Consider the following 1,153,433-nt stretch of genomic DNA (forward strand, 5'->3'; position numbering starts at 1 on the left):
AGAGATCAGGACATAAATGTGTGATCTATATTTACCCTAATAGCAGACAAGGAAAATGGATGTACAAATGCTGCAGAATATGATTAGTATATGCCCAGCAGATTTACTGCTATAATCTGACAAGCCATTTGTACAGTAAAATAAGGATAACTTGGAATAAAAATGATTTAGTAAAGACACAGCAAGATAAAATTAGATCCCTTGTTGCCTTAATCTGCTGCAAGAAAGTGAATTTAGGGTTTCAGTAAGTGATATATGAGCTGTGTTTATTTTATAACAGTTCTGGTTCTAGTTGTTTTGTTGCAATTTGTGGCGTTTAACACAGCCCAGATATTCCCTGTTTAGTACAGAGGGCCTTCATCCTGATAAGATGCATGTTTCAAAGAATTTTGGTAATTTAGTTGTGAGTGGAGCTGCCCCATTACTTTTCTCAGCGAAGACCCTAGCCCTGTGTTACTTTATGTATGTGGCTGAAATTCAGCTTGAAGGGAGATCAGAGAGTGCAGGAGGGCCATGTAACAAGAGAGTGACCAAATGACCTGTTGGCTGATTAGATGTCATTAACTGGAGACTCTACCTATCTAAATTACCGAAGGGACCTCACTCAGCCAGGTCAATTATCCTTACATACATTTAGCACAGTTACTACTGCTAAAAATACTGTGCATTGCCGGTTCTACCATGTGCCACAAATAGCCTTTCTCTCAATTGTTTGTTTATGGAAACTAAAAAAAATGCTCACACATTCAGGGGTCTGTTACTGACTCCAAGCTCAGGCACCAAGCCACTTTTATTGGGAGGACAAAGCCTTCCCTGCTCGCTATTATGTAGCAAATATGTGAGATCCCAGCAAAATAAGAATGTTTGGGAATGCAATGCTATATTAAAGCAAAATTATTTTATTTATATATAACTCTATTCCCTTCTTTCTTGGTCACTTTGATTTTTTTTCTCTTACCCATTCCACTTTTTAATTTTTCTTCTGTTCGCTCTCTTTCTCTAATTCTGTATTTGGTTTCTTGGTCCCTCACCTTCTCTCTCTTGGACTCCCTGGCCCTTCCATTTCTCGATATGGCTTTGGTCTTTCTCTTTTAGCCCTTTCCGCCTTTATTTCTGTGATATTTTCTCTACCTCTGTACCCTATTCCCCACCACAAATTTCTTTTTTATCTGCAATTTTTCTCAGTGCCCCCCATACTTTCTCTGTCCCCTTTCATCCATTTGTTTGTAATGTTCTTTCTTTCTCATTTCTACCTTTTTCTCCCTTTCTCTGTCACCTTTGTCCTCCATGACTTTGTGATATTATTTCTGCCCATCTTTCCCCCATCCTCTTTCTGTCCTGCCTGCCTGAAATGTAACAGTGATTGGGGTTCAGTGAGAGCCGTTTATTGCTGCATTTTTACTATTATCAATTCTAGAAAAAATTCTCCTGGCAAACAGAAATCGGAGTGTAGGCCAGTGCAGGGCTCTGTTGGGATAGTTGCATCTAACAGTATAGGCTCTTGCACCTTATATGAATAAATACATTGGATATTAAAACTAGCGCTGCCATGAAAGCACCTGATATTGCTGCTAGGGATCAACTGATCCAATAGTAACCAAGCTAATCTCTGTATGGGTGAAAGAGAGAAAATGTGTTTTAAATCAGGCCAAAAATTAATTTATAGCAAATACACTTTAGTGTTCTATCTATTACCGCTAACAGTTCATCACCTTTCTAAATATATGTATATATATATTTATATTTTTTTCACGTATATTAATTTTTCCAGCAGTTTTTGAAAAGCAAGCACTGGTTATTCTGGAATACTTGGGATGAACTGAAGCAGAGAATATAGCTCATAAGGACGACCCCGGTAAGTGATGGCTTTAGATGTGTAGCTGCATCATTTGCCTTGTTCGGTGATTTCGTTTATAATAAAAGTCCGGGTAAATTGGCTAAGGGGGTTTGATAGTAGATAACGACTACATTAGTTCATTATAAAAGCCTGGGCAGAAAAATGCTGTGATGGGATTGGTTTGTTTATAAATAAACTAGACAAAGACATAAAAAAATGAAAACAATATATATATATATATGCATGGTTAAATTAGCCAAGAGTCGCAGTATTTTGTGTATTAAGGCCTAGACAAATGACAAATTAGCCATGAGAGTTTTTATTCCTGTATAGAAGCCTGGCTATATGTGTGCGTGGATTAGGTCGGTGTATAAAAGCCAAGGAAGTATGCCCAGGTGATGGGTTTAGTTTCTAAATAAACCCTGTATAAATCAGCCAGTACAGGGGATTTAGATAGTGTATTTAGGCTATACAAATAAACCAGGGCTTAGGATTAGTGATTTATAAATGCCAAAGTGTAACCTGGCAACATATGGACTTTAGTTCATTTATAAAGATCAGGATAGCTAGCCAACTGATGGATATTGCTTTAATCATATGTATAAAACAGGTACATTAGCCATGTTAAAGGACAAATTCGAGAATCAAAGATTGATTGTTTTAGCCATGATAAAGAGTTTTTATTCATACAGTATGCCAAGTAATTACAGTTATAGGGATTCATTTAAGTGATAATGCGTTAATGTCTCTAAACCTCGGTAAAATTAGTAGGAACTGCGTAAATTAGCCAATTTGTGAGGATTTAGCCAGTCACTGTGTTGCGAATAGCCTTATTTCTAATGTCTAGGACCAGTGACAAAAACAGCGCCATCAATAGGAACTAATATGCCAACACATCAGGGGACCGCAAATAATAATGAAGTATCGTTTAATTAAAATGAATAAATACCAATCTTGTTCATTGCACATTGGTGTTTGTGTGTAATGTTCCGAGTGCATAGGGTGAGTATAACCGGTGGCTACATTCAATGCAGATATGTATGGATTGTCTTCACCCATTGCACACACTACAAATATATTATTATTATACTTCTTATCTGGGTATACAATAGATATCTCTCATTTATACAATAAGGGAATAGTGATTTAGTGCTGTCCTTGTATGCCTACAAATCAAAATGTCGCACATACTATCGCACTGTATTGCAGACATAGCGTCCTGTTGCATTATTCTTTCTAGTAATAGAGGTCAGTTTGCCTTCCTGCCATGCATTCTCTACTCTGGCACAGCAGTAATGATACCCATGCCACAAAGGATGAGGCTTTGTTTGATCTGACTACAACCAAAGCGGCCAATGAATAGAAGAGGGCAGTTCGCCCCAAATATTAAAGTCATTTGGGCATAAGAGGGCTCAACTCAGCTTGGATCTTTTTATCAATTAGTCTAGCAGGGAAGCAAGAATTAAATATCCGCATGGAGGAAATATTTTCACTATTAGTCTATAATGACATTCTATTATTATTTATATTTCCTTAGTACCTATCCTTACTTACAAAAGGCATGAATACATCTAAATAGTGAATACTATACATGGCATGTATGGGTAATAAAGCTAGTTATTTGTGTTTGCGCAATGGTCTGTGCATTTAAATACATTCATCTGGATAATTAGTGTCTGTTATACACATAAAGGCGTCCATCTATACAGTTGTGCCAATATCAAACAAATATCCACATATCAATGTATTTATACATATAGGCAACTAGCTTTTTGGCGTTGTTATAAAAAAGAAAACAAAAAAACTCTCAGCAAACAACTCGAACCCCTTACAGCAGCCAATTGGGTTTGGGCATAGTTATTGAAAGTTCTGTGAAGAATAACCACTTCTACCCATTAAATGTATATGTTTAGTCAACTTATCGGTCACAGGCTAAACTTTACCCTGTATAGTGCAACAGGCTCGGCTTGTTCCAAACATACAGTCCAAGGCGGAATTTTAAAAAAGAAACTTAATGAATAATGTAAAACCGTTACTAATACATAAGTAGTTATCCAAGTGGATGTTAATGGGGAAATAGCCTTTGCTTTGTAAATGTGTATATAACAGTTCAGAGCGAGATAATAAATGTATAGAATGACCCATATTTCGTATATAATATACGAATAAGCTGTTTAACTGTAAACACAGACAATCAGCCCGTTTAATTCACAATACATCACTAAGAATTGCCAATACACCTTTCCTAATTATAAAGAATATATACCCACCACTATCACTGAAGATGTAACTAAACACGAATCACAAAACAACACAGCGCTCTCTTGTAAACCCCAGAAAAAGAGACAGTAATACAAAATAGACGATTTAACAATTGCCAAAATGCATTAGTTTTCGCTCTGCCGATTATGTGCAGTTTATTTAGGCTTTATTTCAATGGGTGGCATAGAATACTGTACCTGAGCTGGGTTGCACCCACCTTATTTGCTTTGGTGATGGTGTCATGCACACAGATCTATAACAAGCAATACGGTAATCTGTTCCACACTTCCATTAACCTCTCTCTGATACGAGGTTTTTTTCTGATTATAATGTTATTATGGTTGCGCGGAGGCAGCCAATCCCAGCAGTGCAGCCCTACAATTAGCGATGTGAACATCAAACGGGTTTATGGCCAGGGGTCTTGGCCCCTCCCCTTTCGTTCGTTCATTGGCTGAAATGGTCTCTGACGACATATATTAACCCAAGCGTTCCTAAAGATGTAGCTGTACATGGAGAGTGTGCCAGTGCCGAGCGTTCCGTGCAGGTCTATGGGGTGCGAGAAGGACACTGGGAGGCATCACTGATCTCCATGCCGACACAGAGAGCCAAGAAGACAGATGTGCGCACCCCAGGCACTCCCACCTTTTCTGTCTGTGGGGTGTATTGGGAGCAGGGACCCCTGTGAGGCGCAGGGAATGGGTGCCAGCTCGCAGTGAAACCTGATCACAAAGCCTTAGCTGCAGGGACATCCCATTGAGGACTATGGACCAGACCTACTGTAAGTAAGAGATCGCTCATCCAGCTGTTCTATGGGCACAATCGCACTGGAGCCAACTGCACCCATGAGAGTATGCCCCATCTTACTTGAAATCGCAGCGTCTGCAACGATTTGCTGCTTCTTATACACAGGCGTTTTGCTCTGCTCAGAAAACTTTTCTTTTCGATAACAAGAGAGACTGTGGATTTATTTATGGAGAGCCAGGGATAATATATTTAATATACTACAGCACTGTTTATTTATACATAGATTGCCAGCGGGAGGACTAGAAGCACACAGACAAGACTAGCCAGGAAGCCCAGCTGACATGAGTCTGGTTGGGGGGTTTCCCCACCACCCGGTGGTGCACCATGACGGTTATCCTTTTGCAGCTGCCGCAGCTGCAGCCGCCAGTCGCTGCCACGAAGAGAACCCTTATTTCCACGGCTGGCTAATCAGCCACCCCGAGATGTCTCCCCCCGACTACAGCATGGCACCGTCCTACAGCCCAGAGTACGCCAATGGCGCGGCCGGGCTGGACCACTCCCATTACGGGGGTGTCCCGGGAAGCGGGGCAGGAGGCTTAATGCAACGGCCTGTAAAGAGAAGGGGAACCGCTAACCGCAAGGAAAGGCGCAGGACTCAGAGCATCAACAGCGCCTTCGCAGAACTGCGGGAGTGTATCCCCAATGTGCCAGCGGATACTAAGCTCTCAAAGATCAAAACTCTGCGCCTGGCCACCAGCTACATTGCCTACCTCATGGACCTGCTGGCCAAGGACGACCAGAATGGAGAGACAGAGGCCTTTAAGGCAGAGATCAAAAAGACAGATGTGAAGGAGGAGAAAAGGAAGAAAGAACTGGTTAGTATAGTCTATTGTGAAATAGGGGCAGCTGCCTATGAACCGCCTGCAGCTGCTGCAAGGGCCCTGGTGATACCTGTCCATGCATTTACTATATATATATCTTACCTAGAGAGCTTTAATTCTAGCTTATACAGTTGTACTGTCATAATACACTATTAGTAATGTCCCTCTCTATTATCTATTTATCTATATTATTACCTTCAGGCTTGGAAATCCTAGTTAACAGTGGATATCTTTCCAGGTCACATGCTAGAACCAGTATTAGGGCCAGATGTTTAAAATCTGCATTTCTATCACTGTAAGGCAAATATTTTATATTTTGTAGAATATTTTTGGCCTCGGAAACTATTATTCTTTATCTTTATATTAGCACAAGCTTAATAGGCAAAATTGTACAATTTTGTAACATATTAAATGGGACCCCCACCCAAAATCCTTTTTATGCACAATAAAACGGGATATCCTTGTAAACAACTTTCCAATATACGTCCATTAAACATTCTCAGTGGCTCAGTGGTACCCAAAGTTTTTTAGTAAATGTAATTGCAATGTAAAGCAACATTTGTTTAGCCCTTTCTGTTCTAAGTCTGAATTTGAAAATTCAGATGTCAGTTTTCCTTCAGGTCAGGTAATCAGCTGGCTTCTGCTACATTGTTTCCGGAGTCAAAACCTGCATAGAGACATACTACTGTCAACAGCAGATGTATTTACCAATAACTTTAATACCTTCCACTTAATATATATATATATGGGGAAGTTGCTTACAGTTTATGCAACTTATATTATTTTGCCAAAAAAACTAGTTTAATGGTTCAATAAAAAAAACAAACAAACATAGTGTCAAGTATTTGGAGACATTGGAAGATGAAGGTGCCTGTCCCATAGAGCTTACGATCTAAGTGGAATTATAGTTTATGAACACAAATAATGTAGCAATTCACAGTGGTTGGGCCATAAGTGCTAAGACTGAATCAAATAATGAGCTAGTGCTAAAGAGGCGGGATCTGAGTTTAGTTCTCTGCCATTCGATTATTTACATGTGTTTTTCTATTTATAACCAATTGCAGCATGTCATTGTAACACAGAGAAACCTGTTTTATTTAATTAGAAATATAAATTGTACTGGAAATGAGCAGGAATGTTAATGTTTGCAGCAAGGCCATCCATAACTCCTTCCCCCTCCCAGCAGTGTTTATGTGGCTTGGCGAGATAATGCAGCCACATTTCCAGGGAGTTAGCAATGTGACCTGGCCAAGGAATAACACTAAAATGCCCCGGGTTGTGTGAGCAGTGCTTATGGCAAGCAGCATTTAGCCCCATACAGTCCCATCCATCGTTTATGAATATGTTTTGTGTACAGGCTGCTTAGTACCTTGTGTTTGTTTGTTGTGCAGCCCCAATTCATCTTTCCCTGAAATGTTTTCTCTTCATCTGTTCTTCGCTTTCCCAGTAAAACCTATAAATGGCTATGAAGCGAACTATAACATTTAGCTTCTAATAATCACAATTTCATGGGAAAGCTAAAGACTTAACTGCATAGTAACTTACACCAAACGGAATCCTGAAACAAATATTTGTATTTAGGAAATCGCAAAGAGATATTTCTTTATGCCAAGAGATACGTTTCATAACAAAAATCATACATTTTTTTAAGATTAAGTGCTTTTTGTTGGGTTCAGATCAAAAATAATATGCACATCAGAGCAAAAATAGTTACACAAATTTGAATCAAAAAGAGAAATATAAATGTGTCAGTTTTTAAATATTTTATTCAGTCTGGGCCTTAATAATGCCACTTTTATTGTTAGCATGATAATTATTATTATTATTTTATATTATTCTTATCACATAGACAACATTATTCTAATTATATTCATTGTGCTAATGTTTCTTTTAATTATAGGTGGTAGGAAAGATTAGATCCTCTATATCAGTAAATGCATGTTGCATGTTGTAAGAGACATTTGGTGGGGGATTAATAAGATAATGGCCTTTATAGATACAGCGTTATTTTTTTATAATTATATTTGATTTTATTTGATTCCAGTTAATAAAGAATGTATTGATTAGATCCAAATACGTTACACAAAAGGCAACTGTTAGCATCACTGGGGCACGATAGGACTTTTATTCACAATCGGGGCTTTATAGTAGCAGATTTGGGGTTTGTTGTACATTCTAAAACAAGAATAGGGAAGGTTTGGCAGAAGAGAAACTTGGGCTCTGTGTTTGAATCGCCGGACTGGGCCTATTCACAGAGCAGATAAGTGTAATAGAGTCAGGACTTGTTCCCATTAGCAGACTGAGATCATTCATTCCTAATGTCTCCTGCTGCTGATTGTGTCAAGGAATCATTCACTTCACTAACTATATTTCCTCCTGTTTTCTTTTCTCCCTCCTTTTATCATTTCCTACCAGAACGAACTTTTGAAAAGCACAGTTTGCAGTAACGATAAGAAAACCAAAGGCAGGACTGGTTGGCCGCAACATGTCTGGGCTCTGGAGCTTAAACAGTGACCCTCTGGGACTGCAGGAGAGGAGCCTCTCTATGTATCTGTACGTGTCCTAAAATAATAACTCTGTATTTGGAATGGTCCATTTTTATTTATGTGCAATTTTCCCAAGGACCCACCCAATGTGGATCTCCGCAGAGAAACATTCCAGAAAGTGAAGAGGAGTCTGCAGGTTGGTACAGGGGCTGTGTCTGTCTGTCGCAGTTTGTGATTGTTACAGTAATTTCTCTGTCGCAAAAACAAAAGACTCCCTGGCATTACTGTGTATGTGAAGTGTATCCCTTTCTTACAAAAAATAATAAACAAAGTGGCCTCTTTTGGTTAGAGATCTTCCTCGGATGCTACAAAAGTCAGTTCCTTCAGAAACAGCTGCGACTTTGTTTCGGTTGCGTTATTAACCCTTCCCATGCCGCGGGCAGAAATACGCACTTTCTTCTTTTTTTCCCGTTTATATTTTGCGTTCCTGTGGCGAGAGGAAGGATTTCATGTTGCCAGATCATTTGGTGACACTGAAACATTTGAAGGTGTTTTCATCAAGTTGTTTTTGTGCACTTCTGTCCAGATATGTGGAGTTTAAATATTTGAAGGTGTAAAAATGTTGTAAGTGATCAATAAACCACTGAGTGTTTTTTTTTATTTTGTTTATTTAAATGTGCTGCTTTTATATGTATTGCTGTGTGTGTGAGAGTGCGTATGGCTGAGAGATGCGTGTGTGTCCCAAACACCAGATTCAAATAAAGGAACCATAGCTTTAATTTAATGCTGTGCCCAGGTCATGTGGCAATCGAAATCGATCAGTAGGGATGGTACAGTAAAAATGTACAGTATTTTAGGTAATTACTCCCAACCCCTGCTAAATGTTTAGCACACTCTCAAAAATATTTTAAACAAAAATCATTTTAAAACTATATATATTTTTAATAAAGTTTTAATCTCGGCGCTGGTTGGTAGAAGGCAGGACAAAAATGATACACTGATTATTATGACATTAATAGGACGCACAGCGTGCGAGGGAATAGGGCTTTAGTATCTAAGGTAAGATAAGAGCTGTCTCTCTCCAGGGCTCCATGTGTAGGGTTAGGGGTTAAACTAACTCGGCCAGAGCGCTGGGCCCTTCCCTGCCAGGGGTCAGAGATCTGTAGCTGTGGACTTGTGCCCTGACACTTGCTTTTGTTTACAAGTGTTCCCAATGCAATCTGCATTCCTTTGTGGGTCTATTTGGTAAGTGACCAGGGATTGCTGAGCCGCACAATGTGCCAATATATTTGCCTTGGAACCACTGTATATTCCTTTTTTATACAAGCTAAATAAATCCTCACACTTTATTCTCTTGCATTTATATAAAGAGACACGCACACATTACACATTATTAATTCATTAGCAGAATAAGTGTTTATTGTGTTCTATTACAGACACATATTTTTATTGTGCTCAATCTGTAATTGTTAGGGGTTGTATAAAGCACACATTGTATATAAATATATATAAAACAGGAAGCATATAAGAGTTTGGGGTTTATATTGGGAACTTGTAATGGCAAGAGGACCCCTGCTGCAAATCCAAATTAAAAGCTCACCATTAAACATTTCGTTTTTAGGAGCTGCAATGTTGTTGCCAGCTAAGGAAATCTCTTTAATTACTCAGTAATGTGGATGTTGCCGTTTTCTAGAGAGTAATCACTCTCCCAGCAAAAAATCTCAAGAGCCCAGACAGGCCGGAGCCAACAAAAATGTAGCTTTTGACGTTAAAAGCTGAATGGTGTAGCAGGGCTGTAGGGAAATGGATTGGTAGATTGGGATGTCAAGATGTTGGCCTGTGCTCTGTTAGCAGAGCTTGCCCATAGGAAGATAACGCTGGCAAGGCCTGGATTCTCATCCCATCTGCCTGGTGAGCAGGGCTCCATGGGAATATATGGAAATATAGCACATGCAAGTGTGGGCTGCAATGCAAAAAAATAAAAATAAATAAATATAATGATAGATATGAAACAATTTCTCTTTCTATTTATACTATACTCGGGATCGGGGGTGTATTTTGATAACTGATTATAACAACATAAGACTACAATAACACAAAAGCAACCTTGAATGTACTAAATACAGGGGCGATCTTATAGGTGTTTGTAATCTGAATCCCTCCTTATGTAAAACTAACACTCTCAGAATTCTTCCTTAGTGATACAGACAGACCCAGAGAACAGTGTTTCCCGTTAGTTACCAACCAAGCAAGCTGTGAAAGCGTTAAAATAATATTTTAAATATGTACTTGCAGTTATTAGAGAAACGTCATTCGTTGTTTATTTAGTCTTTAACTCTATCAGAACTGGTCATCTTACAAGGTTCAAAATCAAAAGGCCCGCAGGGTTGCACACTAAAGGGCTAATACCCCAGTACCATTAATAATGTGAGCTTCTAATTGTGTAAGTATTCTCATGTATCTCCCATACTGCATGTGCTGCTCCTTGGCGCAAATGCACGATTTTATGGGGAAAGGGTATATTTTCCTACCCAGGTTGTACAGTTAAATCAAGCGATTTTTGTTATTGAAATACATAAAACGGGGAGTAGTGCTCATGGGCACCCATGAAATACCAGATTTATATATTTAAAAGCATAATGACAAGGGACTGTCAACTCTATGTGATAGGTGAAGGTTTGGAAGTTTGGCAAAAGAAAAGAGGAAAAAGAAAGAACACAGTGTGGATTCATTTATAAAAAATGTTTGATGCTTTGGGAGTAAAAGAGAGAACCCAGAGGGGCATAACCTACTGATTAATGTGACTATTACCTGCATTGGCCACTATATAAAGGAACTGACTGATCTGGCTCTGCGGGACATTAACTGCTGGTTTAAAGAGCTAGCAATCTGTTATTTACCATGGGGAATATACACAACCTCTATGTCTCTACAGAAGGAGGACACTGTAGTATGAATATATAGGTTTAAAAGAGAGCGCAGATGGGTGCAGCCTTTATTACCCCAGAAAATAACAAATACAGCTAAACTAGGACACGTTTCCATAATGGCCCTAATGAGTGCATGAGTTCATTGGTTTATTCTGAGCTCATAAACAGCCCTAGGGGCTCTCTGGGCCCCAGTAAGTGTGCGATGTCCCATTAGTAAGGCCCTTCCAGAGAAGGATGAGGTCTGTGCGCCTCCCAGCAGGCAGGTTGTTTCTTCTGGTGCCCCCTGAGCTGCTTTCTGCGTGGTACACACAGGGTTAAACAGAAGCATTTTCCCTTTCCCTGGAGTTAATAGCCAAGGGAACGGGTTTGTACATCATGTTACTTGTGAGAAATGTCCCCTCCAGTGGGTAATTATGGGTGATTTGTTTTCTGTGTCAGAGATCCAGTCAGAGATAGGGTCCCGGGCAAGTGAAATCAAAGCACATATTTACAAATATTTAAATCCATAAAAATCATTAGGGATTCCTGGTTTATCTGCGTTATCCATGCAGGTATTTTCTGTTATCAATATTTACAGAAATAATGAATATGTTAATGTTAACAGTGCAGATCAATTCATTCAGTGGTGCCAGTAGGTCTATTTGCGCAGCCTCTCAGATCCTCGGCATTGCAACCTCAGCTCTGGCCGGGCAGGGGTTAATGGGAGACACTTGCACATTGGTCAGGACCTAACAGCTTCTAACAGTTACCCCCAATGCACTGCGGCGCTCAACCGAAGTTTAACCCTTTTGCGTCCAGCCAATCAGTGCACTTGGCCCTCCTCCCTATTGTGCATCAGATGTTTTTCTTTACTATGAAATAAGTTTCCTTCCATATTTCCAAGAGCTTATTTGGCTTTGATGAGTGCGCAGTGTAGCTGTGCCTGCTTCATTCCTGGGCAATCTACAAGTCCTTCCATGTGCGATTGCTGACATCTGGGAGCGATTAGGGGCCAAATCCCTCCCCCATTGCTGCTGCTGCCGCAGCCCGTGTCTTTGCTGGGCCCATAGACAAGCTGACGTCAGATCAGACGGCGCGGAGCCATCCTGCTCTTGGGTGCAATCAGCTCCCTGCTCTGCAGCCCCGGCCCGGCCTATTCCCGCAGCTGGAATGCGGATGCTACAGGCCAGATAGCAGTGGGATCTCCAGGCCAGATACACAGGGTCCCTATCTGAGCTCCCCTGGGAATCTATAATAATGGAGATGTGTGGGTCAGCCTCTCTCGCCATATTCAGGCGGTGGCTCTCTCCCAAAGCACACAGGCAGCTTTATAATGGCCAAGAGCGAACTATTAAACAAACTGTGAAAGTTTTATGATAATTCCTGTTTGGGGAAGATGTGTTTCCAATCATCACAAACCGGTCTCATCTGCTCATTATTCTCCAAGCTGTGCGCATAGCGCTCTGCACCTGCTGCATTGGCCTTTAGTTTGCGCAAGTCCGGCCCAACAACTGCTCTCAACTACATCTCCCAGAATTCCTTGAAAGGTTCTAAAGTAATAACAGGGATTGGTGCCTGGCTTCTATGTTCCTAGCTCACTCTTGTAGTCCAAGATGAGGTTAAGCGTTTGGCTCACAAAAAAATGTAATGTATGTTATTACAGACAACCGGGCTACAGCTCCATTAGATCAGTATTAGAATAGGTAGGTAAGGAGGCAGTTACCCCCTAACTACCCAGCAGGCATGTACTCAACAAATTCAGCCCAGACATGTCCTAGTGGGGTTTAAACCCCTCTTTGTAACCCAATATACCCAAGGCCCCGATTTTAGTAACATCAAGTACTGAGGTTTCCAATACATGGAGGCAGATGAATTGGCTTCTAATAAATTTGACCCCAGTGTGTGTGTGAATGTGATAAGGAAACAGTAAGCTCCATTGGACGAAATGATGTTTGACTATGTTGGCGCTACATGAATAATAAATAATAAAAATTTTAAATATGCAAAAGCATTTCCCAATATTGATGTACTTCACATAAGGAGGACAGTAAGTAAGTGTTTGGTACCCTTGTAAAAAGGGGCAGTTCAACTTAGTATGAACAATTTGCAGTTTGTCTTCCTTTGCTGGTTTTGGGATTTACTTTGTCTGTTTTTAAATATATACAGTTTTGTACTGCAACTCTCAGGCTTGCTTGGAATTTCAACGTCTTCATTACCCTACCAACCAGGCAGCAGTTTGGATTTCAGAATGTTAGATAAATAGTGGTGGACCTTACAGAAAGATAAGCAATTGCAAATAAGAATAATAAAATGGAATCCTCATGATCAATCGTGTTGACACACATATAACATTTCTAGTTGCAGGCTGAAAAAGGCAGAATAGGAACGTTAATAATTAAAAAACATAAGATAAATCATGAAGGCCAGTTGAAAATTTGCTCAAAATTTGTCCACCTCTAACATAATAAAAAGGTGAATGCCCTTATTAAATTGGGTTTTTAGCAATATTATAGCAAATAAGCTTTCATCCCGAAATTATACCCAGATTTACCTTCAAGCAAGGCCCCTACCCTACTCACTAGAACTATGTGGCTCTATGGGGCAGAGACACAAAAACCAGAAAAGGTACAGTTTGCCTTGCTATAGGAAACTGGAAGTTCTGAATAACACGAAAAATATCAGCCCCATCCTGTAACCATTGGCAACCAATAATATGCCTGTTTTTATTATTTTGGCTGCACAAGCTCAATAAAAGCTAACTGCTAATTGGTTGCTGTGTGTTTTGGGGATAGAGGAAACATCCTATGTTATTTCTTGGGCACTGGGACATTCTCCCACTGGCATGAATGCGTTTGGATTTGGGTTACAATTCTGCTTGGGAGATAAACACAAAGCTATAAACAGTTAGTAGTTATATTGGTATCAGGAGCAATGTCACATAGCAAATAAAGCAATGAGCCATGTTAACTAAAGGGCAGCTCCTACTGTTTGTTTTAATATGCCCTTGTTACAGGCCAGTGCACTGACATGAAATCTGTTACTCTTCCCCCCTGTAAGCAGATCCTCTCCTCTTTGTGCAGCAATAACAGTCTCAAAGTGCTGTGCTGGGGATTCCATTGCCATAAAGTCTCCCCAATTGCAGGGCAGTCACTCAGAGCCTGTATATTACTTTCACTATCCGCAGATTTATTGAGTGCATAAGAAATCCTAATCTGAGAAGAGTTCTCTTATTAGAGCCCCCTTGCCAAAGCAAGATTTTCTCATCAGATTTATATCTCGTAAAACAAAATTTGCCAGTATTAAACCTACCGAGCCCAGGCGAATTAAACGAACGGGAAAAGGGTGAGGGGTCAGTTACAAGAATACAGGGTCTTTACAGTTGTGTGTGTGACTGGCCCTTTAAAAAATAAATGAATAGGGAAATAGAACAAAACTGCATGTTAGTAGTGGTAAATATACAGCACAAGCTTTTACCCCCCTCCCTTTTATTTACCCCAAACCCCTGAGAGGAATATACACCCCAGCGTCATTATGGCTGTGAGGGGTGTAAGTGCGATTGTGCAGGCCACAGACTGTGCGATTAAACAGGGCAGAGTGGCTGGAGCTGTGCGTGGTGTTGTGCTGAAGATCTGGAGCTGTGCGTGGTGTTGTGCTGAAGATCTGTCTGTGCCCTTTGGTGCTGTCAGAAGTGACAGATCCCAGATGGAGCAGCTACTGTATGTGAGATTGAGTTTCTCAGCACAAAAGTCTTTGCCTCCTTGCTAAGCGTCTCCAAAAAGCTCCGCTAAGATCCTGCTGATCAGTGCTGTGTGCCAGTCTCTCCCTCCCTGTCCGGCCAACTGCTACCGGCGCACTGCTGCTCCACATCTGTGGCACCCATGGGCTACTGACACAAGGGAGCCCTGTCAACTGGTAAGTGAGTAGCGACTGGGTGCCAGGGTTTATATGCGAGTGTTGGTTAGCTATGGGGACACTATAGTCGCCAAAATACAGGCTGGGCTGAGCAGTTATATATGTAATATGCGCATTAATCACCAGTCAGTCAGTAGCAGGGCACTCTGTGTTTTATAGGCGACACTAGATCATTACTCTGTATTTTCCTCCCATATCTAATAATATTTAGCTAAGCTGTAACGTTTTAGAATGAACGAGAAAACCATATAAAGCTGTAACTGAGAAAGGGGGAATAACTATTTGAAGTCAGGGGAACAGACTGGGTCCGTACCGTGCAGCCCTACTGAAACTCTGAGGGACATGGGTTGTAGTTCAATATCCTTACTGCAATAGTTTTACTAGGGGAACACTTGGAACTAATAATCGGCCATTAGTATTAATCTCTGTGTATGAGTCTATTATTAATATGTGTGTATATTTGCCTTTATTTGTGCAGCAGGCAGCACTATAAACAGTTTGTTAGATCATTATCTTTAGTCCCTGACCTTACGTAGCTTAAAGTCTGATTTCCTTATATATGTTCTAGTTTAATATGTGTGTGTGTTGGTTTATGTATCATGGATGTGCAAGTATATGTGTGTGCGTTTGTTTAACTATGATGTACGTGTGTGTGTGTGTGTGTAGTTGTCCATGTATTTATGTGTGCCTGTGTGTTTGTAGCTGTGCAGTAGAAAGACAGAGCCATAATGCCACCTCAGACTGATGATTAATACAATATGTACATGTACAATATACTAGTATGTACTTATACTGAGTAGCAACATGTACAATGTGTATATCTTTATGCACTAACATGTAGGCTTGGGGTCCCTAGATCGCTAAATTTAAATTAAAATGTTCTTCCCCTCTCAGTTTTACGTGGAGATAAAATTACCAAGACTAAAAGCTGCAGTTGCACTAAGGGGAAGAGGAAATATATAGAACTGTCTCTTTACACACAAACACACACACACCACACATACACAAGCACATACACACACACAGCATACATACACATACATGCATACACACATTAATCTTATTATTATTACATAGATATATAAATATAATTCTTTGATCTGGAGATTTGGGAATTTGCAAGACCTGTCTTCAGCTGAAAGGTGATGTTTTGCAGCTTTATAAATGCCATAAATTCACATTTCCTTTTTTAATCAAATTTTGTTTTTAAAAGAAACCACCTTAAAATCCGTATTTATTAGTAGCACAGACAGAGGCAGGGATGTGATCAGACCATAGCAATCCTAAAGGCAAAAAGCACAGACACTGGCAACCAAAGAGCCCCCCGAAGTGCAGCATGGGAGACTGTGTGACAGTGCCAGTTGGCCCAGGGCATGCTGGGTAGAGGGGTAATGCAGTGCCCATGCCTGGGTTGTGCCATAGGGGGATCATTACATTGTAGATACGGAATGTGAGCTTTCTGCTCTCTGCTCCAAACTCCATCTCACATATATGCTTGTTTGTAGCCCCAGAACACACAAAGAACCACTTGCCCTGCATCAAATTAAATCGCAGCCTGTGCTAGAGGCATAATTATGAGCGGTGTGCTGCAGAGCCTCCTGCGGGGAAGTGCGAGCTGCGGGACACTGGGGGAAGGACCTCCCAAGTGGCAATGGCCTGATACAAACAGCGACTCTGCTCTCTGCCCCTCCAACTGCTGCTGCCTCTCTCTCTCTCTCTGGCTCCTATGGGGCACATACTGTGCCAGCCTGAGACAATGGGAGGTGTCCTTCTCTATATGCAGTGTCATCTATATATCTCCTTATAATGTAGTCCTGCTGCAAGCTAAATTCGTACACAGTTTAAATCTTAAATAAACCGTTATATTGCCTATCGCTAAAGTAAAAGCATTCTTCCAACCCTATTATCCGATACAAAGACTGAATAACTTGACCATCATTATTTAATTGTAACTAACATAGATCTTTAAGATATTAAGATAGAATTGAATCCCCTCCCCCCATACCAAACATAAATAAATGAGGATCAGAGCCTGCATTAAAATGTCTGATGCCAGTTTCCTGTTTCGAACAGTTTGATCCCCCCCCCCAGATTTAAGGTACTGCAAAGAGAACAATCTTTATAGTCAGCTCTAAACAACAGGATTAAAACAGAAAGAAAACAAACACATAGAAGCAGCTTTCTAAAAAGACGATAATAGAATGCATAACCTGTTTATTTTGTTGCTTATCATCTTTTCTTAATTAACCAGATTAATAATACCTTTAAATAATAAACTCTGATCCTGCAATAGTTACTAGAAACTAGCGCCTCCCCAAGGGCGCAGCCTGACAACCATAACGTCTCTTTGTAGAATATTCTGCGCTTCATTTAACGCTTTAGGCAAGTGTAACGCAATCTTTGTAGGATAGTTTGTATTTATATTAAAATATTTAATATAATATTTAAGTAATTGTATGTGAGATAACACTGTATGGAAAAAGTACCCTAGTGCTATCTGTCTATGAAAGAATACTACGATCATATCCAAAAACTCGCATTCCCCAAACCTAAGAATTTTGCATTATAATTTATAAATATGCTTTAGGTTGACATCATGGTGTTATTTATTACATTTATCCTTCGTATATATACACTGAAAATAGAAAATGCACAACCTGGCTTGGACTGTCCAGGACATCTGTGTTGCTAATATATTTTCGATAGAATTATCCTTAATACAAGTTATTATGAAGATACACAATCCAATCCGATATGAAAGATTTAGAAAGGGCACACTGGCTCCAGGTAATAGCTATAATGGGCTGTTATTTTTACAAACCGTTTAGAACTGACACTGAGTGACCTCTGACTCAATTAAAATCATTTTGTGCCATCCGTGGGATAGAGGATAAATTAGCCCGATCGGTGCTGTGTGAGCCGGCGGCGTCAGACTCAGCCTGTGAGACTGGCCAGCTTAGTGAGACTGGCCAGCTTAGTGAGACTGCCCAGCTTAGTGAGACTGCCCAGCTTAGTGAGACTGCCCAGCTTAGTGAGACTGCCCAGTCTGCAGGGAGACATCAGCCTGTGCCTATATGGTTTTATTTAGATGCACTCCTATCTGCGACTGACTGCTACAGTTATTTCAATGAAGTCATTACAATTGCTATTGCAGCGCTGATTAACCCAAATAAATCTTTCAAGTGGTTTTTCTTGTAACCGCTGGTAATTGTATCTCTTCTCCATATCATAAATATCCTTTGCCCCTGTACCACCCAATGAGCACAATGAGCCATCTCCCATCTAACAGCCACATACAGATATAACTAAATAAATGACGACTCTGAAAATCCATAACAATAAAATAATGTGCATTCCGCCCACCTCCTGCACTAATCATAATTAGAAGCTCAAAAAATATGGGCCCCTAAAGTGACCCTTGTGACTGCCAAGTCTATTGCTGGGTGCCCTGTCCGGACTAAAGTAAATCTATCTATATATACATTATTCTTATTTAATTCGCTGCTACCCGAACGTAGGAATACATGTTGCTTGTGGGTTTTCTATCATTTGAAACAATTCTCAGTATTACAACCATTTTATTATTGAAACGGCCGAATCGCATAGACACACGCAGAAACGTTGAGAAACAGATCCTACTAACAGGCAAAATGTGTAAATCAGGGTTATTCCCTTGTACTTTACAGAATATCCCAAATATTGATTAGGGCTTTAATATAGTATTCATAATATGAAGTATTACTATTGTCAGTATAATATTGCTGTCATAATTACTGCTTGGAGTATCTGTTACTATCAGCATACTTATTTTTTATTATAATGTTAGAATTATTGCTTGCTCAGTGTTATAATCTGTACATTGTTACTGTTTTACAGAGTATAAGTAAGTTGGTGCCAGAGTTTCAGTAACCCAAGTACCCATGCAAATAATAATAATACAGCAGCTCAGACAATTTGCTCAGTCTCTGTACTAACTACTGTAATAATGCTATCATTTACTGCAGTTTACAAACTATAGATACTTCTGAACCTATTGTAAAAATGTATATACCAAAAAAGTTGTACATCTAACACAGAATGTTTTATATTATCCTTAATAATTGTAACAAAAAAAACTAAAGTATGTATGTATATCTTTATTTAAAGTCCAGGACATGACTGGGAAGGGCAATGGGCAAGTGGTCAACAGGCAATGGCAGAGGAATAAGGCCACAATGGACAGTGGTTGCCATGTAAATACTTATCCCAGAATATTCCCGACAGAATGCACAGTTACCCTCAGTACTTGCTGGTATTCCTTTCCTTGCTCGTTGCGATACAAATCAGATTCATTAATAAGAACTTTACATATTTTTTAAACACAGTAAATGACAAACTAGTTTATTGCGGTCATTTGTCAACGATGTCAGCCGAAATTTGGAGCTGCCAGATAGAGTGCCTATTTATTCATTATATAAACCAAGTTCCCTGTGCATTAGTAACTAAAAATACCGTAAAAGTTATTACATTGCCCCCCCCCCCCAGTATTGCAGTCCCACAAATACAATCAGACGATTCTCGCTCAGTTCTAAACATGAATTTAATATTGGATGTGAGTGGTTATTGCTATTTCCCGTTCATGCAACAAGCTTCCTATTTTTCCTTACTAAGGCGTTTCAGAGATAGGGCAGTGGCGCAAAGTTAGCGCAGTAAATGATTTATATGGAGACAATCGACGTGTGTTGGGAATCAGGCAGGGATAGGGATATTTATTAGCATCTTTCACAAAAAAAGTCTCCAAATCCTGTTGTTTGAATGTGATATTAGGAGGGTTCTTTGGGGATATTGGTAGAATATTGTTTTTCGGCCTTTCACAAATGTGCCCCAGTGGGGGGTTATATTGTATGTATAGAAAGTGCCCACATTATCAATAACTGTTTAGTGGCAGCCCGGCAGTCTGAGCTCAGTCAGTAACTGCCACCCCAAGGTTCATTAGCTGCCCTGGGTACAAAGTTGTATTCGGTGGCCACAAAAAGTCGGTCCTTAGAAACGCCAGAGCACCCCCTCTTTAAATCTGTCTGGTAATGTAATTAGCCTATATGTCTCATCCCAGCACTGTTTCAGCATAATTCTTGCCTTGTGAAAGAAATAAAATAAAAACTGTGCAATATGCCCAAAAGTATTGCTCTCCGACGATAACAAATACCAGTGCCCATAGCAGATAATGTTAAATCTTTGCAGGGCGAATCGAATTCAGGGCTACTCTCTGTTCTCTGCCCAGTTAGCCGCACTGTAGCGCTGTATTTACTAAAGAAAGGAAAGGATTTTGCATTTTATCTCTAACTTTCTGGGCATTGATATATTCGATCGTAACATCCAGTTGTGGGATTCAGTTGACTTCACCTAAAAGAAGTGGACAGAAGGGACCCGGGGACATTTCATCAGGGTATACCAGTAGGAAGAACTAACCAAGAGTCTGAATTGGTCAAACACCCTTTAGTCGATAATTCTAATCGTATGGCAAACGCACAGTGTGGGGCCAGTTGTGAGGTGTGACGCCGAAATATGTAGCTAGACTGACTTGGGGGGCCAGGGTGGGGATCCCTATTCGGACAGAGCCAGAAGCAGTAGAAATCCCCACATTGCACACTGTCACCCCATTGTGTTCTATATAACATGGGGGGTTCTTAAATTCCGACACCAGCAGAAATCCCTGAGCCGCCCTGTAGCGCCAGCCTCTGGGGAGAACAGAAGGGCACCCCAACATCACCCCAACATCATAACTCCAGAACAAACATGAACAAACGCTCTAATACAGCCCAGCGGGATTCTGCAGGCGATGACAAGTGCAGGATGCAACCATTTACCCTGATTTCAGTGCAGGATACAGAAATAGATCAGGGAAATAAACCACTGGGGGATATTCTTATCACCATTAGAGAAATAAATGCCCCACATAAAATGAACAAAGCTAAATATGCGGATTTGTTGTTTGATTTCTCTACCTCAAAACATGTTCTATTTTTACAATATGACTGGAGGAATAAGGTCACACTGATTCCCAAGCACAAGATCTGTGGCTCAAATGATGTGCACACTGGTGCCACCTACCGTCGGTTTTGAATACAGCCCTGCAAGCCAGACGTTGGTTGGAGTGTTCAACAATTCTTCCTTACGAAAGTTACAAATAAACTCTAAAATATTCATTGTAATCGGTGTTAGTTATATAAGATGACATTAACTATTAATTACTATTAAAATTATCTTGTGAATTATTAGTAGTAACAATGTGCTTTATACAGCATCAGTATATTTAAGTACCACTCTGTGGACATGTACATCATTTATATCAGTCCCTGCCTCAGTGGAGCTTACTGTCAAAGGGCCCTATCACAATTATTCACATTACTGTACATTTGATCGGTTTATTATTATTATAATTGTATTATAGATTCCCTATTACGCCGCCTATATGTATTGTGAATGTTTAAAGGAAGCTAGAATACACAGAGATAACCCACCCAGGTGCAGGGAACTGCAGGACTCCCTGCTGATAGCACCCAGGTCCCATTGGAACTTGTAACTCCAAAATATTGGGACATTAGAAGTCACCTTGGAGTTTCATGAGCTGTATAAAATATATTCTCCAATATTCTTATATTTTACAATAGATGGTATATTCATATAATTATTATTCGACCCTGGCCTGGCTGCTCTCTGGAACAGATGTAAGTGCGGCTGCCTGCTCATTACAGTGCTTATATAGATTAAATATTTATTTACAAGTAGTTTTTTTCCTGATTTAGTTTGCAAATATTTGCACAAAACTGAATTTTAAAACCAAAATATGTTAAACCTGTGCTTTGTTGTGTATATTTTGGACCATGCTTTATAAGTTTCAACTCATTTTCATACACAGATTTATATTGACCTTCTGCCTTGTATCATATTATTCTATCATGATGCTACTTGTGCAGTAAGTTTCTAGGCTGATAATAGTTTCTACATTAATTGTGAGACCCCAGAGCCCTGGGTCCCTATAGATCCAAGCAGGAGCTGCGGCTGGCAGGGGGAGCAGTGTATACAGATACAACGGCTGGCACCTATTTACCATTTCATGGGCACCTCCTGGGCAGACTTTCCTTGGTCAATAGCACAGCATGAGCTTTTTATTAGTAATAGGGATGCGCTTAGCAAGGCACAATAATATAATCAGCAGTAGCTTTGTGTTTGGGGTATCATTAGGTTCATTAGTAATAATTCATTCCTGCTCCCACTACCACTCGCTACCTGTTACTGCTACTAATTCCCTGCCGCTGGCTTCCCTGCCTTTCACTTTGTCTAATTTGTATTATGTACTACAATGTAGCAAAGAATTACAACTCTGGCATAAAATAGATCACAAATACAAACAACTTTTTATAACTGTACAAGTGTCAGTTGTAGAATATCTAAAGAGCAACACTGTTTGCTCACACACACACACACACACACACACACACACATATATATATATATATATATCTTCAAGAATCCTGAAAAAAGGTCTGAAGGGGGACCGAAACGTCGGATTTACAGTGATGTGGTGTGAAATAAAACTTCCATAAATTTTATTCAAGAATGAAGCCAGCCCTTCAATATATAATTTACTACTTGACCACAGCACTCACCATATACACATATATACATATACAGTATATGTGGCGTTTGTGAATAACATCAGCATTCATTTGCAATGAGAGTTCTTATGCATATAAATATAAGTATATACACACATACACATATTCAAATACATACATATGTATGCATATATACTTTTGGGCTATTTTGTGTTATCTATCAATAATATTATTATAGAGATAATGCCTTGGCTCTCAGACTTCCTGACAATGTATTTTATTTTTTTGAATATACATTATTACTATACCAGTCGCTGCAGTCAGAGTCACTCGGTTCATCTCAAGCAATTAACTTTTTTCATGAATGCACCTAATATGAATACACCAAGTACCCAATTATAGTCCTGATACATTTCTAATGTACCATAAGTATTATCCTTAGTTCATATCGTTTGCTATTTCTTGTTAGTTTTAGTATTTTTCTTTGCGGTATGTGCCCTTATTATACCAGTGAGGTGAGGGTGCCCCCCCAGTAAGGTTCCATGTGTAGCTGTGTGGGAAGCAGAGCTGTGGGTTCTAGTAATGCGGCTGCTGCAGTTTAGCCCCCCGCACCCCAAAATCCCTCGTTGTGTCAGTTACCGATCCATGAGAATGTGCCTTTATAATAAACCCCTATTCCGAGCCTGACAATTAGCAGTAATGCTCCTGTGTTTATCATAAACTGATATACGAACCTGCGCACAAATGATGTATGTTGCAAAATTATATTAAAATTCCTTGCGAGATTTTCTGCTTCTTTTTGTTTGAGTATATATGTTTCGTTGTTGGAACAAATTTCGTACAGTCACAGTAAAACCATCCAAAGTCGTTTCCCCGACGAAAATGATTTTCGGAATCTAATGATTTAGCATTGTCGCATTTCAGTAATATATGGATTTTCGGTACCGATCGCAAAAAAATTCAGCTTTCAAATTAAGGTTTTTAAATTTGTCTACACTTGACGGGATTGTCACTTTCAAATTGTGATAAAATCTTTGTTTGTTTCACAACGTATTTTCCTTAATGAAATGCATGTTAAATGGAATTATTACTAGGCGCTAAAGTCTAAAGTCACTGGCCAAACAAATCTTATAGCACAGCGCTAAGTCATATACTCATATAGGAAAAAGAGAATCCGTTTCTACATGCTCAGTCCTGTCTGTCCTTTAGTTTTAGAGATTGAAAAATAATTCGATTTATTGTAGATTTCATTTAAATGCCCAGTATTTTATTGTTAATAAAATAATGTTAAGTGAATAAACGCAAAGCTAAAATAAAATGTGCTTAGGTAAGACCCAGATATATAAATATTCTAATATTAATACCAGGTATACATGCATTTTGCTGATGTCAGTGGAACTAAAGCCCCTCATACACTGCATTACTGTGACACTTTTGCAATAGTAGAAATATATTCTAATTGAAGTCCCTGCAGTGCTGCCACCTTATCTGCCCCTTACCTGCTCTCACTCTGCCCATGGGTCACATTCTGTAAGAAAGGTTCCCCTGTTTGCCCCTTTACCCCTCTGCAGAGCCACCCCCAGTGTTGGACTGGGATGCCAGGGGCCCACCAGAAAACCTTGCGCCCACTCTCCAAACTATTTTTCATCCACTTCTTACTCAGTCTCTATATTTTCCTAGTTTTTTATTTTTACATACTATAATTTATTCTTCTATATATTTAGTTGCTTTGTTCTCATAGAAAAATAAGTAATGGCCATGAATTAAACCAAATGGCTAGAAGCAGGAGGGCCCACTGATACCATTTTCCTGGTATCCCTGTGGGCCAGTCTGACACTGGCCATGACTCCACTTATACTGACACTCTCTGACATGTAGATCCCTGTCTGTGTCAACAGGGCAAGGGACTGGGAGAGACACTTGTTAACTTGTTAGGAGTGGGTTTATTAGCTGAAAGGTAAAGAGTATGGGTTCCCATTCATAATTATGGCAGAAGAAGAGCCCTTAAGGTACTGCAAACAAGCACTCACATTCCCACAAGCACTGTCTGGCTGCACACAATAACCCAATTAGTTCCACCTTGTAATCATAAGATGAGACAACCTGCTGCTTTTTCTCAAGGAGATTACTAACTAGTCATAAGCACTTCAGTGCCAGGTAGAAAGGGAGGCAACTGCTTACTGCTTCCCCTCGTAGGCATAAACCCAGCAAGTGAGAGCAGTACTTCAGTATAGAGTGAGGCCAAGCAGCTCCTGTACATGACTCCCCACATCACTGGGGTATATTGGAATGCAAGCCATGCAGGCAGTGTTCCTGTAAAACATGATGGTATAAAGGAGCATAAAGTGAAGGTTTACATTTAAAAGTGATAGATCTATGGATGCATTTGTTTTTCCTGCTCCCTTAAACATCTCTTACAGTTATCTGACAGCAAAATGGCCCACTCCCATGTTGTGCCTCAGAGAAGGCTGCAGTGTTCTGCACATTACAAGGAGGGAAACAAGTGTAAGTTGAATCTTTTCAGCAAATAGCAAACCCAGTGACCGTTGCCTACTTCCTAACAAATATAAATAGATCTTGCTTGAAAGGGCTGCTTGTAACAGGCATGTCCTACAGCAGACTCCTCTGCCAATAAGTGAGTAGGGAGTGCTGCGTCTGGGGTCATATTGTTTCCACAAATTGGCTGTGTCACTTACTGGAAGCGCTGACAAGTGCAGAGGCTACAGTCCTTCTTTTATAGCGGTATCTAAATCGTACCATTGTCTATACCATAAGGAGAAAAACATGATGTGGCTATTGGTTTGAAAATCTATAACGCTTGCAATGAATAATAATGCATTAACTTTGCTAAATAATTATAATTTTAGTACCTCTAACAGTATTAATAGGTTGGCATCATTACTCTTTATCATCTTTGCTTCAGTTACTGACACAGTGTGCATTTCTTTATGGTAGAGAAACCATCCAAACACTGATAGGAATGTATGGCTCATTTATAAATACTGGGCAGTTTGCACCTGGGCAGTATTCCTTAGCAACCAATCAGTGATTACCTTGCTCTAGCCATCTGCAGGTAGAACAGTGAAAGCAAACATCTGGATGGTTGTCATGGGATACTACCCAGGTTCAAATTTGCCCAGGCTTTATAAATGAGCTCCATAATGACATGTACTGTATGGAGAGTCTGATCCCATGAGCTTACAGTCTAAAGGGAAAACAAGATTTACTGCATAGGTAGCAGAGGGTTAGAGGCAGTGAAAATAAAAATATCAAGTAGTAAAATCTATTATATCTACCAGTTAAATAGATTAGAATTAATGCAAAAATTGATATAAATATAATAACAGTCTTTCTCTCTCTCTTTCTTTATCTATATATACTGTATATATATATATATCATAAACACATGTGCTAATACATGTTCTTTAATATCCATTATTACATTAATATATGCAGGGTAATTTAAATTTAAATGGAACAGAGAAAACCATTCACTGACTATGGTACAGCAATAAGAAAAGTACCGATATGAAATCCCTTATTCGCAAACATTCTATCCAGAAGTCTCCAAATTAAAACCATCTCCCATAGTAATAGTAATAGTAACACAGTACTTTGTATATTATGCCAAAAAGATATAATTAATCCTTATTGGAGGCAAAACAATTTGGTTTATTTAATGTTTAAATAATGTTTTAACTCGACAAAGTATGGAGAGCCAAATTCTGGATCTGAAAAACCTCAGGTCCCCAGCTTTCTAAGTAATAGGTCTTATACCTGTATTTAAAAAAGTGAAAAATAGTGTAAGCAATTGGCCAAAAAGCTGAATGTATGTGTAGGTGTATTTGAGTTTGGATAAGGGTGAGAATCTTTTCTGAGAACATTTCTAAATTTATTGTACAAACCTTTTATCTTGGCCACTTCTCAGTCCTATATACTCTTCTGACTGCTACAAAACACGTTGTACCATTTGCTTATTGATCTTATTGATAAACTGATAGTTGCCTTTGGCTTCCAAATAGGAAATAAAATATATTTCTTAAACCCAATTTGAGCAAAACTGAGTGAAAACACAACTTATAGCAGGTCATCTGACATTTTAATCACCCCCCAAAGAAAAAAACAGTAGGTATAGGATATTATATATATTGCACTGCACAGCAGAACAGTACACAGCAGGATTAGAGTACATGGGCCAGGCAAGCCTTCTTCTGCATGACTAATGTCTGTATGAACCATGTATTGTATGAGATTTAATATGTGCTCTGCTAATACAGTGCAAATCTATGGAAGTTATGTGGTACATAAATTGTAGGACACTATACATAAAATACAGCCCAGAAATGCTCAGAGATATAATATAATAGTTTAGATATTCTTTCTGCATTACACTTCAACCAGGCTAAGGTAAAGCCGCTTGCTGTTTGGCTAACCAATGACTTCCTTTTGGTTTAATCCCAATGAAATCCATGCTTATAGTTTAAAAAAATGTTTTATTAATGAGAAAATAAGGTCAAAACTGAAATTTGTACTGGGTGGGGGGCGGTGAATTCCAAGTAGCACCAGTGTGTTCTATTCACGCTGTATCTGGGAACTGCTAGTATATGTGGGATGTATTACACAAACTGGGAAGATTGTGATAGATTGAGTTTTTTGCCACAACACCACATTAATTGAGCAACACAGCCTAACACAGATCATTATAACACAACCCTCTTCAACTGGGGCTGTTAGCTTTAATAAGGGCTGTTCAGGTTAATGAATACAGACTAACCAAGCTAGGGGTACCACAAATGATGGGGGGAGCCATTACATCTGTTAATATGCAGCAAATCTGAATCTACTTCCCTAATGTCAATGGGTTCAATATACCAAAGTATCCAAGTAATGGTACTGTAGTAGGATACAGGGAATTTGAACAATATGACACAATGGTGTAATTGCCTGACTTGGTTACTGACCTTACTGACAGTTAGAGAAGCAGTAGGATATGCAACTGCCTACCAGGCATCCAGATAGTTAATATTTGGCATTGTCCTGAGACCAAAGTTTTCACCTCAAGAAAGAAAACGCCTCACTGATCCAAATGATTCCTTTTGTGTAACCCCCCCCCCCCCCCACACACACACACAGACACCTTTTTCAGTCTGCACAATGTTGCAGGTGCCTGGAGTTGGGTGATAATAATTTAAGAAACATTTATTTATTCTACAAAACTAAAGCTGTTATTTTATGGTTCTATAAGGACCTGGTGTATGCGAATGCTCCACAGAAACTGGCTGGAGTCGATCAGCGCATTGCTTGTGTTTCCCAGCAGTTATATGGATCAGGTTTCCTGTAATCCCTCTTGGTCCTGCTAGCAGGGGTGGGGGTGGAGGGGATGTTTGTGTGCCAGGCCATTCTGGTTATACCTAAGAGGAAAGGAGACAATGGCAACAAATGATCTCATGGTATGGAATAGCAGCACCCAGACCATACTGTGACTTCTCATCAGCTCCTAATCCTCATATCATTACTTTTAGTTTGTGCTATTGTAATGGCTGTTGTACCTCATGAAGAGCAGCCCTGTGTAGGCCAAATGGCATCCCACGTACCTTATTGTATCTTCCCCTGGTGAGGCTGCTATCCTGGGAAAGAAACAGCATCTTTAAAGGGGTTGTTAGCCTTTAAAGTAACTTTTAGTATGATGAGTCCAATGATATCCTAAGAACATTAGCAATGGGTCTTAATTTGTTATTATTTGTGTTTTTTTAGCTTTTAGGAATTTTAACAGCTATTTAGTTGTTAGGGTCTTATTTTCCCTAGCAATCAGGCAGAGGTTTGAGTGAGAGAGTTAGTATAGTTGGGGCATTGAATAGGAATATAAGTTATAAAAAGCAACAATAATAATACAATTGTAAGCTCACAGAGCAATGTTTTTTTTAGCGGTCGGGGTGAGTGACCCCAGGTGAACCGCCCCTTTACGTAATGCAACAAAATGATGGACAATTGTTAGGTCGGAGTTAGTATTTATAGTTGGAATGGTGCAAGGAGAGAAGGAGCCGAAGGGACTGGAAGTAAATGACTACTAACTCAACACTATCATTGGGAAACCTTGTTATATTATATAGTTGGGTCACCATCATGTATTTCCACTGTAGTACTGCAGTTATTAGTATGTGCAAACATATCAATACAGTGTATTTTGATCTGCAATGCAAGTGCCTAGCAGGCACACTCATGCACAAATCTCATGCAAAGCAGTGTAACAATAAAAGACCCATAAGCTGTTTGAAGTTTCTGGGTATAGATGGCCAGCATGGGGTTTCTTTATTCTTTTATTGTGTAAAATATCATTTTACTCCTAGAGTGCCCAAGCCATCACTCAGACTCACACATATATATTTTTTTAGATGTAATATTGGTGTGTAGGTGCCATCTCAGTGCATTGTACCTGAGTCTGAGCTTTCAGAAGGAGCCAGCACTACACATTAGAACTGCTTTCAGGTAACCTATCGTTTCTCCTACTCCCATGTAACTGGGGGAGTCCCAAGATGGACTTGGATTTCTTACTATTGAGTGCTATTCTGATACCTACTGGGAGCTGCTAACTTGCTGCCTTCCCATTGTTCTGCTGATCGGCTGCTGGGAGGGGGGTGATATCACTCCAACTTGCAACTCAGCAGTAAAGTGTGACTGAAGTTTATCAGAGACATTCATGGAAATGAGTTTATTCAAATGTAAAAAAAGAAGAAAAGGAGAAATGTTAGAGTATTAGTAAATGTGCCCCTAACAATATGTAAAAAAAAATGACCATATTAGATGTTATAGGAACCTCTTCTCCTTTTGACGCTTATGCACGTTCTTTTGCACACACACAAACACAGAGGCACAGTAATAATATATTCTCAATATGTTCTCTTTATCATACATACACATACGAATTCACACGTGAAGATTTACTAAAACTCTATTTTTTCTCGTTTTTTTTCAATTCCAATAAACTGATTTCCACAAATCTCTGTGACTTTTTCAACTTGTCTCACGATAACTGCATGCAACTTTTTGGAATTGTCACACAAAAGCCAGCGTCAAAAATGTAAAATCTCTAAAGATTCAAAGCAAAAAAAGATCTTGTAGGGAAGGGGCATCTGCCTCTGACTTGTACATAATCTCGACATGTTGTAGATGGAGTATTTTCGGATTTGGAATAGTCGCATAGTATATTTATTTCTCTGTCTCTTTCCTGCTGTCTTTCACAAATACACACAGCCACAATTCTTACCTTCTCTCTGACACACACAAACATTGTGTCTCCTTCGCACTCTCTCTCTCTCTATCTCTCGCTTACACACACATACACACACTCTATAACATTCCTGCTGGGTGGGTGAATATTTGTCCTGTATAGTAGTTTTGCTCTTTAAATAATGTGCAAATATATATAGAAAATGTATTCTGCTTCCTGCAGCACGTCCAGGTAATATGGTATGTTCATTTTATGCGACCAGAGTGTTGATGAAACATTAAACGCAGTGTAGTATGGAAGTAAAATTGCTCAATCCATGTAAAAGTGCAGTTTATTTGGCTATATAATCTCCTTTTTGGCAGCCTTACATCTCAGCCCAGGCTTTAGATCACATACATTAAAGAACATCAAAACCTGAAATGGTCCCAAAAACTACAGCTGTGAAAATTATACCCCTAAACTGTTCTCATAGGTAGTCAGCAGCCAAGGCCCTTAATACTGTGTGGGACAAATGACCATTTAGTAATTAACAGACCTGATCTGTTCTGGGTAAACTAATCCTTAGTGATCTATTAATAATTGGGCTCGCAGCACACTCTGCGGATGCCAGCTTCACACCATATATTTTCTGCTTGTATTAAACAGAGGAATCCCTTCCGTACATTATTCAACATTAAACACAGTTTACTTTTATTTATTTTGGTTTGGGTTTTACTGGTTTGCTTAATTTGTCAAGTCAAGACTGCTATTTCTTCTGGGTCTGTTAAGTAGAAATTCAGAGGAAATTCAAAAATCCACAAAAGTTGTACCTAGTGATATATTCTCTACTGTTTTCAAAGAACATAAAGACCAGATGTGTTCCTTATGCTAGCCAAGGATATGGCACATAGAGGCTATATTGGACTTTGTATCTTTATCTCTCTCCAATAAGCCACATGATGTTTTTAATGAGGAAACAATTTGCACTGACAAGTAATAACAGCTCTTCTTCACATTTAAAATTGCACAAATACAAAGAAACTGTGGTCGGAACACACAGCAGGGTTTTCCTTCATATTTACTATATGTAAGGTGCAACCAACTTACGTATTTAAAAATATCTTATATGGAAGCTGCACTATGGAAGCCAAAGTATAAAAAGACCTGCAATTTAGAAAATCACAATGGAACCCAACACAAGCTTTACTACTATTATATGGTCACATCTAATATATATATACAGTATATACTTCCACTAATGAATGTTTCTGGGCCTCTCTGTATGATATGAATCAGCTACCCTAGTAGTGATGGTGTAGGCTTGCAAGAATGGGTCTCACTGATAACATCACCCCCAATGTCCACAATACTGTATATCTGATGGTGAAAGTAGCTCTTTGGTGGCCACCATGGCTGTACAATTCAAAGTGCTAGGTTCCATGTCACAGAAGCAACAGAAGAATGCCTGGGTCTGCAAAACAGAGAAATAAATATGTAGAAAGGGTTCTCTTGTGGCACAAGTATTTATTCTGCAGGATACACAGAAATATTAAAACACTGTAACTGGCAACATTAGATAGACTGATACTGATTGGTTGGTATTAATTTAAAGGTACTGTCAATTTTTCCTTGTACAGGTATGGAATTCCTTATTCGAAAACCTGTAATCCAGAAAGTTATGAATTACGGAAAGGCCATCTCCCATAAACTCCATTTATTCAAATAATTACAATTTTTAAAAATGATTTCCTTTTTCTCTATAATAATAATACAGTACCTTGTACTTGATCCCAACTAAGATATAATTAATCTTTATTGGGGGCAAAACAATCCTATTGGGTTCATTTAATCTTTAAATTATTTTTTGTAGACATAAGTAATGGAGATTCAAATTAAAGAAAGACCCTTTATCTCGAAAACCCCAGGTCACAAGCATTCTGGATAACAAATCTCATACCTACTGAACCAAGCATAGACATCAAATTTTAGTAATCAAAGTTTTCGTTCCAATTTGCACCTGATCCATAATAATATCTCAAGATGGGATATTTGTTAACTGTATCTGACCAGCATTTTTATATCCAACAGTAACAGGGAATGGCTGGTATCAGAGGCGATGTAGCTATCAATTCAAGTCTGAGCATTTTTTCCCACAATGCAGTTAGTTTTCCCAGAATTCCAGCATCACTAGGGGGCAATTTGGTGTAACTGAGTTACTCCTACCACAAATTCTTCACCAGAATTACTGTAACTGTGTGCACATTTCGTTGCAAATCGGATACTTTTAGTTTTAATTATTATTTAATATTTGTAATCTAATTTTGTCATCAATTGTCTTTTTTGTTAATTATCTCATCGCAACTAACATTTGTGAGGTTTTTTTTTTTTAGGAAACAAAAAAGAGGTGCTTAAGGGGAATATGATCACTTATATATAAATAATCTTAAAGGGAATATATACCCCTTTTTGACAAAAGATCATTTAGTTGGAGTTATTAGAATAAATGTTTTTTTTTACACAGACATTCCCAATTCTACATGATACTCTGACCCTTTCCCAGCATCCCTGAGGCTCACAGAGTAAGGCAACCTCTCCCTTTTTTATTGTATTTTGACATGATAGATTTTAAGACTTGAAGTCTCTCTGCTTTCCATAGTGGGTGGTGCAAAGGGTGCCAGAATCCATCACTTCATAATGGAACTAGGTGAGGGGGGGGTTGCAAGGAGGGTGAGAAAGTGGTCCCTGCAAACAGAGGTAGACTATAATGGTTTCCTTTCAGTCTGGGAAGTCGGTATATCAGGTATTCAGAAATTATTTTTATCTTTTTGCAACATTGGACCATTGGCTCAGTTGGAAGCTAAGTAGGAATCTTTGATTTAATTGTTTTGGCATCCTTAATTTTATATTTCTGTGGCTTACTGTACACCAGTCCCTGCTTTATTAATGGCACTATTTTATTTGCCGTTTCAGGTACAAATGAGAAGGGGAAAGAGTTGCCTTGAGGACTGCAAAATGAATTATTAGTTGTCCAACATTAAAGGCAAGCCATTGAGGACTTTCTTTTTTTTCTTTAAATTGCACAAAGTAACAATATCCCTTGGCACTCACACCAACAACTTGTTCAGATGTACATCTGGATTATTGTTGATAAATGAAATATATACCCAAATGCATAAGCACGCTGCTACAGTATAAGACACTACATTTTCAGCTGCTGTACACTATGCACAACTTGGAGCAAGCAGCATTTAGAATTGTATTAAATTGGCACTCATTCTATGGGCTAATCTGAAATAACCATTAAACAGGAAAACAGGGTTGACTATTTAACTTTCAATATCTGAAAACTAAGAAATTAAATATTTCAGACACATGCAGTTAGTCATGTTTGAAGTAGACTTACCACTCTATATTAAGGACAGTTATTTGGATATTGTCCAGTCTACTGATTCTAATCATCTCCCTGTAAGGAGTTTCTTCTTCTCATGGCCTGGGTTTTCTCTCAGTACTCTGGTTTCATCCTACACTGCAAAAGCATTCAGGCAGGTTAACTGCCACCTTATAAAATTAATCCTCTCATGTGTGAATGTCCTTAGACTGCAAGCGCCACTGGGGCAGGGACTGATGTGAATGATGTATCATCTATTTAAAAACACTGTGTATATGTAAAAACACTATAAATAAAGAAAATGTTATTTTGTAGCACCACATTACCATTGCAATGGGAGACAGAAGACACTGCTGGTGGCCAATGAGGTACATGGGGCCCAGTAGGGACTGACTGAAAAGAGGTTTCAATATGCTTATGAAAAATGTCATATTCCTAAAATTAAGGGGAACCTATAACAAACTTCTGGTTACATCACTGATATTTGGGCACTGATAGAACTACAACAGGAACATCTCTAAAAAAAAAATGGGCTTACTCCATATTTTTCACCTTCATCACAAGGACTCTCAGTCTGACCAAGTAAAGGTGAACAACTGTAAATATGCCACTCCTTCCTGTCTGCACTCATACCGTCCTGCCTACCTGTGGCCTGTGGGCAATCACCGTGCTCATTGGTGATTCTGAGGGGGAGACCCCCAACAACTATTTTTGCGGGGAGGGGGTCTGAAAAGGCATGGTACACCAATGGTCCCTGGACAAGTACCTGGTAGCAGCCCAGAGTATGTTCTGTAAACTTCAGAAAGAAGATAGGGAGCTTCTTCAGAGGCACAGACCTTCGTTGGTAAAGGGCTGTGGTGACTTTCTTCTGGTAGATAAGCTTAAGACATGAGGTCTAGCATTTCTAGCCTAATTCTTTGTTGAGTCTTTGTATTTGCATAGTAATTTAAGAGAGCAGGAACTCCTGAACTTGCAGCCAAACAACCTGTAAATAGATGCACAGTTTAAAAGCTACATAGAGATTGATTGAAAAGGCAAAAAATAAGCGTGCACTCACATGCTGGGGGCTAAAAAGCCTTGAAATCATTATGCTGACTTGGAGCTTTACCTCCTTTTAAAGGAAGCAAATTAGTTTCACTAATGTAGATTCTCTGGTTCTAAACTATTTTTTTGACCAAAGCAATGGATATTCACCATTAGGCCCCTGGAAGGGGCGTTATCTCCCCTTGTAACTCCTGTTTGATTATAATTATGTTGTTTTGCCAATCTGTTTCTTAATAGGATATAAGGTCTACAATAGTTTTCTATCATATAGTTGTTTGTATGGACATATTAATTCAGTGTATCAAGATTATTTGCCTCAAATTTGGGTTAATACATTTATATTATTCTAATTGTCTGTTTGCATTCCAGCATATAACCTCAAATGAACAACAGACATTAAGACATTCAAATGCCTTCAATTATTCAGGCTGAAACCCAGAACCCATATTTACTTATTGATATGACATCTGCTTCTCTCTAATGTTAACATCTCTAATGGCTTATGGGTAATTGCCTATTAGTCCAAACTCTTTGTTCACATTTATCTTATTATCTTGTTCTTGGGAGACCAGGAATTTTGTGGCATTCTATTGTACACTTACCATGCAAATACAAATATGACTGCTCTGTTATATACTGTAGACAAAGGAAAATAAATCATATAGTACAGGTACCATTCCAGGGTCTCAGCATACAACTTTAACTATATTGTAAAATGGCAATCTAGGGAATTTGCATATTTAATTTTTATTAAGTTTTTTCAAAGCTGGTATTTAAGGCGTCAGATAATTTCTAAAGAAAAATCAAAACAAAAACAGTACAACATAAATAAAATACAAATGACATTGCTATGTGTTTTGCTATTTTTAGGCAGTACAGCTGGAGGCAGGGTGTCCTAGGCAACCCGGTCGGCCACCTCGCCCCTGCACCTTCCTCATTCGCCCCTTACCCCCCTTTGGCGCGCCTGCGCAGTTGAACGCGGGGCAGGGGATGGATCATTGCCCCCACCACATAAGGACAAGCGGCGGGGGCAATGACTAAAGAGCGCAGACTAGGGGTAGGCAGGAGAGGCTGCCTGGCGCCCCCAATCGTTGCGCCCTAGGCAGCTGCCTCTTCTGCCTACCCCTAGTTCCGGCCCTGGCTGGAGGTCTGGGGACTTGCAGCCTTACAAGGGTTTTTCATGGTCTCCTGACTGTTCAGGAGCTTCATAAAATGTAAATGAAATCACAGGGTTTATGCTCTTTTAATGCTACTGGTTGTATGACTATCTGTGCATGTATGGTAGCCCACCAATCTCTAACCATATCTAAGGATGCACTATGTTGGCCAGTGCATGGCTGCAGCTCCTCACTTTCTCCAGTTCTGATTGTTTGTGTTCTTTGCAACCATACCATGTCTGGCCTCTACCCGGCCAAAAGTGTATCAGATCCAATGTTGGGCTGGCCTACCAAGCTACCACGAAACTCTCAATAGGTCCAGGTGTCACTAGGCCCTCAGGCTCACCTAACCATTTGGCCTTTCATGCCTATACCATGGCCATTCCCCATTTCTTTAATCCAACAAATAGGGGAAATGGAGGTAGGAATAGATGAGAATAAGTAAAGATAAGAACTAGGGGGGAGATTTACTAATCCACGAACGGTCTGAAGGCGCCCGAATGTGTTTTTTCATAATGATTGGTATTTTTGCGACTTTTCGGCGCCGTCGCAACTTTTTCTATGTTCCGCGACCCTTTTGTTGCGACTTTTTCGTATATTTTCCGCGACTTTTTCGCCGCTGTCGCGAAAAAATCGGATTGGTTTTTCCGCCGTTTACAATCGCTCAATACGAAATAGTCGTGCAAAATACGATAAAGTCACGGTGGCGACGAAAAAGTCGCGACAAATACAAAAAAATCGCGACAGCGACGAAAAAGTCTCAAAATTTTAGTTTCCAATCCGATTTTTTCCCTTTCGGAATTCGGATTCATGGATTAGTAAATCTCCCCCCTAGGGTAATAAAGTATGTGAGTAAGAAGAGGAGGTCTTTGGTTTTAGGTGGGCACCTGGCACCTTCGACACTGACAAGATCATCCCACGTATGGCCGCCTTTATTTTGGGGGGCACTACTTATTCCTGCTTTCATGTACTATTTAGAGTTCGCACTTATCATAGGGAGTATTGCAGGGCTCCTAAAACTAAGTGAAAAATGGTATCTAAATGGTTCTTAACTTAAGGTCACCGAGCCATATAAATGAAGTGTAATGACAATATTCAGTCCTGGATGGCTCCTAATGAAACAAAGCCACAAAAATCTATCTTCCACCAAAAACCCTCAGCCCTGTGTAAACTGACAAGCCGTGGTATACAGAAGAAATGCTGGTGGCCAGTGAGATATATAAATATGTTATAATTTAAAAATGACTTGTTTTAAGCATCTTAAACATTGCTTTTTTGTGGTTTTAAACATGATTACTTCTTTGATGGCTGAGCTCAATGTTGTATACATTAGGAAGATCAATGCATTCCATTATTTCTACAAGATCAGCGACTCATATGTGACCCATTTTCATTTCGCGGCTCTAAGCAGAGTTAATGATGGAACATTTTCTAATTTCTACATTTAACTGCAGAACATGTACTGCAATGGACACGTCAAATCTGTTATAATATCAAACGGGGATGTTCACTGAATTACAGTTTTTTACACAGTGAAAGAAAATGTAATTTGAAGAAACTTTCTAATATACATTCATCAAAAAATGTAAGTGTCATAAAGTCATTTGTAAATGTAACTGCTGTTGAAAGCAAAATCTATCTAGGAGTTTATACTCTCTGCACTGTTGGCCCAGTCTCATGAAACAGACCTGGAGGAGAACTGGATTCTGCTACATTGTTTCAGGAGTCAGAATCAGAGAACTGAAAGGATAAACAATTAGTGCTCTAAAGCCCAGTAACAGTTACAACTTACCGTAAAAGCACTTAATTACTGTACAGTGGGAAGTTGAATAACATTTTCTTTCATTATTCAGAAGTAAAGATCCCCTTTAAAGGTTCTGAAAACAGAAAAGAATGAAAGTAAGAGACAATGAGTATATACTCGAGTATAAGCCTAGTTTTTCAGCACCCAAAATGTGCTGAAAAAGTCACCCTCAGCTTATACTCGAGTCGGGTCCCTCCAGACTGGCACCCTCTGTCCTTTGTGTGCAAATTAGGCCACCCACAACCAGACCCTCCAGTGCCCCGGCCCACTCCCAAATTCATCTTCATCTACCATCCTCACCTGTCCCATTCTGCACTAGACATTGCACTTTATATTCTATATATACCATATATAGTTTTGAAGGATTTATACCCTTTGTGTTTTAACTTGGTTGCTGATTGAGCTAAGGGGGTAGTACTCTTAACGTATCATTGTTGATACCATATTATTTTTGTTGACCCTCTTTTCCACTTACAGAGCTAGTTTACTGTTTTTCTTTGACATGAATATTTAAAAACATATACCCCACTGATGCCTCATTTAAATGTAATTTTATTGGTATTTATTTATTAGGTACCTCGGCTTATGTTCGGATTGGCTTATACTTGAATATATACAGTAGGCTTCTTCCCACTTTCCTTAAAAGGGTTATTCACCTTTAAATTAACTTTTAGTATGTTGTAGAGAGTGCTATTTTAAAATAATTTGAAGTTGGTCTTCATTTTTATCATTTTTTTCATTTTGTGGTTTTTACATTATTTTAGCTTTTTATTCAGCAATTCTTGAGTTTGGAATTTTAGCAGCTATATAGTTGCAAACATGGTGCCTATGTCTGGATGACACTCAAGTTAGGGGATGGGGAGGAAGGTGAGATACCTATTTGATTGCCCCTCATGAATGTGGTGCTACTGAACACTCAGCCGTTACAACTTTTTCGTAAATTGTCGCAATCTTTTCGTAGCCATTACAACTTGCACGAATTGTCGCGACTTTTTCGGAGCCATTACGACTTGCGCGAATTGTCGTGACTTTTTCGTAGCTGTCGCACCGAGTACGATAGTTTCGGATTCATTCAAGCTTCAGTATCGTGACTTTCCTTGGGCCGGGTTGGAGCTGCAGAGTGCCATTGAGCCCTATGGGAGACTTTCCTTGGGCCAGGTTGGAGCTGCAGAGTGCCATTGAGCCCTATGGGAGACTTTCCTTGGGTCGGGTTGGAGCTGCAGAGTGCCATTGAGCCCCATGGGAGGCTTTCCTTGGGCCGGGTTGGAGCTGCAGAGTGCCATTGAGCCCTATGGGAGACGTTCCTTGGGCCAGGTTGGAGCTGCAGAGTGCCATTGAGCCCTATGGGAGACTTTCCTTGGGCCAGGTTGGAGCTGCAGAGTGCCATTGAGCCCTATGGGAGACTTTCCTTGGGCCAGGTTGGAGCTGCAGAGTGCCATTGAGCCCTATGGGAGACTTTCCTTGGGCCAGGTTGGAGCTGCAGAGTGCCATTGAGCCCTATGGGAGACTTTCCTTGGGCCGGGTTGGAGCTGCAGAGTGCCATTGAGCCCTATAGGAGACTTTCCTTGGGCCAGGTTGGAGCTGCAGAGTGCCATTGAGCCCTATGGGAGGCTTTCCTTGGGCCAGGTTGGAGCTGCAGAGTGCCATTGAGTCCTATGGGAGACTTTCCTTGGGCCGGGTTGGAGCTGCAGAGTGCCATTGAGCCCTATGGGAGACTTTCCTTGGGCCAGGTTGGAGCTGCAGAGTGCCATTGAGCCCTATGGGAGACTTTCCTTGGGCCAGGTTGGAGCTGCAGAGTGCCATTGAGCCCTATGGGAGACTTTCCTTGGGCCGGGTTGGAGCTGCAGAGTGCCATTGAGCCCTATGGGAGACTTTCCTTGGGCCAGGTTGGAGCTGCAGAGTGCCATTGAGCCCTATGGGAGACTTTCTTTGGGCCAGGTTGGAGCTGCTGAGTGCAATTGAGTCCTATGGGAGGCTTCCAAAATCATGTCTGAAAGTTTTGCCTGCCGTTTACGAGCGCTCAATACGAAAAAGTTGCGACAATATACGAGCAAGTCATAATGGCTACGAAAAAGTCACGACAATTTACGAAAAAGTCGTAACGGTGACTAAAAAAACGCAAAAATACGAAAAAGTCGCAAAATGTTCGTTTCCAATCCGATTTTTTCCCATTCGTGATTCAGATTTGTGGATTAGTAAATGTGCCGCACAGTTTGTGCCCATTTGTTGCACTTCACAGCCTGCCATATACTTTGCCAATGACCCTGTTTGTTTCAAGATTGACAAGCAAGAGGACAGCAAAATAATGAGGAGGTAAAAAGAGTATCATACTGAAAGATGGAGCAATACGGAGAAGAAACGACTAAACGGAGACAGAGGCGGGGTATGAAGTGACGGAGGCCATGAGTGGAGGTGGCAGCAGAACCAGACATAGCAACTTCCCCAAAGGACCCTGTGCACAAGAACAGCACTGGCTTTCCAATGAAAAGTACAGATATACATGTAAATAAACCCAAATGAGGAACACATTTTCCTTCATGAAAAGAATTAAAGCTAAACAGCCAAACGAAGAAAAAAAAATATGTGGTTTAAAAATGAATAACTGTATATTCCTCCAACAACTATGCCTTTTTTCTGTACAAAAAAACGCACTCATTTTTCATTGTTACCCTGTCATAGATTTACATTATATTATAAGATTTATTACATTAAATGTAAAAGTTTGAAAACATTAGGAAACAACAGTTTATGTATGTTCAAAAGCTGTTTAGAAAAGAATATATTATTGGATAAGAGATTAGAAAGCACTAAGAGAGAATGGTTTTTTAAACAGAAATTTGGGGGGGAATGAAGAAATGAAATATAAATAGCTGGAGCCTCATGCTTTACATAAATATTTAGCCGTTTTCTAAATAGTTCTTCAGCAACGTCGAGCATAAAAAGTGATTACACAAAAAATAAAGGACAGGATATAACCTAATTTGTTCTTCATCATATCACCATTTTTAAAATAGTTGTTACCATGTGGGATAAAAATCATGTATAAAAGCCAAAAATGACTTGTTTCTTTTTCTGGAATAGAAACATAATAAACTGGTGACTCTGCTAGAAAATCTGGCAAAGAAACAGCAAAGTGGATACATGAAATTACACTCTTTGGCTTCTAAATGTAACAAGCTAGTGATGCAGTGGTTAGTATTGCTGCTGTGCAGCGCTGGGGTCTTAGGTTCAATTCCTGCTACGGCACGAGAAAAATCTTTGTGGTCCTACAATCCAAAAAAAAAACCCAAATTGGCAGGGGCAAATATTTTGTTAAAGTAGCGTCAGCGAGGAAACACTGCAAATATGTAAAATTATATCAACTGTGTAATTTCTTACTATCTCTGCGATAGCAGGACTGCAAAATATAGTAAAGCTGACTGCACACAAACTGATATTAACATATGAAATAAAGTTGTATGTGGCCCTCTGATCCTGACTCATAACCAGGTACTTGGATAAAAGTTTGTTTATTGATTGGGCATGGATTGGGCATGTTGGAAAATCTGCTGATGCAGTGTATCTGCCACCATATGAGATTAGTTGCCCATGGCAATGCAGATTTGTCACGGGGCAACTAATCTCCTCGTCTGCCACTGACCTTAATAAACATGAGAGCTACAGTGCTGAGCAACACCTATAGTACAGACCATGTTGTGATATTTCTGCCACCAATTTCACAAGGAGGTGATCCTGCAATGGTCATTTCGTATTTTATCTGCCTGGCCCTGAGCTGCTAAATTCTAACACAGTAGAAAATGTGTTTATAATGTGAGCTGCCTAATGTTCTTGACTTAATTATATCTCTATCCCATCTGGCGCCTGTCAGAGACATGAATACTTTTCAATATACAGAATATGTAAAAGATAAAATAGGAGCAATAAAATAGTCCATAATCCTTTTTCTTTCTTTTTGTACAAACAGGTTACTCCACCCCAGGAAAGGTGGGGACATGAGCGACTGGCGCTGGGCAGCATTTAACAAAACATTCATTCATGTTCATTCATCAATACATTCATCATGCAAAGTAAACCCAGCCATTATTAACTGCAAAGGCTGGTTAATCACTAGATACAACTTACCTTTTGCACATATACATGTAGAAGGATCTTCTGCCATCACTTGAATGCTTTATGAGCTCAATATTGGCATTCATTAATAAAAAAATGTCTATACGATGTTGTAATAAACTATGTCTTTAAGATGTTGTGCAATGCCAAGGATACAAATAGCAAGAAACTATAAAATTACCTATTCAGTTAAACTTCCTAATACTTACCAATGACTTAAAGAAGTTCTTCAGCCTTGCAAGACCCTGCTGAAAATCACCCCACTTTACTTGCCCAGCTAGTGTAATTATTATGGCCATCAGGTCTGGTAACAGCCTGTCAGACTGTAGATGTGACCACTGCCCAACCCATGGAATCTGCACAGTCCCTATGATCTGTGACAATAGGTGCTAAAAGCTATGGTTTTGTAATCATGAAATGTTAAGTTCAGCTCTGAAAGAGGGTGTTCAAATCTTGTAAGCACTGGGGTCAACAAGGTAATGTCAATTGCTTGCCCACATATTGTAACCCACAGCAACCAATCACATGCTAGTTCTCAAACATCTAACCATTAAATGCTACCTGCTAATTGATTGCTATGGTTTATTAGATGAGTAGCAAACTTGTTACATTATTCTCCTGTTTCTAAAGTTGTTCTTTCCCTTGCACTACACTATAATCAGGGTGCTATGAAACATTCAGTAACATTCAGTATGCAGATCATCAACTGTAGTTGGACATTCTTCCATTTTCCTTTTAAATGCCTAAATCTTCACACAAGTAGCCATGGTGCTTTTTAAATTATCATGCATTAACTAATCAGTTACTATTCCTTCTCCATTCTTCATAGCTTTGTATCTCTGTAGTTGCAGAGATGATTCATCTAATGATAATGACTAAAGACTAATTTGGACCTAGTTGGAAGTTGCTCACAGGGGTTGCTGACTGCAAGTCAAGTTTTGAATGTGGCAAACTGGTGTGGGCCAAACAACTGGATTATAGTGACAGGAATAGGAACTGTGAAAGCAAGTCCCTGATCCTGCGGGAAAAAAAACCTGTCTGATCAACCTCTGGCCATTTTTTTTGGGTAAAGTTGACCCGTTGTGGGTCCCCATGGGGAGATAAGCTGCTGAATAACTACACAATACATACAATTGGATTGCTTGTCCTCTTTAAGTGCATTTTCAGTTTCAATCTCTTCTCTGACTTAAATCACCTCTCTATGACTTTTCATAAACCCAGTTTGGCACTTGTGCATACAGTCGGCCACCTTTTGGAGGGGGATTGTGTGGATAATGGCTGGGACTGGCGAGAAGTAGAAGATCCATAAGGTATTGAGTGGTAGATTGAATAGAACAACAGCTCAGGAAATTAAACAACCAGCTAATGCAATAAAAATCAATACCAAACAGTTTTTAGGCTTGAGTGTCACTTTAATATGGCTTTGTGGCACCCATTGGTTGAACTGTGACAGTATATCCAATCAGGTTGTGGCAGAAATAATAATATATACAATACTATGTGAATAATATGGCCTGGACATCATTATCTGCTTGATTTTAAAAATTTGTTTAATTGAATTGTTCTAATACCAACAAAACTAAGCACTTAGCAGTACTTGTGCAAAATCAAGCAGGAGAGCAGGTTCCCTGATGAAGAAGATGAATGCTACAATTCTATAAAGTCTTTCTGGAGTCGTTTAGTGAGGGAAGCTTTGTGAAATATTTACTTGATCAGATTCTTCTATAAGTCATACAAAATAAAAATTTCAATTTTGAGGGTTTCCATGAAGGAAACTAAAAAGGCCTGTAGACAGAAGCTGTCATATCATCTAAGGTAATCAGGGGATTTATATCCTTCCAGCCTGACATACAGTGTGACTCCAATCCTTAACATCACAAATGGATAGGATCACAGCAATGCATTCTGACAGGACATATATTAACTCCACATTCTTTAACCATTTCAGAAAATAATACTTGTAAAAGAAAGCACATATTTATACACCCCAAGCGGAAATTCAATAAAGAATAGGTCAGTAGATAATTTCCATATTCAGAACATTAAAAATGGAACCTGACACAGTAGTAGAAATGAAAGGAAACCATCATTGCTGAAGATGAAAATATACATCAAGGTGAGGCAATATCTGTGAAGTTATAGAACCTATTCACGGTGTGTTAGTGTGAAGGACTGTAACTTTTTAGGTAACAATGAGTAGACATAATAGGTATGCTCATGTATGTTTTCCCTTCCAGGATCTGGTAATGATTGACAGCACAAAAATGGCCTCCTAGTCAATTAATGGATTCCCAAGCAGTGACTACTACAATTTTAGATAAAGGTAAAAGAAGCAGTCTGACTTTGAATGTATTGTACTTCACATACCAAAGCTCATGCCCAAGGAACTTCATCATCATTAATTTTAGTTTAATATCATCAAAACCTGCAACACTCAGCCAGCTGGACTGAGGAATACACCTTCTGCACAGAAATTATTAATCACATGTTAATTAAATATGTTAAAAGAATCAAAGATGCTCTAACTTCCATCTATCAGAAGCACTGTAACTTCCATCTATCAGAAGCCACTAAATAAAGGAGGTCTTGCCCCAAGAAATCACTAATACCCATGTCACACACACAGACTGAAACACACAAGACAGATCTAAAAGCCTCAAAAGGAAACAATATCAACAAGTAAAAAACCACCATACATACAAAGTTCTTATTTTTCATGTTCTTTTTAAAAAAAATACTATCTCCAGATAAGGAAACCATACAGCTCCCCCTATGAAAGTAAGCAATATAGTATTAACCATGACGAGATTTACTATGAAATGTTTTGGGTTTTTTTTTTTTTGCTACAAAAACTGTGCATCCCCCTCCCCCCCCTCTTTTCTTCTGTACCCCCCCTCCCCAAATGAAAAAAGTTATAAATAAAGATTTAAAAAATAAATAAATAAATTAGTATACACAGTGTTGTTAGGGGCAAAAAGATTTAACTGTGGCAGGCAAATATGGATAGTTTTCCATGTAATATACATTTATATAGTCTGTTATGCACAGTGCCATATTGATAAAGGAGTAGGAAGCAAAGGGTAATATCAGGATATGTATATATGCCAGTATGAGATGCAGCAGGAAGAAACTTTGTCTTGACAGTTCCCACGTAGACATTTATTCTTGTCCATTCATTTTTTTGTATGTAATTGGGCTAAATAAACACCATTTTCACTTGGATTCTTTGCACCTGTATACTGATCCCTATACAAGGTAGGGCTCTTCCAGTTTAAGCACCTGATACATACTTTGCTGTGTTTGCAGCAGGTTGAGCTTCCCAGTTAAGACTCCATTTCCCAAAATGGCTTGCATACTCTTATAATAGACAAGTAATGTAAAGTATCAAGGGACATGCAAAGCATTGTGGGAATTGGAGTCTTGACTAGAGAAGAGATCATGACTACTGCACCATTGCTATAGGTAAATTTAAATTCTTCCTTGAAAGATCAGTGGATTAGATCCATGTTTTTAAAGTTCCCTGGTTTAATTCAAACCCCCCTTGAGGTCCTAACTGGTCTTTTGTGGGGTCCCCAGACAAATCCCAGGGGCCCATGTGGGGCGAGCCTCACAGCTTGGATACTAATGATTTAAATTGCTAATTGCCTGCAGGTTACCACATTTATTTAACAAAACAAGGGAAGAGAGAGCAAGAGAACATAGGAAACAAGAGCAATTAAACTGGGCCTATGCAATGATGTATAGCAATGCTGAATTTCTTTGTACAGCACAAATTGTTTATGCCAGAAAAGTGATGGCTAATTTTGTTTTTTTAAGTTGGTGAATCATTTTGTTCCTTACGCATCTTTCATCCGAGTTGGAACAGCCCCAGAGAAATTTATGGTTGAAGCACATTAGTTTTCCTAGGTTATTTACATTCCCTTTTCAAAATGTAATGTGAAAAATGCCATTGCCCACTCTCATGCCACATTGTTTTATACTGATATATTTATTCTTGCAAAAATACATGATTCATTTAAGGACATTGGTATTTGATCTTACGGTGTCTGCTTGCAATGTGCAACCTGCCTAGGAAGAGACATCTGGAGATACAGCATGGCTGAATGCTCGTGTAATTTATGGGCAGATTGTGTATGTAACGTCATGGATATATATGCCCAAGTTCACTGCATTGGCTATTTATAGTGACCAAATTGATTTATTCTGCTTATTTAATCCACAAAAGCTTTCTACCCCAACCTGGCATGTTTTTTATATTAAAAATATATATATATATATATATATATATATATAAAACAAGGATTGGGGCCCCCACTAATTAGGATAGCATTTTGTTCAGATTGGTTGGCGCAGTGTACATACAATGTTATGTTGTTTTTAATTTTATATTGATGTATTTTTAATTGTGTTCATTCACATTTTTTTGTATGCCCTATGCAATTATAAATAAAATACACTGTAATGTGTGAAGAGATAAGATTTTTATTGTATTGTTTCACTGATTCTTAATGATTGTTTTACTGTATCACTTCACTGAACCTTAATGGTTATTCTAAAGGGTTATTAACCTAATTATAGTACAGGTATGGGTTCCCTTATCCGGAAACCCGATATCCAGAAAGCTCCGAATTACAGAAAGCCCATCTCCCATAGACCCCATTTTAATCAAATAATTCAGATTTTTAAAATTGATTTCCTTTTTCTCTGTAATAATAAAACAGTGCTTTGTATTTGATCCCAACTAAGATATAATTAATCCTTACTGGATGTAAAATAATCCTATTGGGTTTCATTAATGTTTTATTGATTTCTTAGGAGACTTAAGGTATGAAGATCTAAATTACAGAAAGACCCCTTATCCAGAATACCCTTGGTCCCGAGCATTCTGGATAACAGGTCCTATACCTGTACTACATTTGCACTTGTGATGTTTTAATGATAACTTATGGCACAGATCACATTACAGCATTTACTGCACACTTTACCGCAATAGTGACTTTATGGCGTGTATGCACTGATGTCACTTCTTATTTGCTGGTTTACTATGGATATAAATAGAACATGGGGTAAGTTAGGCATAGTTGCCTTGAGAAAGGTCCCGATGGGGACCGAAACGTAACGTTGGCTGTTCATGCATTTTTAATACACGATTAATTTTTTTGAGAAAAACTTGGCGTTGCTGGTCTTTTTTGGATATATATATATGTTGTGGATTTAAAATAAAACTATTATGGGGGAAAAACATTCAACTCTCCAGCTGAAGATTATCTCTAGTGTTTTTTACATCAATATGCCTGAACCTTGGACTACGGTGGTGGTAGAATTATGGAAGGTTTGAGCTTTTTGTCCTCTGCCCCCTGAGCTACAAAGTGCCCCAACAAAACCCTTGGAATCATCCCATGTAACAGCCACTTTAAAGGTTGACCGCTAATACTACAATCAACCATATTCTCTATAAGTGCAGATATCTTAAAGTCACAGAGAAAAAGTGATGTTTCGAAGAAGGGCATAGAAACAGTACACTCAGCCTATTCAGTCCCAATCCATGCATGTTAATGAATGTTGCCCTAATATAAACTAATATGAAGTGACTTATTCCCCTCTTAACTTTTTGCATACAATATTGTCTAGTAGGAATTCAGGGAAGGCTCCGCCACACCAGGGCTCATTTATAAAGACCAAGCAAGGTGCCTGACAACTAAAAAGTTGCACTTAAACAAATAAACTTGCAATGGTCCACCCTCCTACTTGCCCAGTGTGCCAGTGATTTCTTTCTATTTGCCTTAGACGGGTGCTGATGCCTCTACTGCTGAGCAACAGGAAGATAATGTTGTGTGAAGATTAACAATTTTGCAATATTTCTAAGGTTCTAGTCCAAAATTAAATCAACCAAATCGGTACCAAGAAGCAAGCATCTCTGTGTGACACACCTGCTGTTGCTGCAAGAGGCAAAGAATTTACACAGGAGTCACAAAAACAAATTGCATTTAAAGGGGGAATTTAGCTCAAAGTTAAGTAACAATAACAATAATTTTTTTTGACTTCCGGGGTCAGTGACCCCATTTGAAAGCTGGCAAAGAATTCAACAACTATATAAAATAAAAAATGCAGACCAATTGAAAAGTTGCTAAGAATTGGTCAATCTGTAACATACTAGGGGCGTTATGTAATAAAAGGCACTAAGTTTGCCCAGGTGCAATAACCCACAGAAACCAATCAGCAGGTAGCATTTACTGGTCACCTGTTTAAAAGCAAACATCATATTGGTTGCTATGGGTTACTGCTCCTGGGCAAACTTAGCACCTTTTATAACATATGGAGGTTAAAGTGAATTTAAGGTGAACTACCCCCTTTAAAGAAGAAGGAAAGTCATTTTGGCATGTTACTGCCAATAGATTCGCCACATTAGTGCCACCTAGAATGCTATATTTATTCTGCAAGAAGCATTACCATACCTGAGTAAAGAGCCCTAGAAGCTTAACATTACAGCTGCCATTTTAGCTTGGTCTTCATAGCTTCCTGCTGTATAGCTCTAGCAGTTATAGCTCAGATCACACATTCCGAATGGAGGAGGGAGGGAGTTCTTAGCATTCTTGTGGGAGGGGGGGTCAGGAGAGAGCTGCATAGACTCTGGCCCGGGAATGAAGGATTTTTCTGAAAGAGGAAGTCAGATACCCTAAGAACATGTTTACAAAAAAGGAGACAATAAATCCTGTGTTTCTTTTGACAGAGGACTCGTTTCTGTGAGTGCTTATGGCTGTATTTATATACCTATTTTACCTTTCCTTCTTCTTTAAGTCAATTGTTTACACAGAAACCAGACTTTATCAAGGTACAATAAATGATTTAGTGCAGCTGAGCTTAGCATTCTCTTTATAAAAGGCTGGAGGCCAAAAGCCTCAGCCTATGATTGACAAGCCTCTTGACTTTTTTCAATTTAGAAGGCACGTTACTAAAGTGTATATTTAGGGATTTGCTTTCAAAACTCTATTGAGTAGCTCCCTGAGCTTTTTTTGTTAGATTAACCTCTCCCCAGTTTGTTTCGTTAGCTTATAAGCAGCACAAACCATTTGTATGCAGTTATGTTATGTTATAGATGCCTCCCTGCTATCTGACATGGGCTCGTTGGCATTAGTCACATCAGTGCATTCGCATGGGTTGCACAGCTAAAACAGCTCCTGGAAGCAGAAAGGCAATTACCTGTCTAGGGCTGATTCATATTCCCCTGTAAAACAAGACAGTGAGAACGTGTTGACTCGAATGCATTTGAGTTTTTTATGTTGTGTCAAGAAAAAACAAATCCAATACCTCAGTAAAAAGTCTAGGATGTTTTTGATTTAGCAGCAGAGCTGGAGACAGAAGAGGAGAAATGAAACTTCCTTGCGACATTAAGTTATAAGAAATAACAGCCCAAGCAAGAGGAAATGTCGTTAGTAAAATAATAATAAAATGTAAACATTTTAAGCAGCAATATAATTTATGTCCAACATAAGGTTGAGTTATAGCCACTAAGTGTTTTTCCTCCTTCGTTATATCCATTAAACAGGCAACTGTTTTCCCTAGGAAAGATGGAAATCTTTGATGCCATGTTCCTCAAGCACATAACCTTAATGACCATGATAAATTATTCTCGAGGGGACCATTTCCCTGCCCGCCCAAGCAGAGGTATGGTATAACGTCAGTACAGCAGAATGGAACCAGCAAAGGTATGTCACACTGCACTGACTGGCCTTCACGGCAATTTGGCTAAATTGTATCTGCCAAAAGATAGCCTCATCTGTTATTTAGTGCCAGCAAGTTACATAGTGCTTTGCAGTTATCTTATGCAATATAAGCAAAAGGTAATAATAAAAATAAGCTTTTTTTTAATATTAGGGGTCAGTCACTGACTGCCACAAATACAGAATCGCTAAGGGGCTCAACACTGCACCCCATAGTGCTCATTATCAAAGCACCTGCAGCAGGGACATACCTGAGCTTTGCACCTTTTAAAGGATTAAAAATGCGGCAGCAGTGCAAAATGGCCGGTGCAATGCAGTCCTGTACTTAAGGCAGGGCTCTATAGTGTGATGCATCCACCAGCGCTCCTTAACTTGAGCATCTTAATGGCACACAAGTAGGGTTGTGGGTGGGGGCACCTCTACCTGTCCTCATGAACACAGTGAGCCAGTTATATATATATATATATACAGTGGCTTGCAAAAGTATTCGGCCCCCTTGAACTTTTCCACATTTTGTCACATTACAGCCACAAACATGAATCAATTTTATTGGAATTCCACGTGAAAGACCAATACAAAGTGGTGTACACGTGAGAAGTGGAAGGAAAATCATACATGATTCCAAACATTTTTTACAAATAAATAACTGCAAAGTGGGGTGTGCGTATTTATTCAGCCCCCTGAGTCAATACTTTGTAGAACCACCTTTTGCTGCAATTACAGCTGCCAGTCTTTTAGGGTATGTCTCTACCAGCTTTGCACATCTACAGACTGAAATCCTTGCCCATTCTTCTTTGCAAAACAGCTCCAGCTCAGTCAGATTAGATGGACAGCATTTGTGAACAGCAGTTTTCAGATCTTGCCACAGATTCTCGATTGGATTTAGATCTGGACTTTGACTGGGCCATTCTAACACATGGATATGTTTTGTTTTAAACCATTCCATTGTTGCCCTGGCTTTATGTTTAGGGTCGTTGTCCTGCTGGAAGGTGAACCTCCGCCCCAGTCTCAAGTCTTTTGCAGACTCCAAGAGGTTTTCTTCCAAGATTGCCCTGTATTTAGCTCCATCCATCTTCCCATCAACTCTGAGCAGCTTCCCTGTCCCTGCTGAAGAGAAGCACCCCCAGAGCATGATGCTGCCACCACCATATGTGACAGTGGGGATGGTGTGTTCAGAGTGATGTGCAGTGTTAGTTTTCCGCCACACATAGCGTTTTGCATTTTGGCCAAAAAGTTCCATTTTGGTCTCATCTGACCAGAGCACCTTCTTCCACATGTTTGCTGTGTCCCCCACATGGCTTGTGGCAAACTGCAAACAGGACTTCTTATGGTTTTCTGTTCTTGCCACTCTTCCATGAAGGCCAACTTTGTGCAGTGCACGACTAATAGTTGTCCTATGGACAGATTCCCCCACCTGAGCTGTAGATCTCTGCAACTCCCCCAGAGTCACCATGGGCCTCTTGGCTGCATTTCTGATCAGCGCTCTCCTTGTTCGGCCTGTGAGTTTAGGTGGACGGCCTTGTCTTGGTAGGTTTACAGTTGTGCCATACTCCTTCCATTTCTGAATGTTCGCTTGAACAGTGCTCAAGGCTTTGGAAATCTTTTTGTAGCCTAAGCCTGCTTTAAATTTCTCAATAACTTTATCCCTGACCTGTCTGGTGTGTTCTTTGGACTTCATGGTGTTGTTGCTGAATAATTACGCACACCCCACTTTGCAGTTATTTATTTGTAAAAAATGTTTGGAATCATGTATGATTTTCGTTCCAATTCTCACGTGTACACCACTTTGTATTGGGCTTTCACATGGAATTCCAATAAAATTGATTCATGTTTGTGGCTGTAATGTGACAAAATGTGGAAAAGTTCAAGGGGGCCGAATACTTTTGCAAGCCACTGTATAATAAACACAAAGAACCACAGTCGCAGGACATATTAAAAATGAAAAAAGTGTTTTATTCAACGTTTCAGCCCAGGACGTAAGCCAGGAAGTCCTGAGCCAGTAAAATCCTGCACCCAGGCATAACCTTTTGTTTTCTGTGTGCACCGCCCTGAACTTTTATATATCTCATGATGCTTCTCACACAGCTTCCCAGATAACTGAACCTGAATCCTCATTTGAATTCCTGAGTATTGTGAGTACTTATATACTTTTTTTTTTCATTCGATAGGTGAGTATCATCTTTTATTGTAGGTTAAGTGGGATTTTTCTGTACATTATTTTGTGTACAGTGGCAATTATACAGTCCACCATTTCATTAGACTGCTTCCATGTCCATTTCCGGACTGAGTTGGAAATAGGCCCTGGCATTTCCAGTACACAGAGGCCCAAAACATTTCACAGCAGCACAGGGCCACCATAAGAAATCACGGGGCCCCTCACAACAAAATTTTCTGGGCCCCCCTCCCACAGGGCCCCTCCCATCAGTATAAAGGACACACAGACATAAAAAGTATCAGGGCCCCCCAACACAGTGCCCCCAATTGCCCCCATTCACAGTGCCCCCCTAACACTATGCTGGCCAGGGCCCCCCATAGACAGTGCCCCCCACAGACAGTGCCCCCAATTGCCCCCATTCACAGTGCCCCCCCTAACGCTATGCTGGCCAGGGGCCCCCATACACAGTGCCCCCCAAAGACAGTGCCCCCAATTGCCCCCATACACGGTTCCCCGAAAAGTGAAGATTGCCTGGGCCCAGGATGACTGTCCCCCCTGTGCCCCCCCAATGGTGACCCTGCAGCAGCAGCATTTGCATTGCATTGGCATTTGCTAGAATTCACAGACTGTCCATGTTGATCAAGTTCTATAAAGGAGAATTTTTGACTGTGATTCAAAATAGTATATACAGTGATTTATGAACATCAGTTGATGAAAATTCTTTTTCTCTGGAAAACACGTTCTGTTGTGGAGCCTATACTCACTAGGTCCCAGTAAAGCTGAAGTCAAGATAGTGGCCCCCATGAGTTTGGAATTGCTGGGTGCTACATTTCTAAGCCTGGGTGCTATAGTACAGCTCAATATTAGTTAGACAGCAAAGCTAAACTCCAAGGCAATATAGTTGGCTTGGTATCACGGTGGTACATCCCCCCAAATAGAAACCAACTGCAAAATATGATGCTAGTGGCACAGTATACCCTTAAGGGAGTTACAAGAGTGCTTTAGCCACATCATGGCTGTTAAATGAATTATCTTTATTTACAGTATCAACTCGTTTTCTGTTGTAAGTATGCATCTCTTATGGCATTTTTCCAGGTCAAGCCCCCCTTGAACTTGTTTCCCTTTAGCTCATGTTACAGGTATATAAAAACAGCAGCGTATCAGTCATTCAGCCATGGTTCCAAAAACAACAGCAAATACGTTTTAACCCCAGATCTCACCCTAACTGACCTTCAAGCTGGGCTTTAAGGTGTATGTAAGACAGCAACTAGGTGTTCTCCCCAAATACCACCCTAAATGCCCTTCAGGCCAAGCCCCCCACAACCAATACCCCAGAAGAGAGTAAGTAGTCTGAGTGTAACCCATACTTTCCTTACTGTAGCTGTTCGAATTTCTATGTCTGTTTCAAGTTGCCAAAGGAGTAAATTAACATTATTTTGTATTCTTAGTAAACATCACGCATGCTTTCCTGATCCTTAGATTATTTTATACAGCAGATTTCATCCCTAAATCACAATTTCTCCAAATCCAAGTTCTACTGTTTTCTCTTTGCAACTGGTCATTTTTATGTCGGAGCTTTAAATACCCTTACACCTTGGAGATGCCAGGGGTCAGCGAGTCAAAATTTTGGAAAGACTGCAGACTCCAGGCATCTGTGTATTCCACAAATCAAAGCTCGGATTAAATAGGAGACTGCATATTCACATGGTGGTCCATAGCTATATCAGACCAGGGGGATTTCTTTGTCTCGTTTAATTAAATAGAGCAGTGGGATGTAGCAAATGGCTTTTGTAACATATTATTGAGATATCCAATCTAATAATCAGGGTTTCACAACCGAATCCTTAATTTATTTCATGTTTAGAAAATTGCCTACCAATAAAACAAAGAAAGCAGACAAAACTACAAACTGGTTGAGTCCTACGGGATTATTCACTTGAAATATTTATTCTGAGGCAATAAACCAGTAGAGACACTGCTGAGAGCCCACAGACTATGATGGTTTGTGCCAACAGAGTATTTTTTAAGCTTTTACACCAAAATTAAAGGTCATTTGAATATCAAGCCGGAAGCAGAATAAATAGGAACTGAGTAAAAATAAATGAATAAACCACTAAACCCCACTAACTATAAAGAGTATATGTACGGGATCCATTATCTGGAAACCTGTTATCCAGAAAGTTAGGAATTACGAGAGGGACATCTCCCATAGACTCCATTTTTACCAAATGATTAAGATTTTAAAAAATGATTTCCTTTATTCATGTAATAATAAAACAGTACCTTGTACTTGATCCCAACTAAGATATAATTACCCCTTATTGGGGGCAGAACAGTCCTATTGGGTTTATTTAATGGTTAAATGATTCCCTTTTCTCTGTAATAATAAAACAGTACCTGTACTTGATCCCAACTAAGATATAATTACCCCTTATTGGGGGCAAAACAATCCTATTGGGTTTAATTAATGTATGAATACATTTTCTTTAGACTAAAGGTATGGTGATCTGAATAACTCCTTATATGGAAAACCCCTGGTCCCAACCATTCTGGTCCCATAACTATATAATCATTCATTTATAATATGTGTTAATGAAAAAAACAGAAGGATTAAAATACAATTAAAAAAAAAAACAAATCCACAAATATTATAAACAGTCAAGGTCAGACTGGGCCAGCAGGACACAGGGGAAAAAACTTGGTGGGCCCCCACCCAGTCTCGAACCGTGCCAGCAACTTAGCCCTCCACTCTCAAATAACAGAACGCAATGTGTGTGATACAATGCAGTGTGCGTGCCGGAGGTGGAGAAGGCGAGACTGTGGGGTTGGGAAGTTTATGACTGAGGTGGGGGGCCCCAAGGTGGCAGCCATGGTGGGACCCAGAAACCCCAGTCTGACACTGTAAACAATCAACAAAATTATAATTAGTAGACTGCACATCTTGCACTACATGACTTCCAATGCCCATCTTGCCCTTGCATCAAATTACTTATTTATTTAAGCTGCAGTATTTTAGCTTTCAGGGCACCTAGGCTCACAGTATGTCACACCCTGGGTTTCCAAGCTGGGCTATACCTCAACTTTTGCAGGGGCACCATGCTTTCTTTTTAGTAGTTACCATCAGTGCTTTCATTTGGACCTAGCAGGATCAGTACCATCTCCCATATCTCAGCAGGTTTTCATCTAAAGATGCTGTAAAGGTAAGGACTCCCAAAGCCAGGAGGTCTCGCCAAGCATCATCTGGGGACCTAAAGATATCAAAGACAAAAACAATGCAATATTAATGGTTGCTCATACCTTAAATATGTATTTTCTACATGTTTAATTCCTTTTCATAGGTCAGAATATGCTCCCCACCCTGCATGAATGATTTTGCTAAAAGTAAATTTAAAAATCAAACTCACCAAATTGCCCCAGAAACCTTTTTGCCCTATTCATTCAGCTTTTATCTATGTACAGTAGGAATGTTTTATTTATATACAGTATCACTGTTTGCACATATGCTGTTTTTTGTTCAGTTAGCAGTTCAGACAGCGTTGTTGAAAAGGACAAGGACAGTTCAAATCAGGAACCAATTTCTGGATTTAGTGGAGGATTTAGTGAAATCCCAACTCTTTTGTTGGATTTGGTTGAATCTTAAATTGCACCCTGCTTTCAGTGCATGACTAGATTTTTCCTACCAGGGAGTGACTCTGGATAATCTTATTTGTAGCCATTGTTCCCTCTTTCTTTCATGTCATTCCGATATCACAAGACAAAGATTCCAAAGAAAAATGAATACATTAATTACTTATAGGCATTCTGTCATACTTTTATGGTATATTTTTATTACTACATTACACAGTGTACATTACAAATGAACCATTCTGCCATTTAAAATCCTTGAACCAATAAATGTATTTATTTAGCTGTAATATTGGTGTGTAGGCAGCCATCTCAGCGCATTGTGCCTGGGCTTTCAGGTAGCCTATTGTTTCTCCTACTCCCATGTAATTTGAGAACTCATGAATTAGGTGAGCCAGACTTGGATTTTTACTACTGAGTGCTGCTCTCATATCTACCACTAGGTGGGGCATGGGAGCACTTTTAGTAAGACAGGTGTCAGGTAGCTGCTATCTTATTACCTTCTCATTGTTCTGCTGATCGACTGCAGTGGGGGCGGGGGTTGATATCACTCCAACTTGCAGCTCAGCAGTAAAGTGTGACAGAGCATAGGTCAGATGGCTGTGGTTCCCTGGGAAATGAAGAATATGGCTAGCACCATGTGAAATTAATAATCGGTGCTCACTACAGGGATATCCCCCATCACTCATATGTGAAAGAAGTTTATTATGTCATATTAAGACACACCCTTAAATCCATATGTTTCCCTGGCACAATTTCATGTGCGGCAGGGCGCCATGCCGCCCCTAAATTTCTGCCTTGCCACAAATCCAGGCCTGACAGCAACCCCCAGCACATAATTACACACCTTAGGGACCATATAATGACAATTTCCAAATGCTAACAAACACCCAGAACAAACCCCTGACAGGTTCACCTCCCCACAGGCAGCATAGAGCAGGCAGAGTATGGCATATACAGGCAGCATTGGGCAGGCAGTGTTTGGCACACACAGGCAGCATAGGGCAGGCAGAGTATGGCACACACAGGCAGCATAGGACAGGCAGAGTATGGCACACACAGGCATCATAGGGCAGACAGAGTATGGCACACACAGGCAGGGTAGGGCAGACAGAGTATGGCACATACAGGAAGGGTAGGGTAGGCACAGTATGGCACACAGGTAGGGTAAGGCAGGCAGAGTATGGCACACACAGGCAGCATAGGGCAGACTGAGTATGGCACACACAGGCAGGGTAGGGCAGACAGAGTATGGCACATACAGGCAGGGTAGGGTAGGCACAGTATGGCTTACAGGTAGGGTAAGGCAGGCAGAGTATGGCACACACAGGCAGCATAGGGCAGGCAGAGTATGGCACACACAGACAGCATAGGGCAGGCAGAGTATACCACACACAGGCAGCATAGGGCAAGCAGAGTATACCACACACAGGCAGCATAGGGCAAGCAGAGTATACCACACACAGACAGCATAAGGCAGGCTCAGACAGCTTAGAACAGGAGACAGGGAAAGTGATCAGGACCACGCAAGTACTTTAAGTCTTGCTATAAGTATAGTAGCTACTGGAAACAGGAGTCAGCCAGAACAATACAGTAAACGACAGTGAAGATGTGATAAAGTGGTCTTTGTGTTTCCATTCTGTGGATTCTCATAAGAAATCATACATAACTATGTATGCTTTAGTGTAAACAAACATTGCTAAAGAAAATATCACTTTATTTCTTGAGCTATTGCGTTCATGTGCTATGTGCAATATTGAATTTGTACACTAGGTGGAGACAAACATCACATTACCAGCTCAGTATCCCAGGAAGTAAAACAAGAACAAGTAAAAGCTAAAATTTTATCAGAGTTCTGCCTCTCTTTCCAGAAAGCTGTGAAAGCTTAAAAATTAACATTTTGGCAGCAGTTTAACTACATATGTCAACCTTTGCTCCCAGCGTGGCCTGGTGTTTATCTTGGATTTCTGTTTCTAAGCCTATCTCTTCAACAAATGTTTTATGGAAATAGATATTCCTGTAGGATTTAATGTGGGGAAAAGGGATGAATCACAGAGTTCTTCATTTATTTTTCTAGTGCGGAAAGCAAGTATTACTGAGCATGACATGCAGTTTGTAAGTGGGTCAGACATGGTGGGACACCCATTTATAATAAATACTAGTATAACTGTAAATACTAAAGGTCTAAAGAGACCTTTCCTCTGTACCAATTTCCTTACAAAAACTCTAAGGAGGAGGTTTAGCTTACCTCCTTTCAGAAGAAACTTCTTGAGGAGCCATAAGGCTCAAACTTAGGGGTTGCTGCCACCTACTGACCAAAATAGAATTGCCATGTAACTATATACATGTTTCTCTTCCCCTGACACTTTTATCACTTGTGCCAATAATGGCCCCTTGCCCTGATCAGTCAAAGAAAGTTTATGGTTGCCTCTGTCTGGACACAGAGCTAGAAAGGAAACTTTGGACACACAGATTATACTTAATATTGTCTTGTCACGTGAGCAGTCTAAGGGTGAAGGCTACTAGTAGCAGCTACACATAACAATGATGATCATGTACTGATAAGTGTCTTTATGTGTGTTTTAGCAGAGGTCTGGAGGTGGGCATAGAGAGTACTGTTTCTATTTTTTCTGACTATACTAAATTGTGCAAAACTATAAGTTCCATGCAGGATGCTGCCACTTTGCAGAGCGATTTGACAAAATTGGAAAACTGGGCAGCAAAATGGAAAATGAGGTTCAATGTTGACAAGTGCAAAGTTATGCAATTTGGTAAAAATAATATAAATGCGAACTATCTACTGAATGGTAGTGTGTTGGGGGTTTCCTTAATGGAGAAGGATCTAGGGGCTTTTGTAGATCACAAGTTGTCTAATTCCAGGCAGTGTCATTCTGTGGCTACTAAAGCAAATAAAGTGCTGTCTTGTATAAAAAAGGGCATTGACTCAAGGGATGAGAACATAATTTTGCCCCTTTATAGGTCCCTGGTAAGGCCTCACCTTGAGTATGCAGTGCAGTTTTGGGCTCCAGTCCTTAAGAAGGATATTAGTGAGCTGGAGAGAGTGCAGAGACTGCAACTAAACTGGTTAAGGGGATGGGAGATTAAGCTATGAGGTGAGACTGTCGAGGTTGGGGTTGTTTTCTCTGGAAAAGAGGTGCTTGCTAGGGGACATGATTACTCTGTACAAGTACATTAGAGGGGATTATAGGCAGATAGGGGATGTTCTTTTTTCCCATAAAAACGATCAACGCACCAGAGGCCACCCCTTTAGATTAGAGGAACGGAGCTTCCATTTGAAGCAGCGTAGGTGGGTTTTCACGGTGAGGGCAGTGAGCCTGTGGAATGCCCTTCCTAGAGATGTGGTAATGGCAGACTCTGTTAATGCCTTTAAGAGGGGCCTGGATAAGTTTTTGAACAAGCAGAATATCCAAGGCTATTGTGATACTAATATCTACAGTTAGTATTAATGTTTGTATATATACTGTAGTTTATGTACGTGAGTGTATATATTGGTAAGTATAGGTGTGGGTGCTGGGTTTACTTGGATGGGTTGAACTTGATGGACTCTGGTCTTTTTTCAACCCTATGTAACTATGTAACTATAAGTCTCAGTATTGTCTATGGCAGGGTATTTTCTGGTGTTTTGCAGCTGTCACAAGTAGCTGCTGCTAAGTAGTTCTGTGTGTCTTCACCCTAATACAAATCCCACAGACAGAGTGCCTAGCCTCCTCTCCCCCGCTGTCAGTCAAAAGCTACACACCTGGGCCCACCTTCTCCCTAAGTAAATTTATATTGTCTACAGCAGTGGTTCCAAAACTGTTAGGTTGCCCATTATAGGAGGGCAGTGTTGGACTAGGCCCACCAGGGCTTCCACCATAGCCACGGAGGCCCCTTAGGGATTCCACCCAGCCACTGTTTGACCAGTATTACAAATTTATTGGCAATATATATTGGCTTTTTTTATATAGAGGCCAGCCTCGGCCCAGCCCATTTAAAAACGGCAGAAAACCAGCAATCTTCAGTGTGCCTCCATTTGCTTCTCATAAGCTTATCTCTAGCCAATCAGGGGTGGATATAAACTGCAGGTGCCCATAGGCCTGCATGGCTCGCCCCCCCCCTGCTCTCTCCCTGGTGTCAAATGCGTGTACAGATTCAGTACTTTGGACTGAATCTGATTGCGGCTTTGTGGCCATTCCACAAATCCAGGCTTGTAGGCACTGTTCTGCAGTATCTGGCTAACTGATTTGTCAGAACCATGTATTGGCCCCTAAGTTTGTCCTTAGCAGAAAGTGGAGGACAAATGCCATCCTTAGCCCCAGTTTCAATCATATCTAGCTTGTTTCTATTGTGTCCAGCCATTTGGGTTATTTAACAGCCATACTTTAGATACATCACATACTGAGCCCTTTATACATACAGTATATTTATGAATCTCCCTAGTGGCTCTTCAGTATAAAGCTATTTGTTTTTTGTGTTTCCTTAAGAGATTTCCCTAATAAAAGATGATTTCTGCTGACTGTAGAGCAATTATGAGCAACATAACTCTTCTTCAAGAAAATTCTTGTAAAAGGGAATGCACTGTGAGTTTGCTCTTTTTCCTTCCTATGAATTGTTAACTCTGTGGAACCTCGTAATCTCTTTTAATGGTCTGTGAAATCCATTGGCCTGAGCTTTTGTAATGTAAAAAAACAATAATGTCTGCGTGCCATTTAGATCATAACTTTTTAAACTCAGTGGATAAACTAGCTGCCAGTTCTGCAAAGAGCAGTAATCTTTTTTGCAAGGAAATTAAATTGAGTGTAAATTCACACCAGAGCAGTATGTGGTTAGTAGAAAGCAGCCTTTGGCATTATCTGCAGCTGGAATATAAAATAGAATTGCAACTGTGCTTCAGCTTCTTTCTATCTCTTTCTGCATTAAAAGGCAAATCTTATGAGCCATTCACCTTAGAGCAGGGGTCCCCAACCTTTCTTACTCGTGAGCCACAGTCAAATGTTAAAGACTTGGAGAGCAACACAAGCACCATAAAAGTTCATGGAGGAGCCAAATAAGGGCTAAAATTGGCTATTAGGGGCCTCTATGCACACTATCAGCTTACAGGGGCTTTATTTGGTAGTAAATCTTGGTTTTATTCATCCAAAACTTGCCCCCAAGTCAGGAATTCAAAAATAACAACCAGGTTTGGGGGCACTGAGAGCAACATCCAAAGGGTTGGTGAGCAACATGTTGCCCCCGAGCCACTGGTTGGGGATCACTGCCTTTGAGCTACTAGGGAGTGTCGGTGCCCCAGCACCATTTGTGAAAATTAAAAATGAAGCAGGAAAAGGCAAAACAGGGGTAGGACACAAGTTAACATGTGGGATTGAGAAATGCCTTTGTTCCATCCGCCCTATATGCAACCTCTAATCTCGACCTGTGGTTTTGTAACAAAATTAATTTTAGTAGACAGTGTACAACTATCCCCTGCCTGTGATGAGCACTCAGAGTTTTGTATTTCATGCACTGTTACCAGAGTGTGTTAACTGAATATAGATACACTACACTATGGGGGCCATTTACTAACTGTCAGACTAAAAGTCGATGAAAACTTTTCCAAGATTTACTATGCAACAAAACTGTGACCATTCCGAATCCGAAAATACTTCATCTAAAAGTTGTCAAGATCATGTTGAAGTCAATGGCAGATGTCCCTTCCCCTTCCTGAAAGAACTTATGAGACTTTTTCCCAAACATGTTTTTCAGTTCAGTTTTTTGTTTTTTTTTATAAATGTCAGGCACTCGTGCAAATGAGTTTATTTGAATTTTCTTTATTGTTGCTCTTTGGTATAGCCCTGGGCACTAGAGTTTTTATACTGACTTTTGGCTGGGGGACTAATGATTGTAAATGCGCTATAGGCAGTGTAGGGCTCAAGAAAAATAAGGAGCATTTACATATTTTGACCAAAGAGTGGTACTAACATCACATTTTTTTATATCAACATGTATTTACAAATCACTTTCCTTCACTCAGGCATATATGCCAACATGTGCCTAGAACACCCGCCTTTAGGTCTACAGAGCTGCTGAACACAGGCAGCATTGTAGTAAAGGTCTATATTTAATGATGGTAATCAGCTCAATGATGGCAGTATTAGATACTAAACATACTTTCCTAATAATTACACAAATGACCCATGGGTTCCCCTGTTCCTTAGGACAAGTTTTACAGAATGCTTTTTTCATGCCTGGGAAAGCCATATTGGTCATATGGAACATTGGTGTAGTTCAGAAGCTGTGGGGCCATCCACTTTAGTTGGCCTCAGGAGTATCTGTATTCCTGAATGTGCAAACCCCACTGTGAGGCATCAGCTTAACCACACCGTAACAGAATCAATTCATCATGAATTAATTATAAGGCAAAGCTTAAATTAGAATTTTTCTTCTTGTATAAAAGTAAATGTCTATATTTTGTACTTTCCTTTACTCACTAAGTTGGCCTTTCTTTGCCTGCTCTGAAGCAGACTTTTTGATAGCCCCCCACCTACCATTCAGAGCTTCGGAGCAGTTTGGGGCTGCACCTGCAATTGCCCTCTGTATTACAAAAGCTAAAATTCCAATTTAAAAATCAATTTTGTCTCTTTTTGCCACTCCTGGTAACCTGCGGGACAAGATTCTCACCTGGTATCATGGCACCAGCACCCCTGGAGTTACCCAGAACACATCAAACATTTGCATTTAGCTCAGACCATTAGGGCTCAGGTTCTCCAATGTAGAAATACTGTAGTTATTTCTTTTCTACAGGTTACAGTCCCCCTGTTTGTTTGCATACTTCCTGGTATACTGTACATAGGCCTACATAGCTATCGCCAACAGGCATTTGACTGAAATTTGATTTCCTTTACACATCTATTTTAGTTCTCTGGACTTTTATTTGTAAATTAGAAATTGTTTTGGGCTTCATGTGTCATTTGGAAAAGTACATCAATTTGATTTACAGGGCTCCAGCAGCAACTCATCCTCCTACAGCTGTACCCCCTCCAAATGTGAAAACCATAGGTACAAAAAAAGGGATATTTTCTGTTGATGTTAAAGGTGCCTTTTCTTATTCTCTGCTGCTGTTTGATCTGATCAGATAAAGCATTGCAATATGTTTTACAGTAATACAAACATCTAAATTGTCTTTAATTCTTCAGTTATAAATTCTACTGTATTTTTTATAATATGTTCATTGTGACATCTTGCCTTGGACAAAAATGTTTGAATGCCCTGTGTGTCAATAAATCTGTACTCACCTCTTTGCGTTCTCCATCGACTTAATCCCACTTCCCGGTACTTGATTGAAAGAAAGCTCAGGTATATGGGTCCTTATTTAATCCAGTGACCACCCAAGAGGCTCCCTAATGTTTCCCCTGCTATAAATTGCTAATTTGATGCAAGTGCTCATTGACAGGACCATTAAAGGGACACATAGGGGTTTCCCCATTGAAGGTCCTTAATATCAGGAATTTCACAAAATACCTATAAGGATAAAAACCTTTGCACCTCTTCTTCTCTGTGTCATAATTTAGTCTTTTAATGTTATATGCAAGCGGAATATTATCTAAAGTTCCTCAGACATGTTATCACCTAAATGTTCTATTGTTCACAAATGAATTATGAGCTGAGGGCTATTCCACCCCAGGCAGAAAGCCTTTCTCTGGGACTAGCAATGTCAGAGCACTAACAACACACCTAAAAGATGAAAGGAAAATCTCAGGCTTACTTTGGAAATGACAGGGATGACCCATTGAGCTCTGCTCATTAATACAGGAGACGCAGACCAATAAAATACATATTTTTGTGGACTACCGTGTTCTTCAGTATCCATTAAATAGCCAGTACACAAAACTCGCAAAGCATTGAAGGTCAGCAATACAATCAGAGGCAGCATTCAATCTGCACACAAGGCAGCATAACAAAATTGTGTTGATAGCACAGCAGGAAGCAGTAACCCATAAGCCCTGCAATTGCAATTATTCTTACACTATCATTGTACTTATTGCAGAAACAGGTTCCTTGAAGTTTCAAGAGCTCAATGAAACAGTTCTTAAGACAAAGATCAATCAAGTTTGATCAAGGTGATTTTATATGTCACTTCTTTAGTATTAAATCTGGCTCTAAAAAGAAAAAAATGCCTGTGCACCTTAGCCCTGGTTTCCACTTTCTGAGAAATGGTCGTCTTCTGATCAAGCTATTGGAAAATGAAAGCTTGTAACTGTATAAATGAGTTTATGAAATGTAATGGAGTAAATGAAAAAGTGTACAACATATAGGGACTGTATGAATGTATATGTGTATAAATTGTTTTTTTTTGTTTGTTTTTTTTAATCTATGAAAAGTAATGGAGTAAATGAAAAAGTGTGAAACATATATGGACTATATGAGGAGAAGGTTTCTATGTTATTCCAATTCTGTTCTATCAAAATCCTACCTCTGTGCTTGATTTGCAATTAATCTTTTGTGTATAATGTAGTTTCCATAACAAGAATTTAAATCCTAAGATGCTCCACTGTACAGCACATGTTCTCAGGCTACATTAGATGAACACAAGCACATTATTATACTGCGGCCACCATTTACCCACCACTTGCTGCCAGCCCTAAATCCATTTTTCATTGCCACTCACTGCCAGCCCCAGAGCTACGTGCATAGAGGGCAAAGCATGGAGGGAGCTGCGGAAAATATTTTTTCTCCCTGAAATTGGTCCCCCCTCCAGTTGCGCCCAATACACTTGTGTACCCCTGAGACGAGTGCATAACTAACATCCATTTGAATCAGTAGTGGTTAAGACAAAAGCGCATATTTCTGGGGTTATCCACAATAAAGGTGGAATAAACTCATTAAACAAAATGGAAGTAAAAATCAATGAAGAAGTCAATGCTGGCCTAACAAGGTTGACAGTCAAGGGGGCTTCTGGCTTCTGGTGGTAGACCTGATACTACCCTCATCTCATGGTGCTTACCTGCACTTCTGTAAAAGATCAGATTATTTGAAAAAAAATACATTTTAAGTTCCCAGGGCTGGCAAAAAGCCATTTGAACAATATTCTCACCTTGCCTCATGACAGAGGGTCCTTGTTGCCAGCAGACCTGGGAGCACTATATATTGCTGTGGAATAAGAGATGTAGATGTCTGACTAGCTCCCTGACTGGTAGCACCAGCTTCAGGTTATGTGTAAGATTCAGTATCAGGTTCAGTATCAGGTTTATCCAAACCTATGAGATTATAACCTAGTTACCCAGAGAGCCCCAGGGAGTGGGACCCGCCAATGGCAAGGGGAAGCAGGTGGAACAAGTGCAGGGGATGTGCCTTGGAGAAAGCTTTGCCTGTTACATACAGTATTTAGGTTTTAGAAGATAACCTCCATCTGGGTTTGCTGTTTTTAACAGGCCCATATATTCTAACTGGGAGATTTAGACTTTATAGCCCCTCTCCTGCTATCTGGCAGAACATCTTACAGCATATGCTTTTAATCAGCCAGCAACTATATTTTTGGCAGGCACCTCATTTAAATCAAACAATAGGTAAGAAATAGCATGTGCGCTCTATAGACTTGCAAGGCCCAGATAAAAAGTCTGACAAATGCTCTGGCTTAGTGCCAGCCGCAGATAGACTTGTTGCACAGAATGGATGGAAGTTATTTGCATTTGTGCCAAGAAAGTAATAGGAGTAAACCTGTAATTTAAACATCAGCAGTCCCTTTAATTTATGGCTTAGTGAGAAAAGAACCAGTGGTCCATAATCACATCAGACATGTTTCACACTTCCTAATAATTACTGTGATCCGCAAACCGCTCCAGAATTACCAGCATAAACCAATGTAAATGTACATTAAGAAATGAAGTTATTTGTCTTCCTACATATTTACTAAGCTCATGAGTTGTGCAAGGTATATATCATCTGTGGTGCTGTGTTGGTGAACTACAGCTCCCTATATTGATAAGCCGTTATGTTTTAAAATGTATAAAATTTAATGTGTTGATTTTCATCATAACTGGTAAGGAATAGAGTGAGAGAAGCGAAATATGACTCCATGTAAAGGGATAAGACAAGGCAGGTACAGACTGTGATTCAAGAGAGGCACTGTCATTTAAGGTACGCAGATGTCCAAACAGCATAAATGCTTCTTACAGCAGCCACTCTACTCATAGTCAGTCCCACCCTAGTAAAGGAATACAACAAAGGTCCCTGACTGACAAATTAGGAGATAGGGCAGGGTATGTGGCAAACACAGGGACATTTTGGTACAGTCATTCCCCCATATGTAATAAAAGGCACTAAATTTGCCCAGGAGCAGTAACCCATAGCAACCAATAAGATGTTTGCTTTTAAACAGATGATTAGTAAATTCTGCCTGCTGATTGGTTGCTATTGGTTACTGCTCCTGGACAAACTTAGTGCCTTATATTCATTTTTATTATTAGTGCCAAAACCTCTGCAAGTACCCTTTGCTTTCGATAATGCAAATACATTATCAAAAACTCAAAACGAAATATTTTCCCTCTGTGACACAATTGTTAGAGCACAGATGCAGTGATTTAAATGTTGTTCTACAGCATACAGATGTATTACAAAACAAGAAGGTAAGCACTATACCGGTAAATGTATTACATTACCACTCTAACAGATGTTGTGCATATGGGTATACACCAACCATTTAAATCACAACAAAAGGCTCCATAATGCTGCACCAACAAAAGGCAATCTTTATTGTCAAATAGTCAGCCATAATTCATGGCCCAAAAAGTTAAAAATAAGCACCATTTTACTCCCACTAATGCAATCAGAATGTCACCAATGAATAGGAGTATATTTATACTTACTGAGTATCAGCTACAAAATGATCAGGAGTAGGCGCACAAGCAGGCATATCAGGGAAGTTGTGCTACTCACTGGGTTCTGGGCCCTCTATGCACCTCTAAGACCAGGAAGATCAAGGTCAGGAATAGTAAAACACTATAGCAACATGTGATAAAATCAGGTTATTTTCTTACAGCTTGATGTAAAAGCTTTAAGAATGGGGTAATAAAATGTAACTCAAAGCAAAAAATCAGGTCTCTGCTTTCAAACAGGTAAACAAAAAGTTCTTTCTGCTGATTGGTTGCTTTAGGGCCGTGGCAGACGGGGAGATTAGTCGCCCTCAACAAATCTCCTTGATATGCCATCCCACCGGCTAGAATGTAAATCGCCGGTTGGATGGCATACACGGCGCGGCGATTCGCTGAAATCGCAGAAGTTGCCTTGAGAGGAAACTTTGGCGATTTCAACGCCGTGTATCAGGGAGATTAGTCGCCCGCGACAAGGGAGATTTGTCACAGGCGACTAATCTCTCCATCTGCCACGGCCGTAAGGATTACTTAAACAGATTTCCATGTAAGGGCTGTAAAACACGGGGAGATTAGTCGCACCACTTAAAATCTTCCTTGTTGCGGGCGACTAATCTCCCCGCAATGCCATCCCACCAACTAGAATGTAAATTGCCTTTGTGTTGGAAATTTGCCTTGAGAGGAAACTTTGGTGACTTTGGCAAATCGCGGCGCCACGTATGCCATCTCACCGGTGATTTACATTCTAGCCAGTGGGATGGCATTGTGGGGAGATTAGTCGCCCGCGACAAGGGAGATTTGTCGCAGCGCTACAATAGGCCTTTCCAAGCTAGTGAACAGTAATACATGGTCACACTGGACTCTCTCTCCCAGATGGGCCTTTTCTAAGTGAAATAAAAGTAGAGGACACCAGAGATTTTTGCAAACAAAAGTAACAAAAGGCTTTATTGACAAAGCACCACAGACTTATGCTTACAAATTCAATTGAGGTAGTGTTGAAATAGATGTCAGATACAATCAAGCCAGAGACAGTGATGTGACACTTTGTGGAGACGGCCTGATATGTTTAAGGTTCACCTTCTGTAGTTTCTAGTGAATGAGATCCCCAGATCCCCTACCATGAACATGGATCATGGAGAAGAATATAGTCTGAATTCCTCTTTAAAACTGTGGTCACTTTAGACAAGCAGAGTCTAGGGAAGAGCTATCTCCAACTATCAACCCTCTGGGTCCCTACAGGAGAATGAAGAAACACACAGCAGTCAACACTCTCAATGGCCTTCTCCAGGGCCACAATACTATCATGAACTAATATGCTCAGGGTCTCCCCTCTATTATAATGCAAACTCCTGATCTGCCAGGACCTCTTCTTATCCAAAAATCTTCTCTATAATGCAGTGCAAAACATTTGCTTTTTCTACTCTTCCTTTAATGTTTTCTTTTCAAAACAAACAATAAGCAATTCATAAGTAAGCTAAGAGGAGCAAACAGCACTTTGCAAATGGAATTTAAAACTAACCATGAAGATTGCTTTCTGTCTGCTGAAAGGTTATTTTGTGCAATTATGTGGGTTGATTGATTGCGAATTGCATAGATGTATACATCCACAAAGGACTTATTCTGGACTCTCTCCATTTGCTCTACACACAAAGCAACAGGGAGCCAGTTTGGTCGAGAATGATAAAATTTGTCAACAAAATCAGGCACTTTGTTTGCTAATCCTTAAGATCAATCACATAATTTAAAATAATCAACCATAGTGATTAAAATGTTCAAAATGGACATAAATCCATCCAGTTCAACTAATCTAAAAGCCTTCACATGTTAATCCAGAAGAAAGCAAGCAAAAGGCCACAGAAGGCCAGCTGGCATTTCTAAATCTCAACACGTTAAGGAAATTAAATTCCTTGCAGTCATCCAAAGTAGATATCACTGTATTAGTTACTGCCTTTCTGTGCTGGCATTAAAACCTCATGATGTTTTTAAAATTACCTTACATATATATTTATACACCCCAATGCATCCTTTATTATTAAAAAAACAACACAGATCTGCTAAGCCATATTGTCCTGGCGGCAAGCACAGAGGGCACAACAGAAGTAAATATTAGCACCTACCTCAGGACTGCAGGCCTGCTTGATTAGGTTTGTCTAATGTGCAAGTGCCAATCCAGTAGTAGAATATTATGACACCTTATAGGTAGTAGGTGGACAGGTATCAGAGCCCTTATACGGAAACCCATTATCCATAATGTTCCGAATTACGGAAAGGGCATCTCCCATAGACTACATTTTAATCAAATCCTTCACATTTTTAAAAATGATTTCCTTTTCCCTCTGTAATAATAAAACTGTACCTTGTACTTGATCCCAACTAAGATATCATGAATCCTTATTGGACGCAAAACAATCCTATTGGGTTTAATTAATGTTTTAATTATTTTTTTAGTAGACGTAAGGCAGGAGATCCAAATTACAGAAAGATCCCTTATCTGGAAAACCCCAGGTCCTGAGCATTCTGGATAATGGGTCCCATACCTGTATTTTAAAAACTCAGAATGTCATCCCATGCCCAGCAAGGACCCATGTGGTACATGACTTATACATGTAACCCAACTGGATTACCTTCCCTTTATATGAGTTCTATGCTGCCTTTTCCCTTGGTCCTAGTGTTAATTCTGTGTCCTGGGTTATAGTTTCTTTGCTGCTCTATTTTGTTTCCCCTTAGTTTTCCGTCTTGACTGGGTGCATTTTCTCTGATTTTACTTTTGTTCCTATATAATCTTTTAGACCTTTTCATGCTAGAGAGGTGATTTCAGTACATAGCCTCTTGTAATTCTGTAGAAAAGTATTTGACATATCAGCTTTTTCCTTATCCAAAGCATACTGTATATTCTGATCTGTAAGTGACACTACACTGATTAGTTTTTCCATTTTTGTTTTTAAAATACTTTTAGATATTTGATTAATGTTCCTAAAAATGAATTTCTTTCATTTTAGTCTGTCCTGTCCTGATTTCCTTTTCATGAATTTGTAAAGCTGTGTATAGATACTCAGTGATGTCCCTTTTTGTCTTTTCTAATTTGAATTATCGGTATACTTGCTTTCCACTGTTGATTTCTTCTTCTACTTTTTGTTTTAGAAGAATCGGTTTCAATTTACTTGTGAATACTGGTTACTAAGAGAACTATAACTATATCATTATTTATTTAACATCCTTTCCACACTCCCTGCTTGGCCACTCTATTTTTATAGGACAGCCTGTCATAGTGCTTATTATTTAAAGCTTTCATACGCCAAATTAACCTTTCTGATTTCCATTTAATAATTATCATACAAACAGGGTATTTATTTGTCATGGGTGGTAGGGCATATTATTCACCATTACATCCTCAATAATCCTAGTTACAAGGGTAGATGTAAGAGCAGGGCTGCCATTAGAAACGTTGGGGCCCCACACAAGTTATTTATATGGGGTCCACCATGAACACAAGTGCACTATGCCAACAGTGTAACAGTTCATAAAAAGAGTTGTATGTATGTATGTATAAGCACTACTTATGTACACAGCACTGTACAGCAGAATAGATTAATACAACAGGGGGTTATTAAAATAATAATAAATACAAAGTATAACAATAAATACAAGGTACAGTTGCAATAAAGTAAAGAATTAAAGAGACAAGAGGATGGAGGTCCCGGCCCGTAGAGCTTACAATCGTTTCATTAGTTAATGACGATCAATAACAATCAATTTAGTGGACTCCACAGTCAATGGAGTTTGCCCTAAGTTTATTGTCCCTCCTGCCCTTGCTTTGTGCTGCACAAGCTATGTAAACTGTATACGTTTAGGGCCCCAATAACTAGTCGGTATTACTGCATAAAAATAGTAAAAACATAGTCAAAATAATATGGTAATATGCCATTCTTTTAATTGGTGGTCAGTGAAGTTTATATGTAAGTTATGCAAGTTTCTTTGAAAGTAATGGAAGTTTTTGCACAAGTTACATAATTGCATAAGTGTAGGGGCCAAATGATGTTGCTGTGGGGCCAAATAACCACTGCTGAAACTTCTAATATAATTCAGTAGATGGCTTCCAAAACAAACAGCTGATAATCATCAGCTATAATCATCAGTTCATATAAATAATTAAAATGAATAATAAATGTGTTAATAAGTCAATCGGTTCATTGGGGGAATTAGAATTTAACTTATGTTGTTTAATTCATTGGTGGTCAGTGGAGTTTGCCCCTATCTGCATTGTCTTTTGCTTGTATGCAGGTTACCTACCTTCCTAGGCAAGATACATCAGTTTCTTAACTTTCTAGGCAACTTTTGCGGAATTGATGTAAATAGCGCAGGTTTAAATGTAACCATATACGTAACTTGCTCAATTTGTGTAACTTCCGCAACAACAGTACCCCCTCTCCCCACTGATGGAGACCCTGTAAGAAAGTAACACCTCCCTCCTCAAAATCTTATTATTTTTTTAATTATTTACTCTAGACAACATACAGTGACATCAGTCAAAAAAGGGGGCCTCTTAGCACTCCACAGGAATCCACAGGGCCACAAAATAATAATAAGAACTCTACCACAGAATTAAGTACTTTTTAAACTTTCTCTCATTTCAATTAAAAATCTTTTTTAAAAAAAGACTATGCATTTAATGAAAGTGCCTTATCACAACTGTAACTCATGGTTATATTCAGCACATGAATTTCCAATCATATGTTGTTAAGCTCCAGAAAAAGAAAAGAAAGTGTGACATAGCGTTTGGCCTGGAGCTCATTTACCTTCTCTGCAGACTAAAGACTATCTGTTTTGCTCCTGGAAAAGAAATGATCAGAGATGTTCTGGGATTTGTGCATGGCTGAGGCAGCCAGTTATTCTCAGACACTTCTGCCCAATGCCGGCTGTGAGAGAGAAGTTGTCCTTGCAAAAGAAACAAAGCTTCATTTATGTTGCACTCCTTCAGCCAAGCCAGACCACTCCCCCCCAAATCCAATCCATCTATCTGCCCCTTTACTAATACTGTACTTCATTCTATGCTTATTACATGAAACAACACACAGATAGACCAAGAGCTCTCATAGACTGGCAGAGACATTTGTGCATCTGAAACAGGTAGGATTTGTGCTGTACGTGCTAAAAAGGTTGTTTCTTCTTCTCAGGTTTAGAGAGGAATGGATGGGCTGTACATTGCTATATACTGTATTCATAAGAGAGACTTGGGGTTTTGAATTCATTGTCTGAGGCTCCATTTTTATCACTTTAAAGGCACTTAATGTCAATGCCAGTCTAAACAAGGTCATATTTTTAAGGTGAGTGAAAACCTAAATATCAGTTAATTAGTGCTAGCTACCCAGACATTAGCTGAGGAGGAACTGAAAGTAAAGTTCTTGTTCCCCTTTACACTTTTTTATACTTATAAAAATTTGTTTCTGGAATAGTGCAGGCGAATAAAATCTAATCATAGGAGTTTTCCTACAGTGTTTTTCCAAGAATAGTAAAAAATGTGAATAGTTCCAGCATTACAGCCTAACAATTGGCCTTATATAGAAGAACATTTACATAGTGGACATCTCTGGCTGCCCAAGTCATAGTGCCTGTACAGAACGGAAATATCATTCTATGGTAAATATCAGTTATATTCTTGGAAGAAATACATGTTTGAATAAAACATTATTTCTGGAATAGAAATGTTCCATTGATGGGCTCTACAAAGATGTAATTCAGCAACAGCTCCCTTTGGGCTCAGCCGTATGGAGTTTCACACACGCACATGGCATGCACATGGGGAGCAAAACGCTTTCTTCAAGTGCGCTCAGGTTTCTGTTCAAGGTAATATAAAAATGTACTGTATATCTGACAGGTAAAAGAGAGACTTGTCTAAGCCAATCATTGATATAATCTTTGCAGTGCTAAGATTTAAAGGACATGTCAACCCCAAAAATAAGTTTTTGCCTAATAAAAGAAAACATAATCCTATGCAATTTTCCAATATGAGTTTATTAAAAAATTTCAGTGCTTTAATTTATTTAATTTATTGAAAGCAGCATTTGCTAAACTCCTGGTTGTTTCTTTTTAAACAATGTTGCAAACATCAGTCTCCTCCAGCAAGTCAGGTCGGTCAGTCTGCTGCCTTGTGTTACATTGTTTCAAGAGTCAGAGCCAGAGACACAAAAAACATTATAAATTTGTAATGAACATGTATTGCAAAATTTCTTAGAATTTCGTTTTCTTTTATTAGGCAAAAAATTATATTCTGGGTTGACTTGCCCTTTAAATACATAGGCTCCTATAGGACCAGAAAGTTTGCCCAACCTAACACTAAGGGGCATTTTTTTTAAGGCATTATTATATTTACATAACAAAAGGGAACATTTTGTGTAATTTTTAGTGCATGTTTATAAAGCTATGTGTTTAATAAAGTTGTGAAGCCCCACCCCCTTCAGCCTGTGACTTACAGCATGAATGAGTTATTTGCAGCAGCAAAAAAAATGTTAGACCTAATAATCTGTGCCTTTTTTAAAAAAACAATGACTACAAATTATGTATGTAACTCACATATAATATATTCAGTATCTACTAAGCCTTTTTGGAGTCTTTAAGATAGTAATATCATTTATAAATGTTTTCAAATAAAGAGAGTTAAAAGGGTAGCTCACCTTTTAGTTATTTTTAATGTTATTGAATGACAAATTCTTAGCAACATTTGAGCTTTCAAATTGGGGTCACTGACCCCAGAAGCCAAAAATCTATTGATTTGTAAGGCGACAGTGTTATTTTTCTGTTCAGGTCTTGTCTATTCATATTCCAGTCTGTCATTAACACCACCACTTGATTGGTAGGAAATCTTGACCCTAGAATCCAGATAGTTGTTAGAATTCTAAATTGAATAGGTGCTAGTGCTCAACACTATTATTAATGCTTAGCAGAGGTGGGTTTATAGTTGCGTTGGACCTAGGCTTTACGCCCTTGCCACACTCCCAGCCTGCCCAAACTAAATATGGCCCATCTCTCACCCTACACCTCATCTTCCAAAAATTGCTGAAGTTCAGAGCTGGGCCCCCTAGAGACTATAGGGTTGATTCACTAAAGTGCGATAAGCGTTATCGCATGCTTTTTTGCGTTAAAACTGACATGAAAAAAACGTGTGATTCGCTAAAGTATTATCTTATTATGCGCTAAATAATGCATGATCGCAAGGCGTTAATTTTAACTCATTGTGTTAATTCTTGCGCAGAAATAATACTAACGCATGATTCACAAACACATAGACGCGCTAAATATTGCATAAGTCTGTGTGAAAATTAAAACCTACTTGGGGCAGGCGATAATTATAGAAAACTGTGGTTTGTGAGCTTTTGGCAACACAACATGGACTTGGCAGTGAGATTTTTTCAAGTATGGGGGACAATTATTAATATATGAACGCTCCTATCGTATTTTCTGCGATTTTTCATACTTTTCGCAACAATTTTGTACTTTGCGACAAAATTTGTGCAAAACAAATCATATTATTGCGCCGAGTACAAAAGTTTCGGATTCATTCAAGCTTTGTTATCATGACTTTCCTTGGGCCAGGTTGGAGCTGCAGAGTGCCATTGAGCCCTATGGGAGACTTTCCTTGGGCCGGGTTGGAGCTGCAGAGTGCCATTGAGCCCTATGGGAGACTTTCCTTGGGCCAGGTTGGAGCTGCAGAGTGTCATTGAGCCCTATGGGAGACTTTCCTTGGGCCGGGTTGGAGCTGCAGGGTGCCATTGAGCCCTATGGGAGACTTTCCTTGGGCCGAGTTGGAGCTGCAGAGTGCCATTGAGCCCTATGGGAGACTTTCCTTGGGCCGGGTTGGAGCTGCAGAGTGCCATTGAGCCCTATGGGAGACTTTCCTTGGGCCAGGTTGGAGCTGCAGAGTGCCATTGAGCCCTATGGGAGGCTTTCCTTGGGCCAGGTTGGAGCTGCAGAGTGCCATTGAGCCCTATGGGAGACTTTCCTTGGGCCAGGTTGGAGCTGCAGAGTGCCATTGAGCCCTATGGGAGACTTTCCTTGGGCCAGGTTGGAGCTGCAGAGTGCCATTGAGCCCTATGGGAGACTTTCCTTGGGCCAGGTTGGAGCTGCAGAGTGCCATTGAGCCCTATGGGAGACTTTCCTTGGGCCAGGTTGGAGCTGCAGAGTGCCATTGATTCCTATGGGAGACTTTCCTTGGGCCAGGTTGGAGCTGCAGAGTGCCATTGAGCCCTATGGGAGACTTTCCTTGGGCCAGGTTGGAGCTGCAGAGTGCCATTGAGCCCTATGGGAGACTTTCCTTGGGCCGGGTTGGAGCTGCAGAGTGCCATTGAGCCCTATGGGAGACTTTCCTTGGGCCAGGTTGGAGCTGCAGAGTGCCATTGAGTCCTATGGGAGGCTTCCAAAATCATGCACTGAAGGATCAAAGTTGGAATCCAGGATCCAGCTGTTTACGAACGTTAAATACGAAAATTTTCGGTTCACCAATACGATATTATCGTGACTAAACCGCTCATCGCGAGTTAAATAACGCAAACACCATTGCATTTAAATTAACGCAAGTATCCTTTAAAGAAGCGAATAAAAAAGCGAAAAATAAGAAGCGATAAAATTTTTACCGCATGCTATAAAAAGCGCTTTAGTGAATCAACCCTTATGGGTTTTATTATTATGGGTCTTACTATCTGACACTGCATGCAGTTATCTAATGTTGGAGACCCTGATTCAAATTCCAGACCAGATAATTTTGTACTTGCCCTAGATGGCTGTATTGATAGCAATAGTTTAAATATGGACTATTTTCTGGGATATAGTTTCTCTTTATTACAATGCTTCCTCTAAAGGACATGGATAAATTCATCCCCTCCCCATACATATTTCATGTGTTTCAATATATCATTCATTACAACTAACATCTATAATACACAATCATGCATTCACATTGCACAGGAAAGCCTTATTTTTGCTTTGTCATTTTTTTAAATGAAAGAGCAGTTCAGACTGGCATAGTTAGAAGCTACAAGTGCAGTTACCAACGTTTTTAGTTTATATTGGCCGAGTATAGCAGAGACTTTCTGCAGTAATCTCTCGGTGGTTACATCTTACGATGCAAAAAAAAAAAGATATGGCGCCAAGTTGTTTGGCATCTTAGCAAAGCCAAAAGAGTATCAAGCCTGCAGTTTTTCCCAGGTCTTAGCAGAAACAAGGGGGCTGTATTACAACGAGAAAAGCCAAACTTCTTATTTATAGTCCATGTAGACCTTAATGTTAGCTTTTTGGGGTTTTAAGCACCGCTATAATTTAATGAATCGTTTTAACTCTCCATGGAAGCCTAAACATGCTGAGAAGGAATAGATAGTCTTTCTGTACTGAACCTTAGAAAGGTGCATAAATGTGGCCAAACTGTGGTTAAATGGTGATGTGGTCAGATGTGAGGATTCCTGTGTTCAAATCTCTTACAATACAATAGGGAACACATGGGGCAGTTCTGGGCCAACAGATAAAAAGCTGACTTTGCTAAAATACAATTTCTATAAATTGTGCATATCTTTCTGTTCTGGGCATCTTAAAAATACATATAATATATTGGATACAAAAGACCCAATTGGCCTCCAAAATATTTAATCTTATGCCCCCTGTCAAAAAATGAAAATAATGGCTAAAACCAATAAAACCAATTGGGGGACCACTTTGTTTGGCCATTTAAGTGCAAAGAAAATTTTGCCAGATATGGAGAAGATGTAAATTCCTTCAGCACCATGTAATCTCTCCATTAGTAATTGGCCCTGCCAGCAGCTGATGCGGTCCCCGATCTGACTAAAAATCAAGCCTGCTTGACCGAGATCTGCCCAATTTCAGGCCAGATGTCGGTCGGGCAGGCCCGTCGTTAGTGCCCATACATGGGCGATAAGCTGCCGAATTGGTCTAAGGGACTGAATCGGCAGCTAGAATCGGCCCGTGTATGGCCACCTTAAAATTAGATTCAAGCCCAAGATACTAGATTTCCATGCCAGCTATTTTAAGCTAGACCACTGTGCCGCCATGCGGATTCTTAGGTGCATATGAGCACATTATACAAAAATAGGCAGAAAGGTGGAAACATTGGACCGCATGTTATTATTTTTGATAGATGCCAGGCAACTCATGGTGTCATATAGATTAACTTGTAACCCAGACAGTCATGAGATCATTTAAAGGTTGCTACATGTCAAGTGACCTGTAGTAGTCTATCCACAGGTAGCATTTCCTACTGATTGGATGTTATGGATTAATAATAGGGGGAGTTTTTATTACATTGCCACAATTAGTATATATGGGGCCGGACGGTTGGTTATCCAAGTCAGTGCCAAATATTTTATAATCTACGTTTCTTTTATGTAATTGAAACTTGTAATGTTTGTTAACATTGTTTAATCTGTTCATACTATAAGAAGTAACTATGCTAGGTATATACACAGTTTAATTAGAAACTCAATCCACCAACTAATTCTTCTCCAAACCTCAAAGCTATATCCTCTTGTTTCACAATAAACTCATCATTAGAACTTTCATTACACTATTAGCAACAAAATTGACTTATGGGTATTCAAAAGTCAGCCTACAAAAATGAAATATCTGTGCACTTTTTTTTCAAAAAACAACGGTTACAATAATTTCAAATCCAAAAACTCACTAGCGAAATGCAAATTAAATTAATTTACTTTTAGCCTATAAACAAAGGCAAAAAACCCCTTCAACTACATATATTTTATCAAGATTGATAGCTTTTGTCCCATTTAGGCCCATTTAGCCCATCTCCAAAGATGTAGATCAATATCTGGTCTAAAATTGGTTGATCAGGCAGACTTGATTTTCCAATTGGATAGGGGACCGCATCAGCTCAGTTTTAATTCGGCCAAATGATCAAATTAGCCTGGTATTGCCCACCATAGGTAGGCAATATCTGCTTGCTTGGTGACCAAATGAGTGGATTGGACCATGTATGGCCACCTTAACTAAGAGGTTAGAGTGCTCTGAGTGCTCTGTGACCACATTCAAATGCAAAAAGAGTTGGGGAGCAACAAAGCATAAAAAGTTCCTGGGGTGAAAAATAAAGACTGTTATTGGCTATTTGGTAGCCCCTATATGGGCTGGCAGTCTACAGGAGACTCTGTTTGGCAGTATACATGGGCTTTATGCCCCCAAATGCTTTGAGGCCACTGGGAGCAGCATCAAAGGAGGTGGTGAGCAACATGTTGCTCACAAGCTACTGATTGGGGATCACTGCTCTAATTTATTAAAAGCTTTGCTCATGTTTTTCACATACAATATGGCTGGAACTGAATGTTTTTAGTGTTTTTAGTACCAAATGTGTTATTCAGCAATGTATTGACCAGTGTGTGAGTTTTATTCTGTAAGCTACAGGCTTACAATCTGCATGCTCTATGCTTTTTGTGGACACTGCTTCAGGGATTTTATTTTAACTCTGCTGCAACTTTTGCATGTGACTTGAAGCTTGCCCCTTCACAGAAAGAGTGAGTGTGCTTCTGCTGAATTCAGCCACACAATTATAATGACCCTGACCTCTGTCTGGTCCTTGGATTTGAAGCTTTGCTTTGTCGTGATTTTTTGGCTTGTTGTGCAGACATTTGCTGCCTGACCCCAAGCTGGGACATTATGTACTTTTCCTGTCTGCCAAAATATTGTCAGGCTTTTATTGTGATTGTGATTTTTTTTCTGTGGGTATTGTTGCATGAAGCCTGGAGCCCCAAAGCGGTATCAGCTGAGTTCTCCAGTCCCTTGAACCAGACTGACACCCTGAATCTGAAGCAACAATCATTGTATCTTCTGCCTGCTCTGGTTTTATGTATTTATTTCTAAGAATTACATTATTCCTTTCCCTCAGCTTTTATGCCTCCTGCTGATTGCACGTGGATTTGTGGCACTACCCATGAGTGTTCATATGCAGCTGTGCTTTTTGGAGTAATGATCATTCCAGCTAATTAACTGGATGCTTACATAACAATCATACTGCATAGAATAAAATACATTTCTTTTTATACAGTATTTATATCACACACCATATAAGACAAATTGGTCAGCTATGACCCATAGGATGTGTTGTTAACTTGTAAATAGGCTGCATTGTCAAAAAGTAACCCCCCCCCATATGTAATGAAAGGGTTTGCCCAATGCAGTAACCTATAGCCAGGGGTGTAACTATAAAGCACCCCATCAGGGTGCAGCATACTGTATAAGCCCCCCACCAGGGTGCAGCATACTGTATAATGCCCCCATCAGGGTGCAGCATACTGTATAAGGCCCCCACCAGGGTGCAGCATACTGTATAAGCCCCCCGCCAGGGTGCAGCATACTGTATAAGGTCCCCACCAGGTTGCAGCATACTGTATAAGGCCCCCACCAGGGTGCAGCATACTGTATAAGCCCCCCGCCAGGGTGCAGCATACTGTATAAGGCCCCCACCAGGGTGCAGCATACTGTATAAGGCCCCCACCAGGGTGCAGCATACTGTATAAGGCCCCCATCAGGGTGCAGCATACTGTATAAGGCCCCCACCAGGGTGCAGCATACTGTATAAGGCCCCCACCAGGGTGCAGCATACTGTATAAGGCCCCCATCAGGGTGCAGCATACTGTATAATGCCCCCATCAGGGTGCAGCATACTGTATAAGGCCCCCATCAGGGTGCAGCATACTGTATAAGGCCCCCACCAGGGTGCAGCATACTGTATAAGGCCCCACCAGGGTGCAGCATACTGTATAAGGCCCCCATCAGGGTGCAGCATACTGTATAAGGCCTCCACCAGGGGGCAGCATACTGTATAAGGCCCCCATCAGGGTGCAGCATACTGTATAAGGCCCCCATCAGGGTGCAGCATACTGTATAAGGCCCCCATCAGAGTGCAGCATACTGTATAAGGCCCCCATCAGGGTGCAGCATACTGTATAAGGCACCCACCAGGGTGCAGCATACTGTATAAGACCCCCACCAGGGTGCAGCATACTGTATAAGGCCCCCACCAGGGTGCAGCATACTGTATAAGCCCCCCCCCCCCCCCCCCCCAGGGTGTAGCATACTGTATAAGGCCCCCACCAGGGTGCATGGGACACTTTTAGTTGTCGAACATGTCGAGGCTGTTGGTGCAATTGCACGGAAACCCAAAGAACAGACGTATTCATTTTTTTCATCCCCAGGTTTGTAAAGATTACAGAGATGCGGGTTCAACTCATTGTATTGCTGATCACCATCGTTGGAATCAGTGCCACTCCTACCAGCAGACTCTCGTGTTACAAGAAGATTTTAAGGGACCGAAACTGCCATAACATCCCAGAGGGGGTGGACAGTCTAACGCCCATACATGGGAACCTTCAAGACCACTTCTGGGAGGGAAATGGATGTGAGATGGTCTGTTACTGCAACTTTAATGAGCTGTTCTGCTGTCCAAAGTAAGATTAAACTCTTTCATTACACAGACAATAAATAATAAGGCTTATGTTATGTTTTATATGTTGCCAAGATTTTTTTTTTTATATATAAAATTCTTTGTGCTGAAAACAAGGTTTTAAAGAGTTTTTCAGTCAAATAATTTCACTTTTTTGTTCTTAACTTTTTTCAATTTCCCTTTTATCTGGTTTGTTTCTCTGCACTCTTACTGTTGTGTTTAAGCACCAGCCCAGGGTAGCAGGTAACAGACTAGAATCAACAGGGGTGCCTACTGGCTAAGCTCCCCCCAATGATGTATAATTCCAGATTGCTCCTGTGTTTGAAGGATCCTATACACATACAAACATATACATATGTATATTGGATAATGAACTCAGTATTAAACAGTATAAGAATATTTGTAGTCGCACAGGCATGAAAGCTGCAAGGCCAAATGTGTTTATACAGGTTAAGGAAATCCAAAATGGCTTCCAATATCATCATGCTTGTGAGCCAACACACTTGGCATCATTAAGCAGGGCCTAAAACTGATTACATCATAATGTGTGTGGTTATTTATAGTTCTTATGTAACATATTTATAAATAGGCAGATAGATTACAAGCATTCCCCTTTTCCTGCCAATTTGACCACAAGAGGGTACTGTTTCTTTACATGAGGGGAACTTGTCTGACGCCCACTGGCTTCTCCCACTTCAGCTCCATAGCAGCAACAAGTTACATATCTCTGCACAGCAGCGTTGTTACAATACCATTAAAACAAATTAAGCACTCACTCCCACAATTCCTCTCCAGTTCATAATGAGGGATTTGAGCACCTCAGACATTTACTTTGAAGGGATAAGAATCCAGCAAACACAATACATCACAGGGGGACGAAACAGATTAGTCAGTTATAAAGAGGAGACTTGAATTACTTATTTAGTATGATAACTAACACCACGGTAGGGTCGGATGCATAGATAATAACTCATTTAGCTATCCACATGGGGTGACATTAACACTTAAATGAAAGGCATTGCAGACCAGATTTTATGTCCAAGGACTGGGGCCCTATAAATGCAATGATGGTTCAGGCACTAGTTCTGAAACTGGCCAAACTGCACAGTCCTATCTATAAACAGTCACCTTAAAGGGGAACTCTGCCCAAACACAACTTAACCTTTTTGTAAAGAAAACATAATTCCAAGCAACTTTGCAATATACAGTGGAGGAAATAATTATTTGACCCCTCACTGATTTTGTAAGTTTGTCCAATGACAAAGAAATGGAAAGTCTCAGAACAGTATCATTTCAATGGTAGGTTTATTTTAACAGTGGCAGATAGCACATCAAAAGGAAAATCGAAAAAATAACTTTAAATAAAAGATAGCAACTGATTTGCATTTCATTGAGTGAAATAAGTTTTTGAACCCTCTAACAAAAAAAGACTTAATACTTAGTGGAAAAACCCTTGTTTGCAAGCACAGAGGTCAAACGTTTCTTGTAATTGATGACCAAGTTTGCGCACATTTTAGGAGGAATGTTGGTCTCACTCCTCTTTGCAGATCATCTCTAAATCCCTAAGGTTTCGAGGCTGTCTCTGTGCAACTCTGAGCTTCAGCTCCCTCCATAGGTTTTCTATTGGATTAAGGTCCGGAGACTGACTAGGCTACTCCATGACCTTAATGTGCTTCTTCTTGAGCCACTCCTTTGTTGCCTTTGCTGTATGTTTTGGGTCATTGTCGTGCTGGAACACCCATCCACGACCCATTTTCAGTTTCCTGGCAGAGGGAAGGAGGTTGTCGTTCAGGATTTCACGATACATGGCTCCGTCCATTTTCCCGTTAATGCGAATAAGTTGTCCTGTGCCCTTAGCAGAAAAACACCCCCAAAGCAAAATGTTTCCACCCCCATGCTTGACGGTGGGGACGGTGTTTTGGGGGTCATAGGCAGCATTTTTCTTCCTCCAAACACAGCGAGTTGAGTTAATGCCAAAGAGCTCTATTTTGGTCTCATCAGACCACAGCACCTTCTCCCAGTCACTCACAGAATCATTCAGGTGTTCATTGGCAAACTTCAGACGGGCCTGCACATGTGCCTTCTTGAGCAGGGGGACCTTGCGAGCCCTGCAGGATTTTAATCCATTGCGGTGTAATGTGTTTCCAATGGTTTTCTTGGTGACTGTGGTCCCTGATAATTTGAGGTCATTAACTAACTCCTCCCGTGTAGTTCTAGGATGCTTTTTCACCTTTCTCAGAATCATTGACACCCCACGAGGTGAGATCTTGCGTGGAGCCCCAGAGCGAGGTCGATTGATGGTCATTTTGTGCTCCTTCCATTTTCGAACAATCGCACCAACAGTTGTCACCTTCTCTCCCAGCTTCTTGCTAATGGTTTTGTAGCCCATTCCAGCCTTGTGCAGGTCTACAATTTTGTCTCTGACATCCTTGGACAGCTCTTTGGTCTTTCCCATGTTGGAGAGTTTGGAGTCTGCTTGATTGATTGATTCTGTGGACAGGTGTCTTTTATACAGGTGACTAGTTAAGACAGGTGTCCTTAATGAGGTTGACTAATTGAGTAGAAGTGTCTAACCACTCTGTGGGAGCCAGAACTCTTAATGGTTGGTAGGGGTTCAAAAACTTATTTCACTCAATGAAATGCAAATCAGTTGCTATCTTTTATTTAAAGTTATTTTTTCGATTTTCCTTTTGATGTGCCATCTGCCACTGTTAAAATAAACCTACCATTGAAATGATACTGTTCTGAGACTTTCCATTTCTTTGTCATTGGACAAACTTACAAAATCAGTGAGGGGTCAAATAATTATTTCCTCCACTGTATATCAATTAAAAATATACAGCCCTGCTCTCCTGCTGATCTTGCTAACTACTTTGAGTTAAAATGTAACAGTAGTCAACTGTCCTCTGCACGCATGATTTAAGTAAGAAAAGGAACATTCTGGGGTTCTTTAGTTGTTGTGGGTTATTTAGTTCCTGCATGCTGTCTGTAAGCTGTGCATAAGTTGTTACCATTTGTAACATCAATATTTTAGTCCCTCCTCCCCTGCCAGGATTTCAAATAATGCAGAAAAAGATTAACTGTTTTGCAAGTGGATTTTAGCACACTTTGATGGAATAAATAAGTGATAGCTATATTTGGGGTTTTTGTGTTGTGTGTCTTTTTAGCTTGGAAGCCACAGTTCTACTTTTAGATAAGGTTCCAAAGTGAAATGGAGTAAGCTAGAGAAAGCTCATTAAAATACTCAGACAGCTACAAACCCTTGGCAAGGACTGTTGCACAGATCCTTTCCTTGCCCTTTCTTATATCCCACATTATATCAAACATTATATCTGTTTATTCTTAACCTGTTTTGTGTAATTGCATCATATCATCATATTGTGTTCTTCCTATTATTAGTTAGTTATTTTTATCTCTATCCACCTAAATAATCTATTCCCCTCTATTCCTGCAGCCCCCTCTACCATATTTTTATTTCTGCTATATATATATATCTTAAAGGCAGTATTGCCATTTCTTATTTTAAGCACAGTTGCTACTGTCTGCTTCACAGTTCCTATTTGTCAGCGCAACCAATCAGTGGGACTTAAGTAGCATATGGTACTTGTTAGACAAACAATATATTTGCACTTTGGGTATCATACCTGCTGCAGCACCCTACAGTTCAGTTTGAATGATTTATCCTTAGAAGCCTGTGCAGTTCCTTGGTGGTTGCAAATAGACCAGTATCATAATGTAATCCAAAGGAGAGTGCTGCAAAAAGTTGTAGCAAGTTGGTCCCTGGTCCAAATGCTAAATAATTAATTGTATCTCCAGTCTTCTCCATTGAGTTTGCACAGTTTACTGTCTTTAGAATTATGTTGAGCTTTTTAAAGCAGATTTTTTTTATGTATTTATTTTGAATGAATTATTAGCCATCCTAGTCTGCATTCTTACAGTCTCCAACTGAGAATCCTGCCACAGACTCCAGCAACAGATTGATTGTGAGGCTAAAATGGTATTGTTTCTTAACCTCTAGCAGCCAAAATACTTCTTACTAAGTCAAAAACCATAAAAATATTAAGACCAATTCAAATTGTTTTAGAACATTGCTATGTTTACCATGTTAATAGTTAATTTTAAGATGGACAGATCCTTTATTCTATTGCTGGTAGGTTATCCCATTTTTGGTGGGCACAGATTTTATTTCTAACAAAACCAAGCTGTTATAAACATAGCTAACGAGTGGGAAATATAAATTGCCCTGAATTCTAAGGGCTATAGCACATGGGGCATTTTGTCCAACACTGCCATCTGGTGGAAAACATTGGCACCTCGTACATGAGTACATGAAAAGCTCCCTATAGGATGTTATTCTGCACCAAAATAACCTCAGGACCTGTGACCAAAGCCCTAAAAAAATTCTACTACTAGTTACAAATTTGTAATCTTTTTAAACTTTGAGTTTGTGTGAAGGTTTATGCTTTAAACCGGTTTAACAATTCAATAGCTAAAAAGAATGGTAAACTTTAAAATAGTCTTTCTGAGTGGTGGTGATAGTAGTACCCAAAGGCAATTTGCATTTATTCTGCTTTTTGAAAAAAGAAAACGTAGTAAATAACATCAAATAAAAAAATTGCTTAGAATATGCCAATTTAACCTAAAACCTGTAATTCTGACTGGAACACAGTGTCTGAAACCATACCTCTTTATTTGTTTCAGTTTAGTCAGTAGCAGAGATGTCTGTAGGGTGGCAATTGCCTTGAGTCCTGCACACAGCGAGAAGGTGCACACAGAGCAGTACTTGGCAGTAAGATTGTTCAAAAGTCCAGTACTGTCTTTTATATTCCCCTATTTGCTTACATAATAATGGTGATGGCTGTGGGGTAGTTGATATACTTGGGAACCTATAGTAATAATTTCTGAAAATAAACTATAGCAGGGTGAGATACTGACAGTAGCACTTAAATATACTGCATATCAGTTTTACCCAAACTGCAACTTTTTTTTTTTTTTTATTTATAGTTTCCGGCAGCTTTGCACACAAATAGGCCTTAGGAAAAGTGTAATACATCAAACTGATGAGCAAATGACAGCAGTACTACATATGGAAGCATTTCTTCCCCCCCGGCTGGGGCAAGAAGCCCCGTGTTCAGTGCTCATGCCTATGTATGAGATGTTTGCATAGAAGGAAGGCACAGCAGGTCTAAACTTGGGATTCTGAGCAGCAAAGTCCTCAGACTAACTCTTATAAAAGTATGATTAAATGATTAAATAAATGTTCCATATTATACTTCCATAAGGGTTGCAAAAGCTACTAAAACGCTAATGTTTTTCATATCTTTATTTTTTGACATTCAACTAAACTCATTTCCACGAATGTCTGACATTTACTGAAAAATCCGAAATAAAAAAGTCTGCGCAGAAAAACTGCAACTTTTTTGAATTGTCGCCTCGAAAAATCAACTTGTCCCACCAAAACCAGCATCAGAAATCCAAAGACTCTTAAGTTTTCAGGCAAAAGAAGGATCTTTCAGGAAAGGGAAGGGACATTTGCTATTGACTTCTACATGATCTCTGCAACTTTTAGCTAGCGAATTGTCGGATTCATATTTTTAACTGTTTGGACGCATAGTAAATTTGTGGCATTTTTTTCACGCAACGTTTAGTGCTAAAAGTCTGAATCGGGAAAAAACATATGTGATGGTTAGTAAATGGCCCCCTAACTGTCCTCCAGCTGTTGTATTACTTCCCACATTCCCAGCTGTACAGTTTCTAAAGGTTTGTGGTTTCTGAAAGCTGTTTGTTATCCTCGATGTAATACATTATTTTCAGTCACTGTGGAAAAAGACACCATAGAATGTAATTGATATAACTATGGTAGTTCTTAGTACAGTTGGTGCATAATAAAAGTACAGTAACTTTCCAGTGTATTTATATACTGGTTTCACTGTTTTCGTTCAATAATTCTGCCTCAAATTTCTTGCAGATTGTGTTGTACTTACAAGAGATACAGTTCTGTCTTCACCCTTATCCCCACCTGAAACCTGTTCATTGTGATATTCCTTGAGAACAAAATGACTTGATTGGCTTTCGTCTGATAACATAAGGGAATGTACAAGAAAGAAACACAACTCTACCTAAGCTTGCTCATGGTTTGAACAATAATGTTTTTTTCATATACAGTGGTGTGAAAAACTATTAGAGACAATGAGACAAAACTATGAGACAACTCATCCGAGAGGCCACAAAAGACCCCAGGACAACATCTAAAGAACTGCAGGCCTCACTTGCCTCAATTAAGGTCAGTGTTCACGACTCCACCATAAGAAAGAGACTGGGCAAAAACGGCCTGCATGACAGATTTCCAAGGCGCAAACCACTGTTAAGCAAAAAGAACATTATGGCTCGTCTCAATTTTGCTAAAAAACATCTCAATGATTGCCAAGACTTTTGGGAAAATACCTTGTGGACCGACGAGACAAAAGTTGAACTTTTTGGAAGGTGCGTGTCCCGTTACATCTGGCGTAAAAGTAACACAGCATTTCAGAAAAAGAACATCATACCAACAGTAAAATATGGTGGCGGTAGTGTGATGGTCTGGGGTTGTTTTGCTGCTTCAGGACCTGGAAGGCTTGCTGTGATAGATGGAACCATGAATTCTACTGTCTACCAAAAAATCCTGAAGGAGAATGTCTGGCCATCTGTTCGTCAACTCAAGCTGAAGCGATCTTGGGTGCTGCAGTAGGACAATGACCCAAAACACACCAGCAAATCCACCTCTGAATGGCTGAAGAAAAACAAAATGAAGACTTTGGAGTGGCCTAGTCAAAGTCCTGACCTGAATCCTATTGAGATGTTGTGGCATGACCTTAAAAAGGCGGTTCATGCTAGAAAACCCTCAAATAAAGCTGAATTACAACAATTCTGCAAAGATGAGTGGGCCAAAATTCCTCCAGAGCGCTGTAAAAGACTCGTTGCAAGTTATCGCAAACGCTTGATTGCAGTTATTGCTGCTAAGGGTGGCCCAACCAGTTATTAGGTTCAGGGGGCAATTACTTTTTCACACAGGGCCATGTAGGTTTGGATTTTTTTCCTCCCTAAATAATAAAAACCCTCATTTAAAAACTGCATTTTGTGTTTACTTGTGTTATCTTTGACTAATAGTTAAATGTGTTTGATGATCAGAAACATTTTGTGTGACAAACATGCAAAAGAATAAGAAATCAGGAAGGGGGCAAATAGTTTTTCACACCACTGTAATGCACAAGCTCATCCCTGTACTAGGCACAATTTAATAAAGCAAAGAATTGAGGTTAGGATGCTTTTCAATTAACACGGGCAATGAACAAATGCACTTTAAGGATCAGTAAAGAACATATTCCATTTAGATGTAAGGTTTTGAGGCCTCAGCTTCCCTAACGCCAATAGACTGTGCCAAGCATTTTGGCAGAGCGAGCAGTTCTGGAGGGCCATTATGTACTTACAATAGCACTCTTGTTCTGACTTCATTCACTGTTGGCTTTTAAACATGTTAAAAAGTAGGCAAGATGTATTAGCATGTGTTCTCTTGTATTATGCAAAAACAATGCTTTCCTTTAGTTTAACCTTATATGCTTTGTTGCTATTAATCGGAAGCTATCTTGTGGGGTGACTGGCCCCATTTTACTCTTTATTAAAGCAGTTTACATTTTTTCTGCTTTGTAAAGTACTGTTTTATTTTTTAAAAAACACACTAAAACATAATCTAGTCTGAGATTATAGATTATCTTCTTACTATTTTAGACTGGGCCAGAAAAGTCTTTGTAGTGTTTAAACACTGAAAACTGTTAGGCAGGGTCAGCACATAAATGGGCAAAGTTAAAGACACTTATTTGTGTATGCTCTAACTAGAATAAACTAGTCACAGGCCCATGCCATATGAGCATTTACTGATTACTGTAAAAAAGCCATGGCAATCTTTGGTGATTGTGACTTCTGATTCACCTAAATGAGAAATATGCTGCTTTTGGCAGACAGTGATACTTGCAGGAGGGAATTGCTTGGAAACACAGAAGACACAATTCAAAAGTGATTCCTGCTAACCAGTACCATTGTCTGCCACTGGCAGTGATTATCCAGTTATGTGAAAAGCAACTATTGAAAGGCTGAGTTTATTCTTAGCGCTTATTCCATTAAATTGTAATGTATCCCTATGGCAGCACAATACTCAGTAGTGATAAGCAAATTTTTTCACCAGACGTAGATTTGCAGCGAATTTCTACATTTCGACTTTGGTGAATTATTTCGCGAAACTTCAGTGAAAATCCACCGCGGAAAATTTCATTGCGTGTCAAAATAGGTTAAGGTCACTTCAAAATGGGCACGGTCACGGAAAAAAGATGCACATGACAAAAAATACACGTACACCAAAAAATTAGTGCAACAAACGCATTTTGTTAGTTTGTCACCGTTTCGTGAATTTTACGCTGAAGCAAACTGGACAGATTTGCTCATCACTAATCAACAGGGTTACACCCCAATCATAATCTTAAAATTCCCCCTCCAAAGAAAAAATACTCAGAAAGTTGGAATGGATTAGGGTGGATTTGGACAAAGCATCTTCTAGGACCCTACAACTGTATGATGTCCTTACACCTGGAAATCTATATCTGTAGTGTTAAGCTTAGAATTCTGACCTGTGCCCATCAGATTTACTTCCAGAAATCCCCAGTGATGGCACAAAAATGACTAAAGACTTGCAGATAAAAAGACCTTTTTTTCCTGGAAAGATCTCCTTCCCGCTCAGGATGTCTGCCCAGTTGTTTACACATGAGAAGCATTCAGGAAAGACAGATAGGCTAAAGACTACAGAGCTTTTTTAGGACTTCTAAGTGAAAGCAGAAAGAAAGATGGCTAAAATCTATAGGGCTTCTTTTGGACTTCTTCTAATTGAAGAAGTCCGAAAGGGCAATATCCATGTTTCAATGAGAGTTAATATCTTCATAAAAAATAAGGAATTAAAAAGGATGTGGTCAAGAACAACAAATGGGAGTTTGCAGAGATGCCTGATCAACTGACTCCTGGGATTATTTCAAATAAGAGGGGGAAGATGAGGCAGCATCGGTTTTAAGCTCTTAATTGTATCCTTCATTGCTCCCTTAACTATAGAAAAAGCCAATAATTCTCCCAGAGATGTTGAAGAACCTTTAGAAAGCATTATCCTTCACGCTTTTAACATTTGCTTGCTTTCTGTCACCTTCTATTGACACATGTTTTCAGTCAGACATTATACTCAGAAAAAAAACTAACAAAAAGATTCTTCAACAAAGGGAAGGAACACATACTGGGTAATACAAAGCAGACTGCAAAGGGACACTCCTGTCTTTTAACTTCACAGTTGCAGGGTCTCCCCCAATTGCCTGTCCCCCTGTAGGCATGATAGCAGCATGGTGAAGCCACCAGAGACATCCTCTGCTAATGTGCTAGAAGTGTCTGCTACATGTACTGGAATTGCTAGCCCCCACTAAATGTAGCCACCAATCTTTCAGTAACCAGACAGCAGCCCACACCTTCCAACTTATGACAGGCCCAGCAAGATAGGATACAGGGTGACGGGGTGCTGAGGAGGAACAGGCCTGCACTGTGGATTCTGGCAAATGCCAGAGGGGCTGCTGAAAGATGCCATAGACAGTTACTATTTATTGGGCTGGTGGGGGATATTTGGGCCTCTGCCAGAGCTTATTTTGAATCCCAGTCTACGCCTGGGGAGGGACATTAAATGGCTCCTTAAGTTAATAGGGGAAGACGTACTCCTTGTTTAGCTTATCAAAGTTGGCAGGAGCAACACAGTACCCACTGCAAGTACACACCAGTTCACCTGGATAAAACTTAGTATAGGTGGAGAATTATGAAGACTTAGGGAGGCTTAGCCTTCCCAAGAAGGCTAGGAGAAAGCCTTCTATTGGAAGCGACCCCAAAAAAATATTCTCCCTCCACCCTTGAAACCTAGTCGCCAATAGTAAGGTCTGGCAGGAGGCATTTTATGATTAAGAGGAAATAGATGTACTGGTGGGTGGGACATCTCTGAGTACTGCACTGCTGTGAGGAAAGGAAAGGAGGGCCGTGATCTTTTAGTTCTCCCTGACACATGACTGTTCTGATCAAAAATGCATGTGTACCACTGCCCTAAATCTGTGCTCTATCTGCTCTTATTAGACTGTCGTGTTCATCAGAGCAGGCTATCTCACATGAAAAATTCTAAATATATATTACTTTCATTATTGAGCTTTGTTACACATCTGATTTTTATGCTAGAATTGTTAGGTAATGCAACACACATAAAATCCATAGCTGAATGGCTAATTATCAGTTATATGGAAACCAGTATACTCTGAAGTATGCATTTAAATATAATACCAATTAGCCATGCATTTGGAGTTTATATAAAGTACCAGGTTTTAAATGGGACTGGAAGTATTACTGGGTGGGGATTTATAGCGTTTAGCCTTTGCCTTTCCATCAGTTAAATGCAGTAGGTCATTTGCAGTCTCAGATTTCTCTGCTGATTTTTCATGATATCAGGCCAGTGACATGGGCAAGATCAGTTGAGATGCTGCAGATGGATGAGGAGTCTTTTCTAGGAAAAGACAATTTCAAATGACAGATATATAGAATGCTAATATGTTTAACAAACATGTATGTGCTTTTATTACTAATTTCTTTAATTTTATAAAACAAACGGGGCACAGAGACACTAAGAAATACCCCAACAGAAAAACACAATTTTTTAAACCAAACGTAATCATTATTTTCTAACAATATCCCACTTTGCTCAATAAAACAGATTATTTTCAAGTGCAAAATGAAGAAAAAATATTTGTTATGCTACTGTTCCTTGCAAAATTACACAAATACAAAACCAGCAGACACATTTAACAACAATCTTCTTTTTTGTGTTCTTTTTAGGGATATATTCTTTGGACCAAAAATATCCTTTGTGATTCCCTGCAACATTCCATGAAATAGGAAGCGACCAACTGAAGAAAAACAAAGGTTATGTGATGCTCTGTAAGATAAATACCTCTTCATTCATTGGTATTTCCCAGTGTAAGGCTGATGCCACACGTGGCGTTTTTCTGCTACATTTTTTCTCAGCCTAAAAACACCGCACAACCCACACAGCCCCTGACTATGGCTTTTTTCAGCCTAGTACTGGTGACGTAAGCAAATCCCGTTTCCATGGTGCTAATAGTGCGAAATAGTAAAAAACGCTGCGTATTTCCGCTAGGTCTGGCAGCTGCCTTTGCGTATACATAGGAATAGCTTGCTTTGCAAATACTGGCGTATTTCAGCCAACGCTTGAAAAATCCGTGCTAAGGCATTTTCTAGCATATTTCCGCATTGTGTGGTTTGCTTCGCGTCTTTTCAAGTTATTTCTATGGATGATGATATCAGGCGTTTTTCAGCCGCCGAGAGAATTAGAAAATACGCAGCAGAAAAACGCCACGTGTGGCATCAGCCTAACAGTGATTTATCCCATGCCCTTGTTTATATACAAGTCCCTTATTATGTATTACAGTACACCTTTATTCAAGTATTTACGTATTTTCATGTGTGCTGTTATCATACCGCTAATGCAGAGATTAGAAATTTTGTAAGAAGTTAAGAAGTCTATTCCTGGATAAATAAGAAGTTAAGAAGTCTATTCCAGGATAAATAATATGAACATGAATATGTAATGGTTCAACATGGGGAAGTAATATTAAAGTACATCTCAATTACATTTTATTATGTAATGAACATCTTCAAGGGAAATAAAATGCCACAGAAATTGTATGGCAACCCTATGTAACATTAATGATGCCTTCTGCTTATCATCCAAAATACCCCTCATTTCCTTGGACTGGAGCAGTGTCTGGTTGGGCTGCCTCCTCGTGCCTGCTATGCACCGGGCAAACTGTTTAAAGCCCTTTTAAACATGGGTTTGTTTGTGTGTATATATATATATATATATATATATATACCTACAAACAAACCCATACTGGGGTTCTGCTGCCATGAGGCAAGTTTCTTAACTCACCACATGGCAGTAGCGCCTCACAAATTACAGGGGGGAGGGGCAGCAAATATCCACTCCTGATACATTGAAAAACCAAGATTCTGGTTAGTAAACTGGAAACTCAGCTCTTCTAGTAGTGACGCAGTCACTCTGGACCACCTCCGGAGAAGGAGAGGTAATGGGACAAGGGGAGGCAGCATCATAGGAGCCAATTTAGGGCGGCTCAGGGGATAGAATTCCCCTGACCCCTGAAATCCATATATATTTATAAATATATATCATATAGTATGGGCATTTCACATACTGAATCCTTATAAACAGCCCATTTTGACATCAGAATGTGCTATTTATAACTCACAGTTAAGTCTATCTATGGGCTCTCATATTGCCAATCATATGGGTGCAGTGTTAGACTAACATAAAGTAGCAAACAAGTTCTTATGTAGCATCTTATGAAATAATAAGTGCTCCTTAACAGGTTACAGACCCCATGCTGGCTAAAAGCAATTACAAATGCGTAAATGCATCATTGCACTGATGTCTCCAAAAATAAACAACACTGTTATGAAGCATGGTCATTGGTCTATGTGTCAGAATAATAGTACCACTGAGAGATCCACTTATGCTGCCTGTGGGAACTAACAAAATTGTACTTTTCAAGGAAATCAAATATTTATAGCAGCGCCTTACTACAGCTACCAACTTTCAAAAAAAGTGCCTCAATAATAACCCTCTAGGGGTGCCAGCTCTTTAATGGGGAAAAAGATATATAGGCAACTGAGAATAAATTAGGGTTGCCACCTTTTCTGGATAAATATATTTCTGTTATGTTTCTTTACCATTAATTAAATTGGTATTGTGTATAATGTTACCAGGGATTATAGAAAGGAAAGTGTAGAGAGGACTTAGATGCTGACCTGGTTGCAGTTTTCCTCTCTAAAAGAAACCCCTGTTAGGGTTCTGTAATCTCTAATGTGATCCCATGCTGTTTGCTGCTAGCATAACACTTTCCCTGTGTGAATAATTTGCTGCTGATATGTGTCTCTGTAACAATACAGTGCTACTCATCTTAAGCAATTATTACTATAAATTGATACTACTTTAATTTATCCGATAAAGTCTTGATGTGCCTCAGTTCTATTACTTATACACCACACTAATGGAATGTTTTGATCCAACAAGTTAAGAAGCACGCCCGTCTCTCAAGAACAGGCACCTAAATGAGCAACAACCTCTAAAAAGCCTGAAATACATGAATACAGCTGAATAACATCAGTTTTCCAAGACCTGCTGCTCAGAACAGCTACAGAACTAGAGATTATACTTGGTTAACTTTTATTTGATTGTCCTGAACCAGAGTTATATAATCACAGATCAAGACCAGGTCAAGAAGCAGAAACACCACTTTAATCATGACTGTGCATCTTCCCCTGTATCCCTGCTATCACAGGCACTTAAATCCTGTATTGTTCAAATACGGAAATCTGAAATACTTTTACACATGCAATACAATGAAGGAAAAAAGGCAGTCCAGCAATATAAAAAGTACACCCAGCAAGCAGAGCTAATCCCTGAAAATGCTTGCTTTTATATCTAATGCATGAATAGTGATGGGCGAAATGTTTCGGCAGGCATGGATTCGCCGGAAAATTCGCTGCACGTCAAAAAATAGTCGTGGGCGTCAAAAAAGAATAGTCGCGGGCGCCAAAAAAGAATAGTCGCGGGCGTCAAAAGAACAACATTTTCGCTGTTTCGCAAATTTTTCCCCGTTTCGCGGATCTTTTGAGAGATTCGCAAATTTTTCGGCGAAGCGAAATGAAACAGATTCACTCATCACTATGCATGAATAATCTTGGAATTTAACATTGCTAGAGGTGTTCTGGAATATAATTTCAAACCCTGCACTCGCTGATGTTGTGTGGACATAGGGGATATGTGCAAATAGTTTCGTTTTGCACGGCTCCCACACCCTAGTTGTAACAACTAAACGCCTAACAAAAAGAATTTTATGAGTCATCAGTCGATAAGTTTAAAGGAACAGTAACACTAAAAAATAAAAATGTTTTAAAATAATTAAAATATAATGTACTGTTGCCCTGCACTGGTAAAAGTTGCGCGTTTGCTTCAGAAAGACTACTATAGTTAATAGAAATAGCTGCTGTGTAGCCATGGGGGCAGCCATTTAAATTGAAAAAAGGAGAAAAGGCAAAGGTTACATAAGAAGATACCAGATAAACTGTGTAGAATACAATGGGAATCTATGCTACTTATCTGTTATCTGCTTAGTAACCTGTGCCTTTTCTCCTTTTTTCAATTTAAATGGCTGCCCCCAGCAGCTACACAGCAGGGTATTTATATAAACTGCAGCAGTGTTTATGAAGAAAACACACAACTTTTAACAGTGCAGAGCAATAGTATATAATATATTAATTATTTTTATACACTTTCATTTTTTGGTGTTACTGTTCCTTTAACTTGAAAAAGAACTGTGACTCTCACAAACAGTGACATGCAACCAAAAACCCCTTGGTTCATGTAATAAGATTATTGAGCATCCATTGTTTTGTTCTTCAGGGTCACACCAAGGCATAGTGTCATACCCACAGTTACATACCCTCATCCCAGTACCAGCTGTTGCCATATATTCTGAAGCAACTACTATGGAAGCAGACTATGTGGTTGCAGGGAGGCCCAGGAGTGTAGAGGACCCAGTAAAGTCCTAATTAATAAGCAATTTCAGTATATTTTGGGGCCCTCAATTGAACTTGCTGTGGGCCCAGTGACATCTAGTTACACCACTGACTAATTTTGTAGCTTTCATGGTGCACCCAAACATCTGCCAGAAATGATACAAACTGGCCCTGTAGCTGTTGCATCTGCAGAAAGTAAATGAGTATCTCAGTGACAATGTAGCCTTGCTTGGTGTCTGGTTCAGTGCAGCATCATCCAATGAGATCTGCTGAAAACTCAATGTCTCCAATCATATTCCCTGTATTATACACTGGGCCTAATGCAACAGCAGTGTCAGATCTCACACTCAGTGCTCTTTATACAAGACTGTTATACTGATTATAACTAAACTTCTGTAGATAAGCTTATTAAATACACCCTGACTTATCAAAAGTCAACTAACCATAAAGAGCTAATCACTGTTAATTAAGCTAACCATAAAGAGCTAATCACTGTTAATGAAGCTAACCATAAAGAGCTAATCACTGTTAATGAAGAGGAGGTTTTTGTGTCACAGATTTGTCTGTATGTCATATGAGTTCTATTACACTGCACATTGCCATTTTTGATGATTTGATGATATTTAGCTATTTATTTTTACTCCTATAGACTCACCTGGCATTTTTTCACTTTTTAGCACTTATTGGATTTGGTGCAGTAGGCCTTCAGGTCATTTTTTTATTATATTTAAGCTACTTATTTATTTATTTTTACTCCTATAGATTCACCTGCCACATTTTCACTTTTTTAGCACTTGTTGGGCCCTAGGGCCAAACAGTTGAATTACAACTGCAGGCATAGTCGCATAGCTGCATAAACATGCTGATGCGGTCCTTGATCCAACAGAAAATCAAACCTGCCGGTTGAGATCTGGCCAATTTTAGGCCGGATATCATTACGGTAGGCCCATCATTGGTGCCCATACATGGGTAGATAAGCTGCCGAAGGCCTGAAGGACCTTGCACTTGCTTTCACTTGGGTGAATGAAGCACCTCCAGCTTCAATTCCCCCAAGTCACTAGATTTGCCCAGGTGCAGTAACGCATAGCAACCAATCAGCATTTATTTATTTATTGGTCACCTGTTTAAAAGCAAACATCTTATTGGTTGCTATGGGTTACTGCTCATGGGCAAACTAAAGCTGGCCACACACGTGTCGATTTTCGATCAGGGCTGAATCATCAGATATGGAGGTAGAATCAATAGGAATTCTACCTCCTTCTGCCGATTCAGCCCTGAACATAGATTTTGCTCGGGCACCTTCAACGGCGCCCAATTGGCAAGTCGACCGATATCCACAGCCTTCTGCGATATCGGTCGCCTCGCCGAGTTGCCATACACGCACCGAATATCGTACAGAATGAGGTTTCGTACGATATTATCGGTGCGTGTATGGCCAGCTTTAGTGCCTTTCATTACATATGGGGGATTCTGTTTTATTAGCCTGTATTTCTACAGCTACCACTGTGCTAAAAGCCTGTATAACCACAAGTACAACCATTAATTTAGAAGATAGAGTCACTAAACACTGTTTGTTTGGGGCAGGAAAAAAATCTCTGGTTTAAAACAGCTTCCCTACAAATGTGTTACTTGTTTGAGGCTGTAATCATGGCTACTGCTGCTAATTTTGTCCGTTAGCACACAGATTAGGAAAATAAATATTTGTCTGGCTTCTCTTGCTTAGCAGAATAACATTATAGCATATATAAGAGACGGTTCATTCAAATGTCACTGTTTGCTCAAAAAACATGTCATTTTTAAGTTTCTGCTACTCATTCATTAGTTCAAATTTTGCAGATTAATACGACTTCTGTTTTATAAAATCCCTTTGCCAATGTTGGTCAACTGAACTGCCAAGATATGTTAATTTGGTTTGGTTGCTGGTTTACATTTTCTATTCTTGTTGGAAAAGGTTGATGGTTCTTTCCCATACTTTTTTTTTTTTACACAATATGCCTGAACCAATAGATCACCAAGTATTCTGCTGTTTGTATATAAATATAGTGGCCTCTTATTTTACCAGGGAACAAGGGCATAATATCATCTATGATATTCCACCTTTTTATCCTTAAACAAAATATAAAAATACTATTTTTTAACCCTATTAATCATTATAAAATGATTCCTTCTGACAAACTGGGATCTTGGGAATGCAAAGGTGTAAAATTGCAGATTACCTAAACAAATTCAATTAACCCTTGGCTGCTGGTATAGCAGCCCAAGACAAAATCTGATGAGCTGAAAGCTCATTCACAATATAAAACTGCTAATGCTCTTTCTAGATGGATAATGATACAAAATTAAATTAAAATAAGCAAGTTTACTTTAGTTTTTGACATGAGATACACTTTAAAAAAAAAAGGTTACACATTGGGTGTATTTTAAAAATGAACCATGTTGCTTGTTTGTGGAAACAGTCCAGAAGGCTAGCTTATGAATGATGTAGCAATGAAATAGGCCAAGCTGCAATGCAATATGGGAAATCAGCTGGCATTAGCAGCTTTTCCATGACAGAAACTGATGACTGGGCCTCTGGAAAGAGAATTCCATTGGGACAAAAAAGATGAAGAAAGAAAACCTGTCGGCAACAGCAGAACAATCCCTATGGGTACAGTCGTTTCATCAAATACCCAGCGGAGGTTAACTCTGCATCCTGTTGTTTTTACTAAATGTGCCATCTCTGTCAGCATGGGAAACAGGTTCTACATGAATATGCTTATTAAAAGCTAAACAGGATTAATACAAAGCTGCTACTGCTGTTCTTGACTCATTCTGCTGTTCTTTACTATCTGCAACTTTTATATATTAATAAACACAAACAATACACATAAGCAATGTTGGATCATTTTTAATTAAAGTCATCACATGAATTTACATTTAGGTGAGTGCAGAGATTTCATTGTGTAATGTTTACATGCCAACCAATAGCTACATGGTGAAAATCCATTAAAAAAAAATAAAAATAAAAAAGGTAAGTGCAACTTCTAGAGAATAGAATACATCATGTGGGTCAGTGTGGCAAAGCTATACCAGTGATCTATATATATGTAGAGACACTCAGAATATTGGCTTAGCCCTGGGATCTCATTAAAATCAAACACCTAAGCATTTCACAGAGGCTTAGCATACTGCAGTGACCCCATAGGCTTTTCATCCATGCTGCGAACAGCAGGTTTAAAGGAAAGTTGTAGCTACGTGTTGCCCCTGTCAAAATGAGAATTTTTTTTTTTTAACATCTCAGTATAAAATTATCCTTCCCCAGTGCAATTTAAAGAACCAGTAATATCAAAAAATTATAGTGTTCCATGTACATGAATACAGATAGAATACATAAAGAATTTGGCTAATGGCATAACTGCTTTCTTTTACTATGTAGATTTCACTGGCTCGGGTTATGAAACTGTGCTATGGAAGAGAATTATTTCGGAAAGCAGAATGTCAGTATAAAATTATGAAAATAGTTCCTTATGGAATAAGCCACAAGAGCATCAGCTATGACAATGATTGACCAGTCCTGCACAGAATTTGACCAATCATCCCGTGCGTCGAATTAATAAATACAGTACAAGTGGTCATATACATAATGGGCACCTTTCACTGGGGCCAACAGCCCAATTGATCAGAAGTGCAGGATGTTAGGAGGAGCACTTCCTTGTCTGCTGATGCACCTGGAAATATAGTGCACTCACATTGGTCAACTCCTGTCCCTGAATGGCGCTCACCCAAACATAAATGATAAAGCAAAACAGAAGCAAAGCTGATTCCAGGTCCAATAACCCACAGAAATCAATTGAGCGACTCCAGAAAATGTAAAGAGCTGCTAGAACTGGAGCAAGCTTTTAACTTGTTTTTACAATGATTCCAGTGTCACAGAGATTTAATGGGTCTGATTGTACAACAGGGGAAATACATGAATGACAGAAAAGTTAAGCACAGGCATTTGAATAACAAGCTGAATAATGAAATGTGTTTCATTTTATGGTGATACACAAGGAAATTAGTTGCCCAGAGATGAATCTCTTCTTACGGTAGCAACTAATCTCCTAGAATGCATATGTGTGAAAGTCACCCAAAATCTCCTCATGAGGCAACTGTATATGCCACACGCATAATGCATCAGTAAAGCCTTTTTCATTTAATCTATTTCTCATGTGTGTGTGTTCATGCTTGAGTGTGTGTATAATTATACAAGAGCCATAAATATTCTGTGAATTATATCCTTATTAAGGCTTACAGATGTAATGTAACATGACCCGCTATAAGAATGCTGCTTCACACTTAGCCAGAATTCTGTATAATGGGTCACATACCAATGATATGTGATTTGTACTGGTACTTGGAATATATAGGGACTAATGTTAATGTGTAAGATGTGGCAGTTTCTCTTTTTAGGGGGAAAATTTGTGGCTCATGGCATTGACTTCCATGGTATCTGCCTGTTAAAGTGCACCAAGGCTGGTTTAAAATCATCTCCACATCTGTGGTGACAGCCAGATGGCATCGTATTCAGTAGCAAGAAACACAAGGGTGGTATTTGTGATTTTGACACAAGAGATCTTATTCGGGGAACCCATGAGCAACTCTTTCTGGGTTTCAAAAGTTCCTCAGGAGTGTTCAACACGTGAATCTCTACCAAACAGGGGAACATTGTCAGAGGACTTTGTCTATACAGTGTTGTACTATCCAGGGAAGCTGCTTCTTTGGTGCACTGTATTGGAACATGACTTTCATATTGGTCTGTCTAGACCCTATAGCCCACGGCATGCTTATGAAAAATGCTCTACATTTTACAAGTGCTACAAAAAATGATGCTAGGTTCCATGTATGTTTCCCTTTGGATACTAAAGGCTGTCACACGTTCTATAGATACTTACACATAACAGCAGCCTTTAAAAACATTCCAAAAGTACAATTATTTGTTTATAAAATTATAAATATTGTTTATAAAGGGACAATTTACCACAGTGATCATATAGCCAAAAGAAGTCATCCCATTTGGACAAATAACGCCCTTTATGGCAAAGTCAACAATTGACAGCTAGGACAATTGTCTGTGAACACTTTTTGGAATCTCCCTAGAAACCTTGCCAAAATGTTTCATCTTCTTGTTTTGTGGATCACAATTCAAATCATACCAACCAATCATTATAATCCTTCAATGATACCCTAACTTGCTGCAAACTTAAAACAATGCCATCATTAATTCTCACCCAAACAATTTATGGTCACCCTGTGGCAGAACGATGCTTATGTGATAATATGATAACACTAATTCTTCCTACCATGGCGGTTTTGTGGCTATGCTGACTTACCTCAGAACATCAGGTTAGATGTCAGATGCAATGTTAAAAAGAGGTGATACGACATGAACTTCCACATGGCCAGGAGTTAATTGTGAGTGAAATTATTGCACTAGATACAGACACATCAGTCACTTTGTAGTTAAATTGCCCTTTAACAGTCACATGCACTTTTAGACATCCTTCAATTTTTTTTTTTTAAGTAATAAATTTCAGTCTTTGAGATTGCAACATATACAGCTTCCACAAAAAAGCACTAAAATAAACTATTTTATTTACAGATGTTATTCCATAGCAGAGCTTGCCGATATCTCCAGCAGGTCTAAATGTCCATAAAACCACTCCTATGTTCTAATGGAGACCACCATCAGACTTGTGGTCCAATTTGTTCTTTTCATTCTTCACTGAGCAGATAAAATATGTTAATGTGTCCTTTTCATTTACAGGAAGTGTCCTGAAATGGCATCCAATTATCTAAAAGAATAAAAAAAATGCAAAATGACTTTCATGAAACCGTGAAATTTAGATTGCATCATTAACCTATATATTATACATACATTCTATATATATATATATATATATCACTGTGAATGTTCTGAATCTTCTTTTTATCTTCCAGCCTGTTACTGAGACCTCTGCCTGAATGCTAGGGTCAGTAAGCAAAATAACTGAACTGGTCATCTAAAGGTAGAGGCAGCTATCCAAATGTCTGGAATTTTGGGAACAGCTAAGTGATCTTAGGGCCATATCTCCTGATATATGATGTGAAAAACACCACTGAAGTCTATGGGAAAATCTAGAACTAAATCAGGAAATCCTTTTATTACTGAATTGAATCTGGTCCTTATCATCACTGGGGCAACTGCCACAAAGGTCCCCCAAGGGGTACCAATTCACACTCTTAAAAGTGAATAAGCCTTTAATAGATTGTTGATGAGTTGTTTTACAGACACTTATAGAAATAACACATCAATCCAAATCTATGAGGGTATCTTTGCCATAAGACAAGGTGGCACCTTACCAGGAGGAGCAAACAGCCATCCCTGGTAAAATGCAAGCATGCATACAATCTGGTCTGCAACTCAACCAACTGTAGATTGCCGGGCTGCTGCGATAGTTGATTACTCTGCATGTGAACGGAAGTCAATAAGTGGAATTTTGGCCAAACCCCAGTAGTGCAATCACACCACAGTTTGATCTGCTAAATTGGTACCTAGAAAGGTCTAATCAAGGATAAATGATCACAGAGTTTCATTAAAAAATTTCTGTTTTTATAAAATGTCATTGTAATCTGCTTGCTAAGGTCAATTACCCTACTGATCAGATAGCTGTATGAATGGTATTTTGGGGGAAGAACAAACAAAAAACCCTAACATACTTAATAAAACAAAATAAATAAAAAGTAAGAAATGACTGAATGAGTTGATAATAGTTCCTATAAGGTTACAGTGATAATATTCATTTTAACCTGTTGTACTTACTTCCACCAACTGAGCTTTATTTAGCCCTGGTCTTGCTTGAAGTTTAAAATGTCGCTTATATCTTCTTAGTGTGTTTACTTGCAACTGAAACAAATCGACCTGGAATGAACAAAATGTTTTTTGAGTTTTATGGCCACTTGTACAATAAATGCAACTGCATGCAGACTGTTTTTATTGCTTTCGCAATATCATCAGAAGGCTCCTAAATGCTGAAGTGACCTTCAAAGCAGTGTTTGGCAAAGCAATAACATATAATGGATTTTATTTTAGCACAGACACTTTAGTGACATTACCATAAGTTGCTAAATATTTTGGCTGTGTTTTATAGTGTAGTCTAGGATAAAGATTAGGACAAGAGAAAACGGCTTTAGAAAGATGGCTCTTAAGCTGAAAACATATCCATTGCTATGGCGTGTGTGGCATATTCTCTGCATAGTTTTTCTCACCGGGAAGGTTTTAATTGAAACCGCCCGCCATCAGGTAAATTTGGTATGTTTTTGGGCTGTTTACCTTAAAACCAAATGACTGGCTACTCTATTTCAGGTACTTGTTCACTGGCAGAGCATACACCACATGTAATATGTAACATGAGTCTAAAGGTGGTCATACACCTAAAGATCTGCTCATTTGCCCACCTACATACTGGGCCTAATTGGGCTGATCTCATCATTTGGCCTCTTGGCTTGGATCATAGCAGATCCCTATGCAGTCCTCACCTAACAGGAATTTTAAACCAGACAGATATCTGTGGGGGAGACTATCAGGGAGTTTATACATGGGCAGATAAGCTGCTGACTTGGGGCAATGATACATGACAAGATTACCACAGGCAACTAGTCTCCTGCACAAGGCCAATCCTGCCATGAGGCAAAGTGAGAACCTTTAATATACAATTTTTTATATTTATAAGGGTTTCAAATGGCCAGTCAAAAAAGAAGGACCAGAGTTAATTCAAATATCCATATTAAAAGCATACAGACCCCACAAAGTGCCGCCTTACATGTCCTGTACCCATACGGTACTTAGTCATAGGACAACAGCCTATGACTAAATATTGGATGGGTACGAAACGCGTAAGACAGCACTTTGTGGGGTCTGTATACTTTTAATTTGGATATTTGAATTAAAATGTGATTTTTTAAACTGACATGTTGTGTTGAGTTTGGGATATTTTTCTGATAAAGTGAGAACCTTGCCTTAGGCGGCAGAAAGTGGCTAGTTACCATGGGCGTCAAAAAGCTGGTAACTTTAAGAGCCCAATTTCTGATCTTAAAATGAAAATTTGTCTCTGCTAGTGCAGAAAGTTTTATAGCAATACAGCCCCCTCTGAACCCCTTTTGATGTTAAAGTTGTAAGCAAGGTGCAAGGGGGTGGCATTGGGGCTGCTGCATCAGGCAGCAGCAGACCCAGGATTGGCGCTGCTCCTGCAAATCATTTCTCACCAGCAAAAATGTAAATCTCTGGTGGGAGGGCCCAGGGTATTCCTATTTAGGTCAATGGAAGGGCAACTGCCATACACGGAGCTGGAAATCACATGAGTAGAAGAAAAATTGGAATCTCTAAAGAATACCAGTGCCCTTAGATGTGAAATGAGGTAGAAAGGGTAACAAAGTCATCAGACTTATCATCAACATATATCTACTGATCTCTGGAAACCACTACTCAAAATCAAGAATAAAAAATATTGAACAATATTGAATAAAACAGTGCCAGAATATTGAATAATAGAGAATAAAACAGTGCACTCAAAAATTAAACATGGTAAGGCTGAAAATTGGACATTGAACCCCATCAAAATGAGTCATAAACAGAAAACAGACAGACAATATCCCTTTAAAGGGATACTGTCATGATTTTTATGGTGTACTTTTTATTTCTAAGTGACACTGTTAACATAGCAAATCATTTACTCTACTATTCAAAATTTTAATTTTCAACCAACAAATATATTTTTTTTAGTTATAATATTGGTGTGTAGGCAGCCATCTCAGTGCAATGTACCCGAGTCTGAGCATTCAGAAGGAGCCAGCGCTACAAATTAGGGTAAGAACCCATGGAGTACTCACCCATGGAGTGAGTTACTTGCCTGCGATAGATCTCTGCTATCGCGGGTGATTAACCACTCCGAAAAGGGTTTCCACTGGCAACAATAGAAGTCTTCGGTGGAAAGCCATTCACATTACTTGGTTTTTCAAACTCGCGCAAGTTTCCTCTTTGCCGGTGGAAACCCTTTTTTCGGAACGGTTACCTGCCCGCCATAGCAGAAATCTATCACAGACGAGTAACTCACTCCATGGGTTCTTACTCTTAGAAATACTTTCAGATAACCTACTGTTTCTCCTACTCCCATGTATCTGGAGGAGTCCTAAGCCAGACTTGGATTTCTTATTGTTGAGTGCTATTCTGATATCTACTTGGAGCTGCTATCTTGCTGCCTTCCCATTTTAATGCTGATTGGCTGCTGAGACGGGGGTGATATCACTCCAACTTGCAGCTCAGCAGTAATGTGTGACTGATGTTTATCAGAGCAAAGGTCACATGGCTGTGGCACCCTGGGAAATGAAGAATATGTTTAGCCCTATGTCATATTTAAAAAAATCTATTTGTGTTTTTGAAAATGGATTTCAGTGAAGGATTCTGCTGTACCAGCTCTATTAACTGGTGCGTTTTGAAAAAACATGTTCCCATGACAGTATTCCTTTAACTGTGTGAGCCAACCAACTCTCATACCCAATATCTGTAAACATAGATATTTTGTCTTCAAGAGAAAGTACAGTCAATAAAAATATATCACACTTATTAGAAGAATTCATTTAATGTTGAACAGTATTTTTATACATTTATCTGCCCACAGTTTCAGTGTCTCTCCCTTCAGCTGTTGACTCATTTGACAGTTATATAATGAGAATAGGGTTGCTAAGGAGAGGGTGGAGCAATAGCTCTTTCTTACAAAATCACTGAACCCAGCCAGGAAAGAAACCCAGTCCAAAATACATTTCCTCTTCAATATAATGCAACATTTCATTACCTTAGATTTTTGATCATCCAGAACAGTAGTGCCCATTTGGAGGCCCATGAGTTGGTATTTGTACCAATGGCTCCATGTACATCATCATTTTGATATAATCTAATCTACAAATAACTACTATGTCAGATAATTAGCGCACTACACAGGAAATGTTGGGCAGAGCTGATCTAGGGAATATCTGACACACAATATCTTACTTCACAAACTATTATGGCCTCAGAGTTACCCCTGAACAAACCCTAGCATATTAGATAATGTCTTGACAATTCAACAATTGAAGCTTTGCACAGCTAGAGGGGGAGCTTTGTAATGATAGCAGTGCAATGCGAGACAGCAATGTTACAATGCAGTTGCTTCTATAGCTTTCTAAAAAATAAAAAGGCTAAAAGTTACATTTAGTTTATGTACAATATATACAGTCTAGGAGGGAAACATAAATACCTCAGGAGTATCAGCGTCATGAACAGGGGAATCACCTCCATCATCATCACTGCCTTTCCTTTTCCTTCTATTTCTGACACTCTGAATTAAGTTCTTGTGAAAGTCACAAATATAAAGGTGCCTTGCCTAAATAAAGGACAGAAACAAATGTTTGCAGATATATCCTAGAGAGAAAATGATCATAAACAGAACAAGCACAGACTTTTCCTACTATCTGGTAAAGCTTAGTAAATACTAGAAATGGCGGAAGTGGAAGACAAGCAGATCATCTACTACAGGGCACACAATTTTATGGGACTCCCATAATGCATTGAGATACATATGCTTTCTCACTGACGGTGGCATTATTAGTAGTTTTGTGCGTTACAGAACCCACCAGCCATCCCTGAATTTTTTGGAATTCAACTATATTTTGAAAATAGGATGTGCAGATTGCACCAACCTGTCACTAAAATACTTGGTTGATAGTGTCTACAAGAACATCTGCCAGAATCTAACACTCCCTTTAAATGCTGCAGGAATCAGGTTGCTGCCCAACAAAAAGTAGACACCAACTCATCTCAGGATGCAAAGAGTCATGTCTGAGGTTATGGCAGTTGTCCCCCCAAAAGTTTTGTTTTTTGAATAGAAGTCCTTAGGAAAGCAGGTCCTCCGGATGATAGATAACAGAACAGGACTAACCATTCCCATTTATAAAGGCGTTTTATAAATAAAGGTGTTTTATACTAGGCCTGTGTGGGACAGTTTGTGAATTTGTGCACTTAAAAATACTAGAGCCTATTTTGAATCTCAGGTCTCTTGAGTGTGAAATTATTGTTTACTAGTGGGTATATACAGTAGATTATACAACTCCAGTAGGAGAATGGACTAAAAGTGGCTTTATATTTGAAGATCTGCTTGTTTGCCGAGGTCGTCAAATGAGCTTATCTGTCACCGATATGTCCATCTTGAGGTGGACGACATCAGATTGATTTGATTGTTTGGCCCGTCGCATCGAATTGACGGGATACAGGCCATCGAGATGAGGACTGAATTGATGTGGTGATGCACTCCTCATCACTACTGGATATTTAAACATGCCCGATTTTTGGACAGCTATCGGTTGGGGAGGCTCATCTGGGGGCCCCAAAATCAGACATCAGCAGTTTTTATAGCCTGTGTATGGTCACCTTAAGAATACAAGGTGAACTGTCAGACTTTGCTCAGATCAACCTATTTAAAAAAAAAAAATCTTGCCTGATGCCTCTGATACCATTGATATCACAGCATACATTCGCAGACATGGGGAATATTGGTGTGTGTTTTTACCAGCATGTATCCTTAGAGGCAAACTCTTATTGCTATAGTCATGTATATACAATATGCTGTATTAGATATATCAAATGGTATATAAATTAAATCTTTATAATCAACATGTCAGTGATTTTACTCCAGACTGAGGCCAATATATTTCACTATTACACCACCTCGGAGCTGGAGTATCCCAATCAAGTCAATGGGACAAATCACATGGTAAAAAAAAATTCGGACATATAAAGGGTGTAGAAAGCTATGCAAAGTGGTGACAATTAAGACAATCAACACTCCTGTTAAAAAAAACCAAAACATTTCTCTTTTTAATCTAGTATTTCACACAATGCTAAATACACCAAAGATGATTACACAACTGTGTAACCACTTATGACAGTATGAGGTATAATGGGATGCTGATGTGGTAATCCTTGGTGTATTCTATTGCAGTGCCTTTTGTAATAACCTATATAATTAAATATGTCAACCTCAACATAATATTATTTTACTCCTGCAAAAAACTCAGTCTTTTATGGTTTGACAGTTGCCCATTCCAAATCCTTGGTTCATGATGGAATGTGTGTATGAAAATCAGAATAATTAAATATATTTCCTTGATCATGTAACCTAAAGTCATTTAATTTTTGCTTTGGATTCAGCTTGGTCAGAAAATGGACAATGATCAGATTAACCTTGAACAAGACATTAATATCACGGTAGACATGGATCATGAATCAAGCACTACACTTACCCCAGGTATGCCAATAAATTCAGTGCAGCAAATGAATAGATTCAAAGCATTACCTCACCACACATACACAAGCTGAGTTCCCCTAAATCCTCCCATTCTGCTCATCTCTCTCACTCCCCCTTGCCTGCGATGAAACTCTATGGTTGTGCATTCCACTGTGAAATGCTTATACCAATTGATACAATTTAATCAAAGAGCTCCAAGCAGTATTAACAAACTCGGGCAGAGCCCTTTCTCAAGTTTCACTTGAAAAAGTGTACACTTGAGAAAGGGCTCTGCCCAAAACATATAGGGGTGTATTTATTATGCTGTGTAAAACTAACAGTAAAAAGCTGTGTAAAATAAGTGGAAAAGATCGCCATCTTAACGGCGGATATTACGCAGTTATTTTCCATAAGTTCTGGTGGAAGAAAAAACGCGTAAAACAATGACGCCATTTTAACGCCATTTTTATACGGCGAAGCCCGGCGAATTTTCTCGCCATTTCTTACACAGTATAATAAATATGCCCCACAGTGTGCTTATACTGCTAATAAAAAATACTGCAGTTTGTTAATACTGCTTGGAGTTGTTTAATTCATTCGTATCAACTGGTTAATTTGGGGTGATACACGGACACCTAAAATCTACACCCATATGAACTTTGAATGCTTTACTTGATACCATAATCCCTGTGTATTCTACGACTTAAATTAATAGGATAAAAGTTTTCAAACTACTTTTTGCTCATGTTCCCTTTTGATTTCTTTGCTCAATCCTCAATCCTTTGCTTAATCCACTGTTCTGACTCTCGTGCTATATCTTTTACATATAGTATTTTTCCAGTGCTACCCAAGCTCTTCTATTCTTTCTGCATCTGCCATTGTTTTTGGCTGGTTTCTCTCTCTCCTTCTTTCTGTCCCACTTGTCCTTTTATTCTAAACTGCATTTTTTTGCCCCCCTCCTTGTATTTTGTTCTGCTTTATCTTTCTCCTTTGCTTTTTAGTTGAGATTGCTGATCCCAAGCTGCCATACTGGCGCACTTCATACCCACAGGGAGCCGAGGTGCACGCTCACTTCCATACTAGCAATCTACCCCATCCTCTTCTTCAAATAAATACTGCTCCACACATATTTCCACACACTGTCACACAGGGAAGTCCCAGGGACTGTCAGAAAAGTTAATACAGACACAGTGGGCCCCCAGGATTGTTAGGCCCTGTTCAAATGCCCCTTTTGCCCTTTTATACAAGTGGCCCTGATGTGTCTAACTGCCTGCATGATGTCAGGATTCAGGGGAGATACAACTGAGAAACAGTAGCAATCGGCCTAGAAAAAACGCGTAATAGTATGTGTGTTTAATTATGAGGAACTGGAAATGATCTCTACAAGAAAAGGAGGATTAACCCTCACCAATGAATTAGCCTGGGCATGTTACAACATATGTTCTGGGCCTATAGCATCAGCTACTATGACAGTTGTAACTTTCCTTACTCAAGCTTTGATCATTTACAACAGTGCTGTCCAACTGGCGGCCCGTGGGCCGCATGCGGCCCGCGACCCCCCTCTGTGTGGCCCCCCACCTGTCTGGCTGCTTTGATGGCTTACCTTTGAGTAAGCATTAAATGGTATCAGTACTGAGATTAACTGGCCCCCTGCATGGTTCTCACCTCAGATTCAGGCTGTAATCCCTCTGTATTGTTTAAACATGTAATCCCCTGTGTTTTTCACACCTTTTAATACCTGCATTGTTCTACCCCTGCAGTGTTCACACCTCAGGCTCAGACTGTAATCACTCCCATTGTTCACTTCTTCACACCTCAGACATAGGTACTGTAGGCAGAGTATGGCACATACAGCCAGCATAGGGCAGGTAGAGTATGGCACACACAGGCAGCATAGGTCAGGGAGGGTATGGCACACACAGGAAGGGTAGGGCAGGCAGAGTATGGCACACACAGTCAGGGTAGGGCAGGCAGAGTATGGCACACACAGGCAGGGTAGGGAAGGCAGAGTGCTTCCTGTGTGTGCCATACTCTGCTTGCCCTTTGCTGCTTGTGGGAGGTGAACCTGGCAGGGGTTTGTAGTGGGAGTTTGTTAGCAGTTGGAAATAGCCATTAATGGTCCCTAAGGTGTGTAATTATGTACTGGGGGTTGCTCTGCTATCCACAGGGGAGGAGGAGACATGGAATTTAAGGGTATATCTTAATATGACATAATTCTTTCACATATGAATGATGGTTGATATCCCCACAGTAAGGACCAAGCATTTGGGATTTTGCTGTGCTACCACCACTGTGATAAAATAGGTGTGGTTTGAAGTGGGTGTGGTTTCAAAAAGGGGAGTGGTCAAAACTGGGTTCCATTAGCGGCCCTCCACCATGTATGCTAGAGAAATTCCGGCCCTCGGCACCGTAGAAGTTGGACAGCACTGATTTACAACAACCACTAAGCTTAGACTCCACAGCAGCTCCAAGCACACTCAGAGCCACTGACACACAACAGAGCCATTGCCTAACAAGATCAAAGATGGGGAGCTGCTTTGAAGGCATAGATGGAACATTATTGTTATAGGACTGCTGAATCCCTGGGCTGGAATGATGGAGAATATGAAATTTAGCATTTGAAGCCATATTTTGTAGACTTTAGCTCTCTTAAAAAAAAAAACACTCACAAAGTGATGTTGCCTCTGGAAGTTTTTATGCACACTAATTATGATACATCAAACAAATTGCTAAGAGTACAGAAATAGTGATGAGGGAAATTTTTCGACAGGCATGGATTCGCAGCGAAATTCTGCATTTCGCCATTGGTGGATTTTTTTTTGTGGAACGGCAGCAAAAATTTGCCACAAAAAAAAATTTTGCGAGTGAGGAAAAAGTTATGTTTGCTTTAAAAAAGTTGAGTCACACAAAATTTGCGTGCCAAGAAAGTCATGCAGTGTTTGCAAATTTCTCCATTTTGCGTATTTTTCAACAGTTAATTTTTTGGCGAAGCAAAACGGGACAGGGATAGGTCAGTATGTGAGTGGATAGATAGGTCAGTATGGGTCTGTATGTGAGTGTATAGATAGGTCAGTATGGGTCTGTATGTGAGTGTATAGATAGGTCAGTATGGGTCTGTATGTGAGTGTATAGATAGGTCAGTATATTTCTGTATGTGAGTGGATAGATAGGTCAGTAAGGGTCTGTATGTGAGTGTATAGATAGGTCAGTATGGGTCTGTATGTGAGTGTATAGATGGGTCAGTATGGGTCTGTATGTGAGTGGATAGATGGGTCAGTATGGGTCTGTATGTATAAATACAAGTGAAATTAGGTAAAGAGCTCCCATTACACATGAATTATGATTTTTGTTTACACCATGAGCACTTGTATGCGGTTTCTAGCCATGAAAAACCCTGCTAGGAAAAGTGCATATTGTCCTGTCAGAAGTAGAAAAAAAGATGTAATGATGACATTTACTTTGCTTAAATATAAATAAGTAAATAAATATAAACAGCTACACTGTCAGGAAGGGTTCAAAATCAATTTTCATTGGAAACAGCCTGTTAAATCTGCGTAACTAGACCAACAGACACCGACTTGTGACCAAGTACTGCTGCAGCGATTTCCTGCAACATCCCGGCACTGACTGCCGGCTGAAAGACAACAAAGAACTACAAATCCCTGGATGCTTTGCAAAAGACAAAACCCAGTAGATCAGTAATATTGCAGAGACTCATTCTAGCGTATACAGTCAGTAATACTATATGTTGTATATGGCAGGTTATATGGCAGCATCAGGTGTCAGCATACAAAGCAGCAGCAACACAAGGAACCGAGAGAAGGTGGCGAGCCCTGAGAGGGAGACACCTATTTGCAGCTGAAGGGCAGAGTTGAGCCATGAATTGAGAGAGTTGTGTGCGCAGCCGAGCAACTAATCCCTCACCAGCTGAGCCGTGTGCAGCCGAGGTGTGGGGGCGGGGTTAGCTATGGGAGAGAGGAGAAACAGTCCTTTCCATGTGTCATGGGGCTGTTTGGAAGCCTGCAAACGCGACCATGTTGTCTGCTCTTCGTCAATTACAATTTCTGAGGCTTTTTTTTTTTATATAAGTCTTCCTCGTTCAGCCAAGATTGTGAGGTGTAGTTCAGCCTCGGCTGAAAGTCCCCTGTCATAAAGGACTTCTGTTTATGGTGTAAACATCAGTGTGTGGATGAGTAACTGCAGCTCAGCACAAAGCAATGTGACACACAGCAGCTTCCGTCTGCACTCCCCACATTCAAACTTGCCAGTCAGCTAGGGAATGAAGCGATAACATAGGCAAAGTGACAGCGATCCGCCACAACAGCAGCGGCACTATCCTGCAGCAGAACTACACGGTGCGTCTGTGGCGCTCCGGCAGCAACAGTCTGTTTGCGGGCAGTGCGATTGCAGATAAAGCACAAGGCTGTTTTTGTGTTAGAATGAACTGCTTTCTCTACTAAATAAAATACAGTTTGCCTCCATGACTTTAATCGCAGCGGCTTACTTGTTGCCAATGTGATACACAAATGCTGCCTAACTTACCAACCTCCCACCACCCCTACACAATAAACACAAAACCAGCCGGCGAGGGGGACATGGAGCAATTGTTTCACTGCAACAACAACAACCGAGAGACAGAAGCAAAAGTGCACTGCGGCAGCACCACTAGGCAACTGCCGGCTGCTCCTCATTCCTATTCTGCTGCTCCTCATTCCTATTCTGCTGCTCCTCATTCCTATTCTGCTGCTCCTCATTCCTATTCTGCTGCTCCCCATTCCTATTCTGCTGCTCCCCATTCCTATTCTGCTGCTCCCCATTCCTATTCTGCTGCTCCTCATTCCTATTCTGCTGCTCCTCATTCCTATTCTGCTGCTCCTCATTCCTATTCTGCTGCTCCCCATTCCTATTCTGCTGCTCCCCATTCCTATTCTGCTGCTCCCCATTCCTATTCTGCTGCTCCTCATTCCTATTCTGCTGCTCCCCATTCCTATTCTGCTGCTCCCCATTCCTATTCTGCTGCTCCCCATTCCTATTCTGCTGCTCCTCATTCCTATTCTGCTGCTCCTCATTCCTATTCTGCTGCTCCTCATTCCTATTCTGCTGCTCCCCATTCCTATTCTGCTGCTCCCCATTCCTAGTCTGCTGCTCCTCATTCCTAGTCTGCTGCTCCCCATTCCTATTCTGCTGCTCCTCATTCCTATTCTGCTGCTCCCCATTCCTATTCTGCTGCTCCCCATTCCTATTCTGCTGCTCCTCATTCCTATTCTGCTGCTCCTCATTCCTATTCTGCTGCTCCTCATTCCTATTCTGCTGCTCCCCATTCCTATTCTGCTGCTCCCCATTCCTAGTCTGCTGCTCCTCATTCCTAGTCTGCTGCTCCCCATTCCTATTCTGCTGCTCCTCATTCCTATTCTGCTGCTCCCCATTCCTATTCTGCTGCTCCCCATTCCTATTCTGCTGCTCCTCATTCCTATTCTGCTGCTCCTCATTCCTATTCTGCTGCTCCTCATTCCTATTCTGCTGCTCCCCATTCCTATTCTGCTGCTCCCCATTCCTATTCTGCTGCTCCTCATTCCTAGTCTGCTGCTCCTCATTCCTAGTCTGCTGCTCCCCATTCCTATTCTGCTGCTCCTCATTCCCATTCTGCTGCTCCTCATTCCTAGTCTGCTGCTCCCCATTCCTATTCTGCTGCTCCTCATTCCCATTCTGCTGCTCCTCATTCCCATTCTGCTGCTCCTCATTCCCATTCTGCTGCTCCTCATTCCTAGTCTGCTGCTCCTCATTCCCATTCTGCTGCTCCTCATTCCTAGTCTGCTGCTCCTCATTCCCATTCTGCTGCTCCTCATTCCCATTCTGCTGCTCCTCATTCCCATTCTGCTGCACTGGCGATTATTATTCCGCGCTGTGTTTATGTGCCGAGCCCCGGGGGATTACGGCAAGAGCCGATGTGCTGCCGGAGATGCACTCGGACGTGTCTGTGTGTGTCAGTATGTGTATAGATGTATGTGTGTGTGGCCAGTGCAACCATAGGCGGCAGAACAAAGAGGCTAAAGTGCAGTGACAGTCTGGGCTCACACTCTCCCTGCCATTCCCGTATCAATGGCGCGGCCCCGTTCACTATTACAAAGTTCATAGTACCGCTGCCAATGGAAATAACGCTGATTAAAGCAACTTTTCCTAATTTCAGAGACACCTGTGTATTTTGTGCCCCGTCTGCATCTCCGCAGCTGTTGTTAAATATCACCATTACCCTGCAGTCTGCCGGGGAATGCTGGGAATTGTAGTCCAACATAGGCTGCAGAGAGGCAGGCTGAAGAGCCTTGCAAACGTTCGCTAGAAAATGAAAGCAGAATGTTAAGTGGCCCTTGTGGTAGCCCTTCCCGGCCAGTGGTTGCCATGCAGATGAGAGTTGGCTACTTTGTTGTTCCCACTGCAGAGAGGGAGAAGTCGAGCAGCCGCACAATGAGAGCCCCAGACAGGAGACAACATGGTGCAACACGGTATGAAGCCTCAGCCTGCAACATTGTAGCAGCGGCAGTAGGGAAACAATGCACTTGTCCGTACTGCAGTGTAGGGAACAGGCTGCTCTCACTCTCTGTAATCACTCACATTACCGGCACCGGGGGACGTGCGACAGGGGGGGGCACAGGCAAAGCTACTCACTGTTTTGTCCAAGTCTATCTTGACTTTCTTCTGGGAAATGCTCTTCTGGATGCGCTTGCTGAAGCTGGCATTGCCCGCCGGCCGGTTGCACCGCTCCCCCTCTTCCCGCAGGCAGCACACCTGCCCACTGAAGGGACCCAGAGCCGCAGCCCCGATTGTCGGGGAGACTGAAGCGGTCGGGGAGCCGAGCTCTGCTGCGGTCTCCCGGCGGAACTCCTCGGGCGGGTACCCGTTCATCATTTTGTTACAGATACAAGTCCGTGTGTTTTGTGTGCTTGTTAGCGCCCTGCTACAAGGCGAGCTCTAATGTAGGAGCACAGGGAGCCGCATTCGCGGTGTCAGCTGAGCTAAACAACAAAAACATCAACAAAGTCCCCTGCAAACATATGCTGAGCCGCCTAGGCATGTGCCTCAAGTGTCTGCCTTCCGAGCAACACATTCCCAGCAAGGTTAGGCTGAGCCCGCCCCTACTCCCCGGACACGCCCCCTATGACATGCCTCTACTGTGCTGCCTGCAACTGCTCTGAGCTGCTCTCTTACCCAAACAAACTTCCCGGACACTGTGCTGCTGCTGCCCCAATGGCACCGCATGTGCCCTACAATCCGCATGGGAAAAGCACCTTCTCTAGTTTCCCCCGCTTCTGCTGCCGACTCTGCCAGCTAGCATATTTTCCCTAGGATTTTCTGCTCTCTGCAAATCCTTCCTGCACTTCTCAGCCTCTTGAAAATCCCCCTAAACTGGCCAGGCTCCACTTGCTTTTTAACTACCATGTTTCCTGTGTTTTGTAGCTTTCATTTTCTCTCTCTGTATAGGAAATAAATGTATAGGCAATTCATGCAGCTATACATTAAAGGCATAACTTATTTTCTTTTAAAGGCTGCTGCAGAAATGTAAAAGCAGTGCAAAGTGCAGATATGGACATAAATCCATATTTTGTTTACCAGAATGGTAGAATTCCAGCATAATTGCAAGGACATAATAAACTGCATCCACTGCAACTTACTTGTGATGAACCATTACGCAATTGAATTGGCCACTGCTTTGGTAAATCACATTCATAGTGCAGCCCATTGTTGAAAAAGGAACATCAAGCACTCCGGACTGCAGAGATCTGCTATAAAACGGACTTTATTTCTTCATTTTAAAAGAACAAGAAATGCCTGATGCGTTTCGTGTGATCATGCACTTAATCATACGTTAAGTATTCCCTTAGGTTTTATGGGGAATCAGCACCAGGCCAAGGCCAAGGCAACACGGGCAACACAACCCCCCCATTCACAAACAAGAGCACTTAGTGGAAAGTAAACATGGTGCAGGCAATAGGAGGACAGGGGCTGGACTAGGCGTAGGCAACAGTAGAAGTACATGCCTAGTGCCCCCCACCATTGCTCCCTAGGCACGTGCCTCTTCTGCCTAACCCTAGTTCCAAATGGCGTCACTTCCAACTAGTTGCATTAAAGGGAGTAATTCACCTTTATTAATTATTATCTATTATTAACTTTTAGGGGCCTATTCATTCATTCAAATACGATTGTGTCCGGATGCTAAAAATTCGTATTTTCTCTAAGTTTTAGAACCGTGCTTTGCGACAATTTGTACGACAAAATGGTATTTGTCGCAACGAGTATGAAAGTTTCGGATTCATTCAAGCTTCGGTATCGTGACTTTCCTTGGGCCAGGTTGGAGCTGCAGAGTGCCATTGAGCCCTATGGGAGACTTTCCTTGGGCCGGGTTGGAGCTGCAGAGTGCCATTGAGCCCTATGGGAGACTTTCCTTGGGCCGGGTTGGAGCTGCAGAGTGCCATTGAGCCCTATGGGAGACTTTCCTTGGGCCAGGTTGGAGCTGCAGAGTGCCATTGAGCCCTATGGGAGACCTTCCTTGGGCCAGGTTGGAGCTGCAGAGTGCCATTGAGCCCTATGGGAGACTTTCCTTGGGCCGGGTTGGAGCTGCAGAGTGCCATTGAGCCCTATGGGAGACTTTCCTTGGGCCAGGTTGGAGCTGCAGAGTGCCATTGAGCCCTATGGGAGACTTTCCTTGGGCCAGGTTGGAGCTGCAGAGTGCCATTGAGTCCTATGGGAGACCTTCCTTGGGCCAGGTTGGAGCTGCAGAGTGCCATTGAGCCCTATGGGAGACTTTCCTTGGGCCAGGTTGGAGCTGCAGAATGCCATTGAGCCCTATGGGAGACCTTCCTTGGGCCAGGTTGGAGCTGCAGAGTGCCATTGAGCCCTATGGGAGACTTTCCTTGGGCCGGGTTGGAGCTGCAGAGTGCCATTGAGCCCTATGGGAGACTTTCCTTGGGCCAGGTTGGAGCTGCAGAGTGCCATTGAGCCCTATGGGAGACTTTCCTTGGGCCAGGTTGGAGCTGCAGAGTGCCATTGAGCCCTATGGGAGACTTTCCTTGGGCCAGGTTGGAGCTGCAGAGTGCCATTGAGTCCTATGGGAGGCTTCCAAACTCATGCACTGAAGGATCAAAGTCAGAAAGGTTTTCATGCCGTTTACGATCGTTCGGATACAAAAATTCGAAACTTTTGGATCCTACCACTATATTTTCTTATGACCAAGAAAAGAACGCACATCAGAAATTTTCGTATTTCATCCAAATTTTTCCCAAACGTACTTTGAAAAGTCCGAAATTCATATGTCAGTCTCTCATCCCAGAAATGCCTTCCTATCGCATTTTGCATCACTTAGTTTTTTCAAGTCACCCAAAGTTTTCTCGTGAGGCAACTTCAGGTGGATTTGGAAATCTGAAATGTATGCCATCCCACCAGTGATTTATTTTCTTGCCAGTGGGAAGGCATTGCGGGTAGAATAGTCGCCCGCAGTAGCGAAGATTCAATGCAGGCAACTAATCTCTGTGTGTGCTTTCTTGCCCCCCCAAAACCATTGCTTCCAGTTAAATTCATAATCCCTTTCCCTCTCTTCTGCCGTAAACATGGAATCATGAACTTGGGGCTGTGTTTTGCTCCATCAATAGTCCAGATTTTCTTTCTGATTGTGAAAAAGTATTCATGGCTTCCAATATGTCCTATGACCCTGCTGCAGTTTTGACCCCTGCTGTTCTTGTTGAATACTAGATACAATAACATCATGCGGGGGCATGCTGACATAGTGACATTGAGGCCATGGGCGCCGCCATCTTCAATATGAAGCAGAGTGATATATACAGGCTAGTTAATTTGCTCCACTGGAGCAGATACCAATGTGTTTATAATATTATATTTATAACTAGAAAGGGAAGTTTGAGAACAAACTTCATGTTGGGTTGAAACACATGAATTCGCTGAATGAAATCTGCTGTTGGCTCCGCCCACTTTTTCTAACCTTGGACCACAGTTATGTAGTAAAACGACTGAGAAAAGTTTGGGGACCCTGGTTTTAATAGAGACTGATTGGCAGCAATTTAAATTTCCCCACTGAAAGTGACATCTGATTGGTGGCTCCGCCCCCTTTTTCTAACCTGGAACTGCAGTTACCCAGTGACTAACTCTGCAAAGTTTAGGGACCCTAGGGTTAATAATTACAGAACGGCAGCAGTTTAAATTTAAACCAATAAAAGTCAATAAGTAAATTGTGATTGGTGGTTGGTGGGTGTGCCCACTTTTTCTAACCTTGAGTCGAAGTCACCTAGTGACAAACAGTGGCACCCTGGTGTAAGTAGTGTGAGAATGACTGCATTTTAAATTTAAATGAATAAAATTCAATGGATGGAATCTGATTGGCTGTTAGTGGGCCAACCCACTTTTCCTATTTTTGAACTGCAGTGACCAAATGTGCAAAGTTTGGGGACTCAGGCATAAAAATTGTGAGACTGACAGCATTTTACACTTCACTATTGAAAGTAAATAGGTGAAATATGAATGTGAAATGATTGGCTGTTGGTGACTCCACCCACTTTGAACAGCAAATACCCAGTGACTAACTCTGGAAAGTTTAACAACTCTGGAATTAATACTTAAATAATGGCATCAGTGAAATATAAACCAGTGAAATTTAATGGGTGGAAATGGGTTGGCTGTTGGTGGCTCCGCCTTTTTCCAACTCTGAACCGCAGTTACCTGGTGACTAGCTCTGCAAAGTTTAGGGACCTTAGTATTAATATTTAAAGAATGGCAGCAGTTTAAATTTAAACATATGAAGTCCATGGGTGAAATTTGATTGGCTGTTGGCCCTGCCCACTTTTCTAAACTTGGAACATAGTCACCCAGTGACAAACTGTGCAAAGTTTGGGGACCCTGACATTAAACATGTGAGAATGGTTAAAATTTCCCCACTGAAAACAATGAAAGAAATGTGATTGGCTTTTGGCGGTCCTGCCCACTTTTTCTAACCTTGAGTACATAGTCACCCAGTGACTGACTGTGCAAAGTTTGGGAACCCTGGCATTAAACCAATAAAATTCAATAGGTGAAATCTGATTGGCTGTTGGTGGCTCCTCCCGCTTTTTCAGAACTAAAACTGCAGTCCCCTAGTGACCAACTGTGAAAAGTTTGGGGACCCTGGTGTTAATTCTGTGAGAATGGCAGCAGGTTGGATTTTTCCATTAAAAGTCCATTGGTAAAATCTGATTGGCTGTTGGTGGCTCCACCCACTTAAAAAAATACAAAAAACCTTAAATGCGTAGTCACCCAGTGACTGACTATGCAAAGTTTGGGAACCCTGGCAACAAACCAATAAAAATCAATAGGTGAAATCTGATTGGTTGCTGGTGGCTCTGCCCACTTTTCAAAAGTAAAACTGCAGTCCCCTAGTGACCAACTGTGAAGAGTTTGGGGACCCTGGTGTTAATACTGTGAGAATGGCAGCAGGTTGAATTTCCACATTGAAAGTCAATAGGTAAACTCTGATTGGCTGCTGGTGGCTCCGCCCACTTTTCTTACTTGGTGCCTAACTCTGCAAAGTTTGGGGACCCCGGTGTTATTACTGTGAGAATGGCAGCAGTTTGGATTTCCACCAAGTCAATAGGTAAAATCTGATTGGCTGTTCAAAGCTCCGTCCACTTTTGGGCATCCAACAATCATCATATTTTCATTCAGGCTGACCCCATGACTGTGAGATTCAAGTTTGGGGAGTGTAGCCTCAAAGCTGTAAGATTGGCAGCAGTTTCAATTTCCCCATAAAAGTCAATGGGTAAAATTTGATTGGCTGTTGTCGGCCCCTCCCACTTTGCGTTTAAAAAAAAAAAAAAAAAAAAACTTGAATGTGTAGTCACCCAGTGACTGACTGTGCAAAGTTTGGGAACTCTGGCATCAAACCAATAAAAACCAATAAGTGAAATTTGATTGGCTGTTGGTGGCTCCGCCCACTTTTCAAAACTAAAACTGCAGTCCCATAGTGACCAAGTGTAAAAAGTTTGGGGACCCTGGTGTTATTACTGTGAGAATGGCAGCAGGTTGGATTTCCTCCAAATTAATTAGTAAAATCGGATTGGCTGTTCACAGCTCTGCCCACTTTTGGGCATCCAATAATCATCATATTTTCATTTAGGCTGACCCCATGACTATGTGATTCAAGTTTGGGGGGTGTAGCTTCAAAGCTGTAAGTGTGGCAGCAGTTTGAAAATCTTCCCTGTTAGTCAATGGAAAAATTGGGGTGATCGCAGCGGCGCCACAAAAAGATGGGGGGCGCAATCTCTTAGAAAAGCACAAGCAACCTGCTCCGCTATAGGGCGAAGAAGTGTGGAGAGTTTGGGTATTGTACCCCTAAAACTGTAGGAGGAGTAGCGTTTAGAAAATGGGGGGCGCTAAGAATAAGAAGAAGAAGCGGAAGAAGAAGCCAAAGTGGAAGAACAGTATGTTGGGGTTTTCAACCCAACACAATAAATATTAATTGTAATCTTACCATTGGATCCATCATCAGTATTTGAAAGATAATGAATTCCCGGGGGTGATTTATAATTAAAAGTGGTGTTAGTAGAGGTCAAAGGACCCTGGTAGAAAACAGCTTTCAATGGCGCCCGATCAAAATCTTTTAACCTGGCTGATTAACAAGACAACCGATATCTGAAGCTTTTTTGCGATATCAGTTGCCTCTTCGAGCCGCCATACACGCACCGAATATCGTATGAAATGAGGTTTTGTACAATAATATTGTTGCCTGGCCGGCTTAACTGCTGTATCAATATTCATAATGATGTGAGTTAAAACTATCAGAACATTGTCTCCAACCACAACAGCAGATATTTTGTGATTTCTGCACAATCACTGCAAATGTGACCTATGGCTATCTATGGGTCTGGAGCATAAGATTGGGGTAGTTAAAGGAAAATTGTCATAGGAAAACATTTTGATCTCAAAACACATCAGTTAATAGAGCTTCTCCAGCAGAATCCTGCAGTGAAATCTTTTTTTCAAAAACACAAAAAAAAACAGGTTTTCTTTTATATTTAATTTCGAAATTTCAAAAGGGGCTATTCCATATTCTTTATTTCCCAGGGTGCCACAGCCATGTGACCTGTGCTCTGATAAACTTCAGTAACACTTTACTGCTGTGTTGAAGTGATATCTCCCCCCTCCCTTTCCCCCCAGAAGCAGATCAACAGAACAATGGGAAGGTAGCGAGATAGCAGCTCCAAGTAGATAAAAAAATTTGTTGGATCAATAATACAATTTTTAATTGTAGAGGGAATTATTTGCTATGTAAACTGTGTAATTTAGAAATAAAAAGTACAGCATAAAAATGATGGCAGAATCCCTTTAATAAAGTCATACAGTTTGCTGTGCTGCCACAAACTTTTAATTTAATAATAGTTTCTGATGATCGGAAATGTCACGAAAATGCTTACAAAAAAATTATATTAGTCACGATAATATCGTATTGGCGATCCGAAAGTCACAAAATTTTTCGATCGTAAACGGCGGGGAAACCTTTCTGACTTTGGCCCTTTTGTGCATCCATAGGACTCAATGGCACCAGCCTAAGGAAAGTCACGATAACGAAGCTTGAATGAATCCGAAACTTTCATACTCGGCGCGACAAATACGATTTTGTTGCACAAATTGTTGCTCAAATAGTCACAAGGTATGGAAAAGTCATGCAAATTAACAAAAAAGTCACAAAAATACGCATAGTAGAAAAAAAATACAAATCTTTTGCATTCGAAAACAATCGTACTTTGATAAATGTGCCCCTTAGGCTACAAATCAAAATTACTACCAACTGCATTTAATATTGGACTTAAAAATTCCCTTGGTGGTGTAATTAGTATCCATAATAAGGAGCAGATTCAAGCAAGGGTTTCTTTTTTTTCCCATACTCCATTGCAACTATCAGTAACTTCTTGTTTCCCATGATACAATTTGTCATTAAATTTCTGTAAATAGATCAACATATTGACACAGGGTGCCACTAATGACAAGAGGGTTGATTCACTAAAGTATTTAAATTTTTATTGCACTTTTTTTGCATTAAAATTGACGTAAAAATTAATGCGCGATACGCTACAGTATTATTGCATGCGTTAAGTCGCGTATCGCCTGCGTTAATTTACGCACAGCCGCATGCAGTAATTTTACCGCATTGCGTTAATTAGCACGCAGAAATAATACTAACACATGATTCACAAACACTTAGGGGCACATTTACTAATCCACGAACGTCCGAAAAGCGTCCGAATGCGGTTTTTTCATAATGATCGGTATTTTGCGATTTTTTCGTAAATTGTCGCGACTTTTTTGTAGCCGTTACGACTTTTTCGTAAATTGTCGCAACTTTTTCGTAGCGTTACAACTTGCGCGAATTGTCTCGACTTTTTCGTAGCCGTTGCGCCGAGTACGAAAGTTTCTGATTCATTCAAGCTTCAGTATCGTGACTTTCCTTGGGCCAGGTTGGAGCTGCAGAGTGCCATTGAGCCCTATGGGAGACTTTCCTTGGGCCAGGTTGGAGCTGCAGAGTGCCATTGAGTCCTATGGGAGACTTTCCTTGGGCCAGGTTGGAGCTGCAGAGTGCCATTGAGCCCTATGGGAGACTTTCCTTGGGCCAGGTTGGAGCTGCAGAGTGCCATTGAGCCCTATGGGAGACTTTCCTTGGGCCAGGTTGGAGCTGCAGAGTGCCATTGAGCCCTATGGGAGACTTTCCTTGGGCCAGGTTGGAGCTGCAGAGTGCCATTGAGCCCTATGGGAGACTTTCCTTGGGCCGGGTTGGAGCTGCAGAGTGCCATTGAGCCCTATGGGAGACTTCCCTTGGGCCGGGTTGGAGCTGCAGAGTGCCATTGAGCCCTATGGGAGACTTTCCTTGGGCCGGGTTGGAGCTGCAGAGTGCCATTGAGCCCTATGGGAGACTTTCCTTGGGCCAGGTTGGAGCTGCAGAGTGCCATTGAGCCCTATGGGAGACTTTCCTTGGGCCAGGTTGGAGCTGCAGAGTGCCATTGAGCCCTATGGGAGACTTTCCTTGGGCCAGGTTGGAGCTGCAGAGTGCCATTGAGCCCTATGGGAGACTTTCCTTGGGCCAGGTTGGAGCTGCAGAGTGCCATTAAGTCCTATGGGAGGCTTCCAAAATCATGCAAAGTCTGAAAGTTTTGCCCGCCGTTTACGAGTGCTCAATACGAAAAAGTCACGACAATATACGAGCAAATCGTAACGGCTATGAAAACGTTGCGACAATTTACGAAAAAGTCGTAACGTCGACGAAAAAAATCACAAAAAATTCGAAAAAGTCGCAAAATGTTCGTTTCCAATGCGAATTTTTCCCATTCGGATTCAGATTCGTGGATTAGTAAATGTGCCCCTTAGACACACTAAATATTGCATTAGTCTATGTGAAACGTGGTAATGTGGTAAGTATGCTTTTAGTGAATCGTGCGTTAAGACGCGAAAAATTAGATGCGATAAAATTCAAACCCCATGCTATAAATAGCGCTTGTTTTATCGCACTTTAGTAATGATTTAATGATACAGTCTCCTCAAAATTGCTTGTGCCATCTTGAAATCACAAGCCACGTGCCACGTGAGGTAGTTACCATTGCGTTTGCATTGCAATCAATACTTATGGAAAGTTAATGGCATCTTTTAGCCAATGTCATGTGCTGTTTGGTTTTTTTTCAGAAGTGTATGTGTATATGTATGTGTTTGCCAATGTGAATGCATTATTACTGTAATTACATTGCTAATGGAATTTTTTTTAAATGTAGTGTGTGACATGATTTCTGTGAGCCAATTAAGTGCTCATGTTTCACTTTGGGTCTGAGGAATGCCAGGCTAGATATGCAATACACAAAAAGCAAGCTCTCACTAGTGCTCAGCATGCTAAATAAACGGCCTGGCATGTTAGTGATGGATAGAACATTTAGCATTCCATTCGTGACTCTCAGAATCTGCACAAAGGTTAAAACCTTTGTATGAGATATCCCCATCACAGCAACCAATACAGTGTCCTCCATGCAATAAATAAATAAACATATTCAGATACATAAAGCTCTCTGTGCAGAATATCATATGGCCATATGTACTAAATATTAACAGAAATCATATAAAATGTATTTTCCTAAAAATGCCAAGCACCAAACGAAACAACTAACAAACAAGAAAATGAATGAAAATGTACCTGCCACTAAGAAACAACTTACCACGTGTCCTAATGTGACTAAGGGCAAGATTTACTAGCCTTTGTATATTGGTCATTTTTTCATTTATCATATTTTTTTTAAAAAATGTGAATTTTACTTATTACTCGAAAACATGAATATTTTGTCGTTTATCAAGTGTACAAACCACAAAAAACACCAATACAAACTTTGCCATCTTAAAGCTGAGACTAAGGGGCCGATTCATTAAAACACGAGTTCGAATCCCGAATGGGAAAAATTCGGATTGGATACGATAATTTCTGAAGATCGCAAATATCACGAAAATGCTTACGAAGAAATCATATTAGTCACGATAATATCGTATTGGCGATCCGAAAGTCACGAAATTTTCGTACCGAACGATTGTAAACAGCGGGAAAACCTTTCCGATTTTTCTGCGCAAGCGTATGAAAAAGTCGCGCAAGCGTACGAAAAAGTCGTGCAAGCATACGAAAAAGTTGTGCGGCGCACAAAAAAGTCGTGCGGGTGTCGGAAAATTAGTCGAAAATACGCTCAGAGGAGGGACATTTACTAAAGTAGGTATTTTATTTTGTTTCACAATTCATGTTTTTTTGCTAAAACTCAATTTTTTTGTGTAAAAGACAACATACATTTTTTCAGGATTTGTTATGCATAAAAACTGTGAAAACCACTAATACAAAACTTCACCATCTAACAGTTGTGGAGGCCGTGTACTGTAGAAGTCAAGGGGAGCTGTACTAGGCAAAATAAAAAAAAAAGTTAGTTTGTGGTTTCTGAGGTTTTCATGATTTTTTTTGTTTGTAAGTGCACAAAAAGCCTTACGAAAACAAGGATTTTGAGGGTTTTGTATTTGGATTTTTTTTTTGTGCTTTTTATTTTCGTTTTTTTAATAAATGAGACATAAATAGACATTGATGCTTTTTTAAAAAGTTTTTTTTTAAAGAGTTTAGTCATGGTAGAAAAAAACCTTTAACATTAAGCAAATTTCAATTTTGATAAATTTGTGTTTGTGAAAAAAAAAGAACTGCAACAAAACTGGTGCGACTTGTCTCCTCAAATGCTAACCTGATTAAGAAAAGAATGTGACAGGATATTCCCACGCAGGTTTTGTCACACACTGGCAAGAAAACTTGATTGTTTTAATAAACTGGGAAAATAAATAAAGTTGTGTTAATTATTTTATGGAGCATTTGTGTCTGTGCTAAACATCCTAACATGTCTATTGAAATGCTGCAGAGATGTCCTTATACTGCTTAAAGGAAAACTATACCCCCAGAATGAATACTTAACCAACAAATAGTTTATCTTATATTAAATGACCTATTAAAGAATCTCGCCAAACTGGAATATATATCAGTAAATATTGCCCTTTTACATCTTTTCCCTTGAGCCGCCATTTAGTGATGGGCTGTGTGCTCTCTCAGAGATCACCTGACAGGAAATAATGCAGCTCTAACTGTAACAGGAAGTAGTGTGGGAGTAAAAGGCAGAACTCTGCCCATTCATTGGCTAATGGGGCCTAGCATGTATGTGTGCCTTGGCTTGTTTGTGTGCACTGTGAATCCTATGATCCCAGTGGGAGGCCCATAGTACTTAAAATAGAAATTTTCTATTTAGGAGTACCCAATGGCACATACTACTACATAAAAAGTATTATAAATATTTCCATGAAAGTGGTATATTAATATGAAGGGGGTTTTCCATATGAGCTGGTTTATGCGGTATGCTTCCCATTATTTGTAACCATTTTTCTAAGAATTAAAGGTATGGTTCACCTTTAAGTTAAATGTTAGTATGTTATATAATGTCCAATTACTAGAAACTTTGCAACTGGTCTTCATTATGTGTTTTCAGTTCAAAAAACTGTTGCTTTGCGAGGCTACAATTGTATTTATTTTTACTTTTTATGACTTCTATTTAGTCCTTCAGCAATTCATATTCTAGTCTCTGATTCAAACCACTCCCTGGGTGCTTGGGTATATACTGTAATGCAAGTAAGCCAGGCGCAGACTCTCTAAACTGTTTATTAGTTGATACATTTATCAGCAGCACAAGAGGTGTGCCAGAAATGAATGTATCAGAGCTGAAGTGAAGAAATATATCAATTTTACTCAAAGGAACAGTAACACAAAAAAATTAAAGTGTTTTAAAGTAATTGAAATATAATGTACTGTTGACCAGCTCTGATAAAAGTTCTGTATTTGCTACAGAAACCCTATATAAATTATATAAACAAAGCTGTTATGTATCCACAGGGGCAGCCATTCAAACTGGAAAAAGAAAAAAAGGCACAGGTTGCACAGCCGATAACAGATAAGCTCTGTAGTATACAATGGGAATCTACACATCCTATCTGTTATCTGCTATGTAACCTGTGCCTTTTCTTTTTTTCCAGCTTCAATGGCTGCCCCCATGGCTACACAGCAGCTTTGTTTGTATAAACTATAGTAGTACTTCTGTAGCAAACACACAACTTTAACTTGTGCAGGGTAATAGAACATAAAATTGTAACAACTTGATATTGATATTTTAAAGGAGAAGGAAAGGCAAAGTCACTTGGGGGTGCCAAAATGTTAGGCACCCCCTAGTGACTTTAATCGCTTACCTTGTACCCCGGGCTGGTGCCCCTGTTAGGAGAAAACAGCACCAGCCCGGGGTCTCGCTGCGCACGCATGCGCAGTAGAGTTAAAAGCCGAGCTTTAACAGAGAAGTCGGATTTTCACTCTACTGCGCATGCGATTGTCCGGGACATTCGGCAGCAGCGCGAGTAGGAGGAAGCGCTCTCGACAGGTACCCCGGGCTGGTGCTGTTTTCTCCTAACAGGGGCACCAGTCCAGGGTACAAGGTAGGCGATTAAAGTCACTTGGGGGTGCCTAACATTTTGGTACCCCCATCTTTCCTTTTCCTTTAAACTGATACACTTTATTTTTTTGGTGTTACTGTTCCTTTAAGGGACAAAAACTGTTTTCTCTGATGTCAGATATCCCAGACTTTCAAATACATTAGCTTTAAGGGAGAAAGAAAGGTAAAAACTAAGTAAGCTGTATCAGAAAGGTCTATGTAAATACAGCCATAAGCACTCACAGAAACACTGCACTGACTTCTCTGTCAAAAGATTTCTTGTGTCTGTAATTCATGTGCCAGAGACATGCAGCTCTCTTCCTTTCCTGCTCCCCCGTCCCTCAAGAATGCTAAGAATTCACTCCCCCCCCTTAGGAATGTGGATCTGAGCCAATCAGCAGGAAGCTGACTCATAGGGGCCGATTCATTAAACCACGAGTTCGAATCCCAAATGGGAAAAATTCGGATTGGATACGATAATTTATGAAGATCGCAACTTTTTCGTATCTTGCGCAAATTTTTCGTCGCTGTCGCGACTTTTCCGTATTGAACAATTGTAAACGGCGGGAAAACCTCTCCGACTTTGATCATTCTGTGCATGATTTTGGAAGCCTCCCATAGGAATCAATGGCACTCTGCAGCTCCAACCCGGCCCAAGGAAAGTCTCCCATAGGAATCAATGGCACTCTGCAGCTCCAACCTGGCCCAAGGAAAGTCTCCCATAGGAATCAATGGCACTCTGCAGCTCCAACCTGGCCCAAGGAAAGTCTCCCATAGGACTCAATGGCACTCTGCAGCTCCAACCCGGCCCAAGGAAAGTCTCCCATAGGAATCAATGGCACTCTGCAGCTCCAACCTGGCCCAAGGAAAGTCTCCCATAGGACTCAATGGCACTCTGCAGCTCCAACCCGGCCCAAGGAAAGCCTCCCATAGGGCTCAATGGCACTCTGCAGCTCCAACCTGGCCCAAGGAAAGTCTCCCATAGGGCTCAATGGCACTCTGCAGCTCCAACCTGGCCCAAGGAAAGTCTCCCATAGGGCTCAATGGCACTCTGCAGCTCCAACCTGGCCCAAGGAAAGTCTCCCATAGGGCTCAATGGCACTCTGCAGCTCCAACCTGGCCCAAGGAAAGTCTCCCATAGGACTCAATGGCACTCTGCAGCTCCAACCCGGCCCAAGGAAAGTCTCCCATAGGGCTCAATGGCACTCTGCAGCTCCAACCCGGCCCAAGGAAAGTCTCCCATAGGGCTCAATGGCACTCTGCAGCTCCAACCTGGCCCAAGGAAAGTCTCCCATAGGGCTCAATGGCACTCTGCAGCTCCAACCTGGCCCAAGGAAAGTCTCCCATAGGGCTCAATGGCACTCTGCAGCTCCAACCCGGCCCAAGGAAAGTCTCCCATAGGGCTCAATGGCACTCTGCAGCTCCAACCTGGCCCAAGGAAAGTCTCCCATGGGGCTCAATGGCACTCTGCAGCTCCAACCCGGCCCAAGGAAAGTCTCCCATAGGGCTCAATGGCACTCTGCAGCTCCAACCCGGCCCAAGGAAAGTCTCCCATAGGGCTCAATGGCACTCTGCAGCTCCAACCCGGCCCAAGGAAAGTCTCCCATAGGGCTCAATGGCACTCTGCAGCTCCAACCTGGCCCAAGGAAAGTCTCCCATAGGACTCAATGGCACTCTGCAGCTCCAACCCGGCCCAAGGAAAGTCTCCCATAGGGCTCAATGGCACTCTGCAGCTCCAACCTGGCCCAAGGAAAGTCTCCCATAGGACTCAATGGCACTCTGCAGCTCCAACCCGGCCCAAGGAAAGCCTCCCATAGGGCTCAATGGCACTCTGCAGCTCCAACCTGGCCCAAGGAAAGTCTCCCATAGGGCTCAATGGCACTCTGCAGCTCCAACCTGGCCTAAGGAAAGTCACGATAACGAAGCTTGAATGAATCCGAAACTTTCGTACTCAGCGCGACAATACGAATTTGTTGAGACGGCAAAGAAAAATTCGTACAAGATACGAAAAAGTTGCGACAGTGACAAAATTGACGCAAAAATAACGATCATTACAAAAAAAATGCATTCGGACGCATTCGGAGCGTTGGTGGATTGATAAATTTCCCTCAGAGTCTTACACACTGAGCATGTACATTTGGTCTGGGTGTCTGTGCAGGAGCGAGGCATTATGGGAACTTTCTTTACACAGCTCAGCATTTTTTCTTCCTGTTTGGCTTCTGATCATCTGAACAAGAGAAATATGGGGAGACTTAAGGGCACTATTGAGACAACTGAAGGTATGCCTGCAGCTTGAGATTAACTCTTTACTAGCCTTTCCTTCTCCTTTAATAAATGGTTGGATGACTTATCATCAAGGAATAAAATAAAGGGTTACTGAAACTAGCTCAGATTAGCAGTCAGATTGCCATTTTAGAGTCTGAAAATAAATTTCCCCCCTTTGAGACAAATTAGAGAGGCTTCAGAAGGAGTGTTATATTTTGTTCTGGGTTAACTTGCAGCTAGACAGGTTTCATTCAGATAAAAAGTATAAACAGTGGATGTCTATCTTTTTTTCAACCTAAATGACTATGTTAACAGATTAATATGGAAGAAAAGTTAATTCCAAGCACCTTTCTAATATACATTAATTAATGGGTTATTCACCTTTAAATTCAGTTTTAGTATGATGTGGGCCAGTGCTGTCCAACTTCTGTGGTAGTGAGGGACAACATTTTTCTGGCCTACAAGAACTTTTAAGACCATGCCCACATTAATGGTGGTGGCACAGCAAAACCCCAAATGGCTGGTGCTCACTGCAGGGATATCCCCCATCACTCATATGTGAAAGAAGTTTATTATCTCATATTAAGACACACCCTTAAGTCCATATGCCTCCCCTGTGAATAGTACAGCAACCCCCCACCACATAATTACACACCTTAGGGACCATATAATGACTACAGTATTTCCAAATGCTAACAAACTCCCAGAACAAACCCCAGCCAGGTTCACCTCCCACAGGCAGCATAGAGCAGGCAGAGTATGGCACACACAGGCTGGGTAGGGCAGGCAGAGTATGGCACACACAGGCAGCATAGGGCAGGCAGAGTATGGCACACAAAGGCTGGGTAGGGCAGGCAGAGTATGTCACACACAGGCAGCATAGGGCAGGCAGAGTATGGCACACACAGGCAGCATCGGGCAGGCAGAGTATGGCACACACAGGCTGGGTAGGGCAGGCAGAGTATGGCACATACAGGCAGCATAGGGTAGGCACAATATGACACACAGAGTCAGCATAGGGCAGACAGAGTATGGCACATACAGGCAGCATAGGGCAGGCAGAGTATGGCACATACAGGCAGCATAGGGCAGGCAGAGTATGGCACACACAGGCAGCATAGGGTAGGCACAATATGACACACAGAGTCAGCATAGGGCAGACAGAGTATGGCACACACAGGCAGCATAGGGCAGGCAGAGTATGGTACACACAGGCACCCAGGGGCTTACAGCCTGGTTCTGAGGTGTGAACAATGCAGGGGGCCAGTTAATCAGGGGGCCACCTTTTGTCATTTTGTCCAGAGATGCAAATTCAGCACTTTTACCCAATTTGTTAGAGACAGGGGGCATTTACTATTGTTCGTATTTTAATGTTTTTTGTGCTAAAACTTGATTTTTACATGTACAAAACATGATTTTCTTCATGATTTATTATGAGTAGAAACCATGAAAACCACTAATACAAAACGTTGTCATCTAAAAGCTGTTGAGGTCATGTTAAAGTCAAAGGAGTTGCCTTAGGCATATTGTAACAATATTTTTTTAATTCAAGGTTTTAGAAGTTTTTGGGGTTTTCTTCATTTGCAAGTCCACAAAGATCACAAAAAAAGTGAAGTTGTATCTTTTCAGTTGCCACCCAACTACCGGTATATGAAAAAGCTGTAAGTAGACAGAATGCTCAATACACACTGGTAGTATTTTTTGTTTTCCACATTCCAAACAACCTATTCCTATTATACATCTTATAGCTTGAACTTCCGCACATAATCTATATTGTTTCCAATTGGCCATGAAGTTTAATGTACATGAGAATACACCAAATATTTCAAGTGAGGGAACAACTAATCAGAGAGCATGGATCAAAAAAAAGGTTTTTACACACGGATATCAGATTTTTTTCAAAAAAGATTTGTTCATACATTGATTGGGACTGATTTGTTTCCAGAACTAAAGGGAAGGAGATTGAGGCCGACTGCTACAGAATTACAGAGTATTATGGATTGTTAAATGTATACTGTATCCATTTGGATAGTAGATAATGTGTGGCATCTGTCCTCTAGGTTATAACAAAGAAACAAGGAAATTAGTCTTAAAGTTACAAATATCAGTATGTTATTGACCAAACGAATAATATTGTAAATGTGTTGCCATTTTTCATTATGTCCTTTGAGATTAGTCCAAGCACACAAAACGGTTGAGGGTACAGTAGTTATCTGTATCCAACAAGTCCATAACCAACTAATGCAGAGCTTGCCCTTGGGTGTAAATGCCTATGTAAACTGTCTGGGCATGATGTGTATAAAAGTGAGTATGCCAGAGTTAGGCCAAAAGTAAACACTTTGTAGATTGTAAGTTCTTTTGGGCAAGGCTCTCTCTTCACCTCTTGTATCGGTTATTGATTGCTTTATATGTTACTCTGTCCAATGTATGAAACCCACTTATTGTGCAGCGCTGCGGAATATGTTGGTGCTTTATAAATAAATGTTAATAATAATAACACTTAAATGAGCTTGGCAAAGTCCATAAAATTTATAGGAACAAACTGTCACATCTTATAAAGCTGCATAAAAACCTGCATATAAAGGAACCACGCCCCAGGCCCCCTGTATTGCCCCCTCCAATCGAATACTAATGCTGAAGTAGGTTGTATATAAAAGGGTCTGTATACAAGAAAATTTAGGTCTGGTACAGATGTTTTCACAGCCCACCTATAAAAACAGTGTTTTAAGTACATTTCTTATTTTCTGGACCAAAAATATCAGGCACAGAGGAAAATAATTATTTAATAGAGAAATAATGTTAAGAAACATAAATAGAGTGCTGTACATGTTTTATTGGGGCTACATTCAAAAGGAAATTCGGTTATTAGGGATTACCATAGACCCCCAGCAGAGGCTGATATCTGAACCACTGATTATATAATTTGGTTGGAAATGGCCAAACTTTATGTGTATGGATAGCTTTATTATGTGAAAGTCACCATATAGGTCAGCTTTCCAGACTGGGACACATTTAATCTAATACACTCTGCAGGGAGGAAGCAGGGAGGGGGCCAATTGAGGCAGGCTATGGGGGCTTTTGTCTGTGGAGGTGGGTTTAGTTCTCCTTTAAAGTAAATTGTAAAAATTAATAGAGGGGCATTCTGAGTATGTTTATTCTTCCATGGATAATTTGTGGCATTTGAAAATAAGCTAACTTCAAGCAATAATAAAACTACTGAATTAGGTTAGTGCCAAATGACATCAGGGAAGGTACAGTGATGTTTACGCTTTGTTTATAGAGCACACACATTTATATAGTGCTTTACAGAGATTGCTTATGATTACCTGAAATTGCGAACAGCGGAAAGGGAAACTTAAAATTGGCAACAATTTATTCTCTCGCTAGTAGTGAGTACTTCCATTGGCGACAGTAGTAAGTGGTCATTTAATGATGGTAAGCTGCCATGTTTTTAACACTTTGTTCCCTGGCCTGCTTTCAGATTTGTTTTTATTAAGCAAAAGCATGACCTGTTTATGTTATATAGCTTGTTTACCATTAGCAATGGAGAATACAGCATACCATTCATTTTTTTGCATAAAGATTTTTATTGCATTAAATCTTGAGTCAAAAACTATAACACAAAGTTGGAATGGAGTACCCACGGTCCACCAGGTACCCAACTCATCAGCCCACCGCCCAGCCACAGCCAGTTTCATGCAGTCAATTAGGCCATCTTTTTGCATAAATCTTTCCAGTGTTGCTGATGGCTAGCTTGCAGGCTTCCCATACACACTATACAGATTTTTGTTTATTACCCTTTATTTATATAAGGAGTGCTTTATATGAGTTGTTCATTATTCAAATTAGGCTCATACCCAGTGTAGTTTACAATTTATTTTCCTGTCACCCAAAATATATATATTCCTATCACCTGCACACTACCCACAAACTAGGGCCAGTTAAGCTAATTAAGACAGAACATATACATTACTTGCAGACTGTGCCTATTTCAGACTCAAACTCAAGATCCCTGCTCTGCAAGGACTCAGTTATAACCACTAGCCACCACGGCATTGTTTGCCTTTTGGAATGTCTGAATGTGGTATGTTACTGGGGCAGACTGTACTTGGAATGCTAGGGCCTATTTTGAATCCCAGTCTGGGCCCAAGTGGCTGAACCCCTTTTAAAGAGAGACTATGGCTATCTTTCCCTTGAATATTCTGTGGCCATATTTTGATTATGTTTGTATTTGAATAATTTATTTTAGAATGTTATGGAAATTTCAAACTGATGAAAAGTTTGACCTTACGTAATACTTAGCACTGTAAAGAAGGTACAGTATTAAATTCTATTCCTATTTCTCTGAGAAACTGCAGCTGGGATCCACTGAAAAACCAAACTGTCTCAGGACAAAATTACAAATACTGCCAAAGTTTATTGAAAATTTCTATTGGTTTATATTTTATATGTAATAGTCAATTAAAGCAGATACAACCCAAATTAGAGCCTAAATCTATGTTTGTTTGCTTAGCTTTGCAGGGTGTACATATTTAAATGTTACACAAACAAACTTCAATTTGTATGAACTAAACCCCTGATTAGCCTATATCTATCAGTCAAAGCCATTTAAAAAAAACAAAAAAACCCAAAACAATATTATTAACATAAACCAAAACAGAGAAGCAAAAATGTTTAAAACACACCCTAACCCATAAAAACATCAGCAGCAGCATAGGAGGGGCCCCTCACTCTGAATTTTTATTATCATGTATATAGTTCCATGGACTCCTATATGGAAATTTCTTAACTGAAATCCAAAGTATATGTATTCCAAATGCCTAGTTTACTCCACTGGGAATCTTTACAAAAAAATACTTGCTTCTTTACTTCATAAAGAACAAAGATACAGTATGAATACTTATGTATATCCAGTCAAGATACAATCCATATAGATATAGTAAAACAACATCCAACACAGTTTAGTGTGTCTAATCCACAAAGGTAATCTTATTTAACTGTGTACACCTTGTTCATCAGATACTGTAGCAGTTATACTGATCCTGATGGAGAAATTCCTAAGTGCAGTGTATAGTCATGGGTCATATATACAATATATACAATATGTGGTGTAGGTTCCTTGCCGCCCATGCACGTATAGCTTTTCAGCAGTTAGGAAGCAGAGTTGGTCTTGATATCTATAATCTCTACAATTTTCATCCATACTCCTGAAACAATGTTGCTGTGTCTCTGAAAGAGAAATTACTTTTGCTACAATGTTTCCATAAGTCAGAAACAGAGGAAAAAAAAGGGATAAACAAACACAGCTTTCAGCTGCAATTACATTTACAAATAACTTTTTAAAACCACTGAGAAGTTTTAATGTATATTGGAAAGTTGCTTAGAATTACATTCCCTTTTATTGTGCAAAAATGTGTTTCTGGGTGGAGACCCCCTTTATTTGCAGTTCCAAAAGACCAGGTTGTGGAGTACTAACCAGTTCCATTTCAGTGTGATGACCATTCACAAGCAACAACATCATTTACCTGTAAGGAAAGTAAGACACTTTAGAGAGCTAGGGTTGCCGCCTGATACAAATTTAAAACCACATCATTTTGAAATTTATTAAGCAAAAAAAATGAAAATTTGCCAATTAGCTGCTGATTTCATGTAGAAGCCGACGGGTGTTGTATTTGCAAGCTATTTTTCAATGTGTTTGAGATTAATCTGAAATGTGGCAGATTCATTGAAAATATTTGGTAGAATACATTTTTTGCATGTTTTTACACAATCAAGTTTTCGAGATTTTTCTGTTTTTTCACATTAGAGAAAGTACTTTTATAAACATGCATGAGTTCATTGTTTCACCAGGGGTGAAACTCTATCTATTGTCCAAATTTCTTGGAAGGGGAACATCATGGATTGATGATCAAAGAGGTTGAAAAGTGTTATTTCAATGCAGGGAAAAGCAGGGGTCAATTCCAGTACAGGTATGGGACTTATTATTCAGAATGATAGGGACCTGGAGCTTTCTGGATAAGGGGTCTTTCAGCAATTTGGATCACCAAACCTTACGTCTGTAAAAAACACTAACTAAATAAACCCAATAATATTGTGTTACCTCCAATAAGGATTAAATATATCTTAGCTGGGATCACGTACAAGGTACTGTTTTGTTAGTACAGAAAAAAAGTAAATTATTTTTAAAAAAGTAAATTATTTGATTAAAATGGAGTCTATGGGAGATGGCCTTCGCTTTAATGTAGAGGTTTCTAGATAACGGATCCCATAACTGCAGAGGTGCTGCTGCAATGAGGCAAGCTGAGGATTTTGCCTCAGGCAGCGCACCTGAACTTACCAGGGGTGGCAAAAATCTGCTCCTGGTAACTTAAAGAGCTGAAATTCTGCCATTGGAATACAGAGCTACTAGTAGCAGCTACTTTTTCAAAGCTACTAAACACCAGAAAATACCCTGAGAATTGCCTCTGCTAAAACACATGTAGAGACAATTATCAGTAAATGATCAGCATTGTCTATTTTAGTAGCAAAACAAGTAGCTGCTACTAGTAGCTCCATGTGTCTTCACCCTTAACAGTGAGACCCAGCATAGTTTGTGGGCTACCTTTCATATGTAAGTCCTCTTGGTAGGGTTTCTGCCACACATTAATATGCACTTGTTGGTATGTTATTAAGTTGCCTCACTTATTGCGAGTCTAGAAGGCCAATACAGACAGGACAGAACATATACATTACTTGAAGACTGTGTCCAGTTTAGACTCAAACTCAAAACCCCTGCTCTGCAAGGCCACCAACATAGATGGTATGTTATGGTGTGGGGTGACCAAAGTATCAAATTTGCCCTTAGAATCCCCAAAAATGTTACTTCTTCACTGCTTGAAAAATTCTGAGGCCAGGGCAAAATTAAGCATAGCTTACATGGATAATTTTTAAGTTACTAAACTAAAGCTAACATTTAATTTTGACTAGTGACTGCCTATTCCCATCATTGCTCAAAATGTTCATGAACCAAATGCATGCAAACAGAAATTAGTATTTTACTAATATCAGAAAAATGTCAGTGTAAAGGCTAAAGGTGAATAATATTGTACAATGATGCTTTTAAACAACAGGTCAGACAAAGTGATAAATAAAACCGAAAGGTAGAAATAAGTAATTTGTAAGCAACTACTATACACATTACTCTGCTAATGGAACATGCTGGAATATAAGATGCACTCAGTTCTGAAAAATACATTTAAAAACCATGTGCCTGTCTCGCTGCAGTCGACCTCAGAAAGAGATACAACTCCCTGCCATGTACTTTCAACTGAGCATACAGCAGGAATACTTTGGTACACTATTACATGACTTAGGGCCCTATTAATAAAAAAGGTGTTGAACAACTTCCTTCAGTGTTGGAAATACCTATTTATATACTTTCCAGAAAGTTTGTAAGGATGTCAAAGTCTCTGCCCATGTAGTTATGAACATCTGGATAAAGCAGTACAGCGTTACGGATGTGCCTTTCTTTAAATAGCATTTCAACTATTTTGCCAAAATTATTGAGGGCTGGTAAAATATATATAATTACTTCTTTCATTTTTCCCAAAAGAAGTTTTTCAGACCCAGCCATGCACAAGGGCAACAAGGAATCACCTTCTTGTATTTCTATATTTTTATATACAAACTGCACCTGAAATCACCAAGAGAAGTGTTTTAAGGTTTTTACAGGAGCTAGACTTCAACCACCTTTGCACTTGCTCTGGTGCCTGTTCTCAAGCTAAAAAAGTTAGTTGACCTATAAGTTAACTTTTAGTATATTACAGAATGACCAGTTCTTAGTAACTTTTCAATTGGCCTTCATAATGCAAAAATGCATTGTGCGTGTTGAACTGCTGCACACATGAAGAATGCTAAGCCCTTCATTATACTTTCCAGGTAAGTTTCCGCCCTGGAAACTAGGATTGCATTTTTTTGTCCAAAATGAACACAGGCCCTAGATTTTTGCTTTTACCGGCCACAGCTTAATTTGCTTTGCTTGGACTTCCTGCTTCCACTCATAGGTTCTAATAACAACATTATGGAATATGGAGCTTTTGAACCTTGAAAGGCTTTTTCAATAAACCAAGCATTTAAATCTTTGGTTAATTTGGTGGACCAATGTAAGGGCACTTAATCCAAAAACTGCTTTTTGCATAGTGAAAGAATTTTAGATGGTAAACTCTCAATTTCATTCTGTAACCCTTATTTGTTTAATTACCATTTGCTATAAATAAATGTAAAGCTCTGCATAACTTGCTGGTGCTATATAGATAAATGATGGTGATAATAAGAAAATGTAGCTCTAAGCAACTTTCCAACATATACTGTATTAATTATACATCTTTAATGGTTTTAAAGTTTTTCTTTACATTCTCTGCACTTCTTTAGAAATGTTGGAGCTGATTAAGGCTAAGGACCCATAGAGTGAGTTAGTAGCCTGCGGTATGTCGCTGCTACCATGGCCGACTTACCGCGTTGAAATGTCTTTCCACCAGCAACAATAGGAGTTCCTGGTGGAAAGGCAGATGCATTGCTTCGGCTTTTAGAGGTCGCACGAAGTTGCCTGAATAAGAAAACTTTGCGTGACTTCTGAAAGCCAAAGCAAAGCGTCAGCCTTAGGAGTTGGAGAAGTTAAGGTCCCCATACACTATAAGATCCGCTCACTTGGCGATGTCGCCAAGCGAGCAGATCTTTACCCCATATCCCCACCTACGGGTGGGCGATATCGGGTAGCAAGTTGCCCCAGGGCCAAATGATCGGATTACATTTGCGGCCATGGGCAGTCGGTTCGGGGACCGCATCAACGAGCCGATTTTCTAACCTGGCCGATCGATATCTGGCCAATTTCAGGACAGATATCGGTCGGCCAGGCCGCTCGTTTCTGCCAATACTTGGGCCGATTAGCTGCCGAATCGATCCAAGGGACCGATATCGGCAGCTTCTATCGGCCCGTGTATGGGGGCCTTTAGTCGCCTGTAGTAGCAGCGATCTATCGCGGGAGACTAACTCGCCTAAAGGCCTAGAAGGGAAATGACTCCTGTTACAGATGAGAACAGGATGAATAAACAAACACTGCTTTTAAGCTCTTTTGGGCAGGGCCCTCTTTACCTCTTTGCATCGATTGTTTTTATATGTAAATCAGTAAGTTCAGTGTATGCACTTATTGCACAGCGTGAATATGATGGCATTTAAAACATATGATAATAATTGCAGTTTCAGATAATTTTAACCTTTCAAAACATTAATAAATATATATTGTAAATGTGCTGGAGGACCCCTTTAAAAGTTACAGTGTGCCTAATGTAAGGATCAAGTATAATCTGAGTGTATATAAAGTAGCAGGAAAAAGCTTTTGCTTTGCAGCGCCTGTGGCCGTAGGCATGAGAGGAAATCAGCAAGGTCTCAGTTTACATAATTGTGAGTGAATAGAGCAGGGAACACAGGCATGTGGGAGGAGTGAGGAAACAAAGAAACAGGAAAAGCAGCTGTGAGCTTCAACTATGAATGAGCTCCCTAAAAGTTTGCACAAACTGCCTGTGGAGTCGCAGCAAAAGGGGATTTCTATCACTAAACTGCCATTTCAATGTGCTAATGGCACCAACTGCCACAGCAAATTGGCAGTGAGATGAGTTTCCATGTACACTTGCTTACAGAAACAAAACTCCTATTTTTAAGAGAAAGGGAAATAAATATAACTAGCAAGCTCTCAAAGTGCCATAAATGTGAAGATAGAATTGATTTCTCCTGCTGTACCGTAGTTTTGTCAACTTTAGGCACAGCTCTCTGCCCCTAGCTGCCTTTCTCTCCCATGCACCAGAGTAAATGTGCTTCTCAGGCTAGATCTAGTTGAATTTCCTTGTCTGTTTGCATGCTTTTGTCTTGCAAAGATTTAGATTTTGCAATACTTTTCTAGATTTACAGCTACTTAGAGAAGCTACATAGTCTAGGCAAGCAGTCGTTATTTCTTCTGCTGCTAATTGTAATCACCACTGTTCCATTCATTCCACAGGAAGAGAGGAGATGAATGCAGTCTCTCTGCCCCTTAGGGGCTATGGTGCCATTAATCTTGTCCTCCTCCTTTTTACTATTGAGCAGCTGTTGTCTATAGTGAAAACTGTGCTAGAAAGTGCATTAGGATATCAAAGGATTAATAGTATGATGGCAGGCATACCCAGCCCTATACCAGGTAAGACTGGCATGCAATCACACCATATTTTTATGAACTGCTAAATTGCAGTGATGTGATTGGTTCACAGAACAATAAATTGACCCCCTGTCAGGTGACCAGCCTCTTACATGTTCCTGACAATTCAATTATGTTTCTTTAATCATTGTTTAAAATGGCCACATTTTTCAGACACAGTTATGCCAAGACAATTTGATGACCAAGATGACCAATATATACAGTGCAGGGCTTTTCATGGTGTAAATATCAGAGAGATGAATAAAGACTCAGTGTCCTATGATGAACTATGAAAGCTTTAAACAAATAAGGGCAGGAAGTGTAGCTGAAACTTGCTGTAAGCAATAATCACATCAGTCAGACTACTCAATTCTGGTTATTGGATTCAAAAAGCTACATAGAGAAACACTACAATCACAGCTGAACTACCTGGTCTTTAATAGACTGAAATACTGAAAAACAGGCACAAAGATTTTCCTGCTTATATGTAGGCTGAGAAACAGCCCAGTGTGGTATTTGCGTTAGGGTAATGGAAATCTCTTTCCCACTGGCAGTGTTGCTTGTATGTATGTATAACTTTTTTTTATAAAGCTCTACAAGGACACGCAGCTCCGTACAATCTTACAATATACACAATTACACACAGGGAGGACAAGTGTTATAATAAATACAATAAATAAGTATAAATACACAGAGAATAATGCCATGTGGTATGAGACACAGTAGGAAGGAGGTCCCTGCCCCATAAAGCTTACAGTCTAAGTGGTCGGGAAACCTACAGGCACAAATTGGAAGGTAAGAGTGCACTAGGTATGGGCATTTGCCTTTAAGCGCAGGACTACACAAAATAATGCTTAGTGCTTCAGAAGGTAGCATCTGAGTTTTTTCTTAAAGAGAGTGAGTGTATCCTATGGAGGAATTCAGAGATGGAGTTGCCAACAAGAAAGCTCCTGGCTACTTTGCAAGGCATGTGATTTCCCACCACTGAAAGCAGTTCTATTGTGTAGTTCTGGCTCCTTCTGAAAGCTCAGACTCACAATACACTGAGATGGCTGCCTGCACATCTATATAACAAATATAAAAAATATACATTTATTTCAAGACTAAAATGTTAAATGGCAGAATTAATTATTTGCTATGTTAACATTGTAATTTAGTAATAAAAATGATACCATCATGATGAAAATCATGACAGAATCCCTTGTATTTCTTGTGATAAAACCATGTATAAGGAATATAGAATTTTGCTTTTTGCATACAGTTCTTAAACATTTACTTCTTAGAAAAACAGGAAAAGGCAGGTGTTTCCCTTTGGTGCGTCAACAACTTGCAGCCGTTTGCCTATTTGTTTTTACCCTCTAGCTGCAGTCATAAAGTCCAGTATATGATGACTGCTGCATGGTTTACTGCCTCTAACCACAAGTAAGATATTGTATACTAAGCTTCCCAGGCATCTGCAATGATCAACATTTTCTCATGATGTATGTGCATATTAATTGTAATGCATTACTTTAATATGGATATGGACATGTTTTACTTGTTGAATGTTTGATATATAATCCCTGAGCTTGTGTGTGCTTCTTTGCCAGTTAAAGGGAAGTTTACAAACTTTGTTTTGAGAACACCAATACTGACCTTTTCCAAATGCTTCCTATTTAGCTTTTTTTCTAATACAGTCATAAAACAGAGTTTTCATGCTTTGCAGCAGTTGCTAAATAAACTCTTAAAGGGATACTGTCATGATTTTTATGGTGTACTTTTTATTTGTAAATTACACTGTTTACATAGCAAATAATTCAATCTAACATTTAAAATATTATTCATGAACCAACAAATGTAATATTGGTGTGCAGGCACCATCTCAGTGCATTGTGCCTGAGTCTGAGCTTTCAGAAGGAACCAGCGCTACACATTAGGTGCCAGATTCATTAAAGTACAAATTACGAGTACGATTTGCGAAAATTCGCATTAAATACAAAAATTCTGATATGCGTTAATTTTGCGAAAAGTCACGTCATACTTAGACAAAAATATTGTGGTACGATCCTAAAGTTATGCAATTTTCGTATTCAAATGATCGTAAATGGCGTGAAAACTTTTGACTTTGAACCTTCAGTGCATGATTTTGGAAGCCTCCCATAGGACTCAATGGCACTCTGCAGCTCCAACCTGACCCAAGGAAAGTCTCCCATAGGGCTCAATGGCACTCTGCAGCTCCAACCTGGCCCAAGGAAAGTCTCCCATAGGGCTCAATGGCACTCTGCAGCTCCAACCTGGCCCAAGGAAAGTCTCCCATAGGGCTCAATGGCACTCTGCAGCTCCAACCCGGCCCAAGGAAAGTCCCCATACCGAAGCTTGAATGAATCTGAAACTTTTGTACTCGTTGCAACAAATATGATTTTGTCGCACAAATTGTCGCAAAGTATGAAAAAGTCACCAAATTAATGAAAATATCGCAGAAAATACGCAAAAGTTGTAAACTTTAGAAAAATACTATTTTTTTTGTTATCGGACCTGTTGTACTTTAATGAATGTGCTCCTAGAACTGCTTTCAGGTAACCTATTGTTTCTCCTACTCCCATGTAACTGCAGGAGTCGAGCCAGACTTGGATCTCTTACTATTGAGTGCTATTCTGATACCTACTGGAAGCTGCTCTCTTTCTCCCTTCCCATTGTTCTGCTGATCGGCTGCTGGGAGGGGAGTGATATCCCTCCAACTCCAGCAGTAAAGTGTGACTGAAAAACATGTTTTCCCATGACAGCATTCCTTTAAGGTGGCTATACAGAGGTCAGTAAAGACTGGCACTTCAACCCCTACAGACCAAGTAGGCAGCTTATTCGATCATGTTTTGGACCAATATCTATAGGGCAGGATAGAAACTCCATTTCAGGTAAAAATCATATTGGTGCATCGATGGTGTCCTTTCCCGACAGGTTTATATAATCCAGTCAGATCCGATTGATAGCCTGGGGCCCAAATGTTTGGATGGCGTCAATCGGCATTGTGCGTTCTCATTTGGCAAACTTCTTACCTGTACGACAAACTATAGAATTGGATGGATTGATGTATCTTCACTGCTCAGTAACAGAAGCTTCAGATTCTGCTGAGCATGCTCCCCAAGCTTTACCAAAGTATGTGGCAAAGCAACAGATACAGTAGTTGGAGAATTGCTAGCATCTAAGGCAGTGATCCCCAATTCATGTTGCTCACCAACCCTTGGATGTTGCTCTCAGTGCCCCCAAAGCAGGCAGTTATTTTTGAATTCTTGACAAGTTTTGGTTAAATAAAATCAGGATTTATTACCAAATAAAGCCTCCTGTATGCTAATAGTGTGCATAGTAAGAAAGGTTGGGTCCCCTAATCTAAGGTATAAATTTAACATCTTAGAAAAACACAACCACTAACAAAAAAGACTAACCAGCCAATCCAGTTTTAGGGAATATTTATTTTCCTTTTAGATTTCCTACACCGCTGCTTAGAATGATTGAAGGCCCAACTAAGTTTATTTATAAAAGGGTGAAGGTTGCCCTGTTGGAAGTACAAGTCTTTTCAACTTAAGATAGCTGCCTGAACCTCTGACAGTAAAGCAGATAATTTCTATTATAGGGGGGCATTTACTTCAATACAATATAAAGTTCAAACTATTGGGGGGCCCATTCACTAAAGTCTGAATTTCTTGGGCTTCAAATCACGATATGGAAAAAATTTGGAGTAACTACAATAATTTCTGATGCTCCAAACGGTCACTAAAATGCTTGGTCGCATGAAAATAACGTAATTGCCTTCTGAAAGTCACAAAATTTTCGGATCCGAAACGGCACGAAAGCCTTTCTGGCTTTGAAACCTTCAATGTATGATTTCGGAAGCCTTCCATAGGACTCAATGGCACTCGACAGATCCAACCTGGCGAAAAGATAGTCACGATACCAAAGCTTTAATGAATTATGAAATGTTCATAGTCTTTGCAAAAAGTATGACTTTTTTGCGGACGTTAGCAAAAACTACAAAAAAGTTGTGGAACTTTAATGAAATTATCGTTAACGTTACAAAATGTTCTATGAGTTAGAAAAAATATGAATTTCTCTCAAATATTTAATTGGGATTTAGTAATTGGGCCCCTAAGTATTGCAAATAAATCTGCTTTAGCTATTACAACACAAACATCATACCCTATGGGCAATTTTAATACAAAAATATGTGCACTTAGTTATAAAGCATTGTTATAATGAATGAATATTACAATCTTAGCTACATATTGCTTACAGCTACAGGCTGCACATGAGATGCTGCACTCTTGCATAATGTTAAAAAGAATCACATTTCTAGAAAACCACAAAGCTTGTGAAAGAGTTTCCAGTTTCTATGAGGGAATAAGAAATGGATACAAATAGGATTTCCTGTTAAAAAAGAAATGCTTCACACAACTCACAGCAAGCATTGCTGCTTAGCCCTTGGTTTTTTTCCTTCCCTGGGTACACTAAGGATATCAGTGGGGATTGTAAATGATGAAAGAACAAAAGTAGGAGGAATAGGGCTTGATTGGTAGGAACCTGAAAGTGCAAAAGTAAAGAAAGCAAAAGATCCCATTATTGTGTCCCAGTAGAGGGAGTGATGCCATGAGTTGTAGCTATCCTGAATATAAAAGTCTCCCATAACAATGTAAGGGGGGAGGGAAGGGGAGGATTCCGTAGGCAAGCATGGCTTATTGTAACCCTGCAGACAATGCTCTCCCATGCAGTAATGTACGGCATCCCCTTCTCCAACAGCTGCTAATGATCTAGCCCCCAACTGTCCTGTTCCCATATAGTGGGTCATGTAAACTACACTTCATAAAGTGGGTTAATAAGTCAATATAATGAGAGATATTCATGTACATGCCAGGAGTGGGCTACATGGGATCCCACCTTGTTAGATCTACAAACCCCAGAACCCCAAGAATGTTTGGGTGCCAGCAGCAGGCAGTTAGTGATCCCTAACAACTAGACTGCGGGTACCATAGGAATGCAGGCACCTAACTACCCAAACCGGTATAAGAATCCAAATGGTTATAATGTTTGTAGCTTCACAACATAGATGCCCGCCTGCCTTTTGCTGATAAAAAAGAAAATATCCAGTGTGCCATTAACCTTTATTATAGGAGAAAACGGCTCCAAACACAACCTATGGTGGAACGCATTAGCACAGTGAGTCTCAGTGCCATAGCTGAGGATCTAAAAGAGAAAAGAAAGATTATATTTAGGGACAACTAACCCCCTTTTCCCAAGCTGCTGTTTAACTACAACCCTCAGTACAGTTTTACCTAGAAATCAGGGTCCGCCTTCCCCTACACATGGCCCTGACTAGCAGAGAATGCAGCGCGTATAGAGAAAGCGTCGCCTTTGTGCCATGGGGAGGCGAGACGGATATCATGTGGGATCCACTCACTGCTCCGCCAACATGGAGTCAAAGCTGCAAATAGGCGGGAAATGCGGCGAGAAGAGAAAGCGAACACTCGCCCTCAGTAATAATGCGGTTTCCTAAAGAGCAGCCGTCCCGTTTGGATGTGCGAGTAATGAAATGATGTGCAATAATGGCGGGAGGGCTTGTAGCCATTGTGCGAGGCTAGTGCGACTCATTGCTACTATTACTGGCCATGTGTCCCCCGCTGAGAGCCCGCGTATAGTCTGTAGGGCTGCACTTACTAATAGGAGTATGAGGAATGGGATCCCCCACTCCATGCGGCATTATTGTGCGCACACAGCTGCCTGTAGCACGGATATGTGGGCAGGGGAAGCGCTCGCCAATAGGACAGGCTACCGTCCGCAGCGCTTTCACTTCCCTCCCGGTATCCCTGAGGAAGCCGAAGCTTGGACTGTAACGCTGCCAGTCACATATCTGTCTGCTCCAAATACCGAAATGTCTGCATTAACCCGTAATGGCACGCAGAAGCTATTGTGCGTCTTATTGTCTTGATCCAAAAACCTACCTCTAAACCCCGAATCCATACACCCCCAACATAACTATTTACTATCATTATCCTCCCGCTTTTGTTTTCGCCTTAGTATTACTTTGTAGATTTTCAAATCGCGCGGGTTATTTAGCTTACAACCAATCAGCAATTATTTTTTCACAGCGGCCCAATCATCACACCCCCCGCGAATTTTTAAATCACCGAAAGTAGCCAATCGTGACGAGGTACCCGCCCCTGCTCCCTTTAACCGGTTCGAACTAGAGAAGTCAGTGACCGTTTTCACCCCTCCCTCGTTTTCACTGTGCTAGGGGCGGGGATAGCTCACAAACTTGCTAGCTGTTTGGGTTCCACCCATTTGCTGGCGTAAGATCGGTCACAGTAACCAATAAAAAGCCAGGGGCGTGGCGCTCCAGTTTCCGAAGTGCTTAGCCAGGCCAATAAGGGTAGAGGGGAGTACTGCGTTTAACTTAGTATCAAGCTACTGTGAGTTGCTGAACTGTGGAAAACAAGAGGCTGTATTGCGTCCGTAATAAACCATTTCGCTGCGGGAGCACACACAGAGCGGTCGGCAGTTATCTTTGGATTGTGTCTTTTCATTCAGGTGAGTTAGCGCGCTTTTCTTCTTAGGTTTTAGGTGGGTGCCCTCACGGCGCCTGGTAACAAGCTGCATTTTAACATTTTTTTGTTTTTCTTACGTTGTCTAAATATAGTACTTGTTATAGCTGCTAAGCTGCCGCTGCGTTATTTGCAATTATTTCTCTCGCTTGGCCCCTGTGCTAGGCCGCTGGCTGTTTGCCCTTGCCGTGTGTCTGTGCGCACTGAGGAAGCGGCTTGGCCTTGTTACTACGTTGCCGTAGAGTGGGGCTGAAGCGATTTGGCGGGAAGTTGTTGCGCACGTCCATAGGGTGGGGATTTCCCAGGGAAGCTTTCTGCTTGAGGGAACTGTAGGGATTCACTTGCTTTGCTATTCAGTGTTATAGGGGGTTAGGAGTGCGGCAGTTTCTCGGGATCACATGCTGCGGGTTTGCGGGCGGGGGAGGCGCCAGTGCTGCGTGTAACCCTACTAGCGCCGGGACAGTGAGGCTGCGGCCTGAGGTGCCAGCTCCTGTCTCAGGAGGGAAGAGGCTGCTATCGCTTTATTTTGGGCGGGAAGCCAGGCGGCGTGGGCGGGGCTGGGGCAAGGCTGGCCGTGTGCGTGACTCGGGCCTTCACTTCCGTGTGTTCCGCCCGGGCCCCGCCCCCCACTAACCATATGCGCGCCGTCTCACCGAGCTGTTTATCCTCACAGGCATCATGGGCAAGGGAGATCCTAACAAGCCAAGGGGCAAGATGTCGTCCTATGCGTACTTTGTGCAGACGTGCAGAGAAGAACACAAGAAGAAACACCCGGACTCCTCTGTTAACTTCGCCGAGTTCTCAAAGAAGTGCTCCGAGAGGTGGAAGGTGAGTAGGCTGCGAGTAGCCGCCATTATTGGCTTTGGAACCGGGGGCTGTGCTGAGCGGGGAGTTACAAACTGGCGGAAATGGTCACTTTATCTGCTAAAGTACTGTTAGTTACTCCTGTGTGATGCGCTCACTAGCTCATTTCCACTTACAGCCACCATATCAGCAAGTTTAACTGCAGTTTTCATTTCATATCTTGGCCTGGGTCAGTAGCAATTGGGGGCCTGGCAAAAATTCATTGTGTCCTGCTGGTGTTCCTGGCAACCCTAAGCAGCGTTATAGCATCAGTTTAAACCATAGCTTATTAGTACCCAGATGTGTAAATAGTAAGGCCTGTGCTCTGCATGTATGGCAATGTTCCTATACACATGTTCACGATAAAGGTCTAAAAGGAAATTTGCTTTAATTTAAATGTTCCTTCACACCTAGTGGTAAACATACACTGATTTAAGTAGTTACCTTTTTGTTAATACATTTTTAGAATCTGAGATGTGTAGTGAGTCTAAAGTCCCAGGTAGAATTCTTGTATGTCTAATAAAATAGTAACCAGAACCAAAAATATACTTGTACCCTGTTTTTAGTATGTGTCAAGTAATATAGCACCCTGTAAGAGTAAAAAAAAAAAGTAACCTACTCAGGATATTTCCCTTTTAAGCGGCTTAAGTGCATCTATACATTGTATGTAGTTTATTCAGCCGTGATGTAATACCTTTTCTTTCCTCTTCCCTCAAGACCATGTCTGCAAAAGAGAAATCAAAGTTTGAAGAGATGGCAAAAAATGATAAAGTCAGATATGAACGTGAGATGAAAACCTATATACCACCTAAAGGAGAGAAGAAGGGAAAGAAAAAGAAGGATCCAAACGCACCAAAGAGGCCACCGTGAGTACTTTGAAACCGTTTGCCTTGCTTTTACATTGTTGCACTGAAATCTTATAAATAGGTGTTTTTAAGGTTTAAAGATTTAGGCCAGCTTGGCACTGGATATATCTGGGTTGTCGGATGTGCAAATGGCTTATACTGTGTCTGATGTGCAATACTGACTTTCTCCTTCCTGTTCACAGATCTGCCTTTTTCCTATTCTGTTCTGAACATCGTCCCCAGATAAAGAGTGAGAGTCCTGGTCTTTCCATTGGTGACACTGCTAAGAAGCTAGGAGAAATGTGGTCAGAGCAGACTCCTAAGGATAAGCTACCATATGAGCAAAAAGCAGCCAAGCTAAAGGAGAAATATGAGAAAGTAGGTGTCTGCAATATATTGAAAGCTTTAAGTAAAGCACAAGTGAAACCTTTCCATTGTAGCAACATTGAGTGGATATTTGTCATTAATACTGGTTTTGCTTTACAGGATGTTGCTGCATACAAGGCAAAGGGGAAAAGTGATGTTGGCAAGAAAGTTCCAGGAAGGCCGACAGGTTCTAAAAAGAAGGCTGAACCAGAGGAAGACGATGATGATGAAGATGAGGACGAAGAGGATGAGGAGGATGATGATGATGAGGATGATGATGAATAAATGCTTTGTCTGCTGTATAAATTGTGCTGAAGCCCATTGTTTTTGCTAAGAATGTGAACTCGAGTGCAGCTCATTTTGTTAGCTTGGTTATACAAAACTGTACAGAATTGTGTATAGGTAATGTGATTGTTAGGGAAAACCTATATTTTAATATAAGTAGTGGACGGGCTGTTAGTGTAAGAGCTTCTGATGTGGGATTATTCTGCATATTTAATGAATCCAATGGTAGCAAAGTGTGTTAGTAACAAGACCCATTTATTCTTTAGACCTTATAGACCTGGTGCATTGTACTTTTCTAACTTTTTTTAGCTGTTTTTGTAATAAAATTTATATATCCCACCCATTCTGTTTTTTTTTTTTTTTTTACTCCACTTCTGGTGGCTTGTGGTTGGGCCTTACATGAAAGGTTAGCTTTGATCTCTTCCTACAGTTCCTTTCTGATCCTTACACCTGACTTCATATGGGGTGAGCAGTTTGATATTTACAGTAGCAGTTTACTCTTAAAATCTGGCTTATGTTGGGTAAAGGGCAGTGATAGTCTTATTTGGGTATGAGTAGCCTAACCCCCCACTACAAAGTGTAGCTAGGCTGTATGCTGCAGGGATTAATCTGCCACTGTTGTAATTTCCAGCTGTTGGGCATGGCTTGTGTATGTACAGGAGATGCCTCATTGATATGCTTCCTAAGCATGCTGCCAAATTCCAGTTTGCACTTTTGTACAATGTGTATTGGAAACTTTTCATTCAATGTGCCATGATCAATGTGCCCTTAACTCTTTTTGTGGCAAAGATGTGTAGTTTTGGGGATATTTCATGTGACCTGGCATACATCACTCACTGTCATCTACACATTATTCTTTGAAGTAATAGCCCTGGCTTTCATAGCTATAATAAGCTCTTCTGTGTTCAGCATCTTTTATTTGTCTAAACAAGCCCCCACTTAGGCTAATATGTAGTAACTTAAAGGAACAGTAACAGTAAAAAAATGAAAGCTTTAAAGTAATAAAAATATAATGCACTGTTGCCCCCGAAATTGTGCCGCCGCGTGTGCCATCCCACCGGCAATTTACATTGTCGGTGGGATGGCAACTTGGGGTGATTAGTCACCCGCGAATGGAGTTTGGTTGCGGGCAACTAATCTCCCCGTGTGCCAGAGCCCTAAAACTGGTGTTTGCTACAGTAACACTACTATAATTGATATAATAAGCTGCTGTGTAGCCATGGGGGCAGCCATTCAAGCTGGAGAAAAGGCACAGGTTACACAGCAGATAACCGAGAAGTTCTGTAGAATACAATAGTGTTTTATCTGTTATCTGCCTGTGCCCTTTCTCCTTTGAATGGCTGCCCCCATGGCTACATAGCAGCTTATTTATATAAATTAAAGTAGACTTTCTGAAGCAAACACACAACTTTTACCAGTGCAGGGCAGCAGCACATTATATTTTAGTTACTTTTATACACTTTCATTTTTTTAGTGTTACTGTTCCTTTAAGCATTAAGTGTAACTGCCTTCAATGGACATTCCACAAACTACATAAAAATATCCTGTTTAGTTGTCAAAAATATGGCTGCTCTTAGGAGAAAAGTTCCCCATGCATTTTTTTTTTTTTTTTTAAAAGGCCTTCTGGTCTGGAGTAGAAAGAGTCTGGCTCAGTGCACCAGATCACTCTTACCAATAAGTTCATTTAATATATTTGCTACATGTCTCTGCAGCAGTTCCTATTGAACTTATATAGTTTATATGAGAGGGAGGAAGCTGACTAGTTCATATTTCAAACTTGGAAGAGAACAAAAGCAAAGTATCAAAAGGTCTAGGCATCCCTTCTCCTTCCCAAGCCTCACCCTTGTGCCCCTCCACATCTTATCAAAGTGCAATAATCGCACAAGTTTACCACAGTAATAAATGAGCATTCAATGTTTGAGTTTATTCAATTTGGCACATTCACAAACTTGAAAATTGATGTGTTCTTTCTGAGATTTCAAGCCCTGGGTGACCACATTCCCATGGATGGATCTTCCCACCCCTAAAGCCTGGGCACAGAGCATCTGCTGCTGCAATCCTAAAGTTCCCCATACACTATAAGATCCGCTCGCTTGGCAATGTCGCCAAGTGAGCGGATCTTCACCCGATATCCCCACCTACGGGTGGGCGATATCAGGTAGCAAGTGGCTTGAAAAAAAAATAATCTGATTGTTTGGCCCTGGGGCCAAATGATCGGATTACATTTGCGGCCATGGGGCAGTCGGTTCGGGGGCCGCATCAACGAGCCGATGCGGTCCCCGATCCGACCGGATTTTCTAACCTGGCCGATCGAGATCTGGCCAATTTCAGGCCAGATATCGGTCGGCCAGGCCGCTCTGTTCTGCCCATACACGGGCCGATTAGCTGCCGAATCGGTCCAAGGGATCGATATCGGCAGCTATAGTCGGCCCATGTATGCTCGCAGAGAGTTTGGTTCAGATTTGGTCATTTTGAAGCCAAATCCATCCTTAACAAAGATAGCAGCCATGATCTTTAGAAAGTAGGGATTAGTATGCCAGTGAGGCTCAGGTTATAAAGGCAACTTTTTTTGTACCCAACCCAGTGATTGAGGGGTGCGGTTCCCTAACACAACACCTAGCACATCAGGAAGCACTGGATTAGAGCAAATTTCCAGCATTCGTTGATTTGTTTCCTTTCTTATGCCAGTACTTGTATGGGTCCTGTAACTACTCTATGTACAATAGCCCTAGGAACAGGAATGCACTGATACAAATGAATGCGTGCAAGAAACACAGAAGCAATTAAAATATTTATTATCGTGTCTAGAAAAACAAGCAACCCCCAGAATTAACATTGAAATTCCAAATATATCCCTAATAAAATTTTCTGTATTTGTACAATTTCTACAGAAACATACAGTGTATCAAAATCTGCATAAATCAAACATAAAAAAATGAGTAGAAATGCATAGTGATGTTCTGGAGTTACAAAGCAAAAGGATGAGATTTGTTCCAGAGAAGTGTAAGAAACCCCTTTCCATACAGTCCCCACTCACAGGATAGGATTTGCTGTAGGAATATACACAATGGAATTCACAGATAGCTTGCATTGCACAAATCCCCATCCTTCCTTACATGAACGCACAGTGCATGACACAATGGAATAACCAAAGCATCAAATGATGTTTTCTTTCTCACGTGTGTATCAATATTTAATCCATGTGTACTCATTTATCTACATACAGTAAAGACAAGTGGAATCATGTTTTCCTATATCCTAGACAGTCCCGTGGTCAGTCTAGATATGTTTATTTGTCCTTAACGCCTTTGCTACTAGAGAATAGAAAATATTTCCATTGGAACATCTCCCAGAACTCTATACATGTGAATTTCTTTGGTTTTGTCCATTTTATTTATGGTACGGTAAAAGTATTGCTTTCGGTCAGTACATCTTCCTCCCAATAAGATGCTTTGTGATTTCTCCGCCTCTCCTAGCAGCTAAGGAGTTAAGGTCGCAGTCCCGTATAATTCGTATTTAAATTAGATTACAAAATAAGTTAATCAACACACAAAACTGACATTCAACATGTAGATAATTTAACCCCTATTTATGAAACCTACAAAGAAGAGGATAAACAGATTGGAGCAAAGAGATTGCGAGTGAGGGAACACATCTGGCAATACTGCCTTTGGAGGAAACCTCTCTCCCACATGGTGGGCATCCATTGGCAGGGTATCCCATTCCTTTTTTGCCTTCGTCCCAGCAAGCATACATACAAAAGCGTGGAGCAGAGGATGGAATTTCCAGTATATCCAGTAATTGCAGTATATATGGTTAGTGTTCCATCCATCTAAAAGATTTGTCTTAAAGGAACAGTAACACCAAAAAATGAAAGTGCATATAAGTAATTACAATATAATGCACTGTTGCCCTGCACTGGTACAACTGGTGTGTTTGCCTCAGAAACCCTATTATAGTTATAAACCAGCTGCTCTATAGCCATGGGGGCAGCCATTTAAAGGAGAAAAGGAACAGGTTACTTAGCAGATATCAGATAAAACCCCCATTATATTCTACAGTGCTTATCTGTTATGTAACCTGTGCCGTTTCTCCCAGCAGTACATTTTATTGTAATTACTTTTATACACTTTCAGTTTTTGATGTTACTGCTCCTTTAAATGGAGTCTTGCATCGAAGACCCACAGCATCAACTGGAGCCAAAAAAAAAAACCAAAAACCGATTTGGCAACTTAGTTCCAAGTGAACATTTCCCTTAAACATACACTGTTACTTAGTATAGTGACCAGTAAGAAGCATCTTTATAGTAGGAGTGGTGTAGGAGGAGTGATATAAACATAAAGCAATTACCAGACAGGGGACATTAATCAATTCACTAATGAGTTGTTAATGCTTATGGCTAATCTAGTTACAAAATACATAAACCCCAATGCCACTGATACATGAACCTAATGAGCAAAGGAATCTGTACAATTATTATTAGAAAAATTTACACCTTGAAGCCACATACATTTTTTTTTGGAAAAGCTGCTACAGAATATTGTGAGTCTGAGCAATAAATGTGCTACAAGTTGTTCAGCCTGTAACAAAAACTTAAGTTGTTACCTGTGTCTTCAATTGTGCAACAGACTTGTACTAAAATATAAAAGTGCAATGTACAAAGGGACAAAAACAGAACTGGCTCAATAAAATGCACATCTGCCTGAAGAAGAGCTACATGGAAAACACTGTAGAGCACAAGCGAAATGTGGCCCTTCATATGGTCTATATGGCTCCCAGACTGCTCAAGAGCTCCACTGATCTCTTTGGACGATATAGTATTTTTCTTATAATCTGGCCCCCCAAATATGCAGTGTTGTGCATAACTGGCCCACTACATGGACAAAGTTGGACAGCAATGCTGCAGAGCAATGTTTCAGGAATACATGTGTTTGCACCCATTAAAGGGGACATATACCCTGTGATATAACAATGTCAAATGACTCAGAATGCTCTTCTGAGCACTTTTGCATTTACATTTTTTAGAGGTCGTGATAGTAGCAGTTCAAACTTCAGTAACACTTCATAAGGTATATCCTGAGTTCCCCCTCTTCCCATCCCCCAAGGCCAGTTGGCCCAGAACAGAAAGGTACCCTGCTCAGTTCTACAGACACATAACAGCGCTGATTCAACGCAGGGGCAATACTTGGCCTGTATTTCTTTGCCAAGTGTGGCATTTGTCTTAGTATGCCAGAAGCGACAGAACTGAGCGAGGAAACATCAGGAGACCATTCCTTTCAGTAAACTAAGCTGTTGCCATTCTGCCTGTCCCTACTCTGGCTTAGGTTACACCTTCATGACATTAGGAGTGTAGAAATTAAAAATAATTAAAATTGTGCAATTTACATTGTATATTTGTATATACATATATATAACAAATGATCAGAAAAGCACTGTGAGCAAGTTTATCAACTTGTTATGTTATGTGTAGGGTACACGTCTCCTTTAATAGGGCATAAATCAGACAGCTGATCATAATGAGACTGTATCTTTAATAAAACGTGGCTCGGTATTTGGTCACTTGTACAGAGGAATGTAATGGACTTCTAGCACCAATGTGGAATAATTGTAGATCTCAGCTGATTCTGACAAATATTTAGTGTTTGTCCAGCCTGATTCTAGGGTTGGCTTCTGCTTTTTAATTTGTAATTGTGGTTGTTTAATATATTAGTTGTTAATAACCTGCAGATTGAATCAACTGGATTCGGCATGTACTGCGGGTTTGTTAGGTTTCCATGGGTGCTTTTACTAATTCTGGATATTTATTGTACAGGAAGGTGAATCTATTGCTCGTATCAGTTATGAAATTGCTGATATAATGATATAAAAGCAGAGACTCGACCACTGCCTTATAAGCTGCTTGCTTAAATCCAACTATGTGTCAGCCAATGGGACAGTGTGCAACTGTAGTGCAACAATAGCCCGGGAGCAGCAGGCTGACATGCTCTGCCTTTAATACAATATATATTTTCATAAATGAAATTGAAGGTTGTTTCCATGCAGCATCTACTATGAGGAATGGCTATTTAAAAAAAAAAAGTTACAATGCCACAAAAGGGCAAGGCAAGGGAAAGGGCATACAGATCATGGAATGACTGCTTTGCCATCTTGTGAACCCATTTGGTCCCATTACAGAGGGAGAATACATTGATTAAAATTGTAACAATGTAACCGCTATTTTATTGCACATATGTGACGGCTGTTTGGGCTGCATTTCCCTCCAATGAAATAGCCATCATTGTACAAACCAACCAAGTGTCTTGTCCTAGTCATAATAACGTTCCAGGGCTGTCTAATTTACTTTACTAGTAGACATTTTGGAACAGGCATGCCCACCCTCATATGCAATATTAAACAAGAATATTGTCGTTCCTGAAGGTTTACCTATCAAATACACGTTTGATATACCGTTCTTTGCTCATGGGCTGAATCCAATGATTGGCCAACATTTTAAGGATGGTACATTTTTTGAGTGAATAAAATAATGCCCCTTTTAATGTAAGAAATAAAATATATATTACGTACCCCCACCCAATTCAGAGGAAAATATACAACCCCACAAAAGTAGGCTAATTAAGAATAAAAGGAGTAGGAATGTACCAACCATGAGGCAGTGAAAAAGCTACTAAAAACAATTTTGCCCACAGGTTGGTTTGGTTTGCCTGGGAGGAGCAGATCTGAGAATCTCATCATACATATGTTGCATTTGGCTAGAAATACTCATTCACTGCCCTACTGGCCTCAAAATAATGGGTCAAAGTTGGGGGAAAATGGCCTAAATTTGCAGATTTTATGGAGTTTGCATATTTACAAAACTACATTTGCAACAATTTGCCCTATTTAAAAAAGAAAAACAAAAAATATCCAACATTAACTCCGGCCAAAAAAATGACTGAAATGTATTCCCCAGCTCGGGCAGGGTAAAATGCTATTATTTCCTATAAGAGGATTAAGGAGTCTCATTTGGCAAAGCGAGGGAAAACGTCATTTTCATTTTACCCCCCCGGGGATAATCTGGTTAAGGTTGTTAGATTATATTAACATAATGGGATTTCAATGCCGTTATGGAACTTCTCTTTTCTCCAACTGTCCTGAAAACAATGAAGACCATATATGTTTGCAGGGAAATAGTAACGTTAATACTACTTCACTGCCCCTCACTGCCCAACATCTTCCTTAGAGACAAATATAAGATATAGTGAGCACTACGTGTATGCAGCATCATAGCAACGGTTTCAGCTAAGGAAGGCAATTCTTATGTTTCTCAACAAATGCTAACTTGCCATTCATGTGGCATTCTGTAGAATCCCTGGCACTACCTTATTATTTATCCCACTGGCACAGGAGCCATAGGACTGGTTTGAAAGTGCACCAGAAAGGTCCCCTATGGTGGCCCATGTCTTAGCTACGGCTAAGTTGCCTATAAATGTAAAGGGACACTATCAACATGATAAAAAAATTTGTCCTTGTGCTTGAAAATTGTATACAGTGTTGCGTACAATACTACTGTACAATGAAGCGCTATGCTATTCTGCTTGAAGGGAATGTAGTCTGGCCCACGAACACTGCATTCTTTAGCATTAGAACCATAAAGGAAAATTGCAAATCAAGACCTCAACAGAATGATCACTAATTCAAAATAAGGAACATAACATTTCCCAAAACCATTTGATAAAAATAATTTGCCTTAAAAAACTAGAATTTGTAAGAAGCAGAGAATAAGAGGAGATAGTGCCCACTAAGAAAAGAACAAAAATACAAGTTAATGTATATGGATGAACACAAACATGCACTGTGAGGCACAATTATTGTGCAACCTGCCATTGCCCAGAGCTAGATTTAGCACAGAAAGCGGGGAGCGTTCTCCTGCATAATATCAACCATCACTGCGGTGATATATGCACCATTAAAGCTTAGAATGAATTGTAGTATAACCTACAACACATTAGGAGATACTGTACTGAACGGTTTAGAGCCTTGTACCGAAAGGGAAATACATTTAACTGATATTCTTTCTCTCTCTCTTTGATAAACTGCTTTAACAGCGTAAGATGCTTTTCTTCAAATGGTTTTGGTTAAAGGTTGGCAACTGGATTATTAAACTATACAGAGATACATAAAAGCAATGTACGGCCATCATGCCCTTTAGCTAAAGCTTTCCTTTCCAATGCTTTGTTGCACAGCTCAGTGCTGATAAATGCTATACAACTGGAAGGAGGAATTCTGGTCTGATTCAGACACATAGATTGGAGCAGAATGCCCAAGTATTTAGCACCCGTGTTGCAGGGTTACCTGCCCATTCTTTGCTCCCAAAGCAGCGGCAATCTTGACACTTTTCACATATAGGTAATGGGCTAAAACGGAATAATGGAGTTCCTTTCAGACTTCACTGTTACACAGTTACCATAGATATTTAGGGAAATGGCAGAGGCACTAAGATTTTTCCAATTTGCCCATTCAAAACAGCAGCACAGACAAAAGGCCACCATCGCTAAAAGAAACTGTGGCAGTGCACTGAAGAAAAAAAAAAAAAAAAAATAGAGAAACAAAAATCAAGATCAATGCAATCACCTAAAATAACACGAATGTCCAGCTAAGCAAATCATTTTCAAGTGTGAGATAAAATCTACCTTTTAGCCCCTGAGAAGAATCCCAAAAAAATAATTGTCTTTAGCTCTGTTCCTCTAAACAAAGCTAAAAGCACTTTGACTATCATTATCTTGAAACAAGATGATGTAAACATCTAAAAAGGTTTAAGGTAAAAGCAGTCTTGTAAACATTAACTGCAGGGTGACACTATCAGAATCTTCTAGGTGTCCCAGTTCCTTCGCTGAAGTGAGAAGACTGCAGGCTGTACATAGTTCTTCATTGCAGCAGGTGTCAGGCCATCCTCTGGCAGACAGTCGCTAGGCTTATACCCCAAGGATGTTATTCATTTCCCATTTCTGAGTGGGTTTGTTTGCGTCACAGTCTGATAGGAACACTTGGTGGAGAACCTCTGAACGATCTAAGCACTTTCCTGTAGAAATGTGGAGGAATCGGTGCATGTTCTAGGGATAAATTCGTATGGAAATATTAGTTTTAATATGCAAACAAAATTACAGATACTACAAACTCAAATACAGCATGCTACTGCTAGTGGGATTTCTAGCTTGTGGGCAGCAATATACTGGAAGATACACAGACTATCATGATAAGGTCAGCCCCATCACCATATTAATCTACTATTTTCTAATACTATGTCACCTGGATAGTAAAAGTTTGGGGAGTGTAGCCTCAAAGCTGTAAGATTGGCAGCAGTTTCAATTTCCTGATTAAAGTCAAGGGGTGAAATTTGATTGGCTGTTGTGGGCCCCTCCCACTTTGGGTTATCCAACAAATGTCGCTGTTTCATTCGGGGTGACCCTATGATTATGTTATTCAAGTTTCGGGGGTGTAGCTTCAAAGCGGTTAGTGTGGCTGCAGTTTGAAAAACTTCCCTGTCAAAGTCAATGGGAAAATTGGGGTGTTTGGGGGGGCGCCAAAAAAAGACAGGGGGTGGGATCGCTTAGAAAGGCACAAGCAACCTGCTCCGCTATAGGGCGAAGAAGTGGTGGAGAGTTTGGGTGTTGTACCCCTAAAACTGTAGGAGGAGTAGCGTTTAGAAAATGGGGGGGCGCTAAGAATAATAATAAGAGGAAAAAGCGGAAGAATAAGTGAAGTGGAAGAACAGTCTGTGGGGTTTTCAACCCAACATAATAAATACACAGAACCTACCTTAAAGTACTGCCATTCCAAGAATTCTTTTAAATTACAGTGTGTAAGCATGACCTGCGTGCCATCCGGCCCTTTATAGAGACACTGATCATACTGCATCAACTGATTTGCTTCATTTATACGGAAAAGCTAAAATGAAAATCAATTACAAAAATGAAACAAACAGTGCATTAATAGTGACGGTGCAGAACAGCATTAAAGGGGCTACATAGCCCTAGGTTCAACATGAATACAACAGATACAGCTTGTACGGATAATGTCAACATTTCCATTTCTTCTTTCTTTCACTTGCTTCTTTATTATGAAGCACTAGTGGATCATTTTTTTGTTTTAACTCTCACTACCATCCTTCTCCCACTTCTGGATTTAGAAGAGTTACTTTAAAGAAACAGTAATACGAAAATATTAAAGATTCCAGCATATTTGGCAAGCATAATTAGTTTGTCTCTTGGAAAAAGTGTTATGAGGAAGCTTAACAATAGTCGTTCCCAGTTTTTCTACCTGACAAATTCTCTCAAAAGGTAAGGCTGTGGAGACATTTGGCCCTACAAAATTAATGAGCTGCTTATAATGTTTAGATTTATGTCCCTTCTTATGTGATGAATACCTGGCCTCCAATGTTTCCATTATTGCCTTAGAGCACAGCTGGCACACTGGGACTGGTTGAAAGTACCCACTCATACAAACAGTATTCTAGCGGCCTACTAAATGGTATATTAAATATATATATAATATATTATATAATCCTCTTTAACAAGGAGATTTACTGTGATATGTGATCCTGTGGCATCACCACAGGGGAATTCGGCTATCTGTGAATCTAGTAGCCAGTTAGCACCAACTGGTCAACCCCAAGGCAAAGATGAACAAAATAGAAAGTAAACATAGGTCAAATAAATCGGCTCCATTATTCCGTCCTCGGTCTGTCAACTCCTATACGCATCCTGTACCCTAGGGCCAAACGATCGAATTAGCCCGATATCGCCCACCTTAGGCAGGCCTGGATTTGTGGCGGGGCCACAAAGACCCGGGTTTAGGGTGGCATAATTTTGGGGTGGCATGCCGTCCAGCCACATTTAAATTTGCTCCCATACAGAGCCCATGTGCAATCCCGATGGGGGTGGATAATGGGGCTGGCCTCTGGGCGCCCATAAAGAGAAATCCGGTGCTAACCTTAGGTGGGCATATCGGGATACACATTAAGACCTCAGTGGATATTAATTTGTATGACCACCTTAGGTAGAAATTCCTTCCATGACATTACTACTGCATACAGGGTCAGTTAAAGAATAATGTGCCTGTATGTTACCCAACCACTTAGTCTGTAAGCTCTACGGGGCAGGGACCTCCTTCCTACTGAGTCTCTTACCACATGGCACTTATTCCCTGTGTATTTATACTTATATATTATATTTATTATAACACTTGTCCTCCCTGTGTGTAATTCTGTATATTGTAAGACTGTACAGCGCTGCGTACCCTTGTGGCGCTTTATAAATAAAGTTATACATACATACAATTATATATGTGACCCTTGTGTTAATTGTTATTCATTACCAAGTTAAAAAGGGAAGGCTCCACAGCTACATTGTCTGGGCTGGGTGCAGGAAGCCTGGAGTTTAAATAGTTTAATCTGTTTAAGATCTTTTGGATTTATATTGAAACTCTGTGTCTAAATATAAGAACTCATCGTGCAAACAAAAGTCATGTAATTAAAGATTTAACTCTAAACGTATCTTACTTGATTTCCTCCCATTCTGTGGCATCCCCCCAGTTCCACAATCCCTCCGTTGGTATGGCCCATACTGTCAATGCAGTAATTCGTCTCAAAGCCTCTAATCTGGTGGAAAAAGAGTTATTAACACAGCAAACAGATACTAATTAATATTTTCAGCAACTGCATTGTATCGGCCCATATAAAGGTTTCACATTCATTCACAGTCACATTTAGGCCTGACCAGCAATCTGTGGATTTTGGCAAATGCCAGATGCCATGTACAGTTACTATTTATTGTACCTGTGGGGGGCTGTTTGGGCCTCTGTGTACTAGAAATGCCAGGGCCTATTTTGAATCCCAGTCCGGGGCCATATTATGTAATTGTTACATAAGCACTACCTTAACAGTACAGCCTGGTATGTATTGTTGTTTTGTGGGGGTGAAAAGCGAGTTTATAATAAAAAAAGAAAGAAAGTGGGGTTGTGTATAAAAAACAAAGATTCTCAAAAGCACTAGCACTCTAGGGTCTATTCACTAGGTGACTGGCCAACACCAAAGTGACACAGAGCTAAGAGAATACCACAATGAGAATACCACAATAAAGTATTCTAGCAAGACAGTACTCACCTCTCCCCATTCAACATTTTTAGGTGGAAGTGGAAAGTATTTGGTGATATCATACGCAATTTCCTCCATGAACCATTTAAAGCTTTTGCAGTTGTGATCCTCACGGAACTTCTTCAGTGGACCAATGTCCCCGTAGGGAAGAGCTTTGGTTTCTGGACGACTGGCATAGAAATAATCTTTGTATTCATCCCACCAGACCTCCACCACTCTAATATAATTCTGTCAAATAAGCAAACACATTTCTATTTAGGTGAATCAAATCATAATATAAAAGGATGACTGACCATCAAGAGAAACACCCCAAAGGCTGGATATGGTGCTAAAGCTATTACAAAACTACGGCTGCTGAGCTGCCTGTGGATGGTGGGTAATGCCACTATGCTACGTCACCCCTTTTTCACTCATATACAGCAATGTTTCATTTATAGAAACTGTATTTTGAACCTGCATCATCTTTAATGCCCATCTGAAAATGTATCACATCTTACTATTTAAGAAGATAAAATGAGGATTAATGAGGATAAAGCACTACATTAACTGCAGGATGCATACAAGGGCAGCAAACTGATTAAGCCAATAAACACATAGGTCATAACAAACAGCAGCTCTTTTGCAGACACAGGGGCTTTGCTGGGGCCAAATATAAGCTGTAACAACAGAATACAGCTATAAGCACACACCAGCCAGGGACTAAGCCCCTTTCAGAATGACTGTAGGGGTTATCCTTGGACTGCAGACGTTGTGCTCTTCTCATTCTCTCTCTAGTGCAACCATTCCTACTGATTTTAGTGCTGCCCTGTAGCAAAGGAATATCCTTTCAGCTAGCTTTTCTGGGAGGCATCTCTGCAGGAAGCGAACTGTAATCACAGCCTTTAACCCAAGGACAGACAAATCGTGAATATCACTTGTTGCTGTACACACAGATATGAATCTTCAATTGTAAGCAAATAAGGCCCATTGGTATTTACCAATATGCCCACCAACTAAACTCTAGTGCAGGGGCTGTGTTACTGTGCCTCAGGGGTATACTGGGTGCAGCCATTTTCAGACAGGACACAGGACTCATTAAAAGTTCCTTAGGGGAGGCTCCCCCCTCCCCTAACACGGTATATCTTGCATGTGTCCAACACACATCTTATACAAGTGCATCTGTCTAATATACAGGTCTAATACAAGTGCATCTGTCTAATACATGTCAGGTATGGTACATTGCTAGGTTCTTGTAGCAGCAATATAAAGGAATATCATATTAAAGACTGTTATCAAGAAAATACAGAGAGGAGACAGATATAAATATAGAAAATTAAGAATCTACAGTTTTCCTCATATTTTGAAAGCATTTCAACATGCCACGTTCCTATAGTGTAGTGTAATTACTTGTAAGAATGTGATAAAGCAGTGACAAGCTGTGGCAAGATAACTACCTCTGCCTGAGACTATTATGAAGAGATTTACCCTTAAAGCAGCATCTACATTATCCTGACAATACTTGTTGTGTTTCTGTAAGGACACCTTGTTTTGTAAGACACATACAGGAAAACAAGTTATATGGAAATTTATCTCACTGCTCATACATGTATTTACAGAAAAAAAATATATGTTTTCATGAAAACTTGAAATACTATAAGCAATATTGCGAGATTTGCATTTGTATATTGTTAGGACTATAGCACACAAAGCAGTTTTAGGAATCTTATTGTAGGGAGGCGACACCTGGAATCACTTTCACTTGGTTTAGCAGCAGTCCCCTGCACCTGCCATTCCACATGAAAACTGGGGAGCGATGCCGGCTGGTGTGTCACCCACGGAACTGTAAGTCAAGAACTGCTATGTGTGCCGTTGCCCTTCATTATGCAGCTTCAATAGTCATAAAATAAAGCCTTCTATTTGAACTACTAAGTGGCAGAATTTAAAAACATCTTTCTTGCTAAGGATACACCAAACCAGGGAATGTCTGTGCTCTAATATGACATCCTTGGACCCATCAGGACAAAGTTATGCAAACAAGCAACAGGTTGGATTGCAGTCATGTATCCAGTAAAACTCAGATTTTACATCTTTATGCAGTGACTGCTGTGACTCCTTACCTTTGTGTAACCTTTCAATTGTATCAGTACTGAGATTAACTTGTCTCTGCATTGTTTACACCTCAGATTCAGGCTTTAAGTACCTGCATTATTCACACCAGTAAAACCCTGGCACGTTCACACCATTAAGCTCCTGTATTGTTTACACCTTTAAGCCCCTGCAGTGAGCACAAACCATTTGGGTTTTTGCTGCGCTACCACCATAAATGTGGGTATGGTCTTAAAAGCTCTCGTGATAAAATGGGTGTGGTTTAAAGTGAGTGTGGTTTAAAAAGGGGTGATTAAAACTGGCTTCCATTATCAGCCCTCTACCACGTAGGCCAGAAAAATTCCAGCATGGGAAAGAAGAAAAATAGTATAGCTTTAATGCTGCTATTTATTTTCCTTGTACAGAAGGAGAGGTGTCTATACACCTGACAACTGGAGTGCCCATGGCAGACCATGATCTACCAGTAGGTCTTGAGCTGGAGACCAGCACATCACAACAGCCGGGCATTGTCCACAAATGTGTGATTTAATAGCTCACGGTGACAACCAAGCTCTTTTCTTTCCAACTGAGCTGGAGTGACTAAAGGATGCTTTGTGCCATAACCATTAGCAAAGGTTCCCAAACTGCAAATCCTAAAGTAGTGACTGGAGCCCCAGCCTAAATGGCAGTGAGAGTAAGTGTTAGGAAAAATCATTTTTTCTTTAAGCTATTCTGGAAAGACCTGGAGACCAATAAGCTTGTGAGACTTGGGACAGACGCTTATCTGTGTCCCAGCAATCCTTGCAACAATAGTAAGATGATTTGTATGATATTTTCATATATCTGTACTCTTGTCAGTGGCTAATGGAGTTCATGTGCTGAACCACCAAAATCTGAAAGCCTTAGGGACCTGACAGATAGATATAGTAGGCCTTTGTGCTTACCCACACAAATGATTATTAGTCTTTTACAGAAACTTACCTTCAGCGTTGGAGAAGCTCCAACATAGACAGGAGTAGGGTTTCCTTGCCATCCATGTAGACGGTAAATGTGTCCTACACGAGAACAGGGAGTAAACAACAATTTTCCTCCACATTGCCATATCTGAAATAGCAACAGTAAGATTTGGTCATTTTCTTCAAATAAATGTCAAAGAAGTGGTAAAAACTTGATATTATGAAACAAATTAATAATCAAAATGATACAAACAAAACATTTACTTTTTCCTTGAAAGAACATATCTGCTGAATTACAATACTACCTTGTGCAAAGTATTTTTGTATACCACCCATTTAACACAAAGAAAGCTGGAATAAAATACTGCATTGTTCCACTACTACAGTCCACAGCAACATTAGATGGATTAAATCAGAAGCTGAATAGCTGGTCTGACACAGAAGTAAATATAAATCTTTTGAGCTACTTGCCTTGTAGGAAATTTCAAAATTTTCACCACCCCAGATCTGCAAACCTGGATCATAAAGACCTAGTTCGAAAAAATAATCTCGCTCAATGGCAAACAGGCCTCCAGCCATTGCAGGGGACCTACAAGTAACCAATGTAAATGTATCATGGATTAAATACAGTAAATTGAACGCCTTACAATACTAAAAAAAAAAAAAAACACCTGACAAAGTTGAGCTGAACCTGCAGAGAGTACAGCTCTCCCCATGATCTCCCTCAACACAATCTTCCAGAGTTTTATGACATCCTTGCTGTGATTATCGATCATGTGCTGATTACCAATGATTTGGAAGCCTGCTACATAAGGTTTATTGGAAGATGCTTGCAAACATCTGCACTATATGGCCTAAAGTTTGTGGACACCTGCCTGCCTAACACATAATCCCAAAACTAAGGGGCATTAACAACTTTATGCCCTTCTGGAAAGGCTTTGCACTAGCTGTTGGTAGGATTTGCTTACAGTCAACCACAATGTTATTAGTGAGGATAGGCATTGATGTTGGGGACCTGGCTTAGCTCACATGGAAGTTCCAATTTATCCCATAGATCCCAGTTGGGTTGGGGTCAAGGAACCATGTTGGTCAGTCCCATTCTTCCACCCCCAATCTACCATCTTTGCAAATCAATGGTGTACAGTCTTTAATGCATTAGGGCTTTATCCGGCTGAACATGAAAAAACTTTCTCCAAACTATTGACACAAAGTAGGAAGCATGGAATTGTCAAGTGTCACCAAAAGATGTAGTGGCACCTGGGTTGGCAATGATAGGTGTGGATTTAATAGCCAATTCCAATCATTAAAAGGGGGCGTCCACATTCATTTGGCCATATAGTGTAAATCTTATTGTGGTGGAGATCAGGGAACTCATGCAATAATCACATGGAGAAATATCTAAAGGCAACTGTCTGATTTAGTAAATAAATAGTACAGACATCTGCATGTCCACAGTAAAATGCAGTGCCAGTTTACTCATCAATGTGTGCGATGCAGTCTACTAAAGGAATGTAGCAGGAATAATACATGCCAATAAACCATTAAAGGGGTAATTCACTCTACGATTACATTTTAGATAGCATTCTTAGAAAATAAGCAATTCGTCTACATTTTTTCGACTTTTGATTCTTTTGGCTGCTCGGGCTTACCTTCCCTAGCAACCAGTTAGAGGTTTGGAATTCAGAATATAAAATGAATAAGAGAGAAATATAAAGAGAAGAAGTATTACCAAGAATAATTGTATAAAGGCCTTAGATAAGTTTATTTAGTTGCCAGGGTCACTGACTATCACTTTATACCACAAGCTGGAGAAAAGTATAATAGAGAGGCAATAAAGTTAATGTATTTGTAAAGTGAATTTCCCTTTAATATTGTAGATCATCATGAAAAGGACAACTAACAAAAAACCTGCAACTTGTAAAAAAAAAGACAGATGAGTTGAAAATATAGCTGATGGTAACAACAAGCAGAACCACAGCTAAGAACATGTTCTGTAATTTTAACAAACCTAATGGGATGCCCACAAATGGTTTGGGGATAGTCCTGCATGGATTTTGCCTTTATACACAGCACTTTGTGACCTGAGTAATGGATACTACAGTATGTATACTACACTGCAGGCTTCAAAGCAATGTTACGCATAACAGGGGGTGAGAGGGGTTAGAAAACACTCCATAGCCATTTACTATGAACCCTGCCTGTGCTTATACATTCTCATACGTTCCTGGATGACTTCTCTACTCCTCTCAGAGCAACTGCTTGGTTGCACCCCCCACTACTGCTGCCTTTTCCCACCTTGAACCTTTCTCCCTTGCTAGGAATGCCTTCCCCGATTTCCTACGGAGAGAATGCTCCCTCTGTCTTTTCAGAACTAAACTCAGACTCTTGGAGCAATGGCACAGCATCTGATCTTAGAACTAGCACTGCAGCAACTATTACTCTCCCATTTGTGTCTGTAAATTGTAATCCGTAGATTGTAAGCTCTATGGGACTGGGACCTTCATCTGCTTGTCTCTTCGATTCTTAACTTATTACAACTGTACCTTGTATTTATTATTATACTTTGTATTTCTATTATTTTAATAACCCCCTGTGGTATTAATATATTGTTCTACTGTACTGTAAGTAGAGCTTTATAAATAAAAATATACATACTGGAAATCTTTGATTATACATTAATATGCACTGACTTTATGACACACAATTTAAAAAGGATTTATATTTTTAAGATACTCCTTAGAAATATACCAGACTGGTAGAAGCTTATATACTCTATATATTGAAGCATACAAAAATTGGCATTTGGAGGTAGTGGTGAAGAGAAAAGTTACACTTAGCTAAAATGATAGACTTTTAACAAGAGTTTTGGAAAGAAAGTTGCTAAACACCCGTGATTTTATGCTGATCCCTAATGTAAACTGAATTAAAATTATATTTTATTTAAGATTTAAATTTGAAATACAGGTATGGGACCTGTTATCCAGAATGCTTGTGGTATTATGGATAAGGGATCTTTCTATAATTTGGAGCTCCATAACTTAAGTCTGCTAAAAATAATTTAAATATTGAATAAACCCAATAGGCTTGCTTTGCCTCCAATAAGGAATAATTACATCTTAGTTGGGATCAAGTATAAAGTTCTGTTTTATTATTACAGAGAAAAATGAAATCATTTTTAAAAATTAGAATTATTTGCTTATTATGAAGTCTATGGGAGATGGGTTTTCTGTAATTCAGAACATTCTAGATAACAGGTTTCCAGATAAGGGATCCCATACCTGTAGTAGAAATAAAATTGAATACTAGAGCATATGAGTTCAGCAAAGTAAGGGCCATTTACAAAGCTAGGCTTATGGGAGACTGCAGACTGGCAGCGAGTCCTATAACTAGTGTTTGTCTACCATAAATAGCTGTGCAGATTGTGGGCTCTTTAGGCCCAGTATGTGCTAAAAACAGGGCAATGGGTTACACTGTACTGCTCACATGGCACTAGAAGCTCTCATGGGCGAGCCTTATTAGCGATACCTGATGCTAAGTGAACTGCACAGAAAGTGTAAGGCTAATGTTACACCTAATGCTTCCTCTACTTGCAACTGCTTTTCAGGGTCCCAAATAGGAAACACATGAAAGTACTGACACGTGCACATCCTCATATTTCCCATTGGAGCCAACAGGAACCAGCCATGAACGGGTGGAAAATCCACTAGGTGTGACATTAGCCAAAGAAAGGCGGAAGGAGGCATGTTAGTTAAGTTATCAGTAGGCACATAACCTGTAAATGGTTTAATGATTACCGATATGGCTCAGTTTTTGCTTTTCTGTGCGCCTTCTCTCTGCTGGTCAATGGCACCCGTTTCCAAAGCATACTCCAATCCCATGCTCCTCTAGCAAACCCATCTTCATCACCTCCCGCTTGTGGTATTAACTCATAAGTGTTACCATCTATGACATCTATCAGGGGCACAGTGCATATGGTTCTGCGAAGTTGTGGTATTACAGGATGAAGTGGAGGATGAAGTGGAGGACAAACACATGACAGGGCAAGAAATATGGAAAAGAAAAGGGGAGAAAAAAAAACAAAACAAAAAAAAAATAATATTTAGACAAATGTGAAGCTGAAATATGAACAACATCATTTACCAATACGGCTCAGTTTTATGCTTTCTTTTGGCCTTTTCTCTGACGGTTAATGGAATACGCTTCCACAACATGCTCCAGTCCCAGGCCCCACGAGCAAAACCATCTTCATCCCCACCTTGCTGCGGCTCAATGGTATACAAATTGCCATCAATGTAATCTATGAGAGGAACAGTGCAAGCAGTTCTGCCACGTCCCAAAGAAGAGAAAACATCAAACAAAAAGAAACCAAAAAAAAAATGAAGAAAAAAATAGATATTTATTAAATAGTGTAAAACTTGCCCCAGAACCACTTGTTTAGAAACACAGCAAAAGAAAAAAAGACAAGTCACAGACAGTAGAAACAGAATCCAGGGAGCCCTTACTCCAGTGTATCCATGCTGCTTTACTTTCTTGACCCATTTGTGCTCAACAGATGCTAGGTAACAGTCTTTTTTATTAGAATTTGTGTTTTTTTTTTTTTATTTGATAGTTCTTGAAAATTCAAGTTTGAAAAAACAAACTAGAATATATTAGAGATCAGGCCCATATTTGAGGGCAGGCCACAAAGGCCCAAGCCTAGGCCACCAAAGACATGCAGGTTGGAATGCTGCCCGCTGGCTGGGGACTGGATCCCCAGTGGTGGCAATCAGGAGAACTGCGAGAACAGCAGTATAGGAAGGTGAGGGATGTGCTTGTGGGTAGGCGAGTCAAGTGGCCTAGGGGCCCTGTTAGAGATCACATTATTCCATGACTTAAGGCAAAAAAGTGATCTTGAATTCTGATAAATTCCCTCTTAGAATTCAGCCAAATCTGAATCTTGCCAAACCAATCCTGGATTCAGTGCTTTCCTAATTTATATAGTGCTTCTGCAAATGCAGCACAATACATTTTTACAGTACAGTAATAGGGAAGCTACAATAAAGTAGAACTTCACTGCAACGGGAACATTTGTGACATATTTCTGCAACATTTTAGCTATCAGAGCAGGATGATGCAAAAGAAACATGGCTCTGCTCTGGTTTTAATTAATATAATATACTCATAAAGGCTTTTTGCCTGCAGATGCCCAGAGGTAGATTAGGTTCTATCTGCATGTAGGTTGTACAGATGACCAGAGACAGTCTCCCTCTCTAACTATAAAATTGGACAGCTGCTATATATTGTACATATTTAATTTTTGCCAATATTCTCTTCTAACATTGCTTCACTTTACTCAACTTGATGGAAAGGGATTGCTTATGGTAGGGGAAAGCTAGAAATGGGATTGGCTTTTGCACACAAATATGGGCCAGTATTTTATAATGTCCTACTGACTGCAGAGTACAAAGGGACAACCCCTCTAATTATCACTTCCCTTCCTCTCAAATAAGAAACAATAGAAAGGTGAAGAAATGCATACAAAAAAAGAGGATAAGTGAGTGAGAGAGAGAAACAATACCTGTCAGTGTGTGAGCATTTCATTAATGTCATTTGCAAGCTTATCTGCATGAAAGTCAGTGCTCTCCTGAGTATAACAAACTGCTCAGCCCACCTTAGCCATAACTGCAGATCAAAATGTACTTAAAGGGATACTGTCATGATTTTTTGGTATACTTTGTATTTCTAAATGACACTGTTTACAATAGAAAATAAATTACTTTACCATTTAAAATTTTATTCTTAAACCAACAAATTTTTATTTTAGTTGTAATATTGGTGTGTAGGCGCCATCTCAGTGCACTGTGCCCGAGTTTTCAGAAGGAGCCAGCCCTACACATTAGAACTACTTTCAGGTAATTTAAGGCCCCCATACATGGGCCGATAATAGCTGCCGGCAGCTTATCTGCCCGTGTAGGGGCAAAAACAAGCGGACTGGCTGACCGATATCTGGCCTGAAATTGGGCAGATATCGATCGGCCAGGTTAAAAGATTCAGTCGGATCGGGGGCCGCATCGGCTCGTTAATGCAGTCCCCGAACCGACTAATCCAGGGCCAAACGATTGGATTATTTTTTTTTTTTTTAACTTCAAGCTCCCTGATATCGCCCACCCATAGGTGGGGATATCGGGGGAAGATCCGCTCGCTTGGTGATCTCACCAAGCGAGCGGATCTTACCGTGTATGGGGACCTCTACTCCCATGTAACTGGAAGAGTCCCAAGCTGGACTTCTTACTATTGAGTGCTATTCTGATATTTGCTGCTATCTTGCTCCCTTCCAATTATTCTGCTGATCGGCTGCTGGGAGGGGGGAGATATCACCCCAACTTGCAGCTCAGCAGTAAAGTGACACTGAAGTTTATCAGAGCACAGGTCACATGGCTGTGGCACCCTGGGAAATAAAGAATATGGCTAGCCCCATGTGAAATTTCAAAATTAAATATTAATAAATCTGTTTGTGTTTTTGAAAAATGGCTTTCAATGCAGGATTCTGCTGGGGAAGCTCTATTAACTGATGTGTTTTGACATGTTTTCCCAGACAGTATTCCTTTAACTCCCAGTTTCATCTGCAGATATACTATTCCCCAGCATGGTTATACCTATTTCTCTCCCCTGCATCAAAAGCATACTGCATGCCACATAAGAGATATGCCCCACTATAGTAAAGTATTTTTGCTTTTCATTAAGTAAGAAAAATAAGATTGCACATATACACCAATTTGTGTAAATCTTATTTGTGCAATCTTATTTTTCTTACTAAATAAAAACTACAATATTACTAATAAAACACACAAATATTATAATAAACAAACATTTTACACATTTATTATAAAATAAAATCTATATTTATTAGGTTTATTTTGTACTGGGGTGTATATTGCCATTTAAAGAGAAAGTATACTGCTGAACACTACAGATCTCCATTTAGTATACGCATGGCTTGGTGATTCAAATGACAAAAAAGAACCCTTTACTGCCAAATCTCAGGTGCCATGCATTCTGGATCACAGCTGTCAGGACCATGGAGTCCATGGCCCCCTGTATATTTTTACCCTTGGTTCCAAATTTTTATAATGGGATAGAGGAAAACTTTTCACATAGAAGTGACAAATGCACCCTTTGTGGTGACCATGCCTTAATGGAGAGATTTGCTAAACCTTTAAATGGCAGTATACACCATACATCTTAGAAAGTACAGTATTTTCAAATTTAACGGATTGACTACAGTGTTGTACTTTACCTGTCTTTGGCTATGGGTGCTATTAATGGTGCATACCAGTTAATTCCCACCTCACAATGTGCATCTAGATAAATCAAAACCTAAACAAAAACAATGAAATATAATCAAAGAAAGTTTAGGAGTTGCAAAAGCATGGTATATAGGATATAACTGCATGCTGTACTGGGTGTATTATTTGCTGGGGCAGTGCTGAGTGGCCAATGGCTGCTGTGCAATTAGCTGCATTACTATGCAGACTGTTCATAAAGGGTAAAGGGAGGAAACACTTTCAAGTAAAGGGGCACTTGTTAAAATATCAGTATCACAAATCTTAAACTTGAAAGTGTTTCCTCCCAGTTTTGCTCACAGCAAGACTGTTATTTCTGTCCTACAGGAAAAGGGATGGGGTATGTGAGCCAGATCCTTTCCTTCTTACCTGTCCAAGTTTTGCTTTCTCTGCTCCGATGCTTCTGGCCTGGATCAACCCTTCTCTCCGCTCATTTCTGAAAACCTTCACAAGGCCATTCCACTGCTTAAGGTATTCATCCAGTCGGCCTTTTAGATGTTCTGCAAACAGATGAAATCCCATGCCATTAGGCTACAGTCAGATGGGGCTGATTCTTGGCCTAAGGATAAATGCTGGCTAAAAATCAGCAAATCCAATGGCGTGGCTGCGTCTGCACAGTATTGCATTGCATTGGCCTTGGTGCAGAAACATGGAGCAGAGTTAAATACAGAAATGCGCAAATATGCTTTTTCTCGCTGAAATCCACTGTGTGTCTGCACCAAGGCCGTTGCAGTGCCTATAGGCGCTGCCACAGGAGCCATCATAGCTTAGCGGATTAGCAAATTCTCAGTCTGTGTTTATTGACAGGACAAGAATCAGCGCTGTCTGACATTAGCCTTATAGCAAAACTTCACTTCAGCTTCATCTTACACAGCCATGCTCATATGGAACAAGCTGACTGCACAAACAGGCACTTCCAAAGGCATTAGCACATGTATGGCACAGTGAGCCCTCAATCCTGCTTCATGAAAGATCACAGCAGTGCCATTTGCACTAAAAGAGAACAAGAAGAAATGCATCTGATGGCCTATTCACAGTTGCTTTGCTCATTTCCATAATCCTTGCATGCTTTAATAGCAAGAGACATCTCTATTCATGGTGTAAGTGATATGCAAAGTGGGGTCTGATGGGCAATTTAAATACAAGGCAGCTACTGGCTCAGTTCCAGTAAAAGCAATGCTAGCAGGGGTTGATTAGAATATGATCACGCCAGTTAATTAAATCAACTTCAGACTAATTAAGAGTAACTGCACACTGGGCAATTCAGTGTGTTTTGTCACCCAGTGAATTTCAAGCTCAGAGGGCAACCAATTGCTCATATTCCAAGCCCCCTCAATTGGAATGATAATCTCCTGGACCCAAGGGTGCAACTTGTAGCTCTAAAATGCACTTATCAGCGTTTGAGAGTGGCAAGCTTATCTCTGGGTTCCAGCTATTGCCACTGAAATGAATGAGGAAAGATTCAGAGCAATTTAAAACTGCTCTTCAAACAAGATTTTAACCTCCACCCCTGGATACAGCCAGCAGTGCAGTTAACAGATGTACGATGGTGTATCAGAGTCAGTACGGCAGAATGAAAAGCACAGAAAGGAAGAATGGGTAAGAGAAAAAAGAATGGGTCAAAGCTTGATGTGGGAATAAAGGGGAATGAGAAATAGTCGGGGAACCCAGGGAGTAAGGGAAAGGGCAAAGTGGAAAGATTTGAGAAGGAATGAATTGTACAGTGCTGTGGAATATGTTGGTACATTATCAACACTAGGGATGCACCGAATCCAGGATTTGGCCAAGATTCGGCATTTTTCAGCGGGATTGGGATCACACCGAATCCAAGCGTCTGGCCGAACTGAATCCTTAAATCATGTGACTTTTGGTCACATGAACCCTGGGCCCACACTCCACTTCTATAAAAATTGGACCCAGGATCCTCCATGCAAGGTCAAGTTTGGCCCATGTGGAGACAGGAACTATGCATCACTGGGGGTACCTAACAAACTGGCACTCCCAGTAAATCTCCTTTTCCTTTAAATCCCTGGGCTGGAGGATTTTTAACCAAATTCAGTTTTTAAAATCCCTATATCTGTAACAAGTAATAAGAGATATGCTACTTTGCATGTTTGTGCATAGCGATGTAAGTGACTTGTCATAGAGTCTCTATGAGCAAATCTGAGAAATGCTGACAATTACATCTGTGAATAGAAGGGGAAACCTGATTTTCTACCAGCTCACTGTTCAGGCTTATGGATGCATATATAACCCAATGAAATAGTAAGCAGGTAGGGGGAACAGTAGAATTGCCCACAGGATCAGTATCTAGATGTTTAAAGCCCCCATTGCTAGGGAAGGGTTTTTTAAGGTCTTAGAGGACCATAACAACGATAACATAAATCCTTTAACCTTTTCCTTGCCAACAACTCACTGAAAGACATACTGCCAACAACATAGTACCTATATTTCTGGGTTTCGCTATTGGAAAAACATTTCTTAGCATTAGTGTAGGTAGCCCAGCCACACAATCTGCAGGCTAATAAATAGTATCTGGCAACATTAAAGGAGAAGAAAAGGCATAATTGACTATAACCACTTACCTGGGACCCTGTGCCAGTGCTCCTGTTTGCCAAAAACTGCACCGGCCCAATGCACTGTAGGAGTGCCATGTCACAATGTTGTTCCTGTTCTTGGATCCTCTCTGTGGCCCCAGGCCGGATGCACAGACACAGTAGAGTGAAATGCCAGTTTTATTGCTTTGAAGTTTGGCCTTTTATTCTACTGTAAATGCAACCGGACTGGGCCTAAGAGTAGATCCAGGAAGATGAAAAGTAACACGGGGGAGTTTTCAGCAAACTGAAGCACTGGCCCGGGGTCTTGGGTCTCAGGTTGGAGTTTCTCCTTTAAGGACTCCTATATACTAGAGCACAAAGTTATGTATACCCCAGTGTACAGAATGCAGAAATCTAATTTTGCAGTGTAAAACTCTGCTCATTTAAAAGGGTAATACCTTTAAAATTAATGTTTAGTATTACACAATGTTCTTTTCTTACTAACCTTTCATCTGGTCTATTTTTTTTTAAAGTTTTTGAATTATTTGCCCTCTTTATCTTCCTCTATCCAGCTTTCAAATATGATCAATAACCCTGCCAGCTAAGAAACCTACTGCTCCGTGAGGCTACACATTTATAGTTATTGTTACTTTTATTGTTTTTATTCAGGCTCTCTCGGATTTATTTTCTAGACACTCATTTGAACCAGTGCCTGGTTGCTAGGGTAAATGAAACCCTAGCAACCAGCTAGCTGGAGAGCTGCTGAAACAAATAAAGTCTAAAAAGAAAACCTCACAGAAATAATAGTAAATGAAGTGCTACTTGACTCAAAATTCCACTGTCTTTAAGAGTTAACCTAAGGGCAAACTAACCCTTTAAGTAAACATACGCCAGCTCACTGTATTCAGTTGGTATTTAGTTGTGTTATAGCTACAGGGAATATACAAATACTACCATCAATAATTATATAAGAAATAATTTACCTTTGTTACTGAAATCATCAATCATAACAATCTCAGCCAGGTACTGTCTGGGTGTTCGTTTGATGACACTGTGAATAGTTCTCACTAGGGTAGACCAACCCTCATTGTGGAAGACAATTACTACACTGGAGGTGAGCAGGTTCTCGTCATAATTCCAGTACTTGCACCTGTAAAGGATAAGATATACTGCTTAAATCTGTTGTGTGCATTGATGTAATGAAGGAGACATATCTCTAAATATAGAAGAATTGTGCTTAAAAAAAAGTTGCGTTTCAGACTGATTTAGAGAAATTCCCTCAAAACCCCACTAGTCCTGTCCATCTCTTCCACTTCCTGCTGGCTGAATTCTCTGGATGTGCAGGGGGGGCGGCGGAACTCAGTACAGGCCCAGTAGGATAGGAACCAATCAGCAGCTAGGCTGACTCGATAGGGAACTGAAGCCTACTTGTGTGACTGCAGGGCTGTGATTGGCTATCCCCCTCCTGCTGTGCTTCTGGAAAGGACTGTTAGGACACGCCCACCTTTCATTGAAACACGGACAGATACATGAGAGGATCTACAGGGAGCTCCAATAAAGGGGCCATTTTTACAGATAGTATTCAATTTTAGCCCAAAGTAAAACCAGCACCATATATTATTCGTAATTGCCTACAAATTTAGTTTTTTTTCCTCCCCATTTATCCAATATGTCTCCTTCAAAGGAAATCATTCAAGAAATCCTGTGAATTATGCATGTGTAAAAATGCATATTTTTCTCTATTAATTTTTTATTAACATCTTTTATTTATATTGTGTGGGCATATTATCCAACATTTAGAGAAAAGCTACACCATTCACATCAGTCTCTGCCTCAGTGGAGCGACAGTCAAAGGTCAAGGGGGGGGGTACATGTTAAAGGGGGACTCTAACCAAACACAACTTATCTTTTTGAAAAGTAAACACTTAACATAATATCAGGCAGCCTTTTCATGATTTTTAATGTGATACTATGGCTTGGAAGTTACCTAAGCCTACTGATCTGGCTGACTACTTTGAGAAGCAAATGTAACAGTAGTGCACTGTCCTCAGCCTGCCTCCTCCAAATCCCACAATTCTCTGCACATGATGTCAATAAGGAAAGGAACTTAGAGTGTAAGCTCTATGGGGCAGGGACCTCCTTCTTACTGTGTCGCATACCACATGGCACTTATTCCCTGTGCATTTATATATATTTATTGTATTTATTTATTATAACACTTGTCCTCCCTGTGTGTAATTTTGTATTTTGTAAGATTGTACAGCGCTGCGTACCCTTGTGGCACTTTATAAATAAAGTTATACATACATACATACATCACAGTGCAATGCATTGTGGGTTATGTAGTTCCTGCATGCTATATGTAAGCTGTGGAGAAGTTGTTACAATTTGTAACATCAATGTTTTAGTCCCTCCTCCCCTGCCAGTATTTCAAATGACGCAGAAAGAGAACTGTTTTGCAGATGGATTCCAGCATATAAAAATTGTATTTATTCATACCTTTTGAAGGAACAGATTACAGGGATAAATATATTAGGGGTGTTGTGAGGGGATCTTTAACAAATTTTGGTTCAGAAGCCGGAGTTCCCCTTTAATGGTGCCAGCATGAAATCAAAGACTAAATACAATGTGCCCTGGTAGTGAGCAGACAATAACAGGACAGAAGCTAGACATGCACAAATGTGTGATTCCTACAGCAACCATAAAATCCTGCTCTTGAGAAGCAGTCTAGCAGAAAAGCCTGGCATTTGGAAGCATCTGCAAGCAATTTATTAGGCACTTTTTCCCCCTCAATGAATGTTGAGCCGGCCATTACTTGCTATATAATCTTAATGTGAGCTGTAAGTCAATCATACAATAAACCAGAAATACGTGTTACTATAAATTAGGTGCTTTGCATGTTCTGTGGCCAGTTACAGGGACATAAAGTTTATTCGGCTTTTAAGAGCTATATTTTTAACCAACACATTGAAATCCTATTAAAAGGGGAAGTATAGCCAAAATAAGGTAGGCTTCCTTCAAAAAAAAAAAGGGACAACTGCTTCATGCAAACTATTACAACAAGGTATTTCCATAGCTTAAATGCATTATTTCTTCGCACACAGTTGTTTCATACAAATGGCATAAATAACCTAACTGTACAGAAAAATAAACATATTAAACAAGGTACCCGCTAGTATTAATATATATCTTTAGGGCATGAAAACCCTCATTCATAGGTCTAGAGAGGGTTATTTTTCTGTAGCAACAATGTGGGTTCATGGCTTAGGAAGTCACGCTGCACTTTATTATTTGCTATTTTGTTCACTTGTTGGGCAGAGAGCACAAGATATACCTCAGGCACAGTACAAAGTGTCATTCACTCCCACAGTCTGGTGATATCAAAACAACAATGGGTATATATCAATTTCTTGCTATTTGTTGTATGGGTTAGAGTCAGCTATGCAGCATATAATGAATTCTAGCAGAGATGTGCTGCCACCTCCTGGCAATAACTGATGGACAAAAAGGGGCTGCAAAACACAAGGGGTTATTTACAACTAGTTTTGAGCGAATCCGTCCTGTTTCAATTAGCTGGAAAATTCACAAAACTTTAATGCGCACAATTGTTTTTTTTTGATGTGATGGAATTTTTACATGACTGCAACTTTTCTGACGTTACTGCAACTTTTTGCTCACTCCAAATATATTAAAATCAATGGGCAGTTTTTCTTGGTAAATTTTTTGTCACGGTGAACCTTTGCCACAGTTTTGTGAAAAAATTAACGACATGTGGAATTTTGAGGTCCATGTTGCAGATCTCTCTGCTCCAAGATGGTTCCTTATTGAAGGCAAGACAATCCTATTTGGTAAATGTAATGTTTAAACTTTTTTTTTTTAATAGACAAAGTATGGAGATTCAAATTACAAAAAAGACCCCTCATGGGTCCTGAAAATTCTGGATAACAGGTCCTGTACTACTGCAGGCCCTTCTTTTTTCATTTTAGAACACTCTGATTTAGGGAGTATCTTAAACCTAAATAACAGTTAGACATGAATAATAAACCATAATGAAACACAATAAATAATTTTTCCCCACGTAATCTGTCAAAACCTTTTTTGAATCCAAGAGGTTAAAATGTCCTTTCCACATAAACTGAAATTCCTGGTTCCAGCATTTAGCCGATCGCATAAATCCGCACACCATGAATATTAAGTGTCACGTTATTTTATTGTGTAATGAAAGTGGATAAAGCTGTAAACTCGCAATATTCTTACCACATTTCAAATTAATGTTTGCAACTTTTCCTGGGGCCGGTGTGAGTTAGTGTGTGGCTGCCAGCGATTCCTAATAACCTTATGTACTACTATACGCGAGATAGCTAACATTTGCTTCTGCCGCCCCAGCAAGATACAGAGACTTCCTATCAGGGACGAGAAGTTATAAATGGATTTAATGAAGCATAGTGTATAATGCAGATATCGCCACTTTTATTTCTTGCAGGTTGTTAGCTATGTATATTTTAAGAGGATATCTAGTGCCCTAAAAAAATGATTTGCCAACGCATTTATAGACCTCTAAAAAGCAAACTATCCTTAGAATAAGGCCCCAAGAGGCGAATTGTCAGCCTGCATATAAGCACAGGTGCCTGTATGCTTGAAAAATCGAATTGTACCTGCACCCAGAAGCATGGATTCCGCCTTGGTGAAGGCACATGCAGCTAATATCCACTCACTAACGCCAAGTCTTTTGTTAGTTGGTGGATATCAGCAGTGTGAGCCTCCACCCGGGTGGAATCTATGCTCCCAGGTGCAGGCACAATTTAATGGTTATTAAAATGTGTGGGTGGATTGTCAGTCTGCACTTATATGCAGACTGACAACCACCCTGTGGGGGCTTACCCTTAGGATTAAATAGTGCCACTCATTCCATGGCCCCTTTGGATAAAAGATATAGTTTAAATTTAAAAAAAAAAAAAAGAAAAACAAAGAGCCTCATATCAGTTTAGATAGATTTCATCTGCAATATACTGACAGCTCAACAGTTAACTTCCCCTTTAACTTAACTTCTTCAGTTTCTCCAGAGTTCTGTGTCTGTAACTGGAAACATAGGAACACGGTAAATGTGACAGTAATGAACCCGCCACGTGAAAATGTCAGTATTTAGGTGCTCGCAGATAAAATTGTTACTAAAGGAAACAGCTGTTAGAGACAATATGGAATTTGCACTTAAGTTTCTGCATGTGTGGGTGTGTGATGCTTTCGGAAAATCTCCCTCCAAATGATGTTATCCCATCCCCTGCTGTCATATATAACAGTTTCTCTTATTAGTTGTTCTATTCTGCAAGTAACACAGTAATCTTCCTCATCTGCGGGTTTATGCTTCAGCATCCGATACTTTATAAGCAAGCTGTGCTCGTTTTAAAGCACACAATAAACGCATATTAAATGTACTTTGCAGACAAATGTGCCAGTTAAGCAAAAACACCTTAATAAGTACAGTAGATTAAAGTCAGGGTATAAACACCCCTTATGCCACAGTCCCAAGAACAACAGAAAAACTAACAGAAAGTCTAATTTCAGAGTAGAACATGAATAGTGACTGAATCTGACAAGATTTACAGTCCACTACTATACCCTGGTGTGAGCTAGGAAACCAAATATACAGTTAATCAACATTCTATTGTATTGTGCCATGATACATAAGTGACTGATGATTACTTAACAAGTCCAGTTGCTTCAAATTTATTTATACTAGATATACCATGACCTGGATGAATGAAAATCTTCATAGACATAAGTGACTGAGGTTTAGTTTAATAATTGTGTCATCAACTTATAAAAGAAAAATGTAGATTTGCCCCTTGTGTAAAATTTTGTTTCTCCCTTCTGATAATATTGTACTAATATAGGTTTCCCAGTAATGTCAGTGACAGTTTTCAGACCTCTCAGCTAAAATATTTTGCTATGTTTTGCCCTCTAGTGGTAGTATCTATAATAGCGGCTACTACACATCCCAAAATCTGCATGGATACCATAGGCTTTTCTTTAAGAATTTGCCCTATCCACATGAGCGTAGCCTGTCCATTTTATTTAAAGCCCTTTGGTGTAGGTCGAAAATGTATATACCCTTTTAGTGGAGCTTTTTCTGTTTGATATTAGGTCTGGCATTTGGCCCCACTATGGCAGGTACTTTTTGTTAAACTGAAGAATTGCTATCTCTGCTCTTCTGGATACTAATAACTTCCAGTAAATCTGCCCTGGCAACTCATCACTCTAGCCATGGAAACCTTTAGCACTTGTCCATTGCTAGAGAATGATAAGCAACCAATCTCTCCTCAGACACATCCTACCCAAGTCCTATCAATAAATACCTAGAGGTACATTTAATTAAAGTACGAATCCGAATCACGAAATCCGATAATTTCTGATGATTGCAAAACTCACGAAAATTCAGTTTGTTTTAATACGAAGATTTCGTACTTACGATCCGAAATTTTTGTATTGAAACGATTGTTTACGATTGGCCATCTGAAAGTCTTAAAATTATCGTATCCGAACAATCGTAAACGGCAGGAAAACCTTTCTGACTTTGAACCTTCAGTGCATGATTTTGGAAGCCTCCTCAATGGCACTCGGCAGCTCCCACCTGGCCCAAGGAAAGTCAAGATAACGAAGAATGAATCCGAAACTTTTGTACTCGCTGCGACAAATACGATTTTGTCGCACAAGTTGTCGAGCAAATTGTCGCAAAGTATGAAAAAGTTGCGCAAATTAATGAATATATCGTAGAAAATACGCAAAAGTTGTAAACTTTAGAAAAAATACGATTTTTTTGTAATCCGACCTGTCACACTTTAATGAATGTGCCCCCTAGAGTTACATAGAATTAGTAGCAAATATTTCAGCTACCTTTAGTTCACACACATTTTGCTCATTATGACTATTATTATTCTTTATTTATATCATCCACTTCAAGCTCCTTCCCAGAGGAGCTTACCTATCCCATTCGGTGCTTTGAGAAAGTTAACCGCTTGCCATTGCAAAGATGATTTTCAGTCTATATATGACTTCTACTGTTTACATCAGGGTAGCACAAAGAAAATATAGGTGGAAAGAAAGAGTGGGCAGGTAGGATGAAGAACATCAGGATGATAGATGGGCAAAATACTGAACTGTCAGGATCCTTCAAAATGTCTCAGTTCAGTATTTGATAAATTAGGCCTGGTGTGTGTAATAACAAGTCAAACCCTAAACTATTGCACATATTCTACATCCCTGGATAAGGGATCTTTCCATAATTTGGATCTCCATACTATAAGTCTACTAAAACAATTTTAACTTTAAATAAACCCAATAGGATTATTTTGCCTCCAGTATTCTCCTAAACACACAGCAATGTCAATGCAGTGCAATTACAATAAGTGATCTTAATTTACTAAACAGTTCATTAGCTGTAGTAAAACATAGGGATGGAGTGAGCGGGTTGCGTCACTGTGAAGCTAATTTGGGCTCCAGAGAAACAGATATATGCAGAAAAACTTGTTAGGCAAAGCCTTCAGTGACAGAATGCATGCTTCTAATTATATTTGTTCAGGGAGAGGCAGCCAAAATATTATTGCTTGACCTGAAAAATTATTTTCCCTCCTTGCTGACACGCAGTCAGCCTTATAACATTATGATAGCGTTCTGCTTTATGAAAATAACAGACCATTATGGAATGATCTAGGGCAAGACAAGTTATTCAGCACAGCAGGCTAGAACCTTACTTTGGAACAGGAACATTCCCCAAGCTGTGTTATTTGGTTTGGGTACGCTCCACTCTAGAAGTGACAATAAAGGGTCATATATTCATCGGAATATTCATTCTTTGCCTTCATTTTGGAGATAAAAGTTGGAATGGAGAACCCAGCTATGTTGGCACAGTCAGTTTGTAGTTAGGCATTTGAATCTATGGAGAATCCATAGGGTACCCAAGCTATGTTGGCGCAGGCCATTGTATCTATGGAGTCAGCATAATAGTACCATCATGTCAATGCAGAAATTTTAGTGTTCTGGATTCCTTATGGCTCTATGCTGTTCATTTGTTTGCTGGCAACATGTAATGAGACAATATCAGACAGAAGCAGCACGGGTTAGTTATTATAGATAAGCAAGTAGCCACATGTTCCTTAGCACTATTGGAAATGACTGCGTTACACAAACCAAACAGAAAACATAGAAATCAATGCCCATACAAGAGGTAATAGGGCCCTGTAATTCAAGCTTAATGGAGGTGTGAGATATTAGGTGTGGGTTTGGGCTCAGTAGGAGGTCAACAGGTGGGAGTCATTTATCAGCACTGGGCAAATTCGTCTGTGCACAGCAACCTAGGCAACCAATCAAACTGTTACATTTATTGATCTACCCGCACCTGGCTGAAAAAAGACAATCACTGATTGGTTGCTAAGGGTTACTGCCCATAGGCAAATTTGTCCAGTGTTGATAAATGAGCCCCACTAGTATGTGGGCTGTGTATTGAACAACTGCTGGAGCGCAGTTGTATAAATGTAATGGCAATGGCACTGAGTGTACTGGGCACCCTTTCCTGTTGCATCACAAGCTGTACATGTACAGGTGTGCTTATGCGTTTCTGCGGTTTGGTCTCTTAGAAATAAGGACCATTGCGGCAAAATCTTCATCATGGGGTAAATCTGACCACTTAAAATGGCTGTGTATTTCTTGGCTGTAACTTTACCATGTAAAAGATTTAAGCATCTGAGAAGGTAAGAATGATATATCCATGCAGATATACATTAAAAGGTAAATAGGCTTGTCACACTACAGCCCATCTTCCCACGCTCAGAAATCCAGGGCCCATTAGTGCATAGCTATGTATTAATCACAGCAGCAGCATACTCATTTCTACTGTGTATTCCTGTTTATTCTATTCAGTTAGTACCCACAATCCCTTTTTCCTCAGCGCATTCCCCTTGTTTAGATTATACTGTTATGATTCCTGACACTATTCCACTTGTCATGTGAAATCATCTTGGCATTTCTGTGACAGCCGTACCTGCAGATCTAATAGATGCCTCTCCTCTCGCTGCCACAAAACCCACATACTCAAGTGCTCAGATGTTGCACAGCAGCCAGATATTGATAACTGCCATGGAAATAAAAATAAAGCGCTTAGGCATTGCATTTAACTGAACTCAGCTTGCTATGCTGAACATGCAGTAGGGCTATATGGAAAAGATGTTGGCACCTATCTGTATATACAGCAGCCACTTGCCTGCAGTTCTGAGGCCGTGCAAAGGAAGAGACCAGGGCAAATCACAGAGTGGCACAATGCATGGTTATAAACATCTCTATTGATAACATTTCTCCAGTATACTGTACCTCAACATGGTGAGTGCTCCAGGAGAAAATACAAAGGATGTGTGTGTATATATACACAGGGAGGAGCACACCCTATACAAGTCCAAAAATGCCCTTGGTGCAGGTCAAAAACAAAAAATATAATAGAAAGAGTGCCGCACAATAAATATAATATATATATATATATATATATATATATATATATATATATAGTAGGGGAATACTATGTGATTCCCCCCCACTTGCTGCTCATGAATACACTGCTACCAAACACAGACCTCTCTGTATTCACTGGGAATAGCCACAGGTCTTTGCACTCAGAAACAGAGAGCCAATGCCTGTGCCACTGCCTTCCAAATGTTAAACAGCCCCTTTATAATCCCCCAGTACTCCCTCCTTTATATAATTCCCTTTCCTACACAACATAATCCTGTCCAATGACACAAACTGTAAGGCTCTTGTAAATCATTGTCAGGCATCACACATAAACCACACAATTTCCAGTGCATTTTATAACTCATCCCAAAGGTCACAATTTGTTGCATTTACTACTTTATTTTTTTTTTTACACAGCACAGAGATTGCTGATCATTGACAACCAGTTCCGCCATCTTTATTATACTGTTGTAATAAAGATGGCGACTTTGAACTAAAAGAGCATGCGCCTAATTTTTCCTCCACCCCTGTACACTATCATGTCTTAAAAGCTTGTGCACTGTTACAGCTGGCCCTAATAGCGCACAAGCTTTGTTAGCTAATGCACTTGAACACACCGATCACCTGAGTATAGAATTTTTTTCACAAGCAACACAGGCAATTGCTGGGTTTGTGCATCATCATAGCAACCATATAGGATCGTTGCCATTGGTGCGCGCATCAAGGTGGGAGGGCTTAGAATTTGCTTAGGGTAGTGAGTAAGCACTCGTCCCCTGTATGCAAGCGTGCTCGCAAGAAGTTTTATATGCGCATGCACTGCCTTATTTGCCCACAACTGCGCAGAATCGCCGGTCTTGGTCTTAGCGCAGGACTCAATTCTGGGAAATTTTTCATGGAACGTAGTGGGTTTTTTCCCCCTGGCAACTGATCACAGAAATGGAAGCAAATTATGCAGACTGTTCACGAGCAGAGGTATGCCTCTCCTTGGGACACTAAATCATGATTTCACTTTCCTTGCCCTTTTAAGTTCCCATTTGTTGAATTTGTTTTAAGAGACAAATATCCTATATATATTCTTTGCTATAGAATAAGCTGTTTAGCTTAGTCTGAAACACAACTGGTGGCACTTTACCAGAAGGGAACAGCAAACACCAGACAATGATCTTTTTGTAAAGATGTAAATCTTAGGTTTCAGACTGGACCCATCCGGCAGTAAGCGGATACAAGGCAGCCCCTGCTCTGGGCTCTGTAGCTAACCTGACTGCAGAGGAAGTAAATAGAAACATTCACATAAGTCACAGGAAGGTTAAACAGGTCATTTTTCTAGCTGCAGACATGTTGGGTTCAGTTAGTCATACACGTGCTGACACTGGCCAATATCTCATCCACTCCAGAGAGATTTAGTAATAATCTGGCACCTGGATGAGGCCAAAATGACGGCTTGCGAACAGGTATATGGTCAGGATCGGGCAGGTCTCACTACTAGCATACGTGTATAGGCCCCATACAGATCCCAGCCCTCCAAATAATTGTATCTGCCCAAATGGGCCCCCCACCTGGGTGGAAAAATCAGGCAAACGTACTTTTCCAGTGGCTAAATTAGATAAGGCCACATATACTATACTGTTCTAATTTGCAACTTCCAGGATACTTCTGCTTGCTCAGCTGGATGTTTGAACTCCAAACTGAAGAGCTCCTGAACTGAAAATGAAATAACTAAAAAAACTACAAATAATAAAAAAAAAATAAAGATCAGTTGCAAATTGCCTCAGCATATCATTCACTACATCATACTAGAAGTTAAAAGTGAACAACGCCTTTAATAAGGTTTGGGTTGGCACACCTCAAGGCTTGTCAGCTCCGGCTCCAGATTCTTGGCAAAGGTTCAAATCCAGCTGAAGGCTTCTGCAGGGGGACCCCTGCCCCTGGGACCCTGGGGCAGAAATAATAAAGCTTGTCTACTAACAGTAATTCTAAGTGAAAATTTGCAGTTTGAATTTTTGTACACAACCCCAGATTATGCTCCATTCTACTGTCAGCTCCACTCTGATTTTAGATTGCCACCTCAACTCCTGCCCTCAGGATACACCAAGCTTAAGTAAATACCTGAGTTTACATGCAGACACGTCACCAGAGTGAGCAATACAAGTGTGACCCACAAAGACTGCCTTTCAGCTCTGTATCTGCCCAAACAAAGTGCTTCCAGCCTGGGTACAGGGTGCAGTACGAGAGCCCTGAAGCTGCAGAGGCTCTGGGGAAAAAGGCTGTTGGTGACACAAAGGAAGCTATAAATATGGGAGAGAGCACACTACATTAGATGTGCTGCTGCTGTGTCACATCAGTGACAAGCAATCAGAGTCGCTAGTGACAGAATGGAAGCTTGAAGGGCAGAGGATTTGTGTCGGGAGGAACACTGCATACACATCATTAAAGCGAAAGGCAACATGAGCTCTACTTGGTAACCAGAACTAAAAATCAATGAACACTATCCTGTGTGACTCTCTCTCTTATTCTATGGAATAATTTACTTATACCTGAACAGGAGGTGTAAAAATGCTCCTCTAGTGATTATGTTGATTTTCCATATACAGATTAAAATAATATCATAGAGCCACGGAGTACCCTTTGGTATATATGGGGTATGTTATACATAGGGTTGCCAACTGTGACTAATACCAGCCTTTACGTTGGGGGGCTGGGTATGTGATGTTGTTTGGGGACGGGGCTATTACATAAGGGGCAGGGCAATGGGCAGACTGGGAGTTATAGGCGGAGCAGAGGTGGGCACATAGTTATAAATGGTGATCGGCAGCTGACAGGGTCAGGGAAAGAGGTATTTATAACCCATTACAAATGTACCTGCAAGTAAATTGCTGTTAATTTATAATACCAGTGCTGGCCCTAGCTGGTGATTTACTGGCTAGACTGGTCAAATACTGGCCAGGGGACACCTAGTTATACAAGATTACACGCAAGCCTACTACTACCATGTTTCCTCAGTTTTTGGCTAAATGTATTGAGGTAAAAACCCCCTAAAAAGACCCAAACTGAAGACCCAAGAGGAATTCATAATTAAAAAATGGATTGCCCTCTATACAGCAGACTACATGGGTCAGTGCCATCTATGAGCCTGCACTGCCAGCCATAGTGCAGCTCTACGAAAAGGCACAACAGAAACAGATTGCTGACCCAATTCAAACCATGGTAAAAAAACACTGGCACTCAGAGCTACAAACAGGGCAAGCCCTTAAAAAAATCTTTATCAAGCATAACGGGGTTATTTTGCCCTGAAACATTGCACCTCCGTAATAAATATTTTTAAGGACTTGCCCTGTTTGTAGCTCTGAGTGCCAGGGCTTTTTTACTATTGTCATTTTTGGGAGGGTGCCGATCCCTCCAGCATTCTGCACCGAGCTTTTCAATTTTGGAGAGCTAGGGGGTGCGAGGAAAGTCTCCAGTCTGTCTACCCAATTCAAACAATGCCAATCTTAACAAATGATATGAGAAGTGCTAGCCAAAGAAACCAACCACATATGCATGTTAATACATTCAAATATCACCATCAATTCAAATTATAGACTACACACACAAAGGACTATAAATTCCATATTTCTCCAGTGTCCATTGTAAAATATCCTCCGTTAAAAAAACAAATTAATGAATCCAAAACAAAAAAATAAAAATGTTTAGTTCAAAGTACAACTACATTTGACATGAATTATTTAATTCCCACTGGCTCCCACATTGCAGCTAAAATGTGTTTTTTTTTAAAGATGCAGTTGTTAAAATGACAGCATGTATTAAATGTTTTATTAAATCAGAGATAAGTGAAATTTAATGTGATGTTGGGTCTTAGTAAATATTATATGAGCCCATGTCCATAGGAAATATTTTACAAAACAACATATAGTCACCTAAGGTAGGATTGCAGAGTGCAAGGGTTAATAAAGTTCCCTATGTCTTGATAGAACCTAACATTTTTAAACCCTGTACCTTCTATTTTACGTGTTAAGCCCCAAAGATGGCATCTGCCAACCTCACTGTGCAGCTCTACATTAGGAACCAAGACACACAGGGCTCATGGAGTTTAAACCAATGGCAGTGATGGTTTTTTAGTAGGAGCCTATCGCTTAAAACCGGAGGGTTTGGTATTTATTTCATCTTTAATGTTTGGACTATTTGGTTTCACAATAATAAATAATCTTTAGTGTAATTAGCTGTACATATTTTTTAGTCTGTATGATCACTTAAATCTGCTTAACTTGCAGTGTAGCACTCTGTTGCTTCATTCACTAAGGCTATAAAAATGAGAAATTCAGCTGCTGTGACCTACAACCCCTATTAATTTCAACAAACCAGATGCAGGATATTAATGAGAACGGCAGTAGAAACAGTTCAATCAGGCAGCAGTGTGCATTAGCAAGTACGCCATGTAGCTCATTTCATATTGTAGGGCATGCAGCCAACTTCATCCCTAGGCAAAGTGCCGTTCCAGCAACACAGGTATAGAATCGATTATTAGAAAACCCATTATCTAGAAAGTTCAAATTTATAGGAAAGCCATCATCCACAGACTTCACATTAAGCAAATAATTCTAATTTCTAAAAATGAGTTTCCTTTCTGTAATAAAACTGTAGCGTTTACTTGATGGTAACTAAGCTGCATGAATCCATATTGGTGGCAAACAATCCTATTGGGATGTTTAAATGATTTTAAAGAAATCTTTAGTCTGGAGATCAAATTGCATAAAAGATCCGTTATCCAGAAAACCCCAAGTCACAAGCATTCTGATCCTATACCTGTAGTAGATGGTTAAGAAAACCCATTGTTTAAAACGACCATAAACTGCCATGGGCAAAAGACAGATGCCATATGAAAGGTTACATACACTGTATGGCCATTTTCTGTGGCTCAGTTTTTTGGGCACGCAGTCTCATATTAGATCAGCATAAAGTGAAACTGTGGCTCCTCTTCCCTTCCTAATCTGCCATACACTAGCAGACACTGCACTGGCAAATTACATTTTCAGACCTGCCCAACCAACAAACCCATCAATATCAATTGTACACATAGATACAGTGGTGTGAAAAACTATTTGCCCCCTTCCTGATTTCTTATTCTTTTGCATGTTTGTCACACAAAATGTTTCTGATCATCAAACACATTTAACTATTAGTCAAAGATAACACAAGTAAACACAAAATGCAATTTTTAAATGAGGGTTTTTATTATTTAGGGAGAAAAAAAATCCAAACCTACATGGCCCTGTGTGAAAAAGTAATTGCCCCCTGAACCTAATAACTGGTTGGGCCACCCTTAGCAGCAATAACTGCAATCAAGCATTTGCGATAACTTGCAACGAGTCTTTTACAGCGCTCTGGATGAATTTTGGCCCACTCATCTTTGCAGAATTGTTGTAATTCAGCTTTATTTGAGGGTTTTCTAGCATGAACCGCCTTTTTAAGGTCATGCCACAACATCTCAATAGGATTCAGGTCAGGACTTTGACAAGGCCACTCCAAAGTCTTCATTTTGTTTTTCTTCAGCCATTCAGAGGTGGATTTGCTGGTGTGTTTTGGGTCATTGTCCTGCTGCAGCACCCAAGATCGCTTCAGCTTGAGTTGACGAACAGATGGCCGGACATTCTCCTTCAGGATTTGTTGGTAGACAGTAGAATTCATGGTTCCATCTATCACAGCAAGCCTTCCAGGTCATGAAGCAGCAAAACAACCCCAGACCATCACACTACCACCACCATATTTTACTGTTGGTATGATGTTCTTTTTCTGAAATGCTGTGTTACTTTTACGCCAGATGTAACAGGACACGCACCTTCCAAAAAGTTCAACTTTTGTCTCGTCGGTCCACAAGGTATTTTCTCAAAAGTCTTGGCAATCATTGAGATGTTTTTTAGCAAAATTGAGACGAGCCATAATGTTCTTTTTGCTTAAAAGTGGTTTGCGCCTTGGAAATCTGCCAAGCAGGCCGTTTTTGCCCAGTCTCTTTCTTATGGTGGAGTCGTGAACACTAACCTTAATTGAGGCAAGTGAGGCCTGCAGTTCTTTAGATGTTGTCCTGGGGTCTTTTGTGGCCTCTCGGATGAGTTGTCTCTGCGCTCTTGTGGTAATTTTGGTCGGCCGGCCACTCCTGGGAAGGTTCACCACTGTTCCATGTTTTTGCCATTTGTGGATAATGGCTCTCACTGTGGTTCGCTGGAGTCCCAAAGCTTTAGAAATGGCTTTATAACCTTTACCAGACTGATAGATCTCAATTACTTTTGTTCTCATTTGTTCCTGAATTTCTTTGGATCTTGGCATGATGTCTAGCTTTTGAGGTGCTTTTGGTCTACTTCTCTGTGTCAGGTAGCTCCTATTTAAAGGAGAAGGAAAGTCTAAAAACAACATGAGCTCAATAACTTAGCCTTAACACAGTCCTTAACATATTTCCTGAACTCACCGTGCTGTTGCTTAATCTGGCTCTGACATGGAAAAGTCTTGTCAGTAAATACAGTACCTGCTCTAAGCCTGTGCAGCTTCCTGTCTCACTGAACACAGATTGTCCAGGACACAGACATGCTCAGTGCACAGCAGAGAGCTCCGTTTTTTTTTTTTCCCTCACAAGCAGGGGGGAGGGCGGGCTGCTGCTGTCAGGGAGATTGTTTATGGAGGGGGAATTTGTGGAGCTGCAGAAACTTTCTAACAGGAGCAGGGAGCCGGCTTGTACTTTTCAGCCCATTCAGACATGCTGGATAAGATGGTGGCGCCGTTCACTGAAACAAGCATGTAAGTTCTAGCATGTGTATCTTTGTAAATCTTTCATTAGGCAAGCCAAGAATATAGCGATTTTACACAGCAATAGTTGTACTTTTTAATAGTGTGCTTAATAGATTTTGCCTTTCCTTCTCCTTTAAGTGATTTCTTGATTGAAACAGGTGTGGCAGTAATCAGGCCTGGGGGTGACTACAGAAATTGATATTGAAATTGATAAACCACAGTTAAGTTATTTTTTAACAAGGGGGCAATCACTTTTTCTCACAGGGCCATGTAGATTTGGAGTTTTTTTTCTCCCTTAATAACGTAAACCTTCATTTAAAAACTGCATTTTGTGTTCAATTATGTTATCTTTGACTAATAGTTAACGGTTTTTGATGAGCAGAAACATTTTGTGTGACAAACATGCAAAAGAATAAGAAATCAGGAAGGGGGCAAATAGTTTTTCACACCACTGTACATAGTGACTGGACCACCGTATCTGTACCAAAAACAGTATAAAGCTATTTTATTAGTACATGCATAACATTGGTGTGTGTATAACCCACCCAACACCATAAGCCAATGCAGTTAGCTTGAATGGGCGCACAGTCACTGAATGTGTGGATGTCTTTCCTGGACTGGGGCAGGCTTATGCGGCCATCAATTTGATTCACATAAAACACAACAGGACAGCATTCCTACATCAAAAAGCTTTTATCAAATCCTGGCCAAACGACCTGTACACTAGGCAAGAAAAATGGGTTTCTGACATTCAATTCAACTGGGATTTATGCTAGCCTACATTTAAACTGCCCATCTGTGCACTGTACAATTAAAAACTCATCTTAAAAGCATATGGGAAGGCAATTATAAACATAATGTGATAACTTTATTGTCAAGTTCCAAACTGAATGAATCGCGGACATCATTTAAGTTTATCATCCTTCTCTGCACATTAAAAATGAACTCAAACTCCCATTAGTCTGCAGTCCTATGAAAGAAGGGAAGACCCAAATACTTAGTTGCCAAGAACTCTAATACCAAGAGTAATTACTGCCAGCTTATTTCATTAAGCGCTATCAGACATGCAATTATTGTAGTGATGTAATTAAACAACTCATCATATTCCTGCTGAAAGCACAAGCTCTACAGCCTAACTGTTCTGGGCAATCGTCTTAGCCAAAACATGATTGACTAGAATTTTAAATATCTATTTATAAGATAATCAATTCTATTCATGAGGTTTGTGAAACAAGTACCTGGTTCTGCTCGAGTGGCCAAAGACAAACTCAAATAATATAATCCATTCAAACAGTTCTTCCTCTGACCCAATTTCGTACCCCATCCAATCTTACAGTATGCCACTTCTAGCCCTTATCTACTTTTTTTGCTTTTTGTCATCATACTGTTTTCCTCTAACTTTCATTTTTCAAGCAACCGGATCTAACTGACTGAATTATTACAAAGTGCATTTTTTTTACCCTGTGTAATACTTACTCCCAGGAAAAAACCATCTACTCCCACTTATTAATGTACCTATTTGTAGGTATAGGATCTGTTATCCAGAAAGCTCTGAATTACGAGAAGGCCATCTGCCGCAAACTCCATTTTGAATCAATATAAAATTTTTGAAAATGATTTCCTTTTTCTCTGTAATAGTTAAGCAGTACCTTCTACTTGATCTCAATTAATATAATAAATCCATATTGGAGACAAAACAATCCTACTGGGTTTGTTTAAATCTACTAAAAACATTAAAGTATGGAGATTCAAATAACAAAGACCCCATTCTGGATAACAGGTCCCAATAAGGTACCTGTACTTTATTCCAACTTCCTATTCTACAAGTTTAGGGGCTCTGGCACACGGGGAGATTAGTCGTCCTCTCAAGGCAACTTCCGCGATTTCAGTGAAATCGCGCTGCCACGTATGCCATCCCACCGGCGATTTACATTTTCGCCGGTGGGATGGCATTTCCGGTAGATTAGTCGCTCGCGAACAGGGACATTTGTCGCGGGCGACTAATCTCCCCGTGTGCCAGAGCCCTAAGAGTCACATAGGCTCCACATTTAAGTTTATGTTCATATTTGTCTAGTGCCCACTGTGTAGTGCTACTAAATATTCTGCGGCTTTGAAAAACAGTAAAGTTTCTAGATATATGTTTATCCACCTATATGAAACCTTAATTTCTAGAAGACCTACACTTTTGTATGCACGTACAGACACACACAGGATTGCATTATTCCAGGCAGACGCTGGGCATAAGTAATGCGTGAGTAAACTAATCTGGGTCACATAGCAAAACTGGGCTGGGTGGGATTACAATTAAGCCATATAATTAAATTATTGATTCCTTTAATTACCCTAAACAGTAAATCATAGAGAGGCCAAAATATTATTATCACTCCAGACTTTAACTCCGTTGTTTTTTTTTTTTTTTTTTAAGTAAGAGGGAAAAAAACTGAAAATGATCACAGGAGCTAGCATAGAGATTGCTTAATAATAACAAAGCACTGTGTAACGGTCTAGAACACACCTTAGGCTAATGCCACACGGGCGTATTCTCGGCAACCCGAAAAACAGTTGCCGAGAATACGCCCCGCTACTGTCAATTCGGCCTACCTTGTGCCTGCACCCGAATGAATGGAATACGCTCAGGTGCAGGCACATGAAGCTGATATCTGCTGAAAATATGAAGTAAATTCCAGTTTTACTCTACTGAATATGTGCATAGCCTGGACCAGCAGGATAGGATCCCTGGTAAACAGTAAAGAACATGGTGACACTCACTAGAATATACCCTTCCAAGGACTCCTTGAGGCTGGACTGCATGTGCATGCTCTTCATACCTTAAGTCTACTAAAAAATAATTTAAACATTAAATAAACCCAACAGTATTGTTTTGCCTCCAATAAGTACAGGCACGGTTTTATTATTACAGAGAAAAAGGAAATCATTTTTTTAAAATATGAATTATTTGCTTATAATGGAGTCTGTGGGAGATAGTTTCCAGATAATGGATACCATACCTGTACTGGAAAACATTTGTTAAAGTGAACTATCCCTTTAGTTCTTGTCTTACGGCAACAAACTATAGTTTTTGGTTATATTCGTTAACATAAAGTGCATCTCCTAAGGATCAAAAGGAACAAAAATCTATTTTCTTAACAGAATGTTCCCATGCAATAATAAGAGTATTAATAAAATAACAACATGAAGAACTGTACAACAAATGGGTGAATACATTAAACATCCTCATTATGTCTACAATCTAAAATTACAACTGTAATTGTAGTTCAGCAAGTGGAAGCTCATTGCCTTTATGCAACACTGAGGGAAAGCATAGAGTTTACTCAAACTGAAAATTAGCAATAAGTCCCCAGTAACATTTGGGGAAAGGAGGAGAACCATTTTCTTTGAAGGAAAGCAGTCCGGTGGCATTCCTAGGCATTCCCTTAGGACCTGGATGAGAAGGGAAAAAGCAGTGGCTGTCTCGCACTACATGAAAGAGGAGATTCTGTCCTTGCACACTGGCTCTGAACTCACCACGCTCACAATAGAAACACACAAAACATGAATTTGGAGCAGAAATGGAAAAACCTTTTAAAAGAAGTCTATCTGCTCGGCAGGTGGTGCTGGCACAGGGTCAAACAGCAGGGGGCCAGAGCTCACAAAATACGTGAATAGCCACTTATCTGGGTTAAACCTGGGATTCAAGTCACATTCATGTTATTTCTGGGAATTTACCCACAAGCCTTTAATATTAAAAAAAAAAAAGAAAAAAAAAAAAAGTCAACCATAATCAACCCTTAATAAAGACATTAAAGGGGCAATATAGCCCTACTGTTGTAACCGAACACAACCAAATAACCATGATTGATAAGGAGTGTCCGTAATGTGTACAGACATTTCTTTGGTCAGAATACATACATATCAAGCAGCAGATGGCACCCTCTGAATTAAAGGCCTTTTACTGCCTGCTGTGCCCGCCAGGAGCTTAGCTGTATCAGAGCATGGCATGCCTACCTTCATTATGTAAAGCATCAGGGGGCTAAGCACACACTGCTGCCATTCTCTTGTGCTGCCAACTATACACCATTAACATACATTAACATGGCCAGTTTGTTGTCTATTTAAATGCAGTATTTACACACTGTTTTTATTTACCTGTCAAAATGAGGTTATAAGTTATTGTTTGCAGAGGACATTTTCGCCGGTGGGATGGCATTTCGGGGAGATTAGTTGCCTGCGAACAGGGAGATTTGTCGCGGGCGACTAATCTCCCCGTGTGCCAGAGCCCTTATATACAGTGGTGTGAAAAACTATTTGCCCCCTTCCTGATTTCTTATTCTTTTGCATGTTTGTCACACTTAAATGTTTCTGATCATCAAACACATTTAACTATTAGTCAAAGATAACACAAGTAAACACAAAATGCAATTTTTAAATGAGGGTTTTTATTATTTAGGGAGAAAAAAAATCCAAACCTACATGGCCCTGTGTGAAAAAGTAATTGCCCCCTGAACCTAATAACTGGTTGGGCCACCCTTAGCAGCAATAACTGCAATCAAGCGTTTGCGATAACTTGCAACGAGTCTTTTACAGCGCTCTGGAGGAATTTTGACCCACTCATCTTTGCAGAATTGTTGTAATTCAGCTTTATTTGAGGGTTTTCTAGCATGAACCGCCTTTTTAAGGTCATGCCACAACATCTCAATAGGATTCAGGTCAGGACTTTGACTAGGCCACTCCAAAGTCTTCATTTTGTTTTTCTTCAGCCATTCAGAGGTGGATTTGCTGGTGTGTTTTGGGTCATTGTCCTGCTGCAGCACCCAAGATCGCTTCAGCTTGAGTTGACGAACAGATGGCCGGACATTCTCCTTCAGGATTTTTTGGTAGACAGTAGAATTCATGGTTCCATCTATCACAGCAAGCCTTCCAGGTCCCGAAGCAGCAAAACAACCCCAGACCATCACACTACCGCCACCATATTTTACTGTTGGTATGATGTTCTTTTTCTGAAATGCTGTGTTACTTTTACGCCAGATGTAACGGGACACGCACCTTCCAAAAAGTTCAACTTTTGTCTCGTCGGTCCACAAGGTATTTTCCCAAAAGTCTTGGCAATCATTGAGATGTTTTTTAGCAAAATTGAGACGAGCCATAATGTTCTTTTTGCTTAAAAGTGGTTTGTGCCTTGGAAATCTGCCATGCAGGCCGTTTTTGCCCAGTCTCTTTCTTATGGTGGAGTCGTGAACACTGACCTTAATTGAGGCAAGTGAGGCCTGCAGTTCTTTAGATGTTGTCCTGGGGTCTTTTGTGGCCTCTCGGATGAGTTGTCTCTGCGCTCTTGGGGTAATTTTGGTCGGCCGGCCACTCCTGGGAAGGTTCACCACTGTTCCATGTTTTTGCCATTTGTGGATAATGGCTCTCACTGTGGTTCGCTGGAGTCCCAAAGCTTTAGAAATGGCTTTATAACCTTTACCAGACTGATAGATCTCAATTACTTTTGTTCTCATTTGTTCCTGAATTTCTTTGGATCTTGGCATGATGTGTAGCTTTTGAGGTGCTTTTGGTCTACTTCTCTGTGTCAGGTAGCTCCTATTTAAGTGATTTCTTGATTGAAACAGGTGTGGCAGTAATCAGGCCTGGGGGTGACTACAGAAATTGATATTGAAATTGAAAATTGAAATTGATAAACCACAGTTAAGTTATTTTTTAACAAGGGGGGCAATCACTTTTTCACACAGGGCCATGTAGATTTGGAGTTTTTTTTCTCCCTTAATAACGTAAACCTTCATTTAAAAACTGCATTTTGTGTTCAATTATGTTATCTTTGACTAATAGTTAACGGTTTTTGATGAGCAGAAACATTTAAGTGTGACAAACATGCAAAATAATAAGAAATCAGGAAGGGGGCAAATAGTTTTTCACACCACTGTATAGGCAAAACACATATCTTAATAAAATAAAGATAAAACCACAATAAAAATGTGGAAAGTACATTATTCACATGCTGCTACTATGATTAATGTGACCTGCACACAGCTTGGTGATGGGCCACAAAGGTAATATTCAAGCCAGTCCCAAGCAGCCCTAGTGCCATTAGCCTTTATAACCTTCCTGAGTCCTAGTGGGAGACAGGCTCCCGGAATGCCAAATGACACATAAACACACAAATAACTAATTAAGCACATGAATGCCCATGCCTGCATGTCACATGCATTTTAAAACCTGCAAAGAATATCCCGTTGCTAATCCAATAATGACACAGCACTTACAGGTATGGGTTCCATTATCTGGAACCCATTATCTGACTCTGAATTACGGGATGGCCATCTCCCACAGAGTCAATTTTAATCAAATTATTAATTTATTTCCTTTTTTTCTGTGATAATGAAACAGAACCTTGTGCTTGATCCCAACTACTACCCCAGGTCCCAAACATTCTGGATAACAGGTTCAGGATAGCAGCAAATGCTTATTCAATAACGCTAGAAGGATGGAACATTCCACCATATTACATACATCCTCCCATTATCACACAGCTTATGCATATCCACAGGCACACATCCCACATAGATATATACACCTATTGTAAGCTTGTTAAAAGTAAAGTATGTCTAAATAAAATATATGTATAACAATACACTGGTTAAAATACAGAAAAATACCTTAAAATATAATTTAATTTCTGTAAAGAACCCTCGGTCTATTGCTATTTTCTAAGGAAGAAGTATGCTAGATATCATATATGGTTTAGGTTTTTTTTTTTATAACAGTGTTTTATGTTGCTGTTGTTTTTGTATATTAAAAGGAAAAAGATTTCTTACTCTTCATGACGCAAGTCGTTTATCGTCCGATCCATTGAGATCATATCACTTGCCACCATGTTAAAACCAAACTCTTTAATGCTGGCTTTGACCGCATCCTTGTAATCTGGTCCCAACTCAAAAGGTTTTCCTCCCTCTCCTGGGCCACCCACAACCCCTTGGGGCTCTGGTTCTTTAGGTTCCAAATTGCCCAAAATACCAGGACGCAGCACTGGATCAGAATAAATATGTGTCTGAGGTTTGAACGTAAGATACTGTTTCTCCATGACGTGCTCTTGGTTATTAACCTTCGCCTCCAAATGATCTTGCTCCAATCTCTCTTTGTTTTTCTTACGAATAGAATCAAGGTTAACTTCTACTCCCTCAACACGAGGCCATGGCACCACTGGGTGGAAATCATCTTTGGGTGCATTTGCGTCCGGCTTGACAGCCTGAGGAAGGTTGGGGTTTTCTTCCTGCACAAAAACAAATATTTGTTATGTAAAGAAATAATACAATTTGGGTCCTAGAACATACAACTATATATTTAAGACAACAATTATGGTAACTAAGCCTTCAAAAATAATTCAAGACATGGTTTTGAATGAAAACTAGGTTAAATAAAAGACTGGAAAAATGGTTTTAAATAAAAGAATCAAATTTAGTGTGACCCATATACAGAATTCAATAAATACAAATAATACAAAGGTCAGATATTATTTGTCTGCCTACTAGCTTAATTCTTATACAATCTTAGTGGTGAACCACCCTTTAAAAGGAGAAGTAAAGGTAAAAACTAAGTAAGCTTTATCAGAAAGGTCTATTTAAATACAGCCATAAGAACTCACAGGAAAGCTGCAGGATTTCTTGTCTTTTTTTGTGTAAACATGTTGGTATCAGATATCTCCTTTAGGGCTCTGGCACACGAGGAAGTTTAGTCGCCCGCGACAAATCTCCCTTGTTGCGGGCGACTAAACTCCCTGATATGACATCCCACTGGCGAAAATGTAAATCACCGGTGGGATGGCATACGCGGCGGCGCGTTTTGCGGACATCGTCGGACGCTGCCGCGTATGCCATCCCACCGGCGATTTACATTTTCGCCGGTGGGATGTCATAGTCGCCCGCAACAAGGGAGTTTTGTTGCGGGCGACTGACTAATCTCCCCGTGTACCAGAGCCCTTACGGCTCATTCAAGTTTGGGGCAGGAGTCTGCAAAGCTCTCTCCTCTCTCTACCTTCTCCTGCGCACCACCTCCTATAAGAATTCACTCCCCCCCTCCCATCAGAATGTGTGATCTGAGCTACCAGCAGCTAGAGCTACAGCATGGAAGCTGCTGAGACCAAGCTAAATTGGCAGCTGCTATCTTAAACAAATGGAGGGAGCTTCTAGGGCTGTTTACTCAGGTACGGTAAAGCTTTCTGCAGAATAAATATAGCATTCTAGGTCACACTAATGTGGCTAATCTATTGGCAGTAAAATGTCAAAATGCCTTTCCTTCTCCTTTAATTCACAATCATCAAGTGTGTCTGTATCATTTTACAAAAAGTTTAACATCTAATTTACAAATCAGATAGCGAGAAGCTGTAGCACTGTCTAGTGTGCGTATTCCACAGATATAAAACAACTTAGATTTAGGGGCCCATTTATTAAACAATTTTGAGATAATTTCATATTTTCAACTTTTTTCTAACTTATAGACCATTTCTGAATGTATGTGAAAATTTCATTAAAATTCCACAAGTTTTTTGTGGTTTTCGTTAAATTTCCACAAAAAAACTGTACTTTGGGCAAAGAATACAAACATTTTGGAATTTGTTAACGCTTTGGTTACACTTTCCTTGGGACTATCTTTTCGCCAGGTTCGATCTGTCGAGTACCATTGAGTCCTATGGAAGGCTTCCAAAGCCAGACATGGAAGGCATCAAAGCCAGAAAGGTTTTCGTACCATAACAAACTTTTCGGCATTAAAATATTGTGACTTTCGGAACGTAATTGCGATATTTTCGTACAAACGATAAAAGCATTGTCAAGACATTTAGAACTTCAGAAATTATTGTGGTTATTCAGAGAAAAATCAGATTTTAGTAAATGTGCCTCATAATATGTTGAAATGGGTTTGCAAATGTTTAGCAGAAAACCAAATACAGGTTCATTAAAGATGTTCAGCAAGTTATGTGTCCACAGGCAGCCAAGAGCTTGAAGTTAAGAAAATTTCTATGCTATCCATGACTGATTACAAAAGGGGACATTTACTGCTGCTGAGTGCTTAGCTTGCCTTAAACTGCAATGCAGGGAGCATCTACTAGCAGGAATTTACCTTTATTTACACCACTGGGAGAATAGTATTACAGAAAAAGGCACCCCCAGTGAGAGTAATCGTTACCCCTGCCGGTGCAGTTTTCTCTAACAGGAGCACCAGCCCTGGGTAGCTGCAAGAGAGCGATCCTCATCCTTCTTCTGACTTTGCGTTTCTTATGCAGGCGCAGCAGAGTGAAACGCCAAACTTTAACAAAAATTTCCCCCATAAAGTGGATCTCCACCCTAAAATATATTTTTTTTTTCGACAAGATAAAATTGAATCCTAAGTAACTTACTATTATACATTATTTACGCATTTTTAATAGGGATGCACCGAATCCACTATTTTGGGATTTGGCCGAAGCCTGAATCCTGCACAAAAGATTTGGGCGAATCCAGAAACAAATCCTTATTTGCATATACAAATGAAGTCGCTAAGAAATTAAAGTCTACACTGCATGCAGGGCGTGGTGAAAAATTCGGTTTGGCCAGGCAATGGAATTTTGTAATGGTTTCAAAGTTATTATGTTGGGTTGAAAACCCCAACATACTGTTCTTCGACTTTGGCTACTTCCGCTTCTTCTTCTTAGTGCCCATCATTTTCTAAACGCTACTCCTCCTACAGTTTTAGGGGTACAACACCCAAACTCTCCACACATCTTCGCCCTATAGCGGAGCAGGTTGCTTGTGCTTTTCAAAGCGATTCTGCCCCCTGTCTTTCTGTGGCGCCGCTCCGAACCCCCCAATTTTCCCATTGACTTTGATAGGGAAGATTTTCAAACTGCTGCCACACTTACAGCTTTGAAGCTACACCCCCCAAACTTGAATAACATAATCGTGGGGTCACCCCGAATGAAGCAGCAACATTTGTTGGATGACCCCAAAGTGGGAGGGGCCAACAACAGCCAATCAAATTTTAATCATTGACTTTAATGGGGAAATTGAAACTGCTGCCAATCTTACAGCTTTGAGGCTACACTCCCCAAACTTGAATCACATAGTCATGGGCTCAGCCTGAATGAAAATAGGATGATTGTTGGATGCCCAAAAGTGGGCGGAGCTGTGAACTGCCAATCAGATTTTACCTATTGATTTGGCGGAAATTCAACCTGCTGCCAGTCTCATAGTAATAACACCGGGGTCCCCAAACTTTTCACAGTTGGTCACTAGGGGGCTGCAGTTTTAGTTTTGAAAAGTGGGCGGAGCCACCAACAGCCAACCAGAATTTACCTATTGACTTTCAATGGGGAAATTAAACCTGCTGCCATTCTCACAGAATTAACACCAGGGTCCCCAAACTTTTCACAGTTGGTCACTAGAGGACTACAGTTTTAGTTTTGAAAAAGTGGGCGGGGCCACCAACAGCCAATCAGATTTCACCTATTGAATTTTATTGGTTTGATGCCAGAGTTCGCAAACTTTGCACAATCAGTCACTGCTTGACTTTGTACTCAAGGTTAGAAAAAGTGGGCAGGGCCGCTAAAAGCCAATCACATTTCTTTCATTGTTTTCAGTGGGGAAATTTTAACTGCTGCCATTCTCACATGTTTAATGTCAGGGTCCCCAAACTTTGCACAGTTTGTCACTAGGTGACTACGTTCCAAGTTTAGAAAAGTGGGTGGGGCCAACAGCAACCAATTAGATATCACCTATAGACTTCATATGTCTAAAATTTAAACTGCGGCCATTCTTTAAATATTAATACTAAGGTCTCCAAACTTTGCAGAGCTAGTCACCTGGTAACTGCAGTTCAGAGTTAGAAAAAGTGGGTGGAGCCAACAACAGCCAATCAGATTTTACCTATTGATTTTCCATGGGAAATTCAACCTGCTGCCATTCTCACAGTATTAACAACAGGGTCACTAGGGAACTGCATTTTTAGGTTTTAAAAAGTGGGTGGAGCCACCAACAGCCAATCAGACTTCACCTATTGAATTTTTTTGGTTTATATTAAAAATGTTACTTTGCTCAAACTATTTATGTCAGGGTTCCCAAACAAGTGGGAGGAGCCACCAACAGCCAATCCATTTCCACCCATTAGATTTCATTGGTTTATATTTAAACTGATGCCATTATTTAAATATTAATTCCAGGGTTGTTAAAGTTTCCAGAGTTAGTCACTGGGTATTTGCCATTCAAATTTAGAAAAAAAGTGGGCGGAGCCACCAACAGCCAATAACATTTCACCTATTTACTTTCAATGGTGAAGTGTAAAATGCTGTCCCCAAAATTTGCAAAGTTGGTTACTGGGGGACTGCAGTTCAAAAATAGGAAATTTCATCCATTAAATTTTATTGGTTTAAATTTAAAATGCTGTAATTCTCACACTGCCAGGGTGCCCACTGTTTGTCACTGGGTGACTTCGACTCAAGGTTAGAAAAAGTGGGTGGAACCACCAATCACAATTCACCTATTGACTTTCATTGGTTTAAATTTTAATTGCTGCCGTTCTATAACTATTAATCCTTGGGCCCCTAAACTTCGCAGAGTTAGTCACTGGGTAACTGCAGTTCCAGGTTAGAAAAAGGGGGTGGGGCCACCAACCGCCAATCAGATGTCGTTGACTTTCAGTGGGGAAATTTAAGTTGCTGCCATTCAGACATTATTAAAACCAGGGCCCCCAAACTTTGCACAGTGGTTTTTACTGTATAACTGTGATCCAAGGTTAGAGAAAGTGGGCAGAGCCCATTCAGTGACTTCATGTTTTTCAACCCAACATGAAGTTTGTTCTCAAACTTCCCTTTCTAGTTTCTAAATGGAACTGCAGTAGAAAGTAGTTCCTGCCCCTTTTAATTTTTGCACTGCTGTTAATGACTGCAGACATGGAGCAGACATCAGACATGGAAGAAGTGATTAGGAACACCACTAAACAGCACGCTTATAGGTTTTTTTATTTAAGACAATAGAGGTGGCTGTGGCAGTTCGGGCTGCTTCTAAAATACATCTAATTTGCCATCAGCAAATTCCTATTCAAGAAAGAGTTGTCTTCTGCTGTATCTGCGTGAATTGTTTAGCCTATCGCATTAGCCCTTGGGTAACACCTAGCCTTTAGCAAAGCAATGTGGTGCCATACATACAAAAAGGAATAATCATCCATTGACCACAGCTAAGGCAGATAGATTTAGGGTGACAATATAATAAATATTATATATATTATTATATATGTAATATAATATAATATATTTTGCAAAAGACTAAAAAATGCTACCTTTTAATTGGTTGCTACAGGATACCAGACACGGATCAACTTTTGCATCTGTTAGATTAGATTACCCTATAGTACAAAACCTTTATTATTTAGTAAATGGGCCATTATTTTGGAAGTTCTTTATAGTGGCAAACACTCCATATGTAACAACCTGTTTTCAAAAGATATTTATTGGCTGGAAGGGCTTTGTGTCTCTTGCACTGTGACTAGCGATGGATTTGATCACACACAAAACCCCACAGCCGCTCTGAGGATCGACGTGTCATTCTGTGGAGCGCAGAGGGTTTTGACTAGGTCAGTAAGTAAGTATGCTGGCACACCCAGCTCGGCAATCATACAGCAATGTTTGAACAGCACGAGTGGAGTTAAGCAGAATGCAATTGATCCAAGTACCTTGTGAGAAGAGGAGAACAAAGTGCAATTATTCCCAGATAGTAGCAGCTCTCTGAAGTATACTCTCATCATATTGAAACACTATTAAAAGCATGACAGCCAGCCTTGTAAATATCATGTACCAGATGCTTGGCACTTCTGAGATTTAACTACTGTATTGCAATATACAATGATGGCAGCACAGTGATTACAATGACTCAAAATCTAAGAGTCAAAGTCAAATAAAGTCTGAGCTTTTGTCTCTACCCCACACTGGAATTTTAATTTTCCATATAATAAGTTTAAACTTGGAATTCTCTATTTTACTTTAAATCTGCAATCACACTGTGCAGCCTAACACACTTTCACAAAACTCATTCCATGGCTACCTAATTATGAAGAGATTTTCAAGTCCCCTACATCATGTGGTTTAATCCAGTAAAGGTGAAAGAACTGGGCAACGGGATGTATTTTAAATTCAAATTTACCGATTTAAGAGCTATTGTCTTAAGTAAACAGGTTATAACGACATAATAATGGCACGCTAATCGAAAAAAAAACTATTTGTAGCCAACACACCTAACCCCCTATCAAATGAGGCACACCCCACTTAGCATTTTCTCTGTTGGGTCACTTGCCCGCCCATGAAGCCACAGGGGCCCTCAGCTGCCTGTTGATATTCTGCCCCTTATAACATGAGCTTCTGGCTTACAGCAGTAAGGAACTGCAGTCACACACATTCCAGAATTTAAATACTGAAAGGCTGGAAAATGTAAGTCACAACCTCTATCTATTTTGTAGTCAAGTTTTCAATCATAAATTGTGCCATATCTGCCATTGTACATCATGGAAAAGCCCATATGTCAGTCCTATTCACCTTTGGTTATAATAATCATAGGCTTAAGGTGGCCTTACACAAACCTATAAAAGCCACAGACAGACCAAGATGGCAGCTTCTCGGCCCCTGAATTATATCTGGCCAAAAATTGGCAAATGTTTATCAGGCAGGTGTAAAAATCCTGTTGGAACAAAAAGCCCATGAGCTTGTTAATTGATCCTTGTCCCAATGGCCTGTATCCCCTCTATGTGACCCTATCGCTTGGCCCAAGGGCCAAATGATTAGATTATTCCAGTAACGCCCACCTGAATCTTTCAGTGTATGGCCTGTTTCACATTAGTTGCTACATTAGTTTAGGAACGCAGTCCAACCCAAGATTTCTTAGAAAGCTCAGAAACATTTTCTACAAATTGATTTGGCCAAACATATAATAAATGGGGGGTGTTCATTTTTTTTTCTTTTTTTTTACAAAGGAGGGTCACTTCGAAAAATGTCTATGCAGCCAACAAACAATAATAAGCCCTTGGAATTCATGGATGTTGTGTTAAAAATAACCCAAAATATACTGTTTTCTTTATTTGTACATATTGTTCTTAACAACACTGAAAAATATAGGAGAAGGAAACTATAAAGCGAAAAAGTATACTACGTGATACTTGACAGTACAAAATAGCTGGTCAGAAAATGTTTAACTGTGAAACAATTTGCAGTTTAAGATGTAAGAGAGCTGCCCAAAACAATTTTATGAGCTTCTGTGTGCACAAAAAGCCTCCATATATTTCCCACCTGCACGGTTCCATTTATAGATTGAACTGAAAGCATTTCATTGCACACAATAATCAAGAGCAAGTGCACTGAGCAGGAGGTCGCTGTGATTCAGAGCACGGTACAGGTTGGGAAACTCCACCAAGGAACATTGCAAAGGAGATTGCTTATGAAAACAAAGAAACGAATAATTTTCCCAAATAGCCTCACACAAAATAGCCTCTGAAAATCTTTAGAAAAACACTTTACTGGTTTATTATTTAAGCCACTGTGTTCACAAACAGTACATTACAGATCTGGAATCATTTATCATAATTAATATAAACACCCCAAATATATCTGCATATTAATGTGATGGTGACTATATTAATGCCAGGATGCTCAAAGAGCAGCCGACCATTTGTACTAAACTGCATCTCTCAGCATATTCTATGGGTTACAGAAATTATATTCAAGCAACAACTACAGCAGCGGTTGTCTGACCTTGTGATCAAGCTAACCCCTAAATTCCATGTTATTTAAAATTCATGTTAAGTGCCCAAGAGAATCTAGAATAGGAATTAACTGGCCTTCGGGCAGAGTAGAAGGAGTTTTGACTCATTATACACTTCCTTAAAGAGATTCTGTCATGATCAGTTCAGCTATACCCACTGAGGGCAGGTAGTTGAACCCTATGGGCCTCCTTATTTATAGGAAGTGCATTCCTCCCAAAATACCTTTATTACAGTGGTACAAACAGTAGCACCCATATTTCCTGTACCATGTACTATCAGGACATAACCACTTTCTGAAGGATAGAGCATTTTTTATACAAAACGAACATGCTGCTGAAAACCAGTAAATTCCCTGGTAGAATTCAATGCTATGGATTAAATGAGGTTCCAGTCACTTATCCAGAATCCAATAAGGGCTGTTCAGAAATGCATACAAAAGGCTGGAAACGCCAACACACGGTATGACATTTTAATTCAAACCAGGCTAAGTCTTGTACAAAAGCCAAATTATTCTTTCTACTATTATGGCTTCCAACTAGATTAAACAGCACAGAGAAATAAAGATGTGGGAGGAATCTACCAACTTTCATTTTCAATATAAACTTGATCTTTGACTACATGCTAATTAGATGCTTATTTTTTATGTGAAATAAATTTTGAGAGGTGCTACCATTAAATACAATTATGTTCAGAATATTTAAAAGACCACCAAAAATTTTTTTTTCCTCAGTATTTTGTCTTAGAATAAAATTCACACACTGAATTGTAATAGAATAAAGAAGGCAGCGACCAGCAATTAAACTATGGAGGCTTGCAGGAATCCAAAGCTGTCAGCAAAGTTATAAAACACCTTTGCAGAATCTAGGGGAAGAAGGTTATAATTATAATTTCTGTTCCCATAATGCTTCCAGTATTCAAAGGGTAAAAAAAAAGTCAAATTTCAGCAAAATTGTGTCTTGTGTAACCCAACTGAAAGAGTAACACATTAGCTTTCATTGTGTAAGCTACATGACTATACAGATGGTGTGAAGAAAGTAAGGGGAAGATAAAGACTGAAAAGTAGTAGGGGATTGTGATAAAAAGTAAAGGGAAAAGCAAAGTAAGGTAAGACAGGTAAAGAAGAGTAGGGCACATGGAACAGGAGAAGACAAATTGAATAGTGGGTATAAAGAGCAGATAAAATGATAGTGGTCCATAAGTAAGGAGGATTGGAGAAGTAGGAGGGGCTGGGAAGAGAAAAAAGGGAATTATTAAGGGTAGGGTATGGAGAAGAAGGATTGAAAACAGGGAAGAAAAAAGTATAGTGATAAATAAGAAAGGAAGATTAAGACCGGCAGAAAAGCACATGAAAATTGTTGAATGTAAAGAGTGAAAGAGTATAAGGCAATGAATCTGTAAAGCTAATAGCACATGGCGTGTGAAGAAGATTTTGGTGTACACTAAATTTTTGCACCAAAATCTGCTCTGCATGTGCTCACAGGCCAATGACTTGCCTGTCGGTGCACATGGACAGACAGGGCAAAGGCACCGGATTGGCGTTTTTCCACTGGCATATCTATGCTGAGAAAACCCCCCATGCCACGGGAAAAGGATTCATTTGCTTTGATACCAATACCATTATGTGCATGGCACCCAGATCTTTCTCCTTTTGTATTACACTCATTACCTTTTTGCTATCTTCTTTTAGAATTCACAGCGCTATCTAAATTCTCAAAAATTATTATACTGCCACCACCATCTTCTCTAGTTCATTAGATTACACTAACAGTTAACAATATCACTTTACATTCAACCACACAAGCTAGCTGCCTAGGAGTAGTTTTTTTTTTTATTTGATTCTCTTTTTCAGATCCCACATCAAAAAAAAAAACCCTTGCCAAATCCTGTTGTTTTTGCCTGTACAATATTTTGTCACTTTTCCTTTCCATAGCATGAAAACTGCAGAAAGCTAGCTTGGCTATAATATGTATATCTGAGACACAAGATTGCCCTTGTTTTGCTCAGGCAAAATCAAAACTTAAAGTGTAGGCCGGATGTGTATTTCTGCACAAGCAGTATATTTTCAATCGGGCCCAAAACAGTCATTGCCCAGGTAGTTAATAGTCTTTTTATGTCAGGAAGTGAAAATCAGACTTTCCTCTGGTGCCCTTGGAGACACATAAATAGCTTCTTTTGTAAACAAAGAAGTGTGCTAGAGCAGTGCAGGAACAATTACAAGCTGATTAACAATTTGATCAATTAAAGTAATCCCAGAATCCACAAAGACAACCAGAAAACAAATGCTCCCTTTTTTGTGGCGCTCTTGATAGAATGGCAAACATGTTGCAATTCTAACAGCAATAAACATGTCATTTCAAAGGCTAGGGTACTAGACTGCAGGTTCAGGCAGCCAATGAGAGTAAAGCTGGCCATATGCGAACCAATATTATCGTACGAAATGAGGTTTCGTGCGTGTTCGGTGGATCAGAGACAACCGATATTGGCAAAATCCTTGCATATCAGTCGTCTCCATGATTGGGCGGGACAAAAGATTTGCTGTGTTTAGGGCTGAATCATTAGAGGTAAAATTCCTACTGTTTCTACCTCCATATCTGACAATTCAGCCCTGAACGTTAATGGAGGGTATGAACGAACAATGGTCGCAGGAAAGATCATAATTGTAACGTGTATGCCCAGCTTAAGGCAGATGTAAGGGTTGCTGGTTGTGGAGAGTGGCACGGCTTTGTTTAGACCTATAAGTTCCAGACCTGGTTGCGTCTTCATCGGCTGATAATAAAAGTGAAGCAAATGTTTCTGTTCTTTACTTTATGGCTTTATTGCACCCTCTCCAGACTGACTTACACCATATACATTTATACACTTATGTCTTGGCCGACAGGGGATTTGGGGTGTGATTGGCAGGATTATGTGACATGAAGCAATCAATTACAGTGTGCCAATAAATTAAAAGGATAAGCTACATGCTCTGTAACAAACCGAGGTAGCTTATTTTTTACATGGTTACTTATTTATCTGTGTAATTACTGAGCTTCTCTCTCTTTATTCAACATTTTGATTCTTCAAAATAATAACAAATGCCTACCAGTGTTGAATTTGGCATTTAGTATTGCTTTATAGATCCATAAATGGTCAGTATGATCATTTCCCATTAAGGGCATATTTAAAAAAAAAAAAAAAATATATATATATATAAAAAATACTTTTTCACATAGAAACAACATTTAGTTGCAGGTTACAGGGACCAGAGACTGCACTGCCTTGCAAGCTTAAGCAGTGATGTGGACAGAGAAGCTTTCCGAGGATACTGGGAAATTATTATCAGCAAATCTAAGTTGCAAATTGCTCTTGTCACTGTTGCTATAAGAATATAAAGTTCTGATGTGTAATCACACTCCCCTAACTTAAACGCTTGTGGTTTTCATCTAGCCAGCTCAGATAATGGAAGTCCTGGAACGTGTGATTAATAGATAGTAAGCAAAGAGTCCACTCTGACATGTGATCAGCTTGTAATAGCAGGAGCCCCATCATAAATCTAATTCAAACCCTACAACGTATCAGCAGATGAAGGGCAAATGAGGTTAAGAGCCTGATTTTCAATCTTCATGAAGTTCCATTATCACAGTTTCTGTGTTGTGACTTTCCCAAGACGAGAGGAACAGAATAGATGAAAACATTTAGAGAAAAAAAAAAAAACAGCAAATCCTGTTGCACAAGACACATTTCCTGTGTCCCAAAGAGAAGCAGCTTGCACAGTTGTAAGTTAAGATGTTGGTAGTGCTGAAAGGATTAATATGACATTCATGAGGATTTCCTTGATTATCCAACTTGGCAAAGCTAAAATGACATGAAAGATTTGCTAAATGCAGTTTAACAGTGCACTACTTCTAAAGCAACGTCAAATTATTTTTTTTTCATTGGTAAATATGTAGTAAGAGCAAAAGTGTCTATTTATTGGCTATTTTGAGTTCTTGATTGCCAGATAATAAGGACAGTACTTTCATGTAGCCCTTATTAACATGCACTGATGCCATATAGCAGTATAACAGTGCAACACTTGTCTTTTCTTCTACAGGGAACAATGCCATTTTTACCTGAAATTCCACATCAGAACAACTCTTTTTTGATACAAATGGCCTTTGGAAGGCCTGAAAAGGTTAGGCCTTGAGATGCTCCCTGAGAGAGACAAAATGGTTTTTGAAGCAGACGTGTCAGACTTAGTGACAGCTCTTTTAGTCACTCACTAAGAAAAATGTTAATCACCAATTGAAATACAAGCAGCTGTGGGTCACCTTTATAATAAGCAAACCAAGTACCAGGACTTTTCTGTCAGTTGACTCCTATTAAAGTCACAATCAAGTCCCACTATAATCTGAAAAACCTACAACTGTGCTGTATGGCACACACAGGAATGACAATGGTTCAGAAAAACTGTGACTGGGCCAATCTGGAAACGAGTCACTATTTATTCACTTTCATATATAAAAATTGCCATTAAAATACAAGTAAAATAAAGCCCAAGGACACATGTGTATGTTATACTCCCATACTTCATTGCTAATAGCTTGTCATAAAACATAAACCCTTGTTTAGCTTTACACATCTGAATCAGACTGCCCAAGGTACAGCATCTCTAAGCATTCCATCTGCCACTCTATCACTCAGCATGTTTGCCTGCTCTAATATTCATGCAGCATAATGCCATAATAACTGACCTACATAGCTTAATACCCTGTTATTCAGCCCTACTCTAATGAAAAAACACTTACTTACATTTATCTGTTTCCACAGTCAGTGTTACACAGTTAGTGTTACTAATAGGTGCCTACATTCTTTGTAATGTGTCCATGCTAAAGTGGGGGTAAAAAGTAAGGACAATAGGCTAAATGTGCTTTCATTCTGGGGCATTCACCTTTTGGCTCAGGCCAATACCACACGTGGCACTTTCTTGGCCTGTGGATAAACTCAGGCTGAGAATCCACCCCTACCCTTGCATTATTGCTGCACCGGAGCCACTGCATTGGCCGGAGCGCAGGCACATACAGCGCATATTGAAATAAAGTCTCACCCAACAACATTTCATAACAGGATTTGTTAATTAGTAAAATTAGCTTCAACTTCCAATCTGCATAAAAACGTGAGACATTGCATTTTCTTGCGTTTTTATTCATATATATATATATATATATTATATATATATATATATATATATATATATATATATATATATATATAGGCTACATGTGACTGCACCGAGCGTATTCCATTCATTCGGGTGCAGGCACTGGTAGGAGCATATGGCGTGTATTCTTGGCAAGCGTTGGCTACGCGTCGTGTGGCATTAGCCTTATGGAAGATGTCATTAGAACTTACCTAGCGATAAAATTTAATTTTCATGACATTTTACTACATTTATAACATGCCTACTATTAACATTTAACACTGACATATTACTACATTTATGACATAACTACTATTTGAACAACAGGCAATATCAAAAGGCAATAAAACATCCCCATTCTTACTCCACCACTTTATAAATAAGTCCCTTGATTCTGCTATGTTTCAAGGTAATAGATATCAAATAAATGGGATAAAACACAAGTTCCCTTTAATTCACATAGACCATTCAAAGGATAGTCATCACATAACTACCTACTTTTTTGGTTACATTTAGGGCCAGATTTATGATTGCTTGTTACAAAAGCCCATTAGGGGAAACTGACAGAAATCCCCTTCACTCTTACACCCAATTGCAGGGGTTATTAGTCAACCGAGACCACTTAACACCCAGTCAAAGCTGTATGTTTTGGCTTGACCTATGCATAATTAAAAGGACAGCACACAGGTAGCATAGGGCATACCCTACTCTGCCTGCCCTATGCTGCCTGTGTGAGCCATATTCTGCATGTGTGTGCCATACTCTGCCCGTCCTACCCAGCCTGTGTGTGCCATACTCTGCCTGGCGGCCATATTTGGGCAGCAGGAGGCCATTAGCATTAGAAGCTATAACTGACTGGTTGAGAAGGGACAGTCAGTTTGGCAAAAGAGTCAGGATTAGGAACTTCATGTAACACTTACTTACATGAAAACCTATCAACGACCTATAGGAAACTTTTAACATACATTAATATTTGGAAGAGCGTAAATTTAAATGTCAATTTTACTTTAACACAAAAGCAGCATTATTCAAGATCAGTGATGCACTGAATCCAGGATCCGGTTTGGGATTCTGCCAAGATTCTGCCTTTTTCATCAGGATTCGGCCGAATCTGAATCACATGACTTTTTGTCACATAAACACGGAAGTTGAAAATTATGCGCAGTCAGTTCAGTGCATCACTATTCAAGATTCCACAACAAAAGCTTTTCTTTGGGATAATGTAACTAGATTAGAGATAAGCAAGGAGCTTATAATACTTGCACTTACAAACATGCAAAGTAGGGAGCAGTCCTCACAGAAATGAATGACTACACAGAATAAAATTTCAATGATAGTGAGACACAAAGCAATGTTCCTGAATTAGGATCTGGCCTGAACCGGGTTCCGAGATCTTCAATTAGAGATCGTAAATTAAGATGTCTCAGACCATCACGTAAAGACAACTTTCAGCAAGATCAATCAGCCGATTCCAGCAGCACAGTAAGCCATCAGACTCTCTGGGAGTGGCAGGGTTCATTATTTTCAGAATTATTTTGCTTGAATAGTGACTGCAATACAATTTGCAGCGTATTGTTTATTAAACTATTCTTATCCCTTGCCTAGTCTGCTCCCCATTTGTAAAAAGCAATTGTTTTGAATGAACTAATTATCACTAAGGGTGTGACACACAGGAAGCTTTATAGCTCAGTGTGTAATCTCCTCTCCCGTGGGATATGAAGCCCCCAACAATACCTGCCCCATCATGTTGTCAAAATTGTCACATGTAAAACACTATACATGCAGCACATGCATACAAGCATATACATACAAGCAGAAGGAGGCATTTTTGAGCGATTACCCATGATCATCAAATGTAATGGCATGTTTTTTTACATGCAGCGATTCCAACAAATGTGAAGAGGCAGGTATTGTTGGGCACTTCATCACCCACGGAGTGGAGATGTCCTGCCAGGCGATGAAGCGGCCTAATTCATACATTGATACTTTAAATTTGTTTAAATTATTAAATTGATGAAAATTATTACTATTTCTTAATCTGATTTTTGTTATGCCACTCTATATTCTTATAACCTTATATGCAAGAGCCGCATTCCAAGTATCCTGGATATTAGACTGTTTTAAATACATCCGATACAGCTAAACAGGAATGTCCAAGCTGCAGCGATAAAGCCATCACTGAACTACAATTCCCTATCACTGGCAGCTAGCAGCTCACAGAGGGGGTGAGACATGTAATGCACAGCAACGTCATGACTTTGGCTACATGGCTGCAGCTAGAACTTTATTTTATGAAGATAAGTAGATGGAAGGTGGCTGATAAAACTGACCATAGTGCACATGAGTTGGACAGGGACCTTAAGGTGGCCATACACGCACCGATATTATCGTACGAAACCTCGTTTCGTACGATAATCGGTGCGTGTATGGCATGTCAGCGAGCCGACCGATATCGCAGGAAGCTGCTGAAATCGGTCGGCTCGCTGATCGGCCAAGTTAGAAAATTTTGATCGGGCGCCATAGAAGGCGCCTGACCAAAATTCTCCCTTCAGAGCTGAATCGGCAGAAGGAGGTAGAAATCCTATTGTTTCTACCTCCTTACCTGCCGATTCAGCCCTGAATGGTGTGTGGCGGATCTGACGATGTTTCGTGCGACCGATGGTCGTACGAAACATCGTCGGATCGCCACGTGTATGGCCAGCTTTAGACTGGAGGCTCCACCGGGGCTGGGAATGATGCGATGATGTAAAATCTCTGTAATGCACTGGGGCTACACTAACCTAAACTAAAATGGTTCTAAAATAGTTCACCTGTATGTTAACTTTAAGAAAGTCCTAATGTTAGCACTGTTCAATTGGGCTTCATTATTTATTTTTAATAGTTTCTGAATTATTTGCCTATCTTCAGACGTGAAAAACAGACCCCCAATAGCATAAAACCTATTTTTCTGTAAGGTTATAACTTCACTGTTGATGTTACTTTTATTCCTTTTTTCTCTTCAGGACTTTTCCTATTCATATACAGGTCCCTCATTCAAATGACTGCCTTGTTTATAGGGTAATTTGGGCCCCAGCAACCAGATATCTGCTGAAATTCCAAACTGGAGAACTTCTGAACAAAATGAATAAAAAAAACAAAAAAATGTACATCATACTAAAAAGTTAATTTATAGGTGACCTACACCCTTAAAATGCCCCTAACCAATGTTTCCTCGGCAAAAGCCTTGGATATCGGTGGTCTCCTTGATCGGGCAGGATGGAAAATGTTGATGGATGTTTAGTGCTGAATCATCAGATAGGGGTAGAATCCTTTTGTTTTAACCTGCATATCTAATGATTCAGCTATAAATGTTAGTGGAGTGGATGAACACTCTTTTCACAGAAAGGATCAAAATTGTACCGTGTATGGCCACCAAAAGGCCAGTGGTACTCCAGGCATGTGAAATGCAGACAGAGATAATATCTAGTGTGCCACTGGCCTAAGCTGTACATGCAGAACAGATTGTGACGTGCACAAAAACTATATCTGACTACTCTGCCCACACAGGTGTGGACTCCTTTGTGTGCACACAGCCTGCAATTAATTAGAGCGAACATTGCGCATAACCTCTATCAAAACATAATTAATAATGGAAAACATGTGGTAAGAAAAGGAGAGAATAAGTGTTGGCTAGAGGCAGTGTTTCTGACTTGTGAGATGCAGATAGATACACAATGTAAATATGCCTTCTACATGAGGCCATACAGCAACAGGGCCAAAAATGATGTGGCTGTAAATAAACTCTGTTTGTGTTACACGTGTACTGTATTGACACAGCAGCTCAGACTGTATTGTATCCATGTACAATATAACAACCACATCACACTTTGGGACTTAAGCATAATAAGCAGTCAACAACAAATTTAACAAATGAAAGAAATAGCGAATCATATCTCCTTTAGAACACATTAATTTAAAGTGGCAGCAAACATGAAAATGAAAGAGCTTTCAAACTAAATCAATATGGATTTATAATAGGTTAGTTACCATCACGTACAAAATACAGTCTTATTATCACAGTGAAAGATGAAGCATTCTTTGATTATTTAGGACCAGTATGGAAAATGGCATTTCCTTATTTAGGAGCTTTCTGGAAAACAGGTTTCAAGATAATGGGTTGTTCACTGTCAAGTTTTCTTTTAGTATGTTACAGAATGTCTTTGTTTTTTAATTATTTAATTTTTGCATTTTTTGCATTCTTCTGGCTCTTACCAACTTTTAAATGGGGTCACAGACCCCAGCAGCCCATAAACTACTACTCAGTGAGGATACAATTTTATTTTGTATTTGCCATTTTTTATTACTTATCTTTCTATTCAGGTGCTCTCATATTCATATTTAAGGCTTTCATTCAAACTAGTGACTGGCTGCTAAGCTAATTTGGACACTAGCAGCCAGATACCTGATGAAACTCCAAACTGGAGAGCTGCTGAACAAAAGGCTAAATAATTAAAAAAACAAAAATATTAAAAAATAAAGACCAGATGCAAATTGTCTCAGAATATCACCCCTGTACATCATATATTCAAAGTTTATTTAAAAGTGAACAACCCCTTTAACATCATTAATATAGATTGCAATGTAGGGCTGTAGGGGTCACAGAACTGCATATAACACCTGAGCTATTACGTTGGAATAACAGACGTCATTCACAGCTCTCTACACACCCATACGATGAAAACCTCTTCTACAAAAGTAAGACGTTGCTGCCAAGTAATATAATGTATATTAACCATTTATGATGTTAGAAAAGATTCTACATTCTGTGATTACAAATGCATTTTTATACTTTATCCTAACTTAGGACATGTCTTCAAAAAGATTGCACACTTTTCGATTATTATAACATAACTCTGTTGCCTTACAGTCATGCCAAGCATATAAAATTTTGAAATTCATTCATCAAATGAACAACTGGAAAGGCTGCAGAAAGCTTTCCCTCTGCAGAGTAACCTCAAGATATTTATTCAGTCACAGCCAGTTAAGCAACCATCTTTGCAAACAAATCCCAGAAATACAGGTTTTTCAACCTGCGGCCCAGAATTGAAGTTGTATTCACATTGGGGAGCGATATAGAGAAATATGAGCACCCAAGACTTATCTTTTAATGTTTGTAAGGTCTTTTCAATATAAGATACAGAACGGTGGTTAAAGGCTACATGGCCTGCTTAAGGGTCAAAACCTGTTTTAAAAAAAAAATAAAAAAATCTTTGAGAGTATCTCATGAGAAGAATGCAGAGATACAATGTAAAACAATGTAGGGGAGATGATCCTCTTCACTTTTATCCAACATTTTCCTAAATCAGTTCATATAACTAGATCATTAAGATTCACTTGCGAATTTATGTGCTATTTATACTAAGTCCTATGACAATAGTATCTTTAGCCCTTTACAAGCAGTGTATATTTGCCCTAATAGAGACTGAAACAGAATCCTTGGGTTGCACAGTGGAAAAAGAAAATCTCTAATATCAATGTGACCTCCTAAAATGTAATTACACTTATGAGATTATATATAAAGTGAGAACCCCCCTTAATCTTGTAGGCAATAAGGAATACTTTATGTGTCAGCTTTCTGGGCTTAAAATTATCAATACATTTAAAAATGGCTCCCTGCCAGAAGCTTGGTTGGAGGGGGATAGCCAACCACAGCCCTGCAGTCACACAAGCAAAAAAAAAAAAAAAGTTCCAGTTTCTTATCAGGTCCACCTAGCTGTTGATGTGTTCTTATCCTAATCCTACAGTGCAGTGCGCTAAAGGGAGGCAGCAAGTTGAAACAGATAAGTCAGACTAGTATAGTTTTTGGAGTAATTTTCACTAAAAGCCCGAAACACATCTTTTTAAAGCACACACCTTGATATTTAAAAAGGTATAATGTACTGGCACATTTTTCTTTTTTTGCACAATATGCGCCCTTTAACAAACACTAAAGAAAGCATAACAAAATCTTGGTTAATCTCTCAATTCCTCAGTGGAAAGCCAGAAAGCTTAACAATGATCAATAATAAAAATGATCAATAAAAACTAAATAACACTTGTGTACCTTGTTCTGCCAATTTTATCCTTTGGACAGCTGTTTTATACCCCAAAATGTGTTCCTTACATCAACACGATCATCATTTATTTATATAGCGCAAACTGGTTATACGGGTATAGGACCCCTTATCCAGAATGCATGGAACCAAGGGTATTCCGGATAAGGGGTCTTTCCGTAATTTGGATCTCCATACCTTAAGTCTACTAACAAATCAATAAAACATTCATTAAACCCAACAGGATTGTTTAGCATCCAGTAAGGATTATGTATATGTTAGTTGGGATAAAGTACAAGGTACTGTTTTATTATTACAGAGAAAAAGGAAATCAGTTTTAAAATTCTGAATTGTTGGATTAAAAATGGAGTCTATGGGAGACAGGCTTTCCGTAATTTGGAGCTTTCTGGATAACGTGTTTCCAGATAAGGGATCCCATATCTGTATAGTACTTTACAAAATACATGTCAAGCAGTCAAATCAACAGGACAAATAAGAGCACAATTGAAAAATTCAGTGTCTTGTGGTTTTGGTGTTAATCAAAATCATTGACAGTCACCAGTTTAAAGAATATTGCATAAAAATCAGATAAAAGATGTCATTAAATCCATTGTATGACATTCTAATAAGAGAATATTTAAACTATTGCAAATGTTGATCACACTAAAGTGTAAGTTCCTGTTACTATCTGTATGTCTGACCAAACTCTGCTCACCTACTAACTCAATGCCTGTACAATTTTTTTAAAATAGTTTATTCTTAAGAAATGTACACGGAGGGGCACATTTACTAACCCACGAACAGGCCGAATGTGTCCGATTGCGTTTTTTTCGTAATGATCGGTAATTTAGCGATTTTTGCGTATTTTTTGCGATTTTTTCGGCGTCTTTACGATTTTTGCGTAAAAACGCGAGTTTTTCATAGCCATTACGAAAGTTGGGCAAAGTCGCGATTTTTTCGTAGCGTTAAAACTTGCGCGAAACGTTGCGCCTTTTAAGTTTTAACGCTACGAAAAAGGCGCGACTTTGCGCGCAAGTGTTAACGCTACGAAAAAAATCGCGACTTTGCGCAACTTTCGTAATGGCTACGAAAAACTCGCGTTTTTTTGCAAAAATCGTAAAGACGCCGAAAAAATCGTAAAAAATACGAAAAAGTCGCAAAATGTTCGTTTCCAATCGGAATTTTTCCAATTCGGATTCGAAATCGTGTCTTAGTAAATCAGCCCCAGAGTATTATTATTGGGTATAAAAAAAGGAAGCTGGATTGAAAACTGTCACACAACAAATCAGTAGTATAGCATACAATACCGGAATAAGTGCAGCTCTGCAAATACAACCAGGAGATAAAAAAAACCCAAGACATGTCATAGTGCGTCAAGTCTTTTCTAAGCCTGATAAATTATTAGAATTGGGTGCCCATGTGATCTACCAGTAGACCTTGCAGCCCATGGCACTTGAGGAATGTTCTAAGCCAGCATTTTTCATCCAGTGACCAAGTGCCTTAACACAACTATGCAACCTCTCATTTAAAACCTCTCATTTATTTTAACCTGTCAGGCTGCCAGATTTGGGCACTTCCCTGCACAATATACCTGCATAATGTCGGCCTTAGCTTGTGCCCAGTAATCACATCACAACACCCTTCTAATTACTTTCCAATATTCAGAAATTTAAAGCAATACCTTACGAAATGGACATTGCTCACTTAAAAACAAAATGATCTGTATCTGTATATGTAATGCAACCAATTTACATTTTCTATGACAATGTTACAATTGAGATTATAGATCATCATATAATTTAAATAACATTGGATTGTACATCATTCTGGCAGGCCTGGATTAAGCTGTTACCACTGAAAGCTGCAATATCATACCATGTCCTTTAAATGAATATGATTTTTCCCTGGCTAAGTAATTCATCCAAGCATCTGCACTGATTTATGAACATGTTGCAAGAGATGTCACTGGCAATGAAAGTGATCTGTGCAGGCAGCTATATTGCCTTAAAAAACAATTTAAACCAGGGCTACCATTTTTAGACCGATGGCACACAGGGGGCTCATTTATACTGGGCAGTACCCTGTGGCAACCAATCAACTTTTAACTTTTATTGTTCTACCTGCAGATGTCTAAAAATAATTCATTGCCGTTTGGTTGCTAGGAGTTACTGCTCAGGTTTAGATTTTCCCAGTGTTATAAATAAGCCCCACAAAGTTTTATCCAGCTTTTCAGCTCCAAAAAATCGTAATGCCACCTCCTACTGATTTGCTATATTATGTTCCCAGCACAGGTATGGGATCTGTTATCCAGAATACTCAGGACTTCGGGTTTTCCAGTAATTTTGATCTCCCTACCTTAAGCCCACTAAAATCATTTACACATTAATAAACCCAATAGGATTGTTTTGCCACCAGTAAGGGTTAATTATATCTTAGTTGGGATTAAGTGCAAGGTTTTATTATTACAGAGAAAAAAATCTAAATTATTAGATTAAAATACAGGCTATGGTAGATGGCCTTCCCATAATTCGAAGATTTCTATATAATGGGTTTCCAGATTACAGATCCCATGCTTGTACTTGTGAGCTGCTCAATTTAAATTTACACTGTGAGAGTATATAAGACAATGTTGTACTCACCACTAATTACGCACACAGTTAAAGTAATAAAACAAAAACTCTCATTGTTTTGAAATGTATTTCTTACACATTTTTAAAAAATTGTATTTATGTTGCAAACCACAAATTTACTTTTATTTTATCAAAGCAGTTGCTGATTTTCAGATTCTTTGAGCACCAAAACAATAAGTTTCTGACCTGTAACAGGTTGCCCCTTCAAGCTGGGCCTGTGTTTGGGGTAAGGATTCACTGAGCAGTTCAGTCGCCTGTGATAGATCACTGCTATCGACTAACAGCGCCAAAATGGCTTTCAATATGAATCACTGGTGGAAAGTCCTTTGCATCGCTTCGGTTTCAGAATACAGAAGTGGTGCAAAGGGCTTTTCACCAGCGACTCTATTCTACAGAGTTGGACTCCACCAGTTCACTGTAAGGCAGATCACGTACACCGATACTACCATCCCTTGGAGTGGTCGACCAATGTAAATCACATCAACAGCAGGGGCTCTCAAAACCCCAGGCCCATGTCTATAGAACTAAAGGCCTCTCTTGCATTGGCAAAACACAAGTGTTTTCTAGAGTTCTCCATCAGAAAGACAATGAAGAATGGGGTACATAACAGGATTGCAAGGAGAAAGCCACTACTATCCACACAGAACATTCTTGCCCATCTACAGTTTCATATAAAATGTGGTTTAGTAAGAAGGCTTTTGGAAAATTTTCTGTAGATAGAACAATCCCAAAACAGAATTTTCTAGCTTGAATGACAAGTGTTATGTTTGGCAAAAAGACCTTATCCACAAAACATGGTGGTGGCAGTATAATGATTAAGCCTACTTTTTCACCAGGTATTTCCTGGAGGAAAACATTAGGGTATCGGTCTGTGAACTAATGCTCCAGAGAAAGTTGGTCATGAAGCAAGACAATGACCCCACACACACAAGTCAATCTACCAGAGAAAGGTTAAAGCAGATGAAAATGATTGTTTGGGAAGAGCCAAGTCCTTTAATCCTAAAAAAAAAAAAAATGGAAGGACAGCACACAAAGAAGCCCACCAACATCCCCAAGTTAGATGGGCTAAAATAGCTCACAGACAATTTGCAGGACTTTTTGACAGCTGCCAGAAATGTTTAGTTGCGGTTATTGCTGCCCATGGGGGCACACTAGTTACTGAGAGCAAAGGATTCCATACTTTTGCCACACACAAATATATAACCCAGGATCATTATCCTAAATAAATAGACATTTGTTATTCAGGTTTTTATTAGGACTTATTTATGGAGAAATAATTAAAAATGTTCACAAACCCTAGTTGTGGACTAAGGAATGTTATCAAATGTTGGCCAGCTATGGCTGCCTTAGCTCACAGAACTCTTAGAACTCACTGCAGCAAGGCACTATTCAGGATGCCTACCCTCTGGGGGAGTAACATAGACTCAATTTCCCAAAAAGGGGGGGGAAACAAGAAGAATGGCAAGCAACTCCTTAACAAAATCCTGTGCACTCAGAAAGTTAAGGGAAAACAGAAAAAATATATAAATAATATACTTGTTTATATAAAGTAATAAATTATTTATATATTTATATAAAGTAAAATGTATATAAAGTAATTTGTATCATCCAAGTGCTGTTTCCAAGCATTCTCCAACACATCAGTTGCCAACCATATTGGCAGAGCCTCTACCCTTCAACTGGAACCAAAAGTAGATGCAATACTAGTGCAAGTATTTGGGGGTGATTACTTTCCCAGAACCCCAAGGTGCAGCCAACTATATAACTGACATGTCAGGTGATTTGTATTTTGGGCATATTATTATTGCCACCTGGATGCAGTACTACAAATTGCACTGCAGAGTTATAATGAAGGCAGTGAAAGTAGAGGAAGTACTCCCTTAAACGGACCACAACTGGAGGGGCTATTGACATGCTTTGGGCGCTGATAAAAAAAGATTAATGGTTTGGTATTATTTTTAAATAACATAATATCAGGCATAAACATAAATAATAAAAACAAATCCATCAAAGGTTATCCCAGGCGAGCCTGCCCAATCTGCGGCCTTTCAGCTATTAGTAAACCACAGGTCCCATGACATTCTGCCAGGGCACACTGGTAGCCGCACAGCTGAAAGGCAGCAGGTTTGGCATCTCACACAAAGGAAGGCTGTTCTGAAAGGGGTACTCACCCGTTGCAAACGTGATTCTGTGCTCCCAGAGCTTGAAAAAGAGGTCCAGATGATGAGAAACATGAGGAAAGTGGCCAGCACGAGCAGGCTCCGCAGGAGAAAGCCAGGCTTCAGCCTCATAATTCTAAAGAGAGAGGAAGAGGAGGGAGAGAAGATGAGCAGAACAGCTCACCGTCTTCTTTTTAGGACAGAGCTGAATCCAGTACAATGTAACTGGCTGGCATATAGCACATACACCGTACAGACACCCCTGCACTGCTCAGTATAACCAGCCTATGTACAGCACGCACATGGGGTGCACCTTAGCACTGCAGGGCACACAGTCTAACTGTATGTAAATATACACCTAGCAGCCTTTATTGTGCCGCACACACTGCCATTCACGCTTCTATCCAAACAGCCACGCTCACACCTTCAGGAACCTCTACACCTCACGCACAGTAATAAAGTTCAGCTCCAGCACTCCCTCTCCCTGCTGGCTAACACCTCCAAAGCCCTGTACCAAGCCCCTCCTCTGTACATGCCACAAGCACAGGTGTAATGTGCCTCTGCTCACAAGTCTCAGTTCCTTATTCCCCCTCCCTAATGCTTTCCTCTCTGGCTCTTTCCTTCCTTAGCCGCTGCTGCCCCCTGCTTCACCCCACCTCTCTCTCACACAAAACTTTTTTTTCTGTTGTCGTTATGAGGTGTGACTGGCTGCAGTCATTTCTGGCACCTCTGTTACTGCCCCCACAACGTAGCAACCAACAGTGCCAGCAAACCTGTTACCTGTCACCCAGTATGTACAGCTCATTGCGAATATCAGTGGCCCCAGGTAGTGAAGGCATACATGGCAGATCTCAAACCAGCAGTGAAATATAGCAATATCATCTCCAGTAAGATACTATCACTCTGTAAATGTCCAAATGATTTAAATAAAATGAGTGGCCCCAACTATGTGCAATTTACAATTGCCATCACACAGCAGATCTTGCTGCTATGAGCACACTGCTATGTCAGTTCTGTGGCCCCTGCAATGTGCAGATGGCTTTGGCTAGCACACCCCAAACAGCAGCCAGCTGCACAAGACCACTAGTCCCTGTGCATAATCTGATATGGCTACTGGACCCCAGATTATTGGTCACACCACAAGTGATGTGATATGAGAGCAGAGATGTGTGGCAGAGCTACCTGCAGATTGCTATGCGCTCCCCAGGTTATGTGTAAATTCGCCTGAATAGCAGAGCTCAGATCAATGCCCCCAGCCACCCCCACCAACCAACAAGCCCCCACACACACATAACTGACAATTTAATATAGCGATCAGATCCCACATCAGTGACATCGGCTATGTGCAAATGAGACAGGACTCCCCTACCATTGACCTCCTCTATCAAAGCTCAGATCAGTGGCCCCATCCCATCAGAACCGAGAAATGGCTAGAACACCCCCATATCCCAGGCACCCCAAATATCAGACCTCAGATGAAGGAGGGAGCCCGAGATGAAAGTAATGTGATCAGCGCCAGGCGAGCAGAAGGATAGGAACAGCGGCGGCCACGAAACAAAAGTGCTGCACACAAACAGGCATAGACCCTGCTTCTTTGAAAGCTGCCAGCTAACTGAGTAAGGGTAGCGGCCAGTTCCTATCCTCCGGTAGGACCTTGATGACATCACGATCACGTGATCATGATGTCTGTACCAGGTGACCGCCCGTTCTAGGAGCCGCAATCAGCTAGCGGGAGGTTCAAATGGAGTGGGGGGGAAAGGGAGGGAATGTGGATTGGCGCAGTTTGTAGGAAGATGAAGTTTGGCTATTAGTGCTGGAGTATAAATAATAATAATAGTTGTTGCTGAGGCATACTTTGTCAAACCTTTATACACGGAAATGCTCTCTGCCAGTTGACTCTGGAGAATCCACCTTACCACACTGATGAAAGCGTAGTATTGTGCCACAGGACTCGTTGATGGGGTAGTTAGACAGTGCTAGTTGATGCTCAGGGGCCGGCATCGACTGGGATTCAATATGGGCACTAGCAGTTTAAGTATACCGAAGCCCAAACAGCCCAACAGGTAGTGATTGTCTATGGCATCTTACAGCAGCCTCTGTGATGCTGGGGGATGGTTTACATGGTGCCTGCTAATGGTTTGGGAGATACACTTGCACAGGGCTGCCATTAGAAACTTTGGGGCCCAGTACATGTTATTTATCTGCCCCCCCCCCCATGGACACCAGTGCACAGTGTCAATGTTTTTCCCTGCACCCCTTTGTGTGCTCTGCACAAATGATCATGTAGCAGGTAGGTTTTACAGAACAAAAGGTTGGACTTGATAGGTGATCTAACTCTAACTAATAAAATACAAAGTCATCAATCATCTTGAAAGCACAAGTGTAACTATAGAGGAAACAGACCCTGCAACTGGGTAGGTCCTCTGGGACTGATAAGCAGATTTCTAAGCATGATATAAGCATGTTCATGGAAAAAACTTTTGTTCCAGATTTTAGGGGCCCAGTGTTTTTGCTATGGCACTCTGTAACTAGGCATTCTACTGCTGCTCATGTAGGTAGATCATTTAAATAGTTATTAATTTTTAATTATTGTGCTAATAATTCAGTCATTTTGTTGGTGATTATTGGCATTTGCCCTAAATTAAAATCCTACCTGCCCCTGTCACAGAGCTCTGCCTTGTCATTGTTTGATAAGGAAGTTATGTAAGTTTTTGCAGAAATTACATAAATTGCATAGGTTTAAGGGCCCAATGATGTTGCTATGGGGCCTCATAACTAGTCATACCACTGCTGAAATGTTCATGTAGATGCTGTTGAGCAGAAAGCACTGCACAATTTGTTGCTAGAGGGAAGAAAACCTTGTACCACTTGATGCTTGGAGGTTGCAATCTGCTGTTCGACACTGGGAGAGCACATTATGCTTGGGCAGATGCAAGGTGCCACTTAAAGGAGAAGGAAAGGTAAAACCTAAGTAAGCTTTATCAGAAAGGTCTATGGAAATACAGCCATAAGCACTTACAGAAATGCTGCACAGAGTTCTCTGTCAAAAGATTTCTTGTTTGTTTTCCTGTGCCAGAGACACACAGCTCTCTCCTCTCCCCCCTCTCCTGCTCCCCCCTCCCTCAAGAATGCTAAGAACTCCCACCCCCCACCTTAGGAATGTGTGATCTGAGCCAATCAGCAGGAAACTTCCTCATAGTCTTACAAACTGCGCATGTAGTCTTGGTCTTGGTGCAGGAGCAAGGCATTATGGGAACTTTACAGAGCTCAGCATTTTTTTCCCTATGAGGCTTCTGATCATCTGAACGGGAGAAATATGGGGAGACTTAAGGGCACTATTGAGAGTAGTGAAGGTATGCCTGCAACTTGAGATTAACTCTTTATTAGCCTTTCCTTCTCCTTTAATGTTGAGGAGATGCACTGTGCGATTTGAGGCTGTGGGAGGGAGGCACCAAATATTTATCTACCTGGTGGATACAAATACTATTGTAGGTGCCTTGAAGGTCAAGCTTGGAGAAGATACCCACCTTTAAGCCTATCAAAGAGTTCAAACTTTAGTGGCAATGGGTAACGGTTCTTGGGGGTAATATTTTTCAAGCCACAGTAGTCATTGCAATGTCTCAAGTCTCCATACAGTATTTTTTACCACAAGATGGAACAGTGCCTGAAATAAGATTGGGTAGTCATAGGATCTATGGGGTAAAATTACATTGGAACTTTTCTGCTCCAAAACTTCAGCAAAGGAACTATACCAGCGTGCTAACAGTTCAGAAGTGAAGGAAATTGAGGTTACAGAGACTCATATTAGCAGAAAAGGAATGCAATTAAAGAGACAAAAGTAACTTTAGGCAGAGATTTCACCAGACAACCAATCAATGGAGGGATTATGCCACTGTTGCCAGAGTAATCCTAGAAGTATTATTGTTCAGAATGTAGAGAACCATCTTGGAGATGGAGTGAATAAGTAGCAAAAGTCTGGGAATTATCAGTCTAACTTAAATGGCAAGGGCAGGGAGAAATGTTTTCTTAGGAATGAGTAGGGATCCATTCAGCTCCACAAAAGCCAGATTTATGAAGATTCCTGCAGCTCCAGAATCAAGTAAGACTTGACAGGAATAGATCTTTGAGAAAAAAAGTAGTAGAACTTCTCCAGCAGAATCCTGCATTGAAATCCGTTTTTCAAAAACAAACTGATTTTTTAATATTTAATTTTAAAATTTCACATGGGGCTAGCCATATTCTTCATTTCTGAGGGTGCCACAACCATGTGACCTGTGCTCTGATAAACTTTGGTCACACTTTACTGCTGAGCTGCAAGTTGGAGTGATACAATGGGAAGGGAGCAAGATAGCAGCTCCCAGTAGTAATCTGAATAGCACTCAATATTAAGAAATCCAAATCTGGCTTGGGACTCCTCCAGTTAGAGTAGAGCTGGCTATTTCTGAAAGCTCAGATTCAGGCACAATGCACTGAGATGGCGCCTACACACTAATATTACAACTAAAAAAAAATACATCTGTTGGTTGAAGAATAACATTTTAAATGGTAGAGTGAATTATTTGCTATGTAAACAGTGTATTTGGAACTTTTGTATCAATTACAGCATGTATCAATTGTAACTAAAAAGTCGCAGATCACCAATAAAAATTGGGCATATGCTGTAGGTTCTGCTTTGGCAAGGACACTTAATGAGTGGATCTTTACCTAATTTGGCCAATTTTCGGCCACCTAAAAATGACAGTAGAGGGTTAAAAACACTTGTGTGCATGATCTGTCTAAATTTACTCTTATTCCTATTTAACTTAAGATGATATGTAAGTGAGAATATTGTCATATACCAGACAAATGGTCGTAAGACTGATCGTTCTGAATATAGAATGATATATCATTATTAACACAAGGACTTCTATTGTGTTAATATGCATAGTTGTGCATTTTGGCACTGAAATCAGCTCTAATGTTCTGCACCCAGGCCAATGCAGTGGCTCTGGGTGCAAGAACAGAGAAATGATAATGCCAGCATGGGGATGATTCTCGCTCTGTATTTATCCGCAGGCCAAGAATCAGCCCTGTCTGGCATTAGCCTGAAACTAGACATTTCTGTAAGGAAAAAAAACCTGAGAAGCACAAGGACGATCCAATTCTTCAACGACTTCCTATTTTTCTTAGCATATTCTAATTTCTCTGCCACACCTTAACTTGAGCAGTAGTGTAATCAGGATGTAAACCAGGAGATAACTAGGTACACGTGGCTACTAGAAATCATTCTGCCTGTTTCTGCTCCACCCACTAAGCTAAAAGGACATACCCTTTAGATTACAAAGTCTTGTTGTGTTGCATTCCTGTGACAAAAGCTTTACTCTCATACGTAAAACAGGGGTGTGTGTGATGAATAAGCATTCACCTTTATGTTCATAACATTCAGTAAAATGTATGTTAATTTGAACAACTCAAAGCTTTATGTTTCTATTGTGCAATCTAATATGAGTATGATCTGTAACCATTTACAAATTAAAACAAAACTTGGGCAGGTGATAACCAACATCAAATAAACATTGTTATTTCTGACTGAAACAAATGTAATGTCAGTGATAATAGCATAGATTCAGACTTTTGTGTGTGGAACAATGTGACTACTTCCTGTTCTGTCAAAACCACAGCAGTGTCATGCTTTTATATCAGGAAAGAAAGTAAGATTATTATCTCCAGACTCTCATAGTTATCATTGGTAACACTTCTGCTATAAAGTGAACATTAGAATAGGAGAGATAGAAATTTGTGCAGAGCAAATAAGTCCTATAAAAAATATTTCTGAATAATAAACATGTTAAAGAACAGAAGCCTCTTTAAATCAGACTGGTCGGGCTTAACAGGACTGATTGCATTCCTAAGATTGTGACTACTTTAGCTTTTTGCAGTTTGTAAATGGCCTGTGCATTCTAATCAGACATCTTTTGTTATATTTAAAATAGTAAATACGCCCTGTTAATTATATGTAAACAAGACATTATCTCATTATCAGTGAGAACCTATGGAAGATAACATGGCTGCCACTGCTACAAGCCTTTTACATTTTTAAACCAGTCTATCAGCTACTGTCTAACTACTACTAAAATCTGATACACAACTATAAATTACAGGTGTAGGATACATTAAGTTGATGGCCCATGTAGCTAATTAGTCGCCAGTGATAGATCTCTGGTACCAGGGGTGACTAACTGCTCCAAAATGCCTTTCCACCAGCAACAATAGGAGTCACCGGTGAAAATGCCTATGCATCACTTTGGCTTCCTGATGTCTTACAAAGTTGCCTGCAGGTGGAAACTTCCTATGACTTTGGAAAGCCAAAGCAATGCATAGGCCTTTCCACAGTTGACCCATATTGTTGCCGGTGGAAAGGCATTTTGGAAGAGTTAGTCGCCCCTGGTACCAGAGATCTATCACTCCGTGGGTCTTCAGCCACTTTTCTCCAGCTACTTGTGGCAGCTACAAAATGCCATAAAATACCGTGCCATAGATAATACTGAGAAATGTCTAAAACACACGTTGAGACAATAATGAGTATTGTCTATTTTGTAGTCGTGACAAATACCTGGCTACAAGCAGCTCCATGTGTCTTTGCCCTTACTTAGAATGCTTGGAACCCAGGGATCAGTTTTAATCAACAGCAGTAAAACATTTGAATCGCATAACCGCCGGATAAACCATCTCCTTTGGTCACACAATTCAAATGTTTTACCAGCAGTGACTCACAGTGAGACCAATGAAAAGGTATCTTGGGATGTTTTGTTGCCCATGCTGGAGGAGATGTAGTGTGAACAGAATATCCTGAGTTCTGTCATACAATAATGACAGTACACAAGAAGGTAATCTTGAGATAAAAATAGTACGATCCCGAAGTCCTAACCAAAAATGATGCTGCTGTTTTCGCATGCATGGCCTGACAGTTCTTTTCTATGAATGATTATATCTGCAAGATATCAGACTTCATTGATTCATTGTTCCAAACATATAAAGTTTGGTTTGATGACTATTTGTCTGGTATACGACAATATCTTCCTACAGCAAACAACTGAGCCATGTTGTGTGTCATTAGTGAATTGCCAATTGCTGACTCAGCCAGTTAGAGCAGGTGAAATCTGTCAGCAGCGCTCAGCATGAAAGTGTTGTTTGCAGCCAGGAAAAATTGCTAACTTCAGAAGCCCTCAAATAAATTGTTACATCTATATATATATATATATATATATATATATATATATATAAAACTGTAAGAAAAATGTATAAGCTATTTATAAAACAGATTCATGAAACATCCAGTGCAATTTAGTTGGATTATTTTAAAGGAGACATATAGGATAAAAAAACAATCTCTAATCTTGTAGGCAATTAGGAATAATATATGGGTGCTGGTTTCCCTTTGGGTTAAAAATTAATACTATCTGTAAAAATTGCCCCTTTATTGGAGCTCCCTATAGATCCTCTAAGGTCCTTGTCTTGTTTCAGATTAGGGGTGGACGTGTCCTAATGGTCCCTACCAGAAGCAGAGTAGGAGGGGAATAACCAATCACAGCCCTTCTGTCACACAAGCAACACCAGGCTTCAGTTTCCTTTCAGGTCAGCCTAGCAGCTGATTGTGGTGTGTGCCGCTGCCCCCCTGCACATCCTGGGAAAGGAGACAGCAGGAAGTGGAACAGATGGGTGGATCTAGAGTTTTTGGAGAAATTTCAATAAATTAACACAAAATAGTATTTTTTAAAGCACATTCCTTCTATAATTAGATGAGTACAATTCATTGACACAATGTTGTTCTTCACACAATATGTCCCCTTTAAACTAGTTAAAGGAATACTGTCATGGGACAACAGGGTTTTTTTTAAAACGCATCAGTTAATAGTTTATCCAGCAGAATCCTGCATTGACATCCGCTTTTCAAAAACGCAAATAGATTTTTTAATATTTAATTTTAAAATCTCCCATGGGGCTAGCCATATTCTTCATTTCCCAGGGTGCCACCGCCATGTGACCTGTGCTCTGATAAACTTCAGTCACACTTTACTGCTGAACTGCAAGTTGAAGTGATATCACCCCCCTCTCAGCAGCCGATCAGCAGAACAATGGGAAGGCAGCAAGATAGCAGCTCCCAGTAGATATCAGAATAGCACTCGATAGTAAGTAATCCAAGTCCGGCTTAGAAATCCTCCAGTTACATTGAGTAGGAGAAATAATAAGTTATCTGAAAGCAGTTCTAATGTGTAGCGCTGGCTCCTTCTGAGAGCTCAGACTCAATGCACTGAGATGGCTGCCTACACACCAATATTACAGCTAAAAAAAAAAAAAAATTATATGGTAGAGGGAATTATTTGCTATGTAAACAGTGTCATTTAGAAATAAAAAGTACAGCATAAAAATCATGACAGAATCCCTTTAAGTAAATTTAAGTATAATCAAGGCTTTGGAAGGTTCCACGATGGTTGATATTAGGATGTCTATAATTGAGATCTGTGAAGTGATACACAGTGGAGCTCATTTATTACACTGGGCAAATTTGCACCTGGACAGTAATCCATAGCAACAAATCAGTGGTGGGTTACTGCCCAGATACAAATTTGCCCAATGTTTATAAATGAAACCCCAGTTTACATTTAAACCACAACCCTGGCACCTTAATGGAAATGATGCAGCACTAAGACTTTTGACTTGTTCATACATCAAAATGAAAATAACATTTACAAAGGTAACAGGACACTAAAGAAACGAAAATCCTCATCTTGCTGGATCAACATGGTTTCCTATGTTTCAAATACCCGATCAAACACATCCATTTAGTACTTTTTTGACTGGACCACACCCCTGGATATGTTTATAGACTTTATAGCAGGGGAGTTCGCACATCTCCAATTGCAGGGCGTTGCCTCTTGGGAGATGGCATCCCTAATATACGGCAAAACCTAAATTTGGAATAACTGAATCTACAATCCCGTCACTGGATTGCCTGGGCATGGTCTTTGATAGAAAAGTGAATAAAATAGAAAGAACACACTCAATTATAATTTTCAAGATGAGTATAACATCTACTATATGAAATAAAATGATCTGCTTTTCTGAATTGAGCGAATCTGAGGGGGAGCCTCCTGCTATCTTGCTTCTCTAGAGTGTAGGCTCTGATGGGGCCAAATGACTTCAGGGATAAGCATGCAGTGAATCAATATAGTACTAAACATGTTAGCTTATTAGTATACCCAGCACCATATTACCAGTGTACCAGCAAAAATACCTGATGATTTAGCAAAATCATTTACAAAATGTAGCCAACAATGGATAACTGCAAAAGCACCAAGTGAAATTCAGGGCCCATACGCAATCCATAGGCCCTACATATATAAGTATAATAGTAGTCATCAGTGACCCCCTTCATTGTAGTTAAAAAGGCTTCCCCAATAACGATTTACATTTTCAGCCACTCACTCTAGGCTTACTGGGAAAGTTCTGTCACCTCTGTACCTTCCTATATAAGTAATCCGGCACTCTGGGGCAGACTTACTAAAACTATAATTTCTCATTTATTTTTTTTAATTTTTAAAATGACTGAACTCATTTCCTCGAATGTCTGACATTTACTAAAAAAATCTGATATGAAAAGTATGTTCAACCACAACTGTGACTTTTTTGAATTATTGCTGGGAAAAGGCTAACCAAAAATTGTCTCACCAAAACCTCTGATTTATCAAATTGTCACACAAAAAATAGCGTCAAAAATCTGAAACCTCTAACGTTTCGAGGCAAAAGAAGGATCTTCAAGGAAAGGGAAGGGACCTCTGCCATTGACTCTCAGTAAGATTTATTTGGCAAATTGTCTGATTTGGATTTTTAGCCATTTTGATGCATAGTAAATCTCGAAGACATTTAGCACTAAAAATCCACCCAAAAATCTGATGGTTAGTAAATGGGCCCCTCTGTGTCCAGATAGCTGTTATATACAGTAGTTTGGTCCACATCGCTATCCATACTTGAGAATGAATTTAGTTAAATCAGTTTGATTCAAAATGGATTCTTCTGAACTGATATAATTCAGGTTGTTCCACGGGGGGAAACCAGTTTGAACATGAACATGAAATGAAAAAAAATCAAAGACTGAATAAACTAGTAATCCTGCACATTTCAATATTTGTTCAATTTGCACCATATCACTTGCTGAGTAAAACAAAATCAACCCTTTCTATTTCTGGCAATAAAACAAGGAATAACTTGCTGGTACCTGAATTAACCTTGTAACAAGTGAGACATATACATAAAAATACATACAGTTTACCAAAACACTTGCACCATAAATTTCTGTTATGTTCATTACTAGAAATCTGTGTAACCTGAAATGAAAACACTGCTTAAATGTAACTGATGCACCCATTCTTTTTAACAACACTGCCATAATAAGCCCAGTCTAAGGAAATGTCTCAGGAATATATTTCATATTACTCTATAGTCCACTGATCAATTGACCAAGCATTCATCAGTTTGTGTAGACAGGTCAGTGTTAGGAAGCATTAGGAAATGAGCTGTCAGATAATGTTGTTTATCTCACAGGCTTTTGAAAACAGGCACAGACTTATTAAAGTATGAATGGCATAACTGTTACTGCTGCATTTTTTGGCTATAAACAAATGCAGTGATTAAAGTGTCCAAAGTACCCCTGTGTGTTATTAACAAACAATTAGGAAAAAGAAGTGCCTTTGAGCAATTCTTACATAGTGACTTAATTTCACTTTAAATTTCATTTCAAATTAAATTTTAAAACTGGAAGTTCCCTTGTACACTTTTTTAAAGGAGAAAAGCCAACGTGCTCCCATACGCTCCACTGTGTGTCTGCACTGGCAGGCATGTCGTCAACTTGCATGCAGATACACTGAGCGGATATTGCCGTGAACATGCAGTTTCATGTTTCTGTGGGGATATCAGATCCATGTGTCTGCATGCAGGCCGACACCATGCCTGTCAGTACTAACACAGCAGAGTGAATGGGAGCACATCAGCTTCTCTCTGTCTGCTGAGAAAATGCAGGTTGAAAGAAGCAGAGGCTGTGCCTCTTGTGCCTGTAGTATTGCAATTTCTCAGACTGATGTTGCAGGCCATAATCTCTGTATATCTCAGCTAAACTAGCCTCGGATATCACACGGGAATCCCTATGCGGCGAAAAGACAATTCTGCAAGGATAACAAAAGTTGTGTTTATTAGAATGGAATAAATAAATGGGGTAAATTAAAGATGTTCATGCAGTAATTTTACTTTTAAGCAAACTATAAGTGAATATGGAAAATAATATATAACTGTATTTGAAATGCATAAAACAAAAAAACACTTTATGCTAGTAGTCACCCTGAAACATGACAGATGAAACTTCACTTTCTGACATTGTTTTAAAGATTTCTGATGATCCCTGAACTTATCTTTTCAATATACGTGCACTGGGCAACACCGGCATGTCAAAGATGGAGCAATATGATCATAACATTGGGAGCTGTTATAGACAGTGTTGATGGCATGGATCATTGCTGTTATAGAGCTGCTGAACCCCATGGCTGGTACAGCAAATGTAGTATATAATATGCAGCTTTTCTAGCCATATTATAGTATACAGTATTTTAGACTTTACTTGTTTGTTACATTTTGAGGCACAGATCTGTACTGCTAAAGGGCTGTACTGGTATAGAGTTCAAGACTAGACTATTGTTTCTATTTTAGGTAATGAGTTGACATTATAGATTACTTCAACGTTCTATAACTGCAAATTCAATAAGAGTGACGTCTTTTTTTTTTTCTCTTTCTCTAATGTGAAATGCTTAATCAGCACAGGATTCCAACAAGGTAACATTAATCAGCAGTGCTACATTATTAGTTCTTATAAAAGGATTACTGGACTTAATTCTCTCCCAGTCAAGCAGATTACTGCAAATCCAACCCTGCCCATGCCATTGGCAACAAAAGACTTTGTAAGATTGTTCTGTTGCTCATCTCAAGAACTGGAAAACTATTTATGTGACCACCAGTTCTGATTTAATATATTAGTTATACAATAGCATTTACATTTCTAAATCTTGAAGAATTATACTTAATGATGCCCATTTAAATATAACTTAATAGCATATTTCCTTAGAGCATTAAGGTTTTGTAGGGAATTTAAAATTTTACATAAATCCCTATAAGTAGGGATTGTCTTCCCTTTCTTTATTAAGTCATGGCAGCATAGCTGATGTGCACAGAACAATAATCATATATTGTACTACTCTTTAATACAGTTGTATAGTTACACATTTTCTAAACAGGATCACATGTTCATTTAAAAAATGCTGTATTTTAAGTGTTGTCAGATTTTGTTTAACCAAGCTTCACACACTGAACATCAGCAACAGCTGGGTCTTACCTATTTAAAGTGTAGTTACCAAGATTAGAAAAGGGTAGAATTACTGGCATATCCATAATGTGCAATGTCTTTGAGAGCAAGGATCTCAAGAGACTTGCCAGATTAAGAAACAAGCACACAACAGAGCTGCTCTCTGCACTTTACGCCAGATTTTTTTTACCTGGCACAAGATGCAATATTGCAGCCTTTACCAACCAAGGCCATGGGAGCCATTTTGTACCCCTTGGTTCTCCAGCCCCGGCAATGGTAAATGATTTATAGTAACTTGTTTAAGGAGAAACAGTGCAGTACAAGTTGTGTTATGCTGCAACTGTGTAATGCTGCTGGTGTGATGTTGCTACTGGAAACTCGCCCAATCACACTGCTGAAATTCACAGCTTGACTGCTAATGATATCAATAGATGTAAATTCTTAGTGCCCCTGCAAGACCTTTAATCTGATATATATACGCAGGCATTCATTTTGACTTATACATAAAACACAGAAATGTGCCTGAGGCTAATACAGAAGGTTTGCTAAGTCTAAATGTTGACAGCTAGCATATGAGCATCTGGTACAGAGTGATGCCAATTTCACAGCCCTGACTTGGCACATAAAAAGAAGTGTTTTCCTTTGAACTGTCTGTCTGTTTTTGCTGTCTCAAATAAATATATGACCAACAATTTTTACTCCTATACAGGGGAATCACATTCAATAATGATTTATCACTTACAGTATATATGGAAAAGCAGCTGGGACACCCTGACATCAGGACAAAGCTAAATGAAAACAATAATTTTTGTACTGGAGTTTGGGAGAGGGAACACCTGCACCAAATGCTATGTTATCACTGTTATATTTTAACTTCTGTTCTTGAGCTTTAGGAAGTCAGTATTAAAATCAGATACAATGTAGTTGGTGCTTTGAAAAGGCTGCAACACTGGGCATGAATCTAAATGGACTATTGATTAATGTGGCTTAATCTCCTAAATACATATGCTTGTCGTGACTCACAGAATTACTTTAATGTGTGTTAATAATAGAGGGTTCTGCGCTTGTGCCCTTGAAGCAAAGTTAGCACATCTACTAGAAAGAGAATGTGTTTTTGGCTCATCAGTTTAACCTCAAGTTCATAATCTTAGCAGAGCCCATGAAAGTAAATTGTGGCCATATTCTATGCTACCGACTTAAAAAATGGAATTATTCATTGATAGCTTATGCATTTTAGTTTCACCTTTTCACCAAAAATGCCTTACAATCTATAACTAGTTTATGAAGTACATTAGTGGCTCTTTATAAATTAACCTGCAGCGGTTTTGATTTGCATTGCACTGGAGCAAAAGACAGGAAAACTATTTCAATGTAAAGGGATTTAGACTGCTAAAACTCACCTGACAATATATACTCTTGCCTGGCAATATACACTCTAACAAACTAGAACAATTCTAATCTATTTGTCCTCACCAATAGAGGAAAACTCTTGCACAGCCCAAGCTTTTGTTTGTATAGTTACCAATGGGAATACCCCATTTATTTCTTCTATATATTAAATATAAGAATATTCTAGTGTTGCTGGAGGGGTTTGACACATTTTCTCATCCAAGCATGGGGCAAAAGAGCAGATTTGGTAATGCTCTTACTGATCGAGTGAAGAATAAAACAAATTTAAACGGAGACCCTCCCAAATATCTTTTATTTAGATAACACCTTTTGGTCTTACATCTGCTTCAGTAAAGGGCACTACATTTGAGTTCCACTATCTGAGCACTCAGTTTTTATATTCAATACAGTGACACAAGTGCATTTAGTATATTCAGCCCCCATGGTGTAATGTACCTGCTATTGTAAGTTTTTCTAAAAAAAAAAAAAAAACAAAAACCTTGTAGAAACTGTTAATACTAATGGCTATAAATTCTCATAAATGATAAACTCAGTACAAATATAACTATATGGGAAAAACAGAAATACTCCCAAAGGATACCGTATGTTCTTTTTCTAAGAAAGGAAACTTGCTATACTGTATCTTGTTTAATAGGAAGTATTAACCAGACTGAAATAATAAAACTACAACAATATTTAATGGGAACAATACAGAATTTGGTTTTTCCAAAACTTAACAAGTGCAGTGCACTTGGCTTGAATACCACTGCTTCATTTACACCAGCAGGGAGTTCTACGAACAGCGCACAGACTGCCATCTCCATGCTTCAGACCCTGAGCAGCATGTCAGATTGAAGAAGCCTGCATTAAATAAACAGTGGTAGTAGATAAGTCGGCATCTTCTGTATCTTCTCTCTCAAAAATCAATATTGAATATATCCTAAAATCTTTATCAATTGGGACAGAACTGTTGAAGCCATGTGAGCTCATTACAATGAGATTTTTGGAAGCATATTTATCAAATGGTGGGTTCTTTCACCTATTGCTACATATGCTTATACAAATCCCATAGGAATAAATAGAACATGGGTGAGTTTTTATGTTTCAAGCTCAATACTCACATTTTGATAAATCTGCCACCTTGATAGTAAGAGATAAGCAGTAATGTGAGAGACAGCATTACTGATCTATTATTAACAACAATAATTCAAGTCTGAAAAAAGGAGAAAGAAAATCTGTGAAGCAAAAACCTCATTGTTGGTCAGAGGATGTGGGTGCATTGTGGCTAGATAGATTTCTGCCCTTCAAAGTGGCCATACACATTACAATAACAATCTTCCCTGCGACCATTGGTTTGTCCACTTTAGTTAGGTTAAGTACTGAATCGTCAGATATGCAGGTAGAAACAATAGAATTCTCCCCCTATCTAACAATTCAGCATTAATGTATGCTGATGTTTGGACGCCTTCAAAAGCACCTGATCAAAACTTTCCAACCTGGCCAATCAACGAGACGACCGATATCCAAGGCTTTTGCCATTATCGGTCACCTAGTCAACCCACCATAAGCGCACCAAATATCATACAAAACTTTGTTTCATACGATAATATTGGTGCCTGTAATAATATAGAAAATATAGAAATGATACTACCCTTTATAATTGAATCAAACATTAAACATATAGGCTGAGTTTCACTCAGTTTTATTTAAGAAATACAGATTGTCTGCTGATTTATAACAAGCATGATATGATGTTTGCCAGTGCATATACAATATACTAGAGTAGGGGTAACACTGCACTGGTAATGATAGCAAATACTACACAGTATGGCAGCATGAAGTAAACAAAATAAGACCTAATGAAACAATTTCATAAAGCCAATGGCAAGTGCTTCCGAGTGATGCAGTGATGTAGTCAAGACCTGGAAATAAGTGCAAGTTTTCCACTAGCCACTAACATTGATAGAGTGCCACATTAACTTTACTTTTGTTCACATGAAATGGCTTGTTGCTTAGAAACCGCATTCAGTTTGAAAGGGACACTGAATCTATTTTTCTATTTTTTACACTGCCAATCCTTTGCAATTTTCTTTTTTTATATTTTTTTTTAGTTAGGAACACTTTATGGCAGTCAGCTATTTGAGATAATTGTTTACAGCATGTTGCTGGGAGAAGCCTGTGGATAGCCCTAAATATGTTTGTTTAGTGGCTTCAGGCTGTAAAATGCTAGAAAGTGCTAATCAGGGCATGGCAGGTCTTTGTTTCATTCCTTTTTATGCACCTCATACCCTGGTACCTCAGTTGTGTTCTCTTTCCTCTACTTCATATGCCTTTTTATTGTCCTTTTATTACACTTGGCATATTAAGACATTTTTAAAAAAATTATTCAATAAAATACCACACTATATTTTGTCTGTTTATCATGTTGCTGTATTAAACCGAATTAAAGTGAAATGGGGGCAATAGCTACTGATCTTGGAGGATTCTTTATATGTTTATGTGCACAGATTTTTGTTGTCATAATAAAATGCCAATCACATAGGTTATTGGTATGAATTCTTGGGACCTGGGGTTTTCTGTATAAGGTCTCTTTGTGTAATTTGGATCTTCGTACCTTATGTCTACAAAAAAATAATTTAAACATTAAATAAACCCAACAGGATTGTTTTGCCTCCAATAAGGATTAATTATATCTTAGTTGGGAAGTACAAGCTACAGTTTTATTATTACAAAGAAAAAGGAAATTACTTTAAAAAATGTGAATTGTTTGCTTCAGATGGAGTCTATGGTAGATGGCCTTCTTGCAATTTGAAACTTTTTGGATAAAGGATCTCCAGTAGTGATGGGCAAAATTTTTCGTCAGGCATTGATTTGCTGTGATTTTCTGCAGTTCGCTGCTGGCGGATTTTGTTCGTGAAAAAAGTTGTGTGCATCAAAAAAATGCAACGGATCAAAAATAAAAGTTTTTTGCAAATTTTGTGAAAGATTGGCAAATTTTTCAGCGAAGCAAAATGCAACAGATTCGCTCATTAATAATATCTTATCCCATACTTGTATATGAAATGCTACCTCTGCCTTACTCCTAGACAGGGAGAGGGATAGCAGCTAGAGCAGCCTAAAGGGTCTTTAAAGTAAAGTTGTAGACAGCAGTTTAGTCTTTATATCTAGGCCTCAGCTCTTAGGTGAGCCTCTGTTTCTCAGCCAATTGTAGAAGTAAGCGTGGGTAAGCTAGTATTACACAACTTATTGCTGTAGGTGTATTTAGAATTTAGAGCTGGATAAGATATAATATAATGTATCCCTTTATGAAAATTGTTACCTTAGTGTTGCGTGAGTTCTGGTGTGTGGGCTGTAACCTTGTGCTCATATTATTTATAAAACTGGTGTGTGATTTCTACTGTAAGAAGTAATGTAAACCCCCTACAATAATGGCACAATGGTTAGCATTTCTGCCTTGCAGAGCTTGGGTCCTATCTTTAACTACACACAAAGCTTGTATGTTTTCCCTGTGCTTGCATGGGTGCCCCCCCACCCCCAGTTTCCTTCCATAACATACACTCACTTTAATTTTTCTGATAAAATTGACCATAATTTGGGCAAATGTGATCTTAAATTATACAATATAAGGGCTACAGGGACAGGGATTGATGTATAATCTTTGTAAATTGCTGCACAATATATATCAATAACAAAATAATAATAATTAAATCTAAGGATATTAGAAGGTAAAATGCTACAGCCGGTAATCTCCAAGCTGAATTCTAATATGCCTGTCTTTTTTAATGGAGGGGGACACAATTATCCTTAAAATAAATGTTTTGGTAATACATATGATGTAAGGGAACACTGAACAAAGTATTGTATTGTATTACATATTTTTGTTTATATATAGGAAACATACTTGCTACTGGAGTCCTGCAGCGGGTCAGGTACCCATGGGTTACCTGCAAGAAAAGCAAGTACCCTATGGGTTGTGGGTAGGATTTTCAGATATGGGTGGCAGGTCAGTTTTTTTCTACCCCCACCCACTTCTGATGATGTCACCTCTGGTTTGCAGCAATTGCACTTCCCATTTAATGGTGGTCAGGGGGTCGCAGATCAGGTTGCGGATAAGGCAGTTGGGTCAGGTAGCGGATCAAAGGGAGTAAAAATGCAGGTCCAGGTTGTAGTTTGCAGCCCGGCGTTCCAGATCGAGTCCAAGTCTCAAAAATTGGTTCAGTGCAGGACTCTACTTGCTGCAAAATACAAGGATATTAATAGTCACCATGAAGTTATATGACCATATTTAAGCTTAAGGCACAAATAGGGGAATGTAATGTAATGCTTTTAAATAGTTATGGAACTCAGAGACAGTAAGTGTATTATTTTAGTCTATATATATATATATATAATATAGGGGGGACAGGGAATGTGCCTTGAACATGTTCATGTTTATATATAAAGTGTAGTTTTAATGCATAATGTTCTGGCTGAAATTTCTAGTGCCATGATGAAAATATTGGGTGAAATAGGCTGACCTAGCTGACTTATTTTTGTGCCAAAATTAATACAGCGCCCCCTGCCTTTCTGGTGTAGCAAAGTCTGCAACTCACAACACAAGTCACACTCCAACAATTCTGGCACAGATTGTGAATTTTGCAAAATACTGAGTCATTTATTCATGCATTCAGATATAAATAAGACTACAGTCAGCTTTGATTCATTCCACCTATTCTCTCATTTGAAGGTAACTGAAACCATAAATAACTCACAGTGTCTATAATAAGCGTCTATATTAAGCAGCACCTTTTCAGTAATAGGGGAAAAGTTTGTGCTAAGGCCACTGCACACTGTCCTCAGAAAACCTTACTGTTTTTTTTCATAAATCTTTCATCTGTTTCTGACAATTTATTCCTCGCCTTTGAAACAATTGTCAGGCCCTAGTACTTATCTTCCCCTTTATAAATATTGTAAAGATCCTTTTCTGTGGATATAAAGTAGCTTGCGGCACAGTTACTAGGTCATGCTAAATAAGCTATGTACAATACTATCAAACAGATCAGAACTGAGCAAAACCATGTTTGCTTTGCTTCTGCAGCAGAAATCTCTTGGCACATGAAATGTGAGATATCTTTTGACAGATATACTTGCAGATATACTTGCTCAACCTTAACTTTCCATTAGATTTTTATATAAGTATGCTGGCATCACCTCTCCTAGTACGTACAGTATCACAGAGAATGGAGAGCTGGAGATTATAATGTAATGTTAGAATTATTTTATATAATTATACCTTTCCTTTACTAGTACTATTACTATATATTAAACCCCTTTCCCATTGCTGACCTGCAAATCACTTTATCATGGATGGATGTATAGTATAGGATCCCTTATCTGGAAACATGTTATCCAGAAAGCTCTGAATTACGGAAAGACAATCTCCCATAGACTCCATTTAAAGCAAATAATTCAAATGTTTAAGTATTATTTTCTTTTTCTCTGTATTAATAAAATAATACCTTATACTTGATCCCAACTAAGATTTAATTAATCCTTATTGGAGGCAAAACAATTGGGTTTATTTAAGGTTTAAATTATTTTTTAGTAGACTTGAGGTATGGAAATCCAAATACAGGGAAAACCCCAGGTCCCAAGCATTCTGGAAAACAACCCCCAGAATAACATACCTTAGTCCCTGCATTCAGTCCAATCTGGTTTCGGAATTATAAGTTGAAATCTTCAGCTCCTTTCCTCTACTTCCTGGTACAGCAATAGTTGAAGAGGAGAGCCTTCTGGGCATTCCTGACAGAGCACAGAGAAGCAGGAGCCAGTGTGTACCAGCAGTTTTTTTTCTATGCTCATTCATAACTGCATGAGTCACTCAAAACGCACAAAAAATGCACTTATGAAATTTACCAAAAGTTACCAAACACATATACAAGCAAATTATAGTTTTGAGGCTTTGGTAAACTTGGCGCTGTTCAACTGTTTTGGTAAATATGGCCCTAGATAAATTGTTTTGCAAACAAACATACCTTGCAATTAACTGGGTGGCATAAGGTGTGCCATATGCCTACTGATGCAGCTTAGAGAGTTGGTTTAAGAGGACCTGTCACCTAGACATAAAAAGCTGTATAATAAAAGTCCTTTTCAAATTAAACCTGAAACCCAAATTCATTTTTATATTTACACATCCAAACCCATTATAAAGGCAATTAAAAATCCCAGCTGTCAATCATATATTGCTTGCCCCGTCTCTATGCCTTAAGGTCCCCATACACGGGCCGATTATAGCTGCCGATATCGGTCCCTTGGACCGATTCAGCAGCTTATCGCCCCGTGTAGGGGCAGAACCGAGGGGTCTGGCCGACCGATATCTGGCTTGAAATTGGGCAGATAACGATCGACCAGGTTAGAAAATCCAGTCGGATCGGGGACCGCATCGGCTCGTTGATGCGGTCCCTGAACCGACTGCCCCATTGCCGCGTGCCCAGGGCCAAACGATCTAATTCGCCTACATGCCTCCCCGATATCGCCCACCCGTAGGTGCGGATATCGCCACCGTGTATGACCGGGTATGGCCAGCTTTAGGCATAGAGGCGGGGCAGACAATAACTTTAGCTTTCCGTTCAGCACTACCTAGATGTCACTGCACATGTCACTTTTCCCCTCCCTCCTCATCATCTAATTGTGTAGCCAGTGCATGGGCATGAGCATCAGGTCCCCCATTCTGGCACATAAACAAGATTTTGGCATGATGCAAAGCTTGGCTTCATAACAGTGTCCACAAAATGGTGCCTGCCTGCTTGGTTTGATTGAGTAATTCCATGACGGAATGAAACAATATTTATATTATTTATATAGAGAAAGTAAAGTTTATTTTGCTCAACTAACAATATAGAAAACAATTTGGAGTTATTTCTTAGGGTGACAGGTCCCCTTTAATATGGCATTACTATGTTTCATTCAATGCTGTAAGCACATATAAAATGTTGTATCTGTATATATTTTGTATATATCCAGACATAAAAGCAGTTTCAGCATCAGAAAAAACACTGAATGCTAAAAGAGAGAAATAAAACCCCTCTGCAAAGCAGACAAATTGTACTCTGTTTTCTTCCATGGGGATTTGCAATGATTCACACAGTCATTGGTATTAGGCAGAGATTTCCAAAGTTTAGCAGTCTGCAGGCTAACATCACATTGTTAGTCACCAGAGAGATGCTGCCAATGACTTGCCTAGCAAAAACCTAACGGGTGTGTATATTATTGTTACAATAAGCAAAGAAAAAGGGAGTTTTTTACACCCCTGAAATTGCCCAATATGAAAGTATTATAGCAGGCTAGGCTATTTATAATATGCAAAATGTTACAATAAACACAGAGAGGCTGCATTTTTATTCTTAGAGCTGTTTAGAAAGGCCTTAGTTCTGTATTTTAGGAATCATTTCTTAACACATAAGGGCTCATTTACGAGAGGTGATGCAGAGTGCAAAATGCAAATTTGGGATGCAATTTCCAGGTTCTTTACCCCCAATAGAGTGTTTTTTTCCCATAAATTAAGAGTAATTGCATGAGAGGGTGATGCCATGGATGTATTTTAAACGCAAGTGCTCTGCATCTATTGAAACAGCCCACTCTGGGAACCCTGTGGCTACCGCTACACTCAGAGACGGTGATAGCTGTAGGGTTCCTCTGCATCAAAAGGCACACTGCTTGTAATTCACACGAGTAAACTGTGGCAGATGTGCGCAACCGCAGCTGTGCTCAGCTACAGTATAATGTATTGTAATGCAGGAATGGGATCTGTTATCCAGAATGCTTGGGACATGGGATTTTCCAGATAAGGGGTCTTTCCATAATTTGGATCTCCATACTTTAAGTCTACTAAAAATCATTAAAACATTCAATAAACCAAATAAGAGTGTTATGCCTCCAATAAGGTTTAATTATATCTTAGTTGGGATCAAGTACAAGGGTCTATGTTATTACTTCCGAGAAAAAGGAAATATTTTTGTAATTTCGAACTATTTGACTAAAATGGAATCTATGAGAGATGACCTTCCTGCAATTTGGAAATTTCTGGATAAGTTTATGCATATTGGGTCCTATAGCTGTAATGACTTCCTCATTCCTTAATTATATTTTTTCTCTTTTAACTTCATAAACTCACTGTGCAGAATTAATTTCCAACTCTCCATGTATTTTTTGTCTGTAGAATCTGTTTTTCCTGGTAATTTGAAAGGGTCCAGGGGCGTTTTTGGCCCTGGGCCAGCTGAGGCGGCACCTGCTTTTGGTAACTTCGGGGGTGCTGCCGCCTGAGGCGAGTTTCTTAACTCGCCTCATGGTAGCAGCGCCCCTGCCAGGGACCATGACCAGGAGTTCTGCTGCCTATGTTATAGGTGTTCTGAATAATCTTCTACCCTCCACAAGCAAACTACAAAAACCTAAAACTAAAGATGCAGCAAAATTTATCGACACATTTGACCCAGACAGCTTGCTCTTGCTGTGTTTTTCAGTTAAAATCGCCTGCTCCATAGGTGCACTGGCAGGTTCAGGGTGATTACCATGTAACAGAGGAAAATGGTGCCATTGCATGCAATAATTTTGTATGTGCTGTTGTGTCATGCTGTTTGCTAGTGAACCATATACCCAGGGAAGAGATTTGTTTGCAATGATGTCCAGCACGGTATTTTGCTGAGGTAAAAAGTGTTTATGGCTTTGTTTGCCAAACTGATTACTGAACACTTTATGATTAGTAGCTATTTTGGATCTATGCAGTTTCATGCTACACGGTAATTATGTATATTTTCTATATTACCTGGGCACTGTTTTTTTGATAATCGTGTATTTATGTGTGTTTATATCACCACTGTTTAAAATTTGTGGGTGATACAGTGGATTTTAAGTTTTACAATTTTTTCTTGTATTTTTAATAACGTTTTCGAGTCTGGAGTCTCTGCATGTGGTGTTTGCGGGACATGTTTTGGCTTCTTTTATATATTATATTAATACACTTTTCCCACCAACAGTACTGTATTTTGTGGTATACACTATGGGGCTGATTTACTTACCCACGAACGGGTTGAAATGAGTCCGATTGCGTTTTTTTCGTAATGATCGGTATTTTGCGATTTTTTCGTATGTTTGCGATTTTTTCGGATTCTTTACGAATTTTTCGTTACCAATACGATTTTTGCGTAAAAACGCGAGTTTTTCGTATCCATTACGAAAGTTGCGTAAAAAGTTGCGCATTTTTCGTAGCGTTAAAACTTACGCGAAAAGTTGCGCATTTTTTGTAGCGTTAAAACTTACGCGAAACTTTGCACCTTTTAAGTTTTAACGCTACGAAAAATGCGCAACTTTTCGCGTAAGTTTTAACGCTACGAAAAATGCGCAACTTTTTACGCAACTTTCGTAATGGATACGAAAAACTCGCGTTTTTACGCAAAAATCGTATTGGTAACGAAAAATTCGTAAAGAATCCGAAAAAATCGCAAAACATACGAAAAAGTCGCAAAATGTTCGTTTTCAAGTCGGAACTTTTCCAATTCGGGTCGGATTCGTGGGTTAGTAAATCAGCCCCAAATTGTTTTTTTGTGTGTTTTTCCTTTCAACTATTATTTTTTTTATATAACAATTACCATGTAATTCTCTGTAAGGGATTGTGAGTTACTGCCCACCTGTGCATTTTTTGGAAAGACTTATTTATTAAAATCGTTAGTAAATACTAATGATTTTTCAGCGATAAAAGTTGTTGAAAAAAAGTAGTGACTTTTCCAAGATTTATTCTTCAACAAAACTGCAACTATTCTGAATTTACTCCAGCTAAAACCAGTGGAGATTATGTAGAAGCCAATGGCAGATGTCCCTTCCCTTCTTTGCTTCGAAGTTTTAGAGGTTTTTTAAACTTTTGACACTGGCTTTTGTCGTGGTTAAGTCAAAAAAATGACAGTTTTCGAGACTTTTTCCTGCATGTGCTTTTTCAGATCAGAATTTTTGATGCATTTCTGACATTCGTGTAAATGTGTTTATTCAAAATTTCAACAAAATAAAACTGAAAAAAATTCTAGTTTTATTAACCCTTTAAGTGCCAAGGGACGTAGATTCTACGTCCTAGGTACCAAGGGACCAAAGTGCCATGGGACGTAGAATCTACGTCCAATGGCACTGTCGGGTTTACAAGCGCTGCGCTCGCTTTTAAAGCAGCGCAGCGCTTGTAAACCCCTCAGATCCCCCTAGGCAACGAGCAAAGCTAAGCATACTCACCGATCCGGGTCCCCCAGCCGCACCGATCGTCGCTCCAGCCAATGACAGCAGTGGACACGCATTTATGACGTGTCCACTGCTGTCCCTTTAAAAGTCGCCGCCTACTGTCGGCTCCCTCACTCCTGCTGCGCACGTTGGACCGGATGGAGCTCCCCTGCTGCCTTCCTGCTGGATTTATCGCCCCTGATCGCCTCTGATCGCCTGCCTGCCTTGGGTAAGCTGAACTACAACTCTCTACCACTGTTTATTTTGCTTATTTCTATTTCAACTGTCTAAAAATTTTTTTTTTTTTTTTTCAATTTTTTCTTCTATCTTTGTCATTATTACACTTTTGTACACATACACGCTTATTTACAACTTTCCCAAGCACACACAGACACTTACACACACACTTACACTTACACTTTTTTTTTTTTTTTTTTTCTTTCTTTCTTTTCTTTTCTTTCTTTCTTTGCTTTCTTTGGCAGTCTTTTTTTTTTACTAAAACTTTATTTCTGATCTTGCTCTATAATTATCTGATTTATTTGGTTGCATTTTAGTGTTTTTTTGGCATTTTCATAATTGATTTCTGTTTTTGAATTATTCTATTGCACTGTAACTTTTTTATTGCTATTGGGTGCTGAATTTGCAGTGACGTTGGTGGATCCAGGGCTCTGACCACCGATTTCATTGCAATTATTGTTCTTCTGTTGGTTTAGGTGGTTTTATTGGATTTTACTGATTTTATGGTGTTTTATCTTTGCATTGTTCTTTGTGTGTTTAGTGCCCCCAAAAAGGTTGCTTTTGCAGTGACATTGGTGGATCCAGGGCTCTTACCGATTTCATTGCAACTATTGTTCTTTGATTGCTTTTAGTGGTTTTATTCCATTTTAACTTCATTTGATTTCAGTTGTTCTAGAAAGGTCCAGAGGTGCTAAGATTGTTCTGGTAGTTTCTATTGCCAAGGGTAAGGCTGATGCCACACATGGCGTAGGGCTAATTTTTTCAGCAAGTGGAAAAACGCTTGCCGAAAATTCAGCCCTACGCTTGCTACTTGTGCCTGCACCCGAATGAATGGGATACGCTCGGGTGCAGGCACATGTAGCCGAGACTTTGCATTCTCACGCGTTTTCATGCGTATATCGGCTACATGTGCCTGCACCCGAGCGTATTCCATTCATTCGGGTGCAGGCAAAAAAAAAGGGGTGCATAGAGTGCAGCCCCAATATTATGCATTTTCAGGTTTGGTGGCCATGTACTTATGCGCAACCAGACATAGGTATCGTTTTATTCAGGGGAACTTGCAGATTGATGGTTAGTAAGTTTTTGGTAGTTGCCATGGAGATTTTGGGGAGAAATCTAGGTTTTTTTATCTGGTTTTTCCTTGATTTCTGACCAAAGCGCTGACTTCTGCAAGGGACTGCGGCCACAATTTTCCATGTAGAAAGAGAAGAGTGGTGTCTCTGAATAGCTGAAGGTGTGCACTTTTCGTAAATATATAGATTGTGGGGGTTATCTCACAGGTAGGGGGGGTTAACACTGAAAAACTGCAGGTAGTGCACATAGAGCGCAGCCCCCAAAATTTCAACTGAAATTGCCCTTATGCATTGCCCCTGTTTTGGGGCATTTGGTGGCCACGTCTTTATGTGCACCCATACATATGGGGTATCGTTTTATTCAGGGGAACTTGCAAATTGAGGTTTAGTAAGTTTTTGGTAGTTGCCATGGAGATTTTGGGGAGAAATCTAGGTTTTTTTATCTGGTTTTTCCTTGATTTCTGACCAAAGCGCTAACTTCTGCAAGGCACTGCGGCCACAATTTTCCATGTAGAAAGAGGAGAGTGGCGTCTCTGAATAGCTGAAGGTGTGCACTTTTCAGAAATATATAGTTTGCGGGGGTTATTTCACAGGTATGGGGGTGTTTAGACTAAATAACTGCAGGTAGAGCACATAGAGCACAGCCCCCCCTTATGCATTGCCCCTGTTTGGGGGCATTTGGTGGCCACGTCTTTATGTGTACCCATACATATGGGGTATCGTTTTATTCAGGGGAACTTGCAGATTGAGGTTTAGTAAGTTTTTGGTAGTTGCCATGGAGATTTTGGGGAGAAATCTAGGTTTTTATCTGGTTTTTCCTTGATTTCTGACCAAAATCTAGGGTTGTATCTGGTTTTTCCTTGATTTCTGACCAAAGCGCTGACTTCTGCAAGGGACTGCGGCCACAATTTTCCATGTAGAAAGAGAAGAGTGGTGTCTCTGAATAGCTGAAGGTGTGCACTTTTCGTAAATATATAGATTGTGGGGGTTATCTCACAGGTAGGGGTGGTTAACACTGAAAAACTGCAGGTAGTGCACATAGAGCGCAGCCCCCAAAATTTCAACTGAAATTGCCCTTATGCATTGCCCCGGTTTGGGGGCATTTGGTGGCCACGTCTTTATGTGTACCCATACATATGGGGTATCGTTTTATTCAGGGGAACTTGCAGATTGAGGTTTAGTAAGTTTTTGGTAGTTGCCATGGAGATTTTGGGGAGAAATCTAGGTTTGTATCTGGTTTTTCCTTGATTTCTGACCAAAGCGCTGACTTCTGCAAGGCACTGCGGCCACAATTTTCCATGTAGAAAGAGGAGAGTGGCGTCTCTGAATAGCTGAAGGTGTGCACTTTTCAGAAATATATAGTTTGCGGGGGTTATTTCACAGGTATGGGGGTGTTTAGACTAAATAACTGCAGATAGAGCACAGCCCCCCCTTATGCATTGCCCCTGTTTGGGGGCATTTGGTGGCCACGTCTTTATGTGTACCCATACATATGGGGTATCGTTTTATTCAGGGGAACTTGCAGATTGAGGTTTAGTAAGTTTTTGGTAGTTGCCATGGAGATTTTGGGGAGAAATCTAGGTTTTTATCTGGTTTTTCCTTGATTTCTGACCAAAGCGCTGACTTCTGCAAGGGACTGCGGCCACAATTGTCCATGTAGAAAGAGAAGAGTGGTGTCTCTGAATAGCTGAAGGTGTGCACTTTTCGGAAATATATAGATTGTGGGGGTTATCTCACAGGTAGGGGGGGTTAACACTGAAAAACTGCAGGTAGTGCACATAGAGCGCAGCCCCCAAAATTTCAACTGAAATTGCCCTTATGCATTGCCCCTGTTTTGGGGCATTTGGTGGCCACGTCTTTATGTGCACCCATACATATGGGGTATCGTTTTATTCAGGGGAACTTGCAGATTGAGGTTTAGTAAGTTTTTGGTAGTTGCCATGGAGATTTTGGGGAGAAATCTAGGTTTTTATCTGGTTTTTCCTTGATTTCTGACCAAAGCGCTGACTTCTGCAAGGGACTGCGGCCACAATTGTCCATGTAGAAAGAGAAGAGTGGTGTCTCTGAATAGCTGAAGGTGTGCACTTTTCGGAAATATATAGATTGTGGGGGTTATCTCACAGGTAGGGGGGGTTAACACTGAAAAACTGCAGGTAGTGCACATAGAGCGCAGCCCCCAAAATTTCAACTGAAATTGCCCTTATGCATTGCCCCTGTTTTGGGGCATTTGGTGGCCACGTCTTTATGTGCACCCATACATATGGGGTATCGTTTTATTCAGGGGAACTTGCAGATTGAGGTTTAGTAAGTTTTTGGTAGTTGCCATGGAGATTTTGGGGAGAAATCCTAGGTTTTTATCTGGTTTTTCCTTGATTTCTGACCAAAATCTAGGGTTGTATCTGGTTTTTCCTTGATTTCTGACCAAAGCGCTGACTTCTGCAAGGGACTGCGGCCACAATTTTCCATGTAGAAAGAGAAGAATGGTGTCTCTGAATAGCTGAAGGTGTGCACTTTTCAGAAATATATAGTTTGTGGGGGTTATTTCACAGGTAGGGGGGGTTAACACTGAAAAACTGCAGGAAGTGCACATAGAGCGCAGCCCCCACATTTTTAGCTGTAATTGCCCTTGTGCATTGCCCCTGCTTTGGAGTGTTTGGTGCCCATGTCTTTATGTGCACCCATACATATGGGGCATCATTTTATTCAGGAGAAGTTTGTCTTTCAAATATGCCTTTGTTAGAAAATTTTTATGAGATTTTTTTTTGTCAAATCCACATTTGATCATGCGTCCAAGTTTACGTTTTAGAAAAAAAAAAAAATGTCATAAAAAGTTCCAAATTTCACAATGCACTGACAAAAGGTATTTGGCTTTTGAGTGAAAACTACATTGCACCTAGAAACCTGAAGGTCTGTAGTTTCTAAAGATACCAAACATGAGGGGATATTTTAGATTTACATATAAGTTATGCTGCATTAACTGTTTCAAGCGCTTTTCTGCTTTGTTCTGGTGTGATATTGTACTAAGTATTGCTTTAGTTTGGGGGTTACTTCTGGACAGGAACTGTGGGGTACCACCACATATTTGGTATCGTTGGAATTGGGAGTATCAGGGCTTTTACAAACAATAAAAAAAAGTGAGTAAAATTAACTTTTCTATGGAAAAAAACCTCAAAATATACAGAAATTTTTCATAATTTTATTTTTTTTTTACATATTTCACCCAAAATACACATCATATCTCCAGAAAAGTTATAAAATTTGGTATTTATGTCGAAGCCCAATTAGTGACGAAAAAAACGATATATAATTTCCCTAGTTTCGTGGAGGTTTTCCTACCAAAAAACATTGTTAAAGTGAATGAGTACAAAATGCTTAAAAAACGTCTGGCACTGGGGGGAACCGAAATGACGAATTCGGCTGGCACTTAAAGGGTTAAATCTGCCTCCAAGTGTCAACGTTAGAGAGATGAACAAGGGTTTTGGATTTTGTTGATTTTGTTTTGCATTTTTCCCTATTTGTACAGTAAAACAACAACTTTTATGTCAGTTGTTAATCAACTATTTTCAACATCGCCAGTTTAGACCTGGTGAAATCTCATTATTTGCTGTGGAGGAGGAAACATTTGGCAATGTTTAAGAAGATGTCATTGATGTTCTACTTCGCAATGATATCAAAGTTTCCACTACTTCACTTTACTTCAACTTTGCTGGAAAATTTGAAGCTTTAGAAACCATGGAAGTACAATGAAGTAGAAAATATCTGTTGCTTTATAAAGAGGCTCCTAATATCTTAAATCCAACTTTCTCTCCACATGATAAAACATATTGCATATTTAATAAACAACAGTGTGACCATATGTAAACAACAACGTTTGTGGAAATATGTTTTAAGACAGTAAGGAGATTATGTAATAAAACACACCAAGTTTGTCCAGGAGCAGTAACCTATAGCAACCAATTAGCAGGAAGCATTTACTGGTCACCTGTTTAAAAGCAAACATCTTATTGGTTGCTATTGGTTACTGCTCCTGGGCAAACAGTGCATTTTATTACATATGGGGGTAAAGGGTTTAAAAAGTCAAAAGGTTTAAAGATGTCAAATCTCTGATGGTTGTTCTGGAAAGATTTTGTCCCATAGTTTTATATTGGCCCATAGACCATCTGTACCAAGCACTGTGTTTTCAGCTTTCTTGGTTTGTTCCCCTCATGCAGAATAGGATGGAAGTGCTATTTAATTACCTTTCTTTGGTAATTTAATTGATATATCCTGCTGTTCTTCCCTGTGTAGAACCTGTTAGAACCAATGCAGTCGTTTTTAGTAACTTTAATAGTTTTTTGTACTTCTAAAAAACTGTAATTAACTTGCTTTTAATGGAAAATGTATTTAATTTCTTAAAATGCTGTCAATAAGAAAATTATTAATATTATTCTGAATGTCTTTGTTGTACAAATAATAGGAGATCCTGGGAACGGTGTAAAGCAATTTGTCATTATTTACTGCTGTGTCGGTAACAAAGGTAGTTGCCTGAATGTGTAATGTATCCTAATGGTAGAGCTGAATAAAAGCAGCTAATTACATTCTCATTTAAATTCAAAGATTAGAAGTTCTGCTGTAGACACACATATTTTTTAATTGCCTGTTGAAAGAAAACTGCATGGGATCTACATAAATCATTAGGAGTTAGTGCCAAACATAATACCAAAAGTGAAAAAGCAATGTAGTTTTCATGCCATGCAGTCTGCAGATCAGAAAACCAGTGGGTTAAATGGGCTGCACTGCTCTATTTTGCTCAGAATAATATGTTTACAAAAACAAGAATGGATGATGTTAGTTCTGCAGGAGCTCTCGATGCTGGCGCCTCAGTCCTTTCTTCTGTTCTGCATGGTGTGCAAGTGCACATAGTGACACAATAACCCAAACTGTGCCAATAGGCTCAACAGACTTGTGCCATGCAAGTATCAGAATGGAAACAATCCTGCAAACACTTCAGCTTCAGATGCAACTCTACCTTGTGGATGCAATTATGCTGAAAGTATGGGAAAAAATATGGTGAATTGAAATCCAAATTACATGTAAACAAAATGATTAGTACAATGTAGAAAACTAAATTGGTTTAGAGCAGCAGTTCTCAACCCGTGGGTCGGGACCCCTTTGGGGGTCGAACGACCCTTTCACAGTGGTCGCCTAAGACCATAGGAAAACACATATTTCCGATGGTCTTAAGGTGGCCATACACGCACCGATAATATCGTACGAAACCTCGTTTCGTACGATATTCGGTGCGTGTATGGTATGTCGGCGAGTCGACCGATATCGCAGGAACCTGCTGATATCGGCCGACTCGCCGATCGGACCAGTTGGAAAATTTTGATCGGGCGTCATAGAAGGCGCCTGATCAAAATCTCCCTTCAGAGCTGAATCGACAGAAGGAGGTAGAAATCCTATTGTTTCTACCTCCTTACCTGCCGATTCAGCCCTGAATGGTGTGTGGCACATCTGACGATGTTTCGTGCGACCGATGGTCGCACGAAACATCGTCAGATCGCCACGTGTATGGCCACCTTTAGGAATCATTTTATGGTTGGGGGTCACCACAACATGAGGAACTGTATTAAAGGGGTTGCGGCATTAGGAAGGTTCAGAACCACTGGTTTAGAGCAATAAGCAACTGGATTTGGGATAAGTAATTTTGTTGGTGCCACTTAGGGGCCGATTTACTAATCCACGAATGGATCAAAAGGGTCCGAATGCGTTTTTTTTCGTAACGATAGGTATTTTGCGATTTTTTCGTCGCCGTCGCTCCTTTTCCGTAAATTGTTGCGACTTTTTCGTAGCCGTTACGACTTGCGCGAATTGTCGCAACTTTTTCGTAGCCGTCGCGGAAAAATCGGAAAGGTTTGCCCGCCGTTACTAGTGCTCAATACAAAAAAGTCGCGACAATTCGCGCAAGTCATAACGGTTACGAAAAAGTCGTGACAATCCGCGCAAGTCGTTACAGCTACGAAAAAGTTGTGACAATTCACGAAAAAAAAAAAAAACCCGAAAAAGTCGCAAAATGTTCGATTCCAATCCGATTTTTCCCCATTCGGATTCGTGGATTAGTTAATCAGCCCCTATGTATGTGTTGTTACATTTATGCTATCATGGAGCAGTCTTTCCACAGCCCATTCTTCTGTGAGTGATGTAGGGGCACTAAATCTAAAGGGTCTGCTTAAAGCGTAGAGGGGAACTAAAAACTTGAAGGAGGAAAGAGTGCTCAACAAGCAAACAATGGTAGTGGCCAGTAAAAATGGGAGGTAAATTGTTACACTGAAAAGGTGCAAGGACAAAATAGGTCTCCGCACAGCTTTATTAGTTATCACCACAGCCATGTTTTCTATAATTTTTAACATTTAGGGGGGGATTTACTAACATTCGTTTTTAGAAGACATGAATAAACTCATTTCCACAAATGACAGTCATTTATCAAATGATCCAAACTAAAAAAGCATGAAAGAATAAAAGTCACAGAAAAGTTGTGAAAACCATGACATGATCTCGACGGGGTTTTAGCTGTCGTATTTTAGCATTTAGCATAATAAATTGTGACTAGTAATGAGCGAATCTGTCCCTATTCGCTTTTCTGAACAATTCTTGAAACTTTGAAAAGATTTGCGAAACAACTAAAAACTAGCAAAATGTGTAAATGGCACGTGGCCTGGCCAGCCTGTTTCAGTCATTGCACATGTGTTATCCAAGGCTGCCACCTAATAAAGGATCTCTCCTTGCTACACTTGCATGGTGCACAGTTACTTGTATACTTGCTCCATTTTCATATTTGTAAATGGGCTATTGGAGATGTTATGGGCTAAGGTCTATTATGGTTACGGATCACTGAGATTTTTAATGTATTTCAGAATATTGTGGGCTGTCTGATGCATTATGGGGAACTGTGTGTCTGTAAAATACGCTGCGAAAATTAAGGGCTATATGATTTCGGAGCCCTATGGGCTTTCTGATTTATTTTGACATCTGATATGTTTTGATTTATGTTTTGGTTGCCATGGGTAGTCTGGTGTACTTAGATGGAACTGTGATGGTACTAGATGTTGTATTTTGGGCATTGTGGGTTATCATGCATTGTTTTCCATCTCAAAAGTTTTGGGGAAAGGCCAAGTGCAAAGTGCAATTGCTTGTTTCACACTAGTGATTATGCCCCCTCCAAGTTAAAATTCTAGAAGGACTGACCTGAAGCCCATGCTCAACCTCCACCCGTGCATTGATTTTTTTTTTAATAATAATATTACTTTTTAATTAATTTCAGTCAAATAAATTGTATTCATTAAAAAGAAAAGTAGAGATTCTGAGCTTTCTGCATTTTATTTTCCATTGTATTTGGTTAGGGAGGGGAAAAAATAACTTGTGAGAATGGAAATGTCAGATGGTCAATATTACACATATTGATTTATAAACAATATGAAAATGGTGCTGCTTACAGTATAGCAATTGTTGTTTTAAAGGTCAGAAGAAAATGAATGTTTATACCTGAGAGAAAGTTAACCCAACCCTGAGTGTAGGTAAATGGAATTTATTTCAACTTATGCTCCACTTGCCACTTGAGAGAACTGATATGTATGGCACCATCAGGGATGTGCTGTACTGGGGGACAGTTTTAGTGGGCTTTAAATGCCTGGAGTTTATAGCTTTGGGGTACCTTTCTATCTGCACAATCTTCTATTCAATATTGTGATCACACAATAAACAGAATGAAGTATTAATGTATAAATGTATATTCCACTCTTCCACAGGGCACTGTAGTGTAATTATTCACAATGGACCAGAAAAGTAACAGTTAATTATTATTAGAAACTGCTAAGGGGAGAATACACAGGAGGCTACCAGTACATGAAAAGCTTGGCTGATTTATTACTAAAGGTTGGATTGCTGGGTGGTGGGAATTGTAGTGATTAATTACAAGATTGCTGGGGGAGATAAATTGTACAGATCTATTATAGGGGTAGCCAAAACATGCTACAGTGACTGATGACTCGGAATTTAGGAGGCAAGGTTGTTCTGACCCAATAGTGGTTGGTGCTGGGAATAGAACTTTTTCCGCTGGGGTGAGAAACAGCGCTAATCCTTTAGGTTGGTGGGGAGGTGGGGAAGGGAATAAGAGCTCCATTGCATGAGATATTAGGGGGAATTACTTTATGCTGAACCTTTACAAAAGGGTGAAGGAGAAACTTTCCTGATCGATTTAAAAAAGAATGGGCTACTTAAAAATGAAGAGACCCTGTTTTTTAATTCAATTGATTAAATGTTTGTACTGCCAAAGGTGTGGTTTAGAGGTTGCCACACTGTTGCACAACCTATGGAGTTGCCTGTGTTTATTACAGTACTGGCAGCAAATTACTGATTGGCTAATGATTACTCTCCTGGGTTGGGGCAATGGAGATGCCAGAAATTACCTTCTTGCATTAGACCTGAGTGACTCTTTGGACAAATATACAAAACTGTTCATTTTAAAGGCCGTGTTCTAGACCAGAAGACTAATTACCTTGAATTGGAAGGACCCTGTACCTCCTAAACCCAAGGAGTGGAGGAAAGCTATGGATGATATAGCGTCATTGGAGAGGACGATTCTTGATAAAAAAAAAAATCAAATGTTAACGTACATACAAATCTTGCATCACTGGACAGCCAACTTTGGCAACCCCAATTCTCCCTGCCCCAGGAGTACCATCAGGAGTACATACAAAGTGGGCAATCTATAAAGTCCCTGCCGTGACAGCAAATAGTATGGAACATACTTTAATCGTGAATCTTAGGAGTCAGTAACTGTGTCATCATTTATAACTCACCAACATCAAGAATTATGGCTATACTTATATTAATCACAATCTACTGATATTAATCACATACCAATGTACAGTTGTTTTATGTTGTTGATGTTTAATAAAGCTTTTAAAAATAAATGGAAACAGTTATAGGAAACACTGTTTTTTTAGATGTATATATGCGGGTGACACCTGCAGGTGAGGTATGTCAACTGCACTCATCATGTCTGATGTATTTTGCACATATGAACTTCATTAGGGTATACTACATGATTTGTTTGATCTTATTTTTATGCCTTTTCTCACTTGCTTTATATATAAAAAGTTTTTTCTAATGGGCTTAATATAAAGTCTGAACCCACTGCTGGCACATGAGGATAATAACATTGAAACAATATATTTAACATTATTATCTACATCTGTTCACAAGTATCTAAAATGTGATAATTAGTAATAATTGTAAAAATTATTAGAACACTGTATGTATGTATTGAAAAAATTCTTTCTATTTGGTTGTAAAGAATGAGGTGATTGGAATAGAATAGAACAGACCTGTAGCACTGAGGCTCAGCAAAGGTTGCACCGGGCTTGTCACTGCAGCAGACATGACTTGAATGCAAGAATGGCAGATTAAAATTCTCTCAATTAATATTTCTGGGCATGTGCACTGTGTCTCTACAAAACAGGACTGATTTTAGAAGATTAATGGATAAAACAGCTTATGTGTTTCAAAAAAGGAAAAAGGTTTGGAATCAGAAGGTATTAACTAGACTTTGAGTAATTGCTTAGCTAAGTAATTATGTTTTGTTTACTTGCTTATGAATTCTACATTATCCAAGTGTTTAATTGAAAAAATTAACTTTTAAAGGAAAATAAAGTACAAAAAAATGCAACATTTCTAATTGTACTCTTCATATGAATGTTTTAGTTTCTTTAGTTTTGATGATATATATGATTGAAATCACTACTGTACTGGGTGGCCGGTTAATGCCTTTTCATTCCAGACAAAGATTCTTCTCAAATTATACAAAAATATAAATTTACTATTAAAAGAACTAAAGGATTCTATATTAACAAGACACTGAACTGTGCATTTTTTGTATTTGTCTTGAAAATATTAGGATATAAATATATATTACTGCTATATTATTGCTGTGTCAGAATTTCCCTTTTGCCTTTATAAAGGTACAGTTACTTATTTGTATTTGTAGAATTTACCTTGTAATAAAAGGTCATATTGACAGAACCTATTGATCTTCCTTCTTTTCTTCCAGAGTTCCCTGCTATTCCTATAATCCTATAGCATGGCCTAACAGTTTAGCAAGTGGTTGAATAGCAGATTGTGTGCATCTAAAAGCAGGCAAACATGGCAAAAAAAGGCAAAATTGCTAAGGTAAAGGCCTCTTTATCTGATCACCTCTTGTGTAAAGAGACAGCTTCAGACCTTGTCTAACATAGGTATTTAAAAGGCTTCCAAAATAGAACTGAATATAAATGAGAGCAGTGAAATTTAAAGGAACAGTAACACCAAAAAAATGAAAGTGTTTTAAAGTAATTGAAATATAATGTACTGTGGCCATGCACTGGTAAAACTGGGGTGTTTGCTTCAGGAACACTACTATAGTTTATATAAATAAGCTGCTGTGTAGCCATGGGGGCAGCCATTCAAGGTGGAAAAAAGGAAAAAAGGCACAGGTTACATAGCAGATAACAGATAAGACACCATTGTATTATACACGGTTTATCTGTTAGCTGCTATATAACCTGTGCCTTTTCTTCTTTAGAATGGCAGCCTCCATGGCTACACACCAGGGTTTATATAAACTCTAGTAATGTTTCTGAAGCAAACACAAAACTTTTACCAGTGCAGGGCAGCAGTACATTATAGTTTAATTTCTTTAAAATATATAAATTTGTTGGTGTTACTGTTCCTTTAACTTGGTGGACTATTCCACCTATTATAATCAATTTGGTAGTGGAGTGATGGCACCCTGTTTGTGGTGGGGGATAATGCTATTGGTCAAACACTGCAAAGCACATGTGCAATAAGCATAAAGAGGTTATAAACATAGCACATAGCTTTTAGTTATCTACTATGGTATTGCTCTTATTTTCTATATTTTGTGCATGTACGTGTGTGCATCATTTGACTTATTTGCTGTTGTATTCTGCCTGTTAGAAGTTGAAATGTAAAACGCTATGTTGGAAAGTTAGATTTTTATATTCTTATCTGCTTTCAGTTGTTGTATTTCTATTAATCACTTGTTCATTCATTATGACCTATACTTACAGTTCCCTCTCACCAAAGCAGGCAATAAAAAAAATTCTCTTATAGTTCAGATAGAATCAGCATTGACCCTTTCTGTGCTTTAAATTTTATTGTACTTTCCCATAAAAGGTAATGTTAAGGTAAACTTCTATATAACGTTTTATAAGGGACCTAAATTAAAAGAATGTTGTATTTCTTATAACTTTTGTTATGCAGTTTACTTTTCCAATCATTATGTGGTTTTAATGCCAAAGAGTGGCACAGAATGTGGCTTTCCATCCCATTCTTAGTTCTTCTAGACTAAGATCTATTCTTAAATTTGGAAAATATTTTTTAAATGTCAAGATGGATAAACAGGTATAAGGATAAGAACTATACCTGAAATTCCAGCAAATTCTTATTAAATTTTGATAACCTTTAGAAAGGGCAACCATTGCTTGCAGCCTCAGATACAAACGCCCATTTGCTATTTACACTGTTAGCTATCAAATCAAGGAGATATGAAAATAAAAACTATTTATCTACATGACACTGACTAATGTGTATTTGTTACTATGTATAACAGGACTGCCTATCTAATTGGTTTGGTGCAGATATGGTTCAAAATGCTCAAACTACCATGTGTTTGCAACATCCACACACCCTTTTATTAAATGGGTGATGGTCTTTAAGATATCTCCCCTACAAGAGGATTAGACTTTGAGACCAATACTTTGATCAGGAGAAAACCTATAAAAATATGGCCAGAGATAACTACTTAGGACCACCATATGGGCTTTACCATAACATGATAAGGTGGCTTAGTAATTTTAGTGTGTGTGTGTCATATATTAAATGGATACTGAACCATGCCTTTTTGTATTTGCCTCTTAAAATATTAGGATATAAATATATATTGTAATAAATAATTTCGGAGTTTAGTATCTCTTAAAAATATGCATTGACTGCATGGTTGTGGCCAGGTTTGGGAGGTACCTGTCTGGAGGTGCCTGTCTGGAACCCCACCTGTCTTGCACCCTAGGCAGGTGATTCTTTTGCCTTCCCTTAGTTCCTGCCCTGAGCTTTAGAACCAACAAAAGCCGTAGATTAAAAAAAGTGTGTCCAGCACAAGCCAGTTAATTGAACTCAAGTCAAAAATACATAACACAAATACAGTAGCACTGGTACTTGTGCAATTAACTGTATAAAGCATTACAGGCACAGGAAAGGAAAGTGAATACATTACCAGATTAATTTTTATTAATAGGGACCTGGTTCAGAGTCAGGCAAATCCCACTAAAAAAAAAGAGGAAAACCTGTACAGAAAAAGAAGATGGGAGAACAGTTGGGTCGGATGATGTTTATGTTTTATAGAGGTGAACTATTACATATGTACTAATATTTTTTTTATAAATTATTAACCCAATTGCATAATACTCACTTGGGCTGCAAGGAGACTCATCCTTATAAGGGAAATACTCAAGCAGAGAAGGGTAACAGCCAGCAGACGTCCCGTGGTGCACAGTATCGAATCTGCTAGTTGATTTGCTTTTTGGTGAATGGAACTGATCACTGTGCCCAATATAATGCCATGCACAACAGACATGCAATAATAGAGAATAAATGGACACACTGATGAAATAAACATATAAAATGCAAACTGATATATTGTTGTTTAAGCATGTAACAGTCATAATCAGTTTTATGTGCTCTTTTTTTAAGGTTATTTTTTTTAAAGTCAATAGATAGAGAGCTCTTCCATTTACCTACCAACTTGAAATATTGTAGACAGATACTAATCTTATTTTTATTTAGTTACATTATTGTAATATACATCGGAGCATATTTTCTAAAATTGTCAGAAACTTGTTTTAGTGTTTGGCAGCTATGATTTAAAGAAAGCTTCACTTGATAAGATACAGTTACTTGTACACACAGGAATAATCAGCAAGTTTTTGTATCAGTCTGATGCATGGATTAGCCAATTAGAGGATGAAATAGGGACCTACCTGTATTCAAAACTGCTGTTAAATATGTAAAATGGCTCCTGCTCATTGTGAACTCTCTTCATTAGAAAAATACACTTTTAGTAGCAAAAGTAGCAGCTACAAATCCAGCAACATTTCTCTCTCTTGATTTTTGTTCCTCATTAGAGGACAAGTAACCCTCCCAAAGATAAAAACTGCTCTTTTGAGTAAACACAAGTTATTTCAGTCTAGAAAGTGTAAAAATACTTTCTCTGAATTTCATTGGTTTGTTTATATGCACCCTACTTAGAGTAACCTTTATATATTGTAAAATCCACTACCAATGTAATTAGTATACAAGTATAGGACCTGTTATCCAGAATGCTTTGGACCTTGAGTTTTTCAGATAAGGGATGTTTCCATAATTTAGTGTTAATTCTTTAAATCTACTAAAAAATTACTTAAACATTGCTGAAACTCAATAGGATCATTTTGCCTCCAATAAGGATTCATTCTATATTAGTTGGGATTAAGTACAAGGTAATGTTTTATTATAAAAATAAAAATACAAAATAAAATATTTGATTAAATTGGAGTATATCTGAGATGGCTATTCTCTAAATCAGAGCTTTATGGATATCTTTTTTCTGGATAACGTATCCTATACCTGTAATTGATTGTATTACTGAGTTCATGCCCATAAGCTGGGCCAGGAGTAATTAACAATTATTTTAAATAATGATTAATTTAAATTAAGATCTGTATCACTGAATAGAAATGATTCCTAATTTTTAGCAATATAGTCTAAATAACAACTATGAATAAATGCATATGTAGCATTGCCATCTTGGGTGAGCCCCTTTAAACTGAAAATATATCTAGCAGTCTACTATACATAATAGCTGCTCACTTTGAAATCATGTCCAAAATATCCAATTTAAGGCTTCTTTTCTTCATGTCATTTTTAGGATTAATCAAGCCACCTACACCTGGTTTCTTTATCACTCCAATTAATAGTAACAGAGCAAACAGGTCAGACCCGGCATCTGTCTGTTTCCAAAAGAAAGATAGCTATCAGTTATCTGGCTTAGTAATCTCCCTAAATATTAAGCACCCATTAATCTACACTAAGCCCAGAGATTCAAATAGCTAAAGCTAGAGCTGGGCGGTATGACCAAAAATTTATATCACGGTATTTTTCAAACTTATATCGGTGTCACGGTATTTGACGGTATTTTTTTTTTCCATGCATGATTAGATGTTAACCCCATTTCCTAATAAATTAGAGAATAATTACTGCAGTATATTGGCTTACATTGACCGGACTAGTATTAACCCAGGTTTGATTGGTCTCACAAAATGCTGCTGTTCACAAGGAGGTGACAGTGGCACTCATAACTGTAATGAGGTGAAGAAATCAGAATTCATGACTTGCAGTCAAAATACACAACACTTTATTGTGCAAGTTTTGCAACTTGAAAACATCTTTAAACTGGCTACAATGTAAACAATATGTCCCTAACTGCAAAATGAAAACTTTATCCACTGAACTTTCATTAAGGCAAATTACCTAAAACAGGTAAATACAAAAGGACTGAAACTTTTCACTTTGTGAAACATTAATAATATTACTTCAAATCCAACCAGGTAGTATTCGAGTATTTAAAATATAAAAGAAGTTTAACTTGAAAACTTCTTAAACAACTAAACCTTCACTAAGGCAACTTGCATCCATACGGACTTTGCTTCAAGATGAGGTACATTCATACACACATTTAAACAAATAATAAAATAATAATAGTAAACTAAAAGTATGCAATTTGCATAAAAAATACTATTGCTCAACCCCAGGAACAGTACACTCATTCAAGTATCAAAAATATAAAAGAAGTGCAATATAGCTTGTAGGCTTATCCTGTAGCATTGAAACAATGCACATATTTCAACCTCATGGACAAGCTCCATAAATTATGCATGTTAGCCATCACAAATTTTGAGCAAGGAAAACCAGACGGTCCACAGTATCTGGTTTGAGTGCTGCTCTATGGCACGATATTGCCACCAGTGCTGAACACTCTCTCAGACGGAGCACTTGTGGCAGGTATGCATAAATACTGTTGAGCTAGTTTTGCAACACGGGGGAAGTTTGCCTGATAGCATCTCCACCACTGCAAAGGGTCTGCATCACTGTCAACCTCTGTGGTCTGCAAGTAGGCTCTCAGCTCCATCTTGATGTTTTCCTCCTCTGAGAGTGTTTCTCCGCTGCAGCCCATGCTGCTGGTGCTCTGCTTTTTGAAAAAGCTGGACAAGGACTTTTTTCTCTTTTCCTCAGGTGGAGCAACAGGCTCTGCTGCAGCTGCTGCAGCACCAGAAGGCCCAGGGAGAGGGTCTTGCTGTTGATCCTTGAGTAACTTGATTTCTTCCACGGCTCTGGAAATGACATGTTTCACATTTTCTTTCTTTGTGTAGGTGGTTCTGAATCGTGGATCAAGGAAAGATGCGATATTGAGCAGGTCATCTGTGTCTGTGTTGGAGTATTTCTCGTTCAAGTAGGCTAGAATGTTTCTCTTCACATCCCTGGCCAGTTCAGTGTTGTTGTCTTCCTCAGCAAGAATGGTAGTGTTGAACAGATGAAGTACTGGCTTTACGTATGACACGCTGACATAATGCTCTCCAGATAAGGCATCTGTGAAGTCCTGGAGTGGGCTCAACACCTGACAGAGAGAGAGAGGGAGAGACATTAATGTTACAGTGTAACAATAAAATTAAAGAAGTGCATTCACTGGATGGCTGCAAATGAATAGTAAAAGAGCTTTGCTAAAAATAGCACATAATAAAAGAAAAACAACCACACACCTTGTTGACAGCCTCCAGGACTTCCACATCTTGCCACCTGAGGATTAAATGCCTTGACTTTTTATCAGCTGTTAGAACCTGATTGATGGCTCTCTCTTGCTCTAATACTCTTTGAATCATCATCTGACGTGATCCCCACCTGGTGGGCGTCTCAGTTGTGAGCTGGTGCTTTGGAAGACCCAGTTCATCCTGTACCTTGGCCAGTTCCCTCCTTTTTTTCCATGAGTATGAAAAGGCTGCCACAATTTTTTTGCAGACTCCAACTGCACGCTGTATGCGGTCATCTTTCATAGCTGTCTCTGTAAAAATGGCAAAAGGGTATTACTATTATTATTATGTATTTATAATTTATTATAACAGTCAGATTAATTAAATGTATAGTCAAATTAATATAATAACTAGGGTTTACCAATGGCTAGGTGAAGCCTGTGACCAAAGCACTGAAATCTTGTCCAATTATTCAGGTCAATTGCCTTAATGATGTTGGCTCCACTGTCTGTTGTGATGGCCACTAGTCTGTGCCCCCAGGAATCCAGTGCCTCTTGCAAGCCTGCCGCTAGTAACTCGCCAGTGTGATCATCGGGGAAAAAGCTTGTTTGCAGACAATGACTATGCAACACCCAGTCGTCACTTATAAAATGAACAGTCAGGCTTAGGTATGGCTCTATGCTCCGACTAGACCATAAATCAGTTGTTGCTGAGAAGTGGCGAACGGTAGCCAAGTCTGCTTCTACCTTGGCTCTGTGCTGTTGGTACAAGTTAGGGATTGCTGTTCGGCTAAAGTAATTTCGACTTGGTAAAACATATCTGGTATCCAGTACTTTAATCATCTGCTTGAAGCGGTACCATGTCTTTAGCCAAGTGGAAAGTAATAGTGTTGGTAATATCATTCCACCATTTTCTTTTCTTGTCGTAGGCAGTCCCCTTAGTAAACGCATCTTTGAGTGACGTCTGAGTCGCATTTTGTGTTGCAGTGCCAACTCTATCGTTACCTGCAGATGTGGAAGAGGATGCAGATCTTAGTTTCATGCATTCTTTGTATTCCAGGACATGTTTGTGGCGGAGGTGGTGAAGCAAATTGCTTGTGTTGCCTCCTGCGGCTACAACTTTAGCCCGACAACATTTACATATTATGATTGTTTGCTCAACGTCAGATTTTTTAAAGCCGAAGTATTTCCACACAACCAACATGGCTCCTGTTTTCGGAAGAAGTTCCTCTTTGTACGTGACATTTTCTTCGTCCATGCTGGTCACCGCTCAACACACACAGGCTGCGCTTCCACCGCTCTCATGCAGACGCATACAGCTTGTTTGGTACTACCGCAAAACAATCCCCCTCTCAAACAATTTCCCGCAGAGGGACGTTCCACCGCTCTGTGTTCCCGACGCTTTGTACGCACACACCGGTGTCACGAAAAACGTAGCGGAGAATGTCTTGTGGAGAAATGACTCTCCCCTACAGCTTCCACTACCCGTACCCCTGAAAATGGACACAGGAGAGGGTTAGGAGAAAAGCCAGGGAGGCCGTAAACGCAAGGCAAGCTCGTAGTCAGGAACAGGCAGAGGTCTTGGGCAGGCAGCAGACAGAATTGTAGTCGGAGGCAGGCAAAAGGGTCTTGGGCAGGCAGCAAGCAGAAAACGAAGTCGGAGGCAGGCAAGAAGGGTCTTGGGCAGGCAGCAGGCAAAAACGAAAATCAGAGTCAGGCAAGCGAAGGATCGGCAACAGAAAGTCGTAAGGTAAATCAGGCAGGCTTAGTTTCCCAGGCAAGGACGCAGACAACATAGCACAGGAGGAGGCGTTAAATACCCCCCACGCATGCGCATAACCAGCGCCGTTAGCGTGTCGCGGACGCGCACGCTTTGATATGTACATGCGCTTTGACACACGGACAACGGGACGCGCGCGAGACCGGCCTGCACGGGTGAGTACCCAGACACACCGGTATTGGGGTATATGCAAAATGAATATAATTTTTAAAAAAAACACCGGTATTCGGTATTAAAAGGTATACCGCCCAGCACTAGCTAAAGCAGTAATATTCCCCTTGAACCTAGATTACTCTGCTCATATTCTACCCCCTTAACCTATTAGGATAATGGCACATGAGATGTTTTGTCACCCGTTGTAAATCTGTGCTACCTCAGGCAACAAAACATCCCTATTTTCCTTCCAACTGGCAGGAATGTAAATGACCAGTGTGAAGACATATGTGGCATGAAGAACTCTGAAGTTTCCTCTGTAGGCACTTTGAGCTACTTTAGAAAGCAATGCTTATGCCTTCCTACTGATCTTTGTCATATCCATATATGTTTCACTTACATGTAGTGCAATGCTCCACTTGGAACCCAAATGGCCACTCACACGTGGTCCAGAAATATTCCCCACAACACTTTAATAGAAAAGTGTCGTGGGGAAGTGCATGAGTGCAATAGACACATGGGTGTGGGAATAGGTGCTTCGAACTAATTAATATTACAATTGGGAAATTCCAAGTTGCCATGTTGGAATGCAGACACACAGAATAAACCATATCACACTAACATAAAGGAATGGGAACTTACCATCCAATATGTCAAAACACGCCACTCTCAGACGCATATGACACGGAGACGGGGCAACAAGGGGTTACACTCAGTCACCTTTCACACAGGTTAGACTAACATCAGGCACCCCCAAACACACCACCGCCCCAAATAACTATTCGCTGCCACCATCTATCATTAACAAGCGATAGAAACCTAATGCACAAATATATCACACAAGCTTTCTTAATGTAGTTAGGGTTAATTTACAAACACCCTCTCCTGCTAACAGTCAACTAATTAATTAGCCTTTACACAGAATTTGCCCCCCTACTCAACACACACACAGCCAAGCAGTTAATATATTCACATGTAAACAAGGTACGTGGAGATCTTTATAGAGCCAAAGGACAGAACTTATTAAATTTTATATTTAATATTACAAAGGTAAACAGTGCATTTAAAAAGGTTTTACAAAAAGAGACATATATATACAAACAGTAAATAAAATAAAAGGGAATAAAACACAGAGAAACCCTAAATACGTTACCGAGTTATCTTTTGTGTCCTCCTGAGGCAAGAGTTTGGAAAATTGAGCTCACACTCCAACAGAAATTTGGAACCTCAAAATATGAGCTGAAGAATACCTGGGTCTGTGGCCCTTTTTATGTCCCGCTGGGACCCTCCCTCATTACCGTATGCATGAGGAGGGAGTGTCCAGACACTTGTCCCTTGGGAACCCCTGTAGAGAGCTGCAGTTCTCTGGCCAGTTTTTTGTCATATAATATTGGTACTTGCAAGTATCCAATATTATTATGAAAATATGGGCTTGCTTTAACCCATATTTGGGCAATCAGAATGATACCAAACATGAGGGGTGTCTCATGTCCCAGTCCCCCAAAAACGATATCTCCTAATTGGTGGGTATAGGTAGTCCCTGTTTGGTATCATTGGGAAGCATGGGGCCTCCTCATAACCAATATATGATTTATGAGGATGTGAACAATAAAGCAAAGGAGATATGGATCGCTTTCTATAATCCATATTTTCTGTATGCTGTTCCCTCCTGCTGTTCTTCTAGGTCCACAACTGCCTCTCTTTGATCAACAGATCAAAGAAACCAATGGCCTCAGGTTTCCTGCCCTCCAAATGTCTGGCCTCGAATTGTCTGCTCTCTATACTGAATTTGTCACCTTGCCACAGTCCCTGGTTGCATATTTAATTAAGGGTCTCTGTGGGAGCCTGCGACCAGATGTTGATAGGGGTTAACCCTATGCCATGCCAGGGCAATATTGCCTGGGCATGACACAATAGAAATAAGAATGTAAAATATGCACTGTATTGTAGTTCGAGTTCTGCTTTTAAAAAGATCAACGATCATCAGAAGTTACAGTATATGAGTTTCAAGTTTTTATTGTCATATACAAATAACAATGAAGCATCATTACTGTAATGAAATTTTTTTGACCCGTGTTCCTCCCAACTTTACATAGACAAAATAAATAAATAAATAAAAGTGTGCAATAAAGGTACAAGTATTTACAATAAACAAATGCAATGAAATATTTGATATTGTGCAGTGAGGATTTCAAGTGGCTTTGCTTAAAGTGACACTGCAAAGAGTCCAGTAGTTATGGGGAGTGTGTGTTAGGCAGAATGTCAGCAGTGGGTAGAAACTGTCTCTGTATCTGCTGGTGCGGGACTGGATGCTCCTGTACCGCCTGCCTGATGGTAAGAGCGTGAAAAGTCTGTGGCTGGGGTGGCTGGGGTCAGAGAGGATCTGCTGCATCTTCCTCCTACAGCGCTGTCTGTACAGGTCCTGCATGGCCGGCAGTTCAGTTCTGGTGATGCGCTCTGCTGATCTCACCACCCTCTGCAGAGCTTTGCGGTCCAAAGCATTACAGCTGCCATACCAGGTGGTGATACAGCCAGACAGAATACTCTCAATGGTGCATTGATAGAAGTTTGTGAGTATTCATAAATACCTCTTACTGAGTTCAATGCACTTTGAAAGCAGAGTAAGGCCCAAAATTCTAAAGGATCAAAGGGATACCAAATATTTAATGCATCAATAGAATGAACAATACTCATTGTAGTGCAGGGTACTGGCATTATAAGGTTAGTGAAATGGCACTGATGCCATTTGCTCAAAGAACAAAAAGGAAATAAAAGTTTACCTTTGTTGGAATGTATAAACTGGCAATGGAGAATATCATGCGTGGAGCAACAACTCCACAAATTATTCTTAAATAACTGAACGCACCCCATAAATAAGCGAACAGTGATGAATGTATTATAGATAATGATATACTAAGAAGACAAACAATGACAAATAAACTATACATATGCTTTACAGTCATCGATTTCAGAATTATTTTTAATGTTGGGTAAGGAACCTATGGAAAAAATTATAAAATAGGACACAATGAAAGGAAGTTAGTTAAGTTGTTAATTTTTTTTTTAATATATTGCAGAACTAATAGGCATTTTTGAAAGATTTAAATACACTGACATTTCTAAAAGTTTCTAGAAAAACAGCTTATGTTTAAGCTATAATATCTAGTGTTAGATGCAAAAGTAGTTTTCAGTTAAGTTCAACCTTACTGCTAAAAATGATATCACTGGTCATATTAATTCTCATAAGGAAACCAAGAATTATGATAATTAACATAGAGCTGCATTTGTTGGAAGTAGGAGGGGTCTGTTCTACCCTCATTTTTTCTTGTTTCTCTTCAGTGTTTTTCTTTATATCTAAATCATCTTTAATGCTAAACCATTTATTTTATATTTTAGAACAGTGGTCCCCAACCAATGGCTTGGGGGCAACATGTTGCTCACCAACCCCTTGGATGTTGCTCTCAGTGCCCCCTAAGCAGGCAGTAATTTTTGAATTCCTGACTTGGTGGCAAGTTTTGGTTGAATAAAAACAAGATTTCCTACCAAATAAAACCTCCTGTAAGCTGATAGTGTGCATAGAGGCTCCCTAATAGCCAATCTTAGCCCTTATTTGGCTCCTCCATGAACTTTTTGATTCTTGTGTTGCTCTCCAAGTCTTTTTACATTTCACTGTGGCTCACAATTAAGAAAGGTTGGGGACCCCTGTTTTAGAACATGGTAAGGATAAATGATCAAGTAGAATAGAATTTGTAGAAAACTTCAAACAAAAGAAACTGATATTATCAATTAGTCATTTTCACTAAAAAGGAAACTCCTACTGATAAATAACTCCTACATCCGCAAAATAAAATGTATGCTTTTATTAGGTGTTTTATGCCCCAGGCACAGAGTTCCTACTATGATCTAAACAGCTAGATTTTGCCAAATAAGATTTACAGTGACCCAATATCCTAAAATAAGCATTAAAGGGGTTGTTCACCTTTGAGTTAACTTTTAGTATGAAGCAGAGTAATATTCTTATACTCCCTACTTATACTACCATATTAACTGACATTTAGGGGCTGATTTACTAAGACACAAATTTGAATCCGAATTGGAAAAATTCCGATTGGAAAACGAACATTTTGCAACTTTTTCGTATTTTTTGCGATTTTTTCGGCGCCTTTACGACCTTTCGGAAATTGTCGCGACTTTTTCGTTACCAATACGATTTGCGCGAAAAAACGCGAGTTTTTCGTAGCCATTACGATTCGCTCGTATCTTGTCGTGACTTTTTCGTATTGAGCGCTCATAAGCGGCGGGAGAAACTTTCAGACTTTGCATGATTTTGGAAGCCTCCCATAGGACTCAATGGCACTCTGCAGCTCCAACCTGGCCCAAGAAAAGTCACCATACTGAAGCTTGAATGAATCCGAACTCTACGAAAAAATCGCAACATTTTGCGCAACTTTCAGAATGGCTACGAAAAAGGCGCGACTTTTCGCGCAAGTTTTAACGCTACGAAAAAATCGCCAGATTTTGCGCAACATTCGAAATGGCAACGAAAAAGTCGCGATAATTTTCCGAAAAATCGACAAATACTGATCATTACGAAAAAACGCAATCGGACGCATTAGGCCCGTTCGTGGGTAAGTAAATGTGCCCCTTAGAGCTTCATATCTCAGCAGAAATTAACTAAATAGTTCCTCAAAGATTCCTATGCAGGGATTTAACATGTAATGAAAACAAATTCATTAATTTAGTTTGTGCACTTAATGAAGCTTTCAGCATGAATTATCATTGGTTTTGTACAATCTTCACAAAAAGATATACAGAACAGTATGAACAATAGAAGTGAACTAATGCACATAATGTGACATTACCCATGTACCTATAGTTTTTGTTTTGGCTAAAATGCTACGCCCTCTGATTCATACAAATAATTTGCCTTAATAGACAGCTCCTCTCAACCCCCCCAAGGGTTTACGTGCTGTAAATACTCTTTGTTAATCTTTGAAAATAACTTCCAAATACAGTATACTTTAAGGCAGGAACGATACGTTCATTTACGTAAATGGTTGATATATATGACATGCTAAACTGATATAGTTATAAAAATGTAGTTGTGTTTTCATTCCCTTTAGTAGCTGCAGTTTAAATAGTAAGTGTAGAAATGGAGAATTCATTTCAGCTTATTAAAAACTTTCTTTCACAAAAATATTCCTGACAAGCAAGTTCTGATAAAATGGAAAATATTGAACTGCCAGGAATTCTTCAGGATTACCCAGTCTGATATTTCAAAATCAACCCCATTGTTCCTGACTCACACTAAACGCTTTTGACACACACTAAATGCTTTAGTGATGAGCAGGTCGCCCAACCCTAACCCAGCCACTCCCAACCTGGCTTACCATAGCATTATGATTTATAGATACACATCCTCCCTGCCCATCTATTCCACAGCTAATGCCATTCAGGGGTATTAGTAGCAGTTATTTATAGCTGAATAGATACAAGGTTCTTTGTTTACTGCGGGGCATAACAATACCATTTTCTTTTTCAAAATACTGGTATGGGCTCTTTTATTATGAATGCTTAGCACCTGTTTTTTTATGGACAAGAGATATTTCTACCTTGATGCATTAAACCTATGTAAAAACATTTGAAAATAAAAACAAAGCAAATGTTTTTCTATCAACATGAATTTATATTGGCTTATTTATTATCATGCACAAGATTGTTATTATAGAGGAAAACAAATCAATTGAGGGTTGTGTGGTGGAAGACACTAATGTCTTCTCAAGGAATCACTGGCACAAGAGGTCATTTGCAAGCAGGTTTAAAGCTTGCGTGTTTATTTAAAATGTGACATTTCAGGGCAGAATACATACACACCGTTGTGCATTATATCTATTTAAAGGTACAATTAATGACATCATAGATAATTTGAATAATTAGAAACCACACCTAAAAATTCCCAAAAGGAAAAGTTCATAAGGAAAATTCATAACAGAGTCCATAGACAGTCCAATTTCATAATTGAAGGTTATGAGTCCCAATGTAGTCCACTTAAATTCAAGTCCAAATTACAGGAAAATGATGAAACCTGTGAAAAAAAAGTTTTTACACACAAATATACAAAATACAAGGCAAAAAGCTGTCTTACCCTATTTAACTAGCTGGTTCTCATCCTGGTCTTTTTCATACTTCATGTCTGTGAAAAGGAGAAGGCAAGTTAGCAGTTCTAAAGATAACAAGATAAATTGTATTCCTCATTGAGCCCCCGTGGGTACCTGGTTTGTAATGTCCATATCCATAAAAACACTCCCTCTGCAACATCATTTTCTTTAAATCTTGCCCTTCTTTGATTTCAATTTTTTGAACTGGACAATTTTATGCCCACATTAAAAAAAATGCTTTGCCAGTGTATTTTTCTTTACCCTTTCTTCCTTTGAGGAATTTTCACTTCTTTTGGTGGTTGGTAATTACAGATGGTGCTTTAATGTTCATTTAACTGTATTTTTATTGATCTGGCTGTCTGTCCCACACATGCTAAACCGCAAGGGCATTTTATGCAGTACACCACTTGGCTGTTATTACAGGTGAACCAACCTTTAAAGGAACACTAACACCAAAAAATGAAAATATATCAAAGAAATTAAACTATAATGTACTGCTACCCTGCACTGGTAAAAGTTTTGTGTTTGTTTCAGAAACACTACTAGAGTTTCTATAAATACCCTGCTGTAGCCATAGGAGCAGCCATTCAGAAGGAGAAAAGGCACAGGTTACATAGCAGCAAACAGATAAACTCTGTAGAATTCAATGATGTCTTATCTGTTATCTGCTATGTAACCTGTGCCTTTTCTACTTTTTTCCAATCTTCAATGGCTGTCCCCATGGCTACAAAGCAGCTTATTTATATAAACTATAGTAGTGTTCCTGAAACAAACACACCAGTTTTACCAGTACATTATATTTTAATTACTTTAAAACACTTTCATTTTTTGGTGTTACTGTTCCTGTTACTGTTAAGTGGTAACTTCGACCCTTTTTAAGGGTGTGTAGCCTTATCATCAGAGATAATCCCATTGCAGTGACTGCAGTTATGACAATGATACATGCCACACCTTCTCGTAAATACTGTTCTTTTCAGTCCCTTTGGCCTCATGTGTCTTTTGGGTTTAACCAGATCTCCTACAGTTCTACCTTTTCTGCAGGAAAAAAGTGGGGTTGTGTTAAACAACTCTCCATATTTAAGGGTCAGAGCCAACCACCCCCCAATATGTTAAAACACCCTTCCTAATAATCTTGGAATTATTGTCAAACGTACTGACCAGAGGTATACGTTGTCCTTTATTAATAACGGACGGTTGTTTCACCTCATTCCTAGGTATTTTTTTAACCTTGCCTCTAATTTTTAGTAACTCTATTTTATTATAACCTTTTTCCTTAAATTTCTTAACCATTTTTAATGATTCAAGGTCATATAATTCGTCATTAGAAGCTATACGTTTAACCCGAGTGAATTGACTTTTAGATGAACCTTTTAGGAGCCCTGGGGGATGAATACTTGTAGATTTCTGTTAGCTGGTTTGCTTTACAGGGTTGTAGAAAAGCTCCCTTCTGTATATGTCATATTCATATCTTAAAAGTGCAATGTGGTGTTATTCCATTCCATTGTAAATGTAATAGTTGGGTGTACACTATTCAAGTATACTAAGAATTCTCCCAGTTTTTCAATAGAGACTTTCCACCCAGAGCCTTTTCTGGCTTCACCCAGTTTTTCTAACCTTGGACCACAGTTATATAGTAAAACCACAGTGCAAAGTTTGGGGACCCTGGTTTTAATAGTGTCTGAATGGCAGCAATTTAAATTTCCCCACTGAATGTCAATGAGTGACATCTGATTGGTGGTTGGTGGCTCCGCCCACTTTTTCTAACCTGGAACTGCAGTTACCCAGTGACTAACTCTGCAAGGTTTAGGGACCCTAGGATTAATAGTTAAAGAACGGCAGCAGTTTAAATTTAAACCAATAAAAGTCAATAGGTAAATTGTGATTGATGGTTGGTGGCTCTGCCCACTTTTTCTAACCTTGAGTTGAAGTCACCCAGTGACAAACTTCAAAGTTTGGGCACCCTGTCATAAACAGTGTGAGGATTACAGCATTTTAAATTTAAACCAATTAAATTCAATGGATGAAATCTGAAAAAGAATAATCAGAAGAATAAGCTGAAGTCAAAGCTGAAGTAGAAGAACAGTATGTTGGAGTTTTTCAACCCAACATAATTATAATAAAAATAATAACAGAGCTGTCAACCAGCTGGGGTCTGGCATATGGTTTTGTAATTCTATACAGAAGATTGATTTTCTAATGCTGTCACCTAAATGTAAAATAATGTTGTACATTTTATAAGCCACTGACTTTTATATTTGATTTGAGGTTTTGTGTGATTAGTAGTCACAAGCAAAATTCAGCAGGCATGGACACTGTTGAATTCTTTAGCAAAACTGGGACAATAATTTGCAGCAAAAAAAAATAAAAAACACAGTGAAAAAACGCCCTTTGACTTCAATGCATTTTGTGTAACAAGAAACACTGAAAAAATGGCCATTGATGAAAAAAAACAGCGAAAAACACTCACTTCATTGCATTTTGCATGGAGAAATAGCTGCAAATAAAGAATGGATGTGTTTCGCTAATTTAGGTGGGACAGATTCATTCATCATTAGTGACCAGTGCTAAAACCAACATGCTGCATGGCTGAAAATTCTTAGTTTTGAAGCTGTTTTACCAAACTCAAAGGTTTATTGCTTATTTATTATAAAATTGGAAGCAAAAATACTCAGTTGAATAAAACTGTGAAAATAGGAATGAACAAATTCGCATTCTACACGTCATTTTCAATGGGTCTGTAAACTCAAAAAAATAGGGAAAATTTGAAAAATTAAATTGAAAAAATCACTTCAGTGTTGCCTCGGGCAACTCCCATTGACTTCTACACAAACTTGCACCCTTGCACCTTCAAGTTTACTTCTACTATATATATAGAATGACCAATTCTAAGCAACTTTTCAACTGGCCTTTATAATTTATTTTTTAAAGTTTTAGTTTTTAATTAATTTAGTTTTTAAATGATTTTCCTTCTGACTCTTTCCAGCTTTCAAATGGGGGTCACTGACCCCGGCAGTCCATAAACTATTGCTACAGTTTTATTGTTGTGGTTACTTTTTGTTACTTATTTTTCAATTCAGGTTCTCTCCTATAAATACATCAGTCTATTATTCAAACCACTGTCTGGTTGCTCGGGTAATTTGGACGCTAGCAACCAGATAGCTGTGGAAATTTCAAACTGAAGACCTGCTGAACAAAAAGCTAAATAATTAAAAAAAAATGAAGACCAATTGCAAATTGTCTCAGAATATCAACCCCTGCATCATAAGGTTTAAAACCCCTTTAATAAACATCGAATATTTGAGTTTGGTAAACTCGTTTGTGAGTTTTAGAGCAAACATTTTGAATTGCAATAAAAATGTGAATTTGAACTTTGATAAATCATCCCCTGTAAGTCCTTTAAATATGTGCCCTCTCTACTGAGGTAAAGAAATCATTGAACACACTCCCGTATATGCCAAATTTTCAATGGAAAACACATTTTATTTGGTCGAATTTGCCCCTTTTCTGTTTTCCCTTCTTGATTACTAATTTATGAGACTTGTAACATTTATAAGCCTGAAATTATGTGTGGCTTCCCTCTGATTTGTAGATTTTAAATGAATCTGTCTTCCTTCCTAATAACTCATAAGGTGGCACTTCCAGCTGGGATAAGTACTAGCTGACTCACTAGGTTCTGAATCCTAGTTTATCTTTTTCTAGTTAATGTTCCTCATAATAGCTTTCCAGGTTTTGCAGCTCTTTCTATACAAATAATTTGTTTGATTCGGTGCACTTTATTATACTTTTGGCATATTTCTATTAGAGGAACCTTTGATTTAAAGATTCAGTAGCTCTCTCCCTTCTCTTGCTCCCCCCTCCCACAAAAATGCATAAGAACTCCGTCCACCCTTAGGAATGTGTGATCTGAGTTGTAACAGCTAGAGCTGTAGCAGGAAGCTATGAAGACCAAGCTAAAATGGCAGCTGCAATCTTAAGCAAACAGAGGGATCTTCTAGGGCAGTTTACTCAGGTATGGTAAAGCTTTCTGCAGAATAAATATAGTGTTCTAGGTGGCACTAATGTGGCGAATCCTTTAAAGGAGAAGGAAAGGTAAAAACTAAGTAAGCTTAATCAGAAAGGTCTATGTAAATACAGCCATAAGCACTCACATAAATACTGCACTGAGTCCTCTAGCAAAAGAAACACGGGATTTCTTGTCTCATTTTTTATAAACATGTTGTTTGGGTGTCTGACTCTTTAGAAAAATCCTTAATTCCCTTTGCCAGAGTCTGTGTAGTTCTCTCCTCTCTCCCCTCCCACAAGAATGCTAAGAACTCCCACCCCCCTCTCTTAGGAATGTGTGATCTGAGCTATAACGGCTAGAGCTGCAAGCAAGAAGCTATTTAAAAATGGCAGCTGCTATCTTAAGCAAACAGAGAAAGCTTCCATGGCTCTTTACTCAGGTATGGTAATGCTTTCTGCAGAATAAATATATTGTTCTAGGTGGAACTAATGTGGTGAATCTATTGGCAGTAAAATGCCAAAATAACTGTCCTTCTCCTTTAAGTGAAAAAAAACACATTTGCCACTGTAAAATGTTATCATTTCATTTTTTTCTTAGTAAAGTTGCATTTTTACAGTTATTCAATGTATGTAGAACAAATGAAGAGTAGGTGATCATAAAGATAAATGCAGGAATTTTGAATGATAACTAGAGACTGATTCAATGTAAATTTGACAGTTTTAGAATCCATTTGAAATTGATCAATATTTCTTAAGAAGTTTTTTAAGTTTTTTTTATGAAGTCCAGCTTAACCATGCCTTACGCACACAGCCTGACAGTATAAAACTGATTATCTGAAAGAACATTTCATTAGAATTTGTGCCTTGAAGCAGTTGAAATTAGATCTCCTTAGCAGTATGACAGTTACGTATAACACATTCTCCCAAGTAAATTGTTTCTGCCTGGCAGTCATAAAGTAGTAAGTTAAAATGGTAGTTGTTAAAATTAAAACTTAAAATTGACTTCTCTAAGACAACTGGCAACTGGTCTCCATTTTTTATTTTTTTTCAATTTTTATTACATTTGTTCTGTACAAAGCATACAAAGGAAGTACAGGGTTGGTACTAATGTTATGTTATTTTGTTATTTATTTTTTCATTATTTACATTTCTCACAAAAAATCTGTCATATGTTCCCTAGAGATGCATTTGCACCAAGGAGGGCTGAGGTGGGTGGTTACTGGCAGTGTTTAAAATTGAGTTACAATAAATTTATTTCCTGAATAGTTTAGTTACCAGTTTTGTACCATTCAAATCTATTAAGTCAATATACGTCTGATGGACATTTAGGGTCACTGAAAGCTCATCCCTTACTAGAAGTCTGCAAGTAGAAAGAGTTCTCAAATCTGAATACATTTCTAGTCAGGTTGAGTTCCAGTAGTTGCAACAAGCACTCAGAGGGTTCCTCCAGATTGGATCTAGTTAGTAGTGCCCTCCTGCATAAAGCTGTTACCTGTCCACGCGGGAAAACTGCGACTTTTTACATCCAGAACCAGAAGACTATTGTCAGAAATGTTTCACAGGTTACATGTGAAATGGATGGAATTGTGCATATAGGATGACATTGATTTCACTAGTGGTTGTAGGAAATTGCCTATGCAGGTGGTGGTTGGTACAGTGACCCTTCCACTGAAAACACAGGTCTGCCTGGTGGGGTGGACAGGGACCTATGTACCTTAAGTAAGGTATATATAATAACTAGGGTTTGGGTCAGCAGGTAGAGCTTTGCTAATTGGGACAAAAATACTTCTTTGTAATATGTATAGTCTAGCAAAATAATCAAACCACCCTTATCCGCAGGTCTAATAATGAAACTGTCTTCCACTTTCAGGTTGTTAATGTCTTCCCTTTCAGGAGAGGAAAGGTTAGGATACAATCAGAGACTCCACATCAACAAGTAAATGTCCATATTCGTAACCTTACTTTACTTTAAAGTGTGGCTAGATGCAGGTGTATTAAAGTCAAATGCATCTGGTTAATGATATTGGACAAATTATAACCCTTTATTTAATATTGAGACTTTACCAATGGTAAGAATGTGTTTGTTCATACTGGAAATCATGTTTTCTTGCCCCCTAGTAGGTTTCCTTCTGTATCTAAAATCCTCCAGAATCCTGAACTAGGGGTAGGCACCCCCCCAACTGTTGCGGCCTAGACACAACACTTCTGCCTACTTCTAGTTCTGGCCCTGGAACTACTGACTGTGTGTAGGGATTTAGGATAATGATTTCTCTTAGGGATATGATTTAATTAGTAACATTAGTTACATCTTGCTTATACACCACAATCTTTAATTTATCTAACCATTTAGACAAATTATCTGAGTTTAAAGAATACTTGTGTGTGTGTGTGTATAATAGGACCTGGGGTTTTCTGAATAAGTACAAGGTACTGTTTGATTATTATTTATTATTACAGAAAAAAAGAAAATCATTTTAAAAATGAGTATTATTTGCTTTAAATGCAACTCGTTTGACTAGCTACAAATAGGTCCAAATGAGTGCAATCCATATTTCTCTAAAATTAAATATTTTGTATGGATGCTTGCAGACACACATACTTTTCCACTATTATCATTTTTCATGCTGACTAGCTCATCTGTTTATCTTTAATGGCAACTCTGTATGCAGTAAATCCGTTTGCTGAGACAGCAGGAAACTCTGTCAGTAAAATTGCTAACAAAAGTTTTATCATATTTATATTCAAGGAACCAAATCATTATACGTTGTAGAATATTTATACTCTGTACTCTGGTCATTTTTTGTTATCTTTCATTCATAGGGGGGTGTGTGTGAAATGGAAATGACTGATATAAATGGACAAGCTTCTCATTTAAAAAAGCTAATTTCTGAGCTTTTATGCTGAGCTTTTGTGAATCTAATAAAATATAGAATATAGTGGACAATAGTATGAGGTGTTTTAAGTACAATTGTCAGAGGGATTACTAGCACTTCAAGGTCTGACATGAACGAAAGATGTTTCTCCCAGCCCTACCAAACATTCAGCAGTGACCAAATGGATGTATAATGAAGATGTACTTTTCTTTGTTCAATGTGTAACATATATTTTTATCTTGTAAGAAATAGCATAGGCACAGATGTGGGTTTAAGACAATAATTCTGTATTTATTATGTAAGGACAGGCAAGGTATCTCTTTTCCTAGGGATATTTAAGCCATTTCAGTTTTGTTCATATTTTATTTTATTCTTCCTTTGAACATATAATACAATAATAATATAGGTACAATAGTCATCATTGTGAAATCTGTTCTATGAGTAATTCAGAGCCTACATAGGATAAGAAGTTTGACTGTACATACAGTCAACATACAACATACAATTACAGTATTCTTGGTGACTGTTTCAATAATGGAATTTAAAGAAGAGATAAAATCATTGCAAGTGTTAATTTGTTAGGCATCCTCAATATTTCTAATTGCTTTCCTCCTACCCTGGGCTGCCATGCTTCTTTCAAATATTCACCAGCCCAGGGTACTGTTTGATGAGCCGTGTACTCTTATTTTCTTGCATCAAGTGACCCCCTGCACCAACAGTACACATGTGCAATACAGAAAACTCAGAAAAGGTCTGTATTGTGATTGTGCTCTCCCAAGCCCAATGGTAGACACCTGGAAGACAGAAAATATAACAGTGAGATGCTCATCAAACAGTACCCTTCGCTGGTGTGTTTTTTTAAGAGGACTAGGATCGCAATTAAACAACTAAAATCACTTCTTCCTAATAAGAACGTATTTTACAGTTACAGTTGACTTACAGTTATACCTTAAATTTATTTTAATAGCAGGCATAATTGTATGTGGGCACTTAATGCACACCCTTATATCAGTAATCGGTTTAATAATCAGCCATTCTTGTCAGTGAGGAGCAATCTAGGGGTGGGTAGTGTGGTGTTTGATTAAAACATAACCCTTATAGTTACAGCTAAGGACTAGGTAGGTTAGACTTCTACAGTAATATTGCCTAGCCCCAAGAGCTGAAGAGCTTTACAGCATATTGAGCAATACAGCACCGTGTAATAAAATGTAGACATTAATGTTTTTTCTTTTGCTATTTTTTCATGGTTTCTTAAAAATTATTTTTCTTTTTACTGTGCCTCTCTAATGTAAAATGGCGCGGTTTCACTGAGTTTCCTCTCAAGGCAACTTCCATGATTTCACTGAAATCGCGCCGCCGCGTATGCCATCCCACTGGCGATTTACATTTTTGCCGGTGGGATGGCATTTCGGGGAGATTAGTCGCCCGCGAACAGGGAGATTTGTCGCGGGCGACTAATCTCCCTGTGTGCCAGAGCCCTTACACTTAAAGCCTCATCCTCTTCTGACATGCAGAGCCTTCAAAGGAACGTCCAAAGAGGAACGCAAAGGCTTCTTAAAGGAAAACAGTATCCCGATAGGTCAAAGGGATAAGGCTATTAGACTTTATGTAATCATGGGTGATCAAGGCAACAGATCTGTAGCCTTTCCAGCAATATTTGATATATTCAATATGACGGGCCCAAGCATTTCTTACTCCCTAAAGACTTGTGCAGGAATTATTGAGACAGCAGGGAGAAAAGCATCTGGCTACCAAGTAGAGTCCATAGATGGACAAATATGCCTGCCTTTGCCAACTATAACCAAGTGCAGTTGGATGCCAGATAATGGAACTGAAATCCTTACACCTAGGGGGCCCAATCATTAAACCATAATTTTTTTGTGGTTAAAATCACGATATGCAAAAAATCCAGAGTAACCACAATCATTTTTGATGTTCTAAAATTTCACGAAAATTGTTTTAACGGTCATACGAAAATATCGTGGTTATTCTGAAAGTCATGAACGGCACGGAAGCCGTTCTGGCTTTGAAACGTTCAATTTATGATTTTGGAAGCCTTCCATAGTATTCAATAGCACTCTACAGATCAACCTGGACAAAATATAGTCACAATACCAAAGCTTGAATGAACTCCAAAATGGTCGTAGACTTTTTCGTGGAAGTTAACGAAAACTACAAAAAAGTTGTGTAATTTTAATGAAATTATCATGGACGTTACGAAATGTTCTATAAGTTAGAAAGAATATGAATTTTTTTCCAAAAAAACTTAATCGTGGTTTAATGAATGGGCCCCCAGATGTAGCAATGCACCATGTGCACTTGAAATGTATAATACACTTAATCCCTGAACTTGATCCCAAGGCTCAGATAATGCTTCTTTTTGGGATGGATATCTTACGAGTCCATAATGCAAGGGATCAAATAAATGGCCTTCATAGTGCACCTTATGCCCAGAAGCTAGACCCTGGATGGGTCATTAGAGAATGTTCACCCTTTTTTTTCAACCATGTCCAAATCATTCAGAGATTCACAATAACCAGCAAACCAGCTTCTACTAAGCCCTTGTTGTGAGAGCTATCAATGCAGTGAGGATTGCACTGTTTTCCAGAGATCCAAAATGGCAGTCAGCTAGCCCTCTCCATAGATGATAAAACCTTCCTGGAGATCATGGAGCAAGGTATGGGGAAAGACAATTCTAACAGCTGAGTAGCTCCACATCCTTTCAAAGCACACAGATGTCGCCTTCCTAAGAGACACACAAACATTTTACTTCTCTGACTCGCACTCTCCATAAAAACTAAGAGATTAGAAAGCACTTTTTTACATTCATGAAAAAGATATTTGAGAATGGTCATGCAGAAATTGTTTCCAGTGTTAAAGGGAAAGAAGAATGCTGGTACTTGCTGATCTTTGGTGTTTGCCTAAAAAACCTTAAGAAGCCAGGTTAGATCAAACTTGTGTTTGATTATAGTTCCAAATATGATGGAGTTTTCTAAAGTTTTCTATAGTTTTAACAGGTCCTGACCTTAACAGTAAACTCTCAGCTTACTGAGAACACAAGACATGCTAGACTGCTCCAACCTCAGACTGCATAAATTAGCCACAAACAGCATATAGGTAATGAAAGCCTTCCCATCCCAAGATTACCATAATGACTTAAGAGACATAGACATGGGAACAGGCAACTTACCTGTGCAAAGCAGCCTTGGCCTAAATTGGCACTTGAAATCTGATACATTTACATTTCAAGTGAACAAGCATGAGAATCCCTTCACTTGCAGACCAGTCCAATCTACAGTCCTATCTACAGTAAATAGTTTTTATGACCCTCTAGGCTTTGCAGCTCCAGTGACTGTTTAAAGGAACAGTAACACCAAAAAATGAAAGTGTTTTAAAGTAATTAAAATATAATGTACTGTTGCCCTGCACTGGTAAAAGTTGTGTGTTTGCTACAGTAACACTACTATAGTTTATATAAATAAGCTGCTGTGTAGCCATGGGGGCAGCCATTAAAGTTGGAAAAAAGGAGAAAAGGCACAGGTTACATAGCAGATAACAGATGACCTCTCTAGAATACAATAGTGTTTATCTGTTATCTCCTATGTGCCTGTGCCTTTTCTCCTTTGAATGGCTGCCCCCGTGGCTAAACAGCAGCTTTGTTTATATAAATTTGAGGCAAACACACCAGTTCTACCAGTGCAGGGCAGCAGTATATTTTATTTTTATTACTTTTATACACTTTTATTTTTTGGTGTTACTGTTCCTTTAAGGCAAAGTTTTACTATGAGAACTTCCATCAGAGAAAGAACAAGTGTGGATAGAGTGGAGAGACTCTTTAGAAGCACTGTTTAGCATTCAAAAGCCAATATATTCACACCCCTCCTGCTGGAATAAAAGAGTGGAACTCTGTATATTTTCTGATGCATCAACCAAAGCAGTAGCTGCCATTGCTTACCTTAAGACTGTAGATTGCAAAGGTCAGTGCTACATAGGATTTATTATGAGTAAAGCAAAACTGACTTCATGGCTTGAACACACTATACCAAGACTAGAGCTGTGCACAGCTGTGTCAGGTAGTGGTAGGGCTACATCTGCAATGAACCCCAGATCAACACACACAAACCAATGGCACTATGTACCTTTAGACCAAAGCCAATGGATCATGCAACAAGAGCTGTACCTGCAGCTTGTTTACAGGGCCTGCCTTCCTGTATACCCAGAACTACCCTGACACAATATCTGACCCAGAGATTTGTCTCCAGCATTCAAGGCACCAAGGACATCTGTTTACAGAAGGTGCTCTTCATGCAGATGGATTCTGGATAGTGGGAGCAAAGAAACTTGTAAGTAATGTTATCTTTAAACGTGTCACTTGCAGGAAACTTTGTGGCATGTTTCATAAAATGGCTAATCTGCCAGCAGACAGACTCAGCACAGTACCTCCTTTTACTAATGTTGGCCTACTAATGTTGGATGTATTTGGCCCCTGGTCTGTGACTTCACTCCATACTAGAGGAGGTCACACTAACAGCAAACGTTTGTCAGTTATGTATAGTTGCTTAAGTATCTGGGAAGTTCACATAGAGGTTATTGAGTCCATGGACACTTTAATAAAGCTCTCAGGAGATTCATTTCAATTTGGGACCCCGTGAAAAACATCTACTCTGATGGAGGAACTAATTTTATAGGCGCCTGCAAAGAGCTATAAATTCCTTCAAACACTGACAGCAACCTTGTTGAAAGGTACTTGTCTAACCAAGGTCACACATAGACATTTATCCCTCCTCATTCTTCCCACATGGGAGGTGCTGGGGAAAGAATGATGGTTCCTATAAAAAATGTCAACGAGGCTTACTCCTGAAACTCTCACCACATTCATGGCAAAAGTAGCAGCTATTATGAATGCCAGACCTTTGACCTCAGTATCCATTGATTCTTAGGACCCTTTTATACTTATATCATTACCAAAGACTTATATAAGCACCAGTGGAGGCAAGTTCATCAGCAAGTCTTGTTAATACCTTCTGGGATAAATGGAAGTACCAATATACCTTCACCTTATAGTCTGGTAACAAGTGGCAGACCAGATATAAAAACATTGAACCTGACAACTTATTCTCATGACCAAAATAAATGGCCTCTAGGACTGACCACCAGTGTTCCCAAATGAGGATGGGAAAGTCAGAAAAGTGGAGGTTAAGGTCTCAAGACAGAATAAGACTAAATTTTACCTTACACCTATTTCTGTACTAATCTTATTACTCTCTTCCAGAGAATTTTAAATGGTTGATATCTTATGATATCAGGTGGGGAGTGTTATGCCTTAGCATGCCTTAGCATTGTTTTGTTGTTTCATTAAATTACCTACTGGTTTATTTAATGGTTACATATTTGGACTTTAGAAATGTCTTCCCTGGATTATCATAGTTTACCATGTGATGAGCTTTAATACAGGCAAAGGATCAGTATAGCTGCCATCTTTATGTTGTTAACAGCTATAGTATTCCATGCACATAAATCCTACCCCATCCAGCCTTGTGGTAGCATTGTTGGTAGGTTTAATCTATTTCCAGGTCTGGTGCATCATTATGAATAGTTATTTTCATGTTTCCTAGTTTCTATGGAAGTTTAATAACTTATACAGATGCCTCTCTATTAATCCATTTTATGCTTTATAGTAAAGATTGTCATTTTTGTTATTTAACACCTTCCCCTTTGTTTATAAACTAAAGCTTACCAATCTGTCTCAGTGAATTGATGAAGGAAGGAGTTTAGCTGTATGTCAAGCTACATACTACCTCATGTAGTGAGGACAGAACAATTATGTATATCACATTAATGTATATAATTTAAATATGTATATAGACAAATTAGGAAGGATTGTCCCACAGCCTAAATAGTAGTCACAGAAATGAAAATGGCAACTAAAAATACCAACAAATAGGAAAAACAGTTATTTAAACTGCCGGGCTAATGACTGCAGAAGCCAATTTCCAGAGACGGATGTTCTGGAGATATTCTCAGTCGCAAGCATGCTGGGAATGATGAATATCTGTGTTTGGAAAACACTGCATAAACATTCAGCTATTATTTTGCAGCAAAGCAACCCAGAGATCAGGTACTCATTAGCCAAAAGCAATTCGGGCATATGTCAAGCCTTGTGAACATTCAGCATATCAGAATCCTATCAAGACCAAGCACTTTATAATTTATCTCTGGTGCCTGAGGCTGTAGGAGATAGTGAATTGTCCAAAGACATCAAGAGAAGCTGATAAAGGAATTTCAAGAGCAATAACCTGTTTCAAATGCAGTAATGTTATCTGTACTGTCTCTTGGACTGTGTAAGAATTCAGCAGAATAGCAAAATCTCTTGAATATGCAGTGGGTTGAAAAAGCATTCTGATCTCTAGGCATATGATAAGGTTTTGCTATGTTTGTGCATCTGTGAATGTAAGAGGAAAGGCATACATTCCTGTTCTGCTTCTATTTTCTGTATGCTTAATATGGTGGCTTTATGGCCATACAATGGAACTGCATTGTGCATATGTTCTCATAAACAGCCGTCAAAACAGTGGGCCTAGTCTAGGGGGCTCATTTATCAAAGTACGATAGCTTCCGAATACAAAAAATCTTATTTTTTTAAAGCTTGCGTACTGTGCGTATTTTTTGTGACTTTTTCGTAAAAACTTTTTTGTACTTTGCGACAAAAAGCATGTCAAAATCATATTTGTTGCGCCGAGTACGAAAGTTTTCCGCCGTTTCTGACCGTTCAGATACGAAATTTTAGTGACTTTCGGATAACCAATACAATATTATTTAATCGACTAATACGAATTTTTTCGTAAGCATTTTCATGATATTTGTGATCATCAGAAATGATCGTATCTAATACGAATTTTACCCATTTCGGGATTCAAACTTGTACTTTGATGAATCAACCCCTATGTGGTGCGGTGTGCTGGAGGATGCAAGACATTGGAACTCTGTTGGAAAACTGTTCCCCTCAAACAATGGGCCTGATTCACTAAAGTGCGATAAAAATTATCGCACGCTTTTTTGCGTTAAAAAACGCAAAATAATTTGCGCACGATTCACCATAGTATCATCGCGTGTGAAAAATCGCCATTTTCGCATGGGTTATTTCTCGCACTAGTTTTACCGCATGCGTTAATTTCCGTGCTGAAAAGAATACGATCGCATGATTCACTATAACTTTTGCGCGCTAAATATCGCATTTGGCTATGCGAAAATTAACACCTACTACAGGCAGGCGAAAAATTATACAAAAGTACAGTAAATGATTTTTTGCAATAAAATATGGACTTACAGTGTTATTTATTCAAGTATGTGTTTCCCCTAGAGTGACGCAGCCGCCAGTTTGCAGCGAAATGGTCATTTTTAATACAGTAATTTTCTGCAAGTATTGGCGTGTATGGCTAACATGGCGTGCATTCATTTGCGCGACTATTTATATTTGGCTACAAGTGATGAAATGTTTCGCCAAGCATGGATTCGCAGCGAATTTTTGGATGTGCGTTGAATTTTTTGCGGCAGATTTTTTCATGCGTTTCGCAAAACAATCCGCCAATGGCAAAAAGCATGAAAAAATTCGCCACAATTATTTTGCCCGCACAACATTTTTGCCGTTTCGTGGATCTTTCGAAAGATTTGCTAATTTTTCACTAAAGAAACCAGAACACATTTGCTCATCACTAGTGGCTACTATTTATAAGCCTCTACTATTTATATGATACCATTTATATGCTACCATTTATATGTGGCTAATATTTATATACACCATTTATATGCGGCGACAATTTTTATACACTATTTCTAAGCTACCATTCATATGCGGCGACTATTCGCGGGCGTAATTTAGCACATGTACCAGCAAATACCGCATTGAAATAGTCTTCGGGAGTTAAATAACGCATGCAATATCACGCGTAAAAAAGCGCGAGTATGCTTATAGTGAATCGTGCAAAAAATCGCCAAAATTAAGATGCGGTAAAAATTTTAGCGCACAATAAAAATAGTGCACGTTTTATCGCCCTTTAGTGAATCAGGCCCAATATATTGTATAAAACAGCTCATATGTAAAACCCTGATTCATCTAAATAAACCATTTCCATGATCTATACTAACCCCTTTAACATCACAGGCGCCTTATAGGATTTTACTGTAGAAGTGAATTGGCTACTGTTTACTTTAATAATCAGGCTTGGGGCATTTACACTCATTTACACTCATTCACACAGTGTATGGCATTATTGAGTGGGACCTCTATCTATCTATTCTCATAGTTATGCTTTATGATTACGCTGTTCATGATTTTAAACCATTCAAATGTATTCCAACACTGCAAGATATTTTTCTAGTTCAGTGAAATATGTAATCGTTACAGCTATTGCTTTAATATTTTATCCCACATTGGTTCTCATGAGTAAATTCGAAATTATACAATTGTTAATGCCATACACTTTACATACAGTGTCTAGAAATTCAGTCTTTATGAAGATGCTGGTTAATGTTAAACACAGCTTATTACTATTGCAGCAGAGCATTTCAGGCTCACTGCAAATTTGTTTATTGCTACATTTGATTCCACAAGGATGAGTAAATGTGTGGGAATAACAAGGGGCACATTTATCAAAGCTCGACAGGTACGAAATACAAAAAATTCGTATTTGGTCGTACTGTGTGTATTTTTTGCGACTTTTTACCTTGCACGACTTTTTCGTACTTTGCGACAAAATCATATTGTTGTGCCGATTAAGAAGGTTTCGGATTAATTTAAGCTTTGTTATCGTGACTTTCCTTGGGCCAGGTTGGAGCTGCACAGTGCCATTGAGTCCTATGGGAGACTTTCCTTGGGCCGGGTTGGAGCTGCAGAGTGCCATTGAGCCCTATGGGAGACTTTCCTTGGGCCGGGTTGGAGCTGCAGAGTGCCATTGAGCCCTATGGGAGACTTTCCTTGGGCCGGGTTGGAGCTGCAGAGTGCCATTGAGCCCTATGGAAGACTTTCCTTGGGCCAGGTTGGAGCTGCAGAGTGCCATTGAGCCCTATGGGAGACTTTCCTTGGGCCGGGTTGGAGCTGCAGAGTGCCATTGAGCCCTATGGGAGACTTTCCTTGGGCCAGGTTGGAGCTGCACAGTGCCATTGAGTCCTATGGGAGGCTTCCAAAATCATGCACAGAAGGATCAAAGTCGGAAAGGTTTTCCCGCCATTTACGATTGTTTGATGCAAAATTTTTTTGACTTTCGGATCTTCAATACGATATTATCGTGACTATTACGATTTTTTCGTAAGCATTTTCGTTATATTTGCGATCATCAGAAATGATTGTATCCCGAATTTTTTTCGCGATTCAAACTCGTGATTTGATGAATGTGCCCCTAAGTACAGTGGTGTGAAAAACTATTTGCCCCCTTCGTGATTTCTTATTCTTTTGCATGTTTGTCACACAAAATGTTTCTGATCATCAAACACATTTAACTATTAGTCAAAGATAACACAAGTAAACACAAAATGCAGTTTTTAAATGAGGGTTTTTATTATTTAGGGAGAAAAAAAAATCCAAACCTACATGGCCCTGTGTGAAAAAGTAATTGCCCCCTGAACCTAATAACTGATTGGGCCACCCTTAGCAGCAATAACTGCAATCAAGCGTTTGCGATAACTTGCAACGAGTCTTTTCTGGAGGAATTTTGGCCCACTCATCTTTGCAGAATTGTTGTAATTCAGCTTTATTTGAGGGTTTTCTAGCATGAACCGCCTTTTTAAGGTCATGCCACAACATCTCAATAGGATTCAGGTCAGGACTTTGACTAGGCCACTCCAAAGTCTTCATTTTGTTTTTCTTCAGCCATTCAGAGGTGGATTTGCTAGTGTGTTTTGGGTCATTGTCCTGCTGCAGCACCCAAGATCGCTTCAGCTTGAGTTGACGAACAGATGGCCGGACATTCTCCTTCAGGATTTTTTGGTAGACAGTAGAATTCATGGTTCCATCTATCACAGCAAGCCTTCCAGGTCCTGAAGCAGCAAAACAACCCCAGACCATCACACTACCACCACCATATTTTACTGTTGGTATGATGTTCTTTTTCTGAAATGCTGTGTTACTTTTACGCCAGATGTAACGGGACACGCACCTTCCAAAAAGTTTAACTTTTGTCTCGTCGGTCCACAAGATATTTTCCCAAAAGTCTTGGCAATCATTAAGATGTTTTTAGCAAAATTGAGACGAGCCATAATGTTCTTTTTGCTTAAAAGTGGTTTGCGCCTTGGAAATCTGCCATGCAGGCCGTTTTTGCCCAGTCTCTTTCTTATGGTGGAGTCGTGAACACTGACCTTAATTGAGGCAAGTGAGGCTTGCAGTTCTTTAGATGTTGTCCTGGGGTCTTTTGTGGTCTCTCGGATGAGTTGTCTCTGCGCTTTTGGGGTAATTTTGGTCGGCCGGCCACTCCTGGGAAGGGTCACCACTGTTCCATGTTTTTGCCATTTGTAGATAATGGCTCTCACTGTGGTTCGCTGGAGTCCCAAAGCTTTAGAAATGGCTTTATAACCTTTACCAGACTGATAGATCTCAATTACTTTTGTTCTCATTTGTTCCTGAATTTCTTTGGATCTTGGCATGATGTCTAGCTTTTGAGGTGCTTTTGGTCTACTTCTCTGTTTAAGGTAGCTCCTATTTAAGTGATTTCTTGATTGAAACAGGTGTGGCAGTAATCAGGCCTGGGGTGACTACAGAAATTGATATTGAAATTGAAAATTGAAATTGATAAACCACAGTTAAGTTATTTTTTAACAAGGGGGGCAATCACTTTTTCACACAGGGCCATGTAGATTTGGAGTTTTTTTTCTCCCTTAATAACGTAAACCTTCACTTAAAAACTGCATTTTGTGTTCAATTATGTTATCTTTGACTAATAGTTAACGGTTTTTGATGAGCAGAAACAAGTGTGACAAACATGCAAAAGAATAAGAAATCAGGAAGGGGGCAAATAGTTTTTCACACCACTGTATATTAGAGACATTTAGGGAATTATGCAGGATCAATGAATGTAAGTCACCATTAAGAAAGCTTTAAGAGGACAGGGTGGTAGGGCATCTCAATCTGCAATGGGTGACATTTGCAGATATAGAAACACAATAGTTATCAGATGGTAGGACAAAGAAGTCCCCAATATTCATGGGGTGTTCTTACAGCCCTGTTTATAGGCATTTCCAAATCAATGCATAACACCAAAGAATCAAAAGAGGCAGAACTTTGCAAAAGGAACATGTAACAATATAATTATGTAGAAAAAGTCTCCTTTAGTAATTGTGTCGAAATTATGCTCCCAACCGCTTTGAACAGGTGCAGAGATTGACAGTGGGGGGAGAGAGGTATTTTTTTGTTTATGTGAATTTTTTTTTATTTTTCACAATAAACAAGCATATTAAATATACATTCTGTACAACCAGATCAGCATTTTTTACAATAGTCTTTTTTATGACGTCTGTACAAATAAATGTTAGGTAGGTAGGTATGCATTCAAACCTTATGCTTTGGGTTACTTCCTATCAATGTATCTTCTGTTAGAAGTCTTAGTTAGGTTGTTACAATGTCATAAAAGGATTTTTTTTTTATAACTTAACAATAAAATAATAAACCAATAAAAACCTTTATTCTGTATCTTGTGCAGATTTTGTCATATACCACCTAGCAATGGTTTTATAGCCATTCTCTGTTAGTAGGGTATTAGTTGAGATTTTTGTGATATTTTCATACACTTCATCCCATGACTCTTCATCTAGAGGGCAGTCTAGTTCGGTTGCCCATTGCTCTTGGAATTTAAGGGGTTTGCTATCGGTTTCATCTGTCAAATGATAATATATTCAGGAGATGGAGCCCCTGAGTTTCACTTCTTTTTTGCATTCATACCTAGTATAGCTTCCCTCACAACCTCCTCTTATGAAGGCTTTCAGCCAATGTGTCAGCTCTAAGTAGCGGTAGTGTTCGCTTGGGGGGATATTATATTTTTCTTGCAAGACATTAAATGATCTTACTCTATAACCATCAACCAAATGAGAGGTATGTTTTTAAGACATTAAGGTGTTTAGCACTACTGCACATAGGCTATTGACTGCCAGAACAATTAATCATAAGCAAATGAATAAGGAAGAGACCGGGCATGTGCTTAAGTGCTAGAAGCTACTGTGCTCACTAATTTCTCTTTCCTCACTGCAAATCTCTGCATCTGAATAATGAAGGAGGTGGTCCTCCAGAATAGTAAGCCTAACATATACATACTTTAATTAGTTCTTTCATATAAATAAGTCATTTTTGTTAAATTGTTATATCCCTTTTAACGTCTTAATAGCAGCCCAGATTAAACTTGAGCACGTGGAACGTCCCTGGCACAAAAAACATGGCCTAACAAGATAAGTAGCCTTTAGTTTTTTTTTTATTCAGTACCTTTCTAGTAAGAGAGCAGTAAGGCTCACACTATTAGGATCACGAAGGCCATTTAGTTATGTGTCTTTGCATATTCTTATTGCTTACTGTATATATAAAGAAGATATTCAGATACATTTTTGTTTCAGAACTTTTCAAGGAGCTGAAACATTTAATTTCTGTCATTTCCTAGTACCAACTGAGTAAAACATTTTGTATATAAATAAACTCATTTATTTGTGGTGGTCCTCTTGCTTGTGTACAGACATATACACTTAAACATACTTCATGTTTCCATTAGTGGAACATGCCTTAAAATCTTAACTATTATTAAGGTCATTACTAATAATAAATGCTGATTGTAAGTACGTTAACTACATTTTCCCAAAAATAATGAAACAGTGAGCTGTGATGGTCATATTGTTATCATGAATTGCACAAAGCAATAGCCAAATCTTAGATCTAGGCAAACCCTTGTTCTACTAACTACCATGTACAACTTAAATTGTATGTTATTAAATACATACTTGGTCATAATTCTGTCCCTTTAAACATGTGCTATACAGCATTAAGTGTATGTAGCTAATCTTATTTACCCAACTTTATGGTGTATCTATATCCGTGTAACACTTTACATAAAAGAAAAAGCTAGCAAATGTTTCAAAATAGTCTGTAGCAATATGATCAGATACATGCAGAAGAATGGCAACATTTTATTAATTGCAGTTTATGATAAGTTACAGTAAATATTTCCATTGTATAGAAAATTATGTATTTGGTTGGTTAAGAATTTACAAATAATATTACAAATGTGTTATTTAAACTGCAAGAACGTACCCACTTGGGATAATATCAATAAGAAGGCACATGCAATATCTTTCTGTTCATTAGTTATGAACTACATTGTCCAGCATATTCTGCTAGTCCTTCACAGCAGCTGGAGCGGCAAATGTTATAAATTCTTAATTTAACTCACTGTTAAAAATTACTCTGTATCTGATGGCTCTGTTCTTGAAAAGGGACAGCTTTATTCAGAGCTTTGTTCCTGCTGCTGTTCCAAAGGGCTCCCAAAATCAATACAGAACAGTGTTCAGAATTAAAGAAATATTTCATCAGATATGCCAAGATTTAATTCACTATCTTATGTTCTCACATAGCACAGTCTTTAGAATTAAAGAAGGTCCATAATAAGTCTACATCAGTGCATAGACACTGCAATTAAAGGAGATGTCTTTCTGGCAGATCATTGCAGGATATATACCCATTGTAGGCCAGCACAGGACCGAAGCTGCCAAGGAGCCGAGAGATGTGTTTGAAAGCAAGGTAGATTAGATTAATAAAGTACTTTTTATTAGTGTGTTATATTTGTGGTTATTATTACTTACTTGTCTATAACTTGAGAAGTTCTAGAATAGAGCTCCCTCACTTTCACTCAGGAGGGATGGGGATTGCACTGGGTAGGTTATATATGTGGGAGAATAGTGTAAGAACCTGTGACAGCACGGGTGGGGACCAGAGTGGGGTCCTCCCTAGGTGGGCCACCCCAAGAGAAACAAGCTAAAGATGAGTAGGTTGCTATAATAGGGGCTGCCCCTAGTTGGGGAAGAGACCCCATTGCCCAAGTGAGAAAAATATTTGAAAAAATTACCGGATGTCACTAATGTACTGTATGTGATTGTGCTGGAGAGCTACCCTGGTGTGGAGATAAGGGATGAGAGGGTGGCTCCAGCTGTGGGAAGATGATGTTAGAAAGATTTGCTACCTGTTTGCTTTGTTTTAAGAGATGTTGTTGTGGTTTTGGCTCATGTGCCAGAGAATGCATGTGCACATCTAAATAGTCTTATAGGAGAGGGGAAAAATGTAAAAAAAATGGAAGAATGGCAAATATCAGGGAATAGACAGGTTCAAAACCAGGTAACAAGTGTTAATAGGCCTGTGTATCACTAATGCTCCATGGTTGTTGATTTCTTTTTTCAGTAAGTTTGTGCAGTGTTTTATGAATAGTTGGTAGTGTATAAGCAAAACACATATTCTACGCATAGCAAACATGAAATACCAGATATTAATTAGAAGTTATCACTGTTTAACAAACAAAGTGCTTTGAAAAATAGTGAGGATGAAGGTGTTAAACAAATGGAAAATACAAAATTGTGGAAAACATCTTTCAAATATTTGTTTTGCAAAGTCAATGACCACTGGGCATTCTGTATGCGTATCCATATTCTCATTATTCCCAGTACCCTTCATACCATCTGTTTACCTGTTTATATATTCATCAACAATTCTGCATCTGCTGTTTTCTCATCTTTCTCTTCTTTTTTTATTAGAAATGTATATAGTGCAAAGATAGTCCAGGTTTCAGTGAGGTAAAGGGTTTCATGGTTTGTTTTTTAATCAGCCTTAAGCAATGTTGTAATTAGCTGTTCAATACTTTACTCTGGAAGGAGGAAAATATTGCCAATTTAACATCAAGCTATTTTAGCGTCATAGCTGAAGAATTAATTATTTCTGGAATGAGGAGCAAGCTCGTCTAGCATCTGCTTCAAGTGTACACAGATCTAAAGAAGGATCGCCTAATTAAGAGGGCTGCAGATGTTTTGGTCATGTTTAATTATAAGACGGTAATATTGGAAAGTAAGCAAATATAAATTCTGATCTGAGATTCTAATGTAATATAAATTGCATTTCAAAATATAATAAAAAGGAGCTTGTTTTGGTGCCAGACATGTATATGCTCTGTGAGTTTGTTTGGATGAATTGCGTGCTACTGCCACTTCAAAGTTGAGGATAACCCAGGCACAGATGTGACCTTGATGCCCAGTGCCACAAATAACACCATCCAGACTGAAAAACTTTCACTGCATTTGCATCTGTGTCAAAGCAACAAGTGCCGATACAGTGATGCTAGAGTTATGGTAAAACATGCTGCATTGTGAATTAAAAAACTGATGTTGCCTCCAAAATTGCACTTTGCACGCTGCACTTGTAATTGAGCCCTAATGTTTTTACAGAATGGTAATAATTGTGCACAGGGGGAGCTTCCAAAACATCCATGGAATACAGGTAAGGCTGAGAATCTTGTTTGTTTCTTTTTTAAAGTAAAGTTCAGTTTTTAGTTTTAGTTTTTAGGGAAGGAGATCTCTCTCTCTATACCAGCAATACTGCATATGTACCACAAGTAGGACAGGGAAAAGAAGAAGGGGCACACTGCTGTGGCAATGTAATACTCAATACTAATAAAGTATGAAAAAAGACAAAAGTTATAAAGACATAAATAGGCTGACTATAATAAATAGAAATGTATATAAATAGTGCATTGTGTTATATAAATACTAGTCATGGGCAGTTTGGTAGTTCAGGTAGTTTGGTACATTAAAACAATGGCATATGACCATGACCAAGTCCATGGTTGTTGCGTAGAATAATTAGATGTAAGAGCTCATTTAAGAAAGTATGTACAAGTATAAAGGCAAAATTAAGCATTCACTGACTTGTACCCATACAGGAACTAGTGACGAGTGCCAATGCAAATCTTCAGCCTGTTCAGATGAACTGGAATTACTGCCAGTCTGGACCTGGTGGTGGTTTGAGGATTTTCTTCATCCTGACGAAGGGAGGGTGTATCCCCCCGAAACGTTGATCAAGGTGGTCATAATAAATGGGGTAAGCTCCCCGACTGCATATGTATGTGTGCGTGGCTCCGTTACAGAAACAGTTTGATTGAGGATTTTCCTAGCAGGCTAGCAGTATATACACAAGTATATTGGACACTAAGGGGTATATTTATCATGCTGTGTAAATAGTAATACATTACCGGAGATGTTGCTCATAGCAGCCAATCAGATGCTTTGCTTTGGTTTTCAAACTGTTGAAATCTATTTGCTGGTTGTTTGCCCTGGGCAACATCACTGGTAATGCTTCACTCCACTTTTTACACAGCATGATAAATATACCCCTAATGCTGCTGTTGACACCATCCCTATTATGAAAACATGCATAACATCTTGTGAATGGTTCACGAAATGTGAGCCTTAAGATGTGCTCCAAAGAGTACAATGTGCACTTGGAAAAAATGCTGCATTGTGAGTTCACCATATGGCATTCTGTTGCTAGTTGTAAATACGCCCTATAGTCTAAAACTCTCTTGGAAACAGAGCAACTGAACACCAAGGGTTATCCTATAATCACATATGATCTGCCAAGCTGCTTTGGGGAGCTATAACTCAAGGTATACCAAACTAAAGAGAGATTGTGTTTAAAAGATTTTGATTTTCGTTGTGAATGTAAGAGAGCTGGGGGTTTGGTTAGAAGTAATTTGGCCTGGGGTGACTGATTTTCTTATTCCACCACTTACCTGACAGAACCCACATGCTAGACATGTGTAGTATGTGAAGCTGGAAAGCCTGTGGCCTAATTAATGTAGCCTTTCTTTAAATTTAATTATAGAAACAGAAAGCATTAAAGGGGTGGATCACCTTCACATAAATGAAGCTATTTTAGCAGATTAGGTCACTTTAATAAAATATGTAATGTATCTCTTTAAGAAAATGTGTACTGTTTTAGAGAAAATTATCAGTGTATCAGTGAGAAAAGGTGGACAACCCCTTTAATTGGCAAGTGAGTGCTTGGTTAAAGTGAAATGTCTCAACCACAAATGGATTCAAAAATATCTGTTCTAGGAACTATCTATTCCTTGCCATATCCAAATCACTGCAATGTTAATAAGCAAAAGGTTACAACCTAGCCAGATGTCAGCTGCACAGTTTATGATGACAGCATGTATTTACAGACTGAAAATTATTCTGCAGAAAGCAGAGATACAAAATGTCTCATCTGTCTGTTTCCTGTGGGAGGAAAAAAAACTTTTACTGCAGGTAGATAATGTAGATAAACATATTTCTATGGATGTGAAGTAAAGGTAATACAAGAAATATATGTCTGCTGTGTCTCTGTGGAACAGTGAATATATTTTCAGAGGCACTAAATGCAAAACTGACACCGACATTGGGAGATTTTATAGAGAGTAGATACACAACATAACAGAAAATGACATGTTCATTCATGGGTGTCTTCATACCTGATTTAAATTGTGTTGTACTGGCAAATTCCTGCAGATCTAGTTGTTTCCATGATAGCATTTAAATAAAGCATTATCTGTATGGATTGAATGTGTCACTTTGGTCACTGACCAAACCTACACTGATAAGCCAGATATCTGGGACAAGATGGCAGCAGTCCACTTTGCAGGAAAGTACCATGGGCAGGTAATCATTTTAAAGAAGAACAGTACCAGACAAGGGTAGAGAGCAACTAGAGTGGTGCTTTATCAATTGCAACCCCTTTGACAACTTTAGCTTTCCTTCTTCTTTAATTAGCACTCTTTACAGATTATAAGCAGAATTCTGAGCTTGATTCGGTTTCTGCATTGACAGTATTGTTTGTGTTTAACCAAAGAGTAGAGCAGGCCATATTTTCAGGCACCAAATGTCTGACAACTTTTTTTAGATCATGATGGACTTAATGGGTTATTACATCACTAATTAATAAAGTTCAAGCAGGCTTTAATGATGCATCTGATTTCAAGGGAAATATGTAAAAGGGCAATATTTATTGATATATATGTATATTCCAGTTTGGTAAAATTCTTTAACAGGCCACTTATGATATAAACTATCTGTTGTTTAAAGTACTAATTCTGGGGGTTTAGTTTCCCTTTAATTAGCTTGTTCTAAGTAGCTAATGTGTTATTTGAACTGTCAGAAAATGTTTTTTCTCTATGCCAAAAACTGTAACACTGGTATTATCAAATCCACCTAATTCTCAACACCCTGATATTTCTCATTATACTCTCTACAGATCATAAGGGACAACCATTAGTGTAAGAATTATAAAATAGTCTCATTGGCCATGTAAGGCTAAAATACACAAACGATTTCCTTTAACACTGCGTATAAAACAAGAGAAGTAAATTAGGATTGCCTCTTCAAAAGCAACTCAACATTATGGAATTGATTCATAAACAGAGGAAAGTAGCAGGGAAAGTAGCAGGGATAAGAAAGCTTTACCTGGCTTTTCTAATATCTGTGCAGCTATTCCCAGGGCAAATGTGTTTTAAAATCCAGTTTAGCCGTGTCTGCCACCTTATAATAAATGCTTTGGAAACAGAACCAGCAATGATTCCTGCATCCCCTGCTGTAAGTAAAAATCAGAATGTAGAAGAACAACTTGGGCAGCTGAATTGTTTTATTTTAAGAATATAGCAGACTTGGGCTGTGGGTCAGAGTTTTAGAATAATACTGGGAGTGTGCAGTATAGTATGCAGCACTTGGGAATTGTTTTTCATTTTAGGAGTTAATAACGTAGGCTGTCACCCACATGCCAATAATCCATACCAGATAATTCCCATATAGGAAAGGCTAGAGAGTTCTGCTCTCCCCTGATTCCATGCATTAGTAATGCAACAGCTTTGAGAGGTGAGCACATTTAAAAAAGCTGCATATAAAAAATAAAGTAGTCTTGCCCAAACAAATAAGAACTATTGCTATTTAAAGGGCAGGTGTTGTGGGAAGCCATAAATTTTAATGTGTTTACGAAGCATAACAAATTATTACCTTTACAGACAGATTATGTTTTATGCCCTTCCAGTGAAACAGCCTGAATTAAGAAAATGTTGGAAGTAATAAAACTGGGGTCACCCAGCAGAGAAAAGAAATAACACAGCTTTTATGATACAGTAAATGTATTGGCAAGATAAAATATAGGTACTACCTCTCTATTTCTTTTTTATCATTCATGTAATTAGGTGGCTGCATCATTTTTTTTATTTGTTAATAAAGTCTGAGTCAGATTTCTCATGGAAATGTACCAGAAAACCAGTTCTCACATATCCCTCTGGAATCAAATACGATAATGTGCTTAGAAGAATCAGCAGTATTGTAATGGTTATTGGAATGTAGAAAGACATAGTCCCATGACTACAGTGCCCCAGTATGCAGAGCACCAAAGAGAGGTGGTGTTACAAATGGTAAGGGAAAGGGATTCTGAGAGGGAGAAGGTAAAGGGCGCTAGATATGACATGGGAAAGGTGATTCCTTAAGTCGGGCGTAGTCTGAGAGTAGTACACGACAGAGCAGGCAAAGGAAAGAGAGGCCTGGAGACGGGCGCAGCGTAGGGGGAGGGCCTTCATGACAGGGCAGGCTGTAAGAGCGGGGATTGGGCAGGCTAGGTCAGGGGGTCAAACGGGGGTCAAAAGTAGTGGGCAAGGGGAGGCGGAGCCATTCAGCGCGGGAAGCAGGGATTCAAGCGGTCAGGCGGCAGCCCCAAGAGGCCCACCCACCCTCCCAAAAAAAAAAAAAAAACATTATCTGAAGTTGTACTGGTAAGGGAAGGGGCTAGCATTAGGAAAGCATTTACGTAGCAGTCACAGCGCTGGCGGGTCCTTTGCCAGTCTGCCAGGCATGTGGTGTGGTATTGGACAGTATGGGACCGTTGGGGCAACCCTTAAGGTGGGTACCCACGATGAGGTTGGATATGGTCTGTTAATTACCCAGGGGCGTGGGCCCTTGTGGATGGTTGGTGTGGATATTAACGCTATGCGTACCCACTGAGCTAGGTACAAGTGGCTAGTGGGTATTGCTGGCATTTGGAAGGGCAGACTGGCAGAGGGCCTTACAAAACAATTGTTATCAACTGTTATAATGTTACTATGTTAATGATGGTACTAACATACAATGTACAATGTTTACTTATGACTGTTCAAATAATAAAGCTGTGGCCATATCATCCAATAAAGGTGTTGTCACGTGCTTTATTCAAGAAAGGGGGGATGTTTGAGAGGGAGCGAGAGATAGGCCGTGCACCTGGTCAAGGATGAAACTGGTGAAGCAAGGAACAAAGGCAGGAACAAAATCAGAGTCAGAACAGAGAACACAAGCTGGGAGGGCAGAGTCAGCCATGATTGACTGACCCCACCTAACCAATAGGGCTGCTGGGGTAAGGTCACAAAGCCCAGAATACAGGTGAGTGGAATAATAAATGATCAAGAAACTCTTGCTGGCTGCTTTCCTGGCCAAATAGTTAGGGAGAGCAGCCAACAATTAGGAGGTCCTGAGACTGAACCCCAGCATAGCCTAACAGGCAGCAGGTTGGAACCTTTTCCACGCATTTCTGTTAACTGGGTAAAAAAGCACAGAGCAGAGTGACCCTACATGAGTCTCTTTATATCCTCTATAATCTTTGTAGCACCATTGGGCCAGGCAACCTTCTGTGCCCAATTATACAGTGCTTGTAATGTTAATCACATTTCCTATCGTGGCCCCAAGCATTCAATCATTTTCTCAGCAAAAAGTGTTTTTACTTTTTCTTTTTTTTTCTTGTAGTGGAACAATTATTATAAATGTATTATTTCCTACCCCATCATCCATAATCATTTTCCCTATGAACAAAAGCTGGTAAAACAAACCAGGGAATACAGATAAACAATTCAGAAAAAGACACAGCATTACAAAAGGCCGAATTGCTTTACAATACACACTTCATGGCGTTTTTTGTGATTAGCACTAAAATATGCATGAAAACATAAATTTTAAGGACATGCTGTCTTCATTGCATGAGAATGAGATGAAATGTTAATTGTTTTGTCATCAGCGCTGAATGGCATATTAAGGAGACAAGGTAAAAGCTCAATTTTCAATTCAAAAAATTGCTCTTTGGTTTTGGTCTAAAGCTAAAAGCCCTTTACTTCTCATACAAACCTTGCTTTAAACTACATATCATAATGACCCCATTTAATTATAATTCAATTTACATTTTTCATGCATTTTAATTATGCTTTTTATTTTCCGTCTCATTTGATTTTATAAATTGTAAAAGTTCAGTACATGTGTATAGCTTGCGGCAGCCAAGTCTTTTTTCTTGTTTTTTGTTTTCACAGCAGCAGTAAATGTTAAAGAAAAACTACCGTATATACTCGAGTATAAGCCGATCCAAATATAAGCCGAGGTACCTAATTTTACCTAAGAAAACTGGAAAAACTTATTGACTCGTTCCTAGGGTAGGAAATGCAGCAGCTACTGCAAGTTGAAGTGATATCACCCCCCTCCCAGCAGCCAATTAGCAGAACAATGTGAAAGTTAGCAGTTCCCAGTAAGAAATCCAAGTGCGGCTTGGGACTCCCCCAGTTACATGGGAGTAGGAGAAACAATAGGTTACCTGAAAGCAGTTCTAATGTGTAGCTCTGGCTCCTTCTGAAAGCTCAGACTCAGGCACAATGCACTGAGATTTCTGCCTACACACCTATATTACAACCAAAAAAATACATTTGTTGGTTCAAGAACACCATTTTATTTGCTATGTAAACAGTGTAATTTAGAACTAAAAGTATACCATAAAAATCATGACAGTATTCCTTTAAAATTTACTTGATATGTTGTGTATAAAAACCTTACTAATCTTTTCCTTCAACATTTAAAAATCCCTGCAAGAAGACCTACTCTTGCTCATTTCTCCTTCTCCCTTTACATGGTGCACTATGAATAGAGGTCCACAGAAAAACTCACAAGTGGGAGAATACTGTGGCTTCCTACATATTATTTCTTACCAGTGACAGAAGATATATTATATATTTAATTTAGGAGGAATGCTAGATATCATCAACCTAACTGCTGCCCTGCCTTGGCACTGTGACCTTTGCTCCCTTTGTTTGACCAACCTTCACTCCTGTGTTAGTGCCTCATAAATTCTGACTTCACTGTAGGCTAGTATTGAGTCCCAATGGGCTTGTGCACATTGCATTTACAACTTTTTACACAAAGGGAAAGTAGGGAGCAAAGGTCATAGAGCATAGACAGAGAGTTAGGCTTGGGGAATTATATATTTAATATAGGAGGAATGCTATACCTTTGGTATGTGATGCCACAGAGCATGTAGGTATGACCGTAACATGGTTAAGACGAGCCGCGGCAGCTTCCATGCCGATGCTCGTCCCATTGATCAGAACCAATAACTTCTGTGCGTCCCTTAATGGTAGAACGTTGCATCGCGTACGATGCCGCGCGCACGCGCGTCTGCACGCACGTAAGGTCGGCCACGGGGGGGGGGGGGTTTGGTGCGTGTGCAATGAGCCCATCCATACACTGTATATACGCGAGTATAAGCCGATGGTTACTTTTTCAGCACAGAAAGTTAATATCATATTTAATGAGCTATTAAAAAACCTACCAAATTGGAATATATATATATATATATATATATATATATAAAATAATAATCATCCATGGCCAGCACACCCCTCAATGCTTTATCAAAAATTTACTGAAAACATATTGTTGGTTTTAAACAATATGTTTTCAGTAAATTTTTGATAAAGTATTGAGGGGTATGCTGGCCACGGATGATTATTATTTTCTGTATATACATAATTTTGGCTATGCACCCCGCAGAATATTGAGCCTTGGAGTGCGGACACCATTTGGATTGATATATATATATATATATATATATATATCCTTTTACATCTTTTACCTTAAAGGAATAGTTCAGTGTAAAAATGAAATGGGTAATATCGACTGTATGTATAACCTTATTTATAAAGTGCTACAAGGATACACAGCGCTGTACAATCTTACAATATACGCAATTACACACAGACAGGATAAGTGTTATAATAAATATATAAGTATAAATAGGTTAAGTGCCATGTGGTATGAGACACAGGAGGAAGGCGATCCCTGTCCCGTAGAGCAAAATAAAAAATGTTTTCAATATAGTTAATTAGGCAAAAATGTAATCTATAAAGGCTGGAGTGAGCAGATATCTAAAAGCCAGAACACTACTTCCTCCTTTGAGCTCTCTGTCCCATGTGTTCCCCCATAAAGTCATTGACTAACTAAGAGGTTAGAGAGCTGAAAGGATGAAATTGGGTAAAATAGATAGCCTACACAAAATACAAAATATTTGTAATATGGCTAAAAAAATGCCTGCTTTCTTGTTTATCGGATCTATCTCTGCTCAGTACCATGTAGCTGCGCACAGGCCAAAGCTGTGCCAGTCAGTGCAGCTACAGAAAGTTCCTGATTACATCACATCCGCTTCTCTTCTCCTATTAAGAAATGCAGGCATAGAGAAGCGTTCAGTAGAGTGAAGGTGAATTCAAAACATGGGCCTTTGCAGTTGGAGTGTCTTTAACCCTTAGGGGCAGATTTGCTAAAACACGAACACTCGGAGAGTTCATTGGATCATACTTTTGGCGAATTTTTCATGTCTTGCGCAACTTTTTCGTACGCTTGCACTAAAAAATCGGAAAGGTTTTCCCACTGTATACAATTGTTCGGTACAAAAATGTTGTGACTTTCGGATTGCCAATACGATATTATTGTGACTAATATGATTTTTCTGAAGCATTTTCGTGATATTTGCGATCTTCAGGAATCTTCGTATCCAATCCGAATTCGGGATTCAAACTCCCATTTTCATGAATGTGCCCCATAGAGTCTTTTTATTTTACAAGGAGAAACATTACACCAGCCAGTGGAACCTGTCTTGGGAGTAGGAGATATAATACCTAGGGTAGGGCTTCTCAGGTGTGGAGCGAATAGGAAGGAAGCTTTAATACCTCCAACCCATCTCATCACTGCAATATGAAGTACAGTGTGGCCCTACCACCGCTATTTTCGCTTTATGGGTGAAGGAGCCTTTTTTTTTTTTTGCACATTTACAATATCTTTAAACAGTCGATCCTCAAAGTTCTTGTAAACCTGTTCATAAACCCAGAAGAACACAGCACATAAAGCCACTGCTGGAACACATACTGGTTAAGCACTTTGGATATAAAGAATATTGTTATGGTGTCTGCCCAGGCAGATGCCAAAAATCCTTTTCATCTCCAGCAGGCACTTTCCCTGTGCTATATATAACCACTATACCAAGCCCACTGCCTGTACCCTGTCCCAGATAGTGGAGACATGTCCCCGACTGCTCTCTCTTCTTGCTGCATTGCCTCACTACACTGTTCCATTTTCCGGGACCTCTTAGCAAGAGAGGTGAAATTGTTGAAGTTTACAACTACATGCACTATTAGCTAGACAAAGTTTTTATCAGACCATTAAATACTGTAATAATATAACACAATTAAATTTAATTATGCTTGATAGTTGTAGAGATAGTTTTAGTTTAAATTGAAATACATGAAAAGAGTCACCAAACTTCAATTTTTACTTCTGCTTTGTATTTGTCTAATGCAGACATTTAGAAATTAACGTATAATTAAATTCCTGTTGAATGGCTTCTCTTAACACTGTTCTGTAATACTGTTACATCTTTACCTTTAACCTTAAATATCACAGGGATATTTTTTTGTTATCATACTTTTCAGTGCACAAATTATGCATGCCAGGAGTGTGCTATGCAAAAACCCCAGGAGTTCAGTCAGACAAACAGAAAAAGTCTTCAGAAATTTTCCTGTATTTTGTATCTCAAGTAACACCTTTTATGCACTTTCCAAAAGCTTCACTAAGCTTCACGCTGCATAAAGAATATAGTTCTTAACAAAAGTAGAAACCCAGAAAGGAAATGCATAGGAAGTTGCTGGAATGTAAATTCAGATGTAGTATAATAAAATAACCTGACATTTTTACACCCAAACAAACAAAACATACAGTGGTACAAATGGGACTGATCATAAGGTAATGGCACATAGAGAGATTAGTTGCCCATGATAAATCTTCTCTACCGTGGGTGATTAATCTCCCTGAAATGCTTTCCCACCTGCAATAAGTAATATTGCAGATGGGAAAATAGACGCAGCATTTTATTTTTCACCCAAAGTTATCGTGCAAGGCAATTTTGGCCAACTTCAGAAAAATTAAGCACTGTGTATATTTTAAGGCTTTTTTTAAGGTTATTCCTGGTTATAAACTATTATTTTTTTATTAAATAATAAGACTTTAGTTTAAAATGCCCTTTAACTGCCAATATTTTCATGTTTGAGAGACAATGATCTGGACCTACCTTTGGTTTACAGAGATTCATTCTTGTCCTTAGTTTCTGTGCTGTTTGCCCAACAGCGAGTCAACCTGTGAGACATTTAGTGCACATTATCATGTAGAGAACATTTACACAGCTGAAGGTGCCTGGAATTATGTAATCCTGTTGTCTACTGGGAATGCATATTGTTTCATGTCTAAGATAAAAGGTCCTAAACTTGAGGTTGCCTGTAGGACAGGAGTGGTCGTTCTGGGAAAATGTATTTCAGGGGACAGCCCTTGGTTGTAATTCCTTAGCTATTCTTCTTAGTTTTATAAAGAAGTTATGAATTCAGTTTGTACATAGTTACATTTTTGCTGGTGAGTGTGCTCGCGGAGACTCTCTCTTGGTATCCTTGTGGCTCTATGGGTTGTCACCTAATCAAGCTGATTTAAATGACCACTTGACCCAATAAATTAATTAAACCGTACCTTGTACTTCAACTCAACTAAGATTAACTTAGTTCTTACTACTTACTGTACTGTTTTTTTAGTAGACTTAGGGGCACATTTACTAATCCACGAACGTCCGAAAAGCGTCCGAATGCTTTTTTTCGTAATGATTGGTATTTTGCGATTTTTTTCGTAAATTGTTGCGACTTTTTCATAGCTGTTACGACTTTTTCGTAAATTGTCGTGACTTTTTCGTATCGTTACGACTTGCGCGAATTGTCGCGACTTTTTCGTAGCCGCCGCGCCGAGTACGAAAGTTTCGGATTCATTCAAGCTTCAGTATCGTGACTTTCCTTGGGCCAGGTTGGAGCTGCAGAGTGCCATTGAGCCCTATGGGAGACTTTCCTTGGGCCGGGTTGGAGCTGCAGAGTGCCATTGAGCCCTATGGGAGACTTTCCTTGGGCCAGGTTGGAGCTGCAGAGTGCCATTGAGCCCTATGGGAGACTTTCCTTGGGCCGGGTTGGAGCTGCAGAGTGCCATTGAGCCCTATGGGAGACTTTCCTTGGGCCAGGTTGGAGCTGCAGAGTGCCATTGAGCCCTATGGGAGACTTTCCTTGGGCCAGGTTGGAGCTGCAGAGTGCCATTGAGCCCTATGGGAGACTTTCCTTGGGCCAGGTTGGAGCTGCAGAGTGCCATTGAGCCCTATGGGAGACTTTCCTTGGGCCAGGTTGGAGCTGCAGAGTGCCATTGAGTCCTATGGGAGGCTTCCAAAATCATGCAATGTCTGAAAGTTTTGCCCGCCGTTTACGAGCGCTCAATACAAAAAAGTCACGACAATATACGAGCAAATCGTAACGGCCACGAAAAAGTCGCAACATCGACGAAAAAATCACAAAAGATACGAAAAAGTCGCAAAATATGAAAAGGTGAAAATGGTTGTAAGTAAATAATTTATGCAGTGCTTTAGAAAGAATGAAGCTGCAAAAGGTAAACTAAAACCTATGGAAAAGCAAAGTCAGTGATAATATCTGATTTTCACTCTATAAGATTCCCCAGCGATTAAAATGAATCTTTCATTACACGACCTTGTATCTGTGGGTATGAATATATTCCTTTTAAACCTGCATACATAAGCAAAAATAGTTGCTGAATTCCCCCAGGTAATGTGAGCTCATAAATGTTTTTTTTTCACCTTTGACTTCTTTAATATTAGATATTTGCGTGTGTATGTTTATTTTAATAATTTATAACTTCTAAATGTCAATGCCAACTAGTGTTAAAAAAGGGGATTTTTGCTTTTCTCCTTGCATTTTATGGTTCAGACTTGCAAATGGCTTACATTTGTAGGGTGTTAGAAGGCACTATATCTGTTTTAGCTTAGGGGAAAGCAAAAAAAAACCTAAATTAACTTTTGGATAAATTAGGCAGATTTCAAGCCATGTCTGTTCAGTTTCCCTTGTATGGTGCTATCACACACGACTGTTCACTGTTTTGGGGCCTGCTTCATTGAGAAGGATTTGGGGGCTTTTGTGGATAACAATCTGTGTAACGCTAGGCAGTGCCACTCAGTGGCTAATGTAAAAAAAATCCTCTTGCATAAAAAAAGTATAAAAACATAATTTTGCCTCTTTATAAGCCTCACCCAGAGTACTCAGTGCAGTTTTTGGCTCAAGTCCTTAAGAAGGATATTGATAAGCTGGAAAGAGTGCAGAGTCATGCAAATAAACCGGTAAAAGCAATAGGAAAATTAATTAAACAATGAGAAAACAATATAAAGGTTAGGGTTGTTTTTTTCTGGAGTAAATGTGTTTATAAAGGGACATGGTTACTCTTTACAAGCACATGAGAGGACATTATAGAAATATAGCACAGAATCTTTTTTTAGATAGGAAAAAACAAAGAACAAGAGGCCACCCCCTATAGACTTGACAATTCAGTAAAGGACAATGTTTTGAGGGTGTTATATCCAAATCCACTTGAGGGGGACAGACACCACAATCAGTGTAAGGGAGCACTTAGACTCAGACAGACTTAGAGCTAGATTTCTAACCTAAGGTGCCCAGCAATATCAGGAGCATCTAAACTGAGCAAGTGTAGCGGGGTTCATACGCTGAACAATTCCCTAGAATAGAAACCCAAGTGAAAGCAAAACGATTAGTAAAAGTATATCCCCCCTGTGAAGCCATGGACATCTTTGATAGCTTACAAGGCATGATATTAACTATTGTCATTATTGATTATTGAAAACTAAAGTTATCTTTTAGTATGTTTTATTCTAATTTTTTGCAGCTTTCAAATGTGGGTCACTGACCCCAGCAACCAAAAAACTATTGTTATATTTTTAGTGTTATTTTTTATAACTTGCTTTTCTATTCAGGTCCTCTCTTATTAATTTAGCATCCACTTATACAAACTGCTCCCTGGTCGCTTGGACAATTGGTAATTTGGCCCTAGCAACCAGAAAGCTGCTGAAACTCCAACCGGCAAAGCTTTTGAACAAGACGTGAAATAACTAAAAAATCTACAAATAATAAAAAATTAAGACCAATTGCAAATTGTCTCAGAATATTACTCTCTACATCATACTAAAAGTTAACTCAAAGGTTAACTAATTGTATTGCTTTTTTCACTAAGTTAATATGGCAGCTGGCTTATCAAGTAACCAATAGGTACGTAGGGCAGTACACGAGCTAGGGAGCAAAGGAGGAGCAATACATTCTATTCATACTTCTAAGATGCATACCTTTTTATTCTTCTTTTTTTGCTTATTACAGGATCCATATACATTTGTGTACATGTGCTTACAATTACTTTTCTGAACAGTCAGGAAACTTGCAGAAATGCAGCATTTTATTTTAAACAAAATGTGCCAATTCATCAGATTTTTTGGACTGCTTTGAGAATTTAAATGATCTTTTTTCCTATGGGGTCCAGCAGTAGCCCTGAACTATAACACCCTAGTGATTTCTAAAGTATTAAGCACTACCTGTAAGTCTACTGGACACCCAATGAATCAGTACAAATCATTTACAGCGTTACTGTGAACAGCTAGTAATGCAGGGAATGATTTATATATCAGAACGGCTCAGTATTTTCCCTAAGCAGTAACCACTATTACTGTACAAAAAAAGAATAAACAAACCCAGAGCAGTAGTAAATGTGCCCCATAAAATATATCCCACCATTGAATTTTGCTAAATTTGCATTTTTTTTACAATTTTGGATAAAGAAAACTCAGTTAAGAACAAAAGGCATTGTGCCGGATATAACTGCTCTCCAGTAAAACCTGCTTGTTTTCCTTGGCAATATTCTCTTTTGCCCTTTGTTTCACACGTTGCTTATTAATTTGTTTTGAAGGTTTGTGTCTGGCATTTCATGACACAATCATTTATTCTAAAAAAATCTATTAAATATTTATTCAGTTGTTTTGTTAAATTCTCGCAAAAGCTCAAAATACCCCATGCCTTTTATTTCCTTTTCCTGCCAGGTTTTCATGGAGCTGAAAATATTCCTCTTAATTGTATTTTTTATATTGCCTGCTTATGATTTGCATTTTTATAGAAAAAACACAGCACTGTGGTTACATACATTTTCCACTGGTATCTCTAGATTATTTTTAAGTGTACATTATGGGTGTTTGGTTTTTTTTAAAATTCATACAGATATTTGTATTGCTCATTTGTGCCTGTTCCATGATGGAAAAGCAAAGGTAATACATAGTTGAATGTTCTCTATCTACAGGGCTTTTAGAAAAACTACTCTATCCTGCTCATTATCATTACCATTTCCTACCAGGCCCCAATCTATCGGGGGATAATATAAAATTAATAGAGGAAGACTTTGGTAAAGGACAAAGAACATTATGGACAAGTAAGTTAAAGGAAAATTATACACCCAAACAATGTAGGTCGCTATACAAATATATTATAAAGCAGATTATACTGTATGAAAATTCATCTAAATAAATAATTTTCCAAAAAATATACTTATTTTGTAGTATGTGCTATTGGGTAATTGCCATTTTAAGAATTAAGGGCCGCCTCCTGGGATCATAGAGTTCACAGTGCACACAAACAAGCCAAGGCACACATACATGCTAGGCCACATCAGCCAATTAATGGACAGAGTTCTGTCTTTTACTCCCACACTACTTCCTGTTACAGTTAGAGCTGCATTATTTCCTGTCAGCTGATCTCTGAAGGAGCACACAGTCCATATGGAAAACCATAAACAGGCATATAACAGCTTACTATATGCCTCAAATAGACATATAGATTGTAAGCTCTACGGGGCAGGGATATCCATCCTCTTATGTCTTTGACTCTTAACTTGTTGCAACTGTATTTATCTTGTATCTATCTGTATTTATTGTTATACTTTGTATTTATCTATTATTATCTTAATAACCCCCTGTTAGACATACCTACATACATACAAATACAAAGAAGAATAGTACATAAATGGATAACTAAGCCTATAATAAAATGAAACAGAAATGGCATCTAGTGAACTGGAGAATAATTAGATGTAAGATCCAGTTAGATGTGAACATATAGATAAATATCAATATCTGACAACACATCCACTAGCTGGCAGGCAGCACATCTGCTTTTCTTTCAAAGGCAAAGAGACCATTGAAAAATTGATTTATGCACATCAGCGGCAGTCGCAGACACTATGACCTGACAATTATGCATTGTAACTCTCTCACTCCTGCTGTAAATCTCCTGTTAAACATGTGTAATATAGTTTATCCATTGATGACAACTGATGATATATTGAAGCTGCAGGGGATAGTGTATGCATAGACAATATTTCACTCTAATAGTAAATAGCATCATTACATGCAGTCATGGCAGTATATATGTATAATATTGGCAGAGTGAGGGATTTTGTGGGCAAGAGAAGCAATATTTCTGCCAGCAGCTCTAAGGTTAATGCTGTCCAATTAACCTAGTTGCTGTGTTGTAAAAGGGTCTGCCTCCAACTGACTAGGCTGCCTGCCTGTGAGAGGAGAGAGGGGCTCCTCAGTGAAATTACTACTGAAAGCCACAGTTTGCCTACATTGCGCTACATTTTCCCCTTGATGTGATGTCATCTATAATGGAAATGATTTCATGCACAGATTTCAACAGTGAGTCCCTTGTTTTAGCCAGCTGCAGGTAGAACAATAAATGCAACAATTTGATTGGTTGCCATGGGTTACTGCCCACAGGAAAATTTGCCCAGTGTTGATAAATGACCCCTTGTGGTATGTTCACCCAGTCCAGAATGAGCATGTTAGAATAAGTTTATTTTATGCTGTGTGGGAAGAATGGGCATAGAACCAATTTTTTTTAATGCCTAAAGTCTATGCTTACAGCAATATCATAAGGGCATTTTAGAGAAAGTTATAAATCAAAGCAGAAATCGATAAAGAATATAAACTAAGTTACGTGCATATAAATTAAAGTGTGTCTGATATTATTGGCACATCTCACATTTGTGGTAAAATGCACTGATCTGGGAAAAAAACAAACAGAAAACCCCCAAAAGATTCTGACTAAAACATTTACTGTTTAGATTGTTGTGGGCATTATAAGAACAAACCCAGTCCCAGACTTTAAAAAAATACATATAGTAGCACTGAATTACTAAGGGGCAGATTTACTAATGCTTGTGAATTTTTCCATGATTCTTATTTTTTTTTGCGAGAAAACATGATTTTTTTCATGTAAAATATAAACACAATTTTATGCAAATGTAAAATACATAAATACATAAATTGTAACATGTAATTGTGGTTTTAGAGGTTTTCAGGGATTTTTTTGTTTGGTTTTCATGTTCTTTTCATCTGTAGTTGAATCTGTTAATGCATTAGATCATATAATAATAGACTTGACATTCATGATTTAGTTGAAACAAGTTTTTTTGTTGTTTCAAAAAACTCTAAAACCCCAACAATCTGAATGTTGCTAAATGTACCCCCATGTGTTTGCCAATGTTGTGATGGTGTTCTACACACTGAATGCAAAGATTTGGATGGTGGTACTGGTGTTCCCTTAATGTGAACAAAAAGCCCTTACCCAAATTTTATATGGCAACAAAATTGATAACCTTGTGGACAGTCAAGCCATTCCATGTCCTCACTACTGAAACGAGTTTGGGAGAAAACATGCAAACCACTTGTTTAATTGCATAGGCCCAGATTAATGGCTGTATCGACTAGAATAAATAGCATTTGTCTACATTGTCAGAAGTGTTTTTGGACTGATTTAGCACATAGGCAGCACTGCGGAGCAGAGGCTACGTTCAGCTGGTTTCTCCCTTCTGTTCTGCAGCGGCACAGCTGTCCCAGCGCACTAATGATGAGCAGAGCCTGTCACTTCTGTCTAGGAAATGATGGAACCTTAGCACTGGAGGGGAGAAGAAATGATGAGTGAATCTTGACACTTCATCCTTTTACACTAGGGAAAGACTAGCAGGGACTTAATCAAAGTTTCTTTACGGTGGCAGAATATGAAGCCAATATTAGAAATGCTGCGCAGTCAGTACAAAAATGGCTTGATCAGAACATTCAAGTCATTGTAAGAACTGCAGCCTTAGCTGGCTTCTTCTTTACTATTTCAATAGTAAGCACCAGCAGTGCAGATAATAGCAAGGCGCAGACAGATACTGCTCCAATAGCAACTACATTTGCAAAGAAAAACTTTAAAACTTGCAACATTTGTACTGGAACTTTCCTTAGGGCGAGGGCAGACAAAGCGTTAATCCGCTTCTCTCAGGCCTGCACTTTTCTACCTGGCTGAGAGAAGCGGTTTAACGCTTCGTCTGCCCTCGCCCTAAGGAAAGTTAGGGCGAGGGCAGACCCTCTGTTGCCATGACTTTTTACGCACACAGAGCGACATACGGAAGCGGAACGGCTTCTCTCAGGCCCTCGCCCATAGAATTACATTTTCTTGTAGTAAGCCACATTTTATATTTATTATTTATTATTTTGGTGCAGTACCCCTTTAAAATGCTTTTATGGTTATTGGCTTATGCATAGCATAGTGATTACACTATTTAAAGCTAGACACCGGATCTGGAAGCCATTTTAATATTTACTTTTAACAAAGAAAACAAAAGGGCAAAATACTGGCACAATTTACCGTGTTGTTTTAATCTACAATGCAAAATGCTTTCCCAGAATTTCAACATAATTGTAGCCATTGTGTAAAATTTTATAACAGATACTGCAGGAAAAAGATTTGTGCTAATAGGTAAAGCACTTGCAAGTTGGAACATAACATAACATAACATTGAACATAACACTAGGGGGCAATCATTATTTTTCACTAAGCAGTAAAGAAAGATAGTTACCGCTTGGTGAATAAATACAGAATGTTGCCAAATTAACAATTTCTTGTTGAATGTTCACCACAAACCCTATTCATTGTACTTTTGCTGCCCCCACAATTCCTCTTGAAGCAGATGTTAAGTACAGGTCTGCAGTGTGAGCTTTATCAGTTTTACACCAAACATTGCAGCTACTTGTCATTTCTATCGTAATGGAAATTCAAGAGGATTATGGGTAGTTTTGTGACATTTCACTAGGCCTACTCAATTTGTAATACAAATTAACCAGCTATGTACATGGCCTGCCCCTGTTTTGCCTCAATACCCTTTCCCAGCTCTCTCTCAATCACCCTTAGCTGTCTATCATCCTACTCTATGCACCAAATCCCCACCTTATCAATCCTTTAGTGTCACTGCTTTGCCCCTCATGGCCCCACCCCATCTCTTACATCACAGCTACTACCAGGCCTGAATATTATTTTAGTATTTTAGCACAGGGTCTTGGGTGGTTCATCTTTAGGCTAACTTTTAGTATGTTATAGACTGGCCAATACTAAGCAACTGTTCAATTGCCTATTCTACTCTATTTCTGACTCCAATTTTCAAATGATGATTACTGACCCCAGTAGCTAAAAAGCCATTGCTCTGCAAGGCTACAATTGTATTGTTTTTGTTACTTTGTATTATTTTTCTATTCAGGCCTCTCCTATAAACTTATCAGACTCTTATTCAAATCACTCCCTGGTGGCCAAGGTAATTTAAACCCTAGTAACCAAATTCCAAACCAACTGGAGAGTTGCTTTACAAAAAAGCAAAAATTAAGACCATTTGCAAGTTATCTTTCTACATCATTCTAAAATTTATATCAAATATGAACAACCCCTTTAAGCTCTGGAAATGAGGGAAGACTCCACTATACCAGATTTCATATTATGCATAGCATTTAGTTGCATGGAGAAACGTATTCTATAATTAAATGTGAGCTGCCCCTACTCGAAACTAACCTTCATCTTCCAGGGATATGTATTCCTTGTGTTGGACAAAAACACTGACTCTTTTAATCATACAAGATTTTATTCTATTTATTTCAATTAAAAAATGTTTCAAATATATAAGGAAGAAATGAAAATTCATGTCCATTCCATGTACACCAAATATATCCTCCTTCCAGTGTGTAGATCAGAAACGAGTAACCAATGGTTTTCCAGAGATTGTTCAGTTGTATCTCCCAGTCTGGGAATTATAGCTGAACAACAGTTACAACAGTCTCAGGTTACCTTGTACGTGGTGACTGATAGTTAAACCTGCTAACCTTATAAGCTTAGGAAAGGAAAATCAGCCCCATGTTTCATTTTTGTCCTATATCCCTAAGCTGTGCTAGTGTTTGGCTGCAAAGTATAAATGCAGTGGGATTTGACTCATGGTATTCATGCAGTCCATACCCAACCCCACCCAGAAAAAAAGGAAGAACATAATCCACTAGTTGCCATCCACAGCTACACACTACAGCAGGATGTGTCCTGAGTAAGGTTTAAAATGCATTTTTCCGTGGTAGCATAGAACATTGTTCCAAAAGTTCAATATCACCCTTGACCAGCAAGGAAACAAAGTTCTCAGCAGCTGCAATGATTCACATTTTCCTCCAAGCTTGTTGGATATGACATCTTGTAACGGCCGCCTTTCCGCAGGCGTCTCCGCTAATCCTCAGGATGTGGAGTCCCGGATCTCAGAAATCAAAATCATGATTGTGGCCCACTAAGCAGCAGCCTGTTGGGTTTCCTAGGAATTATTGTAGATGTTGAATTTCTGTAATATTGTCATGTTAACGTGTTCAAAAATCCACTGCTGGGTTTCAGAGAGAGGGTCACATCTGTTCATGAAGAGTTTTTTTTCAGCTGGGTTGCAGTCAATGCAGCTGTTGGTGACAGGGTGAAATAATGTTTTATCCTAGAGGAGAGAGCGAGAGACACAGAGAGAAATTAAAGCTCAAATTAAACTGCACTGGAAACAAAAATACCAACATAAAACACTCAACAACCGGAGAAATGCTGCTGGTTAAACTATGACTTATATTAGTCCAAACCAGGATTTGCATTTGTGTTCTTTTAAGTATTCAACCATATATATCAGTAAGACACTTCTTTATTTTAAGAACATGACCTATTTTTATTGAATTGGTAATCAAAATACACATAGAAAAAATAGCCCCCCAGCCTGACCCATCCTCCCTCCCCATGCCCCACCCATACAGGCTCCTACCTACCAGTCATACCTTAGTGACTAAGCCTGACAGAATAGTTGTTTAATGGTGGCACCAAAATGGTAGGGAATTTTGCCGCTAGTCTTTCCCTTCCATATCCATTTTGATTCAACAGCAAGGGCACACATTCTCAAATGAGAGGGTGGGGAGAAACCACCCTGAGGTAATCCCTAGAGATCTAAAGCAGCCCTATTAGTGTAGGCTGACATAAATAATTTCCCTGCAAAACATAAATTGCCTTCTAAATTAAAAACTGGCCAATACTATAAATAGCAGGCAATACAAATAAGAAATAAATAAATAAGAAAGCTCTTTGTGGCTGTCATGCAGTCCAAGGTTACAGAATGGACACCATAGCAGAACAATGGCATTTAAAGGTTGCCAGTGGGGGTTACTGTTAAACCTGCTCATAGATGTGAAAATACCTGCAAGTTGCCTTGTATTTTAAAGAAGAATACAAAGTATAGGGTGCTATTACTAAGCCCTGCTACATATGCATGTCACAGTTTTCTACTCAATATATCAATCCAAAAGCAGCTCATTTGGGATTCTGTTTGCTTTCATATAAAGGTTGAATAGATAGAATGTTATGCTGTTAGAAGCTAAATGCCAAGTACACGGAGGCACTAACAGATAGGGCATGCTGTTTGCATATAACCTTACTCACTGTCTTTTAAAGGAATTTTTTTGACATAATGGTTATTTGTATTTTATCCTAGTTATTTTATCTATCTATCATCTATCTACCAGAATGCTCAGGACCAAGGGTATTCCGGATAAGGGATCTTTCCGTAATTTGGATCTCCATACCTTAAGTCTACTAACAAAAATTAATAAAACATTAATTAAACCCAATAGGATTGTTTTGTATCCAATAAGGATTATTTATATCTTAGTTGGAATCAATTACAAGATACTGTTTTATTACTACAGGGAAAAAGGGAATCAGTTTTAAAATTCTAAATTATTTGATTAAAATGGAGTCTATGGGAGATGGGTTTTCCGTAATTCAGAGCATTCTGGATAATGGGTTTCCGGATAAGGGATCCCATACCTGTACTAGGTTTGGCCACTCCTCTATCATCTTTTAACCTAGTTTTTTAGGCTGATGGCAGACGTGGCGTAGGGCTGATATTTTCGGCAATCAGAAAAACGCTTGGCGAAAATACAGCCCTACGCCTGCTACTTGTGCCTGCACCCGAATGAATGAGATAAGCTCATGCACATGTAGCCGATATACGCATGAAAATGCGAGACTTTGCATTCTCTCGCATTTTTTTGCGTATATCGGTTACATGTGCCTGCACCTGTATTTTCGCCAAGCATTTTTCCGATTGCCGAAAATATCAGCCCTTCGCCACGTCTGCCATCAGCCTTAGCCCTGTAAATGCATTGTTGCTTGTAGCAATATCGTATGGTAGAGTGGAGAATGATGCATGTATTTCCTTCAGGTGTTCTCTCTAGCTCATCAGTTGAACAAGGATTTTACTACTTATCTGGTCTCTGGCTGCTTCCCATCTTAATCTTTCACAGAAATTAACATAATGACTAAAATCACTGGACTGAAAGCAGCAACTGCAAATGAAGGTATTATTTGATTTGTATTCAAAATCTATTATATAACAATGCTTCTGCATATATATTGTGCTCAAATGATGTGTATTTATATGGTGAGACACAAAATGCTCTGCATTATCGAAAATAAATATGTATGTATCAGAAGAAATAGCATTCTAAGGGCCATAAACTGGAATATAAAAAAGTCTGGCACAAATATTATTTGCCCTTACACAAACTCAATCACATAAGGGGGCTAAGTCGCGGGCCAAATTTTTTATTAATATACATAGTAAGATACTAAGGGGTATATTTATCACAATGTGTAAAAAGTGGAGTAAGACATTACCGGTGATGTTGCTCATAGCAGCCAATCGGATGCATTGCTACTGTAATCTGATTACTGATTGGATGCCTTGGGCAACGTTACTGGTAATGCTTCACTCCACTTTTTACACAGCATGATAAATATACCCCTTAGTCTTAGTTACTTGGTGAGGAAAATGGAAATTGATCAGGCTGGATGGTCAGTCACACTCACCAAGGGCCACATAAAACAGCCACGTGGGCCGGATTTGGCCCCTGGGCCTTGTGTTTGACATATATGCATTAGACAGTAGGTGGCAACTCCTAACCTTGGTTGGGCCTTTCCCCCAAAACAGTATTTCAATAAAAAAAAGTTTTGTCCATTGCAAAATACATTCAGCTTATTTTGCAGAACATAAAGCCCTTATGCAACAATAACATTCATGTGTTGCAGGTTCACTAGCCATGGGTAACCTCATTTAATATAGCATGGGCTCTACTCTAAGGGGTGGAAGTCTGTGCCCCTTAGCGCTCCAGAGCTTGTGTACCTGCTGAGCCCCCAAGTGTCTCGAACAAAACACCCATTGTAAGAAACAAAAACTCCTTTTGATATACATTAAATATTTAATGGTTTTACAAAACAGAATTCATATTCTTTTAACTCTTCTGTAGAAAACTGAAAATGATTAAAGTCAAGAGAAGATTAGAGGATATGTGCACTGAATTTTGGTAAGTACTAAAGGTATGGATTGAAGGATTTTATTTCTTTTAAGCAGGCAATAATACAGCCTTTAATGTTTTGTTGTGCTATAAACCCATTTGAAATATACAATATATAATGCAAAGCAGACTAGTTCATTTACTTCCAGAAAATCATTCCGGACTACGTTCATTTTTCTGTAGTTCTAAGAAATCCCTATGGGCTACCTGTAAAGAAAACATTTGTATGTAGACTCCTCATGCTTGCAGATAATTGCCGCTTCTGTACTTGCTCTGTCTATAGACTGTAATATCCCAGAAATAACTACAGAAGCACTCAGTCTGCAATTAGATATGATTATGCAGCTGGTAAATGTATGACAGTCTGATTGTAAATGGCACCGACCAACCCATTCTTTTTGCCAATCGTGACTTCCCTCTATCAATGTAAGGAATTAATATCAGAATGTAATAATCAACAACACTTGTCCCTTTTTACTCGTTACAAAATAACTAATTGCAATAATGCTTTTTACAATTTAATGTACACATAGAAATGCAACATCAACAACTTTTGAGTTACCCAGTTCAGAGCGTTTTATTTACTTGACCAAAGAGGAGACTTTGTGGTTTTAAAATTATATACATATATAGATATATATATATATCATTTTTTAGTCGACTTAAAATACAGTGATCCAAATAAAGGAAAGACTCCTTATTAGAGATGGATGAAATAATTTGCCAGCCATGGATTCGTGGTGATTTTCTGCATTTCACAAGTGGCGGATTTTTTCACTAAAGGGGTGACAAAATTAACTGCGGAAAAATTTGCCGCGCAACAAAAAATTGTCGCCCGTGTCCAAAGAAATTGTCATGCATGTAAATAAATTACGCTTGTCCAAAAATTTTTTTGCATGTGCTGTTTTTTTTACGCATGCGACATTGGTTTTTTCACAATATTTTTACCAAAAACGGGAAACGAAATGGGACAGATTTGCTCATCCCTACTCTTTATCTGGAAAACCTCGTGTCCAATACTGTATCAGCCATGAAACAATAACTGCTAGACCCTCCAGACAGAAAATGAGTGATAACCCCAAATATTACCTCAACCTACCTCCATGCTGGACACCCACAGCTGCTGCTCTGGACCCTCCTGAGGGGCAGTCTCACTGCCATATAGGTAGGGAGCAAATCATTAAGCTAGTATGCCAAGACACTTCCTTTAAGTTGCTGATGCGTTTTAATTGTAAATCAAATTAAACTCAAATGGGAGTAAAAGAGTTCTTAAAGACATCCAAGATATTGTGCTCCGGTGTAATAGGGTAAATAATACCAGTAACAAATTCAATGTTTAGCGCAGTGTTTAATTAGTCAGTTTATACCAGGGCAGGCATTAATTATGGTTATTTAAATCACAGTATGCCCCACAAACTAGTTTAAGCACATGGACTCCAGGACTACAGGTTTCTGCCTTAAATTGATGTATTTGCTAGGCTAATAAGCATCCTGTGAAGTATAGGACAAGCGAGTGTAATACAAAGGCAAGATTATGAGAAAAATACAAATGTTTGTACTGATTCATAGGCACGCATATACCCTAATGCCTCAGAAAATAATGTGAACATGTAGCGGCAGATACCCTTAACTAGAAATGTAACCGTGTCTTCCTGCACGTGTCCATTCCCTTACAAATGGAATTCATTTTCAGATAACAGCACCGTGTGCGGCCAGATGGTTGTTTCTAAATGAACTCATCTTCTCACTGATGAAATGAAGATGGCAGATGTACATCAGGTAATGCCAGAGCGGAATTAATTGTTTTTTGTTTCTGACCTTCAACTGAGCTTCAGTTAAACTATCCCTACAGAGAGAGTGAGAACAAAACGTCTCTCGTTTTCATTATTCTAATGGCATGATCAAAAGAAACTAGTACAGGACCTGTTATCCAGAATGCTCAGGTAAGTGGTCTTTCTGGGATTTCCATACCTTATGTCTACTAAAAAAATCATTTAAACATTAGTTTACCCCAATAGGATTATTTTGCCTCCAATAAAGATTAATTATATCTTAGAATCAAGTACAAGCCATTGTTTAATTATTTCTGAGAAAAATGAAATCATTTTTAAAAATGTGAATTATTTGATTAAAATGGAGTCTATGTGAGATGGCGTTTCCATAAGTTGGAGCTTTCTACTCTTTATTTGCTGTCCATGTAGGTCCACGAAGATTTCAAGGAAAATGTAAAAAAACACAAAAAAGTGTAGTTTTCGTTGCTTTTTATATTCCAGTCTTTTAATAATTGACTAGACATTTGTGGTTTTAGTGGAAATGAGTTTATTGGCGGTTTCATAAATCTCTAAAACCGCTAAAATATAAATGTTGATAAATCTGCCTCTTAGATATGTAAAATACAATCATTAATAACATATCTCTTGTTCCATCTTTGGAACAAAATAAGAACAAAATAAGAACTAAAAACAAACCTATATTACAACTACCATGGATGAGTATAATGTTCTGAAATGCTCTTTTATACCTGGACAACAAGGACTATAGTGGATATAACAGGATATTAACCACACCCACCAACTGACAGATGGTATTAAACAATTACAAATTTATTTGAATCGAAAAATAAACCCGTCCCCCTAAAAAAAAAAGAACATTACAATGTTACTGAATTAGCATACTTTACACACCACTTAATGGGCAACCCCTCCACATAGTTATGTAAGCTATATGCCAAACAGCCCACTAAGCAAACAATCATATATTCTTATCTAAACCATCTACACAGTGGAGAGAAACGCCAATTTATGGAAGACTGGAAGGGGGACTTTGAAAAAAAACCTTAATCGCTGAGAGATGGCAAAAATGCTACACCATGACGGTTATGGAAACCTCACTGAAGCTGTTTCTTAAAGCATGTTATGTCCCCACTGATTCTACCCACTGATTCTATTGGAGTGAAACATCTTCAGTGATCACTCACCAAATCCAGTTGCTCTAGATGAAATAAAAAAAAGTTTAAATATGCGTAAAAATACATTTTGCACATATGCAATGAAAAAAACTACTTTTACTGTATATACAGTATGTATAAAGAAATATGTTCCCTTTATGTAGCTGAAAAATAAAAAGCAAAACATTTAATATACCTTTCCAGCAGGCAATATGACCTTTTCATTCGCTGTCAGATACTAACAACACGGCAAGCTACCAAAATAATTTTTCTTTAATTTTCCAAGCAGTGGTTTTAGTAGTAAGTCTGTGTGTGTACCTGTCTGTATATACTAAAAGAAAATGCTGTAATGTTAGCAATGTCCCCAGAAATGTCATTTTTATGCACTACAGAAGAGAGGCACAGAAAACTTCTTGACTGAATTATGGGTAACCATTTTGACATGAATCATACAGAAAAAAAACAGAGGCCCCAAGTAATTCTCAAAGCACTAGGTTGGAATATTCAGGTTCCTGCTGTTGGTATGGCACCCCGTGAGTTCCTGCCATTTATAGTTACTTTATAGTTTGCTTGTTAAAAATGACTTCATATTCACAGGACTTCCAAGGGACATTTATATTAAAACTGGGACTGGGGATTCCCAGCAGTTGGTACAGCGATACTTTTATTAGATATTTTGGCTTTTCTAAATATCCCAGTTCACAGCAGTGAAATTTTGTTCTTTTCTGTACAGTTCAGTTTACTGATTCTTTAAGCCCACCTAAAATAGGCATCGGATTATTTTAATTCAATGCAAGTCTATGAAGCACTTAACAAATCAGTAATATTGTTTTCCATGCCATTACAGTAGCATCATGCAATTGCAAAATAATAGTGAATTAGGACCAGCAGTATGAATTTTTTTTGTTTTAGTAAGTAATGATTGTATGTATGAAGACATGTTGATTTAACTGCTGATTTCAAAATTTATTTGCACTTTTTCATTACGATCCTATATTTCCACATTCACCAGAAGCTTTTCACTATGTTAAAGCACTGGTGGCAAAGATCACATAGGCGTACTCTGCTCAGATATACTATACACCTTGTTGCCGGATAGCCTATAATTGTGCAACATTATTTATATTAAAGGTACAAAGACAGGGTTTATCCTCCCTTGCAGCCAGGTAATTAAGTGGAAGCTGAGGTTAGAGTTGCTAATAGGTTAAAAGGAAGGACTGTGCTCTAACACCTATAGACTCTTGTGTGTGTCTGGAGGTGAGACGGTGAGATTCCTGTGTGTGGGGAGGTCTGCCTGTTAGCTCTGTGTGAGAGGCTATTGGAGCCTGAGAGAGTGCCTAGGGGCCAGAGAAGGTCCTGTGAAAGAAGCAACCTGTGGTGAAGCAGGTGCTGTGAAAGTCCATGTTCTTATTGGTGAGAGAGAAGGTGTTCAACACACCTTGTTTGTGTTTGTGTGATGAAAACCCATATACACCCCAAGTATTGAGGGTTATTCATCGGTTTACCCAAAGACAATTTGAATAGTTACTGTTTTGTTTGTGAAAGCTGAACTACTGGGAATAAAGTGCAGTGAGAAAACTGCTTTAAACTGCAATTTGGCTTCCCTGTCTCCCATCTGCCTTCACTCTGCCACTGCCACGCTGAGCAAGTCCCCACAAACTAATCAATGGAACATTTTTTAGCCAGGGTTATGTTGACACTCAAGACAAGATATGAAAAATCTAATGAATTTAGAATATTTAATATAACTGTTTTTCTTGTATTTGAAGGACACATAAACCTAATGTAAACCAAAGCATGCAAAAAATAGAATTTAATACATGGAAAATTTCTATTAAAATGGTTATATTCAAACAGTGTCCTTCTGAGTACAAAAATAAAAACATAATACCACCTGTAGTTTAAAATTCAAAGAAATCTATTATGTCCATATAAAAGCAAGCCAGAACAAATACATTTAGCAAACTGATCTTAAAGGACATGTAAAGGCCAATCAAGTTAATATGTCTAAATACAAGGCTACTAAACAAATCACCCTTTAGTGTGCCTTAAATACCTGAAATCGCATGCATGTAGGAACTGTAAATCTGCGTATCCGCGAATACCACAGACTACTTCTAAAGAAATTTCCCTGAGTACCCTAGACAGCGATTTTGTGCAGTTGTGCTGTGCAATCGCATATTGTACTGTCTTTCCCATGGCTGTGTCATCTCTGACCTCCTGAACAGCCCTCTAATCTACATGCTCCAGTAGAATACATAGCAAAGCATTGGCATTGCAATGCGTGATTTCAAACTAAAGCGCTTTCCGTGTCATTACAGCACGTGTGAGGAACATTTCAGAAGAGACAAGGTAGCGAGTGAGTAGACAAAACAGGTAGATTTCCTAAGCTGGATTTCAGTAAAGCAGCCTTTAAAGGGGACCTGTCACCCTGACATAAAAAAACTGTATAATAAAAGTCCTTTTAAAATTAAACATGGAACCAATTTTTTCTATTAAAACATCCATCCATACCTACAGTATTTAAACGAATTTAGAAAGTTGTCAATCATATCATCCCTCTATGCCTCAGGCAGTTACTTTCACTTTCCATTCAGCACTTCCTTGTCACTGCCCTCCTTTTATTCCCTGTCCCACCTCACTGACTATAATTGAGTAGTCTGGGCATGGACATAGGTATCAGGTTCCGCTATTAATGGCGCATACACAAGATTCTGGGATCATGTAAAGCTTGTTTTTATAGCAATGTTCACAAAATGGAGCCTGCCTGCTGTGATTGTAATTTGCAAGAACGAACATAACATATTTATATAATTTATACTGTAAAAGTAATGTTTATTTTGCCTGACTAGCACAATATAAAAGAATTTGAAATTATTCTTAGGATGACAGGTCCCTTTTAATGTAGTCCTAACCAAAATCCTGTTACATGTGATGTGTCTTTTGGACCCTACCTGTCTAATGAAAAATACATCTATTATCTAATTAGTTGCTCTGCTTTCTCCAAATGAATACATTACATTGCAGATATAAAGTATAAATTCATAAAAGGCTGATTTGTTGCCATGGGTTACTGCAGTGGCTGAACAAAACCCAAAGTTTATATATTATGTCAAGATGGTTAGATTATGCCACTTTCAAGTCAAATGCTCTGTCTGTAGTAAAAAACCCCATACTTTACTGTATTGTTAAGGACATGTAAGATATTCTACAGTTTTTGTAGATTTTTTTTTTGGAAAAGTTGTTACTGAAAGTGCAAAAAAAAAAAAACAAAGGTGCCACCTACAACCAATACCCCTTGTAATCAATGAGCGGCTATGGGCAAAATGCCCCACAATTTCTTGCTTAGCTTTGCCTTTTTTTGCCATTCAGTGTTGCGTCTAGAATAAACTTACAAATAACATATTGTACTATATTAAGAAGTTACAAACTTGGATAGAAAAAAGAATACTTTATAGATTAAGTTACATAATATAAAGACATGTCAAATGTTGCATGAAAAAATCAATGTACCTTTTATGGCACATGCAGTATGTAATCAAATGGGTAGAATTGTATTTGCACTTTCTCATTGTTCTATGGAAAATGTTTGTTTTTTATTACGAATTTGAAAAATGCCCTGTGGGCTCAACGTTAGCAGTAGATTGAAGTGTTTCCTACGTGATAATCAGCTGGAAAATCTGAACATTCTGATGACCAGTATGCATAGCATTAGGGAAGTATGTGCCATACCAACGGAATGGAAACAGAGTATAGCAGTGATCCCCAACCAATGACTCAGGAGCAACATGTTGCTCACCAACCCCTTGTATTTTGCTCCCAGTGACCTCAGAGAGGATGCTTATCTTTGAATTCCTGGCTTGGAGGCAATTTCTGGTTGCATAAAAACTAGATGTACTGCCAAACAGACTGCCAGTTCACATAGGGATTACCAATTACCCAATAACAGCCTTTGTTTGGCACCCCAGATTCCGGTAAATGTTTATGCTTGTGTTGCTCCCCGAGTCTTTTTACATTTGTATGTGGCTCACGGGTAAAAAAAGGTTGGGGACCAATGGAACATAAAAATGTAACATATTGCCTGCTTTTATGTGTGGTAAAAACCCCTAAAGGTAAGGTGACCACAGAAAACCATATATTCTCATAAACTGCTTAAAAGTAGCATGTGTTTTGTAAAATCACCATTTTGTTACACTTAATATGATCTTAAGGTATAGTATTTTCATTTAATCTTTGTTCTTCTGGAAGTAGTGTTTTTGAATTCTAAAATGCCCCATGGGCTCAAAGTTAGCAGTAGCTTAAAGTCTTCTGTTTGATATTGAGCTGGAAAATCAAAAGAGAATTTCTGTATCTTTTCTTTTGAAGCAGGTATTTGCCTTGGGACTGCTTAACAGGCTGGCTGTAAACAGTAGTAAACAACAGCAAATACTTTATTATATCTTTTTTGCAGTTGGTGGGGGGCAGGATGGTGAGTTCCCAGATCATTGCAAAAATAAAAAAAAGGATATGGACAAACTTCTAACCACATATTTTCAAAGCAAGAAAAATGTGTCTTTACTCTTGTAATAATATTGCTGCACAATATGCACAGAGCACCTATAAGGCCATAATAGTAATAAATCTTTGCTTTGTATATAATCAATATGTAGGCAACACCCTGTAATACAGTACTGTGCCCTATAAAACAGTTGTAGTACTGTCCTGTCACTTGAAAAAAGTCCTGTGATGCCCCAACATATGGGTTGCAATACATTTGTACTCGCATCTGTCCTTCATTTCCTACACAATTGATACCTTATAGAAATGTAATCAATCCCCAACTTTTTTTTCATTGTTTTACTGGAAAGGTTTAGAACTAGTGATGGGCGAAATGTTTCGCCAGGCATGGATTTGCGGCAAATTTCCGTGTTTCGCCATTGGCGGATTGTTTCGCAAAATGGATGAAAAAATTTGCCGCGGAAAAATTCGCCGTGCATCCAAAAATTGTCGTGGGTGACAAAACAATAGCCGGGCGACAAAACAATAGCCATGGGTGACAAAACAATAGCCGGGTTACAAAACAATAGCCGCGGGCGACAAAACAATAGCCGCGGGCGACAAAACAATAGCCGGGTTACAAAACAATAGCCGGGGCGACAAAACAATAGCCGCGGGCGACAAAACAATAGCCGGGCGACAAAACAATAGCCGCGGGCGTTTCACGAATCTTTTGAGAGATTCGCAAATTTTTCAAGGAAGCGAAACGGGACAGATTCGTTCATCACTATTTAGAACACCATGAACAAATTTACATGAGTTCCAATTGTTCTCACCTGTATGACACATTGCACACATTGGGAACAAGGCAAAACCCAGATGTGCCATCATGGCCTAACATGGCTGTTAAAATGCAGGCTGTGCATAAATATGCATTATATATATATAAAGTCAAGCTGTGCATTCGCACTATAAACCAGTTTAACAGATTTTGAAGTCAAAATATGTAAATACCTATAAACACCAGCACAACATTTCACAGCAATTCTTCTATTTATTCATTCACTGTGCATTCACCAACATTTTGGTCCCTCCTAGGACCTTTATCAAGGACCTATATATATATATATATAGGTCCTTGATAAAGGTCCTTTATATATATATATATATATATATATATATATATATATATATATATATATAAATGAATGAAGAATAGAGTGCCGCACACACAGGGACAAAAAATCTTTATTAATGCAACATTTCGAACACTAAGGGGCTGATTTACTAACCCACGAATCCGACCCGAATTGGAAAAGTTCCGACTTGAAAACGAACATTTTGCGACTTTTTCATATGTTTTGCGATTTTTTCGGATTCTTTACGAATTTTTCGTTACCAATACGATTTTTGCGTAAAAACGCGAGTTTTTCGTATCCATTACGAAAGTTGCGTAAAAAGTTGCGCATTTTTCGTAGCGTTAAAACTTACGCGAAAAGTTTCGCATTTTTCGTAGCGTTAAAACTTAAAAGGTGCAAAGTTTCGCGTAAGTTTTAACGCTACGAAAAATGCGCAACTTTTCGCATAAGTTTTAACGCTACGAAAAATGCGCAACTTTTTACGCAACTTTCGTAATGGATACGAAAAACTCGCGTTTTTACGCAAAAATCGTATTGGTAACGGAAAATTCGTAAAGAATCCGAAAAAATCGCAAAACATACGAAAAAATCGCAAAATACCGATCATTACGAAAAAAACGCAATCGGACTCATTTCGACCCGTTCGTGGGTAAGTAAATCAGCCCCTAAAGGTGTTCTTCTTCAGGGTTCTTCTTTATCTTGTCCCTGAAGAATAACACATTTAGGGGCCGATTCATTAAAACACAAGTTTGAATCCCGAATGGGAAAAATTGGATTGGATACGATAATTTCTGAAGATCGCAAATATCACGAAAATGCTTACGAAAAAATCGTATTAGTCACGATAATATCGTATTGCGATAAAAAAGTCACGAAATTTTCGTATCGAACGATTGTAAAAAGCGGCAGAACCTTTCCGAAGTTTTCGCGCAAGCATACAAAAAAGTCACGCAAGCGCGAAAAATTCGGTAAAAATACGCTTGTAGCATTCGAATGAACGCTCTGAGCATTCGTGTCTTAATAAATCTTCCCCTTAGTGTTTGAAACTTTGGATTAATAAAGATTTTTTGTTCTTCTTTAAGTCCCTGTGTGTGCGGCACTCTGTTCTTCATTTACATAGATTTTTGGTCAGCACCTGGGGCAGTTAATTGTTTGTAGGGAGTGCTCCTTTTGTTATATATATATATATATATATATATATATATATATATATATATATATATATATATAAATCCGCTATCAAACATCTTTTCAAATTCATGGAATGGAATGCATAAATGTTTTTTTTTGTTCAAATGGGTGAAATAAGTATTTTTGTCCTTTGCTGAATCATGTATCTCTCTTTGTGCCAGAGACTCCTTTTTTCATGCTTTATGAATCATGCACTTGTCTAATTTCTTTCTATTTGTCTCTCCATAAAAATCTGCTTGTAAGGAAATGTGAAATTAAGCTTTCTTTTAAGTTTCTCTGCATATATATATATATATATAATATATATATATATACTGTATATATGTCCATAGGGTAGCACTCTGCTTCAACAATCTCTATATGTATCTACAGGTGCACTGTAAAAAACATAGAATCCACAAAAAGACCAACAATACTGGGATTTTTTTAGTGAAACACCAAATGTGTATTTAGTAGCAACGTGTATGTTCCTGCTAAATACACGTTTGGTTTTTCACTAAAAAATCCCGGTGTTGCTGGGCTTTTTGTGGATTATATATATATATATATACAGATGCTTGGAGGAAGGTACCGCTCACACAGGTCTTAGGATCAGTTTTGAAATTTTATTGTAGAGGCAAGGGAACTGACGTTTCGGCTGCAACACCAGCCTTTGTCAAAGTGAACTTTGACAAAGGCTGGTGTTGCAGCCGAAACGTCAGTTCCCTTGCCTCTACAATAAAATTTCAAAACTGATCCTAAGACCTGTGTGAGCAGTACCTTTCTCCAAGCATCTGCAAACATTTTGTTGGGACTGCACCCAAGCACATTTATCAACTTTACACGTGAGTGCCGGCTTCTGCTGCATATTATATATATATATATATATATATATACAAATAATGTTAAAGCTATGAGATAAAGAAGGTATTTAGAGAAAAACAGGCAGAAAACTTGCAAGATGTTGGTCGTATAGTGCTTGCTTTAGAAAATGTTTTCTTGGAAAGCTGTGGAGCTTGTATAAGAGCTTGTAGAGGCTAGAGATTTTAAGACATGAGAAGAATATGCATGAAAGGATGTATATTGTCAGGTCCATATTTATCTGTTTTTCTAGGGAACTGTCAGGAATTCCCTGGTTTTAAACCAGAGAGTTGGTGTTTATTGACCGCTGCTCCTCCAAAGCCACAGGAGGTAGCTTGGCTTGGGACTGGAGGATGTCTGTGTTCCCTGGTACTAGGTACCCTGGTACATTGGGGTTGCCACCTTTTTAAAAATGTTTTACCGGCCTATGCAGGGCGGGAACAAAAGGGGGCAAGACAGTGACGCAAAAGGGGCAGGACTATGATACAAAAACTGTAAGTTCCACATGTCAGGGACCTCCTTTCTCCTTTGCCTTTTAATATATGCCACTAATTTTTGTTACTGTGTATATAAATATTTATTTACTGCAAATGTTAACCCCTGTTTGTACAATGACTGCATTGCACAGTGTTATTTACACAGTAGTACTATGCTAGAAGAATCAGTGGGATTTGGGAAAGTATAGCCAATAACTAGAAGTTGCCCAACATTCAAACACGTGTCTAAAACAAATATAAAGCAAAGAAAGAATCGAGAACGAATGAGTTAGTAATTCATTTCCACATACAGTTCTCTTAGTTCTTTGGTAAACTTTCATTTTTTTCTGGAAGTATTCATCATGAATACTATAACACTCTATGGATTAAACTTTAGGAGTAGGTTAAAGTCTTCTGTGTAATAATTAATGGATAAAGAAAATACAACTTTTGCATCTTTTCTTTGAAGCAGGTGTCTGCCTTGGGACTACTTACGCTGGCTGGCAGCAAAGAACAGCAAATACTCTGATTTATAATAGCTATCTTGCATTAAGGGGAAGCGGATCCTCAGAATATACTAACAACAATAACAAAGCTAGCATGACATAATGACTATGGATATTTTGGGTAAAAAAACACACATTTACATAAAGGATAGAATTTGTCTTTATATATATAACATTTCAGTTTTACATGAACTCTGAAATGAAAATTGTGAATATGTTATATATTTTAATGCTTATCACATCACCTATTACAAATTCATCATACTGCGTCTGTTTTATTTGTAAAAAGAGCCCCTTAAGGAATGTTGATGGCAGAAACCCTAGGCCAGTGATCCCCAACCAGTGGCTCGGGGGCAACATGTCGCTCACCAACCCCTTGGATGTTACTCTCAGTGCCCCAAAACCAGGGATTTATTTTTGAATTCCTGACTTGGGGGCAAGTTTTGGTTGAATAAAAACAAGATTTATTACCAAATAAGCCCCCCTGTAAGCTGATAGTGTGCATAGAGGGTGCCTAACAGCCCTTATTTGGCTCCTTCATTAACTTTTATGGTACTTGTGTTGCTCTCCAAGTCTTTTTACATTTGACTGTGGCTCACGAGTAAGAAAGGTTGGGGACTAATGGAATAATATGTCTGTCTACGCCAAACGATGAACAGCATCTAATCTCCAGCATGTCCTTAGGTACAGAGATACATCTCAAGAAGAACATCTCAAATATGAATACCAGGGGCAGGGAAGGAGGATAAAAAATTTTGTTGAGGAGCCTACAAATAGTTGTCTTTCATGGAGGATCTTATGCTTGTATACTTATATATGGTTATCAGTCTGTTGTTGGGGAGGGTAAGTCGCCATTATTCTCTGCCTGTGGCCAGTGGTCTCCTGAGCAGTACCCAATATGCATAAAATGTTATAGTATGCAGCATGTTTTGACCACAAAATAAAAATGGTCCATATGATTTATCATGGCCGATATCTTTCTTTCTGCAAAAAAAGCTGCAATCCATTATTTCAAATATGATTACAAATGTAACTGGCCTTAACAGTAAGTTGAACCAAGATAACCCTATTTTTGGAAAGTACTGTAACTAATCTAGAGTAAGTATTTATGTCTTCCTAGAGCACACATATTGGCAAGTGGATTTTGCTCAGGAAGAACATGAAAGGTGCCACTCCAGGGTTGATATCCACGTCCCACCAAAAGAGCCAGGAAGCAGCTGCTGGCAGAGAAGGGTGCTTAGGCCACTACAGCACTCTCAGGGAGAAGTGAGGTGATTAAAATACCCTTGACTTAATACTCAGAGCCACTTCTTCTAAATCAGTATCAGAGGCATTTCCTTGGATAAACTTATTTTTATGTTGTTCTATGGCTGTCTTTATTATACTTAACTGTCTGACATGTAAGCCAAAGTTTTGGAAAAAAAATTGAGCCTGTTAAAACCACTGCAAATTGTTCCGTTCACTGCCGTACATCTGGGCTCTGTACCAACATTTATACATGGACTTTAAATAATTTATATTTATTTGCTCCAATTTAACAGTCATTAGGTATCTTGTTCTAAGTAATCTACATATAGAATGGGGATAACAGCACAGCCGTTTGTTTTGTTTAAATACACTATTTGGAATTATGTTTAATTTGGATTTTTTTTTTTATTTTGCAGGAAGCCACAACAATGTAATTGAATGCATTATTTTTTAAAAGGGCATACAGATAGCTCACAGGAGGGATTTTCCTATGAAGTAAAGACTTAGGGGCTGATTTACTAACCCAAGAATCCGACCCGAATTGGAAAAGTTCCGACTTGAAAACGAACATTTTGTGACTTTTTCGTATGTTTTGCGATTTTTTCGGATTCTTTACGAATTTTTCGTTACCAATACGATTTTTGCGTAAAAACGTGAGTTTTTCGTATCCATTGCGTAAAAAGTTGCGCATTTTTCGTAGCGTTAAAACTTACGCGAAAAGTTGCGCATTTTTCGTAGCGTTAAAACTTAAAAGGTGCAAAGTTTCGCGTAAGTTTTAACGCTACGAAAAATGCGCAACTTTTCGCGTAAGTTTTAACGCTACGAAAAAATCGTATTGGTAACGAAAAATTCGTAAAGAATCCGAAAAAATCGCAAAACATACGAAAAAATCGCAAAATACCGATCATTATGAAAAAAACGCAATCGGACTCATTTCGACCCGTTCGTGGGTAAGTAAATCAGCCCCTAACAGTCAAGGACTGATTAATGGTAAACTCTTCACAATGCATTCTGCATCTTAATTATGAACAAACCGTTTAGTCATATACATTGATTATTAAATGGGGTACTGCAATGAAGAAAATTTTTATTAAATAAAGTGCAACAATAATATTGTACTATGTATGTATGACTGTTTGCTATAGAGACACAGGAATATCAGTATATCATTATTCCAGGTTGGACAACACCAATAGAATTTCGTGCAAGCCTTACCTTCCTGTAGCTCCACTGCTGGTTACCCTTCATGCCATGGCAATCATATAGTGTAACAGGGCTGCTATGGGATATTGAATCAAAGCAGAATTTTCTTGTGTGAAGAGGTTCCCCCGGGCGTATGTCCTCTCTCCATCCAAAGGTAAAAAGCTAAACAACAAAAGGTATAAATGGGAAATTAAGGTTAATATGTCAGAGCAATGTGTACTGACGTTAAATTCCTCGAAAGTTTTTTATTTATGTTAGATCATAATCACACAGGAGGAACACTGCCAGACATAATAACTACTGAAATCTTATCCAAGACCCCTGTCCACACTTACAACACTTGCAAATCCTCAAGGGTCATTCTCTTTCTTTAACCCTGTGACTAAGAATGAAGTCTTCGTCCTACCTCACTGCATGATCTCTGGAAAATGCCATTTCTTCACACCTATTTAGGACTCTTCTGCGCTCATCACTCATCTTTCTGAAACTTTCAGCCTCTTCTTTATTATGGAATTAACCCCCTCTGAACATACTTCTTATATATTTAAAGGGGAGCTCTGGCTTCCAAACCAAAATTTGTCAAAGAGCACCACACAACACAGAGACCTCTATCATATCTAACACTATTTATAGTATAAATAAATACCATTTTTATATGATGAAATCCAGCTGCAACAGTTCTTCTCTTTCTGCATCATTTGAAATCCTGCAGGGGAGGAGGGACTAAAACATTGATGTTACAAAATGTAACAACTTTTCCACAACTTGCATGAATAGGCTGCATATTTTTTAATTTATGTATATTGCAAAGTTGCTTGAAATTATGTTTATTTTTTTAAAAACCTTAAGTAGTGTTTGGGCAGAGATGCCCTTTAATTTACATCTGCACTTTAATTCAACCTTACTCTTCCTGCTGCTTGAACCCTACAATCTACCTTTTTGTTTTTCTCATTTTTTTAAGTTGTATTTCCAGTTTTAATTATCTTCTAGCTGCCAATGCTAAAAAAATATTTTCCTTATTAATTCTGCTGGATTGCCATTGATATTGACCAGGTTGCACCAAATCTAACAACCAATTAGATGTTTGGTTTCAAGCAAGTGACCCATAAATACTACCTGCTGATTGGTTACTACGGGTTACTAGCCCCAGTGACTTTTATTACCTTATCCCTTATATTTGTGTCCTATGAAAGAAGCTGTATATCCCCAGATAGTTCAGAACTATGAGGCATATGAAGATTTTTGTATATGAATGTGTGGCTAGTTATTGCTCACATCATGCACTTGTGCCTTTTTTACTTATAGTTAACTTATAATTAACTTGCATTTTATATATGCTTGTTTTATTCCCCTTAGTGCAGCACAATGATATATATTAAGAAAGGAAATACAACTGAACTTTCTGTTGCCTTCTGTGATATGTTACATTAATGCACAATGTTTCCAGGTCCACATAGTTTTAATAATGTAATTTTCCTATTGCCCATAAGTATGTAAGCATTGATTAATGAAACTGTTTCGTTTCTATAATACACCATTTCTAAACTGCAGATATATGTGTTAAATAAGCCATTACCTAGCCAGTTATTGTGCATGGCACATGAACATTTCAAATTAAGTACTGAGTGTTAAATCACTGAGTGGTTTTATATATGCTTTTAAATAGGAGAATTTATATCATTTGAAAGCTATTTACTCTCTTGCCCTCCAGCAGTATGGATTGCTACTGTTACTAACTGCAGTGAAATCCAGCCATGAATGTCCCTTTGAGGATAAAGGGATTATTAGTATGCTGTCACCTGCAAGCATGTTAATTGTAGTTCTTATATTCTCCTAGGGTTCTACATTAATCACAATGGGCTGTAGCATGCATTAGAAGTTAGACTACTATACATTACAGTTCAAGCTGCTGCACTAATGGATCCTTACACCTTGTTTTTCAATACCCTGGCAATAGCTGGCATATAAACAAAGCAAAGTACAGGGCAAATACATTTGCGACCAAAAATATGTGTGCAAATAAGAATAAACTTTCAGAAATACGACTTTTGGGTTTTAAGGTTCAACTTCAAGATATTTCTTCTATAAATTGACAGGGACAGGTTTACTGTGTGCTTATTAAGTACATCTAGACAATATTTAAAAAGCTGACCTAGTAAATCCTCCTAGGATTGGTTAAGGTCAGCTGGGCCCTCGCAGGGGTGCTGTGAAGAAAAGGGGTTGTAGCTGAACTAAACATTCTGGGACTCTACTGATTCTTAAACAGGAACAAAAGCATAGGACATTAATGTGACTGAGATCAATTACCCTCTACTGAAAATGAAGTTTAGTCTTACCAGCTGGTTTCCAGCCCCAGTGTACTAGCTCACTTCATTCATTGCATTGTAGGGAGTTGTGTACTATTTTGTGTGCCTTTGAACGTAGGTCCCTACTAGCAAATGTTGCCTGGGAATTGCCAATCACAAACTATCCCTTTCAGTGGAGCACAGAACAGCTCTTTCTAGCTAGTCCAGACTAACTCAGACTCCTAGAGCAAGGCCACAGCAGGAGCTACACTGTCACTAGCTACAAGTCCTCATTTATGATGTTTTTGTCCCAGAATTCCACTAAGGTGTTTGGCTTATCTACTTCTTCCCTGAGGCCTCCTCCTGCCTCAGACCCTCCAGCATGTTAAACCTCTCCCTATAGGCATCCAAAGAGAAGATAAGAAAGATTGGATCCCCTCACTTTTATCGCCTAGGGAATACCCATAACATCCCTAGGCCAATGGGAAATTTCTTAAAGAAATGTATTCAGAATCTTTTTAAGTGCCGCTATACCCCCTAGCCTGCCAGTCATTCAGATGTAAAGGGTAAGAAGCAACAAAGCTCCATACTGTAGTTAAGCTTGACAGTATTGGGCGTAAACATTTCTGGGTACATCCCAGGCCAAAAAAAAAAAAATGAGAATTTGCATTTTTTTGCACTTTGCACTTTGTTCCCCTTAATAAATGAGCTCTTAAGCTATGTCTGCATTGCAGATTCCAAAAAGTTGTTGCCAAAAATAACATTACTTTGTGGCTTTAGAAATAAGCCTCAGCGTGTCAGTTTTAAGTAATGACTGTGTGTGGGCTACTGAGCACATTTTTGCTATGGACAATGCTGTTTATGAGACCTTCCCAGCTGTAGCAGGTAGAATTGAATTTGTTGTACTCGTCTGGCTGTGAAGGTGTTAATCTGCACTCTACATGATAACATAATCCCGCTATTACTAGCACTGCTTGCTCCTGTAGCTGGGAAGGACATTTTCCATGTCTCAGTGCAGCTTTACTAGAGAAGAGGTTAATCAGCTCGCTGCAGGTAACTACAGACAAATGAGTTAGGGCACGGCACTGCTTTTAGGGGGACACAAGCTGCAAATGTGTTAATTACTGCTCTGTGCAAGCGTTTATCCCCATTACTTCTCACCTTCGTTAGCAAAGCTGGCATGCAGATACGCTGTTAAACCTTCCCAGAACACATGTTGTCAGTCATTAGTGGGTTGTTTCGGGACTACCACAAGTAATTGGCAGCCCCGCAATCAGAGATGTGCGGAAGCATCCACAAAGGAAAGTGAATTCTTTCATTTCACCTCTGCTGTTGATAAAGGTTGCCTATTTATTCTTAAAGCTTTCTTGTGGGAATACTGGTGTATAGATTTTGCTGGGGTTTAAAGAATTTCATAGGAATTGCAACATCCTAGTGCTGTAATGCAGGAGTAGTCTCCATTGAGAATCCAGTGATACATCAGCTATCATTGTAAATAACACAGGGAGATTACTGTACAGTTTATTGTTACACTGTAATGAAACACCTGACAGGTAGATCTAGTCTTGTTTAGGTGTTTGGAGCTAGAAGGTATGTGCCTGGGCAAGGAACAGGGAGCTGGGTAGATTCACATTGGAAGCAGGGACTTTGGTGCCTAGGGCCCACTGTGAATCCTTCAATGGACCGCGTACCTTTAACTTCCCCCTTGTGAGCGTAATTATGGTAAGGGTGGGGCACCCAAAGTTCATGGTGGGAGCAGGCCTGGGTCAGCAGGGCCCCCCAAGTTTTTTCGCAGTGTTCAGCTGGCCCAGTCCAACTCTGATTTAAAGCTCAGCTTCTATTAAGTGGCCTGCTGGCCTTATAGAGCTTGCGTGACATTTTAGCAAACAGTATTGCTTTAAAGGAGACAAATCATATAAAAATTAAGAATGTACCTGTGACTTATACTCCTCTAAAAATGTAAGAATTGTGCTTAAAAAAATGTTGCTTCCGACTGATTTATTAAGAAATTCTCCCAAAACCCCACTAGTCCCGCCCATCTGTTCAACTTCCTGCTGGCTGAATTCTCTGGGTGTGCAGGGGGGCCGGTGGCTCTCAGTACACTGCACTGTAGGATAGGAACCAATCAGTAGCCGGGAACCTTTGCTTATGTGAGTGCAGGGCTGTGATTGGCTATCCCCCTACTGCTGTGCTTTTGGCAGGGACTGTTAGGACACGCCCACTCTTCATTTGAAACACTGACAGAGACCTGAGAGGATCTATTGGGAGCTCCAATAAAGGGGCCATTTTTGCAGCCCAAAGTAATATATTATTCATAATTGCCTACAAAATTGTTTTTTTTTCCATTTATCCAATATGTCTCCTTTAACAATCCAGCCCATTCATTAAATGGTAAAATTATATGACATTTTAATATTTAACTTAATGGATTTAAATATTTTTAGGTGCAATTACATATTATCCATATGTGAATCAGCACAATTTTTTTTTTTACATTGATTCTCCAGTATTGATACTCCAGGTATATTTCTTTAACTGTGCCTCTTATTTATGGTTAGTGTGTTGATAGATAGATAGATAGATAGATAGATAGATAGATAGATAGATAGACAGACAGACAGACAGACAGACAGACAGATAGATAGATAGACAGACAGACAGATAGATGATAGATAGATCATAGATAGATGATAGACAGACAGATAGATAGACAGATAGATAGATAGATAGATAGATAGATAGATAGATAGATAGATAGATAGATAGACAGACAGATAGATAGACAGATAGATAGATAGATAGATAGATAGATAGATAGATAGATAGATAGACAGATAGATAGATGATAGATAGATAGATGATAGATAGATAGACAGACAGACAGATAGACACTAAACAAATTGTGAATAAAAACTGAACGCAATGATGTGGAGGTGCCAACTTCTAATATTTTATTCAGAATAGAACATAAATCACGGAACAAAAGTTTAAACTGAGAAAATGTACCATTTTAAGGGAAAAATATGTTGATTCAGAATTTCATGGTGTCAACAAATCCCAAAAAAGTTGGGACAAGGCCATTTTCACCACTGTGTGGCATCTCCCCTTCTTCTTACAACACTCAACAGACGTCTGGGGACCGAGGAGACCAGTTTCTCAAGTTTAGGAATAGGAATGCTCTCCCATTCTTGTCTAATACAGGCCTCTGTTTAATCGTCTTGGGCCTTCTTTGTCGCACCTTCCTCTTTATGATGCGCCAAATGTTCTCTATAGGTGAAAGATCTGGACTGCAGACTGGCCATTTCAGTACCCGGATCCTTCTCCTACGCAGCCATGATGTTGTGATTGATGCAGAATGTGGTCTGGCATTATCTTGTTGAAAAATGCAGGGTCTTCCCTGAAAGAGATGACGTCTGGATGGGAGCATATGTTGTTCTAGAACCTGAATATATTTTTCTGCATTGATGCTGCCTTTCCAGACATGCAAGCTGCCCATGCCACACGCACTCATGCAACCCCATACCATCAGAGATGCAGGCTTCTGAACTGAGCGTTGATAACAACTTGGGTTGTCCTTGTCCTCTTTGGTCCGGATGACATGGCGTCCCAGATTTCAAAAAAGAACTTCGAATCGTGACTCGTCTGACCACAGAACAGTCTTCCATTTTGCCACACTCCATTTTAAATGATCCCTGGCCCAGTGAAAACACATGAGCTTGTGGTTCTTGCTTAGAAATGGCTTATTCTTTGCACTGTAGAGTTTCAGCTGGCAACGGCGGATGGCACGGTGGATTGTGTTCACTGACAATGGTTTCTGGAAGTATTCCTGAGCCCATTCTGTGATTTCCTTTACAGTAGCATTCCTGTTTGTGGTACAGTGTCGTTTAAGGGCCCGGAGATCACGGGCATCCAGTATGGTTTTACGGCCTTGACCCTTACGCACAGAGATTGTTCCAGATTCTCTGAATCTTCGGATGATGTTATGCACAGTTGATGATGATAGATGCAAAATCTTTGCAATTTTTCGCTGGGTAACACCTTTCTGATATTGCTCCACTATGTTCTATTCTGAATAAACTATTAGAAGTTGGCACCTCCACATCATTGCGTTCAGTTTTTATTCACAATTTGTTTAGTGTCCCAACTTTTTTGGAATCCGGTTTGTAGATAGAAAGATAGATATAGATAGATAGATAGATAGATAGATAGATAGATAGATAGATAGATAGATAGATCATAGATAGATAGATCATAGATAGATAGATAGATGATAGATAGATAGATAGATAGATAGATAGATAGATGATAGATAGACAGACAGACAGACAGACAGACAGACAGATAGATAGACAGACAGATAGATAGACGATAGATAGACAGACAGACAGATAGATAGATAGATAGATAGATAGATGATAGATAGACAGATAGATAGATAGATATATAGATGATAGATAGACAGATAGATAGATGATAGATAGACAGACAGATAGATAGATAGATAGATAGATAATAGATTGACAGACAGATAGATAGATAGAAAGCAATTGTTCTTTTTATTATAAAAAAGAAATAGTTTTTATACCAATGATCCTTTCACATTAATGGGTAAGTGTTTAGTCACAAACAGCAATGTATAATTTACATTAAAAAAAATCACTCAATGTTTTGTATCATTGTGTTAAATATTAATTAAATATTCCAGTTAGTGTTTTCATACTTTGCTACAAAGGCAAAGAATATTTTAGCTTTGCTGGAATATAAAGCTTAGCATGTAGTTATGATTATTATATGGTGGAATGTGCTATTATCAAAATATACATTAAATAAATAGTAATCCGCAAAGACAAGTACATGCCATGGCTTTCAACAGTTTTCATTCTTTTGTTGGTCTTATGCTGCCCTCTAGTGAAAATTTGATAAAATACAGTTTTACATCTGAGAGCCAATTAAGTTTATTAAAAACCTTTTTATGAACACGTATCTAGCTGATAAACTTCAATTATCCCTGACTCAGTAGCAGTAAATAAACCTAGAAATGGTACTTAAGCTAAACATGACTTAAAGGTATTATAGAACTTAGTCTCAAACATTACACAAACTTGTCAATGCAATCTTGAATAGTGAAGGTGGGGGGGGGGTGGGGGGGGGCAAGTATTACTTAACTAAAGCTGGCCATACACATACTGCAGACCTGTCACATACGGACTGTATTAATGTGCAGGATTTTCAAACCTGCCTGATAGATCTCTCTCTCTAATTTTTGTCCTGATATCGGTCAGGAGGCCCCCCAACAAGGATCAATAAACGGCCAACTTGGTCTAGAGGAGCAGAGTCATCAGCTTTTATTAGCCCCTGTATGGGCATCTTATGTCTATAAAATTACTATTGAATTTACTCCAATCTTGATAAGGAAAACTGCACAGAAAAAAATTACATTTAAGTAATTTACTGTAAAATGCTTTCTTTTAACACAACATTGGTATCAGGTTCATATTTTAAAATGTTATTGCTATAATATTATTCATGAATATATATATATATATATATTTTTTTTTTGCAGAAAATTCTTATGCTTGGTCATCTGCAGCTGTCCTGTACCAAGTGCTGCCAGCATTAGCAGTTTGTTTTGCAAAGCTAGAGAATGTGCTGCAGCATTGGCATTTTAGTTGAAAAAATCAATCAAATCAATCAATCAATAACAAAGCTATTAAGGACAGTAAACTGAAACAACAGTATCAGGAAACTAACAGGAAAGTAATCATTTTAAAGGGGTAGTCCAACCAAACTCAGCATTCTCTGACTACAAAATGATTAAATAATACAATTACATCATTAACTAATGCAGTCTGATTGCCTGGATTGCTCCTATAAGAAACACTTGAGGGCTGTGTTTATTGTACCAAACTAAGATTTTTACTATTATAATTATTATCCATAATTTATGTAGAGCCAAGAAATTCTGCAGCTCTTTAACAGAGATTATACATTATTCAGATATGTTCATGCCCCACTGGCGCTTACAGTTTTACACTCCTACCAGCCAGAAATTTAATGTAATGAAGAAAAGCCAGAAGAAACATCAGACAGGGAAATATGGAATCCAGCTAGCAAATGAATTGTTTGGCATATCTGTGACAACATAGGCAATATCTGATCCCTTTCAGAGTATAACACATGTATCTGCAGTCAGACTATACACAGAAGGGCTCACCTGTTCATGTGACCAAGTTCTCTCTGATCCGTCTTTCACGCAGGTGTCCAGTCTCAGTTCTGTTCCTGTTGCCCCGTGCTTGCTATCAATGCAGAGATTGGATGCCACGTTACGAATCTGAAATAAAAAACCCCACAAGTGTGTCAAGTCTGCCAAAACGTTAGGCCCTCACTTATACAATAGCCATTTTATAGCCTTTAACCGTACGTTTACCCTTTTTCTTATAAACTGCATGTTTGTTGCAGAGGTTCATATATAGTTTATATAAGGAATCTGCTGGGAAGCCTTGAGCCAATCACGCTGATGCAGGGAAGAGAGCACATATTTATACAGTGCATAACAGATAAGCTCTGTAGTATACAGTGGTGTTAGTACTTAACAAGGAAATCAATGAGTCAACTGTCATACAGGGCTCTCTAAAAAACTAAAGAACGTGTAGGTGCTGGTTGGACAAATACAAAATTTATATGTAAAGAATAAATATATAATTATTTACTTTATTATTACTGGCCCTTTATTTATATTGCCCAGGAGATTGTCTAAAACTGCAGGATGTTATGAATCCGAACCCACTTTTTTGGGTTTTGCCGAACCCCCAAACCCACCCTGATGGATTCTGCCGAATCCCGAACTGAATCCGAATCCTAATAAGCATATGCTAAATAGGACCGGAAAGGGTTAAAAGTTGCTAAAAGCGTGGCTAAAAGATCCCCCCCCCTAAATTTTAACCCTTTCTGAATGCTAATTAGCATATGCTAATTAATGCTAATTCAGATTCGGTTTGGCTGGGACCGTGGATTCGGGCGAAACCGAATCCATCAAAAAAGGCTGGATTCGGCCCGAATCCCGAACCGAATCCGGGATTCGGTGCATCCCTGGTTGTCAATAACTTTGTGTGCCATATGAACTGTTATTCAGTGGAATCTTATTTTTAATACTTGTGTTGGTTTAAATGAACAGTTTAGTGTAAAAATTAAACTAGGTAAAATAGATAGCACAAAATAAAAACTATTTCTAATTTAGATAGTAAGGCAAAAATGTAATCTTCAAAGACTGGAGTGAGCAGATGTCTAACATAATAGCCAGAACACTACTTCCTGCTTCCCGACTTCTCCAAGATTTAATATGCGTCTAAGCGGCTAAAAATCAGAATTTGACAATTGGCTAGGTTACACTTGCCGAGTTTATATAGAAGTCAATGGCAGTGGTCCCATCCCTATCCTTGAAGTTCATTTTTTGTCTAGAAATGTTAGAGATTTTGTTGGGTTTTGTCTGAAAATCACGACTTTTTCAAATTGTCGCAGCGACAATTTGAGGATTTTAGCAGTGACAGTTAGAAAGAGTCGAGTTTTTTTACGGATTTTCTTGGCGTGACTTTTCCTTGCAACTCATTTTAGTAAATATCAGACATTCAGGAAAATGAATTTAGTTGAATTTGAAAATAAAAAAATTAGAAATGATGGAGTTTTAGCAAATCATTGTTTGCAACAGTGCGCAGTGTATGTAATAGAACTTGCTGAGTTTGCTCCAAAAGCCTACGGCACCTTCAAGCATACCTTACAAAGTTTGCAATGGGCAAATGAACACTATTACATTGCAAAATGCCAATTTCTATTCTTATTTGTGCGCATTATTTTTCCATTTATGACTTTAATTACATCCTTCTAATATTGTCCTGCGGTAAGTGATTAAAGTCAGCTTACTTTAGCTTTTGTGCCAGTTTAGATAAATAGAACAATTTCCATAGAGACTGAATGTACAGAATGCTTTGTTTAAGATATATTTGCACTGCTTTCCATGTTTGCATTGTTTTGAATGATATTAATTGCTTTTCCAATATCCAGACCAATGTTTTCCTTGGGAGTAATAGGCTACTCGGTAGGTGTAATACATTACAGAACAATTGCACACAATCGACCAGATTCAATTTGATGAGACTTTCCATTCCAAATGTTTCCTATAAAACCAGATACAATTTAATGAGGAAAAACATATCTCACTGTTTATCACATGTAAACTCTACTGAAGTCTATGGGAAAAAAATGGGTTTGAATCAGGAGAAAAGTCTTTTCTTCTTAAATTGAATCTCGTCCATAAGTTTCTGCATGATAATGTTGTATCACGGCATTGAATCTGGCCCAATATAAGAATTAACAGATTAAACTTTTCCAACACAGTTTTGGATGCAATTATTGTTTCAGTGTATGGTTGGTGTGTTGTATCATTTTGCTTTATATTTGTAATTAGCATTATGAAGCCCCTCTACAGTTTCAATAACCCCTTATGCAAGACTCCACAGTCCATTGAAAATTCAATTTCTTCTTTAAAGGAGAAGGAAAGGTAAAAACTAAGTAAGCTTTAGCAGAAAGGTCTATGTAAATACAGCCAAAAGCTCTTCTGCTCTGAGTCCTCTGTGAAAAGGAACACCAAATTTCTTTCCTTATATTCAGTATACATGATCTTCTGTGTCAGACTTCCCTCTTTTAGAAAAATCCTTCAGGGCTCGGCAGGAGTCTGCTCAGTTTTCTCCTCTCTCATCTCTCTCCCTCCCTTCTGCTCTCTCCCCCTCCCCTCTCTGCTCTCTCCCCTTCCTTTCTGCTCTCTCCCCTTCCTTTCTGCTCTTCCCCCTCCCATCTCTGCTCTCTCCCCTTCCTTTCTGCTCTTCCCCCTCCCATCTCTGCTATGTAATCTAAGATGAAAGCTGTTCTGTGCCTGCAAGCTGCTGCCTAGAGGCAAAGTCAGACCAAGCTAAAATAGCAAAGGGAGATTCTATGGCTCTTTACTCAGATATGGTAAAGCATTCTGCAGAATAAATATAGCATTCTAGCTTGTGCTATTGTGGCTAATCTATTGGCAATAAAATGTCTTGCCTTCTCCTTTAATACTGAACAGCCTTGTATTTTCTTGCACAGCCCAGGTGGGACTGTTCTATTGCACATTATGAAGATTTAGCTTTCTAATGGTATCAAATCATGACTACAGAAACTAAATCTTGGTGCCATTTCTTAAAAAAAAAAATGAACAGAAATGTTAATTCTCTATTTCCAGAAGATGTATACTGTTTGCATCCAAAAACAGTTCCAAGTAGCAGCTTATAATTATTGCTATCTGCTCTCACAGAGTAACTCATATTTTAGCATTAGTGTCTCTTTAAGCAAACGTTAGACTAATGGGCAGTATAATTAATATAGAATCATTTACATTGCTCAGCATCCGAGCAGCTGCCAAGGGCATTCTTTCTAATGAAGATAAAATTTGATTTCCATCCTAGGATAACAAAAAGGTTTGTTCTAATTGCGGTTTAGAATATTAGTTTCTGGGCCACATTTTGGCAGCAGTTGATTAGCAGAGTTTGCAAAGAGTTTGTGATGATAAATGGCGAAAGTCTATAATTGCCAGGTACGATTATTATATGGATGTGAAAACTATAATTACTGTGTATTCCCAAGTTTTCGAATACTTTGCTGCTTTTGTTGCTCTAATGATGTGATTGTGATGTAGGCTACCATGTATCTGTAAAGGACTGTAATTAATCACACCCAGTTGGTCTGTATAAAACATATTACACTTCTATTAAAAAGTAATGAGTCTAGGCGCCAAGCCAGAACCTGGAATTAAGTAAACCATGTCCAGCATTGCTCAACCTCAGCATTTTGTGCAGTACAATAGTTTGCTCGGGTCTGACCTTGGCTAAAACTGGGAACCCTACATGGTGCAGATTCAGACTTCCCTGGATTCCCAGCTAGGCACTTAAGCCTTCTTGATTGAATTTTGGGGTTGAAGGGTTAACAACTGCCATGGGTATAACCCAAGCATTTTTCATCAAATTGCCACATTACTGATGAGCTCAGTTAATTCACAGGGATGATTTATCCTACTTTGCAATCCATGGGACTATGCTCTTGTCATTACTGCTCACCAAAGACGTATTTGAGAGATTATATCATGGGGAAATCTATCAATATTTGTCTGCATAATGACTGCTTAGTCAATATCTTTGAATCTTTTTAAATACGCTGTATAAAATCATGACATGACATTAGGGCTGTTTATCAGATTTTCACATACATTTCCTGTTAGCTGCTTCTTGGCATTTGTGATGAAAGACATGTCACTAAAAATCAGTTCTAAGTCAGAGCTTAGGTAAGATGCTTGCTTACAGGGACTCTTTAACTGGGCAATAACACCACAAACCAGAGGGCTCCATATACACATTGTACTGATCCGCGCATTCATATACATTGCGTATTTGATTTGGGAGCTCTTAAATGTATGTAATGAGGTGCTACCTAGCCATATGGGCTGCTATTATACAATAGTGCTTTAAGTGCATAGCAGATAATTATTAAAGGAGAAGGAAAGTCACAATTGCTAAGGGATTTCAAAAGTTAGGCACCCCCAATATTTATATTCACTTCTCTGATACCCCAGGCATACCTCCCGATTTTTACGGTTCTTTTTGAAAAGTCCCTAATTTCCCTTTGATCTCCTGCACCGAACACCAAAAAAAGATACAAAGTTTCTCAAACTTAATTAGATAAGGGAGCTTTTGGCAGAGCGCCAAGAATACTCAACACTTGCACCCCGGATAGAATTGTAACTAATAAGTTAATCAGGTCTCTTGGGAGAACAAAGACTTGCATCTTAAAGGGCAATTTCACCTTCATTACCAAAACTGTAATAACATACAAAACAAGACCCCAAAACCCCCAGAAATGTGTTCAAACTTTACATAAACTGTCAAATTTTGTAAAATAAGTGTATTTAGTAATGAGTTGTATTTAGGGGGTGTGATCATAAAAATGGGCGTGGTCAGAATTCACCATTTCCTTTTCTCTCTCCTTCCATTTTTTAAGTGTTGGGAAGTATGCCTAGGTCGGCCCTCCTGTTAGCAAAAAACTGCACCGCCCAGGGTCCTTTCAGTGAGTGCCACAAAATGATTCTCTTCCTGCTTCTTTTTTCTTCGCACAGTTGAGCATGAGCAATAAAGTGAAAAGCTGAAATGTAAGAAATAGCCAGCTTTTCCACTTTACTGCGCATGAGCTGGCCCCGGGGAGACAAAAAAGAAGGAGCATGAAGAAGAGGAATTGCTTTGTAGTGCTTGCTGGTAAAACCCCGGGCTGGGGCAGTTTGCTGCTACCAGGAGCACCGGACCAGTGCCTAACTTTTGCCATCCCCGCATTGATTGGGGCTTCCCTTCTCCTTTAAAGGGGCAGTATACCCCTTGTTAATGTTAAACATACCTTTTCCATATAGTTTTTAATCACAAATAAAATGTGTTTTTTTATTGACCTTGAGAATTTTTTTCCCTTATCCAAATAATTGCTTGGATAAGGGAAAAATTGCTTTGTGGCTCCTTGTTCGCGGGCGACTAATCTCCCCGAAATGCCATCCCACCTGCGAAAATGTAAATCGCTGGTGGGATGGCATACGCAGCGGTGCGATTTCCCTGAAATCGCATAAGTTTCCTCTCAAGAGAAAAAACAAAAGTAGTCAGTGGTGCGGTGATTAGCTGCTTGGTTGTGATAGGTTCCTTCCCAGGTACAATTTGCCCAGTGCTAATTAATGAGCCCCAGTTTCTGTAGCTGGCTCCATTTATAAAGGTTGTGAAATATACATGAGCACAGTTTATTTTTACCTCTCCCCAAGAAGCAGGTGGTGGCTCCACTGGTGGGTAGAACTTTGGTACATCCCACGCTACTTCAGACATATACCATTTGAAATCCTTGCACTTGAGATGCTTGCGGAGCTCCTTTTGGGACGATATGTCTCCAGTAGAAAGGTGTCGGTACTCTGGCCTTCTCTGGTAGATGTACTCTGCATACTCATCCATCCATGTCTCAGCCACTCGCTTCAGGTTCTGTGGATAAAGTAAGGAAACTGTAGTTGTAACTGAGATATTGTCTAGCAATATAATATTTATCAATATGCAGGGAGTACATAGAAAACAAACAATTGCCTTGCAAAGAGCTAATGCAGCATTTTACACCTAATAATTATGACCTTTAAGTGATAGAGTCAGATTAATGGCTCAATTAGTTTATTAAATGAAAAAGTACTGAAATGTAACTGCGACGTTGGAACTAATGAAACCCAAATTAATCAAGAGCAGAGAATAAGATTGCTTTTCTGTTAACCTTTTATTGTTTTCAGCGACAGCTAGACTTTTCATAAAGTGGTTAATAAGCTGAAGGTTACATTCTGTTTAGAGTTTAGCATAATTATAAATGAATTCTACAGAAAAACTCAAGAAACACACATTTATATATTAATAAATCTCCCCATTTACTGCTGAGGGCAGCTCAGGCCAATGTGAGTGCATGGAATACTGGTAGTTAATGATACCCCTTTTTCTAACCATTCCTGATACATTGGGCATATTCTGTATAGGTATAGGATCTGTTACTTGGAAATCCATTATCCAGAAAGTTACAAGAAGGCTATTTACCATAGACTCCATATTTAACAAATAATTCACATTTTTAAAAATGATGTCCTTTATCTTTGTAATAATAAAACAGTACCTTGTACTTGATCCCAACTAAGATATAATGAATCCTTACTGGAAACAATCCTGTTAGGTTAATTTAAAGTTTATATTATTTTTAGTAGATACAAAGTGATCCCAATGATGGAACAAACCCTTAATCGGGGTCTCAAGCATTCTAAAGAGTCCATACTGTATCTAAGATATTTAGCTAAAATGTAAATGTTTTGATACTGTTTATAGAATTCTATACCCTCTACATGTTAATTTATCATATATCTGATTGGTATGCTTCAGGGTATGCTTTAGGGTTTGTCAAATTTTTGATCACAGGGAGGGTCGAAGCATAGCACAAGCCATTCCCAGTTGAGCTATTAAGTTATGGGTTAAGAGGTTCCCCTGTGGCAGAGGGTTTGCCGTGTTACACAAAGAGATGAATATGGTTTTGTTATCAGTCTCCCTCAAGCCCCTTGAATGCTACAAGGAAGGACCAAGCGGATCAGACGTGAGCCACTCCAGCAATGTAAGTAGAGTTTTATTTTAAATTCCGGCTCACATTTATCATGGGATATGGGCTTGTATAATTTGTTTTCCAGAGTACTCTTTAAACTTAAGCAAATATTCTGGGAAACTATAACTTTCTGCCCTTCTCTGGTTTGTAGAAGATATTGGGAGCTGTAGGAACACCAACTTGGGGATTCTGTGATTCACATCCTATGTTATGAATTTCATTGCTTGGGTAAGAAGTATATCCTTATATATTATCAGGGGCGCTGCTGCCATGAGAAACTTGCCTCAGATGGCAGCACCTGGAAAAAAAGCCACTCCTGGTAACTTAAAGAGCCGAAATTCCGATTTTTAATCTGCACTAGCGATGCGCCCCCCCCCCCAATGATGTGAAAAAGCTATGCACGGGGGTATTGAGAGGGGAGTATCAACTTGGCTGCCTCAGGTGGCTAGGACCCTCAAGGCAGCGCTGTATATTATATTCACATTCCAGTGCTTTCCTACAAATGCATGTCATTATACATGTAGAGGTCCATTTTCAGGAAATTCCTTGTTAGTTACCCATGCCCTGCGGGAAGGAAGTACTCCCCACAAGTACAGCTTACCAGATCCTTGCTCCCTAGTGTACAGAAGGGGAGGGGACACATGCTCAGTGGATGTGCCAGAGGTACTGAGGTGTACGTAGGCCTCAGTATCCAAGGTCAGACCCTAAGATAACTGTTGCTTTGTAAAGCTGGGGTAACAAGGAGCCTGTGAAAAACTGGGGTAACAGGGACCCAGTGAATGAAGTAAGCAAGTAACAGACTAGCATCCTGTCATAGTGCACCTCAGGATTATAAGGCAGTCAGGGTTAGTGAGTAGTGATGAGCGAATTTTTTCGCCAGGCATGGATTCGCAGTGAATTTCTACATTTCGCATTGGCGAATTGTTTTACAAAACTTCCGTGAAAATTCGCTGTGGAAAAATTTGTCGCACGGGAATTTTTTTTTGTCGTGCGTCAGATTGGGCGACAACAAAAAAAAAATAGCCGCGACGACAAAAAACAGATGCGTGCGACAAAAAAAAACAGCCGTGGGTTAACAAAAAGATGGGGGTGACAAAAAAATTGCGCAACAAATGCGTTTCACAATTTTTTTTGCCGTTTCACGAAATTTATGGCGAAGCAAAACGGGACAGATTCGCTCATCACTATTAGTGAGCAAGAACAGGTCTGTTCTCCACCATTAATAAGGTATCAATTACCATAAACAAAACCGCAAATATAACACTATAACCATATTTTATGTCAACTATGAGAAGTTGGTAGCGCTGCAAATTTCCTTACCTCCCAAGGCTTAGGCTACTGTGCACACTCTAGTTGGATTCACTGGGGGTGCTTATATATTGTCCTGCTGAATGTATTACTCAACCATTAAGTGTACCAAAGGATATCCTTTGCTACTAAATAAAGATTACCTTATTTCTTTTATTGTTTTGCTGTCAGAGAATTTAGAGTTACAGTTCGGCTACAACTTTCCTCCAGAAACTGTTAGCTAGGACTCAGCTGAGAGGGTGACAGTGGAACAGTGCTCTACTGTGCAGCAGCTGGGTCTTGACAGTGAAATATGTGACTAGCTGGTGACCAACAGTAAAGGTGACATATATTTTGCATGTATTTAAGTGTAATGTACACTTTGGTTGGCAGTGTATAAGAATCCCCTGAAAATGTCTGGAGCAGAGGAGGTCCTAGGCTATATATACACCTTATATTAAGGGATGGAGAGGAAGAAAGACTCTCTTTGCCAGATTAACAAATAAGACAACATATGAGAGGCCTGTAATATCCACCCAGGACCAGGGGATTTAGTTTATCCAGCATTAGGAATAGCTAGGAGTAGGTTAGTTACTCTCTAATAGCTTGCCTTATAGCCAAGAGGAAAATGGGTTATCTAACAAGGGCAGCTCTTGTGCAAGTGCGGAGGTTAGTAAGGGTGGTTAAGGCACAGACAATACAGGGTGTTGTTCTCAAGTAAGTCCCAATAACCTATAACCTGAGTTGATGCAGGATGGGCAGTACAGTTGTGGCACGGGGCAAGGTCTGCAGGGGGAATATTACCACCTAATAGCTTCACTCAGCTCTGCCATGCTTCTGGCCAGCCACATACTGTAATTGTACTAAGAAGAAGAGTGACGATAAAAACACTGAGAGAGGCAAGGAAATGTGACTGTATTGTCTTACTAACCAAGGCTGCCAGTAGTGTGAAAAGCTGAAGTACCTATTTGTGGCTAAAGAAGTGCTTCATATAAATGTTAAATGTTTGGTTCATTGCAACAGCTCGATGTTTTCTGTTTTATTTTAATCACTTAGCAGCTTGCTACCTTGCCTTCAATATTGGTTGCATGGATGAAACTAACTGCAGCTACACACACAGTTACAGGTACTAATCCAAAACCTCTGATTCATAAATATCTATTCTTACCCCACTTCTTGGTTCTGCATTTTCTCCTTCTTTTTATATTTTGTTTTCTTGCATGTTCTCATTTCCCTTTCTCACACTTTTTTTTAGAATTTCACTTCCCTTTCTTTTTACATTGCCTTCTCCTCTGTCTCCTTTTTTCTTTCTTTTACAGTCAAACGTGCTTTGCTGCCCCTAGATATGGGTGCCTTGAGTCTGTGCATGTCAACCATGAATTCAGGAGATAATAAAGCCATTGTGAAGCTCAATATTGAACCGAGTGTCAGAAATCTGAGTATCTGTTGCAGACCATGGCTCCTTTAGCAGGACAATGACATTGATACACAGAGGAACGGGAAAACAAAAAGCTGGACTGTTCTGCAGTGGCCAGCAATGACTTCTTATCTAAATCCCATCTAACACTTGTGGAGAGATGTTAAAACTTCAGTTGTTTAAAGCTTTACTACATTATTACTTTTTTTTTTCTTTATGGTCCTCCATTTTTGTTGTTCTCACCTTCTCTCGCCACCTTTCATTTCTCTCCACATCTTTCTGTCCTGTGTGGTCCCCAGGTACATCCTGTTATCACTTTTTCTTTCATGCTACTCTGATGGTCATTTTTATTACTGTTCAGGGCTCCAGGCTATGTTACAGCATTCTTCTCTAGCACCTAGGGCATGCTTTTATAGTTAACAGATGCAGTTTATCTGTTTACTCACTGGGCTGCTGTGAGCTGAACTAGTGTAGGACTGATTATGCAGCAGAGAATATGAAGTCCCTGCTCTCGGGAAGTTTAGATTAATATATCTAATGAAGAAGACCTGTGATGGGTAGACAACATGCACAAAAAACAAACTGCACCCCCAAATGAAGTTCCATTGTCCTCCTGAATAAGTGCTGTTGTTTCATCTCCCTTTGCAACTCCAGCAGCAATGTTTTACATGAATGTCCACAGCTGTGATTGGCTATGGGCAGCACGGTTGCCAGCAGAAGCACATTCACTGCCCTTCTAATGATTAAGATGATTTTGCCCTCCATAACTCAGTGCTATATGTTAGAAACAAATTTAGTCCAGGGAAATTTTGGGGCACTTTACAGAAGACCCTACATCCAAAATGTCTGAGCATGTTGTGACAGTCCAGTCTTGTGATGATCCAATCCTAAAGAACATGGTGACCCATATTTTAATCCATAAATTAAAAATCGCTGCTCTAGACAGTACATCTAGTATATGTTCTGCTCTGCCAGAACATTGTGTATTAGTTGTGTTTTTTTCTGTCTATGCACAAACACAGGAGCAGATTGAGCAGATACAGACAACAGGCGCTGGAGTTGCCTGAGAACGGGATATTGATATACATGATGTGGCATTTTTCAAGTGTAAGAAGCCCAAGGGAGGGAATCCCCATATGGTTGTCTGTTCAGTACTGAACCTTATCAAATATACATAGCAATCTACAAATCCTGGAGAAGACTCAAAGTATAATTTAATGAACTGTGCCATCTGTGCTCAGGATAAAAGCGCTGCTTATTTATACAAACATTTCTGGTGCCAGCATCTCTTTTGTTCTGCATTTATTGGATATCAAGTACAATACAGTTCACAAGCACCGGAATGAGGCTCCAGAGTCATGGATCAGTTGAAAACAAGAATCTATGGCAGATACAACTAAACTGGCTGTAGGGGTAACCTGTCAGCAGCCCATAATGCCATTCTAGTGGGTATTGATAATAAATAAAAAATGCATGGCTCTCAAATGAAAATTATCAATACTCTTCAAACTCCTTGCTTCAAAAGTTGACTATGGCCTTGAAACTGTGACAATGCTGTATGCAATCTATGCAAGCCCACCAAACTTTTTATGTTTTTAGTAAAATTATACTTTCACACTTCATTATCACTTTAAAAACCTGGTGACATTTCTGCTTTTAAAACAGAACCCTTGTCTTGTAGCAAAGAGGTAAACCTTGGCCAAACCCCAAGCCTGGTGCCATGGGAGAAGGACAAGCGATGGGGTGAGGTGAAAAGCTACAACGTCAGTGGGACCCCCTAGGGACAACAAGTACAAAGAACATATTGTATAATGTAACAAATATATACGTTCAGTTTCAAGCCCTTTAGCTGTGGGATAGTTTGAGGACCACTGGTTGGACATTCTTTAGAAGGGGACCATCTCTCTGCTAAACTATATACATGGATCCCTAAATATAAGGTTTTATTTTATGAAATAATTGGTTGCCTTAACACTAAATAATCAGCTAGGGGAAAGAAAAAGAGGAGCAGAATATTTCCTGACTGACTAATAATATGGTTCTGTGGGTACAGCATATATCTACCAGCATGACATTACAGTTTTCTTTCTCGCTATAAATATGTATCATAGCGATCCTGTCTCTATAAAGCTGCAGCTTTTATTTGTCACCATGTGTTATGTTCTCATGTTAAGAACTTTTATTAGTCTTGCTGAGTTATTATTAAAATGCTCTATATCCCTAAGCAGCATGCTGGCTGGAAGAATTGCACTCTTATTATTTAATTTAAAACACCCAAGCAGTTGGGATTGCAGTGTGGGATTCCTTCTAATTCAATCTTAAACACATACTTTGGAGCTCTCAGAGATCTGATGTAAATGTTAAAAAACAAAACAACCATATGGCTTAGCAGGCGCCTGTCAGATCTGCATCTCCCTGGGAGTTATTTGTATTTCCAGGGGAATTTCCAAAGGAATTACAATTCTTAAATAGAGTTACCAACTGTTACTAAAATTCAAGTCATTATTTTCATTATATTAAAACAGCAAAACAAAGCTTTTAATGTAATATAAAAATGTTACTTTTTGAGCTGAGTTTTTTTCTCATGGGTACACAAAACACTGCCACAGTCAGCATCCCTAGGCCAATTCTGTTGCACTTTAAAGGGCAATTAAATCAACAGCAGGTTTAGCCTTTGGTATATGGTGCCCATATGTGACTGCAGGTTCAGCAATGTTCATGAAGTTAAAGGAGCCTTCCCCTGAACTGCTTTGTACCTATGCTATGTAATAAGTACTATCTGTGTTTGGCCAACTTTCCCCTTAGTGGTTGCCACCTAGTATGGTGTCTGGGTCCCAATACACACAAGCTTATATGATTATGTGACCCAAAACTGCCCATATTTGCTCAGTTTGGTTGGACAGTTTAAAGATTTGATAATTCTACATGAACATCAGCCTATTTTCAGTTGTGGTCTTTGCTCACTTTTTCTTTTAAATATCTCAAACGATTCTAAAATGAATTGATCTACTGCAAAATAAGTTTGAAGCTGATAAATTCAGGTTTCCACAATTTTCTTGTTTCACTATTAAGACTATAGAACTTTGTTATTCCAGCGAAACTCAACATATAATATTTTTGATATGATATATAGGTTTAAACCATTGGAAAGGCTTCTTTAGCCAACATAATGCATAAATAACACCTTGAGGCTCAAGGCTCCTGCCGTGGGAGTGGCCTGGCCATTGTGCAGTAGCCATTGGTAAATTATGCTTTTAATAGTATGCAACCAAGGAGGATAGTGGGGGAACAGCAAAGAAACCTTGAACAGCACCACAATTTTTCATATATTAAAAATGCCTTTATTGCACACTTTACAGCAATGTTTCGAGCCAGTTTAGGCCCTTTATCAAGCTGGTTTGTTGTGCTGACTACTTTTTGTCTCTACTGGGGGTACAGCACCCAGAATATATGCAGCCAGTTTTGGAAAATAACTTGAATAATTTAAAAACCCTACTTTCTTAACCTTTTAATGGAAGTTCTGGTTAAGTGCCAGGACATTTTACCCAGACATTGTGCCAAACAGGGCATTGGGTGCTGTTTTGTTGTGAAAATGGGCTTTTATTGCTTAGTAGGCTGTACCAAATAGGCTCCCATAACACCAAATAAAAAGTAAATGTTTATCTGGCTGCAAGGGAACATGTGGGATGTGTGCTTTGTGTAGTACTAAAACAAAGATATTGCTATAGTGGATTTCTCCCTGTAGAAACTCCCTTCTTAAAAGGGTGGTTCACTTTTAGTATGTAATAGAATGGTAAATTCTCAGCAACTTTTCAACTGGTTTTCATTATTTATTTGTTATAGTTTTTTTAATTATTTGCCTTCGTCTTCCAACCCTTTGCAGTTTCTAAATGGGGGTCACTGACTTCAGCAGCCAAAAATATTGCCCTGTGAGGCTGCAGTTTTATTGTTATTGTAACTTTTTTCTATTCAGGGCCTAATCATATACCAGTCTCTCATCCAAACCACTCCCTGGTTGCTAAGGTAACTTGAACCCTAGAAACCAAATAGCTTCTGAAACTCCAAAGTGGAAAGCTCCTGAACTGAAAATGAAATAACTAAAAAACTACAAATAATAAAAAATAAAGGCAAATTGTCTTAGAATATCACTCTCTACATCACAGTAAAAGTTAACTAAGAGGTGAACAACCCCTTTAAGGTTTGTATTCTATGTGCAGTCTCCCTACACTGAACGTGGTTTCATAGTTTTTTTACTTACCTGCATTGTTTGTGCGTGTTTTGTCTTTTGTACTTGTGATTATTTTTAAAATGAAGGAATATTCTGTATTATATGAATTATAATGGTAATAAGTATTTTTGTTCCATTCTTGTAAAATCAGGTTGGGACAAACTGAACCATAGTCAATCATTGCTTATTTATCATTTTTTAGTTCCAACACCCTTTACATAGTGCAAAAAAACAGCCTTATGTGTTTTCCATGCCTCCATGGAGTATTTGTATAATGAATAACACAATTTTTAAATGAACTGTAGCCAGTCACAGTGCCCCTAATAAACAACCAAGTTTACAAGGTTTTGGCTCTTTTTCTCATATATACTGTACAAAAGGCACTATGTTTGCCCGGGTACGGTATCCCATAACAACCAATCAGCAGGTGGTATTTACTGGTCACCTGTTTAAAAGCAAACTTTTTATTGGTTGGCATGGGTTACTGCTCCTGGGCAAACGTAGTGCCTTTTATTACATATGGGCAGGGTTGGACTGGGTTGTGCAGGGCCCACTGGGGCTATCGCCACAGGGGCACTGCACCCCACAAGGTGCCCCCGCTGGGCACGTCCCCTGCTGCGCTCCATCCCCCCAGCCCCTACCAACATCCTCCCCTGAGCGAGCATAAGTGAAACGCGGCCAGGGAAACAGGCATCGGGTCTTGGCCTCTGGGGCCCAACGGGTTTTTGCATGGTGTCCCGGTGGCCCAGTCCGACCCTGCATATGGGGGATAGTCTCTTCCTTCTGCTTTGGAAATTCCCAAATGAATATATTGCTGACTTCATGATGGCTGACAGAATAGGTTGCAGTTCCTACTGGGACTCACTTTTCAGCTGACACAGGCATGTGGGATTGCTAGTTCTGCACACACAGGGTGCAAAGCAGAGAGCAACAATGGAGCCGCATACAAAGGTGTCAGATCTGGTGAGCTAAGTACACTTTTTTTTTTAACATGTAGATGTATCACAACTTAGAAGTAATTTTATGTCTGAAATCCAATACTGCCATTATTTTATATGTGCCAGTATGGATTGTACATGGTAAAACCATTAAAGATAAAAGAAAATGTGCTTGGAAATTCCCTTTTATTGCTTGCGATAGGAGATTGATATTTCTATTTCCTCCCAGCCTACTTGTCAGGTCTATGGCAACATAAAATGTTATCTGCATCCATTTTTAATCAAAGCAACTCCTTTTTCTAATTAACACTCTGTACCTATTCCGCCGACACCTCTGAGAACAAAACTTTTACTCTGTTCCGCGCTGTAAGATTTTCTGCTAAATTTATACGGAGTTCAAAGAAAGGAAACACGGGATGGGAAAATAAGATCATTTGCACATTCCTCCTAAAGAGATGCAGTGTGGCTGGAGGTGCGATAGCAGAAAAGCTGATTTTTAAGTCCATCTGATAAGGAAAAACAAAGAATCACACTTGTTACCAGCTCTAAAGCACTTCAGTACATGAAAAGGAAAATCAAAGTACTTCCAAATTAGCTTTGATCATTTATTTCAAGTCACCTAGTAGTGGTGCTTCCTATAAGTGGGCTTAAAGAAATGTAGCGGATAAATGGTAGCAATAATGGGAATTTATGGGGCTGGCAATGCTTTATGGTAAGGCTGAGTCCTACATTTCCCCTTCCATACACATATAAATGAACGAACAGCCTATCATATAAAAGCATGTTAATCCGTAATGCTGTTCAATGTCTGACTGGGGTGTTCAAGGCTGCCACCTTAGGGGCCCCTCACCCCAGTTGTAAGCTTCTTCATACTGAGGCCGAAGACCACCCCCCCTTCCCACGGCAAGAGGAACACCATTTGCCTCCCTCCATGCGGCTGCCGCAATCAGGGGTGGGGGGAGCACCCACAGTTCCTGGCGGGGAGTGGGACTGGATCTATGGGGCCCACTGGGTTTTTTTTCTGGGTGTCCCACCTGCCTAGTCCACCCTGGTGCTGTTTCAAAATGCCACTTTGCAGCCGCTATTAGACTTCAGCTATACTGTGTCTCATAACCAATTAATATCAGTAATCAATTACTTTAATATGATATTATTAAAAAATTCACATACAATACATTTATACATACCGTTATTCCCCAAATGGATTACCTAACTTAAAACAATTTCTCACCCTAAAGTTTTTGGTGTTATTGTTTTACATAGTGCCACTCTCTTGGTGGCCATAATTCTTGCTTGAGACATTAGTAAATCACGCAAAACATCTTATGGAAAATGTAGGTGATAATAGCTGATAACATATGTGTGCCAAAAAAATACATAATGACAAAAGTGATTTGAAGTTTTTATCTGGCACAAGTCAGTACAGCAAATGGCAGAGCATGCATTAGAGCCTGGGGACCTACCAGGCAGTGAGGAGATGCAGGTTTAAAGTGCAGGCTTTTCCATTTAATACATACACTAGGATATTAATGGCTGCTTGAACCATCTGGAGCAGTTCATACGTAGTGAATGTTTCATTGGAGATGGAAGCAGTATGTACTAAAAAGGAGATACATTTCTTCCAAATCAGTAGTGATCTTTAGCATCTCCATACCATACTCTCATTATGCAGCAATATCCTGCAGAACAGGTTCTAATGAAGTAGCAATGCCTATACTGTAAGGAAATGTATCCCACGGGGACTGAGGTTCCCAGACAATTGTCTCACTGCTGTTAGCTTTCACTATGCTAAATTAAACCTCAGCAATAAACGGGGGTTTTGTAAGTAAACTCAAGTGAAATACTCTGGGTAACTCTGGGCATCTGATGTACAGTATATAATTTAATATAAATAACTAGATTTGATTAAAAATCTATATATTAAAAAAACAGATTATGCTAAAAATAACCACTTGGTGGCACTGTTGGAACAGGGAAAGCAAAGTGACATGCTCCTGACTAAATGGCCGGTCTTTAGGTATTCAGTATATATGTAATGCTGATAATTATAGTAGTAAGGCTTGAATTCTCTTCTGTCATTCTCTCAGAGAATTTCAAGGACCATCGCTTATTTCCCCTTATTCTATCGAGTAAAACAATGTGTATGCCGTCAGGTATTCTGTATTATTTTTTACTTGCAGTGGTTAAACATGCCTCAATTAACTTCCAACTGACACTGTAATGTAATGTATAAACTTAGTTATTGTTACTTATTTATTGGATTGTTTACCAAAAACTAAGGTGCACAAAAAATCCTTTATTTCAGCCGAATCCGGCTATTTCCACTACAGCAGTCCTGAGTGCTGCCAATTAGGGAAATGGATTACTTATGAATTCTCTGTCGTTCTGCTGTGGTTCTAATCAGGATGTCTGGCCAAAGGAATAGCCAACGCTATGTACAACTGTTAAAAGGATTTCGGAATGCCTCCGACATTATTAATGGAGAGACTGTACTTTTTTGACTCCATCAAATTATAATTAATTAAAGTACAGTAGAAGATATATTGAACAGCATTATATTAAGACTTGCTGAGAAGTGAATATTTGATCAGCATTAGCATGCAGCAAATCATTGCATCTAATGAGCCTTATTAGTGGTAAAATAAATTGGCTGCAGGAACCGCACTAGGAACCAAGCACACATTCCCCGGCACTGCATATTCCCGCTGTCTCTGTTATTGCAGATATGCCAAGTCACCTGCATTTTCACCCCCCAATTATCTGAATTAACAGCCCAGTCACCTGCTGTAAATATTATGCCCCCAAATTTCACCTTACCCTGCTGTTGCAATGCACTGCCAAGTGTCGCCCCAAACTACAGAGGCAGTTGGATCACTGAACACTGCCAGAAGGTGTGGCCTGGGCAGAACAAGGGCATGGCCTGGGGTGGATCAGCACAGCCAATACTGAACCGGATCAAAGGGATCCAGGCTGGTGTCTCAGTTTGTAAAGAGGTGGAAAATGATGGTACAAGGAGAATGGGGCCCAATGAACTGGAACGCAGTATAGGGAAGCAGGGCATGACGGGGCTAGGAGGGCAGTCCGTCCCCCCTTCCCCCTCCCCTCTTTATGGGTTTTGTTTGATCTGGCCAGTGAGAGCCCTGGATATTTCCTGGGCTTAGCAAGCGGTGGAGCGATCAAGACAGCCTACCTTTTCATTCGGTTCCAGGCAGCAGGAGGATCAACAACTTGCAACGTCCCACCCTCCCTCCCTATAATAGGGGGGTTGTTGTTGTCGCAGTTAGCGGAGGGTACCTTACTCTGTGCCCCCAGGGGGAAGTTTAAAGGGGGGTACTTGTTAAGCAAGGAGAGTGTAGCCCGGTTGGCCTGGGGTCCTGAGCGGCAGTTAGCCTCGGTTTAGGTCGGGCGAAAAGGAGGTAGGAACCAGGCGTTACATTTGGGCGCAGGGCCAGACCCTTGGAGGCGAGTAAGGATTGTTGTTAATGAAAATTGTTGGTTAAAATGTTTGTTATACAAACGGTTTTGTACAAGTTAATAATGTTACAAATGTTAACTGATGTAAGTTATTGTTAATAAATAAATAACTGCGGCCTTCTCTTCCCAGCTACAGTGTCCGAGTGTGTTGTTTGGGGAAAAGCTTAGGGGGCGGGGGTTAAGATGGGGGGAGGGGTAAGGGTTGCAGACTTGACGCTGCATCTGTCATGAGAAACGTATATGACTAATAAGTGTGATCGTAAATGTGTTAAGTAATCAATGGTAATACAAAAGTCAGATGCACAACCTAAAGCAACAGTGATTTGTGCATGGCTGTATGTGGTGCAGACTCATTGGAGATGACTATTTACAGGCAAAACCGTGGCTAAAAAATATGACTCTGGTATTTTAAACCTCTTTATTTCACTTATAAACATTCATTCAAGGACAAACAGCAATTTTTGAAACTTTAGAAGAAAATGTTTATGTAAAATCACCAATATATCCTAAAAATCATGTGATTTTTTTGTCACGTAAACATGGAAGTTAAAATTTTTTGCACGCGTGGCAAGATTTAACCCTTTCAAAGTCTAATTAGCATATGCTAATTAGGATTCAGATCCGGTTCGGTATTCGGCCGAATCCGCAATTGCTGCTTCCTGCAATTGGAAGCAGCTATCTAATGTTCATTAAGTCAATCAATGGTTTTAAAGGGTAAGTTTACCTTTACTGTTACTTTTAGGGGCTGATTTACTTACCCACGAACGGGTCGAATGGAGTCCGATTGCGTTTTTTTCGTAATGATCGGTATTTTGCGATTTTTTGGTATGTTTTGCGATTTTTTCGGATTCTTTACGAATTTTTCGTTACCAATACGATTTTTGCGTAAAAACGCGAGTTTTCGTATCCATTACGAAAGTTGCGTAAAAAGTTGCGCATTTTTCGTAGCGTTAAAACTTACGCGAAAAGTTGCGCATTTTTCGTAGCGTTAAGTTTTAACGCTACGAAAAATGCGCAACTTTTCGCGTAAGTTTTAACGCTACGAAAAATGCGCAACTTTTTACGCAACTTTCGTAATGGATACGAAAAACTCGCGTTTTTACGCAAAAATCGTATTGGTAACGAAAAATTCGTAAAGAATCCGAAAAAATCGCAAAACATACGAAAAAGTCGCAAAATGTTCGTTTTCAAGTCGGAACTTTTCCAATTCGGGTCGGATTCGTGGGTTAGTAAATCAGCCCCTTAGTATTCTGAGACAATTTGCAATTTTTTTTCTTGTGTTTTTTTTAATTATTTAGCATTTGGTTCAGCAGCTCTCTAACTGTAAATGTAAGCGGCTATCTGGTTGCTTGGGCCCAGTTTAGACTAACAACCAGGCAGTGACTTTAATAAGAGACTGAAATATAAATAGCATAGAAACTGAATAGAAAGGTTAGCAATAAAAAGTAACAGTAACAATGAAAGTGTATCATTACAAACCAGTAGTTAACTTGGCTGCCAGGGTCAGTGACCCCCCATTTGAGAGCTAAAAATGGCAGAAGTGGAAGGCACTATAAAAAAAAATTAAAAAATGAAGACCAATTAAAAAGTTGCTAAGAATAAACCAGTGGCGATTCTGGGGCTGCTGCTGCCCCCTCTCTCCAGCTCTGTGCTTACAACGTTACCACTGGAGCAGGTCCAGAGGGGGGCGCTAATGCGTTTTCTGCACTAGCAGAGCTGAATTTTCATTTTAAAAATGAAAATTTGTCTCTTAAAGTTACCAGAGGCCTTGCCCATGCCCCCCATAGTGTGATATTAATGCTGCAATGCTTAACCCTTGTCATTAACACTAAATTAACACTAATTATTGTATTTCAGAGTTAACCTGACTCCTGCGCTTACATCTCTTGAGTACTTGAGGAATAAGTTGCTTTAGCACATCTCCCCGATTTACAGTTTTTCCCAGATTTGACACTATTTTTTTCCTGCTCCTCTAAAAAAAAGGGGGGTTCTACTGAGTTTGTAAATGTAATTGCCATTGTAACAAATATCTGTCTGGCTGTATATATTCTATGCTGGTTCTGACTGCTGAAAAATAGAGCGAGCTAATAAAAGATCTGGAGGAGAACAGACATCTGCTTAATTGTTTCAAGAGTCAGAACCAGACAACAGAGGGTCAAACACTGATTTTATTTGCAAGTACATTAACAAATAACGTTTCAATCATTTCAGACATTGAAATATACCTTTCCTAGAGCATACCTAATCTCTTCCCTAGGAGCAGTGCTAGCCAACTGTATACAAAAGCCACCACCAACCTTTTCAGCCTTCTACATACCAATCATCAAATTCACTACAAAGTAGACATTGTATTTGTATATGATTTCTAGATCATAGAGCCAATGAACTGTTTATTCTCCTGCTATTGTCAAATTTGCTTCTATGCACTACCACAATCTTCTATAGACTATTATTATAAAACATAAGCTATATTCTCCTTATGATATATTGTGGAATAACTGTATAGCTCTGCATAATTTGCTGCTGCTATAAAAAATGAATGATCATGACGTATGAACTGTACAATGCTAGCAATATTTTAATGGATTGATATAATCTGATTAATTAACCAATTTAGAGTGTATATGTTATGTACATACATGACATACACTGTAAATTAGTTTATAAATTGGTTTATATTATTGTATGTTCAGTTTATTTAATATTTATTTTATAGATTCATTTCTGTATAGGGTCTATGTATTGGCTGTATTTTAATACTGCAGTCAGGGCAATTGGCCCGTTTGCACAGGCAAGGCTCTGCGAGTGTATTAAGGGTTCGTTTTTATATCCTTTTTGCATGTTGTAATGATACCCTGGGGGAAAAGTTGATCAATAACACATCAAGGAGGAGAAAGGAAAAGGAGGGCTTGACGAACAGAAAATTAATCTTCCAAATGGAAGCAGTGATACAGCATGAATGATATACATTGCCATGCATACAGCTACTGATATTCAGCTGAAAAAAAAGCTTTATCTCTATTCTGTCATTTCAGTCAAATGAATAACTTCTGACAAGATCTTTAAGCCATGCCTTGTCACAAGATATTGGGCTGCTGTATGGTTTTTTAAGACCAGCAGCTTTGTGCAACTAAAAACATAGTCCCCAGGTCTCCCCATGCTGCATGTGCAGTATTTATTTAATTAGGGACCCCTAAATCAGCTCTGTACATTATAGATACCACATTAAAGATTAATTGTGCTGGACATCAACTGTGTCATTTGATGACTTAATACAGTTTAATGGCTGTACTAAACAGACTAAGCTAACCAACCATATCATACCATGAATGGCAAGGTGGTGAGTACTTAGCATTTGATTCCAGCCAGGGCACTATTCTCAAGGAATCTGTATGTTCTCCCGGTGTCTGTACAGGTTTCCTCCATGCCCCAAATACATACAAGCAGTGTGATAGGTACCTTAGATGGTAAGCTCCACCCAGGCAGGAACTGATGTATAATCTCTGTATAGCTCTGGGGAATATATTGACATCAGCATTATGAATGAAAACTGTCCTTTCAAACAAAAGATCATCATTGTGTGAGGCTTTAGTGATACATGAGAATATAGCAGATATAAAAGTCTGAAAGACAAATACTACTGAACAGAGATGGATTGGCAGCATACTGAATACTGGAGGAGACATTCTCAGAAATGGCACAGATCGGCTCACAGTCACCATGTTAGGCTGTAATGTGGCCAGTGCCACAGCCTGATATGTTTATTATCCAGAATGCTCAGGTTTTCCGAATAAGGGGTCTTTCCATAATTTTTATCTCCATACCTCAAGTCTACTATGAGTCATTTAAACATTAAATAAACCAAATAGGTATTACCCTTTTTTGGCACACTCACTTATACTTGCTTAGACCAGATTTTTAGTTCTCTTTGCAAATGTGAAAGATACTGGGAACTGGGATTTTAGCGCAGTGCCTCCACCTATTGGACACCGAGGAGCACACCTCAAGGGGGTTTCCACTAAAAAAAAATAATAATAGAAAAATAATTAGCACATGCTTTGCAGTAAGGATAACTTTATATAACCGTTGAAATAGTAGAAACACAACTATCTGGATAATTGATTATCCTACCCTGAGGTCTGAACAATTGGCACTGGCTACTCACTCTGGATCTCTCTTCCAAAAGCTGGCAAAATAACAGGGGCTCCCTTTATAAACTGCTGGGCCCGTCCCTGATTTTTTGCTCCAAACCTGGGCACTGGGGCATCCAGCCAATCGGGTTTCTCCCCAGTCTGTAGCCGGGCTGGATGATGTCACAGACAGAGAAACAGGGGAAAGAGTTCTCTGATCCCCTACATAGGTTTGTTTTGCCTCCATTAAGGATTAATTATATCTTAGTTGGAATCAAGTAAGGTTTTCTTTTATTACTACACAGGACAGGAAATCATTTTTTTTAATTATTTGATTACAACGTATATTGGAGTCTGTGGGAGATAATCTTCCAGTAATCCAGAGCTTTCTGGATAATAGGTTTATTGATAACAGATCCCATATATCTACAATCTAAGTTTTAAATATAAAAAATTTGGCTCATTGTGGTTTCAAAATGCCCGATATTGCGAAAATACATCAGCGCTGGTGCTTCTCAGGCTTCTTCAAGTTCCATTGTCAAAATCCTGTATGCAGTCACTTCTGTGCACTGGGCTCTGTTTTATTTTTTAGTAGCTTGATCCCTGCCACCCTCAGAGAGACACTGCAGCTTCTGGTGCCCAGCAGACCTTGCTAGCATAATGGTGGGAATTACAGTAGAGTGGAACCCGGCCTGTCTGTTTCCTTTAGGAGCAAGGTCCATAACTGTTAATGCATTCTACTCCCTCCCTGTTCCAAGCAGGATTCACATTCAATCATTTCTTGTCAAAAATTCTTCCTCTTTCTTCTCTCTTGTCTTGTTTGAAAACACAACATGTCACTCAGCAATTAACTCAGGAAACATTCTGCCTTTCCGTTGTGCAAGGGAATTTGATTATCCTGCCGATCAATTTACTGTAATCTAGATAGAAGCTGAATGCCTCCCTGCTAGCTCTGCTGTCTTGGTGGGACACACAATGGAACTGTCCTTTTTCCAACATATTTTCCATTGTGGTTTCTTTAGTTCCTTCCCCTGTGGTTTTAATGTTTGCTTGCTTATACTATAAAGCCCTGACTTCATGAATTAAGTTTACAATAATGGTAATTATAGCGGAGGTTTCTGCAGCTTCAGCAGCCCATAACACAATATGTTTTCCTGCACAATCCAAAAGAAGTCACAAAACATTTCTATATTGCCGCTTATCATCCTGTTTATTCATTCAGACAATGTTTTCAATTTACGGGGATGGCATAATGAAAGACAGCATAGACAATTAACCAGAAAATGCTAACACTAAACGACAAAGGCACATTCCTACGGAGAGGTCATTATGAACCCTGGTTGCCGTCCAAATATAGCATGGGGGAAATTCAAATGCACTTTTTAAGGAATGAAATAAATTCAAATTATACAAATGTTGAACTGCAATAATTCACTCTAGACAGAAACATGTTTATTTTTGCTAAACGAGATTGTAGCACTTTATCTGAAGTTGGTACGTGGCGTGGATTGGGATGCTGAGCCATCAATGACTTTCACCTGATACAGCAAACCTTATGGGTTATCAGTTACAATTTCCACTTTGGAAACCGCTCTCAGGAGCCTCTCAGAAGGTACTGACCTGTAAAATCACACTTTCCCATAAATAAATAAGTAATTTGCACTGCTCGGGAAGAGAAATGCTCTGCGCTGTGCAAGCGAAGCTATAAGGTATGTCTGTCACTGTAGGGAACATAGCAGAAGATCATCATGACGGTAGATATTGCAGAACTATTCAACTTGATCTGCAGAAATGCAGTTTAATTGATTTATTATGCACTGTATGAATTCCACATTATCTATTATTATTTCACGTAGTTCATGCAATCAACCCTATACATTGCTTCCCATATCTTTCAGCGCATTTTGCATCTATATCAAATCAATAGGCAGAGTGCATTGCTCTCATTACATTGCCCTCTTTTTACCTTCCCACCCCAGGACAATAAAAAGATGATAAAAAGACTGGTAAAGAGGAGAGAAGTTTTGCAATGTTAGGGGGTGGGTAAGAAAAATTTAGAACTACAGTCATTTAAAATAATTACAACCACTATCCATAAGTGCCAAGAGTGAATCACGTATAGGAGTCATTAACGATTTGTGTGTGATTGTGTGTGCTTGTGGGTCCAAAATGGGGCACAAAGGCCTGAGCTTTCCACATGAATACAGTGCTGCCTGCATTTCACAGTGCTGTATTCATGAAGGACAGTCTGATGGAGGCACAAGTTAAGGCAGGCATCAGTACAGTTCAGTACAGTACAGGTCAGTAGTTTACACCCATTAGCACTGCCCTGTGCACCCTGCACCACACTACAATGCTGGGAGAGTTACAGAAGTCAGAAATGCCTGGATCCAAGTGCTCAGTAAATGAATACTAGCGCTTGTGTCTGGGCCTTGGGCAAAGGACTCCCATTGTGTTACTGCTCTAAGAAGTAGGAACTAAGATTTGAAAAACACTAAGTAGATTTATTTCTGCCTTTATAAAGAGGGAGAGAGTTTTAGAATTTTAAAAAGTAAAGATTAGAAAAGAATATAAGGCAGGAGATAGCAATGACAGCAGATGAGAGCACTGCAGTGGATAAGCTGCTGCCCCAAAAGTTCGACATGTACAGCGAACCATCTCAGCAGTTACTGATTTCTATGATTTTAGATCTTTTTGTTTCCTATAAGAATTCAGAATTCTATAAGAGTTCAGTTTAAATTTGCCTATTGTTTTAATCAGGAACTATGTAGGGGTTTTGTTATTTCTTAGCATAAACATTGTAAATGGGAAGCTACTCCATGTTTGTTCCTTGTGAGGTAGATCATTATATCACCAGTGCACAGAGAACATGCATTCAAAATGGATTCCTAACTAAAAAAATACTTAAAATTAAGGGTACATTGAGAAGGTTGTATTTGCTCTGACATGCTCAAGAAATAACAAAAACAATATTTTTTTTGTGATTAAAACATTAGGCAAAATGTATAGTTAGCACAAACCCTATTCATTGAACTCATGTTGTCATAACATTTGGGTGCTAGTCCCCCCACTAATAAAATATCCTTGCCCACACCACATGTGGGAGGGGGGGCATAAATGGCTCATATTGTCATAATATGGAAGTCCATTGCTTTGTAGCTCCCAGCCACATAAAGGAGGCAGAATCACTATGATGACATGTTAGTGATAACTCAAGGATGCTCAGTTGTGTGTCTCTTCTCTGTATGACAGTGTGTCACAGTGTTATTCTCCAACAGCTGCTTCCACCTAGTGCACCATTAGCATAGTAAGTGCAATTAAAGGAAACATGGTGTATTATATATACACATTAAGGGGCCCATTTACTAAGGTTTTCTGAGAAGAATTTACAGATTTTTACATATTTTCATATATGTTTTTGGCAGAATACGATTGTTTTGTTTTTTTCTCAAAAAATTCAAGATAGTTCTGAGTATTTTCCTGAAAACCACGAACGTTTGAGGTTTTTAAAACTTTATGACTTTTTTAGACTGACAAATAGTATGCCAGGTTTAAGCTGCTGAGTCCTATGGAGGCTTAGAAAAGAAATAGAATAGTCAGTGACAGCCTGTCCTTGGCACATTTTCAAGTTAAACTCATTATATAAACATCAATATTTCCTATTTCACACACTTTCAAGGGGAAGTTAATCACATCATTGTTTTCTATTTCACACAGTTTCAAGTGAAATTTAAACACATTAATGTTTTCCAAAAATGAGCACGAATGCTCCTAAAATGACCGCTGAGCACTTCCTGTTTGTGAAAAATAATGACTAGAAACTTTCATACGCTCAACTTACATATTATTGTGACTATTAATAAATACATCACAATTTTTTTAATCACAAATCTCTCAGGAGTTTATGTGAGTTCGAAAATCAAAAGATCTGATTTTTCTGCCCCCAAGATGTTAGGCACCCCCAAGTGAGGAGATGCTCGCAGCTACCCCGGGCTGGTGCTGTTTTCTCCAGGGGCACCAGCCTGGGGTACAAGGTAAGCGATTAAAGTCACTTGGGGGTGCCTAACATTTTGGCACCCCCAAGTGACTTAACCTTTACTTCTCCTTTAACCCTCAGCCATGGAATTTTTGACAGAGCTAATTACTCATTTACCTTTGTCCCTGTGGCAGTCTGTACATAATGAATCCCTGAGTTAAATCCAAACTGCAGCCATCCTGCTTTGATCTTTTTAGAACTCATTACGGTACAGGTATAGGACCCATTATCCAGAATGCTCGGGACCAAGGGTATTCCGGATAAGGGGTCTTTCCGTAATTTGGATCTCCATACCTTAAGTCTACTAAAAAATTAATAAAACATTAATTAAACCCAATAGGATTGTTTTGCATCCAATAAGGATTATTTATATCTTAGTTGGGATCAATTACAAGGTTCTGTTTTATTTCTACATAAAAAAAGGAAATCAGTTTTAAAATTCAGAATTATTTGCTTATAATGGAGTCTATGGGAGACGGGCTTTCCGTAATTCGGAGCTTTCTGGATAATGGGTTTCCGGATAAGGGGTCCGATACCTGTACAATAAATATGAAAAAATTTCATATGAAAACAAAAGAGTATAATTTATCATGGGTCTAGAAATCTGGAAAAAAAATATAAAGCTCAGCAGCACTGGGCTATATACAACAGAGTGTAGGGACCACAAGGCAATATACTAGGTTAGCATCGCAGCTGACATGTTTACTATTGCAAATATGCAAAGAAAAAATTATTTTGTATGCACGATAAAACATGCAACATCACAATTTGCTGACTAATTAAACAACATAACAACAACATATTGTAGGGCATACTTTCCCTTTAATTTCTGGTAGTGCTTATAGGCAAAGTGTAACTTTTCCTGTCATTTGACATGATTCTATAAAGGACAATTATTAAAGAAGTTTAATAATGATACTTACTCTTGCAAGACTTGTTCCTGTTGGCACTTTGTAAGGCACGTACTTGCGGTATATGTGACCTACTCTGGAACAAGGCACGTCAAACATTTCTCCACCACACATCCACACCTACGGGCATAACAAAACTCATTAGCATCTTCAAAACATAATCCATCTCTTTGCTTCTCTCATTGATTTCATTGTGTGTGTGTCTTCACACTATTTAATAAACAGTAGATGGCATTGTCTATATATCTGCGTACCTCATACCAGCCTGCTGTTAGATCTATATGATTCTTCCATAAAAATACTTTTGAAAGAAAAGCAACATAAACAATCAAACAAACAAAATGTTTTATATTTATTGTATCAAAGATATATGATCCCTGCAAAAGCAGAGCTGATTTCTCAACTTGAACAGAGAAAGCCATGTTTCACTGGGACGACCGTCTGAATGTTCACATTGTTGGTTGTATCGAAATTCCTATTTTTACGGTGACTTTTATCATTCCCAAACCTTAAAGGAACAGTAACACAAAAAAAATTAAATTGGTTTAAATACATTAAAAAAATTTGTACTGCTGCTCTGCACTGGAAAAACTAGTGTGCTTGCTACAGAAACACTATCATAGCTTATATAAACAATGCTGCTGTGTAGCCATAGGGGCAGCCATCCAAGTTGGAAGAAAGGAGAAATGGCATGGGTTAAATAACAGATAAGCTCTGTAGAATATAATGAGGTTTTATCTGTTATCTGCTCAGTTACCTGTACCTTTTCTCCTTTGAATGGCTGCCCCCCCCCCCCCATTGCTATACAGCAGCTTTGTTTATATAAAGATAGTTATCTTTTAGAGGCAAACACACCAGTTCTACCAGTGCAGGGCAACAGTACATTATATTGTAATTACTGTTGTACACTTGAATTTTTTGGTGTTACTGTTTCTTTAAGGGCTGTTACACACTGTCGTGGGTGACTAATCTCCCTGAAATGCCATCCCACTGGCTAGAATGTAAATCGGCGGTGGGATGGCATACACGGCATGGTTTGCTGAAGTTGCTGAAGTTTCCTCTCAAGCAACTTCGCCAAATCGCGTCAGAGTGTATACCATCCCACTGGCGATTTACATTCTAGCTGGTGGGATGGCATTTTGTGGAGATTAGTCACCCGCGACAAGGGAAATTTGTTGCGGCGCGACTGATTTCCCCATGTGTCACAGCCCTAAGACCCTCCTGTGCAGTATACAAACTCTAGCTATGCCCTCCAATGCCTTTGACAACTCCTGTAGCTTCTTCATAGTGACTGTGGAACCAAGCAGAATTGGAATTCTCATAATATTTTCTCTAAAAGAATAATTTTTTTATTCATGTTGGGTATTTTAAGTGACTGTATTTTCGTCTAAGGTGTCACACAGCAGCTTGATGGGAGGATTGTGGGTAACAAAATGTCCAGTATAGACAAGCAGTGAAAATCGAGGCAGTAAAGAATTTTCAACCAGTGACTATATCTGAAAAAAACAAATACCTGTATCATATTAACTTGCGCCATTAAGACGGATTCTCATGGAAGGGCAATAAAAAAGATTTTGCACATATTCACAGTGTTTAGCCCATTGTTAATGTACCATTTATTGGGACCAGTCCCATTTGCTTTTTCCCATTTCCTTTGTATTCTATTCCATAAGCTTCTCAGAAGTCTGAATATATCAAGGTTGTTGTTTAATCAAAACTGTTGTTTGCATTATAAATGTGGTATTTGCAGTAATCTATGTCATTTATATATATCTGCCCCATGCCGTCATCTAAACGGAATTGCCTGACCCTGTGATTTAAATTATATCTATAAGGCTTTTTTCTATAAGACTGAAAAATGGATTTAATATCAGCCGATGGACATCCTGACTTGATGTTTGCAATTTTTAATCTTATTTTGATATTTTATTCTGTTTATTCAGCAATATTTTTTGCAATAACTTTTATATCCTGTGTGTTTATAAGGTTTAATAATATCCGTCGTATCTTATTACATTTTATTACTATTTAAAGGTTGCTTGACTGCCTTCTAGGAATTCAGTCTTGTTGGCAAATCACTACCATCCTTTTGTGCTACTGAAAACACTACTTGGTAAGCCATATCCTCACAAAATATCCTATACTCTGGCATCCCTTGATACTGTACTGTGTGACAGATAACATATAGGTATATATGGTATGCATATGTATATATAAAAGTATATGGTATATATAGGTATAGATTGGGACTCAACCCATCTGCTCTTTCTTATTTTCTTCCACTGTATTATTCCAAAAATATTTATCCCTGAGAATGTAAATTATGCATGGCACATGCCGCTTTATTTTAAAGTTAATACTGCATTTTTATTTAATATTTATTTAATATGTTCAATATAGTGTATTAGTCTCTCTGTTGTTTCTATGAATGTATTGTTTGAAATAGGCTGCTCTGTGCATACAAGAAGCACTAGTATTGTCTCTCGCATCAAAAAGTATTGTCTCTCATCAAAAGAATTGTCTTGCACCAAAAAGAACTGTCTCTCTCATTGAAAGAATTTTCACGTGTCAAACGTATTGTTGCGTTTTTTGACGGGTGACATTTTCGCAAATTTTTCTGCGTTTTGCAAATGTTTTGAAATATTCGCAAATTTTTTAGTGAAGCAAAACTGGACAGATTTGCTCATCGCTAGTCTTGAAGGAGTTTGCTGTTAGTGAAGGACAGTGCTATCCTCTGCCTCTACCAGCTTTGTGAGTTTTCGTCTTGTGGATAAATAGAAATAAGTTGTAACTTGTACTGCAATTTGTCAAGCTTTTTTTCATCTGATCATCAACCTACGTTACATGGTCACAGGGCTCTCTGTGTAGGTAACTTTTCTAGATATGCCTTTGTTTTCTGGACTTCAAATAATATTGTTGATATGTAGAGAGAGGGTTTGCCCACACCTGAATTAAAGTACATTTTAGCCATCTTACCCAATAAAGCTTTAGTCTAATGGATTATTCATATGCCCTGTCTAGTGATGAGTGAAATTTTTCGCCAGGCATGGATTCGCTTTGAAATTATGCATTCTGCCATTGATTCATTATTCATGAATATGCTGCAAAATTTTGCCAAAAATTCATTGAGTGTGAAAACGTTTTTAGCAAAGGGAAACATTTGCTCATTACCAGCCCTGTCCAGTCCTGAAGTCAACTGCTTGTGGGGGCTGATTTTCTCTATATGTATTTATGTTTTTTGTATGAAGATTAGGATGGATTGGTTGGTACTGGTAATTCCATTGTTATTTTTGTTCCCCAACACACAAGGGTTGATTCACTAAAGTGCGATAAAACGAGCACTATTTATAGCATGCATTAAAATTTTTATCGCTTCTTATTTTTCACGACAACCCACGATTCACTAAAAGGATACTTGCGTTAATTTAGATGCGATGTTGTTTGCGTAATTTAACTCGCGATGAGCGGTTTAGTCATGATAATATCGTATTGGTGATCCGAAAATCACTAAATTTTCGTATGTAATGATCATAAGCGACTGGATCCTGGATTCCGACTTTGATCCTTCTGTGCAGCTCCAACCTGGCCCAAGGAAAGTCACAATACCGAATCTTGAATAAATTTGAAACTTTCGTACTCGGCGCAACAATATGATTTTTTCCCAAAAATTTTGTCGCAAACTACAAAATTGTCGCGAAAAGTATGAAATCACAGAAAATATGCTAGGAGCGTTCATATATTAATAATTGTCCCCCATACTTGAAAAAAATCACACTGCCAAGTCCATGTTGTGTTGCCAAAAGCTCACAAAGCACAATTTTCTATAATTACCACCTGCCCCAAGTAGGTGTTAATTTTTGCATAGACTAATGTGATAATTAGTGCGTCTATGTGTTTGTAAATCATGCGTTAGTATTATTTCTGCGCGAAAATTAACGCATTTAGCGCATGCAATATGTGACTTAACGCATGCAACAATACTTTAGCGAATCGCGCGTTTTTTTCGCGTCAATGTTAAACCAAAAAAAGCTTGCGATAACGCTTATCGCACTTTAGTGAATCAACCCTACAGTATCTTACACTATGTAAGTGATTTTCATCTTGGGTAGATTATCAGGCAGCTGTCAGTTAGCGGTTAGAACAGACCTGATTACACTAGGCATCTGTGTCTACTTTCAGTAGGGGTTTATGGTACATGCCTCATATGTACCTTATAGTTAGTGATGAGCAAATCTGTCCCTTTGAAAAGATTAGGGAAAAAGCGAATAATCCGTGAAATGGCGGACGAGTGTGTCAAAAAAACTACGCGTCCGACAATTGCTTTTCAAGTGTGTTGCTTCTGGCAATCAATATTTCTATCTTCTCCTTAGTCTGGTGGTTTTCTCTCACCTTTCACTCTCTAAAGTATATAATTCAGGATTATTTATACCTATTTATAGGTATATATTGTAGACTTTCCTATTTCGGGTATTTCCTCCTGGAGTCCCGTTATGTTCACTTATAAAGTTGCACGATTGTAGGTTCTCTGTGAAGTTATGGTATTCCTTATTGCAGGTTTGTTTAAGCGTGTTACCCTCCCACTGGGAAAATAGTAGCTTGCTACGTCCCGGTGAGTACCAACGTGGAGTTTGTAATGGGAAAAGGGAAGATTGTGTCATACTTAGTTTTAGAAGCGTGTTACAAAGACACTGGTAGGAGGGTGGTTTCGGTCTTTTAAATATTTGGGGAAGGTCCTTCTGATGGAAACAGGTGGAAGGGGCCACCATCCCAGTGAGTACTAACGTGGAGTTCTTACAGGAAAGGAAGATCATGGTCAGTATGACACAATCTTCCCTTTTTCATTGCATATAGCAAGAGTTTCCATGGTGAAAAATACAATTTTTACATGATTAAACTACATAAATTGAATATTTACTAATCAAGTAATGGGTTGTCATGGTAGGGATGGGGTGTCCATAAAGAAATGCAAAAAGAGGTCTTCCATATGTGCCGAAAAGTAGATCACTGGACAGAAACTACAAAACATAAGGGCTAATCCCTAGACATAGTGATGCGCAAAAATAGGAAAATAATTGCACCCATTAAAATGCCTTATAAAATGCTCTTGTGTCTACCTGCATATATACATGTTGTCTCAAGGCATCTCTGTGCCTGTACTAGGTTGTGCCTGTAGGCACTCTATGTAGCGCAAGTTGAAACACATGTGATGGAGTTGGAATAAAAACCTTTGTCCTGTCTGTTGGTGCTGCTCACATTTCAAATGCAAGTTGTCCTTATTTTTATGCAATTGACTAAATGGTACAATGGTGTTTGGTGCATCTAGCATTTCTGACTGTAGTGGAATGGGGGTCATGGAATGTTGCATTGTAGGATAAACGAAAACACCATACACACGTGCCATAAGTAAAATTACTAAACAGTATTAAGAGAATGGCCATAAAAAGAATAACACTAGTAGAGGCAGGCAAAACTAGCAAACCCAGTGAACAGGAAAACTGTTAGATCCAAAGTCACAAATCACAAGGTCATGCTATACTTGTGGTTCCTAATGGATAAATGGATGGATGGACCAACCTCTGTATTCATGGTAGTTACATGGTCCAAACATTGTATTTTTCTTGATTCAGATAGTCCATTTAACTAACCCATTTCAGAATCAATAGAAACACTATAAACACCTCTAATGAACTAATGAAAGCACACCATCCACTGTGACATCAATGATCATATAACAAAGATCAGTACAGTGTGTAGGGATCCATAGGGTTAACTAGTCCCTATGGCTTTAAACCCTGCAGCTTCCTGGTTTTGTGCTGTTACTGGGCAAAGACCCCTGTATCAGTTTTGAGTTCAGATGTGTGATTATTGGTTCACAGGGAGACCACTCCCTTGGCACTCTGATATAGTGCTTAGCAGGGGGTGGGTCTGTCTCTTTGGCTGCCTGTGTTCTGAGAGGAGCATTGAGCCTGGAGGGAGAAGACTAGGCCTCCAGTAAAGCCATGTGCCCCAGAGTGTGGTCAGCCACTCTGGTGAAGTCGGGGACAGGGACCCCGTGAATGAGGACCAGTTAGATAGCAAGTTTTGTGGAGCACTTTCTAGTAAAGTGAGATAGTGAGGGAAGAAAGCACGAGCAGTTTGGCTCAGAGGAAAGTAGCTGTGGGAGTACCCTTCCAGACAGGATTGTTGCCTTAGTGTAGGGCCACGGTTTAGACCTAGGAGGCAGGTAGATTGAACCCTGATCCAAAGTTGCCGTGGGGCCTGAGGAGTGTGGTATCCAGCTGACTGTTCCACAGAGTGAGCAACTGAACCGGTGGCACTGACCCTGCCCGGGCTCAAGGGGAGTTGGGAGGAGCGGGTGTGCCCCCTCTCTGTGCTGTCCTCAGAGAAAGCTATGCTAACTGATGTGTGAGTATATTGCAAAACCCTGCAAGTTGCTTGTTGCTGAAAATAAACCAGTTCTACTGTTAAACTGCAAGAACCTTCTGGCGCCCATTTGTTATTCTGCACTGCACACAGCTACAGTGGGTTGTAGTTGCACTACACCATAGCTCCGTTTGGTTACTTCCACATAGCGAAGGCCCATCCTGAAGGATTGAGTCACGTGTACCCCATGCTCAAGGCCTATCTAGCCGTGCTGTTGGCTTGTTACAGCCAAGAAAGGGTTACAAGTGTATTACATACAGTATGACATACACTAATTACAAAAGAGGTCATAACTAAGGGGGAGATTTATTAAGACACGAACGCTCGCAGCATTCATTCGAACGCTCCTAGCGTATTTTCGCGCTTGCGTGACTTTTTCGTACTCCGCGCATCTTTTTTGTATGCTTGCCCAAAAAACTCGGAAACGTTCTGCCGCTGTTTACAATCGTTCGGTACGAAAATTTTGTGACTTTCGGATCGCCAATACGATATTATCGTGACTAATACGATTTTTTTGTAAGCATTTTCGTGATATTTGCGATCTTCAGAAATTATCGTATCCAATCTGAATTTTTCCCATTCGGGATTCGAACTTGTGTTTTAATGAATCGGCCCCTAAGAGTCAAAGAAAAATATGCCCACAGTATACAAAACTAGGTAATGTGTTCTTATATAGTATGTGTGTGAATACTCTATTTTATATTGCTTACATAATATAAATATATATATATATATATATATATATATATATATATGCTTATATAAAAAAGGGCACTAACTTTGTCCAGGAGCACTAACCCATTTCAACCAGGTAGAATTTACTGGTCACCTGTTTAAAAGCAAACGTCTTAGTAGTTGATATGGGTTACTGCTACTGAACAAACTTAGTGCCTTTAATTACATAGGGGGGCTAGTGTCATATTAAAAAATCTTAAAATCTTTATATTTCTCTATAGCCACCAACTTGAATAAAATTGACTGTGTCCCACAGCAAGGTAGAAATATTATCTGTAGTAATTATTTAAATCAACAGGACTTGCTGTGTTTTTTTAAAGACATTTTGCCAGTTGTCTAACTTGCTTTCTCAATTCTGAATTGAGAAAGCAGCTGCTGTGTTTGCTGCCTCAGTTGTTACATGTTCCGTACAGGACTCAGAGTTTTCTTCTTTTTCATTGACTTTCAAATCTCTTGCTCCTTTGTGCAGTGAGTTTTGAGGGTGGCAGTATATTGGTGCTCTGCTGAAATACAATCCATCAGTGCCCACATACAGCATGTTGTTTTTCTATTGTATGCAATATGCCAAGGAATTTGTAACAATCAGTGGCTATTGGACCGGAAAAGTTGAATCTTTAGCCCAGTACTAAAAAGGGCAATATCATACAAAGCGTGTTCTAATTACTGTACAATTTCACTTATCACATACGCAAGATAATGATCCAGCAACCTAGACTCCATCAATATATGGACCAAGATGTACTGGCAGGTTTCAAATGAGCTTGATTGACTGCATTAAAGCCTTTGACTATGTTGAACATAACAGACTGTGACTAGTCCTTATAGATATGAGGGTACAGGGACATCTTATTTGTCTACTGCAGAATCTAAAAGCAGACAAAGAAGCAACAGTGTCAGCTAGCCCTTTCGACAATATGCAAATAGTATAGGAAAAAGTGGAGGCACTAAGAGATTTCATTTTCTTGGGCTCAAAGATCATTGGAGATTATGACTGCACCAGGAAAATTCTGTAAAGCATCAATTAATAGTGCTCCTTACAGAATTTTTATATTTCATTTTGAAATTTGATTTGGGGCTAGATATGTCTTAGTTCCCTCAGCCATGAGACTTGTGCTCTTTACTGCTGTGCTGCAAGTTGGAGTGGTCACCCCCTCCCTTTCCCTCCCAGCAGCCTCTCAGAAAAACAATGGGAAGGTAGCAAGATAGCAGATCCCTGTCAACTGTGTTGCTAAAAAAAATGCTCCCATGCCACACCTAGTAGTAGATATGAGAATAGCACTTATTAGAAAAATACACAAGTCCGGCTTACAGTCAGTTACAGTGAGTAGAAGAAACAATAGCATATCTGAAAGCAGTTGCATTGTGAAGTGCTGGCTCTTTCTGAAAGCACAGGATCAGGCACAATGACCTGAGATGGCTGCCTACACACCAATATTAGAACCAATATTAGAACTAAAAATATACATTTATTGGTTCACAAATAAAATCATAGATGGTAAAATGAATTATTTACAATGTGCACAGTATAATTTAGAAATAAAAACAGCACTATAAATGACAGAATCCCTTTTAAGTCTTTTGCTTCTTGGGGGAGGGGGAAGCTATGGACAAGATATTCAAAAGCAGAGAAACCATATTTACAACAATGGTTGGTGTGGCCAGGGAAATCTTCCTACCAGTAATAAATGGCAGCAGGAATTGGAATATCAGAAAGGCTAAAGTACAGGAAAGGAAAGATTTGAAACCGATATTAAAATGTTGAGAGCTCCATTGACTGCAAAAACGCAAGGAATAAACCCAGTTTGGTGACTGGAAGGACTCATAGTTTAATTAAAGCTCAGTTAGTTTAGGCACAAAATGTGAGGAGAGGGCACATGGGACTACTGGGCAAAGCAAAGGCTAAAATGTGGATAGACAGCATGACTGAAATAATAATCATGGACTTACAGCGAAGCAGTTACTGACAGACAGAGTTGCACACTAAAATCCATAAGGTCACAAAGAGTTAGATTCCACTAAACACAATGTAACATGGGACATTTCCATTTATACATTGTATTCCTGTGGGCTTGCAATGTTGCTGATACAATATCTTTAAAATTTGAAAATGTCTTAAAATGGGAATTGCACTAATATATCCAGACACCATCATACTTTCATCAAGGAAAATATCTACAGTCTGCAGAAAACCATAATCCACTAGGGCATGTTTTATTTCTTCCAATCAATATGCCACACTTGATTCTGTATTTGAAGTTACTGCTCTAATTACTAGCTCAGTTAAACAGCAGCTGTGGCCTACATAATATATCACACAGCAGTGTATAACAGGTCTGGCTGGCCACAAAGGGAGTAGCACAAACCAATTTAATTAAAACTGAAAAAACTTCAGAAGAAAGATATTAAGTTAAAGCACATCCAGATCTGATTTAAACTGAAATATAAGCACGCTAAGAAGAAACTTAAATGCAAATTATCACTACTCGGTAATGCATAGCATTAATGGCAACATTTAACGAAATTTCAAAATAACAGTATTTACATTTACAAGTTTGAGCAAATATATCACCAGATGATGCCAAACAAGTCATATGTCTGCTTCCTTAATAGCCACAGTGTCATACTACAGGACATATAAATAATGATGAGCGAATCTGTCTCATTTCGCTTTGCCAAAAAATGAATGAAACAACAGGAAAATTAGAGAAATGGTGAAAAATCTCTGAAACGCATTTCACAAAACAATTCACCAATTGCGAAATGTGGAAATTCACTACAAATCCATGCCTGGTGTCCCTATAGAGGTGATTTCAGGGGCATTGCTGCCAAAAGGTGGGTTGAGAAACTCGCCTCCGGGGGCAGCACACCCAAGTTTACCAGGGGTGGTGAAAAGCCACTCCTGGTAACTTTAAGAGCTGAATTTCTGATTTTTAAACTGAAAATTCAGGTCTGCTAGTGCAGAAAGCACAATTACACTCCCAGCACTAGCAATGCAGCTCCCCGGCCCTCATCTGGCGCAGGAAATCTAAGGGCCGGGGCCACGGGGGGTGACATCACAGAAGCCGCCTCAGGTTAGCTCCAGCATGAGAATCATTTTAGCAATGTTCAGATTCCATGAATTCATATTTTTGCTCAAACCACCCCCAAATTAGAATTACGGTTTTCAGAATTTAAATGTTTGATATTTATTAAGCAACAAAAACCCCCCCAAAACATTTGAATGTAAAACTTTGGCATCTAAAAGTTTGCAAGTCCATGTAGAAGTCAATGGGAGTTACCCAAAGCAAAATGTATGCAGTTTTTTCCAAATTTTTTGAAAGCTTTTGAAAGCCATTGAAAATTATGAGTAGGATATGATTTCAATGAATTTGAGTTTTTTTCATGATTTAATTCAGTCGAGTTTTCTATATTCAAAGTTTTTAATAAATAAGCAAGCATTCGAGTTGGCTAAAATGTTGAGTTTATTTGAATTAAGAAAAACTTCTATAATTCACAAATTTGAAAATTGATAAACAAGCCTCTAAGGGGCAAGATTTATAATAATTATGGACCTAAAACTTTGAGATCCTCTTTAGAATAGGAAGTGTATTTTAAACATGGAACCCAAATATAACTATTGGATGAGGGACATACCAAACAAATCAGATATCCCAAAGACAGGGTGTCCAGTCACTAAACGTATAATATTGAACCTGAATTTGAATGGGACCCCTGCTTTGATCACTGAGGCAACAAATTAGTCTTTATTTGCCCACTACCAACACATACAAATTTAAATCTGAAAACCTTGATCAAATAAAATCAAAGAAAAAAACTTGAATGCATCCAATGCATATTCTACTTATCATTTTCCATGGATCTACAAATTCTCAAAAAATTTAAAAAACTCGATTTAAAAAAAAATGCCTAGGACAACTCTCATTGACTCCTACATTAACTTGCAAGCTTATAGATGCAAGTATAGATTCAAGTTTTTTGAATTTTTGCACTTAATAAATATTGACATTCAGGTTTTGGAAACCCAAATTTAAAAAAACTAGAATTGCAGAAAAAACTTGAATTCAAACATAGATAACAAATCAAATAAGTCAAATCATAGCTGACTGCAGTTAAATTCCACATTGTCATAATCCCAGTATTAAGTCAAAAAGAAAAGTAAATTTACTGGGTGCCAACTTATTGGGAACATGCTAATTGCTGCCGTCTTCTTTACTGCTCCCAGGGTTCCCCTGTTTGGTATCCCCTGTGTTGACCCATGCAGGCACATGTGCAGTACAGAACCTTTTGGAGGTTTATGGTACTGATCCTGTTCTCAGCTTGAATTGGCATAGGGGATACGTGGGAGTCAGCAATAAGACTGCAGCAACTCTTCAGTAAAAAAAAGAGGGGACCCATCCTTGATTTTCATGTCAGTGATTATAGTGACAACAAAGGCACCCCCAGTGATTTTTTCTTAAATTCACACTTTAGCATTTAAATAGATATTTATAAATATGTCTGTTATTTTATATCAAATCACACTGGATTTTAGCCATAGAATGTTTTACACAGCTCTGTAATGTAAGGTCAAGGACTGCTATGTTGGCCCTTACTGTGGCTTCTAGGCAGTTACACATCACATATAGTCAATACCTAATAATACATAGTAACATAGTAAGTTAGGTTGAAAAAAGACGTACATCCATCACGTTCAACCATAATGCCTATATATAACCTGCCTAACTGCTAGTTGATCCAAAGGAAGGCAAAAAAACCCATCTGACCCCCTTTTCTCCAGTGTAAACAAACTCAACTTGGCCAGTCTTTCTTCATAACTGAGACATTCCAGCTTAGAATGAGTCCCTTTATAGATGGTATGTTTCTCAGGCATGCAGTATTTATACATGCAAATATATATTGGGGATAATTTGCTTTTTTATGAAATTGTGCAGATTTTTTTTTTTAGGATTGAGAGGGGGTTGCCATTTTAAACTTGGCCTCTAGTGGTAGAAAGTCTAAAATGACCTTTGGCTAGGGCAGCCAACCACACAAAGGCATCCTGGCGAATAAAATAAATATGAAAAAAATTATGGAAGTGCATTTTGTTTAGGTTTTCTTGTAACTACATTTGCTGTTTCCTATTGGATTTAGACTGGGGCTTTAAATATAAACGATCACAGGATGTACCTTGGCAAACAGACTGCAGACACATTTGTTATATGCAACAAACTGTAAGTGATATTATGCTCAATTATTTATGAGTTAATACATCATCTAAGACTATTCATAGCTGGTACACAGACACAAAGTTCTTGCACTCTTCGGTCATTTTAAAAAACATATTAAGTATCCTCTGGGTCTTATAAAATGCAGCTTGTTATTTGCACCAGAAATAGGAATTGATTTATCTGTCAGTGCCAGAGAAGAAGAAAATGTTACTGTGTTTAAGAAGCCACTAAAGGAACACTTTGCTTATAACATTTCAGCTCATTTAGTACAAATATATATATAATTTAATGTATCATATTTATTTTGATAAATGTAGAATACTAATTTTTATCTAGCAGGCAAAACACAAATAGTGGAGAACTTCTTTTGTAGAGATGTAGCGAACTAAATTCGGGAACTTTTGGCGATGTTCGCCATTTTGGGTTCGCCGCGGTTTTTTTTGCGCCGCGTTTTTTTGCCTCGGTTTTTTCCGCCGCGTTTTTCCGCTTCGGTTTTTCGCCTTTGCGTATACATAGGAATAGCTTGCGTTTTTTTTGGCGTTATTTTTGGCGTTTTTTTTACAAAGTATTTTTCAGAGAAATTTTTGCCCTTGATCCCCCTCCTGCATGCTACTGTCCAGGTCGTGGCACCCTTTAAACAACTTTAAAATCAGTTTTCTGGCCAGAAATGGCTTTTCTAGGTTTTAAAGTTCGCCTTCCCATTGAAGTCTATGGGGTTCGCAAAGTTCGCGAATATTCGCGAGTTTTGTCGAAAGTCCGCGAACGGGTTCGCGAACATTTTTGGCGATGTTCGCTACATCCCTATTCTTTTGCAGACTACATTCAGATTCAGATTAGCAGAACCACAAATTGTTATTTCTCTGTGACCATATTGACTGACATCAGTCACCAGACAGTTCTATGTGCATATTTTAGTGTTCACTATATTGATATCACAGATACCCGCAATGTCCACCTTTAGCTACTATTAAAGAGCCAAAATATATGTACTTCTGTTTTTTATTTTCCATTTTGCCTAGTAGAGCTGAATGCACATTATTTTCTGTGGCACCTATGGCTTAGCTTGTAGTTTAGCCTTGATTAAGCAGCTTTTGTCTCTATGCAGTCCGGATACACCTTAGGTATCACTTCCCATGGGACAACTATTTTGTTCTAGTCCAATTATTAAAAGCCAGAAGAGGTTATGACTTGGCAGTTGTTGCCAAAGTTATGGTAAATATCACTCTCTATAACAGGATAACTCCCAAGATAACCTTTAACATCTTTAAAAAGGACTATACAATGTGCCAGCACAGGCTTTCCCCAATGGTAGGCACAATCCTGCAGCAACACTTACGTATGTAGTTGCCCTTTAAAATATAATTAGTTACTTCCTGCAGGTCAGAACAAGGCACCAGTTCCATGATTTAAACTCTTAATTCCATATTATATATTATGTGCCGACAATGAAGCTATATCTCTAATGCTTTTATTTTATCAGCCTGTGACCCTGCTAGAGAACTATAAATCCTACCATGACTGTATGTGAATAAAGGAAGCATAATTGGTAAACATGACAGACATAAAGTTATGGAGATAAAAAAAGGAACATTTTAATTCTTGTTTTTATTTATTTAATAATTTAATCATATCAGCTATGATAGAAACACTTAAAATCCATTAATTGGCTGATGTAACCTAACATGTATGTGTGCCCTTGGTTTGTTTGTATGCTCCATGAATCCTATGATCCCAGGTGGCGGCCCTTAGTACTTAAAATGGCAATTTTCTTTTTAGGATTACCCAGTGGCACATACTACAAAAAAAGTATATTTTTATGAAAATTATTCATTTAGATAAAGCAGGGTTTTATATATAAGCTGTTTTATGTTGCTGCATTACAATGTGGAAACAAAACTTTTCTGAATTATTAAGCTCCAACTGAGAAAACCTACTGAACTTCTGGGAATCCCCCTGGATTCCCCAGTTGAATAGTAAGTCTGCCCCTGTGTATTACAAGAAGCAATGTACGACTTAATAATTAAGATAATGGAAATCATTGTAGAGTTCTGTGGCTTAGTGCCTTTTTTTGTGGCCATAGAACTCCCTGGTGACTTCTAATATCCAATTATTAAACAAAGAATGTACTAAGAAAAGCAATAATAAGAAAAGCAAAAATCTATTCTGATATTGAGGCATGATATCTGCCTGTATCTGCTACATAGCCCTTTATACTGTATATATATTATTTGCTGTTTTACTGTCTATGTTGAAAAGTAGAATATCAACACTCATACTGTTAAGCTCATGCAGCCTTTCAAATTTGTTGGTACAATAAATAAAGATATAAAAATGTTACAGCTTCAATTTGCAGACGGTGCTATGCTGAGCTCCAGTTTAAAAATCTTAATTTTTTTACAGTGTATACATTTTCGACTAAAATTGTCTTTATATCACTTTTACAGTTGTTTTCAAAAATCATTGTTTGCTGCAAAAAGAGAAAACAGCTCGCCAAATACAGCCTGATAACCGCTATAAAACAGTCAGGCTACGGGTAGCTTTGCAGATAAATTCTCAGCTTAGCAAAGATGCATGCTTAGACCTGAAATGGTTTAAGTTGAAAGATATATCCAAATTCCCAAATGCTTCATAAAAGATGCTCCACATTTTTCTGCATTTGGAAATTGTTTCCTTTTATCATTCTTTCTCCCTTCGTTCTGTAGAGCAAAGCATTTAACCTGAAATTGTGCCTTTTATACTTGCAGCTATTCATTCTCAGAATTTAGTGTACATGTAGTTACTGAGAAAAGTTGAAACTCAGCTCAAAAGAACTTCCAATTGTGAGCATAAAAATGAGAAACTTTCTTTTCTAACTGCTGCTCGTGTTCCCTGGTAATCAGAAGAAAAGGGAAGCTGCACATCATACTGGGGAGATAACTACATTAGCCAACTGAGTGCAAAGTGAGCCCTCTCTATAGAGAAAGCTGTAGGTGCAACAGATATTCCTGAATACAATAAATAGTACAGGTGTACTGTTCTGTTATTCGGAAACCCATTATCCAGAAAGTTCAAATTATGGGAAGGCCATCTCCCACAGACTTTATTTTAATCAAATATTTAACATTTTGAAAAATGATATTATTTTTTTAATTCATTTTTCTGTAATAACAAAAGAGTACTGTATATACTCGAGTATAAGCCTAGTTTTTCAGCACCCAAAATGTGCTGACAAAGTCACCCTTGGCTTATACTTGAGTCGGGTGCCATGGGTCCCTCCAGACCAGCACCCTCTCTCCTTTGTGTGCAAATTGGGCCACCCGCAACCAGACCCTCCTGTGCCCTGGCCCGCTCCCAAATTCATCTTCATCTACCATCCTCCCTTTTGCATCCACTTTATATTCTATATAAACTATATATAGTTTTGAAGCATTTTTGCTGATTGAGCTAAGGGGGTCGTACTCTTGAGGTATCATTGTTGATACCATATTGTTTTTGTTGACCCTCTTCTCCACTTACAGAGCTAGTTTACTGTTTTTCTTTGAAATAAACCATATACCCCACTGATGTCTCATTTAATGTTATTTTATTGGTATTTATTTTGATTATTGAAACTTAGCAGTAGCTGCTGCATTTCCCATCCTAGGCTTATACTCAAGTCAATAAGTTTTTCCAGTTTTCTTAGGTAAAATTAGGTATCTCGGCTTATTCTTGGATCGACTTATACTCGAGTATATACGGTATCTTGTTCTTGATGGATTACTAAGATATATAAAATATGGAGGTAAGGTATATAAGGCATGGAGATCCAAATTATGGAAAGACCCCTTATTCAGAAAGCCCCATTATTCTGGATAACAGGTCCCATACCTGTATTTCTTTGCTTAGGATCTGAATTTTTTTTTAATAAAGCATGTAATGAAATAATATATATGTTTGAGTGTTCCACATTCAAATGATTGGTCTAGGTAAACTAAAATATTGTGGCAAGAGCAAAGGGGCTTTGCAGTGATACTGTACTATAAAACTGAGAGCATAGAACAGCTGCTGCGGTGCCATAATGTTTATTGTGCTATAAAAATGTTTGTCTGTAAAAACAAACAGCTAATCCCTGCAGTTATAGCCTATGACTCCGACACTATTCTTACATCTCTCCACATATGGGCCATATGAAATCTAGGTTTACAAGTGCTTTTTTTCACAAGGTATGGATTTGCAGCGAATTTGTGCATTTTGCCATTGGCAAATTGTTTTGCGAAACTTCTCAGCAAAAAAATCATCAGGTGCCAAAAGAGTCATGGCCTTGTCGAAATAGGAATGAGTGCATCAAAATGGACGTTGTTGCATCAAACTGGGAACTGTCTTATCAAAATAGGTGCGGATGTGTCAAAAAATATGTGCACGACAAAAAAGCCACGCCACACCCACATTCCACAATTTGTTTGCCGTTTCGAAAATTTTCCGGTAGTTTCTCAAATTTCTCAGCAAATTTTTCGCTCATCACTAATCATGAAGCCTAGACATGTTCCAAACCAAAAGAGTCTAAAAATCTCTGGGATTAGAATATAGAAAGAATCATGTTTGTTACTTCAAATATGTATTTAAATGTGTTTCTTTTGCTTACCTTAAACGATAATTCATATTGCTCTCCTCCCCAGATTTCCAGCCCAGGATCATAGCCGCCAAGCTCCCAAAACCATTTTCGATCAACAGCAAATAAACCTCCAGCCATTACAGGAGACCTAGGGGATGAGTTCATATTAAGTCATTAAAAGAAGCAAAAAAACATAATTACAATATATAAGTGGTGCAGGATAACTAAAATAAATATTTATTTCTATAATAATTGCATGAAAGTGCTCTTTTCATAAATTACTCTCTACAGTTTATGGTAATAACTGGTTTGGCCAATGACAGTTGCCAATATTTTCCAGCAGATAAAAGCTATTCTATCCAAGTGAATGGAATTTGATTGTAAGACTTTTGCTGAACAACAAGCTGATTTTTCCATTTAAAAAAATATGTTGTATTATACTGGGAATTGTTTTTAACGGTACTTCTCAGTTTCTGTGATGTGTAATTTAGCAAGAAAAATGGCTTTTCCAGCATTTATCAAACAATACAATTGTGTGTTTTAAGCTGACACACATCACCAATAAAATTTCCCTAAAGGTTTGCCTGACCCATTAAAATTGCATTTAATTGTAGCACTTTTGCCCTTCTTTGTTTCCCTATGGCAATGCATTTTTACCCTAGGGCTATAACGTGACTAGGATGAGTGCAGCATTTAAAGGTAAAGCACCCCATGCTTCTATATCAGACAAAAATGAGCTGATTAGAGAAAATTAACATGGAATTGGCAGAAGAGATTAGAGAGTTTAGAAATGAGGGGACAGAAAAAATTGCTAACAAAAAAATTTGCAGTGCAAAAGGCTATTCCATTTGTAGACCTTTTGCAAACAGGTGGGACATCTATGTGTCTCCCCCCCCCCACCATCAGCAGGCAGGGCTGTGTGAATAGGGCGAACACAGGTCTTTGCATTCAGTTAAAGAGGATAGGAGCACGGAAGATGAGAGTACATTAATGAATTGCTACAAAAATGTACAGAATTACTGGTAGGCATTGAGAATGGAGCATCCTGAATGCAAAGGTTCTGGTAGGGAAGACTTGACAGGGCAAGGAAGAAAAGATTAATGGCAGGATCATAAAGATGAGGGTGAACCTGGTTTTGGTTCCTAAATAGAAGATTGTTATTTTAAGTACTAAGGGCAGCCCCCTGGGATCATAGGATTCACAGTGCACACAAACAAGCCAAGGGCACAAGATGTTAGGTCACATCAGCCAATTAATGGACAGAGTTCTATCTTATATTCCCACACTTCTTCCTGTTACAGTTAGAGTTGCATTATTTCCTGCCAGCTGATCTCTGAGAGAGCACCCAGCCCATCACTAAATGGTGGCTCAAGGGATGTACAAGGGCAATATTTACTAGAATCATTTAGGAAGGGTGGAACATGTGAGAGGAGTTATACTTTAGTCACAGCTAAGTTCAGTTCAGATTTTGCTGGGTGACTGCCATGACAGGTCCATTCAGTCTTGTGGAGTATGGCCAGCATTGCTGTGGTGCTGGTTTGTATAAGGTATATGTCATATGGTCAATAATAATTGTCAAATTATTTGATAAAGTTTGTAAATAAAGCAGTGGCCATTCACATCCATCCTGGACTCTCAGTGTTTAGGGATGTTATTAAGAGGAGCTGGTCTGGGTATAAACAACTGGCTGCCATGATGCTGCCTTGACAATTATAATTTCCACTGAAAATGCCCTGAAGGACTAATTGTAAGATGCAGTAAGCCCATCTTTTTCTATTTATCAAAGCTGCTAATTATACAGTTGTACCAGTTCTTGGGATGGCCAGGCGCAGGATCGATAAACTAGCAGGGCAGAAAATAATACATTCCGTTCCAGTGGCTTAAAGTTAGCGGCTCACCGGAACAGAGACTGCTGAGCACTCCTGTGCTACCTTGGCTTTAAATAACAAAGGCACAGACATGGCAATCATATTTTGATTACGCACTGATCTCAGTGACACTCCCTGTCAATTGTGCAATATTATTTGGAATAAAATTGACAGAGAAGAGTGCGGAAATGACAAGAAAGGACAACAACTCTGGCAGCCTTACAGAACGTCAAATGTCTTTAAGCTATTTCACTGACTCATTTTCTTTTGTCAGCATGTAGCAATTTTACTGTGAAATGGCACCACGGACCTCTAAAGCTGGACAGATGGCAAATTTAAGCACCTTGCTGGTATGTGGATCTGCACCATGTTTCCAGTCGGTAAAGTGGGAGAAAGAAAATATCTGATATTTGCTGTAAAATATACATTTTTATTGTAAGGCCAGCTGTTTCTTGCTATTATAAATTATCTGGAACAGCCAGGATAACATTTACAAGTTCATTTGGTTTTATGATATATATTAAAAAAAGTAAATAATGATTTGCATAAATAGATTTTGAAACAACCATGTGTGCAGCTATCCTTTCTATTAGAAATGCCTACTCGCATCTGTTATTTGGCATTTTAAACTGACAATATTAGAATTTAATGATGCCGTTTGATTATAAACATTTATAGATGTTTCTACTTTCGTGGTATATTAAGTAATGTTTATTTTTGCTATACTTTCAAATTTTTTTTATCTTCCAGATAATAATTATATGTACTGTTTGTATCAGTAGCAAATAGTGTAAGGCTCACCATCCTAAATGGTAATTCCCCTTTAAATTAACTTTTAGCATGAGGGTGATATACTGAGGTTTTTTGCAATTTGTTTTTATTTTTTAATGGAACCTTCATTATTTTTGCCCAACTCTCTGGTTGCTAGGGTCCATTTGTCATAGCAACTAAGGGAGGGAAGATGAATAGGAGGGGACCTGAACAACAAGAAAAGCATTAAAAAGTGACAATAATAATACATTTGTAGCCTCACAAAATGTTTTTTTTTGAATACTGAGGTTAAGGACTGCCGTTTGAGAACAGGAAAAAGGCAAGAGTTGTAGAGAAATAAAAAAAATTGTAAAAAATAAAAATTGGACTGGAAAAGAAACAGAAAAGATGCTAAGAATAGGATATTTTATAACATACTGAAAGTTTTATTTTTTTTTTCCTGGTATATGTGTTCCAACACATACCTGCAGTATGTTAACAAATTGCTCATCATTCACATCAGACCCTGCTCCAGTGGTACTGAATATTGAGAATGAGTATTTGCTTTTTCCTAATAACAGTGTGCAGTGTTGTGTGTGGTGTTATGTGGTACAGGTTTCGACAGAAATGTTACTTTGCTTCTAAAATATGTTAAAGCCACTTTTTATGCTTGCATGGAGGAATCATTTTCTGGCACTAGTTCTGTTTCCTGTCTGGCAAATAACATAAGTACTGCCTTGCATTATGGCATGGAGTCCGGCTATACCCTCAGGATCAGAGCCTATATCCCACAAGGCTTTTACTAGACTGCTTCTTGGAGATACAAAAGTCTAGCTGAACTTGTTGAACAGTCTAAAGAAGCAGTTCATGTATGTATTCATACTCTTCTAAATGACATACTACAACAGATTTGGAATTACTTGTTGCACAATATTACAGTAGACCTTTCAGTATGAGGAAATTAGATATGAGATGACAATATTAATATTTATTAGCACATCTGAGAGAATGATTTTGAACATTAACATGACTTTAAAATGTTACAACTATGAAAGTGACAGTAATAATGAAAAATAAATAAATAACAATAGGCAGTGTCCAGTTGATTTATAGAATTATCCATTACCTAGTGTCAAGAACATTTGATAATGTAGACACATACTTCTGTAGGCATAACTGCATAATTTTCACTTATAGAAGAAATGTCACAGTTTACAATGTTAGGGGTTGTTATTATGTGCAGAACAGTTCAATAAAGCAAAGGATTGGCTTATGAGTTAAAAAGTTACAACATATCATCAATGCCAGTAGCGTTTCAGAAACTGTATATGAGCAGATTTACAAACTCCAACAATGTTGAAAAAATAAAACTTGTAGTGTAAATGAAGCATAATTACTCGATGGGTATGCACTCCAGACGCGGGTGAAGGTGGTTAAGCATTAGCTTTATTCACAATAATCCTGATGTATTTCGTGTCTTTCAACACGTAGTCATAGGTATATGATTATTGTGAATAAAGATATTTCTTAACCACTTTCACCCATGTCTGGAGTGCGTACCCATCGAGAAATTGTGCTTGTGACTGCTAGGTCTCCCTTTGCTATACCTCTGGGGGGGCGTTGCACCCAGACCACCGGATTAGTGAGGTGAGTGTCCATGAAAAACTGTAATTCAAGTGATAATTTAATGAAGAAATTGTGGAAAAATTTTCCCTGGGTGAAGGTTCCGGGGCAAGGCACCTGGACCAACTCTGTGAAGGGGTGAGCGAATGCAAATTGAGACTGGCTGTTTTAAATTTTAAATTAGGCTTGATGTGCTGGGTGGCTTAGAGCAGTTTTGATATTATTGTATTTAACTGTAAATGAAGTAGCCTAGTGGGAGCCTAGTGGTTATTTATCAACATTCATAATTGTGCAATTTTCATACATAGTAAGTTAGGTTGAAATAAGACATATGTCCATCAAGTTCAACCTTAATGCCTATATATAACCTCTATATATAGCCTCTCTAATTTGCTGCAGAGGGGAAAACATTTCTTCCTGACTCCAAGGTGGCAATCAGACCAGTCCCTGGATCAACTTGTACTAAGAGCTATCTCCCATAACCCTGTATTCCCTCACGTGCTAAGAATCCATCCAACCCCTTCTTAAAGCTATATATATATATTTTTCCACTTTAAACAATTAAAAAAAAAAAAAAAGAGGGCATATTACCTTGTTGGGAAAAAAATGTGTAATCTCTTTGTGGCTATAATATAGATAAGTCCAGCTAGTCATAGGTTACAGCAGGGGTGGCCAAAACGTTGATCGCGGTCCACCAGACGAACCTCTGTGGATTTCTGGTGGACCGCAATCAAGCTGGGGATGTGGAAGTGCTGCATGAATGCATACGTATGCTGCGTCGATCGCGACCGTAAAAACTGCGGCCACCCCTGGGTTACAGCAATGATCCCCAACCAGTGGCTCATGGGCAACATGTTGCTCACCAACCTTTGGATGTTGCTCTCAGTGCCCCCAAACAGGTAGTTATTTTTAAATTCCTGACATGGTGGCAAGTTTTGGTTGAATAAAAACAAGATTTCCTACCAAATAAAACGCCTGTAAGTGTGCATAGAGGCTGCCTAATAGCCAATCTTAGCCCTTATTTGGCACCTCCATGAATTTTTATGACGCTTGTGTTGCTCTCCAAGTATTTTTACATTTGACTGTGGCTCACAAGTAAGAAAGGTTGGGGACCCCTTGGTTACAGCATGGGGTACATTGGACTCTCTTTCTCTGTTCGCTAAGGGGAAGGATTATTTAGAAGGGTGAAGCTCTTTGCAGCAAAACAGAACAGAACATATATTGTCCAACACCACTATGGAGAGGGGTTAGTAAGCAATCTTTATCCCTAGGGTTTTCATCTTAAGTGGTCCGGATCCCATACTGCAGATTTGGATGATGGAGAAGACTATGCCTGATACCCTTGTCACTACTGCGGTTCAAGGCAGCAGAGCCTGTTAAGAAGGATAATCCCAGCTATCTCTCCTGGTTGACTAGAAAGCTGTTCTTTCTAACTAAAGCTGACTGTCTCACTTTCCTAGGAAATGCTATAACAAAAGATACCTTGCACTTACTAAATCCTCGTTCACAGGGTCCCTGCTCCCTGACTTCACTAGAGTTAGATGATTTCTCTAGGGCAAATGAGGCTTTACTAGGGTCTTGTTGATCCTAGGCTCAGTGGAACATCCACCTGGTTCAACAGATGCACGCCAAAGAGATAGTGCCCACCTCCTGCTAAACACTATATTACAGTGTGCAGGAAGTGGTCATATGAGCAATAATAAACAGATATAAAAAAATGGATACAAAAGCTTCTGCCTGGCAACTAGAAACAAGGAAGTGTAGGTTTTAAAGCTATAGGGTTTGTTATTTTTAAAAAACTCAAATTCACTAAATAGTCAAACTAATAGTTCACTAATAAGCTCAAATTGTGGGAAAAAATATGAAACTTTGATAAATAACCTCCAAAATATCTTCCGAAAAGACCAACACATTTTAATGTTGCTGCTATATGAACAAAATAACACTGTTCAACATTTAAGAAAAATGGGTGAAAAAAACATAGGAATGCAGAGTGAAACACCTCCACATTTACAAACTGAAATCTAATGAGAATTCAGTAATGTGATATTATGACACATGATATGAAGAAAACACAACAGTTCAATTATGCCAGAAACTATTTTAGCAATATGTACTGATGGCTAGCTTATGATAGCACAGTTCAGCAATGCAGAGGTAAAGCAAATACACTGTAAAAAAGAAAAGTGTGTCAAGAATTGCAGCTAGTTGGCTGATGAGCAGATTAAACCAGTTCAGCAATAAAAAAGGTATAAAAGAAACTATATATGAAATATCAAAGTCGTTCAGGCTATTACTGCCAGTAACTATCTTCTAAGCACAGCAACAATGATCCAGACTAATTCAGCTCTCATTTTGTGAGCAGATAATGCTAATCTTTAAAGCAGCTAAGCAATATGGAAGCTCCCATTATAAAAAGTATCCAAAATATAGATTGGCATCTTTGTTAAGGTATTTGGCAGCACCCCATCACTGCAGTGATATAAGCAGATGCCAGCACAGTCATGATGTAGAAAGCATTCATCCAGGGAAACCTTGTGCAGTATTTATCACTGGCCACAAGCCAGAGTTAGAAATTCATTGATGAAGAGGACATTTGCACATTTGCCTTAACTTAGTCAGAGTGTCACCTGTAATAGCCATGTTACCCAACTGCAGACACATAATAATAATATGTCAATTCAACTTTTACATTTATACATTATATCACTGTACCAAAAGGTCCATATTTATATGCTCCTGGAAACGTGAATTAAAGTGTATTTGTTGTTTAAAATATAGCATAGTGATTATAGTGTGAGGACTTTTTTTTAATTTTAATGGTTGAGTTACTCGGCACAAAACAAAAGGTTCGGTCTCTTTTAATTATTGAAATCATGTGGGCTAGCTAATAAATATTTATCTAAACTCTTGCTTTTTACCATAATAGTTTTCATCCTGTGGGTTTGTGTGGAGCAGTGACCTTTATGCAAACAGACATTGACAGCTGGCCTGAAAACAAAATCATTTTCACATATTAAAAATTAAAGCTATGCCCTGTAGCCCAGCACCCCTGTTTGTCAGCCTGCCCATGGAGAGAGCTTTTTAGAGTAATTGTGTGAACATACACTATAAAAACACTTTTACTTTTGAACTCACACACAAAGCAGGATGATTTTTGTTCCCTGAGATGACAGATTCATTGTTTTTGAATACAATATAAAAATGTTGTATTAATGATGGATGAGCACAGCAAGGATGTCCCAGTGTTTGGAACAGGAGGAATTTGTAAGTGCCTATCAATATTTGTTCTCAAGGCAGAAAGTTATATGGTTGGACCAGATTCATGTTTTGCCTTTGCCACTTTGTTCAGTTCGCCTACCATGTTTGCTGATTTCTTACAAGTTCTTCTAAAAATGTTTGCCTTTGCAGTTCTTTTGGTGGCATTTTTCCGCCTCTGCTCCCGTTTTCTGAGCTGCCGCTATATCAAGGACTTAGGCCCTTCATATTCCTTTCTAACTTCTTTGCCCTTTTGATGGGCTTAATCCACTTGAAGGACTGCCTTCACCTCAGACTTCATCACTGTGTGCTATGATGTTGCCCATTAGCCATACAACCACCAAGTTGCCCTATCTCTCTTCTATGCATGACTCAACTGCCCCTTAAATAAAGTCTGTCACACTTCTCTCTTTTCATTGCATCATCATTATGGATAGATATTTGAGATAATGTATAGGTCACTGGTCTAAAGATGTAGGGATGTAGGCACTGTGGATGAAGCAGGCAATGGGGAGCAGGCAAGACTGTAGAAAAAATGCGCCAGGAGACCTGCTTATGCTTTGTTCCAAAGCTTTGTGCCAAGCACACTTAAGTAGGATAACAGTTGTGTCCAAAAGCCTTGGCACTGTAGATGTAGCTTACTACAGAACATCAATTAACCTTAGCTACCTTCTGTTCTTTTTATTGCCCTTGCTTGTTATAGTAAAGTTATGGAATTCCTTTATTGATTGCTTAATTGCTGGTTGAGTTGGATAACTACCAAAAAGGCCATGCAGAATTAAGATTAAACATTCATTCAGGGTGCTTTCAAATGTCCATTTTGTGGACAAGAATAATTTTATTTATCAGCTTGCAGATACTTTCAGAACAGTCATACCTGATGAAACTCCCAGTCATGGGAATCACCAAATTTCATGCAATTTGCCAAAATGATATTCACTATGATTATAACCACGAATTGTATAATTAATTTAAACCTTTGTTCTACAGCTACCTGGATATGTTTGTTTAACCTAACAAATGCTAAAATGCACAGTAAATGGATAAGCAATGAGTCTGGCTGTTGTAACTGTACCATGCTGATCTAGCTCTATGTTATAAGCTTAGCCCTTCAGTGTGTGCTCCTTGTTGGTTTAGCTTACTATCTGAAGTCTTTGTATGTTTTCTTAATAATAAATAACAGTATTATCTTCCTTATAGCACAATAATTTGTGCTTTTATATCGTCGTCATGTAATACTGAATTGAATCCAGATGCTCTGCTGTTGCTTAGCTTCAGCTGAAGAAGCAGCAGATGAAGTGGGAAGAATAACATCAAGCTGATTCACTCTCCATTGGTTACATTGTGCTTAGCTGTGTATTTCAAAATTAATTAAAATAATTCAGATGTAAAGTTAATCCATGTTTAATTCTGGTATACTCCCATCCTGTCTTTTCAATTACTTAAGAGGTAAGAGATTTTTTCAGATGATCAGATCAGTGAAGTCTGCCTATATGCAAGATTAGACAGAACAACAGCAGTTTTCAGTTTGCAAGCTTTTGAGAAGTCTCAGATATATAACACATTGTCATTTCTAATGTCATTTAGAATTAAAGCATCATTAGAGGCATCATAGGTGTAAAAACTAAGTTGGCTTTAATTTCCGAGTTAAAGACACAATAAAACAATATTTTATTTAAAAAGTAAAGGGGGAAATTAACACACAACTTAGCTAATACAGTACAAGATCTGTTATCCAGAAACCCATTATCCAGAAAGTTCTGAATTACGGGAAGGCCATCTACCATAGAACATTCTCCTTTTTTTGTAATAATAAAACAGTACCTTGTATTTGATGGTAACTGCATGAATCCATATTGGTGAAAAACAATCCTATTGGGTCTATTTAATGTTTAAATGATTTTTTGAAAAGTCTGGTGATCCAAATAATGGAAAGGTTCATCATTTGGAAAACCACAGGTATTCTGGATAAAACATTCTATACATGTAAATCATTTCTTCAGTTTTTATAGACTGTATGATCTAAAGATATAAATGAGGGGTCTCCTTTAATTTAAATATAGAAGTTTGCAAAGTGGCAAAAACAATATATTAGTCCTAAGGTTCCAAATCTATCAGGTTCAAGGGTTATTCTAATATTTCATATTATCTAGAGTATATAAAGATAAACAGACCAAGGGGCAAATTTATCAAAACTCTAATTTGTGCTTTTTCATGATTCATACAAAAACATGTGGAAAATGCAAACACTATGCATATTTGTTCAAACCTGGAATAGTTGTGAATTATCAAATAAAAGAAAAAACATATGAAAAAAACAGCAAATAAAAGGTGGCGGGGGGGGGGGGGGGGGGGGGGGGACAGGGCACCCAAAGTTATGACTTTGCTCCTACCTCATGCTCAGCTACCTACCCTCTCAATCCACATACTTCTATTTTATCCAATCACTAGCCTCTGTTTAATAGATGCAAATCTGTATCATCAGTAACACCATTGCTAAGGTATTTCTGCGTCATATTCAGTGCTAATTACTAGAGATAGGTTTTTAATGTGGTAGTGCTCCTCTTTGGTAAAAAATGTACTGGCCTGGGGATGTTTCTTCCTTAGCCCCTGCCTTGTAAAGCTTACAATCTAAGTAGACTTGTTCATGCACAATGTAAAATTTCCTAATTTGGTATGCCGCGCATGTGCAGGTCCAGCTAGGTGCAGGGGACTGCTGGGAAATCAAGGTGGAGGAACATTGCTTAGATAGAAACAAACCTGGGCCAGTGTAAAAAGGTTTGATTCACTTGCGGTGCCAAACATATTGGTGCCATGGTGGCACTTGCTACTATGAAGAAGTACAGCAGGTTTGTACCATATGGGCATCTCACTGGCAACCCATTGGGATATTAGTATAAGTGAGTGCTTCTGTTTGTATTAGGGCTGCACCGAACCCACTTTTTTGGGTTTAGCCGAACCCCCGAACCCACCCAGAAGGATTCGGACGAATCCTGACCCGAATCCTAGTTAGCAGATGCTGATTAGAATCGGAAGGGGTTAAAAATCGCCTTGTGCGCAGCGCCTGGTGAATTTTTTTTTCACTGCCCATTTAACCCTTTCGGAATTCTAATTAGTATATGGATTCAGTTTGACCAGGACCGCAGATTCGGTCGAAACCAAATCCTTAAAAAAAAGTCGGGATTTGCTGAATCCCGAACCAAATCCGATATTTGGTGCATCCCTTGTTTGTATCATATTCTGTAATGGTGCAATTTGGTCCACACATACGCCATGACAACTGGAGTATCTTTCATCCTAGTGAATGGTATTTTAGTGCAAAATGTTGGACTGTGTTGCACCATACTGCACTGTGTAAGCTTTAAGGAACAGTAACACCAAAAAATGAAAGTGTATAAAAGTAAATAAAATATAATGTACTGTTGCCCTGCACTGGTAAAAGTTGTGTGTTTACTTCAGAAAGTCTACTATAATTTATATAAATAAGCTGCTGTGTAGTATGGGGGCAGCCATTCAAAGGAGAAAAGGCACAGGCACATAGTAGATAACAGATAAAACACTATTGTATTCTACAGAACTTGTCTGTTATCTGCTATGTAACCTGTGCCTTTTCTCCTTTTTTCCAGCTTGAATGGCTGCCCCCGTGGCTACACAGCAGCTTATTATATAAATTATAGTAGTGTTACTGTAGCAAACACACCAGTTTTACCAGTGTAAATTTAATAATGTCCATATGCACCAACATGTTCAAAAAGCTTGATTTGCTCTTTATCTTTATTATCTTTATTTTACATTTTGTTGGTTATTGTTAGTTATAGGATATGAAGACCAAATGGGCTTTCTCTGGGTATTCAGCTATAGTGTCTGAGTACTAACCTCTGATTATATGTTTACAGATCACTCAGATTATGTGGCGTACATCCCATGCTGAGGGTTGTGTGTTCAGTTGCAAAACAGGAATAAATGCCTTGGCATCATATTGTTTTGTGTTTATTCAGTTTAGCATTTCCCAGCTTGTTCTTCTTCTGATTTACCTTGAACTTAGCATGAAAGATCCAAAAAGAAAGGGAAACAGGTAATGTGTATAATGTGTGTTTTGCAGCATTAAAAACTGTTTGGTAAGGTCAGTCTTCAGGATGTGACAGTCCAATGGAAAAACATATAATTATTTTTCAAAATAAGTGATTTATAGATGTCAAATATTTCCACTGCTTGTACCTTTTTTATACAATAACATTAAGGGCCAGATATACGCTTCTAAAAATCCCACAGGAATAAATAAAAAATGGGTGAGTTTTTTTATTAATTAAGCTTTAAACTCACATTTTGATAAATCTGCCTAAGTGTACTCTAAACATGCAAATACTGCTTCAAAGGGAAAATATAACTTTTCTCATATACAGGTATAGGACCCATTATCCAGACTGCTCGGGACCAAGGGTATTCCGGATAAGGGGTCTTTCCGTAATTTGGATCTCCATACCTAAAGTCTACTAAAAAATCAATAAAACATTAATGAAACCCAACAGGATTGTTTTGCATCCAATAAGGATTAAATATATCTTAGTTGGGATCAATTAAAAGCTACTGTTTTATTATTACAGAAAAAAAGGAAATCAGTTTTAAAATTTTGAATTATTTGATTAAAATGGAGTCTATGGGAGACGGGCTTTCCGTAATTTGGAGCTTTCTGGATAATGGGTTTCCGGATAAGGGGTCCGATACCTGTATAGTTACTATAGATAACTTATTACTTATGGGTTATGTGCTTCTGTTAAAGTCCATGGAGAATGCCACTGACTATAGTTTATCCCTAATAACATGTATAATTTAACATGCAGAAAGCAATGTTATGCACAGAGGGCAATATATGCACTCATAAAATATTGTCTAGTTGATGTAATGTAAGAACATATGAGATATATCTATCTATCATCTATCTATACAGTATATATATTGATATTCAGGGGAGATATTAACACTCTCAGCAATACGCATGGAATGGGCAAACTCCTTTTATCTTTTTGTTATATCTTTCTATATTTATTTGTATATTCACCTTAAATATTAATTATTGAAGTACTGTCATAATCTGTGCTTATCCAACATGTACTCTTCTACAAAAGGAAATACATTTGAACTGTGTGTGTGTGTGTATCATTTATTCCTTCAGCTGCACTTGTATCATTTATTCCTTCAGCTACTCATTGTGTCCTATTAAAAAAAATCTTCATTTAGGACTAATTTGTATTTTCTCTAATATTAATTAAACAATACTTTGCAGTTTAAACCAAGTATTATAAATGTGTGCCAAATGTAAAATAAAGCTTTTGGGTTTTTTACATTTTTCTTATATTTTATTGGGTACAATGTCTCTAAAATAGGCAAAAAGAATAAAAAATACAAATAAAGTGGGTCACCTTAGGTCACCAATATTATAGCAATTAAAGGGGATGTCCACCTTCAGACAATAGTCTAAATTTGAAATTTGTAAGAAAAACATTTTTGTAATTCATCTTTTAGATACATTTCTATTATTTAGAAAGTTTAGTTTTGACACCACAGACCCAGATAAGTGCTGCTGACAGGCTCTCTCCTCTGTCCTCTCCTCTGAAGGGATCACTGACTCCAGTTTGCTTTCTGGCCAAAACAGGAAAATAACACTGAACTAGTTACTGCCCATGCCTTCCCTCTCCTGCTTCATTTGTATTTTACTGATCTGATTGGCTAAATCATGCCAGCCAATGGTATTAAAGAATGAAATGAAACAGAAGAGGGAAGGCATGCATAGAACCGATATGAACTTTTTTTTTTTGGCTGCCTTCAAAACTACACATTTTAATAAATAAAGATGTATTACAAAAATGTTTTTTTCTCACAGAGCCTGTTAAAATTCAGACTACTGTCTGAAGATGAACAGTTTAGTTTAGCTTTAGTTTAATAAGCATCAATGAATAAGACAAATGTACATTTTTATATAATATAAGATAATCAAAATCACCAATTGCCAATAAAATAACTGCAGACTATTACATTTTCCCAACATGCTCTTAACTTGGCTTGTTTAGAATGTCTTTGGCTAAACATGTATAACAATGTTATTTTTATTTGAGCAGGAAAGAATACATTACAAGGAAAAATAAAGGTTAACAGCAGCTTCTACATTTTCAATGCATTCAAAAACATTTCCCCAAACCCAAGAGGCGCTGTCATATTTTCATGAGTGAATCTAATTATTAACAAAAAATAGATACAAAGTTGGACTAGTGGAATGAAGCTGGACATGGTAAAGTCGCTAATGTCTAATCTACTCACAAGGGTAAGGTAAGTTATGAAGCTAGCGTGCCAAATTTTACAAATGTAATAACATTCAATATACATCTAATTTTATAATATGAAAAACTATCCTCCCTCACATGCCTTTGGGTATTATACAAAGATGTTTGAAATTGAAATGCCATTTGAATACAGCATTCTATTTTCAAACAAAATAGGCTGATCTGGAACATTGCCTGGCTCCTGGGATACCTGCAGGAAATCTGTCCAGAAAATTAACATTCATAGAGGAGATGTCACAATTTTTAAAGTAGTAACTGCTGAAAGACAAACCTTACCATACAACATTTAATTGAAAAAAATTATAGGTTTATAAAAACAAATAATTGTCTTTACTGAAGTCAGTATGGTGATGCGGCTAATATCCTTTACGTTCAAGGACCTTCTTTATTTGAGATGGGCACAACAGGCCTGCTCCCATATTTTATAAAATATCCGTCTTATGGTTCTTGAACTGTTTACAAATTATAGCTCACAGACTGTCAGATAAAACATTTTGTATTTCTCAAAACTATAAAATGATGAAAATCTCAGTAGCCCATTAGCTAGTATATACTGTACCTCCATGTTAGCCATCTGTACCTCCCAGTGGTCCATCTAAGACAGTTCCAAATTTTGTATTTCTTAAGACTATAAAATTATAACTACAAAATCAGGGAAATGGGAAGAAATAAAATCTACAAATATATACACTTGTTTCCACTGTCCAATCACACAGTTTGCTAAGGTCCAGTTAAAGAGCTTGCTAGTTTCCTAAAATGCAGCCTCCAAGTTGTATCACACAGCTTTCTAGCGCCCTTTTGCAAGGTTACAAGTGCTCCACTACACAGCTCCATGTTTTACTCAGATCCAACTGTACTCAGTTCACAGTAGGCCATCAGAAAGCTCCCATTACCCAGTATATACTGTACCTCCAAGTTATCCATCTGTACCTCCCAATGGTCCAAGACAATTCCAAATGCTTCATTAATCATCCTCCAAGGGTATACCCTTTTAACCAATATTATTTGTTGACTTCCCTTTGAAACATCTGATACAGCACCCAGACGGTGAGAATTATATTCTATGCTACTAGGTCAAATCCACCCCATATACAATTTAAGCATGCTTGCTTGGCCTAACACACAGGTAGATCTGAATTTGAAGGTGTTCTCAATGGATAATCCTACATTGAAAGAATGAGCATAAAGGGGCTAGATGAGGCAGAAAAGGCAGGCAAACAAATGTACCACTATGTAATCACATGCAGAGAACCTGTATATTAGTTTTAGAAAATTATTTCAAGCATTTTGGGTAAAAGGTCCCATACTGCATTTCTACTGAACCTTTGCAGTCCGCTATACTGACGTTTTCCTAAATAAAGTCATCAGTCACAGTAATTAGAATACCTAATTTGTGTTCTTCTGGGATTATTTTGCGGTACAAAATCAATTGAATTCAGGAAAGGATGACTGAATAACTGTATTTTTTGTTAAACAGAAAAAGCTGTAATACTACTTGTACACAATAAATTCAGCAAATATTGTTAACCCTTAAAAATATATATGCTGGCACACTTTCTCCTTCCTTTTGTGTAGAAATAATGGGTTTTTATCATTTCTAGCAGCTGGTCAGCTCCAGAATGAGGGATAGACCAAGCACTGGCACAATACTGATTCTCCACTAATGTAATTTTACTTACTTTTAAGCCAATAACTGCCAACAACAGATGCAACACAGATGCAAATTAGACAGTGCCAGAAATATTGATTCTACAGTTCCATGTTCTATTCAAATAGGAAAATAATTAGGCTAGACAATGAGAGTTCCCCAAATGGCTGCTGCCATGATTGATTTTATAATAAGATATTAAAAAATACATAGGCATTTGTTTTCTTTATTTCTCCAAAACCTATGCAGATGGAGCTGGCTCGGTTTGGGGTTATGAGATGTGATAAGTACAGGCATGCACATGCCTCCCAAATGTCCCAATTTTTACGGGACAGTCCCTCTTTTAACAGCTCAACCCACATTCTTACAGAAAAGTCCCCCCCCCTGCACTGAATGCTAAAAAAGATACAAATTTAATTAAAAAATAGCTTTTGGCAGGGAGCCCAGAAATCTTAAAGAGCTTCACCTGCACTTAGAAACATTGTTTCTCAGACTTAATTCAAAAAGTGGACTTTTGGCAGAGAGGCAAGAAAGGTAACAAGCTTCACCTGCACTGAGATACAATTGTAACTTTTAAGCTAAACAGGTCTCTTGGGGGAACTGAGACTCGCAGCTCAAAGGGCAATTTCACCGGCATTAACAAAACTGTAATATCACATACCACAAGGCTCCAAAACCCCCAGAAATGTGTTTAAACTTTATAACCTGTCAAATTTAGTTAAATTGGAGTGGTATTTTTTCACTCTTTCCATTTTCCAAATGTTGGGAGGTATGCATGCAATATAATGCTTTCTTGCACATATACAGTACATTGAAGCACTAGTATTCACTACCTACAAAAGCTTCACCAAACCAAAGTCCACTACAGCACATAAAAGAACAGAGGCCCGCAGTTTCTTCATGGAGGCCTATACAGAGCCTTACAAGTTTTATTAGCTGAGTGCAATAAAAACCACACAAGCAACTACTAAAAGGAATCCGCATGCCTTTGTTTTTCTTTTGCATGGCCAGTTGAACAGGAATGTGTATGGAACACTCCAAAACAAAAAAAGCCCTGTGGGAATTGGTTTGAGTTGTAAGGTCATTTAAAGAAATACTTACTATAAGGAATATGTTTTGGCATGTAGCCTCAGTTACTCTAATGCTGTCTGATAAGTATACCCTTTACCTCCCAGAGCACTTCTTTTTTTACTGTAAACCCTATTAAAGCAATTCATTATCTTAAACCACAAGTAACTGCCTTACTGCACTATCCCTACCTGATCATGGCCAGTACCACAATACTTCAGGCATAATATTAGCAAGAGCATATAGAAACTGACATATGGCCCATTAAGTCACATTGCTTGGTTCAGTATTGTGATCGGCCCTTGCTGTTCAAGATCAGTTTTTTGTTCACACATCTTCTTGTATATAATAAAATACAACATAAAATGATATCCTTTCTTAGTAATAATAAGACAGTACCTTGTACTTGATCCCAACTAAGATATACATACTCCTTATTGGGGGGCAAAACAAGCCTATTGGGTTTATTTAATGTTTAAATGATTCCCTTTTCTCTGTAATAATAAAACAGTACCTGTACTTGATCCCAACTAAGATATAATTAATCCTTATTGGAGGTAAAACAATCCTATTGGGTTTGCTTAATGTTTAAATGATTTTTAAGTAGACTTAAGGTATAGAAATAAATATTACATAAAACCCCGGGACCTGAGCATTCTGGATAACAGGTCCTATACCTGTATCGGCAACTAGAATCAAGGCTGGGAATCCTTCTGGTCACTGCAATTAGGATTAAAGTATTTAGAAGAACAGATTTGCAAAACATTGCAAGAAAAGTATGCAAATTCCAATCTATAAAGTTGTCAACTTAGAGATTTCTCTGTGTAAATCAGGCGACCTGTGGTTTTCCTGAAGGATTTCACTTTTGGCTGAATATTTCTGTTCATGGATTTGATTTGATGAATTGGCAAATGCATTCGCAGCAACATCCTCAAGAAATGGTCAGTGATGTGAAACAAGCAATTACTAGTTACAAGCAAAGGTGTGAATATTTCTTATTTCAGTATGAAATGAGAAAATTTAGGATGTTGCTGCACAATGTGAGGGGGAAAAAAAGCAATTTCAGTTGGTGGCTGAGGTGAACGGCTTTGATCTTACAAAATAATACACATTTTCCATCTATTTTTCTACTAAGATAAACAATGAATTTCTTTGTTTTGTTAATGACAGAGAGACTGAAAGTATTCACAATAGCAAAAAATTACTGAAACACGTTTGTCTGTGCCGTACTTTCATACCCAGCACTACTTTTGCTTTTTTACTTCATATTTTTAAAACTTAATTCCAACCTTCAGTATTACAGTGACGATTGTACAGAGCCAGTATCTATTCAATCCTCCAGGTACAGTTATTATTAAATCTGTGGACCTCCAGTCACTAGCTCCGCTGACAAATAAAGGGCAATTGAATTTAATAAGGGGCATTTACTAAAGCACAATTTTTTGGGTCTGGCATTTTTGATGCTGAAAACTTTGTTGTGGAAAATAAATGTAATTTTTTCATGACTTATTATGCAGTAAAACCGCGAATGAAAAAGTATGCCAGCTTAAACCTGTCAAGATCATGTAGATGTAAATGGCAGATAGCCCCTTTACAATTGGAAGATCTTTTTTTGCTTTGTGGTTCTAGAGGTTTTCAGGGTTTTTTGATGCTGGCTTTTGGGCAACAATTTGAAAGAGTTGTGGTTATCGTGTGACAATTTGAAAAAGTTGCAGTTTTCGTGAATTCTCTGCAACTTTTTTTTGTTCATGCTTTTTCAAATTGGATCTTTTGATACATGACTGCCATTTGTGGAAATGAAAGTGTAGGCAGTAATCCCCTCCAGATTACATCACCCATACTAAGATACACAAGGGTGCAGGGAATTGCAACACACACAACGTTTATTCCAACTTTGTACATGAATCCAGAACAAGGCACTTTCTTCACACGAGCAACAGGCAGGTTAACACACCTCCATACACAGTTAGTCCCAAGTAATCTCACAAACTGCCCTTCACTCTGTTAGTTCACCCCTTTCCACCTTCAGCACCCAGTACCTTTTCTCAGGAGTACTCCGCACTCCCTATCTCAGGGCTTAGCCCACTTAGACTTGACATGTGCTTCTTGAGTCCCTCCCAACAACTTCTTGGGCATCAACTTGAAGTACACTAGAGATCTCACTACACCTTGAACTACACTTGGGCCCTATCTTGCAGGGTACCTGCCTCCTTTTTCCCTTTTTTTTCCTCCTTGGTGGGGCACAGTGCTAACTATCCTTGCCTACATTTACATTAACATTTATTTATAAAGCGCCAACATATTCCGCAGCACTGTGCCTATCTCACATTCCCTAGGATGAGTTATTACAATACTCACACCTGCAGTCTTCCTCTTGCTTGGTGTTTGCACTGCCTCCGATGTCCTCCCAACTTGCTTCTGCAGTTGTTTCCCATTCACCATAGACAGACCCACCCTGTTTCTCCCCTACCTCTCCTTTTATACCATTTGGGCTCCTCCCACCTTCTTGTCAGGAACCAACTTCTCACCAACTGCCTCTGTTGATGACTTTTAGTATTTACATTGCTTGACAAGAGGACTCCTCAATTTCCCTTCGCCTTCAGCCATCCCTCTGAACCCCATTGTTACATACATTAATAAAACACCAGGAGACGGAAATGGGTAAAAAGAGGCCACAGCATTTATTTACATTTTATCAAATAAATAGGACCTTGCCAGCCTCACCCCAAGGCAATATTCAAAGCCAGAATTCCATAAGAGATCGCTACTATGCTCTGCTGTTCCTTACTGAAGACTTGAGATCAGCACTATGTCATTATATCCACCACTGAGTATTAGGCTGCCTCTACCTACAGAGAGGATGGCCCCAAACTCTGCTACCAGCAGGAGCTGCATCTCCCACCATGAGAGAAGTTCAGCAGCCCTGCTGCCGGTCCTGAATCTGCAGTGCCTCGATGATAGGAAATCCAAGCAGGCTGTCACCTAGCACAAGCAGTAGTAGCGTCTGTATCAATCAACCCACCGTGCAGTCAAAGGAGAGAAGCTCCTTTCTCCCTCTTCTAAAATTTCCTGTGCAGTACTCTGGCAAGGTCCTACTGCTGCTGTGACAGAAACAACTTAAAATACATTAACATATATCCACTGTTTTGATCCAGAGGAAGGCAAAAAACCCAGCCTGAAGCCTGTGCCAATTATGCCTCAAGAGGGAAAAAATTCCTTCCTGACCCCACCTGGCGATCGGAAAATTCCCTGGATCAAGGATTTGACTTTTATTTAACATAAATAATACCATGCAGACTCTCACATTCATACTGTATAGTGTTACCGAAACCACAATATAACAGTGCATATAGGAAAACATTCACATTCTGTTATTAACAGATAATATGAGAGCATAAAGAAGAAAATATCCTGGCATTTTACAAAATATGCAAAAAAGAGGGGAGGGTGGGTGGGATGTTTCTACCTGTTCAGAAGATAGGAAGTGAACTCCTTCTTTTGTGACATCATATCCCTATCCTTCTCCACCCCCAGCCCAGCTTTCCCCCTCCTTAACATACTGCTTCTCACCCAATCACAGCTGCATCTGATTTTTCAATCTTTAAACATAAACCAGTGTAATCTGGCTGCTGGTCATTCGGATCCCTTGTCATGCAGCCCCTGCGTTTATAGCTTCAGGGCTTCCTTGACAAGAGGACTCCTCAATTTCCCTTCGCCTTCAGCCATCCCTCTGAACCCCATTGTTACATACATTAATAAAACACCAGGAGACGGAAATGGGTAAAAAGAGGCCACAGCATTTATTTACATTTTATCAAATAAATAGGACCTTGCCAGCCTCACCCCAAGGCAATATTCAAAGCCAGAATTCCATAAGAGATCGCTACTATGCTCTGCTGTTCCTTACTGAAGACTTGAGATCAGCACTATGTCATTATATCCACCACTGAGTATTAGGCTGCCTCTACCTACAGAGAGGATGGCCCCAAACTCTGCTACCAGCAGGAGCTGCATCTCCCACCATGAGAGAAGTTCAGCAGCCCTGCTGCCGGTCCTGAATCTGCAGTGCCTCGATGATAGGAAATCCAAGCAGGCTGTCACCTAGCACAAGCAGTAGTAGCGTCTGTATCAATCAACCCACCGTGCAGTCAAAGGAGAGAAGCTCCTTTCTCCCTCTTCTAAAATTTCCTGTGCAGTACTCTGGCAAGGTCCTACCGCCACAACGAGCCCAACTGAAAACCTTCAGTTGGGTTCGTCCCCACCATAAATTTTTAACTATGTTATAAAACATTTCTTTTTGTATCACACATACTGTACCACAGGATAGAATAAAATTGGCCATTAGCTCTATGGTATAAATACAAATCATTTTTTTTTTTTTTTTTTAAATATCATATGTATGCAAAACATAAATAAATACTTTCCTTTATTGAAATACCTTTAAATCCATGACCATGTGCAATTACCAACATGGCCAGTTATGGATGTATATTTTTTGGACACGTTACAGCAAGGCAAAACTTCCCACTAGGATGCCTGGCATATCAGCCCAAATAGTTCTCAACTAGAGGATTTGATGAGCACAAAAAACAAAAACCACTGGAGCATTCTATTGGCCAAGAGACTGAAAATTTGTAGCATTATTTTGCTGCAAATTACCATGTATTCTGCCCATGTGGTAGACTAGGATGCAAACACGGCTTTTCAAAGGAAATCTGATTCCATCCTGGATACCAAACTTGCACTTCTATTAATAACAATGGAGCACAAGTCAACCAACCACTTACCATGCCCTCCAGCTGTACACGCCTAGCTCAGAGGGTAAGATCAACCAACCACTTACCAAGCTGCTCCATAGCTGCCTGTCCTCTCTGTGGAGACCTCCCTCCGGCTGTACTTGCCTCGCTCAGAGGGTAAGGTCATCCAACCACTTTGCCATACTGGTCCGGTAGCTGCCCATCCATACTGTGAAGACCCAGCTCAGAGACCCCAGCTCTGAGGGTAAGGCCAACCACCACTCCACCATGCTGCTTCCATAGCAGCCCTTCCACACATGTGGAGACCCAGGTCAGAGACCCCAGCTCTGAGGTTAAGGCCAACCACCACTCCACCATGCTGCTTCCATAGCAGCCCTTCCACACATGTGGAGACCCAGGTCAGAGACCCCAGCTCTGAGGTTAAGGCCAACCACCATTCCACCATGCTGCTTCCATAGCAGCCCTTCCACACATGTGGAGACCCAGCTCTGAGACCCCAGCTCTGAGGGTAAGGCCAACCAACCACTCCACCATGCTGCTTCCGTAGCAGCCCTTCCACGTTGTGGATGCCCAGCTTCGAGGAAAAGGTCAAACTGCTCCTGTTGCTGCTCCCGTACACTTGCTGTTCCTGTACACACTATCGCAGCTCTGAGGGTAAGGCCAACCAACCACTCCACCATGCTGCTTCCGTAGCAGCCCTTCCACGTTGTGAATGCCCAGCTTTGAGGGTAAGGCCAAACTGCTCCTGTCGCTGCTCCCGTACAGACTACTGTGCTTTTTGCCACAGCCCATTCCTTTGTGCAGAGACCTCCATCCAACCTTGCAAGCCTAGCTCATAAGGGCCCAGCTCAGGGAAAAAGGCCAACCAACCACTTTTTCTTAGGCTTTGATATTATAGTCACTGTAGTGACAACTAGCCACAGAAAGAAAGAAATAATAACCTTGTCGAGAATGGGGGTTATTAGTTTCTTGCCTGCTTGTATGCCCTCCCCCCAGGTGATCAAATCATATACTGACAGTGGGGATCTGCTTTCTGCCCAGAAAATTTAAAATTAAGTTCTATGAATTAAAGGCTAGCATTGTGCCAGGGAGCTATGTGATCAGCTTAAATATACATATATATACATACATATATATATATATATATATATACATATAAGCTACAGTAAGCAGGCCTCTATCATATAATCTTGGGGTTGCTAATTCTATATAATTGCACAGATATGGTGAAATTGTATCTACCCCCCAATTGCAAGCTGAGTGCCCTGAAACTGCAAGCGACATTGTGCTAAGCGTATGGTATTTTCACAGGCGCTGTGGCTTTCTTATACAAACCTTTTTTCAGAGGGAATGCTTGCCAGTAATAAACCACCATCCGCCTTCATGGACTACCTGGCATGCCAGCCACCCAACCGTTAGGGGTTGGGTGGGCAAGTGTAACCAGGCAGCCAATTGTCAACACACCTGTGGGACCCAAGCCCATCAAGCACCTGCCTCGCTAACAGTCGGCTGCATCCCAGCTAAGCTACAATAGGCAGGCTCTGTTTTTTATACTTACCCATCAGTATCTGGACTCCTACTAGTTGTACTAATAGAGGATTATACTATATTTAGGTTCTGTCTGCAGTAGCAGCAGATTGTCCTCTGAGCATGACCTGAAATCTGTGACTCAATAAATTAGAGGTAAGGATCCTACTAAAGGCTGCTAAATCGAGAACTATATCTATAGAAATACCATGCAATGTACAGACTTCTTAAACCAAAGCCTGGGAAAGTTACTATATTCAGGCTTTGCCCTATTCCTGACTAAGCTCCTCTCTGTAAACTCAAACTACTGCTCTCTGTGTACTTTGATGAGTTGCAGTAGCAGCAGCTCAGTGTCACAGCCTGGATTTCTATATTTAATAGAGAGGATGCCTTTTTGGACTCAGGCTGACTCCCCTGCTGCCCAAGTGACTACAGTGCAATTAACTGCTGTAGCAACAAGGAAACGACTATTGAGCAGCCTGCCCAAATAGTTCTACCCCCCAATGCTAGTAGTATAATGAGGAGTAAATTTGTATATACTTCAACTAATAACATTATGTAAAAGAGAGAGGTCTGTACATGGTCCATGATACACTCACAGGGGCAATTGTACTGTAATCCCCTCCTCCCTCACTCTCTCTCTCTATATATATATATATGTGTGTGTGTGCCGAAACACAGTAGAACTACTTCTTCCCTAGGTACACAGCCTGAGTGTAGCCTCTACAGGAATGTTGTCCAAATAACTAGATGGCTATCTGGCAGGTTCTGCATGGGTTAATAATATATAGATAGATGATATCCGCAACTGGATAAGGCCCAGTAAATTTAGAGGTAAAACTCTGACAGCAGGCTGCTGAATCAAATGATTATATCTATAGAACTACTGTATAATACGTAGTGTTAGTAAAACAAAGCCCAGGAAAGTTACTGAATTCAGGCTTTGCCTTATTACCAACTGAGCCCCACCTCCAACTACAGCTCTCTCTGTATACTCCAACTGTAGCTCTCTGTATACTCCAACTACAGCTCTGTATACTTCAACTACAGCTCTCTGTATACTCCAACTATAGCTCTCTGTATACTCCAACTATAGCTCTCTGTATACTCCAACTATAGCTCTCTGTATACTCCAACTACAGCTCTCTGTATACTCCAACTATAGCTCTCTGTATACTCCAACTACAGCTCTCTGTATACTCCAACTATAGCTCTCTGTATACTCCAACTACAGCTCTCTGTATACTCCAACTATAGCTCTCTGTATACTCCAACTATAGCTCTCTGTATACTCCAACTACAGCTCTCTGTATACTCCAACTATAGCTCTCTCTGTATAATCCAACTACAGCTCTCTGTATACTCCAACTATAGCTCTCTCTGTATACTCCAACTATAGCTCTCTGTATACTCCAACTACAGCTCTCTGTATACTCCAACTACAGCTCTCTGTATACTCCAACTATAGCTCTCTGTATACTGTAATGAGTTGCAGTAGCTGCAGCTCAATGTCACAGCCTGGATTCCTATTTAATAGAGAGGGTACATTTTTGGGCCCAGGCTGACTTCCATGCTGCCTGAGTGGCTACAGTGAGATTAACTGCTGTAAAGCTGCAAACAAACAGCAAGAGCCTAACAAACAGCTGCCCAAATAGTTCTACCCCCAAAGCCCGCAGTATAGTGAGGAGTTAGTGTGTATATACTGCAGCTAATAACAATATATTAAAGAGAGAGCTCTGCCTCATGTTTCTACCTGTTCAGAAGATAGGAAGTGAACTCCTTCTTTTGTGACATCATATCCCTATCCTTCTCCACCCCCAGCCCAGCTTTCCCCCTCCTTAACATACTGCTTCTCACCCAATCACAGCTGCATCTGATTTTTCAATCTTTAAACATAAACCAGTGTAATCTGGCTGCTGGTCATTCGGATCCCTTGTCATGCAGCCCCTGCGTTTATAGCTTCAGGGCTTCCTATACTAAAACCCTCTGCTGCCATCTATTGCTGGAACCCATGGATTACACATAACATTACATTTAACCCTCTCGCTCACTCTTACAAGTTTTTTGGTGGTTTCAAACAAATATAAATCTGTGAAAATCAAATTATAGTAAATCCCCCCCCCCTATAATATAGTTACAACCAAAATTTCATATCATTTACTTATTAATCATGGTGTATGATGCCAAACAACAACAATGAAATAAACATTAAGAATTGTGCTAGTGCTTATTGATTCACATTCTTTCTCCATTTTCCATTGAATAGAGTTTTTTTTCTAGTATTTTCATTCCAGAAAAGTGTGGAAATGTTTGTCCTTGACACTTGCTCATTTAATTAAATATGAATGATAGATGATAAATCAGCCCCCAAAGACTAAACAGCCACAAGAAAAACATGTGCATCTTACAGTTTGTGCATGTGTATGTAATAAAGCTTCTTACTGCAAAGTGTGTAGCTTGGGGACAGAATAAATCATTCCACATTTTAAGCAGGTCCCAAGAAAATTGCCATGCAAAATGTAAATCTAAAATGCAATTTTCACTTTTTCACAATGAACTTTTTAAAATTTTTATGTTTGTAAATTTCTACTGTTCACTGCAAATACATTTTACAAATATGGTGTATGAGAATATTTAAGTTTCCTTGTACTGATTCTAGCTTTTACACAACTAGCACTAGCAATAGCTGCACCCATAAGGTCCCTTCATCTGTTTATAGTAGCATAGAAACATTGGGAAACATTGAGAAAATTAATTTAAAAAACTAGTGAAGTGACTACAATTGAAGAGTGGATAGAAAAAGTGTGCTACTGAGGGGCTCATTTGTTATTGCTCTAGGCTTCGGACTCGAGCAATCAGTTACTATAACCACCAGATTTTAGGCGCAGAGCTTTTCATTTTTTTTCCCAAAAGCCTGCTCAGGAAAAACAAAAAGTTTTGCAGCAAGCTGAGCAAATCCATTACTGAAACCACACGTGAGTGCCTCGAGCAATAATAAATACTCCAAAGTGTAACGTTTCACCCAACTGAGTTAGTGTTATTGTATACATTAAAACAATATTTAGCAAATAAACATCTGTTTATATGAATACAAAATAAAATTAGCCTGCAAAATAGTGGCTAGGAAGCAAACAGGATGGATGAAAAGTAACCTTTAGATTTTCTAAGTAGAAAGACTCTTTTTTAAAAATATTTTAACAATATAACAATCTATAATTTATGCATCTCTGCGTGACATAAATGTCTGAATGAAGTCAATTTACCCTGTTTGATAAATGACATTTTGAACAGGGTTGAGAAAAAGGTTCAAACTTTTGCATAAACTGCCAAGTTGGAGGGTAAATTCAGGAGAACATTTATACAGGTCACAGAAAGGGAATGACAGAATAAATAGCTAGGCTGTTAAATGGTACGTGACATTTAATGTAGCCGCTGCTATCTGATGCACTTTAGTACAAAAACCTTCAAATGGAACATTGCTGGAAAGATATAACAAATTAAATACAAAAGTATTAAAGGCAAAGGTCACCAGAGTTTCCAGGGTTAAAAAGAGGTGTTCTACTTCTGTATGCAAAAGATTGTTAATAATTAATGTCAGGAATATTTTCTTTTGTCAAGTACTAACCATGGCTTTTACTGGGAATTTAACTGAATGAACTGAAAAGTAAATACTGCAAAAATCAGCATTATGTGCAGAAAGTACAAGACCACAAGACTGGATTAAATAATGGACCAAATGTTCACATAGTTATTATCATGAAGTAAAAAAAATACAACTAAAATAAAACTAATAAAAAAAATGTTTTCCTATTAAAAAGAGGCTGTACAAAGCTAAAAAAAAAAATCCACTGTATTGATAATAACAGCAGACAAGAAACCAAAATATATTGAACTATGTGATTTAGCAACCAACAATTGGCACTTACTGTCAACTTTTGCACCCACCTTGCTCAGTATAGGAGATACTAACCAAGCAGACCCCTAACAGTGCAGGAAGTCTGAGAGATGCAGTTTAACAGCTTAAGGTCTGCAAGCTGAGCATGTCTCATATATGTTTAACAACCGTTAAACAATATAATACGTGCAATATAAAGATATAAAGAACAGAATATTTTAGCTATATTTCTTCCTCCACAAAGTGTTCCTCTGCCGCTAGTTATCCTGGGCAAATTACCACTAGTTATGGAAACTAGTTAATAAAGTGTCGGACTGGGGTTCCAGGGGCCCACCAGAAAACCTTAGACTTCCCCATACATATTATTATTTATTCTTCCTTCTATTTATTTTCTTTGTTCTCATATAGAAATAAGGAATGACCGTGGCAAAGGCATACAAGGAAAATGGCTGGGTGAGCAGGAGGGCCCACTGACGCCTGGGCCCACCAGGAGTTTTCCTGGTATCCTGGTGGGCCAGTCTAACACTGAGTTAATATTAGTCATTTTAAATGAATAAAACAAAACTGACTAACTTTGAGTTTAAGCTCTAAAGAGGTAAAAGGATAGCTCAGTAATTATTATTGTTTATCCCCACCTTTATTAAAGTAGTAACATTTTGGAGAAAGGAAAACATATTGTGGCAGTTTAGAATGGACCAGTGAATGGAACAGAATATATCAGCTGGACTTTGACTTAATCCGACATGAATGACATTTTATCAGTTCCTCTGGAAAATAAGATGGGACTAGAAATGTCTGTCACAGAAAATATATGACATTTTTACAGATATATTGTCATTTCAATATTTTCAATCTAAGAGAAAAACTTTCAGCGTTTGGTATGCATGCATACGAGTAGAAAAACCTTTTCAGGCATGAAAATACTTATTTACAATTAGTTTATTTCAAGTCTTAATATAATAACCATGCAATTATGTTCCAGGGCAAATGCCCATACCTGGTGCACTCTTACCTTCCAGTTTGTGCCTGTATGTTACTCAACCACTTAGATTGTAAGCTCTACGGGGCAGGGACCTCCTTCCTACTGTGTCTCTTACCACATGGCACTTATATATATATATATATATTGTAATTATTTATTATATCACTTGTTCTCCCTGTGTGTAATTTTGTATTCTGTAAGATTGTACAGCGCTGCGTACCCTTGTGGCGCTTTATAATTAAAGTTATACATACATACACACAGATGTAATAAAGTGTCTGTCAGATTCTTGCCTTCAAACAGGCGTCTGCCAAACTTCTATGCTTTCCAATAACTGGGGCAAATAGTCCCTGCTATTACACAATCCTCATAAAATATTGCCGTAACAGTCACCCTGATATAATATGTGAGTAGATGAACTCTACACATGTTAACCTTGTTCCAAGCAGCCTCCATCATGCCATTAATCTGCCCATTAAGTACTGAGAAAATGGGCACAAAACATTCAAAATTTTTTCTTTATTTTTTAATTAATGTCCATATTTTTTAGATAATGACATTTATTAAATTCCTTTATAAGTATCAAGCCAATGTTGATTAATATGACAGCATGGTATGATTGCATTAATTCTCATAACACATAATAACCAATCAGAAGGACCTATTGACTGGTATGATGACTGTTTGCTGTGGATTACTAGACCTGGTGCAAACTTGGAGGCTATTGAAATAATAAAAATCAAAATGATTACAATATAGACATTTATTATAATGTTTATAGATTTAATATTGTAATATGTGTTACTATATTAAACATATGATTTAAGGCAAATATTCTAAATATAAAAGGTCCTACAAAACTTTTTGTAAGACCCCGCAGTTCATGTACAATCACATTTTCTCCAGACAGAAACCTGTTATACTGATTATTATAAAAGAATACCTTTAAAATGACTCTATCCTACAAAATACACATACTTCACTCTCAGGATTTAGTCTAACCCTTTTTCCCAGCATACAAGCACAAATCTGCAGCACAGATCCTCCACTTCCTGTACCAGCATGAAGCTCCACCCCTTATGATCTCTGAGGTAGTCCCCCTCTTGTTGTCTTGTTAGTAAAAGATGTTTTTACTGGACATACCTGCAAAACCCTGCTGGCAGAGAAGGTCACTGATTTAAAAGATTCGTGAAACGGTGAAAAATCCGCGAAACGGCAAAAATAAAAAAAATTGGCGTGCGACTATTTTTTTGACGCCCGCGACTATTCTTGCAACAATTTTTGGATGCACGACTATTCTTTTGATGCCTGTGACTATTCTTGCGACAATTTTTGGACGCATGGCGAATTTTTTCATCCGTTTTGCGAAACAATCTGCCAATGGCGAAACGCAGAAACCATGCCTTGCGAAACATTTCGCCCATCATTAGTGAAGATGTTTTTTTTCAATTGTGCAAGCTCAAGCCTGTCAGTACCACACAGGCAGGCCTACCTGGTAATGTCACACACGGGGGGAGGAGCATATAAATGCCCAGTAGAGAGACTTTATCATGGCTGCTTTGTCTGGGAAAGAGTGGTGGGGGAGAGGCTCTGCAACGATATTAAGCAAGCTAAATACACACAATCTTTGGTTTATCCTGTTTATATTGTAACTGAATTAAGTTTTGAGCAATTGAAAAGTTTACATCTCCTTTAACAGCTATAAAAAAAATAATAAGGAAAATCTTTTTTTATTGGGATGACAGAACTTAATTTCTCAAAGGAGTGAGAAAAGCAATAGTGAGCGGACAGTGGTATCCTTTGGGATCAAGCAAACAAGTGACACAAAAAAGCCTTTCAATCATGAACAGCTTCAGTTCTCTCTGACATAAAATAAATTAACTGGATGGATGGTACCATCAGTCATTATCAAGGTATTACAAACAGTTTTTGTGACAAAACACAAAAATAAAAATACATTTATGGATGTATGAATATATACATCTGCTGTAGTACTAACCTTTGCAAATGTATTGAAAAATTGAAAAAGAGCAAACAGATTTATCAAAATGTGAGTTCAGAACCTACGTTCTATTCATTCCTATGGGATTTTTAGAGGCGTATTTATCAAATGGTGAGTTGTAACTTTCACCCGTTGATAAATATGCTTCTAAAAATCCCATAGGAATGAATAGAACATGGGTGAGTTTTTACATATTGAGCTCTAAACTCACATTTTGATAAATTTGCCCCCTGGTCTTTTTTAAACATAATGTAAACTCATGATTATTAGAGCAAAAAAGCAAATTGCAAAATAATATACAAATGCTGATAAATAACCCCCTTAGGGGCACATTTGAGCTTGGGCAGTCATAATGGAAAACCTGTGTAAGTTCACTTATTCACAATGGCTTTCAAAATGAAAAAGCTTGGCAAATTCTGTTATTTCTTACTGATCGGTTTCTGTTACAAAGATAAACTTTGCCACTTTTTAGGTGATAAATATTGATATCAATCAAATTGGCCTTTTAAAATGATCAATTAGTTATACTCACTCCAATGATAGTTGTAATATCATAGTATATAACCCCAGATCACTCGTAAAGCCTGTTTCAGAAAGAATTTTTATGTAGAAATTGAACTCACACGTTTATTTTGAAAATGCTAATTGTACACAAGATTGTTTAGGTATTCAGGGCCATTGTATAGCTCCAATAATGCAGTAATTAGCCTTGACTAAAACACCCATTAAAAAGTCAAATATTTCTAAGCACATTCGGTCTTGAGATGTGCTCTTTAACCTCAAAGAAGTCCTACGAGGCATTGTTTCAGAATTTGCAAATAACTAGATGCTGCTTTGCATGTAGTTGAAGCAAAGTAATGATGATCAGTCCAGAGAGCACTCTACAGAGGTCAATGAATGCATTAACTCAGCACTTCTGAAACTCTGTCTTATTAAGAAAGTGGTATAAGCTTGAATGCATAGAACAGACTTAGTGCTGCCTGCCATGAATGTGCTGAAAAAGAGCAATTGGTATCTGATTTAGAGGGAGCCTCTTCAGCAGTGTTTCAGTGGTTCTGTACGATATACTTAGAAAAGAGCAGTACAAAAGTAATGGATTTCTCTTAGGAAAAATGAAATAATTACTACCGAGCTTTGGCACCAAAGCTTCTCTTTCATTCTAGAGTAACCGTCTCTATAAGAGGTCATAAGGTTGCTGAACTGCTTTTCATGCTCACGGAAAAAAAAACAGCTTCCTATTACACTGCTACATGGTTGAAGAATGATTATTGATTATATAACGTTCACTTACATTCCTTCAGAGTTCCTCTCACATAAATGCTGCTTTGGGGTCTCAATTAAACACATAATGGGCACAATTTGAAGGTGTTTCAAGCACTATAGTGTCAGTTTTAAGTGTCTCTATATTTCTACTTTATCAAGGTTCACGTTAAGTCCATCCAACCAACGAAGCTAGAAAAAAGTGTAATGTTGCATGCGAATAATTCTGAGGGATTGAGGTAAAGCAGGCCAGATTTATGTCTCTCTGAGACTTATGTAAAAGCTGTTTCCATTTTTTTTGGAAGGCTCCAAAATTCAAGCCTCTTGCTTAATAAAAGTTGCCTGAAATGAGAAATGTCTTATATAAGTACATTCACATGTTGTAACTAGACAACTGAACAATGAAATTGTCTAATGACGTATGGCCTTTTAATAACTCAGTTTGTGGAGTGGTATTTAAACAACTGTTCAGTTGAATGGCAATATCTGAAGGTCAGATTATGACAATATGCACAGGATTAGTGAATCTCTTGATATTCCATCTTCCTTGTATCTGTTTATTATATTGTAAATTATGTTAGCTCTACACTGTCTTGTTTTTCTGTTGCTATACTTTTCTTATGAAATAGGAATTTTACAGGATGAAGTTTCAGAGCTGTTATAAAATATTCTACATACTTCAATAAAAATTGACCCAAGTATCTTCATGCTGGGCAAACCATTCCCACGAACCCATACTCCACTCAAACTTTGATCAACCAAACACTTAGAGCTTCCAGTCTTTCTATAGCAGCTACTTACCCCCCCTCAGCTGATATTAAGCGTAGGGTAGAAAGTTACAAAATATTCAAATCGGCTATTGCCGAAATGCATACTAGGACCCCAAACTTCCTGGAAGACTGGACACCCATGGGAATTATTGGTTTCTGACATTTGAGTCTCCACTGAAACTTACATATTGTAAAACTGTTATTTCTTCTTTTCTTATTGTATACCATATGTGTTCTTTAACGTATGCTTTCTGAATGTAAATTATTTCTCTCAATAAAAATGTAAGTTACAAAAAACATATATATATTTTAAAGGAGAACATATGCTTACATAAAAGTTAGTATTTGTGAGCAGCACTCCCTACCCCCACCTGATGCACACCAGTTTGCATCCCTAAATCAGCCCCATTTTCAGTAGTGCAGCAGAGTTCAATGTCCCCATCTAACACCACTGGCAAAACTGAGCATGAGCATTTGAACCCAAGTACGGATCAGCTTCAACTTCACATACTCAGGGTTGATAATCACATGCAGGAAACCATGCTGAGGCTCAAGATGGCGCTCTTGAACTCTGCTGCTCCACTCTGCTTTTTTTAAACAGGTAATGAAAATCCAATATCCAATCACTGTATACACTTTTAGCAGAAAATTGTAAATACACAAATCAATATGATCACTGGTCACAGGGGTCAAAATCTAGAGATCAGAATCTGTAGGATACTTTGATGGCAAGGATCAGTGCTGGCCCGAGCCGGCCACCTCCCATTGCACTGCCCCCTTTCCATTGTGCCCCCCTCTTAACACGCATGCATTTGTTCCTGTGACTGACAGCGAGGAGGGGAGTGCAATGCCCCAATGCGTCAGGAAAAGGAATGTGCAAGCAGTAGGAGGACGAGGACATGGAGAAGGGGAGTAGAAGAGGTAGGTGCCTAGTGCCACCCCCCAGCATTGCACCCTAGGCACAAACCTCTTCACCTAGTGCCAGCCTTGGCCAAGATCCTAAACATTATTTGTTCTGCCCCTTTACAAGACCTATAATTTTGTTCCTGCATCAACCAATATTTCAGGATGTTTGACAGAAAGAAAAAATAAACAGTTGGTAAACCAGATTTGTGAGCATTATTTTATGAGCTCCCATAGAGCTAACTGGGGACATCTCAACAGCCATAAACAGATGTTGTCTGAACAAAGGGAAGGCAGCACTCACCACAACTGCACCTGACAGTTATTCATTTTCATGATAAAATGGCATCAGGGACATGTCTCTCAACGTGCATTGTGAAAGCCTGAAGTCAACTCTTTATTAAATACGCTAAAGAAAGTCTCCTGCTCTTTTTAAATTCAAATCAGTTTGTCCATTAACATGATTCTCAATTCTTTTGTGGACTAAATGTAACAATTCTATAACTGCAATTTCCAGCATTCTATTCAATATTGTAAATGGTCCCTGTTTTGCTTTGATTGAATAACTGCCGGTTCCAATACAGATAATAAATTAAGGCAACTATAAATTTGGCCTATCTCCTTGGACAGTTTTTTTATTGGACGTTTCTTGCTCAAACTATAAGTGCATGTTTCTAGATATTATATTCAAAGGTGTCTTTTAGACCAAACCTGATGTAATATTCCCAGTGAGATGTTCATTTCTTTGAGTGAGATGAGTCATATAAGGTGTGATTAATCTTTGTTCCCCTGACTAAAATGTGTAATATGTTGCCTGTAGAACCATCGTGCATCTGCTTCACAAGCAAGGAGAAAGATTTCCTATGCCCTGAATGAGTGAACTCTGATCCATCTTTGATAGGAGACAGCTGAATAATATTTCCTAATTCTGCTGAAGATGATAATGTGAATTACCTAGAGACAGGATAACATGATGCTTTTACTCGTGCCATAATCTATTGCATAAGGATATACCTGCTGAACCATAGATAAGATGCTATTTATCAGTCATTTCTGCTACAGCACAACAATATTAAGGGATAACGAAACACCCAGTACCTTGTATTCGCTGTGATTATTTGCAGCAGTTAAGGATTTATGTTTTAGCTGTTGTGAATGAAAAATCAGAGGGTTGCAACGTGCTGTAAATATATTGCTTTGCTGTTGACTGTATATTGGGAAACTCTAGTGACTTTTTCATGTTTTATTCCGCAAATAATTATAATTGTACTTGGACAGCAGAATACATTTAAATTAAATTAAAAATACAAAGATATGTACAGTGCCAAAGCACAAATAGTCAGGAAATATTTTTCCATATTTGCATGTAGTAGGTACTGAAATTAGACAAATGGAAGTATGATGCTTGTCTAGTAACCATTAGCAACCAATCAGAAGGTATCACTTAGTGGTCATCTATTTGAAAACAAACATCTTATTGGTTGCTGTGGGTTAGTAGATGTGATCAAACACAAGATATTTTAGTATGCTACCTCAAAATATTACACCACAAAGGAGTTTATGTTTACATGTAGTAATGAGTAAATCGGCGAAACGGCGTGCTTTTTGGTCGCCCGCCAAAAAAGTGAAAGTAATTGTCAACCCGCGCCTCTGCCTATGCATAAAGGCAGGACAGGCAATATATGATTGACAGCTGAGATTTTTATATGCTTTTATAATCGCTATAAATCTGTGGAATTTGGGTAAGAAGCGCATTGGCTTGTTGATGCAGTCCTCGCTCCGATGCCCTTCATTCTGTCAACTTGATTTGATCTTTTGGCCTTGAGGCCAGACCAAGATGGCCGTATCAGGAAAAGATCCACCCATTTGGCGACCTTGCCAGACAAGCGGATCTTTCAGTGATTGGACACCTTTAGACTCTAACTGCTATCTTTTAAAAATACAGATGGAATCTAATTAAGGAAAGCTGTCATTAAACTTGTTGTGCAGTAGTAACAAGTTACTTTGAAAGTATTTGTAACCAATTTGTTTTCTTGGTCAAAATATCAGGTTGATGCTTAAGGAGTAGTACCTCAGCTAAAGTTATTCATGTACTGATGTGTATAAAATGCATGATATGAGAAGACGTTTGCTCTCTTTAGACTGCCCCACTGGAGTATTACACACCAGAGTTTAGTCTGAATAATGGGCTACACTTGCTACACATGCTAAACATGTGAACTAACTTTCATTGAGACTATTGTGAATATGGACTCTCCTTGATCATGTGATTCAATTTACATGAATGAGTGCACAAACAATTGTTATTCACATTTGAGAAAGGGTTCATGGAAAGCAGAACATGTCCAATAAATATGGGCAGTTTAGCAGTTCTGTCTTGGTTTGTTGCTCCCCCATATTTTATACTACTTTGATGCTATGAATATTTTGTTTTGCTGTTGACAATACTGGGATATTTTGATAATTTAGTGTTTATTCATGTTTATGTTGCATATTATGATAACTGTACTTGTTAGCAGCAGACTGAATTTGAATAATAATTAAAAAATAAAAAGGTATACACAGTGACAAGCACCAATATTCAGGGTCAGGATTATTTTTCCATCACCTAAATGGTTTCATTCAATATAACCAATTAAAAAGCAAGCCTTGAACACACATACAATAAATGTAACTGACGTAAGTAGGGGCACAATATGGTCCATTTAGTCACATTCTTAAAGTGCTACCATACTTAAAGTGCATGTTCAAGTGCTACCATATTTAACATACTGACACCATCTCTTAAAGTACCATTGTGTACAACAATATTGTACAATAAAACAATTCAAGTGGGTGTGCAAAAGACAGCTTACAGTTCTAAACAGCAAAATATAATCTATAACAATGTTGCTATGTTGGGCATTCAAGCCCAGGTTCTATGGAATATAGAATAAATTCTTATATTGTTCAACATCCATTCATTCAACCAATTGCTCTCCGAGGCTACAATTTTATTGTTAGCACCTTTTATCAGTTTTCCTTTTGTTCAGGCTTCTCCTATTCATCTTCCAGTCTCTCATACAAACCAGGGCCTTGTTGTTAAGTATATTGGACCCTAACAAACAGATAGTTGCCAAAGTTCCAAACTGGAGAGCCGATGAACAAAAAGCTTCAATACCCATGAGAAGTAAAAAATGAAACATAACTGCAAATTGTCTCAGAACATCACTGTCTAGTGTCTACCTGATACTAAAAGTTAGTTTAAGGTTTACCTGCCCCTTAACATTACATATTGTTGATGTATGACAGTAGGTACCTAATCATAGGTGTGTTAACTATTCCCAGTCAATCCATATCTGTATACAGGCATGTATGACAAGTAGTGATGGGTGAAAAAATTTGCCAGGCATGGATTTGCGGTGAATTCCCACGTTTCGCCACTGGCGGATTCATTTGCGATAAAGGTGACAAAATTCGTGACGCATACAAAAATTGATGCCCGCGTCAAAAGAATTGTTTCCCGCATTATAAGAACTGTCGCGCGAGTCATTCTTTTTGACACGTGCAACGTTTATTTTTGGCGCGCAACATTTTCACCACTTTGCAAAGTTTTCACTGTTTCTCTGTTGAATTTTTTGGCGAAGTAAAACAGGACAGAATCGCTCATCAGTAATAAGTGCATTTTTATCCTATAAGAACACCCATGCTTAAAGGAATACTGTCATGGGAAAAATGTTTTCAAAATGCATCAGTTACTAGAGCTTCTCCAGCAGAATCCTGCATTGAAATCCATTTTTTAAAAACAAAAACAGATTTTTTAAAATTTAATCTTGAAATTTCACATGGGGCTAGCCATATTCTTCATTTCCCAGGGTGCCGCAGCCATGTGACCTGTGCTCTGATAAACTTCAGTCACACTTTACTGCTGAGCTGCAAGTTGGAGTGATATCTCCCCCCTCCCAGCAGCCGATCAGCAGAACAATGGGAAGGGAGCAAGATAGCTGCTCCCAGTAGATATCAGAATAGCACTCAATAGTAAGAAATCCAAGTCCAGCTTGGGACTCCTACAGTTACATGGGAGTAGGAGAAACAATAGGTTACCTGAAAGCAGTTCTAATGTGTATCACTGGCTCCTTCTGAAAGCTCAGACTCAGGCACAATGCACTGAGATGGCGTCTACACACCTATATTACAGCTAAAAAAATACATTTGTTGGTTCAAGAATAACATTTTGTGACAAGAGTGAATTATTTGCTATGTAAACAGTGTCATTTAGAAATAAAAAGTATACCACAAAAATCATGACAGTATCCCTTTAAAATATATAGTTAAGTATTTTCTTTGAAATGATGATAAACTTATGCTATAGCTTTCAGCCATTTGACTAATGAAATCACTGATTACAATTAAACGCTGCCTTCACATTATACATAGTGACAGCAGGAATTACTGTACTGTATAAAATGTTAATAAATATTATACCTGTCACAAAGTTAATATACTACACACTTCACATCACAGTTTAAATATATCTTTGAATTACACATCCTGTTTAATCTCTTTAAAAATATCCTTTAATTAACTAGTTTCATTTAACAAAACGAGTTATTTCGAAAAGATTATTTAACTTGCATGGCTGCCTGATCCAAGGTCAAATACTTATTCGAATTCAGGTGTAAAGATCATTCATTCTTCTTAAAAGAATTTGATCGCTGTCTATTCTTTTTACCTTATACTTAGAATAAACAACTGCGCCAACACCAATAACATAATAGGAAATTATTTGCTACAGAGTATATGTCTTTATGCACTTACACATTCACAACTTACATGTGCCATTCATAAAGACAATGCTAAGTCCTCAACTACTGAATTATTAGCAAATAGTGATGAATTTTTTCGGCAGGCATGGATTCGCAGTGAATTTCTGCATTTAACCATTGGCGAATAGTTTTGCAAAACTTCAGTGAAAATTCGCCATGGAAAAATTTACGTGCGTTAAAAAAAGTCGCTGTCAAATTGGGAACTGTCATGTCATGAGTGCTGTCGTGTCAAAATAGGTGCGGTCGCGTCAAAATAGGCGTGTGCGACAAATGCGTTGCACGGATTTTTCGCCGCAAATTTTCCCATTGTTTTGCAAATTTTTTGTCGAAGTGAAATGCGACAGATTCACTCATCACTATTAGCAAATTGTGACTTTCTGATGTTAAACAGAAATCAGACGGTTGGGAGGTATGGTCTTCTTAGGCTGATGCCACACACAGAGTATGGCGTATATTTTCAGCAAGCAGAAAAACGCTTGCTGAAAATACCGCCATATGCCTGCACCCGAATGAATGGAATACGTTCTGTGCAGGCACATGTAGCCAATATCCGCATAAAAACACAAGAGAATGCAAAGTCTTGTGCCTGGTCTGACATTAGCCTTCAATTAGATCAATTAGATCTAGATTTATACCTAGCCAAAATCATCAGTAAAAAAACCAATGTTTGCAATGACCACTGCACTAATTAATTTCACCTGCATATTCTGTAGGTCTTATATTATGAATTAATTAAGAATCTTCATTTCAGTCATATAGATCAAACCACTGACATTAATAAAAGATGACAATATAATTAAATATCCCACTTGCCATAAGCTGTAGCTGACAGTCCTATTTATATATGAAGGAAGAGTCGAGGGCCCCCTAAGGTGGTTGTTTAAATAATGCATTAGGAAAGTTTTTAATTCCTTGCTTATGCTTTATGCCACTGACCCCAGCCCTTTAACCCCTGTCCCACTAATTAGGCAACTTATTACTTAGCTTGTATGTTATATACACACAAATGAAAACAAATGTATTTAGTGCATTTATCACTGAGCACCATACTGTACAACTTATATCTAGCCAATCCGAAGGTTTTCTTTATTTGACCATACACTTTTACCATATTTAAGGATGTCTATAAATAAAAATGGCTGATACAAAAGTTCTCAGAATCAAATTATTTAATATTACAATGTTTTACATTTTTTTCTTAACACGTCAAATATTAAAATTTATATATCATTGATAAATAATAATACAATAAATATAGTATTAAAATGAATTAAGGATGCTTGGTAGATAGCTAGACAAAGAATCAAATCCCACATTGTAATGTCAAAATTATTGTATTGCAGAATTCTAAATCTTTTATTTAAAAAAAAAAAAGTATATACACAGGTATATATATATTTTTATATATTTTTGTATAAATTACAAACAGAGAGCAAAGACAATAAATATGCACAGTAAATACTGTATACCCAGTAAAAGAAATTAAGGGGAAAGTGTATTAAAATTCGTAATCTTGAGATCTTTTTTCCGAGAATTAAGAATATCCCAGCAAAAAAAACTTCAAAACTGTAAATGATGAAGTTTGGTAGACAGAAAACCTGGCAATACATTTTTGAAATGTAATGAAATCGAGTTTACAAGAAATGAAAAGAAAAAATTCCTCCCCTTGGCATACGCTAGAGGGGTAGTTCATCCAAAACCTGTTTTTTTTTATTTTTTTTTTAAATCCAGAATGAAAAACAATATAATTCTAAGCACCAGGAGGGCAGACAGATATATATTGATTTTAATAGCACTTTCATTTTTAAATATATTTAAAACTTCAATGTCATTTGGAAAGTTGCCTAATCTTCAGCTCTTCATTCAAGCTACAGACAAACACAAATGGCAAGAAAATAGTGTGAGGTCCCTTATATATATCGGCTCACTGTAGGGGGCTATCTGAACACCTTACTAAAAATCAGTGAGTTCAGTAAACAGGGCACTCCTTAGAGAAAATGCAAAATTGATTAAAAAAAACCCATATAACAAAGCCAACATGTTTTGGCCCTTACAAACAGGGGCCTTCCTCAGGGGTACATGTAAAAAGGGTGCAGGCCTGCCCTGCTTACTGTACTCACCTCATGTGTATCAGCACTGAATTATGATATAGTTTACTTGTAGGAAGATATCTGAGAGTTATCTACTGTATACCTGTAGATGTATCAAACCACCATCTAAAGCAGTTCTTGATGTTTTTTTAGCCCTGCTGATATCTGAACAGATCCAAAAAAATATTGCTAGAAAAGTAGATCAATTTAACCCCTTACGCATACCAGTGGTCTGCCACGCGTTCGAGAGATTGAATCAGAAGCAGATACGCTAACTTGTATAGACATGCATAACTAAACCAAATAAATCTTACCCCTATTTTTTGCAAAGGATAAAGGAGAACTGTCTGCCCACTGAATTAGAAAATTAACCTTATATACAACCCTGTTATAATATAAGTGAATGGCAAGAGTTAATGCTTCATCACTAAAGATGAATGACTGGAGATGTGTCTTCCTTTGCACTAACCTTGATCAACATGCACAGGAAGCAGAATTATTACGTAGGCAGACATGCTTTTCAAGGTAGATGGGGATGACTTTTTCATTGCACACTGTTGTAGATGAAAACCATCGGGCTAGGAAGGCCTAATATGAAAAAAAGGATGTTTGATAGTGATGGGCGAAATGTTTTGCCAGGCATGGATTCAAAATTGGATTTCCGCGTTTTGCCATTGGCGGATTGTTTCGCGAAATGGATGAAAAAAATTACAACTGAAAAATTGTCGTGGGTGTCAAAAGAATAGTTGCGCATCAAAAGAATTGCCGTGGGCGTCAAAAGAATGGTTGTGGGCATCAAACAATTTTTTTTGACGCACAACATTTTCACCATTTCGTGAATGTTTGACACAGCAGCAGTAATTCTTTAAAGTGTATTGAAAATTAAAGCAGTTGTGGTGAAAAACTAGGAACATACCAAAACAATGACAATAACACTACACATTTTGTATTAAAATATACATATGTTGACAGCTCCCCTTTAAGTATATTTAGGGCTTCTGCCTGCCCAGTTCATTTGCCTACTTTCACCTACTTCCTTATTTGTCTTTGTTCTTGTGTCTAAACTTCTTCTGATCATACCTGCAGGTAGTGACTCTGAGCCAAAACATTTTGGCCTTCAACATGTACATCATTTAATAGATGAATCAAATGTCCCTAAAATACACACCTTTTTAGGGGCTTTACTTAACATTGCCTTTTGTTTCTTTAATTATCATCAAAAAATGCATTAGCAATTTAGTGACACCTTTAGTTTAAGGAATTCATTACAAAGATAAGATCTACTCTTGATTGGTTAATTTGTAAAGAGTGCCTTACAATAATGACACATGACAGAATGTAATTCTATCCTGCTATATGGGAACCTTGGCTTTCTAGAAAATCTGACCTTTCAGTCCAATAAAATTTTATTAGCCCATAACTCAGTGAAAGCTCTTACCTAATTCATAAATGTTAATTTGGAACTGCTTACCTAATGCACAGTAAAACCGGGGAGCACTGGAATATACGCACTGTGCAACTGCCTGCCATGTTTTTTTCTCTTGTTCCTACTTACACTTTTTGGACTAATATTTAATTGATATTTACTGGAGAAAAAACAATCCTATTAGGTTTATTTAATCTTTAAATTTGTTTTTAGTAGATTTAAGGTATGGAGATCCAAATTACAGAAATATCTCTAATCCGGAAAACCCCAGGCCCTGAGCATTCTGGATAACAGGTCCCATACCCGTATAATAGGCGTATAGCTTATAAATGATTAGGAACCACTGAAGTATATATATATATATATATATATATAAATATATTTTACTTAGATTATATTAGCATGTTTTAAACAGTTTACGAACTAATTTCCCAAACAAGTGTTAGCATTTTGAATATGTTGCTAGGAATTTTTAGTACATTGTTTCCAATGTTTTGTGTGTCCACATGTAGCCATCTTGTTTTATGACATAACTGCATAAGATTAATACACTGCATATTGCCTTGTGATATGATCCTACAAGTCTTATTGAAGGACAAGAGTTTTAAAAATGATATCAAGCCTCTGATCAGCCTGACATTTATTATGAATTTGGCTGCCTTATCTACACTGATATTGCTTTCGAGCAAGACCTGCATATAAATTCATCTTTTGCCATTTCAATAACTTTCCACATATATATTTAAACGTAATTATTTTCTTTTTATTATGTTGAAAAGTTAATAAAAATGTGGCTATTTTTAACCCCCCTTATAATAATATAGTTGATGCTATTCATATTATTAGATCTTGGAAAGTACAAAAACAGGGTAATGGAAGAAATGGCTAAAACCTAAAGTACACTTAAAATGCATTTATTATTACTAAAATTGAGAAAAATTGGTTGTAATAGCTTTATTGACTACTATTTCTGGAACGTAGATGTTGAATTATACATAAAAAGTCTTTGAAGTAAAATTTTCAGCAGCTGATTCAGTACTGGAGTACTGGTGACCTAGTATTCTATATCTGTTAATGTCAGCTTCTGATAATCAATTTTCTTTATATTATAGGCATGGGATCTGTTATCTGGAAACCCGTTATCCAGAAAGTTCCAAATTACAGAAAGGACATCTCCCATAGCCTCTATTATAACCAAATATTTCTAATTTTTAAAAGATATTTTTCTGTAGTAATAATAAAACAGTACCTTCTATATGATCCTAACTAAGATACAATTAATCCTTATTGGAGGCAAAACAATCCTTTTGGATTTAATGAAATTATTTTAAGTACACTTGTGGTGGGGAGATCCAAACAACAGGAAGACCCCTTATCTGGCAAACCCCAGGTCCCCAGAATTCTGGATAACAGGTCCAAATCTGTAGTACTATATGTCAGTAGAATGGTAGGTTAAGGTCAAGAACGTGGAAACCACAATTAAAATGCAAAGATTGGTAGCAGACAACTGTAGTCAGAACAAGCAGAACACCAAGTTAAAAATCAGAAACATAAAGCAAACAGGGAAACCTATAAAATGCCTTGAAGAAAATAAATCTGGCTGTTAAGGCTATTCTGATAACAAAGCATTGATGTAACCATGTAATGGTGTGGGGCATTGTGGTATGGAGATTTTATTTATTACTCAATATTTATATAGTTCCAATATGTTTGGACAGTGCTTTTACAGCAATTGTTCCTCATTTACATCATTCCCTTCCCCAACAGAGCTTATAAAATAAGATCCCTATTCACACACACACACACACACACACACACACACACACAGGAAAAAACAATGGATTACAAGGGAAACGTATTAGTTGCAGTTAGCAAACTTGCAGTCACAGCCCAGGCTGTGATAGAACTCAGGGCCCCAACAATGCAAAGGCAATATTTTAATAATATTAAAATATTAATATTTTTATTCTGTATGTTACCCAACCACTTAGATTGTAAGCTCTACGGGGCAGGGACCTCCTTCCTACTGTGTCTCATACCACATGGCACTTATATATATATATTTATTGTATTTATTTATTAAATCACTTGTCCTCCCTGTGTGTAATTTTGTATTCTGTAAGATTGTACAGCGCTGCGTACCCTTGTGGCACTTTATAAATAAAGTTATACATACATAAATACAATAATGGGTCACGTAATGATGCTGCGTACCATTGGCTAGGCTAGGGTGACCAGATCACTTGAAAATTCAGGAACTCATCTATAAAATCCAGCCAACAGGCTTGAACTGATCACAGTTTATTTTAAATGCAATCAGTGCTGCCCTGAAGCATGTATTTACAGTATAAGACATGTCCCAGAATTTTCAACTAATCTGGTCACCCTATGCTATGCTGATAACCACCCTGCTGGAGCTGTGTACCCTCATCTTAAAATTTAAATATGTGAAGGCTAATTTATCAAAATTTCACGAAAAAATAAACTGAAAACTAGTTTAAGAAAAAACTTTAAAAAAAAAAAAGTTTTTTTAATTGCACACCAGATGAATAAAACTGTTCCATTCATTTTCAATGAGGCTGAAAACTTGAATGTTTTAAAATAAATAAATACAATTGCTTGAGATGGCTCCCATTGACTCCCCATTGAGATTTTTTCTAGTGGTTTTTCACATTTTTTTCTTGAAATCTCAACTATTCAAGGCTTCAGAAATTAAAAAAATAAAAATAAAGCTCAAACTAGATTGAAAGGACATGTAAACCCTACATTTTCCTACCATGTAGAAAGGTTAGGCACATCTCCCCCACCCAAACTGCATAATTTGTACTGGACATATCCCCTCCATTCTCCAGCACCATTACATTGTTCTAAAACAAATAGCAGTTTTCTCCCTCTGACAAATAAACATGTTTCTCCAGCAGAGTGCACAGCTAGAGCAGAGTTTGGAAACCAGCAGTGCCATCTCTCTGCTAGACTGAGCATGCTCAGTAAGCCAACAGCCAATTCCTAAGGTGGGGGGGGGGGTTGGGGGCAGAGTGGGTTACAGGAGGAGAAGGAATACCAAGTGATTAAGGGGATGCTGCAGCCTTACTATTAACCTTTGAACAACCAGAGTGGCAGGTATTCAAAGATTCAAAAAGAGTCTGTTCACTTAATTTTTTGTGGGGGGTTTACATCCTTTAAGCAGTGAATATTAAAGAAAAACTATACCCCCAAACAATGAAAGTCTCTATAAAAATATATTGTATAAACACACTCATTTGTTAAACCCTGCTTCATCTAAATAAACCATTTTTATAAAAATACTTTTTTAGTAGTATGTGCTATTGGATAATCCTAAATAGAAAATTGCCATTTTAAGAATTAAGGGCCACCCACTGGGATCATAGGATTCACAGTGCACACAAACAAGCCAACACACACATACATGCTAGGCCCCATCAGCCAATTAATCCACAGAATTCTGCCTTTTACTCCCACACTACTTCCTGTTACAGTTAGAGCTGCATTATTTCCTGCCAGCTGATTTCTGAGGGAGTACACAGCCCATCACTAAATGGGCAATGTAAAAGGGCAATACAAGTATAGGACCCGTTATCCAGAATGCTCAGGACCAAGGGTATTACGGATAAGGGGTTGCTCCATAATTTGGATTTCTATACCTTAAGTCTACTAAAAAATCAATAATGGAGTCTATGGGAGACAGGCTTTCCGTAATATGGAGTTTTCTGGATAACGGTTTCTGGATAAGGGATCCCATACCTGTATTTACTGATATATATATTCCAGTTTAGTAAAAATTCTTTAATAGGTCACTTAACACAATTTAAACTGTCTGTTGGTTAAGTATCCATTCTGGGGGTATAATTTTCCTTTAAGACATGAAAGAAAGATAAGATTACATACAAAAGTTTTGTCATTTTTTATGCATTCAAGTAACTTTAAAATCTCTAAATCATTTAATTTCATTACATTTTAAATACAATGACCCTCAAAGTGACTTTTCTGAGGTTAGGAGAAAAGCTTATACTGGGATATTACTCTGGCTGACTCATGAGAAATTGGCAGAGTCCTGTGAGATCTTCTGTCGGCATCTCTCCAAACCCATAGAAGGCTCCTAAACTGACACATTAAATTATTACATCAGAATAATATGAGTTGAAATCCATTTTGTAATTGAGTGATTTTTCATTATTTCCCATCGGGATCTTAGTTGCACCAACTATAGTCGCCGAAACCAAAATGTAACCAGCATTCTGTTTCTTTGTACTCTCTCTCTCTCTCTCTCTCTCTCTCTCTCTATATATATATATATATATATATACATATATATATAACCAATAATGACAACATTTTTTATTTCAAGTGCTAGAGATAAAAGAAATATGACAGTGCACTTTAAGGAAAAAACAGAAACTTAATTCTAGCCCCCATGTTAACAAACTCAAAACAGCAAAATATGAGCATTTTTTAGGTTTAAAGAAATGAACCTGCGCTTCTCTTCTACAGGCTGTGTTTTGTTTGCTCAGAGTCTTCATGTGTTGGAGGCTGTGATAGCACCCATGGTTAAATCTATTCTCAATAGCTCTGTTTTACAAATTAAGACAACAGATGACAATACCCCAGAGCTACAAATGTTCTAACAAATGTGTCCAGTATAGTTCCCAAATTGTTTGCTACTCATACAGATATTTCTTTTTCAGCTGAATAGGCATTGAGTCATCTTTCTAAACGAAAGGTTTCCATAATAAACACTGAACTGCCAAATAAAAATATATCTTTCTCTACATAGACATACCTGATTTCACAGATAGGAAACCATGATAGTCTATTAATCTGTTCCCCATCCCCCTTTTACTATGTTCCCTTGTGAACTGTGCACCACCCATTATGGATTACAGTGCACAGTTGCTCTGGACTTCAAGTCCCACAATCCATAACTAAACAATGGAACAATGATGAGCATGGGGTTGCATTACATTGTATGTCTAAGGGATGTTGGGTATGTTAGTGTAGGGAAACAAATAACATTTATATTTATTTCTTAGTGCTCAGATAGTGTTTATGCACCTTTTCTACATAAGCCCAACTGAATGGGCTAATGTCAAAAAGGCAGATATGTATTCTCTTTAAAATGTCACATACTAATTGAATACTTTTTTTAAATGGCTTTACTTATATGAGGGGAGCCTATGATTAAGCACAAAACGCTTTAGGCCATATCTGTAAGGGGTTACTTATGGTTTGAATGAATTGAAATTTGTATATTTTTCAGTGGTATTTGAGACGTTTTCTTGTTGCTGCTTTGTCCCTCAGTGATCACTAGGGGGTGCTCTCTTTATACCACACACTATATTGTTTACTTTTCGTAGCTTTTTGTCTTTTGGATTTGAATTCCTTTTTTGGAGTGTTGTTTTTTTACTTATATGAAACTTTGGTTAAGGCTAATGCCAGAGGAGGCTGATTGTCAACCTTCCGATAAACAAAGGCTGAGAATTAGCCCTTACACTAACATCAGCCTTTCCCTGTGCCTACACTCAGAGCTATTGCTTTGGCCTGGGTGCAAGCACATGGATTTTGCAGATTTTGGCACAAAAATGCATACTTACATATTTTAGCGCCAAAATCCACTCCAAGTGCCTGCACCCAGGCTGACACAATAGCCTCAGGTACAGGCACAGGGAAATGCTGATGCCAGCAAAGGGGCTGATTCTGGACCTGTGTTTATCTGCAGGCGACAATCAGCCCCATCCGGCTTTAGCCTAATACATGTGTTTTGTGTGATATGTTTCTATAGAGAACTGCAATTTACAGGGGTATAGTTTTTCTTTAATGACATTTATAACATTCCCCATTAGCCTCCTAATAGACATAGATAAACTTATTGCATTCTAACGTACAACAAACCTAATGGGTGAGCCCATTATGTTTTGGGGCTCCTTCTAACAGTAACTATTAAAATGGTGACCACTCATCACTATTTAAATGACAGGCATCATACAATGCATATGGTGTGTTACTTATTATTTTCTTATTGGTCTCCTGAATTTTCTGATTGGATATTTACATAGAACCAAAAATAGGGCTTAAGAGGGCATATTCCCTTTCTTAGGCACAGTGTGCAATGCACAATTTCTAATGCAATCACCATGTCTTTCTACCACAATGCACTACTTTTTCCACACAATTTCAGCATTATTGTGGATGCTAATGTGCAATTCTCTTAAGTCAATTGTGCTGCACCTTCTACAGTTGTGTTCAGTTCACCAAAATGGATGCAAATACTCGAGTAGTTCCCATGTCTCCTGAGGTAGAGTATCATCTCTAGCTGTGGTCTGTGGTACAAAGAGTTAAAATCCAAGCTGTAAGAGACTTAATACAAATAAATCCGAGAGCCCATCCTACTTATCAGTGCTCATTAATCACATCTGTGACCACCACAAAGATTTCAAAAGTCTCTCTGCCCTATAATTAAAGGGCTTGGGAGCAATTAATTTGATTACATTCATGTAAAAACAATTATATACTAATACGTAATGTGTATATAAATGAACTGCTCTCGAGCACTCTAATTATGGATCCTTCATACTCCCTCAAATGTGTTAATGGCTACCCATGTGATTAGCGAATAACGAGCACTGACTGAAAGTATGTTTTTTTTTTAATGCTATCTACTTAAATGTACCCAGTATTTAATGGAAATGAATATGCCCAAGACGCCACCTGACAATTTGCATTTACACCACCTGGCAATTAGCATTTGTTTTTTTCCTGCATTTTTTGTTCTTATTACAAAGCTACATCATATATACATTAATAATATATACATTATATACATTAATACAACAGCCATGTACTATACATTGCACACAGAAAAATAGGCTGAATAATAATGGTACCTGGGACTATATCAGTTTATATATATATATAATAGAAAGAGTGCCGCACACACAGGGACTTGATACAAAAGAAAAAGTGGTTTTATTGAAAAAATTCCAACGTTTCGAGCACAATCTGTGCTCTTCCTCAGGGACAAACCATGCGGCACTCTTTCTATTATATTTTTGTTTTTTGACCTGCACCAAGGGCATTTGGACTTGTATAGGGTTTTTTGGATCATTTATCCAAAAAACCCCAGGTCCCGAGCATTCAGGACAGCAGGTCCAATACCTGTACCTAAGTACCTCAGTTAGTCCCATGTGTGTGAAGGATATTTGTGTTATTTGTGCTTCATCACATGAGGAGGAGTACCTTGTGTCTTAATCACCAAAACTTTTCCTAGGACAAATAGTAGTACTGTAAGTGATTTCCAAAGTTTTTAGTGCAATAAATAGCCCATGGTCTACAGTTATGGAACACAAATGTGCAAAGATATGCCTGTCTGCATTTTCATTCAATAATCCAGTGCCATAATACTTCCAGCTGCTCCCATTGTCATCAGAGGGAAGGAGTTGCTGATTATGATACAAATGATAATATGATACAAATGCTTCATCATCAACCAGTTAAACAAATGTTTGGTGTTAAAACATGATCTTTTTATATCTATTTGTAAGATATTTCTAAAAAGTGATAAGTAAAATTAAATTATAGAGACTTATGCAATTGTATGATCTCTCCTTTACCACACACCCCGTGAGCCAGCCTAAATCTGATGCATTGTGAACTTTTGAATAAAATGTTATACAGCATTTTTTTGCCATATCCTCCTATTTGTGTCTGTAACCCAACTCACTACGGGGGCAAGTACCACCACCTTCCTTTTTTTGTTGAACACTAGGGGCATTTTTATTATGCTGTGTAAAATGAATTTGCCAAAAAAAACCCCAGAACATCGCCTTCCGAATGCCAGATTTTACACCATTATTTTCCGTAAGTTCCGGCGGAAGAAAAAAACGCGTAACGTGCTTTGCTTTGGTTTTCTGTTGAAATACAATTGCTGATTGGTTGCCCTGGGCAACATCACTGGTAATGCTTCCCTCCACTTTTTACACAGCATGATAAATATACCCCTAATCTTTATTTTAATTAAATAGCAGGCCAAGTAATATTGCAGCCCAAGGCAATACTACTTGGCCCAGTGCCCCACCAGCTTGCCCCGTGCCTGCTAATACCCACAACTCCCACCACTAGTGCCACCACAGCCCCCTCCTCTATTACTAACTTACTGGTTTCCTCACATTCCCTCTTGCCAGATTAACAATTTTGCTCTGAACTGTACCCCACCCCCACTGTGCCCTAGGCACATGCTCCGCCTACCCCTAGTTCCAGATTTTCTATTATATTGTTCTATTATATTATTTTAGAATGGTGCATGTAGAATTAGCACTGTATCAATAAAAATATTAATTCATACATATCCATTGCCTTTGGTTAACAGTTTAAGCCACACAAATGCTATATATCAAAAAATCTGGTTAAATGTAACATTAGCAGGAGTCTCAAAAGATAAAAGATATTTATAGTACATACAGAATGCCCTACAGATACTGATGCTTTCTCGTGCCTTGTCATTTCCCATGCTTGATTGACAGAGTACAATTTTCAGTTTATGTCTAAAGCTGAGTAAAAGGATTTTTTTTAATCAAGTTTTTTGACTGATTTGTAAATGCGCATTGATAATTGTTCCAGTTCCATGCTGAGAGTTGCAGGTAGCTGTAACTAGAAAGGACAAAACAGCTTACTTACTATTTTGCTTTTATAGTTATCTATTTTTACTGTTACTATCCACAATACAACATTATCCCAGAGAATTACAGCATTATTTCAACATTGGAAACTTATTGCACAGATACAAAGATTTGCTAATGAATTTGGGCACAATTTGTATCTCAGGAGAAATTGAGACATGCACTTACACACTCTTACGTAGTGTGAGATTGTACTGATACAAAACTCTGAGAGTGTGGGTGCAGTGGCCAGAGAACCCTCAACTAATCTCCTGGTTGAATATGTTAGTACTATCTGTCCCTCAAAACTGCTATATACTGTAGTTAGTGAAGGTTGCTTCAAAAATGACACAACTCCTCTTAGGCTAATTAATCTACTACATGCCTGTATTTTAGTTATGGTTAAGTGAGCTATTCCCCACATAATTGTATGCAAATCTGCACTAAATAATTGTGGGGTTTTTGGTGCTGGAAAAAAAAATGCCAGAAAAAGGCGTATTGACTCCAATGCATTTGGCAAGAAAAAAAACATCAGTTGACTCTAATGCATTTGGTGCAGGAAAAAAATGACTTCAATTTACTTGAAGTATGAAGAAAAGCCCATCGAGGGAAACCGCAGCAAGAAAGCCCATTGACTCCAATGCATTTTGTGAATTTTTCTGCAGTTTCACAATTTTTTTAAAAATGTTTTTTTAAGTGAAATGTTGCAGTTTTGCTTCTTACTAAACAGATAAAACCAAGACTCTTAAGAATGACTGGAAATGGATTGGAAATGGGGTAATCATACAAAACTAAGATAATTTGTTCATGAAAACTAGAATATTTAAAGTGGGTTGGGCAGTGCTATATTTAGGTCCGGTGCCACCCTAGGCATTAAATAACTTCCAGTCATATGTGACGTCACTTCCATACATGGCACAGCATTGCACAGCGTACCCCCTCACTGCCCACCAGCTCCAAAATTCTGCAATAACTATCAGGTCAGTGTGAGGGGCATTTTTAATGTTTTTTTTATTTAAAGAAAATCAAATATATAGGCACCCAAGGGCCGTCCCTAAAATCTGCAACCCTGGGCAAAGGCCCTCGGGTGCCTATACATAATTACAGTCCTGGCAGTATTTGGATGAAAAACCTATCAAAGTGCTGACTTATACCTCGTGTAGTTTGGCTTCCAAGGCAATTCAGTTTACATGAAGAAAGGCCACAAGAGCCTGTCATTAAGCACAAAGGAGAGTGTGAGCATGTACATTTTCCCTTATGACTAGTGAAAAGCAAATCTGTCCCATTTCACTTCACTGAAAAATTCATGAAATGGCAAAAATTTGCCAAAGTCAATGGCCATTTTTTTTTTAGCAACAACTAAATTCACATCTTCCAGTGCTCACAATTAAGGTGAGAAAGTCCTAAATTGTATATCCCAAAAGGGATGGCATTTCAGGCAGATCAGTAGCATTGTTGGGAGATATAGAACATATCACCTGATATAGAAATTTAGCAAGAATGTCTGACATTGTTATGTCAGACTGGCAGGGCCGGATTTCTACTTGGGGCGCCCCAAGGCCGCCCCCATTCGGCGCCCCCCCACCCCCGCCGCGTAAACGCGAATGCGCATGCGCCTAACTTGCGCATGCGCGAACAACCCCTATCGCTAATGCGCATGCGCAAGCACCTAACTTAGAACTCCCATACGGAGCAGTGGGGAGATGTCCCCATTGCTCCGTATGGGAGCAAAATGTTAACATTTGCTTGCGGCGGGGCGGCATGCCGCCCCTGTGTATTTGCCGCCCTAGGCCCGGGCCTTTGTGGCCTCGCCACAAATCCGGGCCTGCAGACTGGCTTATGAAATGAAGTGTGATGTATAGAAAACAAAACTAACTAACTATGCAGTTAATACTATAGGTTGAATAATTTATGGTTTATTACACTGAGATTGGACAATCATTGACACTGATTGGAAAAATTGGGGTTTAATTGTTGTAAAATAATGGCACCAGCCTGAAGAGAATGTGGAGCCAACAATTTAAAAAGTAATATACATTAAGGGGCAGATTAATCAAAGTACGAGTTGGAATCCCGAAATGGGTAAAATTCGGATTAGATACAATAATTTCTGATGATCGGAAATGTCACGAACATGCTTATGAAAAAATAGTAATAGTCATGATAATATCGTATTGGCGTTCCGAATTTTTTAATATCGTATTGGCGAAAAACCTTTCTGACCTTGATCCTTCTGTGCATGATTTTGGAAGCCTCCCATAGGACTCAATGGCACTCTGCAGCTCCAACCTGGCCCAAGGAAAGTCTCCCATAGGGCTCAATGGCACTCTGCAGCTCCAACCCGGCCCAAGGAAAGTCTCCCATAGGGCTCAATGGCACTCTGCAGCTCCAACCCGGCCCAAGGAAAGTCTCCCATAGGGCTCAATGGCACTCTGCAGCTCCAACCTGGCCCAAGGAAAGTCTCCCATAGGGCTCAATGGCACTCTGCAGCTCCAACCTGGCCCAAGGAAAGTCTCCCATAGGGCTCAATGGCACTCTGCAGCTCCAACCTGGCCCAAGGAAAGTCTCCCATAGGGCTCAATGGCACTCTGCAGCTCCAACCCGGCCCAAGGAAAGCCTCCCATAGGGCTCAATGGCACTCTGCAGCTCCAACCCGGCCCAAGGAAAGTCTCCCATAGGGCTCAATGGCACTCTGCAGCTCCAACCCGGCCCAAGGAAAGTCTCCCATAGGCTCAATGGCACTCTGCAGCTCCAACCTGGCCCAAGGAAAGTCTCCCATAGGGCTCAATGGCACTCTGCAGCTCCAACCCGGCCCAAGGAAAGTCTCCCATAGGGCTCAATGGCACTCTGCAGCTCCAACCTGGCCCAAGGAAAGTCTCCCATAGGGCTCAATGGCACTCTGCAGCTCCAACCTGGCCCAAGGAAAGTCTCCCATAGGGCTCAATGGCACTCTGCAGCTCCAACCCGGCCCAAGGAAAGTCACAATACCGCAGCTTGAATGAATCCGAAACCTTTGTACTCAGCGTGACAAATACGATTTTGTCACGTAAGTTTTGTCGCAAAGTACGAAAAAGTAGCGCAAATTAACGAAAAAAAATGCAGAAAATATGCAAAGTTCTATAAATTAGAAAAAAATTTAAAAAAATTGTATTCGGACTCAATCTTACTTTGATAAATGTGCCCCGTAAACTGATGCACTGGTTGAGGGAGGGGACACCTGTGAGAATATTGCTGGCTTTAAAACGTGGGATGTTTTTGGTGATGAACAGGTGCATGTATGCGGAGGATCCATTTCAAACAAAAGGGCACTATTTAATGTACCACACTTGTATCTACTTGTAAACTGGTAAACTGTAAATTGACTGTACACACACATATATATATATTCTCCTGTTTTCTCTTGCGCAGTCTATGAAATCACTTTGGAGACTGGCCTGTAGGATCTGGAGCTGTACCAGCTAAATATATAACTTAGAATGTCTTGCTGTCTAAACATTGAACAACATATTATATCTTGTTATTATCTTACATGCTCAGATCCCCAATCAAAGTTTAAGCAAAGTCATGATTAAAATCTAATTTAAGCAGACAAGTTTACATCTTTAAACCCATAAGCTTAGGTTGTTTTAGGACACAGCACTCCCAGGGCAGAGGGAATTTTGCCTAATGCAAAAATCTGGTGAGCGTTCAAAATGCTTAAATAAGCAGGACTTGACTTCAAGCTTCTTAAGCACATTCTTGTTTTCTAACCAACAGTTTTAACCAGCTGCCTATAGAATTCACAACATGTGCATTAAATGAATAATAATGATATTTCTTTTTATTTGAAGACTTCTTTTGCTGCCTGGTTTTATTTAAGCTCTCAAATGAATGCACAGAAAATCTACATTCTTTTAACATTTCTTTTGCCAGATAAAAGACTGCAAATCAATATTTTATTGACATATTTTAGTACCATATTGTAGGAAGCAGGTAACCTGTGTTCATCGTTTATATGACTACACAAAAGCTAGAGTACTAATATATTTTATTTGCTTATTTAATGAATTTCTGTGTTATTGCTGCAACACACATTATACCTAGCTTGCAAAGTCTTCTAACTATGTCAGAGGCACTGAGCATCTCTGTGATATGGGAGTACAGTCACATTTAAAAAAATAGGTTTTTGCACCCCAAAGGGTGGCCTGGTGACCCTGTTTCAAGTCCACTTCCAAAGTAATGGAAAATTGCAAACTAGTGATGAGCAGATTTTTTGCCAGGCATGGATTTGTAGTGAAATTCCACATTTTGATATTGGTTCTTTTTTTGAGGAAACTGCATCCAAATTTCACTGTGACAAAAAATTTTCCATGAAAAATGCCCATTGACTTTAAGAAAGAAAGAGAGAAAAAAAAGTTGCGTGTAAAAAAAATTTGTACACGAAAAAATTGTCTGACGTAAGAAAAATTTGTCCTGAATTTTTTCTGACAAAAATATCAAATCCAGGAAAATACATTATGTGTATGAACTAAACTCTAAAAAAAGTCCTGAATCCCTTCATGTCAACAGAATGTAAATTAATGATTTCAGAAATAAAATCATATCTAAACTGTAATATTAATAACATCCCAATTCAGGAATAGAAATGTTAATGGGTTCATAGGTTAAAACCAAATACCACACCATACTATAAACTGCTATAATTATAACTAGAAAGGGAAGTTTAAGAACAAACTTCATGTTGGGTTGAAAAACGTGAAATCTAATCTGTTGTTGGCTCCGCCCACTTTTTCTAACCTTGGACCACAGTTATATAGTAAACACCACTGTGCAAAGTTTGGGGGGCCTGGTTTTAATAGTGTCTGAATGGCAGCAATTTAAATTTCCCCACTGAAAGTCAACGAGTGACATCTGATTGGCGGTTGGTGGCTCCTCCCACTTTTTCTAACCTGGAACTGCAGTAACCCAATGACTAACTCTAGGTAGGGACCCTAAGATTAATAGTTAGAGAACGGCAGCAGTTTAAATTTAAACCATTAAAGTCAATAGGTAAATTGTGATTGGTGGTTGGTGGGTGTGCTGCTTTTTCTAGTGACAGTGGGCACCCTGGCATAAATAGAGAAAGTGAGAAAGGCAGCATTTTAAATTTAAACCAATAAAATTCAATGGATGAAATTTGATTGGCTGTTAGTGGCCCAACCCACTTTTCCTATTTTTGAACTGGAGTCCCCCAGTGACCAACTTTGCAAAGTTTGGGGACTTTACACTTCACCATTGAAAGTAAATAGGTGAAATGTGATTGGCTGTTGGTGGCTCCATCCACATTTTTCTAACTTTGAACTGCAAATACCCAGTGACTAACAACCCTAACAACCCTAGAATTAATGCTGAAATAATGGCATCAGTTTAAATATATACCAATGAAATTTAATGGGTGGAAATGGATTGGCTGTTAGTGTCTCCGCCCACTTGTCTAACCTTGAATATGTAGTCATCCAGTGACTGACTGTGCAAAGTTTGGGAACCCTGACATAAATAGTGTGAGAAAGGCAGCATTTAAATTTAAACCAAAAAAATTCAATAGGTGAAGTCTGATTGGCTGTTGGTGGCTCCACCCACTTTTTAAAACCTAAAAATGCAGTCCCCTAGTGACCCTGGTGTTAATACTGTGAGACTGGCAGCAGGCTGAATTTTACCATTGAAAATCAATAGTTCAAATCTGATTGGATGTTGGTGGCTCCACCCACTTTTTCTACCACTGAACCGCACTTACCTGGTGACTAGCTCTGCAAAGTTTGGGGACCTTAGTATTAATATTTCAAGAATGGCAGCAGTTTAAATTTAAACGTATGAAGTCTATAGGTGAAATCTGATTGGCTGTTGTTGGCCCACTTTTCTAAACTTGGAACATAGTCACCCAGTGACAAACTGTGCAAAGTTTGGGGACCCTGACATTAAACATGTGAGAATGGCAGCAGCTAAAATTTCCCCACTGAAAAGAATGAAAGAAATGTGATTGGCTTTTGGTGGCCCCGCCCACTTTTTCTAACCTTGAGTATGAAGTCACCCAGTGACTGACTGTGCAAAGTTTGGGAACCCTGGCATCAAACCAATAAAATTCAATAAGTGAAATCTGATTGGCTGTTGATGGCTCCACCCACTTTTTCAAAACTAAAACTGCAGTCCCCTAGTGACCAACTGTAAAAAGTTTGGGGACCCCAGTTGAATTTCCCCATTGAAAGTCAATAGGTAAAATCTGATTGGCTGTTGGTGGCTCCGCCTACTTTTTCTAACCTCGAATTGCAGTTACCTGGTGCCTAACCCTGCAAATGTTGGGGACCCCGGTGTTATTACTGTGAGAATGGCAGCAGGTTATATTTCGACCAAGTCAATAGGTAAAATCTGATTGTTCACAGCTCCGCCCACTTTGGGGCATCCAACAATCATCATATTTTCATTTAGGCTGACCCCATGAGTATGTGATTCAAGTTTGGGATGTGCAGCCTCAAAGCTGTAAGATTGGCAGCAGTGTAAAATGATTAGAGATGTAGCGAACTGTTCGCCGGAGAACTAATTCGCACGAAAATCGGGTGTTCGCAAGTTCGCAAGTTCGCAAGTTCGCAAACTTTTAGTGATGTTTGCAATTTTGGGTTCGCCTTAGCTGGAGCCAAATTTTGACCTCTCACCCTAGAGCCAGCAGATACATGGCAGCCAATCAAGCAGCTCTCCCTCCTGGACCACCCCCGGACCACTCCCTTCCATATATATACCGAAGCCCAGCAGCCATTTTACATTCTGCCTGTGTGTGCTTGATGAGTTAGCATAGGGAGAGAGCTGTGCAGGGATTTGAGGGACAGTTTAGGTAGCTTTGCTGACTAGTAATCTACTTTCTACTGCTCTGTATGTAGCAGCTGCGGGGGCAGCTGTCCTACTGATCATCTGCTGTAACCCAATAGTCCTTGTAAGGACTGCTTTTATTTTCTGATTACTGTTACTCTTCTTTTCATTGTGTACTGCAGCTCTGTCTGTGTGTGTTGGAGACAGGTGTGCTGCTCATAGTAGTGCACTAAGCACCAACCACACATAAACATCATTTTTTTTTATTTGTGTTTTTTTACTTTGCTACTGTAATTTATAGAGCCCAGTGCTATTAGTCTAGCTGTGTTGGGGACTAGTGTGCTGCTCATAGTAGTTCACCCCCAGCACCAACCAGAGATCACTTTTTTTTTATTATTAATTTTAAGTGTCCAGTGCTGTTTGCTGTTATTCATAGTAGTGCACCAAACACGTTACACATAGTAGTGACATTGCATTGCAATAAAATCACCTGAGCGATGTTTTTCCACCAGCAATAATATATTCCGTATCCACTACTGCGGCGTTTTGTCTTTGCGTGTGAACCGGCTGTAACCTTTACACGACTTGATTGGCATGTAGACGCTGGATGTTTTAAAGCAGTTTATTACACAAGTTTAGAAATGTAGTGTGATTTCTGCCCTTTACAGCACAAAACGCAACGCTGTGTCAACAACGTATTTTTCAGAGAAATTTTTGCCCTTGATCCCCCTCCTGCATGCCACTGTCCAGGTCGTGGCACCCTTTAAACAACTTTAAAATCAGTTTTCTGGCCAGAAATGGCTTTTCTAGGTTTTAAAGTTCGCCTTCCCATTGAAGTCTATGGGGTTTGCAAAAGTTCGCACTTTTTGGCGGAAGTTCGCGAACGGGTTCGCAAACTTTTTTTGTGAGGTTCGCTACATCTCTAAAAATGATTAGTGTGCAGTGGTCAACCCATGGGTATTAGGAATAAAGATACCTTTCAAAAGTTAGTGGCTGATTCTCTCATTTTACTGAAGCTAGATTAAAGGAAAAATTATACCCGCAAACACGGTAGGTCTCTATAAAAATATGCATTATTATTGGTCATGTGATCTCTGAGGGAGCACACAGCCCATCACTTAATGATGGATCAAGGGAAAGGATGTAAAAGGGCAATATTTACTGATATACAGTATATTTCAGTTTGGTGAGATTTTTTATAGGTCACTTAACATAATATAAACTGTCTGTTGGTTAAGTATTTGTTCTGGGGGTACAGTTTAACTTTAAAGGAACAGTAACACCAAAAAATTAAAGTGTATAAAAATAATTAATATATTATATACTATTGCTCTGCACTGGTAAAAGTTGTGTGTTTTCTTCATAAACACTACTGCAGTTTATATAAATTCCCTGCTGTGTAGCCATGGGGGCAGCCATTTAAATTGAAAAAAGGAGAAAAGGCACAGGTTACTAAGCAGATAACAGATAAGTAGCAGATTCCCATTGTATTCTACACAGTTTATCTGGTATCTTCTTATGTAATCTGTGCCTTTTCTCCTTTTTTCAATTTAAATGGCTGCCCCCATGGCTACACAGCAGCTTATTTATATAAACTATAGTAGTCTTTCTGAAGCAAACACACAATTTTTACCAGTGCAGGGCAACAGTACATTATATTTTAATTATTTTAAAACATTTTTATTTTTTAGTGTTACTGTTCCTTTAAGATCAAGACTTTGATTTGGCCACTGTGGGACAATGACATTTTTGTTCTTAAACCACTCTAATGATACCTTAATTTTGCCCTATGCTACCAGTCTGTATGGTATCTAACTGATCGGGTAATAAAGCCAGACCATCGTATAATAATATAACATATATAATCTATCCGCAAATGTTTTTGTTAATATTTTAAAATCTATGTTTATCAAAGAGATGGGTCTGTAAGAAGCTGGATCAGAAAGGTTTTTCCCTTCTTTAGGAATTCATTTTATATTTGAAATAAAACTTGTTAGCAATTTTTTCTCCTGGTTATAAATTTAATTATATAAGTTTGGGGCAAAACCATTGAGGTAAAGCAATGTAAACATGGCTTCGCCTGTGATCTGGACTGAGGTTTCTTATACGAGAGAGTCTCTATTTACTTTTTTCATTATAACTTCTTCTGTTACTTTATTTTTAAATACTGAAGCAACTTGCACACATACTGCTCTTTTTTGCACCAACCATTGACACCAATAAGGAGAGACTTAAAGCTTTGCATCTGGCTTGGGAGCTTAGTCAGTCCCCACCTGAAGCCCTTTCAGTGGATTAGTACAACCATGTACCACTTGCCAAAATCTTCCTGGTTTAAACTACAACTCCCATCTTGCCAGGAAAGTCCATGCAGTGAAGAGGTTGGTCTTATGGGAAATGAGTAGTAGTAAACTAAGCAGCAATAGACCAGATACTGTTCCTGTATATAAATTCCTCTAGGGAAGTCGCATCAGTTACCCAAATATCTTTACATATACTGTATTAACACACAAAATGATAGTACAGCTGCACATTAACAGTGGAGGGTTATGACCTGCACCTCCTTTGTAACGTGCTGTTGGGTTATTAGTATTAGTATACCTTATTAGTAGACAATAAGGTATATTATCATCCTAATGATAGAGAGGAATCTTGTACATAAGTACATTATTTACATAAGTGACACAAAAACCTGAACACACAATAAATAAATGTAATGGAATAAAAAGCTTTTATTTGTTATTCATATACAGTTCAGAAAACATGCATAACAGAAAAACCGACTGCCACTGCAATAAGTGTTATTACAGAGCAAGCTCCGAAGATCAATGTGGATCTACATTTAAACCTCCAACTACGATTTTTATTGGTCTCAGATGTAGAATTCCTAGCAAGTCCTTCTTCAAGAAGTGCCAAGTTGATAGCAGGTCCATCTCCAACCTCAGGCAAGGGGGCCTCTTGAACACTGTTCAAAATCTCCCCTACTGCAGGATTCTCTTCTACAGCAGGCAAGGGGACTTCATCATTGGCCATGTCGACAGTCAAGGGAACATTCCCATACCTACCGTCTGGCTCACACATTACAACATTTCTAACATGCTGTCTGCACAAAGGGCAGGAACAATTTACCTGTATCCAGGTTTCTATGCACAAGAAGCAAAACTTGTGCTTACAAGGTTCAATGTAGGAAACATCATCAAATGTTTCCAGGCATATAGGGCACCGGGAATCTAGTGCTTCTTCTAATAAATGCTCATCATTAGTTCCACACTCAGGTGGAAAGCTGTTATTATCTATAGAAGTTCTACGTTCTTCTTCCATTATTAGTTGATCAAAATGATGATATATAGGTTAAATAAACAGAATAAAATCGCTAGATAAAACACACGCGTCTGCGTAATTTTACGCGTTTTTTCTATCACCGGAATTTATGGAAAATAACATCATAATATCCGGCGTTCAGATGGCGATCTTTTCCATTTATTTTACACAGCTTTTTACTCCGTTTTTTCGGCGAATTAGTTTTACACAGCATAATAAATATGCCCCTTAATGTAAAAATATTTGGGTAACTGATGCGAGTTCCCTGGCAGAATTTATATACAGGAACAGTAATCTTCCAAACCAGTCTATTGCTGCCTAGTCTACAACTCATTTCCCATAAGACCAATCTCTTCATGGCATGGAGTTTTTTATGGCAAAATGGGAGTTGTAGTTTAAACCAGGAAGATTTTGGCAAGTGGTACATGGTTGTACTAATCCAATGAAAAGGCTTCAGGTGGGGGCTGACTAAGCTCCCAAGCCAGATGCAAAGCTCTCAGTCTGTCCATATTGGTGTCAATGGTTTTTGCCCCAAACTTATATAATTAAATTTATAGCACAGAGAAAAAGTTGCTGACAAGTTTTATTTCAAATATAAAATTAATTCCTAAAGAAGGGAAAGACTTTTTGATCCAGCTTCTTACAGACCCACCTCTTTGATAAACTTAGAGTTTAACATATTAATGAAAATAATTGCGGATAGATTATTGAATATATTGCCCAAAGCTATTTATCCACAGCAGAATGGATTTTTGAAAAATACGTCAGGAGTGAAAAATATTCAAACTATTTTGAATGTAATCTCAATGCAAAGAATGCTGGAGTTCCATGTTCATTACTGAGCCTAGATGCAGAAAAAGCCTTTGATAATATTTCCTAGAAATATTCAATTAAATGTTGGTTTTAAATGTTTATCTCCTTACTAAAACAGATCTGTTCTGAAGCTAAAGGAAGAATAGTAGCAGCTGGAGAACAATCCGATACTTTTGATCTTTCTAGAGGTACTCGTCAGGGTTGACCTCTCTCCCCATCATTATTTAATATCTTAATGGAACCCCCTAGTCAGATATCTAATTGCTCAATACTGCCAAAAAAATAAATAAAAATAATCATCTACACACAAAATAATTCCAGAGAAATAGAATATAAAAAAACCCCAAAAAAAAACATACAACATTTCTACACAACATACAGTAACTACCCAGGCCTTATACCTTGTACTGTAATATATTAATCAACAGTGCTCTCAATACAGAAAATACAATTGATTCTTCTTCTAGTTTCATTGGCTTTATAAAGATTTAAAATATCAGTGTAAACAACTGTATATTAAATAACCATAACTGTTGTTTTCTGTTAATGCATGTTCAGACCATACCACTGCTAATAAGATTCAATCTATAAAGTTGCTTTCAGGAAGAATTCCTGAGAAAAATCATTGATTGGCTGTTAATGGCTCTGCCCACTTTTTCTAAACTTGAACCGCAGTTGCCTGGTGCCTAACCCTGCAAAGTTTGGGGACCCTGGGGTAATTACTGTGAGAAAGGGAGCAGGTTGGATTTCCGCCAAGTCAATAGGTAAAATCTGATTGGCTGTTCACAGCTCCGCCCACTTTTGGGCATCCAACAATCATCATATTTTCATTCAGGCTGACCCCATGTGATTCAGTTTAAAAAAAAACCCCAAAAAACTTGAATATGTAGTCACCCAGTGACTGACTGTGCAAAGTTTGGGAACTCTGGCATCAAACCAATAAAAATCAATAGGTGAAATTTGATTGCCTGATGGTGGCTCCACCCACTTTTCAAAAGTTAAACTGCAGTACTCTAGTGGGCAACTGTGAAAAGTTTGGCGACCCTGGGGTTAATACTGTGAGAATGGCAGCAGGTTGGATTTCCTCCAAATTAATTGGTAAAATCTGATTGGCTGTTCACAGCTCCACCCACTTTTGGGCATCCAGCAATCATCATATTTTCATTCAGGCTGACCCCATGACTATGTGATTCAAGTTTGGGGAGTGCAGCCTCAAAGCTGTAAGATTGGCAGCCGTTTCAATTTCCCATAAAGTCAATAGGTGAAATTTGATTGGCTGTTGTTGGCCCCTCCCACTTTGGAGTCATCCAACAAATGTCGCTGTTTCATTCGGGAAGACCCTATTATTATGTTATTCAAGTTTGGGGGGTGTAGCTTCAAAGCTGTAAGAGTGGCAGCAGTTTGAAAATCTTCCCTGTCAAAGTCAATGGAAAAATTGGGGGGTTCGGAGCGGCGCCACAGAAAGACAGGGGCCGGATCGCTTAGAAAAGCACAAGCAACCTGCTCCGCTATAGGGCGAATAAGTGTGGAGAGTTTGGGTGTTGTACCCCTAAAACTGTAGGAGGAGTAGCGTTTAGAAAAAAAGTGCTTATTCTTAAGAATAATAAGAAGTAGAAGCGGAAGAATAAACCAAAGTCGAAGAACAGTATGTTGGGGTTTTCAACCCAACATAATAATTAAACTCCTACATTATTATTCCTACATTAAATTTCCTACATTATTTTTTTAGGGATCCTATTGCCAGAAATGAAAATAAAATTACATAATAAAAGCATTATATATATATATATATATATATATATATATATATATAAATATATATATAATATATATATAACTAGTTTGTGGCAACCCTGATACAATATTTATATAGCTTTATTGTATCTTTTACCATCTATTTATAAAGTGCATCGATACAATTTTATGGAGACCTTTCTACATTCTTAGTGAAGAAAAAATTGTCATAGTCTCTAAATCCTTGACAGAAAGAACAAGTATCCAAACTCTGAGAACTTTGAGTACGGTGCTTTATTCAGCTACTTGTCAAATATGTCATCCACAAAGGGGTTTAATCAAAGACAGCAAAAGTACAGTGTCTTGGGGGTGCATTTAAGCACACACAGCCAATGAAGCTCAGAGGCATTTGGCACGGTGTAAAAACTTAACTATATATGTGACGTTAACTAAATGTATTGACATGAAAACAAACTCTTAGTTAAAGATATTAACAGTGCTATGTTTAAGCATTTACAATTTAAATGCACACTGGCAGACTTTTGAACAGATAATCAATAGTAGTTGCTTAACAAAAATTTCTGCTTTAAATTAAGAATAAAATCAGCAGCAATGTGGTTGCCAGCATCCAGGTAAATAATTTAAGCAAGCAAGTATACAAATGTCACTCTTCTAATTGAGGAAACTAGGCTAAACATGTGATAAGTAATAAGTACAGGTATGGGATCTATTATCCAGAAAAATGTTATTCCAAAAACTCTAAATTATGGGAAGGCTATCAACTATAAATTTCATTTATAAAAAATTCACATTTTAGAAACTTTTTTTTTCTCTGTAATAATATCACAGTACCTTGTACCTGATCCCAACTAAGATATAAGGACTGCGGGGAGACAGGTGCTCTGTAGGTTAATAACTCTTAACTAGCCAAAACTAGGTGGTATAAAGTAACTGTAATGAAGACACTGAAATCAGATGTCCTTTTGAAAGTTTGGAGGTCAGCCACAGCTTTATTGATATATAATTATGATAACCTGTCTTTGCCATGCCATAACAAAACTTTCACATATCCCAATGTAGCCATGGCAGCAGACGTGGGCATGTAAAGTGAATCATGGTATCCTGTACCATAATTAAATAACCGCCAAGCGATGTGACATACCATTAACAAAAAATTTACAGACACACAAATGAAAGCAGAAATTGTAAATTATAGTATGAAGTAGCACAAGGCATGATAAGTGCATAACCAGCATACAATACCCACAACCAAAGGGGTGATCAGCCCATCGTTTCAGTGCCTTGATAGTGAAAAAGTTGGCATGGTAGGGCTCTCCTTACTCTTAAATATTAACCTTTCTCCTAATCTGGGTAGCCAATCCTCAGCTAAGATCCTAACAACCCTGGATTCTCTTCCCCACAATCCTATTGAGTTTAATTAATGTTTAAGTTACAGAACTATGGAAAGACCCCTTATCCAGTAAACCCTAGGTCCTGAGCATTCTGAATAAGAGATTTTATAACAGCAGAATACTGTTTACTAGCTGTCGCATTAGGTCGCATTTTTTTTTACCTTTTTTCCTGACACTCTTAAACATTTCACTACTTTTTTCACAACTTTTACAATTTGGCTCACTTACCAACACAACGCCTCATTTCCCTTTTGGCTTTCTTCTCCAGAGGTAAAAAGTCTGCTCCATATTCTAAAGCTGGTCTTATTCAAGTAGTTCTACTTGAATACTACTTTAACCAAACCAAGCTGATCAGACTGTTTTGGCCCCCAGCATTCCCCATTCTTGTATAATGCTCAAATCTACATTTAATCATGTCACCATGGACACAAGTCATAGGCTTACAAAGCAACGGTGTGTAGAGCATACAAATGTAGAACTGTGAACCAAAAACTATTTATTACTATCACATATTTCTCATGGAGTCTCAAGGACCTTTTACCTTTAGCGATCACATGAAAATTGGGGCTTATTTGGGCCAATAGGGAGAGCATTATAGCAATAAGCTATCTAAACCAACCTGATAAATATCTGGCCAATCCATAGCTAGATATTGGTTGGGCAGGTCATTGGTTTGCCAATAAGCAACTGACTTGGTCAATCATATATCCAGCTTACGAGAATTCAAGAAAAAAAAAAATCACACTGTTGGACATTTTAACCCAATACCAGTCTATGGCAAATCTCTGCAACTTTTTTCATTTTTCCCACATATTTCCATAACATACAGTAGCCTTCAGTGCTGACGTTTTCTTGTTTGGTTTCATTACTGGAGGACCACTTTGGGGAATTTTTTACTTGGGCAGGGATTGGTTTGGATATTTACACTTTATTGATTCTTTTTAAAAAGCACAAAGCAAGGAAATATCATGTAACCCTTCTGGGCATGACTGCCAAAGACATCCTTGGGAGAGTTATTACATGGTCTGTCTAAGTCTATTAAAAAGCAGCTCATCCTCTTTCTATCTATACCCCATATGATGGAATTTTAGTAGTTTTTGGATCCCCATTTAAAGATTACAGTTAGTGCTTGCGGTACCCTAATATATTAAGCTTAGAGATGCTCAGACTGTGCAGGACTATTTTAATAACCCATCATCTGCAATAACTAAGCTTTATAAATGAACATGCACCAAAAAATGCACAAGCTCAGCAACAACAACTGTGTTAATTTCCATCATAAATTAACTTGATATTTTTATTTTCTGTTATTCATTCATGGGGTTTCCTACCTATATATATATATATATATATATATATATATTTCACAGCAATCATACAACCTGGCCAGGACAGAGCATAAACATACAAACAAGGTAGATAATAAGCAAGGGATTATGATATTCAGAAGGCCTTAGTGATAAAACAAGGAGTTTTAGGATACAATTTAAATCCTGCATATCCAACCCATAATGTGCCACTCCTCCTTCAAGACCCCCTTTTATAAGCAGATAATAGTTAGTGCCTTATGAAAGACTAAATTATGTAATAGTAAGTTTTATCCTCTACTCATAACTTTAACAAAGGAAGTGAAAACCAATAAAACAGAACAAACAACAGAAATTAATTGGAGAAGCAAAAGCAGAGGGAAAACAATTGTGCTGGCTAAATTTATGCAGAAAGATATGTGTTAGAGCTGGTAACGTTTTAAAGATAATTTCTATGTATTTCAGTCACACACTTTCTTTTCTTTTATTCTACTTACTCAAAAGGCTCGCTGGGATCAGTTCTTTGAAGCTCTGGAGGTATAGGGATACGTTTGTAGTACATTTCCCAGTCAAAAGCTCCTCTCATGGCATCCCCTGCCTGTGCTTCATACCCAAAGTGATTGTGGTCAATGACATCTATCATGGGACACACAATTGTTTTGTGGTTCAGAGCAATCTGATCTGAAAAATGGAAGCACAAAATATAGGAAGACATGTTTAGTCAAGCCATCCATCATATTACCGCGACGTGACTCCAAAAGATCTCATAGGAATGAAGGAAATTGTCTTTTTTTACCAGTTGCATCTCCCTTGGCGCATCTCACCCCCCCCCTCCACCTTTTTTTAAATCAGCATCAGACTGCTCTCTAATACTCGTTTTCATTCAGCTGGACAGTGATTAGAAACAATTATAGTTTTTAGGGAAACTGCATTCCAGTGAGAGCTACAAAAGCCCAGTCATCTATATCTCTGTCATTCAGCTGCTACAAGCTGTCCTCAATCTGTCACTTGAAAAGAAAAGCAAAAAATGTCTAAAGGCTCGAGAAACAGTACTTGAAGAATACTGCATAGCACAATTATCTTCCCCGGAATGTGTCTGAATGTTAAGTCGGAGCATAAAAAAAAATAAATAAAAAACAAGTAAAATCTGCTTGCCACTGTAAAGATGGGTATTTCGTTAGTTTTGCCATATAAATATTTGTTAAAGGACTGATACCTACATACTCTGACAGCTTTAAAACTGTGTTTTATAGTATGGGCCTTTTTGAACATTGGGGGGGCAGGGAGCAAGTATTCTAGTTACATTTAAACATCATAAGCAAAACAGAACTGTACGAGTAATTGAGTAATTCTGAGAGTATGAAATGTGTCATGTAACACAAAGAAAAATGTAATATTGGAGGGAACTCAGACATTTCACGATTTTTTAACCACTGTAGTGTTTTAACCAGAATGGAGGAAGACATGTTATAACTATTTTTGATATTATAACTTAACTGACATGTTACAGAACTAGTACAGTTTAAAAAATGTGCCACAAGGTAGTTAAAGGGGCGGTACACTTAACCTTTTTTCATTTGCACATTATACTCAACATTCGAACATAGGTTTGTTAATGATTAGGGCTTGTACTGAACTTACTTTTTGACTAGAGTTTTTATTAAGAAATATATCTATGGTTTCTGTTATTTCTGTCACTAAAACAAAAGTCTGAAACTAAAATCGAAGTCACATTCTAATTCTTGTTGCCAATGACAACAATCAAAACAAATCAAAAGTACACAGAGGGCCTCTGTATAAACAAACCCCCTTCCTTCACTCCAACTACAACCTGTTGCTGTAGCCTCAATGCAAATTCTATGTGGGGGGAATGTATTCAGATTATTTTACATACTGTAATAAATAATATTTAATAATAATAAGTGGTAAGATAGATTTCATCAAGGAAGAGAATGTTTTTAAGCTCTGATTTTGAAGCCTCCATTGTCATACCTTTTATAGCCTTCAAGTAGTGTCATAACCCTGTCACAAGAGACCAGCAGCGGGTATAGCTTAATAGACACAGGCCACACCAGTCAAAACTAGTAGTTAATAGCATTATGTCTAATCAACACTTCTTTCTAGGGTAATGGTTGGACTGTTCACCTCACACTGGATAAAAAACCTGTTGTAAGGTGCATAGCACAGCATTAGGGGGTACAGGCAAGCCTCGTCCTTACCATCTGCTGGGGAGGGCAGGCAATAAGGACAGGTTGTCATTGCAGCCTGTATCCTCTGCCATCCACTCCCCCTTTCCACTGCTGAATGCAGACTGCATTGTATTTACTGGAGCAGCTTCAGATCTCTGTGCTCTAAGAAGCCCATAAATTAAGATTCCAATGGAAAAAAACTCTGTCCACATCTAGTAACACATAGCAACCAACAGCTGCCTTGTCAATTCTACCAGCTGATTGGTTGCTATTGGTTACTAGCAAGTCACAAACTTAAAACCACTTATTACATAAAGATGCTTTTTATAGAATATACATAAGGTGATTGTCCAAGCCTAGAAAATACAGCATATTTAGCAGTTTTTAGTATAGCAACAGAGTTAAAACTAAATGAATGGATTTTTTTTAATCTATACAAGTAAAACAAATTAACTGTTTGTTCACATTTGTAGGAACATATTCTGTCTACTTACTAAGTAAGGGAGGAAGCCAATTCACATTAACTTCACAATGGGAGTCTAAAAACGTTAACACCTCTCCTTTTGCCATAGATGCTCCCAGAAGACGTGTTCGGATCAGCCCCTCACGTTTTTTGGTCCGCACAATTCTAACCTTGGGATAATAGGCCATGTATTCTTCTAATTTTTCCCTTAAGTGTTCTAGAAAGAGAAAAAAAAAGAATATTTCATACATACACATGTAGGTAATGTAAATTGCACAGCAATTATCTTTCAGACAGTATTTACCCATACACACAATTTGAATTTGAATTAAATAATTCAAATCTGCTGTAAAAGTGTTGATGTTGGCAGCTACAGTTGCTTAATGTACAGTGTCGTTAGAGCCAAAACAACAGAAATATGTTCATCAGCTTTTTGTGATGCCCAAAGCCAAACACCCAGCGGAATCTTTGGCGTACTGCCCTCCAAGCAGTATCCAATCCAAATGGTTTCTTTGACTTTTGTATAGTCAGATTAATCACCCTGGAACCTGTCAATAATAAATTTAAATGAAATGTAAAATCAGCATGATTATTGTTTCTAAGAACAAAATACCAGTCACAACACAGATGTAAGGGCTTTCAGGGTGAATGCAAGAAATGTATATTTATAAGCAATACAAAATATAACTTTCCCACATTGCAAGTTGCTTTCTTAATTAAGATAAAATGTCAAGAGAGAGAAATAATCTCTGAGTTTATACCCTAATCTCACACATTATTATTTAAAAGTGACTCTAAAATGCATTTTAGTCTTAATTTATCACTCACTTAAGGCTGAATGTTTCCTTTCAATAATTTAAAAAGATGTATAATATTTATTTAATGGCAGAGTCATAAAATTTTACCTATTGGCTGCGAGCACAAAGCAGCCATAAAAAAGTAGAAATGTCTTGTAAACTCAGTATTTGTTACTTTAACATTTTGCCTTCTTAATGCTTTTTAAAAAAGATATTTTAAAAAGCCAGACTCAACAAGCACATGTTTGATGAGTGTATGTATGTGTGTATGTAGGTTCAAGAACAAACTTTTTGTGTCCCGCCTTAATCAATAAACAACTTAAGCCCTTATTTGATTCGTCAAGTAATGAACAGTCAATAGATCAATGTTTTTGTTGACCAATTCCACATACAGTATATTTGTCTTGTCTTGACTCTCTAGAGACCAATAAGAGATAGTTCTGTACTAATAGCTTGAGAAAGACAATAACAAGAAATCTAAACAGGAAAGCTAAGCAATAACATGGGTGCTGGCATATTCACTAATTAAAAATGTATCCAACTTTTCACTACCTAGTTCAATTATATTTCTATTTTTCAGAATTTCTGTTGACAGTGGATGGAAAAGGATTTTCTAGAATGATATATGTCTTAAACACAGAGATAATAAATAGATTCTGTACGGAGATAAAAAAAAATAGACAGATGGATATATGATAGATAGAGAGATAATAGATAGATAGATAGATAGATAGATAGATAGATAGATAGATAGATGGTAGATAGATAGATAGATAGATAGATAGATAGATAGATATTGAGAGAGAGAGAGAGAGAGAGAGAGAGAGAGAGATAGATAGATAGATAGATAGATAGATAGATAGATAGATAGATAGATACTGTAGATAGATACTGTATATAGATGATAGATAGATAGATAGATAGATAGATAGATGATAGATAGATAGATAGATGATAGATAGATAGATACATAGATACATAGATACACAGATAGATATTGAGATAGATAGATAGATAGATAGATAGATACATAGATAGTTTGCTGACTTCACAGATTGATTTTGCTGGCCATAATTCAATTTTTACCAAAAGCTATCTACATCTTTCCTTTTCTTGCAAGATAAATTAGAGGAAAATTAAATACCAATGAATTTAAGTTCTTACTGCAATTGTGTTTTATTGCTCTCTGATAGGGAGACTAGGGACATCCTCCTGTAATATTAATAGTCTCCCAAATGCCTAATATTCACATAGACCATTCTTCATCAGTTCCAGTTATGGTACATATTCAAACAGTCTGCAGGGTGCATATCTTCTCAAACTGTCGTGCCTCTTAAGTTGTGAAATGAAGTATTGTCCCTCGCTATCATTTTCAAAGAAATTCTCCAAAGGAAATTATAATGTGACATGCAAAATATCTAGTGAAATGGGATGCAATGGCCTTTAAATCTCTTGGAGACAACACTTTAAAGTCATTTATTACAAATGAATTTTACTCAGGCCAGCTCTATGCGACTATAAAACACTGTAGTATGATGGCTACATTTATAATCCATAATATTACATAAATTTTACTTTTGGCAGGGCAGGCCTTAGGGAGTCTTCAGTATTTAAATTTTATGCTAAGCAATAAACAGAGCACCTTAGATATAAAGAAGTCAGCATTCCTGTCAGTAAAAATAAGAGACAGCCCAATTTGTGATTCAAAGAGCAAATATATTATTAGTTCCCTCACACCATAGATTAGATAGAGCAATGAATCACAAATCTGATGTACCATAGATATAGCAGGTCAGCAGTTGGCTTGGGATTTTCACAAACAGGTGAATAGACAAGCATACTGTATATAATAGCACTACTTGTTACTCTAATTTACAAATTTTAATGCTAAAATGTTAACTTTCTTTAGATAAGAATATTTCCTTGTGATAATAATGATACTAATTATACCATGACTAACTTGCAGATTCAAAATGTCCTCAAATCATGAGTTATAAAAAAGAGGGAGAGGTTTAAGGAAAAAATAAATATCCTTACAATAGCTCTTGATTACTAGGGGGTTTTGCAGGTATACTGGCCCTTGTTCAGGAGTCCATAATATATGATAATAAAAATAGGGATGCACCGAATTCCAGATTCGGTTGAGGATTCGGGCCAAATCCAGGCTTTTTTTGAAGGATTCAGTTTTGGCCGAATCCACGGTCCTGGCTGAACCGAATCCGAATCCAAATTAGCATATGTTAATTAGCATTCAGAAAGGGTCAAATGGTCAGGGAAATTTTTTTTAACCCCTTCCCATCCTAATTAGCACATGTTAATTAGGATTCGGTTCGGGATTCAGCCAAATTCTTCAGGGTGGGTTCGGCCCAAAAAAGTTGGTTCGGTGCATCCCTAAATAAAACAAGTACTGGACCAGTAAAAGTTGAGAGCTGGTTGTTGCTAATGGAGTCAATTTTTTTTTGGTAACACAAGACCCAAGCTTCAGTTGCAAAATCAATTCCTCTAACTGGAACCAATTGACAGGTAGCATTTTATTAAAAAATAAAGGTATGGTTGGTTGCTATTGGTTGGTTGACTTATATTACAATACCCAAACTGAATATTGGATGCACTGAATGTCATAAGTAGGAATGTCTGTTTGGGGCCCACACAACATCCACTTTTATGGGTAACTAAAAGTTCAGACTTCAAGCACAACAACAGGCACTGTCACAATAGGTATGTTTATTATAAATGAACCATACTAAATATTAAACATAGAAATGTCCTTATAGATTTAGTTAAGATTAGTTATATACAATAAAATAAAACCATTCATAATAATTGGTGACAACTGTCCCAAAAAAGCAGGCCAAAGATAAACTTGTCCAAAAATGAACATGCCATTTAAAGTGTGGATGCTTGGTGTATTTCAGGGATGTTTTTTACACACCTTTACAAATGTGCCCTTATATAACCTCTTATTCTATATTCTTGTGTAAAGTTTTACCTCTTATACAGCATTTTTGTTAAAAGTGCAGATTTTCCCAAAATGCAAAACCTTGCCAGTTTCTAAGTCTTACCTAGTGTTTATGGAATATAATAATTGATATCTTACCTGTTTTCATAATACAATAGAGACCATAAATCTTCTCTAGACAGATGTGAAATTATGTATAAAACTGAATTTATTACTTTTATGTTGCTAAGATACATCTGTTTTAGAGACGATTGCTGTGTGATTTATTAGCTCCATTAATATCTATATGCTTTATAGGTACTTTATAGTGCACTCTCTCAATCTTTGTCTTCTTTAACCCTTTTATTAACAGATATTCATTTTTCAAAAGTCACAGGCAAAATGATAACTGTCTCACTTGCTGGTTTTAGATATGTTTGCAAAACAGGTCAGGTTCTAAAAGTTTTTGCGGACCCTAAAAAGATATTTCAATAGGAGCCAGTAAATTATAGCTATGGCGCTGGTTATAGCTGCCTTCTTTTTTTACTACCTTGTTTTTAATAGCTTGTTCAAAAAAATGGCGAATGCAAACTTTATTAAATGATTTGCAAACATTAAAGTCAAATTACAGTCAAATAGGAAACTCCTAAGGTGTTCCCAACAGTCTGACTAAGTCTAAATGAACTGCTAAGTCATAGAAGGTTTTCAAAAATCCTAAGCAAGCACAGTTGCTTTAGAGATAATGCTACTATGTATGTATGTATTTATGTATGTATGTATGTATGTATGTATAACTTTATTTATAAAGCACACTATGAATATGCAGTGCTGTACAATTTTACAGAGTAGAAAGGGAGAAGAACCATAGTAATAAATACTAAATAAGTAACAAACCTAGCCCCATAGAGTTTACAATCTAACTATACACTGTACATTATTTCCTGGGTCAGTGAATGTATTCAGTGATATATCCTGATTATCAAGACAATTTTCTTGGCCGTCAAAAAGCTCTTGACTTGCAAGCAGAATAAAAAAAATAAAAACCCCATTACTTGATAAAATCTGCAATATAATAATTATCTATAAAATAATGTAAAAGAATATTGCCTTTGGAAATACATTTTTTTCTAATTTTGGTAATATTCTTCCTGTTTGTATCATTAAATGCATTCATCCCAGCTGAATCCATGCACATCTTATATCTTTCCCCTTGGGGCCAGCATAAGCAATGTTACAATGTGTGTTCTCAAGCTTGTTTGGTAGAAAATGTTGGAATAAACGCAAAGAGCAGCTGCCATAACAGCAAATGCCATGAGCTGCATTCCCAACCTATTAGAGAAGGATGTAAAGCTTTCTGTCAAACTAATAGTATTAGCTTTATATCTATATACAGTCCCTTGAAAAATTATGCAGACCCTTAACCACATCTCTCATTGTTCTAAATATCAAATTCTACTGCAAGTGATGTGTTAAGTTACAAAAACTTTAATAATAATTAAAAGAGCAAAATATGCAGTCATTGTGTTATAGAAGCTTTACTTTCAATCAAGTGAAATACAATTGCTCTAACATGGACACAACTTCCACTCAGTTGGCTTCCCCCAGTGTATTATATCCTTGAATCATTATTCAGGACATAAATTAAAGGAGATCTGTGAAAATGAAGACTAAAAATCATTCCAAAGACATAAGGGATAAAAGTAATACAAATTCATGAATTAGGAAAGAGGAAGCCACACCAAACCATCTATTTGTTGCCAAATAAGTCTTGACTCAAAACTTTGTTATCAAATGCAGAAAAACCTCAGAAAACACAACAATCACTGCAGAGCTCAGTTGCGGAAGCTGAATTAAAGGTGCATTAAGCATAACTGTGGCATATACGAGTGGGTGGCACACAAAAATCCATTACTCAGAAAGAACTATGGGAAAGCACATTTGGCAAAAAGAAAAGCATGAAGATAAGCCAGTTACGGTGTTGGAAAGGATATTGTGGTCAGATACGATCAAGAGCTTTCCATCAATAGTACCAAGCAATATTTGTGGTTCAAATTTAACACTGCTGCTAGTGTTAAAGCACAGTATGCTGGTGGAAGCATCATGGCATGGGGCTACTTTTATCAGAAGGGGCTAGACATATCGTTAGAATGGTGCACAATTCAGTTTAAATGGTGCAAAAGAACTTGTATCAGCCTGATAAAAGCTGATACCTAGATGAAAGTTTATCTTTCAGTAGACAATACCCCAACAAGGCCAAAGTAACACTCGAGGTGCTCAATAACCAAAAAAGTTAATGCTACACAATGGTCCAATCCAGGGGTATTTCAGCCCCTAGTGCATGCCTCCCCCTCGCATCTAAGGGGGCAAATTAAGAGGGCGCGTATCGCTAGTTTAGAGAATGCAATAGCTCTGTCTGCACTAGCGAAGCCAACATTCCAATTTAAAACTCTGTATTTCAGCTATTTAAGAGTCAGGGGCTAATCAGATCCCTAATATCAATTTAGTTGAACAACCTAAAGCAAATCTGCTTGGTCCATAACTACTGAAAGGGGCAGATTTGTCACTTTCTATTCATTCCTATGGGATTTTTAGAAGCAGATTTTGCAAATGGAGAACCCCAGCTTTCACTCAGTGATAAGCATTCCCTGTTGTGAGTTTCTAATTTTAATAAGTAAAGTAATATATCTTTCCCTAAATGATATACTACCTTACACAATATAACACTTGGGGGCTGATTTACTAAGACACGAATTCCAACCGAATTGGAAAAATTCCGATTGGAAAACGAACATTTTGCGACTTTTTCGTATTTTTTCGGCGACTTTTCGGAAATTATCGCGACTTTTTCATTACCAATACGATTTGCGCGAAAAAACGCGAGTTTTTCGTAGCCATTCCGAAAGTTGCGCAAAATCTTGCGATTTTTCGTAGCGTTAAAACTTGCGCGAAAAGTCGCGATTTTTTCGTAGCGTTAAAACTTGCCCGAAACATCGCGCCTTTTAAGTTTTAACGCTACGAAAAAGGCGCGACTTTTCGCGCAAGTTTTAACGCTACGAAAAATCGCAAGATTTTGCGCAACTTTCGGAATGGCTACGAAAAACTCGCGTTTTTCACACAAATCATATTGGTAACGAAAAAGTCGCGACAATTTTCCGAAAAAAACGCAAAATACCGATCATTACGAAAAAAACGCAATCGGACGCATTCGGCCCGTTCGTGGGTTAGTAAATGTGCCCCTTGGTTTTAAGGCAAAATGGTTTATTCTGAAAACAGTATCCCTTTAATTCCTGGTTGTCTTGCTTTTAGTGTGTATGAATATTTAACGTGCCATTTGGCGTTTCATTAGCAGGACTTTGCTTATACATTCAGAGCACTTTGTATCACACTAGCAAGTTTTATCTAAGCATCCAAAGATAATTATTTGCAGACTTGGATGGATTACCACAGAGATGTTAAATGAAGTGTGCTTTTTGTAAAATATGCTTCTAAATTTAGGCCTTTATGAAACAAATTCCAAGGGTCATTAGTGCCCTAGATGACAGTAAGTAAAGCCACTAATTGTAAACACTGGTAACGCCACCATCATTTTATGACAGATAATTCTCCTCCATTGCATTTTATTGTCACACACGAACTTTTAAATCAACTGCATTTTTATGTTCCCTTTGACAAACTGGAAATGGGAGCTTTTTTTTGAATATATGTGCAGATCGCATGCTAATCCCTCATGATGCTGCTTTACAACACAAGGCAAACAGTGATGCATAATTAAGCATCTTTTAATGGCAGATAATCAAACAGTGCCACGATGATCAGTCAGCTGGCCAGATTTACTTATTGTAATCCATCCAGCCACTATTCTTCTGGGTATATCAATCTCCTTTTCATTTTTTTCCCTTCTTCTTCTTCTTCTGGACATCAGTAAATATTATAGTCTGATCCAACTAAACCTTTCCTAATCTGGCTTCTGTGAAAAGAAAGATTTAAGCATTATTAAACTCAAGCATTAGTTTTAAGAATGTTTAGGCACAATTAAGAAGAAATAAATGGCAACGCATTTTGCCTTTGAAGTGTTGCCATTTGTGTTGCTTAAAGCTTAGAGGCAAACTCTAATTAAAACTTTACCCTATGTACCTGGTAGCAGATAAGGAAATATTGTTCTGCATAATCCTCTTTTCCAGCTACTGGGTCCTAAATTTCACTTCAATTAGAAGACCTACAAGGGCAATTGCAAAAGGCAGGATGAGGGTTTTTCTATGGCATTTGGGAAGCTAAAGAAGGAACACAATAATTTCTTGTTTCGTATTGTTGCATAGAGCTGCTAATGTATTTGTTTGAATGTGTATAACAGGCCTGGACCAGCAGTAGCTTTCTAGATCCTGTTAGTTGAAAGGTGGAGCAAAAAGAACTGGTCTGGCTATTCTAGATAGACATGGTACCACGTGCTTGGAACATGATCAAGTTCATAAATGGATTATTTAGACTTATCTCTTTCTCAACTCCTAGGGGCACATTTATCAGAGTACGATTGTTTACGAAAACAAAAAAAAATTATTTTTTACAATTATAGAACTGTGTATATTTTCTGCATTTTTTTTTTCACTTATGTGCTCAACTTTTTCGTGCTTTGCGACAAATTTTATGTGACAAAATCGTATTTGTCGCAATGAGTACAAAAGTTTTGAATTCATTAAAGCTTCGTTATCATTACTTTCCTTGGGCCAGTCAGAAAGGTTTTCCCGCCGTTTACGATCTTTCGGATACAAAAATTTTGTGACTTTCAGATCGCCAATACGATATTATTGTGACTATTACGATTTTTTCGTAAGCATTTCCGTGACATTTCCGATGATCAGAAATTATCGTATCTAATCTAAATTTTACCCATTTTGGGATTCAAACTCGTACTTTGATGGATCTGCCCCTAGTGATGTTTTAAAACATTACACCTGTACATTATTTGTTTTTCATCTTCTTTCACATAATGTTAAGCCTTTTGTTTGACCTGAACAGCTGAACAGCTTATTTATCTTTAAAGTATGAAAACAGCTGTGTTGGGGATGTAATGCTTTAGTGTGTTGACTTCATTTTGAATTTTCATTCAAATTTTAAAATACGGTACCTATCATGTCAAAGCCCACACTTCCTTTTGGGGGAACCATCGTATTTTGGACAGAAAATAACCCTAGTGGGCACTTTGCCATCAGTAACAAAAGGCAGATCCTGGTTCAGCCGGCTGTGTTGTGACTCTACGCATGCACATAATGGTCTGTCCCATCTTGCTCATTATGCACATGGGTGTGATACAGGATTGGTCTACTCCTCCCTGATTTTACACCACACTGGTTATATAAGCCTGCACCTTTAGTGAGGGAAATCATTTTACCATGATACAGGTGCCCATTAATTACAGGTTTCGAATGTAACCTGGACCTGATGTCATTTTCAGTCAAATTATTTCTGATGATATTTTTTTTTTTAAATTTCACTTGTCACATATGTTACAGCAAATAGCGGAGTAAAAATAATTAGTACATTCTTTAGCTCATTATATCATGTAAAACTGCCCATTATCTTCAAGTGAACTTGTATGCATGCCTAATTCTCAAACACTGCAAAAACCAATTTCTAATTGCATGCAGAAGAATAAATGGCACATTGTGACAAATCTATCACTTGCCAATTAAAAGCATTGTTAATTTAAAGTATTTTAACAAGTACAGGCTACAGACTGTTTTCCTTTTTCATCTGTACACCCCTTTTATCATGAAAGGCACACATCATCACTTTTTTCCCTTTATATAATCCTTGTTCAGTTTAAACGCATAGTTAAATGATGTTGTGTAGCTTTAGGCTTCATGATTTTGCCAGTTTCCATAAATTATATTAGCATTATAATGCCGCTTGCTTTATCTCTTTCACTCTACTGTAGTAAAGCTGGCAGCACACTGGCAGATCTTGTCAGTCACATAGGTGTTTTTGAATTCATGTTACTCAGAGTTTGGACCCAAAACTATTGGTCACTGGTTTTAAACAGACTAACTAGCTTCAATATCTGGTCAGCTCTTTACTGAATTAGAAGTCACTACATAACAATGACTAGGGGCCAAATTAACTTCTTTTTAGTGTGATAGTTAAACAAAAACAAACATCTCAATATGAGACTCATGACACAACTCTTAAGCTAAGCACATGTGGACTGTCAAATATATCCCTGGTCTACCAAATATGATGCCTCTATCTGGCATTTACTTCTTTGATGAAAAAATGAATGAAGAGCTGACAGTCACAGAGGTAGAACCTTAAGGTTATTATTGCAAGTGTCTCTTTTCTGCACTCATGCCCAAGCTGACATTTTTTTATAGCTATCCGACTTGCTGGTCATCTTAACCTTCAAGAGACATAGAGCTGATGAAGGCTAAAGGAGCTAATAGTGTGCTCCATGATCTGCTTAGCAGAGCTGAGCTGTCTAATATTGCTTAAAATTCCCCTTACTGTCGTATGCTCTTATAAAAGATTAAACATAGTATTTCTATTGTATTCTGTTTGTCAATAACAGAACAGACAGGAATGTCCCATTTACTGACCACTGACGCAAGTGATTTTCCTATCTAACTCTCATTAATTATGTGCCCATATACTGGCAGATACAGGATGATGACCTGTACAAATAGTTACACCTTTTCCAACTGATCTGAACAACCATTTTGATATCTGTTGGTCTGGGAATTAAATCTTGTCATCCATGACTGCATTTTCTGGTACGACATTTTCTTGTTAACAATGATTCAGTACTTTTCCATGAGGATGACAAGTGACTCTTATGGCTCTCTTAATTAAGCAGTTGAATCCCCTAACCTTCTTGTAAGATCACACACAGCAGATACTGTAGGAACTTTCTGGTCTAGAACCAGGGCTCTTTTGTTCACTGGCTGTTGCTCCTCCTTGTTGCTTTGAACTATGGGAACGTCATTGTCCATACCGCCCTTTTTAAGCAAACATATCTTGTTATTTAACTGATTATTCTATGAAATAATATCAGAGTACCTTTAACTTTATGGCAACTAAGCTGCATAAAAACATGTTGGTGGCAAAACAATTCTATTCATTTTTTAATGCTTTTTATTAGCCTTAAGGAATGATACTTCAAATTATGGAAATACACCTTATCCCTTGGCCCCAAGCATTACAGATATAAAATCCCATACCTACATGCAACATGTTATGCATTTGTTTCCACATGCTCTTGGCTGCTGCACAAACTAAGAGAAGGGGTGAATTGGTAAGGACTAGGAGGGTTGGCTGTAGGAAAAATCACTGTGATTCAAACAGTAAAACAGCCATTACTCAACAATTGGAAGCCAAAAGTAATTTATTCAATCTCAGTATCATTTTGCTCATACAGGTATGGACTCCCTTATCTGGAAACTTAAAGTTCCAGATTACGTTAAGGCCATCTACCATAGACTTCATTTTAATCAAATAATTAATACATATTTCCTTTTTCTCTGTAATTGTAAATTAGTACATTGGGGCCGATTCACTAAAGATCGATAAAACGAGCGCTATTTATAGCATGTGTTAAAAATGTTATCGTTTATTTTTTGCGACTTAATGCTCGATTCACTAAAAGGACATGCGTCATAATTGCATTATTTCCCGCGCTTGCATTATTTCCCGTTGCACGTGATATATTTTGCCACGTGCTATATTAGCGCACAATATTAGGCATGTAACCATTTTTTTCAGAAAACTACTGTTCTGAAAATGACCATTTCCCCGAAAACTGGAGGCTGCATCACTCTAGGGCAATCAAATACTTGAAAAAATCCCACTGCAAAGTCCATATTGTGTTGCCAAAAGCTCACGAACCACAATTTTCACACATTAACCCTATGCGAGGTAAATAATGCGTTTTTTTGCGCATGCGATATGCGTCTTAACGCATGCGAAATGCCTTTGATGAATCGGGACTTAATTATAGCATTTTTTTTAATGCAAAAAATAAGCGTTATCGACCTTTAGTGAATCGGCCCCATTGTAGCTTATCCCAGATAAGATTTATTTAAGCCTTATTTGGGGCAAAACAATCCTACTGGATTTATTTAACTTTTAAACAATTTTTTAGTAGACTCAAAGTATGGAGATCCAAATTATGGAAAGACCCCTTATCTAGAAAACCTCAGGTCCCGAGCATTCTAAATAACAGGTCCCATACATGTATAGTAAAATGCAGTATGGTTAAATAGGGCTTCATTTGTGCTAAATATTCTATCCACAGTCTGTAGCAAAATATTACATGGCTTTTCATATGCTTTCCTCAGTGTTAAAAATACACTTAAAGACACTGTAAGATTTAGTCCTATATAAGTGTAAAAAAATAAAATTATTTTTGCACAAATGAAAACATATATATATATAGATATATAAGTACATTTCCGCTACATGACTGGTAAATACAGAATATGAATGTATACAGTACATGCTTTTATTTTTTCCAAATCTCCCTACAATAAATGGGTTTGAGCTATGCTGTATGTTTTCTTTTCATTTCATTGGTTTTAAGCTGGGCTATTGTTCTGTAAGTTAGTCACATTCCTCCGTTCTCTAGTGACACAGAGAGCTGAACAAAGTGAGATAGTATAGAAACCAAGCTTTTTTTGAAAAGCATTTGATCATTTTAACTCATGTTAAATAAAATCCCTTTCTACTTTACCCTTATAAATCTATGGTCATAGGTAAAAGAGAAAACTATCTACCTGTAAGCCAGTATGCTGTGTAGTTGCTGGCAAGCCATATAAAGCATATGCTTTACTAGATAAAAGAGAATACAATACCAGCAGATGAGACATATCTTTGGAGTTTAGAAACGCAGTTTGCTTCCAGCCGTTATCCTTGAACTTTTTCTCCACTGTCTTTCTGTTTCTATCTTATTCCAAAACAATAGAAGGAAACTATGTTGGGCAATGTCTATAAAAGTGTATTTTTTTCCTTTTGCAATTTTTAAAGTAAAAAACCTTCACACTTCTCTCTCTTTTGAACATTAGACATTCTTTTGATATATTTAAAAGTTTCTATCATAGCCTCTTTCTCTCCCTTATAGAATTAAAGGGGAAAAACTTTTATGGGGTTTTGAGAAGCACCATTAGTTTGTATTATAAATATTGCTGAAGAGGTTTTGAACTGTTTCTAATATCAAATGAGACTATATTTAGAAAACAAAAGCCTCCTGTTATCGGGTAAAAGAGAAATATGAAAAATTATTCTACACTCTGTTTCATAAATATTTTGGGGTTGATTTATGACCCTTAAAGTACCTTGGAATAATGACTTATGTTTTCCACAATAAATTGTTTCTATTATTTTTTTCCAAAAATCTTGCAAATTTTTGTCAAAAAAATCAATGGCTTGCCAGGTTTTTGGTGGCCTTGGACTGGTAAAGAAGCCAAAAACATAGGGTGCAGCATTTCTAGTTTAAAGGAGAAGGAAAGGTAAAAACTAAGTAGGCTTTATCAGAAAGTTTTATGTAAATACAGCCATAAGCACTCACAGAAACAAGAGTCCTCTATCAAAAGAAACACAGGTTTTCTTGTCTCCTTTTTTGTAAACATGTTATTGGGTATTTAACTTCCTCTGTCAGAAAAATCCTTTATTCCCGTGGCCAGAGTCTGTGCAGTTATCTCCTCTCTCCCCTCTTCTGTTCCCCCTCCTATAAGAATGCTAAGAACTCCCTCCCCCCTCCCTTAGGAATGTGTGATCTGAGCTATATCGGCTAGACTGCAAACAGGAAGCTATTTAAAATGGCAGCTGCAATCTTAAGCAAACGGAGAAAGCTTCTAGGGCTCTTTACTCAGGGATGGCAATGCTTTCTGCAGAATAAATATAGTGTTCTAGGTGGCACTAATGTGGTAAATCTATTGGCAGTAAAATGCCAAAATTAATGTCCTTCCCCTTTAATGCTTTCTTGAGCAGTAAGGTTGTGTGTATGTGTGTGTGTGTGTCTGTGTGACTGCTTTTGTAATGAATATTCTATGGATTTAAATGATTAGTAAAAAAAATATCAAAATCAGTCATAACGGGGGAATTTATCAGATGCTGCTTCCTGTCTGTGGCTCAAAACACAGAGGGGCTCATTTATAAAGTTCAGGCAGCACAGAATTATTCACACAGTAAACAAATATTTGTCCTGCCTGTGTTTATATGTGTACCTATTTCTGTAAGTTACCCTCCCATCTAGATTGTAAGCTCTATGGGACAGGGACCTCCATCCTCTTGTATCTTTGACCTTTAACTTATTGCAACTGTATCTTGTATTTATTTGTATTTATTGTTATACTTTGTATTTATCTATTATTATATTAACCCCCTGTTTGTATTAATCTATTCTACTGTACAGCGCTGCGTACATAAGTAGCGCTTTATAAATAAAGATATACATACATACATAAAGCTGGAGCAACAAGACTGTTGCATTTAATGTGCAAACATAATTGCAAATTTTTATTCGCTGTGCGAATGTTCTTAAGAGTCTGTTAAATAAGGCATAATTGCAATTTGTGAATATTTCTGTGTACACTCTGTGTCTGTTGCGCCAAAAAAATATTTGTGAAACAGATTTTTACAAAATTTTTTGCACACAGTAAAGATACACAGTTTCCATGCTCATGTAAACCTCAATCATATTTGAGGCATATGAGCCATTTGCACATTTTTATGAGCAATGTACATTTCACAGTGATTCAAAAATAAAGGAAAGGTGGGAAGATCAGTTCAAAATGTAACTGTTTAGGGAAAAAATTTGCAAAACAGCCATATGAGCAAAAAATTTTACTGGGCAAACCTTATAAATAACCCCCAGCAAACTGTATTGATAAAACACTGGTGTGATGTATAGCGCTTCTGCATAGTAATTCTGGGGTCCTAGGTTTAGTTTCAGTCAAGGCACTATCTGCAAGAAGTTTCTATGTGTTCCCCATGCTAGTGATAGTTAACTCCGGGTACACGTACAGGTTAATTGGTTTCTGATAATCCTGACCATAGTGTGTGCGACTGTGCTTTAGACTGTAAACTCCACTGGGACAGGGACTGATATGAACAATGTATAACCTCCGTAAAACAGCAAAAAATATGGTCTTTTTATATAAAGAATACTAATAGAATGAAGTTTGGAACAATGAAAAGGGTTTTCTGCTTTCATTTCATTTAGTAAATATATATGCATCACATACATACATACAATCACAGAGACAGAGTCTGAAGCAGCTATTTGAATTTAGAATGTTCTGGAAAATAAGGCATTAAATCACAAACAATTTACTATTTTTAGCACCCAAATAACTAGGCAAGCCATATTACAAAGTCTCATTTTCCATCTATTAAGTTTTACAATCTGAATTTCACCTTTTATAGCTTTAGCCATACACATTTTTCACAAATTTTTGCAGTTTTACAAATTTTTCAACAAGTAAAGCTTGACAGATTTGCTCATCATTCATCTTTACGGTTAAGGGTTAGGCTAAACTAAATTATATATCACCTAAACCAGTGCTGACCCCCCTCTGTGTGGCCCCCCACCTGTCTGGCTGCTTTGATGGCTTACCTTTGTATTAAATCTTTGCATTGCTCACACCTCAGATTCAGGCTGTAATCCCCCTGTATTGTTTAAATATGTAATCCTGTGTGTTGTTCACACCTTTTAATTTCTGTTCACTCTCTGCATTGTTCACACCTCAGGCTCAGGCTGTAATCAACCACATTGTTCACCTGTTCATACCTCAGACAAACCGTAGGGACAGTAGAAACCCACAAATAAACCCTGCATAGTACAAAAAGAACATATACTGAGGTGGTACTGAAATTACAAAGTTTTTTAATATATAGTTATTGTGCAGACTGTAGGAGCAGTGCCTGCATTGTGTCACTGTATGCTGCCTGTGTGTGCATACTCTGCCTGCCCTATGCTGCCTGTGTGTGCCATACACACAGGAAGCATAGGGCAGGCAGAGTATGGCACACACCGGCAGCATAGGGCAGGCAGAGTATGGCACACAGGCAGGGTAGGGCAGGCAGAGTATGGCACACAAAGGCAGTATAGTACAGGCAGAGTATGGCACACACAGGCAGCATAGGACAGGCAGAGTATGGCACACACAGGCAGCATAGGGCAGGCAGAGTATGGCACACAGGCAGGGTAGGGCAGGCAAAGTATGGCACACAAAGGCAGTATAGTACAGGCAGAGTATGGCACACACAGGCAGCATAGGACAGGCAGAGTATGGCACATAGGCAGGGTAGGGAAGGCAGAGTATGGCAGGTTTATGCTGTACTTCCACCATTAATATGGGTGTGGTTTCAAGTCGGTGTGGTTTAAAAAGGGGAGTGGTCAAAACTGGCTTCCATTATCGGCCCTCCACCATGTAGGCCGGAAAAATTCCAGCCCTCGTTACCACAGAAGTTGGACAGCACTGACCTAAACTATTGTTATAGTTTTTGAAGTTGCAGTATTATTAGCAGCAAAATATTAGATACATTTCCCACAAAATTAATTTGCTATTTAACTGGTTAATGGTGCATGTGGGAAATATTAGGAGGCTTGGTTACAGGATATACTTGAATGAAAAAATGTGCAGGAAAAAATGTTATAGAACCTTTTTTAAGAAAATACAGGAGAAGGAGACAACTTTCTATCTATCTATCATCTATCTATCTATCTATCTATCTATCTATCTATCTATCTATCTATCTATCATCTATCTCTCTATCTATCTCTTTATCTATCTATCTATCTATCTATCATCTATCTATCTCTCTATCTATCTCTTTATCTATCTATCTATCTATCTATCTATCTATCTATCTATCTATCTATCTATCTATCTATCTATCATCTATAATGGGTGTAGAGCTTTTTAGTCTTTTATTTTTAATGTTCCATAAGATGACATTTGTGAGATACAGATAACAGAGTAAGAGTTAGGTGGTCTATCCCTATTTTATATTTATGAGTTTATTATGCAGTATGAACCTGACCCAGAACTATAGGGGTTTAAGCAGGAATATATTTATATCACATTTAATTCCATTTCATTACCTCCACCACCATCACTGTAAATGGAATTGACAGATCTAGTGGAAAGTTTCAGTACATCAATTTACACAGTACCAATCGTTCTTAGATAACCCCCAATCAGTGGTATTCTGGGTAATAGAGTTGAGATGCTGCACAGGAACCTTGGCACTTAACAGTTTTACATCCCAATATCGATGTTTGAGAAGTTATAAACAGGCGAACAATGACAAACTCCCTGGATATGTTAGGAAAAAAATATGTCTGTGTGTGTATATTAGTTTATTTTATGATATCCAATCAGATGTTGCAATTATACAACAGTTTAGGTATTTGACCCATTCATACCTTCTTTAGCTTGATGCTGGTCAACAAACAGTGTCTATAATTAAAAATAAAATGCACAGCTTACATTGTAATAATCTATTAAAACTATTAAAGAACAAGGAAAGGCTAGTAAAGAGTTAATCTCAAGCTGCAGGCATACCTTCAGTTCTCTCAATAGTGCCCTTAAGTCTCCCCATATTTCACCTGTTCAGATTATCAGAAGCCAAACAGGAAGAAAAAACGCTGAGCTGTGTAAAGAAAGTTCCCATAATGCCTCGCTCCTGCACCGAGACCCAGCCCAAGTGAACATGCTCAGTTAGTTAGACTATGAGTCAGCTTCCTGCTGATTGGCTCAGATCCACATTCCTAAGGGAATTTCCCCTTTTTTAAGTATGTCTTGTATACATAGTGAAAGAATGACAGTTAACCACACCTATTACAGGCTTTCCCAATTTCACATACTGTAGTTTAATGGCACCCATTCTAAAACTTTTTATCTCTCCATACTTAATAAAGTCACCACACACATAAAGTCACCACCAAGACAACACAAACTTTCAGTAGCAGATCAAGAGAACTTTGGGTCCTGGACTGGCACAAAGTTTTTAATAATCACCTACCTGACAACCACTGTAAACTATTATAACACACAATGCAATTAGTGCAACAGAACATACAGACAATCAGCTGCCTTCAAAATGTAAGGAGTTGTAACAGTACAAAGCATGGATAATCTTATTTGGACCTGTCTATTGATTGCTGCTTACATATTACATCCATATGTAACCCTTGCAATTCACTGGGACTAGGCAGGACTAGCCCTTCCTAGTGTCAAGTATCCTGAGCTGCCACCCTTAAATCTCCATTAATTAATGTTTTACGTACTGCCAGTACAACACTAAACTATAGAAGTATGAATTCATGGCCACAGTGAATAAGTAAATGTATTTTGAACAGTAGTTAATTAATTTTAATTTGTAACTAATTAACAAATCTATGAATTGCTGACACATCCCATTTAAATTATAGTGTAAATGTTTTAGGAACCTGATATTAATCATTTCAAACTCCAGAGATTGGGAAAAGATAACCTTGATAAAAGAGAAGGAAATATGGGAAAAACAGATGGATAGACAGTAGTTTACAAATCCACAAGGACATAACTGAATATTGCTTTTTATTTCCATTTTCTCAACCAGTCGTGTTCTCCACAGAATTGTAAAGTTAAGGGTCAACTATTTATCATCTGCATGAATAGTGCTCTGGTGGTAGCCTGCATCTGAGAGCCACCCCTTTCTGTTTTTATAGCTGCTGCATTTATGCTCAATTATATGTTTTAAGAGTCAATTTTTCTTGCTAAAAGTGCCAGCTATCATCTCATGTCACATCTAACAATATATAATAATCTTTTACCATTATTTTGGCCATTACACTTGTTTTTCTATATACTTATTTATTCTGTTTTCACAGTTCAGCATCCTTTGCCTTAGGAATTGTCATTGCATTTGAGTCATTATTCCCCCATTTATTTCATATTACTGCACTGGTTTATTATCTTCCTAATACCTGGGTCTATTTGTTTTGTCCCTTCCATATATACAATCTAGGATTTTTACTTTTGTATAATTCACTTTGATACAATACAAAGAAATTGTAAATAAAATGGCACCATCCAGGCACTGATTTCAATTAGCTTTAACTGTGGGGCTTTATAGTCTCAACCAGATGTTGTATATGTCACAACTATAGACTATAGGCATCAATCAATAATATACAAGTTGATTTTAGCTATCAAATCTAAATGCAAAGGGTTAAGTAAACAATTCAAATAATCTTAAAATCCAATTAATATGGTGAAATATCTTATTGTATAAAGACCTAAGAGAAGTGCCTGACTGTTATATTGAGACACATAAAGGGGTCCCGGGAGAGAATGAGGCACAAATTAAAGGGGACAGGGCCATGACAAGGATAGGAAAGGCCTGAGAAAGTTGTTGGGTTTAAGAATTATGGGTAATGTAATCCGGAGGAGTGAATGGCTGGGAGAAGGGAAAGTTAAGCTTAAGCAAGATGGAGGGTAACCGAAGGGCATCATTTTACATCAGCTGCTCTCACCCTCCCTCCCCTAGTTAAAGAGCCAGAGGGGGTTATACTGATGAAGATGTAAGCAGAACAAAGTCGTGGCCAAGAATTATAGAGTTAAATGGGGGTTCATGGGGTGGAAGGTTAGGTCTGAGGCTATGGATAACGGCCATAGGCTGGTGGTAAATGGGGGTGGTGGTGGTTAGAGAAAGGGGATTCCTAGTCTGAGGGACCTGATTGCGGTGGGGGCAGGTACAGCTTCCACAAATGCAGCCTTCAGCGGCTTATTGTTATTATGTGATTAAGTTAAGTTATTTAATGATATTAATATGTTACTGTTAAATGGGGTTGTGTGTAATAATGCAAATAAATGGGCTGCGGCCTTTTCTACTGACTAAAGGTTGTCATGTGAGTATATTTAACATGGTCAGGGAGATAATAAAGTAGCAACGGTAATGGTTTGTTTAAAATGGCCATAAATTGACACTGCCCTTGTCATAAAACACTTGACAGTATTCGTATGATTTGCTTCACTCTGTTGCCACAAGAGCAGTTGCTAGCTGAGATAAATACTGGGGTGTAGCACTTCTTTGCCGAATGCAGACCATCAGTGGGCATTTGCTTCGCCTCTCATAAAATCTACGCACCAGAGGTCACCCCTATAGATTAGAGGAACGGAGCTTCCATTTGAAGCAGCGTAGGTGGTTTTTCACGGTGAGGGCAGTGAGGTTATGGAATGCCCTTCCTAGTGATGTGGTAATGGCAGATTCTGTTAATGCCTTTAAGAGGGGCCTGGATGAGTTCTTGATCAATCAGAATATCCAAGGCTATTGTGATACTAATATCTACAGTTAGTATTAGTGGTTGTATTTATAGTTTATGTATGTGAGTGTATAGATTGGTAGGTGTGGGTTGGGTGTGCTGGGTTTACTTGGATGGGTTGAACTTGATGGACACTGGTCTTTTTTCAACCCTATGTAACTATGTAACTATGTAACAATACACCACAAACCTTTAAAATAAGCCTGTGTATTTCTTCAGCCTTAGGACCATGGCATACCAAAGTTTTATAGAAATGCCTATTTGAGTTTGTGAAAAAAAACATGAAAAAATAATTGCAACTTTTCTTCTTGAATGCTAGCTTATTTAAGAAAAAAAACCTGACAAAATATTCACTTCCACGTTTTGTCTCAGAAAAAAAAGTCTTTCTCACTAGAATAGAACTTTGGTATCCACTTTGAACGCTAAAATTACTCCACCAGCCCAGACCTAGCAACATCCCATAATTTCCCGTGGGAGGTTAGAGAACTCTTTTATTTTATTTTTGGGAGAGTGAAAGAAAATGTCATCACAATTTCAATACCCTTCAATAATTTGGTAAGTTGTTAAAATGCTATTGAAATAACATGACCACAATAACATTTTACAGCTTTGAGGACATTTCCATTACTGCTTAAAAACCACTTCACAGTCTATCTGACATTGCAAGAAACTTTGTCAAGCTTTATACATTTTTAGCGACGCCTGATTAGTATTTGTACTCTTTATTTTAAATGACTGAACTAATAATTAGTTTTATCTCACTGTAGATGGTCTATATTGTTAACCACTTTCTTAAAGGAGAAGGAAAGGCAAAAACTAAGTAAGCTTTATCAGAAAGGTCTATGTAAATACAGCCATAAGCACTCACAGGAATGCTGCACTGAGTGCTCTATTAAAAGAAACACAGGATTTCTTGTCCCCTTTTTTGTAAACATGTTCTTATGGTATCTGACTTCCTCTCTCAGAAAAATCCTTATTCCAGCGCAGAATCTGCACAGTTCTCCCCTCTCTCCCCTCTCCTGCTCCCCCCTCCCATAAGAATTTATAAAACTCACTCCCACCTCCCTTAGGTATGTGTGATCTGAGCTATAACGGCTAAAGCTGCAGCAGGAAGCTACGAAGACCAAGCTAAAAACAAACGGAGGGAGCTTCTAGTGCTCTTTACTCAGGTATGATAAAGCTTTCTGCAAAATAAATATAGTGTTCTAGGTGGCACTAATGTGGCGAATCTATTGGTAGTAAAATGCCAAAATGACTTTCCATCTCCATTAATATCCAAAAACATGTCATGTTTTGAATTTTTTAATCTACAATATACTGTAAATAGTGATGAGCGAATCTGTTCCGTTTCGCTTCGCCGAAAAATTCGCGAATCTTTAAAAAGATCCGCGAAACGGCAAAAATGTCGTGCGACAAAAAAAAATTGTCGCCCGCAGCTATTATTTTGTCGCGCGGCTATTGTTTCGTCGTCCGCGGCTATTATTTTGTCGCGAGGCTATTGTTTCGTCGCACGCGGCTATTATTTCGTCGCACGCGGCTATTATTTCGCCGCCTGCGGCTATTATTTTGTCGCGTGGCTATTGTTGCTATTCTTTTGACGCCCGTGACAATTCTTTTTTGACGCCGGCGACAATTTTTGGACGTGCGGCGAATTTTTCTGCGGCGAATTTTTTCATCCGTTTCGCGAAACAATCCGCCAATGGCGAAATGCGGAAATTCGCCGCGAATCCATGCCTGGCGAAACATTTCGCCCATCACTAACTGTAAACCCTGTAACTATAACAACGTTAGAGGTCCTGTGATCATGTATATGTAAACACACACATTGCAATAGCAATGTCATAGTAAGAAAGCATTATTTCTTGTAATACAGGTATGGGAAACCTTATCTGGAGAATTATGGGATGGCCATCTCTTATACACTACATTTTAAGTAAATAATTTTAATTTTCTTTCTCTGTAAAGATAAAACAGTGCCTTGTAACTAACTACGCTGCATGAATCCATATTGGTGGAAAAATAATTCTGCTGGATTTTTATTTTTAGCAGACTTGGGGCATATTTATCAAAGATTGAAATAAGAGATGCCTATGGTTCTGAATTGCGGGGGTCACCTAAAAGCTGCCAAACTTTTTTTATTTTAGAAAGTCTGCTCAGGGAGATTGTGACAAGTTTTAATTTCACTTTTTAATTAATATGGTTTCTTAAGGTCCAAAGATCTCTTATTTGGAAAACCCCTGGCCCTGGTACCCATTCTGGATAATAGATCCAATACCTGTACTCAAGTATTAAATTGATATTAATTAACATGTGAAAAAAATGTATTCTAAAATTTTTTCTTTGTCTTATTATAATTGCATTGCATGTTTTGTTTACACTTAATTTTTCTTTTATGATCTTTGTCTTCTGTTTCTTCTTTGCAATATTTATTTTTACTTAAGCTGTTTTTAATTAATGTCAGATGGTCCCTGTAGTATACAATAAAAAGGAAGGTTTAACCCCAGAAAAGCAAGTTGCAAAATTAAGAGCAGATGTATTAATATTCTTGTTTTTTTATATGATTAGTTGAGATTTAATATTTTAAAGAAACACAAGAATGAAAAATCAATACTAAGTCATTAAAAACCTGTTAAGGTGCCATTACGATTACATGATTCAAAATTGTTTATGACTATGAACACGGTCAGGAAAAGAAAACAATTTTTAGTCATGATTTTTTAATGAATTTTTCTGCAACCATGATATAAATCTTTCTCATAGTTCCTATCAAACTGCATTCTAAAACACTATACATCTTAATGAAGTTATCAACTGGCCAGGGCATGGATGGCTTTGGTGTGGATGACTGATATATGGATATAACAATATATGGATAAACAATCCTGGTTTTGTTTAAGAATGAGTTCCCTTGACAATGGCATTAAGCTAAAACATTGGGGTAATTCTCTCATCCAGAGTATCTGCCCTCACCATATTTTTTTTTGCTGTTTATTGCTGGGTAGTATATGTATATGTTTAATCTTGTGGGACATTGTTTATATATATATATATATATGTCTTATGAATTTTGAAATGTTTTAGCACTGTACAGCGCTGCCTACATAAGTAGCGCTTTATAAATAAAGATATACATACATACATACATACAGCACAACAATTCTATATAATTGTATAATTGTTTAATAGCTGTCACTTTAAAGCTGGTTACACCAGGAAAGAATAATATGAAATAAGCATTTACACACCACTGAAGATAACCAAACCAAAGGCTTTAAGCAAGATTGCATGGCTAATTACAGACCTGTCTTAAGGTCCCCATACACGGTAAGATTCGCTCGCTTGACGAGATCGCCAAGCGAGCGGATCTTCACCCGATATCCCCACCTACGGGTGGGCGATATCAGGGAGCGTGTAGGCTAATATATTGGCGGCAATGGGGCAGTCAGTTCGGGGACCGCATCAACGAGCCGATGCGGACCCCTATCCAACTGAATTTTTTAACCTGACCGATCAATATCTGGCCAATTTCAGGCCTGATATTGGTCGGGCACAATCCTATTCGGTTTAATTATTGTCTCAATGATTTTTCAGTAGATTTCAGAATCAAATTATGAAAAGGCCTGAGCATTCTGGATAACAGGTCCCATACCTGTACTGTATGAAGTGAGAAATCATGCCTTGCTCTTTAGTGTTTTTGTTTACTTGTATAACTAGTGCTGATTTATAAGCTTAAACTGTTTGTAGGTTCCATTTAAAAAACGTGTTGTTTTTAATTAAGAAAACAAAAAAGAAAAAGATAAGGTGTTTGTGGTGGGACAAAGATTCAAAGATAACACCGTAAAAAAAAGCAATGGCAATGGAATACCAGTGTAAAATACAGAAAAAAAAGGCACATTTTGGCACATATATATTGTAACTAGCAAACAAAAAAAAAAAGCTGTGCAAGTTTTTTTTTTTTTTTAAGGCTCAGCATTTTTGAATCTCTTCTTATGTGCAAAATGTTTGTGAAGGGCTAATAGGATACTAAAGAATAAGATTTCAATTAGTTAGGGCTTCTTGCAGCTGAGACTACGAGGAAGAACCAGCACTGCATGATTACTTTGCCAGAATCCACCTGAGGCCCCTTTCATACAAAGATATCACAATGGAACTATTAATAACATTGGTAAGTAAACACTACCTGCATCCTGACCAAAGGCAAACATATACAGCTTATAAAGTAATGTACATCTTCTTCAATATGCTTCCATCATCACAATAATAGCTAGCTGCATTAAAATGAGTACTGTCATCACTCCGTTTATGATTTGAGTAAACAAAAGTTTATACCTGTACTATGTAACTAAGTATTATAGTAGGGTCACAGTGTCACAGTATAGCATCACCAATGCACAAACAATTAATTGAAAGAGACAACATGTAAGGAGGTGGAAAAGGGTGTTAGTTTAATTTTAGGGTAATTTCTAGCTGTGGCCACAAGATGAGTGAGTCAAAAGGTTCTAGATGTGATTAGAATATAGGGGCCTCTAGAGGGAGCTAGAAGGAGTTAGTGAGTGTTGGGAAAGTCCCAGAGGGAGGAGTTGAAAAGGGTATAAAAGGAGGGGAGTGACAAAGCAAGTGGAATGTGTCATGGGAAATGGGCACACACAAGCAGAAGGGACTGAAACAGGAAGAGGTAGGCAAACTAGCTAGTGAGGGCCTAGCTTGTGTTATAGGACACTTTAATGGTGTGAGGAAGCCCAGGTTAGTGAGAATGGGCAACTAAAAAGCCCCACCAAGGAGTGAGGGTGTAGGAAGGCCTTCTGGAATTCAGCAAGTAGTGGCGAACAGTGTTGGACTTCCACTGCAGAGCACCTGGCAAGGCTGGTGTTTTGGGCTAAGCCCTGTAAAGGGGGGAGTGCTGACTGGACCCCTAGGAAGGCACTGGAGGCTGATGGTGAGAGTGGATGGAACCACTGGAGGGACTAGGAATGAACTTGCCTGGGGAAAATATTTTTCAACCTGAGCCTGAAGTTAAAAAATATAATAATCGGATTATGTAGGCGGCAATGGGGCAGTCGGTTCGGGGACCGCATCAACGAGCCGATGCGGCCCCTGATCCGACTGAATCTTTTAATCTGGCCGATCGATATCTGGCCAATTTCAGGCCAGATATCGGTTGGCCAGCCCGCTCGTTTCTGCCCCTACACTGGCAGATAAGCTGCCGAGACGGTCCTGTAAACTGTATCCTATTGTGTTATGATCTATGTGTCCGTGGTTGAAGAACAAAGGTTCTGTTGGTGTGAACTTTGGTGAAGAAAGGAATAAAGTGTTGATTGTTAAAACTCCAAGCACCCTGGTGTAGTTGATGTGATTAAAGGGTAATTACTACTTACAAACATATGGCTACATATTAAAATACATGTTTTGTTTTTTCACAAGACATCTCCGTGATGCTGGTCTTTTTTTTAGCATATACATATATATGCAAATATTGAGTAAACAGCCAGGCTTTAGTGTCAGTACAAGTCAGTAATCTTACTCTATTTTCAATGCACTTTGACAAGTGTTGTGAGAAAGTGAGGTGTGATCTATGGGAGGAAAAGTAATTACCCAGGGATAGTTTATATTAACCCACCAGATTTAATCTATTTCTATTTCCTAACCTGTCTCGCTGCATGCACCCTACACTGCATCATTTTATCAGACATCATTATTACAGCAACTGTCTTTGGCCAAAATACTTAATTATCATTCTACTTCATCAGCACATTCATTTCCTGTAAATGGTTCTACATGATCTTATAGATTAGGTTTAATCGACCAACTGCCAAAAAAGTAAAAAAAAAAAAAAAAGTCTCCTTACCTGGCTGCTATTCATGTGAATGTGGTAATAGGCCTATCACTATGTCAGATTGAGAGCTTCGCAATAAATATGAGCCAACAAACACTGACCAGGGCAATGTCCATTTAGCAACCCCCTTCCCCCATTCACAATTCCAGCAATAATAAAAAGCACACATTACATTCAAGTCTGAAAATGCATGTACTGTACAGCACGTGTTAATGTGGCCAGAAAAGCCCCAAAATGGAAATTCTTCCATTAACTTAAATGTATTTCTTTTTTACTCTAAAAACATGCTTGCTTCAGTTTAAATATCATTTATAGCGTTGTACAGACCTGTAGAACTTAAACCTTTTTACATAATAAGAATCTTCAGATATTCCGTTAAAAGACTTCAGCACCAAAAGTAAGTTATACAATGATGGTATGTAAAAGGGAGGCAGAGTAAAAGAACTTACAACTAATTTAAGACTAATGTGTGATTTTTCACTCCCTTTGTTGGATAGTTACATTGGATAGTTACTTTTCATTATAAAATTAATTACACCGCACTTACAACATTGTTTTCACCAGTCCAGACATTAATTCCAGTACAGAGCATGTAGCCGGATCAATAATGGTCTTATTGCTTATCCAGTACGTACGCATACACTCAAATTCATTTTTAATTCTAAAAACAGTGTACATCAAACACAAATGGTGAAGACATTTACAGCATTTATGCAAGATTTAAATCTTTCTGTCCTAGAAATGATCAGACTATCAACCACAGCATTTTGAATAATGTAGTTAGTACAGGTATGGGATTTATTATCCAGAAACCTGTTATCCAGGAAGATCTGAATTACAGGAAGGCCATCTCCCATAGATTCCATTATAATAAAAAAAATAGAGAAATGTGAGTTAGCCAAGACCTAAAGACTTCACTCTATCAAAGGGCAAAGTCATCATTTTTTTTTTAAACTAGCCCTTTGTAGAGATGTAGCGAACTGTTCGCCAGAGAACTAATTCGCACGAAAATCGGGTGTTCGCAAGTTCGCAATTTTGGGTTCGCCTTAGCTGGAGCCAAATTTTGACCTCTCACCCCAGAGCCAGCAGATACATGGCAGCCAATCAGGCAGCTCTCCCTCCTGGACCACCCCCGGACCACTCCCTTCCATATATAAACCGAAGCCCAGAAGCCATTTTACATTCTGCCTGTGTGTGCTTGATGAGTTAGCATAGGGAGAGAGCTGTGCAGGGGTTTGAGGGACAGTTTAGGTAGCTTTGCTGACTAGTAATCTACTTTCTACTGCTCTGTATGTAGCTGCTGGGGACAGCTGTCCTGCTGATCTCATCTGCTGTAACCCAATAGTCCTTGTAAAAGCAGTTTATTACACAAGTTTAGAAATGTAGTGTGATTTCTGCCCTTTACAGCACAAAACGCAACGCTGTGTCAACAACGTATTTTTCAGAGAAATTTTTGCCCTTGATCCCCCTCTGGCATGCCACTGTCCAGGTCGTGGCACCCTTTAAACAACTTTAAAATCAGTTTTCTGGCCAGAAATGGCTTTTCTAGGTTTTAAAGTTCGCCTTCTCATTGAAGTCTATGGGGTTCGCAAAGTTCGCAAAAGTTCGCACTTTTTGGCAGAAGTTCGCGAACGGGTTCGCGAACTTTTTTTGTGAGGTTCGCAAACATCTCTAGCCCTTTGTCTTATCTTTATCATACTCGTCAATCCGAAAGGATTCCAAACTTTACCAACTGTTCAGTTATGGCAAAATGTTTTTGCGCACAGTGATCAGACAGTTATTTATTTTTCCTTTTTATACTTCTTTTCTCAATCAAAAAAAAAGTAACTCTGCTCAACACCTATAGAACACAGGTAAGTCAAGCCCTAAATGTTCATGTTATCTGGCACAGTGGATTCATAGTTTTTCCCTCATTGATATGGCCATGAATGTGTCTAAGGCAACTCAGGTCATTGCTTCACAAAATTCCTGTTTTTGTTCTTATACAGTATCTCTATAATATGCTACAGGTATGGGACCTGTTATCCAGAATGCTCGGGACCTTGGGTTTTCTGGATAAGGGGTATTTTCATCATTTGGATCTCTATACCTTAAGTCCACTGAAAAATCATTTTAACATTATTAAACCCAATAGGACTGTTTTGCCTCCAATAGGGATTAATTGTATCTTAGAAAGATGGCCTTTCTGGAACTTTCTGGATAACAGGTTTCTGGATAACAGATTCTGTACCTGTACTCATAATTTCATAATGTGGAATGAGACAAAAACAATCTCCACTCTAACGTACAATAAACATAGAAGGTTTTGCCATGCTCCTTGCACTAACATTAACTAAACAATGTGATAATATAATCCTCACTTCATAATTATTGTGGAAAGATTTGCACATTTTTCCTTGTGTGTCACGTTGGTCAGTTTTGCCAGGAAAGTTCTACCTCGCTTTTATTTGGCTCTAAGAAACTCCTAGGGGCACATTTACTAATTTCGGCAACTTTTTCATACCTGCACAACTTTTTCGTATTTTCCGCAACTTTTTCATACTTTGCGACAAAATCGTATTGTCGCGCCGAGTACGAAAGTTTCGGATTTATTCAAGCTTCGGTATCGTGACTTTCCTTGGGCCAGGTTGGAGCTGCAGAGTGCCATTGAGCCCTATGGGAGACTTTCCTTGGGCCGGGTTGGAGCTGCAGAGTGCCATTGAGCCCTATGGGAGACTTTCCTTGGGCCAGGTTGGAGCTGCAGAGTGCCATTGAGCCCTATGGGAGACTTTCCTTGGGCCAGGTTGGAGCTGCAGAGTGCCATTGATTCCTATGGGAGGCTTCCAAAATCATGCACAGAAGGATCAAAGTCGAAAAGGTTTTCCTGCATTCTACGATCGTTTGGATACGAAAATTTAGTGAATTTCAGATCGCCAATATGATATTATCGTGACTAATATGATTTTTCGTAAGCATATTCGTGATATTTGTGATCTTAAGAAATTATCGTATCCAATCTGAAGTTATCCCATTCGGGATTTGAACTCTCGTTTTCATGAATATGCCCCCTAGTAGCCCATGGTACAATATATCATTTTAGTCCCATATGTGTGGAAACCATGGTTTCTAAAATATTTATGTTAGAGCAGATAAAACATGTTCAGCTCTCTTCAAATTAGCAATTTTGCTGTACAATTATTTTAAATTGTACTATTGTAATAGAAAAATAATGAAAATGCCTATCAACTACCTGTCTGTAAATAGTTTGTATATTATTCTCGTGTATGCATGTGTTTCTTCTGGGTACACTGGTGTTTGGCAAGCTTCAAAAAAGTACAGGCAGGATAACTGGCTCCTGATAAAACACGGTGAGGGCAGTGAGGCTGTGGAATGCCCTTCCTAGTGATGTGGTAATGGCAGACTCTGTTAATGCCTTTAAGAGGGGCCTGGATGAGTTTTTGAACAAGCAGAATATCCAAGGCTATTGTGATACTAATATCTACAGTTAGTATTACTGGTTGTATATATATAGTTTATGTATGTGAGTGTATAGATTGGTTAGTATAGGTTGTGTGCTGGGTTTACTCGGATGGGTTGAACTTGATGGACAATGGTCTTTTTTCAACCCTATGTAACTATGTAACTATGTAACTATGTAACTAGTGTACATGAATGCAATAGGGACCTTAGATTGTAAGCTCCACTGGGGCCTGAACTTATGTGAATGATGCACTCTCTCTGTCTCTCAAGCACAGCATAACAATGTCAGCACTATATGAATAATAGATGATACATTATAAAATAATAATTTAATACTGCTTCAGAACTGTATCACTCAATAACACAGAGAGCACTGCCTTTTCCTTACACACAAAAGCCTAACAAGCAAAACTCCTTGTAACTCCCAGCAGAGTTTACATTAAATAGGAATCCTATCACTCACAGATCGGCCCTTCCAGTAGAAACAGACAAGGGGGGTTTTCACACTTGGGTGCTTTCACATGCTTGAGTCCCTAAGCTGGTGGTGACACCCACACCCCGGGTACTCACCTTTTTGATTTCTTTGGTGGAGCTTATGGCTGCTCCGCTAACTACTCTCAGTCTGTGTCTTATTCCTAGAATGAGTTATCACAGGGTTTAACCTTACACTTGCTAGTCCTCACTTCTTCTACTGAGGCCTCCTAACTCAGGATCAGTGCAATTTTACCCCTCCAGCATGTGGGGGTCCAAAAAGACAGAACCTGATAAACACCGTACACCTCTGGCAAATAGGGAACTCCCAGGACATGCCTTAACTTGGAAAAGGAAACAGTTCACACCTCTCAACTCTAAATAAACCTAAGTTCAGTGCTGGGTTAACCTCAATGAGTGTTCTCAAGTAAATGTGAGCAAAACCTATACCTTAGAGTAATGAAATCCCATAAGCCATTAGTATTATTATATGCTATTATATAAATATAATAGTGTCATACAAACATCTTCATGTAAACATATCTGCAAGCAGTTTAAACAACAAAACTTACAGTTGTCAGTAAGCCAGAAGAGCATATAAATAAATACATACATTGATATCTGTGATGCTTCCCCCTTAATAAAGAGAAGAATTATAATTAAAGGTTACACACACTAAACTAAGCCATATTATATAAATTCATTTTAATTCCATACTTCACGCTACTATAGACTAATAAATAGGCAGAGTGCAAAAAACAGACCCTGCAACCAGCATATAATGAACAGTTCCCAAAATTGATCATAATCAGAAATCCAATATTACATATACCATAATACCTATAAAGCTCATTAAATAATTATGTGTGAATGAAAACAGAAAATTGTATACCTGGATAGTCTTGGAAATAACCTATGTATGTACACAATCTGGTATTTACACTGGTATTTTGCAAAACTAGTATTTAGCAAAATTCACAATTCCGTACAGTTTAACTAGCAGACTAGTTGTAATTTCAGTATGATAATTATACATATTACTTTTTTACTTGCATGTTTGATCACACTTTATTGTTAAAATGATATTCTACTAGTTAACTCTTAAGATTTCTAATTTCTCTGCTTTGATATAATTAGAATGTTTAGTAATACAAAAACCCTGGAACAGCTGAATAAATCTCCGATTTCTGGGATATAAAATATTCAAAAGTTGTTATATTTACAGGGTAATGAAATAAAAGGTACAGAATTGACTTAGAACTGGCACAAACATCGTCCCAGTTCCTACATAATCCAATTGATTGCTTGTGCCACTGTTCTGTCAATAAATACAGTCTTCCAAAAGCAATATCTTATTAGAAATGGCAGAACCCTCACCCTTATTTTAGTACAGAAGTTAATAGCTTATATTTTCAAATATACAATGCAAGTTTTTTTACTCTATAGAAATGAAAAGAATAAAAAGAACTGTAATAATTTAGAAAGATAAAACATTTTACAGTGTTTTCTTATTTTGCCATTGCTGAGTGTTGTAGTTTTGCAAAACACATATATTAACAAATGAAGCAGACAACTATAGAGCACTGTGTTTTTCCCTCCTTTCTTTTAATTACATCTGTGCAGTCCAAGGTAAAGGATTGTGTTTTAAAACTGACAAATTGTAAAACCGCAGTATTTCATACTGTCCTTTACTGCTTAGATAAGTTGCGAGCAATTGGTTGCTTACAGGGAAATCTTGTCTAGTTTCTTTAGAAAACACAGCTTTAAATTGCATTCATTAGTAGTTCTTTCCAGGCTCCTCCAGAATCCATTTACAAAACGTAATGAACAAATATCAAAGCCCAGCTGATAGCTTACATTTTATTCCATTAACTCGCAGGAAATTTGATGCTTGAATAGAATATCCAAAAAAAAAGTACTTTCCTACAATACAGAACACATAACGTAAATTAAAAAAATAATGGATATTAAAAATACTCAATAGGGTTTTTGCAAACATCCTTACTTGGCATTCAGCTGCCTCAGGCCAAACTTTTCAGACTTTCATAGATTTCTAGCATATTATAGTTTCTGCAAATGTGTGTGATGTGCCAAAACCTTATCCTGCATGGGCTAAACATGCCATTAGTATCTGCAACACCCATTGTACTGTAGCACCTACAGCTACAAAGCACTGCGGAACCCTGGCGGTCGTTCCAAGGTTCCCCCGCATCAGTACACAATGGAGCAGATTTAGCAAAATGTAAGATTAAAGTTCAACACTGAAAAATACGTCTATTTTCTATTTATTCCTATGGGATTTTTATGTGTATTTATTAATGGGTAAAAGTTAGAGTTGTACACTTTCAAAAATCCCATAGGAATGAATATAAGGTGAGTGAATTTTTCTGTAGTGAGCTCTAATATCACATTTTGATAAATCTACCCCTAAGGGGCCAATTTATTATACTATGTAAAAAACAGCAACCAAATACGCAACACATCACAAGCCGTTGCTGCATAAAAAATCAAATCAAAATCAATTTACAAATTGACCGTGAATCTGAAATTGCTATAGAAAAATATTCCATTCATCCATTGTGGTATTTTACGTGTTTTTGCGACTTCCACCAGAACTTACTTGACACTTGAATATTTCCCATTATTTTTAAAGGTTTATGCAAGTGCCATAAAATAATGGTGTCAAATGTGGCTTTTGGCAATGTAAAAAAAAACCCACGCCTTGATTAGCTATTTATTCTGCACAGCTTTTTACACAGTATGATAATGATATAATAATAATAAACCTCTAAATACACAAGCATTTTGGAAGAAGCAAATTAACTCCTGCTGGAGTTTGGCACCTACACTTGGGGCAGATTTACTAATCCACAAATCCGAATCCCGAAAGGGAAAAAATCATATTGGAAACGAAAATTTTGCGACTTTTTCATCGCCGTCGCGATTTTTCATATTTGTCGCGACTTTTTCGTTGTCGTGACAACTTTATCGTATTTTGCGCGATTTTTTAATATTGAGTGATAGTAAATGGCAGAAAAACAAATCCGATTTTTCCGCGACGGCGACGAAAAAGTTGCAGAAAATATACAAAAAAGTCGCGGTGGCGAAAAAACCGCGGGACATACGGAAAAGTCGCGACGGCGATGAAAACGTCGCAAAAACACCGATCATTATGAAAAAACGTATTCATATGCCTTCGGACCGTTCGTGGATTAGTAGATCTCCCCCTTGGTTTGCTTCAAAATGCAAGTGTTTTTTAAATACAACAAAGGGGGTACATACTAATGTTCCTATTTTCATTTTTTCATGATTGGTGTTTTTTTGCCCAGCCGTTATAGATTGTATTTTGCCTAACTAACTATATTGAAACAATTTTTTATTTTTCTTTTTTGCTCATTTTCTTTTTTACACCAAACTGCTCCTTTGAATGAGCAGTGAGGGGGGCACTTATACAAATGACCCTCACTGTCTCTTTAAATGAGTTAATTCTATTCACAGTAAATATTTACAACTGTGCACGTTGCATTTTGAAGTTGCTAATAATGAATATTCTATAATAAGGCTTTTCCCCCCTTTTTGTATAAGACGAACATACTGGAAAGTTCTGCACGAGTACAGTACATACCAAATGAATCTCTACCTTGGAGAACTACGAGAGTTGCTGAGCAAGGAGAAACTGGGAATGTTATTCTAAAAATGATTTTGACAGCTCAAATGTATTCACCTTTATTGGAATATGTTATTTTGCTTATCTCTTAGGAACACACTGTTTAAATCTGGATTACTCCCACAGAAATTGACAGTAAGCAGAATTGCACTTGTGGTAGCACGTGAGACTGCTCGCCGCTATTTTTCACATTTGATATTTATAATTGATTGCTTCAATTCTATAGGATTAAAAGTAGGACGTAGTCACCAAAACGCAGAATAAGTCAATTAATAACGAAATCTAACACGTTTATCTGAGGAAAATAGGCTAGATGTACATTTTATTATCTGCAAAAATATTGTATTGTTCCTGCTTATAAATCACACTGAAAGGAGACTCTGCCTGCACACAAACTCGCAAAACTATTTTCTCGCTCTCATATATTCACTGGGGGTTTAAAGCTTGTAATCATGGCTCATTTAGAGTAAATAGGAATAATTCATTCTAGTCTACAAATTACATGCTGACCTTAAAGAACAGTAAATGAAATGAATTATGAAACAAATATAAAGGTGTCTTTTGTCTGGTTTTGTTGTTAGTGTACAAAAATTAGTTATAGGTATATAGTAATTAACATTTTTGCCTTAAAGGGCCCCTTAGGCTAAAACAGAAGTTGCGTCAATAATAAATAATAAATGTACATGCAAAATATGATTTTCTCTGTCACTATTCATCTTCTGCTCAGAAAGGCTCATTGCAGAGTCCTTCAATATTCTTATAGCCTGGAAATCTGATAAGCATATGAAAAAATATAGCCACAATACAGGAAAGGCCAGGCTACAATGGCTAACCCTTATATGTAATAAAAGGCACTAAGTTTGCCCAGAACCAGTAACCCATAGCAACCAATAAGATGTTTGCTTTTAAACAGGCAACCAGTAAATTCTACCTGCTGATTGGTTGCTATGGGTTACTGCTCCTGGGCAAACTTAGCACCTTTTTTTACATAACCCCATAAATCCGACAACACATACCTTTCAGCAAATCAGCGAACAGAAAAATTTGTGTGACAAACGCATTTTGTGAATTTTTCACCATTTGCAAATTTTTCAGAGACGTGAAACGGGACAGATTCGCCCATCACTAATCAAAACCTTTGTGTCTTATTACAGGTATGGGATCTTTATCCAGAAAGCTCTGAATTATGGGAAGGCCATCTCCCATAGACTCCATTTTAATCAAATAATTACAAATTTAAAAATAATTTCCTTTTTCTCTGTAATAGTAAATCAGTTCCTTTGTACTTAATCCCAACTCAGATATAATTTATCCTTATTGGAGGCAAAACAATCTAAATGTTTAAAAGACTTTTTAGAAGACTTAAGATATAACCCAAATTACAGAAATAACTTTTATCCAGAAAACCCCAGGTCTCATACCTGTATTCATTCATTTCTATGGTATATGCAGAATTTGCAAGAAATAATAGGGCACTTGGAAACAGCAAGGACAGGTGTGGAAATCATTTCATTACAAGACAATAAAATCAATAATTTACTTAAAGTTTAAGTGCTTAGGGTGAGAGGGTACATAGTGATAAAGGATTCTACCTAGCCCAAGAAACATAGGGGCACATTTACTAATCCACGAACGTCCGAAAAGCGTCCGAATGCGTTTTTTTTCGTAATAATCGGTATTTTGCGTCCTTTTCGCGAATTGTCGAGAATTTTTCAAGCTCAATACGAAAAAGTCGCGACAATTCGCGAAAGTCGTAATGGCTATGAAAAAGTCGTGACAATTCATGAAAGTCATAATGGCTATGAAAAAGTTGCGACAATTCACGAAAGTCATAATGGCTATGAAAAAGTCGCAACAATTTGCGCAAGTCGTAACAGCTACGAAAAAGTTGCGACGGTGACGAGAAAATCGCAAAAATACGAAAAAGTCGCAAAATGTTCGTTTCCAATCCGATTTGTTCCCATTCGGGATTCGGATTCGTGGATTAGTAAATCAGCCCCATAGAGTAAAAATCACTGGGGGGGTAACATTTATACCTTGCCTTGTCCTTTAATACTGTACTTCAGATGAAATACTAAATAAGAAAAGCTGCAAAACATGAGATTATCTCCAAGTAAAAAACTCTAGTATGATAAAAACAAGTGCATCCCATACAGTGAAATGTTGTATAATGAAGGCAGAAGCCACCCAGTAGTTCTGTGACCTAAATAGAATTATATGTCCTGGGGCATCATGTTATTATGTGTTAACAGAACACCTTATACTCATACCTTTATATTTCCCAGTGGGATGAACATTATTGCATGTATACTGAAATTTTTGTTGCTTTAAGTTTTGCTATCCTTAGTATCGTAATCCTTAGGCAAGATAAAGTGAGTAATGAATTATGTATTTTAATAAGAGAAAAACCTGATATCATTGTGAAACCTTTGGGGAAGAACACTTTTTTTAATTGATAAAACAGCAGGTCTATAATAACCATATGGGCTGTAATTTTGACAAAGACAAGGGAAGCATTGTCAGCATTGTAAAACTAATAGGGTAGGTGATGTGGATCAATTTATGTCGTCCTTGACTTTCTGCTTCTGTTGGAATTCTGAAAGATCATTAGCTGCCTCAAGAGACATGCTTGATTAATGGGTTTTGTTAAACAAAAGAAGTGAGGTTAAGCGTGATCTGAAATTATGAAGAACTGCATGTTCCATAGAGAATTCCACATCGGAAGTTATGAATGAGCATGAGCCCCGTCTCTGCTTTAATCAGTTCATTTGTGTTTGCTCCCCCTGGAGACGTAGTAGAAAATAAAGTTGGAGGCTGAAGGGAGCTGCTGTAGTGCAGATTTGTGACATTGTACCTGCGTTTAGATTAAACATAAGGAAGTTTTAAGAGGTTTTATGCTTATGTTTTAGTGCAACAATAACAAATAAATATTGTTCTATGAACCACACACGAAAAATTACCAAAAAGTCTAATAGGGCAATCTAGACGTAAACATTTCTTGTCTGCATTAAGGCCCAGACTACTAATACTCAGCATCTAAATTGTATGTTCTTTTGGCCTAGGACTTGGACAATGATCAATTTCAAATTTGTTTGAACTAATCGGGGTAGTTGGGGTAATTTCTAAAATTTCCCGCATAGATCAACATTTGATAAAGCAGCCTACAAACGTAAGCATTCTGTGGGACATACTGGGCTGGCTACAAGGAATTTGCTGATCTTAAATTAAAAAGTAAACATCTCATTTTTGAAGGTAGGGTCATAAACAAGCAGAGTTATCGACTAACAAAATAGCTGATTTATCAAAAAAGCTGATTTATCAAAAATCACTTTTGCGATTTTTTTTGGAGTTTTTTTAGTTAAAATTTGAATGTGATCTTAATTATTAACATGAATTGAAAAACAAATCACTAAAGCTCGACACCTAAAAGCTGTTTAACGGTTTCTCACTTAGGTTTTCTTACTGCTCAGGAAATAAAACCTCAACCAACAAGGTATTTTTGCCTGAAACTCCATGCAAGTACCTTGATTCCTGCTGGTTTTCCTTTATGATTAGTGATGAGCGAATTTAGTTTCAGCGAAAAATTCATGAATCTTTGAAAAGATTTACGAGACGGTGAAAAATTTGCGAAACGCCAAAATGACGCTCATCAAAAAAACTGTCACACTTGTCAAAAATAAATGTCATGCATCATTTTTTTTAGGCAAAATTTTATTTTTACATGGGCAGCAATTTTTTGTGGCACTGCAAATTTTTCCACCCTTTTCCCAAAACAATCCACCAATGGCGGAAATTCACTGTGAATCCATGCCTGCCAATATATTTCACCCATCACTATTTCTGATTGCTTAAGGGGCATTACTATACAGAAAACCTATACAGATTTGTATTTATCAATAGGTGGAAATAAGAATTCACTAGTGATGAGCGAATTTTTTCGCCAGGCATGGATTCGCAGAGAATTTCTGCATTTCACCATTGGCGAATTGTTTTGCGAAACTTCAGTGAAAATTTGCCACAGAAAAATTCATTGCGCAGAATTTTTTTTGTTGCGCATCAAACTGGGTGCGGTCACGGCAAATTGGGCGAGGGAGCGTCAAAATAGGTGCGGGCAACAAAAAAATAGACACAGCGACAAGAAAAATCGCGCGTTTTCGCCGTTTTGCTAATTTTATTGCCGTTTCGCAAATTTTATGGTGAAGCGAAATGGGACAGATTCGCTCATCACTAGAATTCACCATTTAATAAATACACTTCTAAAAATCCGAAAGGAATGAATAGAAACGGGGTGAAGTTTTTTGTGGTGAGCTCTAATTTCACATTTTAATAAATCGGCCCCTTATCATGTCTGTATCAAAATGAAGGTGTCTTGTAACTAACTGAATAGGCACTGACTGGTACAAAAATACATTATTTATGGTCTTATAAGTACTTTGGATGAAGTGTACATGACTTCAAAGTAAATACTGTGGTTGTATATATGTGTGTAACTTGCCAGATGATATCCTAACCAAACTCAGAGAAGCAAAACAATTAGCTCCAGTCTGTTAATGATTTGCTGTTACTCTTCCTTGTTAAAGAAGCTGTTGGAATAAAGGTTCTGTTCTCTATGTAATAATGAACATATGCACCATTCATTCTTGTGAAACAAAGTTTTATGTCATATACTGTACAGTGTGTCAATTCACAGGTTGTTGTAAGTGCATCCGACAAAAGCTTAATTAAGCCTAGGCAAGAAAAATGTATATTTTAAATATAATCTTTAATAAATTGATGTTACCTTGAGATTGCTTTATTGTATTTCATTTTCAATGTTTATGCATACTTCAAGGGCTATGGAACATTTAAGATTTTGACCACAACATCATATTGTGGAAATCAAAATGCTGCCACTCACCTCAGACCACATTCATATGATTAGGAATTGCAGTTGGATTAATTGCAAGTACAAGATGAACTGAAGCAGTTTGCATTTATATAAATGGTAGACAATATGCACTTAGGTTGCTACGACGAGCAGCTTTGTCCAAATTACTATGTTTTATAGCTCTAATAGTACCGTGCCATTTCTCGTCATGTAAGATAAACAGATTCTTAATATTTATATGTTTCAAATTTCACTGACTTTCTTCCAACACAGTTGCAGCTCTTATCTCTTTTATTCTCAAAGCCCAATTATAGTCAACACAAAGCAACAGTGTAGTAAATGAGGCTTTTAAGAAGAGAGTAATTGATTGTGCTATTTGTCTTGGGAAAAAAACACAGCTTTTATCCTGGGTGTATATCTAGTTCTTGGAATTTATATCCAGAATCCCTCTGTAAATTAAGATGAGACCGCCTTTTCCCAGGAAGGACATATTTATATGGGCACCAGCAAACACACTTTTCCTGCCTGCACAAAATTAGCTATCGTGTTTTCAGAAGTAAAGTTCTTTTTTTAATTTAAATCATTTTTATTCCCATGGCAGTTTCCTATTATGTTTTAGTATGATGTCACATTCTCATCTCATTAAACAAGCAGTGTTGTGAATGACAGACCTGAAGATAGTTGTGTGACCAAACAGAAACATATGTAATTAGAAATGAATAAAAACAGTAGAGCATGCATCTGCGTTCTAGTTGCCAAGTATTACTGAGCCAACAACATGGCACAACTTCAAGTTTGAAAGGGTCTGAATAGAAAAGCAAATAATTGAATAAAAGGAAAAAAAGAAGACCAAGTGCAGCTAGTCTAAGGGGCACATTTACTATGGGTCGAATCCGAGTCCGAATGGAAAAAATTCGGATTGGAAACGAAAGTTTTGCGATTTTTTCGTATTTTTTGCGATTTTTTCGGCGCCTTTACGACTTTTCGGAAATTATCGCGACTTTTTCGTTACCAATACGATTTGCGCGAAAAAACGCGAGTTTTTCGTAGCCATTCCGAAAGTTGCGATTTTTTCGTAGCGTTAAAACTTGTGCGAAAAGTTGCGCTTTTTTCGTAGCGTTAAAACTTAAAAGGCGCGACGTTTTGCGCAAGTTTTAACACTACGAAAAAATCGCAACTTTTTGCACAAGTTTTAACGCTACGAAAAAAACGCAACTTTCGGAATGGCTACGAAAAACTCGCGTTTTTCCGCAAAAATCGTATTGGTAAAGAAAAAGTCGCGATAATTTTCCAAAAAAATCGCAAAATACCGATCATTACGAAAAAAACGCAATCGGACGCATTCGGCCCGTTCGTGAGTAAGTAAATGGGCCCCTAAGAATATTACATAATAGCAAAAGTCAACACATGATATTTTTTTTAAAGAATGTGTATTGGCATCAAGTGACCATGCTGTAGGGCTGAGACCAAATATCATGTCTTGTCTGTCTGAAATATTGATTTCCTAAAATATAAAAAGCATTTTACCTTATTGGTATAGTACGCAGCACGATGGTTATATCAAACATAGCCAATTGGGTAATACAGTAAATAAGTAATTTTCATATTTTTTTGCAGAATACACTCTAGAGACCCTACACATTTATGCTATACTGTCATATGAGTACTTGGAAGTAGAAAACTCATCACACTACCCAACATATTCAGTTTCATTAAAGGTGTTGGAATTTCATTTGTTTGTGAGAATGATGTAGAGACATACATGCTATGTGTGACATTTGCAATGATGCCTACTTTATGGCCAATTAAACAGTACATCTCCTGGGACAACCATGTCAGCAACAGATTAGTTTATCTCACCTATTTATTCTCCTTGGAATTGTTGCACTGAATTCAAACATCCAGAACATTTAATTCTCCTCACTTACAATAACAAGGGAAGTGTCATCAGCAGGTTCTATTGAAATCTTTCATGTATTATACAAAATTTTTACAAAGAAGTGAGAGTATAATAAACCCCGGCTGTAACTCTCCCTATTTTGTGGAAGGCCATCAATCCTCCAAGACAAGATGAATCAGGTAAATAATACAGTAATGGTTCCACACACACACACACTAGAAGCTCTGGGAAATGCAGGAGGTCAGAAATACAAAAAGAACCTTTATATAGTGATTTTATGTTAACTGTTATTTTTACTTTCATTATCTTTATTAACAAGCTGTAATACAGAAATTAGAAATGCAATGAAGAATAACATATGAGCTGCTTGACCAGATATCACAGTCGCTTTTAGAACAACACCTGGACTCCTGCCATATTTCATTATCTTCATTTTCTGTTCCTCTGAATTATGTAACCACCATAATGATCATTAATGTACTGTGGTCATTGTTTTCTGTAAATTAATTGGCCTAGCAGTTCCACTTATTGATCACATTATACTGTTGATTTCTTACTTTGTATTCAAAACATTGCTTTGCATTTGAAGATACAAAATTAAAAAAAAAATGATTTTAATCTCTCTCTTAGCCACTATTATAAGGCACATTGATTGAGTTTTGTTAGTTCTGTGTATTAGGTGATACATAGCTGCATATTTACATTCCAAAAGACACAATTGTTGGCATGCTAGGGGCAATCAAATTATTATTAATAATAATCAAATAATAAGTGCAATTGCACTTATTCCCATTGTGCAGCGCAAAGTGTTCTCTGCCCTTGGGCCATTTGTACCTGAAGCCAATGAAGCCTGTTCAACGCCTGCCTTCAACAAACATTAGAGCACTTCTATTCACAGGTTCTTTAAACAACACGCAGGTAAGGGTCAGTCAAGAAGATGCCCATGTAACAACTGGTGTACCCTACATGGCAGGTAATGCCCATCATAATCAGGTGCAAATATTTCTACCTCGTAACAGACGAGCAAAGATTTGTGTCTGTCTGTGGAAGGTGCCAAGATGAAGGATTACAAAGACAGAAGAAAGCCCCAAAACATCACCCCCTAACTGGTGATGGGTGAAATTTTTCGGCAGGCATGGATTTGCAGCGAATTTCCATGTTTCGCCATTGGTGGATTTGTTCACCTAAAGGGAAAAACTCGCTATGCAACAAAAAATGGCGCATGACAAAAAAACTGTCAAAATTTTTTTTGACGCGCGCAACAATTTTTTCTCGCACTGCATTTTCGCTATTTTGAAAGATTTGTTAATTTTTTGGTGAAGCAAAACGGGACATATTCACTCATCACTACCTATAACCTTATACCTCTATTAGCTTTTCCACCTTCTATAAGAAACAATAATGACACTTGGGATTGAAAAGGCTGCAGCTTTAATCACTGGAACAGTAATAACAACACATGATTTTAACTTGAAATGTGAAGAGGAAGGAATGCTTGCCAAAATAAACCAACATACAGCTCCTGGGCTACCTGACATGCCAGCCGCCCAACCCCTAAGCGATCGAGGCAAGCATTCCACCCTCTGCTGTGATAAACTTGATGTCCAACACCCGTCTGCAAACCCCACTTTGTAAACTAGACCCAAACCATGGGTAGGTGGGTGGTGATGCTGCACCGGATCCTCCTACAATAGCGCTGAGGTTTATTTTCTGCCACAAGCTGCATTTCCCACCTCCCCCCAGGATCTGATGTCACCCCATTCCCTTCCTCGCCCTGTCACAGTCTGTAGTCCATATTGGTATGCAAAGTGATCTGTTAGCCCATGTTTGGTGATATTCTGGTAATACTGTATCTTTAAAAAAACATTTTGATCTTAAAACTCCTTTGCTTTCTCTATCATACAGATGTTTTTTTTCTGTTTGTTTATATGTGTATCTGAGTGTTTTTTTTTTACTCTAGTAACTCGAAATAAACTTCAGGGAATATGTCAAAGGTTTCATTAAAAATTACATATTAGTTTTCAGGTAGTATATATGAATTTGCTCCCTGTCAAGAATACATGAACTCTAGCATCAGCTGGTGACAGATACTGCCTGGGGCTGGCCAATGTGACATGCAGCCATAGAGAGCATTATGGGAGCCAAGAATATTGTCTTCTTTTGCATTTTCTTAATTTAAAATACTCCTGCAGGCTTCCTAGCTGCTGTCATACCCATCATAAAACTCTAAATTTAGATTGATTCACTAATGTGACATGACAAGCTGCACATCAGTTTGAAATAACTGGGTAAAATATGTTTCTAATTCAAAATCTCCAGCTATACTGTAAGTAGCATCATCTTTCTAACAGCATTATATATGGTATATTATGCATGTACTTTACTGTTGTACCACTGTTATAGGAAACAAATTTGAATGTTAACATCCAAAACACAGAAATATCACTAGTGCCAGATGGTTGGTCCTTTCTTTCTGTGCATTTCTCTGTCCTAATTACATTAAATGTGTCTCACATAAAATAACTGCAAATAATACAAGCATTTTACAGCAATTCTTGGTGGTATAATTACTTCACTTCATGCATACAGAATAATATTGAAATAGTTGAAGGAGCTCAGGACTTTGAGTTTTCCTTATAAGGGACCTTTCCATAATTCGGCATATTTTAAGTCAACTAAAAAATCATTTCAACATTAAAAAATACCTTCAATAAGATAAGTTATATTAATTATTATATCTTAGTTGGGATTAAATACAAGGTACTGTTTTATTATTACAGAAAAAAGGAAATCAGTTTTAAAAATGTTTTTTTATTAAAATGGAGTCTATGGGAGAAGGCTTTTCTGATAACGGATCCCATACCGTACCTTATTTCAATGTTACCCATATATTTATCTTTTACAATTACTGTAAATGTAACAGTATTTATATCTTGCACTTTCTGTTTTCTTTCTGCCTTAAGCAGATTTCTTAGAGACTGCATTCTTAGAGATCTATTTTTCTGATTGTTCAGAAATATGTATTTTCTATCTATCCATGCTTATCCAAAAGTCCCAGGTCCCAATATGTCAATTCACTGCTTTTGAGAAAGCCATAGACCAGGGGTGGCCAATACGTCGATCGCAGTCCACCAGTCGATCCCGCGTGGATTTCTGGTGGACTGCGATGAAGCCGGGGGGGTTGCGGAAGTGCTGCGTAAATGAATGCGTTGCATATGTACGCATTCACGCCGCACTTCCGCATTCCCCGGTCATTGGCCGATTGCCGATGAGAAAGGGCTGGCCAACCCTGCCATAGACTAAAAGCTGTAAGTGTAAAAAAGAAATGCAGCATTATGTCAATAGTTTCTGTCTCAGTGTAAAACCTTTTCATATTTTATCATTTTGATGGCTGAGCCTATGATTCGGGGATACAGACCCAATGGCCTGGCTTACACAGTGCAGGTAGAGTAAAAATAGAAAAGCCATCATTTTAACATTTCTCTCATCATTTCTAACTGCATTGAACTCTAGGCACAAGGCTATAATTTTGTGTTAATGTTTTCATTTTCTGGAATCACAGAAAAGTGCCCTGTGAAATGCCCAAAGAAAATTGCAGCAACCTTTGCTGTATTTAATGTGGATTGTTGTCAGCTATTAGTGGAGCCCAACTGTTAAGAGTCTGTGCAGAAATGCACTATGGATTTGCAATGCCATTTATAATTGCTTATCATCTGTCTTCCCTATGCGGCATTTTAAGTGCGGATCTTTGATGACAATCCACCCTGTAACAAGACATGCCAACGTTAAAAAGCCATAATTATTCTTATATAGTAGATTCCAGTTTCAATTCACCATGATAGTTTAACTACATCGGTGTAGATGTAGAAAAATAATGGCAGTATATTAGGAAAGTGTGACACAGATGATATTCTCTTACATATATTTTGCCCGTGACATTTTTATTTGTGTTGAATTATTGGCCAGTGTTCTAATTTCCAGTTTCAGGAACATAAAATGGAAGAAATGATTATAGGCATTTCAAACCCCTGAAGCAACGAACACTGGATTAACATAGCTGAAAAGGGCAATGCTTCTGTTACAAGCAAAGATATAAGATACATTGTCCTGATGAATTGGTAATATAACTGAGAAGGCAGCACAGCCAATGTGGAAAGGAAAAGTTACTCAATAATTGCTTGGGGACTTCTATATGTTTTTGTGGAACTTTAACATGGTATTCATCATTTTGTTTATAAATGTTTCATACTCTTTCTGGTATGATCCACAATTATTTTTAGCATAATTGCTAAACCATTTTATCAAATACAGGTATGGGACCTGTTATCCAGAATGCTCGGGACCTAGGGTTTTCCAGATAAGCGATCTTTCTATAATTTGGATCTCCATAACTTTAGACTGCTGAAAATCATTTAAATATTAAATAAACCCAATAGGATTGTTTTGCCCCCAATAAGGATTAATTATATCTTAGTTGGGATCAATACAGGAAATCATTTTAAAAAATTTGAATTATATGCTTATAATGGAGTCTATGGGAGATGGCCTTTCTCTAATTCGGAACATTCTGGATAATGGGATAAGGGATACCATACCTGTACTAATAAGAAAATGTAAAGAGGTGTTATTAATGCTAATCCCTATCAGCTATTGGTATTAGCTACTTTTTGTTTCACAATTAATAGTAGTGTTCATTTATGCTTATCCAAATGGGTAATTTTGTTTTATAGTTTAGTCCCTTAATGGCCTATTAGAATGGCTTATTCTTAGCAACTTTTCAATTAGTCTTCATTGTGTATAGTTTTTGAATTATTTGCCTTCCTCTACTGAATTCAAATGGGGGCCAGCAGCCAAGAACCAATGCTCTGTGCGGCTACAATTTTGTTATTGTTACTTTTATTTTATTTTTCTATTTAGGCCCTCTGCTATTCATATTCCTATTTTGCTAGGCTAAATTGTATCCTGGCAACCAGATAGCTGTTAAAATTCCAAACTGGAAAGCTGCTGAACAAAAAGCTAAAAATGTAAAAAATGAACACCAATTGCAAATACATTCAGAATATCACTCTCAACATCATACTAAGGGGCTGATTTACTTACCCACGAACGGGTCGAATGGAGTCCGATTGCGTTTTTTTCGTAATGATCGGTACTTTGCGATTTTTTCGTATGTTTTGCGATTTTTTCGGATTCTTTACGAATTTTTCGTTACCAATACGATTTTTGCGTAAAAACGCGAGTTTTCCTATCCATTACGAAAGTTGCGTAAAAAGTTGCGCATTTTTCGTAGCGTTAAAACTTACGCGAAAAGTTGCGCATTTTTCGCGTAAGTTTTAACGCTACGCAAAATGCGCAACTTTTTACGCAACTTTCGTAATGGATACGAAAAACTCGCGTTTTTACGCAAAAATCGTATTGGTAACGAAAAATTCGTACAGAATCCGAAAAAATCGCAAAACATACGAAAAAGTCGCAAAATGTTCGTTTTCAAGTCGGAACTTTTCCAATTCGGGTCGGATTCGTGGGTTAGTAAATCAGCCCCTAAAAGTCAATTTAAAGGTGAACAACCCCTTTAAGCATAATAATTAGATGTCTAAAATCTATTTAGGGTTTCTTTGGAAACACACTGTAGTAGGGATGCATTCCTTGGCGTTATTGAGAGTGCACCAGAAGGCTATAATATTATCTTGCCACTTGGCCAACATTAAGGGGCCCATTTTCTAACTTTTTTCTAACTTATGAACATTTTGGAATGTATGCAAAAAGTTTGTTAAAATTCCACGAAAAAATACTTTTCACAAAGAATCTGAACATTTTGGAATTCGTTAACGCTTTGGTTACACTTTCCTTGGGACTTTTGCCAGGTTTGATCTGTCAAGTGCCATTGAGTCCTATGGAAGGCTTCCAAGGCCAGAAAGGTTTGCGTGGCATTATAAACTTTTCGGCACAAAATTTAGTGACTTTCGGAAAGCGATTGCGATATTTTTATACGAAGATAAAAGCATTGTCGAGACATTTTAGAACTTTAGAAATTATTGTGGTTACTCCAAATTTTTACCATATTGTTTTAAGCCCAGAAAAAAAATCGAATTTTAGTAAATGTACCCCTAAGTGTGCTGAATATTAACCACCAGATGCAGAATAAAGCATGCACTACTCTACTGAGTTTGGTGTACACCAGCAGACTATTTGTAAAGCATTTCTTACCCACTTTCCCATAGGTATAGAATCCTATCCTAGCTAAGGAAATGTTTCCCGCCAGTACCCCCTGTATGCTGGAGAACAGTATACAATGTCTATTGGGGATGCCCAGGCCTAGCTAACTACTGGTCCACAGTCAGAGAGACAGAGACATAATCAAGAGAATAGACACATTCATTCCCAATGAACCATCACCTCTACTTCTGCACGGCACACCAACCCATGAAATACAAGTAATCACTTGTACCCATATTCCTAGACACAGCCAAGGCTCTCATCCCACAATACTGGACAAACGATCGCCCAGTTACTGGACTGGATGCAAATAAATTCACAACATCACAATTAACATACAATACGGTTTCATTGGACAAGTTTTAAAGAAACAGACTATTACAACAATCTGATGAAGTAGACCGGCAAACCCTCTTTCCTGATACATGGAATAATCTACTTGACACAGTATCATAGCAGATGCCTACTGAGGTGATAGAGGACCCTACTTAACATATGTACCCAATCATTTTGTGGCCCAATCCTAAAGAGAAACTAGGAAAATAGCATATGCCCTATGCTCTTTTTCCAATACGAGAACTTGCCTAATACAGCCACAAAATCACTCAAACCAAATAACTGTGTAATCGATCATGTCGACCAACCCTAGAGTAATGTTACCCTATTTGTTCCTTTACCTTCACTTTTTAGCCCTGGTACCCTTTCCTGCCATCCATATAGTTTTCTCGAGAACAATATTTATGCAAACCCCGCCTCCCTCCACCCCTCCTTCTTTCACCACCTAGTAATGGCCACAAAGCATCTTACAGTGGAATGTTAATGATGCCTTCCAGACTGTATGCCAGACGCTCTATTAGGACATGCCATGTAAACTTTTCTTTTTTGTTATATTGTGCACTCACTTGTTGTTTTAATATACAAAGACTAAATTAAAAAAAATTGCATTGAGCGGTTTGTGTCATGTGAGAGGTGTATGTGTAAAGACAGCCTTACGGGGACATTAAATAAACAGTGTTAATTAAAAAAAATTCCTCTGTGAAAATAATTTTTCATTTGTGCATAACTGATATATGTTTTGCAAACACATAGCAACAGAACAGAGATTTTGTGCGTTTTGCCATTTGTGCAGTCTTATTGAAAAAGCAGTTCATTTGCACCAAAACAATTTATACCACCTCCAAGCTGGTCTTACTATATAATTTCTAAGGAACATGATTACATTGAAATGTAAAATATTATTTCTACAGATGTTTAGTCTGTATTTTATTACACATTGCTTAATATAATAGCTTTATTTAATTGCTTTATATAATAGATGGGTTTTATATATATATATATATATATATAATAGATGAAGGTTTTACAGTATGCTCAGCGACAAATACAGTCAGTTTACTGGGATTTTTTTCAGGGTGTTGGTAATTCTACCTCTCTTTATCTCACAATTAATACTGCCACATAGAACCTGTATTGAATATGAGGCTAGAGTATTATATTTCTTTCCAATCTGTCCACATTTCTCATTCAGTTTGTAATTAAAACCATTGCCTGCTTGCTAGGGTCAATAAATTGAAGCTCAAAAGCTAAAGTAAAGATGATGCAAAAGGCTCTTTCTTATAAAAACAGTGTCTACATGGTCTTTGATTGACATATAATTCAAATACATGTTTGTATAAATAGAAGCCATATGATAATATTACAATTATATACAGTGCATACAACCTTTTTCTTTTTAGATTTTTTTTTATTTATTAATGTCAGTGATGATATCTGGTTTTATTAGCAAATGACTATTGTGGTGAATCTATAAATCTGGATTAATATGGTGTTTGTTATAAAATAATCATATGATAGGATTTTGTTTGTATAGCATACTTTTATGGCTTAACTGCAGGGTAACATATTTTATTTACACTTCCAAAGAGTACAGAAATAATTAAGGGAAAGCTTTTATAAAAAGCCTGTGTCATGTATCATTAAATACATGAAAATACAGCCAACGTTGCCAGAATCAAAGTATTTATGAAATGTATGTCTTTGAATATGTTTCAGACCACATTTTCCAAATGAAATGGAAATGAAAACACCTGTCTGCTGCAAGCCTTTCTTATCTCTGCTTCTCACACATTTTTATTTCTATATTACATATTTATTTAACATATTTCATCACAGCAAAAATGCCATATAGAATAAATATGTAAAGGTTGATTAGCTGAATACAATTTAATGCTGATAAACCTTAAGAACTTTGCATTTTATCAAATCACACAGAATTGATCGACTTCTGCCTCCTTGCACAGTGTGGCAAATACATGTTTTTTATTTAAACTTTTCAAAAATATTATTCTTCTTTGGTCAGTGTTTGGATTGTGCCATTTTCGCCATTGGTGGAATTTTTTGTGAAACGGGCAACAAAATTTGCAGTGGACAAATTAGCCATGCATCCAAAAATTGATGCCCACATCAAAAGAATTGTCTCTCGCATCAAAAAGAATTGTCTCTCTCCTCAAAAGAATTGTTGAGCATGACAATTTTTTTTTCCGCTTCTTTCTTTTCGGCAAAGCGAAATGAGACAGATTCACTCATCACTAGGAGAGATATACAGAAATACATCTATGCTTACACACAGGACTGTATGAATGTACTGCTGCTGTTAGGACCTAAAGAGAGCTGGACCTAAGGACAGCTGGGAATTTCTTGGGTATTGGGGAATGAAGAATTAGTTGTAGGACGTTAGAAAGAAAGGCATAAAACAGTGGGACTTGATATTACGGAAAATTGCTTCTCAGAAACAAAGAGAAGTTGTCTGGGAACACATTAAATTTAAAAAAGGCAAAAGATACAAACAAAGCTTTATAATTTTGGTTTGTTGCCAATTAAAATATACAAAAGTAACAGATTCATCTTCTGTGTGGTAAAGTGTAATAATTTATGTTTACTTGAAGATTAAAAAATAGCATTGTGCTTATTGCGTGGAACACATTACTTTTGCCTACCAGTTAATACAATGTCATATTTAAAGTTAATGATAAGAGATTTATTTTTTTCCACCATAAGTAGTCACACTGCTGTAATCAAAAGTAATGTCTTATAAATAATCAACCATACTCCCTTTTTCTGTGTTTATTTTTGTTCTTATTGACGCTTAAATGAAACATGAGTAAAGCAGTTATCTTACAACTAATGTTAAGCATAGTTTTCTGGTTCAGTTAGCAGCACATCCTCATAGTTTCCTTTTTTCAGCCATATTGCACATTGCTACATGGCTTTTCAGTTATCCAGTTTAGCAAAGCTTTGTGCATTCATGTACATTTATGAAAGTTTTATTTGGTAAGCGTAAAATGTGCTTCCTCTAGTTTAAACAGGTAAATTATTTTTTGTTTAGATACAGGGGTCAATTTAAAGTTAAATGTGAATTTTATTTCCCTCATATATAGAGTCAAGAATCATATATACAATAAAATATAGACTAATTATAAATTCGATGCCAGCAACTTGTTTCAAAAAGTTTCATCATTTACAGTAAATAATAATAATTATCCAGATAAATTAATTAATTTATCCAGATAAATCTCACCACCCAAGCTACAAGGCCAAAAACCAATGTGACCTTTGGACCCTTAGATGTCACTGCATTAAAAAGACACTATTCTGGAAATCAATGCATGGGATCAGGAATTCTTCTGAAAAACATTGTTTAGTTTTTTGATGCATTCACAAATGCAAGTTAAAACCATGCAAAGAAGAAACCATATATAAACATTGTTGCCTTCTCTGGGCCCAAACTTATTTAGGATGGAATGGGGCAAAGTGCAAAACTGTCCTGTGGTCTGACCAATCAAAACTGGTAATTCTTTTTTGAAAATATGGATGCCAAATGAGAAGAAGACTATTCTGCTTTTAATCAGCGCATAGCTCAAAAGCCTACATCTGTGATGGTATGATGGTATGGGGGTGCATTAGTGCACATAGCATGGGAAGCTTGCACATCTGGGAAGGCACCAATAATACTGTTGCTTTGGAGCAACATATACACTATCCAGGATACATTTTTAGGGAAGGATTTGCTTATTTCAGAAAGACAATATTAAACTGCATTCTGCATGTATTACAGCAGCATGGCTCTACAGTAAAAGTTAAGAATGGGACAACATTTCACTTTCAAAACTACAGCAATTTATCTCCTGTCCCAACTTTTTTGAAACACGTTGCTGGCATATATTTTTCAAAAAACATAAATGTTTTCCAGTTTCAATATTTGATATATTGTCTATGTACTATTTCCAATATAATAGCATTCAAATGAATTACAAATCATGCAATTCTCTTTTTATATACAGTTTACACAGTTTATTCTTAAATGTTTTTGAATAAAACTTGAGAAGACGATAAACAAAAACAAAAGTATATTCTGTTGGCAAGTAAAATGTATCTTCTTTTTTTCTGTCCAAAAACTGAAATGGCAAGTATTAGGCCACAGCCTTTTTTTGCCCTCTTCTATATTTGCAGTAGTAAACTAACATTATGGGGCAGATTTATCAAAATGTGAGTTTAGAGCTTAATACATAAAAACTCACCCACATTCTATTCATTCCTATGGGATTTTCAGAAGCCTATTTATGAAATGGTGAGTTCTAACTTTCGCCCATTGATAAATACACTTCTAAAAATCCCATAGGAATGAATAGAACATTGGTGAATTTTTATGTATTAAGCTCTAAACTCACATTTTGATAAATCTGCCCCTATCCATACTATAGCACAGAGCATATTAGACTGTAGCATGAGCAGCACTGCTATTGACCATGTCAATATCTGTATAGATCCTACAGCATGAATGCATGTTAATATACAGAAAATACATGAAAGCAACTATATAACAGTATTTGTAGCATTATAAGAAGAAAAGAGAGAGTATAACATAGTCCCAGGATAAAAACTTCAATAAATAAATAATAAGATGCTGCATTTGTATGCATGTCGTGTAAAACTGATGATAAAGTAAGAAACATTCAAAGAGATTAAAAAGTCAAATGAAAGACTGTAGACAGCACGATTTATATTGGAAGGCATATTGTATGAAGGCATCAAAAATGCGGTTACCTCCGTGTAGTCTGTTCTTCCCTCTGAGAAACCCTGCCAAGAATGCCTATAGGCCCGGCACGGCTTTATGAAAGGTTAATAAAAGGGAAGTTCGTTCTCTATTGAGCTTTGCTGCCTTTTACATTCACAAAATTGTTTTGAACTGAAGACACTGTTGAAAACCTTGGAGACATCAAATTGGATCAGGGGATTGTTTGAAGAGTTTATAACTAAAACTAAAAACAGAGATTTCATTTGTTGTTATTGCTTTTTTTTATTTCTTCCATAGTTCTATAAGTAGCTTACACAAGAAGGTATAAACTCAACTCAATGTTTTTAGGTAATGGGCTGCACCTTTATTCTAAGCAATGTAGGACTCAATTATCAACAAAGGCAAATCTACACCAGGTCAGTAACCAACAGCAACCAATCAGATTCTGGTAATCATAGATTAACCTGCAGCTGCCTGAAAAATAATCACTAATTGGTTGCTATGGCTTACTGCCCTGGTGCAAATTAGCCCATTGTTGATAATCCTTAGTAGATGTCTAACTCTTATAAATAACATCAAATATAGAATATAAAATAACATATCAGTTTTGAAATTCTGAGCTATAAAACTAATCTGAAACACTAATCCCTGAATCAAGTTGCAAACAGTTGCTCACAATTCAGACAATGATTTTCTGCACAGAAATTAAATCTATATGTTAAATATTAAGATAATTTGTACATTTTTGTTTGTTTGGGTTTACCTAATCCACCTAATCCACCTAATCCAGCATACTTAGCAGCCCGTGTTATTTCATGTTACTACAAATCACTCATTTGGACATGTAATACAACAAAACTATTCAGGGACTGTTCTATCAAAGACTATTTTTGGTTCACAAAACATTGCCCCCATCTTCTTATTGGGTCCGCATTCAATATGACCGGTCAGATTTTAGTATTCTATGGATTAATGCCAAACTGAAAAAAACATTCACTTCCCCAACACCCCATGCCTTCCATCTGTTTACACCATTCTGTAGTAGAATTACTTAGCAGTGCATTGTGACAAAAAATAAATTGTACTTAAGTAGGGATGCACTTGAGTAGGGATGAGCGAATTGTTTCACCAGGCACAGATTCACAGCAAATTTCTCCAATTCGCCATTGTCGAATTGTTTTGCGAAAATCCGCCACGAAAAAATTAGTTGCACATGAAAAAAGTCATAGTTGTGTCAAAATGGGCGCAGTCATGTCAAAATAGGGACAGATTCGCTCATCACTACTGAGTTTAAATCTACCATTCATGTGAATAAAACACCTCCAGTCTAGTCTTTCAGATTTCACCATTTCATGGTTTAGGATGATTATACAGCAGCTCGTTGGAGTTTTAATCTGTTATCCATTCACTTACCCAAAACTGATGATACCTGATACATGTGGTTTAGAACTGCCTCCATGTTGAGCATTCTCTCATTGTAGCTGTTGTTAACATGTCACAGCAGTCTCTTCCACATTTTATAGAAGAACAAAAATGTTAAACTGTAACGTACTAGTTCTGCCTAGCATCTCTATACATTGCAATATGCATTATAGGTTGCTAATGACTTTACATCCTTAGGAGCCAAACCTGTCTGTCAGCATCAATATATACAATACGTTGTATCTCTCATTGACTCATTTGTTTGCTTCTGTTGGAATTTACCCATAACTGTTTTAAGAAAATACATAAGCACGCACTGACCCGCTACATATGAGAAGAATCTTTTTTTCCTGGAGGGAAAATTTGTTATACATTTATTGTATATCCTTCTCTAGCTGCCTTGTATAAAATACTGTGTGTGCAGAAGTATTTAGCTTATTGCACAATGTTATTTCTAGTAGCACTTATTTAAAGCTATGCCAAGGCTGACTGCCTTGATTTAAATCATCTTCATATTCCTGTGCACCGACTTGTAATACACAAGCAGCTGTCCACAGCTGTCCACTGGAGAATAAAATGAATGCAAATGCTAAGTTGGTTACAGCATTCCTAACCGCTAAAAATAAATGTAAAGGGAGAGGAAACTAACTGAACAGATTTTTAAATATAATTGTGCATTTTTACTTTATATATGCTATTTTATTTGGGGAACTTTGTAATAAAACTGCATTTTATAAAAAATCTGAGTTACTGAATTCCCTGTCAAATTTTAAGTCTTCGGGGATTCAACTACAAACAATTTTGAATATAGAAGCAGTCTGGTTACTTACAGGTATCTAGAAATCAATAATTTAAAACAATTCCAGATCCACTGACATGAAAGTTCTGATCTACTCGCCTAACTTAATTAGGCCTTTACTTTATTACACATTTATATACATATTAATGGTTGAAAAATAAGACACAAATGTAATTATATATATATTATTTTTTGCAGCAGCACCTGGCCTTTTTTGGGTGAATGTGCTGCCTTTCAAACTCTATATATATATATATAAGAGAAAGGTCCTATTGAGGACCGAAATGTCATATTCTTTTTAACAATATGTCTTAAATAAACTTTTGACAAATTTTAAGGGTGTGCCGGCCACGGAATATTTATTGCTATATATATATATTTATATAAACTTTCAGATTTACATACTATAAAATATATATATATATATATATACAGTATCTGTAATCAGATCCAGCCCTCTCTTCGATCTGTCTAAGAAACTTTCCAGGCTTTGGGAACGAAGAAATTGTCACTGAGAAAGCCTTTTTTTCTATGTAGAATAGTGGAAATGAACTTTTTAACAAGGTAGGGCAATGTATATACTATTGCAGAGCTAGTTAAGCCTTAATAACTATGCAAACTCTAGATACATATCATTAATTACTAACATTTATAATATAGAGAAATATAGACATGGTATTTTAGATGCATTTTGTTTTGCTTCTCTCCATATATGGTGCTTTGGTGTGTTTCTGTAGCGTATACTAGTTTAAGTGCATTGGCAGCTGTTGTCCTATTTTATATACTTGCAGACAGGGGAAGAGCCATACCAAGATCTTATGTTTGACCAGAGGTCACTGAAGGTTGCCAATTTATTCATGCCCCTAGTTGGCACTGATCCCAATGCATAGGTCACTCTGTGATTATATGTTTCCCATAAGCAGCACTGTGATGGGAATTAAGGTGATTTCTCAAGATATCTATGCCATGATTCCTTCATATGAGATGGAATGGTGCAAATTAAAGGGTTTATTTTGAGCCTATGATTTAGGGTGGTGGATCCCAAAATGCATAAAGGCAATTATAGCTTTGATGTTTTTAAGCTAAGCTAATAAAGTACTATTTTTTTGGAAGCTTTGCTGCTGTCCTGTATTCATGACCCACGCATCAACCTACACTCGCTCACCTCACTTACCAATAAAAACTGCGTGACGATATCATTGTTGGAATGATAATGGCCACAGCTTTATTGAAAATACAACAGTGCAAAATGTATAACATACAATACAAAAATTGGTAACATGTATAAACATAAACAGTACATTGATATAATAAGTGCAAAACATTACCATAACCAAAATTACTGACCCCGAGCCCCTTGCCAGCCTGCCCTTCCATAACCATCCTGAGCCGTGTTATCCTCCAGCCGCCCAATCCCTAGCTCGGAGGATACCCGCCGCCAATCCGGGACCTATCCGGTCCCCTTTTCTATTTAGCCATATCAGTACCCACCCAGCGCTTTATAGCGCACCTTTCGTATTCCTTCCACCAATGGTCACCCACCTTAGGGGTTAAACCATCCAATATATACCTGATCTGGCATACCAGAACAAGCTTACCCCCCGGCAGACTGACAAGGACCCGCCAAAGCTGTGACAACTACCATGACGCTGTTCGTCTGCGCCATATTTTTTTTTTTTTATCTAAACCCGTGTACCCCTAAGCCCTCCATGGCCACATATGTGCCGACTAAGTAACAAACCAAACCTCCAAGCTAACCCCCACTAAGGGAGGGTGGGTGGGGACCTTTCCTCTGCTGCTTCTTCCACAAAATGGTGGATAGCCAGCCCTCTCTGCACTCCTATATACCCTTCTCCACCCCGCCTTCTTTCTCTCCCCCTTTTCTATTAAACTGCTCTATCCCCCACTCGTGATGCTGGGCTGGGTCATGCAGCCCCTCCTCCGACTCTGCTGCTCCAGGGCTAACATTCTCTCTTATTTTGGAACTGCCTGTAAAGGTCTAATAGTTAGAATCATATAGATCAAAAACCCACAAACCTTATATAAGCGTTTTTGCCACATTTTTTAATCAGGTGCAGAAGCAGTGATGTGTATTGCAAAACCTGGCACCATATAGGCAATAAGACAAAATGGGATTTTTTATTTGCAGCATGATGCAGACTGCAAATAAATGAAAGAACATATCAAGCGCCTACATTGCTAGAGGGCGCTCTTTCTTGACCATGCTAGACTGATCTAACCCTGAATAGATGAAAGCAAGACACTTCTTAAAAGCAATGAATTTACGTTTTCATTGCCCACTGAGTGCTTTTCAGCCGCAATTCAATTGAACACTGATAGATATGCACAATTTCATTATTATTGCATGTCTTTCTTCAATGCCCACAGTTATTGTTGTATTTCTTTTCTATTGTGCTTTCAGGATTGTTTTGCAATGCATAACAGTGCAGCCTTAATGAAGCCTTTTTTCTGAGCTGTTTCCAATTTCTTGTGGTGCCTGAAGCAGAAGGACATAAAATGATCTTTACCTGTACAGCGCCTTGAATCCAGATCTCATTGAGCACAATTCCATATAGAGATATAAATATTTAATCAGGCAAAATACAAAGTCTGGACAGAATTTCAGACATCTGCCTACACTGATCATTAAAAATATTTGGTAGATTGCACTGTAGCTGCAAACTATAATCTGCTTTGCCTTGTATGTGTGCCTTTATACTATTATATTACATATAAATGTAATGATCTCTGGAGCAAAAGATAGGCAATTTGGATTAAACACCACAACATAATGTATGTATAAAGCATTTCAGTTTTAACTAAGCTTTATTATAATCTACACATCTGGTTGCTTTTCCCCTCAAGTCCTTTTAATCAGAAAACACACACAAATCATCTTTTTAGTTATATTAAGTAAGAATTGCATATTAAGCATATTACATATGAGAAATTGTTTCTTAAACTAGCACCTGCAGGGGAGCAAGCTTCGGGTCATGCACACAATAAGATTAAATCAGATACAAATCTATATATACTTCATAAAGAACACATTATTAATGCCTAATACTGTGCAGGATTGGTTAAGGATTATGGCATTGTTAAAACAGAATTCATTTCAAATTTCCATAATCCAGTGGAATATCGTTTTCTAAATAAATATGAAAGATAATTAATCAAGCGCTAAGTAGTAGAAGGTGCAAGAGTTACACGCATCTAATAAAATGGCATAGAACCTGCAACAACTGACTTTTCCATCTCTCAGACCGGAACATTTACTGATTGCATCCCTTTTGATGATCATAGAATGGCAGACTATTAATCACATGACTAAATTGGCTTAATATATTGATTACTTGCCCACACACTCTGAATCAGACTAATGCATTATGCACAGTACAGCTGTAATTGTTAGACCAATCACCATATCCCTTTTTGTTGTAATATTCATAAGTGCTGCACAAAATGTATTGCTACAAGCAGATCATCAGTAATTTGAACAGGGTCCAAGACATGTTTAGCATCACATTCCTTATCAGCCAAAATCATTTTTAGTGGGTTTTGCATATTAAATGACTGTCAATGGCATCATCACCATCAATACTTTATTTGTTCTTCATGATGTGATTGCACTATTGAATCATTCACTTCAATTATAATTATCCCTAATCTGCTGTTGCAAGTGCCTGGAAAGAGCAGCAAAGGGGATACTAAAGTTATATTAAGCATTATTATAACATTGCTTTGCCAGACGTATTAGGGTTTTCTAAAAATGAGAATTTTGTTGCTTAGTAACAAAAAAGTGCAGGAAGAATGTTGGTAATAAAGCAGCTACTACAGCAACAGTATCACCCTCTTGTAATTACTTTACCTGTGCTATATATTGTCATGTTTTAATGCACACAAAAGCTACTATTCTCTGTTCTTTAATGCCTACTGCCACAATCATCTGCTGCACTGTAGGAGACCCAGCAATAAAAAGCAAGCACTCATTGGTATTCAAATAAAATGATTTTTATGTGAACATTTTTCTATTAATGTTATTGTATTGAAGAGGAAATATTTAAATGGGTTGCATGTGTTGTACAGGTATGGGATCCATTATCCAGAAACCCATTATCCAAATTATTGAATGGCCATCTGACATGGACTAAATTTTATTAAAAAAATTGAAATTTTTAAGAATGATTTCCTTTTCCTCTGTAATAATGACACAGTACCTTGTAGTTGATCCTGACTAAGATATAATTAATTCTTATTATAGGTAAAATAGTTCTACTGGGTTTAATTAATGTTTAAACCCTCAAGTCCCAAGCATTCTGGATAGCAGGTCCTTTACCTGTAGTATAACTTAGGTAAATAGATATAAAAAACGTACAAGATATGCTATAATGCATACAGGAATCTGACTTGACCCCAAACTTAAACTGGAAAAATAATACACTAAAATAACTAATATATGTTTTAAGTAAAGGTTCAGATCCATCTCTTAAATTACTGCCATGTCTTTGGAGACCAGTATAAGGAAAGGAAAAGGAAGCTCATCAGCAATATTAAATATCTCTTATGACAGAATTATCCAGGAAACTGCCTCATCATATTGAAGGAGGAGACCAGGAAGGGGCCAGATAAAAAATCAGGCCAAACATGTCAAAGATCAGAAAGAAAGAAAGGTTTAAAGGGTGGACTGCATACCAGCAAAGTTATACCTAGGCACTGAATGAACAACAGGTATATATCCATTAGAAGCAGAGGTCACAATTTTTGTATATTATTTTTGTGCACACACTACATGTGTAGAGCCCAGGCAATATCCACAAATTACTGATACCATGAAGACCACTATCATAGACCCAATTCATTCCGTGGGCTCTTTACAGCTGTAATATTCAGGGGCCCGTGTCACTGAACTGTATTTATTTTTTTTACTTGACCACAAATTTTCACAGTGAAATGAAACAATCTGCCTAAGGCAAAATGTGGAATTTCACTGCGAATCCATCCCTGCCAAATAATTTGCTAGTGATGAGCGAATTTGTCCTGTTTGACTTCGTGAAATGACAGCAAAATTTGTGAAACGCCGGAAAATTTGTGTGACGCAATTTTTTTTCTGTGTGCGTCTTTTTTTGTCGCCCATACCCATTTTGACAGGACCGCGTCCTTTTTTTGACGGAAGTTTCACAAAACAATTCGCCACTTGTGATTTGTGGAAATTCGCCGCAAATGTGTGCCTGGGGAAAACATTTACTCGTCACTAGTGAATATCTTTTCTGCTGCACATTTTTTGTTAGCTGTATTTATTGCAAAGATTATTCTATTAATGTGAACTGTTAGATTTGTACTAAGGTACAAAGGTAACAAACCCTTAAAGAGTAGTGATGAGCAAAATTTTTTGGCAAGCATGGATTTGTGGCAAAACTTTTCTTCAGCAGCACATTTTTTCACAAAATCGCTGCAAAATCACTGCGAGAAAAAAAAACCCATTGACTTCAAGGCATTTTGCGTAAAAACCCCCACAATGTATTTTGTGCCAAAAAAGAAGTAAAAAAACACCCATCTAATTTTTTTGGGAAAAGCATAATGGGACAGTCATTAATTTATTTCACATTATTTTATTACAGACAGTTTTCAAACCCTGATGTATAATTCTAATAGTAACTTTTGTGATCTTGACAGATGCAATACACTTTCTGTTATATACATTACTTTTTCCTTAAAAATTAAATTGTTAGCAATGACCTACATAGTCCAACAATATAGAAACAGATGTGTTGTGAAATATATAGTCTGTATATATTGCCAAATCAGAAACAAAATATATTTCCATATCATAAAACATACAGGCAAAAGCCGGCAATGCAGATTTGCTCCAGTACAATAGTTAATTTATTATTAATATTATTTATTATTAATTATAACTAATTGTGCTCAGTTTTTTTTAACTGATTATTCAAGCTCATGAAGTCTTCTGTCATAGAGTTTACACTCCTTTTGATGCATGAAGTAAAAGAAAATAAGGCCAAGTGAATTACAGACACAGTAAAAGACAAACAGGGAAAGAGAGAGACTAAAGGGGTCATTTACTAAAACATGACTTTGTCACTGCAAGATTTATTATGCGACAAAACTTCGACAAATCCAAATTCAAAAGCACAGACACTAAAACATATCAAGATCATGTAGAAGTCAATGGCAGATATCCCTTTTACAACTGGAAGATCTTTCTTTGCTTCTTGGTTTTAGAGGTTTTTGGGGTTTTTTTATTCTGGGTTTTGTGCAACAATACAAAAAAGTTGTAGTTATGCAATAAGTCAAAAAAGTTCCGGTTTTTGCAACTTTTCCGCAACTTTTTTTTTTTGTTCGTGCTTTATCACTTCAGATCATTTGATAGATGACTACCGTTCGTGGAAATTATTTTTTTCATGGTTTCAAACAAATATAAATCCCCAAAAAGGGGCTTTAGTAAATCCGCCCCTAAATAACAGTCAATGACAAAGTAGAAAGCCATAGTAGAAAACCGGCATATTAATCCTCCGACATCTTGTTTTACCATATGATGTTATATACTATATCCTCTAAAATGCAAAATTGTTTCCAAAGGGTTTATTCGCATAATATAAAAATAATGATCTATATTAAATTAAGCATGGAGATAACTCAGATTCCAATTACGAGCAGAATCATATCAGAAGCCATTATGGAGTCATTTTATATTATGCAATTTCTGAAAGGTAATCAAGTTACCAAACAGACAAGGGAATATGCATGTTGAAAGCAAACTGTCATTCCTTATTAAAATCCTACTTAAACTTCCGCACTCATTTCCATAACAGAGCCCCCAAATAAACCCGAGGAGCACATTCTCAGGGGGATCCAAAATTCTGAAGCAATATTTGTATATTTTAAGCAGTCATTAATCTTACTTAATGGAGAAAATGCTTAAGAGACAGCATAAAAATGTATGCATGGATATCAGTTAAAACGTTACTAAAGTAACATTTAGAATTTTTACAAAACTTAAAGTTTGGATAAAATAAAAAGGAAAAATATATTATTATGAAGCTATTCATAGTATTAATTATTAATTAATTATCGTAGCATCAGCTTAGTGTCCTGCCTTGGGTCAGGTACCCGCAGAATACCTGCAGAGCAGTTGGGTTTCAGGCGGAAAGTCCCCTTTGATCTGACTGTGCGGGCAGTCCGCGTGTAACCCATCTGTAGGGCGTGGGAGTGGTCCCCTCCACTCACCCCTGTGGATACCGCAAGTTTTTTCCCTTACCTTACTGATTTGGCTCCAGAGTGACGCCACAACGTCACTTCCAGTTTCATAAGTCACGGGTTGCATGGTAAGTTCCCTATTTGCAGCCAGGGTCAGGTAGCCGGTCTGTGTAAAGGGACATATGTGGTGGCGGGTGCAGGTCGGGTTGGGGGTCACTGGGTCTGGGTCAGGCACGGGTCTGCCCCACAGGACCTGTGCAGGACTGTGGAGACTTGTTCCCTCCCATTATCACTCTTGCCCCGTTGCACCTAGCTGACAAAAGACGCAATGACACCGTTGTGTGGGTGGAGTTCGGCCACAGCTTTATTATCAAATACAACGTCCAAAATTAGTCCTTGCCATGTATATTCAACTTAAACCAATAAACCATTTTGTTAACGAATTCCGGCCACTGCGAACGCAGTGGGCATGTAGAAGCCATAATACAACATCAGAACTTAAATGGCCAAGGACTACCCCCCGCCATTTGCTGTGACAAACCACAAATTTATATTGAAATGATATTTTGTGCTTAAACAGGGAGGGTGGGAGGGGGATGCCGCTCGGTGGAATCCGGAAGCAGAGTGGCGGCAGCAGCGCAGGAATGCAGGCACAGAGGAGGGAGGAGGAGCGAGCGAGGGGGGGCTGCCCTTTCCTGACTGCACTGGCTGGGTAAGTTACAAGCACGGAGGGAACTGGGCCACGGCTGGCTCCACAGTCCCTCCGCGCTTTCATTATTTATTTCAGCGCTCTCTAGATTCTACATCAGTTAAACCTCATTTTCTGTTTAATAATTTGCAATGACCCCTAAGCTTAGCTTCCCAACAGCTGCCCAGAGCCCACTGAGCATGTGCAGTGTCTTTGATACTTCTAACAAAAGCCAAGATGGGGAGCTTCTGTGTTAACTTTAAGGGGTTGGATCATTACTACAGGTATAGGATCAGTTATCCAGAAACCTGTTATCCATTAATACAGGAAGGCCATCTCCCACTTAATTTTATTATGAAATAATTCTATTGTTTTAAAGTGATTTCCTTTTTCTCTGTAATAATAAAACAGTACCTTGTACTTGTTCCTAACTAAGTGATAATCCTTACTGGAGGCAAAACAATCCTATTTGGTTTATATAATAACAGACTTAGGGGGCCATTTACTAACGCTCACTTTTTTTTTTTACAGATTCTGATCTTTAGTGCTAAAAGCCACAGAAAAATTTACTATGTAATAAAACAGATAAAAATCCAAATCCAACAATTCACCAGCTAAAACTTGTCGGGATCATGTAGAAGTCAACAGCAGATGTCCCTTCCCTTCCCTGGAAGGTCCTTCTTTGCTTCGAAACTTTAGAGGTTTTTGGATATTTGCCACTGGTTTTTTGTGCGACCAGCAATTCCAAAAAGTAGAGGTTTTGGTGTAACAAACTGAAAAATTCTGCGACTGTGACTTTTTCCCGCACAAACTTTTTCAGTTCAGACTTTTTAGTAAATTTCAAACATTAGTGGAAATAAGTTTATTCAATTTTTTTAAAAGAAAAAAAATAAGAAATGTTAGAGTTTTAATAAATCTGCCACTTAATATATGAGATAATGTAGATAATATATGAGATCTAAATTACAGAAAGATCCTTTATCTGAAAAACCACAGACCCCAAGCATTTTGGATAACAGGTCCCATACCTGTATTAAAGAAATGCTGAACCATTAGGCAGTCTGGTATGTAAAATATGGCATTTCTAGCTATATTCATTTTTAGGACTTAGTTTTCCTTTAAAGAAAATGTGCACAAAGAGAGACCCTTTTAATAGTGACACAAGCAATGTCTTTGCTTTCATGCATCCTTTCATATGCAAGGTCAGTTTCTCCTGTCACATTTGGAGTAACTTTGGTACTGTAGGGATGCCAACTATTCATGAAATATTGTAGTTGCCCTTTCTTTTTTCCAGGGCTGTTTAAGAGTTAAGGACTAGGAGAACCATAAAGCTAGAATGTCTGTCCTCGCACAATCTGTACAAGCACCCGTTTGTAAGTATATCAACCATATTGCTTTTGACCCTCAGCCATTTTTCAAATGTATAATTAAATGTGTCCCTTAGCCTTTTTATTTGTTCTTTATAACCCTCTTTAGTGGGATTTTATATTGTTTAGCAGTCAAGTTATTGCTCCTGACTATTTTGAAAATGCAGCAATTGCACACATCTCACTTTCCAGTACAATCTTTACAATAGGAATGCAGTCTTTAGTGAACTCAAGAAAGAAGAGGTTAGTTAATTCTTTATATGCACCTAAGGAACAATTCAATAAGGTATAAAGAGACATTTAACATTCTTCAGATGCTTTGCAGTCAGTAAAATTACAGCAATAATAGCAATCCCCCTTCACACAAGCAAAACGTGCATCCAAACAGCTATTCAGTTTTGTGTGCATTTCCTTCTCCACATAGAGGCCAATTTCCTATATAAATGCATGGGACCTGTTATCCAGAATGCTCAAGACTTGGGGTTTTCTGGATAAGGAATCTTTACTTAATTTGGATCTCCATACTATAAGGGGCTGATTTACTAATCCACGAATCCGAATCCGAATGGGAAAAATTTGGATTGGAAAACGAACATTTTGCGACTTTTTCGTATTTTTTGCGACTTTTTCGCAGCCGTTATGACTTGCGCACATTGTCACGACTTTTTCATAGCCATTACAAATTTCGTGAATTGTTGCGACTTTTTCATAGCCATTATGACTTTCGTGAATTGTCGCGACTTTTTCATAGCCATTATGACTTTCGTGAATTGTCGCGACTTTTTCATAGCCATTACGACTTTCGCGAATTGGTGCGACTTTTTCGTATTGAGCGCTCGAAAAAGTCGCAAAATACCGATCATTACGAAAAAATGCATTCGGACGCTTTTCGGACGTTCGTGGATTAGTAAATGTGCCCCTTAGTCTACTAAAAAATAATTTAAACATTAAATAAACCCAATAAGGCCTCCAGTAAGGATTAACTATGTCTTAGTTGTGATCGAGTACAAGGTATTGTTTTATTATTACAGAGAAAAAGGAAATAATTTGTAAAAAGTTAAATTATTTTATTAAAATGGAGTCTGTATTAGATGGCTTTCCTGTACTTCTGAGCTTTTTGAATAACTGTTTGAAATATGAAATATATTCCTTTTTTAAAAAAAAAACTTTTGCGATAAATGTCATTATAGGAAAAATTCTTGGGCAGTAAAAACATTTAAGATAACAATTTCAGGTAAAATAAACCTGGATTATAATTAAATTGCAGTGGTAAATAGTTTCAAAGCATCCACTTTAAAAAAAATATAAGTTCACATTAAAAAACATCAAAAAAATGAACAAACAAACAATTCAACCTGAATAAATAGAAGTTTTTGCAGCAGCAGAAACATACAGTTTGCATGATGACTTCTATATAACTGTTAGGGAATAAGCCCCATGGTTACTGTATATTTATACATTAATATTCATTAGCTGTTTGCTTTCTATCCACATACAGTGCAGGGAGTATCACTCTGTTTCGTTTTCCTTATTATCTTTTATATCTGGCACCGAAACATCATCATTCTTCTTGATGGGCATGGATGAAATCAGCATAACAAGAAAACATGGCGTTACAGGTTGGGCTCTTCCAGCAGTAGACTGTGCAGTGATGCAGACTGAAAACCTTTCTCCCCATCTCCAAACATTATACTCATCAATCAATCTAACAAGCAAATTTAGCTTATTTCTATGGGAGAGCTTGCATTTTTATTCAGCAGGACAAAATAACAAGATAAAATAGTAATATAACAGTAAGTAAAAACGGGTCTGTGAATATTCCATAAATATCATTAATTCAAAGTGAATATTTTGAGATAATAAAAGGAGAATAGGTTATGTTGCAATAACAAGAATAATATGCACTAATATAAATATGAGAACATTTTTCATTTATAGTGGCATTACATTCTTATGAAAAAAAAATATGTGTCATACTTGCAATTTGAGAGTTGTTCTTATTTATGGAAATTAAACATGGGTAGGATTAAAGTGAAAGTGGGTTATATTCGGGGTGGGTGGCGATGTGCTGAGGCATGGCCAAGGGATCAGAAGCATAATATAAAATTAGTATCGTAATTTTCATTTTCGGCAAATTGTTTTCACAAAACTGCGGTGAAAATTCGCCATGACAAATAATTGGCAAAAAAACCCATCCATTGACTTTAATGTATTTGGAGAGAAATGTTGCGTCCATAATAAAAAGTAGCGTGTGTAAAAAAGTTGCATTGTAGGAAGGGATGCACCGAACAAATTTTTCAGCAATTTCGTGCAGTTCTATTTCAGAATGTTTCACTTTTTTGACATTGAAACTGTGTGGGGTATGGTTTAGCCTCTGCTAGCTATTGTGTATCATGTCATTTCTGGTACAAATAGAAGGGCCATTAAGACTGCGATTCATGGGTGGACTATTGAATCATAAGCGCATGTTGCCTAGTTTATTTGTACTTTGTTGCCTGGTTCTATATATGGTTTCAACACATGCATAGGGACAGTAATTCTTGCCAAGTATTTAGGCAGAAGTAGAGCTCTCATGTCCCAGAAGTTCATATACGATAGAGACTGCTGAGTTTGTCTATCTCTGGCAGCATGTAAAACATCTGGAACAGGTACCATGTTCTTTTTTTTTTATTATTATTATGCATATTCTAAGCATCTACAGGAAATGTCAGGAGACCTTATATAATATTATTTGTAAACACTTGTAAACAGTCTGTGTCCTTTCTTTACATAGTCTGGTGAAATCAATAAAACAACATCTCCATCTTTTTCTGCTGGTTTGCTAATGATGATTGCCTTTTTGTTATTAGGTGATGCAATGCTCCTTTTCCTGCACACTGAGGGCCTGATTTATGATTGCTCAAGCCTTCAACTAGAGCAATCATAAAGGAAACTCCACCTGAATTTGCAAGCTTACACTGGGGTTTAGGCAGAAAAAGCTTCGCAATTTCCGTCATTTTCCCAGAATAGGCTTTTGTAATAAAGAGAAACTTTGGCAAAGCTTCCCTTTGGTTTTCTCTGTATGTCAAGAATGTTAAGAACATCACATAGCAAGCATAGTATCCACAGCTATTGTGATACTAATATCTACAGTTAGTATTAATGTTTGCATATATAGGTAGATAGATAGGTCAGTAAAGGTTTGTGTGTGCTGGGTTTATTTGGAAGGGTAGAACTTTTTTCAACCCAATGTAAATATGTAACTATGTTATTAGTTTTTATTAGCTAGAAAAGGCAGGTCTTTGCCTTTTAGACATGAAATTATTAAGGCGTTAGATTTATGTCTTTTGGTGGCTCTAAAGAAAAAAAAACTGTTCAGGTATGCTAGGTCATCGCCCTGCTGAGGTTAATTTCAATTCCAATTAAATGGCCACAGAGCAGTACACCCCTTAGCTATATGAAAGTTCAGAAGACCTTCTTTGATCCTAACTTTGAACAGGTTCACATATGCCGGATTCTATAGCAAAGATACAAATGTACATTTTTTGGCACATACAGTGTATGCCCAGTAATTTCAGCTGCAGATTGCAAAATGTCAGCCCTTTCTATGCAAGGGTCATTGTTCCTATAAAATCCTGTAAGTTATACTATATTTAAGCACATATTCTGATTTCCAAATGATTTGCTAGTGATATTTCAAAACAATATTAAAAGTTAAAGTTTTGAATTTGATACTGCCATTCAGTGTACCTGCCAGGAGCTTGTGACCTTTAGCAAATGTATATCTAGAATAATAATATTAATTTGTGATCTAGGTTGCTCAAATAAAAAAAGACTCCAGCAATACCTTGCTGTTTCTTCTAAAGCTGTCAACAGTTTCATTTATGAAGAGTTGATAAATGTGCATTCATGCAATATAAAGAAAAGGCCACATTTGCATTGAAATTTAATTTTTAATTATGGCTGCTTCCCCCATTCCTATTAAAATATATAAAAGTAGATATTTCATAAAGAATTTAAACAGAACTGTAAAATTAAAGGGGAACCCACCCAAGCTCTTTTATTAACAGATTTTACTCAGATATGATGCATTTAAGAGTTATTTAATTCATTTTGCCATGTAAAAGTAAGTATACAAATGGGAAACCTAACAGTAAACATGGTAGACACAGTATGATGAGCATAATGCTTAAGGTGGCCATCGGTCGCACGAAACATCGTAAGATCCGCCACACACCATTCAGGGCTGAATCGGCAGGTAAGGAGGTAGAAACAATAGGATTTCTACCTCCTTCTGCCGATTCAGATCTGAAGGGAGAATTTTGGTCAGGCGCCTTCTATGGCGCCCAATCAAAATTTTCCAACTGGTCCGATCGGCGAGTCGTCCGATATCAGCAGGTTCCTGCGATATCAGTCGACTTGCCGACATACCATACACGCACCGATTATCGTACGAAACGAGGTTTCGTACGATAATATCGGTGCGTGTATGGCCACCTTTAGTCACGTTTCATTGGATTTATACTGAACCTTGATCTGCTGAAGGACTCCTTCATTGTATCTTCTTTGTATGGCATCATCATTTCAGTGCAATCTGGCCCTTTGAAGATGTGATATGACAAATATCTGCATAAAATGTACTTTGACTGTAGAACCACTGACCAGTATATATCTATACCTTTTAGATCTGTGGATTTTAGTCATTTCACCTACTTTAGTCTTTTTCAAAAACTTTTATTAACAATAAAAGAATTCATATTTGGGTCAAATTTTTTGTCACATGTGAATTTTGTTGATGTGACCGCACCCATTGTGACACGACAGCACCCAATTTGAACCGATCATGCCTATTTCAATGCAATCGCACCTATTCTTATGCAACTTTTTTTGTCACACAACAAATTGTATTGCGAAATGCGTAAATTTGCTGCAAATCCATGCCTGGTGAAAAAAATCCACTCATCACTAATCTTCACTCACCTAGTAAGTTTGGAGCTCCAGCTCGGATTTTCACCTTTATGTTGTTTAACACCCTAAGAAGAACTGGTAAGGTCCAGTTCTTCTTAGTGATGGCATGTATTAAACAATTCTCTGGAAGACAAAAATAGAAACTGTCCACCAGTTAGTGGAGCAGAACAGCTATTGTGTTACACATTTCTAAATAATTTAGGTCGGCATACGTAGAATGAGAAATGTACCCTAACGCAAACTTCTGCCTTTATTTATAGCAGTGATACTAAATGGTGAGCCATCACATTTCTCTAGGCAAGTCACTACAACTGTACATGCAGTATTTATAGCAGAGAATGCAGGGGGAATAAAGAACTGAAACAATACTTTGAAAATGTTTTTAAGGGGCTGATGTGAAGGATTCATATAAAGTAAACAAACTTTGTTTATATGGATGTAAATGTGTTTAATAGAAATAATGTCCGTGTTGGAAACCTTACTCTCCCCATGGACATATAACTCACATTAGTGTGTATTTATATATACAGTATCATATAAAAAAGTGAAAAGAAATAATATAGTTGGGGTCCTATTTGTTTTAGACCAACAATTTGTGGACTTTTGGGGTTCATGTCCCCTTTGCAGTCCAACCATTTACCAGCGATTAATTAATTAACATGAAGGACGCATCACCATCCAAAATACTTGTTTAAAATAGAATATCAAGGAAGTGCCATTCAATATCCTCTAATTTAGAGAGTTAGAAATGGTTTGCAATCAGAAGGGGGGGTGGGGGAGGTGTCACATCCAATTAAAGCATTGGGTCTTTTTTTTTTTTTGTTCTTGTGCATAGTGTAGTGCCAGGTTACATTCTTCAACCTATTAACTGATACGTTGAAAAATCCTTCATTTGCAACTTTTATAACATTAATTAATTTATGAGCATACAAGCAGTACATAGTGTTCTAATACTAATGTCTCGCTATAAAAAATTGCCACATGTAACAAAAATTCCCGCCTATTTTCTTTAATGCATTTTGAAAAAAATTCGTCAATTCACAAATTTCTCGTCAGTTTTGCTAATTTTTTGGTGCGGCCAACTCTAGTGATCACTATAAAAAAAGCCCTCCCATTTTAATTGTATAAAATTATGAATGCAGTTTTTTGGGGGATCACAAATTTGATCTGTTTTCATCTATAAAGGCTTATTAGGACAGAGGACTTATTTATTTTTTCAGCAGCTATACTATTTCTCCTGAGATTAATTCACTCGGCATGAATGATGGAATCCTGAGCATCAGTCAAACAGCAGCATACACAGCTGTGTGCAAGGCAAGGCATTACAGAAGTAATTTAAAAATGAAAGTCTGGCCCAATGTAATTCAAGTTCTGTTAAATTAGTGGAACACTCAGCATCTGTTCCTCCATCAAGATGTTTCTTTTAGGAGAGAGTTGAACATAAGAAAGTTTTGAGGTATGTGTTTGTTTTATACACAAAAGAAGTGAGATTAGCTTTACATATGAACCCCCAAGAGACATATAACAATGGCTGTTTGCCCCCAGAAATCATGAAAAATACAATTTGTGCTAAAGTTGAGAGCTGGTACTTTTTTGGTTAAATAACTACAGCACTGCAGTTAGGGTTGCTAAAATGTAAGGTACACAGGTAATAAGGTAATCATTCTTAAAATATTGTTCTGTATGGGATGAGTTGTATTAAAGACTGGTGAAGTTGAGGTATGAGTAGCTGGAAAGTCACCATCTATATGTACAGGAAGTGAAACATATACACACCAACTTTAATTTTTGGACAATATGAACTCCCATGTGTATCTGGTGAGCTGTTTAGGTGTAAAAAAGTGCTTGGTCTATCAAATCCCTTTGTTTTTTGGTGAGTTGTGGTGTGTTGAAGACTCTTTAGACAAGAAACAATGGTTTAAACATGTCACACATACTACTGATTGGCTGCTCTGTCCATGACAAAGACAGTATGAGCGCAAAGCAGATCACAACAATCGCCTCACTAATTTTTTGCACTTTTATTATTATTATTATTATTAGCTAAAGAAAAAACGTAAAAGTTTTTGTGTCTTGCACTTTATATTGCAGAAAATGTATTTTACCTGCACCCGAGCAAGCTGCTGAATTGTTTAGTGCTCCTCATTTACATGTATAATGCTTAATGGTTTAGCAGCGCACAACCTATTGTGCTTACTACATTGTAATTTATATATACAGGAATGTTCTTGTATTTTATCCACAGCAGTGTTTTCAACAAGACAAGGCACACAATAAATGCCAAGCAAATTAACATAATGAACAAATGAAAGTATATTCATCTGAAACAGGAAGAGAGCTGCCATTAGCTGAATCAACTATATTCAAATATTTACTCACAATTTTGTTTTATTCTTTTTTCTCCTCAGCTTTCCCAACTGCACCAACATGGCCTCACTTTCTGGACAGAAAGTTCAATACCAACCCCACCCATCACACGTGATGACTAATTAATTCCCACATTTGTACAGAACACAGCCCCTGTTACTGCTTTGTGGTACTCTCAGTAGTTCAGAAATCCTTATTGCTTCTCTGGGATACTGATTTTATTTATAAGTTCCTAAATAAAAATCAATTTACTTGTGTATTGGATTTGGCTGGAGGCTTCTGTGTATTAATCATATAATGGTAGCCCTCAACAGCAAATAGATGAAGTCTGCAATGTTACTTTATGTGACCAGCATTGATTTAATTGTCACTACATAATTCTGCAGATGCTGCTCTCCCTTGTGAATAATCATATGTGTATTTTTGTGTGAAAGTGAAAAGAAAAAATATAAAATAATGAAAAAATTTAAAAAAAGTTTAAGATTTAAGACGTAGAAGCAAACTGCTAACCCTTATAATAATGTCATAATTTTAATATGTTTTGTAAATCCCTGGTGCTGTTGGTTAAAAGATTGTTGGCATAATTTACCAATGACAGATACACAAATGGTAGAGCACTAAGAGGGCAAATGGTTCTCCTTAGTGCTTGTATACCCAGCACTTGCATTGGGATCATTCCTGCACTTTGCACCTTGGGGGGGGGGGGGGGATTAAAAAACCAGCAGGAGATGCTGTTACTGCGTGGGTAGTGGGTGAGAGAGGGGGCCCTACATGTCTATCCTAGCCATAGCAGCCCTTAATATATATAGGGGTATATTTATCATGCTGTGTAAATAATGGAGTAAAACATTACCCGTGATGTTGTTCATAGCAGCCAATCAGTTGCTTTGGTTTGGTTTTGTTGAAATATAATTGCTGCTTGGTTGCCCTGGGCAACATCACGGTAATGCTTCATTCCACTTTTTAGTGTATGCCTACAGATGCTAGCCATGGGCCAGTGTGCAGAGTGGGAAATCTGTTTGAACCTGTTTTCACACCTGCCCAAGAAGAGTAAATGACCCCTTACATGTTTTATAGTTTGCACCAGTGAAAGTTTACATAATAAAATAAATAATCATGAAAAAATTGTTTTTGCTAAAACTAATATGTAAGATTCAAGCAAGTCTTCCCAAACATGTTACAGCCATTTACAGTTTTCAACTGAATAAACTGTAAACGGAATATTATATACTGAATATTATAATATGAAATGTGATTTTATATATATATATATATATATATATATATATATATATATATATATATATATAAAACAACAAATAGAGACAGCTGGCACTCACGTTTTAAGGATAAAAATTGCCTGGGTGCAGCATTCAAAGCAGGAAACAAAAGTAGAAAATGAAGAAGCTGCTCTCACAGGTCTTATGTGCAAAAATAAAATGTCTTTTATTATATGGTGAACTATTTAGTTCACCATATAATAAAGAGCGGCTTCTTCATTTTCTACTTAATAGAAATTTTCTACTTATATATATATATATATATATACTATATATATTTATATATATTTTTGTCTATTTACAGTGTTTATGTCTTTCTTAATATACAACCAGTAAAGCAAATCAGTTGACAGTCACAGAAAAGTCGTAAAAATCTAAAAAATTTTTACATAACTGCGGCTTTTTCAAATTGTTGAACAAAAAACCAAGCATCAAAAATCTGAAAATCTCAACGTAGTGTTATGAAAAACTGACAATACTGTTTAACCCAATAAAAGCAGTTTAACCATTTCCTCACTGGAGTTCTTTCATAATTCTATGTATACACTGTAAATTCTACATTCTACATTCTGTCATGAAAGAGTTCCATTTGTGGCTGCTTATCTACAAATGATTGCAAACCACCTTCCCAGTACATTATATGGGCATTTCTTCATAAAATACAAATGGTTTGCGTAATGTGATTAAATGACTAGCTGATTTTGAAACGAAAACGTTGAACTGAAGTAAAAAGAAATCAAAAAGCAATTTACTCTTCACAGCATGTCATACCATGACAGGCCCCTAGCAGAACATGCTATCTGCATAACAAATGATATGCTTGCAGCTGTTCCAAAACAGTGGATTCAAAGGATGGAAAATTAAAAGAGGTCTATAGCACTTTAGAGAAAAGAAACCCACAAAAACATGTTTAAAAGTCTTTTGTATAAAGAAGTGGGCAACTGGCCATTTTCCTCTCATCTATTAATGTGCCACTTGTCTATTTCAGGGAAGCTTTTGAAAGTCTTGTTGGCACCAGGCAAGGTGTAGGACAAAAACTCTGTGCATGGAAGTACTTTGCCATATAAATAGCTGCCTCATTTTATAAAACGATTTTCTGTATTTTTCTCATGAAAGGAATCCACTTTTAATTCAAATATCATTCTTTGAACAAAAAGTGTATGTACCGATCAACATGTTATCTTGCAGGTACAGAGGATGGAGACACATTATTAATTATGCATGGGGACCTGAATGAATTGCTTGACGTTAACCCCCATATGTAATAAAAGGCACTAAGTCTGCCAATAGCAGTAACCCATAGGGGCACATTTACTAATCCACAAATCCGAATGGGAAAAATTCGGACTGGAAACAAACATTTTGCGACTTTTTCGTATTTTTTGCGTTTTTTTCGTAGCCGTTACGATTTGCTCGTATATTGTCGCGACTTTTTCATATTGAGCTCTCGTAAACGGCGGGCAAAACTTTCAGGCTTTGCATGATTTTGGAAGCCTTCCATAGGACTCAATGGCACTCTGCAGCTCCAACCTGGCCCAAGGAAAGTCTCCCATAGGACTCAATGGCACTCTGCAGCTCCAACCTGGCCCAAGGAAAGTCTCCCATAGGGCTCAATGGCACTCTGCAGCTCCAACCTGGCCCAAGAAAAGTCTCCCATAGGGCTCAATGGCACTCTGCAGCTCCAACCCGGCCCAAGGAAAGTCTCCCATAGGGCTCAATGGCACTCTGCAGCTCCAACCCGGCCCAAGGAAAGTCTCCCATAGGACTCAATGGCACTCTGCAGCTCCAACCCGGCCCAAGGAAAGTCTCCCATAGGGCTCAATGGCACTCTGCAGCTCCAACCCGGCCCAAGTAAAGTCACGATACCGAAGCTTGAATGAATCCGAAACTTTTGTACTCGGCGCGACAGCTACGAAAAAGTCGCGACAATTTGCGCAAGTCGTAACGCTATGAAAAAGTCACGACAATTTACGAAAAAATCGCAAAATACTGATCATTACGAAAAAAAAACATTCGGGCACTTTTCGGACGTTCGTGGATTAGTAAATGTGCCCCATAGAAACCAATAAGGTTTGCTTTTAAACAGGTGAGCAGTAAATTCTACCTGCTGATCCTGGGCAAATACAACCCCCTATATGTTTACTTGAATATCTCTTCTCTACCACAACTAAACTCACTTTTAAAATAAAAATGCCAATGTATCTGTATTTATTAAAACATATGATTATAAAAAATGCATGAATGAAAAAAAAAATCAAATACGAAAATGAATCTACTTGAGAAATGTACTGTAGGAGTTTTTGTGTCATTACAAGCAGAAAAAAAACTCTCAAAAAACAAATTATATAAATATTTTATACCTGCAGCTACCAATGACATGACCTTGCCAGCTTTTAGATGGCATACTTTTGTACTAAAGTTTTTCATGGTTTTTACATTTATTAAAATCCGAAAACATGTGGTTTTAGAGTCATTCTAAAACTATGCTAAAAAATGCTAACAAAAAGTTTTATTCAAGGAAAAGAAAAAAATATGAACCCTCATAAATGTAGGGACCTATAGGGTTAACAATTCCTATAGTTTAGAGCCCTATACTTCCTTTTTTTATTGTTTCCGGGCAGATGCCCATGTATCTATTTTGCTATTGGCATATTATGTGTTATTGGCCTATATGCCTTATAACCAATTCCTGCACACTGTAATATATGGGGTATATTTATCATGCTGTGTAAAAAGTGGAGTAAAAAAAGTAAAGTGAAGCATTACCGGTGATGTTGCCCAGGGCAACCAATCAGCAATTAGATTTCAACAGTTAGAAAACCAAAGCAAAGCATCTGATTGGCTGCTATGAGCAACATCACTGGTAATGTTTTACTCCACTCTTTACACAGCATGATAAATATACCCCTTAGTTATGTCTGAATCATAACTACTGCAGTATAAACAATGAAACACTGAAGAAAGGGAGCATGGTATTATTAGCTGTTACTACATAGTCATAAAGGATGCAGTTAGGAGCTCTAAAGCATGTTATACCTTCTACAGCATTGGATCATTGTCTGGCAAAGACACAACATGTTAATGGTCAGTGTTTAATGCAGATGAGCAGATATCTCACAGTCAGTTACTTTCACATAAAAATCACTTTTACTATAGGAAATTATAGTAAAAGTGAAAATTCTACAACTGTAACAACTAAAATGGTTGTTTAGCAAGCAAAATGTTAAATATGCCTGTTTTACAAGACTTTAATGTTATTTCTAGTAAAAGTGCTACCCAGTCCTAAGGACTTACATTTCCCATTAGAGCAGGAGGTCGCTGAGGTTGAGGGAGAGTTCCTTTATGTAATGATGGTTCTGAACGAATAATACTGCTGTTGTTACTGTTTTTGTTCACTGAGCTTCTTAACCCCTAGTGTTATTGCTTAGAGATGGGTGTCTTTTTCTTCTTTTTTATTTTTATTGTTGCAGCACTAAGGAAAGGAATTTGTTGTTTTCTTCTTTAATGTCACATTCTACTTGTGTCAAAATCAAATATAAGATTCTTTTGTTGTGTAACACTCAGAACTCCTCCAACTCTGAATGTTCATGCTCATGCAGTGCAGCTGAGGTTGTGTACTTCCAATCAAGTCTGCCATGAAAATGCAGCATTTTCCTTATCTGTATTCTCAAGTGTAGTGATGAACACATTTTTTGGCAGACATGGATTCGCCACAAATTTCCACATTTCGCCATCAGCAAATTTCCACATTTTGCCATCAGAATATTGTTTTGCGAAAGTTCGTGGTTGTGGCAAATTAGGTGCAGTTGTGTAAAAGAAAAGGTGCATGAGCAAAATAGACGAGCACTGCGCACATTTGACACTGAAATATGTGAAGAAAAAGACAGGTATTTGATAATATGGCCAAAAGAGTAATGGTATTAATCACAGTTTTCTAGATAAGGTTTGTTAAGACTTTCTAATTGGACCAGTGTTGTTAGTTGAGTACCACATGGGTTTGTACTTGGCCCTTTTGCTTTTTAATTTTTTTTTTAATTATTGACCTGGAGGTGGGGATTGTAAGTCTCTATTTTCACTGATGATACTAAATTGTGCAAAACCATGCAGGATGCTGTCACTTTCAGTGTTGACAGGTGCAAGGTCATGTACTTTGGTAAAAAAAATAACATAAATGTTTGATATACTCTAAATGGTAGAGTGTTGGGGGGATCCTTTGAGAAAAATCTGGGGATTTTTGTAGAAAACAAGCTGTGTAATTCTAGGCAGTGTCAGTCAGTGGCTACTAAACAAATAAAGTAATGTCCTCACTTGCGAGGGGATGTTTATCTTTAATTACATTAGAAGACATTATAGATAGTGGGAGATCTTTTTTAACATGAAAAATATCCAAACCAGAGGTCACCCCTTAAGACTTGAGAAATATAATTTATATATGTAAGTGTATAGATATGTCTGTATAAGCAGGCGTATATTTGTGCAGTGGGGATCATTTGGAAGGACTGAACTTTGATGGACTTTTGTCATTTTTCAACTTAAATGAACTATGTAACTATGCCACACATACAATAAGTACAATACTATAATTCCACAAATGGGCTAAGGATTTACTAATCTACTTGTTTTCCATAGGAGTGGATCTCAGTTTCTGGAAATATAGGTAATTCAGTTCATTTTAGCATCATTGTGCCATTGTGCCAGTGGCAGATAGAAAATAAGAAATATCGCAGCAGTGGGGTTTTCTATTACACAATCTTCATAGGATTTTCTATTGAAATTGCCAATACATTTATCAATCGCTATCCAATAGCAGCCAATATTATTACATGCACATTGAGACGAACAACTAATGCTGTAAAGAAATCTATTTGTATTGAAAAGAACATTCTTTTCCTGTTCCCTCTTCTGTTCTTGTTCTAAATGCTTACAGCACATAGAAATGAGTACACTTTTAATTAAAAGACAACAACAATACTAAACAGAGCTAACAAAATTGGGTGCTCTTCTGGAACTGTCAGCCGACAATAGGCGTTTGGCAGCAAATGAATTTCCATTGTTTGATTACATCATTTCTAGTGACAGCACATATAAAGCTTTTTCTTACAATTCTATTGAGCAGGAAAGGACAAGAGGGAGAATGGAGATGGGAGAATGGGGAGAATGCAATGCTTTAAGGTTGGAGACTTCATCTTATTAAAGAATGCTGTTGCTGACAAAGGTTTGTAACAATTCAATTTTGGGAAAGCTTTTCAAACCATCCGATCTAAAAAATTATATATACAACTTGCAAGAGAAAGAGAGTGTTTAACATCAAAAACCAAACAGCAGAGTTTATATCTGAGACCCTTTTAGGTCATTAATTGTATTCAGTATGGTGCTATGATTTTTAGTCTTTTTTAAATTGTATTTTAAAAAAAAATTCCCTTTTTTCGAATCTCAGCTTTCACAAACTACCAAACAAATGCATTTATTCTAGGCTTTAAATGTAGCTAAGGTTCTCATTTGCGAGGCCAGAATACAAATAGCCAAGGAAACAAGCCATGTGCATTCACTAAAATCAATCTCATTGTTTAGTACGCACCTAAGAGAGTCATTAGACAGGCAGTCAGTTCTGAGGCAGCGCTGGAAACTAAGTGTGATATTTACATTGTGCTCTAAGTTCATCTGTCCGGTCAGACCCCATTAGCATTTAAAGGACTAAAAGTCCCTGTGTGGATTTAGCGATTACCTCTAAAACCTTTTACTGATGCAGAGCTGGCAATGCATTTCTAGCAGGAGTGAGAGAACTTGGCAAGCTCTTTTATCAAACATAAGCCTGATTTTTATGTGTTTTATCCTTGGCATAAGCCCTTCGAAAGCCTCCAGCTTCTTCAAGGCCGTGGACTCAAATAGTTAATGGAACATCTCTTAGAAACAATGTTCTTAAGGGAAAAGGAAGTGCATAGTGTACCAGTTGATTACAACCAACCTGCTATTTCCAGGCAATGCTCCATTCAAACATTATTCCATTCCATACCTCAGTTACTTGGTCTTCAGGATAAAGCTGCACCTATCATATATTATGGCAACGTTCACTTGCAGCCATGGAAACATTTGGCAAAACTGCTGATACTGCAAGCTCACATTTACCAGTGCAATCTTCCTACCACAAAAAGCTTCTTAACTAAGTAGCAGATACTCCATTTGAATCATTTTATAAGATATATGTTTCAAAATATATTTTCCTTTTAAATAGGCACAGCAGATTTGTTATATACAATGGTACATTAGAAAGGGGATATTGTATCACATACTGTAAATTACAAGGATAGGATTAATTACCAAGACATTACAAACCAAAGAACTTCGAGTGACTTCTATTGTTAAGTTAAAGGAGAATCTTATTTCTCATGCCATTTAGATTTATGCCAGTTAATTACACTATTATAAACACATTTTTCATTACATGCTATGAAATTGTTATTGAATTGAAGGATATGAGGATCAGCAATCATTCAAAGACTGAAACAAAAGAGTAACAAGGGAAACAATTTCCAGGTATTAATATTATTCCTTGCAATTCTATATTTTGTGTTCTGTAATACTTCAATACAGTAGGTCTCGCTTTTTGTCCTTGGCTACCTCAAAGGGCTGCATGGTATAATTTAGCTTGCCACCTCATCCCTTCAATAGGGGATGCATAAAAATAAATATCCTGCTTGCTAATTAGTTATTCAGATGCCTGCGGCTAATTGCACTGGCTTCTCCCTGTAATTTATTGCCCCTTGCACCTAAATTATTAGATACTTAACCACTACATCTTGTCAGTTTTATATGTGTGTGCTTTAAAAAAGGCATGGTGGTATATCGATCTTAGTTATATTTTATGTTTGTGATAACATAATAACTTTTAAGAAATTGTGGCAACGTCACACTATTTTACATTGTTGAGTACAGACAAACATGTTTGTAAATGCAATAAAAACTATTATATATAAAGGGGGTTCTACAGGAGCTGGTATTTATACCCCCCAAACCCCATGATAACCTGCACCTTGGCCCCTACTTATTTGCCTATTTTCTAAACTAATTCATTCTACTAAGGCCTGCCCAGTTAGCCCTAGCCTAGCTATTCACTTTTTCATGTTTGCTCAGCATTAAACTTACTGAGCTGTTTATTATCTTTACAATACATATCGAGCCTAAGGGGCAGATTTATTAAAGTACGATTGGTTCGAATCTGACTTTTTCCTACTGAGCGTATTTTCTGCGACAAAATCGTATTGAGTACAAAAGTTTCAGATTAATTCAAGCTTCATGACTTTCTTTGGGCCAGGTTGGAGCTGCAGAGTGCCATTGAGCCCTATGGGAAACTTTCCTTGGGCCGGGTTGGAGCTGCAGAGTGCCATTGAGCCCTATGGGAGACCTTCCTTGGGCCAGGTTGCAGCTGCAGAGTGCCATTGAGCCCTATGGGAGACTTTCCTTGGGCCAGGTTGGAGCTGCAGAGTGCCATTGAGTCCTATGGGAGGCTTTCCTTGGGCCGGGTTGGAGCTGCAGAGTGCCATTGAGCCCTATGGGAGACTTTCCTTGGGCCAGGTTGGAGCTGCAGAGTGCCATTGAGCCCTATGGGAGACTTTCCTTGGGCCAGGTTGGAGCTGCAGAGTGCCATTGAGTCCTATGGGAGACTTTCCTTGTGCCAGGTTGGAGCTGCAGAGTGCCATTGAGCCCTATGGGAGACTTTCCTTGGGCCAGGTTGGAGCTGCAGAGTGCCATTGAGCCCTATGGGAGACTTTCCTTGGGCCAGGTTGGAGCTGCAGAGTGCCATTGAGCCCTATGGGAGACCTTCCTTGGGCCGGGTTGGAGCTGCAGAGTGCCATTGAGCCCTATGGGAGACTTTCCTTGGGCCAGGTTGGAGCTGCAGAGTGCCATTGAGCCCTATGGGAGACTTTCCTTGTGCCAGGTTGGAGCTGCAGAGTGCCATTGAGCCATATAGGAGACTTTCCTTGGGCCAGGTTGGAGCTGCAGAGTTCCATTGAGTCCTATTGGAGGCTTCCAAAATCATGCACAGAAGGATCGGAAAGGTTTTCCCGCCGTTTACGATTGTTCGGATACAAATTCTGTGACTTTCGAATCACCAATACAATGACTAATACGATTTTTCCGTAAGCATTTTCGTGATATTTGCGATCATCAGAAATTATCGTATGCAATCCGAATTTTACCCATTTCGGGATTCGAACTCATACTTTGATGAATCAGCCCCTAAGAGTCTGTACATTTTAGGGCAAAGACACATGCAGCTACTAGTAGAAGCTACTTGTCATGGCTACTAAAATAGACAATGCTCATTATTTATTGATAATTGTCTCTACGTGTGTTTTAGCAGAGGCAATTCTCAGTATTGTCTATGGCAGGGTATTTTCTGGAGTTTAGCAACTGTGAAAAAGTAGCTGCTAGTAGCTCAGTGTGTCTTCACCCTTAAGGAAACTGAGTCATGTTAGGACTGGAAATTTATAATCAGATTTTGTATATAGTTTTTCCTTTTCGCCTTTGTAAATATAGACCAAAAGCTATCCGCAAGAATAAAGAGACTGGCAATAGAGTTAACATTGTTTTGTTTGTCTTCAGAACAATACATTTGCCACTAAAGCAACATCCTGAGCTTTGCAGGATAATGGTTCAAAGAAAGAAACGGGAGAAAGAGAAATGCATTTGTGAAGGGAAAAAAGCTCTCTTGCTGTACACTGAAATTGCTCAGATGATGTCACCGCAAAGTTGTATTATCAAGCAGGAGATTACTGTCAATGTGATAAATACTACAGTCAGTTCCTTGCTGGCATCACCTTTTCTTCTAGAACATTATACCTAGCCCATTAATATTTCTGTCATACTAACACCTCTTTTGCCATTTGTCTCTGGCATTCATGGATATCTTCATTACAAACAAAAAGACTCACAAAGATTAATAAAATACATCAATGAAAGCTTATGCTGCAGTTCTAAACTTGTTTGTTTTTTTAAAAGCATTGCAATAATATCAGTGGAGATTTACAGCACTATCAGAGGCAATGCTACATCTTTATTTGGAAAGAGAAAAATAAAAATTGTGCCTTTTCAATGTAAACAAAGTTAGAAACTGTATAAATACCTATATTAGGCAAAATAGGGGTCAGCTGCCTTAGAGGTTTTATACAGAGGACCTGTTTTCCAGAATGATTGGGAGCTGTGTTTTTGGTTAATTTGGATCTCCTACCTTAAGTCAACTAAAAAAATCATTTAAACGTGAATTATACCCAATGGGATTGTTATGCCTCCAATAATGATTAATTATATCTTAGTTGGGATCAAGTACAAGGTACTGTTTAATTTTTACAGGGAAAAGAGGATCATTTGTAGAAATGTGAATATTTGAATATAGAGGATAATGGGGTTATAGACGGGACACATTGAGAGCTAATGCCTGAATATTGCAGCATATGGGGGGATCCCAATTACATTACACATTGCTCATGACACTTAACACACAATCAAGCGTTTCAGTGACCTCAGTGAGTGCCGTAACGTTTGATGCGTATGTAGTGTCAAGAGCACCATATAATAAAATTGGGATCACTGTTTGCTGCATCATTCAGGTATTGGCTCTCAATTGGTTCCATGATTGTTGTGTGGCTAGGTCAGCACCAATGCCTGCATCCCTGCCTTTTATTTATATTTTTGGACTGGGGTTTTACCTGCACACTACAAGACTAATATTCTTAAATAAAGTGAATATGCAACAATTTAAGTGATCAGGAATCCTTGTTAAACACAAGTAGATTGTGCTTCTACATTTTAATGCAGTAAATGATAAAAACTTCAGCTTTAGTAGAGCCATGGGGGCAGATTTAGGAATGATAGAAATGCAGAATCCAGAAGGATCCCCAGCAGCTGGAACTTTTTTCCGTAAGAAAATCTGTCCAATAAACTCGCCTTCAGCAAGACAGATCGATGTATCAATTTCTCTGAATGACTGACTGTTTTCTGTTGTTAAACACATTCATTTTCAGTAGGTTGTTAGAAATATTCTCTGATGATAAAACGGTCTCTAAAATTTCTAAACAAACATGATTTCATACATGAGGATGCTACGGCCAAAATGGAGACGCATTCTCTTGGTTTATTTCTGCATTACTGACCAAAGTTGTCTGCATTTCAATTTTTTATTTGTTAAATATCAGTGGGTCTTGATTTCTTGATTATTTATGGCTTTTTCTTGTTATTATACTAGTGATAAGGCAGGAAAAACAATGGTTTTGTTTCATTCTGATTCGTTTAGGTGAATACATATGCAATTAACATGCATAACAATTATAATTAATTTTATTAAATCTTGGGTTAATTTTACCAAAATTCCCATCAGTTAGACATACTATAAAATCATACTTAAATCATGCTTAATTGTAAAACTAATATAAAAGCTGCACTGTGCTCCAGCTATACAGTTCTCTAATTCCTGAAGATTGAGTTTCTTACCGTAACAATAGGGATTAATTGTCTCTCATTTTCTAGGTATAGTGGTACAGAAATGCATTCTTGTATTGCCCTTCAAATGAAAGTATTTTTTGATGTGCTAATGTTTAATAATCTTCATAGTGCTTCATTAATGGCTTTTTTTAATAGGAACTGGAAAATGTAGTTTTCTTTGCACCATTTTCTTTGTTAATACTGCCTGCTAAACCTTCTTTTTTATTAAAAGATAAATAATTATATTCATGTTAAAGGGCTTAACCGCCAGCCTTTATGCAATGCACCAGAAACTTGTCTGCTTCTTCTTCTTCTAATAATTTCTAATAAACTTTTTTAGTAATCGAATAATCATTTAACAAAAAAAGATTTAGGGTGTGGCTTGTGATGAAAGGAGGAGTTGTATTAGAGGACATGGCTATTTACAAACAGCCAAGAGGCAATACCAGTTTCAGAGAGAAGCACAACTAAAGCTAGGTGTCCAAGTCAACATATGTGCTCAGCATTTGGCATTTTGACCAAATACCCTGCAAGTAACTTTGTCCAAACTACAGATTTGATCTGATGTTGCCCTTCTCAGTAAGTGGATGTGGAGAGAAGTTGAGCTTTCTCTCACTCTCACACTCAGGTTCAGACTGGGATGCCAGGGCTAACTCTCCTCTATTTGCTCACCTTCATTTTACAAACACTAGTCTATTGTTCCCTCCATATATGTACCCTTTCTTTCATACAGAAATGTGAAATAGCCATGGTATAGGCATACCAGATCACATGGCTGAGTAAGCAGGAGGACTCACTAACAACTGGGCCCACCAGGATTTTTTCTGGTACCCTGGAGCAAGTCCAAAACTGCTCTCACTTATAAGGGAGAGAGGAATTATTTAGAAACACTCTATATGTAGGCTATTAGTGGGAAGAAAGCCAATAAGAAAATGGTAGATAGCATTATCACTTAAGAAATTATATATATATCAAACTCAACAGTAGAAAGCACTCACAGCTACAGCATCAATCAGGTCAGTGATTTATTTCAGCATACCATCTACGCGTTTCGATCACCACAGGATCATCATCAGGATGATAGACAGGAAGTGAAGTGTCAGGTTAAAAACCCGCAGTATCCAATCAGTGTTTATACAATATTAACCCATTCCATAACATGTGCAAAGTGTAATCAAATACCAGGCACTTAAAAAATCCCCATATGAACAAAAATAAAATTATTATCAAACATCTAAACATATTAATACATAAACTAGGACATATCCCATATATATCAATGTAGTAAGCCACATGGCAAAGCTCATAGTGAAATATAACTTTAAAACACATATAAGTCAATCTATCAAGACACATGACAAAGTCACATGTCATGACTAAAAATTGAATTTATAAATATCACCATTAACTTCAATACTCATCTAAACTCATGATAGTGCATAAAATAGGACATATCCCATATATATCAATGCGATAAGCCACATGGCAAAGCTCATAGTGAAATATAATTTTAAAACACATATGAGTCAATCTATCAAGACACATGACAAAGTCGCATGTCATAACTAAAAATTGACTTCAATACTCATCTAAACTCATGATAGTGCATAAACTAGGACATATCCCATATATATCAATACGATAAGCCACATGGCAAAGCTCATAGTGAAATATAATTTTAAAACACATATGAGTCAATCTATCAAGACACATGACAAAGTCACATGTCATGTCTAAAAATTAAGATGATAAATATCACCATTAACTTTAATACTCATACACATTAACTATTACATATTAATAGGGAAAATAAGTTACCCACCCAAAGTTATGTGATAAAAACTAGTGAGATTTAGGAAATGTGAACAAATAAACGGACAAAAATTGTCCAATAAATTGTTACAAGACTATATATATATATATATATATATATACCTGTATATATATATATATATATATATGTGTGTGTGTATGGTAACAACGCCATTTTTTGACAACAACTTCTAATAAAAAATGGTGCTCATTGCTTGTTATTGGGGCCCCATGTTTTGATAAAATGCAAGGACACATGTGAACAAGCGATAAGCAAAACTGTCCTGTTTCACTTTGGTGAAAAAAACGGTAAACATTTGCAAAACACATTGAACTCAATAGACATTTTTTTATGCTATTTTATGCAAAATACATGTAATTCAATGGGTGTTTTTTCTCATACAGGTATGGGACCTGTTATCCAGAATGCTCAGGACCTGGGGCTTTCCGGATAAGGAATCTTTCCGTAAGTTGGATCTCCATACCTTAAGTCTACTAAAAAAATCATTTAAACATCTTTAAACCCAATAGCCTCAAATAAGGATTAATTATATCTTAGTTGGGGTCAAGTACAAGGTTCTGTTTTATTATTAAAGAGAAAAAGGATTTTTTTTTTTTAAATTAGAAATATTTGCTTATAATGGAGTCTATGGGAGATGACCGTTCCTAATTTGGAAGTTTCTGGATAACGGGTTTCCAGATAAAGGATCCTATACCTGTACCAAAGAAATTGAAGTCAATGGGCACTTGGCAGGTGGTGAAATGCGGAATTTCACTGTGAATCCATGCCTGGTGAAAAAGATTTGCTCATCACTAATGTGAACATTTCCGATATGCAGCTCTGCTGGTCCATCCCAGGCTTTTGTTTCCCCAGTGCTCATTCTACCAGTTACTTTGAACCATTACATTCTACTTTCACTGTTTTTAGATCCCTTTTTTCTCTTGTCTGTAGTTTTTATCATCTGTGGGCATGATCTAACATGTGTTTAACAAGAACTTTAAAATTCGATGTAGACATTAAAACCCTTAAGGTTTTTTGAATACTCATTAATAACTGTCTGCTTTAAGCATCCCATTGAAAATAATGGGGCTGTCTAGTGTGGCACAGTCACAAAGCTATTTGCAAGCAGAGCTGTATAATCCAGCCATAATTAGATGCTCAGTATGCTTCAGATTCACACTAGATCTAGCTGTGTACAAGTAAATTCAATTAATCTCTGATTTCCATTGATATAAACTGTGTTCATCCTTATAACATACCAAATGTGTGCTTATTAAATCCCATGTTTCACAGATATTTATAATCCTTTCATCTTGAGAAAGAAATCATACACCTACCTTAATCAACAATTAAATGAAAATATAAAAAGTCAAACTCATAATAGTGTAATGAGAAAATGCATGGGAGGGAACATTCGCCCCTAGAATCTCCTTGAGACAAGCTCTTGGAATATAAAAGGGCCTTTTATTGTGTGGGATCCTATTAATGGGCTATCATGTACTTGTGTATTTCCTGAGCCCATTGCATTGATATTGGAAATAAGCAAAACACTATAAAGCCACAATGTGCCCCACTTACTCCTGCCTAGCACCTAGGGTTGCATACAGATTTTACATTTTGTGCCTTTACTTACTATAAACAGTTAATGTACATCTAACTGCTTTGCTTGCTGAAAAATTAAGATTAGTTCATGTTATTGTTTATGGTCTGGTTGTGAATCATGAAAGCTACAGTATTTATAGCCAGTTATAAGTACGAATGACTACTCTGTGTAGCCCCAAAGAAGTAGAGTTACCAAACTACTAAACACCTTTACATCATAATCTATGCCAGGGGTGTCAAACTCAATCACATAAGGGGGCTGAAATCTAAAACACAGGCTAAGTCGCGGGCCAAATTTTTTGTTAATATACTTAGTAAGATACTAAGGGGTATATTTATCACAATGTGTAAAAAGTGGAGTAAGACATTACCGGTGATGTTGCTCATAGCAGCCAATAGATGCTTTGCTGCTATTGAAATCTGATTACTGATTGGATGCCTTGGGCAACATTACTGGTAATGCTTCACTCCACTTTTTACACAGCATGATAAATATACCCTTTAGTCTTAGTTACTATGTGAGGAAAATGGAAATTGATCAGGCTGGATGGTCAGACACACTCACCAAGGGCCACATAAAACAGCCAGGTGGGCCGGATTTGGCCCCTGGGCCTTGTGTTTGACATATATGAGCTATGCTCTATGGCTGATTCAAGATGAATAAGCACAACATATTGCTGCATACCTATGAATAGAAATTTAGTATGATATTTAATAATGTGAAAAAAAAACACACAAAAAAGATATGAATTTACAAGATCTTAAAAATTGGGGCTAATTAAGCCATAGAGCTCTCATACCTCTGGGCTCATACAGTAATTTCATTTGCATAAGGTAGAGCAGCTCTAGCCCAATACATTTTTGGATGATTTTAGTATTAGCAAAGCTTTGAGAACTAAGAAAAGGTTTACAATGGAATCATACAGACATTACATTTTATATTCACTTTATAAATGAATTTTCATTTTTTTCTGTATTTTAAGTGAATATCTATTCTCACATTGCAGTCCATCTTGTCAGTAGAGGAGTACTTTTGGGACTTAAAAGGTCGTGCTAATACTACCTTTGCAATAAGCCTGCTATGAGGTTATACACAGGACGCCTTACCATCTTATCCACATGACCTTTCATTTTCAGACTCACCTGCTGACCCAGAGAAGCACATCAACCTGTCTGTTACCATCAGTCTTGTCTCGACCCCTGCTAGTAGCCTTTCTTTCCATGTCAGGCAGCTATGGGACTAGCAATGCATCTGTCTGGCTGTCTAAAATGTATTTATACTTTTTTATTTTTAAAAATTATTTCCTTTTTCTCTGTAATAATAAAACAGTACCTTGTACTTGATCCCAACTAAGATATAATTAATCCTCATTGGAGGCAAAACCAGCCTATTGGGTTTATAAAATATTTAAATGATGTTTAGCAGACTTAAGTTATGGAGATCCTAATTACGGAAAGATCCCTTATCCGGAAAACCCCAGGTCCCAAGTATTCTGGATAACAGGTCCCATACCTGTACTGTTAAACCATAAAATAAAAGTTTTATCCAATGCATGCTTGAAAGCAGCCAGAGGTTTAAAAGAGAACTAAACCCTAAAAATGAGTATAGCTAAAAATGCCATATTTTATATACTTTTTCTTATCTGGGCATCCTGAAAGTATTACAACGCTGTGTTACCGCAGCTACTGTCAAGGTTGGGGTTGTCTTCTCTAGTGAAAAGGTGCTGGTGAAGGGATTTGATAACTCTTTACTAGTGATGAGCGAATCTGTCCCATTTCACTTTGCTGAAAAATTTGTGAATCTTTAAAAAGATTTGCAAAATGGCAAAAATGATACACGTAATAAAAAATTGTTGTGCGCGTCATTTTTTTTTTATGTGTGTCAAATTTTTCTGTGGCAAATTTTGTCGCCCGTTTCTCGAAAAAATCCGCCAAATGCGGAAAATCGACGCAAATCCATACCTGGTGAATTATTTCGCCCATCACTGCTTTTTACAAGTGCATTCAAAAACATTATAGCTTGGAATTGTTTTAGAACAAAGAACAAAAGGCCACCCCTAGATTAGATTAGAGCAGTGATCCCCAACCAGTGGCTCGGGGGCAACATGTTGCTCACCAACCCCTTGGATATTGCTCTCAGTGCCCCCAAACCAGGTAGTTATTTTTCTATTCCTGACTTGGTAGTTTTGGTTGAATAAAAACAAGATTTAATAACAAATAAAGCCCCCTGTAAGCTGATAGTGTGCATATAGGCTACCTAATAGCCAATCTTAGCCCTTATTTGGCACCTCCATGAACTTTTATGGTGCTTGTGTTGCTCTCCAAGTCTTTTTACATTTGACTGTGGCTCACGAGTAAGAAAGGTTGGGGTTCCCTGGATTAGAGGAACGGAGCTTCCATTTGAAGCAGCGTAGGTGGTTTTTCACGGTGAGGGCAGTGAGGTTGGGGAATGCCCTTACTAGTGATGTAATGGCAGATTCTGTTAATGCCTTTAAGAGGAGCCTGGATGAGTTCTTAGGGAACAGTAAAATACTAACATGATCCTTAGATGTATAGTTATTTAGTATAGGTATGTATATATATATATTTATATATTTTATTTTTTAAATTGTAGAAGGGATCTGCACTACTTATATAATTATGAAAATACTTGATTTATTCCATGCTGCAGCTCTGCACCCAAGCAAGACTGACTACATAAACTTGAGTGTCTGCCCTTCCTGCACAACTATACATTTTTTTTATATATATGTGAGTGTATAAATAGGTAGGTATAAGTGACTAGATATGTGCACTGGGGTTCATTTGGAGGGGCTAAACTTGATGGATTATTTCTTTTTGTAACCCAAATTAACTATGTAACTATTTTACAATTGTCAGTGTCAGTGATACATTTCCATAGGGTTTCACACTTTTCCACAAACATTTTTCATGATAAACACACTGAAAGAAGTTTGTACAGTTCTGAAAAATGTTAAAGTTGAGGATATCATTATAATTATTTCCTGTTATATATATATGCATTCCCGCAGTGCATTACAGAGATTATGCATCATTTGCATCAGTCCCTTCCCCAGAGGATCTTATAATCTAATGTCCCTATCATATTAGGATGTATGCAGGAGAATGAGTTCCCATTTTTAGCACCATTTTAGTTGAATTCAGAGGCTGATTTATCAAGTATCAGACTGGGGAATTCCAAAAGCTTGCAAGCAATTCCATTTCTTTTATTTATCATGTTCTGGATAGTTTATAATTTGTTTAATGAACACATTTAACTAACTTGATACCTGTGTCAGTTTGTCAGAATGTGCAAGATTGCTTTACTACACGGTAGAAATTACCATGGGTAATAAATCAGCCCCTTAGCAAAAGCTTTCACTCTTAATCAACAGCACTCCTGTTCCCAAGTTATTTGTTTTTACGCTGCATCATATAAATATGTTCTGCCATATAATTACCCAAGTTATTAAAACATGTAACCCCCTTGTTTACTATAAATTATACGTGATTTTAATTTTGGGTTAATAAAATTCAAACGACTTCTTTATTCTGTAATTATTTACCTATGCAATTTAGAATTTTGATGATCCACATAACGATGCTTCTTCTAATTTACCATGGAGAAAAATTCTATATTTTACCCAAATGAGTTTGCATTCTGCATGGGAAAGGTTGAGAGATTGGTCCCTAGCTACTCGATTTTACTAATTAATACGTAAAAAGGAAGATTCCAAAATTATGTGCCGTGAATCTTTAATTGGTTTTAGTCTAGCTGCTGCTCATTTTATGAATATTTTATTGCACCAAGTAATTGGGAATGTTCTACAAATCTCTACTCAACTCCTTTTCACAATTTTCCGTAATTACTGCCAAATGCATTTAGCCTATTCACTTAGGAAAGTTTGCGCAAACTTACAATATCATCACCACTAAAGGGCACTACTGGGACAGGCTACATCTTTTCTACATGCCATAACTCTTGTACTACAACAGATATAATAGCAACACATCTAAGTCATATTGTAATGTGTCCATTTATGCTCCAAATCAACTGAAAATACTTAACAAAAATACTGTAATTACAATGAACCAATAACTTTTGTTAAGATAGAGAAAAGTTGCCTTGGTAAACAAAATAACATAATAGAAATTTACCATTTCTCTAATACCTACACCTTCTAAATCCATACTGTACTGTGTTTTACCAAAAAAAAAAAAAAAAAGGAGAAATTTTGCCTCTAATGACATTTATTTCCTAAACAGATATGTTGTAGAGCTCCTCCAGTTGATTATGTGAGTTACCTACAATTTGTATTTATTAATTGTATATTATTTTACTGTAGATAAAAGAATTCTATTACTGGAGATCAGCTGTGCTGATAAATACGCTGATATTTAGGGGCACATATATGAAAAACCATACAGTTGCAATAAAACCCCATATAATTATAAATAACCTACATTGTGATGATTGCAATTACAATGACAAAGTTCCACAAATCTGACCTTTTAAGAATAATAACTAGTTATAATAAAATAATGTCGGCTATCTTAATAAATTGCAGCATTCAATGCATTTTCAGGCAATCTGAGGATTCAGAAAACACCTTGGTTGTTAACAGGAAAAAAAACACAGTTATCGACATAATAAAATTCAAAATATGTATAACATAGGTCATGCAAAGGCAGAGTTTGCTGAATAACATGGCAATTTGGCCCTTGTATAGGTTTAGAGAGGATGTCTCCCTAGATACGTGATTTGGATTCATTTAGATATGAATAGGTAAAGCATCTGGGAAGGTAAGGTTTAGGTGTGGATGTAGCCCTCACCAAACAAGTTTGCATGGGCCTTGACCAGGGGGTCACATGTTTACTTACTCAAATTAGCCATAACTAACCTAGCCTTACCTGTCTTGTCAACTTTGCCTACTGTTTGTTTTGCTTGCCTAACCTTGTTTGCCTGTCTTACCTGTTAGCAGCCTTGCCTGTCTTGTCATCCTAATAAAGAGTAAATCCTGCCATACCAGTACCAGTCTTGCCTGTCCTTACTGTACCCTATTACCAGCTTCCTTATCAGTCCCTTTATCCAATAGTTTGGGCAGTGGTCAATTGGAATTTTCACTAGTGATGGGTGAAATGTTTCAGCAGGCTGTTTCACGGTGAACTTTGGACACCGCAAATCTTTTGAAAAATTCTAGAATTTGTCGGCGAAGTGAAACAGGACAGATTCGCTCACTAATTTTCAGTTTCTACTTCATCCTTTATGGTAAATCGCAACTTAACAAGTTCCTTTTGTGAACCTTTAGATAAAAAGATTATTAGTGTTAAGTCCTGCAAATATGCAACTAAGTAAGTGATGCACAATGTTAGTTAGGAAATGTTGTAAGGCCCAAAATATGGATGTCAGCAAAGAAAGACACTGACATTTCTTTAAAATGGTCCAATATAGCTATGATTATAATAAATGATTGGCCTTCCCCAGACAACAACACTTGGGACCAGCCATGAAAGTAGGGACATGGAATGCAATGTGTCTATCTCAGAGAATAAGGGGGTGATTTAGCAATGTTCAAGTGTCTATCTCAGAGAATAAGGGGGTGATTTAGCAATGTTCAAGTGTCTATCTCAGAGAATAAGGGGGTGATTTAGCAATGTTCAAGTGTCTATCTCAGAGAATAATGGGGTGATTTAGCAATGTTCAAGTGTCTATCTCAGAGAATAAGGGGGTGATTTAGCAATGTTCAAGTTTGATTTTTCTACACAATTCAAGTTTTTTGTGTTAAATTATGCAAAATTCAAATTATGTTTCAAAAACACCATTGTCTGATATTTTTAAGTGAAAAAAGTAGTATTCAAGTTTTCCATTTTATTAAAAAGCAAGCATTTAAAATTTTTTAAATGCAAGTTTGAATGAGAAAAACACTCAAATTCACAAACTCGAAAATTGATAAATAATTTGTCACTTTGCTACACTATATCCAGGCTTTAAGTGCCTTTAACATATGAACTAGGGATGCACCAAACCCAGTTTTTTTGGGTTCGGCCAAACCGAATCCGAATCCTAATTAGCATACCTCCCATTTGGAAGGGTTAAATGTTGCCGCGCGCTGTTCACACAGCCAGGACCGTGGATTCGGCCGAATCCGAACCCTGACGAAAAAGGCCGAATCCTGGCCAAATACTGAACCAAATCCTGGATTCGGTGCATCCCTAATAAGAACAACTTAATACTAAACATAAAGGAGAAGGAAAGTCATTTTGGCATTTTACTGCCAATAGATTTGCCACATTAGTGCCACCTAGAATGCTATATTTATTCGGCAGAAAGCTTTACTATACCTGAGTGAAGAGCCCTAGAAGCTTTCTCTGATTGCAGCTGCCATTTTAGCTTGGTCTTGGTAGCTTCCTGCTGCACTTATAGCTGTTGAAAGCTTAGATCACACATTCCTAAGGGACGGGGAGTGAGTTCTTATGTATTCTTATGGGAAGGGGGAGCCGGGGAAGGGAGGGGGAGAGGGAGAGAGGAAAGAACTGAGCGAACTCATATCCCAAACCTGAAGGAGCGGATGTCTGATACTAAAGAACATGTTTCCAAAAAAGGAGACAAGAAATGTTTCTTTTCATAGAGGACTTTCAGTGAGTGCTTATGGCTGTATTTACATAGACCTTTCTGATAAAGCTTACTTAGTTTTTTCCTTTCCTTCTTCTATAAGTTTCTTTTCTCAATGCTTTTTGAAGAAAGCAGATATAAAGCTTGATGATTAGAAATAAGAAAAAAATAATGTAGCATGGAAAAGAAAAAAAAATTGCTTAAAATAATGATTAAAGCATTTTACGTCTTACAGCAGTTCAACAGAAATCTTGGAATCAATGCGGCTTGGGCGGCTCTTGTGCATCTTAACAGATGTTTTAATTTGCCAAGTTATTTATGTCACCTCATAAAGAATAAATGTAGTCTGCATATTCACTGCTGCTTTCACTGCATAGGTCTGAAAATTATGGCAAGTGAAAATGAAAGAAGTGTACCGTCCTAAGCAGCCATCTCTGAAACCTATTCATTCTCTTTTTATACTCCTTCTTAATTCCAGCTTTGTACCAGACAGGAAATAAGACATATCTTGTCACTTCAGGGTAATATCATATAATCTCAGGGTAATAAAGAATTCATTTCTGGAGAAAGCAGTGATATAGAAAAAAAGGTTCATTTTCATTCTTTATAAAGAGGAATTTTATCAGTTCTGATATGACCTTGTATAATTAAATACAGTTCCAATATCACGCCAAATAGAAAGCTTGAAGACAATGGAATTTTTCATTTTATTTTGAAATGAAATAAAATCAAGTTATATGAAGCAGTCCGTGTAATGTGGGTTATAATAAGGAGAAACTATTGATAGCTTCCTCTGGAATTCTCTCAGGTTGAGGTCACTCATTAAGATTTTATTCAGGGACAATTTCAGAGAACATCATGCACCTGGAATTTAGTAATACAGCTCAAAAAGGAAACCATAAAAATACTGTCTTACTCTGCATGCAGAATCCTCCACATACAATGTACACAAACAGATATAGGACAACAACAAAATAATAATATTATATTTTATGTGCTTTTATAGATGAAAGGCATGTACTGTAAGCAACTGAGTAGGGTTAGAATCTGATTTTACCAAAGTCAGTAGATAGTAAGAGTGGTCTAGAGCACCACAGATAATAACTAGATGAAGTAGGTGCTCTTTACCTCTATTCCAGCCGCTATTATTCAAACTATATTTAGTAATAAACCTAAGTCAGGAACTCCAGCAGAAAATCTATAATAGGAATTTCCTTTTTTCACTTTGAGGTAACCAGTATGAACAAAGTTGTGCCTGCTGGTTACCCCAAAATTATTTACAGACAAATTCTGTTTTTAATTTGTGTAGAGACTCCCACTAGTCTAGATATTACTGAGGCAAAACCAAGTGCTTACTCAGTTACCCAAGGGTTGGTGGCTGTGCAATAGGATGGTGGCTATACAAGGGACAATTTTAGCTGCCGATTTTGGTCCTTCAGATCGATTCGGCAGCTTATCTGCCCATGTATGGGCACCACCGACAGGCCTCCCCAACGACTTCTGGCCTGGAATTGGCCAGATCAACATTGGGAAGGTTTGATTTTTTTTTGGCCAAAGGATCGAATTAGCCTTTTGTTACCCACCAGTAGGTGGGCATATCGGAAGACCTTGACAAACAAACGGATCTTACAGTGTATGGCCTCCTTAACACTTGGCACCAGGTGCTACTTTGGAGAATCATACCACTTTTACTTTTAAGTGGGGCTGTTTATACTCGCAACCTTCTATGCATGATCTGATGACATCTCTAGCCTTTGCATGAGTTGTCATATTGTTTGAGCTGGTTCATTATGTGAATCTTCGTACTTAAATAATTAACTGTTGCTCCTAAGTAAATGTCCCCCACTGTCTATTAGGAAAGGTTAGATAAATTAAATACCTCCAGCAGGACAGTATGTGGCATAATACTACCCTCACTCCATATGTGACATAAGCCCTGACACAGGGGTCTTCTGAATTTCTGGATTTACGGTTTTGTCTGCCCCCTTTAGTTTACAATAGGGTTACAGGTACAATTGAACAGAGTTTTAACTGGATGAAGCCTATATCTCCAGGAATTTTCAAGTCAGTATATTAGTATAATCCATGCTGGCTTTCAGACTGGGACCCCCAATCAATCCTTTGAGGCACTCTAGGTGGACCAGCCCAAATATTTTGGAACTACTGTTTTAGAAGTTATATTACTGTACTTCAGCATAGGCCCCTCTAAAGTTATCAGCTCCCAACAGATAGGACTGGTGCTGGGGATATACTTAACACAACTTATGTCAACTGGGCAGGCTGCTGAGTATGAGTCTGCATTCGATGGAGCTAAGTCATTAGGACAAGGGTTAATTATGTTGTTCAACATAAATAACTCTGGGAAAACAAGAAAGCAGATAACTGTTAGCCTTTTCTGTATATTGAAATGGTGTTTGGTAAGCCACACGGTTTGTATTATTAAAGAGGGCTACTGGAATCATTGCTAGGAAATCATGGGTGTACATCAGGAAAATGAAGATTAATGACCCCTCTTATCAATGATTAAGGTTTAAATGCCTTCTAAAGGACAATGGGGACTGGTGGAATAATGGTATTATTAGCTGTTGGAGGTACCTATTAATACATGTGTAGGGAATTCTGAGTTAAAAATATAGGAGTAAACGTCAAACAATCTTGTAAGGTCACATAAATGATACAAATAAAACACACTTTTCTTTTTCTTTACTGAAATACCATGCACTGATTGTCAGCTGAGTCAGTGAGGCTCATTCATTAACCGTGGACAAATGATAGGTTGCTATGGGTTACTGCACTTGGGCAAATGAATCAAGTAAATTCTCAAGTCTGTACATTGCAGAATAATGTCATACAACTTCATATTAATCCTATTAATCAAATCAATGAAAATTCTTAATAAAAGACACAAGATCAAGTTAACATGACTCAGGACTATAGGTCATTTCTTCTTAAGGTATTTGCTTTTTGTTGAAGCGCTGCTGATTTTTACTCTATGATATGTATGGTATGTTTCTAACACATTAAATTAGTCTTTTTGGTACATTCTACCTATATTACTGCATTTGCACCGATATTTTCATAATTAATTAAATGCAGCACAGAGATGTGACTGCAGTAACATGGCACGATCAAAGCAGGACCTCTTATCTAGAAACCCAATTTCCAGAGAGCTTCAGCAGTCTTAAGAAACTTTTTTTAGCATGTGTTTATACTATAAAGGGATATGGATACATTATTCGGAAACCCGTTATCCAGAAAGCTCAGAATTACAGGGAAAGCCATCTCCCATTTTAATCAAATAATTCACATTTTAAAAATGGTTTCCCTTATCTTGATAATAATAAAACAGTACCTTGTACTTGACCCTAACTAAGATATAATGGATCCATATTAGCAGCAAATCAATGGATTTATTTAAGGTATAGAGATTCAAATTACCCCAGGTTCCAAGCAGTGTGGACAAAAGGTATATTTAAATATATTATCATAAAATGTAGTACTATTTAGAACTAAAACTAATGTGATATTTATTGGCTAAAAATCTATTTACTTTTAAATCTAATAGGGCTGACCTTTTTGATTCTAGCCAATGATTTTTCTAGCCCCCTGCATACAGTAAGTATGCTTATATGATAATAAAAGACTGTACAACGCATTTAGGTCAGCAGATACAGTGTGAAAAGTGCAATTTTGAGCACATTTGACATGTTTTTTCCCCCACAATATAATGTTTTTTTCCCAGAATGCAAGCATCATGGTGAATACAAGTGGGCATTTCGTCTGAAGTCTGCCTGGCCTCATTTCCAGTGTTCGCAACATCTGCGCCCACTGCCTATTGACGCAGGGTATGAAGGGAACCCTGAAGCTACAGTCTGAGCAGTAGGTGGCTTTGGTTTCAGAGTTCCCCCTATGGAGGTAGAGATTTATTGAGCATTAACATTATCTCTCACGTCAACATGTTTCATTTCTCCTTGAACCATATTAAGGATCCACTGTGTGTATGTATATATAGGGGCACATTTACAAAGGCACGAATGCTCGAGCGTTCATGCGAACACTCCGAGCGTATTTTCAGCGATTTTTTTGGGCGTACGCCACACGACTTTTTCGGACGTTTGCACGAAAAAATCGGAAAGGTTTTACCAGTGTTTACAATTGTTCGGTACGAAAATTTTGTGACTTTCGGATCGCCAATACGATATTTTCGTGACTAATACGATTTTTTCGTAAGCATTTTCGTGATATTTGCGATCTTCAGAAATTTTCGTTTCCAATCCGATTTTTTCCCATTCGTGATTCGGATTCGTGGATTAGTAAATGTGCCCCATAGAGATGCATATGTATATATATATATATATATATATATTTATAAACCATGTATTTATATATCTTTTATTAAAAATGTCTGAAACCTATTAGAATTTTCAAATTATATAAATAGCTTGAAATGTGGTTGCATGAAATGGGGAATAGAGAAAACCAACTGTGAACCAAAGGCAAAACGATGCATTAAAATGCATTGGATTTCATCAACATTAAGAGATGGCACACCATTGATATCTTACAAACTACTGGTCATAATTTAATGGACTCTTGCAGAGAAGAAATCTGCAGGAAGCAGGACAGACTGTAATGGGAAAATTCCATAGCTAATTCTCATGAAACGGTGTCCTGCTTTAACTATCACATCACATATTATTATATATTTTATTTTCCTCTGATCTGAAGTCTCTAAATTGCTGTTCAGAACATATACCAGCAGTAACAGTGCAAGAAAATTAATGGCAAAAATATGCTATTTGTGTTTATAGTATAGTTTATAGTCAGTCATAGTCTGTAAGTTCAATACCGCTGTCCGTCTCTGCTGTCTCAATTAACATAATCCTGGTAATATTTTATTTGTATATCAAACCATGTGGATCTCTCCAGCGTGTGGATCATATCAGAAGTATCAGATAAAGGGAACAGCAATTAAAATGAACACCTATTATGGGGGCAGCTGCTGGGGGCTGGCCTTTATGGACCTGGATGTAATGTCTATCTACAGGGATCATTTTCCATTCTATAAAAACACTTGCATATAAAAATCAGAGTGGCTTTTTTACTCAAACAATAAATTATTACACTGCACTGAAAATATTTTTTATTTTTACACGAATAACCTAAATGGTAAAACTGATGCTTTTAATATTTGAGATGTGTGTCTACAGTTTCACCCAACCTTCTTGGACCAAAATGCCTAGAAAAAACATATATATAAACAATTAGGGGCAGATTTATCAAAATGAGAGTTAAGATCTTAATACATACAGTAAAAACTCACCCACGTTCTATTCATTTCTATGGGATTTTTAGAAGCATTTTTAACAGTGGGGGGAAGTTAGAGTTCACCATTTAATAAATATGCTTTTAAAAATCCTATAAGAATGAATAGAATGTGGGTGAGTTTTTATTTACTAAGCTCTCAACGCACATTTTAATAAATCTGTTGCTTAGTGATGAAGAATTTTTTCCCCAGGCATGGATTTGCTGCGAAATTCCACATATTGCTGTTGGAAAAAACGCCCATTGACTTTAATGTATTTGGAGTGAGACAAAAGTTGCGTGTGTCAAAAAAAAGTAGCTGTTGCGTCAAAAAAGTTATGTATATGATATGGTTATGTGAAGACACAATCACATTAAAAAGTTGTAAAAAAAAAAAAAAAGTCTTGGCACTCTAGCTACATTTCACAAATGTTTTGCTGTTTTGCAATTATTTTTCCTAAGCAAGATGGGACAGATTCTCTCATTCCTATAAACACAGTCTCCTGCACAATAATTACTTAAACCTTTGCTCCCTCCATTTTTATTTCGTAATACTGGGGATCAATTAACTGAATCATTAACATTGTGTGCAGCTCAAAAAATACCAAACCAAAAAATAAAGGCAAATGGGGACAGAAAGCATAAAACAGAACAAATTACAAAATCAATGCACTAATAGGTGGGAAAACAAAATCTAAATAAAGTGAAGTTATTAGAGGTAAAATCCATATATTCAAGAAAAAAATTTGCCTGTGAAAACTGGCCCTGCAGCTACCACTGGAATTATTTTGCCATCTGAAAACGTTCTATTGTGGGTAAATGGTTAATGGCATAAAATAATGGAGTTAATATGGCAATTTGGTGGTGTAAAAGATAACAACTTTATACAGTGACCATTTATTTCACATTTTAATTTAACACAGAATCAGTTTGTCATTTAACCCTGATCTATTGTTACTTAGAAATATCTCTGGCAACTCCAGTTACAGCATTATAATTCCTCTGTGAAGAACATAAATATTGTTTTGTTTCCTTTCAAGGATAGATTCCAAGTCTTTCATGGATGAATGACTGATTTTTTTTTTTTTGGTTCAAAGATCGATGTTAGAGGTTGCATGTTCCATGGGTAGAACAGTAAATGTGTTAATAGAGGTCATATTACTTAACAGGGATCCCTGCCTTTATGTATTTGTTCTTTGGTATCTTTTATATCAGCTTGTTAATAATATCAGCTTGTTATTATATAGTTAAACTTTCCACCAAGTTCATCCCCTCTGTGTATTCACCAGCCTCACCGACCCAATAAAAAAAAAACCTTGTAACTATTCTGAAATCTGTGAACAGGGTGTGACTGGGCCAGTGGGACACCGGGAGAAACCCAGTGGGTTACAGCCCTAGTGGGCCCCACCAACCCAGACTCAATCCCCACCAAGATGCATAGCTATGTAAGGGAGGGACCGAGTGGGGGTTTTGTGCCCTGATGTGGTAGCCCTGGTGGGCCCTGCACACTCTTGTCTGTGAATCATTTTCTTCCAACGCCAGTGAGGTTTGGCAAAGCATTAAACTGGATTCCTTTTACATCCCATCTATCGATAATCTTTTCAAAACCCTGGTAATCATTCACACTTCTAAAAAATCAGTAAGGTCTGTCTAAAAAAAGTGATGTATTTCAGATAACTTTAATATCATGTGTAAAACCCTGCCTGTTCATGATAATGTTATGCAATACACTAAAGTGTCAACATTTTGCAAACATTTTCAAATTTGCCTTTTGTCATTATTTAACAAAAACTAACAAGTGACAATGCTGCCTGGGAGAAAATGATTTATGGAAATTGGTTGAAAACACAGGGACAAAATGAAGAAATGTTTGAATTCAGAATGCTGGTGGCAATCTACTTGTTTTTAGCCAAATGCATTTTTGCCTTACATTATCTAATGGTCAGGAATACAGTAATGGTGCCAGAAAGTTTCAGATTTATTTTTGTAATATAGCCAGAGAGCTTAGTACAGCCAAATTATATGGTAAATGTGTGTCATGGGAGGCAAGAGAAGTGTATAGTTATTTGCCGTGTTTCAGGAGTAGGAAAACTCTGCTTAAAAGCATACTTAGGGAGTATTCTTTCTCCATTTTCTCTCAGAGATGCACTTTGCTTGCTTGAAAATATTTTTTCCCTTGGCACATTTTCAAATGTACATTACATCTAGGATTTTAATTAGCCTGAAACCCACATTGTTTCTGTAAAACAATATTCCCTGGTAAATGGCTCCTAAATGTTTTTAGAAAAAGTAAAATTCATTAAACATTGTTTTGCATTATTTTTTTTTCAATTTCCTTTGGAGCTAAAAGACTGTGGCAATCGACATAATAACAGCTGTAACATATTTACCTTTCAATTCACTACTCTATAGTTTCTGCCTCTGCTGCCAGACAAGAGGGTTCCTTTATATAATTTATAATTCATTATTGTATTTAGAACTAAGAAGGTCAAGTGTCCACTGCCTACCTAAAATGTTTTGTGCCGTGTCTTTGGATTTAATTCTATTTTAAATAATTTCCTACTGAGTCTTTTTGGCCAACTCCTTTATAAAATTCTGTTGTAACAGCACAAATATGTGGCTTGTCCATCTTTACATGTTAATAAGATTGCAAATATCAAGCTCAGCCCTCAAGGTTCTTCCCCAGGAAATATTACATTTGATGGTAGGGCATTGGGGAATGACATAACAGGCTGCAGGGTGCTTACGCTGAATACACCCCTGTAATGAGTACTACAGACTAGGGAGCACAGATAGTAGCAGTAACTTAGAAAGGCAGCACCTGTTCAGATGTTAGGGCAGTCTATGGGGGGGAAACGTCAGTCAGGTCATGTCACGGAAACGCCACTCACAGACGCGCCTGACACCGGAACAGGGAACAAGGGGGTTACCTTTCACACAGGTTAGACTAATATCAAGCACCCCCAAACAAACCACCGCCCCAAATACACTATTCGCTGCCACAGTCTATCATTAACAGGCGATAGAAACCTAATTACACAAATCTATCACACACAAACTTTCCTACTGCAGTTAGGGTTAGTTCTCACTAATTTAACAGCACACTAGCAGCCACAGGGTTAAAATTACAGTCCAACCCACCCCCCTGCTAGCAGCCCACTAGTTAATTAGCATCTACACAGAATCTGCCCTCTACCCAATACACATACACACCCCAAACAGTTAATACACCTAGGCTTGAGCAGTCATACGAGGTACGTGGGAATTGATATAGAGCCAAAGGACTAAACTTATTAAATTTTTTATTTAATATTACCAGGGTAAACAGTGCAGTTTTAAAAAGATGTTACAAAAGAGACATATACAAAACAGTCAATAAAAATAAATGGGGATAAAAACACAGAGCAATACGTTATCGAATATCTTGTGCCCTCTGAGGCAAGAGGTTGAAATCCTGAGCCCATCCCCCAACATAAGTTGCATAAATTGAGGCCTCCAGAATGAGCTAAAGAATACCTGGGCATGCTTGCTTTTATTCCCTGCTGGGCCCCTCCCTCATTACCGTATGCATGAGGAGGGAGTGCCCAGGAACTGGTCACATGACCCCTCCCCTGTAGAGAGCTATACTTCTCATGCCAGTTTCTTTTCATATAACATTGGTACTTGCCAGTACTCAATATTATTATGAAAGTAGGGAATTGTTTTAACCCATATGTGGGCGATCAAAATGATACCATCTCATGTCTCATGTCCCAGTCTCATGTCCCAGTCCCCCAGAACCCATTTCTCCTAACTCGCGGGTATAGGCCTAAATCCTATGTGATTTATGAGGATGTGGACCTTAAAGCAGCGGAGATATGGATCCATTTCTATAATCCATATTTTCTGTATGCTGTCCCCCCTGCTGTTCCTAGGCCCACACTTTGCCTCTCTTTGATCAACAGACCAAAGACCCCAGCTTCATGCCTCAACGGGCTGGTCCCGCATTGTCTGATGAAGTTGACACCTTCCTGCAGTCCTGGGTTGCATATTTAATTAAGGGTCTCTGCGGGAGCCCGAAACCAGATGTTGATAGTGTGTACTGGGTTAATTAGGGGTGTCTGGTGGACACAACACAAATGCTGCCATTTTACCTTGTTACAATGCAATATGGCCTGGCATGACAGGTCACACAACAGAGCAGTTTGGGAAGCCTAGCTGGTTCATACACAGAAATTAGAGACACACAGCACCAAGGAATGAGGCTTAGCGGATGGTCAGGAAACAAGCCAAAAATCACAGGAATCAACAAGGAATTACAGATCATTTACTACTATCTATAATATATAACTAATTGCCTTTGCTTATAAAAAAAGCTTTTCTTTAGAAAGCGTCTGTCATCAATTTCAGTGCAATGTTCTACTTTATCTTCTACCTTATACTGGCCAGTAGTGATGGGCAAATCAGTCTCATTTTATTTCCCCAAGATTTGTGAAACGGCAAAAATTTTGCAAAACGTATGGTCAATTGGCAGTTTTTTTTTGTTGTTTTTTTTTTACATTTTTACATTACATTGGAGTCTATGAGCATTTTTTTCACAGCAAAACCTGGTTAAAAATCTTGCCCATCACTACTGGCCAAGACTAGAGAAGCAGCCAGACTAAATAGCTGCTAGCTGAAGCTGTGCCTGTTTTTGCCATTGGATTCAACTTCTTTAGTAGTCAGAGAAGTAGTGTGTAGTACTAATACTCTTAGCCAATGGCTGTTTTACAGCTGATATACAGGCTGATATACAGAAAAAGACAGATTTTGTTTTATTTTTAAATCCTCTAATGGAGGTTATTTACCAACTTTCATATTTTTTTCATGACTCATTTTTTTTGTACAAATAATCAATTGGAATTATGGTTTAAAAAATGCAAATCTTTGATATTTATTAAGCGAAAAAAGCATGAAAAACTCAAATGTATCTAAAAGCTTGTAAGGTTGTATAAAAGTCAGTGGGAGCTGTCCTAGGCAGGGTATTTAACATTTTTTCAAGCTTTGCGACCAATTAAAAATGACACGAAAATAACATTTGAGATATTCATTTTTTTCATTCATATTTCTGATATTCTTAAAACCCTTGTCTAGTTTTCTTATGATTTTTCATAAATGGTATACAGGTATATAATTATCATTTGCAAGCTGTGTCTTTGTGCTTCCATACTACTTTTTATTATATTTTCATGCTACAATGAAGATAGCCGGAAAACATGTATCAGCATCCCCTCCAGCTCTGTAGCTGCAGTTCCATACCAGGAGAATAGCTTCAACAAGCTATAAGAATAGATTTTATTTATGCTTGAGGGATTTATGGCAACAATGATCCAGTGTCAAGCCAGAAGCTGCAAAGTTAGACTCTGAATTATAGTTTTGCTCCCATTTCTGTTTGAATTGTTGTAATGCTCTGATACCTTTGTCAGGGAAAAGTATTCTTTATGGAAAGTGATCCAACTTTAACTAGAGCATTTGTATCACAGAACAATCTCTAAAGGGAAGTTAGGTGCAATTTTAATGGTGGGCAGTTATAAATTAATATAAACAAATGTACTAGAACGTCTTATGGTGTCTGGTTTTTATGTGCATCTTTGTTTCTATATTGTACCTGAGAGGAAAGATAATATTCTCAATGTATTCTATCTATTTTTCACACAATAGTCTCCTTGCTTTTGTAATATTGGGGAAATAATGTATTTGTCCAAAAAAAAATTTCTTTTCATTATTTATGCCATGTTTCACTGTTTCTGTTTAACATTAAGGAATTGCTTCTATTAAAGCCCATATGATACGATCAAATATCATTACAGGCAGAAATTCCAGATACCAAAATATCTTAAAGTTTCAAAGTTTATCTAAATATAAACATACATGTCAGCAGAAATGTTTCACTATTTTGAGTTTTAATATAAACACTTATGGTTAAAAATATAATTTACTTGTTGAAAAATGTAACTTTATATATATATATATATATATATATATATATTTACAGATCTTTGAATATGACACACAAAGCTTTAACTGTCTTCTGCATAAAAAATCTTAATTAAGTTTTTTGCAAATTGCAAGAAAAGAGGGGAAACAAGAAGCCAGTCATCACATTCTATGTCTGAATTGTCACCATAACAGGGAATTAATTTAAAAAACAGCAGTCTTGTAATACCCTTTGTGCAACAAACATAGCTTCGATTTAATAATGTCAGGTTTCGATAAACATCTCTGTGAGTGAGGAAGAGACAGGCTACATGATCATAACGGTTTATTGGAATTTGGTGCAATGTTAGTGTGAGATCAAGTGACAAAGACAAGGAGGAAACACAAGATGTGTCTTCTAGCTCTGGTTTTATTATACATATAAAAAAACCTTATTTGCTTGTAATGAAAGTGAAGGTTAGAACAATGTATTGCTATTTTGTATCAGGCATAGCACAATTAATATGGCCCCTAAAATGTAAAAACATACTTGTGGCTTACAAGTACAAGTTCAGCTTAAATTTTTCATGAGGGGAAAAACTATGTTAAATTTCTGGCTCGCAGAGTGCAGAGCATTTTTCAACTGAAAAACTCTAAGTGGCCTGACCATATAGAAACCAGGCCTACATATATGTTGGTAAAGAGAATAAGAGAAAGTCGGTAACCCTTAGAAATTGTATCTCCTTATTCACCCCCAGTTAGGGGAGAATTATGTTTAAAAATAAAATACAGCATAACTTTTATTGCAACCATTTAACCCTACCTAAAATCCAGGTTAGGCAGGGGTACCAATATATAGCAATTGGCAGCTAGGTACACACAGGGTGTAGCTAAAGACCCAATATTGGATCGAAGTTGACATTGGCAACAAGTAGTTAGTTATAAATATACTTGCCATGGTGGGTTATTTACTCTGCATTTGGGCTTGAGCAAAACACGTTAGGATCAACCATTTTCAGTTTATGTTAGGCGCAGTGTTGCAACTCTTTCCAATACTGATGCCATGTTACTGAACCAGCTAGGGCATTTGGATTTTGGGTGAAGTTCTACTGCTGAGGGTGATTGGGGTGTTATGCTAGATCCCTAGATCATAGTTATCTTACCTTATAGGTCAAATCAGTTTGCCCATTTGTGATTTGGCCTAAATGTATTTACTTTTAGCTCTAAATGTAAGAGTATATCTATATGTAATGCATAGATAAAGTTTTATACTTTTTTGATTTCACATTAACAGGAGCAGTTTTTCAACTTTAACAGCTGCCCAGAGCAAACTGAGCATGTGCAGTGTCAATGCCTAACAAAATCAAAGATGGGGACCCCCCATGCACAACTTTGAAGGCCTGAATGATTACAGTTATAGAGATTCTGAAACATTAGGTTGGTACAGTTAGTTCAGTATATAAAACATGGCATTTCTACTCGCATTTGTTTTTAGAGCCATTTCTGTGTCTTACGTTTGAAAGAAAGTCATATAGAGTTGTACTAACATTGCCTTTAAGAATAAATTATTAAAAGGTTATAAGAACTACTTTCATGGGAAAACTGAAGTTTCATTGACTTTGTACAAAGAAGCAAATTATCTACATTCTTTCATTATTTTTTAATATACTTATTAATACATTGGACTACTTAACTATCACCTTGGGTATAACTGCAATTCTATCTTTGACAGAAAGCAATTGATCGGATAATCTTTGGAAATATATTGCTTCTGTATATGCATATTACCATAACTGGCACTTTGCTCTATTGATTTATTACTAAAATCTTTAATCCTTTCATGGAAATGTGTAGTGGAATTTATATGTGAAAATAATGAATACTACATAAATTTATTGCATTTAACCTCATTCTGTTAACCTATTTCATTTAGAGATTAGACATCATCTTAACATCGGTTTTTCATGCTGTTTGAATTATTCACTTGTCCTTTGTTTATATCTTTCTCTCTCTGGATAAATATACAGTCTATGCTTGAGATCTCTACAATTAGATTTTGGTGATATAGAAGAATTAATATTTGAAAACACTTTGCAACTGCATTGATCCGAAGCCATGGCTCCAGGACTGCTAAATGGTTTCTTTATCACAAACAGCAAGAGCAGGGTTAAGCAGATTAGATCTTTGGTCATAGCCCCAGAACAGAAGAAGATAAATATTTGTTCATTGACAATACCATAACCATGGGGTTTGTGACTTTTGAGAACTTCACAAAGGGTATTTATTGCTTCCTATAAAGGCACAATAAGAAGGTAAGCAAAGGAACCAGGACTCGTTTACTGTGCAGGTATTATATAAAAATCACTAAATATTAGTTCAAACCATCATGGTTTTGACCCGCAGTTCTGTATTTTTGTCCAGCATTTCAGTATAATTGTGCTGGACTCACCAATGTATATGTGTAAAAAGTGGCATTCTTTTAATAAGGATAATTGCAGCCACATTAATATGGGTGTGCAGCATTAATAACATATGCCCACAATTCACTTGGTACTACTAGGTACACATATTGGATCAACAGCAAACGAAATCTGGGAATTACAATTTGCTCAAAACAGGTGTCAAGTAAACCGCACCTTGAACCAGAGTATGCTGCATGCTGTTCCCAAATCTTCTAAACAGACGCAGCTACCATTTTGGGGCACTTTGGCACAAAGAGCAAGTATAGGCAAGTATAGAAAAAATATTAAATATACCCATATATGTATTTTTATATTATGTGTGTAATGATATGTCATAAAAAGTACAGGTATGGGACCTATCATCCTGAATGCTCAGGACCTGGTGCTTTTTATGTAAGGAATGTCTTTCTATAATATGAAGCACCGTACATTATTTTCTAAAAAATCATTTAAATGTATGTATATCTTTATTTATAAAGCGCTACTTATGTACTCAGCACTGTACAGTAGAATACATTAATACAAACAGGGTGTTAATAAGATAATAATAGATAAATACAAAGTATAACAATAAATATAAGATAAATACAGCTGCAATAAGTCAAGGACACGAGAGGATGGAGGTCCCTGCCCCGTAGAGCTTACAATCTATATAAATATATCTATCTATTAAATAAGCCTAATAGAATTGTTTTGCCTCCAATATGGATTAATGATAGCTCAGTTGGGATCATGTACAAGGTACTGTTTTATAATAAAAGTAAATCATTTTTCAAAAAATTAAATATTTATATGGGATCCGGATATACTTTTATATATACTGTAAACTAGCGGGATCCAGGACAGACACTCTCTTGGCTTTAAGGCAGTTTATTAACACAGGGGTGCCCATTTCAGCATACAAAACAAAAACAAATCATAAAAATAAATCCTGCCCTCTGGGCACTACCTTCACACATTAGATTAGTTCCCTCACTAACCTGGGCCCCTTGTGGACTACCAGTGGGAAAACACAAATGTTGGGGTCACCCCTGTACTCACAACACTTCTGGGGGATTAGCTCAGCCTCCTGGCTTTCCTTTCAGCTCCTTAGATCCTCAGTCTCCTGGCAGCTTTCTCAAGTCTGGGCTCCCTCTGCTTCTGGCAGTGGCAGGAAGCCACCCCCAGCCCCTCTGGGAGTCCTAACACAGAGAGGTGTCCTTCCTGCTCTGTGCCCTGCTCTGAGAGACTGTCTCACACCTGCCTATACCATTAAATACCTTTTCCACAGGACAGCCTTCCTGTGGAAAGTAAGCTCCAATAGATGAGCTGGACTTCTGGAATGGATCGCCTGATCCGCTTGTTCTATCCAGAACCCTATAGCTTCCAGGGCCAGACAGCACAACCTTTTAAACAGAGCAACCCTTTTCTATTTATCATCCTCTCCCTTAAAGATTACATCTCCCACTATGGAGAACTTTAAGGGAAAACTCACCTTCTCATTTGTTGGGCCATTCTACCACAATACACACACACATATATATATACATAAAATACCCCAATAATGCCCTGGTGCTCAATAGTGAACCTTCTTTATGAAAAATATTTAGCAACATCTGTGGCACTGCAGGAACTTTTTCATTACAAAAACTCACTTTATTGCATGCCAATAAACATATATATTTTTATCCAAGAGCTATGTGTTATGTGCCTACTATATTTCTGTAAAATACATTTTTATTCTTGTGCGTGTGTTTAGGTCTCATCAGGTATAATCCCAGGCACCTTTACTTTTATGGCTATAATTTCTCTATAAAACAGAAAATTAGTGGAAAATTGCCCTTTCACAGGAAAATTAGATTTATACTAGAGATGGAAATCTGAAAGCAAAGTCAACCATCAGGAAAGAAAAGAAGAAATGCATAAGTATATCTACACAAACACACATATGGATCTGTTCTAATTATAATTTTATTTTCTGAAAGAGGCGCCAAAAGATATTCTAAACTGGAGGTCGGATCCAGCTATTTTGTGTTGCACATCTTATACAACTATAAGAATATAAAATACTGATTTTCTACTTTTTTTTGCAAAGCTCTCTGTATGTGTGAGATTGAAGGGATTACTTTTTAATGGAACTTACTGGCTAACCTTGATCAATGACCAGAATTAAATAAACTGCTGTGATATGAAAAAATGAGCTTATGAGATCTTCTCCCTCTCTCCCCGGACACACTCGACTCCTTGGGCTTAGGAGGAAAAAATGCAATTTGCCCAGTGTGACTGACATTTCCAAATCAAATATGAGACACTTTTATTGGAAGTGATGTGGGAGAGCCATGATTATAGACTTATCTATGACACCAAAATGATTTTTTTTGTCTGTTTTTTGTGATAAGTATAAGATACTTTGAAATATAACCATTTTAAAAATGACACATATTGATTTTTGTTTTCCTTTTTGATCTATTGACTTGTTGGAGCAATGGCCCATGTGATATTAACAGTAAGGTTAAAATACAGTAAAAATGCTTTTACTTATGTCATCGCTTCTAATTTAAACAATGGTTATTATTTTTCCTATGGCAAATGCTGCGGGTGACAGTTGGCCACTGATAAAGTCAGCCTATTGTTACAGTAGCTCCTTTTTTATCCCTAAGTGCACGTCGAACAGACCAAAGGAATCAGAGCAACATTATATAAAATTGGACAGGGAACCCTAAATTGACAGAAGTATGGGCTTATAAAATGCAACACTCCTACTGTCTTGTGCATGATTATTCAATCAGTTTGATACTTTTCTGTTAAACTTTCCAAAATTATATTTACAGGGTTTTATGAGCATATTTCAAATGTCTAAAATCCTGTTTTTAATGGAAAAATCCCTTGCTTTGTGCATTTATCTATTCAGATAATATTTTTTAAGCAGTTTTTCCTAGCCTGAGGCTGTAAAGCACTGCAGCCTAAATATATACAGGCAAGCCTTCAAGGCTGACTGCATAAGCCAATGGGATTTGAATTTAAAGTCTGCTCAAGATTTTAATATGACACAATTATAAGGTTTGAAAGTACATAGCCTTCTGCTGTAAAGTATAATTTGATGAATAATAGGGGTAGAGGTGCAATTTGTAACTGCACGTACATGTATAGTAAAAAAGGCTAATAAACCTCCTTATGTAAAACTCTCTGCTGATAAATGTGTGCTTATGTTTTCCCTACTTGACCAAGTGAATGGGATAAAGAATGGCATAGTCAGTGCTTTCTGCATAATAAGCTTCAGCATATTAGTCCCAATCCTGTTGTTATATATCTAAATACATTATAAAAATATATATATATATATATATATATATATAAATTAAGTGGGAATAGTTTTCAAATGATAAAAATATAAATACAGGTATGGGACCTGTTATCCAGAATGCTCGGGACCTGGGGCTTTCCGGATAAGGGATCTTTCCGTAATTTGGATCTCCATACCTTAAGTCTGCTAAAAAATCATTTACACCCAATAGGTTTGTTTTGCCTCCAATAAGGATTAATTATATCTCAGTTGGGATCAAGTACAAGGTACTGTTTTATTACTACAGAGAAAAAGGAAATCATTTTTAAAAATTAGAATTATTTGCTTATAATGGAGTCTATGGGAGATGGCCTCTCCGTAATTTAGAACTCTCTGGATAACAGGTTTCCGGATAAGGGATCCTATACCTGTATCTGCAAAATCCTGAAAGGTCTTATACTGGTGTTATTAGAGATGGGTAACATCTATTAAAAATTTGCCACACTCCCATTACAGGTATATGATCACTTATAAGAATTCTCATTTTAAAAATAATTTCCTTTTTTGTAGTGTGGGTAAAATTGCATGCAGCTTTGCATCTGAAAATTGCACTTTACACAGGGTACAGGTATGGGACCTGTTATCCAGAATGCTCAGACCTGGACTTTTCCAGCCAAGGGATCTTTTCAGAATTTGGATCACCAAGTCTCCTTGAAAACATTGTAAACATTAAATAAACTCAACAGGATTGTTTTGCCTCCAATAAGGATTGATTCTATATTAGTTGGGATCAAGTACAAGGTACTGTTTTTATTATTATGAATATTATGAAGAACATCAGTTGATGTGGCATCAGTTAAAAGTTTACCCCTTAATACGGTGAGTCTAGGTGCTCAAGCCCCAGACCTTCAGCTTTGGGACCCAACTTAAGACAATTTTCCACAGAAAAACAGCTGGCACAACTCCAGATCACCACCTCTACTAAGGGGCAGATTTGTTAGGTAAAAATTCAGCTCACCACAGTAAAATGTTTCTGCTCTTCTATGGGATTGTTAGAGACATTTTTATCAAATGGAGAACTTCACCTTTCACTTTTATACACCTCTAAAAATCCCATAGAATTAATTAAGATTTTTATACTTTGATAAATATGCCCGAAGAATGTTTACGACTTTGGGGCCGATTTATCAAAATGGTAGATTAGAGTTAATTGCAGAAAAAAAATTAATTTCTATAGGATTTTTAGAACTGTATTTATCAATAGGAGAAAGTTAGAGTTCACCATTTGATAACTACATTTCTAAAAATCCTATAGTCATTAATAGAAAGTACAGTAGGTGAGTTTTTCTGTGGTGTGCTCTTATTTCACATTTTGATAGATCTGCCCCTTTGTGTGGGTTTTTGATTTCTGTTATTCAATGTTTTGCTTCATGCTAAAACAATATATGGGAACAGACATTAACTAGTGCAGAGTTTTTTTCTATGGGGCTGGCCTCCCATGTAGGCCCAGGATAAAGGCCGGTTAGGGAAAGAAACGTATAAAATGCCTATTTGCCCTCCATGATGTTCCTGCAATGGCAGCTATGTGGGTGTTTGAAGTGAACATTTCTTTCCTCTGCAAGATATTCATGGAACGATGACTGAAGTACAGGAGTGTTTTCCTATGTCTTTACTTTTGTTTTAAGATAAGGAGAAGCCACATTTTGAGCTGCACAGAGGAGTTTGCACTGAAAGACACTAGAAATCTCTGGACTAGAGTGATATGGTTCACATTTTCTTTTTTTTCTACCTTAGTAACAATTTTTTTTAATCAGAACATACATTTTTGAAATCTGCATTTCTATTCTAATGCATTGTAAACATGTATTTATTCATATTATACAGTCACAACTGGCTGATCTCACTCTGGGAATTAATGCTGTATATTATGCTCCTTAACAAGGAGAGCAGGATTGCAATAATTTGGCTGCCTAGAGATTATTGCCTATAGAAAGCATTGTTAAAAGCTTCAGTGCCATTTCTTTTTTTCCAATATAAACTCATTTTGCTCTGTTAATGTGAACTTACAGAAAAACCAGCAACAATCAAAGGAGCATGATGGGTTAAAAAAATGGTTACATCCATTTAGCTGAATGAAAGGAAATATGGCAAGGTTCATGGAATATATGGGGGGATTTACTAAAACTGCATTTTATCAGATTTATACTTGTTGTCCCAAACTAAACATGCATGAATTCAAAAATATTGCAGAAAAGTTGCGAAAACCACAAATTGACGCAAGATAACCATAACATTTTCGAACTGCTGCACAGACGCCAGCGGCAACCCCCTCAAAAAACCTCTAATACCATGAAGAAAAAAAAGATCTTTTAATTATAAAAGGGACATCTGCCATTGACTTCTACATGATCTCGACAGATTTAAGCTGCCATATTTTTTAATTCAAATTTGTCGCTTTTGATGCATAATAAATTGCTAAAAAATTACATTTTTTTCTGTGACAAAATTGAGTTTTGGCGACAAAAAGCCCAAATGCCTCCAATGTTGTCTCTGTGTTTTTTAGTGGGTGAAAAAGTACTTGAACCTGGCCTTGCAGCCAATCATTTGCTTTAATGTAAAACCACCTAACAGCGCAGGTTCAGGCAATTTTTCTCCAGTGGAAACCACACCATGTGGGCCATAAGTGTAAAGGTTACACCAGAGCATGATACATTTTACAGTAGGCCACTAAATTTAGATTTTTTTTAATGCAGCAAATTAATTTCAGTCAATTCCAAAAATGTCTTATAGCAGTGCTAAAGAAATTGTAAAGGTTCACCTAAATGTTGTGCTACAGCCACACCAACACTAAGGGGCTGATTAACTAAGACACGATTTCAAATCCGAATTGGAAAAATTCCGATTGGAAACGAACATTTTGCGACTTTTTCGTATTTTTTGCGACTTTTTCGTATTTTTGGCAATTTTTTCGGCGTCTTTACGATTTTTGCGAAAAAACGCGAGTTTTTCGTAGCCAAGTTTTAATGCTACGAAAAAATCGCGACTTTGCGCAACTTTCGTAATGGCTACGAAAAACTCGCGTTTTTTCACAAAAATCGTAAAGACGCCGAAAAAATCGCAAAAAATACGAAAAAATCGCAAAATTACCGATCATTACGAAAAAAACGCAATCGGACGCATTCGGCCCGTTCGTGGGTTAGTAAATGTGCCCCTAAATGTTTATAATGAATGTCATTTAGTTGGAGCAGCGCCTACATTTCCCCTTATGCATAATAATGATAATATGCATGGGAAGAACTGAATGTAAAACACAAGACAAATGCAAAATAATGCCATGATAATTCAGCTTGGGATGCTGGGTGAATAGCAATATGCTCATCATATAGCTATTTACAAACCTGAGCAATGATTTTTTTTCATTCATTATTTTAGTTTTTTAATGTACTGAGCACCAGGAGGGTCTTTTCTAAAATTACGACAATAAGTCAGAAACTGGTGCTCATTACATATTGTCTGACACAACATTAGGGGGCACATTTACAAAGGCACGAATGCTCGAGCGTTCATGCGAACGCTCTGAGCGTATTTTCGCTGATTTTTTCGGGCGTCCGGATGACTTTTTCGTACGCCGCACGACTTTTTCTTACACCGCACGACTTTTTCGGACTCTTGCACAAAAAAATCGGAAAGGTTTTACCATTGCTTACAATTGTTCGGTACGAAAATTGCGTGACTTTCGGATCGCCAATACGATATTTTCGTGACTAATACGATTTTTTCGTAAGCATTTTCGTGATATTTGCGATCTTCAGAAAATTTCGTTTCCAATGCGATTTTTTCCCATTCGTGATTCGGATTCGTGGATTAGTAAATGTGCCCCAAAGTGTATCAATCTGCTCCAGCATTTAAACACAATTCAATAACAAGAAACACTGACAGTTAAGGGCTTATTTATCATTTTTAATTTTTAAGTTTACAAAAAACTCAAAAAACTCGAATTGAAAATATGACTTGACTTTGCCTACAGCAACTCCCATTGACTTCTACATGAACTTGCAAACTTTTAGCTGCTGAATTTATATATTCGAGTTTTTGGGTTTCTTGCACTTAATAAATTACAGACTTTTGAGACTCAAATCGGGAAAAAAATAAAATTTGAATGTTAATAAATCACCCCCTAAATGTATCCAATTATCCTTCCCAACTCAGTGAGAAAGAAAACGTTTATACCACTGGACTGCAGTTGGCAGTGCAGAGCGTCAAGGTTTTTTCTTTTTGGTTCTATTGGTGATATTCTGACTGACACTGTGCTGAATCGATATCATGGTGGATCTACAGATTAAAGCATTAGGGGCACATTTACTAATCCACGAACGTCCGAAAAGCGTCCGAATGTGTTTTTTTCGTAATGATCGGTATTTTGCGATTTTTTCGTAAATTGTTGCGACTTTTTCGTAGCCATTACAACTTTTTCGGAAATTGTCGCGACTTTTTCGTAGCGTTACGACTTGCGGGAATTGTTGCGACTTTTTTGTAGCCGTCGCGCCGAGTACGAAAGTTTCGGATTCATTCAAGCTTCAGTATCGTGACTTTTCTTGGGCCAGGTTGGAGCTGCAGAGTGACATTGAGCCCTATGGGAGACTTTCCTTGGGCCAGGTTGGAGCTGCAGAGTGCCATTGAGCCCTATAGGAGACTTTCCTTGGGCCAGGTTGGACCTGCAGAGTGCCATTGAGCCGTATGGGAGACTTTCCTTGGGCCAGGTTGGAGCTGCAGAGTGCCATTGAGCCCTATGGGAGACTTTCCTTGGGCCGGGTTGGAGCTGCAGAGTGCCATTGAGCCCTATGGGAGACTTTCCTTGGGCCGGGTTGGAGCTGCAGAGTGCCATTGAGCCCTATGGGAGACTTTCCTTGGGCCGGGTTGGAGCTGCAGAGTGCCATTGAGCCCTATGGGAGACTTTCCTTGGGCCGGGTTGGAGCTGCAGAGTGCCATTGAGCCCTATGGGAGACTTTCCTTGGGCCGGGTTGGAGCTGCAGAGTGCCATTGAGCCCTATGGGAGACTTTCCTTGGGCCGGGTTGGAGCTGCAGAGTGCCATTGATTCCTATGGGAGACTTTCATTGGGCCGGGTTGGAGCTGTAGAGTGACATTGAGCCCTATGGGAGGCTTTCCTTGGGCCGGGTTGGAGCTGCAGAGTGCCATTGAGCCCTATGGGAGACTTCCCTTGGGCCGGGTTGGAGCTGCAGAGTGCCATTGAGCCCTATGGGAGACTTTCCTTGGGCCGGGTTGGAGCTGCAGAGTGCCATTGATTCCTATGGGAGACTTTCATTGGGCCGGGTTGGAGCTGTAGAGTGACATTGAGCCCTATGGGAGGCTTTCCTTGGGCCGGGTTGGAGCTGCAGAGTGCCATTGAGCCCTATGGGAGACTTTCCTTGGGCCGGGTTGGAGCTGCAGAGTGCCATTGATTCCTATGGGAGACTTTCATTGGGCCGGGTTGGAGCTGTAGAGTGACATTGAGCCCTATGGGAGGCTTTCCTTGGGCCGGGTTGGAGCTGCAGAGTGCCATTGAGCCCTATGGGAGACTTTCCTTGGGCCAGGTTGGAGCTGCAGAGTGCCATTGAGTCCTATGGGAGGCTTCCAAAATCATGCAAAGTCTGAAAGTTTTGCCCGCTATTTACGAGCGCTCAATACGAAAAAGTTGCGACAAATCATAACGGCTACGAAAAAGTCGCGACAATTCGCGCAAGTCGTAACGGGTACGAAAAAGTCGTGACAATTTACGAAAAAGTCATAACGGCGACGAAAAAAACGCAAAAAATACGAAAAAGTTGCAAAATGTTCGCTTCCAATCGAAATTTTTCTCATTCGGATTCGTGGATTAGTAAAGTGTTTAGAAATCTAAGTTCTGCCAGGTTTTTTAATGTCAATTTCCATTAGTTGGCAGATTATAATTCCTGTAGATGTAGAGCCATTTTTAATAACAGACATATTGTTAGCAAATTGTAATAATATATTTATAAAATGCAAACATAGAGCATTAATGGATAATAGGATATATATTTACTGATACAAATAATGCCCTGCTCAATAAAGCTTACCATATAAAAGAATAAGAAGGGATGAGACACAAAAGGTATGGGTTAGGGCACAACTAAGAGCATTGGGTACTACATTTAGACAGGTGCTTATTGCATATATTATCATGAAGTTACTCATTTCAAACTATTCTGTACAAAATAAAAAAAGATTTTAGGTAAAAAATCACTACGAAAAAAATCTTTTGTAGATAACAAGTTGTCTAATTCCAGGCAGTGTCATGTGTGGCTGCTAAAGCAAATAAAGTGCTGTCTTGTATAAAAAAGGGCATTGACCATTCTTGAGGATAACAATATGTCTAGAGGCTATAAGATTATTGTTATGTTTATTGTTCTGATATTGAAAAAAAAATTGTCAATTTAAAAAAAAAAAAAAAAAAAAGGGCATTGACTCAAGGAATGAAAACATTTTTATTGGTCCCTGGTAAGGCCTCACCTTGAGTATGCAGTGCAGTTTTGGGCTCCAGTCCTTAAGAAGGATATTAATGAGCTGGAGAGAGTGCAGAGACTGCAACTAAACTGGTTAAGGGGATGGAAGATTTAAGCTATGAGGTGAGACTGTCAAGGTTGGGGTTGTTTTGTCTGGAAAAAGGTGCTTGCAAAGGAACATGATTACAAGTACATTAGAGGGGATTATAGGTGGATATAAAAGATCAGCACACCAGAGGCCACACATTTAGACTAAAGGGACAGAACTTTCATTTGAAGCAGTGTAAGTGGTTTTTCACAGTGAGGGCAGTGAGGGCAGTGAGGTTGGGGAATGCCCTTCCTAGTGATGATGTGATATATATATACTGTATATAAGTGTCAGTATAAGTCTATATATGTGCACTGTGGTTCATTTAAAGGGGTTGAAATTGATGGACTTTTTTGTTGAACTTAACTATGTAACTATGATTTACACATCTATAATATAGTACAGCTATAGGACCCATTATCCAGAATGCTCGGGACCAAGGGTATTCTGGACAAGGGGTCTTTCCGTAATTTGATCTCCATACCTTAAGTCTACTAAAAAATCAATAAAACATTTATTAAACCCAATAGGATTTATTATTGTCTCTAATAAGGATTAATTATATCTTAGTTGGGATCAAGTACAAGGTACTGTTTTATTATTACAGAAATCCATTTTAAAAGTCTGAATTATTTGATTAAAACAGGGTCTATGGGAGACAAGCTTCCGTAATTTGGATCTTTCTGGATAATGGGTTTCCGGATAATGGATCCCATACCTGTATAGATATTATAGGAGGCTGATGTGCAATTCAGCAGTGGCAACCATATGCCAGGTGTTAACAGTGCATGCTGTTATTTCTGAGTGTGCTCCAATATTGTTAAGAAATATAAATGGAGGGCACTCAAAACATCACTATCGCAAATTAAAATATAAAAGTTTGGTGCAAAAACAACCCAAAAATTATACCCCCATATAGGGTGCCTCTGCAGTAGCCTTCAGTATTAAAGTTCTCAAATAAGCAAACAGGCAACAAAAATGATCCAGGGAAATAATACCTAGTATATTCAGTTAAAGGGAACTCCACCCAAACAGAACTTAAGGTTTTTTAAAAGTAAACATAATTTTAAGCAATATACATCAATTAAAACATATGCAGCCTTTTTCTGGTTTCGATGTAATAATATGGGTTGGTACAATTACCTAAGTCCGGCCCCCTGTTCTCCTGCTGATCTGGCCGACTACTTTGAGACTGAAAAAAATGAAACAGTAGTAGACTGTCCCCAGCCTGCCTTCAGCCTGCATCCTGCAAATCCCACAATTCCCTGCACACATGATGTCACAGTGCAATGCATTGTGGGTTATGTAGTTCCTGCATGCTGTCTGTAAACTGTGGAGAAGTTATTTCAATTTGTAACATTAATGTTTTAGTCCCTCCCCCTGGCAGGATTTCATATGATGCAGGAAGGGAAGATCTGTTTTGCAGCTGGATTTCAGCATAATACATCTTTTTTTTTTTAACATTCTTCCTTTGCATTATTTAGCTGACAGAATGTTCATTATAACTAATAAATCCTATTCAAATTCAGGTTTGTCATATTTTGCAAGCACACATTTGGGCATAATGGTTGTCTTGCGTAGGTGCTACTTATTTAGATGGAGACTAATTTATTCATGCCTCTGGAGCATACAATACAGAGGAAAAAACATCTTCTAATCTGTATAATATTTTATAAATCACCCCTGAAAGGAATAATGTTGATTCTTTTACTCATACAATTAACAAATATATTCATTTTGCACCAAGATTACTCCAGTTTAAACAGTTATTTTTGGATTGACAATTATAACTTTTTATAGTTAGTGATCAGTCTACTATTTTGTTTCTCCTTAGCCTATAAACAAAAAAGCTCAATACAATCTATAGTAGTCAGCAAAGTTCAATTTCAAGCACAATCACCATGTTTCTTCCCACAATGTAGTGTTTTCCCCCCAGAATTCCATTGTACTGTAATTGTCACAAAGAGTAATGCTCTCTCCACATACCGCAATTGTATCTGATTCGCAAAAATCAATGCAACTGCGTGTACGCTTAGGAGCAGATATACTAATCCACGAATCTGAATCCCGAAATGGGAAAAAATCGGATTGGAAACGAACATTTTGCGACTTTTTCGTATTTTTTGCAATTTTTTTTGTCACCGTCGCGACTTTTTGCGCGAATTGTCATGACTTTTTCGTAGCCGTTACGACTTTCACGAATTGTTGAGATTTTTTACGTATTGAGCGCTTTCGTACTTCGCAACAATTTGCGAAAAAGTCGCAACGATGACAAAAAAATCGCGAAATACCGATCATTATGAAAAAACCGCATTCAGGCGCTTTTCAGACGTTCGTGGATTAGTAAATGTGCCCCTTAGTGTAGTTCCTCTGAATATTTTAAAGTGCATGAGTGACATGAGGGCCCTACTCTTTTGGCACAACTGAAATGAAGCCAATAATGCTGAGAAAACCCTAGAGCAGTGATCTCCAACCAATGGTCTGTGGGCAACATCACCAACCCCTTGGATGTTGCTCTCTGTGCCCCCAAACCAGGTAGTTATTTTTGAATTCCTGTCTTGGGGGCAAGTTTCGGTTAAATAAAAACAAGATTTACTACCAAATAAGTGGGAGGTCCCTTTTGTCTAGCCCAAATAGAGGAATTTTGCCCAAGAAATAAAAGAAACAGAAAATATTGAAGGCCTCCTTGGATTTTGTAATATAAAGGAGAAGCTAGAAGGGCTAGACAACCAGCAAAGGTCATTAAAACTCAGTATCTGTTGGGAAAAGAGAGTTTTTGTGTAGTACCAGGCAGGTAGGCCAATAACTTGGTGTAACTTTGACATTTGAACCCTTATAGCATTTACCAAAGACAGTAAGGCGTGAGTTCTGTGGTAAAGGAATAAAAAAGAAGCTAATGAGAAGGTTGCAGTTCATACTGTGAAGATAGGTCAATTTTTGACAAAATTTCCCTTTGTATGGCTAGAAACTTGTTTTGGTTGTGCAACACACATTTCAGTGCTTATTTCACTAGGAACTGTTGTGTCACACTAAGCTACTGAAATGTAACCTGTGGACATTACCTCCCTTCTTTCATTTTTGTGAATTAGGAATCAAAATGTTGGTTCCATAATTGTGAACATATTTGGTAGCACCAAAACAGTGAAATTATACTCATTTCATAGGACTAGTATCCAAAAACATGGGAGTTTTGCAGGTAAAAATAGGCATCAGTGAATCCCCAAATTTTATTTAGCTTATAAGCTTTCATTTAGCTTCATGAATATACCATGCTTGTCTTGCTTGATGCTCTGTTGGGAACAATAAAGAAAAGAGAGATCTATTGTAAATCATGTATCTAACCATTTTAGCTGCATCATCCTAAAATTCTGCCAGAAGGGCAGGTCAGTTGCAAGGCCATAAGAATGGAGCAGCAACGTCTAGAGAAGAAAAGCAATAATGACCGTAACCCTGCTGGTGAACAAATAAAAATAACATAGTTAAACTCTTCTAAACAAAGAGAATCATGAAGCATGTGTGCATTGTGTGGAAGATATACTAACTAAAACTGGGCTCTGTTTTTGGACACAAAAAATATAGAAGAAGAGGACAGTAAATCAATATTCCCCAAGCAAATGATAGAGAGCATATAAGTAAAGACACTGGATGTAGCTCAGTTCATTTTACCATTTATTGCCCTACGTGTTTCATGCCTATACTGGGCACTCAATTATAGGCCTATGAACAACAACAACAAAAAAAAACTATTGAGCTGTTCCTAATCACAAATTATTCCCCATTTTACAACAGATTCCTAGTAATGGGGAACATAACTTGAATCAATCCAAAAAATACCCATACAAGAGTACTGAGTTATAATTTATACACTGCATGTTCATTACAGGAACTAGATAGATACTGTAGATAGAGCCAAGATTAGCAATGAGCTAAATTTTTCACTAGGTATGGACTTGCAACAAAATTCTACATTTCATTGAATATCTTTGCAAAAACTGTCTGCAAAATACACCAGAGACTCCAATGTATTCTGTGTGGAAAAAGTTGCCACTAAAAGTCTCCACAGAAAAAGTCACAGTGAAAAACACCATGAACACCAAATACAGCATAACTGTAAGCATGGGATCACTTTGCATGACACCAAGGGGCACATTTACTAACCCACAAATCCGAATCCGAAGTGGAAAAATTCAGATTGGAAAACGAACATTTTGCGACTTTTTCGTATTTTTTGCGATTTTTTCGGCGCCTTTCCAACTTTTCGGAAATTGTCGCGACTTTTTCGTAACCATTACGACTTGCGTGAAAAAACGTGTGTTTTTCGTAGCCATTACGACTTGCGCGAAAAAACGTGAGTTTTTCGTAGCCATTACGATTCGCTTGTATCTAATCGCGACTTTTTTGTATTGAGCGCTCGTAAGCGGCGGGCGAAACTTTCAGACTTAGCCTGATTTTGGAAGCCTCCCATAGGGCTCAATGGCACTCTGCAGCTCCAACCCGGCCCAAGGAAAGTCTCCCATAGGGCTCAATGGCACTCTGCAGCTCCAACCCGGCCCAAGGAAAGTCTCCCATAGGGCTCAATGGCACTCTGCAGCTCCAACCCGGCCCAAGGAAAGTCTCCCATAGGGCTCAATGGCACTCTGCAGCTCCAACCCGGCCCAAGGAAAGTCTCCCATAGGGCTCAATGGCACTCTGCAGCTCCAACCTGGCCCAAGGAAAGTCTCCCATAGGGCTCAATGGCACCCTGCAGCTCCAACTTGGCCCAAGGAAAGTCTCCCATAGGGCTCAATGGCACCCTGCAGCTCCAACCTGGCCCAAGGAAAGTCTCCCATAGGGCTCAATGGCACTCTGCAGCTCCAACCTGGCCCAAGGAAAGTCTCCCATAGGGCTCAATGGCACCCTGCAGCTCCAACCTGGCCCAAGGAAAGTCTCCCATAGGACTCAATGGCACTCTGCAGCTCCAACCTGGCCCAAGGAAAGTCACCATACTGAAGCTTGAATGAATCCGAATGTTTCGTACTCGGCGCGAAAGCTGCGAAAAAGTCACGACTTTTCGCGTAAGTTTTAACGCTACGAAAAAATCGCAACATTTTGTGCAACTTTCGGAATGGCTACGAAAAAGGCATGACTTTTCGCGCAAGTTTTAATGCTACGAAAAAATCGCCAGATTTTGCGCAACATTCGGAATGGCAACGAAAAAGTTGCAACAATTTTCCGAAAAATCGCCAAATACCGATCATTACGAAAAAAACGCAATCGGACACATTCGGCCCGTTCATGAGTAAGTAAATGTGCCCCCAAGTCTGGTGACAGTAATGGTAGGACATTAAGGTTCAGAACAGTGATACATAGGCTATTTCTTTAGGACCTTTCTCTTGATAAGATTATGATTTGTAGGGAAATGTTAGCTTTTTAATACTTAATACAGAAGAGCAATAGCTTACTGACTTGTTCTTTGATTAATTATAGCTGAACACCATAATAAACAAGAAGATGAATTAACTTGCCCGTATGGAATTACATCTTGGTGAAAATTTGAGAATGTCAAGTGCAAAAAAGACAGTGTTATAAATCCTCACTCACGTGCCTGTATAACTTATGATTCAAAAATAAAATACCTCAATTGGACCTTTATATTGGTTTAAAAACAGTGGCAAATATAAAACAGCAGCAATGTAGGACAAATATCCTGAAATCTAAAAGGTTGTTGCATAAAATCCCACCTCCCTGCACTGCATTTCACATGGCTTAAAATGCAGAATTATATGTTTATGTTGTGTTTGTGTATGCTATGTTTTGTAAACTTTCTAAGCCAACATACTGTACAGGTGGAGTTATTGGCCATTTTATATCTGATGCCTGATCCTTCTAAAAATCAATGGTAATCACCTTCTATATCATGTGTACCAAATACCGTACCAAACTGCATTTCTTAGACAATTTCTCCAACTGGTTTCATGCTTACTAGCCTTTCTGTGGGTTTTTATGCTTTCTTTTACTTCCAGCTTCACCTCCGCTTCTCATCGTTATAAATATTCCACTTTTTATGTGGAGAGCGGCACAATATCGTGTTTGTGAACCATTTTTTACACTACTCCCATGTGTGGCTTACATAGTGAAGGCTTCAGTGATCTCTAGCTAAAGGGCTACTTTGCAGTGATGAAATTAATCCTCTAATAAACAGGAAGGAGAAATACACAGAGCCATTTCTGTGTATAAATAGTAAACAAATACATTTATATAATAACTGTTGAATGGATTAAACTGACAACAGTAGCGAAGGATTTAAAGTTGGTGCTTATGATATAAATGCGGATAAAATATTTAAGTTAATGTTAAGAACTATACATGTTAAATACATTTGTTATTCTTAAATGCTTTGTTTTTAAACCCCTTAGTTTCAGGATTAGGGATGAACAAATGTTTTCACCTGATACAAATGTGCTACGAAATTCATGGTTTTGCATGTTGTGAATCTGCGCTAGAATTTTCCCATGTGTTTTGTTTTTTTGAGAAAAAAACCCCATTGACTTCAATGTATTTGGCACAAAAAAAAAAAACTATTAACTCTATTAAACCATTTGATCTGATCTGATGAAAACGTGATGCAAAAAATGCCTATTGATTAATTTGGCAAATGTTTACGCAGTTTTGTGAAGTTTTCAGCAAAACAAAGTGTTTTTGGAAATTTTCTGATGGAAGGGGCCAGTTTTTGTCAAGTCGGGTAAGTTTCACCCATCACTACTTAAGATATTAAATTAAAATGCCTGTAATTTTCAATTGGGGGTGCCATAATTAGTGATGGGTGAAATAATTCGCCAGGCACGGATTAGTGGCAAATTTCTGTGTTTTTCCGTGAAAAACTTACATAGTTACATAGTTACATAGTTACATAGGGTTGAAAAAAGACCTGTGTCCATCAAGTTCAACCCATCCAAGTAAACCCAGCACACCTAGCCCACACCTACCAATCTATACTCACATACATAAACTATAAATACAACCACTAGTACTAACTGTAGATATTAGTATCACAATAGCCTTGGATATTCTGATTGATCAAGAACTCATCCAGGCCCCTCTTAAAGGCATTAACAGAATCTGCCATTACCACATCACTAGGAAGGGCATTCCATAACCTCACTGCCCTCACCGTGAAAAACCACCTACGCTGCTTCAAATGGAAGCTCCGTTCCTCTAATCTAAAGGGGTGACCTCTGGTGCGTTGATTGTTTTTATGGGAAAAAAGAACATCCCCCAACTGCCTATAATCCCCTCTAATGTACTTGTACAGAGTAATCATGTCCCCTCGCAAGCGCCTCTTTTCCAGAGAAAACAACCCCAACCTCGACAGTCTAACCTCATAGTTTAAATCTTCCATCCCCTTAACCAGTTTAGTTGCACGTCTCTGCACTCTCTCCAGCTCATTAATATCCTTCTTAAGGACTGGAGCCCAAAACTGCACTGCATACTCAAGGTGAGGCCTTACCAGGGACCTATAAAGGGGCAAAATTATGTTCTCATCCCTTGAGTCAATGCCCTTTTTTATACAAGACAGCACTTTATTTGCTTTAGTAGCCACAGAATGACACTGCCTGGAATTAGACAACTTGTTATCAACAAAAACCCCTAGATCCTTCTCCATTAAGGAAACCCCCAACACACTACCATTCAGTAGATAGTTTGCGTTTATATTATTTCTACCAAAGTGCATAACTTTTATCAGTTTCTATCAGTTACTTACCTCTAGGAAAGCCCTCTTCAGTTTTTTGGGTCCACAGAAGGGCTCCATGAGTTGCATTATGCTTGACTTTACTGGGTACCCAGACTGACAGTGATGATGACAGCAGGAACTGTTTTTTTTTTACCAAAAAATGTATTCCCTTTAGGAATAATTACTACCTGGTATTTTTTCCAGGACTGGCAAGGTTCTCATAATCTTTCTTCCTAAAGTTTCTTTTGTTTCTTTTGTTATGTTATAAAGCTTAACTTAAATTTCTATACTGTTCTTTGGCTGCTCTAAACTGAAAAGGTGACTTATCAAAATGTTACAGTTTCTTTAATATTCTATTTACGTTGAATTGTACATTGGATGCATGATTTTTGTAGCAGAAAATTTATGTTCTACGTCACCTTAAAGAAGTTATTTTATTTCCGCCAATATTTACCTACGTAAATTTTTTTTTAATAAACTAGTTAATTATAGGCAGTAATATTACAGAAGGAAATAGTATAAATGATATTAAAGTATGAGCTATAATAGGAACAAAAAAAACGTCCCTACAAAGAACTTCCAAAAAGCTATAAATCCAACATAATCTAGATTTTGCACAGAATTTTATCATGGATTTCATATTGGATATTGCAGAAGATCATATATACAGTAGATCAGCACAGCTATAAATATGAACGTTTAGAAGCAGCACACAGAGAATGAATGCATGATCAAGCAAGAAGATAAAAAAAACAGTTTTCAATAAATAAAGGTAATAAATAAATAAAAATAAATAAATAAGAAATACACCGGATATAATTCGCCTAGAGATAATTATTTAACTTGGCAATAAACAAGTCTGTACAAGAAGCTGACAAAGCTAAAATATCTTGGAACAGAACATAATGCATAATATTGTATAGACTCCTCCAGACACAAACAGGAAACACGAGAAAAATCTGTCCATTGACTCCGATGCATTTGGCTTGAGAAAAACAAACTTTCCAAAAAAAAAAACCGATCACCTCCAATAAATTTTGCAAATGTTTTCATGAATCTCATGATTTTTTTGGTAAAATGAAGCAGGGCAGTTTCACTCATTCCTAAGCACAGTTTAGTGAAACAGGAGAAATATTGTCATCAAAATTAAATAGTTTGGTCATTACCAACAGACATTATGCATTCATTAGGCTGTGACAAAGAGAAGATCAGGATTCTTGTTAGCCAGTTTGGCTCACTGTAACTTATGTTCCATCTCCCCATTCCTTTGCTGGGTTTGAACCAAGTACCTGGTATATTGCAGCCTATTGCCTTACCTCTTCATTATTCAGGCAGGTTGGGGGTATAGGCTTACCCTTTTCTGAGGTGCATAGGACTACCCCCAGTCCTGTTAATTACACTCAGCTGTTCTGCATTAATTGGCAGGTGCAGCCAATCCCTATTGAGCTCCCAGCAGAGAGCCCTTATTTAAACCCAGGTCTGGCTCCTCACCTTGCCAGTTTCTAGGTCTCTGTACCTGCTGGTCATTCTGACTTTTGTCCCCGTGTTCCAGGTAGGCACCCTGTCCATGTACCTTGGTTTTCCTGATTCTGGACCTTATTCCTTGCCAGTTAATTACATTGCATGTTCTCAAAAGTATCCTATATGCTGAAAAGGTATTAAAGGTTTCTAACATTAGTGCACCATTTTAACAAATGAAGGATAAACGTACATTATATTTACATGCATAGGAAGCCATATTTGTCTGTGTTACTGGTCCTTCAGTGCATGCATTTTGCAGTCAGTACCTGATATTACTTTATTTGTGCCTTTGCAGACAAAGATATGCCCAGTGTACAAACTTATTGAATATTAAGCGAGACATACAAGGACCTTGTATCAAAAATGCAATTAGTACTTTATAGTGAAAAGATAAAAAAAAATCATTATAATCTTTACTATGCAGAGTGCTAATTATCTAAAGAAGCAACTAGGATGTACAATTATCGCTTACATGTGTGCTAGCAATTGTCTTTATTATTGGGAGGTATGAGGTTTATTAAAATAGGTTACAGCTCGAAGGCTCCACAAAAGCCATTATTTTGTATAACGAGCGCATTTTCTGAAAATATGGGTGCGGTCACACCACAATGCACTCAACAGTAATTTCAGAAATCTAGCAGAACTTTTTTCCCTCTCATTTAAGGGCTGTTAATACCATTTTTCCTAACAACAAAAGCTAAAGGCCAGTGTAATAAGCTAGAGAAGAGAGGGTCAATGGATTTTTTTAATAAGCTCTGATTCACTGAATAAAAATGATGAAATAAAACAAATGCTCAGTATATCTAATCTCTTTAGCTGTTATTCCGACTCTTCTTTCGGGTTATACACACATGCTGCTAGACAAACCCATGCATTAATTCACTGTGTTCCTTTCTTTTTTTATATTTCATATTTTGTTAGGTCTTTGATGTCCTATGCGAAATGCCACCAAAGAAAACAGGCTACGAGTTCAGTGAAAGCTGAAATATACCTGGCTCCTATTCTTGTCTCCTGTTGTCTAACGAGACAGTTAAGCTACTGAGGATAACTGCATATGCATGAGGCCATTTGTTACTGTGGTGAGGGAAATTGTGCTCTGACAAGATGATAATTCCCAACAGAGGTGCAATTTCGCCCATGTTGATTTCCCAGTTTACACATTTATCTTCATTTGTACAGTGAGCATTTTTTTTCGTATTGTTTCCCATAGTGAAATGATATGAATTAGCTATAAAAAGAATGTCCAATAAATACACAGCTAGAGCAACTTCCCTGCATGAATGTACACCATAATATGTTGGAATACATCTTTAAAATGATATACATAATATTGCCGTTGGGTCGCAATATAAAACCATACAGCCATTAAGGCAATTTAAATAAAATGTTTCGCTTTAAAAGTAATTTCTTTTTTAGTTTTCATAGTTTGGACAAATAGCAGTAGAAATAAGCCAAACATTTCAGGATCATTTCTTACTGAGCGCTACGGTGGTCGTACATTTATTTTACTTAGAAGAAAGAAAAGGGTTAGCTTATTGTGTGCATAGAGCATTCCTCCAATGCATATTTAATTTTATATATGTGGGTGGAAGCTGACAGGCTTCTCTCGCAGCTAAAGTAATTCTATAAATTGTCTGCAAACAAATAAGGAGCAGTAGCCATGGTGATTATAAATAGATGATTTTGGGACATGTTAATAAATCATTTCATATGGTTTTTTTATGTTTGTGAATGAGGATTGTTCGGTTGACAAAATTAAGTTGTGTCTTTATTACCATGTTTCAAAGATGAAACAGCTTGAACCTAATATTTGCTCACAAATACATTCATGTTCCTTTAAAAGCAGAAAAAAAACTGACACCATGTTTTAAAAAGGCAGATTTCAGTGGGTAAATATGTTTCAAAGGCGGTAAAACTGGCAAAATCGGTGCAGACTGGAATGCAACAGATCTGCTTTTATGTGTTCACTTCTGCAGCCCCATTGACTGTCTGGCATTGGTGTGGAGCAACACATGACTGAATATCATTGAAAAATGAATACTTTCACTTTTGTGTGCCAATATTCACTCTGTGTTGCTCCACAAAGGTCAATGCCACACCTGTCAATTATGGGAGTGAGTGAATGAAAATGGATCCACTTTCCTCCATCTGTGTACAAAATGCAGGCAGAGGAAAGCTTATAATCCGCTATGTGTGCCCCTGCTCTTAAGGGCTAACTGTAGAATCTATAAAAAGTCTCAACAGTTCAGTACTAGAAGCACAGAATTCTAATGTTGCACTATATCCTTCAGTATAAAAAATCTGTGTAAGTAGCCACATTTTGTAACTAATCCACTAATACAAATTTTAAACTAGTGCCTTATAGTGGGCATACTGGGATCAAACGCTAAGGCAGGGTGTTACTGATCCACAATAGTGATTGGCAGTGTTGGACTGTGGGCCCTTCTGCTTCTAACAATTTGGTCTATTTTATGGTCTCTGTTTCTGTATGGAAATAGTTGAATGGGTCTGAGTTGATTTGCGTGGCCTTATGGTCTAAGGTTTTCACTAAAGCTACTGGCATCTCAGTCTGACACTGGTGATTGGTAGTTGTGTCTTTTCCTACCTGCATTATTAGTTTGCTTTGCCACTTCTTCATCCATTCTCATTTGCATTTATCACTATCAGCTTTCCTCATCATCACCTTCTTGACCTGCTTGCGGAACATTTGTCATCAACTGCTATGGGCTAATTTAGCTGGGACATTTTTGAGTTATTGAGTCTGTTATTATTTTATTATTCATTGCTTCCAGAGAGTGTACTTTCATCTGTCTTTAAAATGGCTGGGATAATCTTATGTAAACCTCCCATTCCTAGCTAAGAAGAATAAAGGGGAAAACTGAAAAAAATACATTAATTTGCTTGCAAAAAAAAATCTCTGCTGCTGAAAGAACTGAAAATTACACCCTTACATTTTTACACAAAAATATTAATTAAAGTAGAAATTAACACAGCACAGTGTAATTGCGATTCCTGGTGCATACAATTGCATTATGAGTTGTGGAAATAATTATTTTGTACAAGGATATTATGCTCCTCATGAGAAAGCGACACACTGAGAAAAGTATTAACTGCTCACTGCTTATCTGAACAAGCACCCAGTGGGATGGTAATCCCAGGGGGGACTCCAAATCTTCAAAGTTAAAGTGATTGGAAGTTAAGTGCCAACATGGTTGCAAAAATAATTTAGTAATGTAAAGGCAACATCTTTTTTTGTCTTAAATAACTATATCTCAGTTTCCCTGTGGTCAACTCTGTGCAACTATGATATCCAAGGGCACATGAAGTTTGCTCTGTGCTGCAGACACCCAATTACGGAACATAAACCAGGGGAGCTTATGAGGAGAGAAATGAAGGCCATTGTTGGGGGAAGAATTGTTTGTTGTTGTTTTTTTTTCCTGAATATTTGGACATTGGTGTATTTTAGCCTATAAATTATATTTCTATTGCGACAGCAAGCAACCAGCATGCATTAATATTGCATAATGAAATATGTACAGCAATTGTATCCTTTTTTCAGAAAAAAAACTATTTCCCCCAAAATATTGAGCCTATAATAAAAGTGAAGAATACATTATAAGAGCTCATTTATAAATGACAGAACAGATGGAAAGTTCAGGCCTGAAAAGTGTCAACCCCGTTATTTGGGGGATACAAAAATGGAAGAAATAGAGGATAAATTAAGTTGGCAACAGAGTGGGCAATTCAGAGGCAGACAAACCAGTCACTCTCAAATGTAAAATGAGGGTGATATGGATATAAGAAGGCAGAGGTAAGGACCTTGCCAATCAGTAAGTCAAAGAAAAGGAGGGCCTGTGACAGGCACTATAGTTTTTATTGGAGAAGAAATGATATAGCCAGAGATATGTAATGAGTGTGGCATTTCTTTTCTATTATAGACTGGAAAAGAATATGGAGGGGCAAATATAAAAAGCATGAAACATGCACACGCCTTACATGGTAGATGCTAGTTTCATCTTTAATTTAACTAAGTGCTATTAGGGTTATAAAAAAAACAGTATATGTATTTATCTACACTCAAACCACCATTTGTCCAGGTTTCCCTGCAAAGATAATGACTTCTAGTACAGGCTTTATTGCTTCATGCACTTGTCATCTGCAAACATCTATGCTCTTCACCAAAACATATCTGTCATCTCATCAGGCTTTCTCTGCAATATTTAACAGTTATTCCTGGCTACATATTGGTGAAAAGGTGAAAATGTTTTTTGCTTTCTGCAACCACTAACCTCTACGGCAGGAGTATTGAAAAAGAATACGTTTAACAGATGCATTTTCAGTACTTCCAATAATTGCTAATAAAAATGTGGCACAGATCTATATGGTATGGTAGGTTCATGCTTGAATGTAAGTATATGGGTTACCGTTTCCTGGAGAAACAAAGGACTCTAGTAAGTTATTAAGCTATAAATAAAAAAATGTATTACACTGGTACTTGAGTCATAACTTTGGGTATGGATTTTACAGCAATGGATTTTTATTTACGTACAGACACAATTTTGCCACTTCAACAAGCAGTGGATAGGTTATATCAGTGAAATATTCTATGAGGAAGCAGTTACAGTCTTTGTTATGCTTATTAATTTTTGCTTTGTACTCACAGACAGTGAATTTTATGGATCATTGGCGCCAAGGAGGTGTAGTGGCAGTATCACTATGTGAGGAAGTCTCGGCCCATGAAGGCTAAATTGCTCATAAGGCAGTCCTGGGGTGAGTTATTGGACTTTTCATCATGTTTTATATATTAATAAAACCATAGCCAGTCTTCTGTCTTGTTTTCAGTTTGAACAGTTTCATAACTTTGGTCTGCATTGTGAGAAGAATGGCTCCAATATAGCTTGGTGCTTAAGAAGAATCATTTTGCCTGTAACAACTCCCATTGACTTCCATAGAAACTCGCAAGCTTTTACATAGCCAATTTTTATATTGGAGTTTTCTGTTTTTTTTGGACTTAATAAATACCAGACGTTTGAGTTTTTGAACCATAATTTGAATTCTCAAATTGAGAAAAAAAAAAAATCAAAGTTGGCCTTTGATAAATCACCCCACAGTGTGGCTATTAGGGGCACATTCATCAAAGTACGAATTGGTCCAAATGGGAAAAAAATCATATTTTTTTTCTAACTTTTAGAACTGTGTGTATTTTCTACAATTTTTTCGTTAATTTCTGCAACTTTTTCGTACTTTGTGTCAATTTGTGCGACAAAATTGTATTTGTTGCAACAAGTACGAACGTTTCGTTATTCATTCAAGCTTCGGTATTGTGACTTTCCTTTGGTCAGGTTGGAGCTGCAGAGTGCCATTGAGCCCTATGGGAGACTTTCCTTGGGCCAGGTTGGAGCTGCAGAGTGCCATTGAGCCCTATGGGAGACTTTCCTTGGGCCAGGTTGGAGCTGCAGAGTGCCATTGAGCCCTATGGGAGACTTTCCTTGGGCCAGGTTGGAGCTGCAGAGTGCCATTGAGCCCTATGGGAGACTTTCCTTGGGCCGGGTTAGAGCTGCAGAGTGCCATTGAGCCCTATGGGAGACTTTCCTTGGGCCAGGTTGGAGCTGCAGAGTGCCATTGAGCCCTATGGGAGACTTTCCTTGAGCCAGGTTGGAGCTGCAGAGTGCCATTGAGTCCTATGGGAGGCTTCTAAAATCATGCACTGAAGGTTCAAATTCAGAAAGTTTGTCGCTCCGTTTACAATCGTTTGGCTACAAAAATTTTGTAACTTTTGAATCATACCATAATATTTTTGTATGACCACGATACGATTTTTCGCACAATTAACGCACATCAGAAATTTTTGTATTTAATCCAAATTTTTTTTCGATTCCCACTTTTAATGATCCAAAATTTGGACTTAAGTCTGGCCCTACATGTATTTATTTGCACCCCCATAGCAGTCCTTCCATGAATCTAAACACATTTGCAGGTATTAAGATTAATGTTATGATATAATTAAAAACATCTAATACCTTCTAGTGTATCATGGAGCAAAACTGCACAGTTTAATGAACAGACCATCATACCCAGAGATTTAGCAAGTAAGATCCTTCACTAATTAAAGAATGTTACACGCTTTCTCCTTTGTGTAAGATAAATCTATTGGTGTCCTAATATCCTGTTTTGGACATGGGTTATAGCAGTCAGGGGAGTGAATTACAGGCGAAACCCTCCGTACACAAGACCATCAGTCATGCCTATGTTACTCTGCGCACTTATTATGAAAGCACTGATGAATTCACAATCTGCAACCAAACCATTAGTTTAAGCATGTTAATTAATTTCCTGTAAGTAATGCTTTCTACAAATGATATCCATAGCAAGTAAATGTCAAATTACAATAAATAAACTTAGGTGTTGAAGAACCATATGATTAATGTAGCCATAAAATTTCTTATATACTTGCATTTGTTTTTAAATGCTTTCATATATTTTAATTAAAATATTCCCATATACACAATAATTAGTAGCAGTCTATAGCTATCTTACTGCAAACTCATCCCAGATTAATATATTTTGAGTGGAAAAACACCGTCTGCAAAATATTATTACGCACTAAAATCCACATTATAAAAATTCTAATTTAAGATTGTATTTTTATGCTCTTAATTTAAAGGGATAAGAAAGTAAAAGAAATATATTTTTAGTTTTTATAAAGTTCTCTCATTTATTGGTAACTGTATATCCTCAGTTTCTGCATTATATTCTACAAACGTTTATTGAAAAAACACTAACTTTGATGCCTTTCTTTATAATAATTTATCTCATACTACTATAACTAGTTATGTACAGTTGATTATTGTCCTGTTGGAATAAGTTCTGGATAGAAACATATAGAGATTTCACTATTTCATCATTACATTGTCCCTTTTGAAAGGTCTGTCCCTTTTTTAAATGGCCATTCACAAGAAAAGGGAACCTATCATACATAGAGCCTGCACTCCAGATGGCGGAAACAATAGTATTTTTTGGGGAAAATTCCCCTATTGAGTGCTTTGGCCTCCAGGTAATGTGCATGGATATATGCGCATATGAGCCCCATCTTGCTCTTTATGCACACGTGTTTGATGTAGCAACAATGCGACAATTCGCGCAAGTCATAATGGCTACGAAAAGTTGCAACAATTTACGAAAAAGTCGCGACGGCGACGGAAAAAATTGCAAAATACCGATCATTACGAAAAAACGCATTCAGACGCTGTCGACCCGTTCGTGGATTAGAAAATCGCCCCCCTAGTGTGAAGGCCAGAGAGCTCAGGAACATATTCTTGTTATTTATTGTTGTTTCCCCTATCTGGAGTGCAGACTTTGTCAGCTCCGTTTGGCCCACCAAATCTGACCAATATCCATGTACATTGGTTTAGGCAGGTTTGAAAATGCCATCTGTGGGTTCACCAATACTGGTTGACCAGTGGATGGCAGATAATGAGCTGAAAAGGAACTGCAGCTGGAATTTTGTTTGGGCCCTTGTAAGCTCCATTTAACTTGTGGGCTTAACAGTAGAAGAGAGCTCCAGATCAACCCATGTATGGCTTCAGTCTAGAAGGAAGTCAATAAATAAAAATGTCCATTATTTGCCTCTTTACTACATATCTGTGATTTACAGTACGATTAGGGGACCACATGAGTGAAACGGCAGATTATACTTTCCCAAATTGCCAATGGTTCACTTATCAGAAGCAGTGACCTCCTCCTTCTTGTGTTGTTATATTCTCCATACATATCATTTACAATGTAATTGCATTTACTGAGTCTCTCTGTATATTTTAACCTGTCTTTCTCTCTGTGAATCAAAACCGACACAGTATAAAAATAAATCAAACAATCAATTTGTACATACGTACATATATTAACTCTCTGTCCATGATCTGTGTGAGTGCTTGCATATTAATGGATTAAACAGTTCCAGGGTGAAATTCATTTTTCTGACTGTTCATTAAAAAGAAAGAGTCACTAAAATGACCCTGTAAAGAGCATCACAAATTGCACCACATCAGTCACTCTAATTGTTTCTAGGACCCAAACAGTGAGTAAATCATCTTAATGTAACCATTGCTGTTGAATCTGGCAAAAAGGGTATCTGGATAAAGAATATTACCAACAAGGTTTTCTTGGAAGTAGTTTTCTTTGAAGCAGACAAAAAAAAGTGGTCAGCTTGCAAGAAGACAGGTTTCATGTGCAAGGTGTCCCTCTCAGATGCTATCAGAGTATAAAATCATAACTGAAGCTGTATATTCTGTTTGCTATTGTATACTATGATTAAGCAATGATAGTCACAACTATTGCGGCAATGTTGCATCAGATCCTGGTTGCATATATGACAAAATAGCAATTAGGAACAACTGATTGCTGAAATTCAACCTAGGAGCTATACGTTCCCATTAAACCAATTCCGTATTGCCCAGTATATATTGAGAACTGTTGACAAGCTTTTATATTAATGAAATATTTGAAGACATGGTAAAGGCATTAATAATAAATGAAGTAGTCCTGTGGGTTATAATCAATATATATATCTCATTTGGGACACTAAACTGCAAATCAAGCAAGTAAACTTATTGGTCCCCATTTTTTTTTTCTTAAGTGCTCATCACTTCTTTTTCTATAGCTTAGTATTTTACCTTATATATATATATATATATATAAGTCCATATATTCTCTTTTTCATTTACAAGATAACACTATGGATTTCTGACTCAATAAAAGATTTGCAGTGCAGGACATAACAGAATGGAGAGAATTCTAGGCAAAGCAAACATAAAATTATAATATTTCAGTAGTAGCCAAATGGAGAAAATAGCACACAATGTTTTTTTATTGCAAGAGTTTACTGTGCCTTTAAAATATTATTTATTAATTTTAACAATGTACATGTGCTGTGTGATGTCTGCGTGATGTCACTAATTACGACTTTGGACTTGTGTACGAGGTACAGTCACATATAAAATAGAAAAATATTACTCATTAGATTTAAAATGCATTTGCACATCCCGGGCATGCTTAGAAATGGTTCTGAGTATTATGTTCCCACTGAAATATTATAGTTATGTCTTTATTCTGCTTTCCACAATGTAGATTTTGCTAATGGCATTGCACTCATGGGTACAAAAAATATAACTAAAACTACTATGTGTCAGTAGGAGAAAATAACATTGAATATAGATGAATTATAGATTTGAGTAGATATGAGTCTAAAGGTCCATTTTGCCTGGCGTAATTTATTCATATTACTGATGCTCTTAACATATGCAGCACCAGGCATTTCCAGAGCACTTTAAAGTTGTGAACAAAATAATAATAATTATAATAGCTGGGAAGTCAGGAGGACATTCAATAGAGCTAACAAATCTACTGATTCAAATGGGGTCAAGCAGAAACATCCACTAAAAAAACGTTTTATGTCGTTCTGTGTGAAGTGAGAGCAACTGCCAGCAGTGGTCAATTTGAGCTATTGAGCTATTCCCATTTTTAAAAATTATTTAATTTTTCTCTCTAATAATAAGGTATGGAGATCCAAATAAGGGAAAGACCCCTTATCCAGAAAACCCCAGGTCCCATGCATTCTGGATAACAGGTCCCATACCTGTATACAGTATAATCAGCTTAATTTCATAGAGAATTCAGTTTTCTTTATAACCATTAGAATATAACTATAGTGAACAATTTCCTTACTAACATACAGACATAGGTATTCAATTTATAAACCCACCATTAAACCAGATGCTTGAGCTTAGCATTCCCTAAAGTTAAAGGGGTGGTTCACCGTTAAGTTAACTTTTTGTATGTTATAGAATGCCATATTCTAAGCAACTTTGAAATTGGTCTTGATAATTTATTATTTATAGTTTTTTAATTTCCCTGCTTCTTTCAGCTCTTTCCAACTTTCAAATGGGGGTCACTGACCCTGGCAACCAAAAAGCTATTGCTCTGTGAGGGAACAATTTCATTGTTATTGTTACTTTTTATTACTTGTTTTTCTGTTCCGGTCCTCTCCTAATTATATGCCAGTCTCTCATTTAAACCACTCCCTAGCTGCTAATGTAATGAGAACCCTAGCAACCAGATAACTGCTAACATTTTAAACTGAAAAGTTGCTGAAATAATTAAAAAACCAGCAAATTATCTAACAACAAATTATAAATATATTCATTTTCAATGGCGTATTACTGCTCAGCGTGAAAAGTAAATTGTTTGATAGAAATGCATTGTAATCTTTTAATGAATGAGAACCACTTGTAAAAAATAAAACAAAAAAACATGACTAATGGTGAATTATTAACCCAACATACCGTATATACTCGAGTATAAGCCGAGTTTTTCAGCACGAAAAAAGTGCTTAAAAACGAATGCTCGGCTTATACTCGAGTGAATATGGCATTCGGCATGATTTAGTAGTTATACACTGTTGGGAAATACACTGATGGAGGGGGATAAAGGGACTAAGCGCTCCTCGCTCCCTGGCAGCTTTCCGGTAGGAGAGCGGTGGGTGAATACAGGCTGTAATGGCATTCGGCGAGCACGCCGCCCCACCACCCACTGGTTACTCGCCTTTAACATCAAAGCGATTGCTACTGTCAATGCACATAACCATAATTGTCCGTGCAGATGACATTAGGAACTTCTTTCCGGTAGGAGAGCGGTGGGTGAATACAGGCTGCGCCGCTGGCATTCATAATCAGAATTGTCCGTGCAGATCTCTTTTCCGGTAGGAGAGCGGTGGGTGAATACAGCCTGCGCCGCTGGCATTCATAATCAGAATTGCCTGTGCAGATCTCTTTTCCGGTAGGAGAGCGGATACGCATACGCGTCCGCCCAAGTACTCGCGGGGGGCGGGGTTTCGGCACTCTCCTGCTTTCTGTGATCTTTGCATTCATCTGAAAACTCTCCAGCTCTCTCTGCACGGACAATTGTGATTATGAATGCCAGCGGCGCAGCCTGTATTCACCCACCACTCTCCTACCGGAAAAGAGATCTGCACAGACAATTATGATTATATGAATTGAAAGTAGCAACCGCTTTGCTGTTAAAGGCGAGTAACCAGTAGCAGTTCTCCATTTAGTTTGCTCAGCTGTAGGCCAAGGAAAAATGTAAATGGGATGGAGAGGGAACCAAGGAAATAAAATGATCCTTGTCTAGAACTCTAAGCTCAGTTCAGAAAATTAAGATGCTTACTACAGGGATATGTAGACCCAGTCCATACACTGTGATAACAGCACTCCGGTAGCATATTATTAGATCTTCCACTCCTACAGGGAAGTTCATTATTAGCCTTATAAGTGCCACTGGAGTTTTCATATGAGTGCATAGATCACATATCAGAGCCAGCTCTTATATTTGCATTTTAAGGGGTTGGCCACATATAGTTACTGAATGCGCAGATCTGGTACCACTTTGTTCATCCACATTTAGGGCCAAATTGGGCTGACTTCATTACAATTGGATCATCTACTGGGCTTATGGAGACGCGTCAGCTAAGGACCACATTAGTGCAATGGTATCAAACACAGAGACAGTATTTTTGTTATGTATGTTAACTAGTAAGTTGGGATCCTGTTGATGGGTGCCAACTGCCCAGGATATCCTCTAGATGTAGGTGATAGGATAAGCTTTGATTGGACAATTTGCTTCCTTTATTAATTATTTGATTATTGAAACTTAGCAGAAGTGGCTGCATTTCCCACCCTAGGCTTATACTCGAGTCAATAAGTTTTTCCAGTTTTCTTAGGTAAAATTAGGTACCTCGGCTTATATTCGGATCGGCTTATACTCGAGTATATACGGTATACCTAGCAATGCAATGCAGACATACCTGAACATGCAATACAGACCAGCTAAGACACTGAATGGCACACTGTATGTGTATTTGTAGAAATAGCCAGAATAAATCTTGCCCTTATGTCCTCCTGCTGTATCTTTTTAGACCCTAGAGTTAACTGATTGAGCATCGGCAATAAACCCTAGAGTTGCTGACACAGCAGCTCTAAAATTGTTGCCTTTGGTATTCCTGCCCATTGTTAAGAACCCAGTAGCCCACTTGCCAATAAAGGAAAGAAGGCTAATATCCCAGATAAGTAAACACCTGAAGGGAATATTAAAGGCAGTCTAATACTTCAGGAAAGCCCTGGAGCAAGAAGCGAAGAGGCTGCATTAAAAGGGATCTAGCAGCCAGATTACACTGGTTTATATTTAGAGATTGGCAGAATCAGATATAGCTGTGATTGGTGAAAAGGAATGCGGTAAAGGAAAACTATACCCCCTGAATGAATACTTAACTAACAGATAGTTTATATTAAGTGACCTATCAAAGAATCTCTCCAAACTGGAATATATATCAATAAATATTGCCCTTTCATATACTTTCCTTTGATCCACCATTTAGTGATGGGCTGTGTGCTCCCTCAGAGATCACATGACCAATAATAATGCAACTCTAACTGTAACAGGACGTAGTATGGAAGCAAAAGGCAGAATTCTGTTCATTGATTGGCTGTTGTGACCTAGCATGTATGTGTGCCTTGGGATGCTTGTGTGCACTGTGAATCATATGATCCCAGGAGGTGGCCCTTAAAGGGACAGTAACACCAAAAAATGAAAGTGTATAAAAGTAATTACTATATAATGTAATGCTGCCCTGTACTGGTACAACTGGTGTGTTTTCCTTAGAAAGACTACTATAGTTTATATAATGAGGCTTCTGTGTAGCCACGGGGGCAGCCATTTACAGGAGAAAAAGCACAGGTTACTTAGCAGATAACAGATAAAACCCAATTATATTCTACAAAGCTTATCTGTTATCTGCCATGTGCCTGTGCCTTTTCTCCTTTTTCCCAGCTTCAATGGCTGCCCCCGTGTTGACATAGCAGCTCATTTATATAAACTATAGTAGCGTTTCTGTTGCAAACTTACCAGTTTTACCAGCGCAGGGCAACTGTACATTATATTTGAATTACTTTAAAACACTTTCATTTTTTGGTGTTACTGTTCCTTTAATTCTTAAAATGCCAACTTTCTATTTAGGTGTACCCAATGGCACCTACTACTAAAAAGTATATTTTTATGAAAATGGTTTATAGATGAAGCAGGGTTTTACATATGAGCTTGTTAATGCAATATATTTTTTTATAGTTTTCCTTTAAGGCAGGCAAAAGCTGGGCTGGGGGCGGAGAAAGAGAGGGATGTGATGTCAGGGGGAGAAGCACTCACTTCTTTATCTTCTGAGCAGGTAGAAACATTAGACATAATTTTACTTTTTTTATATAATGTTATTAGCTGCAGTAATACACATTAACTCTGCAGTATATTGCTGGCTTTGGGGGTAGAATTATTTGGGCAGGCTGCTTGTTAGTCTCTTGCTGTATATAATCTGTTTTACAGCAGTGAATGAGTTCCTGGTGTTTCACTAAGGTATAAAACATTGTGGGTTCAGTAAAATGGCTCAAGGCAAAGGGACAGTTGAGTAGTCCCCCTGTCATGCCAACTAATGGGCAGTGGAGCGCTGGTACTGAGGTCCTTTTGCAAATTATTGCCTGTCCACATTGAGCATAATTGTAATATATATAAATATATGTGTGTGTGTGTATCTGCAGGATAGTGCAGACATAAGATTCAATTTTGTCTTTTTGCTCTATTTTTATATTCTTTGTTTTAGTCTACAGACAGACTTCAATTTAAATATTTTAAAAATGCAAAAAGCAATAGCACCTAATGTAATAAATTTGAAAAATGAATAGAAGGTTAGCACTAAATGGAATAGTATACTCTGCCATTCTCATTGTATTTCCAGCTTATGCTAAATCATTCCAAGGTAATGTGCTTGAATTCTCTTGGGGGAAATCTTGCTCGTTACTGCATATCATGTACAATAAGTGTATTCAACTATGATTCATTAAACTTTGTATTTTTATGTTTCATTCTGGATGCTTCTGCCAACTGAAATACTTTCAATTGATTATTGCTGTACTTTTGAACCAATAGCAAAAAAAAAAAAAGTAAATCTGTCTGAAAAGAATGGATTTTAAAAAATATGTCAAAAGACAGTCTGCTGCCATGTTCAGTATTACATTTACAGGTAAGGGATACACTATCTGGAATGGTAGAGACCTGGGGTTCCTGAGATAAGGGAGCTTTTGTAATTTGGAGCACTATTTAGACTATTAAAACACTGCAAAATAGAGTTTTGTCATCAATCAGAATTTATGTAGCTAATTACCTTCAAGCACAAGGCACTGTCTTGTTGCAGAGAAACAACAAATCAGTAAAAAAAAATGAGAATTGCTTCAAAAGATTTTTTACCAACTGTCCCTTCTCAGCCTGTCAGTTATAGCTTCTGATGCTAATGGACTCCTGCTGCACAAATATGGCTGCCCCCTCATAGAGGAACATGGGGGTTAGATAGGGAATGTAAAAAGCATTGGGCAAATATTTTTAAAGAAAAATTATAAATAACGTGCAAAGACAATGTTATAATAGATGCACAAAAAGATTTAATTTTCAGTTGTCGGTATCTCTTTAATGATGTAATGAGTTATTTAATGATATTATGTAGTGTCATATAACTGAAACATATGTATTATAATAATGTACCTTGTGTTGTAGAATATAAGGATATTAGAATTCACGGCCTTAGGCCTTGCATGTTTATATGCTCATTAACCTACTTGGTGACTTATAATGTCTTTATATTCTATAAAAGTGGGTACTTGGTCTTATGGTAAATATGTAATACTAATTTAAATTAGAAATACATTGAACAAGCAGATTATACTGACGAACCATTTACTCAATACAGTTTTTAAAACACAAACTTATAAACTTTGTGCAGCCCAGGATGATTCACACAGTGAATATATTTGCCCTGCACATGTTTAGCTGGACAAGACTGGTGTATTTTATATGCTAACATAATTGTGAATTGCGCTGCAATTGTCAGGAATTCTGACACCAGAAATGAAACCTTTTTTTTACATCTATCATAACATTATATTTGTATGGTATATATCATTTTGCCTTAAAAGTAATTGCCTGATGCTTTTTTATTACCATTGTTCCTCTATGAGTGGGCGGCCATATTTGTGCAGCAGAAGTTCTTAGCATTAGAAGCTATAACTGACAGGCTGAGAAGGGACAGTCAGGTTGGCAAAACAGTCAGGTTTGGACACCTCAAGTAACAATTACTTACAAAACCAGCCCTACATTATCAGCAAAAACTGATCAGCATGACCTCTAGGTAACTATATAGTAACTCTATAGGTACATTAATATTGTGTAGTATTGTGAAACTTTTTAAATGTCATATGTCAAATTGTGTATATTTATATGCACGGTCTACATTTCAATTATGCCACAAATGTGGAAGCGGAAAAAAATATTTGCTGCAAATTTTTTCAATTGCAAATTTATATTTGCAAAATTACCCTAAAAATCAACTCTATATTCACAAACAATGACCAAGCCATTCTCACGCAAACACCCATTTCATCTTAGTGCCATTCGCAAAAAAAAAAAAAAGGATGGGTAAGGATGAGTAATAGCAATAGAATTAATAGCAATAGAATTTTAACATTTTTAAATGTGGAAGGAAAAATTAGCACAACCATATGCAAATATATATGTACTAAGAAAAATGAATAAAGGACCTCCCACAAATGGTTAATATAAAAACTGTAAGTGCTATATTGTCAGTGTTAAGATAGAAATCTAGCTATTTAACCTATCTTTACATACTCCAATATACAGTATATTTCCAACGGCAGCATGCACCAGTATGTATATTCCCACCCATTTGAAGGACAAGGAAAGCCCTGGCAATTCACTGGGGAATGTCAAACATTTTGGCAAATCCAAATTACTGAGTAATTAGTTGGAAAAAGGATAGATTCGTCAAGCTATGAACGGGTTGTGAAAATCTGCTTCCTAGTTTTGTTCCCTGGCACATGAAAGGTAACCAGCCCTGCATTGGCTTTTTTGCACTAGACCAACGGTTCTCAACCTGTGGGTCGGGACCCCTTGGGGGTCGAACCCCTTTCACAGGGGTCACCTAAGACCATCGGAAAACACATATTTACAATGGTCTTAGGAACCAAGACACCGATCTATGGTTGGGGGTCACCACAACATGAAGAACTGTATTAAAGGGTTGCGGCATTAGGAAGGTTGAGAACCACTGCACGTTACAGGAAGTAGTTCTCTCAGTAGGTTAGCACTCTTGGTACTATCCTATATTTGCACATAAGCTATAGCTATAAGCTATTTAGTGCAGCAAAAAAAAAAAAAAAGGCAATGGAATGAAAATTTGCAAAAATAGGATTCTTTTTTTAGATAATCTATTACCAACTTATATCCTGTATTCACCAAGTTACTTAAACAAAAACGTAATGTAAAGTACCAAAAACATTCACTGTAAGACTGTGCACAGAACTGTGTATTATTGATATTGCTAGATAAGGCTAAAGACATCACAGAGTAAGCTACTATTCAACTGAGAATAATTGAAAAGTGAAAAAGCAACTTATTGTCAACCACAGCAAATAACTATGGTGCCAGATGGCATTACAGGGGTTATTAATATTATTATCAAAAATGACATTTCTAGAGTCAGCAGAGTTGACTTATACTGTATATATATATAGCATTGTCTTATTTATGATTGTATGTTATGTATGCATGATAGGATATCATCTGCTACAGACATTTGTGCATTTGTTAAACAAACCTTTTAAAATAAAGTTTGCTCATTTGACCTGTTCCACTATGAGGTCTTTAAATCTATATACTTTTTTGAGCTAAAATCTCAGGTGGCAAGCATGATTATTGTAGCAGATCAATCTGCTATATTAATCAACAGCATTCAATGCCAGCATTCATGTCTTGGACTGTGTTTTGCCTCTTATGTTTTATTTTAAATGAAATTTGAGTTTATTTTTTGTACATTAATAGATATTATCAGCCAGAGGGAAAGGAAGGCAACATATTGTGATGTGAAAGCTGTTATTTGTGAAAGCTGTCCTACCCAAGAACAATTCACACAGTATCACATAGGTCAGACCTGGCATGCATAAGTATATATCAGATCTCTCGCGAAATGGTCCATTCAACAAAGAGCTGGCAGCTTCAAACCTTAAAGTCGGTGTTCTTTTATTGTTATACAATAGAAACAAGATGAGGCCAATGAGCTATGGACAATGACTATCATTTTCTTTAGTCTTTGCTCTTTGTTTTCTTTGGCTGGTTGAATGCAACACAGAAGAATACAAATCAATTTACTGCAATATTGGCATCTTCTTGAAAAGTACAATACGCATAAAATAGACAATTTAACCTTGACAAAGTCATATCCTACATAACACAAAGCTATTTATGTGCCATTTGTTTGATTTTTATGAAAACTCCCATTGTTATAGGTCTTTGAGTTTAAAAAAAAGAAGAAAAAAAAAAGAAAAATCATCGCAATAACCAGAAAATGAGCACATGATTCTGCTCTTTTTTCAACAATTGGTTTGTTAAAAATAAATTTGTGCTGAAATCCAGGTCAATAATAATAATAATGTTGTACCTGTTTTTATTGTACATATAAGTCCCTGGAATTTCATGGAACAAAAAATGTTTATTTTGTAAATTGTTAGGAATACATGTTATTCTATTGCTTGACATGTAAAAATGTCTGGCAAAGACTAACGTAAAAATGTAAAAAAACAAAATTAACGAGAAAAAAAAATTGTGACAACCACACACCAATTTTTTTCTGTGATTCATGGGTGTATTCATTGGTTGCTAACATGTTGGAGGGGGGACCCAAATGGGTTAATTGTAAAAGTGTTTAATCGTGGCCAAAAAGTCAATTGCAAACAAAACATTTTTGCTTCTATTCATTTCAATGAGGCTTTTTAAAAACTTGCCCTCATTGATTTTGAGCTCAACAAAGTTATAATTGGATTTTCACAATTTTTACTTTTGATAAATTGTGAAAGTTTCAAAAAAATCCACCTCACATATATAAATACATGGGATGTTCTATCACATGAAAATACTGAGAATTGAATTTTGATAAACCCTATGCTTAATTTTTTATTTGATTTTTTGTTTAGATTTCATTTTCTGTTTATTGCATTAGTCTCTGTATGTTCTTTGAAATATATAGCGGTGTTATACAAATAGCCCCAGACAATTGAGAATATACTTCCATACATGTGAATAGCTAGCAAACTTTTTATCCAACATGACATAAGCATTGGGACCAAATACACACTGCATGGTGAGATGGTCTCAGTATATTTATACATTATACACAATTGCATTTACACTGCGTTATGTAAGTTGTGATTTTGTAGTACACTATAGTTCTTAAATGGTCTGATTTATTTTTAGCAGTGTCTTCTCTTATCTGTTTCACTGTGTGGCAGTATTCATTTACTGTATTGTTTTAGGCTGAATGAAAAGGGTTAAAAATTCATATGCAATTGCCAGTTGGGAGCTTATTGCCAAGTGCTTCCTATACATTTGCAGTTGGAATAATTAATATTCTGGCAGTCTAAGGCAATGTAATCAAAGGGAATTCACTAGCAACCAACGTATAACCCTGTCTGAAATCATCCCCATTCATGTAAATCCATTTCTAGTAGCTGATGAGCAAATATGGTGATAGGATGATTCAAATAGAATTCATAGCTGCCATCACAAAATTAGCAATCATTTTCCCTCAAGACAAAATAGGCAAGAAAAAAATTTGAGTTGAGTTGTTGTTGAGTTGTCACTATAGATAACCTCTATATAAAGAGAACCTGTAAATTCAGGTGATTTTAACAGAATGAATAATATAAGGTTAAATATATGCAGATAGCTAAATGAAGGCAATAGAAGCATTTGGGCTCAGTATATGACAATAATGATAATGCTAATTTAATATATATATATATTTATATATATATAGCAAGACAGTGAGCCGCACACACAGGGAACTTTTAGAAAAACAAAAAATTTAGTCAATTAAAAAAAATCGGGGGGGTTGTCCCTGAGGAAGAGCACAGTTGGTGCTCAAAACGTTGGATTTTTTTCATTGAATACATTTTTTGTTTTTCTACAAAGTCCCTGTGTGTGCGGCTCACTGTCTTGCTGTATACTACTTTTTGCAAGCACCCTGGGCATTTGATCATTAATAGGGTGTGCTCTGTTTTTTCCTGTATATATATATATATATATATATATATATATAATATCTATACTGTATATCTGTAAATTAGGAATTACATACAAATCATTTATTTTTATATAATTATCCTAAATAACTGCAGTTTGTTTTGAAAGCTTAGCTGAGCTTTTAAGTATGTGTTTTTTATTGATAAAGTTAATGAATTGGTAATAGTAAACTGGATTTTAGCATCAATTAAAATTCATGTCACAGGAATGGCACACAAAAAGGTCAAGTAGCGAGCGTGGTGTAATTTGTATTGACTTTTTTTTTACAAATAGGCTTAAAAGGCTGGTGCTAGCTGGTGAATCTAATAAATTACGTTACATTAAAAGTCTCTGTCTTAAGTCAAGATAAAGTATCTTGCATATATCAGTTTAGCGTCTAACATATTTTCTCCATTGGATATAATAGAATGGCTTAGATTATAGGTTGTACAGATATATAGAGTAAAAGAAACATGCAATGTAAAACCAACCATTATAGTGCTTGGTTTTTTTTATCAAGTAAGACATAATGAGTAAATAATGAGTAGTGATGATCTAAATTTTTCACCAGGCATGGATTCGCTCATCAATAATAATGAGCTTCAGCTATATTAATGAATTTTCACCAAATAGCAATCTGTTAGTAAATATTCATGTTTTACACATATTGTTGGGTATATTATTTAAAATTAATTATTTTGAGTCTTAAGATTTAAATTTTTATATTTAAAATTCTTTATACATATATCCATTATATCCATATATAATGAATAAACACTATCCATTATATATTGTCTTTGAAATGATGTCCTATTTATATTCCATTCTTAAATGGAAATTGAGAATTCGGGGAACTTGCATTTTTATATTTAACTATGTACAGTATATGTTAATTTACATTATTATTATTATTATATGAAGCAGTGTCTGCCATGAATGCCTGTAAAGCTCTTGGATTTCCTTAAGTACAGTGTAATGCTATTACTTTTAAACATTGTAGAATAATATTAATGAATTAATCCAATAAAATGTATTATTTGTATAGCTACAAAAATAAATGAATTGCTCCTTCAGTATACCACCTTTTTGAAACAGGGGCTAAAGCTGGATTTATAAAGTAGCTCATTATAACAAAGGCAATGATTAAATTGGTATAAATTGCCAAATAATGTGTAGTGAAGACTCCAATAGCCTAAAAAAATAGTGCAGAATTGGAAAAAAAACAGCAATGGGCTCCAATGCATTTCATAGATTTTTGTAGATTCAAGAAATTTTCAGTGAAGCAAAATTCTACAATTCTAAAAAAAAAGGAGAATTGTTAAAAAACCATTACATCCAATTTCTAAAAGTGTTTTGCATTTGCTTAACTTTTATTGTCTTACCCTAAAAATGTTAGTGATTTTGTTTATAGCTTTGTAAACCACTGACCTTAATTAAGGGGCAAATTTACCAAAGTTTTACATCTCATATTTTTTCAAAAATAATTAGGGCTGAGGATTTACAAGAATTTCCAGCAGTTCATTATATTTTAGAATGTATCAAATTAAAGGTTTAATAAAATTATTAATTTCTCAAAAAGATATATGTGCCAGTTCAAGAGAAGGTGTTTGACTTGGTTTCCAACAAAGTGTCCATCTTCTAGAATTGTGGTTGTAGGAGGTTATGCTGGATTCATTCTCAAACAAAATCTGGTAATATACATTAATGCTGGGTATGGATATATAGCAGCTAAGTAAAACAAATAATAGGTTTATAGTTAAAAAAAAATCCCATATAATTTAAATTAAGCCTATTCATAGGTTGACTAAAAGCTTTCAAAAATACTACAAACAGTGAAACTGATATTATAAACTTTAAACATTGTTATTTTTTCTCTCTTTCAGTCTTGGCAGGGACTTCTATCCTGAAGCTTATGTAGAGTTAGTTATTTCCTTCCATATTAGGAGATTAATTCATACATTAGGCATTTTAAGAAGATGAAACAAAAACAACATCAAAGAATGAATTCAATTGGTATAGTTTCATTGCTATTTAAAGAAGGTGACATTTTTTAATGTAATGAAACATATTTCTTTGAATTGGCTACTTAGCATTCAGTTGAAGAGCTTAAAATTACAGAAGAAACCAAAGTTAAATACACTTCTTTTTATATTAAAAATGACAGTGACACTTTCCACATCAGATGATGCTTTTTTTCACGGTTCTAATGAACATTGCCATTGACAAGCTGAAGTATAAAGAAAAGTTTTCTAAATCCAAGTCCTCCAGTTTCTGCATTATTCATTTCCAAAAGACAAGTATTATTACCCATGTGAATTAAATGCCCAGGAAAAAAGTCAAGTTGCTATTACACTTCTACGTCGTACTTGTGTTAGTAATCAGCTAATTTTCAGCCTATTACTAACAATTTGGCAAAAAACCTGCTCTACAGTACATAAGTTTAGTTCTTATATACTAAATCTTATATACTAAAGATTATTTATGTGTCTATGAAGATTTTTATTCATCCAGGTCATGGTATATCTAGTATAAATAAATTTAAAGCAACTGGACTTGTTTGGTAATCATTGAAGACGTTTCACTACTCATCCAAGCAGCTTCTTCAGTTCAACTGACTGGTATGGGAAGTCCTCAGCATACTGTATATACCCTTCCACTAATCCAATCACAATGGCACTATGTAACTCTTCAGAAAGGTGACATCTGAAACTCACAGAGGTGTGAATGCTGTGGAGTTACTTTGAAAGGATTACCAAAGTATCATGCAACTCTTCAAACAGGTGTTACTTATTAGAGTTGCATGAATGGATGTGTGAAGAGTTCTGAAACTGCCGGGGTACAGATGTTAGAACAGCATTGTATGTAGCAGACAGATGGTGTCGAAGTCCCCCGCCTCTGTTAAGGGATGGTTTCTCCACTTTGACATGAATGGCCTCTTTTACACCTCTTTCAAACCAGCGGTCTTCTTTGTCCAAAATTTGGACATTGCTGTTTTCAAAGGAGTGTCCCTTGTCTTTTAGGTGTAGAAATACAGCAGAGTCCTGGCCTGTAGTGTTCGCCCTCCTATACAATTAACACCTGTTTGAAGAGTTGCATGATACTTTGGTAACCTTTCAAAGTAACTCCACAGCATTCACACCTCTGTGAGTTTCAGATGTCACCTTTCTGAAGAGTTACATAGTGCCATTGTGACTGGATTAGTGGAAGAGTATATATGCTGAGGACTTCCCATACCAGTCAGTTGAACTGAAGAAGCTGCTCGGATGAGTAGTGAAATGTCTTCAATGATTACCAAACAAGTCCAGTTGCTTTAAATTTATTTATACTAGATATTATTTATGTGCATGAATATCTAACATAGCACTGAAAAGTGTTTTAGTTTGTGCTTTTTTGCAATCTATTTTAGGGAGTCTGTCACAGTTTTTACAAAATGTATCAGTTAATAGAGCTTCTCCAACGAAATATTGCTTTGAAATCTGTTTTTCAGTTTTTTTATGTATATCATTTTGAAATGTGGGGCTAGACATTTTCTTAGTTTCTCAGGTGCCCTCAGCCATGTGACCTGTGCTCTAATAAACTTCAGTCACACTTTATTGTTGCGTTGCAAATTAGAATGATATCACCCCCTCCCTCCAGCAGCCAATCAGCAGAACAATGGTAAAGTGACAAGATAACAGCTCCCTGACCTGCATTGCTAAAACCGCTCCCATGCCCCACCTAGTGGGAAATATAATACTATCACTCAATTGTAAAAATCCAAGTCCGGCTCACCCAAGTCATGACTCCTCCAGTTACACTGAGTAGGAGAAAAATCTGTGCTGGCTCTTTTGAAAAAAAGCTCAGAATTAGGCACAATGCACTAAGATGGCTGCCTACATGTTGATATTACAACAACAACAACAACAAAAGAAACATTTATTGGTTCAATAATAAAATATTAAATCTTTTTTGCCCAAGTCTCCATAAAATTGTTTTAGTAGGCAAGACGGAGAAAACCTTGGGGTGTCACTTACATATGCTACATTTCCTTGAATTCGAAACATGTTGTGTGGTACAAAACTACAAATTGATTGACACGGTTCTCCAGAGTGATATTCTGTTGCACATTCCCTAAAAGGCAATAAGACAAGACCAATGTAATTGCGCAAGTATTCATTTGCTAACCAGTACTGAGGAAGGAGTCCCTTTTTGTGCCATTAGCACAAGTCTGTTCAACAGGTGCACTTGTGCATATTTTTTATAATTAAAAAAACAGGTACTTAGCAAAACAGTGTGGAAGTAGTATAGGTATAAGTAGTGTGTTTGGATACAAGTATCTTTAAGGAAATCAATGGGCACACAGTAATGTGCTCATCTCAGCTCAAGTGCATATGCAGTTATAAATGATCCCAACTGTTCTAAGGCCTGCAGCTAGCAGTGTAGCACCTGTCTTATCTTCCCTTACAGCACAGGACTCGGCAGTCCTGAAAGATGTCCTATGCTCGGAAAACAATGGCAAACGCATTTGTATGTAAATATTCCTAATTCCTAGTTCAACTTTTATTATCCCACATTGCAGTGCAAAATGACATTGCAATAAGTGGGTTTATAGCTAAGAGTTTATTTCTGTAATCATTTTGCTTAAAAGCTGCCCCACTGTTTAAATACAATCTATACCAACCTATCAAACCTTTGTTAATAACATATAGATCATAAAAACTGAAATTTTCCTAATAAATGAGTATACATTATTTTATGAGACTACCCTCAGTGACATATGGCATGTTATTTGAAAAATGCACATTATAAGTACAAAACATGGGTATTAAGCTGTGTATAGCTCCAGCATTTGCACTAGTTATTATGAGAAGAACAGCAATGCCAGTAGAGCACTTTTGTCCTGAGGCAGGTATTTCAATGTAGTTCCCATCAATTGCTATAGTCAAAACAAACATTGCATGAAATGCTTTTTCCTCAGTTCATGGTCATCATATTCTTCACAGCAGTCTATGCAACCCAAAAGGAGGAAGACAGCGGAAGAATACCTTGGAGGAGCACATCTCGCCTGCGGGTCTTGAGTTAGACAGCCTTGGTTTACCTTGTAGAGTATGTAATCCTATTTATATGTATGTTATTCTAATTTGACAGGTTACTTCTCAGGCAAATTTAAGTCAAAATGTTGAAGTGCATATATTAAAAAGCAAATTTAAAAGCATGTATGTGAATGTTATGCCTTGAACTAGATCATTTCACTTACTAGCACATACTGTATTCATATTGCCTATTTTTCTAATTCTTACTCAACTGTTCTCTCCTAGCTACACTATTCATATTTTGAAATTACATAAAGGTTCCACTTTCCATGCAACAATAGTAAAAATTTCCAGTCTGCTGTTTAAGTGTGTTATATAATATCATATAATATTTACCATCACAAACATTTTCTTTAGAGAAGACAAATTAGGATATGGAATGTATTTTTGCAGTGTTATGAAGGTTTATGCGTCTTTACAGGTATAAGAAAAAGCTTAACCACTGTTACCACTTTTACCACTGTTTAATATAAATTGTTTTTGTGCGAACCGCTGTAATAGCGACAAGGTTTCAAGCCACATTCAAGCCAACTTTTCTCTTGGTTAGTTTTACGGTTTGGTGCAAAAATTTGTATATCTGATTATATTATTTATATATTTAGTAGGTCTAATATCATCCCTCCTCACTTTTTGGGACTCTAACCCCATTTATTTTGTTTTGGATCTGAATTTACTAAATAAACTTAATACAGGTATAGGACCCATTATCCAGAATGCTTGGGACCAAGGGTATTCTGGATAAGGGGTCTTTCCGTATTTTGGATCTCCATACCGTAAATCTACTATCTATTACAGAGAAAAAGGAAATCAATTTAAAAATTTTGATTTTTTTTATTATAATGGAGTCTATAGGAGATGGGCTTTCTATAATTCGGAGCTTTCTGGATAATGGGTTTCCGGATAACGGATCCCATACCTGTATAAGTGCGCAGCATGGGTTTTCTTAATTGATATAATTGTAGTCTTAGCCTCAATGCAGATTCTGCCTTGCCTATAAGAGCATATGTTCTGTATCAAAAACCTACTAGCCTTGTTATAAATCAAATGCTCTCCACACACAGGCCACTTTACTGAAAATCCTGTAAATATGTGCGAGATATTAGTTCTACACTCGACTGCGCTGTAGGCAATCGTGTAGGTCTCTGCAGTTACAAAATATTTAGTGACTTCACATATTTGCCACATTGGATCACTGGTAAATGTAGTTTTCTTTTTGGTCCTTTAACTTGATGAGAGGTTCTTTCTTCTTAGATAACAACTCAGCCATCTGATATATTTCCAAAAAAAAAGTCTATTCTATCTCTATCTCTATATTGCACATATCTGTTTGTATGTCTTGAGAACGGTCTCTTAGTGGGAGCAAAATGTGGATAATAAATCTTTGATTTTTCACTCTTATTATGAAGTCCCTGAGTGTATATCTGCATTACTATGTGGATATATTCTTTTTTATGACAGCACCAGGGCATTTGCTTGACTTTAATTTTTTTGTAAAGTCCTCACTAGGGATAGGGCAAGCCTTGCCTGCTTTACACTTCATCCTCTTGCTTGTTATATAAAGTTTGTACTATACATGTGTCCTTTTTACATTATAAATAATAAGGTTTATGCATTTATTTATTGGTGATAACAAAGTGAATTAAGTAGTTTATCAAACTGTCAAATATATAAAACCTGTACAAAGATGGATTAGCCAAAATACTGACCTTTAATATTGAAATCATCGTGTTGCAAGTTATCAGTGCGTGACACTGATAACAAATGGAAACCATAATAAAAACTGGCATCACATTAACATTCTTTTTTAAAAGCTACTTCTTACCTTCTCCATATAAATTTGTCTTGTCATAGTCCTAATCCTGCTAATCACATGGGTAGAAATAATGAATAGTAAAGGAGTCGGAAGCAAAATCCCAGCGTAATTAAATTAAGCCAGATGGACACTATAAAAGATTAAATAAATTTGTAGTTTGCACTTGAAAACAGTGTGACATGTTTAGGAAAGTTGAGTAGGTTTGAATGAAAATGAGAGTTTGAAAAAGTTATATCCACTTTTTGTGGTTACACTGACTTTCTTGTTAACTAATATTCTAGCTACTTTCAGAACATAGAATTCTACAGGAGCTTAACATGCCATCTGAAAGCTCTTACTTACATCACTCCAGGGGCAGCAGAAGATGTTTTTTAGCTGGGGGGGGGGGGGGCAAAGAGAGGGAGGATTTGCAGCACGCGGAGTGTTATCAGTCAGTTACTTTCGTTATCCATATTCTACTGCACTTTACAAACATTGCTCATTCTTTTCATCCTGCCCCTTTACAATTCATTCTGGCACCAATCAAATTCACACTCTGAGGTCAATTTCATTCACTTACCTGCATGTTATGTGGGAGGAAACAGGAATATCTGGAGGAAACTCACACAGACACAAACCCATAATGATAGCAAACAAACTCCTTGCACATAGTGCGCTGGTCCACATCAGATTTAAGACTTATCTCCCAAGTCTTTGTACTGTAGTGCTGCAATTATCATGGCCTCTATTTAGTTACCAGTACTGGAGTGCCCATATTTAAAACAAAATGAAAAAGGGGGTGATAAGGCTTAAACTGTTAAATAATGTTTTATATTTTTATTGATGCCTGTCAAAACCATATTTAAATGAATTTTATACAAACTGAGTTCTGATTTAAGATCTTCCTGTTAGAGAGGGGTGGGCTAAATACACTAAACAGCCGCACTATATATTTATATAGTTCCAAAATGCTTGGGACCTTTCTGTTACATGGAAAACCAAGTCTAAAATATGCTCCATTATAACTGAGAAGTTAACCAGGATATGATGGGAAAAGGTTTTGCCACATTTTCAGACCTTTCTGAATACAGGTTTTCCTAACAACAGAACTCATAGCTGTATTACATGTAAAAATACCCATGTCTGGGATGTTTGGAACCTGGTCGTTTTCCAGATAAGGATTTTTTTTTTTGCAATTGGGATCACCATACATTAAGGGTGAAGACACATGGAGCTACTGGTAGCAGTTACTAGTAGACAATGCTGATCATATACTGATAATTGTCTTTACATGTGTTTTAGCAGAGGCAGTTCTCAGCAAAGTCTATGGCAGGGTATTTTCTGGAGTTTAGTAGCTCTGGAAAAGTAGCTACTACTAGTAGCTCTGTTTGTCTTCACCCTAAGGGCTCTGGCACACGGGGAGATTAGTCGCCCGCGGCAAAACTCCCTGTTCGCGGAGTATATATATCGCGAAATCGCGCCGCCGCGTCTGCCATCCCGCCGGCGACTTACATGTTCGCCGGTGGGATGGCAGGGGTAGGCAACTCGGGGAGATTAGTCGCCCGCGAACAGGGAGTTTTTCCGCGGGCGACTAATCTCCCCGTGTGCCAGAGCCCTTAGGCTACAAAACATTATAAAACTCAAGAGGATTGTTTCAATGATAAAGGATGAGATAAAGGAAGTTATTAAAAGCTCATTTTGCTTAAAGTGATACTGACACTAAAAAACGACTCCTCAAAATATGAATGTACATAAAAAGTTGCCTATAGGTCATGTTGATTGATCTTCACTGAGAGATTTGCTTTTGTAAATAATTGTTACTTGAAGTTCCTAAACCTGACTGTTTTCCCAACCTGACTGTCCCTTCTCAGCCTGTCAGTTATAGCTTCTAATGCTAACGGCCCCCTGCTGGACAAATATGGCAGCCCCCTTATAGGGAAACATGGGGGATCAGACAGGTAATATAAAAGCATTGGGCAAATACTTTTATGGCAAAAATTAAGGTCATGCAAAGACAATTTTATGATAGATGTTAAAAAAGGTTTAATTTCTGGTGTCAGTATCTCTTTAATGTGGGAGATGACTTTCATGTGATTCGAGAGACCCATATCTGTACTTGAAGTATTAAAATGTCTATATTAGTGTTCTTTTTTCATTACTCCTATTGCAAAGTTGTAGAAAAAATACAACTTCACCTTCCTCTTGTAATGCAGAGCTTTCTCGATATTGTGTTTCGGTATGAGAGATATCATACCAGAGCATGTACAGTGAACTGTAAGTTTTCATACAAATATAAAGTTATGCTCCTTTTTTTCAGTACAATACTATAAGTGTTTCAAGGAGACTGAAAGTAAGCTGGTCCAAACAAATATTTAAAAGATAAGAAAGAGCCCAGAGAACTTCTTTAAAATGACTAAACTTTGAATCTGAAGTGTGCCTAAGCCCCTGGGAATTCCTATCAAGCAATGGCAGTGATTTGAGTTTAATTTAATTCTCTTGACTGCAGGGGTGTAAATGACTTTTCTTCTGACCTTCAAAAAGCAATCCTGATTAAAACACTACTACAGTATTTCATATTTCTGAGCATCTTATATTTTAAAATAGGTTGTATCCTTTTTTTTCTTGCAACCATAAATGTATTTGTTTGACTAAAATGCAATTATGAATAGTTTGTGCATAAGCACTATAAATATAAGGATTGCATCATTGTTATATAAGCTAAGTAGCAAAGCCTTAATGGATTTTATTGTTCTTAAATTTAAAGTTGCACCTTCATAAATAGTGATAAGCAAAATAAAATAGTGTTGCTTCATGGAAAATTTGTGAAAAATCCAAACATTTTAAGAATTATCTGAGAAATGCATTAATGTCAATGGATTGAGAAACTAGCTTTGATAACGAATAGTTTCAAAAGTCAAAAAACAGTTAATCGAAACATCTATTCCACAAAAATGTCAACAGTTAGCAATTAATAGAGGAAAACTCCTTGGGAGAGGTAATTTAAACAAGCACTTACCTTCTTCTGGGCTTGCGCCATACTTCAGAACTTGAAAGTTCCAGTTTTGCTCTCTAAAGCTTAAATAATGGCACAAACCAGAGAATTAAGTAAGCGCTTGCACAAATTACCCCTGCAAAGGATTCTTAATTATTAAATACTAAGGATTTAAGTTTTCATGGAAAGTTAAATGCAAAAATGTAGTGGATTTTTGTGAAAATGTATCTGGCTACAAAACAGTTATAGCATGGGGGGAGTTTGCCTCTCACTATTCAGTAAAAACATTTTTTCAGACTCAGTAGACTTGCTCTTCTCTGCTTGCATTTCTAAGCATAGTTCCTGGTAGCTACAACAGAGGGGTCAAGCTACAGGACAATGACCTTTGAATGGCATGAGTAATGAATCCTTTATGTAAAAGGCTCAGCATTTGCATTATTACATCGGATACAGAATGAAAAAAGGAAAATAGTTTCCACAGAAAACTCCAGGAACCAAGTCAGATATCTGGGGTAGAATTAACAAGTACTAGTGACTCTATCTCTGGGAATGGGCCCTTGTGGAGTTAGTGGAGGAAGTGGGGTGCTGAACTATAACTCTCAGGTTTGATTAGTGGTTCTTAAAAACAAACTCTTTATTTACAGGAAGGTAAAACAAGTTATATAGCATTTACTTATGCACGCTCTCATTCTATCCCGACTAGACAACTAGCTGGCCTCCCCAACACCCATCTCTCCCCCCTACAGTCTGTATAAAATACTGGTGCCAGAATTCTCCTGCTCTCATGTAGGAGAGTTCAGGCCCTTTCACTGCTAAAGTCCTTATAGTGACTTCCACGATATGCATAAGAAGGCATTTTTGGCCTGACCTCCAATCCGCTCTGTATACCTGCACTCAAGCTGAAGCTGTACTTTGCAGTGAAGATAAATGGAGGAGGCATCTCTGGGAGGCTTGATAGGTGGCAGGGAGAGTGCCATCTAAAAGCTGATTTAGGAAGAATTTGGGGAGGAAGCTGATATGCTCTCCTGGATACAGGAGATAAAGATAAACACATTTACTGTAATAGATTTTTTTTTTTCAACAATGGGTTTATGGCTGAAACACTAATGATCCTCTATATCTCATATATATCAGAGAAGGCTGCACTTGCAGCAATGTCATCGCTTCATGGAGTGTTTATAGGCACAATAACCTATGTGAATAGCACAAAGCAAGTGCTTTTTAAATTTGCATCCTTGTTAGCACTTTATAAATGAGTAATTATGGCTGGAATATCAATTAGACCTCAAGAATAGCAGGAGTGTTTTGTGATGCTAGCAGTTTGTAGAGAAAGGTGCAACACTTTAGAGTATATTATGTAGTTTTTCTAAGTGAATGCTGTGTGGCTTACATAATTGTGCCTTCTTTTTCATATGAAGGTCTAACTATAAGTTGTTTCCTTCATTTACTGACTCCTTAGCTCAATAATGCTGTGCAAGTCAGTCAATGTGAGTCTGTTTGTTTATATATTACATAAGTGCACCCAATCACCAGTCAATTGTTGCTTTGCTGGGGTCAAAGGGAAGAAGTAGTTGGTGGTCCATAATTATGAATCATGAAACTTTATCCAAATAATGTTATAGGCAAAACTATATAACTAACTAAAATGTCAAAATATCACCATGCAGAAGAACTATTACACATTACTGATATTCCTGTTGACTGACTGTCAGCATCACTCCTGGTGATTGGCAGTTAGGGTTAGGTGAGAGAGAGAAAGACACCTGACAAAATTAGCTTAAAACGGCTATACACAGAATAAAGATTTTTTAAATTGGATATATATTGCAAAATTATTAATATATTAACTTGATTATTCTTGATAATCAAGACTGACTGATAATCAAGATGACTTTAGATCCCTTTTAGTATCAGTTTGGGCAATGTCCTTTTAACAGTTACATTCTGAGAAAAAGTTGCTCATCTGACCTTCATGTATATATGGTAGGAAGTAGAACTCATTTAAAAGTCTCCCATTACTCTCCGGGAAGCTAAAACTGGATAACAATCAAGCATGTGTACAAAAGCTAATTTAAATCACCATCCTTGATAAAAAGGTGTCACCCAGTAAAGTTCCTGAGAACATTCTATTTAGTGAATGGAAATTAAAGAACAATTAAAGAATGTCTAATCAAAAAGTAAAAGGTGTTTGAGCTCAGAAAACATTGACAACCACAGACAAATAAACAAAAGCAAGACAAAGGTCCTATTCATGCAAGTTGTAAAGATTGAAATCTCACATCTCAGAGTAAATCCAATCTAGAGTATGAATAGGGAAATCATTGGCGAGATAGAGGGACAATTTCAACTCAAAAATTGATCATGTACAGATTTTAAGCAATTATCTTCAAAACTATTTTTTTTAAACAAGAAAATGACAACTTCTTAAATATAGTTTTTTTTTACTAGATTGCATTTATTTCCCCTAAACAAAAAACTTGCTAAACTTGCCTTACGCAAAATTCCACTAGGACAATTTTTCTATATTCTATAAATGTATATCTTTATTATTGCAATGCCCTAAATCTTAGTGATAACTTCTTATAAAATCCTAATGATCCCACTGAGGATGTTCATGGGTACTACAGACCTCCCCCTGACATATAGGGGTATCAAAATGTGAGTTTAGATCTTAATCCATAAAAACTCACCCATGTTATATTCATTCCTATGGAATTTTTAGAAGCATTTTTATCAGTGGGTTTAAGTTAGAACCCACCATTTGCTAAATACATTTCCCATAGGAATTACTAGAACGTGGGTGAGTTTTTATGTATTAAGATCTAAACTCACATTTTGATAAAAATGTATAGACATACATTCTAAATAAGATTATTCATAAAAAAGGGAGGGTGAAAGTTTTTGCAACTATTGTCTGCCTATACTTGGCAAAAAAGTAGACGTAGGAAAAAATGGTGCATTTTTCATATGTTAGGGTACTAACTGCCTCCTTTTTAGGTCTGTATTGCTGTTTGCTACATACCCCCAATAGTGTCATGCTGTTTTTTTTTCATGGAGGAAAGGGTACATTACCTTGTCCTATAGACTATAGCTTTGGTCTTGTTTTCAGAAAGATATTGGAAGGTTTATTCAGAAAATATATTTATATGTTATGTTTTGAAGACCAATAGGATTACATATAGTCACTGTCAAATGATAAATATAGTTGAAATACACAACTAATGGAACATCTAAACTAAAAACAAAATGCCTTTTATAAAAAATATGGTAATAAATAAAATTAGATTTGATGATAATAGAACAAGAATTTGTGGGGATTTGTGCTAATGCTGCAAATATGTTTAAACACTTCATATTTCAGCACTTTCTACCCTCCCTTAATATTTGTATATTTAATTTACCCCCCCCCCCGAACTACATCCAGAAAATATATGTGGTATTTATATTAGATAACACTTATAGGGAGTACTAAAACAAAGTGTGAAAAGTGTTCTAGTGGTCTAGTTACCCATAGGAACCATTCACAAGCTACTATTTAGTTAATTTACAAAAAACACCTCTGTCCAGATTAATTCATCTACTTAGCCATTCATTCATTTTCCTTAACCAAATTCATTGGGTGACCTTTGACAGAGTACTACTCTACCCATAGATAATGGCACAAAGGACATTTGACCACCGCTGCCCTTCGGGAGAGAACAGTAGTGGTTATAGTATCCCTCTTCTCCTGTCACCATTCGTATTGCTCTTTTGGACACACATGAAATGGTGAGAGGTGGATCTAAAGCAAGTGATTTGGCATTGAGGTCTGCCTGGCCCTGCTCTGTGGTTGTCCAATAGGGTTTTTCATTCAACAGTATCTGGAGCAGTGACAGGCAAAAGATGGTTTCATGACTACTGATGTTGTCCTTTGGAGGTCAGTGATAGTCAAAACATTTATGTGCTATTACCCTTAGACTCCAATGTACGTGCAATAATGTTAATGCTACTGACCACAGGATGGCAAGGGGAAGACTGACATTTTCTACAGTGTGTGCCATTAGCCTTTAGGTGTGCCATCGAGAATTCTTCTACCTATTCTTATAAATTGAAATAGGAATAAAGTAACATTGCATAAGAAATGTTTGTGTTATTTACTAATTGGTTTATGCATATGTAAATCTTTAGAACATGGCTTTTGCCTTTTACTCGTGGCTTCACCACTACTTTTCAACATTGCAAATATGGCACTTCTTTCTCATAAACACACACACACAATGATTAAACAGGACAGAAGGGTTTTACAATCTGAGAATCTTACATAGTTACATATGGTTGACAAAAAGACCAGAGTCCATCAAGTTCAACCCTTCCAAGTGAACCCAGCACTCACAAACCTATACTGACCTATCTATACACTCACATACATAAACTATATATACCAACATCAATACATTTGAAGATTTTAGTATCACAATAGCCTTGGATACTATGCTTGTTCCAGAACTTATCCAGGCCCCTCTTAAAGGCATTAACAGAATCTGCCATTACCACATCACTAGGAAGGGCATTCCCCAACCTCACTGCCCTCACCGTGAAAAACCACCTGCGCTGCTTCAAATGGAAGCTCCGTTTCTCTAATCTAAAGGGGGGCCTCTGGTGCGCTGATTGTTTTTATGGGAAAAAAGAACACCCCCTATCTGCCTATAATCCCTTCTAAGAAAGAAAAAGAAAGTCATTTTTAAAAATTAGAACTATTTGCTTATGGGAGATGGCCTTTCTGTAATTTGGAACTTTCTGGATAACAGGTTTCCGGGTAAGGGATTCCATACCTGTATTATTAAGATGTGTTGTATTTAGAGATTTCTGCAGAGTAAATAAAAATGGTCTTTTCTTTGTAATTACAAGTTAAAATGCAATCATTGTGTCGAATGACACTGATCACTTGGAAGGCATGTTTTTCAGCACAGCTCCTCGGCTAGCTTTGTTAATGTACTAATGAGCCATTGTAACACTGGAGCCAACCTGGTATTAGCAGTTACAGTGAATTTCCTGCAAGAACACTGCTGTTTGTAATTAGTTCTTTATTACACAATCAGGCTGATATAGAGAATCTCTGCTATGATTTGCTCAGTAAATGAAGGAATATAATTATACCTTACTTGAAATCAAGAAGTAAAACTGCTGTTAGCAATTGGCCAACTAAGCACTCAGGCAATACCACAGTGTGGCCTTTCTGCACCACAGGGGAAATGCAATCATATGGACATATGCCTTCATTAAAAACAAGGAGATTTTTTTTCATTATGTTTAGCTTAACAAATATGCTCACTGGCGTATTAAATGTTTAGTGTAATGATTAAAGGGCTCCACAGAAACAGCAGTTAGGTACTGTATAATTGGTTGTAAAGAGTATATTTGGGATTGTTATTATTATGAATGAAATTAATGTTACTTCCTCTTGAGAAAGTTATAAGAAGGAACATTTTCTACGACTAATGTAATGTAAAGAGTAGACAGAAAAATAAGCACAAGATGAGATACTTAGCAAATACTGTAATCTCCCATGACTATAATAATGCTGTCAATTCTCCATAATCAGAGTAATCCCTTTCAAAAGCCCACTCCATTGTAGGAACAAAATATGAATAATAGAGTTGCATCAGAAGACAATTGTATTTTTTGGACACAGGCCTTATAGTTCAGAAATATAGTTCTAATAATAAGAACCCTAAATAAATAGGTAAATGACTGCCTTTACTTGGCAAACTGATTATTGACCACAGTGAGTAAAAGCTTTTTATGTGAGTAAATGCTGAATAATTGTACTGCATTTACCTGTGACTGTCCTCCAAGAGATTGGTCTTCTGGAGTACACAGTACCTCCATTTAACTATAGGCTTACAACATTTTAGGGTTGTAGATTTGGCCATGCAAGAATGGACACCAATCATTGTGCAATTTTACATTATTCATTAAAAAAACACACTTTCTGCACTTCCATATAGTTGTGTTCCATATAGTCTCATGCAGAAGCATGTATTAATGCAGGGAAACCATGGAGCTAGCTCCACAAAGCTCACAGTGGGCCATGTCAATATGCAGAGTTCACGTGAGCCTAAGAAATCATGCACAGATTTAATTTTTATGCATGGCTCTCGAAATTACTGTATGTTACGCTGAGTAAGCCAGCGATCCCCAACCAGTGGCTCGGGACAACATGTTGCTCCCCAACCCCTTGGATGTTGCTCTCAGTTGCAAACCAGGTAGTTATTTTTGAATTTGTGACTTGGCAGCAAGTTTTGGTTGAATATAATGACTTATAGTGTGCATAGAGGCTGCCTAATAGCCAATCTTAGCCCTTATTTGGCACCTCCATGAACTTTTATGGTGCTTGTGTTGCTCTCCAAGTCTTGTTACAGTTGACTGTGGCTCATAAGCAAGAAAGGTTGGGGACCCCTGGTGTAAGCAAATGACCTTTTAAAGGGACTTTTTTTTTTGTTAATTTATTTTTGTGTAGCCTAGGATGTGTCTAGTGTGTCCCGCAGATATTCCACGTGAAACAATGTCACAGTCTTTTGTCTTATTTTTCCTCCTTGTTACACAATACCAGTAGGGAAGCTGGTTGAATCAAAGTCCCTATGGCATTAATGTGAAGAATGTTTGGGTCTTCCTTCAGTATAAAAAAGTGGATCCTACTAAATCCTATTGTTGTAAACCCCACTGTGGGCTGGGGTTGTATAGGCATAACCAAGACATTCATAGCTGCTGGATTTAGCAAAGAATATGGCACCAGTGCTTCTAAGAACTGTAATGAGATTTCTGGAATAATCATCGACTAGTTTGTTCTCATTATATTCATGGCAATCACCCCAACCAAGCCAAGTTATAAATATATAGAATATACAGGAATAATATACAAACCCATGAAAGTAATATTACACCTCACGGGTTAAAGTAAGCAGTTAAGTTGAAGCTTACCTTAAAATGCCTTTAGGTATAATCTACAATGTGATATTCTGGTTTGAACGGGGCTTTGTCTACTTATTTATTTGATTACTGTTCAGCTTCTCTTAAACTTGACATTCAAAATTATGTCTGAAAAACCTTTTTATAGCAAGGCTAGATTTTCATTACCTGTGCAGATCCTCTTCTATTCATCTTCCAGTTGTTCATTCAAAATGCTGTCTGGTTATAAGGGTCAGAGAAATTGGCTGGATTCAAAGTTATATCATGTAAAAGAGAAATACGTGTAAGCTGTCTTACACTAACTTTGTTTACATAATTATTAGGCAAAATGCTATGAACATCATACACTACTATAATGTTTATATTACTCTCTTATAGTTACATAGTATGCCTGTGTAGGGTTGACTCTTCTGTGAGAAAATAATGAAGAAACACCCACAGTGTGCAAAGTAAAATGTTCCTACATGATCGCTATGTTTAGAATGCAATGGTTTCCAGCACTGTTGTGGTCACTAGAGGAGTTGCATCTGACTCAGTTGTGGCTGATGCATCAAAATCAATGCAACTGCACTTGCACTTCAGAGTGAATCAGATGCAATATCTCTCAAATTGTTTCTAGTACTGCTGGCATCAATTCGGGTATACGCTGTGCGAGTGATGTGTGCACCCTATACTTCTGGCACATCGACGCTGTGTCTGTTTCCTCAGGGTGCTGAGGTAACCCTGGAGCTACCACCTGCTTTGGAGGTAGTGGTACCACAGGGGTTCCAACATCAATAGCACAGCAGCGCCCAATTTAGCATGGGAGGCAGGAGGAAAGCAGCTTCATGGAGCACAGCTATTACAAAGTGCGAGGAATCTTTTACATCAATTAATGGGGTTGACTGCAGGGAAATTAGCACTAATGCAACTGTTCTATGGTCATAGGTCATAGATGATTCCTAAAAATGTAGTTTTGAAGATTAAAAATTACCATACTGTAGATCATATCTATAATATATATAATACACACACATCCCTAACCTTTGACAGTGCACACCAGGAAAATTCAGGAACCGCCACAAAGATAGTTTAAAAGCAATCAATCTTTATTCATACATCTGGTAAAACAGCGTCTGAGGTCTAACATGTTTCAAGGCTATGCACTTCCTTAGACACCCCTAGGTTCCCCCCAGGTGCCTCTTGCTCACTAGGTTCGGAGCTAGAGGCACCCAGACCATACGGCAGAAGCGGTGAGCCATAATAGGAAATAATCACCTAACTTTTCATTAAACAGATGATAGTGGTAGATGACCATAATGCATTTATTTTATACACTCCAATGGAACTCTGCATAAGTGCTATATTTAATAATTGTGTTATATTTAATATTTGTACACACACACATATATATAGATAGATAGAAATATATATAAACATGTACGTAGCTATTCAGTTTGTCTCTAATGTAAAAAGTGGGGATTGAGAATTTATGTAGGCTGTTACCATAACTGTGAAACAAATCTAATATTTTTAAAATAATAGCTAAATTACAGGTCTGCAAGCAGGGAAGCTGTAGGTGGTAAACATTTCAAGAGGCTGTGTTCTTAATAGATTGAATATCTTTGCACAGTGCTCCGACAACCCCAGAGCTCAATTATCATGGCCCAGTAGAATACTTGAAAAATGTGTAGATAGAAGATAAGTGAATGGAGTGAATACGAAATAAAATTACAAAATAATGCAAACATACAGTGAAAGCACATCTCTAAAACAACAGTATTTACAAATGGAGAGATTGAAAGATTCATGTAAGTTTATACATATGGGAAAGCTATTTGCAGGTGCAAATTCATGTAAATTATAAGGAAAACAAAGTCATAGAGAGGCATATAGACATATTGTTTAAGCCATGCAGAACTTTACATTACATAAAGTCTATTTTAAAAGAGGGTTATAAATTGAGCACATTTGGTTTTGGATAACCATACTTTAAAGGGGAACTGTCGCCAATAACAAAACTGTATTATTGATAGGGATTGTCATACAGTTTATGCCCTCCTTTTTATTACTGCCTCCAGCATTCAAGGATTTTAGCTATCACTCACTCTTGTGCTTCAGTCATTCACTCCTAGCCCCAGTGCATCCTATAGAAAGAACAATCTTGTCGCAGACAATACGTTACTGTGACAGGGACTATATCCACCCCAAACCTCAGACAGTAACCTCCTCAGACATCCGCACTTCAATAAATCTTTCCTTATCATGTGCTGATAATCTCCTGAAACTTTCCTACTTAGCTCTCATCTCCCCCATTGCAATCAAGTAAAGACCAAGAGAAGGAATAAAAGTCGGCCACAAATCTCCCTGACGAAAGTTCCTGTGAGGAACTGAAACGTGTATATATCTATATATATATATATATATATATAAAATCACTCAATGGCATTTTTTCACTGATGTCACTTCATGTGTGCTTATCTACTATGGATATAAATAGGCGATACGGTAAAGCCGGCCATAGACGCACAATATTATTCTACGAAACCTTTTTTTGTACGATATTCGTGCGTGTATGGTGGCTCGAAGAGGCGTGGGATATCGCAAAGGCTATGGATATCGCTCATCTCGTCAATTAGCCGGGTTAAAAGATTTGGATCGGGTGCCATAGAGGGCGTACAAACAAAATCTGCATTTAGGGCTGAATCGGCAGGTGGAGGTAGAGTTTCTATTGGTTATATCTCTATATCTGATAATACAATGCTGAACGTCAGTGGAGGGTGGGAACAAGCAATTGTCGCACGAAAGATCGTTATTGTTACGTGTATGGCCAACTTACAGTAACTGGCATGGTTGGCTTGAGAAAGCTCCCGATGGGGACCAAAATGTAACAAGTGTAAGGCTGATGGCAGACAAGGCGTAGGGTGGATATTTTTGGTAAGCGGAAAAGCGCTTGCTGAAAATACCGCCCTACGCCTCCTACATGTGCCTGCACCCGAATGAATGAGATACGCTCAGGTGCAGGCACATGTAGTCGAAATACGCATACAAGACTTTGCATTCTCTTGTGTTTTTATGCTTATTTCGGCTACATGTGCCTGCATCCGAGCATATCTCATTCATTCGGGTGCAGGCACATGTAGGAGGCGTAGGGCGGTATTTTCAGCAAGCGCTTTTCCGCTTGCCAAAAATATCCACCCTACGCTTCGTCTGCCATCAGCCTTAGAGTCTTAGGGGCACATTTATCAATCCACGAACGCTCCGAATGCGTTTTTTTCATAATGATCGGTATTTTTGCGACTTTTTCGTCGGCGTCACGACTTTTTTGTATCTTGCATGTATTTTTCGCGACTTTTCCGTCGCCATCGTGAAAAAAACGTATTGTTGCTCTGAGTACGAAAGTTTCGGATTCATTCAAGCTTCAGTATCGTGACTTTCCTTGGGCCAGGTTGAAGCTGCAGAGTGCCATTGATTCCTATGGGAGGCTTCCAAAATCATGCAAAGTCGGAAAGGTTTTTCCTGCCGTTTACGATCGTTCCATACGATAAAGTCGCGACTGCGACAAAATAGTTGCACAAAAATACGATAAAGTCGCGATGGCGACGAAAAATATTTTCGTTTCCAATCCAAATTTTTTTTCCCATTCGGGATTCGGTTTCGTGTTTTGCTAAATCTGCCCCTTAGAGTTTTAAAGACAATAAAAGGAGAACTGGACTGTTACAAATGTCTCTCTCTTCACTATTACTGACCACAACCATGCCAAAATCAAGCTTCTCAGACCACACTTACATGTTTTAACGTTCCTACAAAGTACGGCTAAATCTAATAATACAAAATTGTACAAAGTATAGAATAACAGTATCTCAATTATGTCTTATAAGAGAAGTTGCACTGCCAGTGCCATTCTAATAGGAAAAATAAGATCTTTGTGCACAGTTACACAGAGCAGGGTAGTGCTGTAAAAGGCTCAATTCTTATCATTTTTTTTTTAATTTAAAGAATAAAGAAACTTCCATGCAGGGAAAGGTGAGAGATATTTCACCTCATATTCTATTGTTTGCTCAAGATCTGAGTGATATGGAGGTGAGGGATTAGATAAAAGGGCACAGTGTGAAAAGTGGGAATACCACTGTGCCCTTTACCAAATGCAAAACTACAGCAATTACAAGGCAAAGTCTCTAACTAAGAATAAGGTTATGGGTGCACTTACAGAGAATATTTTTTTGTAAACTAGAAAATGTATATTTATTTTATTATTTTAACATAACAAAACTATCCCTGAAGTATAGTCAGTATTGAGATATTAGGGTTAATTTATTGTTGGTGGGGCTGGGTACAGTGCAAGAAAAGTGGACAGCATGGCCTGAACTCCCCTAATGAAAAAGAATAGGTACTGGTACGCAAGGTGATCCAAGTGGGGGACAAGCCCCTTGTGTTTATTCCGTCAATACTTGGTATGCCCCCGAAACGTTGTGTGGTTGACGGAACAAACATGAGGGGCTTGTCCCCTGCTTGCATCACCTTTCGTGCCGTTACCTATTTCTTTCTATTGTGTTGGGAGAGTGCCATCTCCCCAGGGACCGTGCACAGGTGGAATCACTATAAGAGAGGGCCGGGAAACAAATAGGTATTCAACCGCACAGCCCTTAGATCAGGCTTGATGCATCAATCCTCGCAAGGCACACCGCTGAGCCATTCAATACAATCCAAATATAGAGGAGAGCACCATAAAGCAGAATTCTGCTAAAATGCTATTTATTTCAGACCAAAAAACACAACATGTTTCGGGCAGTGTGACACAATACTTACACTTGATAAAGGGCGTCACACTGCCCGAAACATGTTGTGTTTTTTGGTCTGAAATAAATAGCATTTTAGCAGAATTCTGCTTTATGGTGCTCTCCTCTATATTTGGATTGTAAGAGAGGGCCGGGAGTGCACATGTACATTTCTACTCGAATTTCCCCTAATGAATACATAGATAGCTAGACTGTGGTCTTGTAATATCAGGGTAAAACTTTGCTACACTTCTTCACATACTGTATAATAACAAATCAGCAGGCAGCATTTACCATTATATTGGTTGTTATGGGTTACTGCTCCTGAGCAAATTTTGTGCATTAAATTACATATGGGGCAAAGTATGGTGGTTCAAATTATGGTGATTTATATTAGGGAAAACAACCCCAGTTCCACACTTGCATTACATTACATTTTATAGTGCTACTCAAGGCTGAAAATTACTCCATTATTTTATACCACCAGTGGAACAAATTCAGACTGAAATAAAATTCTGGTTAGAAAATTTGTCTAAAAAGTGTAAAAACCAACGGCAGTCAACAAAAGTTTTTTTTACTCCATGTTTTTAAACTTGGCTGAACATTCACAATAAATCATTTTTTTTCATAGTGGACACATATGGTGTATTTCAAGGAATAATCCATTCCTATTAAGCATAATAATGCACTTCACTATGCAACTCTACCATGATATATTTTCCATAAGTACTCTATAGTATTAAACATTGCTTCCAGACACAAACTATTTTCGATTAATCATTCCCCTTAAACTAAAATATCTGATCAAAGCCATCCCCTTCCAACTGAAATGAGTGGTGTATTGTCATAGTATAAACCCAATGTACCACATTGGACAGACTCATTCTAACACAACAAGAAAATTGCAAAAGATCATTTTTTTTCTTCTCATTAAAGCCCATTCAAAAGAGAAAATAGCCTTACTTTATTTTTTAGATACACTGATTTCCTTTATGCCTACATGCTAATCACTTAACTTCAGAAAGCTAAAATAATCAGATTTTCATATATTAGTTCCACAAAGTATTGTCCTCCTTCCCATTTAGGTACTTTCATACAGCTAATAAAAAATCGACATCTAGGCACCTCTGTCTTTCATTCTTCAAATAGAAGCTTTCTGAAAAAGAGTGATAAGCTTGAGCAGATAGCGAAGGTGTTAAGATGGCACCATTACTGTCATTTGCTTAAAGGAAATTTAATATAAAGAGAACAAGTCTGACCAGATTGATGTTACCAATACTTTGATGCTTTGTCAGTGATTATTTACTTTGAATGGCTCACATTCTTAGCACTTTAGAGAGTATGGACACATATATTGTACAAGAGAGTTTGGTGACAAAGGTATATAAAAGGGAAAGGTTGAGTGACCTTTTTTTTTTTCCTTGGAACAGCTCAGTATATGTTGCAGATATGGAAATAATTTGAGAGGGGTTTTTTCCATTTATTGCAGGCAGCAAGTAATTCAGTATACAGGTAACATAACATAATACTGTGCTAATAATACAAAACAGTCATCATGAAAATAAAGATTATAAAGATTAAAGATAAAGCTGAATATAAAGAGTATAACATCTATCTTGCTGCATAAAGGTATCTATAACCAGCATTAACTACTGTGCAACATGTGCCCTGATTCTGCAGGTATAACTGTCTGGCTGCTGAAACTCACTGCAGGCTGTCTGTGCTGTAGACAAAACTAGTTTGCAGTGTTCTATAGCAGTTTTAAATAATGTTTTAAATCATTAGGTTAAATATTTCTACCTGTAAGATAGCAGGAATATTCACTTATTCCTGCACATGGGAACTGGTGCATCAGGTACATGGAACATGCAGTGTTATAAGAAACAACATGTGAGTAGTGAACTTGTTTTAAAGCACACATTTTGTTATAGGGGTGCATAATAACCTCATACCTCTTACATATAGGCAAGCCCCACTGAAGAGTGGACCAAGCAGCAGGAAGCCTCAGGAAAAGCTCATGTTAGTGTCAAAGGAGCCCTAACTAGTGTAGTGTTAGATTTCATAGGTGTCCATCACTGCAGCTATTGCAAACTGAATGCATTTAAATCAAACCTTTCCTGTAGGATTTTTTCGAGGTGTCTTGGATAGTTGGAATGATCTGGTAACATATGCTAGGAGCAGTGAGGGCTTAGTTAGTGAGCAGCCTTTAATTAGCACCAAGGATCGTGAGTTGGGTTAGTTCTCCTGTGAGTAATTCACCATCTCAGGATAGACCACAAATAAAAGTGTTCCATGGCAGTTTGCTGGAGAGTAATGTAAACCAAAAGTAAATAGGTAGCACCAACACTCATTATTGCTGTTAATGTGGAACCTGAATTTGGATTAAATCCTTAATATTTGAGAATGATTTTAACACCACATTGTATAATGCACACTATTATCCAAAGTAAGTTAAAGAACATTGAGTGTGAGGGATCAAGAGTGTTACCTACTTTCTGTTTAGAGTGAGCCATAAAAGGATCATTTAATAACCAAAACAGAGTTACAAAGATAGGCAAAGTGCCTGTACAATTTCCCAGTTACAATCATTATCATCCCTAAATTCCTATTGTACCAACATGCTTATACATTGTCTTAGAGTGGAGCTTATGATCTACGTCTCTATAGAATCCACAACACACTATGAGGAATTTGATAAGAGGTCAAGTAACCTGCCTGTATGTATTTTTGGAAGTATTTGAAATATCTGGAGGAAATCCATGTAGACACAAAGAAGGCAAACCATTTTTTTTGCAGATAGCATATAGGTTGGAAAGAAACTCTATACTTCCCCTAGAGTTAAAGACAGAAATGAGCTACCATATTTTAAAAGGTGCAAGAATACTGAATTTTTGCTGCCTAAAGAATTACTTCAGTCTAACAAAAATACCTGGCTGTGCATCTATAGTTCTGTATTCTTTGGCAGCCTGCCATTGTATTCATTATTACTTATGATTTAATGGCTTTTTTTTATTTATTTGTGTCTTTTCAATTTATAAACTGGTATCGTGCCATCTGCTCTGTCCCCGATTATCTTCACTACATAAAGTGTTTTTTTTTTAAGTAATATGTTGTAGTATGCATGTGAATAAGGAACTTAAAAACATTATGACTAAAATTGCTGGATGTGAATTGAAAACACAGGCACATCATACTTTGGGTTACTGTATGCACACTAGGTTGACTTTGTTTCAGAAATAATGACTCCTGGCAGGTGTTCAATACAGTACATGGATCTTAGTAATGGAAAGTACAGTGTACCTGCAGATGGGCTTATATTCCCATTCCTAAGCAAAGCAGTCAAGGGAGCACAAAACCTGAACCAATTAAAGTACGTCGCCTGGAATACATTGTCGCTAGGGCTTACAGTAGTCTTGAATAAAATGCTGGAGTTTGGATTCATATTTTGCAGAACAGTGAATAACACAAGTATGGGGCCTGTTATGCAGAATGATTGGGGCCTGGGGTTTTCTGGATAAGGGGTCTACTACTAAAAAAATATTTAAACATTAAGGGGGTTATTTTTCATGGTTCATATTTTTAATTTTCAACAATTCAAGTTTTATTTGCTCTAAAAATCTAAAAACATCTAGGTGTTTTTTGTGAACAATGAACTTTCAAGCAGCCATAGCTAGAAACACTATATTATAGTTTAATTTAAGAGTACACTGAGGTGTACTCGAACTGCCCTGTACAAAATAGAATTAGCAGAAATCATATTCACCATGACAATAATATTTTCTTTGTACACAGTAAATATTTATTTTGCAAACACCTTGCAACTCAACCGACAATAGAAAAAAAGATTGCCCAATTTGAGGTTTGTCACAGTGCTAAGTGAATGCTATAAAATGTCATGTTCTTTTTTCACAAAAACATGTTTCCAACTTTAAAGGGGATCTAAATTCTCACAAAAGAAGTTGGCTAGAAATGTTGTACATTATGTTTTGGGCTTCTGTACCAGCCCAAGGCAACCACAGCCCTTTAGTAGGGAATATCAGTGCCCCCAAAGATGCCCCAGTAGCTCCCCATCTTCTTTTCTACTGATTCACTGCACATGCTCTGTGCTGCTGTCACTTACTGAGCTTAGGGACCGATTTACAATATACTGTATATATAGAATATGGGGTCACAATATAAGGCTGATTAGAAATGAATACAGATAATTACTACATTGTACTTCAGAAACCAGTGCAACCGGCATTAGAAGTTAATAGTCAGCTCCATAGCATCAGCTTATATGACAAACCTTATCAAACCTTATTTTCTGCTTAATAATTTGCTACAGCCCCTAAGCTTAGCTTCTCAACAAAGTGCCGCAGACACTTTCCAAGATGGGGAGCTCCTGTGACAACTGTACAGACCTGAATCATTGCAGCTATTGACATGCTGAAATTTTAGGCTGGTGCATAAGTTTAGTAAATAAAATATAACATTTTTAGTAACCATGAGCAAATCTGTCCCGTTTCGCTTTGCCAAAACTTCTGAAAAATTTGTAAGATTTTTTTCGAGGCTGTAAACTCACAAATTCAAGGTATTTAAGTTTTTTTTCCACAATATTGTTCAATCAAGATTTTTATATTTGGATTTTTTAATAAATACAAATACAATACAAACATTTTTTTTAAATTGTTTAATTTGATGTAGTTTATTTGATGTAGAAAACAACTTAACAACCTATGAGTGTATTTAATCTTTGGGAGTTTTTTGTATTAGATAAAGCATATTTGATTAATAGGGGAAGAGCTACAAATACATATTTAAAAATAAGTGGACTGGAAACCTTTAGGGCAGATTTTGTTTTTAGAAGCTCACATAAACTCCTGAGAGTTTTTTTTATTTATAGTCACAGTAATTTATTGTAAATTTCTCAAAAAATTGAGAATTTTGGTGAAAGTTTTACAAAATTTTCGAGAATATATTGCCAATTCTCTTGAAAAATTGTTAAATTTAAAGGCCATTCCTTGTCATGAATCTTCTTTATTTTTTCAAACAGGAAGTGCTCCAGCGGCCATTTTAGGAGCATTGGTGCTCATTCTTGGAAAACAATAATGTGTATAAGTTTTCACTTAAAACTGTGTGAAATAGAAAACAATGATGGTCTTAACTTACCTTTGAAAGTGTGTAATTAACTTGCCCTAGAAAACAATAATGTGCTTAACTTCCCCTTGAAAATGTGTCAAGGACAGGCTGTCGCTGACTATTTCTCTACTATTCTAAGTCATCATAGGACTCAATGGTCTTGGCAGCTTAAACCTGGTGTACTTTTTGCTAGTCGAAAAATGTGACATAAAGTTTTAAAAACTTTGAACCTTTGTAGTTTTTAAAAAAAATTCTCTAATTTTTCAAGAAAATACTCAGAATGATCTCAAATTTTTCAAACAATCGTATACCCACCCAAAAGACACCTGTCTGTGTGGTCCCTTAAGGTGACCATGCACATTCAGATTTTTGTCTTCTTCCGCAAACATTCAGATATCGATCATACGTTTAAATGCAATGATCTAGAACTAACATTCAGACTGAAATTGTAGGATAAAGCCCTAAAAATAACTATAGTTGGCAGACACCAATCGTACAAAAGTGACTTCAAATACAAGAGACAATAATCGTACAAAAGTGACAAGTCAGATACAAAATACATGCAAAGATCTTATTATCTGACCAAAATTTTCCAACCTGTCCAATCAACTAAATGACCAATCACCATGGTACAAAAATTATTGGGATGATAATTTAGAGACACACATGGTCCAAAAATCGTGCAAAAGTTTTTTTGAATGATTAGATTGGTGTGTGTATGGCCAGCTTTAAAGTTACATTATTGTGACATTAGAAAATAATGTAAGTTAATAGATTTGGAATAGCTGTGATATATCTACAGATTTTATGAAAATGAGTTTAGGGACTATTAGGCACCTCAATATTTTTTGGTAAATTTTAGGAATCTATTTAGAAATAGTGATGAGCGAATCTGTCCCGTTTTGCTTCACCATAAAATTTGCGAAACGGCAAGAAAATTCGCAAAATGGTGAAAAATTCATGAAACATATTTTCTTGTTGCTGCATCTATTTTTTGTCGCCGTGGCTATTTTTTTGTTGTCTGCACTTTTTTGACGCGACCACGTCCAATTTTGCCATGGCCACACCCATTTTGTACGTGACAGCGCCCGTTTTACGCAACCGTGTCCTTTTTGACGTGCCCATTTCGACCCAATCGCACCAAATTTGATGCGCAACCAAAAAAAATCTGTGCAATGAATTTTCTCACAGCAAATTTTCACAAAGTTTTGCGAAACAATTCACCAATGGCGAGATGCGGAAATTCACTGCGAATCCATGCCTGCCGAAAATAATTTGCTCATCGCTATTTAAAAAAAATAAACTGTTCGTTATTAAACTGCCTCGCTAGTATAGATAAGCTTTGCACATCATTTTCTTTAGAACAAATGAATACCCTAAAATGATTACATAAATAAAGCGCTGGGAAATAAAGCAAATTGCCAATCAATTAGGTTAGCTGCTTCCCAGTCAGTGTCGTAGCCAACTTATCAGTTTCCTTCCTTGTCTCTGTTTTTGGAAAATTGATTCGCTGGTACTAGATGAACATATTGGCCTTACTCTTAATTAAAATCTGATACAATTTCTTGTCTGGTTCCAAATGTTCCAAACTCCTTCAGCTTTTTTTTTTTGTTTTTGACAAGGACTTAATGCATGTAAATAGAAAAGGTCACAAATGAAGTTTTCCGCTCAGTAAGCAGCATTTCCCTGGTTTGTCAAAAGTAATGTTTGCTGTGAATTACAACGAAAAAAAATGTCAAAAATAGAGAATAATATGAAGTAACATTAAATTCTTGCCATCGAAAGGCACTTGTTTTCAGAGAGTTCATAATAGACTCTACACATTTTTTGCAGTGTTATTTAAACATGATGAGATTGATTTTACTTCAAGCCTACTTGCCAGGGCTAAATCCAGTGTGTGTGTAAAATTAATTAGATGGCTTACATGAGATACAAGCCATTTTATCATAGATTTTTCAGTCAATATAATTGTTTTATTTCTAAGACAAGCATATCCCTAAATGGGTTTTCCATTAATTCAGCAGCTGCACAAATGGATGACAAGGATAGGGAAGGGACAAAACGACGACATTTGTCTAAGCTCTGAAAGAAATTAGTGCTGTCCATCACAATCATAGCATCGTTAAAGAAAAACTAAAGAGAGGAAATAAAATGACAATATCTCCCCTGCAAAACAGACTGTCTTCTTGAAACAAATGATATGTTTAATAAAAAATAAACAATGCTCCAAAAAACAGTACAGTATCTAGAAATGTAAACATATAGTACAATGTTCCTGCAAATAAAGAATATAGGGGTCATATTTGACCACAAGCACAGTTACAGTTTTTCCTGCAGTGAGTGGCACATTAAATCCCCACTGTGGGGAAAAAAACATGGTTATTGCACTCACAGTTGCAATTTGCTTCCTGCACATGTGGACATTAGTGATGGGCGAAATGTTTCGCCAAGCATGGATTTGCGGCGAATTTTGTCGTTTCACCATTGGCAGATTGTTTCGCGAAACGGATGAAAAAATTCACCATGCATCCAAAAATTGTCGCCTGTGCCTCCAAAAATTGTCGCCCATGACAAAATAATACCCGCACGACAAAAGAATAGCCGCGCGACAAAAGAATAGACGTGGGCGCAACATTTTCATCACTAGTGGACATAAGTGACCCCCAATATATGTGAATGTATAGTTCTAGTGAATTACACAAAAGCAAGGGTCTGCTGGTCTGATTGGGACTAGTTTCAAGATTTTAATCTGTAGTTTTAAGTAAAGTATTAATATTTGTAAAAATCTTGACCCACACATACACAGCAGGCTTTGGTTGTAAATCTATTTAACAAGCTGTAAACGGCCAGTTCTGCTCCACATGGCTGTATATAAACCATAGTGACTATGATACTATCTAGCTTGCTGTACAGGGTGCCCTCTAATGTCAGCAGTGTTGAATAGCATTAAACATTAATGAAACTTAACAATCATTTTACACTACAGTTCCCATTGAAGTCTCCCAATTGTTGGATTCTGTAGTGTCACAATAAAGGATCTAGCAGTGTTGGAATGGCCCACCAGGACACCAGGAAAACTCCCGGTGGGCCCAGTTGTCAGTGGACCTTCTTGTTTCTAACTATTTATTTCATGGTCATTCCTTACTTTTGTATGGGAACAAGGAAGCTTGATAGATGGAAGAATGGAGTATAGTATGTAGAGAAAAGAAACTAGGATAATTAAAAGTTAGGAGAGGAGGAATTAAAAGTTTGAGAGTGGGCCCATTTTCCAAGGTTTTTTGGTGGGCCCCTGCCATCTCAGTCTGACACTGGGATCTAGCCATTTAAGTTCAAAGACTATTTGTTTATTACATTAATAAAAAAGAACTGAATTTCTTGTAAAATGATTATGATTAAAAAGAATACTGGAGTTCTGAATAAACTGAAAGGGCTGGCTTACTATCACCTGTAGTTTTTTTACCAACATTAAAGATAGTTACTGCTTGTTGAGATAAATAACAATTGGCTCTGATTTAGGGTCCTATTTCCTAAAGATTGTGGGGTTTTTATTGCAAGATTCAGCTCAATTGTTAAAAAACAACTTTGATAAATATTCATTAAAATGCTTTCCTCACTGCCAGGAAAGTGTTAATGACTGTAATACAAATGCAAACTGCTTAAAATCGATCAAGAATTCAAAGCCTGAAAAATGTAAGAATACCACGTCATTGCAAAATACCAAAATATACCATTTTTTTTTTTTTTCTTTTTGCTGACATATCGCAGAATTAGATTTTGATGCCACAAAAATGAAAATGTAAAATTAGGTGGTGGATAAAATACTTTAAAGCATTTTCATGGTGTCACAGATGAGTAATGCAATCTAGCAGTAATACATGATGGTTTTATGGCTGGTATCATGATGCTAGCAGGCACATGCCTAAATAGTTATTATCCATGTCGGTCTGGAAATATTAGGGCAAAGTATGAAACCTTCGTGCCCCACAACACCTGCCAAGCAATTTATACTAACAGAACTTGAACCAATACTTCATGGAGGGAATGAATGATAGCAAATGGTTTTAAAGATAATATATTTGGATCTTAATAACTGTACAGACCTATTAATGCACTCACATATATAAAAATACATTCTGCATGCATACCTATACTAACGCTAGATCTTAAGATCACAATAGCCCTTTATATTATGCTTTTCCAAGATGGTTCCTCTTTGTAATTTATCCTTCAGCCAGTTCGTTATCCAATTACAAATATAAAGGGGGTGCAAATGGAAGAGCACTATAGGGCTGTGGAACACTTGCACTGCTCCAGTAGAAAAATCTGGTGCTTAGTGAAGAGCACAGAGGCCTGTATCTTTTTTGTACAATGTGTCACACATTGGTCAAATTGCAAAAAAATGCTGGCCTTTTTCACATTTTGTACACTGTGCAAGGCATTGTGAATGAGTCCTATTACGGTTCAGGCCAGTAACCTTAAACAATAACATTCTTTGGTACAGTACCAAATTGCTTTAGTAAAGTCACCCCCAGTGCTTATCAAGAGTTCTCCAATCATTCAGTCATTTGAATGATGTTCTTAAAGGACTTCTGTGTCAAGTAAATATGTTTTTTTTATGAAATGCATCAGTTAAAGCGGACCTGTCACCCTAAGAAATAAGTTTAAATTATTTTCTATATTGTTAGTTGAGCAAAATAAACTTTACTTACTCTATATAAATAATATAAATCTTGTTTCCTTCCGTCTTGGAATTACTCAATCAAAGCAAGCAGGCAGGCACCATTTTGTGGACACTGTTATTAAGGCAAGCTTTGTATCACCCCAAAATCTTGTTTATGTGCCAGAATGGGGGACCAGATGCCCAGGCCCATGCACTGGCTACACAGTTAGATGAGGAGGAGGGAGGGGAGAAGTGTGATGTGCAGTGACATCTAGGAAGTGCTGAATGGAAAGCTAAAGTTACTGTCTGCCCCGCCTCTATGCCTAAGGCATAGAGGCGGGGCAAGCAATATATGATTGACAGCTGTGATTTTTAAATGCCTTTATAATGGGTTTGGATGTGTTAATATAAAAATGAATTTGGGTTTCATGTTTAATTTGAACAGGACTTTTATTATACAGATTTTCATGTCTGGGTGACAGGTCCACTTTAATAGTGCTCCTTGAGCAGAATCCTACATCAACATTTTCAAAACGGCAAACATGCTAAAAATGCTTCCATTCCCACCTAGGTGTAAATATAAGAGTAGCACTTAATAGTTAAACACCCAAGTCTGGCCATGACTCCTTCAGTTACATTTATTAGGAGAAACAATAACTTATCTGAAGGCAGTTGTATTGTAAAGTGCTATCTCTTTCTAAAAGCACAGGATCAAGCACAATGACTTGTGATGGCTGCCTACACACTAAAAGAATACATTTATTGTTTCAAGAATAACATTTTAAATGGTAGAATAAATTATTTGCAATGTACACAGTGTAATTTAGTAATAAAAACAGCACCACAAAAATCATAAATTTTGCCATACAGGTACCTGTATTCCTGTATTCACAAGAAATTTATAACATGCACTTTTGCATTATTTACACACATTTTTTATGAAACACAGACTTTGTAAGTATTTGAAAATTGTATAATTTAGCATTTTATATTTTACTTGTATAGCCCAGAACCCCAGTCTATGCAGACTGTGTAACCAAAGGCCAGCTACCTTATCTAGCACTATAGTCATTTTTGCTGCTCATAAATGTATGTTCATAAAAATGGACCTTATCTATTACCATAATCAAAATGTTTGCAATTTCCTTTCCTCTGTGTTTAGTTAAATATTCACTGATGACAGCGGATCTTTGTTTGATTACATTTTGCTGCACTCATTTTTTATGATTACTGAGAGAAACTGCTTGAGGTGTTACGATACAGTATTGTATATTTCTTTGAGCTTTACTAACTTGCGGTATTTGTATTCATGTTGTTTCCCTCTACTCAGAGAAAAAAGTGATGAGCAAGAGAAATAGCACTTTCTTTTAGCAGCCCATAGAGGTATGGTTAGTCTCTAACAGATCACTATAAAAAGGAATAGCAAAGTGTTCTGGTCCTAATCCCTGCTGTAGTGGTCTGAATTATCTACTAGGTTCTTTAAAGAGGTAGCTAAAACTTTGGTCTTGACAGTGAATTGTTAATGTATATGGCCTTGGGGTGTAAAGGCATTTATAAAAAGGTATTTGCAGAATTATATGTCCTCAAACTGATTTTACATTTAAGTTCCCAAAGCTTTGTACTGTACCATTAACATTTCAGCGGGTCTTTCTTTACTACCAAAGAATCTTAAGCAAGAACTTAATTACATGCAATTTTACATCCTTAGCATAACATGATTTACCTTTACAGTACTCAGAGTTACTGTAGATAGTCATTATGCTTTAGCAATCACAGAAAGAACAGCAAGACAAGGTGAATAGCTTCATAAATGTTTCATTGCTTTTCTGGGATGCTCTAACAGTGTAGGTTCTGCTAAAAATTACACAACCCAAAGGTCCTTGCCGATACAGCACTATGTGCTGCCCAAGCTATGCCACTTTCACATAACATGTTTGGCAAAGTAGATTAGATATTCAAGGCCTGATTCACTAAAGTGTGATAAAATGTGCGCTATTTTTAGCGTGCGCTATAAATTTTACCGCGTCTTAATTTTGGCGATTTTTCGCACAATTCACTATAAGTATACTTGCGCTTTTTTCCGCGCGATATTGCATGCGTTATTTAACTCGTGAAGACTATTTCAATGCGGTATTTGCCGGTACATGCGCTAAATTACGCACGCGAATAGTCGCCGAATATGAATGGTAGCATAGAAATAGTGTATAAAAATTGTCGCCACAAATAAATGGTGTATATAAATATTAGCCACATATAAATGGTAGCATATAAATGGTATCATATAAATAGTAGATGCTTATAAATAGTAGCCACTAGTGATGAGCAAATGTGTTCTGGTTATCTTTAGTGAAAAATTAGCAAATCTTTCGAAAGATCCACGAAACGGCAAAAATGTTGTGCGGGCAAAAAAATTGTTGCCCGTGACTATTATTTTTTGACGCTTGTATAAATTTTTGGATGTGCGTTGAATTTTTGCGTGGCGAATTTTTTCATGCGTTTTGCCATTGGCGGATTGTTTTGCGAAACGCATGAAAAAATCCGCCACGAAAAAATTCAACGCACGTCCAAAAATTCGCTGCGAATCCATGCCTGGCGAAACATTTCATCACTTGTAGCCAAATATAAATAGTCGCGCAAATGAACACACGCCATGTTAGCCATACACGCCAATACTTGCAGAAAATTACTGTATTAAAAATGAACATTTCACTGCAAACTGGCGGCTGCGTCACTCTAGGGGAAACACAGACTTCATATATTTTATTGCAAAAAAAAACATTTACTGTACTTTTCTATAATTTTTCGCCTGCCTGTAGTAGGTGTTAATTTTCGCATAGCCGAATGCGTTATTTAGCGCGCAAAAGTTATAGTGAATCATGCGATCGTATTCTTTTCAGCGCGGAAATTAACGCATGCGGTAAAACTAGCGCAAGAAATACCGCATTCACTATGGTGAATCGCGCGCAAATTATCGAGTCTTTTTTACCGAAAAAAAGTGTGCGATAATTTTTATCGCACTTTAGTGAATCAGGCCCTCAGTATCTTTAAATATCAGTCTTATATAGTAGTTTAAAATCATAATAATTTAGGATTCTTAAAAGATATGTTTGCACTGTATCTTATGTTGTAAGACACATTTACCATTATTGCTAAGGATGCACCAAATCCAGTTTTTTGGGTTCCCTGAATCTGAATCGTTATTACCATATGCTAATTAGGATTTGGGAGGGTTAAATGTCAGCAAGAGCAAAGTGCACAGTGATAAAAATTCCACTTCCATGTTAATATGACAAAAAGTCACATGATTTTTCGGATTCGGTTCGGCCAGGACTGTGGATTCAGCCAAATCTGAATCCTACCAAAAAAGGCTGAATCCTGGGTAAAAACTGAACCAAATTCTGTATTTTTTTTTATGCCAAATTCATGGTGAAATGCAAAATTTTGCTGCAAATCCATGCCTGCTGAAAAAATTCGCTCATCACTTTAAACAACATGCTCAATATACAGTCCCACAACCTGCACCCCCCCAAAAGCATATGTAATGCAAATTCTACTTCTAGCTTGTTTAAAAGTTTTGAAACTTGTATATTGTCACTTAAGCAAAGATATCTTCTGATCAAATGTTCTTTTATGAAGCTGGAATCCCAGGGCCAGTAACCACTATAATCAACTTTAAAGTGTTTATAGAAAGCAGAATGTATATGAATCAGACAGGCAGGCTTAGTGCTTAGTTTTCTACCAAACCATGCACCAACATGGATTTTGTCTGTAATTTTAGGTTTTGGCTTTTACATTTTTTTCAATAGAAAAATTGTTTCCTTTAGAAGATTAAATAAAATTAATGTTTTTATTTTTAATTAATCAATTAAAATATAATGGTATTGGGACCAGGGATTTTCTGTATAAGGGTTATTTCCATAATTGGGATCCCCAAACTTTAAGTCTACTGAAAAATCATTTAAACATTAATTAAACCCAAAAGGACTGTTTTGCCATTATTAAGGATTAATTATGTCATAATCAGGATCACATATTCTGTACTGCTTTATTATTACAGAGAAAGAGGAAATCATTTTTTTTAAAATTTGATTTATATGATAATAATTGAATCTATGGGAGTCTTCCTATAGTCTTCCTATAATTTGGAACTTTCTGGATAATGGGTTTCCTGATAGTGGATCCCATACCTGTAATAAGGTTTCTTGCAATGACAGAGTGCAGTTAATTGCAGGTCACAAAACGGTTACATCATTGCTCCACCGAGTATCAGTAACTAAAAGGAGAAGTTTAAAAAATATTTAGGCTAAAAAATGCTGCACCTTATGTTTTGTGCTTCTGTACCAGCCCAAGGCCACCATGTACCTTTAGAAGTCAGGATATGTTCATCCAAAGATGTACTCGGTTCCATAATTTCTGTTCTGCTGACTTATACAAACAGTAGTACTAGCTTTGGGCTACTGCCAGGTACCAAAGTGCATAGAAACATATACAATTTGCAAAGGTCAATTAGTAATTAATTCATACTCACATCAAATGGGTGCATTAAAATCAGTGCATTTGATAATCTTAATTTCTTTACAGGTATTGAACTTATGAATCAATATTATGATAACATTATTTTGGATAATAAATCCCAGGTGTTATTAATCAATTAGACAATACATCCCAAAATCTTATTATACCACAGGACTGGAATTCAGAGGTGGGCCAAGCCGACCAGGCACCCTAGGAGTTGGCAACAGAGGTACCCGCCTAGCACCCCCCTCACTGTTGCACCCTAGATAGGTGCCTAATGGAATTGCAGATCCTAATGGAATGCAGATCCCAGAGTTGCATTTATGCCATTTGGCTGTAGTTTTGGCTTTAGATAATGTAGTTCATTAGCTTAGGGGAGTACTCCATTAAACCTGCTGTCTTTTACGCTACATCAAGCAGCGACAGGGATTCTTTCTTTGAAAAGTTCAGGCCAATCACCTCCTCCACTGATCTGGTATTAAGAGAAATGATTAGGAACTAAGACATAAAATAGATCAGGGCATTCAAATGACACAGCACAACGGTAGCACAAACCAAATAGTTAAGGGGTGCCATGGCCACAGTTTAATGAAGTAAAGAAGCACTTTACAACACATTTTTAATTGTTTCTGTGTTGTATTTCTGACTGTATTTTAGTCCAATGTGCCCCCGGTCTGCATAATTCTTAAAGATTCTTTTTTGCTTCCCAATCATCAAACACTGACATTTGTTCAGTTTTCTATATATGCAGAATTGTTTGAATGTGTGTCTGTATAATAAGTAAAAATTGTTGTATTTCCGAAGTAGTTTTTATCTGCGATAAATGTTAAACTGACTTTCCCATTGATGGCATCTTTTTATTCCTTTTAAAATGTGTGCTCCTGCAATCTCGGCTCTCATTTTTCCATGACCTTGATGAAGCAGCAGAGTTGTATTCATGTTTATAGCCATATAAAACAATGCAGCATGTTTAATCTTTTTCGTTAATTGCAAAAAAACTGTCTATACAAAAATAAAACTCTATTAAATCCTTTTAAGATGTTAGATGTTAATGACATTTGTTTTCTTTCTATATTTAATACAATGTGAAACACATTAAACGTTGACTGTTGCTGACACTAGAAATCAGATTATTTGCAGAATTCTTTTCCTATTAGCCAATTTGATTAAAATCCCTCATTTATATGCATAGTTAGTTGTAACTTCTCAACACCCATATACCGAAGGGCCTGTTTTACATATGGCAGTTATGTAGTATGGCAACTCACCCCCAAATGGATACATTTGATAATTCTATTAAATATATCTAAAAATATTTTAAAAATAATGTTGCCATCATTGGTTTACAATAGGAACGCAGGACATGAAATAATACGTTTCCAGTTATTAGAGAGTATAATAATTATCACACCAATTTATCATGCATAAACTCACTTTGTATCCTACAGATAGAAGTCAAGAGTTTGGCATGGAAACACATCAAATGGGCACAGCAGTAATAATGTGTTGAACCAATAACCAAATAAGTAAATTTTAGCCAATCGTAAAAGGTTCTTCCCATTTAGGGACTATAATCAACAGCACCCTATTGTATGTATAAGAACTAATAGCATCAAGTATTTGATTGAGCAACCAATAACTTTAACATTCTGCTGTCTCAAATTCTGGCATCAGAACGTTTTGTGGATTATTGTGGCTACAGTAAGGTATGATCATATGCTTTACAACTAGTAGAAAAGTAGTATAAAACTTTCTGAAGTTGCCAGCAACTAAATTCCCTGGTTATAAGCAGCCACTGGTAAAATGGGATGTCATATCACATATCACTTGTGGCCAATTTTAGCATCCCAGTAATATTGCATGCCAAAGAATTTTATTTTGAATAACAGTGCTTAATATGTCTGTGTGCCTTCTCTGTCAATGGACAGAGGTTAGAATGTGATTAGCATGGGAACTTTGATTTTTTGATCATACACAGTGCTGTGTCCAGTGACAGAGAAGCTATAGTAGAGGGTGCAGACTGCATGCCATAGGTGTCACTATGTATGTAGGAACCACTGTGCTCTATATGCTGGGGCTACTGCGTCGTGAAATGCTGGGACCACTCTGTCACCAAATGGTGTAACTAAGTCCTAATATGCTTGGGTCACTGTGTCATAAATTAATGTGGTTATTGTGGTTATTGTTTTATGAAAGGGGCCTCTTTGTAAAATTCTGGGATTATTATGTCATGAAATATTGGGAAAAAAGTTCTCTGTGTCATGAAAATCTGGGCTATGTGTGTTATAAATTACTGAAGCAACTGTGTCACGTAATGGTGGGCTATGTGTGTTATAAATTACTGAAGCTACTGTGTCACGTAATGGTGGGCTATGTGTGTTATAAATTACTGAAGCTACTGTGTCACGTAATGGTGGGCTATGTGTGTTATAAATTACTGAAGCTACTGTGTCACGTAATGGTGGGCTATGTGTGTTATAAATTACTGAAGCTACTGTGTCACGTAATGGTGGGCTATGTGTGTTATAAATTACTGAAGCTACTGTGTCACGTAATGGTGGGCTATGTGTGTTATAAATTACTGAAGCTATCGTGTCCCGTAATGGTGGGACGACTGTGTCCTGATAAGCTGGAGCCAATATTCCACTATTCCATATACAGTATATATATATATGTTAGGGGGACTGTAGAAGAGGCAGATTACTGAAACATTATTGGGGTTACTGTGTCATGAAATGCTGGAATTGCTGTGACATATATTCCTGGAGTCATATTATTCCAAAGGGGGTCACATAGCTGTTTTGTTCTGTGGGTCATAGTGCTGTCTAGAGATGTAGCGAACTGTTCGCCGGCGAACTAATTCGCGCGAACATCGGGTGTTCGCGTTCGCGCAAATTCGCGGACTTTTGGCGATGTTCGCCACGTTTTTTTTTTGGCGTTATTTTTTTGGCTTTTTTTTTCTTTCGTTATTTTTTGGTGTTTTTTTGGCGGTTTTTTTTTTTTCGTTATTTTTTGGCGGTTTTTTTTTTTTGGCGGTTTTTTTTTTGGCGGTTTTTTTACAAAGTATTTTTCAGAGAAATTTTTGCTTGATCCCCCTCCTGTATGCCACTGTCCAGGTCGTGGCACCCTTTAAACAACTTTAAAATCAGTTTTCTGGCCAGAAATGGCTTTTCTAGGTTTTAAAGTTCGCCTTCCCATTGAAGTCTATGGGGTTCGCAAAGTTCGCGAATATTCGCGAGTTTTGCCGAAAGTCCGCGAACGGGTCCGCGAACATTTTTGGCGATGTTCGCTACATCCCTAGTGCTGTCCTATGCTAGGGTTTCTGGGTGCCACTGAGCCTAATGGCCTAATGGTTAAAAACCAAATAAATGATTATTAGAAAGACAAATAAAGAGAATCAGCATTCAGTAATTCTAGTAAAGGACTGCAAAGACCTGCTTCCTTAGAGATAAGACAATTCCAGTAATTTAAAGTTATTACATCTCCCATGGTCTAAAAATCCACTCTAACCTTCAGGAAAAATATAAATTAGGTTACACTGTGCTAGTACATTCAAAATTTACCAGTGTACTGTCATCACCCATGTACGAAAGTACTAATGCTTCACTTGCCATTAAGTGACATATGCCAGCACTAATTACCACAGAGCTTTTTTCACTGTATATGGTCAAGAAAGGTCTTTAAGACATAATTTATTTAAGTGTTACATTGGTCAGTAAATTGATAACGAGCATATCAAAGATTCTGTAGCTCTTTGTTTTCAAGCTCAGGATACAGGATAGCAGGCACAGGATAATAGGCATTCTAGCTGAACATTATTTGTACGCTGCTCTATGAGCATCACCAAGTCATGGTTTGTGCTTCTCAAAATAAAAACAATCTGACATTTAACATTCCAGTATATTCACTGAACAACAACTTCCACATTTAGTGTCAGACGTGTATTTTTTTTACATCTAATCATAGATTCTAAAATATTCTATGTAATATACATTACATGGTGTATGAGCACATAAATGATAATGATAACTGACATAGTTTCATAAAAATCTCTTAAAGACCTACTTCTAAATATTTATACTTATGGCCAGTGGTGTACATATATTTTTGATTTCCAAAGTCTTTCAAAGAAAGAGGGAATGACTGCAGTCAATAGTCTTACCCTGTTACTAACCATTTCCCATTAAAATGGCAGGCAAATGGCTTCCCTAAAAGTAAATATTTTACTATTTGTATCCATTTATAGAAATTAAATATGTCATAGCCGATCTTCTTTTCCCATTATAAAAGTCATCTGCTGTTGGGGTTTATTTTATCACCACTAGGATCAAAATCATCATAGTTTTTACTGTTACTGCTGCTCCAAATGACAAAGAGGTAAAAGAAGCAGAAGCTAACTGCCTTACCTGAAAGGTATTTTTATTATTATTATTCATAAAGCTCCATCAATTTACGCAGCGCTTTACAGAATAGAGGGTACAAAAGACATAACAGTTAATAAGTTAACAGTTAATATAAACAATTCACAAAAATGGTTTGCAGTTACATTGTATGAAGATCGGCGACACTAGGGGGAGGGCCCTGCTCGCAAGAGCTTACATTCTAAAAGGGAGGGCTGAGACATAAAGTCAGGGTAACTAGCATGGCGCTGGAGTTCATGTAGGTGTGTAAAGTGACAGTAAGTGTGGAGTGAGAGGTGAAAACCAGTGGTTATTGAATGTTTGGGGAATTAGGTTAAGGCTTGAGTGAAAAGGTGAGTTTTAAACGCCCAGCATCTGACCAGGGAACTAGCACTTATATGTCACACACTGTGCCCTACAGCACTTATATTTGCCTATTTGTGTCTGTAAGTTACCCTCCCATATAGATTGTAAGCTCTACGGGGCAGGGACCTCCATCCTCTTGTGTCTTTGACTCTTAACTTATTGCAACTGTATCTTGTATTTATTTGTGCTTATTGTAATACTTTGTATTTATCTATTTAATACCCCTGTTTATATTAATGTATTCTACTGTACAGCGCTACGTACATAAGTAGCGCTTTATAAATAAAGTTATACATACATACATACATACATACATATACCTTTCTGATAAAGCTTACTTAGTTTTTACCTTTTCTTTTCTTTTAAGCACACAAAGAGCATCTTTTCTACCAGTTGACTAACTAGCCAAAATAAACCCCAGGCATAAGCACCCAACTGGTAAGCATTTCCCCTAGCTGTGATAATATAGTATAACACAATGAAATCCTTGAACATCATACTCTAACCCCTTGCTATCCTAGAGGTGGGTACAAGGGACTGTCCAATGGTTCCGGCAAAAATGGCACTAGCAGGCGTTACTTCTGGCGCCACATTATTATCATGTTTCACTTATTTATAAAATGCCAATATATTACACAGTGCTCTACAATAATTATTATATACCCTGAACATACAGATTACACACACTAAAAGCTCTGCCACCCCCTTCCTAGCACAGTGGTTTTCCCCTTTATGCATTCTCCACCAGCAGTGTGTTATTTGATTATCATTATCATTCAATATACATTTTTTCTGGAGAATGCAAAGAGAATTCCATTGAAAGATATTGATCAAGAAAAAAAAAATTCAGTAAATCTGTACAGTTAGCAAAAAATACGCCTCTATTCTTTCAGTATCAGGTTATGTGAATGATATTGTACTAGACACTAATTCCAAAGTATTCATAGGAAATGACTGATGCTCGGGAATGCCCTACATATTCTGGATCTTGGAATAGGAGTCACTGACTAATGGTATAGGAAGGCTGCACCATTTCATTTGCAGGCATTTGATCAAAATTCCTAACATCAGCTACAATAACAAAGCAGGTGTAAGGCACTTGTGAGACAGACGGGTTTTATGTCGATGCAATTCAAACAGTCTTTTATTACAGCATATTTCATTCTGCGAAGCTGCAGATCTGCATCGTTGGCTCTGCGCACAGAACTAAATGTGCCTTGTGTTTTTTATTTCCTAACAACTGAGGGTGCATATGAGAAAAATCTACATTAATTGTTAAATCAGTCTGTGAAAAAAAGGTTTATAGAAGAGCACCATTTGATTTAGTAAACTGACTAAATGCATCCTTAGCAAGATATCTAAGGAAGTGGTTTAAAGCAGGCTAGGTCCTTGAAAGATCAGAAAGATATGTGTAGTCTTTAATGCACTGCAGCAACAGGGCATTTCAATTAACCCCTGGATCAGAAAGGGAATTTGCTTCAGTAGAAAAGACAATATATGATCATATTACAGCCCTGTCATTCTTCTGTACTGGTGTCCAATTAGATCCGACTGCTGTTGTAATAAAGAACGTTAAGGACAAACCCAATAGGTCAGCACTACTAAAAAACCTACAGGTATACAGTATATTCAATTACCTGGAAAGAGGGAAAAGTTATTATAAAGCATTTAATAAAACAGTAATGTGATAAATAGAATCTTTTTGGTGGTAGGGATTTAAAAGGTCCTCATTAAAAATTATAATCCTGTACTTTTAAGAGGAACTATCATAAAATCAAAAGGTATAGACTGAAAAGCTTATGTAAAATGAGACATTTTACTAAATATATTGTTTTTTCTTTTTTGCACCATTTAAGAGATAATACAATAATGTTGAAATTTACACTTCTCTCAAACTCCTCATGGCCAACTTGAAGATGTGAATGGCATATGCTTCAGCCAATAATGGAATTGCTTTGATAGACAAATCGCAGCACTTCTCACATTGTTTGGTTTGTGGTGGTATCTGACATCATAATTTAGTGCCAGGTGCCTTTAGTTATTTGTCTGATAAACACTGTGCTGGGCTCTGGCGATCCAATAATATAATCCAGTAATATACCATGCTGGCCAGTAATATACTGTAATTGTTCCATGGGTTCAGTAGCAAGGTTTAAAAATTAAGGGCAGGCATGAAAATCGCAAAGCTAACGTATTATCTTTTAAAGGGTGCAAAAAAGAAAAAACCTTTTGATTTTATGATTGTTCCCTTTAAATAAAATTATTATGGATCTCTTGGTTTCTACATATATACTGACAGTACCATATTCTCCAGCATTCCACCACAGGGGAGGGCAGAAACAAATGCATTCCATACTTCTGTATGTGCCCATACTTACACAGGCACATGGAAGAAATAAATGCAGGTGGAATTGAGCGTGTTGCGCTTAACCTGCGTTTGACTCTTACATGCGCCTGTGTGAGTACAGGCACATACAGAAGTATGCATTGAGTTTCTTCCTGGATTCCCCTGTGGTGGAACAGAGGAGAACGCACTGCAGGGGAATGCAGGAAGGAACGCTTGTGAGTATGAGTCCTAATTCTGGAGGAATTTTGGGACATTACATGTGGATGAAAAAGTTGCCAAGAAGAGGGCTTTTTTTCTTCTAGCTATTAAATTAAATTATTTGACATTTTCTTCTGCCTCTTTCAAAAGGAGGTGGCCCAGCAGAGCTTTCAGTCTGGAGACTCCAGGAGCCAGTTTTTCAGGAGTCAATAAAAATGCCTGTATGTTTTTGGAGTGTTGGAGGAAATATGGGTAACCTGAAGAAATGCAAGGGGTAGAACAGAGAAACAAACCTAGGAGCCCTATATTCTCTAATATGACTCTTCTCCAATCTGTCTTTTCCCACATCAAATATTTGTTTAATTCACCATATATTTATTAATAAATCATTTGTGTCTTTCTTTTCACCAGCTTCTGGCATTGTCTGCTTTTTACAGAGTGCAACTATATCTTTAAATTTTCAAATGCATCAGCAGATAAATGAGTTTCATGAAAATTCAAGATCTTAATCGTAGTATAAAATATCAAATACATCCTTATCATGAAGTCAACATGTTTACTAGCCCAGCAGTATATTAAATGTGATTTATAAAAAGAGATTATTTCTATGAGCAAACAGTTGTGTGACTTCAAAATATTTACCTCTGTCACTGAAGTCATCTACCAGAATCATTTCTTCTATGAGACTGTCGGGAGTCCTGTTGATCACGCTGTGTATGGTTCTCAGGAGCGAAGTCCACCCCTCATTGTGGAATGGGATAATAATGCTGGTGTTGGGTAGTCTCTCCAAGTACAGTTTGTGCTTACAGCTGTAAAGGAGAATATACATAATACATAAGCAAGTCTTCTAGTCTATTGAGTCCTATTTAAACAAAAAAAAAGTACAGAATACTGTTGTACTCAGCAATATGTAATCATTCTTTGTAAATTTAGGGGAATGGATGCACTGTATTGCCTTATAAATGATAATAAGGAAATCAAGTGCAGTCAGCAAAGTGCAATACTGAGCGCAATCACCATGTTTTTGAAGTCTGCCAGCCATCATTTCCAGTGTTCAGCATGTGAGTGACATATGGGCAGTAGCGTGACTACAGAGGAAGGAGGGGGGGCAGGTGGGCCAGCCAGACCACAGGGTCCACATACTCTATAGCATTAAAATCCCCCAAAAGCTGCTCTTTTTTAAAAAAAATATTTAAAAAAAAATATGCTCAAACACGTGTGCAGGCAGTGGGGTGGGCAACGTGGGTTGGAGCTGCTGTGTTTCTTTTGCGGGGGGGGGGGCTGGTTTTCTCTTGTTATTCCTCTGTGTGTGCGTCCTATTTGTTTTTGGGCACCTGAACTGCGCTGATTGATGCACGGCGCTGAGGTTCCCCATGCGTCAGTAGGTGCAGCAGTTCACAAGTGGTGCTACTGTAGGGAGGAGCAAGGAGCACGTTTTGACTGATTTTTGTGGGGTAAAGTGCAAGTTGCCCACTGTGCTCACAGATGTAAATAAGCCTTACATTCTGCCCAGCCTTTCAAATGAACCTATATTATAAGTTAAATAATTACTGATTAACAAGAACATATAAATACCTGTAAACTATATGCTATAAAAAGGTTTATTATCACATACACCCTATTGTTTCTTATTATACTTTTTAACCAGTTTTAATATCACAAATTTTTGCTTACGAAAGTACAGTATACAGCCTACTTATCAAAATATGAAATGAATTTTTCATTGGAATAATGCTTTGCATGTGTCTCAGCACTTCTCCTATAAAAGGTTCTCCACTTAAATTTTTTTCTAATTGTTTTAAATTGCTTAAATTCTCATTTCTGTGGCACAAACAAAGACAATACTTAAAGTCAATGCTTTTTGCACAACCTTTCTCCTTATATATCACCCCTCACAGCCATTTAGCACCTGGTGATTACATTTTGCTACCGTAATAACTTATGGTGTTTAATATGTAACTTACTCTCTAGCTTTTTTAATGAAGGTTATAAAGTTTTTAAGGGTTTTTTGGTGGGATCCACTATAGGCCATATGTATACTATATTTATAGAAATTTATTAATAAATGCTATTCATCCACAGAGCTTTTTATAACTAAATATATATTCTGTAATTGATTACTAGGCCTTAAACAATAGTAATTACACTGGTAATGCCCATTCACTGAGGCTTTTTTTTCCTTCACTGCAGAGATTGTATTAAATGTTTGTATTGTGTTGTAGGGGTTGACTAGCTTTCCATAAGAAAGACGTCAGTCAAGTACGCCTTATTACTGCCACAAGGACACCACCTGAGAACAATAATACTAGCCCTGCCATTCACTGATACTAATGGAACAGCATAAACTCAACAGCACGTCAGTTTGGACTTCAGAGAAAACCTCTAAGAACTAAAGGTGTGCTCAGTTTGGAGCTCAATATAGAAGAGCAACATTTCATTTACAGTATTTATGATTCTGTAAAGCTCTTTAACTTGAGCTGTTCCTTGTACAATGAAATGCAGAGAGCAGCAGTAAATATGTGATCAGTTGTACTCAATATTCCAAGCTGTGTCACCTGTGTCAACGGGTGCTTGATCAGCCTTATGGAAGGCTGATGGTCGTACAAAACAAACCTAACCAAACCAACCGGTCCCGACCAGAATTTCCCTTTTATAAGAAACTCACTCAGTCAGACAGTCCAGGGTGAATTTATAAAACCCACGGCTTTATTAACACATTGATTTATAACACAATAACTTGTAATTCAAATAGCAAACACAACAGGAATGTTTGCCAGAACTCCACAGGTAAAATGTTTCCCCAGGTTTTGCAACAAAAAAAAACGTCTACAGTATCCAATATATTATAAAAAAAATTGCGTGACTTGGAAAAAGTCAGCGTGAAAAAACACCCATTAACTTCAACGCATTTCATTAACTTTTTGGCAAAGAGAAACTGGACAAATTTGCCCATCACATATGAGTGAACAGGCTACCCTGCCAGCCACCTGACGTGTTTGGGCAATTAAAGGCAAGGCAAGGAGTACTTCATCCCCCTGTCTCCTGGGACCAAGGAGGTTGTAACTAAATCCCATTAAGCAGGGCAACACCAGTTCCCCTTAACACCAGCAAGTCTTCTCCCTGCCGATCACTGCTGTGACAATTATCTCTATGCAAGGAAAGGCCCCAACCATAAACAACTCAACCATCACACAAACAGCGTGGGATGTTGCACACACATTGTTCAAATGGAAGAGAACCGCCTTTTGGTAGACCCCAACTATTAACATTTTGGTTAAGGTACTCCCCTTTCCTTACATCTACGTAACCTCCCTTACTGCCTTCCTAGCCTGGTCAATGGCCCTTAACTTGTTCGTCCAGGTAGCTCCAATTTTCTATAAACACTATTTCTTAGTGAAACCTCCATGTCCCCTGTAAACTACAAATGGAACACTGTGACGGTTTGGCCTATGATCTGGGCACCCACAGTAATGCACGTGTTGGGATGGGTATGGGTGCAATTTTTAGCATTACTTAAATCATTCAGAAGCTTGTATTGTTACAAAAGCTATCTAGCTACTATGCAGTATGAATCTAAGATGCATTCTATTTATTCTATTCCTGTGTTTGCTTCTAACAAAGCGTGTATGGAGCAGACCAAACTGACTGGGTTTGTAAACAAAATGAATAATGTACAGTGATCTAAAGCTGCATTTAAAGAAGAAACATTATCAGATAAAATCCCCTGTAAAATGTAAGTTGCTTTATAGTAACTGAATATATCCCTTTGATCCACAATAACCATGTGCTTAGTAAGTATCACCACATGAATATTGAAACAGAGTTTCATGAACACTGGAACAGATTATCATATTGTCAATTTGTTGGAGCATGAGCATCTAATGTATGATACAAGCACTGGTGTCAAACTACTGATGATTTGAACTTGGAAAAAAAACTAATATTATACAAGTGAATAGAGTTTTAGTGATTATTTTGTCAGTTGGAATACATTAATTAAGGTCTTTTGTGCAGTACACAATCCACAATCAGATGTGATGGAGTGGGTAAAGAGTAGAACTGGCTTTGCACTTTAGGACGCCACACACAAGTGCAAATGAAGGAATTATTTGGCACATAGCAGGGATAACAACGGAAAGATTGTGATGTGTCACTTTGTCATTACCAATACAGAATAATGTTTTGCAGCAAAAATACTATCTGAGCACGTTTCTCATTGTCTCTATCATCCCAGCTGCTTAAAAAATTGTCACTGGGTAAATCAATTTATGCATCCAAGTTCCTAGTAAAATGACTTTACAATTCAAGTCTTTTCTTATCTTATATATATATAAAAAAACAAAGCCCTCACAGGAGAAATAAAAATCTTAAATGTGCAATATCAACGTTTCAGTCACATCTTGGGACCTTTTTTTGCTCTGGGCTTTACAGGAGCAGCATAAAAACATACAATTAAATATCCTTAAATACATTTGGGGGAATAATGTATGCCTTTCATTTACAGCTACTGATTTTTGGACTACCCAGTATTAATTTTATTTTTTTAATATTCTTATCTGACTGAGAAGCTAATATCTTCAAAATAAAAGACAGAAGAATATCTTTAAATCTCATTGTAATTTTGAATAGAAACAGACACATACTTTCTCAAACTGAAACTCAGACTGAGATGTGAAAGGGTCACACATTCTTGGCTACCAAGACACATATCTGAATATTCATTGTATTATCTTACATAGTTAATCAAACTTAATCTTTTCAATAAGTTAAGAAAAAGCAACTAAATAGGTAACTAATCTGTGTGGGTATGAACGATATTTTCACAAGCTGTACTTTTTATAATTTTATTTCTATTTATATAATGGAAATATTAAATGCACCATCTTACATTTTATCCCTCATACAGATTATACAAAAAGTGTAAATAGACATTTAAAACCTTCTTAGAGTATAGCCTTTCAGCTGGAGTAGTGCCTAAATCCGCCACTGCTGCTTTCCTTTCACTTAAATGAAATACCAGGTAGAAATGGAGCTTTTCTACTTAAGAATACCCAAGTGAGCATTTTCAGGGTATAAAAAGCCAGTTCTTAGCACCACCATGCAGTCAAGTTAATGAGGAGTTGTAGTGAAGGTGTTTGATGGATCATTCACCCTGTGTCATAGCACTTATAATTAAAAGGTATATTTTTCATACCTAAGGGGGTGGGGTTGCCTAGTGCACACTCTCTTATTCACAGTACATATCCCTGCAATGGACAAAGCCAAATTGCCCCATTTCAAACATTTGAAAACATTTGCTAAATAGTGACATTTTGTCAGATTATGGCCATTGCAGTCACTCATCCCTAAACTCCAGGTCTGATCCAGTTAGCCTACAGAATCCATCTGCTCCACTGTATTGTAAATAACTTAGATGGGAATGACCAGAAAGCAGAGAGCTGGATTTTATGACATCTAATGCTTTTGTTGAAATGCCATCAATGAAGGATATAAAAAAATGTTTTTTCGCACAGGGCCTGTTCAAATTTAGACTATTGTCTGAAGGTGAATATCCCCTTCAAATCTCACTCAAATGATGAGTGTCTATACATCCATCCAACCGACCCACCCTCATACAAGCCTTTATACCTATGGCAAGCATTGTCTGTTTAAATACAGGCAACTAACTGGTTTAGATTTGGCAGTATCTGGAACAAGATTGGGGCCTGATTTCCGAATGTGCAATTATGCTGAAATTTTAGGTAATAATGTTGCATTGTGGGTCAACAATCCAATGAATCCAAACAAGGCTTGCTCCTGTGGAACTGTTGGCACTCCCCCACCTCTGATCGTGACCGCAAGGAGAAAGTCCTAGGTACATGGTACATACATTGGGTGCCTCTGAGGTGGCATTTCTGGTGGACCCTGGATACCTCAGTCCAACACTGACTGAAAATAATCTAATTTAGAAATCTTTCTTTTGGGCTTCAATAAGTTCCCGCAAAAATATTTATGACATTGTATAATTAGTACCATGTACGAAACTGGAATGAACCCCCACTGCACTTCATGCTGATAATACCCAAACAAGAAACCAGCAATTGATTCTTCTGGCCACCAAAGGGGACAGAACAGCAACACATCATAAAACTCTTTGTGAAAAAGTACACAACCCAATAACATTCCACAGTGAAATGCACAAATGCCTGAACTATTTTAGGATTATACTATTTCAAGAAACAATAGACTAACACATCAGCTTAATGTTACCATTCGGCTATGATTCAGAATGTAATATGAGTGAGCGCCTGTTTTTTTTTTTCATCCAGATAATGTAAGATCTTACTCATATGTAGAACTGGAAAAATATGCTATTCACTTGCAATTATTTTGTAAACACAGTTATTTTTTTCCAAAAAGTGTTACACAAATGGGATTTATGAATGAATTGAGCTGCCAAAATGGCATCCACAGAAGTGCTACCATCTGGAGTGTTCTGCTGATACACCAATCCGATGCTGACATTCACCTTCAGCAGCAACTAGGAAAAAACCCTCTGTATTAGAATTCCAATAGTCTTACTGTCTGTACACAAAACAATAATTCTCATATAGCAAACTGCATCTTAAAATTCCATTTCCATCCCTGCTTGTGGATACGTATCTTAACATCAGCATGCATAAACATATTCATAAGACGATAATCACAATGAAAAGAAAGAAAATGGCATCTATTGCCAAATAAAAGGGAATGTAGTTATAGTTCTGATTTGCATCTCTGTTGGCAAAGTCTTAATAGCTATTATAGCTGTGATGCTGGATCTTCTAATGGTTGCATATTGTATATTGTATCAGCCATGCATCTGCCTAGTTTAAAAAGCAAACCGCTCTCCTTTTCATTGTATGATACAACAGCTGTAATGTGGAAGCGTTTGGCTGTCAAAAATAAATGTATAACAAAGAAGAATTTGCATTAACAATACCAGTATCACTGACAGTAGCTAAATGATTTCACAGGCATTTGGAATCATTTTTACATTTGTTTAATAAAGAGCAACTCTGGCCCCCAATATATTGTTCGGTTTAAGAGAAAAACTCCAGCATACTAGTGAAGCGTTACATACGCAACATATTAAATCACTTGAAGTTTGTTGCTTGAACACAGTAACCAAGCTCTCCCCAGTGTCGGATTGATTACATGTCATCACTGATTATTTGCTGCTACAAAGTCACCCAGAAATGTGATCAGTATTCCAATATAGGGCCAGGCCCACAAACAAGGTTAGCAGAGACACTCGCTTGAGAAAATTTTAGCAGCAAAGGACTGGCTAACAAGATAGCTAGCCCTCAGAGCATTAGCTAAATTATCTTGCAGTTTATTTTTAGTCAGTTTCAATTAACCCATCAATGTTAACAGCAGTAATATCTAAGGGCTTATGTATGGTTCCAACTCCAACTCTGTTTCCAACACAGGAGAACTCTGCACCATTATGCAGTATGGTTTTGACTTGGGCAATAGCCAGGTGGTTTTGCAAAGTATAGAAAGTCAGTATAACTAGTGATGGGCAAAATGTTTTGCCAGGCATGGATTTGCCATGGAAAAATTTGCCATGCGTCCAAAAATTGTCACCCGCGTTAGAGGAATAGTCGCTCATCAAAAAAGAATAGCCATGGGCGACAAAAGAATAGCCACGGGCGACAAAAGAATAGCCGCGGGTGACAAAAGAATAGCCACGGACTAAATGTTGCTCGTCAAAAAAAATTGTCGCCCACGACTTTTCTTTTGTCGCCCGCGGCTATTCTTTTGTTGGGACAGATTCGCTCATCACTAAGTATAACGCTAGCCTTAAAGTTAAAATCCTTTCATATATTTTAATCCTGCTATAATGGTTTAATTTTCAAAATGTTCAGTTGATAAGCACAACTACATTAATTAACACTGCCTTAAAATGACACTGTTGCCAAAAATAAAAACAATGCATATCAGTATTTACTCAGACTGGATGTATATTACTTTGGGAAAGGTATACTGCTTTCCCTAGTTGCATAATGGGGTATATTTTACTCTTCTTTATTCAGGTAATAGAACACTAGGGGGCCCATTCATTAAACCATGATTAAGTTTTTTTGAGAAAAATCTGTATTTTCTCTAACTTATAGAACTTTTCATAAAGTCCATGATAATTTCGTTAAAATTCCACAACTTTTTCGGGGTTTTCGTTATCTTCCACGAAAAAGTTGTATTTTTCACAATGATTTTGACCATTTAGGAATTCATTCAAGCTTTGGTATCGTGACTATCTTTTGGCCACGTTGGAGCTGTAGAGTGCCATTGAGTCCTATGGAAGGCTTCCAAAATCATGCATTGAAGGTTTCAAAGCCAGAATGGTTTTTGCGCCGTTTAGGAAAGTTCGGATCCAAAAATTTTGTGACATTTTTGAACATCAGAAATTATCGTGGTTTAATGAATGGGCGCCTAGATGTTTGGATAGCAAAAATGATATGTTACTATCAAACTACCTACATCACTATTTTAAAACCAAAGAGAGATAAGAAAAGGTAAAGAGATATGTTCACATTTGTACATATGTTTGTTTCTTTTCTTATCTCCTTTACTTTCTTGTGTGAAAAAATCCCTAGGTCCCTGGTCACACATAATGTTGACTCTGCCGCTTCCAAAGCCCTGTATAGCTGCACTGTAGTGGAGCAGAGATCAACCCAACAAAACTCAAAACCGGCATTTTTCGGGTTGATTTTCGTTCCACTCCATGCAGCTGTGCAGGGCTGTGGAAGAGAGAATGGTGACAGACAAAATAACTCCCTCCATCCATCAGTTCAGACTTTTTAGTAAATGTCAGATGTTCGTGGAAATTAGTTTGTTCATTTTTTAAAAAGAAAATAATGAGAAATTATAAAATTTTAGTATAGGTCAGTTTCGGAATGGACAACGTGTAATGGGCACCTGTCTGTTAAAACAGAAAGTTGGTGAGAGCTGACCAATTGCATAGTCACAGGTAGCAATTACCACATTTTTTCACCAGGCATGGATTTGTGCAAAATTCTGCCTTTAGCCATTGCCAATTTTTTTTGCGAAAATTCAGTGCAACAAAAAATTCACAGAGGGAGAAAAAAAATCACAGTTGCGCCAAAAAAAGTCACACATAGCCAAGTTTTGCAAATTTTTCAACAATTTTTCTAATTTTTCACCAAAGCAGAAACGGGACAGATCATCACTAGTCACAGGTATAAACCTAGTCAGGGTCAAAACACAAAAGTGTACTAAACAGTCAGACAAACGGCAAGCAGCAAAAACAGAACCTTCAAAACAGCTTGATTTACAGTATGTGGGCAGATTGCAGATAATCTGTTGTTCTATCATGAATGAGTGGGCACAAGAAAATCAGTCAGTGCATAATGTTATTCAGTGTATGTGGGCAGATTGCAGATAATCTGTTGTTCTACAAGTGGACAGTCTGTTTTGCTCTTCTTTGTGTTTTCTCTGTGTTATACTTTATATAACTGGCACACAATGAAAATAGTAAAATGTAAAAAAATATATAATTGGTCATATCATTTTATGAATTATAATTTTATTTCATATTAATAGTGATGTTTTCTGTCTTTATTAACATACAGGTTTTTTTTCATTGTAAGGAAGAAAAGAAATGTTCCATCGGCCATTTAAAATGTCCTCAATAAAAGTAAGAATGCCATATTTATATTTTGAGTAATACTTGAATTCATATTAGGGTTATCAATAGTGATGAGCGAATTTTTTCACCAGGCATGGATTTGCAGCAAATTTCCGCATTTCGCCATTGGCGAATTGTTTCACAAAACTTCCGTAAAAATTCGCTGCAGAAAATGTTTTTTCGTTGCACGTCAATTGGGGGCAGTCACGTAAAATAGGGTGCAGTCGCCTCAAAAAAGGGCACGGTCGCGTCAGATCGGACGGGCGAATTTTTCGGAGTTTTGTGATTTTTCTTGCCGTTTCACAGATTTTATGGCGAAACGGAACCGATAGTTATCAAGCCTGTTGCCCTTTATGTGCTACCAAACTATGATTCCTAGCTTTAAACTTACATTATTATCAAGAACTCCTTTGTTTTATAATTCTGGTCCTGGTAATACAATTCAATTTTTTTTGACAAAGTCACTTTTACTGTCTACTTAACATTTTATTACTCTTATGGGTTTATATTTTAATATGAATTTGTTTCTCTATATTGAATAAACTTGCATATCAAATGCTCACTTATTTATTAATAAGGAAATCTCTTTTGAATAAAAAACTTGAATCCCTGTAGTTTAAAAACGTGAAAAACTCAATAAATTAGAGTTGGCAAATATGGCTTCGCTTTGCCTATGACAACTCCCACCGACTCCTATAGAAACTTGAAAGCTTTTAGATGGCAAATTTTTGCATTTGAGTTTTTGGAAAATACTATTTCTTACTTTAAGCAGTTGATCATTACAGATATTTTACACCCCCAACATTAAAATGACCAACTTAAGACAACTCTATTCTCTTACTGTGGCCCCAGTTAGTTCTAAACAGAATACCCACAAATCATTGACTATACTAAGGACAGAATGTAACTAAATCAAAACTGTAATAATTATTCCTAAAAATAATAATGAAGAATCCCATTTCAGAATGTAATATTGTTCATTAGTCAGTTTATTACATTGCAAATGCCCACAGCACATGCAACTTGGAGGTGGCTCAAAATAACTTTCCTTTTAGTTTTATTAGAGAAACTGTGCAGTGGCTCACACTAAATAAATGCAGTGGAATGAGGCACTATGGTTTTCAAAACTCATTCAATATGGGAAAGGTCAAAATTCATTATATTTTTAAGAGAAATGTGTTAGCCGCCAACAGCTTTTTAATGCACATCAGACCCAACATTATAATGCCACTGAGGCAAGTTGTCCATGAGAATCCTGACTTATGGGGTGCTGTCTCTGTGTCCACTGAGTGGCCCTGCTGTGTGCTGAATTCAGAAAGTTTCCCATTTTACTGAATGGGAAGTTGCTGCCAGTTTGTTGGCATTTTATCATCAGGGTTCCTCTAATTGTCAGTGGGATATGTATAGATTGTTACTGAAATGAATATGTACAAATAACAGTAGTATTTAAATCATGCCCATAATGCACATAACTATTTGCACTGACTGTCTATTGCCCATACTTCTCTTATTGGACAGAGCAATAGTGCATCCATCCATATAACCTTGGATTATAATGTATTTACCCAGAATATGGTATTTATTTAAATGTGCTCAATTACAATGATAGACAAGTTAAAACTGGAACAATTGTTGGCTGAGTTGATATTATTTATTCAAAGTACTTGAATCCAATCACGTTACTTGTACTAACATATAGCTGTGCCTGGGGCCGGGCACCTCTCCTGTCCCTCTGTTGAATCAAGTGCAAGGGTACCTATTGACCCTGGGAACCCTGGAGCTACCACCACCATGAACATGTTAATTCCAGGGTTCCCTCAACATGATATGCCAATAGGAGCAGCAGACATGCACAAATGTAATTTTGATGCCAGGCCCCATAAATGAAACAATACCAACTGACAATTTTGTATGAAACTGCATCAAACACAACTCACTGGAGCCACAATTACACCAGAATTATAGGAAATGTGCTGCATTGTGGGTGATTGTAAATGAACCTTACCGTTTCTATATTGCCTTTACTCTTTTAAACAGTCACTAGGGGGTGATTTTTTTTTAAAGGGTTCTTTGGATTACTTCTCTTTATCTGTTTGCAACAAAACTCTGTAGTACCCTTCTAAACATCTGATGTTTGCAAAGTCCTTATTAACCTTTGTAGAGTAACAAAGCTAAAGGTATGTTTACAGCCCCATGCTTATTAAGTGTAATTGGAGGCTAATTATCCACCAGTAGAAAAATTCTGGACTGTCTTTAGAGATTAATACCCTGCATCGTCTTTCTTCATTGAGAATCCCAAGCTCAGAGAAATCAATCACATTTTTCTTCTCACACTACTATTTATTTCTATTGATCACACCGCCCGCTGATTCATTTTATGTGAAGTGCATGTGAGAGTTGAACTGCTAAAATTGTCATAGCGGGGTGCAAAAAATCCTTTTTAAGAGTAGTCATAGTTTAAGGTCTAAAGCACTAAAGATATTACCAAGGCAGATACGCTGAATTTCTGTGTGACTGGAATAACTATTCTTTATATTAAAAATCAAAAAATGATGATTAACTCTGTGACTGGAACACTGAGCAGTTAATTACTTCTACAAGACTTGCATAAAAGATGAGTTGTCAATATATTTAATCAATTCTAACCAAGGACTAAAGAGACAAATATTGATAATGCTGTTGGAAGTTCGGGAATCTGCTCATGTGGTGTTGGTGGAACGTAATAAGGAATAAAAAATAGAAATTATTGAATGCAACTGCCTTAGTCAGTTCATTTGAGCCTGTACATGCATTCATTTATTGTTGGTTTTTTTTCCCAAATGCCACATAAAAGAGAAAATTGGATGATATATTGGATAATATACCAGTGAGTGGAGTTTAATGAACATATAAAAGCAAGATTCTGCAGTCCATGCTTTTATAGAGGTCAAGGAACATCTTTGTGTATGTACAGTATGTTATATAGCATATGTCTTCTGGGCTAGTCATAGTGCTTAAAGGCAATCTGCTACTGTATGTCTGTGTACAAATATTATTATTATTAACATTTATTTATAAAGCGCCAACATATTCCGCAGTGCTGTACAATAAGTGGGTTTCATACATTGGACATACAGAGTAACATATAAAGCAATCAATAACCGATACAAGAGGTAAAGAGAGCCCTGCCCAAAAGAGCTTACAATCTCTTCATTAAAGTCAAAACACTCGACTATCCTGGTAATGCACTGTGAAAGCATGTTTGAGGGATTCCTAAATAAAGAAGGATTTAGGGTTTTAATATATTAAATATTCTGCAATATTAGATTGTGTCAGTAAGCTAAAACTGGTAAAGTACTTTATTTTATTAAAAAAAGAGTATTGACAGCATGAATTCACCTTTTTATAGATCCCTGGTGTGAACTCAACTTATGTAGTGTCATTTTGGAGTCCATAGGAAAGGCATTTTCCCAAACAGAACATTTGAGCATTCAGTGAATGCCCACGGAGGTATGATCTGTCTCATTACTGGGTAGAGACATGCTATTCTACTGTTGCAACTACTCTTTCATATAACAGAGACACAGGACTCATGGAGTGCCATATATGCAGTATATTATGTTATAATGAAGAAAATCACAAGAGTCCAAGGGGGGTTATATAATAAGATAATAAGAGGCACTAAGTTTGCCCAGGAGCAGTAACCCATAATGACTAGTGATGTAGCGAACATCGCCGAAAATGTTCGCGAACCCGTTCGCGGACTTTCGCCAAAACTCGCGAATATTCGCGAACTTTGCGAACCCCATAGACTTCAATGGGAAGGCGAACTTTAAAACCTAGAAAAGCCATTTCTGGCCAGAAAACTGATTTTAAAGTTGTTTAAAGGGTGCCACGACCTGGACAGTGGCATGCAGGAGGGGGATCAAGGGCAAAAACTTCTCTGAAAAATACTTTGTAAAAAAAACGCCAAAAAATAAACGCCAAAAAAAACCCGCAAGCTATTCCTATGTATATGCATAGGCGATAAAACGAAGCGAAAAAACGCGGCGGAAAAACCAAGGCAAAAAAACACGGCGCCAAAAAAAAACGCGGCGAACCCAAAGTGGCAAACATCGGCAAAAGTCCGCTAATTTGCGCGAACGCAAACACCCGAACAGTTCGCTACATCTCTAATAATGACCAATCAGCAGGTAGTATTTACTTGTCACCTGTTTAAATACAAAAATCTTACAAGTTGCTATGGATTACTGCTCTTGGGCAAACTAATGCCTTTTATTACATGCCCTGAACAAGTGCCCTGTATTATCTTCCCCATTTAAAAAGCTTACTCTTAAAGAGCTCTTAGTTGTGCCCTGCGTGTGTAGGGGATTGAACAAAGAAAGTGCCATCAAAGTGAAAACTGGGCTCTGGGGGGAGGAGAAGAACTGGGCATTTTTTAAATGTAATTTATTACTATATACGCTCTGTGTTTTAATGCTTTCAATTCTCTTAAGAACGCAAAGCTTATCAATGTTGCAAATGAATTAAAAAAAATCCTCTCTAGGCAATTTATATCTTTGGAGTCAAAGTCCATTATTGGTGTTTGTGTGACTATTCTTTGAACAAAGGCATATTTGTTTACTGCACTGTGTACAACTGTGTTTCTGATAATATGGATAGGGCAATGTCTAATGACGTTTACATGCATTCATATGAACATTCATATTTCATATACACAATATGGTAGCCAACCAAGGGTCTAATACCAAACAATGGTCATACCAATGGGCCAGGGATTTCTGGATGGCATACAGTATAAGGTCAGATAAGGATGCTGTTATTTTACTGCAGGGTTAGTAACAGGTTTGGTGGCTTTGCTATAACAGTTATCAAATCATTGTACTTCTAAAGGTTCTTTCACCTCATAAGCAAAGTGAAGCTCTTTCTTTGACACGTTCTCCTTTCATTTCAAAAGCTAAATACTCCTTTGTTGGATGTATGAAGAGCATAGTATTCATTCATTTTCCAGATGTGTTTCCTTCCACATAAGGCAGAAGCTTCAGCTATATTTTAAAGCAAGAGCTATTATAGCAGCCAAGCTAACGCTCTGTGTTATGTCTGATCCAGCTCCTTTGACACTGACAGTATTTCTACACAATAGGAGCTGGAGTTTTCAGGGCTTTGACTAGTTATCTGAATATAAAAATGGTGCCAGTGTATAGCTCTCTGAACAATATTGTCTGATGGATTACTAGACTAAGAAAATGTTCATTCAAAGATGATTGACTGTGATTCATTTCTGGTGCTAGGGAGTTCAGCTTGGAAGTCAAGTTCACATAAAAGCAGACCACCTCCTATTTTCTTATCTCCTCCTTATAAAACTGCACATCTGCTCGCAGTGAGAAAACAATAAGGGTTTTTATCTACATTTACTCTAAGAAATTGTTTTTATGCTTGATGACAGTTTGAAAGCTGACCTTTCTTAGCTTGTTATGTGATATTAACTGCAGTGCCAATTTATCGCCCTGCAGGTGACATGGGCATGACATGAAATTATCAGCTACCCAAACAAAACACCAGAAATGTAAATAACAATTGGATCAAAACCTCAGAATATTAATTCTTCATGTACCTTATTCCTTGATGTTGTTTTCTTTATAAGACCTATTTTGCCTGTTAAGCTAGAGAAAGTGTTGGGCTGTTTTTTTCCCTTTTAAAAACCACAATAAAGAAAATGTATTTCTTTTATTAAATTGATATTTTACAACATAAAATCGGATCAACATATGAACAGAAAATGTTTTTAACATTTCTAAAAGAATAAGATGAAGGCCATAAATAGAATACCATGTAGCTCCGTGCTCTACAGGGAGTATACTAAAGGATATTACTTGACCCGCTGCTAGATCAAGTGCTTAAAAACGAGTGGATATAAGAAAAAAAAGAGTTTCTTGACAAAAGCACACTCAAATCGTTTTTGGAAAAAGTAAAAGGTCAAGTCTATTAAACACAAGTATATTTCTTTCATCTTTTTATATATTATTGCAGCTCTGTGTTGACATTAAACATGTAACACCGAGGTCTTTCAAACAATGCATTACTATTCTTCTTGATTTTATTCAAAATTTTTTTTCTTAAAACTCGGTACCAAAGAAACAATGTGTATTTCTACAATTAGCTATTAAGATCAGTGACATTAGTTATAACTAACTGCACAAGTCAAATACCACTCATCAGTAAACATCAACAGTATTGCTCTTTATGTCTTCTAGATGTCCTTTGTCTTTAGTTTTCTGAAAAGATTTGATAATGTTCTCCTTTTATCAGCTGGAAAACTGTGTTATTAATGTCCATAGTTCCATATAACATAGAATCATACCAGTGCTGTAGATTTTAAGGATTCTAAGTCAAAGGTTAACTCTTTGTTCTATGCTGCAAATATGTACATGTGGCAACATATGGCAAAAAATCTGCAGAACATAACAGGGTTAATAGGGTTAATGCAACTAGAGATGCTAGACACCAGCTTCCCATAATAACCTAAGAATCTCGAAAAGCCACTAAGGTAAAATGTATTAATTTTCAATATTGTGCTTTGCCTCATTCTGCATACTTTTTTTCTCTATTAAAGTTTTATGGCACAATCAGATTTTTTTTGACAATTGTTTTTTTTTTTTTTAGAAAATACTGTTATTCGGAAAACTATTATACAAAAAGATCTGAATTACGGAAGGCCATTTTCCATTTCCATTATAAGCGAATTATTCAAATTTTGATTTCCTTTTTCTCTATATTAATAAAAACAATTCTATTGGGTCTAATTAATGTTTTTCAGTAGAAAAGATCCAAATTATGGAAAGACCCCTTATCTGGAAAATCCCAGGTCCTGAGCATTCTGGATCACATGTCCTATATCTGTAATAGTCTTAGAAATTGCAGAAAAAATGAATTGCACATTTTACATGATTCAGCCCCTACGTGACCTTTCAGAATACAGGTTATTATGGGAAGCAGGTGTCTGGTATGATCTCTAGTTTGTTCAATAACCCTGTTAACCCTGCTACTGCCAGCAGATACAGTAGCCTATTGATCCATGCTGTATGTAGCCATGCAAACATCTATGCAGTGTAGATCAAACAGCTGACCTTAGACTTGAGATCTATGGCACTGGCATAACATTTTTTTTTTTTACACAGATACTGTAGATTCTATGTTGTAGACATTATTTTCAAGAATCATGGCAGAATATCACAAAATCCTGAAAATGTATATAATAGCCCCTAAGGGCTGCAATAAATCCAGCATCTATGGCCTATTTGTCCTTTGGAAAAGGGATTACTTATATAAGATGAACATGTCAGTTCTGGTAGATGGGGATTGGAATAGGCAAGATAATTCTATAAAATCATTTATCTCTAAATAAATCTTAGACTGTGCCATTATAGAGGTAATAAGGGTTGCTGTGAACAGTTGGTCCTGAGTAGAGCCTAAGAAGAATTTATTTTAGATAAATACTTGAACATGAACCATCAAAGTGAGTCGTGGGCAGCTTTGAAGGATTGTAGTTTACATTTTCTTCTATATTGTGCTGGGTCCATTAACTGGCATGGCACTAGCAGCTCAACCTGTTTCTTTAATTTTATTAGCAGATGTCACTTTAAAGGCTTCCTACCTCCAATATGAATTTTATATTGTTTAGTGGAACACATAAAGTCTGTTATTCATGATATAATAAACCATGTTTGCAGGTTTGCAGATTTGCATTGACTTTAATGCATCAATTATATTGGTTTCCATTATTTCTATTACGTATTCTTTAATCAAGGTTACAAATATGCTTTAAACAATAAAGCTGTTTTTGAAATCTTTAAATTTAAATGCTAGTCTTAAAAAGCTTAATCATTTCGGAATGTGCCCAACTACCAGCTAATACATCACTGAAATTAAAGAGCAGCAACCGCCCCTTTATTGGAAAACTGGATTTTTTTGTGTTCTTATCCAACTTTCACTTTTTACTTTAACCACCTAAAGACAAGGTTTTAAATTTAAGGCAACGGATATAAGCACTTACTTGGGATGTCGAATGTCAGGTAATGATCGCGCCAGTGCAATCTTGTTGCTAACAAATATATTAAAACCATTTTCTCTATAGACGGTGTCATCCTGTTCTTCCTCAGTTAGGGGGTATGGCTTTCCATGCTCTCCTTTCCCTGAAAAAAAATGCATACATTTTAGCATTTTGAGACATAAGGAGATTTGTTGAGCTTGAAAATTGTTCCCATTCTAAAATGCCTATCCTATGTCTAGTTACTGTTTATATGCTATGTGCAATGTAATACCTGCTGCCTTTTATCAATCATGAAGCAACACTGCCACATATGGGAGGAAGTCAAAGGGAATCAATGTATACTACACTACACTATTACCTTACCCTTCTTACTAGTGAGCCAAATGTAAAAAAGACCTTGGGAGCAACACAAGCATCATAAAAGTTCATGGGGTTGCCAAATAAGGGCTATGGTTGGTTATTTGGTAGCCTCAATGTGGACTGGTAGCCTACAGGAGTGTTTTATGCACATAACCACCTGCCTTGGAGACACTTGGAGAAACAGCCAAGAGGTGTGTGAGCAACATGTTGTTGTCACTGTCATAACAGGACTAAGACCCCTTGGAAATTTTTGTAGAAAGATATATAAAGCTACCTACACAAGAACTATGTTTTTATTCAATTCAGTAATTTGTGACTGACCTGTCTGATCATAGGTCTGTGGGTGGAAATTCAAAGCATAATCACCCAACCTTAAATACAGTAAATGTACATGTACAGAATTCAGTACAAATTCACTGATATATACCCCTTAATTTAGATAGAGAAGGGTCAAAGTAAAACTACTCCCAGTCCAGTGATTTCTCAAACCTATTAGCCATGGAATGAGGAGTATGATACAAGTAAGAGTGGTGGTAAATGGAACATTTTCTAATTGGGCCAGTGTGGTTAGTGGAGTACCGCAGGGGTCAGTCCTTGGGCCTTTGCTTTTTAACTTGTTTATTAATGACCTGGAGGTGGGCATAGACAGTACTGTTTCTATTTTTGCTGATGACACTAAATTGTGCAAAACTATAAGTTCCATGCAGGATGCTGCCGCTTTGCAGAGCGATTTGACAAAATTGGAAAACTGGGCAGCAAACTGGAAAATGAGGTTCAATGTTGACAAGTGCAAAGTTATGCACTTTGGTAGAAATAATATAAACGCGAACTATCTACTGAATGGTAGTGTGTTGGGGGCATCCTTAATGGAGAAGGATCTAGGGGTTTTTGTAGAACAAGTTGTCTAATTACAGGCAGTGTCATTCTGTGGCTACTAAAGCAAATAAAGTGCTGTCTTGTATAAAAAAGGGCATTGACTCAAGGGATGAGGACATATTTTTGCCGCTTTATAGGTCCCTGGTAAGGCCTCACCTTGAGTATGCGGTGCAGTTTTGGGCTCCAGTCCTTAAGAAGGATATTAATGAGCTGGAGAGAGTGCAGAGACGTGCAACTAAACTGGTAAAGGGGATGGAAGATTTAAGCTATGAGGTTAGACTGTCGAGGTTGGGGTTGTTTTCTCTGGAAAAGAGGCGCTTGCGAGGGGACATGATTACTCTGTACAAGTACATTAGAGGGGATTATAGGCAGTTGGGGGATGTTCTTTTTTCCCATAAAAACAATCAGCGCACCAGAGGTCACCCCTATAGATTAGAGGAACGGAGCTTCCATTTGAAGCAGCGTAGGTGGTTTTTCACAGTGAGGGCAGTGAGGTTGGGGAATGCCCTTCCTAGTGATGTGGTAATGGCAGACTCTGTTAATGCCTATAAGAGGGGCCTGGATGAGTTTTTGAACAAGCAGAATATCCAAGGCTATTGTGATACTAATATCTACAGTTAGTATTACTGGTTGTATATATATAGTTTATGTATGTGAGTGTATAGATTGGTTAGTATAGGTTGTGTGCTGGGTTTACTCGGATGGGTTGAACTTGATGGACAATGGTCTTTTTCAACCCTATGTAACTATGTAACTATGTAAGTACTCTATCTTACTTTTAAGTATTCCTGTTATACTTAAGATATATTTTTGTGTGTTCCTTTTTTTCTTGGGGTATCTTAGTCGGTCAGTAAGGCACAGTCTTGGCTACTGTACTTTTAAGAATTTAAAATAAATGTTTTTTGTTTATTGTCTGTACTGGCCATAAACATGGATGGCTCCAGCTGTGCACAATACTAATATGCAGCAAAAAATGTGTGTGTGTGATGGGGGGTGTATTTATTTACAGTGTTTATCTTGATTTGAGATCATTTTTAGTTTCACTTCTTCACTGCAATGCAACATGAGCTTTTCAATTAATGATCTGTGAGATCCAGCACAAAAAATCTTATTTAATTTAAATAATTAAAATCTTATTTAATTTTAATCTTAATTTAATTAGTGCTTGATTAGGTATATTCTCAATGGTTTGCCACAGCTTCCTTCCTTAATTCCTGACATTTTTTGCTATTTTCCTTATATACTCTATATTGGCCTTCTTTATGGCCTTTTCTACTTTTCTAGAGCTTTTTGTCTCCAGACTGGTATGCTAGATGTTGTTTTTCAGATTCTAATTTCTTGTTTGTTTATTCCACTTTGATTTAAGTATCACTTCTATACATCATTCTGGTTACAGTAATATGGACCATATGAGGAAAATATGTCAATATGTTAAAATATGTCATACTGTATAATTCATTGTGTTCTGAACAATACAAATTATTAGTAACAATATTTAACTGCAGTAAAACTACTATTGTATATTACCTGATTATTTAAGTTTTCAAATACATTAACTGGTACATAAAGAAATTGTAAATTTTTTTGCGATACACCATTATGAAAATGTAAATATGTAGTCCTGATTAGAGATTTTTTGGGTAGTGGTAGAGATAGAGACTTGGTTCCTGACATATTCTTCCCAAGGATACCAGATTGCATAATGTTTTAGAAGGGCATTATGTACAGTAGGGAGGTGTCTCTTCCAGAAGGCAAAGCTCATTATGAAATAAATTATGTTGAACCATCTTTCTATTGAGGGGGAAGTTTTATTTCTCCAATAAAGCTTTTACAGCTAATAGCATCTGGACCAGCAAACCTTTTTTGTTGGATCTTTGGGTTCTTTTAAACGAAAGAGAAATATAGCGGGTAAGTTGTAGCAAACTAGCAGACTATCACATATGAATAGCTGGCCATGTGAGCCAGGTGTGTGCCAGGCACCGTACACATATTTCACATCTCCAACATATGTCGGTATGAGGTATATTCTATATATAACCCCTGGGGTCCTGTACCATATCAAAATAGGTTTATATGGAAATTCCTGGTATTTATTACTAATGAAGCATTTCATATTAGCTTTAAATATGTCAAACCATTATGCTTCAGAGCAACAAAGTACTACAAAGTAGGTTAATATCCAGTATCTTGATAGTAAAAAGAAGGGTGTTGGTTAATTTATTTCATGCTTATCAACCTTTAGCAGAATCAATTTTTTATACTGCCTAATATAATCATTGACCAGTTCATCCATGCACCCACATTAAATGTTTATTATCTATCATATATAAAATGGTATGTGAATATATATATATATATAAAATGAACCCATCATCCGCAGGACTTAAAAGATATTTTGCTTTGCACAAATAAAAGGAAAAAGAAAGTGCTGGGTTCATTTTTGCTCTGTATTTCAAATTCATGGAATGTATTAGATTAAATTAGATTTTATATATATATATATATATCATTATTTTTTGAGCACTAGATAGAGGCATATTTAAGGTTCAATATTGTGAAGACTGTGTTATTTGATAGTAATTTGGGGGAAGATACCACACTGAAGATTGATATAGTATCTCCTTGATTCTCGTGTAATGTAAAACTTTATATTATGATATTGTTGTAATGTAGAATTTTAACCATATAGGGTAGGTATGTTGAAGGGCTAAAAAGTTATTCAGTAGGAGGGATGATGGGTAAGTTATCTGGGGTGCGCCTATATGTGTTTATTTATTAATGTGTTGTTTAATCTGAGCCATATGATTATGATGCTTAGGCTCCAGGCAAGAGTTGAAACGTTGGTTTATGACATGATATTATATAAATATGTTATATAATCCCAAACCTTTTTCATATTATTGCAGTTTCACACACCCTACCATACCTTAGAAATGGACTAAAATGTCACTAATTATATATATATAAATCATGACTGAGTCTGTTTTTTACCTTCTCATCTAATTCAATTATATTTATTCCAACAGTAATTACAATTCCTTAGATAAAATCATATAAAACATTCTTCCATTGTTAATGCTTTTAAAAGTATGATCTACTCTGCCAAGCTTAGGATGATGAACAATTTTATTGCTCCAGAAACCACCAGATGATAAAGACTAAAACAAAAGGATCTAGTCAATATGTGCCAAATATCTGCAACAACAGATCTGAGCTTGAATAGAAGCTAATGATCTTTTCATGTCCAATTGCACATTTGCATGATGAATATACTCTTATGAAGCAGGAGTACAGTAAAAGCTACACATAGGGGCACATTCATCAATGTTCGATTGAGTCCGAATACAAAAAAACTTATTTTTTCTAAGTTTTAGAACTGTATTTTCTACGATATTTAAGTTAATTTGTGCAATTTTTTCGTACTTTGTGCAACAATTTGTGCGACAAAATCGTATTTGTCGCAACAAGTATGAAAGTTTCGGAATTCATTCAAGCTTCAGTATCATGACTTTCTTTTGGCCAGGTTGGACTGCGATTGAGTCCTTTGGAAAGCTTCCCACATCATGCACTGAAGTGTCAAAGTCAGAAAGGATTTTGTGACTATCGGATTGCCATTCGCAAACAATTGTTTCAATATGAAAATTTGGGAACTTTCAAATCGTAAGTGACATTTGCGATCATCAGAAATGATCAGATTTCGTGATTCAGATTCGTACATTAGTGTATCGGCCCCTTAGTGATAAATTATTTGTAAGACATGCAAGAGTTAAGGACCAAGTCAAAACCTAGTAATACTGTTAATGGCTCAGTCAACAGGAAAAAAAGATATTTAATATGGAGTCAGCTTTACTGTTCACCCTATAGTAGGCACCTTTTCATGCTCTGTATATCACAATGTCAAGTAATAATTTTACAGCCAATGATTAATACAGTTTTATTGTTTCTCTCAAATCAGAAGACACCTTGAAACAATAGATTCTCTTCTAAGAGCATAATTTCAGAATGGTTGGGACCTAGGGTTTTACAATAATTTGGATCTCTATACATTAAAGGAGAAGGAAAGGTAAAAACTAAGAAAGTTTTATCAGAAAGGTCTATGAAAATACAGCCATAAGCACTCACCAAAAGCTGCACTGAGTCCTCTATCAAAAGAAACACAGATTTTCTTGTCTCATTTTTTGTAAACATGTTCTTGGGTATCTGACTTCCTCTCTCAGAAAAATCCTTCATTCCTGGGGCCAGAGACTGTGCAGTTCTTCCCTCTCTCCTGCTCCCCACTCCCATAAGAATTTATAAAACTCACTCCCCCCACCCTTAGGAATGTGTAATCTGAGCTACAAAGGCTAGAGCTGCAGCAGGAAGTTACTTAAAATGGCAGCTACTATCTTAAACAAACAGAAAAAGTTCTAGGGCTCTTTACTCAGGTATGGTAATGCTTTTTATTTGTCAACAGGTTAGTCACAATAGTGCAAGCTAAAATATTACACAGCACAGCTGTCACCTGTAACAGGGCTAGTTGGTGATGTAACAGGAAGAGATGAATCTGTACATGATGAACTTATAAAAGATATAGGAGAAGCTCTGCTGTGTCTTTAGTCTAGTAACTCGGCATACATATTACATAGAAGTTGTTTGGTTGGCAACTTGGCAAGCCTGGCTCAGATGTTATTATCATTCACCTGTTTTGTTATTTCAGCCTTCTGGTGTTTTCTAATGGGCTTATTTAGCCAATATTGTATCTATTAAAACTTGTTTGACAAATGACAAACCTTGTCTATAAGTTTTAGAAATTGTTTTGCCAAGCAGAAAAATGGAAATGTGTTTTAGAGCCGATCAAAAAAATAAAATAAAATAATAACAATAATAATTGTAACCCTAGAAATGGGCTGAAAATTGATAAAGAGAGACTAGCCCTGAATTCTGTGTAAAGGCACCTTAGTTTTTAAATGTGTAAAATGCAAGCTTTCAAGACTACTAATGTCAGTTTCATTATCCAATAAAAACAGCACCTTTACAGGTTCCTCCACTCGTGGCTCGCGTGATCTCTGATGTGCATAAAGCATTGTAGCTGCTATGTTGTAAATATTCAAGCTTCCTATAAGTTTTTCACCACACTTTTAGATCTGCTGTATAAAATAATCCTCACAGAAGCAAAAAATATTTGACAATTTTACAGCAGAAGCTTTGTACGTTGTCCCTGATGTTTTTACTTAATGCTGATCATATAGTATAGTACTAAACTTTTCACTGTTCTTTTCTCATCCTCCATTTCCCTACTATGTCCTACATAATTTATTTCCCTCTGCAGTACATTTGAAATAAACCTATTAATAATTCTTTTTTTTCCTAGATGGCTTTATGGTTTAGTATACTTTGGAGGACAAGGATGATATTGACTTTGAAGATTATCAAAAAAAAGTGAATTTTCAGCAGTCTTATTTCTGATTGACTGTCAACTAGCACTTAGACCAAGCTTGTGTTTCCACTCACAGTTTTTCTTTTGAAACTGTGTCCATGGTTACAACTCGCATTCTAATGCCCACTGTATATAGCTTGAAGAAGGAATATACTTTCACTCGAAAATAAAATTAACATTTCTCTACTTCTTACTGTTGTTTAAGAAATTATATGTTTTAGACAAATGTTTTATTGAAAAGTTGTTGATGCCACAGATATCTAAAGTAGAGAATATTTTTTTATTACCCCAAGATAATAAGTATAACAATCTTTTTTAACCATCCATGAGAACCATAATGTTTAATGATGTAGAGCAGTTTTGTAAAAAATAAAAAAACGTAGTCACTGTGGGGACAGAAGTTATATCATGTTCTATGACTGAGATTCTAGCGTCTTAATAGGATGTTAAACCCTTAGTGGGCACAAATACTATCCAAAACACAGTGTTGACATCACTGCAGGAATTGGAGCTATTAACGGGATTTGTTATCCTGAGATAATAAAGATTAGTAAGGCAAAATAAATAAACTCCACCAGTAACTGTAAACATGTGTAATTGCATGAAAGTGGGTAACAGGGCAAGCAAAGGTGCTAAACTGCACAACTGCAGGTGTCAAAGTCATGAATTTGATGTAAGTTAGGGGGCTCCAAGGATATAACCTCATTCAACTCGCAGCCTGACCCTCAATGCAGCACTTGGCACTCGTCCCACTAATGGTAAATGAGGTCTTATATGTCCAATCTTCCCTGAATATAATGCACAACAATGCCAATGCAAAATGTCCCCTTCTGCACCATATCCATGACCTACCCACCCACAGGCTACACAGTAATGCCCCTGGCAGTTGCAGTTCCAAATATTGGCACCCTGGGAATTATGTTCTAATAAACTACAAATGAGTACATATTTATCTCCTTTCTAAATAATGAAAACAAGACATTCTCTAGAGAAGAACAACATGTCTTTCTCTGCATCAGCTAATACTATTGTTCCTGAGGCTGCTGAACAAACAGGATATCTATAAAGGATGATCTTGAATTGCTGACTTACATTAAGTCTAGGGAGTTGAACATTTGGGTACATAATTGAACCAGGGCTCATTATGTGAGTACAGGCTTATTATATTGTACTGTCTAATTTATTCTATCATTTGCCAAAAGAGAATTAGAACTAATTGGACAGTGTTATAACATGAGTGTAATAACATTTGTTCTAACTTTAGTATATATTAGCTACTAATCATATGATTAGTAAATGCTTCAGTAACTGGCTAATATCTGTTGCTAGATCTGGGGTAAAATTTGTGTCTCCTATTACACTCTCCCTTCAGGGTTATGTGGGATGCTTTGTTTAATATTTTAGGATTTTCAGAAACTCGTGAATAGGATCCATTATCCAGAAAGCTCCAAATTATGGGAAGACCATCTCCCATAGACTCCAATTTTAGGCAAATAATTCTTATTTTTAAAAATGATTTATTTTTTTCTGTAATCATAAAACAGAACTTGTACTTAATGATTATGAAGCTGCAAGAATCCATATTGAACGCAAATTTATCCTGTTGGATTTGTTTAATGTTTATATTATTTTTCAGTAGACTTAAAGTATGGTGATCCAGATTACAGAAGACCCCCTTATCCGGAAAACCCCAGGCTCCAAGCATTCTGGATAACAGATAACTTATAGCCAGTATTCTTGACTGTTGTTAATTGGAATGATGGACCAATGACTCTATAAACCATATAAAGAGGTTCTACTTTACCTTTAAATCCAGCAGGTAAAACAGCAATAATAAGTTGCAAAAGAGTAGTCTGAAGCTCAATAAAACCTTTTGCTAACATGACCTTTCTTTTATTATCTGTTCTTGTAATGAATATATCTTCCCTGAAGACACTACAAGACCTTTGAAATAATAACATCTTGCAGTTCCTCAAAGCTGTATATTAAATAGAAGTTATATTAAACTAATGAGGTGAGCTACTACATTTTGTCATATATCGTGAAGACATTTAAACATGTTTAGATTCCGAATCAATTTATGATCACTTTTATTCTGTACTGTTTGTAAAACAACATTTTTTTTTAAGCTTAAAGGATTGTTTTACTACATGGCCTTGGGACTGTGAGGTATTTGTGAGCTGAACCGTGCAATCTAGTGCTCTTTACGTGTTTAACCTTTTACTCATTGTTTCTGGTTTGGTTTAGAAAATCAATGTCTACCATTCAAGGCTTTGCTACGACAGGCAAGATTCCAAAGTTAATCAATCCCACAGGGAACGCACAAACTCCTCATTAAATCCATGCAAAGTGACCTAGTTTTCCCATTGTTTGTATTCAATGCACACATTTTTATGAAAACCTGTTATGCTGATAAATTCTATAACTGTGGGGATGTATATTACAACATTTAGATTTAGGTTTGTACTAATAATGTGCAGAAGCAGTTAACTAGCAGAAAGCCGGTCCAAGGAAATATTAACCCTGTATTTATACTGAAGTATTAAAAGGTCAACATTCCATCATGTTGTTGTTTGTGATGGTAAAACAATAAAAATTGTAAAATTAAAAAAAAAAAAAAGGTCAACATTCCAAGTAAAGGTGGCCATACACAGGCAATTTAAGCTACCAATTTGAGTCAGGTTTGATGTTTTTATTGGATCGGGGACCTCATCAACTTATTGATGCGATCCCCACTCCAATGGCTCCTATACCCGTTGTTGCAATTTGATCTTTGGCTAAACAATGGAATTAGCCCAATATTGCCTATCTTAGGTGGGTATATCAGGAGAAAGATCCACTCAACTATAAGATCATATGGTAAAGAAATTTAATGAACTATGCATGAATCCAATAATAGTCCTAAAGCTCCACTAAGAAGTATAGGAAGGATTAGAACACTATTGGTATCGGCCAGTTTAGGGACCCAAGTGTTTAACAGGGTAAAGGTTATCCATAGTAATATAATCAAAGGAAGACTGTGGCAGTGAACAACTTGTCACACATCAAATTAATTGTGTTTCACCTGTATGTCCATCCATTGCTCAACTGTGGCTGTCACCTGACTGAAATATAGACTTTGTACTGCTGCAATAATACCATAAATAACATTGTACATTATAATAGAGAAAAAAGAAAGAAAGAAAGAAAGAAAGAGAAAGAAATGGGTTATTATAAGGGCAGAAGTCTCTACTCCCCAGACACCATTTTTGGAAAAGAGATTGCTATTGAGCTAATTTCAGGTGTCATGATCAGCAGAATTTATCCTTATGTCTTGTACATCGGCCCACATTTTACTCAAAACTCAATAGTTCAATACACCTGGAGCTCATTCTAAGAATATTGCAACCATTTGCTTATTCCTTAGGAAGTCTTCAACAACTCACTGATTGCTTTCACTAATTAAACATTCCCATGTGCATCATTCTTCTGCAATCAAGGTCTAATAGATGCACTGAGCACAGGTGATGTCGGAGCATTTCCAGTTAGCCCTTATATTTTGGTCCAAAAGATGAGCAATTTACTGCTATTATATTTAACCACTCTTCCTACGTAATTCCAAATCCATCTTGCAATAGAATATATTTTTGACTCAACCACATACGTTTTGACTCACTAAAAGACAGCAATAAAGATTAAACATAATGTAAATTCTCTCATTGCAAACATTGTGTCACCCTTTTTTCCTTTGTGGTACATTTTTTGTAATAAAAATGTGCATTTGCTCAGACGAACTGCTGTTGTCAGGAAAACCCGCCCGTCACATGGTTATTGACAACTAATCCTAAAGACAAATAAACGTTCTCATAATTGTTACATATGTTCATTTATATCTTTTTTAACTCAATTTGCTGAAATACATTCCAATTCATGCATAAGAGCACGACATATGTTTGTAATTCTTTAATTTTAACAATAAATTGCAGCACGCAAGAAAAAAGCTGATGCATAGGTTAATCAGATATATTGACTTTTTGCTTATACATGGTCATTTCATGGCTGTGCCCCATTGAAGATGAGGGAAGATGTGTCATAGCAAATAACCATAAGAAGCCTGTCAGTATTGGGGGAGGGGGGACGGGCATTACAGCTGAGTGTATAGAAGCCTGGATCTGTATATATTTAGGTATTCAATAGGTAAGGTTTAGTATCCTCTTTGCCTTGTTTGGCTTGATTATAGTAATTGACCCCTATCAGATGCTTTTTTACTTTAGAAGAATGATTTGTGGTGCCTTTCTATATCAATGTGGGGTTCTATTTATATTGTTCTGCAATATAATAAACTGAATTTCCTTTTATGAAAAAGGTTCATTAAGCACCTTCAGAATAGCTCTGGGCACATTAGGGAAGAACTTCATCATACACCCAGAACAATGTAGGCTTTTATAAAAATTTAGAGCATGAAACAGCGCATATATGTAAAATAGGTTTGCCACCTCTGCCGACATTTGCAGCTGGGCAGGGGGGGGCAGTGATGTCACAGGCAGGGAAGAGGTGGGCCTATGATGTCACAGGGCGGGGAAGAAGCAGGCCATGACTGCACTGGGCTGGGCTATGATGCGGCAATTGGCCAGTGACCGCATCAGTCTCAGTGAGTCCTGTCTGGTTTTCTAATTTGGAAAACTGAGCCTTCCGGAAAGGCTGTCCGGATCAAAACCGGACAGGTGGCAACCCTAATGTAAAACCCTACTTTATTTAAATATACTTTTAGTAGTATACTTTAAGAAGTACTAAGGGCCAGTTAAACTGTCTTTTTCAAAACACATCAGTTAATAGAGCTTCTCCGGCAGAATCCTGCATTGAAATTGTTTTTTAAAAATGCAAATTTTTGCAAAACAGATTTTTTTTATATTTAATTGTGAAATTTCACATGGAGGTAGCCATATTGTTCATTTTCCAGGGTGCCACAACCATGTGACCTGTGCTCTGATAAACTTCAGTCACACTTTGGTGCTGTGCTGGATGTTAGCGTGATATCCCCTCCTCCCAGTAGTCGATCAGCAGAACAATGGGAAGGGAGCAAGATAACAGCTCCCAGTAGATATCAGAATAGCACTCAATAGTAAGAAGTCTGGCTTGGGACTCCTCCAGTTACATGGGTGTAGGAGAAACAATAGGTTACCTGAAATCAGTTCTAATGTGTAGTGGAGGCTCCTTCTAAAAGCTCAAACTCACAATGCACTGAGATGGCTGCCTACACCAATATTACAGCTAAAAAATACATTTGTTGGTTCAAGTATAGCATTTTAAATGGTAGAGTGGTCTAAAATGATTCTGCTGTGGGGTGCGTTTGTTTCAAAACTGTGTATATATAAGGTTTATAAGTATGAAGAAATATTATACTGGGTTTGTCATTGCTTGCCACACCTTGAGAGTGGCCCTTTAGTACTGGGCCAGGGAAGTATGTGCTAGATGGTAGTAGTATGGCTTAAATATATCTAATATACATGTAACCAATTTTATTGGATAGTTGCAAGTACTGTATGCTGTACTAATCAATATGGCGGCATATCCAACTAAGGTCAACTAAAGAAAAAAGATCTTTTGAAGAATCAAATTTTAACACTTGATGAAGGACTCAGTGATGAGCAAATTTTTTTCAGCAGGCATGGATTTGCAGCGAATTTCCGCATTTTGCTTTTGGCGAATTGTTGCGCGAAACGTATGTGAAAATTAATTGTGTGTCAAAAAAGTCACGTGATAAATGCGTGAGAAATGAGAATTAGCTTAGTTTGAAATAATGTTTAAAATGCTAACTATACATGTTTATAAGACTGAAACTAAGGGGCAGATTTAGAATATACCATATTGGATCATTCAGAGGAATTTCCAGCCATTTAACTGTTATCACCCTTTAATAAAAATACAGTTTTATCAATCTGCACTATATCTTACAGAGAACTGCATAATCTGCATTACAAATAATTTATGCATTTCATTAAAAAAATAACTGAGGCCTTGTTTAACCACAGACTATTTACTTGGAAGGTTAAACTAATTTGTGAAAGCTTTCCTCACTGTGATTTCAGAATAAATTACAACTCAACGCCATCAATTTGTCACTTTCTTTTCTTGGGTTATGCTATCGTGTTTTCTGACAAATTGTGTGATCTTCAGCAGTATTTAATGATATCATCTACAATCTCTGTCTCTAAACATATATCTTCTACAAGTTCTGTTTTTAGAGAGCATTCAAAAAGAGCATTCAACCATGCTCAGTCTATAATTAAAAAATACTGCATGTTTCTCATTGTTCAGATTTCTGCTGGGAACATAGTCTCCAGATATTGGTAGTTAGCACAAACGTGTAATCAGCAACAGCAACAAAGGGAGCATAGGGCTTTTAGTGGCAGGAAGACGAATCATCCTGGTTGCAATAAGCATTCAGGGTCAGACTGGCCTGCTGGGAGAAGCCAAAGTCATTCCTAAAGTTTGCCTGCCTCCCAAATGTCTGTTTAACTTTTTTCTTCTAACTGTAAAATAACCTTTGAAAAAGTAGGGCTGGAGTTACTACAGATGCCCAAACATAATAAACAAGTAGACTGTTTGCATCCCTTTTTATAATAAGCTTATACTACTGTAATTTATAATTAAATCAACAAATCTTTATTGTTTTTTAAATTCTGAATAAGCTTCTGAATAAGTTTTACTGGCCGTCTTCTCAATGTCTTTGACATTTTAATCACTGTTACTTGCCTGCATCATTGATTCTAGCATTGTTTGAGTACCAGACATCATGTTTCAGGGCAGCATAGAAGCTTCCTAGACAGAAGCAACATCTCTTTGTGCTAATGTTTCCATGTTTTTGACAATCCTTAAGCTTAGCTTCTGTACTGCAGCCCAGAGCACACTGAGCATGGTTAGTGTCACAATGGCAGAAAGATGGCCTACCAAGATCAGAAAGATTGGGAACTGCTGTAGGACACTTTAGGGTGAAGACACACAAAGCTACTAGTAGCAGCTACTTGTCGTGGCTACTAAAACAAACAATGCTGATCATTTACTGATAATTGTCTCAACGTGTGTTTAGCAGAGTACTCTCAGTATTGTCTATGGCAGGGTATTTTCTGGAGTTTAGCAGCCATTAAAAAGTAGCTGCTACTAGTAGCTCCATGTGTCTTCGCCCCCTTAAAGCAATGAACTGTTACTGTTATAGAACTGCTGAACCTCTTGGCTAAAATAGTACATAAAATATACAAGATGCTACATTTCTAGGCTTTTGTAAACTTTAGTTCTCCTTTAATGTGCTCATATTTCTTGATTCCAGTGCTTGAGAGCTTCTTCCAACATTTCAAAGCATTTATTCTAAGTTTCATGTACTTATTATAAGCCTCCTATTCTTTTTTTCCCGTTATTGATTTTTCAATTTCCCTGTACTGCATGCGTCTTTTTAATGCTGTATCCATTATCCTCAATCTTCTCAAAATAATACTGCTTGCTCTTTTAACCACTCTCAAAATGGTATGATATATCCTTTTTTTCCTACATCGTTTTCTTCTATTTTTCCTTTTGCTAGCATGGTTTGTTGTGTTTACAGTTGGAGTACAAACTAGGGTAGTGTCCTAGTTGTAAACTTTAATAAAATGTGATATTCTGTTTCCAGAGTGGATGAGCAGATGCTTCTCAGTAAAATTTCAAACATAACACACAGTAACTAGTTAAAATGTGGAATAACAAGCCTATAAGTATCTCAGAAATCAGACAAATTGTGTGCAAGTGTTGTCTAGAGTTGCAAATCCTCACATCCAATCAGCAATTAGTGCTGGTAAATCAACAGCAATAAGACTAATGAAAAAAAAATGATTGGTTGCTTTCAGTTACAACTCAGGAGTTAAATATCCTTGTTTGTGTTTAAAGGTTTTTTTTAACTTTGTCTGTATATAACTACCCAATGTAAGAAACCTAACATAACATGATTTATTTGCAAGACATGAGCGGTTATTTATTACTTACAGGGCAGGATGCAAAGTATACAAAACAGGCACAATCTGCCATATTTCCTGCACTCTGCCCTTAAACAGAGTGTGCTACCCATAAATACAGTATTTATTTTTTCATGAGAGGTGGTTGATGAAAGGTGCACCCCCACCCATTCCCTACCTGTCCCCTAACTTTTCTCGCTCCCTACCTGTCCCCTAACTTGTCTCACTCCCTACCTGTCCCCTAACTTGTCTCACTCCCTACCTGTCCCCCAACTTTTCTCGCTCCCTACCTGTCCCCTAATTTGTCTCGCTTCTTACCTGTCCCCTAACTTGTCTCGCTCCCTACCTGTCCCCTAACTTTTCTCGCTCCCTACCTGTCCCCTAATTTGTCTCGCTCCCTACCTGTCCCCTAGCTTTTCTCGCTCCCTACCTGTCCCCTAACTTGTCTCGCTCCCTACCTGTCCCCTAACTTGTCTCGCTCCCTACCTGTCCCCTAACTTGTCTCGCTCCCTACCTGTCCCCTAACTTGTCTCGCTCCCTACCTGTCCCCTAACTTGTCTCGCTCCCTACCTGTCCCCTAACTTGTCTCGCTCCCTACCTGTCCCCTAACGTTTCTCGCTCCCTACCTGTCCCCTAACGTTTCTCGCTCCCTACCTGTCCCCTAACTTGTCTCGCTCCCTACCTGTCCCCTAACGTTTCTCGCTCCCTACCTGTCCCCTAACGTTTCTTGCTCCCTACCTGTCCCCTAACTTGTCTCGCTCCCTACCTGTCCCCTAACTTGTCTCGCTCCCTACCTGTCCCCTAACTTGTCTCGCTCCCTACCTGTCCCCTAACTTGTCTCGCTCCCTACCTGCCCCCTAACTTGTCTCGCTCCCTACCTGTCCCCTAACTTGTCTCGCTCCCTACCTGTCCCCTAACTTGTCTCGCTCCCTACCTGCCCCCTAACTTGTCTCGCTCCCTACCTGTCCCCTAACTTGTCTCGCTCCCTACCTGTCCCCTAACTTGTCTCGCTCCCTACCTGCCCCCTAACTTGTCTCGCTCCCTACCTGTCCCCTAACTTTTCTCGCTCCCTACCTGTCCCCTAACTTGTCTCACTCCCTACCTGTCCCCTAACTTTTCTCGCTCCCTACCTGTCCCCTAACTTTTCTCGCTCCCTACCTGTCCCCTAACTTGTCTCGCTCCCTACCTGTCCCCTAACTTTTCTCGCTCCCTACCTGTCCCCTAACTTGTCTCGCTCCCTACCTGTCCCCTAACTTGTCTCGCTCCCTACCTGTCCCCTAACTTGTCTCGCTCCCTACCTGTCCCCTAACTTGTCTCGCTCCCTACCTGCCCCCTAACTTGTCTCGCTCCCTACCTGTCCCCTAACTTGTCTCGCTCCCTACCTGTCCCCTAACTTGTCTCACTCCCTACCTGTCCCCTAACTTGTCTCGCTCCCCAGAGTATAATGGCAAAAGGAAAATGAATCTTTCAAAAATGGTGGTAAAAATATATATTATTGCACAATATAAATATTGGCCATACTTGCATATTGACCATATTTTAGTAATTTTGTATATGGATAATTTATTTTGCAAAGAATATACTATATACAGTATAAATTCTTATTGTGACCAATTCCATACCATTCAGTTAGTTTAGAAGGAGATGGAATTCTGGACTTGTTGACCATCACAAAAAGATTTGCTATCTTATGTAGCATATTACTTGGGGAGTTGGTTGCATTCCTCTGAATCAACATGTAGAACGTTTTGGATCAATTTTCCTTGAAAAATATATACTTTCCTTATTTCAGTTTCAGGAACATGCAAAAACTTGAATGGTAATGCACACATTCAAGAGAGAGAGAGAAGAAACTAGGGACTGAGAGTAAGAACTTGGCACTGAAGGTAAATATATTTGAAATATATCTCTAAAGAAAACGTGGTTCATACATCCAAGGTTGTATATTCAAAGATTGCTTTTGAAGCTAAAGATGAATCAACCACCAACAGGAAGAGTCAGCAGCACTCTTGCAATAAGGGAAATGGTGTTTGGACATCAGGGAAGTTAGGGCAAATTGCAGTAGAAGGCAAGAAACACATATGAAGAAATATCTGCTTATGTAGAAAAGATTAATAAAAACTGCCTGAACTTAAATATAAATTAAATCTTGTTACTCGTAAGAACCATTTTACGACCACTCCAAGACTAAAAGTTTAATGCAACCCCATCCTCACCTTTGCCACTGTGAAGTGATGTATTCTGGGGTTTAAAGCCCCTCTGCTTCTAATACTGTGTGGTGCACTGATTCTCTAAAAAACAGAGGGACTTCAAGTTACAGAATCCATAACAGCACAGTAGAAGAAGGTGAAGATGGAGGTAGATTACCCTGGGAGTCTAAGGGGGTTGGGGAACTGGTGCCTGTAGCATAGACAGGAAACTCAACTGAATAAGCTTATGGCAAAAAAGCGGGGACGGGGGGGGTATATTTTCCCTTTTATGTGCTCTTATTATAGCCTCACTCATCTGCTGAATTCAGTATGCACCCTGTAAAAAGGATGGTTATTTTGTAAAAATAAATGTAATATAATATCAGTTTGTACATCAACATTCTATGTGAAACAAGTAGATTATGCCAATGTTTTACACACAAGGCTTCATTTATTATAGCCCTGGACAGAAGATCACTAATTGGTGCAAAACCAAACCTCTTAGTGCTTGGTTCCTAGCGCTTGAATCTAGCATTGCTGCCCATTGTGGCAAATTAAAGTTCCAACACAAAGAGACGAGTACAACACTGACAGACACAAGACAGGATTGTACATAATGCTTAGTATAGGCAGATTCTGCTGCATCCCTGCTTGTACATTAGAAAATATAAGTTATTGGGCAGGATAGGGGATTTAAAACCAACATATTCGAGCATGTCTGCCAGTTTGTCTAGACAACCTATAAGATCAGGAGGAAAAATACACACCCAGGTACAGTCAGGTGATTATGACCTCAAAATGCAAATGTTATTATTTTGAGGCAATAAATGATATCTCTGTAAAATGATTGTTGCCATTTTGCTTGGTATAAAGATTCTGGTAAAAAGGTTGTGGAGAACTCCCTATAGTAATTTGCGTCTGTAAATATATACATATTATAATGTTTTACATGTAGAACTCTTAATTGCAGGAGTATTGAAATACATTGCCTTACGTGCATTTAAAAATCACAGAGTAGATGACTAATATTGGGTCCTGGTTACAGTGTCCTTCCTTAGTGCAAATTAACACTTTCTAATTTCTGTTTCTTTAATATAATCTACTGATATAGTAACTTAATATACTAACTGCTTGTGCAGATTGGATATTTTTAGACTTAATCCCATTATACAGTACATACTGAATGTAATTTAAATCGTCTTTGTTCTTCCAATAAACAGTCCTGCTTGGACAAACATGAACTACACACTGGACAGAAACAAAATAGTTTAAAATTGACATTGTTCAAAAATAAAATTCACTGTCATCTATAAAGTGCGATTATACCCAGCTAACTTAACAAATCTGGTATTGATGATAAAAAAATATGTGCCACGTCAGATAAACTGTCATGATACTGGCAGCTGTGTTCCAAATTGTTACAGATAATAGAGACTATTTTCTAAGTTGAGGAGAATTGCATGTATTAGATTGATTCCTGCTCAAATGAGAATTCTATATCTGTTAGGTGCATGGTATACTTTCTATTATATCCAGTTACTTATCATCAAATAGCAGTGTACACTAGAATGCTCTCAGTTAATGATAAAAGAGACAAGTAATAGACTTTACAGCTGATAAAAGGGAAGAATTCACACACCACACTGAGTACAGCTTTCTATGTTACAGTTTCACAGACATTTACTGATCTGAGATGATTAGAAGAATTTCTATGGGCCGACATAAATATTTTGCAGTCAGATCAAAGTAAGTATGTTATTGTATCTATATTATATTCACCCAACTTGAATATTACTAGAAAATAAAGAATTGTCTTCTGCACTGTAAACATTTAAATAAATACCCAGTACAGTTGTTTTTCCTTTAAAATGTATAGATTATTATAAAGACTTTATCCCCACAAACAGATAACACCTTTAATGGGCTGGTATTAATGTTCCTGCAGCTGGCATACAGTTAAGTGGTTACCCCTTGTCAGTATAAAAGGGAAGGGAGTACCTAATTTATTTCTCTTGAAATACTTTTATGAATGTGTGTTCAAAATCTGGTGTCAGAGTGGAGCCCACTGAAGATGATGTTCGTCTTGAGGCCAAAGACCTAAGTGAGAGCCCAGGCTGGTGAGAAGGAATCCATGGACAAAGATTAGTCAGATGAGGGTTAGATCTTATACTGAGAGGGGTGGAAGATGAGGAAAAGGGGGCTGATGTAAAATACAATGGCATAATAACAGGAGCAAGTGGAATAGTGGCCATGGCAAGGACTCATTCTCCCACCTGTTCTCTCTCAATGCAAGGTACACTGGGAGCACATTCCCCCACCTGCAAATGCTCTAGTGCCCAGCACATCCCTGACATTATGGCATGGGTGCCTTTTTTTAGCTGGTAGCATGCACAGTGTGTTCACTATCTTCAAAAGAGCATAAGAGAAAGACATAGAGAAAGAAAGCGGAGGAGTAAAAGGCAGACAACAAATAAGTAAAAACAGTAAAGGACAAGAAGGTGGAAGAAGAAAAGAGAAGACTTAAGAGAAACTACAAAATGGGAGATAAAATATTGGAAAATTTCATAAATTAAATAGAAATAAAGGATGCAAATCTGTGGGAGAGGATAATATATTGTATTTCAGCTCTACTGTACACCCCTGATATGGAGTCATGTTACCAAATAAGTTCAAGGCTGGAAGGAAAGTGGGATTGAACGCAACTTGCCCATCTTTTTATTACTGTCTCAAGACAAGTTCAAAATCAAATATATTGAATCCAGTTCCAATACATATTTTATTAAGTTGATGTTTTAATGGCATTTTGGTGGTGAATAATTCTGTCTTCATTTGCATAATAAGAGCATATAGACCAAACATTTACAGGAAATAGAATACACATTACACTACACCCCTGCCCCTATACAAAATATGAATGGCAAGCTAATGGCTTCCGATTTGTTTTACCTCATACAGCTACTATAATTCATCATAATACATTTCCTTAACTAATCACTTAAACACTATTATGTTTGATCCTTGGCTTTTTAAAAAGCTTCCGTTGGAAATATTAATGATTATTTCAATATAAATGAATCAATTTCTTTTTAATACAGTGCTAGGTCATGTGTAAAATGTTCCAGCATACAATGTATTGGAAAAAATTAATATTTAATGTTGGCAGGAATAGTATTCATCCGCTAAAGAAATATATTTTAATATCAATATTATTCTAATGTTCTATCACAACTATAAGAATGATTACCTTTGGGATTCAGTAAAGAATAGCAGTATCTTTTGTCTTTTTACTGGGACATGGAAGTTTCTGCAAGCAACTGAACCAGAAAGAAATCAACAAAAATGAAGAATTTTTACTTAAAATATAATGAAATAGTGCCAATAGTAAAGTATTTTTCTGTTTTCCACTATTTTTACACCATAGCTAAAATGTACTAAAGTTAGCCATAGACAAAAAGATCTAAATTATTGTCAACTCAGTCTGTAGAGGTCAAATTCACAGCTAATGTCAGCTGAAGCGTGTTAGCACACAGGCCACTGTCCAATGGAAATCATGCCCCCACAAGCGACAAAGAGCCCCAAAATACCCCATTCCTTTTGATTGTTTAACAACTGAATAAGGTATAAATAGTGAATCATATAATAGCTATAAATAAATATTTATAAGAGCTTATTACAATGCAGCTTATGCTGCTTTTTACAGAATCTTATATTTACTCCCACTCACACTCATTATTAGTTTTGATTTTCTACATATTTATAAAAACATATTTATGAAGTTTGAAGCTCATTAGTTTTACTAAAAACTTTACTCTGATTGAAGTTGAACTAAATAAACAGGACACTAGGGGCTGGTTTACTAAAATGTGTTTTTTTCTGGCCTTGAAAGTTGTATAAACTTGACATGGTATAAATTCGAATTAAACTCAAATATAGTTGTATTTATAAAATGTCACGATAATGCTTGAATCATTCGTATGAAAATTTAGAGTTTACATTCGAAAGTCTCACATTTTTTGAGCTGAAATTATCGTTAAAACTAGAAAAATGGGAGTTTGTTTCCATGAATTATTCCAAACAGGAATTGCACAAGCAGTCATTTTAGGAGCAGTGGCACTCAATTTTGGAAAACAATAATGTGTTTAAGTTTCACTTGAAACTGGGTGAACTAGAAAACAATGATGGAATTAACTTCACCTTGAAAACGTGTGAAATAAAAAACAATGAGGGGATAAACTGCCTCTTGAAACTGGGCGAGGGGGTTCATTTTCTCTTGAAACTGGGTGAAACAAAAAACCATGGGGGATTAATTTCTCCTTGAAACGGTAAAACAGAAAACAATGAAGGGAATTAACTTTCTCTCGAAACTTGGTGAAACAGAAAACAATGAAGGAGTTAACTTTTTGAAATTGAGTAAAAGAAAAACAATGAGGGGATGAGGCTGTCACTAACTACTCTATCCCTCTACTCTTCTAAGCCTAGCATAGGACTCAATGGTTCTCGACAAATTAAACCTGCCAATTTTTTTTTTTGACAAAAAAGTTAACTAAACATTAATAAATCAATAATTATTTGTAAATTTAGCAAATTCCATTCATAAATCTAGAAAATATCTAGAAGTATGAAAAAATATACTTTTTCTCAAAATTGCTTAGTAAATGTACCCCTATGTTGTTACATACAGCAGATTTATTAACATTCGCAGTTTTGGTGTTTTTTAAAACCAGGATTAAGATCACTTTCTCTTAAAACAGGAATTCTAAATTTTTTAAGTAATTTTTGCATTTTACTGCCAATAGATTCGCCACATAAGTTCCACCTAGAACACTATATTTATTCTGCAGAGAGCTTTATCATACCTGAGTAAAGAGCCCTAGAAGCTTTCTCTGTTAGTTTAAGATAGCAGCTGCCATTTTAAGTAGCTTCCTGCTACAGCTCTAGCCATTATAGCTCAGATTACACATTCCTAAGGGTAGGGGGAGGGAGTTTCATGAATTCTTATGAGAGGGAGAGCAGGAGAAAGCTGTGCAGACTCTGGCCCCGGAAATGAAGGATTTTTCTGAGAGAAGAAGTCAGATACCCAAGAACATGTTTACAAAAAAGGAGACAAGAAATCCTGTGTTTCTTTTGATAGAGGACTCAGTGCAGCTTTTCTATGAGTGCTTATGGCTGTATTTACATAGATCTTTCTATAAAGCATTCTTAGTTTATACATTACCTTCTCCTTTAAGAAAAACAAAAAAAAACAGAAGAAAAAGCACAAAAACCGAAACTTCTTTTGTTTTGTGACACAAATGACATGAAAACAACAAAGCAAAGAAAGATCTTCCATCTTCTCTCAGTTAATTTTAGCGCCTGCACTTCTTTTGTGCTCTCACTTTGTTTAACCTCCAAACTGTAAAATAATGTGTGCATTTAGCACATTTTTATTGTAGCAATCTTTTCCAGAGTTCAATGACTAGAATTTTTACTAAGGGCAAAGTAAGATGAAGCGTATATACTCTTCGCTCAGCCCTGCCAGGTTGAGAGAAGCGTATCTGCTTCTGTATGCTTCTCTGTGCAGTGTTGGACTGGCCCACCAGGATACCAGGAAAACTCCTGGTGGGCCCTCCTGCTCACCTAACCATTTGCCTTGTATGCCTACACCATGGCCATTACTCAATTCTATATGAGAAGAAACATAAGAAATGGAAGAAAGGATAGATATATAGTATGTAAAAAAAGTTAGTCAACAGAGAAGGGGAGAGTGGGCCTAAGGTCTAAGGTTTTCTGGTGGGCCCTTGCCACCCCAGTAGTCGAACACTGCCTCTGTGTGCCTGCCTTAAAGACTATGGCAACTGCCTGAGTGTGGACACACAGAGCTGAGCGGATCGGCGGTTGGCCTGTTGATTGTTGATTGCTAGTCAACTTAAGTGTTGCAATTTGTTGCTCTAAAATCTCTAACTTGAGTTTCTAAAGCACAATTTGTCAGTCCTATTGCAATTCTGCGTACATTTTACAAACTGTGCCCTGACTCCAAACTTTAATCTTGCAACCACTTATCTTACCAGTTAGAGTGCACAAACCAGGTGTTTTAAGATTGCCACTTAAACAGCATCCAGTTACAAAGTTGCCACAAACCCCACTGGAGTCCGAGTAGTTCTATTTATACTGTCTGTTTAGGTACAACTAATCAAACCCACTGACCTCAAACTGAGGTCAATCTAACTGCCAAGTACTGAAGCTACTGACAAACTTGCTGAAATCCTCTTATCACCACCAAACTCTGTTATTTAACACATGGGAAAGCAAAACTGTGGACACAATTAATAGACTGCAATTAAACACTCAGGCCTTATTTTAAATATCAGATAATAAAAGATATTTATTTTCTGTTGTTTTTGCTTTAGGCTAATGGCTCAATGAGAGATTAGTTGCTACCGTGGGTGACTAATCTCTCCGAAATGCCTTTCCACCAGCAACAAAGTAAACCACCGGTAGAAAGGCAAACGCATTGCTTTGTTTTCCAAAGTTGCGCAAAGCTGCTGGACAAAACTTTGCGCTATTTCAGAAAGACTAAGCAATGCATATGCCCTTCGGTGGAAAGGCATTTCGGAGAGATTAGTTGTCTGTGATAGCAGAGATTTATTGCAGGTGACTAAACTCTGTGTGGAGCATTAGGCTTTTGCTGCTACTAGCTAGAGAATGAGTGTTATTGACAAACTATTACCCTTGTCCTAATCATTTCCAGTCTCTTTAAATGGAAGCACAGTTAGACTCTTACTACTTTTACTAAAAAAATACTAATATGAGTTCCTAAGTTAGAAATATCTGATATACAGTAGCAAAGATATAATTTACTTATCCTAACCAAGTAAGAACAAATCCTCATTCAATTATAACAGATATGTTCCCAACCTAATGATTAATAATTAACTTGAAATGAAGAATGGTCAACCACTTCACAATTATAGAAAATACAAAACATTATCTTTGTGCATCTACATAACTGTTTTCCATGTATTATTATCATACTAGATAATTACCTTTCATACATAAATGCATTTTGAGTACTAAATTACATCTTAACCTAAATTAAGGTGCTGTAATGTTGTGATAAAATATGTGCCTGGTGAAGGAAGTTTTGTTGGACTTTGACTTTGGGTGCTGTGACAGTATAAATATTTTAAAAAATGGCTGCCATTGTTTTTTCACTATAAACTTGATGTATCTCAAAATTCACTGTTCAGGAAACATAGTTACATAGTTACATAGGGTTGAAAAAAGACCAGCGTCCATCAAGTTCAACCCATCCAAGTAAACCCAGCACACCTAACCCACACCTACCAATCTATACACTCACATACATAAACTATAAATACAACCACTAATACTAACTGTAGATATTAGTATCACAATAGCCTTGGATATTCTGATTGTTCAAGAACTCATCTAAGCCCCTCTTAAAGGCATTAACAGAATCTGCCATTACCACATCACTAGGAAGGGCATTCCCCAACCTCACTGCCCTCACCGTGAAAAACCACCTACGCTGCTTCAAATGGAAGCTCCGTTCCTCTAATCTAAAGGGGTGACCTCTGGTGCATTGATTGTTTTTATGGGAAAAAAGAACATCCCCCAACTGCCTATAATCCCCTCTAATGTACTTGTACAGAGTAATCATGTCCCCTAGCAAGCACCTCTTTTCCAGAGAAAACAAAATCTTCCATCCCCTTAACCAGTTTAGTTGCAGTCTCTGCACTCTCTCCAGCTCATTAATATCCTTCTTAAGGACTGGAGCCCAAAACTGCACCGCATACTCAAGGTGAGGCCTTACCAGGGAAATGTGTCAGTATACTGTAGGTATAAAACAGCAAGGGGGGATCTTTTTTATAGTGACCAGCAGGGATTGGGACTGAGGAAATGTCAATAAACACTGGTTTCAGTGGGCTATTAAAGTTTAAACTTTGCCCCAACTAGCTGCACTGGTATTATATTATATATATATTATAATTTCCTGGGAAGTCACACCAAGCCGGCTCAGTGACATGATCAACGAGCACCAGACCAACATATCCAAGGTACAGTATGCAGCCCCTCTGGCAGAGCCACCTTCTTCTCTGATGGTGTCCAGTTAGATACTAAGTGCATATTCAGTGATTAGCAACATTTTTCACCAGGTTTTGCCGGGTGAAAAACACCCATAGACTCCAATGACTGTCACATACAGTAGATGACTGACCAAGACTTCAGGCTGCAGTAGGGGAACATTAACCCTATAGGTCCCCTGCAAAAAGATTTGTAATCAATGTCTCTCCAACTGGTTAAAATATAATGAACAATAATGAATAATATGCTCTACATGTAGAATATAAACTGTACTTTGTACTTTATGTCATTTTATTTTTTCCTTTTTCAAATACATCACTGCAAGGAAAAAAACATGTGGAGTGTCAGGCTTCTCTTACATAACCCAGTGCTCATTTGGCTCAATTTAAACTTGTGAATTATATCAATTTAATCTGTTCCATGCTGTATTACTAATGGTGTGCACATAGCAAGATGACTCCAAGCTCTCAGTACTTATAAGTAATAATAATAGTAGGTCATAGGCTAAATTCGTTTTTAGTATTTCCTGTTGTTCTGTCACTTCTTTAGCACACAGCATTTACCATACTGTACACAAGGCTGTCAAAATAACCATCTTAATCTGTACAGCCACCAAAACATTTTTTTTTCATTGTTTTTCAATTCTCTTACATTCATAGAAATAGTATTTATCATTAATATTACTTGCTATGAAAGAATTTTATGACAGGGTAATATTGCCTTTCTGATAAATGAGGATTATGCACTCAAATAATTTTCAATTACCCTGGGGTTGCATTGTGTCTGTGTATGTCACTGAAGGAGCGATGCAAACAGAAATCAAAAACCTGTTCTCAAAATGTAGGTGTGGGACCTGTTATACAGAATGCTCTGGACCTGGGGTTTTCTGGATAAGGGGTATTTTCATAATTTGGATCACCATACCTTAAACCCAGCAGGATTGTTTTGCCTCCAATAAGGATTTATTATATTTAGCTGGGATTAAGTACAAGGTACTGTTTTATTATTACAGAGAAAAATGTAATAATGTTTAAAAAATGTCATTATTTGATTAAAATGGAGTCTATGGGAGATGAAATTTCCTGTAATTCTGAGCTTTCTGGATAACAGGTTTCAAGATATAGGATCCCATACCTGTACTGAGAAAAACTAATATATATTCTAATATTTAATTACTAGGCATGCAGGGAGAAGGTCATATAGCATATGGTATAACCTGGCACCTAAGGGCCCATTTACTGTTTATACCCAAAGGTAGAAAAGGTTTTAGAAAGTGGCAACAAAAATATTGACCAAAGGGATTTAAAAATATGATTGCACAATTTATCCATATGTTATTAGAATAATTACATAATTAATTTCTATTAATTCTTTATTTACAGTCAAAAGAGAGAAATTATCACTGGTCGGACTCATTAACTTCAGTTCAAGAATTAATTAAATTTACGCAATCTGTTTTTGAAGATGAAATATAGCAAAATTAATTAAGACTTCATGAACGACGTAGGATATTTTGCCCTTTTAAATGCGAAGAAAATTGTCCATAAGCAAACATAATATAACACCTTAAGGCTTACTGATCACACTGTGTACATTTTCTATTAGCTTTTTTCCTATAGGAATACAGACAGAGTGAAGTCTTTCTATTTATTTATTGATTGTTTTTTTTGAATCCGCAAAGGAAACTTCACATTTGCATAAAATGAAAAAGATGTATATTTTGATGAAAACTAGTTTAAATATTGCATTTATTATTCCTTAGAATATTCTGCCATTGACATTTTTATTTCCACATAGTCACCTTTTTAATAAAGAATAATAAAAGGTAGTATTATATAAAAAAAAAGGCCCTAAGTAAGAATATTGTGTAGAAATTATTCATTCCCTTCCCAGTGTAAGCACTGCAGGACATAATATAACTGATGCCAATGTAATTAGTGGGAACGTCTCCAGTCCTGTCAAAATATCTGGGATGCTTCCTTTGGGGAAAGATAAAAGCAGATTATATCAACCCTGTTCTTTGAATGATATTTGACCTTCGATAAAATTGCAGAAAGCCTGTTGAACTAGAGTCTCAGGAGATGGTTTAAAATAATTAAAAAAATAAATAGATGAATATGTTCAAGTATTTCAAAAAATCAACGCAGTCTTTAATACTGAACATGTGAGGATTTTTAGGAGCTAGCATAGCATTATAATAAGTGATATTTTATCCTAGTAATTCTCTGGATCATTCACAAGTCCTTTACAAATCATTTAGAGTATGCTATTCTGAGACAATTTGCAATTGGTCTTCATTTATTGTAGTTATTGTTTTTTTTTAATTATTTAGCTTTTTGTTCAGCAGCTCTCCAGTTTGCAATTTTAGCACCTGGTTGCTACGGCCCAATTTAACCTAGCAGCCAGCCAGTGGTTTGAAAGAGAGAGATGATAATATGAATAGAGGAGGGCCTAAATAAAAATCTAAATGATAAAAAGTAACAAGAAAAAGTGACAATAACATTTTAGGAATAGTTTTTTGCCTACTGGGGTTAGGGACCCCTATTTGAAAGCTGGAAAGAATGAGAAAAGGCAGGCAAATCATTAAAAAAAACAATTGAAAAGATTGCTTATATTATAAGCTGCTATAACATGCTAAAAGTGAACCTGAAGGTGCACCACCCTTCTAAAATTCTGTTGAATGTTTTTTTTAAAAAACACAGGAAATAAAGTTGTAAAGGCTGAATGGAGCATCAGTTGTCCTACACCCACAGTATTTTAGAAGGAAGGAAGGAAGGAAATCCTTTTTAAACTTTACAAGCTTTCCATAACGTATTTTACCAGTTGCTGAGCTTCTAACCTATAACTGATGTGCTATCACACTTGTTTTGCCTGCCAAGTGATGTACTCCAAGTAAATGCCAGTGCTGGATAAAATAAAGGATGTATAAAAGGCTACACAAGTTGAAAGAGGCATTTTACCACTTGATAAAAAAGTATATAGTGCTAATTGAAGGCAGCAGAATTTTTATCTCTTCACTTATGCCCCTAGAGTGAAAATAACTAAAAAAAAATTAAAATCAAAAGGAAAAAATAAACATTCTTTAAAGTCCCCTGCCTGAGCATGGGACAACTGTTGGGTAAAGTAAATAAAGTACCGGTAGGGTAACTGCAGGTATTACTGACCTTGGTTTTAACACTGCCTTATAGTTTGGGGAGTTGTAGGATTTATGCAGGGTAGTTGCACATTCTACATCGAAAAAGTCAAATTCTTTTCCTAACCCAATAAGGTAATTTAGATACATACCATTACATTTTTTGAATGCCAGAGGTTACTGTTACAGTCTATGTCATAGCTGATATAATAACTGATGTTCTTGGTGATGTTTTGTGAGGTCAGTAAGCAGTAATATAATATTTGAAATGTTCTATGTGATGTCATCAGTGACACCATAAATTGTGTGCGCTTTTACCAGATTTTTAATAAATACACCCATAGCAACCAATGTTTGCCTTCAAACAGGTGGCCAGGAAAGGCTACCTGCTGAATGGTTGCTAATGGTTACTGCACCTGGGCAAACTAAGCATCTTCTATTATATTGCATAACCTCATAAACCTAGAATGTCAGTACTACTGCTAATATAATATGATAAAATAATGGCTTTACTATATATAAATTGCAAATGATCAGATTTTTTTTTTAGAACCATAGAATTCCCTTTTCAATATGCAAATTTAAAATGACTAGCACTTCTACAAAATAATTCTTAACAGGTTTAGTTTCTGTTATACAGATAATATTGCACCACATATGGATCTACTGCGAAAAGCTGATGCTTGACAAAAGGAAATTAGAACTGTACATTTTAAGCAGGCATTGTTACCTGAGCGTAATGCTTCCTTCTGGATACTCTCATAGTCATGCCAGTCTTTTCTTCTAAGGCCATCTGTCCATGTGTAGAGCTGAGCCTCACTCACTCCCAGAGAAAATGGCTACATGAAATAATCAATAAAAAAAATACCAGAAGCAATTAACAAAGGATTGTTACTGATAAAAGAACTATGCTCTATAAAATTTATACAAAACAACAATTTATAAATGTTGGGTTTTAAAAGAAATATACACTCAAATTCAATTTCTTATGCGTCATCAAGCCTAAGAAATGTGCCAGAGACTGTACAAAAGTTTTACTTACAGGATTATATCACATTATGTGCAGCTTTTATATTTTATTTGAGCAGAGAGAGCTAAATCCGGGCACTGCCTATGCTGGTATGTGCCAAGACTGACTAGATACTTTACATCCGCAAGGTCCTAACATGACCAGATTAGTCCTATCATTGGAATATTGTGGCATATACCTGCTATTTCTAAATGTATGGATTTAATATCCTCCTTATCCTATATTAGTGTTCTCCTCTAAAGATGACTAGTATGCTGCAGTGCTGTACAATAAATGTGTGTATACTACACTTGACCTACAAAATTACATACAAAAACAAGTTACTTTTTTAGAAAACTGCTATAGTTTATAAAACATTACACATTACACTAGGACAGAAGTGCTAACATGAAGGGCTTTGTGCTCCGTTATTGGTCTCTCCCAAGAATACAGCGCTGCTTGCATAGGCATCTGACACCCTTGCCATTTCTTTCAGACACCTAAGCTAAGGGGCACCAGCAAGTACAACACACAGGAGAGCCCTACCCCACAACATTTTTGCTCTGTGCATCCTGTCTAAGATTTTAAAGTAAGGTGCAAAGCACAACTTGCTCTAAGGTTCCATGGGTGCAGCTGCTCCCTGGATGGGTCCTAAGTAGCCCAGTTTTATGCCACTTAAAGGGTCCAGCACTTGTGCTCACAAGTTTCATAAATCATGTGTTGTTCATTGATGCAAGTACGTTAGTGAATAGCATTGGAATAGATGCAATATTGTGCACTTTTAGGTGCTTTGAACGTGAGCTTGTGTTAGCTAATGAGCCCCAGGAAATACAGAGAGAAATATCTAAATTGTCTCCTATTACATGATTTTTCTTTTAAAAAAAAAAAAAACTTTTATAGTTTATGTGAAACTTTCCATGTATGTTTATTCATTGATTTCAAGCAAATAGCATATTAAGCAAGGAAAGGCGCTCATGGCTGAAACAAATCTTAGCAGGCTCTCCCCAGAGTTCCATTTGTGACACCTGGCATGTAACTTCAGGCTACATGTTTAACTTGGGATAGTCCTGAAGGGGCTGCCGACGTACAGAGCTACATGCAGCATCTGCCTCACTGTTTGATTCCGACATTAACCTGAAAACCCTGTGGGACGCCAGACTTGTAAAGCATATCCTGGATTCTATGGATCAAATTCCTCCAGAAAAGATTAAACATCTGGTTCAATTATTAAAAAGCATAAGGTGAGAAACTCTGAGCCAACGATACCCAAAAGATTTACCCAATTATTTTCCTGAGAATCAAATTAAGTTATTAACACGCATCATGTTCTTTGCAGCATTGTTGATGGTTGTTTTGCACCTGTCTTATAGAAAGCTAAATGTCCCTGAAATAAGTCACAGTCTGCTGATCTTCACAATATTCTCAACAAATAGTAAATACTGTAGTTTTACACACAGAAATCCAAAGGGGAAATAAAGTATCTGTTAAATAAGAAGAACCCTAAGGTTTTGTTTAATGGCATTCATGCGCTTGGGTCCAAACATGCTTCTTGCACCTCCGCATAGTTGCATTAAGTTGCACTAAGGCCACTGCATCCATCACTCCAACTGCATTTATTTTGACACAGCAGACTCAACTGCTGCAATATGCTGAAATTTTGGGAAAAAACATTGCATGGTGATTTGCGTCTGAAAGTGCACACTGCATTTACTAATAAAATAAATAAACCTTAGGATGTTTAAAAGCAAAATGTTTTTTTTCTGGGGCTATTGCCAAAGGTGCTTTTGGGGAGAATGTAAAAATAGTAATGTAAATGGAAAAATATTTGCATATATAAATTGCATATAAAAACTTCCAATTTGCAATGCAGTATTCATTGTTATTTATTGCATAGCACATTTTTAAGCCATTTAATAATATATATTATAATAATAATATATAAAAATATAGCACATTAAACAAGTCCAACTCCTTCAACATGTCCCGGGTTGGCTTTTGGGTCCCTGTTATTTTCAATGGCGTCATGGCACCCATTTCAGCATTAAAATTCCTCAAAGGGTCCTCTCACCCAAAAAGTCACAATTTGTGCCAGGTCTAATTAACACTTGGTAAAAAAAAAAAAATCAGCAACTTTGGGAACCCAAAAGTTTGATTTGTTTTTTGATTTATGAAAACATTTCTAACAGTCAGCACTGTTATTGATCTGATGCATTGAATAAAGTGGATTCTGGTGCAATTTCAGCAGAATTTCACAAATATTAAGGGGTATTAGTGCAAAGAACTAATGATATTTGACTCCTATTTTGTGTATCTTTTTGTGTAAGAATTAAACCATTGTGTTTTACAGAGCTTATCTGTTATATGCTTTATAAATGTACAACTTTGTCTGCCCCATAACTACTCATTAGTATTTATATAAACTCTAGCGGTGCTTCCGAAGAAAACACACATTTTTAACCACTGCAGGGTAATGGTACATTATATTTAGATGCATGCACATTTTTTCATTTTCTTGGTGTTTCTAGTTCTTTAACATCACAAAAATACACAGTTTATTGAAGAAAGAATCAAGCTAATAAATGACACTTAGGGTGACAAATAAAAAAATATAAAGTTGTGAAGCAGATGGTTGGTAAAGAAAAGCTCACACATTTCAAGAGAGAAGTGATGAATTATATCACATCTATTAAAAAAGTGTAACTTATACAGTACATAAATCTGTAGGATGTTTCTTAAAGGAAGAATGCATGCATCATATTTACACAAGTTATAGGTTTTTAGTACAGGAAAACATGTAATACATGCATCAAATTTTATTAAACCAGTTCTGTATGTTTAAATGTTGGATAAATAGCAAATGGCTAAACTTTCAGTAATAGACACCTTTGACTGTAATGGTTTTATTATAAATTGGATCATGATCTTACTATAAATTAAAGTATTCTGGTGCTTAGGGACTGTTCTGTGTTCCACCAGAGGTGGAAAAATTATTTCTGTCATATCAATTAGATAACTGATATCTGAAAGATCTGCAGCTTCTGCTAACCACTGTTCTGCAGTTCTCAAGACGGGATGCTGTGTGGGCATGGTACAGTGCTTCAAAAGCAAAAGGAGGTGCAGTAATCTGGGGAAGGTAGTACCAATATGGGACGCAAGAGGATGGAGAGGGGAATTGCCTTCCATTATAGCACTTTTTTCAGCGAATTAAACAATGAATATATCCCATAACTATAAATGTATTTACATTTCTGGTACAGGTACAGGAGAATACAGAATATTCAGAAACATCAAAACAGTTCTCTGGTTTCTTTGTAATAGAATATATCTCCAACTGTACAGTCATAGAAACGTAACAGCAGGTGACATTGTTGTGACAAAATTCATTATAGTAGCATTAAATTAACACTAATATCTTTAAAATGGAAATATTTTTTTTTCATACAAATTGCAAAAAAAGATTAGGAAAGCACCCTGAGCAATTTTTCATTCTTTTAAGATTACGTATTCTTTAAAATGGGTGGTGGCTACAGTCAACAAGGTGTACATAAGAAGCCCACAATGATGAACATCAATATATGTAGGTATCAAGAAATGTCTCAGTAATAATCCCAGTGAAAAGGACACTACTCCATTCTCAAAGTCAGATTCACTAACTACGAAGGCAAAACTACATTACAGTAAGGTTTTTTTTTATCTCTGCAATACCGTAGACATTGCTAGTAGAGATGTAGCGAACTGTTCGCCGGCGAACTAATTCGCGCGAACATCGGGTGTTCGCAAGTCCGCAAATTCGCGAACTTTTCGTGATGTTCGCAATTTGGGTTCGCCGGCACCGAAAAAATCGCAAAACTTACGATAACGTTACGAATGCTCCGAAAAAGTCGCAAAACTTACGATAACGTTACGAATGCTCCGAAAAAGTCGCAAAACTTACGATAACGTTACGAATGCTCCGAAAAAGTCGCAAAACTTACGATAACGTTACGAATGCTCCGAAAAAGTCGCAAAACTTACGATAACGGTACGACTGCTCCGAAAAAGTCGCAAAACTTACGATAACTTTACGAAAGCGCCGGAAATTACGAAAAAGTCGCAAAATTACCGATCATTTCGAAAAACGGCGTGTGTCAATTTTTCAGAGAAGTTTTTGCCCTTGATCCCCCTCCTGCATGCCACTGTCCAGGTCGTGGCACCCTTTAAACAACTTTAAAATCAGTTTTCTGGCCAGAAATGGCTTTTCTAGGTTTTAAAGTTCGCCTTCCCATTGAAGTCTATGGGGTTCGCAAAGTTCGCGAATATTCGCAATTTTCGGCGGAAGTTCGCGAACTTTTTTTTTGAGGTTCGCTACATCACTAATTGCTAGAGAAGCTTTTTTCCACTATGCTACAACAGTTCTTTATAGAAAAAAAAAATCTTAATATCTGTTCTCCCAGTTTCTCAGGCCAACAATTCTTCAAATCAAGTTGACCAAAACCAACTTTTAAAGAAGAACTAAACCCCTCTGACTGAGTGTACTATTTCAGAGATACAGGGGCACTCATCAACTTTGCAGGGGTGGTATTTGTAAAGATAATGTGCAAAGGATTTAATTCTCCTTTAATGTACCATTAATTATGCACTAGAGTCTCACACAAGGTAAAGAAGCAGCAGAGTTGGAAGTCAAAGGGTAGAAATTACATGTGCTGGGAGCAGGCACCTATTGTTTGGTTAGACAGATTATATATATTTTTAAGCAAAACAGACCGCTTGGGCAAATTCCAGGAAAGAGGTGCTTCAATTCCAACTGATCACATGCAATTTTGAGATTTAAAAAAGAAACCCAATATTTTTTATAAATTTTCTAAATCAAATTTACATTGATCCATAGGAACACTCACCTGCAATTCATATTAATCAATACTGGTTCCATTATATTGTTAGCCTAATTTCAAAGATCAAAATTCCAGCCTATATGAATCAGCATGTACTATACCATTTCCCAATAGGTGATAGAAAGGGCCCTCATGACAAAAAGTTGTTTGACTTCATATTCCATCTCCATCTAATAGCTTTAAAAGTCCTGACTCATTACTATAAAGTAACTAAACATTAAAGTAATTACTATAATCCTCTAAAATGAAATACTTTGAGATTTACCCAGGGTAATCCTATATGCAATGTTATTTATTGCTCACATATCACTTACTATATAATGTGTATTAATTTGAGTTCTAAAGGTCTTCTTACCTGTATAATCTTTTTTATGCAAAGACATTTAAAATCCTTTTATTTCATGCCAAGTTTATTAATTTAAAGTCTGCAATGCTCCATATGTAATCTATTATTTCTAGGCAAACACAGTATGCAAGGCTCAAAATAATTTTAAAATTTACATTTAAGTTAATCCACAAAATATTATAGCTAATTCACCTCTGAGCTTGCTTTTACCCTGTGTTCTCTGTTGGAAAGTAAACAATAAATGCATTAAGATGTATTTAATGCACTGAACCCATTCAAAATGTATATATATATATATATATATAAATAAATATAAAAAACTGAATTGTGTATAACAACATTTGCTTTCTATATCTTTTTTTGTGTAATTTCACAATTTTTGTGTGTTATTTTAGAATTTATGTGTAATCTCATGTCTGTAACAAGCACACTGCTATAAATACATAAATATAAAAAATGACCAATTTTTCACAATATAGAAAAACACATTACAAATATAATTTATTAAACACCTAAAACACCACTAATATAGAAACCTTCATATCTTCATATCAACACTAAAATATGTATAATTTTAGTCTTGTTTAGATCTCCCAGCAGTAAACTATACATTTTTAGCATACTTTACTATGCAGGAAATGGTTTCCTCCAGGAAACCATATATTTTTGCAAATTACAAATGGGTAATCCAAAATGGGTAAATATGTCTGTCTATTCCAGACATATTCCATTGTATTTTTATAAAAACAAAATTGAAAAATTATCTCAAACCTTGAAACACCTCATATTGTTTCCCCCACCAGAGATGTGGGCTAATAGATCCTGCACTTCCGTTGGGGGAAACAATAGCTTTTCTTGAAAGAAAAAAGAAATCTCCGACCAGCACTAGGCTGCATGCAGCAGGAGGGAGCTGCCATTACCATTGTGTTCTCTGAAAGCATCTACTGATGAATAAGACCTCACAGAATGTACTGTATGGTTCCCATTTATATTTATACATTATGACCTTATTCCCCTCCTTCTCTTCTCTAATCTAAAACATTTTAACTTGACAAGCTTATCTTCAAACCATAGTTCTTCCTGTACTCAAATGAAGCGTTACCATTTCTTTGCCAAGTGGAAGAGTCTTTCCTTATGTGAATATATGGCCCTTTTAATACAGAAGAATATTGTTGCTCTTGACTAGCATTGCTTCCTACAACTGAATTATTAACTACCAGTACTTCTATGTCCTTTCCCATGAAGGAATCAACTATCCTTTGTCACACTGTAAAAAGTCTTTGCAAACTCTCATTAGACCAGATCTGCTACTATTACTTTATAAAATGCAAATGCATTTTGACATGATTTGTCCTTCATAAAACTATGTTATTCCAATGTTCCAATAACTTTTTCACTAAAGATTTCAAAGTTACAGGCCTATAAATGGCAGGTTGAGACCTTAAACACCCTATAAGTGTTGGTAATATATCAGCTTTCCTCCAGTCCATTGTTTCTATTCTAGATGAGCGAAAAAAAAAAAAAATATATGTAATGGCCTGGCTAAAAATGAACGAAGGTTTCTTGTAAGTGTATGTGGTGTCTACTGGAAAGTGAACCTTTATTTGTAGTCACATGTAGATATAATTTGTCATGATTAACTTCCTGCCTGCTGTACACTCCTCTTCCCCTCTGTCTAAATACCTACAGTAAAACTTTTAGTAAAAGGTGTCCAGCACTTTTCCAGCCAGTGCATTTATTCCTTGCTCATATCTAGAGCTTTTAACTGCACAAATGAATTGTAATGCATATTTCCTGACACATTGCAAAAATGTTTATGTATCTTAAAAAACATAAAGGGTTATTTTTAACAAAATGTGCTATTCTTGCCTTGTCATTTCTGAAAAGCAAACTTGCAGCTGTTCGCAAACAAACACTGAGTCTTTAAGCAACAGAAAACGTATCTATATATTTAACACTCCAAGGAGAAATGTCAAGTGCCAAGACAAATGAAAGACTCTTAAAGTATAAGATGCCTCTAAAACAGAGCTTTTTTATTTGTTTGAATAAAATGTTGCCAATCTAAACGGCATAACTTGTATAAAACAGAGTAAGGTTCACATTTAAAAGATTATGAAAAGTCAAAACAAAGCCAATAAATATATACAGGTATGGGACCTGTTATCCAGAATGCTCGGGACCTGGGGTTTTCCGGATAAGGGATCTTTCCATAATTTGGATCTCCATAACTTAAATCTTCTAAAAATCAAATAAATATTGAATAAAACCAATAGGCTGGTTTTGCCTCCAATGAGGATTAATTATATCTTAGTTGGGATCAAGTAAAAGGTTCTGTTTTATAATTACAGAGAAAAAGGAAATCATTTTTAAAAATTAAAATTATTTGCTTATAATGGAGTCTGTGGGAGATGGCCTTTCCGTAATTCGGAGCTTTCTGGATAACGGGTTTCCGGATAAGGGATCCAATACCTGTACTAGTAAAAACACCTTTTGTTAAAATCTCAGAAATTAGTCGTAAAGAACACTGAAAATAACAAAATTAAGTGGTGAGTATACTTTGTAAATAAAATAAATAGGCAATCAATGAATCATATATTAATGTAAAATAATTTTGCCTTAAAAGTATTTGCCCAATACTTTTTACATTACCTGTATTATATTATCTGGTCCCCATTGTTCCTCTATGAGGGGGCTGCCATATTTGTGCAGCAGTAGGCTGTTAGCATTAGAAGCTATAACTGACAGGCTGAGAAGGGACAGTCAGGTTGGCAAAACAGTCAGGTTTGGGAACCTCAAGTAACAATTACTTACAAAAGCAGCCCTTGCACCGAAAATCAACATGCCCTATAGACAAGTATTTACATTTATATTTTGAAGAGTAGTTTTTATTGTCAGTTTCACTTTAACATATCTCTGTAGGAAAAGTAACTATCCATGGCCCCAGCAATGCAAACTGATTACTTTAAAAAGTTATACAGCCACCAAAAACTACTCTTTAAAATATTAAGGTACATTACAAGTTACCTATAGGTCACAAATATGGCAGCCCCCTCATAAAGGAAAGATGGGAATCAGATAGGTAATGTAGAAAAAGCATTGGGCAAATAGTCTTAAGGCAAAATTATAAATAGAGTGCCAAGATAATGTTATGATAAATGTGAAACAAGGTTTAATTTCTGGTGTCAAGTAATTCCAGTAGACACTAGCACCAAAATTAAATCATGACAGCATTAAAAAACTGTTAAGAAAGCACACTAAAAAATGCTAAACTTATTGAACTACCCTTTATGGGTGCATTTCTGCAGTAATGACAGTTCCCTTTAACAGATGTTCTTGTTTAATGAGGATCATGTCCTTATTTCAGATTGTACATTTTCCCACCACTCCCAAGTGTAAAGTAAACAGTAGAGGACAATTTATATAAAAATGAAAATAATAAATTATTCATTACAGTGTGCACAGTCTGCAGGTAGATGGCATGGAAATCACATATAAAACCAGCTTATCAAAAGAGTGTATGTGAGAGTTAAACATATATATAAACATATCTCTGGGCCAGAATCAGTAACTGATTTTTCAAGCACCATTCCTCATACTGTGCTCAGTATTATTCTGTTACATGGTCAGAGTTTGTCTACTCCGGTACCCTGAACTGTAGTAACCAGATAACATCCTTTATTATTCAACCTTCACTATGCCAAATGCACACATAAAAACCTGCTGGCTGGTTTCTTTGGACTATTTTATCTAGTTCGCAGCTCATTGACTAGCTAGAGGTAAGCAGCACCCATAGGGGCCGATTTACTAATCCACGAACGGATCAAAAGCGCCCGAATGCGTTTTTTTCGTAATGATCGTTATTTTGCGATTTTTCCGTCATCGTTGCAACTTTTTCGTAAATTGTCGCTACTTTTTCGTAGCCGTTACGACTTGCGCGATTTGTCGCAACTTTTTTGTAGCCGACGCGGAAAAAACGGAAAGGTTTGCCCGCCGTTTACTAGCGCTCAATACAAAAAAGTCGCAACAATTTGCGCAAGTCATAACGGCTACGAAAAAGTTGCGGCAATTCGCGCAAGTCGTAATGGCTACGAAAAAGTTGCGACAATTCACGAAAATGTCGCGGCGGCGACAAAAATATTGCAAAAAATACAAACAAGTCGCAAAATGTTCGTTTCCAATCCGATTTCTTCCCATTCGGGATTCGGATTTGTGGATTAGTTAACCAGCCCCATAATGCATTTGTGGTATATTTTTAAAAAACAACAACTGAGTATTTGTCAAAATTTCATACATGTGCTAATGCATTCTACTAGTATTAAAACCTCTAACTTTAAAACAGGTATGTAGAAATGTGTCCCTGCTTTTATTACCTACTAGTAACTGACGGAAAAAGGAGAAATCAGCATGACAGTATAAGCTACTGAAACTTGTACTTATACAGATTATGCAAAAAGGCTTTTAGATTTTTTTTTACACATCAAAACATCAATGTTGCTTAAAGGTTTAGTAAATTATTAATGATAATTCAGTTCTAACTCTATCTATATGTCTTACATTGGAACACATTGCCAAGGAATGCTAAATGACAAATGGAAATGAAAGAAATTTAATAAAAGAACACAACTTATAAATGTACTTTGTACAGGCAGCTAATTGGTTAACTATTTCTTACCGTTAAAAGTCTATTTCTTCTATTAAATATGCATAAATTATTAAGGTCACCAATATCTGATACATATGTATATTATTCCTTTAATTCGTTTTCTTTTGCATCAAAAAAAGGGTTAATAAGTTCAGAAAGGAAAGAATGAACAGGAGACCTTAAAATCAATGGCTTATAATGCTATTATTCATATTTTGTTAAAAAAATATTTTAGAAAAAATATAAATAAAAAAAAAGAATATATATATATATATATATATATAAATATATATAAAACATCAATGTATTCAATATATTACACATCATTGTACAGAATGGGTGTACTGTATACAGTGAACATACAGATAAATACAAAAATACAACCAATAACTAATAAAGAAGGCCGTGCCCAAATTACGTTAGCACTTAGCACCCTTTTATATTTAATAACAATAATAGGATCACTGTTTTTTAGAGGTCAATTCTTCTATTGCCAAGCCCCAAAATTCCTTCCTACTGGACTATGTATTATTTGTGCCATTTCACTATTATGTGGGTGTTATTACTGTTACTTTTTACATGTAAGTTTTGCACTGAAAAGTGTATTTCCAAGAGCTTATAATTCCCCAGCTGTTTGAGCCAGACATAAAAAATATAAGAATTGAATAGGATTTAATAGGAAACTTTTGGTGGAAGATTGTGAGTAGAGGAGGAACATGCACATTACAGGCATTACAGGGAGTGGCAAATAATATACACGATAAGGCAAAGTAATTCTCATACTTTACATTGTGTATTGACTTTGACAAGAGGGGGAAGAAAATGAATTCAAGGTAAAGTATTGCACCACTAGCAAGCTGAAGCTAAAAATTGGACGGATATGGAAAACTAATGAATTTTGCCCATATTTGAAAGATGGCATACAAAGATGGAGTTTCTGAAGGGATAACATCAAAGTACAATATGATTTAATCAAAAATGGTCAAGCAATCTATGTACTATTTTAATAAAAATGTCTTCTGAACTCTTCCTTTTTAACATGACAGCAAAGCTAAGCAATATCTTGAAACACAATACAGAACATTTAGAAATGCATGCCAGGTTCTTTGTATTTCCTTTTGATATGCACTTTTAAGGAATATTGTTAAGAGCAACGTCAGGCACAAGGCAACATCTTTTATTGACAATAAAAGAGAGGAAGCAGAATCTGCTGGTAGTACTATTCAAACAAACCACAGGCCTGGAACAGAGTGTTCACATTTACCAAAACTGCAATGAAACTTTTTTGCCCATTAAAAAGTGTGGTAGAGTAGCATTAACAATGTGACGTGTGTTCTTCTTACAAAAAAGAAAAAAAAACATCTGTGGGACACCAGAACATTTACTTTCTTGGAGCTAGAGTTGAACATTCTTCCTTTAGATTGGTCTCTGATGTGTTTACTTGCACTGATAGCTCAAAGTACTGTTTTCGTTGGTACTATATTGCTATGGTGCCACAACCACCACCAGCCCAGCTTGAAGGAGGAGCATGCAACAAGGCTTTCAATTGCTTTTACAATGGATTTAAAGTACGTTTACAAACAGAAAAGGTGTAATTAGAGGTTCTATGCAATTAATTTTTTTTCATCATGTAAAAAGAATAATGTAAATACATTTGGTTGGTTATCTATACAGAAAGGTGCCACTTTTGTTTCTTCATTCAAAGGCATTATATTGGCTTTCATTATTTGCTTTTGAAATCTTAATAAAATATCATTTAATATATAGCTGACCAAAATGTTTGCAGACTCCAAAATAAATCAGTATTAGAATGAAGCTCAGCATTTCAAGGCTGAATGTAGTACCTCATCAGCTTGCTTTGACAGCAACAATAAGCAAATCTAAATGGTAAGCATACTGCCAGGCCCGTGTCTCTGTCTTGCTGAGCTTTGAATTCCATAGCAGGCACAAAAGCATGTGAGCATAGATGGGCCATCCATCAAAGAGTTGGTAAGAATGACAAACATGCATAATGACAGCACTAATGATGCTGGTGGCAGCACTTCTACAGACAGCTACTTGGCAGGTTGGATAAATATTGCTCTTTGTAGTTATACTTTACTGTTTTGTGACAGTTAAGTTGCATAACTCATAGCTACACTGTGATGTACCCTTGATGTATATTTATAGCTGCTAACAAATAACTGAACACATAACAGATTTTTTAAAAACTACTCAAGCACAGTGGCATTCTTTGCTTACAGTAATATCAAGTAATTCAAGTATGAACAAAAAGAAGAGTTACATAAATCATTATTTCCAGATTACCATCATTTAGAACAAGTTTAGACGAACACATGAAGATGGTGTCAATATAGGGGTTAAGTGAATATTCTACTGGCTTCTTTTGTTCTTCCCCCACCTAACTTTTTTTAAAAAAATCCTTCCTATGCATCAGAAAAGCAGAAAAGATATATAATCTATGAATTGTAGAGTTTTTTTTCTAGTTCAGATGAGCTTGCATTAAAAAAAAAACTTGAATATTTGCTTATTTATTAAAAAAAATCAAAATATGAAAAACTCCTTCAAATAAAAAACTTGAATATCTCCAATTAGTAAGTTAACAAACTTGAAAAAAACTTGAAAAACTTGAGAATCTCGAAATGAAAATATGGCTGGGACAACTCCAATGGGCTTTTGCAGCTTTCTGATTTTCTGCACTTAATAAATAATGAACATTCAAGTTTTTGAGCCATAATTCATATTTTGGGAGTTTTAGCACAAAAAAATTCGATTTGTGGAAGAATTTTGAATTTGGACATTGATAAATCACCCCTTTACTGCAAAATGTTCTCCACTGATCAGTGCTGAATATGATAAAGACAGTCCTACCATTATAACCAACTCTAAACCAGTGTATAGTTCTAATTAAAATTACTTTTAAATATGTTTTTACTCTTGAAGCTTTTGCTGTCCTGCATGTTGCCAGTAAACATTAATACGGCATTGATTAGAACACAAGCCAGAATGTAGAAATAGCACAATGGTACTATGGTACATTCATAGGTAGCCTTTGGATTTATGTCATTCTGGCATTCGGCACAGCAAGCTCAAAAGATGTGAGCATTGAAAGGGTTAAACAAAAGGTTCGGTTCCTATGCACATTAATCATTACACAGGGAAAGCTATTCTCCATCTTTGACTTATCATTCTTGGAGTGAATGTCAGGTCATCCAATCAAAAAGCAAAGCTGAACACAAAGTTATTGTGCATCATGACAAAGTTTCTAAATATCTATGTATACCTATTACAGAATGGCTGCCAAGATAGGAATTCATGCTTTGGATTTAAATCAAAGTGGCATCCTAAACTCCAGAGGGATATAGCATGGACTGCAGCAAATTGTTTATACAAGGAAGCCATCATATATCATGGAGATGAATCAGTTCAGTTCACATCACCGTTTACAAGTTCTAAAGACATTGGTTCCCAAAAATGTTTAAAAAAAATTGGCGACTATACAAAGCATTTTTAAAGTGTAAAAATAATAGTGTGCCAAATTTATATTTCTTAAATAATCGAGCAGAGCAGAAGTTAGTCCTGTAAGCAAAAGGGAATCAATAAGAAGCATAACATGACTGGTAACAAAATGTGAAGTACGTACAGAATAGAATAATACACTTAATTACTTAGACTAAATCAAGAGAAGTACTACTGTAAGAGCATATGGAGAGATTTAATTATTTACTGTAAAATTTGTATTACCCTACCACACAGTGAGAGGGAAACTGTTGTACAGTAACTGTACCTACAAATGTTTATTGCATTGGCCAACTTTGCTAATTATTAATAATTATTAGTGTTCCGATTGCTTGTGTCAATCTGAAGCATTGGTTTGCAGTGTGCTGTTTTTATGAACTGCTACTTCATAGACTGAGAAGCAATTAAAAGACTGTGTAGAGATTAGTACGAGCAAACAAATTTCAAGTATAATCCTGTACCACACAGCTATTAAAATACACAATGTATAAGTGAGCCCAGCTTATAATTTATCTTTTTTCTTTTACCTGCTTACATTCCTTCTTTTTTATTATGAACACCTTACTTTTCTTTATCTAGTATAAGTAAATGTAGAGCAACTGGACTTGCTAAGTAATCATTGAAGACATTTCACTAATCATCCTTGTCAAAGGACAAGAAACACAAACATCTCAGAAACACTGAAAGCTTGTGGCTACCCAGATGGGGCCTTCATCAAAACAACAGCAACTAAGTCTAACAGAAAAACCAAAAGGAATAAATGTCCTGAGACGCAGAGTAGGTGCAATATAGTCATCCCAGATATAGCAGAATTTTCAACAAACACCACATCCCTGTGTTTTTCAAACCTAGCAACACACTGAGACAAAAACTTGTACCCCCAAAGAGCCATTCGCAAAGGGTACACCCAAGCAAATGGCTCAGCATAGGAGGGTGAAATCTACAGGGCAAGACTCTGTTGTATTTCTAAACATAATAGACAAGGGACACTCCTTTGTGAATATCAAAATCCAAATTTTGGACAAAGAAGACCACTGGTTTGAAAGAGGTGTAAAAGAGGCTCTTCATATTAAAGTGGAGAAACCATCCCTAAACAGAGGCGGGGGCCTTCAACACCATCTGTCTGCTACATACAATGCTGTTCTAACATCTGCACCCCGGCAGTTTCAGAACTCTTCACACATCCATTCATGCAACTCTACAAATAACACCTGTCTCACCTGAGTTGCATGATACTTTGGTAATTCTATCAAAGTAACTCCACAGCATTCACACCTCTGTGAGTTTCAAGTTTCACCTCTCTGAAGAGTTACAAAGTGCCATTGTGATTGGATTAGTGGAAGAGTTCATATGCTGAAGACTTCCCATACCAGTCAGTTGAACTGAAGAAGCTGCTTGGATAAGTAGTGAAACATCTTCAGTGATTACTTAGCAAGTCCAGTTGCTCTAGATATAGTTATACTAGATATACCATGACCTGGATGAATGAAAATCAAAATCATCTTACTTTTCTTTCTAACCCAACTGACTTTTTTTTCCTAAAGGAAAATTTGCCCTCATTTTTATTTTAAATGAATGTAGTCATTGAATAATGCATAGTTAATTTTTTTGTGAGCTTGCTGAACCACCATCTTATTTTACAAGGCTCTTTACTTTTAATGGATCATGAACCAACTTAAATCAGGTTCATGATCCATGGCTTGTGGTGGTGCACATACTGCTGCTACTTGCCCCATATCCCAGCCTTATGGACAGAAAATGCTCTTGCCCAATTTGCGGGTTTTTGAGCACTTATTGCAAGGGGCAGGTGATCCATGGTACTTTCTATTCAAGTGAATAAGTGATACAGGTTAATTAGTAGTATTTTGAATGCCATTTGTAGTGGGTAAAAGTATACTTTGCCATAGCCATAATGAGATACATGGAAATTTATATTGTCAGAGACTTTGTAGAAAAAAATGGACACTGGAAAATGGCAAAAGGCAATACATAAATTGATAACTAAAATTTTCCAGTAATATATGCAACTCTCTATTCACCCAACACTGGTAAAAAGAAAACAATGGGATAAAGAAAATGCTAAACTGACCACTTTGTCCTTATATGAGGGCTTCTTTAGAGGCCTGTAGCACTAGACAATTTCCCTTTCATCAATCAATTTTTTTATCGTATGTTTGGTAAAAAAGCTGTTTTTCCCCTAGAGATAAATTATTATTTCTTTTTATTCTTTGCTTTCCATGAACATCTGAGATATTTTTATTGCTTATTTGACATTTATTGCCAGAAAGAATTGTGAGGTCACATCAAACCGGCCATTTCAAAAGAAATGTGCAGATAAGTATTTTAATGATCAAGTAAAATGTTGAATCACATGGACAAATCTATTCATTGCAGTAGGGGGTGAAGGACTTCAAGGAAAGTCAACAAGGAAGAAATATGCACAAGATCAGTGATAAATGTTCATTCTGCTTTTCAGTGTTATATTCATTGAAGCAATATATTGCCACACACCACTAATTAGGACTGTTTTTACATTAAATAATAACTTACAAAAGATGTGGGACCAACCAAAGGCTTTTACCTGTCAGATACTAAATGGTATGTGATTGTGGGGGGAATGAGAGGTAGGTATGTCTGAGTTTAAAGTCTGATATGATGCACAATGCCTAATAGATAAGAGAAGCAAATTGTATTCAGTTTTTTTCTTTATTTCCATTATTACTGCAGTAGTGACAAGGCATGGATTCATGACAAAACCACACATGAGTAGTGATGAACAAATCTGTCTCGTGTAGCTTCGCCGAAAAATTTGCGGAATGGCGAAAAATCCATGAAACACATTTTTGGTGTGAGAAATATATATAAATATTTCCAAAGTTGAAAGCACTCATGGCACTCAAATTATGCAGAATTGCTCCTGAACAGAACCTAATTTCAGATTTGGACAAATACTGAATCTTTTACAAAGCATTTGTCGGAATCCTGAACCTAACACCATCCCTAAAGCAAAATCCCACAAAGAAGGTTTAGCCAGGCACTTGGATTTGGTTGAATTCAAATACAATCCAAGAAGAATCTGCACTAAGTCAAAGGCCCTTTCATTCCTGTAAAACCAGCCAACAATAAATACTCCTTTTATAGACCTTAAATTACTTGTATATCTTTAAGCAATAAATTATATAAAATAAGGTTGTACATATTTTACTATAGTGAGATAACTTGCTTGCATTTTGTTGATCAGTCTGGTATAAGTTAGAAAACTGTACTATGAATTGCAAGAAATACGTGTTGGGATAACCAGTGCTATCATATCATATGACATTAAACAGAGGTCATCTGAGAAATTTGTTCTGGCAAATATAGAGTTATACAGCTACAGGATCTGTTATCTGGAAACCCACTATTCCATAGAATTCATTTTAAGCAAATCATTTTTAGAAATGATTTCCTTTTTCTCTTTTAATAAACCAGTACATTGTAGTTGATCCCAACTAAGATATGAGAGGCAGAGCAATCGTATTGGGTTTATTTAATGTTTAAATGGATTTTTAGCAGACTATTGTATTGTGATCCAAATTACAGAAAGATTCCCAGGTCCTGAGCATCTTATATACAGTAACAGGTCTGATACCTGTACCTCATAAAATACATAAGCAACAATTTTAAAGAGGAAACTGTTATTAATATAAATATTCACACAAATTTTAGTGAAAGCTTAATATTTCTTTTTCTTACTGCAAACACCTAAACCATGCTATTTATAAGTAGTGAATTGCAAATTGCTGACTCCTGCTTAAATCAGCCACTCAGAGCATATGGAATCTGTCAGCGATTCACAGCATGAGTTTGTTGGTCACAGCTGGAAAAAAAAGTTAGATTGTGGAACACACAAATAACAGGAGAAAAAACAGGAGAAAAAAACCTGAATCAAAACTTGTACAAATGTGCAACAAAACAAAGGCTAATCTTAGCCCCTATTAGTGCATCTTGTGCAAACTGCGTCGGGCAAAACTTACACTGGAATTATGGGACAATACTGCATTATTGGTAGGAGATGGCCAGAAATAGTACAAACCAACCTCTGTACACAATCCTTTAGTCAGTTCTCTATGCGTGTACAATCGTTACTAATACCAAGAGGCCTTAGGTCTTAACGTTTATGCAGCACGCTATCAAAAGCTTTGGCAAAATCCAAGTAGATAACACCTACCGAAAGACTTTGAAAATTCAAATAGATTCCTTACTATGTAAAACTTTCATAGGTTGGTATTATTTTCATAGGTTAATATTATTTTCCTGCTTTTTTTCTTAGTTTTGCATTTTATTGAAACCTCCTAGAAATAAGCAGAATTTCCTTTTATAAGTTCAATATAAGGAATTATCCAAGTTTCCAACACAATACACAGTATTTTACTCATCAAGACAATATCTACATTTAGTGCAAATATTGAAATTCAAATGATGAAGACAATCCTTCTTTGTTCGCATCATGTTATCTCATCTCTGGAACATAACAATCTAAAATTAACTTTAGAGAATCCAGTCAACAGCATTTTTTTTTAATCCTCTGTCTTATAAAACATCTCCTTTCATAGCACACATATATGCAATTAGCACACAGAATGCCTTGCATATAGCAAATCAGGAGGGTAGAGATAGTGTACACTTGCATTCATTTCATGTGTCAACTCCTATAACACTGATGTGATAATAACATTCTTTCAATTTGATAATGGTAATAGGTACATTAAATTCCCTTTACAGCCGAGGTGCATTTGAAACAATAGCAACCATGAATGTATTAAGACAAGCGATGGCTCCCATTTAATTTAATTGTCATGCATAAATATTAACCCTTTTTATATAGTATGTACTCACAATGAGTCTTTTGCCCAGGAAACAAATCAAGCGTATAGTACAAAGAAAGTTCAATCTAAAAAATGGCGACGCTGTTCTTTAATTCCATTCCTTTTGCTTTTGTTTCTCTATAAGTTAGTTAAAGTATATAGTTTGAAAATTATTTAAACAGATACAAAAACATAACACACCATTAGTGATGAGCGAATCTGTTCCGTTTCGCTTCGCCGAAAAATTCGCGAATCTTTCAAAAGATCCGCGAAACGGCGAAAATGTCGGCGACAAAAAAAATTGTCGCCCGCAGCTATTATTTTGTCGCACAGCTATTGTTTCATCGCCCGCGGCTATTATTTAGTCGCCCGCGGCTATTATTTAGTCGCCCGCGGCTATTATTTTGTCGCGCACAGCTATTATTTTGTCGCACAGCTATTGTTTCATCGCCCGCGGCTATTATTTTGTTGCACGACTATTGTTTTGTCGCCCACGGCTATTATTTCGTCGCACAGCTATTAGTTCGTCGCACGGCTATTATTTCGTCGCCCGCGGCTATTCTTTTTTGACGCCGGCGACAATTTTTGGACGTGCGGCGAATTTTTCCGCGGCAAATTTTTTCATCAGTTTTGCGAAACAATCCGCCAATGGCGAAACGCGGAAATTCGCAGCGAATCCATGCCTGGCGAAACATTTCGCCCATTACTACACACCATGCCTTTAAAGGGTAACAAAACCCCAGTTAAATAGAGGTTGGCAATATGTTAGCAACCCCCAGGAGCTTTCCATTAGAGGGCCGCACCACCGTGCTTGTTAACCCCCAGTAAACTGGGTTTCCTTCAACTGACCTCAGTGGAAGCTATACTAAGTAAAACACTACTTTTATTGAACTTATTTTTAAGATATATATGCAGATATTAAAGACTCATATATATACACTCATTACTTTGATGGGAAGAGGGAAATTGAATTAATTTACTGCTACTTCTTCCAGTAAGAAGAAAGCTTCCAGAAAGCTTGTCTTGTCATTTTTTACCTGCTTAAGGAGATGTAATAAGCTTAGTAACACTACTGTTGCTCAGGACATGGACCCTATTCATTATTCAGGTTACAATATTTTAACAGAAATACATATTTATATTCAAAATATTTAAATAAACTGCTAAATATGGAATCAACAAAAGCCCTCAACAACCAATCATATTATATATAATAACGAACAACAACATTGTGGGTAACAACTTCTATTTTGTTATTAACGTTGTATTGTTTATTTGCACTACAATATATTGTACCCAATACCAGGAGAAACACAAGATGTATCTAAAAGCAACATTTTCAGTTGCAAATGTTATAATATGCTTGAAAGGGCTTCCAACTAATTTTAAAGGGGAACTCCACCCAAACACAACTTTAGCTTTTTGAAATGTAAACATTTAATTAAAGTAACTTTGTAATATACATGAATTAAAGAATGTGCAGCCTTTTCATGATTTTTAATGTAATAATATGGTTTGTAACAGTTACCTAAGCCTGGCCCCCTGTTCTCCTGCTGATCTGACTGACTGCTTCGAAACTCAAAAAATATGTAAGACTAGTCGCCTGTTCTCATCCTGCCTGCATCTTAGCCTGCATCCTCCAAATCCCACAATTCCCTGCACATGTGTGTCAATAAAAAAAGAAATGTCACACATCGTGCAATGCATTGTGGGTTATACAGTTCCTGCATGCAGTGTGTAAGCTGTGGAGAATTTGTTACAATTTGTAACATCAATGTTTAGTCCCACCCCCCTGCTAGGATTTCGAATGAAAAAGAGCTGTGTTGCAGCTGGATTTCAACATATTAAATAGTATTTATTCATACTCTTTGAAGGAACAGATTAACATACAACAATATTAGAGGTTTCTGTATTGTGTGGGGCCAGACCAGAAGCCGGAGTTCCCCTTTAAAAAGAAGTGATCCACAGCCATTAAAGGAACAGTAACACCAAAAAATGAAAGTGTATAAAAGTAACTAAAATATAATGTACTGCTGCCCTGCACTGGTAAAAGTTGTGAGTTTACTTCAGAAAGTCTACTATAATTTATATAAATAAGCTGCTATGTAACCATGGGGGCAGCCATTCAAAGGAGAAAAGGCACAGGCACATAGCAGATAACAGATAAAACACTATTGTATTCTACAGAACTTATCTGTTATCTGCTATGTAACCTGTGCCTTTTCTCCTTTTTTCCAGCTTGAATGGCTGCCCCCGGGGCTACACAGCAGCTCATTATATAAATTATAGTAGTGTTACTGTAGCAAACACACCAGTTTTACCAGTGCAGGGCAACAGTGCATTATATTTTTATTACTTTAAAGCTCTTTCATTTTTTAGTGTTACTTTTCCTTTAATGTGGGGTAAAGAAAAGGAGTCAGAAGAAATGACAGGTCACAAGCCAACAGTTTTAAATGTATTTAGGGCTTTTGTTTAAAGCATTCCTTCCACTTTCACAAAGTATGTATGTATGTATGTATGTATATCTTTATTTATAAAGCGCTACTTATGTAGAAAAGTTGCATTTGTGTTCCAAATTACACACAAAACAGCACATTTTTTTCCTCAAATGTTGGCCTCTTAACTATATAAGTAAAAACCTATGAAATGTTCTACATCTGTTCTACTTATACTGACAATCTCCATTTACCTTTATTTCATGTATATTTGGATGACTATGCCCTAATAAATACAATATCATATTTAACCTTCTAAATGCAACACTATTTACACTGTACATCCGTAATGATTTTTTTGAATACAGTATTGGAAATGTTATTGACAGCAGTATTAGAATATAAAAGAATGATGTATAAATGCTTTCTTCTAGTCTTGAATAATTACTTGATGTGAAGTAATAAAGAGCTCCTTAAAGCCCTGTACAAATTTATCTTTAATGGTTTTTATTTTTTATATTGTGGTGGACTGGGGGGAGATCATATTTCACAAATAAATGTAATGCAGAGGTCTACCTTTTATTTTATTACTGCACTTTCCGCTGACCTACTAAGAAGAAACTGAGTTATGGGACACCCAGTCAAAATAAATTATATATCCGTTTAGGCTGAATTGCTAGCTGTTGATTTATGGATGTGGCTGGGGTTATGACCTGTGCATCAAATTTACACATATGTGAACCTTTCAGATATCCATTTTTCTACTGCAATAAATGCAGGCCAATGATTATGATACTGAGTTTTAGATTTAAACTTTTAGATTTAGAAAAATAAATAAAAACCATTTTGGGAGGCTTTTAGTTTTCCTGAAATACTGCTAAGTTAAAATATAGAAATTATTTTTTTTACAAAATAATAATTGTAGCCAACTTCAGACAGCACACAATGGCATATAATGTATAATATCAATCATTGCAAAACGTATGATATTGATCTGCTTAAAGTGGACCTGTCACCCAGACATGAAAATCTGTATAATAAAAGTCCTGTCCAAATTAAACATGAAACCCAAATTCATTTTTATATTAACACATCCAAACCCATTATAAAGGCATTTCAAAATCACAGCTGTCAATCATATAGTGCTTGCCCCGCCTCTATGCCTTAGGCATAGAGGCGGGGCAGACAATAACTTTAGCTTTCCGTTCAGCACTTCCTAGATGTCACTGCACATCTCACTTCTCCCCTCCCTCCTCCTCCTCATCTAACTGTGTAGCCAGTGCATGGGCATGGGCATCAGGTCCCCCATTCTATCACATAAACAAGATTTTGGCATGATACAAAGCTTGCCTTAATAACAGTGTCCACAAAATGGTGCCTGCCTGCTTGCTTTGATTGAGCAATTCCAAGACGGAAGGAAACAAGATTTATATTATTTATATAGCGTAAGTAAAGTTTATTTTGCTCAACTAACAATATAGAAAATAATTTGGACTTATTTCTTAGGGTGACAGGTCCGCTTTAAATCAGTGATATGGTGGGCCAAGGTGAATCATTTCTGCTAATATCTAGATAGTTTGTTCCACCTGTAGATCTAGACTAATGAACCCAATAGACTACTGTGCTGGATCTTTGGTACCTGAAAAATTCCCAGCTCCAATTAAACAATTAACTAATTGGTTTGTTTTACATGTATTCTTCCTACTTCATGTTAAAGTAGTACTTCAATTACTTTCCTTTTGGAGTGTCAAGCTTACTATACCAATGCAATACCTTCAGTCTGTGTTTCTGGGCTGTAATACCCCTTAAAACCTTTTTTCTTTATGTTTATGACTTGAAGGCAGATATACAAGATCAAACCCTTAGTTAAAGGATCAGGAAAACAAAAATCTACCTCTTCTGAAAAATTGGCCTCCCCCACTCAGGTCCCCTTTCTCTCTTCCCAACTGACTGAAGAACTCCCCTAGAGGCTGCCCCTTCCCATGACTTGCAGTGCAGTGGGGTTGCCAACCACCATGCCTGGCCACACACATCAGGTGCCAAGTCTCCCTAATCTTGGCAGCTGTCAATCCCACTATTTTCTGCTGTTAAAACCAGGTACAAAGAAAGGGGGAGACTCCCAGGGAGTGATTCATATGGTTGGGAGACCTGTGTGGGAAGGTTGCAGATGCAACATGGGGTAGCATGGGGGACAATCATTCACCACCTAAACACAGAATACAGCAGCAGTTGTGATATTAGGATTATATAAATATTTTAAAAATCTGCAGAATATGTAAAATAATATAGCAGATATGATCATAATTGCATTAGAATATATTTAAATCAGTTTTGGAGCCCTCCTATATTTTTTAAATGACAATAAAGCCTCACAGCAGTCTATCTGATATATTCGGTGTATGAGCTAGTGAATGTTCTTCATACTGTATATCATGACTCTGTACAAAGCACTGAGGTTCTAGGTTATACTAATAGTTCTAGAGTTTTAGTACATAATTTCAGATTTCTAGGTACGGTACATACATTCATATGCACATGGTGGGAGCCAGACAGTGACAATGATGCACACACACTTGAGACAATGACTGCTTATTTAAGGTAAATACTTAGTTTTACATACTTCTGGCTTAAAAGAATAAGCACATGATAAAAACTTCACAAAATAAATTACAAAAGAAAAAGTCTAAATGTGGATTTTAGTGACCACTGATTGACTTATGGAAATTAAATGAATAAGTGGAACATAAATTGTGTCAGTGACTCCGTTTTCCCTATGGGCAAAAGTAAGTGGATTTCATCTTGCTAGACCAAACAAGACTTTAGGGGTATAATTTACTATGCCCCTAGGAGGAAGTGCAAGAGAGTGCCTCTTAGTGGTCATGCACAGAACACTTCTTTCTGGGTGCTGCATCTCATGCCAGATATAAGATCTGACAGAAGGTACAGAGCATAACACTGGCTTGTCATAAGTATGGGACTCCATTACAGCTTGGGTATTACTGTTCACTAACTTACACATCTGAATGATGCACACAGGATGGGATTGGTAGGGGGCTTATCTTCTCCTGACTACCCTAAGTCTGCAATTATGATGATGGCAGCTGGTCTCTGTGCTCCAAAACAGAGCACAGAAACCTGCCACAATTCATTTAGACGGGTGCAAGGTGTAAAAAAAAAAAAATGGCAGACTGTGCCTGCTTTTTGCACTTTGCCTTCCTGTTCCTAAATAAGCCCTTTGTGTTTCCTATCTACACTGTATGCAACTGTAATTTGATACTAACATTTAAGACTAATATTTGTTCTTAGCAGAACAATACTCATTGCACTCTTTTACGCTGTAAAATCGCTTTACAAACACCAGGAAGAAAGCCACATAACAGAAGGAGGGATTCTGTGACCAGAAATACTGGGATGTGTTACTTTACTTATTTTGAGAAGATTGAGCTCTGTTTTCAGTACTATAAGATTAGCCTAAAGGCCATCTCTTATATTTTCCAAAAAGCTAGTGCACCCATTGTGTGTTTGCTTTAAGAGAACTGTAATGGAATATGTTGGAAAGAAATACAATACATGACTGTTATTATATAAAAAAAGAACTGAGCTCACTGTGCTATTCCCTAGCACCGTACTTCCAATAATTGATTATGTTACAAACACAAATCACTAGATCAAACTCAAATTTATCTGAACAAATTATAAAGAAAATAAGGGAAAACCAGCCTTGCATGCACTCAATTTGGAAAGCAAGTAATTGCCAAGCCAGACGCGAGGCTTATGAACAAGGAAACTTAACATAGCACTATACATTCCAATGAAAAAATAAATTTCTTTTATAGATATGTCCTGAGTTTTACTTCTGAGTTGATCATATGTATGTAATATCATTTCCTAGTCCCAAACAGCAATATGGAACATGTTTGTATTCACTGGTTAATGATATTAGTGTATTTATTCTGCAATATATAACAATAAAAATGAAGGCACGTGATTTAACAGGATCCATATATTGGCTAAAGGAAGAGACATTCTTCCATGCAATGCTATTAGAACATTAGGGCCCCTTAATAAGGAATTTATTTATAAACTGTATACGCTGTATAAGATGATTGAAGACAAAACAATATAAAAAGTGAAAAAAAAACAAAGAGCTTATTTATAAAGCTGTATCTCAATTATGCCTCAGTCCCTGAATATTTTAAAAAATGCTTCTCGTGATGTTTATACAGCTGTGTATTTTCTTTTACACCACCAAACACCATCATTGGCGCCATTATTTTTCACCATCACAGACCTGGCCTAACCCATTCAAATCAATGGGAAAAAAATTCTGGTGGAAAGAAAGTATAAAAAATATCTTAAAAAGTTGCAGTGCCAAACATAGTTATTTTTCTCTGCATTTTTAAGTAGCTGCTGTTTATGACTCCTGAACTCTAAATTGGACATTGCTTTCACCTAAAATCCTAAAATACACAGCTTTCTAAATGTACCGACCTCATAAATATATCTCCCACCACACAGAAAGTAGCAATAATTTCATGGTTTCCACAGAGGGAAGCATCAGTAGCTGAAACAGATGTGTGCTATTATCATTTTAACAGCACATAGCAATATTAACTACAACTTGCACCTGGTTCGCAGGTATGTACAGTTGCATTTGTTTTGATGCAATTACGGTGGGAACAACTTGTCAATTGTCTGGAATTCTGGCAAAAACACTGCATGGAGAGGGGGGGGACATGGCATTTTGCAACTGGAAAATACATTTTGCACACTGCACTGCCTTCATAGATGAGGACTGTAGTGTATTTATACCGCCTAATTGTTCTTAGGTACAAAGGTGGCACCTTAGCATGCATAGTAATATAGCTCTTTAACAAATTTTGACATACAGTAGAGGCCTGGGGATGTTAAACTCTAACTTATTGGTGACTGGCATGGAAATGTATTTTGCTGCTCAGCTGTAAGGGGAATATAGTTCAATATAACAGATTAACTTTTGTCACTATTAATTTCAGCCCACTCACCCAGAACCCTATTCATTAAATAAGGGAAAAGTATTGTGTACAAGATATATTATATATACATTTATTAAAGAGGTAGATGGGGAAGTGCTGAGCCAGACAGAGAATGAGGCCATTCACCAACTCAACAGTTAAGTGAACAAAAAAACCCCAAAAACTCTTATATAAAGCTTCAGCATCTGAAAGCTTGTTAGTTCATGTAGAAGTCAATTTGAGTTTTTCCATTTTTTTTTCTAGCTTTGCAACCCATTAAAAAAGTATGTCAAAATTCAAGGAATCCAATTTTTACAGCTTTCAGACACATTTTTTTTGTTCAGACTTTTTTTTTAATAAATAAGAATGTAGGCTTACACAGGCAGAACTTATTTTGATAAAAATTCCTGCTTGGGGTGAGCTTTGTATCAGTTAAAGTGAGCTCAAAACAGGCGGTTAGGACATAAACCATGTTTCGCCAGCAGAGTGCACAGCTATGAAAACCAGCAATGTCATCTCTAGACTGCTGCTGGGGGGTGCTAGACTGGGGGGGGGGGGGTGTTTGGTAACCTGAGTAGAGAAGAACTGAGCATGCCCAGTAGCCAAGAGCCAAAGTCAGGGAGAGGGCAGAGTGGGTTAGAGAAGGAGAAGGAATCCCCAGTGATGAAGGGGATGCTGCTACTATCAACCTTTGAACAACCGGAGTGGTAGTTATTTAAAGTTTTCAAAGAGGCTGTTTACTGATTACACTTCTTGTAGGGGGAGTTACATGTCCTTTAATTCCAGACTTTCACCTTAAGAATCATACGCAGATGTCATTATGATGCTGAGCACCGGAACTTACACAATGTAGACACTGATTCCTTCAGTGCAATTGCATCCAGGGCATTAAAATGCACAATTGATTACATTTTGTCATATGAGCTATAATTGCTTTAGAGTGGAGTTGCAGTTTCACAAGTTTAGCAACAGTCATCAAGAACCTTCCCAAGTGATTATGCTCTGTTCCCTCTCCCAACCAGTAAAATGCATGAAATCCAATAGAATAAGGCTGTATGCTCTAATAAATGTGATGGTTGCTGGGGAGAGGTGAAAGATCTAAAAATCTCTGAAGAGATTAATATCCCTCTTGTCACAACCTATATTATTGCTTTCACAGCCTTTCCCCCCAGCCAATGCACATCTAGATGAGGGACAGACTACATTCCTGAAGCTCTTCCTTTTTCTGACAGTGACAAAGAAAAGGATAAAACCATGTTTTATAAAAGCCCTCAAAGGAAACAAAAAAAAAGCCATAAAAACAGGCAAATTTCTATGCTATTTGATAGCACTTAGTGTTCCCACGTATTGTGCCACAGAAAATATCTAAGTAATATGACCTTCACCACTCTTTTTGTGGTTTCAAGAATGATTTTACAGTAAGTGTTAATAGACTTGCAATTATGCAAAAGGCTTTGCATCTCTGTCTAGAAACCCAAATCTTATACTTAGTGACACTAAATTAAAAGGACTCTGTCCTTGAGAATAAAAGTTACATTTGCACAGTTTAAACGAACAACGTTATTTTTTTTATAATACCTTTCTTTAAAAGATTTAAACATGCTGTTAATACACATCACTAACCTGTTAATCAAAATGTACTAGATAATAAAAAGAACATTTAAAAAAAAAAAGTTTGGGACTAGTTTATTATTATTCAGTATTTTTGTATCCATAGCAATGGTTACCTCTTGACAAAAGAATATTGATCCCTTAAGATTTAGCAAGCTCTATTATATTGTATTGTGTTCATTTTAATTCAACACTTACAAGTTACATTTCAGCTTCTACATTTGAATTGCTCACAGCAGTCAATCACATGATTTAGTTTTAAGTAGGCACTCAGTTCAGCCCCCCCCCCACCTGCCTTCCACCAATATAGAAATTCCTTAAATAAACTAAACCCAAGCATATATAATAATGCCACAACATGGTTTAACCTCCCCCAAAGAATGCCTGCCACAACTACCCACTATGCATGAATTATGGGTCTGCCAAAGTGAATGGAAGAAATAAATGAGGCAAGCTCCCTGACTGTCTAAAAGTTGTGTGTACTAGCTGTCTGCCAGTCACCTAACCTGAGGAGCCTGGTGGGAAAGTGATAACATATCCCCTACCAGTTGACAACCCCAAACAGCAACCACAGCCCAACAGCTTGACTCATTAAGCAGGACAGGCACCTCCCAACAACTCCATCAAGGCTCTTGTGTTACATTCTGGATTTCCAACAAGAACATATTCAAAACAATATCATTCAAGTCACAGTGTACCCCATTCAACAAATGGTATACCTCCAAAATGGGGCTTTAGACCCTAGTGCTGTGTAACTTTGCTTGTTTACCACTCTACTGCTATGGCCCATTGCTTCTCATGAACCTCCAGCACAATCACCCTTGTGCTTCCAATAAAAGAAGATTTTTGTTTTAGGAAATAATTGGGTAAACCTATGTATGCAAATCCTGTTTTGTAATCCTAATCATTACCTTTTGCAATACCCTACCTAAATTGTTGTAGAAAGCATCTGATGAAGAAGCCATTCTGGCCCTTTTTACCAACCCCAAAAGGACCTTGGTACCCTAGTCATCGGAATGGCATTTGATCTTGAGCTTTTTAATTGTATTTTTTAAAGACCTAAATAGACATATAGAAGTAGTTCCTGAAGCAAGAAATAAAGTGCAGTGCTGCAGTGTACTATAGTGCAATACATGGCTACCAAATCAATGTTCACATTGATTTTCTTGTCTGTACCCAGCAATCAATTGTACTCACGTTTACGGATGTAACTGAAATGGATATTAAGCATATGACTTGCATTGTATTCTGTTAGCTTTATACATATTTAAATTTGTTGCCTTTGTGCAACCAAAAATATTTCAAATCCATGTGTGGTTTAGTAAAAAGTATTTTTTTGCACTGGTGATAGCAAAGGTCAGAATACTGACTTTATCCCAGGTATCTGTCTAGTAAATTGTGGTTAAGCAATTCAAGTTATCATCAAATATGTGATTCCTGTGTTTTATAATGAACCAATTAACATGCTAGATGGCTTATACTGTTAGCATTTTTATCTAGATTATATAAAAACTATTTTTATGCTCAAGGTGATAAGTATTTTACCTCAAAATTATGACAACTCAGGAAGTGCCTTTCTAAACAGTTAATTAGTGAAGAAATATTGTCAGTCCTATACAAAATAAAATGCGCTTAATACATTTTTATAAACTGAAAACAATGTTTGATAAGTGACATTTTATGTGCTCATTAGGCAAGTTATAGAAGAACTAGAATTGGCATAAAGAAGCACATAACCTTATGTAGTTTTACTGCGGAGTTTGCACCTTCCCACTTGCTCTAGTCTGAGTTCATTAAAAGTAATCAGCCAACTGTTGTGGTGGCTTATTGGATTGAGTTAAACAGTGCCAATGTAAGTGGTTAGCCTCCTGTAGATGTAAAATTTTTTTTTTGTTTTTTTTTTAAATAATCTTTATTTATTGATTTTGCATTCAAAGTGGGGGGTACATAAGAAAAAAATGGGGGGAGAGGGAGCATTTCAAATACAGTAACAAATTCTTTTATATCTTACAGGGTGTATAACAAGTCATTTCTTATTACTGCTCAAACAATCAATCGTGTCTTATTGTTATAATTAGTTACATCTTTCTCTTTCAATAACCCTGTTATAATATTCTAGGTTAGTATATTAACTTATTGTGTGTTATCCATGGTGCCCATGTTGCCCGGTATATTGGTGCCTTGTTGTGGGTTATTCCTTCTAACTTTCAGCTAAATATGTCCATTCTGCCCACCGGGGCTTCTGCTTCAGGGGCCCCTGCACCCCCCAATGGCCCCCACCACCTTCACCCCCTCTCGAGCACTCCTAAAAGAAATGTACCTACGGCGGGTTGGGGAAGGAAGATGGCGGTTTGCAGGAGCGCCCTGGGGGGGATCAGATCTGGTCCGCCGGGGCCCACTGTGATTTTTCCCGGTACCCCAGCGGCCCAGTCTGACACTGCATTCTGTATAGGATTGGGGATTTGTGTTTATCCAGGTCCTGGAGATGAGGGCTTTCGCAGCGTTCTAGATGTAAAAGTTTATGTAAACCTAAATATTAAAAAATGCAGCTGATTTAAGTATGAAAACCCATAAAGTCCAGAGCTGTCAGGCACCCCAGTAACATCTTGCTTGAAAATGGCAGAGATGAGTGAAACTGACAAGTCTTCGGATTTCCATCATTTGTCACTTTTAATGCATTTTGTTAAAAAAAGCCAAATGTAAAAGTCTTGCTTGTCTTATGCATAGCATGCTGAGAAGTATATACTATAATATACTATTCTCTTTGGACAGATAAATGGTGTCCTTTCAGTGGTGACCGCCCGAGGCTCAGGTGAACATTACATGCTATCTGCAGATTGGTTGCTATTGGTGATTAGACCTGTAGAAAATTTGCACCATTTAAAATAGAAGCCAACATTTGTTTTTATTGGGTTCTGATTTGAGACTATTTATATCCATATTACCACACCCCCTACCAATTTTTATATAGTTTTGCTAACAAGAAAATGTGCTTTCTGGGTTATAGTGCTCGGTTCTCACAGAGTATTGTTGTTGGTGATAACTGTTTCGACTGAAAGAATGATATACTCAGTTGCTGCAAGTCATTTTGAACTGTTGCACAATTTGTGTAACAAATGAATCTTACTATCTATACCAATGGATCATAAAGTGATCTAAGACATACAATTACACGTTAATTGTATGTCTTAGATCAAAAAGTCAGATATCTGCCTGGACCTGAATAAAATGGATGTAACTTATTATCATATATGTTTACTGGTAATATGCAATAATAAATCTGTATCATACAACATGGTGTCTACATACCATATTACCTTGTTTCAACATTCATTTCACTGGCAAAAATAATGATGTATGATGAAACTGTTAATGTACTAGTACTGTGCTTTAATACTATGTACTATTATAGTCAATTGCAATGTGTAATACATAAAAAACCCAAGATTCAGTATTTCAATAGACAGAAGACGATGGATGCATTATGCATATCCAATATTTTCTACGCTTCAGAAACCAGTTAGTAAATCAATTTTAATTACCTTAAGCTTGTGGATAAGCTCAGATCTGAACCCTCATGGCCTGTGCTTGCAGGAAAGGGAGTGAGTGAAAGACTAGTCAATGCTAGTCAATGCAGTATTCTGAGAATTCACTGTAACAATTAAGAGTCATTACATGCTACGTCCTATTGTAAACTATAGAGTTGCAAAGTCTCTTAAAACAATTTAGCCAGTTGTTTTTTCCCCATTGGTCAGTTCTAGGAGACAGACCCTTCATAAAGATTCAACCTTTTGTTCAATGAATAGGGCTTGTGCTGAACATAAATTTTAATCACAAAAAAAATCTGTTTAATGTTTGGTCCCTGCAAGGTAGATTATTAGATTCACAGTAAATAATCCCTCTATTGTTTTCTAAACAGGAGGCCAATTTAGGGGGATTATATGTGCACTGGTAATCTCTTTATTTACTTGGAGCCAGTATTCTAAGGAAATGTTCAGAAGACTGAAGCTACTCCATGTTTGCTACTTGCGAGGTACAGTAGATTATTAGATTTGCAGTTTTGTTAGCAGGAGTCCAATGTAGAGGTATTATCACTGGTAATCTCATTATCTACCTGACCAAACAGCTATAATGTTCTTAGACCACCTTTAAACTCTAAAACTTAAAGGGGCACTAGGGCAAGTTAAATGTTAAAAAGTAGTAATATAATATACAGTATAAATACAGATCCCACAGTCCAGGTAACAAAATACAAACCCCAAAAGGAGCAGAAACCAATACACAATATATCGTCACAGTCTAAATTGCTAACAATCCAGAAGGCGCAGCCACTTCACAGGCTGATCAAACTCTGGTGTCATAAAATTGCACTTACAAGATTGTAGTGACAAACAACAGCAGCAACTGGTCTTAAATGCTCGTGCAACAATTCCTCAAAGTATGCATGTGTGAGAAATTATGCTAGCATGGTTACTAAACCCCAGCACCATAGAACAGTTACTGCTAGTCTGCAAAAAACGTAAGGCCCATACAAATAAATATATTTTTGTTTATTATTGCACTGGCCATTTTCCTCTTGAGTACCAGTGATCACTTTGCCAGTAGATTTATTATGTGTTTTCCTTTTCCACCCACTCTATTGTTTGTTGCTCAAACATTTAAGACCAGTTTGTGCTGCTGGTGAACATACAAGCTTTGGACAAAACTTTCTACCCCTGATGAAGTCATTTTACGATGAAACACTTTGAGAACTGCTGAAGTGATTTTTAATGAGCGAGTTTGTCACTCCAATCTTGGAAGTGCAATTTTATCACTTAATAAATTTATGTGACTGTATTACACCAGGGAGCACGCCCTTCTTTTCCTTTACCTCACCATTAAACTATAATAAGGAACAACCAATCAGAATAATATGGATCAACAATGCATGAACAAAGGCAGTTGCCTCTTTATATAATAGTTAATCATCTGACATATTTGCACCTCTATTTATTTGTAATAAGGAAATGGGTACAATAAACAGTATAAATTCATGCAGGACATCTGGAAGTAGTCTTCTCTAGTCCTGAAATGTGAACTACAATGTATCAGTTTAGATACACAGATAAAATGTAAAAATATGATATTCCAAAATTTGTAGATTTCTCATGTGTATTATTTAATAATCAAAGATATACAAAAGTTGAAGAACTGCAACACACCAGAAAGTTTAGAAGGCTATTTTATTAACCTATAAAGGGTTATTATCAGGTTACTTGATTTGGATGATGGATTTCCATACCTTGGTGGAATCTTTTTGCAATGTAGTATTGGGACAAATGATCTCAAAAAAATCTAATTAACTGTTAAATCTGACAACAGAATTTTTTATTCATTTCAGTCTGTCACTCAACTTCTACTTTGCTACTAGCTGATACAGAAGAAAGCAAAACAATACAGCAATTACACATAGAAATATTCTCTAACTAGGCAACAACTATTTACAACAGCTTGCTTTCTCTCAGATTACAGAAACTATGCCCAATTTAACTGCAAATGTGGCAGAATACTAAAAACCAACACGACATGGAACACAGCCATGTGCTTTGCATAAATATAAGAGATAGTTCTGGCAAGAGGTCGCATTTCGATAGTCTGGGGTATTATAGTTATTTTATATCTCAGCGGAATGAACTAATTATCCAAATGGCTAAAGTAACAATCTCATTTATGAAAATACTGAATATATCCAGAGAGCAACCATCAAATCCCCTGAAGTATCCATACAGAGTTTTTATCTTTATCTTGGTTCTTTTGACCTCTTTTTCAGGATAAAAAAGCAGTTTCGGTATGCATATATCCTGTGTTTGTGCTACTAGAACTACTAATGCATATCTACAGGACTTAGTGCTGAAATTTTCATGATTATGTAAACATTATAAAAATTATATACAGAAATATACCTAAGTTGGAACTCAATTGATGATTTGGGTACTGTACAATATAATGAAAAGTATATAATAATAACACGGGAAAGGGCTGGTTTCAGGGCAGACTGGAGAGGGACTTTTCACTGGGCAGTTAGTGCTTGTGGTAACCTGAAATATAGTTTTAATCAGATACAAAAAATAGAAGGACATTTTTTTCCTTTAATGATCAGTAGATGTTGTATTAGTGCTGAGCAATGCTGCCTTGGAGAGGCTATAAACAACGTAAAAACTACTACAGCACAGATTTATCAAAGATTGAAGTGGGAATACAGCAGATATTCTGTGAGATTTCCAGTCATTACTGCTTCTTAGGAATTTTTCCAAATCCAATCCAACTGGACCAGATTTGATTGATATAATTAACCAGATCGAATGATATCCCTAAATCTTAATCCCATTGAAGGCTATTTTTTGTTTATATTTTTTGCTGATTCTGTTATTATCAGTATTAACAGAAACTTTGTTAGCTGGCTGATTGAAATTAGATAGATTCCAAACATTTGTTATAATCAAATTTGCATTTATTATTTCCCATGATATTTGCCAGATTGTTATGAATTGACAAACTGGCCCTATATATAAGCAACTTAGCCTAATTGATAAATGCATGGCTGTATTTGCCTCTTATAACACTTGTAACATTGTGGGCAATATTTACTAACCACTGAAAAGGATTCCCATAAGTTTGATCTAATTTGCTATTTTATGGAGCAGTTCACCTTATAAAAGCTTTACCGCATATTATCCCCATGCCAGAATAACAATTTTGGCACCAGAGTATAGTAGAAGCTTTAAATGTTATTGTGCATATCCCGTATCTTGCTTTGCTCATTTGTATAGCATTCGTTGTATTACCAGTCTGTACAATTAGTGAAAGGCACTTAGCTCTTGAATCAGGTAACTTTTCTGTTTATTAGAAGTATGCCAGAAAATCAGTGAGGTTTTTTTGTAACGAGTCTTTATATCCAAATCATTTTTTTGGCATTGAGAACAGCCTAGGGGGGGATACCTTTTAGAAATAAGTCTGCAACTGGACTTTATGAGTGTTTTAAAAATGTTTCACCTCCCATCCAAGAGGCTTCTTCAGTTCAATTATGTTGTACAGATTCCCTGGACTTTTTTTTTTTTTAAACCTTAAAGGTAATAACAGTCACTAACATCAGATGATTCCATTTAACTTTTTCAAGTGGGCTCACATAGTGACTGGACCACTTTCACACATGTTAGTTTCAGCTAACACCTACGTGAATAACTTCTATCAAACATGGTCATTGGATATTGGTCTATTCTATATTTTAAAGAAAGTTCAGTTTCTTTAAAGTTGTTTCTATCAGGGCCGCCGCTCCCTATAAGCAGAGTACTCAGTCTGCATAGGGCACCAACTCCCGGGGGGGCACCATCCCAGCTGCTCCAAAAAAAAAAACATTTTTATATATTATAACATACCCCCCAACACTGTCCCGCCGGGTTTTTATAGCTCATCCTGCTGTCCCAGATAGTTCAATCAATCTATGGGGGCTATTGGGGGCATGGTCTATGGGGGCATGGTCTATGGGGGCAATTGGGGGCACTGTGTGTGAGGCCCCTATAGTAGGTGTTTTTTTTTATTATTTTATTTTTACTTCCGTAATATTTGGGGGAGGGGGCACAAAAGTAAATTTCTGCTTAGGGCACCCATTTGGCCAGCAGCGGCCCTGGTTTCTATTAGATACTGTATATCATGACCTGTATGAATGAAAACCACTATAGACAGGATAGAGAGAGAACATAATAAAAGGTAAGTTTATCCTTTAACATCACTTTAATAACTTTTATGATATTGTCCCCAGAGGCTAGAAAGTTTATTAAATTTAAACATTTAATTTTTATTTTTATCTTAAGGAAAACATGATATCTCCCCTTTAGGCATGAGCTCATTCAGTTGGGTTTATATAGAAGGGTTCCATAAACTTAATCTGATTCCAGGGAATCTGTTGACCACCCACTATGGAAAGCAGTGAGATTTCAAATCCCAGAATTCACAACATCACAATGGAACAAGGTGAGGAAAATATTAATTAATTAAATAACCCACTATAACATTAATAAACTTAGGGGGTTATGTAAGGCACTACATTTACATACATACATACAGTACATATACCCAAGTGCAGTAACCCATAGCTAACAATCAGCAGGTAGAATTTACTGGTCTTATTGGTTACTATTTGTTACTGCTCCTAGGCAGACTTAGGGGCAGATTTATCAAAATAAGAGCTCTGGAAAAAAAACTTGGACAGAGAAAAAAATAACTGTGACAAAACTTATGCGACTTTTCTTCTCAGACATTAGCCTAGTAAGGAAAAACTGTGCTGAAATATTCCCACGTTCGTTTTGTCTTGGTCTTGCCCTGTCGAAAATCATTCATTTTTAATGAGGCTAAAAACGTGGGAAATAAAGTTATTAGAGACAATTTATTGAACCTCGCCAGCTTTTACTTTTTTCTGGCAGATTATTCTTGGTTTTTAAGAATATTCTCGAGCATGTTCACGTTTTTTTACCACATTTTTTTTAATTGTGACAAAAATGCTCAAATTTTGATAAATCAGCCTTTTAGTTACATATGGGGGTTATCTCTTAAGAGCTGAAAATTTATAAATAGTCACCAGACTGAAGTTATTATGATGTTTTAAGGTGGACATACATAGGCCAATTACATATGGTATTGGACCAATCAGTCTGCAAGCCGAATACATGGACACGGTACTAGTGGCCATACAAATTTAGCCATCTTTCTATTGTTCTGTTCATTTAGGAAGAGAATCTGAATGACTAGAACACAAAAAGCGAAGATTAGCTGCTACTTCTCTTCACTACTTCATCTGCCAATGAACCATACATTCACCAACAAATTTACTAACATGCTTAATTGATAAATCAACCGAAATCCCTACAAAATGTAAATCAGTTGGGATTGTCAGGCCACCATACATTTACCGAAAATCATACAAAATTTTATTTGTACATTTAAGACCAGTTTTGCCACTAAAATTATTTGCAGTTCATAATTCTGCCAATTCTTATGGAACCCTCTTTCTACTTATATCCACTTACATGTATCAAAGTTCATAATAACATCTTAGAACATACAATTATTTTAGCATGAGTACAGGTGTTACGCATTGAAATCTGAATATCTAGTACTAAAACTATAAGATCACTCACATTATGCTTTCAAGTATTAAAATATACCTTTTCAAATAAGATTGTAAAGGACTGTGCATGAATGGCTATGTGGCAGAAATCATGTCAGATTTTTTTCAGGTGAAACCATTACTCTCTTTGACAAGTGTCAAAGGCATCTTAGAGAACTATGAATATTAAAGAAGCATTCACAGGCACATTTGGAATTGGAACCTGGGTAAATAGAACTCATGAAATATGAATGGATGATTCATCCTTCAAATTAAAAATTAGCCATTAAATTGATGTATGTGCAAATGCCCACCTACACATAATGAGGTTGCCTTGCTGATTGTTATTCATCAGTCCCCTTTTTCCTACAACTTAAAGCAAAATAGTCATAATGCTGTGCGGAATGTCACCTTTTGGACTGATTTAGACTGAACAAAGTATTCAACTCTAGCAGTTTTTTTCTCCAGTATTTATAGGTCATTTGCAGCCACAGGAAAATAAACTCCTATAAATTTATTATGGGCACATTTTTTGTTTCTTTTTCACTTATTTTGATGAAATATTTCCTCAAATCATACCCTTCGTGTTAGTTAAAGACATAAAACTATCCTTTGTTTCATTTTTAACTTTAGTTTGCACATTTAAAGGTGAAGGTAAGGTGAGAAACTACTGTACAGTTGTTGAAGATGAAGAAATAAGTTGAAATAAAGCTACAGAACCAGTTTCCATATATCCCCCTTTTCAAGTTCTTAATGGTCTCAGAAGGTTTTTGGTTCCACATCTCATCCACATTAGTGTTATGTTTTTTTCCATTCCAGCTGACAGGTTTGTAAATTTCTTAAGCTCATTTGGAATTAGAGTTAATTTGGTGGGGCATGGGTATTATAATGAAAAAGAGAACTATTTGCTGCATATTGCCGCAGAGATACAAATAAACAATATTTTTTTCCATCAAATGTGCAGGGTGCTTGTAATCTCTGCTTTCTAAAAGAAAAAGAAATGCTTGTAGAATTTTATTGATGCCATAAAACTATGCGTTAAGTGTTAACGACCTTTAGTGAATCCGCCCTATGTGTGCTAAGAGGGAGAATACATATATTGCTTGTGCCCTGTGCAGTTCCTGCGTGTTTGTTGTGCATTTGGCTCAAGATGAAAGTTCAACACTCTATGCTCAAAGCCCACCATAAACAACTGCTAACTATTGAGCTCCAGTTTTTCCCTGCATTACTTAGCAATTCTTTATTTTTGGTGAATTTAAGGGGACACCCATATCCTTGCTACATGCTACATGTTTGGCAATCATATTCATAGCTACACTAAGCTGCAGGGAGCAAACAGCAGACAGGGTGCACCTAAAGCAAAAGTTGTTTTGTACTTTTTGCACCAATGCCCACCATAAGGTATTAACCCTGCTTACCTACCAGCCTTATTATCTACCTGCACTGCAATAAAGCTTATTTTTGTTTGTATTAGGCTGATGCCACACGTAGCGTTTTTACGCTGCGTTTTTTCTCAGCCTAAAAACGCCGCACAAGCCACACATGGCGTTTTTCAGCCTAGTACTGGTGACGTAAGCAAATCCCGTTGCCATGGTGCTAATAGTGTGAAATAGCAAAAAACGCAGCGTATTTCCGCTAGGTCTGGCAGCTGCCTTTGCGTATACATAGGAATAGCTTGCTTTGCAAGTACTGGCGTATTTCAGCCTACGCTTGAAAAATCCGTGCTAAGGCGTTTTCTAGCGTATTTACGCTTTGTGTGGTTTGCCTCGAGTCTTTTCAAGTTATTTCTATGGATGATGATATCAGGCGTTTTTCAGCCGCCGAAAATACGCAGCGTAAAAACGCTACGTGTGGCATCAGCCTTAGTCCTACCTCTGCCTTTGTCTCCATCATGGTCAAGTAAGCAAATTCAATTTGCAGCAGAACATCACTGCTAATGAAGCAAAATCAACAATTTTTTTTGGTCATATTTATTAGGGCAATGGTTGCTATAACTGGGTTGGGGGGGTGGGGAGGCAACCATCTAAATAATTACATTCCTTCTGGTGTATAAAAATTCAAACAGCTTGGAAAATGTCAGGAATCCCATTTCAGCCTTTAGAGAACCTATTTTTAGAGAAAACATTTTGACATGGCATTGTCATATTTCTAGATAATACAGTCTATGCCTGTAAACAGCTGCTAATAATTCTGCTGCCATAATGCAATGAAAAAAGATTCTATTTAATGAATGCAAAAAGTAGGTTTTATAGTTTTAAAATATTAGCACTGGATTCCTAGATTGTTTGCTGTTTTTTTAAAGCTCTTTTAAAGAAGTTCTTTTTTTGTTCTTCGCTGTGCCATTTCTGTGATCAGTAAATTAATATGATTATGTTTTTCTGAAGCACAGTGCCATAACTATAGGCCTTGTAGCACGAAAAGTCATCGAAGTCAACAGATTTTATAAGACCATGCTGGTCTTTCTCTTTACTAACTTTCTTTTGTAATAGGCTTACCTTGTCTTGCCCTTGAAACCACACAGTAAATTTCCATTATGTTTGCTCATGCAATATTAGCTACAGATATATGACTTTGAAAGAACATTTCTGGCCTGTTCCTCTACTCCCAAATCATAGATCACTTGCATTTGATATACTGTGCACTTGACCACTTTGAACATCTTTAAAGAAAATAACAGCCCCTTCTCATCAAGTTCACACTGTACTTGCAGCTACATATTTACTAAGCAGAACTTTATTTTATTTTTAAGATACTATAAAACTTGTTCCTACTGTACCATTTTATATTTATTTTTCCACAAATCATAACATATTCTTAATTAAAAAAAAATATCTTAACACTCTAAGGGAAATTTATTACTGTTCAGACTGGGATTCTTAGCATTTCCCCAGAAGTTCAAATCTTATCACATTTACTAACCTTTTCCTGACATTCTGGAATTTTGTTAACCATTTTGCTCATTTATCAAAGCAATTCCCCCACTGGCTTTTTCATCAGAAAGTGTTCTCCAGCTTTGAGCAGTCGAACACCTTTATTTCCTATGGCAGAAATCTTGAAAGACTGCAGAATTCCACCAGGGAACTGTTTCACAAAGTCGCTGACAAAGAACGAGGACTTTGTTCATTTAAAACAGTACAATTCTAAAGGGCAACTTAACAAATCGGTAAAATCTTTTCTGCATTATCTCAGTCACTAAATTACTCTGAAAAAGGTTTTTAGATCAGAAAACAGAATAATACTAAGTAAATTGGCTTAGTAAATTGGTTTATACGTTTAAGTGTAATGCTGTTCCTTTCAGTCAAAATTATATATTCTAATCTAATTTTAAATAACTATAAAACATTCAGTAAGCATGGTCGTTATGATTTTATCACTGGCAATTATCATGGTGTTAATAGGTTTAATGCAGTCCATTAAATTCAGCTTTTCTCGTTTTATTATAAATATTAATGCAAACAGTAGAGTTTGTTTATGCAAACAATACATTTCAAGTGCACACGAGGAATAACTGCATGACCTCTGCTACTGGAATCTCCTCTCTTAGCAGAGGTATATGGATAATAAAAAACTAGGTATAAATACTGGTATATTTTCCAGGGTCACTTTCACAAATCACGGGGCCCCATCCTACTTAGTAAAGCTTTCCATATTTCCAAGCTTATGACCTTTACTGGCTAAACTGTCTAGTTAACTCAGATCAGGATACCTGCTTTCCCCAGAGAAACTTGAATAGATTAGAAAGCTTGCTAGTACTTGCAGAAGAGATTCAACAAAATGCCAGGTTATGTGTCTGGATGACTAAAATCTGATTCAGGTCAACAAGATGTGTAGTATGTAAGTACAGACAAGAGCCTATAAGTATATTACCATATTTTCAAAGTCTTATATAAAAAATGAGCATCATTTAGACTTCAAGTACAAAACTACCCCTAAGGGGCACATTTACTAATCCTCCAATCCGAATCCCGAATGGGAAAAAATGGATTGGAAACGAAAATTTTGCAATTTTTTTCGTTGCCATCGCGATTGTTTCGTATTTGTCGCGACTTTTTCGGCGCTGGTGCGACTTTATCGTATTTTGCACGATTATTTTGTTGCCGTCGTGGTTTCTTTCGTATTGTGCTATAGTAAATGGCGGAAAAACCAACCCGAATTTTTTGCGACGGCGAAGAAAAAGTCGTGGAAAATATACGATAAAGTCGTAACGGCGACTAAAAAGTCGCGAAAAATACAGATCATTCCGAAAAAAACGCATTCGCCCGCTTTCGGACGTTCGTGGATTAGTAAATGTGCCCCTAAGAGTAAGTTGACTACAGAAACCATATATATATACGGTATAATTAAAAAAGTATAGCACTCCAAAGGTCAAACAAAAAATCAAACAAATTTATTGAAATTCCAATGTTTCACCCCCCTTTTGACCTTTCCCCAGGGAACAAACAGAAAAGTGAGTACACAGAACAGTCCCTCCCCTATTTCAAATGAAATGTGTGCCAAAAACATGTGTGGGTAACCATGGAAGCCTGTAAACAAACTGTGCCAGGTTTTAATGGTTAAACCCTGGCGTTTGTCACCCTTTTCCTTTGAAATGGGGGAGGGACTGTACTATGTACTCACTTTTCTCTTTGACTCGCTTGAGATAGGTCACAAGGGGTGACTGAAATATTGGGATTTTAATTATTTTTTTTTTATGTTTTTTTCAAGACCTGTAGAGTGCTATACTTTTTTCTTTATAGTTTTTTTTTATCAGCACCCAGGCAAATAATCCTATAATGGAGTGTGCTCCTTCCAGTATGTTCATATACACACACATACAGGGCCGCCATCAGAAATCACGAGGCCCCTCACAATAAAGTTTTCTGGGCCCCCCCTCCTCCCACACCCCCAATGTCCCCCCTTCCCCAGTGACCCCTCCCAACAATACAAAGGACATAAAACTTTGGTAGCCAGGGCCCCCTAAAACATTGGTGTCCAGGAGTTACATTTTGCATTGGTGCCAGGGCAGGTACCCCCTAAATCATTGCTAGCCAGCCCAGGGCCCCCTAAAACTTTGGTAACCAGTGCCCCCCTAAAAAGCCCCCCCCCCGAAAGCATCCTCCAGCTTCCCCCCCAAAGCATCCTCCAGCTTCCCCCAGGCCCCCCCAAAGCATCCTCCAGCTTCCCCCAGGCCCCCCCACAAGGCATTCTCTAGCTTCCCCCAGGCCCCCCCACAAAGCATCCTCCAGCTTCCCCCAGACCCCCCCAAAGCATCCTCCAGCTTCCCCCAGGCCCCCCCACAAGGCATTCTCTAGCTTCCCCCAGGCCCCCCCACAAAGCATCCTCCAGCTTCCCCCAGACCCCCCCAAAGCATCCTCCAGCTTCCCCCAGGCCCCCCCACAAGGCATTCTCTAGCTTCCCCCAGGCCCCCCCACAAAGCATTCTCCAGCTTCCCCCAGGGCCTGCCTGCCTGTTGCCTGCCTGCCTGCCTGCTGCCTGCTGCCATGGTGTCCTCCGATATGTGCCGCGGCTCCCAGCTACTTCGGCGCTTTTATAAGGTTGCGCCCTGTGCGTGTGACGTCAGTACGCACGGGCACAACCTTATAAAAGCGCCGAAGTAGCGGCACATAGCCGAGGACGCCGCCAGAGCCGAGGAAGCGAGGGCCCGGACTTGATTAAAGGGGGCCCAAACTAAGATAACTTTAGCGCGGCCAGGCCCCCTTTAAAGCTAAAAACGTCCGGGCCGGGACGATTGTCCCCCCTGTGCCCCCCTGATGGTGGCCCTGCACACATATATAACATATATAACACTGCTCATTGCCTAAGTGGTAGAGGAACAAAGCTAATGTGGCTGTCAGCCAGTGACCTTTGCTACTAATACTTCAGAACCTGGAATCTATATTTTTTTGGCACTCAGATCCCTTTATCCACAGAGTCTAGGATCTATGACACTGAAACAGTTAATGACATAAGAATATCAAGAAAAGTATTGGTTTGGAGATGTTACAGCAACATAGAAGGTTTCCATTCCCAGAATTTAAAAATGACTGCAAGCATTAGCACATATCCATTCACATTCAAATCATTTTTATTTTGGTATTGTTGTCACTGAGAAACATCTTATTTGTATTGGGCATACAGCTGGGCGCTATTTGTGGCACCCTACACAAAAAGTAACAGTTCCAGAACATGCGTCTGAGAGGTGAAATGAGCTATCTTTCTATTTGCATTTTCTTTTCATACATCTTACTTTTCTTGTTTGTTTGAGCTGGAGATCAATACATTGCTTTAGGAATAATGATTTAATTAAGATAAACACTCCGCTAAATATTTGTCTCCATGGCTAGTCAAAGACAATAACATGTTGGGGATTTTCAGTATAATCCGGTTCTTTGTCATGAATAACAAAATAAAAAGCTTCAAAATGACATTTCAATTTCGTCTCGCTTTCAGCGCTTCTGCTACTTACCTTTTTATGTTATTAACTGTTATATATAATTCAATTAATTTTTTAAAATGCTGTAATCATTGAATACTAACTCATTGCAAGAACAAAGCATAAATTTATTTGCTTTGTTTATTTCATTAGTTCAAATTAGTCATGGTAAAAAGTTGCAGTTTCATTGACTTGAAGGGCAAATTTTGGTCTCCGTAAACATTTATTTTAAAGGTATAGATTGGTCAAGAAGAATAAAGATCCCTAGGGGAAGATTTATTAACTTTCTGTTTTTTTATGGTTTTAGAGATTTTTAAAAACTAATTTTCACTAAAACCATTAATGTCTGGTTATTTATTCAAACTGAAAAAGCACCAAGGAATTGAAATGCAGAACGCAAATGGCATGGTTTTTATATTTCTCCATGAATCTTGTTGACAAATGAAAAAAAAAAAAAACCTCTAAAGTCACAAATTAAATATTATTACAATTTGCCTAGGACTACTCCCATTGACTTCTATGTGACCTTGACAGCTTTTAGATGGCAAATCTTTGTGGTTTTTACGCTTAATAAATCACAAAAAATATAAATCATGAAAAAAACGACAAACTTTAGTAAATGCCCCCCTTAAAGTTGCATCTCCAAAGAATCTTTGACCCTGCACACCAATAATCTCCTATTGGCTTTTCCCCATTTTTTGAGTTTTATTTTAAAGGTTTGCAGTGTAACAATGAATACCAATGCATACATTTTAATGCCCAATTTGTTACATTTATAAGTATAATTTTACTATTGAACCACAAATGAAGCTTTTGCTGACCAAGAGGTGGATAGAGGTCTTGTATCAATGTGTTACTGCCACAATTGGCAAAAATATCCTTAAACCAGAACAATAATAAAGTTCCAATCCTACTTGCACCTAGCAGCAGGTATCACATATGTTGGAATTACTGTGAGAAAGTACACTGCCAGCTTTTTAGCAAATAAGGTCCAGAGACTCTTAGGGCGAAGACACATGGAGCTACTATTAGCAGCTACTTGCGGCTACTAAAAAAGACACTGCTGATCATTTACTGATAACTGTCTCTACGTGTGTTTTAGCAGAGGCAAAATACTGTAGGTGCGGTTGCAGCAAAAAAGGGGCCGGTTGTCTCAAAAAGGCCCCATTTGTGTAAAAAAAAGGGTGTGGTCATGTAAAAAAGGGAGCAGTCACGTCAAAATAGGCACGTGTGTCAAAAAATTCACTTGCATGGAAAAATATGCACAGCACCTGCAGTTTGCGAATTTTTCGCCATTTCACAAAATTTTCCATAGTATCCCAAATTTTTCAGCTAAGCAAAACGGGAGAGATTCGCTCATCACTAATCACAAGTTCAGCTGTTTTTGAACAGGTGTTTGTTATCTTTTACTCTAAAATGGTTTATGTAAGCAACCAAGGAATTAAATGACCACATATGCATAAAAAATGTGTGAATTCAATTCAACTGCATCAAACTGAGTTTGAGTTTGTAAGAAGATGCCTAGGTTTAGTTTAATGGTTATGGTAACTTCTAGTAAAGGGTAATTAGAGAGGTAACAGTTGGAAGAGAAGCTTTTCTGGGTGGAACATGGTAGGTGGAGGATGCCATACTTGGAGAAGTTTGTCTTTTTTAGTGGGATGACTGTGTGTGAGGTGGAGCTTACATTTGGCACTCTGACACCAGTGTCAGAATGTGAGCAGAAAAGAAAATATTTCCTTGCATATTGTGCCCTCTTCGCATTAATACAATAGACATTACTTTGTATTGGAAAAAGTTGATTTATAAAACTTTACATTTTAAAAACTGCTTGCCTAGACATTGTAATGCCTGAAATGCTCTAGCGCAATGGAGTGTAAACAAAAGCAACAGGTGTTTTGCCTAAAAGCAGTAATGTGTTATTCTCTTTGCTCAGTGTACCATTGGAATATTAATCTGGTTCCCTTCTTAACAACAGCAGGCAGCTTTGGATCCCAGGCTTGTGTGCAAGAAGTCTTCCGTCGTAGTTTATATAGATGGTATATTAAAATAGGGTTTTTGTTTTAAACTAAAATTCATTTTGCTTACATTTGCAGAAGAATATTGAGGTATTCATACCTGCCTTGTATCCTGAAATTAATATAATTAAAATAAAAATAAAAAAAAATTAATACAATTTTTTCACTGCACAAATATATATTTTTTATGAAATTCCATTGTGCATCAGTGACTTTTAAACTTATTAAAATTCATCCTTTTCGATTTTTTACATAATCCATCTCTGCATAAATTACCCACACTCGCATAAAATGTATATATATCCAGAAACCTTTTATCCAGAAATCTCTGTATTACTGGATGGCCATCTTCCCTATACTCTATTTTAAACAGATAATTCTAATTTCTAAAAGTTATAAGTGCAAAAGCAAAATAGCATTAACATGGACTGCAGCTGTCCTACTCCAATCCTCTAAATGGGGAGGGGGCTTTCTAAAATAGCCCAACATTTTCTCGCGAGGCATCTTTGGGCAACTGCGGAAAAATGAAGCATTGCATATGTTTTCCGACTAGTGATTTAGATTGTTGCTGGTGGAAAAGCTTTGAGAGGAGATTAGTCACCCAAGGTCGCAAAGATATTTCACAGGGGACTAATCTCCTCATGTGCCATAAGGGCTCTGGCACACGGGGAGATTAGTCGCCCGCGACAAAACTCCCTGTTCGCGGGCAACTAAAACTAAAAAGCCTTGCGAGGCTTTTTCGTCGATTTGCGTGAAATCACGCCGCCGCATGTGCCATCCCGCCGGGGAAGGCAACTCGGGGAGATTAGTCGCCCGCGAACAGGGAGTTTTGTCGCGGGCGACTAATCTCCCCGTGTGCCAGAGCCCTTAGCCTTACTGGGGCTTATTTATCACCACTGGTCAACCTGGAAAGTAGCCTATGGTAACCAATCAAATGTTTGGTTTTATTGTTTTAGCAGCAGCTGTATGAAAAAAGGATAATTGTTTGGTTAATGTATAGCTGCCCAGGTGCAAATTTGACTAAAGGTGATAAATGTTGTGATCCTCTTTTGCCTGTAACTACAATTAGCCAGAATGTTGAAATAATGCATTCCTTGTATTTTCTTCTTCATAAGATGCATATAGTTAACTATTTAAGTCAGCTGTCAAGAAGATATCAACCAGTCTAGTCAAAAGGGTTGCCAGAAATTGTAATACAAAGGGTGCAATTTGGGATGGAGCAGGAGTACGGAGTTTATTGCGAAATGGAACATGCCATTTAAAGAGGGTTTATTATGCCATACTAAGTGCATATACATGAGGTACATTTGTATATCAGTACAGTAGCTAATCATACAATACAATGAATATGTAATCACAACAAAGGTGTTTCAATAAACACCACAGAAGGGATATGGTAATTTATGGAATATTTCCTTCTCTGGTAAGTGAACACTCCAGGTTGCATACAGCATGATCAGATTTTAGAGATGGTGGAATAGAATAACATTAAGTATTACCAATAACTCTCCCTGTAAAACATAATTTACATAAGTAACATGTATTTATATCGCTTATATTAGACACAGCAATTGAAAAAACTGTTGTAATTGTGGGTATTAGTAGCTGTATCTTAAATAAATACAAATAAAAATACTGTAAATCTAAATCAGAAACTAAAGAGAAAAAAAAAAAAACAAGCCACCTTGAAAGTGGATAGACGGCATGAGCAAAATGATCCTGCTATTATCCCTACAGGATAGAAAATGAAATCTGTTTTAGACAAGTCTTGTACTTGCCATCATTTACAAGCATGGGGTTGTGCTCCTGTAGTGCAATTCTTGGCACGGTAAGCATGATCTCTATACATTACCCAAGAACAGTTTCAATGAAAATAAAAGAACTATATGTGCACCATTTAAATAGGCATAAAAACTGCCCCTATGCTGTATTTCTTAGGTAATTCCTCCTAGGGGCAGTTACCAGATAAATAACATAGCATTCTTATATTTGTGACAGTGGCAGAAGAGGATTCCTACCTAGTACAAGGCACTGTATGAGATAATTTAAAAAATCAGGGATGTGTGTAACAAAAATACAAAAAATGGAATGGGCATGGACAGGCTGCCTGCTAGCAGGGCTGGAACTAGGGGTACACAAAGAGACACCTGCATTGGTGTGAGAGCTAGGATCAACTAGTAGTTAGGCAGGTTATATATAGGCATTATGGTTGAACGTGATGGACATATGTCTTTTTTCAACCCAACTTACTGTGTTACTATGTTACTATGTTACCTACCTCTTCTGCCACCTACTCCTCTTGCATACCCTTGTCCCCCACATGGGGGGCACCTGGCTGTCTTGGCCCCGCTCTGTCCACTAATCACCCTAGGCACTAGACTAGGGCCTGGTCACGCAAACTCAGAAAATTACTTTTGTTGTAATGTTAATGTGATCAGATCCCTGATCCAATCTACATCACTTCATTCCGATTCTAGGGACCCCACCTCATGGTGTCGCCTTACCTGGGCTGCCTGCACATCTCTACTGGCTAAACTGAAGTAGAGTGGACTGTGTGTGTGTATCTAAGGTGAACTACTACCTTACCTAGGGCCTAGTCCTAATCTAGCTCTGGGTATGAGGATTGATCAATACATATTCTCTAGCCCCAAGTTTTATTAGTAACCATTTCCCTGCATACTTTTTTAAAAACAGGAGGGTTGAGTTATACTGTACGTTTATGCTCATAAAATTGCCACACTGCCACCATTCTACCTCACGTTAAACCCCATATGGTGATCCTAAGTATTTACCTCTTAACAAGCATTACATATGAACAATTCTTTAGTACTACTTTAACAAATTCAGATTAGTATTCATATAATCTGTAGATAACAAAATTTGCTAAAAGCTTGCAAATCTGTAGGTGGGTCAGGTTAAAAGTACAGCATAATGAAAAAGAGAATATTTCATACATGTAATATCTCCTGAGTGCTATACTGTATGTCTCAAATAAGATCAAAGATAACCAAGCTCTGTAAAAGTTTCTTGAGCTACATTGCCTATTATTTTCCTCAAGGTGCTTGATAGATTATTATATTATGCATTTAGGCACCACGATTCATATGGTGGAGAGGGAAAGTTGCTCCGGATTCTCTAGCACAGTGTTTTCGGTTGGTTTATCAGTTTACCTTTCAGTGACCTGCATGCCTATTACAGAAGCCTAATTATGGAACACAGGTCCCTCATATCGATTATAATACTAATGCTTAGTAATTTACACGCTCAGAAGCTATAACTACAGAACAGAATTATGCTGTACCGCACTATCTTTTTATTAATGTGCATTTTATTACAAATTCTTGATTAAAGCATGTCTTATTGTCATTATGTCAATACACAATGTAACTATGCCACAATATATAAATATTCATGAGATCAACAACCTCATATAATCAAAATTCAAAATCATCTGTTTTAGTTTGCATATGAAATGTGTGTATAATCATGATTACACCTCCTAATGATAACACTATGTTATCAGATTTCATATTATTAATATACAACCCCAGTAATAGTTCTTGACAGCAGACAAGTCAAGGTGTTCTGTTTGATGCATAATGTAATTGCACTGAATATATATTGGTGCAATGTATTTTTTGTTTTACATGATGATTTATAAATAAAAATTTTTGGAATAAAACATGATTATTACCAAAGGAAATAAATATGTAAATATGTATGTTTAGACCTATAATATATAAACTACACATAAGTATTCTTTATTCATAGACAAGAGTTGCTGCAATTGCTAATATACATTTATTTGTAAAACAAAACATTGAAAATCTCTACATACTGTATGTGAAATATACTGCTGCTCATGCCTTCTGTTTATAGAACCTGTGTTTGTCTCCCCAGTGGAAAATAACTTGTGTTCTGGCTGTAAAGAGGAGTAATCATTGAAATAAAAATGCAACATAAGCTACATTCTATGGAAATAAGAAACAAAATCAATTAAAAATTCTGAGGCATTTCAGAAACAATTAAATTACTCTTCACTGTCCCCTCAAACTGTATTTACATGCAGGTTTTGCACCAGTTAGCTCTTATATATCATGAAAAGGGAGGAGATCAACGATGTAACAACTGCCTATTAAATAAACCAACTCCAAGTGGGGCATAAGTAGAACTAAGCCTAACTGTTTAATACTTTTATTTTAGAAAGTTTAGCGTTTCCTTGAGTTGAAGCTTATATACAGTAGCTCTGGGGCTGTTATCTAGAATGCCTGGCACTTGGGGTTTTCTGGATAGGGGATGGTCTTTATGCAATTTGGATCACCATGCTTTAGATCTACCAAAAATCACTTAAACATTAATAAATTTGTTTTAGCATCCAATGAGGATTAACTATAGGTTAGCCAGGATCAAGTACAAGGTACTGTTTTATTATTGCAAAAAAAGCGGAAATACTTAAAACTTAAAACTGTAAATTATTTGTTTAAAATTGAATTTAAAACCTGTCTGGATAACGGGTTTCTGATTAAGGGATTCCATACCTGTATTAACGTTAACTTTATAAAAATGTAGAAAACCTAGTTAATTACAGATGACATTAATATTCCAGAGCTGGTGTCCTGGAGGATTTACACCACATGCTGATCCCACCCAGTTATGCCTCAATCACAACCCAGGCTTTTAGCACTGCTCTCTGAGACCAACAAATCTTGAATCATCAGCAGAAGGCTTAATTTTGTTGGCTGCTACTATGGATGAATAGGAAAGTTGGTGCCAAAACCAAGAGACATATGTTCCAACCCTCTGGGAGTGTTGGCTTTCCTGGTATAGTGTGCTTGTACTTTGTAACTGAGTATAAAGGGACAATAATGTCCTAGTGTTAAATCTTACTTTGACATTAAATGGACAACAAAAGGCATTTATAAATAGTGATGAGCGAATCTCGTTGCTTGTCTTTTTTGTCGCTCGCGTCTTTTATTTTACATGACTGCACCCATTTGGACATGACTACAAATTTTTTGACGCAACCCGACTTTTTTGATGCGTGTAGCAAATTTTTCTGCTCCAAATTTTCGTTGAAGTTTCGCAAAACAATTCGCCAATAAGCTACTGAATACATCCTAATACTGGTGACAAGTAATGTTTCATAAACACACATGCATATAAACACACCTTGGGGTGTGAATCATTAAGACCATCAATATAAAGATGACAGCAGAGATGTCCACTCTTTCTACAGATATACTAATTTGTGCTAAATTTATAGGGAACAAAATCTGAAATTAGCAGTTATCTCATTGTCAGTTTTTTAAAACTTCGTTGATATAGGTATTCATTTCTCAACAACAGCAACTCTTACCGACACATTCCATTCTTCCAATATTATCATTCTTTTTTCTTATTAATATGTTTGTTGCAGTATAAAGCCTAACTACTCTTTTTAATAGCCGAGAGTTACTGTACCTCTGTCTCCATTTCAGATAATTAATGATAACAATAAAACATTTTGCGAATGTATTCTTTCAACTCCCGGTACCCACTGCTACAGAAGCTTTGGAATGCCTTTGAAATCTAATATGTGAAATTAGAGGAATAAGTAACTAGCATAAAATATGAACAACTTGTCAGTATTATTTTGACAAATTCAGATCTGTACTCATGTAAACTGTAGGTAGAATGTCTGAACCAGATAATCAATACTCTGTAAGAACTAGAGTCTTCTCCTGCTGTGCAACCTCTGACTGACATGGCGCATTTTATAGAACCATATCCTCAGCAAGGAAGTGCTAAAAGCTTGCAAAGCTGCAGGTGGGTTCAGTCAAAAGTACAGCATAATGAAAAATATAATTTTATATGAAAGAGAATATAAAAGAAACATGTAATATCTCCCAGTGCCAGAAATTCTGAATGTGAACCACTTTTAAATCAATATACTGTATGTCTCAAATAAGATCAAAGATAACCAAGCTCTGTAAAAGTCTGTTGAGCTACACTGCCTATTATCTTCTACAAGGTACTTGATTATTATTATATTCTGCATTCGGGCACCAAGATTCATATGGTGTGGTAGATGAGTATTTACTCTAGGGAAAGTTGCTAAGGATTCTTTAGCACAGTGTTTTTCAAACGAAGAGTTCAAGTAGTGAATATCATCCTACAACCTTTGGTTGCTTGCAAAAAAGTAGCATCATCAAATGTTTTTACTCCAAACACATCTATTCATTTTAGAAGCATGTATTTAATTTCTCTCCTGATATGTCCCAGCGATCATTTCAATGTGAGTAGGACAATAAGAGCAGTGGAAAGACATGTCTTGCAGAACTTCACTCTATGGGGCCGACTTCTTTTGGGGCTCTAATATTCAAAATGTGAGATTAGCTCTTCTCAGAAAAAAATACCTACTTTCTATTTATTCCTATGGGAATTTAGAAGTGTATTTCTCAAATGGTGAACTCCAACTTTCACCAATTGATACAGAGAGACAGGTTCGCTATTTTTTAGAAAGCATGAGTAGGAAGTCTAACTATTCATTCCAAATTATGTTAACAAAGATATTTAAAACAGGACAGCAAATTGCACTTTTAAGAACATCACATCAGATAAAGCATGAAACAAAAACATTTTTTCAAAATGATATTATGCTGTAATATTTCACAGATTATTCTCTACGGAAATATGTGTAAAGGATAGTGGTCAAATGTAAAGGAATAAAAAGGGCCAGTAACAACAAAAAAATAACATGGTCACGTGCCCACAAGCGAGCCACCCTGATCCACCACTACTCCCCGCCCCTCTCCAACACTCCCTGTTGCTCCCCGCAACTCCACGCTGCCTCTTTTCTTCTGAGAAAATCCAAGAAAGCCATGCATTCTGCAATTTTTTCACAGTAGTTTAAACTAGCCACGCAGGCAGAGAGAGAGGGCATGCCAATCACTTTGTGGGAGCACAAGGATAGAAGAAGAGATGGTTCACAACAGTTTGACTTATCTGTGCCACTGTAACAGTCAAATAACTACTCCCTGCCACAAAAAAGCATACCATTTCTGTGCATTTATATATTGTATGAACAGGGTTGGACTGGCCCACCAGATACTGGGAAAAATCCCTGTAGGGCCCAACTCTGTCACCTGCCCACAAACAAGCCACCCTGAGCCACCACCCCTGCCTGTTCCACTACTTACTTCACTGTTGAAAATTAAATATGGCTGTGCACTCAGCAATGGAACTCTCCACCATCTTTAATTAACAATGAAATAAGTAGCGCTGCTTAGTGGATATGCAGTGGCTGGGTGTGGAGCAGTGCCCTTAGGTGGCCCTTGAGTCAGATACCTGGTGGGTCTGGGTACCCTAGCCTGGTTCTGTGTATAAACTATTTTTCTTGTGGCATTCTATAACAAGATATATATTTTTCATTAGAGACTATTTTTAGTAAAAAAAAAAAAAAATCAATTTCAGAGCTAAAGTCAGCCTCTATATTTCCAAAGTCTAATAAAAAATGTTTCAGTATAGATTTACCTTTATCTTAACTGCCTTTTACATTTTTAACTTGACTTTTCACAACCCATTTGATGCCTTTTTATAAACTTTAACAGTAGCTACCCTCTGTGAAGTTACTGTGCTAAACTCAAACCATGAAAGCTTTTCTTTCTATACGCTAATATGTCCCAAGTTCTCTTCAAAATGATTCTCAGAGCTCAGCTGTCTGTTAGTTATCAACTAATGGAACTCAGTTTCTAAAGTGAAGTTATAATAGGGACCCTTATACATTTGTAAGGTCGCGGCCACAAATTGAGCTTAAGTGGTAGTTTTCTTTTGTAAGACAACTTTTTCTCCACAATGAACATAAAATGTACCTTGTTATTACATTAGGCTTTTGTCAACAGTACAGTTGTTAAAATGAACTATCAACAAAACCTATCAGGTTGCTGAAGGCCAAACAGAATTTAGATGAAATAAAGGAGAAAATCCGGAAGACATAAAAGGGAAGGAAGTAACAAAGAAAGTACAATTTACAGTATCCTTTATAATGTTTTTAGCTGAGGTTTTAGCTCTTCAAATATATTTTTATTCCACTTTTATTTGCAACTGTAATTAAATCCTGCTAATGAAATTTAATGAATAAAGGATACATAAAGCTGTCAGATTAAGTTTAAGGTTGTGCTATCCTTACTGATTAATAACATAAAATTCAAATTATTTATACAATAGTATTTTAAAAATCATTTAAAATGCTTTTAGATTTTTATATTCTGTAGGTTGGAAAATATTTATTCTTGACCAAAAAAAAGCAGCATAGGGGCAATTTAGCATTCAGTATGGTGTGTGCAGTAAACTGCTAACTGACCACTGACAACAAACACATTCATTTAATCAAACACCTCAGAGAGCACTTGTAGTACATAAAAATGTACTTTATGTCTGTAGTCCTTATGTAGTCATGTAGGCGGGAGTCCAAAATGTGACTCTGGAGATACATGCCAAATTTCCTCTCCTAACAAAAAGTAAGTATCCTCAATGACTTGAGGAAAGTGATAAAGTAAACTGTAAGGAGAGAGAAATATACTGGAGCATGAGTTTGTTAAGAAGGGAACATGGGTACTAAATTGGAAAACTGGGCAGAAAAATGGAAAATGGAGGTTCAATGTTGACAAGTGCAAAGTTATGCACTTTGGTAGAAATAATATAAATGCAAGTTATACACTTAATATTAGTGTTTTGGGGGTATCCTTAATGGAGAAGGATCTGGGGATTTTTGTAGACAACAAGTTGTCTAATTCCAGGCAGTGTCATTCTGTGGCTACTAAATCAAATAAAGTGCTGTCTTGTATAGAAAAGGGCATTGACTCAGCTTGAGTATGCAGTGCAGTTTTGGGCTCCAGTCCATAAGAAGGATATTAATGAGCTGGAGAAAGTGCAGAGACTGCAACTAAACTGGTAAAGGGGATGGAAGATATAAACTATGAGGTGAGACTGTCGAGGTTGGGGTTGTTTTCTCTGGAAAAAAAGGCACTTGCAATGGGACATGATTACTCAGTACAAGTACATTAGAGAGGATTATAGGCAGATAGAGGATGTTTTTTTCCCATAAAAATGACCAGCACACCAGAGGTCACCCCTTGTAGATACAGAAGCAGCGTAAGTGGTTTTTCGCGGTGAGGGCAGTGAGGTTGGGGAATGCCCTTCCTAGTGATGTTGTGATAGCAGATTCTGTTAATGCCTTTAAGAGGGGCCTGGATGAGTCCTTGAACAAGCATAATATCCAAGGCTATTGTGATACTACAATCTACAGTTATTATTGATGTTGGTATATATGGTTTATGTATGTGAGTGTATAGATAGGTCAGTATTGGCTTGTGTGTTCTGGGTTTACTTGGAAGAGTTGAACTTGATGGACTCTTGGTGTCTTTTTTCTACCCTATGTAACTATGTAACTAAGTTTGCCCAGGAGCAGTAACCCATAGCAACCAATCAGTTGGTAGAATTTACTGGGAACCTGTACATAAGCAACTGTCTTAATGGTTGCTATGGGTTACTAATACTCGGCAAACCTAGTTCCTTTTATTACATATAGAGGTAAGTCTTATTCATTTTTATTGGAAAAACATGTATATTTGGAAGGTGACCTCCTTGTAAAAGTGTGTACCTTCCCCTGTCTCCTTTCATGCTTTTACCCTCCTACTCTCTCCTCTAAGACAACAGGCCAAAAACTGAAGGCCTGTCTCTCATTGACTAGTGTTGATGTTCATTAGTCCACCATCAGGAGAACACTGAACAGCAATGGTGTGTATAGCAAGGTAGGGAGGAGAAAGCCACTGCTCTCCCCCAAAGATATTTCTGACCATCTACAGTTTGCTAAAGATCATGTGGACAAACCAGAAGGACAATGAATGGACATTGAAGAATGTTTTGTGGACGGAGGAAGACAAAATAGATCTGTTTGGCTTAAATGAGGAGTGTTACATTTGGAGAACAAAAACAACACTGCATTCCAGCATAAGAACCTTATGCCATCTGTAAAAAAATGATGGTGGAGCGTTATGGTTTGGGCCTAATTTGACACATCTGGGCCAAGACAGTTTTTCATCATTGATGGAACTCTGAAACTCTGAATTCTGAACTATGCCAGAGATTTCTTAAGGAAAATGTCAAGACATCTGTCTGTGAACTGGATCACAAGAGACAGTGGGTCATGTAGCAAGACAACAATCCTAAACACACAAAGAATGGTTAAAGAAGAATGAAATCAAAGCTCTGGAATGGCCAAGTAATGACCTTAATCCAATTTAAATGTTGTGGAAAGACCTAAAGCAAGCGGTTCATGTGAGGAAACCCACCAACATCCAAGAGCTGAAGTAATTTTATTAGCAGACTTAAGGTAGGGGATCTGAATTATGAAAAGACCCCTTATCTGGAAAACCCCAGGTCCTGGGCATTCTGGATAACGGGTCTCATACCTGTATATATATATAGTACAAATGGACAGTACCTCTTCCCATATAAGCCACCTAGTAACAGCCCTTGTGCAAGGTAATGCACAAAACATAAAAAAGAATGAAAGACCAACACAAGGGGTCTTCATTTAGTATATTAAAAACATTGCATGTACAACCGATCTTTCAGTCCCCATTGGGATCTTTCTCAAGACCGTGACATATATTAACATACATCAGCTCTGTCAATATTATCTTATAGTATACTTCTGCAAAGCACTATACATATTTTCAATTACTACTTAAAAAATACACTAAGCCATTAATGTATCCGTTACCATGGGAATTGCAATCAACACCTAATTAACACATATGTACAAAAGCTAGTAGTAGATTATTACAAACAGCTGTGCTGCAGTGACTCACATCCTGCCATATTTAATTGAACTACTGTGGGATGTAGAAGCAAAAAGAAACTTTTAAGGCGACAACATGTCAAAAACCTTTATGGAATCACACAGTGGTTGCTAAGTACCCTATATTTATGATTAAAACAAATGAATATGAAATACCTTTGTTCAGGGTGGTTTATTTCAATAAAAGTTGCTTGAATTTGAAAAGAAAAAAAAGTTGTTTTATTTCTCTTTATTTTAAAAGGATAATAGAATGATATATACAGTATTACTATATGGATATGAATAGACATAATTATAGCATATATTTATTTATTTAGGAAACAGTACTTACATGAGCCACAGCAAACATTTCATAAATTATTTATACAGTTTACACATCAGGCAATGTTTTGGACAACCTTAAACAGGAAAAATTGTCACAGTTTATCACCATGATAACTTAATGGAATAAAGCATTATCTTCTCAAGACACATTCACTGATTATGGGTAGCTAGGTGCAAAACTGCATGGCAGTCTGTGTATATTAAAACCTCATATACAAAACATTATTGTCTGAACCACTGCACTGGCTTTGCCCTTTACTTTACACCTACTGTCAAGCCTGTTGTATCCCAATCACAACTGCGTGCAACACACAAACAAGCACAACATACTGCTCCACAGTTACACTGGAATTTGGGGGAAACTGTTGCATTGTGGATAACAAGTGGCTTGCGCTCATTCCATGCACTACTGGCTAGAGCCTGGTTGCCAATACTGAATATTTTACATTAGCTGGTTGCTCTTATATGAACTATAAGCTCAATATCCCCAGAATATTATACAAATTAAAGGACACAGATGCTTAGTTTAATATTCATAGGGTATTCTGTGTTGCTTCCCATGACTGACAGCCCTACATCAATAAAGTCTGTCAAACATACCTTAAGCAATTATCTTGCCTGTTTCTTGCCTATGACCTAGGTGCCTTGCTTTGTGGGCATTCTGTGACTTTAATTACATGTAATTAATGTATATTTTCTTCACTTCATCTTTAACACACTCAGGACATTGTCACTTTTTTATAGTACTAACTGGCAAACTATCTTGTATTTGTTTATGTATATTTCAATTGTATCTGTTTTGAGAGGCTACCAATAGAAGGCTTTCCAATGGGAAACTTGTAATTATATATAAATATATAGCAGTTGGTATTTTTGTGGGAAGGATAAGCCTACCTAAATTTTCATTATCGTCTAGCTATGCACTTGGGCATTTTCATATCAAAAAGAATGCATTTGTATCTGCCTTGGTGGGTCTTCTGTGTATTATTCTTTTATGGCTGGTGCATGAGGCTATTTTACATGCTATGCACTTGTTTGCACTTTGAGGCTTTATCCCTGAGTGTGACATACAGCCTTTCTATAAATGTGTGGTCTTTTCTGATTGCTTTATTGTAACTGGGATTTTTCCAGATAGTTCACTTTCTTTGTTATTGGGATTACTTTGGGTTTAGATTCCTTGTCCAGTCCAGTTTTAATTGTTTGATCTATAATTGTAGCTATAAAAATTGCTTGATTTATATAACTACAGCTTTGATTGCTTTAAAGGAGAAGGAAACGCTACATCACTTAGGCACCCCCCAGTGACTTCAATCGCTTACCTGAAAACCCCAGTTGGTGATCCTGTTAGGAGAAAATGACACCGGCTGGGGTGTATGTGGATGAGCCGGTTCGCCGGCCAAGGGTATCAGGTAAACGATTACAATCACTGGGGGGTAACATTTAGCACCCCCAGTGATTTCGCTTTTCCTTCTCCTTAATGTAGTTAGAATGTTGAAAGCAAAGGTTTGTTTAGTTGCTGTTAGTTACTGGAGTGTGGGATTCTTTTCTTCATGGTACTGCACAAGCTCAATCTAATAACATTTGGGCTAATTTCATATGGTCATGCAGTATTGTTTCCATTTGTATATGCTAATAACTACCACTGATGATGCAGTATCCAGCTGCATATTTTTATATTCAGGTCTCGCACCACTTCAAATGCCAGGGAAAATGTGTGATTATATATTTAAAATGTCACTGCACTTGAAATATCATCTTCTCTAACAGTTAATGTAACCATTAATTTCATGACTCCAGTTTTCTATTATATTTGCTTTCTCTACAATTGGATTAGCTAAAACACAAGAAAACAGAAACTATAGCTGCAAGAATAGTAATTCTTTAAGCAGTCTGAAAAATGACATATACGGTATTGTGATGGAGAACTTTTGTTTCAACATTGAAATGTTCAGTGGAAAAAAGACTGATAATGATCTATTTGATGTGACATTGTTGGGCCTAGATAGCTAAATGTCTGGATTAGGTTTGCTTAAGGTAGCATTTGTATCTTTCCCAACTGAAAACCTACACCTGCAGGTCTGGACTGGCAGTCTATGGGCTCTGGCAAATGCCAGAGGGGCTGCTGTAAGATGCCATAGACAGTCACTATACAGGGGTCTGGCAAGGGCTGTTTGGGCCTTTCTGTACTTGAAATGCCAGGGCCTATTTTGATTCCAAGTCTAGGCCTCTACCTCCAATAACTAAAAACCCCTAGACAATAACATTACCATCAAAATTATTTTGACTCAACATTGCCATGTAACATAACATACAATGTTCCATTTCTATTAAAGGTAACCATTTAACAAAGTAATAGTTTGAAGCCAGACAGTGTTTAAATTTTGCCACAGATTGATATCAGCCAATATGATTGCCCCCTTTTTTTCTTGTGCCAAATGCAAGTCAATAGGAGAATTTTCTTTCGTTCTTTGCCTGCACAAAATTTTTCCGCAAAAAACAAATTTCAACACAAATCTGTATCTGCTGAAAAAGGTGCTTCAATGAACTGTTTCAATGAACATCACCATAATCTACATCACCATAATCTACATTCCCAGTTGTGTAGACAGGGTCGGACTGGGCCGCCGGGACACCGGGAAAAATTCCGGTGGGCCCCAGCCCTACTGGGCCCTGGCGGCCCAGACCCGACCCTTGCCGGCACTCCCCCTACCCGACCACTCCTTCCCTGACACGTTAAATTTACGCGCACTCAGGGGAGGATGTCGGGTGGGGGCCTCTGCAGGGGGGGTTAGGGGACATGGCCGCGGGTCACCTGCAGGTCCCCTGGGGAGGGAGCCCCGGTGGGCCCTGCAGCCCCCAGTCCGACCCTGTGTGTAGATAACTTAATAATGGTATCTGAAATGTGAAAGCTAAGTTATAATATGTAATTGGCTTAGTTCTTAAACCAAAGGTTCACTCCACTCTTTTTTGGATTTTTATTTTACCGTTTTTAGGCAGTTATTGCTTTAGGAGCCAAGTCATTACACTCATATGGCTTTACCGGATTTTCTAGAATTCAGAGCTATGGGTATAGTCTTTCCTGCTCAACATAGCTAACTAAAGACTGGTAACTGTAATCAAGAGATATATATTTTTATTTTCTCACAGATACAGGGATTATTGAGGGCTCTTGTGTTAAAATGTTTTCCAGATAATAATAACACAACAATAAATGTCTCACGTTTTCTCATTCTGAAGCCACTGTCACATTTCTCTATGGTGTAAGAAATAAAGTACTTACTCACTTATTGTTTATCCAGTGAGTGTCTATTCTTGGTGCATCTATCTACCTTAGCCCTGATACTTGTTTATTATAAGGTCCTTTCTTATTTAACATCACAAGGTTATACTCGACTGACCTCTGTTCAGTACAGAGTGCTATGTATTAAAGTTAAAATGGTATTCTAAACTTCCACTTTTATCTAAGCCATAAATCACATTTTAACCTATCACGCAGGTATCGATTGCCACATTGGAGAAAAGCAAGTTTTTTGTAGCCGGCGCTATCTTTAATGGACCAACATAATATTTATTGATGAATACTTAAACGCAAGATCGATAAAGTTTTGAAAGCTTTGCACACTGCCCATAAATAAATAATTTGATGGTCCAGTAGAAAGTGTTACCATCTAGAACCAACTTGTGGAAGAAAAAATAAAGCTAATCATTAAATGTCATAATAGCAAATACTTGAATGTGAACTAATGTGAATGAAATATATAGGGATCTGCCCCAATATTAGCATTTTGTGGATAAATAACATCTGCGTGTATATAGTTACATCTTAAAGCACAAACTTACCTTAAAGGAACTGTTTAGTGTAAAAATTAAACTGGGTTTATTGATAGGCTGTGCAAAATAAAAAATGTTTTTCAATATAGTTAGTTAGGAAAAGATGTTATCTATAAAGGCTAGAGCAGGCAGATGTCTAACATAATAGCAAGAACACTACTTCCTTCTTTACAGCTCTGTAACCTGTTACCAGTCAGTAACCAATCAGTGACTTAAGGGGAGGGGGCATATGGGATATAACTGTTTGCTTTTGAATCTAACCTGTGTGCACAGGATCAAAAGCAAACTTACTGAACAACTACGGCCCACTTGGCACCCTTTCAAGTCGCTGACTAACTAAGAGGTTAGAGAGCTGAAAGCAGGAAGTAGTGTTCTGGCTATTATGTTAAACATCTGCTCACTTCAGCCTTTATAGATTATATTTTTGCCTAACTAACTGCATTAGAAACATGCTTTTATTTTGCATGGCCTATCTATTTACCCAGTTTTATTTTTACACTAAACTGTTCCTTTAATTTAAATTTTTTCTTGCACGGCATTGTATTCATTAATAATATCACAGGCATAATATAGTTTGGGTTCAGAGGAAAAGTTACATCACTCCCAAGGATCACTTATATTAATTGGGCAATATAAAAGAAAAGGTATAAAGCTGCAGACTTCTGATTGGTTGCTATAGAATACTAGACCTGGGCAAACTTTGACTCTTTTTATTACTTTTTCCTTAATGGGGCAATATACAGTATCCAACTATTCAACATTAGTTCAATGAATAAGGTTAGGGCTGAATATACTTTCTGTCTATAATTCTAAATCACAAAAAATATATGGCCTTTCAGCTAATTAATGGCAAGATAGTAGGTGAACAAAATATTGCTCTGTGACTGTTTATCAATGAAAATTAGGTTGAATATAGGTATATGGGTTACTGCATCTGGGCAAAACTTGTGCCTTTTGTTACATATGAGAGTAAAGGCTTTATGATATTTAGGTTAATGTCACATGGGGAATTTCAAATTAATGTTGTTGGACTGATGGCAGCAGTGGTTAAAATGCTCCATGTGACATAAGCCAAAAACACCCCCTTAGCAGATGTTATGTGTTACTATAATAATCAATCTCTCTCTCAGCATTTCACAGAGGAGGTCTGGTGGCAACTACTTTTCCATAGATAACTATGGGAAGAGGTAACAAGTGGAGAGTGGTGCCAATGGGCTCCAAACAAACCTTGTGGCATTACCTTTACTGTATCTCTGCTTCTTCCTCCATCCCTATCTAAGGGCTCTCCAGCCTGGGAAGGTCTAATGTAAACAAGTATAAAACCGGACAGAAAATCTGTGATTGTCACTAGTTATTTTGGTTTTACTACAAACCATTAGTGATGGGCGAAAAGTTTCGCCAGGCATGGATTCGCGGCGAATTTCCGCGTTTCGCCATTGGCGGATTGTTTCGCGAAACGGATGAAAAATTTCGCCGCGGAAAAATTCGCCGCACGTCCAAAAATTGTCGCCGGCGTCAAAAAAGAATAGTCGCAGGCGACAAAATAATAGCCGCGGGCGACGAAACAATAGCGCGCGACAAAATAATAGCTGCGGGCGACGAAACAAGAGCCGCGCGACGAAACAAGAGCCGCGGGCGACGAAACAAGAGCCACGCGCGACGAAATAATAGCCGCGCGACGAAACAAGAGCCGCGCGACGAAACAAGAGCCGCGCGACGAAACAAGAGCCACGCGCGACGAAATAATAGCCGCGCGACAAAACAAGAGCCGCGTGACGAAACAAGAGCCGCGCGCGACGGAATAATAGCCGCGCAACAAAACAATAGCCGCGGCAGACGAAACAATAGCCGCGGGCGACAATTTTTTTTGTCGCACGACATTTTCGCCGTTTCGCGGATCTTTTCAAAGATTCGCGAATTTTTCGGCGAAGCGAAACGGAACAGATTCGCTCATCACTACAAACCATCAGCACTGGTAAACTAATTATCTGCAATCTTTTTCTCTATAACTTTATAGAATGGAACATAGGTACTGATATGGGCAAAGGAAGACTGTATGCAATGATCATATTTTTTGTGCAAGTGACTTTTATCATAGAACACATAAATATAACATCCTAGTCATAAAAACAAGGCAGGAAAGAAGATCGTGGCATAACGACAAGAAAATATAGTTCTTTGTGTAACAAGAACAAATCACTTTTTCAGTAGTAAGTAAATCACATTTTGCAGAAGTACTTCATTTTAAACAGCTCTCTGTTCTCAAGGCAAAGACACTAGTTTATTGTGTTGACATTATACCATTAAAATGAACTATAACAATTACTGTATAAAAAGCACTGATTCATTCATTTGCAAAAACATACAGTATTTTCACAAAGTGAGTAATCCATGAAGTGAACTAATTTTTATGTTATGTTAGCTCCCGATTGATATGGTAAATTAGGGATGCACCGAACCCAGTTTTTTGGGTTTGGCTGAACCCCCGAATCCATTGTAAGCGATTCGGCCGAATCACAAACTGAATCCAAATCCTAATTAGTGTATGCTAATTAGGATTCGGATAGGTTAAGCCTCGCCGTGCACTGTGTGTTCATGTAACACATGTAACCCTTCCAAATCCTAATTAGGATTCGGATTTGGTCCGAATCCCAACCCTGCCGAAAAAGGCCAAATCCTGACCGAATATCGAACTGAATCCTGGTTAATTTTAAAATGAAGATATACAGAGGTAGGAAACTTGAGAAACTGTGATAAGCTCTACAGGGCAGGGACCTCCTTCCTACTGTGTCTCATACCACATGGCACTTATATATATTTATTGTATTTATTTATTATATCACTTGTCCTCCCTGATTGTACAGCGCTTCGTACCATTGTGGCGCTTTATAAATAAAGTTATACATACATACATAAATGTAGCGGCAGATTCATCAAAGTACGAGTTCGAATCCCAAAATGGGTAAAATTTAGATAAGATACGATAATTTCTGATGATCGGAAATGTCACGAATATGCTTACGAAAAAATCGTAATAGTCACGATAATATTGTATTGGCGATACAATAGTCACAACATTTTCGTATCTGAACAATTGTAAACGGTGGGAAAAACTTTCTGACTTTGATCCTTCAGTGCATGATTTTGGAAGTCTCCCATAGGACTCAATGGCACTCTGCAGCTCCAACCCGGCCCAAGGAAAGTCTCCCATAGGGCTCAATGGCACTCTGCAGCTCCAACCTGGCCCAAGGAAAGTCTCCCATAGGGCTCAATGGCACTCTGCAGCTCCAACCCGGCCCAAGGAAAGTCTCCCATAGGGCTCAATGGCACTCTGCAGATCCAACCCGGCCCAAGGAAAGTCTCCCATAGGGCTCAATGGCACTCTGCAGCTCCAACCCGGCCCAAGGAAAGTCTCCCATAGGGCTCAATGGCACTCTGCAGCTCCAACCTGGCCCAAGGAAAGCCTACCATAGGGCTCAATGGCACTCTGCAGCTCCAACCTGGCCCAAGGAAAGTCTCCCATAGGGCTCAATGGCACTCTGCAGCTCCAACCTGGCCCAAGGAAAGTCTCCCATAGGGCTCAATGGCACTCTGCAGCTCCAACCCGGCCCAAGGAAAGTCTCCCATAGGGCTCAATGGCACTCTGCAGCTCCAACCTGGCCCAAGCTGAATGCTTGAATGAATCCGAAACTTTCGTACTCGTTGTGACAAATACGATTTGGTTGCACAAATTGTTGCAAGGTACGAAAAGGTCGCAAAAAATACGCACAGTACAAAAACTTAGAAATATTTTTTTTTTTTGTATTTGGATTCAATCGTACTTTAATGAATGTGCCCCGTAGTGAAGTAAATACAATAGCCAAAGGCTCGTTGCTAGTGATGTTACAACTGACATTTTCATCCCTTTTTGTTAAAATTTCAGATTAAAGGCCATTAAGAACAATTAAAGTAGACTCTATTGTTGTGCTCCTTTGTGCACTGAAGTGATTTAATGATGTCCTGAAATGACAGGCAGGGCTAATCATCTTTATTCATGCAGTATAATATTTTTCAAGGGCACAAAGACACTGTATTTGGGCTCCCTATGCTCTCAGTTAAAATTTACATAGCTTGATTACCCAATGCAATACAACGTGAACTCTCTGGACACAAATAAAGGGAAAGTGGTAAAGACAACAGAAAAAAATGTGAGTAAATCCTGTTGCCAAGCAGAGTTTATACATTTCACAATGTCTCTTACCTCAGCTATGCTGTACACTGTACCAGAGTAACCGTAATATATAAGAGGCACTGATGCAGAGGCTGGCCCCTGGTCTTTCATATCAGCAAATATACACACAAATGTCATTTTGTTACTAAATCCTTGTTATTAGATTATGGGCTAGATTCATTCAAGTATGAATCTAAATCATGAAATCTGATAGTTTCTGATGTTTGCAAAAGTCATGAAAATTCAGTTTGTTTGAATACAAAGATTGTACCAAAGTTTTTATATTGAAACGATTTTTACGTTTCGTATCCAAACGATTGTAAACGGCGGGAAAACCTTTCTGACTTTGATCCTTCAGTGCATGATTTTGGAAGCCTCCCATAAGACTCAATGGCACTCTGCAGCTCCAACCTGGCCCAAGGAAAGTCTCCCATAGGGCTCAATGGCACTCTGCAGTTCCAACCTGGCCCAAGGAAAGTCTCCCATAGGGCTCAATGGCACTCTGCAGCTCCAACCTGGCCCAAGGAAAGTCTCCCATAGGGCTCAATGGCACTCTGCAGCTCCAACCCGGCCCAAGGAAAGTCTCCCATAGGGCTCAATGGCACTCTGCAGCTCCAACCTGGCCCAAGGAAAGTCTCCCATAGGGCTCAATGGCACTCTGCAGCCCCAACCCGGCCCAAGGAAAGTCTCCCATAGGGCTCAATGGCACTCTGCAGCTCCAACCCGGCCCAAGGAAAGTCTCCCATAGGGCTCAATGGCACTCTGCAGCTCCAACCCGGCCCAAGGAAAGTCTCCCATAGGGCTCAATGGCACTCTGCAGCTCCAACCCGGCCCAAGGAAAGTCTCCCATAGGGCTCAATGGCACTCTGCAGCTCCAACATGGCCCAAGGAAAGTCTCCCATAGGGCTCAATAGCACTCTGCAGCTCCAACCTGGCCCAAGGAAAGTCTCCCATAGGGCTCAATGGCACTCTGCAGCTCCAACCTGGCCCAAGGAAAGTCTCCCATAGGGCTCAATGGCACTCTGCAGCTCCAACCTGGCCCAAGGAAAGTCTCCCATAGGGCTCAATGGCACTCTGCAGCTCCAACCTGGCCCAAGAAAAGTCTCCCATAGGGCTCAATGGCACTCTGCAGCTCCAACCTGGCCCAAGGAAAGTCTCCCATAGGGCTCAATGGCACTCTGCAGCTCCAACCTGGCCCAAGGAAAGTCTCCCATAGGGCTCAATGGCACTCTGCAGCTCTAACCCGGCCCAAGGAAAGTCTCCCATAGGGCTCAATGGCACTCTGCAGCTCCAACCTGGCCCAAGGAAAGTCTCCCATAGGGCTCAATGGCACTCTGCAGCTCCAACCCGGCCCAAGGAAAGTCTCCCATAGGGCTCAATGGCACTCTGCAGCTCCAACCTGGCCCAATGAAAGTGTCCCATAGGGCTCAATGGCACTCTGCAGCTCCAACCTGGCCCAAGGAAAGTCTCCCATAGGGCTCAATGGCACTCTGCAGCTTCAACCTGGCCCAAGGAAAGTCTCCCATAGGGCTCAATGGCACTCTGCAGCTCCAACCTGGCCCAAGGAAAGTCTCCCATAGGGCTCAATGGCACTCTGCAGCTCCAACCCGGCCCAAGGAAAGTCTCCCATAGGGCTCAATGGCACTCTGCAGCTCCAACCCGGCCCAAGGAAAGTCTCCCATAGGGCTCAATGGCACTCTGCAGCTCCAACCTGGCCCAAGGAAAGTCTCCCATAGGGCTCAATGGCACTCTGCAGCTTTAACCCGGTCCAAGGAAAGTCTCCCATAGGGCTCAATGGCACTCTGCAGCTCCAACCTGGCCCAAGGAAAGTCACGATACTAAGGGGCTGATTTACTAGCCCACGAATCTGAATGGGAAAAATTCTGATTGGAAAACGAACATTTTGTGACTTTTTCGTATTTTTTGCGATTTTTTCGTCGCCGTTACGACTTTTTCGTAAATTGTTGTGACTTTTTCGTAACCATTAAGACTTGCGCGAATTGTTGCGACTTTTTCGTAGCCGTTACGATCTGCTCGTATCTTGTCGCGACTTTTTCGTATTGAGCGCTCGTAAACTGTGGGCAAAACTTTCAGACTTAGCATGATTTTGGAAGCCTCCCATAGGAATCAATGGCACTCTGCAGCTCCAACCTGGCCCAAGGAAAGTCACGATACCGAAGCTTGAATTAATCTGAAACTTTCGTACTCGGCGCGATGGCTACGAAAAAGTCGCGACAATTCGCGCAAGTCGTAACGCAACGAAAAAGTCGCGACAATTTGCGAAAAAGTTGTAACGGCTACGAAAAAGCCGCGACAATTTCCGAAAAAAATCGCAAAATACCGATCATTACGAAAAAAATGCATTCGGACGCTTTTCGGACGTTCGTGGATTAGTAAATGTGCCCCTAAAGCTTGAATGAATCCGAAACTTTTGTACTCATTGCGAAAAATACGATTTTGTTGCACAAATTGACACAAAGTACGAAAAAATGGCGCAACTTAACAAAAAATCTCAGAAAATATGCAAAATATGCAAAAAAACAAATTCAGACCTGTCGTACTTTAATGAATGTGCCCCTATATATTATAAAGTTGTAGATTTCGTTTATTTCTCACTATATAGACAGGATCTGGAGGGTAGAGGGATAATAGTAGAATAGTAGAAATATCCCCCCTCCACTAGCAAAGGGTGTGAACAACTCAGGGAATTTAGAAAATCCAGAATATATCTTTTGCAGCTTTTACCTGTGTAAGGAAAACAATGGGTTGTTATGGTAACCAGCTTGTAAGGCTGCAATAGTATTGTGAATGAGGAAGTAGGAACATGTGGTTAGGGTTCCTCCAATCAACAATCAGTGGTAAGACAAGGGGAAGGTTATTTCTTATAGGTAAACTATGGCTGCAAGCGACCAATGGCATTGAGTATCAGAACACAAGTAACTGACTGACATACCCATAGAGCAATGAGAGGGGTTTCCTTTAAGATAATGATCTTGTTCAAATGTTTAATTATAATAACGGCTGAGACAGGCTGCTACTTAAATAGATGGCACTTGGTGAGGTAAAGCCATTTGCCTGTGATAAAGCTCTGGTGAAATGTGCGCCAGGCATTTTTCTAAAACCTATTAATCTCTTTTTAACATTTGAGTTGTAACCAGATGCTGAGGTAACAATTTGGAGTAATAGTAGGCATCTGTGTGTGTCTTTTTCCTCTTATTTTCAGAAATCTTATTCAATCTTTCTCTAAGGTACCCAGGGTTTGTGTGTTTTATAGGTTTATTTAGCCTCTCCAACTGAGATATAGGGAAGGTACAATTGAGACCACAGCCCTGGGTGTCCTGACTTCTCCAGCTTGGTGGTATCCCTAGGGATTAGTTAGCAAAAATTGAGATAGTAGTTTTCTCTGGGATATCTCCACCCTTCTCTCCATTTCCTTTTCCATGTACTTCTAAATTTTCCAGTTGAATTTTAAGGATTCTTTAATGTCCTCTACGGGTGTGTGATTAACCTTAGCACTACTTTTTATCACCTGTCGCCTAAACAATACTGGGAGTGTGCAATTAGTAGAATTTGATGTCATTTGCACTGGTACATCAATTTTTAGATAAATGTATTGAATAGACTTTTATAGGGAGTTCTTGCATCTTGTTGTAGTTCAGCCACATCCTTGTTAAGTATTTGGGTTTAGCGAATCATTTTGTACAAGTTCAAAAAATTTATTATTCACAATTTCATCTGTAGCACTTGTGACTTTAATGAGAAGGGTAGTGTGATAATAGTCAATATAACTCACATGTCACTTAAAAATATTGGGAGTGTGCGATAAGTAGAAATTGGTCGAATTTACATGGGTAATACATCTTTAAAAAAGTAAATTTAAAAGACCTTCTTAGGGTGTTTGTTGTTGAATCTTGTTGTAGTTCAGCTACATCCTTATTAGCTATTTGGGCCTTAGAAATTTGAATAATTTAAGTTTTCTTCTGTAGTACTATTGATATAAAGACAATTTTAATAACTGCACTGTCACTTTAACTGAATAGGGGAAGGGGGGGCTACATTTAAAAACCACTGCATTGGAACAAGACGCACCAGTAATTTGTTTGGAAAAGTAAATAGAAGTGATCAGGAGAGGCACCTTTTTTCAAAGTAAATTAAATATACCTTAGAAGGGCTGTCTTTTCTTTCTTCCTAATTTCTTACCTCACCTACTTATTAGTTACATATCTTATTTTACTGTTTCTTTTGTTCACTGTTCTTAAAGGGGTTGTCACAGAAAAACATGATTTAAAAAAAAAAAAAGTTAATAATTTCTCCATCAGAACCTGCATTGAAATCTGTTTTTCAAAAGCACAAACAGATTTTAATATTTAATTTTGAAATCTGACATGGGGCTAGCCATATGCTTCATTTCCCAGGTGCCCTCAGTCATGACTTGTGCTTTGATAAACTTTAGTCACACTTTACTGCTGTTCTCCCTTTCCCCTCCCAGCAGCCGATCAGCAGAACAATGGGAAGGCAGCAAGATAGCAGCTCCCAGTAGGTATCAGAATAGCACTCAATAGTAAGACATCCAAGTCCGGCTTGGGACTCCTCCAGTTACATGGGAGTAGAAGAAACAATAGGTTACCTGAAAGCAGTTCTAATGTATAGGGCTGGCTCCTTCTGAAAGCTCAGACTCAGGCACAATGCACTGAGATGGTGCCTACACACCAATATTACAGCTAAAAAATAATTTATTGGGTTAAAAATACAATTTTAAATAGCAGAATCAATTATTTGCAATGTGAGCAGTGAAAGGGTGTTTATGTATGTACAGTGTGATTATATAACCCTTTTACTAGTCTGGGCCAGCCTGAACACAATGGGTCACCCTGTTAATCTCTTATCATATAATTCCCTATTCAATGAGGCCCATTTATTAACATTCTCATTATTGTGGTTTTTAGAGGACTTTGAAACCATGAAATAACAATTTTTTTCCAAAACTACCAATGCCAAGTGGTTAAAAAAAAAAAGCATGAATGAAAAAAAATGTGCACAAAAAAAACCCCCGCAGCTTTTCATTTTGTTGCACAAATGAAAACCACAAAGCAAAGAATGATTAGCTAATTGATAAGGGACAGCTGCCATCGACCCTCAACAGCTTTGAGATGGGGAATTTTTACATTTGGATTTGTCACTGTTTTGTTGCATAATAAATGGTGAAAACCAATCACGATTGTTCTGTGAGTATTGGAATGTTTACTCATATTAAAATCTTTTTAGTATTTAGCCAGTCTACAAGTGTTTTTCTTCTAAATAAGTGTAGAGATCAGATGATCAAATACCATGGACATAACAATTTATACAACCCTATACATCCTCAGACATAAATGATTGAAAGAAAAAGCAACAAAAAGTAGTGGTTCTAAATGTGTACTTAATACTACTTTTTTCCTTTAGAACCTCTCCAACCATTATTCCAAAACCCTATGAGGGATGAGTAGCAGCTTCTACTCTGCCAAAGAGTCCACCTATGCCAGTCTAAGTGGTGGGCACAATCATTTTAAAGATTTAAATAGCAATATACAGAGCATTATTTTAGAATAATTGATGCTTTACATATAGAAGTTGATTTATCAAAATTAATGTTCGAATAACCTAGAATAACAGAGTATAAAAACTATTGACTTCTATAGAACCTTGTCAGCTTTTACTTGCCAAGTTTTTTCTGGCGACATTTCACGGAATTTTTTTCAATTCATCTGGCTATATCAAGGTTTAATAAAATTCTTTGGGGGGGGATTTATTAAGACACGAACGCTCGGAGCGGTCATTAGCCGATTTTTTCGCGCTTGCGCTACTTTTTCATACGCTTGCGCGACAAATTCGGAAAGGTCCTGCCGCTGTTTACAATCGTTCGGTACGAAAATTTAGTGACTTTCAGATCGCCAATACGATACGATCGTGACGAATACAATTTTTTCGTAAGCATTTTCGTGATATTTGCGATCTTCAGAAATTGTCGTATCCAATCCGAATTTTTCCCAATTGGGATTTGAACTCGTGTTTTAATGAATCGGCCCCTTTGTGTGAGTATTCACATTTTTTGCCTTATTTTCTTTTCTCATCTCCAGAAAAACAAACCTTATTTTTAAAAAATATCCCTCTTAGATAAAGGTCACCATATCCCATATTTGCATCACATCTTTCTGTGCCAGTAAGCATGCAGCGTCTCCAGGAGGTCCATCCCTTATTAACAAGCATGCCTGTAAGCCACCAAGGATTCTTAATATATATAAATCTCTCAATGGTATAAATCTCTTGTATCTGTTTAAACAAAGAACTTTATAAGCATTGGCAGTCCTTAAAATATCTGTTTATCTACATCAAAAGAATGATGCTGCCATTCTGTTGTGCCCCTTAAAAGGGACCATTTAAAGTATATTTATTTGTTACAAAGAAACAAGACCCATACATTTCTCCAGTATGTCTTGAGTTTCCCTGAATTTACTTTTTAAATGGATTTGTGCGTTGCTGGCTCTTGAAGACTTTCTTTTGAAATGTAAGGAGCTTGAAATATTGAAGTACCCATATGGTGCTCTTGTACCAAATGGGATAAATATCAGGTTGCCATGTAATGGCATATATACATACTGTTCTACAAACAGCATGTCTTTCAAGTAATTTTTGTTTTTCAAGGCTTTCAATCAGCGGAACAAAGAAAGTTATCAAAAGTGGAAACTGCGCAACAGACCTGCAATAAAAAAAGATCAAGAAAAAGAACAAGTCTGTTTTGATGTTTTAATACAATAATGTTTTCTTCATGTCTAAAATAGAAAAGAATATAGACATGGTAACAAACAGTTCTGTTAATTAATTTGCAAAGTTTTAGGAAATTAGATTGGGACATTTTCCATTTTTGTCAAATAGACCTGTGGTGTTTTATATTCCAGCTGTACATATCTAAATAGGGTTTTCATTCATGAATGAATATACTGCATTTTACTATAAAAAAAAACATTAAATATTGAACATGACTTATTGTTTTATCTTTAGGAATGTGATTGATCATCACAAGTATATTAGAATTGATTGTTCCATGATCATCATTGACCATATTTGACCCTATATCAGTAGTTGCCAAACCCTAATAAGGTTACACATATGTGGAAAAAAAATGCTGAATCAGTTGTTTACCATAGGTTAGCCACTGAGCCACTATCAGTGCCATGAGAAATGAGATAAGCTTTTCTCATCAAACTGAGTCTAATCCATAGTTCCAAGAATATCACAGACAACGAATAGGTATTCTCTCCGAATCTAACCCAATACTGGGCCAGATTCCGTTTGAGAAAATCTTACCTCCTAATTCAATTTTAGATTTTAAATCACATGAAAAGTCTATTGAGAAAAAAAATGGAACTGAATCTTGCCTGTAAGTTTTTACATTATAAATCATAAAATAACTATCTCAACTTGTCATGGAAACTCTATAGGAAGTCAATGGTAAAAACTGGAACTGGAACTCAAATTGAATCCCTCATGATAAACCATAAACCTTTTTCTCGTGGAATTAAATCTGGCCCTAAGGGGCCCATAAAACGTTCCTCCTAATTCAGTTCCAGTTTGAAACCAGTTTAATTCAGTTGATATATAATTAGCAGTCACTACCTGTTGTGTACCTGGCAAAATATACGTAATGTCAGTGGGTTCAAGTAACCATGTACATGTCATGCACTAACTATAGTTACATATCCAATATAGTTCAGAAACAGTGTAATAAACTGATTATCCCTAATTTACCTAGTACAGGTATGGGACCTGTTATCCAGGATGCGTGGGACTTGGGGTTTTCTGGATAAGGATCCTTTCCATAATTTGGATCACCATACTTTTAAGTCTACTTAAAAATTATTTAAAGAGATACTGACACCAGAAATGAAACCTTTTTTTACATTATTATAACAATGTCTTTACATGCTATTTATAATTTTGCCATAAGTATTTGCCCAATGCTTTTACATTACCTATCTGATCCCCCAAGTTCCTCTATTAGGGGGCGGCCATATTTGTGCAGCAGGAGGCCGTTAGCATTAGAACCTGTAACTGACAGGCTGAGAAGGGACAGTTAGGTTGGCAAAACAGTCAGGTTTAGGAACTTCAAGTAAAAATGACTTACAAAAGCAGCCCTATGGGTGAAAAACATGACCTATAGGGAACTTTTTTATGTAGATTCATATTTTAAAAAGTCATTTTTTCATGTCAGTATTACTTTAAATGTTAAATAACCCCAATAGGATTGATTTGCCCCCAATAAGGATTAATTATATCTTAGCATTAAATACAAGGTACTGTTTTGTTGTAAAAAAAAAAAAGGGAAAAAAAGTTGACAGTTGCGGCAAATAAATATTAGTGAAAATGTGCATTTTGTTTACATGTGGTAGCCGCATTTCACAAATTGTTTGCTGTTTTGTGAATTTTTTGGCAAAGCAAGACAGATTCGCTTATCACTGCTTGTAAGCTTTTAGATGACAAAGTTTTTACATTAGTTTTTTTGTTTTTTTTGCTTAGCAAATATAAAAAATTCATGTTTTGTTTTTTTTTTAAACTATTTCTCAATTTCATGTTTTTAACTAAAAAAAGACTTGAATCCCGGAAAAAAAATATGAATGTTCATAAATCTTATTTGCATTACTGACTTGAAAATGAATTGACATAGAAAGGCCACATGTTGAATAGAAAATTATGTTGAGGTTTTATTTTCCTTCCATATTTAATAATCTTTTCCCATCTGGGGCTGTGTTCATATCATTGATTAATTATACATTTCTGTATATCTCATATTGTGCAAATTTAACTAAATCACTCAAAACACTTTTAATATTGAATAATGGAAAGCACTACTCAAATACCAAAGGACCTTGCGTTTTAACTGTCTGGAGAAACTTGTACTTTATGTGCTACACTTTAAGCATTAAAGTCACATTATGGTCATCTCCACACTTCAGTTCTTTTAATGTCCCATGGTATCCATATTTATGATGTTTAGCAACTAGCAAATGATCATAAAGTTACTGTCAGGCTACATACATCCATAGTTTTATTGCATATCATTAAAGTTTTAAAATCTCCATTATTATTTTTAAGATTGGTGCTTTAACACAACACATGCTATTCCAAAGGTAATTACGTTGGAAGGTTACAATTTAAGGTGCCAGGTTTTAAATTTATTGCATGTGCTTTTCCTAAGTAAATCTTAGAGAGGAGAAAGATGTTACTAAAATCTATAGAACAACAAAAGATTCCAAAATATACAGAACTGCAAATACAACTACAAATCTCACATCAAAAGCAGAAAGAATCATTTTTTAAAAAATGTTGTACAATATACAGTATATCAGTTCTATGCAAGTGCCTAACTATGCCCCCCCAAATCTATAACCTCCTTTAAGGCTCTTTTATAATTATAAGTGGAGTAAAGTAATTTTTTGGGAACAAATCCTCAAGTTTTTACCCATAATGTGTGTAGGGAACTGGTAAATTGTGTCCTTTTTCACTGGTAGTCCCCTAGTTATTTGGACAGCTATAAAGGGTCCTTAACGTAATGGGAAGTAAGTCCCTTTTCCTGGGTCATAGCATGACCTTTTGCAGTTCCAATGTTTGGCCATTAGATACTGTGGTGTAGTATAAAAGGCTGAGCAGCCATGGGGCTGGAGGCCATTTTGTGAAAGCTTTCTGCCTGAACAAGCAGGTGGGGAGATATTGTGGAATCTAGGTATAGGTAGGCCCAGATAGATTAGGCAGCTCCTATAATAGATCACACTAGTTGTGACAGACAGGCAGAGCTAGCTAGTGAGCAGCTTCTGGCTCCGACAAGGAATTATAGAGGGATTATTATCCCGGGTATAATACTGCCCAGAGTAGGGTTATAGTGTACAGACCTAGTGCTAGATAGTTGATTGCCTAGGTTCCTCTGGAAGCATATAACCTGAAAGCTGGGGGTTCATTGTTTCAATGTTAAGAACCACTGGCGCCCATTTCTTGAGAGCTACAACACATAACTACCTGGTCTCCATTTCAAGCGAGGGTTCAGACCTGAGGGATTTAGTCTCATCCCGGGTGAGAGAGGGTGTGGTTTGTGGTTAGATTTGGAGAACAGATTTTCCACTGCTTGTTCAGGTTGAGGGCAGTAAGACTGGAACCCCTGCCAGGTGATGTTGTTATGGTAGACTCCATTAATGTTTTTAAAGGAACAGTTCAGTGTAACAATGAAACCTGGTAAAATGAAAAGACTGCAAAAAATAAAAATATTTCTAATGTAGTTAGGCAAAAATATATATAGATGGGGTGGATAGATGTCTAACATAATAGAGCACTACTTCCTGCTTTCAGCTCTCTAACCTTTAGTGACTTTGGGGACCTGAGACAAAAGTTAGTTTGTGAGCAAGCAGGTCAGATTTAAATGCAAACTAACTGAACTAACCAACAAACTAATGTCCCATATGCCCCCCCCCCCCCCTCAAGTCACTGATTCCTAACATCTGACTCCTAACATCTGGCTCTGAAGTTTGCTGAAGTTTCGCAGAGCAATTAACCAATCCGAAATATGGAATTTCTCTGCGAATCCATCCCTGGCGAAAAAATAAGCTTGTCACTGCTAACTATATATAATACATTTTTTATTTTGTGCAGTCTATCTATTTTACCCAGTTTCATTTTTATATGGAACTGTTGCTTTAAAAGTAGCTTGTATGACTGGTTGGACTAGCTACTGCATGTGTGTGTTGTGTGTTAATATATTATAATGTGCTGGGGATAATTGAACTTGATTTATTATTGTCTTTTGTTAACCCCAATTAACAATGTAACTAACTAGACTTAAAGTTGGCTAATTCGGAAGACCAAAATACACACCAGTGGCATTTGAAATTAGGCAGCTAGTTTAGTTATGTACAGCGACTGCCCCTTTCTTCACTTGGGGTGACTCTGGACACAGACCATCTTTAAAATATGACGTTATTTTTCCAACTGCAGTTTTCAAGTAATTATTCTGTGAATCCTAAAAACAAACAACTTTTTTTTATCAGTTTATACATATTTACCACATCATGACCTCACTGTCAATTTCTGCTATTTCTATTTATGGCTGTATAATTATTTTACATTACATGTTGCCTCTTTGTCCCACTTATTCCCTAATTGATTTTGGTGATCATTTTTTGACAAATACTTTTTATTTCACTATAGTGTTGCAACTAATTCATTGCTCTGTTCTGAATCTTATTAGTAAATTGCTTAATTTAGATTTAAATATGGGTCAATTCCCCACAGAGGCAATCATCAGCTCCAGGCATACTAACAGCAGCAACCAACATTAAGCAAAACATTGCTGTCAAAATAAAAAAAATCAGCTTTTCATTAAATATAAGTTTTCTTAAAATGTAACTTTTATATAGTATGGACAACTTAAAAAATAACTGCACTTTGAAATATGTCAGAGTTCCCTAGTTCATTATCAATAGACCAGTTCAATGGAAAAAGGTATGAAGGGGGCCCCGTAATAGAACGAGGCAGTAGTTGAGGGTACGGGGCCATGACAAGGCTAGGAAAATAAGGCATGGTAAAGTGTTGGGTGCTAGGGATTATGGGTAGTGTAGTTCAGTGGGGGATTGGCTAAGGGGAGGAATGAATAAGATAAGCGGGGAAGACCCCAGAGGAAAGGTGCCATTTTGTTTTCAGCAGCTCCCACCAGCCCTCCCTTATCTGAGGAGAATAAAGGGTGGTAACAGGGAAGATGTGAATGAGAGGACCATAGTCACAGCCGGGGATTCCATTGCTAAAGGAGATTCAGGTGGGAGGTAAGGCCTGAGGCTTGGGATTACAGCCATAGGTCAGTGGTAAATGGGGCTGTGGTGGTTAGAGAAAAGGGATTCCTAACCTCAAGGAACTGATTGCGGTGGGGGAAGGTATAGCTTCCACAAAGCAGCCTTCAGCGGCTTATTGTTGTTATGTTACCAGGAGACTGTTATGTTATTTAATGACATTAATATGTTGTTGTTAAATTGGGTTGTGTGTAATAAGGGTAAATTTGATACTGTTGCAAATAAACGGGCTGTGGCCATTTCTATCCACAAAGGTTGTCGCATGAGTGTATTTGTGAAGGGTTGTTTATGAGGGCCACAAAAATTGACTCTGCCCTTGTCATGGGAAGTGCAGCAGCCTGCATTTACAGTAGTGATAGTTACCAGAAAACTTAGCTCTCCCTGAACAAATACACATGGAATATTTGTGACCCCTCTTTTTAGGGTTAAATATGATACTCACTCTTTGACATCTCTTCCAACTGAGAGGCATTTGCTAAATAATGTGGATGTCAAAACTATTCATCAACCAACTACCACGTACCACTTATGTCAACTTTGTTTCTTTGGTCATGCCCACAGCATTCCTGTTACAGCACCCACTTGTTTCACCCTGGCCAGGGCTTTTAAATAATGGTGACTCCTGATAAATACTGGCCAATTGTTAGGTCTGTATCATATGACCACTACAGGTGTGGGACCCATTATCCAGAATGCTTGGGACCTGGGGTTTTCCGGATAAGGGGTCTTTCCGTAATTCGGTTATTAAACCCGCTAGGTTGTTTTGGCTCCAATAAGGATTAATTATATCTTAGTTGGGATCAATTACAAGGTACTGTTTTATTATTACAGAGAAAAGGGAACCCCTTTTTAAAAATGTGAATTATTTGATTAAAATGGAGTCTATGGGAGATGGCCTTTCCGTAATTTGGAACTTTCTGGATAATCGGTTTTCAGGATAAAGGGGTCTGACACCTGTACCATAAAAAGTAATAAAATCAATTATTAATATAAATGTGTTCATTGCTTCATCAGAAACCTGCTATACTGAGAGGAAAATGTAATGAGAGGGAAACATGTAGTTGCTATTTTGTGTCCCCAAGACTGAATAACACCATTGTCTAACTTTCCTAATTAAACAATTATTATTTTTTTAATGCTAAAATATTTACCATGCATAGAAATGCCCAAAATATTGAAGCGTCATTTTCATGCCAAATATATGAAAATCTGACATTTTCATTACCTTTTGAGAGTAGTGCTTATTAAGTGTCGGTTATGAATAATTTATAGAGTATGCAAATGTATAATCACGTGCAAAGAATATTCTCTCTCTCCAAAATACTGCAAGCTGTCATACATTGTACTATACAGCCAGACTTTTGTGCATCTATTTCCAATATTTACTTTTAAATCTCTAAATTAATAGGCCTATCAATCTACAGCAGGGCTACCTAACTGTTTCCTATGAAATAAGAACTTATGTTAACCATCAAATCATAGTAGTAACTACAGGGATCTATTATCTGCAATGTATAACGGTTTCCTGGGTAATTGATCTATATGTAATGTGGGACACCATGAGTCAAGGCTACTAAATGGAAAAAAAACATAGAGTAATATAGCTTTGTTACCAGGGCACTGTATTCAGTCAAAAATAAAGAATTGTTTGTATAAAGGAACTATTACAGGCCTTTCTAGACAGCAGGTTTGTGTATAATAGATTCCATATCTGTGCTGGGATTGTCAGAAATTGTCAAATTATAGGTCTCTATACTGAATTATTTTGCTTTTAACAAATATACTGTATAGTGTACTGAGTTTTCCATTTTATAAAATAAAATCTACAGTGTGCATGAATGTTGTAAACACTGCATGAAAGTGTTTACACAGTTTACACTGTTTTACACAGCGTAGGATCCTTATTTTTGCCTGGTAATTTTGTTACTGAAGCACAACTTCCTACCGCAATGCAATAAGACTCTCTATACAAATAATGTAGATGGATAATAATAAAGGCCATTAAAAGGTACACAATTATGAATATACAATTCAATATGAATATTCAAGATTTTCATTTTAATCCAGAAAAAGAAGAAATGAGTTCTATAACATCTCTAATCCATTTGTCATATATTTTTCATATACCACTGACATACGCCATCACATAGTCTACTGGCAAAACTATATGCAGGAAAGGCAGATAAAGAGTTGAGCTCCAATTAAAAAAAAAAAAATACTAACTTCTCTTTCCATGTAGCTTGGGACTGACTGCTCCTCCTCTCTTGCCATTAGTGGACTTTGAAGCCTAGATTACTTCTCTACACTACAATTGTCACTCTGTGTCTCTCCTCATTGGTGAGAAAAACACATGGCCTCAGTTTTTGGCATTGGCAGTGTCTCAGGCTATTCTGCATGCACTTACCACTGGGCATATGCTTATTGTCCTTTGCCCAACAAAAAACAACTGTTAAGCTAATGTTTGGTTTTAATGCAATACTGAATGAATCCTTATTTTTGTCCCTACGATTTATGCAGAACTGGAGTTAATCTAATACATTATTACATTACAGGAAATTATTTGTAAGTGGTTAATGTAGAAAAAAAAGCTGGTTTGAAGAAGATTTGTATATCCTCAGAGCACACTGCAGCCAGAGAACATGTGGTGACCTGGGAAAACTAGGGTTGTCTCAAGACTACTTACAGAAAGATATGACTGTGAACTATGAATGCTTATTGCTTTATACCATCTGCAAGATATAGTAAAAGAGGAAACCAGGGCCAGATTCAATTCCATGGTTTATCACTAGGGTTTCTGCCTGGCTGGTATTTTACTGGCCTAGCTCTGTGTCCTTGCTGATTATGCCTTTACTGTGGCCACTAGCATCACAGCTCCACCCCCATTTGCACTATATTCCTGCCCTTTCACATGATAGACCAGCCTTTCTTGGTCCTACCCCTACCTCCATATCATTGACCAGTAAGGGGCCAACCAAAAGGGCGAGATTCAGTTTGAGGACAGAAAACTCATTGAACTGGATCTGGCTATTGGAAAATGAAAACGTAATTAGAAGAAGTTCATTTTTCCTCAAATTGAAGCTTGCCCTTAAGTTTTCAAGAGAAACTGCCATCTGTACAGTTTGAACAACTGGGAAGAGTCCTCTGAATTGCATCTGATGGATACAATAACCCCACCTGAAAAGTCATCACATTGGATCCAACGTGGTGATATAAGCAGTGTGCGCAATGATGTCAGGGTTGCAAGAGACGACTCTGGAGACATGTTCTGCTAACGTTGTCACACCTCCCCCCCTTAAACCCAGCAAAGGTGGCTAAATTCACTGCTGTAGAGTGAAAATGTAGCTTTTCTACTGCAAACACACAGGGGCCCATTCATGAAACCACAAATTTTTTTTGAGAAAAAAATCGTATTTTTTCTAAATTATAGAACTTTTTGTTATGTCCACAATATTTTCATTAAAATTCGACAACATTTTCGTTAACTTCCATGGAAAAGTCAAGTTTTCAAGTTTTGTTATCGTGACTATCTTTTGGCCAGGTTGGAGCTATAGAGTACCATTGAATCCTATGGAAGGCTTCCAAAATTACTGAAGGTTTCACAGCCAGAAAGGTTTTTGCGCCGTTTACGATCGTTTGGGTGCAAAAATTTTGTGACTTTCGGATCGCAATCACAATATTTTCATACGACCATTTTCGAACATCAGAAATTATCGTGGTTACTCCGAATTTTTTCCAATCGTGCTTTTACCCACCCAAAATTCGTGGTTTCATGAATGGGCCCCTTAATGCATTGGTTTAACAATTTAAAAAATGGTGGTTTCAGCAAATCATCAAAACAGTTAAAGCAGGCAATGAAATTAAATGAAATGCATATTAATATAACTGGCTGAAAAGAAACCAAAGCTATGGACTAGGAGAGGAAAAATAACATTAGGGACAAATTAATGTGTAGATTTAAAAATCCTTCAAGAAAGCAGTGGCTTTCTCTGGAAGAGTGAGTCTGCAATCAATCTTAAACTTGCCCAGCCATCTGGGAGACTGTGTCTACACACTGCTAAACAGCCAGGCAGAATAAGAGTACAAGATTCTGTAGCAACTTTCATAAGAGACACACACGAGTGAAATATATCCCTTGCACAGACTGATCTACACATGAATCATATTATTCCACATGACTGTAATTCTCACCCTGTTTTCATTACACTGGTTCCCATTCATTAGAATCCTGTCCTTGTGATTTGTGATTTTTCTTTCTTTCTTCTTGACATTATTTCATTTCTGTACCTATCAAGCCATATTTCTTTGAAAAACAAAAACATTTTTTTCCAGACTTGTTCAATTAATCTGCCCGTAAAGAATTTCCACACTACAGGGTAGCGTGATGGGCAAACATAAGTAATCCATGACATAATAATTGGCATGCTGTTGATGAAGCCTATATATATATATATATATATATATATTATTGGATTTATTGAAGAGGTTTGGTAACTGCTGAAAAAGTGCTCACAAGAAAGTAGAAGAGTCAGGTTGTATGATCCTGATAACTGTTTCTATTATGGTTGTTATAATAAATACAACTGTAATACTTTTATATTCAGTGGGACTACCCAGTAATAAGTAAACAAAAGCAAAGACAAAAAGGGAAATTGAAGATCAGCTTCTGTTTTTACTGGTCTTGATTAAAATGAACACCCTGTACTAGTTACTTCTATGGAGCAAATGTAAAAGTAAGCCTCAAGACATTTTATCTGTTCCCTAAACAAGCCCCACCTGCTTCACCATGTTTTAAATAGAACATATTCAAGGCCTGAGTTAGAAAGAAGACTAAAATAGGCACTTCTTGATGGAAAAGGCACCATTCAATTTATTCCACTCAAATCTCAGCAAACCAACTTTGTGCATGGGAGCATTATCAGGCCAAAACAGAAAAAGATATTCTGTAAATGGTTGCTATAATGTAGGAAGCATGACTTTCAGTCAGGGCACTTTCCACAAGATTTGTGTATGTTCTCCATCTGTTTGTGAGGGTTTACTTCAAGTTATCTGGTTTCCTACAACATATAAGGATACATTCACTTACATAGACACAGTGTGCAATGTCCAATTTTGATTAGCATGTTTTTTTCCCCACAGCGCACTATTTTCCCACAATTACACCCATTTTGGATGCAAACTGGCATTCCTGTTGACACAATTGCACTGCACCTATCGCAGTTGTGTCCAATTAAATCTTCATCACAAATCAGACACAGTTGTGCCAAATATTTTAAGGATATCTGTGTCATCTGTTTAGCACATAACGTGTTCACAATATTCTTTTGGTGCAAGTGTGATGCACCTATTGCCACAGGGCCTCAGGGCGGTGGCTCCAGGGTTCCCCTGTATCAATAGGTGCAGCAGTGCCTGATTTGGAACAGAAGGGACAACAATACAGAACTGTGAAAAGTACATTTTTATGCAAGTACCTGTAATGAAAGTGGTTTTAAATGCAACTTGCAGTGGTGGAAAGCACAAGCCACCCATATTAGCTGACCTAAATAAGCCCTATAGGCAGGTTAACTGGTTTCTGATAAAACCGACTATAGTGTTTGTCTGTGAATGTAATATGGACCTTATCATAAACTCCACTGGGGCAGGAACTGATGTGAAGTGCTGAGGAATAAGTTGGCACCAGGCCCAAACTGGCAATCTTTGAATTCTGGCAAATGCTGCTGTAAGATGCCATAGACAGTCACTATTTATTGGGCTGGTTGAAGGCTATTTGGGCCTCGGTGTACTTGAAATGCCAGGGCCTATTTTGAATCCCAGTCTGGACTTGGTTGACACTTTTTGAAATAATGAAATAATAAATACAATAAAATAAAGTCATTGCACACTGTAGCATTAAGGTTTTGCTTTTACTTGATCCAGGGGCCATAGACTTATGGCCATAAAAAAGCACCAAACCACATTGAGCATGGCAATGTTAAGCTTGTATGCTTCTGCTTGTCCATAAAAACCCATCCTATTACTCTTCAGACAATTCATTCTTGCTTATGAGACAGCTTAGAACTCAACAATAAGCCTTTCAACTAAGGACATTGCATTTTTACACTTCACACTTCAGCACTCAGTGGTCCCTTCATGTAGGATTATGTGGCCTACCAATTTAGAACTGGATTTGTGTTGCTCCTAGCTGTTTCCATTTCAACTATGATGCAGCCACATTGAGAATGGGTGTTTAGTACAATCCATTCTACACCAGTGGGCTTTGCTAGATATTACATAGCTGTGTGCTTAATTATAAGCCTATGTCAGCATGCCTGTAGTTTAATATCCCACTCCACTAATAAGAAGGGATGTCATGATATTTTTGGCTTTAAGCTGTACGTTCCAGTTATGCTCCTTTTCCATCCAGAAGAATAAATGGATTTTGACTCCATGTTTGTAAAATGACCTGAAAATCTAAGGCGTATCTTGTAGTGCAAAACCTGCAATGCTATGTTGTTCATGTGCCATTTACAGCAATTGTAATTATCCATAGCTGATTCAGCTTATTTCTAAACACAATAAAGGAATAAACATTACCATTAAACTTAAAGTATGGCGATTGCAACCGCTTCAAAATAAAATAAATACCTCAATAAAATAATTTTCATTATATAGTTATCATTTCTAACCCAACAAAAACAGGATGCATATTTAATTCTCCACACTGTTGGATGAGCTAAGATGCAATGATGCAGAACAATTATTAATTGATAAATGTTATTGTAGCCTGTTCTTGTTTGGAAAGTTATAAAATGTACCCTTTAAATCAGAACAAACGTTAACCATGCTCATATTCAGGGGTTATTCTGGCAATAAATATTTAGACTTATAGTCTAGAATAAAATCAAAACAACTCCATTAGATGGGCCATTAAGTGCTCAATATATAGCATGCTACAATTCTGTCAGTTACAATGTTTTTTCAGCCAGACATAAATCAGAATCCTGAACTAGTTTAGTTCATAACATAGTGAAAATTGAAAAAGCTGATAAAGTACTTATTACTTTTATCTAACGGGATAACAATGTGACTTTACAACCTAAGTAATGGATAGTATGCTTCAAACTGTTTATTGAGCTAACCCAATTTCTTAATGCCAATGTAAGGCTTCTAAAATACTTTTTCCTGAGAACAGAATTGTTCTTTAAGTTTAACAGAAAGTAATGGAAATGGGATTCTGTTTCCTCTTAGGGAACACAAATGCACATGTAGGATTACACAATAATCAGCAAATTATAAAACTTTACCTTATTAAGGCTGCCTTTAGGGCTCATTTATGTCTGCGAGTGCAGTGAGGAAAGTGCAATTTCGAACACAATCACCAGGTTTTTTCACACAATGCAACATTTCCCCCAGAATTCTGGTATCATTTTAGACACAAATGGGAGATTTTTTTTCCCACAGTGCACCATTTTCTCCCTCAATTCTCCCACAAACGGGGATTCTCTTGACACAATTGTGCTGGGCCTACCACAGTTGAGTCTAAATCACCAAAAGAAAAAGCAACTACATGTGCTCTTTGTCACAAATCAGGCACAGTTGCTCCAAATGTTTTCTAAGTGGAGCCATTTCTGGTGTTCGGCGTGTGAGTGACTTGTGCACCCTGTTCTTCTGGCACAAGTGTGCTGCGCCAATTAACATAGGGCCCTGAGGTAAATGCCACCTACTGACCAGCTGGTAGCTCCAGCATTCCCTCAGTGCCCTGCATCAATAGGCTACAGCTACAGGCTCATTATTTTTAGATCTAACCAAAAGCTATACATTTGAAACAACAAACTGCATAAAGTACAGAGGCAGAGACATTCAAGGGAGCATAATAAACAGTATTAATGGGTTATATTTATGTAGATATAATACCATGTGCTTAGCAGATATAGGAAGAGCATAAATGTGCCCTTAGTATATACTACTTTTTATATAGTTGCAACAGAACACTGTAAACCATTTCTTTTATACGGGAAATTACTTTATTACAGTTCATTTCAGGAAACACGTTCCCTACACTTTTTACGTAGTGCCGCTGTTCAGTGCAGCAGTAATTTACTTGCATAATAAATGCCTTTAATAAATGTGATGGCCTGATAAAAACATAAAAATATTGCAAGAGCATCAATCAAAGTTCCCTGCAACTGCAGGATAGTTGTAACCAGTAACAGGTTTTAGTGTATTAATATAATATTCATTTGAGGAATAGGTAAAAAGCTTGTGCAATTTAATGTGGCTCTGCTTCAGAAATTTCACCATGCTAACAAAGTCAGTGGAAGGAAAAGACTGGCAGACAAATATGTTTCACATTCACAAAAAAAAGGAAAATCACATTATATTCATATTAAAATCAGCTCAACTGTATCTTATTGCCATCCACAGAATTAAATAAAACTGATAAAAACTTCCAAATAATTAGTTTGCAATATCCAAGTCAATGATATTGAAGGTTTATATTGAGATTAGCAGGACCTCTCCAGGGGACTCTACATGGACTCACAGGGTGGTTATTGCATCAAAAAGCATTGCTCAAAATGAAAATATGTTTGACCAGACACCACATATGTTTGATGGGAGGTTACTGGTCAGCTTGGACAGCTGCAACCCCATTAGTGAAATACATTCAAAATGGACAGCATCTAACCCAGCAACTAGGCTCAGAGTATTACATGTTCAGAATATTGCAAGACTGAAGACTTCTCTGACGCCCTTCGTTCTTTTGCTCATTCTGTTAACTTACTTTTTAAATGATCTAGTAAACTATAAACATACCATTTTCTTTTTCCCAGTTCAGCATTCAGATTTTAAAGTTTACACCAGTCTGATGTTTTCTCCCGGCACTTATATGAATTTTTTAATAAAAAAAGATAAGGCTGTCCTGGATGGGATTAAGACAGATGAGGGTGAGGTTAGTTTGGATTATGGAGTGGCCTGGGGCAAGGCCTAATGCTCTGGAACTTCATATTTGCCTTAACTCATGAGGGCATGGTAAGATTTCAAACTCAAATGTTGCAGAATTGCTCCTTATTAGCATACTACAGTAGTAGCATTGCAAATTTGTTACGGTAAGCTTTTAGGTATGGGGAAAGGCATAACAATCATCACTGATTTCCCAGAAAGTCCCCTAAGAATGGGCGCCACACTTTACCATAATGTAATCATTCTGAACCCAACATCATATTGTTCATACAGACACACTGCCAACACCAGTTATTTATTATTGATAACTGATATAGAGCATATTAGGGATAAGCACATTTTTTTCTTCTGATATTTGCAGTGAACTTAATGCTTTTGAGAGTGGCAAACATTTATTTTAAAACAATGTATTAATATTTAACAGGAAGGCACCAAAATACAGAGCAAATGTAAGAAATACTCATGTCCTTATACTAGGCCAGAACCCAGGGGCTGGCAGCAACAATCAAGTCTTATAGGAAAGGCAGAAGGCAGAGAGTGATCCAGTAAACAGGCCAAGGTCAAAAACCAGGGGATCCAATGAGATTCAGGTTAGGGGAACTGGAGTGGAGGAACAAGGAATGGAACAGAGAACCAGGCAATACAGACAGGAACCAGGCAAAGGAATCGCAGGATAATGGATAAGCAGGCTAGATTAGGCTGTAAGGCTTCAATGATTAAGCAAAATGGGTTGCAGGAAACAGGTTTATATAGGGGCTTAATTTTAGATTAAAGCCACATGAGAATAACAAGGTAGGCTGAGAAGAGCAAACAGCAGGGAGACATAAAGGATGGACTTTAGAATAACTGTCCAGCACCAACCCCCATAAGTCCCCAGCGGCTCAGAAGGTTAGTGCAGGTACAGTTTGATAAGCAGACCAGGGTTACAGGTTTTATTTCGCATGGTTCCTGACTAAAATTGCTCCATCTGTAGCTATTTTAACTAAAGTGAACCTATAGCAGAGTTCTGAGTGAGTCCGAGGTTTCAAATGCTAGAGGTAATATACCTTTATAAAAGCACTGAGGCTTCTAATCATAACATGATAGATGTGTCTCCATATGGATAAGACAACCATTATAATTAACCAAATTTTACAAAATAAGCAAACAACATTTTGAGGAAAATAAAATTACAAAGACAAGAAAAAAACTACCAAATAATTGGTTGTTATTGGTATAACAGAATTGTACCCCTACTCCTTTCATAATAAAGCATTGACATTTAATTATAGCTTTACTTTAATGTTGTATTGACTTAATATTGAACTATATAATTCTGTAGTAAACAGAGATGTCTACAGAGAAATAACTAAGTATGCAGCCTATCTGCCAATGATTCGTCTACAGAGGGTTCTTAATTTGATTAATTTGCTGTCATTTGCATTGCCTCTGTCACAGAAGTTAGTAAGCTAGCGTTACTATTTTCAAAAGAAAATGACAGCAAGCAGAATACTTCTAAATAAGTGTCAAGTTTTATTTTACAATGTAGTGTGCTAAATTCTAATGTATATTTCCAACAAAGAATTTGGCAAATCATTTTCTTTTCTTTATTTTTTTTTATTTACAATAAGTACACCCTTCCACTGCCTCAGTTTGTTCCCGTTTATATTAAGACATTTTACTGTTTTGTATTTTCACTGTATTTTTTAAAACAGCTAAAATTAGTCTCCTTGCATTTAAAGAATAGCCAAGTTTATTTAAAGTTTGCATTAGCAGGTAGACAAGTATTAAGCGGATAATTCACTTACAAAGCAGACAGATTGCAAATGTATGCAAAAATAACAAAAATGAGCTTGGGATTTGGGGAATGTTTCGTGATAAAGCACAGTGCCAAATTATTTAGAAACTATCTGTTTTACTGAAGATTGCTGTATTCAGAGGAGGGGGAAAAATCAAGTTGTAAATGCATCCCAAGGCAATTGCATGAGTGTGAAATAAGAAATGTTTTCATACATTTTATTTAATTGGGTCTCTCTTCCACTGTCTATTTCCTGTCTTTACTGAGAGGCTTAGCAAATGATGGTATGTTGGTCCTTGAGATTACCTTTAATGGACAGTATTAATAGGATATTTTATCTATTAGGACTGCTTAGAGTATAATTTATAGCCAATTTTCCCTAATGTACCATCTGCCACATGTACTACTTTGTTCTGCAATTGACCTCATTATTTACTTGACTGACCATTAACATGGAGTAACAGAGGCTATCCTTGTGCTAAAGGTCCAAATCAAGAATTATTGGCAATATTTAAAGCAGATGTAATTACCATGCAACACACTACTCTGTTATACTATTTAGTATAAAACTCAACCATAAAAATGTAGTCTACTTTTATTGTTTATATGAAAGTAATCCAGTGAAAGTTTATGTACAGCAATGATGAAATAAGGCATATGTCCAATATTAAAGTGAATAACGTGTTACAGCTGTTAAGGAATAACAATGGTTTTTGCAAACTTTCTTCTCTAAAAGACGATTGATTAGCATTGAGGTTTCTGCACATTGTGCCATTTTGTCTCTCCTCTTCTCTCTACAATACAAGCACAGTTACTGGACCACACATTTTTCTACAGTCACTTGAGCAAAAATTCACATTCATTAAAGATTCTTGTGCTTCTTGCACTTCAGTATAGATGTATTCTAAGCTATTTTTTTCAATTTAAAAGTGCCAATTAGCTGCAGGATAATTTACAAGCATGCAACTTAGAACTAATAAAGGGATAAACAAAAAAATGTTTGAATGAGTATTTATTCAGACTGGCTGGGCAGGACTGAAGTTGCCACAAACAACATCCCTCTCCAAAACCCTCAGTTAGACTACACTGTATCCATAGACCAGTGTTGGACTGGGATGCCAGGGGCCCACCAGAAAACTTTAGACCATGGGCCCACTCCCAAACTATTTTTCATCCACTTCTTACTCAGTCTCTATTTTCCAAATAGTTTTATCTTTACATACTATAATCTGTTCTTCTATATATTTAGTTGCTTTGTTCCCATAGAAAAATAAGTAATAACCATGAATTAGGCCAAATGGGTAGAAGCAGGGGGGCCCACTTACACCTGGGCCGACATTGCCATGGCCCCTTGTGACTCAGTAATCCCCAACTAATGGCTGGCGAGCAACATGTTGCTCACCAACCCCTTTGGATGTTGCTCCCAATGACCTCTAAGGTAAAGAAAGTAGGTGAAAATTTTCTAATTCCTGGCTTGGAGCAAGTTTTGGTTGCATAAAAAACAACTGCTTAACTTAGTCTCATGTAGTCTGCCAGGGACGACCAAATCACCAATCACAGCCCTTATTTGCAACCCTCAAGAACATTTGTCATGCTTATGTTGCTCCACAAATCTCTTTATATTTGAAAAGGTACCCAACCTAAAGGATATAGGCAAAGCCTTAAATAAACCAAATGATTGCACTGCAGTAGGGCAGATGGCATTTGCCCTGTAAAACCAATATTGTAAGGTAAAAAATGAAAGCTGAATATATTGGTAACTGGTAAATATGTTATTGGAACAGTAAGAAAATATTGGTGGGAACATTAGGATTTAATGATACCACACCCCTAGTTGCTACCTTATAACTGAATGAAATCACAAACAGCATAACAAGTTCACAGCATTGCATGGGCTATACATGACTGATGCAGCATCGAGCCCGTTGTGCCCCTTTACCCTCCCCCTGTGCCCACAATAAAGCAACGGACAACTTAATTGGGGAGAGAAGGCTGCAGTTGTTTATTGCAAATTATTTAAAATAATTCAGCAATTATATATAGATATAAACAACCATAACTTTTATTAAACAGTAAAATAACTTATATCCTCCAAAGAGGTCTGACCCTGAGCCCAGGCCCGGAGCCTGTGTCCTGTCTACTATCCAAGTCCCATTCTGGATTAACCATCTCCCTGGGGACCCCAGGCCTACCCAGTTACCCACTCACCTTACCAACTGTACCTTTTTAATTTCCTCTGGGGCTCAAAGTCGACCCCACCCCCCGCATTGCGACTATTGCTTCCCACCTATTTTGGGAAGGAGGGATGCTGACGGCTCCTGCTCCTCCTGCCCGCCGAAGTAATGGAGAGCTCACATCCAGGGAGGTCCCTTCTCCTTCCCTGAACCTGAGATATCCGGTGGGGGGGGGGGTTGTCCTCCTAGCTCAGTCATGCCCTTCTTCCCTTTCGTTTTACTCGGGTCATTGGGTTCCCTTATTTTTCAAAACGGAAAACCTTAGGGAACCAGCCAGTACATTTGGATACTCAGGGACCTATAGGTCATGTGAAAAGATATATTGGTTTAAAGGTGAAGTCTTCTTACATCTCTGTACTGAATTAATGTATCAGATTAAAGGATATATTATCAACAAGTTGTCTAATGCCAGGCAGTGTCATTCTGTGGCTACTAAAGCAAATAAAGTGCTGTCTTGTATAAAAAAGGGCATTGACTCAAGGGATGAGAACATAATTTTGCCCCTTTATAAGTCCCTGGTAAGGCCTCACCTTGAGTATGCAGTGCAGTTTTGGGCTCCAGTCCTTAAGAAGGATATTAATGAGCTGGAGAGAGTGCAAAGACTGCAACTAAACTGGTTAAGGGGATGGAAGATTTAAGCTATGAGGTGAGACTGTCGAGGTTGGGGTTGTTTTCTCTGGAAAAGAGGCGCTTGCGAGGGGACATGATTACTCTGTACAAGTACATTGGAGGGGATTATAGGCAGTTGGGGGATGTTCTTTTTTCCCATAAAAACAATCAGCGCACCAGAGGTCACCCCTTTAGATTAGAGGAAAGGAGCTTCCATTTGAAGCAGCGTAGGTGGTTTTTCACGGTGAGGGCAGTGAGGTTGGGGAATGCCCTTCCTAGTGATGTGGTAATGGCAGATTCTGTTAATGCCTTTAAGAGGGGCCTGGATGAGTTCTTGATCAATCAGAATATCCAAGGCTATTGTGATACTAATATCTACAGTTAGTACTAGTGGTTGTATTTATAGTTTATGTATGTGAGTGTATAGATTGGTAGGTGTGGGTTGGATGTGCTGGGTTTACTTGGATGGGTTGAACTTGATGGACACTGGTCTTTTTTCAACCCTATGTAACTATGTAACTATGTAACTATTATTGGGGAGTGCTCACTGCAGATAAATACACTGATATCATGGGTAATTTTAAGCTTCTTGTTTTCAGACATTCTGAGGAAGCTGGACATAAGGATTTGATTTGAAGTATGTGGTTCTGGAATGTGTACCCCTATCCAGACAACTTGAATTGAAGAAAAGGGATGTGTGGTGGATTTGCCAGATGAATTCACTGGCACCTAACAAAGTAAGCAAAGATTATTTCTCTTTAGATTTTTAGATATATCTTTAGGTTCTACTGTTGATTGATTTTCTGTTTTTTTCCCCTTGAGCTGCAAGAGGGGCAATAGGAAGTGGAGTAGACAATTGAGACAATTGATTAGGGATTATAAACTGTGTGTTAAACTTTTTTTGACATCATACCCAATAGGTTATTTCCTGTATTGCACTTTAAAAATGGTTGCACATTGAGATCATTGTACCCATAAGCTTGAGAAGGGAGTCGGCGTACTCTGAAACATTGATGTTTGGCACTGGGACCGCTTTAAATATCACAAGATTTGCATTTTTTTTACTACATGCACCAAACATTGCATGGGCTATCTATACATTGTATTCCACTGTATTGTACTGTATATTAGCAGGTCAGTTTGTACTGTAAATCAGCAACTTAGCACCCATTAAGTGTATAATAACTACAAGATGGCTACATCATATTAAAATATTCAGTTCTATTTCCTAAATGTATGTTCTGCTAAATAATTTTGCAGTATCTATTAATGATTGAGTAAGAACTGTAATCATTTTTATTTTAAAACTGCAGTTTTACACAATACTCTTCAAAGATTCTATGCAAAATTAATCTTCTATATAGATCAATACCTCATGCTACTACATATATATCTGTTTCCTAAGGGGACAAAGAAAATCTTTGCATTAATAACAAAATAAAATCTTCCGAAGACAGATTTTGAAACGATTTTTCTAGATTTAAAAAAAATTGCAACTTCCCAAGAGATAGGCACTGAACTAAACATAAAGATACCTACATTACTTAATAATAAAGTTCAGAAATGTGTCTGAGGAATATAAAAGTGTTGAATAAAAATGGCCAACTAATGACTAAAGGAGGGAGAAAAATTACGAGGGTGGTCTAAAAACTTTGCAGAAAATAATGAGAGCCCTGAAAACTCTTTTTGGGAAGATGATCAATCATTTTTTCACTGAGCAAATGCTATTAATTTTAAAGAGCAACTCAATATAAAATAGTTCTTTTTGGTATAAACTGCATAATTAGTAGTTGTAGCACCTCTCATTTTCATATATATATATATATATATTCCAAATATAGAAAAAAAAACAAAGCAAAACAGTGTCATACTGAAGTAAACTGTCTGTAAGACAATATCAGAGAAGGCAGACAGTGGGCTTTCAGGTGATGATTTGTTCCAATACTTTACCATAGAGGCAACTAAAAAAGCAAAGTAATAGTGGATGTGATACAGCTTTTGTCAGAAAATATGACAATCATAGATGCTATCCCAGCAGATAGAGTCACTGGTAAAATGGGGGTATTGCCTAATCAATGTGATGACCTATAGTGACCTTATACTAAAGTGACTACAGTGCTAAATGCCTAAGCGCACATCGTAAAAAAGGGCCCTTTCTCACAGCAAAAATGCTCACTGCACATGCACAATTACCCACATATGTAATAAAAAGCACTAAGTTTGCCCAGTAGTAGTAGCCTATAGCAACCAATAAGATGGTTGTTTTTTAAACAGGTGACCAGTAAATTCTACCTGCTGATTGGTTGCTATGGGTTACTGCTCCTGGGCAAACCTAGTGCCATGTATTGCATAACCCCCATAGAATACTAAGGGGATTTTTTTTTAAAAATGGGAGAATGGTATTTTGTGATGGGTTTGAGGAGGGGGAGCTTCAACATAAGGTAACTCCCAAGAAATCTAGGAGAGTCTAATAATGGAATAATCTAAAAGCTGTTTACTGTTTTGAACTTGCCCAAACAGGATTATTTCCTAATGGTGTTGTGCTACACTAGTTCTAAGGCACATGAAAGATTAAAGGTTCCTAATGGCCACTTAATATCTAGTAGAATTAAGTCTAAAACAACTGGACTCTTTCTGAGTTTATCTTGAAAACGTTTCACCACTCATCTGAGTGGCTTCTTCAGTTCAAATGACTGGTAGGGAATTCCCCAGCATTGAAACCCTTGAGGGTAGTACTGTCACAGACATCCAATCACAATGGTTCCATAGAACTTATTAAGTTGGGTGTTGGCTGAAACTGACAGGTGTAAGAAGGTGGGCTCCAGTCACAATGGTACCATGATTCTCATTGATGCAGGTGTTAATCTTTTAACAGGATGGAAGAGGTAGAGGCACCTTCAGCCATTAAACTCCCCTTTGACTTGTTTTTGTTGCAACAACCTGCACTTGAACCACATACAATAACACAACTAGCAGTTATACAACAGCTGGAGTTTCAAAGCTTTTCAAATCTTTGGGTATAGATGAACTGTGCAACAAAGCTTTAAAAAGGAACAGCTAATACTTAAATGTCTCTTTGTGCTGCATTTTTAGCAGCTGACCTATAAATTGGATATACAGGAGAGAGCAAATGTTTATAGTCCCCTTTATAGATGATTTTAGAATGTGCTAAACCTTTTAATGGCTATGAAGTGATAAGCTTAAATGTGCTATTATAATGAACTCTTATGGATTCTCTAGTGGATATAGGTGGCCCTGAATTTCCACTCCAACTGATATATAACAGCCTAAAATAATCTCATACATAATTTAATAAAAACATACACTTCATTAAAATGTTATACTATCCTTCATATAATGCTATTAAGTGTATGTTATTTTTAAAGTACTGCTCATTACATTTCTTCAGATTATTCAACTATGTGGAAAGTGGATGGCACTTCAGAATCTATTTTCAAAAAAAGATACTTGTCAAACTTGTCTTCTCATAATTCACTAAACCCAAAAAAATCTACATGATAATCAATAGAGTGCATTATTATATCTGTATATATACTTGACAACTCAATTATTAGGTCTGCATAGATTTTGCATGGAGTAAAAGGAGTTACTTATTAGACTGAGCAAAAAAAAAAAACTGTCAAGGAAAACCTATAAAAATGATTAATTACTATAAAGAAAAACTGTAAAAATAACAATTATCCAGTTTTGCAGGAAGAAAATTAACCAAGCAGAAAGCATATTTCATACTTTTATGGAGCATTTTTATTAAGCTAAAATATGTTGTTTTGTTGTGTAAAAAAAGTCTTGCAATTCTTGTATTCAACGTATGTTAATTTTCTGCTGGTATTTACTTTTGCTAAACTTTTCCTGCGCTATGGTGATAAACAATTACGATTTTATTGTAAATGAAAATGGCGAGTCAGACAGATCGTGATTCATTTTACACAACTATATACTGTGTATGTGTGTATATATATATATATATATATATATATAAAGGAGCAATAGAGGCCAGCACTCACTGGACTTTGTGAAATAACAAAAATAAATGATATACAAAAAAGTATCACTGCATGGTTTTTATTTATCCGAAGTTTCAGTTCACAACAGGAACTTTCATCAGGGATGATATATATATATATATATATATATTTTTTTTTTTATTTCAAAGGACGTCATAAGCGCACTCCAGGGACTTTTCATAAAAAATTCAGTCATTATTTTCACATTGCCATCCGATTTTATGTGTGTGTGTGTATAATGTCCCAGCATGAAATCCTCTAGTGCAATAATGTTGGTAAAATGCCACATATACAGTATTACCATAAAGGGGTGGTTCATCTTTAAGTTAACTTTTAAGTTAACTTCATTACTTCATTAAATAGATTTAAAATTATTTGACATCATCTTATGACTCTTCCCGGCTTTCAAATGGGGGTCACTGACCCCGGCAGCTTAAAAACTATTTCCCTGTGAGGCTCCAATTGTATTGTTATTGTTACTTTGTGTGGTTTATTTTTCTATTCAGGCCTTCTCATATCCATAAACCAGTCTTACTCACAATAAACCTTTCCTCTATGATGCACCTTATAGGTGGTCAGTTAAAATTTCCAAATGAGTATGGAAAACTAAATCTAGTCTCAGTTATGTTCAGAAACTGCAAACTTTCATGTCCACTGGATTAATGCCTTACATAGCACTTTAGCAGACCAAGTCATATATAGCAGTCTCGCATCTACAATAGTTTAATTGCAAGTGGTTACCCAGCCACAATTCATGGACAACCTGGAAGTAGTAAATTCATGACTAATGGGTATGAATAAAGGACAGGTTGTATACCCTTTGTCTAGTCACTATTTAAGTCTAATTCGTACAGAATATAGAATATGTGCTACCCAACAGTCTCAGTTATGTAATACTGTCAATATAGAAAGTTTTCTATTATTCAATGTTTTATTTGATTTCTTTTATCTTTATTATTTCTGTTCTTAATAAAAATCTGTCAGAGAAGAATGGCATTCAGAAATAAAGCTTTTAGCTTATTACATGAGTCACAATATACTGCTAGATTTAAAAACATGCCTATTAAGTTAAAATACTAGAATATGAATAGCTCCTTGTGTTGTAAACTGTGCACACAATAGTTTTAAGTTTGTTCGAAAATGTTACTTACTGGACTATAATGACAAACTTTGTGGGTGAAATTGAAATGAAGTCATTATGTTGTACATGCAACCAGGGTTCCCTCTAATTTCTTCTTGGCTGAGTGCACACAAAATTTCTTTTATGCACACTTTTTCTTTTTTTTTGTATTATTACATTTTTCATCGTGTTCACAGTTCACAAAAAATGCACCAAACTAGTTCAGATTCAGAGAGTATCCAGCTGAAGTATCAGGAGAACTGGAAGGACAAACCTGGGATAACACAGGGACTGTGTTCTAAGGAAATAGCAGTAGGAAATGGGACGTGGGGGACAACATAAAAACAGGAAAAAGAGGAAACTTTACATTTCAAGTTTTAATTCAATCACTCAATCATTCAATTCATCACATTTGGACATTTGGACATTAGTTTTGCTTTTTGGAAAAAGAATGTCGTTTTCTTAGTGTTGATTTGCTGTTTTTCACCCCGACATAAACAAACTCTATTCTCCATTAGGAAAGAGTTGAGAATTTTGATTCAAGACCACCCTAAGGACAATGAGAGGGTAGATTTTAAACACAGATGGGCATAAATTTTATTGCCCCACAGCTGCCAGAGTTTAGAAGCAGTTTCCTGCTACCAGGATACTGTGTTCTGTATATACTTTTTACAGGGAGTAGGTAACTGTGAAGGGCAGTGAAGTGTTAACCTATTGTTTTGTGGTAACGAGAATTTAAGGAGAGCACGACATGTTACCCATTCTGTTGGATAATGTCATAAAAAATAAAAAAGAACTTAGTCACGTTTTAAATATGGAATCATGGGAATTTCTTTGCAGAGGGTTTTACACCCTAAGGGGCTGATTTACTAACCCACGAATCTGACCCGAATTGGAAAAGTTCCGACTTGAAAACGAACATTTTGCGACTTTTTTGTATGTTTTGCGATTTTTTTCGGATTCTGTACGAATTTTTCATTACCAATACGATTTTTGCGTAAAAACGCGAGTTTTTCGTATCCATTACGAAAGTTGCGTAAAAAGTTGCGCATTTTTCGTAGCGTTAAAACTTACGCGAAAAGTTGCGCATTTTTCGTAGCGTTAAAACTTAACGCTACGAAAAATGCGCAACTTTTCGCGTAAGTTTTAACGCTACGCAAAATGCGCAACTTTTCGCGTAAGTTTTAACGCTACGCAAAATGCGCAACTTTTTACGCAACTTTCGTAATGGATAGGAAAACTCGCGTTTTTACGCAAAAATCGTATTGGATCCGAAAAATTCGTAAAGAATCCGAAAAAATCGCAAAGTACCGATCATTACGAAAAAAACGCAATCGGACTCCATTCGACCCGTTCGTGGGTAAGTAAATCAGCCCCTAATTGTATAACCAAATCAAATCATTAATATATCCCTCTATAACAGTTAAATGAGGGCAAATAACATACATATACAGTAGTTAGTAGGTAAATGGTACAATGCAAAGTAGCAATAAGGATGGTTACCTATAATACAGTTTAGTGGAGTTTGAGAAAATAAGTGACGTTTTTCAGATCTGACTTACCATCCCACATGTAGTTGTTTATCAATTACATCTCAGGTCAATTCAGGAATCCTCTTATTATTGGCTGATGTGTGAATGCAATTCTTTCTTTCACAGTTGACATACTCCCCAACATTGCTTTTTACAATTTAATTAAGTCTTATGATTCTGACTTTCGTACACTGCTTTTCTCACCTGCTCATTTTGCCTTTACCTATGAGGCAATTATCACCTCATAGTATCATCTAATTGATTTTTTAAATTGCTTACAGCATCGATTCTCTTAGCCGTCCAGAAAATGCCTTCGCCTACATTTGCACACAGTTTAAAGTATGTATAGCAATTGTAAATGCAACTATGGACAACTTGAATTCCACAGTTCTACAACTAATACTGTACCTTATATGTGCCAGGTTTCAAGCTTGGACCTATGTATTTATATCACAATCATTATGTGAATCCCAACAGCCACTAGAACAACTAGAGGAGTTATTTTACAAAGTGGAAGGCCGGATGCAAAGTGCAAAAATCGGATGCAGTCCATTATTCTTTATACCCTGCCTTCCACTCTGTTTGAATTACAGTATATCTCTGCACTCTGTATTGGAGAACAGAGACCTGCAGCTGTCACATGTCTACAATGTATACCTGTCCAGCAATGCTTTATTTATGAGAAGGTAGGCACAACTTGCTCTGCATGGATGCTAAAGACATCTGCCTGGAGCTATAGTAATTAACCCCTTAGATATTCAAGATAAACAACATTGCTATCTATTAGCAGAAAAGGCATTAGCTGTACTTCTCAAAATGCCTATATTTAAATTAAGCTGGCAATACAACGCAAGATCATTTTGTCAGGCAAGGTCACCAAACACAAGGATTGGGGCCTGATTTGGCCACCCACACACTGAGCCCAATCAGATTGAACTGATTGGCGACCTTGATCAGATCATATATGGAGAGGCCTACCGATTCGTCAGAGGAGTACCACATCAACATGAGCATGTGGTCCTTGTCGGGGGGGAAAACAAAACCTGCCTGATAAATATCTGCCAAAGTCAGCAGCTTTTATCAGTTTATGTATGCCCACCATAAGAGCCATTATATCAGTCAGGTAGAACTCAAATAATTTGGATTACCAAATTAAATTGCTAAAAAATCACATTTCTTCTTAAGGAGTGCCACATAAAAACCAAACACCACAGTATATATAAGAATAATAAACTCTTTAATTCCTTAAGTTTTTATTAGACTTCAACTGTATCTGCATTGTATTAATTTAAATTTTAAATTGTTGTAATCACTGGGAGTTTGCTTTCAACAAGACAATTATAAGGTCAAACTACATCATTTTAAAGTAAGCAACTCATGCTGTCTATATTATATTCTACTAATAATATTATACTATTCCCTTTATTAACTAATTCCTCCTTGGACTCATGCCTGTTGCTTAAATATACTAGGGCTCATTTATAAACACTGGGCAAATTTGCACCTGGGCAGTAACCCATTGAAACCAATCAGAAGTTTGCTATCATTGTTTACTTTAATCTGGTTGTAAAAATGCAATCAAAGAAAAAAAGATGGTTCTCTTACCAATAACCTGATGCTAAAATGGGTGGATTTAGGTAAAATGCCAATGCATCAACAAAGGTTTTCTACCAGGGCTTCAATCCAAAACCAAAATTTGCTGCACAAATTATAATTTCACAGTCATGACATCAAATATTGCAGTGTATGCACTTATGTAGAAAAAAAAGCCTGACACATTTAAAATGGAGAGAATGGGAAGGAACATTACAAGCTTCATTTAGAAAATATTCTTATTATAACTGACAGGAAGTACTAGATAGACATATTGTAATTGACAAACCAATGCACTACATACAAAGTATGTCAACACAATGTCAGCATGGTTAACAGAGTTCTGAAACCAAAATCATCCATTTGCTGATGCCAGATACAATGGAGAACAAATAGATTGTACATAGTGTTGGGCAAAATTTTTCCGCACACATAGATTTGTTGCCATTAGCAGATTTTCGGTAAACAGGTAACAATTTGCCGTGGAAAAATTCACTGATGTGCAACATTTTCACCTTTTCTGAATTTTGTCGAAGTGAAACGGTACAGATTCGCTCATCACTATAGGATCAACTGCACAAGTAAATTCTTTAAAACTCTAATGATATGTACAATTTTACTAATAAGGCTGTTTGGGCTATGTTATGTTCTCAAGTACAAGCTGATCTGTCAACTGACCTTAAAGTTGAGCTACAGAGTTTATGGTCTGGTAAATGGCCAGCTTCTCTGAGAAGTGCAGCTTCCGAATCAGTAACCCCCTTTGCATTAAATCATTTGATGTGGTGGGAAGTTATTTTATCAGACTGTACACTAGAGTCCTGTGCAATCCATACCTTAATACCCTGGTCTGGAAAAGATATTATTATCTACTGACTAGCTACTATTGGGTTGCCCCTTAATAATTCCTTATTAATACCAGAATCATCACATAAATGGGTATTCAAGCACAGTAATGAAAATAACTGGACAATGGTTGATGTATCCTTATGTACTACCAATATGAATTTATATATATATATATATGTTCTCCACAATTTAAGATAACAAGACTTTACATGGCCGATGTAATGTATCTAACCCTGTGTATTATTTAGGATTAGACAGAAACTGTTTTCATTTATTTAATTCAGATAAAATACTGTATAAACCAAAAGGAAAACCATATAAGTCAATTCAAATGCTTGCAGGCACATGGTGTAACACTGTACCTCTAGAATTCATATCCTCTTCTACTTGAAATATGACAATACCACAAATATTAAATATGTAATATGAGCTTGGATGGGAACATATTATAGATTTCAGTACATCTGATTTACCTATAGGAATGGGTATAGAAATGAAAAAGTGGCTAACTTAATCAACATCTATTATTTCTCTCCTTAATGATTTAAAGTCACAACAAGCACAAATATATATAAAACATAAGCAAGCTATTCTAAAAAACGTTTCTGCAGTAGTTTCAAAAGACGGACAGGTGTCATGGTGGGAATCTATATTTGAATACAGTAATACAGCTTCACAATTTTTTAATGTTATGTTACATCCAATTATTATAATTTGTATTGTACAGTTTGTTATTATTTATATGTGGATGTACTTGTCATCAAAAACGACTTAACCAGAAATTAGCCAATCAAACTGTAACATTGAAAGTTCTTCAAGTGCAGCAAAAACATTTATTCCATTTCATACTTTAGATGGACATACATGGACACAGTGGCTATAGACCCCAATCTTCACTTGCTTCTGGCTGAATCTTTTTAACTAGCACATGGCAGGTTTATTTAACCATCTACCAGACAGAATCAAGAATTGAACAACAATCTACTGACACATGCAAACAATATCAGTGGTGAAACACAGAGACAAAAGCTTTTTTCTGCACCAGTTCTTCTATGGACTACTATGGAGTACGGACTACTATGGAGTATGGACTATCATCACCTTTACACTGTTGAAATAATATCTTGAACTATTGTTTTAAAGAACTTTAATGCACACCATACCATTTTTGGGTAGTGGTTTTAAATTTTCTGGATGCTAAATTAACTATACACTTACTCCGGGTTTCTTCAACTTTAAGTATGAAAGGACTTTATCTGGGTCTATATTAATTTGTACTAAGTCTGCTGTAATCGTAAAAAATTATTTTTGTCTGGTAGGCCAGCCATGCTAGTTTATAGATTTTGCCCATATTAAAAGAAAAAAAGTGGGGAAATGTAGATATTAGAATTTTAGATAGAAACTATATACAAGGTTATATTCAAATAACAAAGTTCAGAACTGAACATTAGTATAGAACAGCTGACAAAACAACTGAGGGTCAAAGGTCAGGGTCTAGGCACAGAAAAAAATATGCAGCTGTTGTCCTTGGTTAAAGGAGAAGTAAAGGTAAAAAACTAAGTAAGCTTTATCAGAAAGGTCTATGTAAATACAGCCATAAGCACTTACAGTAATGCTGCACTGAGTCCTCTATCAAAAGAATTACAGGATGTCTTGTCTCTTTTTTTTGTACACATGATGTTCCAGTGTCTGATTTCCTGTCTCAAACAGCCTTAATTGCCGGGGCCAGAGTCTGTGCAGTTCTCTCCTCTCTGCCCTCTCCTGCTCCTACCAGAATGCTAAAAACTCCCTCCCCCCTCCCTTAGGAATGTGTGATCTGAGCTATAACTGCTAGAGGCTGCAGGAAGGAAGCTACCTAAAATGGCAGCTGCTATCTTAAGCAAAAGGAGAAAGCTTCTAAAGCTGTTTACTCAGGTATGGTAATGGTTTCTGCTGAATAAATATATTGTTCTAGGTGGCACTAATGTGGCAAATCTATTGGCAGTAATTGTAATGTGGCAAATCTATTGGCAGTAAAATGCCAAAATAGCCCTAAAAACACACCCACTGCACAGATAACATGACACTGTGCTTACATAACAGATAAACCTTTTTTGAGCTATTGTGCTGATGCTAAGAACAGTTTTACTAAAGATGGACAGAGGGATAGTTATGCAAAAACAAGCTTTCAGGACATATGAGCTATTATTTAATACTCTGTATTGTAATACTCTGTATTAATGTATACCTCTAATAAAGCTGTCTGGTTAATATCCTCCTGAGTCAATCTAAATGGTTCAAGTCAGGCCCAGGGGGGACTTCGGGTCCAGGCTCGATTTGGGTAAGCATTTATTAAAATCCAAGAGTGACTAACTCATTGTGGGCGAGAATCTTTTATCCTTGGAGTATTACTGAGTATACTGAGTATCTTTTAATGTCTCTGAAGAACTTATTTAATCCTTCTCCTACTTTATCTTTATATAAATGTCTTTAAAAATTAAAAAAAAAAAAAAGTTAAATAATGTGGTTTTCAGTGGTTTGGTTTAATAATTAAAAACATTAATTTACTTAAATTTAACTACAAGGAAAAGTTAGAAATTAAATATTTTTCAATTATTGACTTGATCGATATTTTACAATGAATGTTCTTTTCTAGTGCTGAACCTTTATTTCATTTGAATTTTTTTTTTTATCTATTCGTTTTTTTAATTTGTACAACCAAATGGCTGGCTCTGCTCGCAGATATTACATTTTTAATTAATGTTACAGTAGTAATGTCTAACATAATCTGTTCCGAATTGAATGTGTTTAATATTTTATATATGATCTACCTGAGCTGATGCGAATTTTAAATGTAATACATAATAGATTTTTTTTTAAATGTGTTCAATTTAAAAAATTAATCAGTATTTTAAGTAAAAGCACATTTAAATAATAAAGTCATTTAAAGTTTAAACATTGCTAAATAATGAATTGTCGTAAATGTTTCTTATCCGTAATAGCTTTCAATGTTAATGTATCACTATTAATACAAAGTGGATGTTGTGCTCTACCTAACTTTTCATATTTTCAAGAAATGGGAATGCTTTAATGTTTCCAAGATTATACAGCTTAAATGTAGCTTCAAAACTCCAGCTTGGAGCTCAAATTTATGGAATAAAATGTAATGGAAAACAATATTTTGTCACATGCCATTTTTCTTTTGAAACACAGGCATTTTATAAATGAAGGGATAAATGCAACTGCAAAGGAAAACTTCTAATTGATTTCCATATTTCCTACAAGACTTCAATTGAATTTTTATAAAACATGAGACCGTTTTCAGCAATTCTTCCCTTAGTATTGAACCCTACCTCCGCTCTTATCCGCATATAAATAACACTAACTTTATACAGAGATGTGTCTGAAAAGGCTAGCGTTCGGTTAAGAGGTAGTAAATGGGCTAACTATCAGCATTTATGTAGCTCCAGTCTAAAAATATCTTGATGGTATAAGATATTTCTTATTTACCATCTGCTTGTTTGCCTACTTTATTCTCAGCATTCTTGCAAAACTTACTGCTCAGTTTTTCTACATGAAAGGTTTGTAGGAACCAAAGAGACCAATATGCTTCTATGGGGGCCAATAGTGATTATAGAAGTTTTTTTTCTAAAGATCTCGTTGATCTCAGACATAATTAATACTTTTTTTCCCTAAGGCTGAGGGCACACAGATAGTTGTCTCATCTCCTCTCAGCCTGCCTCCAGATGCCCTCAGCCTAAAAGCAAATCTAATTTGAACAAGGAATTTAATATCACCCTATTATATTGGGGTTTTTTTAGTTTCTTTGAACCTTTTACTCACCATGTGGTGAGGTAGCGATATAAATGATCTGTTGATTATATACATACAGATACATTTTCTACAGATTAAGGTGTATTTCAAATAAAGTCTACACAAGTATTTGTTGCAAAATTACAGATTATTATTAATATGCATATCATAAAGTAAATATCAGGGCTGATACTACAGGTTGGCAGCACATGCTTATGGCACAACCAGTTTGAGAGGAGAGGTGGATCAGAGAATATATTTATTGTGGTATGCAGAGCAGCACACTAAGAGGCTTAGTGCTCAATTGCTCAAGCCTTTGGCACCTGAAAACAAAAGCCTGTTTGTTGCCAAGGTATCTGGGCACAAAACACTGAGTTAGCTCAAGTTTTTGCCTTCAACACTAGAGGTAATGGTGTGGTAGGACCATGAGAGGATATAAGTGCTACTCATGCTCACTTTATTAACATTTAGTGTTTCTAGGACACCAACACCAACTAAATTTCAGGTTCAGCATTGATAAGTGAAAGATTATGCACTCGGGTAGAATTCATAATTAATAAGTGGAAGTCATACATTAATGGTAGCGTAATTGAGAAGTATTTGCGGATTTTTGAGGATTTTAAATTGGGTAACTCCTAGCAATGCCAGTCACTGGTGTAAAAAGGTATTCATTTGGAGAATGCAAACATCATTTTCCATCTTTATAAATCCCTGGTAAGGCCTCGCCTTGAGCCTGCTAGTAAGGGCAGTCCCCAGTCCTTAAGGATGAATTCATGAGCTGGAGAGAGTTAAAGACATGCAACTAGACTGGCATAGGAAATGGAAGACTTTAACTACAAGGAAAAAATCACCTGAAAAAGGTACTTGAAAGGGAACTCATTACAAGTTCATTAGAGGGCAATATAGACAGCCAGGGATAATTTTTTATATAGAAAAGAACAAAGAACCAGAGGCTACCCCTTTAGACTCAAGGAACTTCACTTTCATTTGAAGCAGCAAAAATGGCTTTTCTCAGTGAAGGCAGTGAGTCTATGAGTTCCGTCAGCATATAGATATTCTAAAGGACATTCTGACAGGTCGAAATTGATAGACTTTTGTCTTTTGTACGTATGTTACCACAACTATGAAATAGCTCTTAGATTTTGTTAGCAGCCAAAGATGTGGCACAATGATTCAATATTTAGTAAGAAACCTACCTTTCATCATGGCCATGAGAAGCACAGATTGCTACCCATGCCTTGGGTGGCAAGTAATAACATAGAAAGACAGATACATATATATAGAAGCATTTTACCTAATTGCCAGCATTAATACCAGCCAGCTGGGTGCACGTACATAGATAAACATGTTTATTATTATTATTGGTTTATTAGCATCAAGCGGTGCAATATTATCAGTCATTTTACTTTTTGGAAGATTAACTATTTTGAATACTGTTAGCTCTGTAAAAACAACTTGTCTGTGCATTGTCAACCATTAAGCAGCATTGGAGGTGTCACTAAATCATGCTTCTTTATTCTGCAAAGTAAATCACAATCTAATTTAGTTGTCACTATGTTATGACACTTGGTTAAAAATGCTTTTTAATTATAGCCATAAATTAAACATTAACAACGCTTTCTGGCAGTCCTTAAACTGCATCTCATATTTTCACCCATGGTGGGAAATTGAGACAAACAACAAAAGGAGCTTCACTTTGGCCAAAGCAGTCAATCAAACTCATTAAAGCTGAGTAAATATTCACATTCTCTCTGCATCAATTTGCAATCATGGGGATTCATGATTTTCTTTACCCATCTCTAGAGTCACCATTTAAGTCTGGAATCCTTAAAATTCAATTTCTGTATTCTATAATGGAAAAGCTGGGTTCACAGATAACAATGTACATTGCTGCTGATTATTTATTGTTGACATCACAGTCTGGCTAATTACTCTTCTAGTAGTTCTAGATCACTGATATGCTAAATATAAAGCCAACTGAGCCATTTGGGAGTTATTAGTCGAAGACCTTATAGTTCACCACCCTTCACCTCTTCATGAGCAACTATTAAAGGAGAATTAAACACTCTGAATGTATGTACAATTTTGAGATGGCCAGCTAAACACAATACAATTTTACCCATCAAAGCTATAAATACCTTTGCCATTGGCTGTAGTCAGGCCTTGAATGAGCTGCATTCCAAAGTGCAGCATTTATGTAGAACAGCTCTACCCCTCTCTCCAGTGGATCACAGCAGAGACACAGACATGCGCAATACATCTTCCTACCAAGCAGGCACATACGTATTAGTCATTGTCCTTCCTCAAGCCCGCACTTAATCTTTATGTAAATGACCTGACGCACAGGAAGTACAAGGAATCAAAATGGCACCCGTGAAGAGCTGAGCTTGCTGAGACAAGAGAAGTGGGCTTATAGTCAATCTGTGTAGGTAAGTATTAAATCAATTTAGCAGTTCACTTGGGGCACTCTTTAACTATGCAGTAGTGGTATTTGTAAAGAAAATGTGCAGAGGGTTTAGTTCGCTTTAACAATACAGATTTCACTTTAGAGATGTGCCCTTGCCGTTGTCTGCTTGGTTCTTGCGAATATGTGAAAATCAGATATCTCAAACTGGTCTGGTGGCCACAGGCTGAAAGGTCCTGTGCAAAATCAGTACAGGAAACCAAAAGGGAAGGGTGTATATAGTCAGTTCACACCTGAAATTATCCATAAAAGGATGAAATCAAGACCCTTGATATACAAAAACAAGTTAGCATGTAGCAGAAGGGTAACTTGTATACCACAAAACTGGACTCGTACGGGGCTTATTACCTGAATCACTAGAAGGAAAATGAAAAGTGCTAACTCTTTCATACGGAAGCCAGTGAAAAAATGATTTCCTCTGATATTTATTAGTGAGTCCAAGAGAAATATAACCAGGATGCCCAGGACCTGGGTTTTTTTTTTTAGATAAGGAGTCTCTCCATTACTTGGATCACCATTCCTTAAGTCTACCCAATAATTATTTAAACTAAAAGCATAAAATAAACTCAATAGGATTGTTTGGCCACTAATATGGATTAATGATATCTTAGTTTTGATCAAGTACTTCATACTTGCTGAAAAGTAAGTCAGGGAAAAACCCTTCCTGTTATTTGGAGCTTTCTGCATATCTGATTTCCAGCTGAGTCCATACCTGTACTGACATAAACAGTCTAATCAAAAAAAGATAGTCCGTCTTATTTATTTTTGCTCTTATAGATTTTCTGTAATCAGTTATTATACATCATTCACATCAGTCCCTGTCCCAGAGGAGCTTACAGTCTAAGGGCCCAATCACATTTTATCAGGACGCAATGCCCATATGCTTAGATGCTTAAATGGGCAATCAAGGTTATTAAAATGCATTTATGATTATTTAAACACCATTTCAAAACTTATTTGTACTTATACCAAGGTTCCAGTGCTGCCCTACGTCATGCGGTACGCGTGACATCACGAGCACCAACGTATTGTAAGTGACGTCACGTGCACAGTGTGTGTGATGTCATCCCTAAAGAGTGTCACAACCTTCCTAGCCCCCCCAGCTCCGTCGCTGAATTTCCTATGGAAATCTGTGGCGGAGGCTGGGGGCCTTTTATTTTTTTATAAAAAAAAAAAATGCATGCACCTATAGGCACTGGCCCTCAGGTGCCCCATTATAAATATGGCCCTGGGCTAGTCCTACTGTGTCTGATATGTTTATATCCATTGTAATTATCACAAGCGAAGCTGGAGGCATAAAAAAAATAAAACAAAATCATACTTTTTATAGGAAGGGATCAACCAGAGAGCCCTAGTAACTACAGTATTTATTTAATATAAAAAGACTAGATAATTATCACCTACATTTCTAAATTTAAAACGCAAAGCATGTTTGTACTTTTAGTCCTAAGTAATTTTTTCCTTCCAGCCAAAGAGACACAAGAACCACAAGTTAAAAAGACATGAAATGAAGGTTCAGAGGGTAAAATGAAAGTAAATATCCCTAAGGTCTTTGGTATTCAAGTTAAATTGCATTTCAACAAAATTTCATTTCAGTGTTACAGTGCCATTTAAACGGGCTGTTCAATTTTGCTAGGAGTTAATAGCTAAATTAAAGTTTTAAATTAATTAAATTACATTTGTTAGCAGAGCATGCCAAAATATTGGAGAAATCCAATATTTCACATATTAAGCTCATTCAAATCAAAACAGGCAGCAAAGTTTTGTTATTCTTGCTAATTAGATACGAAAAATGTCTAATTAGACAAACAAGTACAGAGTATCATGGCAGGTATGCAATAGATAACTGTGCTTTAACATTTTTGTTTTACTTTTAACTTTTATAGCCATCTCCAGATAGAAGACTCCATGAATTCCACTGTCTCCCTAGGACTACCATTTCATACCAACAGGTCTATTTATCAACCTGAGTTTTTTTTTTTTTTTTTTTTTTTAAATGATTAAATACACCACATACTGTATCACCAGACATTTCTGTGTACAATTTAGGGGTATTTTTATCATACTATGTAAAAAGTGGAGTGAAACATTACCAGTGATGTTGCTCATAGCAGCCAATCAGATGTTTTGCTTTGGTTTTCTAACTGTTGAAATCTAATTGCTGATTGGTTGCCCTGGGCAACATAACCGGTAATGCATCACTCCACTTTTTACATAGCATGATAAATATACCCCTTAGTGTATTTATAAAGCTGTGAATCCATTTTAGTTGATCATGTAGCCAAGTGTACCATTCTAGCATTCACATTTTAGAACAGTTTCATGAGTTCATTTGTTCTGCAGCCCCTGAATGTGTTTTTTCTATTAAATCTGTGGTTTATAATTAATTACCTTGAAAACAAAGATTATTTGAGGTTTAATGGAAGCCTAGTGAACTAGAATGCACAAAATAATTTGACAGACCTAGTTACTGTTTGACTCTACACTCAGTGAATACAGCTGTAGTTTTTGGCAGTCAAATGAATGGTAACTGAACATACTTGACTGTGAATAATGGAAGGAATCCTTGCAGTGCCGAACTACTGCACACAAATGGCACTGGCAAGCAATTCTCATAAAGAGGCACTCTTACAGATGTAACCACATTCTCTATGTTTTCTAATTCAAACCCATCAACAAAGTGCTAAAATTAGCACATCAAAAGGTACTTACACTAATACATGCTCCTTGCATGAAAAGTAAATAATGCAAAAGAACCCTGGATTTACGTAGTACCTACCTTGAGTTGTTGTTACTTCCAGGAGTCCAGGGCTAACTGTTACTCGTACCCATGCAACTGGCTTGCACCTAATGAATAGCTGTGTTGGACAGACGGTGCCCATTATTTTGCTTGACTTCTAAGCTGCATTGTAGTTAAAAATGTGTCAATTTGCATTGGTTTTTGCACTTTGCAAACTTTGCTACTGTAACAAGATGCAAGTTTTTGTGTGAAAAAATTAAAACTGCTTCTATTTAAAAAAAAAAAAAAAAAAAAAAAGTAAATACAACTTTGGAAAAATTACTTATTGATAATCTAGTCACCTAAGTAGTTGGCCAATTGATATATTATTCATGGTGGTTTTACAATTGTTAAAAGAAGGGTCAAGAAAAGTGTTGCAAGCTTTCTATACTTTAATTTGGGCAAACACATTTTTTTTGCACCCATGCTCATCCATTCCAAATATATTTTACTGTCAACAGAGTACCCCCTTTGCAATGTAAATTTCCCTTTTAGTCTATTTGTATTAATTGTAAGTGTGCAAATCAAATGGAAATAGTTGTTAGGGTCCCTAAGATGTGTAATTATGTGTTGGGGGTTGCCGTGCTATCCACAGGGGAGAAGGAGGCATACGGATTTAAGGGTGTGGCTTAATAATGACATAATAAACTTCTTTCACATATGAATGAAGGGGGGATATCCCTGCAGTGAGCACCTACTATTTGGGGTTTTGCTGCGCTACCACCATTAATGTGGGTATGGTTTTAAAATCTGGTGTGATTAAATTGTTTTAGTTTGTGGGTGTGCTTTAAAAAGGAGTGGTCACAACAGGTTTCCATTATCGGCCCTCCACCATGTAGGTCAGAAAAAATCTGGCCCTCGGAACCACAGAAGTTGGACAGTACTATACTAGCCTATTACAAGTATAGGATTCCTTATCCATAAACTTATGCAGAGAGCTGTGGCAAGGCCAAATCCCATAGACTTCAAATAAATGAAATGACTTTCTTTTCTTAAACTTGTGTGGCAAATCTTTATTGTGTGCCATCACCCTTAAGTTATGGAGATCCAAATTATGATAAAGACATTTATCTAAACCCCAGGCCCCATGCATTTTTGATAATAGATCCTATGCCTGTATTAGTAGTCTTTATTTATTTAGTACCTATATATTCCACAGTACTGCCTGGGGATTGTACATCATTCACTCGTGCCTGCCCACTTTTATCGCTATCACTGAGCTGGTGCCAACACAAATCTCCCTGCAAAAAATCTTCCCGCCCCACCCTCTTTACAGCATACCACTCCCACTTATCCATTTCTAAATACAGAGAAAGCCAGGGCAGGTAGATGCAGAGGAAATACAAGAATGTTTCATAATTGCGCCCCCTGCAGCTGTGTCTAGGCAGCTGGTTACTGTGTCTACCGCTAATTGCTGGGATCTAAGGTCCTTATGGAGTATCTGATGGAAACACAGCCAAGCACATACAAGCTCCATGGAGGTGCCATGGCTGGAATCAAATCTAAGACTCCAGTGCTGCAAGGCAGCAGTGCTACACATTGCACCACGTTCCATAAATGTTGAGTTTTTTTTTTAAGGCATTTAAAAAAATATATATGTTCTAGCACAGTTTAAGTAATTGCACAAATACTGCAATATAATTTCTTTTAAATAATGTTATAATTACTTACAAAATCAAACTGAAGCTTAAAATAATAAATCAAAATTTAAAAGAATTCAGTAACAGTATGAAATTATATGGCTTCTAATTAAAATGCTGTACAGGTATGGGACCTGTAATCCAGAATGCTGGGGATTTGGATCACCATTATTTGTCTACTAAAAATCATTTAAACAATAATTAAACCCAATAGTATTGTTTTGCATCTAATAAGGAAGAATTATATCTTAGTTAGCATCAAGTACAAGCTACTGTTTTATTATTACAGATAAAAAGGATTTGATTGTAGTGGAGTCTATGGGAGATGGCCTTCCTGTAATTTCTATACCTGTATGCTCAAATCGTATAGACTATGAAGCACAGGAGCAAAAAATAGAATGAAAGTAACCTGGAGCCAAGGTTTAATGTGCTTGAATCATTCTATATTGAATTATGACTAAAATGATCAATTCCTGCTAATATTCAGACACAATGCTGCATAATAGGCTCCCCTTATTCAGACATTGGCTGCCAACTTGGCAGCTTATTATTGTGTGCAAGGGGCCAGAATGACTGTCTGACTGATATCTTACTGAGATTTGGTCAATTACCTATCGGAAAGATAAAAATCCAGTTGACAGAGGTCAGACTCATGTCTACGAATGAAAACCCTCTCCCGACGGGTCTTAACATCATACCAGGGTGGCCATAATATGCAAATATCAGCTTGTTTAACAGCTTTTTTTGTTGTGTGGCTTTTTAGTCCAAAGTAAGAGCCCTTTTTAAAAAAAAAAAAAGAAAAGCTTGGTAGCAGATTATTGTTTAAAAGAAACAAAAAATAACTATTATTTCCCCTGTACAAGAGAATAAGTTTAGGGAGAATGATGAACTAAAAATAACTATATAACAGCCTCTCCGGCAACGTCAAACCCAATGGAGGGAGACTGATGAGTGCTCTTGAACAGGAGTTTTAATGAACCTTCCTATTTCCTGATTCAGTGCAAGTATCATTTATTCTTTAAACAATTGGTCACAGCTTCTGCTAAAATAATGGCCCCTTGGCTGATTCTGCCCAAGTACAAAACAATAAGGAATAACATTATTCCCAAGTAGTGTGCTGCTAATGAACAAAGCTACTAGTCAGCTAAAACGATGACTTTGGATAAAATATAAGTATATCTCTGTAATGAATACTGGGTCTTTACCAGCCTAATATGAAGTTACAAGTACAAATCTTATGCTGGGAAAAGAAAACTGTGTCAGCATGTATGTACAGTATGCGGGCGTGTGTATAATATATTATTTGTGGCTTCATACCTTTTTATGCTCCTCTGTGTCTTCTAATGCTGATACTGCTTATACTAATTTATGCCGTATATTTTACAACAGGACTGCCATAACTCTCAAAGAAAAAATACACATGCATGCAGTAAAATACACTACAGTGTGCCTGCATACTGTTTATATTTGTTGATTTCCCTGGCTGAGCCTTTTGAGGTCTTAGTGGCCAAAGCATGATAGCCCAATTCCCTTATTTCAGTTTTGTATTAATGCAGGGGACTTCTGTGACCTTCCATACTGTTGCAATATTAAAAATGATATCCACAGATATTTTTGATACTGGAATACTGATGGTTTTGGGAGATGTAAATATAAAAGAATGCTAAAGAGTTCACTTACAACTGCAAGTACAGTAAGCAAATTGCAGTTTTAAGTGACATCTTCATGTATTTTTTACAGAATGCCAGTGCTATTGTGATTGAAAGGGTGCACTGCATCAGGGATTTCCAACCTTTTTCACTTGTGTAAAAAGTGTTGGTGAGCCACACAAGCATAAAAAAAGTTCTTTGGAGATGCCAAATAAGGGCTGTGATTGGCTAATTGGTACCCCATGTGGACTGCTAGCCTGCAAGAGGCTCTTCTAGGAGTAAAACTGTGTCTCTGTGTTCCAAAATTTGCCTCTAAGTCAGAGATTTCAAAATGAGCACCTACTTTGAGGCCACTGGAAGCAACATCAAAGGGGGTGGTGAACATGTCACCCACGAGCCACTGGTTGGGAATCACTAGAATCTAGATGCATCATTATTAATGCATTTACACTCACACAAATTTTCACTAAAAGTTTTTTCTAATCCAGTTGGTGTCATATCCAGGTGTTCATCTTGAGAGTGTGTCCAATTCTTAAGACGCAAGTGCCTTACGTTTATTGACAAATGGGGTTCTACCACTTCATTTCAGCCTACAATAGGCTAAACCAGACTAATTTGGAAATGTTGTGAGATAAGCCTGCCAGAAGCTTTAATCAGTGCATCATCCTGATATCAATATGGAGGTTTGGCAAAGGCAGAAACAGATTTTGATAAAAGTTAATTGATATGATTTAATGCTAATAATACCTTTTAGTACTTTTCACTAGTAGAAGCACATTTTTGGATGGCTGATATGAGTCAGTATCATTAATACCTTTAATACTTTTCACTGGTAAAAGCTTGTTGACTGTCAAAGGTGTAAGCCAAATTTTGCTACTGTTTCTGCAAAGCAGTAAAGCAATAATATCGGTACAGTTAAGTCCAGTTCTAGTAACTCACAATGAGCAATCAGAAGTTAGAATTTAATTGAAAGAAGGTAATATATATTTTGTATACAGTTAAATGCAATTTCCAGTTTGGTCAGTAGGTGGAGGAGGCCTTGGACTCCCCAGGAAGTTTTAAAGTGAAAATGGGAGGTCCAAATGTTTGTGGCGTATATGAGGGACATAGTACAGAGGAAGGCTTTGGGCAATTCAGCACTTTATTGGCATCTGTGTGGGAAAAGCTAGTATTAGGTTAGAGAAGGTCGAGTTCACTTCAGAGGGAACAAAGATTAGTAGTGAAACCACAATAAGGAATATTGCGTGTAGGGTTCAAATTAGACAGAGCAAAAGAAGCCTGGAACAGCACCACTTGTATTCTTGTTTAAAATGCCTTTATTGTACACATCTTAGGGCATTACAGCAAAGTTTTAGGCCATGTGTGGCCTTTTATCAAGTTAGACAGAACCTGAGGTACTGTACATCCAGTGAGGACAGTGTGCTTGATATAATATAATATAATATTTTCTTGTGTGCATTCATTTATCATGAAGCAGTGGTACTTACCACTGCAGAGCTACTCAAAAAATGATCAAAAGATGGAGGCACACTGATTCCTCTTGGTGAAACCCTCTGTTTGGCTCCAGAAGATGAATCTTTACGCCTGTGTCCTTTTTTGTGTGCTGGTTACCAAATAGCTATGGCCGCAAATGCCAGAGGGTAATTGGAAGCCTATTTAAGATAGTGTTTGTGGTGGGCATGAGGTAACGCTGTGAGTGTGACAGTAGTGTGACCTGAGGGAAGCTGTAGCAGTTATCCATGGATGTGGAACACTAGTCAATAATATTCAACACTTTTAAACAACTACTTTTTTTGAACAGAACATTCTAACTTGCATGAAATTAAGCAATTCATGCATAATTTCTTAAATATATTCATTTCACATCTTTGGATTGCTCTAATTAGTGACGTTAAAAATTATGTTTCATTTGCTATAAATCCAATAACTTTTCAGACTGATTCAGGTAACACTCCCCAGTGACTGGGTGTCTCTGTGCTGATTTTACTATATAATTTATCACACTACAAGCCAGTTTTAGACATTAGAATTTTACGCACAAAACTGCATGAGATCCGAAATGAAAAACTGTTAAACTGCCAGACATGATGAATTATACGGAAAAGGCACAGGTATTTTAGGAACCGTCATAAAGGCTTTATTCCTGATAAGTGAAAAAGACAGCTGTGTCTTCCAGAAATAAGAATGATTGCTTTTAAAGAAGGAAATGTTAATTGGCTGTGTTGATGCTGTTTTTAAAATGTTAAATTGACATCTAGTTACTAAATCAACTATTCTGCTTTAATCTCTGTATCATACAGTTTGTTGTGATAATTTTTTTTAGTTTGCTACAGCAATCTGACAGAATTGTAAATGTTTCAAAATCTGTTCAAAAAACGATATATTTATGTACTTCTATTAATAAAGAAATGTTAGAAGGGGTTTTTTTTTTAGAAACACGATATCTTATTTTAACTGCATTATACATTTGGGGGGGGGGGGCATTGAGTGCTATTTGTGTAGACAGACAGTCTTTCTCTACATACTTTTTATAGGAGATGAAAAGTCAAATTTGCTGGGGGTGCCAAGAGTTATGCACCCCCAGTCATTGTATTCACTTACCTTATACCCCAGGTTGATGTTCCTCTCTGCAAAAAACTGCACCAATCTAGGGTTTCTCCAGCGAATTTCCAGGTCTGTGTCAGCAAATTATCTTTATTTGTTAAAACACTCCTTTCTCAAGATAAATACCAGTCCAATAGTGGATCCCTGATCCCTAACTTTTTCTTTCATGTTAGATCTCCATCTTAGCAGGCGGGTGGATAGAGAGAAAATGGAACCTGGGTTTAAGGTAGGCTCAGAGAGGTCAGGCAAGGTTCTGTTATAAGTCACACTAGGTGCGACAAATAGGGCTAGTTAGTGTGCAGCTCTGACGAGGATTGTAGAGGGATTATTATCCCGGGTGTATTGGTGCCCAGAGTAGGGTACTCAGTGTACAAACTCAGGGCACGATTTGCTTGGGTTCCACTGGAGAGAGCATGACCTGAAAGCTGAGTGTAACGTATTGTTGCCCTGTGGGGATAGGGTCAATGAGAGTATAAGCCTGACCTGTAATATGCAAGAGACCTGCATCGCTAACTATTAATACTCCTATGTGGATTGAATAAATAAGTTCCTGTTTAAGTTTTAGAATCTCTGGAACTTGTTCTTATTGTTACAGTTGCACAACACCTTGGCCTCTGATATATGCGAAGGGCTCAGGCCTGAGAGAAATAGTCTCATAATGGGTAAAGTTTGATGTATCTTATGGTGTTACAAGTATCAAATTTACCATGAGCCTACATAACCAATAAGCAAGTAGCTTTTGCTGGCCACATGTTGAAAGCAAATGTTTGCTTGCTATTGGACCATGTGAAAACTTTGCAACTTTTATTACATGACCCAACAACATAAAACTGCCTTAATTCAATAAATGTTCATTTTATTATCTATAACAGTGATCCCCAACCAGTGGCTCGTGGGCACCATGTTGCTCATCAGCCTCTTGGATGTTGCTCCTAGTGGCCCCAAACCAGGTAGTTTATTTTTGAATTCCTGGCAAGTTTTGGTTGAATAAAAACAAGATTTACTATCAAACAAAGCCTCCGTTAAGCTGATAGTGTGCATAGAGGCTGCCTAATAGCCAATCACAGCCCTTATTTGGCTCCTCCATGAACTTTTATGATTCTTTTGTTGCTCTCAAAGTCTTTTTACATTTAACTGTGGCTCACGAGTAAAAAAGGTTGGGGATCCTTTATCTATACTATCAACACATTAATGATATATTCTTAGGTATTTAGAATCCTTAGAGAATAACTAATTTTAGAAACAAACTGACATATGACCCACAGGTAGAACTAAAAGTGAACTTATCTCAGGCATCACACGGTCACTCATATATAAGAGTTCGATAATATAGAATGCTGAAATAGTCATTTTATACTCAGTCTTCTTTCTTAAAAGTTTAATTCTCAAAAGCCATGCAGTACTGCTGACCAGTGCAAGATTCATCATGTTATCTACCTTCAAGAAATCACTAACCGTGAAGATATTTAGTACTTGACTGGAGATCACAAAAATGAAACATTTGCTGTCAAATCCAAAACAAGGTCAACCTTTGCGTTTTGAATTTAAACCCCCTGGAACAATTAAAAAGAAAAAAACTTATTTTCTTTTCTGTAAAATCAAAGCAAGGCTAGCATTTGTGATACTTTTTACTAGATAACTATGCAGACATTTTTCTAAATGTTTTAAAATATCGATCTATCTATCTCTGTCTATCATCTATCTATCTATCGCCAACAAAGGAACCAAGAGGTCTCACTTTGTGCTTGTTGCTGAAAATGAACAAGAACATCATCTTAAACAACCTCTACATGAGACACCATAATTGGATGTTTATTATTAGGGTGTCTTTGGAAGAATTGTTCCAATAAAAATGTAATCAAAAAGAATATCAATTAAACCCCTATCTTGTAGGACTCTATGTGGTTAAAATGATTTTATGCAATCTCTGTGGGATGCTGCATACAAAATTGATATTAAATAGGTACAATGGTGGCCACCCTTGCGCTGGTGTGCTCTGGGCATATGGCCCTTTTACCTATTTATTAAAATGGTCCTAGTCTAGACCATCATAGTGTCCTCAGTGTAGGCCATAAGGTTTTGTAAAGCTGACCACTGACCCTGATAAAGCTAATTCAAATTCCAAACCTCCTCGGTAGAAGTGCCCAAAGGTGCAAAACACATTAGAAGGGAAGAGTCATGGGGTAATGAAGCACCTTTGCTATAATATTATGTTTTAATAGTAATGTGCAAGTAATAAATGTAAAAAGTGTGGAACTGCTATGTTACTATGTCCTGTGTGAAGACCCTACTGAAGCTAATTTAGATTCCAGCGAAAATACCCACAGACCTTTCACATCTATTATCTAAATAACATTCTGGAACATCTCCTTGATCATACACTTGGACCTGGTTTTAAATGTATGACTTCAAGAGCCCTATATACTGCATACACAGAATAAACCCACAAAAATATTCAGGCCCTTGACCATTTGTTCACATTTTACCAAACAACAGTGACATTTTTCTGTCTGTGATATTTTTATTTCAAACTACTGAAACTCAAAATGAGTTTTTCTTATATGATATTGTTTTATGGAAATTGAAAAAAAAAACATCACAGAGTAAAACATTCCAGAGACAGATTTGTTATCCAGTTAAAAGAAAGAATTGGTCAAGGGTCTGAATACTTATGCAAGGCCCCGTATATGTCAGCAAGGATATAAATCTGATCACAGAAATGTGTGCTCTGCAGGGATTCTAACATGTTCAAATACATTAATAATTCAGAAATCAAAAAGAACAAAATACAATCTGTATTCTTTAAAAGGATCGGAAGTTCATATTATTCTGGAGAAAAATGTTTCCCCCAATGTTCCTGAAGCGTATTGGTGCTGTCACTTTGAAAAATGCACAGGAGCACCTATTTGGTGAAATTATTCATATTCAGTGACAAGACTGTACATGAATAATTGTGTCTGGTAAAAAAGAATTTATCCCATAGGAACACTGGTTCATTTAAGTGAATATTATAGCAACTCCCAATCAAGCTTACAAAGGATCTCTGTTCAGGAACTGAAAGCAGCTCAATCCATAATCCCTAGATTAATAGTCTACAACCAAGTAACCGCTCTTCAAACAATTAACATTAAAAACACAGGTCTCTTTCTGTGTTTCAAGCTTATTCTTTGACATGTTTGAGCTTACTTTGACGCTCTGTTGTGCAATTAGTTGGATGTAAGATCGAAAGAAAAGAAAGTATTTTACACAGACTTAAATTTCTCCTTTGTTCAGAATCCAATTTCTTCCAATTTTCTTATTCAAAATATACTTTCTTTAGATGCATGGACCCATTTTAAAACAGTGTATCAGTAAGGAAGTATAACGGGCATCTATACAATATTAAAGTGACTAGACAGAACAGAAATAGTTTTGTATGACTTTAACATATACATGTATAGGACCCATTATCCAGAATGCTCAGGACCAAGGGTATTCCGGATAAGGGGTCTTTTAGTAATTTGGATCTTCATACCTTAAGTCTACTAAAAAATCAATAAAACATTAATTAAACCCAGTAGGATTATTTTGCATCCAGTAAGGAGTAATTATATCTTAGTTGGGATCAAATACAAAGCACTGTTTTATTTTTACAGAGAAAAAGGAACTCCATTTTAAAAATCTGAATTATTTGGTTAAAATGGAGTCTATGAGAGACAGGCTTTCCGTAATTCGGAGCTTTCTGGATATTGGGTTTCCAGATAACAGAGCCCATACCTGTACTTGCAAATAGCTATTCCGAAAGGCCCTATTAGACATTAAAATTTCCTTACATGTTTAGATCTTTCCCCACCTGGTGCCGTCAACTAACAGTTTAAACAATCAAAGGTATATGATGGGTGTCCGTACAAACACTTGGGTGCTGATCAGATTCCTATTCACTGATTACTGCTTATCGGCAAATAGGAGAAGAATGAAAATCCCACTTTCAACCCAGTGCCTATACTGCAACATCAGTGTGAGAGAGGTTGCTTCGTAAATATGCTCATGCCTAAAAAGAACTAAAATATCAATTTATATCAATGATTTTGAATGGCCAACCAATCCACAAAACTGCAGTCTACTTCAAGCCTTTGCTGGCTATGTTGCTATATCAGGGGCAAAGGTGATGAAAGCCTATGACTTTGGGCTTTAAACCCCACCAGAGAAAAAACACAAGCACTTGTGCCCAGGTCATTAGTTGTGCATATGCAGATCACAAAGAAGACCATGTAACATATCAGAAAAAGTTAAAACAGAGGTTTAATATGATGCTCTACAAATATTTTCCATGTTGCAATATTTGATGGAGTGAAGTTTAGCAGCAATAATAACTTCAAATCATTAGGCTTATATGTCTATGAAGATTTTCATTCATCCAGGTCATGGTATATCTAGTATAAATAAATTTAAAGCAACTGGACTTGTTTGGTAATCATTGAAGATGTTTCACTACTCGTCTGAGCAGCTTCTTCAGTTCAACTGAAGAAGCTGCTCGGACGAGTAGTGAAAAGTCTTCATTGATTACCAAACAAGTCCAGTTGCTTTAAATTTATTTATACTAGATTAGGCTTATATGTGTATCAGCTTTTCACATTGTTCAGGGGTGATTTGGGATTGTTTCAGGTTGTCCAAGTTAGCAGGATGCACTTAGTACTATACTATAGTTATGGTTCAGCTATATCAAGAGTTCTTAATAATACTATCATCTTAGGAGGCCAAACCGCATGTTATTTTTCTGTTGTTTTTATTTGTGTTCTGTGTTTTTTTCTGTGTTGTGTTTTTTCTCATGAAAACAGCACTGAAGTTGATGAGAGTTTTTTCTCACTCTCAAATGCATTGATGTCAATAGGCATTTTTTCCTCAAGTTTTAGTGATGCAGAAATTTTGCAGCAAATTTTTGCAAAGGTTTTGCAAAAAGAATTTGCAGTTGGCGAAGTGCAGAATTTTGCCACAAATCCATGCATGGCAAAATACCCAAAACTTGCTCATTAATACTATGGACATCACATCTATAAGTGTCCAACTTTTATCTGTAAATGTTGATTGAATACTACCTACAACTGTCAGTGGTAATAAGTTAAAAAATACCCATATACACATTTTGCCAATAATTTCCCCTTGTTTAGTAACTGTAAATCTCACAAAATCTCAGTCAAATTATGTATCATGTGGTAGATTTCCTTCTTTTCTAAATTTATAATTTTATTTTATCCATTGATGTTTAAATACGTCAAATTCTTTGTGATTATCGCACAATAACATCAATAAAATTGTGTTATTGCCAAGTGATTTTATTAGTTATCAACATTGTTTTACCAATTAATGGACATGCAAATGCTGGTTTACTGCTCCAGTCAGAACCATATTGTCACACATATGGGTCTGTGGGCAGTTCAATAGAAATAGGCATTTTTTTGTATAAAACTTTTCTAACACTTAAGTTTATCAGCAATTCTATTTATAATGACAAAGTCTACAAAGTAGATGGCATACTAAATAAACACCAACATATGGAAAACCTGCAGTCTACAGTATGTAACGGCCTTGCATTGCAATGTTTTTTATAACTTGCATAGAAGAGCTACTCCATTTCAGAAAACTTTTAAAAATAACACCCGATTTCATGTATTTTCAAGTCAGAAGTCACAGCTATCCAAGGCTTTAACTGCATTTTCTTCTACTTCGGCTTCATATACCCTAGAGGCTTTGCACTGTGTGAAACTTCCATGCATTGCCTGAAGCAGGCTGCCTTCAAGCATGCTCTAAGGGAATTATTTTCTATATCTCTCTCTGACAAACTCATTTACATGTTTCCAGTTTCCCTAAAAAAATGCCAGCAATATGCATTAAAAAGGAAATACAGAACTGCAGAATCCGCAGAGAAAATTCTTACTACAAATACAAATTCTAATAACATACATACATACTAACTTACATGACATGCTCTTTATGAATGTGTTATATTGTAAAAGATATGTAAAAAGTTTACAAATATCATTTTCCACACAGAAGTAGGAGCAAATGTATAAAAACCATGTCTTTCCTACCCCTTAGAGCAGGGATCCCCAACCTTTTTTACCCGTGAACAACATTTCAATAAAAAAAAAGCTGGGGAGCAACACAAGCAAAAAAACTTTCATAGTAGGGGACCAATAAGGACTCAATGTGGACTGGCAGACTACTAGAGGCTCTGTTTTGCAGTACACATGGTCTTTATGCCTCCAAAACATGCTTGTAAGTCAGAAATTCAAAAATCGGCACCAACTTTGAGGCTACTGGGAGCAAAATCATAGAGGTTGGTGAGCAACGTGTTGCTCGCGAGCCACTGGTTGGGGACCACTGCCTTAGAGGTTAAAAGTGATACTAATGAAAAAATGTACCGTAACCTGCTTATCCATATGCCTCTCAAGCTATCTCATTTACACACAATTACAAGGAACCAGTGGATGCTCTGAAAGCAGTCAATTAAAAAAAAAAAAACTATGGCACAATATAAGCAAGGAACTGAAACATGCCCTGAAGCTTACTGCATAACTGTGGCCATTTATTACTGACATGTTAGATTTCTAGAATTTCCAAGGTTTCTATGTTTATTTACAGCAAACTAAATGCGCAAGTGTTTTTATGCAATTGAAAACACAGACTTGCTTGCCCAAGCCCCTTCAGGTGACTGGCTCAGCAGGCAATAGGGGCAACTTTTTGAGTCCTTATTGCTCTCAGGTGAGGTTACTAAGAAATGTAGAGCGGGAGGACACAGCAGGGAGCGGGGGAGCTGGAGAGAGAGGATGGAGCTGAGTGCTGGAGAGAGTGGAACGGGGAGCAGGCAGCACGAGTGGGCCATAGTTTCAGGATGCAGCAGGGAGCTGGAGGGGGGTTAGTTTTAGGACAATATTCCAGCCCCCCAACAGTTTGAGGGACCATGAACTGGCACCCTGTTTAAAATGTTTGGGGACCCCTGGTCTGCATCATACTAAAAGTTAATTTAAAGGTGACTAACCCCTTTAATGACATTTGAGGAAAAATATTTTGAAAGAATCCAAAAGCTGTAGGCACATCTTCTGGAAGTAGAGTATGTACAGAACCAAGGGACACAATACGTAGTCAAAAGGAGAAAAAATACATGGTAAATAAGTTCTGTACAAAACAAATTGTCAAATGCGTCATTTTTTTGCGTTTCGCTAATTTTTTCACATTTTCACTAATTTTTGCGGAGGAACTAAATGGGACAGATTTGCTCATCACTATTCAGCACACACAGGACATGAACTCAAGTCATCTCCTGTAAGTACACTACATGTAGGCCATCTCCCATTAACATTATAAACATCAACCCTTCCAAGTAAACCCAGCACACACAAACCTATACTTGCCAACCTTTACTATCACATACATAAACTATACATACAACCACTAGTACTAACTGTAGATATTAGTATCACAATAGCCTTGGATATTCTGCTTGTTCAAGAACTCATCCAAGCCCCTCTTATAGGCATTAACAGAATCTGCCATTACAACATCACTAGGAAGGGCATTCCCCAACCTTACTGCCCTCACTTAGTTGATCCCAATTAAGATATAATTAATCCTTACTGGAGGCAAAAAATCCTACTGGGTAAATTTAATGGTAAAATAATTGTGGAGGGCCCTAAGAGAAAGTAGCCTTTCAGATATTAAGTTTCAAAGTTTAGATGTTTCTGATTTATGTAGCTATGTCATAAAGTCATTCCCTTACCAAGCTACTCAGTAAAAGTCAGAAATTGGTTATGATTTGAATTAGGGAACAGTTCCAAATATTTTATAAAAGGCTGAAGGCTCAAGGTTTTAAAACCCATAAGGTGCAACTTGCAAACATTAATAATATGGCTGTAAAACAGAATTGTGAATTGTATTACTGCTTACAAATCAGTTTCCAAGCTGCAAATACATTTGGTTTGGTGAGGAGTATATTAGTCTTACACTTGCTTCATTTTCTGTACAGAAATATTAAAAACTGAAATAAGCCACAAATGGCCATAAATACCATGGTGCAATGTCTAAATTCACATGTAATGACAAAGTAGTAAATTAATTTTGCCATACAGTATAAAACAGTTATAAAATTCTGATGTAAAAACAAGTGAAAAAATCTGATATATCTTTTTTTTTTTTTTTTTGTGCCACAAGATATTAATTTTACTTGCAAGAGTTATGCCAGATCTGAGATGGTACAAAATAATGGTGTTAAGGGAATATTAACTTCAAAAAATGAAAGGGTAATAAAAATATAATGTACCTGTTGTCCTACACTGGTAAACTATATATACAGTATATAAACTATAGTTTATATAAGCAAATCTGTTGTGTAGCCATGGGGTTATCTATTCAAACTGAAATAGGGCTAAATAATAATGGTTACATAGCAGATAATAGATACGTTCTTTAAAACACCTGCTTGTAACACCTGATATGTAACCTGTGCCCTTTCTACTTTTTTTCTTGAATGGCTGCTGCCATAGCTACACAGCAGCTTAATTATATAAACTATAGTGGTGTTTTCTGAAGAAGAAAGAAGAATGGAATGTAAATTAAACAAACCTCAAATGGATTCCATAAAATAAATTAGGTAAATTTGGTAAATTAATTATCCTAACTAACTTAGAAGATAATTAAGATATATTCAATGATTAACTCAAAATTTATTCCCCAATATACGTCAAGGCAATGAAAGTTATATGTATATACCCAGTATCGGGCTAGGCCCGGGTGTTCAAACCCCGAGCCCGACGCAAGGTTCAAAGAGGGTCATTCAATAATATAGGAGTAAGGAAATCCAAATAGCTCACCAAAAGTCGATGGTGGTCCGGGTGCTCAAGGCCCCGAACCCGCAGCTGAAAGGAAAAATTCTCCAAAGTAGAACATGGGACATCCAGCACTCCGGACTCATGAAACTGCTAAAAACCAAAGTTTATTTCTTCATGTTTAAAACAAATAAACGCCTGACGCGTTTTGTGCCCTTTAGGGCACTTAATCATAGGCTATTAACCCTTTAAGTGCCAAGGGACGTAGATTCTACGTCCCAGGTACCAAGGGACCAAAGTGCCATGGGACGTAGAATCTACGTCCAATGGCACTGTCGGGTTTACAAGCGCTGCGCTCGCTTTTAAAGCAGCGCAGCGCTTGTAAAGCCGTCACAACCCCCTAGGCAACGAGCGAACAAGGACATACTCACCGATCCGGTCGCCCAGCCGCACCGATCGTCGCTCCAGCCAATGACAGCAGTGGACACGCATTGATGACGTGTCCACTGCTGTCCCTTTAAAAGTCGCCGCCTACTGTCGGCTCCCTCACTCCTGCTGCGCACGTTGGACCGGATGGAGCTCCCCTGCTGCCTTCCTGCTGGATTTATCGCCCCTGATCGCCTCTGATCGCCTGCCTGCCTTGGGTAAGCTGAACTACAACTCTCTACCACTGTTTATTTTGCTTATTTCTATCTCAACTGTCTAAAAATTTTTTTTTTTTTTTTTTCAATTTTTTCTTCTATCTTTGTTATTATTACACTTTTGTACACATACACACTTATTTACAACTTTCCCAAGCACACACAGACACTTACACACACACTTACACTTACACTTTTTTTTTTTTTTTTTTTTTTTTTTTCTTTCTTTCTTTTCTTTTCTTTCTGTCTTTGCTTTCTTTGGCAGTCTTTTTTTTTTACTAAAACTTTATTTCTGATCTTGCTCTATAATTATCTGATTTATTTGGTTGCATTTTAGTGTTTTTTTGGCATTTTCATAATTGATTTCTGTTTTTGAATTATTCTATTGCACTGTAACTTTTTTATTGCTATTGGGTGCTGAATTTGCAGTGACGTTGGTGGATCCAGGGCTCTGACCACCGATTTCATTGCAATTATTGTTCTTCTGTTGGTTTAGGTGGTTTTATTGGATTTTACTGATTTTATGGTGTTTTATCTTTGCATTGTTCTTTGTGTGTTTAGTGCCCCTAAAAGGTTGCTTTTGCAGTGACATTGGTGGATCCAGGGCTCTGACCACCGATTTCATTGCAACTATTGTTCTTTGATTGCTTTTAGTGGTTTTATTCCATTTTAACTTCATTTGATTTCAGTTGTTCTAGAAAGGTCCAGAGGTGCTAAGATTGTTCTGGTAGTTTCTATTGCCAAGGGTTAGGCTGATGCCACACATGGCGTAGGGCTGATTTTTTCAGCAAGTGGAAAAACGCTTGCCGAAAATTCAGCCCTACGGTTGCTACTTGTGCCTGCACCCGAATGAATGGGATACGCTCGGGTGCAGGCACATGTAGCCGATATACGCATGAAAACGCGAGACTTTGCATTCTCACGCGTTTTCATGCGTATATCGGCTACATGTGCCTGCACCCGAGCGTATTCCATTCATTCGGGTGCAGGCAAAAAAAAAGGGGTGCATAGAGTGCAGCCCCAATATTATGCATTTTCAGGTTTGGTGGCCATGTACTTATGCGCAACCAGACATAGGTATCGTTTTATTCAGGGGAACTTGCAGATTGATGGTTAGTAAGTTTTTGGTAGTTGCCATGGAGATTTTGGGGAGAAATCTAGGTTTTTTATCTGGTTTTTCCTTGATTTCTGACCAAAGCGCTGACTTCTGCAAGGGACTGGGGCCACAATTTTTCATGTAGAAAGAGGAGAGTGGCGTCTCTGAATAGCTGAAGGTGTGCACTTTTCAGAAATATATAGTTTGCGGGGGTTATTTCACAGGTATGGGGGTGTTTAGACTAAATAACTGCAGATAGAGCACAGCCCCCCCTTATGCATTGCCCCGGTTTGGGGGCATTTGGTGGCCACGTCTTTATGTGTACCCATACATATGGGGTATCGTTTTATTCAGGGGAACTTGCAGATTGAGGTTTAGTAAGTTTTTGGTAGTTGCCATGGAGATTTTGGGGAGAAATCTAGGTTTGTATCTGGTTTTTCCTTGATTTCTGACCAAAATCTAGGGTTGTATCTGGTTTTTCCTTGATTTCTGACCAAAGCGCTGACTTCTGCAAGGGACTGCGGCCACAATTTTCCATGTAGAAAGAGGAGAGTGGCGTCTCTGAATAGCTGAAGGTGTGCACTTTTCAGAAATATATAGTTTGCGGGGGTTATTTCACAGGTATGGGGGTGTTTAGACTAAATAACTGCAGGTAGAGCACATAGAGCACAGCCCCCCCTTATGCATTGCCCCTGTTTGGGGGCATTTGGTGGCCACGTCTTTATGTGTACCCATACATATGGGGTATCGTTTTATTCAGGGGAACTTGCAGATTGAGGTTTAGTAAGTTTTTGGTAGTTGCCATGGAGATTTTGGGGAGAAATCTAGGTTTTTATCTGGTTTTTCCTTGATTTCTGACCAAAATCTAGGGTTGTATCTGTTTTTTCCTTGATTTCTGACCAAAGCGCTGACTTCTGCAAGGGACTGCGGCCACAATTTTCCATGTAGAAAGAGAAGAGTGGTGTCTCTGAATAGCTGAAGGTGTGCACTTTTCGGAAATATATAGATTGTGGGGGTTATCTCACAGGTAGGGGTGGTTAACACTGAAAAACTGCAGGTAGTGCACATAGAGCGCAGCCCCCAAAATTTCAACTGAAATTGCCCTTATGCATTGCCCCTGTTTTGGGGCATTTGGTGGCCACGTCTTTACGTGCACCCATACATATGGGGTATCGTTTTATTCAGGGGAACTTGCAAATTGAGGTTTAGTAAGTTTTTGGTAGTTGCCATGGAGATTTTGGGGAGAAATCTAGGTTTTTTTATCTGGTTTTTCCTTGATTTCTGACCAAAGCGCTGACTTCTGCAAGGGACTGCGGCCACAATTTTTCATGTAGAAAGAGGAGAGTGGCGTCTCTGAATAGCTGAAGGTGTGCACTTTTCAGAAATATATAGTTTGCGGGGGTTATTTCACAGGTATGGGGGTGTTTAGACTAAATAACTGCAGGTAGAGCACATAGAGCACAGCCCCCCCTTATGCATTGCCCCGGTTTGGGGGCATTTGGTGGCCACGTCTTTATGTGTACCCATACATATGGGGTATCGTTTTATTCAGGGGAACTTGCAGATTGAGGTTTAGTAAGTTTTTGGTAGTTGCCATGGAGATTTTGGGGAGAAATCTAGGTTTGTATCTGGTTTTTCCTTGATTTCTGACCAAAGCGCTGACTTCTGCAAGGCACTGCGGCCACAATTTTCCATGTAGAAAGAGGAGAGTGGCGTCTCTGAATAGCTGAAGGTGTGCACTTTTCAGAAATATATAGTTTGCGGGGGTTATTTCACAGGTATGGGGGTGTTTAGACTAAATAACTGCAGGTAGAGCACATAGAGCACAGCCCCCCCTTATGCATTGCCCCTGTTTGGGGGCATTTGGTGGCCACGTCTTTATGTGTACCCATACATATGGGGTATCGTTTTATTCAGGGGAACTTGCAGATTGAGGTTTAGTAAGTTTTTGGTAGTTGCCATGGAGATTTTGGGGAGAAATCTAGGTTTTTATCTGGTTTTTCCTTGATTTCTGACCAAAATCTAGGGTTGTATCTGGTTTTTCCTTGATTTCTGACCAAAGCGCTGCCTTCTGCAAGGCACTGCGGCCACAATTTTCCATGTAGAAAGAGGAGAGTGGCGTCTCTGAATAGCTGAAGGTGTGCACTTTTCAGAAATATATAGTTTGTGGGGGTTATTTCACAGGTATGGGGGTGTTTAGACTAAATAACTGCAGATAGAGCACAGCCCCCCCTTATGCATTGCCCCTGTTTGGGGGCATTTGGTGGCCACGTCTTTATGTGCACCCATACATATGGGGTATCGTTTTATTCAGGGGAACTTGCAGATTGATGGTTAGTAAGTTTTTGGTAGTTGCCATGGAGATTTTGGGGAGAAATCTAGGTTTGTATCTAGTTTTTCCTTGATTTCTGACCAAAGCGCTAACTTCTGCAAGGGACTGCGGCCACAATTTTCCATGTAGAAAGAGAAGAGTGGTGTCTCTGAATAGCTGAAGGTGTGCACTTTTCGGAAATATATAGATTGTGGGGGTTATCTCACAGGTAGGGGGGTTAACACTGAAAAACTGCAGGTAGTGCACATAGAGCGCAGCCCCCAAAATTTCAACTGAAATTGCCCTTATGCATTGCCCCTGTTTTGGGGCATTTGGTGGCCACGTCTTTATGTGCACCCATACATATGGGGTATCGTTTTATTCAGGGGAACTTGCAGATTGATGTTTAGTAAGTTTTTGGTAGTTGCCATGGAGATTTTGGGGAGAAATCTAGGTTTTTATCTGGTTTTTCCTTGATTTCTGACCAAAGCGCTGACTTCTGCAAGGGACTGCGGCCACAATTTTCCATGTAGAAAGAGAAGAGTGGTGTCTCTGAATAGCTGAAGGTGTGCACTTTTCGGAAATATATAGATTGTGGGGGTTATCTCACAGGTAGGGGGGGTTAACACTGAAAAACTGCAGGTAGTGCACATAGAGCGCAGCCCCCAAAATTTCAACTGAAATTGCCCTTATGCATTGCCCCTGTTTTGGGGCATTTGGTGGCCACGTCTTTATGTGCACCCATACATATGGGGTATCGTTTTATTCAGGGGAACTTGCAGATTGAGGTTTAGTAAGTTTTTGGTAGTTGCCATGGAGATTTTGGGGAGAAATCCTAGGTTTTTATCTGGTTTTTCCTTGATTTCTGACCAAAATCTAGGGTTGTATCTGGTTTTTCCTTGATTTCTGACCAAAGCGCTGACTTCTGCAAGGGACTGCGGCCACAATTTTCCATGTAGAAAGAGAAGAATAGTGTCTCTGAATAGCTGAAGGTGTGCACTTTTCGTAAATATATAGATTGTGGGGGTTATCTCACAGGTAGGGGGGGTTATCACTGAAAAACTGCAGGTAGTGCACCTAGAGCGCAGCCTCCAAAATTTCAACTGAAATTGCCCTTATGCATTGCCCCTGTTTTGGGGCATTTGGTGGCCACGTCTTTATGTGCACCCATACATATGGGGTATCGTTTTATTCAGGGGAACATGCAGATTGATGGTTAGTAAGTTTTTGGTAGTTGCCATGGAGATTTTGGGGAGAAATCTAGGTTTGTATCTAGTTTTTCCTTGATTTCTGACCAAAGCGCTAACTTCTGCAAGGGACTGCGGCCACAATTTTCCATGTAGAAAGAGAAGAGTGGTGTCTCTGAATAGCTGAAGGTGTGCACTTTTCGGAAATATATAGATTGTGGGGGTTATCTCACAGGTAGGGGGGGTTATCAATGAAAAACTGCAGGTAGTGCACATAGAGCGCAGCCCCCAAAATTTCAACAGAAATTGCCCTTATGCATTGCCCCTGTTTTGGGGCATTTGGTGGCCACGTCTTTATGTGCACCCATACATATGGGGTATCGTTTTATTCAGGGGAACTTGCAGATCGATGTTTAGTAAGTTTTTGGTAGTTGCCATGGAGATTTTGGGGAGAAATCTAGGTTTTTTATCTGGTTTTTCCTTGATTTCTGACAAAAGCGCTTACTTCTGCAAGGGACTGCGGCCACAATTTTCCATGTAGAAAGAGAAGAGTGGTGTCTCTGAATAGCTGAAGGTGTGCACTTTTCATAAATATATAGTTTGTGGGGGTTATTTCACAGGTAGGGGGGGTTAACACTGAAAAACTGCAGGAAGTGCACATAGAGCGCAGCCCCCACATTTTTAGCTGTAATTGCCCTTGTGCATTGCCCCTGCTTTGGAGTGTTTGGTGCCCATGTCTTTATGTGCACCCATACATATGGGGCATCATTTTATTCAGGAGAAGTTTGTCTTTCAAATATGCCTTTGTTAGAAAATTTTTATGAGATTTTTTTTTGTCAAATCCACATTTGATCATGCGTCCAAGTTTACGTTTTAGAAAAAAAAAAAAATTTCATAAAAAGTTCCAAATTTCACAATGCACTGACAAAAGGTATTTGGCTTTTGAGTGAAAACTACATTGCACCTAGAAACCTGAAGGTCTGTAGTTTCTAAAGATACCAAACATGAGGGGATATTTTAGATTTACATATAAGTTATGCTGCATTAACTGTTACAAGCGCTTTTCTGCTTTGTTCTGGTGTGATATTGTACTAAGTATTGCTTTAGTTTGGGGGTTACTTCTGGACAGGAACTGTGGGGTACCACCACATATTTGGTATCGTTGGAATTGGGAGTATCAGGGCTTTTACAAACAATAAAAAAAAGTGAGTAAAATTAACTTTTCTATGGAAAAAAACCTCAAAATATACAGAAATTTTTCATAATTTTATTTTTTTTTTACATATTTCACCCAAAATACACATCATATCTCCAGAAAAGTTATAAAATTTGGTATGTATGTCGAAGCCCAATTAGTGACGAAAAAAACGATATATAATTTCCCTAGTTTCGTGGAGGTTTTCCTACCAAAAAACATTGTTAAAGTGAATGAGTACAAAATGCTTAAAAAACGTCTGGCACTGGGGGGAACCGAAATGACGAATTCGGCTGGCACTTAAAGGGTTAAGGGCACGAAACGCGTCAGGCGTTTATTTGTTTTAAACATGAAGAAATAAACTTTGGTTTTTAGCAGTTTCATGAGTCCGGAGTGCTGGATGTCCCATGTTCTACTTTGGTGTTTTCTGAAGCAATCATGCCAGTTTTACCAGTGAAGGGTAATAGTACAGGTATAGAACTCATTATCCAGAATGCTCGGGACCAAGGGTATTCCGGATAAGGGGTATTTGCGTAATTTGGATCTCCATACCATAAGTCTACTAAAAAATTAGTAAAACAATAATTAAACCCAATATGATCGTTTTGCACCCAATAAGGATTAATTATGTCTTAGTCAGGATCAAATACAAGGTAATGTTTTATTATTACAGAGAAAAGGGAAATCAATTTTAAAAATCTGAATTATTTCATTAAAATGTCTATGGGAGCTAGGCCTTCCATAATTTGGAGCTTTCTGGATCTGGTTTCCAGATAACGGATCCCATACCTGTATATTATATTTTTATTATTTTAAAACACTTTTAGTTTTAGTGTTACTGTACCTTTTAAAGCATACAGGTATCTGCCTCTGGTAAATTTAAGAGCTGAATTTTCATTTTTCTAAATTGAAATTTCACTGTGCTAGTGCAGAGAGCACAATGATACTCTCTGCACTAGCGATGTGGCCCTCTCTGGACCCGCTCTGATGCAAAAGTTGTAAGCAAGGAGTGGGAGCCTCAAAATCCTAGCTGATTTGTACCTGCACCTGTTATTACACACACATTGTTATAAATCAACTGGTTATTTTCCACCATATTTTAGTGTACATTGTAAATTGTATTTATATGCCCCAAATTATTTAAAAAAATCAATGTAAATAAACACATTTTGAACATATCGTCAGAAATAGTCACAGTTGCACAGAACTCTATAAGGCATGGTTATATTCCTTATTCCTGATCTCTATAAAACAACTTCAGTTAAATCCATCAGATTTGGTCATTTTAGTTGATTACTAAAAGGAAAAAAACCTCCCATGATCCACTTCAGCTTGCATCTCCATACTAACTGTTCTGCTCGGATTAGACTAAATCTGGCCCTACATGAGCTGAGATTTGCTGAGAACAGAACACTAGAAAATTTGCCATTCACAGCCTCTTGTACGGTATTGAGCATAAATGGGCAGAACCCCTTTAAGGAACTGTGCTTATTTTGTCTATGTAAGGTTTGCCATCATTAATAAAAGCAAAAGTAGGATTTATTAATTTCACTTTTAATAATAGTTATTTGCTGTGTGTATGCAGATATTGTTGTTAAGCCTATGTATCAGTTGTTATTTCCTTAGTCCTAGAAACATATATCATTGACTTTGCTTGTAACACATGTAGTATATAATAGCAATATCTTCCAGTATGTTCCTGCTGGCACATTTCTTTTGCAAAGTGAGTGCCAGTGAGATATAGCATCCCTATTATCTTCTCTGAAACAGCAGATTTCCATAATAACTTGCTCACAATAATTTTATAGTGAGCATAAATTGACTTACATGCACTGCATACATTTAAGCTTCAGAGATGCAAACTTCTATGGCAAGCAGTTTATATAATTTAAAAAGGATATAGGCCCAACATTTTTATTTTCTTTTACAGTTTTTAAGTAACTATGTAACATATATTCATTACAAATTTACAATCATTTTGAATAATTTCTATTTGTAAATGTAAATTCTATTGAAAGAAGTCTGTCCTTTGCTAGTCTCTTTACTTCTTGTCTGACTATAGAAAGATTTAAATGTAGATTATATTGGCTCTGCTCTAGTCAAGACTTTATTTCCCAATCACCTTGAATGCTTCTTCTCAGGTCTGTTACTCATGGAACATGCAAGGCATTGTGGGAATTGGAGTCTTCACTGGGGAATAGTTGACTATCAGTACAAGAAGGATCATTTAAAAAGCAGAAGAGCAGAACACAATGTGCAAGTGCAAAAAAGGGCCACAATCAACCATTTTTTTTTGCACCTAACACACTGTATTCTGCTCAGGCAACAGGCCTCTGCTTTCTGTTTTTAAGTGCAAAAACCTGGGGGTAGCACTGCCTGCTTTGGTAGTAAGTCTCCTGAGAATGTGTTCTGCGAAACACAGGGCTGCATTCCCCAGGGCACAAGTGCTTGTTAAGTGAGGGGAGCAATCTTGTACTAAGTGAGCGCTAAGGGGCGTTGAGTCTAAACTAACACAATAATGAATGTGTTTGGTAGTAAATTTGATGCACGTTCTCTGACAGACCTATTTATCAAAATGTGAAATCTGTAAGCTTTTTAAACTGTTTTCTAATTTGAATATACTAAATGTGTGCTTATTTATTAGCAAACTTGAAAATAAAAAAACTCAAATGCACTGAATCGCAAACAAAAATAAAAATTTCAAAAATTCAAAATGAAAAACTTCCTTAATATTAGTCTAAAAATTAAGTTTCCGCATCATTTTTTGGCCCAAGTGTGCTGCACCTATTGATGCAAGCAACTGTAGAAAACTACCGTTCTTGGTGGCAGTAGCTCCAGGGCTCCATGTTGACAATAAATTTACACGCCAAGTGGCAAGATGGATGCAATAGCCCTAAGCACAATTATATGGAAGTGCAAGGGGACTGTATTCGGACAATAAGTGCAACATCCGCCTCCATTATATAACAATCACACTTATGGCTGCATTTGTAAATGAGCCCTTATACCTTTAAAGACATTCTGTATCTTGTATGGATGGTCTTTTGTACTTGAAATGTATGGCATTATATTATGTTTTGTTTATTTTCCCAAGACATTCTACACATGTGTATGTTATATTTTATAATGATATACTTTATTGCTAAAATATATATAATTTAGAAAGGATACAAGAGACAGTCTAACAGAGCAGTAGTACAATAGGAGAGAAAAGCAGATCCACCTCTGCTGTATACAAATTAAAGAAGATGCAGAATGTGCAAAACAAATACCTCTTATTAAACTTAAATCTCAAAGTTGCATCACCACATGCACATTTTAAAGGAGAAGAAAAAGGCTAAGTCACTTGGGGGTGCCAAAGTGTTAGGCAGCCCCAAGTGACTTTAATCGCTTACTTTGTACCCCGGGCTGGTGCCCCTGTTAGGAGAGAACTGCACCAGCCCAGGATAGCTGCAGCGAGCGTCTCCTTGTCCCTCGCGAGCTTGCGCATGCGCAGTGGAGTGAAAAGCCATTCTTTAACAAAAAAGTTGGTTTTTCACTCTACTGCGCATGTGCTGGCCCAGGGATTTTGTCGACAGAAAGAACAAGGAAGGAAAGAAGGAAGCGCTCGCTGCAGGTACCCCGGGCTGGTGCGGTTCTCTCTTCTAAACATTCAGAAATGTTTTTAAATCCTTGCTTAAATATGTCTGCTGTGTAATATGAAGGAACATTCAAGCCGCACTATATAATGCTCCACCATTTTGCTGAATGTATCACATGGATATTTCAAGTAGGATATACTACTATAATAATGTTGCTTGTATTTTGATAATGTTAAGTTATTCATTTACCTGGAACATCATCACTGTTGAGTGTTAATTAGCAAATATCAGAAGAGGCTAATTAGAATTTGAAACCAATTTTTACTAAAGATTAAAAACCTTGCGCATGACAAACATAATTAAACAGTTCTTACTTTTCACATTACATAGAGGATAATGCACCCATTACTATCGCTTATTAGGATGCTAGAAGCCACTGAGACATTCATTTATTTTAATTATACCGAAGAGGTAATATCCAGGCTATACATGTGTGAGTATGCTCTAGTGTTTTTACCTCCCTTAAAATCTTTAACACATAAATGCCAACTGTATCCAAATGTTATTTCAGAATTGGGTAAAGAACAGTAAGGCTGTGTAATTCCTTCAACCGATACTCTTTAGGTTTGGGACTAGCAGCTGGAATACTGATTCATAAAAATGATAAGAAGGCTACTTCCCTGAAGTTTATTCTGTAAGTGAGCCTTGTGATGACATAAGTACCGTAATGAAAAAGTACAGGGAATTTTCTTTCTGTCCAAATCAAACCCAAATGATTGATATCTATTTCCTTCCTGTTAGAACAGCTAGGCACTCAATAAAAGGAACACAATAATCAAAGTAATAATGTTTCATCTGTGCCTGGGAAGCAATGTGCACAAATTTAGAAAAGTGTTAGGAGAGAGTTTTCTATCACAGCTTTTCTGTAAAAAAAAAAAAGTATTTCTTTTGTCCCTGTTCCACCTATTTCAGTCTGTTATGTCCCATCATGCTTTGGCTGAGGTTGAAATGGTATCCTGAAGTAAGCTTAATGGATCATGTGAAAACTCCAACTAGAAGGGCTGCACTGCTTGCAATTTAATTTGAATGCAATGAGTTATTCATCAGAAGTATGCCTGAATTTTCAAGTAATACCTGAATATATGATAATAAAATCACACTGGAGTGTGTGTGGCCCACTAGGGATGCCACCCCCACACCATGCCACCCCCACACCCCCCAGACTGCCTAAGTTTATACTTAACTTCTTCATGATTGGGACCCAGACCCAACATAGACGTGCGTCCCGCAACTCAAGACCCAAACCGACAACCTGCATTTTAACCTGCTTGGACCCACTACCCGACCCAACCTGCAAATGATTATTCGCAACCTGATCCATGACCTGCTGAACATCATTAAGGGAGAGCTGTTGCTGCAGACTGGAAATTATGTCATTAGAAGTGGGTAGGGGTAGAAAAAATGTAAAAAATGCTTAAAAGAGTAAAATATCAAAAATATTATATAAGAGAAGAAATTTAGATAAGACCCACAACCTGCTTTTTTTTGCAGGTGACCCAAGGGTACCAGTGGGTGCACAACCAACTACAGGACTCTCTACTACTAGGTTTTTTTCCCCCAGTCCAACCATGAATAGAAATGAGGTACTGCTTGGAAATGTCATTTCAGCACCATGTTCAATGTCCAACACTATTATGACAGTTCTGTGCAACCCTGTTGGGAGAGTGGTTCCTGGGGTCCTCCAACTACAAACAAAGGCAGTGGCAGCATTTAGGTTGAAATTTGGGGTTAATTAGACTGCTACTGTATATCTGTAATCTTGCTGTAAAGTTTGTGGGGCCCTGACCAAATTTCTTTTCACAAATATGGAACTGAACCCAAAAACCTAAGCAAGTAAAGTATGATAAAAGCAAATGGATAAATGTACATGCCCCTGAAAAGTACTTTTATTCACAGCTGCCCCTTGATAATATCTGCCCCTTAGACTTTAGTATGTACATTACTATAGGTAATTATTAGCAAGATATCAGCAGTATTTGTCGCTGCCTCACATTCCCACAGAATCACCCTACTCTCAATAGTAGGCTACATATGCAATGTCTCCAAGCAGTGTGTTTGCATGACTATAATCAGGATATGACCTGATTGTCTAGCTCTAGCAAATGCTAACTTTGTTTTAAATTTTATATTTTGCGTTTACGGATTGTTTCTTTAACACAAAATTATTATGACAAGAGTATTTACTATTAATTTATAGGTGGATGATAAAAGTAGATTTTTTTAAACTGAGGATAAAAATCCCTTATCTGGAATTTCAGTTGCCTAAAGCTGTTACCTGCTGATCATATTTCTGTGTTCAGAATGGTTCCTTGGTTTAGTCGCTTTTCTGTGACAGGCCTGGGGTTGATTCTATTGCCAGCTCAGGATGGCCTTGAGCAATCCATCCCTCTGTGTTTCAGGCATCAAATTTATAGCTAAAGGGCTCAAAGCTGCTGCAGTTTTGTGTATAATAAGCCTTTAAAAAAAAGATAATAGATAATAAAGAACACTCCTGTACACAATGCAGTACATACACTGAGCCCTTTAAACTGCATTTGTTGGAGGCCTTATGGGAATGGAGTGTGGGTGCAGAGCAGAAGGAACAGTTACCAGTAAGGAGTAAAACATGTTTGCTATCATTTACACCACCTCATAGTGTCATGCAGATGCCAGTCTGCTATATAAAGTCAGAGGAACGGAAATGCTTCAAATATTATTCAAAGCACAACAATTTCAATATAATAAAAAGTTTGAACAAGGTCTAGTAACCTTTACCCAGGTACAGTAGCATTAACTAGTTACATGTTTATAGGCAAACATCTCATTGGTTTATGTGTGTTATTAGATTGGTGCAAATTTGCAACTTTTATTGCCCTTATCTCAAGAGACAAGCAATCTTTCAACTTTCAGACAAATGGGCAACTTGGTAAACAAACCAAGGTGATTCATTAAAAAAAGCTTATACAGTCATCGACTATGTGCAGTGCTGTATTTATGTTTCTCCCTATGCACTGGACCTAAATACGCCCCCCAGATTGTCGACAGTAAGGGTGTGACATCACTTCTGGTCACATGCTCCATGTTGCTCTGCCTTTACCCCCTTATCCCCCTATTTTTAATTTTTTTCAAATAATCTATTATATAAGCGACCAAAAGCTGAAGCCCTGGACACAGGCCCTCAGGTGCCTAATATATAAATACAGCCCTAAATGCAATCTGTATGCTGTGTTTCAGAGGCAAGCTTGGGAGCATTGTACAGGGAAGAATTAGGCATAATGCCTGATATGATAAATAAGCATACTTTATCAGTAGGACGTAGTAATATTTACAAATCATTTAACCAGTGCCATAACCAGTGTGATATATCACTTGTAACTGTTCTGTCTGCCAGTGCCAGACTGTTTGTGTTCTTACAAATGAATTGTACTTAACTGTGGACTATGTGGATGGTTACTAAATAATCTCTTATTTTGGCCACCACTTGGAAGTCCAAGCCCCACAGTTTCTGAACTGAAAAGTTCAGTGCCTGAAGAATTGAAAGGGTAGTTCAGTTTGACATTAGCTTCTAGTATGGCATATGCATCAACATTCTACGACAATCTGCAACTACAGCGAAACCTCAAATTTCACATCCCCCGATTTTCAGTTTCCCTGCATTTTACATGTTTTTTAGTGTGTCCTGATTTTCTAAAAAAATGTCTGTTTGTACTTTATGAATATTATTATTAGTGAAATTAACCAGATGCACGCTTTGCCATGGTTCAATGAGTCTGAACCACATACAGCCATGCACAAATCACTTATTGCTTTAGGTTGTGCATCTGACTGTCAGAGAGTCCTTGCCCCCCCCATAGTATAATATTAATGCTGCAATGCTTAACCCTTGTTATTAACACACTAAGGGCCCAATTCACTAAAGTCCGAAATAAGGAGTGCTATTTATAGCATGCGTTAAAAATCTTATCACTTCTTATTTTTCGCTCGATTCACTAAAAGGACACTTGTCATAATTAAGAAGTGATGTTCTTGGCGTTATTTATCTTGCGACGACATATTTTCAAGCAATATATTACGCAGCACACAACATATTACGCAGCACGTTGCTTGAAAATATGTCGTTGCAAGATAAATAACGCCAAGAACATCGCTTCTTAATTATGACAAGTGTCCTTTTAGTGAATCGAGCGAAAAATAAGAAGTGATAAGATTTTTAACGCATGCTATAAATAGCACTCCTTATTTCGGACTTTAGTGAATCGGGCCCTAAATATTGTATTTTAAAGCAAAAACAGAAGACAGACTCCTGTGCATATATCCTTTAGCTACAAGTATGGGATCTGTTATCCAGAATGCTTGGGACCTTGAGTCATCTGGATAAGAGATCTTTCAGTAGCTTGGATCTCCATGCTTTAAGTTTACTAAAAAATAATTTAAACATTATATAAACCCAATAAGATTGTCTTCCATCCAATAAGGATTAATTATATCTTAGTTAGGATCAAGTACTGTTTTATTATTACTGATAAAAAGGAAATTTCTAAAAATTAGACTCCATTTTAAACAAATGATTCTATGGGAGATGAGATGGCCTTTCTGTAATTGAGAACTTTCTGGATAACGGGTTTCCAGATAATGGATCCTATACCTGTACTTGAAGAATACATTGCTTTAACACATTTCCCTGATTTTACATTGTCCCTGATCTTACACGTTTACAGGTAATAACTCCAGTAACTAGATAGCAGTCTTTACATAAAAATGGAGTAATAGCAATAATGGAGCAATATGCAATTATTATAACCATAAAGGTGAAGCCTCACAGTCTGGCTCGTTTGGTTGCCAGGTCAATACTGGCCCAGTATTTTCATTTGCAGGCTGCCCCTGGTGGTACGTAGTGGCCCCTGCTTCCCCAACAAACTGGCCCTCCTTAGGGTTGCCACCTGTCCGGTTTTGACCCAGACTCGCTGCGCCATAGCCCCGCCCCCAGGCTGACATGGCCCCACCTCTTCCCTGTCCCCTGACATTTTAGATCCGCCTCTTGCCCCGTGAAGTCACCCCTGTCTGGTTAAGAAAGCCATCTGAGGTGGCAACCCTAGCCCTGCTGGAGGCCTGGTGTCATGACAGAAAGTACCAGAACAGGAAGTATAATAATCCAATAAACATACAAAATAAATACTAAAGACAAACTAAAAAGTTGCTTAGAATTGGTGCCTCTATAACATACAAGTTTGTGTAAAGGTGCTATTTTTGAAATAGAATTTTTCTTGAAAAATAGCTGCTCATGGGCATTTATAGTGAATTTTGGCAAGAAAATGTTTTCTACTTTGTAGTAAAATTATGACTTTTCCAGTAGATTGCTTATAAACCTAAACTAAAAAAAAGTGCTTTTTTATGTGGTTTTAGGTGCTGACGTGTATGAATATTACATTACTCAGTATATCAATATCACTCTTTATATATCACTTTATATCACTCTATCACTGTTATAAAAAATACCTTTTAATATCAATTGCAAAAATCCTTTTATTCCATGTGAAAAGTTATACAGGTATCCAGAAACCAATTATCCAGAAATCACAAATTACAGGATTAATTTAAGCAAATCATTCCGTGCCTTGTACTTGATGGTAACTAAGCTCCATAAATCCACACTTAATGACAAAACAATTGTATTGGGTTTATTTAATGTTTAATTTTTTTCCAACTTATAAAAAGATTTCTTATCCAGGAAATTCCAGGTCCTAAACATTCTGGATAACAGGTCCCATACCTGTATAAGAAAAAAAAAAGCTCAGTATTTAAGTGTTTTAACCGCACTAACTGTTTCCGGCTGAACAGGTGGCCTATAGATCTCAGCTAAATGCATTTTAATCTCGGCTAAAGTACCTGCAGAGAAATGAGAGAATGACAGAAACAGACAAGTGTACCATAAGTGAACTGATCCTATCAAATCTATTCAAATAGAATGTTGTTTTTATCATGTAAGTACAAAATTTGTATAATAGAAGGCCTTTTATTTGAAACTTTAAACAGTGAAACTTAGGGTGATACAAGAAAAATAACAATATTTGTTATGTTATAGAATGAGACAAATACCCAGTGACAGCTGAGATGTAAACAAGCAGCAGATAAAGCAATAAAGGCAATGTCTGAGAGCCATACAGGGACAATGAAGGCAACAGTGCCATCTACTGAGAAAAATCCACAGTCGAGGGACCTCTTTAGGTGAACATATAATGCACAAAATGCACAGCATTGTAAATCACTACATTCATACAAGATGACTTACTGCGCCTAAGTAATAAAAATAAAGCCACTTTTTTTTTCCCTCACTACATTTAAATCACCATTATTTTTCTTTTTTGGTCTCTGTGTCCATGAAATGAATATTGATCTTCTGAATAAATCCTTTCAACCAGAAAATGCTTTCAGTCATACAAATAGACACATATACACACACAAATGAAGCCTGGGGCAAACTCTGAGCCATAGATCATAGATCTCTCTGCACGTAGAATAATAAGACCGGTAAATGTATATGTTATTGCTACATAAATCAAAGTTCTTATAAGCCATAACGTACCATACATGGAGGACACAAGGATGCTAACTTAGGGGATTATTCACTAAAAACCATTATGAATGAATAATTTATGTAATATTATCTGGCCTATTAAAGAATTTTATCAAATTGGAATATATATATATATATAAGTATCTTAATTTATAAAAAAAAGTATAAAATCAGTAAATATTGCCCTGGTGCAACTTTTCCCTTGACCCATTATTTTGTGATGGTCTGTGTTCTTCCTTTAGAGATCAGCTGACAGGAAATAATGCAGCTCTAACTGCAACAGGAAGTAGTGTGGGAGTAAAAGAACTTTGTCCATTCGTTGGCTGATGTGACCTTGGGTTGTTTGTGTGCCCTGTGAATCGTATGATCCCAGAGGACCTTAGTACTTAAAATGGCAATTTTCTATTTAGGATTACCAAATAGCACATACTACTAAAAAATATAGTTTTATAAAAATTGTTTATTTAGATGCAGCAGAGTTTTACATATGAGCTGTTTCATGTGAGATATTTTTATAACGACCTGCATTGTTTGAGGGAATAGTTTCCTTTCATAAGCAAGCTAAATTAGTGTGATCAAGAATAATTCTTACATTGTTAGGTAGTTCAGTTACTCCCCCAGTTTAATGAATACACCTATGCGGCACTATAAAGCTGTATTTGTTCTGCTACAGTATCATTGTGTTTTAAGGATCACTTAAGCATTAAGTTGTATCCTAGAATCTTGACACAATATAATTAGCTCTGGCTTTTAATGGAAGAAAATATTTGCTAGGATTCAACCGGTCTCCTAGAAATAAGCTTTAATAAGGTTTTCATGTAAAGATGGATGAGGGTACCATTAGAGGATGGGTTAGTATGTTGAACTTTAGTGAAAACCAACTTACTAGTCCATTACTTAGGCCAAAATGAATCCCTGGCCTGTCTATACAACAGGAGCCTGTCGGGTTGGCCTGGTTTGTTTAAGAAAGTATGAAACTATGAAGAAGCAATGCTTACAATATAGCAGATCCCCCCCTAATGTCTTCCATTTGCAACCTGTTAGCTGATCTCTGTGTTTCCTTAAAGGAAAGTCTTATAAAGAGTTAATCTCAAGCTTCAGGCATACCTTCAGTTCTCTCCATAGTGCCCTTATGTCTCCCCATATTTCTCCCATTCAGGTGATCTGAAGCCTCATAGGAAATAAAACTCTGAGCTCTGTAAAGAAAGTTCCCATAATGCCTCACTCCTGCACCAAGACCAAGACTGGTGCACATGCTCAGTGTGCAAGACTATGAGGAAGCTTCCTGCTGATTGGCTCAGATCCACATTCCTAAGGGGGGGTGAGTTCTTAGCATTCTTGAGGGAGGGGGGAGCGGGAGAGGGGAGAGAGAGAGAGAGAGAGAGAGGAGAGAGCTGCGTGTCTCTGGCACAGGAAAACAAAAAGAGACAACAAATCTTTTGACAGAGGACTCAGTGCAGTGTTTCTGTGAGTGCTTATGGCTGTATTTACATAGACTTTTCTGATAAAGCTTACTAAGTAGGTCTAACTTACAATTCCTAAACACATTGCAGTGACATACAGCACATGTAGGTGTATATTTATTAACATTGGAGACAAACATCACCAATGATGTTGCCTGTAGAAATCAATCTGCAGTTAGAATTGAATGGTCACCTACAGGTTAGAAAATCAAAGCAAAGATCTGACTGGTTGCTATGGGCAACATCACTGGGGATGTCTGTCTCCAGTGTTAATAAATGCACCCCTTACAGTAAAAATTAGCCCACGTGTGTAAAATAAGTTACCCGCTATGGGGTTGGAGTCTATTTTGCTAGTAATACACTAAAATACAATGACTTTTTCACTGTTTTTATTTTTGTTAAACATATGGGGGAAAATGCTGAGGATTGAAAGGGAACCCTGTGGCTTTTTCTGACATTTGCTACAGGCTAATGAACACAACAGAGAATATGCATACTGTTCTATATTGTGTTATATATCAATATCATTTGAATTAGTTGACTCACATACATTCTATGTAAAGAGCAAGGGAATCACAAACAAACATGTTACTCCAATCGCATCAATAGGTCACCTGGTCAGTACTGAGTATTGTGTTTGTATGTTTTGCAATTGTCTGAGATACAATTAATATGCCTGACAAGTTAGCAGCAGGGTTTTCACAACACTGGTATTCTTGATGCAAGTTTAAAAAGTCTGTCACCCCTTTTAATGATTCTCATATAAAAGAGCTTTGTGTACCTTCTTCAGTAACGGAACTTTAGAACTGCAACTATCATTTAGGAACCATGCCTCCATGCATGTCTACAATACAGTAGGAATTGGGCCAAGGCATCCCTGCTATTATGTGCCTATGAGGACAGAGACAAATGCTGAATCGACAAAAAAAATAGGCTTTGTTCTTTTTTTTCTGTATTCAGGGCTTATTTAATTCCCTGGGGGTGAAAGGAGACATAGATTGTGTAGATGAACAATTATATGCAGTGCGAACCTCTGAAGTGGTCTAAACCCTAAAAGGTCACACACCCTAATGTATGAAAAAGTGTTTCCAGGGATGTTTGGTTCAGCAGCTTATTTTATAGAATCCTTCCTAAGTAATATAGATGACAAATGCAATTTGATTTCATGTACAAGGTACACATTCAAAATAATAGAAGTAAGCCTGAGTAGTTGTTTCATATGTAATCAGAATACTGGTACAAGCTGAACAGAACCAGTGCACTTCGTTATAGCAGTGTAACAGGCAGGGATAGTAATGAGGAAAGAGGATTAATATAGCAAATCAATATCATCCAATCTCTACTCCAAAGCAAGATCAGGCTCCTATTATTATTCCTAACCCTTTCAGTTTATAGGAAAGAAGCTTCCTATTTAGAAGCACTTTCATTCCTCCTTCAGTGCAATATCTGGCAGCAGAGACACAATAAACTGCAGCATATTGTACACAGCAGGGTTTATTTACAAACATTGGAACTAACCTGTACAAGTGCAGTTGCCTATAACTTTGGTAATTACTTTAGAACAGACTACTAGTGCAATGCTCAGTGCAAGAATGGCTTAGCCAAGGCAAAACCAGCAGCTGAACGCAGTGACCAGATAGTCCCTTCCGACATTTCACCCCAGATTTTCCTAATTTGCCTCCATCACCCGTTCACCAACAGTACAGTAAAAGCATACCACCCAACATTTGAAAAATGCTGCGGTATGTGTGGCAACATTTTTGACCACGCCCATTTTGCGACCACACCTCCTTAATACCACTCCCATTTTACTAAATTTGGCAGGTTATTTAAAGTTTGAACACATTTCTGGGGATTTTATGTGTTATTTATGTGCTGGGTTGTTACTTTAACATCTGATAATAATGATAAAAACTTCTTCCTGCTGTGTAGGCCAGTAATAAAAACTGGATCCTGCTGTTCAACATTAGGCTGAATATCTATGTAAACTGTTTCATTTAGGGCTGCTTTAATGTACCAGTGGGCCCAGGGCAATGATCTCATTAGTGGGCCCCCACAGCTACCCCAAGGTATTTGTACAAGTAATACCCTTAAGCAGGAAAACTTAGGGGATGCTTCAGTCAAAAGTTTAGCTGGTTTGAGGGTGGAACCCCTGGTGTCCCCTTTTGCCCATTACTAAAATGGCACTGATTTAATATGTAAATCCACAACTATTTGTCGTATCTTCAGCATTTACTGTCTAAGGGGAAAACATTAGAGAAGTACCAAATGTATACATACAAAGCTAGTTTTCCCCGTAGAAAGAAAAGTTATCTACATTCCTAAAGGGAGAATATACCCCAACCTTTCTCAATTGCCCCCTTCCCGTCGCAGTGAAGTTATAAGTGGGGGCCCATGCAGGGATGTGGGGGCAGGTGGAGGTTTTGGAAGGCATGATGTTGATTCACACTTGTCACTATTATGCATCGTCAGGCAGCTTTAATTCAGCCAAACTAGTAAGTGCCAGCACCCCCCTTCCTTCTGTTGCCTCCTAGCCTTTTCTGTCTATGCCTAGTTTCAGCCCTGATGGTGGGGACTGGTATGTCTGTATAAAACATGTATAGTGTTTAAAAACCTTTTCTAAATAAGAGAGCTTGCTTCTAAAACAGAGGTATAGTGAACCTTGGTTTGTGTGGCTATTAGAGCATTTTAAATTAACTTTAAAAAAGTTTTACCATGAACTAAACAAAAGGGTAAAAAAACTGGGGGTTGAAAGATTGAATTGAGTTGGGATCTTGTCACACAAACCACTTTCTGTTTCCACCAAAGGGCACTATTGCCTGTTCCATACTGCGGATCTATCTTGATAACAGTAATTTTCCTTAGTAAAGTACTGTATAAGAGATGTGCATATCAGGAGTTAGGGGGAAAAGCCAAACTCCTCTTAAAGACAATTAAGTTAAATGTTTTTCCAGCAATGCTACGCCTTTAAAAATCAGATGACGGGACACTAAAGTGTGAAATATCTGAATCTTTTTATCGGATAGCTGTGTGCATGTGCAAACTGTCAGAATATGATTTCAATCCCTTGCAGTCCATTCAATTTCTAATTTTACGGTTTCATTTTTATTATTTTTTTCCATCTGGTTTCCCAAGCCTGCAAACATTAAATCTTCAGTTTTCTGTGGAATCGATTTTAGTCTGACAGTATTATTTAGGAGTCTGAATATTTCTCACAGTATGGGCCAGATTTTAATAGCCCCTTTTTTATTCCCATTATTATAGTTATAATAAATATTCTATTTTATAAACTTCTGTTTTAAATAAGGAATTCTAGTTTTTAATTGTGACCATAATTCATCAGAATGTAATTACGAAACCATGCCTCCCAAGTGACGCAGTGTAACTTATGGCCACAGGGGGAAAAATCAGATAGAGAAAGCATAGCTAATTTCAGTTGAAACTGCTGTCAAGGGGGAAATACACAAAACTGGTGTCATTTTACAGCGGAGAAATAATCCATTGCAACCAATCAACTCTGATCAGTCAACTGCAGAAAGATCACAAAAATCTAATTGGTTGCTATGGATTACAATCTGGTTGCTATGGATAAAAATTATACCTGGGGGAATTCTCAAACGTACAGTGGTCTTTTTTTTCTCATATCTGACTGATCAGGCTGCTGGCCAAATTAATGAGGCCAGCAGCCACTTTCTACTGTGTTGTTCATTTTGGCCCAGACTAGAACAACAGCAATTGAAGAAGAGCTTTGGCCCCTCATCTGTCAATACATTATACACTGGACAACATGGTGTGTTGGCAAAGGCAATATTAACCTGCCCAATTTCCAAACTTTCAGATATCTGCCCAGCATACACCCACCGTATATGTATTACCAGCATTAGCACAATAAGTAAAATGTTAGTTTACACAAGATAATCAAACACCAAATTTACAAACATCATAACTTTGATTTTTCACCAATGAACTCGGTCTTTCTGAATCGAAATAGAGCGGCTAAGGCCAAAAATGCACACCAGCTTCAAACTGTTAGTTGTTCTTTCACGAATTCAAGGTATTGGGTCACTGCGGAAATTAAAAAAAAAAATTATAAAGTTTTCCTGGAGCAATAACCCACTGTGGAATCTGGCATTTAGTAGTCTTAAATAATTAACATTTGCATTGCCCGGCGCTGGAATAAAGAAACTAAAAAACAAGTGTAGTACAACACACCAGTGGGTACATACCCTTAGTAACTAATGATATAGAAACAGAATGAGTTTTTAATGACATGTATTTGCCTGCATGCTGACATGCCATAAACATTCCAGCAGGAGCTCAATTCTGTTTGAATAGGGAATGGTGAGGATTTGTTTGTGTATCATATGAATCAGTCCAAATCAATGCAAATCCCAGTGGAATGTGTCTCACATCTATGTGATCAAACTACACCACAAGTCTTTCAAAAATGGTTTAGTAACTGATGTAACTGTACCAAATGCCTGATTATTCCAGAACATATTCTCTCACCTCAGTTCTGATTTTGTGTGGTCCCTTTAAATTGTCAAATCATTTTTATATGTTAAATGTGTTTGTGGATTGAAGAAATTCCCTTTTAGACTGTCCTCATAGGCCATAGTCAGCTACAAGTTCCTTGCAATAAATGCAAACAAAAAAAAAGCAGTAGCAAAAACTGTCAGAATGTGATTGAGCACTTTAATAAACTTACATGCACAACCACTGCACACCTTAAACTTGGCTACAAGCATCTACTATAAGTCACAGGCAATCTCCAGCTGCAACTCCCAGCATGCCTTGTCAGCAGAACTGGTATGGATGGGTGGTTAGAACTGAAGTACTTCAGTGCCTGAACTAAGTGCTCTTCTTGGAGAGAGATCCAAATTACAATCTACACAGGTTCACAACAATTGCGCTGTACTGAGTGATACCCACAATCCCATTGGCTGATAAAAGGACCAAACTTGAAGAACTGCTGCAGAATGCCAGCTCCTGATATTTATCAGCATGATTTACCACAAGGAATACAACTGATAAAAGTTTTAGAACTGTGCTGTGGAACACACAGAGATGACAGGCATTTCCCATCCAAAACATCAGCCAGCCTTTACATAGCAACTCTGAATGGCAGAAGGTGATACATATTTTAAGATATGCAAGCAGCCATATCACTCACTTGTTTAATGAGTACAATGAATGGTATCTAAAAATGGAAAAGAAATCAGAACAGCAAGAAGAGCTGATAAGCTAAGCAGTCTCAGAACTTCCCATGTGCAACCAAGGAAAATCTGGAAATTATTATTCAGTTCAATTAACTGAGCCGTGGAGATAAAAGCTGTTTGTACAAAGCCCATTCTGCAAAGGCAGGTTATTGCCTGAAAAGCTGAACATGAGGCTAGGCAACACACAAAACTACAACTCCCATAACTCCTGCATTAGAAGAGTAAGTGAATTCTGGGAGTTTTAGTTTTGCATCAAATAGAATGCTGAGAGTTGCGCTACTATAAAGAGCACATGCTTCTCACTGAGTGTAGCTAAACTGCAAGCTTCTTGCTCAAGGCAGTAACTGAAATTAATATTCCTGATTAGATCTATAGAAGAGTGGCTTAACGCGGCAGTGCTTTCCTCTACACAGTCCATTAGCCTGGGGGTCAGGTACTATTTACTTCTAATGTACTGTATTTAGTAGCACTTTCAACAAGGGACACCCAACCTGTGCCCCCCTAGTTATTGTTTAAGTACAGCAAACTGAATGCTCTCAGGAGGGTCCTGGGAGTTACAGTTCTGTAATTGCTAGACAGTCCCAGGTTGGATATCTCTGCTAAATAGACAACTGTTCTTAGGAATGGATGTAAACAAAAATACACACATTGATCAGGGGTGAAACACCTGCTTTTGATCAAGGGAGGTATGATAGGAGCTTTAGTTTCACAAGAGCATTAGCAATTACCTATCCCTGACACAGTATTGAAAGAATGTACTCATCCACTGGATTCTGTTCTTTCATTCATAAAGGAAACCACCTATCCCATTTAATCTGGGTATGGTTATACCAAGCTTTTAGGATAATTTACCTAAAAATGATCAGCATGTTTTAATATTATTACTATTAGTAATATTATTATTATTAAGTCATCTTCATACATTGATGTAAGAGTTAAGTACAGTACATAGATGTGAAGAGATGCAAAGAGCTTAGTATCTGTATAATGCTCCCAGGGGCTCTTACCCCACATGACCCCGTGCCTATTAGATCCGACACCTACGCTTTACACCTGCTGCATGGCTGATCCCTAATAAGTCTAGTCACACTGGACAGGTCTATCCTGCTGCTTATAGCTCAACTGCTTACTAATCAGCCACATAGCGGAGGTATGGTACCTTCCCCAATACATAGAAAGGCACATAGTCTACTAGCTGCTGATCTGATGTGCTATTATTCTTCATTTAAAGCAATACTTTAGTTTGTATAGGCAAGTTAGGAAAATACATTGTTTTGTATGATAAGCAAAGTAATAGGTAGGCAGGTACCAGGAGTAAAAGTGTTAGGAGGAAGTCCACCAATGACTCCTAGGACATCAAGCTTATATTTACTATATGATTAACTTGATGTTCCCTTAGGGTGCAAGAGTGATTCCATAGAAAGACAATCAGCTGGTCACTATCATGTCTGTATAGTACAGCAAATTCTCATTGTGGCACCAAAAAAGCATAGGGGTCCTTACCTGATCCCCTGCATCCGCAGATTTCATGAGCTGTCGATCCTTGTATATGGACCACAGCCCTATATTGGGCAGGAGGATTAAAGTCACCATGAAAAGCACCGTAGCCTGAATGAACCTCTTTTGCTTCCTCTTCATTGCAATAAAGGATGGAGATGCTGGCAGATAAATACTGTAATCCACAGCAGGAGAAGTGCCTTGGGCACAGTTAAAATTGTTCTTCCAAGTTGTGTTAGAACCTGAAATCTTCAGCACTGAAGGGAAACTTGCAGCAATCAACTCAGTCTTGGCAAATGGCTTGTGGGCCAGGAGAAGCTGGGGCTAATTATACAGCTAGATCTCCAGTGTGGAACCCAGGCTCCTCTAGCCCACACCCATATCCCATATAGTGTGCGACTGTGGGGTTAATGATAAAGCACAGCTGGTTGGCTACAGCTCCTACAGAACAAACTGCTTCAGGACATCCAGAAAGTTTGAGGCAAAGCACATGGGCAGACAAGTCTTTGCATCTAGATCAGAGCAGCTAGAATTTCACTCCAATTTGGACACGTGATTATCAAAGGCAAAAAAACAAAGTGAATGAAGCCCTAATGAATAATCCCCATGAAAAGTAGCCTAGATCTGTATTGCCACATGTCACTGCTATTCCCAACAGCAGGGAAGGAGAATAGGATGGCAGTGCCCTCAGATGACACTGGTAGTCTGGCATGAACAAAGCTGAACACTCTCCTTAGTACCCCTGTGCTTGGGTCGGCACATGTAGGAGCGCTCACCCCCAGCTCCCGATCGCTGCTCTATGTACAAAGCGCCCGGGAGATCAGAGGAAGCTGCTGCATCCCGAGCTGTCAAACCGCGCAGTCCCCAGGAGCAGCACCTGCTCATCCGGACCCTGCCAAGCGCTGGGAATCAAGGAGATTGGCAGGATGAGATCCTATAAGCAGCGGGATGTGCCGACTGTACCTCCCCAGCCCAACTTTCATAAACCATCTGCCCCCCCCCCTCAACTTGGAACAGCTGCCAGGTCAGCCCTGGAGGTGAGCGCTGGGGTAGGGCTGTTTGGCGCTGCTGCTCGCTACTCGCTAGCTCTGTGCTTTGTGCAGGCAGCACATTCTCTACAGTTCTCCCGGTGCTGCTGCTGCTGCTGCTGCTGCTGCTACTGACACGGAGGCTGATGTGGGAGTGGAGGAGGAGGAGGGAGGGGGAAACCAAGAGAAGCTTTTAACACTGCGACTCCAGACTGAGCTGTGAAGAAGAGGCAGCTACTGTAGCATTGGCACTGGGTTCCTCTCTTTCCAGTCTGTATTTGTCTCATTATCTTAGCACCAGGCTAGTGTCGCTGTCAGTCTGTTGAAGCAGCTATGTTTGTGCTTGCGTTTTTGTCTGATGGAAATGCTTCTAGAGTCCACGATGTCTGCTGATTCTCAGTCAAAAAAGTATACAATTAAAACTCTAATTTAATAACCCTTATAAGCAGCATTGATAAAGAAATAATACATGCTGTCATAAAAATTGCAGTTAGAGTTGTATATGGTCTTCTAACCAATAGCATCTAATAAGATATTTGATTTCAGAGAGCAGACCTGTAGAGGCTGTTTGCTAATTGGTAGCCATGGGTTACAAGACCTGCCTATAAAAGTATCGGGAAGCCACCCTGTCCAACATCTCTTTACAAAACCTAGGATGTTAATATGAGGTCGGTCTTCCCTCTTTACTTTTGGAAAAGCTTTGGACTAGATGTTGTAACATTGATGCTGGTAGTTGCTTTAACGCAAGAGAATTAGTTATGATGGACACTAATTTTGGGAATTAAACCTGTCTAACAGTCAGCATTCCAAATCATTGTGCAGGTGTTCAGTTGGGTTGAGGTCAGGGTGCTGTGCTGACCAGTCAAGTTCTTACACCTGGACCTTTTTAGTGCATTGTAGAATAACAGGAAAGGTCCTTCCCCAAAGCACTGAATGTTAATATTTGTATTTACTTGAACTGGTGGTTCCTAGCTCACACCATGAGAACTCACCAGTGAATGTTCTTACATACACAAGTAACACAGAGCAATATCCTCACTAAAGTGTCCCCTGTAGAACTGGCCATAGCGGTGCTGGACTGGAGCAAAATAGTCTGTGTGGTGTCCTATTAATTCCCCACAGCACATCAGTAGGTATTGAGCTGCAACTTCAAGTGACCCCATTGGGAATTGTACTGCCTGTCCAATAGCTTTGATACTGGGAGCTACTGTTGTAGCTTGTTCTCCAAAAACAGGAGAATCTACAAGACACAATGCAATTCATCAGTTTATATCATGCATCCAACTGCATCTCTGTTGGACCCACAAGGAGTGTGCTCATCACCCTTGCCTTATTTCTCTTTGGCACTGGCATAATTACCCTAATGTACCCAAACATATCATCACATTTGCTTTAATTGCAAATTTTCTGTAATTTTGTTGATGAGCCTAGTTTCTGTATATTGGCCTTCATCTAAAACATAATATATATTAAAGCAATACCATAACATCAAATATAAAAAGGTATCAAACCAAGTACCCAACAGCTTCTATATCCTTAAGGGGGTAGTTCACATTTTAATTAACTTTTAATATGATCAGACAGTTGTTTAAATGGGGCCATCCCTTTAATCCTGGCACATATACAGTAGCTATGCAGTAATTTGAGTTAGCAGTGTAGCAGTAGCTTCTATACCAGGGCATCAACCATACAATGCCACAGTAGCAATAGGAGCCACACACGCGTGAAGTCTGTGGTGCTTAACCCAGTCTGCATTCATTCAAATTTCTACCCCTCTGGGGACAGACCCATGTGGCAGATGAATAAATATCTCAGTTGCCATGCACTGAAATGCACACAACAATAAAACGCATTATTCAAACATTCGTATGCATGCAGAGATTCGATTACTAGAATCTTTTCATGATTTTCTCGTTGTGCATACACAGTAGTTTAATGGTTATGCCTTGCCTGAATCATTTAAAGTTGCCCAATGACTCATGTGAAAATTTCACTTGCTTGTAACTGTGATTTGCATCTCATGTCACTCACTTCCAGTCATGATATTAATAATTTGTTTCATATAACACATTTCTCTCTCCCAGAATATCACTTTATGATGTCTTCTTCTGCCTCACTGGCTTACCTAAAGCAATGTATCAAGCACTGATGTGGCAGAATAAAACTGCCTCCTGTGACACAATCTGAAATTTCCCAGCTCTTCTTTTCCTTCCCACTGATAGTGTGCTCCCTAGCCCCAGTGTTCTGCATTCTGTATTTCCCTAGCTTTGGAAACATACTCTTTGTATTTAAAGAAAAACTATACCCCAAGAATGAATACTTAAAGGGGAAGGAAAGGCTAAGTCACTTGGGGGTGCCAAAATGTTAAGCACCCCCAAGTGACTTGAATCGCTTACCTCGTACCCCGGGCTGGTGCCCCTGTTAGGTGAGAACCGCACCAGCCCGGGGCACCTGTAGCGAGCGCTTCCTTCTTCCGCCTTCTTTTCGCTGCAAGTCCGGCGCATGCGCAGTAGAGTGAAAAAGCTGACTTCTCTGTTAAAGTTCGGCTTTTAACTCTACTGCACATGCGCGTGAAGCGAAGAAGGAAGTAGGAAGTGCTGCAGCTACCCCGGGCTGGTGCTGTTCTCTCCGTACAGGGGCACCAGCCCGGGGTACAAGGTAAGCGATTCAAGTCACTTGGGGGTGCCTAACATTTTGGCACCCCCAAGTGACTTAGCTTTTCCTTCTCCTTTAACCAACAGAATGTTAAAATTATGTTATGTGACTTATTAAAGAATCTCACCACACTGCAATATATATATCAGTAAACATTGCACTTTTACATTGCCCATTTAGTGATGGGCTGTGTGCTCCCTCAGAGATCAGCTGACAGGAAATAATGCAGCAGTAAGGGTAACAGGAAGAAGTGTGGGACAGAACTTTGGCTAATGTAACCTAACATGTATGTGGGCCCTTGGTTTATTTGTGTTAACTTTAACTGTGAATCCTTTGATCCCAGGAGGTGGCCCTTAATTCTTTAAAATAGCAATTTTCTCTTTAGGATTACCCAATGGCACGTACTACTAATAAATAATATTTTTATAATTTCTGAATGTATATACAAAGCATGGTTTTACATATAAGCTATTTTATGCAATACATTTTTATAGAAACCTACATAGTTTGGGGGTATAGTTTTTCTTTAAACAAACGTCCTTTGTAAACATTGTATATGACCAAGAAAAGTTTTGCTAGTGTTTTTAAAAAACAAGCAAACAATGAATGGATTCATGCCTTGTCCTTCTTTCACTTTGAAATAAATATAGCAGTGACTGGCACTACAGCAAGCTATTGGTGGAGTGTTATTTTATGTAACTTTTGCAAACCTTCAGAGATACTTAGCAGTTATCTCCTCCTTCTTTTTAAGTTTGCATCAAGGTTATATTATAAATGGTCTTAATGAATAAATACAACAGTCTTAGTAAGTTCTATGCTCAATTCACATTCGCAGTGTAATAAATGTCTAATAGCATTATATTGCAGAATCTGCAATATATCTTTTATACACAACCCCCATATTTCTGTTATGATTTTATTTGCCTGTGTGCATATAGCAGACATCCTTTTGGACTCATATAGTCTTTACTATTGTCAGAAAAGATTTCTGGGGTTGCTAAATAACAGCTATGATTGGTTGTTTCCAAGCCCCATGCTGAGTGCAATACTTTAGCAGCCTGTGTTTGGTATTATACTGGTGTCTTTGTGCCACAAGACTTGCTTCTGCCAGGAATTAAAAAATAAGCATCTGCTTTGATGCCATTGGGAGCATTAGTTGGAGATCACTGCAGCAGAGAGGCTTCTTCTTCTGAGTCTTCTTTGATAAATGTAGTGGTTGCATTTATACCATGGCTGTACTGTAGGAGCAGTTTGACTCCCCAAGCGCATGACTAAGGGCCAGCTATAAGCATCATTTCTCCTTGTTTAAAGGGGAACTATCACAAGATGAAAAATGTAATTAAATAACAGCTTTGGACCGTAGGTGGCATGTAGGTGCCCCTAACTTGTGAATAGTTCTGCCCACTCTATCGAGAGAAAAAGCTACCTTGTGCTCACTGGCATTGTGCTCTACATTGGTCAAGGCAGCACTGTCACCAAATTTGCACCCCTTAGTGCTCTAACACTTGCATCTTGGGCATAATAAATGATCGCTATGGTCTATAGTAGGGATTTAAGTCAGCAACAGTGGCACCTAGATATAGATTATTAGGTTAAATTAGATTATATTCGCTGTATATAATCTTTTAAAATGATGCATTCATGTTGGGTCATCTTTAGTTCTCTTATTGCAGGATATCTTGTTCCACACTAGGCAAACTCTTTCTCCATCAGACCCAGACTAATCTCTATTATGGTTGATGATCTGACTATAAGATCTGAACACTGAACATGCTACTTTGGTCTTTCTCTCTTTTACAACTTATATTAGCATCATACAGACATGCAGTATGGCCTGCAAAGTAAGTTTTGTCTTCCGAATCCACAATGTCAGTTTATGTATGTATATTTTTATTTATAAAGCGCTACTTATGTACCCAGCGCTGTACAGTAGAATACACTAATACAAACAGGGGGTTATTAAGATAATAATAAATACACAGTATAACAATAACTACAAATAAATAAATACAAGATACAGTTGCAATAAGTTAAGAGTCAAAGACTCAAGAGGATGGAGGTCCCTGCCCCATAGAGCTTACAATCTAATTTAGATTAAGTTTAATTCAGAAAAATCAGTAAGACATTAAAGGAGACAAATTTAGATAATAAGCTTATACCAATGGCATGCAATCTTGTACAGAACATTTACACAGTTGATACAGAGTGCAAATTTGAAAACCCGTTTTGCCAAGAATACAAATATTAGGAATACTGTCACAATAAATAAAACAATAATATAATAATATATCACAATTTTTTTCAAAATGCATCTGTTAATAGAGCTGCTGCAGCTGATCCTGCACTAACATCCATTTTTTAAAAAGACCAAACAGATTTTTTTATATTTATTTTTAAAATTTGACATCATGCTAGACATTTTTCTTATTTTCCCAGGTACCCACAGCCATGTGACTAGTGCTTTGATAAACTACAGTCTCTCTTTACCACAGCACGGCATGTTGGAGTGATATTACCCTCTACCTTTCCCCCAGCAGCCAACCAGCAGAACAATAGGCAGGTATCAAAACAACAGCTCCCTGGTACCTCTGCTGAAGTATTTAGCTGCCTGGACTGAAAGTGCCTCTGTGGGCTAATAGCACTGCTGGAACTGTCCTGAATTTCATTAGTGAGTGGGTAAACAGGCAAAACTGTCTATACTGACTCCCTATAGTTTAAGGTGGTTTCAAGCATTTCTCTGCCAGGTAAAATACACTGTGAAAAACTGCCCCGTGTGCCATTAGCCTCAATTAGCTTGTACTGTAAAGGATAAACAGATATTTACACACAGTATGCACTTGTAAAGAATAGTACACTAACTTCTATGAACTATAACTCCAGATCCAGAAGTATTTAGCTTCACTGAAAAATTTGCGAAACTGTAGAAGAATTTGCGAAACGCAGCTACCGTGCAACTTTTTTTGTGATGCATTTTTGTGCCCGTTTCACTAAAAAAATTACAAAATTTACATTTTGCCACAAATCCATGCCTAGTGAAAAATTTCGCTCATCATTTCTCTGCTCTAACCTAGGTTCCTTGCTACTGATGTTTGTTACATGAGTCATGTACCACTGTATCATACCTCCCAACATTTTGAAAATGGAAAGAGGGACAAATAGAAATGCTGTGCGTAGTGCGGCGAAATTTTTTTGACCAGGCCCATTTTTGTGACCATGCCCCCTAAATTTGGCAGATTATTTCAAGTTTGAACACACTTTTGGGGTCTTGTTTTATGTGTTATTACAGTTTTGTTAAAAAAAAAAAAAGCTAAAATAGCCTTTTAAGTCTTAGTTCCCCCAAGAGACCTGTTTAGCTTATCAGTTACAGCTGTATCTCAGTGTAGGTGTGGCGTGTTAACTTTCTGGGCTCTCTGCCAAAAGCTACTTATTTAATTAAAAGTGAGATACGATGTTTCTAAGTGCAGGTGAAGCTTGTTAAGGTTTCTGGGCTCTCTGCCAAAAGCTACTTTTTAACTAAGTTTGAGACACATTTGTATCTAAGTGCAAGTGAAGCTTGTTTAACTTTTTGGGCTCTCTGCCAAAAGCTACTTTTTAATTAAATTTGTATCTTTTGAGGGACTTTTCAGTAAGAATCTGGGACTGCAGGTTGAGCTGTCAAAATAGGGACTGTCCCACGAAAATCTCCAGCACGGCCTTATTTAGAGATGTTGGGGCCCAGAACAAACAAATAAAACTTAGCTATCAGTGAATGTTTACACTGATAAAAAATGTTCACGTTTCTGTCCCTGCTACACTTTGCCCAAGACCTCATTCCAACTATATGCACTGCGCCAAAGATTTCACCCCTATTTGCACTCACCAGAAGACACCTCTGCTTTAGGCTGTAACTGAGCCTCTATCCAGAGCTTAATACTCAACATCAGCATCACAACAGCTGCTCCTATGGTTATACATTAATAATTTGCTGTCAGAGAAAATGTTCAGTTGCGGAGGTCAACAGTTTTACTCGTAGCAGATTTGTTTTGTTAGGATTCAATTTTAAGTAATTAAAGGCACATCACCCTTTATGTGAAAGCAAGGCTGTGTGTAAAGAAGTGCAGAAAATTCTATTTCAGTGCTGTTTTGTTTTTTTTACACAGCTTACTAAATGTGACCCTTGGTGTCTACTGCTTAGTGATTCCTATTCTGCTGTGCCTGTCTGGGCTGTGTATAAAAATAGTTGTTCTTTCTCTTCAATAAAATGCTAAATTCAGTGACCTAAACCATCTAGGCATCTTACAGTTTTATTTTACTCACTGGCTATATAGGTATATTAGATACTGTATATTTCAGTATAGCATTTCTTTACATCATCTTCCTTAACTCTTTGTGTGCCATATCCAGCTCCATTTATCTACGCCATGTAAAAAAACACATGACAGATTAAAGGGCCAACTAGAATTGTAGAATCGACAGCGGTGGCCGATATGGTGTATTTTATTGTTCAATGTTCTGTTATTGCAGCAGAACACATATGATTTAACAGTAGCATCAGATGTTGCGACATGCTGCAATTTTACTCCAATACACAGATCTGTATCAGATTCAATTCCGTCGCTTCAGACTGAAATCAAATGTGTCAGGATTTCTGTGCAACCTGTCCAATTAGCTCTTGCCATGGAAACACTGCTTCCCTGCTAAAAAAGAAAAAAAAAACTAACTCTACTTGCATTCTATAATAATTAAATTTAGTTGTATGATGCAAAAAAACAGAGATGTCTGAGTATACCTGCCTGTTACATTCATCATGTTACATCTTTTTGTATTCCTACCCCGCTACACTCATATATAAATGACACTATGATGTGCTCTTGGTCTTATGCATTCTTCTGTTTATACATGGAAGCTATCAAAGACAGAGTTTCATGGCTGTATTTATTTCAATGGAGACATGAGTCTACTTTGAGACAGAAGTACAAAGCACTCCTAAGATATGGCAAATGAGTGAGTGGACTTTTGGGCACATATGTTAATGTCACTTGCTTAATGTACTGGTAAAGTGTGCTTGTCAGGAAACCATTAATACTGTATGTCAATGAGAGGGAGCAAGATGCCTTCGCTAACCAAGCTTCATTTTCTGTCATCCGATTTCCAGAGAGGCGGTCGGAGCCCTGGCTGCTCACAGAGGTGTGTAAGAACTCTAACAGACCACTCCACTCATCACAAGTGCAGCAGCGCCACAAACCAAATGGATATAACGTATGTACTGTCAGAAGCACTGTCCTGCTTCAGATACCAGGCATCAGTGATTCTGCTCATAACCTAGCTAAGTACAAAACTTTCCTTATGCTAATCACATCCAGGCCTGCGGTCCATCTGGGATCTTATGGCATATACTGCAGGTTAAGCTGAGAAGTAAGGGAAGCACGGATACATCGTTTGACTTTGGCTTTCCTTGAAATGTTGCATATTTCAGATAAAAGTAATGAAGGAATCTTTGCAGCTGGTCTTTGTACTATATAGGTTTCCAAAGTGGCTATTGTGTCAATTTCCTAGACCCTCAGACTCTCTCTTACTTATATTTAAAGCCTGTCATTCAGCCCACTGGCTGGTCAGTAGCAATGATCAGCAAACATTATTAATTTCCAGACAGGATATTTGCAAATGTAGTTATTTATAAACACCCTAGACCCATATATTACATTTAAGTGCAAGTTACTAAATCCTTTATTCCTCTATGGTAAATATTAGTATAAGAGAGGACAAGTGAGTTTAACCAATTATATATAAGTATAATTTAATAATATCAGTAAATGGTGTAGAACATTGTAAGTCACCTCCTTTGGAGACTGCAACTCTAGTATTGAGTAAACTGTAATAGGGACCTTAGATTGTAAGCACCAGTGGGGTAGAGACTGATGTAAATGATGTGACCAAAGACAAGAGATTGTCTGCACTCCATTATCAATATTTATAGGACATTAAGACAGTCTGTGCATTAAGCTACCAAGATATGTTCCTCCCTTTGAGCAAAACAGGTATTGTCCACAAATTGCAACGTATTCAAGCTGGCCAACTACGTCATCCCTGGTCTTGCCAGTCCTACACTCACCTTTTATTGGCTCCACTGCGATCACCTGACACCAGATGGGAACGATGGTAGCTGCAGTATGGAGCTGGCCACTGCTCCTTTATAAACTATAGCAAAAAAAAAAACATTTGTTGGGGATGCAACAAGGGTGTGACTACAGAATTAATTGAACCAAAGACGAGATCCTCTGCACTCACCCATTATCAATATATATAGGACATTAAGACTACTGTAAAGTGCTGTGACAATGTGGATACTGTATAAATAAAGGATAATAATCAGTTTGATGGGGGTCAAGTTCAGGCCAAAATGTTGATCTTTGCTTTGATATCAATAATTTATAATTTAATTTCTCTCTGGGTGTTAGAGCTCAGGCTCAGTGCTAAGACCCCACACAAATCTTTAATACCCAAACATGAGCTTTGAATTAAAATGAAGGCAATGTAAGCTATTGGGAGGATTAATGGTTTAAAAAGGGTATTTTCACTCTGGAGCAAATTGGTCCACAACAGAAAAGACTGGTTAAATCTGATGGGATCACTATGAGTAACCATTGCTAAAAAATCAGCCAATCAGAGTTATTAATGGTCTGCAATTGCAAGGTTTTAACATATGCTGTGATCTCATTTGAGCTTGTAAGGTCATGTTTATTTCAGTTAAAATGAAATGAAATTTAGTCCTTGTTATTTTCCGAAGTCTCATAGCTGTACAATGATTGTCTCAGGTGCATTATTGGTTGAATTGTAATGTGACATTTTCATAAACTGAGTGTGCAGCTGTTTTGTATAATTTACTCCAGCTACTGAAAATACTCTACATGGCAAGCTAGATAAGGAGAAAGAAACCTTCTGTGGAAAAAAATGTGAGAATAATTAAGGATATATTGTATTAATGAAATAATTTGCTAGAATTTAGATTGTTAAACATAGAATATAGTTTGTTCAGGTGTTGCTATTCTGCAATTATTAATAACAATACAGAAGGTAAGCACAACATAACAGCTTTTGCAAAATGTATCTGTGTTCAGCAATGGTTCCCATCCCCTTGTTTGCAGAACATCAGGGAAGAACTGAAGCAATTAAGACGTGTTGCTGTCTGGTGGGACATGGGAAAGAGCTGCATTATACAGATAGCACATAAAGAATCGCTTGTTTGTAAATACCATTACACTGAAGCAAGGGGTTTTATTAAAGGGGATCTGTCACGATAAAAAAAAAAATCCAAATTCTTTCTATTGTGGTTGTCAAGCAAAATAAATGTTACTTTCACTATATACACTTTTTCAATCATGTTTCCTTCAGTCTTAGAACTCACAATCACAGCAAGCAGGCAGGCCCCATTTTGCAGGCACTGTTATTAAAACAAGTTTTGTATCATCCTGTACCATGGAGTGAAATTAGCACAGTGGGCAGTACATAATGCAGATGCATGTAAATAAGATACACAGGTCATATATCCCACAGTAGCAGCAGATTGGTCAATACTACCTATGGATTAGCTGGCATAGGTTACCAGTTCTGGTGCAAACTTTGCACCATTTATTATATTACCCCTGAAATGGTATGCTTTAGCAACACAGGCAATTTTCTATGAGCTGTTTGATACCATTAGCTGTGGAAATAATTTGATATACCTAATTAGAGTGAAAGGAAAGGAAAAATCCCCAGGAACCTTCAACCTGACTTTATAGAAGCACCCAGCATGGAGCATGTTGAACATGATGCATCATCAGTCCACTGCAGTCACACCAGGAGGCACAACATAATTCATGTCAGTGGAGCTATGATAGAACATGAAATTATCACACCTCTATGAATGTATCAGATATGCATACAGTATTATCTGTGTGATTTACACAACACATTCGCTTAAAGCCATCATTCTCCTTTTACTCTTCATGTAGTTTAGTTTGCAACATGCCATGAAATGAATACATACATGATGTATATTGATTTTCTTTGTACAATGTATATTTCTTTGAATCCTTGTGTTCTTTATCCAGCATGTACATCTTCTTTATTTGCTAAAGTGTTGTCTTATGTTCCAGATTTTAAAAAATTAATGCAATTATAGAAGAATTATTACAAATAAAAATTCCATTATGTTCTTAATATGTCCATTTTAATAATTATCCGTATTCTCTATAGAGTGTATCAAACATATTTTGTAGTTAATTCTGTAAAAATGTATGAAAAGAAATTCCCACAACAATACCCTACCCTCTTACTCGTACCAAACCAAAATTGATTTATGGCCTTGTTCCATTACTAATAGGACAAGACTGATAAAACATAACTTTCATTTATTTCAATTAAAAGACCATAATTTAAGAAAATCTAAGAAATAACTCCAAATTATTTTCTATATTGTTAGTTGAGCAAAATAAATTTTACTTATAAATAATATAAATCTTGTTTCCTTCCGACTTGGAATTACTCAGTCAAAGCAAGCAGGCTGGTGCCATTTTGTGGACACTGTTATGAAGCCAAGCTTTGCATCAAAATCTTGTTTATGTGATAGAATGGGGGACCAGATGCCCATGCACTGGCTACACAATTAGATGAGGAGGAGGGAGGGGAGAAGTGAGATGTGCAGTGACATCTAGGACGTGCTGAATGGAAAGCTAAAGTTATTGTCTGCCCCATCTCTATGCCTAAGGCACAGAGGCGGGGCAAGAACTAAATTATTGACAGCTGTGATTTTTCATTGCCTTTATAATGGGTATAGATGTGTTAATATAAAAATGAATTTGGGTTTAATTAGAAAAGGACTTTTATTATACAGCTTTTTATATCTGGGTGACAGGTCTGCTTTAAAAAACACAAACACAGGAATAATTCGAATAAAATTCAAGCCACATTATTTAAATCCAATTCAGTGGTTAGTGTCTGGAACCCAGCTCCTACCATAGGGCAACCATAGTGAGAACCTTGTCTTTGCCTACAGTGTATGTCAGATTACCAGGGGAGGCAAAAATTGTGAAAACTTTAAGAGCCAAAATTCGAGTTCATAAGCAATAAATTCAACTCTTCTAGCACAGGAAGCAGGATTGTCCTCTCTGAACTAGCAATATGGTGTCCCAGCACAAAGGAAGGCTGCCTCCAGGGGCCATGGGATGCAGAATCACCCCTGGCAGCACATATAATAAGTCCACTCTTTGGGTGTACAGAGTTGCAGCTTCCAACACCTCCCTGTGGGCAACAGCCAAGTATAGTGCTACCTTCAACTGTTAATTCAACAGTTCCAGTCCAACACCCATATTAATTGTGCTTTGTCAAGATTACAACTCTGATATGTGTGACAAATGTGCCTCTCCATTGCAAGATCACAAGACATTTTGCTTAACACCTATGTCAAGCTCTTCAACAGTTATAGGGATACAGTGGTGATTTTTATGGTGGTATTATTCATTACTCTGTTTACATAGCAAATAATTTACTCTATTATATAAAATTTTATTCATTTGTTGAACCAACAAATGTACTTTTTAGTGGTGTGTAGGCATTGTGCCTACACATAAGAACTGCTTTCAGATAACCTATTGTTTCTCCTACTCCCATGTAACTGGAGGAGTCCCAAGCTGGACTTGGATTTTCTTACTTGCTATTCTGATATCTACTGGGAGCTGCTATCTTGCTCCCTTCCCATTGTTCTGCTGATCGGCTGCTGGGAGGTGGGTGATATTACTCCAACTTGCGGCTCAGCAGTTAAGTGTGACTGAAGTTTATCAGAGCACAGGTCACATGGCTATAGAATCTTGGGAAATGAAGAACATGGCTAGCCCCATGTGAAATTTCAGTTTCTGTTTTTGAAAAACAGATTTCAATGCAGGATTCTGCTGGAGAAGCTCTATTATCAGATGTGTTTTGAAAAAAAACATGTGTTCCCATGACAGTATTCCTTTAAGTGTTAATTTCATCCCCTCGCACATAATAGTGCTGATCCTTTCTGAGCTGCTAGTTCTGGGGCTGCATTTCATATTTTTTAAAGCAGTGAATTTGGAAGTGCTATCTGCTCCCTGTACAAAATCCATGGGGAGACAGCACTCCTTAATTAACCCAGAGAAATTGAGACAACACACGTCATTGGTGGGGATACAGGCTGTGGCTGATTTATTAATTCAAATAAATAACTGAAATATTCAAATCCAAACTCATTATTTTACCCAATGCTTATAATTTATATGCACCAGCACAGCGGGCTGCTGCGCTACCATAAGCTCCACCTATACACTTAGCCAGAGCTCTCTACCTCCACCATATATGTAGCTGTGACAATAATATTCTTGAAAAAAAAATTATAAAGTTTTAAAATTACCATATAATTTACATATGGTAGGACAGACTCTTCCATGAGGCTGTCCCTCTGCGTATGACCGGTATCCCTCTGGATTTCCTCCTTATATACTCTACATTTCAGGGGCTTTGCTGTTGCTACCCTACTAATAAATCTGCCAAAATCAACTTCCTATGTCACTTAAGTCTGTGTTAATTGTTGACACCCTTTGTCTAGTCTGCCCAGGCTTATTGACAGCATAGCAGAACATCATTTTTCCATGATAGTTCCTATTTAAAAGCTCTCATTTTAGTTAATGTATGTATGTATATGTATGTATATCTTTATTTATAAAGCGCTACTTATGTACGCAGCGCTGTACAGTAGAATACATTAATACAAACAGGGGGTTAATAAGATAATAGATAAATACAAAGTATTACAATAAATACAGATAAATACAGCAGCAATAAGTTAAGAGTCGAGGACACAAGAAGAAGGAGGTCCCTGCCCCGTAGAGCTTACAATCTATATGGGAGGGTAACTAACAGACACAAATAGGCAAATATAAGTGCTGTAGGTCACAGTGGGTGACACTACAATATAAGTGCCAGTTCCCAGATCAGGTGATGGGCGAGTGCTCCAAAAGGTAGTCTTTAACCTTAGTTTTAAAAAGACTGAGGGAGGATTCTCTCCGGAGGAAATCAGGGAGGGCATTCCAAATGTAGGGGGCAGCCAGGCAGAAAGGTTTAAGGCTGGAAACCGCAGTAGTAGTGGGGGGCACAACCAAACGATTGCTCTGCGAGGAACGAAGGAGTCGGCCGGGAACATACGGAGACACAAGGGACGAGATGTAGTGAGGAGCAGAGGAATGGAGGGCTTTGAAAGTTAGGAGAAGAAGTTTGTAAGAAATTCTTTGTTTGATAGGAAGCCACGATAAGGCCTTTAGCAGGGGAAGGGACTGAACTCTCCTGGATGAGAGGAGGAGAATTCTGGCAGCAGTGTTTAATATAGACTGTAGGGGGGAAAGATGGGAGTTAGGGAGGCCGGTTAATAGCAGGTTGCAGTAGTCCAGTCGTGACAGGATGAGAGTTAATGGAAATCAGTTCAGTCCTTGTTGCTAATTTTTTTTAAAAAACATCCCCCATTGCTTAAATGATATTATATCCTTGACTAATGCTAATATTTTCTGTATAGAGGGGGACTTAAAAACATAATAATCTTTATCATTATTATTTAACTCTCATTGCTATTAGGTGTGTGAGCATTTAGAGGACCTTACACTATTGAGTGCAATGTGTGCAGTTTGAAAGTGCAGTGCAAACTTCTCTGCTTTTTGTACAGTATTTGTAAAAAAAAAAAGGTTAATATTCATTGTTGAAGGTATGGGATCCGGAAACCTATTATCCAAAAAGTTCTGAATTATTGGAAGGCTATCTCCCATAGACTGCATTTTAGTCAATGATTTCCTTTTTCTCTGTAAAAATAAAACAGTACCTTTTACTTGATCCCAACTTATATATAATGAATCTTTATTGGGGGCAAAACAAACCTATTGGATTTATTTAACCCTTTAAGTGCCAGCCGAATTCGTCATTTCGGTTCCCCCCAGTGCCAGACGTTTTTTAAGCATTTTGTACTCATTCACTTTAACAATGTTTTTTGGTAGAAAAACCTCCATGAAACTAGGGAAATTATATATCGTTTTTTTCGTCACTAATTGGGCTTCGACATACATACCAAATTTTATAACTTTTCTGGAGATATGATGTGTATTTTGGGTGAAATATGTAAAAAAAAAATAAAATTATGAAAAATTTCTGTATATTTTGAGTTTTTTTTCCATAGAAAAGTTAATTTTACACACTTTTTTTTGTTGTTTGTAAAAGCCCTGATACTCCCAAGTCCAACGATACCAAATATGTGGTGGTACCCCACAGTTCCTGTCCAGAAGTAACCCCCAAACTAAAGCAATACTTTGTACAATATCACACCAGAACAAAGCAGAAAAGCGCTTGTAACAGTTAATGCAGCATAACTTATATGTAAATCTAAAATATCCCCTCATGTTTGGTATCTTTAGAAACTACAGACCTTCAGGTTTCTAGGTGCAATGTAGTTTTCACTCAAAAGCCAAATACCTTTTGTCAGTGCATTGTGAAATTTGGAACTTTTTATGACATTTTTTTTTTTTTCTAAAACGTAAACTTGGACGCATGATCAAATGTGGATTTGACAAAAAAAAATCTCATAAAAATTTTCTAACAAAGGCATATTTGAAAGACAAACTTCTCCTGAATAAAATGATGCCCCATATGTATGGGTGCACATAAAGACATGGGCACCAAACACTCCAAAGCAGGGGCAATGCACAAGGGCAATTACAGCTAAAAATGTGGGGGCTGCGCTCTATATGCACTTCCTGCAGTTTTTCAGTGTTAACCCCCCTACCTGTGAAATAACCCCCACAAACTATATATTTCTGAAAAGTGCACACCTTCAGCTATTCAGAGACACCACTCTTCTCTTTCTACATGGAAAATTGTGGCCGCAGTCCCTTGCAGAAGTCAGCGCTTTGGTCAGAAATCAAGGAAAAACCAGATAAAAAACCTAGATTTCTCCCCAAAATCTCCATGGCAACTACCAAAAACTTACTAAACATCAATCTGCAAGTTCCCCTGAATAAAACGATACCCCATATGTATGGGTGCACATAAAGACGTGGCCACCAAATGCCCCAAAACAGGGGCAATGCATAAGGGCAATTTCAGTTGAAATTTTGGGGGCTGCGCTCTATGTGCACTACCTGCAGTTTTTCAGTGTTAACCCCCCCTAATTGTGAAATAACCCTCACAAACTATATATTTCTGAAAAGTGCACACCTTCAGCTATTCAGAGACGCCACTCTCCTCTTTCTACATGGAAAATTGCGGCCGCAGTCCCTTGCAGAAGTCGGTGCTTTGGTCAGAAATCAAGGAAAAAACAGATACAAACCTAGATTTCTCCCCAAAATCTCTATAGCAACTACCAAAAACTTACTAAACATCAATCTGCAAGTTCCCCTGAATAAAACGATACCCCATATGTATGGGTGCACATAAAGACGTGGCCACCAAATGCCCCAAAACAGGGGCAATGCATAATAATGGGGCTGCAATTTATGTGCACATCTCAAAGTTTTTCAGACAAAATTGCCCCTTAACTGTAAAAAAACCCATATAAACTATACATTGATTAAAAATAGACAACTTCAGCTATTTAGAGACACCATTCTTGGTCTGAAAAAAAATATAAAGTTAGATTTCTCCCCAAAATCTCAACGGCAACTATCAAAAAACTTGCTCAGTATCAATTAGCAAGTTACCCTGAATAAAATTACACCCCATATGTCTGGTTGCACATAAGTACATGGCCGCCAAACCTGAAAATGCACTCTATGCACCCCTTGCAGTTTTTTACTTTACCCCCCCCCCCAAATAAACCCCTAAATTGTACTTTACTCACCTATTTCTGTTTTGTGGAGCATCTTTGATTTGAGTTCCATCTTTCCTGTGGTGTTATGATACCAGTTTTTTGCTTCTTCCTACACTACTTTAGAAATGACAAAATCTGCACCACATTTAGAAGGATATTTGCCAAAAAATCCATAGTAATTTGGCCCATAAATGATGCAAATGTCCTTAGAAGTTGCACTAAAGGTTAGGAATTTAGGTGCTAACAATAAAGCTTGGGGCATTAGCATCAGAGATAAAATTATGTGCACCATTACGTGCCGTGCAGCAGTCACCAGTGGCACACCAGTATTACGCAAAGTTTTTATATTTAGAGAGCCACTGCAACTTGTGTAACCTAACCAGAACATACAGTAGATATTCAATTTGTACTACAAGCACAAAAAACCATAATGTATCTGTCATCCTGTGCTCAAGAACCTTTGCAAAAAACTCAAGGCCTACACTTACAGTAGTTAAATGCTGCCCAGAAATGCAAAGTAATATACAAAACTATGCACAGATAACTGCGCTGACAGGCAAGCTTTTGAGGTGCCAGTAAAAGGACTTGTGGCATCAGCTTTAGAGATAAAAACATCTCATTGATTCATCACACACCACAAGTTTTATCATGCGCCCTGTCAGTCACCCAGCACCTCAGTTCGCTATACCAACAGCACAATATAAGTCCTACCCCATAACCAAAGAAACACTGCAACTAGCCTGAATAACCATAGCTCAAACACAAAAATCTGAATGCCCAAGAACAAGTCTAAACAACCACAAGCTACAAGCACACTTTGTTTTTCTGACAACCTGTGCAAAAAACAAAATCACACACCATAAATCCCTACTTTACTAAAAAAAAAACAACACTTTTGCCAATATGACACACCTTACCAAACTTTTCATCACATATATCTATAACCTAGTTATAAGTAAAGTACGGACCTGCCAGAATAGATAAACTCAATAAATAAAAAACAGCGTCACTTTGCCAGCACAGCTAAGTTTGGAGTCCTGAAACCTTGTGCATAAAAACCTAGAACATGCCAAGTTCACTATTCTGATATGCTAAATCCTTATTCCACCAACAAACCCAGAGAACCATAACCTACCTATAAAAACACAAAATTCAAGTCCTCTCATAGTGTACCACAGTATGGTACACTTCAAAACATGGGTGGAAACACAAAGCAGGCTTGCTAGGACACTTGGGACAATAATACCGGACATCTCGCCTAACACCCTTGGAACGGCAAACCTTACATTTTCTCTGGGCATATGTTTTTTTAGGTGTTGGTGGAATTTGTGCTATAAAATGCTTACCCACCATTCGGGCAACATTGTCATTACCTGGCATGTCAGGAACCTCCTCTACATCACCAAACAACAAGGAAGGGAGCAACTGCAGCAAATAATTGTAATAAGACAATCTGGGGCCTGGTACTGCCGCCTTGTAAACGACATAAGAATTATAAAGGGCCATTTGGATCATATAAATTGCTGCTTTTTTGTACCAGGCCCTGGTTTTTCGGGTGGCATTATAATAATGTTGTATTTGGTCGGATTTATCAACACCACCCATATGCTTACTATATTCTTTACTACACAGTGGCTTTGTTTTTGAGGGCCTACCGCCACTTCTGTGTTGGACAATCATGGTCTCATCGTGGATAGTAGTAAGCATAAAAACAACTTTGGTGTCTGAATATTTTATGGCCAAGAGCTCATTGCTTCTTAGAGCATGTACTTCTCCACGCTTCAGTTTCTTATCCAGCAATTCCCTGGGCAGTCCTTTGCGGTTACGGTTGACTGTGCCGCAGGCTGGGGTGTCCAAAGAATTTAGGGCTCTAAATAAAGGGATGCTTGTGTAAAAGTTATCCACGTATAAGTGGTAACCTCGGCCCAGCAGTGGAGTTATGAGCTCCCAAACAATTTTACCACTGGTAGTCAAGTCAGTGGGACAACCGGGGGGGTCCAAATTAGTGTCCTTTCCCTCATACAGCATGAAATAACTAGTGTAGCCCGTGCTGCTTTCACAGAGTTTGTAAAATTTCATCCCATAGCGAGAACGCTTACTTGGGATATATTGGCGAAATTTTAGGCGCCCTTTGAAGAGCAAAAGGGACTCATCAACACAGACATTTTGGGAGGGGGTGTAAACCTCTGCAAAGCGCTGAGACAGGCTATCTATAAGGGGCCTCAATTTATAAAGCCTGTCATAACCGGGCTCATTAGGGGCAACAGCCGTTGTGTTGTCGTTAAAGTGAAGAAACCGCAATAAAATTTGATAACGGTTTCTTGGCATAACGGCTGAAAAAAGAGGGATGGAAAGGACTGTATTGGTATCCCAGTAGGAAGCTAAAGAATTACGTTCTACGAGTCCCATTGCCAATGTAAGAGCCAGGAATCTTTTTATTTCGTTTATATTTGTGGGATACCATGCCTGGGCTCTTGAAAAACCCGGTAAAGGGTTGCTGGCAAGATACTGCTCAGCATACAAATTTGTGTAACGGACCATGTCCTGTAGGATGGCCTCTGTAATATAGAGATTAAAAAAATCTATAATTTCAAAATTAGTGGTGTCCACACTGAGGCCAGGGACTGCAGTGAAAGGGGGAATTTCAGGGACATAATTACAGGGAGGCCCCCACGCAGGCTCTCCAACTGCTGCATCAGTGCTACCCTCACCCTCTTCTACTTCCATGGGTACATCTTGGGCACTACCACCAGCCTCTGCCTCTTCAGCAGTAAGCGTGCCACCACTACTAACCTCTGCGCTAACCGTGTCACTATCGTCTATCTCTGATTCCTCAGTAGAGTGGTCAGATGGAACATACTCAGACCCAGAATCGCTAAATTCTTCTGAGCTGGAGTCCATGCAATACCTAGCAGCTTCCTCGGTGCTGTAAAACCGTTTGGCCATTGTGCCAGAAATATACCGACAACTGCAAATCTAGCAATCAGCAGGCAAAGTGAAAACAAGCAAGCAAAAAAAAAAAAAAAAAAAAAAAAGCAGCAAGCAAGACAGCACTTGTAATAGGAGAAGCTAGAAAAAAAAAACCTCACTGTAACCTTTTGATAAACTCAAGCCAGCAAGGGATGACCAGGAGTTAACCTTTGGCAATAGAAACTACTAGAACAATCTGAACTTAGCACCTCTGGATCTTTCTAGAACAACTGAAACCAAATGGAATAAAACCACTAAAAGCAATCAAAGAACAATAATTACAATGAAATCGGTGGTCAGAGCCCTGGATCCACCAATGTCACTGCAAAAGCAACCTTTTAGGGGCACTAAATACACAATAAAGAACAATGCAAAGATAAAACACCATAAAATCAGTAAATTCAAATAAAACCACCCAAACCAACAAAAGAACAATAATTGCAATGAAATCGGTGGTCAGAGCCCTGGATCCACCAATGTCACTGCAAAAGCAACCTTTTAGGGGCACTAAATACACAATAAAGAACAATGCAAAGATAAAACACCATAAAATCAGTAAATTCAAATAAAACCACCCAAACCTACAAAAGAACAATAATTGCAATGAAATCAGTGGTCAGAGCCCTGGATCCACCAATGTCACTGCAAAAGCAACCTTTTAGGGGCACTAAATACACAATAAAGAACAATGCAAAGATAAAACACCATAAAATCAGTAAATTCAAATAAAACCACCCAAACCTACAAAAGAACAATAATTGCAATGAAATCTGTGGTCAGAGCCCTGGATCCACCAATGTCACTGCAAAAGCAACCTTTTAGGGGCACTAAATACACAATAAAGAACAATGCAAAGATAAAACACCATAAAATCAGTAAATTCAAATAAAACCACCCAAACCTACAAAAGAACAATAATTGCAATGAAATCGGTGGTCAGAGCCCTGGATCCACCAACGTCACTGCAAAAGCAACCTTTTAGGGGCACTAAATACACAATAAAGAACAATGCAAAGATAAAACACCATAAAATCAGTAAATTCAAATAAAACCACTCAAACCAACAGAAGAACAATTATTGCAATGAAATCAGTGGCCAGAGCCCTGGATCCACCAACGTCACTGCAAAAGCAACCTTTTAGGGGCACTAAATACACAATAAAGAACAATGCAAAGATAAAACACCATAAAATCAGTAAATTCAAATAAAACCACTCAAACCAACAGAAGAACAATTATTGCAATGAAATCAGTGGCCAGAGCCCTGGATCCACCAACGTCACTGCAAATTCAGCACCCAATAGCAATAAAAAAGTTACAGTGCAATAGAATAATTCAAAAACAGAAATCAATTATGAAAATGCCAAAAAAACACTAAAATGCAACCAAATAAATCAGATAATTATAGAGCAAGATCAGAAATAAAGTTTTAGTAAAAAAAAAGACTGCCAAAGAAAGCAAAGAAAGAAAGAAAAGAAAAGAAAGAAAGATTTTTTTTTTTTTTTTTTTCTAAGTGTAAGTGTGTGTGTAAGTGTCTGTGTGTGCTTGGGAAAGTTGTAAATAAGTGTGTATGTGTGTAAAAGTGTAATAATGACAAAGATAGAAGAAGAAATGGAAAAAAAAAAATAAAAAAAATTTTTAGACAGTTGAGATAGAAATAAGCAAAATAAACAGTGGTTAGAGAGTTGTAGTTCAGCTCACACAATGCAGGCAGGCAATCAGGGCGACCAATCCAGCAGGAAGGCAGCAGGAAGGCAGCAGGGGGGCTCCAGCAGTCACATGTGCTCAGCAGGAGTGAAGAGGTGACGCGGGGGCGGCGACATTTAAAGGGACAGCAGTGGACACGTCATCAATGCGTGTCCACTGCTGTCATTGGCTGAGGGACCGGATCGGTGCGGCTGGGCGACCGGATCCGTGAGTATGTGTTCATTCGCTCGTTGCCTAGGGGGTTGTGCAGGCTTTACAAGCGCTGCGCTGCTTTAAAAGCGAGCGCAGCGCTTGTAAAGCCGACAGTGCCATTGGACGTAGATTCTACGTCCCATGGCACTTTGGTCCCTTGGTACCTGGGACGTAGAATCTACGTCCCTTGGCACTTAAAGGGTTAATGTTTAAATTATTTTTTAGTAGACTTGAGGTATAGAGATGAAAAACTTCCCATTGTGTGGACAGCAAAGTGGAGCCATCAGAAAACATCTTCTGAAGGTTAATCTCTCCAGCTATTGGGTTGCCAGTTGGAGTCCTACAGTGAATGATTTCTTCTTCTGGCCACATACTGTATCTGCCCATTCCCACTGCTGTCTCATTATGTGCACCCACCTGCAGAGAGCAGGCTACAAGACAAATGAAGGCCTCGCCACTGAGATGAATGGAGAAACCGTGCAGCACTTTTTAAAACAAATCATTTTGTAAATAAACCAACTGCATTTTAACATTATGCACAATTAAAATAATATACATATCATCTGCACTTCTCTAAAAATAGATTTAAATATATGGAGGAAACTGGAAGGAAACAAGAGCTCGTTTTTCTTTTAAATAGCTGAATGAGCCGAGCTGAAGAGACCACCTTAGCATTACAGCTACGCAGCATTAATTATATGAGCAAGAAGCTGAGTAAGATCATTTAACTCACACGCACTCCCACAAATCTACCTACAGTACTAAATGCAGGCTAATTACTACAGTACTGGGATTATGATTATTCATCTTTTAACATTAAAAATGAACACATATTTATTTTAACGTACATATTTTAGGGCAGTAATAGTTATTCTTTAGTAATGAAACAGATTAACCATCTCTAAAGGGTCATTAAATAAGTAATTATGTACAGTATGTGTTTAAATACAGTGCACCAACCTTTATATCTGTTTTAGCTTCACTTTAGGCAATGATCTGCAAGGTGGGAATGATTACAGTAGTCGAAAATCCTACAGTTTCTGCAATATATTATTTGTCTTTTCAGCTTGTAGCTCAAGTTACTCAAGTAATATGCTACTTGTTAGCATATTTATTGTATATATATTGTGCAAACAAGTTTGTGCCTCCAAAAAGGGGCTGTTTATTTATTCTTATAATTGCTTACCCCATTGGAGCTTACAGGTTATTTTCCCTAAAACACTTAAGGCTAGTAATGAGGGAATTTTGTCACCAGGCATGGATTCGCTGCAAAATTTCACATTGTGCCATGGGCAAAATTTTTCATGGATATGTGGCAACATTTTGTCACAACATTGACTTTTAATGTATTTGGAGTGAGAAAAAAAGTTGTGTGCGTCAAAAAAGTCACAGCTGTGTCAATAAAATTGTGGTTGCTTCAGAAAAGTCACAACGGCGTCAATAAAAGTCATCTGCATAAAAAAGTTGCATGGTAGCATTTCACAAATGCTTTTGCAGTTTCACAAATTTTTTGGCAAAACCCGACAGATTTACTCATCACTACTCAAACACATTGGATGTGTCTATGGGGCCCATTCATGAACACTTGATATTTTCTTTTTCAGAAAAAAATAGTACTTTTTCTAATTTTTAGAACTTTTCGTAATTACCACAATAATATCAGTAAAATTACATGACTTTTTCATGGTTTTTCGTTAACTTCCACCAAAAAGTCGTATTTTTTGCAAATACTTTGACCATTTTGGAATTCATTCAAGCTTCGGTATCGTGACTATCTTTTGGTCAGGTTGGAGCTGCAGAGTGCCATTGAGTCCTATGGAAGGCTTCCAAAATCATGCACTGAAGTTTCAAAGCCAGAAATGTTTTTGCGCCATTTACGATTGTGACTTTCAGATTGCAACCACAATATTTTTGTACAACCAAGAAAATAATTTTCACATATATTTCTCACAATTTTCGCACATTAGAAATTATCTTGGTTACTCCGAATTTTTCCCAATCGTGCTTTTAACTAGCGAAAATTTGTGCTTTGATGAATGGGCCCCTATGTGTATGGACTGTGAGAATGAGAAGTATCCAGGGCACTGAGAGGAAACACGCAACACAGTCTTAACTGAGCAAATGCCCTGAAAATAAAGCCCATGGGAATAATATGAGGGAATAATGTTGCCACTGTGGGTGCTAATTAGGTGATTGGATAGCATAATATATTGTTCTGAGTTTTTGAGTAGCTATTTATTAGTCATAGCTGTACTGTGGAGAGTTAAAATCTAATCCTAGCACTTTGTATAAATTACAATATATTTACTATAGATGTATTCTATGTGTTCTGTGTAGGTAAAGTCAGATATATTTGATAAAACACCATGCTGAATCCCTGTACTGTAGCTCCAGTCCCTGACCATGAATAAGCCCATAGTCCCATGCAGAAGTATGCACATAAAGATGGCATAATGCTTTTTAAGATAAGGCTCAGATTTACAAGCATTCTCAGACAAATACAAAGTTTTTTATAAATGTCTGACTGGAAAAACAATCAGGATTCTTTTTGAATCAAATGTTTTTTATAGATTGCTGATATATTAGCAATAGTATTTAATAGTTTACACCATCTCTGAGTTGGTTAACACTCAGACTAAATAAACAAACTTGCAGTATACAGTATTTTCTCACTTAAGACTTTTTTGCAAGCTTTTCTTGTATTGCTAATATTGTTCCCATAGTCACATTTCCATGTAATGCATAATTTACATGAAAATATAGATTGCTCTTTGAAGCGTATACTGTACTACATTCGGCTAATTAGACTGCAAATTCTGTGCATTTTAATACTGATTTGTACCCAAAGAAGGCACCAGCAGATTTCCAATACTCATAGGGGTATTTTAGTATATGTAGAAACCAAGCGAAACTTCATGGCCAGAGCCACATTTTTAAATTCTGCACAGTTAATATTAGTGTGAGGGAATAGAGAAAGGTCTGCTTCAGGTTTATCAGCAGATGAGCTTAATATTCATGGGATTAACTTTGGCAGCATAGGGGTTTTAGTGTTATAGTCATTTCAATGATATAATAGAGGGCAAACAAAAACTATATATACAGCATGTGGCATGCCATGAATAACCATGATCTTTAGTAAATTCATTTCCATCTAAATTCGTCATGATTTAATGTGTAAGCTGCTTTCAGCTTTTCAGGTTTTAGACTATCAAATCCTACCCCTCCACTTCTTGCTGACTGTTTCTTCTTCCATATTTCATCCTTTTATTAATGCTAGTATTAGCTGCCTTCATTTTGGTACCTACAGACTTGACACTTGATGCTAGTTTATTACTTGTTGAGGTTATTGTCAAGCAAATAATTATGTGCCATTTTTAAAATCACTTTTATTGATTATACATATGAAGCTATAATATATTGTAAATATGGCATCTTTATAATGACATTGTTTCATGTTGTATTAATTTAATTTTAAATTTATTATGAATAAAGTTCCTTTGCAGTGTTTCAGTTTCTGGGCTCTAACTTCAGAGGTCATGGGCTCAATTTTCTGATTTGTGAGTCAAGTCCTAAAATCTACCTGTGCCACTGTTTCCACTAATTAGATTGTAAGTTCTGTGGGAGAGACAGCTTGTACATAGTTCTATAGGCCTATGAACAGCATTGGGTGGAAAGGTGTTGTATTTTCATGCTAACATTTTAATACAAACAAAATCCTGGGGGTTTTATTTGCCATAATGTGAGCCAATGCAATGTCTATATTCATAGTCAGACACTAAACTAAACTAAATTCACTTAAAATTTCAGTCCTTTTTGGGGTAGGAGACATTGTGACATTTAATTTTACCAACTAAAATATATTTGAAAATGTACAAATGTTTATTTAATGGATAGAGATTTTTTTCATGGTTTTGTGGCTTAATAAATAAAGAAAAAAATTATTTTTTCATGAAACATTTAACTTGTGTTGCAAAAAAAACCCATATTGTAAATAAAATAAAATATAAACATTATGTAGGGACCTATAGGGTTAACAAATCCCTATAGCTTTAAATCCTTCCTTATTTCACTGTTTCTGGGCCTTGTAACAGATTTTTCTATTTATATATTGTACTTTATTGGATCATAGTTAGACCAGTCCCTTTCACACTCTAACATGGTGTTTGCAAATGGATGGATCTTCCTCTTTGCATCTGCTTCTGCTGCATCTGTTGAACCAGGCGGATGGGATCAATAACGCCCCAGTAAGATGGCTATCTTACCGCAGAGAGACAATTACCTTTCGAGAAGTCGGGGAGCAGGGATCCCGTGAATGAGGAATAGTAAAAGCAGGTTAGTTCTTGTCATAGCAATTTTCATGAGCATGAGAAAGTAAGCTTTAGTTAGAAAAAGCAGCTTTCTTGCTCCAACCAGGAGAGATAGCTGGGAATATTCTCCTTTACAGGCTCTGCTGCCTTAGTGTAGGGACTGCAGTACTGACTCCCTAGTCAGTGGGCTGCTTTACCCCTCAGAAAGCTGGCCGCAGTTACCTAACCCCTGGCACATGATTAAACTTACTTTCTCTATAACCACGAATGCCAATTGATTTATTATGTCACCTTTTAAAAACTAATACTAATAATTGCTATATTTGTTTTTAGAGCTAGTAAGTATGGACAGGGCCGCCATCAGGGGGGCACAGGGGGTACGATTGTCCCGGGCCCGGACGTTTTTAGCTTTAAAGGGGGCCTGGCCGCGCTAAAGTTTTCTTAGCTCGGGCCCCCTTTAATCAAGTCCGGGCCCTCACTTCCTCCGGCTCCGGCGGCTTCCTCTGGTATGTGCCGCTACTTCTCCTCTTTTATAAGGTTGCGCCCGTGCGTGCTGACGTCACACGCACGGGGCGCAACCTTATAAAAGCGCAGAAGTAGCGCAGAGCCGCGGCACATAGCGGAGGACACCACGGCAGCAGGCCGGCCGGCCCTGGGGGAACCTGGATAAAGCTTTGTGGGGGGCCTGGGGGAACCTGGATAAAGCTTTGTGGGGGGGCCTGGGGGAACCTGGATAAAGCTTTGTGGGGGGGCCCTGGGGGAACCTGGAGAATGCTTTGTGGGGGGGCCCTGGGGGAAGCTGGAGAATGCTTTGTGGGGGGGCCTGGGGGAAGCTGGAGAAAGCTTTGTGGGGGGGCCTGGGGGAAGCTGGAGGATGCTTTGTGGGGGGGCCTGGGGGAAGCTGGAGAAAGCTTTGTGGGGGGGCCTGGGGGAAGCTGGAGGATGCTTTGTGGGGGGGCCTGGGGGAAGCTGGAGAAAGCTTTGTGGGGGGGCCTGGGGGAAGCTGGAGAAAGCTTTGTGGGGGGGCCTGGGGGAACCTGGAGAATGCTTTGTGGGGGGGCCCTGGGGGAAGCTGGAGAATGCTTTGTGGGGGGGCCTGGGGGAAGCTGGAGAAAGCTTTGTGGGGGGGCCTGGGGGAAGCTGGAGGATGCTTTGTGGGGGGGCCTGGGGGAAGCTGGAGAAAGCTTTGTGGGGGGGCCTGGGGGAAGCTGGAGAAAGCTTTGTGGGGGGGCCTGGGGGAAGCTGGAGGATGCTTTGGGGGGGGCCTGGGGGAAGCTGGAGAATGCTTTGGGGGGGCTGTTTAGGGGGGCACTGGCTACCAAACTTTTAGGGAGCCCTGGGCTGGCTAGCAATGATTTAGGGGGTACCTGCCCTGGCACCAATGCAAAATGTAACTCCTGGACACCAATGTTTTAGGGGGCCCTGGCTACCAATGTTTTATGTTCTTTGTATTGATGGGAGGGGTCACTGGGGGAGGGGCCATTGGGGGTGTGGGAGGAGGGGGGGGCCCAGAAAACTTTTTTGTGAGGGGCCCCGTGATTTCTGATGGCGGCCCTGAGTATGGAGATATTGTATATCTGTGTATTTCAATGGACAAATTGAATTCTGCACCAGTTACTCATCTCAGTGTGCATCAGAAATATGATAACACTAGATCATTAATGTTAATGTATTAAAGGTCTTCCTTTTAACAGCACTCACAGGAATTAAAGATACACTTTTTGAAGAGGTATATTATACATTCACAGGATGTAGTATTGCATACGGTATTACTACCACTCCGGTTCCAGAAGGGATTTTAATGCAATTTCAAATTGCACATTGCACATGACCTGCATGTTCATGCTGCCAGGATTGACATTCAGATGCCTGTGTTTCATCTGAAATTAATTTTAAAGGACATATAAACGGGATCAACGTGTATTTTTCATTGGAATGGAGTCTTGGAAAAACATTTGCTTTTGATGAACGTATCGGCATACATGGCATGAAATAAGTTATAATAATTATAGCAGCCAACACTTCAAATTACAGCACTAAATGTTTCTGAAGGGTGATAATCCAATGTTGATTATACTTGGACAGCATGTAAACCAAACCATGAATGAAATCTGCAACTCTGAGCCTTTATATATTTATATGATTATGGCACATTTTGGAGAACCTACGAAAAGATCAACTTATGCTTATTGGTTGGACATTAGTAAAGCACATACATTAATTATCAACATTTATGAATTAGTATAAGATTGAGCAAGAGGTAAACACTTATTTTTCCACTAGAATTTTATACTCAGATGGGTATATCTCTTCCCACACACAAATGATAAAAGTTTCTTATAAATTAGATTTTACACAATGTATAAGTGTCAATCTCAAGCTGGAGGCATACCTTCAGTTCTCTCAATAGTGCCCTTAAGTCTCCCCATATATTTCACTTGTTCAGATGATCAGAAGCCAAACAGGAAGAAAAAACACTGAGCTGTGTAAAGAAAGTTCCCATAATGCCTCACTCCTGCACCAAGACCCAGACCAAGTGAACATGCTCAGTTTGTAAGACTGAGTCAGCTTCCTGCTGATTGGCTCAGATCCACATTCCTAAGGGGGGGAGGAGAGTGAGTTCTTAGCATTCTTGAGGGAGGGGGAGCAGGAGACAGCAGAGAGGTGCGTGTCTCTGGCACATGAATTACAGACACAATAAATCTTTTCACAGAGAAGTCAGTGCAGCATTTCTGTGAGTGCTTATAGCTGTATTTAAATAGACCTTTCTGATAAAGTTTACTTAGTTTTTACCTTTCTTTCTCCTTAAAAGGGGTGGATAGTTTTCAGGTTATCTTTTAGAACATTATAGAATAGCCTATTTTTAGCAACTTTTCAGTTGGTCTTTTTTTTTAAATTTGTTATAAATTCTGAATTATTTACTGGGAGGCTACAATTTTATTGTTACTTTTACTTCTTTCTATTTAGGCCCTCCTCTATACATATTCCAGTATCTCTGTCGAACCACTACCTGGTTGCCCAACCAACCAGCTGCTAAAATAGTGATGAACAATATTTTTCACCAGTTTTGGATTTGCAGTGAATTTCTGCATTTTGGCATTGGCAAATTGTTTAACAATTTGCCTAAAATTTGCAGTCGGGCCAACATAGGCATGGTCGCATTAAAAAGAAGGTGCGGTTGCATCAAAATAGGCACAGTCACGGCAAAAAAATAGTCATGTCAAAAAACCTGTGTGGCACCCATGTTTCATGAATTTTTCACAGATTCGCTCATCACTACTTAACAAACAGCTAAATAATTCAAAACCGCAAATAAAGGTGCCCATGTAAAACCTGAATAAATGTTCTGTTGCCAGAATCCATATACGTGGCCATTTGTCTATCTGTGCTACCCCTTTAATATTATCAGTGCCCAACATGCTGCCCTGCAGTTGTCATCAGAAAATTTCCAAATTCTTTAAAATGGACAATGTTTTGGAGGGACCCACCCCCTTTCATAGCAACAAGGAGGTTCCCTAATTATTATTGTTCTGTGTCATATAAGAGTAACAAATGGTAAATATGAGTGCAAAGTATCACAAAGATCATATACAGGTATGGGATGTGCGATCCAGAAACCTTTTATCCAGAAAGCTCCTAATTATGGGAAGGTCATCTACTACAGAGTCAATTTTATTCAAATGATTCAGAATTTTAAACCATATTTCCTTATGTGTAATAACAGAACAGAACCTTGTACTTGATCCCAAATAAGATTTGAGTAATCATCACTGAAGGCAAAACAAGATTCAAATTACAGAAAGACCCTTAATCCGAAAAACCCCAGGTGCTGAGCATTCTGGATAACAGGCCCCATACCAGTAATAGTACCAAGTATTAGTTTCTTAGTGGAGTGTAAATGTGTGAGTGGCCTTTATACGGAACAAGGTATCAGAAAAGGTATCAGAAAAAAATTACATTTTTCACAATTTTGAGACATAACATAGTGCCTAGTCAATACAGGTGTTTGAGTGCTCCTTGTAATTAAAGTATGCTGCCCTTTGCACCAAAGTAGATGTAGAGCATGAATATAGATGGGCAAAAGTAGGCATGAGTTTTGTGTATGGCATTTAGTGTAACCATTTATTTTATTGGAAATGAGTGTTTACAAATATTACATTGTGGTAAACACCAGTACTTGGTATAAAAAACCTATGGGAAAGTATAGAAGTTTCAGGTCTCACACTGGGAATTGCACAACAGTATAATACAGAACCCCATGTTATACACTATTCTATGCTGATTGCTATGATTATTTCTTGCTCGCTGATAAATAAGCTATAACCGTATCAGGAATCACACAGAGCTTATAGAGTATATCTTCCATCTAAGCTGAGCTGTATACACTAATAGGTGCTGCCATAGAAGCAAAGATTCCTTCTCTATACGTTACTGTGATTTTCTGGTACAAATAATGTGAGTGGGTGTTACCATTATGTTTAAAAATAGGATCTGCAAAGCCTCAATAACCTAGGTCACTGTTGAGGTGCAGAAATTTGCAGTATCTCTGGAAATCTCTCTGGAAATTTTGCAGTATCTCTGAAAATCGTTAGAGAAATGAATGTGTTAATAATTAATGTGTTAATAAACGTTAATAACAAAATAAATACATTTGTAGATACGCGCCTATTGGTAAGTAGCTTTTCTTGCATGGAAATTAGAATCTAGAATGATGCCATTTAGGGAACATTTTTCATTTGGGAATAAAATAGTATATAGGAGTTTTGACTCGGATCCATTTATTTTCTTGCATGCTTTTAATAACCTTGATGTGAGCAGTGAAAGCAGAATACTGTATCAATGTTTACTGAATAAATTATGCAATTTTATACAGGATTTTATTTTTGTAGTCGGGCTGGGATGAGATGTAGCACTGGGTAGTCATATTTTAAATATGTAGACCGAGGCAAAGTTATTCATTTTGGATCTAAAATAAGCATGCAGATCATACACTGTTGTTCATGCAGTAACTATGTAAGGTGAATCAATAATGGAAAAGAACTGTGAAGCAATACACAAAAGAGTTGGCAGCTCTGCGTGTTGACAGGCAGGGGCTAAGGAAAAAAAATACCAATATATTATGAGGTATAAAATTAGATCAAGTAAACCTTTCTAAGCTGTTATAGCTAGAACTATTCTGGGGAAGAACACAAAACACCCCATAATATCATGCTATTTAATATTACTATACACGTCAATGGAAAATGTGGTGCCATGGCATATATAATAAGCAAACTGTTTTATGGAAAGGCAGCTAACAAAATTCATTTAAATACTGTTATTCTGGCAACACACAAGCCAATGCTGTCAGCAATTAAGCAGATTTAACTTTTTGTGCATGTGTTGCACTTGCATTAGTTGTAGATTACTACAAGGACATCATTTCACATTGGAACATGCATCAGCCCATTCCCGTATCTTTAATGTAGAACAGTGTAGGGCTGTGTAAATTTTAGAACATTTCAGCAATAGTCCTTACCCTATAATAGCAGGTCTCTACTACAGTATATCTAATGCATTAATATATAAATATATATTGTAAGAGATGCGACAGGCAAGATCATTTTTAGGTGTATTCTCCCCACTGTTGAAGGTGGTACACAACAGTGAAAATGCCTAGTTTTGCAGCAAGTAAGGCTATGTGCTTTTGCTGGCTTAGGAAAAGCTGGAGGAATGGGTTCTTGGAGTGAATGCAGGAGAGTAGCACGGGCCTTCCATTCCATACTTTGTTTTCCCCTGCCCAGCTGTAGGGAGCTGTCTGATTAGGCTGTAGGTAAGCAGCAAATAAGAGTTATGGGATTACACATCATTGCCTGGCATGGGGCTGGTGAGCTGGTATCCCTCAGTTTAGTGAGAAGCCCGAGTGTGAGAGTCACTGTGGACGTGTGAAGGTCATTGGGGGATAGGGAGAAACCCTGAAGGTTCCAGAGTGTGAATTGTGTCCCAGAGAGGGGACAAGTCTTGAATTGTTGTGAAAAACTGGTTTCCTGTGACCTTTATGTTGGGAAGAGTTTACCTGAAATAAACCTGTGTTTTTGCCAGAAGACTTGATATCCATCTTTCTGTTCTCCAGATCAGAAACTATGTGTACAGGCAGATGGCATGTCACAATATATAAATGCATAAAAATGCCTGTTACAAGTGGGAGAAGGGAAGGCGAGTCCTTTAGGCAGGGGCTGTTACAGGACGGAGCGGGCGTAGACCAGACAGGACAGGACAGGGCATAGACTAGACAGGACAGGACGGAGCGGGCGTAGACCAGGCAGGACAGAACAGGACAGGACGGAGCGGGCGTAGACCAGACAGGACAGAACAGGACATGTGTGTGAGAAGGGCTGGGCTTAAATAGGGCAGAGTCAGCCCTGACTGGCTGACCCCACCTAGCTAATAAGGCTGCTGGGTTGATGTTACCAAGCCCAGGAAACAGGTGAAAGGAAACACAAGGCAATCACCTCTTGCTGGCTGCTCTTCTGCTCAATGGTTAGGGAGATGAGCCAACAACCAGGAGGTCCTGGGATCAAACCCCAGCAGACCCTTACAAATGGCACTTACAGAATTTGCTGAATCAATCCTCCTGTAAGATAAGATGATGCTGCAGGGCTGGTTATTAAATTCTAATGCAAATTGCACTGATTTCAAAGCTGCCATGTAATGTTATTTGGAATTAATTACTAATCATCCTTGTACAGTGACATTTATATATATATATATATACAGTACATTGTGCGTCGGTCCTTAAGCTCAGTAAGTGACAGCAGCACAGAGCAAGTGCAGTGAATCAGCATAAGACGGGGAGCTACTGGGGCATCTTTGAGGGCACAGATTTTCCCTGATAATAAGAGTTGTGGTTGCCTTGGGCTGGTACAGAAGCAAAAATATAATGTTTCTAGCCTACTACTTTGTTAAGATTTAGTTCTTTTTTAATCTTTCTCTCTCTTTTGCCCAGTGGTTTCTAGGTGTTAAAATGCTACCCTCAATGCTCAGAACTCGAGAGCAGGTTCTTAGGAACAGGGTCCTATAATCCTCCTGTATCTCTTGTTTGTTCATTTGGTCTGCAGAATTTTCTAGTCCTACGATATATATAAAAATGACAGTGATGATGACAGATATGGTAGGAATACCTTCTATCCTTTGCTGTTAATTTTAAATCCTTTACAGTTACTCCAAAACATATTGTTAGAAATAACATATAGCTAAAAAGTATTATGTATGATTTTGTATAAGTGTCTGAAGTACCCTAAAAAATGAATTGTTGCTAAGAACTCTAAAAATGCTAAAGATAATGATACAGTATGGTAGATAAACTGACAAAGAAACCAAGGTATAACTTTCCTATAAGAGATTTGAATCTGTAACTGGAGAAAAGAGAGGCGCAAGGGGAAATTACTTTATGGGAAGAGATGGGCACAACTGAGATGCTGAAATCTTATTAGTGGGCATATGATTTATATTGCTTGCACATAGCTAGGATCAAAAGGATATAATATGAGAAGACTGTTGTGTTCCTTATGAATGGTAATGACTTCTAGAATGGTGCTGGTAAAATGAAAGAGGTTAGCGTTACAACTGACTAAAGGAATGTATTTTGAGGTTATATTTAGAATACAGGCCTGATGGATTTTTCATTTTATGTGTCTGTGCTATACTGGGCTATATGTGTCTGTGGTATAGTGGTCATTTATAAATAAACTGCAAGGGCACTGGAGATCTCATACTGACACACTGAGGTCTTACATAAGGATACGCTATTGGACTTTCACATGGTTTCGTCCATCCTGCCTCTTCTGATGAATGGTGCACAACTGCACCTACATTAAGCACAAAAAACAGAAGAAGAGTTAACTGCTAAGACCTTGCTATAAATATATATGTATATTCATACATACGGGAGCACTTTCTATACTTTCTATACATTTTGCCAAATGAGCCATCAGGCCATCCTTGGCAAGCAGGGAAGATTACTGGTGCTGTTGTGCTTTTCTGCATGCACTAAAAGGCCAAACCTCCTGTTCCAAATGTCAATTGCTATCTGCAGGGCCGACATCAGAAACTCTGGGGCCCAGCACAGGTTATTTATATGGGGCCCCCATGAACACAATACGCAGTACCCAAATACTGGCCATGCCCCTTGTGTGTACAATATAAATAGCTGATGTTACTCTATAATAGCAGTTAATATAAAGAGTTCCATTGATTAATGTGCTAATAAGTCATTCAGTTTATTGGGGGTCAGTGGAGTTTGCCCTAAATTTAACCCCTTCCCACCTACCTGCCCCTGCTCTGTGCTGTCATAGCTTGATATGGAAGTTGTGCAAATTTTCACATTAGTTACCTTAAATGCGTAAGTTTAGGGGCCCCAATGATTTTGCCATTAGTAGTCATTAGTAGTTCATAAAAATAATTCATGTGCTAATAAGTCAGTATTTTAAATAAGGGGTCAGTTGAGTTTATATGTAAGTTTCTTAAAAAGCAGTGTAAGTTGCGTAAGTGTAGGGGCCCAATGATGTTACTGTTGGGCCCAATAACCAGTCATTCCCCTGCTGGAAAGTTCATGTAGTAGAAGCTGATATAATTCAGTAACTAGATCCCAATTTAAACAGCTGATGTTTCTCTATAATAAGCAGTTCATATAAATAGTTTAAATGAACTATTAATGAGTTAATAAGTCAGTCAGTTTATTAGGGGCAGTGGGATTTACCTTCAGTTGTATAATTCATTGGTGGTGAGTGGAGTTTGCCCCTGTCTGCCCCTTTGCTACATTTTCCTTGTACGCAAGTTACCTAGGTTTGTAGGCAAGTCAGTTTCTTGGGATTATAGGCAACCTTTACAAAAGTAATGCATTGGGTAAGTTTTAATGTAACCTTATAACTTACACCAGTGTTTTTCAACCTTTTTTGGGCAAAGGCACACTTGTTTCATGAAAAAAATCACGAGGCACACCACCATTAGAAAATGTTAAAAAATTTAACTCTGTGCCCAGCAGCAGTGCCCCCCTAGTACATTGGTGCCCAGCAGCAGTGCCCCCCTAGTACATTGGTGCCAAGAGCAGTGCCCCCCTAGTACATTGGTGCCCAGCAGCAGTGCCCCCCTAGTACATTGGTGCCAAGAGCAGTGCCCCCCTAGTACATTGGTGCCCAGCAGCAGTGCCCCCTAGTACACTGGTGCCAAGAGCAGTGCCCCCCTAGTACATTGGTGCCCAGCAGCAGTGCCCCCCTAGTACATTGGTGCCAAGAGCTGTGCCCCCCTAGTACATTGGTGCCCAGCAGCAGTGCCCCCCTAGTACATTGGTGCCAAGAGCAGTGCCCCCCTAGTACATTGGTGCCCAGCAGCAGTGCCCCCCTAGTACATTGGTGCCAAGAGCAGTGCCCCCCTAGTACACTGGTGCCCAGCAGCAGTGCCCCCCTAGTACACTGGTGCCCAGCAGCAGTGCCCCCCTAGTACATTGGTGCCCAGCAGCAGTGCCCCCCTAGTACATTGGTGCCAAGAGCAGTGCCCCCCTAGTACATTGGTGCCCTGCCTACGGCACACCAGGCAACATCTCGCGGCACACTAGTGTGCCGCGGAACAGTGGTTGAAAAACGCTGACTTACACAATTTACGTATCTTTCGCGACTAGCCCGGGGCCCCCCTTCCAAAGAAGATTTTCACGGGGCCCTGCACAACAGTACCCCCTCTCCCCCCCTGATGGCAGCCCTGGCTATCTGAGCCAAGGCTGTCACCTTACCTCATAGTAGTAGTGTCCGTGCCTGCATGCATACATTAAATATATTTTATTTAATTCAGTGTAAAAATAACATTGGCCATGAAAGGTACCAATCACACTGAAAATTCTGTGGTCTGTGTTCTCCAGCTTCAGACAGGTGTTGCCCTCCCCAACACAATCTGTGCAGATCACAGGACTAATTCACAAGGCTATTCATCTGTGTAGGATACATCTGGGAAATCTTTAGCCATAGGTCTCAGGATGGTATAAAGATGACAATGAACTAGTTTGAGGATGCCCTCTTTTTTGCTGGTTCATTGCCCTTGGCTATGGGGTTTTATTTGTTCCTCTTCAAATCAGCAGAAAATACAGATTCCTTTTGATGGAATTTCTTTCTATATAGGAAAAAAAACAGATTTTATTTTTCAAGAATAAAATCTTGACAAGAATAAAATCTGACACACAACCCTCATCTCCCTCCCCCATACTGAGTAATGAAAGGGCAGTTGTTATTAAGGACAGCCGAACAAAAACATAAAAATGCATTAACCTTCAACTTCTAAATTCCGTTTTTCTGTTTGCTTTCGCAGCTTATTGTTTCAGGATTTTACATTGTAATATGCTTCACTTGCTCGCTGTATATCAGAATGTGTAAAATCTTGTAATTGGGCTCTTGGAGATGCACTCTTTGTTGTTTATCATGTCTAAGCAGCCAGAAGTGTAACTAAATATCTAGGGAAAGACACCACTGCTGTATGTAAGATACCAAAAAAAAGTATAATTAAAGCAATTTCCAGTAATTGGCAAATTAACAGTTGCTTTTCTGTGTCTGGGTCATTTACATCCTGTGTGTTGGTAACACCTTTAGGACAATGAAATAGACAGTGGATGTGCTACAGTAATGGACAATCACATGATTCACAGAGATTGGCAGTTCTGCGAGAGAGAATCACAGAATTTGATCTTTGCAGAGGACGCAAGGGCATTGCTAGAGATTAGAAGAAAGATGGTGTCATCTTTAGGTAGGGATTGTGAAATTTGGCATAACCAATTTCCCAGTATCATTTATTTAAATGACCTTCAAGCACTAGTGGCTATTGCATCTTAGCTTTTATAATCATGTGTCACTACTACTTCATCTGAAGTACGGCTCATTTCCATTGTAAAATATGGATCCGTGGGGAGAGCAAGGTGCAATGCAGTGCTATGCTGCAATTATACTGTTTAATCTTGACATGTTTCAAGTTACACGGAGTGTGAAAAGAGTGAAATAGTCCACGGGACTGGACATGTGTGGTGATTAAATAGTATAATTACAGCATAGTACTGCGTTGCATCTTGCTCTTCCTACTGATCCATATTTTGCAGTTCATTGCGTACAGCGTGCTTCAGGTGGCGCTTGGTGCAGGAGTGTGACCTGTATTAGTGGATTCATCTGCTTGCAATGTTTCATAGCAATTATACCCGTAGTTTATACTTGGTTAAAAGCAATTTTAAACATTTAAAAATACATGAAACACATAAGATAACCGTGACTATTAGCACAGAATGGTAGGATCACTAGAATTGATATTTGAGATTTACTGTATGTATCACAATGTTAAACTAATTTTGTTAAATGAATACTCATGCAAAAAAAATGTACATGGTTTATGACAGCAAAACGTATAGAGATAATATATTTTATGTTGCTATACTGTTGTGATAACAGTTACTAGATAGCGCTATGGTGCAATTCATCAACTTTAGAAGACAGACGGAGTCTCTCAGAGACAATCAGGGTGAGTGATTACCCTGAGAAGCCGATATAAGGGATTGTATAATATACCCTTGCTTTTTTGGCTGATGAGAAAATATGGTAATGATGCCAAGGGAGTCAGCTCCCTCAAAGAGGTGCCCAAAGGTAAACCAGTTACCTGCACTACATATATAGGCAAACTAGTTACAGGTAAGATTCTGTGAAGTTTAAGTTGGTGAGGGATAGACTCCATTGAGGAGGTGTGATACCACACCAATTAGGGATACATTGATAGAGTTTGTAGCTCTTGGTGTGTCTGCTTTGTCCTAAACAAGACACCTGTGTGTCAAGAGAGTCCCATGAGAAAGTAAAGTAGAATATCTGGAGGGTGGGCAGAGGAAACTATGAAAAGCTGTTAACAGGGAACAAAACTATTGAGTTCTTCTGTTACATCCATGTAAACTTTAAATTCACCCAAGACTTTTCCAGTAAGAACAGTACAACAGTGCAAATTATATACGATTATGTGGTACCCTGTTACAAATATACTGTATACAGGGTCCAGAGATACTGTATATATCCATATACTTCTCAGTCTTACCAAAGGGTAGAATCACCATTAAGGTTCAAGAAAAATAGAGAAAAATGCAAAGCACCAGAAAGACTAGAGAGAGCAAGGAGTGCCTGGTTTTATTTTGTCTTTAGCATCAAACTTATTTGTACCACTTGCCTCTAATACCAGCAATTTATTCTCTATTGTGGGCATATAGTTGACCATTTAGTTTTCTCGGTCATTGTCACTATGGCTCTGCTAATGTGGTAATGCAATACCCTCCTGTAAGAAACAGCAGTAACATGTTTTAACTCACACAAATGGTGACAACATGCCTTATCTTGAGATATCCTTCTGTGGACATTATGTTTGTATCTCCTTTTCCCTTTGTACTCTTGAAAAATAAAATTCTTAATCCGGATTAACCTGACATTAGTCAGTTGAATAATACTTGTCTGGCTATGGGTAAAGGGCTGCTACTGAAACATTGCAATGGGGAACTACTACAGTTTTTACCAACTAACTTTAAACACAAGGGTAGATAAAGGAATGGGGGTAGGCTAGTTCTGAAATCATAGCTGGAGAATGAGACCAATTGTTATATATTCATATTAAAGTTCTCCAATGCACATTTTTCTGTTGGTAGCCCCTCAAAACACAATTCCTGCCCCCTCCTTTCTGAAACTCTAACTTTCCTAACTTGCCTCATCAGCAGCCTCAGTGATATCCAGTGTAATCATATGCACATTCCAAGTACAAATTTGGTATATACATAAAGGCCATGGTATTTAAGCTCATTCTTTTATTATGGATCTGACAGGTCTTCATTTTCATAATCGTTCCCATCTTGAGACTGTCAGCTGAACATGTCATACATTTAGGAACTAAGCAGTCTATGGTTTTTGCCTTATTAACTGGCTGAGAAACTGCTAAAGAAATCCATTTTAGATTCTGCTTTTGTTAATTTAACTTGTAACTACTATCTTGGTTTACATAATATACTGTATTACATCTGGCAATAAATCTGCCCCTTGTGGTTTGATTTATCAATGATCAGTAAATTTAACTGAGCAGTTACTGTATATACTCGAATATAAGCCGATCCGAATATAAGCCGAGGTACCTAATTTTACCTAAGAAAACTGGAAAATCGTATTGACTCGAGTATAAACCTAGGGTGGGAAATGCAGCAGCTACTGCTAAGTTCCAATAATCAAAATAAATACCAATAAAATTAGGGGCATCAGTGGGGTATATGTTTTTAAATATATATTTCAAAGAAAAACAGTAAACTAGCTCTTTAAGTGGAGAAGAATGTCAACAAAAACAATAGGCACTGGAGAGTCTGGTTACGGGTGGCCTAATTTGCACACAAAGGACAGAGGGTGCTAGTCTGGAGGGACCCATGGCACCCAACTCGAGTATAAGCTGAGGGTGCTGAAAAACTAGGCTTATACTCGAGTATATATAGTATATCTTTAGTTTACTTTGTAGAATTTTTACCATTGAAATATAGAAATGAAATGAAAAAAGGGCAAGATAAAAAAAAACAAAAAGAGAAAAAAGGAAACTTATCAACCTATAGAGTAAGTAATATAACATTCGCCCTTTCTTGGTTAAGATGTTACAGTTTTGTATGATTGGAAATACATCTTTAATCCCCAACATCCCATTTTGCATCAGGGATTAATGAATAGGATGGGTGTTAGTGATCAAAAATTTTGCAGAGCTGCACTGGGCACTAACACCTCATTAAAAATGAATTATTTAATTGACTACTTAAACACATTTGAATGAACTGAAATATTCATTAGCTATTATATTTAATAAAAGTGTCCCCCAAAAGTGATGCCAATAAATAATGATATAATGATGAATTCATTATACAGAGAAAAACAAATAACTCACCTGTGTATAAATTGAGACAAAGGTAGAAGAGGTAACTGTTAGAGGAAAGATCAAAATAACTGAAATTAGATTTATTAATGGAATAAAACATAGTTTAATATAATAAAGGGGTAAATAAAAGAAAGGAAAACATATTGAAGGTGATTAAATCATGAAGGCTGATGAATATTGTAAAGAGTCAAAGATCAGAAGCAGAGTGGAAGGAGTGAGAAGGAAAGCATGTGGAGATAAGAAGAGCTGAGATGCTGAGGGTGGCATCATATTTAAGGGCTGAACACACACCCCCTGCACATTTAAGGAGCTAAAGTCATTGTAAACACACAACTCTTTCTTACAGATAATGCCCCTTCCTTAAGCTCCCTTCTGATTTTTTTCAAATTTCCCTTAGAGATGCGTGTCCTAGAGAAGGTCAGATGGCTCACTCTTTCTTTACATGTTCTTCACACTCTATGGCTTTTATATTTTATAACTGCATTGCTATAAATTATGTCTAAGTGTTTAGGTAACAGCTTTAACTTTTTTTCCCTACTACAGATGTGATATAAATCCAGCCCATAAGGACCATGTGTGTAATAACACATTCCAATTTACCTCTTGTACTTTATAGCTTCATAAAGAAACGGCTTCACAAACATTTCTCAGGAGAATAACAATTTTCTCAATATATATTGCATCGTGGCCTTGTGAGATTGTTTTTACCTTACTGGATTATACCAGTTAGTAAAAGAGGATTAATTAATTAGTTTCGCTACCAAAAACAGTGATTATTTCAGCATTACAATTACGTGTGCAGTGATGATTAGAGCCACAAGAATCATTAACATGAGCTTTAGAAAGAAATTGTAATTTGTGGTCTGTTAAATACAGATCATCTTCAAACCGGAGTTCATACAGCAAACACAATATTTATATACACAGTATACAAAGAACATAATGAGAACTTCACCACTGAAAGGTACTGGTACATGGAAAAAGGTTGATACTGTTACCCCTTTAAATTATATATAATAATAATAATATAATTAGTCATTGTATTAAAAATATCTGTGATGTGTATATAAGGTTACCAAAGAACGGAAAGAAAAAAATGACATGGAATATGTGTTGAAGAGCTAGCAATCTATACATGAATTTCATAGATGAGTGTCCTTCTGTGTTGAACTGGCCCATAAAAAATTCTTGGTGGGCCCATGTGTAATTCAGCCCTCCTGCTCCTAATCCTTTGGCCTATATCATAACCATTCCCTATCTATATGAAAACAAATAAATGGAATAATAGCTAGAAGAAGGTAAATAAAAGACGCAGAGAATGAAGCAGTTGAGTGAGAAGAGGTGTAACATTTTTTTGGCAAGTGGACTTATGTTCTAAGGTTTTCCAGTGGGCTCTGGTCCAACACTAGTGTCCTCTTAGACTTAGAGGATATACTGTAATAAAGGAAGGAACTAATTAGGTCTGAAAACAATAGGAAACTATCTTGCAAAAGCAAGAAGAATCATTTAATATGGTAAATATATTAAAAAAAAAAAAAAACCATATGAGCTTGCATTAAATGTATATTTTTGAACAAGATAATATCTGAGTATGGATTTTCTTCAAATATGTGCAATTTCTTTATGATGATACCTGTAACACACAACACATTGAAAATTAGATGTATAGCTACATGGAGTATGATGGCTTCCAGTCCCTGGGATCTGGGGGAGCCACCTGGGAACAAATAATGATGTCTCTTAAATAAGGATGTCAGAAGAACAAACTGCAACATAAAGGGGTCATTTCACAACCGCACAGACATAAGGAATACAGATGGGATGGCCTAAAGCAGTGATCCCCAACCAGTGGCTGAGGGGCAACATGTTGCTCCCCAACCCCTTGGATGTTGCTCCTAGTGGTCTCAAAGCAGGTGCTTATTTTTTAATTTCTGGTTAGCGGCCAAGTTTTGGTTGCATAGAAACCAAGTATAAAGCCAATCTGAGCCTCCTGTAGGCTGCCAGTCCACATAGGGGCTATTAAGTAGCCAATTATAGCTCTTATTGACACCCCAGGAACATTTTTCATGCTTGTGTTGATCCCCAACACTTTTCCATTTAAATGTGGCTCATGGGTATAAAAGGCTGGGGATCCCTGGCCTAAAGTAAATGGCAGTAATTGGAACAGAGGCATTTAGTGCTATAAATAAGAGAGAGGAGGGATGGCCTTAAGTAAATAGTAGTAATTCGAGACAGTGTTAAAAGGTCACTGTCCTATTCATTGTTTGGAAGCTCTTGGGCCTCCTACAAAGGTTGTGTTGTAACTTTAATATAAAAGGACATGGCAACCCCAAAAATAATGTTTTGCCTAATAAAAGAAAACATAATTTTAAGCAACTTTGCAATATACATTCATTACATATTTGTAATGGCTTTTTAGTTATTTGTATATTTAACTGCTATTAAAAGCAGTGTCTGCCTGTCCTTTCTATTCTCTGCCCTTGTGGCTCCGACAATGTAACAAGCATTTCTAACATTCTAATATTTTATATTAAGGTATGCAATTATTTAGTTTCCCTTTATTTTATTGTACAACATGGAGTTCAATATCATTTTTAAATCAAGCAGTTTAATTTCCCATGTGAAACAATTTTCCTATTTTTGTATGTAAGTTGGCAGTTTTTCATTCTCTCCCACTTCCCAGGCCCAGTGGATTATTGCTTATTGTCTCATGGTTTCTTCTTCTTGCTGCTTGTCTATTGATTATTTCATGCTGCTGCTCCCTTTCTGTTATAAATTCCTGTTTTCTGCTTTCCCTAGCTGAGATTTGCTGTTCCCTAAGTGGATAATGATAATTTATTATTTCCTTTAACACAAACCATATAATTATTGAAATTTTACCTGTATTTTTATTTTTGTTTTTAAGTTAATTGTTTCTAAGTTTAATTTAGTGTTTTCTTACAGCTACTTACTTTACCACTATATACTTTAAAATCTGCAGCTGTTCATATTTGCCATTTGATTTATAGCTATTCTACCGAACTGTAGTTATTCTGTACATTTTCTTACAAAAGTGATTACACCCCATTTATTTCAGAAATATAAAAGTAACTGGGTTTACCATAGCAGCAATGCATTCAGTGATCTATTATTTACGTTAACAAATCTCCATACAATATATAGACATGAGACTACATAGTGCAATGAGTATATTTATTTTAGTTTCTTCTTTGGCAAAATTAAGGTATAAATATAATAAACTTTTCATTACTACAGACACTTTGCTAGGTATTTTGAGATATAAGATTAAATATGATTCAATTGCAAGCAAATATTCGGAAATTTGTTTGTAGCCTATACTTGGTTATTTTCTAAGTATCTTTATTTGCTATAGACTTATTGAATACCAAGCATTTCCTTTTATTTCTATATGTTCCTTATTAGTCCATAATGCTGATTTTCTGTCCTATTGAACTATTGCTTAGCTTTCTGTATGATGAATAGAAAGGGATATACAATTGTAGCAAGGAGCATACAGTACTTGAGTGAATTTCTTTGTTTAGAGAAGACTTGCAGTTGCACAGTATGGATTCACGGTGGAGCTAGAGGCATAATCTTCATTCCATGCTGGCTATTATTCGCGTGCTGCAAAATGAAATCCAAACACTATAGCAGGAATAAATTACCAGGGATTTGTAAACAGTATTCAGTGGGGAGTTGGGCAGACAATACAACTGCCATTTATGACTAGCAGGCAAACATTTTGAGGTACACAGATATCCACTGTTGATAAAAATACCTATCTATTGGTGATGCTGTATTTTAGATGCAAGTGGGTTCATACTGTTCATTAAAACACTTTCAGTCACATTTTATGCATGTATACAAAAATAACATGAAATAAGTCTGAGTAATTAAAAATAATAATTTGGAGAGGTTCATCCAAGACTTCTCAGAAAACATCTTGAGAGGAAAGGGCAGAAAAAAAAAGAAAACAAAGAAAGAAAAAGGTCAAAGAAGAATAAGAAAAAGAAAAAAATATAGTAATCCCACACCACCTTCTAGTGCTTCAAAACAAAATTTGATACTAGTTATAACATTAATTAAATACCACATTCGATGGCCTTTCTATGAAATATTTTATAGTGAACCAACTCCAATGTGAAAAACAATATGAATTATTCTCCAACAGTGATTCTACCAGCAGTAGTAGGAGGACACCATAGGAAAGTGCCCATAGAGAACTACTGTGAGCCCAAGATGCAAGGACCATAGACCACAGAAATTTGGAAAGGCTATTGAAAGGCACATTTTAAACCATGTTTACCAGTGTTTATATACACATGGCAAATGCTTTGTTGATATTGGCTATCCCTTTCTTTGTTTCCTCTTTTCGACCCCTCCACCAAAATAAACAGATACTAGACAACACAATTGGAAAGAAAAGACCACAGTTGTTTATTAACATTAATAATTACATAAATAAACAAACCATAACTTATCATAACAGGACCACTTGTACCACAACATTAAAACAGTAGTAACCAATGCCCATGTCCTCTTATAGGACTGACTGTGAGCCCAGGCCTAAAGCCTGGTTCCTACCTCCTGTCCATTTCCCCCCAGGTCCCTACTGCCCATTCAACTAACCCCTGCAGCTTAGAGTCAGGAAACCCCTGACAATGCTCCAAACCCAACAGTAGGGAGGGAGTGCTGCTGCTTTTCTCTTGATCCAACACCTGCTTGAAGCTAGTTGCCCGGTAACTTTCAGCCCTTAATCCAGGCATTCACACTAGCCAATCACTACCCAGGAAAGGGGGAGAGGGCCAGCCTTTTTTTATATTATCAGACCCTGCTCCTATCTATTACATTATGGATCACTGGGCTCTGTGATCAGTTACATTTTAAAGTTTCACATATTTGCCCATGTATATCTTGTAGCTAGTACTTAATGAGAATAGGGAGGAGAAAGGAAAGTGGAGAGTAATTGGTCAAAGAACATCCACTTACAAAGAAAAGTGTTTTCTATAAATAGAAGCACTGTTAGAGCATGATTTATGTGGTTTTGCACATGGAGTTGGTTAATAGGGATGGGTGAAATGTTTCGGCAGGCATGGATTCGTCGCGAAACGGATGAAAAAAATCGCTGCAGAAAAATTCGCCCACGTCCAAAAATTGTCGTGGGCATCAAAAAAGAATAGCTGCGGGCGACCAAAGAATAGCCACGGGCGACAATTTTTTTTGACGCGCGCCATTTTTGCCGTTTTGCAAATCTTTTGAAAGATTCACAAATTTTTCAGCGAAGCGCTCATCACTATTGGTTAATGATTGAGATTATTTCATAGGAAGGGCACAGAAATAGTTGTTTAATTATTAAAGATACAACTGGCCACAAAGGCCCGGGGCTAGGGCGGCATGCCGCCCCACCGCAGGCACATTTTCAAATGTTGCTCCCATACGGAGCAATGGGGACCTCTCCCCACTGCTTAAACCTTTCGGTTTGAGCAATCATAAGGCAAACCCTATTAAGGAACTCACGCAGGATTTTGGGTAAAAAAAAAACCTTGTAAGCTGAGGTATTTTTCTACAAGCTTACATAAGAAAGAAAGCTTGACTCGAGAGAAGAAGCCCAGCAATCAGTGAGTAGCCAGAGAGCAAAAAAGCCATGTACCCAAGGTGAAGCAGAATCGAGGCCAAACAGATCCAATTCAAGGCAGACAGGACATGTTTAAGTATGGCTATCAGCCTGAAGGTCAGAAGGCAGAAGCACAAATGACAGGAACAAATGTCAGGAAGTTAGACTTGATAACCAAGCTTTGGTGGTAATGGGACATCATACTTACAAACAGTACATGTGTACTATAAGTATGGCTAGAATATAATAACTTAATCATAGAACTTAATTATAGAAGTATAAAAAAGTAGATGGCAGAATGTAACATACCATAGATGTTTACTCTGTATACATGTGTGCATATCTGTTTTATAACATAGCAACAGCCATTAGGTTGGAAAAAAATACAATAAGTTCAACCTTTTGCCCTAAATTAAAGCTGCTTAATTGCCAGTTGATCCAGAGGGAAGTAAGCCCTTCTGAAGCTTCTCTAATTTGCCTCAGAGGAGTAAAAATGCCTTCCTAAACCCAAGATGGCAATCGGACCAGGGCAAATAAAAATTGCTGTTAATGAAACAGCATTTGTATCACTGGGTCTTGAGAATGAATCTACCCAGGTCTATGTCTGTATTTTATTCTTTAAACAGCATTTTAATGACATGTTCTTTCAGAAACACTTGAACTTTTCATTGATCAGTGTAATTCAGCACTAATGAGTACAAAAATATACATCAGCTGGTCTGAGCTCTTCTTCATACGTACAGGGTCTACCATTCCTTATAGATGGCTTTACCCCAGCCATCTCAGCACCCTCTCCCACCACCCCAAATGCACATATGGGCACTCACATGCCCACTGACATCACAGAAGGAGGGGGGGGAGCACAGTGTAAAGGAACGCCAGGGGTAAGTGATACCTAGAGGTAGGTAGGTAGAGATACCTGCCTAGCACCCCCCAGCGTGGTGCCCTAGGCAGGTGCCTCTTCTGCCTACCCTAGTTCCAGTCCTGGCTTTACCTACTAGAACCTTTGTTATTTTTAAGCAACGCTCTTTAAAGAAACAGAACTTTTAAACCTTGCTTTCTGGTAGGGATGCACTGAATCCAGGATCCATTAGCGATTCGGCGAAGATTCTCGCTTTTTCAGCAGGATTCAAATCCAAGCCTGTGGCCAAACCGAATCCTTACAATCCTATTACTTTTGGTTACATGGACACAGAAGTAAAAGATGTTTAAATTGTGTGCTTTGCGTGAGCTTCTGTTTAACCCCCCCATAGCCTTATTTTTTTTTATTGCAAACAGGCTCCCTCTTCACACAGATGTCAAAGACTTTTCAGAACCCACTCCTTTCTCAAGACACTGGAGGAGCAGCATCTTCTCCCTTCTCAGACCCTAGCAAGAGCACCCAGGTTTGTTGTTACAGTAGTACCTCTGGACTTAGCTTCAGAGTAATTATCTGTTCAAACTGAAAATGAACCCTTTTTGCAACTTAACCCACTGTAAAAAAAAAAAAAAACCTGAGTATTTTCTATACATTTTCTGGTGGCATTGTACCATACAGCGACCAGTGACCCGTAACAAAAGTGTAGGGAACCAAGGGGCATGACAGAGCCGTAGGGGTTGTAAGCCACTCCCAGTTAGCAGGGGATTGGCTATTTTGAATGTGGCAGGCAAGGGATATAAATAGGCAGATTGGAGTTTCCCGCTTCCTGTTCCATCTTAGGCAGTACAGGAAAACGCCCACCCTCCCTCCCTATACAGGTGAGTTGGTATTGGAGTTTTCTTGGCGGGGTGGTTGAGTCTGGGAACCATTGGTTGAACGGTGATTGGCACACCTGGCACCTCAGGGGTAAGGAGGTGTATCAGGAAGTGATTGTGTTGAGGAGTAGGTGGTTCCGGGCTAGGATGGCAGCTGGCAGCGCTAATGGCGTTGCGCAGTTATTGGATTGTTGTGGTTGTTTGTTATACAAATGTTCAAGTTATGTTTATCATATGTTTATGATATGTTTAGTATATTTTCATGTTATGTTTTGATATGTATCATATGTTCATGGTATGTTTTAAATTAAAACTTAAGATGATAATAAATGTTCTGCGGCCCTTTTCATCCAAAACCAGTGTATGTGTAATTTGTTGGGGATTTGAGGGATAGGAGGGGGGTGTGGTAGGTTGTTAAGAGGCGGGGCAAGTCCCAACGGTGCGCCTGTCATGTATATTTCAGGAACACTGCACAGCAGGTACATGTTTGCACACTGACATATCATTCAAGCATACAGTAAATCCTTTCTATTTTTCTGATTCCACCTAAAGCATACGAAGAAAGATACAAAGAAAGCACACAATTTACAGTTATTGTCTTAAATACTTTCACTTTTTTTTGTTTATTTGTTAAATAAACAAATGCATTCTCAAAGGAGCTCCTTTAGAAGGAAGGTATTGTCTAGTAAATTATAAAGCTAAATATACAGTATACTCAGATAAGTAAACACGGATCCTACCAGTTCTCATTTACACTGCCCAGCGACAAATTCTATGCATAACAGTAACAGGCCTATAATTATTGATGTATGATTCATATGTGTAAAACACTATTTGTTAAATAATGAAGGACTGTACAACCTTTGGCATGATGGACAAATCCATTCATCCTTGAGATGAATATAGTAAAGGGTTTTTAACTTTAGAAGTTAAACCTCCAGTGCTTTCAAAACATGGAAAAGGGTAAATGCTTAGAACTTTTCATTTCAGATCTTTGCCAATGGCTCTTTGCCATTTTGGACTGTTATTAAAGAGGACATTAAGGGGGGCATTTACTATAGGTTGTGCTTTTATTTCTTTATATATTATTATATATTATTATTATATATATATATTTTTAGTTGTACAAAAATACAATTTTATTTCGAGAAAACACACTTTTTTCAGGATTTATTAAGCAACAAATCTGAAAGAAAAAATACAACATCTAAAAGCTGTTGAGATCATGAAGAAGTCAATGGAAGATGTCCTTTTTACAAGCTTTCTTTGCTTTGTAGTTATGGAGGTTTTGGGGGCTTTTGACGCTGGCATTTGTGAGATTAGTGATGAGCGATTTTTTTGCCAGGCTTGGATTTGCAGCGAAATTCCGCATGTTTCCCGAAACGTTGTGCTTTTTCCATTCGGATCTTTTATGAAATGACGTTTGTGTTTTCAAACCAAGAAAATCAGAATATTGATAAATGTCCCCTAAAAGTATGTTTTATTCATTAATCAACATTTATCAACATTTTTATTTTCCTGGTTTGAGTTTTTTGAAACACATATGCCTGTGTCAAAAACCACTGAAAACCTCTAAAATCACAAAGCAAGGAATGATTTTTCATTTGAAAAAAGGACCCCTGCGATTGACTTCTACATAATCTTGGCAGCTTTTAGATGTTGTGTTTTTTCTTTTGGATTTGTCGTGGTTTTGTTGCATAATAAATAAAGAAAAAATTGTGGATTTTAATTTTTCAACACATATTTTTTGTGCAAAAAAAATACAAATTGTGAATAAAAAAAAACTTGCTATAGCCAAAAATCTTTATTGTGATTTGTGATTTTAGAGGTTTTCAGTGGTTTTTGACACAGGCATATGTGATTCAAAAAACTCAAACCAGGAAAATAAAAATGTTGATAAATGTTGATTAATGAATAAAACATACTTTTAGGGGGCATTTATCAATATTCTGATCAAGGCCTTGGGTGTTTCCTTACATAGTTACACAACTTGGGTTTTGTAGTGCATTTCACACACTGTTAGAGATATGGTGCATTCAGATTACCTGAGTTACTTTTGAGCTGGGAGTTGAAAAGCCTGATAAAGGGCCAATATGAGCGTGAAAAACGGCTGTATGATCTGCTGCAAATGCCCAGAAGCTATATCAAGCATTGTTCATTTTTAAGAAAATTGCGGTTGTGTGGTTTCTTGTCGATTATACAGTGGTGTGGGTAGTGATGACAGAATCTATCCTGTTCAGCTTCAACAAAAAAATTTGCAAAACAACGGAAAATTTTGCGAAATTCAGAATTTTTTTTGCCGCAAAAAATTTGCTCATTGCTCGTGGTGGGGAATGTGCACTACAATTTTATTACATCCCCACGTATTATGTAATGAGGCTCATAATTCAGTAACATTAATGAATCCTTTGACTGGTTGGAATTAATATACCGTAATGGGAAAAAAAAGAATTTATCATTTAAAATAGAACCCCACCAGATTGTCACTATCAAATTGTTATACATGTATGGGATCCGTTATCTGGAAACCTATTATCCATAAAGTTCCAAATTAAAGAATGGCCATCTCCCATAGACTCCATTATAAGCAAATAATTCTAATTTTTGAAAATCCTTTCCTTTTTCTCTGTAATAAAAACACAGTGCCTTGTAATTGATCCCAACTACATAGTAACATAGTAAGTTGGGTTGAAAAAAGACATACGTCCATCAAGTTCAACCATAATGCCTATATATAACCTGCCTAACTACTAGTTGATCCAGAGGAAGGCAAAAAACCCCATCTGAAGCCTCTCTAATTTGCCACAGAGGGGAAAAAATTTGTTCCTGACTCCAAGATGGCAATCGGACCAGTCCCTGGATCAACTTGTACTAAGAGCTATCTCCCATAACCCTGTATTCCCTCACTTGTACTGAGAGCTATCTCCCATAACCCCGTATTCCCTCACTTGTACTGAGAGCTATCTCCCATAACCCTGTATTCCCTCACTTGTACTGAGAGCTATCTCCCCTACCCCTGTATTCCCTCGCTTGTACTGAGAGCTATCTCCCATACCCCTGTATTCCCTCACTTGTACTGAGAGCTATCTCCCCTACCCCTGTATTCCCTCACTTGTACTGAGAGCTATCTCCCATACCCCTGTATTCCCTCACTTGTACTGAGAGCTATCTCCCATAACCCTGTATTCCCTCACTTGTACTGAGAGCTATCTCCCCTACCCCTGTATTCCCTCACTTGTACTGAGAGCTATCTCCCATAACCCTGTATTCCCTCACTTGTACTGAGAGCTATCTCCCATAACCCTGTATTCCCTCACTTGTACTGAGAGCTATCTCCCCTACCCCTGTATTCCCTCACTTGTACTGAGAGCTATCTCCCCTACCCCTGTATTCCCTCACTTGTACTGAGAGCTATCTCCCCTACCCCTGTATTCCCTCACTTGTACTGAGAGCTATCTCCCATAACCCTGTATTCCCTCACTTGCTAAGAATCCATCCAGCCCCTTCTTAAAGCTATATAATGTATCAGCCAGTACGACTGATTCGGGGAGGGAATTCCAGAACCTCACAGCTCTCACTGTAAAAAATCCTTTCCGAATATTTAAATGGAACCTCCCTTCTTCTAAACGGAGTGGGTGCCCTCGTGTCCGTTGGAAGGACCTACTGGTAAATAAAACATTAGAAAGGTTATTATATGATCCCTTTATATATTTATACATAGTTATCATGCCACCTCTTAAGCGCCTCTTCTCCAGTGTAAACAGACCCAACTTGGCCAGTCTTTCTTCATAACTGAAACTTTCCATACCCTTTACCAGCTTAGTTGCCCTTCTCTGGACCCTCTCTAACTCAATCATGTCCCGTTTGAGCACTGGAGACCAAAACTGAACAGCATATTCTAGATGGGGCCTTACCAGCGCTCTGTAAAGGGAAAGAATAACCCCCTCCTCCCGTGAATCTATACCCCTTTTAATACAGCTCAAAACCTTGTTTGCCCTTGCAGCTGCTGCCTGGCATTGCTTGCTACAGCCAAGTTTATTATCTACAAGGACTCCAAGGTCCTTCTCCATTATGGATTTGCCTAGTGCAGTCCCATTAAGGGTATACGGGGCTTGCATATTTTTACATCCCAGGTGCATGACCTTACATTTATCCACATTAAATCTCATCTGCCACTTAGCTGCCCAGATTGCCAGTTGGTCAAGATCCTGCTGCAGGGATGTCACATCCTGAATAGAATTGACTGGTCTGCAGAGTTTTGTGTCATCTGCAAACACTGATACATTACTCATAATACCCTCCCCTAAGTCATTTATGAACAAATTAAACATTTAAACTAAGATATAATTAATCCTTATTGGATGCAAAACAAACCTATTGGGTTTATTCAATTTTTAAATGATTTTTAGCAGACTTAAGACATGGAGATTCAAATTACGGAAAGATCCCTTATCCAGAAAACCCCAGGTCCTGAGCATTCTGGATAACAGGTCCCATACCTGTACTGACATAAGTTTTTCTTCACCTACCTTTTACTCAGAAACCTACTTGTTCCACAACCATCAGTTTCAGAATTAAAATGTTATACTAGCAAAATTATTGTGACAAGCACAATAAGGCATAATAGGTGTAGGTGACATACCTTAAAGTATATAATTACACAAGTTCATGGTGATTTTGTATTTCATAGGAAAGATGTTTTAAGTAAATTCAAGAACACTTTTTAATAGTAAAGATGATTACGGGGAAAAATGTCATTTCAAAAAGATTTTTTTTTTTAGATTGGAACAGTAAACACAAACTCTGAATATGCATGACAAGAAAATTACTGTCATCAGATGCTGAAGGTTGATAAGCTCTCTGCCTTCCATAGAATATTTAGCAGGAATGATCTACCATTTTTAAAGGCTCAAGGAATTCAGATTTAAACTTCTTTTCTGAAGAATTTCAACTAACAAGCTACGCAAACTAGCACTGTGTTGGATCCAGTCTGCTAATACTAAATTCACAGGTACAAATAACTGAATCCTCTGTGCACCACTTACAGGTTTTTCCTGTGTTATTGGACTGTTTCCTTGGAAATCCACTTGGGCACACAATTCCACCATGAACCAAAATCTTTGCATAACTATGTTATTGTTATTGATCATGGCACACATTGCACCCTTATCAGTCCTGTTAGTGTGGTCTACATTGTTGTGTAAAAATATCTGTTTATTCCTTCTTCTGATTGCCTAGAAGGGGCTTAACATATTCAATGTTTCATGCTTGCTTGAAGATACTTTCATTTATAGGAATGGGACCCATTATCCAGAAATAAGTATCGTTACTCAGACTTTTTCCATTACACACAATACACAATGACTAATATGAAAAAAACAAAAGAATAAACAAATCAGTTACCTTTGATATTCTTCTTCTCCTCTGAAAGTGATTCCCAACTTCAACAAGGTGTACTGCCACCTCATCCCAAATATTTTTCCTATTTTGCTTATTGTGGTATATGGGCAAGTCAGATATAAGGCTTGGGCGTTCCTCCAAAAGATCAATCCGGCGCTCAGTATCGAAATGGTGCTTCAGAAATGGCATAGTAAAAATGTTCTTTCCACAGCCTGTTGTTGTGTTGTTCCCGCAGAGGCGGGCCAAGCCAACCGGGCGCCCTAGGCAACCTGGTCGGCCACCTCCTGCCTGCACCGCCCCCCCCCCCCCCGTGTGTGTGTGCTTTGGCGTTCGTCCACTACCCCCCTACCCTCCTACCCCCCCAACGGCGCATGTGCGCCAAAACACGCGCAGGGGGGGTGCGATCCGATCGGTCATTGCCTCCACCACTAATGACAACTGGTGGGGGCAATGACAAGTAGCACGGACTAGGGGTAGGCAGGAGTGGTTCCTGTCTAGCGCCCCCCAATCGTTGCACCCTAGGCAGCTGCCTCTTCTGCCTACCCCTAGTTCCGGCCCTGGGTTCCCATGGCGTGTTTTCGCATGAATAGTGCATGGTGACAAGATGCGGAGACAAAACCAATTCAAAACCGCCACCCAGGAAGTGACATGCAACGTCACTGCCAGCTTTGCGACATCACGTAGACATCAATGCATAAAATTTGAATACAATAGTGGCTACTAATCTCCTGGTGTGCTGTACTCTATTTCAATGTTTGTGAATGGCAATGCTATTTAAGTGAAGTCGCTCAGAAAAGCCTGAAAAGTCTGTGTGCAATGATAGGCGATTAAATGTAGCCTTGTATGATTTGATGCTGGCAATTTACATTGATCTTGCATTTGGCGACAAAACGAACGATTAGTCACCAAATCTTGGGCAACAAATCTCCCCGTGTGCCACAGCCCTTAACAATTAACTATTGACATGGTTGGCTGGCTTGAGTATATTGCAATATATGACAAACAATCCCTCTTTTATTTAGAGGGGAGGGCATGTTCTAGTAGTGTTATGTACAGAATGTCTTAATGTCCTATATATATTGATAATGAGTGAGTTCCAAGAACCTCTTGTCTTTGTCGTCCTTAAAACTTTGTCAACTTTTTTGGATTATGACCATTATGTCAGTCAAGGATGTCAACTGTCCAATCACTAACCAGTAAATTGATTTCACACAGTGAGGAAAGCGGTTATACTGTATATCATATTCACATTTTCAGTATCCTCACTAATCAGCTGATTTGATTTTCTAATGAACCAGTAGTGACAGCTCTTATCCATTTGCTGTTGTCATATTTAAAGAATATATTGTATATTCTCATTTGCTCATCAATCTATTTCTCATTTTCTATGTTAGCATTCTTTGTTGTTTTGAAATTAATGTTCTGTCTCCTCTTACTTATAAATCTTGAATGCTCATTTCTTTCTTTCAGTTTATTTTACTACATACTGTATGAGTTAAAAATATACCAAAGGTTGTGGCTGTATTTATTTATTGGATTTTTTTCCTGAAGGAATAAACTGAGAATTGTAATGACTTAGTATTTCAAATTCACTGTTTTGTGGAAATTAGCTTTTTTGAAATGTAATAGTTTTGTTGATATGGGATATATATATTATATAGAAATTAAAGTCTCCATTGTTTACATAGATCCCAGCTGTGGACCCTTTTACACTTACTAACACTCTTAGGGGCCTATTTATTATGCTGTGTGAAATGAAATTCACCAAAAAAAATGGTGTAAAAAGCTGTGTAAAATAAATGGAAAAGTTTGCCATTCAAATGCCAGATTATTTTTCGTAAATTCTGGTGGAAGAAAAAACTGTAATGTAAAAAATTATGCTGTTTTTTATACGCAAACCCTGGTGTGGTGAATTTTGACTTAATTCTTTACACAGCATAATTAATCTGCCCCTTAGAGTTCATACAAAAAGGTTTCCAAAATATTTCCTTGTTCTCCTACACCCTATTCAAAGTCTACCCAAATAGTCTGTGAGGAATAGGTTTCTGTGAGGAAAAGGTAGGGGGTGCTAGAGAGGAGAAGAAGGGAAAGTGAGTCTTTAAGGCAGGGGCTGAATGTGCAGACGAGCAGGACAGAGAAATTGTAGAATGGATGAAGTAGGACGGAGCGGGCAAAGACTGTGACAGGACAAGATGGGACAGAGCAGGTGAAGACTGGCAGAGCAGGACTGGAGCAAGACTGGAGCAGGATTAATAAATAAGCAAGCATTCAAAATGCTAGTGTAATTGAATTAGAAAAACACTCTCTTGAATTCATAAACTAGATAACTGATAAATAAGCCAATTAAAAAATATGCAAGTGAGCTGTATAATGAACAAGGCAAAGGCTTAACAACTAGCAAGGGAGGTAAAAGATAGCAAAACTATGGTAGATAATAAAAAAATGGAAAAAAGGGTTAAAGGGGCAGTACACCTCCATGGTTAAATGTGAGTTTTCCCTGGGCCAGTGCAGTTTGTTTCTAAAAAGAGCACTGACCCGGGGAAATAACTTAGTGCCCCACTGCCCAGGGGAAATAAATGCTTGCATTGACTGAGGCACCCCCGTGAATCCAGCTTTCCTTGTCATTTTATGGAAAAATTTCAAGGGGTTTAATCATCTTTCCCATTTAACTTGTTTAAACTTCATTGTTGCTATCTTCAGCCCTACCTCCCTGCCTAGTTTACAACCCCTTCAATATATTAGCCTTCATCTTATTCAGTTATCCTTTTTTTTATTTAAGTTTGGAGCCCAACTATTTAAAAGAACTTTTTAGTCTACTCCATCATCGATACACATTTTATCACTCAAAACCCTTCCTCTCTGTAAGCAAAACTGTTAGTTTGAAAAAAGCTATGAACCACCCATCCTTCCCTCCTTCTTTCTTGTTACTTATCTTTTTCCATTTAAGGAATATATCTGGCTCAGTTTTTCAGTGCCTGTCATTGTGTAAAGCGTCTACCTTACAGTATGTACATATCATATATTCCAAAATGACAGCCCATCTGCTGCTTTCAAAACAACATCCTCCATTCTAATGGCATTCTGAGACTGCTTGCATTAAACAAGATACATTTTATTATCATTATCATCAAATCTGCTAACACTTAAAGGGAACACTACTACTGCTATTGTATAACTAGTTAACATTGCTTTTCATACTTACAGCACTCTCATAATACATCTGTATCTGTATAGATTTAACACCCCATGTATAGCATAACACCTGCTTAGTCACAGATTTAACGCACATTTACAGTTTAAAGTAATTTAAGTTACAACACATGCATAGTGTGATGCACTAAGGAAAGTAACATTTATGACACACAAAGACCCATTCATATTATACTAAAATTTGCATTAAATAAAACTTCTTTACTATAACTTTCCATAAATGACTGCTCGGTAGCTCCATGAACAGACCTAGAAGAGGTTAAACTGGAAATCCAGTAGTTTTTCTGCCATTTTTTAATGTATGAATGTAATCAATTCAATGAACAACTTCAAATTTTAAAGTTTGCAAATCTTCAAGTAATAAATCCTATTATTGAAGAAGTCCTTATTTTGGCTTAAAAAAAACCCCCACATAAATCACCTTTAAGCAGGCCCTTATAAGGCACTATTGGGCAATAAAAATGTACAGTGTTATAACTGTATATGTTACATTGCAAAACGCAATATTTTGTATATTTCTGCAATTTTTTTTTAGTTACAATTTTAACTACATTTCCTCTCTAGTTATAAAGGTGTATTTCATTTTTTATACTAAAGAAGGCTGGTTTAAGCTAAATGTTTTTATTATACCAGACTAACACAAGAATGACATTATTAAGTTAGACTTGCCATCACCACTTTTAAGTGATTGGGACAAGTTCAAGCTGCAAACATTTTTGGAGCAAAAAGTGGCATAAAATCCAAAATAGATAGCAGCGGCACTCAGTACTGCAAACTAACTTTTCATTTTATGATATAACTTGACACTTGACTGTACATTTACAAACCATCAACAAACAGCTTTACCTGTATATTGTAAATGCAACAGATTTAACATTGCTAAAGTGGCAATGTATATTAGTGATAAACGCAATTTCTCAGTGGGCATGGATTCATAGTGAAATTCTGCATTTTACCATTGGGGCATTGTTTAGCAAAACTTAAGTGAAAATTCACGGTCGCGGCTAAAAGCCGGATAAGTCAAAAAAGTAATGTGGCACCATTTTCCGGATTTTTCTGTAGTTTCACAAATATTTTGGTAAAGCAAACTGCCAAGTGAGGTTCAATGTTGATAACAGCAAGGTTATGCAGTTTAGTATAAATGACATAAATTTGAGAAGGATATGGGGATTTTTGCGGATAACAAGCTGTGTAATTCTAGTCAGTGTCATTCAGTGAACACTAAAGCAAATAAAGAATAGCCTTGCATATAAATGGCTTGAGGAATGAAAACTTAATTTTGCCTTTTTATAGGTTTCTGATAAGGTCTCACCTTGATGAAAAAAACCCAGCACTATTTATACTGTACAGTGCCGTTTTGGGCTCCAGTCCTTAAAAAGGATATCAATGAGCTGGAGAGACTGAAACTAAACTGGTAAGAGGGATTGAGGGTTTAAACTATGAGGGTAGACTGTCAAGGTTGGTTGTGCTTGTGGAGGAAAATGATCTCTCACTTTGCAAGTACATTACAGGACATGGGAAACTTCCCCCCCCCCCCAGAAAAGATCAATGAACCAGAGGCCACCCTATTAGACTACAAGGATAGAACTTTCATGCAGTGTAGCTAGGTTGTGGAATGCCCTACTGGGTGACGTTGTGATGGCAGATTCTATTAAGTCCTTCAAGACTGAAGAAGAGGAAAATAAATGTGGTGTAGGTTTTGTGCATCCAGAGTTGCCACGTTGTTCAAGAAAATTTGGGAGTGTGGACTGAGGAATGGTAGCTTAAAAGGGCCCTAATCTTTTAAATAGCAGGGAAACCAGCCTCTCTAGTAGTGGTGGGGAGGAGACCAGGACTAGACCTAGTCAGACTGTGGTTATAGGAAATTCAGTTATTATGTAGATAGGGTAATTTGTCATATAGATGGCTACAACTGAACGGTTTGCTGTCTCCCTGTTGCCTGAGTTTAGAATGTGGTTGATCAGGACGATAAACAAAAATTATCTAGTGGGGCAGCGTAGGGCAGGGGAGCGTTTCTTACTAGCAATTCAAAGCCATCTTACCTCCAAAGTTCACCTTGCAGCTTCTGCAGACTCACACTTTGCATGCACACAGTAGAGCAATTTTCCAATTTTACTATACTGAGAATGTGGAAGCCTACAAACCCGCTGGGGAACTTTTTTTATTTTTTGGGGGGAGGAGAGGGGATTGATCTTAATGGCCTGTTGTATTTTTGTAACTAAAAGTAATTATGTAACTACTGTATGTAACCTGTAGGTTGGTAGAAATTATTTTTGGTGGTGTGGTGATGGTATGGTTAATGGTTTTTAGTGCCTTGCTATTAATGGTCTGACTGCAATGGAACATGGGTATGTGGCCACTCTCAATACCTATTATGAGTAATTGTACCAACAGCCAGTGTTTACCTCATCAGAAAGTATGTTTTTTTTTTTTTTAATTACATTCCTCCAGACTGGTTTTCAGTGATAAGTGGTGAACGACACTGTACATTTACATGGTAATAAATTATAAATAACCATGTAAAATTCTAATTTAACAATTACTCATTAAATACATTCACATACTTTCATGCAATCAGCGCTTTGTCTTTAGGCAGTTCATTTCAGCTTTTAACTTGTTGCATATCACATGTTCGCAGCAATTAATACAGAAATATCAAGACACATAATTTAAACATTTTTTTAAGAGTATTATTACAGGAAAACTGTTAACACTATAGAAAAAAAACCAGCACTATTTAGACTGTACATTATTACATTGAAATATTGCTCCAGAAAATGTTAATATGTTGACCAGAATGTTTATTCCGTTGAGGGTGAGGGCAGTGAGGTTATGGAATGCCCTTCCTAGTGATGTGGTAATGGCAGATTCTGTTAATGCCTTTAAGAGGGGCCTGGATGAGTTCTTGATCAATCAGAATATCCAAGTCTATTGTGATACTAATATCTACAGTTAGTATTACTGGTTGTATATATATAGTTTATGTATGTGAGTGTATAGATTGGTTAGTATAGGTTGTGTGCTGGGTTTACTCGGATGGGTTGAACTTGATGGACAATGGTCTTTTTTCAACCCTATGTAACTATGCATTTGCAGTCTGTACTATTCAAAAATGTGTCATTATATCCGTAATCTTCTGTTTTGCTCTAGTTGCATTGTTGCAAGTTTCAGGACAAAAAAAACCCTTAACTTGATGAGTTACAATATAGCCAAGATTAAAGACAAGACAATGTCTTTCTTAAGGGCCTCCTTTTTAACACATGTTTTATTTTACTCCAGTGAGACAAGTGCCAAACATCTGCCTGTTTTTGTTTTTTGCCAGACAGATGAACTTTGCTAAACTCATCTGTTGGTAGCAAAAAACTTCATAAGAGTTAGTGGGCTTCCAAAATACTGGTATAGTACATTTCTGTCCCCAAGCTGCTATATATTCTTTCTTTCTAAGTACTTAGTAAAAAATACATGTTGGTAGCAACACAGGAGCACCTTTAGAAAAATATTTAAGGAAGGCATATATTTGCAGGCTCAGTTAGGTAAGTCATAAAACCCCCAACCAATTGCATTCAATAATAAATGTCTATGGGGCATGGCGTGTCTATATTAGAATTGTTAGATGTAAGACATACTGGGAACTGTCTCTGCAAAGTACTGTTTGCAGTGTGCGAATTTGCAAAAATATATTTTCTGAAATAGAAGGCAGCAACACACAGACAGAGGAGACTTATTCCTTCCCATAACCTTAAACCGATGCACCCAGTTGACAGAAAGGACACAGGGACACAGTTATGTGGGTGAAGGTTGGCCACAGCTTTATTAGAAAATACATCATTGATAGTCCTTGCCACCTGTTTGCCTTTATAGCTGTTTTATAACCGAAAACCGGCCACTGCGAACACAGTGGGCATGTGGAAGACATCAAATAACACCAGAGATTAAATGGCCAAGGACTATCACCCACCATTTGCTGTGACAAATTTTAACAATAAGTCAATTCTTAATTAGCCTTTAGGTGTCACCAATAAAGAAATGTTTTATAAAGGGCACAACAGCAGAACATGTAGATTAGTAAATTGGTTGCTTGCCTTGTTTTGCTTATTAAACTGACTGTGCCACTATAAACCTTTTTAAAAATATGAACTGATAACAAGCCCTAAGAACTTTGAGAACATACTGTGCATTAAAAGCTATAGGTCTGACACCTACTGTATGTGAGTTAACACTACATTGGGATAATACAATGTAGCTTTGGCAGGTACTTATGGAGTTGCACAGCCTCTATGAATGCAAACCTATTTGTACACCACCATGATGAAGATACATTTTTAAATCTAGGACAGAGCAGGACTATTCTGATCTCTATAATAAAAACCTCCAAGCATATTATGCCTGAGAACAGTGGCAGCACAAAAAGGGCCAGCAAATTATTCAGTTGAATACACCTTAGCTGCATAATTTATTTGATCCCACCTATTTCTAAAGCTATTTTGTTTTTTGCATTATCTATAATTTGCTAGTGACTGGAGAGAAATATATTACTCTACAAGGACATGTGTCAGCCAAAAGACATTATAATTGAGGCTGATGGATATTTAGAACAAAATAAAGTGAGCAGGTAAAATGCCCAAATTGCACAGCCAAATTATGGGATAAATCACATTTTACTAAGGGGACATAGGGTTAATCTCTTTGATTCACTGTACATGGCAAGAAAAATACATTACACCTATTTCTTGTAAGCAGTCAATTTTTTTAGCCTTGAGGAAGAAAAAATGCTGAAGAGAGAATGGCCCTATGAATTTTAAACAAAACTATTGATTTTTGTTAAGACTTTCTGTTGTTTTCTGTTTTAAAGTACTAATTGATGTGGGAAAATATCTTGGCTTAACAGGTATGGTCAGGTGCATTCTGAATAAATATGGTGTATCAATTGAAATGTAACATTATCATCTTGCTCACCTGATTTTCATTGATACTACATTTGCAGCATGTTCCATTTTAGGTAGGGGGTTCATGTTCTCTTTGGGGAAGAACATAGCGCTCACTTTTAGACACCCAAAACAGAGGAAATATAACAGTGGGATATAGCTGACCCTAGCAAATGTATTCTAGGCTTTTCCAAACAAAAGAAAAAAATAAGGAAAATAAAGCCCCTAACCTTTTTGACTCTACCCAATACACATGTGATTTCCAACCATCTCTTCAAACCAAACACACACAAAACAAGACTTTTTTCCACTTACAAGTTACTGAGATTTGCTCACAGGTTTCAGCAACTGCTCTCCCCCAGGATGGCACCTTCTCAGCTGGGAAATGAGTCAACCTAGAGTTGCCCACCCCCTCTCAATTAACTCTACGGACTCTATAAACCATTTTTGCCTTAAACTAAACAAGTGAAAAAACACATTTTATCTGAGAGAAGCAAAAACCTATTTCCCAGTATTTTTTTAACAGCTGATATACTGTATGTCTAGTTTTGTAGCCCCGCCTGCAAAGTATTACAATCATTTTTCAGTGTCACCTGTTTAGACCAATTTTCCAAACCACAGGTGCCACACTTTTTTTTTTTAATTTTTAAATTTTTTATTAGATTTTATAAACAATCCAACATTGCACTGGATAAGACAGTAAATGAATTTTCTTAGAGAATAACAGGCATAGTAGGCGTATTGAGGTAGGTTTGAGAAGTTTTGTATCTCCTACCGCCTTTTATATGAATATGCATAGCAAAAAGAGAAGAAAAGCAAAAGAGAAAATATAGTAAGGCTGTCCGTTGTCAAGGTGGCTTATGGTTGTTGGATTGGGTTATTATGTCAGGGGATGATGGGAAAAAGGGGGGGGTTCTAGACGGAAGAATGTCTAGTAGGGCGAGAGAAAGGAGAGCATCAAGAAGCACAAATTTTGCAAAATACAGAGTCTATCTAACTTTTGTTTCACCATTAAATAATTACTTAGCCCTTAGGATTATTTTATGGACGCTGTCCGGCAGAGTCAGCACCCGTGGCAGCATTGGGTGATTTTGTTTTCCATGTGTCCAGGTACGTTTGCCAAAGTCACCATGTAGCCCAATGGTTTTGTGTGGCCTTGTATGATTCTGTATGTAAGTCCTCTAATTTGCGTATGTCCTCCATCTCTTGGATCCATTCTGTAATTGTGGGTAATGTTGTCGATTTCCATTTCCGAGGGATCAGCAGTTAAGCCGCATTAAGTACATTTTGGGTGAGTGATTTTTTGTCAGGTGCCACACTTTTATACCAGATGGAGTAGCAATACCATCTTGTAGATTGCCCTGTAGAATGTCTTAAAGAGGAGTATACCTCCATGTTTAACATGAGTTCAATGAATAGGGCTTTTTCTGTACATACTTTTTGCTGTTTTAATCACAAAATTCTATAGTTTTTCGTTATTTCTTGAGCTAAACAGAGAAATCGAAACTACTCCAAACATGGAATAGCTTCAGTTTTCCTGTTTCCCTGTGTAGCCCAAGAAATATAAAAAAAACATTTTTGTTAATTAAAACTATAGGCAAAAAGCATGTTCAGCACAAGGCCTGTATTCAATACACAAGGCAGTATGACACCCCTTTACATTCTCTCTATTAATGAAAGTTCTACTCCTGTTTTTGTTTTTTCCATTTTATTGTATCGTTGCAGCAGCATTCTTGTCAAGATTGTGTCATATGGTTGGCACAGAAGTTTGGTGATTTTTCCTGTTCAGTTCTCTTAGCGTGTGGTTGAGCCACTCTAGCCAGTACCATAACTGAGGAACCCGGACTGCTGCGAAAGGGGTGTGGATTGGGTAGATAATGGCATGGCAACCCTGACATGAATTAACTGTCACACAACTTAATTTATGTTGGCTCCTCTTCTTTTTTTTATTTTAAAGGAGAACCAAACCATCTCTATAGTAATAATGATATAGGCCATAGGCCATTTCAGTTGTCACAGGAGCTCCCCATCTTGGATTCTGTTAGAGCTGTGTGGGACAGTGACACATACTCAGTGAGCTCTGAGCAGCTGAGCTTAGGGGTTGTTGTAAATTATCAAGCAGAAAATGAGGTTTGTCTGTCATATAAGCTGATGCTACAGAGCTAATTATTCAATTCTAATGCAAGTGCCCTGGTTTCCGATCTGTCATGTAATGTGAATTACTAGTCAGCCTTATACTGTTACAATATACTGTATATCTAGAATGTAAATGTGAGTGAGTCCCTAAGCGCAGTAAGTGACGGCGGAACAAGCATGTGCAGAAAATCAGCAGAACAGAAGATGGGGAGCTACTGGGGCATTCTTGGGTGCACAGATGACGTGGTCATCCTCGGCTGGTACAGAAGCCCAAAACATAATGTATAGCCTTTCTGCCCTTTAAGTTCACTGTATTCCAAGAGAATATTTTTTTCACATCAGTCTCCTGATGTAAAAAAGACCAGATTGTCCGGTATAAAATGGTTTTGTCTGTTTGCAAAAGTAAAACTTTATTTTATGGTATAAAGGATAGAATGATAGGATCCTAAAGGAAAGATCTACAGTCCCCTTCCATCATATCTCCGAGTGCCCCCAAACTCATTTTTACGTGCAGAGTACACATTTGCTTTATGTCTTTATATTTTCATTCTCTGCTACCAGAGATTTCTGTAACACCCACTAAGCCGTTTTCTAAAGCAGTTTTCCCATTTGTATGCTCATCATTGCACTCTGAACACTGTAAAACAGGCTTTTCCAATGAACATTTTAATTGCCCTCCATCTGAATGTGTTGACAGTCTTTTCTCTCCAAACCTCACATACACATTTAAGCACATTCAAAGAACTTTTTTATTAACTTGCTTGCTGCAGTCATCTATTGTCACAATTTAATATCTTAATGTGCAGAGGCTGGATTGACTCAAAATAGTCTCACATATACTTTACTATTATACAGGAAGAGTTTAAAATGTACTTTTTTTTCTCTTTCGTAGGGCAATTTGACATGTGGTAAAGTGCTGTTGTCAGTATTTGTATATTAGTATATATATATTCATTTTTGTGAACTTATTTCTACAAAAAAACTTTTTTATGGTCTTGTTTGCCCCTTAAAGGGGCAGATTCTTATTTTCAGCTCGGCCCTCTAGTTACTTATTCCTCAAGGCTGTTTGTTTTATTTGCTCTTGTTTATTTTATGCCTGAGTCAGCTTGGTACAATACAAATTTTCTATTTATTATTGAAAACCTTTTTATAGTCAGTATTATTATTTACCTCCCACTCTCATGCTTTTCTGCAGATTTTATTGGTTGTAAATATATCTTTGACTTACACTAGACAGTGAGGGTTTTACTATAATACATATACATTATATACAATATACATTGTAATGTACCTCAGTGCCCCAGATGTATTGCACATACCCTAGGACCTCTATCTGAAGCCCTTGCTGAATCAAAGTTCCTGGTGAAAAATACATTTCAAGGTCACATACATATTTTTGGAGGCTTAGTTTGCTTCCATGCCAGAAAAAATATTTATTGGCAACAATTTTTCTCATGCAAAAAAGCTACAGAACATTTTTCACATTCACAGTTTGCACATTTCCATGCATTAGGTGAGATTTGTTTTCACATGGGTCCTCTTTTTGAATTGTGCAACAGTTTTGCTCATATATTATTGTTTTTGTTATTTCAGAAAATGTAATAAATAGGAAAAGCCAATGAATAATATATTTAAAGAAAATATTTAACTAAAAAAATCCAATGACTCTTCTTTCTGGCTTACTCAATGAACTCTTCTTAAAGAGATTGTTCTTAACTCTGTATCTACTTCTTTGATAATTGGCTTTCTTATATATAATATGACTTACATAACCAATCCCTGATCAGTCCCCGAGATGGCTTTCTTTATTGAGTCCTTTATTAAGGGGTATATTTATCATGCTGTGTAAAAAGTGGAGTAAAACATAACTGGTGATGTTGCTCATAGCAGCCAATCAGATGCTTTTCTTTGGTTTTCTAACTGTTGAAATCTAATTGCTGATTGGTTGCCCTGGGCAACATCACCTGTAATGTTTCACTCAACTTTTTACACAGCATGATAAATATACCCCTAAGTGTACTTATTGTACAGCGCTGCGGAATATGTTGGCGCTTTATAAATAAATGTTAATGTAATGTAATGGTTTTGCCTCATCAGCAATGTATCAGAGAGAATGGCATTTAAATGTAAGTGTTGATGACTTTCAGGAAGGCCTGATCTTGTTGTTAGGGTCAATGGCCACCAAAAGAGGTTAGTGAATGCTGGGGAACAGGCAAGACTGTACTGATAAGGTAAACTTCACTTTTTATTAATGAACAGACAGGTCAGCCAAGAAAGATAGCAGGCAAGGTTGGTATAGTTTGTATTTAGGAAGAATCTTTTGTACTGGTAACAGGCAGAACAATACCATAAATCAGTGCTGTCCAACTTCTACGGTGCCGAGGGCCGGAATTTCTCTAGCATACATGGTGGAGGGCCGCTAATGGAAGCCAGTTTTGACCACTCCCCTTTTTGAAGCCACACCCACTTCAAACCACACCTATTTTATCACAATGGTGGTAGCACAGCAAAATCCCAAATGCTTGGTCCTTACTGTGGGGATATCAACCATCATTCATCTGTGAAAGAATTATGTCATATTAAGATATACCCTTAAATTCCATATGCCTCCTCCTCCCCTGTGGATAGCAGAGCAACCCCCAGTACATAATTACACACCTTAGGGACCATTTAATGGCTATTTCCAACTGCTAACAAACTCCCACAACAAACCCCTGCCAGGTTCACCTCCCACAAGCAGCATAGGGCAAGCAGAGTATGGCACACACAGGCAGCACTCTGCCTGTCCTATGCTCTCTGTGTGTGCCATATTCTGCCTGTCCTACCCTGCCTGTGTGTGCCATACTCTGCCTTCTCTATGCTGCCTCTGTGTGCCATACTCTGCCTGCCCTACCCTGCCTGTGTGTGCCATACTCTGCCTGCCCTACCCTGCCTGTGTGTGCCATACTCTGCCTGCCCTACCCTTCCTGTTTGTGCCATACCCTCCCTGACCTATGCTGCCTGTGTGTGCCATACTCTACCTGCCCTATGCTGGCTGTATGTGCCATACTCTGCCTACAGTACCTATGTCTGAGGTGTGAAGAAGTGAACAATGGGAGGGATTACAGCCTGAGCCTGAGGTGTGAACTCTGCAGGGGGTGAACAATGCAGAGATTAAAAGGTGTGAAAAACACAGGGGATTACATATTTAAACAATACAGAGGGATTACAGCCTGAATCTGAGGTGAGAACCATGCAGGGGGCCAGTTAATCTCAGTACTGATACCATTTAATGCTTACTCAAAGGTAAGCCATCAAAGCAGCCAGACAGGTGGGGGGCCACACAGAGGGGGGTCGAGGGCCGCATGCGGCCCGCGGGCCGCCAGTTGGACAGCACTGCCATAAATGTACATCAGTTTGGCCTCCAGCAATAGGTGTGGTGTATATTTATCTTGGGGTTGGTCGAGGTGCGTATGCCCTAGACCTTGGGGTTGGTTAAAATGCACTTTACTCGGAACCTAGCAGGCTGGTAACACAACTTGGAAGATGCAGTAAATATTTTATTGATACAAATATGTACAGACATTAATTGGGATTGTTTTATTATATTACAAATATATAATTGTTGTTAGCAACCTTTTTCAAACTGGTCCCAAAAATAAAGTTGTTATTTTGTGATGAAACAATTAACTATCCATGTAGGTTTAAATAAATTATTTGCTCTCTTGACTTGGCCGACTCAAAAATGGCAGATTTCCTAATTCGTTATTTAATTTGGCTGGTTTCCCCTGTGCTTACCCTTTTTAAAGCTGGTCTCCCAAATGCAGAAAAGAGTAAAATCAAACAACCAGATTACTTGGCTCCTAATGAAACTGAGAAAAGCCCACAGTTTCCAAAATACCAACTATATCAATAAATCCCCAATAAATGAAAATCTAAAACAACATTTTATTAGTTAAATTATTAAAAAAAGTGCAAATAACCCCAATCACAATCGGCTTGAACATTTTTTAAATTTTTAGCACTTTTTATAGGTATATTTTATATTTGTGATTACATTCTGGTAAGCATAAAACATGTCAGGATATTGTCTTCTTGGTAACTTGTGCTGAAAGCATTGAGGTAGTGACTTAAACGCAGCACATTGTGCTAAAAAAAGTAAGAACAATAATGATAATACTTATGTAGCCCACTTTACAAGATTCTGTGCTGCTACCTGCTGATTACTGTACTTTGGCGCTACAGGAGTCCTGAGCCCCCGCTTACTATGGGGGTTAACAGGGATTTCTCCCTTAAAGGCGTGCCTCCACCCAGGGATGGTGTTGTGGAACTATAATCCACCCCCTGGGAACTTAACAGTCACTAGTACCTCTGCCTGGGATCCACACACAGCCCCCAGTACCTTGCCCCTCCCTGGGGTAGTTGCTTACCGGCAGGTAGGTGATCCTTGTGGCAGGAAAGAGTCAGATACACACGGAGTATGATGAAGTAGATGAATTAGTTTATTAGGGCAGGACCTCTCCAGGAGTGGCACATATCATTTCACACAGCATGCAGGGCTTTACCTCCTTACTACTCATTGAGAGCTTTCTCCTGTTGGGCAACTCACGGTACTCACGCCAAGTGTCTCCTTCTAGATGATCTCCCCGGTACTCACGCCAGAAGGCACCCCCTCTTGGGGTCCTTCCCGGTACTCGCGCTAGGCAGCATCACCACAGGCAGCCCACCCCGGTACTCACGCCTAAGCCCCCTCAGATCCAGCCTCCTGGGCTAGCGGTGACCTTGTCCACCTACCTAACCACTTATGGCCCTGCACTCCGGCTGATGTAATGCCGGGAGGTCTTAACCTCACTTCCACTCCTGGAGGGGCAATGTCCGCCCATTCTAAACTCCTGGTGTCCTACATATCACTCCTAGAGCGACCTATTATAGAACTGCTATCTCTTAACTGTGCCAGGGGTGCACACTACCTGAGCAGCCCCTGGGCTAAAATGTCTGACCCTCAGCACATGGCTGCATCCCCTTATATGGGCCTATGCACCACCCTGTGGCCATAACCCCAACTGCAGGTATACACCTTATTAACTGTTTAACAACCCAGTCATCCCAGTGTCCCTGTCAACTATCACCACCCTGTGGCCTGTCCTAGGGGTTCCTGTCCTAAGGGCCCATTTTTGGTAAACCCCTACACTTAGATGTCCTGTGTGTTTAAACCTACCCCAAAATAACCCTTTGATTCAGTGTTTATGAAAGCGAATGTCTCTGATCCTGTTCTGCCAGTCATTGTTCACATGCTTGGAATTGCTCAGTCCACTCAAACTACTCCTTCCTTTGGTACTATAACGAACACATTTTTGTTCCTTCTTGTTTTCTTCTTGGTCTTGATTGTTTTGAAAAGCAGGCTTTAAATACATCCTGAGATTACATACACAGGAGCCAGACACAATATTAAGGGGCTTTAAAACACCATTTTTGCTCTCAGGTTGGAGAAACCCCCATAAGTGGATGAAATGCTGGTACATCTGGGCAGTGCAGCAGACATGAGGAAAACATGATTCGTAAGGGGCCAGAGGTTCACTCTGCCACCTCTTTACACAGCACAAAAATTTCCATTGCAAGCAATTCTACCGCATTTTAATTAGGGCTGCTCCCAATCCCTTATTTTGGGATTCAGCCAAACCTCGAATCCTTCATGAAAGATTTTTCCTGAATACTGAACTGAATCGGATTTGGTTCAGCCAGGACCATGGCTTTGGGCGAATTTAAATCCTTCTGAATAAGGCCGAATCCCAAACTGAATCCTGGATTCGGTACATCCCTAATTTTCCGTAACAAATGTAGTAATAAAGCTGAGTAAAAAATCATTTCTGATACTGTATATGGAACATATTTTTCACTGTGCTGCTCTTCTCCTGGTCATTGTAAGACAATGATAACAAAATTAGGATTCTGTAACATATGTTGCGATAGCAGCATTTTATGTCTGTGTGCATGCATAATACCGATTTTATTTTATTGTTTGATGTTTTTCCAAATGCTTTTCAATTCTTTGCTTGCTTGGCTTATTTTGTACCTATTTCATCTGTAGTACCATGTATGAAATTGTTTGTGAAAAAAAAAATGAATTTGATATTCAAATGCAGTTGTTTCCAATTCTGAACATTTGAATCCATTCATTTCACAGACCAAACTATTGATGTGGGAAAACAAACTACAAATTATGCATTCAATGTTCAGTATTTACATTGGCTCTTTTAACATTATTGGAAAAAAAGATTGGAAACAATGCACATGTCCCCATAAAAACAAACCAACCATGGACAGGATTTTTTAACCTTTTAGTTTGGGGACCCTAGTCAGGTGGGCATTTTTTGAGAAGCTAGTGTATGCTATTTAGAAATACTTGTTGTAATTGTGATGAGCTCATTTTTTCGCTATGCATTTTTTTGTGAAGCTGCTGGCAAAATTCACCACAACATAAAATTTGCAGAGGGAAAAAAAGTGGTGATCGTGTCAAAGTTGCGGTCACAGAAAAAAAATTGCGGTAGCATCAAACAAGTTGCAGTCAACTAAAAAAAAGTCTCATGCGTCAAAGTTGAGCACTTGCCGCATTTCACAAATTTTTCAGCAGTTTTACAAATTTTTTGTTGAACAGACAGATTTGCTCATCACTTAACTAAATAACCTTTCAGCTGGTATAAATTTGATGATGTAAATAGAATTTTTTATAATGTTTATTTAGACTGGCCCGCAGATTGGAAAGTTTGAGGGAAGGTTTGGAAATATCTGAATAAGTCTTAAAAGGTATCTTTCAAATGCAGTAGTTAAGGAGGGGAAGCAGACGCAGACTGACCATTGGACAGGGATGACCTCTACCCACGGATGCAGCTGGTCCTGGGCAGAAGTGCACTATGCATGAGCACTAAGGGACACGCTCTTGCTTGAGGAGAATTGTAAATGAACATTTAGCTCTCGTATATAGTATGTATATTAGTTATCATACAGTAGGTGCACTTATTAGGCAGAAATTATTTGTACAAATTAAAGTGACAAAAATTAGTGGATGCACCTATGTTTGACAATTAGGCCCGGATTTGTCGCAAGGCCACCAAAGGTCTTTAGGGGTGGCATGCCGCCTAGCTACAACTGCATTGGGTACGAAGCACTGGGGAAGTTCTGTTTACCCAATGCTCCTTACTCAGAAACGGAAGTTTGCGCATGCGCGTGGAGGAAGGGGAGGGGACGGGGTTGACGCGTAAGACAGGGGCTTAGGGATGTCCTATATATAAATCCCGGCCTGTTGACAGTGCCTACTACTGGGAGATTTTATACCCATATAGAGGAGGAGATACTACACAACCACATTATCTGATGTATACATATTCCAAAAGAATATTCTTAAAAGAAGTAATACAGGTATAGGACCTATTATCCAGAATGCTCGGGACCAAGGCTATTCCGGATAAGGGGTCTTTCCGTAATTTGGATCTCCATACCTTAAGTCTGCTAAAAAATCAATAAAACATTAATTAAACTTAATAGGATGGCTTTGCTTTCAAAAAGGATTAATTATATCTTAGTTGGGATCAATTACAAGGTACTATTTTATTACTACAGAGAAAAAGAAAATCAGTTTTAAAATTCTGAACCATTTGATTAAAATGGAGTCTATGGGAGACAGGCTTTTCATTATTCTGAGCTTTCTGGATAACAGGTTTCCGGATAACGGATCCCATACCTGTATAGCAAATATAGAACAATTTTTAATTCAGCTAAAAAAACAAGACATGCAGATAAGGACTTAAACAGTGTATGTTTTAAAAAATGATAGCAGATAGACAGAGATAGACAGACAGACAGATGATAGATTGATAATGGCTCAGAATCATTAAAATGAAACCTGCCAAGCTATTCTGGTATCTTGTTTATCTTAGAAAATGTACCTGCTTTACCTGCATCAGCCTGTACTACTTTTATAAATAGTAATATATTTTGTTCAGTATATGTACATTTCAAGTCTTTTCTTCTGCCATTTATGTAAAATTATTCCATAATTTTCAAAAATGTTCAGACAAGGCAATAGAATTGAAATTGTCAACCTTCAGGTGTGAAGAAAAAGCTTTAAAAGGATTCAAGATAAAGTATCTAAAGAACCAATCAGCAGCTGAAGCATGCATATCATCTATAGTAATTATGTTAGGTAAATGTCCTTCAGAGTACATATTGTACATTCACAAATGTTCTTATTTCTTCCTAAACTGCAATGTAAGAATATATTGTTTTTCAAGATTTTAAAAGACCAGCAAAAGATTACATACATATGAAACGCAGTGGCCTGTATAGAAAACTAATGGAATGTTTAAAATGCAAAATTTGCAGGTATGGTTGTTTTTTTTACCCACAATGTAGCATGATTTCCCAAAATTCAAAACCAGCAAAAACACATTTGTGTTGGTAAATCATGCTCAAGTTTCGATTTTCTTGACTGTGGCAATGTGGGTGCAAAATGTGCTATTTGCACAAGTTTGGCCCACACCTTTAAAGTGGATTCCTGATATCAATTACAAATGACACTGACTAATATCAGAGAAAACTGTCTCTTTTATTAGAAAATGGACAATATATCACTTTTCTCCTGTGGAAGAAAAGGTGTTTAGCCATCATAGGCTTGGAGTTGGACACCATGAGATTGCAGTGATTTATCAATGCTCAAATTGGAATTTTTTCCACATTTTGAATTTTTACTGTGCTAAAATTCCCAATTTTCGAATTATGGTTCAAAAACTTGAATGTTCAATATTAAGGGCCACATTCATCAAATCACGAGTTGGAATCCCGAATGGGAAAAATTCGGATTAAATACAATAATTTCTGAAGATTGCAAATATCACAAAAAAATCGTATTAGTCATGATAATATCATATTGACAATCTGAAATTTTCATACCGAACGATTGTAAACCTTTGTGACTTTGATCCTTCTGTGCATGATTTTGGAAGCCTCCCATAGGACTTAATGGCACTCTGCAGCTCCAACCCGGCCCAAGGAAAGTCTCCCATAGGACTCAATGGCACTCTGCAGCTCCAACCTGGCCCAAGGAAAGTCTCCCATAGGGCTCAATGGCACTCTGTAGCTCCAACCTGGCCCAAGGAAAGTCTCCCATAGGGCTCAATGGCACTCTGCAGCTCCAACCCGGCCCAAGGAAAGTCTCCCATAGGGCTCAATGGCACTCTGCAGCTCCAACCTGGCCCAAGGAAAGTCTCCCATAGGGCTCAATGGCACTCTGCAGCTCCAACCTGGCCCAAGGAAAGTCTCCCATAGGACTCAATGGCACTCTGAAGCTTCAACCTGGCCCAAGGAAAGTCACGATAATGAAGCTTGAATGAATCCAAAACTTTCGCGCGTCACAAACTTGTCGCACAAATTGTCTCAAAGTACGGAAAAGTTGCGCAAGGTACAAAAAAGTCACCAAAAATACGCACGGAGCTCAGAGCGTTTATGGATTAATAAATGTGGCCCTAAGTGTAAAAATGTTGTAAACTCGAATGTAAAACTTCGGCATTTAAAAGAGAGTTTATGTAGAAGTCAATGGGAGTTGTGCTAGGCAAATTTAAAGCTATTTTTTCAGTTCAAATTTTTTTTGAGCATGTAGACTCGTATTCATGTTATTACAAAATATAAATATATGAATTTTTTTATGTTTGGATTTTTTAATAAAGATCTTTAGTAAAGATTTGAGTATTTTTTAATTTGAAAAATTTCGAATTCACAAACTTGAAAATTGATAAAGATTTAGGAGATGCTGAAAAATCTGCGTCAAAAAGTTGTTGCACGCATAATTTTTTGCCGATGCACATGACCACTTTTTGCCGCATGGTGAATTTTACCACAACAAATTTTGTTGCCCGTTTCATGAAAAACAAAACCGCCAATGGCAAACGTGGAAATTTGCCACAAATCCATGCCCGGTGAATTATTTTGTCCATTAACCTCTAGGCCAGCAAAGCTAAGTTTAATATAAGGCAAAACAATTTGAGATGGCGTAGAGGTCAGACAGATTTAAGTAAATATACTGGATTTACATGGGAATTCATGTCTAGCAGTCCTGTGTTAAGTCTGTAAATGGGGTCAAAAAGTATTTGTATAAGGTACGAGAATAAACCAATCAGAATTTGAAGGCATGTTTGCTTGGAAGGGGGAAGTAGGTACAGAATCTGTTCAGTTGCATGGGGAGGTCTTCTCTCTAATGAAAAGGGGCCTCGATTTCTAAGAGAGGGAAGGGAACAAAGTATCCAGTATTTTTACCTACAATGTAATTGTGCCCACTGCAGGAAACAGCAATTCCTTGCCAACCTCTAGGCACAATTTTGCAATACAAACTGTACAATACACATGTATCTATATCATTATTTGACTGGTGCAAGGCTTTCTGATCCGCATATGAGAGTGATTCCATGAGCAGCACTTACTTTTGTATGTTTTGCTTTCTTTTCATATTAACCTTAAATAAACATTAGCAGCAATTTAAAATGTATACATGTGTTGCAAATCCAATCACAATATATTGTTGACTTGAGTAGGATTTAGGTTTCTAGATAATGCACTTTCAATTTTCAAGCGATTGTTCTGCAAACATTTTGTATTGTTTTCACCTTGGGAGTAATTGTTTGTCATGAATTATTTATACGTTTTTGATTCCCTCTGTGTTCTTATAACAATTCAAAATTCTTCCAGGATCAATACACCTACAGAAATTTGCAATAAAAACAAGAAAACTTTGTGGTAAGGCCAAGTTTCAGTAGAGCTTAAATAACACAGAAGCATTTCAGCATTAAATAGAGCAGCAGCATGCAGTGTTATTTACTGATGGCTAAGATGAACATGTTTCAGTTCCTAATGTATTCAGCTACAGATAGGTAGTACTTGTCTATCAGAGAGAGAGAAAAAACACTGTAAAAGGAAACTACAGATGTCAATGAATACAAATTCATGCTTCCTGCTGTCAGGTTGCATCCTCTGCAAGACTTAAGCTTCTTTCATCAGTATCTATGTTCTTGTGCCCTTGACATGCTCTTCTTGTACTAACAAATAAAGGGAGAACACCTTTATAATTATATACTTGATAAAAACAGAAGGAATCTAATAAGAAAATTGCTGGTTAAAAAAAATATTAAAGAAATCACAAAGAGAAAATATACAGAAATAAGCTGTTTATTTTATCTGTTTTACAATTGGTTTGTGGTTTGATTTACATCTGAATCAACAGTGGGTGTTACAAGTGCAAATAATGTGTGCCCATCCATACTAAAAGAAGTATACACAGTACAAGATACAATAATCTGATCCAGCATATGCAACAATCAGTCTTTAATATGCTATAAAATATAGAGGTGAAAGCTTTAAAAGACAGGATATATTGGTATAAGAGAACCCTACAACTGGATTACTTTACATCCTATAAGTTTTGGGTTGGGAAGTTAAAATAAAGTTAAAAAGGTAGTTTAAACTTAGCTTTTAGTATGTGATAAAATAGCCTATTCTTAACAACTGTTGATTTTAAGCTTTCATTTTGTATCGTTTCTGAATTATTTATCACCCTCTTGTAACATAGTAACATAGTAAGTTAGGTTGAAAAAAGACATACGTCCATCATGTTCAACCATGATGCCTATTTACAGCTATTAAGTGGGAGTCACTTACCCTGGCAACCAAAAACTGTTGCTCTGTGAGCTTATAATTTTATTGTTGTACTTTTTATTATCTTTCTATTCGCGGATGCTGTGGGGCAAGGTAGGGGGGGTCCCAAGGATGCCGGATGTGATGCGGAGGAGGGCGTGGCCTGCGCTCGGCGGATAGAAGACGTGTTCTAAGGCTTAGAACATGTCTTCTAACCGCCGAACAGGGGCAAGGTAGGGTGGGTGCCAAGGATGCCGGATGCGATGCGGAAGAGGATGCCCCCTGTTTTTTTTTTTTTATTAAAGATTTGGCAGCGAGCCAGATGCAGCCATCAAAAGAGCCACATCTGGCTCCCAAGCCATAGGTTCCCTACCCCTGATCTACATCATACTAAGATAAGATCATTTTAAGGTGGGAAAGATGTGGTTAGAAAGTGGGGTAAATTAAATGGTACCCACTTGCAAACCAGCCCTTTAGAATCATTTTGACCCCTCCTCTCAGCCACACTCCATCAGGCACATCCACAAGCTCGGGCTGCCTGTGCCAGGTATCAGTATCTGGAATTTATGGTAACTGTTATATCTTCTACCTGAATAATGGTGGCCAAACATGGAAGATCTGCCAATATGTTAATAAAATTGATGTGATAATCTGGCTTCAGGGGCTAAATATCAGATCAAATAAGATTGATAGACTGATATGGTATTTTTAAACCTTCCCTTAAGGTTCGCCTTAATAACTGACCATATAGTGACCAGGAAGGCCATCACTTTGCCCTCATACATTGACCAATAACCTGCCAATTCTGCAGGAACTGAGTAGGCAGCTACAGTATTATAGGCTCATGTAAAGGCACCTTGTTATACTTTATTGCTCATTTTTTGCATAAAAGGTTCACATCAGTTGGGGTTTAAAAACATATTGTCTTATATCTGACTTTTATTAATATTTTTTGTTTTATCTATCTCTATCTATCCTATCTGTCCTATCTATCTCTATCTATCTATCTATCTATCATCTGTCTATCTATCTGCTTGTGCGCTTATTTTACTTTGTTCTGCTTTTAGGGACAAAAGTATTGCATAATGTATTATTGCTCTACAATGTCACAGATCTGGGCAATTTATTACCCACAGGCATGTCAGTTAGTGCTTAAAATAACTTCAAATAGAAAATACATTTGAAAAGGGCAAATAGAGATAGTATATAATATTTATTCTAGCAGTGATTCACAACGACAATCAACACAAAATAAACATCTAACATGTCTGACAGTTTTACTGTATATGTGAAGCTGTTTAATTTCTTTAAGTAAAATGTCAGTTTTGTGTCCATATGCTGACCTAATTTTATGCTACAGTTCATTAAAAAATAACATTGTATGATAAATACCACTGTAAAATGATCATGCTTAGTTCCTTATTAGCAAGAACTCAAGTTTTCAGTTCTATGGTTTAATCACTTTGATTTTAATAGCAGTAGTTTTTTCTTCACCCTTCGCATTGGCATTTTGATGTAGAGTAAGAAATCGCGTTAATGGCTACAAAGGGAAACAGCTTGCCTGAATAGGTTGTGCAAAATAAACATGTTCTTGTGCCAATAACAAACCAATATCCTAAATTAAATAAAGCAAGTTAAACATTAAACATTCACACAGCAGCTCTTCTCTCTCCCCAGTCTTAGATACATTACTCCTGCTGCAATACCATGTTTCCACCATCGCCACACTATGGAACCAGGTCTGGAATTGGCTTCAATACAGGTCCTGGCATTTCACAAGTTTTCTGCAACATTGGTTCTGATGATTTCAAAGAACCTGAGTAATGTGATGATGATAGTTACATAGTTACATAGTTACATAGGGTTGAAAAAAGACCTGTGTCCATCAAGTTCAACCCATCCAAGTAAACCCAGCACACCTAACCCACACCTACCAATCTATACTCACATACATAAACTATAAATACAACCACTAGTACTAACTGTAGATATTAGTATCACAATAGCCTTGGATATTCTGATTGATCAAGAACTCATCCAGGCCCCTCTTAAAGGCATTAACAGAATCTGCCATTACCACATCACTAGGAAGGGCATTCCATAACCTCACTGCCCTCACCGTGAAAAACCACCTACGCTGCTTCAAATGGAAGCTCCGTTCCTCTAATCTAAAGGGGTGACCTCTGGTGCGTTGATTGTTTTTATGGGAAAAAAGAACATCCCCCAACTGCCTATAATCCCCTCTAATGTACTTGTACAGAGTAATCATGTCCCCTCGCAAGCGCCTCTTTTCCAGAGAAAACAACCCCAACCTCGACAGTCTAACCTCATAGTTTAAATCTTCCATCCCCTTAACCAGTTTAGTTGCACGTCTCTGCACTCTCTCCAGCTCATTAATATCCTTCTTAAGGACTGGAGCCCAAAACTGCACTGCATACTCAAGGTGAGGCCTTACCAGGGACCTATAAAGGGGCAAAATTATGTTCTCATCCCTTGAGTCAATGCCCTTTTTTATACAAGACAGCACTTTATTTGCTTTAGTAGCCACAGAATGACACTGCCTGGAATTAGACAACTTGTTATCAACAAAAACCCCTAGATCCTTCTCCATTAAGGAAACCCCCAACACACTACCATTCAGTAGATAGTTTGCGTTTATATTATTTCTACCAAAGTGCATAACTTTGCACTTATCAACATTGAACCTCATTTTCCAGTTTGCTGCCCAGTTATCTAATTTTGTCAAATCGCTCTGCAAAGCGGCAGCATCCTGCATGGAACTTATAGTTTTGCACAATTTAGTGTCATCAGCAAAAATAGAAACAATACTGTCTATGCCCACCTCCAGGTCATTAATAAACAAGTTAAACAGCAAAGGCCCAAGGACTGACCCCTGCGGTACTCCACTAACCACACTGGTCCAATTAGAAAATGTTCCATTTACAACCACTCTTTGTACTCTATCCTTCAGCCAGTTCTCTATCCAATTACAAATATTATGTTCTAGGCCAATATTCCTTAATTTGATCATTAACCTTCTGTGAGGTACTGTATCAAACGCTTTAGCAAAGTCCAAGTAGATGACATCAACTGCCATTCCAGCATCAAGGTTCCTACTCACCTCCTCATAAAAGGCAACTAAATTAGTCTGGCAAGATCTGTTACGCATAAAACCATGCTGGCACAAACTAATAGTATTGTGAACTGCAATGTATTCAAGTACCCTATCCCTTATTACCCCTTCCAAAAGTTTTCCTACTACTGATGTCAGATGTTGATGATGTTACAAGAAAAAATATATTTCTGCTGTAAAACGAGATTTTACATTCAAACTTTGCATTAAAAGGCAGTTGTGGGAGCACTTCAAGGCTAAGTAAAATATTCAGTATATGTACAATGGAAGTGCAACTGATCTGCCCAAAGTACAATGCCCCCTATTGTACTGGTCATTAGTACATGTGCAAGTGCATATTTTTTCATAACAGGCATTTTTAGTAAGTTAAATTATAACCATCATAATAATTAGGTAAACAAAGAGAAAGAAAGTTTGCCAGCGCTTAGTTTGCCTTTAAAAATAATTTTTACAAAAAATGAGGTGTTAGTACCACACTTTGGCCAAAATATGTAAGCTCACATGCCACGTCAAGGCCCCTCATTGTACGTGAGTCCTACACTGTCTAATGACTTTGAGTCTGTGATGCAATTAAAATAAAGTCCCCCAGCAAACAATGTGACTGAGTATGAAGACCCACTGCACCTACCTTTAGCTCAAAAAGGCTCTAGTGGAAAAGCAGGGAGCTTTTAAGCCCCAGCTCATTAGCACACACATGAAAGTGATTCATTGGTTTAAAGGCTACATAGCAGCTAGAAGCAAAATTTGGCAACAATTTGTACACAAAACACAGAAAGAAATCGCCAGCGCTCGGTCTAACCCACGCTGTAGCGTTGACCAGCTGCTAGAAACACACTATTGTGCCAGCGCTCGGCCTAACCCACCAGCTTTGTGTATAATTAATGGCTTTTTATCGTTTCTAGCGTTTCTACAGCGTGAGTTAGACCGAGCGCTGGCGATTTCTTTCTGTGTTTTGTGTATAATAATTAGGTAGGCTGTGCCCTAATAACAAAAAGGTTTAAATAGACCATACATAATCATTCTAAGGTTTACCTCAAACAAAATCACCCTTGATCCACAGAAAGTCCCACTACTTATGTGGTTTTGAGGTTCACAAACTGATGTCTATGGGTCCCACTGTCACTCCACTCCAAAGAGGACTTCACCCTGTCCCCTGATGGAGTCCCTGATCACCAGGTATAATAACATTTCCTGAACCACAGCAGTGCATTGTTTCTCCACTAGCACAGAAATGCCCTATACTTCCCATTAGTGATGAGTACATTTTTTTGCCATGGATTCACTACCAAATTCTGCATTTTGCCATCGTCAAATTTTTCTGCGAAACTGCTGCAAACATTTTTGAAAATTTTCAGAGAATAAAAACCCATTGACTGATGTATTTGGAATAAAAAAGCCGCAGTCCTGTCAAAAAAATTCTTGTGCATAAAAAAGTTCCCGCATTTCGCAAAAAGTTTTGTGACTTTTCCAGCAGTTTGCAAATATTTCAGTGAAGCGAAATGGGACAGATTTGCTTATCACACCTGCCTGTGCATTTTCCCACTGACTTTAAAGGAGAAGGTAAGCCTCTGTCACTGGAGGTGCCTAACAAATATATTTTATAGATTACTTCATACTAGGGTTTCCACCTCCACTGCCTGGGAACCGGCCAGGGAGGCAGGGCGTGATGTCACTCAATGGGGCATGATGTCAATGGGGGGGTGCTTAACAAAATGACACCCCACCCAGTGAATGAGCTTTCTCCTTAAAGGAGAAAAAAAAGTCTACATCACTGGAGGGTGACAAATGTTAGGCACCCCCAGTGATTGTAATCACTTACCTGATATCCTGAGCCAGTGCATCTGATAGTAGAAAACTGCCCGGGCTGGGGTAGCACCACAGAGCTATCGTCTTCTTCCATGGGCCTCTATCTTTAACACTCCACGCCTGCAAAACTGTTAAAAAAACATTGGGTGAAACTATTTGATTGTCAATTCCCCCACAGTTTCCTATGGTAGCAGAATACATTTGGAATATGTCACAAACGGTTGTGTGTAAAATATATGAAAAGAGTCAGGCTTTATTTATCCATGGAATAAAAATATAAATGAGTGAATTTACAATGCTAAAGACAATTTACAATAATAATTTATCACGGTCATTCTTTTTAGAATCTCATGTTTCCTGAACTTTACCATGAGCTGCGATTTTCCATAAATTTAAATTAGCGGAGGATTTTTTGCAGTCAGTACACGAGGAATGCACTTCCAGTACTTGGGACTTCATGACTTTGTAAAAAGAAGAAATATTGTTATAAGGAGCACAGCAGACAGATTAATTTGATGCCAAATAAAAACAGATGTCTGGAGAAATAAAGTATGGCTGCTAGTAGAAATGCCTGAATGGTATTGAAGTTTTGCAATAAATAATACTAATAAAATAATAATAACGAAACAAATAAAGCCACTTCTGCTGTTAATAATAATAACACTGGGTATAATATCTTTAGACTTTGTCTGTTGCAAAACATCATGAATAATACAGTGAATAATTCAGGGGGCTACTTTACATTACAAATTATTTTATTTAGATTTATTTGTAGACGTTTTACATTCCATTGTTTTTACTGTGTTTTGTCTTTGTATTGTTGTGGTCATATTTCATCTAAGATACACTGCACAGCTTATTTACAAAGATGCTAAATTGTACAAGGGCAGTTGTCAATAGCAACCAATTTGGTCAGTGAATTTATAACAGGGGTCCCCAAACTTTAACCATGAGCCACATTCAAAAATAAAGTTGGGAAGCAGCACAAGCATGAAAAATGTAACTGGAGGTACCCAATAAGGGCTGTAAATGGTTATTTAGTAGCCCCTATGTGGACTGGCAGATTACAGGAGACTCTGTCTGTAAGTACATTGGGTTTTATTATTTGGGTGCAAAATGGGGGTGGGGGGTGGCACCAGGCAGGTAGCTCTCCTGCCTACCCCTAGTCGTCACTCCCTTGTCATTTCCCCGCCACCTATCATTATGCGGAGGGGGCAATGACTGCACATGCAAGGGGGGGAAGGTGCTGTAATAAATGATCTAAAGTTCTCTGCTTTTAGCAACAAAGCAGGTAACATTTTCTGGTCAGTTGTTTGAAAACCCACATCTGATTGGTTGCTAGGAGCTACTAGGTGTAGGAAAACTTTATACTTTTTATTACATGACCCCATTAGTGCCGAGGAGAATTGTTTTGTTTAAACTACATGGGGTAAGTGAATGTAAGGTTAGAAAGACTACAACATATTTTATCCAACATATTTAGGCTGGATTTTCAGCGTACACTAGGGGGCATATTTATCATGCTGTGTAATAAACGGCAGGAAAACTTGCCCCACATCACCAGGCTTGCTTTATAAAATCATTTAATTAAATCATTAATTTTTTTTTACGCATTTTTTCTTCAACCAGAACTTTCGTAAAATAACTGCATAAAATCTCCTCCATTTATTTTATACAGCTTTTTACAATGTTTTTTAGGCAAATTCGTTTTAAACAGCATAATAAATATGCCACTAGGTGTAACTTCTATGGCCTTAATGTGCCATGTCCTTGTACATGTGGCACTTCTCCTTCTCTTTAGTTTTTCCCCTGATTTTTACCTTGTATTTTGCTATGTGCTGTTTTTTTGTATTCTTCTCCCATAATTTCTCTTCTCTCCTATCTATCCTTTTTTTAATTTATATTTATATCCTCCCTGTCATGTTTACTCTACCCTTCACCCCATTAATTCCTTATTTTTCTCCCCATCTTTCTTCTCTACCCTGCATCTTTCCTTCCTTCCTCCCTCCCTCCCTCCCTCTTACTCCCACCATGTTTTCACCACTCTGTCTCCCCCACCACCTACAGTACATTTACTTCTCTCCTTTTCTCAAATCCTATTGCAGTTCCTTCTCCCACTAACCCATTCTAACCCCCCTTAAGTTCTTCTCTGTACCGCTAATTTCAATATGAAAAAAAAGTATGGCCCAAAATATTGCTAAAATGCACCAGTGCAGTGATGAATAGTAGCTGACCAATTTTATATGAAATTAATGTTCATGAATCAATTCTCCTCTAACTTTTGTATGCTTGTAGCTAATTTGGCCAGGTCAGTCGCAGTTACAGTGTACTTGTACATTTTATTTAGCCTTGGAGTGCTCCCACAACCTACTTTTTGGTGTATTTATGTACTTTAACACAGTTACTCTGCAGGAAAAATGGCCAAACTTCCATGTAGTTGTAGCACCCTCACACTGTCCCTTTAATGTTGGTCAATGGCAGGTGTTGGTCAATGGACTGTCTTCCAATGGAAGGATTAAGGCTGTACAACCAATGCTGTGGTCTTGGGGGAGGACTAAGCCCTGTGACTGAAACCAATGCCCAGGTCAAGAGACACTTATCCCAAGAAATGTTACCATACAGGGGAGTGCCAGCCTTTGAAAAATGACCAGAGGTAAATAGTTAGCACAACCATATGGGGTTTACCTTGATTTGGTATGGTGGCTTACCAATTTTATAATCATTATTTTGTAACTAAATACTAAATTAATTATGAAACAGGGGACCAGGGAACATGCATTGATCAGTCCTCTTTTCTCTTTTGTATGAATAGTACCCAACCAGCAAATGGTTTTTAACACTCTTCTACCTGTTCTGGTCTGATTGTCTGCTCTTGGTAACTGCACTGATGCAATTTGCTAATAAATCAGCCTCTGTAAGTCAGTTTTTCGATGTCTTATGATAGTGCAGCTTAGGAAAAATTTCACACACCAATAAAACCAGGCCAAAACAAATAACATTAAGTAGACAAAGACATCCTAGTAATTCATAGCATGTATGAAAGCAGAGCAATAAATCACATTTTATTGCAAAGAAGCAAACAGGGGTGTTGAAAAATTATTTTTATTATATACACATAGATGTGATGGTGCCGAGACTATTGCTTGAGTCTAACTCCCATCATTCTCTTTGACACTTTGCTTCAATTCACATTTTTTTTTACATTTTAACTTGTTTTTTTTTATTTTTAAGCAACAGAAGATAATGTACAACATGCAGATTCATAAATTATGCTTGGTACACATTGACGAATAAATAATTTTAAATCACTTTGAATAACTTTTGAAACAGTGGCTTTGTAAATACCTGCATAGTAACTATATCACTATCATTATATGTAAAATCCATTATCAACTGGATTTGAAGTATTCTGCCAGTACACCTGCTCTTAGTAAAGGAAATATATTTTGACAGTGACTGGGCACAGCCACAATGAGTGCATTAGTCTAGTAATGGAATGGCTGGTGTCTTCCTCCACAAAAGTTACATAGTTAAGTTGGATTGAAAAAGTCCATCAATTTCAATCCTTCCAAGCAAACCCTAGTGCACACACACAGACCTATACCGACCGATCTATACACTCACATACAGACCCACACTGACCTATCTATCCACTCACATACAGACCCATACTGACCTATCTATCCACTCACATACAGACCCATACTGACCTATCTATCCACTCACATACAGACCCATACTGACCTATCTATACACTCACATACAGACCCATACTGACCTATCTATCCACTCACATACAGACCCATACTGACCTATCTATCCACTCACATACAGACCCATACTGACCTATCTATCCACTCACATACAGACCTATACCGACTGATCTATCCACTCACATACATAAACTATATATTGTCACAGTACAACGTTTCATTCTATCATCTATCACTATTTCCTTTTCTTGAAGGATAGTATAGATGATATTGAAGAGTAAAATTAAGACCTTGAATCCTAGGCAATGAATGTTGTTACTTGCAATAAATTTACTCATGAAAAAAAAATATGAGCCTAACATGTTAAATAATTATAAACCATTAACTAGATTTATTGAATATTGGTTACAGGTCAAAAAGATACAGGAATTTAAATTTGCCTTATCTTTGGTAACAAGTTATGTTTTTACTGTAAAAAGAATCCGTATTTTAAAATATCAATGGCAATATGTGGTTTAGAAAACTCAGCATAACATTCCATAGTATTGGTGACAGACTGGAAGCCAAATATCCCTTTTGTCTGCACAGTTATTTTCATGATTCAGGAAATGTAACATTCAATACTTGAGTAGACATCACATCAGGTAGAAAAACCTTTCTTAGGTTCAGCAAGTGCCACTAAATCCATCAGCATGTACAAGCCTTGATTTATGTATGCTTCACAGGAGTAATATTTGAAAACATATCTCTGCTTTTTAGGTCCTGTTGATTTGTTCTATATGTCAGCCAAGACTCATTTTCTGCTTGATAATTTGTGACAATCCCTGCTTCTCAAAAGCTTGTAATGGGGTGCACGGGTGCCCAAATCATTGGTAATTCCCTAGTATAGGGTTAACTGTTAGTAGTAATCATTATAGGTAACATAGCATTCTGCAATTAATAAAGTAATAGTTGGGTTATGGGTTAATGGGTGCAGTATAGTTATGGTCACTAGGGGCAATAGAGTTTGACAGGTATAAAAACGGTAAGGGTCTGGGGATTTTGTAGCCTTCAGAAGGAACATCGAGCTGGAGTGAGATCTGGTTCAGGAGTTCTCTGTAAAGGTAGGATCAGATTGAGAGGAGCCATGCACTAGGTGTATGAGTAAGGCAGGCCAGTGAATACAGGTAGCCTGAACCAGCACCAGATTTGTTCTCTGGGCGCCCACTACCCTCCCCACCACACGCATCTGCTACCCCCCCACTTTTTAAATCATGTACAGAGCAGTGGGGAGAGGTCCCCATTGGCAGTGGCTTGGCAGGCCAAACGGAGGTGCAAGTTTACACTTCCAGGGGTCCTGCTTTACAAACATAAAGGGGTAGTTCACCTCTAACTTTTAGTATGTTAGAGTATGGCCAATTCTAAGAAATTTTTCAATTGGCCTAGAAGAGACCCTGGTGGGATTTTAACCAAAATTCAATATATGTTTACAATGCAGATCATTTATATTAAGGATTTGCAGATGGGGAACCATGAACTATTTTGCTGCATAGCTCAGTAACTTTTTGTTATAGTACCTGTAACCCCTATTCGGCTGTAAAACAGTCAAGCACCAACTAGGATAGGTTAGAGCATGGGGTACATCACTCAATGGAAGAGTCCTGGGGTGTAGCGCACTACAACAATAGCAAATAATGGATGCCAGAAGGTTCTTGCAGATCAACAAATAATAACTGGGTTTATTATCCAAGATAATTCAGTGTACAGGGTTAGATCATATACTCACAAATGAAGATGGTATAGCAATAGTACACTCTGAGGACAACAAGAGACAGGATGCCACCGGTTTATCCCACCTCTTTAGGGAGACTGGGCAGGGTAAATCACCTGGTCAACTCGGCAGTCTGGATAGATACTTCAGTCCTCAGTTTGAATACCTCTAGCTTTAAAGATTCATACAGCCGACTGTGGATCAGGGTTAGGTACTAGCCCTGTATCCTGTGTCTTAACCATGGCCCTATGCTGAGGCAGCAGTGCCTGTATGGGAGGGTAATTCCAGCTACTTTCCTTGGTGGAGCAGAAACTGCTCTTGCTTCCTTCCCTCTCTATCTCACTTTCCTAGAAAGTGCTCGACAACTATCTAACTGGTCCTCATTCACAGGGTCCCTGTCCCCGATTTCACTAGAGTAGGTGATGACTCAAGGGTAAATTCTGGCTTTACTGGGGCCTTGTGGATCCCAGGCTCAGTTGACCTTCACCTTAGACACAGAGGCAGCCAAAGACACTATATGAGAGTCCAAGAGGTGTGACCAACCCAAATAAGGCACAAGTGTATAACTCTAAACTGATACATGGGTCTTTGCCCAGTAACAACATCAACTAGTTGTAGGAAGTTGTAGGGTTTAAAGCCATAGGAGCATATTAACCCTATGGGTCCCTACATACCACTTACCTTATTGTATTTCCCCTGTACATTTAAGATTCTATAACCACCATTCAAGCATTTTGAGTTTAGTTTATATAGGACTATGTTTGTTCTTATCAGGAGCACAAATCTATATTGTTACGTGATTATATTAGAATGCATGAAAACTACTTTGATTATATAGCAATGACTTTACTTCGTCCCCCATAAGTGATGAAATATAAATGATGTGCTGCAAATACATTCTGTTTAAAACCATCTTTGAAGGATGGCATCTAATCAGTGTAGCAGGTAAGCTTCATAAAAAGACACATTAAGTACATTACATCCCCCAGGCTGCGAAACTGTAACATTGGCATAAAAGAGTAATGATGATAAATTCTTCTGAAGTTGATATGAATTTAATATGAATGACAAGCATATTGGATTCACCCTTAGGAACTAATTCAACATTTAGTTATAAATAGTATTTGACTTCGCCTTAATAATAATGAAGTTGAATACATATATGCAACATTTCTATTTAATAGGTTTGCAGTAATGGGATACAGTTATAAAACAGTGTAATGGGTTTGGAGCTGGTTTTCAAGCTTTTCAAAAGAATCATCTCAAGCCTTTCTGAAACAAAACAGAAGCTGCTAATAGATAGCAATAGCGGCAGGGGGCAAGTAATCAGAAACTTGTTTCCATGTATTAAGAGCTGGGAAACAGATTTTAAACAAGTCAGAGTCCTAGGGCCCTACATGACATATCCTTTTATATAAAATGATTGTTGTATTATAGGGGGAATGTTGTAACTGGAACTATTAGCCAAACATGGTAAAAATAGCTGCAAAATAGGTGCAATAATATTTGGACATTAGGGGGGGCATTTGCTAAAATTTGTTTTTGTGAATTGTGGGTTGTTTTGTGATAAAACTTAAATTTTTTCATGGAAAAACACATGATTTTTTTGTGATTTATTAAGTGTCAAAACAAATCCATTCAATGGATATGAGTTGAGTAGTTGTTTCGAACAATCTAAAACCACAAAAATGAGAATGTTGATAAATGGGCCTCTTAGTCTATTTTGCTTTTGCCCCTCTTTATTTTTATTCCAGTTGAATTTTTTATTTGCTCAAAAGTTCTAACTTTATTTATATATATCTGTGTTTACTTGCCTTTACTTAGCATCCATCACATATCTGTGCCCTGCAGACATACCTAAAGGAGTAGTGACACCAAAAACATAGAAATACAGCAAAATCTCAATTTTACATACCCTGATTTTAAGTTTTCCATGATTTTACGCTGTTTTTTTCTGGTCCCCTGAAAAATGTAAAATGGAGTTTCTACTGTACTAACATATACATTTTAAGGGTTTTATCTGTGTCATGACTCTGTGGCAGGAACTCTGAGGACTTCCAGAAAGATTGCACTTTAAGAACTTTAAGATATTTGTTAATTTGTTAATTCTCCAGATACATAGGAACTGCCCTTAAGGGCTTCTTCTGATGGTGCTAGGGGTATGAAAACTATTAGATCCCAAAATAGTATTTTTTTCCAATGTTTTGATATGTGATAGTTTTACTGGTACATTATTATACCTTGCCACTAGATGGAGCTGGTACCTTTTGATCACATGATCCAGAGGGGGTAAAAGGTTTAAAAGGCCATTCCCAACAGTTGTTCTGTATAATGCACCAGAAAAAGGATCCCAGTGATCCGATACATGTAGTTCTATGCATCTCACCACTAAACTTATCTGCATCAATACAGATCTCCGGTGGATTTTTCATGAGCGTACAAAGTGTCAGGAAACAGGCAGGAGTCAGAACCAGGGAATCAGAACCAGGAACAAGGCTTAGGTAGGAAAGATAGCAAACAGATTTAGCTTCTGCACAGAAAGCAGAGCAGAATTGCCTTTTAAATTCAAATTTGGAGCTAAAATGACATCACAGTGAGCGCAGAGCGTGAGCACACATGCCGTAACATCATAGGACATGCATGAAAAGACGTGCATGCAGTTCAGGATGTGTGCAAAAGGACGTTCAAGCATGTGCAAAAGGACCCTTGGACTGGCACACAGAGTAAGAAAGTGCACCAGTGTCCCAGGTGTACTCTAAAAATTTTTATCCAGCAGAATATTTTTTTGCGGCAACAGTCCTATTTTTAGAGAAAGGTGGACAATTATCATGTCCAGTACTAAATGATGTCTGTAATGTACTTTGTATGTATAACTTTATCTATAAAGTGCTACAAGGATATGCAGAGCTGTACAATCTTAAAATATACAAAATTACACACAGGGAGGACAAGCTATAATAAATACAATAGATAAATATAAATATGCAGAGATTAAGTTCCATGTGGTGTAAGATACAGTAGGAAGAAGAAAAAACGCTGAGCTGTGTAAAGAAAGTTCCCATAATGCCTCGCTCCTGCACAGACATGCAGACCAAACTGAACATGCTCAGTAAGTTAGACTATGAGTCAGCTTCCTGCTGATTGGCTCAGATCCACATTCCTAAGGGGGGGAGTGAGTTCTTGAGGGAGGGGGGAGCAGGAAAGAGAAGAGATCAGAAAGCTGCGTGTCTCTGGCACAGGAATTACAGACACAACTAATCTTTTTTCAGAGAAGTCAGTGCAGCATTTCTGTGAGTGCTTATGGCTGTATTTACATAGACCTTTCTGATAAAGCTTACTTAGTTTTTACCTTTCTTTCTCCTTTAAGCGCAAGACTAGGCAAAATAATGTTTAGTGCTCCAGAGGGTAGCATCTGAGTTTTATCTTAAAGAGAGTGGGTGAGTGTTCCCTACAGAGGGATTCAGGGATAGAGTTCCAGAGGTAAGGAGCAGTAAGATAGAAAGGTTTAAGATGAGAAAGCACAGTGGTTGTAGATGGTATAAAAAGAAAGAGGCTCTGAGCAGAGTGGAGGAGACAACCAGAAACATACAGGAAGACCAGTGAAGAAATGTAGTGAGGAGCAGAGGAGTAAAGAGCTTTAAATGTTAGCAGAAGGATTTTGTATGCTATCTTTTGCTTAACACGCAGTCATGCTAAGATTACTTGGGGCTGAACAGGTTCCCTTGGGAGAGAGGAGGAGGATCCTAGCAGCAGGGTTTAAGATTGATTATAGGGGAGAAAGGTGAGAGTCTGGGAGGCCAGTTAATAGGAGATTGCAGTAATCTAAACTGGAAAGGATAAGGCCAAGGACTAGTGTTTAGCTGAATGAAAGGGGCATGTGTTGGCAATATTGTGGAGGTTGCAGCAGGTTTTGGCAGCATTATTAATATAGTTGGAGAAAGAAAGGGACTGGTCAAAGATAACCCTCAGGGAGTGTGCTGAATTAACAGGGTTAACAGTCATACCATCAGTAGTAATGGTGCTAGGTTGAGTTTAAGGTTGTGTTGGTTCACCAAAACCACCTCAATCTGTTAGCATTCTGGGCTTGAACATCAGTGGTAAGTGCAGTGTCTAAATATATCTGGATGTCATCTGCATATAAGTAATATTTGAGACCAAAAGAAGAAATAAGGTCCAGGGAAAACAACAAAGGACCAAGTACAGAATCCTGAGGCACTTCCAAGCTGAGGAAGAGGATTTGTTAGAAAAAGCAACAAAGAAGGAGCACTTAGAAAGATACCCACCAAATAGAGAATTTGCATGAGGACAGAATGTTCAACTGTATCAAAAGCAGAGGGTAGGTCCAGGAGAATGAGAACTAAGCAGTGTCCTTTGGCCTTGGCAGTCTGGAGATCATTTGCAACTCTGCATAAGGCCGTCTCAGTGGAGTTGGTGGGACGAGAACCAGACTGCATCGGGTCCAGCAGATTATGGGTGCATTGAAATTTAGTGACACAAGAAATGACAAGATGTTCCAGGAATTTAGAGGCTAGGGGCAGGGAGACGATAGATAGACAGCACGGGTCCAGTGTAGCCTTTTTATGAATGGGCTTGACACAGGCTTGTTTGAATAGAGAGGGGAAAGTACCTGAAGCTAGAGAGCAACTAAATATGTGAGTGGAAGTGAGCGAATTGGCCTTTTCTCCACCTACTTTTCTATGCAGAAGGAGAAAACGCATTATAAATAAATAAAAAAAAAAGAACCTACTATAGTAGCATGTTACATTTTACCCTATTAATATAAACATCAGAACTTTAGGAGCAAAAACTGCTTTTACCTACACAGGGGAAAGCACAACACATTTAAAGGGGCAGTATATTCACTTAATAAACAGCAATGACTTGCACATCGATCACTAAGGCTTCGTACCCTATAAAGGAAATCTGTGCACGCTTGCGCAAGGGAAGGGGGGGGGGGCAATGCGCTGAGACAGAGGCCTAGGGGCCTGTAAATCCAGGCCTGCATTTTGGAATAAACAAAGCATTTCAAATATGTAAATATTTGTGTAGGGGATCAGAGAACCCTGCTCCCTGTTTCTCAGTCTGTGATCTCATCCAGCCTAGCTACAGCCTGGGGAGGGATCCGGTTGGCTGGCTGCCCCAGTGCACGTCTGGGAGAGGTGTGCCTAAGCTTTGGAGCCAAAAATCTAGGGGCGGGCCCAGCAGCTTATAAAGGGAGCCCCTGCTGTTGTTTGCCAGAGTTGAAAGAGATACAGAGAGTGAGCAGCCAGACAAAGTATTGTGTGTTAGACTTGAAAGGATAAAAGTCTGCTGGGCTGCCAGGAAGGAATCAGTCCTCTGTGGTACCTCTTAGTGTGTATCCCCTGAGGAACAGGTATTGCTCAGTTACCTGCTACGTGGGAGCAGCCACCACTTTTCAACGGGGAAGGTACTCTGGGGCAGGTAGTGCTACCTGGGGGGAATTAAGAGCTCTTTGGGAAGGGACTGAACTGATTAAAGGGTTGGGGGCTTTATCCGGATCAAAGTTGGGGCTGGGCAAAGTACAGAAACTGTGCCAGCCATGGATAGCCCACACAAGTTCCCCAGGATAAGAGTATCAGTCATTCCTAAAACTGTTCTACTTCTATTCCAAAGTTATATAAAGTTTAATATTTCTGCAAACCGTGTGTGATTATTTCCTAGTGGAAATCCCCTAGAGGTGTGTTCCTCAGTGTCCACTAGGTGGAGGCACTGCGCTGTTCCCAGTTCCCAGTATCAATATTCTTTGAGAACACACATCTCCTGTGAAAATACAGCCCATATTAAGTGAATGTGCCAAGAAAGGGTTACATTTGTAAATATTAAATGTATAATAAAGGCAATCTAGCACATCTCCAACCTACTTCTTACATGGGAAAGTAGTAGATGCAGCGATGAATTGTATTGTGTAAAAATATTAAAACTGAGAAAGATCAATTGAAAATAAACAGTAGAAAGTCAGAGTTAAGTGAAATAGCCACTTACTGAAGAGTATTTGTGAAACAAATAAGGGAATAGATTGGTCATTTTAGAAGTTTAAGGCATTACACACCTTAACAGACTTTGTGCTAAAATATTGGAAGTACCATGTTCCACTAGTGTTTTGCAATAAAAAAATGTAATAACCAGTAAAGTTATAGTTTTTGCTAGACTCAGCAGTGAAGACCAGGCCTTTAACTCTGAATCTCCTTAATATTTCATGATCTACTTTGGAACTGACTTTCAGGTACTGAAGTTTGAAGCAGTATGGAGGTTTTAAGAATGGCAGCACATATATTAATGCTTAAGATCTGGGTATGTAGGCAAATGCAAGGTAATTGTGGTTTAAATTTATTCACAAAAGCTTCACCAAACAAAGCGTTGCAATTCAGCAAACTCAAAATGATCAGATGGTTTAACTCATCAGCTCTGATCTACCGCAATGCCATAAATATTAGAGGGAAGTGGATATCTTGAATCTTTGCATCTAAATAATAGTAGTTTTGATTTCTCAAAAACCTGAAACTTTTTTGATGTTTACCAAGCTCCTCAAATGGCTCGGAAATAGATGGAAAGCTGCAATTTAATAAAATAGTTCTGCAAACAAATGAGATTGGGACAAAGCTATATGTCATTTTTTTTTTTTAAACAAGGGCAGGTTTGCAGAAATGTGACTGTAACTGCAATCGTTGCAGTGAATATTAATCACGATTATACGTACCTTAATTGTTGCATTTACTTGTTTTTAATAAATGTGTCCCTTAGTGAAGTTAAAGACTGGAGCTACCCAGACCTGAAGGGTTAAAGAAGGGGAGTCTTGACAGAGCTGGGAAGGCATAAAGGCAGAAATGTTCAGACTGGTGTCACAGTAAGAAAGTGGGGGGAATGAGTACCTGTAGGTGCCAGGTGAGACTGCAGCAGGAATTAGTTTAGTGCACGTTTGGCAGCGTGGAGATTAGACACCCCCTATCTGCCCTAAAATGGTTTGGCGTGGGGGGGGGGGGTGCAGTGGTGTTTGCGCATTCTGGCTTCTCCTGGTGTTTTTTTCAGGTAGGTCACAGCTTGGGGAAATGCTTGCCAGATTAGGAAGGGGCTAGGACCCCTGGTGTAACTGCGTTTGGTTCAACCTCCATGGGTAATGATCCCGGAAAGAAGGAGTCCAGAGTGAGGCCTACTTATGCCTTCACTTTATGCCTTTTCTTTATGCTTTCACTTGCTTGCCTTAGGACAGTGCAGCTGGGTGACTGGCATGGCATGGCAAGTGGCCCATTCACTCCAGTGAAATAGGCAAGTATTCCTGGGGTGTATTGATCATTTAGAAAATCAGAGGTGTCAAACTCAAACCACATAAGGGGGCCAAATTTTTTATTAAGATACTGTACAGTCAGACACAGTCACAGTGCAGTCAGGCGATTGATGCTGCGCAGTCAGGCACAGTAACCAGGGGCCACATAAAACAGCCAGAAGGGCCATATTCAGCCCACGGGCCTTGTGTTTGACACATGTGATTTAGATCATTGCTTTACGGTTTGATTACTGTGCTAGTAAAGCTGTGGCTTCTTGACTTCCATCCTGGAGTGAAATGTGTACTTTCTTGGGGCAAACAGGGAATTGGTAAATGGCAGCTGTTCAGTAGAGAGGTCTGGTGACCACATCTTGGCACTGCCCTGGTCAATAGTTACCAGGGGGAAAGTGGAGACACTATTCTCACAACCCTTTTTTTTAATCCAAACTACTCCAACTTCATATAAGTGAATCAAAATTTTTGGAATCCCTACATTACACCAGAATAGCTGTCCTAGCCACCAAACCTCAACCAAATGAATCAGTGGGGGCTATATTAAATATGTTTAATTGAATAGATTGCACATATAAAATGACACTGGAGCATACAGTATAACTGCTTAGAACTTTGTTTTGCTTTGGTGGAGGGGTGCAAGAAGTCATTTCTGAAAACTCATTTTGTATTATAAATGATAAAGTCTGATTTTACACTGAAAAAATCAATACTAGGTGCAGACATCCATAACATTTTGAATGACATTGTAAATGTAAATAAACAAATATGTTACGCTTTGCACTGTAAAAGTTTAAAAACAAAAAAAAGGCAAATTACATTGTCTGTACCATCTTTTTGAACATTACCTCTGAATGCCGTTGTGACACTGCACACAGATCTACTGAAACCAAAAATCTTTCCTAGAATAGGGCAATGATCAAAGGCTGTTCAGTAAGCAGAAAAATGAACAACCTAGAATTCTAAAACACAGAGTTGCTTTTGTCCCTCATATTTCTTTATTTTTTTCAACCCTAAAATAAACCAGTGATAAATATAGTCATCCAGTGTATTAACTAACTATTCCCATGATAAAGATGTTACTGTCATTAAAGGAGCTGTTTTAAAAAATGTACATCGCTTCTATGACATGCACTATGCACTTAAATTGATTATTTAATTGTTGTGCCTTTGTAATTATCATCAACTGCTGCATTTATTTTTTTGTACCATGCCCTCCCGAAAGTAATTAGCATTCAAGTGTCATTAGTAGGTTTGCTGTGTTTATCCAAATGTCTCTGTTGGTTAATTACCTTATATACCCAACCATCTTATTAGAATTACAAGGGCATGTCTCAATAATTGGTAGCATTTACCTTTTTTGCAAATTACATTGTTCAGTTCAGTGTAATCCTGATATCTGGCAGTCTTACAGGTCCTAAAATAAATGAAACATTCATGTACACTGCAGCCTTCTCAATATTTTGAGTTCCCAGCATATGTCCTATCAGCTTAGTCAGACAATATCTGAGGCTGAATTCATTTTTTGAGTGATTTTGGTCTTCGCTAAATCTAGGTTAAGACAAAACACAAGTATATCTTATAAACTTAGTATACGTAAGGTCTAATTTATTCTAGTGATCCATTGCATGATTTCAAAGCTGTATATTTACAAATATTGGGTCCATTATCCGGAAACCCGTTAACCAGAAAGCTAAATTATGGGAAAGCCACCTTCTATAGACTCTCTGTAATAACAAAACAGTACCTTGTACTTGATCCCAACTATGATATAATTCATTCTTACTGGAGGCAAAATAATTCTGTAGGTTTTATTTATTGTTTAAATAATTTAGTACAATTAAGGTACGGAGATCTCGCAAGAAAATGTAAGCATGATTAAGATCTCCCTCATATTTTCTTACAATGGGCCAGATTCAGTACCATGAGAAAAAGTTATGCTGGGGTTTATCATGTGAAAACTTATGGACGAGATTCAATTTTAAGAGAGAACTTTTCTCCAAATGCAGTTCTAGTTTTTTCTACAGACATAATTTCTGTGTTAAAAGCAGTGAAATAAGTTCTTCTCATTGAACTGCATTTGGCTCTGTGGGAAAATCTGAAATTGAATTTAAAGATAAGCTTTTCTCATCAAACTGAATCTGGTCCAATATACCCAAACACAAGAAACAAATAATAAATCTGCTTCTTATTTTGTTTAGCGCTGATTCCACCCACTGACTTTACTGCTGTAAATTTGTTTTATTTAGAAATATTTTACTACTATATTTAGGAAAACAAATTAAAATGGACTGTAAAATAGACAACAATTATGATAAAAGAAACGACTATAAAATGGTGTAGATCTCAAATAGTAAAGAACTTACCACTGAGCTTGTGGTTTTTATTTAGTCAGATTCTTAGAAGCATGGCATGGTGGGCATTTTGAGTGATGTGTTCAGGCAAAAGATGTTTTAGATTAAAACACTTTTATTAGCCTCCCTCAGCGTCACCTATTAGCCTTCAGGCAGCCATATACTATATGGGCTGATCACTTACACTCTCCAAACAACTAGTCCATGGGCCAACAGACAGACAGCATAGAAGGGTATGGGTGCCCAGGGTTGGACTAGGCTGCCGGGAGAAATCCTGGTGGCCCAGACCTGACCATTGCTGGTGCTCCCCCTGCCTGACTGTTCCTCCCCTGACGTGTTAAATGGGGAGGACGTTGGGTGGGGGACCCTACGGGGGTTAGGGGGGCCCCTGCAGGGGGGGTAAGGGGACACGGCTGGGTCCCCAATGGGCCCTGCAACCTCCAGTCTGACCCTGTGGGTGCCTTTCCATTGTTCCAATTGTTTGTGCAAATGATATGACCAACAGGATGTGAAAAGGGGCTGTACCTTCTCTTCACTTCACTTCCTCATACTGTGATTCCCCAAGCACTGGGTAACATGGTACACTGGCAAATGAAATTTTCAAACATGCTCAATCCCAAGACCAACCAAACCCTAATACAGGGATATTGGTCAGCATCAATGGGCCAACTTACATTTATTTCTGCGTGTATGGCCAACTTCAGAGGCCCAACCCTAGGAAGGAGAGCAGACATAGTCTCCCAGCAGCTAATTACATGTACAACTTGTTACTGCCAAAATGTATGTATGTATAATGTTATTTATAAAGCGCCACAAGGGTACGCAGCTCTGTTTAATCTTACAATGTACAAAATTACACACAGGGAGGATAAGTGTTATAATAAATAAATTAATACAATAAATATATATAAATGCACAGGGAATAAGTGCCATGTGGTATGAGACACAGTAGGAAGGAGGTCCCTGCCCTGAAGAGCTTACAGTCTAAGTGGTTGGGATTCTCCCCCAATGATGTAATGCTTTAAAAAATTCTATTTTTAAGAACTATGAAGAAGTATGTAAAAGTTTCAACTACAAAACAGCATGAAAGAGGCATTTCTAAAACTTTGAGCTTAATGTCTGAGTATTTTGTTGACCAGAACATTACAGTGATATACAGTATATGCCTTCCCACTGAGATTTATCACTAAAATCTTACACCTGAAACAACTTCTTCCTTTATATCCATAGATATTTGGGCTTCTTTGCATTTTTATGGAAATGAATGTTCCATTTCATTTCAATCTAAAAATTATAGGCTGGCAATTGATTTTAAAAATGTATACAAATAGGTTGTCTTAAAGGATATGTTTTAAAGTACAAAAACTGTGTATTGCAATACATATTTTAAATTCTGAAATTTGAAATGTAAAAGACCCAGAGTACACTTTCAGAAACTTTGATATTGTTACAAACAATATAAATATTTATAACCTAATTTCATAGCAATATTTTTCAAAAACAGTATATATGGCAGGGTACTGTATAAAAGCAAATTGGGAAACATGCTAAACACGGAAATACAAAAGTAGTGGTTGTCAGTATGTTAGTGAAGGTGCTCATTTATCCAGGCCAGGGTATATCTGTAGCAATAAATCAAATCAACCTATTACTGGAAAAGGAATCACACCCAGTCATTGGTCCCGATACGTTGATGACATCTGGGTTAAACTACACACTTAAAGAAAAACTAAAGCCTCACTAAAGAAGTAGGGCAGAAATGTTGTACATTATGTTTTGGGCTCCTGTACCAGCCCAAGGCAACCACAGCCCTTTAGCAGGAAATATCAGTGCCCCCAAAGATGCCCCAGTAGCTCCCCATCTTCTTTTCTGCTGATTCCCTACACATGCTCTGTGCTGCTGTCACTTACTGAGCTTAGGGACTGACTCACAATATACTGTATATAAAGAATATAAATGTAACAGTAAAAAGCTGATTAGTAATTGATTCAGATTCACATTACATGACAGATAAAAAACCAGGGCATTTGCATCAGAAATGAATAATCAGCCCTGTAGCATCAACTTACAAGACAGATAACCTTCATTTTCTGCTTGATAATTTGCAACGACCCCTAAGCTCAGCTTCTCAACAGCTGCTCAGAGTCCACTGAGTATGTGTCACTGTCCAGACAGTTCCAAGATGGGGAGCTCCTATGACAACTGTAACGACCTATATACATATATTACTACAGATGTAGTGGTTGCCAGATTAGAGAAAGCTGTTCAGAGAGAGCTACAGTAGTGATGGGCGAAAAGTTTCGCCAGGCATGGATTCACGGCACGTCCAAAAATTGTCGCCGGCGTCATAAAAGAATAGTCGCAGGCGACAAAATAATAGCCGCGAGCGACGAAACAATAGCCGCGTGCAACGAAACAATAGCAGCGTGCGACGAAACAATAGCCGTGCGACAAAACAATAGCCGCGGGCGACGAAACAATAGCCGCGCAACAAAATAATAGCCGCACGACATTTTCGCCGCTTCGCGAATTTTTTGCCGTTTCGCGGATCTTTTGAAAGATTCGCGAATTTTTCGGCGAAGCAAAACGGAACAGATTCGCTCATCACTAAGCTACAGTATTTGCTCACACTAAAAATGCAAAACATGGGTAATTATGTCTTTTTTTGCACTTTGCACCCTGTGTTTCAGTTTGCAAATGAGGCCTTTTGCTTGTTGATACTTCCATTTCTTGCAGGAAGTCATGATCCAACTGTGTTTTGGAAAAAGTGTTCTTATAATTAAGGGGCAGATAGACACGAAAGGCGTCAGGCTTTTTTTGAGATGAGTATATAATAAAGTTTTTCTCTTTTTAACTATTGGAATGGCCTGGTTTTTCGATCATCAGAGTGCCCTTCCCCTGTTTTTTGTTGTTTTAATGGTTTAACGGTTTGTTCGCTCCCTAGAGCTTGAGGGTTTGGGGTTTGAGCACCCGGACCATCCTATTTACTTTGGTAAGCTTTTTTACAAGCTTAGGGGCACATTTACTAATCCACGAACGGACCAAATGCGTTTTTTTCGTAATGATCGGTATTTTGCGATTTTTTCGTAAATTGTCTCGACTTTTCCGTAGCCGTTGCGACTTTTTCGTAAATTGTCGCGACTTTTTCGTAGCCATTACGATTTGCACGAATTGTCGCGACTTTTTCGTAGCCGTCGCGCAGAGTACAAAAGTTTCGGATTCATTCAAGCTTCAGTATCGTGACTTTCCTTGGGCCAGGTTGGAGCTGCAGAGTGCCATTGAGTCCTATGGGAGACTTTCCTTGGGCCAGGTTGGAGCTGCAGAGTGCCATTGAGTCCTATGGGAGACTTTCCTTGGGCCAGGTTGGAGCTGCAGAGTGCCATTGAGTCCTATGGGAGACTTTCCTTGGGCCAGGTTGGAGCTGCAGAGTGCCATTGAGCCCTATGGGAGACTTTCCTTGGGCCGGGTTGGAGCTGCAGAGTGCCATTGAGCCCTATGGGAGGCTTTCCTTGGGCCAGGTTGGAGCTGCAGAGTGCCATTGAGTCCTATGGGAGACTTTCCTTGGGCCAGGTTGGAGCTGCAGAGTGCCATTGAGCCCTATGGGAGACTTTCCTTGGGCCGGGTTGGAGCTGCAGAGTGCCATTGAGTCCTATGGGAGGCTTCCAAAATCATGCAAAGTCTGAAAGGTTTGCCCGCCGTTTACGAGCACTCAATACGAAAAAGTCGTGACAACAGGGCTGCTGCTGGCCAAATGAGTGCCCTAAGCAGAAATGTACTTTTGGGCCCCCTCCCCCAAATATTACGGAAGTAAAAATAAAATACTAGTGCCCCCAATTGCCCCCATAGACAATGCCCCCATAGTAAGTGCCCCCAATAGCTCCCATAGATTGGTTGAACTATCCGGGACAGCGGGATGCGCTATAAAAACCGGTGGGACAGTGTTGAGGGGTATGTTATAATATATAAAAATGTTTTTTTTTTTGGAGAAGCTGGGATGGTGCCCCCCTGGGAGTTGGTGCCCTATGCAGACTGAGTACTCTGCTTATAGGGAGCGTGGCCCTGCGTGACAATATATGAGCAAATCGTAACGGCTACGAAAAAGTCGCAAAAAATACGAAAAAAACGCAAAATGTTCGTTTCCAATCCAAATTTTTCCCATTCGGATTCGTGGATTAGTAAATGTGCCCCTTAGGGTGCTATTGTGCTAAATATATATGTGTTTTTTTGCAAAAGTGTGCACTATACCTTTCATATAGTTGCCCTTGTCCCACCTACAGAATAGATTTGTGAAAGGGGTGAGCAGGGAGGTCGGGCTGGATTGCAGGCTGAAAATATACTTCTTAGTAAGAACAGTAAAGGATTATCATATTGGTGACAAAAGTGCCAAAGTCAATGAATTAATTGCCTGTTCACAAATGGTTCCATGCGAGGCTACATTCTTAGACAAACGTTAGGAAATAAATGTTGGTGTTTCTTTAGGTTAGTTCTCATTGAAAGATTTTATTACTAGGTTAACAAAAACTATACATGTACACTATATTCCGAGGAGAGTTTACAATAAAGAAGAATGTTGTTTAACTAAGTGTAAATACAATAAAGTATTAAAGTTAAAATGGCATTTAAATACATAGTATGTAATATTCAGTAAATTATTTTTGCTTGTTCATTTACAATGCAACTGTAATAAACCATTCCTATTAACATACTGTACATTTAAATACATGAAAAACATCAATATTAAATCCTTGACAATTATCTCAGTTGAATATTAGATATTGGAACAAAAAAATAGCTTTTCGACAGTGTTGTGTGTCCTTGATAGACATAAGAGAGATGGAAATGAAAGTCACATTACTTTTATTCTGCAATGTTCTAGATATTGTGCCTGATGCAGCTCTCTGGGGATCCTTCGGAAATGAGAAATCAGGCTAAAGGATGAAAAAGCAGCGACTGTCTGAAACTTTATGTTACCTTGGGAAACACGAGAGTTACTTACAGTATAAAATACTAAGGAATTCAAGGAGAAAACAGCAGAAGCGACAACAAATGTAGAATGAAGATAATGAAAAAGACACAAATCGTATCCATTTTATCAGTATCACATAGAACCATATAGCACCAAGCAAAACATAGCAGAACTGACTCAGGGTCAGAATTAAAGTTTTATGACAAATTAATTAAAATTTGTACTTTTAACATTTAAAAAAATGTTAATGTCCCTTTAGTTACTGAAGATGATATCTAAAATATTCAAATGCTACCTTTTACTCATGTAATTCCTAAAGTGATCCATACACTGTATTTACTCTCAAATCCCATCAAGATTTCTAAATGGCAATCGTACCAGTCCCTGGAATCCTGCATTATTATGCATTACCAGGGTTGGACTGAGGGGTGCAGGGCCCACTGGGTTTGCTGCCCCAAGGGCTCTTCAGGTGCCCCTGCCAACCATGTCCCCTGTATCCCTTACCCCCCGCAGGGCACCCCACTGAGCCTCCCTTACTCCCCCCGCAGGGGACCCCACTGAGCCTCCCTTACTCCCCCCGCAGGGGCCCCCACTGAGCCTCCCTTACTCCCCCCGCAGGGGCCCCCACTGAGCCTCCCTTACCCCCCCGCAGGGGCCCCCCAACCCCCCCCAGGGTCCCTCATTTGACATCCTCCCCTGAGCACGCAGAAGTTTAACACGTCAGGGGAGCAATGGTCGGTGTTAACACATTTGGGCCAGATTTAGTTTATTAAGAAAAGCTTATCTCCTAATTCAATCCCAGATTTTCCCATTAAGCCAGATGCAAAACTTAGTTCACCGTTTTTCACATGAAACTTCTGTTGCAATCTATAGAAACAACTGGAACTAAGTTAGGAATTTTCCTTAAATCTCACCCATATGTTTTGATGCGATAAGCCATAAAATAATGTTTTCTTGTGCAATTGATTGTGAGAAAAATTTAAACTGTGTTTCCCTAAAAAATTCCTGTTGGATTTAGAAAAAAACTAATAAAAAGAGTAATAGGGCAGTAGTAACCATCAACTGAGATGCAGGATTATCTGGGCATTTTTATGATTTAAATTTGTAGGTCCAAATGGACCACTAGGTTATGTATCTATGGTATTTGGGCCCAGATTTTATTCCATAAGAAAATGTTATTTATGTAGTGATTGGTGAAATAATTCGGCAGGCATGGATTTGCGTCAAATGTACGTGTTTTGCCATTGGTGGATTTTTTCGCAAAACTGAATTCACTGCTGAAAAATTAGTCCATGACAAATAATTGTTGCCCGTGTCAAAAAAAATTGTTGCACGCTTAAAAAAAAAATAACATGTGCCAGAAAAAGTGCATTGGTTTATTCCCCATGCGTCGAAAAATTTTATTTTTTCAGCGAAGCAAAAAGGGACAGATTCGCTCATCACTAATTTTATGGTTTATCATGTGAAAACTTATGGGCAAGATTTAGTTTGAGGGGAAAAACGTTTCTAATTAGTTCTAGGTTTTCTATAGACTTCAATAAAGTTTCCATGTAATAAACAATGAGATACATTTTTCTTATATTGCATCTGACTCTATGGGGAAATCTGGAACTGAATTAGGAGATAAGCTTTTTCATCAAATGAAATCTGACACATAACTGGGAATAGTAGCTCAATAAATTAGGATTGAATGCTGAGGTTTTTATATCCTGAATTTTTTTATGAACATTAGAAGATGTTTGTAGCCACATAACCTGCTGCACGTCTCCTGGCATTAAATACTGTGATACCAACCCAATACTGTTCATTGTGATACACTTATTGAAAACATACCTTTAAAACTTAATAATTTTTTAAGCCAAATTTCAACCTTTAAACATGTTTGAACACAACTTTGCAGGACCAGACTGAGGTTCTAAGAAGTTGCCCTATAATGAAATAGTTGAAACCTTTTGTATCTTCCATATCCAGCTATGACAAACTGATAATCTGCAGTGCTGTTTCCATCTGTACAATATCATCAGAGTTTTTCATTACAGATTTCCATTAAGACATGTCAAAACTATTGATTCATTCTCTTACTGACCAGACTGCAGAAACCTCATTCTTACTGAGATTCTCCTCCGCCAACTTTCTCAACTCAGCTCTATCTTAAATAGTGTTGTTCGTCTTTTTGACTCCTCTCTTCTCACTATCTGCTACACTTACACATCACAACACTGTTTAAAGGACAATACTGACCGTTGGTTGATAAAAAGGAAATTACAGATATAATTTGGTTAGGAAGATGGTGCTTTATATGCATAACTGTTTCCCTAGTTTCCCTACTTGTACATACAGAATGCTTACTTTGCTAAAACTGCTTCATATCCACTTTTTTATAAGTTTCTAGTGATGAGCGAATATGTCCCGTTTCACTTCGCCATAAAATTTGTTAAACAGCAAGAAAATTCGCAAAACGGCAATAAATTCGGGAAACGCATTTGTCGCACAATTTTGTTGTCGCCAGCGTCTATTTTTTGCCGCCCGTCGGTGTCTATTTTTTGTTGCACCCTTTTTTACGCGACCGCATCCAATTTGACGTGCGACAAAAAAAATTTACGTGTGACGAATTTTTCTGCTCCAAATTTTTCTGGAAATTACGCGAAACAATTCGCCAATGGCAAAATGTGGAAATTTGCTGTGAATCCATGCCAGACGAAAAAATACGCTGATCACTAGTTTCACCATATATCCTCCGCAAACTTCCAATCGCTTAAAGTGATAATGCCACATTCGTATTAATGATAGAACAGGAGCAGGGTTTTCCCTTTCATGACTACATCTTGAGCCAACAAATGTATAATACATTTAAGAGTTAAAACGATGTATATATTGTAAGTGTAGGTTACTTGCATGTAATATATTTATTTTTATACTGTAATTTAATAGAAAGGAAACTCAAATTAATGTTTAATTAGTGAGTAAGGGCTTGTTGTACATTTTTCTCTTCTTCCAACATTTCAGAAGTTTAGAGGACTGAGCCTGAATGATTGTGATAACTCCCTACTGGCAACTTGTTTACACTGCTTATGGTGACCCCAGTAAAGGAACAACTTAATTCAAGGTCCAATGAGACTGTTTTACCCCACAGGTCAATGAATCATATTCATACACATGTCTCACCTGCCTCAGTCAGGCTTGGTCCTGGATGGAGACTATTTACCCGCTGCTAAAATGCAAAAAAATGAAAATTAAAAATCTACAATAGAATTTGGGTAAAGTGTTAGTGATGTACCTCCTTATTTCTAGATCTGTCAATAGCTTGACACCTTATACCAGTGATCCCCAACCAGTGGCTCATGAGCAACATGTTGCTCACCAACCCTTTAGATGTTGCTCCCAGAGTCAATATGGAAGTGCTTATTTTTGAATTCTGGGCTTGGTGTCAAGTTTTAGTTGTATAAAAAACAGGTGTACTGTGAAACAGAGCCTTCTATAGGCTGTCAAGATAGGGGCTACCAAATAGCCAATCAGGGCCCTTATTTGGCATCCCCAGGAAGTTTTTAAATGCCTGTGTTGCTCCCCAACGCTTTTTACATTTAAATGTGGCTCAAGGGTCAAAAAGGTTGGGGATCCCTGCCTTATGTTTAACATAATCTCTAAATGCACTTACATATGCACTTACTTTAAAATATTTATTTCATTGTACAGCTTTTAGTATAAAAATTAGCTTTATGCTGTTACCTGTTACAAATGGTGACATTTTCCTGACAAAATCTATTCTGCGTATACAAAGAATGTATCTTTGATAAAAGTTAATTAATCTTTATCTCTTCTGGAAACATCTATTTGACTTTTCAATTATTCTTTATTTCAAAACTGGGTTTTAATCAACATCTAGTTTATTCTTTTTCATATATTCTGAAAATCTTCATAAACTCAAATATATATCAAGAACTCTCTCCACTCATTTGGTCTACAAAGGTAACTAGATTTGCATTGTAGTATGTACAGTATTTTTGTATGTATTTTTCTATACAGATTATTTGCAGGTGCTGCTATAACAGAAAACCAAGCAGATGCTTGCGCTTCTGTACTCTGTCTCTATCTCTCCAAGGAACAGGCCCATATACAGTAGAGAGAGAAGATGAAGAAGAAATGATCAACAATACCAGAAAGAATCCTCAGTTGGAGGTGCAGGAATCAAATTTAGTTTTCTCATATAAATTCATGACAAGGGGACTCCTCAACTGACCCTTTGCCTTGAGGCACCCCACTGTACCTCCTTGTTACATACCTTAATGGAACACCAGGAGGTGGAGAAAATGGCCACATCATTTATTAAAATTTTATTAAATAAATAGGACCTTGCAAGCCTAACCCAAGGCAATATTCTAAAGCCAGAATTCCATAAGAGGTCGCTACTATGCCCTGCTGTTCCTTGCTGAAGTCTTGAATGAGTATTAGACTGCCTCTACCTACAGAGAGGATGGTCCCAAACTCTGCTACCAGTCCTACCGGTCCTTGATCTGCAGTGTCTCGATGATAGGAAATCCAAGCAGGCTGTCACCTAGCACAAGCAATAGTAGAGTCTCTGTATCTATCAATCCACCATGCAGTCACAGGAGAGAACCTCCTTTCTCCCTCTGCTAAAATTACCTGTGCAGTCCTACCACTGCTGTGACAAATAAAACTTAAAATACATTATAATATATCCACTGTTTTGACCAGAGGAAGGCAAAACACCCAACTTGAAGCCAGTGCCAATTATGCCTCAAGAGGGAAAAAAAACTTCCTGATCCCCCTGATTGGAAACATTCCCTGGATCAAGCAATCGTAGTTAACATGAATTAAATACAAGTTTATACTGTATAAAGATACAGAAATCACAATGTAACAATGCATTTAGGAAAACATTCACATTCAGTTTTTAATAGATAATATGAGAACAAAAAGAAGAGAAACTCCTGACATTTTGCAAAATATTGTATGTAAAAAGGGAGAGGGTGGGTGGGACGTTTCAACCTGCTCAGAAGATAAGGAAGTGAGTGCTTCTTTTTCTGACATCACATCCCTCTCTCTCTCTGCCCCCCAGGCCAGCTTTCTCCTGCCTTAACTCTTTCCTTCTCACCTAATCACAATTGCACCTGGTTCTGCCAATCTCTAAACATAAACCAGTGTAATCTGGCTGCTGGTCATTCGGATCCCTTGTCATGCAGCCCCTGCAGTTATAGCTCTAGGGCTTTCCTTACTGTGAAAAGTTACTTATTATTCTTCTTGATACTAGACAATATTATTAGTGATAAGCAATTTTTTTCAGCAGGCATGGATTTGCAGCAAATTTCTGTATTTCGCCATTGGCGAATTGTTTGGCAAGACTTCAGTGAAAATTTACTGTGGAAAAATTCATTGCGCGTCAAAAAAAAGTTATGGTTGCATCAAAATAGGGGCGGGCACGTAAAAATGGACGAGGTCTCATAAAAATGGATGAGGTTGTGGAAAAAAAGACACAGGTCGACAAAAAAGTCACCTGACAACCACGTTTCGCAGATTTTCTTGTCGTTTCGCAAATGACAGATTCGCTCATCACCAAATATTATAAAGACGATATTTAGACAACACGCACTAAACTAAAAATACCATGCAGGGGTGCACAAAGGTACAATACTTCATTACTAAAATCAATTTGTTTTAATATATTTTATTTTTATATTAATATAACTTTTCCTGAAGGATAATTATTATATAATCATTGACATCTGAGCAGGCAGATCATTAGAGATATTGCTTTATCAATATTAAACTAAACAGACATTAATTTTAATGAAGGACTCTTACTAACCCAGTAAATTTTATCTGCTCTCCTGCAAAGATCCATAAACTCTCCAGTATAATGAAGTGCACAACTTTGCTTGACATTGGAAGCTTTATAGCTTTAGGCACATCGTGAATATCCTGTATGGTGTCACTGAACATTAAAAGGACATTACATGTTACTCCTTAATCAAAGCAAAGGGCAGTTTAAAAATATAAAGATATGTATAAAGCACCATGACAAGGCGGTACACAGGACTAGGGGATTGAAGAGAGACAGATGCTGTGAGAGAGACAGTGAGGAGTAAGTTGGTTATTGCAGAAATGTTACAGAATTTTTCATTGATTATATTTAGAAAATGTCTAATTTCAGTGTCATGAAGCTTATTAAGTTTTCAATTTCACAATAGTTACTCTTTAGCAACAATTATTATAGCAGTCATTCCTTTGCTAACAGTTGTCGTTTGCTTCAACACACAATCAACATTACCAACAAGAACTCTGTGGTTTGAATACAGCATGAAAATTAAGTTAAAAAATTGGTCTGGAAATGTAAGTGTAAAGTTTCATGCTTAAATAATTTGGCTAGTAAGCCAAATCAGCCAATCAAATGGGTTTTTTTTTAAAACAACTGAGCAAATGTCACCTGCTAATTTGGTTGCTAAGGGTTACTAGACAAGATATTAATGTACTGTATGTATTATGTATGTATGTCTAAAATTAAGACAATGTCTGTGTGACATAACAAACTGTATAAGTTGGATGAAACTATTAGATATTTCTGTTTATGCTGAAATGTACCCCCTGCCCCCCTCCTACCTGTTGTAGCAAATGCATTGTGTAGGTTAATCTCATCTAGGTGTGTATTGTGTGTATCCAGCCGGCTCTGTCTGGCCCTCCCCATGTAATTGCCCCTATTGTGAGGGCACACAAAGCCAGACCCCATAGTGACACAATACACATAGTTACCCCTTGTGAGAGCAGTGCTCTGTCTAGTAAATGCAAAAGACTGAACTGGGCATGCTCCCTAGGTGGCTTCCCATAGGCCCAGTGGGATTAGCTATGATTGGCCCCTCTGGAAGCTGCCTTTGGGTCCTGGGATCCTATCCCACTGCTGCCACCAAATTATGTCACAACCTCAGGGCCGTGAGTTCCCAGACATAGGGCAGGACCCAAAGAGCAAACAGTTGGTATCACAGGATGAGGCGTTTATTGGAGAAATGGCAAGTAGCCATCAGCAGGTTCCCATAAGCCAGTAGGTGGTAGCCAGCCTGCACTCTTGTTCCTTAGGGAGTAGGGAAATACACACAGTTGGGGGGAATCTTCTTGCCGCAGCTAAGGTAGATTCCAGGGAACACAGGGGAGGGGGTCCTGCCGTAGCTAAGGTTACACCCCAGACAAAAGGCTCCTTCTGCCAACCCAAAGTCAGCTTCCAGAGGGGCCAATCATAGCTAATCCCACTGGGCCTATGGGAAGCCACCTAGGGAGCATGCCCAGTTCAGTCTTTTGCATTTACTAGACAGAGCACTGCTCTCACAAGGGGTAACTATGTGTATTGTGTCACTATGGGGTCTGGCTTTGTGTGCCCTCACAATAGGGGCAATTACATGGGGAGGGCCAGACAGAGCCGGCTGGCTACACACAATACACACCTAGATGAGATTAACCTACACAATGCATTTGCTACAACAGGTAGGAGGGGGGCAGGGGGTACATTTCAGCATAAACAGAAATATCTAATAGTTTCTTCCAACTTATACAGTTTGTTATGTCACAGTCTGCTCTGTGTAAAAGGTTGATACTGTTAGTAAGCGTGATACAGGGAGGAGTTAGGGGGTGCACTTGCACTAGGAAAAGTTACTGATATCTTGGTTCATAGAGGAATAGTGACATGTTCTTGCTAAGATCAGCACTTGTCACTTTCTTTTTATATAAAACACTTGCACTTATTTTTACTTTGTGTACTGCTCCTCAATATGTCTGTTGTGCTTGACTTGCAGAATAGGATGCCAAGGCACAGCATACATTAAAGTAAGGGAACTTTTATTTTGAGCCTGTATTAAGCCAGCTGTAATAACAATATTTTCTTATCTACAGGTCTGCAATATTTTCTTATCTACAGGAGGTCTTTTGCAGATCTAATTATCCAGTGTACAAGAATAAGATGTATTTACATTCAACTTTATCATAGCAAGAATAAAAAGTATTGTATTTTCTAAGACCTAGAGGTAATGTGAAAAATCTACACTACCATTCATTACTCACTCTCAGTACAGAGATGGATAAGAACCAAAAAAAATCATGACTGACTAGTGATTTGTATCCCTGGCCTTTCTAAGAGTTGCCCTTTTGCTTTGTACTTGTGCCACAACAAAGCTATATCTCCTGGGATTTGTTTCAACAGCTGGTGAACTCCCGATGATTATATTGTATTTGCCTCTAAACTGATAGCACACATAATTATTTTAGATGCCAACTGTTTATTCAATAATCAGGATTTGATTGTTATAGAAATCTAGGAGGGATAAAGGTCTAGAAGGAATGTTGGTCTTGTTGACCAAAATACCGTGAAGAGGCAGAAAAAGCAGGTGTGAAATGAAATCTGTTTTAACATTCTCTGACAACCCTGGAATACCATTCCCAACAGAAATGAAATAAATTAGGGATTCTAAAGGTAAAAATTAACCTGTTGCTGTTCTAGAAAAACTGTTTCTGACAGCAACTAAATTACACATTGCCTCCTATTATCTTGTTATGAAGCTAACAAATGTATCCCTTGATCGCCAGGTCAAAGGCTGTTAGGTCAGGAGTAGGCAGTTGGATGGGAAAACAGTGGCACAAAAGCATAAAAACATAAAAATAATACACATAACGTCTCTGCTATTATTCAGTGAAAAATTGGGTTTCACAGAGAAACACTGGTATAATTTAAACTTTGGATCAAATATATTTAAGTAGCTATATACACCTTTTACATATAAAACTGTGCTACTGAAAATGATAATGCTATTCGGTATCACCTGCCCATGCAAAGGCACTAGATTGGAGGTTGAGTACCTTCATAAAGATCATTGAACTCTAAGATGAAACGAGTCTAAATTGAAGACAGCGTGGGACGTGTTCTACCTACTGAGACAAAATGTGGCATTTATTTTGTGCTTGTGATGTCGGGTCTGTGTTGTTTATGAATATGGGAGTATTTTCAGCTTTACCATATGTCTTTGGGAATCAGAGACATAGCTTTTAACTGCATACTGTAGCATAAAACAACCACTTGCAATCCTGAAAGGCAAGTATTTGTTCTTAATCATCATTTTGTGATATATTACATTTCCATATCCTTAATCTACATATTTTATTTACAATTTCAGTTATAATTTACATTTTAAAACATTTTAATGAACAAAATACATGCTTAATTTCATTTTGTAATATCAATGACCAAATGGTAAATACAAAACAAAACCAAAAAAACAAAGTAACAGTCCACTGAAAAGCTCTGTTTTATATGTAAAAAACAATCTATCCTTGTCTAAACTGGAGGCTTTGTTAGGCTGCATGATAATTATACATTATACAGAGAGCTTCTCAGTGGACTGCTGCTTTGTTTTAATTGTGCTTATATGTAGTGATGGGTGAAATGTTTCGCCAGGCATGGATTCACAACGAATTTCCGTGTTTCACCATTGGCAGATGAAACGGATGAAAAAATTTGCTGCGGAAAAATTTTCCAAAATTTCGTTTTCGCCGTTTCGCAAATCTTTTGACAGATTCGCTCATCACTACTTATATGAACCTGAAGTAGACTTCCTAATTGTGTGACTTCCTATGAAATAAAAGGTATAAAATGTAGTTTGAATGTGGGATAAACTATTTAGGGAAAACTAAAGGTGTATTCAGGGATAGGCATGCACTACACAGATATATATGTATCTATATATATATATTGTAAGCTCTTTTGGGCAGGGCCCTCTTCACCTCTTGTATCGGTTATTGATTGCTTTATATGTTACTCTGTATGTCCATGTATGTAACCCACTTATTGTACAGCGCTGCGGAATATGTTGGCGCTTTATAAATAAATGTTAATGTAATGTAATGTAATATATATATATATATACAGTTATGTTATCCCTTATTCTTAAACCTGTTATCCATAAGCTCTGAATTACAGGAAGACCATGTCCCATTTTGAGCAAATAATTCTAATTTTTGAAATTGTTTTTCTTCTCTGTAATAATAATAAAATAATGCCTTGTACTTTTAGTTGTAAATACATCTACAAATACCTTTAACATTATTTAGCATTTGTAATTAATGTACAATGGAAACTTACTTTGATTTCTATTTTCTTTCAATATGTGGACGAACCCTTTAATGGAATAGTAAGTTCAACCAACCTTATTAGATAATTTGATTGTTTAGGGAAATGCAATGGTTTAGTAAACAAAGTATTTATAAAAACCGTTAACAGAATGTTCAGCTATCATAGGTAACATTTAGTACAATGGAATGTGTTTTGATATAGAATGCTGAGGCAAACAATTTTCTGATAAATATTTATGAGATAAATGTCAAGTTTATGAAATGTTCGGTGAATTGGAATGTTTAGGTCAATGGAACACTGTATTAATTCAAAAGTAAAGTTGTGCCTAATGGAAATTTTGGGCAAACAAAGGAGTTTAGTAAAATGGAATGTTCTGGTACAGAAGTTTAAGTCTAAATAGTGAAGTAAATGGAATGTTTATTTAAGTAGGATAATAAGTTCTGGTGAAATTAAAAGCTGGGGGAAAAGGAGGGTTCACTGAAACTGAAAAAAAAAGTCTAAAAAAAAAAACCTTTAAACATAAAATAAACCCAACAGGATTGTTTTTCCACAGATATGGATTTAGGAAACTTAGCTACAATCAAGTACAACCAGATTTTTTTTTTTATATTTAATTTTGACATGGGGCTAGCAATCTCCTTACTTTTCCAGGTGGCCACAGCCATGTGATTTGTGCTTTGATAGACTTCAATCTGTCTTAGGGGCAGATTTACTAATCCACGAATCTGAATCCCGAAAGGGAAAAAATCGTATTGGAAACGAAAATTTAGCGATTTTTTCATCGGCGTTGTGATTATTCGTATTTGTCGCGACTTTTTCGTCACTGTTGCGACTTTATCATATTTTGCACGGCTTTTTCGGCGCCGGCGTGATTTTTCGTATTGAGCGATCGTAAACGGTGGAAAAACCAATCCAACATACGAAAAAAGTTGCAACGGCGACGAAAAAGTCGCAAAAATACCGATCATTACGAAAAAACTTTGGACGCCTTCGGACCGTTCGTGGATTAGTAAATCTCCCCCTTAGTGTTGTGCTGCATGTTGGAGTGATATTACCCACTCCCAAGGAGCTAAAAAGATAGCAGCTTTCTCAGACCTCTGCTGAAGGATTTAGCTGCCTGAACTGTAAGTGCCTGTAAGCTTGCTCTGTAGCATGTACAATATAATAACATGTAGAAGTTGAGAGTTGAATTTTCCAACTTTCAGGGCAATGACACGTATTACTTTACATGTGGTGATCCTGGGGTAATTACTAGAAAATGTGGAATTGGCATGATCGCTGTATGTAAAGAGGATTATATATCAATATTCAAAATCGTTAATTTTAGTCTTTTATTTCAATTTGAATAGACTCAGAATTTTACTAGACTACATTTTTTTCATATTTATTTCAAAATTTGAATATAAAAACACTTGATCAAATTAAACAATGAAAAAATACCCCATGCATAAAGTTTGTATTCATGATTTTCAATGCGTCTACAAGCTCTTAAAAAAATTGAAAAGCTTTTAGATGCCAAAGTTTTAGATACAAGTATTTACATTTTTTATGCTTAATAAATATCAAACATTAGAGTTGGAGACCATAATTCGAGTTTTTGTGCAAAAAAAATTTGAATTGCGGAAAAAACTCAAATTCAAAACTGATAAATCTGCCCCAAAGTATTTGACTGCAGCAGTCCCTATTCTTACAGATCAAAAGGTATTTTCAGGTATTTTGATGATTACCAGCAGGTGATAAATCTCTATGTGGGTCATTGCCCTTATGCAGCAAATCATTTCACTTCCTTCCTGTTTCTATACCAAATTCTAATAGCAATGGTTATTTTTTAGTGGCAATGCTCTCATTAGTTAGTAAACTAACTAGAAGTGACAAGAAGTATACATAAATATTACTTACTTTGTGCCTGTTGTTTTAATTATGTTCAACACCTTATTCATTCAGCTAATTTTGAAAAGGGGTGTATACTGTCCCTTTAATAATGAAGGGAGCCATGTACTGTTCCTTTATTATAGTTCCACTGTAATATAAATGACATCTTTATATGTCTGCAAAGTTATGTTTAAATCACATGGGAGGCAGAAGGCTAGTTAATCCATGAACATTTTGTGAATATGCATGTGGGATTTCCTTTGATAAAGATGTTGCGATGATAAAATACATATTAATACAGCTTGCCTTGCTAGGCTCTCTCAAGAATACACACATATGTCATTAATATTTACATGGAAAACTGAGATCTTGTTTTTATCATTCAAGAAAATGTAAAACTGCAAAGCTAGGAAAACTGTTGAAGGTAAAGTGTAGGTATGTGTATACAGAGAATACTTTTTTTTTTTTTTTTTTTTTTAAATATACATATATGCTTTGCCTCTTTTATGATGCCCTGGCCTGTACACATATATGGCTTTGCCTGCCACCTTGTCAGGACCTTAGCACTTCTGCTATTTTCTTTTACTATTTTCCCTCCTTTCCAGTTTTCCCTTCCTTAAAGGAACAGTAACACCAAAAATGTATATATTTTAAAGAAATTAAACTATAATGTACTGCTGCCCTGCACTGGTAAAAGTTGTGTGTTTGCTTCAGAAACATTACTATAGTTTAAATAAATACCCTGCTGTGTAGCTATGGGGGCAACCATTTAAAAGAAGAAAAGACACAGGTTATATAGCAGCTAACAGATTAAACCTGTAGAATACAATGGTGTCTTATCTGTTATCTGCTATGTAACCTGTGCCTTTTCTCCTTTTTTCCAGCTTGAATGGCTGCCCCATGGCTACACAGCAGCTTATTATATAAACTATAGTAGTGTTTCTGAAGCAAATACCCCAGTTTTACCATTGCAGGGCAAGAGTACATTATATTTCAATTACTTTAGAACACTTTCATTTTTTGGTGTTACTGTTCCTTTAACTTCCAACTTTCCAAATTTGATTTGCAACCTTTGGAATCCCTGAAGCTATACCGCAGGGGCTGCTTGACAAGAGAGCCGAATGACCAGCAGCCAGATTACACTGGTTAATGTTTAAAGATTGGCAAAATCAGATGCAGCTGTGATTGGGTGAGAAGAAATAAGTTAAGAAGGGGGATAGCTGGGCTGGGGGTGGAGAAGGATAGGGATGTGATGTCACAAGAGAAGCAGTTCACTTCCTATCTTCCGAACAGGTAGAAACATCCCACCCACCCTCCCCTGTTTTTTGCATATTTTGTAAAATGCAAAGATATTCTCTCTTCTTTATATTCATTTCATATTCTATCTTTTAATAACAGAATGTGAATGTTTCCTGTTTGCACTGTTATATTGTGGTTTTGGTAACATTATACAATATAAATGTGAGAGTCTGCATGGTATCATTTATGTTAAATAAAAGTCAAATCCTTGATCCAGGGAATGTTTGATTGTCATGGGGGTCAGAAAGGAATTTTTTCCCTCTTGAGGAATAATTGAGACAAGCTTCAGGTTGGGTTTTTTGCCTTCCTCTGGATCAAAACAGTGGATCTATGGTAATGGAAAGTTTTATCTATCACAGCAGCAGTAAGACCTTGCCAGAGTACTGCACAGGAAATTTTAAAAGAGGGAGAAAGGAGGTTCTCTCCTTTGACTGCATGGTTGGTTGATTCATACAGATGCTACTACTGCTTGTGCTAGGTGACAGCCTGCTTGGATTTCCTATCATCGAGACACTGCAGATTCAGGACCAGCAGCAGGGCTGCTAAATGTCACTCATGGTGGGAGATGCAGCTCCTGCTGGTAGCAGAGTTTGGGGCCATCCTCTCTGTAGGTAGAGGCAGCCTAATACTCAATGGTGGATATAATGACATAGTGCTGATCTCAAGTCTTCAGTAAGGAACAGCACAGCATAGTAGCAATCTCTTATGGAATTCTGGCTTTGAATATTGCCTTGGGGTGAGGCTGGCAAGGTCCTATTTATTTGTTAAAATGTGAATAAATGCTGTGGCCTCTTTTTACCCATTTCTGGCTCCTGGTGTTTCATTAAGGTATGTACAACAATGGGGTTCAGAAGGATGGTTGAAAGCGAAGGGCAATTGAGGAGTCCCCTTGTCATGCACTTTCTGCTTTGCACCCTATCTGTCGCTATTTTTATGATTCCCTATTTAATTTTTTTTTTTTTTTACACCTGTTGTATTTTCCCTCACACCTGTTCCTTTGCATCTCTCTACCCCTATCCACCTTCCTCTTTTCCAACACAATTTCTTTTAATCAGCCAGGAATATTTATGCAGCATTGGTCCTTTTATGGCTGCACTACAGGATTTATTTTATTTGATTTTTATTAGTATGATTATAGGTTTTTTTTTGGCTAATTCATTACCAAGCCATGTAATTTTTCTCTCTAACCATCTACACACTAGAAAAAAAAATGAAAGTGGGTTTTAATTCTTTTTTTTTTATATAGTTATGAAGGAATTAGCTTTTAAAGAATCATGTTTACTAACTGATGCCAGTCTGGCTGTTGGAAGAAAGGGATTGGTTCACACTGTGGAGTGTATGCAAGAGGATGTGGGCTATAAGACAATAGGAGGGGCAGAAAAAAGAAATACATATTGAATACAATATTTCTAAACACTTGTGTTTGAGACTAATAGCCAGTGACAGGCAGAGGAAATGTTGCAGAGTGAGACATGTAAAATTTAAACCCCATTCCATGGTATGAGGTGCATCTCATTTGGTGGGCAGTGATGCGGGACTGAAGCAGAATGTTTGTTTATATTTGAAGAAATAGGAAAGTCTATATTGTAAATTGTAATTACTTGTTTGATACCCTGGGCTGGGTGAGCCTCTTCTTCTTTCTTCAATACCCCTGGCTGATACTACTCATCGCTTTTATGCTAGTCTCTATATTCCTCACTGGATGTAAACTGTTCCTATGGACAAATTTAAAAAAACCTTGCCTTACAAAACAGGACAATTCATGGAGCAATTACTTTGTCTTTTGATATTTATAATATATAATATTTACCTTAATCTCCATGCAACATCTAACCCATGTAATATGTTACAGGTATGGGATCCCTTATCCGGAAACCTGTTATCCAGAAAGTTCCGAATTATGCAAAGGCCATCTCCCATAGACTCCATTATAAGCAAATAAATCTTTTTTTAAAATGATTTCCTTTTTCTCTGTAATAATAAAACAATACCTTGTACTTGATCCCAACTAAGATATAATTAATCCTTATTGGAGGCAAAACAAACCTATTGGGTTTATTCCATATTTAAATTATTTTTAGTAGACTTAAAGGTATGGAGATCCAAATAACAGAAAGATCCCTTATGTGGAAAACCCCAGGTCCCAAGCATTCTGAATAACAGGTCCCATACCTGTACTTGATTAAAGAAAAAGTTTATTTAATTCACACAGTAAATTATTTGCAGCCCTTTATCTTCCAATTCTGGAAAATTAGATTTGCCTCGATGCAGAGTGAAATGTACCTCTGCTTGTTAAACCTGCATTGATTATATGTCTGACCTCGAATTCCAAATGTTTGCTGCTATGTTCTTTTTCATATTAGTTAAATAAAACTTTTGTGGAAAAGGTATAAAAGACTAATTGGAACGGGCCCAGCTAAAGATAAAATCACAGCAACATCCAGTTCATTGCTTCATTTATGTTTTGTGTTTTTCAAGAAAATATGACTCAAAGTACAAAGTACAAATATGAGATCTATTATGTAGAAACCCAGGTGCATAGATGCGTGCCTAGAAGAGCTAAGTGCAAAAGAATAGAGACAAAGAGACAATAAAGTCAGATAATAGGGCTTATTTACAATGCCCTGTGCAGACAAGGAGGCTTTTTATTCACTTTGCCAACTGCATTTCAGAGCACAGAGACCTGTGGACTGTGTTTTGAATCTAGCAAGGTCTGCATTAGTCAAATCAGGTGGGCAGGGGGACGCAAAAAGATGTCCCCCCTCCCATCCCCTACCCACACCTTACCTTGTGCTTAAATTTTATATGTTCAAGGTACGCAGCAACAGGAGGCATAGGCTGGTTTGGGGCCCTATCCTTACCTCCTGCTCTAAGGCAGTTGGTAATGACAGGGCTGGGGTGCATCTCCTGATGCTGGTCTTCTGGGCACATTTTTAATCTGGCTCTACAAAGAGCAGCAAGCCGAGGGGCTTAATTGCTGTTCCATGAACAGTAAAGGGCATAGGTGTCGGAACCATGGGGAAAGCCACTGCTTTCAACTCTACTTCCGTGTAGCGATTGCCACTACAGAACAAAGATGGAAGCAGCGGTGGAGAGGTGGCTGGAGAAGGGAACAGGTTGCGTAGGTGGAGAGGAAGGAGGTTCAGACACAAGAGGGACAGGTAGGTGGGGTGGTGGGCTTCAGGAGGGCTCTCGGAGGGGATTTCAGGTGGGTGGGGAGGCGAGCGACTTGGTCCAGTACCAGAGAGAGATATCAGAGGGATTAGAGAGATAAAAGATAGGAGAGAGGAAAATTGAGAATGAATTCCTTAAAAGAAAGGAAATGTAGGGAGAGAGGAGACTACAAGGAGAGAATGAATAAACAATTCATAAGGAGTAAATGAAATGGGCTAGTAGATGTAGCTGTGGTAAAGGCCAGAAAATGGAAAGGGGGCAACATTAAAAAAAGGCAAGGAGTGTAAATAAATTAGGTAGCCTGTAGATAGTTGAATAAAAGGAGAAAAAGGAAAAGAAGAGAACATCAGAAGAGTTTAAATGTAGGGGAGAGGGGCAGAGAAAAATCACAGAGAGATGGTGAAAATGAACAAAAATGGCAAAATCATGTGGCTAGGTCTAGAAGGAATGTGAAGGAATGTGAACAAAAGTTAAAGTAGCCTTGAAAGTGAATGGAAAAAAAGTAGAGAGCAAAAGTAAAAGAACAGACAGAAAGGGAACAGAATGGTGAACAGCGATAACAAGGTAAGCCATAACTACATGTGTATGATATCAGCCCCAAGAGAGGATGACTTTTTATCAAGGGTAAAAATAAAGATCTTAGTATAAAGTTGATCCAGGAACTGGTCCGATTGCCCTCTTGGAGTCAGGAAAAAATATTTTTAACAATGAAGTCACTACATGGCTTTCCCTCCAACAGGTTACACAGTGCTCCTGGCCTACAGCTTCAAATACCTTGCTTTTTGGCAGGAAAAGAGACTCGGGCAGTGCTTGGGGTGATGTTAGAATCTCAAACGTTATAATATATTTGGAGTGCCATTAATCACTGCTTCTGTTGGTTAACTGCACTTATAATCATTTTTTACAGTTTAGTTTTCCTGAAAATTTGGTGAAAACACATGTAAAAGTGGGTGGAGTCCAAAGGGCATAGCCACAAAAAGGGAGCATGGCCAAAACGGCTATGGCACGCTGAGCATGCCGCAGATCCAAAAACATCCTCTGCTGCCTATGTGCTCTTGTATTGTTGCACTGTGACTTCCAGGGTTGCAAATTAATCTAATGAGTACTGACAGATGAAGCCGAGATTTGAGGCTCATCAAAGAGCTCTAAAAAAAGGTTCTTTATGATACTTGTGTTCAAATATTGGTAATCTATACAAACTCTTAAAGGTCCCTTTAAAAAATGTTTTTATTTCCAAAAGTGGATAGCTTATTTATGAATGCAAGTCCAAAGCACTAGAGTGGATGCAAAATTGAAGATACTTATGAGCATACATATGCTTCTTGCAACCTGCAGCTGGCTGTCATAAATTACGCATGGAAGCTAGGGTCCCTTTGTGTTCATGGAAGTTCATGTGTTCATGGAAGAAGTGGGCATATTTGCTTCCTTATTTTATCATGTACAGTGGAATCAGGGTCCGACTCAGGGGGTGCCCTCACCAGTAAGGTCACCCGTGCCCCCCGCCACCCACCCGACATCTTCCCCTGAGCACGTGTAAGTGATACGCATCAGGGGAGGACATCAGTTCCAGGGGATGCGGCAGGGGATCGTGTCTGGGTCACCGGGGTTTTTTCCCGGTGACCCGGCGGCCCAGTCTGGCCCTGGGTGGAATTATGGGGAAAGTTCTGCATTATGGATAAACATTTAATTTAAAAAAACATAAATTTGGGTCCAAAAATTGCATTTGCTTCCTAAATAAGTCCTCGTTTATTTTAGTTTTGCAGTTGCAATTTTGGTAAAACCTGTGCTGTTAAAAAAATAAACTTGTTATGTGTGATGAGCTTATCTGTTGCAAAATGCGTGGAAGTTGCCTTCTTTGTGTGGTAACTTTTTCCTTGCAGAATACACTGGAGTCTATTAACTTTTTCCATAGCGACTTTTCAGAACAAAAACTACATTGGGGGTCTGTGGGCATTTTGATACCACATTTTATTGTGGTTAAATTTTCACTGCAATGGCAAAATGCAGAATTTACTGCAAATCCATAACTGCCCAAAGATTTCACTCATCACTATCAATTATCTTGTACTGTATTTATTATTATTGGTATTTCATATATTTGTGCCATAGTTTCCCACTGCGCATTACAGATTAAGGGATATAAATAAGACATAACGGTTTACATATACATTCAAACAATCAAGACATACAAGAAGAGATGCATAACTGCAGTGGGGTAAAGGCCCCTGCTTGCAAGTGCTTCCGCTCAAAGATCTATTTAAGAAACCATGGAATTAGCTTAAATATTCAGTAGCAGGCAGGAGCTGCAATGCATGTGTGTTTTCTTATACTGTAAATTATGCAGAATATTTCAGTATTTCAGCTTTATGGGGGGTTTGTTTACTTACAGTTTTAAACTAACTTGGATTAGTCTATATCTGCCACAGCTGTTTCTGCATTTGGATTGCAGGTATCAATTGCATAGGTTGCCATAACCATGCTATTTCTAATTTATACTGATCAAAGTTTACCGTATCTCATCTGTCTCATTGTTTTGAGGGGTTGTAATTAGTTTAAACATCATTTATAGCTGCAGTGAAAGCTGTCAGAGTTCAGCAGCAATACATTAAACAATGTCACCCAATGTCATGAATACATCATAGAAGGTTTGACAGAAGCAGCAAATTAGAATGCAAGCCTGACTGTGACATGATGAAAATAAGTGTCTGGATTCACTGTGATTACAGTATTTCTAGTGAAACTAAGTATTTGGTATCCAAATATATCAGCATTTTTGTGCACATTTAGAACATTCAATTGCATAGCTACTTGCGTGTGGTGCATAGAGATGGCATCATTCAGTATTTGTTCCAGTAGAATGGAACTACATTTTGGAAAAACAGTAACAAAAAAAAAAAAAAATCACTGAAAACTTGAAAGAATGACAAGAGATTGACTCAAGAGTTTGAATAGTGCACTCAAGCTGTACAATACCATAAGTGTTATAAATATGAGAGGTTTTGCTGTATTAGAAAGGTATTTTTAATATCATTATAACGCTTACCTAAAAAACACTGAAGCCTATGGAGCACCCCTTCCTATATTGGAATTGTATGTTGTTTAGATAAATAGTGCAGGTGTAATTATCTCAAATTAGAATAATCAATTTATATACATAAATGACAAATAAAATGCCTTTTGTCCTCCAAAAGGGTACTTGGATTGGTCCTTAAATCAAGTTTAAAGTTTATATATGGATTCTATGGTGTGATCTAATTGCAATGTTAATTAATTATAATCATTGCAGCAACTAGAAAAGGTATGAGCACTATAAACATAATAGATTCATTATCTTTACTTCACAGCTGATGGATGATGGTTTGGCCCACAGGCCTCAGTGCCACTATGTGACTTATGCCAATGCACTAGTAATAAGGGGAAAGAATTATTGTGTTCATTTGTACCTCTGTGTCTTGTGAACATTTTTAACTATGTACAGTAGCTCTTTGGTTAGTTTGACCACTCAAGAGCCTGTTTTCATTGATCAGCATCAAATTCATGCTGGAAACCTTTCTCTTTATAACCACGTTAAGGAAGTATTTGGTTGTGCTCATTATTACCTATTAAGAAATAGCAAATAGATATATAGGTATGGGATCCAGAAACCCATTATCCAGAAAGTTCAGAATTACGGCAAGGCCCTCTCCCATAGACTCCATTATAAGCAAATAATTCTAATTTTTTAAAATTATTTCCTTTTTCTCTGTAACAATAAAACAGAAGCTTGTAATTGATCCCAACTAAGATATAATTATAATAAGGATTAATTAATAATAAATGATAAATAATCCTTATTGGAGGCAAAACAAGCTTATTGGGTTTATTCAATATTTGAATGATGTTAAGCAGCCTTAAATTATGGATATCCAAATTACAGAAAGATCCCTTATCCGGAAACCCTTGGTCCTGAACATTCTGGATAACAGGTCCCATACCTGTACTTCCTTTTCATATTCTTGAGGTCATGAAGTTTGGTTATGTCACATAGTGAGTCCCTTTTCTAGGAAGAAGTAATTGGTTTAGAATAGAATCGTTTTTGTTCACTGGAAGTCATTTTTCGAAACCCTTACATTTCTTTTGAATTGTTTTAAAAGGCAGTAGAAGCCCCTTTTCAGAGATTCCTTTTTCGTACTATATCCTAATACCCATTTGAGGCAAAAGGATATACATTCCATATATTTATACACCATTTCTGGTCCTTAATTATAACCTGGATCCAAGCCCATAAAAGATAAAAGGAAGTGTGGAGCATAGGGGAGAATGCCTATATAAGTCCCAAGTACTTCCCTCATTGTAGCTCTGGATGATTACATCTACTTTTCATACCTTGTGGTGGATAAACATGGAAATTATCTTTTAATATCTTCTTTAGATCTCTCAAGGTGGGTAACTGCAACCTAACCAGGTGGCAAATAAATGCAGTGTGAGGTAGTGCCAACTGTTATGTTGTTGCCAGATCTTACTTGCGTGCTTATCACTTAAGATTACTGGGACACACATCAAATTTAATTTAGGGTCCCAAACCATTGGTTTAACCTGTTCTACCAGGATATATGAAGATTGTTCATTAATTAGGACTTTACTGCCCCCCCTGCAACCTCAGGGGCTGTTTGCTCTGTAGTTACACCCCTAATCCCAATTAATATGTGGGTTATATAATCTTAACCAGGGTAGGCCAGTTACTGATGTATCTAACCCAGAGCCAGGGGGATATCCATCTCTGGACAGGAGTCTAAATGAAGAGAAAATACATTTTAGAAGAAAAAGTGGCATCAATAACATTCCCAGCACCACCTGAATCAATAAAAGTCTTAACTGAAATAGATGTTATTCCAGGATGATAAATTGCTTACAAACCCCCAGAAAATCTTTTGTTAGGTTCTGGAGCTAGAGCAGTTAGGAGCTGCAAGCACTGATCTGGTCCTGTTTTCTCTCCTGCCAATTCAGTGCTGCAGAAAATCGAAAATCTGCTTAGCTGTAACAGGAGGCAATAAGGCTCCTTCAGCATCCATGACAAGTTGCAATGTCACGTAAGGTAAACCCAAACCCCAAAGGGAGTATCTGGGCTCCTGTCTAGGTGTGCTCTTCTGCCTATAACAGCCACCTTTGGCTTTGGGCCTGGCCCTTAGCTACTCGGGTGCTGCCAGGTCTTACTGCATGAGAAGCCAGAGCCTCCCAAAGGGCCAGGCAAGGGCGCCAAAACGTCAACTGTAGAGAAGGAGCCGGTAAGGGCAGAATGTATTGAGGAGCAAACTGAAGTAAGTACCTAGTTATCTGCTCACATAGAGCAAAGTTATAAAAAACTGCACCGTATCCTGCAGGGTGCTGGTTCAAATCCAGGCAGGATGTTATAGTGTCAGCTGTTGGTGTGAAATTACACTTTGTTTCTCACTTTGCAACTAGATCTTACTTGCCTCTTTTACAGGTGAGGTTTTAGAATATTCTACAAAGTGTGAGAACACTATTCTTACATTAGCTTACTCAGTGGACTTCTTATATGGATATGGACTGGCCCTCCACCCTCCCCATCCATTCCGTCTACTTATCTGATGTTCATTCAGGTGTATCTGATGTTAATTTAGAATCCTCTGAATGCCTCTTGCAGCTCTGATGGAATCCTTACAGCAGGCGGTGGCGGTGCTGGAGCTTGGCATCCAGGGTTCTCTTGGCTCTCCAAATGGTCCTGGTTGTCCAGTACATATGGAGCCGTATGTAGTATGTAGGAGTAGTGGGTCCAAAGACTAGAATTGCTGGTAAAAAAAAAATGAAAATGCATTATAAGACTATGGAAAAGTAAAGCTGAAATTATATTAAACATGAAAAATGTATCAATAGTCATTAGCTTTTCTGTCTATAGCGCTTTTTCTGTAAATAAAAATGAATAGAAACCTACTTTGAAGAAGAGGTGCTCTTTAACCATTTCAGCCCCAGTGTCACCCTAAGCGAGGCGGAATTCTCTTTTTCTTAGAGCTACAAAAAAAAGAAAACAAATGTTTTATTATTCTACTGGGAAGGTATCCACCCAGAAAATACAAGCAGTTTTCCAATCCCATAGAGAAAGTAACCATATGCATATGTAACTGATCTGCTTGGATGGGCTTACAATTAAGCTCATATTTTGACAACTATAACTGTGTCTATGGACCAGAGATTAAGTTCTGTATTTAGGGGACAACCCATTATCAGTAACACATTAGTTCCCGCTGCTTCTGACATTCACAGCCTGTTCCTTTGGGATAGAAGGGGCTCATTGGGGTAATACACATTGTAAAGTTCAGTAAACTGAAACTGCCACTAAAATACACAAAGGCCAAATGTTATATCATGGTAATAATAATAACTATACAACATGTATGGCCCTTAGTATAACAGGTGACTAAAGGCACATTATACCGATTTGCTGGGGGCAACTTACTTCATTTATTAGTGTAGAGACATCCTCTGATAGTTCTGGTAACTCACTGTCGTCAAAAAGGATGCTCCTCATTTGCTTAACTGGATCTTTGTTGTTGAATGGTAACTGAAAAAGTGAATAATTATTTCTTAATAATTAAGAGATTTTTTGCAATATCAACTTAGTGCAGGCTCTGTACTGAACTACATCTCTCATGTGCAGCTGGTCATACAGATACCATCTCTTAGTACAGCGCCAAGGGGGTATTTCTTATATAAATGATAAAGGGAAGCCAAATACAGTAATATGCATGCTCTATTGTTTCTGAGAGTATAGGAAGTTATGCTGGTAAATATGGAGATTATAATAGTGTGATATATTAATCATATTATTATGTTTAGTCAGGGGCGATTGTGGACATATCGCCGCCTGAGGCGGCTCCTGGATGCCGCCCCCCCCCCCCGCTCCCCAGCGCTTACCTTCTGAGTGCAGGAGCGGGTCCGGGGGCGATGAGATCGCTAGTGCAGAGAGCGCAATTGCGCTTTCTGCACTAGAAGAGCTGAATTTCCGGTTTAAAAACCGGAAATTCGGCTCTTAAAGTTACCAGGAGTGGCTTTTTGCTCAACTCGCCTCAACTCGCCTAATGGCAGAAGCGCCCCTGTGTTTAGTCACATTATAAAACAATGACAGAAGTTTAATCATTCTGGGTAAATCAGTAGTAACTAAAACCTAATTGTGCAATGAGTCGCTCACCTTCCCAAATCCTCCTTCTCCCAACACCTGTCAATTTTCAAGTGAGGGAGATCTGGGCTCAACAGGGCTGAGAAATAAAATAATGAAAAGGTAAAATATGTTTTGTTCATGTTCACAGACAATATTAATCTAGTATACTGTTTATTTGGTGACTTTTCTGTAGCATCCAATCACCAGAGGGTATTGGCCAGTTACTGATAATACCCTTTAAGGAGAAGGGAACTATAATAGAATCAAGTTTTATGTAAGGTGCAGATTAGGCAATACTTATATTTTAATATATACTGTAAGCAACTTAAAATTCTTAACTAAAACAAAAGAAAATATGTCCTAAATCAGATACCTGATAGATGGTCCATCTGCGCCCTGTATTTCATTGTTAAAATCTGAGCCAAATTCAGGACTGCAGAGCTGCAAATAAAGGATGAATGAGTATTGTGTGCAGAATGCAGTTTGCAAATGCAAACCTTTTAATAAAGATTTAGTCATCTAATCACACTCATTGGTGCTCCTGATCCTGTTAAAGAATAATATACATAGAATCTACTTACTACTAATGGATGACTGGAAGAGGTGGAATTATCATCCTTGGTGTCCTTCTCGGGCTCAGAATCTTGCTCCTGATTGGGAACTATGTATCCGCTGCTATTGGACATGCCAGCATCACAATCAGGAGCTTCTGAAGACCAAATTCACAAAACTGCAGAAGGATTTGTAAAACATCAGAGAAATTTCATCAAATGCATTGGAGTAAATCAGCATTTACTTCTCTCGTTTGCATTGGATTCAGTGCCCATTTTTTCTTATTTTTCGCACACCAAATGCATTGGAGTCAATGGGCATTTTTTCTAGTGCAGATTTATAAACATTTTCAGCACTTGTGAAGATGCAAATTTTACAGCAAATCTGTATCAAGCGACAGATTCTTACAAATAAGCATTCAATCTAGATGTTCTTTTTACCAACCTTCAAGCAGTTTTCAACTTTCCGAAAATACACTACACGCTATGTGTGGCATTAGCCTAAAATATCTAACAATTATGCAGCCCTTATCAGTGGCCATTTGTGGCATAAATAAGCAATTACTTTTAATTATCTTCATGTGTATACTTTGGACTTTAAGTTAAGTATGTTTTTAACGATAGTTCTTTCCTTTGCTCCCCTGCACTGGATCTCATGGGTTCCACTGCAGGAAGAAACACAGCCCTGTATTTTCTATTTGTTTGTGCTCACTGGGGTGCAGGCAAGAGCCAAAGGTAGGTGAAACACCATTACGCCATTACCGCCTTGGCTGTGGTTCTTCCTATGCTCTCCTGCAGCAAAACACATGGAAGATCCACCACAGGGGAATGCAGTAAAAAATGCCTCACATATGTCTCATAAAACTGAGAATTTGGACCACAAATATTGTTATTATGAGACCAAGAGCATTGTACAGTCGCATTCTGCTCAGGCTGCCCAATTATCCAATTAACATGCTTGAAAGCCAGTAAGCAGAGCATAAATAAAGTCAGAGAGTAGGAGACAGAAATGTGTAAAGAAATCCAGAGCTCATTACTGTACATGCATTATACTTACAATTGCACAATTAAAGTGTTTCTAGTAATCCAAATGACGTAGCTTTTTTATGTAAACAAAACAATTTGTGAGTGTTTAGTCTAATCCTCTGCAATTTTTTCAGCACTTTTTTGTTTGCTAGAGTGTTACTTATATAATTCTGCTGTAGAGATGAATTCATACATAAAATACACATACAAATGAATACAGTTTCTAACTCTTTTTTTCTGGCCTCTGTAATCACAAACAGAAACGCTTTAAGATTGATCAGTTATCCAGTGCCGGGCCAGGCGCCCTAGGCAACCTGGTTGGCTTGGTCCGCCCACCGATGCCATCACCTTTACCTTCACATTTAGTATATGTAAAGAATGTCCTATTCCTGCAATTGGTCTCCATTATTTATTTTTTATAGTTTTCAAATTATTTGCTTTCCGCTTCTACATCTTTCCAGCTTTCAAATGGGGCCACTTACCCCAACAGCCAAAAAACGATTGCACGATTGTTATTGTTAGTTATCTTATCCTCACCTATTAATATTCCAGTCTCTCATTTATACCACTGCCTGGTTGCTAAGGTAAACCAGACCCTAGCACCCAAATAGATGCTAAAATTCCAAACCGAGTTTCTGAGCAAAAGGCTAACTAACTGAAAAACCACAAGAAATAAAAATTGTTAACCAATTGCAAATTTGTTTCACAATTTCAATGTTTACATCATATTGAAAGTTAATATAAAGGTGAACAACCCCTTTAAGTTAACAATATACCATAAAGCTGTAACACAATTTGAATCATGTGTAAAGGACACAATAATGAATTGTTTAGGCTTAACTTTTCTATCAACAGCCCCAAATGATTTGTGCACATTGAGGCTTTTATTAGGTTTCTCCAAGTGAGGGGTTTTGGTACTGACTTTTTAAGTAGCCAGTTAGCACTATACCTAGGGCAGACACTATCCTTTCAGGTAAGGAACAGGTCATCAAAGTGTTAAGTTCAGCAACAGCAGGATTAACTCTTATAGATTAATGGGTACACAGTCACCCATAGTGTAGAACTCAGTTACTCACAGAGAGGGCTGTCTTTCCACAAACATTTTGCATACTTTTTGATGATCGGTGGTATCAGAGTCCCAGCAGGGTTCTTAGCTCTGATGCATGCTGGGAAATGTAGTCCTGTTAATGCTCCATACAAACTCTGTTGTTGTTTGTATTTCTTGCTTAAATATGGGGTGTTACATGCGAGTTATTTGGTAATTTTAATCTTCTAGCAGGTAACATATTCAGAATATTGATGATGCAAATGCTTTTCTTAAATTAGTGTCAATTAGGCTTAATCTTGTTTAAATTTCATTTTTTTATGGAATATGTTCTGCTGACTAGCTCTACTTATATCAGAGAGAAAAAAAACCTATAATCAGATTGGAGCATCCAAGCTTTAGTAGGTGCACTTATTCAGCTCAGGTGGGCAAGCAATCCAGCACAAATCTAATTTGTACTTTCAATAAGGAAATGGAAGAGATTCATTACTCCATGCATTAGTTTTCAGATGCAAGTCTCATCACACCAAACAGACAAGAAAGTAGGTTACATTTATCTTAATTAAAGTTCATCCTAATCAAGATACTGCTTGCTATTAACACTGCCACTTAAAACAGAATTTCTTAGTACAGTAATACCATAAATACCAGTAAATGCCATTGGAGAATATACTTGTAAATGCAATTTAACAGAAAATAAAAACTTGAAAAGTGTGTGTTTTAAGCATTGAATCCTGCAGATGAACCAGCAAAATGGGATGGGAATAGAATTTGTAGGGGTATATTTATCAAAGGGTAAAAGTGAGAGTTCACTCTTTAAAGAGATACTGACACCAGAAATCGAATCTTTTTTACATCTATTATAACATTGTTTTTGCATGCTATTAATAATATTGCATACTGCTTTTACATTACTGCTGATCCCCCATGTTCCTCTATGAGGGGGCGGCCATATTTGTGCAGCAGGAGGCTGTTAGCATTAGAAGCTACAACTGACAGGCTGAGAAGGGACAGTCAGGTTGGCAGAACAGTCAGGTTTAAGAGCTTCAAGTAACAATTACTTACAAAAGCAGCAAAAAATGATCAACATAACCTATAGGTAAATGTTAATGTTCATATTTTGAAGAGTTGTTTATCAGTGTCAGTATCACTTTAATAAACAGGTCCCTTAACGTTCCTTAAGAACCCCAAGTGAATAGAGAGTGGCAGAATTTCACTCTGGAGGACTGTGGTAAGCACTAGGATATGTATTGTAAGCAACACTGTAATTTTTTGGTGGGGGTATTTTTTGTCTGGGTATCAGGCAGATTGTATGTCTGTAAGCCAATCCAATGTATGTATGGATTTGTGGTGAATTTCCGCATTTTGCCATTGGTGGATTATTTCGCGAAAATTCCCTACGTAAAAATTTGCTGCACAACAAAAAATTGTTGCCCGCAGCAAAAAAAATTGTATCGCGAGTCGTCAACAAAAATTCAACGCACGCAATGTTCTTATTGATGCGCGCCTCAAAAAATTGCCACACGGCAAACAATTTTTTGATGCACAACATTTTCCGCCCTTTTAGGAATCTTTTTAAAGATTTGCAAATTTTTCTCTGAAGCGAAACGGGACAGATTTGCTCATCACTAGTCAAGCAGTATGTTGAGCAAGTGTATGTGTGCAAGGCAGTGTTTGTAATATGCCAGGCAGCTGCTCAGTACAGTATGGGTAAGTAAAACAAAAAAGACTCAATAGCTTGAAAGCCCTAATTAATCAGGGCCCTCTCTTCCTTCTGTATTGGTTTAAATATAGATGTTCCTTTGAATTGAGCTGCATAGTTCATTTCTAGAGGACCGCTTGTTCTGGTGAAGAGAAGTATACAGCTCAAGCTGACATTTGAACTTTCTTCTGGTAATCTGTGCTGAATTCCCCATTCAGAATTTAAAAACTCAATGAACTATTTACACATCCGTTAAACCCAATAGGATCATTTTGTTTTCAGTAAGGATTATTTACATCTTAGCTGGGATCAAGTACAAGCTTCTGTTTTATTATTACAGAGAAAAAGGAAATAATTTTCAGTTTAGCAGGTTTTTACAATTATTTTTAAGTTTTGCAAATTTTTCTGGGGTTTTTCTTGGGCCAGTTTTACTCACCACTATTTGTCTGCCCATATTTTCTTAATAAGTAAAAAAAAAAATACTTTTGTGTCACATTCTTTTACCAATCAGCATTTTAAAATGTTTTCTACTCTTCTGCCATTTAGCTCAATGGTAACAGTTTCCTCTTCTCAATGACAAGTTGGCAGAAATTCTGCTGATTGCGTACGAGTTCATGTCTTAGCTTAAATTATTTTCTTGAATAAAGTTCATTTCAGGTATAAACTAAAAATATTACAGAGTTGAACTTTCTCGCCTGTCCTGTCTGCTTACCTGTTCCCCAGTACCTTCTTTACCTAAACCATTACAAATCTTTTGTTATATTGGGCAATAAGTTAGTAATTGCAAGAAAAGATCAACATAGGGATGGAATAGAAACTTATATTCCTTGTGACACTCCGTCTGCATGTATACATAATTTTTGGGGGACATTAGTTATGGGTAGCAGTGGATCAGGAGCACAGATTTGCTGCTTACCTGCAGCCTAATCAGGCAGCTCCCTACAGCTGGCCAACTGAAAATACAGAACAGAGGACCTATCCTACTCTCCCACAATTTACTCCAAGAACTCATTTATCCAGTTTTTCCTAAGCCTCTAACAAGAACACAGCACTACTTGCTGCAAAGGCAAGCATTTTCCCTGGTACTACTTGTATACCACCTTTAACACTGGTGGAAAATACACTAATCAGTGTTCTTATTCATTGTATCTCTCACACCCTAAACAATGTAGGTCAATATATTGCATACAACAGCTTATTTGTGAAACCCCGTTTCTTGTAAATAAACCAGTGCCATTGGGTAATTTTAAGTAGAAAATTTCCATTTAAATACTAAGGGCCACCCCCTGGGATCCTATATTTCACAACACAACATCATATATTTGCACACACACAAACCAACGGCACACATACATGTTAGATCACATCAGCTTATTAATGGATAAAGTTCTGAATTTTACTCCCACACTTCCTGTTACAGTCAGAGCTGCATTATTTCCTGTCAGCTGATCTCTGAGGGAGCACACAGCCCATCACTAAATGGTGGCTCAAAGGAAAAGATGTAAATGGGCAATATATACTAAATGCATTTATTACAGTTCCAGTTTGGTAAGATTCTTTAATAAGCCACTTAATATGATACAAACTATCTGTTGATCAAGTGTTCATTCTTAAGGTATAGTTTCCCTTTTCCTGGTCAACTCCATGTCAACACTTACGGAGATAGCTCCACTGGTCCCATCAAAAGGACCCTCTTTTTGTCCTTCTGCTTCACTTTTTGTTTTAATCTCATTGGAAGCAAATTTTTCTTTTTAGCCTTGAGAAAGCATTGGGCTTGCTAAAAGCATCCTTGGGACTGGGTTTTTTTGGTCCTTTAGATCTTTTATTCCCCTCAAGCACATTACCTCATTTATTTGGATGTCATTTGATGTCTCGTCTCCAGGATAAGGTAGGGCACTGTGGTGCCTTTGATTCATGTGCCCTCTCATGCTGCTGACAGCAAGTCTGGTGGCAAGTGATTGTCCCCCTATCCAGCAGTGGTGTGTGCGGCCCCTACATCCCTTATCATTTTTACAGATAGGAGAGGGAGGTGGTAGTTAGCTACACATAAAGGGTTTTTACTAACCTAGCCCACTGGGGTGACGCCTGACTGGGCTCCTGGGTTTGCCATGGTGGCTCTGGGTTAGCAAAATCTGTGGGGTGGCAGGCTTAGTTAGGGGCCTAAGGCTATGGCCACCTTTTCTTTCCTCTATCCTGGGCGATTTTCTTTAAATGGAGAATTTTAGGTTTTAGATTTGTAAAACCAGTGAAAACTTCGATGTTGAAAAATCCACGGAATGCGACTACTGCCCAACCTTTTTGATGTGGCTGTAATTTATTTGAAATGACGTGACTTTTTTAATACAAGCGCAGCTTATTTGACATGACCAACTTTTTTGATGTAAAGTGTGATGTACTTTTTGTTGCAGCAAAATTTTGCTGCAGTTCTATGCTGAATATTCATCAATGGCAAAATGCAGAATTTCCCAGCGAATCCTTGCCTGGTGAAAAAATTTGCTCATCACTATCCCTCACAATTCTTTCCCAAGGTTGAGGTTGAGGATAGCTCCATGTCAGCAGTTTCCTACACTTTTTCGGTAGTTTCTAAAAACTTATTACTAGACACTGAATTGAGGGTAGGGTTGGGCTTTTAAAGCTTTGGGGAGGGTCTTTCTGAAGGGAGCAGTGGGGTGGGGCCATCCCGGTAAGTGTTGACATGGAGTTGTCCAGGAAAGGAAAATTATAATAAACATGATACAAATTTCCTTTTTAAATGCTCAGCATATGGGCAACAAAACTGGTGGTATTGTAAGAAGTATGTGCACAGAAAGTGTAGGGGGTGATAATAATAAGTAAATATAAGTGATTAAGGTGGAAAATCTCAAAAAAAGCTCTTAAAATAAATTTGAAGTAAACATTTTTTTGACTTCTCATGGTGCATCACAGTGCAACATGTCATGGTATTCATTTCAATGCAAAAAACTTGTGATAATCGAAACCCTTTTCGATTGCTAAATAAGCCAACTCATACTCAAAAGGACTTTTGTATTTTTTCTTCTGTAAAAAGAACTTATGTATTTTTCCCCTATGTGTCAACATGTTTACAAATGCAGGCCTAGTGGTCTAATGTGGTGACTTTACTTAAGCTTAGAATTTAGAATATTTTATTCTTGATATACAGTACAGTACAAGAAAAACATGGTCGAAAAGAGTTCATGGGAAGTTATGAAAGAGGCCAATTTTCGCAATAAGGTGTGAGAAAAAATGACAATCAATTTTTGACAGATTGGGATAAAAATACCTGTTACATTTTTACAGATGAGTAATGGCACTAGTGCGAGAGAAACTATTTTATTGTGTGAACATATTTGGGAGAAAACAACTAGCTGGTTTTCTGAGAGAATGAGGCTGCAGGAGAACCACTGAAACAGAAGAAAGTAGATACTGCATGAAGAGCTGTGTGTCTAATCTGTGGATTGGGTGGCACAACCTCAATTGTGATTGGTGGGTACAGGGGGGAGGTGATATATTATGTAAATATGCAAATCTGGAGCACTTTGACAACTCTGAAAAAGGAACAGATTTCTTTCTTCTTTTTTGTTTTGGATTTTAATCATCTTCATCCTGGAGAAACGCTCAGTTTCATGATGATATCTATGAGGTTTGCGTTTTATCTATTCAAAATCTCATATGTGAAATAAAATATAATAATAAATCAACAAAAAGCATATACCTATTCCTAAAGGTTATTTAGAGCTTTGTGGAAATGCATTACTTAATCACAAATCATCCCCCTTGGTAGCAGTTGGTAAGCTAAGGAGAATCAAGGGCAACAACTATAAAAGTTAGATTTTAATTATCTTCTTTTAGCAAAACCATTCAGCGTTTTTCAGAAAAAATGAATGAGTTAATCTATTAATTTATACTGCCAGAGTAATCCCTCTGGTAATTGTAAAGGTTAGAAAGTCAAATGAAACCTCTCATTCATAAGATGAAAAGTTTATATGGATTAAATTAAAATTAATTAAAGTAAATATTTCATGAGGAGTCAGCTAAATAACTACATTTCAGAGGAGCACTCTATGACTTGGAGAATGTTCACTGGCTAATAAGGAAATTACTGAAAAACCACTGCAATTTATATAATGTCCCACTGTTTTAAAAATGTATAGATTTGTGTTTTTTTTGTTTTTTTTTTAAATCTTGTTTATTAAAAAATCCTTAAATTCGTGCTACAGAACTCTCATGATACATACCTAAATGGTGGCTTTGGGTTTTTTTCTCCATTTTCTTTTTAAACACAACAGCCCAATGGAATTATTGAGCATGAAATAGAATGGCCATGAACTGCCTACAGCAGACAGAGGATATACAGAGAATATGTATGTATGTATGTATGTATGTATAACTTTATTTATATAGCAGCACAAGGGTACGCCGCGCTGTACAATCTTACAGAATACAAAATTACACACATGGAGGACAAGTGATATAATAAATAAATATACCGTATATACTCGAGTATAAGCCGAGTTTTTAAGCCCTAAAAATGTGCTTAAAAAGTGACCCTCGGCTTATACTCGGGTATATATTGCACTCAAACTTGCAAAGCTTCCTTCCGCGATTTCTACTAACCCACCGTCTGACTCCATTGTGCGGCGCCCGCCTCCGCCAGAGCCCAAGCTGTTAAAGTCGCATGAGGTCACATACCGCGCATGCGTGATATTCCTTTGCCCCATAATGTCTCACTGCCCGGGTAATGAGCTGCAGTGCCTGCCCTCTCGGCCGCTAGTGATGGCCTTTCTGTAACAGTTGATCGCTGCACCGCACGTCCTTCCTCTGCCCTCTAGGCTTCGGTAAAATAAAGACGTGTAGTGTAAAAGTCTGCTGCCACAGCAAGGTGGCCGACCAATAGGGCCCGCGGCTTAGCGTGACGCAACTGAGAGGCGTCTTGGCGATGTTGCTTTGCGGCCACTAGATGGCGCTGAACTATAAGCACGTAGCAAACGAAGTCAGCAAATATGGGCATTGTAGCTTGAAGATCGCTTGCCATGAAATGGAACGATAGTTGTGGGGTGAGTGTAGGATTGGCAGGCACACTCTCTTACGGCTGTGGGAATGTACCCTGGTGTTACAGCGAGCCGTTAAGGGATGCGTTGCCCTCAAATTCGTTGTAGTACATACTTTATTCTAATGCAAATTCGTGTGTGCTAAGGGTTTGCTCAAATGTTTGTGGTAAGTGAGACATGTTTATTAGGTGCTGATTAGCAGAATCCATAACAAGATGTTCCTGGGCCTCACAGCTGAAGTCCATCAAAAAACGTCCAGAATGTGATTTGTTTTACCTATAAACATATATATTGAAATTGCTATTTGTGTAGGTCCCCTAAACTCCTGCCTCCACCTAGGTCCCACACTTCCAATAGCAAAGATGGAGATAGTGACAAATGCTACATGTAGGGTATCTCATTCAGATATGTCCTCTCAACTGTATTTATCAATTTATATAGAATAATTTTGTATTCATTGAAGTGACATCCAGAGCAGCAATTTACTGTACTTAAAGAATACAGAAATGCCATATTTAGTTATGGGATTAAAGATTTTGTATACCGGTATATGGATGCTTTTCATGCTGCACCATTGAGGGGCTTATACTCGAGTCAATAGGTTTTTCCAGTTTTCTTAGGTAAAATTAGGTACCTCGGCTTATACTCGGATCAGCTTATACTCGAGTATATACGGTATATATATAAGTGCCATGTGGTATGAGACACAGTGGGAAGGAGGTCCCTGCCCCGTAGAGCTTACAATCTAAGTGGTTGGGTAACATACAGGCACAAACTGGAAGTTAAGAGTGCACCAGGTATGGGCATTTGCCCTTAAGCGCAGGACTGATCAAAATAATGTTTTAGTGCTCCAGAAAGTAGCATCTGAGCTTTTTCTTAAAGAGAGTGGGTGAGTGTTCCCTACGGAGGGATTCAGGGATAGAGTTCCACAGGTAAGGAGCTGGAGGGGTACAGTTCTTTCAGCATGGATATTCACTGTCAAAACAATACCATAAGGTTCACTGACGTCCACAAGTGCTATGGACAAGGTACAATATTAAGTGCAATCACCATTTTTTCTGCCCCCAGTGCAGTGTATGGAAGCAATGTCAGCCTATTGGTACTAAACAACATGGTTTCTTTGGTTGATTAGACAAGTCTAACATCAAAATAAACAAACCAGGAGAATTCTAACTTCTAAAATATGAAATGCCAACCCCATGCATGAGCCAAGGTCTGTACAAAACATGTTATCTGAGGTAGGAATAGAAGAACCAGACTGGCCTGCACAGAGCCCTGAACTAAACTCAACTGAAAACAAGCGGGATGCATTTGACTGCCAACTGCTATAAAGGTCTAATTGTTCAACCTCACGAATGCTCTTATACCAACATTTATTTAGTTATATTAAGGTTATTGTGTATTTTAGAGATACCCCATTCTGCAGCCACCATAAATTATAGTATGGGCAAGTAAAGGCAAGGTCACCACAGCACACTCCTATTTTTATGCAAATCAGGACATGCTGAACTTTGGTCCTAATAAAAGTACTATTATAGTTCCAAACAATTTTAAATAGAATAAACAAAATCTGTTTTGTGCTTTACAGGATAACTTAAGCATAAACTTAACTAATGCTCATTTGGCTTTGGCTATTTTTTTTTGCTTAGTAATATTTTGTGCTACTGATATTACTTAGGAGGCAAGAGCACACTGCCCTAGGCACCGGACCTAAATACAACCCTAAGTTGTGCACGTGATGTCCCTTCCACAGAGCGCTGCAATCCCCTACCCCCTCACCCCCAAGATCACTTGCCGGATTTCCTATGAAAAACCATGGCGAAGGCTGGGGGCATTTTATTTTTTTAATTATATAAATTTATATTAATTCATTTATTTTGCATATTACTCTGTTCTAATTGGGCATGGACAGTGCCATAGTAGGGCAATTAGTTATTATGTATTTGTATTACTTAAGCAATAAAGAACTCTGGTCTTCAATATAGATTCGAGCACTGGCAATTTTTTTCATGTAGCTTAATATTGCTTCTACCTGCTATTTAGTAAGTTTATTCCCTTAACAAGGAACTACTTGCAGGTGTATCATTATTAGCTGGGGGTTAAAATCTCAGTACATTTCTCACTAGAGCTCCTGAGTTAAGAGTAGGTGCAACCAACATGGTCTTACCCCTCAATCACACTGTTTGCTGGGAGACTCACCTCCATATGTAATAAAAGGCACAGAGTAAGTAGCACAGAGACTGCAGAGGCATCTCCAGCATCCCCAGACCTATACAGATCAGAATTCCATTGACTTGCTACAGGATGCTAGCTGATTTTCATCTGTTCAGTTGGGCATATTATCCATTTAGAAAAGCTAGTTAATAATTAAAGCATTCGTTTTCATGTTGTGGTCACTGATAAAAGTATTTTGCTGAAAACTGAAAAGGAAATCTATTATTAATCTCTATTGTCTACGTGAAATGGCTGTGTACGCTGTGGTTATGTTATATTCATTTATGCTGTTGCCATTCCACACATTTACTAGGTAAGGTAGAACTATAGCTTCATTGATCAGAATATACACAGGCAGATGTAATCATTGTCAAGTGTTTGACTAGTGAAGAGCGAATCTGTCCCGTTTCGCTTCAGCAAAGTTTTTTTTGCCACGCACAGCATTTTATGACGCAACTGAATCTTTTTTGACCAGAAACATTTTTCCATTTCATCTGGTCTATTGAGTCATTCTCTTTCCCCACAGATTTCATGCATCTCATGGCCCAGAGGTGATACTGTATCACAGAAAAAATAACAAAAACAGTCTCCAGATTAAAACAATGTTTCATATGGATAATCCCATAGGCTCTCTTAGCATAATCATTGGCACATAAGATGTAAATACCGAATACCTTAAGCACCCCCTCATATAAACTATTCGACACACAACAACCCACCAAAAAGTGCTCCTGACTCTCCCCCACCCCACACCCCCAGGGATACTCCCTATATACATAGCTCAGGTACTTCATGTTGCCCCTGACTTATAACTTGCCCTGCAGAGACAGCCAGGCATCATCATACAGCTTTGCTGGCAGCCTTGTACTGTTTAGATATTTCAGTACCTCTCTCCCAGGGCCTTACTGGTACACAGTCCCTTATAGACAGCGGAACAGTAAAGAACGATGTTACCCCAATGCCCCACCTCTTTATCAACTTAAGGGCAAGGGCAATGTGTGGTGGAAAATAGCTCTGCCTGACCTCTTTCACCCTACCGCCCTGCAGCCAGTCCATGATAAAAGCGGATGCCCAAGACCTGACACAACATTCCCACACGGAACTCGTCTTTGAGTCAAACCCCCAAAATTAGACAGGAACATGACACCAAAGAAGGAGACAGGACAGACCATCCGCAAACCTCCCTCTTTCCTCTGCAGGAACTCTTTTGACTGGGTTCAGCCTACTCCCCCAGAGCATCTGGAAGAACAGGCTATAGACTCAAGCTTAGAAAGATTCTGGCAAAGGAAACACACAGGCCACATACAGAAACAACGGGATCAGAAAAGTCTTGATAAGGTTAACTCTTTTCCTATAGGTCAGCTTCCATCCTTTCCAACACTTCCTCTCTTCCGAATTAAGCCTGGCATTATCTGCCCTCCCAAATTTAACCCCTAGCATCTTAATTTGAGAGGGGTCAGTTAACATGTGCTTACACAGTGAAAATAGCTTCTTGCAGCCCCAGGTGCATGCTGTACCCACTGCCCGAGCAAATAAATACAAAATTGAAGAAAACAGCAGCACTCCAGTTGTTTTGAAAAATGTGAAGCGCCTTTGGCACTTGAGTAAAGATTCACCTTTTTCAAAACAACCGGAGTGCTGCTGTTTTCTTCAATTTTAATTTGAGAGGGGGCAACTCGAAGGCTCTTAATGAAAAACTGGGCTCATCCCCCAGACTCCACAAAGCTTCCGACTTTTCACTATTGACCAGAGACCCTGAGGCCTCCAAGTAGCTTTTGATGTAATAGGAAACCCTCTCCACCTCCTCAGGCTTTGAGATAACCAACATCATATGCATAGGCTACCAACCTCAGATGCTGCCCAATGGGTGCACAGATACCCTTCAGCTTTCAAATAGGGATCACTGACACTGGCAGTCAAAAACTATTCCTCTGTGAGGCTACAATTTTACTGTTACTGTTACTTTGTGTTACCTATCTTTATATTTAGGCCTTCCTCTAGTCATTTTCCTCTCTCATTGTCAAACCACTGCCTGGTTGCTAGGTTAAACTGGGCCTTAGCATCCAAATGCTGCTGAATTTCCAAACTAGAGAGCCGCTAAACAAAAAGCTAAATAATTCAAAAATTTAAAATAATAGAAAATGAAGACCAATTTCAAAGTGTCCCAGAAAAGCACATTCTACATCATACTAAAATTAATTTAAAGTGAAAATGGTTTTATGCTCAACTGACTGTGGGAAAAGTTCAAGAACAGCTACTGTAATAGCAGACTTACATGAATACTAAGATAAATTCCTGGTTAGTTTATAGCAGGAAAGAAAATGTTTGTTACCATTACACTATATTAAAAATGTTGAAAATCAGAAGCATACAAAGCAAATCTATGTGTAATTTGAGTTTAAATGAAGGTGGTTTCTGTAAAAATACATATTAATTTAGGTATGTAAGTTTTGTATGTATGTACCTATGTAAGTATGTACGTACGTCATTTTGGTGACTAACTAATGTTATATAGGCTTTAATGTTGAATAATTCATTTGTGTCAGATTGTGCTTACTGCAGCTGTGAGTGATTGTCGCATGCAATATGTCAATAATACATTGTTATATGTAACATATATATATAACATATACATAGATGTTTAAATATGTAGAAAGACTAAAATCAACACCACTCTCTCTTTCTCTCTCTCTCTTCCCTATCACAGAGCCTGGCCATGCATGTTACATAGCAACCACAATTAACAGTTCTCCATGTGAAAAATGTGTTAAAACATAAACTTTATTTTAAGTAAAATAAGTAATGAAAATTCATTGATCTTGGAGCTGCAGAATGCTATTGAGTCCTATGGGAGGCTTCCAAAATTGTGCATTGAATTTTCAAAGTCAGAATGGTTTCGTGCCATTTACGATCGTTTGGATACAAAAACTTTGTAACTTTTAGATCGCAACCATGATATTTTTACACAACCACGATACGAATTTCCGCGCAGTTTACGCACATCAGAAATTATCGTGATTGCTCCAAATTTTTTCCAATTGTACTTCTAACAATCTGAAAATTGTACTTTGATAAATCTGCCCCCAAGTGTACTAAAAAATAATTAAACCCAATAGGATTGTTTTGCACCCAACGAGGATTAATTCTATCTTAGTTGGGATCAAATACAAGGTACTGTTTTATTATTACAGAGAAAAAGGGGATACATTTAAAAAATATCAATTATTTTATCAAAATAGAGTCTATGGGAGACAGTCTTTCTGTTATTTGGAGCTTTCTGGATAACGGGTTTCCGGATAACAGATCCCATACCTGTACGTAAACAATGCCGGCATTCTGGGAAAATGCTACGATGTATTGTAAAACTCATGACACTTTGCACCAATATTCTGTACTCTACATAGAACACTGCTTCGGTAAATGAGCCCTAAAGAGTGGTATTCCATTACTCTCCTTAAACGGACAGTATAACCATTTTTTATCAATTTTTTGTCAATAGAATTTGTAGTCAACATACTTTTTGCTTTTTGGTTTAACTAAGCCATATCTACAGTTTTTATTTCTTGCACTAAAGAGTGTAGAATGTGAAAATGAAAGTAGAATAACATATTATCTTTATCTTATTGCCTGACAGACTGCAGCTGAGGGAAGGGTGGGGTTTGTTTATAAAGAGGGAATATCAGTGGATTGATGATTTATTTTGGCCTTGCTCAATGTGACTTTACTTTAATTTCCAGATTTTGCCCTGTTTAGTATCAAGAATTAAAATAAACTAAAGGCAATATGTATGTTCAGTATAGACTCTATTCATTACACTAATGTTGAAGGATGGGGTATACTTCATATTTAAGGTATATCTTAGCAGTTTGCTAATAGCTGTATGTCCTTCCAGCATGGAAATACCTCTGCTGATACTGCTGATGATTGTGGATAATTGTGTGGAGGCATAGGTCTGGTGACTGCATGTGCTTAGAGGCAGTATCACTTTATTTCCTCAGCATTTAAAGAACAAGGGGCATGATGACAACAATATATGTAATATGACAATATTCTAATTTGCACAACCTTGGAAGCAGTAGTAATACCTAGAAAATAGGTTGTATATGATGAAATATTCATAATCATATAGCAATAAATCACTTTGCAATCTGTACTATAAAAAATGTATCTTGTAGCTTTTAACAGCAATCTAAATGTACATAGCATACCATTCACTGTCCTTGCCAGTTCTGACACCATACTTACTAGACCATGGCAATTATGAAGTGAAATTAATATCTTCAGAATTATTGTTTTTATTGTGCCATATTAAAGCTTTTTAAAGAAGAGACATATCACATTTAAGACAGCAGGACCTAGGAGTCATTAATTTGGTGCAAAGATCAAATTCAAATTACCAGACAGCATGTTTTTCCCACAATTCATCATTCTTGTCAGGCATTCTGTGGTAATTTTGCTACTGTATGCTACTTTTCTAGGAAAACATATTTAGTTATTTGGATGACAATACCACCTTTTTGCTGAGGACACCCCAGTCTACCTCCCTTATCTACTACCTTTATGCTCTTTTCTTCTAGATGTCACAGCACTACCTAAAACTGAACCTCTCTAAAGCTGAATTTAATTATATTTTTGCTATCAACATCCATGTATCTCAGGTTTTACTCAGTCACCTTCTACTCAACCAAACAAACTCTGTGCCTAGGAGTTTTCTGAGCTGTTTTTATTCCTTCTGTCAAAACCATTGCCAAATCCTTTTACTTTCATCAGCACAACATTACCACTATCTGACCATTCCTCAGCTTAGAAACATCCAAGCCAGGACTCTTTTTCCACCCACATTGACTACTGCATTCCTCCCAGATGCTCCAACATACCAGGTTTCATAGCTTTAGTCTGTTACAAATGCTGTCACTAGACTGATCCGCTTATTTCAGAGTTCCGTATCAGCTGTCTCTTAATTTCCTCTCAAATTCAGTTCAATATACTAACACAATACAGTAGATGGTGATGTAGACTGTGAACTCCAATCCCATTTTTATGTTACCTGTGTTATTACTATTACCCCTGTTTCTTATAACTTTTTGGAAAGTGTTGTGTAACCTGCTGGTGCTATAATTATGATTATGCAATAACAGATTAGCAAAGAGTTGTCCTGAGGGAGTAGATACTGTGCATTTGTAGCATAACAGGTACATGCATGCACTTGCATTCCCCTGTGCAATTGCCTGTAGGAACAATTGGCGAAGAGATCCCTGCTTCAGGCATATGTTAATACAGAGCTCCCTTGTGCCCCATCATGCTGCACCTTGTGCCAGATATTCCATTACACAGCTCCATCCCCTCCTCCAGTTACTGTAGGCTTGTCTCGCCTGGTTCAGACATAGTGGAACCTACATATTAATATATGACAGTTCTTCAGATGTTCAGCCCCTCATAAATAACTTACAAGAAGCCATATTTTCATATCTCAGCCATTAGTCCTATTGTGCATTCCAGCCCAGTCTCCTTTATATTTTTCAGTACAGACACTGTAACCTTTAGCATTTTCCACTGTCAAATCACATATGTTTCCTTATGTTTCACTGAATCTTAGATTCATATACAAACTGACGAAATGCATGATCTTCCAGACATCTGGCTAAAGCAGTATTACCCGAATAGCACTGTGCCATAACCTAGCAGGCTTTCATACACTGCGAGTTTATTCCTTTTATTTTGCCTAAAGCGGACTATAAAATGAAGTGGCATGACAACAGATCACTAGTTATTAAGATTGTTGTTAACATAACTATCATTCTGCCTTTGAGCGAAATATGCGAATAAAACAGAAAGATTAACAATGTCTGCAAAATATTCTGGTATTTATTTAACACACTGCAAGGGTACAATTATTTAACCTTGAATGCACTTTAACATAAATAAATAATACAAAAAGTGTTACCAAGTTAACGCAAGCTGCTCTGATTTACAACACATTTACACACTTAAGAAGGTTCATTTATATATGTATTGGTGTGCATTGCCTCAGAAATAAAGGCTTTGTGGCTTTCAACTCTCAGCTACTATACGACTGGGCTCATTCAGTAAGCCTTATTTGTGCATTTATAAGGTGGAATATTATGAGGTAATATTTCATGTTTTAGTTGCCCTTTCATGATTACTTTGCATACAAATCATACATAAATGGGAATAGAAAGTTTTGTAAAGGAAATTTACAAAGCACAAAAGAAAACGACCAACACAAGTTATGGGAGCAAAACTATGACTACAACAGAGCACATCCTACTCAACATAAAGGCTTAAAAATCATAATTAGAATTATTGCTTAAAATGGACTTAAATTGGAATCTTTGTCTGAGATGGACAATAAAATGCTTCATTCTGCATTTTCACACAGTTAAGCCCATGTGCTATTGCCCTAATGGAACACAGTTAGGTACTAGGATTCACTAGTAATTTTATCATTTATAGGCCTGTTAATCAACATGCTCATTTTCCTGGTTTTAGAGGTTTTGGGAACCACGACTAAACTCATTTCCACAAATAAGTATGAATGAAAAAAGACACAGAAAAAACACAAGAAACACACTTTTTCTTATTGTTGCACAAATGAGAGCAACAAAAAACCCCAGAAACCTCTAAAACGACATAGCAAAGAAAGATCTTCCAATAGTAAAAGGGACATCTGCCGTTGACTTTTAAATGATCTCGAGGTTGTCACCTGTCTGGTTTTGACCCGAACAGCCTGGTTTTTGGGAGGGCTGTCCGGGTCAAACTCCTGAATTAGAGACACTGGGCAGGACTCCCTTAGATTGACAGTGGTGATCAGTCAATCACCTATTGCCATGTCATAACCCCGCCCCTAATGTTATCGGTCATGCCCGTGACATCCCATAATTCCCCCCATGACATCAACGCTCAACCCCTCTTCCGGGTTTCGCTACTTAGGAAGGTGGCAACCCTAATCTTGACAGCTTTTTTTTTTTTTTTTTTTTAGAAAATTAAACAAAATTATATTTTGGTGCAAAAAAATATGAATTGTTCTTTATTTTTGACTAATTTTCTTTTCCTAAACTGGGAACACTTACAAAATCTATATAACAGCTCAGTAATGATTTAATATATTTATACAAAATGGCCCAATGGAATTTTATAAGCCATTGCCTCCAAACAGATTTACAATAAGAAGAATCTCCTTATTGATGTAAATTGCAATAGGACATTAACACTTTACTTATTTGGATTGGCTTCCTACCATAACTTTACCCATGTAGGTTTTCTAAAAAATCAGACTAAACATGTGCCTCATTGTGCCAAGAGGAGAACTGCTGGGGTAATTTCAAAGATCGGTTGTTGTTTCTTTGCCTTTGCTACTTTGTTTTAAGGATGATACAGTCTCACTTCTGGCTTAATACATAATGCTTATGTTTAGAGTGAAGAACTTATATAAAAAAAATAAAAAATAAATATATATATATATATATACAGAAAAAGACAGAGCACCAGAGCACACCCTAATAATAGTCAACTGCGCCGGGTGCTTGCAAAAAACATGTATATAGCAAGACAGTGAGCCGCACACACAGGGACTTAGTTAGAAAGCAAAAAATGTATTAATAGAAAAAAATCTATTAATAATTTTTTTGCTTTCTAACTAAGTCCCTGTGTGTGCGGCTCACTGTCTTGCTATATATATATAGAAATATAATATTCTTTATACAACGCTAAAGCCAAAAACATGCTCTTCTGAAAGACTAAATCTAGTGGATGTATTTTTAGATGAAAATTTGAAATGCAAAGTTAAAAAAAAGTAGTGTGCAATATAAAAACAACATTTAAAATCAGTTCCCTTGTAAAATATAAAGCAGACAGGCATCCTACTGCTCCTATTTAGGCTAATATGTCTAAAATGTTATGCTCATTCTTGCTTGGTAATACTTTCATTTTGTCATTTCTGTCAGTTTCTGTGCCATTTTCATCAAATGCATTTCATGTTTTCCAAAGTACAAATCTTGTCTGTGATTCCGCAAAGTTTGTTTTTTAACTTTAAAGATACAATTTTAAAAATATCTATTTTACCCTAAAAGTAAGCACTTTCTATCTAGCTTTAATAAATAATTTATCCTAGCTTTCGCAACCATAAAATATGTGATTGTTCAAACACTCTCCAGCCTTTTTTTCACAGTATATCATAATAATAACTTCTGATATAACAAAAATAGCTATAGAAAGTAAACAGTACCTTTATGAGTAATCAAGACCTTTTATGTGAACAGCAAAAAGTATATCACCCCCATGGGTCCCCTTTGCACTTTAATTGCTATTTGTTTAAATGGATTTGAAACAACAGACAGATAATATAATTATACATACAAGTATATGTTGTTTAATGCACAGCTTTCTGTTGGTAGCCTGCCCAAATAAACATTTACCCTCTTCCTGTGTGAATCTAAAGGATCACATCTGCACATGGATGTGGCCCTTGATTTGACTGCATACAGAGAAGCAATTTGATTGTTGGCCTGGAGGTCAAATTAACAGATCAGCCCAATATGGCTAACCTCAAGGTGGGCATATCAGTGAAAAATCCACTTCTTGGTGACCTTGCCAAACGAGTGGATCTTCAGGGGACTGATAGGGACTGATATCTGAAATATCTAACTGGGAATTCCAGACAGGTTCCCAGCAGTTGAATAATTTTCATAACAGATCTTTCCTGGCTGTAACAAGCCATTTCTTGTGACAAAGTTCTAACAAACTTACATATTTATCACTAAATATGTCAGTTTTACTTTGAGCAGTTATAGGCTATTCTGTTCAGCACCCATCTGAAATGCTACTTCCCTATGCATACAGAGAAGGGATTGAAACAACTATTTTCTGATGTGGAACAAATCAATACAGTGTGGAAAATTGCCATTTTAAAATTCATAAATTAGGCCTTAAGCCTTTAGTATGGATTTTATTTTTTTCAACCGAAATGCTAGAGGAAAAAGGATCACAAATTTGCACCCCTTAGGGTTCATTCAATAAGTACTTGCCTCTAGGGTTTTGTTGTGCTCTGCATTATACACCAGGCCTTGCAGCTCTGGTGGGCAATAAGTACCTGGATCCCTTGCAGCCCGCACTCACTGGTACTCCATAACTTGCACGTTTGCATGACATATGAGGGGATGACTACATGCCATCATGAATACAGCACTGCACAATGCAAACAGCACTGTATTCATAGGGGGAAGCACAGCCCTTGCTCTTCATTCTGGTGGTTTTTGTCTGTCTTTTGCATTTTGTATCTTGCTCCACTATCAGTAAATTAAGAATCTCTGCATGACATAACATTTTGCTTGTCCTCCTACTATTGGTTTTAAATACAAAGTAGAAACTATTTAAATGATTTATCTTGCTTAGTGATGGGCAAAATAATTAATCAGACATGGATTATAAAATAATTGAGAATAAAAAAATTGTCGCGTCCACAAGAAAAAAAAATTACGCGCATCAAAACAAATTGTTGCGCGCAATTTTTTTAGATGCGCAACATTTTCGATTCGAATTTTTCGCTGGAGCGAAACGGGACAGATTCGTTCATCACTATTCTTGCTACTTAATTTTTTGTCCAGAATGTCTATCTCTTCTTGATCTCAATAGTTAAACATACAGTATCCCAATGTGTTGGTACAGCGGTATCATTAGATGATATTTACTTCAATATATATATATACCTAATGGACATTCTAGTTCTCGTTAACTATGGATACAGGCAAAAGTGCTGTAGCACTTAGGAGTAAAAAATTGCACTTTATATGGCCCATAAACAATGCATTGTCCCCCTCTGCATCCTGTTGCAATACAACACGCTGCAGCACTCTGAATAATGTGAAAAGGTGTTTATTGTGCCAACAGTTTCGGGCTCCAGCCTTTCTCAAGCCTTTGTATCCTGTTGTTCCCTTTGCTTGCTTGTGTAAACAAAATCCTTTGCAAGACAGAGGCCTGCCATGTCCGGTATATGTGCCCCGTGGTTGCAGTATTGCCATGGCCACATACGCATATCTTTGCCCCCAAGTCTGTTAGCCTACTTATATGGTTGGATAGAAGAAAAGTGAGGAGCAGTGGTGATGGTAACAATTAATATTGTACTACTCTATAATGACAGTGACATCATATGGCTAGTACACAGGTGATTAAACACTGCCATAATTATAAGGGAGCCTTACACTTATAGGGTAATATTATATTATTTTACATTAGATAGTTTCTCCCTAACATATAATAATTGTTCTTCTCCCTAGTTTTTTATATTGGATATAGTTAGCTTACAAATAACGTAGGTTATACATATGTATTAATCTGCTGAGATTGCCCTGTCTTCTGAACCCTGAGCATATTCACAAAATGTGTTTGCTTAGTTTGTAATTTATGAGTAATCTGCTTTTATAGCATTTTATATTCTGATACTGTTTCCTCATAAATGCTTAATGAATTTATGTCCCATAAAAACATAAATATGGTTAGTAGATCTGTGGGGGAGGTTTAATGGTTCGTCTTGTATTTTGAAGATTAAAAATTAAAATCTAGATTTGAGTGCATTATTTTATTATGGCCCAGAATTTTAAATACTTATATAATGGTTTTCTGTGCAAAAGAACTTGAAAAAAAGCACCCTAGAGAATATGGAAAGAAGTCAGAAGATAAAAATACACATGGGAAGATTAGTACAGCACCCAAAACTTGGTTTGCTAAATCATCTATGCAGAGCCAGAACTAGGGGTAGGCAGAAGAGGCAGCTGCTTAGGGTGCAACAATATGGGGGCACCAGGCAGGAACCTCGACTGCCTACCCCGAGCCTGCGCTCCCTTGTCATTGCCCCCGCTGGTTGTCATTACGCAGTGGGGCAATGCCCCCCCCTTAACGGAACTGCTCATACGTGCGAATGCACATGCATGTGGGGGTGCAGGGGTGAGGTGGCCGATCGGGTTGCTAGGGTTCCCGGACGGCTTGGCCCGCCCCTGCATTTATGTAGGCATCTGGAAATATGGGGAAATGAGACAAAATAGCTGCAATAAAACAACAGTACAATTCTTTTATTTCCAAAACAACTGTTTTGGCTGCAAAAGTGCTATGGCTAAGGATGTAGCTGGAGAAAAAATATGAACTTTAAGTAGTGTATATGAAGAATAAGTGAAAAAAGACACCAATATATTTGTGAGCTCACCCATGGCAGAGTCTTTCACCGATTTGAGATTCGGAGCAATCTCCTGCTTCCCCTGGCTGCTATTTCTGTCCACAAATCTTGTGTCAAGCAAGAAACCTTCCTGTTGGCACAGGCATTGGGGACAGAAATAGCAGCCAGGGGAAGCTCCTGATCTCTAGGGCAAGCAGGATTTGAAAATGGATCTCCTGCTCGCCCTGGCTGACAAAAAAAATGTTGCCATCTGTTCACAAATTGCAAACTATCTACCAACAATATCCATCATACTAAATGTTAATTCAAAGGTGAACAATTCCTTTAAGCTGTAAGTCTGGTATGTGCACCCAAACCACACAATAAACTGGTGAGTATGGATTTCTCATATTTACATGGTTACCGTAGTACAGCACTGCCTTATCTTCTATCATTAATGACTTAAATAGTAGCCAAAATATCAGTGGTGCTATAAGCAATACTTCTTGCAGTGTGTCATTTTATAGTTCTGTTGGCTCAGTTATCTTTCATTTAGCTAACAATGACATTAGCAGTTCCAGCCTGGAAAGTAATTGTCTGAATCCACTCTACCAGCATGCCATATGCACTGGCGGCCAAGGGGATAGGTGATTGTGCTTAGTGCTGCTTATAAGCTGCCAACACACCAGAATGGCATTCGACTGTTCAAAGCACTCGAACACATGCTGATGAATTGGCACAGAAATTGAGTTTGAAAAATGTGTCAATTCAGTAAAACTTTCCTGACTGTCAGTAAAGTTCTGATAAAATTCAAAACAAATCAAGCTCCCCACAATCCATCATGATTCCCCAGTTTGATGAATCCACACCAAGATAATGGGGCAGATTCGCTAAAGGTCGTTAACGTTTAACGCATAGTTTTATGCATTAAAAAGTGTTCATTAATTAAGTACCAATTCATCAAAGTAATTTCGCTTGTTTTACTACTCATATCACATGCACAATAACCCCAATTATCGCAAAGCGTTATTTCCATCGCATTGCGGTAGTTATCTAATAGAAATAATACTAACGCATAATTCACAGACATATTTGAAGCGTTGAAAGCATAAAATGTGGCGATAATTACTGTGAAACTTAACGGCTCCCAGGAGTAGGCGTTACTGGACAAAATTGCAGCTGGTGATTGTCTGTGGGGACAAGATGGAGTTTGCAGTGGGATTTTTTCAAGTATGTGTTGGCCCTAGAGTGATGCATCCTCCAGTTGTCAGGGAAATGGTCATTTTCAGAACAGTAGTTTTCAGAAAGTAATGGTTACGTGTGTAATAGCGTGCGCTAATATCACATGCTATGAAATAATGCATAAATATATTGCATGGGTTATAATATCGCTTGAAAATATGTAATCGCAACATAAATAAACAATTTTGTGAATCGATCGTTAATTCTCCAAATATTTGAAGTGATAATATTTTTAACGCACTCGTTTTTTTGGCCTTTAGTGAATCGCCCCAATGAAAGTAACAGTAACATCAGTCATTTCATTAAAATGTCATCAACATTCTATATGGCATTTAATTCTATATCATTCTCTTGTTTACATTTCCTTTTCTTTCAGTTTTTCTTTATACCATGACCGATTCTTATGTAAAAACCAACAACCAAGTAATTCAAGTGCAGCGATTTACTGTCAGTTGTCTGCAGGTTTCTAACGTTACATTTAAACAAGGAATCTCTAATGCGATTTCAAGTAAAGAGGTGTTAAGCTAAGATTCCCGGAACGAGAGCATAATTACCATCAAGCAAATTTTCAGGAAATCTCAGAAGGGATGCATTTGACTGCATTTATCCCTCATTTTCATGCTGCGTTTACAGTATTATAAAACCACCTTGTGTCTAGCCTATAATTGTAAGTATCTTCCATGATATACTTAGGAAAATTGGAAAGGTACCTTAATTGTTTTTAACCTAAGCATCAATTCTAAATTCTGGAATGCAGGTCTGGCTCATTTTAATTAAGAAGAATTAAAAAGTGTAATTAAAACACAATGCTAATTCCAAGTTTATCCTATATAATGAGCAACAGTCCCTCTGGCAGCTATACCTAAATTAATCACTCAGAACATTGATTAAAATTAGTATTCAAAACATGGGTTGTGCGCATGGATAGACACTTATCAATAGGGTTGTTCTTAAGAATCCCGTATATGGTTTTATTGGGTAAATGTTGACATAGCCATTTGTTAATACAGGGCAAATTTGGCTTTGGGCAGTAACCCATAGCAACCAATCCAATTTCTGCATTTATTGCTCTACCTACAGCTGGCTGGAAAAAAAGACAATAACCAATCGATTACTAAGGGTTACTGCCTACGGGCGGCTGTGCAATAAGACAAGTTGCTGTTATGTGAAAAAATAGACAACTTGCTGGGTTCCAGCTGTAATGAAATGACAGGACCCAGGCTCCATCAGCCTGCTATGCTGTCATGTTAATGGTGCAGGTTTTAATAATGCAAAAGCTCAGATGCTGAAGATTATCTATGATGTGCTAACATTATGGAATGCCAAGCAGACATCGTTATTCTGCAATCAAAATATACCAGGAGGGATTTCTTGATAAATATCTGTGTAAAAAAAATCTCTGGACTATGAAGAATGTTAGTCTTATGAGATGGTGTTTGAAAGTAAACTGACTTTTAATGGATAAATAGTAACTGCTCCTATTATCAGTTAGTAACTCTAAATCCCTTTTAAAAGGTTTTTTAGGAAACCGTGTAGATTGGAACATTTTTCATGGAAATAATATTTTGTATAGTGACTTTGCACTGATGCAAAGTATCTGAATGAATGACCCACAGCCAAATGGATTAACATGCTAAACTGGGCCATTGTTTGGCTCGCTATTTCATTTGCCCAACCTCTGCAGTATGAGACTGATTATTTAAGGGTTCAAACCTGTGCAGATACAGTAATTGTGCAATGTTCTGTCAAAAGTCGATGACAAACTCCATGACAAAAATCTGTGCTTGTTTTGTATGTATGGACTGCGGAGACTTATTTCCTCCCTTCTTACCTTGCCCCAATCGATACACTCGACTAACCAAGAAAACACACGGACACCATTAAGTGGGGTAGAGTTCAGCCACAACTTTATTATATGATACATCATCGATAGTCCTTGGCATGTATTTTACCTTAACCAAACATGTAACAAACTGCATAGCGGTTTTATAACCCGAATGTGGAAGACATCAAATAACACCACTGATTAAATGGCCAAGGACTATCACCCGCCATTGGCTGTGACAAATATTTCCACTTTTTTTTTTTAATACAATAAGAAAAACAGTACTTTATTGAACTTCATATACATACCTAATCAAACCTAAATGTCGTCAGACGAGTGCCTGCAACAGGGAGGGAGGGAGATGCAGCTCAGGACACGCCAGGCAAAATGGAGTGCAGCGCTGGGAATGCTGGGAAGAGGAGGCGTGAACCCGACTGTTTACGCGGGAAAATGAGCTAGGTGAGTTAACCCTATTGTGGATGGAGGGAATTAGGCAGTTAGTTAGCTCAACAGTCCCTCTGCACTTTCATGAAACATTTCAGCGCTTCTATACTGTATGTAAATATAAAGATAATAAAAACTACAAGTACATTTACATTCCAGATTAAGGGCCAAATTTTATTCAGTGAGGAAAAGTTATCACATGTTTTATTACTAGAGATAAACGAGATTTAATTTGAGGAGAAAAACGTTTCTCCTACTTCAGTTCCATTTTTTTCCCATAGACTTCAATAGAGTTTTAAATAAAAATAAATACATTTTTCTGCATCGAATTGTATCTCAAGTTGAAGCTTGTCCAGCAGTTTTCATATTGTAATTCATATTCTCACTCAATTGAATCTGGCTCTATGTGCTAATTGATAAAGGAAGAAAGTCCCTGACACATAGAACTTACAATTTGGTGCCTGCCACAGGGGGCAAATATCTAAATAGGGGGCTTTCCTTAGCAAAATACTATTGTTCTCCACCTGGTGTGCAGGCTCTTCTGGGTGACACAAGTTTTTAGGTGCTTCCATTCACTAGAATAGATTTGGGAAAATGTTGTGGAAAGGTACTGTATATTGAAAAGTTGCCCTTCACTTAATATTCCTAACACTGAGATGTACCAGTTAAGACTTTTTTGGCTGTTTAATATCAGTATACTAACTAGTTGGTTATATTCTCTGCACTAACCAGAACTCTGCAAATATTTCCTTCTGTACTCACTGAGTAAGGAGATGTTTGACATTGCACTTGTGTGATAACCTTACAACTTTTTGGCTGCCAGATGTATGTATCATTTAACTTTATATTGTCCCATCTGTGTATTTGATTTCTCCACTGTCCTGCATTTAAGTGCTGCCCAGTCTAAACTACCATCTGCATTACAAATTTGCTGAACACAGCAACATAGCTTTTAGCTATTTCTGCAATTTCTTGGCTATATTTAACAGTTGTTGAGTCTGAACCATAATCTCTGCTAGTGTCATGCTCTTTCTGCTGTGTAAGAACTACTCTCTGCATTACTGCTCTTCTTCAATTAACTCCTATGGAGCTTGAACTAAAAACCTTTGCAACTATTTTGCTGATCCTGCTGGGTTTGGACTACTTTTGGTATTTCTGTTACAGTATTTCCCTGTATATCCAGCTAAACTAGATCTCAAGAATGACCATTTACACTTTATTCAATTTCAAGTATAAATTTAAATCCACTGTACTACTCAAGTTCATACAACTGTAGACCTATGTATAACAAATAGGGAAATGAGAACTAATACTGGCAAATATAATTGTGAGTACTATTTAAATATGGCAGGATGAGCCCCATGACTAGGCAAAAGATATGAAAGTATCTGTAAGCATTTCTCATATTTTGAGCCCAGACTGATTTGTGAGACCACTTGTAAGTATGTATAAGGAAATTGTTTTTCCTGAAAAACTACAGTTGCAGTTACGCCTATGCATAAAATAGCAAATTATTCTGGTTTAATTTTAAACGTAATATCTGCAGACACATGTAACATAATTTAGATTTTTTATTGTTTTTTGGAATTGAAAATAAGTTTAGCTAAATATTTTGTATATAGGGCACAACAGAAAGCGGTACATCAACCAGATTACCAGATTTGAAACGGTGTTTTCTTCCCAAAGATACAGCTGTTACCATAGTATCAAAATAGCTGGTTCATTGCTTTATCCCTTTAGTCTAAACACAAGCTTTTCTAGTTCACCAAACTAAACTGCAAATTTTTCCCAACTCTCCGCCCATTCCCTCATGGTAGCTTTACTTATAAGCAGTTGGTTTAGGACAAAAATGTAAGACAAAATGCCAGTAACACTGCATATACTATAGCATAGTAACAGTGTTCTGGGCTAACCGGTAAATATTACTCTGTACGGATGAGTATATTTTTTATGGGTACAGTTTAACTGCAAAAAACATCATAGTGCATTTTGTTTTTGTGCTTAAAAATTACTCACTTGGAATAAAATGCTGTTTTTGCATTAGCAAAAGCAAAATGCTTTTTTTAGCGGGGGAAAAACACCCATTGTGTCAATGCATTTGCCATTTCCCTCATTTTTCCAAAGTTTCCCAAATTTTTCGGCACAGCTGAACAGCCTATTACTCAGTTACCGCATAATAAAAATTTCCTGTACACTCATATAAACAATTATTATTAACTGCTCAAATCATTTTTATTTCCAGTACTGTTACAGTATGTTGCCATTATCTAAGAACCTGTTGCAGTGTAGGTAGTTTTATTATGATTTACAAAATATATCTGATTTATAGTGAATCAAACCGTAAGTTTGAGTAAGGTAAAACTCAGCAGATTTTGGTACAGTTATTTGAGTCCAATGACCCTGATGTACTTATATTGCTGGGCAAACAGTCTATAGAAAACACAAGTATGTCTACCCAGCAAATATTCTTGAAAATAAACAGACAGCAGGCAGACAATACACAGATATGGTATTGGTTGAAGAGATGCAAACTTCATGAGGTTAGAGGTCTCTTCAGGTCTTGACTATAAAAGACAGCTATAACTTTGGGTTAGTGGTTTCATGTCAGACCCCTGAGCGGGTGGCAGGAATTTGGATCATCGTTTTGTTGATAGGGAACCTGAATGTCATGCACCAAGGTCATGTGGGACTCCCTAATGTCTGTTGAACTGATAGAGAACTGTCTATCTCTGTAAACACTCTGTATATACTTCATATTAAGCTAAGTATATATATGTAATTCTGCTACTGTGTGTGTGTAAGTTATTGCTATTGATATTGGCATTGATATTTGATTATTCTTTTTATCAATGGTAATTATTCATATTCTCCCATAGAGTTTTAATTGAATAATTCAAATTTTTAAAAATGTCCTTTTTCTCTGTAATACTAAAATCAGTATCTTGTACTTGATCCCAACTGAGAGATAATTCTTTATAGGAGGCAAAACAATACTATTGGGTTTCATTAATATTTAAAATATTTTTAAGGCATGGTGATCCAAGTTATGGGAATATCTTTTATCTGGAAAATCTCAGGTCCCAAGCATTCTGGCAGGTTCCATACCTGTATAGATATTCTGTTCACAATGTACCATCACATCTGCGTATTACTGGCAACAGTGCTAGATTATGTTTTACAATAAAACATTCTCATGTATTATAGCAAAGACTTGGCAGTTTAATTAGCATATTGTAAACCAACTATGTTTGTATCGGAAATTCATAGTATATGAACAGCAATATTGCCTCTATCATTTTGTCTGATCTTGTGGTAGCTCCATCTGTCATGATCTGGCCTACCACAAACTCTTCCACCTTAGAGTCAAAATCAATTATTCACTCCGACGGCAGAATGAGCAGAATACTGGTACTCTAATTCTGCATACTTGAATTGATAAGGCAGGTCAAGTTGCAACAATCTGAGGAGATTGGATGAGACATATAGAAGGAAAAAAAACAGAATTCAGACATAGCTAAAGCATAGTAGTTGTTCTTACTACATGTTACCTTGAGGCTGTGTATAGTTTGACAAGTAGATAAACCTTTTCAACACTACAATAAATGAGACTGAGGGTCAATAACTGATGACTTACAATAAGTGACCTTGTTAAAGACAATTAACCATGAATGTTTCTGCATAGGCTAAATAACAGAACCACATATGGAATGTATGTCAGCTTATAACCAATGTTACCACAAGGTAGAAGGTGGGTGATATTGTGCTCTTTCCACAGTGCAGTCTACAAAATGTAGTCAAAATGTAGCACACTTGTGCTGAAAGAATTGGGTACAAATGTCACTCGAATGTTGAGCACTGGAACTGATGCCAGATGAATTTATGTGCAACTGAGTCCGATTTGCAAAGAAATGTGCACATAGTTGCTTTAAATTTGAATTGGACACAACTGTGTCAGTTGCTACGTTAATGCACCAAGCACATTGCCCCCTTGCGTCTGCAATGACTCTGGAATTCATCAATTGTGCATGAAATTGCTCTTTACTCTGCAAATAAGCATATAAACCAATAAGTATCTTCAAGCTTTATTTTAAAAAATACATATGTATATATGCTTCGCATCCCTAAAACGATCCAAAATAAAGCAGAATTCTAAAAATTGCAGTGCAATCTGTAATATACTCCCCTTTATGTTACATAATTCCAAGACGTAAGAGGCACAAACGTGGAAACAGCAGGTAGAGGTTGTTATAAATGCCTGCCACTGAATAGCAGAAAATACAAAACCATGAAAAACAAAGACTTCATTATTACTTGCAGATTAAAATGAGTTTTCATTCCCAACTATCACAGTAATGTGCTAAGTGAATCATGGTTATTGTGGTAATAATGGAGAGCGAATTTATTTATGTGATTGCATTGTATTTATCACTTTTCCTCACTTCCCATTTTTAAAACCTGTTCCAAACCATCAACCCTTTGTTCATTGTACTTGAACAGTTCTCAGAACTTTATTCACAATTTCAAATATTGGCCAAAAGCCCAAGACAAGTGTTTGTCATACATGACATAATAATGGCTTTTTCCCCACTTCAGTTTAATCAATCTATAGTTTAGTCATCTGAAATGTCAGTCTCCATATTTATTTTAAATATATCCTTTACTTCCTCAGTTAGTATTAGATATTTCAAACATCAATTATCTATGACTGGTCAGCATAGCTGATTTAGTTAACCTAGAGAGACCTCAATTTTAAAAGAATGGAAATAATGTGTTTTTAGCTGACTTCACTGCAGTCAAGTTTAATCATTTTTGTGACACCACAAAAGGGAAAAAGTAAAAGCTGGCTCATAACAAGAGCAAGTGCCATGTGCAAAGTGCAATTTTGGACACAGGGCCATGTTTTTTTACCACAACACAGCATTTTTTCCCAGTGTAATAGGTGCCACAAAGGGGAGATTGCTTAATTCTGATTGATTTCATGTGTCAAAATGCATGTGATTGACACTGGCCATGGTGGGAAGTCTGGAGCCATCAGTTTGGCAGTAGCATCAGAGTTCCCCAGCTTGAGTACAACTCTCAGCAGGAAGTGGGTTGAGGAAAAGGTGCTGTGCACAACTAAGCAGAGGTTTAAAGACTAGCTTTGGGCATGTGTGCACTGTGTTAGTTTTTTATGAACTGCACTTGCATAAATGACCCCCATGGAACTGGAAAATTATGCAATAGCTTTATTTTGTATGTTTAATGAACTAATGTTATGTTAGGTTAAGTTGTCATGTTTTTGAAATGAGATAAATCCTCCTAAAATCTTGTCAGTGAGGCACCTTTACGCTTACTCACTGGGATGAAAGGCGGCCTAGCTCTCAGGAGTCAGGACCACAACAAAACAAGCATGCTACAAAGTGCTGGGAATGTGGACAATATAGTCTTACCATTTAAGGCAATGGTATTGCAAAGCTATATAACCAGGGACATGTTGCTTGTATAAATTTGTATTTAGTTCATATTTATTCCTTTCACATCATTTGCAGTTAATTTCTATCAACTCTGCTTTCTGTTTGGTTGCAATTCAGTAATGATGAACAGCTGTCAATCCTTATCATATATACCTTTGTTTATTGCTATTTAATACACAAGAGCCACAAATATGCTATGAATGATATCCTTATAAACAGCGCTTGGTGATGTCATCTGTTATAATTGGTGCTTAGTGATGTAATTGCTGTCACGTGACTAGCTGAAATATAGTATAGTATAATAGATCTATTTATTATAATAAATAATGTTCACCTGTTGTAAAATATAAGAACATTTTAAATCACCTCTGAGTTCCATGACCTATACTCGTGCTCTAAAAATATCAGACATTAGTATTTTTGAACCAAATTTTGCAAGGTTTAGCGTAAAAAAATCAAATTATGAAAAATATTTTCAAATGTTGCTACGTCACCCTCTAAATGCCAGAAATTAGGAAACACAAGAGAAAGAGCTTACAGTCCATAATTTAAAAAAATCTCCTAAAAGTTATAAATAGGCCATGAAGCCTTATAAAATATGAAAAAAATAGATAAACAGTACAGATTAGGATTATTTAATGATGGTATAGCGATATAGGGATATGAAGTTGAATACCATATTATTTATTATAGAGAATATTTTGAGTAATAATCAGGTAATTTGCCATAAAGGTAGTTTTATCAGACATATACAATAAAGAATTACCAATTGCTTTCAACTTATCAGCTGCCTCCTTAGCCTTTTTTTGTAAACTCTTGTGAGCAGGACCTTCCAATGATATTTTTTTTCTTTGTTAAATTCTTGCAAAATTCCTGTTTGTTGTAAATTAGAGTAAGTTGCTGAGTAACCAGCTCACCTAGGTAAAGATGATGATTGATTTCAGTGAAACTGCCAGTATCGCCTGTCTCTGCAGATTTGTATTCATAAATCATGGTACTGCCAATGGCCTGCCCAGTAGGTACACAATTCCATATAAACCATTGCCAGCAATGTTAAGGTGGTCCTACACAATAAGATCTTTAAGTAGGCGATTTTGGAGTGATCCAGTCTTATGGCCCTCAGGCCAAACTATTGAATTGCAACTACGGAAGGAGGATGTATCAAGGACCGCATCAATAAGCTGATGCAGTCCCAGTCCAATGGGAAAATCAAACCTGCCCAATCGTCAATTTTAGACCAGATATCAGTCGAGTAGGCCCATCACGACCCCTCATACACAGGCAGATAAGCTGCCGAATCAGTATCTTAAATCTGCCCATGTATGGCCACCTTTAGTCTCCTCTGATATCAAACATTATACATCTTAGCACGTCACTGAATTATGGGTAGCTTGGATTAGACTTGTTGCAGGACATGCCAAAGAAAACATTTTAAGCTATTAAAATGATTCATGCCTCTCAGTTTGAGACAATCAAAAATGCCTAATTCTGCCATCTCTTTGTAGCAGCAATTTATCCAAATAACCTATTCTGGGAGGCTTGTCAATTACTTCAGGTATATTATGGATGCACAACAGTTACAGTTTTAAAATAGAAAAGTGCACTTCTTTGGATTTTGTTTAGACAGTACCACCTTCCTAGTGATTTCTGTTGGGCAGAGAAGCACTGGGTTGCCTACTTCCTATAGACAAACTGGGGGGGCTCTTTAAAGAGTTTGGAGCAAGGCCCAAAATTGCCTGATCTTTTCAATTTGATTCCTATACTTGTTCACAAAAATAAGCACATTCATATTTGTACAGGTATTTTAATACCCTTATGTGGTATTTCCCTTTCTTTCTTAGCCACCTAGTCAACCTTGTTTTCTGGGAAACCCTAGACTTTGGAATTTGGTTAATTCAGATTTCAAGCAATTTTCTTGGCCTTATGCACTGACTTTTGGGAATGGCTTTTACCACATGAATTATGGAAGCACTGTACACACAACAACTTATTGAGATCCACAGATCAAAGATATGAATAAGTGATGATTTCACCATTCAATACTTAAATATTACCATCCAGAAAATGTATTTCTTCTCTTAAAATCTCAGTGGTAAACTTTACAATGGCATGTGCTGTATTTGCCCAATTTACTGTTTACTCAAAGCCATAAATAGACCTGCCCCAAACAATTAAGATGTCAAGAAAACAACAGTACTTACATTTTATTGCCTCTGGGTAAAGCTACATAGTAACATATCATGAGCCGGACCATGGATTAGCTGAAACTCAGGCTCTGCATTCTACATTTTAGAATAAATTATCATTAGGGCGACTACCAGACCCCCCCCCCCAATGTACATACTTTCAGTCCTTCCCCATTAACATGCTTTATTTTTCACTTTCCCAGTATCTAAAACTGAAATGAAGGAATAAAAGCATTTTTTTCTGCTTTATAACCTAGCAATGTCATTTGGATGTTCTGCTGTTAACTAGAGTTTTAGACCAGCTTTTTTGTTGGCTATGAATGCAGCCGGATGCTAATGAGTGGGAGAGTAATTTCTCCTGATTTGTTTCCTAAGAAACTATATTCAGCGCCATTAGCAAAGCTGTGTTTCTAATTTTAATTTTAAATAATATGAAAGCCGTCAGATTTACTAAGGCCTTAAGTGTTTTATAATATAACACAAAAAGAAATAATTAAACTGAGTCTGCAATAAATTCTCAAGCTACAGTGCCCATACCTCCTGCCAAGCAAATCCTGCAAATTGCTGTATACTTAATGGTAAATGTTATTTTAACACTTGTTTCTGGACTCCAACCTAGAATTATATTGCTGATTTTATTTGCTCATTAACCACCTACCAAGCTATATTATTAGATAGTTTATTCTATGTGAAAATTTTATAATTAGCATAAGTGTTGTTTCAGTTCTTAATTATGAAAATGTAATTCTTCTCTGATTGACAGTTACAGGGTGTGCATATTAGTGCACTATTTCATGTTATTGTTATAGAGATGATAATGATATCAAGAACATCCTAATGCATAACATAATAACTGAATTCCGCTGGTTCTTTTCTACCAATAAACTTTACTCAGTTTCTTACAAAGTAACGGTTATTTCTAGATTGAATTATTAATAACTTGGTTTTCCTTTAAAAGATCTAGGAGTATTACACACAGAAGCTTAATCACATAAAGTACAGAGATGGATTTTGTTTTTATTTCATTTCGGAGGCGTGATGGATTTTTGTGTCTGTATGAGTATGATTTCCATTATGAAATTAAATTTAAAGTTTTTGCAAATTCACTACAGGGTTAATGCTTTACGTAATTTCTGCCTGAGTTGTTTATGGTAAATTAAAATTGTCCGGTAGTTATGAGCAAATTTTTTTCAGCAGGAATGGATTTGCAGCGAATTTCCACATTTCAGCATTGGCGAATGGTTTTGTTAAACTTCCGTGAAAATTCTCAGCGGAAAAATTAGTTGTGGCAATATAGGCAGGTTGTGTCAAAAAAAGACACACGTGTCAAAAAAGTTGCACGACAGACGTGTTTCGCGGATTTTGTGCTGTTTCACAAATGTTACTGTCGTGTCACATTTTTCGGCGAAACGAAACGGAACAGATTCGCCCATCACTATTGTCAAGTTTAGGAAGTTTAAACGAAATGGGAGTCGTCCATGGCAGTAAACCCCTCTGGCAAAGATAAAATGGTCTCAAAGGAGCTCATTGGATATTAAAAATTGAGGAAGCAAGTAAAATATATAGATAATGTTGGCCATAATCTTTTACAATAGGAAAACAATGTAAAATATAGCAAACTTTATTCATAAACAGGAAAAGATACATAAAGACAATTAAAAACTTAATATCCTGAAATTGATATCTCAGTTAATCCAGTAGAACCCACACAAAGATATGTGAGATAATATACAGTTATGCAGCGAGGAAAGACACATCAAGTCCCTGATGGCTGACATAGAGGGGTCCAAGGTTGCCGAAGGTCATCAGCCTTCTGGGATAATTATTTATATTTGGCACTGTCATCTTTAGAAAAGTCACCCAGTGGTCCTGAACATGAGTTTTGATAAGGCCAAAAATGTTGCCATATAGGACATCGCTCCATATATAACTTGTTGCACATTCTCGCAGTTTTTGTTAATAGAACTGGACTTTTGGTTGGGAAGCATTTTATGTAGTTGCACTGGAACAAGATATTGGCAAGTATTAATTGGGCATTTACTAGTAACATTCAAAGTGTTCTGCTATGTTTTAAGATGAAGTGTTTGTCCAAGTTCCTGTTCCAAACTGTTTCAGTTAATATTCTATACAACAGAGATATGAAGCCTTTAGTTAGTAACACATAGGGGCAGATTTATTAAAATTCAGATTTTTATGTTTTTAGAGTTTTTTGAAACAATGACTTATTTAATTTCAGCAAAAACCAGGAATGTCTAGTTATTTATTAATAGATATGATATGAATTAAAAGCATGAACAAAAAAGATATATCCCAACTGAAATGAAATTAAATATTTATACAAGCAGAGGTAAAAGACCTATTTAAACAGCATATGTATGATACATTTGATAGAATTACATTAGAATAATGGGAAAAACATGTTTTTGTTGATTAACATTTGCATGTTAATGTTTGTTAAATTCATAAAATTAAGAGTTATTAATTATTTGTTTTGTAATCATATTTTAGCACAACATAATTAGTTTTACTTGTGTAAACATGTATAAGGGAATTTTAATTACGGTTGCCACCTGTCAAGATTTGAACCCCCTGCCCGGTTTCTCTAATTAGATAAACCGGGCAGGACTTAGTAACACTGACCACCTCATCATAGCCCCACCCCCATGATGTCATGGGCCTGCCTCTTCCCCGCCCTGCGATGTCATGGCCCCACCTCTCCCCCCCGTGACATCACCCCCGTCCCCTGCCCGGTGAAGAAAGCCGAGAGACATGGCAACTGTTGTTATAATAGTTTTCTTGTTTATTCATCTATTTAATAAAGTTGATTGTGAGAGGAGATATGTTGCACAGGAAGCGGAAGGGGTTTGCCATTCTGGCAGTGACAGGGACAGGGAAAGAAGCTGAGAGATGAGGAGACTCTGTTCTAGCCCATAGTGACGCCCAAGTGATATATCTAAAATCCTGATAATAAAGCCGAATCCTGGTTAAGTGACCAAGTCTTCTATAAATTATTTAAACTTTACAAAGAGATCCCTTAATTGCATTTGAAGTCACATTTTTCTAATTAATAAAAAAAATATATTATTAAACACATTCTTTTTTTACCATGTATGAAATTTGTATGAGGATTGCAAATACTGTACATTTTTAAAGTAAAGGGGATTTTAACAGATTTTGGGTATAAATTATATATAAAGTTGTAATTGTTATGCGTTGTTCTCTATACTATCTATTTTGCTAATTTGAGAGTCTTTATTTTATACCGTAGAAACTTAATAAATAAATGTACTTGACTTTTTACTGCAATTCTAGGAATTTGTGCCAAAAATCACATAATCCAGTTTGTTTCCAAGTACTTTGAATTTCAGAGATTTATTTAGCGCAAAAAAAATCATAACCTCAAATAAACAAATTCAGAATGTAAATATTTGCAAATAGGAAATGTGTTAGCAAAATTCAAGATTTGTTTCAATTGAAGTTTTTCCAAGATTAATTCAAAATTTGACTCATTGAAAATGATTGGTAGAATGTGATCTAACTGCCATCAAGTAGTTTTTTTCATGTTTTCGACTTTTTATCAATAAGAATACATTTAAATAAGAAAAAAACTTCAGAATGAAAAGTTTTTTGGTAAATCGTCCTCCCAAGTTTTAATGCACCTTAAAAATGCATGAAAGTTGTGTGCCAGAGACTATAATATTCTAAACTCACCACTTAAGGGGGCACAGTTAAAAAAAAAAAAACAATTTTTTTAACTTTCATTTCTATAGAATCACAGGTTTTAGGTGCTGTAATTTACATTTTTTATTTTCATGTGTTTTTGTCTAAATCTTACAAAATTTCAGAAAAAAAATTGATAAATTTGCTCTATCCTTTTTTATGGGTGGTTATGATTATTATTTATATTATTCATGTAATTAACTATTATAATGTGTTATGGAAACTACATTAACCAAAACAGAAAAAATACAGGAATACAGATTTTCTGGCATTTAATTTGATGCATTTAATTGTTTATAGTATATTGTTGGTTATTATATGTTAACTGCCTATGGTAGGGTGTGGCTAGAAAAATAATGGAATAATACTATACAAGTAGTGATGGGTGGAATAATTTGCCAGGCATGGATTTGCAGGTTTCCCCATTGACGGATTATTTTGCAAAACAAGCGCTAAAATGCGCAGCAAAACAAAAAATGGTGCGCGTAAAAAAAATATTGGCACGCGCTTTTTTTTCTGCCATCGATTTTTTTTTTTTGACAAGTACGTCAAAAGAATTTTTTTATGCACAGCATTTTAGCTGTTTTACTGATTTTTCACCGTTTCACGCATCGTTTCAAAGATTCCCAAATTTTTTGCCGAACGGGACAGATTCTCTCATCACTATATACAACAGCACCCATATATAAGTTGGCAAATCTGTTAAAAGTCATTTCTAAGGTGATGAGTTGTTTTGATGAGTTGCTTTCATAAAATCATTTTTAGGAATAGGAAAATGCCTATAAAGTTGAATTTAGTAATCATTTGCACTTTGCTGAAACCATTTAAGTTTTTCCTCACTGTTTGGAGCCACACTTGAAACTGAGTCAACAAAAGTAGCGCATCTTATCAAATTATTCTGCTGCCGTAGACTGTTCAATATCCTAACAATTAAATTAGTGTCACATCTAAATGCTGAGTGTAAATTTACTGGCAGAGATAGATTAATTTTCATTTAGCCTAGAACATGTTGAACATTCTACACAATATAAAATAGAGATAAAATCCTAATGCTTGATTTCCTCCTACTTTTATTTGCTTATCTACATGCAAATAAAATATTGCTTCTCATTGGGCTTTATTTTGTATCCTGAAGAGCTGGGACTGCACATTTGTGAGTAGCTGTAAATAACAGTAAAAGACACTGCTATTGTAAAGCTCTTACTAGAAGCATATAAACTGTTTATTTTCAAATCCTTCAAGTAGACATTTATATAACATGGCCCGAAACTATGTCTCTGAGTGCAAATTAGTTCTGCTTTTATTCATTTCTGTCACTGGTGTATTTTTATCAGGCACTGACATAATACTTTATATGTAACTTAATTGAGGAAACATCTTCCATTGTCTTGACAGAATACGAAGTAGAAAAATAAAAGAAATAATATGATTTACAAAAAAAAAAAAAAATAACATTCTGCAACTTTTAAGTAAGCCACACTCCTTGCAGGCTTTGTATGTCTTTCAAAAGAGAGTATTAGGAACTTTTATTTCATCACTTTTTTTATTATGTGTGTCCAATGGCGTAGTGACCCTGTGCAGCCTGGTGTGCAGGTTCTTGCCTTCAAGTTTTCACTTGTAAAAAAACATCTTGAATAGTGATGAGCGAATTTTTTCGCCAGGCATGGATTCGCAGCGAATTTCCGCATTTCGTCATTGGCGAATTGTTTTGCGGAACCTCCGCGAAAATTCGCCGTGTGTCAAATTGGCCATGGTCATGGCAAATTGGGTGCGATCGCGTAAAAAAAGGATTGCCTGCATCAAAAAAGCGCAGGCAACAAAAAAAATAGACGCGGGCAACAAAAATAATTGTGCGACAAATGCTTTTGTGAATTTTCTGGTGAAGCAAAATGGGACAGATTTGCTCATCACTAATCTTGGACTAAAATCAGCATGTAAAGTACTACTTGAAAATGCTTTAATGGTGGCCCACATACTTTGTGTGTATCCACAAATTAAGGACTTGACAAAGGGTCCTTGATATATATGTAGGGGATCAGTGAGCCTTTATCCCTGTTTTTCTGTCTGTGACATCATCTATCCTGATTACAAGCTGAAGAACAAACTTAGCTGGGAGCCCAAGTACACCTCTGGGGAGTCAAAACGATAGGGTGGGCCAGAGGTTATAATGGAGCCCTGCTGCAGCAAGTGTGGGACCTTGAAAGACTGTGCCAGGGGCTGATAGACCACACAGGTTCCAGGGCAGGATCACTGTACAGTATATAATGTGTACTGTTTCATCCTTTATATAAAGTTTTACTTTGTAACTGCAAACTGTGAGTGATTTATTTTCCTAGTGGAATTCCCCTGAGGTGTACTCCTCTGTGCCCACTAGGTGGAAGCCTTGCACTGTAAATCCCAGTTCCCAGTATCTTTCATGCAAAGAGGGTCAGGTCTACTGGATTGCAGAAAAGTAACAGCCAAGAAAAGTGAGTGTGATCTGATCCTACAAAAGTGCGGTTATATACAGTATGCATCCCTGCCTTCACTGTAGACATTGTACACATGTTATCAGGACTCATTATGTCATTCATCCTTGTTCAGGATAAACATTTTTGGGGGGCATTTTATATGTGAAGTGGATTTTGATCAAAAGCCATTGTGGGGTGTTTTATATTGGAGACACCACACATCCAGCACTGTATGTACAGTTTCCATTAATGTATACATTTGTGCTGCATCATGAGGTGGGGGCAACAGACTTATTTAGCTCCTGTTTTTCTGCTGCCTGCTAAGTCCTGTCTGGGAAATCCCTTACTGAGAGAGCAGAGAGAGACAGTGAGAGCTTAGGAGTGCCGATCCTGGTCTGTATCCTCAAAACTAGACATTTTAAATAATAAAGATGCTTTACAAAAATGTTTTTTTTCACAGGGCCTCTTCAAATTTAGACTGTTGTCTGAAGGTGTACATCCCCTTTAATGTGTAGGCTTGAGAAAGGGGTGAGATACTCCAAAACCTTGCCATTTTTAGATATTTTTGTACTGATTAAAATCTTTTGCAGTAGCATTTATGTATATTTGTGTATAAACATAGTGTCTGGTTTTTTTTTGGTTTTTTTTTTGACAAAGGTCAGAGTAAAGGCAATCAGGCAGCAAAAAAAAAAAAAAACCCCAAGTAACTAAGCAACAGTTTTAAATGACATGAGATTATGCCGCACAAATTACATTACATACAAATTTTATTAAGTGTTAGCCTTTGGCACAAGCATAAAACAGTCGTGTTACGTAGATTACACACCCTTTCATGCTATTTATTGCATATCTGCAAATTACATTACCATCTCTGCATCCAGTGTTGGGAAATGATGTCCAGAATAAGCTCATATATATTATATTTCTCTTTTACTCTCTAAAATTTATATATAAAAAATGGATTAAATTATAAAACAAAATGAAATAAAGGGCATGGAGTGATCTTGGGTGCAATTACCTCTCATCAATGGCATCAATACAAGCAATGACTGCCTTCAATCACTGCTGTAGCTGTGATTGTAAGTAAGTCCTATTGACTGACTACCGACTAACTTTTGTGGTACAAAAATGCTCATTTTTGTCAGTGGCTGAAACTGCTACCACACAAAAATGGGTGCAACTTGTGTGCATCAAAGCCACTTACTTAAGGTATTTGCATCCAAAGAAATTAGTTGCACTTACCTATAGTTGTACTTGGTACCAATGCGTCCATCTCTCTTTTGAATCATTAAGGCACACCCACAATGCTGCGCTCCCCTGCAATGATGCTGGAATTGTGAACATTTCATTAAAAAATAATGAAATGTTCCATGCTGAGAAAGCATATCTAAGGTGTATGCAGTTAATCAGTAATAGCAAAAGCATCTGTTCAGCAGGAGCACAAATTGTGCAAGGTAACTGCTGACTCCAATAACTCTGTACATGTGTAAGAGCTTTCTATATAAAACAGACTTTTAAACCTCCCCACCAAAACTAATGCAAGCATTACAGGGTTGACTCACATAGGGTCTGAGAGTACTTCAGAAACCCTTTATAAAGAAATGGCGGAGGACTGTTTCTTAACATTCACCACAATTAATAATAATAACTGTGAAAAGTGCAATTAGTAGTGGAATGAATTCAATGCAGGTATATATTTAATGATGTTGGTCATTTTCTATTGATTTGTCAATAAATCGTAGTAAAAGGTGATATTTGGAAAGAGAGAAGGGTGCATGGAGAATTGAATATATAAATAAATTATAGGATTTAAATTTCAAGGCTGTATTGCTATTTACAGGCTTGCTCCTTTACCAGGAGACTATTGAATAGATTTACACATTAAAAATATGTAGCATGACTATTTTTCTGTATTAATATACTCTCCTCTATGGTTCAATTCCCATTTGGCTTTACTATCTCAGTGGATGGAATCAGGTTATTGGAAAATGAATAATATTAAATATGTAGGAGATTTGTTCTAGCAAGGGAACCGTCCTTCATATAGTCAACTTCAAGAAAGGTTTCCCTCAGGAGAAATAGCTAAATTTAGATATATTCAATTAAGATGCATATGCCAAGCCAATTTCATTTTGAAATAAAGCCCCCTCTTCAAGCAGTCCAATTTAACAAAGTTTTACATAGTATGGAAAGGAGCAAGCTGCTGTCTAGGCTATATCAATTCACAACTGACAGAATACTAGTCTTAAAAAATGTCAGGCTATTCTGCCAAATCTTCGCAAGGAAACATGGGGATAGTTACAAGGTCTAGGTATAAGGAATTCAAATCTTAAATGTAATACATTTTAAAGGTTTTATTATCAATATTATTTTCACAAAAGGCTAGCTAATATCTTTCCAGCTAGAGACAGTAGATGCCAGGGATGTAAGCAGGAGGGAGCAGATTATTTTGCTCTTTTTATGTAAAGTAATCACTAAAATATATTTAATATTTAATATATTAATTTAATCAGTAGATCACAACCACTGCCAACCCAATGTCTAGGTTGCTGCTTGCCTCCTCATAGCATGCAATTACATTTGTCTGGCAAGATCTGTTGTGCATAAAACCTTGCTGGCACAAACTTACAAGGGGTCATTTACAAAGACAGATGTGCAAAAGCACAGGGTTAGAGTCTCAAAAACCAGGGAGTCTGGTGCTCCAAGATAAGGTGCCAGTATTGTCAGGCACAAGGCAGCCGTGTCATTATCATCTGCCCCGATGGAGACTGTATGACACTTAATAACTTGCACATATGAATGCTGTATAATTAAAGGTGGAGGGACGTCTACACATGTACATTCCTGCCTCTACCTATATAAATACAAAACACAGAGAACTGAGGCATCTAGCATGGATGGCTAGGTGCAAAGTAGACATCATAAATGACCCCTAAAATATTTTCATTTGAAATGAAATCATATTATATATATATATATATATATATATATATACTGTATATATATATAATCATGATACCTCCTTATCACAGATGTCAAACTAACTGGTCTAAATTTATCAGGCTGAAAACAGGATCCATTTTGAATAATGGCATCACCTGTACTTGGCGGGCACCTGTACTTAGGGGGCTCAGCAAATGTTGTATGTCTAAAATCCAGTACAGTATCTTTAAATGGAATTTAAATACTATGATATTAGATATTGGAGCATGGAATGTTGGGAACGCCTGCTATAAAGGATTTTTCTTTTGTTATAGAAGAATACTATCATATATATAGGGCAAGAAATACTATTATTAGTGGATAAAAGCATTTAAAAAATTATTTTTCTTCAAAATGATGATTGCTGATTAAGCATGCTGTGCAGAAAGCAGTGAAATCAGTATGTAATACCTGTCCACTGCAGACTGACAATTGAGAGATGTCTTTATTTTTATTTCTCAGTGGGGTTACCTTGACACTGTACTCTGTACTGTTTGGCTTGCTTTTTGAATTAGAAAAAGAAATACCTGAAAGAAACCCAAAGGAATCATTGACGTGAGTAAAATCCTTCAAAAAAATGACACCTGCTGCGATTTAGAATTAGATGTTAGCAAATGAATACCAGGCTTGCTGTGTCTCACAGAAAATCATTAGTTGCGACACTAATAGGACGTATGCAAAAACCCACTTTTTATACAATGCTGAGTTCCATTTAGAACAAAATGCCTTGTAGAAGCAAGAAACCATTCTTTTGCCGCAAAAAGTTGAAAATGTCATAGTAATATACCATACAGAATGGATGAATAGATGGACAGCAGATAATGTATTTGGAGACATATAAGACAGACATGGGAGAGTTTCAGAGTTTGGCTTCAACTTACAGATAAGGATACTCACCGACAAGCAGAGGAAAAGAATATTACCTAAGTTGCTCCTATAAATAAATGTATCTACAGTACTTTTGTGCTTACATGGGTCATATTTAAATACAGGACCATGTGCTCCCTGACACTATGATGTGTACCTTGTGCTGGATTTTAGGGGTGATTTATGTATCTCCCAGGCAGGAGCATACCCTGCCTCCCCATCCTACTCCTCATGAATAAAGAGTTGAAGAATAGTGATGGGCGAAATGTTTCGGCAGGCATGGATTCACGGCGAATTTCCGCGTTTCGCCATCGGCGGATTGCTTCGCGAAATGGATGAAAAAATTCGCCGCGGAAAAATTCGGCTCACGCGCAAAAATTGTCGCAGGCGTAAAAAAAAGAATTGTCGAGGGCGTCAAAAGAATAGCCGCGCAACAAAATAATCGTCGCTGGCGACGAAAAAAATAGCCACGCGACAAAATAATCGCCGCTAGCGACGAAACAATAGCCGCACGGCTAAATAATAGCCGCGGGCAACGAAACAATAGCCGCGTGACAAAACAATAGCCGCGCGACGGAACAATAGCCGCGGGCGACGAAACAATAGCCGTGCGACAAAATAATAGCTGCGAGCGACGAAACAATAGCTGCGGGTGACGAAACAATAGCCGCGCAACAAAATAATAGCCACGGGCGACAATTTTTTTTTGTCGCACGACATTTTCGCCGTTTTGCGGGTCTTTTGAAAGATTCGCGAATTTTTCGGCGAAACGGAACAGATTCACTCATCACTATTGAAGAATAGTGAAAGCACTATATTCTTCAGGGCAGCAGCTGCTTTTAGTGCTCTCAACTGGAGTGAGACCAATGGATCTTCTGTAAGTAAGGAAGGCAGTGTGTTCCTTGTTTCCATTTTGCACTGCCCTTTTTTACCATTTTTTATCTGGCGCAAAGTACATAGCACAGATAGAAGAGCTGCCTGAATAAGCATTAAGTTACATAGTAAAGGTGGGTTAAAAAAAGACCAAAGTTCATCAAGTTAAGCCCTTCCAAGTGAACCCAACACACACATAAACCTATCCTGACCTATCTATGCACTTACATACTGTGCATAAACTATATATACCAATATTGATAGATTTTAGTATCACAATAGCCTTGAATTTTATGGTTGTTCAAGAAATCACCCAATCATCCAATGCCTCTTAAAGGCATTAACAGAATCTGCCATTACAATATCACTCGGAAGGGCATTCTACAACCTCACTGTCCTTACCATAAAAAAACACCTACGCTGCTTCAAATGAAAGTTCCATTCCTTTAATCTAAAGGGGTGGCCTCTGGTGTGCAGTTCATTTTTATGGGAAAAAAGAACCCCCCCCCCATCTGCCTATAATCCCCTCTAATGTACTTGTACAGAGTAATCATGTCCCCTTGCAAGCGCCTCTTTTCCAGAGAAAACAACCCCACCATGACACTCTAACCTCATAGTTTAAATCTTCCATCCCCTTTACCAGTTTAGTTGCACGTCTCTGCACTCTCTCCAGCTCATTAATATCCTTCCTAAGGACTGGAGCCCAAAACTGCACTGCATACTCAAGGTGAGGCCTTACCAGGGACCTATAAAGGGGCAAAATTATGTTCTCATCCCTTGAGTCAATGCCCTTTTTTATACAAGACAGCAGTTTATTTGCTTTAGTAGTCACAGAATGACACTGCCTGGAATTAGACAACTTGCTATCTACAAAAATCCCTAGATCCTTCTTAATTAAGGATCCCCAACAAACTACCATTCAGTATATAACTCGCATTTAAATTATTTCTACCAAAGTGCATAACTTTGCACTTTTTAACACTGAACCTCATTTTCCATTTTTTTTTTTTTTAAATGTTGTCAAATCGCTCTGCAAAGCGGCAGCATCCTGCATGGAACTTGTAGTCATACACAGTTTAGTATTGTTGGCAAAAATAGAAACAGTACTCTCTATGCCCACCTCCAGGCCATTTATAAACAATTTAAAAAGCAAAGGACCAAGGACCCCTGCGGTACTCCACTAACCACACTGGCCAAATTAGAAAATGTTCCATTTACCACCACTCTTTGTAATCTATCCTTCAGCCCATTCTCTATTAAATTACAAATATTATGTTTCAGGCAAATATTCCTCAATGTTATCATTGACTTTCTGTGAGGTACTGTAACAAACACTTTAGCAAAGTCCAAGTAGATGACATTCACTGCCATTCCAGCATTGAGGTTCCTGCTCACCTCATAAAAGGCAAGATCTTTTACACATAAAACCATGCTGGCACAAACTTGTAGTATTGTGATTTGCAATGTATTCAACTATCAATTATTATTAAACAAAGTTCTTATCTGCTTGATATCTACCTGCAGGTATAGTTTAATTTACAGCTTAATGGGCAGGGCTTATCTAGCATTTAACTGGGCACTTGGACAGTAACTTATGACAACCAATCACATTTTTACTTTAATTGTTCTACTTGAAGCTGGCTAAAAACCAATGACTGCTACAGTTTACTGGCCAGTATTAATACATGGTAACTTGTACAGCGCACAGTGCTTTGGTACATTGAGGCACTGTCAGGCTATGGAATAACAAAGCAGCTGAGACTCCGACCTTGTTGCCCCACTCCTACATTTAACTTTCATAAAAAAACACATATATTTATTTACTCATGGCAGCAGACAAGCACAGTACAGTCAGAATGACATCTGTTGTGCTGGATCCTCTGATGCATCAGTGCCGAACATGCAGGATGAATATTGGGAACCACTTGGTGAATCCATATTGCTTTAGGGATATTACACAGCTGCAAATTCTAACTGCTGAAACTTTTTTAGTTTAAGGTTGATATGTGTTGTTTAGAGATCTATACAGTTTGTTAGCTACAAGTATTTTAATGTTCCTATTAGAGAGACCCTGCAGATAAAGTGTGCCTTATCTTAATGATGTGCCAACTAGTGCCCTATTTTAATATGTTACAATATGCCAAAATACACAGGCAGGCCTGCAGAGACGTATACATTTATCAGCTTTGAGCCTGGTCTGGATATCCTGCAGAACCAGTATTGTATTCAATGTAGCAAAAATAACATGAAGAAAATTAGAAAGCAGCTTATTCTAATGGTAATAATGAGAGTGTAGTGTGACTCCTATTGCTTAGATGTTATGGGCCTCATTCACATTTTAATTGAAAACAATTCTGGTGGATTCTGATGAAACTGCAAGCATTTAAACTAATTATGAAAATACACAATAAAACCATTACTTTTTAAAAGAAGCAGGTAAATTAAGCACTATAAAAGTAGGTCTGAGCATTTTATTCAGCTATTTTTAAAGCGCATTTAGACATACAGGGTACCTGTGGTACCTGCCACAAACCCTTGCAGTACCATTTTTGACTAATTTCAGCCACCTTATTTTTGACCCAGCACAATGCTATCTGGAAGCTCAGACTCCATTTTGTAGCCAGATCTGTAGAAGAAGCAGATCGTTTTCCACAATCTCCCTTATGGTAGCATTACGGGCATGCTCCTGGACTTGATGTAACTGAACGCTCTGACACAGCTGCCAGTAGCTCGGGGACATTGCTACACATTTATTTCATTAGCAACAGCTATTGTGTTTGCATCTGTTATAGTTAGTATAGTAAAGTAGGTGTACTTTATGCAGTCACTTGTTTTCCATGTCATCTGTATAATGTGGCTGTCATCAGCTACTGATTATTGTGTTATTACAATATCATTCTTTGTACCATTCATTTTGTACCATATCATTTTGTTTCCATTTATGTTCCCACTTTCAACTTCTAGTTAATGCTTCAAACGACACTCTACCTTAGGATAATATGCAGTGAGAACAGAACATTGGGCAGAGTGACATTTGCTGATATCTGGCAATGCCTTCTTGTTTGGCACCCTGCAGCTTGCTGGCACCTTTAGCACATCAGACATGCTTCTCAGAGCTTTGGGTGCTTTTCAGCTGTTAGGCAGAAGGTAGGCATCTGAGCATGAGTGCCCAATACTTTCACAAAATTAACACACAATCATGGTGGCAGCAATCAGGGGAAACATTTTTACCAGATACTAGAGGTGCAAAGGTTTTGGGACAGTTAGTAAACATGGGCTTACATGACCCTCAATTGCATTAGATTTAATAGGTGCATCACTGAGTTCCCCTGTATTTACCTCCTTGCCAAGCCAGATGTTTAGGTTTAGGTTGAACCTCCCACCAGTCGGTGCAGTAAATGGAAGTAAACAAAAGCATGTTAAGCGCATTTTAATAGGCGCATTTATGCACCCATTTGTATGCCAACACTGTATTGATTGATATAGTAAGTGGGAGCAGAGTTCGCCTCCACTTTGGACTTTCACTTCAAGAGTTAGTGGGCAGTTGCTCTGGAGCTTGGGACCTAGACCCCAGAAAAGGTTTCAAAGAATTTAGTCCCTTGGAGCCCCATGCATTAGATACTGGTAGATGTAGTGCCTTTTATTATATTCTTCATCTTGGTTAACTGGCATTCATAAATCCTGTTTAGCTGTATAGTTCTGCAACACCTCTCCCTTTTTCCAAACTGTATTGGGAGGGTCCAGCTGATACTGGGGGTCTAATGTAACCAGCGATCCACACCAGTTAAGTAAGATACATTTGATGCTAAGAAACCTCAGCACCCTCATGGGCAACATCTTCATGGATGAATCAGTACTTTAAAGGGCATTATTGTCTATCCTATTCTATTTTAATATCATACTTGTCCATACAAATGACACTGACAAACTGGAGAAAGCCATGAAACAGATACTGAGGCTTGTAGCTCCAGAAACATCAGAAAGGTTTTTGGTTGCTTTCATAAAAGATCCAGAATATTCCCATTACTATAGTATTTTAAAGTTCTGTTCATTTTGAGTGTAGTTTCCAGAAAAGTAATCTATGAAATCTAAGAGCTTTTTACATTTAACTGGATAGATATTAATTTATTGAACACCCTACCCTAGGTGGGTTTACCTGCTGGCAAACCTAGAACCCTTCATGGAAATGTGGGATGTAAATAACGCAGATTTGCACCAGTAATTAACTTTATATTAAGAGAGAAAATGCAGCAGGCATCTAATAGACTTAGATACTCCTGTAATGGAGATTCATTGACCTGTTTTTCAATAGGACACCACAAACTCAGTTGAGCACATAGAAGCTACCTCTAAATCCATACCTTCCGAAGACCTTTTTTTTTCAAGGGTAAGTTTCCTGCTAGAAGAAAAAGAACCTGCTAATTTATAATAAGTATTTGGTGTTTAAGTTTAAATCTTTAACTACTCCAAGCTGTTCTCTGAGCTGAGCTCTTGCTCACCACCACCAAAATGACAACAAAGGTTTTATCTCTTTCAAGCCTTTGAACTTGCGATAGAAAATTTCACTCAAGTGCAGGTTTTGTTTTCAGAAATTGAACTTTGTCATTTTTCTTATTCCAAAATCTTTTGGACACCATCAAGACAAGGCAATTTGTCAATCATTTTCTCAGAATGCCTAACATGCTTTTTTTCTTGTTGTGTTTTGAAATTGCTTGTGTCTGTGCGTGTCTATCTATCAGTCATGTACTGACATATTTGTATGTGACAGGAGTAATACACATAGCTCTAAATGCAAAAACAAAGCATTTACAGCTGAGCCCAAACATGGATGCAATAAAAAATCATTTACTGTATGTCGCACATCAAAAAGTTATGTTTAGAGTTTTCTTGACTTTAATTAATGCTCCTCTCTTTCATTAAGAGAAAACAAATTGTGCTTTCTCCTAAATAGATATATCTGTTAACAAGTCCAGGAAGGTGCACTCCATAATCACAACAGCAACTTACCTGGGTGTATGTAGACCACTGGTTTCCAGTCATTCATTTTTGTTTTTTGACCTGTTTGGTGCAGTGCTATTCATTGTTCATTGTTGTTTAAGGCTTTTTTCTGTTTTCTCCAGTGTAACCTCTGCTTGTATTTGAATATTGTCCTATATTGTATCAAAACATGTTATAATGTAAACATTTATTTCATAAAGAGGTTATTTTGGAGCAAAAAATAATTTTACATTATATGAAATATGTCCATGTGTGCAATCAGTCAGTAATCAGCAGTTTGTAAATATTTATTTCTGTTTTCAACACTGTTTACCTCTTATATTAAAGGGATTCTGTCATGATTTTTATAGTACAGTTTTTATTCCTATCTATCACTATTCACATTGCAAATAATACATTTTACTATTTAAAAATTGTATTTTTAAACCAATAAATGTATTTTTTAGGTGAAATATTGGTGAATCCTTTCAGAAGGAGCAAGCGGTTTACATTAGAACTAGTGATGAGGGAATTTTTTTGCCAGGCAAGGATTTGCAAATTTTGTCGCACCGCAAAAAAGGGCGTAGTCTCGACGAATTTGACACGGGCGGGCAAAAAAGACGCAGGCGGCATAAAAATTGTTCGCCAAATGTGCTTCATGAATTTTTCGCTGTTTCGCAAATTTTATGGTGGAGTAAAATGGGACAGATTCGCCCATCACTAATTAGAACTGTTTTCAGAAAAGCTATTGTTTCTCCTACTCCATGAACTGGAGGAGTCATGAGCCGGACTTGGATATTATTACTTGCTATTATGAGAGCATTTTTAGCAATACAGGTGTCATGGATCTGCTTTCTTGCTACCTTCCCATTGTTCTGCAGTGCAACAGTGTGACTGAAGTTTCTCAGAGCACACGTGGTTGTTGGCACCTTGGAAACTGAGAGTATGTCTAGCCCAATGTCAAATTTCAAAAGTAAATTTTAAAAAAATCTATTTGAATCTTTTGAAAAACAGATTTCAATGCAGGATTCTGTTGGAGAAGCTATATTAACGGATGCATTTTTAAAAAATCCCTGTGCATAGGGGGGTAGAAATACTCTAATTTGTGTAGTTTGCATTTATCCCTCCTCCAGGAAACACTATCTGGGGGGGAGGGCCAGTTAGGCATAGAAGTGAGCAGATGGTCCTCCATCCTGACAAGCTAAATACAGATTCCCCTGTATTATAAAGTAAGGGATAGTCTTTTTGCATTACAGGTGCAGCGTCGAGCTTGCAACCCTTACCCCTTCCCCGTTTTAACCCCCCGTCCCCTAACTTTCTCCCAAACAACACACTCGGACACTGTAACTGGGAAGAGAAGGCTGCAGTTTTTTATTTATTAACAATAAAACTTACATCAGTTAACATTTTAACATTATAAACTTGTACAAAACCGTTTGTATAGCAAACATTTCCAATACCCAACATTTACAGTAACAACAATCCTTACTCGCCTCCAAGGGGCTGTCCCTGAGCCCAAACGTAACGCCTGGTTCCTGCCTCCTTTTCCCCCGACCTAACCCGAGGCTAACTGCTGATCAGGACCCCAGGACTACCGGGCTACAGTCTCCTTGACAACTTAAACTTCCCCCTGAGGGCACGGAGTAAGGTACCCTCTGCTAACTGTGCAAAACAACCCCCTTTTTATAGGGAGGGAGGGTGGGACATCGTGAGCTGCTGATCCTCCCGCTGCCTGGAACTAACTGAAAGGTAGGACTGCCTTGGGTGCCCCTCCCCTTGCTAAGCCCGGGAAATATCCAGGGCCCTCAATGGCCAGCCACCAGGAACCCAAAAGAGGAGGGGGAAGGGGGGCGGGCTGCCCTCCTTAACCCTGTCATGCCCTGCTTCCCTACACTAGGTTCTGGGTCATTGGGCCCCATTCCCCTCAGAGAAGGGGAGGCATTGTGCATGGATCAGAGGAAGATTTGTAAAGCCCCAGATCCAAGAGCTAGTAGCTCCCTATAAGCCCGGGGAAAAGGTAACCTGCAATTAAGTAAATGTTAGCATTAGGCTAGCTCTTTTTTAGCTGACCCTGGGGATAGTCCGGTGTAGCCTAAATAGCAAGCAGTTATGGGAATTAATGAGGAGTTACTTGGGGTTAGGCAAAAGTTGAGATGTTGCCATCAAGGGATCTGTATGAGAAGGAATGGTAAGTACTAAGAGTCACGTAAAACTGAACCTGTAATTATAGTTGCAGTACTGTGTACTGAAAAGTTGTCCCTGTAAAAGTTGAATAAAGTAAATCTGTGGAAATATGCCAGTGATAAAAGAGGTTGTTACATTTATTGTATCATTGAATTAAGAAGCAACAAACTTTTAAACAAGATGCAAGTATTACCTCTCTCCATGTCTTGGCAATTCTTTTCCTTTAAATTCCTAATAATGTTTAGAAGTATAAAAAAAATCATCCTCATTGTGCTGCTGTTTGTATTTATTACCTTTCCTGCTGGGTACAGGCTGTTATAATCCACAACACATTTTGTTCTATTCTGTTACATCAGCTGGAAACCAACAGCCACTGAGAATTTTAAAAAATATCCCCTCCACTAACTGTATTATAAACATTGTGTGCGCTATATGATTGGAACGTTTAGGCGGCAGTGATAAGAGATTCATCTTCCAAATCTATCATATCAGTTTGAAAGGGGTTTTCTCACCCATCTTTAAGAATTATCATTTGTTTCCTAAATTGGTTGTTATTGGGCATTTTTAGTTGATTAATGTGTAGGTTTTGCAGTTTTTGGCAGACAATTACAGGTTTTGAAAGTTATTCATTAAAAGGTTCGCCAGATTTGGCAACAGCACAGTTTGTTTAATAACTGAAGTGAACTGAAAACATTTCCTCAGGCAGCAGTACCAGGCACATATTTATATTAAGGCACCAGAGAGCCAGTGCCTAGGATGGCACGTTTTTGAGGGGCGACCCCCCCTCCACAAAATATGCCCTCAGCCTCCACCGAAGATTTCCTTAGGGGGGGTCACGGGCTTTGGGGGAAGTGACGTTATGCTGCAGGTGACAATGTAGGGGCGTATTTAGGTCCGGTGTTGTGCCCCTGAACAGCACCACTTAAGTTACTAGGGGTGGAAAAGGCCACTCCTGGTAACTCCAAGAGTGAAATTCTGATATTTAAATCAGAATTTCATCTCTGTGAATGCAGAAAATGATAATGTGCTCTCTGCCCTTGCAATGCACCCCCCCTTGGCCCCCTCCCCCCTCTGATATAAAGTAACATTTCCCCTCCCCCCTTTGATTTAAAGAAACCTTTCCCCCCTCCCCCCATACACACACAACCACACACACACATCCTCCCCATCCTACAGACAAAGACAAATGCACACAAATGTTGCCTGTTATATTGATTATACAACTTCTTGTGCCATGCCCATTCCTAAAAACACACAGAGCGATTAGTCGCCACAACTTTTTTAAAAAGTCACGCCGACTAATCGGCACAGCGCAAATAGCATGCGATTGGTCACAGTGACTTGTATATGAACTTATGACAGCTAAAACACTGTGACAGAGTTTTCTAAATGTTGCAGCGACTAATTGCCCTGTGTGTCTTTGCCAGTAGTTTTGTGCAATACTTTTTGCAGAATTGGATGGTGGATAGGGTGGAAATTCGACCAAAGCCACCCTGGGGAAGGATTCATTAAAATGGGGCTAACAGCAGATATTTCCTAATGATTGGGAACACCTAGGCCTATTTTTGGTCACTGGAGTGCAGCATGGTGCTGAAAATACCCATAATGAAGAAGGTTCTAGAAGAAGGACCTTCCTGCATAGCAAGAAATTGCAGCTAGAAAAATGTTTACATGAATCATTAGGGCATAGAGATAAATGTACAGTATTTACTAACATATTCTCTCTATTTTAGTAACATTTGTGTACTACTACAGTAATTGCTTAGCATATTTTTTTGTTGCCAACCTTTACCTACATTATCTTCTGATAGAGAATCTTTGGACCCTCACACTAAGGAATTTAATATATTTATTTCCACCATTTCTTAAATACTTTAGGCAATTCAACTGACATACATATTTTGTAAATATTCTTTTTGTCTTATTATTAAGAATCAGTTTATTTCTTTTAGCTACTATTGTAGCTGATTAGTATATATACTGCCAGTAGACAACCCCCTCTACCTTGCAACCGAAAACAGCAGGATGAGTTTTGCTGAATCTATTAGTTTAACTTTTTCTGTTGTTCGCCCATATAGGGGCCCTACACATGCCACAAGCATATATGCCCTCTTGGAAATTTTGGTACTCATTTTTTTTACAGAATGACTCCAGAATGACGTATTGTTTAGGTTAGTTGCCCTTGACACAATAGGGTTGATTCACTAAAGGTCTATAAGTGTTATCTCTTGCTTTTTTGCGTTAAAATTGACGGGAAAAAAAAAACTCGCGATTTTGCTAAAGTATTGCATGCGTTAAGTCGCATATCGCGTGCGTTAAATAGCACGCAACCAAATGCGTTAATTTAAACACATTGCATTGATACTCTCGCAGAAATAATACTAAAGCATGATTCACAACCACTTAGACGCGCTAAATATCGCATTAGTCTGTGCAAAAATGAACACCTACTTGGGGCAGGCGGTAATTATAGAAAGGTACAGTTAATGAGCTTTTGGCAACACAATATGGACTTTGCAGTGGGATTTATTCAAGTCTGTGTTGGCCCTAGAGTGATGCAGCCTCCAGTTTACGGGGAAATAGTCATTTTCCGAAAAGTAGTTTTCTGAAAGTAATGGCATGTATGGCTTATATGGTGCACGTGTTGATATTTGTGCGTGCTGCGTTAATTAGCGCAAGTTGCATCAAATACTGCACGAAAATAGTCTTTGCGAATTAAATAACACAAACAGCATTGCGTCTAAATTAAAGCAAGTATCCTTTTAGTGAATCATGTGTTAAGTCGCAAAAAATAAGATGCGATAAAATTTTTAACGCATGCTGTAAATAGCGCTCATTTTATCGCACTTTTGTGAATCAACCCTAATGTTTTATAGTATTTCTCAAGAATGTTTTCTGTATAAAGAATGTGCCAAAGATTTCTTCGCATTCTTTTTTTAATCAGTTTCTTGTAATATTCTCTTTGTCTTAATCTTTCAGTCAAGTCATTAGCACATTACATGAAGCAATTAAGTCTGAGCCTCAAGAAATCCCCAACAGGTATAGCTTCTTTAGTAATGTTTGTTAAATGTCTTAACGTTGACTTAAATAAATATTTGCCTTATGGACTAAAGTAATACCACATTCAACAGGCTCATTTAGCAGAAACTGATTTTAATAATAAACAAAATGTGTTGAAAAAACTGATCCAACATTCAATCACATCTATGTGATCTTTCTCAGGGAAAAAACAAAAACCTGAGGAAGATCATATAGATGTTGTCAAAATGTTTTACAGTTTTAGTGTAGCTTGCCTTTTCCTTTGCTACCTGATGTATGAGAGTTTTTATTTAATTTAAATACATGGATTTAGCTGAATTGTAGTTTTATCTTTTTAAGGTATGTCAAACATAGTAGAAAGAATTATTATTATTCATGGAGCATACCTGTATTACAGTTATTGTTGCCATTTTGAATCGCTCAGTCACTATAGTCTATATTTTAGCTTTCTGAACTATAGTTAATCTATATAAATGTGTATATTCGGTTGACCAGCATTTAGTATTTAGACCCCTTTTTTCACTGCCCCATTAGCTTTTCCTTAAAAATGTAATTTTAATTTGCTTTAGTGACTTTCCCATAAATGATTTTCATGACCTCAAGCAGTGTGCCTATTATTACAGTATATACCTGGTCAATAACCAGTTATTCCAAAATGTAAATGTCTTTCACTTGTGCAGATCCATTCCTCCTCCTGCATCTAGTCTCTGATCAGTAGGTGCCCTGAATGTGGTCAAGAAGACAAAGAGAGAGCTAAAGTATTTGTAAAAGGCTAAATCATCAGAGAAATAATAATGTTTTTTATACATATATATACACCCATGTGCATATACACACTGACCATTGCTAATATATTTTACTAGACAGTTGATTCATTGGAAATAGTTAAGGAAATCCATGTGACATAGTTATCAAATTGTTAGGAGGAGAAAGTCAACTCCACAAAAATGTTGAAGAATACTCCCATTCACAATGTATCCAGTGTAATACTGTGTTTGTAATAAATGGATGAGAGATATGAGAGAGAGGTTTAGAGGAGATAAAAGTTAAGCTCTTTTAATTTGCTCAACATTATTTCCCAGCGGGTAAAGAAAACAACATAAAATATTGAGCACACGTATATGAGATCTTATACTGTATATATAGATAAAGAGAGAGAGAGACAAGAGCGCACCCCTTAGTTCTCATGCTGAAAACACCACAGCCCTGGGTCTGGCTGGGCTCTGCACCGTGTGTTGGATATGAAACCCAGCTCTAGCTGCACTTCTCTGACCATTGTCTCTAAAGACACTTTTGATGCTTACATGGAAGAATCTGGTATTTCTGTCACTATTGCTTTCTGACAAACAACAGAATCTCTACAGGCTTTGTTTTAGGATGGCACTGGGCACATTTTGTCAGCACAAATACTGGAAAAAACCCATAGACCATGATGGCAATAGCACTAACCCTGCTGGTGCAATAGTGATTCTGCTGATAGTAGTATTATAGTATAAGAGAGTGTATTGTTAGGCATTTTCTGTGTGTTCTGTGTTGAATACCTTTGGATAGGTATTCAGATTTATCCAGGGCACACCAATATTAATAAGTCAACATTTATTCAACAAAAATTTCAACAACCCCCAGCAATCGTGTCTTTGTCAGGGACACACGCTTAGGAAAAAAATGCAGGCTTGCATGTGCTCCTGAGAAAGACCTCATTGTTGGTGTTGAAATGTGATTTTTTGTTAAATTAATTTTGACTTCTTAATATTGGTGTACCTGGATTTTGCTATTTTTCAGGTTTTCACTTGGGGGCTTTCTCAGTGAGCACCCAGCATTATTATTATTACTATTATTAATCATTCAGTGTGCCATCCTAACACCCAGGTACAGGTATTTATAACTGAAACCCACTGTCCAACTTAATGCAGGATTAATAAAACTTTATCTCAATAGCATTTACTGCACTTCTCCATGGAATGCCTCCAGCTAATGTAACAATGAGAGTGAAAGACATAAGGCTTAGCTGAGGCAAAATAAACTGATGTAATGAATTGATAAATATATGAATTCTGAACCTTTTAATGTGATAAATGAGCACAATTAAAGCTTGTATATAATGGCATTAAAATTAAAAGGGGGTAATTATATAATCATAGTATCCTTTTATGATTGTCAGCAGAGAGCATCCTGTTTATGAATATAAATAGAAACAAAGGAAATGTTATACAGTAGTGTTCAGAATCCTTACCTGTAAGCTTTTGCATTGCTTGATGAAGTTCCCCTTTATCATTTCTTTAAATGGGATAATGATACAAGAGGAAACCAACCGTCCAAAGAATTTGGGTGGTTGTTAGTGCTCTGCATGAAAGCTGGGCAGCACTGTGCACTACTGCCCAATAAAAACACAATTCAGTGCATTCAACTGTTAAGAGTTTGATGCAGTATAAAAGTTTGCTTTTGAAAGGGAAGATTTATTGAATATTGAACTGACGTATCCTATGAGTGCCAACAGCTCAATATTTTCCCCATGTATTTATGTTAATGAATTAAGACATTTATTAAAGAAGATACATGTGTCAGTTTATCAGTATGTGTTGGAGAGTGTTAAAGCCTCACAGTAGTGCATTGTTAATTGTAAAAAGTGGGGATTAAGGATAATAATAATTTTATTCTGTACTGAAACAAATCATTCTAAGGCAGAAATTAAATTATTGAAACTAAAATGCTCAATATTTTTTCACCTCTCAGTAAAAAATATGATATGAGTATGATAAATATGCCTCAATTTCCTAGTATTTCACAGTTGATAGATTCCATGGTAATTTATTGTAGTTCATCTAATACCATGTTAAAAACTACTTATAAAGTAGTGATATAGCAATTTCAGGTCTCCAGCTGTTGCTGTAATACAGCTCAAAGGGTGCTATTTAAGATGCTGGAAACTGTAATACAGCAACACCTGGGGACATATTAACATATAATGTAATTTATGCTAAAAAAAAGAAAAGCATAAACAACATGTTTATAAAGCTCTGCTGTTATACAATTGTTTTCCTTAAAGTACCAGGGTAAATATAATACCTATGGAGGTGCCAAGATATTCTCCAGGGATTATAGTTTAGCAGGCCAGTGTTCCTGTTAGCTGAAAACTACAGTAGCCTTGGGTACTACTATAGGAGCCCCACAGCACTATCTTCTTCTTTCATGGCCATCTCTAAGTTCCAGTCCAGGTGAGCAGAAACAGTGAAACCTTGAAACCTTACTCGGTAGCAAAGATAGAAGCAGCAAAATAAGATAGCCATGTGCTGCTACTACAGAAGGACCCTGGGCCGCTGCAGTAACATTGGGGGGCTGCGTAACATTTCAGCAACCTATTGGTTATACTTGCCGATCTCTTTTACATCCAGACTAATATCCAACAATATGCCATTAATTTGGACAACGCTATACCTAATCTATGCCACTGAAATGTGTGAGTGATGGGACAGATTCAGGCATGGAAGAATTACATCTAGAAAGCTGTGTACAAAAGCTATTTAATGTGGTTCAGTTTTTTTTTTTCCTCAGACTGATATTGTATACAATATACAATATCAATATACAATATACAATACAATATAGTATACAATATATAGGCTCAGGTATGGCTAGCTTTACGCATCTAAAGGGGGCCATAAGGGGGGGGGGGCGATAAAAGCTGCCTTATTGAGTATGGTGTCCGCTGACAGGCCTGCCTGACATATCTTTGCCCTTGCCTGAAATTTGGGTATAAATTTACTGTGCAGGTATAAAAATCCCATCAGGGTGAGGATCACAATGGCCCCTTGATACATTCCTCATCCTTATGGGACTGCATTTCCATTGTTGTGATCAGCCTGATATTGAGCAGCTTAATGTGGGCATATTGGGGATCCACTCATTTGGTGACCTTAGGTGCATGGCCAGCTTTGCAATTTAAACATTACACAATATTGAAACTATTAGCTGTGTAGCTTTTGTTCCCTTCCAGCTAGTTGTTGTCATGCATCTAAGGGTTCTAGCATCAAAATATACAACTCTAGTCCTTGCTGTCCTGGATTAGTTGAGATAATCCTCCAGTGTTTGGGTAGGAATGAGGTACCTCCCATTTGACTTGTGTCTTAAAGAAGCTCAGGGGACATCTTACATCTTACTCACTATCAGCAAACTGATAGTGAGTGGACATTGCTTAATCTTTGCCAGATTTAAGTTTTAAATTAATTTTATAACATTAATTTCCATTCCCCTTTTTTCCTTTTTTTAATAACTGAGCTTATATTATGTCATTATCATTTTTTATATATTTTTACATGTTGCATTTTATCCCCTACCATTATTGCACTGCATTTTATTTAATGTCAAACCAAAACAAAAAGGGATGCACATGTCCGTACAATTCTCTAAATATAGGATTCCTCAAAAAATAACCTTTTTAGTTTTTCTTACGCTGAAATTATTATTGTCTAAGGTCATGATACTATGGCAGCAGATGCTTACTTTAATTTAATTTATTCTGTGTATCTGGATGACCTCAAATCTGAATCACCAAAGGAGAATCAAGAATTGGACTTCTAATGGATTACGTCCTCCCTGATGTTTATTCAAACATAAGTAAGGTCAGTAGTGTAAATGTGATTTGTTTTTTAATTAGACAAGTCAGCAATTCTCTCTGATGTCATGAACCACGTTAGCTTGCACATAATTACTCAAATAAGATTCCCTACATTGAAATTCTGTTTGCATGTGTTATTTTGATACTTACTGTAGACAGTCTTAGATGTTTTAAACATTGTTCTATAAACCCTATATTACCTAAAATAAGTAAACAAATATATAGATTTGTAATTTACATCAAAGGTATTTATCTGGATAGTACAGAAAACATTTAAAATGTATAAAATGCAGTGGTGTGAATTAATACTGTGGTGTCCAAGAAAAGTACAGGTATCCGGACCCATTATCCAGAAACCCATTATCCAGAAAGTTCAGAATTATGGAAAGGCCATCTCCCATAGACTGCATTTTTATCAAATAATTCACATTTTTAAAAATTATTTCATTTTTCTCTCTAATAATAAAACAGTACCTTGTGCTTTAGCCCAAATAAGATATAATTAATCCTTATTGGGGGCAAAAAAATCCTATTGGGTTTAATTACTGTTTAAATAATTGTATTAGCAGACTTAAGGTAGGAGATCTGAATTACGGAAAGACCCCTTCTCCGGAAAACCCCAGGTCAAAGCATTCTGGATAATGGGTCCCATACCTGTATATGCAACAATGAAATTAACAAAGATATAAATATTTTTTTTAGATTCTATGATACTATATTTCAGTGCTACATAATCTCTTACAATAAAGACAATAATTTATCATTACAAAACGTGTATCGTAAAAGGGCCATTGTAGGGCTAACCAAACAGTAGATAGTTTGGACCAAGGGTTTGATATAAGAAATTTGGTGACATGTGGGTTGGCCAGTTTGCAGTGATACAGTGGATTGACCAATATCAACCAATTGATTAGGGGTCATTTTAGAAAACTTCTGGTTACAAGTTCAAGAGCACTAAGGGTCACAGAATACTTGCACTGAGCACTTGCTTCCAGGGGTGTGCAGCTCTATGCATGGAGTGAAAGATCAAAAATGCTGTCCTATTTCTGGTTTGCTGCTACATAGACCTGTGAGGCTCATTGGTTGATCAGGTTTGCCATTTTTTGAGCAGTCAGCTGCTATTGTACCCCAATTGGTAATCCAAAAAGCTTCTTTAGCTCTCCTACCCAGAGACCAAAGGACACGCAATTCAGCAGAAAACATCCAAATAACAGGACTGGGATGACACCTGTCTGCCTCCTTACAAGAGTAACCAAAACAACAATTGCAATGTACATTAGTGAAGAGACCAATGACATTTCTGTGTATATTTGTAATCCTTTGTACTTTTCTGGCCAGCCTTCTTTTTTCCTTGCTGCCTGAAGCAACTTTTCTTTGGTTTTGAAAAAATGTATTTTGGTCAGCACATCCCTTGGTGCTGGTTCTGGCGCTGTTTTGGGTTTTGGGATGCGATGTATCCTGTCTATTGTTAGATCTGTTTGGGGTGCTTCTGGCATTATGGTCTCCAGCAGGCCTTTTAGGTATGCCTCCAGTTCAGGTGGTGTGATCGTTTCGGGTATGCCCCTTAGTTTGAGGTTATTTCGCCTGGAGCGATCTTCTAGGTCTGCTACTTTATCTTTTAGCTTATCCATTTCGGATTCTAGTTGTGTATGCGAGTCTGCTAGGTCGTTGTGGGCCGCTGCATATTCCGCCATTTTGGTTTCCATATGGGCTGTGCGGTCTCCTTGTATCTCTTTTCTTATGTCGTTAGCTAACTGCTTTATATCTGCTTGCAGTGTGCTCTTTAAGTCTATAATCATGTTTTTCAGGTCGTCTACCGGTGATATACCTGAGGGCTGTGCTGCGCTGCCTTCCCCGAGGTCCGTTTGTGGATCCAAGATGGCGTCCGCTTGCCTCTGTGGACTTGTGTGCGGCGCGAAGTAGGCAGTCACTTGCTGCGGGGGCTTTTTGGCTTGCTGTTTTGGCGGCATGGTGAGTAGCGCTAGTTCTGCTATCCTCTGCGGTTTATGTTAGAGGTGTTTTGGTAATATTCCCAGTGCTTTTCGGGCTGTGACTCGGAGAGCTCCGGTCTCACGCGTCCATTCCGGATACGAGCTAGCTCCGCCCCCCGACCAATGACATTTCTGACAAATTAAAACATGTAGACAATAACTGTCTTTATATCCTGATGATATAACTGAAATCAAAATAGATGTGTACTGAAAGGTGAAAAGTTTTCCGTCTTTGATGAATACTACCCTAAATCAGTAAGTCAATTTAATTTAAATCAAAGAAAATTTGTTGCACGCGTGACATGTTCCGCATTTTGTAAATTTTTCCAAAGTTTCACAAATTTTACGGCGAAGCCCAACGGGACAGATTCGCTCATCGCTAGCTCCCAGTGCCACTATGTAGTTGATATAATCCCTGTGAATTTCCTGTCTGCATTTTATGTTTTTAAGCTAGTTTAGATTTATTTATACTTGTACCCCCAGGTGGTCTCCCTATTTCCAGTAATGTGCTGTTTAAGCATTATGACTTAATGAGTTGATATTTGATTACAGACACTTTTATATTACTAAAACAATATTATAAGTTCTGCATACAAAAGTTATCCAACAAGCAGAGGAGACATGAGTAATAGAAATGGTTATAAAGTTAAAAAAAAGAAATGTTGATATCAGAATTAGTGATGATCACATTTTTTGTCAAGCATGGATTCAGCACAAAATCCTGCGAAATTCCACATATCAGCATTGACAAATTTTTTTCATGAAATTGCTGGGAAAATTAGCTGCAAAAAAAATTCAGCGAGGGAGAAAAAGTCGTGGTTGTATAAAATAAAGTCGTGGCTGCATCAAGCAAGTCGTGGTCACATCAAAATAGACAAATTTTTTGCCGTTTCATTCATTCATTCATTTTTTGTGTTAAAATTAACGCAAAAATGAACGCACGATTTGCTACAGTATTACCGCATGCGTTAAGTCACGTATTGCATGCGTTAATTTACGCTCAACCACATGTGTTGATTAGCGCGCAGAAATAATACTAACGCATGATTCACAAACACTTAGACACGCTAAATATCGCATCAAGCTATGCGAAAATTAACACCTACTTGAGGCAGGCGGTAATTATAGAAAAGTACAGTTACTGAGCTTTTGGCAACACAATATGGACTTTGCAGTGGGATTTATTCAAGTCTGTGTTGGCCCTAGAGTGATGCAGCCTCCATTTTGCAGCAAAATGGTCATTTTAAAAAAAGTAGTTTTACGAAAGTAATGCCGTGTAATGCTAATATGGCGTGCATTTTTTCGCACGCGGCAACTATTTGTGCGTGATGTGTTCATTAGCGCGCGTTTCATCAAATACCGCATGAAAATAGTCTTCGCGACTTAAATAACGCAAACAGCATAGCGTCTACATTAACGCAAGTATCCTTTTAGTAAATTGTGCGTTTAGACACGAAAAATTAGACGCGATAAAATTTTTAATGCAAGCTATAAATAGCGCACGTTTTAACGCACTTTAGTGAATCGGCCCTCATGTCTTTAAAATTGTATTTGACACTTGCCCCAGCAGCAAGTTGGGATACTGATTTGTTGACCAATCAGCAATTAGAATTGAACAGTTATAAAACATGAGCAAAGATCAGAGGGGTTGCTATGGGTTACATCAGTGGTACTTTGTCTCCAATGTCAATAAATACACACTATAATTATAGTGATACACTACCTTTTCTTTTAAGGTATCAGTTTCAACAATAATCTGGTTTTAAATCAAACTTACCAATGTATCTTAGCTACTGCTGGAAATATCCTGCCTTACTTATCATTCAGTGGAGTTCTGGCTCACTTTATTAAAAGTATAAATCACACATTTTATGCCCCTTTGGCACATTCAGCTCTGCTTGCACAGCAGTACAGTAAGTCTACTACTTTTGTAATTTACAGAAAGGTTTGAATAATAATAATGTAATAAGAAAAAGAAAGGTGGACCTAATCTTTGTTAGGTCATTTCTATTTCTAAAAAGATTTTTACTGGGAGCTAAACTACTATGTAATCAGAACCATTATAATTGCCCGGCTTTTAAATTTCCTATTGTCTAGCAATATAAGAAGAGAGAAATGTACTACTGGACATAATCCAAAGCAATTGCTTATTCCTTAGATCAGTCTTGGGGAACATAAAAGAACAATCTGGGACAAGGAAAAGATTGATGTAATTAAATCTGTTTTAATGCAATTTACCAGTAGTGCAGAGCTCTATGCAAATCTCTTCTTTTACTGGCAGCCAAACTGACACCTGGGAACAAATTGTAGTCATATATGCCTGGCATACTTTATTTTCTTTCTATTAAGTAGAAATCAAAATATTTATTAAATTCAGTACTGACATATGTTTTGCATTTTTATCCACACTGGCATAAGTATGAATTGTCTATATTTTTGGTAAAAATAAAATCCCTATTCCATAATGTGCAGAAATTGTCAGTTTCTAAAAGACAGGTTGGGGCCATCTTCTTCTATCAGTCCTTTTTAGTGTTTGACATTTCTCCAAGAATGCTAAATTCCAATGTGTTGAATTGGGTGTGTAACAGTGTCTGGTAGTCACAAAGTTCTACAGCGGAACTGAAAAAAACAGCAATTGTATCAGATTCCCATATCGAGAGATCTATAATGTAAGTCAAATTCTTTGCTACTCTCCAAGTCTTTAAAGGGCCAGCGCCAACTAGAAATGAAAATGTTAAATGACATCAAATGAAAATTGATACAATTTAACATGTTTTCCCTTGCAAGAGTTTTTCTTAGGGGCACATTTACTAACCCACGAATTCGAATCCAAATTGGAAAAATTTAGATTGGAAAACAAACATTTTGCGGCTTTTTCGTATTTTTTGCGATTTTTTTCGGCGCCTTTACGACTTTTCGGAAATTGTCGCGACTTTTTCGTTACCAATATGATTTGCGCGAAAAAACGAGAGTTTTTCGTAGCCATTACGATTCGCTCGTATCTTGACGCGACTTTTTCGTATTGAGCGCTCGTAAGCAGCGGGCGAAACTTTCAGACTTAGCATGATTTTGGAAGCCTCCCATAGGACTCAATGGCACCCTGCAGCTCCAACCCGGCCCAAGGAAAGTCTCCCATAGGGCTCAATGGCACCCTGCAGCTCCAACCTGGCCCAAAAAAAGTCACCATACTGAAGCTTGAATGAATCCGAACGCTACGAAAAAATTGCAACATTTTGTGCAACTTTCGGAATGGCTACGAAAAAGGCGCGACTTTTTGCGCAAGTTTTAACGCTACGAAAAAATCGCCAGATTTTGCGCAACATTCGGAATGGCTACGAAAAAGGCACAATAATATTCCGAAAAATCGCCAAATACCGATCATTATGAAAAAAACGCAATCGGACGCATTCGGCCCGTTCGTGGGTAAGTAAATGTGCCCCCAACTGTGCCTGCTGAAAATGAGTGAAACGTCAGAATTTATGCAGGATGCAAAACGTGCACTTTTTCAACAAACAACTTGAGAAGAAGCTACAAGGGTATTTTGACTGCCTGCCATATTCCAGTATCTGATTTTAGCCATCAGATATCACACTTTGGGCCTATTTATCATGCTGTGTAAAAAAGTGGGCGCAAAACATATCACCCTATGATCAACAGGCATCACCATGTAAAAATGTATCTATCTGTACTGTATACATTTTCAGTAGTAAAAGTTTTTACATGTCAAATGGAATCTTTACCATTGACTTTAAGAGATAAACATTTATATATAATGGTCAAAAAAGTGGTGATCAAGCGGTAAAAAAGAAAATTATAAACATTTATTTTACTCAATTTCATGCACCGTTTTCCATTGTTAATAATTTTACATTGCATGATAAATAATCTCCTTTGCCACCTTGATACTGAATATTGTGGGGAAAAAGGAAATTAACTCTGTGTACTTACACTTCTAGTGCTATATAATAAATAATACAACACATTACAATGCCATGTTATTATGCTACGTCTGCCATGATTTCTTTTGGATTTGCAAAAGCTACACAGGTGGTAAATTGCACTAATTTAGTTACTCATAACAACCAACCAAAGAATTAATTGGATTTTGTAGTTGACCCGTTTAAAGCTAATTGCTCATTGGTTGCCAAGGGAAAACTGCACTGGTACAATTTAGAACCCGTATTGGTACATTAACCTACTCTAAATCAGCAGCTTAACTCTGACCATCCAGAGGGCTCTAAATAAACATTCTGTGCAACTGAGCATCTTACTGAGCAGCAAATGGAGTGCACTGAGAGCAGGTTATGGCTATTTAGTTTTATGTAAAGTCTGTTTGAGTATAACACTTGTCACAATTTACTTTGCTTTCTAGTACTGTGTCCTTTAACTAGAGGTATACATTGGAGAATACTGAGAAGCAAGAGACCATGCTATGTTTTCTCTGTTTATCCTTGAGAGTCTAGAGAATTCACTATTAATGTCCACTCTTTACAAGAGGCTAAGCCATCACATTTGAGTGGACAACTGTACTTGAGTAGCAAAGAAAAATTCCTAGGAACTCCAGGTTAGAAAGAAACATCAAAGCAATTTAGATTTTTCTCATAATCTACATGACCCTTTGGATATACAAGGCGCGGATGCCACTTTTCATAGTCCAAGTAATTTTCTAGTGCTATTGGCCTTGCCTTTTGCCTTAGATATTTGCTCCTGTACAAGTAACATCACACGGCAGTTAGGACCAAGAACCACATCAATGAGCTGATTTTACCTATCCAATGGGAAAATCAAACCTGTCTGATTGACACCTGATATCAATTGGGGAGGCTTGTCAGGGAACACATACACAAGCACATAAGCTGCCAAATTGATCTAAAGGACTTGAATTGGCAGACTTAATCTGCCCGTGTATGGCCACCTTTAGTGAAAAAGGTTGAGCTTGGTGGGCCAAGTGCAGAGACAAGGCCGCTCAGGGGTGGAGCTGGGGTGGGTCAAAGGAGGGGTGGTACACTTCCCAGGGCCCTACCAACTGTTTATCCACCCCTGGCAATGCTCATATTGGTTTGCATTCTTATAGCAAAAGTTTTCTTTTTTTTTTCAAGGATATCAAATGAGAGTGTTTAAACTCTAGACTGTGTCACACAGGGAGATTATGATGCTAGTTGTAACTTACAAAAATCCCACTTAGCCATCTTTAAATAACAGCTACTAATATCCCTATATGACATAAATCCATAAGTCACTTTTGTTCCTTAATCCAAGTCCTGTCTGCAAAAATGGTAGATTTCAGGGATTTTCTTACTTGAGCACAGATTAGTTAATTGGAAGTTCAGTGTAGTAATTGCTCTGAAATTAGGAGGGATCTGTAGTGAACAGTATGCCAGTAAGTATCTTCCAGCCTGCCGCAATATGCAAATATTAGTATAGATATAAATAGAGGAAGGAAGACAAGCTTAAAAGGCATAGCTTTCCATTCTACGTCCTGTACCTTTGTTATACAGTATGTATCAACATATATATATATGTGTGTATAGTCAATCCAAGACATATTTTTTTCTCCCTTATCTAGCGGGTACAAGACAACAAGGCTTAGCATATTGTTAAATTCCTCTCTGTTTATATCATATTCCTTCGCATGCATCTATTACTTTGGCATTTTACAATTAGAACCTCTTTTTATGCTTAAACAAAGGAAGGATTATTTCTTTTCTTCTCTAGGAATTCATCATATATTAATCTTTGTTGACTTGTCAAATAATGACAGCGAGGAAAAATTAAATAGATCAAAGATAAGTAATCTGGCAGCAGAAATGGCAAATTTACTCATGCAAGCTTCTGTTTCATAGCTTGATAGAAAATGTGATTTGATGAAAAGTAAATGTTAATGTGATTCAGTCGAATGACAAATGTCTTCTCAGTATATAACATAAGAAGTGTTATATTATCATTCATGAAAATATTCACCTTTTCTGTGAATGGTAATAAAAATGATATGTATACTTTTTGCAACTGAGAAGTTTCAAGATTTAAATTTTTTTTTTTTTTTATCTTAGCAGTGTCTTTGCATACAGGGTGTATTTCTGCTATACTGCATTTCTAGATACTGGGGTTTATATAGTAACATACTGTAGGACAAATTACTGCATAACAGTAAAACAGATTAACAAATCAGAAATAATGTGTAATGTCTTCTTCAATTTAGACAATACATACATTGATTGGCTGTTACTGGGTTACTGCACTGGGTGTTGCTATTGGGGTTTATTATCTACAATAAAATATTGTTGTTTATTTGCTATATGAAAGTTTTAGATATTGCAGCAACAATAATATGTCTTATTTAGGAACTTTGCACTCTAAATAATACTGCTTTTATTATTAATTTTTAAATAAGGAAACAACTGCAGATTTGCAAGGAGAATATAGTCTCTTTTACAATAAATTATAATAGTGAAATTGGCATGGAGATTAGCTTTCTGAGCTAGATTTCAGCAAGCTAATCTCAAAATAAAATGTCATTGTAACAATACATTGGTTGGAATCTGATCTTTCTTAAGGGAATTAAAATACCATACATAATGGATTTCACAAGTCTGTGTAATTTTTAGGAAGTATACACACAAGAATATGACCATGATCCAAAAATGCAAGGTAAGGAAAAGAAAGAGACACAATGAAATGTTCATTTACATTTTATGAGTACAGGAGACAGACAATTGATTTAGAAAATATAAAGAATTTAACAAATGCTGTAAAATTGCTGTAAAGTAAACAGAAAATAAAATGCTGACCTAAAGCCCCCAGGTTATTACTTGGTAGTACAAACAGATGAAGCCTGAAAGTTTATTAATAATAATAATAATAATAATAATAATGTGAATAAAAAGATGTGGGTTTCTTAAAGAAAGTAACAAATAATAAAATTACTAGTGCCGTTGACACTTTAAAGGAGTATGTTTTATCAGAAAGGTAAATACAGCCATAAGCACCCACAGAAATGCTGCACTGAGTCCTCTATCAAAAGAAACACATAATTTCTTTTTGTCCTTTTTTGTAAACAAGTTCTTTGGTATCTGACTTCCTCTCAGTAAAATCCTTCATTCCTGGGGCCAGAGTCTGAGCAGCTCTCTCCTCTCTCTCTTCTCCTGCTCCCCCCCCCCATAAGAATTTATAGAACTCACTCTCTCCTGCCTTAGGAATGTGTAATCTGAGCTACAGCAGGAAGCTACAAAGACCAAGCTAAAATGGCAGCTGCAATCTTAAACAAACTGAGGGAGCTTCTAGGGTTCTATACTCAGGTATGGTAAAGCTTTCTGTAGAATAAATATAGTGTTCAAGGTGGTACTAATGTGGCGAAATGACTTTCCTTCTCCTTTAAAGTCAATAACCTGGCACTGCTAGTGATAGGATAAGACGTTGTTTTAGTCCCTATTAATAAGAGTTAGGTGTATGGTTTTTTTTTTTGTTATGCTTTTTTTTCTTTTTATCCGATGTGCAGTAATTCATTTTGTTGTGAGTATTCATTTGTAAGCACTTTATTATGACTGAACAATTATTAATGATTAATTTCAAATTCAAGTGCAGAATGAAAACTGGTAGAAAAGAAAATACAAGAGAGGCATGTTAGATTGAGTCAAAGCAGTCAGATTTGCCTTTATATGCAACAATATTAAACTAATGAGATAATAACAATGTAATAGTATTGAAAATGTCACAACTCCTAAACAGCATAGCTGCCCACGGGTTCATCGCAGGATAATGGGGAGTCAGAAACCTTTCAGAAATTTATTGTTGAGTTAAACATACACTACCAGTACAAAAATAAAAAAAAGATTGCAGCAACCAAAGCTCAACAACATGTAATAAGCATTGACAAGTCATTTGTTAATGTTCCTCTACTTATTTGAAGAAAAAATAAAAGCCTGTGATTTAACCCGTGATGGTTAGTGTTGGTTTCATGTGAAACCTGTGTATATACGATGAGGGAGAATTAACTAATAATTATCTACAAAGCTTTAGTTATAAATGGTAGGCCAAAAACCAAGGGCCAGGCTGTACAGTGTTAACCAGTGCATATGCAGCTAACATACTCATTACTACACCAATTTCCAGAATACCTTATTAAAACATATTTAAACATATATAAATAAGAAAATCTTTTAAAGATATTTTTACTCTTGCTCTGTTGTTATTAATTGTTTTTTTAAGAGTGCTCCCTCATACCATGGCATACACATTATACAATAATCAGGCTAAAAAAGAAAACAAAAAGTTTTTAAGTTTCTCACATAAATCACGATAATAGGGTGTCAAAATCTAAATCAACCAACCAAAACCCAGCAACAAAAGTAATACAATTACAAAGTAGTATAAACAGAGATTTTGAAGGTGTTACTCTCCTGTTCAAACAAATAATCTATCTCTAGAAGTTCGAGCCAAGTTATTCTTGGGTTTCTTGTTCCATAGGGTTTTGGTATCATCTTAAAGAAAGGTTTTAGAAAATTAGTTGGGACATTGCATAACATGTATAAGAACTTTGGTAAATAAATCATTAGCATTAGTTATAATTCAAAGTTAAGTTTCCTATACATTTAAGAATAAAGGGGGAATAAAGGGTACCTGTAAAGATGAGGTCCTGGTTCTACTTAGTTTAGAGATCCCTTTCCACAGTTGGTCTTGAGAATGGAGAATTTGCCAAATTAATCCAGTAGCATCAATTAATTGAACTTAAGGCATGGATGGCAGTAATTTCATTAGGGGAAGTAATTTCATTGAGGGGAAGATGTGCTTACCACTATATTTTAAACCATTAGGCGGGGGTGCAATGAGGCTGTGACCACAAAATTCATACAGACAGCAACAATAGGCCCTCTGCACTTACCCATTATCAATATATGTAGGACATAAGACATTAAGCTACCAAGATATGACCTACCTTCAACAGGGATTGTTTGTCAATATATTGCAATATAACTTGGGCTGGCCAAGTCATCCCTGGTCTGGCCTGTCCTACACTTACTTCCATCTGACTCATCATGAATTACACTGCTTCAAGGTATATTTAACAAAGGGACTGAGTTTTACCTGCAACGTGCTTGCTTTCAAGGTTATAACCCCCAAATGATTGCCCTTTTATTGGCTCCACTGGGATCACCTGACTGTAGCTGGAAAGGGTGGGAGCTACAACATGGAGCTGGCCACTGCTCCTGTATAAACTATAGCAAAAAAAGGGAGAGTTGTGCTCACTGCTACATTTTAAACCATTGGGGGGGTTGCAATGAGGCTGTGACCACAAAATTCATCTACACATCTGGCAGATTTGGGTTTCTAGTCGTTTTGTTGCATAGTAAATTTCTTTTTTTTCTGCAACTTTTAAAGCTAAAAAATCCATATTGAAAAAAAATCCGACTTTTAGTTGGCCCCCCTTAGTGAATATCACATTGTATGTGACTGCTTTGTGATCAGTCACAATGGTTTCATCTGCCAGGGTGATATCCACACCTGACCACCTTTCCTTATTGACAATATCTCCTAATAAACTCACAGCTGATGACATACCTGCACACCTCCCTCTAAACGTTATTGAAACCACATTAATTTCATTAATATTTTTCCTTAGACATGACCTTCAAAACGGTCTGGATCGCCTGCACTTAAAAGAAAATTTAATTATGGGGAAATGTAAATTCATAATTGGGAAAAAAAATAGAAAAAAATTGCTTAATTAAGAAAAAAGTTAACGAAATGCATCTGAGATGGCACCACTTAAAACCAGGTATTAATTGCTAATATATTATTTTAAAAAATCACGGCACGGAAAATATCTACATTCTGGACAAAGCATAGCAAAGAAAGTTTGTTACAAAATACTTGTTTATCTGGGAACTTACTATTATATCTAAAGAAGTATAAATCTCCCAATAGTGTTGGAGATGCTGGTGTCCTTAACCGGATATTGTTCAAGCTGTGTAAGTGTATGTGGAGACATCTATCTTCAAAATGCAGCTGAGCAATTGATCTGGGACATCACAGATCTTAACAGCCGTTCTTGAGCTCATTGTTTAGTGTAAGTTGCTTACAGCTTATCCCTATGGAGAATTTTTCATTTGAATTGCTTGATACTTTTAAACGGGGGAACATTGTAAACATTAAAACTTACCACCTGGGGAGTTTTATTGTATTTTTAGGCTTCATGCGCTTCTAGGTAGTTTCAAAAGCAGAGCAATTTCCCATGTGAGATTTTTTTATGAGATTAAAGGAGAACTAAAACTTAACAAATAAGTAGGCGAGAAATGCGGAACATTATAGTTTGGGGTTCTGTGCCAGCCCAAGAACACCACAACCTTTTAGCAGTAAAGTTCTGCCTCTAAAGTTGCCCCCAGTAGCTCCCCATCTTCTTTTCTACTGATTCACTGCACATGCTCTGTGCTGCTTTCAATTACCTCAGCTTAGGATAATTGAATAAAATATACAATATACAATGTATATATAGAATCTAAATGTCAAAATACAGTAATTCACTCAGATTCTCAATACATGAAACCAGTGCACCTAGCATCAGAATTTAATTATCAGCCCTGTAGCATCAGATCATATGACCGGTGGCCCTCATTTTCTGCTTTTGTGACAACCCCTAATCTTAGCTTCTCAACAGCTACCCAGAGCACACTGAGCATGTGAGTGTCACTGACACTGCTAACAAAATCCAAAAGCTCCTGTTCCATGGTTGAAGGTCTAAATAATTAGTTATAGGAATGCTGAAACTTGTGACTGTTGCATAAAGCTCAGTATATAAAATATAACATTTGAAGCCATATATATTTTGTGGTTTAGTTTTCTTTAATTATGTGATGGGTCACTTATGCTTGCATATTATCCATGGTATGACTTTATACTTCTGCAAATTAATATTATTGTATGAATAAGATGTGATGTGAGAAGCCTGATTGTTGTCAGTGAGCAGAAAAGGTGAGTTTTAAGGAAAAGTTAAAAACCTCAAGCTAGGGAAATGTCTGATGTTGGGTAGTATTGAATAGCACTGTATGGAGCTACTCTGGAAAAGCCCTGTAGGGCTGGCCACTAGATGTGCTTATTATGCGAGGTTGCCAAACGAGTGGATCTTTCACCAATATGCCAACCTAGGGTGAGAAATATCGGGCTCATCTGATTATTTGGCCCCCAGGCCAACTTTTTGATCTTAATTGTCGGTATGCAGGTGATCAGATCAAGGGCTGCATTAACTTGCAGATGCTGGCCTCAATCAGAGTGGAAAATCAAACCAGCCCAGTTGACATCTACCCAATTTTTGGACAGATATCGATAGCTCGCTGGCACCATACACCGGCCAATTATCTGCTGAGTTGGTCCTTCCAGAATACAAATCACCCAGTGTATGGCCACCTTCACCCCTGTGTATGCCGGGTGTGCATTTTTCTTTAATCTTTTGTTTAATTTTGTGCCAGATGTCTCTTCGACTTGACAGCAACACTTTTTTTAAATCGGGCATATTATATAATATTGGAGTTATTTCAGATGTTAAGTGGAGTAAATTGTGTTTAGTTGCAGTTGTTTGGACTTAAACCCATATAATCTAATCATTGTATACCAGTTTGTGTGCTGTTCCCTTTGTTGAAAGATTCTGCTTTAATATGTAAAGCAGAGAGTGAAGATTTGGAATCAGTATGTGGCCCACTGGGTACAAACATTTATCCAGGTGCCTATCACACTTTTTTACCCTTGTGCAATTATGTTTTTCAAGTAAAATTTGAAAGGCGCATCAGATGCTGCTTCTTTCTGCAAGGCACTGTTAGGTTTTATTGTTCTCTGTTGTATTTAAAAGCAAAAATATGGTGAACATTGTGTCTCGCTGTTCAGGATTTAACATATCTGAGCAAGCCAGTTTGATGCTGCATGTATGTGTGAATGTAGCAACATATTCAATGTCTGTAGTTTTATCCCAATGCAACAACAGATGTTCTTTTATAAACAACTAGATTTTGCATAATATGCAGAACATATTCCTTGGCAGCAAAGCTATTGCATTCAGAATCATTTTGTGAAAATAAGACTGCCAAGATTAGAGTTTAAGATAATAAATATGGCCTTGCAATCTGTTTTTTGTAGTGATAAACACAGAAAATTTTACAAAGTAATATGTTATTGTTTTCCGAGTTGTATAATTAGAGCCGTTACACGCTTGTGCGTATTTTACTGAAATGCAGCTTCTGCATTCATATTGTGTGCTGCTTGGCAAGGAATTCAGCAATACAACTTAAAAGTTAGTAATGTTGACCTGTCGAAAATGGAAAAAGTATGAACTCTAAATTTACATTTGTTTACTTTAAAAGTAAAAATGCCACCTACCTGCAGGAAAAAAAAGTTATTTCTAATGTGACTGTAAGGATCTGAATGAAACGAAGTAGGGTCACATCTAAATTGTAGCAGAACTCTTCCAGCTCTAGTGCTATTACCAGTGGAGCTAAAGAGCTACATGTTATCAGTGACAAGTTCTTACATAAAAAATCTTCCACACCCTTCTATAGGGGAGATTTTAAAGACATTGCCCCAGACCTATGAACATCCACCATGTCAGTGGGGTGTCAGTCAGAAATGGGATGATCTACTCAGCAATTCCCCTTAGATTGTATTCAATGAGAAAAAGAAATAAAATGAAAAAGAAATTATCAAAAGGGGCTTTACTTATAAAAATTCATTAAAGCAGGGACTGTTTCCCCATAAAATGCAACACCTTTAAACAACCTCAAAATCTTAATGAATCAGATGAAAGTGAGCGCAGGACAAAATATATTCAATTTACGGTCAAACAATCCCTATTTGTGTTAAAGGAAAGGCATTTCTTTGTAGTTTTATGCACAAAATGTCTTAATGTCCTATATATATTGATAATGGGTGAGTGCAGAGGATTTCTTGTTGTTGTCTATATGAATTTTGCGGTCACAGCCTCATTGCACCCCCGCCTAATGGTTTAAAATAAAGTGGTGAGAACAACTTTCCTTTTTTTGCTCCGGATGGCAACAGCTCCAGATTTTCCCAGGGCCAATATGCACACTTGTTCTCAGTTGATTGGAAGAGACAGGACAGACACAATGGCACTAGTGCAATGGCATAGTACAACTATGTAGAAGGGCAAGGATCATGTTTGGATGGAAGCTCCATTAATGAATTGTGCCACAAATTTAAAACATTTTAGCATGTTTTTGCACTTCACTTGTGGTCATTGATGACCCTTTGCTTTAAAGATCTGTAAAATATTACAAATGTATTTCTTGCAGTGAGAATATCTGCATGCATGTACAGTATGTATTCTCTTAATATTGCATTTTTGAGAGTCCACAAAGCTAGATACAAATTCAGTATTCCAAAAATTAACTTCAGCTTAAAGAAGCTCTGTGATAAAGGCCTAGGAGAAGCAATTTGCTGCCAGTGTTCCCCCAGCCATAATGATCGGAGCACTTGTCTGTTTAATTTGAGCAGACAAATAGCAAAATTAATGGGAAAGATAAAGAAATGTGTGTGTGTCTTCATAACTGTCGACAGTATTTATTCGAATTAAGCTTATGGGCCTGTCTGAAATATGTATAAATCTCCTAATAACTGGATTTCATTCACCTTTTGTTCTGTTCATAAACTATGGGGTAGATTTACTAATCCACGAATCCGAATCCCCAAAGGGAAAAAATCGTATTGGAAACGAAAATTTTGCGAATTTTTCGTCGCTGTCGCGATTTTTCGTATTTGTCACAACTTTTTCTTCGCCGCCACGATTTTTCGTATTGAGCAATAGTAAACGGCAGAAAAACCAATCCGATTTATTTCGCGACGGCAACAAAAAAGTTGCGGAAAATATACGAAAAAGTTTCGACGAAAAAATCGTGGGACATTCGAAAAAGTCGCAAAAATACCAATCATTACGAAAAAAACACGTTCGGACGCTTTCAGTCCATTCGTGGATTAGTAAATCTGCCCCTAAGTTTATCAGAAGAAGCCTCTCCAGGGTATATTTTACTTGGGTCATTTAAATAGTTCCTAAATAGCTAAAGTCACCGCACAGCATTCTCCACTATGCTTTAATGGACATCTGAAACATACATCAATGATTTGATAAAACACAGCCTGTCAAACCTTATGATTATGTTAATTTGCATTTGTCTGAATGACACTATATAACAAGCTTTACAGTGTTACACACCTTAAAAATTTGCTGTTACCTAATGTTCTGCTAGAAATGGTTTTACAGCACAGTATGTTGGTACTTGAAATATTGTTAAGAAACAAAGCAGGAACCATCAGTATTTCAGTCTGAAATTTACATTTTATTGGTGCATATCTCATATCACAACATGTTTTGGGAGTTGAAGGGATGAACTCCCGAAACATATCATGATATGAGATATGCACCAATTAAAGGTAAATTGCAGACTGAAGTACTGTTGGTTCCTGCTTTGTTTCTAAACCATTTTGGCAATTGCTATCACACTGCGGATGGTGTGTGTTTGAAACAGCGGAGGAAAAAGATACCATTTTGGGATTCACACTCATTTTTTACAAAAGTCTACTTGAAACATTGTCACATGCAAGAACCATATCTTTATAAACTTTATCCTAGAGCTTGGTACTCTTAGCAGACAATCAGATGTATGTTTTTAAGCAACTGATATGTACTTTGGTTACTTTGGGTACTATGGCTTACTAGACTTGTTTCAGACTTTGCACTATTTATTACATTACCCCCAAAGACTCATTCGCATTAAACTAAAATTTTATTTCACAACAGATTAAAGGTTAGTACCTATCCAGTCATTCTTTATTTGCATTTCACCAAAATACAATAAATGCCTTCACTTGCACCACATTTTTCATTTACCTAAATTCCGAATCAACAATAAAAATCAATGTCCTCAACATTGCAGTTCCTACTAAAATCTCTGTTCCTTATAAAGTACCTATGTTTTACTTATAAATGCCCTCATCTTTGCAATAACAATTTTAAATCCCTTGTTTCAAGAATTTGCTTATACTCTGCATTCTCCCCAACTAGCATATAACAAGGAACATTTTGGTGGCCAAGAATTTTATTTCTTGAATTTCTTGAAAAAAAAGCTAATTATGGTTTAAACAGAAAAAAATGTAGATGCAGAGAACAGATTTATCAATGCATCTCTGGTTTTAGAATTACAGTCCAAAAGAATGCAAGAAAGATCTTAATCTTGCCCAAACCAGATGTACATTAAAGGAACAGTAACACCAAAAAATGAAAGTGTATAAAAGTAACTAAAATATAATGTGCTGCTGCCCTGCACTGGTAAAAGTTGTGTGTTTACTTCAGAAAGTCTACTATAATTTATATAAATAAGTTGCTATGTAGCCATGGAGGCAGCCATTCAAAGGAGAAAAGGCACAGGCACATAGTAGATAACAGATAAAACACTATTATATTCTACAGAGCTTATCTGTTATCTGCTATGTAACCTGTGCCTTTTCTCCTTTTTTCCAGCTTGAATGGCTGCCCCCGTGGCTACACAGCAGCTTATTATATAAGTTATAGTAGTGTTACTGTAGCAAACACACCAGTTTTACCAGTGCAGGGCAACAGTGCATTATATTTTTATTACTTTAAAGCTCTTTTATTTTTTGGTGTTACTGTTTCTTTAATAAATAAGTTCCTTAGTATTGCCTCTTTGGGAATCCATACTACCCTTAGTCTGACCACTTGCGCCCCCTAAAATCTAAAGGGTAACCTTGGTATAATAAACCCACATAAGTCACATCTAACAGAAGTTTGTTTGCCCAAAAAAGTTAGGCATTGGGAAAAGATGATGTACCTGGAATGTCTACCAACACTGAGGACTAGGATATTGATGTTGGCAGTGTCATTCTGTGGCTACTAAAGCAAATAAAGTGCTGTCTTGTATAAAAAAGGGCATTGACTCAAGGGATGAGAACATAATTTTGCCCCTTTATAGGTCCCTGGTAAGGCCTCACCTTGAGTATGCAGTGCAGTTTTGGGCTCCAGTCCTTAAGAAGGATATAAATGAGCTGGAGAAATTGCAAAGACGTGCAACTAAACTGGTTAAGGGGATGGAAGATTTAAGCTATGAGGTGAGACTGTCGAGGTTGGGGTTGTTTTCTCTGGAAAAGAGGCGCTTGCGAGGGGACATGATTACTCTGTACAAGTACATTAGAGGGGATTATAGGCAGTTGGGGGATGTTCTTTTTTCCCATAAAAACAATCAACGCACCAGAGGTCACCCCTTTAGATTAGAGGAAAGGAACTTCCATTTGAAGCAGCGTAGGTGGTTTTTCACGGTGAGGGCAGTGAGGTTATGGAATGCCCTTCCTAGTGATGTGGTAATGGCAGATTCTGTTAATGCCTTTAAGAGGGGCCTGGATGAGTTCTTGATCAATCAGAATATCCAAGGCTATTGTGATACTAATATCTACAGTTAGTACTAGTGGTTGTATTTATAGTTTATGTATGTGAGTGTATAGATTGGTAGGTGTGGGTTGGGTGTGCTGGGTTTACTTGGATGGGTTGAACTTGATGGACACTGGTCTTTTTTCAACCCTATGTAACTATGTAACTATGTAACTATGATGTTGCCTTACACTTTATTGCCTCCTAGCATTATACCATCCACTACTATTAATCATTTCATATTCTTGTCATTAGTCGTTAAGTTATCCATGGAACTAGCATAGATTGCTCTAATTACACATAGCAGTAGAATTATTCTAGTGGAACCAGAAACTACCCCAAAGAGCAACATTAACAAGAGTAAAAGTAACAAGAGTTGTCATCTGAATATGAACTCAAGGCTCTCTTAGTTTGGGTCTATTCATTTTAAAAGAACAAACAGCTTGTGTTTCTTCGTAAACCTCAGCCCCAAAAAAATAACAGCACCTTGACCCTGCAGGCTGAATATAAGAGATAAAAGTAAAAATGCAGTAAGTTTTAAAATGTTAAACATTTTTGTTGTTCATTTGTAAATTGAACAGTGACATTGGGATAATGACTTTATAAAATTAAACAAAGATCTAATGTTACACAGAGACTTATATAATAACTTAATAATATAAAGTTTACAGAAATGTGCATGAAAATATTTGAGGTTATAAAGACTTTAATTGTGCCTGTTTAATTGCGGCCATGTTTTTTATTCCCTTCACCTCTCGGTAAAAGACAAGATAAGCCATTCAATTAGGTATCACATTCTTGCCTTACATTTAATTAATACCAGGAACAATAATTCCAAACTATGGTTGAAATATTTTCTGAGCTGTTTCTACAAACTCTGAACACTATGCTAATTGCATTTTTTTTTTCTTAAAGTTCAAAGATTAATTAATTAAATGGTTTGGTCCTTGAGCAAGTGGATGTTTTTGCCATCCCTCAGACATTGACCTCATACATTACTTTTAAGCTAGTTTTAAGTACATCTTCCCTGCAGCGTATATCAGTAGGGCACCTTCACATGTTACAATTTAATGAGGTTTATGCACAAAATGACGAGTCCTCAAAGTAAAGGACTACCTGATCTGCTTCATTTATTTCATCCCATAATCATAACATCACCTACAGCTTCTGTTTTTAATTAGTCATATCTAACATTAGCCTATTTGCATCCAATTAAGTTCAGCCAAAAAATGAAATGAGAATTAAAGAGACCGTAATGAAGTAATATATGTATTTTTAACAAATTTGCAAATGTTTTCTTCTGTATCAATTCAATACATTCGGTTTTATATTTATACTCGTGACAAATACGATTTTGTTGCGCAAATTTCACAAAGTACAAAAAAGTTGCGCAAATTAACGAAAAAATTGCAGAAAATACACACGGTTCTAAACCTTAGAAAAAATATGAATTTTTTGTATTCAGACTCAATCGTACATTGATGAATGTCCCCCTGGGGTTTTCATTTTTAACGCAGAAAATATTAAAGTTAGGTTTTAGTAATATGACTGGGCACTTGCAAATGGGAAGGTGCAATATTCTTTGTCAAGATTGTGGGAGTTTTGTGCACACCACCGATCACTGTCCTTATTTAATTTTTTGTGTTGTGGCACACACATTTATAGTTACGTGTGACTTTATGGTCTGAAGCTCTTATAAAACACCTTTAATGTCAAAGGGCAGCTTGCAGTTTATTACTTTTTATCTGAGGTTAGACAACTGTTGCAATGGTATAAATGTAACACAAGAAATGTTATGTCGATGGGTCCACTATAATTGATCACTCCATAGTTTAGTGAGCATTGCTTTACTGTTCACATATTGCCACTGACCTTAGCTATTTCCTAGCAATTGTGGTTTATTATTTTTCACTTTTAAAGTGCCAACATTTTGAACAGCGCTATATAAAAGAAAAAATGTAACTGTAACCGTAGAAAAGAAGAACCAGTAGAAGAAAAGAACAATTGCTTTGCTGAACCTCTTAACCAAAATAATACTGAACATAAACTTACTGTAAGGCAAAAATACAGCAAACACAAACAATTTCTAGGTCCAATAAACCCATTAACATTTGTGCACTTGTCGTTGTACTTCTTAGAAGGCATTATGAATAGGTGGTGGCTAGGTAGAACTGCATAAAAAAATCATTTATTTATAATAAATGTAAAACAGATGGAAAGCCTTCTTAAACAGAGCCTGAGAAACATTTAAACAAATAAAATCATAGTTCCATTAAAGTATGATGAAAAGGAAGAAAATGGCCATGGACTGAAATAAGTATATGTGATTAAAATTGATGAAAATTGATGACTGTAAATGTCAAGATAAAATTTGATTTGAAGTCTATGAGAACATATGGTGTATGCGGCATAATGAAGCATAGAAAATTGACTCTGGCAAACAACGTGAATCATCAAGAGCCATACAATTTTATCCCATGTATATATTTTCATTTCCCTTAAAAAGCCTCACAAGGAAGCCGTGGCGCTGCTTAATGACACCGTGCAATTTTTAAACATTTTTCAAACATAGTCGCTCTAATTAACATTTGTTGCTGCTCAGCCTAAACAAAACACAGAATATCTTAAGACTGTTGGGTCTTAATAATAACTCTTGATCTTCAGCTATAGCCAAGGCTGTGGGAGCCATTAATATGATTTGTAATGTGTGTCAGAGTTATAGAAGAAGAAAAATAAAACCCATCAAGATCCTTATTTATTATTATTAATGTAGTAGAAGGAGAGGAAAAAAGCTGATTTACAGAATACTTTCATTTCTTTGGCCTGTGGAATTTTGCGTCAGCAATAGTGATGAGCGAATCTGTCACATTTCACCGGAAAATCGGTGAAACTGCTGAAAAATTAGCAAAACTGCAAACATTTGTGAAACCTATTGAAGTCAATAGGCGACAAATTTTACATGCAACAAATTTTACAGGGGCGGTATTTTTTATGTGCAACTTGCACTTCACATTTTTTTCTTGGCGACTTTTTTGTCATTGCAAAAATTTTCACGGCAGATTTTTGCCACAGTTTCTTTCGCTGTGTGTTATGTATGTGCATAAGCTGTGTTATGTTTTATAAAGTTATATGCTTTTGAAGTATTTTAGAATGTTGCAGCCTTGGGAAATAGTGGGAGAAAACTAGGAAGCTAGTCTCTGTGTGTAAGAAATAAAGATGGTCAACTGTTAACCTGCCTACATTACTCTCCTGCATCACTGATATAACACTGTGAATCCATGCCTGGCTAAAAAATTTGCTCATCACTACCCAGCAACATTTGCAAGTTCCATTCTTCCAATACAATTCAAGTTCCAATACTTCTAAGCACTGGTAGACCACAGTTATGCATGGATGGACACAAAAAATGTCAGAGTTCTCGGCGTTCTGCCAATTTTCTCCATCTTGTTGCTTTATCTTTGTTGCTTTATCTTCGCTTGACTCTTGTCTTTGTTTACTTGGCAGCATGGATGGAAGCTGAAAAGTAAAGGTTGGACATAGTTATGAACCGGGCTGGGTTGTGATAGATATGTGTATTGAAGGTGATTAAAGCTGAAGGTCAGTATAGGAGGAGAGTTATGATCTCATTTCCAGCAGGCATGAAGAACATTGCAGCTAATATATCGCTGAAGCAGTAAGAGAAAATTCCAAAGACTGATAGAACAGGTACAGCACAGAGGAAGTTATAAGCTGGAGTTGTATTGCTAGATGATGATGTAAGCATGATACCCACTACAGAACAAAGAGGCCTTTGAACTGTTGTTTGATCTGGACAGGTATTATGAATATTGACCTAGGAGGCAAAAGGTAAGTAAATGAATTAGATGAAATGTTATGACTTTTTATTAGTTAGCCTTTTAGTCCCCATGCAGAGAATCAGACACAGCAATCTTTCAATCTCTGGATTCTGGATATAATAGGCTTTGCTATCCTCTCTCTCCTTCTCTGTGTGTGTATATATACATATATACTGTATATATATATGTGCAGAGAGGAGCACAACCCTAAAAATGTAGTTAACTGCCTGTGATCTGGTCAAATAAACAATATATAAAGACAGAGTACTGCACACACTGGGACTTAATATACAGAAAAAAATCCCAAACTTTTTTTTTTCAGTGTGTGTTTGTGTCTGTCTGTATGTCTCTCCCTCCCCCTCTCTCTCTCTCTCACTTAGACTGTAAGCTCTACGGGGCAGGGGCCCCCTTCCTACTGTGTCTCATACCACATGGTACTTATTTCCTGTGCATTTATATATATTTATTGTATTTATTATAACACTTTTCCTCCCAGTGTGTAATTTTGTATTTTGTAAGATTATACAGCACTGCATACCCTTGTGGCACTTTATAAATAGTTATACATACATACATATATATATATATACAGTATATATATAATGTAGACCACCAAAGTAGCAGGTGCACATTTCATAAGCATAAAATATCAATAGTGAATAATGGTGCACTCATAGGTCTAAAAAAAAATCAGGCAACACATTTCTACAAAAATATATGTGTTTGGTGATTAACCTCGTCTTCAGTTTTTGCAAATACAGCACTTTGAGGAATTACACCCCTTTTCTGCCATATTAAACTGATTGAAAGTATTTTATTTGCTGACAAAGAGAATTAAAATACAATAAAAGCCTAATAATATCAGATCTTTTTTTTGAAAGGGCTAATAGTATCAAATGTCATAGAATGCCATTTCCATTTGTCTTGTTTATATGGGTTTCTGACATTTAACACTTATCATTTATACATTGCTTTACATTTGCTGAGAATGCTGAGTAATGCACTGTCTGCATTTCTTGAACACCTGGTTCCAACTGTGCCCGGAAGTACGACCTTCCTGCCGATATATAACAAAGCACTCTTCTGTAAATGTTCAGGAAATCCTCTTCACCTCCTTTTTTATTTGATTTCATAGACAGATCAATATAATACATAAATGGTTTTACAAATAAAATGACAGAAGTCCTGTAGCACTATTGTGCCTTCTTATTGCCTAAACCCTATTTGTATCTCTCCCCAAGCAATGCACCATCATGTACATGCTCAGAGCATTCATGGAATTCTAATATAACTACTAATAATAAGAAATTCAGAAATGAGAATGTAATGTTTTAAATTAAATGGCTCAACAGCTCTTCTGATATGGGATCCGTTATCCAGAATCCTATTACACATAAAGCTCTGAATTGCAGAAAGGCCATCTCCGATAGGCTCAATTTTAATTTTAATTAAATTAAAAATAATGTTTTTAAATAATATTTCCTTTTCTCTGTAATATTAAAACAGTACATTGTACTTAATCCAAACTAAAATATGAGATCTTAAATATGTTAACTTCAAACAAATTTCTATCTTAAAATCTGATCATATGGCAAAAGTACACATAACACAGGTTTGCCAACATAGTTGAAAATGGTTAAACTAGCTGTCAGCATTGTAGCGTGTATGGTCACAAGTAACTGAAACACTAATACCTCCACTGAAAAGTTAACCTAAACACCAAGACTGATTGAGCCCTTAAGACAGTTACGATGTTATGTGTATCCATGTAAAGTAGGGTTATTAGAGGACTTTGAAGAAGAAGAGGTACTGTGGAACAAGCAAAAAAGGAGCCTCTTGTAGTACAATTGAGGCAAGTATGGTAGTGTTTTGTATTTGAACCTACTGTACCACTAATAGCTACATCAGATATATTCTTCAGTGCTCATTTTATTTATAGGATTTTACAGGACTTTGTTTCACCCATCATACTTATTACAGAATATTGGCATCTCGCTATCAAAAATATGTTTTAGTCAGAGCAACCACATTTTCTTAAGTTTATTTTTGCAGTTTTTAAGGAACTTAAATCAACTTCTGGTAATGTTAGTGAATTTCTCAAGAGAAATCTAAAGGTAAAACAATTATATTAGGTTAAATAAATGTTTAGCTTATATAATAGACATAAGGTAAGGATCAGAATTACAGAAAAAAAAACCCTTATCTGGAAAACCCCAGGTCCCAAGCATTCTGGATAACAGATCCTATAACTGAATCCACAGACTTTCTTACTTTCATACTTTATGAGCTTGGCCTACAAACCAAGAGTTACTACATACTGTACTGTAGAACTGAAGAAATGCTCAGTTACTCGATTATTGTTTGCTGAGCCTCAATAAACCTTACCTAGTGCAAACTAGTATTCTGTTGGTCTCTAAAGCATTGTTTCAGGACAGAATTTTGATACCTCTTAAATAGAATAACCCATTACCCCTAAGTAAGTATAATTTAAACTCAGTATTTGTTACTAAAGGTAAAATACTACAAATTTGGAATGAATCCTCAGTGTTAATAGCCCTGACCCATGGGTCATATATGAGCACTATTATTACTGATTTTCTCTGTACTGACACTGTAAGCTGTACAGAAATTAAACGCCTGTAGCAAATGTTTGTCATTGACATTAATAATATTTGGTATTTCAACTAACAACATATACAATGTTTTTTTAATGGTAAGGTAAGAGAATAGTGGTTTTGTTTGAGGGTACAATAAACAACCTATTCTTCAATATTCTCAGCTTTTCCAAATTACAAAAAGAGCTACAGGTATGGGACCTCTTATCCAGAATGCTTGGGACCTGGGCTTTTCTGGATAAGGGGTCTTTCCCTAATTTGGATCTCCATACCTTATGTCTACTAAAAAATAATTTAAACATTAAATAAACCCAATAGGATTGTATTGTATCCAATAAGGATTAATTATATCTTAGTTGGGATCAAGTACAAAGTACTGTCTCATTATTATAGAGAAAAAGCAAACCATTCTCAAAAATCTGAATTATTTGATTAAATTATGTCTATGGGAGACAGGCTTTCCGAAATGTTGAACTTTCTGGATAATGGGTTTCCGGAAAAGGGATCCCATACCTGTACTTGTTTTAATTGATAAAAATCAGTAACGCAGTGAATCTCTTCTGCTGAACTCCACAAGAGCTCTATTTGTGCTGCTTTGGCATTCTGAAAAGCAAAGCAGTTGCAAAGTAGCTCAAATGCGCAATGATTAGGGTCAGTGATCGACACATTTCATAAATGTGCAGTGCTACATAATGATTTAGCAGCTAATGGATTTTCTGTATCGTGCACACAGCTAAAGAAGATATGGTGCTGCTTTATATATAATCATAATGGTTTTTCTAGTGCTTGCGTTTTTGGGAACTGATGTGGTATAATGAAAACCATATTTTCTGTATGTTTGCATGTCCTCTTGTGACTCAAGAAGCAATTACCTTTCACACGACAACTCATCAATGAATCTAACAAATGATAAGCAATTTCATCCTCTTCAGTCATTCTCCAGAACAAGGCAGTGGCTTGCTAATTATCTACTGTGATGCAAAAAGTGCTTAAAGTATGAATAGAAATTAGGGGGAAAGTGGTAATTTGCTCATTCCCACTTAGCATATGATTAATATTGAATCCAATAAAACAAAATTTGAACTGGCTTGTTTTGATTAGTGATATTTAACATTACTCACATTCTGTCCACAATACAAATTGCTTTGCCGTCTATGTATGTCATTTTATATGGCATAATACCACTCTTAGCTGTACTTCTTCTACCAGTCTTTGTACGGTACTCCATTTGAAATAAAACTGATTGGGGCTTTCATTCTAAATGTATTTAAAGGGGAAGTAAAGTCATTTTGGCATTTTACAGCCAATAGATTTGCCACATTAGTGCCACCTAGAACCGTATATTTATTCTGCAGAGAATAAACAGCCCTATAAGCTTTCTCCGTTTCTTTAAGATTGCCATTTTAGCTTGGTCTTCATAGCTTCCTGCTGCAGCTCTAGCTGTTGGTAGCTCAGATCACACATTCTAATGGGAGGGGGGAGTGAATTCTTGTGAATTCTTATGAGAGGGGGAGGAGGAGAAGGAAGAGAGGAGAGAGCTGCACAGATTTCAGCTCCGGAAATTTAAGATTTTTCTGAAAGAGGACATTTGATACCAAAGAACATGTTTACATAGACCTTACTTAGTTTTTACCTTTCCTTCTCCTTTAAGAATGATCTGCTTATTGCTACTACTGTATTCCAAAAAATATAGTATAAAATTGTATTGTTTATACTGATATAGAATTGCAGCACTTTTAGTCAAATATTGTAGAACACTGATACACTAAATGGCAATTTTCTATGGAATGTTTTTTATAAAGTAGCTTATAATGGCTGTTAATTCTAGAACATAGAGGACTTTTATGAAGGTAAAACTATTCCTAAGCACATAAAACACACTGACAAAGAGAGCCTATATAATAAAAGCAAAGAAACTTCAACAGAGATTCTTTTAAAACTCATAATACTTGAGTTTATTTTCTCAGGAAGGCTATCACCTCTACTGAAGTAGAAAAAGGAATCGGAGCAATCTCACTGTGAAAAAAATACCAGGGTCAGATGACTTTATAACCCTGTACTACTATAAATATCAAGATACGCTTACCTACCTTTGTCTATCTACAAAGTTTGTATAAGGGAGAAACTGAGGAAAAATAAGGAAAATGCTTTTTACAAAAAAAAAGCAACCTGAGTTGCTAAAGCTCTTATGTAAATTTGTAAAATACTAGCAGCATAAAATAATAATTATATATTCCTCTTAATATTTACATTATACAAATAAAAAGAGTAAACACTTTTTTCCTAGCTTTCATGAAGGTGATACTAAGGGGCTGATTTACTAAGACATGATTTCGAATCCGAATTGGAAAAATTCCGATTGGAAACGAACAGTTTGTGACTTTTTCGTATTTTTTGCGATTTTTTCGGCGTCTTTACGATTTTTGCGTAAAAACGCGAGTTTTTCAGCGTCTTTACGAAAGTTTCGCAAAGTCGCGATTTTTTCGTAGCGTTAAAACTTGCGCGAAACGTCGCGCCTTTTAAGTTTTAACGCTACAAAAAAGGCGCGACTTTGCGCGCAAGTTTTAACGCTACGAAAAAATCGCGACTTTGCGCAACTTTCGTAATGGCTACGAAAAACTCGCGTTTTTACGCAAAAATCGTAAAGACGCCGAAAAAATCGAGTTTTTACGCAAAAATCGTAAAGACGCCGAAAAAAACGCAAAATTATCGATCATTACGAAAAAAACGCAATCGGACGCATTCGGCCCGTTTGTGGGTTAGTAAATGTGCCCCTAAGTCATAACTCTTACCTAACTTGCCATTGTCTCATGCTGGCTGGTCACAACCTTCCTTCATACCATTACCATCAGACTAAAAGCAATTGCCTAGCCTTACAAAAATGGGAATAATTGGGATCATGACCAGACATGCAGCAAGTTGCTACTGCTCAGGTTTTCTCTCTTTACAGAAAGCTTATATAAAATTATTCCAGAATCCATATTAGCACAATTTAGCAGTAAAGATGACTCAACTGGGGCTCATTTATAACCACTGGCAAATTTGCACATGGGCTGTAACCCATAGCAACCAATCAGTGATTAGCTTTTTTCAACCAGCTGCAATTTAAACAATGAAAAGAAACATCTGATTGGTTGCCATGGGTTACTACCCAGGTGCAAATTTGCCCAATGTTTATAAATGACTCCCACGTGTGACCCTTTAATAAGGAATGAAATAAAAACAATGAATGTGCATTATTGTGTGTTTCTGTGCTGTTAAAGAAAAATGTTAATCTGGTGATTGAAATCCTAATAAGGAGTTCAAATTAAGTGAACGTAATGCAACCTTAATGCAACAGCAATAATAGTTACATGGATACAAACATGATGCTGCTTATGAATTCATTTTATAATATAGGCCCAGACTGTATCAACCAATTTCACTTAAAGGTGTTAGTGGTAACTTAATGAAATGTATTTAATTAAAAATATTCTGAATTTAGCATCAGTATTTATTTTTGTGCATGTTTATCCAAACACTTGCCTTTCACAATTATTTTACCATACTGGAATAAATGTATGTTACGTGGCATCCCTTGTCTTCCATGGGATACTTAGCAAGTAATACACACCACAGTCACTTCCTAGGGAACTTGCAGTACTTACTTTAGATATGAATAAACTGGAGGTTCACACATGCCACTGTTGAACACAACAGTTTTCTGACACTCAGCAGCACAGTTCCGAATTAGCACTATGACTTTTAGCATAGGGGTCAGGTACACTAGGCTATATCTCTCCTAGTCCCTATTCCACTGGGTGCCTAACTGGGCAAGGTACGGCCAGGACACTAGTCCCTTTCTCTGTCCTCGTCGGAGCCTCAGCTGCTTGTTTACTTAACCCACAACTGACTCTCACCACCAGCAGTGAGCTCCAACAAATCTATTTTACAACTATCTAACCTAACTAGTTCTATCAGATACCTTTCTAAGATGGCCTACATTAGGCTCCCTTGCATCATGCGATATCTCCTTCTCATTGACCAAATAGGAGGTGGCTTATTGTATTTCCACTTACATAGCTTCTCCTGGGGCATTTCCACCTGCTGGCTGATCCAGAAATCACAATAATTACAATAAAGACATTTTCTCACTGCTTACAAATGCAGAACATTAGATATGTACTAATATGCCTGCAGTAGAGGTGGGGAAGTAAAGTACTGCCTGTATTTAGAAACAAAATGTGAAATGTATATTCCTCCTCCTGTATATTCCTCCTCCTGTAAATCCTCCTACCTGATCTACAACATGAACTGGTTTATTGCCTGTCTGTTCTGTTTCTGGTTGATAGATATATGTAATAAACACGTAGAAATTAAATATAGATGTGTGGACCCATAGGGTACATAGCCTCCATGGCTTTAAATCCCTACAGATTCAATTCCCTTAGTTGCTGGGAAGAAGGGAATGTATTTAGTTAAGTTAATTTACATATAGATTCTATTTGCTAGCAGGTATGGTGACAGATTCCTGCCTCACTTCGATATAGTGCTAATAGTGGAGAGGCACTTCTTTGGCTTCTACCTGAGGAACAGGGTGGATGTCTGCTGGGAGCCTGGGCCTTGGGCCTAGTAAAGGCTTTGGTGAAGTTGGGGAACAGGGTCCGTGAATGAGGCATTAGATAGTGGCAGGTGTGGCTCCCATTCCAATACACTCTAGGGGTGTAAAGCAGTTAGGCTTGAGGTAGACAGAAAGTTCTGAGAGGCAGATTGGAGGTGTCTCTCCCAGGCGATATTGCCTGTAGTGTAAGGATTTCAGTGGATAGGGAATCAGGATAGAGAATTACCTGAGGTGATCCAGGGCACTACTGGGTGTTGCAGAGGCAAGGGAGATTCCCACAAGTCTGTCCTCAGGGTAGTGTCAGCCTGTATTACACTCTACTTGTGATGCTGTCTGTACCGCTTTGTAATCATGCCAATCCAAAATGAAGTTGCATGCAAGAGTGGAAAAAAAGGTTTTTATTGGAAAATGTAGCTTACCCTTTAAAACCATCAGTTATAAGTGGCATATTATGAGTTCTGCACATGTGGCTTTAACATATTGGAGTAGTTAGCACTACCAGAATACTGAATGCATGAGCATTTGCATTTATTTCTATTAGAAAGAACTGGGACAGGAGCATGTATATTTTCCCTGGTTACAGATAAAGGATCACGCCACTTAGAAAACATTGTTTTAACAAGTAGTACAATTTAAGCTGTAACATGATTTTTATTACTAGAGGAAAGGATTTTATTATGTTTTCTATTGAGCAGCTGAAAGTCTAGCTGGAAGCATAGCAAACTGTGTTGATGGGTTCAGGAAGATTAACGTTTCCTTAGAGAATTCTATACAACCGATTTTAATGTTTCACTTGAAGCAGTTTAGTAAGGGATAATAAACTTTCTTCTGTTTGCCTTGTATAGTAACTTGTACAGTACAAAGAAAATAAAACCAATTGTAATGAGACAGTTATGTATTTACATGCTTTTCTGGGTAGTTATTTCTGCAATCAAATATATTTAGTAATATTTAGAGCTTCTTTGCACTACATTAAAAGGCATTCAGAACCAGAGGTGGCAATTGCAGTAACCCATAGCAACCAAGCAGGCATTTGCTTCCCATATTATAATTGCGTTATATTAATTAACACTACATATGTCTGCTCTGGTTTAGTTGTTTAAGTAGTGTAATCATATCTTGGCTAAAAAGTGTCTGTCAGGCATGGATTCACAACCAAAACCCACATTTCGCCATTAGCAAACTTTTTGCAAAGTGGCTGCAAAAATATGCCACAAAAAAAATTAGCTGAGTAAGGAAAGAAGTTGCAGTAGCTTTAAAAAAGGTCAGTCACATAAAAAAAGTCAGAAAAGTCGCAGAAATTTTCTTTATGGCTACCAGTTAGTGGTCAAGATCTCCTCCAGCAAAAATTGGCTCAGGGAGTAATACTACATACTAAGCTTGAATCCCCCTATGAGTACAGTGGTCCCTTTATTTTAGGCGGGTATTTTATAAGGGAGAGCTACCTCCAACTATCTGTCCTTAGGTGGAGCACAAGGCTGCTCTAGCTATTTCTTACTATCTTTTATTCCTAGAATAAAACTAGTCCTGTAATCTGACTAACCTTGTTCCAGGGGCCCCTGTTTCCCAATTTTTTTTTTTTAGAAAGGTTGCCCCAATAGGGCAGAACTCTTTACTGGGCCTTTATGACACCAGGCTCTAGACAGTAACGATGGGCAGGTTTGATTTTTTGTCGGATTGGGGACCGCATCAGTTTGTTAATGCAGTCCCTGAACCAAAGGGTGCCTGTGCCTATACCCGCCATTTTAATTTGATCGAATAAGTCCAATATTGCCCACCTGTAGGAGGGGATTTTGGGAGAGAAGATCTGCTCGCTTGTCGACCTCACCAAGCGAACAGATCTTAGCATGTATGGCCAGAATATGGAAGGTCAAAAAGGAACTAACCACCCCTTTCTAGTCAGTATATTAAAGTTTGACATGAATTGGTCACTACATATAAGAGCCAATAACATAGATATGTATATAAGCTAAATTATATGCACAGACTTCTGCCTAGCAACTGGGGATATAGTACTTGTAAGGAAATTATTCCATAGGGACTGTCTTACACTAGCATAGAATATGTGCTTCAGAGGATTTAAGAATTACCTTGCTGAGATCAGATCATAAAAGGTAATATCACACTCTTTTTTGGAATGAAAAAATTAATGGGGTTTTTGATTGAGCCTTGCTGGACAATTCTGCACTTCAATCCTGACTGGAATTGGTTTCCCAGTACTCATTTTTTTTTACAATCCTGCCCAGTGACCGCACAGCGAGTCTTATTCAGGTAATTCAAGACATCCGTGAGAGGCACTTCCTAAAATCCATTTGACTATTAAAGGCAGGGGCCAGCTGTAGTTCTAAATACAAAACCTTTTGACCCTGCTGTGTATCTGGCTTCTCATTATATAATCTTCCTTGTCCTCATGTGTCTGCACTTAGATACTGTACGTGAGTAGAGATGTAGCGAACCTCACAAAAAAAGTTCGCGAACCCGTTCGCAAGCTTCCGCCAAAAAGTGCGAACTTTTGCGAACTTTGCGAACCCCATAGACTTCAATGGGAAGGCGAACTTTAAAACCTAGAAAAGCCATTTCTGGCCAGAAAACTGATTTTAAAGTTGTTTAAAGGGTGCCACGACCTGGACAGTGGCATGCAGGAGGGGGATCAAGGGCAAAAATTTATCTGAAAAATATGTTGTTGACACAGCGTTGCGTTTTGTGCTGTAAAGGGCAGAAATCACACTACATTTCTAAACTTGTGTAATAAACAGCTTTAAAACGTTCGGCGTCTACATGCCAATCAAGTCGTGTAAAGGTTACAGCCGGTTCACACGCAAAGACAAAAGTAGTAGTGGATACGGAATATATTATTGCTGGTGGAAAAACATCGCTCAGGTGATTTTATTGCAATGCAATGTCACTACTATGTGTAACGTGTTTGGTGCACTACTATGAACAACAGCAAACAGCAGTGGATACGTTAAAGAACAGTAACTTAAATTAAAAAAAAAAAAAAAAAATTAATAATAAAAAAAAAGTGATCTCTGGTTGGTGCTGGGGGTGAACTACTAGGAGCAGCACACCAGTCCCCAAGACAGCTAAACTAATAGCACTGGGCTCTATAAATTACAGTAGCAAAGTAAAAAAACACAAATAAAAAAAAATGATGTGAATGTGTGGTTGGTGCTTAGTGCACTACTATGAGCAGCACACCTGTCTCCAACACACACAGACGGAGCTGCAGTACACAATGAAAAGAAGACTAGAGTAACAGTAATCAGAAAATAAAAGCAGTCCTTACTAGGACTATTGGGTTACAGCAGATGATCAGCAGGACAGCTGCCCACAGCAGCTACATACAGAGCAGTAGAAAGTAGATCACTAGTCAGCAAAGCTACCTAAACTGTCCCTCAAACCCCTGCACAACTCTCTCCCTATGCTAACTCATCAAGCACACACAGGCAGAATGTAAAATGGCTGCTGGGCTTCGGTTTATATATGGAAGGGAGTGGTCCAGGAGGGAGAGCTGCCTGATTGGTTGCCATGTATCTGCTGGCTCTGGGGTGAGAGGCCAAATTTGGCTCCAGCTAAGGCGAACCCAAAATTGCGAACTTCGCTAAAAGTTCGCGAACTTGCGAACACCCGATTTTCGTGCGAATTAGTTCGCCGGCGAACAGTTCGCTACATCTCTATACGTAAGCAGTTCTGCTTATTCAGGACACAGCCTACTGCTACCCTTTGCACTTTAGTAATTTGTTATCTTATTAAGTGATGACCTCTTTATATATTACATTAATGTGCTGATTTGTCATTAATTTGAATACCCTTGGATTTATAGTATTCTTTTTGGTCAGCATATTTCAGTCTTCCAGTAGAATATGTATTAGTTCTATTTAGGGTGGTCCTATATTTGGAGGAGACAGTGCCAAACTGTGTCTTTGCTTTAGCTATCAAACTAAATCACATACTGTACATGAAAGCACATGCAATTACTTTGACCACTTTTGATTGGCTTGTGGCCATGACTTACATGGCTACTGGTGTAATCGGCAATCCTATGAAAAACAATAATACTGTTAGTTGCTGATGTGTCCCTACCTACAATAAACATAGATAAATGGCTACAGGCCACATTAAATCTGGCAGGATATTAGTGAAAATAAAGACCACGGGATTACAGTAGATCAGTAGAATGACAAGGGAAAAATCCAAAAGTCCAAATGGGCTACTTGTAAGAGGTATGGGGGAACAGCTGTAAGGTGCTAAAGCATTATTGGGACCCTCAAAACTGATATTTAGTATGGTCTTGTATCTTCAATCTTCTTGGCATAAGTAGATTTTGTATTGAACTATATAGTTATTATCAAGTACTGAACTGCAATCTATATTACAATATTATTTTGCTAGCTCTAATGCACTCCGTTTCCCTTTCATTCTGGAAAGTTTTATAATGGAGATACATTTTTCCCATTAACTTTGCCTAGCACTATTATAAATATATAAAACCAAACTGATCATCTCTGTTCAGTTATTCTAATATTATATTTGCTTTGTTAGTTCATCAACTTTTAGATAGCTCTGGGGCTATAAAACTGCAATCAATTATCCATATGTTCCACCATTTGTTGCTAAATTTTTAATCTATTTTAATTCCACTTATCGCTTTAACACTCTGAAACTGATTTAATCAAGTTATTATCTTTAATATGACAGACTGAACTTCTCACACACAACTACAGATTCCTTGCGGTTGCTAATAATTCAGCAACTTTGCTGGAAATAAAGTTGTACTGGGTTTAAAACTCATACTTTTTATGTGATCATAATGTTATTCAGCTGTCTCTAGTCAAAACTTTTTAAGTAATGCATTTTCTTAAAAGCAATGAAAACCTTACAATGACAATCTAGAGAATGCATGATTACAAACAAGTAGGGGGAGATTTATCGACATTCGAGTTTGATTTTTGTTCATGAGTAGTGATGAGCGAATCTGTCCCGTTTCGCTTCGACAATAAATTCAAAAATCTTTCAAAAGATTCGCGAAACGGCGAAAATGGCGCACAGAAAAAAAAATTGTCGCCCGCGAGTATTCTTTTGACGCCTGCGACTATTCTTGCGACAATTTTGGACGTGTGACTAGTCTTTTGACGCCGGCGACTATTCTTGCGACAATTTTGCACGTGCAACTATTCTTTTGATGCCTGAGACTATTCTTGCAACAATTTTGGATGTGTGACTAGTATTTTGATGCCGGCGACTATTCTTGCGACAATTTTGCACGTGTGACTATTCTTTTCATGCCTGAGACTATTCTTGCAACAATTTTGGACATGCGATTATTCTTTTGATACCTGAGACTATTCTTGCAACAATTTTGGACATGCGACTATTCTTTTGATACCTGAGACTATTCTTGCAACAATTTTGGGTGCACGACTATTTTTTTGATGCCACCAATGGCGAAACACGGAAATTCGCCGCGAATCCCAAAAACTCAAACGTAAAAATTCGCTTGTGAGTTTCTACAGATGTTAATGGGAGTTGCACTAGGCAAAGTCAAGCCATATTTTTAATTCAAGATATTTTAATTTTTGAGGGCTTTTTTGAGTTTTTAAACATGAAAATTCTAGGTATTCCAATTTTTTTAATTACACTAGCTTTCCTTATTAATAAATCATCATACATGCAATATGTGAGCTTACGTGATTTAGAAAAACAAATTCTCAAACTTGAAAATTGATAAATAAGCCCATTAATATTGTTTAAAACTGGAGAAAGTTAAATGTGAAAATGGCACCAGCTTTGTTAGTGGCCCACTCCTTTAGTCTAGTAAACAGAAAGTACTTTTTTCTAACATTCTATTTATTTCTTTATTTATTTTGACTCAGCAGCATGCATAATACTAAACAAAAGCAAAGGCTCATTATGAACTTCACACGCAGTTTAAACTGAGCCACTTTTTCTTTTCTCGGCTCTGATTAATTGATACAGAAACCTGTGAATCAAACACTGTCAGCCAAAAGCCGCTAAAAGTGTTTTCAAAGCAGTTCATTGTCACATTTGTTTCAGATCATTCGCCTCTCTCTCTCTCATTTGTGAACTTCTTTTCATCTCTCTCCAGAAATGTCATTTCATTTTAATAATTCATTCTGAAACCTCCTTACAATGTTTCCTGCAGAGATTACTGACTGCTGCTTAGCAGCTTTATCTTTCATATATTTAAAGAATACCATTTCAAACATATTGAGTCCAAGACTGCTCTATTTCATGCACTAGGTCGTTTGTGCTTATAAAATCAATCCACTTATTCACAATTAAATAAAATGTGTATATTGAAAAGTAGTTTTCATTGTCAGTTTGCAGGGCAGCCTTGGATTTGATCAAGGCAGAGTATAAAATCAAATATGAAGAGAAGTAGAAGTTGAATGCAGATTTATGTGTTAGCTCGACAAAATACAGTTCTTGTTTTCAGTATGACTTAGGAACGTGGGAGTAATATTTGTTTTCAAAGCTGAGGAAAAAACTGACAAAACAGAACCTCGTAGGTGTAAGATTGAAATGGCATAGACAAGCCTTTGTGCCATTCATTTATATGCACAAACGGAATGGGTGATGTGGTTAAAGCTATGCAGCGAGCACATTTAAAGAAGAAATAGAGGTGCATTGGGTGGAGTAGAAATACATTTATTACCCTGAAGCATATTTTCCATTACACGGACACTTAATCCACTGAAATTACCCAATGAAATCTCATTTATAAAACATTCTATAAGATGCTTTATGTCCAAGAGTTATGTTTAGACTGAAGGCCCTTCTCTATTGTGACAGAGTTATTTAGACAAATAAGAACTTTAAAAAGAACTCACAAAGGTTGAGCACAATACTGTACAGGCCTGTCTGATGCTAGTCCTGCCCCTTAAGGTACCAGCTTGCCACCAATATTAAGTAAGGTTATATAAGGTTAAGTGACCCATAAATCAATGTTCACAGTGGCATTAAAACACTATACCCAGCACAGGAATGTTTCAATTATGTTTTTAACATGCAATACTGGCACAAATTTATATTACAGCTGAGTGACATTATTACCATAGACCTGCCTCTGCTTTATAAACCCTCCCTACTATGATACAATGTACAATCATGCAGAGATGTGGACAAGAAACGACAAGAAAATCCGCGAAACAGTGAAAAATCGGCAAAACACATTTGTCACGTGATTACTTTGTTGCCCACAACCTTTTTTGACACGGGCGCAACTTTTTTTGACGCACGCCAAATTTTTCCACAGCAAATTTTTACAGAAGTTTCACAAAACTATTAGCCAATGGCAAAATGCAGACATTTGCAGCGAATCCATTACTGGTGAAAAAATTCGCTTATTATTAGTGGATAGTTAAATGGACATAAGATTTAAGAATGTTGACATTCCCTTTTTAAGTCAAAACCTTAATAAAATTTATAAAGGGAAACAGGTTTTTTTGAGCAAAACTTTAGTATTTGTATATGTACAGTAATAAATTTAATGAATAACCTTTACAATTGTAAATAGGATTTCAAAAGCTAAACAAGTAAAGACAAAATGAAGACAAGTTAATTAAATTCATGGTTGCCTGCTTACTTTTATGTGACCTCTGCAGATATTGCTTTGTGCATTACATAAAGACCAAGTGCATTTATTTTGTTAATGCCACAACCTCTCCTTACTGATGGGTCACTGCTTCTAAGTAAAAAGTCTTGCAAACACCTCAGAATGCATTTGTATTATTCAGAAATTGCAGCCTTGGATGATGCATATTACATGCTCAACCTTGTTGTTTTTCCATTACCATTAGTGGTGAGCAGTGTGCACCATGTGAGGTATTTGTGTAAAGGTTACACAGTCTACACACGTAACCATACAATTGAAAGGAAATAAACATTACATTGCTGCCTACATATCTAACTACAACTAATAAGATGAAGTATCGAGGTATGCCTCACTCACAGAATTCATATCCTAGAACATCTTTTTTAGCCAGTCTTGCCTCAAACTAAAATCCTTTTCAAAAGGTCCCATAAGCTCCAGATCTCCATGACAGCTCCCACAAGCTGATATTAGGTAATAAGTCTGTCTGACTTCAGGTATATCCAAGATGCAAGAGACTTTCAGTAATCAATTAACCACCCTCTCATTCTAGTTTGAATCTGTGTCCTAAAATTCAATCCACATAATTACAATTCTGCTATGGCTTAGTGTCCATATGCCAAAATGAAGACATGGCTAGGTCCCTCCACACAATCAGATCTCATTATCCTGGTTCTATGAAGAGACTGCAGAGTACCAGATTGCACCAGATGACTTACAGATGCAAGAGTGCAGTTCTCACCTCACCTGTCACTGGTTTTCTAGCAAGCAATATGCGATGAATGGGGGGACAGAAGGACAGTTGACATTAGTAACCTACAGAAATGCTTTCTCTGAAACAAACACCTGACTGACAGACCTGTAACATGCAAAGTCTCAGCATCAAGCAACCTGTCTAACTTTAAAGGAATGTAAGCCATACAGTGGCATAGTATACTGCAACATTTTAATTAACGACCACAACCTTAATTTTTTTTTTCTTCAAGGAACTATATTGGTGTAGTGGCTAAATGGGCAGCTTGGCTACACACAACATAAGATGGAAGTTTATTTTACACTCTGGTTTCACACCTTTTATGGCAAGCATTCAAAATTAGTAACCAAAACACAGAAAGAAATCGCCAGCGCTCGGTCTAACCCACGCTGTAGCGTTGATCAACTGCTAGAAACACACTATTGTGCCAGCGCTCGGTCTAACACACAATCTGGAGTTGACCAGCTGCTATAAACGATAAAAAGCCATTAATTATACACAAAGAGAAAGAAAGTTTGCCAGCGCTTAGTTTGCCTTTAAAAATAATTTTTACAAAAAATGAGGTGTTAGTACCACACTTTGGCCAAAATATGTAAGCTCACGTGCCACGTCAAGGCCCCTCATTGTACGTGAGTCCTACACTGTCTAATGACTTTGAGTCTGTGATGCAATTAAAATAAAGTCCCCCAGAATCAAAATTAGTAAAAAGAAATGCCTTATTTACAATAGTAACATTTTGTACCTGGCAAAGTATAAACATAAATTGCTTTCATAGATTAAATGTTTTATGAGCATCCTGTTTACTAATCTTTTTCCAATTTAGCTGCAAAATGTGCTTAATAATATAATGTGCCTGTAAATTATTGCATTACTTTCCAGTAAAAATATTAATATTTATTCTAGTCGGTTAAATACATGCAATAAATGTTAATTTATTGCATATTTTATATTAATACACATTGTTTATAATCTAACATTTAATCAGAGATTAGAGTTCATGTTGCCTTTTTAGTACACAAAGCAATTTTTTTTCCTCCATAAATACTGTATAGTAATGAGATATATTGTTTTAATTTCAGGAATTTGCATTGCATTGAAATAAATGCCATTGGCATTTTCTACCAACCATGCCATCCTATGGATACATTTTTTAGGCATAGTGATTTATATATAGAGAGAGAGAGAGAGAGAGAAAGAGTACCGCACACTCAGAAAAAAAGTTTATTGAATAAACTTTGAACTTTTTTTCTTTTGCACCAAGTCCCTGAGTGTGCAGTACTCTTACTCAAGGTCGATAAGAATTATCGCATGCCTTTTTGCATTAAAATTGATGCGAAAAAAGTGCGCGATTCGCTAAAGTATTATCACATGCGTTAAGTGGCATATCTCGTGCGTTAAATAGCGTGCAACCGAATTCGTTAATTTTAACGCATTCGGTTAATTCTCGTGCAGAAATAATACTAACGCATGATTCACAAGCACTTAGACGCGCTAAATATCGCATTAGTCGCATTTGCAGGGAAATGGTCATTTTCAGAACCGTAGTTTTCCAAAAGTAATGGCGTGTATGGCTAATATGGCATGCGCGCTGCGTTAATTAGCGCATTGCGTCAAATACCGCACAAAAATAGTCTTTGCGACTTAAATAATGCAAACAGCATCGCGTCTAAATTAATGCAAGTATCCTTTTAGTGAATCGTGCGTTAAGAACCGAAAAATAAGACGCAATAACATTTTTACCGCATGTTATAAATGAGTGAATCAACCCTTACATGTCTATTTTTTGACCATCAGGAGGGAGTGGTCGACCGTATCAAATGCAGACGATAGACTGAGCAGGATTAGTATAGAAAAGTGACCTTTGGCAACCTGAAGATTATTTGTAACTATGCACAACGCTGTCTCAGGAGAGGAACCAGATTGCAGCGGGTCCAACAAATTATGGGCGTTAAGAAACTTAGTAATACGGAAAAGACGATACGTTGTAAGATTTTTGAGGCAAGCACTAGAAGCGAAACAGGACGGTGATTAGAGAGACAGGACAGGTCCAGTGTGGCCTTTTTAACCCTTTCACTGCCAGCCGTTTTGGTCAAAGCGGAACTTGTATTGCCAGACAGTTTTTGAACATTTTGCACTGTTTCACTTTAGGGGCCTTTCCTCTGGGGTACTTTTAGTTTACCCAGGAAAACAATATATTGTTTTTTTCAGGACAAACTAAGCTTTCAAAATATGGGAGAATTTTGGTGTAATTCCAATTCTGTAACAAGATATAGGCTTCTAAATGTCTAAATTTTTTTTAAAAAATCATATTTTCCATAATATAAACACATATACCAGAAACAAAAATTATTTTATGCACAAAAATACAACTGATTTGGAATGTCCCATGTCTCCTGAACGTGCCAATACCAAATATATATAGTTTTATGGAGATTTCTCACTTGTATAGGTCAAAAACTCCCAGCAGTACACTACCAAATTTCCAAAGCACTGCTTCACATAGCTGCATACTTTAGATTTCAAGGCCAAAACTTCCACTCACAGAAGGTTTATCCCAGAAAATTACACATTTCTGGAAAGAACAGATTCTGGGGAATCCAGAATAGGCACAATTGTCTGTCTACTCCAAACTATCAAGTCACAATGCTTTCCTAAAGTTATAGGTTTTTATCAAAATTTTTGAAGTTTTTAAAAAATCGCTTCAAAGCTTCGAGTCTATAGTATCTTATCTCCTACAGGTCATAAAGTAACCAAATAAAACACCCTAAATATGAACACCAGGGGTCCACTGAACAGTTTGATGCCCAATATGTATAGGTTTACATAAGTATGTGGCATGTAGGGGCCCCAATGTGAACATACCCCATATGATCTATCATTTCTGTCATTTCAGCTCCTGCAAAATCAACACATTTACATCATTATATGTGGGATAAAGCTAGTAAAAAGTATGCTCACCCCAGAAAGTCATATATTTTTGGAAAGTACACATTCCCCCGAATCTAAAATGGGTACCCGTGTCTTTCTACTCCAAAGTACCAAGCCGCAAAGCATTTCTAAATTTTGCAATTTTGATGAAATTTCCAAAAATCCCTTCAAAGCTTCCAGTTTCCAGCACCTTATCTCCCACATAGCATTAGGTACCAAGATAAAACACCCTAAATTTGAATGCCAGAGGTCCACTGAACAGTTTGATGCCAAATATGTATAGGTTTACCTAAGTATGTGGCATGTAGGGGCCCCAATGGGAACATACCCAGATATGATCTATCATTTCTGTCATTTCAGCTCCTGCAAAATCAACACATTTACATCATTATATGTGGGATGAAGCTAGTAAAAAGTACGCTCACCCCAGAAAGTCATATATTTTTGGAAAGTACACATTCCCCCGAATCTAAAATGAGTACCCATGTCTTTCTACTCCAAAGTACCAAGCCGCACAGCTTTTCTAAAGTTAGCAATTTTGATGACATTTCCAAAAATCCCTTCAAAGCTTCCAGTTTCCAGCACCTTATCTCCCACATAGCATTAGGTACCAAGATAAAACACCCTAAATTTGAATGCCAGAGGTCCACTGAACAGTTTGATGCCAAATATGTATAGGTTTACCTAAGTATGTGGCATGTAGGGGCCCCAATGGGAACATACCCAGATATGATCTATCATTTCTGTCATTTCAGCTCCTGCAAAATCAACACATTTACATACTTTATGTGGGATAATGCTACAAAAAAGTACGCTCACCCCAGAAAGCCATATATTTTTGGAAAGTACACATTCCCCCGAATCTAAAATGGGTACCCGTGTCTTTCCACTCCAAAGTACCAAAACGCAAAGCATTTCTAAAGTTAGCAATTTTGATGACATTTCCAAAAATCCGCTCAAAGCTTCCACTTTGCAGCATCTTATCTCCCACATAGCATTAGGTACCAAGATAAAACACCCTGAATTTGAATGCCAGTGGTCCACTGAACAGTTTGATAACCAATATGTATAGGTTTACCTAAGAATGTGGCATGTAGGGGCCCCAATGTTAACATACCCCATAATGATCTATCATTTCTGCTCCTGTAAAATCAACACATTTACATCCTTTATGTGGGATAATGCTACAAAAAAGTACGCTTACCCCAGAAAGCCATATATTTTTGGAAAGTGCACATTCCCCCGAATCTAAAATGGGTACCCATGTCTTTCTACACCAAAGTACCAAGCCGCAAAGCATTTCTAAAGTTAGCAATTTTGATGACATTTCCAAAAATCCGCTCAAAGCTTCCAGTTTCCAGCATCTTATCTCCCACATAGCATTAGGTACCAAGATAAAACACCCTGATTTTGAATGCCAGTGGTCCACTGAACAGTTTGATGCCCAGTTTGTATAGGTTTACCTAAGTATGTGGCATGTAGGGGCCCCAATGGGAACATACCCCCATATGATGCGTCATTTCATAAAATCAACACATTTACATCCTTTATGTGGGATAATGCTACAAAAAAGTACACTCACCCCAGAAAGCCATATATTTTTGTAAAGTACACATTCCCTCGAATCTATAATGGGTACCCATGTCTTTCTACTCCAAAGTACCAAGCCGCAAAGGTTTCCTAAGTTTGCTGATTTTTGTGATATTTCAGAAAATCGCCTAAAAATGTTGCAGTTTGCCGCATTTATCTCACACAATATCTTGCATACAATGGCAAATCACCCCCAATAGGAACACCAGAGGTCTACTGAACAGTTTGATGCCCAATATGCATAGATATACCAAAGTCTGTGGTATGTACTGACCCCAAAATGAAAATAGAGTATATGGATTTCTCGCCTGCCAGCTCAGCTTTTGCACACAGAGCCCCCTGTCAGTGTATTATGTGCAGTAACACCCCCAAACTATACAGAAAAACCCAGAAAACCATATATTTTTGGAAATTACACATTCTGACAAATCCAACATGGATAAAGAGTCCTTTCTACACCAAAGTACCAAGCCGCAAAGCTTTTCTAAAGTTAGTGGTTTTTATGATATTTCAGAAAATCGCCTAAAAATGTTGCAGTTTGCCGCATTTATCTCACACAATATCTTGTGTACAATGGCAAATCACCCCAAATAGGAACACCAGAGGTCTACTGAACAGTTTGATGCCCAATATGCATAGATATATCAAAGTCTGTGGTATGTACTGACCCAAAAATGAAAATAGAGTATATGGATTTCTCGCCTGCCAGCTCAGCTTTTGCACACAGAGCCCCCTGTCAGTGTATTATGTGCAGTAACACCCCCAAACTATACAGAAAAACCCAGAAAACCATATATTTTTGGAAATTACACATTCTGACAAATCCAACATGGATAAAGAGTCCTTTCTACACCAAAGTACCAAGCCGCAAAGCTTTTCTAAAGTTAGTGGTTTTTATGATATTTCAGAAAATCGCCTAAAAATGTTGCAGTTTGCCACATTTATCTCACACAATATCTTGAGTACAATGGCAAATCACCCCCAATAGGAACACCAGAGGTCTACTGAACAGTTTGATGCCCAATATGCATAGATATACCAAAGTCTGTGGTGTGTACTGACCCCACAATGAAAATAGCGCATATGGATTTCTTGCCTGCCAACTCAGCTTTTGCATAAGAGCCCCCTCTCAGCATATTATCTGCTGTAACACCCCCAAACTATACAGAGACCCCCAGGAAACCATATAGTTTTGGAAAGTACACATTCTGATATATCCAACAAGGGTAAAGAGTCCTTTCTACACCAAAGTACCAATCTGCAAAGCTTTCCTACAGTTATTGGTTTTTATGACATTTCAGAAAATCGCCTAAAAATGTTGCAGTTTGCCGCATTTATCTCACACAATTTTTTGCTTACAAAGGCAAGTCACCCCAAATAGGAACACCTATGGTCTACTGAACAGTTTGATGCCCAATGTGCATAGATATACCAAAGTCTGTGGTATTCACTGACCCCAAAATGAAAATAGCGCACATGCATTTCTCGCCTGCCAACTCAGCTTTTGCATACAGAGCCCCCTGTCAACGCATTATATGTCGTAAAACCCCCAAACTATACAGAGACCCCCAGGAAACCATATATTTTTGGAAAGTACACATTCTGAGGAATTCAAAATAGGTAAAGTTATTTTTCTACACTAAAGTTACACCTGGCAAAGCTACGCTAAAAACAGATCAGGAATACTAATACAGGGATAAAAATGCAATAAAACCACAAAAATTATGCAAATTAGTGAAACAACAAAATAAGTCACACAACAGTGTAATTAGTGGTCAGAATATCTGATCCAATAGTCACGCTGTCATAATAAACAGTTTTTAAGAAAAAGAAACTAAAAACAAAGTGGTAAAAAAAAAAATAAATAAATAAATAAATAAAAAATATTTGTGTATACATGTGTGTACATGTGTAAAAGTTGTGTGACAGTGTGTAAGTGTGTATATTAGTGTGTATAGGTGTATAAAAGTCTATATAGGTGTATATGTGTGCAAAACCAAAAAAAAAAACCAAAAAAAAAAAATAAATGCAAAATTGTGTGCTGTATGTGTGTGTAAATGTATGTAAGTGTGTATAAATGTGTATAAAGGCAAAGAAAAATCACCCTTACCTGTCCTGAAGCTTGCCTGGTCCTGGTGCTGCAGTCCTGTCCTCCATCGCGTGGGCGTGAGAGGAAGCAGGAAGCAGAAGGGAGCCGGCAGGTAAGAGCAGTAGACACGATGCTTGGGGGGGGGGCCCTGCGACGATCGCGTTGCAGGGCCGGCCTGACAGCCCCCCTGGCTCGTTGCCCAGGGGACTGTCATGCTTAAAAGCTCTCTGCCGAAGCAGCACATGCCGCTTCTGCAGAGAGAATGCTTATCTGCCAAACAACGTACGCCGTACGTTGTTGGCAGGGAAAGGGTTAAGAATAGACTTGACACAGGCCTGTTTGAACAAAGAGGGGAAAATTTCAGAGGCCAGAGAAGAATTGAAGATGGGAGTAAGAGCTGGAGTAAGATCAGCAGCACAGTGTTTTAGCAGAGAAGGCATAGGGTCAAAAGAGCAAGTGGTGAGCGGAGCTGACAAGAGAAGCCGGGAGACTTCAGAGACAATTACATGAATGAAAGAGCTAGAACATGCAGATGGGGGCTGAGAAAGGAGGAGCTGGTTTCTTTTAGTAGAGGAGGGAATCTGACTGCAGATGGACTCCACTTTGTTTTTAAAGAAAAGTCCTGGGAAGATTGCATAAAGTTAAGTAATTGAGGGATGCAGAAGGGTATTGAATATTTTGAAGAATTTGGTTTGCAAATTTAGCCAGGGGCATGGGTTTTGAGCCCGAGTACGCTTAGGCTGAAGGGGTACAAATAAGTCAATGGTGGAGGCTAGTATGCGGTTATACTCGCTAACCAGGGTATCTGGGTCAGACATCTCATTAAAGAAGGAGAGACTGGACCTGAAAGAGCTAAGGCCGGGAGGTCTATGTCACATGTATTTTGAATAAATACAGTGGGGGAAGGAGGAGGTCAGGAAGGAGAGTGAGAGACGGATAATGTAACCAGGTGAAGGTCAGAGAGGGGGAAGGGACACTGTTAAAATAAGAGAGGGGCAGAGTTTTGGTAAAGACTAAATCCAGAAAGTGGCCATCCTCATGAGTTGGAGTATTTGTCCACTGCTGGAGTTCAAAGGAGGAGGTTAGGCAGAGAAAACGTGAGGGCCAGGGTTGTGAGGGATGATCAGTGTGGGAGTTGAAATCCCCAAGGATGATTGCAGGGCCATCAGTACAGAGGAAAAAAGACAGCCAGGTTTCAAAGTCAAAAAGGAAGGTAGCAGAGGAGGAGGCTGACTGAGGCCTGTAAATGACACCCATACAGAGAGGGGATGGAAGATTTGATGGGCATGCACCAAAAGAGTTAAATGAAAAAGCTGGAGGAATACGACTAGGTGCAAACCGACAATGGGAGAAGAGGAAAACTCCAACTCCCCCACTGCGTCCAGTGGTCTGGGGGGTGTGGGAGAAAGAGAGACCACCATGAAAGAGCGCAGTTTCAGTGGCGGTATCATTCTGCAAAAGCCAAGTTTCTGTTAGTGCAAGGAGATTAAATGATTTAGAGCAAAACAGATCATGGATGAACGTAGCTTTGTTAGTTAAGGAGCGGACATTAAGAAGGGCACAAGAAAATGGAAGGCAGTAAGAAGTAAGAGTGGGAATCTGAACAATAGAGGACCAAAAGGCTTTAAAGGAAAAGGAAAGGCTAATAAAGAGTTAATCTCAAGCTGCAGGCATACCTTCCGTTCTCTCAATAGTGCCCTTAAGTCTCCCCATATTTAACCTGTTCAGATGATCAGAAGCCAAACAGGAAGAAAAAATGCTGAGCTGTGTAAAGAAAGTTCCCATAATGCCTCACTCCTGCACAGACACCCAGACCAAGTGAACATGCTCAGTTAGTAAGACTATGAGTCAGCTTCCTGCTGATTGGCTCAGATCCACATTCCTAAGGGGGGGTAGTGAGTTCTTAGCATTCTTGAGGGAGGGGGGAGCAGGAGAGAGGAGACAGAGAGCTGCGTGTCTCTGGCACATGAATTACAGACACAAGAAATCTTTAGACAGAGAAGTCAATGCAGCATTTCTGTGAGTGCTTATGGCTGTATTTACATAGACCTTTCTGATAAAGCTTACTTAGTTTTTACCTTTCTTTCTCCTTTAAGCATTGGGGCAGAAGGACGAGGATGAACATAAATAGGTATGTAGCAGGGCCCAGGGTTTGGAGAGACATCATCTGCAGCCAGTAACAGTAGGAAAAAGAGTGAGGAGATGTGAGAAGAGGATTTAAAATGACTGCACCTCCATGTATGTGCAGTAACTGGGGGAGAAAGTTGTTGCAAGTGGTTATAAAGCACAAAAGAGCTAAAATATGTAGATTGGAGCAGGGAGGCATCTATGTGAATGGAATATGGACAGATAATAGGAGGGTTAAAGGAAGAGACTACCTTAGGGAGCATCATGCATACAGTCAGTAGAAATGAAGTGAGTTTTGCCATTAGCAGGTAGGTTGTAATCTTATAGGTTCAGAGAACGGCAGTACCTGGTTGGTAGGTTCCTCAGTCTTTAGGAATACACAGTCAGAGCACTTAGGTGCACTTAGGTTAAGGTAAGCTTTACACCCAGGCCTGGATTTGAGGCAAGGCCACAAAGGTCCGGGCCCAGGGCGGAAGATATGTAGGGGCGGCATGCCGTCCAGCCGCATTGTGATGTTGCTCATACGGAGCAATGGGGACCGGATGCACAGAAACTTTAGCGCATCCTCTCCCCAACGATCCGTATGACTTAAGTAGCGCGCATGCACTAACGGGAGGGGGGGTTTGGCTGCACTAAAGGTGTGGGTGCGCGGGTGCGCGCATGCGCGATCGAAGTAGGAGGGCGGCAGAATGGGGGTGGCCTTGGGGTGCCAAATACAGAAATCCGGCCCTGTTTGCACCATCATCCCAAGATATTTTATGTGCCAGAATGGGCGGCCAAATGCCCATGTATTGGCTAAACAAATTATAGGCAGTGAGAAGGGAGGGGGAATGTGAGCAGTGCGATGACATCCAGGAAGTGCTGAGGCTAGGATGTGGGTAGGCAATATATGCTTGACAGATTAAAATTTTGACCTTGCATGATGAAAAGATGTCACCAGGCGTTCTGCCTAAAGAATACCTCCCTGTGTTCTCTTTGTGCAAGGACTTGCGCTGTTCATCTTTAAATTATAGCTGGAAGTTATAAGTTTCTGCCTTCTGAGTATTTTATTTTGTGGGAAAGGCCCTGTGGACATCCTGACAACATTGCTGCACCTTGCTTGTAAGCATAGTCATCAGGCCTTTTGTCTTGCTAATCCTCTTTGGGCAGTAAATCTGCAAGTAGAGAGAACCTTAGAAGATTGCGTTTCCTAAGAGATATGTTGCCTGCGGTGATGTGAAAATCTATTAATCGATTTGTTAATGCTTTCTTGTGATGTTGCTAATTCTTAGTGAGCATGGGCACTCGGTATATACATTTACTAATATAATGTATATAGCACCAATGTTGTGTGGTACTTTACATGCTCAACCATACACATCAGTCCCTGGGCAAATGGATTCTAAGGTCTCATTTCCATATCATACACATCAGGGTTGGTTTAATCAGAAGCCAATTATCCTACAAGTATGTGTGAAGATTGAGGGCAGAAACTGAAGTACCTGAAGGTATCTCACACCAACTCAGGACAATAAACAAGCTTCATGCACAGTGTGCCCTGCTAGGCAAGTGATGATGACCCTAGCACAGTTTGAACTGTAGAGATATTTCTTCATGCTAATAAACTACAGGAACACATTATTTGTTTCAGGCCAACCAATTATTTTTACGTGTAGCTAAAGAAGAGACACATGTCCTGGGAGTTCTCTTTTATGCCTAGGATCAGCAGGAGGCTTTTTTTGACTGTTTCAATATTACTGAGAGTGTCAGGAAATCAGATTATTGCATCCAGCTGCCAGCTGCTTTGATTGAGCTAAAAGTCTGATCTAATTTGGTTCAAATGGCAAATTGCTCCTCTATTTATCCTTGAAGCAAATCTAGATATGAAGCACTTTTTTCCGGATATTTCTGGTTGTTATTGACAAAAAAGCTGTACAGTTATCTTCCACATCATTTTGTATCAATAGTGGAAGTTTAACTTTCTTTTAACAGATTTTGCATTTCAAAATATCAGAGGGTTATTAATGTGTTTGTTATATAAACTATAACCTGTAAACTGGCCATCTTTGTTTTGCATAAAAAATAAATTGTGATGAATTGGTGCTAAAGAACATAAATAGTATGGAAGATATGGAGTCAATGGAAAACGTGTTCATTTTTAACATAATCTGTATTTCATGATCAACTCAAAATGTTAGGCCCTTACTGTTTGTACTATGCTCTTATCAAATTGTAGTATTTACTGTGGGTGTTGTTCTATGGAACTCTGGTTTATGTTTTGAAGTTCTGTATCCTATCTTTAAAGAAATTTGGGACTTTAGTATATTTGATTTCTATGTTCGATCTCTCTCTCCCTATTCCAAGAGAAACCAAGATAACCCAACAGAGGTACAGGGTCTATTATGCAGCAAAACTCCGTTATCCAGAAAGCTTCAAATTGCAGTAAAGCCATCTTCCATAGAATCAATTTTAATAAAATATTTCACATTTTTAAAAATGATTTTCTTTTTCTCTGTAATAATAAAGCAGTACCTTGTGCTTGATCCCACCTAACATATAATTAATCCTTAATGGTGGCAAAATAATCCTATTGGGTATCATTAATGCTTAAATGATTATTTAGTAAACTTAAGGTCTGAAGATCCAAATTACAGAAAGATCCTTTGTCTGGAAAACCCCAGGTCCCAAGCATTCTGGATAACAGATCCCATCCCTTTACCAATGGTGAAGGAAATAAGTTAAATTTATATTCAGCTTTGGTTTTATCCCAGGTTTGTTGTGTTGGAGTAATTGTTTTTACTTTTTTTTCCAGAAACCTTCCTTGTTTTTACCCCCCCATGGTCTCGATTGGCCAGCTGCAACTCTTTGCAGCTTACAGAAGAGCACAGGATTCACATGCTTTTTCTGTTGGGCGGGCTCTCACTGTACTGGTAGAGGAAAGATTGAATGCACCTAACCAGTAGGGTATTTGAATTTTGCAGGAGAGTACATAAAGCCAACCAGATATCAAGTACATTTATCAAATTGAAGCTGCAGCACAAGTAAAAAATAGTTAGAAAATAAGTTTCATTAGCAGGGATTTATGCAGGCTGACAAACAGCAGGTAAGGAAGTAAAAATAACAATATAATTAAATAGTATTATTTAAGATAGGTGACATGACTCTAAAGCATGTTTCTGTTATGGTCTGTAGTATGAGAAAGCCTGTGGACTGCTAGTACCAACCTTTTAGGTGAAGTAGAAGAGCCCTGGCAACCCCGGTTTTCACCAGTGCCAATTTGGGGCCCGGGCATTTTGCTGCAGGAAGACAGGGATTCTATACACAAATACATGGTTGATACAGAAACGCTGTACAAAAGGGGTCAGAGAGAGGCAACATCAGGCAATGGTCAAAGGCAGGCAGCGGAGATTCAAAACTCCCCACAGGGATCCACGCTGGGTCTCCCTAACCCCCCATAGCGGCCCCCACCCAACGTCCTCCCTTAAGCACTCGTATGTTGACCCCCTCAACACTACCCTGTAGATTTTAAGGGTTTAAATGTATTATTAGCCCACCAGGCACTTTGGCCCCCTGGGTGGTGGGCCCTGCCAACAAGTAAAATAGAGCCCCAATGAGAAAAAAAGTCCCTGACACACTCCTAATCTACATCAGTCATACCCCAATTATGCCAGAACTCCACCTAATATTTACCAAAACCTGTGCACTATTTACAAACCATGCCTTTTTCAGGGCCCACAAATCAAGCCTTTCCAACTTCCCCCCTTCCATCTCATGGGGCCCTTGACTGCAGTACCTTCTGCCTACAATTAGCTTACAGAAGAGGTATTGTGAGCCCTCTGTTAGAAATAGCATTAACCCTTTCCCTGCCAAGACCGTAGGTACTACGTCGTTTTAAAAAAAGCAGTTGCCTGCCAACGCCGTAGTACCTACGGTCTTCCTGCCTGAGCGCTTCTCTCTGCACCGGCGGCAGAAGCAACGAGCCGAGGGGGTTGGGGGGGATGGTCCTGCGATGCGATTGTCGCAGGACCATCCTACAAGCAGCAGATGCGATCGCATCGCATCTGCTGCTTGTACAGTTTCCTGCTTCCCCCCCCAGAGCCGCCTCCCACCTACTTCCTCGGCGACTGCAGGAAGGAGAAGCAGGGAACCGATCTGACCTTCAGACAGGTAAGTGTGACTTTATTTTTTGTTATACACACTTTTACACACACTTACACACATTTATATACATTTATATACATTTATACACACATACAACACAATTTAGCACAGGGTTTTTTTTTTTTTTTTTTTTCCACTCATATACACTCATATACACTCATATACACTTATATACACTCATATACACTCATATACACACTGTCACACAACTTTTACATGTGCACATGTATACACAAACTCACAAAAACTTTTTTAAAAAAATATTTTTTTTTTCATTTTACTTCTTTTTTTTTTTTTTTATTTCCCCCAAAAACTGTTTATTTTGACAGTGTGACTATTGGATCAGATATTCTGACCACTAATTATGCTGTCGTGTGACTTTATTTTGTTGTTTCATTGATTTGCACATTTTTATCCCTATATTAGTGTTCCTGATCTGTTTTAGCGTAGCTTTGCCATGTGTAACTTTGGTGTACAAAAATAACTTTACCTATTTTGAATTCATCAGAATGTGTACTTTCCAAAAATATATGGTTTTCTGGGGGTCCCTGTGTAGTTTGGGGGTCTTACTGCATAAAATAGGCTGTCAGGGGGCTCTGTGTGCAAAAGCTGAGCTGGCAGGCGAGAAATCCTTATGCGCTATTTTCATTTTGGGGTCAGTACATACCGCAGACTTTGGTATATCTATGCATATTGGGCATCAATCTGTTCAGTAGGCCTCTGGTGTTCCTATTGGGGGTGAGTTGCCTTTGTACGCAAGAAATTGTGTGAGATAAATGCGGCAAACTGCAACATTTTTATGCGATTTTCTCAAATGTCATAAAAACCACTAACTTTAGGAAAGCTTTGCAGATGGGTACTTTGGTGTAGAAAGGACTCTTTACCCTTGTTGGATTTGTCAGAATGTGTACTTTCTAAAAATATATGGTTTTCTGGGGGTCCCTGTGTAGTTTGGGGGTCTTACTGCATATAATAGGCTGTCAGGGGGCTCTGTGTGCAAAAGCTGAGCTGGCAGGTGAGAAATCCTTATGCGCTATTTTCATTTTGGGGTCAGTACATACTGCAGACTTTGGTATATCTATGCATATTGGGCATCAATCTGTTCAGTAGGCCTCTGGTGTTCTTATTTGGGGTGAGCTGCCTTTGTACGCAAGAAATTGTGTGAGATAAATGCGGCAAACTGCAACATTTTTATGCGAATTTCTCAAATGTCATAAAAACCACTAACTTTAGGAAAGCTTTGCAGATGGGTACTTTGGTGTAGAAAGGACTCTTTACCCTTGTTGGATTTGTCAGAATGTGTACTTTCCAAAAATATATGGTTTTCTGGGGGTCCCTGTGTAGTTTGGCGGTCTTACTGCATATAATAGGCTGTCAAGGGGCTCTGTGTGCAAAAGCTGAGCTGGCAGGCAAGAAATCCTTATGCGCTATTTTCATTTTGGGGTCAGTACATACCGCAGACTTTGGTATATCTATGCATATTGGGCATCAATCTGTTCAGTAGGCCTCTGGTGTTCTTATTTGGGGTGAGCTGCCTTTGTACGCAAGAAATTGTGTGAGATAAATGCGGCAAACTGCAACATTTTTATGCGATTTTCTCAAATGTCATAAAAACCACTAACTTTAGGAAAGCTTTGCAGATGGGTATTTTGGTGTAGAAAGGACTCTTTACCCTTGTTGGATTTGTCAGAATGTGTACTTTCCAAAAATATATGGTTTTCTGGGGGTCCCTGTGTAGTTTGGCAGTCTTACTGCATATAATAGGCTGTCAGGGGGCTCTGTGTGCAAAAGCTGAGCTGGCAGGCGAGAAATCCTTATGCGCTATTTTCATTTTGGGGTCAGACTTACCGCAGACTTTGGTATATCTATGCATATTGGGCATCAAACTGTTCAGTAGGCCTCTGGTGTTCCTATTTGGGGTGAGTTGCCTTTGTACGCAAGAAATTGTGTGAGATAAATGCGGCAAACTGGAACATTTTTATGCGATTTTCTCAAATGTCATAAAAACTACTAACTTTAGGAAAGCTTTGCAGATTGGTACTTTGGTGTAGAAAGGACTCTTTACCCTTGTTGGATTTGTCAGAATGTGTACTTTCCAAAAATATATGGTTTTCTGGGGGTCCCTGTGTAGTTTGGGGGTCTTACTGCATATAATAGGCTGTCAAGGGGCTCTGTGTGCAAAAGCTGAGCTGGCAGGCAAGAAATCCTTATGCGCTATTTTCATTTTGGGGTCAGTACATACTGCAGACTTTGGTATATCTATGCATATTGGGCATCAATCTGTTCAGTAGGCCTCTGGTGTTCCTATTTGGGGTAAGCTGCCTTTGTACGCAAGAAATTGTGTGAGATAAATGCGGCAAACTGCAACATTTTAATGCGATTTTCTCAAATGTCATAAAAACTACTAACTTTAGGAAAGCTTTGCAGATTGGTACTTTGCTGTAGAAAGGACTCTTTACCCTTGTTGGATTTGTCAGAATGTGTACTTTCCAAAAATATATGGTTTTCTGGGGGTCCCTGTGTAGTTTGGCGGTCTTACTGCATATAATAGGCTGTCAGGGGGCTCTGTGTGCAAAAGATGAGCTGGCAGGCGAGAAATCCTTATGCGCTATTTTCATTTTGGGGTCAGTACATACCGCAGACTTTGGTATATCTATGCATATTGGGCATCAAACTGTTCAGTAGGCCTCTGGTGTTCCTATTTGGGGTGTGTTGCCTTTGTACGCAAGGAATTGTGTGAGATAAATGCGGCAAACTGCAACATTTTTATGCGATTTTCTCAAATGTCATAAAAACCACTAACTTTAGGAAAGCTTTGCAGATTGGTACTTTGGTGTAGAAAGGACTCTTTACCCTTGTTGGATTTGTCAGAATGTGTACTTTCGAAAAATATATGGTTTTCTGGGGGTCTCTGTATAGTTAGGGGGGTTACGGTACATAATACGCTGTCAGGGGGCTCTGTGTGCAAAAGCTAAGTTGGCGAGAAATCCATATGCGCTATTTTCATTTTGGGTTCAGTACACACCACAGACTTTGGTATATCTATGCATATTGGGCATCAAACTGTTCAGTAGGCCTCTTGTGTTCCTATTTGGGGTGATTTGCCATGGTATGCAAGAAATTCTGTGAGATAAATGCGGCAAACTGCAATATTTTATGTGATTTTCTGAAATGTCATAAAAACCGCTAGCTTTAGGAAAGCTTTGCGGCTTGGTACTTTGGAGTAGAAAGACATGGGTACCCATTTTAGATTCGGGGGAATGTGTACTTTCCAAAAATATATGACTTTCTGGGGTGAATGTACTTTTTACTAGCTTTATCCCACATGTAATGATGTAAATGTTGATTTTGCCGAAGCTGAAATGACAGAAATGACAGTACATATGGGTATATGTTCACATTCGGGCCCCTACATGCCACATACTTAGGTAAACCTATACATATTGGGCATCAAACTGTTCAGTAGACCTCTGGGGTTCATATTTAGGGTGTTTTGTCTTGGTACCTAATGACCTGTAGAAAATAAGATGCTGCATAATTGAAGTTTTGAGGTGATTTTTGGAAATGCCATAAAAATTGTCAAACTTAGGAAAGCTTTATGGCTTGGTACTGTGGAGTAGAAAGACATGGGTACCCATTTTAGATTCAGGGGAATGTGTACTTTCCAAAAATATATGACTTTCTGGGGTGAATGTACTTTTTACTAGCTTTATCCCACATGTAATGATGTAAATGTTGATTTTGCAGAAGCTGAAATGACAGAAATGACAGTACATATGGGTATATGTTCACATTCGGGCCCCTACATGCCACATACTTAGGTAAACCTATACATATTGGGCATCAAACTGTTCAGTAGACCTCTGGGTTTCATATTTAGGGTGTTTTGTCTTGGTACCTAATGACCTGTAGAAAATAAGATGCTGCATAGTTGAAGTTTTGAGGTGATTTTTGGAAATGCCATAAAAATCGTCAAACTTAGGAAAGCTTTATGGCTTGGTACTGTGGAGTAGAAAGACATGGGTACCCATTTTAGATTCAGGGGAATGTGTACTTTCCAAAAATATATGACTTTCTGGGGTGAATGTACTTTTTACTAGCTTTATCCCACATGTAATGATGTAAATGTTGATTTTGCAGAAGCTGAAATGACAGAAATGACAGTACATATGGGTATATGTTCACATTGGGGCCCCTACATGCCACATACTTAGGTAAACCTATACATATTGGGCATCAAACTGTTCAGTAGACCTCTGGGGTTCATATTTAGGGTGTTTTGTCTTGGTACCTAATGACCTGTAGAAAATAAGATGCTGCGTAGTGGAAGTTTTGAGGTGATTTTTAGAAATGTCATAAAAATCATCAAACTTAGGAAAGCTTTATGGCTTGGTACTGTGGAGTAGAAAGACATGGGTACCCATTTTAGATTCGGGGGGATGTGTACTTTCCAAAAGTATATGCCTTTCTGGGGTGAATGTACTTTTTACTAGCTTTATCCCACATGTAATGATGTAAATGTTGATTTTGCAGAAGCTGAAATGACAGAAATGACAGTACATATGGGTATATGTTCACATTGGGGCCCCTACATGCCACATACTTAGGTAAACCTATACATATTTGGCATCAAACTGTTCAGTAGACCTCTGGGGTTCATATTTAGGGTGTTTTGTCTTGGTACCTAATGACCGGTAGAAAATAAGATGCTGCATAATGGAAGTTTTGAGGTGATTTTTGGAAATGCCATAAAAATCGTCAAACTTAGGAAAGCTTTATGGCTTGGTACTGTGGAGTAGAAAGACATGGGTACCCATTTTAGATTCGGAAGAATGTGTACTTTCCAAAAATATATGACTTTCTGGGGTGAATGTACTTTTTACTAGCTTTATCCCACATGTAATGATGTAAATGTTGATTTTGCAGAAGCTGAAATGACAGAAATGACAGTACATAAGGGTATATGTTCACATTGGGGCCCCTACATGCCACATACTTAGGTAAACCTATACATATTGGGCATCAAACTGTTCCGTAGACCTCTGGGGTTCATATTTAGGGTGTTTTGTCTTGGTACCTAATGACCTGTAGAAAATAAGATGCTGCATAGTGGAAGTTTTGAGGTGATTTTTGGAAATGCCATAAAAATCGTCAAACTTAGGAAAGCTTTATGGCTTGGTACTGTGGAGTAGAAAGACATGGGTACCCATTTTAGATTCAGGGGAATGTGTACTTTCCAAAAATATATGACTTTGTGGGGTGAATGTACTTTTTACTAGCTTTATCCCACATGTAATGATGTAAATGTTGATTTTGCAGAAGCTGAAATGACAGAAATGACAGTACATATGGGTATATGTTCACATTTGGGCCCCTACATGCCACATACTTAGGTAAACCTATACATATTGGGCATCAAACTGTTCAGTAGACCTCTGGGATTCATATTTAGGGTGTTTTGTCTTGGTACCTAATGACCTGTAGAAAATAAGATGCTGCATAATGGAAGTTTTGAGGTGATTTTTGGAAATGCCATAAAAATCGTCAAACTTAGGAAAGCTTTATGGCTTGGTACTGTGGAGTAGAAAGACATGGGTACCCATTTTAGATTCAGGGGAATGTGTACTTTCCAAAAATATATGACTTTCTGGGGTGAATGTACTTTTTACTAGCATTATCCTACATATAATGATGTAAATGTATTTATTTTGCAGAAGCTGAAATGATAGATCATATGGGGGTATGTTCTCATTGGGGCCCCTACATGCCACATACTTAGGTAAACCTATACATATTGGGCATCAAACTGTTAAGTGGGCCCCTGGCGTTCATATTTAGGGTGTTTTATCTTGGTACCTAATGCTATGTGGGAGATAATATGCTGGAAACTGGAAGCTTTGAGTGGATTTTTGGAAATGTTATCAAAATTGCCAACTTTAGGAAAGCTTTGCGGCTTGGTACTGTGGAGTAGAAAGACATGGGTACCCATTTTAGATTCAGGGGAATGTGTACTTTCCAAAAATATATGACTTTCTGGGGTGAATGTACTTTTTACTAGCTTTATCCCACATGTAATGATGTAAATGTTGATTTTGCAGAAGCTGAAATGACAGAAATGACAGTACATATGGGTATATGTTCACATTCGGGCCCCTACATGCCACATACTTAGGTAAACCTATACATATTGGGCATCAAACTGTTCAGTAGACCTCTGGGTTTCATATTTATGGTGTTTTGTCTTGGTACCTAATGACCTGTAGAAAATAAGATGCTGCATAGTTGAAGTTTTGAGGTGATTTTTGGAAATGCCATAAAAATCGTCAAACTTAGGAAAGCTTTATGGCTTGGTACTGTGGAGTAGAAAGACATGGGTACCCATTTTAGATTCGGGGGAATGTGTACTTTCCAAAAATATATGGCTTTCTGGGGTGAATGTACTTTTTACTAGCTTTATCCCACATGTAATGATGTAAATGTTGATTTTGCAGAAGCTGAAATGACAGAAATGACAGTACATATGGGTGTATGTTCACATTGGGGCCCCTACATGCCACATACTTAGCTAAATCTATACATATTGGGCATCAAACTGTTCAGTTGACCCCTGGCATTCATATTTAGGGTGTTTTATTTGGTTACTTTATGACCTTTAGGAGTTAAGATACTATAGACTGGAAGCTTTGAAGCGATTTTAAAAAAAATTCACAAATTTTGATAAAAACCAATAACTTTAGGAAAGCATTACGACTTGATAGTTTGGAGTAGACAGACAGTTGTGCCTATTCTGGATTCCCCAGAATCTCTTCTTTCTAAAAATGTAAAATTTTCTGGGATAAACTTTCTGTTAGCGGAATTTTTGGCCTTGAAATCTAAAGTATGCAGCTTTCTGGAGCAGTGCTTTGGAAATTTGGTAATGTACTGCTGGGAGTTTTTGACCTATACATGTGAGAAATCTCCATAAAACTATATATATTTGGTATTGGCACATTCAGGAGACATGGGACTTTCAAAATCAGGTGTATTTTCATGCATAAAATAATTTTTGTTTCTGGTATGTGTGTTTATATTATGGAAAATATAATTTTTTTTCATTTTTTAGACATTTAGAAGCCTATATCTTGTTACAAAATTGGAATTACACAAAAATTCTACCATATTTTAAAAGCTTAGGTTGTCCTGAAAAAAACAATATATTGTTTTCCTGGGTAAACTAAAAGTTCCCCCAAGGAAAGGCCCCTAAAGCGAAACAGTGCAAAATGTTCAAAAACTGTCTGGCAGTAGAAGTTCCGCTTTGTTCAAAACGGCTGGCAGTGAAAGGGTTAAGATAGATAGATAGATAGATAGATAGATAGATATTTACAGTATAGTGTATAAATATTTGGCATCCATGGCAAGGGAACTCACAAGATACATCATTTCTTTATATAAATATTGCAGTATTTCAACAAGTTAGTATGTTTTAGGTCAGGTGCAAAAGTTAATAAAACCCCTAATAATTCACAGAATTGGTGAATCTGTCTTGGAATCCTATTGGGATTACACTAAGTGAGTTTAATTAACTGTGTCTTACATAAGTTTTTCATGACCTAATCAGTGTAGTACAATAACCTATTATATTATCCATACTTGGGAAAGTGACAAGATAAATGAACATCCCTACAGTGTTCTTGGCTGAAGAAATAATTAAAAGTATAATTATTAACCGCGAATTTTTTGTACCGTATTTGTCGAAATTGTATTTGTCTGAAATTGTCTGAAATTATATACATCTATATAGTACATATAAATTTGGGAATTTAGAGACCTAGACCATGCATTTTTCTTCTCTCAATTATACTTTCTATTTGGTGCAGTATTTGAGAAGTTAAGTTGCACTGGTGTATTGTCTTGGAAAAAGAACAGTAAAAGAGCAGAAAGGAAACAAGTAGTTTTTCCCATTTTGATCCGAATTTGAACCCTGATGTGTATGTTGTAATCTTAGACTGTAGGAAATAGTGACCGAAAAATGCAATATTAAAGGGACAGTAAATGAACTCATATTTCTTTGTCATTATCAGTGTCATTGTTAAGCTAAAATAAATACTGTATATTTAGTTCTTTCTTAAGAATGGATAGGATGGTGGAAATCTCATTATTTTGCCCTTTATCATATGTTGACAGAGATGCTTAGTAATGTACCCATTGTTGTAACAGGGGGCAGACCTGTCAGAAGCCCCATACCCAAGAGGCAGCAGCAGACACAATTATCTGGTTCTGAAACCCTTGTCCACTCTTTAAAAACTGACTCTTTTGGGACTTAGTGTATTGTGGGTGTATTTCGGTTTTACTGGGCATGAGGGAGCAGATCAGGGGCATTATCTATCTAAAAAAACATTTTATTAGGGCCCCGTTATATTTTGCTGAATGAACTTCTTGCCCACTGTTTTCCAAATCTTTCAATATCACTATGGGGGAGATTTACTAATCCACGAACGGTCCGAAGGCATCCGAATGCGTTTATTCGTAATGATTGGTATTTTTGCGACATTTTCGTCGCCGTCACGACTTTTCCGTATGTCCCGCGATTTTTTCGTCGCCGTTGCGACTTTTTCATACATTTTCCACGACTTTTTCGGCGCCGTTGCGAAAAAAATGGATTGGTTTTTCCGCTGTTTACTATGCCTTAATACGAAAAAAATTGCGACAGCGACGATAAAGTCACGACGGCGCTGAAAAAGACGAGACAAATACGAAAAATCGCAACAGTGACGGAAAAGTTGCAAAATTTTCGTTTCCAATATGATTTTTTCCCTTTCGGGATTCGGATTCGTGGATTAGTGTTGGTTTCAGATGGTGCCATCTAAAGTCTTTGGTTATTGGTTTTCATTCCTGCTGGCTGGGAGGATTAGATGCGTACAGGCGTTTTACAGTATTTGAAGAGGACTTAACATTACAGTAGAGACACTTGGATTCTTTGCTGGACGCTTCTGTCAGGTCTTCTGCTTTTTTCCCCCCAAATGTTGCCTTCTAGTTTTTACTCAGTATAGCCTGTACGATCTGCCAAACAGCTAAAGACAGTCTTTGCCAACAAAGCAATCAATGGAATAAAACCCCTGGTATTTAACACAAAGCAATAAATAAGATGACAATTGGCTAAATGACAGGGACACTCAGTGGTGTGTAGCAAAAACATTCAATATAGTTAAACCTGCAGCCAGTAGTGATTCTGCGCCCCCCCCCCACATTAAATAACAGTTCCCTCTCCCTCAGCAGCAGTAGAGCTGTCTGTCCTACTGGGCAAGGAGATGCCTAGAAATAGTTTGAGGCACTGGTAGCTCAATTGCATATCAGTTATGGTGGTAGAGTCCGTTACAAAGAGAGAAATATGTTTATTTATGCTTTGATTAAGAAACCCGAGGAACACGCAGGGATAATGTTGACGCACAACACTGTGCACTGAAAATGGCAACATTTTGTTCTTCACAAGACTAACAGGATAGGCAATTCTAGGTCTCTCCCTTCAGACATGCCAGCTGGTGCACTGCTCCTGATTGTTAGGATGGCACCATGCTCTGGCAGGGCATATCACTTGGCTGCCTTTGAGTGGTCAATCTGGTGGGCCTTGGCCTGCCATGCATTGACCTGCAGCCAGTCTGGGTGGTGGACTGTACTGTCTGCCATGGACTGGCTGAGGGTAGGGACAGCCATGGGACCCATGCTACAGAGGTCAGTCTGGGTGTTTTACCTTGGCACCCACCACTGGCGTAGCAGTCACAGCATGCCATCAAGACAATTCAGGAGCAGTGCATCCCCCACCCCTTCAAATAAAGTAAACTCTTTATCTTTCAGCATTCTTAACTTTTTTCACAATCCTATTCAGCTGCTTAATACATAAGGCCTGCTTATTGACAACTTCACAACTACTAGGAGTCCTTCATGCTCAAAAATAGTATAATAACATCCACAAACTAGGGGGGTTTTGCTGCGCCTGTGCTGTAGGTAACAGAGAACAACCCTAAGGTACAAGACACAATAAAAAGTTGCTGTGTTGTGGCCTGCAGGTAAGAGGACAACATCAGCAGGAGCTAAAAAAAACTTGGGCAGGTTGAGCAGAAGCACTGCAGAGCCTACAGGGAACTCACCATGCTCGTGGCTTAAATGGGTGCTTCACCTTTTGGCATGTTACAGAATGTCCTATTCCTTGCAACTTTGCAATTGCGCTTTATTGCTTTTTTTTTTTGTTTCTGAATTGTCTTCTTCTTTGGACTATTTTCAGCTTTCAAATGGGAGTCCCTCACTGACCCCCAACGTCCAAAAAACTATTGGTCTTTGAGGCTACAATTTTACTGTTATTGTTCATTTTTGTTACATAACTTTAAATTTTTGTTCATTAAATAAGATACCGGATAGCTGTTGAAAACCAAGCCGTACAACTGCAAAACAGAAACCTAAATAAATGAAAGAATAAAATTAATGAAGACCAATTGCAAATTGTCTCAGAATATCTATGTCTACACCAAACAGGCAGATTCAGTACATTCAGTACAATATGACACAGCCAGGTGGAAGCAGGAAAACTTTGTGGGGGCCTATTTATTTTGCTGTGTAACAAAAACAGTGACTGTAATTGTTTCATAAGCTAATGTGACATTTGGAGGAGGCGGGGCATTAAAGGAGAAAGAAAGGTAAAAACTAAGTAAGCTCTATCAGAAAGGTCTATGTAAATACAGCCATAAGCAGTATTAACAACAGGGTACCCAAACTCTTTGCAGCTGGTCACTACAGGACAGTATTTTTAGGTTTGAAGTGGGTGGAGCCACCAGCAGCCAATCAGATTATGTCATTGATTTTAATTGGGAAATTTAAAGTGCTGCCATTCTCACACATTTAACACCAGTGTCCCCAAACTTTTCACAGTTGGTCACTGGGGCACTAAGGTTAAAGGTTATAAAAAAGGATCTTTAAATGTATGGCCAGCTTTGTACCACAATTATCCAGAACAGAGAAGTATCCCAGTTGTAATGTCAATCGCTGTGACTTGTTGGGTGCTGCCACTTTAGATGGTTGGGCAAACCAGATAGCATTTAAAAGACAAACAGGAAAGAAGAGCACACTCATGCAGTGTAAAAGGTTTTATTAATTTACTCCATAAAAATAAATTGCACTTACAAAATTGAAGTGTAAAACTTGCTTATCAATCAATACATCAATATTGATGACAATTACATATGTAGCCTGGAAGAAAATTAGTTTTGTGCCCAAAAATTAATTAGGACTGTTTTTACATACAGAATTGCATTTTCGTAAAGAAAATGTACTTTGGCAAACGGCACCCTTTAGAGGGGCCATTTAATCTTAGTATTGATAACATTGAAAGCTTACACAAAGGTAAGCAGTCACAGCAGCCAGACAGGTGGGGGGCCACACACGAGCCACAAGTTGGACAGCACTGCCCTATATAATCCTAACCTCCTAACATTGGAAATTCTGCCAATCCTTGTTTCATATATGCAACTATATGTAAGTAGCAGTCTTCGTTTTTCTTTCAGGGATCCACTCCAGGCACATAAAATACTAGGACATCTTGTAGGTCCTGTCTTTCTTGCATATTAATAGAAAACTATATTGTTTGTCATTAAGCCTCTGGTTTATGGGAAGCACGTAGCCTGGCCATTATATTATGTACATACAATTTGCAATTTGAATATTGATGTTCTGAAAGAAAGAAGAATGCATAATTATTTATATACAGTGCAAATGCAGTATTACAGAATACATGTTACAAGGTTAAAAATATTCTTCATGGAATTCTATTTATTCTTTCTCTTTTTTTCTACATTGGTATTGTTTTCTTTGCAAAGATAAAAGCTTTATTTAAAAAAATGAAGGAAAAAAACATCTTAATAGCAAACAGAATGTGTTGCAATATATGATGGAATTACAACACCACTAGGAAGAGAAAATGACTCAATAAAATATACCGTGGTGCCAGAATGAAAAAAAAAATGCAGTTAATGGAATAAACATAAAACAAACAAAATTGCAGATTTTCCCTCTAAGGGTATAATATAAAGTAAACACACTGCCCCAAATTATACTGAATATTTGCTGAGACTGGTTGGAAAACTTTTGATCTGCAATGCTCAGTAAACGAAATGATCTTGAAGGCAAATTCTAATTAAGTGCTGGCACATTTTGTCACTATATCTGCAAGTCAGATAGATAGCTAGATAGATATATGGATATATATGTAGAGAGGGAAACTGATAGAGTTATACTCAGTAATGTTTTATATATGACTGTTTTATATATGACTTATATATGACTTTATAATAACTATTTAAGGGGGCAATACACCTGTGTGTACTATGTAAGCAAAATAAATTGGACTTGGGTTGAAAAATCATTTTTTTTTTATAAAGCATTTATCTCCACCCACCCCCCATTATCAGGCGATTAAGTAAAAGTAATTACACTTTCACCATTTTTCATAGATAAAATCATAGCTATTTTGTAATTAAAACAATAGACAACTATGTTCAGCCCAAGCCCTATTCACTTTTCACTTTTCTTGTAAAAACAGTGGGATTTATAGTCCCTTGTGCCCAAAGCATTTTTGTATCCAGTTTTAACTCATGGTTTATGTTCCATGCTTTGTCTTTAGTTTTGCGTGGTTTTGAAAGAAGAATTTCAAAGCAGATCAGTACTAAAAGTGTATTTATCGATGGGTGAAAGTTAGAACTCAACCATTGATAAATATGCTTCTAAAAATCCCATATGAATAGAACATGTGTGAGTTTTTATGTATTAAAGGAGAAGGAAAGGCTAATAAAGAGTTAATCTCAAGCTGCAGGCATACCTTCAGTTGTCTCAATAGTGCCCTTAAGTCTCCCCATATTTCTCCTGTTCAGAAGATCAGAAGCCTCATAGGAAAATAAATACTGAGCTCTGTGAAGAAAATTCCCATAATGCCTCGCTCCTGCACCAAGACCAAGACCAGTGTACATGCTTAGTGTGTAAGACTATGAGGAAGCTTCCTGCTGATTGGCTCAGATCACTCATTCCAAAGGGGGGGGAGGGAGTTCTTAGCATTCTTGAGGGAGGGGGGAGCAGGAGAGAGGAGAGAGTTGCATGTCTCTGGCACAGGAATTACAGACACAACAAATCTTTTAACATAGAACTCAGTGTAGCATTTCTTTGAGTGCTTATGGCTGTATTTACATAGACCTTACATAAAGCTTACTTAGTTTTTATCTTTCCTTCTCCTTTAAACTCTAAACTCACATTTTAATAAATTTGCCCCTTAGTGGGGGCTAAGCTCCCTGCTGTTTGCCCAGTCTTGCTAGACTCCATGGTCCATTCTTTGAAAGTAGTATATTTCAAAGAAATGTTTAGCACTCACCACTTCCTGCTGTCCAATAACTTCTGTATTTATCAAGATTTGTCAAGATTTGCCACACAGCAGACAACATTTTTGGGGGGTCTACAGCTCCCTTCATCATTCTTTGAAAGGCCCACAATTAACTTTCCTGTCGATGTATGTTTTTTTCACTTGCATAAAAATTACAAAATTGTTCAAAATAAAATCCTTGCCACATAATGGGCTCTACCTAACACAGGTCAGTTGTCCTAACTAACCAGGAGCAGACCTACTGCCTGTCTCCCACACAGAGAAAAGAAAACAAAGTTCAAACCTTGTAGTGCTTTCAAAATCTCTCAGTCAGCTCACACAGTCAGCTTCCCTGTGTCTTTCCCCCAGACTGCAGCATTCTACTTTGCTCAGGCTGCCTTTTAATTAGCCAGCTGAGATGCCACAGGTAGACCCACAACACCTGGGCCGGACAAGCAGTCCTGAAACCATTCTTTTAGGAACCTGGACTTTCCCAGGTATCCTGACAGTGACCTTACCACAATAGTTACATAGTTACATAGGGTTGAAAAAAGGCCAATAAGTAGCAGTCGTTCGTCGAAAAAAGTAAAGTCACAAAAAGTTTTATTATACTAACACATATTGCAATTAGCCTTACGCGTTTCGTACTCTGCGGTACTTAATCATAGGCTGAATGAGAAGTTACATACAAAGGGTATTTAAAGCAACAAGAGCCAATGGCTTTACAAATGTAATCAACCAATCATAGCGTGTCAAAATTAATTGGGTGAAAGTCAGAATGTTAAAACAAATCCAAATGAAAAAAGCACATGTGTTAGAACAGTGTGTTACCTGAAAAAAGTTTACTAGAAGCATCTCAATAAAATTGTATTGAGATGTACAAAAATATATAAAGATTTAAAGAGATGTTGATTAAATTTGATAGTGTTTCTTAGCTAAATGTCACTTGGGATTTTTAAGTTAAAATGTCACTTAGGGATTTAATTTGATATAGTTTGGTTTGATAGTAGTTCTAGGTTAGGTTCCTGGTTTAGCTACAATCCCTATATCGAAAAGGGTGAAAATATATTCATACATAACAAGAAACATCATACTCGTAATTTAAGCCATCTGGCTGTCTGGTACAGAGGTAAAAAATCCATTTTGTTTCCTTCTTTGTGAGGGCGTTAGCAATATTGCCCCCTCTGGGGCTAGGGAGGATCTTATCAATACCTATGACAGAGAGGTTGGATAGTGTTCTATTAGAACATTCGTGGAAATGTATTGGATCTCTCATCAGTGATGTTCAGGACATGTTCACGTTCTTTTAGCCTTCTGCTGGTCTGACCAACGTACTGTTTTCCGCACTTTTTACATGTGAGGAGATAAATAACAAATCTAGTATTGCAGCTTATATAGTGTTTAATTGAATAGTTCTTTTTCGTAACTGTTGAAGAGAAATGATCAGTTTTAGTAACAAAATTGCAAGTGATGCATTTCTTTGAGCCGCAACCAAAGCTCCCTTTTGTGGAAAGCCAAGTACTTTCTGATTTGTTGGCTTGAATCAGGCTGGGAGATAGCTTGTTCCCTAAAGTTTCAGTTCTTCTAGAGACAAAATTTAGCCCTTTATCTAGTATAGTTCTAAGTATGGGGTCTGTTTATATCTATTAAATAGGTTCTCTCTATTGGTGGCAGCTGCTCGTTTAAATGCAAAATTCAAAGTATCTAATGTATATCCTCTCTCACTAAGTCTTTTAAACAGGCCTTTGGATTTCTCTATAAAGTCTTCTTCTTTAGAACAGATTAGTTTTAAGCGTAAAATATTACGGATCAGGTGTTTAGGGTGATTAGACTTAGCATTTAAAATAGTTTTTGCTGAACATTCTTTCCGAAATATAGTGGTTGTGATATGGTGATTATCGGTGGAAAGCTTAATATCAAGGTAATTTAAGTGATGTTCATTTAATTTATATGTGAATTTTAAATTGTAAGTGTTGGTGTTTATAAGGGAAAGGAAATCATTAAATTGATCAGTGGTGCCTGACCATATAATAACTATGTCGTCAATAAAGCGATCATAGTATTGAATGTAATCGTGATAAATATTGTTATTGAATATATGTTTATCTTCCCACCAACCTAAAAAAAAGGTTGGCGTAAGAGGGAGTGAATTTTGCTCCCATTGCTGTGCCCTGGTTTTGTAGGTAATATTTTCTGTCAAAAAGAAAGAAATTGAGTGTTAACAGAAATTGTATAGCTTTAAGCAGGGATCCCCAACCTTTTTACCCATGAGCCACAGTCAAATGTAAAAAGACTTGGAGAGCAACACAAGCACCATAAAAGTTCATGGAGGTGCCAAATAAGGGCTAAGATTGGCTATATTTGTATTTATTTGGTAGTAAATCTTGTTTTTATTCAACCAAAACTTGCCCCCAAGTCAGGAATTCAAAAATAACTACCTGGTTTGGGGGCACTGAGAGCAACATCCAAGGGGTTGGGGAGCAACATGTTGCCCCCGAGCCACTGGTTGGGGATCACTGGCTTTAAGAATGAAAATCATTAAATTTTTGTCATAGGTGCTGTAGTGAATGAGGTGGTATTTGACGGCCTCTAGACCTAAAGTGTGAGGAATTAATGAATATAGAGAGACCACGTCTATTGAAGCCCATTTATAAGTACCTTGTTCCCATTGAAAAGTTTTAAGTGTATATATTAAGTGACTACTGTCTTTCAGATAACTTGGTAATCTGAGGACCAGTGGTTGTAAAAGGAAATCAATGTACTCACATAGGTTTTCACCTAAAGAGCCTATTCCGGCTATGATTGGTCTTCCTGGTGGCGGTCTCTCCTTCTTATGTGTCTTAGGTAGATAATGAAAGATTGCTATCCTGGGTTTATCCGGTTTTAAGAAGGAGAATAATTTTTTGTCTATAACTTTAAAATGTAAAGCTTCTGAAAGGAGAGCATCAAGTTCAGTTCTTTTCCAATATCTTATAAGATTCTCTATCTGATAATTGCCTGTATGCTTCAGTTAGGTAGTCCTCTTTATTAAGGACTACAATTAAACCCCCTTATCAGCTCTTCTTATCACAATTGTGTGGTCTTTCTCTAAATTTTTTAGAGCTATTCTTTCTTTAGACGATAAATTATTTTCTAAGTAAGGGGACTTTTTTCCTTTGTTTAAATTGCCATGTAATAAGGTTAGTTCCACTTCAACATTTTTCTGGAAAAGATTGACAGTATGATCTCTAAGGTGTACTGGATAATAATTTGAACGAGATATGAATTTGTCTCTAGCGTGTATAGGATCTACTCCTACTCTCCCTATCATGGGATCACTCTCTTTTTGTATGCTTTCTAAGTGTAGAATTGAGTTCATTTCCTTGAAATTGGAAGTATGTGATTGTAGGGACCTAGGGTTATTGTTTGCTACATTATAATTTGTCGTATTGTCACATGTAAGATCATCAGAAAAATAATGTTTTTTCAACAAAAGCTTACGTACAAACCGATTTATGTCCATTATAGTATCAAATAAGTCGAAGTTCTTTGTTGGACAGAAGGTAAGTCCTTTTTTTTCTAGAACAGTCTTTTCTTCAAGGCTTAAAGTTCTATCGGAAAGGTTCAAAATCTTCTCCTCCCCTTGTTCCTCAGTGGGTATTTGAGTGTCTTGGGAACGTTTTCTTCCTCGCTTGATTCACTTGACTGAAAGTCCTTCTTGTTCTTCCATCTTGGTCTGTTGTCTCGGTTGTTTTTTGAAGATGAGAAGCTCCTTGGTCTAGTCTCATCACCAGGGAAAACATCCTTCGTTTTAAAGTCTCTAGCAGCCTGAGGAGACAAAGGAGAGGAGGAGTAGGCACCGGCATCTTATTAACCGTTACTATGAAGACTGTCAACATCTGTCCCCGAGAAACTAACTCTCTTGTCTTTAATAGGTTTAAGGATAGATCTACGTGTTGTATTCCTATCTTTGCTAGAAAAAGGTTTTCTCTGTTTCTTAAAATATTGTGACCAGTCATATATTAGATTCATATCGTAGTCCCTTTTATCACGTTTAAACTTGTTGGTTTTATTGTCCATGATATGTTTCTAGTTTTTCTAATTTTCTATTTAAGTTTTCTGACAACTTTATATGTTCAGATTGTTCTGTAAGGTGAGTATGAGTTTGTTGAAGTTCAAGAATATCCATTCTGAGTTTATCATATAGTTGTTGTTTTTTATTTACTAATATTTATTTACTAATGATTTACCCATGATGGCTCCCTCAAGCTGAAGGTCTGGGGCATGAGCACCTGGGCCCAACTTTACCACGTGTGAGATTTTGACGAATTAATTACTTATGAGCATATGTTTCTCTTTTTTTGGATGTTGAAAAAAGGCCATCAAGTCCATCAAGTTCTACCCTTCCAAGTAAACCCAGCACCCACAAACCTATACTAACCTATCTTACACTCACATACAGACCCATACTGACCTATCTATACACTCACATACAGACCCATACTGACCTATCTATACACTCACATACAGACCCATACTGACCTATCTATACACTCACATACAGACCCATACTTACCTATCTATACACTCACATACAGACCCATACTGACCTATCTATACACTCACATACAGACCCATACTGACCTATCTATACACTCACATACAGACCCATACTGACCTATCTATACACTCACATACAGACCCATACTGACCTATCTATACACTCACATACAGACCCATACTGACCTATCTATACACTCACATACATAAACTATATATACCAACATCAATACTAACTGTAGAGTTTAGTATCACAATAGCCTTGGATACTATACTTGTTCAAGGAATCATCCAGGCCCCTCTTAACAGAATCTGCCTTCACAACATCACTAGGAAGGGCATTCCCCAACCTCACTGCCCTCACCGTGAAAAACCACCTACGCTGCTTCAAATGGAAACTCCGTTCCTCTAGTCTAAAGGGGGACTCTGGTGCACTGATTGTGTTTTTATGGGAAAAAAGAACACCCCCTATCTGTCTATAATCCCCTCTAATGTATTTGTACAGAGTAAACATGTCCCCTCGCAAGGGCCTTTTTTCCAGAGAAAACAACACCTTTTTCTGACTATTAGGATGATTCCTTGAAAATCCAAAGCAGCTGTAGGATGAGCCAGACATAAAGAAAAGCAAGGGGCTCAGGGACAGGGGGCAAGGATTGTGGGTCTGCTTCTCTATTGTGGCATATAAACCTCTGATCCCAACGGGCTGTCAGGTAATTCTTTAGCAGGCCAGGGAAGGGGGCCGGGTAGGGTTTTGCTATTTTGCTTGGGCCCCTCCGAAGACCGGGGGGCCCAGGCCCCCCCCGGGATGGGCAACTGCAGCTTAGTGTCCATTTAAACAGTGAGCCTTTAGAGACTGGTATAGAGTAATGTTTTTGCTAAAGTAGACTAAAGTCTTTGCTAAAGTAGCACAGAATGTACTTTTGTAACCTTGACTGCATTGCATTTAAATGTTTCCATTATCACCAATAAATACATTTAGGTAACCTTTCAGTGGCCTGTGGGGAATAGCAAATTCCTATGCAGCACAGTGTTTAAATTTGTTTGGCTACTGTGAGGAGATAAATGAAATGTAATTTCTCCAGTAATGATAAGCCATTAAGGAATGCCTTAATAGACCCAATTCCATAATAAAACACATAAAATACCAATTTATGTGTACTTTTATTTTCTTTCAGTACCATGATCAGTGGGCATCCATTTTGCAACTTGCAGTTACACATTTTGGGCTGCAAACACCTGCTGTTTTAGCTATCTGATACATATGCGTAAGCACTGAGCAATAAAGCCTTGACAGGTATTAAATAGCCTTTAACAGTGGCTTTTGCAACACAAGTTAATTCCACCCTGCGTTTATAGCCAAATAACCTGATTTTGTGTTTTTTAATTTCACTACAGAACTCAGTTATGTCTTGGGAAACTGCAAACAATTCGTTGACTCTTTACCCTATGATAGAACTGATTGCTTATTTATTGATTTTAGTGAATATGTAGCATGCACATAAAACTGGATTTGAAACTTCCCAACCAGCACTAAAGACGATTTGAGCGTGACTGTTAATTTTAATTAGGGGCTTAATTGATGTTATAATTGAAGTACTCTGCAAGTGCTAAGGAACAATTTTTGTCATTCGCATTAGAAACACACAATTTTAGATGTACCAGTGCTTTCTTGGTCCTCCCACATTGTAATTAGCCATAGTGAGAAGAGACAGAGGTTGCTAAGGCCAAGCTAAATGAAGTACTGTAGATAGATCCAGAATCATAGTCAAAAGAGACTGGGGTCAGGGCTGGCAGCAGAGGTTCCAAACAAAGGCAGGCAGGCTAGTTAGGCCAGGCAGAGTCAGATTCAGGCAATGGTCACGGCAGGAGATCAATCAGAATAATTAGGAGAAATACAGTAGGAAACCTGATAACCAAGCATATAGTGGCTTGGGAAGCATCCCTAAATAGGCCCAGGGAATGCAGGGTGCATACGCAGTGTCAAAATATGCATGAGAACACACAGAACATTGGAACGTCATGACTTCACCCTTGCGTAAGCGCACTGGGGAAAACGCATGAGCGTATGGACATGGCAAAGCCAACAAGGGATCGCCCTTGACCATGATCTTCGGTAAGTATTCTTATACCTAAGCAAAGGTATTTGAAACTTTGACTTATGTGACAAATACGGTTGAGTGTAATAAAGTCTTTAACAAAATGAAGTGTCCAAATTGACAACATGCTGACAACTATGATTTACAGTATTATTGCATTTGATGTGTATTAAGGTGCTCATGTTTTAACACATGGGCTGCAACTGTATCATATGCCTTGCCACCTCAAGGAAACAATTCCAATGCAACTATGGGAAAAAAATCAACATCATGGGTTTAAAAACATGTCGACTTGCACTTGAAATTGCACTTTGCACACTGTATTTGTGTTTGTAAATGACTCCCATTTCTTAACCACAGAAGGTTTGTAACCATGAGCATGTATATCTGTGCTTGCCATGCACCGCAGTTTTATGCCAATGCATGAGCTAAATGATCCCATTCTGCATTGCACGACTGTACCAAAAAGAGCTGGTATCATTGTTGAAAAAAGAAAAAAACTTGATTTATTTTTATCATTGTTGGTGTCTGTTCCTGTGGATACAAACCCATAGTGCTGGAATGGATCCATAAACACTTGTGCAGCCATGAGGTGGAACACATAAAACTGTACTGCAAGGAAAACTCAGTTGTTTAAGCTTATGGGCACAGAGCCTAAGTAGATTTATTACTAATTATATTTGTTACATATAGTGTACAAAATTAATATTTGTTTTGCCAGTACATACCGGTAAGTGCTAATGTGCACTTTTCCCCTAATAGCTTTCAGTTACCACACATTTTTTTAACAACAATTGCAGCAAAAATCACATGACACTGACGGATAAGCAAAACAACTCAGCAAGCTGTGGCGCATATCGTGAGTGTGGGAGATACTGATGTATAATCTTTGTAAAATACTGTGGGATATGTTGGTCCTATTGAAAGATAATAGTAAAAAAAAGAAAAAAAAACCCAAGACAAAAAGAGGGAGCTTGGAATAAGAGAAAAACCAGGGCAGATAAGGATAGAGTGAGAGGAGAAGTGGTGAAAGATACTTACGAACAGTGACAAATAGTGATGGGTGAAATAATTCGCCAGACATGGATTCGTGGCAAATTGCCATTAGCGGATTATTTCACGAAACAGGCATCAAAATTCACTGTGTAAAAATTGTCACACGGGTCAAAAAAATGACGTGCGTCAGAAAAAATTGTGGCGCACTGTGTTTTTTTGCCACGTGGGGCAAAAAAATTTACACACACATAAAATTTTCAGAACGCGCAATTTTTTCTCTGTATTTTCACTGTTTGGATTTACAATTTTTTTTGGCAAAGTGAAACAGGACAGATTGACTCATCACTAGTGACAAAATGAGAAATAGAAGAAAGTAGGACTGGGTTGCCAAGTGATAACTGGAAAGGTGAAGCAATTCCCTTCTAATGCCTTGAACTCGTTTCTAAATAGTTTACAGTCAAAACAATACACTACAGGGTATAATTTTAGTTGTATAAAATGTTTTCCAGCTATAAAGCAGGACTTTTAAACCTGCCTGATAGATATGTGTGGGGTATGGGAGACAACATATTGATTAACAGGTCATCATTTTGACTTCATATACACACAGGGCAATAAGCCACTGCCAATGGCAACCCATGTATGGCTAGATTAAATCATTACAAAACTTGAGATTGTTTTTTTTACTACAGGTACTATTTTTTTATTTTTTTTTAACTGTAGTGGGCTTATTTATCAGTTTTTCAGTTTGTGTTTTTCTAATTCGAATAAACTCATATTGTTTGAATTCTTGCTTATTTATTAATATGGAAAACTCGCTCAAATAAAAAAACTCGAATAACACAAATTTGCGAGTATACAAACTCAAATGAAACTCTAAAAACTCAAGTGTCAAGTTAAAAACATGACTTGATTTTGCCTGGGCCAACTTCCAGTGACTTCTTCATAAATTCACAAGCTTTTAGATGCCGAAATTTTACATTTGAGTTTTACATTTGGGTTTTTATGTGCTTAATAACCATTAAGAACAATAATTTGAATTTTGTTTTGGCACAAAATAATTGAATCGTAATAAAATTCAAATTGGAATATTGATAAATCACCCCCTTAGTTCTGTTTCTCTATCATTAAATCAGGATGTAGTGTGAATAACACATAAGAGGGCTTAAATAGATATAGTAGAAAATACCAGTTATAAGAATAAAACCTCTCTCCCTAAAGTCTCCCTTCTAGTTTCTATCGTTATTACAAATTACACGTGTTCATAGTCACATACCTCCCAATAAATGCTCCCCTCCTGCCTACACCCCATGTTTCCATGGAATTAACACTTCCATGTGGCAGATGTATGCGGGCCCTAATTGTTAAATTGCTGGCACATGATGTTAATAAGGTAGGAGGAGTTAGCTGCCTAGAAAGGACAGATACAGGATGCTTGTTAAGGTAACTGATCAGTTCAAGCCCAATACTGGGCACATTCTGACAGAAGCCTATGCACACAACATGCACAAAATGTTGTACTTAATATTTTATAGGTATAGGATCCTTTATCCAGAAACCCTTTATTTAGAAAGCTCGGAATTATCAGAAGGCCATATCCCATACACTCTATTTTAAAGGGGTGGTTCACATTTGTTATAACATTTATATATGTCTTTTCTGTGATAAAAGAAGTATTTTTGCAATATACATCCATTAGCAAAAATTAAGGGTTTAGGAGGATATTCACGTTGCTAATTCAAAGTAAACAACAATAACCTTTCTGAAGACTGGCAGCACTCTTTCTCAGTTCTCCACAGCGAGGCTTCTTGCAAAAATGGGTTTATTTCATGCCTAAATGGTTTAAGGTGACTTGGGATCCAAATTATGGAAAAAACCCTTATCCGAAAAAACCCCTGATTTTCTGATATGCAGAAACAGCTTAATTTTCTGATTTGCTATTGGGTCTACAACAGACTGCAGAGACTTGTTCCCTCCCTTCCAACCTTCTCCCCCCAATATAAACACATGACACAGGAGAAAACACACTGACACCAATTTTTTGTGGGTGGGGTTCGGCCACAGCTTTATTAAAGAATCCAACATCAGAAATAGTCCTTGCCATGTATTTCAAACTTTTCCAACTTTACAACAAACGTTTTGTTATTTTAACGAATGCCGGCCACTGCGGAAACCACCAAACAATACCCGAAATTAAATGGCCAAGGACTATCACCGGCCCTTTGCTGTGACAGACCACAATATATATATAAACAGATATCAGATATTTTTATAAAAGAAAAGATTTTTTTTTTTTTTTTGAAGAATCAGAACCTGAAAGGAAACATAAACATGTGAATTAAACGAAATTACGGGCCCATGGTTCACTAGCTAGAAGCGCTTAAACAGTCCCTCAGCGCTTTCCTTATGTACTTCAGCGCTGTCTAAACACACCAAAGGCTGATGCTTTCCATGAAACTTATGGTTTTGCAACAACAGAACAATTGCTATTTGTTAAACAATGGTGAGCTACCAGGAATATAATCTTTGCAATTCAAATACCTTACAGTCCTTTTTTATTTGTACCAGGGCCGGAAGCAGAGGTAGGCAGAAGAGGCACCTGCCTAGGACACAACGGTGGAGGGGCACCAGGCAGGTACCTCTTCTTTTTCCTCCCCCTAGTTCCCCCATCACTGCAATCACTCCGGCGACCTGTGTGTGTGCATCGTGTGCTCATTTACACATGCATGCGGGTGCACACACACACTGGGAGGGGGGGATAGGCGGGCCAAGCCGACCAGGTTGCCTAGGACGCCAAGCTGGCTTGGCCCTATACATTGTAAAGGAAAATTATAACCAAAAATCTATGGAGAGAGGTGATAGTAGAAGGGGGTTACTTTAAATAAAGTTTGTTGCAATGTACAGCTTTGCATTGCGTAAATTTTGATGATTGATTTTGGTAAGTCTTTAATGTATCATCACCATGAATCCCATCCTTGTACTATCACAAGTTGTTTCAAAAAATACTTTGAGAAAACTCAGCTTCCTTCCTTAGTTTCCTATTGTTTTGTATCTCCATGCATAGGCTTTTCTAAACAGAAAGTGGAATTGTTTCAGGTAAGATGCCTTGGATTGCAATTGCTGCGTTAGCCTGCTATATATAAGAATGATTTTGATAACCTATAACTATACAATTTAAATAAGATAATATTTTAATGATACAATTATTAGGCAGCTAGTAAGAGTTAACCATCGCTTTCACATCATCTGTAGAAGTATCAAAGCAGAGTAGTACAACCTTTCCAGTAGTTTCCCCTTGTTATTGTTTATAGTAGCAGACAATGCAAGATAACTTAAATGATTAGGAAAGCTTAGCTATGTTTTTCTAAGTCAGGATAACTGCCAAACTATCTGCACTTTAGTATTCAGCATTATACATTTACTGAATCATAAACCATTGTCTTACCTGGAGCATTATTACATAGTAACACTTCATGCTGACTTTAGTTCTGTAAATGCTTCACTTTATACCACTTAATCTGCGGTAGGAAATTGTGTTTCTTACTAATGATCCATCCATGTATTGGGTGGATCATTTACTTTATTGGAACTATTAGCTACATATGGAGGTTTGAGTATTGAAGGGAAAGGAAGTTTCCAAATTCTTCACAGGGGCTTTATTCTTTGAAATGCATTGAGTTTTCTGCTCAAAATACAGGTATGGGACCTGTTATCCAGAATGCTCGGGACCCGGAGTATTTTGGATATGGGATCTTACCGTAATTTGGAGCTCCATAATTTAAGTCTGCTAAACAATTGTGGTAAAAACTCAATCTTGAATGTTGATAAAACTGCCCCTTGGTAAGGAGACAGGAGAATCTGGTACTTTAGTTATCTTTCTACATTGGCAAAAAAGAAACAACAGCACTAAAAGCACAGTGCAGCACTGGGTACAGAAGCACTATATAAACTAGAAAGGGAAGTTTGAGAACAAATTTTATGTTGGTTTAAAAGTCACTAAATAAAAATCTGATTGGCTGTTGTTGGCCCCACCCAGTTTTTCTAACCTTGGACCACAGTTATATAATAAAAACTGGCTGCAATTACAGCTAGAAGTCTTTTTGGGTAAGTTCAGGGTCATACTGGGCCCGGCCCTAGTTTGCCCCACTGCCGGCACTCTCCCCACAGACCTCCCTCTTCCGTTCGCGCCTAGGTAAGTATTAGATATGCATGCTTGGGGGGAGGGGCAGGGAGTGTGTGTGAGCGGTGGGGGCCCTTGGGGTGTGGGGGGGCCTGGGGTGGTATATGGGTATAGTGGACTCATGAGCACTATCTGTTATATTACAGTTCTTTTCAATGTACTGCGCAGTACGGTTAATTACAGGCCTTTAACTCGCTGTCATGTTCGGTCTGCAAAACTTCAAACAACCTCTTGTTTAACACCATGTTCCCTCATACTAAAGGGTTGGTTATATCATCACTATTTGCACTTGGGTACACATGTCTGTCATTTTGGGCACCTTATTGGATGGGTGATGTGCCCTTTACCCCTGGATATGCCCTAATTCAGTTTGTGGGCCGGACAGGTGGTGGACTATACCTAGTATCCAGCGTCCTTGTGGTCCTTCATACCACACACTATATTTGATTAGCAGACTCTATTATCTGTATGTGTGGTGATAACATTCACCTACGTTCGGAACTCTAAACCCTGTGCCCCTAACCCACTGCCTCTGACTGCGTTTTCTTCTACATTAGTGCTCTGAATACCACCTTATCGGCCTTATGAATATGACTCATTTTTTAACAACTCATCACTTTTTACCTTTCCCTTTATTTTCACTCCCTTCACAGTGAGTTTCTCTACTTTCTGTCAGCTCTTCCTACATCACTTTACTAACATGTTATGTCTGTACCAATGTTCACTGGTCTGGTATCTACCGCACCATTTTAATAGATGTGTGATCTCTTGTAAGACAAATGGTGCATTTATTGTACAGCTATATAAAAAGATTTTCTTGTGACGGGTTACTATGATGATGGTGGTATCCCAGCAACTTGACTCATACATAATTATATAAATTTCATAATTTTCCTAATTAAGGTCTACAATTAATGAACTTACTAAATTAACCCTTCATTAGTAAGCACCTTACCCCTATCTTCTTAATTTAGAAGTTTTGTAAAGAAGCAATGTTGTCATAGCAATGTGCACTGTCCCCACCAGAGCAGACACGTAGCTCCTATGACAACTGCATGTAGCTCTCTTGACTGACTCTGCACCCGGATCCCTAACTTACAGAACAGCTTCCAGGGTTGCAATCCTCTTCTAGTGAGTACTTTCTGCCTAAAGACTTACGTATATATGGCTTATGTTTAGTACGTACAGACTTATTGTACCCTTGCACGTTCAAGTATTGGGGCACTCCACCAGGACGAACCCGCTCCCCTAATAGAAAATGACTTAATTATTTGAATATGCTTCATTATAGACCATTCTGTTTCTTCTAACGGGGTTAAGGTGCAAATAGGACCAAATTGACATGGGAAAGGAACTTGGTTACATAGTTACATAGTAACATAGCGTTGAAAAAAGAGTCCATCAAGTTCAACCCTTCACATACATAAACTATGCAACCACTAGTACTAACTGTAGATATTAGTATCACAATAGCCTTGGATACTGTGCTTGTTCAAGAACTCATCCAGACCCCTCTTATAGGCATTAACAGAATCTGCCATTACCACATCTCTAGGAAGGGCATTCCACAACCTCACTGCCCTCACCATGATAAACCACCTACGCTGCTTCAAATGGAAGCTCCGTTCCTCTAATCTAAAGGGGTGACCTCTGGTGCGTTGATTGTTTTTATGGGAAAACACAACACCCCCCAACTGCCTATAATCCCCAATCTGCACTGTATAATCATATAGTAGGCAGGATACCCTCATATCTGTGTCTATGGCTCCCTGTGTCTTTCAGCCTCATCAGGTACAAATTAACCAATTAAGTCCCACAGCAGAACCCATTCCAACAACTTCCTGCAGAGAAATTAACCCATTCATTTCTTCAACTAAACCCAATTTTACCCAGTTTGCCCAATTTGAGCAGCCCCTCTGTGGTATTAATTACCAAGTTACACAATTGATCAGTCACCATAAGCAGATGAGGCAGAAGAGCCCCCTCTCCAATACTCAAGAAAACGCAGAGACATGTTTATGGGGAAACCTGTTGGTGGACACAGGATTTATTGAAAAATAATGTATTTTGGGTGGGGCATTCCTAATAGCCAATGGTCCAGAGGAAGGCAAAAAACCTCTGTGCTAGGCCAATTTGCACTGAGGGTAAAAATTCCTTCCTGACTCCTAGAAACGGCAGTCGGTATTGATCCCTGGATCAGGGCTATATGTGGTCTGTGTGTGGGGGGAAGTATTGGTGGGTGGGTTGGGCACTTGTGTGGAGGGGTGGGAGGGCAGGCAGTTGCAGTGTGTAGTTGTGTTTAGTTTTAGGGGTGACTGGGAGTTTGTGTTAAGTAGGCAGTGAGCAGGTATGTGGGTGGATGCTTGTGTAATGATGTGCAGGGTAGGGAATTAGGGAGCAGGGGGAGTTTGATGGCAGCAGATCCCCCTGAGAATTCTTCTGGCGGAGTGCTGAAAAAAAACGGAGGAATAGTTTAGAAATTATTGAAATAGGAATAAATAGGGGGTATATTATATTAGGGGTATATTTATCATGCTGTGTAAAAAGTGGAGTGAAGCATTACCGGTGATGTTGCCCAGGACAACCAATCAGCAATTAGTTTCAACAGTTAGAAAACCAAAGCAAAGCATCTGATTGGCTGCTATGAGCAACATCACCGGTAATGTTTCACTCCACTTTTTATACAGCATGATAAATATACCCTTAAGTGAAGCAGAGCTGCACTGGCTAACATGGTGCATCTGCAGATGAAAAGCGTTTGGCAGTACATAGATATATTACCGAAATCCTCTGTAACCTTCTAGCAATGGCGCGCCGAACCCGTCTGCCCCGGGTTAGTCTCTCCACAACTGGAGGCTCCTCTCGCTCATTGATTTCCTCCTCTGCAGATGGAGGTTCTTGGATGTTTAGTATCTTCTCCGTGCCTGGAGGTTCTTCAATGCATATGACCTCCTCTGCAGCAGGAGGCTCTATTTTAGCTGCTATTTCCTCCTCTGCAGCAGGAGGCTCCATTTTAGATGTTAGTTCCTCCTCTGCAGCAGGAGGCTCTGGTTTAGGTGTTATTACCTCCTCTGCAGCAGGAGGCTCTGGTTTAGGTGTTATTACCTCCTCTGCAGCAGGAGGCTCTATCTGAGGTGTTATTACCTCCTCTGCAGCAGGAGGCTCTATTTTAGCTGTTATTTCCTCCTCTGCAGCAGGAGGCTCTATTTTAGTTTTAATTTCCTCCTCGTCAGTAGGAGGCTCTATTTTAGATGTTATTACCTCCTCTGCAGTAGGAGGTTCTATTTTAGATGTTATTACCTCCTCTGCAGTAGGAGGTTCTATTTTAGATGTTATTACCTCCTCTGCAGTAGGAGGCTCTATTTTAGATGTTATTACCTCCTCTGCAGTAGGAGGCTCTATTTTAGGTGTTATTTGCTCCTCTGCAGCAGGAGGCTCTATTTTAGTTGTTATTACCTCCTCTGCAGCAGGAGGCCCTATCTTAGTTGTTATTACCTCCTCTGCAGCAGGAGGCTCTATCTTAGTTGTTATTACCTCCTTTGCAGTAGGAGGCTCTATTTGAGTGGCTATTAAGTCCTCTGCAGCAGGAGGTTGTTGTTGTTTACTGGTCCTAAAGTGGAAAAAAAAACATTATTATAAATTGCTTCTGAAGCATTGATTGGATCAACGCTTTGGAACTCTTATCACTGGAGGAATAATTTATACTTATTTCCTTTGCCTAAGCTTAACCTGCTACACAGCTGTCCCTAAGGTAAAAATTGGGCAGTTACTAAGCTGAGTAGGTTTCATGCTTTGCCATAGAGATAGAATTCACCCCAATGAGGAGGTATGGCACCGTTAAGAAAAGACCTACCGCCCCCTTGACGTGGGGGCACATTGGGTATATTGGATGAGAGGATCGGACTAAACTGATAGACTGGCATACATTTTATTGGGCAAGAGATTTGGTTATACATGCAAAGTGCTTCAGTTTATCTTGCTCCATCTGTACATCCCCCTTAGTATGTGTATAATCCAGATCTAGAATTGTTTTTGGCTTCCCTTAATATGTTCATAAGTAGATTAAAAGCATGTATTGTGATGTCAGCAATAACTGATATCCATGCTATGGCTGTAGGCACCTAGAAAAGCAGCTTCTTTAAAGATTCAATTGTTTTTATTATGAAAGTGGCCAAAGCACCCATATTCACCTAAGGAAAAAAGTAAATATATTGATCTTATGTGTCAATAACTGGAATGGAAAGTGTAATTTGCAAAATACATACCTGGCAGCTTCAAGCAGTTCCTTCTCCTTCTCCCAGATGTTTAAAATAATGGGCAGAAGAAGAGATCTGACGGTCTGCGAGTGCAGGGGAGGCACAAGGATAGGAGCAAAGGGAAAAGAAAGGAGACAGTTATGATTATGCCTGTATAGATGGTGCCAATAATTCCTTTATACAGGGAGGGCAGTGAGGAGGTGGGATACCCTGGGGGAGTGTAGCGCCTGGTCTCTGGTAGGTATGTGTGTGTTTCCTTAATAGTCAGTAGCAGATAAATAGAAAATCCTAAAGGGACATGTGGTATTGTAAGTTTCCCTGAGCATCAGTCTGCCTTCTGTCATGTAGGGAAAACCCAGTGGGCAAAATGCCCCAAAAGCACCTCATATGCAATTACCCTGTCTGCAATAAACTTATCAAAGCAAATATGTAGGAAGTGGTTACCAATACTTCTTTTTCTGCAAATATTGGCACAAACCCAGGTTAATGTTCCCTAAAAGTATGGCATGAATCCTGCAGAATTGGCAATAAATACCCAAAAAATCATCAGGGGAAGTAATGAGGAAACTTACGTTCTGAAGTCGCAGGATCTCTAAATACTGCCACCCTAACAGTCGCTCTTCTGGTGTGTACTGTGGGAGAAGAGAGTAAATGTTAAGCGCTGCTTTGTACCAATGCCATTATTGTGCCCACGTGGGTAACAAAACTGTATGCAGTGTCTGGGCATCACCCCATACTGCATTGCAACAGTTTTATTGTTGCCGGTGAAAATGGCACTTACCGTAGGTGGGTGAATTTAGAAGCCCCCCCAGAAAGCAAAACATACAGTGAATAATAATGTTCCTTATTGTTACAGAGACAAATAGTGAATAATAACCTCTCCTATAATAATAATAATAATGATGCTTACAGGAGTCAGCAACCGTTCGGTGCAGAGGACGCGATATTCCCTTTCTAACTCTTCTAGTTGTTCCTGTAACATAAAAGAAAGTCCCAGGGTAAGAAAGGAATCTATGGATCAGTGCTATTCCTCTTGGAATCAGACCTATAAAGGAAGGGCTGGATCCCAGAGTAAGTGTCTTATCTGCCTCCTCATTATAATTGTGACTCCCTGACTGACTCCTAGGGGCTCATTTACAATGAAAGTGCAGCAGCAATATCATCTCAGTGGCAGCTGTGAGGCAGAAATATGAGGCAGCGCCACTGTGCAATTACCATTCGGCTGCAATATCACTATAGGCCACTTCATTATTCCAAATGGACTTGCATGGATCGTACCATTTCCAGCTCCTTCTGTAGTCGCAGGGACTTTAGGAAGACTGAGCCCTCACATATTAGCCTTATGAACACTGTGGCTACGTAGCTTAAACCATGTGCCATTTTTGATCATGTGAAACAAAGATTTAGGCATAAAATATGCTGGGACAAGAGCTGGCAATCTAAACCTATTTATTCCCTATTTATCTAAACTCCTTACCATAAAGTGGATCATTTCCAGATAGTCCCTGATGTTCCTCTTATCCGTAACTCTGGAATCCACCATGTACATTATAAGAAAGTGTTCTCTGAAAGAAAAATCCCATTAAGCATTAATAAAATGTTGCAATTCCCCCATATCACAATGATTCCCAATATAAAATTAGATCATTTTGGTTTTACTTACAGGTCCACAATCTTTCCGTACCGGCTCCTGTAGTGATGTTCTGCAAGGGAAACACATTAGTATTAAACACTGAGCTAAAGGGGGAGAGGAATTCACATATAATAAACTAACGCCACCTTTGCCCATTACAAACACCATGTTGGCACTTTTCCTATCTGTTACATTTTGACTTAAAGGAACACTGTTTCCCAGAGTGCCACAGACGCATCACCACACACTCAGGAATAAAGAACAAACAGAATGAATTTATTGCTCTAAAGTACAATACAACAAATAAATGCATAAGCCCACCGCATTTTGACCCGTAGAGGGCCTTCATTAGGGTATACAAAATCAAAAAAGGCAGAAAGAAGTGATACACAGGAATATACCCTCATGTCCTAAGATAATAATCACGCAGAGCATTTGCGTATATGCAAAAGTTCTCTGGAACGCATATGCCTTTCCATTTGTAGGAAAGTAAATATGAATAATAAAGAAACCCTAACAAAACCAGGTGCAATAAAATAAGGAAAACCAACATAATAGACTAAATCAGTCGCAATAAAGCAGAATCTGAGCATTTAGAAGCAACAATATAATCCAACTTATACATCAACTATGCTGTTGCTATGGCCCTCCATAGCAACCAGCCTTAGTTATGTACCCACAATCAGCAAGGTAAGTATAAGACCACATAAAGCTGCTGAAGGTAACTAGGATTACTGGGACTCTATGTTGGGGAAAAGCCTGTATCCTACTGACAAGCACAGTGACTTAAGTAACTGATGATTAATATAGGATTTTACCATAATAGGATGCAAGGGCTTCAAAGTTGGCAGAGTCCGCCCTGAAGTCATCCAAAATGGCGTAGAGCATCTGTAAGTGAAAGGAAAAGCGCATTAGGGACACAATGCAAAAATGATGTTGTATCTGTGGGAATATGTGTATGGTGAGGCAAGATGGACTCTGTGGAATAGTGTGTATAGTAAGGCAAGATGTGTCAGGTGAAGGGCTGTAATTGTGGGACAGTGTGTATATAGTTTAGCAGAATGGTATCAGCGCTGTAACTGTAGGATGGTGTTTATACTAAGGAAGGCATACTGTGCACAACATGACTGCTCAGCCTTTATACATATACGTGGGAGGTAAATGGTATGGCAGGTAAATGATATGGCAGGTAAATGGTATGGCAGGTAAATGGTATGGCAGCTCTGGCCCATATGACTAAAAAGAAGCAGTGACAGAAGTGGGAGAGGTGCAGACAGACAGAGAGCTGCTTAAGGGGAGCTTCTATAGAATAGTGACAGGGAAACAGCGGCTCCGACGAGAAAGGATTTTGTACAAAAGAAACAGAGGAATTACCTCAAGCGACGCCATTCTTTTGAGCGATGGAAATCTAAAGGCACAGATACAAATGAGCATTATATTAGGTACAGCAAGACAAAGAGTTTCACATATACTAAAATGCCATTAATGGGGCAGTTACCCTCCCAACCCCCTTTGTCTGCTCCTTTATTCTGTAATTACAGGTTAAATTCCCAGTATTCCCCCTGTTTGTGTTTCCCAGGAGCAACTCAGGAAAGCGCTCAATGACTCTCAAAATGCTAAAATTGAATCCATGAGTTGGTGCATTTCTTAACTTCAATGCTACAGAGGGAAAGGCCTGAGCTTTATGCCCCAGGGTAGTTTTCTGCAGAGTGGGCTGCCACCATTTCCCCCAGCTTCTTCCCAGCATCCCCTGCAGCCCAGACTTGGTACATGCGGAACTCTATAGAAAAGTTCTGTCTGACTAAAGTCCAGGGGAAGCTGGGAAGCTGTGGGAAGACGGGGCAGCCCGGCCTACAGAAAACTACCTTGGGCCGGTGCCCATTTTGATAAAAACAGCTCAAGCCCAGGAAAAAGATAAGTAACCTAACAAATTGCACCCCCCCCCCCTAGTAAATTTAAGGCAGACTTGCTGTAGATAAAATCATGAACTGAATCAACTGGATTTGCTAGATTACCTTTAAAAAAAAGGTTGTCAGAAGATGGTAAAAAGATGGTAAAAAGAACCAAAAGGTTCGGACAGAGGGTCCGGCCCAAGGCCGAGTACCCCAAGGGGCCCCTCAGTAGCTGCTGGCTTTCCTCAAGTTCAGCTAAGAATGGAAAAAGTGAACTAAAGGAAAGCCAGAAAAAATCGCAATCCAAAAAAATTCGGTGAAAGTGCCGAAACCGCAAAAAACCACAGCCAGTCACGCACTGTAGCAATCTGTATAAAGAAGGGAATAAAAAGTATAAGTCAACTTCAGGGTTAATGCATTTAGCACTTAATATTTCCAATGAAATACAGAGGAAGACATCGCCACAATTTCAGACCCCCTCATTTAGACTGATCCCCCTCCACTAGTAAAGAATTGTAAATTAGGCCCTGTGTCCATGGTGAGTGAAAAGCGAAAAAATACAGTTGGGCTTATTTATTAACACTGGGCAAGATTGTACCTGGGCAGTAACCCATAGCAATCAATCAGCGGTCAGCTTTGTTGCCAACTGCAGGTAGAACTATGAAAACACAAATATGATTGGTCGCAATGACCCAGTGTTGATAATTACCCCCCCCCCCGACATAGGGAACATTTAATGCAGGGCATGGAGATAATTAAACAGCTGGTTAGGGGGCTGGGAGCCCAAGGCATGTGACATGTGGGCAGTACGTGCTTAGGGGGCAACTAGGCCATAGGCCTGTATATTATAGCATAATAGGTAACAGCAAGGAGTAGCAATAAACATTGTTTTATTCAATATTGCCCCTGTCATTTACCTTATTGCCCCCCACAGCCAGGGCAATTGAAGGGCACAAGACTTACTAATAAATGTTATTCTGTAACAGGAGAAATATTGGTATTTATTCTTTTAAATTCAGTTACATGTTCAGGTTGGTACATAAGAGTGGGGCATATACCTGGGGCAGAGGGGCAAAACTCTAAGGAGCCTGTCAATACGGGGAACAAAAATAAAGTATTTTATGGTGGGGCGCAGGGGTATCCAAATGTCGCACTTTTTGGGGGGACCTCAGTGAAAAAAGGTGTATATTTGCTGTAAGCCCTGCATAACAGCCTGAGTCTGTGTCTCCCAACCAACGCTAACATTAAAGGCATCTCTAATTCTCATTTTAGGGGATGCACTTTCACTTACGCTCATCACTGCTCCCTAATTACCTATTATATTATAAGGGCCCAACCACAATTGGTTGCAAACAAAAGTGAAAATATTAGCAAAGTGAATGTCTGATTGAATGGAGTGCATGCATGTTGCTTCTGTTCTCTGCCTGTACACATACATTACTGCATAGATAAAGCAAACATTTGCCCTCTCCCTCTCGTGGATAGAAGGGTGCAAAACAGAGCTGACAGGACAAGGTGAAAGAACATAAGGCTGGAAGAAACCATTTTGTGTTTATCGTCTTTCCAAGGGAGCCCGGGCAGTACACACTTTTTGGGGGGACCTCAGTGAAAAAAAGTGAATATTTATTGTAAGCCCTGCCTAACAGCCAAATCTTGGGTCTGTGTCTCCCAACAAGCGCTAACATTAAAGGCATCTTCAAAGCTTATTTTAGGGGAAATGTCTCCAGATTCACTAAAACCAGTAAGAAAAGCAACATCAGATAGTCTGGGGGATATCACCCCGCTATTTCCACTATTTTTTTTAGCTAAAATAAGAGTAATTTAGCAACAAAAATCAGGCTTACCTCTCACCACAACAGCAACCAACGGACTGAATCAACTGTCACATCCCAAGGAGTCAAGTCAACTCTCATCACATGACACGTGCCATTGTTACAGGGAAAGTGTAGCCCAGATGTGGCAGTTATTGCCAAGGTAATAGTAAGCATCTTGGGGATAAAGATAAAGATATAAATGTACGAAAGAGTGGGACACAGTGATTCGGTAGAAAAAGTTCTGTGATGATTTATTACAAAGTATAAGCTCTTGAAGTAATAAGCATACAAGTAATTACATAGATGGTAAATGGTCAATAATATCCATATAGTCCAATGATAATAGTCCATCAAGATCTCCACAGACAAAATACTGTAGCTTCATTCTACTACTGGATTCTTTGAAAAAAAGCTCTGTCTTGGTAAATGCTCTGCTCTCATAATACAGTTTGAATTAAGGCTATTGTGATATAGGTATAGGACCCCTTATCCCGAATGCTCGGGACCAAGGGTATTCCATAATTTGGATCTCCATACCGTAAGTCTACTAAAAAATCAATAAAACATTAATTAAACCCAATAGGATTGTTTTGTATATATATATAGTTTATGTATGTTAGTGTATAGATAGGTCAGTATAATTCTATATACAGTATGGACTTTGGTCTTTTTTCAACCCAACTTAACTATGTAACTATGATTTGCACCAATGTAGTAATCATCATTTGATTCATTTCGTTTTCAGACTTAATAAGGAAACATTACTTTATGTGAAAGATGCGCTGACATTGCAGAAAAATGTTTGTTTACATGTTTGTTGTAATATTTAGGTGATTACATTAGCACTGAAAGGCATTCTGAAATGTATGTTTAGTGTAAATCCTACTGAATAATGAGAGGTGTAACCCAGTTAGTTGAGCGATTCATTCACCAGTAGTAAGAGTGGAAGGAATTCTATAGTGAGTAGAGCAAAGTGCCAGGGGGTATAACTAGCCCCCTCCTTACTGCATAGAGTTAAAAGACAACGGTATCCTTGCTCCAAAGTGCTGACAATCTAAAAGGGAAGGAGACTGAAACATACATGGGAATGCCCTGTGAGGGGGTAGAGGCCATATCTGGGAATAGTGACAGGAAGTAGTGAGGGAGAGAGTTAGGAAAGGGGGGCAAGTTGTTAGGGGCCTCCTTGCTGTAAGATTGGCTGAAAAATGACTTTTAATTGGGCAATGCCTGGGGGTTCTGGAAATGAGGAAGGCAATTTCAGAGAACTGCTGCATCATGGGAAAAGTCCTGGACGTGGAAATAGCAAGATGTAATGAGGTGGAAAGAAGGATGAATGCAGATAAAAGGCCATGTCTGGAGAATATATTGCCATTTCTCGAAAAAAAAAAAAAAAAAGGAAAATTGAAACCTGTCCATGTTGGGGCTCAGCACAGGGAGGACAAGAGAGGAAATTACTCCAGGTTTTTGTAAATGACTCCTTATTACTTAAGTAAAGTCATGGACAATTTTTTCAGTAAAAATGTGAGTAAAAAAATGGTGATAATGTGCTGATATTTGGAGGCATGTACACAGTAATTTTTTTGTAAATAAGTCCTATTAATTCTTACTTCTTTCCAATGAAACAAATAAGGCCCCCACTGACCATATACAGAGAGTTTTGATCACCAACCTACAGCTCTGTACCTATCAGGGTTGGACTGGGGGGTGCAGGGCACACTGGGGCTGACACCCCAGGGACCGAGCACCCCCAAGGTGCCCCCGTCAGACACGTCCCCTGCAGAAGTCCCCGCTGTACCCCCTAACCCACTGCCCAACATCCTCCGCTGAGCGCGCTTAAGTGAAATGTGTCAGGGGAGAACACCGGCACCCATGGAAGTGGTAACAGGGATTGGGTCTGGGCTGCTGGGGCCAAGTCCAACCCTGGTACCTATCCTACAGTCTACTGCCAATCCTCAGGTGGTAAATCAACATTGGCGATCCTAGGAAACTGGCATTCAGTGCCCCAGTTTTAAGCACCTGCTCTGTTAGAACTCATGTCAGGTACCAGCAGCTCTGTGTGTATTAAAGTGTAAAGAGGGATAAACAAGTATTTTCACCTGATACAGATTTAGTTAATCTGAGCTAGATTTTTTCCAAATGTTTTTTTCCACAGGAAAAAAATCACAAGAAAAAACACACACTGACTTCAATGCCTTTGGCGTGAGAAAAAAACGTGGATAAATATGCCAAATAACTCCAATGAATTTGGTGTAAAAACAATGGGCACTGATTTTAATGCATTTCTGTAAAATGTCACAATTTCATGAATTTTTTCCAGAAATTATTTGAAGAATCGAAACACAGTAATTTTGTTAATTGATGATTGCAAATCTATTTCCTGGGCTTCTTGCCGCTGGTTTCCTGTAGGAAATCAACTCATTCTCTGCTTTACTGTTTCAACTGGCATTTCCACTCACTGGGATTCTTAAAAGCTGTAATATAAAAATCATTTAAACATTGAATAAACCAAATAGGATTGTTTTGCCTCCAGTAAGGATTAATTATATCTTAGTTGGGATCAAGTATAAGGTACTGCTTTATTATTACAGAGAAAAAGAGAATCATTTTTAAAAATTAGAATTATTTGCTTATAATGGAGTCTATGGGAGATGACTTTTCCGTAATTCAGAACTTTCTGGATAACGGGTTTCCAGATAAGGGATCCCATACCTGTACAATGATTTTCAGTTCAACATTTTAAATAATGCTCTCTCTGTATGTAAGGTTCAATATATAAGCAATGTATAAGTTGCACTGCTCAATGCTGTATTTATAGTTAATAACCAGCCCAAAAGAGTAATGGGCATCCTTTCAATTTTAGTCCACTGCAAACTTTAGAATTGCTGAGTTTGTAAGATGAAGCTGTATGGAACTGCTTGCATGCATGCAAACATACATATATCTTAAGAAGGACGTCTATACTTATTTATTAATAAACACTAAATTGTTCCCACAGGCCCCTGATTTTTTTACATACACTGTTTTGTGTGATATAACGGTGCTATCATTTACAAATAAATTTACCATCCAGGGTAGGTTGGGTGGATGGGCCATTGACAAGGGGTCACCATCTTTGCTAGTAAAGAGGTTTGACTAAGCCACATTTATGGTGATCAGGGCTTAAGTGGTAGCCCAGTGACAGAACAGGAGGGTGTAACAAATTTACCAGCAAGTAAACTGACTGCAATTTTTTTTTTTTACCAACTAGGCTGGTAAATTGTCAGCCAGGTGGAATGCATGCAAACATGGGCTACTTATAAATATTTTTGAGTGTATAGCTTATGGGACCTGTTATCTAAAATACTCCTGGGGTTTTCCAGATAAGGGGTAATTTGGATCTCCATACTTTGTCTATTAAAAAATAATTTGAACATTAAATAAATTCAATAGGATTGTTTTGTCTCCAAGAAGAATTCATTATAATCTAGTCTGATTTGAGTACATGGTACTGTTTTATTATTAGAGAGAAAAAGGAAATCATTTTTAAAATTTAAATTATTTGATTAAAATGGAGTCTATGGGAGATGGTTTTCCGGTAATTTGGAGCTTTCTGGATAATGGGTTGCTAGATAAGCAATAACTAAAGTAAATGATGTAAAATATTTTTTACACTGTATAAATGTTAATTACCTATAACTGTTGCTGCCACCTGTCAGTTTAAAGTGAAATACCTTTAGGAACCGAGTAGATAGCAACAATGCACTTATTAGGAAATCTCTTGGTATCTGCAATGCACGCGGATGCGGCTTCTGTTCCAAAATTGCACTTATCTTGCTTTTAAAGTTTTTCTTGTTTTGTTAATTTCATCCCCAATGAAAGCTTTCCTATATTTTACTATTCCACATGTTATTCAAAATTAGTGATTAATCAGACTGGTCGCATCTTTCAAGCTGCAGAATCAAAGGCAACTTTTATTAAAGTTGATATTTTGTGTGTGTTAAGGGGATTTTCAAGCCCATAATATCATTTGCTTATGCAAATGAGGGAAATGAATTGCTCCCTATGCACACATAAACAACTTCACAATCTGGATAAGTATTAAGATGCAAATGGGAAAACATGTCTATTTATTCAGACATTTAGAAATAATGGCCACAGAAAATGTAGGCTTTTCTGCTCCATGGGGCAGTGAACCAAACAATTAAGCATATGTAATACTAGATGGAAAAGGAGCACATTTTTGTTATATGAGTTAGGGAAAGTGAGACAAGGAAGGTATATTTCCCGCAGATTTATCTCATATTAGATGCTGTACACCAGTACACTGGCACTATAGTGGCTTCTCACCTTGTGTATAAGTAGCAGGTTTGTGGCATTATAGGTGCTGGAAAAACCTTGCTGAAAAGCTTTGTTACTTTGTCACTGTTTTATTTTTTAAGGCCCAATGGGAAAAAGGCAAAATGCTAAGCTATATTGGTGCATTTTGTTATCATTTACAAGTCTCCCATTACCTACTGAATTGCTTTTTCAGAGAACAATAACATATGGCTACTTAAAATCATTATCTATAACAATAAAAAATCCATGGTTATTCCTGCTGTTTTGATGCTGCAACTTTTTCATAGAAACATAGAGATAATGAAACACCAAAGGGCTAAGCAACTATACACTGTATACTGTAATTTGCAAGGTGAATCTCCCCTACCTGAAAAAAAGACCTTTATCACCTATTAAACAAAGAGATATGGACTACCCCGTTTTCCTGTGCAAAGTAAAACATATTTCTAATATAGTTAGTTAGGCAAAAATGTAATATATTAAGGCTGGAGTGAGCAGATTTCTATAATAATAGCCAGAGCACTACTTCCTGCTTTTAGCTCTCAAACCTCTTAGTTTCACAGTTAGACAGCACTGGAAAGAACTTGGCGTGTATTGGTGGGAAGATAAGTGAAAGTAGAAGGCTAAACATTTGGTGTTATTTAGCTGTAAATATAATGAACCATGCTTCTTTCAAAATGGTCCAAAAAATTCCCATTTCATCTTGTTGCTGCAGATAAATTGAATAATAATGCTTAGCATTACTCACAAATGAGGTTAAATGTTCCATCTAATGCATTACCTGATAATGAAACCCTGCATTCCTCTCTACTGGTGGCAAATTAAACACTTTTGTTCTCTCATTTGCTCAGGAGGTGCTGTGCTAGTGGCCATGGTGTAGCCATGAAATCTGGAGAGAATTGAATTCTATTTAAGATTTAACACAAGGCTACAAAATCCAGGGTGCAAATATATCAGCTAAGTGTGAAGAGGTCTGCTTTCACTTCTCTGAGTTGTGTATTCATTAAATCTGTTCTACAAAAAGCACAATTTTCGCAGACCAGGTCCTAAGCTCAAAAATAGAAAATGCTATCACAGAATTTCACAGATTTCTCTTAGGAGTCATTAATGAACAGGTAAAAAATGAGAACTTTCAATTTTGATTTTATGCCATTAATATAGTGCATGTATGGGGTCTGTTATCCAGAATGCTTGGGACCTGGGGTTTCCCAGATATGGGGTCTAACTGTAATTTGGATCTCCATATCTTAAAGGAGAAGGAAAGGCTAATAAAGAGTTAATCTCAAGCTGCAAGCATACCTCCAGTTCTCTCAACAGTGCCCTTAAGTCTCCCCACATTTCTCCCATTCAGATGATCAGAAGCCTCACAGAAAAAAAAAACGCTGAGCTGGGTAAAGAAAGTTCCCATAATGCCTCGCTCCTGCACCGAGACCCAGACTGTGTACATGTTCAGTTTGTAAGACTGAGGAAGCTTCCTGCTGATTGGCTCAGATCCACATTCCTAAGGGGGGGAGGGAGTTCTTGAGGGGGGGAGCAGGAGAGAGGAGAGAGCTGCGTGTCTCTGGCACAGGAAACCAAAGACAACAAATCTTTCTGTGAGTGCTTATGGCTGTATATACATAGACCTTTCTGATAAAGCTTACTTAGTTTTTACCTTTCCTTCTCCTTTAAGGCTACTAAAACATGTAAACATTAAATAAACCCAATAAGACTGTCTTGCCATCAATATGGATTCATGCAGTTAGGGGGGCATTTATTATTGTTCAATGGCAAGTGTCGTCTTTACAACTGGAAGGTCTTTCTTGCTTCGTGGTTTAAGAGTTTGTCAGGGGTTTTTAACGCTTGCATTTGTGCGACAGTATAATAAAGTTGTGGTTTTCGCTTTTTTCCATGTCTTTTTTCATTTGTGCTTTTTCAGATCTTTATCAACATTATTTTATTAAAAGTACAAGGTACTGTTTTATCAGTACAGAGAAAGTTTTAATAACTAGAATAACTTGCTAAAAATGAACCCTGCGTGAGATGGCTTCCTGTAATTTGGAGCTTTCTGGATAACAGGTTTCTGGATAAAGGATCTAGCATTAAAATGTCATTCAGTTAATTTAATCTTTAGTAAAAAGTAAAATGTTTGTACTTCTGTTTAAAAGCCATTCTGCAATACAGATTTTTTGTTATTTCAGCCTGTTCTAGAGCCAAGTCAAGACTAATATATGAAGACTGTGGTAATATAGGGTTTTACCTTCATATTGGTTCACAGGCTTCATTACTATCATGGTTTGCTGTTCAATAATTCAGGTTTACAATATTGTTTCTGCAGGAAAAGCACAGTGTCATCATAATAGCTTCTTCCCTAAAATATATTTTTTATATACCAGAAGCTATTTCTTACTCTAATTAAAGCTGTAACTCTAACAGGAGAAAGTTTACCCTTATAATGAGTTCCCTGGTGACACAAAATGTTTTTTTTTCCCTTTATAAGGCTGAAATCAGCAACTATCTGCCTTAGCAAAATGGCATGGTGATTGCATAAGACCTTTGGTACAGTTAAAGCTAATAATTAAAAAGAATCCTTTGTGAAAATACTTATATTAATTAATTACATGTTTTATTCATATGTAATACATTTTCAAACATGGTTTCAAAGGAACCACTATTAAGGCATATAACAAAACATACATTTTGTTTTCCAAAACAAAGAATATACGTCTTACATTAATGAAAGATAGTAAAGAAAAATAATAAGATTAAGAATACAAAGTGCAAAAATAAATTACCAAAAAACAGGGGTAATTCTAGCTGCTGTCCAAGGTAGCGGACACTTTATAAAAAGGGCTTAGAAGAGCAGCCCTAAAGAAGGAATAATGTGCCTGGGAGCAGATACTCTGTTGTTATAGATTAAGAACACTATTCAATGCTAAACAAAAAACTTTTATTGAATAAAAGGTTTTTAAAGTATTTTGAAAATATTATTTAATACAGGTATGGGATCTGTTATCTGGATCTGAATGATTTCCCTTTTCTGTGTAATAATAAAAAATGAACCAACTAAGATATAATTAATCCTTATTGGTGTCAGTACAATCCTATTGGGTTTAATTAATGTTTAAATGATCTTTTCGAAGACTTATGGGGCATATTTATTATGCTGTGTAGAAAACGGCGAGAAAATTAGCCATACATCGCCAGGCTTCACCGTGAAAAAATGGCGTAAAAACGGCGTAATTGTTTTACGCGTTTTTTCTTCCACCGGAACTTATGGGAAATAATGGCGTAATATCTGTGTAATATCCGGCGTAATATCCGGCGTTCAGATGGCGATCTTTTCCATTTATTTTACACAGCTTTTTACTCGTTTTTTTCGGCGAATTAGTTTTACACAGCATAATAAATACGCCCCTAATGTATGGAGATCAAAATTATAGAAAGTTCCCTTATACAGAAACCCCCAGGTCCTAAGCATTCTGGATAACAGGTCCCATACATGTTTTTTGTTTAGTTTTGAGAAGTCGCAATAAGTGAGCTTTTTTTCTCAATAGAATTTTGCCATTTTGCCAGCGCTGAACTTCTTCATGAATCCATACTAGAATTTCTCTGTGCAGTTTATCCCAGCAGACACCATTTATCTGCCCACTACAGTGCTTAATATGGAAAATTTAATTTAGCCTTCTCGTTGATTTCAAAACATTTCTGCAACATTTAGCAGCTTTGTGAAATTTTCCAGGTGCGAACTTTGCGTTACGAAAAACCTGAGTATAATATATATATATATATATTTTTTATTTTTTTTTAAGCACCTATAGCAGAGTTAAAGTCAATAATAAACATGACCCTTCGGCATTTATTGCTAGATATCATAGACATAGTGTTTTTTTTTATTTTGCATTTTTATATATAGAAATGCAAAGGTGGTATTTGATTATTTTTCAAACTGACAGAAAAGGTGAATTTGACATAGCTGGCCACCTTGAATATCTTGAACAAATATATTCCACTGACAAAATAAGATAGATTCAGCATAGTCCACCAGCTTGCATATATTGCAGTATATAGACACACAATGGGAGGGCATTTTATTGGTAGCGTTTTGCACAAAATATCTATAATGTCAGTAGCCTTAGAGGCCTATTTATTTTACTGTGTAAAACAAAATTAGCCAAAAAATAGTGTAAAAAGTTGTGTTCAATAAATAGAAAAGTTTGCCATTCGAACACCAGATTTTACACAAGTTCAAGCAGAAAAAAAAACTTTTGTGCCCCATGGCCCCTCCCCCGTCCTTCACAGCTTCCCCCCCCACTGTTCTAATGTGGTCTCTTCCACTAGGGGCTGGGCAGCCAGGAAATTCAAATGCCAAAATGTCAAAATTCACTGCCCAATCCCCAATGGATATGCAAACAGTGGGCAGCATGCCGGCCCTAGATCTTTGCCTCCTTAGGCCTAGGCCTTTGTGGCCTGCCCGCAATTCTAGGCCTGGTGGTCACAACTTTATTGCACCCCAGATAATTTAAAGTGTTTGGTCGCAAGCACAACTTTCTGTTTTCCTATTATTCGATTATGATATCATACCTCCCAACTGTCCTGATTTTCGTGGGACAGTCCCAATATTAACAGTTCAGCCCGCAGTCCTGATTCTTATTGAAAAGTCCCACATTTCCCTTTGATCTCCCACAGTTAACGCCAAAAAAGATACAAAGTTTCTCAAACTTAATTAGATAAGGAGGCTTTTGGCAGAGAGCCCAGAACACTCAACACCTGCACTAAGATACAGCTGTAACTAATAAGATAAACCGGTCTCTTGGTGGAACTGAGACTTGCATCTTAAAGGGCAATTTCACCTTCATAAGCAAAACTGTAATAATACATAATCGAAGACCCCCAAAACCACCAGAAATATGTTTAAACTTACATAACCTGCAAAATTTATTAAAATGGTATTTAGGTTGTGTGGCCACAAAAATGGAAGTGGTCAAAAAAAATTTGCCACGCTACGTTCAGCATTTCTTTTTGTCCCTCTTTGCATTTTTTCAAATGTTGGGATATCAGTGGTTTAGCATGAACTCTAGAGATATGGAAATTGACATGGTGTATAAAAGGGGACTAACAATGTGTTTGTGAAATTAATGGGTTTATATTTATACATAAAGTTATGAATTTGTAATTACATATCCCACTCTTATGCAAACTTGCATATCAGGCAGCATAAATGTATCATCAAGGCACAACAGTTATTTCTTTAAATATAACTTTAAATGTAAATTTGTGACATCTAAAAAAGTTGTAATTTGTTCACTTTAACTTTCTAAGAGCATTCAGCATAGTACTCACAGCTCCAAAGAAATCATGCCATGTACTGAATATATGCCAGCAACTGAAATAAAAACTATAATGTAGCTTTATTCTAAAGGAGAGAATGATAAAAGGCAAAGGGTCTTTCTATGCCACCTAAACTGTTGCCCACAATCACTATGTACTTAACTATACTGGTTGGTCTATTATATAATATTTTATATATTGTACCAAGAAAATAAGAAAATGTTCGAACAAGAATAAATGTACAAAAAAAACATTCCTTTTTATAGGCTGTCTCATCTGAAAAGCAGTGTTTAAGTTAGGAACCTAAATAACTGTTAGCATATTGTGGCCTATACTATTAAATTAAGATATATGCCAATATTTTTAATTTAGTTTTTTTTTTTAAGGAATTCTCAGAAAAATGAATTTAGGTAAGGGTGGATAATATTTGCCAAGAGTGCACTTTTAGTCCTTTTTAATGTATTTGTGAGGCTTTTCTCTCAATCATCACCATGAAGTAACCGTGTGCAAACGGCTCTACTCTTACTGCCAATTTACTCTTCATGTTTTGACAGCAAACATATGATATTCCATCTTTAAATCTTTTTTGAATGCAAATAGAATCACTTCTATGGTAAATATTTGAATATCAGTAAAGTGAGATTGAACTGCAATTAACCTGACAACCAAATCCAACATGCAACCTTCCCGGTGACATTGGAGATGCTGCCAGCCACAACATTCCAAAAGAAAACAGGAAGCCCCAATTTCTAAAATGAAATTCACACAATATTCACCTTGATAAACCTTGTTTTTCCATTAGCACCGGTAATCTGCTAAAAAAAAATGTAAGATCTCAATTAATTCAGTATTATACAGTAAGGCATAACAGTGAGATGAGATGTATGTCTCCTCTAATAAGAAACACTGCTGAATACTGTACATCTCATTATATTCTGAATATCAAGCCACTTGCTAAATTATGGATGTCCGACAATTGCTGAAACCTGCTACTGATGTGGAAATATTAGTTGTGATTATATTCAGTTTGATTTGAATCTAACTTATTAGGCAGGGCAGGACAAGGCCATGTCTATTTTAGTATTTATTCATATTTTTCTATTTTTTGCTGACTATAGGATTATAGTCTATGACTGATATTCAATACTATTTTTGTGGTCATTGTTGATTAAAATATTTTAAATTATTTCTCTTTTTGAGGGCTTAAAACGGAATTTAATTTATGGCTGAAAAAAGCATCAAATTAACCCCATTCTATTTAACATCTCTTCAGCTCTGATACAAGATGGTCTTACATTGGCCCACCACAATGGTGCTTTTCTATCAGGGTCCACATCATAGGTAAAGTAACTCTGGGGTCTCACTTTCCCTTGGCCCACCACTGAAATCCCTGTATTGGCAGGGTGACCACCTGGGCACTAGCCTTACTACACTCCTTGGTGGAGAAAAGGTTGCTCATACTAGCTACATAGTTAAGCTGGGTTACAAAGTCCATCAAGTTAAACCCTCCAAATAAACCCCAGTGCACATTTATACACATGTATACAGACCTATATATAGGCTCACATATAAAAACGATATATACCAATATCTATACAATACTATTTATACTAACTAGCTGTAGAAATCATCCAAATCACTCTTAAATGCATTAGTAGAATCTGCCATAACAACATCATCATGGGTGGCTTCTGGTGCCATGATTTTTTCTCTGCATAATGTCCTCAATTGTACTTATCAAGAGTAATCATGTCCCCTTGACAGAGAAAACAACCACAACTTTGTCTACCTTTATGGTTTAAATCCTCCCTTTTACCAGTTTAGTTGCACATCTCTGCACTTTCTCCAGCTCAGTAATATCCTTCTTATATTAAGCACCACTGATCTCCAAGATCAGTTTAAGCCTTTCAAACTTTGCATTTATAATACAGAAATAATTATGACCATGAACAGCATATTGCATCATAACATATCTTCACATCTGCAACAACCAGAGTGGCTAATCGTCTGCAACAATCAAATAAGTAGGAAGCAACATTAACAAGACATTTTGATCATCTATATTGCTGAATGCAAAATTACTTATCAAAATCTTTGGCAAAATTCAACATAATTATTGTGCTGATGAGCATTTCTGATACAGGAAGTTGGTCACACTTTCTGATTATTCATTATGTCTGTGAATGGCAATTTCAAGTTTGTTCTGTAATGCAGACACTAATGTCCTGAATTATTCTTCAGGCAAGCAGCTTGCTTATCCGTAATGTCCAAAATTAACGAAGATGTGTTGTCGTCTGTCTCTAAATGCCTATGAGAAAAGAGAAGTGATTAAATGTGTGTGTATATCACTTGTGCTACAAGCAAAATGGATGAGCAAAAAATAACAAGGAGAGTAGGAGGGATGATACGGAAAGAACAGGTAACAACCCCAGGAGATTCTGCCAGCCAGATTATTGGCAAGAACATTTTTCATCACTGCATTCAGCAATGTGATTGCAGTTGATTGGATGGCCAATTACAGAATGTACAGTACAAATATCTTGAAAGTAGCCACTGTACAATGCTTTAACTTGTAATTGCAACAGTTCTTTCTTCTGGGAATACTGCTGTATTAATGACAGGACTGCTGCAATATATCATATGGCATGCTCCTAAAACAACAGCATTTAATGTTTTATTTCTTTCTCTCCTACATTACTAGCCTCAGAATTGATTCTTATTGTGGGAATCACACCATTCATTAAAACTGCCCCCTGAAGGATATTTCTAATGAATGTTAATTCTGTTTTATCCAATTTTTGTAGTTCAGTGCTGCCCCCAAGTGTAACTTTGCAGTTTGAAAGAAAAAAGGACCAGAGAGAAAATATCTTATGTTCTGTGTATTCCCCCTGATCAATTCACAATTCACAAGCATCCTAGCTAAGGATTGCTAATATCATATCTTGTAAACAGAACTGCACAGTTTTCTGTTGCATTAAAACTTTGAATATTGAGAATATTGTTTTTTACAGTCAGACTAGGCTGGCAGGACACCGGGAAAAACCCCACCAACCCTGACCCGATCCCCACCTGCATTCCCCATTGTTCCCCCAATTGTGGCAAAAGTAAGTATAAGGTGTACGTGGGGGGGAAAGGGGGCTGGTGGTGGGTGAGCAGACAGGCAGCAAGGGCAGCCCCAGTGGGCCTGACACACCCCAGATAAGGGATTTGGATTAATTAACCCTTAGTTTCTATGTATTGTATCAGGAACAAATGAACCAATTAAATGTGTGATATCATTGCTGCTAAATTTCAAATACTGCATTGTTTGTTCATTTAGGTGGTACTTTTCAAATTAATACAAGGGGTAAAGGACTTTGGACTATGGACTAATTAACCCCTCAGTTTTTAGACATTTTATTGGGAACAACTGAGTTAATTAAATGTGTGATGTCATTGCCGCTGCACTTTAAATATTGCACTGCTACACTGGTTGGTATGTCTGACGAAGGGGCGTGCCCCCAAAACGTTATATGGTTTGCTACTATTAAAAATTAGCAGGGATTATCCCCCTTAAATTAAGTCCTGTTCTTGTGCTGTTTAGATCGTGGAGAGTGCCGAAGTCTCTCCTAATACTGTGCACCAGGCGGAACAGAGTGGAAAGGCCAGGGTGTGCTGGTGAGTGTGGATTGACACCCCAGTCCTACTACTTCAAGATCTGTAAAGGCATCGCTGGCATATCAAGAGATTTTCAGCACTAAGTGGATATAGCTACCGGGGTTACTCAGATTTTTTTCTCTTGCTATTAATATAAACTAACCAGTGCCTTCTATCGCTATGAGAAAGTTATGCTTTGCCAATGAAAGAGTGACTTGCAACTGCAGTTGTTACAGCTGGTACTTCCCTTTGTGCCAATTAAAGCAACTGGCTAGCATCACTGAATGGTTACAGTATGTTACTTGTACTCATTGCATCCTGCCTTTCTTACATGTATTGTATTGCCTACCGAAGAGTGGTGTTAATATTAAATAACATAAAACGTTGTCTAGTCAGGAAAATATTAACTGCTTGCCTGCCGTTGATTATAATTCTATGGCTGTCAGGAACCTCTCTGCTGATGTAAAATTTATATTTCCAAGTTACTCTATTATCTAATCCCAGCAGCATGTTGTCTGGCTATATGTGGCACAGCAATATAAAAAAAAATACCAGCAAATTCTAGTCATTTGATTGCATATTTATGATTTAAATGGGTAAGAATGATACATCAGATAAAATACAATACACATGCAATACAATACAGGGTGGATGACTGCTATTCATTTATAAGCTTGCATGTAGTTTTCACTAGTTTCAGTCTATAATATTTATATTATATTATATTATATTATATAACTGCTTGAGCGCCTAGTATACAACCGACTGACGCTATTCCTCTCTGACAATAACCTCCTGGATCCCCTACAATCTGGTTTTAGACAACAACACTCCACAGAAACTGCTCTAACCCGACTAACAAATGACCTACTTTCGGCTAAAGCCAAAAAACACTACTCGCTACTAATACTTCTCGATCTCTCTGCTGCTTTTGACACTGTGGATCACCCTCTTCTCCTCCAGACTCTCCGCTCTCTTGGCCTTCGTGACACTGCCTTATCCTGGTTTTCATCTTATCTCTCAGATCGATCCTTCAGTGTCTCTTACAATGGGGAATCATCTTCTCCCCTGCCTCTTTCTGTTGGGGTTCCTCAAGGCTCTGTCCTGGGCCCCTTACTATTTTCTCTCTATACCTCCTCACTTGGCAAACTAATCAGTTCTTTTGGCTTTCAGTACCACCTCTATGCTGACGATACTCAGATCTATCTTTCCTCTCCTGATCTCAACCCAGAGCTTCTAACTCGCGTCTCTTCCTGCCTGTCCGCTATCTCCACTTGGATGTCCCAACGTTACCTGAAATTAAACCTCTCTAAAACTGAACTGGTTCTCTTTCCCCCATCCAACGCCCACATTGTTCCCGAGGTCTCTATAACGGTTAACAATTCTACCATCACCCCATCTTCCCAGGCCCGGTGCCTCGGGGTTATCCTTGATTCTGCCCTGTCCTTCACCCCTCATATCCAATCACTTATCAAATCATGTCACTTTCACCTAAGAAATATCTCCAAAATCCGATCATTTATCACCCAAGATGCTGCCAAAATTCTTATTCACTCTCTTATAATATCTCGCCTGGACTACTGTAACTCCCTATTAATTGGCCTTCCCCTCCAAAGACTGTCCCCTCTCCAGTCCATAATGAATACTGCTGCCCGGCTCATACACCTCTCCAACCGCTCCTCCTCTGCCATGCCACTCTGCCAATCCCTGCACTGGCTTCCCCTACCATCCAGGATAAAATTCAAGCTATTGACCCTCACATTTAAAGCAGTCCATAACTCTGCCCCACCCTACATCTCTGAACTCATCTCTAGGTACCATCCAACCCGCTTGTTACGCTCCTCTACTGACCAGCTCCTCAACTCCTCTCTCATTCCCTCCTCACACGCTCGCATTCAAGACTTTGCAAGGGCTGCCCCGCTTCTCTGGAATTCGCTCCCACAAACTGTCAGACTTTCTCCCAATCTCTCTGCCTTCAAGAAATCTCTAAAAACACATTTATTTAGAGAGGCTTACCCTAATCTAGTTTAGCAATACCCTGTGCCCCACCTCTCACAACTCTGGTCATGCCCATTCCCACACCTTGTGTCTCAACCCTTTCTCCTTGTAGATTGTAAGCTCTTTTGGGCAGGGCCCTCTTCACCTCTTGTATCGGTTATTGATTGCTTTATATGTTACTCTGTATGTCCAATGTATGTAACCCACTTATTGTACAGCGCTGCGGAATATGTTGGCGCTTTATAAATAAATGTTAATGTAATGTAATGTAATTATATTTTCCAGTAGTTCATATGTTTCAAAATTGCTGTTTTGATTGTCCTGAGCATGTGAACTTTCTACATATGTACATTGGGCTTTTTATTTGCCATGCCATATTTTCAGCAATATATTTGTCATTAATTTGTGGTAAAATTTTGCAGCATTAATGGAGAAGAAAAGTCAACAATAACTGGGAGGTGCCAAAAATAAGGCACCCCTAGGGATTATATTCGCTTACCTGATACCCCAGGCCAGTGCTCCTATCAGCAAAAAATTGTACCAGCCTGATGAACATGCTGCTGGGATTACATCAAAGAGTAACTTGGAAAAATACATTTTACAGCATCAGCAGACAGGTTTGAAAAACCAAAAGCCTGAGTTCTACCTATCATATTATTTCAAATTAATCTCAAAAATATGAACTAAAAATTTGCTTGAATATTGCTAATAACGCCCATTACCTTTTACCTGAACACACCTTCTTTTAGATTTCTGTGAAGATTTTCATTCATCCAGGTCATCACAGTATCTAGTAGAAATAGGTCTAAAGCAGTTGGATTTTAGGAGGTTTTTTTTTAAATGTTTCACCAGTCATCTAAACGGATGAGTGGTGAACTAAAGAAGATGAGGAGTGAAAAGTTTTCAAGAAAATGCGTCTAGTCCATTTTGACTTAATTCTACTAGAGACTATACAGCTTTTAGATGCCAAATTTTTATATTCAAGTTTTTTGTATTCTATACTGAACATAATTCGGAAACTTGAATGTGAATTAATGATTTTTGCTGCCAAAGCCTTTCGAACTGCATTAAAAACCACCCGTTGTGTAGCATGCAGTCCTTTCCACTAGACAGGAAGTCATGGATTTAACCATGGAAGTGCAAGGCCCCTGACACCCTCTGCATTTTTTATTTTTAATGCTTTGCTACTGCCACACAATGGCAATGTCAACCCATTGGAAAATCTAGCTAACAAAAATCTGTTGGATCAATATTATTATTAATCAAATAAAAAAAATGTTTACTTTCTCCACGGTCTTTTTACTGAATTTGGTAGCTTAGACCACTTGTTATTTGGAGGTCAGAGATGGTGTAATCCCTCCTACCAAAATCTTATGGCTAGGAATCCCCATTTGACCTGTCCTCTGAGATTTCCACTGCTCGTGTATGGATGTAAACATCCCACATTAAGTAATGTGCATGGAAATAGGTTTATTTTTCTGAATTATGAAACTACAAAACACCAGTCATATATTAAATTAAACTATGTATTCCAAGGTCCATTTAATTCTTAAATGCATAACAACACAAGATATATTATAAATCACAGTAATATTACATTTTACTTCTACAGTCCTGATTATAGCAGTAGCACCATAAATATTATATTCACACTGCGTCCTTGCACATTTCACCTGCAATATAATATTAGCATTTGAGGGAAAGGAAGATAAATTATGTTGTTAAAAATAAGTTATTATAACAGGCAAAAAGGGCTGAACACAACAATGCTGACAGATTATTTTTCAGCAACACAGGAGACCTAATAATGGTTGTACATTAATATTGTGCCAAAACCACGGATTGGTATTATGATTACATTATATTTCATGCATCTGTATTCACCCTGCTCAAGTTATTTTAAGAAATACACAATGCTGAGATGAAAAAAAATCCTCTTTTATGTCTTACAAGTTTGAATTGAAAGAATCACATTCCATATGTGTTAAAATTTTACTCAGGTAGAAGGAGGTTGCCTTTAATTTGGATGTGGAAAGAAAACCTGTTGGAAAACTATTTATGGTACCTTAAAGGAGAACTGAATCATAACAAAGAAGTAGGGTAGAAATGCTGTACATTGTTATGCCTTTCCTTCTAGCCCAAGGCAACCATAGCCTATTAGCAGTAAGGTATGTTTCTCAAAAGATGCTCCCAATATATCCTAATTTTCTTTTCTGCTTATTCACAGCACCTGCAATAGACTATTGTCAGTTAACACAATATACAGTATATATATATATTCACATGTAGAAAAAAAATATAATATAAAATATATATGTCACAAGACAAAACTAATTAGTAATTCATTCAGATTTGCATTACATGGCAACTCATTGCTTGATGATTTGTAACTGGGGATGCACCAAATCCACTATTTTGGGATTCAGTCCAAACCGTGAATCCTTTGTGAAAGATTTGGTTGAATACCAAACTGAATCTAAATCTTAATTTGCATATGCAAACTAAGGTACAGAAGGTACATCCCTCTTTGTAACAACCCCTAAGCTTAGTAAAACAGATTCCCAGAGCACGCTGAGCATGTGCAGTGTCAATGACTCTCAGAAAACGGCCTAACAAGATGCAAGGAGAAGGAAAATCTTAATCACTGGGGGGTGCCAAGTGTTAGGCACCCCCAGTGATTGTAATCACTCACCTGGTACCACAGGTCGGTGCTCCTGGCCCGGGGTACCTGCGAACATGCGATCCTCTTCCTTCTTCCATCTTCTTTCTTCTCAATTGTGGGGTTAACATGTCTTCAGTGGAGTGAAAAAGACATATTTTTTGTTAGTTTGTTTTTTTCTACTGCACATACGCAAGTAGATGAAGAAGGAAGAGGATCCCTTGCTCAGAGGTACCCTGACTGGTGCAGTCTTCTGCTAATAGGAGAAAATAAAAACACTCAATAGGGCACACCTGCAAAAAAATTCAAAATTTTCATAAACACCCATTGATACAACCCAATGCATTTCAGCCTTCGTCAGGGACACATGCAACAACATTGAAAAGTGCAGGCCTGCATTTAGGGACAGTCAAGTGTTCTCCTGTAGTGAGCACCCTCGCTTGGTTTTCTTTTCCTGGTGTGCCATCTACACTCTGTTCTGCTAATAGGAGCACTGGCCTGGGGTATCAGGTACCTAATATATTGGCACCCCCAAGTGATTGAGACCTTCTTTCAACTTTATCCTCTATGCCGGTACAGTAAGTTCAGTATATAAATAACTGCATTTGTAGCATTTTAAAGTCATGTATAGGCTTTACTTGGCTTTACTTAAAAACCATATGCATAGTAGAATTTGATTGTATCTTTTATCTTTTTCCCCCCACATCAAAAATATATAGCACCTACTAAAAGTACAAATTGAAAAATAAAGAGAGATAAAAAAATATATATAGCACCTACTATACAGTGGTGCAATGGTTTTAGCACCAATCCCCCTCTTTATTGTTCATATTTTGCTGTTCCAAAGTAAGAAAGCATTAAGATTTGTTATATTATTTGGCAATCAGTGGTGTAACTGTAGGTGGCCCAGAAAAAAACTCTTCAGGTGGGCCCAGCTCTTAGCTGCATATACACCACTACCCCCCCCCCCCTTCCCCATGACCACTGCTTACTTGCAGTAGGAAGCACATTAGTATAAGTGGGGAAGATCACAATAAAGTAGACCACATGGTCCCCTGTGGCCATTGGATCTGCAGTATTGTAGTTAAGCCACTGTTGACAATCCGCCCTATAGCAAAGTGTCCAGTCACAGTTACTAGTGTTGCAACCATGGACCAAAAGGCTTTATATTGGTGGCATGGCTTCTCCTCAATATAGAAGGATTGCATCAGTAGTCAGGCTTTTGTGCAAAGTGTATTATTCTAATTGCTCTACAAAAGAACCTTCAGTGCTTAGTTTCACACCATTTTCCTTCTGTGTATGACAGGAACCTTACAAGGCTACAAGCATGTCAATTGCCTGGAGTTGCCATTACTGTAAGTCTCAATTATCTTGAAGACATTTGTCTGAGCATATAAAAAGATGTATTGCCATGACAGTATGTATGACATAAATCTATGCACAGTTAATGTGACTAATATTACTAATACTATATAAGTAATCCTCAAAAATTTAATGTTTCACATTTTAATCATATAGAAAATATGCTGCTTCCCCATACAATGATTGCTTTCTTTTTGTGTAAGATGTATAAAAATTATCAGTGTGCAGTTACCCATCAGGGCTTACTTGCCACATTCTTGAATAAACCAAGGAGCTTTGCCTCTTTTTCTAATGAGACAGACAGTATTTTATTACATTGACTGTTAATACCCCAAGAAATGAATGTGTTTGATACAGATATCCTCTGTCAATTCGCTAAAACACTTTTCTCCTTCTTTGAACTCCTGCAAACTCTTCTGGGCTCCCAGGTTTAATGTGTGATAACAGTAACATTGTATTTTAAATGCTCAAATGTGCAGTAGCAATTTGCAGTAAAATATTGTGTGTGAATATACTGTGCAAATGAGATGCAACAAACAGTATGCCTGTATGCTGAAAATGTTCCTTTGCAGTGCTTATCACAGCTAAAGCAGTCTGCCTCTTTGTCTTTTTTGAGGTCACACTGAGCCTTTTGAGCTGGAGAAGCACTATCATAGAATGAAATAAGAAATAATATCAAAGGTTCCTGAAACAATAGAATTCTGTGGCTGGAGAAAGTCTCAACTTTTAATGTATTTTTTAACTACTTTACAACATTTTCATTAGTTTGTTCCTCTACATATTTACAGTTTCCTAAATCTGGCAAGCACTATCTCTGTGTAATGAACATTTTGAGCTCCTTTTGTGGAATGTTATATGCATCTCATAAATATTCACTAGTTTTGTTATTGTCTAATTATATTTCAGTGTTTTATCTTTTTACTGTATTGTTGTATTTGTTGGACTTTCACTTGGTATTTTACTTTGTAATTCCATTTCTATCTTATTTATGCAGTGATACAAGTATAGGATTTATTATCCGGGAATGGTTGGGACCTGTGGTGTTCTTTACATAAATAGGATCTCCATATCTGCAAAAGTCTGCAAAAAATCTTTTAAACTTTAATAAACCAAATAGAATTATTTTGCCTTCAATATGGATTCATGCAGCTTAGTTACCATCAAGTACAAGGTTCTGTTTTATTATTATAGAGAAAAAGCAAATTTTTTATAAATTTAAATTATTTGCTTAAAAAGGACCTTCTTGTAATTTGGAGCTTTATGGATTACAAATTATACAAATACAAATTATATATATGTGTATATATATATATATAGTCCACAGGTATAGCGGTGCACACTGGGAATCCTTTAAAAGTTAGCTTTTATTGAACTATATAAAACTTAATACATGGAGAAATAGGTCAACGTTTCAGCCCCCATCTTGGGCCTGTGGACTCTATTGAAATTGCTTGAATCGGTAGCACCTGGGTCAATTAGCCACTTGCTAAGGAGTGCTGAACCCTCTTGGTTTGTATATATATATATATATATATATATATATATATATATATATGTATATTTGTTTCTTTATTTTGATATATATATTTATGCATTTTTATAATCCATATCAGTTTTTTCCAAGCCATACCTGCTGGAATAATCTTTTCAAAAAAATTGATGCAAAGTATGTCATATTGGTAATAATGCCATCCACATCTTGGGGAAAACCTGATCTGAAGATCCAATCACCAGTTTGGTTCAAAGGCATAAATATTCCTTTGCACTGAGTATTAATATGAGCGGCTGTGTATTTGCTAACATGATAAAATTCATCTGACCCTTTCTGGAAACTATCTAATATGTGTGACGCTACAACTGCTTCAGTAACAGAATCCCAAAGTCTCTTACTGTGAAACACAGTTTTTGTCCTATAAGATAAAGCCTTCTTCATCTAACGTTAAGGGATGGTCATAATGACAAATAAGACATCAGACTTCATTGTAAGGTCCCATTGTAAGGTACACATTTTTCCATAGAAATCAGATGCACTCTTCTTTAATGTAAACATTCTTAACTTGGTCTAAGTTTCAGTACCATTTGTAAGTTGATCCCCTCTGTGCTAATGTAAACAACATTTGTTCTTTTTGGGGGGATATTGCTATTTGTGGTTGTAGGTTGTTTTTTTTGTAGTTGTATGTTTTTTGGGGGGTTGTCAGTATGTACCCAACTTGTAGTAGGCCGGTATATAACAAACCTGAGGAGCTTTTTAACTTTTACAGGAAACGCGAGAACAATTGTGGAAACAGAATGGTCAAAATTGTTCTGCTGTGCTACAGCAATAGGAAAAGAAAAGAAGCAAAAAGTGCTTCTAAATTAAGTTCATACTTACCATTGTTTACATTACTACAATTTACCAATTTTTTTTTGTGTGCTAGCTTAGTAATCTTAGGCAGATATGAAAAATGCAGCCAACTGATTTTGCCAATAAGTGTGCAACTGCGTAAAATTAAGTCAGTACCTGCTTAGTTTTAAAGTATTGTTTAAATATCTGATTTAGGTCAGAATAATCATTTAAAAATAAAAAATTATATAAAGTAATGAGTTATATTTATATCTCTTCACTACTACAGGAATATAATTTAATTCATTATGCTTTTATATTTAGGAGGGTAACGATTCTGCAAATAATTGTTTTGTAATAGTTCACTATAGGGGTGAGAGGTAGAATCAAGGTAGTTAGTGGAGTAGTCAGAGTTTGAGAGTTAGTACCCTGCGGTGACAAGGCCTCCAGTATAGGGACTGAAGTAGTTAGGCTCAGGGATAGAGAGACCCTTGAAGCATGGGACCACTGTGAGCTTCACCTAGCACTAGGGATTGATTCACCAAGGGAGTGAGTACTACCTCTGGGGTGTTGCAGCTGAAATTGTGTGAGAAACAACTAACTGAAAAAGTGATTGCAGCATTTGCTCTTTGATACTGTACAGTCTGAACCAGTACCTATCATTCTAAAATGTATCATCTGTTGACTAATGGGTTTCATCTGTTTTAAAGAACCACTGGCATTCAAATGAACAGGCCTGAGGTGTATCAAAAGAGGTCTCAAAATGTATCAGTGATTTTTAGGTACCCCCCCCACCCCACATACCTGGTACAGAGACTTACAAAGACTCACAAAGACCATGATAGTAACAATTGCCTTATAAATATGGGCTACAAAATTAGGCTCTGGAATAGATCATATACAAAAAAAAAGCTGCCAAAAATGCTTTTTTTCTGTGAAATAATATGACAGTACCATACACTTGACAGTAATGAAGAAAGAAAATATTTTTGTTGACCGCAAAATGGATTTTTTTTAACATTCAACTGTTGCTGTCCCAAGCATTCCAGATGTTAGATTCCATAAATATATTTTACAAAATGTTGAAACCTTTTTTGAATTTTAATCACAGGTTTTTTTTTATAATACAGTGATATGTTCAAGATGTACAGAAGATGCATGGCTCCAACATTCCTGTGCCCTCAACTGAGCGTGCTTCTAAAAAAGTAGGTTACTGCTTTTTCATGTATGTGTGAATCCTACAGTGTTCTCAGTGACTCAAATGAAGGCTTTTTCACTATATATATATATATATATGTATATATACAAATCCAGAAGTATAAGGTGCACACCAGGATTTTAAATATAAAACATGACTTTTATTACATCATACTGATAAAACAGGCCAACGTTTCGGTCTCCACCTATATATATATACAGTGGAGGAAATAATTATTTGACCCCTCACTGATTTTGTAAGTTTGTCCAATGACAAAGAAATGAAAAGTCTCAGAACAGTATCATTTCAATGGTAGGTTTATTTTAACAGTGGCAGATAGCACATCAAAAGGAAAATCGAAAAAATAACTTTAAATAAAAGATAGCAACTGATTTGCATTTCATTGAGTGAAATAAGTTTTTGAACCCCTACCAACCATTAAGAGTTCTGGCTCCCACAGAGTGGTTAGACACTTCTACTCAATTAGTCAACCTCATTAAGGACACCTGTCTTAACTAGTCACCTGTATAAAAGACACCTGTCCACAGAATCAATCAATCAAGCAGACTCCAAACTCTCCAACATGGGAAAGATCAAAGAGCTGTCCAAGGATGTCAGAGACAAAATTGTAGACCTGCACAAGGCTGGAATGGGCTACAAAACCATTAGCAAGAAGCTGGGAGAGAAGGTGACAACTGTTGGTGCGATTGTTCGAAAATGGAAGGAGCACAAAATGACCATCAATCGACCTCGCTCTGGGGCTCCACGCAAGATCTCACCTCGTGGGGTGTCAATGATTCTGAGAAAGGTGAAAAAGCATCCTAGAACTACACGGGAGGAGTTAGTTAATGACCTCAAATTAGCAGGGACCACAGTCACCAAGAAAACCATTGGAAACACATTACAATTACATTACAATTACATTACATTACATTACATTAATTACATTACAATTACAATGGATTAAAATCCTGCAGGGCTCGCAAGGTCCCCCTCAAGAAGGCACATGTGCAGGCCCGTCTGAAGTTTGCCAATGAACACCTGAATGATTCTGTGAGTGACTGGGAGAAGGTGCTGTGGTCTGATGAGACCAAAATAGAGCTCTTTGGCATTAACTCAACTCGCTGTGTTTGGAGGAAGAAAAATGCTGCCTATGACCCCCAAAACACCGTCCCCACCGTCAAGCATGGGGGTGGAAACATTTTGCTTTGGGGGTGTTTTTCTGCTAAGGGCACAGGACAACTTATTCGCATTAACGGGAAAATGGACGGAGCCATGTATCGTGAAATCCTGAACGACAACCTCCTTCCCTCTGCCAGGAAACTGAAAATGGGTCGTGGATGGGTGTTCCAGCACGACAATGACCCAAAACATACAGCAAAGGCAACAAAGGAGTGGCTCAAGAAGAAGCACATTAAGGTCATGGAGTGGCCTAGTCAGTCTCCGGACCTTAATCCAATAGAAAACCTATGGAGGGAGCTCAAGCTCAGAGTTGCACAGAGACAGCCTCGAAACCTTAGGGATTTAGAGATGATCTGCAAAGAGGAGTGGACCAACATTCCTCCTAAAATGTGCGCAAACTTGGTCATCAATTACAAGAAACGTTTGACCTCTGTGCTTGCAAACAAGGGTTTTTCCACTAAGTATTAAGTCTTTTTTTGTTAGAGGGTTCAAAAACTTATTTCACTCAATGAAATGCAAATCAGTTGCTATCTTTTATTTAAAGTTATTTTTTCGATTTTCCTTTTGATGTGCTATCTGCCACTGTTAAAATAAACCTACCATTGAAATGATACTGTTCTGAGACTTTTCATTTCTTTGTCATTGGACAAACTTACAAAATCAGTGAGGGGTCAAATAATTATTTCCTCCACTGTATATAATCACAAAATTTGGTAACAGGCACTCACAATACAAAATCAGGGATGCCTGGGTGCAGTCCAATATGAAATAGTAAAACACAAGTTGTGCTTTACTATATATATATATATATATATATATATTTAGTTGCAAAGAAGGCTAGCACTCACAGGACTTCAGTTAGTATTAGTCAAAAATAAACTAACAAAGCAAAATATCTTACATGGTTTTTTATTAATCCGACGTTTCAGCTCCTCACAGCATCTTTCCCTGGGGAGGATATATATATATATATATATACATACACACAGACACACATAGGGAGAGAGAAATGCTTATTTATACCGGTTATAAGGGCATGATAAATGTACATGGAGGTTCCAAATAAGAAGAACCCCTTATGCTGTAACATATCTTTTCCAGGCCTCATAAAAACATTCTTATTATTGCTGATTTGTAGGTTCCAAAAACTGAGATTTTGGTTACTATTCGTAGTTCATTGTGTGCCCTTAGCAAAATAAATATGATAAATAGCATAAAGGTCATAAAGGAATGTTTTATGATGTCACACAATGAAGCTGTAGTATAAAAACAATTTGATTAACAGCAAAACCTTCATATCAGCAGAACTGTATGATTTATCCTTTCATTATTTTGAGCCAGCTAACATAATGATTAGCAATCAGTCACTTCAGCTGCATAAAGGGATTCCCCACATACTTCCTGCATGCTATGAAAATGAAATAATACACTATTTAGATTTTAGCACCAGCTGGTAAAACTAGTATAAACACAATTAAAGTATAATATAGTTTATACTGGGATATAAATAAGTAGAAAAAGCCTACTATCATTTGAAAATGTTGCCTTGTTCCCTTTACATCTGTAAAGATAGAAACGCCTTGCTTAAAGGAGAATGCAAGTCAAAATGTAAAAAGCATACTGCCCAATAGTCCTCCTATTGTTTAGTAAAAACGCCACACTTTTGGTTCACCTAATCAAATATTTACTCACTCACACTTACTTCACATTTTCTAGAACAGGCAGCCATCTCTAAAAAGGTATTCTCCCTTCCTTTCCCTCCTTGCTTCATACTGCACATGTGTTTCATTCCCTCCCCTCCCTCCCCTCTGCCAGATCCGCTTCTGATTGGCTGGTGGGCATGTGTAGCTCAGAACAGGAGACAGGATCAAGTTACACACATGCTCAGAGAATAGGAAGGCTGCCGCTGGCACCTACAGGAAGGGGAGAGAGATTTCAGTGATGTCACTGTAGGCTTCACACTGCTGTAGGCTGCCAGCACCATATCTCAGAGAAGCAAGCAGGGATCTGGGAATTTAGATATGCAGTAAGTACTTAAAAAGAATGCCTTTAGACTTACTTTTAATTTATATTAACCTTTCGTTGTCCTTTAAAGGATGAATGGATAGGAAAGGGCTTGGTACTCACTAAGGGGCTGATTTACTAAGACACGAATTCGAATCCGAATTGGAAAAATTCGGATTGGAAAACGAACATTTTGCAACTTTTTCGTATTTTTTTCCGATTTTTTCGGCGACTTTACGTCTTTTCGGAAATTATCGCGACTTTTTCATTACCAATACGATTTCCGCGAAAAAACGCAAGTTTTTCGTAGCCATTCCGAAAGTTGCGCAAAATCTGGCGATTTTTTTGTAGCGTTAAAACTTGCGCGCAAGTTTTAACGCTACGAAAAAGTCGCGACAATTTTCCGAAAAAATCGCAACATACCGATCATTACGAAAAAAACGCAATCGGACGCATTCGGCCTGTTCGTGGGTTAGTAAATGTGCCCCTAAGAGTGAAATAAATTCTCTTAGAGCGAAATAAATGCTCTTGGTCTTCATAGGAGAGAAAGGCACAGCAGTATCCACGGTAAACATCACAAGAACATTGCAGGTGAGAGCAGTTAACAAGGAATTAATTATGCAATTGTTTCACAAGGAGATATCAAATTACAGCACTGTATTGAACAAATGTGCCCCAGATTTGTCGTTATTATGCGAAATTGTGGCAGATGTTTAAAATGAGATCATCTTCACTTAGGGAGTCATGCTGGTGCCATTATTTTCCAATAATTACGTTCTGCTTATTTTTTCGAAAGCGTAACTCTGAAACCTTTTTCTTTATTTTTTGAACACAAACCATAGACTTTGCAGTTGCTAGGATCAGGGGAACAGTGAAAGAAAGTTTTATAACAATTATAATTTCCATGTTCTTTGAAATTGCTCAATTTAATTCTATCCTTGAGTATGTCTTTAAAGTGAGGCGCTCAGCTCTTATTATAGAAATTATGTTATTTGATTTTTATTCTTAGTAACACTTTGCATGTGTGACTGTTATTTTCCCAAACTGTAGCTGAATGCTAAATCTATTGTCCTTAGCTGAAATGAAAATTATTTTTACAATTTCACAATGAATCATTCACTGCATGAATAGTCTCCAATATATGAATCTTTCAGAAGTTTTTATTTATATTGCTTAAACGAAAACATATTAAAGGTAGGCACTATTAGGTGGGTTAGGCTGTGTCTGGGTATAACTGGGCTGAGCCATGATGGATATGTGGGGCATACCCTGAACTTAATTTGGTAAAATAGAGAAAAAACAAACAGGAGTTTTAACTTTTCAGGTTTATCTTCCACTATAAATGCCTGGTGCCTTCCCCCCTGTACTGCATGTTTTTTTTTTTTTATTTAATGATAACACAATTGAGAGAATCTGGTCTAGATCACTAATATTAGTCAAAGAACACATCATACGCCTACCCAAACTTAGCTTTGCCACAAAATACCCCAATGAAAGTTCAAAGAATTGGGATGTGCAGGAAGCAAGTATTGTTCTTTCATACACATATTGCCGTATGCAGCGTACGCTATGGGGGGAATTCAAGAAAGTGGAGATAGTCCTTTTTTTAAATAAAAAACATTAGAGTGTTTTTTATTGTTAAAAATGAATGAAACAATATAATTCTCACCAAAGTGGGACAAAACTCATGTGGGAATATTCTGTCTTTTTTTTTTCATAAATAAGCTAGCACTCGAGATGAAAAGTTGTGCAAGTTTATTGCGGGTTTTTTTTCACATTTGCTATTTTTTTATGAACTCAAATTTTGATACAGTTTGCTACCCCAGTTAATTTTATCTTTCAGTGTATAGATATTGGTGTTTTAGGTTTATGCTATAAACACGTTTCTATAAGTTATTATCAAAGAACAAAGATTTAGAATAGGATACAGGCACAGAACAACTGCACTTGTAGGTTGATTTTAGACATCAAGACGAGAGGTCATTCTATTTACTGTACTTGGGCCTTAGAATGTTTACATAGAACAAGGAATCCATCTGTTGTCTCCTGTCACAAGTATCCCTAGTGCAAGGTTTAGAATGTCACAAATAGTCTCAGAAACACCAACTGCACAAATACCATTTAGTACACTGCTCTGATGTAGAAGAGAGATACATTTTTGGGCTATTGTGCTGAGACAGTGAGACACTTACAGGAGAATGCAAGTCAAAATTTAAAAAGCATACTGCCAATAGTCCTCCAATTGTTTAGTAAAAACACCACACTTTTGGCTCACCTAATCAAATATTTACTCAGTCACACTTACTTCACATTTTCTAGAACAGGCAGCCATCTCTAAAAAGGTATTCTCCCTTCCTTTCCCTCCTTGCTTCATACTGCACATGTGTTTCATTCCCTCCCCCCCCCTCCCCTCTGCCAGATCCGCTTCTGATTGGCTGGTGGGCATGTGTAGCTCAGAACAGGAGACAGGATCAAGTTACACACATGCTCAGAGAATAGGAAGGCTGCCGCTGGCACCTACAGGAAGGGGAGAGAGATTTGTGATGTCACTGTAGTCTTCACACTGCTGTAGGCTGCCAGCACCATATCTCAGAGAAGCAAGCAGGGATCTGGGAATTTAGATATGCAGTAAGTACTTAAAAACAATGCCTTTAGACTTACTTTTAATTTATATTAACCTTTCGTTGTCCTTTAAGCCTTTCCTAAAGATGGACAGAGACACAGTTATGCTAAAACAAGGCTAATGATTGGCTGCCATGGGATCAGCCTATGTAGGAAGAAATGGTTAAATGGCAACATTTTTGTACTTGAATTTGTTCCCCTAACGTCCTCACAAGCTTTCAGGACGTATGAGCTATTATTTAATACTCTGTATTGTAATACTCTGTATTAATGTATACCTCTAATAAAGCTGTCTGGTTGATATCCTGAGTGAATTTGAATAGTTCAGGTCAGGCCCAGGGGGAACTTCGGGTCCAGGCTCGATTTAAGTAAGTATTTATTTAAATCCAAGAGCAACTTACTCACTGTGGGCGAGAATCATATATCCCTATTGGAGAATCATTGGAGTATAGATACAAGACAATTATAAAAATACGAGCCATTATAGAATTACAACACAGTGTCCTTCTTTGACATGGCCACTGTATGGTCACTGTAACTTTCCAAGAATACCAAGAATTCCAAGAATGACTAATGATGAGCAAATTTTTTCATAAGGCATGGATTTGCAGCGAATTTCTGCATTTCACCATTGGTAAATTGTTTCGCGAAACTTCTGTGAAAATTTGCAGCGGAAAAATTAGCTGCGCAGATTTTTTTTGTCGCGTCAAATAGGGCGCGTCAAAATCGAGTGTGGTCACAGCAAAAAGCATGGGCGACAAAAAAAAATCACGCAACAAATGCGTTTCGCAAATTTTTCACTGTGAATTTTCTTGCCATTTCGCGAATTTTATGGCGAAGTGAAACGGGACAGATTCACTCATCACTAATACTGACCATTAATGGAAAGGCTAAAAAGACCTGTATTGGAATGTGGGCTATATCATACTTGCAATTTGATCTTATTACTTCTCATTGCAACTGTTGACTGCTACAGAACCACCCATACGTCCTCCTAACCTGCTCCAGAAAACCATTTCATACCTACAATGCCACTACTGCCAAGAGACAAGGTAAGAGCCTTGACCCAGATGGCAATGCGCAGCTCTTTACCAGGGTGGCAAAAATTTGCCACTAGTAAGTTTAAAAGCCAGGTAGATAACTTTAAGACAAAGGTTAGAGTGACATAAGTGACAAATAAGTTTTTCTATTGTGTTTTAAGATTTGAAAAAAGCACTTTTGACCTTTGAGGTACTTTTCTAAGATGCCTGTAATGACACCAATGAACTTTGCATAAACAAAAAAAAGTATATATTGTATATATAATTTACACAAATATAAGCACAGTATATAAATATTATTCAAGTATTTAAACCATAAGTTGTTCCTATGTAGAGACAAATAGATATTCCATAAAGTAAAAAAAAAATGATTTTGTTGAATCAGTGGGACCACAAGTGATGGAATCTGTGTTCCAGTGTGCGTAACATTAAGCACTTTATTCTCAACTAAAAAATAATTGTGCTGTTTCTAAATCATATCTAGTTTTCTTTTGTAACTGTCACCTTTTTTATAACATCCTACAAACACGTATCATACGTGCAGTTCCAGATATTTCTCAAATATGTTGTCTGCTCAACCTGTACTACTTCTACACCTACACAGATTAATAATATAGTAAGCGAAACTTCAATAAAATGTTATCTTCTGTGCTGGAATCCTTGAAAGACCGGCAGGTTCTTAAAATGAATAAAATGCATTAAAAGTCTTAACGTTGAAAGGTTTAGGTATACTCATTCCACCAGGAAAAGTTTTTTCTTACACTGAGCAAGAGCTTTAATGACCTTTAAGAATAATCAGACTGTTTTGGGGGGGGGGGTTGCACTCCCTAAAGCATAGAAAAATAGAACTGAGGAGAAAAATAAACATACTTGTCATCCAATGTACAGAAACAGCACGTGGCCATATATCTGGTGTATTTTGTAACATCGCTTAGTCTAAAAATGTATTATATATTCTTCATCTGTAACATGTATAAATGGTCTGCTCCGATGTAATCCATTGCTGTCATAATGGAAAAATCTGTTATCAGGATATATGCTGTTTTGAGACATGTAGAAAAAAATGTCCATTTCCTCCAGGGAGATAAAATGGGTCACAGTAAATAGATTAAGATGCTAAAGATATACTGCAAACAAAACATTCTAAGAATCATTTATTTATATATTGTTTAAAACATTAAGAACTTAAGAATACACGTGTATATAAATATATACATACACACACACACACGTTATCTTGGAATACTAAATACTATTGAAATATAAGGGTTGATTCACTAAAGGTCGATAAGCATTATCACATGCTTTTTTGCGTTAAAATGGACGCAAAAAAAAGTGACTCGCTAAAGTATTATCGCATGCGTTAAATAGCACGCAACTGAATGCGTTAATTTTAACACATTGCGTTAATTAGCGAATAGAAATAGTATTAACGCATGATTCGCAAATACATATGAAGCGTTAAACATGCTAAATATAGCATTAGTCTATGCGAAAATTACAACACAATATGGACTTTGCAGTGGGATCTATTCAAGTCTGTATTGGCCCTAGAGTGATGCAGCCTCCAGTTTGAAGGGAAATGGTCATTTTCAGAACAGTAGTTTTCCGAAAGTAATGGTCTGTATGGCTAATATGGCGTGCGTTTTTTCGCACGCGGTGACAATTTGTGCGCGTTAAAAAAAGGCACGATAAAAATTTTAACGCATGCTATAAATAACGCTAAATTAACCATTTTCCTAAAAATATCCTTTTTTAGTAGTCTGTGCCATTGGGTAACATTCTGTAACTGGCCAGTTAATATGATATAAATTGTTGGTATTCATTCTGAAGGTATAGTTTTCCTGAAATGTGAGTAAAAGGAGTGGACATTAGCTCCAGATTGGCTGAATTTTTTTTTTAGTTGGTGTCTTCATGGTGACACACTTTGTCAATCTCATGCAAACAGAAGACTGGCAATTGCAGTGCTGAATTTAATTTAATTTAATCACGCTGTGGAATCCAACACCGTCTGTCAAAGCCATTATATATGTGTATATTATCACAACTGACTAATGGAAAAACACACAGAAAAAGAGAGTAAGAGACCTTTATAGACTTTTACTAACACAGAAACCCATGCTATCAAGAACATGGAAGCACATACCATGATTTTATATATATATATATATATATGAATGGCGCTTCACCTTCTCAATATAGAGAGTTAATATCTTTATTAAACTAAATGTAGGTCTCAAGAACCCAACCTAATTTATTTTTAAGACTAAAGGAGTGGCCTCTGGTGCATTAATTTTTCTATGGGAAAAAGATCCCCTGTTTTCTGTCTATATTGTCCTCCAATGTTCTTGTTAAGAGTAATCATGTCCCTTCGCAAGTGCCTCTCCAGAGAAAACAACCCCAGCCTTGACAGTCTTTACTCATATTTCAATTCTTCCATTGTTTTTCCCAGTTTAGTTGGACATTTCTGCACTCTCTACAGCAACTTTAATATTTTCTTAAGGACTGGAGCCCAAAACTGCAAAGTATATTATACTGGTTTCTATCTTTTATATTACCTAGGGTTCAGATAAGTGTTTGATGTACCCCCCTCCATGTGAAAACATTTCATGTGTCTTTATTTTGATTTAGTAAGTGGGCTGACTCATGTGTGACTGGTAAAAGAGTGTTATCACTTTAAATGTATTAAGTCTTGGAGACTAAAAAAACACATACTTGCAAAGGGTGTTATGATATTGTTCACAAAGATATTGCACTGTTTTTTCATTTTTGTATGTTTCCTTACAGCTTGACTACTACTTTAAGCCTGTTCAGAGGGGACAAAGGACAAAGGGACCCGAGAAGACCACTTAAAGCTCTGATCACATTTAGCATTTTGGTATAAGACTTCCTAGAGTTACACAGCTTATTTTTCACAAAACTCCCCAAATTCCCAACACACTACCATTTATTGTGTAAGTCGCATTTATGTTATTTCAATGAAAGTGCATAACCTTGCACTTATGAACACTGAACCTTATTTACCAGTTTATTGCCCAGTTTCCCAGTTTAGTCAAATCACTCTGCAAACTGGCAGCACCTGCATGGAACTTACTGTTCTGCACAATATAGTATCATCAGCAAAAAACAGAAACAGTACTTTCAATGCCCACCTCCAGGTAATTAAACAAGTTAAACAGCAAAGGGCCAAGGACAGACCTCTGTAGTTTGCCATTAACAACAATTAGAAATGTTCCATTTACCACCACTCTTTGTAATTTATCTTTCAGCCAGTTCTCTATCCAAGTACAAAAATTATGTTCCAGCCCAACATTCCTGAATTTCATCAGCAACCTTCTGTGAGGTACTATATCAAATGCTTTAGCAAAGTCTAAGTAGATCACATCCACTGCCATCCCAAACCTAGGTTTCTGCTCAAACCTTTATAGAAGGCAATTAAATTATATTAGCAAACTCTATTACCCATGCTGGCACAAATATATATTCAAGTATCTTATTACTCCGCTGCAAAAGCTTTCCTATTACTGATGTCAGCAACTTAAATAACATCTGTTTTGCTTTATCAGGTTATTTATAATTGGCACAAATGTATGTCCTAATCTAGTATAATTAAATCTAGAGCAACTTGACTTGCTGTGCAATAATTGAAGATGTTTCACTACTCATCCGAGCAGCTTCTTCAGTTCCGAAGAAATACTGAAGAAGCTGCTCGGATAAGTATTGAAACATCTTCAATGATACTCAGCAAGTCCTGTTGCTCTAGATTCACATATACTAGATATACCATGGCCTGGATGAATGAAAATCGTCATACTTTTCAGCACTCTGATTCAGAAGATATTTACTGTACATATAGAAAACTATGAAATCTTTTATTAAGCTACTTTGCTGTTTTTTTTGTTTTTTTTTAAGGGGACCTGCCACTCACACATACATAAAAAGCTGTATAATAAAAGTCCTTTGCAAATTAATCAAGAAACTAATAACTTTTTATGGCATCCCACTTATTGACTAAGTGGAATCCATGAATGATTAATGCTTTACAAGTCTGGTTTGTCCTGACTAGGGTAGGGTGAAGAAGAGCAAAATTATGGTTAAATTGCTGAGTCAATACAGCATAATATGTTGCCATTATGGTAAAAGAATAATAATTATTAAGAGGGCCTACTGATAGGCTGTCACCAAAATTGTAATTTTTATGTACTTTGCACAGGCTAGTCTGTCCAACCCTTTGTGAATTATATATAATATAAGGTATACCATATATTGTACTGGTGCTAGGGCTCAGGTCTGGGCAGAAGGGTTAAAACAAAGATTATTGCAATGGGTGTAATACCCATAATGTAGTATGTCCAGTAAGTGCTCAGATTCAAAATATGTCAATGTATATCGGTATAATAGAGTCTGCAATATAAACATAAGTGTTTTCATAATTCTACAATAATTTTTTGTACTTTACTGTAAAGTATCTTGCAAATGCATATTTAACAAGCTGCTCGCCTCTCTCGTAATTACTTCCTTGGGGAGTACAACCTAGCCTTTTGTCTTTTTAATAGGTGCTATTAATTTTTAATGGATAAGAAAAATGTTCATAGTACAGGAAGCATTGGGACGAACATTCATTCATGGTGATATGCATACCAATGATAAAAATTAGAATGGGTCAACATCATGTACCTGGCCTTGTCTGCACTACTTAATGGACATATTAATAATCTGAATAGCCATCTAGGATAGCAGGAGTCCACAGCTTCATAAAAGAGTATCATTCTCTTATAATGTGACTAAACAAGCTTTTAATGAGGTGTTTAATGTTTTTGCTTACACAAATAAGAATAAAAATTTAACAGTGAATAGAATGGAATCAGTATTGTATTGTTATTATATTGTATAGAATTTAACATTTTTCAGAAGTGTAGATGTAACCAAGCATCGAAAATATTTGCGCTGTATTTCATTGTATTTCAAGTGCACTCAGCACATTCATTAGAGGATTATACAGTAACATGGGCACATAGCCTTACAAAACGTGATAAATAGTAAAATCATTCCTTCTGTTGGTTACTGGACAGGACAAATAAAACAGAAACTGAAAAGGCAGGTAAAGCTTGTTACAACCAATACATAACAATGTACAATGTGTTGTGAGCATGACCAACCTGTTTCAGGTAATTGCTTTCTTAAGCAGAATAATTTTTTTTCTTAAGCAGAAAGTAGAAATCTTGGCTGTTACTGTCACTCTCATATAGTTTTAGGTATATGCGAGACCATAAATGAGCTCTTTCCCCCCTAACTGTTATTTGGGCTACATCCCTACATCCTTACAAATCCCTATAATAAGTTAATGACTTCTTGTTTACTGCTCTAATTGAGGAGTCATTTACCTTTTAAAAGTAATTGCATTTTGCTTTTTTATTGAGCATGTATATAGTCTGTATGCCCATATGGTAAATATTTAATATTTACCTTGTGGCCACCCCAAATACGTGAGTATACAAATCCAAAAAAATAAATGTATTAATAAAAGTATTACACATCCTTATTGAGCACTTAAGTATTAGATTGCACACTTGTATTCTACTTCCATTCATTTTATGGAAGTTTACAACTATTTTGTTTTTGGAGCATACCCTAATATTTGGGACTCTATATCCCCAGTGACAGCTGTTCAAACTATTGTAGATATTATTGTAACCAAAGTATATTAAATCTGCATAGACTTGTAATGTGGAATATATACAAAATATTTCACAATACATTATTAGATTTTTTTATTTTTTTTTTAATCTTACACAAAAAAGAGATATTATTACAGACTTAGGGGCCAATTCACAAAAGGTGGTTATCACTTAACGCATAGGGGCCGATTTACTAATCCACGAACGGATCGAAAGCGTCCGAATGCGTTTTTTCGTAATGATAGGTATTTTGCTTTTTTTTCGTCGCCGTCACGACTTTTTCATAAATTGTCGCGACTTTTTGGTAGCCGTTACGACTTGCGCGAATTGTCGCAACTTTTTCGTAGCTGTCGCAAAAAAATTGGAAAGGTTTGCCCGCCGTTTACTAGCGCTCAATATGAAAAAGTCGCGACAATTCGCGCAAGTCATAACAGCTATGAAAAAGTCGCGACAATTCGCGCAAGTCGTAATGGCTACGAAAAAGTCGCAACAATTCACGAAAAAGTCACAATGGCGACGGAAAAATCACAAAAAATACGAAAAAGTCGCAAAATGTTCGTTTCCAATCTGATTTTTTCCCATTCGGGATTCAGATTCGTGGATTAGTAAATGTGCCCCATAGTTTTATGCGTTACAAAGTGTTTATTAAGTTACCGGTTAAGTACCAGTTTATCATAATCATTTAGTATGCGTTACTCATCCTATCGCATGCACAAAAATCTCAATTAGTGCAAAGCGTTATTTCCATCTCATTGCGGTAATTATCGAATAGAAATAATACTAATGCATAATTCACAGACATATTTTAAGCGATAATGTGGTGATAATTACTGATATTTAACACCTTCCCAGGAGGTGTTACGTACCAAAAAGTTTGGCACATTTGGTCCTTAAAACAGATTACCCTGTGCACTTTTTAATATTTGCATTGAGTTGCACCAAGAAACCCATTAACACTTATCTTTACTTTTTGCTGTATCCAAGTGCAATTCAACCTCATATAGCCCTTTACATTTTTTAATACCTTTTTATTTTTAAAGTCTACTTGACAGTTGCATGCAACAATTCCACATTGGCTGTGCACATCCCACATTTACTGTGCAGTTTGTAAATTATTGAGGTTTCAGTAATTAGATCACTTAACGTTATTATAAGAATTTTTGCTTTAAGAATGTATGAGTTCAGTGAAAATTAACAAGCATTGTGTATATGGGGTACAAATCTTTACTGAATAAATTCAAGTCTGTAAGTAATTTAGAAAATAATTTTTATCTGAACTTATCGATATGGCTTTTTCAGTGGTAAGCTTTTATCAGCAGTAAATCTGCTCGCGAGTCTTTTTCGGCGACTTCCGGAAATCGCCCCGCCGCGTCTGCCATCCCGCCGGCGACTTACATGTTCGCCGGTGGGATGGCAGGGCTAGGCAACTCGGGGAGATTAGTCGCCCGCGAACAGGGAGTTAATCGCGGGCGACTAATCTTCCCCGTGTGCCAGAGCCCTTAATGTTTAAATTGTTGAAAAACAGTATATAATGGAATATTCATTTAAAAGATTTGGATAATAGGGCTTGTTTACTAACATAGGTGCTAAACTGTATAAGTGGCATTGCCAATAGCAAACAATCAGCAATTAGCCTTGAACAGTTTACTCCAAGTTGTAAAATGAAAGCAAAGATCTGATTGGTAGCTGAACTGGTTTAACATTAACCTTAATAGGCCTTCACAATTCACTATTAGAGTATCTTGAGTAGCAACCACATAATATCAACTACAAGTTTCCAGCCAATATTTGGGTGATCAATATGGTTAAATGTGAGGTACAAATGAGATGTAATCAACAAAAGGCACCTGTGCAATAGTGTTATAGAGATTACAGTGCCTGAACAAGGATTATTGTAGTTGTCCTATGTTCATTTGCTCATTAGTCTATGCCAATGGCAGGTTTTAGAGAATAGTTAGTTACTTGCAACACAGGAGCACTGTGATCCTCAAAACGAAAAAAAAAATATTGTTAGTCATATCCAATCTGAGGTTCTCCAGCTTTTGTTGATTGACTACAATTCCATTAAGTTGGATGCTGGTTGTAGTTAAACAAAAGCTGAAAGACAGAAGGTTGGATGTTGGTGTATATTCTAAAATGATTGTCCCTTAATATTCTTGTATTCTAATTGGTAAGGTCATTACCAAGAGGTCCCTGTAAGGATGGTGCCCCAGGGTAAATGCTTTCTGGGATGTGCTCTTAAACTGCCCCCCCCCCCCCCCATACCATAATGACATGAGCAGCATGCTCACAAAATAGTGAAATGTGCCACATGGCATAAGAACAGTTTGGTTAAATAAAAACCTACAGGATAAGGTAAACTAAGGACATCCTGGTAATTTATTTTTTATCTGAAGATGTGACATTCTCTGTCAAAAGTCTAGGAAATCAGTGTTTTTTATCATTAAGATAAGAAATAAGGATGTTTAAATATTGTAGCAGATCAGTGTCACAGACAGATCAATATTAAATATTAACAAGCAAAATACTCTGTTTTTACCTTCCCTGAACTCATAACTCAGTTTCCTGTAAACACCATAAATAGTTTAACTGAGAACTATAGAAGTACAGACATGCTACACCCTGTCCTGGGTATCAGTACCAGCCACTTAGATGGCACATAGATGCACATGGCTGAGGATGGCATGTTTTCAAAAGACAATAATAGAAGTGGGATCAGATCCTAGATAGACATTGGTTGGAGCAGAGTGACCTCTCTAATGGGTCCCAGAGGTCTCTTCTGTAAGTTTCTATGTGGACAGTACCTGTTTCCATGTGCATATATTTCCATTTAAAATATTCATGTCTGTATATTTGTTTAAAAGGTTAATGGAAAAATAATACTTAACCAACAGAAAGGTTATATTATATTAAGTGACCTATTAAATCTCACCAAACTGGAATATGTGTTTCAGTAAATATTGCCCTTTTACATGTTTTACCTTGAGCCACCATTTAGTGATGGGCTGTGCGCTCCCTCAGAGATCAGCTGACAGGAAATAATGCAGCTCTAACTGTGACGGGAAGGAGTAAGGGAGTAAAAGACAGAACTTTGTCCATTAATTGGCCTAATGTGGCCTAATATATGTGTGCCCTTGTTTGTGTGCACTGTGAATTGCAAATTACCATGGGGTAACCCTTAGTACTTAAAATGGCAATTTTCTATTTAGGATTATCCAGTGGTGCATAATTACTTCTGGTTTGCAGCAACAGCACTTACATTTTAATGGTAGCCAACAAGCAAAAGCAATTCAGGCGAAAATCAGAAGACATCTTTGTTTTTTTTATAATGCATATATTTGTTTCTGAATTGCGATATATGTCATTTTTTTTACTTTCCTGTCAAACCCCAACTTGTGGGAATTAAACTGTTAATTTAAATATTGTCTAGATTCTGTGTATAATGCAGTCAAGCATGCTTTCAAGATAGGCTTTTGTAACAATGGATACCTGAAATGAAGAGAAAAACAGCTCTTGACAAGTGGAACAAAAATGTATTGTTATTCATCTGAAATATCAATTCTGAATACAATTATCTTGAATTTATGAAGTATATTGGTACATTTCTATTGTTGCCGTCTACTTAAAATACATATTGGCATTTTCTTAAATGTGCTTCGTTTATTAGAAAGGCTTATGGTGGCTCAAGGTTGTAATTGAATTTCTTGGATGTGATTTAAATCCAGTTCCTTAAAATAAAAAGGCGACAAGGAAATTGGAAGCATGTAATCAAACTGTTCTAAGATTTCTAAGAATTCTTATTTTATCTAGAAAAATGCATGAAGTAGGTCAATGAAAATCATATTTTTTTAAACAGCTCGAAAAGACTTATTTTGAACTTCACAGCTTCATAGCTGCTATGTAGGTGCTGAAATGGTACAAACATATGCAAGTGCTGCCAACCAGAAGGGTTAGCTTCAGTCATCTGTCAACTGTCAGATTATTTCTAGTGGGGAAAAAAACATTTAATTAAACCCAGAACACTTATCACTTCCCTTCAGGTACATCAAACTTGATTCAATACAGACAGTGACAACTGTCCCTAGAAAATAGATTAATATTAAAGAGTAGGATCCTGCCGGGGAAAAGAATATGTACAGTTTTGCATTTATGTTAATGTGTAATGGGGAAAATCAAAATATTAAGTATTCCAGCTTAGAGATATTCCAACTGGAAAAATAATGCCAACAGCCAAAACAGAGCATTCTGTTGGTTGAAGTTAAAGAGTGGTCATTATGCACTATGCATATTTTAAAAAGATTATAGCATGGCCTAACTGCTATTTATTTATAATTATCTATGTAAAGTTTCTAATAGTTATATTAATGAATGTATTACTGAGAAGAAATGAATTTCTCAGTTATTTTTTCTGCTAAATTACATGCTAAAGGAAGTGCTGGCTGTGGGTACACTTACCAGGTATGGACCCAATAAGGAAGCTAAATTTGCCCTTCGAGTGCCCTTGCCATTCCTTTGCAGGGAAAATTGGCTACCACACCTAGGCAGTTACAAGTCTTCTTATCTTATATCTTATAGGTCAGTGCTGTCCAACTGGCGACCCCCCTCTGTGTGGCCCCCCACCTGTCTGGCTGCTTTGATGGCTTACTCTTGTGGAAGCTTTAAATGGTATCAGTACTGAGATTAACTGGCCCCCTGCATGGTTCTCACCTCAGAATCAGGCTGTAAACCCCCTGTATTGTTTAAACATGTAATCCCCTGTGTTGTTCACACCTTTTAATCTCTGCATTGTTCACCCCCTGCAGTGTTCACACCTCAGGCTCAGACTGTAATCACCCACATTGTTCCTCTGTTCACACCTCAGGCTGTAGGAGCAGTAGAAACCCACAAATAATCCCTGCACAATACAAAAAGAACATATACTGAGGTGGTACTGCAATTAAAGTTTTTTAATAAATAGTTATTGTGCAGACTGTAGGAGCAGTGCCAGCATTGTGTCACTGTATGCTGCCTGTGTGTGCCATACAGCATAGGGCAAGCAGAGTATGGCACACACAGGCAGGGTAGGGCAGGCAGAGTATGGCACACACAGGCAGGGTAGGGCAGGCAGAGTATGGCACACACAGGCAGCATAGGGCAAGCAGAGTATGGCACACACAGGCAGCATAGGGCAGGCAGAGTATGGCACACACAGGCAGCATAGGGCAGGCAGAGTATGGCACACACAGGCAGGGTGGGGCAGGCAGAGTATGGCACACACAGGCCAAGTATGGCACAAACCAGCCAAGAATGGCACACACAGTCAACGTATGGCACACGCAGGCAGGGTAGGTAAGGCAGAGTATGGCAGGTTTTTGCTGTACTATAACCATTAATATGAGTATGGTCATGTGATAACACGGGTTTCAAAAAGGGGAGTGGTCAAAACTGGCTTCCATTATCGGCCCTCCACCACGTAGGTCGGAAAAATTCCGGCCCTCGGTACCACAGAAGTTGGACAGCACTGTTATAGGTAATACATTTGGAATTGAGCCTCCACTCTTGAAGGGACCATGCTGGATATTGTTTCAATGATAACACAGGATAGGTATCTGGCATTGGTAGACTTGGGTTTACCGTAAAAGTTTCTGCAAAAAAACTAGTTAAATGTTCTGCTCTAAATTGAAATGAGAATTATGAACTAGGACTGGATTTTGCCATCTGGGAGACCATCTTTACAGAAAAATAACTTGATCATAACAGGTTTGAGGATTGACATACTGTAGAAATACCCAAAAACTTAAATCATTTTTTATTAAGTACTGTTGTCTTTCATAAATATTATTTAGTTATCTATAAAATGTTATATTTGGCCTCTGCAATATATTTACCTTTAGTACCATACATGTTACATTTGTCAGGAGAGATGCTGTCTACAGTGTTGGAAAGACTGCCTATGCGCACACATAAAAAGGACCGCTGTGGCGGTACAGACAGAACAAGACTTTGCTTGATTTAATGTCAGGATTCTATGCAGTGCTCTGTAAATAAGTATTAAATAGTGCCCTTTAGGAGAAAAAAACAAGTAGCGGCTTTGTATGCTGCTCAATAATCTGTATGTTAATGATTATCTCAAAATTAACTGGGTCTGCAAATGGCATCTATGTGTTTTTTTAAGCACAAGCCTGCTGCATCTACTGAAGCAGCCTACAGTGGAAATCCCCAGAATTATTATACCTTTAGGGTGGCAATAGTTACCCTGTAACAATAGGTACACTTAGGGGCCTATTCATTAAAGTACGATTGTGTCTGAATGCTAAAAATTTGTATTTTTTCTAACTGTGCGTATTTTCTGCGATTTTTTTCATTAATTTCTGCGACTTTTCCATAATTTGCGACAATTTGTGTGACAAAATCGTATTTGCCGCAACAAGTAAGAAAGTTTAGTTATTCATTCAAGCTTCGGTATCGTGACTTTCCTTGGGCCAGGTTGGAGCTGCAGAGTGCAATTGAGCCCTATGGGAGACTTTCCTTGGGCCGGGTTGGAGCTGCAGAGTGCCATTGAGCCCTATGGGAGACTTTCCTTGGGCCAGGTTGGAGCTGCAGAGTGCAATTGAGCCCTATGGGAGACTTTCCTTGGGCCGGGTTGGAGCTGCAGAGTGCAATTGAGCCCTATGGGAGACTTTCCTTGGGCCAGGTTGGAGCTGCAGAGTGCCATTGAGTCCTATGGGAGACTTTCCTTGGGCCAGGTTGGAGCTGCAGAGTGCCATTGAGCCCTATGGGAGACTTTCCTTGGGCCGGGTTGGAGCTGCAGAGTGCCATTGAGCCCTATGGGAGACTTTCCTTGGGCCGGGTTGGAGCTGCAGAGTGCCATTGAGCCCTATGGGAGACTTTCCTTGGGCCGGGTTGGAGCTGCAGAGTGCCATTGAGCCCTATGGGAGACTTTCCTTGGGCCGGGTTGGAGCTGCAGAGTGCCATTGAGCCCTATGGGAGACTTTCCTTGGGCCGGGTTGGAGCTGCAGAGTGCCATTGAGCCCTATGGGAGACTTTCCTTGGGCCGGGTTGGAGCTGCAGAGTGCCATTGAGCCCTATGGGAGACTTTCCTTGGGCCGGGTTGGAGCTGCAGAGTGCCATTGAGCCCTATGGGAGACTTTCCTTGGGCCGGGTTGGAGCTGCAGAGTGCCATTGAGCCCTATGGGAGACTTTCCTTGGGCCGGGTTGGAGCTGCAGAGTGCCATTGAGCCCTATGGGAGACTTTCCTTGGGCCGGGTTGGAGCTGCAGAGTGCCATTGAGCCCTATGGGAGACTTTCCTTGGGCCGGGTTGGAGCTGCAGAGTGCCATTGAGCCCTATGGGAGACTTTCCTTGGGCCGGGTTGGAGCTGCAGAGTGCCATTGAGCCCTATGGGAGACTTTCCTTGGGCCGGGTTGGAGCTGCAGAGTGCCATTGAGCCCTATGGGAGACTTTCCTTGGGCCGGGTTGGAGCTGCAGAGTGCCATTGAGCCCTATGGGAGACTTTCCTTGGGCCGGGTTGGAGCTGCAGAGTGCCATTGAGCCCTATGGGAGACTTTCCTTGGGCCGGGTTGGAGCTGCAGAGTGCCATTGAGCCCTATGGGAGACTTTCCTTGGGCCGGGTTGGAGCTGCAGAGTGCCATTGAGCCCTATGGGAGACTTTCCTTGGGCCGGGTTGGAGCTGCAGAGTGCCATTGAGCCCTATGGGAGACTTTCCTTGGGCCGGGTTGGAGCTGCAGAGTGCCATTGAGCCCTATGGGAGACTTTCCTTGGGCCGGGTTGGAGCTGCAGAGTGCCATTGAGCCCTATGGGAGACTTTCCTTGGGCCGGGTTGGAGTTGCAGAGTGCCATTGAGCCCTATGGGAGACTTTCCTTGGGCCGGGTTGGAGCTGCAGAGTGCCATTGAGCCCTATGGGAGACTTTCCTTGGGCCAGGTTGGAGCTGCAGAGTGCCATTGAGCCCTATGGGAGACTTTCCTTGGGCCGGGTTGGAGCTGCAGAGTGCCATTGAGCCCTATGGGAGACTTTCCTTGGGCCAGGTTGGAGCTGCAGAGTGCCATTGAGCCCTATGGGAGACTTTCCTTGGGCCAGGTTGGAGCTGCAGAGTGCCATTGAGTCCTATGGGAGACTTTCCTTGGGCCAGGTTGGAGCTGCAGAGTGCCATTGAGCCCTATGGGAGACTTTCCTTGGGCCGGGTTGGAGCTGCAGAGTGCCATTGAGCCCTATGGGAGACTTTCCTTGGGCCAGGTTGGAGCTGCAGAGTGCCATTGAGCCCTATGGGAGACTTTCCTTGGGCCAGGTTGGAGCTGCAGAGTGCCATTGAGCCCTATGGGAGACTTTCCTTGGGCCAGGTTGGAGCTGCAGAGTGCCATTGAGCCCTATGGGAGACTTTCCTTGGGCCAGGTTGGAGCTGCAGAGTGCCATTGAGTCCTATGGGAAGCTTCCAAAATCATGCACTAAAGGTTCAAAGTCAGAAAGTTTTTCGCGCCATTAACGATCGTTCGGATATGAAAATTTCAGAACTTTCAGATTGTACCACAATATTTTTGTACAACCACAATGCGATTTTTCATGCAGTTACCACAGATAAGAAATTTTCGTATTTCATACAAATTTTTCCTAAATGTACTTTAAAAAGTCAGAAATTTGGACTTTGATAAATCAGTCCCTTAAAGTTGCATTTGTAAATAAGCCTTATAATGGATATCAGTACTCGGAGCAGCATGTGAAAGTAAACATTCTCCCTGAAACCACAACCCCTCTCAGAAATAAATACATTTTTAAGGTTTCCTTTGTTTTCTGTCTTTTTCTAAAATATAAAATCACGCCTAGGCCACATAGATACCAATATAACATCTAGCCCAAGTTACAACAAGACAAATATTCTGTTCATGACTGTGTTGTAATGTTTTTTGTTCCCAGTGCTTTGTTGAAAACAATTATCAAGTCATCATTCCCTTATATCACAGCCTATGGAATGCAGTAGTAGAACAATAGCGTTTGCTAACCTAGAAAATGCTGCAGGTGAAGAAATAAGGGGGCCTGGTAAAATCCTTGCCACAAGTGCCATGTCAATATAAAATAAAAAGGGATCATTTTAAGATTATTGGAAGTATAAAACTATTCTAGTTCGATTATTTCTATCCAAAGATAAAATATTCATCGGGTTTTGGAGATGGGGAATCTCAAAATAATCCAATTATTTTATATTACAAATAGAATGCATTTCACATGGGTACATAGATTCCTGCCACTTGCACAAGGTGCTTCAAAACTGACCTCTACAGAAACCAGTGACTTTTTCTCAGAATGTAAGGCAATTGCTATTTTTAGAGCTGCAGTCCAACTTTCACCTTCGTGACAAGTAAAGTAAAGTAAAATTGCTGACAAGTCTGTAGAGTCAATAACCCCTCTAAATTAACTCTGTGGCACCCAGTAATTATTATGTAGCAGTCCCTGCTTGAATACCTCTTTGCTATTTTGATGGTCCAATGCCTTCAGTGACTATAATGACAAATGAACCAATGAACGCATGTTACAATGCCTTCCTGGTTCTGTATAGTAAATAAAGTGCACATATTCATTATATGCTTATTAATTATCTGTTTCTTCAACATAGCACTACTCCCAAGCTAATAAATAAGATTATAATTTGTTTTCTTTTTTGAGATAATAATGAAGATACAGTGGTGTGAAAAACTATTTGCCCCCTTCCTGATTTCTTATTCTTTTGCATGTTTGTCACACTTAAATGTTTCTGCTCATCAAAAACCGTTAACTATTAGTCAAAGATAACGTAATTGAACACAAAATGCAGTTTTTAAATGAAGGTTTACGTTATTAAGGGAGAAGAAAAACTCCAAATCTACATGGCCCTGTGTGAAAAAGTGATTGCCCCCCTTGTTAAAAAATAACTTAACTGTGGTTTATCACACCTGAGTTCAATTTCTGTAGTCACCCCCAGGCCTGATTACTGCCACACCTGTTTCAATCAAGAAATCACTTAAATAGGAGCTACCTGACACAGAGAAGTAGACCAAAAGCACCTCAAAAGCTAGACATCATGCCAAGATCCAAAGAAATTAAGGAACAAATGAGAACAAAAGTAATTGAGATCTATCAGGCTGGTAAAGGTTATAAAGCCATTTCTAAAGCTTTGGGACTCCAGCGAACCACAGTGAGAGCCATTATCCACAAATGGCAAAAACATGGAACAGTGGTGAACCTTCCCAGGAGTGGCCGGCCGACCAAAATTACCCCAAGAGCGCAGAGACAACTCATCCAAGAGGCCACAAAAGACCCCAGGACAACATCTAAAGAACTGCAGGCCTCACTTGCCTCAATTAAGGTCAGTGTTCACGACTCCACCATAAGAAAGAGACTGGGCAAAAATGGCCTGCATGGCAGATTTCCAAGGCACAAACCACTTTTAAGCAAAAAGAACATTAAGGCTCGTCTCAATTTTGCTAAAAAACATCTCAATGATTGGGAAAATACCTTGTGGACCGACGAGACAAAAGTTGAACTTTTTGGAAGGTGCGTGTCCCGTTACATCTGGCGTAAAAGTAACACAGCATTTCAGAAAAAGAACATCATACCAACAGTAAAATATGGTGGTGGTAGTGTGATGGTCTGGGGTTGTTTTGCTGCTTCAGGACCTGGAAGGCTTGCTGTGATAGATGGAACCATGCATTCTACTGTCTACCAAAAAATCCTGAAGGAGAATGTCCGGCCATCTGTTCGTCAACTCAAGCTGAAGCGATCTTGGGTGCTGCAGCAGGACAATGACCCAAAACACACCAGCAAATCCACCTCTGAATGGCTGAAGAAAAACAAAATGAAGACTTTGGAGTGGCCTAGTCAAAGTCCTGACCTGAATCCTATTGAGATAATGTGGCATGACCTTAAAAAGGCGGTTCATGCTAGAAAACCCTCAAATAAAGCTGAATTACAACAATTCTGCAAAGATGAGTGGGCCAAAATTCCTCCAGAGCGCTGTAAAAGACTCGTTGCAAGTTATCGCAAACGCTTGATTGCAGTTATTGCTGCTAAGGGTGGCCCAACCAGTTATTAGGTTCAGGGGGCAATTACTTTTTCACACAGGGCCATGTAGGTTTGGATTTTTTTCCTCCCTAAATAATAAAAACCCTCATTTAAAAACTGCATTTTGTGTTTACTTGTGTTATCTTTGACTAATAGTTAAATGTGTTTGATGATCAGAAACATTTTGTGTGACAAACATGCAAAAGAATAAGAAATCAGGAAGGGGGCAAATAGTTTTTCACACCACTGTATATGGGAATAATATTAATATGCACATTTTATCTATTATTAGTCCCCCCCGGTAATAAATTAGCCTATTAAATATTCAAAAGCCACAAGCTATAAACTTAAATCCTGAAATTTCAGCTCCCAATCAAGCTGAATTATATATCTCTTTATCTTGAATCTGCTGCTTTTTCTACGTTGCATTCATATTGACTTGTATAGTTGGACATAGCTGCTCATTAAGTAAGTGTCGCTTCAGTAACAGAAAGCAATGTTTCTCGTACTTCGGCAGTGGATAAGAGCTTACCAAGGAATAGCTGAAAGTCAATAAAGTGCACTCACCTTTCCATTACAAGTGACTTCTTGCAATGCAATAAATCAAGGATTTGCAGTTCTCTATGATTTCAATCTGTAACATATCAACCTCCACTTTCACCCCAAGTAGAAAATGGAAAAAAGGTTTGCAAAGTTTCATCTGGTGCTATAAGAGATTTATACTTACACTTGTAACTCTTAGTGTGCACAGAAGTGGAAAAAAGACATAAACTGTTTGAAAATGAATTAGAAAGACAACGGTAGCCTTTCACAGAGGTACTTCTAACTTCACCCTTAATGCTGTAAGCCTGTAGATAGCTAGAAAGATAGAGTAAATGGGCAGTCAGTTTATTTTATGTATGGGTGCCTGCATGCATAAATAAATCCTGTGAGCAAAGCATAGATTTGTGCAGGAGAGAGTTTAAAGTACAACAAACATGTTGGCTTGAAGACATTCACTACTTATTGGACATTGTAATTATTAACAGTATATATTGCATATGCCATGTGCAGTTTATACAGTTTCTGGACTAAGGAAATAATACCTGTGCAACAACATGAAAAGTATTAGGGTTGGCATTAACTAAGAAAGTTTCCATTTTTGTTCATTAAAATAACCAACATTGTTTTGTGACCATCATCAGAATGAATTGATGTTTGATATTGATATAGAGCAAGATCTAACACAAAGAAATAATGGGAAAAAAAAACTTGAGAAAGCCTCACCCAAACATTAAGGCACATTTTTACAGACTACCATAAAGGAAAAACACTTGATTGTCAGCACAGCAGTCACAAATATCAAAAGTAGTGATGAGCGAATCTGTACCGTTTCGCTACGTCATAAAATTCACAAAACGGCAAGAAAATTCACGAAACTGTGAAAAATTTGCAAAAAGCGTTTTTTTTTTTGTCACCCACGTCTTTTTTTTTGTCACCTGTGCTAATTTGACGTGCGCCAACATTTTTTGACGTGCTCCGAATTTTTCCGAGGCAAATATTTACGGAAGTTTCACAAAACAATTCGCTAATGGCGAAATGCGGAGATTCATGCCTGGCGAAAATATTCGCTTATCGCTAATCAGAAGAGGGCCGTGATCTCAACCTGAAAAGTGCAAACAAGAAAGGTAGGTATTTTATGATACATAAAATGAAAAAGGTTTTATCACCAATGCACTCCACTATTAATATATATAGAAGGTATAGAAAGACTTATGGGACTAAAGAGTATCTGAATATACCCCAACCAACAACTAAATACAAGAATTTAGTAAAACACGTTAACAGGTTACAAGTACCAATATCAAAGAAACAATTAGGAAATAAAACCATTATCCATAGCAGGGCCTGATGGGATTCCAGGAATTTATTACAATGCATTTGTTCTATGAAAAATCCTCTTTAGTGTAAGTGTTCAGAAAACCAGGCTCAACATTTCATCTCCCAGTGATAATTACTTACCAAAGCCAATGGATATTATTTGCTAAAGTTATTCCTAAATGATTAGAAGACAAATTTCCCATGCTAATAAAATTACCCAGCTAGGATTCACAATGAAGAAAGTCACCAGGTGGGATCTGAAAATTTCTAAATCTTAGGGGCACATTTACTAATACATGAATCTGAATCCGAATGGGAAAAATTCGGATTGGAAAGAAACATTTTGCGACTTTTTCGTAGCCGTTACGACTAGCGCGAATTGTCGCAACTTTTTTGTAGTCATTACGATTTGCTCGTATATTGTCGCGACTTTTTCGTATTGATCGCTTGTAAACGGCGGACAAAACTTTCGGACTGCATGATTTTGGAAGCCTCCCATAGGACACTCTGCAGCTCCAACCTGGCCCAAGGAAAGTCACAATACTGAAGCTTGAATGAATCCGAAACTTTCGTACTCGGCGCGACGGCAACGAAAAAGTTGCGACAATTCGCGCAAGTCGTAACGCCACGAAAAAGTCGTAACGGCTACGAAAAAGTCGAGACAATTTACGAAAAAATCGCAAAATACCGATCATTACGAAAAAAACGCATTTGGACACTTTTCGGAGATTCGTGGATTAGTAAATGTGCCCCTTAGTCTATAGCATAATGGTTGTGGGTTCCTTCTCTGCCTCTATCCTTAGATGTGAAGAAGACCTTCAGCCCAGTATATTAGAACTCTGAAAGCCACTTTAGAGAGATCTGGTTTTCCACACACAAATTGAATTCATACACAAAATCATATGTGAATGGAGCATAACCTCCACCACTTTCACAATTATAAATGGAACATGGCAGGGCAGTCTATTTTCATCATTTTTTTAAATTTACTAATAGAGAAAACACAATTAAATAAAAAGGCGAACATGGATAATAGTATGGGTTTATTTGTGGGTGAAGTAATCCTGGATAGACGATTCACTAGACTAGTTACATAGTTACATAGGGTTGAAAAAAGACCATTGTCCATCAAGTTCAACCCATCCAAGTAAACCCAGCACACAACCTATACTAACCAATCTATACACTCACATACATAAACTATATATACAACCAGTAATACTAACTGTAGATATTAGTATCACAATAGCCTTGGATATTCTGCTTGTTCAAAAACTCATCCAGGCCCCTCTTAAAGGCATTAACAGAGTCTGCCATTACCACATCACTAGGAAGGGCATTCCCCAACCTCACTGCCCTCACCGTGAAAAACCACCTACGCTGCTTCAAATAGAAGCTCCTTTCCTCTAATCTAAAGGGGTGACCTCTGGTGCACTGATCGTTTTTATGGGAAAAAAGAACATCCCCCAATTGCCTATAATCCCCTCTAATGTACTTGTACAGAGTAATCATGTCCCCTCGCAAGCGCCTCTTTTCCAGAGAAAACAACCCCAACCTTGACAGTCTAACCTCATAGTTTAAATCTTCCATCCCCTTCACCAGTTTAGTTGCAGTCTCTGCACTCTCTCCAGCTCATTAATATCCTTCTTAAGGACTGGAGCCCAAAACTGCACTGCCAATTTACTAATAGAGAAAACACAATTAAATAAAAAGGAGAACATGGATAATAGTATGGGTTTATTTGTGGGTGAAGTAATCCTGGATAGTCGATTCACTAGACTAGTTACATAGTTACATAGTTACATAGGGTTGAAAAAAGACCATTGTCCATCAAGTTCAACCCATCCGAGTAAACCCAGCACACACAACCTATACTAACCAATCTATACACTCACATACATAAACTATATATACAACCAGTAATACTAACTGTAGATATTAGTATCACAATAGCCTTGGATATTCTGCTTGTTCAAAAACTCATCCAGGCCCCTCTTAAAGGCATTAACAGAATCTGCCATTACCACATCACTAGGAAGGGCATTCCACAGCCTCACTGCCCTCACCGTGAAAAACCACCTACGCTGCTTCAAATGGAAGCTCTGTTCTTCCAATCTATAGGGGTGACCTCTGGTGCGCTGATTGTTTTTATGGGAAAAAAGAACATCCCCTATCTGCCTATAATCCCCTCTAATGTACTTGTACAGAGTAATCATGTCCCCTCGCAAGCGCCTCTTTTCCAGAGAAAACAACCCCAACCTCGACAGTCTAACCTCATAGTTTAAATCTTCCATCCCCTTCACCAGTTTAGTTGCACGTCTCTGCACTCTCTCCAGCTCATTAATATCCTTCTTAAGGACTGGAGCCCAAAACTGCACTGCCAATTTACTAATAGAGAAAACACAATTAAATAAAAAGGAGAACATGGATAATAGTATGGGTTTATTAGTGGGTGAAGTAATCCTGGATAGACGATTCACTACCAGAAGTCCAAAAAAATCATACAAGAATATAGTAAAGTTTCATTCTATAAATCAAATGTAACCACATTCCAGGCCTTAATAACTGACTACCACAAGACAGCTACACTCCAAGCTAAATATCCATTTAGTTGACCAAACAAGTCCATTGCAGTTTTAGGTAACCTTAGCACAGAAAAGCATGGAGGTAATTTTTTTTTATTTTTTGCATTATCCAAAACAACATTCTGGAAGAATTAGCGTATCAACAGGTTGGGGGCAGTAATCAAAAAGTAATTCATTTACTCTCTTCATCTGGTTCTTTAAGCACTGACCATGGTTTCTTATTTTATTGGCGGGATGTCTTACTGCCTATGATTGGTAAGGGGTTATAGAACTGACTGTATTGCTTTGTTGACTCTAAATAGGTGTCTATATGTTAAAGATGAATACAAAATAAAAATCATTATGGAGTTTCCCAGAATTCCAGAGAAATTATGGTAGCCTGCAAAATAGCATGTAAGCTGCAACTTTTACATGACTTACCAATCAGCATCCATATAGGCAAATTACCTTAATGCCTTTCTTGCATGAGAGTGTGTGAAAACATTTTGATGTGTGGTGCAGGTAAATAGTGTTTGAATGCACACAATTTTGTGAACATTTTGGTACTTTGCTACTGCGTTCCTAGGATTGAGAGAGCACAAAATGTTCCAAAGTTATCTGGCTCTTTACACAATGTGTTAAAAATGGCCAGCGCTGAAAGGGTTATATTTAACTTTGATGGATATATGCTTTTATTTTCTTAGTTATCCATCTAACGGTACTACTCATTCCACATATCCCATTAACACTGAAAGCTCTATTTTAAAAATGGACTGATCTTTAGTTATTACTTTCAATAATTTTGTATGTTATGCATGACAGCTTCAAATTGGAAAGTAATTTAGTTTCTTGAGGACAGAATAAAAGGAGGATAATGTAGTATTTTGTTTCCCTTTGGTTGTCAAGCCAACCCTTAAGAGACACGTCAACTCCATTTAAATATGACCTGCATCACATAGCGCTATGAAAGAAAATAAAATATTAATGCTCACCCGTGAACATTGGCCAAATAGATTGAAGTAAGATAGACCTAATTTATTATCCTGACAATCTATCTCAGAGCTTTGATTAAGATAGAAAACCTTGTCTTGAATGTATTGTTTACACCAGTTTTATGATTAATTATTTATTATAAGCCCAAGACAATGGTTAAGAGAATTTTTATTTTTTGATCATGATTTTTTGGTAAAAAAAAAAATAATTTAAAATAAAGCTTTAACTGCTACAGTCTACATTAAAAAAAATATCTATCTGTATTCTGTTCATTACCAGGCTTTTTCTACATTTATAATGTATTTACAAGAATCTGAAAGATTGACGTGACAGAAGGCTACACTGCTTATTATTTATAGGCTCCTTTTGCTGGCAACACGCATTATGTCTGATGAAAGAATTAAAAATAATCAACAGTTAAAATCAAGTCACGTGGTGGGGGGTTTGGCATTAACTGAGAAGGCTACAAAGAAAGAGAAAAACTAAACTCAAGGGCCAAATACATCAATCAAACCAGCAATCAAAAATGCAGATCCAGCATAGATTGTGAGAACTCCGGGATCAGGCAGATCTCATCTTCTAACTCTCAGATTTGCTGCAAAAAGTCAGTGTGAATGATACAACTGTCAGAAATGGTGACACACTAGGTGAAAAACAAGGGAAAGAAGATGAAGAATGTGTGCATGTATATTCTTTGAAATAATAATGATGTTTCCCATAGCAAAGCCATTTAGATATCCACTATAGAGAAAAGAATGATTTATAAACTGTGATAATTATGTACAAAATACATAGGGGCCGATTCACTAAAGTCCGAAACAAGGAGTGATATTTATAGCATGCGTTAAAAATATTATCACTTCTAATTTTTTGAGACTTAACGATTGATTCACTAAAAGGACACTTGTCATAATTAAGAAGGGATGGTCTTGTTATTTATTTGCTGATGACCAATTTCAAGCGTTATTTTCCGCCGTGCTCAATATATTTCGCCGCGTGCAATATTAGCACACGATATTACGCACGTAAACCATTACTTTCTGAAAACTACTGTTCTGAAAATTACCTTTTCCCTGAAAACTGGAGGATGCATTACTCTAGGACGATCACACACTTGAAAAAATCAGACAGCAAAACTCCATGTTGTGTTGCCAAAGATCACAAACCGCAATGTTGTTGAAGTACTGCCTGCCCCAAGTAGGTGTTAATATTAGCACAGATTAAAGCGATATTTTGCATGTTTAACGCTTCATATGTGTTTGTGAATCATGCGTTAGTACTATTTCTATTCGCTAATTAACACAATGCGATAAAAATAATGCCTTGCAATAGTGCGTTTCTTTGTGTATGCAATATGTGTTTTAATGCAATATGCGGTACTTAATTATCGCACACTTTTTAAAGCAAAAAAGTAGGCGATAAGCTTTATCCACCTTTAGTGAATCGACCCCATAGTCAAATCTTTGCAGCACTCATATGAGCTATTGAACAACTTGGAATGGTTAAAAAGCGGCTGAATTGAAATTCCATTTTGAAATGACTTGCCAGTACTGCTGTGGTGCTTGCATTTCCCAAAGAGGTATGGGTAAGAATCTCTTACTCAGATTATGAAGTTAGGGAAGGGGCAAGCAGGCCCATGGGTAGGGTATTTTATTCTCATTTTAATTACATTTGTAGTGAGACAGTAGTCTAGCATATAGCCTATTCTAATCTGCATTTTTCTGAGCATGTAAGCACTGAAACAAAACATAAATGTGATAGTATTCTTAAAATCCTTAAAACAACTATGCTAATACAATGCATTATCAATAGGAGTACTAACTGCATGCTGCTTAGTGATCCTCAGCTAGTTAGCTCTATCTGCCTCTAGAAGAACTTAACACATAATCCTAGTCCTACTCTTACTAACCTTCATTATTTATATCAAAGGTGGTCTTATAGTACTGTGTCTCAAATGGGATACACAACTGTCCCATATATGATATTATATTTGCTTTCGGGGCTTCCCCAGCCATTATTAATTTATTACCTTATATATGGGATATTATTCCATGCTTTACATAGAACATCATTCACACCTTGCCCTGCCCCAGTTTCCCCACTAAAGTGACACAAAAGGGTCGTTTTAATCAGGACTCAATTAACCTACCAGTATTTTTTTAGACTGTGGGAAAAAAAACTAGAGCACCGGAAGGAACCAAAAGCAAGCCCAGAGAAAATGAAAGAACTCCACTTAGTATCGCCCATAAATAGATAAATTAATCAGGCAGTGATTACTGAAAAGTCTGCTTATGTTTCTCCTGCCCTGCATGATAAATAATTATACCTGCAGGCTTCTTCCAGCTTTATATTGATCATAAATACAAATGCAAAACTTCTTCCACAACAGCAAAAGCTCACCCTCTACAGACTAGAGGTACAGTCTTTTTGAAAGGATTAATCTGATTAATGGCAACAGCCTACCAGAGCTGGAGCAAACTCGCCACCTGATATTACATATGACTCAGTGAAGCCAAGCAGGCATTATGTCCTAAAATGCCCAGCAAGTACAATGTACATGTCCAATGCCACTTTAGTTTTCTGACAGTTCAGTCCTATAGAATAAATAATACTAAAATTAATTAATAACAAACGTCAAAATAATTCCCCTTTAGCCCAGAACATAACACAACATAACCTGACACCTTTTCATATGTGATGGACTGTAAAAATGGACTCAGATTAAATGTTTACAATAAAGCTGGCATTTTCTGGTTTGTTCGACTAAACACATTTTAGCATGTAAATTAAACTGACAGTTTTCTTTGCTTTTTTTCTTTAAATAAATGTGAGCACTCACACATAGAATGGCTGCCTTAAGCTTTGCTATTTCCTCTTAAATCTAGTAAATCAAATACTATTCTGTCAAAATGCACTTGAATGCTTGAAAAAAATGATCTTTTCACTTGTTAGGATCTTTCTAAAAAGATAAGAGGATTGGTGCCCTGCTGTTAAAAGTATACTATTTTATATAAAAAAAAAAAGGTTGCACACTGCCTTTAAATTTATATATTGTATATTATGTATTTTGTCACATTGACATTTATCAGTACATTGATGTTTTCTAAAGGGTTTTCATAAGTGCCTTATTTATAGATATTAATGGTCCTTGCTGCCTGTTGTTGCCTTCTAGCAAATATTTTAGAGCCAATTTGCAGCCAATACTGTTTCCCAAGTGCTCTTTTCATCAGTTTTTTGTACTGGCATTATCTTTAAATATGTATTTATTATACAATGGTTTACAGGTTTATTCTGGCGATAAAAGCATTTTAAAATATAAAAGTGTGGGGCTCTTTTTTCAACAGTGGACAAATTTGCCCATGGACAATAATCCATAGCAACCAATCAGCAATTGGCATTTTTCAAACAGCTGCAGGTAGAAAAATGAATACCGCAATGTGATTGGTTGACATGAGTTACTCCCCACGGGAGGGGGGGTGTATAAAAGTGAACATTTGCTTTTATGGGGGTTATTTGTGGACATGCCCTTTTCACTATTTTCGGCACTGAGAAGGAAGGAAAGAAGACAAATGGTCTTGGGGTATCCACAACAGACCCATAGCGGGGTTTTACATACAATATTTTTTTTTTGTGATTTACTTTTTTTGTATTAATAATCATGAATTTGAATTATGGTTTAAAATTATTAGTGGGAAAAAATGTGAAAACCTCTAGATCATGTAGAAGTCAATGGGGGCTCTCGTAGGCAAAATTTTAAAAATTTATTCAATTTATTGAATATTCAATTTTACCCACCCCCCAAACTTAACATACTCAGCCATACATTTCTTTAGTGGGATGAAAAGGCCACAGCCAATTGTATTAACATAAATAACAATCCTGTAGATTTACATATCCAACATATTAACCTTATAACAACTAACCCCTGGAATCCACCCCTAGCTGCTGAAGGCTTCTCTTATGGAGATCCCCTGTTAACCAAATGTGTCCACATTCCCTTTATTTTTGTCACTCCCCTTTCACCGGCATCTAATCTCCAACCCAAGTCTCTGACCATACGACTTCCGCTAACTCTCCTATTAACTGACTCCCTCCTTTTAATCCTTTTGCTATAGC

At 37.9% G+C, this 1,153,433-nt stretch overlaps 7 protein-coding genes and 4 long non-coding RNA genes across 17 annotated transcripts; 6 read left to right on the plus strand and 5 right to left on the minus strand.

Moving 5' to 3' along the window:
* The first annotated feature begins 4,584 nt into the window (after positions 1–4,584).
* On the plus strand, positions 4,585–8,879 carry hand2 (heart and neural crest derivatives expressed 2). 2 transcript variants are annotated; one of them, XM_012960031.3, is made up of 3 exons: positions 4,585–4,877; positions 5,127–5,718; positions 8,140–8,870. In XM_012960031.3, the coding sequence occupies exons 2-3, from the start codon at positions 5,185–5,187 to the stop codon at positions 8,236–8,238; spliced, it is 633 nt and encodes a 210-aa protein (XP_012815485.1). In that variant the 5' UTR covers positions 4,585–4,877; positions 5,127–5,184; the 3' UTR covers positions 8,239–8,870.
* Positions 8,880–14,718: 5,839 nt separating this feature from the next.
* LOC101731812 lies at positions 14,719–32,891 on the plus strand. The gene is made up of 2 exons (XR_004220954.1): positions 14,719–15,031; positions 32,807–32,891. It is a non-coding gene; the product is annotated as an uncharacterized LOC101731812 (long non-coding RNA).
* A 37,847-nt stretch (positions 32,892–70,738) lies between these two features.
* scrg1 (stimulator of chondrogenesis 1) lies at positions 70,739–90,274 on the plus strand. Its single transcript, XM_018091004.2, has 3 exons — positions 70,739–70,810; positions 78,886–79,137; positions 90,060–90,274. Exons 2-3 carry the CDS (start codon positions 78,905–78,907, stop codon positions 90,112–90,114), a joined length of 288 nt encoding a protein of 95 aa, XP_017946493.1. The 5' UTR covers positions 70,739–70,810; positions 78,886–78,904; the 3' UTR covers positions 90,115–90,274.
* Positions 90,275–99,369: 9,095 nt separating this feature from the next.
* sap30 (Sin3A associated protein 30kDa) lies at positions 99,370–113,126 on the minus strand. Its single transcript, NM_001016618.2, is given in 4 exon segments — positions 99,370–99,655; positions 100,663–100,761; positions 104,132–104,257; positions 112,820–113,126. Coding segments are annotated over 4 exon segments (585 nt in total). The 5' UTR covers positions 113,057–113,126; the 3' UTR covers positions 99,370–99,532.
* A 27,974-nt stretch (positions 113,127–141,100) lies between these two features.
* LOC101731713 lies at positions 141,101–143,819 on the minus strand. 3 transcript variants are annotated; one of them, XR_208251.4, is made up of 3 exons: positions 142,975–143,805; positions 142,802–142,885; positions 141,101–141,578 (listed from the first exon to the last, which is right to left on the minus strand). It is a non-coding gene; the product is annotated as an uncharacterized LOC101731713 (long non-coding RNA). The 3 variants fall into 3 exon arrangements; XR_001169771.3 differs by having other exon boundaries at positions 141,541–141,578; positions 142,105–142,885; positions 142,975–143,762; XR_004220955.1 differs by lacking the exon at positions 141,101–141,578 and having other exon boundaries at positions 141,667–142,885; positions 142,975–143,819.
* Positions 143,820–144,178: 359 nt separating this feature from the next.
* Positions 144,179–146,918, plus strand: hmgb2 (high mobility group box 2). Its single transcript, NM_203573.1, has 5 exons — positions 144,179–144,226; positions 144,914–145,068; positions 145,801–145,949; positions 146,132–146,306; positions 146,415–146,918. The coding sequence occupies exons 2-5, from the start codon at positions 144,919–144,921 to the stop codon at positions 146,577–146,579; spliced, it is 639 nt and encodes a 212-aa protein (NP_988904.1). The 5' UTR covers positions 144,179–144,226; positions 144,914–144,918; the 3' UTR covers positions 146,580–146,918.
* A 2,439-nt stretch (positions 146,919–149,357) lies between these two features.
* On the minus strand, positions 149,358–220,339 carry galnt7 (polypeptide N-acetylgalactosaminyltransferase 7). 3 transcript variants are annotated; one of them, XM_012958738.3, is made up of 13 exons: positions 220,115–220,339; positions 218,657–218,780; positions 194,670–195,124; positions 172,572–172,738; positions 169,421–169,551; positions 169,006–169,085; positions 165,870–166,052; positions 162,201–162,318; positions 161,755–161,877; positions 158,719–158,937; positions 158,116–158,214; positions 156,375–156,503; positions 149,358–155,668 (listed from the first exon to the last, which is right to left on the minus strand). In XM_012958738.3, the coding sequence occupies exons 1-13, from the start codon at positions 220,306–220,308 to the stop codon at positions 155,531–155,533; spliced, it is 2,160 nt and encodes a 719-aa protein (XP_012814192.2). In that variant the 5' UTR covers positions 220,309–220,339; the 3' UTR covers positions 149,358–155,530.
* Positions 220,340–258,447: 38,108 nt separating this feature from the next.
* LOC101731619 (zinc finger BED domain-containing protein 1) lies at positions 258,448–260,810 on the minus strand. Its single transcript, XM_004911169.4, has 3 exons — positions 260,258–260,810; positions 259,849–260,147; positions 258,448–259,706 (listed from the first exon to the last, which is right to left on the minus strand). The coding sequence occupies exons 1-3, from the start codon at positions 260,808–260,810 to the stop codon at positions 259,035–259,037; spliced, it is 1,524 nt and encodes a 507-aa protein (XP_004911226.2). The 3' UTR covers positions 258,448–259,034.
* A 48,212-nt stretch (positions 260,811–309,022) lies between these two features.
* galntl6 (polypeptide N-acetylgalactosaminyltransferase like 6) lies at positions 309,023–829,653 on the minus strand. The gene is made up of 12 exons (XM_031895455.1): positions 828,526–829,653; positions 681,130–681,238; positions 652,383–652,521; positions 635,323–635,489; positions 447,414–447,599; positions 445,228–445,411; positions 379,722–379,839; positions 362,769–362,876; positions 340,976–341,197; positions 335,338–335,454; positions 326,851–327,000; positions 309,023–309,916 (listed from the first exon to the last, which is right to left on the minus strand). The coding sequence occupies exons 1-12, from the start codon at positions 828,658–828,660 to the stop codon at positions 309,749–309,751; spliced, it is 1,803 nt and encodes a 600-aa protein (XP_031751315.1). The 5' UTR covers positions 828,661–829,653; the 3' UTR covers positions 309,023–309,748.
* On the plus strand, positions 572,275–597,281 carry LOC105946249. 2 transcript variants are annotated; one of them, XR_001169767.3, is made up of 4 exons: positions 572,275–572,325; positions 573,216–573,373; positions 576,958–577,064; positions 596,495–597,281. It is a non-coding gene; the product is annotated as an uncharacterized LOC105946249 (long non-coding RNA). The 2 variants fall into 2 exon arrangements; XR_001924894.2 differs by having other exon boundaries at positions 596,498–597,281.
* Positions 668,789–678,935, plus strand: LOC105946250. The gene is made up of 3 exons (XR_001924895.2): positions 668,789–668,878; positions 670,850–670,927; positions 678,649–678,935. It is a non-coding gene; the product is annotated as an uncharacterized LOC105946250 (long non-coding RNA).
* Positions 829,654–1,153,433: the final 323,780 nt, after the last annotated feature.

This window comes from Xenopus tropicalis, chromosome 1 (assembly GCF_000004195.4).
Source record: "Xenopus tropicalis strain Nigerian chromosome 1, UCB_Xtro_10.0, whole genome shotgun sequence".
In the NCBI taxonomy this organism is placed as follows: domain Eukaryota; kingdom Metazoa; phylum Chordata; class Amphibia; order Anura; family Pipidae; genus Xenopus; species Xenopus tropicalis.

Coding starts and splice junctions, on each gene's coding strand:
- galntl6 (XM_031895455.1), bottom strand. CDS start 828,660: ATGAAGAGGAAGCAAAAGAGGTTCATTCAGGCTACGGTGCTTTTCATG. Junction 379,840..445,227: donor GATCCCAGCGAGCCTTTTGA/GTAAGTAGAATA, acceptor CTCATCCCCTAG/GTCTCCTGTAATGGCTGGAG. Junction 327,001..335,337: donor GAACTTGGTCACATGAACAG/GTGAGCCCTTCT, acceptor TTTGTTGTTTAG/CTTTTTACCTTTGGATGGAG.
- hmgb2 (NM_203573.1), top strand. CDS start 144,919: ATGGGCAAGGGAGATCCTAACAAGCCAAGGGGCAAGATGTCGTCCTAT. Junction 145,069..145,800: donor AGTGCTCCGAGAGGTGGAAG/GTGAGTAGGCTG, acceptor TCTTCCCTCAAG/ACCATGTCTGCAAAAGAGAA. Junction 146,307..146,414: donor TAAAGGAGAAATATGAGAAA/GTAGGTGTCTGC, acceptor TTTGCTTTACAG/GATGTTGCTGCATACAAGGC.
- galnt7 (XM_012958738.3), bottom strand. CDS start 220,308: ATGTCATCAAGGTCCTACCGGAGGATAGGAACTGGCCGCTACCCTTAC. Junction 195,125..218,656: donor CAGAATCACGTTTGCAACGG/GTGAGTACCCCT, acceptor GTTTTTGTGCAG/GAAGAAAACCCCAACCTTCC. Junction 156,504..158,115: donor ACAGAATGGGAGGAAATCAA/GTAAGATACGTT, acceptor TTTTCATTTTAG/CTTTTCCGTATAAATGAAGC.
- scrg1 (XM_018091004.2), top strand. CDS start 78,905: ATGCGGGTTCAACTCATTGTATTGCTGATCACCATCGTTGGAATCAGT. Junction 79,138..90,059: donor GAGCTGTTCTGCTGTCCAAA/GTAAGATTAAAC, acceptor TGTTCTTTTTAG/GGATATATTCTTTGGACCAA.
- hand2 (XM_012960031.3), top strand. CDS start 5,185: ATGAGTCTGGTTGGGGGGTTTCCCCACCACCCGGTGGTGCACCATGAC. Junction 5,719..8,139: donor AGAAAAGGAAGAAAGAACTG/GTTAGTATAGTC, acceptor ATTTCCTACCAG/AACGAACTTTTGAAAAGCAC.
- LOC101731619 (XM_004911169.4), bottom strand. CDS start 260,810: ATGCGACTCAGACGTCACTCAAAGATGCGTTTACTAAGGGGACTGCCT. Junction 260,148..260,257: donor CAGGCTTCACCTAGCCATTG/GTAAACCCTAGT, acceptor CCATTTTTACAG/AGACAGCTATGAAAGATGAC. Junction 259,707..259,848: donor TCCTGGAGGCTGTCAACAAG/GTGTGTGGTTGT, acceptor TCTCTCTGTCAG/GTGTTGAGCCCACTCCAGGA.